Source organism: Rhinolophus sinicus, linkage group LG01 (genome assembly GCF_036562045.2).
Source record: "Rhinolophus sinicus isolate RSC01 linkage group LG01, ASM3656204v1, whole genome shotgun sequence".
Classification (NCBI taxonomy): Eukaryota; Metazoa; Chordata; class Mammalia; order Chiroptera; family Rhinolophidae; genus Rhinolophus; species Rhinolophus sinicus.
Genome location: NC_133751.1, coordinates 21957272 through 23110704, shown reverse-complemented (window position 1 = coordinate 23110704; position 1153433 = coordinate 21957272). Strand labels below are relative to the sequence as shown.

At 34.3% G+C, this 1153433-nt stretch overlaps 4 protein-coding genes, 3 long non-coding RNA genes and 3 pseudogenes across 56 annotated transcripts; 5 read left to right on the top strand and 5 right to left on the bottom strand.

Annotated features, from left to right (window-relative positions):
- Positions 1-11041: 11041 nt before the first annotated feature.
- On the bottom strand, positions 11042-43379 carry SUCNR1 (succinate receptor 1). 3 transcript variants are annotated; one of them, XM_019732056.2, is made up of 4 exons: positions 43229-43379; positions 18096-18283; positions 16666-16731; positions 11042-16206 (listed from the first exon to the last, which is right to left on the bottom strand). In XM_019732056.2, exons 2-4 carry the CDS (start codon positions 18129-18131, stop codon positions 15265-15267), a joined length of 1044 nt encoding a protein of 347 aa, XP_019587615.2. In that variant the 5' UTR covers positions 18132-18283; positions 43229-43379; the 3' UTR covers positions 11042-15264. The 3 variants fall into 3 exon arrangements, with proteins under 3 accessions (XP_019587615.2, XP_019587617.2, XP_019587618.2); XM_019732058.2 differs by lacking the exon at positions 18096-18283 and having other exon boundaries at positions 43229-43377; XM_019732059.2 differs by lacking the exons at positions 18096-18283; positions 43229-43379 and adding an exon at positions 20733-20855.
- Positions 43380-55993: 12614 nt separating this feature from the next.
- On the bottom strand, positions 55994-85943 carry LOC141566975 (arylacetamide deacetylase-like). 35 transcript variants are annotated; one of them, XM_074326694.1, is made up of 10 exons: positions 85298-85943; positions 77217-77317; positions 75078-75275; positions 74844-74913; positions 73597-73768; positions 71158-71220; positions 70220-70356; positions 66198-66359; positions 59720-59944; positions 55994-57534 (listed from the first exon to the last, which is right to left on the bottom strand). In XM_074326694.1, exons 3-6 carry the CDS (start codon positions 75154-75156, stop codon positions 71218-71220), a joined length of 324 nt encoding a protein of 107 aa, XP_074182795.1. In that variant the 5' UTR covers positions 75157-75275; positions 77217-77317; positions 85298-85943; the 3' UTR covers positions 55994-57534; positions 59720-59944; positions 66198-66359; positions 70220-70356; positions 71158-71217. The 35 variants fall into 35 exon arrangements, 10 of the variants coding, with proteins under 10 accessions (XP_074182795.1, XP_074182794.1, XP_074182788.1 ...); XR_012494321.1 differs by lacking the exon at positions 75078-75275; XR_012494334.1 differs by lacking the exon at positions 75078-75275 and having other exon boundaries at positions 74844-74904.
- Positions 85944-86224: 281 nt separating this feature from the next.
- On the top strand, positions 86225-91510 carry LOC141570363 (uncharacterized). The gene is made up of 3 exons (XR_012494373.1): positions 86225-86347; positions 88954-89142; positions 91391-91510. It is a non-coding gene; the product is annotated as an uncharacterized LOC141570363 (long non-coding RNA).
- Positions 91511-95195: 3685 nt separating this feature from the next.
- On the bottom strand, positions 95196-124727 carry LOC109447551 (arylacetamide deacetylase). 2 transcript variants are annotated; one of them, XM_019732037.2, is made up of 6 exons: positions 124452-124654; positions 112694-112795; positions 109652-109874; positions 107594-107663; positions 106378-106549; positions 95196-96061 (listed from the first exon to the last, which is right to left on the bottom strand). In XM_019732037.2, exons 3-6 carry the CDS (start codon positions 109836-109838, stop codon positions 95465-95467), a joined length of 1026 nt encoding a protein of 341 aa, XP_019587596.2. In that variant the 5' UTR covers positions 109839-109874; positions 112694-112795; positions 124452-124654; the 3' UTR covers positions 95196-95464. The 2 variants fall into 2 exon arrangements, with proteins under 2 accessions (XP_019587596.2, XP_019587595.2); XM_019732036.2 differs by lacking the exon at positions 112694-112795 and having other exon boundaries at positions 124452-124727.
- Positions 124728-152014: 27287 nt separating this feature from the next.
- On the top strand, positions 152015-152773 carry LOC141572123 (polypeptide N-acetylgalactosaminyltransferase 1 pseudogene; annotated as a pseudogene).
- A 2096-nt stretch (positions 152774-154869) lies between these two features.
- Positions 154870-174729, bottom strand: AADACL2 (arylacetamide deacetylase like 2). Its single transcript, XM_019731930.2, has 5 exons — positions 174575-174729; positions 171128-171350; positions 164807-164876; positions 162791-162962; positions 154870-155503 (listed from the first exon to the last, which is right to left on the bottom strand). The coding sequence occupies exons 1-5, from the start codon at positions 174710-174712 to the stop codon at positions 154901-154903; spliced, it is 1206 nt and encodes a 401-aa protein (XP_019587489.2). The 5' UTR covers positions 174713-174729; the 3' UTR covers positions 154870-154900.
- A 78441-nt stretch (positions 174730-253170) lies between these two features.
- Positions 253171-912705, top strand: LOC109447544 (uncharacterized). Of its 13 annotated transcripts, none has more exons than XR_012494213.1 (12): positions 253171-253472; positions 311121-311405; positions 436724-436784; positions 521809-521860; positions 597667-597745; positions 668798-668842; positions 717526-717585; positions 770283-770397; positions 800571-800654; positions 848361-848431; positions 849272-849425; positions 866435-867376. It is a non-coding gene; the product is annotated as an uncharacterized LOC109447544 (long non-coding RNA). The 13 variants fall into 13 exon arrangements; XR_012494223.1 differs by lacking the exons at positions 253171-253472; positions 311121-311405; positions 866435-867376 and adding exons at positions 410284-410586; positions 906091-906198; positions 910210-912705; XR_012494214.1 differs by lacking the exons at positions 253171-253472; positions 311121-311405 and adding an exon at positions 410284-410586 and having other exon boundaries at positions 866435-866616; positions 866815-867372.
- On the top strand, positions 590708-591243 carry LOC109447498 (myosin regulatory light polypeptide 9; annotated as a pseudogene).
- On the bottom strand, positions 888655-1140296 carry LOC141570216 (uncharacterized). Its single transcript, XR_012494225.1, has 8 exons — positions 1140150-1140296; positions 1137287-1137406; positions 1069345-1069433; positions 1010687-1010817; positions 952489-952532; positions 916001-916220; positions 893468-893617; positions 888655-892606 (listed from the first exon to the last, which is right to left on the bottom strand). It is a non-coding gene; the product is annotated as an uncharacterized LOC141570216 (long non-coding RNA).
- Positions 1050081-1051047, top strand: LOC109447505 (KATNB1-like protein 1; annotated as a pseudogene).
- Positions 1140297-1153433: the final 13137 nt, after the last annotated feature.

Here is a 1153433-nt window from a genome sequence, read left to right as displayed (position 1 = left end):
AAATTTTGTATGTGAAGATACTGTTACTACAATAGAAAGTTACAAGTAAATTTTCTTACGAAATATTCTTCATATTAGCACTGAGACAAAATATGAATGTTTCATTGATTCTGTATGACAATCTCATTAAAAACTTCTGACAGGATCATGGGTCATAAGACTTAATACTGCATTACTGAAGATGTCAGTTTCCTAAATGTTATATACCTGGTCGTTATTTAGAGATATTTTCATTCTGACACAGTACATATTCTCAAGTTTATTGTATCTTGTGAAAACATAATCAATGGATTTTATACCATATGATTAAATTCAAGATTATAAATAAATCCAATACCTTCATGTATAAATAACAAGTGATTCTGACTCAATAGCCTATTAGAAAACTCAGCTTCAACTACTTACTAGCTATATGACCTTGGGCAATCCATTAAATTTCCCATGGCTTGATTTCTTCATCTGTAACCTTCATGGGTTTTGTGAGAGTTGAATGAGTTAAACTACATAATATGCCTGAACAACTATTCCTGGCACATTTTAAGTGCTACCTAAGTGTTTCCTATTACTATTATTTGTGTTGATGGTTTATGATGAGCTTTGGTGCCTGAATCTTGACCAATCTTTTTTCTTTCCCTCTAGAACTCTGACATATAAAGTATTCCCACAGGAATCCGTAACATATGGAAATCAAAGCAGTTGACTTAATATTGGTAAGTGTGAATTGGAAAGTGAGCTTCAAGTTAAGACCAAAGTGGCGTTTCCCCACTATTGAACATATAAATCTAATCAGAGATATGACAACTAGGAAATTTAAAGCCTCTTTTACATTGATATAGGGACATAAAGAAGAATCTCTTTCACACGATGGTAAACAGGTCTAAGGAAAAAAAAATATTAATTTTTATACAACTGTACATTTGTAAATGTTTTATATCCTGACACATTCAATACTTACAGTTAATGGATCTTATTCCCAACTGGCTGACTGAATATATGATACGCTGATGACACTTGACAAAAAAGAGTTGCCAGAAAGAAGTGAGAAGAAATTATGTTAGGCTCAAAGTTACCATCTTAGTGGCAGGGTGGTTGTAGGGTGTTAGTTCGTGGCCTAAACCCTTGAATTCTCATCACTCTTGAGTTTTGTCTAGAATGCCTTACTCCACTACTTTCCCTCCTGTGAGATAATAGAATCTATCTATCTATCTATCTATCTATCTATCTATCTATCTATCTATCTACCTACCTACCTACCTACCTATCTAATCTATCTTTGACCCCATCCCTGACGCAGGTCTCCTAAAAACCTTGTAAATTCCTAGCAGTAAGAGCACTAGGAGCATCTGTTTTTTTACTGAGGTGACTCTGAGTGAACTCCTGGATGGAGACTGGACACCAGAAAAACCAAGCCATGATTAGAAGCTCGAAATTTTCAGTTCTGCCCACCACTTCTCTAGAAAGGGGCAAGGGGCTGGACATGGAGTTAATAATTCATCTTGTCTACATAATGAATCCTCCACAAAAACCCCAAAGTACGTAGTTCAGAAAGCTTCCACATTAGTAAACACAACAATATGAGGCAGGTGACGCACCCCAACTCCATGGGAACAGCAGCTTCTATTCTCAGGTTCTTCCTAGACCTTGCCCTATGTGTCTCTTTATTTGGCTATTCATTTGTATCCCTTATCATATTCTGTAATAAACTGATAAATGTTTTTATGTTTCCCTGAGTTTTGTATCTGCTCTAGCAAATTAATCAAACCTGTAAAGGGGGTCATGGGACTCTCCAATTTGTAGCCCAGTCAGACAGAAGTTGTGGGTAACCTGGAGAACTACTACTTGCAGTTAGTGTCTGAAGTGGGATGGGAGCAGTTTCATGAGACTGAGTTCTTAAACTGTGGGGTCTGATGCTATCGCCAGGTATGTAGTTTCAGATTTGAATTAAATTGTAGGATACTGAGCTGGTATCCCAGAGAATTGCTTGGTGTGGAAAATTCCCCAAGAGAGTGGGGATTTTCCCTACACACTTCCCTTCCTATAACAATAGACAAGAAAATATTTTAAAACTTATAAAAAATGAAAAGTATGTCTATAAATTGGAGAAATCCCAAATCTCTTTGGATTTGAAAAAATAATTTCTTTTGTGAACAATCTTACATTTGTTGAAAAAAAAAATCATTTGTTAAGACCACTGTGGTGCTTAAATATTTTTTGGTGTGAAAGTCTCAAAGTGGAGCAAGAGTGCCCCTCATGAAGCAAGGAGTAACTTACTCAGAGGGAGAGATGACAGCCAGCAAAAGGCAAGACAATTGGTAGTGAATTATATTTGCCTTCAGTAAATTATTGTTTTTGTTTTTTTTTCTAACTGCCTCTTTATTGGAAATCATTGCAGAGACTAAGTTTAAAACCAATAATGGTACAAGGGAAAGAAGATAAAGCATAAATAAATGCAGAATCTAGAGACAGAAGATGGGCAGGATGAAGTAAGCACTGACAAACTTTTAGAAATCATTAAGTAGAAATATAAACTGTTTAGGATATAGAGTTATATTATCTAGATAAGCTTATTTACTTCTAAGGGGAAAAAGGTTTCTGCTTCTGGTAATGGCTAGAAACTTCTATTGAACCACACTTTCTGTAAGTAACTTAAAACTGTAAGCAACATAAAATTAACCAACTGCATGAAGGCACTAAAAAGTAAACCAAAGGAGGTAGACACAGGAAGGGCATCAATACTTAGCTGAAGTAAAATATATTGAATGGCATTCCTATTTACATTTTTAAACATTTTTAACCTGAGTGCAGGTCCTTGTCAGGCCATGCAGGTTTGCTAAAATCCAGAAAGAGACTTGCAGTCCATCTAGTATGAGAAAGCAAAGGACAAGTTCAGCAACTGGAAGAGAAGAGGAAAGATGCTGTAGATGCTATAGAAGAGACAGTTACAGAAAAGGAACTCCACATCTTGTGTGTAATCTCTGCTCAAGTATCTAGCTGACCTCTGAGCTGGGTAGATGCTAAGCAGCATAATTAATGTTAAAATAACTTAACTGAGATTGTAGAATTTAGATTTTGAGTTCAGCCATGAAACAAAATATCAGAATTCTTTAATGGAACAAAACAAAATACAGAGTCTCCAAAATACATAATGTCCAGAATACAATCCAAATTTATTAGATATGAAGAAATAAGAAATTATGACCCATACTTAAGAGAAAAGGCAATCAATGGAGACCAACTTCGAAATGAACTAGATATAGAACTAGCAGACACAGAGTGTAAGCATTCATTAAAACTATGCTCATAAGTATAGAGGAAAATATCAGGGATGGGAAATGGCAGTTGGCACATGTGTTTGTGAATATATAATTTATTCTTCATATAAAATAACATTAGTTATAAAAGTGGATGACAAAAAAATAGCATGACCATGAACACTCAAAAGGCATATTGAATTCAAATTTGTTCTGTAAGATATTCATTCATAATAAACAATCATTTAAAATGTACCTTCTAGGTGCTATAAGGCCAATAAAAAACGAGATATGGTTTTTCTATTCAAAAGCCCTTAAAAGTTGGCTTGATTAAAAACAACTGTAATATAAGGTGAAAATTAATATGTTTTATTTAAAACATGCTTAAAATTAGTCTGAAGCTCCAGAGGTAGATGGATTTACTTCCAGATTTGGGGAGAAGAAGATATAAAAGAATGCTTTAAGAAAGACTGACAGGTGTGATAGACCTTAAAATAAGTTTAGACTTTAATATACGGGTATAATGGAACAAGGGTGAACATCCAGGTGTACACAGAGAAGAAATTTCTGAATATGATGAAATGAAATAGCAACCTGATTATGTCAGAAACATGGCAGTGTGAGGAGTGCTTTTTGAAATCTCCCCTAAAAGTTACAACAAATTGAACAGCTATAATTCAACAAATGATAACCCAAGCAACACACAAGCATATCTGAGAGATCCACACATCAAATCATCTGAAGGTGGGCAAATTGGGTGGGCAGGGGTGGAGGGAAAGGGGAAGTGCAAGGACGTGGGCCACAGGACACAGTCCAGAACTCACTGCAGTCTCAGAAGAGTGTAGAATTCAGGTAGCAGGCACACTTTCTGTGGCCCACAGTCCTGCCTGAGGGATTAGCATATAATATGGCTGAACCCAGCATTCAGGTCAGAGGCCTCAGAGCACAGACCAAATACAGAGGGGTGATAACTGTGGTTTAAGCCCTCACTGCCAGACAGAAAACAGAGCCTGGCCAGCCCCACCCCCTCACCATCCCAGTGTTAGAAGCAGGCTCCAGAAGAAACGGTAGCAGTGTCAGATTAAAGATGAGAATATCTATAGCCCTGAGAACTGGAGACAGTCCCCAGCCACAGACACACAATATGGCTCATTAGGGCAACAGGGAAGTTGCTATACGGATGAGACAACTGTGGCCTAGAAGTTGACATTGCTTGGAACCACAAACACAGCTGCCTTTCACAGGCTACCCCACTACCATCTTTCCGGGCAAATCCCTACAGGGACAACCAGAGCTGCTGAGACACACAGGCTCTACATAAGGCTGCAGAGGCAGCACGGGGTTTCACAAGCTCAGAACTCTATCACTAACCACATCCTCCCACAGGGGTGTTACCCTGAGTCCCAGGCAACCTGCTCACAGAGGAGATACACCCCTTCCAGTAAACCATCCATTACATAAGAAGATGGAACAGTGCAAGAGAATATAAAATGCTACAGTGTGAGAGAAAATGAAGCCTCAGTGGGAGATAAAATAAAACATTCCAGCAACACCTACTGGAAAGCAAAAGAAAGACCTCTTCATATCAACTTGCTGTAGAACCCACTCCTGTAGATACCCAGAAAGAGAAATAATAATTCATTAACTGCCATGAATAACCAAGGTAACAAGGCAGTTCAGAAAGAAAATGAAAAATCTCCAGAAAATGAACTTAAAGATATGGAAATATGTGAATTAAATGACAGAGAATTCAAGATTGCAGTTCTGAAAAAACTCAACAAGATGCAAGAAAACTCAGAGAGGCAGTTTAATGAACTTAGAAACACAATCAAAGAACAAAATGAACATTTTGCCAAAGACACTGAAATTTTAAAAAGAACCAAATAGAAATAGAGGAGATGAAGAACTCAATAAGAAAATGAAAAAATGAAATAGCCAGCTTAGAAAATAGAGTTGACCATAGGGAGAAAAGAGTTAGTGACATAGAGGATAGAAATTTGAAAATGACACAGATGAACAAGAGAGAGACTTGAGAATTAAAATAAATGAAATAGCTCTACAAGAACTTTCTGATTCCATTAGAAAGAACAACATGAGAATAATGGGTATAGCAGAAGGAGAAGAAAGGGAGAAGGGAACAGAGAGTCCATTCAAACAAACAGTTGATGACAACTTCCCAAACCTGTGGAAAGAACTGGAATCCAAGAAGTAAATAGAATATCTAATTACCTCAATCCCCACAGGCCTTCTCCAAGGCACATTATATTGAACCTGTCAAAAATTAATGACAAAGAAAGAATTCTCAAGACAGCTGGATAAAAAAAGGCAGTAAATAACCTATAAGAGAAAGCCCATTAGATTATCATCAGACTTTTTAGCTGAAACTCCACGAGCCAGGAGGAAGTGGAATCAAATATTCAAACGATTGAAAGAGAGAAATTATCAGCCAAGAATAGCATATCCAGCAAAGTTATCCTTTAGATACAAAGGAGTAATAAAGATTTTTCCAGGCATACAGAAGCTGAAGGAATTTTCTAACACATGACCTGCATTTCAGGAAATACGGAAGGAGGCTATTTGACCTGAAACAAAAAATCAAAAGAATACAAAACCATGAGCAAGATTATTAACAGACAAATAGAATTAGGAAACGACAACCCCTACACAAAATAGTTTACTGTACAGTTAAACATAACATAAAGGGTAAAGAAAACAAAAATATTAAGGAAAAGGAAAAAGAAGAAAAAGACAACTTGTTATTGTAACTTAGAAATCAACTCACAGCTTAAGTTGGGATAACTTGTGACAACAAAAACATAAAAGGGGAGAGAGTAAAGTCTGAATCTGTGGAGATAAGAAGCAAGCTGAAGATAAACGACTACTGTATATACAAAATTTTCTTTTACATAAACTTAATAGCAATCACTTGACGGAAAATCCAGAAGTGAGACACAACATAAAAAAAAAAAAGAAAAGAAAGAAAAAGACAGAGGGGAAAATCATAGAATACCATCACACTAAAATAACAGACAGCAACAAAAGGGCAAAAAAACAGTGGAGATACTGAGACACCAGAAAACAAATGGCTATAGGAAATCCTCATATATCAATAATCACCCTAAATGTAAATGGACTGAAATCACCAATAAAAAGGCACAGAGTAGCAGATTGGATCAAAACACACGAACAAACAAACAAAAAAATCATATGCTGCCTCCAAGAGACACATCTCAGCTACAAGGACAAATACAGACTCAGAGTGAAAGGGTAGAAATCAATATGGCAAGCAAATGGTATCCAGAGAAAATTAAGTGTAGTTGTACCTATATCAGAGGAAACAAACTTCAGGATAAAAAAAGTAACAAGAAACAAAGATGGACATTTCATATTGATAAAGGGGACAATACAAAAAGAAGAAACAACAGTTTTCAATATATATGCACCCAATCAATGAACACCAAAATATACAAAAAAACTACTAACAGAACAAAAGGGAGAAATTGACCCAAACACAATTATAGTAGTGAACTTAAACACGTCATTGACAGCTATGGATAGATCATCCAAATGGAGAATCAGTAAGGAAATATCAGCCTTAAATGACACTCTAGACCAAATGAACATAATTGACATTTATAGAGCACTTCATCCTAGGATACTAGACTATACATTCTTTTCTAGTGTACGTGAACATTCTCAAAAGATAGACCATAAAATTAGCTTCAGTGAATTTAAGATTGAAATCATACCAAGCATATTCTCTGATCACAAGGCTTTCAAATTGGATATCAACTGCAAACAGAAAGCAGGAAACCCCACAAATATGTGAAGATTAAACAGCATGCTATTAAAGAGTGATTGGGTCAAAGAAGAAATAAAAGGAGAGATCAAAAGATACATAGAAACAAATGATAATGAGAAACATCCTACAAAAATTATTGGGATGCAGTGAAAGCAGTAATAAGAGGGAAATTTATATCATTACAGGCCTATCTCAAGAAAGAAGAAAAATCCCAGATAAACAACCTGTAATTACACCTTAAAAATGAGAAAAATAAGAAAAAATGAAACCCAAAGTCAGCAGAAGGAAGGAAATAAAAATTACAGACAGCTGAATGAAGTAGAGAACCAAAAGACAATAGAAAAATTAATGCAACAAAGAGCTGGTGCTTTGAAAAAATTAATAAAATTGACAAACCCTTGGCTAGACTCACTAAGATAAAAAGAGAAAAGACACAAATAAGCAAATTCAGAAATGAAAGATGAGAAGTTACCACGAATACCATAGAAATGCAAAGGATCATCCAAAAATACTATGAAGGACTATATGCTACCAAATTCAGTAACCTAGAAGAAATGGACAAGTTCTTAGAAACATACAGCCTTCCTAGACTGAATCACAAAGAACTAGAAATACTGAATAGACTGATTAACAGTAAGGAAATTGAATCAGTCATCTAAAACCTCCTCAAAAGCAAAAATCCATGACCAGATGGCTTCACTAGTATTTCTACCAAACATTCAAAGAGGAGCTAACATCTGGCCTCCTCAAACTCTTTCAAAAAATTAAAGAAGAGGCAATACTTCTTAACTCATTTTATGAGGCCAGCATTACTCTGATATCAAAATCTGGTAAGGATAACACACACACAGAAGAAAATTACAGACCAATATCTCTTATGAATACAGGTACAAAAATCCTAAACAAAATTCTAGCAAATCGATTGCAACAATGCATTAAAAAGATTATATACTACGATCAAGTGGAGTTCACCCCAGGGGTATAAGGATGGTTTAACACACACAAATGGATCAATGGGATACACCACATAAACAAAATGAAAGGTAAAGATTGTATGATTTAGATCGATAGATGCAGAAAAAACATTTGACAAGATACAACATCATTTATGATGAAAACACTTAATAAAATGGGTATAGAAGGAAAACATCTTAACAGAATAAAGGCTATATATGACAAACTCTCACCTAGTATTGTAATTAATGGTGAAAAACTGAAGGCTTTTGCTCTATGTTCAGGAATAAGACAGGTCCCCTATTACCACTGTTGTTCAGCGTAGTATTTGAAGTCCTAGCCAGCTCAGGCAAGAGAAAGAAATAAAAGGCATCCAAATTGGGAATGAAGAAGTTAAATTGTCACTTTTTGCAGATGACATGATTCTTTATATAGAAAACCCTATAGATTCCACCAAAAAGTTATTAGAAACAATAAATGAATACAGTAAAGTTGCCAGCTACAAAATCAATGTACAAAAATCCATTGCATTCCTATATACTAACAATGAAATTTCAAAAAAATAAATGAAAAAATAATCCCTTTTGCAATTGCAAGAATAAAATACCTAGAAATAAACTTAACAAAGGATGTGAAACACCAATACACTGAAAACTATAAGACATTTTTAAAAGAAATTGAAGAAGGCACAAAGAAATGGAGACATTCTATGTTCAAGGATTGGAAGAATCAACATAGTTAAAATGGCCGTATTACCCAAAGCAATACACAGATTTAATGCAACTCCCATCAGTTTCTCCATGGCATTTTTTAAAGAAATAGAACAAAAAATTATCAGATTTGTATGGAATCACAAAAGACCTCGAAAAGCAAAGGCAATCCTAAGGACAAATAAACAAACAAAAAGCAATGCTGGAGGTTTCATACTTGCCGACTTCAGCTTGTACCACAATGTGACAATAATCAAAACAGCATTGTAATGGCAGAAAAACAGACACATAGACCAATGGAATAGAATTGCAAATCCAGAAATAAACCCACATATATACAGGCAGATAATTTTCAAAAAAGGAGCCAAAAACATACAATGGAGAAAAGAAAGCCTCTTCAATAAATGGTGCTGGGAAAATTGGAAAACCATATGCAAAAGAATGAAACTAGACTGCTGCCACCATATACTAAAATTAACTTAAAATGGATTAAAGACCTAAACATAAGACCTGAAACAATAAACTGCACAGAAGAAAGCATTGGTATTAAACTTATGGACCTTGGGTTCAAGGAGGATTTTATGAGTTTGACTTCAAAGTCAAGGGAAGTAATAGCTAAAATAAATGAATGGGACTATATCAAACTAAAAAGATTCTGCCCAGCAAAAGAAACCACCACCAACAAAAAAAGAGGTAAGCAACCAAATGGGAGAAGATATTTGCAAACAACACCTCCAGTTAAGGGTTTATATGCAAAATATTAATGAAGAACTCGTACAACTCAATAACAACAACAAATACTCCAAACAATCCTATTAAAGAATGGACAGAGGACTTCAATGGACACTTCTCCCAAGAAGTGTCCAACAGATGACCTACAGATATACAAAAAAATGCTCATCTTCACTGGGTATTAGGAAAATGCACATCAAAACCACAAAGAGATATCACTTCACACTTGTTAGAATGGCCATAATCAACATGACAATTAATAACAAGTGTTAGAGAGGCTCTGGAGAAAAAGGAACACTCATACGCTGCAGGTGAGAGTGTAAATTAGTACAATTGCTATGGAAACAGTATGGGGGTTCCTCAAAAAAATTAAGAATAGAATTACCATCCCTCTCCTGGATATCTATCCAAAAAATCTGGAAACATTTATCTGTGAAGACAGATGTACTCCAACGTTCATTGCAGCATTATTTACAGTGGCCAAGACATTGAAACAACCAAAGTGTCCTTGAATGGATGATTGGATAAAGAAAATGTGGTATATATACACAATGGAATACTACTCTGTCATAAGAAAAGATGAAATAGTACCATTTGCTACAACATGGACGGATCTTGGGATTATGTAGGCCATCTGTTGGACACTTCTTGGGAGAAGTGTCCATTGAAGTCCTCTGTCCATTCTTTAATAGGATTGCTTGGGGTTTTTGTTGTTGTTGTTGAGTTGTACGAGTTCTTCATTAATATTTTGGATACAAACCCTTAATTGGAGGTGTTGTTTGCAAATATCTTCTCCCATTTGGTTGGTTACCTGTTTTTGTTGTTGTTGATGGTTTCTTTTGCTGTGCACAAGCTTTTTAGTTTGATATAGTCCCATTCATTTATTTTAGCTATTACTTCCCTTGACTTTGAAGTCAAATTCATAAAATCCTCCTTGAAAATAAACAAAATAAGTTGGACAGAAAAAGTTAAGAACCATATGACTTCACTCATATGTGGTATATAAAATGGAAAGCAACAAAGGAAAAGGACAAACAAATAAAAACTCTTAGACACAGACAACAGCTTAGTGGTTACCAGAGGGTAAAGGGGGGAAGGAGTGTTAGATGAGGGCAAAAGGGATGAAATATATGGTGATAGAAGGAGAACTGACTCTGGGTGGTGAGCACACAACATGAAATATATATATATATGTGTATATATATTTATGAATATATTAATATATATACATATTTATGAATATATATATGAAACATATATATATTTCCGTGATGTATGAGAGTACGCATTATAGAAATACACACTTGAAACCTATTTAATTTTACTAACCATTGGCATTGCAATAAATTTAACAAACAAAAAGAAAGAAAGAAAGAAAGAAAAGAAAAGAAAAGAAAAGAAAAGAAAAGAAAAGAAAAGAAAAGAAAAGAAAAGAAAAGAAAAGAAAAGGCTGACACACTGAGAAAACATTAGATTCTTGGTATGGATGGAGCAAAGAGTGGGTGGCAGATTATTCAAGAGCAGTAAGCAGGGGATACATCATTAGGGCCATATACGCTAAGCTTAAAAAAAGAAAAAGTTTTACTATAAGATTGCTCGAGACTCAATAATTTATTTTTTGCAGGGGTGAGACACAAACTGATCTGCCTTTAGATAACAAGCTACATCTTAAAACATGATTACAGTATTCCCCTTTATCCAAGGGGGATACATTCCAATTTCCCCAGTGGATGCCTGAAACCACACATAATATTGAACCATATATATGCTATATTTTTTCTTGTATATACATACCTATGGTAAAGTTTAATTTATAAATTAGGCACAGTAAGAGATTAGCAACAATAATTAATAACAAAATAGAACAATTATAACAATACTATAATAAAAGTTACTTGATTGTGGTCTCTATCTCTCAAAATATCTTACTGTATTGTACTCACTTTTTCACTTAAAGGAGGCTCTTTACGGCGTCTCTCTGGTATATCTGAGTTGGCAGCATCTCTACTCTTGCCTTTTGGGGCTGTTATTTAGTACAATAAGGGTTACTTGAACACGAGCCCTGCAAAACTGAAAGAGTTGATCTGATAACCAAGATGGCTACTCAGTGACTAACAAGCAGGAAGTGACTACAGGTGGAGATGCTGGATAAAAGGGAGATTCACATCCCTGGCGGGACAGAGCGAGACTTGCGAGATTTCATCCAGTTACTTAGAACATCACACAACTTAAAACTTATAAATTGTTTATTTCTGGAATTTTCCATTTAATGTTTTTGCACTGCAGTTGACCATGGGTAACTGAAACCTTGGAAACTGAAACTATGAATAAGGGAAAACGACAGTAAACCAAAGGAATCTGATCATTGAGATGCCAATCCAGAGCAGCAGGAATCCGTAAGGTATTTTGGGAAATGTATGTGGAGCTGACTGCTTTATCCTTTTATGGTCTTTGGAATACAGGAATCACAAATGGCCAGTCAAAACTGATCTTAAATTTTTACCTGCTGAGAAATGCTGGGACTCTTGATCTATCCTTTCCTGACATATCCTATTGTTTCCTCTTCAGCGACACAATTTGGCAACTATCTGTCTCCTGAGCGCCATCCTGTACTTCCTGAAACGCTCTGTGCTCAAGACTATCAGCTGACCCTCCACTGGTCTCCTCCATGCCCCTCCCAACATAAGGCTTTTGTATATTCTGTCCCTATTGCCGGGCATGATCTTTCCTCCTCTCTTCCTCTTTTTACTATGACATGTTAAATTTCTTAGGGGAAGATACCCTCAGAGTGAAACCACCTGAATTCCTTGTCTTGGAACAACCTCTACCATGGCCTCTCAACACTTGAAATTCCCTTCTATAGCATTTTGCAATATGCAGATTGTTTTAGATGATGACTGACTTTTTACCTCTGGAATGTAAGGTCCAGGAACAACCTGGCTAGCAGGGGAGTCTAAGTCATTGACTGCAACTCCTTTCAGCAGCTATAATGCATTGTCTGTGTAGCAAGTCTGGTGCGTGAGGGCCTTGTTAGCCTGAGGCCTTTGGAATTGCCTATGATAGGGCTTGAAATATCACACATAGGTTTTGGCTCATTGATTATTTGCATTTCAACAGAGAGAATGTCTCAAAAATATAGGTATTATAATCTTTTTTTTCCCTTTATGGTGTTTGCTTTTTGTATAACATTTGAAATGTTCTTCAAGAGACTATAACTATATACTTATTTTCTCCTAATAGTTTTATAATATTTTTGTGTATTTTAAAATTATGATCACTTTTGAATTAGATCAATTTGGTATAACTGTTAAGCATGGAGAAACATATTTTTTTCTTGCTAAAAGGTATTACTCATAGTTTTACAATGTGCGAACTTTAAGAAAGGCTGGGTGAAGGGTTCATAGTATTTCCTGTACATTTCTTTATAACTTTACATTAATCTCTAATTACCTAATAATAGAAAGTTTCTTCAGTGCTTTTTTTTTTTTAATATAGTAGCAAAGTGGCTGAAGGGTACAGTTTGTGACAACAGTAGTGAGAGTAATGTATAAAGAGGAGGTGGGTGCAGATTGCAAAATGCTGGATTGAATAGTTTAGACATGATTCTGAAGACACTAGGGAGCCAATTAAAAGACAAGATACAAAAGCCCAACATTATTTCCTTTGAAAAATATAAACCCAGAAAGGATTTCCATTATTTATTATTTGTGATTCTTACAATCACTTAGTCCAAAAAGTAAATGGCATGACTTATAATTTTAGTGAAGGCCTGTTTAGTCTGTTAAGGGTTAAGTTACCATATGACAGATTTGAGCAAGAAAAGAGTTAAGAAATTTGCTATGAAAATACTTAGCATTTTGGTTACAAGATACATATAAGAGTTTACGGTTTTTACAAAATACGTCAGTGTACTGTTAGAAAGAGTCCAAACCTGCCACTTCTTGAGGTAGGGGCAGGAAAATTTAATTTTACCTTTGCAAATTAAAAGCCATACAAACTACAATTAATTATATGGTGCTAACTTTGCAGAAGTAAGCAATTTCTTTTCTAAGGCCTTTTTTGTGGCTTTTTCTGATGAAGAAATTCAGGAGATCCTGTTTTCAGTTTATTATCCGGCAGTTATAAAATTACATTGAAAATTTTAAAGTATTAATAATAAAGAAATGGTATAAAAAAATCTTAAAATAAATCCTTTGTGAGTGTTGCGTTTTTATATTTCAGTTGCTTATAGTATAAAAGCGTTAACTGGGAATATTTTGGGTTTGGGGGATATCAAAATACGTGTAATATTCCCAGAGTATCTTAGAACAGGAAGGACAATGGAATTTTATGTCTCTGTACTCATAATGTTTATTTCATCCTTCATATTACTCACTTTATAGGAACTGACATCAAGGAAAGGAACATAGACACGTGGCCATAGACTCATTTTGTTGCATATAGTAATGGATTATTATGTGATACTTGTTTAGGTTTAAAAAGTTAGTACAGCACCATTTTTTTGTCCCCAAATTTGGTTTGTGGCATGAAGTGGTGACTAACCCTCCTGAGATAATCTATATTGATATGCATATAAATATTCCTCATATTCTACAATTTCACAAAGTGCATTTTGTTTAGAACACTTCCTTCAATGGTATTATGTAATGTTCTATGAAAACAAGGCTCTTTCCAGATGTGAGTCACTCTGTCTAAGATAAAGTTGTCCTTGTAAATTATCCCAGTGCTTACAAAATAAAATATGTGTGTGTGGGAACTATGGTTTTCCCTCCAAAGGTAAAACTAACCCAACAAATTCTGGTATTAACATTTAATTTCCTCTTATTTGCTGGTTTTATGATATTAACATAGTTTAAATTTTACTACTTAATCAATGGGAGCAAGGCTAATAAACTTTAATATATTTCCATGCATTGATGATCAAATTGTGATCAGTAAATGCCAGATGGCACAATCAATTCAAAAATAGTTTACTCACTTTTGTTTTGTTTTTTTGTCTTGCTTTGGTTTCCTGATGGGCACTTTGTGTTCTGTAACTCTGAGGTTTTTATGACTATGCTTGGTAATCTCTCTCTAGTATTTTGATAAAAATCATTTACATCTAAATTTCCTAACAGTCAAGCTCAAACCTCTACTCCCTTTGTTGAAATATCTCTTCAGGTTCTTTTTAATATGATTATTTGCACTATAAACCATACATCAACAAAAAATGACCGATAAATTAAAAGTTGACTCCAATTCATGATTAATATAAAGAAATATATAGGCATCTGTGAACTTGTTATATTGCTTTCTTGCTCATTATTGTTACTGTTTACTTTAAATTTGCTGAAGAGCACAACTTCTAACAAAACTGTTTAGTACCGTATGTCTAATTTGCTATTCACTTCTCACATAAAGTTGTAAGATTGTATGAATAAGCATAATATAGAGAATATCACCAAAACAATTTCTTTTTACAATCTGATCAATGATTAAATGCAGAGAAACTTGTTTCTTTTATCTATCTTCTATTCCTCTTATACCGACTGAGAAACTTTGGTAACACCTAAGATTTCAGATTTACACATCCAAACATTTGTGTTAGTCCAACTTCTTCCAATTCTTAGATGAATAAACCAATAAATTCTTCTCATCCTGTTTTTCATGTACTCTGAGTAAACCAGGTCTCTAAAAAACGGTCAGATCAGTGATCCTCTTGGATTTATGTCGATGAGTTTGTCAAACTCTAACTGGCCTACAACTGCATGTGTAAAACAATCTGTGTCTCCTGGACCTCACTTTTCCCTGAGTGCAAACATCATCAGTCCAATAGTTATCTTCTAAAAGTTGTAAGGGACTTGAAGTGGTGCCTCAGTTTATTCACCAACATCTCCCTGAAGTGATCTCCCTGAAGGAAATAGAAGACAGGATTGATGACACTGTTCAGAAAGGCCAAAGGCCGAGTCACAATGTAGATGGAGCTGATGATGACCCGAGCGCAAGGGGGCTGCTCCCAGGTCTGCAGCCGTGAAGCGATCCTCACATTCCGCATGACGTGGTAGGGAGTGAAGAGCACAGAGAAGATCACAACCGCCAGTATGACTAAGTTAAGAGGCTTTTCAAGGGGCAATTGTCTGATCCTCTGCTTTAGGAAGAGAGCAATCTTGAAATAAAAGAAGCACATCACAAAAAGAGGAACAAGGAATCCCAAGAAGGTTAGACACATGCTATAAATGAAGCTGTACATGGGGTCGCCAGAACTTGCATAATCACTGCATTGGGTGCCGTTATTCCCTGTAACAAAATTTATAAAAAGAAGCATGGGCAGTAGCTCTAAGGTTACTAAAACCCAGATGGCCAAAGAGATTAAAACAGCAAACTCTTTCTTTTGCAGAAGGTGTTCTCGGAAAGGATACCTCATAAGCAGGTAGCGATCAATGCTGATAAAAGTGAGGAAAAGAATGCTGGTGTAGAGGTTGGCATGAAGCATGTATCGGTTGGTGGTGCAGAGCATCTCCCCATGTGTCCATTTTTCATGGGCATAACTTCTTATCAGCACGGGAAGGGTGCACAAAAAAGCCAAATCAGAGATAGAGAGGTTAAAAAGGTAAATGTTACTGCTATTCCAGTTCTTCAGACAGAAGAGGTAGCCAAAAACAACAATACTATTCCCAAGGACTCCCACAATGAACTCTATTCCATAAAAAATAGAAAGGTAGTACTTTTGCAGGGCAGCCTCTGCTGTCAGCCAGTTTTTGCAAGAGGGATCCGGTGCCTAAAGAAGGGAGAGAAAATATAAGGATGAAACACTAGACTATGACTAAAGACAAAACTGTGCTTAACAAAATAATAATTAAAAAAAATAAAACTTAAAAGCTGCAGGTTATATTAGTATAGAGTGCATATGTATACATACATATATATATATACGTATATATGTCACTAATGTTTCAACAAATATTTATTGATACCTTTGAACTATGTGCTAGGCTCTGGAAATAACAGCAGTGAGTAAAACACAGTTTCTAATCTCAAACAGTTTATACTCTCTCTGAAAGAATTAGGAAATGAACGAATAAGTGCATGCTATATAATGATAAATAATATTCCAGACATCAGGAAAGGCATGTCAAAGGCCCTGAGATGGAAACATACATGGAGGACTTGACAAACAGCAAAGAGGCCAATGGAAAGTTCAGTGTAGTAAGAGCCGAGGAAAGTCTCCGGGACCTACCAGGCTCTCCGGCACATTGTAGTTGTTCAGCAAATTCTGCTGCGTTACATTGAATTGAACCATAACCTAAAGGAGGAAACAGAAATTATTGTAACTCCAGTCTTGCCATTTTAATAGCTATTGTTTCCATATTGTCAAAGAATTATGCTTATTTCATTGAATTTGTAAAATGCAACTGCAGTTTGAAGACATAACTTTTTCCAATTTGAAATATGAAGCTGAAAATCTTAGTAATAATAGTAAAACACTTAGTAAAAATAGTGAAAAATATTTACTGAAAACTTCCAGTGTACCGGGCACTGTGCTCACCACTTTCCAAGGAGTATCTCATTTTACACTCACAGTGACATCATTTGGTGGGGACTATTATTATTTTCATTTTACGCATGAAGTCACTGAAGCTTGAAAAATTAAGTGTCTTCCTGAGGTTATAGTAAAAGACTTTCATCATAGCATCTTCTGAATAGGGGATATGAAAATAAGCAATTGGATGCATTCAAACCTCAAATGTCCTGCTCACCTGTCATGTTTTTCTCTTGTAATGAGGCCAGATTGTTTGTGGTTGGGTAGGGTATTCAAAGAACTTGAATTACTCAAAAAGTATACTAATTTGCTATTGTTAAATATTGAATCCTTCTTATTTTTAGTGAGAAAAAAATCAAGGTTGGAAATAACATTTTCAAAAAATCTCTTTGTCAAATAGGATTCTGAGTGTCAGTTGTGACAATCAAATGATTCTTTCAATATAGTGTTTTGGTAAATAGACGGAAAAAAAAAGATCAAATATACTTGAACTGCTTTTTTTCTGGGAGGTATGCAAACAACGAGCATAATTTGCTATGATGAAGGCATCTGGAAAACTCATATCTACTTTTGTCAAATTTAAGTAGTCTACTTCAGTTAAAGATTGCTGGTGTTTTGAGTGTTTTATTTATGAAAATAATTCATGGAATTGTAGATATGATAAATTCAATATTTTGGTAAGTTATTTTTAATCACTATTTAAAACATCCTAAATTCCTCTGAGTCCCTCCTCAAGTCTTTCTATGGCAACTTGCCACTAAGTCCAGCTCTAAACAAAGCTGAATAGGGACTTCCTCAGGAAACAGACACATGAAAACGCTGAAGAACCAAAGCAGATTGGCTTTACACTATCTTTTTTCCCCTTAATTTAATTTAAATTTATTGTTAGTTTCTTTTCTTTTGCTATTAATTTCCGCTTCACTCCATCTTTGAGGTTATCTGATTCTACTGTTTTCTCACATCTCCAACAATTGATCACATTTCTCAATTTCATTTATTTTCCAATTTTTTCAAACCTCTTCCATCTTTTTCTGCCCTATTCATCATTAGCATATACTTTTGTCTCCGAGTTCCCTGAGACAGAGCTCATTCATTGAGTCTCCACTCTCTGGTTCCTGCCTTTGTACCTGTCCTTTATTCCTTCCTGTGACAACAGAGAACATCTGTTCCTCTGGGCTTACTCCAGATGCAACTCATTCCCAAAGTTTCAAGATTTCTGTGTTATCCAGCTTTTCTCTTTCCTGTCTCTTCAGTCTTCTTCTCCAGCTCAGCGACATCTTTTCCATCAACATATAAACATTCTTGTCTCGTCAGTCTTAAAAATAAGGAGCAGGCATAAACAACTTTCCATCATTGCAAATGTTTCTCTCATAGTCACAGCTTGATTTACCAAAAGGGCTGTCTTCACTAATTGTTTTGATATCCTGACACCCATTCCCTTTCTAATCTACTCCAATTTGACATCTGACCCACCACTCCATCAAAATATCCTCAATGTTGCTCAATGCAGCGGTCATTTTCCATTAGTCTTCTTATTATATTTCTCAGCTGTTTTTTACACTGAATTCTGGAAGTTCTCTCTTCCTTGCCTTCTATGACATAACAGTCTCTTGTTTCCCTCATTTCTTTTTAGACATTTTTTTGTGGTCTAATCCTTCTTTGCCCATACTTTAAATATTATAGTTCTTCAAAGCTCAGCTCTGGGCAGCTTTGTTATTTTGGGAATACTCAAAAAGCTGGTGCACACGCTCAAATGAAAATGAAGATAATAGGAAGTTTCCTTCATTTTTAAATTTCCTCTTTTTCTAGTCGTCACTTTTCTCTTTCTACCTAGTGAGTTCTTAAATGCACTGTACTGACTTATGTCAGTAGTTTATGTACAGAAGAAAAGTTTGACTGCCATGGAAGTAAAATATAGTTATGAAGATTATAACTAGAAGCCAGATTACCAATAGCTACCAGGCAGGCAAGTTTGGGACCATGTTGAAGCCATGGAGACTTCTCCTGCTTTTGAGCAATCCATTGGGATTGGAGATTAGAGAGGTAATAGGGTTAGAGAATACCAGGACTGAAATAAGGCAAATGAATGACTGGTCACCTTTGTCCTGTTTCTCAGAGTGATTACTTCATTCTTCTTCTCTCTTTTTAAAAATAACTTTAAAAAATACATTTTATTATATAACACTCAGAAAATGCAGCTAGGCAAAAAGAACATATCAAAATTGTCTGTAAACCAACCACTCCTGATATTTGGATACCATACTACAGTTTAATATATATTTTGAATTTAATTTTTCAAAAATATGTTTTAAAATCTGTTTTTTATAAATTTATTTCATTTTTAAACGAATTTTCCTAAGTCCTTAATATTGATAAACTGTGGTTTTATAAATGTAAGGCTGTCTAATATTTGCAGGCCAATTTAACCTCTCAACGAGGCACAATTTCTAGAGTATTAGATTCCAAATTCAATGATTTTTGTAATTGAGTGTGTTTTTAGTTTGGCCATCACAATTCTACAAATTGATGGAGTAAACTGATCTTTTAAGCAAAACTCCCAATTGAAGGGAAATTCTCTTGTGAAAACTTAATTATCTCTTTTCCACTTTCTAGAGGTTGTATTTAAATTTCTAGGAAATGAAAATTGTGATAAATGGTTATATCTGATTTAAATGAATTATTTTTAAACAGGTTTTTGGTTTTTAGATATTGGCAATTAATGTAAAATCTTTAATTATATATCTAAAAACATACCTAAACCTGTTAGAATTATTAAACTACAAACAATATTCACTTACTCACATAAGCAGATCAGTACTTCTCAATTTTAGAGAATATTTCTTTCACTTTAATTATATTTAGACTTTTAAAATGTAAATTTTTTTGACATTTACATTAAAAATATATTTGATAGCTTATTAGCTCTTAAATTTTTTCTTATAATCATCATGATTAAAGACCACTTATGAAATATTAATTCTTTACTGCTTTCTTAAGCCAAATTTACATAGAAATTTGAGTATGTTTATTACCAAATTGTTTTTTTATTAATAAACCATTTGAATAAAAATATATTCACATTGAAAAGACACAATAATTTAATAGGGATGACTTCATTTTTCATGTATTGCAGAAATTACACCAGAAGTCAAAGTATTAAAATGTGATAGTATGGTATCAAATTGTGTTTATAAATTTCTTAAAATAGCTCACCAATTATGAAAAGTTCTGGAAGATGTAATAGCAATAGTTTCTGCAATTTTCCATTTTTCATTAGTGAATTATATTCTTGATTGATGCCATCTTTACAACTATAAATACTAAATTTAGTTTTTAGAATGCCTTAAAATTCCCTCTAGCACATTATTTTTGAAACATAAGATCTTATATATGATACTTGTTTCATATGATTTAGAAACTAAATTTTTTCAGCTAGTTTTATTTAAGTAAATCTAATTACTCTTTTTATTTAAATATGTTACCAAGACACAAGCAAATATAATAAACCTCTTTAAATAAAATAAATTTAGTATTTGGCAATTAAAACAAGACATTTGGTAAAAAGTAACTGTAGAGGAAAAACTTATGACTTCCTTTTAGTTTCTGTTGCTGTTCTACACGTACTTATGAAGGACAGTTCAGACAGTTCATTTAAACATTAAACCTTAGTTGCTCCCAGGCCACTTTTAAAAGAAACGCCTAACAAAAAGGAGGTTTGGCATTACTTTATATACCCGGGCAACGTGAGTTACATTAGAACTTACCGTTCTGTTGTCTGGCCCTGATCCTTTCACAGAAGTTCTTTGCCAGCAGCTTGATACAGCCTCTGACCCAGAGCTGTGCCTCTGGACATAGTGCTGTCTCATTTGCATGTCATGCAGCCAAGATTAATAATTCAAAAGTCAAAGAATAATTTATTCAGTCAAACCTCCAAGTTAAGTTCAAGTAGGGGAACTTCCTCTGAAGTTCAGATACAAAACAAATTACTCATTTCACAAATAGATTTTGAAAAGAGTGCTACTGAAATTATTTTATTCACTATCAACACAACAGAAAAACATTTGTTATTTTCATGTTTACTTGCATATTTAAAGTTTAGCACTGTTTATGTTGGGTATACAATTGCTTCTGCTTTTTCTTCATTTTTCAAATTGACAATATTTGGTGAATTCTATATTGGGCATATGATAACTAAATAGCTGTTATCAAGAATTTTGAGGAAACTATATAACTGAAATTTTAGAAGCAAATCTGTATATACTATGTTCTGTCAGTGTATTAGCAAAAGGGATAATACAGCTTAAGGTATTTCCCGTATTATTTTCTATGATTAAAATCAAGAGGCACATAAAAAAGAATACATCAAGCATCGAGGGATTAGGGAGAGAGATGGTATGTAAGTAAGATAACCTCAACACATGGCAATTATACATTCCAGTCAGTACACTGCATAGCACCTGGAAGCATATCACCAAAACTTTAGACAAGAAGCACACCTGGTTTTTTCTGAGGATTCTATTCAATTTATATTCAAGTAAACACTTAATCTGCCTGATTTGAAGCATAGGGTTTATGCTATATCCCTAATTGTGCAGGCAGTAGTAATTTAATTTGAATGCCATAAAAGCTGAGTCTTGAGTTAGCAGTGACAGGCTGAAGTCCCCAAAGAAACTATTTATTACAGCCAGTCCTCCAAGCCAATATTTCCTCTTTTCCAATATATGAGAAACCAAAACTTAGAAACTTAAAAAATATATTTTATATACATGTATGTATACATATATAATATACTTAAAAGTATGTACATGAGTGAAATATAACACATATTTATGTATGAAATATATGTATATTTATGTCAAATAACGTCTTTCTAATTTGTTGAATTCTTATGATATGACAGGTGTTATACTAAGCACCTTCATTTATTGAATGCTTGTAAAATCTCTTTGAGGTCATTATTAATTTTTTTTTCATTTTACAGATTAAAAACTGAACCTCAGAGAGGTTAATTAACTTTCCCAAGGTCACAGAATCTGTAAGGAGAGGAACCTGAGTTTAAACCTATATACTTTTATTGTAAAAGCCCCTGCTCTGATTCTTTTCTTATTGTTATCAATTAGTCATTGATTTTTTATTAGTTGCATTGTACAAATAACATAGTAATTAGACATTTACACACCTCACACAGTGATAACCCCAATAAATCTATGACCCATCTGACACTGGACATAGTTATTAGAATATTATTGACTATATTCCCTATGCTGTCCTATATATCCCCATGATTATTTTTTAATTATAGTTGATGTTTAATATTATTTTTTATTAGTTTCAAGTGTACAACATAGTGGTTAGACACTTGTATAATTTATGGAGTGATCCTCTCAATAAGTCTAGTACCCATCTAGCACTACACATAGTTTTTACAATATTATTGACTACATTCTCCATACTGTACTTTATATCCCCATGACTATTTTGTAATTACCAATCTGTACTTCTTAATCCCTTCACCTTTCTCACCCAGACTCTCAGCCCACCTCCCATCCAGTAACCATTACTTCTCTGTATCTATGAGTCTGTTTCTGTTTTGTTTGCTTATTTATTTTGTTCTTTAGATTTCACATATAAGTGAGAGCATATGGTATCTTTCTAAGTCTGACTTATTTCACTTAGGATAATACTCTTTAAGTCCGTCCATATTGTCACAAATGGTAAGATTTCATTCTTTTAATTGTAGAGTAATATTCCATTGTATATATGTACTACAATTTCTTTATCCAATCGTCTATTGATGGGCATTTTGGTTGTTACCTTATCTTGGCTATCGTAAATAGTGCAATGAACATTGGGGCATATATATCTTTTCTAATTAGTGTTTTGGATTTCTTTGGATAAATATCCAGGAGTGGAATTGCTGGATCATAAGGTAGTTCTATTTTTAATTTTTTGAGGAAACTCCATACTGTTTTCTATAGTGGCTGTACCAATTTGCAATCCCATCAATAGTGCATGAGGGTTCCCTTTTCTCCACATCCTCGCCAGCATTTGTTTGTTGATTTATTCATGATGTGCATTCTAATAAGTATGATGTGACATCTCTTTGTGAGCATATTTTCGTATGTCTTACCTGCTCTGATTTTTGATTGCCTATAAGATTGAATGACAATAACTTTGATGTACACCACAGATTAAATAAAAGTTCAAGAAATAATGACACTTTTTCAGAAATGGAGCTCTTTCTTACTTTTAGAAGGAAGACTAAAAGCATCATTTTTGTCTATAAATTTAAAAGGGCAAAAGCAAAGCATTTTAATCGTGGAGGCCAGGCTTATTAATTTTAAACATAAATTAACTTGAACCCCCCCCCCCAAAAAACAACCAAGACATCTGGCTGTATTTCACAAGTTTCTGCCACCATTCTGATGGGTGATAAGGGCTACTCCTTCTTTGTGTGGTGATGGGAGTACCCCAGCGCTTCCTCTTTGTTTTCCCCACATCCTGGCTACTGTCTCACTCTGGACTGTGGACCATACTTCTCCTTTCTTAGAGGAAATATCATCAGACCTGTGGCCTGGCTGCGTTAATTCCCTCCTGTGTCCTAATTCACCCAAAGTCTCATTGCCTCAGGATACTTTCAGTGGAGAAACTAGAGTGATTCTGGGACAGACTTAAAAGGTCTCTAATACTTCTGTTTTTTTCATATTATGAGGCTTTGCTCAGGTCTACAGAAAGATAGATGCAAGGGTCAAGGCCAGATTCAGGGTTATGGACCTTGCGAGCAGAGTCTGCATCATGGGTGTGCCATCTTTTAGTCACATAGGGCCTCACACTCTAAGGGACCATACCCTTTATTTAAAGCTGTGCTTTGGCCTTCTAATTGAAACTCTTAATAACATTTTAACAAAAGTCCCTGCATTTTCATTTTTCACTAGGCTCTGTAAATTATAAATTATGAAGCAGTCTTGCCTGTGAGAGGACAAGTCTCCTAGGAAATAATTGTAGTTAGCATATAAAATTTTCATGTGGCAAAGTTTTTATTTTCAGGTTTTCTTTTTTTTTTAAAGAAACAATGTGACATGTTGAAATTTACTGTTGAAGAACAATGAAAATTTGAAAGACAGTAAAGTTTTTAGTACAATATATTGTACTGATTAAGAGCATAGGCCTGGAGGCAATCTGTCTCCTTCAAATCCTGGCTTTACCCCTTACTTGCTCCCAGTTTTCTTATCTGTAAAGGGGGCCAATTGCATGGAGTTATTATGTATGTAGTAAAGTACATAGTTTATATATATCATATGAGGTCCAAATTAATTGCTAAATAAATGCTGGCTATTATAGAAGTTTATAACAATTGAGAAGCAGATTTCTTCACAGTGATCATGTTAACCCAATAGCCTCAATGTTAGAATGCCCAGGATGGTCTATTTAAAACGACTTTATAAAAGGCAGCATGGTGAAAAGATTAGTGAATTTTCATTGCGGTTCTGCGTTTTACCCACTGTGAGCTCTTTGAAAAGATAACATAACATGGTTTTCTTGTTTCGAAAAGGGGGATGATAATTCCTATCCCATAAACCTCATAATGTTCATAATATCAAATGAGATAATATATGAAAATGCAATGGGCTAGGAATGCAAAAGCAGTTCATATAAACCAGGAACACTGATCAGGAAATTCAAAAGGAAGAAAAAAAGGATGGCACAGACAATCAAAATGTTAATTAAATCCAATGTTAATAATAATAACTTTCACTAACATTTTTGAGCACTCGCTCTGTAACACCACATGTGCATCAACTCCTTTAATATTGACAAAAATTTAATATAGTGCATATGATTAATGTTCTTAATTTTCGGATAAAGAAACTGAGGCTGAACAGAAATTAAATAATTATCTACAATCACACAGCTCATAAATGACTAGGCTGTAACTTGAAGTCTTTTCTGTTTGACCCTGAACCCAAGCCTTTGACTGTTTCTCATAAGATAAAAACATATATATATATATATATATATATATATATATATATATATATATATATATATAAATAAATATATATAAATATATATAAATATATATATTAGGTCAAAATGATGGACCTTGGTAAATGTTTAGTTTAAATATGGCCATTTCATGTGTTTTGATCTAATAAAAATAAGTTTAAAACCAACACTAAGTTTAATTATTGGCCATCAGATTTATTGGTTATCAAATTTAATTATTTAAATCTGCCAACTAAATAGAATAGAAAATTTTAGAAAAGAAACCAGGCATGTTACAAATAAATAAATAAAGCATTTATAGGAAGGTTCTACTAACACTGTCCCTGAGCATGTTCAGAAGACACGTTTCTTTCAACAGCACATGACAAGATGGTGTTAGGGTCACTCTGATCTTCAAGGAATCACAGGCTGGAAAAGACGACAATTAATGGAACTCAAGTAAATTCTCTTAAACCCTTTGGGGTGGTAATAATAATAATAGTAGTAGTAGTAGTAGTAGTAGTAATAGTAAAATAATAATACATCCCCAAAGAATTGAATTAAATAAAAATTACTGAGGAGGATATTTTGGTGTTGCTCTGTTGGGTGGACCTACCCAAGGCTACCTGGTTATTTCCCTATCCAAAGAATGGTTTTAGATAGGAAAAAAGAAATTAAGAGAACAATAAAAAAGAAAACATAATACATAGAGGGTATATGTGGATTGTCTCTAAACTCTTCCAGATTCTAGAAACCAAACAAATTGTTGACCAAATTTACTTTACCATGGAAATTTAACCATTCAAGGTGGGAATTCAGGCTGAGGCAAAGAAATTTATTTCCTCTTTACATAAAAACGCTTGTCATGTAAGAGTCACATTAATAATTCAGATTTGTACATTATTGCTTTTTTCTCTTATCACATAATTGAGAAAAATGTGCCATGTTTATTATTTTTCTGCATAACTCAAAGAAATTGTGCTCCGCTGAATTAAAATACATTAATTGTTGAAAGTATCTGGCTATAGCTGAAGGATTCTAAATTCTTTGAACTAGTAATAGTTAATGTAGAAATGCAGCAAACTTACCTTTTAATATTGAAACACCAACGGCTAAATGATTTTTTTAAATTATATATGGTAAACAGGTGTTTCCCTACAAAAATAATGCTGTCTTGATTCCCTGAAATAAAATTCAAATATTTATGTGAAATATGGAGATAATTTTCACTCTTAACAGTCACTGACCAAGGCACAGCATTTTTGATTTTGAAAAGAGAGTTTGCCTGAAACACTGAAATAGTTTATTCATTTGTTAATTGGCTATTCAATTACTCAGTCTTTTCCAGTCACATTTACCATATTTTGTGCAAACTGACATGCTTCTCAGTGCATTATTTATGAAAACAAAACAAAACAAAAAACAGCTAGTTCACTGTTTTGATGTTCACATAAGCACTTTTTATTGGGTACTAATTAACCACCCTCCCCAATCTTGCACCCCTTGCTTGCCCCAATATATTATTTACCCTTGGAATAAAGAACACAAAGTCAGTCTGATTGAATCTCACTGAGCATTTTAGTAACTGAATTGGAAAGTTTTCAAAATTCCCTGGGGTACCGGAAATATGTTCATTACGAGAGAGAGCTAAGTGCTTTGTGACTGTGTTATGAATTAAATTAAGGAAAGTAACTATTTCCATTAATAAAACATTTAGAGGTGTGATTCTCTTTTATTAGTATCTTTACCACTACAACATACTTATTGATGCAATTTTTAATTTTAAAGTATGTTTTATGCTGACTTATACTGCAAAACTAATAACATTTGATTTGCACTGTTAGGTCAATATTGTATTATAGTAAATGAAAAATTTTCAGATTTTATCAGTTCTGACAATTACAAATAAACAATGTAAAAGTTTAAGAAAATATTCAAATACTACCTTTTAAAATATGCCCCCACCCTATATTAATTACGTATCTATAAGTAGTATTTTTAATTTTGACTTAACTTTAAAACCCATCACTAGTATTATTTGTGAGTTGTTGCCAGTCTAAACTCCTAGGATGGGCTGTTGGATCTGAACACATGCTGAGAAATCCTTGTGTAGAGCTACCTTATCCTAAGCACAAGGACATCTGGCTCAGAATTGTTAAGAGGGATACCCAAGGATGGGGAAGGCTGTTTGGGGGAATAATGAGGGATACTCTGTGCATGATGGAGATACCAAGATCCATACTGGGGAGAAGAGAGTGGCAGAGAACCCATCCTGAGAGCCGTATATGAGGTCTGACAATTAAGTTCGTGAACTTGCCCCCGTGTGCTTACATTGGCAGCACTGTACAAACAGCTTGTTAAGATTTCCTAACCTTGGTATATCAGTGTCTCACACCTGTGTTCATGTCAAAGTGTGGTCGTGTCTTGCTGAGTGTCATTCATTATTGTTGTTGCGTGTTTTGTATGCTGTCGCGAGAATGTCTGAGCTTGAATTAGAGCAATGAACAAACATTAAATTTCTTGCTAAAATTGGCAAGAGTTGACGTGAAATCAGGGACATGTTAGTCCAAGTTTATGGGAGTGATGCCATGAAGAAAATGGTAGTGTACAAATGGATTAGACGTTTTCTGAGAGGAGAGAATGCATGACTGATGAAGAGAGTTCAGGGTGGCCAGTAACAAGCAGAACTGACAAAACATTGCAAAAATTCATCGAATTGTGCGTTAAAATCATTGGCTGACTGTGAGAAGCATAGCAGATCAAGTAAACATTGATAAAGAAACAGTTAGGAAAATCTTAACTGAAAATCTTGGCATGAGAAAGGTGTGTACAAAAATGGTCCCAAAGGAGCTCACCGATGAACAAGAGCAAGGGAGAGTCAAAGTTTGCCAAGACCTTTTGAAGAGGCAAGATGATGTTTTCAGCTATGTTATTACTGGTGATAAACATGGGTGTACCAATATGTCCCTGAAACAAAGCATCAATGTGCACAATGGAAGTCAGCCAATTCTCCACAACCAAAAAATTCTGTCAATCTAAATCAGGGGTGTCCAAACATTTTTCAATGTTTTTCACCAAGGGCCATATGCGGTAAAATACACAAACAGCCGGGCCACTCAATCGTGGTGAAGTACGTATTGCCTCACCTGGTTTATTTAAATAACTAAATATATTATTGGAATTTGCTGCGGGCCAATAAAAACTGAATTGCGGGCCGCAGTTTGGACACTCCTGATCTAAATCAAGAGTCAAAACAATGTTGCTAACATTTTTTTAATATCAGAGGGATTATTCATTATGAATTTGTACCAACTGGACAAACAGTTAACCAAGTTTACTATTTGGAAGGGCTGCAAAGGCTGCATGAAAAAGTTAGACGACCTGAATTTTTCACCAACAATTCATAGCTCTTGCATCACGACAATGCACCAGCTCACACGGCACTGTCTGTGAGGGAGTTTGCATCCAGTAAACAAATAACTGTATTGGAACACTCTCCCTACTCACCTGATCTGGCCCCCAGTGACTTCTTTCTTTACCCGAAGATATAGGAACTATTGAAAGGAAGACATTTTGATGACATTCAGGACATCAAGAGTAATGCAATGATCGCTCTGGTGGTCATTCCAGATAAAGAGTTCCAAATTGCTTTGAAGGGTGGACTAGGCACTGGTGTTGGGGCCTAGCTTCCCAAGGGGAGTACTTTGAAGATGACCATAGTGAAATTGAGCAATGAGGTATGCAGCAGTTTTACTAGGATGCGATCTTGGATGTAATTGTCAGACGTTGTATACGCACTATGGCCTACTGGAAGAAGAGCAAACCACTCTCTGATACATCCCTAGACTAGGTCCTAATATGGTGTATTTTGATTAACAAAATAGAAGGAAAGAAAAATAACAGCAAGCTTGAGAAAGAGGATCCTGCAGGTTGACCCTCCATGATGCCTCCATGTTCAGGAGAGGGATAAACTGAGAGCTAGCTAAGAGCTTCTCACTGACAAAGGACGGCAAAACACAATAGCTTATGGCAAAAACATTCACTCTAAACAAAACTCTGTGTTTTGTACACTGTGACGACAGTGAAATTCATCAGCTGCATTAATTTCTTTTACCACTGATATGGTTTGTAAGCCCCAAACTCCAAGCAAACTTTTTGAGTAACAATGGCCCGTTCCCTTTATTCTACCATTCCTTCCTCTTTCACGCAACATCTTTTAAAGACCTGTATATATATCAATCAGGAACTGGAAATAGTGAAATGCTAATTGCAGAGATTAGAACACAGGGAAAATAAAATTGAATTGACTTTTTCCAACGACACTGGATTCTTGAATATTAAATACCAAGCATCAGGAAAGGAGGAAAAGAATGAGAGATTATAAAAGCTCTTCACAAAGCAGTATGTGACATTTCTTTTCTCCCTTATTTCTATTTCATTCTTGTAACTCAGACACTAACGTTTCATTGTTTTGCTCATGTCCCACCTTTCTATTGTAATTAATTCAATAAACATGTATTGATCACCTATAATGTTTAAGGCAATATGGGAAATAAAAGGATAAGTATAAAACCAGACCTCAAGGAATTTGTGAACTTTTTACACTAAAATCTTTTAAAATTTTTCAACAGTCTCACCCCATAGGAAATTTCTCTTTTTGCCTTCCGTATCTTCAACTAGTCTACAATATGATGCTTATTATTGTTTGAATTTTTAGAAGACAGAATTTCTGTAATAACCTTATTAACGATCTAGCTTTTCTAAAATCTCTGAAAATCTCTTTTGTTGACTTACTGAGTCAAATATTTAGCATGTAATCTTGAAAAACTTACATCATTACTTGAGCCTTGTTTTTCTCACATTGTTGGGCTGAGTTATCAGTGACAAATGAGAGTGATAAAGGCTGTCTCTCTCCATGCTTAAGTCCATGGAAGACATTATTTATCAATCATGCTGTTGTTTCTGCTGTGCTCAAACTTAACCTCAGAATATTTCTTAACAGAGTGCTCAGGGAAGTCCCTACCAATTAAAACTACCACTCTTGGTATATCCTGGCTTGAATATAGGAGTTCTCATTTAAATATGTTATCTGATTCTACTGTATGATAACTTCCTCTTAAAAATGTAGTACCAACTGAGAGTTTGGTTTTTGCCCAATCTTTTCTTTTATGTTTTCTTATTGTCCCAGGCTCCTAGAAAACTCCTGGTTGTAAGTTTGACCATAGTTGACATATTAGCTAGATTCATTTACTCTGGTTTGAAGAGTTTTATTACATCTGAAAATTATTATAAACTGCATCAAATACTTTATACAAAATGTCAACTTCTAAGTAATGAGAAAAATGTTTCAGTGATTATTCTTTGTATGACATTTATTAAAGTCTCATAGGATATCAATTTCAACTCAGAGTAATCCAGAATATTGGTGTGCTGACTGATTTAGAATTTTACATATAGTAATTGAAAATGTCATAATTTTTTTTTTTAATATGTGAATTTATGATTAGAGCAAAGGTCTTGTCCATCGTTGGTTATTTCACAAGCCTCCTTTTAAATAGCAGGTAGAATTATACAGAAAAACGGACAAGAAAAAGTTTCCTAATATTGTTCCTGGAGAAATAAAACCCAGCCTCTTAGATAATCTCTGGGAGGGGGGTGAGAGGGAATGCAGGAAAAATAATTCTATCATATAGTACTAAGCTTTGTAAATTCAAGATGAGAATGAAGAAAAAATAAATCACAGAAATGGGGGGAAATTCTCTTAGAATCCAGGACATCAAAGAGTGGTGCTGACATAAGGGAATGTTAGGAATCAAGGTCAAAAACAAGAATTAATAGGAATAACAAGTACTTCACCCATTAAGCAATAAATACACTGTAAAAATTAGCAAAATTCAAAGAATCTGACTTACCTTTCTCTTAACTGGGTCTGTTACATATTTGTTTTAATTAAAACAGTCGGCTCCATTAACCTTATAATTGTCCAGTTTTATTTACACAGATGGGAACGATTTTGCCAGAAATGATATGTTTTTGTTCTTTTAAATTTGCATACCATGACTTTACAAAGTTGGAAATATTTGCCAATCATAATTTTTAAGTTTTATTGATAGGTATTCTGCAATTTCAAAGTTTTATATTTACAGGTAAAATTATATTATTTTTAATTCTAGGGAAATTAAAAAATAATAAGAAAATTATGTTTTCTAGGAAGAAAGTAAGCAATGTCATATCTATTACACTGAGAAATAAAGGAGAAAAACATTCAACTGTGTGGCATGAAAGAGGGGGCAGGAGAAGATTATACGTGCTGAGATAATATTAATATGAACCTTTAAGAGTCTCTACCTTGGTGGCGAGGGTGGGGCACTAAAGCAAGCAATATGAATACTGCTTACAAACACGTTTAAATTTCTGTAAGAGCATTTGCATTTCACATTTTATGTTTCAATCACAATGCAATGTTTTTTTTAAATTAAACTACTTATTTAAAATGATTGTAGAGTCACGTACTGTTGTACAAAACAATGCAGAGAGATCTTATGTATTCTGTACCCCATTTCCCCCAAGTAAAATTTTATGAAACTATAGGACAATATCATCCAATATACTCACATTGATACAGCGCATTGCCATCTCCACAACAATCCTTTATGTTGCCCTTTATTAGCTGTCCTCAACTTCCCTCTTTCACCTCCTTAAACCCTAGTAACCACTAATCACCTTTTCTATAATTTTGTCATTGCAAAACTGTTTTGTCAATGGAATCATGTAATATGTAACTTTCTAGGCTTGACTTTTGACTCAGCATAATTCTCTGGAGATCCACCTAGGTTGTTGCGTGTATCAATAGTGTGTTCCATTTTATTACTGGATAGTCTTCTGTGATACAGATGTACCACAGTTTGTTTATTTGACTGTTGAAAGACATCAGGTTGTTTCCAGTTTTTTGGCTATTAGGAGGAATAAAGCTGCTATGAACATCTGTGTTCAGATTTTGGTATAAACATGTTTTCATTTCAATAGGATGAATGTACAGGTATAAAATTGCTGAGTTATGTGGTAGTTGCATTTTTAGTGTTTTTGAAAACTGCTAAACTGTTTTCCAGCATGGCTATGTTCCACTAGCAACATGTGAGTAATTCGTTTTTCTCCAGTCTCACCAGCATTTTGTGTTGTCATTGTATTTTATCATAATCATTCTCATAGGTACTTAGTGGTATCTAATTGTGGATTGTTTCACAATCGTGTGGAACATTGTTCATGTGCTTATTTTCTATCACCCATATTTTTTGGTGAAATGTCTGTTCATGTGTTTTGCCCATTTTCTAATTGAATTTTTTTTTATTGAGTTTTGCGTGTTCTGTATATATTCTTTAACCCCATTCAGCTCATTTAGTAAGAAAACAGTCCTTTCTTTCACTTTCAACTATAATAAATTCATTTTAAAATTTCTTAAAGCAAAAAGACTTAAACTATCTACCTAGGTCTAAAGGAGAGAAAGTTACATGGAATAAATGCTGGGTGTTGATTGATTTTATCCCTGGTTTCCTTCAGGCATTTTCAGTTCAATATAGAATAATAAAATTTCTGCAAAATTAGAAAACATGATTCATGATTATGGTCATTAAGTTTGAACTGATAATGATTCTGTTTTAGTGTCTTATTATTTCGTTTAAGGAACTAAATGATACATGACTTGAAATTGTGTAGCTTGTTTGAATCATCGTATTTTAGAGTATTATTTATGTTGTCACAAATAATTTTCTCACAATCCTCAGAGGGAAAATTGCGTATATCTAGATTTGCACCTGTCTTAGTTTAAAGTTACATATTGCTGTTAAATGCAATCATAACAGCAAATAAAATTTCTCTTGATATTGTTTATTGTATTGACTATCATTTATATGGTTGTGTTCTTAAATTTCTGCCAGTTTAAGGTATCTCATTTCAAACTGTGCAAGTATCATAAAAAGAAAGATGTGAAATATAAAATGGGTTGTCTTGATTTTGGTAATGCATGCTTTATAGCTTCCACATAGGATTGACCAAAACAAAGTAGAAAAAAGATATTGCATTGTTGTTCTTCCAAAAATGTCCATCGAAGAAAGAAATGTTCCCTGAAAATCTTTTTCTGTCCTTGTATATTCATGAACCTAACCAGGCACAATCTTAGGGAGTTAGAATGATTGGGGTTTTATCAAGACTAAAAGAGTGTTCTGTTGTGAAGAATTGGCACTCTTCATCTTGAAGAGAAAAAATAAGCCCATGCTAAATTTCAAAAATGTCCCTAGATGAGAGCATTTCCACCATTCCATGTCCTCTGTTGCAGACATTCTTTAATGAGTAGAGTGGGTACATGCTTGGGATTTGTCTAATCCCACTGAATGGCACCCCCACCCCCACAATAGCCCAGGCTAGTCATGTGATGACAGATGATAAAAACATGAATCGTGGGCTCACTTCACCTCTCAATGGCTATTGTCCTTACAAAAATGACATTAGGTCATATTTAGTTGTGAAACAGAAGAACTTTCAAACCTATAATAAATCATCAAGATATTTCAAAGTAGCTAATTAAGGGCTGGCCCGGTGGCTCAGGTGGTTGGAGAACCATGCTCTGAATGCCAAGGTCGCTGGTTTGATTCCCACGTGGCCCAGTGAGCTGCACCTTCTACAGCTAAGATTGTGACAATGGCTCTCCCTGGAGCTGGGCTGCCTGAGTAGCCGGAGGTTGGCGTGAGCTGCCGTGAGCTGCTGTGAGCAGCCCACAGCGACCGATTGCTTCAGCTGGGGGCAGCACAAGGCTCATAATACCAGCATGGGGCAGGGAGCTGCACCCTACAACTAGACTGAGAAACAACTGCTTGAACCAGAGTGGGGGGGTGGAAAAAGGGGAGGGGAAGCTAATTAACATTTCTCTAAAACAATGTCAACATATCTATGCACAGAGGTCATTACATCGTTCCCATGTACTAGAGGTCAAACCTTAAGTGGGGGAGCCCCATGGGCATAGTATGTTTTCAAATTCTGTATTTGAGTTTATCATAGTAAACAGAATGGACTTAAGTATAATGTTTCTTTTTTGGACCTGCATTTTTCCTCTGAGATTTAAAAATATCAGAGATACAATGTGTAAAGGCTAAAAAAATGCCACTTTTGATAAAGCCCATGTTAAAGATCCATTAAGGGCTATAATTTTGAATGGACAACATTTTGTTGTTACTGGTAGAAATCCCCTTGAGAATTTTTCTTAATATTAGCATTCATATAGTAGGATTATCCATGAATAGTTAAAATTTTGCATGGTGGTTCCAAAGATATTTTAGTCACTTGCATTTTTATGTTCTATATATATATTTTTTTATTTCACAAAGTTTTTCTTGTGTTTTATAGTTGCTATGTCCCCATGTCCTATGAGAGATAGTTCCCTTGACCTCTTATATCTTCAGATTCCCACAACTCACAAGTCAATGATATTCTCTTTCCAAGTCTATGAACTCTGGGACTCCTGTTACCCTCTGCGATTTGAGTTCCATGTAAGTCAAGGAATGGAATGGCTTGCTTGCATCACTGAACTGATGATGTATTCTGTAGACTATTTGTATTTGGATGGGCAAAATCTTTAGAAATAAGTGTGGTTTCAAAAACACATTAAGTTTTCCATAAAAAAATTACAGTGTATTACCCACAACTTTCCATAAGCAGAGAGGTGCCACCTTCCACATACCTTTTGAAATAAGTGAATTATCAATATGTTTAAATGATCCCTTTTATAGTTAAGTACTATGCCAGTTGTCCTGAGGGAAAGCTAGATAAATCAAAGCCCCTGGCTTGCAAATATTACTTAATAATGTATTTGAAATTATCAGTTACTATCCAGGAATCACAGTGGTACAAGACTGAGGATGTAGCTAGACGCTTAATGAGAGCTTTCACTTCTTCTGCTTTCCCTCAAAGACTAACTGATGTGTGTAGCATTAAATATGAGACTTACAAACCTGTGAAATCATTATGTAGCTGGTGGTTGCTTAACACACTGCATTTGATACCCTTGGATATGTGTTTTGTTTTGTTTTTAAAGAAATAACATTATATTAGAAGAGCTTGCAGCAGAGAAGCAAAAATGTCTACTTAGTGATGTATTTTCTTGGGTTCGTGGCAGGAGGATTAGATTAAGTGACATGTAATTTCATAATACATGAAATAAACATGGCCTTTCATGTCAGGCCCATTCTAAAAACGAGAAAGATACATATTTGAGTTAAAAACTACATGATTGTGATGTGAACTTCTCTGCAAAATCATCACCTTAAACTTGCTAAAATATACCATCTACCCTTTATTATTGATCATATGGGATAATGACTGTGTTAGAGTCTTGTGAGGATTACAGAAAACAGAAAACAGCAACTAGATGTATGGATTTACCCACGGTATTCTTGTCAGGGCATATCTCGTTACAAAGAAGCCCTATCTTAGGGATGCAATCACAGCTATAATTACAAATGAAAGTACAGTTAGGCCTCACTAAAAATCTGGGATTTTAAAAGTCAGCAATTGATGAATGAAAGCTAGTTTGTCTATCTTTTTCTATTGATCTATATCAATCTATCTGTATGTGTATGTATGTACAAGTTTGGACAATTAAGTTCATGAACTCATCCTAGAAAAAGTGCTACATACCTCATTGCTGAATATCACTATGGTCACCTTTGAAGTACTCCCCTTGGGAAACTATACACCAATTCCAGTGCCTAGTCCACCCTTCAAAGCAATTTTGGAACTTTTTCTGGAATGACCATCAGAGCTATTATTGTATTACCCTTAATATCCTGAATGTCATCAAAATGTCTTCCTTTCAATATTTCCTTTATCTTTAGGTAAAGAAAGAAGTCATTGGGGGCCAGATCAGGTGAGTAGGGAGGGTGTTCCAATACAGTTATTTGTTTACTGGCTAAAAATTCCCTCACAGACAGTGCTGTGTGAGCTGGTGCATTGTCGAGATGCAAGAGCCATGAATTGTTGGCTAAAAGTTCAGGTCGTTTTTATCTAACTTTTTCATACCACCTTTTCAGCACTTCCAAATAGTAAACTTGGTTAACTGTTTGTCCAGTTGGTACAAATTCATAATGAATAATTTATCTGATATCAAAAAAGGTTAGCAACATGGTTGCAAAAAGTTCATGAACTTAATTGTCAGACCTTATATGTATGTATGCATGCATGCATGTATGTATGTATGCATGTATGCAGGTATCCATCAGTATATGTTCCATTATCTTCTCTTTCTGTCTGACTTAGAATTGTTATCTTAACCACTAAGACTGCATACTCCTTCAGCACAACTTCCTTAGCCTAATGACCTCATTCCCAGTTTTTGAATGAGGGTCTGACATTTCAAATCAACCTTTTTCAGCTTGATCTGTGAGCCTTGAGGGAGGAATAGGTATGGCGTAGAGTCAAATGCCACATGTTGAATATTGTTGTCCTTAGAAAGGGATATAGATGGAGTGAGCAGTGAAAGACACCTCATCTAAATAGGCACCTTAATCACAACACGCTTAGAACTAGAATTATCTTTCTCTTCTCCACACACTTCCTCAACCCATGTCCACACCATTCCTGTCTTCTTTGTATCCCTAGCTTCATGAGTAGTTTTAGCATTCATCTAGTTATCCAATCAAAAAGGATAGGAGACATGGCTGATTTTTCTTCCTTATCTCCACATATCCAATCAGCTCTTGAAGGCTGATGACTCATTGATTTTGTGACATAAGTGCTATTCATTCACTCACTGGAAATTCATAGGTATTATTTTATTTCAATATCAAAAAAAGCATAAGTTAAATATAGTATCCATATTTTATAGATGAGGAAATAGAGACTTAGAGCAGTAAAATAACTTAAAGTGACCTAGATGTAAAAGACAAAATAGGGATTTTAGCCTGGGCACTCTGACTCTGGAAACATGTCTTCAGTAAGTAGTCCCTTTCCTAGTCTAACAGATTAGAATATTTGTAACCAGGAGAGTCAGGGAAACTTGGACTTGCCACAGTTATTTACTCCTAATGTTACCCCAATTAATGGGCAAATTATTGATTAATTCTTACCTTAGTCAACTGGAAGAAAGCTAGCTGGATAGCGATAAAGTAATGACTATTCAATTCTATGTCTGTATTACTCCCTGCCTCTATTTCCTTTTCCATCCAGGATTCCTTACCATCTTGGTACGCAGAATGCCTGGCTCCGTTCAAGTCTTGGGTTTCTGCTCTATGAGGGATTGAAAGCACAAGTTTAATAACATCTAACCCTACTTAAACTAAATTTAGGAGTACTACTATCTAGAAATAAAATATAGAGAAAGAGGCCCAATTTATTAATCATTCCCATATAATTTTTTAATTAAAGTTTATTGGGGGGACAATTAGGGGCAGGGAATTGTATAATTTTAATTTCATTCTTTCTTTCTTTTTTTGTTTATCCAACTTGGACTATACTTCAGAGTTGGTTAATCATTGCAGTCTTTTCCTCAATATTTAGAATAGAACAATCTTTATTCTTTACAAATATTTGTTCATGATAATTGTGTGCCCAAGTCTTCATGAGTATGTTTGTGTATATGAGTATCTAGGTGGGGAAGAGTATAAGCTGTATAACTAGAGTAGAGCTCCTGCTAATTCAACGTGAATAATAAGCATCTGATTGTTGAATATTTGTTCTTATGACATTGATGGCCAAAGCTGTGATTTATTTGATGTTTATTCTTGTTCACATTCACATAGAAATCTATAAACAATTTTGCAGTGTCCCACTTCCTGATTCATTTTATAGCAATATATTTACAGAGACAGTTTGAATTGTATATGCAAAATGTTTTCCATTCAACATTATAGGACCTTGATTTATGATCTGTGTTAATTATTTTCTAGAGAAAATATAATTTGCCATGTTGGACACTATTTTGTATAGTGTTCTTAACCTTTCTTCTCTTTAACCAATTCAAAACTTAGCCTTTTCCTAGGTTTTAAAAATAACTTTATTAGGGCACATAGCACATTCTGCTTTATAAATGTAGTCAGCTCATTATTTTCATTGTTCAAGTTTTAGAGTAACTCTCATAGTGACAGCATACCTGAATTAAGGTAAAGCACTATTAAACTGATTGAATCTTATGTTTATTTCCCTGTTTTATACTTTTAACAGTATTTTTCTTTGTTTTATAAACTTTAGAATTAAACTGGTGGATGTATTCATTAGGCATTCTGAGGGACATATCGTACATGCCAGTAAATCTTACAGATTTTAAAGCAGTCCACATTTTTGTCTATTGATTCTAAAAAAATGAAAACTTTAACTCAAATTTTTTATATCAACTACAACATGACATTCTAAGCAAATTTTGTGTTGTACTCTTATCTCTGTAGTAAAAAAAAAAAGGCATATTGAAATTATTTGATAAATATCCTGCTTAATTCCTTAATTAAAAACAAATTTGTTTCTGTTGATGTTGCTTTATAGTAGCTGAATAAAAGAAATAACAAATTATGTTTCAAAAAATAACAAATTTTAATCCGCTCCCTTAAGTACGGGAATTTATTAGAGAATTACTGCAGTAAGAATGATGTTGGCTTCTACCATATCTGTGGTGATAGAAATCATGAAAAATGACTGGATTGGGATAGTTTTAAAAGGGGTGTGAATTTGATTTGGTGAAGGGATAGATGTGAGATGTGAGGAAAAGGGGAAGAAAAGATTAATACAAGTTTCTTGGCCTAAGTAACTAGGAGGAATAATTCCATTTACTGAGACTTGAAAGACTATATAGGAGCAGTTGTTCTTTATTATGTTATATTTGATTGCCTATTAGATATATTAAATTGTCAAATATATATATATATATATGTTTCTGGGGTCCAGGAGAGATAAGCAGATGGGAGATATAAATCTGAAGCCACCAGAACATAGGTAGTAGAACATAGATAGTTAGTAAAGCTATCTTAAAAGATCATCTAAGTGATTCAGCAATTCCAATTTTGGATATATTTTAAAGGAAAAAAAAAAATGACTATCATATAGAGATATCTGCATTCCTATGTTCACTGCAAGATTATTTATAATAGCCGAGACATGTAAACAATCTAAGTGTACACTAAGATAAATGGATAAAAAAAAATTGAGAGTATACACACACACACACACACACACACACACACACACACACATTTCCCTCATTTTCAGGCCCATGGGTGTGAGGGAAGCATAGACTGCAAGGATTGTAGGAGAATCAACCCTTGATGAGAGATAGGTTTTAGTTTGAGCAATAAAACAAACATTCAATGTTGAGTTTGAGGTAAAGGAGATTTTTATAGCAATCAGCCATGATTTCTGGAGCGAATAGTAGAAAGATTCAGGAAGGAGAATGTGGTAGAAGGGGTAATATACGGGAATATTCAGAGCTCTGAGTAGATAAGAGCCTGAGGTATATATAGTATTGAGAGACCTGAGTTGCTCATACTGATTGCATAGATAGGGTGAAGAATGCAATTTGTGTTAGCTAATAAAAATTAGGTAAGGATTTAAGGGAATCGAGCTTTAAGTCTTGAGGAGACACAATGGAAGTGAAAATTCATCTCTTAAAGTCTTAACCTCTATGACCTCAGAATGTAACTGTATTTGGAGATAGAGTTTTAAATTAAATGATTTTTTTTTAGGATGGGCCCTAATCCAATATGATTGATGTTTTATGTTCACTCTGGGTAGTGAACACACAATGTGATATATAGATGATGTATTACAGAATTGTACACTTGAAACCTATGTAATTTTACTAACCATTGTCACCTCAATAAATTTTAATAAGAAGAAAGAAAGAAGGAAGGAAGGAAGGAAGGAAGGAAGGAAGGAAGGAAGGAAGGAAGGAAGGAAGGAAGGAAGGAAGGAAGGAAGAAAGAAAGAAAGAAAAAAGAAAGAAAGGAAGAAAGAAAAGATTAGGATACACACACATATAAACTGAAGACCTTATGAAGACACAGAAAAAAACACAAAAAACAATCATCTACAAGCCAGGGAGAGAAGCTTCAGAAGAAACCAAACCTGCCAATACCTTGACTTCAGACTTTTAGACTGCAGAATTTTGAGAAAATAAATTTCTGTTGCGTTAAGCCACCCAGTGTGCTATTCTTTCTGCAGTCGTAGCAAACAAATACATCTCCCTCCGCCATCTCTTTTTCTGTTTCCTTTTCTGTAATTCCTTTTATTCAGATCTTGGAACTTGTGAATTAATCTTCAAGTTATCTTTTATCTCCTATTCTCTCGTTGTCTTTTTTTTACTGTATCTTCATGTATGTGCCTTTATGTTCCAATAGTTATATTGAAATTTTTACCTATGCTACCACATATTTATTTTTCAAGATGTTTTTTCTTGTTCTTGTTCATTTTATCCTATTCTTGTTTCATTAATGTTAGTTTTTTATGGTAATGAATATATTGATTAGAGGTTGGAAAAACTTTCCTGCTTTATGCCTTATCACTCACTTTTGATTTTCTTATTTTGTATGTTAGTCTCTATTTTTATTTTTGAAAAAATTCCTCAATTATCAACTGACCCTTTTTTCCTGTTTATTTTTATAGTAATGCACTATAAAACAAATAGATCTGTTTGCCAACTGATGGGTTCTACTGTTCCCATGTGATCAGGCAGTGGCTAAGCTATGTAGGGGAGATGAATAAATGAAGTTTAATTTTGGCATTCTCATTCCATAATACGATAAAATTAGAACAACTGCACTATATAAAATAATGACAAGGAACATTGGCCCTGGAGTTTGTAAATCTGGGGTTGGATCTTAACTGCACCGAAATAGATTTTTCCACCTTGAACAGCCTAAAATTCCTTATCGGTAAAATAAGGTGGTTGGGAGGGTCAAATCAGAAAGTGTCTGACATTTGAAATGCTTTTAGACTATCAAATACTGTAACATTATTCTTACTTCTGAAATGTAACAGTATCTTATCAAATAATGCTTTGATTAATGTTGAAAACCAGAGCATATTAAAAGGTTTCTTAAAACTACAAATATAAATCTATTGTGGAAAAAAAATCAGAACAAAGTTTGCTTCTGTGGCCACAGGGCTGGGATATACTGGAAAAGGGGCATTGAGAGCTTTTTGGGAGCAATAGTAATGTTCTGTATCTTGAGAGGGATGGGATTTTGGTTGTCCAGGTTTACGCATTTGTCAGAATTCAATGGATGATATATTTAAGATGTATGCGTTTGGTTGTATATGAATTTTACCTCAAAAAAGCAAAACCAAAAATGATTATGATACTCTAGTTAGTGAAAAACATGCTAAAATGTTTAGGAATGTAATGTCATGATGTATACAACTTTTAAATGCATCAAAAAATAAGTTGAATTAATGAATAAAAAATAGGTAGATGAATAGAGAACTAATGAGGTGTAATGAGATGTTTATTGTCAAATCTAGGTGGTGTGTATATGAATATTCACTGTAAAAATTATTTTAATATTTCTGTATGTTTGAAAATTTTCATATTTAATGTTGGAAAAGAAAAGACAAAAAACTGAAAATAAAAACAACCTCTCACAGAGGTACGCCTGTTACCAGATCTTCTTTAAGGGGTGATGTATCAACCTAAATGTCTACATTTGTAAAGTAGACAAAATGTAACTACTGGCATTTTAATCTAAAGAGCTTAATAGAAACCCAGAAAGGGGAAATACTGAAAGAGCAGAAGTAAACAAAATTGAAAGCAAAAGAAATCAAGTATTTGAATTTTCAAATAGATAAAATACCTCTCTATCAGCCTAATTAATGAAAGACAAGATACGATGTGTCATTAAATACAATAAAAACAATAGAGAGGTTATACATTGGACAGTTAAAATATTACATTTAATTAATATGTATTTTTATTTCCAACTGGAAATAAAAAACTACTTAAAAATACAGAATAGGAAAAGTGATATCAAATGGCAAATGTGACATGAACAATAAAAGAGGAATTAACAGGAAAAAAGGAAATAACTTTAGAACAAAACTGCATGGGAGGCCGGCCCGGTGGCTCAGGCGGTTAGAGCTCTGTGCTCCTAACTCCAAAGGCTGCCGGTTCGATTCCCACATGGGCCAGTGGGCTCTCAACCACAAGGTTGCCAGTTCAATTCCTCAAGTCCTGCAAGGGATGGTGGGCTGCGCCCCCTGCAACCAGCAACAGCAACTGGACCTGGAGCTGAGCTGCGCCCTCCACAACTAAGACTGAAAGGACAACAACTTGAAGCTGAATGGCACCCTCCACAACTAGGATTGAAAGGACAGCAACTTGACTTGGAAAAAAAGAAAGTCCTTGAAGTACACACTGTTCCCCAATAAAGTCCTGTTCCCCTTTCCCAATAAAATCTTTTTTTTTTTAAAGTAATTGCTCAATAAAATAATAAGAACTACTATTTAAAAAAAAAACTGCATGGGATTTTTCAAAATTTTTTAAATAATGACTCATTTTTATTTTACAAATATTTCTTCAAGATATAAAAAGCAGAGTTTATTACCTAGTTTCTTTTATCAAGAATAAATGTGGTTTTTCTTCCAGTCTTGACCAGAGCAAAACAGAAAGGAAAATATTAGTACTAGTGTCTTGTGAATATAGACACACAGAGCTGAAATAAAACCTTAGGAAATAGTTTGAAATTTTTAAGAATGAAGTGATGAAAAATATCTTAGAAAATAGAGTTTAGTCTACAACCTGCTAAAATTTTTCCTTGGAAAGTGACATAGGTAAAAATATAATAAGTCAATCTGTTATTTGAAAAAAAATTATAGGTAAAATTAGGTTATACCTCTAAATATGCAAACAAGGCTTTAGATAATATGCTTATCTACCTCAACAAAAGCATAAGCTTTTGAAAGAAAATGTACAAGAAAGCCCATATACACTTAAGAGACCCGCTCATCCCAGGCCCTGCTGAGCAAGTAAGCCCTTAATTCGGAAAGCTGTTTAGAGGTGTCCACTCCTGGTTTGAGCTAAATGGCCTGGTCTGGAAAAGTTAACCCAACAATAGGAGTTCTCTTTGAAAAATTTGGGTAACTGAGAAAATGAGGCAGCATCAAGAGCAGGAGCCAAAGCATATATCAAGGTTTTCTATGAAATAAAGTGTGTTGATGTGGCATTTATTCAATTTTAAATCAGAGTCCAGAGCAAGGAAGAGGAACCCTCCTCTGGGAGGAAGAAACCTGGGTTCCAGGTGGCTCTTACCTGTAGTATTTCCATGAATTCTTGCTCTATGAGATTCCTGTCCTTGGGTTTTTATGAGCCATTGTTTGTATTTTCATAATCCTGCTCCCACATTCCTTCTCCACTAACTGCTGTATTATTTAGCTGGCTGTAATGTGCTTCTTTTACTTGAAACCAAAAAAGATCCCCAACTAAACAGGATGAATAAAAACATAAATAATCATTATATACTTGAAGCGCCTGACACATAAGGGCAGATTAAATATTTGCTGAATAAATAGATTATAAACTAGAACATGTGTAATTGATTAAAATTCCAATGTGGAAATAATTCATCATTTCAGACATGTTTTTAAAACAATAAAATTATGGAGAATGATTAACTTTGATACATATCTTACTCTGTAATAAATTATAGCTGGGTAAAAAAAATAAACATTTTAAAAGAGTTTGTTAGTTCTGCTTTTATGAAACAACTCAAAGTTTTATTTTCTACATCTGAAAGTAACTTGCTATTACATGACATTGTTATGGTAGTTTTAATTTATAAAAAAAATAAATATTTGGTGCAATAAATTCTGTGAGGGCTGATATACATTCTATTAAATGAAATAAAGATAAAAATATAACTTTTTCATTCTTGTGGGAATGAACACATTCTTGTGTTCTGTATACCTCTGTATACAGAACACTGTCATGCATGTAAAATATCTACATGCTGGATTTTAAAATACAAAGTAAACTCCTAAATATCATATTTTATTTTCAAAACTCATTTTTATTACAGATTGAATATATTGTTATACAAAAAACAATAGATATCCTATTTATAAAAATCAACGTATTATTTGTGAAAACTATTATAGAGACTTGTTCGAATATAATCACTTTCTATTCATTCCCTAAACTGATTCAATAATTATTTATTTAGTTTTGATAGGCATCACTGTGATGGGCATCAGAGGAGAATACAAAAATGAAAAATAGGTAAACTACTCCTAATAAAAAAGAGGACAGAGTTAATTGTCATTGCAAATAAGTAAAGTTCTTAGCGGGTAAATAATGGAAGAAGATATGCTTTTGAGTTGAATATTAGAGAATGAAATAGAGTACGTTCAGCCAACTGATGTTAATCGACCAAAGTCCTGATGTGATTTGGGCATAATTTATTTTGTCATTTTTATCATTTGTTTCTAGAAATGGAATTACAGGTTGATCAGTGGGAGACTCTGGAGGCAAACAAAAAAGGATTTTAAATGTTCAACGATTGATAACACTGAGGAGAAAACAAAATAAACAGAACTCTGATTTCAGCCTGGTACTGGAAGTAAGTAAATCTGGAAACAACAGTAAATTCCAGACTTCACATTTTTGCCAAATCTTATTGTATGTTTAATTTATACCCCTAAGTTACTGTGACTCATATGATAACTAGTGCACGTTGATAACCTACAGACTATGTGTGAATATGTTGAGAGAGGCAGATGCAGAGCAGAGTCTTTGGAACATGAAATCTGTTGCACTTCGTGTAGTAAGTACTGAACAGACTCCATCCCGCCTTGGGGAGGCCTGATAGGCTAAGCTGAGTCATCTCGGAGCTTGATACGAAATTTATTTTTTTCTGTGTCAAGTGCCTAAAAAATTAAGGATCTGACCCATCATTAATCTTGGCCTTGTTATTCCCAGCTGTCGGCGTTTCCCGTGTGGTCCTCTTACCGAGGACAGGACACCAGATAACTGCAGAGGAAACCGTGATACCTGAGAACGATAGTCATCTCCTTTTTAGTTAGTTTTCAACGCTTTGGAATACATCAAGAAATAAGTCTGAAATAAGTTATGATTATCTCAAGTTTTTAATATTCTTCAACACTTATTCTTACCCCTTTACAAGGGAGTCTGCGATCTAAGGCTCAGGGTACTAACCGGCAAAAGTATTCCAATAGTATTTACTGGCATTTTATGTTCTTTATATTCGTGGCAGGTTAGTTGGTTTCCTATTTATGAAATTTTCTTTTTAAGAATAGATGTAATTTAATTTTAAATTAGCTAATTACTAAAAAACAATAAAATTCATAGTAGAGGTGACACATAGATATGGCAAAAGCATGGAGCTGTTACACAAATTAGTAAAAGGTTGAGACGTTGCTCTGAGTTGAGGGAGCATATGACAGACTGTGCTATAGATTTAATAGGACTCAGGCAGCTAGATGTCCCAAAACAGAAATGATAGGCCGCTTCTCTCCATATATCTTTAATTCAGTTTATGAAAAAGTGTTCTCTGTAAGTCAGTGTTAGGCAACCGTATTCATGATAGATGGCTTCAGGAAGGCAAAGCCAGCTGTTGCTTTTAATCCTGTTTACTATGAAAGCAGTGAGAGAGATGTTTGCTTTCTCTTTTATTTGTGTTAACTTCATAATAAAATATGGCCTGTTCTGTTTGTTTTTATATGCTAGGTCAGTTGCATCTTTCCTACGAAGTTGTTCAAGCTGGTTGTTTTTCCATTGTTGGTAATTGAGGAAAGGGCAAATCCAACTTAGATGAGCAGTTTTTGTTTTTATCTGGGTTTTGGTTTTTATTTTGACTGTGTTTGATCAGGAATGAATATGAATATATAGGGCTATAAAGAGTCTTCTTTAGAATTAAAAAAATATATATATCTTTATAAAGAAATATTGCTTTTTAAAATTAAAGTCATACTTTTGTTATTAATTAGACATATATCCCCTTATAGATGCTATGCACAGAAATAAAACATATGTAAATAAGAAAGAAATTAACTGTAAGATATGCTATGTTTTATAATAAAATGCTTATTCAGTTCAGTTATGCATTTTTAAATTAGTTATACTTGTTTAATGAAACATTTTAACCATTATGTATTTTGGAAACAGACTCATGATTGTGTTATATTCAGTTTATCAGACCAAATTAAATAAAACTCAAAAAATCAGATCAGGAAAAAACATCAATATTGTAATTAAATAGTTTGGTAGCTAATTATATTGGCCTAAAAATAAGAAATGCTGCATTCACCATTTTTGCATATTGCTTTTCTTAGTGATCTTGACAAATGTGTGGATCTTGAACTATTTGTTAATGGAGACAGAGTCTGAATCCATCATTTTTATTAGATTATCTTGTAAACAAACCCAGGTTAGAAGCCCAATCGATATTAGTCTTCATATTTACCACCTATTTCCTTCTGTCAGGAGTCATTCCAATTGATTAGTCCAAACACTCTGAATCGTCTTCTCCTTTGGAGTATGTTCATTCCAAACATATTCAGCAACCCGTCTGTCTTCTGATCATTTGCTCATATTGTTCAGTCCATTTGTTTATATAACCTCATCTTTGCAAAAGCTCAATTATTTTGAAGGCTTACTGGAATGACTTGGTGTGCTTGTAGAGTGTATTTCCTTGAAACTCTTAACATTCTTTGCTTCAATATCGTTGATGTTGCAAATACGTTTTATTTTTTGGCTTTTGTTTTTCCTCAGAGTTCATGACATCCCTTCCCCCACCCTGCCATGGAGCACTCTAGATTGCCATCATTATGCTAGAAATTTCAGCAAGCTCTTCCTGGAGGTTGTCGGTTTTATTTCGCAAACATTATTGCAACTTTCCTTTAGGCAATACATACCTTAGAGTTTTCTAAATTGGTTTGCGTCTTTTGAAATGCTTTTAGGAGCTGAGCACCCAAAAATAAAAGACAAATTTTATTTTCTCTTTCTTTTGCAGTGTTCTGCCCTCTGCTGGCAGCTCCATTTAAAGCAAGAGAATATCATTTTAAAATAAATGTTAAATGCTAAAGGAATTTAAGAAATGTTTCTCAAATTTGAACACCTGTAGACAGTCAAGAGCACCTTGGAGGACTGCAAATATTCTTGGACTATATATTCAGTAACTCGGTTTTACAAAGTTAAAGCATCTGCTTTAGGTTTTAGCTTCACAACCACTCCCAGTTATAAGATGGTCATCTAAATAATCATAATTTGCATGTATGGTTAGATTATCATAATTATGAAGACAAAATACTTAAAAATTCTCCTGGAGGACTTGTGGACACTTAGATATCGATCTGTAGACTTCATTTTGTAAACCACTAACCAGCTTCCTCGCTCATTTTACAGGTGAAAATGGTAAAGGGTCCTTGTCGAGTCACCAAAGAATTTCAGGCAGAAGCCTTGGTAAGAAAATCGTGTGTGTGTGTGTGTGTGTGTGTGTGTGTGTGTGTGTGTGTGTGTGTATAACAGTTTGTACTCACCTGGTTTTCCTTTGCTTTCGATCTTGAAACATCATACTGTACTTAAAGGTTATGGCATATTTAAACTTGGGACACTACCTTGGAAAATGGCATTGCAATTACAATGTTTGTGTTTATCCTTTTCTTTCTTCATTTCATTTGAGAATCCGCTCACCCATTCAAACATGGAAAGCTGAAAATCAATTGCCTCACCAAAAAAGAAAACTAAATAAAGACAAATCCTCTAATTCATGGAAAAACTGTGTGTGGCGTGAAAGATAAGATGAAAGGTATGGAAAAATTAATGAAAAACTAAATCAAGTATAATATTGATTTATAATATCATACTTTAGCAATTACCTGTTTAAATACTCAAAATTTAAGAACTTATAATACAACATCTATAATTCCCTATTAATTATCAAAACATGCCAAGCCATAGTTATCATTGGATATCTTTTTCAACTTATAAACTTGGCATTTAATGTTTAGGCAAATCAAGGTATGACGATAGCATCATCCATGGAATCCACATCTTGCTCGCTATATCTCCATCAGAGCAATTTCTAAGGATAACAAGCTACACTACTAGTTATGTGTCTCTTCCTCTTTCAGGTAATAATAACCCAACTTATTTTGTAAAGAAGTGAAAAAGAAATGCTTCCAAAGCCTATTCATGAGACATTGAATGAATGCACAAAAGTCTTCAGCCAAATTGTTTCATACAGCATTTTTCAACAATTTCTTTAGAGACTCAATTTCCGTAAAGTTCATGAAAATATTGAAATTCTTGATATATATACATATATATGTATATGTGTGTGTGTGTGTGTGTGTGTGTGTGTGTGTGTAGTTTAAATAGTATTTTCATTCTTAAAAATAATTTTAGGAATTAAAGGAAAGATCTTCCTTCAATGTAGTCGAAGATGTTGGTTCTGAGAAAGTTATTTCTAGTTCTATATATTTTTGTATGCTCAATTGAAGTAGGCAGAGGCAGTTTTCTGAACCATTTTTAAAAAGATATTAAAACTTGATCTTATTGCTTATATGTAACAAGACTTATATAGCTTTGTCATTTTAGTTTATGCTGGGTAACAGTTTTCTGGAGACCACAAAGGGGTAGACTAACTAAGAACAAATGAAAGAAAATAATCTTCGATCTGTAGCCTCTGCTTTTCTGGTGAAGGTTACATTTAAACTGAATGGATCTGGTTATATTTATTTTCTTTTCACCGGACTTTTATCTTATATTCTCCTGACTGTGAAAACAATTTCAGTTTCTGTGCGCAGCATTGAAAAATTGAGCACTGAAAATCTAAACTCATTTGACTGTCTTATCTTTTATTTTCTTCTAAGAGACAGAATGACTGTGTTGAAGTCATATGTGGAGGCATACATTTTCATAGTTTCTACTTCATTATTTTCTTTATAACAGTTTGTTTATTTTCAAAAGAAAATTAGAATATTAATCATAACTAATGTCTTATTTGTTTTCATACCAATTATACTCGTATAGATCAGGATTTTAGCAATAAATAGTTTGGTGCTCTAATATTTCTTTTATTTTTATCGTGGCCTTATAGTTGATTGAATCTTTTAAACATCTACCTATATTTCTTGAAGATTATTTGATTAGTTGGGAAAATATTTTCTAAAAAGAACTGTTTATTTTTTCAAGAAGGTATTATATTTGTGTGTACTCATGTATCTAGAAACGATAACTATTTTGGGACTAAGCCATTGAAAAACATTGTTTGGCACAAGAAGGAAAGATCACATTTGTATTAATCCTTAATAATTAAAGAAATGTTCAAAAAAGATCTTAACTGAAGATAAATCAGTCTTTTGATCCATAAATGAGATTCAACTAATACATTAATCTATATTACTTCTAATCTCAACTAGATTTAAAAGTAGAAGTTTTCTAACAGCTCACATACTTTAATATATTCAAGTGAGGTGTTTCACTTAAATTGTTATAAACAAAGTATTAAGCGTCCAGTTCACTTAGGCCCTATCTCCAGTTCCAAATTATTGATTAAGCTCTAGCCCAGGTATAATGTCTCCTGTACTCTAACTAGTCACAATTTAATCTTACTGCCAATTCTTTTGTTTGAGATTTAAAAAAATATATATGTTTAAATTTGGTATTGCATTCATAGAATGAATATTACAAAGTTATAAAATTGTGGTTAGATCTCTAAATAGACACTGTGCATCTTAACCTAGGCATAAAGGGAATGCAAGAGCATATAGTTACTGAAATTTAAATTGTTCGTAGCTGAAAGGCCAACATATTATACATGTCATCTTGCTGAACTGATCACCTCCCCTCAAGTTAGGGAGTAGGGTTTGAAAAGAAAGAAATACATTGTCTAACCTTCGGGTCTTTTATAGGCATTGAATTTTAAAGCCCGAAACAAAAACTGACAAGTGATGATCTTTGTATAGGATCTTTTGGGGGAAGAAGGTAGTTTAATCCCTAGGCAGCATACTTTTGGAGACTACCCAGGTAAAAAGAATTCAACTTTTAGCTTTAGTAGCTTAGAGTTAAAAAAGAACAGTAAGTTCTTTTTTGAATGACATGAACTCAAACTGGTATGCCTGGCTTACCCAGAAGTAGTTAAAACATGTCTCTCCAGGCCTTGGAAGTAGGGGAGACTGTAGACTTGCTGGGACCTATCTTTGACCTGATAATGGGGTAGGGTTCACTAAAGAATGAGTCACCTCCTGAGGACTTATGGGAGGTCAAGGCCTTTTGAAAATCTGAAGTCTCAGCTTGTAGCAGTGACATTATGTCATCTGGAGACAAAATGGAGTATATGTTTGTCTGAGAGAGTCAGCTACTTTGGGCTTGACTTCCGAAAGAGGCCTGTACTCAGAATCACCCTCCAAATGGATTCAGTGAATATTCGCTGAGAGAAAACAATGCTAGAATAAAACAGCAGTTCTTATGCAGGTACCACATTTTCAGAGCCTTAAATGTACAAATCAATCAATCAATCAGTCAATCTATTGTTTCCAAGAAACTGACAAATAAGTGAGAAGCCTATCCTCAGCTTCCTTTCAGAATCCTACAAACTTTTATAAGGGAGTTGAGTTTTAAGGAACTTAGGCTGTCCGTGAAGGGTTATATATATATATATATATATATATATATATATATATATATATATATTTTTTTTTTTTTTTAATGATGCCCTAGCCTAGAGCCCAGAGAAAAGGAAGAGCTGAGATTTTTAGAAATACCATTAGAAATACTTCTAGCCCCAATTAAAAGAAAGACATGAATACCAGTCCTGGGAAGACATTCCTGTCAGAATAATGCCTACCAAGATTATACCCCACTTTAAACCATAATATTAAAACAAACAAAAATAAAAACCAAAAAAAACCACAAAAAACCAGAAAAACAAAAACAAAACAACTTGAAAAGGCATGGCAAAGTATGTAAAAATTTAAAAACTAGAAAAAATTTAAAAATTTAAAACCTATAAATTATAAGGCACAATCAACAATGTTGGGTGATTTCCTGGCATTTGGTGACAAAGAGCTGACATGTTTGAGCAAATATATTTTAAGTTCACCAGCCACCACTTTTGTGGCTTTTTCCCCACTGCTTCCTTTTAATAGGTTGCTAGGCAGATTCTCCTCAAGTCAAGGTTAAAATGCTCAGAGCACAGAGGAAACCCAAATCCTTTTTTCTGGCTCCTGTGCCTCATGCCCCCTTGAGAGTCTGATGAGTTTCTAAATACCTGAGCGCCTTCTTAGTACATTGAGTATCTGTGCAGTGCAAACACTCTCCTACTCCTCCCCCAACATGTACACTTAGGGCAAGAACCAGCCTAAGACTCATAGGTCTCTTAGGAAGAACACATACTCCTCTCTACAGTGGTTATTTTGCAGTGTTAAATGTTGTTTACACTGCTGGGGTACATTAGAAATATATTCTAGATGAAGCTGTTGGTTGGTTTATATGCTAAACAACCAAGCATAATTAACTTTGGATGATCTACATGATACACTATCCAAAATGGAACTGGGGAGCTTTGGGACAGGCTCAGGAAGCTTGAGTCTTCCCTGAGGTTACCTGGGTAATTAACTGTGTTATACTTATCACTCTACTCCCCACACCCTCCCTAAGGAAGGGAAAAGTAGTCTCCAATATCATTAAGTAACTGATAGTACAGACTTCGAAGCTGGCCTGTCTGGGGTTTAATTTTCAGCTCTGCCACTTACTAGCCATGTGACCTTGGAAACCCACATAACCTATTTTCCTCCTTTGCAAAATACAAATTAATATTACTATATACCTTATAAAGTTGTGAGAAAAATATACATATTTTTCTCACACATGTGTATGCATTTATACACACATATATATTCATATTTATATACTCATTTAGTTCTATAATATACATCTAGGATAGCCTAAGATTTACATTTCCTAAAGTAAGATCTGTCACATTTGAAGTGCTCTATAAGTGATACCCATTATCACTAGGAAACTGAATCATTTAAATAGTGTGGGGGTTCTGTCTGTGAACAAGGGATACTTCTCACTCTCTAACACAGTGTTTCATGACACTTTTGCCCATTGTAATCTCATGGAGAGAGAAAAGCTAACTTTATTTTTTTTTTCTAACAAGATGGACTAAATCTTCTCTGCTCTTCCAAAATATTAGAATACCTAAGTGTACTAAGGGAGTAGAATATGGCACACCTTAAATCCCCTGCATAAAGTTTTATTGTTTAGAAAATTTCCTTGTTTTTTTTTAAATAGACATGAAAACTGATGGGCACTGACCAGTGCCCCATGAATGGAGATCACAGCACCAGAGTATACTATGAGGGAAGACCAAGTTTCCATTTCCAACAGTTATCCCACCCTTGATATTATTATTGTAACCATTCAGTCACTATTTAGAATATTCCCATCATTGAAGCCCATTTGTAAAACAAATCGTAGGGAAATTTCCAGCAGTGATATCTTTATTAATAATGTTTGTTTTTCAGTTGAATTACTTGTTTTCACTTGCAAATGGGAATATTGATGAGAACAGGTAGATTAACTAATGGATCTGAAGTTCTCTGTTTCTACTAGTTACAGACTAATTAAAGAAGAATAGTTAAAACTGTGTTAGGTGTTCTCTTGTGAAGAAATGGCAAGGGGTGCAAATGATAAAAAACAATGACACTAATCTGAGTGGATAAAGGAACAAGATCATCTCAGAGTGATAAACCCTGTGAAGCAATCAAACACGTGGGAATAAGTTTGACCTGTTTGAAGAGAAGGAAACAGGTCAGGCACTGTGATAGGTATAGGACAAGTGAGATATACTTTTAAATAGAGTGATGATGAAAGGCCTTCATGAGAAAGTGATGTTTGAGGAAGTGAGTATCTGAAGGGTGTGGGGAGGTGATTGAAGGCAAAAGAACACCAACGAGGTCAGAATAGTTGGAATGTAGAAATGAACTGAAGTAGAGATAAATAGTAGCCTAGATTGCGTGTATGACATAGTAGGACATTGTAAGAATTAGCTTACAGTCATTATAAGGATTTATTTTACAATATGCCTGAGATGAGAAGTCTTTGCGGGATTTTGACAGAGGAGTAACATGTTCTGTCTTCCATTTTAAAAAGATCATCTTGTTTGCTGTGTTAAGAGTAGTGACTAAGACAACAGAGTAAAGCCAGAGAGGCCAATTAGGATGCTATGAGAATAACAAGTGAAGAGCGATGGTGTATCATAGGGGTTATTAACAGTGGAAGTGTTAAGAAATGGTTGAATTCTTCAAACAATTTGAAAATACAACCAAAAGGATTTAATAATGCATTGATATATGACAGAAAAAAAGTAAGCAAGTTTAACTTGAATGTTCTTTTGACCTGAGCCAACAAGAAGGATTTTGGAGTTTCCATTTACTAAATTGAAATGATTTCTGAGTGGTGATTATTTAATGTAGAAAATCAGAAATTTAAATTTGAAATGTCCTTATACATCCAAATGTCAAGTAGGCAGTTGTATATATACTAATTTGGAATTGAGGAAATCCAGGGTGGAGATGTGAGTTGGGGGTTTTAACATATAGGCCAGGTAAAGCCTTAAGACTACGGGCCATCATCAGAGAAGTGCAGACAGAGAAAAAGTACAAGTCCTGAGACTGGAAACACTCCACTGAGAAGAGGTCAAAGGTAGTTGCAGCCATTGAGAAATAGAAGAAGTTGCTCAAGAGGTAGGAGGGAATTGATGAGGGTTTGATGAACTGGAGCTAAGTGAACAAACTATTTCAAGGAAAAGGGAGGGACTGACTGAATTTAACACTGTAGAGATTATTGTTAACCTTGACAAGAAAATATTGATGGTTCATGAACAACAACAACAAAAAGCCTAATTGGGAAAATATAAGAGAGGATGGAACGAGAGGAAACAGAGTCAGCAAGTACAGAAAACTCTAGGGAATAAGCTGGAGAAGAAAATTGATGTCAGGAAAGTTTTCTTGATGTTGTTGTCTTTGTTTGCTATTTGTTTTTTAAAGATATGTGAAAAAGAAATACATTTGTTATCTTCATGGGAAAGATCCAGTAGAGAAAGAGAAATTGATGACACAGGATCGAAAGGAGAGAACTCCCCTGATAATCCAAAAGAGGATGGGACGAAGAACACAAATAGAAGGAAACAATACTTAACATGGGAGTGAGAATCCTTAGTTCATCTATAGTAACAGGAGGTGAACTAGATTATATGGGTGAGGATACTGGTGCTTGGGTCAACATGGGGTGAGAACTTGTAGAAGTTTGCTTGAATTGCTTCTGTTTACTCAGTGAATTATTAATAGATAGCAAAGTCATCAGCTGAGATAAAGGCTGACGGAGGAGATTTGAGTAGGGAAGTAATTTACTTACTTAGTGGTAAGTAAATTAGAAGGCTCACTTGACAGGAAAACTGTAAACAGGAAATCATTAAGGGCATAGATGAAGTTCATAGTCTTGATTAAAGAGAGAAATTTTAGCCTGCTTCTTTGTTTTTTTTTTCTTCAACCATGTTCATCTGCAGAGGTCGATGTACAGAATAGGCAGAAAGACAGATTTATTTAGTTATTCAGTTTGGGGTTGTGACAAACAAGTAGATAGAGACAAGAGAGTCGATGGTATACACAAGAGAGGGATTATCTGACCGATCACAGGGCACACGTCAGTTAAGGAGGAGAATGAATTATATGAGAGAAGTGAGGAAGAGTGAAAGGTTGGTATGATCAGTGAGTTTTAAGTCCCATATGTTTCAAATATTACTGAAACTGGGGACGAAACAGGAATGAGCTGGAGTGTTTGATATAGAGATTCTAGTGGGGGTCTGGTTGTTGGTCAGGATACAATCTAGGCCATGACCCTGAAACTGTTTTATTTAAGGAGAGAGCAAGATCATTGGAAGAGAACATGCCAAATAGTTGTGAGTCCAGTGTGCCTACATGAATCATTTAAACAATGCTTAGATTACCAGAGCAGTTATGAGATATTGACAGTGCGCTAAACGATAAAATCTTTGAGACATAGGTGGAGTAACCCAGGGCTCTGCAGATGACAGCAAAGAGGAAGGATAGTGGTGGTATGGTTTGTTGCAAGCTTTTTCTGTGGTCAGATCACAAATGTTTTAGGCTTTGCTAGCCACGTGTGTCCTCCTCCTCCTCCTTTTCTTTTTCTTCTTTTTTTCCTCCCTCCCGCAATGCTCTATACCATAACGTATAAACCATTCTTAGCTCAGTGTTGTACAAAAACGCACAACACAAGAGATTTGGCCTGCACGCTGTAGTTTACTGACCCCCAAACAAGGCTGGAGTTGGAGGGAATGATCTGTAAGGAGGAATATTTAAAACCCTGCCTCACCTCCAGCTCTTGTTATAGCAGGAAAACTAAGGGAAGCAGTGTCTTTGAGTAAGGACTACATTTCAGTTGTTGGAATTTTATGAGAAGGGAAAAACAAAACCTAAGGCAATCCTCGCACCCCCACCCCCGCTCCCAATGCTTGGCTGATGTGAAAAAAAGCTAAAATGAATATACGTGTACCAGTTTTCATTTTTCTTTTTTTGTGGACCTATGTTTTATTTTGTTGAGAGAAAATACCTGAAAGTGGAATTGCTGGATCACTGGAATTTTCCAGAATTTTTTTGTGTTTGTTTGTTTCCCTTCTCTCTAAAGGGATCACCCTATTTTGAAATTGCATCACTGCCATTAAATTTTACTAAAAATTAGAGTGATCTAAAATAGTTATCATGCTTATCAAGATATAGTGAAACTTTTCAGATACAGTTTCAGGAATCTCAGTAAACTAACTCTGTGTCCCACTCCTTTTTTTCTGCTTTGTGCCCCATGACTTTAGTTGTCAAAGAGGGTGTTTGTTTAATGTGAAAATATCATAGATGACATTTGAGTACTTAGCTCTCTTGTCAGTAAGACGTTTGTTTGTTAGCATTCATATTAGCGTCATTGCCTCCTACCCTTGAGGAGTGATCAGATTAAACAACAGCAAGTACCAGCCATGGATAAATTCAAGAGTTTATTTCAAAGCATTCAACACATTTTTTTGTTTGTACATGGTACAGACATGACCATTTGGAGACCACAGGTCCAGTATATATATTCATTACATTTAATATTAACCCTCAACTTCTCTTACTTAGCTCAGAAAATTATCTCACAGTTGCTTTTTAGCAATTTACTGCTAAAGATGCATGTAGCATGTTCTTCAAGTTGCGTTTTATTTTCTTATTCCTTAGTATAAGAAAATGTAATTTACTCAACTACAAAACTTATGTTTGCAAAATTCATCATGACGAAGTCCTAGAAAATGAAACATAAGTCTATTGGTTAGAGTTTCTGGGATAACTACTGGCTTCCTGACAAAATGGAATATTTAACTCATCTCTTGCCATATGCATTTCTGCCTAGGTAGAATAGTCAGGTGAACAGTTATAATAAAATGGCATTATACTGAGGCAATCACTTTTGAAAAAGTGACCATTTTAATTTTAATAGTCAAAATTATCTAATTTTTACTCAGTGTCATTTATCTTTAATATAAGTAAAATTAACATATTTTACAAAAAGGCCTGTGTTTGCATAAACATTTTAAAGTATATTTTATCTTTTAAAACTATGTGATTCATTAATGATTTCAATGAATCAAACACAGGTGTTTTATCTTACAGTGTCATTTGACTTGCTATCCTTAAGAAAATAATTTAAAAAAAATAAAGGTGGAATACAATACTTAGTACAAACTTGTGTTTTCTATAATAAGTACTTTAAAATTTTATTCTAATTACTATATGACTATGTTCCTACTTTATAATAATGATTTAACTTGATAAACAGTCATGATTTCTTTTTTAACTTTCTTTTCTGAAGTTTAAGTTTAAATAGGTGTATGTGGCTCTAACTTATTCTATCTAGCAATTCACCCCTAATTTTAATGCCCTAAGTGTTCTTTTCAAACACAAATTACTGATCCAACCTGCTATTTTATACTAACTCACTGAGTGTGTCTGTTTAATTTGATAATGTATTTTAATATTTTAGACTCAAGTGCTAGACACTGAATTAGGTTAGTTTCAGGAATGTCACCACTTCATCTTTACAATGACCGTCTAAAGTAGAAATTATTTATGGTGCACTTTTACAGACGATCTTCTGTCTCGGAGGTTCTCATTGCTAAATACTGTGAATTAAATGCTGAGAGGAAATGCAGTCCAAGTAATTCTGTCCATGGATAATATAGTTAAAATTTATGTGAAAAAAAATTTTACTTTTAACTCTTCCTTCCTGCCTGAAAAACAGACACACATACACACATATGTTTTTCTTGATTATGCAGGTCTATCCTTCACTTTTTATCCCCTGCTCAGTATTATCTTAAAAATATTTATTTTTGGCAGAATCATAGATCAGCCAATAAAACTGAGAGAACCATCCTATGTAAGGCATCTGGTCTGGAAACAAAACAACACAGCTCTTAACTTGATTGATATAACAACAGCATCCAGTCTGCGTGCTATCTCTCCATCTTGACACTAAGTCATAATTTCCTGAAGCAGAAATAAAAAAAGAATAAAAGCAGCGTATCAGTGAGAATGGACAAAATAAGAGGAGGATATTTCCTTTACAAAACAATCTTACTGTGCTTGCTTTGTATTCTGGCAGTCCTCCACCTGCTCATATTGAAATACTAGGGAGATGCAATCAGCGCTGAACTTAAGAACCACCCATGCTGAACATAAGAAACCACCCATCCACAACTAAGTAGAACTTGAGTTTCTCAATGTACCTCCTAACTGCTCTTTGTCTCTTTTATCTTTGGCCCTGCACATTTGGCCATTGGCTCTTCTAAGCCAGTTTCATTCTCTAGAAGACTAACCCCAACTCCCTTATCAGAAGGGACACTGATTTCACTCTGTGTTAGGTGATGGGTATTTAAAAATAAAAAGACAAGTCACTGACTTGACCAATGTGCTGTCAGATGTGTGAGTCAATGAGATAGAACAGAATTGTTGTAACACAGAAAGACCACGTAAATCTGCATGGAACAGTAGAAAAACATCTGAAAAGAAGTGGGGGAGAAGTATGTTCCTTTAAGACACCAAGCTGCAATTCCCTCACTTCCAGCTTTCGTCTGCAGTAATATCCTAAACGTGTTATCTAGCTAAGGCCTGACTTTGCCTCTTTTTCTCCTGTCTGGGAGGAAGCCTAGATGCTCTTCTTCTCCATCTCCAACTCTCCGATCTATACCCAATGTTTTTAACCAATGCTCTTTGTCTTCTTCCCTCTTCTTTCCTCTGGGATGTTCCCCCATCAGTCAACACTTTTAGCCCATCTATTTCTCTAATATATTTCTATTAATTACATTTATTTCCTTCAGTCCTACAAACTTGTTCATGTTTCTATCACATAAAAATATAAATGACACTTAAATGCTCTCACTTAACTCTCCTTTCAATCTATCATTCACTTGCTTATTATTCTCTTCACAGCTAAGTCCTTCTAAGACCAGCAGTTTTTCCCACTATTTCCTTATCTCTCACTTTTTGGTACTTTTTATTACTCTTTCTTTCTTAAGACTCTCACCTTCTTTGGCTTCTTTTTCTTCTTCTCCTCCTCCTCCTCCTCCTCCTCCTCCTCCTCCTCCTCCTCCTCCTTCTTTTTCTTTTTACCTCTTTGACAACTTTTTGGTAATTTGCTAGTTGCTTATTTTTTCACCCCAAACTATGTCTCTGTTCCCCAGGGATCTGTCCTCACTCATTCAGTCATTCTGTCAGAAGGAAGAGAATCATCTTAGATTCATTCTCTCTCTCTCTTTCTCTCTCTCTCTGTCCCCCCGCTTCTCTCTCTCCCTCCTTTTCTCCCTCCCTCCCTCTATGCTTCCCTCCGTCACCTTCTCCTTCCCTCCCTCTCTCCTAACTTCCCAGAGAAACTGAAAATTTTGCTTAAGTTCAAGACTGTAACATTTCTTGTTTGGACTAATTTATTCTTCCTCTCTAGAGTTCAGGGTTCTTAAATTAGACCCCAAACCAATCTCTGTTCTCTTTGTTGACCCATATCCTATTCATCTGGAGTACACAAATGAGTATCAAGCACTCTGAGACTCAGGATGGTTAGGTGATTTTCTCAAAATTATATAATTGGGACCTTTAGGTCAGTGCTCCCACATCTAAATATATTCTTTCCACTATAATTCTATATGTCAAGATATTTGCAACCAATACACTCAATCTTGATTACCCTGGTCTATTATTTTCTACATTTATCACTTTATAGCACACTGTATGGTTTACCTATTTATGGACTAATTAGAGGTCATTACCATTAAAATGTAAGCTTTTAGAGGCAAGCAGTTTTGTCGGTTCAAAGACATACCCAAAGCTCTTCAATTATTGCCAGGCAGGCAGTAAATATGTGATAAATGAGTTAACACATTAGATGATTCTCTAATATCAATGGGACAAAGAAAAGCAAAGTATGCTCTCTTAGAGCACTTGCAATAAATATGAAAACTTAAGTCTTCACAATTCCAATTGATGAGAAAAGCATATGTAGAAGGGAGTAGCTTAAAGCTTCAAGGAAAGTAAAACTTTGCCAAGAGAACAAAACAAGAGAAGACAAAAGATACTGTATTGTCCCAACAGAAGGATATTGTACACCCACTGAAGACATTATTTTCTAATAAAGTTTTGCCCACTATCCCAGTGATAGAAATTTTTCAAAGCATTCCCTTACCAGCAGCACTTCTGTGACACGAACCACCACCATGAATGTAAAGTACACATCTTCTTAGTGCTTTTGACTTCCTGTGGCATATATCCATAGGCAGGGATGTAGCTGAAAGTTCTCACAGTCAGTGACATTTTCATCTGAAGTTGGGGGAACTTCATTAAAACTCAAAAGAATTTTCAAGGAATCCGCAAAATGCTTAAGTCCCAGCAGCAGTTCGACAAATTTAGCCTAAAAGTGAAATTCACACCCATCTTAAAATTCAAATTCCAACTGTGAGACATCTACAAAGATAAACGTACACATTACCTTTTAATAAGCTCAAATGCAATGAACTAAGTTCTCATACATAAACCCTCTGTGGTCCTTTCAGGGAAACCAGACGTGCAGAGATTGTGCTCACATTTAGTCCTCATTCCACAAAAATGTGTCAAGTTCTCTACTAAGCTTTCGGGTTACATAGACTAGAACAGGAGAAATGATCTTCTCAAGAACCTCAGAGTTAAGTGGGCAAGAAAGATAAGTAAACTGTTAAAAGCATGTAAATGCCTCCATCGAAGTCTGCACCTGGCACTTTGGGAGAAGACAGTAGGAGTAGCTACTGGAGTAGCAAATGGAAAAGAGTTTTCAACCAGGAGTCTTGCAACTAAGTCTGTTCTTAAGAATTTAGTTAAACAAATAGAGCAAGGAAAAACCCTTCTAGGAAAAGGGACTGGTTTAGCTTTCTGAGGAGGAGGCTCTTATTGATACAGGGTGACATGGTTGTAAATCTGAGTGCATATCAGGGTGGGAGGCAGGGTTAGGAGTGAGGCAATGGGTGGGAGAAAAAGGGAAGGCCAGCCTGCTATCTGAAAACTGTCTTTGCACCTGAGAACAAGTCATGTCCTCAGACTTTATGTATCGTAGTCTCAATAATATTAATGACTTGCATACATATGAGGTTGGTAATATTACCATATTCAGAGATGAGGAAAATAAGCCCAGGGAGGTTAAATAAGTAGTGCAAAGTCACACAGCTAGTAAGTAATATTTACCAAGATTCAAAATCCAGTAGTTTGATTCTTGATTTAATGTTTATAGCATAATCCTTCAAATACGTTATATGAACAGATACTCAAAGATTTCCAGAAAGGGAAGCCAGCCAATCAAGTTAGGAAAAACAAGATGACTCAAGAGAATAATTGACCACACATACACAAAAGAAATAGGTAATTCAGGAATGAAAAAAGACACTAAAGCAGTTTTTAAAATATATATCCTTTGAGAGCTCTGAAAATATATTACATTCATAAGTGGTAAACAGATCACACACACAAAAAAAGAGCTACCAGAGAGGAAGAAAATATATATATATATATATTTGCTTAAATAACTTTTTAAAAACTAATTAATAAGAGGGCTCAAAGAAAAATAATCAAGGACCTCTCACAAATTATAGAGCAGAGAGAACAAATATGAGGGGGAAAAAAAGTTCTGTTTCTGGAAACTTTGATAGCTCTACATTGCTCATGGAATTAAACCTGAGTTTGCTGCCACTACCCACAGTGCACTGACATCTAACTTCTTCTAACTTACAACAATTCCACCATGAGTCCCAAATATCTCCTATGATTTCTTGAACTTGTCAATATTTTGCTGCTGGGACTTTTGCTCTTGTTGCTGGCTCTGCTGGAAAAATTTTCCTCAGCACATAGGGTGACTGGTTCCTTTTTATAATCTGGTTTCTAAGCAGATGTTACCTATTCAAAGAGTCTTTTTCTGGCCACATATGCAGGAGCCCTGTCCTGCCATCTTCCCAAATCAGTTTTTTCCCCTTCCTGCTTATAGAACAATTCAACAACAATATTAAAGTAGATTTTTAAAATAAATGCAACAAGCCAGTGGTCACCCAGCAACCTGACTCGATGAGGTTTCTGCTTGTGTACATTGTGGATTATACCTATTTGAACACCCTGTAATTTCTGATTTGCTCCACTCCTGTGATGGTATTTTCTGCCTTCAAATGTGTTGAATCTGTTTCACCTGTCATTGAACCTCCCTTTTTGGTCCGTAGGGATTGTGTTCTTATAATTTGAGGAAGTCACCTGAGGTCTTTAAGGAGCGCTCCAGCAGTCTTGATTTCTTCATGTAAGTAATCAGTAGTAATAATAATAATTATAGCTAACATTAATGATATTACGTGGCATTCTCTTTTAATTTTCCTCACAAGCATTGATTAATCGATACTATCAACATATTAACAATGAGAAAACTGCTGCACAGAAAGGCTAATTAGGTCACCAAAGGTACACAGCTAATTATCTTGTTCTACCATAATAGTTTCTTATTACTAATGAAGAATCTATTTCTTAAATGTGGAATTATGTCTTTGCTAAGCCTATATTCGCTTTGGAGCAAGACACTTTGGACTTGGCATTTAGTTTACCACCCATTAACTGTGTATTTTTATTATCCTGAAAATTTTATCACTAATATTATTTCCTATTTGCTTTACACTGAAATATAAGAAATTGTCTCAAAATATCAATAATAATATTCCTACAATCAATAAAATTACTCCGGAATGATTAAAATTTATTTGTAACACTTTCTACCTTAAGTTCATCTACTTGACTCAAGAACTAAATAGAATCACTAGAAATTCATTCTGTGTGTAATGTTACCAATGTGTTATATGGTTAGGTGCCTTTATTTCAATTTGAATTCAATTTGTGGAAATACTTTGTGTTTAATTTTTATAGTAGTTATCAATATACTTACCATATCTCTGATTATATCCTACCTTTCTATAATATACACTCTTCTCTGTAATGCTAGGGTTAGGTTTCTACAAACTGCTGCCAAACTCCTGTCGTCGGGATACTGGATAGTTTCTGTCAATGGTAAACACTAGCAGGAGATTGAAAAGAGGGAAAGGGGTTCCTCTTCCTATTTCGGGTTTCTTTTGGTAGTCTTCTGACAGCCAAAGACACGCTAGCCCCAGCATCTCCCTGAACTCCCAGCAAGAGCCAGAACACTGCCTGCTGAAAGTCAAGCACCAAACATGAGCCATGTGGCACCCCTGAAATGTCTGAACATGGCATTTTGCATCATCCCTCCTACACACCACCTCTTCCCTTCTATTCACCTAGTCCTCGCTGTGCTAGTTGCTTCTGGTAGTTACCAGTCTCTGGGATTAGTTTTTTGTTTTGTTTTTAACTTCTAACACCTGTATAAATATTTATCTATATCAAATCCCCTTTGTTCCATGCACTTAGCATGATTTCAATTTCATGTCTGGACCCTGATAATACAAAGAAGTAATGCATTAATATACCCATTTGTCAAAAATTATATATACCTGTCTCTTTTGCATGTTCCTTGTATTCTTCTGAAGCAGTTAGAAGAAAAGTAGAAGACCCCAAACAATAGCTTCAGATTCTTAGTTTCAAAATTTACTCACAAAAAATGCTGATATACGTGAGGTACAATTTTCCAAGCAAACTTGAGTGTCCAACTAAATCAGAAGCAGTTAGTTGGACACAGTCTTTGCTGCTCCCTTGATCTGGAGCTGCGATAAATCTAATGTTAGATTTTCTTTTCTTCCTGGGTATTTTATTGAAGAGGAAAGTTTTAGTTAAGGGAATATAAAAACATAATTGTAGGGTTGATTACTGTAGATTTTCCATTCTGTGGGGAAAAAGATAAATAAATACTGTAGGGTTGCTGGTCAAGAAAACAATCATTAATTTATTTTTCAATTTTAACTAGTATCCTAATTTTGTTTTCTTTTCAGTTTTGCATAATTATTATCTATGAAAACAGGTAGCTGTTTGACTTGTTGGATTCTGTTGTCATGTCAACCAAATACAAACTGTATGTTAGTTTGATTTTAAGTTAAAGTCCTTATGTATGATAATGCTCTCAGCTTCCATAGTAATTAGTTGTGGTTATAACTATAGTTATAAATCTATGGTTCTAATGAAGTCATGTAATAGAAGACAGAAAAAGTGAGCTGGAGTCTGTTCAGTACAGAGTTCAAGCGATATAGCGATATAAAGGCGAACCAATGGCAGAGTGTCAAGGTGTTTTTTTAAAATGTTTCACAGAATTACATCTTTTAAAAAAGGTTTGTTTGTTGGTTTGTTTATTTCAGAAACAGACCTATAGACACAAAGAACAAACTGATGGCTGCCAGAGGAGAGGGGTTTGGGAGCAAGGTGAAAAAGGTGAAGGGATTAAGAAATACAAATTGGTAGTTAGAAAATAGTCACAGGGATGTAAAGCTCAGCATAGGGAATATAGTCAATAATGTTGCAACAACTATGCATAGTGCCAAGTTACTAGAATAACCACGATGTTTTAATAAAATTAAAATATGACATCTCAAGGATACAATGGCTACCATTAGATTTCTAGTCATTTGTAAATTATCAGAGTTAATAAGAATGAGAATTCCAGAGACATAAAATCAGATTTGAATCTTGTCTTGAGGATTAATTGAGTAACTTTGTGTAAGTTAAGTAGTATGTCTTTGCCTTGCTTCTTCATTTGTGTATTATAATCACCATAATACTTTTTACAGTATATAATTTTTTTGAAGATTAAATGATAAAGTATGTTTAAAATGCATAGCAGTTTATGTCAGTCATATTGTAATCTTTCAAAAAAAGGTAATTAGTCACCTACTTACACATGAAACTCTGACAAAAATCTATTCTCAAAGAGAATGGTGACTTTTCATCAGAAATAATGGATGCCAGAGGGCAGTGGAGTGACATACAAAATGCTAAGGAGAAATATACTGTCAAGCAACATGTATATGTTTATGAACAATATATCCTATATGTGGTAGTTATTAATCATAGTCAATACTACATATATGTCTTTATGTATAATATATTATACATCATATATGTAATATATGATAAATAATATATTTTGATATATATTTATATGTAAGTATTTATGTATATAAATGTACATATGTATTATGTATACATATAAAAGTTTTTAATTAGATTTTTAAAAAAAATTAATAGGTTCTTTATAATTGAAAGATTGAGACCATGGTGGCAGGTATACAACTTATCAAAAATGTTGAGATTATCAATTGATGAATAAAAAACAATCTATAGTTGATTATATTAATCATAGTCTATATGATTATTTATATTAAAATTGAAGATTTCTTACTTATGAAAACAACTTATACATCATAATGACTATAGTCAATAATACTGTATTATAAACTTCAAAGTTGCCAAGAGACTAGATCTTAATTGTTTTCACCACAAAAAGAAATAATTATGTGACATGATAGAGGTGTTAGGTAATGCTACAGTGGGAATCACGTAGCAATATATAAATGTTTCAAATCAACACATTTTACACCTTAAATGTGCACAATGTTATATGTCAATTATATCTTAATTAAAATAATAAAAAAACACAACTCATAAACCCAGTAGTGACTAATATGTAACTAACAGCTATCTAATATACTCATGTATCTATAGGTAATGTGCTATCTGCAACTATATTTATCCTAGTTATGTACGAGTGTATCCTAACTACATCCACATCTAATCCAAATCTAAATCCATATCCATATCATTTTCCAGGTCAATTTCTATTTCAATCTCTCTCTCTCTCTCTCTCTCTCTCTCTCTCTCTCTGTATATATATATATATATATATATATATATATATATATATCACTTGTCGGTTGAGTTCCACAAGTTTTGCTTGGTGGGTCTCACTATTAAATATTCATTTTTTTCAATATTGCCGAGTTTCATATCAGTCAATAAAAATACAGCCAATGATTATACATGGTATTTTGTGGATATGAAGGTAAGTAAAAACTATATTTCCTGAGGGTTTTTATTTCTTTTTCTTTATTAAATTGATAAATTTATATTATATTGTTTTCAGATGTACAACGTAGTGATTTGACATTTATGTACCTTATGAAGTAATCACTACAGTAAGCCTAGTAACCATCTGTCACCATATAAAGTTACGATATTATTGACTGCATTCCCTATGCCGTATATTATATCACTATGACTTATTTATTTTTTATAACTGAAGTTTGTACCTCTTATTCTCTTTCACCTTTTTGCAAGGTAGTGTGCTTTCCATGCTTGTGCCCATTTAATCCACACCACAATCCAACAGATGGTAGCAGTATTCAGATTTTTCAAATGGAAAAGGTTGAGATGTGTTTAAGTCACACACCCTGCCCCATAGCAACCATCACTATACAAATTCTGAGAGAATAGAGAGGTGACAAGGGGCCAGAGGAGCCAGTGGTCTTTCACTAACTAGAATTTTTGTGGATGCGAGAGGCTAGGAGATGAGTGCCCTAAATTTGCACATGCAGCCAGAGGAGCAGAGCTTCACCCAAGCCTAGGAGGACATAAATGTCGTGGCCAGCTTTAGGAGACGGATTACTTCAGCTATAAGGATGTATCAGACCTTCACCACATTCTGGATTCACCCCACGTGACCAGCTTCACACATGTCTGCTCCACCAGCACTGTCCAAGTCCCCTGCAGCTGCGTAAGGAGCTCCTATCACCAGTGGCCCATCTTTTAGCATTTTATCTCAACAAAACGCTGAAATTTGTTTTGCCTTGGTTCAGTTGTACAAACACTTAAACCTGTTAATAAAAAAATTTCAACAAATGACATAATACCAGCCCAGCTAATTTTGCGTTAACACTGACAGGTGTTAGGTACATCTTCAATATTTATTTACTTAGTGTTTCAAAATAAACTCACCCTGTAAGATTACAATAGGTGTCACATTTCCCACAGTAGTAATTTATGCTGATTTCTCGTTTTAGTCCAATCAGACTGCAGTAACAAAATACCACAAACTGGATGGGGCATAAACAACAGAAATCTATTTCTTAAAGTTCGGAGGCTGGAAGTCTGAGATCAAGATGTGAGTATGGTCAGTTGAGGGCCCTTCCAGGTTGCAGACTTCTCATTGAATCCTCACATGGTGGAAAAGACAAGTGAGCTTTTTCAGGCCTCTTTTCTAAGGGCATTAATCTGTTAATGAGGTCTCTGCACCCATTATCTAATCACTCCCCAAAGGCTCCACCTCTTAATACCACCACCTTCATCATTAGGATTTCAACATATGAATTTTAGGGGCACACAAACATTCGCATCATAGCACTTAGGCTCCCCTCTGTGGCTCTAATCATAGCTAGCTACAGTCAACTCTATTCCCTCTATTAAACCATTTATCACTAAACACAAGAGTTTTATTTTTAAATCATGTTATTTTTAAAATTTTGTCAGTATTAAAATTTTTAGTGTGTGCAAGAATGATGTGTGGGACCACAGTTAAAGAGAGGGGGTAGTTGTGTAAGGAAATTATAATTGTAACATGTTCCATAAGTAGTAGAGTAATATGTTCTAAGTTGTTTTTTTATTTTTATTAAATTTATTGGGGTGACATTGGTTAATAAAATTATATAAATTTCAAATGTACAATTCCATAATACATCATTTGTATATTGCCTTATGTGTTCACCACTCAAAGTCAGATTTCCTTCCATCACCATGTATTTGACACCCTTTACTTTTATCTACCCTTACCCTCTGTTAAACACTAAACTGTTGTCTGTGTCTATGAGTTTTTCTTTTTTCATCTTGTTCATTTGTTGCTTTCAGTTTTATATTCCACATATGAGTGGAATCATATGGTTCTCAACTTTTTCTGTCTGATTTATTTGACTTAGCATGATAATCTCAAGATCCACCCATGTTGTTGCAAGAGGCAGTATGTCATCTTTTCTTATGGCTGTGGAATACTCCACTGTGTATACGTACCACATCGTCTTTATGCAATCATCTGTTGAAGGACACTGGTTGTTTCTATGTCTTGGCTACTGTGAATAATGCTGCAGTCAACATAGGAGTATATATATCTTTATGGATAAATGTTTTCAGATTTTTGGGGTAAATACCCAGAAGAAGAATTGCTGGATCATATGGTAATACTCTTAATTTTTTGAGGAACCTCCATAATGTTCTACATAGTAGCGGTACCAAATTTACATCCCACCAACAGTGCATGAGTATTCCGTTTTCTCCACATCCTTTCCAACACTTGTTATTACTTGTCTTGTTGATAATAGCCATTCATGCGGTAGTATCTCATGGTGGTTTTGATTTGCATTTTCCTAAAAGCTAATGAAGTTTAGCATTTTTTCATGTATCTGTTGGCCATTTGCGTGTCTTCTTGCTAAGTTGGTCTTATAATCAGAGAAGTTACTGAATTCTACCAAGCAGAACCATAAATTTATAACAAAGCATTTAGAATACTGCCGTGTGTCCCTAGTGTCTGAGTTGAGTGGCAGGAGTTTTACAGATTCTTTGACTGGTGTTGTCCTAGTGAAGTACAATGAAAAAGACAACTGGAACCTAATAAACAATCCTCCTGTGATCAGTCAACTCTCTTTAGGCTAGCTGTGCTCTATAAGCAATCTTGATATTGATTGAATTATCAAATAATATAAAGGAAAATCCCTCGCCAGCTCTGACAGATATACCCCTCATTTTATTCACAAGCTCTTTCCGGGTAAATATTAATTTTATGAGGCCTATAAAAATGAGTTTATGAGCATTTAAAGTTGGGAAACGGTGTTTTAGCCACTATGCTGCTATTAAAGTTAGAGTTTTAATATGCAAGGTGTGTTAGTAAGGAATTTAGAAATTGGAATTTGCAGTATGTCCAAGGATAAGCACTGGATCTTTGAGGAAGTCAGAGCAGCAAAAAGGAGGATTAGGAAGGTTGGTGGCAAATGCACTAAAAGGAGAATATAGAAAAAAAAGAAAGTAAAAAGTCATTTTTAAAAGACCTCAAGCTGAGCAGCTTCAAATTCTCCCAGGATAACTAAGAAAGGGCTTACAGTCTGAGATAAGTGTGAAAAAGACATTTTAGAAGTGCCAATCCTCTCACAACTGAGTCAAAACCAGATATTACTAGTTGATCACACTATTATTTCTTTAAAAACCTCGATGCAGCCAAAAATTGAGTAGTCAATTTATCATCACTGGAAATATTTATCCTGCCCTGATGGTCATCTATCATCTTTTAACTTCACTATCAATGTTTTTCTGCTCCAATAAAGAATGTATGGCCCACTTAAGACCAGCCTTCACATTGCTTTATTGGGGGAAACAATTTACTGGAGGGAGAATGTAACAGGAAATAAGGCATAGCTTCATTTCCAAGTAGCCTCAGCAGAGACTCACAGATATATATATTTTTAAGTATAGTTGACATACAATATTCAGTTTTAGGTGTACAACATAGGGATTTGATGTTTATACACTTTATGAAGTGGTCACCACTACAAGTCTAGTAACCTGTCACTATACAAAGTGATTATGATATTATTGACTATATTCCCTATGCTATACATTACATCCTCATGCCTTTTTTTTTTATATACCTGGAAGCTTGTACCTCTAAATCCCTTTCAAGTTTTTTGCCCTTTCTCCCACCACCCTCCAGATCTTGGTGGCCTTCCTGGGTTCCTAGATTGGCAGCCAGCCAGCCGCCCTGTCAGCACATCCGCTCACCCTTCCCACAACTACAAATCCTGCCTGTTCTGTGTAACTCTTTGTGTTTCCTCACATACACTTAAATAATTTTTGAAAAGTCTTACTTTAAAAAATAAGTTAAGTTGCTTATAACCATCATTGTTTATTGCTACATTCATTTATTGTTTACTTTAAATGTTTGTCTTTGGAAACTTCTAATTAATACCTTGTCTCCTCTAACAACTATTCTTTACTTTTTATGCCCTTTATTATTATTATTATTATTAGTTTCAGGTTTTCAAAGCAACATAATAGTTAGACATTTACACCCCTCGCAAAATGATAACCCTCTCCCCCAAACGCCTACCCCTCTAACATCTTCTATAACTATTACAATAACATTTACTATTTTCCTTATGCTACATATTCTTGTAGTTGACATACAATGTAATTCTACTTCAGCTACAGTTGTACAGTGCATTGGTCAGGTATCTACACAGTGTATGAAGTGATCCACTTAAAAAGTCCAGTGCCCATCTGACACCTTACATGATCTTTACAACATTGCTGATTATATTCCCCGCTGTGTATTTCATATCCCCATGACTATATTGCATCTACTAATTCTAACAACTAACTATTCTTGATTGTATATTTCCCAAATACAGTTTCTAAATTCAGAATAATAAAATTATCAAGGTGTATTTTGGGTTTCCTAAGATGGCCATTAGGTAATAGAAAAATTTGCTCCTTAATGCTTAAAAAAAGAAGACAACAAGCATTGGTTTATCTAAAATTCTCCATATTTTAGTTAAGTCAAAATTGTTATTAAAGCTTTTGAGATAGCCTATTCCAGTCAACCTGACAGCTTAGATGAAGCGTTATTAGATATCTTATTACTTTGTAGCAAATGACCTCGAACATCTGTGAGTTAAAAGAACATTTATTATCTTACGGTTTTTGTGCATCAGAAATTCAGCACAGCTTAGCTGGGTCCTGTGTTTGAGAGTGTTTCACAAAATAATCTTGGTGTCGGGCACATCAACAACTTCAACTGGAGAAGGATCCACTTTCAAAAGCCTTAGATTCCTACTGATTGTTGAAAGAAGTCTGCCCTCAGAGACTTACCCTGGAGGTCTCTCCATAGGGCAGTTTACAACATGACAGCTTGATTCATTAGAGTGAGCAGAGGGAGGGAGTGAGGGAGAGAGAAAGGAAGAGAGAGAGAGAGAGAGAGAGAGAGAGAGAGAGAGAGAGAGGAAAGAACTCACAATTTTTTATAACCTAATTTTGGAAGTGACGTCCCCTCACTTTTCCTGTATTCTATACCTAAAAGAGAAAATACTAAGCCCAGTTTACATAAAGAAAGGAGATTACACACTTGTGTGAATAGTGGGAGGTGGGAGCTATTTTAGAAATGGTCTATTACTATGTAAGTAGATCATCTTTTTTAAAGACATGAAGTACTGAAACTGGAATTTAAAAAGTTACAAGTGTTATAGCCCTCCACCTATTACAGAAATTAAATTTATAATTAAAAATCTTTCACAGAGAAAACTGTACTCCCAGATGGTTTTGATAAGAAAGAAATGCTACTAATCCTACACAAACTTTCTCACAAAATAGCATTCTCACTCATGTTAAGAGACCAGCTTTACCATGATACTAAACCAGAAGGGGCATAACAAGAAAAGGGAAATACAGATCAATGTTCCTCATGGACTTAGATAAAAATCTGAACAAAATATTAGCAAATTACTATTCTAGAAAAATAATATATGCAAAGTATTGCATGACATTGTGGAGTTTATCTCGGGAGTGCAAAATCTGATTAACTTTTTATGATTAATCAACCAGATAAACAGAATAATGGGGGGGGAAGTATATGGTTACCTCAATATATGTAGCAACCACATCAGACAAAATTCAACAATCATTCTCCTTGTCTGGAAGTCACTATGCAAAGTAGAGATAGAAAAGCATTTATACAGTTTGGTAAAGAGCCTCTATAAAATAACTAGACCTAACTAGATCAAACTGTTAAAAACTGAATACTTTCCACTAACATTGAAAAAAACAAAAGATATCCATTTAAAATAAAGGATATCACCACTTTTATTTTACCCCCAATTTATACTGGAGGTCCTACAGGCAAGAAAGAGAAGTAAAATGCGTGCAGATTAAAGAGGAATTATAAAAACTCTTTTTTATTTACAGATGACATGATTCTCTATGTAGAAAATTATAAATCATCCACTATAGAGCTATTAGAACTAATAAGTGAATTAAGCAAGGTCTCAGGATACAACATCAATACGTAAAACAAATTATACTTCTATAATATATTTTAGAGATGAACATTCAAAAAATGAAAATTACAAAAAATAAGTATTACAATTTGCAACAGCTTCAAGAATGAAACACTCAAGAACAAATGGAACAAAATATACACAAGAACAGTTATATGAATTGTGCCTCTGGACCTCTGTTCTTGTCTAATCCATATTCATTCATTTATTTGGCAATGATTGTGCCTATTTATGTGAAAGTATCACACATAATAATATGCTGACTCAGTTCAGCAAGTGTTTTCAGAATGCTAAACTCTGATTAACATTGGCACTGGATTTATATGCTAAGTTTTTCTGTTGTAGCATCATGTCCTTTGAAGGAAGAAGAGAATGAATAAGTGACAAACACCAATCATGGATGGATTCAATGAAAGACTTTTGAAAGACTTTTTTCAAATTATTGAGTTCCTAATATTTCAGAAAGTCTGTCAACTATTCTCTCATCAAAGAATTAAGAGATTCACGGATACCTTTAATATATAATTGTTTAAATTTTGGATTAAAGTAAAATTCATTAATTTATCAATGCATGAGTTATATCTTTATTGTCTTCTTGGACAATAGAAAGTTCTTAGAACACTTTAATACTTTTATTAGTCCTTGATGTAGTAGCTGTTGTTAATGTATATATGAATTTCTTTTGTAATTTTAAACCTCACAGGACGTAATTATTGTTTTATACTATCAGTGTTCATTTTGATTTATCAATATATTTACCACTTTTTTCCTGCACTTTATTTCTTCCTGCCTCTTTTATCTTCCATCTGGGATTAATGTCCTGTTTGAAATATCTTCTCTAATATCCAAAGTATCATCAGTATGCTGGGTTGTGAATTCTCTTGAATTATGTTGTCAAAAAATGTCCTCATTTTGTCTTCACACTTGAAGAATATACTCATTTTAGTCTTTCTAACCATTTTCTTGGTGTCTATTCTCTCTATTTTGTTTTTTCTATCTTTCAATCTCTCTGTACAATATTATGGACAATTTTTCTGATCTGTCTTTTAATTTTCTATTTGCACTGAAGTCAATATACTAACAAACACCTAAATTATAACAACAAGAGTGAACCTAACATACACTATGGTCTTTGGTGGTTATGATGTGTCAATTTAAGTTAATAAATTGTAACAAATGGAACGCTCTGGGGGGGTATGTTGATAATGTGGGAGGCTGTGTACATGCAGGGCAGAGTATATATTTGAAATATCTTACCTCCTCTCAATTTTGCTGTGAACCTAAAAATGCCCTAAAAATATAAAACCTTAAAAAAATCCTACATTCAACATTTAATTTTTATGTTTAAAGTTTTCATGTTTTTGAAGTTGTATATGTGTATTTTTCATATCTCTCAAGTGACTTTTTTATAGTTCCTCCTTCCATGAACATATATTTTCAAGTTACAAAATATGTTTTATTTATATTAGATACATCCTATTAAAACATTTTTCGTAGTTACAACAACATTTGAATCTAGGTGTTCCTGTTACCTTGTTCTCATTTCTCTATGTACCTGGCTACCTTCAACTGTCTACTGATTGTCCAAAAAAAAAAAAAAAAAGAAAAAAAAAAAATATATATATGTTTTTAGGAATGGCTTGAAACCTAGGACCATGTTGCATTCTCCCAGGGGTGACCTATGTTTGATGCTGGCAAACAAACATTCACATATTATATTATATAACATTCTGAATGTATATTTTGAATATACTCAGAATATATACAATATTCTGATTATGATTATTGCTACCATTTATTGATTTTCCCTTATTCAAAAGCCCAGTACAATATATAGGAAATTGTATCAACATTTAAATGTAAAAAAGAAACATTAAAGCATGAAATTATTCTTCTCAACATTCTCTGAATAAATAAAATAAAAATTATTGAAACATTTTATTTGTAATTTAAATATATGAATAAATATTATTAAATATAAGATGAAAGAAAACATAATAAATGAAAATGCTGAGCATTTTACCTGCTGAGTCACTGCTGCACCTAAATTCCCTCCAGCACTGTCTCCAGAAATACCAACTCTCCCAGGGTCTACACCACAGCTTTCAAGAACTTTGGGGTGCAAAAACCATTTTAATGCAGTGTATACGTCTTTAAATTGAACTGGAAAGTGATACTTTGGGGCTAGTCTATAGCTGTAGATATAAAAACAATGTTTCCTTAATCATTAATATTTACTCATGTACCAAACCAAGGAATGTAATCCCAATACAAAATCAAAAGTAAAATTTTGTTTTAACGAACATGGTATTTTGATACATTCTATTAATTGAAACTCATGCTTTTCTTAATCATGAAATATGACTAGTGATTACTAAACATTGTCATTTTTATAAACAAGATTAAAATTTTGAATGCAAAATCTGGTTTAATTTTAAGGAAATACTGCTTAGCTGCTATATTTTCCCTGATAAAAATTCTTTCAGAATGACTTTTTTTGATAATTGCTTCATCTTTTTAGTAATCAATTATTATTATTGCATATTTGTATCTCAGAATTACTTTTTCAACCTTATCAAAACATTTCTATTTTACATGTGACTATTACTATGTTAGTTCATAAATTCCAATTTATCTTAGGTTTAAGTTTATGTAACTCTCACAGAGAGTGTGTTCTACAGAAAATTCAAATCTTTTTCTACTCTTCCTAAAATGACTTTTAGAATATAGTTTGAGGTATGTTGTATCTTAACTTTCATGGTTAATTTGTGTCATATTTATTTCATCAATGGATTACTAAGTTTTAGGTACCATCACAGGCACTATAAATGTGTTCTAATATTTAATCCTCATATCAATACTTAAATGTACAGATTATTATTATCGAAGTTAAATATCTTTAAAATGTCACACAATTATCAATTTGCAGAAGCTACATTTTATCCCAGTCCTCTGTCTTCAAAACCCTCATCCCTAATAATCTGCTAATTAATAGGGGGGAAAGTCCAGAGGCAGTTAAGTCTGTGTGATATTACAGATTAATTTCACTTGAACATTTCTTGACTTTCCTGCCTCTGTTCCTTCTTGACCTATGTGTATATGCCTTTTCTCCCTGACGCTGGACTGGACAGCCTCTGACATTAGTTTTCTCTGTTCATACTTGGTGTTTCAGCGATATATTAATGTTTATATAATAAAACACTCAATATAGTTGAATAAATATTGGTATGTGAGGCATCTGGCCTAAAATCAAACCAACACAGCTCTTACTTGGTTGATGTGATGACTGCCTCAAGTCTGTCTGCCGTCCACCTTGACAGTGAGTCATAATCTTTAAGAGCTCAAATAAAAAAATATTGAAATATTAATAGGAATTGAAAATGATACTGTTAAGAATAAAGTTTATGGTGATGACATTATAGTTCATCTATTTATCTTGAAATACTATACGTATAAAGAAAAAAATCTAACACAAGGCTCATGTTAATCAATACACATACTTACATCTCAATAGAATGTGAGTTATTCTTCTCAGTGGTCCTTTCGTTCGCCCTTGATCATCTTTTCTTTTCATTTGCCACATTTCCAAATAGTCTATTCCACACTAGCTTGGTTTAGCTGCCTACTATATGATTGGTATGTAGGTAGAGGACCCCGAACGCAAATGTGAAGAAACGTTCTCTGACGTTAAGGAGGTTACATCTATGGGGGTAGGGGCAGCAATATAAGTCAAAAAGAGAAACACAAAAAAATAGCTGGCTTAATAGAGGTGAGTGGAGAGTAATAGTGAGATATAGGAAAGATCCCTCATTAATCTGCCTGGGGGTTCTGGGAACAATTTAAAAAAAAAATTTAGGTGTGTGTATGTGTGTTGGGGTTTGGCACTCACACAGAGACAGCTTTAGCAAAATTGTTTGAAGAGCAACATTTTGAGCAGTGGGGCCATTTGAAAGACAAACTGGTAAAAAAAAAAATTGGAAATACAGCTTCATCAAGAGCAGCTGATGATTACTCTTATTCGTCGGTATCATTGAGGAGCAGCACTCTCTCAGTTACTTGCTGTATTCCCACTGCCAATATACAGTCTCTGCACTGAAGGTTCTTCTTCTTCCCTCTCTTAGCAAGATGTCTTCCATCTTCTGTATGTTGGCAATCCTTTCCCCTGGGATCTCATTCCAGGTCCTAACATTGCATCTATGCTGCCCCAGTCATCATCCCTATTCTTCAGCAGACTGCTATTTACAGGTTTGTTTTTTTATTATTTAACTTGCATACATATTTGTGCCTCACATACTGAAGTATAAAAAATAAAATACTCTCTTTCAAAGCCATGTTTTCTCTTTGTCTGACTCTTTATTTCTCATTTTTCCTCCTCAGTGAGGCTTCTTGAAAGACTATAATCCCTTCTTTAATTTCTTTGTCATTTCTTTTACTATTCACCCACCATAACTGAGTTAACATCCTACCATTCTATAATTTCTGCCCTCATACAATTAATAAAAATGTCCAAGTCCATGAGCCATTCTTTTAATATTTAGGGATTCCTCCATCATTTGATACTGCTAACTCCATTGTCTTTCTTGAAGTTCTCTTCTTTCTTGGCTTCGCTTATATCTGTGAAGATTCTTAGTCACTTGGAATGACCAAGTCACCTCTTCCTTCGTCATTTTAAAATAGTTTCATCTCAGCACTGTCTTTCACCCCACCTAGAACACTGGCAATCAGAATCCCCCTTAGATCCAGGCAACTGGGAACTGTGCTCTGGGCCCCAAACTTAGAAGGAGTGTTTACACTTCCTCTGGCTGCCTGTGTCACCAAGGGCATAGATCCAGCAGAGCAAAGTAACATGCTTGCACACCACACTCCAGTAGTCTGGACTTGGAACCTTGAACAGAATCTTTCTACTTTTAATCAATCATCCTGTCTATTGTGATACCTCAGCTGAAAAAAACGGTACTAAATATTTTATTTCAACATAAAAATGGTCGTTTTTTTTGGAGCACATTTTGATCTGGGAAAAGGACAGTAATATTGTTGGAGGGGGAAAAAATGAAAATGAAGAAACACAACCCACTATTCAGTTCTATACTATTAGCAGGCGGCAATTTGAAGAAAGCAGATTATACCTTAACATTTAATTTCAGTAAATGAAATTTTTTTCTAGCTCTGTCTGGGGTTGTTAGGGAAACATACTTGGTAAAGAATTATTTGAGTCTTGAAGGAAAAATAAGATAGTTCAAAATGTGAAGAGACTTTTATATTTGCTAAGTAGCTTAATCTTAATCCTGTAATTTTTGTAAATTCTGTTAGTGGGTCGGGTCAGAAACTCATAAATTTTGTAACACAAATTTTTAAATTCCAAATGTTAATAAACTTTTACTTAGACTATTTCAAAAACTTCATTAATCCATGTTGCTTTAAGGAAATGAATTTCAGAAGCAGGAAAATGATATTTGTTAATCATAATAAAAGAATAGTCCATTATATGCTATGAAATGAATCTCCTATCGTATCAGACTTACCATTGCTACCCATATACCAACCACCACCATGAATATAAAACAAGACCCTTCTTAACGATTCTGGCCTTCGTTCTGGCACATGTATATGAACAGGAATATTGTTAAATGTTGTGTCACTCACAGTTACATTTCCATTTGATGTTGATGGAACGTCTTCGAAGCTTATAAAAAACATCATGGATTCCATGTAGTGGTGTAGTCCTAACATTTCAGCAAATTGGGCTAAAAGAAACACACACACACACACACTTTAACTGTCAAAAATGTTTTGAACAAAGAAGTGCACATTAATATTTGATATAACCTGAAGAGTCTTAATTACATTCTCTCAGAAAAATCACCTATGATAGCACCAGAAGATATAGAAATCCAGATATTGTTTTACCATATGATGAAGTGCCATAAGTGAGACTAATCCTTGTTTATTCATTCACCCAACAGGAATATTATTACAGAATATATTATTCTGTGCTAACTACTTGTTAATACCCAGCAGAAGCAGGCAAACTCCTCATCCTCAAAAAAATTAGCGCCAACTGAAAAATGTAAGTTATAAAATGATGCCCTTCTCATTTGTTTGTCTTGTTCTTTTGTTGCTTTTGGTTTATACAAATGAGAAACAGAAACTCATAGACACAGACAATGGTTTGGTGGTTGACGGAGGGTAAGGAGGGTGGGGGGTGGGGGGTGGGAGATGAGGGTAAGGGAGATCGAATATATGGTGATGGAAGGAGAACTGACTCTGGGTGATGAACACACAATGGGATTTATAGATGATGTAATACAGAATTGTACACCTGAAATCTATGTAATTTTACTAACAATTGTCACCCCAATAAATTTAATAAAATTAAAAAAAAAATGATGCCCTTCTATAAATAAGGGAAAAATTATTTGGGATAGTTGTAAAGATGTTGAGGAAGGATAAGGGCTTTTAAATTGTTGTTGAACTGAGACTGGGAGGGAAAATAGAGTTTGGAAGACCACCTGAACAGAAGGCCTTTCAGGCAGATTTCAGAGCTTAGCCTGGAGAAAAATAAAGATGTGGTGATAGAGAAGTACAGGTCATTTGTTATTCCTGTATTTCCAGAGTCCAAGAGAATGAATCAGAGGAAAGAATCCCTAAGAGGAATTTAATAAAACATACTGACACACTAAAAAAATAAAGGAAAAATTGAAACTCTGATAGAAATATTGATCAATTCAGTTTGGTTGATATTAAGAATTTAGAGTCAGTATACTTGTTACAACTCCACTAATCAAAATGTCTTATAAAATCATTGAAATGACAAGCCACAATATGGATAATGATATTTGTAGTACATTTAAATAAGAAAATATTAGTATGTAGCATATATACAAACTCATATAAGTAAGAAATATGACTCCAGTAGTCATATTTAGTCACTCGAATAATTCAATAGACAAATTGGACAGAAGTCTTCATGACTTCAAGATTTCAGTTGTTTCATGAAAAGCCTAGAATGATTGAGACCCCAAGGAACAAAAATACTCCTTTTTTCAAGTACATAATTCAAAAGGAATGGATATGAGACAAGCCAGTGGAATAAGCACTGTTTTAACCTTTCCTCGTTTCTACATATTTTATTAAACTGATGGTAAAATAGAAATCTTAACACAATGATGTTAAGGAAGAGAAATATATCCATATAAGCATCTGAAAAAATACATATAAACAGGAAAAAAACTACAGACATTTCATAATGACAAAAAGTTACTTCTCCAATAAGACATAACAATCCTAAATGTGTATGCATACTGTAACAGAACTTCATAATACAGAAAGCAAGAACTGAAAAAACCAAAAGGAGAAATAGAAATATCCAAAATTGTTAGTTATAGTTGTACATTCCTATCTCATTAATTGATAGAGAAAGTAAACAGAAAAAAACAGTAAGAATATAGAAAATTTGAAAAACACTATCAACCCAACAGATTATTTGGGAAAAAATCTCAAGTTAAAAAGGATTGAAATCATATAGAGTATGTTCTCTGTTCGTAGCATAATTACAATGAAAATCAGTATCATAATGATTTATGGGAAATCCCCAAATATTTGGAAGTTCAACATCATACTTCTAAATAACTCATTTATTTAGGAAGAGAGATCACGAGGGAAACTGAAAAAAAAAATATTTTGAACCAAATAATAATGAAAGCATAGCATCTCGAAAGTTGTTGAGTGAGGATAAAGTATTAGTTGGAGGAAAATTTATAGCTTTAAATGCATATACGGGAAGAGAAGAAAGGTCTAAGGTAAGTGATCTAAGCTTCCTCCATTAACAATTTAGAAATAGAAGAACAAATTAAACCCAAAGCATGGAGGAAAGAAAAACTAAAGAAAATCAATAAAATGGAACATGGATAAACAAAACGGAACATTGATTCTTTGAAAAGAAACTATAAAATTGATCAATCTCTAATTAGATTACTCAGGAAAAAAAATAAAAGAGAGAAGATAGAATTTACCAATATCAGAAATAAATGAAAGAACATCACTTTAGGTGCTTAGGCCTGTAGGCACAGTGAATGTCAGTCAGTGTGTGCGCAGAGCAATTGGCCCAGCATGTGTGCAAATGTACAAATAGGGCAGTCCAGGGCAGTGAGGCCCAGAGAAGTTGGCTGGCGTTGGAGCTGGGACTTGGGTGAAAGGAGAGGCTCTGCTAGGGCACAGCATAGGAATTGTCATGGGAAACGGGCTTGCTCCATTCATCCTCAGATGCCACAAATATTAAATTTCCTAAGAACTGTGGGTATTCAACCAGTTAAACTGTCAGCAAATTATTACCAACTAAAAGTATACACAGAGACATTGTAACAAAGGATAATATAAGTAAGTTATTAGAATTCTTCAAGTAAATTAATCTGTGTTTTGAAAACTTGCAACATTAAAAATCCATATGCACAACCATAGACTTTGAAATAAAAAATAAATTTAAAGATTGCTGTATTTGTTAGAAAATACCACTATGTTCATATAAAGCTGTGGTTGAACCAATTATTAATGAGAAAGACATTTTAAAATTATTTTTTCTTTTTAATTGAAGAGGGTATTATGCTAAGTGAAATAAGTCAGACAGAGAAAGACAAATACCATATGATCTCACTTATATGTGGAATCTAAAGAACAAAATAAACAAACAAACAAAACAGAAACAGACTCACTGACACAAAACTGATTGTTGCCAGATGGGAGGGTTTGGAGGGCTGAGTGAAAAAGATGAAGGGATTAAAAAGTACAAATTGGTAGTTACAAAATCGTCATGGGGACGTAAAGTACAGCATAGGGAATATAGTCGGTAATATTGGAGTAACTATGTATGGTGCCAGGTGGGTACTAGACTTATGGGGGGGTAACTTTGTAAATCATATAAGTGTCTAATCACTATGCTGTACACCTGAAACTAATATAAAATAATAGTGAATGTCAACTGTATTTGAAAAATGAATAATAAAAAAATACATTTTTAAAAATGAATTGTATGCAAACCATGAAGCCACTTTCAGTTTCTTATACAACTTCTGCAAGTTATTGGTAATGTCAGAGGAAACATTAAAATTCCATTGTATAAATGTTTATTTAAAATTAAATTCAGACATATATGAGACTGATTTGTATGAAGGGTTAAATGTTTTAGAAAAAGTGCAGTTAAAGATATGAAAACATAAAGCTTTTTTCTTTAAGAACATTTTATTACTTATGAAAAATAATAGGGGTGTTAGTAGTAGTGAATAACAGCATAAAGTTACAAATTGCAAAATTGTATGGTGATGTAATTTTATATAATACAATGAAGAAGAATAATAATTTATTATGTAATTTTTAGAAAAATATTTAACTTCATGCAAAAGAATCATTTCATCCATACAAGGATCATTTGTAGATGCACTGAAATTTATATTTTGAAATAATTGATCAGAAATGTGTCTCAGTGTTGTCACCATCTATAAAATACTCTTCCAACAGTTTCATTGGCAGAATGACGCTTCTCAAAATTAAAGATTACTGAAAACTAATTACAATCTTGCATTTGCCAAGAGCAACTGATCTCACTTTCAATTATGTGAACTGACAATGAAGTTGCTAAAAGTATAGATTTTGATGACCTAATGAATGAATTTACAGAAAAGCAAGTCATAAAAATCTTAAGATCAATTGTAACATTACATTAATACATCATTCTTCTTCATTGTATTATATAAAATTACATCAACATATAATTTTTCAATTTGTAACTTTATGTTGTTACTCACTACCCCTAATATCCCTAATTATATTTCTTAAGTAATAAAATGTTCTTAAAGAAAAAGGTTTGATGTTTTAATATCTTCAACTGCACTCTTCCCCTTGCCTTTTGAGCAAGGGGTCTCATATTTCTGTTTTGCACTGGGCTCCACAATTTATGTAGCCAGCTGTGATATGCACTTTGATATGCCCATCTTGGATGATATAGGTGCAAAGATCAGGGGACAGACTATCATGATGTGTCCATACGGAGTATACATGCTGGACTATGTCATAAATACCAGTGCACCTGTAAAAAACGACAGCAAAGATGACAATTTTACAAAGATAAAGATATATGATATTTTCTTAGCCTTGTGCAAGCCTTTTCACACTTGGCAAACAGTAGTAACAGTACGAGGTCTGACAATTAAGTTTGTGAACTCATCCTAGTAAAAGTACTACATACCTCATTGCTGAATATCACTATGGTTACCTTTGAAGTACTCCCCTTGGGAAGCTATGCACTGACACCAGTGCCTAGTCCACCCTTCAAAGCAATTTTGGAACTCTTTTTCTGAAATGGCCATCAGAGCTGTCATCGCATTACACTTGACGTCCTGAATGTCATCAAAATGTCTTCCTTTCAATATTTCCTTTAGCTTTAGGTAAAGAAAGAAGTCTTTGGGGTCCAGATCAGGTGAGTGGGGAGGGTGTTACAATACAGTTATTTGTTTGCTGGTTAAAAACTCCCTCACAGACAGTGCCCTGTGAGCTGGTGCATTGTCGTGATGCAAGAGCTCCTTCGGGACCATTTTTGCACACACTTTTCTCATGCCAAGATTTTCAGTTAAGATTTTCCTAACTGTTTATCGATCAATATTTACTTAGTCTGTTATGCTTCTCACAGTGAGCTGATGACTTTGACGCACAATTTGACAAATTTTTGCAATGTGTTCATCAGTTCTGCTCGTTACTGGCCGCCCTGACCTCTCTTCATCAGTGACACGTTCTCTCCCCTCAGAAAAACATTTAATCCATTTGTACACTGCTGTTTTCTTCATGGCATTATCCCCATAAACTTGGACTAACAAGTCCCTGATTTCAGTTCTACTCTTGCCAAGTTTAACAAGAAATTTAACATCTGTTCCTTGTTCTATTAAAATAATTCAAGTCCAGACATTCTCATGAGGGCACACAAAACACGCAACAGCAATAATAAACGCCACTCAGGAAGACACCGCCACAAGTCGATATGAACACAGGTGTGAGACACTGATATACCAAGGTTATGAAACCTTACTGAGCTGTTCATACAGTGCTGCCAATGTAAGCACACAGGGGGCAAGTTCAGGAACTTAATTATCAGACCTCGTATGACTCAGGTTGAAAGCCTAACTGCAGAAGAGAAACTTTCTGTTTTCTGAGCCTCTTAGGCAGAGTCTAAGAGCTCCCTGAGGAATAGCTCTAGTGTCCCGGCATGAAGTCAGCAGACAAATTGTCCCCTTCCAAGTCTGTAACCTCTCTTGTTTTCTTTCTTCATGCAACTGGTCATCCTGCCAGTGATAAACGCTGGGGCGTGAGGTCCATAAATTGTCTGAACTTTGAATGGCTACATTGATTTACAGCAGGTATAGTCCTGATTTAGCAGGTTTAGTGTTTTTCTATAGCAATAAAGGTAGGTTTATTAGGTGGCCTCTTTGTTCTCCAGTATCCAATAACAGTACATTTCATGAATTACACTTTATTTGGTCAGGCTATTTTACCTAGATGGGGTACGTAAAATTTGTAACCTCTCTATTCAGGTTAAATTATTCAGTGCCCATAATATCAGAGATACCAAAACTTGATATTCCAAGTTTGTAAGCAGATTCCAAGATTCTTGGAAAGAATGAGACATTTGCTGAGAAGCTGAGATGAATTTGGCAAGAATCATATAAATCCAAACTAAAATATTTTCCTAAACTCTTCAGAAGAGCCTTGATTTGCTACTAGAAACATAATTAATCATTAGTATCTATTAGGATTACACAAAACCTAGATTTTAGTTACTATTTAAATTCCAATAGTTTTTCCCTGAACAATTTTGGAACCTTTGTCACAGTTGAAAGTTTAGAAGTCACAGACATTCCCTGGGTGGATAAACATGCTTTTAAATGCAAGTGAATCTTTAAATGTGAAAAAAAATAAAAAAATAAAAAAACAATTCCAAATTTGGGCTCATGGTAGGCTTCTATGACAATTTTCTAGTTTGTTTTTTTTTTTTTTTTTCCCAGTGTGCTGCTCCAGATTGTCATTTGTTTTTTGTTGTCATTTTTGGCTACCTGCTGTGCATTTTGGCCACCTGATGTGGCCCCTTTCTATTGAATGCCTCACCACCCTTTTTTCTGAGAGTATGGTACTACTGCTAACTGGGCCTATCTTGAGCCAATATATTTTGATAGACAATTTAGGAGGCATTTCCCTGTGGCTTCTTCTTAGAGGCCTGACTTGCATGAATCATTTATATTGATCTCAAATCACTAGGAATTTTCAAAGAAGTGGTACTGGGCTAGCAAACTGGAAAAAGTAAAGTTAAATCTGTAGTTCTCCTTATTTATTAAAATAAACTCCAATTAGAAGAAAAATTTAAATGCATAAAGGAAACCATGAAAATATTGGAAGAGAGTAGGGTGAATTTTCCCATAACCTTTCTAACTATTTATCAAGGTCTAGGAGATATAATTTAAATAGTGACACATTATAATTAAAAAAATAAAGAATAGTAAAAATACTTCATCATGGCCAGTTTATTGTATTAAAGGTAAAAGACAAACTGGGAACAAATTTTGCAGTTCCTTTCACAAAGGTGTAATTTTCTTAGTATAGAAAAAATCGAATAAAAACCCAATTAAAAATTGGGATAAAGGACCTTTCAGATAGTTCAAAGAAAGAAATACCAATGGCTCTTAAACATAAAAGATTCTCAAACTTATTAAATCATAAGAGAAGCACAAAATAAAATTGGACTATGATACAGTTTATCACTTATTTTAGAAAAACCAAATCCAGAAACTAACAACACGCTTCAATGAGAAGCTCACAGGACACAGATTTTCTCATGTCTTATTGGCAGGAGTCCACTGTCTAGGGTGATTTTTCAATAATTAGCAAAATTACAGTTGACTCTATAATTCCACTTCATGGATTTATCATAGATAAAACTACAAATGTTATTGATGCATTATCATTTTATTGTTTAAAAGAACAAAAGTTTCCACCTCAATAGCCCGATTAAATAAACTATGGTTTATACACTTAATGAATCCTATGCAGTATGTAACGGAGTGAAGAAGATTTATATGTGAAGATGTGGCAATATCTACAGGATATGGAATTAAGTGAAACACGTAAAGACTACAATAGAATAAATACTTTCAGTTATGTTTTTATATAAAAATGGAAGGAGGATAAGAATATGTCTTTATTACTTGTATTCATGATTATTTGTATACTTGTATAAAGACTCCCCAGGATGGAACTTTTATTAGGCATTTTTCAGTCAGCCAATCTATAGTGTGTTTTCAAGAAAACCTATTTGCATGTGTATAGTATACACTCCAAATCCAATTAATGCTAAAAGTCATAGTTAACTACAGAGTAGCTCAGACATGACTTCTAAATTTTGTATGAAATTTTAAATCACACAAAAGTAGGAAAAAGTACAACAAAAAATTGTCACTTTTTTTTTTTACTTTACTAATATTGGAATGAATCATTTTAGAGATATAACCTGAATGCCGCCTTGGTCATCTTTTTAGTGGTCCGTTTTGACATCATTCAGAGATACAATAAAGAAGTATGCAGAATTTGTAATAGTAAGCCAAGGGAACATAAAACTTGGAAAACAAAACAAAACACTTAAACTAGAATTCTAGAAAATGTGCCTCTATTAGTTAGTAAATATTTTCACTTACCAAATATGATGCCGTTTTCAAAAGAGCATTATTTTCCATTATTCTTCAACATTATCTGGGAGTGGTGTATAAATATAATATGCTAGGAGGATTCCCAATATCAGAAAGTAAAAGGGTTTTGTTCCCATATTGTAACCCTTCTGTTTCTTCCACAAGACAGTATTATACTTTACTTCAGTGCCTGCAAATACAAGCAGATGTGGGCAAGCCCTACTCAGAACTATTATCTAACTTCCCAGCCACAGAGTTTCCTCAGCACAGTACTTTCTCATGTGGCGGGTATCAACAAGTAGTGTTGCTGACAAAAGCTCAAGTTCTAATGTTCACTTTGTAAAAGAGAATGTTCTCATTTGGCAAGTTCTGTCAAATATGTCTCATTATTTATCTTCAGAGAGTCACTGGACAAATATTTGTGGAACACCAACTTGGAGAAGAGTATATTAATTCTCAAAGATTCTGAAAAATGTAGTAGAACCACATTCCCCCGAGAAGAGAAGAAAGCAAAGGGATTCAAATACAGGTTTTGAAATATTTTTTAAAAATATATCTTTATGTTTATTATATCTTTAATAAAAGCCAAATCATCATATGCAAACTGAATATCTTAAGTGCTATGTAGTGATTGGAGTAGTTTGGTGTGAATAATGGAAAAACTTTGTTGCAAAGGTAACTTTGAATCAAGTCTTAGAAATATCTATTATTTGGTAAACTGGAGAAAGATAAAGGACCTTGTAAAATAAAAGGCACTGAAGTAGACTTTGTAAGTCCAATATTTTAAAGTGCATTTCTCAGCTTAATATGTAACGTTTTTCTGTTTCAGTTTCTACCTTGGTTAATATATCACCTTGAATAAGTTGTTAAATAACTCTACAGAATCATATCAGAAATGAAGATGTCCTAAGTGTGTCCTTAAGCTAATTCTACTGACTTTAATGCAATATTTATTTTATTTTTTTTATTTTTGTCCCTGCTCTGCTTTCTAGGAAAGCAAGGAATATAATTTGTGTATCCAACATTTTCTGTGTTGTCAAGAGAATTCCTGCATGGAAGGTAGGAACAATTTCAACTTATAGCAGGACTGCCCAGAAGAGAATCAAAACTTAATATTTTATTTTACTACAACTCTCTTGACACTAATGCTCTTACAGAATCATGAACCTTAAGAAACTGACCTGAATCCAACTGGGATTCTTTCTGGAATAATGATCAATGGGACTTGTTTTTACCTATTATGTATAGACGTATGGACTCATGTTTACTACATGGAGAGCTAGTTTTGAATTCTTTATTACCACAGCCAATTTGGACCATGCCCCTTCACTTTTGAGTACTTAAAATGTCTTCTTTTCCTTCTCAGGAAATGACTGAATTTCTTTTCTGGTGTGTGTACTCTGCCTGGTAATTAACTCAGCACTAGATAGATGGATGGATGGATGGATGGATGGATGGATGGATGGATGGATGGATAGATAGATGATAGACATAAAGAAATATATAGTCTTTGTTTTATTATTTGACAGTAGGGAGAAGGAACTGACAGAAATAAATGGCAACTTAAGTTGCAGGAGAAAATGTTTGAACATCACCTATTACATTTCTCTCTATTCTTTCTCTCATTTATTTTGCTTTGTGCATCACAGTTTCTTTTTAAAGATACACTATAATTTAAAGAAGATGAAAGACTAATAATAAGTCACAGTAATAAATATAATATAGAGCTTGTGGGCTATAATCCTCATTAGAAAGCAAATCTTTCTCAAATAAAAATAGATATGTGAAAATTAAACTTCATTAATATATTTTTAAAAACTGTTTTGAGGAAGCTCCTTACTGTTTTCCAGAGTGGCTTTAACAGTTTACATTCCTGTCAACAGCATCACTGGGTTCCCTTTTCTCCACATACTCAGAGCATTTGTTGTCTCTTATCTTTTGGGTAATAGTCATCCTAACAGGTGTCAGGTAATATCTTATTGTGGTTTCGATTTACATTGATGATTAGTGATGTTGAACCCTTCTCATGTACTTGTTGGCCATTTGCAAGTCTTCTTTGGAAAAATGTATGTTCAAATCCTTTGCTTGTTTTTAAATAGGGTTATTTGTATTTATGCTATTGAATTATATGAGTTCCTTATATATTTTGGATACTAACCCTATGCTGGATATGTGGTTTTCAAATATTTTCTTCCATTTCATAAGTTGCCATTTCATTTTGTTGATGGTTTTCTTTGCTGTGAAGAAACTTTTTAGTTTGATGTAGTCCCATTTGTTTATTATTGCTCTTGGTGTCAAATCCAAAGAATCATTACCAAGACCAATGTCAAGATATCTGTACTTCCATATTTATTGCAGCATTATTCACAGTTGCCAAGGTATGAACACAACCTAAGTGTCTGTCGCCAAATGAATGGATCAAAAAATGTGAGATACATACAAAGGATGCCAAAAAAATGTATACATATTTTAAGAAAGGAGAACTGTATTAAAATTGTGATACTCAATATATACCGATAACAAAAGATGAATACACGTCACATTTGACTTCTGCAGCTACAAGAGGTGCTCCAAGTGGTTACTATCAGCGTCCAGACACTTCTGATTACAGTGAACTACTGTTTGAACAACGTTGACCAAAGTGTCCACTTATGCACATTTTTGGTCACCTATGATATATATATATATATATATATATATATATGCAGTCTTTAAAACAGAAGGAAATCCTGTCATTAGCAACAAGATGGATGAACCTGGAGGACATTATGCCGAGTGAAATAAGGGAGACAGGAAAAGACAGGTACTGCTCAGTCTCACTTATGTGTGGCACCTATTTAAGAAGAAAAAAAGTCAAACTCATAGAAACAGAGAGCAGAAAAGAGGTTTCCAGTAGTTGGAGAAAATAAGGTCACGTTGGTAAAAGGGTAAACACTTCAAGTTTTAAGATGAATTAGGTCTGAGGACCTAATGTGCAACATGGTGACTAGAGTCGATAATACTGTTTTGTGCAACTGAAATTTGTTACTAGAACAAAACTTAAATGTTGTCACCACACACACACACACACACACACACACACACACACACACACACAGGTAAGTATGTGGGATGATGAAGGTGTTAGTTAACTCGATGGAGGGAATTCTTTCACAATGTATACATGTGTCATACCATCATGTTGTATACTTTAAATGTCACACAATGATATTATTTGTCAATCATATTTCAACACAGCTGAAAAAATATTTTATTAACTAACTTTCTCATTTTAAATGCTGCTTCTCCCCACAGCATAGAAGGTTTTTGTTGTTGCTGGTTTTTGTTCTTTTATGACAGTTGCAATATGTTTTCACTGGTGCCCGAAAGACAAACATTCTTGGTACCCTTCTCTCCTGCTTGTGAAAGTTTTATTTAACAAGAGAGAGAAAGGATAAAGGTCCTGATTTACTGCTGCTATTTTTATGTAGCATCTTCTATTTCTCCTCCAAAGTTTATACCACAAGGGAATATTTTTTCAGTATTTTCCTCAATCATGAATCTATGTGTGTATATTTTTTCAAAATATTACAATTTTGAGCAGGTTGTCTTTTCAATGAGTTTCTCTGTCTGAGTTAGACGCCCTCGTGAATTCTATCTAACCAATTGCTATGTTTCATTTACAGAATCCCAAGAAGGAAAAAAGGGATTCAGAAGCAATATGAAGAAAGACTGCTAAGATCAGTAGACTTCAGCTGGAATTCTAGCAGGGTGTACTCTTGCATTCATCACTTTGAGACCATTTCAATGCCAATATACTCAAAAGTTTGTCATGTGTTAATTATCAAGAAGCTGGAGTTATCAGCAAGATCAAGGTATAGAAAGCTAAATAAGCCCTCTTATGTCCAATCATAGCCTATGTAATAAAGGTACTTATTGTTTAAAAAATATGATAACTGTATGTTATGCTTACAATTTTAAAGATGATGTAATTGAAACTTACACAATCACTACCAGCAGTAAGATCAAAGGGAAGTTTCTAAGAGTTATTCTTGATACAGTAATTTCATTTATAATAAAGGCGTGTGTGGACCCGGAGAAAGAAGATACCTACCAAGAAGAGCTGCTGGTAGCTAAAATAAAAAACAACAACAACAAAACAAAAACAAAACAAAACAAAAAAACAGAGCCTAGTGGTCATTTCTACACAGAGACCTCTCATGCAAACCATACTTCAGGGAGAAGGCTGCAGTGAGCCTTCTGCCTCTCACATTGAACTGCCTTGCCTGCACTGTGATCCTGCCACCTGAGTCAGTCCTTATAAAGGAGTTCCTGGAATAGTATTTCAACCAATATGACTGAGGTTTTCCGTGTCCAATAGGAGCTGTGCAACTATATCCACATCATATCTTCATCAGCCAATCACAGTGGCTCCACTCTGACCAATCAGGAAAGTGTCTTTTTGGACCAACCAAACTGGGAGGATTTGGAGTCCTCATTTAGGTGAGGACAGACCAATCAGAGACTGGGGATGGGGACTTCCGTCTACATAAGTCAGCTACCCTGTGGCTCAGAGATTATACTTTCTACCAAAGATAGAATATTGTGTTCACACAGCTGGAACTGAAACACTGAAGAGAATTCGCAGAGTAGAGCGAAGCAGACGGGCACAAGGCAGAGTGGAATGGACTGGACCAGACCTGAGCAGGTGGAGCAAACCAGAGCAGAGCTGTCTTGCTGAAGAGGGGACTGGCCCCATGGCCTGTGTGCCCCAGGGCCACCATGGTCCAGAGCATGCTGCTTCATAATTGAGCTGAACTCTACTGAGCTGTTCCATAGTCATGCTATTCTCACAGCCATGCTGTATCACAGATGGGCTGTTTACACTGAAAAAAAATCCTCTCTTTACTACATCCCAAACTGGGGATTCCTATTGGCATTGAACTGGCACCAACAACCATTAGTTGGCACACGTTAATTCATATCTAATATTGTTGTTTGAATTAAACTACTAATGAGTACAAAGAACAAAGTATAGCCCTTGGCATCTAGCTGGTCCTCAATAAATGGCAATGTTGTAATTGCTATTATCACGGTACATATTATTAACATCACAGTTGAAAAAAGAGCATAATGCAAATTCACGTCCAGATGTATCTGACTCCACCCATCCCCCATTAAAAAATTTTACCACTTGGTGCTACCTAAACTGATGTATTGAAATACGGAGTGCAGCAATTTAAGGCATGAACCCTAGGAAATGCTCCTATAAATTGGGCAGCAACATAGAAAAAGCCAAGAATTTTACAGTGCAGAAAGTGTAGTCGAATGAAGGCCTAATAACCAAAGAGAATCAAAATCTCCTGTTCCTTGATGGCTGATGGATTACTAGTTTACTGAAAAAATAGAGAAAAGGAATAATATATTCTAAGTGAAATTCTATGAATTAAAGGAATGCAGCTTTTTGATGAATATGAAAACGTTTTGTTGATTTTTCCCCCCATCATTCACTTGGCTGACACTCTCCCTTTTACAAATAATGCAAGATTCAAGCAAGGCACGCTTTCAAGATGGGAAAAATCTTCCTGCCAACCTATGAGCAAATACAGAGTATAGAGAAGCATGGTACATAGGGCAAGTATGTGAGGCAAGAATGTTGCTCACTAGGAAAAAGACATTTTCCCTTACATGTATCTATGTACTGGAGAACAAGAAAAAGAGAATAAAAATAATGACACATCAGAGCACCCCACATCACACTGTAAAACTACTGATATAAAAACATGTTGGTGAAGCAAAGTCTTGACTTTATTTTTATTTATTTATTTTTTTGGTATTCAATTTCAACCATATTCAAACAAACTTTCACCCAGGCAGGAGATGTGCATGACTTTATTGGTGTGGCAAATTTCCAAAATGTTCATGGAAGTGCATTTGGAATTTAAATAATCACTGAAATCTAAGATGTTATTTTCTGTTACCCAATTAAGGGTTAAGGTTTAAATGTTTCCAATAGCAAATTAAGGCTTTTCTCACATGCTTAGAATATGGTTGATTTGAAAGTATATGACTCTCACTGAATTCATCTCAGCATTTCAATTAATACCTATCTTTCTTTCCAAGGATTCAGAAATCTTCTCATGAACTTGAAGTATCATTGTGGATATGATGTAGGAAATTTCTGTGAGTGCTGGGATCATGTCTCGTGAAACCGAAGAATGGAAGCATGGACCAAGGAGAGGCAAGAAGTTGCAAAATAAGATAGTTTATTAAAAAGCAAAGACATACAGCTCTCGAAACGAGAGGGGATCCCTCATTGGAGTGCCCAGTGATTGAGGCAAAAGCTCTTAATTTTATACCTTTCCTTGTCTGCTTGGGGAAGGGGGTTGGCACCTTCTAATGGAATTCATCTATCCAGTTTGCTCTGTTTCTCCACCCTGAAGGACAAACATTTCTATCTATCAGATCTGCTCAGTTTGTCCGGCCCAAAGGGATTTAGGAGATAATTTATTAGCCTCAAGGTGCCGTTGCATTTTGTCCTGGAGTGAATGAGCTATCTCAGAACCTGGAAATTCAGGATATGACTGTCTTTTGTTTATTCCACCAGGGACCTTCCTGTCTGCCTAACAACATGCTAACTAACCTGTCTCAGATATTGTAAAAGATCTTATATACAGAGAAAACCAGTTTGAAAGTGGTTGTATTTACTCCCCTTAATCTTCTCACCCCATCTAGGAAAAATAGGTTGACTTCAAGCAAACTACTTATCGAATGTGCTCTCATTATTTGTTGATGGACCAAGGGATTTAACTACAGTGACATTTGTTGCTGCAAAAAGACACAAAACCAACACTGATCTAAGTCATGTTGCATGCCTATAAGCCATTAGAAATATGGCAATTGTTAATATTGCATTGCATTACCTCAACCTGGCAGGGCCACCGGTGGTGTGATGTGAAGCAGGAGAAAATTGTGGACTAGGAAAGGGACAAATTAGCTACTTCCTTCACGGACTGGCCCACATGGTCATAGGTCAGGGAGCACAAACAATCTTGGGAAACCTCTCCTACAGTCAGGATTTTCAGCTGATATCATGTGTCAACCTCTGAGTGCCAAGACTGAATGCTTTCACAAGGCTAAGAAAATAGCTGATGTCATCACCTTTCTTTGTAATTTCCTTGGTATGACTAGTTTTGTGGCTTAGAAAACATAAGTACAGTGGGGTTTACCACATGTGTTAACATCTATGCCTCACTGAAGAGAGCATTAAAACAAGCTGAATTCTGATCCATGCACTCGTACAGTTACAGATACGTCCCTATTAATATTACTGTAACTCCTGTTTTCTTCATGAAGTATTCAAACAAACCCATTATAATGCTGCATCAGTTATTAGCAAAAAATCATTTGTACTAAATCCATTTGTTGACACTGCCTAGATTGTTTAGGCGTAATACTGGAAATGATCCACACACCTGATAATACAATATAATGACAGCTTATTGATACAACAGTTGAAGTAAAATCTAGTCCTATCTAAAAAAAATAAAGTTGTGCTTGCCACAAAAATATTTTACATAATTTTCAAATTTAAATTTAAATTCATTAAAATTAAATAAAAAATTAAAAATGCAGTTTCTCAGTCACAATAACCACATTTCAAGTGCTCAATAATCACTTTCGGTTAGCAGCTACTATGGTGGAACACACACAGTTCTTGAGTTTTTATTCCTTATTCACTATGAATGATAATCCAAAGCTTCTGTGGCATTTGATGATTTGTCGTTTAAAATAGATTAGTTTAATAATGGTAATTCAAAATCTAAAATATATCAATTACATATTTGGAAGATTGTGCAGATTAAATTACTTTCATAGGATTCACCTATTAATATAATGGATATTATTGTTTTTAAGAATAGATGTTTTGCATTCCCAATCATGTAAAGTCTACTTGTACTCTTCAGCAATATAAAGTTCACATATGATTAAAATATTTGATCATTTTGACTCTGTTGGAATTGTGAGCCTGAAGTTTATCACTTAGTATTTGAAGTCACCCAATCCTTTGCCTCAAATATACTCAAAAGTGTTGAATCCTATCTTTTTACCCTCTCCCAGCTCCCTGTTATTATTTTTTCAGTAGCTTTGTTGAGGTCAAATTTACATACAAAGTAATTCATCAATTTAAAATGTAGAGTTCGAGTTTGACAAATGTATACACTATTGTGACAACCACTGGAGTTAATTCCCTCTCTAAACGTACAACCAGAGGCAGCCACTGATCTGCTTCCTGCCCCTAACGTTTTGCCTTTTCCAGAATGTCAAATATCAGTGGAATCATATTTTATGTACTGTTTTTTATTTGGCTTGTTAGTATTGTGCTTTTGAGAATTATCCATGTTGTTGCATGTTGTCATACGTGTTGGTAGTCATTCTGTACATCATTCATTATTATTCCATTGCTTAGATATCAAAACCAGTTGATGAATAGTTGGATTGTTTCCAGTTTTTTTGACCATAATAAATGTATACACAAGTATGTATGAGGGTATATGTTTTCATATTTTTTTGGAGATGGAATTTCTGGGACATATAATAGGCACTGTTTAACATTATAAGATATGGGTTAACTGTATTTTTTTCCCCTTTTTTCTGCCTCTTCCCCCGACTCCGGTTCAAGACGTTGTTTCTCAGTTGAGTTGTGTAGGACACAGCTCCCTGGCCCATGCTGGTATTATGTGTTCACACTCTTAGTAGTAGAGGGCACAGCTCACTGGCCAATGTAAGAATCGAACCAGCGACTTTGGCGTCAGGAGCACAGTGCTCACTGGGCCAACTCAACTGTATTTATCAATGATTAACAATGTTGCTTTTCATGTGAGTATTGGCTATTCATATATCTTCAGTGAGGTAGCTGCTCAAATACTCTGTCCATTGTTTTTCTTGCATGTTTTGTTTTCTTGTTATAGAGTTATAGGGGTTGTTTATATATTCTGCACTTAAGTCCATCATCACATATATATTTCACCAATATTTTCTCTTAGTCTGTGCCTTGTTTTTTCATTCCCTATATAGTGTGTTTCAAAGGGTTAAGAGTTTGAATTTTTATAAAGTCCAAGTTATCTATTTTTCTTTTATATCTGATGACTTTTTCTGTCATGTGTGTTGCTTAAGAAATCTTTGCCTAACAAAAGCTTACAAAAAATTTTCTCTTTTGATTTCTTCTAGAAGATGTAAAATTTTGTTTTTTATATTTAGATCAATGATTCTTTTTGAGTTAATTTTTGTCTATGATGTGAAGTAAAGGTCAGGGCTAAAAATTTTTATATGAATACTCAAATGTTCAAGCACCATTTAAAAATATGTTATACTTTTGGAATTGAATTCCATTGGCAACTTTGTCTCAAAAATTGACTCTATACATATGAGTTGATTTCTGAACTCTGTTGTATTACCTATTTGCCTATCCCTATTGAAATACCATACTACTTTGATTGCAGTAGCTTTATATTGTCTTGAAATCATGACCTGTAAGTGCTTCAAATTTGTGTTCTCAAAACAAACTAGTTTTTTTATATCCATTTTATTCCTATACATGTTTTAGAAAAAATGTGACATTTAAAATGAACAAACTGTTAGCCATTTTTTCATTGCTCTAATTTACAGCCCTAGTTTTTTTTATTGCCTAATAATATTACAGTTGAGGAGAACGTTTTAAACAAACACATCTGGCTTGTGAAAAGTCAGGACTTCTACTGGTACAAATGTATAGCTTGAAATGCTGCCTTGTAGATACTAATATGAATTAGGTGCCAAGTTTTTCAAAGTATTTGCCTCAGTATAATGTCACTTGTCTATTACTATAAAATTCAATTCTTAATGCAAACGTATTCCTGTGTTAGGATACCAAAATTAATGCTAGTGGTCTCTTCTTAGTCACTTTAGTAGCAAGAAAAAATATACAGGAAAGTAGATATTTTCTAAGTTACAGAAGTGCATAAACAACACTTAAAATAAGGAATAGAGAAGAACCCACTGAATTAAAAACAACAACAACAACAACACAATGGCTATGAGGTCCTTAGAAAGGTCACAGATGATGAACATCAATTCAAATATAACTTTTTGATTCTCACTAATTTGTTTCCTATACTGAAACTTATACATTTTTAGGAACCAATGCTGAGATTTTTACTATAGGTTTTCACTTAGCCAACTCATATACTGATTTTCTATTCTATATTTAATTTTAAATCCAGGATAGGTAAGTGCTGCATGGAATCCATCCTCAATGTGGTTATGGATCACCCTAACTCCAGCATTCCGAAGTCGGGTGACATACATGATTCCATCATCTCTTAAAACATCATATTGACAGGTGATGACATAGGTCGAGGGTAAACTACGCAACTTGCTGTCATCAGCCAACAAAGGGGCTGCCCGCACATCTAGAAACCCTGGATATTTTTTAGCCAGCTCAGAAGTACCATGAGTTGGACTGTTATATATGTGGCCTTTCTTAAACTTCTCAGGGAGCAAAGAACTCCAATTAACAAATTTGAACAGGTGGCTTGATTCCACTGGTACATGTTGATTGAAGAGCATGGCGTTTTCAAGTGATCTGTTCGTGGTAAAGTATTCACTCCAGAACCTGACCATCAATGATTTCGACAGACCTGGAAAATGTGAGTTTTCCTGATATGATGGTAAATCCATATCAAGAGTCTGAAGGGCAGGATAAATTAAAGACTGGGTCTTGAATTTGATCTTGATATCTGGGTCACCTATGAGCTGAAAATAATTTAAAGTATGTTGTTAAAATATATTTTTATTAAAACATGTTTTCATTTAAATACAATAGTTGATATGAGATAAATTCAAAATCAGAGGGTAATAGATTGGGGGAGAGGGTTATCACTTTGTGAAAGGTGTAAATGTCTAACTAGTACATTGTTTTATACACCTGAAACTAATAAAAAAAAGATAATCAGAAACAACAAGATGTATATCTGAAAGAGCTTTCCAATTTTCAATATTATATCTAAAACTAGATATCTATACTTAAATAAATACTGTGAATATAAACAAAATGATTTGTACTACTCTCCTCATGGGTAGAGAAAGAGACCATCTAATTTGTGATTTAAAAGCAAAATATCTACTCTTATAGCCAAAAATGTCAATCAGAGCAAACTTATTTTTTTAAGTAAAAAAAAAAAAAATTATGTACATAATATTTCAACAGGCATTAACATTTAAGGGAAAGATCATATAACTAGGAATTCTAATTTGGTTCTGACACTAAATAGATTAATCATAAAATGAAAGTCTAATTCATTTTAATATTTATGTGTTATAAATATTTATATTATACTAGTGCATGAAGACAAATTTATCTATAAATTAATATGCATATATTTGAGGTGTACTAAAACTTTGCTATTACCTGGCCAAAAACTATTTAGAGATCAGTAATATTAAGCATTACAGTTTAGCTGATGTTTTAATGTGCATTTACTTGGCCCTGCAAGTTGGAATGGTCCATTGTGTCTCATAGACCAGCTTCTCAAAGTTTTGTAATCCCTGGAACAGTAGATTCTGCTTCACTTGAGGATTTGTTAGAAATGCAAATTCTTAGGCCCTAGCCCAGACTCACTGAATTGGGCAGGGAGGAGCCAGCAATTTTTGTCTTAAAAAGTCTTTCAAGTGATTCTGCTGCATGCGAAAATTTGAGATCCATTAGTATAGGTCATGAGTAGTAACTAATGAAGCCACGTGTACTCTGATGCTTCTCAGAGTAAAGTATAACGGCTAACTTGAAGTCAATTTCTGAAACCTTGATATAAAGTTGAAGAAAGCAGAGCCCTCTGCTATCCTTTGGTATAGATATGACATTTTACTATCCATTGTGTCCTTTGGTATAACTTGGACATTTTACACACACACACACACACACACACACACACACACACACACACAAGCAAATGAAAGCAATATTTATCTTATTACATTTAAAATGCAGTTAATAATTAAAGCTGGTTAGTAAAACAAAATATTTATAAGCCCATCACGAGGTTGTTTTATGCAAAATAATTTCTAAACTTAATCAGTTCAGTGTTTTGTCTCGGATAAGAGTACCACATTCCACTTAGCTCAATATCTAGTATGAAGAATGCTGTTTACATTAGTAGAGCTGTAATGATAATTAAATAGGTAGTTGAACACTGGCTGATTTTAGATTGAGTTAAGAAGAAATACAAAAATATGTTATATTTGACCAATAACTTCAACCTCACAGGTAGCTAAAATCTGAACCCACAGATATTTAAAAAATTTTTCTTTTATAGTTAAATACAATACACGTGAAATAAAGTATATAACTTCACAAGACAGAAATTTAAAATATAATAAATACGTTTAAGCGTCAGGAAGTTCACCACATGCCCTGAATTGATCTCACTCCTTGCTCCCATGTAACCAAATTCTTCCTTATGGAATCTACTACCGTGTACTTCCTTTAAATTATACCACTTGAACATGTCCTTAATTAATGTAGTTTATCTGGTTAAGGAAATTTCATCTATTTTAGTTAACTAATACTTGTTATTGTGACTTTTACTAAATACCCTCTCTGTGAAATTCACTTATTTTTATCAAATATAACTTTCCTTGCATTATTAGTAATTTGGTCATTGTATATTTTGTTCATGATAGCAATCTCTTAGTTTTCTGAGTGTGATTGGCCCGTTGTCTTCCTTCTTGAAGCTGATCTTTGATTGATCATAAGATCATGCTTCTCTAAAACTAATTGGAGAGTTTACATTCTTTTCCTATTCTCTGGCATATCTTGGGTTTATTTAGACTTATTTCTTCTTGAATGTTTGATACAAATTACCAGTGAGATTTCTTACTGGAACTACTTTTTATTACTAATTTGTTTTCTGATTATAAAATTACTCAGATTTTCATTTCTTGTTGTCTCTGTTTCGCAAGTTATATTTTTCTTGGAATTTATCCATTTAATAAAAAATATTATTAAATGTTTTAATTTCAAAGTTTTTGAAAATATCTTTAAACAATTACAATGTGCATTTTTAACTCATAAATTATTTTATGTCAAAGGGTCTTCAGTGCTGTTCCTTTTTCTATCTCAATATTTGTAACTAACTTTTGTTTTCCTCCATTGTCTTTCCAGAATTAAAATTTGATTAGTACTTTCAAAGAATTAATTTTTGCTTCTTTCTCATCTACTACAAACTTTTGACTATTGAAGTTTCTGTTTTTGTTATCTTACCATTATATTTTTCTTCAATTTCTTGAGTCAGATCTTTATTTTAGCCTTTTTTCTTTTCTAATATATACTTTTGAGAAAATATAATTTCCTATAAATTGTTTTTCTAAATGTAGAGAACATATAAAAGATGTATATTCTTTAAAATAGTGACCCATATGTCCTTAATGCATTTTTTAAAAATTTCCATACAAAGGAGGACATTGCATTTGTCTTTTTCTCATTGATTCCCCACATTACAGCCTGGGTAAAAGTCCAAATATCATAAGACTTATATTCTGTGTGGTTTTTTTTTGAGACTTGCTTTATGGCCCATGATCATGTGAACATGCTTGTTACCCTGAGTAAAATCTGTTGATTATTATTCTGGTCCTCTATACCCTTATCATTATTTTTGCATGTTTTGTTCTCTTAATTACTAAAAGGGGTATTTTTAAACCTCCTACTGTGGTCACAAACTGTATTTTCTCCTGTAGTTGTCAATATTTTCTTCATATATTTAATGTCAAGTTATTAAATCCATACAAATTTAGAGTTGTTATATTTTCTTGGTGATTAAACCTTTTCTGTAATGATGTGATCTTCTTTATCTAGTGATTCTGTTATTGCAGGGTATACGTTTTCCACTGTTAACTTAAATTTTCTGCTCACTTATGTTTTTAATCTTGGTCCTACAATCAGAGCATCTATACCAGTAATATTTACTCTAGTTACTAAAATAATTGGTTTCTATCTATATTTTGTGCATCTTTCTTTTCTTTTTTTTCTCTATGTTTGACTTCTTTCCAATTGGTTGACCTTTCAATTATTCTAATTTTTTCCTGTAATAGTTTATAGATTATACCTTATTTCTATTCTTTAAGTGATTACCCAAAAAATTACAGTGTGTATTCTTAACTTCTCAAAGATTAATGAACTTTATCAAAGGCCAATTCTAAATCTTGATTTCCTTTTTGATGATAAAAAAGAGCTTGTAAGACTTAAAATCTATTCTCTCCTCTCTTCTTAATTTATAGTTAGTTTTCCTTACAGTTTAATTCCATATGTTTTATTATTTTAAATTATCCAACTTTATTAAGATTTACCCGCATCTTACCACATTCTTGCTCTCTTTTTCTTTCAGCATCTTAAACTTTTATCTGCATTTTCATTTCATCTGAAACACTTTATTTAAAGTATTCTTATTGGGTTCCATTAATAGCAAGCTCTCTTTGTTTTAGTTTATCTGAATACCTCTCATTTCTCCTTTATTCTTTTTGTTTGTTCTGTTTTGTTTCTTTTAAACTTTATTTCTTTATTTTATGTTAATTTCAGGTATACAGCTTAGTGGTTAGATATTTATATAATATATACTATAATAAGTGATCTCTCTGATTAGTCTCGTACTTACCTGGCACTATACATATTTATTACCATATTATAGACTATATTCTCTGTGCTTTACATCCTCGTGACTATTTTTACTTCTTAACCAATTTGTTAAGAAGTTTTTCACCCTGCCCCCCAACTCCCCTCCCATCTATCACTCAGATAAATCTAGTTCCCATCTGATACCATACATAGTTACTACAATATTATTGACTATATTCCTTATGCTATACATTACATTTCCATGACTATTGTGTAACAACCAATTTGTTCTTTTTAATCCCTTTCCATTTTTCACTCAGCCCAACTCCCTCTCATCTAGCAACTATCAAAATGTTCTCTGTATCCATGAGTTTATTTCTATGAGTTTTGTTTGTTGGTTAATTTTGTTCTTTACATTCACATATAAGTGAAGTCACATTGCATCCTTCTTTCTCTGTCTGACACACTCCACTCAGCACAATACCCTTCAGGTACATCCATGTCACTGCAGATGGCAAGAACCCATTCTCTTCCATAGCCAAGAAATATTCCAGTCTGTATATATACCACCTCCTTTTTATCCATTCATCCATTGGCGAACACCAGGCTGCCTCCATTGTTTATAATGCCTTAGTCATTATAAACAATGCTGCAATGAACACATGGATGCACTTGTCCCCTTCAAGAAGTATTTTGGGTTTCTTTGGATAAATACTCAGAGGTGGGATTACTGGGTCCTTCTTTGTCTCTTGTTATAACCTTTGTTTTAAATTTTATTTTGTCTATAAATTCCTAACCACTGCACAGTACATCTGAAACTAATATAAAATAATATTGAATGACAGCTATAATTATATCTGTATCAATATCTATATCTATAGTCACAGGATTAAAGTACAATATAGGGAATATAGTCAATGGTATTTTAATAGCTATATACAATGTCAGGTGGGTAGTAGACTTGATGGGGTTATCACTTTGTGAGGTGTGTAAATGTCTAATCATTATTCTGTTTTGTACACCTGAAACTGTTAAAAAAAAAAAGAAATAAAATCTGTTTTGTCTGGTATAAGTATTGCTACCTCAGCTTTTCGTTTGTTTGTTTCCATTTTCATGAAATACCATTTTCCATCCCTTTACTTTCAGTCTGTGTGTGCCTTTTGATCTGAAGTGAGTATCTTGTTGGCAGTGTAAGCGTCTTGTTTTCTTACCCATTCATCAACCTACCTTTTGATTGGAGCATTTAATCCATTTACATTTACTATAATTGTAGATATGTAGTTATTGCCAGTTTATTATTTATATATATTCATATACATTGTATATATTCATATATATGAATAATATATATGTATATATATACACATATATTATTATTATTATTATTATTATTATTGTTTATCTTAAAGAAGTCCCTCTAAGATTTCTTGTAACACTGGTTTGGTGGCGATGAACTCCTTTAGCTTTTTCTTGTCTGGGAAGCTCTGTATCTGTCCTTTAATTCTAAATGATAGCTTTGTTGGGTAGAGTAATCTTGAATGTAGGTCCTAGCTTTTCATTATTTTGAATATTTCCTATCAATCCCTTCTGGCCTGCAAAGTTTCTGTTGAGAAATCAGCTGACAATCTTATGGGAGCTCCCTTGGAGGAACCTAACCACTTTTCTCTTGCTGCTTTTAAGATTTTCTTTGTCTTTAACCTTTGGCATTTTAAATATGATGTGTCTTGGTGTGGGCTTGTTTGGATTCATCATTTTTGGGACTCTGTGTTTCATGGGCTTATATATCTATTTCCTTCTCCAGATTAGGGAAGTTTTCTATCATAATTTCTTCAAATAGGTTTTCAATTAGTTGCTGTCTTCCTTCTCATTCTGGTACCCATATGATGTGAATGTTGGCATGCTTGATGTTGTCCCTGTGGCCCCTTAAACTGTCCTCATTTTTTTTTGGGGGGGAGGTTCTTTTTGCTGTTCTTTTGGGTATTTCCTGCTACCTTACCTTCTAAATCACTGATTTGATCCTCTGCTTCATCTAATATACTGTTGATTCCTTGTAATGTATTCTTCATTACCGTTATTGTATTCTTTATTTCTTACAGGTTCTTTTTTATGTTTTCTATCTCTACTTTTATGTTTCCCATCTCTTTGTTGAAGTTCTTCATGAGATCATTGAGCATTCTTATAACCAGTGTTTGGAACTCTGCATCTGGTAAATGGCTTGTCTCCATTTTGTTTAGTTCTTTTTATGGAGATTTGCTCTGTTCTTTTATTTGGAACATGTTTCGTTGTCTCCCCATTTTTCATGCTTCCCTGTGTTTGTTTCATTGTGTTAGGTAGAGCTGCTATGCCTCCCAGTCTTAGGAGAGTGGCCTTATGTAGTTGGTATCCTGTGGGACCCAGTGGTGCAGTCTCACTGGTCACCAGAGCTGTGTGCTTCAGATGTGTCTCTTGTGCAGTTTGTGTGTGCCCTATTGTTGTAGTTGAGCCTTGTTTGCTGTTGGCATGTTAATAGGAGGGATGGGCCCTCAGGCTGATTAATTTTAAGGACTGGCCGTGACTACAGTGGAGGAGCTGTGGTGCAAAGGCTAACCATACATGGCAGGGTTTGGTTTAGTGGGGCTCTGGTGTCTGCCCAGTCTGTCCTTTGTTTGTGCCATCTTGGAGGCAGCTGGATGAGGCTTTGGCTTGGTCCAAACCTATGCCAGTCTCGGGCCTCCTGGGAGGGGACCCACTGCAGGCAAGTTTGGCTGGTGCCTGTGCCCTGTCAGGGACACCTGGTATGAGCCACAAAACCATCTGCAGATGGCCACTGTCCACACTGGGCTTGGAGGCCAATCTGTGAACTGAGGTCTGCTGTTGTGAGTGCCAGGCTTAGGGCTGCTTCAGCAGAGGTATGAGACATGCTGAAGCCAGATGCTGCTTGTTTGAAGCCAGATGCTGCTTGTTTGGGTTTTGTGAACCTTTGATAGATATTAGGAAAGTCTGTAGCAACAGAAATCCGGCAGAGAAGCAGATGGCAGATTGTGGATTGTGTGGGTCCTACTTCCTGTGTCTTGCCTGGCCGTCAGCGAGACTGGGGTGCAGGAAGGCCCCCTGTTGGGGTACTGGCGGATGTTTGCGTTTGTGTCTCAACCAGCCGCCATCAAGAATATAGTGTTATAATTCTCCTATCTATGGCTCTGTTGTTGTTCCCTTTTGGCCTCACCATATCCTGTGTTCTTATGTGGGGAGTGGGACCAGAGACCCTGCATGACACCCTGCATGACAAATGGAGCTTAGCAAGAGCTAAGACAGGTTGTTTGAATGGACAAGTCACTAGAAGCAGCTTGGGTATGCCTGAAAGTTAGGTGGGGAGGAATCACAGGAAATCACTAGGGTGGAGCAGACAAAAGGTGATAGCCAATTTGATGGAGATTTCAGTATGGCAGCCACCTGTGTCTGCATGGAGGGAGGGGCTGGGCTCAACAAAGAAATAATGGCTTTCACTAGCTCCGCCCTCTGCGAGGAAGCTGCCCCTGCACCCCTCACCCTGAAGCTACACAATTCAGTTCCTCTCTGTATGTCCCTGGCACCTTTTGAGCTGCTGTCCCAGAGCAAGTGAGTCTATCAGTGAGTAAGTCCATGTGCGGGCCATTTAAGAGAAGCACCTGGGAATACAGCCACCTACCATCTCACACAACCACAATTTCTGCTGGCTTTCACAGCCAGAAGTTATGGGGACTTCTTTCCCTAACACTGAAACCGTGGGCTGGGGTGCCTGGTGTGGGACTGGGACCCTTCACTCCTTCAAGAGGGTACCTCCACAGCCGAGATATTCCTTCCAGTTCTTAGTGGTCACAGCTGGGGGTGAAACCAGCCCGTTCTGTGTCTCTGCCCCTCCTACCAGTCTTGAGGTGGCTTCTTCTATATGTCCATAGTTAGACTTAGGCAATTCTCAACGATGGTTGTTCTGTAGTTCAGTTTTAATTGATGTGGTCCTGAGAGGAGGTGAGCACAGTGTTTAATTACTCCACTGTCATGACTGGAAACCTCTCTTTTATTCTTAAGTAATATTTTTGTGAGGCATACAATTAGGTTGAAAGTCATTTTTGTGCTGCTCTTTGATGATATCATTCCACTGACTTAGAATTTACATGCTTGCTATTGAGAAGTAAGTTGTCATTATGAATTGTACCTCTGTGAGGATGTTTTATTTTCTGATTGTTTTATGATTTTCTCTATTCCTTTTTGTTTCATTTTGTTTTGTTTGTTTCTACACTTTTGCTTTGTCGTGTCTATATTCAGATTTCTTTCTAGATATTTAATTTTAACCTTTTCAAAAATGATTATTAGGGTTCATGGAGCTTCTTTAATCTGTAGCTTGATATTGTTCACCAGTTCTGCAAAATGCTCTCCTATTGTATTTTTAAATATTCCTTCCTCCCATTCCCCCGCCTCTGTTCCTGATACAACATTTAAAACTCTATTGAATTTTCAGACTATATCTGCTATATTTTTTATTATCTGTTTTGTACTTTCTAACTTTTTGGCTCTCTGTGTTTCATTTTGTATGTCATAGGTGAGGCAATATGACTCATTGTTCAGCTTATAAATGATCTCTTCAACTGTGTAAAATCACTGAAGCAATTCATAAAGGTTTTGATTTCGACAATTTTATTTTTAGTTTTAGTGTTTTTGTTTGTTTATCAAAACTCCACTTTTGTGCTGAAATTTGCCAGCTTGGGTGTGAATTAATTGAAGAAAGTAGGATAGCTATTTCATGTTCTGTGGCTGATAACTGTAGTATCTGAATTTTGTCAGATGTCTTTCTATTGTCTGTTGGTTCTACTTGCTTTCCTTCATGGTTTTTGTTTACTTGTTTACCTGGATATCATTATCCTGTGCTGCATACTGAATTTCAAAAACTTTTGGCAGGATTAATTTCTCCAGGGAGTATTTTTATACATTTCTGTCAAGCACAGTCAAATATCAACCACTCACACCACCTTAATATAAGGCCAAAGCATGAGATTTCCCCCCCAAAAAAAATCCAGGTGATATGAAGCAAGGCTCTAAACTCACGTGAGATTTGTTTTACATGAGGCTCACCCTGACCTGAGAGTATCTCTCTTCAGGACTTCACTTAAAGTGAGGAGTGGTTCATGAGTATCCCCATATTTGGAGAGCCCTGAAATTTGATGTCAGCTCTGGCCTTGAAAGGTTTCCAAAGCTCATCTTGCTTGAACAGTTGCCTTTTCATTGACACAAGCCTTTAGAGAAGAGAGGACATTGATTGCTGCCATTACTTGTGTGGGTGTGTTCTTTATCTTTTAAAAAAAAAATTGGTTTAGAAATTTCTCCTGAGCTCTTTGATGCTTTCCAGAATATTGTAAGATATTTTATCCAGATTTTTAATAATTGTAGTCAGAATTAATTGGTTCACCATGAAAGAAACATGAACTACAGAAGGGAAAAGGCTCATTGTGCAACACAGTAAAAATAGATTGATGCTTGATTAGGAGGTAAGGTTACAGATGGACATTACTTTAGCTCCAAAAATCCATGTCTACTGATGTGTTCTTTGTACTGCCTCAAGATGTCTCTCAGAGCAGAAAAGAGTGCCAATTTAGAACTCAGTTTCTGAGAAGTAACAAATATCTATTCTGTAGTATATTTGAACAAATCGCAGAATTTTTATCTTTCCTTTGGCTAGAAATCATGAGGTTATCCTAAAAATACCAATAGCTAAATTTATATACTTTAAAATATATATAAAAATGAATAATAAAATTAGCAGCAAGTTTTGCTTTGTTGCACAATAAATGTATTTGTAATATTTATGATTAGAATCGGTTATTTAATTGCAGGCATTCATTTGCAAATCTATAGAATTTTTTTTCCTACAGAAACATTTCTTCTAAGCCATCAGTGCCAATTTATATCTTAAGTCAAATAAACTGGTATCAAAAACAATTGTACTCATAATTTATTAGACTATAATTATGTACCACATTAAATTGATAGCTAGTAGGTATCTAGTTTAGCTAAATGTCATAGAAATAATATAATAATTGATATCTGAAAATGATAATTCCTTCCTCAAATAAATAGTATTTATGGACCTGATAACATTTTTGTCAATAGGCAATTTGTTTATTCTGATAACAATAGCTTTCATTCAAGTTTTAGTATACACCACTGAAGAATACTGAAATCATCTGATTCCCTAGATTGGTGTCATTGATTGATTTCAAAATTACATCTCCTACTATAACAAAACAGCATGGTACTTACCTGACCATTATCAATTATGTTTAAACCAATGATCTAGAAAGAGGATTTTATCATTTTATTAAAAAAAAATTTGTCCTATGATATGATCTCTATGTATCTCTAATCTATAGTATATAATATATTTGCACTGACATTTTAAGGTTTGAATATTTAAGTATAGGATATTTCAAAACTGAGACAAAGCTGACCAACATACCTGCTGAGTCACTGCTGCAGCTAAATTTCCTCCAGCACTGTCTCCAGAAATACCAACTCTTTTAGGATCTACACCATATTTGTCAAGAACATCTTGGCGCAAGAACCACCTTACTGCATTATATACATCTTCAAATTGATTTGGAAAGTGGTATTTAGGTGCTAGTCTGTAGCTGTGGGCAGAAAAAACAATGGTCTTTAAGTCAATATTTTTAATAAAAAATGTGTGTGTGTGTGTGGTATGTATGTGTGTGTGTGTGTGTGTGTGTGTGTGTGTGTATGCTCTGACCATAAAAATCAAAAGAAAAATTTTTCTTTAGCAAATATATTTTGGATCATGAGTCAAAGACACTTAATCCGAATGATAATGCTTGATAAGAAAACTTTTACACATGTCATTTTATACTAGTAAAAGTTTGAATGTAAAACTTGGATTAGGCTTAAGAAAAAAAAAAAATCCCAGGTGATAACTAACTAAACTTATCCCAGAATTTCATTTTCTTTGTAATCATTACATTTTATTATTAACCAATAAATATCAAATAAATTTTAGAAATTATTCTATTCCAACTTAATCTAATGATCAAGTTGGCATGAAATCACTACTATGTTTTTCTCATAGTTTGTTTATTTTGATTATTGACCTGAATGCTTTTTAGAATAGATTGTGCCTGTATTCCTATGTTATTTGGTGACTAATTGTTTTTAATGAAATATTATACCATAAAATATCCTATACTAATTGCTTTAAATGTATTTTATCATCTAATTCTCAGAACAACCCTATGATATAGAAAATATTACGACTCCCAATTACATATGAGAAAACAGAGCTAAAATGAGATTTAACTATCCCAAAGTCATTCAATTAATTCTAGAACCAGGCTTTGAACTTGATTCTCTGACTCCACAACCCTCTTTCTTACTTGCTCTGCTAATTAAGAGTAAGCTAGAAACCCTGCAAAGGTAATTTTTCCATGAGATTCAGTAGTTTAATTTTATTCTAACAATTTCTTGTTTTTGATCCCTGCTTGACTCAACTATATAACTTTTTTTTTCTCTGACTCTTTTCTGGCCACACTCAAGCTTAATTTTTCTATTCTCATCCTCTCAATTTCATTTGAAACACACCTGGCATAGCCAATGACCAGGGAAGCTGAGAACATCTTACTATATGGCACCTGGCCAAAACCCAAACAAACAAACAGTGTTCTTACTTGGTTGAAATGACAACAGCATCAAGTCTATTAACAGTTCGTCTTGACAGAGAGTCATAACCAGACAAAGCTGAAATAAAAGAAAATAACATCAGAGACTGACAAATGAGTTGATGGGTGTGTCCTCCAGCAGAAAGCTTACTATTACACTTTGTTCCTCATTGAAATGTTCTAGGAAAATATTTCTAATATTTCATCATAGCTATAGAACACAAATTCTTCTGCTCAGTGATCCTTTTAATGTCTGTTTTCTTGTTCTTCCCCACGTTTCCACACTGGATAATTTAAGCCAACTTAATTCTCTTCAAGATTAATCTCTGCTCCCTTCAAAGAGCAGTTAGTAAGTGTTGAAAGAATAAACACATAGATATAATTCCCTAACTTTCAGGAAGTCACAATCTTCTGGAGACAGGAGCAGATAGGGTAGACATATATCAAAAAACAATAATGCAAAATATTAGTTGCTTTAATAGCAGAGTACAGAACATGCTGTGTGGAAATGGTATTAGGCTTCATAAAACCACCAGAGGAAGATAAGGAAGAGTAAAGAGGAACTAGGGAGAACTGAGACTTGGTTTATAGATGCATATTTTCTAGGCAAACAAGAAGATATGTGCTTTCTGGGGTGTTTTTGGCCATATGTATGGAGTGGGGATGGGTCACCCATGTTTGTTATTGTACTTGAGAATGTGTTGCCTTTTGCATATAAGAACATTTTAAGAAACTGAAATAGAATTTGCCAGTAACAAGAGGAAGGAGTGATCATAAAGTATGAAAAGGGAAGTATCAGGATACAAAGTTGTCACAAAGGTTGTATCATGTGGGCCATGAAAAATGTCAAATACTCACTGTTTTAAACTTTTACTTAACATTTACTATGAAAAAAAAAAACAAAACATGCTTATATCTTGTATTGAACACAAATATTTATATTTTTCTTTAATATTGAAATAGAAAGCACCAGGCAAACACTATTTTGTTTCAGAGCTTATTCTCAGTTCCTTCACCTTGGTAAGCATACTCCCATTCTTCAGGGATACTTTGATGGAAATAGTTTTAATCAAGTGCTTTGGGCAGCAGGAACTGATGGAAACTAACAGAGGCATGGCATAGTCAGATTCAGTCTTAGAAACATTAGTTCATTGCCAGCTGATGACTTTACTGCCTGAATTTATAGAAAATGTTAGACTGGATGACATCTTTTAGTGCTCCAATTTACATTTCAAATCTACATCAATACCCATCAGTACCTCTTTTTCTCCTTTCACAGAAAAAGTTATGTTCCTCCTCACGTGCATTGTCAATACATCCCCTTGGTGCTATGCCCGAATTCCTCCCATGTCTTCTAGGCCCAGCAACTTCATTCCATCCTCAAGCCTCTTCTTTTCACATTTCTCCAACACACCTCTGTTACCTACCATCTTTACCTTCAGTTTATAAACATCTTCAGAAACCTATATACACTATAAAATATGTATTATTTTATATACATATATATACAAAAGAAAATATAAAAATTCATATTATATAAAGTAAAATTAGATATAATCAAATATTTTATATTAAATATATGTATAGGAATATAGAAAATACATAAAATAAATTGAGATGTATATAATTTTACATAAAATAAAAATAAACTACCCTTACTTAACTCTGTACTTCTTTTCCATCTAATGCCTTCCTTCATATGTAAACTTATTGAAAGACTGGACGCACCATCTCCATTTTCTCATTTCTCATCTACTATTCAACTTCATTTTGGTTTTCATTATACCATTCCATCATTTTTGCAATTAATAAGTTTAATAATAAATTTCTCTGTTCATGAAGTACTTTTACTTCTTCCCTGAAATTTGTTAGTTTTTGGTATTGATTATCCCTTTCAGAAAGATATTTAAAATACTTGTTTTAAACTAACATGGCTCCAAAAAAATAAATTTCAGACAGTTGAAGTTCTGTTATCTATGATAATGTTTTACCAGATATGTTGGAGTCAATATCTTAATAAAATGCATGCTATATGATAAACTAAAATTGTCAATGAGGGACACATACCAGCACTCCCCAAACACCAACCACCACCATGAATATAAAATAAGCCTCTTCTTAGTGTCTCTGACTTTCGCTTTGGTATATATATACGGACAGGAACATTGTTGAAAGTTGTGTCCATCACAGTAACATTTTCATCAGATGTGGGTGGGACTTCATGAAAGTTCATATAGAACATTACAGTGTTCATGAAGTGGTTGATTCCCAATAGTTCAGCAAATATAGCCTTAAAGGAGAAAAGGGGGGGAAATACAACAGGTTACAAATACCAAACACCAGTGTAGTTTATGAACAGAGAAGTATACATACAAGTATATGTTCCCAATGGTCCTGTGTTATACTGTCACAAGTGAATCTGAATGACATAGAAATACTGGAGATTCAGAATTTTTACCATAATAGTTGTCTCAGATAAACAAACAAACAAGCAACAACAACACACACACAAATATATATATATATATATATATATATATATATATATATATATATATATATATATATATATATATATATATATTTAAAGAATAATTGAAGTATTACAACTTGGAAGATTCTATGCTTCCTACTTTGAGTACAAAGATAAACAAGGCAAGTTCTCTATTCTAAACTCAGAGTCAAGTGGGAAATACTTATACAAGCAGTTATAAAACAACATATCTGCATGTCTCATGGAACTTTGCAAAGGTCAATAGAAGGAAAAACTCCTTGTCTGGGCATGAAACCTGTGGGAAGAGTTTTCAAATAGAAGGTGAACTCTGCTATGAGTACTGAGAGGGGAGTAGAGTTTGGTCAAACAAAGGAGGAAATCTCATTATAGGCCACAAGAACAGACACAGGGACACCCCTATTACAATCAGAGAACCACAAGTAGTTTAGTAAAGCTGTGAAGTCAGATCCACACATGGATGAATGAAAGAAAAGTTACCCCAAGAGGTGAGTGTGAGCCAAACCATACAGGACTTATAATGTTGGAATTCCAAGAATCAAAATGACATGTTTTCCAATCTTAATTTTGTAACATGTGGACTATGGTCTTAGGTGATGAATTAAATAGCTGAGCCAAACTCTTTCCCATTGTATGAAGATAAAATAAGTAGAAAAGGAATAAGCAAAATTGTCTATTTTCAACACTGAATCATCCTCCCTTGTTCCTGAAAGGGAATTATATCTCCCAGAACTCCTTGCCAGATTAAATTATGCCACAGAGAGTCACTCTTACAAGACTGAGAGGGCAAAAATAAAGGAAAAGCATTATTTTCTTTGGACCATTGTGCACATTAATATAGACATCAATAAACATGTGACTTTTCATGCCTCTGATATTCCTTGTGAGAATTACCATTTCAGTGATGCAGGCAGCTGGAGTTATTGGTGGCTTCCTTTCAACCCCACACTCTAAATGTTGTCTATCTCAAATGCCATATTCTTAGTCTTTCTCTATTGAGATACTTATAGTAGCATCTATATTCTAACAAAACCATAATTGATAGAGTAGTCTAGAAGGAAGTCTCAGAAAGAAGAACATTTTAGGATGTGCTGGAATTAGACCAAATGACCTGGTTAGATTTAGAGATAATAATGGCCATCACTTCTCAGCCTTTTGGCTAAGATCAAGTGTAAAGATAGCAACGGACTCATTGCCAATGTAAAATGGGACCTGTTAATGCTTGAAATGTAGTAGCAAAACAGTTGTTAAATTTAACACCTGTAATAGTTCCTATTAAGGAGAATTTTGAGAGACCAAATAGATGTAATAAAACACTATGGTGAAACTGATGAGTTCAACCACTGACTGCACTTGGAAATTTACTGAAAGAAAAATTACACTCACAGCTTTGGTTTTTAAGCTCAAATCACAATCAGTAAAGCAGATGTTCTCTAAACCTTTCTAAAAGAGGTTTCCTATCTCTTACATCTCTGTCTGAAAAAAGAACCATAAGTTGATTTTGCAAATTGTGGAATTACAGTGAAACGTGAAGTTACAGTCCTGCCAGACTTCTTAGTTGAAAGGTGAAGCTTGGATTAACTTTCATATGTATGTGATATTCTCACTATTGGATTAGAAACATTTGTACGGATTTTGAACACCCTAAAGTCCTAAATCCTACTAATCCTCCCCTAGCAGAAGCAATAGCAACCAGCCTCAGCAGTAGGTGCATTTAAGGAAAATGAGATGCCAATTTCCCCCGGTATTGTAAAGAAAGAAAGCCAAAGGCCTAGGGAAATAGTAATACTGGATCTAATTTAATGTTGTAACTCACCCTCATACTGTGTACTTCAGCAAAATCCAGAGGATATTCTCTATGCCAAGACACTGAGAAATATATTAGTGAGTGGAACCTTAGCATCTTAATAAAAAACACCTACATTGGCAGTCATCTGCTGTCCAAAAATGGCAGTGGAAGATTCTGATATTGACCTACTGATTTCAATAGGGATGATGAGACCCCAAAGTGATGTAGACAAAGCGTTCATTAAATATCAAATACAAGCTTTATGTAGTTAACGAAATGAGCAACAGTGTTGAAACATAATCTCAGAAGTCTCTAGCAGTGAATAAACGATGATGTCTGGAAGACTGAAATGTAGGGCAAGTGGTGAAGTCTGAGTTAATCTGTATTGTTTTGGCTTCTCACCCCATTACCAGAGCTAAGCAACTTCAGAGACTCAGACCTTTTGGATGAAGGAAAGTCAGAGTGCCCTCAGGGGATGCCCATGTAACACTGTTACAAATCAATACTGCGAGTCTGTTTCTTAGCATTCCCAAAGAGAGCCAAGACCTTTGGCTTGGATGACTTTATATGGGGGAAAGGGGAATACCCGCACTTTGGAAAGGGAATACTGGACACTGTTTCTGAAATAATATTAATTCATGGGGACTCCAAAGCAACTGTGGCCATCAAGTAGAGTGGGGGCTTACGATATCAACTATGAAATCATGTTTTAGACAGATTCTATATTAAAATGGGTCTAGTGGGTCTGAAAATCCATGCTGTGTTTATTTTCCCAGTTTCTTTAAATGAATAGTAGAAATAGACATACTTGATAACTGACAGTGTCCTTACATTGGCTTCTTGTTCCATCAATTGAGAGATATTATGGAGGTCAGGACCATGTAGATGCATCTGAAACTGCTCCTCCCTACTGAAATAGTAAAACAAAAGCAATAGCATATCCCAGGGAATCACAAAGATTAATGCCACAGAGACTTGAACAATTCACAGGTTGATGATTTCTGTTATAAGTCTAAAAGTGACAAAGCTTCTCTCCTTGACAAAACACTAGCCAGGCTCCTCTGAGTCCTTTCTCAACTAGGCCTCAAGCTTGTCATATAAAAACTACAGATTCTTAGCACAGATTTCATTCACTCTCTTCTCCCCACATGAGAACACTTAATTCAACACTAATAGTTTCTAACAAAATTAAGCACAAGGTCCCATCCCTATGATGACCTGACCCCCACCCCGCCTTAAAGTGGCTGCTGAGAAAGCTCAAAACTGCCCCCAATATGTACTGTTTGTTCTGGCCAACACCTCACAGACCAGCCCTTGATTATCCTTTCATAGAGAATTTACTAAAAAGGGTTTACAACAGTGAATCCTTCCTCTGTCCCTGTGAGATATATGTGTAGCTCCTGCAACTCAGGAGTGTCATTCTCAAAGCCCTGACTGCCATTCCTTTGGAATGTAACCATTAGGAAGAACAGGGCTTCTGTCTTCCTGTCTGTGGGAGAATAGAATCCTAATTTCCAACTAGCAGACACAGCTGACATAACCATATTTATACAGACCAACCCTTTGTCTTTTTTTACTTTCTACCTCTTGAGCCTTTGCTTGTTCTCTCTCTTATTCCAATTCTCCCTTTAAAACATCTGGTCACCTCTGTACAAATCAAAGTTGAGTTTAGGTCATGCTGGACCCTCTTCCCTACTGCAATAGTATATTACTGATTAAAATCTATCCTTACCACTTTAATGAGTATCTGGCTTTATCCTTTAACTTAAGTGGTAACTCCAATTGCAGTTGCTATTCCAAATATGAACTCTTTAATGGAGCAAATCAACACAGCCTAGGATGCAGCTAGTGATTTGAGCTTTTTTCTTTCTCTACCAGTTAGCAAAGAAAGCAGTAGGCTATCACTGTGTTGCTTCAAGTCTCTGGGAACTCTTCTGCTTCATGCATAATCTAGTGTACAAAGACCTCAACTGTGTCTATATGGCACAGGACATCATATTGTTTCATAACACTGTTTCATCAAGCTTACAGATCTGGTGATTAGAAAATAGCAAATACCATACATGCTATGTATGATATTTGGTCAGTCAGAAGTGGGACAAAGGATACATGGTAAACCTCATGGAAATGTAGGGACTTGCAACTCTGGTCAATTTCTAGGTATTCAGAAGTCAATGGCTCATTGTGGTACTCTCTCCAAAGTTAGAGAAAGTCGCTTTATCCTGCAACCCTCACTAAAAAAGAGACACATCGCTTAGTGACCCACTCACTTCAGGCCATGATGGCAAAATATTCACAATTATTTACCGAGTAAGCTTAAGCCTCAGCCTGCTGGTTTTGATTGGGAACTAAAGACATGAGGCTCTGCAGCAGTTTTAAGGCTACTTTGCAAACTGCTCTGCGCCGAACAGATCCAGCAGTGATGAAAGGGTCTTGGATCTATCTATCTATCTATCTATCTATCTATCTATCTATCTATCTATCTATCTATCTATTGTCTACACTATGTGCAGTCATACTCATATATATTTAAGTGTTATATATGTATGCGTATATGTGTATATATATGAGCATAAATATATATATAAGCATATATACAGAGGGTGTCAAAAATGTATATACATTTTAAGAAAGAGAAAAACTGTATTAAAATTGTAATACTCAATATATACCAATAACAAAAGATGAATACAAGTCATGTTCAACTTCTGCAATTACAAGAGGTGCTCAAAGTGGTTCCACCAGCATGCAGACACTTCTGATTATGGCAAACTACTGCTTGAAAATAGATAACATTTCTTAAAGTGTGTATACATTTTTTGGCACCCCCGGTATATGGTGTATAATGGTATATACACCTTCCCCTGCCCCCGCCACACACACACATACACACAGCTAAGTCAGTATTCCCTTTGTGATTAAATATACTTTAGGACCTGGGATTTTCCTGTGCTATTCTGCTCCTTCTTTTACTCCAGTTGCAGTAACTGTATCTCTTCTTTCTTCCTTTATGTACAACCCGTCTATGTAACCATACTCTAGATTTACCAAAAGAGAACTGGCATCAAGAAATTGTCATTAAAATATTAATAACCACATCTTTACATTTTAGCTTTCATAAAATTTATCATTTTACTTTTTTTGGTTGTGGTTCAATTTGAAAATTTCCTATTTTTTTTGCAGAGTTCTAACTGAATTATCATTTTTCCTTACATAAACTATAATTCCTGCATCCTTCCTAGGTTTGAAAAAAGAAAGATACTTATAACCTGAGTGTTTATTGGTCTGACAAGTTCACTGAGGAGAATCCCCTTTAAGAGCTCTGGGAGCTGTAATCCTCAGAGATTCCTGAAGGAAGAAAGCAGAGAGGAGTCTGGGTAGCATTGAAGTCTCTGCAGGAAATCAGGCCAATCTCAGGGGAAGCCCTGGAGTGCAAATTTCTTCAACACCACTGAATGTGATATGATTTCACAAAATGTACTGAATACTTAGTGTGTTCAAAGCATGATAGAAGCAACATGCCTGTAATACAGTTTCCAACCCTCTTGGACTGTTGGTAAAAATTGACATTCACATAAATAAGCTCTAATAAAAGGCAGAATAAAGAGAGATCTTGAATAGGGTGCTGGGGTAGGAAGACAAGGAGAATCGATTCTAACTGACCGACATGAAGGAAGTCTCTCTCTTTTTTATAAATTAAAGTTTATTGGGGTAAAATTAATAGTAAAGTCACATAGGTTTCTAGTGTACAATTCTGTAGTACATCATCTATATATCACATTGTGTGTTCACCACCCAGAGTCAGTTCTCTTTCCATCACTATATATTTGATTCCTTTTACCCTCATCTATCACTCCTCTTCCCCCTTCCCCTCTGATAACCACTAAACTATTGTCTGTGTCTATGAGTTTTTGTTCTTCATGTGTTTGTCTTGTTCATTTGTTGTTTTCAGTTTTATATACCACATATCAGTGAAATCATATGGTTGTTGACTTTTTCCACTTAGCATTAATAATCTCAAGATCCATCCATGTTGTCGCAAATGGCACTATTTCATCTGTTCTTATAGCAGAATAGTATTCCATTGTGTATATATATCACATCTTCTTTATCCAAGAAGATGTGGTTGTTTTCCATGTCTTGGCCACTGTAAATAAAGGTGCAAAGAACATCGGAGCACATATATTTTTACGGATAAATGTTTTCAGATTTTTTGGGTAGATACCCAGGAGAGGGATTGCTGGGTCATATGGTAATTCTATCCTTAATGTTTTGAGGAACCTCCACACTGCCTTCCATAGCGGCTGCACCAGCCTGCATTCCCACCAACAGTGTATGAGGGGTCCTTTTTCTCCACAGCCTCACCAACACTTGATACTATTTGTCTTGTTGATGATAGCCATTCTGACTGGGGTGAGGTGATATCTCATTGTGGTTTTGATTTGCATTTCTCTGATGATTCGTGATAGTGAGCATTTTTTCATATGTCTATTAGCCATTTGTATGTCCTCTTTGGAGAAATGTCTATTCAGGTCCTCTGCCCATTTTTCAATGGGGTTGTTTGTTTTTTTGTTGTTGAGTTTCATGAGTTCCTTGTATATTTTGGACATTAGCCCCTTATCAGAGGCACGGTTTGCAAAAATCTTCTCCCATTCAGTTGGTTGCCTCTTTATTTTGTTGATGGTTTCTTTTGCTGGGCAGAAGCTTTTTAGTTTGATATAGTCCCATTCATTTATTTTAGCTTTTACTTCCCTTGCATTTGAAGTCAAATTCATAAAGTCCTCTTTGAACCCAAGGCCCATAAGTTTAGTACGTATATTTTCTTCTATGCAATTTATTGTTTCAGGTTTATTGTTTAGGTCTTTCATCCATTTTGAGTTAATTTTGGTACACTGTGACAAATAGAAGTCTAGTTTCATTCTTTTGCACATGGCTTTCCAGTTCTCCTAGCACCATTTATTGAGAGTTTGTTTTTTCTCCATTGTATGTTTTTGGCTTCTTTGTTGAAAATTATCTGTCCATATTTATGTGGGTTTATTTCTGGGTTCTCAATTCTATTCCATTTGTCTGTGTCTGTTTTTCTTCCAATACCATACTGTTTTGATTATTGTAGCCCTGTAGTACAAGCCAAAGTCAGGGAGTGTGATACCTCCAGCATTGTTTTTCTTAGGATTGCTTTGGCTATTAGGGGTCTTTGGTGGTTCCAAACAAATCTGATAATTTTTTGTTCTATTTCTTTAAAATATGCCATTGGGATTTTGATGGGGATTGCATTAAATCTGTATATTGCTTTGGGTACTATGGCCATTTTAACTATGTTGGTTCTTCCAATCCATGAACACGGAATGTCTGTCCATTTCTTTGTGTCTTCTCCAATTTCTTTTAAAAATGTCTTATAGTTTTCAGTGTATAGGTTTTCTGCATCCTTGGTTAAGTTTATTCGTAGGTATTTTATTCCTTTTGTTGCAATTGCCAAAGGAATTTTTTTTTATTTTATTTTTTTCCTGAGATTGCATTGTTAGTATATAGGAATGCAATAGACTTTTGCATGCTGATGTTGTAGCCAGAAACTTTACTGTATTAATTTATTGTTTCTAATAGCTTTTTCATGGAGTCTTTAGGTTTTTCTAGATATAGCATCATATCATCTGCACAAAGTGACAATTTAACTTCTTCATTCCCAATATGGATGCCTTTTATTTCTTTCTCCTGCCTGATTGCTCTGGCTAGGACTTCTACACTATGTTGATGATAGGGAATAGCCCTGTTATGTTCCTGAATGTAGAGCAAAGGGCTTCAGTTTTTCACCATTAATTATGAGATTAGCTGAGGGCTTGTCATATATGGCCTTTATTATGTTAAGGTATTTTCTTTCTATACCTATTTTATTAAGTGTTTTAAGCATAAATGGATGTTCTATCTTGTCAAACGCTTTTTCTGCATCTATTGATATAAACATATGATTTTTGTCCTTTATTTTTGTTTATGTGGTATGTCACATTGATGGATTTGTGTATGTTGAACCATCCTTGTTCCCCTGGGATGAACTCCACTTAGTCGTGATGTATAATCTTTTTTATGCATTGTTGCATTCGATTCGCTAGAATTTTGTTTAAGGTTTTTGCATCTGTATTCATCAGAGATATTTGTCTGTAATTTTCTTTTTTGTGTGTGTTATCCTTACCAGGTTTTGATATCAGGGTAATGTTGACTTCATAAAATGAGTTAGGGAATAATTGTCTCTTCTTCAATTTTTTGGAAGAGTTTGAATAGCACAGGTATTAGATCCTTTTTAAATGTTTGGTAGAATTCACTACTGAAGCCATCTGGTCCCGGGCTTTTGTTTTTGGGAAGGTTTCAGGTGACTGATTCAATTTCCTTACTGTTGATCAGTCTACTGAGATTTTCCAATTCTTTGTGATTCAACCTAGGAAGATTATATGTTCCTAAGAACTTGTCCATGTCTTCTAGGTTATTGAATTTGGTGGCATATAGTCCTCATGAAGGAACTCTCTGAGGGGTGCTCTATTTGATATCAATCTGATAGAGCTGAAAAATTATGAGTGTTTAAAAATTTTAGATGTAGTGAGAAAGGTGTGACTATTTAATCAAATGTCTGAAGAAAAGGAATATAAAGGTGTTTATGAAAACCATTTTATCTGGAAGATAACTAACTCTGGGGCTATATGGCTGAAATTATACTGGGAAGCTCTGTTGAAGGCTGCATTTTGAGGACTTGTTTTCAGAACATAGGTGCCCTATTCTTTCTTTATACGAATATTAACAAGCAGCTTAATATGTTCTAATTAGCCAACAGTAAAATAAATGAGGTGTATATGATATATATGCATCATGGAATATAATGATCAAATAAATTACTTAAAACGTTTTTTTTTTTAAAAAAAAGCATCGTGGGCACTGTGAAACAATGAGTGAGCTAAATTGACAATAATCTATAATTTTCTAATTCATGTATTGAAAGATCCAATTATTATTCTGTATTATTTAGTCCAATGTCTCAGCCTAATGTTACCCAAAATTAATAATGTTATGATGTGGACATATATTAAGGAGTTGTTATTAGATTTTTCTTAAGTTAAGAAGTTAGTTACAGTCAAAATAAGTGATAAAAGACATCATGTAATCAACTACAGATACAGTGATGATAGATACATAGATCATAAGATGTTAAGAGCTCATAATATATACATTCACTTATGTATAACGCACTGTCTTTATTTATATGGAGCATATATCTTATTTATGTCCATATCTAATCCATGTCTAAATCTGTATTCATATCCATATCCATGTCGATATTTGTCTCTATAAAATTTTTAGGTATTTTCCCACAAATTTTACCTGGAGATGATTTTCAATATTTATTTTTTTAAGTATAGCCAAGATTCAGTTGGCAGTATTTTTCATATGATTATATCTGACTGTAAAATCACAAAAATCCATTGATGATGTTGACAGTTTTATGGACACATATATAAATACAACAATATTTATTGTTTTTAATCTTTGCCAGATACAGTATCTTCCATCTGTGTACCCATTCAATTCTTATTAAAACATGTAAGTAGTAATATAGTCTCAGATTTTCAGTTGAGTATATTGATGTAGGAGAGGTTAAGAGACCTGTTCCTGTCCACCCAGGCAATAAGTGTTGGATGTGGGACTCAAGCCCAGGCCTGACTTTGGAGCCAGGCATAACTCCTAAGCAGCCAATATGTTGTCCCCAAGTGGCCATTATTATGAAAGGCTCATTGTAGGGAAAGGGTGACTGTGGATACAGTGGAGAAGGATCCCTCAGTATTCAGAGAACTTTCATTCGTGTGAGACTGAGCAGAAACCTAACTCTGAGGTCCCTGCCCAAGGGTCTACTGGAATGGTGTTTCCCCTGGTCAGCTTCATTTCCCTGCCCATTCATGCTACACCTAGGTAGACATTCAAGTAACAAGCAAATAACATTACTTACTGGTGCCCAACAGCTATCCCAAAAGGACGTGAGGAGTTAGACTTACAAAAAGCACACACCTTCAGGATATGACTGCCATAACTGTCACCAGAGGAGTAGAACTCATGCATGTGAGAGTGAAATGCAAACGCTTAGTCCACCTGCCAAGCTTTGAGAAACCAGCTATATGTTCCATGTCTACACTGTGGACACACCTCCCCCCCACACACAGACAGCTCTATACACTGACTGACCATGCCTCAACATGGAGGATGTCCCCTAGCTACTCCTCTGTGTGATTACAGAAGGCTGGGGAGACACCTACCCCAGTGACCCATCTTCGGTTCTCTTTATTTCTGCTGAGTGTTAAATCATGTTTCCCCATCGTTCTGCTGGGTGTGATTTTTTACAAGCACTCCAACCAATTAACAATGTGACTTTGAAGGAATCACATAAATATCAGGCCTGCTGGTTTTAAATGTTTACATAGAAAGGTGATATTCAGGTCATACCATTTATTTACTTAGTTTTAACATAAATTTTAAATAAACAGCATTTCTGCAATGTATGATATAAAGTAGGTGTCAACATTTTTCCCATAAGTAAGTTATGCTAATGGAGTTGGCCCTCTGGCTTTAAATCAAAGTTAAGTGCAGAAAATACAAGATCCTCTTTCAAAACATAAATCACTAGACTCAAGTATTTTATCCTCAAAGAAGGAGACTGTTTAGTTTCAGATAAATATTTTTAAATGATAGAGAATGGTACTATATTATACAAATTAAAGACAGAAATTCAGTTATGAAAATAGTAAATTGTAATACGTACAAGAAAATAATAAGTATGATATGTTTAAGGCAATTTTAGAATTCCACATGTTTTTAGAGTATACTAGAAAGTGTAATACATAAAACAAAGACTAGGAAGTCATCAATGTGCCAAAATATTGCCCGGTGTCCCTGTAGTCCGAACTGAGTAACCAGGGTTTTACAGTTTCCTTGACTCTGTTCCCTTTAGTAAAGTATGATGAATTAGAGCAGTAGCTTAATGGACATAGCTTATCAGATAAGCTTATTCTCTATATACTGACTCTATACCTGAAAGCAATTTTTGATGTAAATTTGAAATATTAAATGATATAGAGGGGAAATTCTGATTCACTCTGGAATTTATATCCCTCGATGTAGAGGCAAAATTGTGTCTTGTATCTTAATCCATCATACAAGTATCTATCACCTCAGGAAAAAACAATGATTAAAGTTCTAATGATTCAAAATTGAGAAACAGTGTCTATGCCACTGACTGTACCCAAATTAGAGTTTTGAATATGAAGTGTGGTTATTTGGCAATTTGGAAATTTAAATGATCATTGGGCTTCAAACTGTTCATACTTTGCAGAACAATGTATTTTTGAGAAGACCATGGAAGCAAAAAGAAATAAGCAGGGTGAGAAAAATCAATGGCGAATGCAGAAAAAGGAGAAGAAAAGATAATAAAAGTAATATTTAAAAAAATAGTCTCAAATCTAGGGCTTCAAACTGTCCCAATGCAACCAAGGAAAACCTTACAATCTGGTGTAAGGGTGGAAAACACATTTCACAAGTGTATATAATCCCAAACTTGGGATAAGTCTGAGTGTTTGCTATGTCTTAGCAAGCTCATATGCAACCTCACAGATCTTTCAGGATAATGCTGAGCAATCCATCAGTGTTGGCACTGTAGTTCCCTATATTTGATATTCTTATTCTAGGAAATAATTCTGTATCACAGACTAGTTGACAGTTTATTCCATCCAATAACTTTCATTTATCTTCATCATGGAATTATTAAAACTTTGAATTATCATCCTTTATCTCAAGCTCAAATTGATTGGTTAAGCACAAAATAGGACCAGATGGCTTTAAATTCAATCAAAAAGTTGTAAAGGTTTTTTTTGTTTGTTTGTTTGTTTTTTCCCTCTGGGGCTGAGGACAGGGAAGAAGGATTGGAAAAACTTCAGCTACTTCATCAATGGGTGGTAGACTTTATAGAGGTTTAGAAAAGATGCCGTATTATATGGTAACCTGATGTATGTAGCACATAAATTGTTTTTTTTTCTTTAAAAAATACATAGTGAGGACTTTAAGGTAAATCTACATTTTTCTTCCATAGGAGAGCATGAAAGAAAACAACAGATCAATAATCACAAAGATAAATTATTTTTGCTAAGGACTGAGTCACAGGAAACCCATGAACTATAAATTATGTGCACTACTGGATCAAAGCAACCGAAACCTGCAGAACTGCACAAAAACTATGATGTTAGGGCAGTTTGATAGGCAAGAAAGGACAGTGGAGGGCCCTGAAGGAGGTAGATCCTACAAAAAGATAATGAATATTTACCCCAAGAATAAAAGAGCCTCACCATGATCAAAGACTCCCAAGGCAGGAAACATAAGAAGGCTGGATTACTGAAAGAAGTAGCTAAGCAAACTCAGAAATCACCCAGGCAGGCCCAGAGGTAACTGAGCTCTGAAAGAACTTCTAAAGTGGAGGATAAGACTGGAAAGTATGGCTGTATCCTCTGCTAGCAACAGCCAGTGATGGACCAGGGGATTCAGGAGGGCTGGAATTAAAAAGTGAGAATTTATAAAAATACAGATATATAAACATATATAGGTGTGTGTGTGTGTATATATATGTATATATATATATAAAATTTGATATATAAATTATATATATAAAATTTTATGTATATAAATTATATATATATATATAATTTTATATATATATAAATTATATATATACATATATGTGTGTGTATATATATATATATATATATATATATATATATATATAAATTATAGCAATAAGAGTCTTTGAGCACAAAAATTGAAAGAAAAATAGTCTTCACCCTACTTCTCTTCCCCAGGACATTCTTAAAATAGTTTGTCCAAGAAAAGCCATCTCATTCAATTAGAAATAATACAATAGCTATATATATAAAACATTAATGCAAGGTACTATGTACTCTAAGAAGAATAGTAAGTCTCCAACGCATGAAAAAAGCAAACTAGAAAAAGTTGCTACGAAGTAGATAAAATACAAAGAGTGCCAAAAAAAAATGTATACACATTTTAAGAAAAGGAAACACTACTGCAATTGTAATACTCAATGTTTACCGATAACAAAAGATGAATACAAGTCATGTTTGATTTCTGCAATTACAAGAGCTGCTCAAAGTGGTTACTATCAGCATCCAGACATTTCTGATTACGGCAAACAACTGCTTGAGCAACGTTGATACAAGTAGCCACTTGTATGCATTTTTTTGGCACCCCCAGTATATTACACAATATTGTAAAATAAATTTTTAAAATAACATAGGAAGAAACATCACAAAGCAGAAATACACAAATTCAAGGAAGATATAGGTAGATATTTGGAGGTGATCGCTAGTCAAAAAGGATCAGAGACTAAAAACTGGTACTGGTAGAAAACAAATTCATAAATAAATGAGAAATTAAAATGAACTCAAGGTATTATATATGATAGAAATGAGAAAAACAAACAAAAGGAAAGAAAAATGTGAAGAAAGATTAAAAAGTACTAGAGAGAAAATGACACCGTTTTAGAAAACATTCAAAGATGACTATGTAGGTGTTATATAAATCAAAACAATGAACCAAAATTAATATTTAAAATATAATTCAACAATAACTTCTAAAAATAAAGCTTGGAGCTTTATTCCTGTGAAATTGACCCAAATACAACAAAATATGTGCTAATGAAATTACTAAAACTGATTAAATCACTAATAAGAAAATGAAAATAAGACATGTATTGCACTTATTCAGAGCTACATTAAATGACAGAAGAGTGTAAACAACAAAAAATCAAAAAAATAAAACAAGGAGAGAGATAATAAGCCAAGTGTTTTAATAATCAGGGTGCTTGTCCTTGTTTTATCTTTTTTTTCCCCCTGCAGCAATTTGCTGCAGAGAAGGTTAGAGAAGATAATGTATGGTTTCATTTCTAAGTAGTGAGCCTCACTCCAAAAGAACCATAGGTCTTTGAGTGCTAGCCATGGTCACCTGGGGGACAACCCAGCCAGGCAGCTGCCGGGTCACCTCAGCAGCTCACCTGTCTCCTGGAAATCATGCATGTCCTGTTTCCTTGCCTTTTTACCAATGACCTTTTTCCAAATATTTCAGTAAGAAATCATTTTCATGTCAGAATACAAGATTACTGAATAGAATTCTGTAAGCACAGTGCTGCTCAACCCTACATTTCATGGAGCTTCTACTTTAAAACGCTTCATGCTGGCAGCATCCATGCCCTGAAACTCAGAGGAAGGCTATTATTTTTCTCAGCCAGCATTTTTTGTCTTTTCATATTTAAAATCAAAACTACTTGTCTACTTCCTCCATATTCATTCTACTATACATCTGAATTAAGAAATAGTTAAAATAGACATATAAAAAGATTTTAATATCAGCAAGGAAATTTAAAGAGCAAAACTTCCCAGATAGTAGAAAAAAATTTTAAATAATAAAACAGATCATTCTTTTTTCCCCCCGATTAAACTTTTAAGTATTCAGAGTCAATTAAATTCTCTACTTACCAAATTTGTTACAGTTTTCAGTAGTGTGTTCATGCAGATTAGTCTCCATGGCTCCTCAATATTGTCCGGGAGAGGTGTGTGAACATAGTACGCCCCGAGGACGCCCACCAGCAGAAGCAAAATAATCTTTTTTCCCATGACGTTTCCTTTCTGCCCTTTCTAGTTGGGCAGCACAGCAATATGCTTTGGAATAATAGTCAGACTGAAATTTCATACCCAGTTTTTCAGCCTATAATAAACTGTTATCTAACTTCCTGAGTACAAATTTCACTGCTCAGTGTGTTATCTTTTCATTGGCTGCTCATAAATAGACAGGAAGAAAAAAAAAGCACAACAACAAAAAAAAAACCTATGCAACAAACGGCACTTACTGTCTGCAAGTTTTGTCATGTTCACATTCTTACTATGTTGCTAGGAAGTCAGTAAACAAACATTTATTGAATAATTACTAGGTACAGAATACTTTTAAAAACAGGGCATAGAAAAATACAAGAAACACCCCAGTTTATGTTTCAAATAATGAATCTCAGAGAGAAGGAAAAGTATTTTTAAAGCTAAGAGCTTTTACAAATAGGGTGAATGTGCTCACTTGAATTTCATATTATGATTATATTTTGTCGTGCTACAACTATCAATGAATAATACTGATTATGTTCAAATTAAACAACAATCATGGAGCTAGCTAACAGTTTTTGAGCACTTACTCTGTACCCCACACAATGTACTAAAACAATTAAATCTTAGTTAATCCTCAATGGGGTTATTGTGGTATGAGGGAGAAATAAAGTGAGACTGAGGAAAGTTTGGAGAGTTGCACAAGCGCATTCAGTAGTATGGAGCAAAGCCAGTGCAGTCCTCCATGAGTGCTTATTAAAACTCCATTTGTCTCAGTTCTTTAATTAGTCTCAAATTGAAATTAAAAAGATTAAGTAATTTTTCCAGATCATACAAAACTAAGTATCAGTGTCAGAGACACTGTTCACTGAATATCCATGTGCCCATATAATTTTCAGATCCCTTCGCTTGCAGTTAAGTGAGGTTTCGGGATTCGTGCTGGCCAAAGGGATCTGGTAGAAATCAATGTGTGTCACTTCCAGACAAGAGTAGTTAAAATCCACAAGACCTGGAAACGATCTTTTGAAATGGTGGCATCACAAAATATAGATAGTTTGGATTAAGTGACCCAAGACTTCAGTTGCTCAAACTCCATAAGAATGTTCTTGAGGAGCAAGAAAATATTATGCCAAGTTTAAAGTATTGTCTGACTTAATCCTCATATCACTTTAACTATATCACTCAGTCCTCATATCAACAGTGAAATGTATGAACTAATATTATGAGAGGCTATATTTCTTTCCCAAGGTCACATCATTACATATTTCCAAAGTTATCATTAAGTCCTGAGTCCTCTGGCTCTGAGGTCTTTCTTCTTAATACTCTGCAAATTAATGAGAAGTGGAAATCCAGAGGAGCTAGTAATTTCCATGTAGTGTTACTGTTTAATTTTGTTTGAACAACTGCTAGAAATTTCAGGACTTTCCTCTCTCTTCACTTACCTATATCTGTCTTTTCTCTGTAACTCTGCAATTGGCAGGTACTGACATCAGCTTTTTTCCATACTCAGTTTCATCTGGGAGACAGATTTATTTGGGGCATAATAAATCATTCAGGACAGCTGAGAGAATTTTGGTATATGGGCATCTGACCTAAAGTGTTACTAACACTGCAATTACTTGACAAAACATCAAGATTGTCTACTGTCCATCTTGACAGAAGGTCATATCTAAAAAGAGTTCAAATAAAACGAAATGAAATCAAAATATTAATGAGAATTAACAAATGATGTGAATTGATTTTTTAGTTGTAGATAGCCTTCTGTGATAATTTTATATTTCTACACTTTACATAGAAATCCTAGGAAGAACATGCTTGGTCTCCCAGACAATCACTGATTCTTAGACTTGCCCATGATCTGCTTTCTTTTCCCTTTCTGCATAAACAAGTTACATTCTCTCATAAGTCAACACTCCCCCTTGAGGTGGGAGGAAGAGCTAAAGGAATTCCTATAGATGGTTTTGAAATATTTTGTGAAGCACGATAAATATAAGAACTGAATAATGTGCAAATTGTAAAGGTGTGTGGCAAAGGTTACAATGAGCCACATGCTTGGGAAAGGGTGATGCTTGGTAAGTTACAGAAAGCAACATTTTCCAGCTAAAATTATTTTAAAATGAAGAGCACTGAAGGATATCTAGTGAATCCTTTTTTTTTTCTATTTAAGGAAAATTTATCTGTTTAAGATACAACTACTTATTCTTTCATACATCATGTTCCATCTCAGTTAATATACAACTGTGGCTGGTTGTATTTTACTCTATTTGTTATTGGTTAATGGCACTAATCTCTCTCTCTCTCTCTCTCTCTCTCTCTCTTTCTGTGTGCGTGTTTATTGTCAAGACGTTGGATGACTATCTTCTTCTACATTGACAAGGGGATTCTTGCATGGAATGAGGGGTAGTGCAAAATGAAAACTTTCAATTTATAGCATTACTTGCTAAATACTGTATTTCACATCAACTGTCCTAACACTGATACTCTGAAAAAAAAATATGATTTTAATAAACTTCCTCAGTCAGATTCTTATTGAACATAACTGAAGATTTTTTCTGGACCAACAAACAATGAAACTTGTTTTAACCAACAGTGTACAGACCTATAGACTTCTTTGTCCTACCCTTTGAGCGATAGTCAGTGATTCATTAATCATTAACTACCATAACCTCCATGAACCATTCTTCCTTTCCTTTCTGGCACTTAAAAATTATGACTTTGACATTTCCTCCCTCAGAAAAGTATCCAGTGCAATTCTCTTCTATTTATGTGTATTGTTCCTTAGCAATAAACTTATTTAAAAAATTTTTTTTTAAATGTATTTGTGTTCATTTGGGAAGAATAGTGGACAGAATTTAAATGACTATTTGAGACCCAAACTGAAGGGAATTAATGTTTGACGAATGCTTATCAGTGTGCCCAATTCTGTGCTGTGAGCTTTACAATTTCCTTATTCAGTTTTTACAACTACTCTGAGTTGTATATTATTTTACCAATTCATGCCAATGAGGAAACTGAGATCAGGGAGGATTAAGGATTTTGCCGATAGTCACATAGTAAGTGAGAGATTTGTTAAATAGCCATAATGATTCCTAGTTCTTGAGTCTCCTATTACTAAGAACAAAGGTCTAAAATTAGATATGTGTGACTACAAAATTTTTGCCCTTTCTTTTCCTTCAGTGGTTTCCTACTCTCCTCCAGCCTCAATGGAGTCAAGTGATATAAGACTCCATTAGTAGTGATGATTCACAGTGGGGGTTATGTTTAACTACAAAGTTCAAGTATCCCTTGAACAAAGCATCAAACCTTTAGGATAAAGGCCATGTGTGTTTGGGGTGGGGGCAGAAGGTCATGCAGATTTAAAAAAACGAAATCTCTGAAATGATTCTGACATGGCCCTTAGTGCTAAGAATCACTACTTTATATTGTCCTACCTCTATAGAAACACTCTTACTTAAACAGTCCTAACTTTGATAAAGCAGAAATAAGATTGTGAAGTCCTTGTTCCAATTGATGAAGGTGAAAATCTAGATAAGTGATTGGGAAACAAAGTTGTGTAAACATATCAGTCAAATATTTAAAACTCAGAACATGTTATTCCTGAAAGAGAAATTTTAAAAGTCTTCCTTAAACTTGTCAAAGTAGTTTGGATACCAAGAAAATAGAAGTCCTCAAGCTAGGGCGATCTCGTTTCCTAATCACCTAAAGTACCTTGACTAAGACAAGAGGAGTGGACTAAGTAACTAACTCATGAACTACTGACTTATAATGTGCTGTTTCAAGTCTGAAATTGATCAGGCAAACTGGTACTTTGTCCTGAAACTTCGAGTTGCTTCGGTCTCTGGTCTCCTCATAGTCTCTCAAATCAGTAGGACCACTAGCAACCGCCTGGGTTTCCCTCTTTACACCAAAGCCAAGTAGCTCTCTCAAGGGAGTCAGCTGGGACAAGTATAGTGCTCACCCTCTTTGTTTATTGTCCCTCAGGGATCACTCACTGTCCACTTCCTGGTCTCTAGTTTCTGTTGAGTGAAGTTTTATTTTATTTTTTTAAATAATTGTTTCTGGCACTTGTGTAAATCCAGTCCCTCTACTGTCATCACAAGAATCTATGAAACTTATTTTATAGCCAACAATATGGCCGACATTGGACAATTACCTACATATAATTGAATGGAATGTGTATCCTGGGGTGGTCCACTGGAGTCTTTCCTAAATGTCAATTAGGTCCAAGTAGTAGATTGTTTTCAAGTCTTCTGTGCCATTCCTTAGGTTTTGTTTAATTGTTCAATTAAGTACTTAGAAAAGAGTGTTGAAATTTCCACCTATAATTTTGAATTTGTCTATTGCAATATTTAGTTTTTATTGGCTTTGCTTCCTCTATTTAGAAGCTCTGCTAAGTAAAGAAATAATTGTGATTATTGTGTACTCTTAAGAAATGAACTCTTTTATCATTACAAAATGTCTGTTTTATAGCTCTGATAATTTTTCTTAATGTGATAGTCAATCTAGTTCTCTTTTATTGTTTCATTAGTGTTACCACCCTTGTACAGCCATCTGTGTCTTTACGTTTAAAATATTTTTTCTTGCAAATAGTCTAAAATTGTGTCTTGTTTCTCATTTTAAATGTAATTTAATATTATCTGCTTAATTAATTAATTAATTAATTAATTTTTATATTAGTTTCGGGTGTACAAAATACACAATGATTAAACCCCTAACAAAGTTATAACCCCCACCACCACCACCACAGTATACTACACTCTGCCATTGAATATAACTGTTACAATACCATTAACTATGAGGTCTGATAATTAAGTTTGCAAACTTGCAACAATGTCCCTAACCTTTTTTGATATCAGAGGGATGATTCATTATGAATTTGTATCAACTGGACAGTTAACCAAGTTTACTATTTGGAAGTGCTGAAAAAGCTGCGTGAAAAAGTTAGATCAAAAACCTGAACTTTTCACCAACAGTTCATGGCCCTTGCATCACATCATTGCACCAGCTCACACGGCACTGTCTGTGAGGGAGTTTTCAGTTAGTAAACAAATAACTGTATTGGAACACCCACCCTACTCACATATATGTATATATATAAATACACGTACATATACCATGTTCCCCGAAAATAAGACCTAGCTGAACAATCAGCTCTAAAGCATCTTTCAGAGCAAAAATTAATATAAGACCAGGTCTTATTTTACTATAAGACTGGGTCTTATGCAATATAATATAATATAAGATCGGGTCTTACATTAATTTTTGCTCCAAAAGACACATTAGAGCTGATTGTCTGGCAAGGTCTTATTATTGGGGAAACAGGGTAATATCTATACAGAAGGTGCCAAAACAATGTATATGCATTTTAAGAAAGGAAAAAACTATTAAAATTGTAATACTCAATATATACCGGTAACAAAAGATTAATACAGTCATGTTTGACTTCTGCAATTACACGAGGTGCTCAGAGTGGTTACCATGAGCATAATTTTAATATTGTTTTTTTCCTTTCTTAAAATGTGTATATATATTTTTGCCCCATACATACACATATATACATATATGTATATATGTGTATATACAAATATATATATAGGTATATATATATATTTGACATTCAATCTTATTCTACTTGAGCTTGAGGTGTACAGTGCAGTGTTCAGGCATCTACACAGTCTACGAAGTGATCTCCCTGATAAGTCCAGTACCCATCTGGCACCCCACATAATCTTTACAACATTATTGATTATCTGCCCATACTGTATTTGACCTCCCTGTGAATATTTTGTGACTACCAATTAGTACTTTCTAATTCCCTCACCTTCTCCCCCATCCTCCAACCACCCTTCCCATCTAGCAACCGTCAGTTTTTCCTCTGTATTTCTGAGTCTATTTCTGTTTTGTTTACTCATTTATTCTGATCTTTAGATTCCACATATAAGTGAGATCACATGGTATTTTTCTTTCTCAGTCTGACTTATTTCAGTTAGCATAATATTCTCTAGGTCCATCCATATTTTTGGAAATGGTAAGATTTCATTCTTTTTATAGCAGAGTAAATACTCCATTGTGTAAATGTACCACAATTTCTTTATCCAATCATCTATTGATGGGCATTTCTGTTGATTCCATATGTAGGCTATTGTGAATAGCACTGCAATAAACATAGGGGTGCATATATTTTTTCAAATTAGTGTTTTGGATTTTTTCTGATTAATACCCAGAAGTGGAATTGTTAGGTCATAAGGTAGTTCTATTAATTTTTTGAAGAACCTCTGTACTGTTTTCTATAGTGGCTGCACTAATTTGCAATCCCACCAACAGTGCACGAAGTTTCTCTTTTATCCACTTCTTCACCAACACTTATTTGTTCATTTATTGATGATAGCCTTTCTGACAGAAGTAAAGTGATATCTCATTGTGGTTTTTATTTTCATTTCTCTAATAATTAATGATGCTGAACATTTTTTTCTTATGTCTATTGGCGATCTCTATGTCTTCTTTGGAGAAATGTCTCTTCAGGTTCTTTGACCATTTTTTAATTGGTTGTTTGTTTTTCTGGTGTTGAGTTGTATGAGTTTTTTATAGATTTCGGATATTAACCCCTTATCAGATGTATTATTGCCAAATACCTTCTCCCATTCAGTAGGATGTCTTTGTGTTTTGTTGATGGTTTCCTTTGCTGTGAAAAGACTTTTTAGTTTGATGTAGTCCCACATGTTTATTTTTTCTTTTGCTGTCCTTGCCTGAAGGTATATACCAGTAAAAATATTGTCAAGGGCAATGTCTGTGAGTTTACTTCCTATATTTTCTTCTAGGAGTTTTATGGTTTTGGGTTTTACATTTAAGCCTTTAATCCATTTTGAGTTTATTCTTGTATATGGCATAAGAAGGTGGTACAGTTTCATTTTTTTTGCATATATCTGTCCAGTTTTCCCAGAACAATTTATTAAATAGACTGTATTTACCCCAATGTAAATTCTTTCTTCCTTTTTCATAGGTGAAATGATCATATAGGCATGGATTTATTTGGGGGCTCTCTATTTTATTCCATTGATCTATGTGTCTATTTTTATGTCAATGTTTTTTTATTACTATAGCCATATAGTATCATTTGATGCCGGGGAGCATGATGTCTCCCACTTTGTTCTTATTTCTCAGGAATGCTGTGGCTATTTAGGGTATTTTATGGTTCCATTTAATTTTTAGAATTATTTGTTCTAGTTCTGTGAAAAATGTTACTGGTGTTTTGATAGGGGTTGCACTGAATCTTTATATTGCCTTAGGCAGTATGGAGATTTTAACTATATTAATTCTTCCTATCCATGAGTATGGTATATGTTTCCATTTATTTGTATCTTCTTTAATTTCTCTCTTCAGTGTCTTATAATTTTCTGAGCACAGATCTTTTACTTTGGTTAAATTTATTCCTAAGGTTTTTATTTTTTATTTTTTTATGCAATTGTAAATGGGATTGTTTTCTTAATTTATCTTTCTCATAGTTCATTATTAGGGTATAATTATGCTATGGATTTCTAAATATTAATTTTGTATCCTGCTAATTTACTAAGTTCATTTTTCAGTTCTAATAGATTTTAGGTGGAATCTTTAGGGTTCTCTATATATAGTATCATGACATCTGCAAATAATGACAATTTTACTTCCTTTTTTGCAATTTGGATGCCTTTTATTTCTTTTTCTTTTCTGATTGTTGTGATCAGAACTTCCAGTACTATGTTGAATAAAAGTGATGAAAGTGGGCATCCTTGTCGTGTTCCTGATCTTAAGGAAAATGCGTTTAGCTTTTCCCCATTGATGTTAACTGTGGGTTTATCATATATGGCTTTTATTTTGTTGAGGTATGTTCCCTCTATTCCCACTTTGCTGAGAGGTTTTATCATAAATGGATACTGGGTTTGTCAAATGCTTTTTCTGCATCTATTGATATGACCATATGATTTTTATTTTTCATTTTGTTTATATAGTGTATCATGCTAATTGATTTGTGGATATTGAACCAATCTTGCATACTAAGAATAAATCCCACTTTATCATGGTGTATGATCTTTTTAATGTATTGCTGAATTCTGTTTGCTAATATTTTGTTGAGGATTTTTGCATCTATATTCATTAGAAATATCAGCCTATAGTTTTCTTTTTTGTAACGGTTTTCTCTGGTTTTGAAATCAGGGTAATGGTGGCCTCATAGAATGAGCTTGTGAGCCTTCCATCCTCCTGGATTTTTTGGAATAGTTTCAGGAGAATAAGTGCTCATTCTTTTTGCATATTTGGTAAAATTTACCTGGGAAGCCATCAGGTCCAGGACGTCTGTTTTTGGGGAGTTTGTGGATTATTGATTCAATTTTGTTGTCAGAAATTGGTTTGTTCAGATTTCTGCTTCTTCTTGATTCAGCCTTGAAAGATTGTATGCTTCTAGGAATTTATCCATTTCTTCCAGATTGTCCAATTTGTTGGCATATAGTTGCTCATAGTATTTTCTTAAATTTTTTTTGTATTTCTGTGATGTCTGTGGTCACTTCTCTTTCATTTCTGATTTTATTTATTTGGGTCATCTCTTTTTTTTTTTCTTAATGAGTCTGGTTAATGGTTTATCAATTTTATCATTTTTTTAATTTTTTTTTTAATTGGGAAACAGTGTGTTTTTCGAGGATGTCAAGTCGTTTTTTCAGTCTAGTTGTGGGGGGCGCAGCTCACTGGCCCATGCGGGACTTGAATTAGCGACCTTGGTGTTATGAGCACTCTGCTCTAACCATTTAGCAAACCAGCCACCCACTGGCGGCTCAGCTCCAAGCTCAAGCCATTGCTTCTCACTGGACCATGTGGGTATCAAACTGATGACCTTGGTGGTATGAGCACCACACTCTAACCACTGAGCCAACTGGTAGCACACCTGTGGCTCAGCTCCAAGCTCAAGCTGTTTTTTTCAATCTAGTTGTGGAGGATGTAGTTCACTGACCCATCTGGGAATCCAACTGGCAACCCTGTTGTTAAGAGCTTGTGCTCTAACCAACTGAGCCATCCAGACATTCCTGTTTATATTTTTAAAAAACCTGCTCTTGGTTTCATCAATCTTTTTTGTATATGCACACACACACACACACACACATGCACATATATATGGTGTCAAAAATATATCCACATTTTAAGAAAGGAAAAAACTGTATTAAAATTATGCTGATGGTAACACTTTGAGCACCTCATGTAATTTCAGGTCACACATGACTTCTGTAATAATCAATATATATAGAGAGTTATCAAAATAGAGAGAGTATTACAATTTTAATACAGTTTTCACTCTGATCTTTATTATTTCCTTCCTTATATTCAATTTGGGTTTTGTTTGCTGTTCTTTTTCTATTTCCCTTAGGTGTAAAGAAGGACTGGTGAGTTGAGATTTTTCTTGTTTCTTACGTAGGTCGGCATTGCTCTGAATTTCCTGCTTAAGACTGCTTTCTCTGTGTCCCATAGATTTTGGGCATTGTGTTTTCATTTTCATTTGTCTCAAAGTATCTCTTGATTTCTTTCTTGATCTCATTGGTGACCTATTCATTATTTAGTAGGTTATTTAGTCTCCATGTGTTTTTGTGTTTCTCACTTGTTGTTGTTTTTATGTGTGTGTGTGCGTGTGTGTTTTGTAATTGATTACTTAGTTTCATACCACCGTGGTCAGAGAAGACTCTTTTATGATTTCAATCTTCTTAAATTTATTGACACTTGTTTTACAGTCTAACACATAGTTCTACCTTGGAAAATATTCCATGTACACTTGAAAATAACTTACGTTCTGTTGCTTTGAGGTGAAATGCTTTAAAATATCAATTAAATCCATCTGGTTTAGTGTGTCATGTAAGGCCACTGTTACCATGTTGATTTTCTGTCAGGAAGATCTGTCCCTTGGTGTCCGTGGGGTGTTAAATTCCCCTACTATAATTGTGTTACTGTTGATCTGTATGTTGGCCAATATTTGCTTTACATATTTAGGGGCTCCTACGTTAGGTGCATAGATGTTTACTAAGGTGATATCCTCTTGTTGGATTGAACCCTTTATTATTATGTAATCTCCTTCTTTTTCTCTTATTATATCTTCATTTTAAAGTCTATTTTTCTTTCCAATATAAGTATTGCTACTGCAGCTTTTTTTCTGATTTGCATTTACATGAAATATCTTTTTCCATACTTTTACTTTCAGTCTGTGTGTGTCTTTCCATCTGAGGTGGGTCTCTTGACAGTCTATGCATTGGTCTTATTTTCTTATGCATTCAGCCACCCTATGTCTTTTGATTGGAACATTGAATCCATTTACATTTAAGTGGATTATTGATAGGTACACATTTATTGCCATTTTATTATTCACATTTTTTTTTATGTTTCTTTGTTTGTTTTCGCTTTTCTTCTGCTTAGAAAGTTCTTTTAACATTTCTTGTAATGTGGGTTTGGTGGTAATGAATTCCTTTAGCTTTTTCTTGCCTGGGAAGCTCTTAATCTCTCCTTCAATTTTAAATAACATTGCTGGGTAGAGCAGTCTTGTTTGTAGGCCCTTGTTTTCCATCATTTTGAATATTTCCTGCCACTCCCTTCTGGCCTGAAAATTTTCTGTCGAGAAATCACCTGCTAGTCCTATGGGAGCTCCCATATGAGTAACTATTAGGTTAGTGCAAAAGTAATTGTGGTTATTAGAATTATTTTTAGACTTTTAAACTGCAATATGTTTTGCACCAACCTAATAGTTATCTTTCTCTTGATGCTTTTAGGATTCTCTCCTTGTCTTTAACCTTTGCCATTTTAACTATGAGTGTCTTGGTGTGGGCCTGTTTGGGTCCATCTTGTTTGGAATTCTCTGCACTTCCTGGACTTGTGTGTCTATTTAATTGCATGTTAGGGAAGTTTTCAATCATTATTTCTTTAAATAGGTTTTCGATCCCTTGCTCCCTGTCTTTTCCTCCTGGAATCTATGATGCAAAAGTTGTTACGCTTGATTTTGTCCCACGGCCCCTTAAACTATCTTTTTTTGTTTTTTTATTCTTTCTGTTGTTCCAATTGGGTATTTTCTGCTCCTCTGTCTTCTAAATCACTAATTTGATCTTCTGCTTCATGTATTCTGCTGCTGTTTCCTTATAGTGTATTCTTCATTTCAGTTATTGTATTCTTTATTTCTGACTGGTTCTTTTTTATGGTTTCTTTGTCTTTATGCTTATTATTTCTTTGTCGAAATTCTCAGTAAGTTCCTTAAGCATTCTTATAATGAATGTTTTAAACTTTGTCTCTGGTTGGGTGGTTGCCTCCTTTTCAGTTAGTTTTATTTTTGGAGGTTTCTCCTGTTCTTTTATTTGGGACATATTTCTTTATTTCCTCATTCTGGCTTCCTCTCTGTTTGCTTCTAGGTAGGAGGTAGAATCTCTCAATCTTTGCTGTATGACCTTATGTGGTATGTGTCCTGTGCCGTCCAATGATTCAGTGTCTCTCATATCCTGTGTGTGTGTTCCAGGAGTGTCCCTTGTGTGTTGTGTGTGTTCTTCTGTTGTAGTTGGCCCTCGATTGCTTTTGGCATGTCAGTGGGTGGAGTTGACTCCCAGCTGACTGACTGTGAGGATTGGCTATGTCCACAGTGTATGAGCTGCTGTATAGGGATTGACCCCTTAGAGGAGGATTGGCCCCCATGAGCACTTATGCCTGTTGAGACCCTTCCCTTTGGGTGTAGTGCTTGTGGGACTAGCCAGGTAATGCTCTGGTATGGTCTGAAGCTGGCCTCTGGGTGTGTTGTTTCTGATATCTCTTGAGTGGAGCTACAGTGCCCTGTAATTTCAGACTAGCCCTTAGGCCTGTGGCTACCTGTAGGTGCCTCAAAGCTGTATGGGGCTGACTGCTGCCTGTGCTGGACCTGGAGGCATGTGGAGGTGTCTTCACTGTAAAGTGAAGCCTTTTGCAACCAATAGTGGGCCTGAGGCAGCTTAGCATAAAGCCCAGGGCCCCCTAGGCCTATTGCCACCCACCAGCTGCCCACAAGGCCCACCTATTGAAAGAGGCCTATTAGGTACGTGTGCCAGACTGGATGACCCGATGTTGAGAGTTCTCTTGGCGATGCAGCACTAGCAGGGCGGGGTGGAGACAAGTGAGTCAGGAGATGTGACTGATGGTTCTTACGACATCGATGCAGATTCAGTTCTTGTACCTGTACCTGTCCTGTGTCCACCTTGCACAGTGTCCTGAAAACACTAGCCAGCCACCACCTCAGGGTCGCAAGTTCCTGAGAGCTGCCTCCCAGTGGCTGTGGTGTAGTTTTTGGGTCACTGCCCATCACCAAAATCTCACCAGGCCATTTCAGATTGTCCACTGCTGTGAAAATCCTCCACCACAGCATGTGGGGGCACAGCCAGCCACATAGGCATCCAGAGTGCCCCTCGCAATGCAGCTCTAGGTGGGCGGGGCGGGGTTTCAGAGAGCTAAGGGTGTGGTCAATGGTTTCTACAAATTCAGTGTGGTCTCCACTCCTGGACCAGTGCTGGGCCTGCAACCACCCTGCAAAAGCACCCTGAGAACATTACAGCCAGCCACCTCCTGTCTCAGGTCCCCCAAAACCACCGCCTCTGAACTATGGCATAGTTCTGGGCTTATCACCCTTCTGCAAATGTTTCCTGGCTGCCACAGCCCTCCACCTACTTTAATCTGCAGCCTGTGGGGTGGGGCCAGCAGTCCAGCAGTCTCAGGTGACTGTGACTTAGCACCATCTGTGCAGAGGGCAGGGACCCAGGGCGTCACCAAGGCAGTGTGCATGCACGGATTACACCAGACCAATGCAGTCCCAGACTTAATCCTTTTGGGGGAGGGTTTAACCCTGAAAAGATGGCACCTCCCTGTAAGCCACACATGTGCTGCCTCCACACAGGGAAAACAATGGCTCCCATCCCCCCAGTTCCTGCACCAAAGGCACTCAGTTCAGTTCTTTCCCACAGGTCTCTGGGCTTCCTGAGCTGCCACTCCTTCCACCAGAGAACAGGTGAGTGGCCGCCAATGAGTGAGTCTGTGTGTGGGCACTCTGAGAGGGTATCTGTGTTTCCAACTGCCTTCTACTTCACCAAGAAGGGCAGAAAGAGTCTTCACTGATTTTCACCGCATACTCTTCCAAGTATGCAGCTGAGGGGTGATTGGGGGGACTCCCTCTTTAGGGAGGACCCTTGCCACTGAGGTTTCCCTCCCGGCATTCAACCTCTCTCTGTGGGTTTGGGGTCAGCCCATTTCGAGTCTCCACCCCTCCTAGCAATCTCGATGTGGCCTTTTCTTTATATCCTTAGGTAGTTACAATGGTTCTGTTCAGCTAGTGTTTGGATGAATCTTGAGGTTGATTGTTCTCTATAATTTATTAATAATTTTCATATGATTCTGGGATGCAGTAGGCAAAGTATTTATCTAATCTGCCATCTTGCATTATCTGTTTTTTAATTGGGGGATTTACACCACTTACATTTCATATAATTAATGATGTGATTAAGTTTAAATGTGTCATCTTGCTATATACTGGTATTTCCATTTGTTATCTCTTTTAGATTACCTGGGGTTTTTTTTTACGATTCCATTTTATCTCCATGTTTGGCTTAATAGCTATATCTCTTGATTTTATATTTCAGTTTGGATGGTCTAGTCTTTACAATGTGAATTTTATTTTATCCAATACCTTTCAAATATTATACCATCTCTCATGTTGTGTAAGAAACATACAACAGCCTGCTTCCATATTCCTCCACCAAACGTTGTTCTAAAATTGCCATATATCATAATTATACATATGCTATAAACCCTATATTATTTATACAGTCAATTATCTTTTGTTAGTTTCTTTGTTACCATTCAGTCCTTTAATAATGTCACTACATCTTTTCCTTGCATATTTTCAGATGGCACATCTGCTTTTACACTTATCTTTATATCTTTGTCATTTAGCCATTTCTCTGTGTGTTTTTAAGATTTACTCTTATCCTTGCTTTTCTGGAATTAATTTCGATGTAATTTTCTTTATATTTCTTCTAGTTTGGGTTCTATGAGCTTTTTGGATCTGTGGGGTATTGCTACATTTAGAGGAAAACTTGCCATTTTTTTCCTCTCTAAGTATTTTTCCTGACCCCTCTTTTCACTTCTATTTTTAGGAATTCAATTACTTGTATATAAACAGTCTGATATTATTCCTGAAGTCACTGATACTTCCTTCATTTTGCTATTACTTTTGTCTCGCTGCTTCATTTTGGATATTTATCATTTCCATATTTTCAAGGTTATGAGTCTTTCCTTCTGTGGTATCTAACCTGCTATTAATCCCATTCATACATATTTAAATTTTAGATATTGTATCTTTCAAGTTGAGAACTTCCGTTTGGGCTTTAAAACTGTATTTTCCATTTCATTTTTTCATCATGCTCATATTTTCCTCTAACTTCTTGAACATATGGGACATATTTATAACTGTTTTAAAGTCCTTGTCCACTAATTATATCATCTCTGCTATGACATCCAATAGGAGTATTGGATATTTCTCTTGGTTTGAGTCATACTTTCCCACTTCTTTAGATGCCCATTCATTAAATGGTAGACTTTAAGTGGCAGACATTGTAAATTTTATATTATTGGTTGCAAAATAATGCTGGGATTTTTTTGGCACATAATTAAGTTACTCAGAATTAACTAGATACTTTCAGAGCATTGTATTAAACTTTGTTGAGTGGAGGTTTAGCATAGTCTTTACTCCAGGGTTAATTTAGCCCTCCTATGGAAGTAATAGCCTACCAAGGACTCTACTTGATGATACCCCATCTTAATCTTAAAATGAAGATCTCTCCACTATAAACCAGTGGGAACACAAACTATTTCTAACCCCATGTGTGCATAGGAATTGTTTTCTTTTTTCCTTTCCAGTGTGTCTTTTCTCCCTGCAGTTTCTTTTTCTTCACATGTAGCTCAATAGGCAGCCAAGATTCAAGAGGCATCTTCCGAAAATCTCTGAAGCTCCTCTCTGGTATTTTAATCTGCAAATTATAGCTATTTTGGTCTTCCTGGACTCTGATATCTATTTCCTCAATGCAGGGTGACTGACAGATTCCTTTTGGATTTTTCCTTCCTGTATTGAAGCCTGAAACTGCTTCCAGTTAATAAATGGAGATAATTTTAGCGCTCACTTTTTTTGGTTTCTCTTTTCTTGATCATCAGGGTTCCTTGCTTCCTATCTTCCAATAACTGAAAACTAGTATTTTATAAACACTTTTTCTTTTTTTTAAATTTTTTCGATAAGTGGTTAAATCCATTCGCTGGTATCCTTCTTTATTAGAAGTCTAGGCCTTCTGAAAATGTGATTTTGCTGAATGTATGATTTTAGTTGGCATTTTCTCAAGCCCTTTAAATATGTCATTTCATCATCTTCTAACTTATATAGTTTCTGAGAAGATTGCTATGAAGTTTGTAAATCATGTATTGTTTTCCTGTGGCTTCTTTTAATATTTTATTTTAATGAATAGTTTTCAGCAATTTGGTTGTTATGTGCCTTGGTGTAATATTTTTGTGTGCTTCTTGCTTCAGGTTTGTTGAGCTTCTGGATCAGTGACTGCACATTTTTCAACAAATTTTGGAAAAAAAAAAATTGTTTGTGTTTGCTCTGATGTCGACACACCCTGTTTGAGTTCTGTGATTTGTTTAGCCAATAACTCCCAGTTATTTGCTTACCACATGGAGTTACAGTCTACGCATACATGGCTCAGTGTTCAGCTAGGTCTAGGATAGCCCTTAAGAAATTTCTCAAGCTCAGTTTTATGCACAAATTTTATCCTGTCCAGAATTACACAGCATGGCTTCCAAATGCCTCAGCCTCCCTGAATTTTCATTTCTGACTCTTCAACACTGAAAAATTATCACATTCTACTCAGTTCTGATCAATTTTCCCAGATAATGACCTGGAAATTTCCACCAAGCAGAAGGCTGGGACTATTGTAGGACGACATTCATTACCTTTCTCTCACATAAGGGTATTGCTTTTATCCAATGTATGAAAACAAGTGTTTCAGTCATTTTGTACAGTTTTCTAGTTGTTTTAAAAAAGAAGTTAAGTCTGTTCTCACCAAGGCTAGAAATGAAAATCAATTTTTTAAATAAACATACCTTAAAATTGACTTTTTATTGTATAGCTCTATGGATTTTAACACATAGATAGATTTGTAAAACTACTACAAAATTAGGGTACAGAATACAAACACCACTCTCCAAAATTACTATTTCCTATATCTTTGTGATCATTTCCTTTCTTCATCTCTAACCCCTGGCAACCACTGATCTATTCTTCATCACAATAATTTTCTCTTTGGGAGAATATGATATAAATGAAATAATATAGTATATAATATTTTGAGACTGGCTTCTTACACTCAGCATAATTCCTTTGAGATTTGTCCAAGTGTTATGTGTATATAATTGGCTTTCTTAGAAAACAAATTACCCAAACAAACAAAAAAATAAATCAGCTACAAAATAGTCATGGGGACATAAAGTACAGCATAGGGAATTATAGTCAATAATATTACAAATAACTGTATGGTGTCAGGTAGGTACTAGAACTTATTCGGGGGGTTCACTGCTAAGATATATAAATGTCTAACCACTATGCTATACACCTGAAACTAATATAATATTGAAGGTCAACTATATTTGAAAATTTTAAAAAGCATAAAACCAAATAAATAAAATTTAAAAAGAAACCTTTGGAAAAGGTTTAAACAAAGAATATCAAACAATATTTATAACTGGATTATTATGAAAAATAATTGTTAATTCCAAAGCTTCAATAATATGATTGTAGTTTATTGGAACTGGATTATATATAAAGTAAAAAACAACAACAACAAAACAGAAAATAAAAATTCAGCTTTCATTGTATTCACCTCAGTTCAATACCTCGGCAGAATAAAATGTCTGGGTGGTTTTATGGCAAATACTATGCACAAATATTTGAACAGTCAAGGCAGATAAGAATGTTTATTTCTTCAGAAAGTTCCAGAAAACAAGTTATTTTACTTTAACAATTGTGCTAGTATGAACACAATATGGTATTTTTATCGGCAAAATACAAAGGATTTTTTTTGCCAATTAAATTATTTGACGATTAAACCTAATTTCCACCTCTCTGTCTCATTTTAATTATTGTACAAGTTCTCATTAAGGCCATTTCCATTATTTGTACATCATGGAGTTTGTCCTTGATTAACTACTGATGTCCTTTTATCTTTATGCTGAAGGCCAGTAGTATTGTTACTTTTCATTGTGATAAAAAATTTTTTGTACACAAAACTGAAAGATATTACCAACATTATATTCTTGTAATTATTAAATCACTCATATACTAAGATCCATTATAAGGTCTAGAAACCACTTGTCGAAGAAATAAATATAATATTATCATGAGAGAATTCCTCATTAATCCACATTGCTGTCAAATTTGAAATTTGAAAACTTGTTCAGTTGTTTGTGCATATCTAAATGTATGATATATATTATTAAGATGTTCATTTGATAGTATCACTTAAGATGAAAATCCAATCGTCCATCTCAAGAAATAACCAAAGCAAATTAAGCTTAGAGACTGTAGAAGGAAATGATTATTTAAGATAAGAGCATTAATTAATGAAATAAAAATAAACATGAGATAAAGAGAATCAACAAATGACTCTAACACTTTTGAAAAGGCCAATAAATTGATAAATCCTTAAGTAGCTCATCAAGGAAAAAAATAAATAAAAAATAAGACATAACTACAGATTTTGCTGGCATTTAAAAAGATAAAATACTATAAAAAACATTATGTGAACAAAGTTAAAAGTCTTGGATGAAATGGATAAGTTCCTTGAAGAAATAACTTTATACAGCCATCCAAAAATAAATTTTAAACAAGCAGGATGTCAACATAACTATTAAAGCAATTTAATCTGCAATTTAAAAAACCTTTCTACAGTAAAACCACAGGCAAGGTGGGTTCACTGTTGAGTTCTTCAAAACTTGAAAAAAGAAAGAATAGCAGTCAGAGAAGGAGAAAAAAATATATAGATGGAGTGCTTTGCAAAGGATTTTATGAGATCAGCAAAAACTGAACCCCACATTTGACAAGGCTAGTAAAAGAAAAGGAATTAACAGATGAAAATCTCTCATGAAAGTGAACAATATAATTCTAAACACAATGTTAGCAAATAGAATCCAATTATTTTATACATAATACAAATGGGATTCATTTTAGTTATACATATGGTTTAACATCTGAAAACTGTATTAATAAAGAAAAATATGACTCCTCTTAATAGACACAGAAAAAGCATTTGAAGTAATTCAACATATAATCCTCATCAAACAAGCAATAGAAGAGAATTTCTTCAACTTCTTCAAGAGCATTTATAAAAAACCTATACCTAAAGTGATATCACATTTATTAGTGAAAAATAAGATTCTTTATTCTGAAAATCAAGAAAAACATTAAGATATCCATTCTCAACACCTCAACTCAATATTGTCTTGGAGGTTTTAACCAATGTAATTAGACAAGAGAAATATATCAAAATCATACCTGAAAAGTAAGAAATAAAGCACACTTTCTTAGAGGATGACTTGATCATATAAGAAGAAATTCCTAAGGAATTAACAAAGTCAGAGTTAATAAGTAAATTTAGCAAAGTGTTAGTATACAAGATCAATAGTAAAATATTAGATATATTTCTATATACTATAACAAAAATAGGAAAATAAAATTAAAATAGTCACAATAACAACCAAGACATCTAATTCCTATAATTAAATCTAACAAAAGACTTGTAAGACCTTGACATGTAAACTACAAAATGTTATTGAGAAAAATTAGAAATGGCCTAAATCAATTCAGAGATACTCCGTGTACATGGACTGGAAAATGCACTATTTTTAACATAACCATTCTTCAAAAAATAATCCATGAATTCAATAAAATCTGACCTAAAATTTCAGGGTTTTTTTCAATGCAAAAAATATAGTATAGCCAGGACAATTTTTAAAGAGAACAAAGTTGAAATATTTACCAAACCAGATTTTGAGTTTATTATAAAGATAAGTGAAGGTGAATAGCTACAGAACATATTCAGAATGAAGCAAGGAGGGAAAATGAAGAAAATCACAGTGACCTCTGAGAAAATATCAAGTAATTTAATATGTGTAACTGGAGTTCTACAAAAAGGTAGCAGATAAAGTACGGGGGTGGGAGAGGACAGATAAATTATTTGAAGATGAATGGATCACAATTTTTCCAAATCTGGAGAAAATTGTAAACTCAAAGTTTCAAGAAATTCAATAATCCCACCGCAAAAATAAAAATATGAACCACAACAAGACACATAATAATCAAATTGTTGAAAAAGAATGATTAAAAGAAAGTTTTCAAACCAACAAGAGAGAAAAAAGAACATTATTACAGAAGGACATAGATTAGAATGACCACAGCCTTCTCATTAGAAATCTATAAGACAACAGATCAACATCTTTAAAGAGCTGAAGAAAAATAAATAATCAAACCATAATCCTATTCAAAGTGAAAACAATTTTTTAAGTGAGGGCAGAACAAAACTATATTCAGGAAAGAAAAGCTGTGACAATTCATTGCAAGCAAATTTGCACTACAGAAAATGATAAAAGCAGTATTTTAGGCAGAAGAAAACTAATACAAAATAATTTTGATCTATACAAAAGAATGAAGAAAAGATAATCATTTGAGTCAACATAGATTTTTTTCTCCTTTTAAGAATACCTTAAAAGATAATCAACTATTTAAAGCAAAAATATTTTTATTATAATTTTGGGTTCATAGCACATACAGAATTGAAACATATGGCAACAATAATCTAATAGATGAGATGGAAGAAATGGTAGTATATTGTTTAGGTAGTATTCTGGTAGTAGTAGGAAATTTCTTACTACTTAAGTGTAACATATCATTTGATGTTATGTGATATCATAAAAATGCATAATATAAACTCTTAAAGCAACCACTAAAAATAATAAAACCAATACCCCAATAATGGAGAAAGCGATTAAATCATAAAATAATGAGTTAATCTTTAAAAAGGCAGAAAAAATTTTGAAACAATGAACAAATGGAAAACAAATAGCAAAATGACTTAACCCCGTCCATATACTTTTCCAGAAGGGTCCTGTATACACAGTTTCCATGTTACCAAAGAGCCCTACTGTACTGTCCCATATTTATTAGAATGTATCGCTGAAATTACAAGTGAAATAAAATGTATCTCAGCTCTTAAAGTTATCTGTTGGATTTCTGTAATGGAAGCTGTTTGCACAAGACCCAATAATAGACTAGCAATTGCCATTTAAAAAAGCAATACTTTGCTACTGCATCAAGTTGATATTGAATCCCAAATCCTAAACAATACCACTGGGTGGCAGTGCTGGACTTCATCTCCACGTGTCTGAGTAGTGGATGCTGCAAAAATCATCTGTACATGCCTGTTTTACTTCCACACCCCACTCAAATTTGGAATTATTTCTAGCAACTCAATGTATAGGAGTTGACAAGAGGCCTATGTTGGTCTATATATCAATACCCAAATAGACCATAGGCACTGTGCTTCTTTCTTATTGCTCACCCAGCAATGTGTTTGTCCCATACATCTGTGAAATTATCTGGAGGTCTTGAACCAAGCTATTCTTAGAAAATGTATTGATTAGACTGGTCCTTGTATTTTAGCTGGTGGATTAACCAGCTTCTGCTAATCATGCACATTGACATAATCTTTGTTTTTCTACTCAAAGAGAACTTATCCTGATATTATTAACATAATAAATTACTTTCCTATCAATACTTATCAGGACAAAATTGTCCCTAACCATAGTGATGTCAATATTTGAGAGGGTCCAAATATCGCTGGGAAGATCATAAACATATCGGAGTCCTTTCCAAGGGAAGGTAAATTATGTCTGAATTTCTTTTGAAGTTGCTATAAAAAAGAAAGCCAAATATATTTTTAAAAATTATAAAATTGTATTTAAAGATATTATAGAACTCTTAAAAATAATTATTTTGAGGGATAGGAAGTCTCATTATCTTAATAACTATGCCACTTCTATCCAAGTATATCTACATATTGTCAAAAGTTCCAATAAAAATGCTAACCTTTTAAAAATTTTCTTAGTTAAGCTTTACAAACTGATTCTGAACTATGTGGAAGAATAAAGTGCCATGAATAGTTAAGATATTTTTGAAAAAGAAAAATAGGATAAAGAACCTGGTCCTACAAGATATGAAGATTTACAATGAAGCTAAAGCAGTTAAAGTTAAGCACTACTGATTCAGGGCTAGTCAAATTGATCAATTGATTAGACTCTAAAGCCAGAAACAAATCTACGTGTGCAATAAGTGTAATATAAGCAGAGATGTTATTTCTGATGAGTGAGACTGGATCCCTTCCTCATACCATACACCAAATCAATTCCAACTTACAAATTGAACTTGTGAATAGCAAAATTTTAAAACATTTAGAAGAAAATATAGGAAAATATACTGAACTTGAATAATAAATTATTATTTAAATGGAGACACAAAATACTAACCATAAAAACAATTGATCAGTTTTACTACTTTAATATTTACTTCTATTCATCAAAATCTTATTTAGAAGGCAAAGAAGAAAAGTAATATACTGAGAGGAGATGACAAAGATTCAGAATACTAGAGATGCATATATCTGTGCGTGTAGATATGTATCTGTACTGCACAAATTAATTAGAAAAGATAAGCAATAGAAAAACAAGCAGATTTGAATAAGCACTCATGAAAGAGAAAAAAAGTTAAGACCAAATAAGTATAAGAAAATAAACAAACTCATTAGTATTTACAGAAATACAATTAAAGACATAAAAAAAAAACACTTACAGTCATAAAAGATACTATGTGACACAAATTTGACTGGCAGTAATAAAGTAGTCTAACATATCCAATTATTGGAAAAGATACAGATCAATGGGAAAGCACATACATTGTTTATGAGAATTTAAATTGGCATAGCTATTTAGAAAATAATGTGGTATTTTTCTATGAGTCAGCAATTCTACACACACACACACACACACACACACATATAATTCTACATGCATTTACTTCTACATATAAATACATATAATTCTACGTATATGTGTGTATATATGTACCGGGGTGGTAAAAAATGTATATAAGCAAACACTTTGGTCAATGTTGCTCAAGTGGTAGTTTGCTGTAATCACTCTGAGCACCTCTAATTGCAGAAGTCAAAGGTGACTTGTATTCATCTTTTGTTATCGGTATGTATTGAATATTACAATTTTAATACAGTTTGCTTTCTTAAAATGTGTATACATTTTTTTGGCACCCTCTGTATATGACAGAGTCCATTTACGGCCTTCCATGTTTTCATAGGCTCATTCTCACCCAAAAAAACGTGTGCTGCTCAGCCAAACCATTCCTCTACCTCCCAAGGAGGAAAACAACATTTAAAAAACCCTAACTGTTTTAAAGAGAATTGTATTCCCTACACAAATAATTAAAATGTTACAGCCACTAATAGAGCAAGAACCAAGGCCAAATGAAGGTAATGGTTGGTTTATAAAGGCTATAAGTAAATCATGTGCTGAGGTTAGATTGTATAATCGAGATACGATTTTTAATGCAAAAGAAGAAGGTGAAAGGATGGTCTTCTGAGTAGAAGGGTATGTATGAGCACAAGTCTATAGGTCCGGTAGTTTGTTGTGATTGGTAGGCTTTAAGGTATTTTGATGACTGGACCTTGCAATACAGAAGGAGATTCTGTGAAATGCGGGCTGAAAACTTTATCAGATGGATTATTTACCTCACTGATAATTGAACTTGTTTCTTTTCTAATATATATATTTTAGTTATCAAGTCCCATCTGAGACCACTTTTAGCTGCATCCCACAAATTTTGATATGTATGTGGTGTTTTCATTATCATTCAAATCAAAATATTTTCTAATTTTCATAGCAAATTATTTATTGACTACAAATTATTTAGTAGTATGTTTATTTCTTTCAAACTGATGGGGATTTTCTAATTATCATGTTGTTATTAATTTCTAGCCTAATTCTACTGTAGGCAAAGAATAGTCTCTACATGTTTTCCATCATTTTAAATTGATAATAATTGCTTTATGGTCAAGAATACTTTTTAAATGTTCCATGTGTATTAGAAAAGAATGTGTGTTATGACATTATTTGCTACTGTGTTCATTATGTGTAAATTAAATCAATTTTATTAATTATATTTTCAAAGTTTCCTCTACTTACTAATTTTTGTCTGTTTTTTTCTGTTACTGAAAAAAAAATGTGTTAAAATCTTTCACTATGGGTCCTAAGCTTTTAAAAATCCCCCAGTCTCCCCATGAAAACCCACAGAGAAACTTGTATAATAAAACCAAAAAACTATGGACAACATAATATGAAGCAAAATATGAGGTAAAATTTAATGTTCCTGCATGAATCTCCAAGTATAACCGGGGAACAACTCATCAACAACTCCAAGGCCTATGCAGTTTCAGCATCTGTACAGGAGGAAGCAGAGGAAAGCAACAGAGAACTCACCAACATATATTCACCTGAAGTCTTGGTAACAAATTTGGAAAGCAGTTGAAACTACCAGGGATTTGCTCATCCTGTTAGTGGGTGAGTACAAGGTATATGCAATTAGATCTGAATGGTGCTGGAACAGTCTGTGCCCTACTGCCCCTCAACACTCACCAATCAAAACCTCTTCCAGGAAAGAGATCCACCCTGAGAAGAAATTGCTGGGAATACAATCCAAAATGAGCAAAATGGGAAAAGATGATGCAGAATAATACATGGAAAGAACAAAATATAATGTTTCACAAGAACAACAGAAGAGGGAGCCCGAGAGCCATAAAGTTAGAAAATATGCAAAATCATGCCCACTCTTCTAAAAGTTATGATAACTAATTTTATGAAGAATGTGTATCAGAAAATACCTGAAGTTAAAATCATTCAGAATTAATATAAGAGCAAGCACAACAAGATGCAGAATAACTTCTCTACAGGCAATGAAAGCGTAACAGATAAATTTGCCCACAAAGCAGCGGAAAACTATAACCAAATGTTTTAAAATTATCTTATGTTATTAAGACAACGATCTACAGTGTGAAAGAGCAATATAAACCAGAATTATAAAACTCATAAATTAATTAATAACATCCACAAATAATTCAGAAAACAAAACACCATTTCAAAAATGAAGACGACCAGACTGGACACAAGGGATAACAAAAAGTACAGATGATGTCATTGGGAAAATATAGCCTGAACATTAGGAAAAACTTTAAAATAAAAGGAGTTTAATGGCTACATACCATATGTTTCCATTTATATGATCATCTAGGAAAGGTATACTCAGAGATAGAACACAGATCAGTAGTTGCCAGGGGCTAGGGGAAACAGGTAGAAATGTTCTGGGGTGATGAAGCTGTCATATGCCTTCATTGTGGAGGAATTTACATGATGGGATGTATTTGTCAAAACATATGGGATTACACACCAAATATAGTGGACATTATAGCATGTAAGTGTCAAAAAAGTGAATATGAAGAAAAGATTAGGAACGATGTTAAAATGATTTTTAAAACCAACAAATAATGAACACAGGGAAAGAACATTGAACATAAATATGATGAACTTTCCCATAGGAAAAAACCTAAAGCAAGGGATTGGAACAACTACTATAAAAGCTATAATTCAAGATGTCCCTGAAATTAAAAATGAAAGATTTGAAATTAGATATTGATAAGGTAAATGAGAATACCTGGGAAAAATCAAACCAGAATAACTAACACTGTAACATAGTTTAGTAAAATTATTAGAGTTCAGGAAAAAAAATAAGAATCTCTTGCACACTAAGGACAAAGATCAACTAACATATAGGGGAAAGAAGAATCAAATTGATCAAACTGTTTTCAGATATTTTATAGCAATTTTAGGCCAAAAGTGTGTGTGTGTGTGTGTGTGTGTATTATCCAGTTGAAATTAATTTCAAATATATAGGCTGAAGAAAAACTATCATCAACATCCAAGAACTCAAGATATATCACCCATGAGTTCTTTCTTTGGAATGTTAATGTGAAAGCGTCAAACAGCCAAATACTAGAGAGACATAAAAATTAAATATATATATATGTACATGTGAAACTAAGAACACATGAAAACTCTGAGAGCATATAGCATCCAATGTCTACATGCTTTGAAACGTAGCTAGAGTACAACTTTTTTTTTTAAAGCAGCAGTGAGCACACCAGTCCTCAGATGTTTATCTCTAAATACCATTAACCAATAAAAGAAATCAGGGCTCCTTGAATAAATGGCTTATTCCTGGACTGTGGCAGAATAAATACAAGATGAACATGGAGTTTCTTATAGTGCCAAGAAATAGGAAGTGTTCAAAATTCAAAAGGATATACCTATAGAGGTATGTCAAAGAGACACAAGAACCAACTTGAAGGGGCTGCCAATGACCAAAGCTGGAAAAGTTTCAGTGACAAAATCCATAACATAGTACTAGCTTACAACCCCAAGTACAAAACAAATATATATATATATATATATATATATATATATATATATATATATATATATCCTTAATGATACAAGCAAATAATTGCATAAATAAGCAAAGGGAAAGAAGAGACAAATCTTCCTCACAGAAGAATTCCAAATAATTTATGTAGATCTCGTCCTGCAGGAGGTAGAGTTTAGTTCTCCCTGTTCCATGAGTGTGGCTGGACTTAATGACTTCCTTCCAAAGAACAGAGTATGGAAAGATGGAGGAAAAAGTAACTTTGAGACATCTGATAAAAACTACTTTGGCCGAACAAATAGGGTTAACATCATCAGTTATGAGTCATGTCGATAACATTGCATCCTCTGATATGGTGACATTAGAAGGGCATTTCACCTTCCTTCCCAAAGCCCATAATCCAGACTGAGTACGAGAAAACATAAGGCAGATCCACACTGAGGGACATTCTATAAAAGCTGAGCTAATGCTCATTAAAACTGTCAAGACCATGAACAACAAAGACTAAGAAAGCATCACGGACTGGAGGAGATTGAATGGACATGACAACCAAACACAATATAGTATTCTGGATTAGATCCTAGAATAGTAAAAAGACATTACTGGGGGTGGTGGTGGTGGGGGCAGTGAAATTTAAATAAAGACTGGAGTTTAGTTAATAGTAATATAATAAATGTTGGTTTCTTAGTTTTGATAAGTGTATTATGGTTATGTAAGATGTTAGCAATAGGGGGAAATGAAAGAGAGTTACACAGGATTTCTCTGTACTATCTTTGCAACTATTCTGAAACTATAAAAGTATTTCAAAGTAAATGGTGTATTTTTAAAAACGAGAAGCAAATAGGGATAGCACTTCCAAAAAATTTCAAGCATTTTCTATAACTAAATTGCTGGTGGTAGTATAATATTCTGAAAACAATTTCTTTATAATGTAGGGTAAAGCAGATGAGCAATTATATAATAATTCTGTCATCTCCATGGTACATGAGAACCAGGAATCTCAGTGTGAAGAAAAGCAGATATACGAAGTCTGACAATTAAGTTTGCCATCTTGTTGCAACGATGTCACTAACCTTTTTTGATATCAGAGGGGTTGTTCATTATGAATTTGTACCAACTGGACAAACAGTTAACGAAGTTTACTATTTGGAAGTGCAGAAAAGGGTGCATGAAAAAGTTAGACGACCTGAACTTTTCGCCAACGGTTCATGGTTCTTGCATCATGACAATGCACCAGCTCACACAGCACTGTGACAGGAGAACAACAGCACGTCTCATCATTAATGAGATTATCAAGGATACTTTTTCAGTACCTGGCAGGTTGTGATGTGACCTATGGTGCGTTCAACTAGAAGCTCAATTCTCGTTGATACCCTCTTCCCCAAAGAGAGGTGGAGTGAAGTGATGGGAGTCTTTCTTGTCAGAACGTCATCAATGCCAGGAGGCCTCTTCCAACAGACAGAGATAACTTTTAAGAAATTGGAATATATGATGTTTGCTGTGGGTTGAATTGTGTCCCCTCTCCATAAACAAAAAAAAAAAAGAAAAAAAGAAGAGAGAGAGATGTTAGAGTCCTGGTGCCCAGTATCTCAGCTGTGACCATATTTGGAGATAGTAAAAATGAGACCAACAGGGTGGGCCTTAATCTAATATGACTGGTGTCCTTATGAACAGGGGAAATTGTAGACACATACGTAGGGGGAATGCCACGTGTTGATTCAGAGTTGTGCTGTCACAAGCCCAGGAACTGCCAGAGGCTGGGGCGGAAGCCTGAAATAGAACCTTTTCTAGAACCTCCAGAAGGAGCATGACTTTACACTTCTACCCTGCAGAACTGAGAAAATCAATTCCTGTTGTTCAAGCCACTTGGTTTGTGGTACTTTGTTAGGGCAATCTACCAAGCTGGTACCATGCTGGAATGGATATTTGAGGAGCAGAACACCTAGAAATTTCCTGTAGGATTGGAAATTGTTGTATACATGTTGGATATGTATTTTGGAAATCTACTTTATATGTTTCTAGGAGGCACAAGGCAGATTATCAATAAAAATAACAGATGACTTGCAGAGTTGGATAGATGCAGTCTAGAATTTCTTCTGTGTAATTTCCCCAGGTGTTACAAAGGTAGTATAGAGATACATCAACAAGACTTAGTCTAAGACACAAACTACAATGCAAACCTTTCTCTTGATACTTAGAAAGAATTTACCCTGATGCTCAAGTTCCGCCCTCGTGTTTCTGTTTGGGAGAGATACAAAATGTTGAAACAAAGCAATATCTGGATAACATAAGTATAAAAGAGAATGACAAGCTTGGAATTTTCAGCTGGCACGGTAATGGAATGTAATCAGATCTTCCCTTGTACTGCCAATAAAGAAATTAGAACAGATGACTTTTGTTTGGATGTTTCCATACTTAATGGCTTGATCATAATGCTCAAATCCACCACATAAAAGGCAACAAACTTTAGGAATATAAACCAGTGAAACTAATGCTGAAGCATGTGAATAGTAACCAGTGCCTGGATAAAGCCCCAGAGCAGGAGACCCAGGTAATCTGTTGTTAGAGATTGCAATGGAAGCCTGTCCAGCAGTGGCTCCTTAGAAAGGTCTCTCTTCCAGAAATGTTTTGAGAACAAATTTACAAAACAAGTGAGGATTGACTGGGCTACTTTAGCCTACATTTGCTACATTTGTAAGTTGCCAAAAAAGAAGTGTTTTCCTGCTTAGCAGGATGTAAGGTTTTTCAGGAATTAAAACTTAAACTCCTCGAGCTTTTCTCTAGCTGTGAGCTAACCTTTCTATCCAAGGATGTGAAACTACATGCTAGTGAGATAGCACACTAATGCTCACAGGATTGAAAGAGTCTTTCATCAAGAATCACGGTGAAGAATCAACAAACAGTGGGACAATCAACAAAATGTACTTTCGGGAGAGCTGCGCCTTTTATGATTTGCTTGCACATGAGTTATTTCTGCTGAATGTGCTTTCATAATAAAGGGATTTCCAAGAGGTTCCACCCCCCTCTCTTAATTAGAACTAGTAGCTAGTATCCTAAATGATGAAAAAAAACTGGAACCCGATTCACTATAGTGGTAAAAATATTTTTACCATTAAAAAAATATACTTTAAAAGAGTTTTAAGAAATTAAATCAGAACTATGAAAATGTAATTCATTATAATATCAAATTTCTGTATAGATTTTATAAGCATCAATGGAGAAAAACAACTGATTCCAAGCTATTCATTTTGTTTACATTTGTGATAATCATGGATGCTGTTTTTATCCTTTGGGTGCTAAAATTGAGCTGAAGAAAAATGGCTCTTTGCACATAGTTGATTTCCTTCTACATTATAAAGCAGTATGTGGTTTATCGACTGTTGAAATTGTCATTTTTAATTACCCTCTGAAAAAAGGTAAGTTTGATATAATGTCTGGTCTCAACTGAACAAGTTAGATATCTCAGTTTTTTTAGGTCGACTGGCTTACATATTTTCACCCCACCCATTCCCCTACCCCACCCACACACGTTTCTTGCCACATTTTTAACTTCTTAGCTTGATTCAGATGATTATGTTTAATACCCCAAATTCACACTATTATACTACAGTTTTATTTTCACAGCAATAAACCTTCAGTTTTAGCTTATGATTCTACTCAACAAAAGGCTTGCTGAAGTGATGTATTATTGGGGTATTTCAAGATGATATATTTGAGGGTGTTTTTAGAAAACTTTTTTCACTCTATACTCAGATGGACTACATTGTCAAGTGCATATTTAGATTAGATTGAATTACACTATTAATCTGTTACCTTTTAAAAAATAAGATTTGACAAAAAATGTGAAAAAATGGGCTTCCAAAAAAGTATGAAAATCCTAATCCCTGTGAATGTTACTTTACATAGGGATAAAAAGGGGGTATTTATGAATGTAATTAAATGAAGGATCTCAAGATTGGAAGATTATCCCGGATTATTTGGGTAGGTCCTAAATGTAAACACATGTATCTTTCTAAGAGGGAGGCAGATTAAAAGGCCATGTGAAAATGGAACAGAGAGAGAGATTTAAAGATGCTGGCCTTTGAGATTAAGATGATTTGGCTACAGCGAGGACTATTGGCAGCCACCAGATGAAATAGGCAAGGAGTTCAGCCATCTAGAGCCCCCTGAGCAAGTGTGTCTATTATAGCATCTTGATTTTGGCTCAGCAATACTAATTTTGGACTTCAGGCCCAGGAATTCTAAGAGCATAAATTTATGTTCTTTGAAGCCACCAAATTTGTAGTAGTTTATTACAATAGCCACAAGAAACTAATACAGTTACCTTGCAATTTTTCTTCCTTATTTTTCCTCTTCCCATTTCCTACTACAATTTTTGTGCCTGTCTGGAGAGTGTCTTCTCTAACTTGCCAGTAACTATTCTTATTTCTCAACTTTAACAAGCACTGGTCTTATTATAATCAACATCATTATAATAACTATAAGTAAAGGGAAAATAGACAGGATTATATACATTTTGCACATATAGGTTTTGTGAGTCAGACATATTACTAGTTCAAGGATATATAATAATTATTATAACTGATTCAAATCTAGATTTAGACAACACAAAGGACATTGTTCTTTGCACTGCAATTACAAAATACACAGATTACAACCAACTAAGTGATGGCCATATATATTTTGTATATATTTATAAATTCTTATCCAGCCAACTAATATACATATCTCTTATCCTGAGACCAAGACGTAAATACAGCGGTGATCTCATGTATGATAAAGCCCCATGGAATCCATCCTCAATATGTTCATGAACAACTTGAACTCCAACATTCTGAAGTCTTGAAACATACATAAGTCCATCATCTCTCACAGTATCATACTGGCAGGTAAGAATATAAGTTGATGGCAAATTCTGTAACTGGGAATCATTGGCCAACAATGGTGATGCTCTGCTATCCATAAGTGCTGGCAATGAATAGTTAGTTCTTCCAAGAACTGGTTCAGTATAAACATGGTCCTTTCTATACTTCTTGGGTAAGAGAGTAGTCCAGTTAACAAACTTGAACAGATGTCTTGATTCCAGAGGCATATGTTGGTTTTTTTTCATTGCTTGCGGAAGTGTTTCATCCTTAGAGAGATATAAACTCACAAGTTTTATGGCTATGTCTCTTGTCAGAACTATACCATGCTCATTTTCTCGGTGAGATGGCAGATAAGAATCGATTATCTGTAAGTGAGGGTAAAGTAACGCTTGTATCTTGATTTTATGATTTACTTCAAGATCATTCTGCACCTGAAAAAAGAAAAAAGATAATATTCTCTAAGGCAAAGACTTTCAGAACACCAGGAAGAGGAAATTTAATTTTAATAATTTGAGCAATCTTGAAATGAATACATCTACATAAATTGATGTGATTTTGTAATTATTTTCACAATATTTTTAATGTCTTTCAGTGGCATGAGAAAATGTCAAGCTCATTTTAATGGTAAAGTTTTTAAAACTTTGGTTGTGTGTGTGAGAAAAATATGCAAACTTCCAGTTATAAGATACATCAGTTCTGGTGATATAATGTACAGCATAGTGACTATAGCTAATAATACTGTATTCTATATTTGAAAATTATTAGATAGTAGGTCTTAAAAGTTCTTCACATGAAAAGAAATAACTTTGTAAGGTGATAGATAATAACTAGACTTATTGTGGTGACCATTTCAGAATATATACATATATGGAATCATTATATTGTACACCTGAAACTAATATAATGTTATATGTCAATTATGTCTGAATTAAAAAAGAAATTAAGACATATGGCAGGATTTGAGAGACTGGGAGCAGCAACTACAGTGAGCTCCCAACCTGAGGTAACCATAAAAGTAGTAACAACCTGGCCTCATGACAACAATAACAGCAAAAACTATTGCTAGATTTGCTCTAGAAAATTGGGTGCCTTATCACCAATTGAATTGGTACATAAAATTGGTTCAATACATATAGGAGAGGAGAGCAAGAAAATTGCATGGAACAGAGAAGAATTATAAAAACAATCAGAAAACAGTAAAATGGCAATACCTACATACTTATCAATAATTACTTTAAGAATAAATTAAATGCTCCATGTAAATAAACTAAATGCTCTATTCAAAAGACATAGGGTGGGTGAATGGATTAAAAAACAAGACTTGTACATATGCTGCCTACAGGAGACCTACCTCAAATCAAAAGATATACACAGTTTGAAAGTAAAGGGACAGAAAATGGTATTTAATGGAAATGTAAATTTAAAAAAAAAAAAGCTGGGGTAGAAATACTTATATTAGACTAAATCGACTTTTAAAAAAAGTTGTAACAAGAGACAAAAAAGGGTATTTAATAAGAACAAATGGATCAATCCAAAAGAGTATATTACTCTTGTAAGCATATACCCACCAAACATAAGAGCACCTAAATATGTAAAGCAAATATTGACAGACAATGGGAGAGACTGACAGTAATACTATCATTGTAAGGGACTTTGAACACCCTACTGATATCAATGGATAGATCATCAAGACAGAAAATCAACAAGGAAACAATGACCTTAAATGACATATTAAACCAGATGTACTTAATTGATATTTTCAGAACATTTTATGCAAAAGCAGTAGAATATACATTTTTTCCAAGTGCACATAGAATATTTTCTAGGAAACACCACTAGTTAGGCCACAAAACAAATTTCAAATTTAAGAAGATTGAAATCATATCAAGCATCTTCTGTGATCACAATTGTATAAAACTAGAAATCAATTACAAGAAGAAAACTGAAAAAACACAAACACATGGAGGCTAAATAACATGCTACTAAACAATCAATGGATTAATAGTGAGATCAAGGAGAAAATGAAAAATACCTTGAGATGAATGAAAATTAAAACACAACCCAAAATTTTATGGAACACAGCCAAAGCAATTCTAAGAGGGAAATTCATAGCAATACAACTGTACCTCAATAAACAAGAAAAATCTCAAATAAACAATCTAACCTTACATTTAAAGGAACTAGAAAAATAACAGAAAACAAAACCCAAAGTGAGTAGAAGGAAGGAAATAATAAAGATCATAGAGCAAATAAAAGAAATAGAGTCTAAAAATTATAGAAACCTCATTGAAAGCAAGAGCTGGTTCTTTGAAAAGATGAACAAAATTGATTAATCTTTAGTCATACTCAAGAAAAAAGGAAATAGGGCCCAGATTAAAAAAAAAAAATTAAAAATGAAAGAGAAGTAGTGACAACTGACACCACAGAATTACAAAATTTAAAAGAAAATATTATGAACAATTAAATGCCAACAAATTGTACAACCTGGAAGAAATGGATAAATTCCTAGTAACGTACACTCTTCCCAGACTGAATAAGAAAGAAACAAAACCTGAACAGACAGATAAATACTAATGACATCAAATCAGTAATCAGAAATCTCCCAACAAACAAAGGTCCTGAACCAGCTAGCTTCACAGGTGAATTTTGACAAACATTCAAAGAAGAATTAAAACCTATACTTTTTTAACTACTCCAAAAAACGGAAGAGGAGGGAAGGCTCCCAAACACATTTTATGAAGTCAACACTACCCTGAGATCAAAACCAGACTTTTGCCAATATCCCTGATAAACATAAGTGCAAAAATCCTCAACAAAATATTAGTGAACTGAATTCAGCAATACACTAAAAAAATCATACACCATGATCAAGTGGGATTTATTCCTAGGATGCAAGGTTGATTCAATATTTGCAAATCAATTAACTATATACACCAAAAGAATGAAGAATAAAAATTATACGATCATATCAATAAATGCAGAAAAAGCATTTGACAAAATCCAACATCAATTTATGATAAAAACTCTCAGCAAAGTAGGGAATGGAGGGAATATATCTCAACATAATAATGGCCATATGTGACAAATCCACATCTAATGTCATACTTAATCGTGAAAGTTGAAAGCTTTTTCTTTATGATCAGAACCAATACAAGATGTCCACTTTCACCAGTTTTATTCAACATAGTATTGGAAGTCCTAGCCACAGCAATCAGATAAGGGAAAGAAAGAAAAGGCATCCAAATTGGAAAGGAGAAGTAAAATTTCCATTATTTGCAGGTGACATAATACTATATACAGAGAACCCTAAAGATTCTACCAAAAAACAACAACAAACAAACAAACAAACAAAAAGCAAACAAACTAAAACAAAGAAAAACCCTATTTGAACTAATAAATGAATTCAGTAAAGTGGCAGATACAAAGTTAATATTCAGAAATAGGTTGCATTTATATATGCCCATAATGAACTATCAGAAAGAGAAATTAAGAAAACAATCTCATTTACAGTTGCATTAAAAAGAATAAAATATCTAGGAATAAATTTAACCAAAGAGGTAAAAGACCTGTACTTGGAAAAAGTAAGAATGTAAGTTACTGGCAAATTAATTATATTCATTCTGAACTGTCATTATATTAATGAAGAAAAAAACAATTAACCCAAATTTGAACAAATAAAATTATGATGGTGAAATTTATGATGTTAGGCTGAAACAAAGTGACTTTCTTACCTGCCAAATTGACCTCCATCTGTCACTTAAGGGCAAGGCAACTGTGTTGTTACAATATATCGGGTAAACAACTTTCCAATATTAAAAGGTAATATTTTAAAGCCTTATAAATTTCAGGCTTAACTAGCACTATTTATGAAGGTGTTTTAGCTCTATAGACCTGAGGAAGTTAGCCAATATTTTTTTAAATCTAGCAATCTTACTCAGATATCTCTTTCCCTGAGATGAGGATGTATGTCCCAGCACAAGTTGTTTTCCCTAGACATGTGTTCCACTTGATGGTCATAGGGAGAGAAAGAGGTATTGCTAATCAACCCATGATAGAAGAGCTGAGGAATCACTTTTAGTCTTAGGAAATGGTTACATAGTTCAAGATCTAACTAGTGATGACAGAGACTGTCCTACGACTACACAGTGGCTTCTGCAATTCATCTTGATTCTGTTAGCACAGATGGATAGAAGCTTCCAGAGCAATGCTGATGCAAGATTCAAAGTAACAGAGGATAGATATTTCTGCTTTCAGAAGATTTCTGGGAATCTTTGTAACTGAGATCTTGTAATCACATAGAGATAAACAAAAAATGGCAGAAACTAGCATACATACTAAGCATTCTGACTGTCAACTTTTCTTTGAAATGTCACCATTAATTGCAATCTTTGATTAATATATACTATTAAGACTTTTTAAAAGAAAATTTAAAAACATGTTAAGTGTCAAACATGTAAGATCATGTGTGGCCACAGAAATGTGGCATACAGAGGCCATAGAGATATTGTTATAAATCAGATCACAGGGACATATTACCACCTTAAGACAAATGATCCAAATTAGTAGGAATGGTATATTCAGAAAGGGCAAAAGTATAACCTTTAATAAATACAGATATCTTACAGCTTCCCCTTTAAATTATCTGTATTGAAATACTACATAGTTTTTAAAAATTGAGGAGAGTGAGCCTTGATAATTACTTCAAAGTATAATATCAATTCACATTATTTTCTAAAACTACAAGGATATTTAGAATCTTATATTAATAAGTAATTCATAGATTGCTTTAAAATAAAATTAGATGAGATGGCTATGAAATTGGGTTTAAATGCTATGATTAGATTTTAAAATATTTGTTCCTCTTAATTAAAGATTAAGGGACTATGTACAGAAAAGTTTCCTTCACTATATCCAGATCATTATGATTAGCAAGCCACGTTAGTGATTTTAAGATACATAATGTGAATATTGCCAGGAAATCTCAGAATTATAGGTGACAGATATTCATTCCCTTTCAATAATGGGGATATAATTGAAAAATGGACAAAGCCCACAAAGGGAAACTACAGAAGAATCTATTTGTCTTCCTTATACATGAGAACATTTTTTTTATATTGTGAATTCTATATGAAGCAATGAATCATTTATTTGTAAACATATAGGAAAAACAAATCTAATATATTTTCTTATAGTCTTCTCAGAGTACACAATATTGATCTCTCAGTGGTGCATTCTTATTGAAACTGAGTTTTTTAATCCATAAATCTATAACATAGTCACAGGGTCACAAGACTTTGGAAAATAAAAAGGTTTATAAAAATTACAAAGTAAAAGTTGATTCTGATGACCCACATCAAGAATAAACCTAGTATAAGAATTAAAATTTTTGATGAAAATAAAACTGTTGTAAAAAGTTTAGCATACCATGGAAAAAAAGTAACTTAAAGTATGATCATAAAAATAAAAAAGAAAGGGCAAAGGAAATAATTTTTTATGTTATGTAAGCACACTTATTTCTGATGCAGTATTTTCAACTGTAACAATCTCTTTGAACAAATAGAACAGAGATTTAAATAGATACTATGTTCTTGTATAATTAACTAATTCAAAGAATAGTATAATGCCAAATTTTAATTCACTTCAAGAAAACAATTTGTACTGTCCTACAAATTTCACTGAAAATTGTGTCTATTTTTGGTGGCCGTATTAATTTTTAAGATTGCCCGATTGGAGAGATATGAGGTGGATCTTTATATCTTCATAAGTCTCTATGGCTAAATCAAATCATCATTTCAGAACCTTTTTTCACTTACAAAGCCAAACAAATATTACATTGCACAAGCAGAAATTATAGGTGTGCCAAGGTGTTGCTTATTATTGTTGATTGTTATTGGGTAATTGTTGGATAGCTTTCAGAATCTCTACATCTGCAAAACCAGTTTTAGATCCAATTCAAGATCAGATTGATATGCAACTTGGCATAGCAACTAGTATAATAATCTCAATGTGGGGACAGTCTCTAATTTTCATTCCCCATCACACTTCCCACACCACCCAGCAAGATCCTTCAAGTAAGTGACATATTATTTCAAATTCACAGATTAGTTCAGATTGAAAGAGACCTCAGGAATCAACAATTCTAATAGTTTGCAAACTTTGTTTTTTCCCCAGAAGAAAAATTACATATAGCTCTAAATATGAAAGGGATTAAGGTGGAGCATCTTGGGTTAAAATGAGGCCCAGGGTGTAGACCCAAATCTTTGCCACCACTGCCAAATTGGTTCCACAATAGGGCTTTGTATGTGTATGTGGTGTTACAGATTACATATAGTCATGTACACATGTAAATGTACATATGTATGTGTGTAGTGTATATATAAAATATAAATATGTATGTATATATCTATGTATGTATGTATAATCTTACTCTAAGTTCTCCATCCCTGAGTAATTTATTTCCATACATAAGATGAAAGAAATTTTAAAAAAGAATTGGAATGCTTCCCAAATGATTTAATATAAAATCTGACAAATAATTTTTTGAAAATAGAAATCAATCCCTCAAAAAACACAAAATGATTAATTTTAGTAAATGGAAACCATCACTATATAAAGTTTTTATTCATCATGACAAAATAAGGTTTATGCCTGGAATGCAAGCATAATTTAACATCTGAAAGTCAATTGACATAGTTCACCATATTAAAAAATAAAGGAGAGAAATCTCATGGTCACTCAATGGATGCATTAAAAATTTTGGAAAATTCAGTATCTATTTATGCAAAAATTATCAGTAAACTAAGAATAGAAGGGGTTTCTCATTCTGACAAAAGCCAACTATGAAAAGCCTTCACTTAACATACTTATTGGTGAAATAGTGAACAATTTCCTCTTAAGATCCAGAGCAAGACAATTATATTCAATATTGTACTGGAAGCCCTAACCAGTGCACTAATTAAGAAAAGAAAATAAAAGAGTAAAGACTGTAAAAGAAGAATTAAGCTGTCTCTAGTTGCAGAAGATATGATTGTTTGTATAGAAAAATCATAAGAAATTTAAAAACTAATAAAATTTATAGTGAATTTTTCAAAGATATTATAAACGTTAATGTAAAAATGAAATGTATTGCTATATATTGTCAATAAACAGTTGGAAAATATTATTTTAAATGAAACTTTCCTAAGTAACTCAGTTATAAATTTGAAGAAATATTTGCAAGACTTATACACTGAAAAGAAAATGTTACTGAGGAAATTGAAGAGGACCTAAACAAAATATAAGATATATCATGTGCATTAATTGGAAGTCTCAATATTATTAAGATGTCAATCCATTCCAAATCTATAGATTCAATGCAATACCAATCAAAATCCAATTGGCCTTTCTTTTTTAGAAATTGACAAGATGTCTTAGAATTTTGATGGAAAAGATATGGAGTTTTTGAAACAATTTACAAAAAAAAAAAAAAAAAAGAACAAAGCTAAAGTCCACTTAGTATAGGTGTAAAGATAGATATATAAATCAATGGAAAAGAATAGAAAATTCAAAAATAGATAGTCATGTTATGGTCAATTGATGTTAAACTCAAGCATCACTGTAATTAAATGAGAAAGGGTGGTCTTTTCATCAAATGTTTCTGGAAGAACTGGGTATCTGTAAAAGGGGGGGGGGATGATATTCAACCTCTACTTCCCAGCATAAAGGCTAATATAATGTACCTCTTGAGTCACTGCTGCTGTTAAAGTGCCCCCGGAACTGTCTCCTGAAATACAGATTCGGTTGGGATCCACTCCATATTTTGTAAGAATTTTATCCTGAAGAAAAAACTTGACTGCAGCGATGCTATCTTCAAACTGAGCAGGAAAGAGGTGTTGAGGAGCTAGTCTATAACTTTAAAAAAGAACAATTTATTTAAACAATTTTTTAAAGCACCATTTATGGTTGTATCTGTCCATGAAGCTTTTAAGTAACAAACAGATGCAATTTAACACCAGGCTCAAATGTTTATGCTTCCAAAAATCAAACCTGAGCTTTCTATTAACTCATTATATGAAAAAATGAAAACTGGTATAAAATTTTTCAACCTTGTATCTAAGGTCCATGGATAGCACTGGGTATAAGAAAGAGAGTGTTATGAACTCCCTGATTGTAAGTATAATTTTTAGTTCAAGTACATTTTGGATTTAAGATGCTCTGTAGCTTACATCATACTCTCAAAGTAACTGGCGATCCAAACATTAAGAAAAACTATTGGAAAAGAACCAGGGATTTTTGAAGGCAGCAGATCTGAGAGCATATTTTAGGCAAGAGGCCTATTTTCTTCAAGGTTATTTAGATAAAAATTTTACATACTGGCAATGCACATATGTCATCATGGATAATGTCTAAGAGTTGATTCCAGATAAAAATTTTTGAAATATAACATTTAAATATGCTAGGAAGCGTGCTCGTTTCTGGTAAATTCAGTTGTAAGGCACGCTATCACACCATTCTTTTAATAGATACGAATGGATTCCCCCCCCACCTCCATATATGTGGACCAATAAAAACAGGAGAACAACTCTATCAGTCTGTTCTCAGGACTTTTTTCTTTTTATTATTCAGAATGCTAAAATTTGTAAATATCTGCATTTAATATTAAATGTTGATGAGATGATACCTAAATTTTATTATAAACAGAATTTAGAAAATCCTAAATAAAGTGTAATTAAACATAGGTATGCATATGTATCAACAATATGCTGGTATCTATTACTTTAAATGCCATAGATTTAGACTGTTTAGGGCAAAGAACAACACAAATCATGACGATTTGGTAGAATATATAAACCAGGCACACAGATATCACTATATTAAAACATTTAAAATGAAAAGATTCAGATTACTTCAAAAGCTACGGGGGTAAAAAATAGAATATCATATTATTATAAACTAGAACTATTCCACCAAAGAGGAAGTTGTTTTAGATACTATAAGTAATCATAACAATGATGGCAGTCAACTCTTTAGATGATGAAATTTCACTTCAGTTTTCTCTCTAAATTTCCTAGCTAAAAACATAAAACAAAATGTGTCATAACAAAAACCTATGCCATGATGTCTTCTAAGAACTATTGGATTAGAAGTCTCTAATTATATTTTTGTTACTAGCAAACAAAAATTACTAGGTGGAAGAAATAAAATTCCTCCTAAAGATGTCGGCTTTAGAAATCCAGACTTTATCAGCGTGAGAAAATAGTGAACTGTCCTAAGACAGTCTTGCACGTTCTAATGAAATCCAGAATGTAAAATCACTTTTCTGGAGAGTGGCTTAAAATTCTCAGTGGATCCCAAACTTTACATTCTACACCACTACAAATAAGGATTCTTCTGAAATAAAACAATTTATTAACAGCCCCAATACAACCTAACATCCCAAGTGTGTAATGGTTTATTTATTTCCTCCTGTCCAGTTATGTTACTTGAGGCATAAGTAGGGCATTATAGGGCTTGAGTTTAATGTGTCTAGAGTAACAGCATTTTCACAAATGCTCACTCTGTGGTGTCATTCAGAGATTCCCACATCATAGATGAATATTGAGACAGGGGACCCCTTTGAAGACTGGTCTATGTGGCAATGCTGACAAATAAAATATATCAACTAAAAAAATATATATCTGAGACACCTGATTTGGAAACCAAACCTGTATTTCGTGAAAGCAAAAATCATAGTAGCCAAAGAAAGTCATTCTTACTCCACTCCCACAACAACAGCATCAAGCTTGTTTGCCGTCCATCTATTCAGGAAGTCAAATGCCGTCTGCTCTGAAATGAAGAAATACATGTCAAAGTATTCCCTGTAATTAAGAAATAACAGATATTGCAATGAACTTGGAAAGAAATTCAATTTGAGTATCACCAGGAAACATTCCTTTCCCCACCCCTGTTTCTATGCAGAGGCACCTGAATCAGTGTGACATCCTCTACAGGAATGTCTCTTCAGTCACTCTCTCCAGGGGTGAAAAGATGACTTGGCTAATTGGTGTTCTGAGCAGGAGAAACTAGGCTCAGTTCATTCTAATTTTCCCTTGCAATCTGTTATCTGCACATAATGATCCTCCAAGGAAACTTTTGTAGCCCTGTGCCTTCTAGTCTGCTCTGTTCCTCCACGCACCAAATTTCAAAGGGAGAAGGCATGTGATAGGTCATCAGAGCCAGCCAAGACAGATGGATTAATCTCCGACTCAAGGGTGACATATCAGCACCTAACACACATTCTCCAAGCTTCACTAGAAATAATAGTTATGTTTTTATTTTATGTACTTGAATTCAGTGTACAATCTTACAATGAATTTAGAATTCAGAGAAGAAAGTAATAGATGTATTGACTCTCTAAAACTACAACACTCAGTAATATGGTTCCTCAAAATCTTCATTTTCTCTGAATACATCACATTATGAAGTGGCCCAAAATCACTGACATTTAAGTCAAAAAGCAACTAGATTTTGAGAGGGCTTTTGGCAAGTCAGAGTGTGGACGTAGATGTACATATCCATTTTAGCATGCTTGGCACACAGCCATTGGTTCTCCCACCAACACACACACACACACACACACACACACACACACATGCACACACATACCACACCCCACATCTTTCCCCACGTACCCACTAATCCAATTTACCAGTGCCCTGGTCACACACTTCAGCAAATCTGTGGCATCTTCTATTACTTTATTTACCAAAAGATTCTAGAAATTCTGAGAAATCTAGACTTGTGATCAAATTCCAATCTTTTCTAGGGGTTCTTCTGCACATTAGCAAAACTTCGAATTAAATACTGGTTTTGTAACAACCTTGAAAACAGAAAAGTAAATCACCCAGTCTTCTAGGTAGAAAAATAATGGTTCCATTAAAGATTGAGTTTATAATTTGTGAGAAAAGGCAATGTATAAATGAAGGCCAAAAAGTACAAGGTATAAGAACCCTCTGACCTTCATATTTCAAGCCCCTGAATGATATATTTCAAGTGTGTCTTTATTTTTATCTCACAATACTTTTTTGCTTATTTTACAACAAAAGTCACCACTTTTTTGTTTCCTATTCTGTATCTCAAATTGTCTCAATGCACACAGTATTTGCTGACATTTGTAGGCGTATGTTTTTCTCTTTTCTATATCCATTTATTGAATTTATAGCACTTGTAGAACCCAGGTACAAACAACAAAATATTAGGATAAATGTTGAAAAGCAATAAGGCCAGAAGTATGTAAAAAGTCTACTAGAGATATATACTTTTTTAACATTTCTTACTTCTCAAGGAAACTTTGGCAAGTTTTAAAAAGGGAAATATAGAATGCTAGGGAAAAAAAGAAAGAAAATTAAAATTTACAACTAAGTAACTAAGAATAGTTGTGGTATGTGTCCTGATTTGTCAAAAAATAGAAAGTATCTAAGTCCTTTATAGTTTGCCTATATGAGTTCTGGCAGATCAAAAAACAAATAATATGAGCATAGAAAATGAAGGCATAGAAAAAAGACATAACTAGAGCTCAGCTGAGCAGAATGTTGGAGTGGTATGTCCTGAATAATAATCCTCACATTTTTAGGAATTAGTAGTAACGATCATTGATTGCCCTTGTAACTGAAAGGGAAATTAATCTAATAATCAGAAACATTTCTAAGTATTTTTCAAATCGATATTTTCAAATTTCAAAGTGATATTTTCCCATCTGTGGGCATTTCTCTTGTGCTGAAGTCCCTGATAATATGTATAAGAACACATAAATATTTCATAGACCTTATAGAAACTTTAGTGGAATTAATATTTCTCTTTGGAGACAAATGAGGTCAACTTGGTATTTAATTTATCTTAAAAGGAAGTAGAGTATTCTGACCATTCTAATGCCCAATGTAAGTTGAATTATAGATGAAATTTAATTTACTGAAAACATTATGGAGCCAAAAAAGACATAAGAGAAAAGTACTGGGAAAACATTTTGGATAATAACCTCTCTAGAGGTCAACAATGGAAGTCCCTTTCAGTCATTCAGTCCTTCTTTTTTTCCCCCAAAAGACGTTTGTTGAACATTTACTGTATGGGAAGTGTGAGATGCTAAGAGGTGATGCCATTTACTGGGCGATGTTAAAACAAACATGCAAGACAATTATGAAACAAAACAGGGATGGTTGGCATCAAGTGTCAACGAGCTGCAATGGACACACAGCAACATTGCTAAAATCTTTTACAGCCCAGGAAGACTACACATGCACACATGCACACCTGCACACACACACACCCACACACCTGCGCGCGCGCGCACACACACACACACACACACACAGACAACAATACTTTACCTAAATATAAAAGTGTGAGTAGGAGTTTTCTTGAGGTATGATGGGAAAGACATTCTAGGAAAGCATAGTCGTAGAGACAAATGAGGATGCATGGAGTGTTTGGAGGACTAAAAGTGGCTCGGAATGGTTAAAATGAAATTATGGAGGGAAGCATCTCGTCAGCGGGGACAAGCAAGTTAATGAATGTTAAGAACCTAGAAATCTGAACGCTATGCTAGGGGATTTAGATTTATTTCATTAAGTGATGAAAGTCCCCGAAAAACTTAGACAAATAAATCAGATGACCAGATTTGCATATTAGAGAGGTCCAGAGCACTAAATGTATTATAAGATGCAATAAAGTTGATCAGGAAAAAGGCAGAGACATCAGAAAGGAATATCTGTACAAGATCATTGACACTAATCTGTGTCAATGTGGTCAAAATATTCAAAAGTGGAATGAATAATGATTTAATGTGAGAGCTAAAGAAGAACACAAAATTGACCATAATTGCTATTTACTGAGAGCATTCAAGAGGATGAGATGTTGGTTTGGATAAATGGTGGCTTTTTGTTTGTTTTTTATGACGCTGTTTGGACCTAAGGTGATGAATTGTGTTTGGTCATACTGCGCTTGAGGTGTCTGTGGTTTGTCCCCTTGTAAATGTCTAGTTGACGGTTGTAAATATGGATCCAAAATTCAGAAATAGTGTCAGAGAAGGAGATTCAGAACCAGTTGTCAGTAGCATGTGGGTATTTGGAGAACATAAGGGATTGGAAATGCAGTAGAATTGAAACTGGGAGGTAGGGAGAGAATTCTAGGAGACAAGAATATTTACAAAGAGTAAATATGGAGTTTCTGTGATTTTGTTTGTTTTGTTTTGAGATGAAAGAGGAAGAGAGACTCACTGAGAGAACAATGAATGACAGAGAAAAATCTAAGAGATATTTTGTTATAGAAAACAAATGGAGGAGCAGTGACTATCAAAAAGGAGAAAATAGTTGTATTCATCAAGTGCTGTAGATTATAGAGCTTGAGAAATTAATTAAAGGTGGGAAAATAATGAAATAGGGAAGGAAAAGAAACTACAGTGTATAGAAGTGAGTCTGAGAAGAAAAGGAAAATTATAAGGGACTGGAGAGGAATTCATGGTTAAGTGGAAACATTTCTTTTTCCACTTGATAAGACTCACCAAAAATGTTTAGGAGGAGTCATTTCAGAATGAAAAACAAACAAACAAACAAAAGCTTTAAGATAGAGACTTGATGGATATATACTGATGATAAATATTACGGTAAGGGCCACATGATATAAAGCAAAGATAGAAAGACGAATTTTGTCAAAGAGACTATGCCTCTTTCTCTGAGAGTAGTAGAAAGAAGTGAGCTAGATACGAGTCTGCTTGATAACAAGTTTATAGAAAGGAAGGATTGAGTTAGGGATGAAGGTTCAAAGATGTGAGGGAATACAATCCCTCTTATCCTCTATTTCATTTGGAATTGCAATAAGCTTGATCTCTAGTTGACTGGGAGGTGCTAGGAGACAAGGAGCAACACAGACACAGAATGAGAGACATAGATGACTGTCGCTACATAGCTGACGGGGGGACAGGATTTCTGAGGCACAGCTGGACCACATGTGGCATTGGTTATCAGAAGCAGTCTAGCATAGTGTGGTGAGTATCAGTAGCATCAGCAGTAACCTGAAACAAATTTGAAATGATAATTCTCAGATTCCACCATTGACTTACTGAATCCAAAATTTGGTAGGTGGGGCCCAGCAATCTTTTAACAAAACTTTTAGCTAATTCTGAGGCACTGAAATTGGAGAACCACTACGTTAAGGCTTTATACCGTATGGCAGTAGAAAAAGACCATCTTTCCCTTCCTCATCAGTGTGTGCTTTGGAATTCACGTTTCCAATTTCTTTCAAAATCTCTGAGAAATAAAACAATCTTCATGAGTATTTCCTAAAGGATATCCAGAATATGTTCTTCACTGGATATTATAAAATTCACCTCTGAATCACATCCTCAAAGAGTCTTTACTTTTACTGCATCGTATTATGTGCTTCTAGAATTGTTTTTACTAATTATATGTCTGTAGTCATGCTCTCAACATATATGTAAATGGATAATTATAAAAATCAATAGCTGGCTGTAAGAAGAGTTTTAAGATGTTCTTCATATAACAGAAAGTCTTTTTCTAAAGTCAAAGACTTAGATTTCTCATCTCATTTTGGAAATTATCCAGTTTTATACTTTGTTTTTCACTTTATTCTTTTCACATTGAAAAGAATAAAAGAAACATGGTACAGGGTTCCTATTTCCCCTGGCCTTCTACATTTGCCCCCTTATTTTACTGAATTGCCACCTACATTCCTGACACTGTGAATGTTGAGTAGCTGATAACATATTAATATAAGTCTTGTAAAAGCAATATTGCGATGATTTTCCGGATTCTATCAAGCCACGCATGCAAGGGACATAAACACAGGACTGGTCCCCATTCATGAGTTTTCGTTAAGAGTTGAATACTGCTGCCTCTTCTGACACTGCAAGGATACATACTCAATTTTTACCAGCCTATGAAAAGACCATGATCTTTCAATTGAAGAGCCATGTGGTTTTCAAATGCTCCCTGAGGTTCATCAACTGAATAAAGTCTTTAACCTCTATTTGAATCACCTAAATCATTTTCTTTTGACAAGTCACTGTGAAATTTGTAACTGGCTATGTTTTTTATTTCTTTTCTTTTTTTCCTTTCTCTCTGAATATGTTAGTTATGAAAAAGCTAGGGAGGAGAAAACCAGCAAGCCAAAATTGCAGCCTAACTATTTTAGTGTTCTGTATATTAATCAAAGTCCTTGTGCCTCATTAATTTTCCATGCTTATTTTCTCTTGAATGAGTAATTTTCTCATTACTAATATTTGGTTAAGTGTTGCTTGCTCTATTGCATATATTTTTATAAGATTCTCAAACTATTTAGAACCAAATGAAGCTTAGAGAAAGGTGAAACAAATCATGTATTATCTGTTTACCTTTCCTTAATTCTATTTTTTACTTTTATTATTTTAATTGAATAGAACACTGCCCTCCTCCCCATATACTAGAGCATTCTAAAGTGAAGTTTTTCAGTTTTCATTAAGATAAATTTATTTACATTTTTGTTTTGAATCTGCAATATATGCCTCATAAACTCATCACCAAATATAAGTAGGGAACCTAGACTTCATGGAAAGAACTTATTTTTACATAGTTTTATTTTGTATTTTCCTTGTATAATCAAGACAGGCAACCATTCTAGGCTTTTCCACAGTTAACATTATTGTCATCAGTAACGACACACTTGTCCTTGTAACAACCAACATCACATGCTTTTGATTTACTGTTTAAAACATTTACACCCCTTCAAGATTTCTGCTCCCGCATATATTCTGATCCCAAAGAAAAAAAGTGTTACTAATTGACAGGTTCATGTCCTATTTTCATTTGATATAAGTTAATTGAGTAAGAAAACTGAGAAGAAGAAAATGTTTGCAAAAGAAAAAAAAAATTTACAATATCCATGATGTATTTTGCCAAACATGTCTATTTCATCTCTTTATATCAGATATCTAATATTTATAGTAATACTTATACGTAGTATACATATAAGTATATATGCATATAAAATAGTACTTATATCAAAAAACATACAGCCAATTATACTCTTTCCATATATGATGAACTTACTGCAACTTCCAAAACAATAAGCACCACCATGAAGATAGATTACAGCTCGTCGTGGGGTTTCTGACTTTCTCTTTGGCAAGTACAAACGTACTGGAATGTCAGTGAATGCTGTGTCAGTCACCACGACGAATTCATCTGAAAGTGGCTGAGTATAATCCAGCTTGAATATCATGGAAATAAACTCTTCATATCTCATAATACCTATATTTTCAAAACACAGAGCCTGTAAAAGCAAAACAAAATTAAACATTTTCATCTTTAAATAACATCAAATGCATATAAACAGAAAAATTTTAAAACAGCAAAATAAAAAGAAGTAGGATGTTTGTAAAAATTGTTTTCAAATAATACTGTATATCTCATTGCATAATCTTTTGCCTTTGAAAATTTCAAATATTGCGTGTTTTAGATGAATAACTATGTCATTTGAAAGCTGTCAATTTACTGAGAGTTTTGTTTATGCCTGTCATAATTTTTTAAATTGTAAATGCTTATCTGGAAAAATGTCGAGGTCTTATGATGTCTTTCTTCCTTCCTTCCTTCCTTCCTTCCTTCCTTCCTTCCTTCCTTCCTTCCTTCCTTCCTTCCTTCCTTCCTTTCTTTCTCTTTTTTTCTGTAGGCATGCAGTCATACTTTCTTTTCTGTTACTGTTCATTCTTTTTAACCCAAAAATATGTGTTGTCTTATGCCCACACTACTGATTCAAATGTTTTGGTTTTCAACTCCAAATAAATTCTTGTCCTTTGCCACCCCCCCAAACCCCTAAATTCTATATTTGCTATCATTATAAAAGCTTTCCTTGGTATTTCTGACCAGCTTCTTTCTCTAGGACCTTTGTGACAGGTCACTGGACAGTTTATTTAAAAGACAAACCTTAAAACCACATGGTCAGTAGTACCTTAACAGTTATTCCAAAGGTCCTTAGAGAACGTCTTAAAGAACATCTAATCCCTTCACTTTATTGATGACAAAGCATGCAGAATCTGTACTTCAATTTTCTTATTTATAAAATTCCAATAATAATAATAATAATAATAATAATATATCCCTCCTTGGTTATAGTAGGGTTTAAATGAGTTGCACTGTAGCAGAGTGCCTGGCCCATGTAAGTATTCAAAAAATCTTGTCTTATTGTTATTTAATATTCCTCATTAAGAATAATTATTTAATATTTCAATGCTAATTGAATGTACTTATCACGTAGAATGTTCCTTAAAGCATGTTTTTGATAAATGCTTAAATTAGGTTAATTTTTCATTTGGTCAATTGGCTTTTCAAAATTAGATATTTGGTAAATTGCCTTGTTTCTCATTTCTCAGACATTTTCTGGTTTTGAATACATAGTTAAGTATTTTTTAATTAAATGTATTGGGGTGACAATAGTTAGTACATACTTAAGTATTTTTTGAACAATAACAAAAGCTCCCACTTTAGAGATTATTTCTTGCTCTTCTATCATGCATGATCATTAATTCTCAGAGCACTGCTACAAAGTATTTATTATTAGTATCCCCATTTTATAAAAAAAAAGTTTACACGAAGGGGTAAAGAAAAATTTCAGGGTCCGGCATGCTTTCTTGTACCAAACTCTGCCTTCCAATTTAACATATGATTACATAGTAGCATTTATTTTTGCAAGACCACTTTACCAAGAACTTTAATTTTCACTTCCCTTTCATAGGTTAAAAAATAAAGTTTTCTCACTGGTATCATAACTTTGAGTTACAAAATTTAGTACTGACAACAATGAAATTATTTTTCCTACAACAGTCAAAGACTGATAATTTTACCAGAATGATCTTTAAGGTAGTTACATTGTATTTTTCTTATATTTTTAAAACCAGAGGGCAACCCACCTAAGATATCAAACACATAAAGTGCATAATTTTATTGTAGATAGATAATGGTAAGAAAGAAAGTAGAATTTTAATGTTGTCTGTTCTGCTAATGTAACTTTGATGATTATATCAGTATCAGATACTCAGTTTTAAATGCATATTAAGTAATCAAGGAAGTAATCAACAGTTTCTGTGTGGAGCTGACGCTTGCTAACCCACATGTTCTTTCACTGCATGATAAATGAAGGAGTGAGAACATTAGAAAAAAAAAAACACTTATGATGAAAGTGAGCCTCTAGAAGTGACTTGAGAGGAAAATATCAGGACTTTGAAGACACAGACGAGTTGGCTGTGGCTTCACAGAACCGTCCTTTCTTGCACAAATCACCAAGGGATGACCTCTCTTTCTTATTCCATGGACTGTTCTCTCTTCTCTAATTATCTGCTGGCCTTCTCCTGTCAGCCTCCTATTGTTACTATCATCAGTGAACCTTTTTGGGAGCTCCCTGGTTTTGCAGAGAGAGTGTGGATTTGGAAATGAGACGGTCCAGGGTTCGAATTCTGGAGTTGTCATTTTCTAACTGCACAAGCTCGTCAGAGTCTCTTTTCCCTCCTCTATAAACTGGTGAAAATAATTGGAGCATAGTGGGTTGAGCAGAGGTGTAGGGACCTGGCCCACAGACAGATTAGATAGCCAGCCGTCAAGGTCTCCTGGTTCCATGGAAATGTTGCTTATCAGACAGACAGCCAGCTCTGTATGCTGGCCAACGGTCAAGGTCTACCAACTTCTGGAGACACTGTGTCCTTGGAAGCAGGCCTGCAGGGACTGCTGAACGATTTGTCCTGCAAATGCTCTTTGTTTTGCTATACCTATATAACCTTGCTTCTTCTCTGCCTGCATGTGGATCACTACCCCTCCAGCCAGCCACCACTGGAGACTCTCCCTGGTCAGTAAGTTTCAATAAACCTATGTCTCACACTCAGCCACATGGCTTGTGACTTCTCAGACACAAATCTTGGAACAACTCGGACTCAGTCTGAACAAGAGGTATATATTATAGAAAGCCTATACATTGTAAAACCTCAAAAATGCTCGTTTATAACCATATCTCCCCTTTACTGAAGAGCTATTTTTGCTTGAACTCATAATCTACCCTGTATATACCAAGTCAGACAATTTCTGAAACCTAGTAATTTAGAAGTGAAGATGGGCAAGGGAAGCCATTGAAATAGTAAGAGCCCTATATTAACATCAAACATGTACAAACATCAATAAAGTTTATCTGTGTACTGTAAGGTAACTGTGGGACTAAGTTTTCCCTGAAAACTCAAGTGTAAGTCATCAAATAAACTTCAAAGCTTTTCCCTTCAGCAATACCGTTTATTTTATACATATCATAATATATGGAGTCTTTACATTTAGACATAAACTCTTTGGAAACAAAAATCCTATCTCTGTTTTGCACAGATGCAGAAAGTATTAACTTAATTTCATGTAGTTGACTTATTCTAACAAACAAACAACTGTTATTTCAAAACTGATAACAAGCACTGATTTTTAGACAACAGAGAATCCCACTATCCAGGAGAAAAAAAATGTTAACCTTACCATAAATGTACAAGTTTTAGCAGCTGCATCCAAGGCCATTACTTTCCAGTATTCTTCAATGTTGCCTGGTATGGGTACATAAATATGAGAGGCAAAGAGAACACAAAACAATCCAAAACAGAGAGCTTTGAACCCCATAATATTCCTTTTTCCAGCCTCTTCACAGAGCCAAGATTAAAATGTTTCCATTAATGCTGAATAAGTAGCAGAACAAATGTAGACTGGGAACCCTTTCGGGTAGTATGATCATTCTAACATGAAGTTAATATTCCTTCAAATATTACAACATCAGTAGTAAATTGTATTTATACTGACTCTGAGACAGATGTCGTAACAGATGTCATAATTCATTAATTCATGCCTGTGTCATTAGCATGCAATTAAAAACTCCCACAGTGTTTCTTCACCCTGCAATACTATCATCAGCCCAAAACAACTCTATTATTGAGACCTAAATTGGAGACTAAATGAGAGCTCTGAATAGCCATGAAGAAAAATTTTGTGATTGGTGGGTTCCAAAGTTTTGTAAGGGTTTTTTGTTGTTGTTTTGGTTTGTTTTTTAAAATAGCTGACAGGTGACTTTTGTACAAAACGCAAAAAAGAAACAAACCTAAACTTTTTGTTGTTCTGTTGTGATTACAGCTATACATTTAGTAATCTTTAATAGTTATTAAAGGAACCTGTTGACAAATGTGAGTTTGACCGTCTCATTCAAATATTTGTTGTTGTGATGCGAGTAGATATTGGTTTAAACAGAAGCTGGATTATCAATACTGCATTTTCTGAATTCTGCTTCAATGTTTGCGTTAAGGTAAACATAGCTTGAACTTATATGAAATCCTGGAGTTTTGCCATCAGTAGTTTTGTAGTTTGGGATACAAAGAAACCAAAGCTGAATATTTAAAAGAATGAATATATCAAAATTCTTGCTCTCAAAAAAAAAAAAGACTCATCAAAGATATAGTTTTTCTCAGTGTTCTAATTTAAAAAAAAAATCTGTATATTTGCATCAAATATTTCTTTATGTGCAAAATATGTTTTACCTCCTCAAAATACCTAAAATTTAATAGCTATTTTTGTTTAACTTATACACAATGATTAAGTGCATTTAATATTGGTAATTTAATGAAAAGCATTTCTTGACCAATAGATGTATACATTTTTGAAAGAATAAGAAGAATCATATAATATTCAATGCTATGTAAAGTTTTCTATGTAAAAATATTATGTATAATACTGTTAAAATATTCCATGCTTTAATCAGGTGATAAATCAATAAAGTTTTAAAAAGAAAAAAAAAAGCTGACATTTAGTCAAAATCCAGGCTAATGCAATTCGCATGGATTACTAACCATGTTAATAAACCTTGTTTGTTGTGGTAGACCAAACTTTGGGCCAAAAGATAGGGGATGTGGGGTTTTGTCCAAGTTCCACCATTCATAAAGCTGGAATTTTTTAATAGACTGAAGCACCACAAGGCTCAGCACAAGTATCTCAAAACCTTTCTTTTTTTTAAAGATTACATAGACTTTGTTCATATATTTAAGTGGTAATCTTTAAAATAATCTAAATCAAGAGTTAGAGTGGCAGAAAACATCAAGTACACGTGTTAGACTCCTGTCTGCTGCAACCTGAGAGCCTGAGAGAAACCTGTCCGTAAAACTGATCACCTGGAGGTTCATTAGATATACAAGAACTGGATATTTTCTGTCTAATATGTTAACCTAGAAAATAAATGAACAGTTGAAACACAATAAATCCACAATTCTCAAGCTCATCCACCAGGGATCCGTACATAGGGGAAATAATCTTTAGTGATAGACTTTGGTGGCATCAGGGGTCCAATGTAAGTATATATTAGACCTCTTGAAAGTATCAGTATTAATACCAAAGCCTATCATAAATTTAACTATTAAAATTTTCACTTTTATTTGTGTCTATTTCAGTCTTCCCTGAATCTCATAGACATAACTTAGTAATATAATTTATTTTTCAAATAAGAACACTATGAAAAGTGAAGGACATAATCTTAACACTAATGGACATCAATGGGAACTGTCCTAGACAAACTAGGACTTACAGTCTTACCCTAATTATAGGTCTTTTATAAAATGTAATTTAAATGGTGTGCCTGCTTTTCCAAGTATACTATAAGGTTATTGAAAGAAGACACCGTGTGTGTGTGTGTGTGTGTGTGTGTGTGTGTGTGTGTGTGTAAGTGCATGGTAGAAAGTTCACAAACCTAATTGTCCGACCCCATGTATATACATGGGGTCGGACAATTAGGTTCACTAACTTATCCTAGAAAAAGTGCTCCATACCTCATTGCTGAATATCACTACAGTCACCTTCGAAGTACTCCCCTTGGGAAGCTATGCACCGATGCCAGTGCCTAGTCCACCCTTCAAAGCAATTTTGGAACTTTTTCTGGAATGGCCATCAGAGCTGTCGTCGTATTACCCTTGGTGTCCTGAATGTCATCGAAATGTCTTCCTTTCAATATTTCCTTTATCTTTGGGCAAAGAAAGATGTCATTGGGGACCAGATCAGGTGAGTAGGGAGGGTGTTCCAATATAGTTATTTGCTTACGGCTAAAAACTCCCTCACAGACAGTGTCGTGTGAGCTGGTACATTGTCGTGATGCAAGAGCCATGAATTGTTGGCGAAAGTTCAGGTTGTCTTTTTCATGCAGCCTTTTCAGCACTTCCAAATAGTAAATTTGGTCAACGCTTTGTCCAGTTGGTGCAAATTCATAATGAATAATCCCTTTGATATCAGAAAATGTTAGCAAAATTGTTGCAACAAGTTCACAAACTTAATTGTCAGACTTCGTGTGCGTGTGTGTGTGATTTCCTTGCAACCTCTGCATAAACAAATAAACTCCATTATGTATTGTCTATAAGAAGTCCATTTTAATTATAGAGGCACAGATTCAAAGTAAAGGGATGGAGATATACCATGCTAACACTGATTTAAAAAATGTATTCACTGTGTTAATTTTAGACAAAGTAGATTTTGGAGCAAGAAACCTTATCAGGGATAAAGGGAGACATTACATAATAATGAAAGGGTCAGTTTTCAAGAAGACCATCATGAGCCTGAACATGTATGGACCCAACAATAGAGCATTAAAATATGTGATGCAAAAATGATAGAATTGCAAGGTCAAATAGACAAGTCAACTATTATAATTAAAGACTTCATCATTTCTTTGTCAGTAATTGACAGGTCCAGCATACAGAATATCATTAAGGATATAGTTGAACTAAACAGCATTATCAATCAAATGGATCTCATTGATATTTATGAAAAACTTCATCTAGCAGCAGCAGAATACAGGTTTTTCTGCAGCTCACATGGAATACTCACCAAGACAGACCTCATTCTGAACCATTCAACACACCTCAACAAATTTAAAAGAATAGAAATTACTCAAAGTATGCTCCTAGACCACAATGGAATTAACCTAGAAATCCATAATAGGATGACAGCTGGAAAATCCCAAATATTTAGAGATTAAACAACACATTTATAAATAACACATGGGGCAAAGAAGAAGTCTCAAGTGAAATTAAAAATATTTTTAATTAAATGAAATGAAAATATAATATCAAAATTTATGAGATGTAGCAAGATCAGTATATACTTAGAGAAAAACTTATAACATTGAATCCATATATTATAAAAGAAGAGACATGTAAAATCAATCATATAAGCTTTCATCTTATATAATTAGGAAACTAGATAAAGAAGAGCAGCATAAGACTAAAACAAGCAGAAAAATTAGAGCAAAAATCAACATAATTAAAAGCAGTAAAACAACTGAAAAAATCAACAAAACCAAATGCTGGATCTTTGAAAATATCAATAAAGTCAACATCTAGCCAGGCTAATCAAGAAAAAATAGAGAGAAGATACAAATTACTAATATCAGAAATAAAAGAGGGGTTGTCACTACTGATCTCATGGACATTAAAAGGATAATAAAGATATATTATGATGAACTCTATACCCTCAAATTCAATGGCCCAGATAAAGTGGACCAATTCCTTGAAAGACATAATCCACCAAAACTTACACTGGGGAAATAGATAATTTGAGTAGGCCTATATCTATTTATAACACAGAATCAAATATTAATAAACTTCTGAAAAAGAAAACACCAAGATCAGAATGATTAGTTTGTGAATTCTATCAAATATTTCATAAAGAAATGATACCAAATGTTTTACAATCTCTTATAAAAAAAAAAAGTAGAAGAAACACCCCCAAACTCATACCAGGAGGCCGTTATTACCCTCATACCAAATCAAGATAAAGACATCACAAGAAAAGAAAATTACAGACCTATATATGTTATGAGCATAAATGCAAAAATTCTCAACCAAATATTTCAAATGAAATCCAACAATGTATTCAAATAATTATAAATCATGACCAAGTGGAATCTATTCCAGGTATGTAAGGCTGGTTCAACATTCCAAAACCAAATGATGCAACAATTGCACTTCTTCGTATTTCCCAACTGAGTTGAAATTTATGTCCAAAAACTGGAAGCAACCAAGATGTTGTTCAATAGGTGAGTGCATGAAGAAAGTGTGGCACATCCATACAATTTATTCAGCAATAAAAGTAATGAGCTATCAAGGCATGAAATGATACAGATCAGTTTTAAGTGCATGTTCCTAAGTGAACACAGCTAGTTTGAAAAGGATACATACCATATGAAATCAACTATATGACATTCTGGAAAAGGCAAATCTAAGGAGACATTAAGAATATCATAGATTGCCAAGAGTTTGGGGAGAGGGCATAGGGGTTTTTCGGGGTGGTGAAACTATTTTGTATGAGACTGTAACGACATGACATCAAGCAATTGTCAAAACCCATGTACACGATGAGTAAACCTTAATGTAAACTATGGACTTTAGTTAATAGTAATGTATGAATATTGGTTCATTAATTATAACAAGTGTACCACATTAATACAAGATGTTAGTAATAGGAGAACTGTGTGTGTGACAGTGGTGGGTGATATATTAAATTCTCTGTAGTAACTTCTCACTTTTTCTGTGAATTTAAAACTTGTGAAAAATAAAGTCTATTAATAAAAAATGATAGAGTAACCTATAGAAAGGTTAGAAAAGAAAAACAGAAGAATAAATAAAAACCAAATAGTGACAGACTTAAACCATAATATATCAATAACTACCTTAAATGTAATGGTCTACATACACCAATTAACACACACTCACTATATGCTATTTGCAAGGAGCTCAGTTCAAACTCATCAACATGTGAGTAGCTTGTAATTCATCGACATTAGGTAGCTTACAACATAGGTAGTAAAAAATAGATAAAGTGTTAACTCATCAAAATTTAAAATATTTGCTCTGTGAAAGACTACATTAAGAGGATGAATAAGAAATTAAAGTTTCATATAGTCCCATTCGTTTATTTTAGCTTTTACTTCCATTGCCTTTGGAGTCAAGTTCATAAAATGCTCTTTGAACCCAAGGTCCATAAGTTTAGTACCTATGTTTTCTTCTACGCAGTTTATTGTGTCAGGTCTTATGCTTAAGTCTTTGATCCATTTTGAATTAACTTTGGTACATGGTGACAAATAGCAGTCCAGTTTCATTCTTTTGCACGTGGCTATCCAATTCTCCCAGCACCATTTATTGAAGAGGCTGTCTTTGCTCCATTGTATGTTTTTAGCTTCTTTGTCAAAAATTATCTGTCCATATTTATGTGGTTTTATTTCTGGGTTCTGGGAGAACATATTTGCAATCTACATATTCAATAAAGAATGTCAGTTGACCCTTGAACAGCATGGGTTTGAACTGTGTGGGTCTACTTACATGTGGACTTTTTTCAATAAATATGTACAGTACTGTAAATGTGTTTTTTCTCCCTTGTAATTTCCTTAATAACATTTTCTTCACTCTAGCTGACTTTATTGTAAGAATATAGTATATAATACATATACCGTACAGAATATTGTTAAAAACAATAAGGTGGCACTTGAGTCATGATTCATTCACTCCACCATCAGTCCGACTCAGTTTGATGCAAGTTCCACTGTGGGTGATGGTAGATAGAAAGATGGGCTCCCTCTCAGCTAGTCCCAAACAAGAGAAATGTTACCTCCCCAGCAGGGGCCAATCACCAGCATTTCTCAGTCCCTTCGACTCAAAATTTTAGACCGCAAATTGCTAGTTAGTGACACTAAGAGGTCAGGAGCTCCCTTATTCCACTCAGCCCCTGCTCATAGGACAGCCCAGTTAAAGCTAATCTACAATACAGGGTCTCTGGTTTCCTTTGCCCAGACCAGGTATAGGGCAGAAGTTCAATGCTGAGAGGCAGGCTGAGAAGACCATTGAAGTGACTGATGAGATTAGTGGAGATTGATGTGAATTTGGTGTTTCTAGCATTCATAGCTGAGCTGCCTGCCAAAAATAAAAAGTAAATACTCTGTGGGTAAAGATACATCATCCAGACCTTGATATGGTCTCTTCAAACTTTACATATAGTATCCTCCATTCAAGCAAACCAAATCAGACAAAGCAAACAAAAACAGCAAAAACTAACATTAGAGAAGACATGACTTTGAATTAAATGAGAAGGAAAATGCCATTAGAAAAAGATTACATTAGGAGATCCAGATCATAGAATTATCATACAAGGACTGTAAAGTAAGTGTGATAGATTCAAGAAATTAAATGGTAAAAAAGAATATTTCAAATGGCAGTTAGAGATGTAAGAATGAAGAGCAAAATAAAAAGTAAATATACGGGAGAAGAAGCACTCTGGAATGTTGGCTTAAGCCTCTGAAAATATATTTCTCCATAAAAACTCTGAGAACATTAGAAAAACTGATTAAAACTGACTCTTTTTTTTTTTTTTTTTTTTTTCAGAATCTGGAAATTAATTAAAGAATTATGACTGTGGGAACAGAGTCCCAGGGAGCAGTTTCCAGGCTCTTGGCCTCATGTGGAAAGGTGCTGGCTCGGTTATTAGATGGCCATCAGCTGTGATCAGATTGCCAACCACTGTGACTGGGTAGCCAACAGCTGTTACCGGTTACTCATTAGCCACTGATATAATTGCCGTGGCTATGCTAGGGGTTGGTTTGTTGGCAGAGAAGCGGATTGAGGGTCGTGTGAGTCCTGCTTCCTGTGCCTCCAACACAGCTGCCAGTGAGAATGTAGTTGCATGACTCCCCTATCTATGGCTCCATTGGTGTTCCTTTTTGGCCTCACCCTACTCTGTGTCCACCCACTGAGAGCGGGAGCGGGACTGGAGACCCTGCATGACAGTGACAATCTGCTTATTCATGAAAAATGACAATCTTGGTAAGAGTGAGCTCTGTGGCATTTTAAATTGCCCCATTCCCATCTTTCTCCCAGCTCCATGGTAGTCTTGAAAACCAGCAGCTTAGTAACCACTGAAGGGGGCAGAATGGGTTTGGTACTCTCCAGAAAGCTCCACCCCCAGCTAACAGTTACTACTTCACCTGTCTGCCAGTTCCCTGGAAAAGCCACTTCAAAGGTCTTACCTTTACTTGAACTGACTCAGAACTTCCTTGCTAGGAAAGATCCTATGCTGAGCAGAGCATTTGTGAAACACAATTAGCTGCAATTATTTCACATTTAGGCAGCTGACTGATGTAGTAATAGCAGTTGGGGCAAACAAGAGGCTTGCCCCAAAACATAAAAGGATAATGTGGAGAATGAGATGTCCATATGAGGTTTTAAAAAGCGCTGACATATTCTTGGGGGTCTAGAAGCCCACACGCATGGGTAAGGCTGTGGCATGCTGGGCCAGAAAAGACCTAAGAAGTACTTAATTTCCTGCAGAAAGGAAACAGCAGAACAAGGTGGTCTTGCTAAATAGAAAAGAGATTAGAGTACAGAGAGGTGAAATGGCTGTAATTTGTGCAGCACAATATTTGGGAGGAGGGGGCCATTTTGGGTCTATTCAGAGTTTAAAGATGTGGATTTTATGTTCTTTCTTTGGTTCTTTCCCTTTTAGAGTCTTTTCTTATTTGTCTGGTATTTTCTTGGTGTTAGTTTTCTGGTTCCTTCAGTGAGAAACACTGTGATTTTTCACAAGTACCCCCCACTACCACTGGGTGACCTCAAAGACTGCAATTAACTTTAAGCTGAAAATCATAGAAATAGGTGCTTACTTTATAGCACTCCACCACCTACCCTTGAGGGTGCACCCCACTTCTAAACCTGTCATCTTCAGTGCACTCTCCAGTGCCTTTCTGTATTAGTTCAAGTTTTACAGTTGCTTTCTGGGAGGTGGGTCCTCTGACAGGGTATTAGTGCCCCATTAATGAAAACCTGATTGGTTAAACTCCAGAGTTCTAATAAAGTTGACACTAATAAAGACGTGATATAAACTTAATTTGTAAACAAGTAACATCTCTTGAATACACCCTATTTACTGAATCTAAAGGCACTGATGAGGCTGATGTTAATTTGAACCAATAAAATGTAAGACATATCGAATATGCCCAGCTCCCTAGTCAACATAAAATGCCTAGCTTGCCACCCAACAGACAAGAACAATACTGTATGCCCCCTCTTTCCAGAGTATATTGATCTTGCTGCAGACAGTTACATGAGGTTAGAGAATAGTACCTGTGAACAAAGGATCAGCTAGGAATAAACAGCCACAGGAAACAGAATATCAGGCCAAATAATAGGCCTATGGTAATGTATCCCTTCCCAATCTGTTAGCTGTACTGGCTTTTTTGCTTTATTGATTGCTTAGTTAGCTTGTTGAATGAAATAATGTATTTTGTAATAATACGTTTTTTGGTTATGTGTGTTTTTTGTTTGTTTGTTTGTTTGTTTTTAATTGACAGCCTCAGCCAAGTCTTTGCTGTAACTCAAGGTAGAATCTAAATTCATAGTGTACACTCAGATTTAATAATGGCAGTTGGCTCAAATACAATGGCCTCGCAACTCACGTGCACTAGCTACCCAGTAGTTACTTCTGTTCTTTTTTTAACTTACAAAATTAGATATTATCATTAATAACTTATACAGACAAGTTTGTCATCTATTTATAGACACATTAATCATTTTATTTGTTCAATATTTCTAATGTTCCAACTGTCAGCCTGTAATCAGATTTCTTTTTATTGAAGTACACCTGAAGTTCCTTTAGTTAAGGTGATAAATGTTCAAATGTTTTGATTTCTAAAATGCCTTTCCTTCACCCTTGTTCTAGCGATAGAATTTGGCTGGATACACAATTCTTGATTGATATGTATTTTCTCTCAATACTTTCTCTCAATACTTTCCACTCTCTTCTGGCTTCCCTTGTTATTATTGAGAATTCTATCATCAATCCATCTATCATCAATCTATCATGCCTTTGTATGTAGTCTATCTTTCCTCTGATGTTTTTAAGATCTTCTTTGTCTGGTGTTTGCATTTTCACCACAATATTCCTATGAGTATGTTTCTTTGTATTTATCATATTTGGGACACATTGGCAGATACAATCTTCCACACAGAGGAACTCAGCTTCTTCCTTTTTGTGTCTCAATAATTCACTTTTCATAGTCTTAAACCAGCCAGCAGAATGGAAAAGACTGTTGTGGAATCACAGTAGCTTCATAATATCTTTGGCCCAGAAAAACATACATGAATAGCTTCCACTCACTTTTTATTGGGTAAGCATTAGTCATATATCTATGGCTACATTTTGATGCTAGTGGGGCAGCTGCTTCATAATCCATCTTTTCCTTTCCAGGCATGGAACACATTTATCCTCTCTCCAAGGGAAATAGCTCCAAGTTATTCAGCTATTATATCCAGATGAAGTCAAAGCTCTTTGCATGATGCTAGTGTAGTAGGCTGAATAATGGCCACCCACAGATATCAGGTCCTAATCCCTGGAACCTACAAGTGTTATTTTATAAATAAAAAAGATCTTTGGATATGTAATTAAATTAGAAATCTTACCATTTGGAAATTATTCTGGATTACCTGAATGAGCTATAGGTGCAATCACACATGTCCTTACAGGAGAGAGGCAGAAGGAAGAGGAGAAGACAGAAAAGGAGAAGGTCATGTGATGATGATGCAGAGATTGAAGTGATGTGGTAATAGCAAAGGAATACCAACAATCACCTACAGCTGGAAGAGGCAAGGAATGGATTCTCTTCTAGAGCCTGCAGAGGGAACACAGCCTTGCGAACACCTTGAAGTCAGTTCGGGGAAACTGATGTACTTCTGGCATCCAGAAACGGGAGAGAGAAAATTTCTATTGTTTGAAGCCACTGAGTTGATGGTCATTTTTTTTTTTTTTTTTTTTACAGAAGCCACAGGAAATTAACATCCTCAGATCAAGACTCTTCATGGTCATTTGAGCATCTTTTCTGAGTGGGTCCTAAGGACAGCAAAAGAAGTTAAGTAGTCACGAAATCTCTTTTTTTTTTTGGAGGTGGGATAACGCTTAGCAGTGGATGCCACATTACCATCTCTGATACTTTTGGTTTGGTGGCATAATTTCACCATGAGAAACGCATTGGGGAATGTGTAACATAGGTCTGCCTCTTCCATGTTCTTCAGAGTTGCCAGGTTCCTCTTTTAACATATACGTAGCCCACAAAAAATTAAGTTTATCAGATTTTCAACAATTACAGTCAATCACTGTTTGAATGTATCTCATCTATCACTTACCTGTCAGTTGTTGTGCTTAAGGAATGAAAGACTTGACCTCAGTGGTCTATGTAGTGGAAAAAGTTTTTGACCTTCCAGTATCCTTTCACCCTATTTCAGCTATCAACCTGATTCCCAATTTGTGCCATTTTGGTGAGACTGAAAATCACAGTGCTCTCTCTTCTAAGCAAGGGATGGGCATATGACTACGCTAGAGAAACTGGGCTTACCCTCTGAGTACTTTGACTTTTGACTAGAGAGACTTAGGACAGAAGAGCTCAGTACTGCTTGTAGTTATCCTTGACAGGATAATTGAGTATGGAACTCAATTCGACCTGGAACTGCAGAGAAGCTGTTGTTCCAAGCCTTTCCTGAGCCTCTGTCTCCAGATTTCCTGCCAATGTCTTAAGCTGCCCAATGACATAAAATAAATTTTATACTTGCTTAAGTTGGTCATCATAAGGTTCTGTTGCTTGTAACTAAATAACCTTAAATCTACAGGAAGTTACAAAAATAACTTCTGACATCTAGAGGGTATTCTGCACCTGGAGGAGAGAAAAGGAGGGTATCTTTTAATGGAAAGTGATGAAAGGAAATGCTAACCTACATATTTATTTGGCTAAGGGCAAAAGCGGTCCTTGATATCTCTAAATATTATCTCAGTTCCTTTGATCCACATGCTTTAAAATGTCCACATTACTGATAAGGAGTAGCCTTCCCTTCTGATGAGTTCAGTAGTGTTTTAAATTATGCAGTCTAACATGTATACAAATCTTCTTCTTCTTTTGTTTTTTAGTTATCTTCTTTGTTTTAAAAGTACATAGTTGATCTCATTACATTTGGCATTTTTACTGATCAATATCTGTGTGGATATTTCCACTAAAAATTTTCTTTTCAAGCAGCAGAGATAAATTAGTTTGATAATATTTATTCTTTTAGATGCTATATTTATGTTGGCAGTAAGTGGATACTTTAAAAATAATTTTTTAAAAATCTGCATATAAGTGGATCCCTGCAGTTCAAACCTGTATTATTTAAGGGTCAACTGTAATTGCCTTTAAAACATGTAACTTAATAAATTTTATCAGTACCAAATTGCGTTTATGATATAACTGATTTGTTAACATGCCAAATTTAAATCAGTAAAATTTTTATTCTAGTTACTTATAGGAATTTTGAACATTATCTATTATGAAGTAGCATAAGTTAAATCTGCACACATGAATATTTTGTTATTAAGTTATTAGAACCCATGGAAATAACAAATTTGATGTTGGGAACATTTTTTAAAAAATTAAAATAATGTCTACTTAAAGAAAAGTTGTGGGATCCTATTTTCTTAAGATAGTGGGAAAGATTTCCTACATTATTATATTATGATTTTTCTGAAACAAGTTTGTACTTGTATTGTCAGTTATTGAATTTAAAACTTTTTGAAGGTACTCCTCTTCTCCAGTGGAGAGAGGGTGTGTGGCCATGGCCATGACCCATTAGATGGTAAAGTTCTCTGGGGTATATTGCCAGGCAAAATTGCCAGGAAACCCCCTTCTGGGTGCTTGCAAAACTGCCCATAGGGAAGTGTTGCTTCATGGAGTTTGCTGGGAAGCTGCCCTCTGAAGTGCCAGAGGAAGTAGCCCATGGAAGTGCCATTCAACAGAACTCACTGGTGGGGAGGGGGCACCACTGGGTATCTCATGCACCACTGAACAGTGTGCACTACAGGAGCAGTTAGAGAAAACCGCTCTGGACCAAAGCCTATTTTTCCTGCGGAGTTCTCTAGAGCCATCTGCTGACAACACTTAACATTGTGTCATTTGAGAAAAGAAAAATGTTTACAAGGTACAGCGCCAGTATCAAAAGAAGGGAAATGGAAGATGGATTTGGAGATGAGAGATAGCTGGCACAAGGTAAGTGAGATTGCTTTTTTTTTTTTCCTAAGTGAAAGGAAGGGGTTTTGCAAGACTTAGAATCCATTGATTTATCCAATAAGGAAAGTCAGTCCTTGAGTAGAATTTTACTTAGGGCTGCAGATTGGTGTTTAAACTGCAAAAACAAGCAAATAGGTGATGCTTAGTTTTTGGAATATTCCTTTAAAATATTATATTCAAGCAGTGAAAGTACTGGAATTTTCAGTTTCAGCCTGTGGAAATGCTCCGCTGGAAAATGATTTTCTTATAAAAGAGACAGCCTGCCCACAAACAGTCCATTCCCTAAGAGGAAAATCTGTGGTTTCTTAAAAATTGAATTCAGATTGTATTTTTATGGTTAGGGCCAAGCTGATTTTTATGTACTGCTGAATCATCTAAGACACGGAATTGTATTCCATCCAACATGATTGAATGGGAATAAACAGGCCATCAGCTGCGGTTGCATGTACAACACATCGTAAACTGTAAAGTAGTATGTAAAAGCTGTTCCAGAAGGATTTCTGTTTCGACTCTGCTTTTTCTAACGTCATTTAACTCCCATAAAAATTTTCCAACTCTACTGGCAGAAATGGTTCTTAAAAGCTGTTGAAATGACATGGCAGAGCTCAACAGGTGGGCCAATTTACAATTTACTCTTTATAGTTCTCTGAGACTATTGGTATTTACTAAAAAAATAACAGATCCTAGATACCATCTATATGGAAACTAGTCCTTCCCAAGTGGGTCTGAACAATATTAGAACTTCAGGCAGCAGCTACTCACCCCCTAGACATTTCTCTGAAAATCCTGGCATTTCCTGCTACCCTTGTAATGTTCTAAATCTTTGTTGTCCAGAGTTTGATTTGCAGTGGCTGCAGAACCAATCAGAGAAGAACTAAATTGGAGCAAAGATTCGGTATTTCCCAAGATATTATACAGAAATATGACCAAATCCTAAAAATCAGAAAGAATGTTTTATATAGTTGAGTTTACTGTTGTGCTAATATTTCTAGAGTTTACTTACTAATATAAAGATTAACCATATCTCAAAGTTAATTTATAAAGGTTTAAGAGTTTCCAAAATCACATTACCATGTTTTCGAATTGTGCACAATCAATTGTAATTTAAACAGAAAGGAAAATACATCATGGGTAAGTTTGCATTTCATATTTCCATCTAAACTGTAAAGCTAAAAGGGCTGATGTCTTGGATATCAGAGAGTGTAGTATGAGCTGCGTAACACACACTGTTTTTGTAAAGTTTCTATAATAGTGTTATTATCTAATTAAATAGCAAGATCCTCCACCCTCCTTAAATTAATTTTCCCCAAACTCCTCATCTCTTAATTACTATAAATGTTGGTTTCACTGTGCTTGCAAGTAGTTTTCTGCTTCCTACATTTTTGTGGTTTCCTAATTTGGAAAGAATTATAGCCAGTGTACTTCAGATAACTGCAGTACTATAGAGTCTATGGTTCCATTTTCTGTGTTTGGGGCAATTTTTAAGAACTCTTATTCACAGCACAGTCAGCTGGTGTGTGTGTGTATGTGTGTGTATATATGACATATATATAATATAATATATATATAATATATACTATAACATATATACTAGTATATATATTAATATATGTTAATCTATATTAATATTATATATATATTTCCTTACAAATATTGTAACAAGTTAGTGCTGCTGCATGAGAGAAGAACTTCCTTTCTTCTTTTGTTTTATATTCAAATTGATACCCTCCCCTGCTTTTTTTCTAACAGGCCCCTCCCCTGAGATTCACAAACCCCCAAATAAAACCAATAAAAGTGGAAAGCGATAAATTTATTTTTTTATATGTTTAAATGGAAAGATTAGTCATCGACATTTTTTTGTCTTGAGATTAAAAACCAGGTGAAAGATATAAGGTTAAGATAAATGACCATGCAATTGAAGAGAGCTAATGGTTTTGAAACCCTATGGGGACTGCCAAATCTTGCTTTTAAGAGTGGAGAGGTTTATGATAACTTTTACGGTCTTATCTCAGGGGAAAAAAATTCTGTAAAAAGCCTTGTATTGCTTCTGAACCATGACATTATCTCATAAATAAAGACTCAGTAAAATATGAATCTAAAAAGAGAGAGAGAAGAAACAGTGTTTGCAGTGAAATGGTATCTTAAATACAATCAAATTCAGTAAAATAATTTTGGGCTTCTTTTTCAAGTAACTAGATACTGAAAATTCTTTAAGGAACGAAAGTACTTCAGATCAAAAAGAAAATTAATTATTTAACTTTAACACGTTGCGTACGGCGGGGTTTAAATCCCTCATACCCCTCTGTTCCGGCAGGTTTTTAAAAGAAACTACTTTAAAATGCACTCTTCTCTTTAAAGCGTAAATGCTTCTATGTCATTTATTATTTTTCTATGGAATTTTTTAGGATTTACTCACCTATGATGTTAGTAATCCCTCCTGGTGTGATACTGCAGAAAGCAGCTTCCTTTGTTATTAACGAAACACAAATAATTCAATAAAATGTGCAAAGTAAAAAGAGTCAACAGTAAAAACGAGAATTCTCGTTATCTGTCCTTAACGCATGGCTCAGAAAAAAACGAAGATTCTCGTGATCCGTACGCAACGTGTTAAGTTTGATGGGCCACTTACTTTTTGTGATGTGTATGAACTTAACTGGGCCATGGAGTAGCCAGATATTTGACTAAACATTATTTCTGGGTATGTCTGAGAGAGTGGCTCTAAGTTACATTAGCATTTGAATCAGTGGACTCCATAAAGCAGATTGTCCTCTCTGATGTGAGTATTATCCAACCCATTGAAAGGAACAAAGTAGACTGGAAAAAGGAAGAATTTGCCCTTCTGCCTGACTGCTGAACTGGGACCATAGTTTTCAGCTCCCCTCAGACTGGGGCTTACACAGATTTTGTTGGTTCTCAGACTCTGACTAAACTACATGATCAGCTTTCCTGAGTCTTCAGCTTTACAGACAGCAGATGGTGTGACTTTTCAGCCTCCATAATTATGTGAGCTAATTCTTCAAATAAATCTCTTTCTCTTTCTCTCTCTCTCTCTCTCTCTCTCTCTCTCTCTCTCTCTCATTCTTTCTCTCTCTCTCCAGATATATATACAAGGTGTGATTACAAAGTACAGTGAATGTTTAAATTTTTAAATAAATATTACAGTAAAGACACATGGCCATTAATTATCCTAAAAATAACCCCCCTTACTTCAAACACACTTATTCCAGCATTTTTGCCACTTTCTGAAGCAGTTCTGAAAGTCCTCTTTTGTGAGTGTCTTTAGTTGCGCTGTCATGGCTGCCTCCATGTCCTGAATCATTTTGACGTTGCAGAAGAGCCAGAAGTTGCATGGTGCCAGATCCGGTTGAATAAGGTGGATGAGGACACATCGTAATGTATTCATTTCACAGAAATTGCTGTACCAGAATTGATGTGTGACACGGAGACTTTTTGTTGTGATCACAAAATACGGTGAATGCTGCTGCTGAGTGCCATCCAATGGAAAGACAGGGATCTTCAATACGGGAAGCGGCACTCTGAATTTTAGTGTGTGACAAGTTTCAACTTGTTCAGTGTAGTCAGTCGGGTGTGAGCTACGGTTGAGAGAAGATATGGTGCAGGGTGATTATTGAGGGGTACTTTATTTCTAAGTGAGAGTGATAATTCAGGCTTCCTACTAGACCTTTACTCTGGATAGAATGCCTGCTTATTGCTTTCAATGTGGCTCCACTTACATGTGGGGCAAAGTAGGGGTGGCCCACTTACCTCTGGACAGTACTAAAAGTACTGACTCTCCATAAGACCTCACCTGACACCACTGAAGCATGGAGTAAGGGGGTTTTATTACCACAGCGTGGGGGTAGAAGTCCAGATTCCTGATGTGGTATGCACAGACACCTGCAAAGTAAGGTGAGATTTATTAAAGCTTGATGGAGATGGACTTCCCAACTCCTCACTCAGCCTTCTCTGACATCACACCAGTGGGTGTGGGATGTGGAGGGGCACATCTACAGCTGGGTCAGGGTGGAAGTCTAGGCTTTCCATTTGGCCTTTGCTGACCCAGGAGTGTGGTGGGGTGGGCATGAAGCAGCAGGTCTTCTCTGTGATGTTTGTTTGCAGTTGAGTTGTTCTTGTCTAGGCTGCCTGTCCCTTTCATGGTTCTTTGGGTAGAGAAAACTAGGTTCTTGTTGAGGCTTAATTGTCTGTGCCTAGTAGCATTTTCTGTTTGCTGGTTTCTTTAGCTCCAAGTCTTAGATTTATGAGGCAGAAAAAAATCCAGGGATCTCACCATGGTGTCATTCCTTGGGTCCACAGTCCCCACCCAGTCTGTCTTCTTCTCTCTACCATTCAGTGCCTTCTGTTGTTGTTTTGTATATAGTGCCTGGGATATTTAACTGTACTGAGTGGAAAAATAGGGAAAAGTGCCTCTCCTTCACTTTCCAAACTGAGGATGATTTTTTTATGATAAAAAGTAAAGATATTCAAGGAAAAATAAAAGCTTGAGCTATATGGGAGTTGGATAAAAAGGAGTTACTAAGGAAGCCAAAAAAAAAAAAAAAAAAAAAAAAGGAACAGGAGACAAATAGGGATTAAGTTGACTGAATATGGCCAAACTGCACTTTGGCTTTTGTAACCAGCATGTTCCCATAATGGTCTTTTCCCACCATGGCCATACTGTGCGTGAGAATGCAGACTTACTCCTCTGGCCTCCCCCAGGATGATAGGACGTGAATACTCAAATCTTTGGGGAGAAACTGGCTGATGCAACGGTAGTGGCTCATTGGCTCACTGCACCTTTCTCCAGGCTTCTTGCTTAAGCACTGAGCAGATCCGCTTGCTTGGTTATGTGATAAACAAGTATTACTTGTTTATTTTCTTTTTTCTCAGCCCATATGCACACTTGATTTATCTCATTATGGTTTCAGGTAAAAGCGATGCAAAGCTTGCTGTTGCAAGAAATTTCATTTAACACAGAATTATGTGGTTTTACCAGTCTTACGAGCCCTGAGATTTTATTTTTAACCCACAGCTCATAATCTCAAAATATAACAGCCCATGCTAACTAATCAAGTTGTTTTTGGAAGAAGGTAATTCTCCAGAAACCTAAAAATTCCTTATCCTTCAATTCTCCAAAGTCCCATCATTGAAGTCACAAGTCCTACATTTATCACATGAGAATCATATCTGATTTTCATTTCTTGCTCTCTCAGCTTAGCCAGCTGGAGTGAGACTTTATACAACATGGATTGGTGTTTAAAACCAAGATAGAATCATGACTGAGAAACTGGTGAAAAATTATTTTAAGAAATTTAACACCCAGCATTATCACCTGGGACCAGTGTTGGAATTTACTCTGCATATTTAATCAGGAAACTAGTTCATCCAAGTATACAGTTTGAATATGTGCTCCTTTGTTCCAGTTTAAGGAGTGAGGCAGGCCCTAGAAGAATTTGAGGCAATTGGCATTTGTTTTAGATATTTGAGTTCTACATCACAAAACCTTGCAAATACTTTGTGCAGAGGTGAGGAGATAAATGTTTCCCAAGTCAATAACTGGTCTTGAGAGGACCATGGCACTAACTGCTTTCCAGAAGCAATGCAAGGGGAACTACGTTCATCTTTGCACATACCAGCACAGCTAGATGTGTACACGGACACAAGAGCAACTTCATGAAAACATCTGTGGTGAATTACAGAACCTTGCCATGCTCTCTGTCATACTCAACCATCTCAGTATGTGCCATGCTTGAAAGAGGTGGTTACCTCCACTGGGTACTTGCATCTTGGGAGAAAATAGATATTGTTGGTCATTCACTACAAGTATTTGTACTTCTGGAAATTTGAATGCCTAGAACAGTGATTGGCATACATATCAGGTATTCAATAAGCATTTATGTTTGACCAAATTCCTCACTATCAAAAAATATTAATCATTTGTAAGTATTATAGTTCCTTAAATTCTGGATAGGACTCAAGCTAATTACTGAGATGCTAAGAGGTAATGCAGTTCTTTGTTTGTGACCCATTTGACAGAGGACTGGAAATGCCATGGAGTAATATTTGGAAATGTTAGTAGAGATTCCCCTACCTTTGCTTTTCTTTGTATTCTTTGTTCTTCTCTCAGTTAATAAGCTAGGGCATTACTCATTTCTTACTTATTTCCAAAATGTTCAACAAATGATATTTTTATCTCTTTAATATATATTTTTTAAAGTATTTGATGAGTAACACAAAACTTTCTGCCTGCCCACCAAAATGATAAATATTTTGGAGCTGGGGGAAAGAGAGAAGTATGATGGAGAAGGTACGAGTGGATAAATAATGGAAATTCTTCAGAAAAGGGAGGCAGCTCCTCTCCTGGATGAACCCAGAAGGTCATTCAGGCATTCCAGGTAGATTTTGGGAATTGGAGGGCAAATGGTGCTGTATTTCCTTTTTCAAGTACACCTCATGGAGGCACCTTTAGTACAGAAGAAACACTACTGCTTAACATATCTAATCAGAAGGATCTTTGTATTGGTTAGGGTACAAGAAATAATGGTAAGAAATAATCTAGTAATGGCTAGACAAAACCAGAAGTTTATTCCTTAATCAATAACTGTCCTAGTGGATGTTCCAGATTATGACTCTCTATCATTCAGAGAGCAAAGTCCTTTCCAACTTGTGCAGTTTGTATCTCTGTAGCATCTAGGGCCATGCTTATTGTCTTATAACAGAGGAAGAAAGAACATAGAAGGCCAAATGTGGAAGGTTTGGAGGTCAGATTGGAAGTGTCCCATATTATTTCTACTCATGTATATCCCAGTAGTTAAAACTCAGTTGCATGGCCTCACCTCCCAGCAAGTGAGGACTGGATATTGGCCCAGGAAAAAGACAACATGGATTTAGGTGAACAAACATCTCTGCTCAAGTTATGATAACGCATACTTTTCTCACACCCCAGGTTGGTACCTGAGAAGTAAAACCATCTCCTGAAACTAAGGAGCGTGGAAGTAATGAGAGATCATTTTTCTTATCCCATCAGTCTTTTTATCCCATCAGTCTCTGTGACTTGTGGGATAAGGAGCATTAGAATGATCCTACACGCCCTAAAAGGATGTGGGATACAGCCTAGAGAGCATACATAGGAGTCTTTTGGATGGGATAGACGAATGACTTAGCAGTGACGAATTTGTGTTTTGACAGAAATCCATGGACTAACATGAATTATCGATTTCTCAGATGACCTCAGGAAATGCCAGTCTGTACAGATTATGACACAAAGGCCAGATGTCTAGCAACTCCCACCGACAACATTTGAAACCCATTGTTAAAGATAAATGGATATTTAATGGGTGTTTCATTTTTGTGATCTCACTGATTGGGAGCTTATTATAGAAAATAAACTGAGTAATACAAGAAATAAAACTACATTTTTTTCACATCAGAATTTTTATACTGTGTTTTGTGCTTACTAAACATAATTAATGATTGAAATCATCATATTTTGAAAGAAATTATGAATTTGTGAAATCTTCTACTAATACACTAGTTTTCATTGGCTTTTGAAAAACTTAAGTAATATAAACAGCTCTGAAAATTATATAAAGTTGTCATATACCTTAAAGTACGTTCTTTATTGCATAATGGGTTAGAGTGTAGGCTATCATGTTCTGCTCAGGTTCAATTCCTACGCTTGTTATGGAATAGCTTTGTGACTTTGGGAAAGTTACAGTATCTTTCTGTGCCCCTGTTCTTTGGGTTTTTTTTTTTTTGTTGGTTTTTTTTTGTTGTTTTTTTTTATCTGTAAAATGACTATATTGAAGTACCAGTTCGGGATTATCATGAGAACTGAATGAAGTAATGTATTAATCACAACATAGTGCCTAGTGGAACAGATTTATCCCTGATGATTGGGGACAATCTCAGAGCATAAGATTGACAGATTTTATGAAGACTTTGTTTTGAGTTGAGCTGGTTATAGAGGAAGGAGTGGCTAGAAGTCAATCTTAGAAGCATATTCTGTGTTTCTAATAGAAGCAGAAGTAGGGTGATGGCATTTTTAGAGCCTGTTTTGTCTTGGTTGTAAAGGTGTGTTCACTGAAGTGAGTTGTCACCTAACAAGTAGACAGATTTGTGGTGTTACCATTGCAATAGAACTGTCATTAATGGATTAGACAAGTTTAGAACCAGTTCTGGTTGATATATTTTCCCACAACTCTAGAATAATCAATATTCGCTTTGTAGTCTGGGACCTTTTTATCCTTGAACTTTCTTTTTGTCCTTCCAAGTCAAAGCTGCAGAAGAAAACACTGGGCACCAACAGAGGTCAACAGGTCCTTACCATTGTGGTTGATTTGTCTTAAAGGTGGGGCATGAAAACATTTTAGGCTCTGGAAATCAGATGGTAAAATAATTATAATGAAAAATTCTTTAAGAGGAGACTAGAAGGCCCTTTGGAACCAACACGTTTTTTCAACTCTGACCAAGCAAACAAGCCTAAATGAATTTCTATATCTTATTCAAGCTGCTGTTTTGTTTTGTTTTTTAATTGACTTTATAGAGGAATAATCTCCATAGAATAAATTATGCTTATATTTATTGTACAGTTTTATGAGTTTTGACAAACATATATACCCATGTGCGTGCTAATCCAATCAAGATATAGAACCTTTTCATCATCCAAAGAAGTTCCCTCCTGTCCCTTTATAGTTAATTTCTCCCTACCTACCCCCAACCCCGAGCAATCACTGATCTACTTTCTGCCACTATAGATTAGTTTTGCCTTTTCTAGAATTTCATATGAATAGGATCATACAGTATATACAATTTGGTGTTTGTGTTCTTTTGAGAGCATAATATTTTTGAAATCCATGCATGCTGTTGTGCATATCAGTAATCTGGTTCTTTCAATGTCTGAGTGGTATTTCATATTGTGCTTTTACCATTATTTATTTATCCATTCAAACAGCTGGTGAGCATTTCACTTGTTTCAAGGTGTTATTTTCAATAAAACTATTATAAACTTTTATTTACAAATCTTTTTGAACATTTGTTTTTTATTTATTATTGGGTAACATGGTAAGTGTATGTTTAACTTTATAAGAATTTGCCAAACATTTCTGCTAAATTGTACAATGTGACACATTACCATCAATGTCTGAGACTTTCGTTATTCTACGTCCTTGTCAATACTTAGTGCTTTCTGCCTTTTCAATTTTACTCATGTTATAGGGTGTGTAGTGGTATATTGTAGTACCCATTTGTATTTCTTTGATGATTAATCATGTTGAACATCTTTTCATGTGTTTATTCAGCTATACATATATCCTTATGAAGTATTTATTTAAAATCATGCATTTTTAAATATTTTATTTTATTTTTTTAAGTTTTAAGAGTTTTTTTTAATATATTCAGGACACATGTACTTTGCCAGATATGTAAATTATAGATATTTTCTCTTAGACTGTGGCTTGCATTTTCATTTTCTTAGCGGTGTGCTTCTAAGAGCAAATGCTTTTAAATTTGATGAGGTCTTTGTATGTTTATATGTATGACTCATTTTAAGTTAACTTTTCTGTGTAGAATGATGTGCTATTGAAGACAGACAGATTATCTAGTTGTTTCACAACTGCTTATTGAAAAGACTATCCTTTCCCCATTGAATTAGCGAGGTATCTTTTTTTGAAAGTCAATCAGTTTTGTATATGTGGTTCTATTTGTTGACTCTAGTTTAATACATTGATCTATTTATATCTATCCTTACTCTCAGTAGAACATTGTCTTTATTACTCTAGCTTTCTAGTAAGTCCTGAAATCAGGTAGTTTAAAAGTTTTTCATCTTTGTCTTTTTAAACAAATTGTTTTGGCTATTCTATATCCTCTATATTTTAATATATATTTTAGAATATTTTCAATTTCTACCTTCCACTCCAAGTCATCTTGTATTTTTTAATTAAAGTGTGCAAAACAATATAATGATTAAACATTTACATACCTCAAAAAGTGATAACCCCAACAAATCTACCCATCTGACATCATATATAGCTATTACAATACCATTGACTATATTCCTTACACTGTACTTTATATCCTATGACCATATATATGTAATTATAATGTAATTATATGTAATATATGTAATTATAGTTGACATTCAATATTATTTTATATTACTTTCAGTTGTACAGCACAGTGGTTAGGCCTTTATATAATTAAAGAAATGATTCCACTAATAAGTTTAGCACCCATCTGATACCACACATGGTTTTACATTATTGACTATATCCCCCATACTGTAGTTCACATCCCTATGACTTTTTTGTGATTACCAATTTGTACTTCCTAATCAGTTCACCTTTCTCACCTATCCCCTCAATCCTCCTCCCATCTAGTAACCATCAGTTTGTTCTCTGTATCTATGAGTCTGTTTCTGTTTTGTTTGTTTGTTTATTAGGTTCTTTAGACCCCACATATATGTGAGATCATATAGTATTTGTTTTTCTCAGTCTGATTATTGCACTTAGCATTAAATCTTCTAGGTCCATCCATTTTGTTGCAAATGGTAATTTGATTATTTTTTATGGCAGAGTAATACTCTATTCCATAAAAGTACCACAATTTCTTTATTCGTAATCTATTGATGGGCATTTTGGTTGTTTCCATATCTTGGCTATTGTGGATATTGCTGCAATAAACATAGGGGTACATATATATTTTAAATTAGTGTTTTGGCTTTTTTTGAATAAATACCAAGTAGTAGAATTGCTGGGTCATAGGTAGTTCTATTTTTACTTTTTTGAGGAACCTCCATACTGTTTTCCATAGTGGCTGCACCAATTTGCCATCCCACGAATAGTGCATGAGGGTTCCCCTTCTCTGAACATCTTCGCCAACACTTGTTTGTTGATTTATTGATGATAGCCATCTGACAGGAATGAGGTGGTATTTCATTATGGTTTTTATTTGTAATTTTCTGATTAGTAATGTTGAGCATCTTTCACATGTCTATTGGTCATCTGTATTTCCTCTTTGAAGAAATGTCTATTTAGGTCCTCTGCCCAGTTTTAAATTGGATTGTTGTTTTTTTTGGTGTTGAGTTGTATTAGTTTTTTATAGATTTTGGATAGTAACCCCTTTTGAGATAAATCATTGGAAAATATCTTCTCCTATTCAGTAGGATGTCTTTTTGTTTGGTTGATGGTCTCCTTTGCTATGAAAAATATTTTGAATTTGATGTAGCATGTTTGTTTAGTTTTTTGTTTTGTTTCTCTTGCCTAAGGAGAAATATCAGTGAAAACATTACTATGGGTAATATCTGAGAGTTTATTTCCTATATTTTCTTCTAGGAGTTTTATTGTTTCAGGACCTACATTTAAGTCTTTAATCCATTTTGAGCTTATTCTTGTATATGGCATAAAAAGATAGTCCAGTTTCATTTCTTTTGCATGTATCTGTATTCTTCCAGGTTGTCCAATTTATTGACATATAGATGTTTGTAGTATTTTCTTAATTTTTTTTTTTGTATTTCTGTGGTGTTTGTTGTCATGTCTCCTCTTTCATTTCTGATTTTATTTATTTGGCTCCTCTCTATTCCTTTTTGAGTCTGCTTAAAAGTTTGTCGATTTTATTTATATTTTCAAAGAACAGCTCTTGGTTTCATTGATCATTTTTATTATTTTATTTATGTATTTTATTCTTAGACTCTTTTTTGTTTGTTTCTGTTCCTAGCTCTATTATTTTCTTTCTTGTACTCACTTTGGGCTTTGTTTGCTGTTCTTTTCCAGTTACCTTAGGTGTAAAGTTAGACAGGTGATTTGAGGTTTTTGTCGTGTCATTAGGTAGGCCTGCGTTGCTGTGAATTTCACTCATAGGACTGCTTTTGCTGTGTCCCAGATTTTTGGGTTGTTGCATTTTCATTTTCATTTGTCTCAAGATATATTTTGATTTCTTCCTTGATCTCACTGTTTACCCATTCATTATTTAGTAGCATATTATTTAGTCGTCATGTGTTTGTGTGTTTTTCAGTTTTTTTATTGTAATTGATTTCTAGTTTTATACCACTGTGGTCAGAGAAGACTCTTGATATGGTTTCCATCTTCTTAAATTTATGGAGACTTGTTTTGTGGCCTAACATGTGGTCAATCTTGGAAAATGTTCCATGTGCACTTGGAAAGAATGTATATTCTGCTGCTTTGGGGTGTAATGCTCTAAAAATATTAATTAAATCTATCTGGTATAGTGTGTCATTTAGGCTGCTGTTTCCAGTTGATTTTCTGAAGATCTGTCCATTGGTGTCAGTAGGGTGTTAAAGTCCCCAACTATAATTGTGTTACTGTTGATTTCTGCCTTTATGTTGGTCAATATTTGCTTTACATATTTAGATGTTTCCTATGTTACTCGTAGGTGCATAAAGGCTTACTAGGGCGATGACCTCTTGTTGGATTGACCCCTTTATTATTATGTAATGTCCTTCTTGATCACTTACTATAGTTTTCATTTTAAAGTCTATTTTGTTCAATATGAGTATTACTACCCCTGCTTTTTGCTCATTTCCATATGCATGAAATATGTTTTTCCGTCCCTTTACTTTCAATCTAGGTATGGCTTTTGATCAGAAGTGGGTCTCTCTTGTAGACAACATGTGCATGGGTCTTGTTTTGTTATCCATTCAGCAACCCTATGTCCTTTAATTTGAGCATTTAATCCATTTACATTAAAATGATTATTGATAGGTACACAGTTATTGACATTTTATTATTCATACTTTTGGTATTCATTTGTTTGTTTGTTTTCTCCTTTCTTCTACTTAAAGAAGTCATCTTAACATTTCTTGTAATACTGGCTTAGTGGTAATGAATTATTTTAACTTTTTCTTATCAGGGAAGCTCTTTATCTCTCCTTCAGTTTTCAATGATAGCCTTGCTGGGTAGAGCAGTTTTGGTTGTAGGCCCTTATTTTTTATCAGTTTAAATATTTCCTGCTACTTCCTTCAGGCCTGCAAAGTTTCTATTGAGCAATCAGCTTATATTCTTATGGGAGCTCCTTGTAAGTATCTAGTTGTCTTTCTCTTGCTGCTTTTGTCTTTAACTTTTGCCATTCTAATTATAATGTGTCTTGGTGTGGGCCTATTTGGGTTCATCTTGTTTGGGACTCTCTGTGCTTCCTGTGCTTGTATGTCTATTTCCTTCACCAGGTTAGTCATTATTTCTTCCAATATGTTCTTGGTATCTTGCTCCCTCTCTTCTCCTTCTGGTACTCTATGATACGAATGTGAATGTTACACTTGATGTTGTCCTAAAGGTCCCTTAAGTTCTCTTTATTTTTCTTTTAATTCTTTTTTTTCTGTTTGTTGTTCTGATTGGGTGTTTTCTGCTACCTTGTCTTCTAAATGGCTGATTTGATCTTCTGCTTCATCTAATCTGCTGTTGATTCCTTTTAGTGAATTCTTCATTTCATTTATTGTATTCTTTATTTCTGACTGGTTCTTTTTTATGGTTTCTTTGTCTTTCTTTATGCTTACTATTTCTTTGTTGAAATTCTTGGTAAGTTCCTTAAGCATGTCTATAACCAGTGATTTAAACTCTGTCTCTGGTAGGTTGGTTGCCTCCATTTTATTTAGTTTTATTTCTGGAGGTTTCTCATGTTGTTTTTTGGGGGATATGTTTCTTTGTTTCCTCTTTCTGGCTGCATCTCTGTGTTTTTTCTATGTATTAGGTAGATCTATCTCTCTCAGTCTTTGTCTGGTAAACTTATGTAGTAGGTGTCCTGTGTGGTCCAGTGGCACAGTCTGTCTGATCACTTGTGCATGTGTTCCAGGAGTGTCCCTTGTGTGTGTTGTGTGTATTCTCCTGTTGTACTTGAGTCTTGATTGTTTTTGACATGTCGATGGGTGGGATCGACTCCCAGGCTGACTACGAGGATTGGCTACCCCCACATGTGTGAGCTGCTGTGTATGGGGTGACCCCTCACAGGGGAATCTCTGTGGATTCTTGTGCCTGTTGAGACCACCTTTTGGGTATGCTGATTGTGGGCTACCAGGTAGTGCTCTGGTGTGATCTGAGGCTGACTTCTGGGGGTGTTGTTTTTAGTGACTCTTATGAAGGGCTCCTGTGAATGTCAATTTCAGCCTTCCCTGTGACTAATCAGGGCTATCTGATAGGAGCTACAAAGCTACATGTGGTTGGTTGCTGCTTGTGCTGGACCTAGAGGCATGTGGGTTGGCCTGACTCTGATCTGAGGTAGGTTGCCATCAGTAGTGAACTTGGGACAGCTTAGCAAAAGGCCCATGACCCCCTTGGCCTTTTGAAACCTACCAGCTTCCCCTAAGGCTCAGCCATTGAAACAGCCTCCTTAGGTGCAATGGCTGGGCTGGTTGAGCCAGTGTTGAAAGTGCCTTTGATGATGCAGCACTAGCTGGGTGGGGTGGGGTCCTATGGAGTCATGAGGAGTGACTGGTGGTTTTTACAAGGTTAATGCAGATTAAATTCTTTCACCTGTGCCCTGCCTGTGGCCACTTTGAAAAATGCCCTGAGTACACTGCAGCATGCCATGGCTTTCCTGGGGCCCACTGATCCCCAAGAACCACCCAAGAGAAGCTACAGCTGAAGTTGTGTGTCACTGCCCACCAGCAAAAGTTCTATGGGAAGCCACGGGTTATCCACTGATGTAAAAGCCTTTCGCAGCTTGTGGGGTGGGGCTGGCCACCCAAGAGTGGGTGGCCCTAAACAATGTAGCACTAGGTGGGCGGGGAGGAGTTCCAGGGAGTTACAGGGTGTGTGAGGTGGTTTTTACAAAATTAATGCAGTTTTGGTTCTTGCACCAGTGCTGGGCCCATGACCACCTTGCAAAAATACCCTGAGGATACTGTGGGCCAGCCACTGCTTGCCTCAGGCCCACAGATCACTGAGAGCTTCTCAAGAGCAGCTGCAGCATGGGTGTGGCTCACTGCCCACCCGCACGATTTCTTCTGGCCCCTGTGCATCATCCACTGCTGTGAAAGACTTCTGCTGTTTGTGGGATGGGGCAGGAGCACAGGAGCCTGGAGTGCCCTGGGTGATGTAGTACTAACAGTGGGAGGCAGGGACCCAGCGTGTAACCAAGGTGGTGCGCATGTGCAGATTTTACCAGACTACTGTGGTCTCAGATTTGTCCCTTTGGGGGAGGGTTCAACATAGAAAAGATGGTGCCCGCCTGTAGGCTTCCTGTGACGTGGGCAGTGGTTTTTATCCCTCTCACCCTTGCCTAGAAGCCACACAACTCAGTCTTTCCAGGTGTGTCTCTGGCACCTCTTGAGATGGCAATCCTCCACCAGATACCAGGTGAGTGTTTGCAAGTGAGGAGTCTGTATGAGGGCCCTTTAAGAATGCATCTGGGTTTCCAGCCATCCTTCATCTCACCAGGATGGACGCATAGAGTCCTCACTGATTTTCACTGCCAGCTGTTGTGGGAACTCCTCTTCCTGGCCCAGGACCTCAGGGCTGGGGAACCCAGTGTGAGGATGGGACCCCAACCTCTTCTGGGGGACCTCTACCACTGTGGTGTCCCTCCTGGTATTCAACCACTATCTGTGGGTTTGGGGTCACCTCATTTTGTATACCCTCCCGTCTTACCACTCACAATGTGGCCTCTTCTTTATATCCTTACTTATAGAGATTCTGTTCAGCTAGTCTTCAGGTGATTCTTGAAGTTGATTGTTCTATAATTCATTATTAATTTTTGTGTGATCCTGGGAGGCAGTAGGCATAGCATTTACCTAATCCACCATCTTGACCTTCTCCTCCAAGTCATCTTAGATTTTATTTGGGATTATGTTGGATCTACATATCAATTTAAGTGATATTGACTTTTTAGCAACATTTGTTCTTCTAACCTATCAATATAATATCTCCATTCATTTAAGACTTCTTTAATTTCTCACATTAGTGTTCTATAGTTTTCAGTGTTTAGGTTTTGCTCATGTTGCTAAATTATTCCTGACGTGATTTTTTTGTGTGATAAGTGCCTCATAATGCATTGTTATTTAATGTAATATGATAGATTATTTCTTTACCTGAAACTAAAATGCTGCTTATGAGAGTATAATTCTGACTTTTATAGTATATTGAAAAATGTTTAGCATGTCTCTATTTTTCTTGTACTGCATAATACATAAATTCCCCCAGGTTTTCTCGCTTTCAAAGAAACTTTACTCAAGCATTATGTATATTTTTTGCCTTTTATTTTGTGTGAACACATCAATTATTACATTGGGTTTCGTCTTCTCATTAGCCTGTACAAGGAAGGTGATATCATTAGAACTTACATGTAAAGAAATGCAGGCACAAATACCAGAAAGCAATATTGGTGCTCATACAATTAATGACTTTTAGATTATTACCAGTATGATAAAACAATAAACAAATAAAATAGTATTTAAAATGTTCTAGATAACTCATAATGTCTCTGTTGCTGAGAAATGGATTTAGATTGCACTGTTTCAATAACACGACAATATAGGATAGTTATCCATATGGGATAGCTAGTCCTTCCTTGCACTGATCTGATTCTGAAATATATTAAACACTTGACTCTTATTTAAGGTGATGTGACTTGTATTATGAAAATTATTTAAAAATTGGGAAAATACATTCAAATAATACCACTTTATAATTTTCTTATCACACTTTCTCAGACTTTTTTTTGCCATAAAATTTCTTTGAGCTGAATGAATTTGAATCAGTGCCCTGTCATTTACTTAGGAACATTGTTTATGTGTCTCTGTTTCCTTGTTTGTAAAATAAAAGTAATAAAACCTGAATCATAAGACAGTTGTAAGGATTAAAGGAGAAAGCATTTAAAGTTCCTGTGACATAAAAGATGCCAGAAATATTAATTTCCTTCTTTTCTTGACCCTCATGAGTAAGAGAAAAAAATACTTTAGCTAATTTTGTTTAGAAGCTAATTGTGGTTAAGTAATAGAAAAGACAGAGAAAGACAAATACCACATGATCTCACTTATATGTGGAATCTAAAGAACAGAATCAATGAACAAACAAAAGGGAAATAGACTCAGAAATATAAGGAAAAACAAAACAAAACTGATCGTTGCTAGATGGGAGGGGGTGGGGATGGGAGAGAAGATAAAGGGATTAGAAAGTACAAATTAATAGTCACAATTTCCATGATTGGATACATTTTAAAGTTTTATGTGTAGTTTTAAACACTATTTTAGTCTTTATGAATTCAATGTCATGATAGGAAAATCTCACAAATATAAATCCTGTTTTTTGATACCCCGCACATTGATACTGTATCAACACTTTCCTAGGTACTATTTAACTCACTTAATTCAGGATGATTGCATGAGTAGATGCTGAAGACTTTCCTTCCTTTCATAGAGTTAGCATTGATTGGAAATAAGTGCTTCAGAATAGAATGGATGGTATAGTGTAAGCTAGAATAGTAATCAGTTAAGTGTGGCATAAATTCAATTATAATTTGCCTTATAGTATAAACTATAATTAGGCAAAAATTGGATTACAATTTCAGTTTGTATAATGACTGTAGTAAAAAATATATATATAATTATATATATATAATGTTTAAGTACAGTGATTGTTTTTTCTGGGTTTTTCTATTCCAATTCTGTTATAGTTTCTACTTCTGTCCCCCCCACTTTTAAACTTACAATATACACTTTTTCATGCAATTTCCACATAATGTCATTTTCTATGATTAGCAAACAACTTGGTAAAGAGAAGAGAACTACAATATCAACCTTTAGATGTGGGCAAAACTAACAGTCACCTCCCTTTCAGCTCTGCTTTGACTTCAAGTCACTTAAACTCTTCCTGAAAACAATTTTGTGTCAATATACCCATATAATGTGAACACCATCCATATTAAAAATGTTAAAACCTTAATGTAGTTAGGAGAATAAAACTCCTTAAGTAGTTAGGAGAGTAAATCAAGATGATATTTCTGATCATATTATTTTTAATATTCAGAATGAATGACCAATAATTAAATTGCATTTTGTAGTTTTTGATCAAGGAAAGAGCATAAGTTGAAAGCATTTGTGTTACATTTCCAGGCTTCCTCAGATATTGTTCTTAACTCCTACTGATTTTCAGTATTCTATGTTGCAATTGCCAACACATATAAAGATGTTTGTTTTAAGCTATTGATTTGCTAGAGTCATTAAAATTCCTTGAGTTTGAAAAATAACAAAGAAAATTATCTAATAACTGCTAAGTATTATCAAGTTAAAAGTAATTGCTACATTTTTAGTGGCATCTTTTGAAAGTCATTTCTTATTTATTCAACAGTTTCAGCACATTGTTACAAACTTTAGATACCAGAAACACAGCATAAATTATGTTCTATGTTTGTCTTTCCTGAAATTCCATTCATATCTGAGTAAACATTTTCTGTCTTTCTAAAATCATTTGACAGAACATTATCCACTGGGTTCTGATTCACTTCAGTGTACTGTATTACAACTTTGCTTTTAGAGGTTATTTGATATCCAAGAACTAATGTCCCTTAAAAAGCTTTTTTATTTGTTTTTTGGTAATCTGTTTCCCTATTGAGTAAAACCTTAAAACTCTTCTGACTAAAGGACATTTGCCTTAAGATTTAAAAATTATTTGGTTCCTTTTCAAACCTAGAAAAATAAATAAAAATAAATAAAAAAATATGAGACCTCATTCTGTTATTCATTTGGAATTATAATAATACATCAAATTAATTCAGCCTTTATTTAGATTATAAAGTAATTGTGGTAGTATTCCTTTTTCAAAAAGTCTGCACCTTCCCTTTTCTGTTGTGATTATAGCCATTTTGTGATAAAGATACAAAAGCATTTCCTTGCTTGTGGTCACATAGTCCTGATTAGTGGAAAACAGTGTCCAGGTCCTCAGATTCTCAAAGCCCCTCTTTCCACAAGATTTCACTGCCAAGTCCAACCTCCAGTCATTTTTGTTGTGTGGTTTCCTTTTCATGTCCCCGAGTAAGCAAGGCTAATGCAGCTCTCTGTTTGTGCAGCTGAGGGAAGTGAAGTGAAGGGGTCACCAGGGTTGAGATGAAGCAAAACTCTTAGCACTTTGCTCACCAGGCTGCTGCTGAGCTCTTCCCTCCTGCTGCCTTTGAAAACACACTTCATGAAAGTAACTCCTTACATTCTAAGTGTTCAAAGTTGGGCCGATCTTGTGGAGTTTAATAAACAGAAAAAGATCATTAGCTTCCTGTGAGCAATTTGCAAAGGGTAGTAGGAAAAAACAATGAGCATTAATGTGTCTTATGGGTGTTCAGGATGTGGTGACAGATAAATGATCACAAGTAATTAATACCTATCTACGTAGATGCGAGAGATAGCTAATGGATAGATGGGTGATTAGTGAACTGTCTTACCTCTTGCTAAGAATGGTTTCTTCATAAATACAATGGGAGACTGTATTAAAATTCTTCCACAATCACTTACCCCAAAATTGTATTTTTAGAGAAGTGTTTTAATAAAATAATAAAAATCAGAACATATTGAGAGAACTGACATTTAGAGCAAACACTACAAAAACATGCAAAAGAAATGTGTTATTCTGAAAGTGAAGCTTAGGCAAACTATAAACTGGGAATCATCAAAGTAAAAAAATGTTATCTAGATATGAGTCACTTCACATAATTTTGTTGGATTTTAGAACTGCGGGTCTGTCACATTTGTGTGTCATTTTAGAAAGCAGCACTTTGATCCCAAATTTCTTTTCCAGAAATATACCATTAAAATATGTTTGCCTAATAGAATCCCTGCTGATAAGATTAGAATATACCATATCATTATAATAATTAATGAAATTATGTTTTACAAACATACTAACAAATCTCAACTCAGTATAATAATATATGTGCAATATCCTATGCAATTGAAGTTTAGCTTTTAACTTATGCATTTTGTTTGATAAAATTCTACCAAAACTATTGCTTTTACAAAGAACAACACTTTTGTATACATTCATGGTACTTGGCAATATAATTATTTTCCCTATGTAATATTTTATTTATGGAAATAATGTAATATAAGTACTGTAGAAATTCACTGCACATTCCAAGAAAAAGCTAACTTCTTCCTCACTCCCCCATCTATACATTTGTGTCCACATCATTCAAATAAAAGATATTCAGGCTGAACTGAAGTTAAAAGTGAAAGGTAGAATGGGTAGGGTTGACAACAGCCTCTGTCTCAGCATCATTCCTCAGATTGATCTTCACGTACTCCACTTCACTCAGAGAAATGCCCCGAAGTACAATTGCTAATTTGTATGGTAGTTGCACATTTAGTTTCAAAAGAAACTACCAAATTGTATTAAAGAGTGGTTTTATCATTTTACATTCCCACCAGCAGCGTATGGATAACGGATTCCCAAATCCTCATCAGCATTTGATGCTGTCACTAGTTTTTAATCTTAGTCATTCTGATAGGTGTGTAATGATATCTCACTTTATTTTTAATTTTCATTTTCCTAATGGCTAATGATGTTTAACATCTCTTCCTGTGCTTATTTGCTCTCTGTATATGCTTTTCAGTGAAATGTCTGTTCATGTCTTTTGTCCATTTTCTAATTGGCTTGTTCTATCGCTGTTGAGTTTGAGAGTTGTTTATATATTTTAGATGTTCCTTTTGTTAGGTATGTGTTTTGCAAATATTTCCCCTCAATAATTGTGTACAAGTATTTGCACATATGTTTTCATTTGGATATATACTCAGGAGTGGAATTACTGGATCGTACAGTAATCTATGTTTAACATTTTGAGGAACTGACAAAAAATTTCCAAAGTGGCTACACCATTCTACACTCTAACAAATTTTTCCACATCTTCACCACTACTCATTATTATCTGTGTTTTTCATTACAGCCGTCTTAGTGAATATGAAGTAGCATCTCATTATGTTTTTCATTTGCATATTCCTATGGCTTATTATGTTGAGCATATTTTCAATGTGCTTTTTTGATCATTTGCATATTTTCTGTGGAGAAATGTCTATTCAGAATCTTCGCCCATTTTTTTAGTGGGCTATTTATGTTTCTGTTATTGAGTTGTAACAGTTATTTACATATTTTTTAATACAATCCTCTTATCAGATAAAGATTTACAACAATTTTCTCCTGTTCTGTTGGTTATAGTTTTGCTTTCTTAAGATGATATAATTTATAGTGTGAAAGTTTTCAATGTTGATTAAGTCCAGTTTATCTAATATTTCTTCTATCTCCTGTACTTTGGTGTCATATCTCAGAAGGCTTTGCCTAATACAAGATTATAAAGGTTTATTCCTATGTTTCCTTCCAAGAGTTTTGTAATTTTAGCCCTTATAGTTAGGTCCATGATTATTTTGAGTTTAGTTTTATGTATGTTATAAAGAAGGGTTTCAACTTCTTCTTCTTCTTTTTCTTTTTTCTTTTTCTTTTTTATTTTTTGCATGTAGATATCCGCCGTTTGCAAAACTATTTGTTGAAAAGATTTTTCTTTCTCCATTGGAAGGCCTTAGCCTCCTTGTTGAAAATCAATGGACCATAAATGTAAAGGTTTATTTCTGACTCTCAATTCTATTTCATTGATCTATATGTCTATCCTTAAGGCAGTGCCACACTGTCTTAATAACTGTAGTTTTGTCGTCTTAAAATCAGGAAGTGTAATTACTCCAACTTTGTTCTCCTTTTTCAAGATTGTTTTGGATATTCTGAATTCTTTTGATTCTACATGAATTTTGTCATCAACTTGTTAAATTCCAAAAAACAAAACAAACCAAGAAAAGCACAACTGGATATTCATAGGAATTATATTGAATCTGTAGATCAATTTTTAGAGTATCACCATCTTAACATTAAATGCATGACAACTGATTTTTGACACATGTGCCTACATACTCATAATCCAACTGGGAATGTCTGATCTTCTCAATAAATGGTGCTGGACCATAGACCTGAATGCTGTAGGCAAAACTGTAACACCTCTAGAATAAAACACAAAAAAGACCTTAAGTTAAGCAAAGATTTCCTAGCTATAACATCAGAAGCATAATTCACAATAAATAAAATTTTTAAACTTAGGCTTCAATAAATAAAATGAACTTCAAATGCCACCATTAAAAAATGGAAATGATTAACACATGGGGAGTACTGCAATGGATACTGACTCTACCTGTTTAATGGATTCTTCTTCGTCATTTAGATCCCTAAATCAAAAGGAGAGCTGGTTCCTTTGTAATACCTGTTCTTTAAACTCTCATTATTTTGTGTTTTAGTTACTGACATACTTCAATTTATCTGTATATTCTTAGTTGACTTTCTTTCCCATTAGCCTCCTTAACATAGATTAGTTTAATACTAATACTTAAGCAATATTCAACACAGTTGTATTATAGCCCCGTACAATACATCTATCATGTTATCCTGCCATTTTTGTAATGATGGGCATTGTTTGAGCAGGAAGTATGGTCTGCATATACAGATATGGTTAAAAAGGCCAATTTTCACAAATGACTATTATGCTTTGGATTGTAACTATAGTCTTTCTCCAAATACCTGTCACTAAAGTCACTACCCATGTGTCCATCGCAATCGCTACCTGTCTCCTGGCCACATATTTTGACTGCAAGCTTTGTTTAAACATACAGCTGATCAAAATTTCTCATGGCTACAGAACATTTGGTTCTGTTGGTTACACTGATGTTCCTTCCACCTGTTATGTGTGGCATGTGACTGAGCTTCAGTGAATCTCTACACATGATTTTTTGCTCTCTAGTTACACTTACCCATTTTTATCTTCAACACTATAACTAGTGCTTATTGTACTTCCAATGTTTTTATATGTCCAACTCCACAGTTTTAACTTATTTTCCGATAAAAGGTTCTTTACTGTAGTAGGCTAGTGATAATGTTCAAGGGTATTCAACAAGGTCGCAGAGAAAGGGGCTTCATGTGCCATTTTTCTTTTCAATAAGCAATATACAGATACAGTGCCTTTCATTGTATTCTCATATTTTTATGATTTAAAATAGATATATGAAATAATTTTTTAAAAAATCTTAGCTGATGCTCACTGTTATTTCATGTCTTTAATTTTGGATGCTATTTCTTCAAAAACTAACCTTATATAGCAGGAGGGTGGCATACTCATGACTTAAACCAAAGGTAAGATTCAAAATGTTGGCTCTTGGTTATAGTTTATTTGTTATAACTAAGATGATCGTGAGAATAATTTTGATGATGATGCTGATGTTAAAATGACTTTTGTTGTGGGGGGAGTGTGGGCATCTTATTCTTGAATGCCATCCTGGAAACTCTGTGCTGGAATTACAGAGGCCAGAACAATATTCTGGAAACTGATCTATAAAATAGACATCAATCACCAGAATAATGAAATGCATGCTATGTATTATAAGTTTATTGTTTCAAATGGTAACATTTTAGATATGCTTCATATATCTCTTTAATACAGTTAGCTAAATTAAATTTTCATCAGATACTTTTCTTAAATCAATAGGCAATTCCAGCTGATATGAGGTCATTCCTTTTCAGAGTATACCTCATCAGAAAGAGAAGAGAAGAGTAAATTTAGGGGTTATAAGTATATGATGCTATGCTGGTAAATGATAATTCTGTCTCCTATGCACCATCCATCACTCTGGGGTCTGAGGAGCATAGAAGATTGTTTCTGTTGGCCATACTGTCATCCAATCATTGTATTTTTACTTCTCTCTTAAAACATATATTTAGTTGTGACTATAAACACTTCCACGTTTGCTTAACAAAGAGAAAATATAAATTATAATGAAAGCCCTCAAATATGGCATTTTTTGCATGTAATTTTTGCAAATAATAAGTGTTTCATTATTAACATAATTTCAAACCTTTGTTAATACTCATAAGAATACATTGACTATTTTTAATTAACTAAGGTCAAAAGGGTAATACATTGAATTTAATATAAATGGAGCTAGATTGTGGTGGAATATACCATGAAATTCTGTTTGTTTGTTTGCTTGCTTGTTTGTTTTTTTAAGAATAATTGAATAGAACCATGGATTTTCTGCTCTGCCTTTAAAAAGTATGACTTTTAGTTAAAACAATTGTTCTCAAGCGATCCCATTCCCTGCCCTATGATAGTATGTTAGAGAGTTGATTTAGTGCCAGGATTTGAGGCCCAAAACTAATGAGCCTGAGTCTGTATTTATTCACAGTCAATGATGGTGATAGCATTTATGCCTTATGAGAAAGGCTAGATTATGGAATAAAGTTGGAGTAGAAAAATATTAGCCAATGCAGTAGATAATTATTGTAGAAAAAATTTTGTATCTGACAACAAAAAATACTACAATTTTCTTATATTTTGATCATGAATACTTAATTATTCCTCTACCATGTTGGATCAAAGTATAACTTGAGTTCCATAATATACATATTTACTTCTTTAACAAGCTGTTGCTGTGAGAATGGCTTTAATCAACAATTACCTCAGATGATGATGCTTGAAAACTTCCTTAAAACACAGATATATAGCATGCAAATAAATTTTGAATATCTCAAAATTTTTATAACTTTAATACTTTGTCTTACTGCAAAATAGATATCATTGTAGAATATTTAGAAAATAAAATTAAGCAAAATAAAAATCCCTAAAATCACTCATAATCTCACTACCCAGAGAAAATCGCTGTTTTTCAGATCTTTTATATCATTAAAGTTTAAAACATGAACCCAAATTTCTCTAACAAAACTGGATTGATGAGTATATTTCATTATATTCTACTGTTAAAACTCTGATTAAATTCAAGTATCTCTGTACTTCGTTTACCTTTAGGTAAAGATGTGGGTATGGTAACCTCTCCAATTTTTTTTTTTTGGTTTTTGCCTTCACTTTTTATATAGGAATGCAAGTCTACTCAAATTGCAACAAAGTTATGTCTGAGTTTATACTAGTGGTTACCCCATTTGCTCTTTTAAGGTGGTCTTTTGCGTTCCTTGCTATGCAGTCATTGGTATCACCATGTCCTACTGGTACTACCGTATCCCACCAGACTGTTGCAGTACATTTCTGTGCCCACCAGGATTCTCTATGGCTCCACTGGGAATTGTCACCAATGTCATGGGATCTTAAAGGGCAAATTATGCAGGAAATTCAATGGCATAGAGAAAAAGCCTGCCTTTGCTCTCTTTATGTTATGGTCTGTTAGAGGGATATTGAATGAATATCGTTACAAGTCAGTGTTGCAAGAGGGAAATAGTAACACAAATGAGTAAAAATAAAACAGTAAAAGTAGTAACACAAAATAGTAAAACAATAAAATGCAGCCATTTAAACTGACATTTATATCCATTATGGTTTCGTACACTATTAAATGAGCAAATCATCATATTGTCAGGCCTTGGGAAGTTGGAATGACATGCTACACTGAAGGTGCTCCAGGCCCTGACTCAACACAACAAAAGAGAGTGAACACAACATACCATGTGATGGTGTGTTTTGCTATATGAGGAAAAGAAGATGACCGAAGAGGATTTGCCCAATCCAATTCTTCACACTAAAATCTCTGCCTGTCCTCTAACACTGTGACCTAGCTGTCCCTGAGGACTCCATCTTGTTCTTGACCTTTTTCACATCTCCTTTTCCTTGACAGGGTGCAATGAAAATATTAGGGGAAACCTGAGTTTCCTCTATAGTGTGCCTAGGTTAATGTAGACCTTAAGCCTTACTTGAAAAAAGCTCAGGCGCTGATTTGAAGTTTAAGTTAAATGACATTTTGTTCTCAAGTGCTTCCACAGATCTACTAAAGCCTTTATGTAGTTTCTCACATTTATCCTTCCAGGATACCAGGCTCCTGATGATAAAAATTATTGTGTTCCCTTTTAAAAATATGTTTTCAAGTTTTTTTTCCCCCCAGAGATTGGAGATAGGTCTGGATGAGTGTTAACAAACATTCCGGGAAACACGTGTGATCAGGCAGGTGTGGAAAACATTTTTTCACAACTCTTATTACCTTTCCTTTGTTTGTAGACCTCAGTTTATAGCGCTGGCTGGACTTTAGAATCACCTGGACCTCAATCCCAGAAATTCTAGTTTGATTACTCTGGAGTAGGCATTGGATTTAAAACAAAACAAAACAAAACACTCTTTAGGTAATTCTAACACGGTCAGTACTGACAAACATTAACTTAGGAGATACAGATATCAGATGCTTTGTAGTCATAGTAACTGTTCTGTGAGTATACTTTGGGGCATCTAATATAGATTTTTTCAGAAAGTCAAGATTGCCTTTAGAATTGAAATTTGCCAGGCAAATTTGAAGTTCTTTTAAGAAAATGATTTTTCATAGTTTTTGAAATAAATTATTGTTTCTTTCATCCCTCATGTCTAAACACGTTGAGAATCAAATTATCTTTATCTGCTATGCTTCCAGCTTTAAAAGAAAAGTGGACATGTTTGCTTGCTGTGTTTTTTAGTATGAAACTATATGATTAGATCCACTTTAGGATTTGGGGGTATGAAAATATGTCTGAAATAGCTGCTATTTAGGTTGCAGCAGCAGCCATAACTTAAAACATGCAAACCCACAATGAGGTGATTTAAGGACTGATTTTTTTCCACTTGCTGTTGTTGGGACCAAGTCAAAATTTGTCAGTCTTTGAATGAGCCCTATGGATGTATTTGCTCTGGCATTGCTCACCAAACTAAGTCTCCCACTTTGGGCAAGAAGCTCACTACATTTATTCTTACTGGTTGACAGTTTTATTTGTGGTCCTGATTTAAAATGGAGAAATTGAGCCCAGCCCTTAAACCATTGATTTTGGCAAAACTACTTTGGACAAGATAGAGAAGGCTAAAGGAGAGGCTGAAATTTCTCCTCAATAAACCTTTCCTTTGTAAAGTTGGCAAACTGTAACATACTAAATGGGGGACCAGTTCAAATACATTGTTCAATGCCAGCATGAGCTAGAATTTCTTTACCAGTAAACACACTAGCTCCTTGTCACTGACAGTATCAGTGCTTTTCAGCCACATATCCCAGAATAACCTCCTTAAACTTTGAAGTTTTATAAATATTAATTTGTGGCTTTGGTTTACTTGTGGGGAGCCATATGTGGCTTCATAGGTGATTGATAGCTGTTTGCAAGCTTTTTTCTTCCAGGTACAACTTAGAATATTGAGTTAGCAATTCAAAAATATTAAAGAATAACCTCAAAGTGAACAACTTGTGTTTGTAAGAACAAGAAAGAAAAGGTCTTCTCTAATTATTACACATTTCATCTTTGCCCTCCTGGTTTATGAACACCAAGGTCAAAATGATTTAAAAAGAAAAAAAGACAGGGAGAAAATATGTCATTCATGTACTGAAGGGTTTATCAGAAAGGAGACTGGCAACAAATAAGAGTGACACTAGAGAAATTATAAATACTGTACTCAATTAAGCATCATTTTTATGTCATTATTGAAATGTAAAGAGAAAATTAAGGAAAAGAGTTTATGAGTGAGACTCAAACTCTTCTTTTCTTTTTTAATAATTCAAAATACCTTCATTTCAGTAGCATTCCGTAGGTTATGCTAGGTCATTTCACCAAAAACTACTTCGCAATGCTTCCCATATTTCCAGACCAGTCATAAAAGAATGCTGGGTATACCAGACACTTGACAGCTGTGAAATGCTAGGCCCATTTCCTGGTCTTAGCAGGGTGACCTGTGGATTTATCAGTTAGTCCTCCACCTTTGATGGACATCAATGGAACTGCTCCAAGTGCCACCCTATGAATTAACTGTTGAAAATATGTGGTCTTGATAAGATACATTCAGTGCTCTACAAATATTTACAACATGTCAATTTATCATGAGCTAGGCACCATTTTGGATGCTAGGGATAACTCAAGTGAACACAACAAATAAAAGTCACTTTCTTGTGTAGATTATATTTTATTAGGGGAATAGAGAGACAATATGCAACAGCTATTATAATAAATAAATACATAAATAAATAAATAAGAAATTGCTTAGTTTTATGGAATAGAAATTGTGCAGGGATAAGGGCATTTCAGAGTGTGGAGGTGATAGTAGTTTACAATGTTCAATAGTGTGGTCAGGGTAGGAGTCTTTTAAAGAGCATAATGTGGTAAAAACTTGAAAAAAGTGAGTGGGAGAGCCATCTGGATATCTGGGAAAGGAGTGTTTCACACAGAAGGAAAAGCAACCTTGCGGTATAGAAATGTGAATTGCTAGTTTCAACAGCAGGAAAGAAAATCAAGGGTTTAAAAAAGGGGGAGTAGAAAATTATATGCAAAAGGCAGGCAGGTGATTGAACTGTGTGTGCTGTGTTAAGGTGTTTACACTTCATCCAATAGGAGTCAGGCTATGGTTTATACAAGGAGGAGCCCAAAGGCTGGGGTCCTTTTGTTCTGCCACAACCTTTGGACATAGCAGATGCTCAATAAGTGTCTGATGAATGAAGACATGCTTGGTTAGAAATGCTTCTACTAGTAAAGTTGTAAGGAACTATAAGAAGCATAAACTCATGTATGTATGAAAAAGAAAATTGATGTTAACCTTAACCAAAGGTGTCTTTTTCCTAAGAAATTTTTTTCCACAAAAAATTACTGTATGAATAAAATGTATGTCTATGAGTAGTTTCCTATTGCTGCCTTAATAAGTTACTATAAAGCCAACGGCTTAAAACAACAGAAATTAATGACCTCACAGTTCTACAGGCCATGCATCTAGAATAGCTTAATAGGTTTCTTTGCTCTAGGTCTCACAGAGCTGAAATCAAGGTGTCAGTGACCTGGGCTCTTATCTGGAAAATCTAGAGAAAAATCCACTTCTAAGATCTTTCAAGTTGTTGGCAGAATCCAGTGGCTTTTTGTTGTAAGACCATAGTTTCCATATTCTTGCCGGTTGTCAGCTGGGGTTTGCCCTTATCTCCTAGAGATGCTTCTCAGGTCCTTGCATGTGGGCCCTTACATCTCAGAGTCAGCAACATGTGTAGTTATTTTTTAATTGCTTGGCATATCTCTGACTTCTTCTTTCTGGTATATCTCTTCTTCCTCCTGTAATGCATCCCTAAAACAGAGTCTTCTATTTTTCTCTTTATAGGATTATATTGAGCCACCCAGATAATCCAAGGTAAACTCCCCATTTTAAGGTCAAATAATTAGTAACCTTACTTACCTCTGCTAATAATGCCTAGGTTAGTGTTTGAATAACCAGGGGATAGGAATCTTAGGGGGGCATCTTTAGAATTATGCCTACCACAATATACATCTTAAGATAATTCATGCCTAAACATTGATGGTCTTTCAAGAGGAGGACAGAGCAAAAAGCATGTCTTCTTCAGGTTTGGGTGGTAGCACGAAACCTGTTCTCCAGGGAAGAACTGACATAGGAGAAGTGACATAGCTACAGATGTTGGTGGTGAAGGGGTGATGAATTAGGGTGATTAATTTTTGAGGAGAGTTGCAGTCTGATTTGCAGTGTAGAAAGAAAAAAGTCATTTTTTCCAGCCAAACCTGTAATGAGTAAACCAGAAAGCAGTGAATACTGAGAACCAAGTGGACAGGTGTCATCATCTATAAAACCTACCTGTGTATAGATATAGGTCCTTTTTGTTGGCTAGGGTTCAGCAAAGAGTTTTGATCCTTAGACAGTAGAAGTCTACAGGGTGAGCATGAGGTATTAGGCATTTGGTATTTGGTCAAAACCAAATTATAGGGCCAATTACAGAATGAGAAGACAGAGAAAGCAGAGGTATAATAATGGCAATTTAGGGACCAGGAGTCAGCTGTGTGCAACCTTTGATGGCACAAATTTCTGGCTCTTACTTGACGTAGGTCATTTTTCAAAAAAAGTCTCACGGTGGTGTAGAAATACACATCTCTAATCTAAATCCTCTTATCTCTAGGAAATATCTCATTTGTCCCCATGCAAATACATAGACATAGTTGATTTAATATATATTAAGGTCAACATCTTACTATGTTTCAGAGGAGGAAGAGGTAACATCCCTCACCCAGCTTTTATTGTATTTACTTTAAAACATTATTTTATGCCTGTTGTTTCATTTTACCATGCATAATCAATAATTTTAGGAGACAAAATATGAATGCAAACAGACCTTCACAAAATTAGAACAAAAACTTTTTTTCCCTCTTAGCTGTATTTCACACTTGGTTTTGGTCTGAAAAAAGGCAGCTATCTCTTGGTAACCTAGAGGGATTCTTAGATCTGGGAAGAGAGTCTGAATTGGTCCTCTGGGGCAACAAAGTGAAGATTTTCAGAGTATCTGTTGTTAGAGCTCTTTGCTGGTGCACGGTTCCTCCAATCTTTGCTTGTTTGTCTTGTGGCCAAAGACTTTCATGCCAGGTATGCGCGCGCGCGCGTGTGTGTGTGTGTGTGTGTGTGTGTTTGTGTGGTAGAAGGGGGGTAGCTGGAGGAAAAGGAGGTAATTACTAAGTAGTATTATTCTGTTTTTAGTCAACTCGCACCTCTCTAATGAGCAAGTTTCTGCTTCACATTTTTCCTCCACTAACTGACCTGGCTAAAACTTAATCTAGTAGATGACTGAGTGTGGCATTAGCCAACACCAGACAGCTTCCAGCTTCCTGTCCTAGGCCTCCTCCCCTGGGATTATTATATTTTAAGTCTGGCTCTCCTGCAGCTGGCTTGCTACCCCAGATATTGCTTTAATTGTGATATGGACAGGCCATAATATGAGTTAAGTTTTAGAAACATCAGAAATCCTTCCCGTTATTCATTCACGGATTGTATTTGTAAGTTGCTTAATAACTTGTATTTGTGTCCATATATTTGCTCCATGGAAAGGGAAAACAAAGCCTTAATTTGTGTCAACTAATCTTTCAGATCATCATACAGATATAAAATGCTGTGCATTTTACTAGAGATTTATTGAAATTTTGCTAAGACGAAATGATAAATCAATGTAACAATGATCATGGTTAGTAGCATGTAGTTAAAGTAGAAGAAAAACAATAGGAATAAGACAATAATTAAATTTTAAGAAGTCATGGGGGAAGAAGAAGGATGTATTGTCTTGGTATGTTACTAGCATTACCCAGAGATCCTGGTCCTCCCTGGCAGCCAAGTGAGGCTGCCTAATTGAAAATCATCTGGGTTGAGAACCCAATGAGTTGGCAGTAGTTACTAAGTAGGTACTAAGTAGGCTAAAGTGAGAGGTTCATTCTTCCATAATTGACCATAGATCATATCTTTATTCCCCAAATTGAGTTTTTATTATATTCTATTGATAAAAGGTTATGTATTGATAGCTCAGTACGATCTACCCAAAATTCTGAAGAAATTACCAGGTGCCTCTTATAAAGCATGGACTAGAGACAAGTTTCATATTCAGAGGACAGTATGGTATAATGGACTTGAAAGGGTAAGGAAGAGGGGTACGGCCAACACAAGGCAGCTGGCCCTCTGGAAGTTTTCTGATGGGGTCACCATATTCTGGTTTGGAGAGCTACAATGTATGCATTGTCAGTTATATAAATTAAACTAAACTAACAGAAATCTAAGGCATAGACATTTTTTGTTTGTTTTTAAATGAGAAATGTTACTTCTATACAAATTAAATATGATATTGGTAGGCTATAATGTTCTTTATCTATAGGCACCTGTAGCCAAATCATAATTCGAAGTTTGCTTAGTGAGTATCGAGCCAGGAGAAAGGATTTGTTCTGGACAAGATAACTTTAAATTCTCCTCTTCTCTGTAGATAGGGCCTTTCTCATGTGACCTTAATGTTCTGTCTGAAGAATAAGACTCTTCTAAAGAGTATGGGGTAACTCCAGGTCAGGCTCAATATCTCTTACCCCACTCTTTAAAAAATATGTATTCTATTTTGACAAATTATTTTGTTAATAAATTTAAAATAATATTAATAATATTGTGTATTCTCAACTCAAATTTTGTCGTAGAACTCAGGTCTTGATTAGAACATTGGTATTTGGTGAATTCCTCAGTTAACCATTTATAACTTGTTGCTAGTTTGATCAGTTAACATATGGCCAACTTTAGTCATTATATGCTGATTAAATTGGATTAATTCTGAGTGGTGAGATGTATTACTATCACCCCTATGCTTAAGGCTATAAGCATATGAAAGGTCCTTAACTTAAAAGACTTCATTTAATTTCTCTGTGACCATACATTTCCCCTTTAGAGCTGTATAGATATTAGAAGAAGAATCTGACCTCCTATGCTTTTTCTAATTGCTCCCAACAGCAATAATATTAGGCAAAGAATCCTCTATTTTTTTTCACAGAGCTTTAGAATAGTAAAAAAATTCTATAAGTAGTTATACAAAGTTATAGACAAATGATTTTATTATATAGCTTATTCATTCACATTTTTCTAGTACCATTGTTTATCTAGATAAATATCTAGGTTTACCTAGATAATTACTTTTTGTTAGATGTAATTGTCTCCAAAGGAATGAAATACATCAAATGATGGAGTCACCTGAAAATTAAAGGGATGTGACTAAATAAAAATAATTATGGGATTGTGAGACACGAGATTTCCCATTTAATTTTTTTTCATGATTCCTGTCACTTCATATAATGACGTGTTGTTTTTTTTTTCATATAATGACTTTCTAAAGTTGTGATGGAGAAACAGAATAGCATCCTATGTCCTATTTCTTAATATTCTTGCTTCATCTGATTAGTGTTATGCTGGAATTTGCTGGTGAAGGTGGGAGAGGTGATTACTTGTGTGGTCTCTGTTGAGTCCTTATAAACAACTGACAGTGCCCTTTTTGCATTTGTGAGACTCATGCTAATCTTATGACAGTGTATCTTTCTCCTTCAGACTCCTTAGTAGTGAAAAATTGGAGTTACTCTATACAGTGCTTATAACTAATCTCATAGCTCCTACTCAAAGATGTGTCTACCTTCAACCAGAAAATACATACATTTTATTTTATGAACAGCCATTATCCATTACAGCTTTTTGATTTGATTAAATAAAATGAATAACTGCTGTCCATATTCCAAATATGAAATGGATTGCCTTGTTAGATTGTCACTAGAAGCACTGGAAATCATGCTAGGCAACTTCTTTGATGAAGCGGACAAACATTTCTTTAATCAGAACTTTCCACTCAAGCATTAGTCCTTTGGTTTTCATCTTGTTAGAATAATGTTGCCACCTTTCATAGACTTCATGAAATTTTTATACAATACATTTAAGAAATGTGAAAATATTGGCAGACATCCTTAAAAAACAATATATAGCTTTCCAGTTTTACTCCTCTTCCGTAAGTTTTAGCAGAAAGTTTTTTCTTAATGAATAATTTGTAGCACTGACTGGTAAACACACTGGCTCATCCAACATCTTCGCTCTTCTTCTTTGCTCCTATCACCTTGATTGGTAGGGGGTGTCAATGTTCCCAGTCTCATATGGTAAAATATTGGCCTAAGCCACACATGGCACTCCTGTCTCCTTTCTGCCTGGATAGGCTGTATTGTACCTAAGAGGGATAATGTGACCAAATTTCAACAAGGAAATTATAAAATATAAGATTTTATTGAAAATGAGCAGCATAGCTGATGCTACCTTCTTTTTGCATTTTGTTGCCTAGAATGTAAATATGACGGTTGAAACTGTAGCAGCCATTTCTTTTTCAGCAAAAGGCTACATGAATGAGGAAAATATTCTCACCATACTAAGAATGGGAGAACTAAAAAGGATGGAAAGAACCTCTGCCTTTGATGTAAGTTTAGAGTAGCCAGAATAGATCTAGTATTACTCTACCTGGAGACTTCATGTTATATGAAATAACTGAATCTCTATTTAAGATACTGTGATTTGGGAAATACTTTTCCTAGTGTATTGCATTACCAATTGGTGAACTAAACTCAGCATATAAGACTTCCAAATGAATTATTTACAGGATATTATCATTAATGTTTTTGCTTTGACTCAACGTTTAGACAAGAGCTGTTGACCAAATTATTAAGGAACGTGGTGAGTCTTTATACAGTCAATTATTTTGGGAAGAGATTTAAATAATAACAAGAAATAAAATCTTTTTGTCTTATACATAGTTACCATTTGCAGTGCTCTTCATTCTTTTGGACAAATGAATTTTCATCTGGTATTATTTTCTTCTACCTGAAGGACTTTTTAAATGTTTCTTATAAAACAGATCTGTTGGTGACAAATCATTTCAGCATTCGTATGTCTGAAAAGTCCTTATATTAACTTTGTTTTTGAAAGATATTCTCACTAGGTATAGATTTCTAGGCTGTTTTATTTTTCAGGACCTAAAAGATATTGGTCTGTTCTATTCTGACTTCCATTGATTCTGAGGTAAATCTGCTGTCATCTTTAACTTTCTTCTTCTGTGTCTATTTTTTTTCCATTAAACTCTGGCTGCTTTAAGATTTATCTTTATTGTTAGTTTTAAGAAATTTGATTTTGCTATAGGTTGGAATATTTTTTTGTGTTTCTTGTTTTTGAAGTGCATTGAGCTTGTTGGATCTGTAGTTTACTATTCTCATCAAATTTGAAAAATCTTTCGCTATTATGTCCTTAAATATTTTGTTTTCTCCTCCCCATTCACATATTCACATATATTAGGCTACTTGAATTTGTCCTAGAGCTCACTGATGCTTGTGCAACTCTCTGATCACTTATGAAAAGATCGCTTTTTCTGGAATCAGTTATTCAAAGCTCTCTTGCATCGAATGCTCTTCTGTAGCCCCATCAAACTGTATAGTTTTTAATTTTACCTGGGTTTTTATTGTTATTACAATTCGAGAGAAGATTTTTTTATATCCTTCAACATTCAACTGAAAGTGAAAGTTCTTTTGTCTACTTTAATGTTACCATTTAATATAACTGAAAGAACAATAGCAGATGGATGTTAGAAGGAAATTATCTTCCCTACTTCTGGTAATTTTTCATATTTTAGGCAGATTCATTATCATAACATTCCTATACCTTTATGCTCTCTTCCTGATTCTCTCACAGAGGAAAAAGAATCCCATACTCTAATGAATTTGAAAGGAGAATCTTGGGAGACATTGTCAAGATTCTTCTTTTTTCCTTTTAGGATCAACTCTTATTCTCCCCCATAATGTTGTGTAACTTATAATTCCAAGAATACTTGTGACTGAATGGGTAAATCTATCTAATTCTTGGGTTCAGGATTTTATTTTGCATTCCTGAATACAATGACCACTTAATCCAATATCATCTTTCTCAATCACAAAAGTGATGTTTTGGTTTTCGTGGACTGACTGCTTTGCTCTTTTGTTTAATTGGTTTAGAACTTAGGCAGCTAAGAGGAATGTTAGTTAATAGCCTTTCCTTGAAACCTCAATCATTGAGAATTAACAATACCTAAACATAGAGATCTTATGTGAAGTATGAGAACATAAACTAGTTATCATAATCATTTTCAATATATATGAAATCATATTCAATGTAATAATTTATTTTCTGATGTATGAATTACTCTTGAATAATTTTTAGATGAAAGTACATAGATACTATCAAAGTGAATTAACTAAAAAACATTCATTTTGCTTTATGCATTTAATAAACTAAGTTCCTATGGCATAAGGTCAAATTATGTTAATCGGTGTTTGGGTTATTTATTACTGCATAACACCCCTGCTGTTGCTGGGTTGCTGCTGTAACTTTAAGCAGCAACAAATTTTATTAGCTCTCATAATTCTGTGGGTTGACTGGACTTAATTATGTAGTTCTTCTGCTTCATATGATGGATCTGAAGCATCTGTAGGATTGACTGGGCTGGAATGTCCACGAAAGCTTCCTCATGTGTCTGCAATTATAGTTGACAATTGGTTGGTGACACATTTGGGGTTGCTGATAAGACCGTCTTAATTCTTCTCTGTGTGGTTACTCCATGTGGCTTGGGCTTTTCCTGGCAGATGAGAAATTAAAGCTGTCATTTCTCTTAAGGTCTCAACTTAGAAATTCCAGAATGTCACTTTTGCTGCATTTCACTGGTCAAAGCTAGACCCAAGACCATTTCACTTTCAAGGAGACAGGAAACCAGATTTGTTTCTTCATGTGAAGAGTTGCATGTGTATACAGAGTAGACCATTCTGTCCATTGGGACCAACAAAATGGTCCCAACTTGTTGGGACCATTCTTGGAGATTAACTTACTTCAGTAGGAAAAAGTTTAATATCTCATGTAGATTGTTTGAAGGAAATGAAGTCTCATAGTGTGCAAGATGCTTTACCTTAGATATTTGACATGATTCAAGCAGCAGCCTGAAATGGAAAACTTCACATCCCCAAAGGACAGACCATTAGACCAAGGTTCCTCCATCTTCACTGCAGACCAGCAGACACCTGATAGAAGAGGAAAGCCTTTGAAAGTAGATGGCAAAGTCTGTGAAATTATAAGATACACAAGGGGAGCAGGGATTTAATCATTGTTTTATGATGTGATTGAGCATTTCAGGAGAATGCGTGGTCCATGATAGCCAAGTATCTGCATCAGGTGTTGTTGGTGCTTTTCTTCTCCTTCTCCTCCTCCTTCTCTTCCTCTTTCTTCTTCTTCTTGTTCTTTTATTTTGTTTTGTTTTGTTTTGTTTTTGCTGCTCTTATTCCCATTCTTGGATTTTGTACAGCTTTGAATGAAGAATAGCTTAATCTGTTATTGGGATCTAATGTGAATGCCCGTTGGGGAAAAGTGGATGAGGAGGAAATGTAAGGACATGTAAAGGAGGAGTCTCTCCTTTCCTTGCTGGTCAGCTATCATCATCATCATCGTCATCATGAAATATCCACATTGTAAAGGTGGTGAGGAGTATGTACTTACAGTTTAAGGAATCACAACTGTTTACTGTTTCCTCCAAAGTCTATACAAACTCCTTGTATAGGAATTGGATAGAGCTCTAGATTACCTGGATTACAGTAACTTTTGTAAGAAATTTTATAGAGAAAATGGTATACTCAGAGGAGAACCAGGCTTTAATTAGGGTAAGAAAAGAGAGTTTATGCAAACTGTTTAAACATTATTTGTTTACTTGCTAACAACTCCCTCACAGACAGTGTTGTGTGAGCTGGTGCATTGTTGTGATGCAAGAGCCATGAATTGTTGGCAAAAAGTTCAGGTCATTTTCGTCTAACTTTTTCACACCACCTTTTCAGCACTTCCAAATAGTACATTTTGTTAACTGTTTGTTCAGTTGGTTCAAATTCGGAATGAATAATCCCTCTGATATTAAAAAACGTTAGCAATATCGTTGCAACAAGTTGGCAAACTTAATTGTCCAACCTCATATACATATACATGTATATAAAGTTTTGCATCACATGATGAGCTATTTTTATTATGGAGAAAGAATGAACTTTCTATGAGTAGAATTTACATTAAATATGAATCCAAACATTTAATTGAACTTTGGCATAAGATAGCAACATATACTATAGGTTACCCTTTGCAGCATATGTCTTTAAAGTAATTAAATGTTTAAAATGCTTTAGGAGAGCACTGTTAAAGTCAGGTTGAGAAAACAAAAGGATTGATCTATTTGAGTCCCATCCTATTCCACAGCATCGTAATTTCTTTGGTTATGATTGTACTCTTTTGTTTAATAAGGGTTTAAAAATGATTTATTTAAAGTTCCTACTCTTTTATTTATTCCTCCTTTAATGCAATATTTATTGGATAGTGGAATACTCAAGGTCTTCCAGATTCTGAGAGGCAAAAGAGGTGATGGCTAAGTCATTGCCCTTAATATCTTACTGCGTTGTCAGAGCAAGCCAAGTGCACAATTGAAATACAGTCTGAGAAGTGTTGTAATACAGGGATATTACTGTATTGTAGATTCTGAAGAAGGAGGGAAGGGAAAAATGTTATCTCTTTCTGAATAGCCAGGGATATTTACACGTTTGGACTGATAAATGCATAGATCTCATTCATGTGTACGTAAGCTCATGTGTGTTTCCCTTATTATTGTGCAAAGTCCTTAAAGAATGGAGACCTTTTTCTATCTTGTCTAGACAGTACTTCGCATAGAGTAGAAATATACAAGGAATGATGATACACATACTTTGCTTTCCCATTACACCTGATAGATGGAAGATGCTCAATAGCAGCTCGGTTTCTTTTCACTTGAGAAGTGGTGTACGAATTGTAGCATGCATAAAATTCATGTCTTTATATTTTATTTCTTTTTTGTTTTGCTTCATCTATTTTTAAGAAGTAAATAATGAGGAATTTCTTGTATGTTCCACGGAATTAACACCTGATTGGCTTTAATAATATTAATAATGTGGTGAGATTTGTTTGTGACAGAACCTAAAACTAGATTGTTTTTAACTTATGTAAAATTCAAATTGCATAAGCCTTGACAGAATAATGATGATATAAAATAGTGTCTGAACTTGCGACCTGTTCTTTATCTCACTTGTGAACATTTATTAACATGGCCTCATCCACTAGAATGCTCTGTACAAACGCATCTACCTGTCAAAATTCAATGACTATGCGTTTCATTTTCAAAAGCTGCCTAAAATACTCTTTTCTCTAGATAATCACCATAGAAGTCAATGTTTCCTTCTCTAAATGACCACAATTCCCTGGTTCTTTTGTTCTTGAATTACTTATCATAGTCTATTTACATTTTTTGCATACTTCTTAGTGTCTAAACTGGATTGTAAGTTCTAGTGAAGGCTAACAATGTGTCTCACTTACTTTATATCTTCTGTGGTGCCCACCTCAAGTCATGTTATGTTATAGGTCTTCACCAGGTTATAAAATAAATGAAATATTGGGGGATTTCCTTAGGTAAAATTTTATGTATTGTGAGTAGTTAAAAATAAATTAAAGATGCTAAAGCATTTAAAAATTTTTTTCCATACTTTTGCGGTAAGAATCATGTTCCTCTAACCTGGGTTAATTCTTATTATCGTGCCTTCAAGCCTTAAGATTGAAAGTCTGAGTTCATAGTCTGTGCTGACTCTATATGAAAATTTTTTGTTGATGAAGGCCAGATAATGATCTTTCTTTCCTCCCGCGTTCACAGTCAGATGACTTGACTGCTTTTGTGCTGATCTGTGCTAGATGACCTGCTCCGTAGATGTGAAGGAGTGTGGGTTCCAGGGAGCATGCAAGGACCTGGTATTTAGAAAGAAACAGACTTTTACAGTAGCTGGTAATTTTCATCATTAATGTTTATGTTTCAACACATATGAGTATATTAAACAATAAGAATAGTAATTGGTATTATTACTATTATTATTATTTTAAACCAGAGATAGAAATGTGCGTCACTCTTTTTCTCTTTCTATTTCCAATTGGTTTTTAGGTTTCTCATTTAAAATATAATATTTTGGTCCTACATATTCCATTTAACTCTTTGTTTGATTTTTCTTCCTCTACTGTATTTCCCCCCATTCACTCATTATGTGCACACAGAGGGTGCCAAAAACATGTATACACATTTTAAAAAAGGAAAAAAACTGTATTAATTGTAATACTCAATATATCGATAACAAAAGATGAACACAAGTCACGTTTCACTTCTGCAATTACAAGAGGTGCTCAAAGTGGTTACCATCAGCGTCCAGACATTTCTGATTAGTACTGCTTGAGCACAGATAACATCTCTTAAAATTTGTATACATTTTTTTGGCACCCCCAGTATTTTCCCTTAAGTCCTTGTACATATTTATCATAGATGTTTAAAACCTTCTCTGCTAATTCCAACATCTGGATTATTGGGTTGGGGAGTTAGCCTATTGCCTGCTTTTTCCCTTGAGAGACTTTGGCTTCTGTAACTTTCTGAAGAGTGCTGAATTTAGTTCTAGCAGACAGCTAGTTAACTTGACTAGGTTTAAATTCCAAGCTGTCTCCCTTAAAATGGGTAGCTACTGAAACTGCTCAGTTAGTTCTTTTGGACTTCCCAGCTATTGCATAGCACAAATCCTTGAAGTTCCTGTTGGAGGAGTTCTCTGAGAAGACATGAGCGCCAGTTAACCCTCAAGCTGGGCCAGGGCAATCTGAGGCTGCCCAGCCCCTCTCGTGTTCTCAGAATGAATGTTCCTCCTATGTTTCTCAAACTAGGAGCCACAAGGATGAAGCATGGAGGAAGTAATGTGTTATTGAGACCATCTGGACTGTATACGCAACTGAACCCCATTAAGGCCTCCATATAAACTCTTAAAATCCTGGTGGACAGGTGCAGATATCTACTCATCCTGCATTTGCCAAAGGCAAACCTTGTAGATAAGTTTTCTTATTAAGCCTGCCACCTACTAATCTGGTGGAGTCTGCCTCTTTCTTGATCTCCCTTACTTTCTGTACATGGGGCCACTTTCAGAATTCTCCAAGGGAACTTCTGAGGTTGCAAACCAACAGTTACCCATATCCCACCCTGGGCATACCCAGGGATTAGCCAAGAATTTTGGTGAAGTTTCTATGCAGTTTTGAGGACCTCCCTGGCTGTAGTCTTTTTTCTTTGATTTTCCCCCTCTTGGTTTTTAGCCATTTAGCATCCCAAGCTTCATTCTCTGACTTTTGAAGCCAGCAGGTCTGAGCCTTTGCTTGAGGTTTAACCCCCTTATCTCCTTTCCCCAGGTGTTGCCCGATGGATGCCCTCCTTGAAAACTGGTGTAATCAAGGACTGTACCTGGTGTAGCACATGTCGTTCATGAAAGAGTCAAATGCCTACCAGCTGCTTACTGCTCTTGCTCGCTCTCCAGGGTCTCCTCAGAGTTACTTTTTATATTTTGTTCAGAATTTTCAATAGTTACCTGTAGATGGATCCAATATCAGTGATTCTAGTTTTCTCATAGAATAAATTTAATTATGTAGATTCATATTATGCTTAGTCCTTGAAAACTAAATCTGAAACAAAGAGTTAAAATAGCTTTAACTCTAAGAGTGGCTCTATTATTAGAGGAGATATAGAATTAACCCAGTAGAAATGCTCTGCTTTTTCTCAGGGGAAGTTAATTTAATTGTATATTGATATATAAATTAAAATTTAATTATTTGTTTGATCAGTTTTATTAACATATGTAAAATAGAGTTGAATATGTTATTAAAGATGAGGAAAAATCAATAAATCAAGCTAACAAGCATTTACTGAACTCATACGTGGTGCTTAACAAAAACACATTACGGTTCATAAAGAGAATGTAAAAATGTTCCCAATCTTTCCAGGTTCTCTTCATCATATATACACACATATAACTAACTTGAGATTTTGGGGAGATGGAGGTGGAAGTCTACATTTCAGTATTCCCTGAATCTCTTCACAAGGGAAAGAAAACCAACTGGACAGTGTGGCAATCTGAAAATAGCAGCCAAAGCTGAAGGGGTTCCTCAGGATCTAATTTACTGATTAGTACATGGGGACCACTGTAAGTTCCAGACCCTAAGAACTCTTTATAGTATTAAAAAAATGGAATTTCTCTTCCAGGTAAAAGCCTTGAATTAGGAGAGATCTGGGAATAAAAGCCAAACAATGCAGGATGATGACACGTTCAAAGGAAAATGCTTATCCAGAATTCAGGAGATGGCAACCTTTTTCTGTAAAGGGCCAGATAGGAAATTTGCAAGCTCTGGAGACTGCATCTTCTTCCTGATTTATTCCCTTCCTCCCTCCCTCCCTTCCTTTTCTACTTTTTAATTTTATTTTTAAAAAAGTGAAAAACTTTCTTAGCATTAGACCAGCACAAAACAAGTCAGAGGTCCACACTTGTCCCAAAGGTGGCAGGGAGCCTCCCTTGATTTTGGAAAAAGAAGAAATGGAAGCAAAGGAAGCCCATCTTAGAAAGTAAAACTTCATATTATTTTAATCGCTTTGTGAAAACAACAAAAGAGGGAGTTGTAGTGCCATGAACTTGGAAAAGATAGCAGGGCCCCACCCTTCTTTCAAAAAGGACCTGAAAATTCATTTTGCTTAAAATTGAGCAATAGAAGAAGGTGAGTTGAATCTCAAACCAATTTAATATAGAAAAAAAAGGTGAGTAAAGAATACCAGAACACCCCCAGAAATAAGGAAAGTGTTCACGAGGCATGCCCTCGAAGAAATGAAATTGTAACCTAATATTTTAAAACAAAATACATTAAAACTATAATAGAGAATATGGATAAACAATATAAACTAGAATGATGAAAATGCAGAAATACACAACTCTGAAAAAAACTGTTAGCAAAGTGTTTTTTCAACACATATATAATAAGCACACACACACGTACACACACAGACACACTGCTGATTTCAACTGTCTAAGAAGGAGGGCATAAGAAAGTTACCTGCCTTTTCTAGAGTCTTATATCTTGGGGAAGATTTCTCGTTTTGTTAAAGATATAATCAAATATTTCCTAAATGTTCCTTCTTTTTTCCAGGTATTTTGTCTAAGGCCAATCTCTTTCTCGTCTTTAAAGACATACAATGATTGGAGTATGTATTAAAATGGTAGACATTTATTTTGTGAGAAATTTTATTGAATAGGTCATGATAACACAAATAATATTTAAAATTTCAGAAGAAACAAATAAACAAATTTATGGGTGAAATAGATGTTATTTCTTACTCCATTGTTGTTTTGATCAAATCTCAAGGGGTGATTAAATCTACTGAAATTTATCAAATTTATCATTTATCTGAAAGATGACCTTTTCTAAACTACCTAGTGCACTTAATCCATTATAGAACCATACACCATTCTGGGAGTAGAGGATTTCCATTTTTTTTAATATTACCTTTCTTGCAATCAATGCTATTCTCAAGAGGATTTTTGTTTCATGGACTAGATGTTCTTTGTAAATTCTCAACATGACCTAATATAAAAATCAATGCATCTTTATGTAAGTTCATTTCTATTATTAGATCTCACTGTAGCTTCACGCTAACGTGTTTCGAAATATAAGCAGCACCCTACCACAGGGCATGACTTTTTCCTGCGACTGTGTTAAATTTCATTATGGTAAAAACCATTATAACATTAATAAAATCTATCACAGGTTTAAAGAAAGTCTCTCAGCTCCAGCTGATTGCCAACAATATCTGAACATTAATGTTCTCATTACAATATTAGCTTTAATTAAGTTAAAAGTGCTTTTGTCCAGGTTATGTCTCTATTCGTGATCTCCCCCATGATAACTGGAAGGCAGATTTTTCTGGCTCAGCAAGGACTAAAGGAAGCACTGACTGACACTGCAGAGAGGAGGGGTAGACAGCTTCTCTGGAAGCCCACAGCAAAAGAGGAAAGCGAAGCAGTGCACACAGCATTGCTTACATGATAAATTAGCATGGGCAGTTTATTTCATGGAGTAAAGAAATGATGATTAATTCTGTATTTTGCATCCATGAAGGAACCTTCCCAAATGAAAGAAAAGTTGCCAAAAAAGTCCTGAGGTATTTAGGTTCGATTTATCTCAGTCCAATTCTGATGAAGGAGATGATTAATTGTCCAGCAACTAAGTTTTTCTAGCCATAATAATTAGAACAATCCAGCACAAAGAAAGAATTTAGAAACTCTCTGAAGTGGTTGTAGAGGTTTTGCCTTGGGTTATAATTTTTCTAGAATCTAGAGTATACAGAACACGTCAGTGATTGTGTGTTCTATTGATCTTACTCTCCCACCAGAGCACAACTTTTCGTATTTCTTACATATATTTGAAGCTGTGTGACTTTCTATTGACCACTCTCATTTTTCATTATCTGTTAAAAACATTCGCTTTTGCATTCTGGACATTTTAATTATATACTTGATTGAAATGCTCGTTTAATGTTTTTCAAGTTTAGCATTGCAAGAAAAGAAACATTTTTGAAGCAAACCCATTGTTATACATATTCAGGAGAGGTGTGAGTCAGTGAATTTACACAAATTCTTTGGGCCTTATCACAGTCAGTCAGAGAGGGCTCTCAGTGAGTTGGAAAGTGTCATAGAGGCAGTTATGGGACACAATGGAGAAAATAAATCTTTCAAGCTTCATGGCAAAATTTCAATACTTAGTTTGAAGTACAGTATTTTCAGAACATTAGACATGCACACCATATCTATATATCTATATCTACATCTATATCTATACCTAGTCTTTAAAGATAGCAAGTCATTCTTTGATTATCCACCAATTTGGATAAAAAAGCTTCTGTGTCCTTTGATTAGCACTTAATTACAGTTCTTTGCCACTGCTGAAAATATAGTATATTTGTTTCATTGGTTAATGCCTTGTCAAAATTGTGTAACATCATCTTGGATCTTAAAAGCATGTGTTTACAAAATGTGCCTTAAATTTCCATTGGTGAATGGAATGAGCTTTTTAACATTTTATATCCTTTTGTTTAAGGGAAAAGTATTGTAAAAATCGTAACCCTGATGTTAATCACTAATGGAAGATGGGGCATAATATTTTTTTTAGCCACTAACATGGCTGTTTAAAGCAAAGAGGAAAATCTCCATGGCTGTCACAGGAGGAAGTGACAGTAAAAGCGAAGTTCTTTCAATATCTTCAAGAGTCCTTTGTTTTGAGGCTTCTTTTTCTGAGATGTAATGGAGATTTCAGTGACTTCCCTTCTTGTGTTATTCTCCAGCTTTGCATTACAACGGTTAGCAAATTTTCCAATATGGTACAATTCATGCTAATCTTTATGAATAAATAAATAAGAAATAGCATATATTATGGAAATCGATTACAAATCTGTAGAGCATGAAACCATGAGGACTGTAACCCATCCAATGAGAGACCTAGATGATACAAGATCTTCAGTAACCATCTGTTTGAGGGGATCTAAAATTAAGCGGAACAAAGGTAGAAGCAAGCATCAGGAACCCAGTGATTTTAATCCCAATCTGCCAATTCTCAGTTGCATAGTCTTGGAAAAGACTCACAACATTTCTCTGTGTCTGTTACATAAAGGGTCAAACAAGGGGATTTATTTCTCAAGTGACTTTCCATTATAACATCCTGTGAGTTTTTACTTCTATATTGTTAGAAAATTTGTATATTTCAGTTTATAAGAAAAGATCTAATTTTTATTGTATGCAATTCACCTAAGGAAATTTGTAAAGAGATGAAGACACAGACTAAAACAATTCTAGAGATTTAGACCATTTCTCTCCATGTCTCTTCTGGACTCTTTATAGATGTATTTAAGAGAGTAAGGAGAGAAGACCAAGAAGAAAATCAATGTTGGTCAGTTATATATCTTTTAGTGTCAAAGAATTATTTAACGTTTTCAAGATATTTTCCATTGGCATTCTTGACTGGTCATGGAATGCTATTAAATTCATCTTTTTTTTTTTTTTTTTTGCAGAAAAAGAATGACTTTTATGCTAACCAATGTTCTTTGTTCAATTCCTGGCCAAATCTCTTAGCTCTTCAACAACAGGCTCTTTGAATTCTGTTTTGTAATTGCAGTGAGGCATCTCTGAGGATTTATCTCTGCTGATGCACGCCAGCAGTACGTGGCCTTTTCTTGAACCCATCAGAATTGTGACTTTTCTTTGAACTCTTGGCTGCTTGGTGCTACTGACCTTGTTGCTCGTTTATAACTTGGGTGCCATTTATCACTCACAGACTTACAGATATTGTTGTGGAAAGAGACTGAATGCAATCATTCATGCCATTGCCTCTTTCTAGCGGTGCCTTCCAGCTTCCTTCCTTACAGGATAACTGATAGGGAGAGATTAGTGACAAAGCTGTAATTCTATTGAGGGATTGTGATGTAACTGTATCATAAACCATGAAGTGAGACTCCAGAGGTTTGAGATCACGAATGCTGAGATTAAGTTACTGCAAGCACAGTCAATTTCTGTCAATATGTGTTTTGTGATGGTTTGTAATCTGCCTGTAAAATATTAGCTACCTGTAGAAAATACTTGTTTCCCCCCCAGTATTGACTATATTACATAACTTCTGCAATTTCAGAACTTAATAAAAATGTTGATTTTTATTTTTACAAATACATACAGACAGTTTAGAGACCTCTAAGAAAATTTGCTCTTTGCTTTGGTGATACCGTTTTGTTTTTTTAATTGAGGTATAATGGACATAAATTATATTAGTTTCAGGTGTGCAGCGTAACGGTTCCATATTTGTGGTAATACATGTTTTAACTCTGAAACTTTTTGTAAGTTTCTTACACATCACTTGAAATATTTAGGTTTTAATACTTTGAAATGGAACTTTTTGTACATAAGTGAAATTCAAAACGATAATTTTTGGAAGATGAAATTCACATAATAAACAGAACCATTTTAAAGTAAACAATTCCATGGCATTTAGTACGTTCATATGTTGTATAGCCATCACTAGTATCTAGTTCCAAAATACTTCCATCACCCCACGGTAAAACTCCATATCATTTAGCAGTTTCTCCCCCCTCTCCCCAACCCCTAGATGAATGTGGAAATTTTCAAAGTAAAAATAAATGAACTGACTTTATATTTTATTTACTTAACACATACAAGGAATTAAAGACATTATTTTTAAGTGATCCATATTACTTCAGTTAACTCTTGCCTTTAGCAGCACTTCCGTGTCATTTTTGTGAAGGAGGTAGGCCAAGAGACACAAATCAGTGAGGGTATTAATAGGCATTATTTATTAAGTGTGCCAAAGACACTGAGCTAGTGTTCACAGATTTCCTTCCTGCAGGATTTTTCAGAAATGTTTTGGATGTTAATAAACTCTGTTATCTTTAGAGCATAATATATAGCATTTCCTGAATTATTTGCCTCATTTTTCCAGGAGTATCCTGAGTCTACTGTTTACTCAGTAGAGTCTTTGTCAAATATTAATCTAGGCCTAATTATGACATTGGTGGAGGATAGTATGAACAAATAGGAGATTTTTACAAACAGGAGTTTTAAAGAAATACAAATCAGAATTTTAAAGTTCATAGTGACATCATATGCTTAGAACAAACGTCTGAGGTTCAGGATTTCTGGAATTTCTTTCAGGAAATAGAAAGTGTTAACATTTTAAAAGTATTTTTATATGTTATTTATATTTCTATCAATAAACCTGAGAGCTAGGTATTATTGTCCTAATTTTATAAATGGATAAACTGAAGTGCATAGGTAAATTAACTTTAGCCATGTCAAAATATCTTCCTTTGGGAATAAGTGATTTGCCCAATTTCTCATGGTTATAAACAGTGGAGTAATGATGTGACTTCAAACGCCTGGGCTGACAAACCCTACAGTCTTTCTTTGTACTCTGCAGTATCGCTATGTAAGCATAAATTCAAGATTCTAGTTTTCTGGGCCTTAGTTTTCATATTTATAAAAAGGAAAAAACTCTGAGCTCTGTTCTAGCTTTGCGATTCTGTCACTTAAATCCTATACTATTTCCTAGCATGTCTAAAGGCTTTAGTAAAAAAAAAAGGAGTTTTATATCCCTATGTGAGGAATCCCAAGGACTCAATAAAAATATTAAAATATATTCCCAAATAAATGAACAATTATAACAGCTAACCTTTATACAGACCTCCCAGAACTCAGAATGAATTACAGAATCAAGGGAGGAACTCTGTTCTGCTTTTATAAATATAGTTAAGACCAACGTAAATACATAACTTGTCTTAAACACTAAGTTTCTTAGACATAGCTTGAGCTTGCAAAGACACTATGTGTGTGTTTGCCTTCTCCTGGCCATCCATGTTCATTAAATAAAGGAGTCATTTCTGGAGCTTAGGTCTATATCCAGGTGGGAAGGGAGAGACTGTCAAAATCAGCTCATTTGTTATTTTATTAGAGGAAAAGATTAGAGTGAATAGGTTTATTCAAACCTCAAATGACCCAATGGATTTTTTTCTTCCACTTTTAAAATATTTTTTTGCCTGTTTACAAAGACCTGTGTTTCTCTTTTTCTGCACACATACATTTTTAAAAGAACTCTCAAATTTTCCTTCCCTCAAATTGTGATACACCTTGTTAAAATCATGATATCATATGCATATTTCCATTTATAAAAAGGATTGATAAACTTTATTTTTTGAGATTTGTGCTATTTACTATTATGGTACTACAAAATAGTTTTTGTTTGCTTTGTAAAATTTCAAATATCACACAAAGTACGGTTTTAAACTATGTATCTCTCTTTCCCTCACCTTTCAACCTCATATTCTAGTATCTTCCCTCAACCTTGTTCTATATTTCAAATCACCAGGTGAATGAACCTCTTTCCAGGATAGAAAGTAAATTTCTGTTCTTTATTTTCATAAGAAAGACTCCTCTCTATTTTTAGATGAGGAACCTGAATACAGAGTCTGCTTAGAAGTCAGGATGTTGTGGGTTAACTGGATCTTAAGAATGAGACTAAACTCTCAGAAGACTTAATTCTTTCAACATTTATAGCTACTACACAATAATAGTTCTCAGGCATTTTTTGAAGACAAGTGGGCTTTAATGTCACTTTTGACTTTTATGGTTGCTAAGAGAGCTATCTTTGGAAAAAACTATAGAAGATTCATAACTCTTAAAGTCCTCGCTTAATCTTTTGATACTTAGTCATCTGTATTTGAGTCAAGTTTCTTTTCTTCAGTTGTTAACTGGAGTAAGCCAGCTAAATTTTCAATGTCAGTTCCTGTGCCCATAGTAAAACCAGTTCTCCAAAGTCACTTTCATGGACTTCATGAAATCTCCCATCTTTTGAAAAGTTAAAAATTTCAAGCAATCAATTTCCACTGTCAGATTTTCATGACTCTGACAAGAAACTGGTAGACTGCTTCCATTAAGGGGTTGGTATGATGGGCAGGAATGGAAGTTAGCATCTGGTGGGAAGGAAAGTTTTGAGTAGAATCTAATTTTTAGGTCACAATTTTATAATGTATTTGTTTATGTTTTATGGCTTTATGATAGTGGTGGGTCAGAAAATCAACATCGAGATGTTATAGACAGCTTTCAAACCATAACTCCTTATGGAAAAATAACTTTTGTGTGTATAATATAGTTTAGCCTTCATAGTTGAATATTTTATTCCTTACAAAGTTGCTTCTCTCCTTTGATATCTCCCACCATTCAGATTAAACTTTTAATTCCATTTGTGAGTCAGCCCAAATTTATCCCTGATTCATTCCCAGAGAGAGAGAGGCATCAAAAAGGAGTATATAGTTAGGGTCACTAATAACTCGCTCTTGAATATATCCTAGGGGTCACAGCTTACTGACCACAGAATTGGTCAAGCACTTCATATGAGTAGTCCTGGATATTGACTTTCTGTCTATTGACAAGTGGCACTGCCCCTGGTTCTGGCATAGGGAGTGGATCTTTGCAAGGACTCATAAAATATCTATGATTTATCTAAAACGAACATTAGGATATTGCCCCCTCTGGTCCTTTCTATGTGGTGGAGGCATGTAACAAGCTACCCTTGCTTTTAACTAGAGGATGTTCGTGGCAATTGTCATGACTTATTTCATTGTCAAAAAGATTGATTTTTCCCATAGGAACAATTGTAATAGGGGGTAGGTGCTGTATTTCTGACCAAAGATCCAACGTAAAATTAATCAGAGCAAAATATATAACTGTAAAAATCTACCAACTAGGAAAATCTTGCTCAAAATCGTAGAACAGGGAAAAATACACTGAACGTATCAGTTATATGTGTGAAACTTTTATTATAGGTTTGATTAAATATGTATAGCTAGTTGTGATAAACACTTCCTAAATGACTGTTTTATTTGCTTTCTTAGAAAATAAAAAGTATTCTTTGATATGGTTTGCTTTTTTTATAGGTGGCTTTAGAATCTGTCCAGGGAAATTTGAATCAATGCTTTATTTTTCTTTCCACACATTTTCTATAGCAAGCAGATGTGTTTTGCAAAAATAATATATAGTTCCTTTTATTTTACCAAGCTAATGCACCATTAATTATTGAGTGAGACTTCCAACGGTGGGAAAATTGAATAAGGGTAGTGCTGAAATTCACCAAAAGCAGTTAGTTGGTGTATAGTGAGGGCCTCATATAAGAATATTCAAGGAAAATCCCTTGAAGCAAAATATAGTGGTGGTTGTGTCAGCTTTGTTTATGGCATATTCGGGTCACCAGAGCCTTCTCTGGAGATGGGGTGACTTAAGGAGGCTACCGGGATAATGCCTCCTTGTGGCCTTAGGATTTCTCTCCCTGACCCCAACCCTCCTTGCAGTTGAATACCTTGGCACCAGCTGAGTATGCATACCATTCCCATCTTGGAGTAGACTGCAGACGGTTCTCTCTCTGAGCCCTCTCATGGGCCAGAGGCATTCTGCTCATCTCTGCTATCCTTCCCTGCCAGATTGCCTCTAAAGCATAAATATACTTCTGGTCCAGCCCAAGAACCTGTTTTATTCAGCCAGACATACTCATTCAAAACAAGGGATTGGTGCACAGTAAATGAAGTGGGAAGTGTGAGTTAATTTCAGAGATCATTTCACATGTTAAGCCACTGAAGTATGGAAAGAATCAAGTGTGAATTTAGAAGCCTAGTGAGAAGGAAAGAACACTAGACTAAAATTCAGAAAAGATATGCTACTGATGGATTGGCCATTGATTTGCTGTATATCTTTGGAAAAATGTTTCACCTCACTGTATTCATTTTCCGTATCTGTAAAGTTGACCAAATTTAACATCCATGATTCTGTGTTTATAGATGAGATTGGCCTTTGTTCTTTTATGCCATACCTTAATTGGCAAATGCCAAACATATAGACAAGATTAAGTATGTATGAACATTAATTTAAACATTCTGTTCTTCGCTAATTTATAGAATTATTTATCTTGTTTATATTAGTTGTATTAGTCAGGGTTCTCCAGAAAAACAGAACCGACAGGAGATATAGATCTATCTATCTATCTATCTATCTATCTATCTATCTATCTATCTATCTATCTATCTATCTGGCATCCATCAAGAAAGTTTTATTATAAAGAATTGGCTCACGTGATAATGGAGGCTGGGAAGTCCCAAATTGGCAGTTGGAGAGTTGGAGACTGAGGAGAGCCTCAGATGTAGTTCTAGTCCAAGTGTGAAGACCTGACAACCAGGAGAACTGATAGGCAGGCTAGTCACCCAAGAAAAGACAATGTGTCAGTCTAAGTCTGAAAGCATGAAAAGACCAATGTTTCAGCTCAGCAGTCAAACAGGAGTTACCCTCTTACTCACAAGAGGATCAGCCTTTTGGTTTTATTTAGTTCTTCAACTAATTAGATGAGGCCCACTCACATTGGGAAGGGAAAGCTGCTGTACTCTGTTTACTATTTCAAATATTAATCTCACTCAAAAAATACCTTCACAGACATACTCAGAATAGTGTTTGACCAAATATCTGGGCATCCTGTGCCCTAGTCAAGTTGGCACATAAAATAAATCATCACACTAGTCAAAAAAGAAACTATATACGAGAGTATGTAGTATGCATTTATCCTTAAACCTCGGGATTAGATATTGAAAACTATTTTCTGAGAGGCTTTAAAGATTTTGAGAAATTAAGAATATCAGAATCATATGGGTCACCCTAAAAGCTAATCTAACTCAGCAGCCTCTGACTTGAATAGGACCCATTATGTAAAGAAGATGGCTGCTCCCTTCTTTGATCTTCATCACAAATAGTAGAGATTGGCAGCTCTAAGGTATCATTTCCTCTTGGTGAGGATTTTTCATCCATAATGTCACCTAAAGCTTTCTTGAAACTCCTGATTTTCATCTCTACAACCTTTCAAGTTGATAAAGCCCACTGAGTAAAAATGTTCTCCTAATAGTCTTTTATGTATTCTCTAATGGTCTTTTCCAAACCCCAAATCTTAAATTTCCTTTATTCTATTTTTGTGTAGAAAATTGTATGTCACGTAGCTTATTTTAATTGTCCTTGAGTTAACAATAACCTCAATTGCTACTGTAAAAGAGTAGGTAGACACTGGGAAACAAGGAAGCTCAATAACTAACTGGAAGAGAAAGATGGTGATATCAGGGTCAGAACCTTGTGTTTGTGGTTAGTTTTGTGGGGTTTTGAACTTTTACACAAATTCTTGTCCGAAGTCTTTCCCACCTTATTAACACTGAATTATTTTCGAAGAGTCAGCTCCGATATTCATGAAATTTGTGATGCCTTCCTTGAATTTACCAGGCACAGTTAGTTTTCCTTTCCATTTTTCCACAATACAAATGTATATTTACTGTGAAGCAAAATATAGTTTAATTCCAATTAGTTATGATTTAAGTCTTATTCCACTTATTGCAGTCACTAGAGCATTAGAATAAGGCTAAGGGGAGCCATTTTAGCTACAATATGGAATACTTTGGGGGATGTTTTGATATAAGAAGTGAGAAATGATAGATTCCTCATTACAACATTTTTTTTAAAATGAGAGAAAATTCACATAAAAATTAATGGCATATGACAACAAATGCAAGAAGGGGAAATAAAATTAATTATAATCATTTTGACAATGAGAAGCAAGTTGTAATAAAACATGTTCAAATTATACATAAAATAGCAAATTATTGAGAGAGAGAGAGAGATTTTTTTCTAGGGCAAAGGAATGGATAGCTACAGAATTGTTAGTTAATCAAATTAATGAAAATAAATGAGTCATATGAATCCACTGGAAAAAATACTTAAATTTATTACTGATTGGACATGATTATTGATTTTGATGAGGATAACATGTAACTCCTAATGACATTAAAGCAATGAGGATGTCTGTGACAAAATGGTTAATAAATGTTAATGGTTAACAACTCAGGACATGTGAGATAGTCAATGTACAGAAATATTTGAAAATGCCTGAAATTTAATTTACATAAAAGAAATTTTATAAACGTTCTCCCAAATTGGATAACAATTCTAAATAATTTTCTAACATTATCAATAGCAAATTGTGAAGATAAAAATTGCCTAAATGTAAATGCCAAAATAATTTCAATAAATTATACTAGAGAAGAGACTGACTTAGCTGATTTTGTGAAGTTTGTAATATTTTCAGCTTTCTAAATTTTGCAACTTTTTATGATTTATTTTCTCATTCCATCTTCACATATATGCCTAATTTTATATTTATAAATCTATTTTCTCTTTCATAAAGAAGGTCCTGCACATTGCATAAGTTTCAGACCTTACAAAACCTAGATAATCCACATAGCACATTTTCATTTCCTAGTAAGCATTTATTTTATTTTAATTATTTTTGCTGTCTGTCTTTAATTTTCAATGGAAGGAAACAAGGACTTCGATCTTTAGAACCTCCATACATAGCACAGTACTTGATACACAATGGTAGAAATAGCTTGATAAAGGTGTATAGAATGCATGAGTGTCTGATGGAGTATAGGGCTGATCAAGAGAGATCCTCTAAGTGGTTCATGTAGTCCTTTCACTAGTCAAATGATTGAGGTATTTAGAAGAAAGTCATTGTATGTTAGCAAGTCATCACTTTGGAAATTTTAAAAAATATTGATTTGAGTAGTATAGCTAATCAAATACGCCAATGAAAGCTTTGTTTGGCTTAGAAGAGACACTTTAAAAGGTGTTTGATTTCATCCTTCCCCAGTTGCGCTTAAAACATAAAATTCTATCTCAAAAGCAATGATGACTATTTTGAATGTGAGGAGAAATTTCTATCAGAAAACCCTCATACCTCAACTTTTTTTTGACTTGGAGTGCAAATTACAAATGAACTCTAATAAGATTTTTCTTTAACTTAAAAATATGTATAGACGTGGGTATTATTAGTATTATAATTTATTTTTTCTACTTTGTAAATATATCTGGAACATATAATTAGGGTCAGTCAGTGCTTTTAGTTATGGAAAGTTAAAAAATGAAACATAAACTAAAGAGAACTCTAATCCAGTGCAGGTAAGATATTTTTATTTTCAAAAAGGAGAAAATACTGTAAAAATTTAATTTGTTATGTATGCGTAGCAAGTAAGCTTTAGGAAATGAATGATGATAAACTCATGTTAAACATGCTTGAGCCTTATTATGTAACAGAATGATGATATTTTGTACTACGATAACTAGTGAAGTATGAATTCATATCGTAGATGCAAAATTAAACAATATACATACATTTCTTGCTGTTTCCTTAAGATTAGACATGTAAATCAACCACAATTTCTTTAAAATATGTCCTATTATGCAAAGTTGTATCTTTCTCCTTTTTAAAAAATATTGTGATTTAGTATACGCAGTTTAAATGATGTTCAGTAATTGATATTTCCTAGTTTGTTTCTTTTTTAAAAAAATTCAAATAAAATATAAAAATGGGGAATTCAGGAAATATCTATTCCTAAAGAGCTTTTGGATCTGTCCTCATTTATCTCAGCAACTTAAATATGCTCCTGTCCATGTTTTTTCCCTTCCTTCAAATTTATTTATTGATGTACTGAACATGAAAAAATGCAAAGAATCCAAACACAAAAGAAGACATGTACAACTTATTAAATACTCAACAGAATATATTTTCTATTCCAACAGATATGAATTCATACTGTACAACTTCAAATAAATAGCCTTACATTTTATTAAGTGCTTTGATAAACACTGTGAAGTGAAGTGCAATTTGCATGCCCTCTCATCAATGCCTTAGTTTCCTACAATAGTACAGGAGAGAAGCATGTGGTTGTTGTTTTCCCAAGAGGGAAACATTACTTTTTTAAAGTATATACATGTATTTTTTTTTAAAGCAGAAAGTTAACTCTGACTATCTAAATGTACCTAAGGATGTGAGAAAGTACTAAGAACTATATAGTTATGTCCCACTTTTTGTATCAATTGAAATGCTCAAATGCTTCCCCTTAGAACAGGCAATGTACTGTACATAACTTAGTTGTACATTATCTTTGTGATTTCATTGAGTTTTATTTTTTATTATTTTCAATTGTAGCTATAAAAATTTTCAGTATAGTATAGTACATACACTGTGAGGCATGTGCTAACGTGAATAAGTGATTTTTCATGCTGATCCACTCAATGCTAATCAGAAATCAGTTGGCTTAGTACTTTCTCATATGCTCCTGTCCATTCAAATGAGACTTCTAATTTCCTGACAGTCCAGTAGAGCACATGGTGACTTTTGAATTCCGCACCCCCCCCCAAAAAAAAAAAAAATCATAGAGAAGAAAAAAAATATACTACTTGAGTGCTTGGGTTTCAAATTTGAGGAATAATGAAATTATTAGTGATTATTGGGTTTCAATTCATCAAGAAGATATAACATTTTAAAATATTTATGCACCCAACATAGGGGGACCTAATATATAAAGGAAATATTAACAGATTAGAAGGGAGAAATGGACAGCAATACACTAATAGTAGGGAATTTCATACTCCACTTTCAACAATGGATATATCATCCAGACAGAAAACCAGTAAGGATTCATTGGATGTAAGCTGTAGGTTGGCCCACATGGATTTCACATACATTAATAGAACATTCTATTCAGCAGCAGCAGAATACAAATTCTTTTCAATAGCACATGGAACATCTTCTAGGATAGATCATACATTAGACCACAAAACAAGTCTCAATAAGTTTAAGAAGGTTGAAATCACATCAAGCATCTTTCTTGACCACAATGGTACAAATCTAGAAATCAAGTACAAGAAACAAACTGGAAAATTCACAAATATATGGAGGTTAAACAACATGCTCCTGAATGGGTCAAAGAATAAATCAAAAGAGAAATCAAAAAATATCTTGAGACAAATGAAAATGGAAACCAAAATTTACAGGGTGCAGCAAAAGCATTTCTAAGAGGAAAGTTTATAGTTATAAATTCCTTAGTAAAGAAGAAAAAAATGTCTTAAATACATAACCTAAATTTACACCCAAAGGAACTAGAAAAAGAAGAACAAACTAAGCCCAAAATTAATAGAAGGAAAGAAACAGAGATCAGACTAAGAAGACAAAAGATCAATGAAACTAAAAGCTGGATTTTTGAAAAGATAAACAAAATAGACAAGTCTTATATGTGGAACCTTTTTTTAAAAAAAAGTTGAACTCATACTAAGTAGAAAAGTGGTTGCCAGGAGTTGGGGGTGGGGGAACAGGGGCAGGTGGGTAAAAGGATACATACTTTCAGTTATGAGATAAATAAGTTATGAGGATCTAATGTGTAACATACTGACTATAGTTGATAATACTGCATTGTATAATTAAAATTTGCTAAGAGAGTAGAACATAAATATTCTCACAAAAAAAGGTAAATATGTGAGGTAATGGATGTGTTAATTAATTCAATATGGGGAATCCTTTCAAAATGTATACATATATCAAATCATCACATTGCACACTTTAAAATTTTAGTTCGTCAATTATACCTCAATAAAGCTGAAATAAACTAATTAGAACCCTAAAAAAGAAGCCAATAAACAAAAACAAATCAAAAATTTCTGTCCTTGTTGAGTTTATATTGGAACAGGAGTGAATCACACAATTAAATCTACAGTATATCAGATGGTGATACATTAATAACATCTATGGACAGCTACACAGGAAAGGGTTACAGAGATTATGAGATATTATATTTTAAACAATTTGACCAGATAAGACCATTGAGCAAGACCTGAAGGAACTGAGAGAGAAGCCATTGGAGACACCTGGATGTATTGAGGGGCATGTTGTAAAAGCATGTCTAGCAAATGAAAGAACCCAATATAAAGCCCATTACATGAGGTCATGTCTGTAGCTTCTAAGAACAGCATGGAGGCCAGTGTAGCTGAAGTGGCGTGTGTGATGGGAAAGAGTATTTTAAAGAGGAAATAGGGAATTAAATCACATAAGGCCTTATGAAAAATGGTAAATCATTTGAATTATGCTCTTAGTGAAATAGAATATTGAATTCTTTGAGTAAGGGAGAAACAAAACATAACATGTATTTTAAAATGCTTCCTCTGGCTTCTATGTGGATATAGACAGTAAGGAAAGGAAAAGATTCATGTAGAAAGCTGTTGCAAGGACACAAGTGAAAGGTGGACTGGGGAGGACGCAGAGGAGGTGCTGAGATGCGGTTGAATTCTGGATATATTTGTAAAGGTAGAGTCAGTAGGACTTGCTGAAAGAATGAATGTGAGAGCATAAAAGAATGAGCAGCACTAGATGATTGCCAGGGGTTTGACCTAAAGAACTAGAAGGATGATGAAGATGAGATGGAGAAGATGGTATAGGAAAAAAGTCTGGCATAATAGTAAGAGTTTGTTTGCATACACATTAAGTTTGAAACATTTAAAAGATATTCAGCTGAGATGTCAAGTAGGCAGTTGTGGCTAAGGACACTGGGTAGGAGAGTAGAGCTGGGAATTTTACTTCGTTGGTTCTCAATACGTAGATCATGTTTAGAGTCCTAAGATTGATTGAGAACCAGGAAGGGAATGAAGGAAAGTGAGGGGATGCCATGATTGAGCACTGAGCACACCATCAGTTAGAGCTTGTTAGAAAGGAGAAACCAGCAGAGGGAATTGAGAAGGAATAGCAACTGAGAAAACTTGATCCTAGAAGTGAGCAAAGAACGTGAGTAAGGAACGAAGGAGTGTCTAACTATTGCCAGCTGCAGCCAAATACTGCTGAAGCGTCCAAATGAAACCCTAGAACTATCCCTTTGATTTAGGATCGTACAAATAATTGGTGACTTTGAAATGGACAGTTTCAATGAAGTGGTAGTAGTGGGAAAAGCCCAGCTGAAGTAAGCCCCAGAGAGAATAAGAAGATAAATTGGAAACAACTGATATACATCCTGTTTTGCTATCAAGAAAAACAGAGAAATGAAGTAAAGGTAAGAAGAGGGTGTGTGATTAGCACAGGTTTTATTTTTACTTTTGTTAAGGTGGGATAACTGATACCTTCTATGCTGTCCTGAATATTCAGAAGGAAAATTTACTAATGCAGAAATGGGGATATTTACTTTCAGTGTATCCTTGATAAGGCCATAAGTTTCACTACAATGTAAAGATGTAATTTTTGAGTCTCTTGACTAAATCAACTTTGAGTCTCTTGGCTGAATTTTGAGTCTCTTAGCTGCTTTTTTATTGGTGGAAATAACAGTGGTTCTCAATCTTGTCTGCTCAGTAGAATCACATGGGTACTTCAAAACAAGCAATGCCCAAATCCCCAACCCAGGGCAGATAAATGAGACTGATTCAGCTGGTAGGTCGGTTTCTAAAGCTACCTAAGGGATTCAGCTCTAAAACTAGCCTTGAAAAGTACAGAACTAGAGTAACTTAAAAATAATTAATAATGAAGATAATAAAATGCACTAAGGCATGGACATTTTTACTAAGTCTCAGCCTAATGGATGAAAAAGCCGGACCACTGCTTCACTGAAATATCTGCAATGTAACACACATCCTGATTCATTTAATTTCAAAAGGTAAGCTAATAAACTTTGTTTTCATTTTGGTAGGTTTCAAGATGATATTTGCTGAATGCTTGCGTAACAGAAGAGGGAATTTCTGAAAAAGTAATAGGCAAGTAAAAAATTCAAATCTTCTGGATAAACTATTTTGTAGTAGGAAAATTAAATGAAAATATTGTACAATGGTTGGGAAAAAAGGAGAAATATATTCGTATAATAAATGAGATCTCCTCTGGCAAAGATTTTTCTAACTCTAAACAATTATGAAAATATAATGGTATAATTAGTTGAGGATTTGCTATATTGCTTTGGGGAATCTGATTCACAGAATTTCTACCACATTTTGTCATTTACCCTTTTTACAGAGTGCTAAAACCTAGACTCAAAACTTGGTCTTTCAACTCTGAAGTCTATGTGCTTTGCACAGTTAGTTATTGGCCAATCCTATGAACAGTTGAGGACATAGAAATACACAAATTGTAATTAAATTCCTTGATTTCTCAGTTATTGAATAAAATGGATAGCTAGTCTTAATTCAACATTTGCAAATCATAAAACATTCTCTATATTACACTAAAAATTAATATGCTATAACTTTAAAAATCACAAAGGTACCTTGGTTTTCATCTAGCCTATAGTTTGGACATTGTTTATGCATCTAATGAAAGTAATGGTTAATATGTGAGGTAGTTAGCTTTCGTATAGCTGGAATGACAATATTTAAGATTGTTCGAATTTTCAAACTCTAAAGACTAACTCTGACAATTTTCTGTAATTTTTCCTCTTTTTCTAGTTGATGGCCTTTTCTGCTCTTTGGCTATATCCATTAACAACATACTATGCCTCCTTTTCTCTATAATTGACCATTCTTTTCTTTCCCCTCTACCCCATCTCCTTTTCTCCTTCTTCTGTTTCCCTTCATTTTCTTGGAGAGAATATTTTGTCTCTATTTTCTATTGTGCATTGGTTCATGATATAGAACTGAGTTGCAAAATCAACTAACAGAGACTGAAACAGCATTTTCAAAATGGAAATAGAATATAAAATATTAGAATGTCTAGCGTGTGGTAAGAGTGGGTATTGTTTTATGAAACTTTTTCTCATTTAATAATTTCATATATAGACATATGTAAAGTTTATATATAAATATGCATAACTTATATATGCATGTATAGATATACTTATGTGCATACACTTGTCCATGATATAAATATATATTTTTTCTGGGAATCACAATAAAAACTTAAAAGCCATTGGAGAAATGAGAGTTAAGGATTTGATAAAATTGTGTGGAATCATTTGAATAGCGTATTTTAAAAACTTAACCAAGCATGGGCCATAAGCCAGGGTTTATTACTATTTTCCTTAGGGTGATTATTTTTTTTTTAAATTTTTCTGGTACCAGAATTTGGCCTTGTTAATATTTGCTATAATATTCATTCATATTAAATATATTCAAATTGGAGTAGATTCAGTTTATGGAACAATCCAGCCCTCAGAAAAGAGGTTAAATGAGGGGAAATTTTTTATATGCATACCTAAGAACCAGGCAGCTTTCTTCTCTGGGAGTTGTCTTCTACCTCTTTATCCGTATACTTTAATACATAAAATTTATTTTAAAGGCCATTTTTCTCATGAAAAATTTCCTTGCCAGTAATTCATATACCAACTTACTGATAATAAATGTTTAACATGAAAATAATGGGCAAGATTTTGTATTAATAAAATAAGAATGTTACCTACTCTTGTGTTGGAATTAAATGTTTAATTCTTTCCTCTTTTTTTTAACCTTTATTTTCTGATAACTGCTGTGGCAATGAAAGTGAGAAATATCATTTAAATTCTTATTTTATATTTAAGAAATCCACTTCAGAGTTTTATCTGAAGTAAAGCAGGTAAAAACTCTAATGCCAATTACTTGATTATTTTGAAAGCTAGTTTAGAGACTAATCAAGAAGTTACTGAAAACTTTCTGGATGGCAGAATAAGAGTACGATATAAACCTTACAATGCAAAGTTTATAGTGTGGAATGAAATAATTTTATGCAAAATAAACATTTGAGAATTAAGTAATACAAAACAATATTGAGTATAGGTATTTATATGTGTGTGTCCTTCATTGACCCTGGTCCACCATTCCCAGTTGCCATCAAACTTATAAACTTCTTAAACATGTGCTGGCAAGGAATAAACATAGCCCATTATGAACACTCAAAACATTTTATTGGGAATGTGAATGTCCAGTGCTCTTTAGACTCAATAAACATCAGCAGAAACCACACAGAACCCAGAATCTGAGAGTATGGAGGGCCTCAGAGATCCCATTTTAGAAATTTGGACACTGACCCACAGCCCAGAGGTTCAGGGCCTTGCTACAGCCATGGACTGAGAGGAAAAGGGATCATCAAACTCGGGACTTCTGTGTCTGATTGGGTGTTCCTTCTAGTAACAGTTGTTTCAGCTCTCTTGAAATACACCCAAATAGGCTGTGATCATGTATCCCCAACATAAGATCACAACCAGACGTGGTCAGCCACAAACACAAGTTACAAACTTTCATACAGATGTATGCACTCTACATAATCTCTCTAAAATGTTCAATGATATACAGTTAGGTACATCTAATGGTCCAGGAAGGTGAGCTATATTTTTACTCTAACTCAGTGAACTCCCAGATACATCAACACATACCCCTAAGAGTATATATATACATACACATATATATATGTATATATAGTTATATATATAGTTATATATTTAGTTGTATATATGTAGTTGTATATATATAGTTATGTATATATGTATGTGTATATATATATATAACCATATATATGTATGTATATATATATATATATATGTGTGTGTGTGTATATATATGTGTGTGTGTATATATATATATATATACACACACACATATATATATAGTCCCTTGATATCTCAACCTTCCTGAAGAGAAGACAAAGAAAATGAGTCATTTCACCTCATTGCAAGATGATGCTTATAGGGTTGTTGTACTTAAAATGGAACATTCATTTGAATGACTCTCTAATGAAATAATTTTATGCAAAATAAACATTTGAAAATTAAGTACTTAAAATGGAACTTTCATTTTAATGACTCTCTAATCATGATAACCTTGTATCACGTAACGCTCTATATTTGTGCAGGATCATATTACACCAAATTGCATCTTAAACTGGTACGGTCCACTTTAAAAGTATATATGGTTCATATATCATTTCCTACCTATTTTTAATTGTTGTGTTTTCACTCTGTCTTGATTTCAAAGAAACTGGATATATTTGTATGGTTTACCAAATTTCCAATAATTGGCACTTTGAGTGTACCCATTCATGGCAGAAAATGCCCTTTCAAAACTGTATGAATTTGTGACTATCTGTACCAAGCTTTGTTTGTAAATCATCACTAACATTTTTAATAAGTTTTAATTTTTTATGAACTGTTTTTGGTGACCATCTAGGATTTCAAATAGTGCAAAGAGAACAAATGAGTTAGGGTGTGATTTTCAGGGCTAAGAAATAAAGCAGATGTTTTTCAAGGTTCTGTCTGCAGTGTAATCTCAAGCCAAATCATAAAAGCCAGAGTCTTTTCAAAATGTTTTTGATATTAAATACCACATAGTGTACCGTACTTTTCATATAGTAGCACTCGTCACGCTTTACTGTATTGACTTGATAATTGTTAGTTTCTCATAAGAGACATCACAATCTATGATCTCAGACCAGGTCCGACTTTTCATAGCTCTATCATTTGCACCTAATTTAGTACCAAGCACATTACAGATATAAAAAAAAATTGTTGAGTTAATGAAGGAGGGGTCTTTGACTAATGGTAAGATTTCACCTACTTCATTTGTATATTATATCAATTGGGAAATAATGTTATTTAAGTAGTACCATAATTAGTAATTTAAAACAGTAATATTTTGTGTGTATTATTTTCAGACATATTTCTTGAATTGTGTAAAAGGCTCTAAAAAGATGTAGAATTACGAAGGTGGCACTCTAATGTAGGTAGTCTTCTAGCTCTACTATAAAGTGGACTGCTCAATAAAAAGCTTGCATACAGAAGAGTTTCTAAGACCCTTTATGACTCCAGGTAGGACATGCACTTCAGAATCTATGCAAAATCTATTACTTATAGTCTATTTAAATATATTTGTATAAAATAAAAATATATTTCACTACTATTTAATGTTAAGATTGATAGTAGAACATGTATGTAATTTGCAAATAAGTACATATAATGTATTGGGGGAGCACTCCATTTTTTGTGACAGATACACATATATGATTTAAAAAATTTGGAAAATCACTGTACAAGACAACCATCAACACAAACCAAGAATACCAAAATGATGTGAAATACTAAATGGGGATGCATGAACTTGTGTCCTCTTCATTGACATAAATGCAGATGATGTATATTTTAAATCTGCATATATTTTTAAGCTAACTTTTAGAGATCACATTGTAGGAAAATTCTGGAAACTATAAGAAATGACAAATACACAGAGAAATGAAGTAGAATGAAACAGATGAAGCAGAAAACCAATGAAAAAATGAGATTATCCAACAAAACTCTGGAAAACTCCCCAAATTAGCTTGACAAGAGCTTATCTAGACTGTGAAGTTGTTAGTGGGACAATTTACTGAAAATCTGTTAAGTGGAGTCAGAGAAACCAGCTGGAATATAGAGATGAGTGATATCAACAGTGGATGGTAAAAGATACAAAAATATTATCTTCAGAAAATATCTGTGTGATAAGCAAACATTTACCATATGAAATAATCACAACAGTTTTTTAATTGATGAGGTGAAAATAATGAGAAGTTAGTAGAGAGACAGAAAATTGAAAAACGACCTGTTAACTTTAAAGCATCCTGTTTCTTTATTCATGAGCAGTATGAAAAGATTGATTAATTTTATTGTTTAAGTGAAACATACATGTTAAATTTTCTAAGAAAACAGCGAATAGAATAGAATGTTTAAATGCCAAAATGTGGAGAGGGGAAAACAACTTGGATTTTTTTAAAAAAGTGATTTAACTTGTTACACATGCAAAATCATAATACTAACAGTAGAGGGCAGGGTTTCCCTGATACTGTGTCGATAATTTCTTGAAATTGCAAAGCGTAGCTAATGTTATCCCTGAAATTGTATGTTTTATGTGTTGAGCCAGATACTGAGATTTTATGTTTAAAAAATACCAATGACACGATTTGCTTTTTATTAAAAACAGAAATCCTGATATAACCTTGTAATATTAAGACATAGCTTCTTGGCAAGGAAATACTATATTTATTATTAGTCTTTGGATTTAGCTAATCTATTGAATTTTGTTAATGCATTTTGAGACTCATTTCTTTTTGTCCTTGAAAATAATTTGAAAGTAAAAGAAAAAAAGAGTAAAAGAAAAAATATGATTAGGGATGGTGAGAGCCTTATTTTCTCAGGTTATAGATAATCCCTAAACAATAACCAACATTGTTTCTCAATTGTGATTCTCTGGTTATATGCTTTCCTATCCTGCCAATAAATTTAGAATCCTTTTGGATTCTGAATATCTTACAACGTTTTTGTGTCTTAGTACAGACAAAACTTGATCTTAATTGTATTTTAACTGTTATTATGTAGAAAACATTAAAATGCTTGTTCTTTGTGAATAAATTAGATGTTTTATGCTACAGCCATCTTTATTAAATTATTATAATTAAAGTGTCAAAGTACAGAGTGTAACTGGACTTTGACATTCTCTATTTAGTCACTTAGGATAGCCTAGGTTATCCTGTGCAAACAAGGGACCTAAAATGTCAATGGCTAACAGGAACAATTTTTCTTTTTTTCTCACTCACTCTATGTAGTCTCATGTGTTAGTTTCAGTGCTGTTCCATGTTGTCTTCACTCTGGACCCCTGACTGATGGAGCAGCCCTTATCTGGAATATTCTGGTCTTATAATACAGGAGAGGAAAAAAAAATGGTAAACTACAGTGACACTTAAAATCTCTGCTTGCAAGTGACACATGTCACAAGTTAACTTTTCACAAGTTTTATGACCAAGGCTGACATCACTGAAGTGGGGGAGTATAATCTTTCCCGAGAGATGGGCTGCTGATATTTGTGTAAAATAACACAATTTATTATACTGTCCTTATAATATTTCTTAGAAATCCATCCAAAAATCGTATTCAGTTGGTTTGTATAAACTGTTTAATACAAATAACTTGTGCTCTCTAAATGCTAGTATTATCCAGTCTTTAGTCCTTGAGAAAGTGTTTAGGAATATAGTTGACAGAATATTTAGAAGTGTTGGTGATTACTAATGGTAAGGTAAAAATTTAAAGGTCCTGCAAAATGAAATCCTAATAGGATTTTGGCTTTACTTTGCATTTTCACAATGATAGACTGGCAAAGATTCTGAACAAAACAAAACAAAGATATTTTCAAGAAAATAGATTTGTAGTCTTAGAAGACTTCAAATGAATATAATGTTTTAAATCTGTAAGGTAACTTTGTGAATTTTTTCATATAACTTTCATAATAACCTTGGTGACTTAACAGGTGATATGATTGCCATTTTCCTATGAAAGATTCAGGTTTAAAGAAAATTGGCTCAAGGTCATATGCTTGGGCCATAATAATGTTAACACTGAGAGTTTAAATTCTCTGACTCTTCTTACTTTCGTCCAGAGATCATGTAACTTCTCAATTATTTTAGCACCTATATAATCTGGATTTATTCTGAATTCATGAATGTGGCTGCCAAATTCTTCTGAAGTCCTACGAAGAAAATTCAAATAACTGACTTAACACGTGATTATTTTTCAGTGCTACTTTAAAACTCAAGAAAAACTAAATGTTATTAAAATATCTTTTTCACACAATTTTGAATTTTAAGCAACTTAAAATGGGTACGCTTATCTTGTGCAATATTATACTTATGAGACAAAGACAATAACTTTGAAATTATTAAAGAAAAAATATAGAGATAATTGGACTTGTTTAACTATTTCTATACTTTAAAAGGCACAGAGTCATCTCCTTCTTGCGTTTTCTATTTTAGAAGACCAAGTACTGCCCAAATGTTAGGTCTTTATAGCTATCCTGACAAAATATTGCTAAATCTACATTATGTCAGAGGAGTTACCTACCTTGTTATTACCCTCTGGGCATCCAATTTTCTTTTTCTTTCTTTCTTTTTTTTTTTTTTTTTTTGCCTACCAAATCACAACAGTTTCTTTTTAGGACAGAAATATTTGAAAATGAGTGACCGGAGACTATGGAAGGAGAACCATATTTGTTTTATTTTCCTTATTGTATGGCAGTTTAGTTATTAAAGGCATAGACCTGAGTTTGAATCTTGCTTTACTACTTTCTGTATCAGGAGTTGACAAACTATGGCCAGTGGACCCACCACTCGTTTGGGTAACGTAGCCTTGTTCACCCATTTAAGTATTGGGTATGATTACCAGCAAGCCCAATATTTACTCCATGGTCCTTTAAGAAAAACATTGCTGACCCCTGTTCTAGATTCATGTTCTTGGCCAAGCTAACTCAGTTTCTGTGCCTCTGTTTTCTAATTATAAAATGTGAATAATAGTCCCTACCAGATGAGGACTAAGGAATTACTCTGTATAAAAACTTACCATAGGGATAGGGTGGACAATAAGTGTCATAAAGACAGAGAAAGCCATACTCATAATCAGAAAATATAAAATCGTGTATATTTCCTCCTCACTAACGAATTGGTAAAAACTCACGCAAGAGAGAATAAATCTCCGGTTGTTTGGTCAAGGATCTAGATTCTTTCTGTGTTGTTTCATCTCTGCTGAGTCTCTTTTCTGTGTCCCATGTGATTCTAGCCTCCTACAAGCCTGGTCCGGACTGTCGCTTCGTATAGCTGGCCCTCCTTTATTATTTGTGGAAAAATCTCCATGTCTACATCTGGAATTGCTCGAAGGTCACTGTAAGTATTAAGTCTTTATTAATGGTCTGTTCCCCTACGAACTGCTTTCCAAAATGCCTGCAGGCAGGGACTGTGAGCTCCTAAGATTGAGTTTCCTCCCTGTTTTCAGGGACTCATAGTTTTGCTCTCCTTTTCTCAGTAGAAGGGAAAGGTTTTATCCTGCTTTCTTTTAGGGATGAAGACTTCTCATGAGTTAAAACAAGTTCTTTGTTGGGAAAAAACTATTTCACTATACTATGTGTAAACATTCCCAGTTGGAGCACATTAGGGGTTTTCTATTTTTTAATTGTATGTCTAATATCAGGTGAATGACAAAATATGTGAAGACATCTCTTCAGCTTTGTGATTTCTAATATTCTCTTAACATATTGTTTTTCAGATCACAACTAAAACATGCACAAATTCTAGGAAATTTAACAAATACAGAAGAACATAAAAGATATTTTTAAAATTTGCTTCAGTTCTTTCCCTCATTTGTGGCATTTCTTGCCATATATGTGTATATGGCAAGAAATTTGTATAGATTATATATATACACATACACACGCACACACACATATCTATTATATATATTAGATATTATTTTTATATATTATATATTATATTTATTTATTATATGTTGTATTTATTATATATTATATTATTATATTATATATCTATTATATACATATATATAATAGATATTGCTCCCCACATATATTACATATTATAATTTATATAGTAAACTATCACATCAGTGTTATGCTTCATTATATATTGTATCTTGTTTTACTTGATAATGGTTTTATGCATAGTTGGCCATGTCATTAATTTTGGCAACACAGTATTTCAGTCTACGAAAATATCATAATTTATTTTAACATGCTCATATTGGACACTTAGGGAGAGTATAAATTGTTACAACACATCTAGAGAGTAATTTATTAATATAATACAAAATGTTAAACTTATTCTTAAACATAGAAAGTTACATTTCTGTGAATTTACCTGAAGGGAAATAATAAGGAAAACTCACTCGAATATGTGTACTGAAATGTTCATGTTAGAGTGTTTAATAGCAAAAATAATTTTGCAGTCTAAATGTCCATTAGTAGGAGATTGCATAAATAATTGATGGTGCATACTTCCAGGAGAATGCAATGTGGTTAAAAGTGAAGGAGCTCATTTTTACTTTTGTACATTAAAGTTGTTTATATTATTTTAAATGAAATAGAGCAAATTTAAAAAAAAATAGTTTGTTTAACAGACCTAGTTTGGTAAATACACATATATAGATCTGAGAGAGTATACTTCACTATGCCAACTGTAGTTATCTCTAAATACTGCATCATGGGTGACTGGTTCTTTTTAATTTTTTCTTTGTAACATTTGACAGTGAGCCATGGTTTCTGTTGTGATCAGGGCAGAAAGGAAGATAATTTCAAAAAGAAGAAAAAGGAATTTTTTAGTAAGAGACTATAAATCTGTGTTTTAGTTTATTTACAATAGTCGAGAGCACATTTAAATGAATTTTACTTCTCAGTGGAATGTTCATTATTTTAGCACCCACAAAACTTTGTATTTATTCAATTTAAAGGTACTAGGGAACTTTTTGTATGCAAGAATTGTTGGACCAATGGACAGATGGGGCTATTAGGACCCTTCAGACGGGAGAAGGGAACAGTCCCATGGCTAAAAGTACATGCTTCTTCCTATTGCTTAATATGATTTCCCCAGAAAGGTGCTTGATACATGAGATGAAGGAAGGTGATAAAGAGGTCTTGAGCAGGAGCTCTCATGTTGCCAATGTAAAGAAATCCTAGACACAATAGGGAGGTTGTATGACATTTCCCATTTTGTACCTTTTTTTGTTGTTGTTCTCCAGGGAAATAAAGGGGCTAGAAAAGTGCATATGTATTGTTAAATACACCATTATTATGGCCATGTAGACGTATTGTCTCATTGCCAATTTATCTCTAAATAGTTTTGCCCTAATTAGAATTTTAAAATTCAACCCAAACACCACATATCCTTAGTAAGAATTCCTAATTATAATTCTGTGTGTGTGTGTGCGTGTGTGTGTGTGTGTGTGCATTTGACCTTGAGAAAGTTTAAGTTTATGTCAAAATACCCATCCTCCCTTTAGTATCATGATATTTATTTTATAATGTTGTAACTAAAAATAGAATTTCTTTGTTTTCCTTTGCATTTCTTTGGTTACTAGTATGGTTTAACATTGTTTTTGTTTTTGGCTTTTACTTAAAAACTTTTGTTATAATTCTTTTTCCTTTTATCTATTAGAGTAGGGTTGGCAAACTATGAGCTGCAGGCCAGTTCAGCCTGATACCTATTTTTGTAAATAAAGTTTCATTGAGACATACCCAGGCCCATTCATTTATGTGTCATCTTGTTTATGGTTTTTTCTTGCTAGAGCAACAGGGGGGCAAATAGTTATGACAGAGATTGTGTGGCCATCAATGCCTAAAATATGTAGTTTCCACAGCAAGAGTTTATGGATTCTCTACTCATGTTTGATACGGCTGATTTCTTAAAGGTTTTTTTATTTTATTTTATTTTTTTATCAATTTGAATGAGTTATTGATGTAGCAAGGATTTTAACTCTTGTTTGAAATATTTCTTATAAATATTGTATTTCAAGTGCTCTGCTTGCCTGATGAGGATTCTATTTCCTCCTTCTCTCAAACTCCCTGAGCCTGGGTGCTGAGATGATGGATATAGTGTTTGTTAATTTAGAAGGGTCGTCACCCTCCTTTTCACCATGATTGGTAGATGAGCTAGTTTATTATCTGTGTCACCACTTTCTCACCAAAATGCTTACAACTCTCCTTCTTGACCTAGATGTTAAGGAATATCCATTTCTGAGAATAATTTAGGATCCTTCCACTCGTATTGAAACTTGATGTCTTAGCAATGATAAATCTTTGAAGCTGTAAGGCAATCCCTTATATGATCTCTTAACTTATCATTATTAAAAATAACACCTTATGTTTTATAACTCTTTAAATCCTTCCTGAAAGCTTTTATATGGTTTTATTCTTTCCTTTTCCCTTTTTACTCGTTTCTTTTCCTCCGTTTTCCAGCCCCACTTCTTACTGTTTTCTGCTTTCATTCAATAACCTGTTTTCCATGTGATAACATTAGTTCTGAGGGAGTCTGTGTTTTTTTTTTTAAATTAAGAGCCAATTAAATAGTTATATAATTGTCCTTTAGACCTTATTAGTCACTACGTATTTCATAATTGAAGATGAATCAAATTCCTGTTTCCCAACCATACTTATGACACGATCCAAAACTTCGTTCGACAAATGTTTTTCCATCATGGTGATCAAGAATTGTTACTGTGGTTTATCTATGTTTCCATGTTTATCTGAACATAAAAAATACCAGGAGATAGAAATAACTAGTTCCCACAAGATTCAGGTCTTTTCTCATTCCTAGGCACACATGAAGATTTCCAAGTCTCCCTTGCTGTGAGGACAGGGCCATGTATTTAACTGTGGACTACAGCTGTGAGAGAGAGTGGCATGAGTCACTTCAAGTCTGAGGTATCAGTGTGATTGTAAGTTCCTCTTGACCTGGCAACCTTCGGAGCCACAGGTTGAGATGGCAGGGTTAAAGACAGTCGGGCCACACAAACTTGACAGAGGATTTAAGTAACAAACATTCAACAAAACTTTTCAGTTGATTACAGTACTTAAGGCAGAGGAAGTTTTAAAAGTGAGGTCTTCCCACCTGTTATTAGAGATAAGCTTCAGGTAGCCATCATCAAATTGAGAGAAAAGGCGGGGGGGGTGGTGAGAAAACAAAGAGCTACTGCAGATTTGAAAACTAAATATTTAAAAGTGTGAGTGTGGTTACCTGTACATGGAACTGACTGGAAACAGAGAAGAAGCCTCTTAGGTATTTGAGATAAATACACTGCCAAAGAAACCACAAGCCTGGACTAAGGTGGCCTTTGACTATATGAAGCTGAAAATGGACTTTGTACACACAACCTTATGCGAGCAAAAAGGAGGTGAGGGAGCTGTGCAGCCCTAAGGAGACTTAATTTTAGTTACAGTCAAGGAAGGGGATGGGAAAAAGGAACTTGTGTTAGCGTGGAGACTGGAGACTGAAGCCACACACAGGCAGGGGACCCTCACTGTATGCTCAGCAGGACTTCAGAATTTACATGAGTTGCTGATTATGTCACATTTGTCGCCTTTCTAAAAGTGAGTGTATTATTCTAATTGTCCTGGATGCATCACTCCTTTGTGTTGTGTGGGGTGTGTGTGTGTGTGTGTGTGTGTGTGTGTGTGTGTGTGTATGTGTGTAGGGTCAGGTAATTTGGTTTTTTAATTCACTGGTCTCCAGACCAAGAGAAGCCATCTTAGGGCTTGGTATGGACCTTGGTAGGGCTTGAACTTCACCTAGGTGGAATGCTGGACTTTGAGATGCAGCACTGACTGGATGGGCTTCAGACTGTCTCCATCTGAGTTGCTGAGTATGTGTTATATGTCGGAAGAAGAAGGAACTGAATGTTTAGTGACTAGAAGGGCATAGAGATAACTAGTCTTCATAATTGATTATTTTCCCTTTGCTTGAAAATGTTCTAGCATCCGTTGAAGTTCATGTCAAGGACATAACTTGCCGATGAACTGTGAACAGCAATGATAGGCTTCTCTAAAGAACTACAAGTTACCTAAGATCTCTCTTCCCTCCCTGTGGCAAATGCTGAAGCCACGTGAAAGATTGCAGCATCACAAGATAGGAAAGTCTCCATGATCCCACGTCCATAAAACCCCATGCAGAGGGGAAACCTTTGTTAACCCAAGTCAGACATATATTATGTGCAAGAAGAGAACTTTGGTTATGTCAAACCATTGAGATTTGAAGTTAACAATTGTTTAAATCAATTTTACAAAAGGTTTTCTATTTGGATAACTCACCTGGGATTGTTTCCAGTAACTATTGTTGTAGACCACTTAAATCAGAAAGTGGAAGCTGCTCAAAATAAAGACTGCTTAATATAGGTTCCAGCTCGGAGAAATCTAAAATTCCTGTTCAGAAAATTCTGATCCCCTAAAACTGTATTTTATGACAATTGTTCCTCAGTCGTGAGAGGTACATTATCTGATTTTAAACACATCCCACTTTCAATATTTTCACTACCCCCCCCCAAATGATTAATACTATAAGTATTTTCTGTTTTGTACAAGAGATTGTCTTTTATCTGTAATTATGGACAAGTAGAAAGCTACTACATGGCACCTGATTTAATTAGGCTGGTCTTATTTTCCAAGTTAATTTATTTGTACCTAAAGACACCAGGGTAACTTGTTAAATATTTTATAAGAATCTGAAAAAACAATGGTATTTGCATTAGGGAAATAAAGCATTCACTTATTAAAAATGTTCAAAGAACATACATCTGCAGTTAACACCAACATAAATTGTGTGCAAGTTTAATGTGTGATGATAAGTTAAGAACCTATATCCAGCACATGATTACACTAGAATATTTATTTTTCTGCTTATTTACTGGTACAAACTTTAATGAAAAATGGTTTCATAGGAAAGGTAAAGAAGAATGATAAAAATGGGTATTGTTCACGGAAGGAGAACTTATGAAACTGAAACTTAGTTTTATAGGAACAAAGAAAAACAAATTCAACAGATAAATCTGAACATTAATGTGCTTCTTAGAAAATACACATATCATTTTTGTTTACATAAATGATCATTTCTAACTATGTTGTATATAACAATGTGGAGATTGTCCAGTTTCCATATTTGCAACTTAAAATTTGCCCATAAAATTGCCTAAATAAGACATCCCCCAAGCTTTTCAGTTTAATTTGCTAATGTTGACTCTTATTTTCTTGTTTAGACTCAGCTCTTTCTTTAGAGTAGTCTATCATTCATCTCTCTCTCAAGCAGACTCAGATTTGTACTCTACCTGCCCCACAAATATAAGACAGATGGAAATAAAATACCCACTAGAAAAACCACTTGACATGAGTACTTCATTTTACGTTTTAGAGGCCTAGAAATGGGTCTGACTTTGAAGTCAATAAAGGACTATATGACACTTAGAGAAAATAAATCTTCATTTTTTTCCCCCATTGAGCTGAAGCTCTGGTTTTCACACTGCATGCAATAGTGAATTCATTGATACTACATTTGCAAGTTTGATGTTTCATTTCTAGAAAAAGAATGTTTCCCACTCTTGGGTAATACGGTTCTCTTCTGGTCAGAGAGGCTTTCTGAAGTGTACTTCATATAGGAAAAAGAAAAGTGATTATCAATCATTTTTAAGAGTAGGTTTGTATTACTATTTTGTAACCTGCATTTATAAATGGCTTAAAAAATCCAGTATCTCTGCTAATAATGATTATAATAACATATCAAAGCAATATTATTTTTATTCCATGGATTACATTAATTTCAAATCATTGAATGTATTTCCTAGTGAGTCAGAATGTGTCTTCCCTTTTCATGACATTCCACAGATTCTCAGTGTGATAATATTGCATTAAGAATAACTATTGAGATGATTTAAATGAAGTTATTTGCTGTAGTAATAAAAAGGTTTAGCAATCTGTAGTCTTTAAGTCACTAAAAACAAAAGCAAAATTATATTGGCATTTGGGACAGATATTCCACCAAAACTTTTTATCCTAAATCTTGAAATTAAAACAACGAATAAAGACAATTAGTGAGCATACTAAAGAAGCAGTCCATGGAATTAACTTTAGGAAATGATGAAGAGTTAAGGATTAAGGCAGTCAGATGCCTAGAGTAGTAATTTTTCAATATACTAGTTTTAACCTTTCTTCAATTTATCAATGTTGCTTGCTTGAACATTTTTAGGCAGATAATTCCCCTGCACCTTCACATGTTTAATGAGGAACGTCTCTATTTTTATGTCAGAGAGAAAACTATTTGAAATAGTTTCACTTTGATGTCTATTTTATCCATGTTCCAAACCCAGAGAGGGCCTGGTAACTAATTAATCTGAATAGTGCAAGCATAAATATAAATTAAAACTTCTCTCTCTCTCGCTCTCTCTCAACCAAATCTTTCTGTTTAACTAAAAACAAACAAATGAACAAATAAATAAATAAATAAAATAAGCAAAAACAGCATGATCATTTTTATTTAGAACAAATGCCAGCTGTGCCTTGGGCTATAAACAATTTCTGGAAGAATTAATGGAACAAATGATCTGGTTTAACAGATTACGTTAGAGTCTCAGAATATGTCACTTACGAATTTTTATGTATTTACATAAATGATAAATGATAAAATTGAAGTGGCTAAAAGATGATTTCCCACTTAAAAATTCCACACCTGTAACTACAATTTCCTTGACTCCCCTACAGTCTGTTCTTTCTGCCCTGAGATACTCAGGTGAGCTAATTGCTTATGCTGCTAGAACATATTTAAAAATGTATTTTAGATTGCTTTAGAAACTCAACTTATAATTCTTCAGTTGCTCAAAACCAAGTGCAGGACTGTGGTCCATCTTGAAAAGACAGTAGAATTTTCATAAAAATAGCTATAGAATCAGTAAATAATAAGTGGGATGTAAACATTAAAGAAATTTCAGTTACTTCACTTAAAGGCAGGGAAGTTTATGTTGTCAAATGTCACTGAAAGATGTTGAGGAGATGTAAGTTAAACATTGAAGAAATCTCTCTGATTATGAAATGGAATATGAGCTAAAAGTGATCTTTCTCTTTTGTGATAGGGCTACTAGTAGAGGCAGTGGTAATATTGATGACATCTGTTGAGCACTTTCTATGTACTAAGCACTGTGCCACATGCTTTACAATAATTTTCTTTAATTCAGTCCTTGCTACATTTCTGAAGTTCATTGTATCCTTATGTTATAGATAAAGAAACTGAATCTTAGAAAGGCTCACTTGTCCCAGATCACAGTGCTAGAAAGTTACAAAGCTGACACTAGACTAGACCCAAATTCTCTGGGTTTTACATATTTTTCCTATGTAGAATAAAGATAATAAGACCCATCTCTTATGATATTGGTAGTAAAAAATAAGGTTAAAGTAACTAACTCATGTTTAAAGGATGTTATTTATACTCTTTAGTCAACTATGCGCATTTCGCTAAATCTGTCATTTGTACAATAACACTGCATTTAAATTACGTGCCTATCCTACTACTAAACTATGAGCTCTGGGAGGAGTTGGCTGGAACCACCTTTTCGTTCTTCAGTATCTCCTTATTTTGCACCTAGTACACATGCTAGTAGAGAGGAAACATGCAACGAATATTTGTTGCCTCAATGAGAAAAGAGTAGGAGAAAGAATAAGGGAGCATAACCACCTACTGTTGATTGGAAAGCAGCTGGACAACATGGTTCAGATTTTTAAATCTGCTTACACTTTGACTCAGAAATTTCACTTCTAAGAATGTATCCTAAGGAAGTAATGCAATTTCTGTACCAAAATATATTTCAACTGTCAACAACACAACATTGTCTTCAACAGGGAAACATTGGAACCATCCTAATTTAAACATTAAATTTGTGCAGCAGTGCATACAATGGAATAGTGTATAGTCATTAAATTTGTGTACAAATGCACGTAGTGGTGAAAGTCCCATGATATATTTGTTGACAGATGTAAAAGTTGATTATGCAACTGTATGATCCTCTTTCTGTAATAGACACACATATACACACGAACACACACACATATACATAAAAAATTAACAATGTTTATGTCCTCATAAAGGATTGCTGGCTTATTTGGGGGGGTGGGGATTTTTATAAAATTTTATTTGAGCCAAACCTACAACATATGCTAGGGAGCAAGATCTCAAATGCTCCCTCACAAGAATTCTTTATTTCCCCATACTTTTCTTTATTCCTATGAATTATTTTATAAAAAGCATATTTTTTTTACATTTGAGAACATAAATGAATTTAAGAAATGAATGGTATCATCAATAACTAGATTTTGACATAGGACCTCAGCAACAAACAGCTTTTCAATTTTTTAAAATCTTGAGCAAACCACTTCTTAAAAGAGTCATTCAGTGTTATGAAAATATTAAAAATAATGCCTTTTAGGCTAGTGGCCTCTTTTTCTTTCTTTTGTATATAAACATGGAAGACATTCAGTATTTTCTCAGTTTGCTTATTTTCTACTCTTTGTGTTTACATGAGGTCAGAGATACAGAACTTTGAATCACTGAGATAGGGGATTTGTTTGTGTGGTTTAATGATGGGAAGAGCCACAGGATGTGTTTGAAAACTTCTCTGTTAGGTAAAATGATAGAACCCAAGGCACTCCATACTGATTTTTTTAAAGATATGAATACACATTAATACTAAGTGCACAGATTTATTTCTATTTCAAAGAAGTATCAGCAATGGAACACTTGGTTCTTAGCAGGCTGGCTGCCAGCCCATTGTAGGAATGAGCTGTTTTATAAAAAGTAAAAAAAGAAAAAAAAAGAAAAAAAAAAAAACTTGCATGTTCCATCTGTGAGGAGAGTGGACCCTTGACAACTGTTGTTTGTCATAGTGGACAGAATGAGATAAAGAGAGACAGACCCAAGAAGAGGGACAGTAAATATGGAAAAGTGTGCATATGATATATGAGTAAATGTGATTCCAGAGATCAAAAGTGAGATCAGAATATGGGATTTCAGGAAAGCTAGCCTCTTGGGGTAGCTATAGAAAAATTTAAACATTCATTTTTAATTTGTAGGAGTTTTAAGTGATCATAAATATGTCTGCAATAGCAAAGGTATAGGCAGTGTTGAATACAAGTGCCCTGTCCCTTGTCATGAAAGGGAATTTGTTTCCTGGCTTATTGCTGTTTATTAAGATCTGTGCAGCTGAGCATTCCAAAATGAGGTGAAGCAAACAGAACACAATAACTGTGAATATGGCTTTGAAGAATTTTACAATAATGGTGGTTATCTTCTACATAATTCTTCTGGAAGACTGCAATTGCAGTTTTTATAAAACTTATTTTTCTCATAGAGCAACTTTCTATTTGAACAATAACAAACTTAGTTTTGGTTATTAGACCCACAGGATTCAATACTGGAGACCACCAGTTCTCTTTTATTATGTGTAATAAATGGGCTTTAGCCTACAGTAGGGTCTGTGATTTTTCAGCCCCTCCAAAAGTAGCTCCCGACTTTGATTTTGCAAAACACATTAATATTAATTTTGTTACTTTGAACATTTGCTTTTCATATAACAGAATCCACATGCTTGGTTAAGGCCAACATATGCTGTTTATTATGCAGGTTTATCTGTTCCTGATGATACAGAAAATAAATCAAATCTAAATTAAGCCAACACCACTCCTCCCCTGTGTCATATTCAGGGATGAGGTTGTTGGCTAAGGAAAAATGAGGAAGAATAAAATACTTTTGTTTATTGAACGTGACACAATTTATTTAGAATCCTTTGTGAAATATTCTCATTGTTCTCAATAGTAATACCATTACTGATTTGGAATTTTATTAGATATTTCCATTATAAGTCCTCCTTTTTATGGAGTTATTTTGCTTAGCTTTTGAAATCTATCTAGTAGTTGCATATGAGCTTACAGGCAACATGGAATTTAAAAAAATTGAATTGGCTTAGTGAGACAGAGTTTTTTACTTGTTTGGTTGATTTTAAAATCTGGAATAGTGGATGCAACCTAATACAATACATGTTTAAAAAGTTTTGGGAGACATTTCAATTCTTTTTGTCTTCAGTGGAATGAAATATTAGTTACAACAGTTAGATAAATGTTGAGGCATTCCTTATGAAAATGGTTTATTAACTCCAGAACTGAAAGAATATGGGGACACGTCTTTTTAAATTGTCTTTATAACCAAACCACTTATTTTTATATTGAACTGTTCTGAAGCAAACTTTTTGTGACAATTTCTTATGCTTCCATATTCTTTATTAAACATGGAAATATTGAGTTCATAGATACAACACACTGTTCATTGGGCAGCATAGGCTTGGCCTCAATACTCTCAAACTTGGATCTGAAAGACAGACATTTTTTTTTTTTTTTTTTTTTTTGAGCACTCAGGACCAAAGCCTGACTTCAGATAGTGCCCTGCTAGTAAGGAATATCCCCAGGTGGCCCATTTGCTGGGCTGGAGACCTGGCATCGGGCCACCACCAACCTGGGCAAGAGAATCAGTTCTAATGGCTCTGCCAGTAGGGCCAAGCACGCACACAGGTAACTGGTTCTGTGTGCTCTTGCTGAGTTGACCTATTCCTGATCTGTATCTTTCAGCTCTTGTGGGAAATATCTGAAATAGAAGACTAGAAGTCTTCTATTTCACCTTTGGGTGATATTAACAGCTTTAACTAACATTAAACAACAAGAAGCCTGTAGTTGACATTTGAAGTTAGTTAACCTCTTCGCCCATATGCTGCCACATTTTCCACCTTGTGGTCACCTGGCCACTGGCTCTCCATGGCCGAGGCTTTGAAGAGCTGTTCCATCCAGCTGCTTCCATGCTGCAGATGCACTCTTCACTCTCGTGGTTCCCTGGGGCTGTCCTCACTGCCCACTCTCTAGGCTATCGTTCTACCTCTAGATTCAAGCTGCTTCAGTGCTCTCCAACCCAAGGTTTCCTCTCCCCCTGAACCCCTAGTGATGGCCACAGATGAAGGGAGCACATCCTTTTGCTGTCACCAGCACTTCTTTCTCCCCCTCCCTCGGATGTCTCTCATTTTTATCTTTACTATATCCAGAGACCTTTTGCCCCCACCTCATAGACAGACTCTTCTCTGTGACCCGTGCCCTGAAAGACAGACATTTTGGCACAACCAATTTGTCAGACCAGCGTACTTAAAACTTAGTTCAAATATTATCTTCTCCAAACAGTTTTTCTTTATCCTTTTTGTTTGTTCATTTTTTGCTTGGTTTTGCATTTTCTTTCCTGAGCTGAAAATTATTTTCCCTGCCTGTCAACGTTCATGGTACTTTTTATATTTAAGTTTTGCTTGCAAGGAACAGATTCATTCAATTTACTTAAAAGTTTAAGGGAGATTCTTATAAGAATCCTTCTAGGCTACAGATGGACTCTCCTCAAGATTAGAGGTGGCATGGGGGGTCCCTCTCCAACTTGTCCTGGGGCTCAGTGGTTTCTCTACTTGACTTTTCTGTTCTTCTCTCCGTGAACCAGCATGGCCTTCATGACCTGTTGCTCAGCTTCTCTTCATCCTCTCTCACTGCCCCTCCTGCTTGGTTTCTTGGTCTTAATTCCCAGTATAAGACTGATCACTTTACTGTCCACGTGAACTCCCATCCAGGAATTGCAGCAAACCTCTGGAATGATGTGCCACATTTGTCGTATAGCTCTCACTCATGGCTGGCACTTGAGTAAACAAGCATCTCTAATTAGAGAAGCAAGACCATAGTACATATTTGGTTATTCTGTGAATGTCTAATAAGTGGAAGGTGAATATTTTGTTTTTACATACTAAAAATGTGGTGTCTAGTAAAGATTGCCAGAAAGCTGGAAAAAACATCATAAGGATTAGTTAAAATGGATTTAATATTGGGGCTAAATATGCTAGCTACTATTCTTAGAAATAGAAAAAAAATACTTCTATCTGAATAATTAACAAGATTATTAATGTATCAGAAGCTTTTATGTTATTAATGCATAGAAAATTGACTCAATGTGTTCTAAGTCTTCATCGTGTCCTACCTCTCTGTATGTGACAGTATTATTGCCCACTCTTCTCTTCTTGACCCTTCTTTTTTCCTTGGCCTTCAAAATGTCATTCTGCCCTATGTCTTTTCTTACCTCTCTTGACTATTTCTTCTCAGAGTCCTCTGTTATATTCCCTTTTTTGCCCACTCTCCATGTCTCTGTGTCATTCAGGCTATTGTTCTTGGACATGTTCTCGATTATGCATTCATCCTAACCAACATCACTCTCACAGGTTCATTGATGAGGTGTAATCATGAAATCTGTTTCCATCCTTAAATTCTCTACTAAGTTCCAACTTACAGGACATTTTCAGATGGCTTTCTGGACATTTCCTGCTGGCTACCTACAGCGATACGCAATCCTGCCTTGATAAATTGAAGGCTTCTTTGTCTTCATCCTCTCCCCTGACATTACTCTGACTTTTGTATTTCTTATGTCAGTGAATACTTCCACTAACCAATGGTTTCCCCATGCTTACAGAATCAAACTCACACTCGTTTTATATGGCATCAAAGATTTTCAGTGATCATATCTCTCCTCTCACCTTCATTCTTATCATTCTCTTTCACATACTCATTCCTGCAGCTGTGCCTGATATAAACACACAAAAGAAGATCTGATTTGTACAGAGAATTAAATGAAACCCAATACTTCTATATTCCAATGGAGAAGACAAATTAACAATTTTACTTAAAATTTTTTGTATTAATCACTTATATTCTATGTTGAATTTTTGACGTCTGATAAAACACATGGGGATATTTTTCTTAGTAGAAGGAGCAACATGTACTTTTAGTTTGGAATTGATTACATGACAAAGAAAATGTACTTGTGCTGTGATCTCTGAAACTGATAAGAGGTGTAAACTATATAATTTGAATCATATAACATTTAACAATTTCCATGTAGTCATATTTACTAAGACTTGACATTTTTAAAGGTTGTTTATTAACGTAAGGAAGGTACAATATGTTTAAAAACTAAGTGGAATCCAACATTTCAGTTTTGCTTCTGCTGATTTCAGAGGCTATTTGGGAAGCTAATATTGTGACATAACATTTACTGTAAGAAGAATCCATAGGAAAAAAATAGGGCTGGATGAGAAAAATGGTTGTGTGCTTAAGTGTAGAAGGTTTTGAATCACATATTTTGTGGGAAAGGTCAGAAATAAAATATAAACTCTTTACAAGTGCCTTTGTTCTATTTCTACTGTATCGTCAAAATATTCTTTTTTATGTAAGTCCTACATAACTAGCTGGATAAAGTGATAATTAAAATTTACCAAATTAATTTAATTTTTTTTCCTATTCAATATCTTGTTCTTTACATAATTGATAAACTTTATTAGTATTCTTCTAAAGTAGACATGTCATAGCAAACAAAGTTTCTCCTTGGAACATATAAAATAATCACTAAAATTGTTGCAAGGAGAAAGGTCAATATTTCAATTTTGTTTATTCCAGCTGGTATAAAAATAAATTGGCAAGATTTTCATTTAGAAATAGTATAATTTATCAAGTAAACTATGTAAAAATCTTTTAAAAATTTTAAAAAACTAAACATGTTCCATCTATCTGATGAAATATGTCTATAAAGTTCTATCTGATAAAAAAATGAATCATTGTAAGACTGGATACAATCAAAACATAAAGAAAAATGGAAACAGTTTTCTCCTTTCTCGTTTGCTTGTTTTATTATATTTTTAATTTTACATATCTCGTTTGTCTATCATGATGTACATTTGAAGTCTGTTTGCTCTTAACTATTTTCATTTCCTGGGAAGATTTTTAGTTTGTTTTGTGTATCTCTATATTCTGAAGAGTTTTATTACTTTTCTGTCACTCTTCCTTAACTGGCTTTTCCTTAAATAAAATACATTTAGAATAATAAAATGCAAACAACTCTTTCTAGTACAGTGCCTCAAGAGAAACTATTACTCTATGTGCTTTCAAAGTTTGGCCCAGCCCCTTTCAAAGACTCACATAGGAAATATTGATTGAAATATAGAGGCTACGTATGCATTCAGTAACCCTCAACTATATTACTTTTGTACCATGTGTGTTTGTTTCCTATTGCTGCCGTAAGAAATTACCACAAACCCCTGTCTGATTCTAATGTTTCTAATGACTTATGTCACATTATTGGAATGGCCATAGCTTGGCATGGATTAGTTTGTCACAATAACTATATTTGTCTGGAATAATATCAAGATCAATGCCATGCATACAAAAAAAGTACCTGTACAGTTGAGAAGTAAGAGTTGTCTGTGTCTGGTCTGGAGACTACAGGGGAAACAAATTGGGGAGCACTGACTACAAAGATAACAGACTGTGATGATTGATTTCTGGCCTAGAGCCTAATGTTTGTAGTTAGCTCTTTCTAGAACTATCTAAAAGTGCTTAACAACTCTTCTCAGAATGAGAAAAGTGCCCTAGGAATTAGTGCTTACCTCTTTATATCCTAGACCTTAATTTAAGCCAGCCAAGGTGTTATTGAGCTGTCACTATAGGACCCAATATTTAGTGGTCCACTATGGTAAAGTGAGAGGAGCAAAATAGTTACTAAATCATCAAATCATAGAAGTTTGATGCTAGAAGAAGGGATCCTGGAAGACCATCATCTCCATGATCCTAAACATGTGCATAACATGGAGACTAGGGAAGAAAACAAGAAACTTGTTCAGAGTCCAACGATGCATTATAATGGGCACAGAATAGCAAAGCTACCGCTCTACTCTTATTCACCACTCTCCATGTCTTCAGAAGTTCTTGTTGACTGTGATGGTGATTATGGACTCTAGATACTATTTCTATAGAATTGTATTCAGCAAGTTATGAAGCGTATGTAAAGATTTTTCATATCATTTTCAGTATATAGCTTTATAATTCTTAACTAGAGTAGCTCATGGCTTATTTTTCTGTCCTTCTGACCCTTTCTCTGCTACTAATTTGTACAGATTTTATACAAATTTGATCTGGGTTGAGAGTACTTTTGGCTTTTAAATCCCATTACCGATGACAATTTTTTAAAAAAATTATTGGGGGTGACAATTGTTAGTAAAATTACATAGATTTCAGGTGTACAATTCTGTATTACATCATCTATAAATCCCATTGTGTGTTCACCACCCAGAGTCAGTTCTCCTTCCATCAACATATATTTGATCCCCCTTACCCTCATCTCCCACCCCCCACCCCCTACCCCCCTTACCCTCTGGCAACCACTAAACTATTGTCTGTGTCTATGAATTTCTGTTTCTCATTTGTTTGTCTTGTTCTATTGTTGTTTTTGGTTTATATACCACATATCAGTGAAATCATATGGTTCTCTGCTTTTTCTGTCTGACTTATTTCGCTTAGCATTATACTCTCAAGATCTATCCATGTTGTTACAAATGTTCCTATTTCATCTTTTCTTACCGCCGAATAGTATTCCATTGTGTATATATACCACAACTTCTTTATCCATTCATCTATCGAAGGGCATTTTGGTTGTTTCCATGTCTTGGCCACCGTAAACAAAGCCGCAATGAACATTGGAGCACACGTGTCTTTATGAATAAATGTTTTGAGATTTTTTGGGTAGATACCCAGGAGAGCGATTGCTGGGTCATATGGTAATTCTATCCATAATTTTTCGAGGAACCTCCACACTGCCTTCCATAACGGCTGCACCAGTCTGCATTCCCACCAACAGTGTATGAGGGTTCCTTTTTCTCCACAGCCTCTCCAACACTTGTTACTATTTGTCTTGTTGATGATAGCCATTCTGACTGGGGTGAGGTGATATCTCATTGCGGTTTTTATTTGCATTTCTCTGAAGATTAGTGATGTTGAGCATTTTTTCAATAAAAAAAAATGCTCGACAAAATTTTCTTAATCTTTGCTTTCTTAAAGTAGAGCTTTAAGTACTTGGTCTATACCAGCTAAAAGCCATGAGGTTTTTCTTATATGTTCATTGAATATTGTGGAATTCTCTACTGAAGTTCTCTGCCTTTCTACCCACAATGCACTGTGTCTACACCTGTGTTCTCTCTGGTTGCTTCAGTCTCATGATGGGTTTGGTGTTCCAAAAATATGCGTCATTTCCTTCTTTGAAATGAACAAAAATCATTCCTCCCTCTCCCCTCTCTGAAGTGTGATGTTACCTTCCATGTATCATCTCTAAAATATCTTCTAAAAGAATAGCTGAGGGGGTGTTTTCATTTATCACTTTATGTCCAATATCCTGGAGGCTATAAATGCTCAACATAGAGAAATATTAAATTCACAAAAATAAGCTGAATAAAAATATCCATAGTCTTGCTCCCCAAACAGATTTACTGTGCACATTTTGACATCAAAGTCACCTTTTCTTTTAAAGACTTTGATTTAACAGTAATGTTATTACTTTCACACATTTCTGCTTTGGTTTTCGATTTTACAACACAAGTATCTATTCCTTATATGTTTAGTATTATCTGCATATTATTCCACAAAGTAAACTTTTTATAACTTATGTAATCATTTTCCTTATGAGTTGGAAATGCTGCTTCCCCCAATTTTGCTTTTATAGCCATCTTTGTGCATTGAGACCCCAGCCCCCATATTTAGGATAATTACTTAGAAGATATTTTCAGAATCTATGTTTGCAAAATTGGCCATAATTCTACATACCTCCCCCACCCCTGCCCCTTTGCAGTGTCATTTTGCAGCTTCCCCCATCAAGAAGTGAAATCCAATCCCCCCACTACTTGTATTAGAGCTTGTGACTTGCTTTGACCAATAAAATGCACAAGTGACATCTGTGCCAGTTCCAAGCTCAGGTATGAAGAGACCTTGCAGCTTCTGTTCTGATTTTTGCAATCCCGCTAGCTGCCATTTAACCAGCTGCTGATGGATGACAGGCACATAATCCATTTGCTCCAATCATCCTAGCCAATTGGAAGCCAACTGCAGAAGCAGGGCTGCCTCCCTGACCAGCAGCTGAGTCGGATACACAAGTGAGCCCAGTATGACCAGAACTACCCAGTTAAAAGAATAATAGATGACTGTCATTTTATATTACTAAGTTTTGAATATTTCACAGTCAATCTATTTGGCCAAAAAGAATGAACATTTGTAAGCCTGGTAATTCATATTGATAAGTTGTTTTCCAAAACATTTGTAGCTATTTGCTACCCTTAGCTGCCAGGTTTATCATTATTATAAATATTTGGCAGTCTATAAAATGTTTTGTTTTAATTTTATGTGCAACATTTTACAAGCTATTGTTCCTTATTCTGATAGTATAGTCACTATTTCATTGAAACAATTTTTCAGAGTAAATTTTTTTCCCAGAGAAAGTTATTTTCCAGAATTTAGATAGTTATTCAGGTTTATTTATTCTTAAAAAGCATAGAAATGCAGTGCAGGTGTTGATTTTAAATTTCCTAGGTAATAGTTTTTAAATCTCTAAGATATATCCCTTCTCCCCCACTCCCATATTTTTATTCAGTTTTAGTTCACTTTTCACTCAACTACCAAATGTATAAAAGTTAAGTTAGTTACATTGAAGTTTCTACTGGCCTCATATGATTCATTGGAGGTTAATCTCAGTGCTTATGACTTTTTAAAAAATTGTTAAAAGTCATGTGATCATTCTTGGCTCAGAATAGAAAATACATTCAAATTAGAAAATCTGCTTCTGGATCAAGCAGATGTATAGCAAGTATATAGATAAAGTATTGGCCATTATACTTGTGAGACTTTGAAGTGTTGCCATCACTCAATGCTTTCTCACTGTTTCCAGAATGAGAGCACAAATTGCATCATTTATGTTGTTTTTTGACTGTAGGCAACAGAAAATCTACTCATGCAGCACTAAATTTTGAGACTCATTGTTTGGCTGATGTTTAGCCAAAACATTCCAGGATGGCTATACTAGTTTTTAAAACTTGAAAGAATTTTTCATTGATTGCTAAAACACATAATAGTAATGGCAATAAAAGTAAAATTAATGAATGAAAAGAAATTAGGTATAAACTGTCCCTGCTCTCTATGGCCACAAAAGCTCTGTGGCATACAACAATAAAATTTATTTAGCTTATGATTTTGTAGGATTTAGATGCTCTCCTCTGAGCTCAGCAGATCTCTACATTTCAGCTAAGTTTATTTCTGATCTTTCCTGGCCTTTACTCACATCACTTGGGGATGGCTCTGGCTTGAATAACTAGAGTGACTCAGTTCTGTTCCACACATGTGACAGGCTCTAGAAAGTCAGCCCAGGTATTCTGATGGTAAAGTGAGAGGAGCAAAATAGTTACACACATGATTTCAAGTCTCTACTTGTATCACACTTACTAATATCACATTTGCCCAAGCGAGTCACTTGGTGGAGCCCAGAAACAGAATGAGATGGCACTACAAAGTTACATGGCAAAAACATGTGGATATGGAGAATGAAGTAGTGAGGCCATTGATAAAATCAAACTACAACAAGCTCATTAATCCAAATTAATTTTCATAAGATGTCAAAATATCTATTGATAAATTGTCCTCTTTCTTGTAGTGAGATCTAAAACATTTGCATTTCTACCGACCAGGTGCCATGGGAGGCAGCATGTGCGTTCTCTAAAAACTGTTCTATGTTTTAGGAAAATCAGCCACTTTTCATTCTCTTTTATTAATTTGTTATTGCTTTGAAATACACGAATCTCATATTACATGACTCTGTTAGGATAGCAAGAGTTGGATAGCTTGCCATTTTTTTGGAGAAATCTGCACAAGACACAAGAATTTCAATGCTCATGGATGAGGCTTCAACTGTTTTTCATAAAAGTGATTCATAATTAAAATATAAAACTCAAGGCTGAAGATAATTTTATGACTTTCATTGGTCATGGAATTAGAAAGAGTACCATCTGAAATAACATCAATCTTTTTACTGGTGCGCTAAAAAAATAACTTAAATTAGACATAACTGAATGAAAATCTTACGATATGTTTTCACATAGTTATGTCAATGTAATATGAAAGAGAAAGTCTGGAGTTTAAGCCAGATTTTTATTAAAATTCCAGATGTTTTAATTTGGTACTACATTATTCAATAATTTCTGGACATATTCACTTTCTGGAGTATGTAAATAACACATCATTAAGTATCTTTTTAAACATTATACTCATTATCATGTATTAGATAAAGATTAGAGAGAATTAAGTGACTTGCTAACAGGCTTGAAAGTGACATAATTAATATTGAAAGAGTATTTGTGCCTGTAATGGCAGCCTATGCCTCTAGAGCAGCAAACATCATTTGGAAATTTTATCCATTGAATATTCACTGTAATAGAAATGATGAAATACAAATAAGAAAGAATGTGGAAAGTAGACACTATTTTTGGAGATTTGGGTTTGAATAATGACAATCTTATAGCTTTCACTACTTTGTTTAACTTTACATGAAATAGTTTTATTTTTAAAAGTTGTTGTCACACAGCAGCCTACCCGTCTGTCCCCTCGTACCTATCCCTAAAGAAAGGAGAGTCTGTGAGACTGGTCCTTCCAAGAACTTTGCTTCACCTTTGTGCTTACACCTTATGTCTCCCTGTATGGCCCCAAAGGATGACTGGTTAGTCAATGACGGGTAAGATTCCTCAAGGGAGGAACAACCTAAGCCAGGCACAGTCACATAGGGGCCATCTGGATAACTCACGGGGTTGATAGAGATGGGCATAGACCCCCACCTTCCCCCGGCTAAGAGCTTCTGCCTCTGTGGCTATATTCCTTGCCACAACCTTCTTGGGAAGAGATTCAATGATGTGATAACATCAGTTCTCCATCTATTCATATCAGTAAGTTTCAGCATAAAGGTTTGTCCCTTGGGGAGGTACATACAACAATTACTAAGACATTCTAGGACTTTCAGTTCCAGCCGCTTGCAGGCAAGGGTGATTGGTTTGAATGTTTCCTAGTATAACGTATGAAATTCACAGACCTTGGAGAACACAATGTTGCTTTCTTGTGTGTACATCAATAAAAGCCACAAGATGGCCCAATTTTCGGGGCTCTCAGTCCTTTGAGGCTGTGAGACCCTTGGACCCTAGGGCATAAATCTCTTGAGTTCTGTTTCTTTCTTAACCCTTACCCTCCACTTCTCATTCTCTCACTGCCCGTGTTGTGCTGGATATGACAAAAAGCTGATAGATTAGTTTAATGTATAATAACATTAGAAGCTAATAATTCCAATGAAAATACTATTACATTCACTGATAAATCACATAAAATTGATATCACGTGAAACATTTAATAAACTAAACTTCTTGGGTTGAAAAGAAAATACTCCCCATTGCTTCGAACACACTTTTCCCATTGCTCTTGCCACTTTCTGAAGCAGTTCTGGAAGTCCTCTTTTATGAGTGTCTTTAGTTGCGCTATCATGGCTGCCTCAATGTCCTGAATCATTTTGACTTTGGGGGAGAGCCAGAAGTCTCACGGTGCCAGTTCTGGTGAATGAGGTGGATCAAGACACACCATAACATTTTTATTTGACCAGAAATTGCTGCGATTTCTGGCTTTTCCCCAAAGTCAGAATGATTCAGGATATCTGGGCAGCCACAACAGCATATATATGTATGTGTGTATATATATATATATATAGTGCCAAAAATGTACACATTTTAAGAGATTTTATATATGTATTACTTTTTGAAGTTGAATTGAATTACTGTAGCATTGTGTAGTATATGTTCATTTAAAAGATGGTATTAATCAAATGAATGCTAGAGTCATTCATTGTATCACAATTTTAATACAGTTTTTTTCCTTTCTTAAAATATGCACAATTTTTTTGCACCATATGTATATGTATACTGGAGGTGCCAAAAAATGTATACAAAGGGACACTTTGGTCAACGTTGCTCAAGCAGTAGTTTGCCGTAATCAGACGTGTCTGGATGCTGATAGTAACCAGTTTGAATACCCCTTGTAATTGCAGAAGTCAAATGTGACTTGTATTCATCTTTTGTTATCAGTATATACTGGGTATTACAATTTTAATAGTTTTTTCTTTTCTTAAAATGTGTATACATTTTTTGGCATCCTCTGGATGGATGGATGGATAGATAGATGATAGATAGATAGATAGATAGATAGATAGATAGATAGATAGATAGATAGATAGATAGGCATAGACATAGATATAGATATAGATATAAATATAAATATAAATATGAATAAGGTTGTTTCATATTTTCAATATCACTCTGCTTATTGGATCCTGCATCTAAAAGTCCAGAAACAGGAAGGGGCTTGGGGCAAGTTTAAGCCAATGTTTCCACCTGTTGTTCTCTAATCCCTTTGGTTCAACTCTCCTCAGTGTGGACTTTGTCCTTCCCTATTGGTGGCAAAATGGTAGAAGCAATCCCATGTGGTCATCTTCATGCCATGACATCCAGAGAAGAGTACCTTCCAGTGGTTCTCTCTTGAGAGTAAGGAAACTTCATCCCCATAACTTCACAGGAAATTCTTGCATCTTTCATTTTGTCCCAAACTCAGTCATATTCATGTTATAATTCTAGTCTCTGTGGTCCAGGGAATGTCAGACACAGACTGGCTTAGGATGTGTTCTTGATCCAGTCCTGGCTCAGCTGGTGGCATGCCTCAGAGCTGACAGGTCCAGCCCTACACTCTGGGTATTCCAACTAATAGGAAGTGTGGAATGACCTCCTGTCCTATGCAATGCAAAGCAATATAGGTTAAAATGTAGCACCTTTACCTTTCTTTGGCCAGCTAGCAGCCTGATTTTCTGGCTGCAAACCTTGCTGCATTTTGGGGAGGCATATTAAACCCCACATCACTCTAAACCAAGCATAGTTTCCTAAACTAATAGAGCAGAATAAAGCCCCAACACGCCTTTTTCTCATTCGTCTCAACTGTGAGTGATGTTTTCCATTTTCAACCCATCAAAATCCAAATGCCCTCTCTTGTCATGAAGTTAATTTTCTTTGTAGTCTGAGACTGCATGACTTTAAATGACTATAAGATGGGCCCTTTAATTATACAAAGTTAAGTAATTTATGATCCCTTGCTCTTGAAAAAAAAAAGGAAGATCCCATCAATCTGCAAGCAGAATATTAATGTTGGTTACGTAATGTAAATTGAGTTGAGTTTTAATCTCAGTTGTTTCCTTGAGAAAGATGGTTTTTCTGAGAGGGAAATTGAGATTGTACTAAATGTGCCTAACATGGGTTATTGAAGGTGGAACACACAGCACTTTGAGAAGTATACTGTGAACTATTGAGATTTCTTTGGAGTTTCACTTGACTGTGCTATGGAGAGGATGGGAGATGTCAAGGAAAGGAGTGTGTCCACTCTAAGAATGAACTAGGAACGGGGTCAGGGAATAGTGTAGTCAGTACTTTTGTCTGGTATTCAGGTTATCCAGAGTAGATTTTGGAATGAATGCCTTGTTAAATACACGTAAAATGTGTATCCTTCCCCTTCTCCTATATCCACATCGAACATGGTGTTCTACTTCCTCTTTCCCCACATATTTGGACAAAACCATATTGCCTCTGATTCTTTAGTTTTGGGTGAAGTTTAGCCGTTTAATCCAAGCTCAGGTTTGAGGCACTGAGACGTAAGAGTCAAGGGACTAAGTGTGGGTGTGGCCAAAGCCTTGAAGGCCCTCCTTCTGTTAACTACTCTGCTACGCAGTTCTCTTGCAGTTAACTGGTTAACAAGTTAAGATGTAGACTCAAAAGAACACCTCTCTCCCTTGGAAAAGAACAGTGGGAATCAGAGGTTCTAAAATTTGTATTAGCACGAAGTCTAAAACTCGGTTGTTTACATTGTCCTAAGTACTAAACAATCCAACATTAAACAGCTCTAGACAATGTTTGCTTTGGCAATCTATAAAATGTTGAATTTAGGGGAATGGAAAATCACCCCAATTCAAGCATATGCATTACTACTGTGTGATTTCCTTCGAGACTGTTTCCAAATTTATGCTTTTAAAACATATTTAACAGAATTCTAAAACTATGTATCTCAAGTTTTCTCTTCATATATCTTTAAATTTTCTTTTGTTGCCATGATCTTCATAATTTTTAAATGTAACCAATTTTCCAAGGAACAGTCTCCAGTTTCTTGCTGCCTCAATAACCTTGCAATAAACAAATGAATTCATTACAATGTTTTTTCCTTCAAAAGGAGAATGTCCTTAGACTAAATTTGCAGAAATAAAATTACTGAACAAAGTGTTCTGAAATGTTTATGGTTCGTTGTATGAAATGTTGAACTTTCTTAAAAAAGCGTTTTAAACATTTACACCTCATTATACAGTATATATATTAGTTTTTCTATTTTCTAACATTATATATTACATTTAATTAAAATTTATGTATTTACTTTTTTACATCCTACTTCCAGACTCACAGCAGATCATAATCTCCTGGAGAAATAGAACTATGTATTTATTGCTTAACGTTTAATTGTCTGTAGCACTAGAACAATCCTAACACATAGCAAATAAATGGTAAATATTTGCTGCATTGATTTGAATTAATAATGGAATGCTTTTTCAAAAAGTAAAAGCAAAATGATGTCAAGATTTGGTGAATTATTTCATTATGATTTTAGTATTATTTTTAAATAACTGAGACTTGTGTTTCCTATTCTTAGTGTATTTTTTTAAATGAAGTTTTTCATGTTTTTGTGTCAGTCTTGCAAGAGAACATATTTACCTTCACTAGGTTGTGCTGATTTTAAGATATTTTCTGCCAAAATATGCATCATTTAATTTAATTTTACTAATATAGTAAGCAATTATATCACTTAGCTTAAATTTGAATTTGAGACACAATTGAGGATAAACATTTTAAGGTTTATTTACTAAAATAATATGCTTTATTTTGTGAATGTTTGCTCATGATTTTGCCCACTTTTATCCTGAATTTAATTTGTAAAACAGTAATTATTATTAAATTTTAATCTATTCCTATTATATTTGCTTTAGATTTTTAAAGCCTTTTTAGATTTTTATTTATTGCTGTAATGCAGAAACATCAAAATTTTGTATTGTTTAATTTGTTGTTTGGAGCAGATACCTTTTCTCTCAGATAGTGAAAAAATTATTGACAACCCCTTCACTTCACCACTACACTATGGTCTAAATGTCCAGATTTATTTTTTTGAGGCATTACAGATGTTGTTATTATTTTGTATAATAACATATAGTGCATTTAGAGTATAATAACATATAAACATATAGTGCATACTTAGGGATATGCTACCATTTTTTGAAGTGATCTGAATAGATTTTCTCCCAAACTTGCAAAACCATTAACTAAGCGTATTTTAATTAAAAATATGTTCTTTTATTTTGATGTATGGGATAGTTTTTAGTTTTCTCAACATTTCAATATCATGTGTTGATTTATGTATCACAATGTTTCAGTTATTGATTGTTCAGCATATATTTTAATGTCTGATAAAATCCAATTACCCCACTATTTTTCTTTTGAGACTATTCTGAAATATTTTCGCTAGTTAATAGTCCAAATAAAATTTGTCATCTGAATGCCATGGTCCAAGAAAAATCTTACAGTTTTGGTTGAGTTTTATTAAACATTCATATTATTTTAGAAAATAGCCAATATTATACATGACTGTTTCTTCCCATCTAGGAAAATGTTATATCTTTCCATGTAGTCAAATATAATTTTCTTCCAGTTAAGCTTTCTAATTTTTGCAAAACACATCATATATATTATATTTATAATCAGATTTTTAATTGATCATTTTAGTTAATGTTATGAGATACATTTCTTTTTTTTTTTTTTTTTTTACTACCCTACTTGGTTATTCAGGAATGCTGTTGAGTGTTATATCGTTATTCTGTCCCATTCTTATACTTAATTACATGCAATTATTTCATTTCTTGATATAGATATGTCCCCTTCTTTCTTGTAGGTATGTTATATTTCCTTTCAGTATATCATGACAGTTGCTTCAGGATAGACATTCTTCATCATGACAAGTAGTCAGAATTTTATTTCTATTTTTATTAGTTTTTTATTTGTCAATAAGTGTTGAATTTTAACAAATATCTTTATAAATGTGTTTGTTAAGGTTATTAGATTTATGTGCGTACCACTTAAGTTGTGTATTAAGTGAGGTCCTTCTATTGAACAATAATGGAATTCTGAGCTAAATTTTCTAGATCATGGTAAATTATTCTACTCAATCCCATATACTTTTTTTTTTTAATTTGAAAAGAATCAGAGGAAAAATAGCTGCAATAAATGGTAGGGGCTTTACTTAACTATTTAATGGCTTAGGCAATCTATTTATACCTAAGTGTTTGCCAAAATGCTATGGGGAGCTCTGTCTGCTTTAGCAAGGCTTACGGATTTCTCATGTTTTCTGAAGGGTGCTTAGAACAGGATGCCCAATATTCCCTATGGGCTGGTCAGTTTTCCCAACATTCTTCTACCTGAGATAATTGTCAGGGTAATGATGGGGTTTAGAGAGATGTTCTCATAATTTTGTATACAGACCTTCACTTATTCCTTCTTTGTCAGTACAGCATCTCCTCCCTGTTGTCAGGTGTTTCTTTGCTCTGTGGAAAAACGTCTTTAGAAATGAACACTTCAGCTGCAGTGAGGACTGGTTAATCACATTGTTGCTTCTCTTCAAAAAAGGCATCTACTATTCTAATATGTTTGTTTCAGATGTTCTACCAATCTTCCTGTTTTATGACTTACCCCCAAATCCCTACTCCCCTTCCTCTAGAGATAGTGGGTGCCTTCAATTCCTCAGCCTTTCTGTCATTTTATGACGTTAATTGGTTTATTTATCCTGGCCTCTCTCCAAGAAGCTACTTAGCTTTCTGTTACTATTATTCTATCAATACACCTCCAAAATATTATTGACTTCACTAGAGTGCTTTTATTTCCTTTACCATTTTAATTGTCCTTGTTGGGTTAATGCTTTTATTATTTTTTTTCAACATGGTGCCATTTTAGTCAGATTTGGGGAGGGAGCAGAGAGAAATGTATATGTCTGCTATATTTTTTAGGAAGTTTGTCATGATATATTCTTATACTGTCTGTAGTGGACCGAGCCAGTTACGTCCCTGGCTTCTGTTCTCTCCTCACCCACTGTTAAGACTCCAGATTTACCAGCTATGCCATTTTGAAGGAGTAAGCCCTTACTGAGTCAAGCTAATCGTCATCATTGATGGGGAGAAGGGTGAACAATCTTCCTAGTTCTTGGTTTTATTTTTCCATATGGAGAGATTTCAGGTGCATTAACACTCCCCAGTCTTCACTCAGTCTTCCCAATGGAAAAAGAATGGTAGCTGACTGTGAGTTGGAAGAAGAAACTGAGTGTTCTCAACTCAACTCTTTTCTCTCTTGTTAGTTTTTCTCGCCCTCAACAAAGCAACATGGATAAACTTAGTAATCCAGGCTTTACCTTATTGAGGGCCTCCAGAGATTTATGGTTGATATGTGAACAAACTCATTGGGCCACAATCTAAGCCATGTTCTCTATTCAGTCTATAAGTAAAAGGGCTGACATTTTGCTCTCTGTGTATCTATCTCCTTTGTTTTGTTTTTCATTTTTTTTCTGAACTTGGAAAGAAAAGAAAGATCTACACTCACCCCCACCCCTGAAACAAACAAGCAACAAAACCAATCTAGCATGCTTAATTCTATCCCCCATGCAGCAATGTTTGCTTTGAGATGAACATGGCAGCTGGCCCTAAGCCATTAGTGCATACCACTCGTTTGACTGTAGTGACTGTTCAGGGTTAGGTAACATCTAAGCTTTTATAGAGTGAAGCCTATGAATTTCACTTGATGTTTTCAGTCAAATGTTGACTCTTCCTCAGGTTGGTTTTATGAGAAGATGTCATACTGGGAATAACTGCCCCTGTTTAATACCTACAACAAAACCAACCAGCACATAAAAGAGGAATTCATATCAGAGAACTGAGACAGAAACCAAAAGGAATCCCACCTAAAGTTTATACTACTTTTAGAATTTTGACTTATGTGGGCTAATAATAATAATTATTATTTTTTTTATGTTTAAGACCAGTTGAGATGGTTTCTCATCATTAAAAGTATTATTGCACTGTGGAATAATTCTAAGATCTCTGTAGATTTTCCACATGTGCGAAAATGTGGGCTCCCAAATAATGTTTTACAGAACAGTCTGCTTGAGGAGAAGCAGACTCTTGGGTTCACGTTTAAATTTACAAGTTAAATAAGTTTCGTCCAGGACTAAGTTTACTTAGCTTTAAAACTGAAGCTTTAAAACAGGATATGTGGCAGGCTGCATTGCATGACTGGCAACAACAAATCAGAGGTCTTGGCATTCCTAAGTGTGTCTTTTGATAGCCTTACTTCATTGTTGAGATGAATGTGGTCACAAGAAATGAGATAAGGTGAATATGACCAACCTCAGTTCAGGGAAACCATATGCTCTGTGTGTCCTTTCTGCTTTTTTACCTTGAAGATGTACATGACGACCTCCTCAGATGGACATGACTAGCTCCCAGTTTTTAGTGCAGCAGCCGTTCAATTATGTCACTTGTTACTCAATAAACATTCTTCAACAATGAGGTCCAAGTGTATGATCTGGAAAATAATAACCTTGGATGAATTCTCATTAATCTTGTGTCTAGTATGTGCCTATGATTTCTTGAGTTAATGTGCAAAGAGAATTTTAATAAAGGTCAAATCCTCAGCTGTCCCTGAGGCTAGAAGATAAATCATAGACCTGTTTTTAATTTTCTCTTTCAAATTGGTATCCTATGAATATTAACAACAACTATATATACACACACACACACACACACACACACACACATATATGTATATGTATACACACATGTATACACACACCCACACACACTGGGTACAAAGTAAAGTGGTGCTGTATATATTATTGTATAATTTAAATAAATTGCTGTCCTTTGTCTCCAGTTCTTGGAGGTAGCCACAAAAACCCCAAAAGTTCCCAAGTGATAAGATTATCTTTGTTATTCATGGGGGTTCCTGATAGGTTATACTAATGAGGTGACTTGTGGATAGCCCCTACATAATTTGTGCTAACAAGATGACTCAGGATAGGGGCTGGACACTTCAGAAAGACAAACTATGCAATTAGAGGGTTTGAGCTTTGAATCGCATCATATCAATCTGACCTCCTAGGAGGGGAGGGGAGATCTTGAGATTGAGTTTAATTACATGGCCAATAATTCAATCATGTAACCCCAGTAAAATCTCTGGACAGTGAAGCTTATATGAGCTTCTCTGGTGAATGATACTTCATGTATAGCGTTACCCATCAATGTGCTGGGAGAATGGTGCATCTTGATTCCATGGGAAGAAGCTCTTGGAAGCTTCCTTCTTTCCTTCCTCCCTCCCTCCCTCCCTCCCTCCCTCCCTCCCTCCCTCCCTCCCTTTTCTTTTCTTTTCTTTTCTTTCTTTCTTTTATTCACTCATTCATTCATTCATTCATTCACTTATTCATTCTCTTTTTTTGTGGGGATGGACCCTCCCAGACTTCCCCTATGTGTCTCTTCTTTTTGCTGGTCCTTATTTGTATCCTTTCTGATATAACAAGACTAAAACTGTAAGTATAGTGCTTTACTGAATTCTGTGAGTTAGTCTAGCAAACTATTGAACCCAAGGGGTAATGGAAATATTCAAATATTTAGCTAGTTGGTCAGAAGTGTGAGTAGCCTGGGAACCCTTAAGATTGTAGTCGGTGCCTGAAATAAGGATAGTTGTGTGTGGAGGACTGTGTTCTTAACCTGTCAAGTTTGGCTTAGCTCTGTGTAGTTAGCATCAAGCCATTGCATATATATCTATTTGATTTCTTAGTATTTCCATGATGTGAAGACTTTATTCTTCTTACATAGGTTAATAAGGATTCTGGGATAAATAACATGCTTATAATTGTTAAGTATTATCTTTCATCTCTTTTTTATAGTTTATGTAATAAATTCTTGTTTACGGTCTCTGAGCATTTTTGCAGTAAAATACTTATCTGAATTTTTCTTATGTGTCTCTTAGAAATGTAAGTTATATTGCTGAGTAAAATTTCACTTCCTTGTTCATTTGAATTTTATTTCTTCTAAGTCTAAAACTGTTTGAAAGATTTTAAGGGAGTACAGTGGAATAAATATAAGTTGCCAGAACCTATATTCAAAATCTAATGACTGTGTTAAGCCAATTTAAAAATCTCTGGAGCTCTAGTTCCTCATTTCTGAAAATAGGGGTAATTATCCATATATCAGAACGGTGTTATGCAGATGCATGAGATAACATATGTAATATATCTAGAAAAAACATTAGATCTGTTTCCCCTTTAGATACAAATAACCTTAGGGTGAAGGCAAGCAATCTACTTGTTTGTATTAGAATAATCCTTTTAGGGATGGTAAAGTTATAGAATGATATTCATCTTCTTCCATTATTTCTCAGGGGTTAATTTTTCAGTAGTCACCATAGTGTCAGAACAGTGTATGTGCATCAGTGTGTGTGTGTGAGTGTGTGTGTGTGTGAGAGAGAGAGAAAGAGAGAGAGAGAGAGAGAGAGAGAGAGAAATTTATTTTAAAATAATTTCCTAACAGAAGAAGGTTTTGTAAATACTACCCTAAGTTTTTATAAATGTAACTTGCTTATTCCCAAAAGCCCTAGCCTTAATTTCTTGGTGGTCATGGATCTCGAAGTACAGAAAGTGTAATTGACCAGGAGCCTTAGCTCTCATAAAATCTATTGCACGTTAGTGATGAGGCCACACTTCCTATGTGCTGCTCCCAGCCAATGACTGAGCAGAAAAAGGACACTAAGTCAGTGGCCTTCCTGGGAGACGAGGACACCTCTAATGGCCATTTGTTTCAAGGACTTTACTCTTTTATTTTACTGCTGCTATTTTTTTCTTTTTCAGTTTGCTATGGAAATTGCAAAGAACTTGTGCTTCCTTGAAAGTTAATGTTGTATTTTGGCAGAATTTGGGGAGAATTCCCTTTGAAATCCTTTGAAATTAATTGTCTTGTAATTCAGAGTTTTTATTTCTATTTGTAAGACAAATATTTATGTTTCAGTGGCAGATGGTGGCCACAAGGAGACAGAAAGTAGCCCAAGTAATTCCTTGTTCTGGGTTTCCACAAGCAAATATTTCACACACCATTCCTGTTATGTAGGTATATTGATATGTGGGCAATGTTAATTCTTGTTATGGTCAAAATGACTCTACAGTTAACCCTTGAGTTTCCCTGAAAATAAGACCTAGACGGACCATCAGTTCTAATGCATCTTTTGGAGCAAAATTTAATATAAGGCCCGGTCTTATTTTAATATGGTATAAGACCCGGTCTTATATAACATAGCATAACATAACGTAACATAACATAATGTAATATGATATAATATAATATAACATGATACCATGTCTTATATCAATTTTTGCTCCAGAAGACACATTATAGCTGATGGTCTGGCTAGGTCTTATTTTCAGGAAACACAGTACTCATATAACTTTTGACTCTCACAAAACTTAACTGCCATTCCTTAGTATCCATGGACGATTGGTTTCAGAACCCCGTGGATACCAAAATCCATAGGTTCTCAAAGTCCTTATATAACATAGCATGGAACAATGCATAGTTAGCTCTCTGCATCTTTGGATCCCTAACCATGGATCCAAAGTACTACTTTCAATCCACACTGGTTTGAATCTTCATCTGTGACGCCCAGGAATAGAGAGGGCCAACGATTTATTTATTGAAAATAAATCCACATACAAGTGGACCAGTGCAGTTCAAACCCATTTTGTTCAAAAGTCAACTGTGATTTTTTATTTTTTTTGCCAGTTATGTCAGATTAATTAATATTTCTGAGATTTAAATATTGTTCCCTCAGAATCTTACAGGCATTTTCCCATGAGGTGGGTTTGGGAGAGTAGAAATAACCTACCTTATCTTCTAACCTATCCAGGCACAATTGAAACACAACTCTTTGCTACAGATCTGTGTTTATATGCCATCTATTAACAGACGGTGCACAGCCTTTTAATGTTATTGTTGTTCTATCAATGATTAGTTTTATAAATTTAAGTGACATGCTTAAACTTGTATTTAGCAACTTATCAGCTTCAAAAATAAATAGTATTAATTTCCTTTATGCAATTTTACACAATTAACACACTTATATTTTCTCTTATCTTCCCCTCCTTTAACATCTCAAATTTTGTTATGCTCTTTGATTTGGGTATGTTTGTTTAACTAAAGTTATCATTCTTATATTGAGTTCTATAATACATGATAAATCATTTTAATGTTGACATTTTACATTATAGCCATTTTTATATGATTATGACTTTAAAAAAGTAATTTGATACTTGGTTTGCCACTGTAAATATTTTTGTTCATGTATTTGTTTATTTATTTAATGGTACAGTGAGGTAGAAATAGGACTAAGAAGTAAGTCAGATCTGTGGAGAGTTATCTGGAAGAAGTAGATGATAAAGGGAACAGAACTATGATGCAGGCACAGGGCAGGACAGAAGATGGTCATTTCTACTCTCCTACAAATCACAGTGCTCTTGACCTGAACATGTCGAAGGTCCTCTGAGCCTGGAGAATTATACTGTCCTTTCCATTAAATAGAGGTTCCTAGCAAATTATGAAATTAAAGACCTCCCAGGAAAATTATTTCCTGTTGTAAATCACCTGTTGGGACACCTATCAATATCTTTAGATTTTGAAGATCAAATTACCTGGAAGCAGGCTGCAGTTGCATGGTACAGACACAGTTGGAACAAGCTCGTTTTCTTTCCTACCTCACCCTAGTGATCCCACCCCCGCCATTTGATATTACAGAATTGTTAAGTTTTTCTCAATTTATGTATCATGAAACATAATTTATGGTGAAGATCTGACTTAATGTACCTAGACTCTTGCCTTAAAATCCAAACTCTATTTTGGATTGCATAGAGAAAATTGTTATAGATCATTTTCTATATCAACTTCTAGAATCATTAGTTCTGTATTTTGTAAAAGTCTGTAAAAGTCGAACGTGACTTTAAGTTCTGTATTTCGATTCATTCTTAGATTTCTTCTGATAGTGTCCTTCTCCCCCCCCCCCCCCATGGAATGGAAGCAATGAAAGTACATAGTTTCTAACTTCCTGTATATTTCAATCTTCTATGTCTTTATTAAGGAAATGTCAACTGGGCTGAAAATAAAACTCTGGAATCAAGCTGTCTCTGTCAACTATCTCTAGCTATTATTTCATCATCTGGCACATAATATTGTACATGGGGAGTCTGGCACCTGCTTGATTTTTGTCCTCAGTAAGTGTTTATTGTTCTGCCAAGTTTCCAGGGAAGAACACGGCTGAATCTAGACTTCTAGTGAGTCATGCTGATGAGCAGAAGTTTGTAGAATCCTTAATTTATCCTTACAATTTAAAACTGTACCAGACGCTAGATTTTGAATTTTGTCAGTTGTGCCTACCCCACATTGAATGTTTTTGACCTGAAGATTCACATTTTCACTGTGGTCAAGATTTCATCTATTATGTATTTGACTACTTGTTCAGTTCCTCTTATGTTTTTCAATAACAGAAATGTAGATTGCATTATTATTATATGTCTTCCATATTCATATCTTCTCATAATCACTTTTGGTTTTTCATTTTTATTCCCCCTCTGTATTGTGAAGGATTTGAGTCTATGGATTAGATTTTCCGCAATATTGATTCTGCACTTTTGTTTTCTATTGACATTTTCAGTTCTGATACTGCTTTTTTTTTTACTTCTTTAAATTATTTTCTTCATTTTTAATTACATATAGTATAATTACAGTAAAGTTTTCAAATCTTATGTGTAGAGCTAGTTGAATTTTTACAAAAATGCATAAACCTGTAGAACCAACACCTAAAGATAGCCAATACTTTGATCTCTATCACTATAGATTAGTTTTACCTATTTTCACATAAAAGATAGCATACAACATGCATTCTTTTTGCCTGACTACTTTTGCCTAATACTGTGTTTGTGAGACTTTGAATGTAGAACTAATTAGTTTATTCTCAATGATATCTAATGTTTTGGTATTAATTGATTTATCCATTCTATTTAGTTGATGAATATTTGTGTTGTTTCATGTTTGGAGCCATTTAAGAATAAGGCTATGTACATTCCTGAGATGTCTTTCTGCACATATGCGTGCCTTTCTAGAGATGAAATTATTTGGTCATAGGTTATATGAATATATGGCCTTGGTAGATAATAGCAGCTTTTCAAAGTTACCACTTTATATCCCCGTCAACAATGTATAATGTCCCTTTTGCTTTACATCCTCACCAGTGATCTTTTTCATGGTAGCGATTCTTTTGGTGTGTAATAACTGTTTTACTTTTCCCCCAATGAATTATAATGTTTATCATATTTCATATATTTATTCACCACTTGGATAAATTATCTTGTGAAGTGCCTGTTCAAGCTTATCGCCCCCTTTTAAATTGGGTTTTCTGTCTTTTTCTTATTGATTTGAATGGATTCTTTAAATTCTTCTTCTGAGCTCTTCCTTTTCTTGAGATAACTTTATTATTTCCTATTCCATATCTTATTTGAATATTTAACTACATTAAAAGATCAAAGCAGTCACTATTTAACAATTCTTCTACTTTTTGGGATGTATCTTCATATGTATGATCTTCATCTTTGTACATGTACTTGGTATGCCTCCCACTGCAGCCAAGCTATGGACGGAGTGTATGTGTCCCCCTCGACTGCGTAAACTCATTATTAATCCTAATCCCCAGTGTGATGGTTTAGAAGTGAGTTTTGGGGGAGCTGATTAGATCAAGAAGGCAGAACTCTCATGAGTGGGATTGATGTCCTATAAGAGGCCCAAGAGAGATCCCTTGTCCCTCTGCCATGTGAGGACACAGCTAGGTGTTATGTATGAATCAGGGCTCTATCAGACACCGAATCTGCTACTGCCTTGATCTTGGACTTGCCAGTATCTAGAACTGTGAGAAATTTCTATTGTTTCTAAGCCACCCAGCCAGTGGTATTCTGTTATAGCATCCAGAATGGAATAAGACAAGCCACGTAACCAAAAGTGTGGCTAATTTGCCCTAATTCTTCTTGAGAGTTCAAAAGTGTGTGCACGCCCCTCTGCCTTTGTTTCCCCTTTTCAGGTAATAGTAGTACAATCAGAATAACACCCCACCTATTAAGGGAGTCGGGATTATAAATTGCAGGGAGATTGAGTACAATCTTATTTATTCTGTGTGTTTTTCCTTAGTGATTGCATGGAAGCGTGATTTTAGGTACTGTGCATCCTGCCAATGCCCAGATCGTGGTTACTTCCTCTGCCCCTGAGTACCCAAGGGAGCCACAGTGTTTGCCTCAAACAGTTGACAACAGGAAAGATTCTAGTGGCTGGTCCTGAATTCAAGATCAGAGTGCAGAGGTAGAGGCTAGATCCTGTAGTCCACAGGATCCTTAGAAACAACCTCATTCACAGAAGTTTTTCATTCACTTTGCCTGTAAAACCCCATTTCTTCCAGTGGTCAGTTCTAGGGTGCTGTCTTGTTGATATAAGATTCTTTCTTTTCTGAATTTGTTAGCAAAGTCCTGCTTTGCTGCATCCTCTGACTCCACCTCACGTTTGGATAAATTTTCCTTTGAACCCTCAAAACACAAATGGTTTTATTAGATCCCTGGACAGAAAACTATTTGTCCTGAAACTATTGCTTATATGAGTAGCACTCACCAGTTTCTCTCAGGGACATAAGGTCTTGTTAAGCTCCCTTCCCTCAGACACACATGTCTATGTTTGGCCATTTTTGGGGATTCAGGGTGCCATCTCCCTGAAGGGTGGATGCCTTCAATGAATAGATGGTATTTTTCAGGCATATGGATAGACAAAGTAGTGCAGATGGAAAAAAGCACTATTTAATTCTGGGAGACCACTAGGCAGGGCGTGCTAGCTATTCTTTGGCAGAATTTTTGAGTAAGTCGTACTGTTTTTCTGTGTACACTATCTGGTTGGGAACTGGTGCATCCAGGCTTATTTGGTCCTACTTATCCTCCAAATAATGTTAGTCAACTTTCCTGATAATGTCCCTTTTGTTTATTCCTCCAAGACGTTACAGGAGCCTCCGTAATAATTTTGTAGCTTGTGGAACATGGGGAATAAGTACGACCATGAGGAGTCACAACTGAAGAAACAGGTCTTTGGAAACTCTTCCTTTATGTCACAGGAATCATTGTACTCAGATGTCTCTGGGTTTCAGAGGAGCGACTATTTCATTTTTGGATTTCAATTCTTTCCCTGACCACACTGGAGAGAAAATCTCTGAAGCTTACAGATGATCTTTTTTTTTCTTTAAGACCCCATATATTTGTTATCTCTTCTTACTCTTTGTCTGCAAGTGTAAAACTACTCCAAGTTAGTTCTTATTTCTAATGACTTCAGACTGCAGCTTGGCCCCAGATCTTGTCTCTCCCAGTAAGCATGGCTCCTTCCCAGTCATGGAACAAATAAATCCTACCTCTTGGGTTGGAGGGTAGGCACACTCTCCTCACGTGCCATGCCTTTGGAAAGCTGTTGATCACTGGTGAGAGAGGGGGTCTGACTCTCCCATGTCCTGTGTCACATACCCTTCTCTTATTTTTCCAAGCTGAGAGGTATTAGTTTAACTGGAACTTTATCCACTTATTTACCATAAAATTAAAATACTCTTTTGAGGAAAGGGGTTGTGTTCCAGTTTGCACTATTTTTTTCCAGTTTGATCCAAATTGTGCTGTATCTGATAAAATTCCCTATAATTTTTGTCCTGTGGTTTAATACTTCCTTAGGTCCAGTATTAGAGAGGGTTCCCTTTCTTGTCTAGATTCTATTTTGTCTTTCAGTTAATTTTTGGCAAAGGGTTGTTCACCAGCCAGTGCTTAATTTTCAATTTTTCCCAGAATTTCCTTTTATGAGTTTCCTTGACAACTTCCTGAAACTTTGGAAACTTGACAAGTCTGCATAATGCCTTACATCAAATATTTCATTGGTGTTCTTATTTTTTGGTGTCCTTTGTGACCCAGTTTGTTTTGCTTTAAATGTTATCTTACAATTATTGCTCATCGTTATTAATAAAATAAATAGGAATGAGATAGGAGAAATAAATGATAAAAAACTATGTGTAATATCATTTAATTTCCATACTCTATGGGCAATAAGATATTTCAGGGTTATCTCTTCCCCAGAATGAAATTATTCCTAATTCCCTCTCTGCTAAACTGAGATTATTTCTTGCACACATAATCCCTCCTGGGGTCTCATTATTGCTGTAAAGTACTTTAGAATATAAGTTTTCTAGTCTGAAGTATTAGAGAAGCAGCAACCAAATGGCTCCTGTCAAAGAGAATGAAATACATTTAATTTTGAATACTCTCTTTTACTTTATCCTTGCTCACATGCTATATTTTGTTAAAATCAATAAATGATGTAGGCAAAATTTGTGACATTTTCTTGCATTGAAAATCACTATTTTTTTCTGAAATAATAACACATGATTCTATAGCTTTATGAAAGATTAAGTATAATAGCACCATAGCATTTGTATCTTTATATAGTTAATTACTAATTTTTTATGTACACTAAAGAATTGGGTTTGGGGAAATTTTGTTAAAACGAGTCAAAACTTCCTCTTATTTTTGTACAGTTTTTGTTATTGTTGTCTTTGTTTTTGTTTGGGGTAGCCTTTCCAAAAGTATCAATCAACCTCTTTCGGCAAAAACAATGGACCTAATATCTTTCTTAAATTATGGTATTTTATCACTTAATTTTTTTCAAAAGACAACCTTATTTTAACATGGTACAACTTAATATTGCCAGAAAGCTTTCCATATTAGCAGTTTCAAAAACCTTTATGGCAGGGTTGTATTAATTCTCTCAACATCTTTATTGAGGAAGGAGTGAAAACAACCCTTCATCACAAGAAAGTCACTATTAGGCTTATTTCTGAGAGACCACACCTCATCCACAGCCTAAAAGGGCTTAGCTCCAATGGCCTCACTTCCTGTCTCACAGAAGTTTATTTGAGGGTGGGTACTTGATGCTACTATGATTCATAGATTCTCTCTTCAGGGAATTTGGAATCAGGTAGAAATAAGGACTATGAACTGTAGGAGACTAGACTAGAATTATGCAGATTTTTCTTCATCTCAGGGTAGCCATGACATGGTTCATATGAAAGCACATATGTGAGCAGAGAAGTTTGGTTTGTAGAAAGAAATGGAAACAGAGGCAAAAGAAGATGTTGAGATGAGAAACTATGTGTCCCCAGAGTTACTGTCTAATAAGTTACTGTATTTGTCTTATTTTCTCAGATTTCCTGCAATTGTATTTCTATATTTTCTGTAATTATTCCTATTTTTTTTCTGCAGTTGTGTTCCCTGTATCCTTATGATATATATTTTTGAAACTCTAATTTGAGTAAGATTTTTTTTTCTTCCCAAACCAAATGGTTTCTGGCAAAGATAACCTTGAACTAGGACGAAGAAATCATGTATTCTATCCTCAGCTCTGTCATAATTTTGCTGTGGTCTTATTGTTAAGAAGTAGGTTTTTCTTCCCTCTTCTCCCATAGTATCATTTATAACCCTGCCACATTACTTGCTATGTACACTGTAATTATTTATTTGAATATCTGTCTCACTCACAAAAAGGAATGATTTTGTTCTTCTTGGTGCCCTCACAACTTAGAATGTGGTTAGCCCATAATAATGCTCACCGACTTTTTGTTAATCAATAAACCAACCATCCACTCTGTGGAGTACAAGTTACTTTGCAATTCTTAGCTGCAGTTGGCTCAGAAATAATCTGAAGAGAAAATTCCTAAAGTTTCAACTGTTCCTAAAGTTTTGTCATGGATCTCTAGGTTCCTTCTGTTGATCTGGACATCCATTGAGTTCTCCTGTCCTGTCTTCAGTGTTACTTTCTTGAGCGAGTGCTTTCTTGTCTATTAGGAAAGCAAGTATTGTCAGCATTTTGGGTATTCCCTTGTTTCTGTCTCACACACATATGTTTACATATGTTATCACTAGAGATGGTTGAAATAAATGCTCTAGAGTTGCTTCCTTTAACAAAAAACAACCTCTTATATAAGTGATGAGTATGAGGGGTAGAGAGAATATAAAACCCTCATGTACTCATTCTCCAGTTTCTATAATTATCAACACATTGTGAATTTGACCTTCCGTAGTCTGCTCAATTCCCATCATGCTGGATTATTTAAAATAAGCAAATCATACATATCAGACCAATTTATCAGTAAACATTTCGGTATGCAACTCCAAGATTAAAGGATTCAGTGCTTCCTTCTAAAAAGTCAGATCGGCTTGTAATAATTTAAATATTAAGAAATAAAGTTGTAATACTTCTTATACTTAAGCTAATGTACTTAGCAATTTCGAAATATAAAAACTAAAATTTGCAATTATTATAATTAATGTGTATTAAATATCTTTTCATTATCCTTTTAGTCACTTCTTCCAACTTTCTAGTCTTTTTCGTTATTTTCCTGTTCTTGGCTAAGATCAGTGGAGAGCTGACCTTTTTCATTGCTATAAATTCCATTCTAGTGATATGTGACAATTCTTTAAAAATTAAGTTAAACTTGAAACTGTATTGCAAAACTTATCCCAACATAATAATATGGATTAATGTTTCATTGGGCATAGTCCTTAAGTGTCACCCTGGAAAGTCTTGCTCCAGCTGTTTCCAATTATTTTAATTTCACATGTCATGTTTAATAGCAGGGAGTGGACTATTGCTAATGGTTTTTTTCTTGGAAATTAATCTGTCAACCTGGTGGAAATATAAAGTTTGAGCAGATGAGCAGGAATCCTACCATTTAACATCCTAGGCAATTAATTCACTTAGCAAAAGCATAACAAGATTAAGTAATCCATGAGAATTTTCATTAAGAATGGGAAAATGTAACACAGAGAGAAGAGATTTAATAATGCATCAATGTGATGTATTCATAAGATGTTTTTAAAAAATTAAGTTAGATGTTGGGTAGTGATAGTTGAATTCTAATGATGTGTCATGGGGTGAGGGGTAGACAGATAGGCAGTGTGTGTCTAGTCTTTAATATAATATTTCATGATGTAATATTCTATATTGGGCCTGTGCTTGTGATGGTGGAATGGGAGACCTTTTTCTGTGAACTGGGTATAAAATAAGCTTTCCATTTCTCTGATGGTAGTAGCAAAAAAGATTTTCAAAAGTCCTTCATGACCTTGGATTAGATGAACATGTCCAGGACCCAGAATGCTTTTGATTAATAAGAGTTTGAGGAAAACTCCCTCCATTATGCAAATACAGTTTTTAATTACAAGTACAAGGTTGTTATAGAATGAAAGGCAGAGATTATAATGGTGCAACAATCTTAGAATGTGTAGCCTCAGACAGGTTTTGATGTTTCTCTGCCTTTGGTTGTTAAAGTACTTCTTTCTCTAGTATGAAATCTGCCAGATACCTTTTTTTTATTTCTCACCTAATAATTCATTTTCTATCTTTTAAAATTATTCCCTCTTTTCACTCTTACATAACTTTCATACTGCAGCATCAACTTAAAAGCTGCCATAAATTACTTTCAATTTTTCTATATTTTTATTTCCTGTAATTTTAATAGCTTAGGGGCATGAACTCTTAAGTCAAATTGAAACTTACAGTACTACAGTTCAGTACAGATTAGCTTAATTGATCTCTTCTGACCTATGAATGGATCTTTAGTCTAGACAGTGGCCATATTCCTCTTTCAATCTCTATCTTTAGCAACAGATACTCCTGGATATTTTTTTTTCCAACACCTCAAAAACATAATATATTTTTGGGTTATTACAGCTCCGACGGTAAAGAAGTATGAAACAGTAAGTTTGTGTTGAAATAGGAAAGAGGCAGATCTTAAATATCAATGGGAAGATATTGTAATTTCCCATCCTTAAGTAGCAAAAGTTTGTTTTATTAACAGAAATAACTGGAGTGTTTTAATATTTCAATATATGATATAAACTGGGTAAATAAAAATATTTTTTCCTTCTATTGAAATTAATTCCACTTCTGAAAATAAGGAAAAACAGGTAAGGGGGGAAATTGAAGCACTAAGTAATTCATTGCAGCATTTTTATGATGGAAAGAAGAGAGAACTATCCAAATGTTATATTACAAGGGATGGTTAAGCAAGGGTTAAGTAAATTTTAGATATGCATTGAATATGTTATTAGTTACTTATTTTAAAATGACTGCAAAAGTTATGTAAATTTTATGAAAAATGGTAAATATAATGAATATTACATAAAATAAGATTTATACAAAGTAAAATAAAAATGTTAACTTTTTTTAAGCATTTGTGTTACTTAACAGTGGTTGTGTTTGGTGACAAAATTATGGATAGTCTGTTTCGTCTACTTTTTCTCATTTTCCAGTTTTATGTTACACAAATGCAAACCTTGGAGAAGGTTAAACAACTTAATGTAAATTAGTGCCATGCTGTAAGCTTAATTCAATTTATGTGACCTAGAACAGCAGCCTGCCAACAGAAGGGATACGTAATTATTGATATGTACGATATAGTGAATACAAATGTTAATGTGGGGGAGGATACACTTATTCATTGTAATTTTTTTTTCATCTTTTTAATTATAGAGTGTTGGAGTTAAAACAACAAAAATATCCTCTGAGTTTTGGGTAATCAATTTACAGATAAGCTTTCAGAGCATCATTTCTTTGTAAGTTGAAGGCTGTCAGTATATGCTCCATTGTTATTCATTTTACAATTCTTTTTTGTCTTTTGTAATCTATGTATGCCAAATATTCAAGTATCGGGGTAATGGAAGTCGATGTGTAATGTAATGGTTTCATTCTTGTACTTTTGTTCATCTTGACTCTAAGTTTATCTCGATAGGTTAGTTATAATATTTTACATGTTTTCCCTAAATATCATCTTATGTATTATTTGCCTTTAAAATTTTATTTACATGTAAATATAATATTGAAGAATTTATTTATAGAGAAGCAAAGTGCAACTTTCACAAGTAATATTACTATAAATATATGTATTCCCATGTATTAAATATATAATGTGCCTTAGATACAGATATACAAATTAAACATGATTAAGAAGATGGTAACCAGCTCTTCTCCCTTTTCAGTGATGCTGGAATGAGTAGAAATGGGATAACATATAGCATAAAGAATTCTATTATGAACATGTATCTAATTTGGGGACAATACATATTTCAGTGAAGTGACGTGTGCGTGTGTGTGTGTGTGTGTGCTTGTGTATAAAACTGAATATAGAAGTTATATAGAAGTTATATTCAGTTTTATAATTATAGAATTGAATCTAGAAATAATTTGCTTGAGAAATTCTGTTTGGAAATGCATGTGTACTAATTTGACACCTTGAAATGTAGACTTGTTCTTTTCATGAGCTCATAAATCAAGTATAAAAGACTAGAGGCAATGTATATTCAATGTCCTGCTAGGAAAAGGCAAGATAAAGATATGTATCATTCCTGGTATGCTTTTTCTTTTTAAAATTTTAAATAAAAGCTTTATTTTTAAGCACCCAGATTAAAAAGATGAATTAAGTTGGTCCTTACCAAGGAGGCAGGAGAGCTATGCAAAAACCCTTAAAGGAGTCTTTCTAAATTGGCATTGTTCTTTGGTCAATATTTGTTGCTAGCCTTTAGATAAATCCTTTGATATTATAAATGTGTTAGGATTTTGCTTTATTTGGTATAGTAATAAGAAAATGAACCAATTATATGAATTTATATTTCATCTTCCTACTTAATCTAGAAACTTCCTTTTGGCTCCTCGCTGATATGTACATTAGCTATCATTATGATAAAACCCCTCTACTTAGGAAAAATATTTTATATAAACAAACCCAATGATATAAATGCATAAAAAGATGAAAGTTTAATACAACTCTATGTTATGCAAAAATATATTTGTATTAGCATTAATTTAGGTTATGAGTAACAGAAGACTCCATAGCTTAACAAAATAAAGATATGTTTTTCCCACACATTCAAGAAGTCTAGAGGTCAGTTCAGGATTGTTTTGATGTTCCAAAAGAGACCCAAATTCTTTCTATCTTGTTTTTCCAGTATGGCTTCCATTGTCAATGTTAATTAACTCTTTCATCGAAGATGGCTGGTGGAGTTCCAGGCATTTTATCTGCATTCCAGGCATCAGGATGTAGAAAGACAACAGGGCATACTACTTTCCTTTAGACACACTTCATGAAATTTTCACAGAGTACTTTATCTTATTTCTCGTTAACCAAAATTTAGCCACATAGTCATATCTAATTACAAAAGAGACTGTGAAATGTCATCTTTATTACTTTTGGACATGCATCAGGCTAAAAACTTAGCATTATCTTACTGTGATAGACAGAATAATGCCTCTCCCAACAATATTCATGTCTTAATTCTTATGCCTGTAAATATGATACTTTACATGGCAAGAGTCTTTGTTGATGTGATTAAGAATGTCAAGAGGAGAGTATCCTGGGTTATCCAGGTGGGCCCAATGTAGTTACAAGGTCCTTATAAAAGTAATGCAAGAAGTTCAAAGAACAGGTGGATGATATAAACATGGGTCGTAGTGAAATGTTTGAAGATGGAGGAAGGAGTGAGGACCCAACGAATGCAGGTGGACTGCATTCTAGAAGCTGTAAAATAAGGAAATGGAGTCTCCAGAAGGAGCCAGCCCTACCAACACCTTAGACCCCATGAGATGCATTCTGACTTGTAACTTGTACAATTCCAGAATGGTAAGAGAATGAATTTGTGTGGTTTCAAACCACCAAGTTTGCGGTAATTTTTTACAGCAGCAAAAGGAAACTACTGCACTTACTAAGGAAAAGAGGGGAACAAATATTAGTCCCATCAGCAGTCTGCCACACATTTTCAGAGATATGTCCATATTTTGGGTCCTATCTGAATTCTTTTTATATTTGACTTCCACAGTCCTGTGTCATTGATAAATGCTCCAACCTGGAAGCCTCAGTACTTAGGTTTGGTTTAAGCACTTGGTAATTAAGTACAGCAATTATGTAGCCACTAGTACTGTGGGTGAAAACCTCCTTCAGGCACTTTGTTGAGTATTTGAATTTACATTTCTCAGTCCCCCCGCACAGGTCAATTAAGTAGAGAGACCTAGAGTTGAGGCTAGAGAGAGAGCAGAGGCCATGGAGAGACAAAAACCTTGGGCTGGGTGGAGGAGAACGACCAGGGAGGTGGCCTGGAGCTTTATGTGCTGACCCTTCTCAGTTTCTGGTGGTCTGCTTTCCTCCATTCCCACGCGCACCCCGAGGCTGATGGTTTCAGTCTGGTAATCTCACCTCAAATGCTGCTCATTCCCACCCACCCCCTTTTTCTGTCGGGGGAGGTATTAGTTGTTATTCTTGACCCTAGATTATTCCCCAACTCAGATTTTATATATTTGATAAGTATTACCGCTCCATTGCTAATTTAAGATATCCCCTGTGCTAAGCAGAATAATGGACGCCCAAAGATATCCACATCCCAAATCCCAGAACCTGGGAATATGTTATATTACATGGCAAAGAGGAATTATGATTGCAGATGGAATTAAAGATGCAAATTAGCAGATGCTGAGATTATCCTGGATTGTATGTAATCACAAAGGCCCTTAAAAGTAAAAAATGAAGGTAGAGGTTTCAGAATCTTAAAAAAAAAATGTGATTAGAGAAGAGTTGTCAGAGAGAGATGCATTATTGCTAGCTTTGAAGATGGAAGAAAAGGCCACCAGCTGTGGAATGTGGGTGGCCTCCCAAAGCTGGAAAAGCCAAGGAAACAGATTCTCCCCTACAGCTTCCAGAAGAAACACTTTGATTTTCGCTCACTGGGACTCATTTTGAACTTCTGACCTCCAGAACTGTAAAATGATAAATTTGGGTTGTTTAGAGCCACTACATGTGTGATAATTTGTTACAGCAGCAATAGGAAACTAATACCCCCCCAACACACACACACACACACACACACACACACACACACTCACACACTCACACACACCTTTTTAAGAAAAGACTTCAGAGAGTAGAGGCTAAAGTGCTGAGCAAGAGGAGACATTTAAAGGTACAAAGATCCCATTGATGGAAGCAGACAGAGCAAGTACAGACTACAGCACTTGTGCAACAAATTTTATTTCACTGTTTCTGACATCAAAGGCAAAAAAAATGGTTACATAGTTTTATGTTCCGATGACAGCATACTCCTGAAGATGTAACATTTTTCTTTGGACTGCAATACTACAGCTGGGTTTTATTGAGGTGACCTTGCTTAGAAGACAGGGAGGAACATCGAGCCATTCTTTTAGCCATGGTTTAGGAAAAGATACAACAGGAATTTCCACCTTGTGTCCTAAGGCAGCAAAGTCTCTGTTGTGACTCATGAAGGCTACTGAGAGAGGCTCCAAGATGGTGTATTCAGGGACTTTGTTTTTTGCCAAATCTTCCTTATTGTGGAGATACCCTCTGGAGAGAGGAACTAAACGAAAAGTTAATTCAGCTGATGAAAAATCCATGTTCTGATTGCAAGGAGGGTAAAGCTGTTACTTTCTTCTTTGCAGAAGTCTTTTCGACAGAGACAGGCTTAATGAACACGAACAGACCCCAGGGAGGAAGAAAGATAAGGGTCACCTCCCCCCAACAAAGAAGAAAAGTCAGGGGTACCATTTCTCATCCCTTCAGGCACGGTGGCCTGAACAGCAGATGCCAGGAGTGGGGATGTTGCCCACATCATGGGCTCTTTCCTGTGTGTCAAGAATGGGAGCCAAACTTGCAGCAGCAAGTCCCGGCACATGAAACCAAACTATAATTGAATCTGCTTTATATATAATGCTACAGGTATCCTCTCTCTGGGCCAGAGTCTGAAGACCTGAATAAGGAACGTTTAGTTACTCAGCAGTGGCTCTTCCTTTTGAAACTTGAATGGGTGTTTTATCAGCAACCTCTTAATAAGATAAGAAGTTAAACAACAAAAATACCACAAGTCCTTGAAGAGTTCACATCACTCTTAAAATTCAGATGTTGTAAAATAATCTCTGGCCAAATTCTATTTTGTTGATTCAGGTGAGGATCATATGGTTTCCCTAACATTGGCCGGAGGCTCTTATTACAAAAGCCAGACTTGCATCATTTTTCTGACCTACATCTGCCTTAGAGAAATTCATAGACGAGACAGTTCATCTCTTATCGTTAATCCTTAAAAGGATTTTACAATTTTCTCAGCTTTTTTTTTTTTTTATTTCACTTCTCCACCACCATGGTAAATTTATCTTCAAATTTCTGAATCATATAAATATAAAAAATAATTTTATTCTAAAAGCTGTTCAGTATATTGATAATTAGGGAGACGGAGGGAAGTTATATATATCAAGTACACGTTTTGGGCAGGACACCAAGGAAGATATTTTAACAATTATTTAATTTGATCATCACAACAACATTCTAAAATAGGGGTGATTTTCTCTGTCTTGTGCATGGATAAATTTCTCCTCAGAGCAGAGAAGCCAAGATTCAAACTGATACTTTCTTCCCATTATATTACTTTACTGTTTATTTTGTTTCCACCTCAGAAATACTCATTGTTAATTATTTTAGGGAGAAGTACATGTGGGGAAGTACTGTCATCTCTATAACTCCATATTTAAAGGGGATGCTACAAACTTTAAACACTTCTTAAATATTAACTGAGGAAATGTCCACGTGATCTTAACCATCTGGAAGAATGTGAAAACAAAAAAACAAGGGAATAAGCTAAATGTTTCTACATACCTATATATTTGGCATCATCTAGCTAAATGAAGCATATGTTTGGTGTCATTTATTTTTTTAACATCTTACTTGAATATGTTTGTTATTAAAATATATAGTAAAGAATATAAAGATTGTGATTCCTTTCCTCAAATCCCTTGTCAAGGAGTAGCCATTCAACACATTGGTGGTTATCCTTCCAAGCATTTTTAAAATTATGCTTATGAATATAACATACACACACACAAGTGGAATTACACTTGTTGTACTTTGGTCTGCCTTTTATTTCCACTTGAAAGTATTTTGTTTATATTTTTCTATATAGGTAACTACCTCATTTCCTCTAAATGATTGAATGGTACTGTGGTTACAATGTGTCACTTACACAGGGAAAGATGGTGTGATCTTGTAAACATTGTGAAGAAATCATCAATGTGCTCAAAATCTTTGTCAATTTCACATTAAGAGAACATTAAGATGAGTAAAAGTAGAAAAGCATATATAATTTATTTTATGTTTCATGTATATATTCACTTACAAATTGCAGCGTTACTAACGATGTTGTTACATTTAATGTTTATTTTTGGCAAGATTTCATTGGCTGGTATTAAGTTTACATAAGTTAGGATTGTGTTTTATTACACATAATAGATTGTGACTTTAAACATTTCAGAGATTTTTTTTTTCTTTTTTCTTATCTGACAAGAAGCTACTCAGGGCCCAGTTATGGAAAAACCTATCACGAATGTGAACGAGGGAAGTAGGTGAAAGGAATCATCTTTCTCTAAGCTAAAAAGGACCTCTTCCTGTGCTCAGGAAAAGGTCAAAGCAGGATACTTCTGTGGGGCAAAATGAGGATATTCAATTTATAAGGGCATAGAAGGGAGAGCAGAATCTTCATCAGTTCATGTCAAGGCAGTGTTCTATGAGTTTTTATTTCTTTGTTTGTCTTGTTCCTTTCCAACATTACTTCTTAAGTATAAGAAAATAGGGCAACAGCAGCAGGGACTTCTGGAATGATAGCCCTCTACTTCTTCCCCTGTTGAGTCATACTGCTCAGACGTGGCTTGTAGCCTCTCTGTGTCTAGAATACAACTGTAGTGCTTGGTTCTCCCTTCACCTACTTTTGGAAGTTTCTTTCACCTCTCTTCATATTGGGTTCTGGCATCTCATATTATCCTCTCTTTGTTTTTTTTCTTTCATTTTGATGAAGATTATCTTTTATTTTTTTTCACTTCCTATGGTTGTGTGTGTATATATATAAATATATATATATACATATGTATATATATATATATATACATATATATATATATATGTATATATATATGTATATGTATATACATATATATATGTGTAATAGTGTAATAGTCTGCTGAAATCTTAAGTGTATATCTTGATAAGCTTTTATACATGTCCATACTTATATAACTACCACTCAGATTCAGATATAAAACATTTCCTGAACCCAGAAGATTCTCTCAGGTCCCTTCTTAGTTAATATTCTTCTCCCCGCAAAGATAAACACCATTCTGACTTTTATCACTATTGATGAGTTGTGCTTTTTTAAACTTCATACCAATAGAACCATATAGAGTATGTATATTTTTGTGACTGACTCCTTTGACTCAAAGTTTTGTCTGTGTTGTTGAACATAGCAGTGGTTAATTTCTTTTCATTGCTGTGTAATATAATAAAAAATAAACTTTGCTGTGTAATATAATAAAAATAAATAATAAAAAACCTTGATTAACCCAAAGGAAGGCAAAAGGAGTACTGAACATATAATTATATTTGAGAGCATCCCTTCTCTACACAATCATTTAGTGGCCAAGACCAACAGATGTTTTGCTATCTTTGATATACAATGTTTAAGAACACACTGGAGGTCATCTACATTTCAAACAGCTCAAAAGAGAAAGGAATATGGAAGAAAGTTATATGAGAAGGTTTCATGGACCTGCCAGGCCTAGAATTGACGCACATCAATTCCACTCATATCCCATCAACCATCACTTTGCATATACATTCATAGAGTAATGGGAAATACAGACTCTTCTTGGGCAGCCACTGACCAGGGACCAATGTATACTGAGGAAGCATATGACAATTTTTGTTGTATAGTGAACCATTACTTCTACATTGTATTTTTATTTTATTTTATTTTGCTAAGTCATATTTCTCAGAAAAAATTTAGAAGCTAGCATTTTGACAACTATGCGATTAGGGAAGAAAATAGTGTGGGACAAGGTTTCCAGGTGAGGGAATTACCATCTGTTCTCAGGAATTTTTTTCGCTTTCCCGTTCCCAAATCCTGAGATACAAAGATTTCTGTTCTCCACAATGAATCATTTCCACAAAGTGATGGCCAATAGTGACCGTCGCTTTGGACCGTGGTGGTCCAAAGTGACCATGTGGGTTCAAGGAGCCGATTTTCCCAATTCCCTGACAAAATTTTCTCAGGAGTCAGGAAGAGAAAAGCGAAAATAATTCCCGAGAGAAGACACAAAGAAATGGAAAGACATTCGGTGCTCATGGATTGGAAGAATCAACATTGTTAAAATGGCCATATTACCCAAAACAATATACAGATTTAATGCAATCCCCATCAAAATCCCAATCGCATTTTTAAAAGAAATAGAACAAAAAATCATCAGATTTGTTTGGAACCACAAAAGACCCCAAATAGCCAAAGCAATCCTAAGAAAAAAAGAACAATCTTAGAAGTATCACACTCCCTGACTTTAGCTTGTACTGCAGGACAACAATAATCAAAACAGCATGATATTGGCAGAAAAACAGACATGTAGACCAATGGAATAGAATTGAGAACACAAAAATAAAACCACATAAATATGGACAGATAATTTTTGACAAAGAAGCAAAAAACATACAATGGAGGAAAGAAAGCCTCTTCAATAAATGGTGCTGGCTGAATTGGAAAGCCACGTGCAAAAGAACGAAACTGGACTGCTATCTGTCACCATGAACCAAAATTAATTCAAAATGGATCAAAGATTTAAGCATAAGACCTGAAACAATAAACTGCATAGAAGAAAACATAGGTACTAACCTTATGGACCTTGGGTTCAAGGAGCATTTTATGAATTTGACTCCAAAGGCAAGGGAAGTAAAAGCTAAAATAAATGAATGGGACTATATCAAACTTAAAAGCTTCTGCACAGCAAAAGAAACTATCGACTAAATAAAGAGCCAACCAACTGAATGGGAGAAGATTTTTGCAAACAGTGCCTCCGATAAGGGGCTAATATCCAAAATATACAAGGAACTCATGAAACTCAACGACAAAAATCAAACGACCCAGTTGAAAAATGGGCAGACGATCTGAAGAGACATTTCTCCAAAGAGGACATACAAATGGCAAATAGACATATGAAAAAATGCTCAACATCACTAATCATCAGAGAAATGCAAATAAAAAACACAATGAGATATCACCTCACCCCAGTTAGAATGGCTATCGTCAACAAGACAAATAGTAACAAGTGTTGGAGAGGCTGTGGAGAAAAATGAACCCTCATACACTGTTGATGGGAATGCAGATTGGTGCAGCCACTATGGAAGGCAGTGTGGAGGTTCCTCAAAAAATTACGAATAGAATTACAATATGACTCAGCAATCCCTCTCCTGGATATCTACCAAAAAAAATCTGAAAACATTTATACATAAAGGCAAGTGTGCTCCAGTGTTCATTGCAGCTTTATTTACGGTGGCCAAGACATGGAAACAACCAAAATGTCCTTCAATAGATGAACGGATAAAGAAGTTGTGGTATATATACACAATGGAATACTATTCAGCGGTAAGAAAAGATGAAACAGGACCATTTTGTGACAACATGAATGGATCTTGAAATTATAATGCTAAGTGAAATATGTCAGACTGAAAAAGCAGAGAACCTGATATGTGTTATACAAACCAAAAAGAACAAGACAAACAAATGAGAAACAAAAACTCATTGACACAGACAATAGTTTAGTGGTTACCAGAGGGTAAGGGGGCTGGCGGGTGGTAGATGAGGGTAAGGGGGATCAAATATATGGTGATGGAAGGAGAACTGACTCTGGGTGGTGAACACACAATGGGATTTATAGATGATGTAATACAGAATTGTACACCTGAAATCTATGTAACTTTACTAACAATTGTCACCCCAATAAACTTTAATTGAAAAGAAAATCCTGAGAAATGGGTGGGAATTCTCACCTGGAAACCCTAGTATGGGAAGAGCACGAGTACCTAGAAAGTATACATTTACTTAAAGCTCCTCTTTAAAGTAGGGGAACCCCATTCTCAACTATGTCAAATCTGTCTTTACCTTCTTTACATAATCAGCCTTCAATCTTCCACTGTAGTGAGGGAGGGGAATTTGCCTACAAACATGCAGTAGGGGAAGAGATGTAGGGATTTAATTGCTTTATAAACAGAATCTAACTATTTTCTGAATTCTACCCCCTTGTATCTCTATTTCCCAAGTATCTATGCTTCTGATTCTTTAAGTGTTCGTGGAATTGCTTTTGTCTTTATCTACTGTGGGCTTAGGATCTAGCTTTCTTAAGTTTGGCAGGTCAGTCACCAAGTTTCCACCTTTCAAAATTTGTTCCACTTTTCAAAAAAAATCTTTGTTTTCACTTTTCAAAATGCTATTTTTTTTCCTTTGGTTCTCTCTGCTACCTCCATAAAGAAAGAAAAAAAGAATCCCTTTTCTGTAGTATTAGTAAGATTTTTGACATCACATCTGCCATTTTAATCAGAGTACATGGGTATAATATTTTTAAAATAATAAACAAATACATTTTTATCCCTGAAAATCATATTTGCCATGCTTTTTCTATAGCCATTCTACCATTAGGCCTCAGTGACAGAAAGAGTTGTGGGTGCCACGTCATGAAGGAAGAATATATGATGTAAAAGGAAATCTCTATCATACAAGAACAAAAGCTACTGATCCTTTTGACCTAGATGAGTGTTGGAAGAAGACAAATGGAAAAAGAAGAAAGTGATAGGATGTATGTATTTGCCCTCACTCTCCTTCCTCTGGGCTAAAGTCCCAAGGGAAGTGTTCTCAAAATACATCACTAAATAAATTTGGTGATATCATTGAGGGGATGGGGAGGAGATACTTCCCACAGCCACAGAGATTGACTGGACATGAATTGAGAAAACTGCAATCTTCTTGGAATGCTTGTATTCATATTCAGATTCCTGTCAGAACAACATGGAAGAGGTTAGCAATTGCTGACTGAGTCGTCATAAAAATGAAAGGCTGGAGGTAATTTACCAATTTATTATGACCACATAATTTATAGAGCATTAGTCATTTCCACATGACCTGGTGCTTTGATGCAGTGAGGCTGAGAGGGTTGATTTTCCAACAGAAGCTGAAAGCTAGAATGAAGAGGCTACACAGCATGAGGATGTTGTGACCAGGGAAAAGTAGTGAGATACATGGTCTTCAGCTTTGGATTCAATACAGTGCCCCAACAGGACCAGCAGGATTATCTACCCTACCTCAGTGAAAGCTACACAGGGGTCCGGAGACCAGACAAGGCACACTTTAAAGCAGAGACCATCAAGGAGAAAAGTTCCCTATTCCGCAAAATCACAAGACTTGAAGTCCATCTCTTTCCTATGATTCTGGAGAAAAGGGGATTAAACTTAAACCTTCATTTTTTTAAAAAAAATATAGCATTTATTGATTTCCTATTGCTACTGTAACAAATTAACACAAATTTAGTGGCTGAAAACAACACAAATATATTAGCTTACAGTTCTTGAGGTTGGAAGTCCAAAATTGGTATCACTAGGGTAAAATCAAGGTATGGGTTGAGTTGTGTTTCTTTCTGGAGATTCTTGGTGAGAACCCCTTACCTTTCCTTTTCCAGCTTCCCAAGGCTGCCTCTCTTCCTTGCTCATTGTCCCTTCCCTCTACTTTAAAAGTCAACAACATTGTGTCTCTCTGGCCATTCTTCTGTAGTCACATCTCTCTCTAACTTCTTTCAGTTACCCTCTTCCACTTTTAAGAGCCCTTGTGGTTACTTTGGACCCAGACAGATAATCTAGGAAAATCTTCCTATTTTAAGAGCAGCTGATTAGCGCGCTTAATTCCACCAGCAACTTGAACTTCTCACAAGTTTGGGGAATTAGGATGTGGACATTTTTCAAGGACCATTATTCTCTCTACCAGAGAGGGAATAACTTAGAAGATACTATTGAAATCATAAAGCAATAAGATAAATTAATTGGCAGATTTATATTCCCCTCCCCACCTGCAACAACCCAATGAGATAGGTATATGAAAAACCAGATCACTTTTAAAACAGAGAAGCCATGTTTCCTTTGCATATCTGTTGTGTAATGCAAATAAATGTTTTACCTCAGTGCAGATTATAAAATACAATCTGATAGCTTTTTTATTAATCACAGTTTTAGTCACCACTACTTAATATAATTCTGGATGTATCTCATTGCTCAAGTAGAACATTTCTTTCTTAGTCATTTTGGATGTTAAAAACAATTTTTTACTTAGATGAAAATCATTATCCAAAGACAGTGAGATAATTTTAAATGCGTGGTGACAACTTCTCAGATGAAAGGTTTTCATTTTTCTTCCCAACTTTTCTGCTATTCCTTGTATATAGAAGAACAAATAATAGTAACTATAGAGCATCATGTTAACAGTTGCAGAAACCTGTGGCCTTTTTTTTTTTTCCTAATGGAATATTTCTCTTCAGGTCTGCAGGGGATAAATCTCCTTGAAGTTTTCCTTTTCCATGGGATATTTAGATGTCATGATTTTCATGTGGTTTTTTTTTTTTCTTTTCCATGAAGTGCACCTTTAGTAAATAACCCATATAAAATAGCTGGGAACTTTACAAGAGAAATAAGTTTTAAATACTACTGAGGTGTTACGTGTGTTTTTTTCCACAGGGATGCACTGCTAACCTTCTTGAGGTCAATATAAACAAGATCAGTCATACGTGTGCTCTGGAAACCTATCCTTTGGAAACAGATTGGTAGACTGGATGACCCAAAAGTGGCATCTTTAAAATCCTATGTTACTTATATCCGTGATGATAATCATTATTAAATAGTTCAAGAAATGCTCATTTGGAATCTAAAACATAGACACTGAAATTTTAAGCAGTGAGTTTGTGAACACAAAAGCAGCCGGATATTTAGAGCTATTCTAATGATTAACTTGTTTTGTCACCTGTATGCTTGTCATTGTGTAGACAGATACAAAGTTTTTTCTTGATGTTCGTTGTACTCTGAATATTTTCCATACTTATTAACATGACTTAAGGGTTTTTTGTTTGTTTGTTTTTAGAATGAGTCACATGCATTAGGAGACTGACAAGTTGCTTATTAATTTATTATTTTTACATCTCTCTCCAAGTTGGCTCCACATATAGAATGCATTGTATTATTTATAAGGTTTACGTGACTGGCTGCTATTTCACATTCTTACAGCCAATTCGTGCTGATTATAAGTCTAAGGTTATGCTTTTGATCTTTATAAAGAAGTATGCTTACTTCCATCCTGGGAACACAGATGGCACTTATATTCTCCATACAGTTATCTTATAAATGCATGTCTTTGATCTTATAGGAGGAGACCATAAAGTCCTTATCTTTAGTAAAACTCAACCAATTAAGAATATTTTGACAGCAAATCAGAGCTGTATTTATAATAAAGGATGACAGCGAGATGGGTGGAAATACACTAACTAGTTACTAATTTTCTTTGGATGTCATGTCTAAAATTAATAGTTTCAATTTCTAAGATATAAGTTAAGCCTAAATTCTCCAATAAAATGATTCCAAATAAGACTTTGTTGCAAAATTATCTTGGCTTGAGTAGCATAGTAAAATCTCACAATTGCATTTTGTATGTGGGATGTAAGAAGAACAATAAAGCCCGATACTAAAATACTATAAAAATGCAATGTTGTTTTCAAATATATCTGATAACTCAAATTATGACAGAATGTTATAGGAAATTGGAAGGCTAACCTGCCTGGTTTGATGAATTGTAGTACTTAATGAAGGCCTCTTTTATTTTAAGTGTTTATTATTTACACATCCCTATTTGTTTCAGGATGTCGGATATGTACCATCTGCTCATCTTGTTAATACAATTAATATAACAATCAAAATACTTTGTTCAACAGTGAATTTCTAAGTACAGGTTATGTATTTGGAGTCTAAATGTATGTGATATGAGAGCTTTTCTTGTTTTGATTTTCACTTAGCAAAATGGACAACTAGCAATTAAATATTACCTCTGATTTTTTAAGCTTTTTTTGTGCAACATCAGATCAAAGGATTGAGATGACTAAGTCAAAAAGTTGCATATTCTTACCAGAAAATGGAGAGCTGTGATTGTGTATATGTGTATTACATATGTGTGTGTGTGTGTGTGTGTGTGTGTGTGTGAGAGAGAGAGAGAGAGAGAGAGAGAGAGAGAGAGAGAGAGAGAGAGAGGAGAGCTACATATCTTGAAATGATGACCAGTAAAATTGTCATGATTTATTCTAAGATTTAGAAAAATTCACCTTTAATAGGAAAACCACCAATAAGGTGAGACAAGTGGCTTAGGTTTTTCTGCGATCACCTAGACAAGAAGCATCTTACATTATATATCAAGTAACTAAATTACATTTTTGATTTTAGGTGTTTTGATTTCAATGTATCTAGCAGTTCAGGAATATAAATGTGGTTAGTGTTTGAGGTTTTTTTTATTATTGAGACTTGTGATCTCTTACTGATCTATTTAGGAATTTGCCTTGCCCTTTCCTACTACCAAAACTTGATTTTGCGAAAGTATAAGTAGAAGAGCTGTGCTTTTTTAAAAAGCTTATAGAATGCAAGAATCAACTTGAATAGATTTTATGACACACATCTTGCAAATATTAAAGAGAGGACTGAAGAATATTAAGTGAAAAAAATAACACTGGGGTTCTTTCTCTCTAGTATGGGTGAAATATGTGTTATATACATGTATGTATATGATATAAAAGAGTTACTATTTCTCCTAATGTGCCAATGGTAATGATGAATTCCATTCCTGATTAGAGAATCATGAGCTAAAAATCAAACGATTTCAGTAAATACAAGTAAACATTGATGAAATTCTACCTTAGGAAATCATCAGTACTTAAAGCTTAGGATTCTGATTTGGAAAAAGAAATGTGTAGATTATAAAACAATGAGAAAATTCAGAGCTGCTGAGCACATACCATTTTGATGGTATTCTAGGTAGCCATAAAACAAAATACAATTTTATTTACCTCTAAAGAGAGAGTCAGAAATCACTATTTCAAAATGCTTATTTCTTTACAGGGTGGCTCAAAGGCTGTGAATAATGCAAATTGGTTTTACTTTCTAAGTTCTTTATACTTACACATTTTTGGTAGGTTGTCTGCCCAGAGCCTTTATTATACAATGAGGTAAACCTCAAATGGAATCTCAAGCACCTTCTCATCCTGGTTATCATATGCTGCCATTCTCCCCCTAGAAATTAATACACTCTGTACGCCGGATCCTGCCTTTTCATCTCCTGCTGCAGAATCAGCAGTCATAACAGCTTTTCTGTTCATGAATATGTAAATACAACATGCATAAAATAAAATGAAAAAATTAGCAGGCGGTTCCCACTGCAGACTGTACCCAACTCTGTTTAACTAATACACAAAAAGCAAAGATTTAATTTTTCAAGCATTTTGAGTCAGTGTTGCAAGGAATACTATAATTATATAACATGGAAACACATAAATGAGATATATGCAGGTGCTCGTGATTGTTGGACTCGATAAATTGGCATCTATGTACGGCTATGGTGATGTATGCAGATTCACTTATTACTTACCTCTGATGGCTAGTGATAAGGGAAAAATGCCTTAGGTCCTCAATTACCTTTTATTTGCTGACTAGATTTCATTCCCATACTGCCCCCCACTACATGACTAAAACATATTTAAATTACATATAAACACACACATGCCCGCGCGCCTGCGCACACACACACAGACACATACACACATATATACATATACACACATTTTTTTATTTTGATGGGGGGAAATGATGACTATATCCACTGAAGTATTCTGGAAGAATCATTAAGCTCTGGGAAGGAAATAATATTGGGGAATTTTATTATTGAAATAAGCAGGCATGTTCATGCATATTTTTAGGGCATGCGTGCCGATGCGCCACTCTGTGCAAACAGTGCTATTGCAGCTCATGTGCGGTAATTAGGTTGATGTAATTATGGTGAAATAAAGGCAGCCTCACTGATAGTTTCACAGTGCATATTAAAGACATATGTGCCTTCCAGTGTACAATAAATGAACCTGAACTGCTGTCAGGGGCTAGGAGGACAGTGTGGCCAATGCACCTATTGTGTCCCTGCAGCAGAAAGGAGCCCGCCGATTGGCCACTGTCTGCAGCACATAGCACTGGCTGGTTATAAAGGACTTGTCTAGGGGAGAGCCTGTAGGTACTCCATTGTCTGGTAAAGTTCATATGACTGCATTCTTTTTTTGCAAGGGGGGTGTGGTGGGAGAGTGGGGAAGGAGGGGGTGTCAGCTCAACTGTAAAAGCTGCACAGATTTTTTTTTCTTTCTCTCTCTCTGCCTCTCCATAGATAGTTTCTGTTTCATGCCCTGTCTCATTTTGCATAGCTAAAAAGAATGCTAATTAAGATCCCTTGTCTTAACCTGAAAATAATGTCTCGGGTATAATTAGAAATCTGGTGAGAGTTTAAAATTCTGGTAGGGGACCAAAAACATCAGTTACGGTGCTTAGGAGGGACATGAAGAATTATTTTTCTGTAATCAAGGTAAACACGGGAGAGGGGGGTCCCCCCTATCTTTTTAAACCAATTTTAACCAGTGTCGTTCTACTGCAGATAAGAGCAATAGTATTTCAAAAACTATTTTAGCCGTCAAATTGAAAAGACACAAATCAGTAGCAATAGAAGCCTTCTTAATCCTCCTTAGGATGCAATTCAGATGAAAGAACTGCTTTTTTTTTTTTTATATTTTTCTTTTTGTATGTGTGTGTTATAGATGGATCTGAGAATGCTGTCTGGGCTTGGTGCCAAGCGCTGGTATTTCACAGCAGCGACCGCCTCACAGACGAGCTGTGGGAAGCAGGAGGGAGACTCTCTCTTAGGGTGCCACTACTATGGAGACACAGCTGGGCTGAACAAGATTTGCTTCAAACAACAACAAGAGAGACAGAAAGTATCTGGTTCAACCGCTGCCCAAGCAGGCAGGCACCAGAAGAGCTAGCAGCCAATCCGGCCATGCTCGAAGCCAGCTCTGCAGCTCAGCCAATCAGTGACATCACTGGTGAGAAACTCATTTACATCATGCAGTAATGAACTTTGTTTAACATAGCTTCCCCCCTTTCCTGTTACCCACCCCCTCCATATTAGGTCCTTCCATTAATTATTCTGCTGGCATAATTTAAACCGCTATGCAAATATGTGGCTACATTCTCTCGGTAGCTTTTACCTTCCCCCCCACCCTTAGTATCTGCTGTCACTGAAAGTGATTCTGGGTATTTGTTTTGACCTTGCAAAATTATTTTCTCTTTCTTAGAAAAAAAAAAAAAAATTAAACCTTTGTTTATTTTATCTGACTCCACTGCCCTTTTATGAATAGCATGCTTTCTGCAAGTCGGATTCAGAATTAATTGTACAAGGTAACAGAGAATAAGGGAGTGCATTGCCATGGAACTTGCAATTTTTTTCAAGTGATCTGCATCTTAGAGCTTTCTTTAATGTTTGCAGATTTTATGCTATAATGGCCATTTTTCATACAGTGTTTTATCCCAAAACCGCTTATGTACATCTGTCACATGGAGGAAAAGTTCACTCTTATTATATTTTATTCTTCACTGCTCTCAGCCAACATGTCATTTTATTAATGAATAGAACTGAGGTCATTTCTGAACAAATCTCTCTCTTGCCATCTCAGCACAATGCTCCTGATTTGCATCCATTTACTAGAAAAATTGAATACAAGAACCAGCTTGAAAAGAATTTAAGAGACCATCGTACATATTATTTCAGAATATATTGCAGCATTTGTTTTTCAGAATTCGTAATATTTAACATCTGCCTTAGTGTTTCTATAAAAATGCCTGATCTCCATTCCCAGCGTAATACCTTTAGCAAATTTATTGCTTTGTTATGTAACCAAAACAGACCAAATGAAATAATAATATTCACAAATGAATTCATTTATCAGCAGAAAACCTTTGGAAACACAATTTTGTCCTATACATTTGTATTTAGTTTGTCAGAGATAAATTCATTTGTTCTTTAGTAACTTGAAAAGGCTGGAATATGTGACATGTGAAGATTTTCAGGTTGCTTTAGAGAATCTCAAAGAGCGGAAACTGGGTCATACTTAAATGCGATTTCTCTTAAGCCATACCATCATTGCATATTGGCATTAAAGGGATAGAGTATTCTAGCAGAGCAGGTAAAGTTTTATTGCTTTTTAAGAAAGAATATTTGAATATAATTATTCAAAGACATGGAAACTTAAAAACATCGACAAGGGTTTCATAACGGTGCACGATTCCTTTGAGAAGCTTAAAGAGTACAATGATAGGCATAGACATTTTAAAAAGCATCTGAAGGATTTAGATGCTAAAACCATGGCCCTTTTAATTCATGAGGCATTCCATCATCCCATCATCAGTATTCAGGGGGCGACTGTCCTGAATCAGTCATGAGCTCCCCTGCTGGAGATTCTGTAATTTGAATCATGTGTAATAATATATTATCCTACTGGGGGCCTTCTTTCAGTAGGAGAATGGTTTATACATTCTGCTATAAGAGAACTTTTGGCTCCTCGCCGACTCACAGCCATTACTCACATAGGCAATCATGATCGTCTTCCTTAAGGAATAACATCTGTACGACCTCCTGAGCCAAAAATCCGCAGCCTCCCCCACATTCTGAGTTACGATTTCTTGGAATTGGGAACACTTGACAAAACTGAAGTAGAAAAATGGAAGGTTTACAGGAATGGATCACAGCTTTATTGAGCATGCCATGTGGCAAAAGCACAAGCTCCCATTCCTTTGAAATAATGAAGAAAGGTGAGGAAAGAGCTGCCCAAAATAGACCTCGGTGTATTTGTTTGATTTTTAGATACAAGTTAAAATGTAATATGTTTTATGAAGTCATGGCTACCTACCTCTGTATTTTTCTGTGGACGTCCTCGCAGGGTTCTGCAGAGGGTGTGGCAACATGGAGGGATAAATGAAGGGCAGCAATAGTTGTGAAAGCAGAGAAGCCTTGTCTCACCTCAGAAAGGAAGCCATGTGTGATGGCAGGAACCATTTGACCCAAGAGTTAAAAGCTCAAGGAATAGTTCTGATTCTTTCTTATTCTGTCCTTGATCAAATCATGTAATTGCTGTTTTTTCTTGACTGTGAAAATTAAATACACTGCCAGGACAAGAGATATTCTCTATGGAATACCTCCCCTTCCTTTTCTTAACATCCAATCCCCCACCCCACCCCACCCCCCTTTTTTTTGGCTTTAAGGAACAACTTCAGTGTTCCCTCTTCTATGCAATCTTTTCAAACCAGTGTGATTAGAATCGCTCACTTCTCCATCATTCTCTCTGTGCTTCCAGGATTGCATGTGTGGCAATAATACTGTAAGGCCAACATTGTTGTAGGGCCACATAGGTGCATGTCTTTGCCACTAGACTGAAAGCCCCCTGGGGACAGGGGCAAGGTTGAATTCACCTTCCTCTTCCAGTTCTAAATCTAAGAATAATAGATTATGCACCTAGTTTTTAAATCAGTGTTCTAATCAGTGAGTTAAAAGTACATTGTAAATTGTAGAGAGGGTTTTAAAATTTCAGGAATTACTATTGTTAACTATTACCACTGTGTACCAGTTGTCAGTTTTATCTATCTCATGCCTTTCATTTCACTGGCCCTTCATTACAAAACTCAGAATAAATGGTTGCCTCATTATTTTTCCTAAATAAGCAGTTATAGGAAATTATAAACCATTTTATTTATCAAATATGGAACTAAGACAACTTAGTTTGGTGTTTTAAAACTTAAAAATAAATGAAATTGATATGGATTAATTGTAAAGCCACCAGGATAAGCAAATTACAGTATCAAGCTCTAGTGTTAATGATATGAAAGAACTAATTACTTGGAAGAGGTAACCAATGTTGGATCTTGAAATGCACTGCAAACCATAATAAATCAGGAAATATGGAATTCTGAGTCTTATTCTTAGTGTTATAATTGTGATATGTATTTTTAATTTGTAAACTAGTACAATAATCTTTTAAGAGAGTACTTCTAGATGTTTTTATATGATCTGATAACATAATGCCAAAATCTGTTTGATTTATGCTACTCATCTGTTTAAGTTTATACTATTTAAGTTTATACTACAGCTAACTGGAGATTCATTTCTTTTCAAACAACGATATTCTGTTAATGTGTCTGTGAGTTTTTTTAGATGTTAAACATTCTACTTCTAACCATTTTCTCACTACACGTTATGAGAAGAAAATGAAATAACTAGAAAATGTATACATCTTTACTATTTATACCTGGGAAAATAAAAATTTTAGCTCTGGAAATCAGCTGAAGTCCATGTTTTGTAAGAGTCTCAGAGAGAGGAAAAGTTTCTTGCCCATGAATGCATTCTGTTAAGTTTCCAGGACAACTGAGATTGGATCCAAAATTCAGAAAGATTGGTTCAATATTTTTTCCACTCTAGCCACCAAATAATCCTTACTTTTAAAATCAGCCAGATAGAAGTATTTTATAGTACTAGCATACTAATTTTATAGTACTAACATACGTTACATTCACTTATGTGATCCAACACTGTGTGTATGTAAGGTTCCTATTTTATAAGTGAAAACAAGGAGACTGGAGCTTATTGAAGTGTATTTCCCCCACTATCCTACAGTAATGTAATCAGCTACTACTAAATAATTATTTATATTAGTATTGTGTAAATAATTTTGGTCTTGATTAAGAAAAATGGAAACCTGATATCTGAGTTTACTTTCCAGTGGCTTTGAATTCTATTAACACAAACATTATATCTTAAATTGCGGGATTGGTTAAATAGGTTTGGGTGGGGATAATTTGAACTGTATTTAATCAAAGACTTGTGCTGTTAGTACTGACCTTTTCTTTTTTCTTCTGAAGTCTTCAGTTATCTCAGTAACGATATTTTCCTTCTAGCGTAGTAATTAAAAGTAGAATTCTGAACCTTGGAAATACAGGGAAATGATCTGTACCCACTTAGGAAACAAATGTTTCTCAAAGACAGTAAAAATAGTAGAAGTAAAATAGTAAAAATATTATGAAGTTGTTTTGTTTTTTTTTCAAATAGTAGAATAATAGTTTCTTCTGTTCAGAAAAATGGTATTTAAGAGTTCGAAGAGTGACTGAGTAAATATGGAACATCTTAAATAAAGAAAATGTCCCTTTATATCATGGTTTGAGACATGGTAATTGAAAGCCATTCGCATCTATATAAAATTATTGTCTTTTTAAAACTTATTAAAGTAGTGATAAATGAGATAAAAGTAATGAAGCATTCTCCTTTACGCTGACATGTTTTAATATCATAATGATATGGTTTTTATTACAAAATTAACTTCCAAATTAGGAAAGTGTGGGTAAATATTGGGACCTATTCTTATATAATAAAACTATGAAGCTTTGGGGTTAAGAATCATTTATTTGTAAGGCGTCAAAGGAATAGATGAAAGTGACTTAAAGTTTGCATATTCCAGCATTTTTTTTTTACTTAACCCTTAAAATATGCTCAATATTAAATGAATTTAGTAGCTGAATGAGTATTTTCATGATATTGATGATACCGTGTTATTGTTAGTGAAAAATGACATTGGTCTATCACTGATTGTTAACACAATGGAGGAACAAAAGCATATGGATTGATTGCTAATATTCACTGGGGATAAGTTATATGCCATGGTATACTATGCACTATGCGGGCACTATTTCATTTAATTCCCAAGTCAGTGCTTTGGTATTATTATCTTCAATCTACAGGTGAGAAAACTGAGTTTCAGATAGGCTAACAAAAGTCATATGCCTAAAAAGCCCCAAAACTGGGATTCAAACCAAGGATTCTGAATTGACAGCCCGTATTCTGAATCACTGCACCAAATTGAATAATCAGTACATGTGAATTTGCTATTTAGCTGTAAGAATAGAATGTTATTTTTGCATATATTACACCCATAAATAGTTTATCTGGTGCATTTTTTTAGATGTGTACATATATTTTTTTACCTTAGTGTTTTACAAATCAATTTGAAAGCTATTCACCTGGCTATAACATTGAAATTGATATTTTCTTATAGTTTTGTATTTATTAACAATTCAAATCACTTAAGGCAATGCATATGAAGGCATTTTAAAACAGTAACATACCAGATGAATATAAGATCATGATGTTATTAACCCTTTCATTGCGTTAATTGATTTCAAGTTTTTTTTTCAAAATGTGTCAAAAATCCACAAAAAATAAAAGTTGCTATTTTGACTATTTTATGCAGTAGAGGGAAAAGTTTTTTTGAGCTCATGGGGTAAACTCGAATGCTACAGTCAGCAGATGTAAATGTTCATTCGGATATATCCGAACGTCGCAGCAAAGTAGTTAAAATGCCTTTGTAAGTCTGAATTACTAAAAATGATTATTAGACTAAATCCTTCCATTTCCTCTTTCCTCTAGATATATTACTTATTAAACGTGTCATCTATTTTATGAGAAAATTAATGCTTATTGATTTGGCAATTGCAGAGTATCATTTAACAGTCTCGTTAGATCCTGATTGGACAGACATTTAAGGTACTTCAGCTTTCTCAGTCCTGGTTACACATCTTTTCTTTATAACCCACTGTAATCCATGAGATGTTAAAAGAGAAGAATCTTGCAGCTGCTTACTATGCACTAATATATCCTATGCTTAATGATAGATTTTACAGCTTTTATCTAGTAGTCAAGACAAAGGGACAGAGTCAAATTTTTTAATATTATGGAGTTAGTTTAATTTTTCTAAAGCAGAGGAGAAAACAAAAGTGTGGAGAATCGATGTCCAATTTCTTCCTCAATTTTCTCACTGTTTCTTTCTCAAAAATGTCATGTACTTACCGTATGCCTTAAATGGTGATAACAAACCTAGCCTCTTGAACGCTACTTCAATATTGCTATTGATGTTTATTATGGAAATACTACGTATCAATATATATTAGTATGTAATCAAAGTTTTGAGTTTTGTTCCGTAATTTATAGTCCCATCTCCTCAAAAATACTAGAAAAGTAATAATTTTGAGCCCTGTTAGAAAAGTAATAGTTTTGAGCCCTGTGATTCTCGTTTGAGGTTATTCCACTTTGTGCTTCTTCCATAGTCCTGACACGTAGAACTCAAGATAATGTTCCTTAGAAACGCAGTGAATGCAGGTGGGTGCAGGACTATCTTGCTCTGAAGACACTGGACCCATTGATGTGGTCAGAAGGCTCATTAGCAGTTCTCAGGGTCATATTGTGTTCTGGCCTGAGCCCTCCATTATCCTCCTTTACAGTTACAACTTGATAATTATTTTTATTTTCCTTTCAAAATGGCTTTATTTTCAAGATACTCACAATTTCCTATTTGTGGGCAAGAATGAAGGTCAACGTAGCAATTTTTGCCATTGCTTCCCGAATCTGGCGAGAAAGGACATCACTAGTAAAGTATTTAAGGTGGTTATTTTCAAAATGTTTACTTTTACACAATAAAAACCAGAGCTGATAACAAGGAAAGCTATATCTGTTATCATTGAACTCTATACAGCAGTATACAAATGGTTAGGAGCCCAGGAATCTCTGGCCAAATGCCTAGTTCTGAATCTCGTCTCCATTACTTACTGGATATATAACCTTGGATAAGTTTTGTAACTTTTCTGTGCCTCGGTTTTCTCATCTGTATAATAGTACCTATTTTATGAGAGGGTGAGAATTCTGTGTATTTTTGCAAAGGATGGTAGTATAAAGATAGATACATTCATGGTCTCTTTTTCAAAGAGCAGAATGTAGTAATGTAGTGGGGGGGGAGAGAGAGAGAGAGAGAGAGAGAGAGAGAGAGAGAGAGAGAGATGAAATAAATATTAATGTGGTGTCCTTCAGTACTATAACAGAAATGTATAAATACTTTTGTTTATTGATTCTACTCCCCTCTTCAATAATTTATTTGTTTTATTTGAACAAGGTATCAAAGTATTGTTATAATATAATTATCAATGTTATCAAATATTGATTTCATTTATTTTTTTAAAAAGACTGTATAATCTTTTAAAGATATCAGTATAATTTTATAATTATAGGCAACTAATAAGATTTAATTCATTGATCCTACTAGTTGGATATGTCAGAAAAAAACAATGTCCTGAGATAGATTAAAAAATGCCTGAAACTGCTTATTTTGATATTTTCAGCTCTGTAGTAGAGCTAATATTTCACACCATGATACCCTAGAATGACCCAATCAGTGGCATTCTGTACAGAAGCTTAACCCACAAGGCAAGTGTCTAATGCTCATGAATCAGATAATTGATACATACAGGACTTTCCTATAGCAATCTTATGTTCATTAAGAAAAAAAAGATTCTTATCAGATAACCTGGGTTAGAACCCTGTGTAACTTCAAGTCTCAATTTTCTTACAAAATAGGGATAATGATAATATCAATAAGAACAATATGATTTCAATAAAATGCCAGCCTCTGAGACAACCCCTAGTGTTATGTGTTCTATGGAATAAAGAATAAGATTGCTTTTATTTACATTTTGAATCAAAACCACCATTAATTTGATTGATTTGAGAGGATTATGAATGTGGTAATTAAATCAGATTGTTATCCTGGGAATGACTGAGCCTAAAGATAGTCACATTTCAAAATCTCTCTCTCTCTCTCTCTCTCTCTCTCTCTCTCTCTCTCTCCCTCCCACCCTACTCTTTCCCTCCCTCCCTGAAGACCTACCATACTGGGATAGAGAACAGAATCAGAAAGAGTTTTCTGATTCAAAGAGATTGAGGCAAAGGGAAGTTCAAAGACATACAGATTTTTAGGTGCAACTGTCAGAAGTATTATTAGCATGAAGAAATAATATGCCATATACAGCTTCATCTTTGAATGCCTATGTGCCAATTTTATGATGTTTCCTAATTTCATCTCATTTATTAACGTTTGTTACTACTTACTTCAAACTCTATTCATTTAAAATTTTTTTTTGTGGTGTCATAATGAGGATGGTGATTTAGTGGATTTTGTCATGGCATCTTATAAGTTAAGATATTGGTTAAACTAGGTATATAAGAAAAGAAAAAAGTTACACAGTCTGCTTTGGTATTTTATAATAATGTCTGTTACTGAACCCTTCTCCCCCTTTTAAACAGCAATTAGCTAACTTCCTATTAAATATCATGAAAAATAGTTTTGGATATCAGTGTAGTTTGCACAGTAGAATCTATTTAGCTTTTCAGTTCTTAGAAGTTATTCATTTTGCAATGGAGTTCATCTTTGGCATTACCTTCCTAGCCCTGATGATCTCAGATTTTTTAAAAATTTTATTAAATGTAATTATTTTTTACCTTTGTTATTTTATCATCGATTTTTCTAGAATTGACCGGCTGGGTTTTTACCAATGTAGAAACATATCCTTTCACTAGGCATAGATTTTAGCATGAAATCTGTTATAGAGACCATACACCCTGTTTTTTCAGGGTCACTTCTAGTTCATGACCAATATACCAGGGTAATTACTGCCCTCTTTCATTTTCTGTAGTGACCCATTTTTAAGTAGAAATTATGTGGCCACTCTATAATATAAAGTTCATTTCTGATTTTTTGGCTAAAATTATATTGTCAAAACCACATATTCTGATCTGTTGTCTTTAAAAGGTTATTTGTACTTTGCGGATTAAAGAAACCGAGTTTTGGTGTTAAAAGTATGATTGCAATAGTGGTAGATAATTTTGTTGACATGTGTTAGACATTCAACAAGTAATTGCAGAATTAATCTCTCTCAATTGAACATTAGGTTTCCTCAGTACTCTGGTCTATACTAATAGCAGGAAGGAGTTCAGGACGTTCATTCTTTTAACAAACATTGCACTATCTACGTGCCAATCTGCTATAAGCACGGAAAGACCCATCAGGAAAGAAATTAGACTATGTTCCATGCTCATCAAGCTTTTGTTCTCGAGATCCTTTATAGGGTAATTATATATATATATATATTAAGTTATATTGATAAGAGTTTGCTCTCTTATGCAAATTGCTTTGACAAAAGGAAGGCTTCATTTAAAATTTAGCCTGTTCTTACTAAGACAGCTCAAGGGTGTAGGCTAACTTTATACCATGAATTCTTACTGTGTACATTCTTTTTTCGCTCACTCAGTTGGTTACCTGACATCTTAAACCTTCCTGGAGTTGACAGTAGCAGTTGCCCAGGATTTTAATGTTACTATTTAATTAAAGAAGAAGCACAGAAAATCAAATTCTTAGTAGTCTTGATATCTTCTGTGTTCTAGCTAACATGTAAATGTACATGGAAAACTTGCTACTTTATTTGTCTTTGAAAACTTTTATCTTCCCTTACTGAGAAGGACAGGTTATTGTCATTTTCTACCAATAAATATAATTCATCATTTTAAATGTGTTCTGGAGCTTCTGAAATGATTTCTCTTTGGACAAAGCACCTTCGCTTGTTATTTGGTTATTCATAAAGCCTATGAATATTTTAAGTTTTTATTGACTTATGTATGGGCATGAAAGAAATAATCAGCAATTTATATACCAAAGCATATTTGCTCAAAATGAAAAGAATCATAAAATCAGAACCATTTAGCATTTGAAATAGATTTAAGATGATCTAGTTTAATTTCCTTATTCTTCAAATGGGCACAGGAAATATGGGAAAGAAATGATATTTGTCTTGCCCAAGTTCATAGACTAGTTTGTGGCAGACTCAGAAATAGAACCAAGATTTTTTTTTTTTTAACTTTTGCTTTTTAAAATGAATTCTGATTATAAAGGTAATACTTTTTTCATTCTGAAAAATTCAAGATAGGTATAGAAAAAATTAAAATACCTCGTTAACTTACTCTGTGACTACAGTTACACACTCTCTTGTTCCTAGAGAGTGATATCTCTCCTCTCTACATGCGTTTTGCATTTTATTTTCTCTTAAGTCCTCAAGGAACTTGCTCTACTGATGGTCTTTTTTCTCTCCTGTATCGTCATCTCCTTTTCAACCAACTCTTTCCTCCCAGCATGCAAAAATCCTCAACTTTCATCCATCATAAGCAGACAAACAAACAAAACAGTAACAACCACCCCCCATAAAACTTTATCCTCTTTATTTCTCAGTCATTCATCCTTTTTGCTGGGTGGGCAGTCAGGAAAGCTGGAGAAACACTCAACAATCTTGGGACAAGTAGTGGAACTTCTCCGCACCCCAGCAGAGTTGATAGTTTTATGTTTTATAAAACATGAAATGATTTTTAAAATGAGTTTTTTAAACAGTTTGTAATGTTTCTTGCACCTGTAAAATTAAATGAATCTAAGGGAGAAGAGAGAATACTCAGAAGCTGCTTTTTCATTATTATTGTTAGAGTGTTCTAGACTAAATGTGTATTTGACATAGTGTAACTATAATTACAGCCATGATCACATTTTTTATTGATTTATTTTGAGATTCTGTCCCTACCCAAGTTTCTAATGGTAGAAGGGAGATCGTAAAGTCAAGTTATTTTAAATAAGATTCAAGGAAATAATCTATTTTTAAATGAAATAAGCTCACATCCGAAATTATTTGAATGAAAATAGGAATCAAAAGATGTCACTTCTCACCTCAAATGTCAGTTCTACTACTAGTTGTCTCCTTAGCCATTTGTGTGACATTAGAAAAATCAATGTTTATTGGTATATTCTTTTATACAATGATGGACATAAAACCAGATAAGATCTTTCAACATTGTTTTTTCTTTTTAGAAGTGAAATCCTTTCTGCAAATAAAATTGAATCAGCAACCCCCAAAAATAGAGCAGGTAAAACTGTAACTGCTCTGCTTAGACTAGGGGTGGGACCTCAGAGCCTACCCTCTCACCTCTCCCACACTTCAGATAGTGTCCCAAGTACTTTGGTGACACCCTCAGAGCACCATAATATTGAAGCCACTAGAGGAGATAATCACTTAGAATCCCTGGAATTTGACATTAGACGGTTATTTTGTTTTTGCTTTTGTTTTTATGAGCAGCTAATAATTAAATATAAATTAAACCTCCACTAGATGGCAGTAGATCAAATCTCTGTTCTAAGTTTCAATAGACATTCTTCAGTTCAATATTTACGCACATATTTGGATTACTCACAAAACTTTCAGAAGAATTCCATCTTCTCATATTTTGCACTTTAAAATTACTTTTTGACCTCTCAATTTCTTCTCACTTGGTGCTCTGTTTTGAAGATATTGTGAAATTATTGGTTAGACCAAACAGTCTTCATGATGTCTGGTAAAATATTGCTTGCTCTGGTCATGGGAATTGTTTAAGAATTGAACAACATTCAAGGAAATACGTTTGTACAAGCATCTAAATTTGTTAGTAATTCCCTCTCGACTTTTCACCTTTACTAGACCTAATATTTAACCCAAAGGTGATGGTGACCTAGCCACTCATCTTTCCTCTCCCATGCCACCTATCTGCCTCCCACAGAATTGACATTTCAATGATAATGGTAGTCTGCATTGTGTTGTGTATTAAGGTTGCAAGGAGGTGGTGTTTCTATATTAGGTGATGGGAGTTCATGATAAGCATAACCAGGGAAGGGAGGTAGCTCAGAAAGCTGCTCTGGTGTTTCCTATGTCGAGTGTACATCAGCCTTGTGGATTCAGCAGGTTTTCCAGGACCAACAGTTCTGGCAACTTCATGACAACATTGACACCCCCAGAAGTTGTCCTTTGCTCCTCTCTTTTGACATCTCTTGTTTATACTCACCAGGAGAGAAGAAATGGTGAACTCAATTTGTTGTAATCTTACATAGATCACCCATTATGGGCAGTCTCTGTTTCCTTAAAGCCGGATGGATGTCATTGGAGGCAGTATATACATAGAAAGGTCAAGGTAAAAGAGCAAAGTTTTTTTCTTGTTTTCCAGATTAAATTAATCATAGCTCACCATTTTACTCTCAGAATTTTCCCAGTTAGGATGATAAATTAGTGATTACTTGAATAGTAGTTATCTTTGCCTTAAGCACCAATTCCTGCTCTTCAGGCCAGGGTCAGGAGGCACGAGATTTAGCTAATTCAAATAGAACTGCCTTAGGCTACTTTCTTAGGACTGACAATTATGTGGTCCATGAAATAAAACAAAAGAGAATTTAAACAAAAGGAAGCTAACTTTAAATTCAAATTTTCACCTCAATGGTTCAATTTTGTCTACTAGATTGTTTGAATGCATTGTAAAAAAGAAAATATGATTTCCACTAATAAGGATATTGTAATGCTGGAAAAGAATAAGTGGCTCACCTATATTACTTTATAAATAGCAAAGAACATTTCAAAATTAGAGCTCTTATGTATGTATGGTAGGTTGAATCTTTTAATCTCTTAATAATAATTCACATCACCACTAAATATATGGAAAGTAGTTTTATTCTAAGTAATTACCCAAAATTCTCTTTAAAAATCATATCTTTAGATCTTTAAATACTCCTTTCCCCACATTAGTCCTCTATCATTTTAATTGAGTACAGTTAATATGGCACATAATAGATTTGGAAACCTTTTTTTCTTCTTTTTTTTTTTGCCTTCATAACAGGTTTATAATGAACAAATATTAAGTGACTGAAATGTTTCATGAGAAGAGACTAAGAGTTTTTCAGAATGTAAAGATTTTTTTGTGTTTTTTTTTGTTTTTGTTTTTTTTCACAGAGGTCTGAAAAGCTTTTTGCCTATTTCCTTCTAGGATATATGAAAGAGAGATTAAATTATAACTTGAGACATTTTGCTCTGAATAATTCCATGAATCCTTGTTTCCTTGCTATCAGAGCAAGGCCTTTTCTCTGCAAAGCTTTTTCTCTACAAATAATTTATTAGTATTTCACTTATGGTATTTTGGACATCATTATGCTGAGTTGGAGGGCTGCTAACAGAATGGCCTCGCAATTGTTACTGCATTACTTTGAGTAAATAAAGAATGGAAATAGCTACTTCCTTGGTTGAAAACGTCCTATGTCTTTCTGAAAGATATACTTCTGTTCACCAAATCCCATTTCACTTTTTTCCTCTTGAATACAAGGAAAACGCAGATTTCGCAGCCCCTAAAAATTAGGTGGCATCATATGACAAGTTCTGGCCAATGAATGTGATCAGAAGAAAGCAGAATCACTCCCTCAAATCCTAGCCTAGGGGAACCAGTGTTCCCATTCTCCAAATTCTTCCAGTCATAGTGGGGGTTGGGACCATGTATGGAGATGGCACAGTCCCAAGGTGGACACTGGCTGGATTCCCGAGACTGCTTTCAAAGGAGCTATACTGAAGTGAAATAGAGGGAACTTTTCTGAGTATTAAATAAAGAAGAAATAGTTTTATGTCATAAGCCACTGAAATTTCAGGTTTCATTTGCTACTATAATGTAACCTGTCCCTTCTTGACTAACATAGGGAATATTTGAAAAGAGTTCTATAATTTATTTATTTATTTTAATTAGGTTAGTTAGTCCTTCCCATAACTGAGATTCTTCTAAACAAGAGTTAAGTGAAACAGGTCATTACATCAAAGTACAAAAGACAGGAAATTAGACTATTCATACAAATAACTTTTAATTTGACTAAAATGTAGAAAGTTATCCAGAACCTATAGAATTATTTTAGCCACTAAATCTCATCTGTAAGAAGAATCTTTCTAAGAAGAGAAGGAAAAATATGTAATATTTTATAGTTTGTGGTTTGAAAGAATAATTTATAATTTTATAGTACACAGTTTTTTAATTAAATTTATTGGGATGACAATGCTTAGTATATTTATATAGGTTTTAGTGTATATTTCTATAATACATCATCTATATATCACATTGTGTGTTCACACCCAGAGTCATCAGTTCTCCTTCCATCACTATATATTTGATCCCCTTTACTCTCCTCTACTACCCCCTCCCCTCTTACCTCTGGTGACCACTAAATTGTCGCCTGTGTCTATCAGTTTTTGTTTCTTTGTTTGTTTGTCTTGTTCCATTGTTGTTTTCAGTTTTATATCCCACATATGAGTGAAGTCAAATGATTATTGACTTATTCTGTCTGACTTACGAGTATTTTGCTTAGAATAATAATTTCAAGATCCATCCATGTTGTTGCAAATGGCAGTATTTCATCTTATTGCTGAGTAGTATTCCATTGTGCATATATACCATATGTTCTTTATCCCATCATCTATTGAAGGTCACGGATTGTTTCCATGTCTTGCATCATAAATAATACTGCAATGAATCTCGGGGTACATAAATCTTTGCGGATAAATGTTTTCAGATTTTTTTTGGTAGATACCCAGGAAAGGGATTGCTGCGTCATATGGTAATTCTACTCTTAATTTTTTGAGGAACATCCATACTGTTCTCCATAGTGATTGTACCAGTTTACATTTCTACCAACAGTGTATGAGGGTTCCTTTTTCTCCACAGCCTCTCCAACATTTGTTATTATTTGTCTTAGTGATGATAGCCATTGTAACTGGTGTGAGATGATATCTCATTGTGATTTTGATTTGCATTTCCCTATTAGTGAAGTTGAGCATTTTTTCATATATCTGTTGGCTGTTTATATGCCTTTTTGGGAGAAGTTTCTGTTCGTGTCCTCTGCCCATTTTTTAATTGGATTGTTTGGTTTTTGTCGTTGAGTTGTATGTGTTCTTTATATATTTTGGATATCATCCCCTTACCAGAGGTGTTGTTTGCAAATATCTTCGCTCATTCGGTTGGTTGCCTCTTTGTTTTATTGATGGTTTCTTTTGCTGTACAGAAACTTTTTAGTTTGATATAGTACTCAGTTTTTATTTATAGAGTAATGTGGAACTAGAAAAATAATTGAATTTTTATGACACAGGAACATGTAAGTGTTTATCTTATAGATGTGGCAACTACGTCCTGGTGGGCCTGGGGCAGTGTCAATTTAGGCAAATTGTCTAGTAATTCATAATAGTGTCCTTTTCATTTAAAAACTGTGCTGAGTCAGATGATACAGTGTGTCATATGTCCATGGGGCCAGTCTGATCAGTGGTAGTTTGGAAAACATGTATCTGATATTGCTAACTTTCCTTCTTTCTCAGTCCTGTGGAACATATCACTGCATGAAAATAATATTATGTGGGGAGGCAGAGACCCAAGGCCAGACCACAAAAGATTTTTAAATCCATAAATGAGCTAAATCATAGTGATTAGTAAATGTAAAATAAAAACTTATAGGCTTTTGTGGATTAACACAGGCCCCTAATCATGTACATAAAACGTATTAAATAAAAAAAATGTGGTCTCTTTTTCAATAACTAGATCGCCAAGCTTTAGAACATAGCTACTTTTTTCATTTGGGCATAAACAGTGGCTTTTAAATGTTGCTCTCATTATTAGTAGTAGTAATATTTTTTTATTATGAAAAAATTTGGAGATTTCAAAAATAAGTAATAGTATATCAAACCACCATGGAGCTATTACCCCAGTCCAAACAACCTTCAACCAATGGCCAGTTGTATCCTATCCATACCGCCATTTAATTTTTTCCTCCTATATTATTTGGAAGTAAACCCAGGCATCCTATCATTTTATCCTTACCCATTTCAGCATTTATGTGGAAATGATAAGTACTCTTTGATAAATGCAGTGTTTTGTGGTTTTCATATAATATGTGTTTAACAAATATTTGTCAAAATAGGTTTGAGTTGAAGTTTAACATGTCGGCATTTAAGCCAACCTTAAATGGATACTATCTCTCCGACTAACAGTCATCTCGTCATTTCACCTTTATCAGAACAAATTACCTTTAAACGTTCCAAAAGTAAACTCTAAGTTTCCCTTTAAGACAATTTAGAAGTATATGTACGCACTCCAGAGATCAAGGAGCTGTGAAGATGTGTTCTGCAGCTGTCTCCCTTTGAAGTCCTCTGCTGTGACACTTCAGATAACAGTGTAACTCAAGTTTCCAGGGAACTGAGCAGCCTGCTCTTCAGAGAAGAGGCGAATACCTTAGGTTCACAGGTTAACTTCAAGAAAGGTAATCCTAATAAATGGAACTTATGGAGCAAATGCTAGGAGACCTAAAAAAAAATATGTACCTTTTATTGGCCTGTTTATTGAGACTAGGGAGCAGCAACATGTGATAAAGGAATCATATTTTCTTTGTGCTGAAATATTTCCTTTACAGTCTTTTAATATATTTAACAGGATTTGGAGAAAAGGAAAATTATTCCCTTTCTGTTTCATACCTCGGAATATAATTAAATCATATATCTGATTTATTTAAAAAGAGAAAGCCAAACCAATTTTTTTCTTTCTTTATCAAATATGTAATTGAAAGAAGAAAAAGAATTAACTTGTTTAGTATAGATTATCTTGTTAGTAAAATTAGAAAAATTTGGCAGATTGCAAGACTGTTGCTATATTATACCAAGTTCCTTGAATTCATATATGTTTTTGTTTTTATGTAAGTGATATAAAAGGATTAAGAAGATACAACTAGTGTTGCTTATTGGGGGGGGGGAGGCATTAGAAATAGGGTTTATCTTAGTTGCCTTACTAGTGTTTCTGTAATTGCTTCTTGCGTCAATGGCATATACATGGCATTGAATTTAAGTATTTGGTTTTGATTTCACTGCAGATGTAAGCAGCGTATAAAAGAAATTCTAATTCTACCATCCAGTAGCCATGTAACCAAGGTCAAAACTTGATTCCCTAATGATAATGTAATGATAATAACAACATTTAACCTATAAAGGAACTATAAGGATTAAATGGGTTCGTCTATGTAAAGAGAATTTTTTAAAAATTAGCTTTAAGTTGTGTTTATATACAATAAAATAGGAAAATGTTAAGTATACGATTTGTTGTTTTGAGAAATCCATACAGTCCTATATCCAACATCATAAACACAATAGAAAACATTGTCTTCAGTTCCAAAAGTTCCTTCTTATCCCTTTGTAGTCCATCCTATCTACTCACCATCAGCTTCTGTCAACAACTAATTTGCATTCTGTCATTACAGTTTTACATTTCTGAAATTTCATTACACATTTGACCCTTGAACAAAACATTCACGGGTTTGAACTGTGCAGGTCTACTTATAGGTGGATTTTTTTTTTTCCAATAAATACGCAGTCAGCCCTTATCCTTGGCTTTCACATTTGCAGATTCAACCAACCACAATAGAAAACAGTATTTATTTTCCGGCTCCAGTTGGGAGTGTGCGGACGCGGAGGGCCAGACCCTATGCCTTGTTCTATACCATTTTATATAAAGGACTTGAGCATCCCTGGATTTTGGTATTTGTGAGGGTCCTAGAACCAAGCTCCATGGATACCAAGGAACAATTTAACTGTGGAGGGAATCAAAAGTTATACATGGATTTTCCACTATGTGGAAGTCAGTGCCCCTAACCCCCACATTGTTCAATAGTCAACTGTAATTGGGCTCATACAGTGTGTAGTGATTTATGTCTGGCTTTTTGTACTCAGTGTAATGCTTTTCAGATTCATCTCCATGTTGAGGGTATCAGCAGTTCATTTCTATTTATTGCTGAGTCGTATTCTGCATTAAATGAAGTAATATCACTTAATGGACATTTGGATACTGTCCAGTTTGGGGCAATGAGAAAAAAAGCTTCTGTGAATATTCAAGTATATACAAGTCTTTATGTGGATGTAGTGTTTATCATAGGTAAATGCATGGAGATGGAACTGTTGGGTTATATGGTAAGTCCATGAATATTTTTTTTAATTATCTCAAAAGTGTTTTCTCTTTAAAGTGGCTATACCATTGGCAATCCCTCCAACAATGGATAAATCAATTGCTTCATATCCTCACTTGCACTTGGTTTTGTCAGTCATTTTAGCCCTTCTAGTGTGTGTGTAGTGCTGTCATTTTGGCATTAATTTACATTTCCTCGAGGACTATTATTTTTAGCATAATTCCCTATGCTTATTCTCTATTTGTCTATTTACTTCGGTGATATGTCTGTTAATATCATTCATCCATTTTTATTGCATCTTTTCTTCCTCTTGTTGAGCTTTAAGTATTCTTTAAATAAACATGATATAATCCTTTATCATATATGTGTTTGCAAATGTTGCTCCCTAACTGTGGCTTTTCTTTTAATTTTCTTAAGTGTCCTTTGAAGATTAAAAGAACATATGGATGAAGTCCAAATAAACAATTTGTATTTTATAGTTTATATTTTTGTTTTCTAAAACTTTTTGCTTGACCTAATATCACTGAGACCTTCACTTTTGTTTTCTTCTAAAGGTGTGTAATTTTAGCTGTTATATTTAGTTCTGTGAACCATTTGAAATTAATTTTTGTGTATGGTGTTAAGTCAGGGTCAAGGTTCTTTTTTTTGTTTTGCATAAATATATATATATATATTTGTTTCGTTACCATTTGTTGAAAACTGTTGCCTATTGAATAACTTAGTCACCTTTTTCAAAAATTAATTTATCGTATATATGGACTCCCTATTTTTTGCTGAATTGATTTATATGTTAATTTTAACACCAGTACCAAAATGTTTTGATAATAGTAGGTTTATAGTAACTTTTGAAATGAAATATTGTAAATGACCTAACATTGTCCTCTTTTAAAATTAAGGCTATTTTAGGTTCTACTTAATTTTAGAATCACTTTGTCAGTTTCGACATAAATGCCTGCTGACCTTTTCATTGGGATTTCATAATGCCAATAGATATACTGGGAGAAAATTTAAAACCTTTACAGAGTTATATATTTTGATTCATGAACATGGCATTCCTTTCCATCTTTTTTTTAGCTGTCCTATAATTCCACTCAGCAATATTTTGGAGATTTCAGAATAAAGATCTGACATGAATTTTAGTAAGTATAATTACCCTATATGTTTCATGTTTATTGATGATACCATAAAAGACATTTTAATTTCATTGTTTAGTTTGTTACTAGTATCGTGTTTCCCCGAAAATAAGACCTAGCCGGACAATCAGCTCTAAGTGTCTTTTGGAGCTCTAACCCGGTCTTATTTTACTGTAATATAAAACCGGGTCTTATATTAATTTTTGCTCCAGAAAGTACATTAGAGCTGATTGTCCAGCTAGGTCTTATTTTCAGGGAAACACAGTATACAGAAGTACATAACTGAGTTTTGTATATTTATCTTGCATCATTTGCCTTTATTAAACCTACTTCTTAGTTCCAATAGTATTTCTGTAGATTTCTTTGATTTTCTACATGAATGATCCTGTTATGTGTACATAAACACGGTTTCATTTTTTTTCTTTCCAATATTTAATGCATTTATTTATTAATTTGTTTATTTATTTATTGTTAGTTACATTTGTATCTTATTACACTACAATATTTTACAATGTTTGTACAAAATTTAACAAAAGTGGTAAGAACAAACATCTTTGCCATGTTCCTGATCTTAGAGAAAAGTACTCTTCACTCTTTCAAAAGAATGTTATTAGCAGTAAGATTTTGGTGGATATTTTTATCAAGTTGAGAATAGGATACCTTCCATTCATAGTGTGCAGGTAATTTTTATTATGATTGGATTTTGAATTTATCAAACTCTCTGTTCCACATATGTTGAAATTGTGTTAGAATGTGATCCGGTTTCATTCTTTTGCATGTGTATGTCCAGTTCTCCCAATACTATTTATTGAAGAGACTGTCTTTTCTCCCATTGTATGTTCTTGCCTCGTTTGTCATAGATTAGTTGATCATATAGGCATGAGTTTATTTCTGGGTTCTTTATTCTGTTCCATTGATCTGTGTGTCAGTTTTTACGTCATTACCATGCTGTTTTGATTACTATGGCCTTGTAGTGTGTAGCTTTATATCAAGTACTGTGATAATTCAACTGTGTTCTTTTTCAAGATTCCTTTGGCTATTCAAGTTTTTCTTCGGTGAAAAACACCATTGGCATTTTGATAGGATTGTATTGAATCTGTAGATCACTTTGGGTAGTATGGATATTTTAATGTAGTTATTTTTTCCTATATATGAGCAGAGTTTGTGCTTCCATTTATTTGTATTTCTTCAATTTCATTCTTCAGTGTCTTATAGTTTTCCAAGTACAGGTGTTTTACCTCCTTGGTTAAATTTATTTCTAGATATTTTACTTTTTTTTTTTTTATGCTATTGTTAATGAGATTGTTTCCCTAATTTCTTTTCCTTACAGTTAATCCTTGGTGTGTAAAAATGCAACTGATTTCTGAGTATAAATTGTGTATCCTGCTACTTTACTGAATTGGTTTATCAGTTCAAATAATTTTTTGGTGAAGTCTTTAGCGTTCTCTCTATATAGTATCATGTCATCTGCAAATAATGATAGTTTTACTTCTTCCTTTCCAATTTGAATGTCTTTTATTTATTGTTCTTATCTGATTGCTGAGGATAGAACTACCATATGACCCAGCAATTCCACTTCTGAGTATTTATCCAAATAAACCCAAAACACTAATTTGAAAAGATATATATGTACCCCTATGTTCATTTCAGTATTATTTTCAATAGCCAAAATATGGAAGCAATCTAAGTGTCCATCAGTAGACAAATAAATAAAGAAGATGTGGTATGTATATACAATGACATATTACTCAGCCACAAAAAAAAAAAAAAAAAAGAGATCTTGTCATTTGCCACCACATGGATGGACATAAACGGTATTATGCTAAGTGAAGTCTCTCAGACAAAGACAAATACCATATGATTTCACTTATATATAAAATCTAAAAAGAAAAATTAGCAAACAAATAAAACAGAAGCAAACCCATAGATACTGAGAATATTTTGATGGTTGCCAGTTGGGAGGTGTGTGAAAAAGGAGAAGGGATTAAGAAGTATAAATTGCCAATTATAAAAACAGTCGCAGGGATGTAAAGTATAGCATAGGGAATATAATCAATAATATAGTAACCATGTATGGTGTCAACTGGGTACTAAACTTATCAGGGTGAGCACTTTGTAAGTTATATAAATGTCTAATCACTATGCTATTACAGTCTTGAAACTAATATTGTATGTCAACTGTAATTTAAAAAAAAAATTTATTGTGCTTATTTGTTTTTCGTATCAGGTAATTTTGGCTTCATAAAGTGAGTAGGGAAATATTCTCTCCTCTTCTATTTTCTGTATAACTTCATGCATAATTCATATTATTTCTTCCTTAAATGTTTCTTAGATTTCACCAGTGAAGTCACCTTGTTGTGGAGCTTTGTTTGTGAGAATGATTTTAAATTATGACTTCAATTTCTTTGTTATAAGGCTATCTGGTTATTTCTTGTTGAGGGAGCTTCAGTTGTTTATACATTTTAAAGCGTTATTCCATTTCATCTAAGATGTCAATAAGTATATAGTTTGTTCATAATACTTTCTTTTCATCATTTTAATGTCTGTTGGACTTATATTTATATCAATTATTTCATTATTGATATTGGTTATTTATGTGATTTCTCTTGTTTCCACACTGATTAACTCAGTGTGGTTAATGATTTATCATTTTTTTTCCCCTCTTTTCAAAGAACCAGATTTTGGTTTTATTGATTTCCTGTTTTTCTCTCTTTTTCTTGATTTTTACACATACATTTATTATTTTCCTCTTTCTATTAGGTTGTTGCAAAAGTAACAGCAGTTTAAAAGGTAAAACATAATTGCAAAAACTGTAATTACTTTTGCACCAACCTAATACTTACTTTGGGTTTATTTTACCCATTATTTTTAATATAATATGAGCTTAGAGAATTGATTTTAGATCTTTCTTAATGCTATACATTTTCCTTTAAGCACTGCTTTAGTTGCATCCCACAAAATTTTATGTTTTTGCTTAAAATGTTATCTAATTTTTTATTTTACCTATGGTTTATTTAGACCTGTTATTTAATTCAACATATTTGATGATTTTTCAAATATTATTTATTTCCAAATTAATTCCATTGTGGTCAGAGAACTTTGTATGATTTCAGTTTTCTAAAATTTATTGGGACTGCTCAATCTATTATTCAGGTCTTTTGTATTCTTACTGATTTTCTACCTACTTTTCCTATCAATTACTAAGGGGGATATGTTATCTCTCCAATTATAATTTTAGATCTATAATGTTTATTCCTCCTTTCATTTCTATCCATTTTTCTCCATGTGTTTCAAAGTTCTGTTATTAGTCTATTTGTATGTAGCCTTTTTTATATACACTAATTAATTGATCCCTTTATCATTGCCAATCTTTTAGTTACATCCCTTGTTGTAACTCTAATTTGTCTGATATGAATACGTTTTTTTAAAAATGTTTTGTTTGCTTGGTATATCTATTTTAACCTTTTTGCTTTTAAACTGTGTATGTCTTTATATTTAAAATAGGGTTTTCAAGACAATATCAGACTTTTGCCTTGCTTTTTGTTTTAAAGTGACAATCTCTGCTTTTTAATTAATTTTTATTGAAGTGTTCAATTTACATTTAATATAACTTTTGTATAGTTAGGTTTATATCTATGATATTGCTATATATTTTTTCTATTTGTCCCATCTGTTTTTAATTTCTTTTTTTTCTTTCTTTTTCCTCTTACTTCACTTGGGTTGAGTGATTATTTAGAATTATTTTATTTTCAATATTGGTTTCATTGTTTTGTTTTATTTTTCATTGGTTGCTCTAGGGTTTATTATATATTTCTTTACCTTATAATAATACACTGTCAAATAATATTATACTAATTCATATGTATAGTAAGAACCTCATAAGAGTGTACTTCTATTCCCCAATTCAATCCTTTGTGCTATTTGTTTTGAACGTTTTATTTTTCTGTAGGCCATAAACAGCACAATATGTTTTGAAAACATTAAATTTATTTTTAATTGATAAAAAATATTTATATTTATCCATCTGATTGTCATTTCCAGCACTTTTTACTCCTCTGTACAGATACAAATTTTTTTCCCGGTATGATTTTCCTTCGTCTAAAGGTCATTCTTTGACATTTCTTGTAGTACAGTTATACTGGTGATTAAATCCCTTGGTGGTTGTTTCTCTGAGAAAGTCTTAATTTTACCTCAGTTTTGAAGACATTTTCTCTGGGCAAATAACGATCGGTTAGCAGTTTCTTTTTCTCATTCAGTTCTTTAAATATTTCTCTCCATTGTATTTGGTGTAAGTAATTTTTGAGGAAAAGTCTGCTGTAATTCTTATCTCTGTTAATACAGTGATGAGTGTTAATCAGTTATGAGCATGGTACACAAGTGATATTCTTCCCTTGATTTTGAAATTGAGATTGAGAGCCATCTCGAGTTTTCTAAGTGCCTGGATTAAAACTTACACAATTAAGGAGATGTCAAAAACTATAGTTTCTTATAGGTGGACTGGAGACTGGAGAAAAGTCAGTATGCAGAGGAACATAGACCAGATGAACAGAAAGAAGAAGAAATGGGCAATATTAAAATTCAGAAGAGAGAAGGAGTCCTTGGTTGTGATGTGGATAATGTAGCAAATGAGACACTGTCTTGGATCCAGCAGCACTAACTGTAGTTTCCTGTCTGTGATCTTGTCAGTTTATTAATCTTGGTGGCTAAGACATTATGACAGTGATGATGTGGTTTCGAGGCTAACTGCTATACTGGAAGCTTCCCAATTTTCCAAGCAGATTCCTATGATAGAAGCAGTAGTAGTAGCTTTCTCCAAACCCAGTTCTGAATCATGGCTTTAGGAGTTCTTCCTGCAAGTTCAATCTAGAATGTTTTGTTTCCAGCTCTCCCAGTTGTTTTATAAGCCATTTAATATTAGGTTGGTGCAAAAGTATTGCTGTTTAAAAGGTTAAAAATAATTGCAAACGCCACAATTACTTTTTTGCACCAACCTAATACCATGTAATAAATCATTTGGGAATCAAAATGCAAAGTGTGAATTCTCTAGTATATAACTGAACCGTAACACATACAATAAATAAAGCATTTAAAACGCTGTCTGTCACGTAGTAAGCACTCAGAATGTTTTGGGTGATGCAATAAATGTGTTCATTCATTTGTCCTTGAGAGTTATTAGTAAACAAAATAGTTCCCATCTGAGATTATACAAAGGGATTCCTTGCTTTCTTGTTTCAGCTCTCATACAATAAACAAGTGTCCTTTTTGTATCTGTTTGGTGCCACACTTTTTTTTTTCTCTTATTTTGTATTTTGTGGTTTTTGTTAGTGATTTTGTTGTTTAAAATGGCTCCTATGCATAGTGCTCAAGGGCTGAGCAGTGTTCCTGGGCATAAAACAACCTGTGATTTGCCTTATACAGGAAATATATGTGTAATATCACCCTCATTCAGGCATGAGTTATAGTGCTGTTGGTCAATGTAAATGAGTCAACAGTATCGTACATCCAGAAAAAGGAAGAAGAAATTTGCCACTGTGTATAAAAAGCTACTCCAGAAAGTGCTAAAGGAACACCTACAGTACATGATGAGGCTATAGAAATGACGGACAGTTTATTGGGTGACACAAAATTTATGTATTGCTGAGATGATGACCAATAGAAAAAAGCATAGGGCCACATGTTATGAGGCTAAAGGACAAAAAATTTTCCAGTCATAGTTCTCAGAATTATTACCCCTTCTCAGCTAATGCTGTCTGGCTCACACATTTCACAAGGTGATGTGCTATGAAAAATATTAAACTTGCAGGCAAGGTCAGGAGCCTTAGGAATTCAGAAAAATACCTGCTAAGAGTTATACAGAAAAAAGGTTACGTGGAAGAATAGATTCTCGATGCTGATGAGATTGCTTGTTTTATAACGTTGGCAAAGAAACCTATGAAATACAAATGTCCTCCAAAGTCCCTGGCTTTAAACCATTCAGTGATCATGCAATTAAATATTTGTAAAAAATATATGTTAAATTAGGTGTTCCGATACAGAAACACACATAAAACAGGGGTATGTATTGATTGGTTGACAAGAATGTGACCAGAAGCGTGCAGTAACATAACCATGTATATCTCCTAGGAGCAATGTTTTCATATTCACTAATTCAGTGTTTACCATGAACATTTAGTATACAACTACCACAAATAATGAAAATTGACTCTGTGGTGTGTGTGTGTGTGTGTGTGTGTGTGTGTGTGTGTGTGTGTGTATATATATATATATAAAATATATGTGTATATATATAATATATAACATATATAATATATATCACATATATAGGATATATATATATATATCCTATATATGTGTATATTCATACACATACACACACACGTGTGTGTGTGTATATATATATATATATATACTACACATACAATTCAGTTTATAGCACACAGAAATATATCACATTATACTATATATATTAAATTATAGTCTATATAATGTATATGTAAATATATACTGAAGTTGCCAAAAAATGTATATATATGACCTGTATTCATCTTTTATTATTGGTATGTATTATTACAATTTTAGTACAGTTTTTTCCTTTCTTAAAATGTTTATACATTTTTTGGCACCCTCTGTATATTATAGTATATATATTACATACACACTATTCAGTCCATAACTCACACACAAAAATGACATCATGTAGGCACGTGCATAAAGGAATTATCACGTGTGAAGTAGCAGCAAGTGGTTGGCCAAATGCCACCCAAAGAAAGAGATCTCAGAAGAACCCAGCCCTGCCATCATCTTGATCTTAGACCTCCAGCCTCCAGAGCTATGAGAAAATAAATTTCTGTTGTTTAGGCCACCCAGTCTTTCATATTTTGTTATAGTATCCTGAGCAGACTAATACAATATACATCAGGCAACTTATGTTGGTAGCCTGGAACAAGCCCGTGTTCTGTGGTGGTAGCTTGGACTTTGTGAGATGTGATTGAATTTGGGGTATATTTTGAAAGTAGAGCTGAGATGAATTGGTAGAGAATTGAATATGGCCTATGATAAAAAGACAGAAGTTTGCATTCATAGATAAATATTACCGTATTTTCTTCTCTTTTATTATTCATATGTTGTACCATTTTTTGAAGAAAGAACAAAATCTTACGATGTGAAAGAGCTTCTTAGTTGAATCATTGAAACATTTCCAGTGCAATCAGTAGAAGCATGATGTTTTATAGGAAATATGGTAGTGCTGTTTGTAATAATGCAGAATGTGAATGTTTTGCAATGGATTTTTAAAAAAAAATTTCTAGGAATACTTATTTTTGAAGAGTTAAAAATTGTTAAAAGGAAAAAATTGATTTCTTATATCTTCATTCATATTGTTTTCCATGGTTCTTTATTAAGGAGAAATTAAACTTAACTGCCCAAACTGTAATTAAATTCAGGAAAGTGTGAGTACAGAATTGGTTTTAAGACTTACTGGTATATTTACAGTATCCATGACTAAAATTATCTGAAAGCAAATTGGATACTGGATGTTATATCTATTTTAAGGAACAAAAGCATTCAGAATAAATATGCCAAGACTTTCTTTGCATTATGGATTAAGGCTTATTGTTTTTAAGGTCTAAAAAAAATTCAGTCAGTGATAATTACATAATTTAGAAAACGTACTTTGAAAAGTAAGTTCTGTCCATTTTAGTTTTGCCATCAAAGTGTTTGATTTCATTATTTAGATTTGCGTTTTGAAGTAAGAAAAATTATTTTTGTTAGATAGCATTTTGGGATGATTTATTTTCAGGAGAAAGACATTTTCATCTAGTCATTCAATTCACACTTTGTTTTTTAATACATTCTACATGTTTCACTTTAACAAGAAACCAAATATAGTCTTCCTTTTGTTCTCTTATCTTCAATTATCATTGTGAGTCTTCTTTTATATTAAGAGGATTAAGATGCTATAAAATGCTTCTTATAATAATTGGCAATTGCTAATTCTACAGCTGTATTCTTCTCTCCATGTTCTTATATGTTTTTTATTTGTTTTGTCATGTTTAAATTATTTTATAGTGAAGAAAAAATAATGAAATTAAATAAGTCTCTAACCCCAGTTACCTTGACTGATTAAATGGAACAACATTTTTAGCTACAAAATGGTTGTTTCCTAACAGATTCTTCTTTCTCAGTTAACTTTAACATAAATTATCAAGCAATTAATAGAGCTCAACTGTCAAAATTGAAAATAAGAAATATTGACTAAAGTAACAAAGAAGCAAGAGACTATAAATCAATTCCAGTCCATTTCTTAACCTGCCTTCTAAAAGGAACTAGGGTGTTCCTTTGTATCACTGTGCATTACCCTTTAAAAGGAAAATTTTACCTGCCATTTTGGACTTAGCCTTTCAGCAGCAAGAATTGGACTCGTTTTTTGTTTTTTCTTTAATTAAATTTTATTGGTGTGACAGTGGTTAATAAAATTACATAGGTTTCACATCTGCAATTCTGTAATACATCCTCTATATATCACATTGTGTGTTCACCTCCCAGAGTCTGTTCTTCGATCACCGTTTACCCTCATCCACCACCCTCTCTACCGTAGTTACCTCTGGTAACACTAAAATATTATCTGTGTCTATGAGTTTTTGTTGTTTGTCTTGTTCCTTTGTTGCTTTCAGTTTTATATCCCACATATCAGTGAAATCACATGGTTCTTGACTTTTTTCTGTCTTACTTCACTTAGCATAATAATCTCAAGATCCACCCATGTTGTCTCAAATGGCACTATTTCATCTTTTCTCATGGCAGAGTAGTATTACATTGTGTGTGTGTATATATATATATATATATATCACATCTTCTTTATCCAATCATCTATTGAAGGACACTTTGGTTGTTTCCATGTCTTGGCCACTATAAATAAAGCTGCAATGAACATCGGAGCACATATATCTTTATGGATAAATGTTTTCCAGTGGCACAATTGGTTAGTACGCATTGATACAACAAGCATTAGCCTTTTGCTATGTTGGAGAATGTTAAGGGAATGTTAAAATGGAATCATCAGTTGAAAGGATGCCTTGTCAAACTTAAAAGGAACTTGTCAGACTGTGAGGAAGGTTATCACAACAGAATTACCAGCTTTTGTAACCTGTAGATGAGAAAGGAAGAAGAAGGGGAAAAGCATTAGCAGTTACTCCTGTCCTAGGAGATTTAAGACTTGATTCAGCATCAAGACCCTGATTATTTGTGGGATCAGAGCAGTTCAAGATGTCCATGATTTATCCAGAACAAAAAGGAGCCACTGGGAAAGAACCTTCCTCTAAGTCTTAGATCAAGGATTTTTCAGAAAAGTGATAGTATTTTCCCAGCAAGTCCCAAATCCTGGAATATGTTTTTGGTATTCAATGAAATCCATTAATATGTTGTTTTGAAAAACAAAAGTGCTCTATTTCATATAGCTAAATGTTATTTAAAACAAGTATATATTTTTAGAGTTTTAGTCTTTTCTTCTGAATACAGGCATTATGTACTTAACAGTCTTAGCACTATCTTTATTGACCGTTTGTTCTTAATTTTCTGCCATACATCATCTCTCATTTCTATTCTAGAAGTGACTTGTAGTGAAAGTTTGACTCATTGGTTGAATTACCATTCATTTCTCTTCTAAGACTTCTATGTTTGATTTATAAGACTTTACAAATTACTTTCATATATGTTATTCCATTTGAATTTGACTGACTTCATTCAGTGAAAAAGATAGATTATTATCTTCAATATATAGATAAAGAGACTGAGGTTCAAAGACAATGTATGACTTGCCTTTCGGCACTGCTGATGGGGCGGGATGGATGGAGTTAAGACATACCTGGTTCTTTTTCTTTTAATTAAAATTTATTGGGGTAATAATGGTCAACAAAACTACATAGGTTTCAAGTGTACAATTGTATAATACATCATCTATATATTGCATTATGTGTTCACCACCCAGAGTCAGTTCTCCTTCCATCACCATATATTTGACTCCCTTTACCATCTTCTATCTCCCCTCCCCCATTACTCTGTGGTAACCACTAAACTGTTGTCTGGGTCTATGAGTTTTTGTTTCTTTATTTGTCTTGTTCCTTTGTTGCTTTCAGTTTTATATGCCACATATGAGTGAAGTCATATGGTTCTCGATATTTTCTGTTTGACTTATTTCACTTAGCGTGATAATCTCAAGATCCATCCATGTTGTCACAAGTGGCAGTATTTCATCTTTACTTATGGCACAGTAGTATTCCATTGTGTATATATACCATATCATCTATTGAAGAACATTGATTTCAAAGTCTTTTCACTCTTTTCACTAGCGTCATATTACCTTTGAAGGCAATTAAAGCTTAGATATTTTGCAATAAGGGATTCTGTCAAGATTATCAGTCTTGAATATTGCCATGAATAATATAATTCTTAATAAATGATACTATGTACATTAAACTAGGCATATGTGAAAGTATATTATGAATTATGTCTATAAACGAAATATAATAATGTTAGTTATTTAGCAAATAACATTAATGTAATTATACATAATTCAGAAATATTTGATGTATTCAACATTATTTTAGGCCAGAGTTTTTTTTCCTTATAAAATATAATTTTAGCTTGACTTTTATAAAAATATAAGCACATACTTTAAAAATTACATTTGATTCTATAAGGCTTGTATATAAAGTAGGATATTTGTTTCAATGCTTTAACAGAGACCAAATGGACAATGGCTGAAACAAGACAAAAGCTTTAGGTCTCTGTAGTGTAAAAGTTCAAGATACGTGAGAATTCGTTGTGGTTGCCTGGGTGGGTCAGAGAGGGGATTGCAGAGAGGGGATGGAGAAAGAAGCTCTGCCCCTTGAGGTCATCCAGAGTCCCAAATCTTTTATATTTTTACTTTATCATCTCCTGAGTGTTTCCCTTGTCCGCATAGTTGAAACTGGCTCATCACTACTTCCAGACTGTGCCACAAGAAAAAGGAGGAAGAAGACAAAGACAAATAGCCTCCTTTCAAGGCTATGTCCTCTTCTGCTTACATTTCACACCATTTCTGCTTACATCCAGGAGGCTGTTCTTATTTACATGGCTTCTTTTAGCTGTCATGCATTCAGCTAACCTCTGGGGAGTCTGTTGCTAAAAGAGCAGAATGCGAGACTAGATATTAATTGACAAATACCAAACTCTCATAGCTTGATCACCTGTATACACATGAGTCATGTTATTTATTTTTTCATACATTTAACACATATTTTTCCCCTCCCCACATAAGATAATCCAAAGTCTTTTTGAGTTACTTGATCCAGCTCAAAGAGTGTATAGTTCTCTCCACTGGGTCAGAAAAAGCTCATTGTGATTTGACAACAAAGAAAGAATTATTAATCACCCCTTTCCTGGTTCCACACACAAACTCTTGTACTGTGGGGCAGGATACCACAATAAAACTTTGTTTTTCAGGAAAACCCAGGACATTATACAAACTAAAGTCACTGGTTCATTATATTTATCAAATCCTGATCAGCAAGAATTGTGAGAACTACCTAAATTAATCATTACTATTCTGCTTTCTGGGGTAACAATTTTTTCTATTTCCTCCATGGCTCCTGGAGTTTCCGTCTGGGAAGGTTTTTGTTTCCTTTTGTCCATTATTGTCTATGGCCACATCTTAGATGAGTGTTGGTATGTATGCCCTTGTTTAGGAAAGTACGGATTTCACAGTTCATTTCCTGCTAGTATAGATTTGGAGACCTGGAGGTTGCTTTGACAGTTGAAAAACACAGGCTTTTTGCAAATCTCCCTTGTGGTTCCTTTGAAACGACAATTTACATAAAAATGTAATGGTCTCAGTCAGTTCCATCCGCAGGTAAGCACAAGCAGAAATTTCATCTCAAAACAGACATCAAACCTGAAGCCTCCTATTCCTTTACTAGTCCTGGTACAGGCCCCAACCCATAGCTGGTATTACAGCCACGAGAAAAATCACGATAAATTACAAAATAATACTTGAAAAGGTATATATATATAGACCACATATATATATATGGTCAATAAGGACTAGCTATCAGAGTGGGTAGAACCATTCTGAAATGGCCTGAAGCTCACTAGCTGCTTTTAATTCCCAGTAGCACTAGCCAATTCTGAATGAAGGCAGAGGATCAGCCTAGTCCAAACAGAGGGCTACTGTGAAGAAAAAAAGAAGGAAAAAAAGAAATCAACAAAGCTTTTACTTGCCGTGGAAAGCGAGAGCAACAAATAGTAACCTTGTGAGAATTCTAACACATGGCTGAATTCTGAGGCGAATCAAGAGGTTGAGAAGCTAGGTAAAAAGCAGAGTGAAAAATTCCAGCAGACTTGTAAAAAAAAAAAAGTCACCAAAGGGAGAGGGTGGTTTATTTTTATTTTTATTTTTTTTAAATTTTATTTTATTAAATTTATTGGGGTGACAATTGTTAGTAAAATTACATAGATTTCAGGTGTACAATTCTGTATTACATCATCTATAAATCCCATTGTGTGTTCATCACCCAGAGTCAGTTCTCCTTCCATCACCATATATTCTATCCCCCTTACCCTCATCTCCCACCCCCCACCCCCCGCCCCCCTTACCATGCACATGGTTAATCTGGCCCTGAATAGAGGTGCCAGGATTTGAAGGTCAATGGCTAAATAACTGACCTTGGAGCCTATGATAGCAGAGCTTGATTTCCAGTCTTTTGGGATGAGGAAAGAAAGTTTGCCAGACATTCTGTCCAAAGCCCAAGGAGGCCATGCCTGAGAAACAGAGAGAACCGAAAGGTAAACTAAGTCTTACCAAAACTTTAGCTTAACCTTGAAAGTATTCAGCCTCTAATTAGTTGAGATCATCAGCCCCTCATTAAATGTGTTTAACAAAGGAAAGGGGGAAATCCTTTCTGGTAGAAGATATCATTTGGAACCTCTGTGGTTCTTTTATCACAATTTCCAACATATAATAAAAATTACTATATTTGTAAAGAGGCAGGAAAATATGTCTGGTACAAGAGAAAAAATAGATAATCTGAGTAGATGCACAGATAATCTCAATATTGGCAGTAATTTTAAATTATAAGTAAAATGTTAATGAAAACAGACAAAGTTAGAAATAAAATGCAAGGATGTAGAATTTCAGTACAGAATTGCTATCAATGAAAAGATTCAAATGGACATTCTTGGGCTGAAAAATGCAATTAAAATATCAATATCTGAAATTAAAATATCAATGATTGGTTTTAACAGAAGATTGGAAAAAAATGAGAGAATAGTAAAGTAGAAAATAGGTCAATAGAAAGTACCAAGGAAAAGCATGGAGAGAAAAAGGAATGTAAAAGTGAAAAAGTTATGAAATGTGCATAACACATTAAAAAGGTCAATTTAAGGAAAGTTACTCTGAAGCCATCTGAAACAACAGAGGGAGAACCACCAACCTGTTTAATTGATCTCTCTTGCACAGAACACATTGGAATGTAACTGAAAGAGGCTTGAGGAGGAATTCTTTTTATCTCCTGCTGTTTGAGATACAAAAGTTGGTTAGTTTTTCTAAACTAAGTGAGGTCTGAATTAAGTTATCTTCAGTTAATACAAATTGAAGTTAACAGACTGAAAGACACAATTTTTAGCAAAACTGGATTCTCTTCAATACTTTTTTTAAATGGATTAACTTGCTAAATTTGTTTCTCTTAGGCCTCTTAAAAGTGACAAGGAACAGCCAACAAGCAACACTATTTTGACTTTTTCTAATGACTGTCTCTAAAGCTGCACTGTCCATACGAGATAGCCACTAAATATATGTGGTTGCTATGCTGTGAATTAATGAAAATTGAACAAAATTTAATGTTCAGTACTTCAATTGCAGTAGCCACATTTAAAGTGCTCAGTAGTCACACATGACTAATTGCTATTGCAATGAATAGCACAGATGTAGAAATTTCCCACCATTTCCTATATCAATATGAAAGTTCTATTAGCATGCCTTTAAAGCAATAGACTCAGTAATCATAGTTTTACCTTGTAATTTTTACCACATGGTTACCATAGCATAAAAAGAGTCCCCAGTTTTTCAGTTGTCAATATTTGCTATATTAAGAGTTTTACTTCAGAATAAATGGCCAGGGATGCATTGGTTTTGTTGGGAGTTAACTGTCAGCAACTACATATCATTTCTTAAATGTCAGTGTTTCACTAGAAGAAATCTTAGATTTTTTTGTTTGTTTGTTTTTTTGGTGTGTTTGTTTCCTGGTGATATAAGTGAAGCTGCCACTTTTCTCAAAGCCCAGTAAAGAGTGAATTTTGCCCTTTTGGGATAGGGGCCATGTCTCACCATTCAGCATGTAAAATTTTAATCTGTGTTCACATGGTACCCAGGCCTTCAACTACATGTGGTGTCTCTGAATCTGGTGTCCTAGTTCAGCCACGCTGTAGAGCAATGTTCCATTCTTTGGCAGGAATTAGTGAGAGCTGATTACTTGATTGTGTGGAAACAGAAGAGACATCTAGGAATCTAACTACTTCTCACAGAATTTCAACCAGCGCCACTATTTTTTATCTCACCCACTCTCTGTCTTCAGGGTTCACAGTGTCACATATTTTGAGCACTTCCTTGGTATAGGGCACATAGTGATTTACTTTGGCTTTCTGATGCCTTCAGATATTTAGATTTCAGGTTTCTCCTATATGTTGCTTTCATCACTTGCCCACCTTCTTTTCAGATTCCTTTTTTTCTTTTTCTTTTTTTAATCTTCTATCTGACACTTTCTTCTCTCCCGTTTTTTGTCTTCATGGGCAATCCTCACCCCAACCCCTTTTTAACCCTTTCATAGATACCATAATGGAAATTTTAAAAGGAGAGGAAGTAAACAAACATATTTCTTACTCCAGGTTTAACTAGGAATCCTACATTACTTTGTAACTTAGCTGTGAAAAAAACAACAGGTTAAGGATTTGTATCATTTGGAACTGACATGTATTGTGTATTTAAAATAATATGTGCCAGAACCTTATGTCCTTAAAATTTGAATAATTCTATGCTAAAGTGGACATGATACATATAAGAAAACTGAAGTTACAATAGATCACATCCTGGAGGTCCCGGCACTTAATAAGTGACAATCTTAGCATTGAAACTATGTCTGATTTTGTCATAGTCACTGATATCACATAGTGCAGTGGTGGTTAAAAGCACTGTTTATCAAGGCTTCATGTTTGGGTTTGAATCTTAGATATGCATGCAATAGCTGAGTAACTTTCTACTTAATTTCTCTGTATCTCATTTTCCCTGTATGTAAAATCTTCAAAGAAGTAGTATCTAATCTCATAGTTATTGAAAGGATGAAATACGTTAATGTATGTAAAAGATTTGGAACAGTGTCTAACATATAGTAGTAAGTCATAGCTGATTTTATTTTTTTACTTCCCTGTCTATCTCAAGGAAAAAAAAGACATCACTTTCTCTTATGAATGGTTTTAAATCTAGGAAGTGTGACATTGAAAATTTGATATCCATTTGTACTTTCCTTTTCATGCTGTCTTTCTAGAACTTTCTATGAGTAAAGATTGAACATGGAAAAACTTTTACTAAATGAGCTAATGAAAAAGAAACATGCTGATCTATTTTACTTTTAAGAGAGAAATAGACCATATAACCTCTGAAGATGACTGTCATTTTATAATTTAAAAAAAAAAGAATCCTCAAATTAATTTCAGAAGTTTTCCATACTATATCCATGCTATTCCATTCCTATTTCAAAAACCCTTCTAACTTTTATATCCCCTAAATTTAATTTAATGTCCCTAGAAAACATTCTCCCCATAACTAACTTGCTTTGGAGCCCTAGTTTTCAAAATGTCAGTGCACAGTATGTGAAAAGTAGTTGTGAGAACTTTCAAACTATCCTGAAACAACCTATTTGCTTACTTGGCTTTTATATTTCAAACTAAATCCAAATCACCCCAACCTTGAGTACCATCAGCTTTTGGCAAAACCTAGCTTCTTGGTTCTATGTAAAAGTGAATCATTTTTAAACACTCTGGCAACCAGGATATAAATCTTTTAGTTTACACAGGTGATCTCATGAATATTCTTTTGCACGCTGTATATTAGAGATAAAAAATTTAAAGGCATTGAATATAAAAACTTTCTAATTAAAATTGGAGGGAGAAAGAGGCTGCCTATTCATGCTGTCTACATGTGTTTTAAAGTTAAGGAGGGAAAGACATGAGAAAATACTTTACAGGCTTTTCTGCAACCAAAGCATTTGGAGCACAGTTTAATACATTTGCCAAATCGCAAATACAGCTGGGTTCTCCCACAGTTTTTTAATTGGAAGCAGATTTCTGTGCTAATTCTGTAATATGCAATGAGCCCTAACAGTGTTTCTTTCCTAAAAGTAGGCACCACGTCTCATATTGGTCACCACTTAGCAAATCTTTTGTTATAATTCAAATAATATCTGACTTATAAATTTCCAATGTTTTTCAGTAGAATTATCGATCTCTATAGCTTGGTTAACAGATTTTAATTTATAGTTAAATCTATAAATGATAAATAAAATCAATAATCAAGCTTACTGGATATTTTGTGTTTGGAAAATGTAAAAGAATTTATCTAAAGAATTAAAAATACAGAAATGTGCATATTAGAAAGTACAAGTCCCCATTCTGTTGAGGTCATACGTCATGAGAAATAAGTTTATTTAAGTTCGCAAAGTTTACTAAATTTTTAACACTTTGATATAACAATTTAGGGACAAAGACTAAGTTGAAATAAAAATGTCTATAAATTATATATATATACATATATATGTTATATATATATACATATATATGTACATATATATGTATATATATGATTTTTGAGTTGCCAAATGTGCAATTTAATATTAATGTAATAGAAATACAATTCTTCAAAATGTATCTGTTTCTAATATCTACATGCCTACTTTGAGACTCAGAATATTTTGACTTTAATAAGAACTAGCAATACTAATAATTCAAAAGAAGTCATTGAAAACTTTTACAAACAAAGCATTAAAAAAAAATTTAAGACTAATTAGCTCAGATTGACATATAATGGCCATTAGGTATTAGAAAAAGGAGTGCAGTATCTAGTTTTTAAATACATCTCTTGATAAAATCATTTTTGAAATAGTTTTACATTTATTGAATAGTTTTTAGTCTGTACTTATAAAGTACCTTTATAGCAATAAATACTTTGTAGTGATAATCTATGCCAGATGTTATTAAGTTTTTCCCATCTTTCTACCCTTTGAAAATAACATAATTTTTTGTGGACAGTGTTATTATAACTTGTAGTATTTACCTATTTTTCACAGCACAGGGAAAGGGCTGTTTTAGGAAATTGGGCATAATTGAAATACAGGCATTTTCTAAGAAGATTTCAATAAAGACCATTTTCATTAAGAAACAATGAACAAAATTCCCCATAATATTGCTTTAGCATTAAAGATTTTCCCAGTAATGTACTCTGAAAAGATGGTCTTTGTCCTATTATTACACAGGGCAGCTAAATAACAGGGTCCATGTATGTATCCACCTGTTCCTGGGATCTTTATTTTTTTCCCTGTGCTGAAACTACAGTGTCTTAATATTAATATATTTATTTTATGGAAAGTTTTAATACCAGTTGAACAAGTCCTTTCATGTTTTATTCTCATACAAGACTGCTTAGCTATTCATGGCCTTTTAAATTTCCGTTTCCATTTTAGAAGCTGTAAAGTTGAGAATTCATTGTAATCTTTTTTGGCACTACATTGAATCTACTGGCATACCTTGGAAATATTGCACGTCTGGTTCCAGATCACCCCAATAAAGTAAATACTATAAATCAATTTGTGAAGAATTGATATATTTATAATACTGAGTCATCCAATCCATGAGTATATTTCTCTATTTATATAGGTCATCTTTAATTTCAATAGAGTGTAATGATTTGCTCTATAGAATTATTGCATGTCTTCTCTTAGATTTATTCCTTATTGACTAATATTTGTCATGCTATGGTAAGTTGCACTTCATAAAAAATATTTTTAAGGTTTAAAAACACTATTTTGGTAGGCTCATATTGTAGAGAATGACCTTGCTAAACTCATTAATTACGTCAGTTTGTAGATGACTTCCATTTCTTAGTGTACGAAATTCTGTCATCTATAAATATTGACCATTGTCAATACGATATGTTAAATAGGAATGAAGATAATGGCTATATCTTTGTTTTGTGCTCACTATTATAAATTTAGCATTAAGTATTTTGTTTGTGGAAATTTTTATTTTATTGATATCCTTTGTTAGATTGATGGATATACCCTTCTGTTTCTCATTTGTTAAAAGCTGTTTCTTTTTATCATTAAAGGATTTTGAATTGTAATGGATTTTCTCTATAATATATAAGCTAAAAATGTAATTATTCCCTTTAAAATGTTAATATGGCAAATTTTAATTATTTATTTTTCCAGTGTAATTCACATTGGCTACCTGAATAGACCTAACTTTGTCATATGTTTTGCACCTTAGATATTTCTGGTTTTGGTTTGTGAAAGTTTTGTTTTACATTTTTGCATCTATATTCATGAATGAGAGGGACCTATATTTTATTTTCATATTTCCTTTTCTTCGTTTTATATCAAATATGCTATGCTCAGAAAATGAGATGTAGCATATACTCTGTTTACTTTCTAGAAAAATTTATATAATATTGGAAATATTTATCCCTTAAATATTTGTTAGAACTCACTGATACAAAAAAAGTTATAGACTGTCCTTTGAGCAATTGCTTCCATGCATTTTAACTCTATATAACTATACATACTACATGAATATGTGTGTGTATAACATTTCTTGACTATTGAAATAAAATACACATACAGAAAAACACATACATCATGAATGTACAGGTCAATGAATTGTCACACAATGAACATACTCATATAACCATCACTTATGTAAAAACAAAACGACACAGAGACATAAGCATACCCCAGAAACCCTCCTTGGGTCTTCATCAGTCATTACCTCTGCTTCTAACACCAACCACAAAGATAACCACTGCCCAACTTATAACACCAAAAGTTAATTTTAGATGTTTTTCAAGTTTATTTTGTGCCTGGCTTATCTCATTCAATATTATGTTTGTGAAATTTGTCTGTGTTCCTGTGTGTAGCTTTAGTTCATTTTCATAGCTGTTAGGTACTGCAGTGTATGTCAATTATATTATTCATGCATATTTTAGTTTATATCTTATTAAAATAAATGTTATAAACATTTGTATAGAAGCTACCTGTGTCTCACATGCATATAGACTTTTGGCATATTTACCTAGGAGCGGGAGTGGAAATGCTATTCATAGCAATCTTCCTCTTTATTAGATAATGCTCGGCTATTTCTATATGTGACTTCCTGCTCCACATCCAGGCCAACACTGGTGTATTGATAGGTGTAGTATCCCATTGTAGTGGTGGGTGTATTATTTTATTGTGCTTTAATTAGAATTTTTCCCCATTATTAATGAAGTTGTGTATCTTTTAGTATGCTCACTAGCTATTTGGCTAGCCTGTACAATACCTATTCAAGTCTCCTCTCTTTTTACAGTTAGGTTACATGATTTTTTCTTATGGATTTCTAGAAGTTAATCATATATTCCAGATATGAGATAGTACTGAACCATATATATATGGTTATTACATATACATGTATACATATATATGTAATATATGGTTATTATATATATGTGTGTGTATATGTATATATATATGTATATATATATATGTGTGTATATATATATATATATGCATATATACATATGATTTTTCTTCTATTTACATACCTTTTCACTAGCTTCTCTTTGGCATATCTTAACTGCCAGCATCACTACTTTTATGCTTTGGGGCCATTATTAAGTAAAATAAAGGTTACTTGAATAAAAGCACTGGGATACGGTGACAGTCGTCTGATAACCAAGACGGCTACCAGGCGACTAACAAATGGATTGGGAGTATATACCATATGGACAAAGGACTATAGGATGATTCACATTGTGAGCGCAACAGTATGAGATTTCATCACGCTCCTCAGAATAGCACACTATTTAAAATTTAAGAATTATTCATTTCTAAAATTTTCCATTTAATATCTTTGGACTACAGCTGACCACAGGTAACTGAAACCTCAGAAGGCAAAACCTTGGAAAAGGGGGTGGGCTAGTGTATGGGCCAAACTCTTAGGGTCTTTAACTCCAGGTTGTATAGTTTTGATCACTGCAAGACTGCTCAACTGCAGCTTATTAGTGTGTTCCCCGAAAATAAGACCTAGCCAGACTATCAGCTCTAAAGTGTCTTTTGGAGCAAAAAGTAATATAAGACCCTGTCTTATTTTACTATAAGACCGGGTCTTTAATATAATATGATATAATATAATATAATATAATATAATATAATATAATATAATATAATATAATATAATATAATATAATATCAGGTCTTATATTAAGTTTTGTTCCAAAAGATGCTTTAGAGCTGATGTTCTGGCTAGGTCTTATTTTCGGGGAAACACGGTATCTCGGTTCTTTCTTTTTTTTACAAGTAGTCCCAGTACAAAAGTGGCCTTGACTGCTGGGCTTGGTTTTATGAGTTCCCGTCCTCTCCTGGATCTCAACCAACCCAGTAAGTCTTCATAAATTTATAGGTTGATACATTAAAGACAACTTTTAAACAATGTTTTATCTATCTATTTTTTTAGTTGTTTTCAGCAGGAAAACTAGTCCAAATTAAGCAGTCCATCTTCAACAAAAGCAGAGGTTCTGGATATCCTCTAGTCTCAGTAATTTCATATCTTCAGAAGTTGTCATTGGAGCAAGGAGGATAGACACATTGCCATTTTCCTTAGTCCCCATACACAAAAGAGGATAGGCCTACTCCCATTAATTATAATGAATTCAGAAAAGCCATTAACTTATAAAATCTATTCGCTTAAGACCAAATGAAGCTGTTGAATAAGTCGGTGTTCTGCACACATGTAAGAGTGAATTTTATGAGTTTTATGTTATTGTTCCCAGTAAAATATTTAGAGTTTTGTTATTTTTTCTGTTTCTCGTGCTCAATGCTTACCATAAAGGCATAGAACTTTTAATGAGCAAATGCAATTAGATTTGTCAATTATGTTATTAGAGAGACTGTTTAGTAGTTTTAAATTTATGTAAAGCATTAGAAATTGGAAAATAACTGGTAAAAATGTGTTTGGTCACAAGGGGCACACTGTGGTAATTAGCTAAAGGCAATATTCTGAATTTAAAAAAATTAAATTACTAATTCACTAATATAAGAAAGTCATTGTTTATATTATTAAATTATTTAAATTGTCAGCAGTTTAAAATTACAAAGCAAAGGAATAATTATATAGTATGTCCTCAGTTAACCAGAAAGTTCAATTAAGCACAACATCAAGTTATTGGTAATAAACTTTACTATATATCTCAATCATACTTCTTTGCTCCTTCTTTGTCAAAAGATGTATGTTATCTAACTGCCAAAAGGGAAATTTTCCTTTTGATTTTTCTTTAGGACAGTCCTGTTCTATTTTATGTCTATTTTTTTTTTTTTTTTTAACACACTACAATTTTAAAAGTGGCCTGGCACGAGCCAAGGTGCATGGAATAAAAAATGGTCCTTGGACCTATTCAGTATTGTAACATCAAATCTTTTAAATCACTCTTTTAAGTATTTGTAATCTATTCAGCAAATATCCACACTATTTACTATTCTGCCTGTTGAAACATTGAATAGGCATTCACTTAAGACATACGTTCCTCAGATAGATAATAAATTTCATATTATTTAATATTTAATTATTTAATATTATTTAATATGAAATAAGATATATCAAAACACTTGTACTCTTATTATCAAAGCTGAAGTTACTTTTTCTCTATCATTATATCTTCAAATGCAAAGAGGAACACTAATTCATAAACGAGTAATTTGGAAGCAATAATTTTTTCTATTATCTTCCAGATATTTGCTGATGTCTGCTTTATGCTTTCACAATAACTTCCATTTGAATCACTCTTTACATGATTGTATCAGAGAAAAGTGTATGTTGAGTTGGAATTAATACTCTCATTTTGTGATAAGAAAACTCCAGTGTAAGAAGTTGAGAGTCACATGACTATTAAGCTTCAGATCTGGTGTTCCCCTCAGTACCCCTAGGTTGTTTTTCCCCCTAATATTTTTACCAATTTCTATCACTTCCCTGTATAACTTGAGAGATCTCACCTCTTATGGAATGATTTATGCAAATTATACATTGACATTTTGGGGAAATTTCCTTTTAATGAGTGATATAATATAGCATGTGAAATCGCTTTAATGTCTAAGGTTAATTCTTTACCATCAATCTTTATGAATTGTTTCATTTTCTGCCTTCTTAATGGTCATAGTATAATTCTGTAGATAATAAGGTTGCATCTATAATTTAACGATTCATGAAACTCCTGAGAGAATATTTTATGTCTAGTTCACATGGCATGGTAATATTTTCAATTTGATTTTGGAGTTCTCTGACCAAATCTTTGAGAACTATAAGTTGAGGTAAAACCAGCTAGCAGTAAGTCCGTGTAGCCCAAGGGTTGGTTTGGTTTTGATTAGTTTTACTAGACTTCATTTGGTTTCAATTAAACCTTGAGACAGGCAAGTAACTTTCATGAAAAATGTGGGTTTCTCAAGTTAGAAAATAATTCTTTTGTGTGGAAGTGTGTAATGTTTTCTTCACTGGAACAAATATCTACTCAAAGACAATTTCAGAAGATTTCATGATCAGGCTGCAAAGAGCGAGATATTTGTATATTGAACTATATCATGTTATGTTTTAAAATATTGATTTTCTTACATACTTTGATGACAAAATGACAATCACTCCATATGCTTCCAAAGAAGTAATGAGATATATTTGATTATATAACTGTAATAATATTTTATACTTAACTGCATATGTGGAAAACAGTTTGATTTAAAAATAAACAGCTATTCTAGTGAGTTCAAAGGCTATTTTAATTCTTGTGTTTATAAAAGACTATTTCAATATTGCATGATCATAGATTGTGTCCAAATGGGAACATTTACTTAAGTTATAAGTCTTTTATTACCTAGAAAATAATTTTCCAGTGTAATGTCTCTTGTTGTTAGTTAAAAAATAATCTATATTATTCATTTGAGGAGGGGGAAGGAGCAACACATCCATCAGCACACCCTATGGTAATCACTACATTAGTTGCCTTAAAGAAAGAGAAATGTGATCCTTTGTCCCTAGAGAAAACCCTCAGGTGTAAGTCTTTTGTGTTTTCCAAATATTTATTTCATCTTAAGCCCTTTGGCCTCCTAAAATTTTATTTAAAAAAAATTATATGTTGGACAATAAAGACAAATACAAGACAAACTCAAAAGTGCTATTAGTGAGAAAATGTAAATGTTTCTGTTTTTTAAATTCATGATTCCCTTGCTTCAGATAATATTGAATTTTCTCCAGAGGCATCACTAAATACTCCACCATCTGTTTAAGATTATGCCAAAAATATTGCAGTTATAAATACAGGACACATGTACAAAAATTACATGTAAGAAGTTAAGGATATTATTAAAATGGTCTTTTATATTCTCAGCATCAAATGAAGAAATTAATGAATATATGGATACTGTTTAAACAATATGCCTGCAGAATTTAGAACCGGCAAAAAAAAAGTCGTTTAAAAATGTAAGAAAATTTAACATTTAGTACCCTGCAGCCAAGAGTAAATCAAGTTCACCTCTTGAATAAGTGTCTTCCAACTCTGTGATTCTAACACAGTGAATATTTCATATTTACAAGTTTTTTTAGCTGAACTCTTGAAGTACTGCATTCCAAGATTTAAATATCAACAGTCTTCTCAAATATTTTTGTTGAGAGTTGTTTATTAATACCTTGTGTGTTGACATAAGTTAAAATTAATGACATCTGGCATGCACATGAATAAAGTCTTCACATATTTTATTATATTTAAATAAATAGAATGGAGAAAAAAAAGCACTGACTTCATTTTCAGACTGCCCAGACTTTGGTTTAGGTTCTGCCATGAATTTACACTGTGTCTTTACGTGCTTCTCCTTTCTGAGCTTTACTTTCGTCAAATGGAAAGAACTAGAAGCTCTCAATGGTTCTTTCCACCTTGAACATCTTATGAGTGTAGTTTGTTTTGGCTAGCCTAGAATTATACATGCTTTGTATTTTTAGTATAATATCATGTCAATTTTGTAATGTTTTCACCTTGTGACTTTTAAATTTGTCTTAAAGAAAGTAAAACTAATTATGCTGGTAACCATGTTTATTCAAGGTTTTAATACTACTAATAAATGAATAGATATTATTTTCTCTATAGGTCAATAACTGCCTATTAGTCCATTAAAGTATATTGAGGGCCTCTTATTTTCTTGGATACTTGTTAAAACCTCAGGGTCCTAGGCATAAGAAATTCAGAGATGAATAAGACATGGGCTTTGACCTTAAATTCCATCTTTTTAGATGGAAAGACAAGTAAGCAAATAAACAAAATGCAGTACAATAAAAGATTTAACTGTCAAATTGTCATTACTAGCAAATCCTAATTTTACTGACATGGAATTAATTTCAAATTAACAAAAGTAAGTAATGGTACTTCATTCAATGCATAAAAGATGGGAACAATTTATTTAGAAAATGAATATGTATTATAGATTTCAGAATGTCCATCAGAAGAGAGATTGATATAACTTTTTTTTCACATGTAGAGAAACATAAACTTGAACATGTACAGCTCACTTTGTATTGAATTTCCTTGTCTTGAAAGAAAAGAACCAAAGATAGTTACCAACAATTTTACTAGAATGTCATAGGAGCATCTCATAAACTACTTGCATGCTGCCTTTAAGAGTTGCATGATTATCAAGATAAAGAAAACGCACTAATGAATAACTATGGAAAATGGAAGGTGTTGGTGACATTCCCCACAGGTATGAACTTGACCACTTATTTTCCTGGCTGAATTAATGAAAGGATGTGAAACCTGGGTTGTTGTTTTTTTTTAAAGGCAGAAAAACCTTCCAACATGCTAGTATAGTGAAACGAAAAGCAACTGCATAGTATCTTCCTGTCCTCTTCCATTCTTGGTTGTAGTTATGTAAAAGTATTAATCTTTAAAAAAAAAAAAAAAAAGATGAAGAAGACGAAAGAAAGAATTGATGGTTTGGCCAAATCATGGATCAACTCAGGATTTCATTATAACCCAGATTTTGGATAACCGCATTTTCTTAAAATGTCCAGTAGGCTGAATTTTTCCTCTGGCTTCTGACACCGACCACTGAAGCCAAGTACACTTGAGTGAAAGCAGGCAGCCACCAAAACACAATGGGATTTATTTCTTCATCTGGTTTTAAAGAAAGGATCTGAAAAATCAAACATTTCCACCTAGAAATCTTCCCAAACCTGTTTCAAATACCTCTGAGGAATCTCCATACATTATAGTTCAACATATTAGTCCATCCTGTTCACACTAGGAGATTCTCAGTTCTAAGGACTCTTATTGGAGAGGATGGAATATCAAATAGATAGAGTCTGGATTTTGCCTTTGATAAAATCTTTTTAAATTAGAACCACAGTGCAACAGCTTTTGGAATAGAACTTCTGGAATAATGTGAAATTGTGAGATATAGGCTGGTTTTGTTAACCTCACGAGAAAGATAATTAAGGGTATATATTTCTATATCACTTGAAAAAACTTAATTTTGTCCTTTAAGAAATCACAGTAAAATTCAAGCTATTATAATGAGAAATAGCTGTCCCTTTCCCAGGTTCAAAGGCTTTGGAGACGTTAGCGTGCTAACTTCACATATCTGGAGGGAACACTGCACAGGGAGTTAAAAGGCCTGAGCTGTCATAGTGAATCTGGCATGTGCTCCTTATATTACCTTGCTCATACTCATTCACCATTCTAGAAAAGATCACTAGTGCTAATCAACATCCCATGTGCTCTCCAACATTTTCTAACATCCACTGTGGTGAGGTTGGAGTTATGTGCTTTTGCAGGACATTAATCCAGGGGACGTTTGTCACTTTCCATCTATGGGAGTTAAGTAAACCAGGGTAGTTTTCAATGATCTCTGTCATCAGGGAAGCAGGAAGCCAAGGATTTCAAATGAGAAAGCTGCAAGATGGAAGCAAGGTCTCTGAGTTGTATAAAGTGAAGAAAACCCACTTGCTCACAATGTGAATGAGAAGTGAGTCTTTGTTGTAAGCTGCTCAGAACTGGCATGTTTGTTGCATTGCATAGCCCTACCCTATGCTGATTAGTATCTCTCTGGGAATCATTGTAAACTGGAGGGGTTGGAGACTTCTAGACTCTGTCCCAGTTTGAATTCCTGAGATTCTCTTGGGGCGAGTGGCCTTTATTTTACAAGCGAAGGAACAGAGAGGTTCAGAGAAAATTGACTAAGGTCACAAAGTAAGTTTGGGGCTATATAGCAAAACATATTTTTCTGAGACTCTGTGGATTGAAATTCCCCAGCTGTATTTTCCCACAACCCAAGAGATAAATGATGGGACCATTCAAATGAGCCATTACTAAAATGTCAAGTTGACTGTTTCTGTCTAGTAGATTTTGTTCACTTTGAGGTGATGTAATTCTGTGATGCAATGAATGATATAACATTCAAGGTTCTGACTTTCAACCCAGGGACCTATTTATCAGACTACAGTACCTGGTAGTATACACAGTATGTTATGTCTACTTTCAATTGGAAAAAAAAAAAAAAAATCCCAACTCCCTTTTAGCTTGAAGGCAGTTACAAAAACCTTATCATATACCCCAAAAACATTTTCACACCACATGAATCTAGAAACTTAAAGCATTTATAACTATTTAGAAGTTTCTTGTCTTTGGTGCCTGGAGCAGACAAGGCTATAGTCACAATGGTCAAACATCAAAATGTTAAATGTAATACATGTACACAAATATTAATAAGGATTAAATGAGTAAATGTCTGTAAAATTCTTAGAGCAGAGCCTGGCACAGAATTCAAAATATATAGGTGTTTATTAAGTAGAATAAAAAATATGATAATGATGGATCATGGACTCTGAAAGTTAGGCCCTACTTGGCTTCTCATTTAATTTTGTTCTTGTAGGGTCCCTGATATGTGTTATCAAGTTTCCATTTGACCATTTTTGGTGCTGAGAAGTACGGGTGTATTATGTGGTCATATATTCTTACTCAGGACCCACCATTCTCCGAATGAAAGATGAGAAAACAAGTTTAGGTAGGTCAAGAGGTTAACCCAAGTTTACACAGCAAGTAAGGCCTACCACTATCTGCCTAGGAAGTTCATAGTCTTCAAACTGTTATTGCTCCTATTATTAGTAGCAGGAGAAAAGCAGTACCATGTGATTTGAGTACAGTAGCCCGAAAGTTCCACTATTAGTTTTATACAGACTGGGAATCATTTGAGCCAAGACTGTGGGTTAATGTGATTCCATTCCCACTGAGCAACATTTTTTTATTCAACTACTAATTCAGCTATTTAATAATCAGTACGAAGATGTTGTCATGAGGTCACATATTTCTTTTTTTTTCCCACCGTTTTGAAGCTTTTTTTCCTATTGCCTAAGATATTTGTCTCTGTGACCATCTTAAAGACAAGGCATGGCAAATAGTGAATGCTTGTTGATTGTATAAATGCTAAAAATAATGTAAGTAAAAGTGAGTTTGCTTGTAGAATAGTAATTTGGACTTCAGTATGTATTCAAATATAGGAAAGTTTCTATCACTACAATATCTTGCCTCTGGGACATTTTGGTTTTCTGTATTAGGAAAGCACTGTATAAATTTGATCGCTGTGCAGTCTGTGATTTGTTCACATAATGTCATTTTATGTTCATACCATTTATTAAAAATCTTGTTCTGCCTCTCTTTGTTTCATGGTTGAATCTTAATTTCAATCCTTCCTTCTACATTACTTCTATAAGATCTAAATTGTTTTATTATGCTGATTAAGATATACTCTGCCACCATTGTATTCTAAGCATAATCCCATCTGTAGTTTAAGAGATACTTATTAAATTGTGTATTTGCCCTATGTTAAAGATTAAAGGCAATGCTTTTTAAAATAACCATATTCCATACATTGCTATTCTTAGCAATGAAGGTCATGTCGCTCTTACCTGTTATTTGAAAATAAACCATTTGTTTCTTGGGACTGAATAATTTCTTCTCAAAGGTATATTTTTCCAACTCTAACCTGGCTATAATTTCCCCCAAACCTTTCCAATTCTTTAGCTCCTTAGGGATAATATAGTGGGATAATCATGTGGAAAAATGGAAAGTATGTTGGCTTTGGGTTTGAAGTCTAACTTGACTACTTGGTACCCATGTAATACTAAACAACATATTAAGTTCCCTGAACCTGATTTTCCTTTTGTCTAAAAGGAGAATAATACGTAATAGAGGATAGGGATCAAGAGCACAAAATCTGAAGCTACACTGCCTAGTTTAAAGTTTGGCTCTGCTATTTACTGTGTTACCTTTGGCAAATGACTCAATGGTGGTGGCTCAGTTTCTACAGTAGAAAATGGGAAAGAATAGTATTTACCTCATATGGTGATTGTGCAGAACACACACACACACACACACACACACACACACACACAATTTATCTTTCAGATTACGATAAAGATTCAAAATCAAGTTTGGCGTATTGGCACTCTGTAAGTGTTAGTTGTGTTGGTTGTTATTTGTATATATATCATATTGCTTTGACTGTAGTTCAGAGGTCTGTATACTTTTTCTGTAAAGGATCAAATAGTACACAATTTAGGCTATGTGGGACATCTAGTCAACCCTGCAATCTTATAGCAAACATAACTATAGATAACATGTAAATAAATGGACATGTCTTTGTTTCAATAATACTTTATTTACTAAAAAAAAAATTTCAGGCTGTCTTGGGCCCACAAGTCGTATTTTGCTGACCTGTGATTTAACTGATGCTTACCATGCAAATCTGATATCATTAGGCAGATTGATGCTTTTTCTTCCCAAATTACACATACTCAATCTCTGTTGCTCTATACTTGTGCTTTATTTCCCGTCACGGGTCTGAAACATTTCTAGTTTCAATTGCTTGACAAACAAACTTCCCTAGCTGTGTGCCAGAAAAGCATTCCATTTTATGGTGTTAATTTGGGCTTATTAAATGGTATTAAGAATATCTTCTTTTTGGATTCAATCTATTTATAATAAGAAGAACTTCTCTACTTTCTTATCATGATCTCTATTGAGAAGAATCTTATGATTCTTCTTTTGGAAAAGTATTTGAATTCTGGTTCTTTACTTCAGGGTCTTGTGCTGTTTCTCCACAGTACCCTACTATATGCATAGTTCATGTCCTATGGACAATGGACAATGTGCTTGATTTATCTTTCTTATTGGAATCTTTATGTTTACATAATTTATTGCTGTCCAAATATTGGCTTTGACCTACATATAGATCACATTTTCTAAGTATAACCCCCACAACCTTCTTCAATGTATAGTGTGTGGAATTTCAATTGGTTAAATTGAGGACAAAGGTGTACTCCAAAATAAAAGCATCTCAAGATTGGCATACGTTGTGGTGGTGAGCGTGTAAATTTGCCTCTGAATACAAGGAGCATAATTGATCAAGATACTCAGCTTTTGTGCCTTAAAATCTATTACTGCCTTTGTATCAGTCTTCCCACAGGCTTCTTGTAACCAATGACCGAGTGCAGAAGGAATACTAATTCAGGCCGTTTTGTGGGAGATATGGCTCATCTATCAGGCAACTTTAGCTCAAGGACTCCCCAGCAAACCTTGGCAAATGCTTAAGCTGCATTGTCATATAAGATATTTCCAACCAAGCCACTTTCCTTCCCTCTCTGCTTTATCGCGAGTCAGACCTACATCATGTATGACAATTCCTCTGCCTCTCCTGTCTTTCTTACCATTTCCCTCACAGGTTTGCCCCTAAATATATCACTTGAATTGCTATTTTGACCTGGAGTCTGCTTTCAGGTACTCTGTCAAATGGCAAGCCTAAATTAGAAGTATTATTTTACTATTACCTGTTTGAAATAAGGAAATACTTTTTAAGGGTAAATAGAGAGCACTGTTCAAGAATCCAGAAAATGCATAAACTTGGAAAAAATTCCTTTGTCTTTGGGAAAGTGAGATAGAATAATACGCATATTACAAAGGAAAAGTGAAGTTTTCATTAAGACTTTGGTTCTAAGAAGATTCATGCACTAAATTTCAGGACCAGCCCCTTGTAAACGCTTGTAAGAATTAAAGGGTCTCCCCTTCCATTCCTCATGGGCACTAATCAAGATCTAATTGTTTAAAAAGCATTAATTAACATTTGTGGAAATTTTGTTATTCTCTAGGCATTGTGGAAACTATAAAATTGAATGGAAATATTCTAATGGCATCACTTTTCAATCCACCAACTATGTCTATTTAATAGCAGACTGGTGGTGTATTTCCCAAATCACTGTCATTTTTCCTTAGGAAATGTACTTATTTTCATAGGTATTCTAGATAAGGAAATTATATTGATTATTATCCAACAGCTTTACATTTTGGGGAGAAATATCCTTTATATTGTGCATAAACAACTTAATAGATATAGCAACATGTAAAAGTATTTATATTTAAATAAGTGAAAATACAATATACAAATTATATGTTTATTATGGTTACCATGATGTTAAAAATATATGTATTTGTGTGTGTACAATATGGAAAGAAGATTAATAATTATAAATGATATTTATGTTATATTGGTGGGATTAAGTGATTTCCTTATTTCTCAATTTTTGAAGTTCTGTCTTATATTGAGTATTATAACTAAATATTAAACATTGAAATCTAATAAAAATTTAAATATTGGGTGACAAGACCTTAAAATTTTGCATAGTAATACATATACATAAAAATGTATTTTTTTACTTGTTTTTTAGAAATAAATGATAGAGATTTATTCAAGGATCTTAAGGTTTACAAACCGGAAACACAACTAAGCAAAAGCTCAGAAGAGTTTAAGAGAAGAAAGAAAAGTTAACTAAAAAGTACATTCTTGAGAATAATCAGTCTCTCATTCTTAGCTCTTAGGATTGGTCCAGGATGGTTATCAGTCAGATGCCAGGTGGTCTGGAGGATGGGCAACAGGAGGTCTGGTCATGTCCTGTTGTCCAGATAATGGACATCAGGTGGTCTGGATTCATGAGTCCTTCCGGGGAGTAATCATTGTTATTTTGAAGGTAGTATTTTTTAAATTTAGCCAATAAAATATTTGGCTTTTAATGATTAGTAATTAGTGATTAGGTAATTTGAACATAGTAGTTGATATATACTTTTCTACTTATGCATCATTCCTAATTAAGTAATATAATAACTTTCCCCCTTCTCTTAGAAACTCTGGGGTCTCAGTAATTTTAATTATTTTATAACAAATTTTGCGGAAAATTTTAAATTTTAAGTATTCTCAATTCTTCTCTAATCATTTCTCATTCTCACATTTTCCTTTGGGACAGAATCCCCAAATTGGATCTTCCTCTAAAAAAGATTAATAGACTTGGATTACAAATTGAATCTGCAGTTTCTCTTGGCTAATATTTCAGCATAAAAATACCTAAAAGACATATTCCATGGTGTTTCACACTTCATAAAACACTTTCATTACATTATCTCATTTTATCCTCCCAAGATTATTGGAATACATGGTGGAGCTATTTCCATTTTACCAGATGAGTACACACAATTAATGTGCAATAGAACCAGGATTCAATCTTGATCTGACTCCAGGTAAATCAAAATCAATGGCAATCAAAATGTAAATGAAAATTAATATAGGAATGTATAGTAGGAATAAACACACTGGGGAGAGTAAAATGTAACTCAGAGCTGTAATCATTAACTTTTAAAGTTCTGAAGGCCTTGTACTAATTAAATGGTTCTCATTTTTTTTTTATATTGAACTTTTGAAAGTTTAAGGAATTTTATAACAGTAGGGAAATTATAAAAATAGAAACCTTGGACATAATTCCACCAGTCCAAAGCAAATATGATTAGTTTTATGTATTCGTTTCTTGTCTTTTTCCATTAAGCAGTGATGAAAGGCATGGTGCTTTTAATGAGAAAATCTCACTTACTGCAGAGGAGTGGAGGTGGAGTGAGGTGCATAGACCCCAAAATGCAAAGGACTCATGCTTTTGTCTTGCGGACAAGATATTTTCAGGGAATGGGTCTCTCCCTTCTTCCTTCTTCTCTTGTATCTATACCTCTAACCTAGGATTATCTGCAAAGCCTCTACCAACTCTGTTACGGATTGCAAAGAGAAAATAGCAGTTCCTGGAGAACAGTAACTTTGAGGAAAGTAAATCTTTGCTTCCAACATTTCAGATTTGTGAACCAGAAAATTAGGGACAAGCAGTAACCTACAGCTAAAGAAATCCACTTGTTGGAAATTCTCTATTTGAATAATTGCAGGCTGAATCGGTATTTCATAGGAAACATGTGATTTGGTACTTTGCTTTTTTATTTATGTTATGTCACTTATAACTTATGAAAATTGTCTCCATCAACAAATTTGGTAAAGAGTCAATTCTCTGTTAGATTACCTTTTTAAAAATTGTCATCTGGTTTCAAGTTACTTAACTTTTAAATGCACAGGGAATTTGTTTTGGTGAAGAGTGTGACTAGTGGGACTCATCAGAGTATTACCATTTTGCTAAACCATCTCAATTTATTAAATAACCCTTCCTAGTTCTTTGTCATATCATTTTAAATTAAATATTGTCTTCCTATAAATGCCTTGAGCCAAAATTTTAATCCAATGATTTATGGCTTTAGTCTTGTGCCAGGACCACACTTTTGAAAAGAAATCTCACATGGACCCAAGCACGACTATATCATTCAAATTACCTGCCTACGTGCCTTTGACCTCTCCTCACATTGATACAGGTACAATATCTGTGCTCTTATCTAAGACCACACCTACACTTGTACACAATCTCTATTCATCTCATGAATTAAAAAACAATGCTTCCCTAATTGTCCCATTCCTCTGCTCTATCATTAATTTCCCTTACCCTGCTGGATCATATCTAAGACCATAGAAATATTCTTTAATTTACCCAATTTTACAAAAATAATTTCTTGATCTCACATGGCCACCTAACTACATCATTTTTCTTGTCCCCTTTGAAACGAGACTACTCAAGTGTTTCCCATACACTCCACCTCCAATTCCTTTCTCCTACTCTCCCTTGAATCCATTCTAAGCAATATTTTGTCCCCAATATTCTACTGAAATAGCTCTGTTCAGAGTCATCAGTCTTCTCCACATTGCTAAATACATGGTCAATTCTCAGTTCTCATCCTAGTCAAGCAGCATTTCATACAGCAAATCACGTCCTCATTCTTGAATACTTTCTTCACTTGACTTTGGGAGTCAACAGTCTCTTGCTTTTCTTCCACTTCAACTGGACCATCTTTCCTTTGTTGCACCCTCCTCTTTCATGTTTCCTAAGCCATTAATTCAAAACTTTACTATATCTCACAATTTTTTGGACTTAGAACTTTGGGCTAGGGTGATTTTTGTACTTCATGTGGAATTGAAAAGGGTCACTTGACGTTATTCAGCTGGTGGCTGATCTGGTCTGCAAGTTTACAAGGCGCGGTGTCACTCTGCTATGTACTCTATTGGTCAAAGCAGGCACAAATTCAAAGGGAGAGGAAATAAATTCATCATTCATTGGGGATCATTGAGATTTTCAGGATGGTTCCTGTATCCTTTACACATGCCTTCATCCTTTGTGAGCACTTTTTTACTTTCTGGCATCACTAGATGTCCCAGGGCTCATCATCTATTTTTCCTGCCCTGGCCCTTGAATTAACCTCTCCTCCAAGTAGCCTGGTTCTTTTCGTTGCAGAATGGTATTTAGAAACCAAGATCTGGGTGCTAGGTTGGCTCATTGCTGTTGGGTTCTCATTGCTTTTGGGCTTCTTCAGTAAAGCTAGGATATTTAAGTACATTGATATATCACTCGTTGCGGGGAGTATCAAAGAATTTGCTGCCATCTTTTACTTTTCACACTCCTCAACTCCTGACCTCTTATTAATGCTGGATTACCACAGAATTCAATCCTTAGATATTTTCTCTTAATATGCCTATTTTTTATGAACTCATCCTGTCTCTGGGCTTTAAATATGGCTTTAAATATCATCTGTTATCTCATGATTTCCAAATTATTCATTTTTGTATTGGACTCCAGAACTCAAAACCCTTAAATATCCAACTTCATATCCATTATGTCCAATATATTTTATCAACTTCTGCACTTTGGTCTCTCAAAGACACCTTAAACTTGCAGTGTACAAAAATCAAACTTCTGATTTTTACCCTCAGATATATTCCTCCTGCTATCTTCCTCTTCCTTACAGTTTGTCAGTCCAAAATCCTTGGGGTCATCCTTAATAATGCTCCTTCTCACACATTCTATATCCAATTCAACAGAAGATGCTCTTGGGAACATCTTCCACATGCATCCAGATTCTGGCTACTTTGCACAACTTTCATTACCACCACTGAGCCTGTGATATCACTTCCCTGGGATACCACAGCAAGATATTAGTCTATCTCTTTTCTTCTTCCTTTATCTTATAGAGTCTGTTTACAAAATAATTGCCTGAATGGTACTTTATAAATATCAGTTGTTTATGTCATTCCCCTGTTCAAATATTCCAATAGCTTCCCATCCAACAGCAAGTCAAAGATTCACAGTGGTCTCTAAGGACCCACGAGTCTTATGCTGAATATCCCTGACTTGATCCCATTTACCTTTCACTCACCATTGAAGAGACACAGTCATCCTTTGCTTTTCTTTAAACAAGCCAAGCTAATGCCCCCCTCAGGACCTGGAAGGCTCTCCTCCTTCATTTCATTTAGGTCTCTGCTCATATACTTTCTCATCAGGGAGGCCATCCCTGACCTCCATGTGTAGCAAAACAACAGAAACACCTCCACTCTAGGAGTCCCTAACTCCCTTAATTTCTTACCCTTTTATTTTTCTCCATTGTGCTTATCACCATCTATTGTTACTTTGTTTATTTTTATTGATTCCTTCCTATTAGTATTTGAGCTTCATAAGAAAAAAAATTTGTTAAGACTAGGAATCAGTTTAGTGTTATATCCCCAGTGAGTTTGGCTGAAAGAAAAAAAATAATAATTTTATTTTATGTTTTAATATGTAATTTCTCAGTTATTTAATTTTTTGAGATACATTGTGATATTTTTGCCTATTAATTATTTAACCAGTAATATTAGTTAAACTCAGAACCCTCTTTTACAGTTTCTAGGATTTCTTCAGGACTCATCAAGAAGTATCCAGCATACTAATTAGGAGCCCCCCATCATAAGAATGGGTTAGAATGCTACCTTGGCCACTTACTAACTGTGAGCTGGGGCAACTGTACCAACCTCTCACTAGAAGCATTTGTTCCTCTGTTTATAAAACAGGGAAAACAATACATATTTCCCATGAATGCTATGAACATGAGATAAAGTAATGAAAATTAAGTACTTAAAGAACTGTCTATCAGACAGTAGGCACTAGATAAATGTGGGTTGCTATTTTTGTATTGTCAAATATCGTAATTTGAGAAGAAACAGTATTTTAACATTTAATCTTTGTATGCAATAACTCAGATGTTTCTTAATTCAAGAGATGATAAAGTATAAAGCTAAAATTTAAACTTGATTAGAATCATTTATTGGTAAGATTATCCTGAATATTCTATGCTTATAATTCTAATGAGTGAGTTTTATTTTTGTATTTTCTAATTGGGTCCTTTGTCTTATAGTGGGAATGATAAGTGTGGTGTAGCATGTATTTAGCCATTTTACTCAACTTTTAAAGTATTTTCCTTGGCTTTTTTAGAACACGTCTGTTAACAGGATTGTCTTTTCCCCTCAAATATTTATTCCTTTATTTGTGATAATTTCCTGTATAATTGATTAAAGCAAGGTATTTATATTAAAATATGTTTTATCATGATATTACTTATTTAGAAAAATATTTGGATTGTCATGTGATTATTTTAGTATTATATAGTATGCTAAGGTAAATACCACTGCAATTTATAAACATATTAGGAATATTGGCTAGGTTTTAGAATATTTTATTGTTTATTTCTTGACTATTAGGTATTGTTACCCAGTTTTTCTAAATTATCATATATTATTTGCATAGTATGAAAGCCTGCTTTTGCTTTACAAATTATTTTAAATGGAAAATAGTCCATTGTAAATGGAATAGGAAATCATGTGCCCATTTTAGAGTGCATTTTAAATTGTACTACAAAGAATGATAAGACATTGCAATAAATATATTTAAAATTTCATAAGGAATATGATGTAAATACTAGCTTTTATTAGTCAGCGGAGCCAGAACACCCTCTGGCTATAAAAACAATAAGGGTATTACATGCCTTTAAGATAAATGAATGTTTTAAAAAACTATTTCCCCATCATCATGAGGACAGCTTTAGATTTCCTCAAATACTGCATTACATTTAGATGCTCTGATATTTCCTGATACTTTTATTCTTTGAAAATAGACAAAGTAAAGAATATAATATTCTTCTTTCAGCAAAGCTTTCTCTTGTGTGTCTCTCTGTTCCCCCATACAATCTTCTTATTTTTCAGGTTGGCAACCCAGACACTATGGTCAATCGTGTCACTCAGGTGGTCTTTCTTGAGTTCTAGGTGATATTGTGTAATCTAATAAGTGGGAGTTTTCATTCTTCAAGTAAAAAAGTTAGTATGTGGTTATGCCTGGCAGAGTACACAGCACTTAGTGGGTAAATCCAATAAACCTGGATTTAAAACCTGGCTGTGCCTACTGCTAGCTGTATAATTCTGAGAAGTCTGCTGAGTATGTCATGACCTCAGTTTTCTTGTGTGTAAAATAGGGATAATACTGGTCTCAGAATTATATAGTAAAGAGTCAGATTGCAGCTCTCACTTCACGCACATGGCTGGAGCCCAGTAAGCTCTCAGAAAAACTACATTGTTGCTTTCATTTTGGTTTTCTTTTCCTTCACTATTGTCTTTTTCTTTTTTAAAAGACATTGGTGGTGTAAAAGAAACTAAATTGAATAAGTGCTTCATTTTATAATGGTCATGTGAATGTCACACTTTGTCCAGTTAGTACCACAATTGTAGTTGTTCAATAATGATTTATATTAGTTTGGGAACAGTTTCATAAGAGCTTAAAATCTCATAACATTAAGAACAGTAAAAGTCTTATATTTAAAAACTTTTACAAAGAAAACACATTGGGCTGCACTTTTTAATAAATATTCAGGTCATCAGATGATAGGTCATCCCCATCTTTAGTACCTCTCACAAAAAGATCAACTAGCAACTATCCATAAATAAGACATCATAGTGAAAATCCCAGGAAATGGTGGGGGGTGTTGAAAAACTCCTCTGGAAAACAAAGACCAAGAAGGATCACATTAGAAGAGTAAGATTAACTCAGTTTAACTGCATCACCCCTCCCCTAGGCCAGCACAGCCCCAAACTGAGAGGGTTCCCCTGGGCCTATGGTATTTCCAGTGGGAAAACAAGAGCCCCAAGTGGACATTCAGCTTTCTCAGGATTGCAGTAATGCTTTCTGAGAGGCTGACTCGGATCTTACGTTATGGAAATCACTGGGAGAACCTGTGGAACACAACCACTGGGTATCAGACAAAGAGGAAGGAGGGGGCCAGGGCTTTTAGCAACCAATGCTCAGATCTTGGCAGACTATGTTTCCGTTTGCAGTGGCACCTAAGCAGAGATCCCAGCCAGCAGCTCTTTCCATCTGTAAAGCAAAGCTTGTGGCTTCACGTAGCCAAGGGACTCAGTTGGCAGTTTTGCCTGATTTGGATCCCCAACCAATGGGCTGCACAGGCCATGGAACATATCCTACATTCTGCCCAGGAGGGAACACAATCCACAATCACTTGTGGGATACAGAAAAAGCATTTTTTGTTTTTTTTTTTTAAGTTTATAGTTATAAATGTATACATCAAGAAAAAAAGAAAGATCTCAAATAAACAACCTAACATTATACCTCAGGGAACTAGAAAAAGAAAAACAAAGTAAGCCCAAAATTAGCAAAAAGAAAGAAATGATAAAGATTAGAGCAGATAAATGAAATAGAAAATAGAAACATAACATAAAAGATTAATAAAACTAAGAGTTGGTTCTTCAAATAGGTAAAATTGACAAATCTTTAGCTAAACTAATCAAGAAATGAAAGATACAGGACTCAAATAAATAACATTATATTTGAAAGAGGTGACATTACAACAGATAGCACAGAAATGCAAGGGATCATAAGAGACTACTATGAACAATGATATGCCATCAAATTGGACAACCTAGAAGAAATGGATAAATTCCTAGAAAAAAAAGCCCTATAAACTACCAAGTTTGATTCATGATGAGATAGAAACCTTGAACCAGCCAATGAGTAAGGAGGTTGAATCAGTAATCAAAAACATCCCAAAAAAGAAAAGTCCAGGACCAGATGGTTTCACTGGTAAATTCTACCAAATATTTAAAGAATCGACATCAATCTTTCTCAAAGTCTTTCAAAAAAATGGAGGGGGCGGGGAAACGCCTCCAATCTTATTTTATGCGGCCAGCATTATACTGACACCAAAGCCAGAAAAGAAAACTACAAGAAAAGAAAACTACAGGCCAATAATCTTGATTTATATAGGTGCAAAAATTCTCAACAAAATATTAGTGAACCAAATTAAATATTACATTAATAGAATCACACACCATGATTAGTAGGATATATTCCAAGGATGCAAAAGTGGTTCAATATCTGCAAATTAATGTGATATACCACATTAGAAAAATAGAAGACAAAAAATTATATGATCATTCAATAGATGCAGAAAAAGTATTTGACAAAATTCAACATACTTTCATGATAAAAAAAATCTCAACAAATTGGGTATAAAAAGAGCATACCCCAACATTAAATAAAAATAATATATGACAAGCCCACAGCTAATATCAGACTCAATAATAAAAGGATGAAAACTTTTCCTCTAATATCAGGAATAAAACAAATGTGACCACTCCTATTCAACATAGTACAGGAAGTCCTAGTCCAGAAAATAAGGCAAGAAAAAAACAAAACAAAACAAAAACACATTCAAATCAGAAAGAAAGAAGTGAAATTATCTCTGTTTGCAGATGTCATGCTCTTATATACAGAAAATCATAAAGACTCCACCAAAATCTATTAGAACTATCTGAAAGATAAAGAAAACAATTGCATCCATAATAGCATCAAAAAAATAAAATATTAGGAACAAATTTAATCGAGGAAGTGAAAGATCTGTTACCTAAATCTTTAAGACATTGATGAAAGAAATTGAAGAAGACACAAATAAATGGAAAGATATCCCATGTTCATGGATTAGGAGAAGTAATATTGTTTAAATGTCCATACTACCCAAATCAATCTATAGATTCAATGCAATCCCTATAAATATCCCAATGGCATTTTTCACTGAAATAGAGAAAAAAAAAGTTCCTAAGAATCGTATGGCACCACAGAAGATTCTGAATAGCCAAAGCAATCTTAAAAACAAACAAACCTAAAGGCACCATGCTTCCTGATGTCAAAACATACAATATACTGCAAAGCTATAGCAACCAAAACAGTGTGATACTGGTATAAAATCTGGCACAGACCAATGGGACAGATTTGAGAGACCAGAATAAACTCATAAATATTCACTCATTTTAATTCAAAATGGAATAAGACTTAAATGCAGGACCTGACACAGTAATGCAAGGAAAAATCTTGACATTGGTCTTTGCAATGATTTTAGGATATGATACCGAAACCACAAACAACAAAAGCAGAAATAAGTGGGACTGCATCAAACTTAAAAGTTTCTGTGCAGCAAAGTGAAAAAGCAACCTATGGAATGGGAGAAAATAATTTTAAAGCATGCATCTGCTAAGTGCTTAATATTCAAAATATGTAAGGAACTTACACAACTCAATAACAACAAAAAACATCTGTTTACAAAACAGGCAAAGGACCTGAATAGACCTTTTTCCAAGGAGACATATATAGATGTCTCTGTGGATGTTTTGGATAGCAACAAATTTAAAGGACCTTTTGGCATGCACCAAATTTCTCTGTAGATATTTTGCACAGGACCAGCGATCTTGCAAGGGTGTCGTTATATAAAGTACATATGAAAACTCATGGCTTTGAAGATGTTATTCGATGGATTTCTGTGGTAACAATAAATATTACTACTTAAAAAGAATGAATTATCAACTCAAATCATAATCAGAATTTATGGATGAGTTCAATTGACTTATTCTCTAGGGGAAAATATTTATATGCACACTTCTGAAATTGAATGTAGGTCTGCCATTGGTTCTCATAAAGTTCATATTATTTATTCATAATTTTGGTATTGATATCTGACTTTTTCTTGGCATAAAGTAAAAAATAGAATTATTCTTTTTAAATATTTTACTTTTGGCATCAAAAATTTAAAACACAAATACAACATATTCTTTTAGTTTAAGGTACAATTATTTTTACTCAAATGTATTTTGTAGGCAAGTATACTTTGTGGAGAATTCTCAGATTTTTAAAGGTCAACTTTAGAAATATATCACCTCAAATACAGAGTTGTGAGGATATTATAAGTCACTTGGAGGATTATTGCTAGGATTTAATACCAGTAAAACACATTTTAGGAGTTGTTAGGCAGAAATGTTGCAAAATAAATAGTCTTTCTGTTTAAAAAAAAACAAAACAAAACACAAAACACAAAAAACAACTCTTATAAGTACTTAGTGCAAATAGGGAAGAAAGCCTAAGTTTGAATTCACAGCATATTGCTATAATACGCTATTAGCCTAATCCTTCAATTTCTTGTAAATTAAAGATTTATTTTTATTCACTGATTCACTTATCAGTAATTCACTGGGTATTTTAAAGCTGGTTGTTAAAAATCCCTTTGTTTATGGCAATAAGGCACCATTCATTTTGTGAACTTTATAAAACCAACCTCTGCCAATTTTGCTCTTTGAGAATAGCTCTAAAGATGTGTTCCCACAGTAATTACTTATTCCAGAGATGTTCATTAAAGAATGAAGTAAGAGGCAAGTGTTTGAAACAATTGTATCCCAGGAAAGCCAAGTTTACTGAGCACCTTCCCAGCATCTCCAGTACTTATGTACATTTTTTTTAAAAAATCATTGGAAAAAGGTATACAAAATTTGTGTTTTTATGTGCTATTACCTATAGTGGAACTAAAGATACAGGGTTTTATTTTTACATATTTATATTTAAATGAGAGATTCAGCAAAAGGTTGGGGGAAAGCTGGGATGCTTTTGAATGTGGCCCAGCTGTCCATCATATACCTGCTGTGAATAGTATGGGACATTTTAGTGTCTCTGCTCTCTGTTGGATACCTACCCACAGCCACGTGGATGCAAAGAGAAATGAAGGGGATAAAGCTCAGTAAAGCCAGCCAAATCTAAACGGGGGAAAAAATAATAAAAAAGATGGCTTTGGAGTTGTACATTTGCTTTAGAGTTGATTTGTTATTGTGGGAGAGTAGTAAGAAGTGTTTCAGTGTTTTATTTGCCTGTTATCAGAACCTGAAGCGCTAGAATGTGTTTAGGTATTGCATAGTTATCCTTAATTACAGTAAAGCTTCCCACTGAAACTTAATGGGCAATGGAAGAGAGAAAAAAATCAAAGGAAGAGAGCAGAGCAAGGGAGAGATTTTGTGTGTCTGCCTATCAGTGGAAAATCTGAATTGATAAATCTCTTACATAAATGAAGTTTTATCTATTTCCATTACACAAGAAAATGCAACAGACTAAAGAAAGTAAACAGAGAACACAAGATTGAGGGTACCTGTTTCATGTACTTCTAGGTGCTAAACAAAGTAGATCATTTGTAATGAGCACATTCTTTATTTGAATGCTAATATAACTGCCGAATTAGTTGTCTAAGTGCTTGGAAATAGTTTTCTGTTTTTGATCTCCAGGCTTGAGTTCTTTTGTCTACACTGTTTTTTTCCTTTTGGTTAACTCTTACCAATCATCAAGATTTCAAGTACAAATGTAGCTTAGTTTCATAAAAATAAATCCATTTGGTGTCTTGCCATTTCAATGAATGATTTTATTCTAAAATGTCAAGGTTCTGCCTGGAATGTAGAGTAATAATACTGAAGGTCCTAATAGAGAAGTTCTGCAAGAAATAGTGGGGATTTTCTGGACTGCAACTCGAGAAGAGTGGATATACTTGCATGGTAGTGTCTAGAAATATTTACTCAGGTTTCAGGCTGCTGGCATTTGAACTCCACTGAGAGATTATTAAATCTGTCTAGGCTTCAGTTTCTTCATCTGTAAAATGGGAATGGGAATAATACCTACATCAACTTCTTCTGTTTTCCTAAATGTGGTTAAATGAGATCCCTATAAACAACTCTAAGCTCATTGCCTGGCACATTATGCTCATAAGTGCTCAATACATAAATGTTAGCTATTATTATTATATACTTATGACTAGAGCACCATTGATTTTAAAAAAAATTATACTTGTATCCTAATTATAAAATAATGTATACACTTGTTATTAAAAATTTTTTAAATAAGACAGAAAATAAGAACCCAGTGTACTATTACTATCTAGGTATGTAGCCTATTAATATAATTATAATATAATCCTATTCAATACAATGGTTCTTAACCTGATTTTTTTTCAATGTCGATTAATGGACATTTTTCCATCAAAAAAAATACAGATGTACCAATTAATTTTTGGTGTCTACATTATACTCCATTGTAGTCCATAATTGAAACAACCATCCCTGGCTTCTTAAAAGCTCTTTGGAGATATAGATGATGATAAGAAATGCTTTTAATTAGCATGTCCTCTTTAACTGCCTCTGCCTGTTTGACTGTTTTTTATAAAATGGCTAGATCCTTAAAGCTTAGATCTGAATCCCAGCTCTGCCACCTACTAGGTGTGTGACCTTGGGAAAGTTAAATAACCTTACTGTATCTCATGCATTTTTTTCCATTTGTAAAATAGTGATTAGAGTACTTACTTCATGGGGTTGTTCAATCGAATTGGTTAGTTAAGACATGTAAAGTTTGGGACTGCTTTCTGGTATGTAACTAGTACTTGATAAGTATTAGCTTGAGGCCCTGTAAAAGCCTGGAGTTTATCCCAAATCATCAAAGAAAAATTACAGAAGAATTAGATAAATTTCGTTAGTGTAAATTTCTTAGTTACAAACTTTACAATATTTCACTACCATATATATATATATATATATATATATATATAGTTTGGGATGTTTATGTGTGAATAGATGCATTATCCTGCATATCCCAATTCCTAAACCATGTTGGTTAAAGGAGACTTTAAAAGATATTTCAAGGAACAGTTCACTGAACAATTTGGAAACAATCACCACTGGACACTAGTAACTAGGTTAATATTTTTCAATTTCTATTTTCTTTCTCAACCTATGTGAGGAATAAGGGACATACTCATCAATCATTTGAGCTTACTACACTATGTTGGTAGGTATAGGAGTAGAGCCATGGTTCAGGAAAGTATCTCTCCTTTTTAAGGACAGAATCTAGGGGAATGGTGAAATCTGAAGGGATTCTAAAAAATGGTCCTCCCTCAGATGTTATAATATGTTACCTCTGCAATGACTGTCCCTTCTTAAATGCTTAGATATGACATCCTTATTAGGTAATTCTGGAACAAAGTTACCTCAATAAGATCTACCCAACCTACAAGGCCGCTGAAGAAAGAACAAATACTCCAAAGCATTGACCGACTTCCTCTGCCCCACAATGGGCCAGGACAGCAGGGCAGTTAGACCCCTTAGGCCAAACCATCTGCAGCTTTATTTACTTCCCCCCAGAGGGTCCTAAATGAATTTAAGTTTCTCTATGTTCCTTGACATGAAATAGTTGGAAAGCACACTCTTGAGTGACACTTTCTACTGGTTCTACTTGCTAAAACAGTAAGCCACAGACATACAAAGAAGAACGTGCATGTGAATTTTCATTGTTAGATTAAATTGCACTTCTGTTATACCGTAGTACAGGATTCTAGCATGTAAACCAGTATTTCTAAATATTTGAGATTCAGAAACCCCTAGAATATATCTAACAATCCAGTTTGAAATTCACTTCTAAAAATTAACACTATGTGATAGTTTAGTGCTTACATGATTATAAACACAAATATAAATTTTTAAAAATGAAAATGTACTGAAAAACTTTTGTCAATGGCCATTGAGATAAAAAATGAGACTATTAATATGGGATTTGGAGTTGATAAAAATGAAAACAGCAAAATTAAATAATTCCTATAGAGATGTGAAATGCTCTAAGACCATATCTACGTAAACTACAGGATAATGCCGTTCTAAACAGTGGTTATCAAAATGTGGTCCCCAGGACAATACTTTGGCATCATCTGGAGATTTCTGGAAAAAACAAATTCTTGGCACCCACCTAAGATTTACTGAAACAGAAGATTGGGGTTGGAACTCAGTCATCTGTGTTTTAAGAAGCTATTCAGGTAATTCTGATGTGTGCGAGTTTGAGAATCACAATTAATGAAGCCAACTAATTTTACAATCCTAACACACCAACTGAATGCTGTCCTTCATTTAATTTAGGACACAATACCTTCATTTGAGTGAAGCTGTTGCTATTTCAACTCCTTTTATAGATTTTTTTCTCAGAGCCAGTTGCAACAAAGGGGAAATTCAGTTTCATTATTAATAGTCAAATCTCATTAAGCAATTGCTCAGAGTATCTGTATAAATCTTAGATTTGACTTTGCTCTGCAATGCCGTTAAAATTTGAAAGTTTTGTGCATATGGAGTGATTAGTCTTCAAGGAGATACCATCACAAAGTTGTATTGAAAACTTTATTAAGAGACTTTATAGATTATTTTTGGAACAGTAGGAAATTCTCACTGTAATATTTTTTAGCCTCTAACTCTTCCTAATTAACTTTTGGTCAGAAAAGTTAACCTGATGACTACTTCTTTTATTTGATTTTCCTACTTCCTGACTCAGAGTTAGAGTTAGCTTTGGAAGGAGACTGGAGGTCAAGTGCCTGCCTGAGTAAAACATTTTTTGGCTGGGAGAACACAAAGCCAAAACCTTTTGTACCCACCTCATTACCACAGCTGACTTAGCTACTGATTTCTCTGCTGCTATGAAATGCTATTCCAAATGCCTAATTAATGCAAGGTTCTCAAGTCTCATCTTGTCCAGAGCAATTATGGTGGCTGGGCTACCCGATAAGAAAAGGAGAAAAGCAACAAGAGCATGAATCCCATGGTCAGTTCTACTGGTTTTTGCTGTTTCATCCACCATCAGTATTCTGTTCAGAGTGTTAACCACCAATTCTATTAGTTCTAGCTTTCCTCCCAGAATCTCCAGCCTACCCTTTGTGACAAAATGTCCAGATGACCCACATTTTTGCAAAAAGAAGAGTCTGCAGAGGAATAATCTAAGTTTTCCTCTGAACCTTAATGGACTTCACATCTGTTTTCTGAAGTTCTCCCTCTAGAGCCCTTGTAGCCTGAAGCTTCTTTAAAAGCCCAAGTAAGGAGGGAGGGAAAGTGAGGGAACGTCCTGGCCACTGGAGGAAGATGGATGCTGGGTGTAACATCCAGGAGATGGAACACCTACCACGGATGTGGTGTTCAGAACCAGGGCCATTAAACAAAAAGAAAAATGTAAAATTTGGTGTACTGCCACATCCCATGGCAAACCACTGATGAGATTTTAATGGACAAACTTTCAGCTATTTATCACTTTCTATGTACCTTTACTATTTTACAAAAAGTAGATATCTTATGTTTCTGTTTAACCTGCCTTTTTTTTTACTTAAAATGTTATCATAAACATCCTTTTAAGGTCACAAACTTCTATTAAAATATCTTTTTCTAAGATTTCATAGTGTTCTGTTGTACAAGATACTCTATTAAAACCATCCTGCATTGTTACAGACTTTTTTGTCTTCATTTATTTGAACCAGAACCTTTTCAGTGTTATCCCATGAGTACCTAGAAATGAACCCTCAAATATCAGAATGAGCATTCACATTATTTTATTTGTGAATTTTAATCTTTTTATAATAATAAACCATTTAAATTGTTCAAGATCAAAACTATGTAAAAATATATATTAAATCCTTCTCACACCATTTTTACTGGTTTGTTTTGTATACTTCCAACATTCTGTAAGACAAATACTATAAGCAAATATGAATATATTTTCTCACTTCTTTCCTTTTTACAGAGGTAGCAAACTATAAATACTTTTTGTACTTTAAAATAAATGATGTAATATATCTTGGAGCTCCTTCCGCATTAGTACATAGTGTGTGTATATATAATTTTATAATATATAATATATATAGTTTTTTCTTTGGCACAGTGAACAGTGTATGGAAGAAAGTGGTCTTCTATTGCTGAACACATGGGTTGCTTCCAGTCTTTAGTTTCCATATTGTCACAATGCAAAATCAATAGAGTGGATCCTTGAACAACATGGAGGTTAGGGGCACTGATCCTCTCCCCCACCATTTAAGATCTACTTATAACCTTTGACTCCCCCAAATCTTAACAATGTATATATAATTTTATACATGCATGGGAATGTCTGCTCAGATTCATTTGGATAAGGTACAATCATTTTATTTTTTTATAACATTTGTACTACGCAGATAGCTCCTAATTCTGACTAAACTCCTTTCAGGATCTAGACATATTAATTGTCTTTATTTCATTTCTGAAAGACAGTAACATAGACATTAATTTCAGGAAGAAGTATGACAATCTGAGGATCTCAAATTCCATTTCTTATCCTACACTTCTAAAAATTATATTTTAGTTGAATCCAGAGAATTCTAGATTGCTCCTTGAAAAAAGTTAATATGTAGGACACTTTAAGTCTTTAAGTCTTAAAAATAAACATGGGAGTTTCTTCCACGATCTTCCATAGGTAGCAAAGGAGAACTAGTATAATTTAAATGTGGGCATGCTTCTAATAACTAGATTTGTTCACCCATGTATATGCAATCTTAGTAAATATCTTAACACATATTATATCTTTAAAAGGATTCATAAAGATTGAAAATGTGAATCTGACTTTACTATTTATTTATTTACCATTAGTTAAAGTGTACATAATGATTAGACATTTACACCCCTCATAAAGTGATAACCCCAAAATGTCTACTACCCATCTGACACCGTACATAGCTATTATAATACCATTGACTATATTCCCTATGCTGTAATTTACATCCAGTGTCATATATATATATATATATATATATATATATATATATATATATAATGTGTACATATATATAATTAAAAAATACATATGTATGGATATATGTACATCTATATATTGACTATATAGATGTACACATATACATACATATATTTTTTAATTATATTTTTAAATATAGTTGACATTCAATATTATTTTATATTAGTTTCAGGCATACAGTGCAATGGTTAGGCATTTATGTAATCTATGAAGTGATCTGCCCGATAAGTCCAATACCCACTTGACACCATACATAGTCTTTATAACATTATTGACTGTATTCCTCATACTGTATATCACATCCTCATGACTATGGTGTGACTATCGATTTGTACTTCCTAATCCCCACACTTTTCTCACCCATCCCCCAACCCCTTCCCATCTAGCAGCCATCAGTTTGTTTTCTGTATCTATGAGTCTATTAGTTTGGTTTGCTCATTTATTCTGTTCTTTAGATCCCACATATAAGTGACATCATATGGAATTTGTCTTTCTCTGTCTGACTTATTTCACTTAACGTAATATCCTCTAGGTCCATCCATGATGTTGCAAATAGTAAGATTTCAGTCTTTTTTATGGTAGAGTAATACTCCATTATATAAATGTACCACAATGTCTTTATCTAATCATCTATTGATGGGAATTTCTGTTGTTTCTGTATCTTGGCTATTGTGAATAGCACTGCAATAAACATAGGCGTGCATATATTTTTTCGAATTAGTGTTTTGGATTTCTTTGGATAAATACCTAGGAGTGGAATTGCTGTGTCATAAAGTAGTTCTATTTTTAATTTTTTGAGGACCTTCTATACTGTTTTCTACAGTGGCTACATTAATTTGCAATCCCAACACAGTGCACGAGTGTTTCCTTTTCTTCACATCCTTGCCAACGCTTGCTTTTTGTTTATTTATTGATGGTAGCCATTCTGACAGGAGTGAGTGGTATCTCATAGTGGATTTTCTTTGCATTTCGCTGATGATTCTTGACACTGAGCATCTTTTCATATGTCTTTTGGCTACCTGTATGTCCTCTTTTGGGAAATGTCTATTCAGGTCCTCTGTCCTTTTTTCAATTGGATTGTTTAATTTTTATTGTTGTTGTTGAATTGTGTGAGTTTTTATAAATTTTGTATATTAACCCCTTATCAGATGTTTCATTAACAAATATCTTCTCCCATTCAGTAGGATGGCTCTGTGTTTTTTAATGGTTTACTTTGCTGTGAAACAATCTTTTAGTTTTGATGTAGACCCATTTGTTTATTTATTCTTCTGTTTCCCTTGCCCGAGGAGCTATATCAGTAAAAATATTACTAAGAGTTTACTTCCTCTATTTTCTTCTAGGAGTTTTAAGGTTTCAGGACTTACATTTAAGTCTTTAATCCATTTCGAGTTTATTCTTGTATATGGCATAAAATGGTGGTATAGCTTCATTTTTTTTGTATGTATCTGTCCAGTTATCCCAGCACCACTTATTAAATAGAATGTCTTTACTGCAATGTAAATTCTTGCTTCCTTTGTCATAGATTAAATGACGATTATAGGCATGGTTTTATTTCTGGGCTCTCTATTCTGTCCATTGTTCTGTGTGTCTGTTTTTATGCCAATACCATGCTGTTTTAATTATCATAGTTTTTTAGAATAATTTAATATCAGGTAGCATGATACCTCCAGCTTTGGTCTTCTTTCTCAGAATTGCTGTGACTATTCAGGGTCTTTTATGTTTTATATAAATTTTTCTATTATTTGTTCTAGTTCTTTGAAAAATGCCATTGGTATTTTGATAGGCAATTGCATTGAATCTATATATTGCTTTGGTAGTATGGACATTTTAACTATATTAATTCTGCCTATCCATGAACATGGTATATATTTCCATTTATTTGTAGCTTCTTTAATTTCTCTCTTCAATGTCTTACAATTTTCTGAGTACAGGTCTTTTACTTCCTTTCTTAAATTTATTCCTAAGTGTTTTGCTTTTTTGTTTTTTGATACAATTATAAATGGGATTGTATTCTTAATTTATCTTTCTGATAGTTAATTATTGGTGTATAAAAATGCAACTACTTCTGAATATTAATTTTGTGTTCTACTACTTTGTTAAATTCATTTTCAGTTCTAATAGTTATCCATTACTTTTTAACTAAGTATCTATAGTGTTTTTCTCTGATTTTAATTATGAGCATGTTAGTTATTTTATGATGGCATTACATAATCTTTAGTCCTGTTTATTTTCAACAAAAATTTTCAAATTACTGAAAAGATTGGCATAACCTAATGAACCTGTATTCTAACACACTGATTTTCAACCTTGGCTGCATATTAGAATCACTTGGGGAGATTTTTTAAAAACCTATTAACAAGGCTACCACAGATCAATCATATATATATATATATATATATATATATATATATATATATATATGATTCCAATGTGTAGCCAAGTTAGAGAATTACTATTCTAAGGGAAGAAATAATTACAGATATTTTTTCCCCAGTTAGAATTCTATATACTTTTAATTCTTTATTCTTTTTAGGAAGTATCCATTTTCTTAAATTTTGCATTAAAAATAAAAACTGAAATAACAATTCTTTGGTTTTATATTTGATATGAAATGAGCAAATTACATTGTATATAAAATTTTTTCTACATTTTTGTATGTTGAGAAGAGAAATTCAAAGTTTTTTTCAAATTCTCATTGTGGTATTTCTGGAGTAGAGGAGGAATTCCATGGAGGAAATATGTTTGTCTGTTGGTTTCCACCTGACCTCTTTCCATGCAAATGCAAAGTACCTCTCTCTAAGGTGTTTCCAATATATGGTCAAGCTGTGCATAAGTTTCTCTGAGTAATGATTCTCCACTCAAACTATATCAAACTACAAAATTTCTGTGCCAAATTTCTAAAAAGGACACCAGCCACTTGCAAAAGTGGGGAAGTTAGCTGTGATTCAAAAAAACAATATTAGAATGTGAATACAGCTGGCAGTTTTTTCTCTCTTCTGATTGAATAGCTCATTATTTTTCCTGGGTTCATGGAAGAAGAGAATATAGATACTTTGGAAAACTTTATATCCAGCTGTGAAAGGTATTTTGATGGGCAGAAACTCTCCTTTGTCCTAGTAAGTAGAAATGGGGACTTTCTAGCAAAAGGAAATGGTGGTTGTCTTGAGAATTTGGGGTTAACTTGTCCCTAAATATCAATTTTCCATATGTATACTTCTGAGAAGTCTTGTGGTGGGAACTTCATAGTATTTTCATTTGGGGAAAAAAAAAATGACCCAATGCCTATAGGAAAGTAAAGGTAATTACATAAGAACTTTTTAGGGAGAATTGAGGCTGGATTACTGATTCTAGATTTCATTTTCCCATTTTTTTCTTCTACTGAGTAAGATAATAGGCAAGAAATACTGATAGGATTAATTTAGTATCTATAATGTCTTATTATACATTATAATAGAAGTATTTTTTTCCCTAGAGTCTTCTCATAAATCTTACAGGCCATTGATTTCCCCAACTTTGTGAACTGGATATTTTACCAGAAAGATTGTCTAAAAGTCTAAAAGTTTGTACACTACTCCTTTTAAGCTACCCCTTCCTCAAACAATCTCTCAGAATGACTTTATATTTTTATTCCAAAAGAAACTGTATTTGTGAAACAGTATATTGCCTGCTCTGACAGTTATTCTTTCATTTAAAGGATGTAATGTTTTCGAATTTTGATTGAAGCTTCAAACTGATACCAATTACAAGACAACATGTATTGTTATTTTCAATGAATTACGTTGGGTAATTGGGTTCTCTTCTTTCAGACTTCTTGAAGCATGCTTTCACCTTTCAAATATTCTGGCCTGCCACTAATCCAATGATTTCACCCTTTTTCTTCCCCTAGACAGAGTAATTTCATCAAAGTTTTCCCACATGGCCAAAATCTGTATTAGCTATTTGGTGTGCTGTAAATTTAAAAGCCAGTAGTATTCCTCCCACTCCTTATATATACAAAAAACAGATGTAGTGATTACTCTGTAATGTTTCTGGCTAGGGTAAATTTAGATGTAAGAATATAGCCTCTATATGTATTAGAGCAAAGTATGTCATTCTTTCTCATTTCACTTAAATGGATGTTTAATAAAATTGCTACTTATCAAAAGAGAAACTCCAGAGGAAGACTAAATAAATGAGGTGATATTTTAAAAGTTAATGAATGAGGTGCTTAGATCTATGGCCCCATTATACTCTTTGCATTGCTTCACAAAGCTCTTAAAACACAAAATGTGATATAAAGGGAGGGTAAGCTAATTTAAACATTGCTTTATGAAGTAGGCAGTAAAACGCTATGGTTATCAGAGGACTAAGAGTAGAAAGTCCTTTATTCTAGAAAATATTATGAGGCAAAATGTAACATGCAAATTAATATTATTTTTAACATAATACATATTAAAATTGAACTGTATTTAAATTAGAGCTATAAAAAAATGTCTGGTGAAATAAAATACAGTAAGATATTTTTAAATTTTACTTTAACTATTACTTGGATAGTACTACAATATTTCTATTTAACAGAGTTTGGTTTGTGTTATATCTTCATGAGCATAGTTGTTGTTTTTTTAATTAGAGTATAATTGACGTATAGCATTAGTTTCAGGGGCACAACATCATGATTTGATATTTTTATATATTGGGAAATGATCGTCACAATAAGTTGAGTCAGCATTTGTCACATACATAGTTACAAAAATTTTTTCTTGTAATGAGTACCTTTAAAACTTATTCTATTAGCAGCTTTCAAATATACAATACAGTATTATTAACTGTACTTGCTATTCTATACATTACATCCCCAAGACTTACTTATATCATGACCATAGTTTTCTAATCAGTATAGATAATGTTTTTCATGCCAACTTATTTTACATTGGTGATACTAAGAGTTCTTTAATTGATGATGGTAGTCTTACACAACTGATTTTAACAAAACTTAGGGCACTCTTTTCACAAGTAACAAAAGGCAATTTGAGCAGGCTTGAACCACAAATATATTTATTAAATGAAAACTGTATTTTCTCATGCATTCTAATAGCAAGAAAGTGGCTTGCAGTCCAGTTTCATTCTTTTGCACATGGCTTTCCAATTCTGCCAGCACCATTTATTGAACAGGCTGTCTTTTCTCCATTGTAGGTTTTTTGCTTCTTTGTCAAAAATCATCTGTCCATATTTATGTGGGTCTACTTCTGAGTTCTCAATTATATTCCATTGGTCTACGTGTCTGTTTTTCTGCCAATACCATGCTGTTTTGATTATTGTTGTCCTGCAGTACAAGCTAAAATCAGGGAGTGTGATACCTCCAGCATTGTTCTTTTTTCTTAGGATCGCTTTGGCTACTCGGGATCTTTTGTGTTTCCAAACAAATCTGATGATTTTTTTGTTCTAGTTCTTTAAAAAATGCCATTGGGATTTTGATGGGGATTGCATTAAATCTGTATATTGCTTTGGGTAGTATAGCCATTTAACTATGTTGATTCTTCCAATCCATGAACACGGGATGTCTTTCCATTTCTTTGTGTCTTCTTCAATTTCTTTTAAAAATGTCTTGTAGTTTTCAGCATATAGGTCTCTCACATCCTTGGTTAAGTTTGTACCAAAATTAATTCAAAATGGATCAAAGACTTAAGCATAAGACCTGACACAATAAACTGCATAGAAGAAAACATCAGTACTAAACTTATGGACCTTGGGTTCAAAGAGCATTTTATGAGTTTGACTCCAAAGGCAAGGAAAGTAAAAGCTAAAATAAATGAATGGGACTATATCAAACTTCAAATCTTCTGCACAGCAAAAGAAACCATCGACAAAATAAAGAGGCAACCAACTAAATGGAGAAGATTTTTGCAAACAGTGCCTCCAATAAGGAGCTAATATACAAAATACACAAGGAACACATGCAACTCAACACCAAAAATCAAACGACCCAGTTGAAAAATGAGCAGAGGACCTGAAGAGACATTTCTCCAAAGAGGACATACAAATGGCAAATAGACATATGAAAAATGCTCAACATCACTAATCATCAGAGAAATGCAAATAAAAAACACAATGAGATATCACCTCACCCCAGTTAGAATGGCTATCATCGACAAGACAAATAGTAAAAAGTGTTGGAGAGGCTATGGAGAAAAAGGAACCCTCATACACTGTTGGTGGGAATGTGGACTGGTGCAGCCGCTATGGAAGGCAGTATGGAAGTTCCTCAAAAAATTACGAATAGAATTACCATATTACCATATGACCCAGCAATCCCTCTCCTGGGTATCTACCAAAAAAATCTGAAAACATTTATCCATGAAGACATGTGTGCTCCAATGTTCATTGCAGCTTTATTTACGGTGGCCAAGACATGGAAACAATCAAAATGTCCTTCGATAGATGAATGGATAAAGAAGTTGTGGTATGTATACACAATTGAATACTATTCAGCCGTTAGAAAAGATGAAATAGGACCAGTTGTGACAACATGAATGGATCTTGAGATTACAATGCTAAGCGAAATAAGTCAGACAGAAAAAGCAGAGAACCATATGATTTCACTGATATGTGGTATATAAACCAAAAACAACAAAAGAACAAGACAAACAAATGAGAAACAAAAACTCATAGACACAGACAATAGTTTAGCAGTTACAAGAGGGTAGGGGGGGTGGCGGGTAGTAGATGAGGGTAAAGGGGATCAAATATATGGTGATAGAAGGAGAACTGACTCTGGGTGGTAAACACACAATGTGATTTATAGATGATGTAATACAGAATTGTATACCTGAAGTCTATGTTACTTTACTAACAATTGTCACCCCAATAAACTTTAATTAAAAAAAAAAAAAGAAAGTGGATTGCTCTTTAGGAGAAATTGGAAGTAGATCCCTAATGCCTACTAAAATATTTTCTCTGTCTTCCACCTCTGCTTCTCCCTGTGTACCTATCTCATAGATTTCCTGGGTCAGATTCTGATTCCAACCCTCCCTCAAAGTTGGAAGTGGGTCACTCCACAGTCATGAGTTTACATCTGTTTCCAAAGACTTGGACTAAGTTAAAAAATTTCTTAACCCCAATTCTAAATTCTTGGGAGAAATAGTTTGATTGATGCAGGCTGGGTCAAGCATCTAACGAGATCAAATCAGCTGTGATTAGGAGAGACAGTGTCAAGGACCTCCAGGGACCTACCCCTCTGGACAGTGAAGCTAGTTCTAAGAAAAGAGTAACTGACATAACATCCCAAGGAATGTTCTTTACAATCCTGTTAGATTATGTAGTAAGTGTAAATTTAATTTAATTTTCCGTTGAGTCCAGTAGATTAAGTACCAGAAAACAACCACAGGTTTTAAAATATAAAATAAATTCAGATAGTATATGTTCATTGAAAAACATTCTCTTGTACTATATTAGCTATTATATTAGGAAATTCTTACATTGGTATACTGCAGTTTCATCAATTGCTATCTATTTATTTTCTTTTTATTTTTTTGTTTACTTTCTTAAGTATGCTTGTTGATTGTTAGCGAAATAGAAAAGGAAATTTGGGATTTGGATTACAAGGTAATGATTGTCCTAGTTCCTATTAATAAAGTCATCTTAAAATTGTATTAAGTAAACTGTATAATGTAGGGTGCCTAAATGCATTTTTCAGGTAAACTTTTCAGAATATGAATATTGAAAAGATGAATTAGAGATTAGGACGTCTAAAACACCTTTATACAAACACACACACACAAACACACACACATGCATATTAAGTTAAGTGATCTATAGATAAGTAATTCTCAGAAGGATGAAGGGATGAAGTGTCTTATTTAAAGTTACAAAAAACTATTTAGTGAAAACTTGTTATAAGATGCAACATCTGATTATCAACATTGTGTTAACCCTTTCTCCTATATATTAAAAACAAATTAAGAATTCTCTAATGCTGCTGTCAATGAAATTTCCCTTTGATGAAGTAGAACCTTGGGGATTTTAAGACTTATCAATGCATTGTTTATCCTCATATTAAATTTAAACAGTCATCTATTTTCCTGATTCAAGAAGTTTCTGATAAGCACTAAAATTGAAAAACAGATACGGAGTTATATACCTGTCAGGATTTTGGGTAGACTTCTCATGGAGTCCATGTTTTCAGCTCATTCACAGCTGTCCATTGCAGTAGTTCCTCATCTGTGGATTCACTTCCCGTAGTTTTAGTTACCTGTAGTTAACTGTGGTCCAAAAATATTAAATTAAAAATTCCAGAAATAAACAATTTATATGTTTTAAATTGCCTGCCATTCTGAGTAGCGTGATGAAATCTTTCACCATCCTATGCCTTTCTGCCCAGGGTGCGATTCATCCCTTTGTCTCGCATCTCCACCTGGTATATACCACCCATTGTCAGATACTTAGTAGAGGTCTCAGGTATCAGATTGACTGTCCTGGTATTGCAGTGCTTATGTTAATGTAACTGTTATTTTACTTAATAACAGGCCCAAAGAGCAAGAGTAATGATGCAGTCAATTTGGATATGCCAAAGAGACACCTTAAAATGCTTCCTTTAAGTGAAAAAGTATGTATGTCTGTATGGTATGTATGTATGTATGTATGTATGTATGTATGTATGTATAGGGAAAAAAAAAAAGTACATGAGTTCACAGAGTGCCCCAAATAATTTTGTTAGTAAAGATCAAATTGAGGACTGTGGAAAACTGATACAGTAAGGAATATATTTTAAAACTTACTTTCCAAGTTGAAATATTAAAAGATGAATCCATTTCTTTTCAGGAATAATTGTTTTTTTGGTATGATTTACTTATTTGTAGTTGCCTTTAACTTTGTCTTCCACTATAATGAGTTAATAAGGGGAATGAATGCTGCAATATTTTTGCTCATGTTAGTAAAAAATGTTTTCCCATTAATATTCTTTATTTTAAGCATAAATAACTTGCAATAGTGACAATGGTTTCCAGTAACACATTGTTATAATGATTAGTAAACTTTGTTTCTGTAACCTCAGTGTTGCTTAGAAAGTGATTTTTGTCAATGAAGTCCTTGGCTAGAATTAGTTCATTTAGACATTTATTTTTAACAACTCAAAGTATCTGCATTAGAAATGCAAGTGCATTCATACACAGGTAAGAAGCTGCATGTTGGAGAAAAAACATGAGATTATGTAATAAGATATTTAGCTCTTTCTCTCTTGCTATATTTCTGTGTGCCACTTAATAAACTATGTTATTTTCCTAGGCATTATCTATAAAATATAGAGGTTAAGTAAGGTTAAATAATATTTTAAGTCCCTTCTAGCTCTACTAGGTTAGGTTTCTATGATAAATTGTAATTGTATATATAAATATTAATCCCAATTTATTAGCTGAAGATAAAAACTAAGGTCCCATTTTTTTTGGAAATTCAAAATAAATAATTATGCATTCAATTGCCTCCTATTGTAAGCTATCCCTGTTCTCTCCTTAGTGTTTTACCTCTTATGGAATTCCAAGAAGTCAACAAAATAGGTTTCACAAACCAAAGATCAGTACTGTTTTCTAGTATCCTAGACACTGTGATGTAACAGCTGCTCAGTCAGTGTTATTTTCACTTCCTTCTAATACTCATATTCATGTTAATATCCTAGCCTTCAAGCAAGGAGTTTAGAAGACTTGAAATTAAGAAGAAGAGAAAAGAGGAACATGAAACACTATTTTTAACTATGGGGAAGGCCACTATTTTTAAGGAGAAAATAAAGAGCTGACTCCCCACTTTTTAGGGCAGAGGTGATCTCTCCCCGCCACCCCCATTCCCACCCTTAAGACTTGATTTTTTTTTCTTTTTCTTTTTTTATGAATGAGTGCATAAGAAAGAAACTGACACCATATGGCATTTTCAGGTTTAGCAATGAAAAGTAAGGCAAGAATGAAATATTGGAACAAGCACCCAGTGCTTAGATGGGAATTCCAGATGTTGTGCAGTATACTAACTTTCCAGTGATGTTCATTAAATCCCTTTATTTCCCTAGCCTTTCTTTCAATATGTGGAAATTGAGGTGTCTGAGCTAAGTTTGCTCTAAGCTCACTTTTAAATGTAACATATTACTTTCAGGATGTATATCCACTATAAACATTTAAACAGATTTTTTTTATGCATGCAGTTATTAATTTTTTAATCCTCAAAGTAGGTTTTCAACCCTTTTTATCCATTATTATCTGGAATATGCTCAGGGAATGCAAATATTTTAAATACAGATCATTCAAATATATGTTTAAGCAAATTATAGAGAAAAATATAAAAGTTAAGGTACTTTCCTTCTCCTGTGTTACTTTGCATACTTTATAAAGCATTATAAGCAAGGCTTCTTTTAAGATTACCTCCTATGTAAGTAAACTTTTACCTGTGGATTATTACTAACAGAGGAACATTGTACTTTCAAACAAAACAAACAAAAACCATAAACTCAACAAAAATGAAACAAGAAAACTTCACAAAAAATAAGTTGCCATACTAATTCATAATAAGTGAAAAGGCAAACATAGGAATTATTTTCACAAGGATGACAAATAAGCCAAGATTTTGCTCTTTTATAATCTCAATTAAGCTGTAACATATACTCATGTGAAAAGAAAGCCCTAAATGTGCTAGAGGCACAAAAGAGGGTGGACCTACTTAGTTTATTTCTAGATTGTCAACTCTTTTTTTCCTACTCTTTCAGTAAAATAAACTGTTTTACTGAATAAGAGGGTTAAGAAAGGGCCTGAGTGAGTCACTCCAATTTGTTTCCACATTCTGAACAGTCAATAAAGGAATTTATTGCCTCATTAGTCATTTTGAGTAGATTTCTGGAAACCTGGATGACGTAAGAGCCGAAAGTAACCTAGTAAGATGTTTTAAAAGAGGTTGCAGCTGAATTTGTTTTTCAAACTGCAAGTTGCCTGTTCGACCAGAATGACATAATGATTTGTTTCAAGTAACAGTGCCAGGCAGTGGGTTAGTTTCAAGGAGGAAACTGTCTATTTTCAGCAAATACTGAAAAATACTGTAAATAGCTGGTACTAATAAATACTATAAGATGATCCAGGCAAGATGATTGCAAGAGGGCTTTGGTCTAAGTAATGAGATCAAGAGTAAGCTTCTTACAAATGCAAATAATGAAAGTAGGCCCGTTGAGACCGAATGGGAGGCCTGTGGGCAGCAATATACACCTAGGATGCTGCATCTTGACTTCGGCTCTCCTACACGCTTGCCCTCTGCTGAGCTGATATTTCACTCTAAATTCAAACGTCGATACTTAAAATCGGACCTCCTTCAGGCATCTGTAACTACTCTACCTCTGAATGTAGGCTTCAAAAACTCAGTAGTCAAGTGGTAGTAGATTCTTTCCCCACATTTGTAACAATCTTTCAGAGTTAAAGGAAACTTCTCTTTAACTTTAAATGACTGAAATTTAAATTGGCAGTAGCTAAGGTACTTTTTTCTTTTTCTTTTTTCTTTTTCTTTATTTAACAAACGTGTTCAATTCACTTCAAAGTATGAGCAACCCAGGAGGCAAAAACTCATAGAACAGATGATTTATTAATAAGTAGAACACAATGACTTGCTTGCTCAAACTAACCTTTTTTGTATGTTTAGTAGATAAACATATTAATCATGAACAGTCTGCACTATATCAAAAGATGATTTGATAAATTAATCGCAATCAGCCATAAAATAAGGAAGTTTCAAGGAATTTTACAGATTAAAAAAGTGGAAATATTTGTTTTCCATACTATAAGGTGTAGTATAATATATACTATACACATACATATCTTGTATATATATGTACATATACATATATATACTATATCACACACACACACGGCATCCTATTTAACATGTTTGAGTTTCCATAAATTTGGAGAATAATGGAATAAATGGGAAAATAAAGGTTTAATTTCATCTCTCTTCTTGTTAGTTAAAGACAAATTTCTCAGCAGTGTTTCATGTTCTTATTATAAAAGATTCCAAATTTAGAAGAGATCTTGGGATGTAAAAAGAAGGAAATATTTTGTCTATCATCATCTTTCAGTTCTCTCAACTGACCATGATTTGCTACCAGTATGCTGTTGAATATCTAGAGAAAAAAGTTGAAACAGGAAAAAATATTTATATATGGTGACAGGATACCAAAATGGAGACATTGGGATAAGAAGAGAGCTGGATTCTTGCCCTATCTATGCAAGCTAATCTCTCTGGACATGGTTTCCTCATCTGGAAAATGTGGGGTTTAGACTGGATGACTTCCAATTGCCCTTGAAATTTTAGGAATCTCTGAATCTAACTTGGTGGTCTCTAGGAAATTAAAACCCATTTAAAATTTGAAGGAAGGAATTAAAAGCAGCAAAACGGTGCCATTCTTCATTACTCCCTTTCTAATTAACATTATAAAAGTTTCAGATCTGAGACCCTGCCAAATTTAAAGGTCTGCTATTTTACATGTATATTCTCCTACATCCAATTATTTCTTTCTAAGAAAATATGTTCTTTTTTAATTATCATTTGTTGACTGTGATGTCCATTGAAGTTCTCATGAGTCATTCAATTCAACAAATGTTTAATTAATTGCTACTACCGTGTTTCCCCCAAAATAAGCCCTAGCTGGACAATCTGCTCTAATGCATCTTTTGGAACAAAAATTAATATAAGACCCGGTCTTATTTTACTATAAGACCGGGTCATATAATATAATACAATACAATACAATACAATACAATACAATACAATACAATACAATACAATACAATACAATACAATACAATACAATATAATACCGGGTCTTATATTAATTTTTACTCCAAAAGACACAAATAGAGCTAATTGTCTGGCTAGGTCTTATTTTCGGGGAAACAGGTTATGTGTTGGGCAGTGAGTAAGGCGGTAATAGATAATACCACCACCAACAACAACCCCTTCCTGGCTAACTGACAAAATGGCAAATAGTCCTTGGTTTAGGGAGCTTAACCTCGTAGTTATTCAGCAAATAACTGTTCAATGGTTGAATAAATGTACTAAAGGAGAGACAATTAGAGTATAATATTATAAATGCAAGTATATTTACATATAATGCATCGGTAGCTAAGCAGAGGAGTAGAAAAAGCTTTGTTTAGAGGCGTTATGGCAATATTTATAGAGTAGTTGACATTTGAGCTGAATAGGCATTCCAATAATAAATAAGATTTCAAAAGCACATGTTAGAAAGAGGTGGCATACAAGTTTATGGAATGTTTGGGATTTTTGAACATCCATTGTGAGGAGTGGTCAGAGGTTATAAGATGTGAGGATGGAAAGGTGGCTAGGGCAGTATAGTCAATCATTTTTGAAATGCCAGGTTAAGTAGTTTAAACTTCAAATAATTAGTTAAACTTCATACTATAAATACAGTGCAGAATTTTGTTTGTTAGGAGTGAGATGACCAGGTTTGTGGTTTGTGATTTCTGATTCTTTAGTGTGTTCAGAGGGCCTGGATTAGATCTTGTAAGAGCTTTCTTTTTCACTCATCCTCCTGCAACCAAATGAGGTCAGTCTTTACTTTCTAAAATAAATTACTTTCAGTAAGTAATTTATGATGTTTGAGCTACAGCATTGAACACACTGGGTAGGCTTTTTCGAATTACACATCTCCCTTAAACATTCTGGAAAGTCTGATATGACTTCCATCTCCCCCAGCTCCTTCTCGCCCCATTTTTTAGACTTACAAATATATACCACATGGGCCAAAATGCTTTTCATTCCCTAATACAAACCCTAAAGGTAGAGAACTATAAACAATTTTATAGACAAAAACAAAAATAATGATAATATTGAGAGCCAGGAAACATTGCAGGGTGAGCGATGGATCCAGACAGCCGAAGTTCAGATCTTAGTTTTGCCACTGACTCGCTGTGATCTTGACCACGTTACTTAAACACTCTGCAGCTAGGTTTTGGGGGATAATGTTATTTTCTCTTCTAGGGTTGTTTTGAGAATTAAAAGAGTTATTATATAATATGGACTAACATATAATAAGCAGTCCATAAATTGCTGATGATGTTGTTATTGTTTTGAAAGGAAGTTGGTACAATCTGTGTTCATCCCTTATGATGCCTTCTTTCTGGCCCATGAGTGATGCTGCTTCTTTTGGAAAGCCCTTTGTCCATCTCAACCTCGTCTACCAGGAACACACAAGCTTCTCTTTGCTGATATCTGTATTTCAATAAGATTCAATACCTGAACCTAAAAACACATTCAAATCTCCTCATGTTAAATCACCACTTCTTGTTCTAACTGAACACCAATATTTTTATTCTATATTCTTGTCTATTTTTGTTTTAAAATGGTAACTTTTCTCTCTCGCTCGCTCTGCTTCCTGCCCATGTATTCATTCAAGAACTTTTTTTCAGATGCCTCTTTTATAGTTAGCAGTTCCAGGACTATCAAATCATTCTCTTATCTCAACATACTCCCCAGTTTTGGGAAAAAGAAAATCTCCTTTTTATTGATGCTCCTTTATAGATCATATTTTTAAAGACTTGGTTAATCTTTGTGGGCCTTCTCTAGATTTCATTAAGATTTACACTTCCTTTTTGACTTCTGAAGACAAGGCTGGGGTTCAGCTAAATTAGAGGGATTGGAGCGTGACTTAGGACAGCAAGCCCTGGACTGGGCTGAAAGTTCTGAAAACATTCTGGCCCTCTCCTTACTAACTAGAAAGAGGCATTTAAGAAGCCATTGCCTCTTCTATTACAGTTGCTTTCTCCATCATCAACTTTGACAGTGGTTTCTTCTCAAATCTATTTTGATTATGTAAAAACTAAACCTAAAAAAAAAAAAAAAAAGTTTTAGATGGGAGATCACTGCAAAATGTAAGCTAGTCTTTATATTAGAATAAACTTAGCAAAGATGCAGGATTTTATAATTAAAGTAAGAATATGACAAAAGCAAAAAAAAAATATCTGTGATGGATGTATTATTGATTTTATTAAATTGTGAAAGTCAGTTGGAATTGAAATATTATGAGTAATATTAATGTTATACAAAATAGTGAGATATTAAGACACATTTGTTCATTTTCATCATTTTATAGAAGCAGTCCCCCCCCATTCTATAAAACTAAGTACTCCAGGACTTTGTGCATTAATGCAAGAAAGTTGGATTAATATAATATAGTCTTTGCATGTTGTAGTTGTTCATCTGAACTGAGCTCTCAATATGCTTTAATTTTATTCACTGAAAGTAAGTTTTGTTTATTTGAGGTTTTCAAAAATAGCATTCCAGGACTGGGTAGACACAGAGGCACTTTGGCCTTATATTACTCTAAATACCAAAATTATGATTTTTTTTTCAGGCTAGTTAAATCACCATTTAAAACAGAGCTGCAAAACATATGGGCTATGGGATGATAATAGATGTGTCATACAGCAAAATCAGACAGACCTCATTACCTTAAATAGGATGAAATTGTGAGAGAAAAGGTGAAAAAAAAAAAACAAACATGTCTGGAGATCCTTTTTAGATTGTATCACACTCCATCCAAAAAAATGTTGCAGGTAAATAAAATACGTTCTTATTGAATAATAAGTATAATATATAAAATTCATTGTCATTACTAAGAGTTTTTATTGTATCTGAAGAATTCCACACAGGGCCATTAAAAATCCATTATAGTGTTTTTAGTTAGTGACCTGCTCTGCTTCCCAAACCGTGGTCATTTTATGCAGTATTAGACTTATAATATGCATTTCTATTTCTTGCCTGGTCCCAATTCTCCATGCTTACAAATAATTACTTGAGAGGGTTTTTGTTGCTTTCTTGGTCATTACTTAAAAGCCCAATATAATTTATTTGAGCAAAATAAAGTGATACACTTTAAGACAAGTTCTCTCATGTAAAAGCCCAATTTAAACTTGAATGAATGGTACGTTTTTGTTTGCAATGACTGAAAGAAACATTTCCAATAGGCAAGGGTTCCTAGTTGGAGTGTTAATAATTGAGTTTGATAAGAACATCATCATTTACCTCTGGAGAAGTGGGTTCTCTTTCCCTGCTTAAGAGGTTTCATTGGTTTCTCAAGATGTCTTCATGCTTCCTCTTGGAATTCATGGTCCAGGGCTCAACTTCTTTTATATATAACCACCTTTTTCACATAACCACATCCTTCTATCCAGACTCATCTTTCCGGTTATATGTATCCTACCACGTAACTTTTCACCTTTACTCATACTTTTACTTTCATGTACATACCTTTTACTTTCTCCAAACACCTACTCTACTGCTCCAAATTTTTACTTTCTCCAACCACCTTTTCCACTGATCAATTTTCCTTGTCCTAAATGTCCATTAAAATCCTCCTCCTCTATAGAAACCTTTTTCTGGATTTGAGAGTCTTTCTCTTTCAAATGATTATACATCTGCTGTCTTGAACGGATACATCTGTGGGTAGAGCAGAGAGGAAACGTACACCTGGTGAATGACCATAGTTTTCCATGAATTGCTAGGCATTCTACACTATATGCCTCATTTAATTCACATAGCAACCAGGGGAGGAGGAACTATCATGCTTTTTCTACAGTTGAAGAAACTGGGGCCTAGTGGATTTTAGGTCTTTCCCAAAGTATCTCTGGTAAAAAGCAACAGATTCAAACCTTTCTCTCTTTTGCACCCAAACCTGTGTTTTATGCATTCAGCTGTCTTTCCCTATATGTGTGCTATTTCATTGTCCCATCTTTCTGACAGCAAGGATTCTGTCATGAAAATTTTTATTCTGTTAAGTGGTTCTCACGTAAGTGACCACATAATGGGCCTCAGTCTGCATTTCAGTCTTTGTATAACTCAGGTGCTATGAGTTACAATGTTTTTCTATTTTTACTCATTTAAAATGATGCTCATATTCATAATTGGAAATGGTATATTTTTTCCCTGTAAGCAAAAAATAATGGAAATATTCATATAAATAATGAAGGCACTTTCAGAATATCTAGCTATATTTTCAAGTTGATCATGAATATAAAAGATTTTCTTTCCTTCTTTGAATTTATTTTTTGTTTAATGTATTCCATTCTATGTACAGTATATAGTATTTCTAAGCTTATACATCTTTGTGTTCTAAAGGCTAAGACCTATTTTTCTCAGACCATTCTAATCTTCACTGGGGGAAAATATCTTTAAAAAGTTACATGGTCTTTGAACTAAACTTAGATGTGCTTAAGGAAGTCAACATTTAATATATTACCTTGAATTTGGTATCATTTAAAAAGCAATCCAGTTTTTAAAAAAAATTAGATGAAATAATGTCTGGATATAAATTCCAGACCCGGCTTACTCCTGTGTAAAGGGAGCAAATGACAAAGGAAGTCTTTACTGAACCCATAAATATAGAGATAACTTGCAGAATAACTGACAAGCAACTCAGAAGCTGTTCTGTAAATATTGTTCCTCTATTGTTTACCATCTTATTCTAAGCCAAACTCCTAAATAACTGGGGGGAAAAAGCTTTAGGTGATTGAATAATATTTCTTCACAAGGTCATCATGAATCTCTTTTTAAAATGCATTATGAGACAAACAGGACCCTTCCAATATTATTTATGCTAAATGAAAAAAAATATGCTTTTTTTTGTTTTGTTTTGTTTTTGTGATTTTGTGAGTGTGTTTTTGTGTATTTTTGTTGTTGTTGTTTTGTGTGTGTTTTTTTGTCAACCATTACATATTATTCGCATAAGATTAAGGGAAACATTGTAGGAAATTAAAACAGAAAATTGAAGGCGAGGTTCTGGGACTCCGGGGATTTGCATCTGTAACAAAGGAGACAAGACATTGGCTCAAACAAACAAACACACACACAAATAAAATCTCAAGAAAGCTTAAGATAACTGCCAAGAGAGGCACAGATGAGTTCGACAGAGATTTCCATGGTGTGGAACAGTCGAAGAAATTGTTACCAAGGAGATGCAATTTGAGAGGAGCCTTTGAAGAGGGCCAGGTATTACTAGGTGGAAAGCAGATAATGCAAAAATTTTGGTGGGAAGAAAATTGAAAATCAAATTGTAGAAATGGATGTTTGAAGGAAACATCAGAATGCTTAAAATGGAAGCTTTGTTCAAATAACAAAATCTTCTTTTATTTTTACTTTTCTTATTTTGCATCTGTCAGTTGATCACTGTTTTTGATGAGTACAAATTACCATGTTTTAATATCTCTGTACTTTCACCAGTTGTAAGATATAAGCTTTGAATTCTTGGATATAAGTGACCCATTCATTTGAGGGTCTGACCACTCAACAGGATCCATTAATCTTAGCTTCTAGATGGTTGCTCATTTTACTTATTATGAAACATTCTATCAGGCCATGTCCTAAGAGCATCAAAACCTTTAGCTTCTTGAGAAACTAAACCACGAGTGTTATGGTTCACTTCTACACATTCTCCAGCTGTGCCTGAACAGCTTGATTTCTCATCTATTCCACGGTAAAACAGAAATATTCTCAGATTTCTTTTTTCACTTTGAGCTACAAAGATTTCGACCTGAATTTTTATTGGTTATTTTCTGAAAGTGTTGGGGTATCTGACCATTCTAAATCACTTTTCTGGGAACCAGCACATCCTGAAACTGGTCTGCGGCCTCTCCTTTCATTACCATTAAGGATCCACCACCTTTAGAGGAGTCGAAGAAGAGACCATATTGAAACAGGAACATGTCAGGTTCCCTGTTGCATGCTTTTAATTCACACACCCGCATGGCTACATCCAACAGAGGTGACCTGATTTTTCTCCTTTGATGTTGCATACCATAAATTCCCATAGCAGTTCAGGAACAAAGGGGGCATTTTAAAGGTGTTTTTTTTTCTAACATTGCCTTAGCAGATACTGACTGACTGTGTCCCAGGAACATGCTCCTGATTTTAGAATCAAAACATCAGTAGGACCAAGATACTTGTGGAGCGATACAGTGACTTTGATTTCGCTTGGGTGGTCAAAACACAGCATGTGTGATATTTTTACAAACTGTGATTCACAAAGCACATAGTTCTAGAGCGTTTTGTTTTCATTATTTTCGTGTCAATGGAAACAGTTGTGCTTCCTGATGTCTTACTGAGATGGCCTTTTTGGTAATTTTAGGCTACTTTCCCAAGGATACTGCATGTTGCCTGACCCTTATTCCTGAGGAAATAAGTAGGACTTGGACTGACCTGTTTTGGATAATATAGTTCCTCTAAGAATGGCAGAAGAAAAAACATCAGATTAGGATGCTCTCCAGAAATAATAATGGAGAATCTCATCCTGTTTTGTAAACTATTTGTACTTTGCTCTCTGCGTGATGTGTGGGAATATTATTTTTAGAGGGCGAGCATACTCTGAAAAATATTATTTTGCATTGAATTTGTTTTAGAATTAAGGAAGATTAAACAAGACCTTATTATTAGCACTTTCATAAAATTGGCATTCGTATACTTATAGAAAGTTTTTGAATGAGCGCTAATTCTGAATGAACATATCAATATTTATTCTCTCCAGCAGTTTTATTTAGGTTGCCCATGGTGATGTGGAGATGGGCATCAATAACAATACCCAATCAGAGCTTCATTTGTAGAAAATTCAATATTCTGGAAATCAGGTAAAAATAATAGAGACAACTTCAGGAATGTATATTCCCTTTATTAAAACAAACAAACACACAAAAATCCCCATTTTCTTTATCAAGTTTGTACTGCAAATTCCTTCAAGAAACTATATTTACTATCAAATTTAATATATAATTTGTTTACAAACATTGAATTATATCTGTCTGACATTTCATTTCTCTGTGAGGAGCAGAATGTTTTACTAAAGCATATATGCATGCATTAATTCATTAATTTAATAAAGTTATATTAGTAATAAAGTCTATTTTTGTGGAAATATTTTAAAGAAAAAAAGACATTGATTTGTTATAGTTCTAAACAAAGGAAAGAAGATTAGGTTAAATAAGTTTAATGTTTCATTAAAAATAACTTTTACCAAATAAATATATGCACACATATTTAAAACTGCAAATAAGCTTAAAGATTAAAGGAACATAAGAAATATACCCTTTGGCACCAGTGCAGGAGGGCAATAACCACTTTCAACTTTAATTTTCATTTCACTTCTGCATTTTTGAATAATATGCAAACGGCTATCTCATGATTTCTGAACTTAGAGCTTATTGATTGACTTTTTATTGCTCCAGATGAAGGTTTACACATTCTTAAAACCTCAAAATTCTTTATTCTAATTCTTCCATTAAAGCTATGTCTCCATTTTGGTTTAAATCCATATCTGGGCTTTTAATTATTAAAACTATACAAATAGTGTTTACTGTTGAGCTTGGTGATATGATATAATTATATGTTCTGTAGTTAGAACTTCTGTGTTTTTTTTTGTTTTTTTTTAATTAATAAGTGCTTCATTTATGTTCTCTTTTTGTCCAGTTCCTCTTCCTCCCCCCACCCCATCGCCCTTCCTCATTACCTTCCTTCTTTCCTCTCTTCCTTTCTTTTTTGCTAAGTCTTCCCCAAAAGTCCAAAATTTTCATAAAATGCTTCTCTATTTAACTTTCTATACAGTCAAGTTGACAAATAATCTAATTTTTTTCCCATTTTTGATGTTATTTTTATTTTCCCTTGAAAAAATTCCTTCCTGGGAACTTCTACCTTTATCCTGTCTGGTTGCTCTCTAAAGCATCCTATAAAAAAGATGTGATTCAAGGATTTTTTTTTTTTCTTGCTGTCATCCTGGAAATCTGTTTTTCCATTTTATGATGTTGTAGCCTCTTTCTAGAAAGTATGTCCTCATTTTACTTGATTTTTGTCTCTTTTTTTTGCTGGAGTGCATGTTCTGGTAGTTTTGAGAAAGGTTCTGCAGATGATTAATATTTTACCAGTTTGTATGTTGAGAAATGTTGTTGTTCTTCTTGGTACTTGATTGACTCTTTGGAATAGAATTATAGATTTAAAATAATTTTCACTCAGAATTTTAAAAACATCCCATTACTTCCAATGTTATTGTTGAGAAGACCAGTGTCATTTTGATCTTGATCTTTTGTATATCACCTACTTTTCTCACTAATAAGCTTTTGAGATCTTCTCTATATTTGTGGTGTTATAGATATATCAGGATATATCTTACTGTGGGTCTTTCTTTATCCCCTGTTGTAAAGCACCTGATGGTTCCTTTCAATTTGGAGACTCATTGTCATCTATGAGAAATTTCCTTGTATTATATCCTTAATAATGTCTTTACCAGCATTTTCTCTAATCTTCATTTCTTTAATTACCATTTGGAAGTGTTGGATTATCTCCATCGAACATCTTATTTTCAAAAGTCTTTTTTTCTCCATTATTTACAGTATGTTTATCTTTTTCAGTTTACCCTTCATTACCTTTTTATCACTTTTACTAATTTTTACTTTTGGTTCTCATAAGTTAAATTTATAATTATCTTTTTTTTTTCTCTCTCTCTCTCTCTCTCTCTCTCTCTTTCTCTCCTGTATTCTGTTTTGTTTCACCAAAGCAATATCTCTTCTCATATTTAAGGACATTATTATTTCTTTTAAAATTTTATTATAGTCACTCATATTCTCTATTTCTCTGAGTTTCTTCAATTCTTTTTTCACTTATTTTCTTTTCTACTTTTTCCTTGATGGATTCCCAATGCTGATCCTTGACTTTCCAATCATATTTTTTAAGGGTGCACTAAAAATCTAATTAAAATTTCTGTGTGCAAGAGTGATGCTTGTCAATAGGTAGGCTTCACTTTCAATCCATTGAGTTGGCAGTTGTTTTTTGTTTGTTTGTTTGTTCGTTTGGTGGTCACTACACATTAACATCTGTATTTAAGATTATGTTTCTCTGGGCAATTACTTACTCAATATGAGAAGGATAATTTTTAATCTTCTGTTTGGGTATATACACATCCTGGGCCTTATGTAAGGAAGGTGGGGTTATTATAGTTCTCTGTGTATATAGACTTTCACATAACCTTTTAATTTTTGTACCATGTCTCTTTGCTGCCTTGTCTTATAATTGGGGTCATTTGGGTTCAGTTTCTCCAGATACCATTTCTTTCCTTTAAGGGTGAGAAGAATTAGTCCCCCGACTCCTTTATAGTGGATGTATGATCACAGATAGGTGTCCAACTACTCCTGTTACTGTCTTTCAAGCACTCTCTGTTTTCAACTCCTGGCCTCAACCCTACCCTCAACAATACCTCGATGTTCTAATGTCTGAGCTTTTCTTGGGTATTACTATATGGGTGTGCTTATTTATTTTTACATTTAATTTGTCTTTCTTCCTATTTACATGTAATTTATCCTTTCTCTACTCTGCTAAGTCAAATGCTACTAATATACCCACTTTTTGCCTTTATGTATTGTGGGTTAGAGTTATACAAGTCTTTCAGTTTTCGAAAATATTTGGCTTTATGTGGTAAGCATATAATGGCTCCCCAAATATGTTCATATCCTCATTCCCAGAACCTGTGACTGTTACTTTTTCCAAAGGGGTCTTTGTAGATGTAATTAAATTAAGGATTTTAAGATGAGGAGATTACCCTAGATTAACCAGGTGGGTTGTAAGTACCATGGTGAGAGAGGCAAAAAGAGATTTGACACACAGAGCAGACAGTGATATGAAGATGGGGGCAGAGATGGGAATGATGTGAGGAATACCAAGAAATACCAAGGCCACCAGAAGCTAGAAGAATCAAGGAACAGATTCCTCTGTAGAGCCTTCAGAGAGAATAAAACCCTGCCAAAAACCTTGATTTCAGCCCAGTGAAATTTATATTGAACTTCTGGCCTCCAGAACTATAAGAAAACAATTTTTGTTGTTTTAAGCCACCAAGTTTGTAGGAATTTGTTACTGTGGGAACAGAAAGCAAACACTATATATTAGTTTCTTTTTTCTATTTTTTTCTTTGTGATAATTTTTTAAAGGAAAAAGAGGTAGAAAAGCATTTATTTTACAGTGTTGAAACTGGAATCCTTTAATTCTTTGACTGAGGATAGTTTTATTTCTCATAACTTTATCTCTACCATAAAGAATATGCCCACTTCCAGAAATATTATAGCTTTTCCAGATGTGGAATTTTAACAGGGTATTCATTTATTCCTCTCTTCTTATTACGTAGTGTCTTTTGTTGAATATCTATTACTTCTGTCCTTCTGTTTCCTTTCGTTTCCTCTCATTTCTTCTCCTCTCCTCTTCCCTTCCCTTCCCTCCCGTCCCCTCCTCTCCTCTCCTCTCCTTTCCTTTTCCTATAATCTATTGATTATCTGCTTAGTGTTAGCCATTGTGGTTAGCTCTGGAAATACAGAAACCAATAAAGCAATTTTATTGCCCTACATGATCTCACTATCTTTGTATAAAAAAGGAACAAAAATAACATTCTTTTTAGTGTAAGACAGAAACCCAATAACAGACATAAAAGTTAACAACAAAAATATGGTACTGTATGTACTAAATGAGATGTATGAGCAAAATGCTGTGATCTCACAAAACATATTGAATAACTCTGTTTGACAGACTCACAGGATTTATGAAGTAGTACTTGAACAGGGTCTTAGGGGATGAACTGCAGTTTTATGAAAAAAATAAATAGGGAAAAGTCATTTTATGAAAAGGAACTGCCTCCACAAAAAGCACCCACATGATAAAGAGCATGGATTGCTTTGGTATGGCAAGATATTTAATACGCCTGGAGCATAGATTAAGGGTGGGGGAGTATAGAATCATGAGACTATAAAGATTTGAGTCAGATTATGATGAACATTTTTTGCTGTATTAATGACTTTAGATTTTTATTATTTTAGAAGTGGGGGCTTTGAGTAGGAAATGACACAGTCCATTACTAAGAAAATGCTGGCAGCATTTTGATTATCACAGTGATGTAGAGAAGCTGGGAGATCACTTATGGTCTCTTATAAGAGCCCAGATGAGCAGTAGATGGCAGTGACCTGAATCAAAGCAGAGGTAATGGGACAAAGAAAAGAGAATGGGATGAAGAGATAATTATGAAACAAAATTCCAGCAGAGGGATGGAATTTCTACCATTGAGTGGAAGCACAAAGTGCAATGCTAGCAGTCACAGAGTACAACTGGACAGTGGTGAGATGGACCCAATTGGGTCTGGGAAGGGGCAGAAGAGATGACACCTAAGCTAAGCCTTAAAAGAGAGAAGGAACAAGTTATTTGAAAAAGAAGAGGAGCAGGGAAACAGACTGTGATGGCAAGGCTCTCCAAACACCAGAGACAATCTGAGGAGAAGTATGAATGTGAGAACCACAGTGGCTGCTAGATCGCTCTCAGTGGCATGTCATTGCTGGTGTAGAAAGTCTAGTAGGATGTGAGGTATGAAGGAACGGGCCAATGGAGATCTCTGGTTAACTTCTCTTTCTTTCCCTAAATGTTCATTTTTACATTTCTACCAATTTTTTACATTTCTACCAATTTTTCATACTTTGAGCCTTTTAAAATATACTCAGAACTTTTATCTGTCAGGGAAGTCATCCCAATTTCCTGTTCCTTTGAGAAATTTATAGAGATTTGCATTCAATGAAAATTTATATCCAACCGTTTTATCCACTTGTAATACATTATTTATTCATTCAACGCGTACTTAGCCAATGTAAAGGAACAGCCAAGACACTGTCTATAGTTTCCATTAGAATGCAAGCGCAATGATGTGTTCTCTGGTTTGACAAGTCTTAAAAAAAAGAGAGAGGCAACACCCATTACAAGTCTTCATAGTTCTCTGCACATACAAGTATCCTGCAACATTGGACTATTTCTTCTTGAACTTTGTTTTCTAAAAGGAAAGGCAGCAAGAAAAGAATAAACTTTTTAATGGGTAATCTGTATGATATATCCTTTAGCTCAGATATTTACATAACTTTTTGAGCACATGCCATAGTTAAAATCCATTTCCTTTCCTTAAAAGCTTTAAAGTTAATTAATTTAACTATGAATGGGGACAAAATGACAAACAGGGCAACAATTCTCCAATCTAATTAAAAAGCAGTTAGGGCTTGAAAAATAGCTCCTTATTGAAAATTTTACAGCTAGAATCACAGAACTTTATCTGCCTTTGTGTTCAATAGTCCATCATACCCTGTTCTAATTGGTGGTTTAGTTCTGGTCATTGGGATAGAAGCTCAAAGAGCTCCAGAAAGTAGTGTTTTGCCTAAGATTAATTCTTTAGGATTACCTAACCCAATAGTCTAAATTTTAGTAACAGCATGGACAACCAGAGTTTCGAGTACAGAGTAACAAAGGTTTTAGATACAGTGATTTCAGAGTATTTGAATTTGGGACTCCTGATTCTGACAGGTTTGCCTTCTTGGCAATATCCCCTGGCCTTCAATTTTCCCTGGATGGTCCCAAATATCCTAATCTAAAGCCTGATAACAGTTGTAAAAGGTGAAAATCATCTTCCTGTTTTATTATTGTAAAAGTTTCCAGACACAGTATTTCACCCACACTAGAATTAGTGTCTTGGTTGTATGGGGATTTTTCAGCACCAACATCGTCGAGGAGGGTTTGGAACCAAGGAAGGCTAAAGGTAAAGATAACTTTTGGTAGACTGGTCTTTGCTCACTCCTCAAGCTATAGCATGTAGCATGTTCTTCAATACTTGCTCTGAAAAGCCTTGGTTTATCTCAGAGACAGTCCTCCACAAGTGCGAAATAAGCCTTGGCTTTTTTTCTTGTCTGGCCTCTGCCACCCTATGGGAGCCTTAATATACTACAGCACATTTGCCTACTGCCTCTAATTTCCTTGATTGAACTTGTTACTGCACTATTTTCCTAGGTCTGGGCCCCAGGCAGATTTAGCTGCCAACAGCTAAAACAGTGACTTAACTGGAAGGAATCTATTGATGATGAGGATGCATGGGGACTACCCATTATCCTATTTCTGATCGGAGACAATCCTGATAGAAGGACTCCAGTTTAGCCCTGGCCTCACAGAAGATCCTCCCCTGAAGAGCTCAAAACTTGCCCCTATACAGACAGTTTCCCGTAGCATCAGACTTCAGCATTTACCTTTCACTATGCAACACACACTACCAGTCCAATTCATCCCAATTTGTAATTTTTCTCCATTCCCCTATAATTTGTGAATTTCTTTATTTTCTTTTATCTGAATCAAACTTATACTTTCCAACTACTGTAGCTTTCTTACACCCATCTGCTATCATTTCCAGTTCAATTGGGCTACATTCTGCATTCTCTTCTGAATTCTCTGCTTATATCAATATAGCAACACATGTCAGAAGCATCTACACACATGCATTTCATATTACCTCTTCAGAAGGCATGCTTTCCTAACTCCTATTCTAACCATTTATTTATTTTTTCAGATTATGCTTGTTCATATCTTTCATTCTCTCTCAATCTCGCTGTCTCCCTTTTTTGTATTTCTTATCTCCGTATTTGACTTTCTTTTCTTGTTTTACTGTTTTGTTTTTGTTTTTGTTTTGCTTTAACAAGGCCTTTAAATGACAGCACTCACACTGTATTCTTTATATAATGAACAACAAAAGTTGTCCATCTGGGTGCTTTTGGGGTCAACCTAGACTCTTGTTCAGAATGAGATTTTGCTTTTATATTCCAATACTTTGCTCAGGTTTCACTTTTCATCAGTGACTCATTCTTGTAGAGTTCTCTGTGTTCTTTTACTTTCTCCCTCTTTCCTCCTCCTTCCTTCTTTTCCTTCCTTCCTTCCTTCCTTCCTTCCTTCCTTCCTTCCTTCCTTCCTTCCTTCCTTCCTTCCTTCCTTCCTTCCTTCCTTCCTTTGCTTTCTTTATTTTAAAACAACCTCATTCAACTCCCTACTTGTTTACTATTTTGTCATATATATCCTAAATTACAGTAAGATAATTTCTCGCTTTCCTGCTGCTGTCCCCATCCTCTGGGACCCACACAAACAGGGAGGGTCTCAGACATGAGTCTGGGGTGATCTAATTAAAGGTCAAAGTAGTAAATGCTGTGGGAGGGCATTTGTCACTGAGTGAAAGAGATGACTCTTGCCATATGCTCTCAAAGGAGAAAACAAAGGCTATATACATATATGAACATGATTTTTTACACACTTTTAATTTTTCCTATAGATATAAGTAACAGGGCAGAAGTAGTAAAATGGAACGGAGGGGGAAATTCTCAATTAATTATAAAAGATTCATTCTAAGTACTTACTTAATAGGTTTGAGAGAGTAAATAATCCAAAATAAGTTGAAAGCTTCAATATTTGTGATAAAGAGAATGCTGGAATTTATAATACATGTTAAGTTAGTAATGTGTACCTCTTCTTTTGTTTAATGAATATTTTTCTTTTGTGAAAGGACTACAAGTAAATTATAAATATTTAGAAAGAAAATTCAAAAGCAAAAACAATCCATGTTGCTGCCATCCAGAGATGACAGTTGCTATCAACATTTTGATACCTGATCCTTTTACTATATTCAAAAATACCCATCTTACAAAACTGGAGTCACATATAATTTGGACTTTGTTTTACTTACCTAAAGTTCACATCTTTTGCTTACCTGAAGTTCACAATTCATAACTCTTTAAATGATGATTTTAAATGGCTACATAATACTATAGCATAAGAATTAATGTATTCTTATTTTCAGTTTGAATTACAATTATTAACAATTTTGTACAAAATTGTTGGTCTGTCTCATTGATGACTTTCTTATGAAAGAGTCTTTGACTTTCTTACAAAAGAATCTTTGATATGATATGTCTTTGAGATAATATTACTGAGAAATATGTCCCACCTCAAAACCTTTCCACTGGTAGGTTCCTTTCTGGAAGTGTTTTCTCATGTATATTATGATGGACCCCTATACTGCACTCAGATTATTGCTCAAATGATCACACCAGAGAGACAGTTCCCTGAGCACCCATATAAAGTGTCACATCCACCACCTCAATTCTTTATCCCTTTATCCTGCACTATGTTTTTTCATAGTACTCGGTAGTACCTAATATGTTATTTGTTTACATGTGTATTGTTTCCCTCCACCTCCTAGAATTTAAGGTAAATAACAGCAGAAATTCTGTCAGGTTTGTTAAATATTTTATCTCTAGTGCTTCAAACAGCACCTGGAAAGTAGTAAGTGATCAATAACTATTTATTCAATGAATAGATAAATACAAAGAAAAACAAGCAATAATTTTGGTATATATAAACTAGTTGCTTTCCAGAAAACTTGTTCAAGTTTATACATTCATAAACCCAGCATAACCTACTTTGAATATTAATTTTCAAATTGTCAAATAATAGGAAAAATGTATACTATAATCTCAATGTTGCTCTAGTTTCCTCTTTATTTTAAAATTTTCTCTTTGAATTGTCTGTTCGTCTTCTTTTCATTAAGGTTTTTGTTCCTTTAAAATAACATATAAGAACTTATATGTATTGTGTGTGGAAATTTTGTATAGATATTTTCTCTTTTTCACAACATGCTTCTCCTTATGTTTTATGACACCTTAGATTTTTAACAAATGTGTAGAACAAATATTTTAAGATTTCTTCCAGAGAGCTCACTTTCACTGTTGCTATAGCTTTCCAACTTGTCTTTTTTTAAGATTGTTATCCATATCACTAGTACGATTTTTCAGAATGTCATTTCTTATATTTATTCCATTTTTATTTTTCTTCAGCCACTATATTCTCTTTTCTTTTTGATAGTGTGTATTTCCATTTTGTTTTCTTGGGGGGGTTTTAGGTCATTTCCTCTTTTTTGTATTATAGGGGGCATGACATCATGAATTCTATTTAAAATGCCTGTTTTCACCTATTTTAGTATATGATATATTCAATTATTGCTCTCTGATTGATAATGTTCTTTTCCCATTTTCTCTGTCATATTTTTATATAATCCCCGTTTTATATTTGTTTTTTATTTGCTTAACACTAAATCAGCCTAGATCTTTCCAATGTCATGTTTACAACCAGATGACACCTGTTGTTTTCTTACCATCCATTTATTACTGGTTAAAAAACCCATTTATACTAGTTAAATCCCTTTGCTGTGACTCCAGCTGGGTGACAGGTTGGTGTGCAGACCTCCCAGCTAGACACTAGGCAGCATACATGGAGTCTAACTTCGCTCTCTAAAGTAAGGTGGTCTCCTATGTCCAAAACCTTGTTGTTTCACCAGCATGAAAAGCTACAGTTCCTAATATGAGCCTCTCTCCACCTTCTTCCTACCTCTGCTTCCACCTATATTGCTTGAACCAAATTTGGGGGGATGTAATGTAACGTGCCAGTCTCTTCTCTCCCCTCCTGTTTTCAGCTCCTAATATCAAAACAGGAAGAGATGGTGCTGTGATACTATTACTCTATGTATCTCAAGTAGTAGTACCTTGTATTGATACCCAGTGAAACCAAGGCAATCCAGATTTTGGGTGGAACAGGTCCATGAACCAGAATACAGTTAATCAAGAAATATTGAAATACTGTCTTAACTTTCAAATGAATAGGACTAGTCTGTCTACATGTATAGACCATATGTTGTTTTTTTCCTAGTCTAACATCATTAGCACTCTCTATTAAGCTTAGTTTTTAAGATTGTTGTTGTAGTTTCCTGTGTAGGTAGTTTAACACAAAGTTGGCTGAGAACAACAGAGGATGGCGGACTGCTAATCAGATGTCTTAGAAAACTAGAAATTTGAGAGTAATATTTTTCAAGTTTTTCATTATAGTGCATCTCTTTCTCCAAGTGACTACCTTCCAAAGCATTACAGATGAGTAGGGGAACATATATGAATGTAGAATAGAATTAGTATAGGAAATGTCAACACCACATTATAAGTAGCTAATATTTTGTTGTTATTATGTAATGCTTAGAAATTATGTCTTTATCACTTCATATAGAAATATTGCATCCTATTATTTTGAATGACTTTTTAATTAATTGAAACACAATTTTTAATTATTTTCATATTTGTTGTGTATTCTAACTTAGAATTCCTAAATAAACATGCTAGGGTTTTTATGGTAAAATTATCTGAGCTATTAAGATCTTTTTCAAATAAGATTAATTTAGCAAAATTATCTTCAAAGTTTCATTCAATCTCAATGACATCTATCACAGTAGACTTTTTTCTCATAAAATTAAAATGGAAACGGGGTGGGGTAAAATTGACAAAATATTTTCCGTATCATCCTGGTAGTGATCTTTTCAATGTAAGCTACCACACTTTTGCAGAGGGGATTATCTTGTCTGTGGTTATTTAACCCAACGGCCATAAAGAAAATACACTGTAGACTATGAAATCACGAAAGCTCTTTCAAGTCCTGTGTGTATTTTATGTGGGTTATTAGTGACCTTTCTGCACTAATCAGAAAGTCCTTTGTTTTTTGCATTTAGAAGCTCTGTGGCAGTAGAGGCCAGATCCTTCAGGTGTATGGGTGACTGTAGGCTTCTAATGTATAAGGCTGATGGCCCTGTTGACGCTTAGAAATTAGTTGTTAGTCTTAAATGAGAAAAAAATAAAGCTTGCTTTTCATAACACATAAAAATGGAACATAGAATTACAGGGTGGCACTGAATCATATACTTTCTGAAGATACGTATCTCTCAAGGAGTAATTAGAATTCTTGATTTTCTACATATTTATTGGTGAAAACATCCAAAGTGCTTTTGAATGATGCCTGTTTTCTATATATAAAATAGGCATGACTGAATCACTAAAATATACCAAATAATGTTACTATTATTTAACTTAAGTTATTTTTTGAACTTATTTAGAGGCAATGTCAAATCAACCTCCTTCTCCAAACCTGTCAATGACCCTTATTGTATATTGGAAAAAGTCGACACCCCTAATTTCTGCACTATCCTCCACCCATAACTGATTATAACATTCTTATTACCATATTTTCTACTACTGTAGTTTTCAAAATTGATCCTATCCACCAGATACTATTATTTGGCCCTGTTTCTCTCACCTGTCTTATGCATTCTTGGATTTGTATTGGTTGGTTTGTTTTAAGTTAGATGGTGCCTAATTTGAAGACTATTCAAATGGTCAAGTAAAAGCTAATGAGATAGAAATGCTAAGATTAGCATCCATATGAAATATCACCATTCCTGTATAGTGCGGTGCCAGATGATTGTGGCATCATTGAGTAAATTGGGTGAGAAAATATGGGTGTGGCAAATCCATCTCTGAGTGATGCTGCTTGGGGCCGGGAGCAGGACGGGGGTGATTATCTAACAATCACTATAAAGCATGCACTCCTTTCCTGGGTTATAGTATTCAAAAGAATAATTTGATTTGAAATAAGATTCTCTGATAAGTCTTTGTCACTAACTTACTAATAACTATGGTAGCTATTATTTTTAAAGTGTTTTCGAGGAATATGCGAATTTCATGTCAGGTGTTTCAATAAACCTGTAGTTTCAGAAGATTGCATTTCCCCTTTGTGTTTCACTTATTTTCTGTTATTTTTAACTCTCATTTTTTGGTATATATTAAAGACAGGAAGCATATGCCTGAAGTAGAGAACAAAAATAAATTCTAATTGAAGTAGCAATGAGAATAAGAAATCATGACATTAAGATAGTATGTCATCTTGAAAGTGTTTAAAAAACTATCCCTATGCCCCCAAAGTGATATGATTTTGATTTCCTTAAGCATAGAGAACTTCATTTATAACAGTTTTTTCAGTTATGTATAGTAAGTCAGTATTTTTTAAACCACTAAAATAAAACCTAAGAACCCAGGTGATTAAGAAATATCTCTATGATACATTAGTTATTTTGTTATTTCTGTATTCCCTGCTTGAAATTTCATATAAAAGAAAATGCTTCATTGCTTCAGTCTAAATCCTGTTTTATCCAACATGAAATATATATATATATATATATATATATATATATATATATATATATATATATATATATTTGTTTTTTTTTTTTTTTTTTTTTTCTATTAAGAAATCCCAAACTACACACACACACACACACACACACACACACACACACACACACACAGAGTTTGGGATTTCTTAATAGAAAAAAAAAACACGTATCTTTGACTGAATTAAATAGTTGCTCCTGCAAGAAGAAACTTGGAATTTACCTTTGCTCGATTTCATATCTGTAGCATATTTTCTAGATTTTTAGTGTCTGCTTGGTTTTGGTTATCTCAGCTGTAATAAGTAGCGTTGGGACCCCTGGAGGCACACCCCACACACTTACGCTGTGTGACCTCGGGTCACAAGTAATGGCTGCAAGCTAATTGATTGAGAAAGGCTTGTCTGGCGGGGCCTCTCGGTGTCCTCCCTTTACATTCCTAAGTTCTGTGAAAAAGGCACTAGCCGCTGAGCCTAGCAAGGAAGGAAAAAAGAGAGGAAGTTTCTCTGTTCTGATTACACTCCGCATTCCCTTGTAGTGAGCTTACTTCTCTCCACCCACTTCTTACCAAGAACTCCTTAACTTGATGGTGAACCTTAAAGCCTGATCCCAGAGTTACCCGAAAAGTGATCTGAGTCTTTATTGAACTGAAAGAACAAATTACCTACTTCAGGCGGTGGGGAACGTATGGAAATTATATTAGAACTTCAGCAAAGTGCCCAGCTGCATAATACAGAAGCCGGGACTCAGATTGACAGGCAAATAAGCCAGCTCGTGCAAGGGGCCTCTGGGTGGCAGCTCTGGGCTACTGGGTGTTGGACAACTATAGGCAAAACTGAAATGGAACAGGGGCAGAAAATAGCACACTTTTACTCTACGCAACCGTTGCTTTCGCATGGTGAGTGCAGATTTAAGATTATTTAAAATATCCTCTCTATGTTGTAAAACAAGTAATCTCTTGTGCTCTGAGGGAAATGATAGCAAGAGCATTTCTTATAAGTTCTAGTAAGGTGACTTGCTTTTGTTTCTGCTTGATTTCACATTAAACTTGGCAGTGCTAACAGAGAAATACAATATTTGTATTGTCTTGGTGTCCTTTTTCTTAAAATTGTCCTTTTGTTTAAGTCATGCTTCTCTTCAACCTGAATAAATATTGTTTTAGGCAAATCATGTGTGGAATAGATAATGAGGGAACAACGGTGTGACAGAATATATGTAAACATTTCATTTAGTCCAACTTTGTGTCACTTCTCCACGGCTTCATGTTTGCTGCCCTGTCTCAGGAATATATAGCACAGTCTGTATGAAAAGAGCTTTGTGTGAGAATTCCTGCGAGTTAAAGGGTCAGGGCCTATGCGTTATCCGACTCACTGGGGTGTCTTCTTATTTTTAACCTAAAATAGGAAAAAAAAAGTGCATCTATACATATTAAAAAGTATGTGTGTTTTGATTCCAACAGTTGCCTTCTTATAGTTTATGTGTGTTATTCCTGGCAAAGGATTGTTTAAATTTCTTTTGAGAAGCAGCATGCAAACTTCTTTTGTTTCTTTTTGTCTTGTTTGCTCGATATTTCACTGTTGAAACTTTGCACACATTTTTTTTTTTTTTTCAGTTTAATTATCTTGAAACAATACTTGGTAGTTTGTTCAGTGCAGATATTACAGAGCAAATATCTTCGAGGTTAGTAGGCTTACTTTTCTGGAAAAAAACAAACTACCTCACAGTGTAAATTGTGCTTAATTCCTCATTTAGCCATACTTATAATCTTATTTTAAATGTGCTGCTTGTTAAAAACAAAACAAAACAGAGCCTAAGGGAGTATTCATAGAAACGTTATAGGATTCTTCTTCAAGAACTGCAAATTCAGTATTCCAGTGTTTAATAAGTGCCAAAATATTATTGCTGTCGTTGACTTTGTTTAAAAAGCAGTTTTCTTAACATGGTGTCACCAAATGAAAAATGTACCTTCCATGCTGCTGATTTGATATAATACAGAGGTCTTCTGCATTGTTGTGTTTCACATTCATTTAAACTTTTTTAAAAAAACAGCTCTGTAATACAAGTTTTGAATAACCATTTTAAAAATAAAATTTACTAAAGTAAGTGCCTTATATTTTTAGATTTATAGTTTCTGTTTTCCAAAGTAAATTAAGAAATGAAAAAATATATAGGAATAATAGGGAAGCCATAAAACTTTACAATAAAGGAAGGAAAGCTTTTAAGGAAGAATGAATGTGTTTTTGCTTATAAGGCAATTTTGAGGCATTCCTTAGCTTTTGTTTTTCGAAGATTTGTGGAAAACTGTCAGTTGCTGTAAAACTAAGTGATAGCCTTGACTTTAGTACCAAAACTATGTAGAAGGAAAATTATTTTTGAGCTATTCCTATGATTTCATACAAGCTTCTTTCAACAATCGTAAAATGTGACTGACAAATCTTTTTCTAAGAGAATGAGTTGATTATGTTTGTCACCTGTTACATTCATTCTTTTTTTTTTCTTTTGCCCCCATGCACATTTCCTATCTGTTTATTACTGCTAAAGGAAAGCTAAAGGCTTTTTTGAGAGAAAACGTTGAAGTTTTCATTTTCATGAATCTTTTGAGGTTTTAAAATTATGTCCTCTTCAAAATCGCCAAAGTGATTTTTTAATAAGGTCTTCTTTATGAGCTTGATATGAATTGTCAAAAAAAGAGATCGCTAGTGTTTGTGTTTTTCTTTTAATATGTCTTATTAAGTCAAGTTAAGGTGTGCCTGAGGATTTATGAAAGACTTAGCCAACAGATCAACCTTTTGAAAATGTCTCCCTTTGATATCAAGATTGTAAAAAAAAAAAAAAGAAAGAAAGAAATGTTCACCCATTACCTATCCCCTCCAAACCAATCCAGAAGCCAGAAATTAAAGGAACTTCATTATTTTCCTTGGTTATAGTCTAACCACAACTCAGGAAATCACTGTGCTATGAGGAGGGGCTGGAAAAGAATGGAGTTCCCTCTAATGGAAGAACATAAATTGTGAAAAACAAAAGGAAAAAAAAGATCTACTGTTTAATTTTCCTAGCATTTAATCTTCAACTATCTTCAGTCTTTTCTGTTCATCTTTACTTATTGTTTGCGGAAGTGAAGGCATCTTTTAAAAACTGAAATCAATCTCAGCATTATTTTATAACCACAGTTTTAAGAAGTCATATATTTTTATATAAGTTGAATTTTCCACAGAAGTTGAAATTATGTATTAGGTTATGAAACAATGAAAATATGTTCACAAATTAATATAGGCTTGTCTCTCTTATTTATATCTAAAACATTGGCAATCATTGTCCTTCCCTTATATTACTTTATTATGCCGAGAGAGAGAGAGAGAGAGAGAGAGAGAGAGAGAGAGAGAGAGAGAGTTTACATTTATGAGTTCACAGAGAGGGTGATTGAGTGGCCGGGACATATGCTAGGGTTATGACACTCTTTGACTTACTTCCTTAATTCTCATGGTCACTAAATTTTCCATTTTTTCTGTACCCTTGCAGCAGTAGATATCTGTTGCAGTGAAATTATGCCTTCTCTATTGAGGAAAAATGACATATTATCTGTATTCTTGTTTAAATTACATTCATCAATTTGTTTTTAGAGATAATTTATTTTATCAAAATATAGGACAGAATCTATATGATTACACATATTTCTTAAATTTTCTTTCACACTAATTTATATATTTTTCTGGGTTGCATTTTTGGTTAATTGCTCAGGAATATCTTCCAATTTACTAAGTCTTGTTTTGACTGTGTCCATTTCAGAATTTTTTTGACTAACATATTTTCCTGGGAATTCTGATTCTTTTCTCATAGCCACTTTCATTGTTTTATCTCTACTGACTTTCTTGTAAATTGTACTGATGCTATTTCTGACTTTGTCTCTTTAGGAATGCTAACATGCTTACTGTGAAATTCTTAAATTAATCTATTATTTTCATGTCATCTGGAATAACTTCATTGTGGTTTTTTTTTTTAATTTGCTGGCATATTTTTTTCTTTCTTTCTTGTTTTTTTTTTTTTTTTAATAATTTCACATGTCTTGGAATTTTGGGTTTCAGGCGCAACTTGAGTGAGAAGGATTAAAAAATGTTGTCTCTCTCTTGGCTAGCCCCACCCCAATGCTGTAGTCACAGAAGTGGCCTGCATATTCTGTACCCCAAGCTGATAATGTCTGATAATGGGGATATCATAGATCTAGTCACCAAGTCAAACAGCAGTTTTTCACAGGTGCTGACCCCCAGATAATGGATGCTGCTCTGGCCTGCCTATGTAAGCAGTTCTATGTAAGACATGGCTCCAAGGGGGTAGTCAGTTATGCAACTTCCTGTTATCTCAGATTTCTGTATGTAAACCTAACGCTGATTTTCAGTCCCTGTGGGGTAAATGTAGCACCCCAGTTATCTCGCAGATATAGGCAATTTCTTGACTCTCATTCTAGAAACCAGCAGTACACTGCAGCTCACTTCCTGTTTCTGTGTTATCACTGGTCCCCAGAAGTGCTTACTTTGTTTTTGATATCACCGTTACACTATCTTGTTAAATATTTTATCTATTATTCTTACATGTTGAAAGCAAAGGCAAGAGGCTCAAACCAGACGTTTGCAATGCCATCTTGACAAGTGTTTCCCAAACCATGGGCTCTCAAAATCGAAAACATGGGTTCAAATTCTGACTCACTTACTGCATTACCTTAGGCAATGCTTTCAATTACTTAAAAGTTTCCCTCCACCATGTGACTTCTCTCTTTCATTGCCATTTATAAGACTATCTTTTGCTCATTTCTGAAACGATCATGAACTTTCGTGCTCTTTCCTGGGCTGCCATTTCTTCTCTTACTATCCTTTCTCCTTTGTTTATCTCATCCATCACTGTGACCTCAGATACCATTTTTAGCCAACCTCTAGCCCATTTCTTATCTCCAGATTTTAAACCTGTATATCCAATTAGCCACAGGCAATTCTTGTTCAACATGTCCAAATCTGAATCATTTCCCTATCAGAAATAATTTTTATTTCAGTTTATCATCTACCTAGTTGCCCAAAATAAAAACAGAAAAAGAAAATTTGCCATCTTTATACCTGTCTCTCCCCACACATTTAAGCTGTATGGAAAAATGATTCTATTTCTAAGTTAGTTGACTCTTGAACAACATGGGTTTGAACTGTGCAGGTCCACTTATACATAGATATTTTTCAGTAAATACCTGCACTGTGTTTGATCCATGGTGGGGTCCGCAGATATGGAGAGCCAACTGTATGCATTGATGTTCATCCTTTTACATATGGGACTTGAGCCTCCATGGATGCTGGTATCCACGAGAGGTCTGAGAACGAATTTCCTGCAGATACCGGAGGACAACTGATGTAGTTATGTTTTGGGGGAGTCATAAGTTATATGTGGATTTTCAACTGTGCAGGGTTGGTGCCCCGAACTATGTGTACTGAAAGGGTCAACTGTATTTCTGTTTGTAATCATTTCCTTGAACACATCTACGCATTTCTTACCATCTGACTTATATTGAAAGCCATTTCAGAGTTGTATCACTCAAGGATGTATTCACAGCACCCATCTGGCATTTGTTGAGGGTGACTCCTGTGACAATTAACTCTAAAATTCCAGCTCTACTTGTGGCAGTCCAAGCATGTTCTTGGTTAGGGAACACCCTCTGGCACAAAATGATAGGTGCTTGCTGTAAAATACCCTCAATATAAGGGAAATATGATTGTCAAGAATATATGAGAACACCAAGAGCATCTGCACTGTACATTTTAGAAGCATTTAAGTTGTTTCCAAGTGTTATTTCAAACAACATTGCAAAGAACATCATTGTATATGTTCCCTTGTGATCATATATTGCATTTTTCTTAGGGTATATATCCAAAAGTAGACTTGCTATGTCATGAGATATGAGTGGTCTAAATTTTACGACTCTTCAAATTACTCTCCTAAATAGTGAAATTACTCTTCCAGGGTACTGTGCAAGTGTTTGCTTCCATCAGTAGTTACTAGAATGTCGTTTTGCTCATATCATTTCCAACCTTTAATATCGTCTAATGTTTTAAATCAATCCATTGAGTAAAAGAGTACATTACAGGTTTTTAATTTCATATATATATATATATATATATATACACATATATGCATTATATACATATATGTATTTCTAATGAACCCAGCCATTCATTTATCTAATGAATATCTGAAACTAGATGAGCAGTGAAGAATTTAGCTATATAGAGACTATAATATGTCACACATCTTTTAATGTGAATACATCTTTATTTATTAATGATTCAAATGCTCTCTTCAGTTGATTGCTTCCTTATACCTTGGCCAGTTCCTTATTAAGTCTAATGTCTTTTTCTTACTGACTTTTTGGCCTTCTTTATTTATTTTTGCCATCCCGACTCTAATCCTTGCTATATAGGTACCTGCACTGAGTTTCTTTTTGAATACAAAGCAAGTAAACATAGATTTTTTTTTTATTCCCCCTAATTATTTACAGTAATTTAAACCAAGCTTTTGTCATGTAATATACTGTGGAGTTATTCTAAGATGTGCAAAGAACTGTGCTGCATGATGAGGGATGAAAACATGAACACAACCTACCGACTGAGAGCTTAGTCTCACATGTGATGTTGACAAAGTTATAAAGCACTACGGGAATTTAGAGGGGTGATATTTTTTTTTCCAACTGAAAAATTAATGTTCCTCAAAACAGTTGAGAATCATGCATGAGGAGATACAATTTATTCCTACACCACATTTTTTTTTCAAATTTTTACCCAGCAAATTAAATATCCATTTTTTTTTTTTTTTTATAGCTGAGGAAAGTGTGGCTAATCTGTATTAAAGAAAAGTGTATGAAGAACCTACTACATATCAGGGACTGTGACAGGTATTAATGAAAATGTGTAAGTGAAAAAGGCAGATAATGCCTGATTACAGGGAAGGTAGAACCTAGGAGTTAAACAGCAATGAGGAAAGAGTAAATACAGTATGATCATACCCAGGCATCCTGGGAAATGTCACATATTTATTGAGAGTGTTTTTGTTTCAGGCTGAAGCATGTTTGAGGAATGGAGATATCCAAGTGAGGTTGGGGAATGTTACAGGCAGAGGAAGAGTATATATAATGTTGTGAAAGTGAGCTCTTGCTGAGTTTGAGGAACTGCAAAACATTCAAATTGGGTGGAGTAAACAATGCTAGGGGTGGTGAATAGCTCAGAAGAAGCTATAGGGATAAGTACTGGCTCACTCCTGAAAGGCCTAATTTGGACACTGTCCTAAGGGCCCTAGGGAACCATTTGAAGGGCCTAATAAGACTGTCAAAAGGTCTGATGTTGTCTTTACCTAGACAGAAAAATATCCTGGGGCAAGAGTGGTAGTTGAACCATGACAATAATTCCTAGTCTCAAGAAATTTCTTAATCTGGCCACTATAGTTACCAAAAAGATACAAAAACAATTTTTCAGTGTCTGTAAACTTCCGATGTTTATGTACAATATTTATGTGTATATAAATTCCTCATTAAGTTCTTAAACTTGTCATTGACTAAAAAATTCAAGGATCACTAGATTACAGTAAGACTAGTAGTTGATGATTCAGCCATAAAAAAAAAAAAAAAAAAAAAAGGAAATCCTGCCAATTGAGTCAACATGGATGAATGTTGAGGGCATCATGCTAAGTGAAGTTAGTCAGATAAAGAAAGACAAATACCCTATGATCTCAATTATATGTGGAATCTAAAACTACCAACTGCATAGAATCAGAAAACAGATGAGTGGTTGCCAGAGGCAGGGGTGGGTTTGCAGGAAATGGGTGAAAATGATCAAGAGGTACAAACTTCCAGTTATAAGATAAATAAATTCTAGGGGTGTGATGTACAGCATGATGACTATAGTCAATAACATACAATAATATTGTATATTTGAACTATACACTAACATAATATTTGAAAGTTGTTAAGACAGTAAATCTTCAAAGTTCTCATTACAAGAAAAAAGTTGTAAATACGTGAGGTGATAGATATTAACTAAACATATTGTGATAATCATTTCACAATATATACATATATTATTAAATCAGTATGTTGTACACATTAAACATTGATTTTATGTCAATTATATCTCAATAAAACTGGGGATAAAGGAACAGTATTTGACCAGAAAAGAACCTTTGAGAAAAATCAATATTTAAGGAGCAGATAGGGGAAGAGAAGTTCCAAAGGAGATAAAGGAACAGCAGAAAGAATCATGGAAGCTGAGTGTGTTAAAGGCTTAGGGGCTACAAGAAAACAATTCTACAACTAAGTTTCTTGAATAAAAAAAGTTTATTTCTCTCATATTACAAGCTAGCCTATCTATGCTAACAGGGTCGTTTTGCTGGTCACTCAGGAACCGAAGTTCCTTCTGCCTTGCATTGGTTGGGTTGCGAGCAAAGCTGAGCTCACAAAGGAAGAGAAAAGAGCTTATGTTCAGGGACAAATGCCCGTGTTTGAGTTGAAGACAGTCTAAAAAATTATATGTGATACATCTGTTCTCTTCTACATCTAAATTATAAAGAGTCACAATTGGATGCAATAGAAACTGGGAGATTTAATTTCTACCTGGAAAGCCACATAATTAGGAAGAAGGGGCAAAAGAGTTTTGGGGGAGCATCCAGCAGTTACCACACCAACTTTTGAAGTTAAAAAAAAAAAATACTTACAGGTTAGATAGCTTTATATACCCATTTAACATTTATTGAGTGCTATATTTGGTCATTATTCTGTGTGATAAGAATACAGACATTTAAAAAAAAATCTGCCAAAGAGTTTATAATCTAGAAATGAGAGATGCTAAACAAATTAACAAATGAATATGTGATACAATATTAGGAGGTAATAACTACTAAGAAGAAAAAAATTAAAAGGATAGAGGTGCTATTTTTAGATGGATTAGTCAGGGAAATCTATTATGTTCAAAACTGAAAAGCTAAACTATTGAGATCTCCCTCTTTCAGGGAGAATTCGCAGTTGATTATAAGAACAGAATATTTGTTGAAATAGGACAAGGAGAGTTGCTAATTAGGAAGAGATTCATAGTTAAAGAAGGATTATCTTGTTAATGAGTGTGGGGAGAAAATTGACCATGAATATAGTCTAAAGAGAAAATGCATGCAGAGATGACATTGTTGCAGGTCCCAGTGCTGGAAGGAAGGGAATGGTGGACACAGGTATAGTTTAAATGTGATATTTTCCCTAAGTAATAAGTCAGGGAAGTTACTTAGAGTGAAGGCTGTATGGGCTTTGTCAGGTTTTTAATGAGAATTATGAAGGTATGGAGTTGTTATGGAAAGCCTCTAGCAAATAGGAGAAGGCCAAATCTAGGAGAGAAGTGTGTCATGGAATTGAATCTGTGCTTGAGTTTTTCTGGATGTGGGAAGTGGAAGGGTCTACCTGTGTTAGGCAAGAGAAGGTGGTGATGAGAATGGTTCAGGTGGTAAAACATAATGTCTATCCTACATAGCTAAAGAAATGGCCCTTCGGAAGAGAACTGACCAGGCAGCCACATGCTCAGTTCTAGACTATGCATGAGTTTATAAAGTGACTGAGAGATATGTTTCAGATTATATTTTTCAAAAGTTTTTTTAATTTAATAATCAAAATTCCAAATTTTTAATTTAACTGAAATTCTTGTTTTTATTGTGTGGGATTGTTGTGTAGGGTTGTGAATTTACTGTCACAGTTTTGAAATTAGGAAGACAAGTCATTAAAACATTAAGAAATTAAAACCTTAAGTAAATCTCTATTTCATTTTGTCATTTTTTTTTATTTTTTACATCTGCCAGTCACTAGTGGAATTACTGTTTTTACTTCATGGAATAACTAGGAAAAAAAAAATTCTGGGTGAAAAAGCATACAGTTTATATTTATTGATTTACTAAATTTTAGCATCATTTACGTCATCTTTTATATTTCATTCATCCATAGATGTTACATCATAGATCAGTTAGCCCGTCTTGTCAGGATATATTTTTTTATAACTAGATTCCATTTGTTTATTTTTTTTTTTGCCTTTTTTATCTGGATATTTGCATATTCCCAGCTCCACTCCCACCTTTTTTTAAATCAAGAATGACATTAGATATAGAGCAACCATAGCCAGAGTTATCAAGACTTTTTCGCTTTCAAAAGTAATACGTTGGCATTATGATATTTTCTGTTTTTTTCTAGCCTTTTAGTTTTTATCTTTTATTTTATAAAACTATTCATAGTTTCTGATTCTCAGATTACTCCAAGATGTATCTACCTTAGACATTTTGAGGTGCTGTTGTTTGTTTACTTGTTTCCAAGGAAGTCTATTCTTTCTTGTATTTATATTTCTGTGGAATAGGAATATTTGTATTTACTGGTTTGTCTTTCCTCTAAGAGCACAAAAGTATCTCTATGATTTTCTTCTGGCCCTTCCGTTGCTTTAATTTGTTTTTTCTGGCTTCTCTTACCTTTCTTTCTGGAAGCCAGTTTCTGCGTTCCTATTTCCTAATTAGTTACTTTATAGTGAAATTCCTGCTTGCCTTCAGATCTACGCACAATCTTTCTCTCATTCCTCCACTTGTATCGCCATTTCTAGTTGCTGTAAGTTTCTCCTACACTGTTCTGCATTGCTGACATACTCTTCCTGTCAGCAGAAATGTCACTCTCATTTCTGTAAAATATCTTCAACAAAGAAGAGGTAAACACTTAAATCTCAAAACTAAATATAGTATTCTTTAACATCCATTTTTATCTATGTTAAATTCTGATATCTTATACGCACACTGATAATTGGCTTTCTTATTGTTCTCATCTTCTCAATCAATATTTCTTGTCAGTCACATGTAAATCAGTAAGATCAGATTTCATATGCTCTTGAAGGCAGGGTATCACAACACAATGTAGAAGATTTTTACAATCAATAGTCATGTGTACTATTTATGCATCAGAAATTACATAGGGGAAAATGTCACAAGAATATGGCCCAAATCATCTCAGTTTAGAACACCTTAATCAACATTGAGAATTCTTTTCTCCTGTGGATAGCAAAAACGATCAATGCTTACTAAATGTTATTAACCTTTTAATCACTGTTATAAATTTACTAAATCAAGTTAATTATTCAATGGGTGATTAAAAATGAATAGTTATAAACAGAAATGGAGAAAGGCAGCATTGACGCTTGATTCACACACACATATTGATAGATACACATATATATTATGGAATGTTGTATTTCATATTTCATTTGTATAAGATACTGAAATACTTGGAAATAGGTCAGGACTAAATGAATTCTGTGCTTTGAAAATCCCAGGACACAGCATTAAAAAGGAAGAATCAGAATGTGTAATATGTTGATAGAAGGAGATGTAACTCTGGGTGGTGAACAAGCAATGTGCTATATAGACGATGTATTACAGAATTGTACACTTGAAACCTGTGTAACTTTACTAACCATTGTCACCCCAATAAACTTTTATTAAAACTAAATAAATAAATAAATCATGTAATTTCAAAATAATATTAATATTTTAGAACAATTTGGGAGATTGACCTTCTTTAATGCCTTGAAGCCTGTGGGATTCAATGTTTTAAATAGGGAAAATTGCATTCACCATAAATTCTGGAGCATTTAATCTTCCCCTCTCTTGCTAGACACAAGCAGGCAAAAATAACTAAGACAAAGTTGCCTCTCTCAAGTTCTTGTATCATTTTAGTTCACTTCATTTTATAGAAAATGTGACTATCACTTATAATGATACTATATGTCGTTTTAAAAGAATGTTGCAAATAATAACTATTGATCTGGATTAACTCTTTGGGATTAACATAAAAATTTTACCTTGTTTTAAGGGAAGGGATGCTACATGTTGCCACATGGAAACCCAGAAACAGACTCCTTACATCCCTCATCTCTTTCCAGCCACTCTGGGATGCACAAAGAAACATCTGACATAATTCCTGCTCACCAGTAGCTGAGTGGCATTAGAGAGGGTTAACTAACTATTGTTTTTCAATCTTTTAAAAAAAAGGCAGAATGTTAAGACTCATTCAGAGTATAAAGCATTACCAAATGAATATTATAGAAGTACAAAACCAAGTTAAAACAATCTGAATGTATTGAGAATAAACATTATTGAAGAGTAAAACATCTGCTTAGCCTTGAGTGATGGGAATGATTGGGACATATGGCTAAGAATTAATAAGTCTAGCCAAATGGATTCAGTTCTAGCCAGAAGGTCTGGAGACCAATCCCATACAGATGTAACAAATCCCAGGAGTGTAATAATGTCTAAATGGAGAAACCGTTAGATCCAAGCAGCAGCATGGGGATGGGTTCAGCACTGGAGAAAAGACAAGATGGCCATGTGAGTCAAGGTAGGGTCATTCAGGCAAATCCATCCACACCCCGTGATGGCATTATTTATTATTCTCCACTGTAATAACTGGCTGACCAGTCAGCAGAACTGTGCTAGTAAGCCTACATTCACTGATGTAATAGATAAAATCCCAGCATCTTAGAAGTTCAGAATTTAGAGCATAGTCCAGTGCAGTGTGCCTTGGGTAGTTTTCTGCTCATTAATTCAAGGACTTGGGTTCTTCTTGCAGTTTCACTAATATCAACTCTCACAGCCTCAAATTATGAGTTTACACATAGAAGGATTTCATGGTCCTGACGTGAAAGTGGAATGATCAATCCCATCCATATTTTGCTCTTCAGAACTCAGCCACATGAGCATAACATGTTCAAGTAAATCTGGTAAATGTCGTCTATCTGTGTCCTCAAAAAGAAGAGTCCCAACCCTAAATCAGATAATGCAGTTTTGTTGTATGTACAAAGGTCTGAGTCAGGCATTATGGTGGATACATCTATAACCAAGACACACTTTTTCCCTTCTAAAAGTTTTAGATAGAACTATATATAAGTAAATGTTAATGCAATCCCACATGTATTAGGTTCTGTATTAGAGGGATGCAGGAAGGACTTCCTGGAAGAGCCGTTTAAGCAGACCTTGAAGCGTTTAGGGGGTCACCATCAGGCAGAAATGGAAGGTACTGCATGAAAAGTGACATGACAAGTAGCTATCAAATGGCTAGCAATGAGAGTCTATGATAGTTACAGAGATAAAGATGTCAGAGATGCTTTGGCACCACCACCTGACAGGCCTTTAATACTGTTTATACTTCAGGAGCCATTTCAAAATCTGAAGCATATGCTTGTGAAAGAAGCAATATTCTGGACACATTAGAATGGGAAGAAATTAGGGATGGGAGCCATGGGGAGCTACTTGAGCTAAGGCAGCAGGAATAGAAATGAGAGAACACTTAGGCAAAACATTTGAAAAAGTACATTTAAAAAGACTTTGAGATTGTTTACATTGGTGAGTAATCCAGAGAGTTTGTATTTCACTGACAGAATGTTCTCAATTGTTAATCCTTAGGAATTATTTGTTGAGTTCCAAAGAGCACTTAACAGTTGATTTCATTAGCCACGGAACTGTTAAAAACTTCTCGGGCAAGAACTTTTTTCTGGATTTGAGCAATGACCTCTCTGGAAGGCTTGAATTTCATAGAAGCGTAACAGATACATCTTATATTGTATCCACAAATTACCATATTTTGAAAAAAAAAATTCCGAACCAGAAATAACACAAGATAGATGAACCCCCACTCCTTTTAGGCTCTAACCAGGAAAATATATTCCTTTTCTCTTTAACTGTCTTCCCGTCACCAAAATCTTCACTTTAAATTCTCTTCTAGACAGCATCAGAATATAGGTATATTTTTAAATTTTGAAGAAAGGTAAATACATTTTAAAGAGTTTGAAAGCTTCATGTGTCCTTTTAATTCTACTAGACCTCAGCGAAGGAAAGGGTAATACTAGAGTTCTTCTCAAGTGCACATGTAAGTCTCCTTTGCACTTTTAACAATATTCATTACTTAAAAAGCTCTCTGGGAATGAGGGTTTTGAGAGACACTTTTCCCCATTTTTATGATGCATGGGAAGTATTTAAATGTTTAAGGACTGAAATAGCCTCTTGAACTCCCATTAGACCTGCTAGCAACAATTTACCAGATGTAAAACATCAAATAGTGTTGATGTAGAATCTTTGAAGCCTGGTTTCCAGGTGTTCTGCCCTAAGAATATTTTTTCATTAGCTACTGAAAAAGCTACTCCTCCAAGAAGAAAGTCTAACCCTTGTTAAGGTCAAAACAAAAGACCCCCATCAGTTCCTGCAGAGAAAAGGTAACAAAGTTTAGATGACAACCATAGTATTATAATTAATATGTTACTGTTAGATCAATAATTTACTTAAAATTATTCCAACTTTCAGAGAAATTACCTTACTTCCATTAATCATATTGTACGCTATGTTTAAGTTAAGACTGCCATTTGGAAATACAGTACAATAGCAGCATTCAAATGAAAGTATATTAATTAGAATAAAAATTTCATCTAATAAGATGGTTTTCACATGGATTTCAGTTACAGTGGGTAGTATTTATATGGTCTTAAAATGATTTGATCTAAGATGTAGCCGTCCTTTTAATGGATACATTTTCACAATATTAAAAAGAGAGGGACAGCCATCCTAAAAGTATCTGGAGTTACATTTATTAGTTCCCATTCATTTATGATATTCACAGTAGGGAGAATGACGTTAAAGTAAGCAGAAAAAAGGACTGATTAGTTATCAGAAGATAAGAGTTTAGCTTAGCTTTCTGTCTTGCCACAAAGTAAGTTCTTAATTTTCATCCATTATAACCATTCTATCTACAACACAGAGGTATTCTAAGGAACAATTATTACGGCATTCAGAGAGAGAAGTATAAAATACTCCCGAGTTCTTCTCCAGTATTTTCATACTACGATGGCTTAACTCCACTGATCTGATCTCCATGGCCTATGTTACCTCTTTCTGATCACTCATAGCTCTTTAAAGTAGTCTTGTTACCAATCTCTGTTTTCACCACCTGAGAGAATGATACAGTTTCTGCATTTCAGTAAAATAAAGTACTGGAACAGTGATAAGGATAAAGAAAGAAAGAAATAGATTTTATGCTATAATTTGTTGCAGCCACAGGGTTGCTTTTTTTTTTTTTTTTTTTTTTTTTTTACAAATTGCAATTCTTGTATAATACCACGTTACATAAAATCATCCATTAATGCTTTTCAAATCTCTTGGTGTTTGATTTTGGAATTTCTTCAAAGTTATTTCATGAACTAGAATCTTTGATTGGAAGACTAGGCTGAAATATGTAATTAGGTGTTCTTCTTCAAGTTTATTTACTGAGTTCAAATACAACCATATGTAAGAACGCTTTCAATATTTTTTTAAAAATCAGGTAAAGATTAACTCCCACTGACTTTTAAATAGTATGTAGTTAGAGGGAAATGTTTTCTGTTTCTTAGTTAAATTTTCTTTCTCTTTTCTTTTCTTTTTATTTTTCATCGCCATTTTCCCTACTCTGTAGAAATCATAATACAGAATGTTTAAGTATTTAGAAAACATAACTTATCATTTAAATAAAACAGCAAAAATTACAAAATGGAAAGTGAGGATTAAAAATAACTTCTGAAGCTAAGTTTTGGTGCATAACAACTGGGTAAATCTTTTGGTGAAGTACATTGAGTAGTATAGCAATTTGATACATAAAATAAAGTGAATTTCATATAGGTTTGATATGAAGAAGCCAAAATATTTATGATTAATATAAAACATTTCCCAATTAAGAATTATAGGCATATATTAAAGTGAGAATAGTTAAACTTTGTCCGGTGTTTTGAAAGTTGTAAAGGAATTGATTGGTGGGTCATCAATGAAAATATTAATTAAGCTGAATAAGAATATGTGTGCATTTGTGTTTGGTTTGATTGGTTTGTTTTCCTATCCTTTTACAACTCCTTTTAGTGGTGGGATGTATCTTTTGGTTCTTATGCAAAGGTAGGATTTTGGTTCACCTGCAATTTTTTCCCCCAGGGAGGGAGAATGGAAGTTTCCTGACACATATAAAAAAGATTGACTGTTTTGACTACTCTTTTATAATTTTTCCATTGCTTCTCAAAAGCAGTAATATTGCCATCATTCAAAAACGGCTACAGTAACGTTGACAGTTCACAGATAAGAACAAGCTTATTATTCATGGAAAATTTACAAATGACTGTTGACTCTCCCAGATTGTTAAAACAAAGCAAAATTAATTTTTGACCCTACAGATCTAAAGTATCTGTCTCTAGCTTAATAAGCATCAGGAAGAAGATGAACTGAATAGCAGGAAAATCTATCTAGCAATGAATTTGTTCAGTTATTGGAGGAAAGTTCCAACGGAAATGGTGGAAATACCAGTTCTTTGGATAAGGGAAATCCAGCTGGACAAAGTGCTAAATTAATTTTAGTAAAGATTTAATATTGCTCTAAAAAGCCATGTTTCCCGTATCACTTAATAAGTATAAGTATAAGTTGAAACTTTGACATTTTAAGTAAACTGGGCAAATCGAGGTATGGAAATAGGACATATACAGTAAGTGAAATTATTTTCTCCCTGGTGGGATTTGTCTGCTAATTAATATATAGCTGGTTCTTTAAAACCCATAGCCTCCCTAGTTCCATTAACTCTGAGGACATAGTAGATAGCAAATATATGCTAGTTAAATTAAACCGTGAATATGTATATAGTGCAATCTTAAATTATGTTAGAAAAATGACATGTTTGGTTTAGTGAAACACATTTAGTTAAAGTACAAAGCCTTAGATCTGATGACTTAAAATGTATCTTTAAATCAGTAGAAATGTGGAAGAACATGGCACGTTAGAAATGATGGGATGATAACTTAGATTTGATTATAGCAAGACTGAACTGAGCAGCTGTTGAGATTGGATAATGATATGTGAGTTTCTCATCAGGCCTGTATAACATGTTTCCACTAATATACATTAAGAATGTCTGGATGAACTATAATTATCCCCATGGCTTTTGCATAACGTAATTAGGTCTTGTTAATGCAAAGTACTTTTATTAAGTGAGGAATGTTATTTACAAGTTATGGAAATGGTCACAAAAACCATGCAACTAAAGACAGAAACATTGGCACTCCTAATAGTAATGTGAAAAAAACAAAACACATTTATTTCTTTTGTTACATAGAGTTTTCCGAATTCAAAGTCTTGTTTACATGACAGGCACATTAAGGATGGTTTCAATTATGCTGACCCTCTTGCTGGAGTTTGTGCACCAGGTGTCCAGACCACAGAATGGAAAATACAATCTTTGTCTGCTTTATGTAAATACAGTACTGAGATCAGCCTGTCTTTAAGTGCCTGATTGCTATTTAATTACTGGGAATGTCCCTTTCTACAGCAACCCAACAACAACAATGAAATAATAAAGAACTCCTTTCAGAGCTTTCTTATCTTTCCTATCACATAGGAAGAATGTGATATATCTGATAAATTCGTATAACTAGGTTTATTAAATGGCAGTCTTTACATGTTTTATAAATACTGCCTTACATATCAAATGAGAATGATTATGTTGATCAATAAAAGCTAACTAAAACTATGAATGCAAAGTATTTATGTTCATTCTTATGACATTTTGATATAAGGATTTTAAAGCAACTGCCATGCAGCATTAAAAAAAAAAAATAAAAGTTAAATCTGGAGAGAACAAATGGGAATTCAAATTCCAGCTCTGAAGTGTGTGGCAGGCTATCTCTAGGCAAGTTTCTTAACTTCTCTGAGCCTCATTAATCATCAGTAAAATGAGGCTAATAATTCGTACCCTGGTGGGCTGTTGAAAAAATTAAATGAAATAGTCTATGTGAACCATCATTTTAAGAATGTTTTTATTAAAACTGGTTTTGAAAACTAATTCACAAGAAATGTGGAAGGATAAGTTTGCCCTCTTTCATCTTAAAGGAGAGAATATAAAATAGATTAAATGACATTTTTGAGGCGAGTACCACATTTGAAACTATATTTATAAGATTGTGATATCTTTAATCACAGAATAATTGTTTCCTGTTTTTTATATCTCCTTTAAGTGAATTATTTAGCCGTCTCTTCACTAATACTCTGTTTGAGAGGAGGTAATTTTTTTTTAAAATATTTATATAGTACTTCTGAAAGTATTTCTCAATTATTTCCTTTTCTTAAGCCCTTTTTTGAATATATAGAAAACTTTTTTCTCTTTCATTCTCATATTTCACACCTAGTATTTTCCCTTGGAAAATCTTTAAGGCGTGGCTGAAATAAAATGTGTGAACCAAATGGTAGCATACATTTGGTCATTGAAACTTCATACCATAATGCTCTTTACCATTTTATTTCCTTCCAGTAGTTACAGTAATATAGCTATAACACCAATATTTGTTTTTCATCATTCCACATTTATTTGGTATACTCCAAATAAATAAATAGGATGAGTTAGGTGAGGTGATAACAAGGAAATGAAGACCCATATCCTACAAGTGAGTGTTTTATTTTATACTATGGCAATAAATATAAAATATAGAAAGCAAGATATGCACAAATGACAAACAAATTACAAACTACTATCAAATGAACTACTAGACTTTTAAGGAAGTTTTATTTGCACTTAATCTATTAAGATTAAATGTTTGTTTTTAGTAAATTATTTTACCTTTTAAAATACATTAATGCTGCATAGTAGGAGACATGTAATTAATATAAAGGTACAAAATAAATAGTGTGAAAACTTCAGATCCAAATTTCATAGCTATAACATGATGGCATTCTGATTCAAATAAGTCTCGGTGTATTTTAGGGTCTGAGAATCCTCATATGCACTGCATTTGGATTATTGTTGTAGGTAAAAATGATAAAATAATGAAACCATCATGGTTTCCAGAACAAATCATTTCCATCTGTCCCGCTGGATATGTGTAGTTCTAACTCAACCACATGAATACCATTACATGTGTTTTTTTAAAAAAATCACTCTTTGCTGAAGACCTTCAGTGATCCATATGCCTTACCTACGGTTAATTTTGGCAATAAGAAACAAGACAGCTAACAAATGTTTAAGCTGTGTCTAGAAATAGTGACGACTGAATTTAAACTGAATATGCAGTTTATTTTGATTGCTTTCTTTCTCCCTAAATTCTGAAGTTCAAAGTTTAACTTGGAATTGTTTTCTCAAGTTTGGCTGTAGTCAAAGTCCATGAAATGGCTTATGTCTGTCAATAGTTGACCTAATAGATTTGTCCTATGTTGACACTGTTCTTTTTATACTAGGCTGTGTATGTAATATAGTTATATTATTTTCTTGGGCTCTACTTTTAAATGGGATTAGAAAATAATGAAGTATTTTAGTAGTTACTTATAAGTATTAGGTTTCTTTAGTAGGGCTTTGGTATAAATCATTTATTCTGTAATTAATTTATTCTTCTTCAGTCTTGAATAGTAACAATCACTTATTGAACACCAATCATATTCATAGGTTTATCAAGACAAGACCAGTATAGTGAGGGTACAGGTGAATCAATGAGTTCCATAAAGTATTAGAGTTGCTATATGAGAACTTTGTACAAACAGGGGTAAAATAACCAAGAAGAACTCCTTCCACCAGGACCATGAGGAAACATTCATTTAAGTGTGAAAGCTCCAGTGAAATCTGAATGGAAAGTAACAGGATTATTCATGGGCAGAGATAGGGACATATTTCTGAAATGAAGCAGTTAGAGAGGAGGAAAAAAAAAAAGCATGAAACAACAGATCTGATACATGCTACTGCTAAAACATGGAGACAAACTTCGGTGAGAAATAAGAATGAAGATAAGGAGCTAAAAAACAAATCTTAGAAACCATCAGAAGCCATGCTAAAGTCCTTAAACATTTTTGTTTAGGTAGTGAAGAACTTTTAAAGGGTTTTCAGCAGGAGTGCAACTGAGCTGCACATTTTTTGTTTGTTTTTTTTTGTTTGTTTTTTTTGTCCATCTTCCTTTTATTTTTAAAGTTGAGAAAGCTGAAGCCTAAAACCTTAAGTTACTTATCTATGATTTCAAGGGAAATTCAGTGAAGCACTGAGCCCCATGCAATGTATTTCCAAAATGCCTCTCCTGTCTTTTGTATTTGAAAATCATTCCAGTGGCATTGTAGTGCGGGGACTATTCAGGAAGTACCAGGCTAGGAGCTGGGAGTAACACTATTGCTTGCTAATCTGCCATCTTGGACCTGATCCTCCATTGATTTCTTTTCTGAGCTGCACATTTTAGATAGAGACCTTTGGCAGCAGTGCAGTGGACAAACGGGAAAAGCACAATAAGGGAAATTAAAATGATTCATTTTAGGTAATATTAAGACATGAAATAAGGCCAGAGTGGTGGGGATGGAGCCATAAGGCTTTGAGGCAGGATATTCTAAGGAAGTAGTATTGATTAAACTGTGTCAGTGACAATATTTGGAGGATGTGGAAAATGCAGTAGCATGGATTGATTCCCAAGCATTTATCTTGAGTTAATGGGTAGATGGTGACACTATCCACCAATAAGAATATGAGGCGAGGTTTGGGAGTAAAGGTAAGGAGCTTAGTGTTTAGCCATGTGTTGCTTGAAGTGTGTACAGGGCTGCCAGGTGAAGACGCCAAGTAGCCAGCCGCATATGTGAATGTACAGGTCAGAATACAGGAGTGGATTTGAAATAGCAATTTGTTGGTCATCAGCAGGTAATAAATAGATCCCTCAAGGTAAAATGTTGACAGGAAAAAAAAAAATCAGGGGTAGCAATGTGCATAAAAATAACATTTAAGAGGAGGAGGAAGGGTCAGTAAAGGAGCTGACCAAAAAAATCCATGAGGTATTGCTATTAGGAGTTAACTGGGGACCTTTGTGAGGTGAGTTTCAGTAATGTAGTGCAAGTAGAAGCATCCACTCAGTGGCACAGTAGAATTAAAAATAAATGGAAGAGTTCATATGAACCAGGTTCATGTCCTTTTTTTGAGGAACTTAGCTGTGGAAGAAAGGGGAGGACATTCACTAGAGAGGTTCACAGGGTAGAAAGATGTCAAAGTAAGTGACACATGATTGTTATTAATGATTTCTGCAAAAGGAGCTGGTAGGGACCAAGAATATAGAAGATATGAGAATTATTCATGAAGCACCTCAACACAGTGCAGCAGAAATGCAGAGCTATGATCTTTATTATCAAGGAAATTTTATGGTTGGTAAAGTAGAAGTTATGGTATTTCAAAGGACATCTTGTTTGCCATGATCTATAGAATTAGTATTTTTAAATCTACAAAGACAGGTGGCCAAAATATTAGTCTTCTTTTCCATTCTGTTCCACCATGTACAAATCGGTTTCTCTCTAGATCCACTCTTTTAATAGAAGGCACTGGGGTCTACCTCCTGCTCTTGCCAAAAATCTGAGTCATCCTCAATTTTCTTTCCCACAGTTCATTGTCCAAACCTACCAACTACATCTGCTTCTGTCCATTTTCACTACTGCATTCTGGTTGAAAGTATTAATAAGTCATGCCCAGATTATAACAGCAACCTTCTAACTTCTTTGCCCACTTATCTAGAGCCACTCCACCCCTACTCCCCCATCTATTCTCCACTAAAGCAGCCAGAATAAATGTCATAAAAAGGTGAATTCAATCATGTTACACTCTAGTTTAAAGTCTTCGATAACTCATAGTGGGTATGTGGTATATGATGGCCACTGTCATCATTATGAGAATTGTCCAGTTTCCTTTCTCTAACTCTATAATAGCAAAGCCATTATTAAAATAAATTGATCATCTTATTTCAAACCTATAGTAATTGATAGATTTTTGGCAAATATAGTCAGCATCAGTGTGGCTTGTTTCTGTTATAAACATATGACCCCTAGATAACGCCTTGTTTTGAAATGAATGGGAGGAAAACATTGTTTCTATCAGTTATGTTTTATTTGACCCCTCAATTTCCAGTATTAAGTAAGATAATATTTAGAAAAGACAAACTTTGACTTTTTTCCTAAGCAAGTGACAGCTAATATTCATACATGTCCCATTTGTTTCAAGGATATAAATCAGTGATATTTTTAAGTAAAAAAAAAAAAAAAAAGAATTAAAAGGGAATCCTCTGATATTTGATATTTTGAAAACTTCAAATCACAAGACCAAGATTTATATAATGGCAGTGATTAGGGATAAGAGCGTAACATAGGACAATAAGATATGAAGAATGCACTAAGTTTCATTCTAAAGTGAAATAGTACTTCAGAAAAATCTGTAGAGATTTCTAAGGAAGGTAGGATGAGATTGGCCAAAGATAGTGGTTATAACTTTGGTGGTGCGATTTATTATAATTTCTACATGTCATAATTCAGAAAAGATAATATCCTTATATGATTGAGTTGGTCGCTAAAAGCAGAAGACACAGATTTCAAGTTCAGATATTTCTATATAGATATATTATTTATGTAATAATATCTTATCTATTATTATGCATTATATCTGTCAGGGTTTTATTCTGAAAATATCTGCCAGAAAATGCTCTTTTTAGGCAAAGTGTATGAAAATAAAAGAAACTCTCTTAACTTAGATATGAAATTATGACATGGAACTAGGAACTAAGGAGTGTTCACCAGCTTCAGTCCTATCAATAATCAAGTATGGAGTGGCTCTGGGCTTGTCACCTCTTCTTTAACATGAAGGGAATGTTTGTCCTCAGGCCTCCTCTGATGGATCCATTCTACGAGTTGATTTTTTTGGTGAAATGATTCGCTATTTCAGTATATTGAATGTTTTATTAAGGATGTTTGTGGGGAATCTGAAGGTTTGCTGTGCCAAAACAGAAGTATTTCTAAGTGACTTGCGACAGTAGGCTTTGGACTGTCTATCTCAAGGGAACCTACCCAATAATCACTTTACACTTATTAAACATTCTGCATATCTCTCTGTGGTTTTAATTTTAGACAACAGTAACTTTAGGCAGAACTTGGGTTCATGTTTAGTACGTTGTTTTGGGTTCTTTGTTTTCCATGTTTTATGGCTAATTTTATAATGCAGAAAATATCCTAATTGCCTCATGTGAAAATCATTCTAAAATAATATTTCCAAAGTTATTAAGATAATGAAACTAAATGGGAAAATAATTACTTATGAAGGCCGGACAAATAAGTTCTCTAAATTTCCACGGTGTGCTTACATGGTGGAAAGTTCACGAACTTACTTGTCCAACCTTTTGAATAATGAAGGAGTGAGAACAGTACTTTAGAGGTCTAGAAATTCAACTTTTTATGTTTAAACTAGGTCATTGTATTTTGCAAATGCTTCCTATAAGCAGAACACTGAACTTAGTGCTAAGTATGAAATAGTAGTTAAGTGATTGGCTAACAGATCTCAGGGTCTATTTTGCTCTTACATGTGAAATCTATTTACTCATTTGCACATGTGGAACTTTTCATTTCAACAGCATGGTGGTTTTTATTTTTGTTTTTGGTTTATTTTTGGTTATTGTTGCTCTGAATTTTTTTATATAACTTTTATTAAATTTATCGGGCTGAAATTCGTTAGTAAAATTATATAGGTTTTAAATGTATAATTCTGTAATACATCATCTATGTATCACATTGTGTGTTCAGTACCCAGAGTTACTTCTCCTTCCATCACCATATATTTGATCCCATTTACCTTCTTCTACCACTTACCCTCTGGTAACTACTAAACTGTTGTTTGTGTCTGAGTTTTTGTTTGTTTGTCTTGTTCCTTTGTTGCATTCAGTTTTATATCTCACCTATGAGTTAAATGATATGGTTATCGACGTTTTCTATCTGACTTATTTCACTTAGTATGATTATTTCAAGATTCATCCATGTTGTCGCAAATGGCAGTTTCATCTTTCCTTACGGCCAACTAATATTCCACTGTATATATACTACGCTATATTTATCCAATAATGTATTGAAGACCACTTTGGTTGTTTCCATGAATTGGCCACCATGAATAATGCTGCAATGAACATAGGGGTGCTTATATCTTTACAGATAAACTTTTTTATGTTTTTTGGGTAGATGCCCAGAAGAGTGATTGCTGGCTCATATGATAATACTATTATTACTTTTTTTGAGGAACCTCCTTACTGCTTTCCATAAGGGCTGTATCAATTTACATTCCCCCCAGCCATGTAGTAGAATTCGTTTTACTCCACAACCTCTTCAATATTTGTTGTTACTTGTCTTGTTGATAATAGCCATTCTAACAGGTATTAGGTGATATCTCATCATAGTTTTTGTCGCATCCAGCACAAGAAGAGCAGTGGGAAGCGAGGAGGGTGGCACAAAGTTAAGAAAGACAGTAGACAAAAGTAGCGTGCTAGCAGGGTCAAGGGACTCAAGCCTCAAGGACTGAGCCCCTATCGGCCAAAGCATGGCTTTTATAAGTTAGATGTGAAAGTAAAAGAAGTAAAGCTTGTCAATCTCAATATCTGTGAATCCCATACATTACAATAGAAAACTGATTTAAGCCAATCACCCTTGCGGGCAGTCAGCTGAATCTAAATCTCAGGATAAGTACTTCCCCAAGGGACAAAACCTTTATGCATATGAATAGATGGAGGACACATCATTGAATCGCTTCCCCTGCAGGTTGTGGGAAGGAATGCAGCCACAGAGGCAGAGGCTCTCCTTAGCACGGGGGATGGTGGGGGGCTCTGCCTACCTCTATCGACCCCGCAAGTTCCCCAGATAGTCCCCACATGGCTGTGTCTGGCTTGGGTTGCCTCCTCCACATGGGGCGTCATACCCATCTTTGACTAGCCAGCTATATTTCTGGGGCCAAACAGGAAGATATAACGTGTAAGCACAAAGGTGAAGCAAAGTCCCTGAAAGGCTCTGTCTTACAGACTCTCCTTTCTTTAGGGGCAGGTACCAGGAGACAGATGTGTAGGCTACTACGTGGCAACAAGTTTTGATTTGCATTTTTCTAATGGCTAGTGAAGTTGAGCCTTTTTTCATATATTTGTTGGCCTTTTGTATGTCTTCTTGGGAATCACAAAAAACAAACAAACAAACAAACAAACAAACAAAACAAAAAAGCCCACACAAATAGCCAAAGCAATTCTGAGGGGGGGGGGGAACAAGACTGGAGGTATCACACTCCCTGACTTCAATGTATAATACAAAGCGACAATAATCAAAACAGCATAGTATTGGCATAAAAATAGACACAGAGACCCATGGAATAGAATTGATAATCCAGAAATAAACTCATATGTATGTATGTATAGATAGATAGATAGATAGATAGATAGATAGATAGATAGATAGATAGATAATTTTCATCAAAGGATCCAAAACATATGATGGAGTAAAGAAAGCCTCTTTAGTAAATGGTGCTGGGAAAATTGGAAAGCTATCTGCAAAAAAAATGAAACAAGAGAGCCATCTGTCACCATACACCAAAATTAACACAGAATGGGTTAAATACCAAAATATAAGGCCTGAAACAATAAATTGCATAGAAGAAACCATAGGCACTAATCTTATGGGCCTTGGGTCAGAGGGGATTTTATGAGTTTGACCTCAAAGGCAAGGAAAGGAAAAGCAAAAATAAATGAATGGGACTGTATCAAATGAAAAAGCTTCTACACGACAAACGGAACCTTCAACAAAACAAAGAGGCAACCAACCGGTGAGAGCCGATATTTGCAAACAACACCTCCAATAAAGGGCTAATATTCAAAATATGTAAAGAACTCATACAACTCAACAACAAAAAATAAGCAAACCAATTAAAAATGGGCAGAGGATCTGAATAGACACTTCTCCCAAAAAGAAATTCAACATCATGTTTTTAAGCTTCACACTGAGTCTGGAAGTTGGTACAGATTCAGATCATATGCAAATAAAAGATTGCTGTTAAAACATTCAGTAGAAAAAATGTTTGTTCCTTTTGAGTTTTGAAAGATTTATTTTTGCATAAAATGTCTATCTACATGTTAAAGATATTCAAATGTTTAGCTAAATGTTTTTCAGGTCAAATATATTCCCAAGGTTAAAAAAATAATATTCATTGGAAACCAGAAGTGGCTCATAATAGAAATGCATTCTAGAAATTGGTATCTTGGTTATATTTGCATTCTTTTTTATTTATATGGATGCAAATATACTATATTCGATACTTGAATGAATCAACATCGCTAGATTTAAGCTTTATGAAGGCAGCTCTCTTACCTGTCTTGTTCATTATCTTGTTCATTATCCAGTGCTCAATTCAGTTTCTGGTATATATCAGAGCCTTAATAAATGTGTTTCAAAATAATACCTTGGAAAGAGATAAGCTAATGCCTCGAGGCTTAGCATCTAGTCACGGTGGTCCCTCTAAGCTGAGATCTTAGCCAAGCCATTTCTCTTTCACTATGTCTGGTTTTCTCATCTTTTAAAACAAAGGATGTTTTAGATTGAGGAAGGTCCTTCTTGTTTTATAAAAGTACTTGGCAATTAGAGTATTACATCTGAATAACCTTGTAATCACTACCTTAAAATAAACATATTTCCAGAAGTGATATAGTTGCTAAAATTATCAATTAGTTCACTAGTATATGGACTTAAAATATTCAGGATACAGATTTCCTCTTATCACAATGAAATGGTATTGTGATAATGGCAATTTTCGCCCACAGAAAGTTTGCATTAAAAAAATAAGAACGTAGTGGTTCAGTCTCTTGACTTTGTTTAAGTGAAGTATTGAGTTCAGGATGAATTATTTCTTATATATGCATTGTAATTCCTGCAGGTCAGGTTGAGGTTGAGAACAGAGAGGCTGGAGCTCCTAGCACTAAAGGTGGTGTATGAATAAATAAAAGGGTGCACTACTTCCTGAGTTTAGACAATATTCAGATGGAATAAAAAATCACGAGTCTGAATGAATCCTGTGGAAACCTGAAACAATTTTGAGTCAAAGATCATATGAAATTAATATATTATAAAATGGTGTACAAAATCTGTTTTATTGATCCTCTTCAATCATGCTAACTTTTCAGATCTTCCCGAATTTTACTGGGATTACTGTTCAGTTGAAATTCCAAGCATTCTATTCAAATGGTAAGTAGAGCTATGTACTATATCACCATATTTGTTCATCAGTAAATAATATGAGTTTCTGAGTATTGAAATGAGAAACATGAATTACCATTCTTCACTTGTATTTCGTACTTTTAAAAAAGCAAAACCACTAAAGAATGTATTTTTATTTTTAAATTATCATGGTAGAATATAAATATGTGGCATATAAACTTGTAGACTATCAATTGTCTCTAAAATCCAAAATAATGGTAAAGTGTCTGGAATTTAATTCATCTGCTACTAGCGAACATGTTTTGTAAAACATGTTTTACAGAATCACATTTTGTAAACACTAGGGCCGGAGAGAAGAATTAAGAATCTATTTAGAGTTCCCCTTTTAAAAATATCTTCTTAAGTAGGATTATAGAGAGAAATACATATTTGAAATTATCTTTCAGATAATTTTGTTATTTATTTTCTCATAGTAAAATTATAAAAATGTAGTTTATAGACTTCAATAGATTCTTAATTATCTATATTTTTAAAATGATATAAAAGTCTGTACTTACACCTTCTGATACCTTGGTAAACTGGTCTAACCTTACTTTCGGGATCATGTTCACTAAGAGTTTATTTCCTCAAGTTTTGAGATGGGAGCTATGAAGTCATTATTCATCTTGTTTTAACCACTTGGCAAGAACTGGGCACTATCCCCCTTGAAACTTGCTGCTTAAGTTTGTGACAATCCTGGTGTCAAGCAGATGGGCTCTAAGTCCTTTAACTGTTGGCTATGAGGGAGATGTCTGAAATAACTTGGGTCATGAACTCATGACCTAAACAAAGCACTTTGAAATTAGTTTTATTATCTTTTCTCATTTCACATGATCTGTTCACAATGGACAGATATTAAGTGACTATAAATACAAATGAAACCAAAAATAACCATATTCTCACGATCTAAACATAATCACATAACCCTCTGTATAAACTGGTGAATGTATGTTTTCAGTATATTACCCCATAGCTTACTACAGGAATTCAAAAAATGAGTGATGATGATGTGAAGTTTAGGTTCACGCCATCTGCCCCAAAATGACGCTGAAGCCTGGTTTTGAATCCTTCCTTGCTCCTCCACTTGTTCTGTCTGACCTTGAGCAAATCCTGTACTTTCTCTGGGCCTTCCTTAACTCATCTGCAAAATGAAGCTAATAATGCATATTTAGCTAATGGGGTTGTCTTGAGTATTAAGTAAATTAATACAGATCAAGTGCTTAAAACAGTGCCCAGCCCATAAATGTTAGATACTATATTAACCATTATATTTTAATTGTGTTTTGCTAAGTCGGAAAAACATTAATTTGTGTATTATTTTGTATCCTGACACCACATTTAGCCCTTTATTAGCTGTAATTATTTTTCAGTCAGTTCTTTTGTAGTTCTAGGTGAAAAGTCATGTTATCTGCAAATAATAATTTTGGAGAATTTTGTCTTTTCCTTTCTAAAATCCCACACACTTTTAAAATTTGAATTCCCCACTTATTTTAAGAAGTTATCCTATTCATAATTAACTAAATTAGATTTTTAGAAATTTCGCTGGTGTTCTGTAAATCTTGAAGCATATAAATATATTTTTGAAGCGATCATTTGGTTTTCCTCTGTTGATCAGTTAAATTGCTAATGTTATGTTATCCTTGAATAGCTGGAAGCTTATTCCTTTATGACATACTATAGTTCAATACTTTTTTATTTACTTGGAAATTTGGAAGAATGCTCCAAAGTTAAGATGGTCTGCAGTACTTTTTAATTGCTGCCATCTTTTTAGTGTTAAGGAGGTTATAGTCATATTGGAAACTTTACAATATTCTCTGTGGTGGTACATTTATATGTATATATAATATGTTATTTATATATTATAATTATGTAATGTATGTTATAGAAGATATTATATATAATTATATGTTACATATAACTGTATACATAATTATGTTATTTGTAATTTTGAAAAAACTCACTAGTAAAATAAGCCAACAGAATCTATTTTGAAAGTGGTATTTGCAATTTTAAAAAATTGTTTCATCCAGTTTTCATTAAATTTTGTTGGAATTTTACTTATTGAGTTCATTTTAAATATGACATTTTCTACAATAGTGCCTATTTGAAAAACTTCTCACTTTATTAGCATATATTTATAACTTTTAGTCTTGTAGTTTGCAAAATTATTGCTGAATTAGTTTGAAAGACTATCACTTCTAATTTTTGTGTTTTTCTGTTTTTCATTATGTATGTTAACAGTTTGCAAATTTTATGGGTTCGTTAAAAAAAACAAAACTGGAATTAATTACTCTAGCTATTTTTCGTTCTTTTAAATTTATTAATTCTACTGAATACTTAGTTTCTTTCTCACTCCATTTCTTAAATTCAGAGACTTATTTCTATCAAAATTGCTTAATGTTCACCTTTGGTTGTTTATAATAAGGTTTGAATATGAATAACTTTTTATATGTTTGGGAATATTTTAAAACAATATATAATCTATGTTGCATACTAAGTTAAATATAGTTTTATCAATTTAACATAAGTAATCATATTATTCAGGTTTCATATTCTTATATTCTGTCAACTAGACAGAGATGGGGCTAGTTTTTGCAAGTTCTTACAAAGTCCAAGTAATCCATTTGGATTTCTACTCTAGGGATAAAGCTACCAAATTTAAGCTGGTGAGTTACGTGAGTAAATCTCACTTAGGAAGATGAGTCTTTTGTGAATGTGGAGGAACAACTGCAGTAGGGGAAGCAGTAGGGCCAGAGAGAAGAACCAAGAATCTAGTTAGATTCAGTATTGCCCCTTTTAGGAACCTGACTTTTAATACCCTCCTGTCTTAAAAAAAGCGTTCAGTGTTCTCGTTCTTTCCCAGGGTTGTTTCCATTGTCTTCCACTTTTCCTTCATCTACGACATTTTCTCCATCAGATTTCCTTCTCAGTACTTTTGTGTCATGCTAACCTCTTACATGTAAAGTTTAATGACTTTCTTGTCTGGTGGTTATTATTGTTGCTCCTCGCTTTTTTTTTTAACAACTTTGCTATAGCTTTTAAAAGTCAATATAAATTTATGCCAGAATTTTATATTCAGTGCTCATCCAGCCATCCATCGAATATTTATTAAAATCAACTGTATTTTAGGCCCTATGCTAAGAAGTAGAAAAAGCTGTCTGTGGAGGACTAGAACATTTAATCTCTGTGCTTTAGAGATTTTCATCTTATGCTTGAACCCTCCCAAGGTTTAGTATTTCCAGTTGGCATTAGTGTATCTTTGATTTGATAACCTGAAGATACCCAAAACTTTAATAATCTCAGTCTTTATCTCTAACCTGTGCATCCTACAATTTCCTATCCTGGTTAATGCTTGGTAGTAAGCTGTGCTACAAACCTAATAGGCTTTAATATGCAATCTTATTGAATTAACAATTTTAGCTATACTTTTTACTCTGTCCTACTCTTAACAAACTTTTGTCAAAATTCCTTTGATTACATATTTACATTTAATCCCAAACTTCTCTTTACCTCTGTATTTATTACCTTAGTTTTAGACCCACAAAAACTGTCCCTTGATTTTGTTTATAAGCTTCTAATTATCTCTATATTTCTCCCTCTCTTGTCCATCAACACTGCCATCAGAGTACTTCCTAAAATTTGTATGTGATCATGATAGTCACCCATTCAAAAATTTTGATAACTTTGCATTCCTTAAAGGAAAATTCCCACTCCTCAAAGTGCCATTTGATTTTCTTTACACCTTAGTACCAAATTTATCTCTTCTTAATTTATTTGTCATTTCCTGTCCCTCCTCCCCTGATTCCAATCACATTCGAATACTGTATATTTTGGCTTCTTCATATTATATTTAGAGCATTTCTTGACACATGGTGGGTAGTCAACCAATGTTGCTGATCATTATTTTGAGAAGACTCAGGTTTGTAATAAGCAGGAGCTTGTGATGTCCTGGGTGGGTCCGACTAAGGAGATATTGTTTAATGTGGTAACTTACAGGAGACTAAAGTTTTATACTAGGGGAATACCGTAGAAACGCGATCCATAAGTGTAACTTACAACTGATCTAACCTAAACTATGTTTTCTGAATGATAAGTTGAGGCTTGAAATATCAGAAATTTACTCAGAATAATAGTTACAGTTGTTTAATACTCTGAGATTGACTGCTTCTTAATCTGTGGAGGCTACAGTCAACAATGGTTTGCATCCTGAGTATGAATTTAAGAAACATAATGAACTGTAACTATTATATAATACAAGTAGATTATTCTGATTTGATACAAAATTATTGTATAATATACCAGCAAATAATTCATCTCCAAGGCTATATTATTATGATTTTTTTTCTGTTGTCCATATTGAAGTATTTATGATTGTGTAATTTTTATTTTTTTAAAGCATGTAATTGGCCATTTGATTCTTAAAGTAAAAGGTATGTCTGAGCTGGGTAGAAGTAAAAGAATCATGAGGATGTATAGAAAATCTGAGATGGAGATATTGGTATCGGATTGAATGAATTTAGCAGCTACATCACACACCTTAGCGCAAATAAAAGTTGTTTCTCCTTGTCTTTATCGTGTTAGAAACAGCCAAGCTAGATTTACCCTATCATATTTATGTTTGGTTAATTTTTTTGAACCAGATGTTTAGTCTTTGTAATTATCTCTTCTAAATTTTAACTGCTTGGTCTTAGTCACTTTTCTTTCCAAGTGTCAAGGTATGTTAGCTCTGAATAGCGTGATATGTATTATTCTACACACATTGTCAATGACACAGTCTTTGAACAATTGACAGATTGTTTTGACATTTCAATAATTAAGGAAACTAGATTGAATGTACTACGGTTGCACTGATTCATCATCTATTGGTGAAGAAAACATTATTCTCAGTTGACTTAGTCACTATGGAGACATTGCCTTCCTATATCTTGGAAAATAAAGAAAATCTTCAATTTTCTAGTTTTATTGGCATGGGAGGAAACAAATTCTATTTTGTAGCATTATTTACATTTTATGCATTTCTCTTGCTTTTATAGTTTTATCAGAGGTATAAGCCCTAGGAATTTGTATTTAGTTTTATATTTAAATTAAGAAAAATAATTTGGGTCCACACTGAAGGTCTCAACAAAGATTGTGGTAAGCAGGACATGACTATCAAAGTAGCAGTCTCACACACGTTTGTCTTTCCACGGTGTCAGACTTTATTAGAATAAAGCTGTGGATCTAATACTACTGACTCAGTTTAGTACGTCCATTAACCAAGGCTCCAGCCAGAGGATAGCCTCTAATAGTCGAGATAGAGAGGTTTCCAACAAGAGGGTCACACAGGTTTGCAAGCAGTAGGGTTAGGGGAAGGATATAAGTGAGTGCTGTGTTCAGCCAGAGTCCCTATGGCACTGAGGTGCGTAGCGTTGGGCATCAGTCCTGGCTGTTGATACAGTCAGGAGGTGAGGCTTCAAGTGCTCTGTCTGGGATGAGTGCAGATGCCGCTGTCAGCTCGTCAATTGAGGTCTAAGCGATGAGCTGTCAGAGAGCTCTGATTTTTATGCTCAAGACTGGGTGCGGTACACCCACCTGCAGTCCGATAAAGCTGTCCAGATGGTCACACTCCACCCTGTGTGTGTGGAGTTATCTGGTTAGGGCGTTCACTGGGTATGCCTTCCACATGATCCTCTAGCAAGACTGTCACTTTGTGACTGACATAGCTATCAGGATTGTTAGAGTCCATTTTGTGTTCATAATGAATGCTCTATACAAAGGTTAGCTTTTAATTTATGGTATAGAACAAGGAGGATCATGTTATAGTGCATGTTGCAGTCATTTGGAGCCCAGGCTGATGGAGGACTATCTTGACCCATGTAGCATAGAAAGAGAGACACAAGTGAACAGCTCATGAACTTCTAAAGCATCACAGCTCACATTTCATTTGCCAACACGAGTCAGATGGGCACATAAAACAAAACAGGTTGAAGGTACATCCAAACTATGTGCCTGGGAGGGAGGAGAACGAAGATTTGCAAACAAGTCTTAGTAGTCCACAGTTGTCTTCTGCTGGTTCAGATACTGTTAGGAAAGATTTACTTATGATCCTGGATGACAGTATCTTTTCCTTCTCAACATAAGCCTGTATTGTAAGGAACATACAATATTATTATTGATCCTTCTCAGATAGAGAAACTGAGAATCAGAGTCCCTGGGCAGCATCACTATATCCCAAAACTAGTGAGAAGGGGAATCAGGTTTATTCTATCTTTATAGCGTAAATGATTCTCCATGTATTTCATTGATATGAATCCTGTACTGCATTCTGCTACTTTACGCTCTATGATTCTTTTATATAACTGCTACCTTATTTTATGGTCAAATAAGACGCGACATATGATAAACATATTTTTAGATTTAAAAGTACAAAATTATAACTATTACTCCATTTGCCTCCAATATGTTCCTTTAGATATTTTTTTAGCATCAAACATTTTTCTGGCCTTTAGTGCATTTTCAGATTTTCAGGAGAAAATTATATTCTATTAAATAGGAAAACAAAACAAACCAATGCCACCATGTTGCCACTGTTATATCACTGGAAATGATGTTATTGTTTCTTAGTAAGATTTCATTTTGGTTGAAACCCCTATGTTTCAACCAATGATATAAAAAACAAGAACAACCTGGTAATGGACAGTTTCTGAAGGGGCAGGAGGGAAGTTTATTCAATCTGTATAACTCAGGCAACAGGATAGAGTTATTTAATGCAATTATACTACACTGGAGCATTGGCATTTATTTATTATTTACTTTTAATAGGAATAAGTCAGAAGAGCTAATAAATCAAATAATTTATAATTACATTTTTGGTGTAAGGCTGTGAACATGGACTATAACACTTCAGAGATTACATTAAAAAGCCTTAGGGAAGCAAACATTGTTGGGGAGATTCATAATCTATCAGGTTTTCCAAGTTCACTTTCTACAACTTTGAGAAGAAGCTGTCAAATGAGGGATGAGTCAGGTTTTCCTTAAGAACATCACTCTAATTTCAGTGAAAACCAAGTGGTTCAAGACTACGAATTGAGCTGCCAAACTTTTTCTTTCAAATGTTTGACATTTTGGGAACATGTGGATTCTATTTTATTTTTTTCATTAAAAAAACTCCATTTAATAAAGTGCTTTATTATGATAATGTAGTATTTGAGAGACAATGGAAAAATGTTTCTCATCAATGTGAGATAGTAACAAGATACAACATTCATCTTTTGATGCACAAAAACAGCCTATTGATACATGATTTTACTGCTAACATAGTAGAAGTATTAGAGGCCCCTGTTCTTTAGAAATACAACAGCCATGATTTCTGAAATACAAAGTCCCAGTGATTTTGTGCTTAAGACTCTGCCTGCATTATTACACGACAGTGGAACAAAACCATGAAGAATGGTTTAGCTCCATTTCCTGTTCCTACTCCCTGTGCCTGTGATTCTCAAAACTACATCCTTTTCTGGGACTTATCTCTGAAGTCTGTGGGAGATAACTTCCTCCCTCTGCTAACCAGCAGGAGGGCCCATGTTTCCTTGTTTTGGAGCTGCAGGGTATTTGTTCTACCTTGTTTACAGCCAGTGGGGGGCCCTTTTTTTTCCTTACAGCTGCTTTTTCATCAGCACAGAGGGAGATTCAAAATCAGAAATAATCTTAATTAAATGTTTTCTGTACGGAAACACCGATTCCACAACCTTGGTTTTTCCAACTCCCTGGGAGTGTCCCTCCCCACCTTCTGCCTGGTCAATAGATCTTATGGCAAAAGACAAGAATAAATATTTATTGGGCCTGAAAGATGCTTAGGGGACTACATGTCTTTGCATTTATTATTACTAGGTTTAATCACATGAGGTACTATCAAAACTCTTGGCTAAAACATTTTCCAATATTTTCAAATAAACTGTATCTCCCAAGAAAATTACTAAAAATGCATGTAAACATTCAGAATAAACATTTAGTGCATATTTACTTTATGGTTTGGCTTTCCAAGCACATCATATGCTGCAATAAGTTATTGTAATACCCACCTTTTAGAGGAACTTGTAGGTTTATTAGTTTTATAAGTTAACATTTACAGGTATGATCCATTAGTGGTATACAAACAGTATGAGGAATAAATGCAAATGTAACCAAATTTTGATTAATAGTGAATTGTTATATTAAAATTAAAGAAAACGTTCTGAATCTGTATATTCTATTTTACAAATTACACATGTATAAACGTATCCAATTCAAAAATAAACTCTGCAATGCCATTTTTTTGGAATACAAATAGAGTAAAAGTTTATATTTGGTTCGTTGAATAATTTTTTTTCAATTATGTAAAGAACATAGACTAGATTAAGCAGATAGTAGCTAATTAGTAGGTTTTCATGAGTTTTAGTTGACTAGATTTTTAAAAAATCATTTAAGGCTTTTGAACTATTTGTTTGGTAGATACAAAAATTAGAATTTAGTCAATAATCTCATTCCTTAAAAAGCATTTTCAAGAAACAGTTAAGAGAAAGTTTTGAGATGGAAAATTTTATAATTATTAATTGTTTTAAGAATTTTATCATAATGAAATGCAAATATCTACCATGATAAAAGAAATGTTGTATTAAGATGAAATGCAGTTTCTATTTAGATATAAATTTTACTTTTAAATTATAAATACTCCTTATAATTTTAATATTTTCACTTCCATGGATGGTCATTTATTGATTAAATAATCACAATTAAGAACTAAAACACTATTTTCAAGTAGAATTTTGCAACAAATATGTTGTATTTAATAATGAAATCATCTATTGAAGAATTATGAATATATTTACATTATTTTTCTCATAATTTTTGAACTTTTTAAAGGTTAAGTACTTGTTTCTTTTTCTAAGACAAAAATTAATAGAATAATAATATACTGAATCACTTAATTTTACTCTTGGATAGAACAACTTTGCAAAATTCAAATTATTTTAGTGGTGATCTAATTTTTAAATAATGATTTAGTGTGCATATAGTGATTGTGATGAAAATTTCTTGTGCAGATATATGGTCTTGTGGTTTGGGGTTTGCTTTTTGTTCAAAAGGCATTCATTGTTCTATGTGAATGAGACATGCTTATTTTATATTCTAATTCAATGTCTGTAAAGCTTACCTTTGTCTAATTCACTGCTCTCTGAGGTTTTTCTCAAGGGGCATTAAAATAGAAAGTCACTCATTTAAGAGAGACATTTTCTTAAAGGAAAAGAACACCTTTTGAAATGTTATTGGGGTACTAGTATTTTAATGACCAGTATTTTTTAAATTAAAAGAAATTTTAATTTAAAAACATTGGGGTTATTTTCTCTTTCCTATCTCAAAAGCAATTGATTTTTAATTAAAATTGTATATGTTTGAATCTATATTCCGTACTATTACAAAAGGAAAGAAATGGTTACTATTACTGCATTTGGAGATATTTTTTAATGTAGCTGTTCTTTTAAAAGAAATAACTTATTTCCAACCATAAGAAGTTGGTTATTCTGTGTGCATTTATCAGATAGCCCTCATATAATTTATTGTATCTCTTAAGGAAGTCCATATATAATAGATACAGCATCCAAGAACACAAATCTAATGGAAAACATGCTTTTGTTCAGACGGTTTCACTCCAGTAACTTCGGAAATGTTGACAAGTAATTTGAGTTTCAGTGATAAGATTCTGCTGCTGCCAGTAGTAGTTCTGGCCATTTGATAGGTTGAATTTTTATAAGAACAACTTACTGCTTATAGATACCCTAGGTTTTAGGAGAGGTTATCCTCTCCCCCAAGTTTAGCTTCTATGTGCTCATTAATACAAAAAGGTGTATTTCTGTTTGAGAAGACAAACAGTATGTTTCCAAAATAACTTTAAAATGTAATTTTTAAAAGAAGGATTCTAACTTATGTCTTCTATATTCATCTGGTATTGCTGAATAACTAATATTTGCTTTTCTTTTCCCGCTGGAAATTTGTAATTTTCTTAACACATCTTTTCTGCTCTGATTAAAAGTAAGTAAAGGCCTTTAAAATATGGTATTTCAAAAATAAAACTTTTGAAAAGTTTTAATTTACTTGTAAAAATGTCTATTGCTGAACTTATTTTTTTGTTACCAATAATTTGGTAAAAATAACTGATGGCTGAAAATATACTTAGTCCAATAAAGAAATGAGCTGAAAAACACAATGAGAATAGCCACAAACTAAAAACTGGTTTAGCTGGGTTCCATTGCCCAGTTAAGCATGAGAGCTGCCACTGACTGGGTATGTGAACTGTATATATCATTTTACCCTCTGGGATCTCAGATTTAGCATCTGAAAATAAGAGGGTTGGATAATGAAAATCTCAGTACCATTTTATAATTCCACATGACAAGCTGCAACATCAGGTCTTTGACTTCTTAAATTAATTATAGAAAATTTCAAAAGCGTTGTTACTATATATGCTAAACATTGATTCTTCTTTTTTTGAAAATAATTAAAATAAAACCTGAAGGGTACTTTACTTTTTTAATCTCACAATTTATATAGCTTGATAACTTTGAGTTTTAAGTAAATGAAATGTGAAAAGTCCACATATTATTAATTCTATCATATTAGTTAGGTTTAAATGTCGTGACAATCCATATTCAGATTAAGACAGAACTATTTTCAACCATATTTTGACTGTTTCAGAAGAAAATAATATCACAGCAAAATTTATATTATAGCAATCTTGAAAGAGTAAGATTTGCTGCTATGTTCAATGATAAAATAATTTTACTACCAGCTTAACAGTTACTGCTTTTACCTGAAAAGATGGACATTAATTTGAATTCATAATAAATAAACATATTTCTACTGTTTGTATTGTAATTCCTTTCTTGAAGATGTACCAGGTTGTGTCAACTCTCAAAGTAAGGACACAATTAATGTTATGTGTAATGTATTAAAATACCATTTCAAGGCTGATTCAAGAGCAATGGAATACATATCTAGAAACTTCTTATGTTTTCTTATTGTTGCTGAAGTTAGTGATTACTTGAGGTATAATTTAGTTAGCAACAGTTATATATATATTGTCAAATTTAGAGATGTATTTATGGTGATATAATGTATTTTATGACATGATTTTCTGAGAGATTTGTCATAATATTAGGCTCTATGGAAACCTCTCAAAAAAATACTGTCTTTTACCACATGATAAGGCTTTTACATCTATACTATGGGGATATAAAAATAGACAGCAAATATATAAGAAACAAAATATATGTGATGGGGTGACTTTTAAATTTTTTTCTAATTCACAGCAGAAGTTCTATATCTAGTAGTATTATCTTTTGTCATTTGTGAACATCTTGACTTATTTTCTTATTTGCACTTTTAAATGATAGTCATCATTAATTTTGTACAAAGAAATTTAATGTACTTAATCTAACCTTATAGTTTTATTCTGTGGTGTATTCCAAAACAAACAGCACTTCCAATCACTTTTAGAATTTGACTCTCTTCTGATTCCTTTATATTATTTTAGTATAAAATTGTAGTATAAATATTAATATCAACTCAACACAGAGTGCCTATTCATCTTTGTTCTATCACGTGCTCTATTTAGATGAAAATCATATAATCAAAAATGTCAATATATTGTCTGTGTAACTGTCTTTGCATTGAAATATTTAGCAAATGTTTTATAAAGCTATGCTATACAAATCTAAGAGTAGAATAAATCTATATCTCATCTTAATAGAAATTTTCAATAAATAATGTGTGACTATTCAAATGATACATTGAATAGATAAAGACATTTCTTGGAGAGTTCAGTCAGTTGGCTATGTTGTCAGTTATGATATAAACTAGTTCTGAATCCATTAATCCTTGTTTAAAGAGAAGAGTGCTTTTATGTACTGTAGTAATCTGGTAATTTTTTAAAAAGTGCAATCACTTTTGATACAACAAAAATTAATGATTTTTTCCATGATTTTCAGTTTGTTATTTTTATAAGTTTGCCAATGTCTATTTTTTATGTGTTACACACAATAGTCACAAAGTTTATTTCTTCTTTATAAATCTCAGTCTTTTCAATGTTTATGTGTACTATTTACAACACTTAAAATAAAACTTCTTTGCTTTTTCTACTTAAGATGCTTTATTTCAAGTTCTAAATTACTAGTAATATTAAAATTCATTAAGTGGAAATATTCTGAAATAGAATTTTTCAAATGAAATATTTTCCAAATATTTCATTTTATAACTTTATTAACAGTTTTGCTCTCATATAACCCAACTGCATTATATTGGATATAATAGCCTGTTTAAAACAAAACAAAACAAAAAAACTATGAATTTAAAGAGGTATATCATAAAGGACCTTGCCTCATTATCACACCAGTATATCAGGGCTGAACATATCTCTGATAAGATAATGCATTAGATTCCTACTTTCTAGGTACATTATATTAAAATCCAATATGGAAGAAATTGATTTTGAGTGTTTGATGTGAGTCTCAGTTTTATACTAAGCATTTTAAGCCATTGTTATAAGTCAACTGTAAACTGTAAATCAAGAAATTTAGAATTCTACTATGCTCATTGTGGTAGAGATTCTCAAACAAAAGTGGGCAAAAGAATCACTAGAAAAAAAATTATTTAAAAAACAGAATCCTGAGTCCCAACCCCAGAAGCTGAAATTTTTAAATAAATCTTTAGTGTGTGTTTTGAACTTATATGTTAGCTACCCCAAGTGATTCTGACATAGGTAATCCATAGATCACATTTTAAGAAATATTACTTAGAGCATAAATTGTGGACTTTTATTACAAATGCGTATCTTTTATCCATCAAAAAATAATTTAAAGTAATTTTAAACTCTCACAAAAATCACATATCATCTCATAAGGAATAGCATCTTCAAAACCAGAGATTTAATGACTGCCATGTTCTTGAACCTGAGCACCAATCTTTGTGTTAGCAACTTTTGTCATTCTCTGTTACTCTTTTAGAGTGTGTTATTATAGATTTTCTGAAGTGATCCAGATTTTAATTGTGCTTTCCTGTTTGTACCATAAACAACAGAAATGTCACGAAAATTTTAGGTACTTTTTGAAGCTAGACTGCATCTTTCTAACTTCCACTCATATAAAACTATTATTTTAGACAAGTTGTTCCATTTTGTACTTCATACATTATGATTCCAATAGCTAGAAGTAAACCAGTATAGAAGCATCATACTTGAGAGTTTAGAGATACCCTCAGAGAATGGTTGTCAGACCCTGTCTTATATAGGAATTTACTTTTTAGCCAAGGGCTAGGTATATATCATGTCTAAAATATCACGGAGAATGATACTGAATCATGTTTAAAAAGAGTTAGGAATTCATGTACAAGTAATAGAAGATCCTACTTCAGTGGCTTGAACAGAAGCGTATATTCTTGTCTCCCAAAACAAGAACACTGAGATTAGGCCAATACAGAAGCTCAAGGATGCCCGGTAGATTCCAGGCTCTTTCCCTTTGTCTGCTCTATGGTTCATCCTGGAATCTTTAACTGTCATGCTTGGTCTTTCCTGTTGCAATTATTGCTGCACATCTAGGCCCCATAGCCTCATACTGACTGTCCAAAAACTAACTAACGAAACAAATGGACGAAAAGCAAGAGTATGCCCTTCACTTTGGGAAGGGATGGCCACTTTTACCTACATCTGGCTAGCCATAACTGTGTCACTTTGCCTGCTCAGACTTTAGTAGAAGCTGAGAAATTGAGTATTTACCTGGGCACATTGATGTTTCAAACTAAATCAGCATTCTTAAAAGAAAAACAAAGGAAATAGGAGTTTATATTGTGTATAAATTGGAATTGTCGGCTACAGCTGGTGCATGTATGAAGGAAAAATGGATCTAAATTTTCAGAACACTTGATGAGACATGACGATGTAATTCATTATTTTCTTGTGATGTGAAGCTTTCACTATTTGGTATACTTTGTTATTTAGGAGACAGCCTTGATCCTTCATGTTGCCCCCTCACCCATGCATGACAATAAAATGGGTGCTGGTGGCTAACTGCCATAAACAATTCTAAACTAAGGGGGGAAGTGAAAACCTCAAGTTAAAATCTTGGGAGTATAATGGTGGATGAAAGATAATGGCAAACCCATACAAATTGCTAAAATTTTAACTTTTGGCACTTCTGTGTTGTAGTGGTCTGCAGGACGATGATCACTGTGTAACTGACCTCTGTGACATTTTTAGCAGTTTAAATATATTTTATCCCTTGTCCAACAGCAAGCATGTACTAAAATGAAATAATGGGAATCTTCCACTGCTTTTTCTCCTCAAACGTCTAGTCACTGTTGGCACCTCTGAAAAAATAAATTTTTTTTTAAATAGTTTTCTGGGTGAGAAGTAAGGGAGGTGGCGTGAAAAAGGAAGTTTTAGTGTTGACTGACAGAGTTTCCTGTGGCAAGCCTGGAGGGTTTGGTCCAAGGTGGGGGTGAATCTTCTTTCTGGCAGCTTGATTTGGAATTTAGATTAATTTGGAATTCAGTATTAAACTTGGTCATTACTTTTAAATCACAGTTTAGTTCTTTTATAAGTTGAGGTGTTTTTTTTGTGTCTATCTTAGAAAAATACCCACCCTGTATTATATTGAGAGCATATACTTATTCTATGGCGAGCAATTGAAATGTCTCAAGAGAGATTTTCCACTATAAAATGTACAAGTAATTTTGCATTGATGCATAAATCAACGTTACTTGATAAATGTGCTACACAATAGTCTTAAATATTTAAATAAATGTTAGTAATCCTTTGGTATATATAACATGCCTGTGTTTCTCACATATCCTAACATTATTCTATGGAAAAGATGAAAGTTAAAAAAAAAAAAAAAGAGTTCAAAGGTACCTAGAGTTGGGATATACACACAAGGTTTTAATGGGAAAAGAACATAGTAATTGTGGAAAATACAACAGACAATTAAGAACATTTAAAAATACCTCTTGTCTATGTTAAAAATGGAATCCGTTTCCAAATAGTATATTTACATCAGAAAATGGAACAGATACTATATTTATCTTTCATTGAGTAATTTACTTAATTGATTGTTCTTTTGTCTTCACTATCAGTTTGCTAGATAGTATGCAGTGTATCACTTTTGTGGAGTTCAGACTTTCTAACACAAGAGTTGAACTTCTTTGCCATAGTTTTATATGATCTTATTTCAGATATATATGGATATATATATATACATATATATATATACATATATATATATATATATATATATATATCCGTATGGATATATATATATACATATATATATATATATATATATCCGTATATATACATCCATATATACATGTACATAATTATATAAATGTGTGTATTTACTTCATTATGTTACCTACAAAATGAAGCAATGTTTTATATAATAGCTTTAGGTAGTCTATATGAACACATTTTTTAAATTATGTTTTAAGTACATCTCTTTGTGTTGATCCCAGAGTGATTGGATTTTATCCAGTGGAGTTTATGTAATATTAATAGGCTAAACAAAAACCATTTCATAGCCCCACTGGATAGGTTTTAATAAGCACCTTGATTAAAACTTTTTGAGGTTTAATTTTAAAACTCTCTTATTGTAGTCGATCAGTTCTAGCTGTTTTCGTTCATCTGATAGTCATTACTAATGCTAAGTGGTTCCCTAGAATAATGAGGGACCATTGGGAGTTGCAGGAACTCTTGAGGGTCTATTCAATATCAGGAGTAGCATCCTTGTGAATTAGGAGCCACCACTGAGGGTATTAGGGACCAAGTGAGAAACACCAGTTTTGTCAAACTCCTGTCAATTCTATGGTTTCTGAAGAGTGCTGAACATCCCGCTGTTTGTTGTGGTTTGTGTTGTAGAAAATAATATTGTCTTTAGTATCTGTGGGTCTTTTCAGTGAGTATAGAAAAACTTTGGAATCCATATTTCTCTCAGGAGGAATCTCATTAAACCCTGAAGTCTTCAGATGTGAGGAGAGGCAAAGTTGCTGTCATTAGCTGTGATACACACAGTGCCAATTCTAATACAATAGTGATCATACATGCACAAGCTGATCCCATTCCACATGTATAGAAGTGTGCCAAACCCCACTGCACCTTTAGGAGCAATAGAAAAGCTTCAAGCAAATTTGCCTTATTTATCTAATTGTCATCTAATTATGTACTGTAAAAAACAATAATAATAATAAGCCAAGACTTTACCCTGAAGAGCTTGTCATTCCAAAATATATAGCATTAATGTCTATGAAACCATATAGTTATCACCACTGTTGCTTTGATGTTTCTTTCCATTGGTTGTTTCCTATGTGCCGATTTCATATACCTTGTTTCCCCGAAAATAAGACCTAGCCGGACCATCAGCTCCAATGAGTCTTTTGGAGCAAAAATTAATATAAGAGCTGGTCTTATATTAAAATAAGACCAGGTCTTAATATAATATAATATAATATAACATAACATAACATAACATAACATAACATAACATAACATAACATAACATAACATAACATAACATAACATAACATTATAATATAATATAATATAATATAATATAATATAATATAATATAATATGACTGGGTCTTATATTAATTTTTTCTCCAAAAGATGCATTAGAGCTGATTGTCTTGGTAGGTCTTATTTTTGGGGAAACACGGTGGTCGGAATCAGTATACAAATGGGTACAATCAGTGTCCATTTTTTATATAAAAGGGCTATTAATCTTTATGAAATTCACTCCAAATTGGTCATTGGGTTTCACCTTTTTATCACTATGTGGGTAATGTTCATGACTCTGATAATTACATATGTACAAGATGGAGGAAAGAAATGTACACTTATGTCTTTAAATGGAGTCTTTACTTCAAAATGGAGTCTTTACTCCTAAAATGGAGTATTTGCTTCAAAACATTCAACCTTTAGACTTTTTTATTTTTATGAAGATAAGTATTGGAAAGATTCAATATTTTACTTGATTCAGTGTACCTCATAGGAAATTGAATGTATTCTGAATGTAGTAAAAGTTTCAGTATGACAAGTGCTATAACATATGACTCTATAACATATTTTTAGATTTGTATTATATATATGCACATATCAAATACATATATAATAAATGTGTGTATACGTACCATGTGTGTATACATGTATGTAGGGTGGTATGGGTGGGTATATATGTATATGGAAAGAGAAAAAATGGTTCAAAATGAATTTCATATTGAAATCTAAGTAAGATAATGTGAAACAATGATACAATTATGTGTAAGTAACAGGGAAAATAAATAAACAGATAAAAAATCCAAAAAAAATTTTCAAAAACCAGAATTAAAGCCCACTACATGCTTTTGCGTATTTGTGAATAACTAATACTTAATGCCATTATATGCCAATTAAAAGTAATGAGATATTTTATAAACATTATGAATATTGTGTTTAACTTTTTAGAACACAGAGTTTCAACAGATAATAGATTGTGTAAATTACCTTTTATAGAAGTTTAGTTATTAATGATTATGTTTAGGGAACCATCCAGAGAGATTCAACACTTTGCCTTAGTTAATTTAAATTATGATTAAAATTATGAAATATTGTCTCTGTGAAATTTGAAAGACTTGTGCATACTAGATTCAGCAATGAAATCTATTAGAAGCTCTGGTGCCTTTGTAGGTCTAATGTGAATTGATATACTGGTTCAATTTAAAACTTGTTAATTCAGTTGCTGTTCCATGCCACTGGGATCCTTTTTGTTGTAATGTGTCATAATCTTTAAAAGTAAGTTTGGGTATATTCTTTTGTGCTAAAAATTAATTAAAGTCTATTAGACTGTTTCTGAGTCTTCAACAAAGCTACACATTCCTTCATTTTTCATTACAGAATAGTTATGACAATGTCAATATTTCGAACTCAATTCTAATCATTCAAATTATACCTGAAACATAGAATTGCTACATTATTTTTTAGCTTAACATACTTTCTTTAATGTAACATTAGTGTTAAAATGTGACATCGACAATGCTTTGGGGGATCCGCTGCTTCTAAATTTGTATCCATTTTAGTAGATCATTTGAAATTGATAACCATCAGCTTCCTTGAGACAGGAGAGACAATCACAGACTTCACAGATGCTTAGTGATTTCCAAGGATAAAATAATAAAAATATTTTAAATTGCTAGCTTGTCATTTGAATTACTATACCACTCTTTGGGAAGCACTGTATATCATGTAACTTCAAAACATAATTTTCATTTGAATAGTTATTTTCTCTTTGCATTTGTAAATCCTTTTACCCCCCCTGGCTAAAAAGACAATGTTAGGTACCAATTTTTAAATCTCTAGACTACTGCACATTGGAGAATCTATATTTCAACCTTAAAAAAAAAGAAATTTCCTTTTGATATTCTCTTGTATTCTAATTAGAGAGTAATAGACTCTCTGGTCATCATTCTTTAACTCTCATCTCTGTTTCCTTGGAACCAAAGTTTCCCAAACAATAGCAGCTATAGCTGCAGACCTGTAAGACGGCTTAGGTATTCATTCTACTAATAAGTTCATTGTGGGCTCAGAGACCTGATGGAGATACTTGGCACCTTTATATGGCTTTCAGTATTTATCACAGTGTTTTCATACAAATCAATGTTGTTCTAGTCTCCACACCAAAAAAATTATCAATAAGAGTATTGGACATATCACTTATTATTAGCATTTTTTTTTTGTTTATAGTGTATATCTCATCAAAGGATATTCTGAAGAACTGATTCATTGAGATTATGTGTGTGTGCTCATCTGTATATCACAAAACGTGATACTACTTTACCTTACTAATTTTTATTAAATTTGGGAAATGACTGATACCTCTTTAATAATTTTGAGAAATATAATGAATACAAAAGTTTCCCTCCCCCATATTTCTGTCTTGGTAACCCTCGGTATAATAAAATGTATGAATTTTTTAAAAAGCCAAATCAATCCAAGCCAAACAAACAAACAAACAAACAAAAAAGATCTTTGATCTTTTATTCTGTGTATTTTTTATTAACTGCTGGCATAAAAACACTTTCTCAATTCTTTCATTTATTTTTATAAACATGGATAAATCACTTTTGTTTTTAATTTTCTGTTCCTGTTCCTATTTTAGTGCTATCATGTATCATATTTTGTGTGTGACATTTTCCAGAATAAGTAGTTCCAATGAATAAGAGATGTTTGCTATGTCATTTTTATTAAATAATTTCTTAAAAAGTAATATCATATTGTACTTCGTACCAAATCATCTCGGCTTTACTGACACTGTAACACCTAAGTTAAGTGTACTTCAGTTTACCTCTATCTGGAATGTTCTAAATAACAATTAATGGCTTAACAATGAAAAGTTTTGTGATTTGATCTTATGTTTTACAGACATGGGATGCAGAAACAGCGATTAACATAATAGACACTTTGTCATAAATTGTTGTTCTTGAAATGTTAGATTTGTTAATTTCATTGAAAGAAAGCTTTCAGAAATATTTAAGAAAAGAAGCTAGCAAATGTATTAGTTTATATATCCATAGAATAAAAGCTTGTTTTATTTTGTTTGAAGATTTGATAGGATATGAAATTCATTCATTATGTCCTATCCTGAACTGGACTAACTTAGGTTTCTTTAAAGGCAGATGCTTCTAGAAACAAACTGGTTCCAACATTTGATGTTTTGATTCTTTAAAAAATAGTCCCTTTTTTATTAAAATTTATTGGGGTGACAATGGTTTGTAAAATCACATAGGTTTCGAGTGTACAATTCTGTAATGTGTCTTCTATATACCACATTGTGTGTTCACCACCCAGAGTCAGTTTTCCTTCCATCGCAATATATTTGACCCCATTTCCGTAGGAATGATTGTGTCACCATTTCCTTTTAAATATTAGCATTCTCCTAAGATAAATTTTAAAAAGAAATGAAACTTTAAAAAAACAACATAATTGAGTACAAAAATAATTTTGTTAAATTGCAAGTACTTATTCAAATATTATTTCACTGTTTTTTGTTTCATATAATTTTGGGCAAAATTATCAGAAAAGATGATTTTTTTAAACTTTGCAAATATTACTTGTTATCATGATTTGTGCTGGCATTTTGTAGTTATTGAAGGAGAATATATAGGCTAACACAGGACTGTTAAGTTTTATTGCTAGGTATCGTTTAGGAATGTGCTACTTAGTTAAAACTTCTTTGAGTTATCCCTAAGTATTTTGTTGAAGTATACTGGTAGATGATTTTTGTTATACTATCTTATAGAAATATAGACTACAAAACAGATAATCTCATTTTTGTGTAGGGACTATCGAAATAGAAATGCACATAGAAATAAGAATATTAAATAAGCCAGAATTAAATGGATAATAAGTTTAGTTCAATCCATGACCTTCACTGCTCACTGATAATGCCCATGAATCCAATAGCTTCTCTCCAATTCTCTGGTCTCATGCTACACAGGAGCCCATTGTCATCAAGTTTCCCCATCAGAAAGGAACCTCATTTATTTGTTTAAATTAAGGCAGCGATTCTTATCTGGGGGATGGATTGTATGGCTTATAGCGGTAACGGTATAGAGAATTTCTGCTATAGAGAATCATTGTTAATGATGGAAGTGTATCGTGTCTTTCAGGATTGTGGGTTGAAAAAAATTAGGAAACAGTGAACTATGATATTCGTAACTAGTAGTAGTTTGGAGCATTATTTTCTAGGATTTTGGTATTTAATAGGTAATTTCAGAATAGCAAAACTGTAACTCTAATCGAATGGACTAAGCTGATAATGGAATTGCAGGTTTTTTGGCTACTGAAAGAAAGAAGGCATTTGGGGGCCAACATTGCATTTTGGTCCTTGCAACTGAGATCACAGCAATTCATGCTCACATGATTATATCATGAGACTCCTAGGCCAAACTCTACTCTTAACGTATACTTCATTAGATAGGCAAGTCATGCATAATAGGGTTAGATGCAACTCCCTGCCTTAGCATATTTATATTTTCAATTCATAATGTTGGGTAAGCAAGGGTTTTGATCATCCATGTTTTATGATTAGTTACCAAAATCTTTCTTTCTATATGATCTCGGATGATTCATTTCATTCTAATAAGCATACCAGTAGATTAACCAGTGGTAGTAAATATTTTTTTTTTTTTTTTCCCCCTTCTCTTTGAATCTATATTTGTCCTTGTAGCTGAGATGTGTCTCTTGGAGGTAGCATATGGTTGGGTTTAGTTTTTTTATCCAAATCCCTAATCAGAGCCTTTTTATTGGTGAGTTCAGTCCATTTACATTTAGGGTGATTATTTATATACGAAGATTTTCTGTCATTCTATCTTTGGTTTTCTGGCAGGACTGTTTCCATTGTTTTTTTTTTTCTAATTTTTATCTAATAGGCTAACCTTTTTAATTGAACTGTTTAATAGTATGCATGAGTGCGTAATAATTCTACCCTATTTCTCATCACTTCTATTTTGTTTCCCTAACGTGACATATATTTGTTTGTCTCTAGATATACATATTTAAAATATTATTTCTATACAGTACAAAGACATATTTAAATTTATCAGTTCACAGCCTGAATTAATAGTAGCATTTGTAATAGCGTTTTATATCTCAGTTGACATTGATTTTTTAAAAATACTTTTGCCTCAAAAATATTTTTTAGATCACTTGGCATTTTCTTTACACTGAAAGCTCAAGAAATTCAGTCATTAGAAAATCATTTCCATTTAACTGGGTCTTCAAACTGCAATCATGTTACCTAAAATAAGGTAGTAGTCAACCATATATTTTCACATTTCTAGTCCTTAAAATGGTCTAATTTTATAAAAAGGTACAGCTAAAACTTCCTCTCTATGATTTGGCTTCATTTATTACGAAAGGTTGCAAAGTAATTGAAGGAAAATGAAAACTAAATGAAATAATTAAATAAGCAATCTTATTTCTAGGTGTTAATTCAATTCTATGTCTAATCAATTTTCTGTATTTTAAACTTCATTTGCTTTCTATCTACTTCTTGCCTGCAGGCCTAGATGTCTCAAATTATGGGATGGATACTTCCCTCAGTACTTAGCATGATGACACAAGGGAAAAATGTCACTCAGAGAGCTAGACTAATACATTTAACAGTTATTCCGTTATTTGGTGGTTTTAAACTCCAGATGGTCATGTCTAGTTGATTTGATTGTGTTTGTCTGTAAGGTAGAAATCTGTACTGTTAAATTGTATGACCAGAAAGGAATAAATCTTGATTTACTAAAGATGACCTTATTTCTTCCGAGATATTGTAAGGGAAAGAAAGGGGTAGTATACCTAAGTGGAAGCATTGAGCAAGGTAAGTGAAAACCTTTTTAATGTATCTTGGTAAGCAAATTAAACCAAATTGACAGATACAAAATATACTGACATTTATATTGATGCAGTTACCAAGTTCCCATGTCTTCTACCAACATATTTACAAATCTGAAAGAAAAAAAAATTAACTGAAGAGTGCACTGAGTTGGCACGTAAAAGCCTTTTCTATAAACTATGAGGTCAATTTTCAATCCCCCCTTGAATGATTACTTATCTCTAAAGCTAACAGAGCTGTTCTTGAAGCTGAGTACATTGTTTTAAAGACAGCAAAGATAAGTGAAAGTACAGGGGAGACTGACTGTTAGCGTTATAACAAATATCCTCCAGCATAAGTAATCAGGTTATTAAATTTATGGTAATTGATTTGAACATTTTTTTTTGTTAGATAATTGTTTTCAAATATAAATAAATAACATTTTAACCATCTATCCATCTTGGGAAATATATATACTTGAATAAAAATTAAAAGTTTTTATTTTAATTTGCTTTTAGGATGCCATTTAAAAAAAATAGACAAACCTCCCAAGCCTTAATGGATTTCTTACTAGGAGATAAAACCTTCATAAAAATTCCACGGTAGCTTTTTGCATCTTTAAATTCACATGAGTTAATATTTAAAGTAATTTTGACCATCTTCTATTGTTCCTTTTTTAAAAATAGGATATTCAGAAATAATTTATGAAAATTTCAATTGTTCAGTTCTAAATATTTCTTCTGGACAAATCTATAGAAACTAGGGGACCATTTTAAAAGATAATCACTACAGTATCCCTAGATCCCTCCTAGACATTGCTTTATAATAAAGCTAGCATTCAAAGATAAGTAAAATTAATATGTTCACCTTTTTTCTCTTAATCTATCTGCATTAAAACATATATGAAATAGCAGTTCTACCTGTCATTTGAAATATACATAATATGTTGACCAATTTCTAAATAGTGGCGTGATTAATTATACTAAATATTGGGACATTAAATCAAGATTGTGTGTGTGTGTGTGTGTGTGTGTGTGTGTGTGTGTGTGTGAGTGAATTAACTGCACCAAGTTCTTTATAACACCATCCAAAGACCTAGCTTTTATTCCTCTCCTGCTCTTGGAGTTTGTGCATACTTTTGCTTTTACTGTAGTTTAGCACACACCCCTAAATGATATGATTGTATGTGGTAGGTAGCAATTTCCTTTATCAATATCTTGAAGATAAATTAAGTGAGGCAGGATTTGTGGGTTTTTGCCTTTAGTCTTGTCAGAGACCAATGCCTTTCTCCTTTGGCAACCTACAGCACTTAACAAAGAGAAATCATGAACAGTGGGCTTCCCCAACTCCATATTCTATTCCTGAGTGATCAGAATATGAGGGTTCAATTGTTTATTGTCTAGTCGTTCCAACAATAGAAAAAAAAATCTACGTTTCTCAATTATCTTGAAAATGTTCCAAACCCCCTACTTCTGTATGGTATTTACACAATCATTTGCTTTGACGGGGCCTGTTTTATAATGCTACCATATCCGATAGTAAGCTTATGCTTTTAATTGTGACAGTCTGGAAGCTTATTCTGAAAGCTGCTTCCAGAGAAATCTAATTATTCTTAGTTGGGCATGTTCTCGTGGTGATACCACTAGCCTCCTGGGTACTAAGCATGTCTGATGATAGGTGATTCATAAGCACAATGACATTTCCCAATGAGCTGTTTTGTCACAGGTTATCCATTTTGTCAGACGTGTTATTTCATCCTGAGCTTTAATGTGACTATCACATTGCTGGGCAAGAAGCTGAGAGTGTTGTATAGCTTGTCAAAACCATAACAGTTTGAATCAGAATACATAATTTTTGAATCAGAGCATGTGAAATTTAAATGAGGATCTCACCAAGTCACAGATAATTTCTTCCTTCCTTCCTTGGTAAGCTGAGGTCCAGTGTATGAACATTAGACTGCCATAATCTGCTCTTACAAATAAGTTAAATCAATTGAGAAGCATAGCTTCTGGATGGGGGAGGCTCTGTTGCCTGTTCTTGTGTTAGGCTATTGTGCGATGATTTTGAAGAAAGCAGTCTGTTCAGATGATAAACTGCTTGAATCATCTGTGACAAATGCTGGATTCTGAGCCTTATTTTTTTCTTTTTCTTTTTTATACAATTCCAGTATTCATGCTCCAGTCTTATTTTCTCATCCTCCCACCTCACAAGTTTGCACATCAGTTAAAAGGTGAATCTTCAATTTCAATATAATTTATTTTGACACAGTAACTTAATTGCATGTGTTCTGTAAATTTAGAGGAGTTGAAGCTTAGACATGAAGTTCCAGAATCAATATAGTATCGGTTATCAAGGCTATTCTTAAAAATAGCTCATTTCCTTAACCAATTTTGAAACAAACATTGGAGATTAAAATTAGAAATATCTTGTCAACATAGAAATCCCTTTAATTGTTATGAAATTAGTTAAAGGGCAGTTGCAAAATTTGAATTAATTGAGAGCACAATTTTATTACTTTCTCTTGTAGTAGTATTAGTAGTTTTCTTTTATTTTTTTTCTTTTTACTTCTCTTATTTTTTTGTTCATTTGTTTTCTTTTAAAGTGATTACATATATTTATTTAAATAAAGATGTTTGTATGTGTATCCAAAATCATCATGACAGTAAAATCAAGCCAATTAATGTTTGAATCAAAATAAAGAATGCAGAAAAGGAAAGACCACAGGGAGAAAAATAGTGGTAAGCTTTTCATCGATTTAATATAAAACTAAAACTTAGCAACTGAGGGTAATATTTTGACAAAAATGGCAAAATTTTAAACCTAGAAAAGGTAAGTTTAAGCATATTCACATTTAAAAATTAGGAAGTAGAAAGGGGCAAGATTGGTACACATGAAATGTATAATATCTTCATATTTCACAGTAAAAACCATATAGAATCATACCCTTTAATATGTTGTTTTTTAAAAAGATAATGCTTTTACCTTATAATGTTTTTATAATTCATTTTCTTAAATAAAAGACAATTTAAAGATATCGTATCATTTTTATAAAGAAATATTAGAAATTCATCACTGTCCTCAGTTTCATTCTTTTTGATAGTAAGCTTAATACTTTAAAAATAGCATTTGTAATGAGTGACTATGCATAAAGACATCATTTACAATTCATCCATCTATCCATATATATGCATAGAAAGATGTCTGAAATGAAGTTCCTGTAATATCAATTATAGTATGTATTTCTGCATGAGGATTTTGTGTATTTTAAAACATTTTTCTGTAGTCTTTATTTCTTGACAAATAATTGTTTTTAGTTCTTTACAGTGAGCATGACTCCTAGTGAAAAAAAAAAAAAAAAGAGACGACAACAACATGATTTTTCTTCAGAAAAATACTAATAAGAAATATGCTAAGATATTATTGATGGTTAATTCTGGGTAGTCCAAATATGCATGACATGGATAGTTTATTTACTCCTTTGTACATTTCAATATCTTTTTAAATTTAGAAAATATAAACTTTATAAAAATTAGAAAAAACAAAATGTTATAGAATCTGCTATTGACAAGAAATAATATTTCCAAGAAAACAAATTGAACAAATACTTTTCATAATGTGGGGCTTTATTCTGCCTGTTGGCGACCCCAATAGTATTTCCATTTCTTTAGGGAACAAATTTTGAACCTTATAAAACAAGGTAGAATTTTCCATGAGGATGGAATTCATTAGAGCAATATCTGCATTCTATGAAAACATCTGGTGGCTTTGGTCATACTGTCTTGTATTCAGGCTTAAATTCCTGCCAAATAATGAGTCTGAGTCTTAAGAATAATTTACAGATTTTTCTGTCCATAGACTTTTGAGGAATAAAAGTATATTTGCAGTAAAGAACTGAATAAGTTGCATTATAATTTTGACCATGTTTAAACTTTTCTTAAATATGTACTTTTTCTTTCATTTTGTAAAGTAAATGTCATGTATCTTAGAATGAGAAGGCCATTTAACATTTAAGGAAAGCTTCTAAAAGGTTCCATATCTAGTGATGTTTGAGAAGGAAAATAGTTGTAGGTGTCATTTCCATCCTGCTTTCTACATAATCAAACTATGTATCTTATCACCGCGGTCTACTGTCAAAAAGGAGGAATAGAATTAGTGATCACAAATGAAAAATTAATCACTCTTATTGACTTTGAGGTGAAATATGGGAAGAAACACAATACAAGGAGATATATTTTACAAATAGAAATGGTTAAGTAACTGAAAAATATTTTTAGAAACAACCATCTTCAATGTTTACATAGAATGCTTATTTCTGTTCACTTGTCTTAAATATATCAATAGACTAGTATATAGTTAATTTAGAATCAATAGACTGTTACTTAATGAAAGTAACTGTGGTGTTATCATTCTGTCCAAATTATTTCCATAGTTCTGTCATGTGATAGAGTAATACCACATGCGAAGTGTTTGTTGAAGTTGGAATTGACTTAAATGCCAGAAAATAATTAATTCCAATGAAAGATTGCGTATTATTTTCAAATTGTAAGAAAGTCAAGAAATTGGCCTACTCTTAATCCATTATAGCTTAGATGGATAACTGAAAGATTGTTATCATAGTCTAATAAAACATAACTCACATTATGACCAATATTAAGTATTATATTTCATTATCTATATTCCATTTGTAATATTAAGAGAGATGAGAAATATTTCTTTTTAGTACCTTGGACCCTCCACAGGTTACTTGAAACTAAGACTTTATTATTAAACATCACAAAAGTGAAAAAAGTTCATTAATTTTTCATTTTCCAATACCAATTCTCTCCCTTTTCACATTGAACTAAGTTGAAGAAATAGTTTGTTATTTGGAAAGGGTACTTGACTTGAAGTTAGGGTGGTGGATTTGAAGGCCTCTTCTGTTCTGTTCATTTATAACTTTGCATCAAGTGTGGAGGGGACCATCTGAGCTCCTGGAGTTTGTTTCCATATTGTAAAATAGAGATGATATTATCTACCTTTTATAACTCTGAGGGTTGTCATGCAAATTAGAAAACTACTGAGTGGATTCTGAAAAATTATATCCCAATGTAAAGTGCGTTAATCATCAGTGGGTCTTGGTAAAAACAAAATTTTTTAATTTTCATGATTCTATTTTCCTTGTCAAATCTCAACTCTCTTTCCGTTTTCCTTTCTCTTCTCCATTTGGTCTGATTCTCACTTTAGAAAGTAGCTTTCTGTTTATTTTCAGAGGTGCTCCTAATTTAACTCTCTTATTTACCTCACCCTCAGGGATATGTCTATGGCATTTTCTCTAATAATTTTTAAAATACAGTTTTTATTAGGGGACTCCTCCCACGTATTATTATTATTATTATTATTATTATTATTGTAAAATAATCTATTTTACCATGCTGTGTCATTGATTACTTTTAGATAAAATTTCATAAGTTTATGGAAGTGATTGAATGGGAACTAGAGAGTGAAGCCTAAAAGGAATTTTATGAATGGATGCTGCAGTGCCCTCCCTCTAATAAAAGCAATGTACATCTCACATTTAGTTTATATTGATTGCTTTCTGACACAGAAATAAACCAATCTTTTTATTATGCAGGATTCCTGTTAGTAGTATATCAAGAATATAAATCTCCCCTTGTGACTTCTATTTTTGTGCTTTTCTCCAACCTGAAATAACCCCAAGCAGGTTTTTAATTAAAGTAATGTGAGCCACTGAGTGTATCACCCCTTTTATGCATGATCAGGTTACCATAGAATATATTCCAGCTATTTTATAAACTTGAATTTTATGGATAGGTAATAAAATCTTTCTTTTTAAGGTTGCAGTTTTATTTCCACCTTTAAAAAGTAGGGTACTGTATAAAATTGTATAAAGTGTGAGTAATTCAAATACAGATATTTCAGATTGGGTTTGCAAATGTGAACTTTTAAGTCCCTTTTAATTTTTTCAGCCTGTTTAAAAAATTGAAGTGATACTATTTTTTTCTACACAATTTATGTTTGATAGAACTTTATTTTAATTTACTTTATTTAAAACTTAACAGCTCAATTGTGGAGTCCAGCAGAAATATTTTAGATTTTAATCAGTGTTTCATTGTATATACATTAAAACTCTCAGCCTTTGAAAGGGAGCCTTTAACAATATTAGTACAGTTAATATTATCAAACGTTAGCCCCACATAATGCATGTTACTATATTTAAACACAGGTAGTAATATGGGCTAAGGCTAAAGAGTGTGGTATTTGGAAGTAGACCAGCCTTCAACACTTACTGGCATTATGACCTTGAACAAGGTAATTAGTCTTTTGAAGTCTTAGCCCATTCCTCTATTATAGTGAGAATAATTATATCACTACTTTTCAGGTTTGGGAAATTAAAGTGAATGCAATTAATGCAATAACTGACACAAAGAAAGCACTCTAAAATGTTAAATATTATTAATTATTTGTTCATAATTCAAATTACTAAAAACCATCCTTTTGTGCAGTCCTAAACAGGAGGCCTCAAATATTTTAGAAGATGGTCTGTGAATTTGAGATTTGTGTAGGGCACAGTACACTAGCCAAAGCTTTGTCTATAATCTTACACTAAGGGTTCTTTAATAGTGCTTTGAACTAAATAAGTTTCTATGCCAGGTCTGCCCATATCCCAGACTGGTTCAAGAAATTCTCTGCATTTGCTTTTTGTTCTGGAATAGGAGATCATTGTTTTCTCTCTATAATGTTCTCTTACTTTTCCAGTTGAGGGCTTTTATGTGGTATACTAGACTTTTAGATGACCTGAGGTTTACCTTTGTTCAGGATTGGCTGAAACAATTATTATTAGTTGGTACAAAAGTAATTGAAGTTTAAAAGGTTTAAAAAAAATTGCAAAAATAGCAATTACTTTTGCACCAACCTAATATTTCTTACTTTTTATAATATATCTGTGGGAAGATTTGTTGAGTGAAAATTATCAAATAAAGTTTAAAATAGCATTAATATCGGTAAATATTTTTTCCTACTACTTTAAAATACCATATATATGTGTGTGTGTGTGTATATATATATATATATATATAATTTTTTTAAATATATATGGCGTATGTATAATATACTATATTAAAATCAATGTGTTTCTACTACTGGTAATGAAATATGCTATATAATATATTATACATTACATATTATATATATGTATATATACATTACATATTATATATGTATACATATATATATATACATATATATATATATATATATATATATATATATATATATATTAGACACCTGCTAATTTAAACAAGGAACTGAATTTAAGAAGCAGTTTTCCTAAGAACTAATCTTCGTTTTTGACAAAGAATATGTCATTCTTATAACTCTCAACAAAGCAGGGCTAAATTTACCCATTTTTAAGTAGAGATGCTGAATGATGTAGAAGATAATATGAGCTCTTGGCTTGAAGAGAGAATACTTGCACTCTAAGCACAGATGGCATTCCTTCTAAACTTAGAACTATGAGTTAAGTGTTTTCATTCCAGGTCTTCCTTTTTTTTTTCTTTTTTTTTTTTTTTTTTTTTTTTGCAATAGCCTTATGAGCCTAAACACTGCAACAGTGAGATATTGGGTACAAATATGATTTTCATTTTGTTTGGCCTTATTTTTCTTCAGTATGCTGGGTTCTACTTAATTTATATGGAATAGTGAAGTTTATATTATCTAGGTATCATGATAACAAAGTTAAATTAAAGAGTTAAACAAAGCCAGTGTCTTCTCAAGTTTTCTGAGACTATGTCTCATGCAATCATATTTTATCATAAGATTGTTTACCATATAACGGGTCCTTGGGGAGCTAAGTGGATTGAGTGAAAAGCTGTCTGAATGCGTTGGGAAAGGTTTCTCACAAGATGTAATAATTGAGTTTGGAGAAGGAATTTTCCAGGTGAAGAAAGAGGAAAATATTATTAGAGCTACGAAGACTATAATGCACTAGTGGGAGCTGCAACTAGAGAAGAAAATTCTATCAGCTGAAAAGTTTTCAGCTTCCAGTATTAGAAAGCATACTTCACATTGCCTTAAGCAGCAGTAATTAAGACTCTCAAATATAGCAGATCAAACAAGATAGAAGTTTAATTCTATTTCTTATAAATTTCTCGAGGAAGATAGGTTGTCCAGAGCAAGGCGGTGGCTCCATGAAGATATCCAAGGTCCCAGGTTCCATCTAACTGATCGTCCACAATTTTTCCAAATACTATTTTCCTTCCTGAACTGTCTGTATGTTATGGAAATAATAGAATGTAGTCAGGAAATGACCACTGTAATTTTTTTTTTTTTTTTTTGCACAAATTTGATTTTGGAGACACCTTTGTTTCCTAGGGAGTTTATGGTTCTACAAAACACTGAGAAATGCTGCCTTTGATTATAGTTTATCCATTAGTTTTCAACCCTTTGGTGTCAGAAAAATGCCTTAAGTTTGTCACAGCCCGTCTCCCATATAGTAATCCCTCAAAAAAGGGTGTACTAATATGGAAAAGGAAAAAAAGAAAGTAAACAAGAGATATTAAAGACTTTTATGCAGATTTTGAGTTATAATTTCACTGATCTACAAGAATTTAAGAATTTAGATAATCTTTTGGGACAAGTGTTATTCAAAATGAAGAGTCTCAAGAATGTTGCCATTAGGTTATAGTCACTACCTGGACTGAAATAAAAGGAACTAAATGGAAAGGTTTTGTTACAGTTATTGTCCCAAAACATGCAAGCCAGGAAAGTAATTTCTTCATTTTAAAATCAGATATGAATGAATACTGGGGTGATTTGGGCATCATGTACTAGATGTTCTTTGTAAAAGCAATTCATAGAACCTTAATTGAATTTATGGACTGTTACAGGTAATGTCAAATTGCCAAAAGAAATGAAATTAACAAAAGCAAAGCCTCTTACTCATTTGATTTTTACTAAGGGAAACCAAGTGATTGAAAATTTAAGGGGAGAGTGAATTATTTCAGTCATGCAATTCACAATATCAAGGGGAAGCATAAACATTTCCACTGAAGAGAGGATACATTAATTTGGACTTTTTCAACAGTAGGGGGAAAAAGTGATAAACAGATTGTTGTCTTCAAATTACTATATTGTTGCTGTTGTTGTTGTGCTTAGTGGTGCTCTATGTCAGTAGATAACCAATGAGGGGATTTAAATATAGAAAGTTATTTTTGAACAAGGAAAAGACAGTGTATGTTATTTGCATATCCTCAAACAGAAAGGGATGCGTTTTTATAGCTGGTAATGTTGTCTATTTACAAACATGGGAATAAACCCAACAATGTTCTAAAATCTATCCCAGATTTTTAAATTCTATTTGAAAACTAATATTGCACCAATTGTGTTAGTTATTTTTGTTGAGTATCGTAAATTCCAGTCCTTTCTTTAAATTTTTAATGTGGATATGTAAGATGGTAATGTGGGGAAAGGTGTCTGCCATTTGAATGGTTTTCATAAACCTTGTATTCTATACTGTAATCCTGTGAGCAGCAATCTGAGGGAGATTCATTGAGTCTCTTTTTTGCAGATGAGTGTTTTTAAAACCAGACATATTTAAAGAGGTGATGTTTTCTCGATTCTAGTGCAGGAATTGCAATGCAAATGTATGAGACACCTACGTCCAAAAGCTCCCATTCTCTACTGTGTTAGAAATTTGCAGAAATCTGAGTGATGTGAGGAATATTTCTTTTAAATTATGCTTTATGCACATATCCATCTTATTATATAAGAAGGGTTGTTACACAATTATTGAACGTAAGGCCTTCCATTCATTCAATGAGTTGACTTCTATTAAAATATTTATTAAATGCCATTTAAGAGCCCTGCTACTGCTGGTGATACCATTGCAAGCAAAACAGGTATAATTCTTGCCTTCACAGACTGGATGGCTCTTTGGTGATTAGTTGGGTTGTGCACTAGAGGAGTGTAGCACACCTAAAACAGCAAGTCAAAATGGATGATGTATAATATTTTTTTCCTTATTTCTCAAATGCAAGTTAAATGTATCTTTTAAAAAGCATAATTGTATCAATTACAAGATATGTGTATTCTTGTAGAAAAACATATAGCATGTTTGCTTTAGGCTCCAAAACATCATTCTTCTGGTAAAACTAACAAAAAAATAGTTTTACTTACATCTTTTCGCCCACCCCCCACCAGTCCTTGAGTATCTGCATGCATGCACACACATCAGCAGAACACAAACATGCCCAGATAAGCAACGTTATATAAATCTCAGTGTGAAAGGACAAAATTCTGCCTGTGGATTAGGCTTTTTGAAAGTTCAGTGCTGTTATTTAATTGGTTAACTTGATTATACTCTATGCTTTATTTTCTAATAGTTAGGAATTTTCAAACTGTAAAATCCTTCTTATACTATACATCATTGGATTGTTATTACATCTTATTATAGTTATTCCTGGAGATTTTTGTGAATTTCCAAGAACTATAGCTCTTTCATAAGATTTATGTGTCATTTTCTCTTTCCCCTTTTTAAAAATGGTGTACAACTTGTATTTTCACTGCAAAACACCAACCTCTTATATACATGTGAATCGTCATATGACAAGTAAAATAAATCTGCTAACAGTAATGGGTGGCTAATGTAGAAAACATTTTAGTGTTCAGTGTTAATCTTATTATAAGAGAATCAGAGCATTTCATATATTTATAATTATCAGTCTTGCCAGAAACATTTAACTGAGCCATTGTAATGTATCTTGTATCTTTATAAATGTTGTGGCTCAAGATCATGTAAAAAATCAGTTTTATAGTTAGGATATCATAATTTAGTTAGCAAATAAATCATACATATAAAATAAACTAGCACGTTTGAGAGAAGGAAAACTTAATAATTGGTATTCCAAATGGGTACTTTCTCTACCAATAGATAAAAATGTTAAAGAACATAATAAATAGAATTGAAAAAAAAAGGGCAACATATAAATATGTTTTTCATTTCAAATAAGAAGTACAAAATCATAGCAAAGCAAGATTTTGATTCAGGATTAAGATTGTCTTAAAAACGAATTGAAAAGAAAAATTAAATTTGGTCTTCAGTATGTCCAGGAAATATTACAATGTTTTTGATTTAAAATATTGCTGATAGGACTAATTTAAACATATTCATACGTCTCACCTGAGCTAATAGCCCTGCTGGGAGACAGGACAATAACAACTATTTTTTTCTTCAGATAATGTGTTATTATTTTAATTGGAATTATGGTGATGAAATTCAATTAGTGCTTATTAATAATGAACCCACCATGGAATGCATTTTAGCTGGGCACCCAATTGTCTATTCTTCTTATGCTGTATAATACATATGCTGGAAAATGAAGATAGGGGAACTATGATGATGGAAGAGCACGGTGTCACCAAAAAAAAAAAAAAAAGGCTTTATTTCCTTTAGAGCTTATGGTATTTCAAAGTTCCATGGAAAATAATAATTTATAATTACTTGCACATGTTACTGGTCATTGTTTCAGAATTTTTTTCTTATATCGATGCTTGTGTTCTAGTAACAAAATTTTAAGAAAATTTCTTTTGAAAATGTGCCACTTTCTTAGAGACGCTACTCTCTGTCTCCAAGTATGAGCTGTGACTCTAGGGTGATGAGACGGCCTATGTGTCTTCTGTATTTTCCATTCAAACATTTTTTAAAACTTTGAAATTTCACAGAATAAATAGTCTGCGCATGACTCAGATTCACCTAGATGACACATAAAATATTTAAATTGTCATCAACGTGGGATGATAAATCAGTGGGCATAATAAGTCAATGGAAAAGCATATACCTCAGAATTCAGATACCAAAAATTCATAACAAGAGTCTAACAATACATTAGTTATTTGGTGAACATATCTGAAAATTGAGATTTTCGGCGTAATAAGCTATTTCAAAGACTTAGAATGAAAGTGATCTACTGAGCAAAATGCAATATGTATGACAGATTAAATGAACATATACTGTATGTCAGATTGGCATTGCTCTAAATTTACAAATTCCCTATGAGTGGGGTATTATTTTCATTTCTATTTTACATATTTATAAATATAGTACAGAAGATAAGGTGTAAAGTCACACAGCTTGATGTTGATTGAACTGAAACATGAACCCAGGCAAGCCAACTCCAGAGTCTGTACTCTTAACATATAGCTATACTCCTAAGCAAACTGTGACTCTAATAGATTTTAATTTTATCCCAAAGTTCATAGGTAAGAGAGGTGTTCACTTGGTTTAACCATTTGGTTTCTTGAGAAACGCTGCAATCATCATTTTCAGCTATTCTTGAAACATATGACAAGTTCTAAACTCCATAGGCAATTGTTTTTTTCTGGGGAGTACATTTTCAGCTGCTTCTCCCCTCACTTCTCTGTGTCAATACAGTCACCCTGAGTTTCCTCATATGTGCTTTAACCTAACCCTGAACACACCCAGCTTGGCCAGGGCACTAAAATTCGTGTTGTGTTCTACCCAGGAGAGACTAGAATCAGTTCCTTTAACTTCTCATTCTTGAATAGTGGACTGTTGTAAAACTATTTTCCCTTGTACCTCAATAATTAGATGTTGGAATTTCATTGTGCCGGCAGAGTCCCACTGTCAGTGTCCAACCTGTGTGCTATACCTTGGACTCTACTTGCTATTGCGTTCTCCCCAATCTCATGGCATCCCACTGCATGAAACTATTGATTACCCAACTTGCAACTTCTACCTGAAGTCTGGTCATTGTCCCTCTGTGCTGGCTTTCTTTGTGCAGACTCCTTCTGCCAATGGTACTGATATCCCAACAGGCTTTCATACAGAATGACGTGCTGAAGTGCGATACATAGCAAAATGACTTTTGTGACTGGAGTCCTTAACTTGATCCACTCTTTGGTGGCAGAAGGCCTCTGGAACGCAGACATTGTGTGCAATATTCTATGCCTGTCTATAAACAATTCTTTTTTTCTGAGAAAGGCCTAGAGGTTTTTGTTTTGTTTTGTTTTCCTCTGAGTCTATAATCCAAAAATATTTAAAGCCATTGCTACTAACAATTGCAAAACAAAAGAGAAGAGTGATTTATGTTTTATACTCTTGACTTAATTTTTCTAAAGAGAAATATGTTCCTAGAATTAATGTTTCACATGCTCACTAGCCATATTTGGCTAGTGGCTACACTCCTGGACAACGTAAGTTTATAGCAGTAAGTGATCTTTTGTACATACAAGTTTAAAATATGGTAGTGCACACAGTGTTCCAGTTGGTTTTTGATGGTTTGTGAGCACCCAGTATAAGGATCAGATTAATGGTAGAGACATGTCTACTGAAAAGACATATTTAACAATTATTTTAAATGTCTGAGAATAAGAAATGCTGGTACATTTGGTCTATATCAATGTTATGTGGCATATTTTTAAGAACATGTATAGAATGTGTTTTTCAAGTGGTTTAATGGTTTATTGGTGGTGGTGAAATGACACTTTGTGGAAATAGAATAAATTATGTAAGTGAATCCAGTAGGACTTTCTAAGTTCTGGAAATGTAGTAACATTCTGTCTACCCTGAAATAAAGTATAATATATCAAAGCTGTTAAAAAATGCTGGAATCACTAGATATTGTTATAAAACAAGAAACAAAACATACTAAATAATTGATAAATATAGCTATAAAGATAAATACCAATATTATGGTTTATAATTTGTGGTTAAAAAAATTTGGTCGTAATATATAATGTATTTGAGTGTACTTCCATTGAATAAACAAGTTTCTATTAGTGCTTCAGTAAAAAGTACATAAGCAACAAAATAAATTAGAATGTATCTCTACCACAGATAAGTAGAACAAATATTTCAAAAATATTTAGAAAGTACAAGTAAAATAATAAATTTGAAGAAAATACAACATTTCCCTGAATATTATTAAATAAGAAGCATTGAAATAAAAAAAGGAATTAGTGATAATTATATTAATAGATAATTAGGTAGCCCTAGAAACATTGTATTTGCTGAATCAAGTGGCTCTCAGTTCATCTTGTGTGTACAAATCTTTGTCTTATTTTTTTAAGAGTTGACCTTCCAAGAAACTGTTCTACAAACCTCTTAGCAAGCACATTTCTGACATTTACGACACTGAGTTTGAATCTCACATTGGAACAATGTCTCAGTTGGGTTTGAGTCGTAGATTATGGTAGTAAAACTTTTGTGTGTAACATTTTAAGGGAAAAACACCAATTCTGACTACAATTAACTGCGTAGATTATGGCTCTTCATATTTCTAAGAAACCAAAACCATAACATGATGTTTTTGCTACTACTCTCTCCACCAGAGGATATCACCACTCCTAGTGGCTCCGTTATTGTGATCCTTAAACACAGGGTAATATTTGTGTGTTCCTATAATGACAGTAAAGGCTCCAAGTTAAAAGACATTTTGGAAAAGTTCTTGTCAAGACTGGTCAAAAGTATTGTAATTAAAGTGAAAGATTTTCTTGAGAAAAAATATATGCTGAAAGAAAAAAAGATTTTGATAGTTAATTTGTTGATTCCTTTTTGTTAAAGAGTCTTTGCCCTTCATTTTAGAAAAATCGCAGTACTTCTTAAGACTCATGGGGAGTCTTACAGTGAAAAGATTTTTGCTTTCAATGATTTTCCATGGTTACCAAATACCCAAATATTTATGTAAAAGAAAATACAGAGAAACCATCATCATCACCAGAGAGAGAGAGAATGGGGGAACACAGAGAGAAAATGACTAAATGACCAAGATCTTGATATAAGAAAGCAAAAGAGGTTGAATTGATAATGCTCACTTCTTTGCTCCATCAGAATTATGAGAAGATGGACTTTGGGTCAGGTATGATGGATTAGCGTCCTATCTCTACCTCTTCCTTGCTGTGTGACATTTAATAAGTCATGTAACAGCTACAGGCCTCACTTTTCACATCTTCTAATATGGAGAAAACAATAGTGTCCTTATGATCTGTGGCAAAGATCTTGCCATGTTTTATTTATCTTTTCCTGGAAGTAAATCATATACCTGGTATGATTTACAACATATACGAGGTATGGCAATTAAGTTCACGAACTTGTTGCAATGATGTTGCTCACGTTTTTTTATTTTAGAGGGATTATTCATTATGAATTGGTACCAACTGGACAGTTAGCCAAGTTTACTATTTGGAAGTTCTGAAAAGGCTGCACAAAAAAGTTAGATGACCTGAACTTTTCACCAACAATTCATGGCTCTTGCATCAGGACAATGCACCTGCTCACATGGCAGTGTCTGTGAGGGAATTTTTAGCCAGTAAACAAATAACTGTATTGGAACACCCTCCCTACTCACCTGATCTGGCCCCCAGTGACTTCTTTCTTTACCTGAAGATAGGGAAAATATTGGAAGGAAGACATTTTGATGACATTCATGATACCAAGTGTAATAGGACGACAGCTCTGATGGCCAGTCCAGAAAAAGAGTTCCAAAACTGCTTTGAAGGGTGGACTGGGCACTGATATTGGTGTATAACTTCCCAAGGGGAGTATTTCAAAGGTGACCATAGTGATATTCAGCAATGTGGTATGTAGCACTTTTTCTAGGATGAGTTTGTGAACTTTATTATGCAACCTTGTATGTAAGAAACAACAGTTAAAAGTTGAATAAATATCATGTGTCACACCACCCACAATTCCCAGAATAATGTAAGTGCTCAATGCTAGCTGTGATTATTTTAGTAATGATGATAATTATGTTTGCACTTGCTGAATTATTCTGATTAAATTAGTATATTTAAACTATCATTTCTATTTTATTTGTTCAATTCTACTTCAGCTGGTTATCTTATATTTAAACTGTATTTCACATATGCTGTTGAGTTATACCATCATACACAATACATATGTAAGGAATATTTTAGCATTTCATATTTCACAAAAATAATGAACTTTTATCATTGTCATCTATAAAGCATACCTTTTTCCTCCCATAATCTCTAGATTTTATTTTCATTTTGGCTAAAGAATGTTCATGCATTTAGAACTTACGTTTGAATTGTATTTAAGGGTTAAGTGTAGGAGAGTACATAGAATCAAATAGAGCTGCCTGGATTCTGCATTTGAGCCTGTTGTAATTTGAGTCTCATTAATCTTGACACAGTGCAGAAGGTCCAAAGGCCTGGAGACTCCATAGGGAGCAAACATCTCCAGAGTTAAGTAAAGCTTAATAAGCAAAGTGTGTGATTGAATTCTTTAACTGTCTGCATATTCAAAAATGAAAGAGTAGAATTCTTGGTGAGTACATATTAAGATCTGCCACATTCAAACTATTTCTAAAATAATTTGAAAGGTTTCTTTTGTGTGTGTTTTTTTTTTTCAAACTAAGAAAAAAATCTCTTCTGAAATATTAGTTTTGGAATTTTTGGAAAAACTTTTGTGTTTTAACTATTTCTCACCAGCCATTGAGTTTTATCTAGCTGTTGGCACATGCAGACACAAGGAAAGGTCCTGGGACTACAATCTATCTCCATAAGCGGAAGGCAGGGAAAGTCCAAAGAAAGAGACTGGCCATTCCAGTCTGGTGATTAATAGAGTTTATTAAGGAAAATGTACATTTGAGGTAAATCTTGGGTGGCTGCAAGACGAAATGTATCCCCACAGCACTTGATAGGTGCCAGAGAATTGTATTGTGTAAAGGTGGGGATGGTCACAGGTACTAAGATGTGAGTGTTACCAGGTATGAGGTATCACAGGCTTGACCTACTCAGGACAATGGTCCTTTCCACAAACCAGCCCATAGCAGCAGGCAGAGGAGGGGGTACTGGTTTACGTCAGAAGGAACATCGATCATGATCAGAAGTCTCTAAGCGAGATTTGGGGTAAATAAATGTCCCCTTCTGGTCTGGTACAGCTCGTGAGTCTGGTTGCGGTCTCATCATGGAACAGTCTCTCCTCCGCACCAGCAGGTAACTTTTGATGTTACTTATAGCTCAGCTAATACTTCGATTCTATTGGTAGATGCGTTTGTTTTTGAAAGGTGATCAATAGTTGAATAGACCATATTAGCAACTTTAATGTTATAAATTAGAGACAATAATTTCTTGTAAAACTATGACAAGGATATATGTTATGTAACGATAAGCAGTTTTGGAAGTGTATTTACATTGAGTTGGCAGTTTTCGTCATTTATATCCATTTTTAGCAGTTTCAATTTGGAAGAGTCATACCTTATTTTTCCTTATAATATTTTATCATCTTATAATCAAATTTGCTTCTAGAGTTTCATTTGGAAATAACTCACTCCAATGTTATACACTGTAGAAGCATGAATATAGAATAGAATAAGGTTTTATATGTTTTGTTTGACATTGTATGTATTTCACATATAACGTATTTTCTTACTTAAACGAGAATAGAGGGCTATATTTAAATTATCAGCAAGAGTAGACCACAAGCAAAACCGTTACTGTTCTGGGTTTATCCCAATTTGTTATTATTATTGTTGGTTTTAATATGTGTACTGATCTGTTTTGCTGTTATAACAAAAGGCCACAGACTGGGTGGTTTAAAAACCAGAAATTTATTGTCTCACTCTTTCAGAAGCTAGAAGTCCATGATCAAGGTGACAGTAAAATTGGTTCTGGCGAGGCTCTCTTCCTGGCTGGTAGACCTCCGCTTTCTTCATATGTTACTTGGCCTTTCTTCAATGCCATACATGTAGGTAGGGAGAGAAAGAGAGAGAGGGAAAAGGCGGGGAGGGGGGAGAGGGGAGAGGGGAGAGGGGAGAGGGGGGAGAGAGAGAGAGAGAGAGAGAGAGAGAGAGAACTCTGGTGTTTCTTCTTCTTATAAGAACACTAATCCTATCAGATCGGGCCCCACCCTTATGACCTCATTTAACCTTAATTACTTCTTTAGAGGCCCAATCTCTGAATATAGCCACACTGGGGTTTAGGGCTTCAGTATATGAATTTTGAAGTGACACAAACATTCAGACCATAATAGTAACTTGGACTCAACTTGTCTCTGAATTTATCTGGAGGCTCCTAAAAACCTTGTTACAGCTCATATTATGGAACTACGTTGATATCTACATTCTGAATATAAATGCACATGCCCAGATTCGAGTTCTCAATTGCTTCACCTGGTTACCACCTCCAGGCTAGTTCTCAGCAACAGGTCCTCTCTCTGTGGCTCACAGTGTTTCCAGGTGGAGATGAAAGTACTACTGGTTGCCCCTTTCCAAAACTCCCTATAACATGCATGTTCAACTTTGTCTCTTCCTTCATCCTGTCATGGATAGCAGGACTCCATGGAAATCAGTGGGACACATTACCTAGAAAAAGAATGAGGGCCCTACTCTGGAAGAACACTAAAATTTTGAAAACACATATTTTTGAAAAGCAAACTCTTAAAGGGACTTGACTGAGCCATTAATTCCTGCTTCTCGGAAAATACCCATAACAATAGGAATTAAGGTTTTGTAATACAAATTATGTGCTAAAATATCACTATTCCTTTAGTGATATAATTCAATAACACGCTATCTTACGATAAAAATTACTGAGTTTCTCATTACTATAAAATTAGCTTATTGAGTAATTATTTCATGTAAGAGCAATATATATCTCAGATCATTCTCCATTTCCTAAAATCACTTTTTTCCCACATATTTGTATAACTTTGCAAGTATGTCTTCAACATTCATTGAATTACTCACTTTTATATATTTAAAGATTAATTTAGTTTAGGTACATTGTGAAAAACAGCTGAAACTTGTATACTTCCAGAAACAATATAATACATACTAATTATGATAATAACTTATATCAGTGCTAAAGAATAATATTGAAATTTATTTTGCTTTTGTAATTCCATTGTGTCTTTAATGAATTTCTAAATTTATAATACCTAAATAGAATTCCATGAGGCACTGGGATATTTAATATAAAACTAAATATACTTTTGTTTTGAAAATGTATCAAACTTCTATGACTTAAATTTTATGTAGGAGAATTCTTTCAACTAGTGATTCTTATGTTTCACATACTAAAGAGATACATATGATATAGAGCAAATGAATGTGCCATTTATAATAGTGACTTTGTTTTAAGTAAATTGAGTGATATAACACATTTATATTACTTTATTATGTGAGTGGTTAAGCTGTCATTTTATCTTCCTTTTACTTTGCTTGTTTTTAATAAACTATGTGTGTGTGTGTGTATACATGTGTGCTTGCATATTTTTATCTTCTCAAATATCACCTAATGGCATTACTATATATGTGGTGATAGAAATTTGCATTATATTTATTTATGTATACCTTAAATATATTTGTTTTTAAATATTCATTTGTTGACATATGCAGTTATAGGAAAAAAAAGTTTTATGAAAGATATCTTGGAACAATTTATGTGCAACGAGTTTAGAACGAGTTTTGTTCTGTAATTGTTCTGTGTTGCTTTATTGAGCAAAACAAAATGAGTAATCCAAGACTTGATAGGGTCAAAATGTTCATTAGAGGTAAAACATACTCTTTATTCTGAAATGGGCATGAGTGTAATAAAGCAATTTGAAAATCTGAAGCACAAATTCAGATGAAATTTCTAACTTCTTTATTCCTTGTAAAATTATTCTCAAGTTGACATGGAAGTTAAGTGCATTTCAAGACTTTTTAAGTAGAAAACAGATTTCCTTCAAGAGCTACTGGGGTAACTTCTTTCATTTTATTAATGAAATGGATATTGCTTACTATTCATGACAAGGGTGAATAAAAAACGAAGCACTTAATTTTAAGAAATAGACTCCAAAGAATGTAACACATTTATTCCTTAGGTTCTTAAGTCTTTTTTTTGTTGTTCTTTTGTTCTGTAATTGATTGCTAGCACCCTCTTTAACCCACCTTAAAGGGCAAGCAGGAAATTCATGTTTTCGTTCATCAGCCCATCCCTCTGAAAAGCGTTCGATATTAAAACAGTTTGCAAGGAGCAAAAGCAGAGGAAACAAGAGGCCCAGATAGCCTGTAGCAAGATACACGCAAGACTGGCTGCAACATACATCGAGTCTTGTTCCTGTCCAGTATTTGCATGGAGAGATCAAGTTAATTAGGGTATGACTCTGTTCTTCGCTTTATATGTGACCTTTTATTATATCTGTGGCTCTCTAGTTCATGTGGTATCATAAAGCTCTAGGAAAGTCTTTCCAGCTGTTTGACACAAACTGAAAAAAATTAAGCATTGATGTTTCCTTTTGCCTGAAGGTTTTTACAGCAGCAAATTACTGCAGAGGCAAAGTTGATGTTGTGGTAGATTTGCTGTGGGTGTCAGAATGCTTCTTTTGTCTTTTAGCTCCCTGCCCTCCCTGATGATCAGGTGCGGCCAAGAGAGTTGTGGAGAGAGGTGGGTGTTGGGGGTGGGGGTGGGGGTGGGGGGGGTTGGTTCAGGAGGAGGTTACATGGCAGAATTCCCACGAATGCTGGCGAAGGATGAAAAAGATAAAGAAATCTTGTTTTTCTGAACTAGAGGATTCTCTGCATGACTTCCCCACTGTTGGGGTGATGAGCTTTCAGGCTGAGATTTTATTAACAATTCATATGGAGATTGAGGGCAGTGGAGGAGCAGATTCTCACATAAACTTGATCTGTCCATGAATGCAGTTCTCTGTTTGCCCTGACCCTGCATGGCTTAAGACACTGCCTGTGAGGCCAGTGTGCCAGACACAAAGAAAGAAATGAAAAGCAAGCACATTCCAGGAGTCTGCACAAAAGACCGAGCAGTTTCTAGTCGTCTCCCCAGAGAGGATCTTATCTCTCCATGGCCAAAAACCTCTAACATGTTTATTTGTATACCTAAAGTTTTAAAATCTATGTGGCCGTTAATTAAGCAATCGTCTATAGTGATGTTTTGTTAGGTCTTAAAGTTTTGTTTTCAGAACTTGTTGAAACTAGAAAAATATTTTCAAGGGAACATTTTTTGAAGCTGAGCTTTAGAAGTCACTGGCCTTGAAGTATTTTTACTTTCGTGATTGGTAGGTAACTTGCAAAATGAATCCTTTCTAACTTTGGGAGAAGCCAGATCAACATTTTAAAGCTTGATTTGACTTCCTGACGCCTTGTGACACTGCACCTGAAACTTGTGGCAGAGTTCATGCCTGAGATGAAACTGACATGGGGCACAAGCCCATACACCCCCATGCTCATGAACACAAACAGCAGTGCTACATTAACAAAAAAGAAAAAAAGGTGAAGCAAGTGGAAAGAAAAGTTTGAGTGGGACAAAAGAGCAAGGGATACTAGGAACTTTTAACACTGTAACATTTCTACAGTTATTGGCAGTTAACTTTATCTGGATGCATTACAACAGGATAATGACAAGGTATCACAAGACATTTCTCTGTAACTGTATATACTACTTTTATTATTTAACAAGTGCACACTCTGGAAGTACAATACATTTAGTTTTAGGGGGTAAAAATTTGATATATATGAAATATTGTTGCTAAATTACATTTCCACAGATGCTTTAAAAATCAGAAAAACCAGGTCCACAGACTCTTGAATTTTACTTACATGTGTAGCTAGTCAAGTTGTTTCAAAACTTTTATGGTTCATGCCATTAATTATGATGGAGTTCGTTGCTTTCATTTTATAGTGGTTTTATTTCCATGAAATTAACTGTTTTACTTTGGCTAATTGTCAGTAATTGGTGACAAAATCACTTCATTGTTTTTTTCTATAGCATGATACTAATTAGGACTTTGCAGTACTGGCTCAGCCATGTTCTGTATTTTACCTTCGATGTTGAATCAATGGTAGATAATATCAAGTGCAACTTAAAAAAAACTCCTATGAGATAAAATGTTTCTATTAATAATTAAACAAGTCTTTTAAACAGCCTGTCATAAATTAATTTTAAAATAGTGAAATTGAAGGACGCTTTTATTATAGATTTAGTTGGTTTCATGAAAGCTTGGCTATTTTTTTTTATTTGAATCCTTTTAGAATCATCTATAAAATAACACAATTACTAATTTCATCTGCTTAGCCACATGCATTTTCATTGTTCTATTTGTGTCTGCAACATTGAAATTAGCATTGCTTAAGTGCTTTTGTAAGATATCACAGGGCTGGATGGCATTGTCTTTCTTTTCATGCCTGATAGTTAAGTTGATTCTAATAAAATATAACATTATTTATTCTTGGTTTCTATCTAGCTTTTTTTTTCCCCCCTTCTGTTTTGCTTTGGCACAGGAGAATGTTTTTCGAAGCATTATATTTCAAATGAAAATATACATGAACAGTTGAGATTATAAAAACTTTCTTTCTTTCTTTTGTTTTTTTTTTCAACAGAGAAAAGTGTGTTCCATGTAGGTAATAAGTTATAAGAGAGAGAAAATGGGAGAGTATTGTCAAACGAGGTTTAATACTGATGAGAGAAAACAGTACAACATTACATATCCCAGTAAAATAATCACAGCCAATACTATGTTGCTCTTTCTTTTCCCTTAAAAAAACAAAATAATTAAAATATATATATATATATATATATATATGTATATATATTCTCAACTGATTTTCCCTGTGATTTTTTATGACTTTTTGAGTTACAAAAGTTTTCTAATACGTTGAAGTATAGCCTCCTTGCTTCTGCCTCTAAGATACTTTTAGCAATCAAGTACATTTTGCAGTTTACGATGTACTCAGTTTGTTTTAAATCCATCCATAATGTATAACTTAGAGCTGAGTGTCTCACAATCATCCTGAAAAAAAGTTTTAAAGAAGCAATTAGAAAAATAATTGCCTATTAAAAGGTGAAGATTGGTTTGAGCAGGGAGAGAAGAAACTGAACGTTGAAATTGAAAGCATTCATTGTTAGCATGACACATATGCACAAAATCTGAAATTAGAGAAAACTCATGAAATACGTATGTTGGCAAGGGGAATTGTTTAAATTTTCTAAAGCTGTCAGCCCATTTTCTGTATTTCTTTCCTGTTAAAGAAAAACTTCAAATAGAAAGCCTCACCTTTTGTACAAAGTTGAAATGTTTTATTATTGCAGGATTGTTCTACACTGTACAAAACCAGAACAATTCATTAGCTTCCAGGGGAGGGGGGACACAAATGGAAATCTTTCTATCATTTTGGAATGTCCATAGCAAAGCGCAGAAACTATAAAAATCTATGGTTGTTTCTTTGAAAAAAGACTCTTTTGATTACAGTGGTTATTTGAATACCCATTCAGGGTCTTTTATAATGTGTTGTGATAAATGCACATCTCCTAAATGAAGAATACTCTGAGGGGACAAAACTCAACATAAACTATGTTTAGATACTGCATTTCAATAGGTTGCCCCATAGGATTAAACTAAGGTTCTTTTTCTTTTCATTTTCTCTCTCTCTCTCTCTCTCTCTCTCTCTCTCTCTCTCTCTCTCTCTCTCTCTCTCTCTCTCTCTCTCTCTTCCCTTCTCTTTTCTTTTTTTCTTCATGCTCTAAAAGTAAATTCACTAAAGCAAAATTCAGTGTGTTCTTTTGGTGTATATCCAATATGCTCTATTGTTTACTATCAGTTTCAAATATCTAGAATGTGAAAAATAAACAGATTTGAGGCTGACTTTAACTTTTAAGAATGATAAAGTATTATAAAAGTTACTTGGGTAAGATAATAGTTTGCTTTTATTCATCCTGCCTTATCCTAGACTCTGGGGAGTATAAGAGGATTGGGTTTTTCTTTCTTGAGTATTCTAAATGTTCAGGGAAAATAAAAGAGAGTAACTAGGACTCTGGTAATACTGTGAGCCACATCCATGGGCATTGAATCCTACAGGGAAAAAAACAAACAAGCAAACTAATAAATCCAGTCTACTTCTAGCGTAATCATACTTGACACTATATAGACAATGCTGGGGTTACTCAGGTAGCCGCGAGCATCTTTGTCTGATCTGGCCCCAGCATCTTTAATAATTGTAATCGGTTTCTTCCTCAGTCTAAGCTGTGCCAATACCCCTAATTAGTCATAGCCTCATTTTAAAAATTAAAAGCATCACACAAATATAACATCAACAAGAAGCACCCCACAGCACTGTATTCCTTGTGTGATTCCACACGTTGTACAGTTGCCTTCAGCTCCTAGCCTCCGACTACATGGCTGTGTGTGGTTAATCAGCTTCCGCAGTCAGAGGTACACACACAGCAGGACGACCAGACCCCAGTCTGGGGCCACCAGACTTGGCTGTTGTTTGTTATATTTTAATGTGTGTGTGTGTGTGTGTGTGTGTGTGTGTGTGTGTGTGCATGTGTTTTTTTCCCAGTGAGGTGTTTGTTCATACCAGAAAGAGCCTCACCCTCTTACTGCAAATGTACTCTACAAATTAAGCACACAGCAATAAGTGAAATAAAAAATGATCAGAGGTAGGACATATTTATTCAAAGCTAGTTTTAGTTTATGTTGCTCAAATAAGTTCTATATCCCATGAAACTTGTCTTTTCCCAGGGGTTAAACTCCCGCAGCACTTTGGAAAGTGAGCAGTGACTACATTAAAAAACATAAACCATAATACAACAGTGTTGTAAGCCTGGAGGGCTTCTAAGTGTTACTTATCAATAGAATGTCCAAAGTAACAATTTTGTGTCTTGCGATATGGGCATACATGTGTAAAGACACGTTTTCTGGGACCTTGCTTTGTGTTGGGCAACATCACAATCTGTAACTTGGGGAAAATTTACATGACATCATATACAGGTCTCCACAAGGAAAAAGTGGATGAAACAGGTTCATTTGGTGCATGTCACGTGGCTTACCGGGGCAGCCAGCCATCCATCCCTGCTTCAGGTGACCAATGTCGGCAGGTGAAGTGCAACAGTGTATGTTTTGTGTTTTGTTCCATATGACCCATTGTTTCATTCATAAATAATGATTTAATTACAAGTTCATTTGCTCTGGAATCCAGGAGTAACCTGAGAGTAATGATTATTTTGCAAGTTGTCTAGTCATACACCAGCCAAGAAAATACTGTTCTCTTCTTTTTAGCAAACAGAAGCTACTTAAGATTTTATCTCTAATTATGAGCATGGAAAATATTCAAGCTCCAAATCATGCTTTGGATATATCTTCTGATTCTCTCTTGACCTTCTTAGGATGAGATGTGACATACATTTTGTCATTTGTTCAATGTGTCATTTTTGAAAATAATTTAAAATAAAGTAAAAAATAATAAAGAAGTTAGCCACTAATATGTGCTATAATCTTGCATTATATTGCAATAAAAGAAGAGTAAAATTACATAGAATATCTCTGGAAGTACATAGCTTTCATAAGGTGTCACATGGCAATGGAAAGAAGACGTCCATATCTAGAGCACTAACCTTTATCAAATTAAGTTTCAAAATAATATAGAGAAAATTCTCTGGAATGAAGAATTTAAAAATGCCCTTTTTGAAACTGCATTGAAGACATTTTTATTTTATTATGCATTCTTTTTGTCCCAGGGATAACATTTAACAAGCTCAAGATGTGGAGTATTAAATGAACTATTATGACAGAGTTTAGCATGCAGCCACACTGTAAACTGATAAAGGTATAAAAATACCAAAACAGGCCATGTGATTGTAGTTAACACATTTAGAGTGAAGCGAATGTAGGTAATTCTTCACCTTCTTGGTTTTTCAACGGGCAGTTTTCCTCTCTGGTTTACTTCTTCCTGTGATCGATTCCTAAGCAAAGCCAAGCTTTTCAGGAGAAGGTTGAGATTATAACAATGTCAGCCTGTGCTTTTAGGAGAGTGATGAGGTTATCAATAATGCATTGGAAATCTCAGGAATCTTGTACATACGGACATCACAACTAACTGCCCAGCATTTATTGTAGGACTTGCAGATTTGAGCTGAGATGTCACCACATCTGCTTTTGAGCCAGCCACTGATGCATTCTCAAGAAATCTTGGGGGCATAGAGAGAGCTGTTGAGATTCTCTAACTGAAACATTGCAGTTGAGGAGGTTATTTAGGAGTGAGAATACATCTATGAAATTGCTTTTTTAAAGAAGCCTATTCAATACCCCTCTAATAACCTTTTGTCTCCCCAGCTCCCTTCTAACGTTTGTAAGTTTTGTTGTTTCTCTGACAAGTTTATTCGCATCCTTAACAGCTTGCCTTCCAGCAAGGTTCATATTCTGTACTTGGGCTTTCTGGTCACGGTGGTGGCTGAGAGTAATAGAGAGAGGGAATAAGTGAGTGTGGAAATGCAAAGCTGTCTCTTGTTACGTTTTATCGATCTCATTCTGGTGTCATTCAATTAAGACAGAAATGTGATGGATAGTCTCTGCACAGATTCCTGGGTTGCTCTCCATCCATTGTAGATAAAGCTTTTCTGTTGTATTTGGGGAGTGGGGGTGGGGAAAGGGCATGGGCAAGTGGGAGAAATCAAAGATGCTATGTGATCTGAATTACAAGTCATTGTCTCTCCAAAGATGCTCCAAAATGTCAAACATACCATATTTATATTTTTTTTTTATTTTCTCATACACAGAGTACTTCTGTTGATGTAATGGATAGGTAACCAGAATCTAAGGTAGGGTTGATTCTTATTTATTGTTTTCAAAGACTTAGGAGCTATCCTCATTTTCCTGCCAGCCCAATATAATTAAAGATGAGCCCAATGGAAAAAGACTTGAGTCAAATTTGTGCCAATTTTGAAATTTGAGAAAATGAAAAATTCTTTTCTCCTTTTTTATGGGCCTGTGACTCTGGGTTGACCTATTTCTGTAAATAGACTAAAAACAGCACATCAAGTTTTTTCGTGGTTTTTTGTTGTTGTTATTAAATAAATCATTCCTACTATTGCCTATGTTACAAAGTATGCCATCATGAGTAAAATATCAGAATTTAGGGCTGTATAAATTCTGATCCTTAGTCTTGGTGCCTTCCTTTTTCTTATATTTACTGCCAGTGTTATAATGACAGTGATAGTAATTTATGGATGTGAAAAGCTGTAAAATTAAAACTCATGTAAGCAAATTGTTTTATTTTGTAAAGAAATTAAAATAATTAGTGTAGACAGATATCATAAAACAGGTTATGCTAAGCAAACTCCTTTGGTACCTCTCAAAGCAATACCAGATTCAAATGAACATTCAGGATTTTCTAACCAAAGTTATGGTTTCTGATAATTAATGCAATTGAAAGGCAGTGTGGAATAAATATATAAGCAGGAGTTTTAATATAGACAAATATATTAATGTCCAGTCTCCCCTATGTTCATGGTATGTGACCTTGGATAAGATACATCCTCTAATTTAGACCTTAATTACTTTATCTGAAAAATTACAAAACAGAATTACAAGATTAAGTATATGGAAATGCCTATGTCATGCTTGTCCTATGCACTTGGCACACAGGAGGTATAAAACACATTTAGTTTCATCTTGAATCTCCCTTCATGGTTTTGACACTGAGTAATTTGGTCCTGTAATAAACGTGCTCAGTCATTTAGTAAAGGAATGTAAACAATGAAAAATAATACCTCTGGGTTCTACCACTGTGAGTCACAATTTTTCCAGATCCTAATTCACATATGTTAATTTACCAAACTGTGTAATATTTCATTGAAGAAATTTCCAATTGTTCACTAGAAGTTTGTCCTAAAACTACATTTGTAGAGGGAACTCTGTGTATTAGCTCTTAATCCAAGTTGTATTTGTCAAAGACGTTCTAACTATCATGCTTTAACCGTAAAGATAAAGGCCAGCGGTAAGCTAAAGCACTTTTTTACTAATTTTACAAAGAGCACCAGAAAATGATTTAGTTGGGAATTTAACTGGTAGCTCACATTGTAACCCACTCAGTAAGCTAAAAAAAAAAAACCCCACAAAATTTTGTATTGCTGTACACACATAGCCGTATTGGCATAGTTGAAAGTTAAATATATGTATATGTGATGGAATTTGGCTCTTCTTATGTTTTTTTTTCCCTTCTGAGGTCATACATTTTTAAATAGAGTGTTTAAAGAAAATTGTCTTCATGAATCAAGGCTTACCTCAAATATACATCAAGGTATATGAGGTATGATTAAAAAATATGGTGAATGTTTAAATTTAAAAGAGAACTTATAGTAAAAGACACATTGCCATTAATCCTTCTCACTTCTAACACACTTATCCTATCTTTCTTTCCACTTTCTGAAGCAGTTCTGAAAGTCCTCCTTCATGCGTGTTTTTAGTTGTGCTGTCATAGCTGCCTCCATGAATTGATTCAAAACATTTACCTTTCATGGTCATTTTGACTTTGGGGAAAAGCCAGAAGGTGCACGTGCCTGATTTGGTGAATAAGGTGGATAAGGACACACCGTAATGTTTTTATTTGAAAGAAATTGCTGTACTAGAAGTGATGTGTGACACGGAGCCTTTCCGTTGTGATCACAAATCAGGGTGAATGCTGCTGCCAGGTGCCATCCAACGGAAAGGCAGGGATCTCCAATACGGGAAGTGGCGTATCGAACCTTAGTAACAGTGTGTGACAAGTTTCAACTTGTTTGGTGCAGTCAGTGTGTGTGAGCTATGGTTGAGAGAAGGTGTGTGTTAAAGTGTGCTGTAAATCATCCTCCATCAAGACAATGCTCTATGTCACACATCGCTTCTGGTATATGGCAATTTCTGTCAAATAAAAATATTTTGGTGTGTCCTCATCTATCTTATTCACTAGATCTGGCACCATGCGACTTCTGGCTCTTCCCCAAAGTCAAAATGATTCAGGACATTGAGGCAGCCACAACAGTGCAACTGAAAACACTCATGAAAGAGGACTTCCAGAACTGCTTCAGAAAGGGACAAGAACTAAGGGGTAAGTGTTTGAAGTACGGGGGAGTATTTTGAGGGGGATTAATTTCAATCTGTCTTTTATCTGTATTTTTTTTCTTAATTTAAACATCTGTATTGTTTGAGCATACCTCATAATTGGCATCTATTTAAAGAAAGTACATCTATTAAGGTTAGGTAGTAAGGAAATATTTCCCATGATCAAAACATAATAAATAATTAGTCTTTCTGGTGAAAGACAGTGTTTTATTCTAAATTTACCACATGATTTTTTTCCCCAGTTTATTTACTTTGTGTGTGCTAAGTCTGCTTAACACATCATTTCTGAAAACTACCAACACTTTGGTTGAAGATACAATGGGTAAACAGATTCCTACAGTTTCACAGCATCATTCTGCACTCTATCAACATTACAATAGAAGATATGTATTTGTGTGTTCATATGGGGGATTAATACAAGTCATCTAACTCATTTCATAGAAGCTATGGCAGTAATCCTTGATGTCCTAGGGTAATGTTCATTTTTTCCCCATAGTGAGATGGGAATTGCCATGATGTGTTTGGTCATTCTCAATTACTCTTTGAAGTAGATCAGGTTCAGTCTGGAGGTGGAGTGCTTTTCTACTCTCTTGGGTCCAAGGAGGTGCTACTGAAAAGCAACTTTCTAAGATGCACCACATTCCGTGGCTGACTGACAGAATTTTAAATATATCAGAAGGTATACCTTAAAAAAAAAAAAGAATTGCAAGTAATCATAATTTACAGAAACAGAGACCCTAGACTGGGATCTTACTTTATACATTATAATTGTCCATGTTCAATTCCAGGATACCACGTAACCTAATATTTGTGGCAATATTGCCTCCTCTTAAATTTGTAAAGAACTGCATTCCTAGCAATTTACAAGATACTTAAGCACCAGTTGCCGATATTTTTTTTTTTCCTTTTAAAAAAACTATGTCTGCCTTCAGCTAATATTGAAGTCCTTGTCATTGTTTATTTTCTATCTCTTTTCAATTAGAATGTAAGCATTGTGAAGTAAAAACAATTGCAGATGAGCAAAAAATGTTTGTGGAAGTAATCATGCTGACTCTATACCTAGGATGTCCTCAGGAACCAGAATGCTACTATATTGTCTCCATCCTTAATTTCTGTTCACCAAAGGGATTTAGAGAACAATGGCATCCTTAGACCCCGGTAGTTCCTTCCATTCAACAGTCACACTTAAACTTACAGACTACAGAACAGGACTCTCCTTTACAAGGACACAGTTTTAAAAATCCCTCTCTACATTTATTATTGAACTCATGTGAGGTCCCAGACATTCTGTTGAGTGCAGAATATGTAAACTAGTAAATTACAAACTAGTGCAAACTAGTAAATGACATACAAATTCATATTAATTTTTGTAATCACTCTGTGTTTATCTGTAGGATTCTCTTTTATCTGTCTCTGTTGGTCTGTTCGTTTCTATCTTCTTCTTCCCGGTCCTTAAAGAAATAATAAGTCTGTATGGCTTTCTGGCCATAACAACATGGTTTAGAATGCTTCTTCAGCAGTCCATTACCACATATCTCAAATTGATAGATCTTTTGTAACTTAAAAGTCTTTCTTAACAATATTTTTGTTAAGGTTGTAGCCTAAGACAACTTCAATGCATACTCTACAGTTGAAATTCTCTTAGTTAAATCCATTCTCTCTGTTGGCTCATGCTCATTCCTACCCCCTCCCCATTTTCTACACTTTACTCATCTCCTCTTTTCTAGTTTTGTCGGCAACTCCTTGGAATCCTAAAATTAGAGTTTTTGACTAAACTAGAGTATGAACCTGAAGTCCACACAGGTTATAATCGATCAAATCAAAGAGACAGTTTAGGAAATGTCCTTGCTTTGTGAGAAAATTTAGATGCCTTATTAATAAAGGATCAGCCCTCTCACCTTGGAGTTTTCAGGGCAGAGTTCCTTGTCTATTCCTTTTTCTGTTCACAGTGGTTGGCACATAGAAAGAGGTCAATGGATACTTGTTGAAATAGCCATGAATCTTTATGTCGTATTTTAAGATATTTTAAGCATAAGATGAGTTAAATTTAATCTTGCCAAACACACATATGCTAATTATGCATTCCTCTGATCATGAAGAGGAGTTTGAATATTTTATAACTACATCTTGATAATTCTCTCTTCAGGTTCTACTGTTCCAGAAGAAAGAATCAGGTCTCTATTTTTTGGTCTCCTGTCAGGCCGTTTTAGGTGACTAGTGTTAGCTTTAGTAGTATCATGATGTTTATATTAGAAGATGAAACATGAAAGCTTATTTACTAAGATTCTTTTGAGAAATCCTGGTGACCTGCTACATATGGGAATTTGACAAGCCACTTTATAGTGGAAGTTTAAGAACAACTATGCTAAGAATATAAGATATACTCCAAAAAATGACACTCAGAATGAAAAATAGAAATTATCCCTGCTGAGAAACCTCACTATACTCTTACCAAGGTATTTTACCATCTCTCTCTCTCACCAAAATCCAATTTATCCCTGGGGGTCTTTTGTTTTGTTTTCAGTCACTAATGAGTATAATATCAGCTATTTGGCTGTCCTCTTGAATTACTCAGTTTAGTATTGAACCAAATTTGTCTCTGACCACTGGGCACAGCAAGCATTCTAAAAGATGGACTTAACAACAGATTGAATCAAAAGTGTGGGAAAAGGAGGTGGAATTATCTGGACAAGTTGATCAATGAGAATAAACGTAAAACAGAAATAGGGCCACTCAGCTTTCAAGTTGTGACTTGAAAAACATAATTTTGGTGTTTCTATGTGTAATTAGAGGTCTTAAAATATAAACACGCGTTCACTTCTTATCTCATTTCCTATCATGTTAGTTTTTTCACATTTTTCCCCCCAGTAAAATAAAGAAGAAATCTCACTATTTTAAGCTGAGCCTCCAAAAGAATCTACACCTCAGTTGGTCTGAGTGTTCCAGGACTCTGTTGTATTTGGTCAGAAAAACGTCCTTGATCATTTTACCCAAAGATGATAAAGTCCATGAGGTTTAACTTTCACAAATTCAAGTTTATAGGAGACTCGCCAAGAGAAAAATAACAAACTACCATATAAGGGGACACAGATACTTCTATGCTGCTCAACAGATTTTATTTTCAGTATACTAGACAATTTAGGAAACCATAGAAGTGTTTGTATGACCCTTCCAGATAATAAAATCACAATAAACAGTGCACATTAGCCCTAATGACTATCAACTATACCAGTTAATAACCACCTGAAGTTCCAATCAAGTGGGAAGGAGTCCTCAGTTTGGTTGGTGAAAAACTATCCTTCAGACAAATTCTATGTTATATCCTTCCTTTTCAGTCTTCTTGTGGATCATTTGTTCACAGGTAAAATAGGTCATAGGAATGTTGATGTAGTTCAAGACAGATACAAATAACTAAGATAAGTAAAACTTCAAAGAATACACTAGTCCCCAACAAACCAGAGAATTGCACAGGCAGACACAGATGTACACCCTGGTCGTTTTTGTTTGTTATTTGCCTGTTTTGATTTTAGCAAGTAGCAGTTTACCTAGTAAAGTTTTGAATGCAAAAAAACTTGGATTAAATTATCTGTAATGTTGCTTCCAGAGTTAGCAGTTTATGATTTCATAAATATATGAAAAAAGTCCCCAAACAACTATTTTGAATCCTTTCTGAATTTTGAAAGTAGATTTTATGATTGTTTTTCAATCAGCATAAATGGATAAAAGGCCTCTGAAGTGAACACTGTGCTCAGTAGTGTCATAGGAGTGTACAAAAGACATCACTTCTTACCTTAGCAGTTTGCAATCCTACTCTATAGAAAGCATCTAGAAACAAAAGGAAAGCTGACAATTTAAGTCGGTTCTAAGTGGTAAAGAAGTGATACAAATGATAACCTCCTCAGAACTTTAAAAGAGGTTTGGGCTCTTTCTTATGTGGCATGGAGCAATCAGAGAAGGCTTTTGGCAGAACTGTGTTTTGAGAATGGATCTGAAAGAATGTTAGAGACAGACAAACCAACAAAGAAAAAAAATCTCAGCGAACTCTATCTCTGCTTCCAAACTCAGGGCCATGGGAAAGCACACATTATAGATAATCTTTTAAAATAAATTGACACTTTGATTTTTATAACCACAGTTTCTCTTGAAGCATCATATCACAGTTACAACGATGTTGAGATAAAAGGCAACTGGTAATCTGTCCAAGATACAGTTCAAAATCACATCTCTTACTGATTTACACCACCCACTTATACATGGAGAAAACAAACCATTTAGGACTATATTGTCCCAGACATCATAGAGATGATCTAGAGCAAAAGGAAGATTTACATTTATTACATGTTTGGCTTTTTTTTTAAATTTCAGGTATACAAAACAATGTAATAGTTAGACATCTACACCACTCACAAAGTGATAACCCACTCCCTCAATCTGCTACCCCTCTGACATCATACATAGCAGTTACAATTCCATTGACTCCTCTCTGGCTGGACTTAATCACTGGTTTGGTGATCCAAATCAAATTCTGTGTCCCAGTGAATAAATACAAATGTATAATTTAAAAAAGTAGGGACACTTTTATATTTGCATGTTAGGCAAGTGGGGGGGGGGCAAGTATAGGGAGACTTTTTTTTTCACATCTTGTACAAATCCATGTTAGTTATCTCTCTGCCAACGCCTCTTAGATCTTTTCTGATATAGTTGATTTGTTATAAACTCAAAATGAAAGAGAAATGTAAAAATGCCATAAGAAGTAATAACATGTGTGAAACAGATTTCTTAAATTCCTAGTCATCCACTCCTAAAAACCTGCTCCTTTCCAGTTTTCCCTGTCTCAGTAAATTACACTGATAACCACCCAATCTCTGAAGTGTATGTAAAACTTCTGTGTGATCTTGGATTTTTCTCTTTTTCTGTCACCCACATACTTTCCTTCAGGAAGTCCTGCCAACTTCACTTTCAACTGTGTTCCAATGTAACCAATTTTCCTTATGTCAAGGACTGCCTCTCTTCCTTGAGCCACTGTCATCTCTTGTACAGGCTGTTGCAATAGCCTTCCAACTGGTATTTTTGTGTCTATTTTCCCCCTAGAGTTAATATTTCACACAGCAGTCAAAGTGATTTTCCAAAAATGTAAATTAGGCAAAGCCCTCCAATGGTTTCTCATTAGAGAAAAGTCCCTACTCCTTCCCCCTACCCACCTGACCCTGCATTATGATATCTCTACCATATTCTGATTCCATCTCCTACCACTCTCCCACTTACGTATCCTATCCTGCTGATGCTACCCTTCATGAAGTTTCTCTCACATGCCATGGTCCTTCTAGCCGGGGACACGTCTTCCACTCAGCCTTCATATGACCTTCTCCTTACTACATTAAGCCACCACTAAAATATCACTTCCTCAGAGAGACCTCTGATCTCCCAACCAACCACGACTTCCAACTCATTACTCTGTATTTTCTTACCGTGATTTTGTTTGTGCATGTCACAGTACATGTCAATTCCTGGACTCATATGTTTATATACCTGTTTATTGTCTCTTTCCCTATTGTTGTCCCATAAGAGCAAATATTATCTCTCTTGCTCATCTCTGTCATCTAGAAAAAAAGCAGGGCACATAAGACATATTCTATAACTATCTGTTGAATTCACTTGTTTTAAAAAGTGGAATATAGTTTTCAAGACTTCATCTTAGGGAGTGAGCAAAGTTTCTGTAACCAGGAGGACCTGGATTTAAATCTCAGTTTGGACACATGCTTATCGTATGGATTTAGGGAAATAACTAAACACCCAAGTTTTCTTTTGTGAAAAGTGGGACTAACGCTATCAGGCTACTTTGCAGAGAGGATTAGAGATAATGAGTATGTTGAACATAGTAATTGGCCAATAGATGTTTAATAATACTAATAACAGCAACAACAGCAATAATAATGAAAGTAATAAGAAAGTGCCTTGAATTCTAGGTCAGTCTACTTCATCAAAGAAGTGCAAAATGAAAACACCCACCTTTCAATTCATTATCAGGGACATCCATTACATTCTTGAATATTCACCCTTGGGAAACAGAATAGGGACTGTAGGTTAAATAATTTAAACTCATATGGGACCAAACAATGAAAAGTATACAAGAGAGAAAATCTTACACTGGGGGAAAAAAAAAAATGATCCAATGACTGAATGTTATCATTTTATTATTTCTAGGGAGTCTGTATATTTAATTTATAGAATTTTTCACTGCTCCTAGGCTGGAATACACTTAGATGAAAATTGCACTCCTGTCAACCAAATTAATTAAAAAAAATAACAAGGATTTTAGTATCGAGGAGAAGTTTTCTATACAATGTGTTAAGGTTTATTGACGAGATTAATCCTAACTGGTACTTTGTGTGAATTTTAAAAAGGTGCCCTTTCCTCTGTGCATATGACACACCCACAGTTGCAGGTATAATTGGATTCCTGCTTATGGTTGGTAAACAGAGCATGAGATGGATTTCAGCCTCACTCACCTCCCTAGCCAGTGTCCTTTTTATAGGGCACAGCACAAAAAATAGGAGCCCTGTAAATATTATTAAATAAATAGGAGCCTTGTAAATATTAGATCATGAATACAATGACAGCGTTGGATTCTGCATAAAGTGAAATGAAGATAGGCCAACAGTTCCAGCTCAGTTATGCTTTTCTTTAATAGGAAATTTGAGCAATATGCAGAATAAAGGAGAAATACGCTTCCTACAACAGAAAAAAATAAATATAATCATGCAATATTTAATTGTGGATCGCTGATGATTGTTAATCTAAACTCGAAAAAATGACTATTATCTAAGTAGCATGCTTGTCAATATATTAAGGCTAAAAAATATTTAGATAAATTTGTCATGGTAAGGAGGTTAGGATAGGAAAGGGAGAAGTTGGTCTAGTCAGGAGCTGAGTTTGAGTAACGCCTGCTTCTTAGAGAATGCCTTCAGTGTGCATTTTAATGACCTTTACTGAGCACTCACTTCACTGGTGGACATTTAAAGGTGTTTTAAAAATATGTGTAAATAGTGTCAGATCTCATGAAAGCAATACCTGGGAGCACAATATCAGTGTATGGATCAGGGTACTGTCATATTGATGCCTTAACAGCCAAGAAGGCAAGTCAAAGGAAGAAAGTCTACATGCTAACAAGTAGATCGAAAGATCTATTGTTAAGCAGTCTTTCATTGGTAGCCTTTTAAGGGCAAGACCACTCTGCCATCTTAATGTTATATCATGGCTTTTGTGTTAAAGCTGGCCCTTTGAATGAGTGAGAGAACAAAAGATTTTCAGCAGAGGAGAAACATGAACAAAGGCAGGGATGGAAGAGTGTGAGCCCCTTCAGGGAACAGCAGACAATCCATTTGGTCAGGAGGGCAGGGAAACTTTATGGAAAGAAGCAGTATAAGTTGAAGTTGGCAAGATACAAAAGAGATGATTAGATTCTAGAGGATTTGTTCTTTCTCTTTTCTTTTTTAAGATAATATGTTTTCTTTGAAGGTTTTGAACATACCTGTTCCATAATTTATAATGAATTATTTGCTGTATGTATGTAGAATGGATCATTTGAGTCAGGGAAGGTAAGGGTGATATTTAAGAGGATATTCTCATGTGGGTACCTTAGAGAAGCAATAAGGACTTAACATCAGATAAAAGTGAAGATAATGAATTTGAGAATGTGGCATGAGTTAGAAAGTGTTTGGATTAAAAAAAAAAATGTAGAAGGAAGAGTTAAAGAGGTCTCTAACATTTTGTACCAGAGTAAATAGAAATGATGTTGTGATGAACAGATTAGGGAAAGCTAAAAGACATGCTAAGAACTCAGAAGATTTATAAAATGTTTACGTTAAAAGCAAGGGCAAGCTGGTCTATAATGTAAGCAACTTTGCATTCAGATTTATGGTGGATTCTTAACTCCTTTACAATTCTTAGCTTCTTTATAATATTAATTCTTGTTTATTCATTAAACTCCAAGACATTTTAATAGTCATATATTTAGTCACATATTTTATCTTATTTCATATAATTTAATTGGATTTGATTTGCAAATGTAAGTGAATTCATGCATTTAATCAAGAATAAGTAAAGACATAATACTAAATTACATCTCGTTAATGCTGATATTTGAATACCTGTCTTTTCGTATATCTTGTATATATATTTCCCTTTTAACTCTGTCCTGTAGTGATGATTCACTTTTTAACTTTTTTATTTTAAGACAATTTTACACCTACAGAAATGTTACAAAATAGTACCTTTTAGAGTTTCCATGTATCCTTGACTCTGCGTCCCTTAATGTTAATATCTTACCTAACCATAGTCCAATTATCAAAACCAAGAAATTAACATTGGTACTGCTGATTTAATGCTATTAGTCTCTCAATTATTTTTATAAAAATAAATGCATATAGAAAGAAAAATATGATAGCCTACTATTTATATGCTCTGAGTGCTATTTTAAGCTTAGCCAATGAGAGCTAATGTGACCCGTTGTAACACAATGCGACCCATTTTGACCCATTGTAGCTGACAAAGATGTTTGCAAATCATAATAGTTTGCAAAACACAAACAAACAAAAACTAAGAAAGAGTATTTTCAGATGTAAAATATCAAGTTTAATAGAGGCTGGGAACACCATCAAGGAGATGGTTAAAGACAGTGGAAACAGATTAGTAGGCAATTAAGGGTTGATGGAAATTCTTTGACATTATTAATGGCATCCCTGGAGCCTAGGAGAAGTGCCCAACAATCTGCAAATACAAGGAAATGAGATTTATGTTTGGTGAGGACTTTTATATCCCCCAATAGAAAATTTCAGAGGTGTTGAGTTTTGGCCTGGTATTGACCCACTTCAGTCAGACTTCCAGCCTTATTTCTCCACCCACTCTTATGTAATACCTTCATTCATCCAATTGCTCAAGCCCAAAACCCAGAATGGGTTGCCCTCTCTTGAGAGAGAGAATCCTTGATCTCTCTTTCTATAATTTCCAAAATCTGATTCATTAACAAGTGCTAGTACATTTGCTTCCTAAATATGTAGTTTTAAACCATTCCAATATATTCATCTCAACTGCTACCAACACAGAATGCGGCTCTCTCCGCCCACACCGCAACTTTGCAATTAGCACCTCAATTGTTGTCTAAGACTTTATTCTTATCCTTCTCTAACCTCTTCCTTATAAAAGCCAGATTTATATTTTTGAATCATAAATCTCATCATGTCACTTCTCTCTTAAAACTCTTCAAAATCTTTCCATTGCATATAGTGAAAACTTTCTTTAAAATAGGCCCACAATATATCCAGACAATGAAATATTATTCAGTGCTAAAAATAAATGAGCTATCAAGTCATGAAAAGACATGGAGGAACCTTGCTAAGTGAAAGAAGCTAATGTGAAAAGGCTAGATACTGTATGATTCCAACTATAAGACATTCTGGAGAAGATAAAACTATGGAGACAGTAAAAAGATCAATGGTTGCCAAGTGTTAGGGAGGTGGGAGGTATGAGTTCGTGGAACACAGAGGATTTTTAAGGCAGTGAAACTATTCTGTACGACACTGTAATGGTGGATACATGTCATACATTTGTCCAAACCTATAGAATGCACAATAGCAAGAATAAACCCTAATGGCCTTTGGTTTATAATGATGTGTCAGTGTAGGTCCATCAATTGTAACCGAAGTACAACTCTGGTGAGTGATGTTGATAATGGGGAGGGTATGCATGCATGAGGGCAGGGGTGACGTGGGAAATCTCTGTACCTTCAACTCTATTTTTTTTTAAATGGCCTAAAGTCCTTGCATTAACTAGTTAGTGGCTACACCTCTAACCTCATCTCTGTTTTTGCCCAGATGGGTTCTGTTGCATGTTAGATGTCCATAGTCCAGGAACCAAAAAGGAGAACCTCTCTCCTTCCCCAGCTCTGGCTTGCATCCCTCCTCTAGCAGCTTCCTAAGGGCAGTTTCTACTGTACAGTATCAAAGCTGTAGGAGGGCAAAGTATGAGTATCAGGGAATTCTCATTTTGCTGTTATTGTCTTAAGTTGGCTTCCCATGTCTAGGACAAGTAGTTGTCTAAAGCTCTCAGAGTCCTTTTATATGCACATAAGAAGTCCCCCTGGGGACATTCCACTGTACTTCCTGTGCATCTGGTAGTAGATATTTCCTCTCTTTGCTCTGCCATCCTCAGCTTGTGATTTTTTGGGATTTACTCCACACAAATTATCTTGTGGTGTCCACCATCATTCCAGATGATTTCTTAAACAGCTTCTCTTCAAGCTAGGAACTATATTAGTCTACAGGCCATATTCATGCATTTTTTGGACCAACAAACTCTGGAAATTCAAGCAGATATCAACATTGTAGGAGGCTCTCCTTTGATCTGGCACTAAAGCAGCTAGCTCATCCATGTGTATCATTTATATCGTCCAGGCAGGAGTCAAGGGCAATTCCACTCTTCTCCCATCTCCAGATCTTTAAGTGGTCCTACAGAAGAAACCCCCTCACTAAAATTGATGGGAGGGCCAGGTCCCTAAAGAAATCTTCAGAAAACCCTTTTATATTGTCTCATTCCAAGCCTTTTATAGTTTCAGTGTGTTCAGAGTCACCTACTTTGAAACTGCTACTAGGAGCTCTGTCTCAAAACTCTCCTTAATCTAATATCTCTTATATAGTGTTGCCCCAGTAAAAACTTTTAATGTAATGCATTAATAAGTATACAAAATAGATAAGATCTTACATAAAGTGATGACAAACCCTCTGGTTTTAAATTAGATTTATCAAATTGGTCATATAAAAGGCATTTCAGTATATAGAGATTAGTATAGATGACCTATACTAAAAAAATTTTTTGATGGAAATCAAAATTTTAAATGTCTGAATAAAAGTGCACTCAACGTTAAGTGAAAAGTTCTACATGGAAGTGTCTTAAATGTTCCTTGAAGCCCTATTTTCATTTTATATATGGTTAAACCTAAATCTCAAGGAAGGGTTGCATCTGTATATTTTAAGAAGTGCAAGATATTTGTTTGTGGACAAATTCATTAAAGGGAAGCCCCAGTTACAAATGTCAACTACTTCCATGATAAGTTTAAAGAATTTTGCTATATGTCATGTGTTTTAAGATCTAGAATTGACAGTGATATAATGATTTGTCTTAAGGGTCCCATAAAAGTATAATGAAACTTTTGATTAAGTATCTCAGTCAGCAGACATACCTTGTAATTTAGCTTAATCGTTGTGTTTTATTAATTTCAAAGTTGTGGTTTTGGTCACTGCTTATTAATTATGATTCCAACTGCTTATCCAATCTTTATACCTGTGCTCCATTTGGTTTTAATGAGCATATTTTATTTTCACAAAGTAGATCTAATTAGTTAACTTAAACAACTTCATAAAAACTTAAATGATATTTAAACTGAATATTCCTGGCTATTGTTTAGGAAAATAGTTTCATGTTTATTTGTATTATAAGCAGTAACCTATGTATGGGCTCTTCAGTTTATTCAGTCACTAATAAACTGAAAATACCTCATTCAATCCCTTGAATGCATAGTATGATACCCTTAAACTTTTTAGTTGAATATTTAAACCGTCAATGTAATTAAATAAATTAATCTCATTAGTGAATTATTTTGCCATGTGAGCAGGCAAACTCAGGGGAAGCAGCTGTTCTTGGTAAAGAATATTGCATATATTTGCTTCTAGAATTACCACCCTCACCTGATAGCCAAAGTAACCAAGTTAGCATTGACCCTTAAGAAGGTATTTGTTTCCCTAACTCCTGGGATAAAAACAATAAAATGAATATCCCAAGTATGCAGTTTTCAGGTAAGAAAAATTGGGAGGCCTGAATTACTCAACAAATAATGACACAAGGATTGTTTTTGACATTGTTAAGAATGAGTCCTTAATACATTGGGTTATGATTATTGGTCCCAGAATCTAGGGAGGTTAAAAATTTTCATATCTCAATACCTCCTGGAAGATTCTGCCTCAGGAGGTATCCACTGCCCAACGGATAAGATTCATACTCTTCCCTGTGTCTTTTAAATCCTTGACTGCTGAGTTTTCTGCTGTCCCATCCCAGCTGGTCTCAGGTCACCCCTGCTTGCTCTCTGGCTGGGTTTTGGTAGCACTGGCCTCCTCTTACTGCTTCTAATAAATATGCTGTGTCTTTCTGCCTTAGGTCCTTCACACAAGTTGTCCCTTCTGGGGAGAAAATTTGTGTGCTGTTTTTCCCATGGTTAGGTCATTCTCATTTTCCAAATCTCATTTCACATATTGTCCCTGGAGACCTTTTCTCTTGGCCTTTCCTGACTATCTCATCTGTATAGGAACCCTTTCTCCTCCTTCTCACTCATTATTCTCCATCATAGCACATAATCCTCTAATCACTTCTTTAAAAAATTGTAATTACCTATTTATTACCTCGACTATTGCCAAATAAGTGTGGAACAAATCTTTATTGAATGAATAAATGTTCTCAAAACCTGGAAAAGCACAAAGGCGATTTAACAATGTTAGTTGAATGAATGAATATAATTAAGATCAAAGGACTACTAGCTATAAATACTGTCAATATCTATCTCACTTTGTGAATTATTTCAGAAATATCTTTTTGAGAGTAGGCCTCTATGGATTCATAGCCCCAAAGAACAGGTGCCAGTTTATTGGAACTTTTCATGATTTGTCATATTAAACTTTCAAGCTGTCTACAACTTTTTTATCTGAATCTAATGAAGGAATAACACCCTCTAGAAATACTGTCATGTTCCAACTTGTAACCAACTTTTTAAAAGTAGAATATGGGCTTAGAGGTCTATATTTTTTTCATTTACAAAACAACATTTCACAACTTAATATATACAACTGAAGTGTATTGACTTTTGATAGCAAAGACTATAATACTGCAAATATGTCAATTATATTTTTAAAATTTTCAAGTAAAAATCGAGAAGTATGAATCAGTGCATTTTGCTCCTACTCATAATAGATTTGAACTTGAGGCTTTGCTTTGAAGAATAATAATATTGACACACACACACATATACATATACATATACATATACATATACATATACATATATATATATATTTTTTTTTTCCCCCCAAACCACAGTGACACATGTTTTCTTTGATTAGAGAACCGTTTAGCTGATAGATGGGATTTCACCTACAGTCCAGATCAAAAATGAAAGCACATAAAATTTTCATTGCCTAGTTAAGACATATTGTAAGTATTTAGAAGGGTCTATGTTTTTGTGACACATGAGATACTATGTATAAAGTTTTGACATTTGAAAAATATATTTTAAATGGTTACTTCTCAGAAATTTAGTAATTCAGTCTCATTACTTTTACCAAATGGAAAACTAATGGTAAATTATATTGATTAGACGTCTTTAAAAAATCCCTTCAATATAGAAAGTATCATGTGCTATAGCTTTTGATATATATATATAGAAATTGAACTTCCACATTTTAGTGTTTTTAATGTACAAAAGAAAAAGAAATCATATTTTAGCTGTATTTGTTTTTCAATTAATAAAAAGGAATAAACTAAGGAAATGCAGTTGGTGAGTGTCCTCTTCCTCTAGGAAATCCTGCATTCCAGACAAACTTGGATAGAATGTGAAGGATGAGCCCATTTCTGAATTTGCAGAAAGTTTATCTCTCATTTACAAGGATATATGGTGGAGTTGAATACAAACATTAAGGAAATGTTAAATGCCATGTCAGGTGTGCAAGTGTAGATGCCATAGTTTTTAGGAACTCCCTGTGTAGCTTTAGAAACACTTAAAAACAACAGGACGGTCAGTATCAAAACTCATAAGCATATAAAAATCAGCACCTAAGGTTTTTTTGGGGGTTTTTTTGCCTTTGTTTAAACATTAAAGTGATATCCATCTTCCTTTTAAGTTTTGCCCCACATAAGTTGAAATATTTCTGCTTTTCAAGTGATTATATTATGAATGGTTCAAGCTAACCTTTACTCTAAAAACAGCTCTGTCTGTCCAAGTCCATCGTGGTGACATCTAAGTAGCTGTCAGAGGCTTAGCCTACCTATCTTTGACCTCTGCAGTCTGAATTTAGTCTGTTTCCTGGGGCCCAAAGCATGATGTGTGCAAGTCATTTGTGAGTGTGGTGCCTTCAGAGATTAAAAAGTGTAGCCTGTTGGGTAGGCCAGAGAAAAATGGAGTAGAGTTGCATGCTCAGTGGTGGAAGCCATTGAAAACAAGGAAACCCAGTTGAACAGTAGTCTCATTCAAGGCCATTCAAGGCCATCAGAAATTGAGTTCTAGAGGTGAAGAAGAATGTCTTCCAGGCAGTGACAGTCTGTCTGGAGACTAACATTGGGTTCATTGGCCTTGTGCTTATGTATGCAAGGAATATAGCACTAAAGACACCCCTTTCTGGTGAGAAAACTTTAAAGCCCCTTAGGACATATGGGAGTACATAGGCTGTATTTGAGGAAAGCTTAGTCCTAGGAACCACTTTTTGTCACTAGAATGGGAATTTCATTAACCACAGTTACAATAAAAACATTACTGAATATGACAGAGAAACATGTCCTCAGTTTTGCAGGAAGAATGAAATATTGAAACTAAATTTGGCATTATATTTTTCTAGTATAGAAAACTTTCCCAAACTCCAAAAAATTTCAATATCATGCAGGTTGCATAAATAACAACCTTTTTGATGAAACAACCAAAAATGATTTAAATTTGAATTATTCCTCTTATTTGGAAGGGAAAGAATGCATTTTGAATAACAAATATATTTTTTAAGTGATATCTAAGAGAATTGTAAATGGTTTTCTTCCTGAAGACATTCATTTACTACATGTTTGCTGAAATCAGGAGACTGTTAAAACATGTTTAAAACTGTCATGAAAAAGTCAATATCCACATTTATAAAATAAATGGAAAATAACTCATTTAACTACCATTAATATTAGCATACAGTAATTTATCTTGTGCTTTCAACTAATTTACAAATGTGAAGATTATCTTAGTTTTGATATTTAAAAATAATTGAAATGATGGTTCTATTATGTGTAACTTCAGTACACAATGGACATATTTCTTTTGTTTACTGAGCTATGCTTTTTGCAAGAAAGCTGAAGGCAAAAATCTTGGTAAGTTTGAGGCAAGATAAGACTGATTAGAATAAAGTCATTTTTTGAGAGCTGAGAGAAAGTGACATTTGAAATAAGGGTTTTATATGCTAATTTCAAGGTAGAATTTTTGATGTGTGTAAATTTTTATTGAAATAACAAAATGGCTATGTAACAATGTCTTGCTCACATTTGAGTCAATGTAGAGAATCCTTTCTTGTATGGTTTTCATTTTATAAAAATAATAATTTTTTTTAAATGCCACTTTGATGATGAGTGTGCTCTTAATTTTTGGTTGGAGTCTGTGTTGCAAAACCAGTTTAGGCATGTTTCCTTTAAATGACCCATGTACACTAATTAGAAAGAAAACAATTTACCAGGAGCTATATCAAATACAGCCCTGCAAATGGTATGAGCTTTTTTCAAGGATCCATATTGTCCTTGGACTTGGCTCTTGTATTATACTTTAAATGGAATTGATTGTGTGGTTGTAATGAAAGTAACAGATTGATTTCTATCCAGTGTTACAAAGAGTAAATAGAAAAATGTTCCTGTCTTGACCTGCATTCATAACCGATGGGATTTGCTGGCTTTAGACTCAATCCTTAATAAGAGACAAGATGCAAATGTAATAAAACTGGCTTCAAAGTTTAAGGATCTTTTCAATGCTCATCAAAGATCTTTTTTGTTGCATTTAGATGTATTGTATTGATTAGATCACAATTGCCTAGGAAATGTTACTTTCTTTAAATGCTATTCATAATTTATCATGTAATTAGCATTCATATGTGCCTTTATAAACATATTAAAATTATTGAAGTGGGGGTTAAGACACAGTGGTATTCTTTTTAATTACCCTTAAAACTGAATTTGTCTTGTTTCAGTTATTTAAGCCAATGAGGATGGTTTACTTCAGATTTATTTGACTGATTATTTTTGGTTAACAAACACTTTTGGATGTGGAGTAAATTTTTACATTGCAATATATTAGGAAAAGTGTAAATATTAGTATATTGTTGTAGTATGTTGTAGCAATATTTTTTCTGAAGGACAATCCTGCTGAATAGTCATTTGGAATTATCCTTATTATTTACTAAGATATGAAATGCTTGTTTCCCATAGTGAACTCTTGGTCTTTTTCCTCCATTCTTTTTTTGATAATTTAGAAGAAAATCAAACATGAGTATTATAATTACATTTTTACTCTAGTATTCAGGATTTTATGAGCCTTTTTTCCTAATCAGTCTTTGTAAATAAAACTCAGTCCTTATTCACCTTTCTGTAAATAAAACTCAATCCTACAAAACAAGGAATTTAAAATATATAGTGCAGTTAATAATTTTACTTTGCTATCAATGAAGGAATGAAAAAAAACAACTACAATTTATTTGTAAGCAACAGTTTCTTCACACATTATGTGACTTTTTTTGGATTTGTTTTATGTTTTGGGTAAAACAGTTTAGTATAATGATGCCTAGATGAAACAAAACAAAACAAAACAAAATTGAAAAAAAAACAAAACACAACTAACACATTTGACTGTCGATGTTTCTCAGTTGTAGCTTCCAAGGCTCTCTATTCTTCACAGCCCACTTGATACCCTGCAGGTTGTGGCAGACAATTCACAGGAAAAGCTTAGACATCGAGCTTGCACGCTTCTTGACTCCATTTTAAACCTTTTGTTCACACCAGGGTGGCATTTTTTCACACCGCATGTGGCAGTTTTGACTCCTATCCAACTTGTCTTATAAAATCAAAGTCTGTGATTTTTTTACATTCACAGGGCTGCTTCCTGAACTGCTACTGCAGTTTGTGTCTTTCCTAGTGATTGGTGTAGAAGTTTATAGCAAAAAGTGTTTTAGGGTGGGGGAGCCAGAAGAAAGCAATATGAAAAATGTTCTGGCCTGAAACACAGGAAATATCTTTTGAATAAAACAGAGGTTGACTTTGCAAAGATTATACATGAAAGTGAAATATGCTTGCCTCTATTTTTATTTTTGTCAATACTATAATGAATATGGAAGTTATTTTGTATACATATACATATATATGTGTATATATATATATATACATAAATATATATATACACACACATATATAAATATATATATACACATATATGTGTATATGTATCACACACATATATAAATATATATATACACATATATGTGTATATGTATCTATCTATGTATACACACACACACACACATATATATATATTTATATATATATTTATATATATATATAAAACTTTCAGGTTGAACAGTTTTTGTTTTTGTTTTAAAGCTGTCATGTAATTGCAAAACAAAATAATCTCAGACAAATACAATTATTTCCCACAATATTTTATAAGTTAGTGGGTGCAGATGAATTTTACTTTTAGATATGACTATTCAGCATAACCCATTTGATTTTAATGTCAACAACAAATGAAGTACAATCCATTATTTTTAAAAAAATGTACTATGAACAACAGTATTTAAATAATTTCTGTATCAATATCATCATTCATGCAGATTTCTTCTTTCCCCTCTTTTTAAAAATATTACTGTAGTCCTCCTTCATTTCATTCGTATTTTCTAATAATAAATCACACAGATATATCAAATAAATAATATAAAGCAATAATTATTGAATAACAGCAGAAGTGGAAGATTTTACCGAATGCAAAAGATGTGTGCATTGGCATGTTTCTACAGAGTAATTATTAAGAAGGTTATAAAAACTACAAAGAGGAGAAATCTCTGTAGATGATCTGGCAATAATAAATATATACAAATTTTCATACTTTGAAATTATTATTTTGTATAAAGATTATCTTTTATTTGCATTAACAAAAATATGTAAAAGAATATTCTCAAGTTGCTTTCTAGACATGTAAAGATTTCTACTTTAGTCAACAGATAGATAATAACCATATAATTTCTTATATTTTCTGAAGTTATAGAATAGTCACATTCTTTTATTTTTAAATTACTGTTTTTTGAACAGTAACAATCATAAGACAAAGAGAAATGAAACAGTTAATAGAAGCAGATCTTTAATGCAGTAATAAGTTAACACTATTAACACATTTTAAGGTGAAAGCATCTTATTGCATATTTCATTAATTTTTAGCTACAAAGCCAACTTCAAGAAGTAAAATTCATTTCAGCTAATACAAATTATATATATTATGTATAGTAAAGAACCATACTATTGTGCTTTAAAAACATACACAAAAGAAGTAATTGTAGATTATAGTTTTTGTGCCTTCATCCAGAGAGTACCTACATAACTTCAGTGCATCTGAATTATACCTCACAGTATTTGATATGTGAAATGTATCCATTATATTGAGGAAGACCTCAATTTAAAATTTAGATCTTTTATTCAAGTTCTGGAATAACAAACCAGGATTGACAGAACATCGCTGAGAAATAGCATTTTGTTGTGAGTTCTATAATAGTAAATGCACTAGCAGACAGAACAACTGCTTACTTTTCCTTTTACAGATAGAAAACTAGTTCAACTACAACTTATAAAGTATTTGAAAGTAAAGCAAAAAAGAAAAGAAAATTTGGGAATAGCTAAATCCAAAAGGATGATGTAAATGAAACTATTTATGAGAAATCAAATGCAATGGATTTTGTGGCCTGGAATTTTCTCATAATACATAGGTATTTATTAAGCACATTTCTTTTTGCCTGTCTTTTTAGTTAACTTAAAAACTGACTTCTAATATTAGAAAGAGAAAGAAAAAAATTATATAAAATTTAATAAAGGTCAAAGAAAATCCTTGTCATTGAAAACAAAATAGTTGAAAACAAGTAAAATATCCAAATAAACACACACCTATTTAACTGAAGTTTAACATTAAGTTAAACTAAACAGCATGTGGAACTCTAACAAACCATTAGAAATTAAGAATATGACCAAAGAAGGAAAAAAAAACATCATCTAAAGAAATGTAAGTTAAGTTTATAAAATAAAATTTACCTACTTTTGCAGCTCATATGTTTGTTGAAAAAAAGTATGACTTTATTTCATGTGCATGCCAAAGAATGTAGAAATATATTGAACGCATTGTTTTCATTATCTAAGAGAGAAAAACCCAACTTTCATGGCTTTACATTTCCTATTTCCTACTCTCTCTCCTATTCCCTCTGTTTCTTCAGACTCTCTTCGGTCCAGCATATCTTCTGTTTGAGGGGAACAAAATAAGACTCCTAAACAGACACACACAAAATAACTACCGCCCAGCTGAAGAAAAATAGGTTTTCTGCCTTTGGCCTGTCCTTATGTGTTAATAAAATCAGCTCAACATTCTGCCACCAAATTCAGCTTGGAAGTAATCCTCTGCTACTTAAGGCTGGATGAAAAGAGTACTCATTGTGAATTATGTTTCATCTGTCACAATAACCTTCTTTATTCTGTCACGGACCTCCCCTTTGCCTGTGGCAATTAGAGAAAATAGGTATGCCTTGAAGTATGAGATAGTGGTTTCTTAAAACAAAACAAAACTTGTGACACATGGACAATGCTTGCTAAGCAATATACTGAAGATAAGCATAGGAGGCATTTTGAAGTGATTCTGATTTTTGAAGGATTCAGTAAAAGAATACATTTTAAAATGAGCAGGTGGTATGGTTGCCATCAGTTATTGTTAACGCAAGTTATTGATGACAAGTAGTGAATTGTAATTGTATTAAAAATGGAATGTAAACAACGTATTTTCATATTGCATACTTTCTAATTAAATCATGTCATAAGGTACGTATTAGAAATATATGGTATTTATTTAACATATATCACAGTAATTAATTTATGTGCCTTTAAGTACATTTCAATACTTTGGACTAACATTTTCACAAATTTTTAAAAGGGGAAAACAGAGAAAAATTTTCCATTAACAGAGTTTATCAAACATTTTGTTTAACTTAAAATCAATGTGATTATTTGATTTACTTACTCTTACAAATCACTGAAATTACCTTGAGGCAGTTCAAGTTCACCTTTCTGGAATTAAATCTGTTAAATGATGGATATCATCTAATCATCTTCTTAAAAAGATACCTCAACTTTCTGGCTTAACGGGGTACAGTTACAGCACTTAAAGTTACAAATGAGTTCAGTCAGAAGATCTTTAAAAGCTACAAAAGAGAGAGAAAAAAAAAAAGACCAAAAAACAAAAAGCAGTTGACAGAAAAAAATGCTCTTTCTGGGACCAAAAGAAAGTCACTGCTGATGAATTAATTCAAACGGTCATCATAACAGTTGGATAAAATAAAAGCATATAAATAATTTAAGCTAACACAAAATTCGTCAAGTCTGAAGAAAAAATTCCTGAGACTAAAAGGAAAACCTTTGGCCCACCGCACAGGTTGGGCACAAAAGTGCTTGCTAAGCTATCTATTTCACACATGCAACGACAGAAGGTTCGATATTCATTCGATCGATGAGTGAAAAGGCACAATGGCAAAATCAGACAGACTTCTTTTCAAATACAGATCTCCAATGTCCCTCTACAGTCTACAGATGCACGGCTGGTGGTGTGGCTCAGACGGAGCAAGGGTTACTTCAAGGCTGTTCTCTGGACCGTGCAAACAGTCTAGACCAGTGACCTGCAGCATCATGCCCTTTGAAGAAGAGGCAAGTTCGGTCATGATGAAGAAAAATCAAGGCGTACCCCTTTTAACAATAGGGAGCAGCTCGAGGCTGCAAAGAGGTAAGCAGGGGTAAGAAGAAAACGGCATCTGCTTCCATGGTTACAGGCCAACCATGAGAACCTTGCTTTTCAAGGGAGTCTGTTCTCAGGCTCCCTCACGGGGTATGTCATGCATTATAAGCAAAGGCAGGTTGAGCTGAAATCCGCATAGTTATTTCGGAGTAAAATGATACGATGCACATGGCTGGCAGGAAAAAAAAAAAAAAAAAGTCACATGACTATTAAGAACCAGACTTGGGCTATTTCAGAATAGAAATTTTTCCTTATACCAGTTTAAATAAAGACAATAAAATTGTACAAAACAAATAGCGATGATAAACATGATTTTCATTTCTCAGGCTCTTATGTAAGCAGAAGTCAAGGGTCAAGCTAATACTCCCCCTTCCCATAGCAGGACCATACAGCCATTGTTAATATAGCTTTATTATGGATATCATTTAAAAATATTTCCCTTTTTTTTACCGGACATCGGCTATATGTTCTTGTGAGTCTCTTTCTCTGACCTGGTTCTCTTGGATTTTCTGCCCTGGATTTTCCCATGTTTATGTTCATTTCCACGGTTAGATCTCATGAGGAGAGGTAGAAGGTTTGGTGAGAAACTTCTTTGGTGTGGTGTTACTGTTCACAGAGTGTGCAGAGTTTTTTCTGACTTTTGAAATATACTTATAGTAAATTCAAATCTGTGTCAAAACCATTCGCCTCTGACAATAGTTCTGTTTTTAATTAATGTGTTTATATTTTATTGATTGCTTGATACATCAATGAGTCTGTGCATTCAAATATAAAAGTTTTTTTTTCCTTTTCTGTGGGATGTTTAGTCATTAAAGTTGAATCTTGTGATAAAATCTACTCTATTATAAATAGCTGATGCTTTACGAGTAAAAATTTGACAAATATAAAATGCAGCATATCCTATATTGTTGAGGATAGGTCTACTATAACCACGCAAAATCTAGACATATGAAAAATTAACATAGATAAACATTCCTCTAACAATGTACCATCACTGAATATAAAAGAACTCATGCTTGGTTATTTTCCAAGGATGTACAATTAACGGGAGTATTCCATGCAATTTATCCTTTGAGCAATATTTGTTTGCAAGTGTATTGTTAAAATTAGGGAATGATAAAGGAAAGAATGCTTCAAACAACTTTCATTACATTTATTTTTCAGAAGCTCTGTATGTTACTATAAATGAGCAGCATATGGTCTTGTATGTAGATATTCATTTCAAATACTTACCTGAAGGAAAATTGCCTTGTAGTTTTACAAAAGCAATTAAGTGTTGGTGACTATGATAGCAAGAATTTTATACTCTCAATTGAGAAAGCAGAAGATAATTTTCTGGTGTGTTCCTCCATATGATGCTGTGATTTGAGTTAGGTTAAATATATGCATGTGGTTTTATTTCTTTAAATATATTGAGATGCATTAATTTTTATACTTGCATGGTGAGAAAAGTGGGGTAAAAATGAACTATTGAAGTGTCACTATTTTTAGTATAATAATAATTCATACGCTATTATAAGCAAAGAACATATCTTAAAGCAGTCGTGTTCTAGTTTCTTTAAATAATTACATACTGCTAAGATATTTCAACATTAGAGTTTCTTTGGTATAAAAACAGATCATACTTGTCAGCAAAGGTCAAGTGCCATTTATTTCTTCTGTGGAAAATCTACCTGTTATTTCTCAAAAGGAAAACAAAACAAAAGCAAATGCACTGAGGTTTACATTATTACATGATAATTTGTGAGTTGTGGTTAAAGGAAAATGAGGCTATTACATGAAATCTGTTGCAAAAAAGATAGTTAGATTCCTTTTTTTCCCCTTCAGTTAACATTTAGCCATTAGCCTTGCTCTTTTGTTTTTCAAAACATACTCAGTTTTATGAATATTAATGTGTAAGCACAAATTACGCTATATTGCCAAATGTGGATATAAAGCTCTTGAAGACATTCTCATAGAATCAGATTGATAGTTATTAAAATGCTATTACTTTAACACATTAATATGCAGATAAGAAATTTAATACTGAGTATCTAGAGGGGAAAATGACAGCTTCTTTTCTTAAAAAACAACCTCTTAGCTGAAGTATTAAACAGCTGAGTAATATGTCCATACTGCATGCAGTTTGCAACAAAAACTCTCCTCATATAACAAGATATGTTAGATTTGAGTATTCCTTAGAATTAAATTTTAGGATAATTAGTGTATTTTGCCCTCCCCATTGCAAAATTTAAAAAACAGAAAAAAAAAGAAAGAAAGCTAAAATTGGCCTTGCCTAATGGAGCACTTACCTTTATAGGTAAAATAAAGAACTGAAATTTTACAGTGCCTGGTTTCTGATAGTGCTTTGAATATAGTAGATGCTCAATAAATATCTTTCTAATAAATTAACAAACCTGTGATTGTACCAATGACACAGTTATCTAAAACTAATCTAATCTCATGGAAGACAGGACAGAATCTCCTCTACTTCCTCATGTACCTTTTCTTTACCTTTTTTCTTATGACCTTTCTAAAAGAAGAGTATTTTTTGTCAGTAATCTGTGATTACTGAATGCCTACTATGTCTGTGAATCAAGTGTGTAACCAGAGCCATATTTGATGTTACTAGGTGTTCTGAGATGAATAAATAAATAAATAAATAAATAAATAAAATCTGGAATTCAAATAACTATGAAAGGGATGCTATATTAAACAATGTTAAATAGATTTTATATGTACAGTACTTTTCAGGGCATTCAAAAAACTAATGTATATACTATATCCCTAAAAGTGGCAATTATTAGATACTACTTACCAAAGTTATTTAATCAATATTTTAATAAAATACTTATTAACTTACATACGTATGTATTTAATCAACTTTTTTTCCATAAAATATTTATCTACTTAGTATGACCTAATTTCAGTGATACCCTGAAACTGGCTAAACCAGCTTGATTGAGTCAATGTAACTATTCCTTCCTAAACTCCATTTTTAAGAGACATTATTTTCTTTGCCTGAAATAGGTTGCTGCAGGAGTATTTTCACCCTAGAAATTAGCAAATACTGCAAATCAGGTCCTTTTTTTCTTTTTCTGAGAACGGGTTGTTAAACATTTACCAGCCCACCATTGCCTAATTTCCTCTCTCAATCCATCTTTGTAAGTTAAGTTATGACCACTAAGAGGTCAATAAGTTCAGAAGTTTTCTATTCATCAACCTGTCTAAAATATAAAACTCTTTAAATCAATTATGAAGATTAGACATAAAAAAGAAGGATGGCCATGGAAAATATTAGGCACTCTAATTTTTCTTTGGAGATTTTGCTTTTATATCAGGAAGTCATATAGCTTATCTTTCAGACTTCTCTAATTTACCTGGATAAACATCCATGTTTATTCCTTTTTTCCTTTTCTATCAAAATATTTATATTATATAATTGTCTAACCATTGCCAAGTGAGTTCCTGAGAATGGGGTTCTAAAATTGCCAGATACCCTTTAAATGTGTCTTTAACTCAGACTCACTTCATTATCATCGAATTTTTATAAAACTGGGATGAGGTATCCTGAAGTTATGTATACTTTTGTTTTGCATATCATTTAATTTCAGGCATTTTATCAGATGTATTAACCCTCTTGTCTTGAGATTATTAGGAAAAAACAAAAATGAAAATTCTATGAAGAAACTGAAATATACATTTTTGATAGTTAAGCCGCTTAATTCCCAATTGATCTTTTGTTGTGGGTAGATTATAGGTGAAATCTCTAATATAAGTAGATTCTGAGTGTAGATATTTGACTAAATAATAGATGACTTATAGTCATGACTAAATTATTTTTTGGCTTTGTTGCTTGAAGAATATTACTTGAAGAAATGAGTTCTATGGTGACATGTTTTAAAGGTCTCTGGGATCTACTTTGTCACAATACGCAGGATTATTTATATTACGGTTTAAATTTACCTTCTCAAACATATACACCCCAAACATTTCAGCTTTGGCCTTCAAATTAGTTAATTAATCTGTGTGTCTATTTTGGGGACAAGTATTGCACTATTTATTGGGAATTCAAACATGATTAATAGCTGAATTTTCAACCACTTTTTAAGAAATGCTTTGTCTGAACCTTTAAAAAATATAAAATAAAACCAATCTCTCACCCACCTGAAAGGGGAAATGAACTTCCTACTTCTCTCCATTTTTTTATCTGAAGCATGAAGTATACATGTGCTTATAATAAGCTATATTTAAGCTCTAGTATTGCCTTGATTTCTAAAAATTATTGTTTATTGTTACTAACGTAAGATCATTAAAAGCAATTTCCTTTAATTAGCATGTCACAACCTTCATATTTCTGTTGAACATCAAATCCATTCTATTTAGCTTGTGTGTGTGTGTGTGTGTGTGTGTGTGTGTGTGTGTGTGTGTAAAAATCCCCTGGTGTTAATATGTGTTGAAATAAACCTCTCTTAATACTTTGTTTTTATAGATGGATGCCAACTATTGTGCTTGCCATATTACTTTGTGTTTCCTTTTGTATTCTTTTTCAAAGAGATGATTGAATCATTAATACAAGTACACTAAACAAGCTTTCAGTTAAATTTGCTTTAATTAAGAAGAGGCTCATCCCTTAATTTTTTTTTTTTTAAAGGCCATATTCAGGGACCTAAACAATGTTCCTTTCTAATTGATATCTTTGTAATATATCTTACATAAATCATATTATTCAATAACATTGAGTATAATACTCAAATATTAATAACATTATTCAATGTTATTAAATAAGGGTAACATATCTATATACTGGTTCTTCTCTTGATATATATATCATATATCATGCTCTATCTATTTATCCATGAAGGTAGACAGATTTATATCCAGTTTTATATCCTGTAAACAGTTAAATTTAAGATTATTTCAAATCACCTAAGGATATTGTTAATATTCAGATTCTGATCCAGGTGTCTGGGGTGGAATCTGAGAGTTTGCTTGTCTAAGGAGACCCCAGGGGGTGACAATTCTGATCTTCTGTGGAACATAGGTAGAATGTCAAAGATTTAGAGGGTTCCTAACTGGGAAGTTTAAGTTTTGACTTTGCCCCTGATTCTGATCTTAACCTAGAGACTTAACCTCTTGATCTTGTTCCTTGTGAAATGGATGGAATCATATTTCTCCTGCCTCTTCGCGGAATTGTTCTGTGGTTCAAATGAAATTAATTAGGAAAGTGCTTTATAACAAAGAACAGTGAAATGAGGTAATACAGCCATATTTTCTCTCATTCTTTGAATAGTATATTTTATACTAAAAACCTCATTTCTGTTTGTGTCTGCCCATTTATCTTGAAATGATGGACACGGTTTTAAGATTATATTTCAATAGTTATTTTTCTACACTTGCACACATGTTTTTGTTCATTCATTCATTTATTCATTCAACAGGTATTTATTGTGTACCTATTCTACACCATGCATGTGCCAGCTCCTGAAGATACAATGGGCTCTTTCCACTTAACTTCTACTTTTCTTCATTCTCTCAAATAATTTCATTTATTGATTTTGCTCTATGCCCTATATTGCTCATATATTTCCTTCTCCTTTTAATAGACTGTTGAATCATTAATCTGAGGGTTACATATTTTTCTCTTTGAATCAATTTTATCCAACTTCACAAAAGTTTATTGACTTCCCACTACATAGCAGATTCTCTGCAAAAAGCACATAAAATTGGAGAAGTTACAGAAGGGGCAGTCCTTTTATCAAATCATTTGTATTCTATTTGGGGGGTGGACTATTTAACAACTTCTCAAATAACTAGTACAAAGTAGAATGCCTGGTGTCATCAAACTTGAAGAATATCGTGATATCACAGCGGATTTGAGGGGTTTGCCAAAGATTCCTTAAAGATCGGTAAATTGCAACAGAAAGAGTTGAGAAGAAGAGGGTAGATGTCATAGGCGGAACAAATCCTACCTTCTGCTTTCTTTGCTTTTGTTCATGCTCAGTGGTTTGGAAAAATGATATGGGATAGGCAAAAGGTCTTAAAACTTCTTTTTAAAGGCATATATGAGATAAAGCTGGATATTCTCATTGGAGTCACACTGTGATGGCATTGAATGCCAGCTACAGGAGTCTGGGCTTTGTTTGGGGGTCATGAAGAAATCTTTGAACGTTAATGTTACTGTTGGTCTTCCTGTCATGCGTTCAAATTTAACCTTTAATTCAAGTCTGTGGAATTTAAATGTGAACCAAGTGAGCAGATTGGCAACCTCCAGGTACTCTGGCCAGTTTTTTATCAACGCAGCATAGCATAACGGCATAATGGGCATGGGATAATGGACTGGGTGAGGACGGCTAGGTATGTCTCTCTCACTAACTGGCTAGTCTGCTGGATCTTAGAGAAGGCATTCTCCTCTGTAAGTCTCAGGCTCTTTTACTTAATGATGGAAGTAAACTCTGACAATTTTCAAAGGTAATTATCGGAGATAAATACGGTAAAGAAATTTGAAAATGTAAACTTTGAAAGTATAAAGGTCTGTACAACTATAAGGATTTCCCCTTGAATTTTTCTATTCCTCCCTATTCCTCTTCAGGGTGGGTCTTTACAGGTGGTGATTCTTTCTGCCTCCTTTTCCTTCTCCTTTAAATAAAATATCATCTTTTCACTCTCATTTTAGGACTTAGTGGGCACTTTTTGAGAACACATGTAGCAATTGGTTTGTTTTACCTATTCTCTTTTAAAACTCTAAAATCATCCACAAAGCCGTTCCTTCCTTTTATCCCATAATGAATTTTTATTCATGTGCACACTGTGCTAATTACATTGTCATTCTGACCTTAGCTTAAATATCACCTCTTGTGATATCTACCACCCACCGGCCACTGCACCCCCAGGGATCACTTACCATCCTCCTTTATTTGCTTTATGGCACTTTTCATTACCTGAAATTACATTCTTTGTTTATTTGCTTGTATGTTGCTTTAGTCAATAAGATTTTATTAGTTCATTATGTGACAGACTGTGTCATAGGAACTGGGGATAGGAACATAGGAACTGAACCAATGTGTGTGCCCTTAAGGAGACAGACAATAATAAATATTGATAATAATAATATCTATCTCTCTGTATAAATGTCAGGGGGTAAAAAGTGCTATAAAGGAAAATAAAGCAAGCTGCAGGATTAGAGAGGGAAGGCTGTTATGCCGTTTTATATCAGATGTTCTGGGCGGGGCCCCCTGATTGTGTGTGTGTATGTGTGACATGCTGTTGAGTCAGCTCTGACTCCTGGTCATCCTAGGAATGAGTGATGGCTGCAATGTCCTGACCTCAACAGTCCTGCTCAGCTCCTGTGGACTCACACCTACGGCTTCTTTTATGGAGTCGATCCATCTCATATTTGGTCTTCCTCTTTTCCTGCTGTCTCCTGGTTTTCTCAGCGTTGCTGTCTTTCCTAAGCATCCTGTTTTCTCATATTGTGCCCCAAGTAGGACCGCTTCAGTGTTGTCAGTTTGCCTCCAGTGATGTTTCACGCTTAATTTGCTCTAGGACCCACTTGTTTGTCTTTCTGGCAGTCCAGGATATCCATTGAGCTTTCCTCCAGCACCATATTTCAAATGAGTTGTGGGTTTTTTTGTTGTTTTTCTTCCTATCAGCCTTCCTTACTGTCCAAATTTCTCATCCATACATACTAATTGGGAATGCAGTGGTAGGGATGATCTGAGCCTTGGTCTCTAATGACACAAATTCTTTGTCCTTGGTGATCTTTCCTAATTCTTCTATTGCTGCCCTTCTGAGTCCCAGCTTTCTCTTGATGTCTTGACTGATTAGGTGCTGTTTGTTTAAATACCAGAAGGCAGTAAAAGAGTGACATACCTAGGGAAAAAGTGTTCCAAGCAGAGACAACTGAAAGTGCAATGGCCGTCGTTGGTATGTTCAAGATCAAGCTTGGAGCCATGGGTGGCTGGAGGACAGTGAGCCAGGCAAGAGTTATAGGGGAGGAGACTGCAGAGCAGAGGACAGCCCTGGGCCCTATCATGCGGGCTTTGGAATCTATTAAAATCTGACATTTTACCCGGAGTGAAATGGCGAATCTCTGAAAGGCTTTGGGCTGATGAAGGACGTCATCAGATTCAAGTCATTCTGGCAGCCTGTGAGGAAGAGGATATCAGCTGGGAAGGCTGAAAGAAGGGGGCACCCATGGTACGCTGGGACTCGCTCCTACTGGCTCCCAGGACCCCACTATGCACATCTCTTCCCAAACATGTGGTCATGTTGCCTGAGATTAGCCATCATGGGAATGTTTACACCATGGAAATCTACAAAAGCTGTGCATTAGGGATTCTTTTTTTTTTTTTTAATTAAAGTTTATTGGGGTGACAATAGTTAGTCAAGTTACATAGTTTTCAAGTATATAATTCTGTAATACATCATCTAAATTTCTTTTCTTTGTTGATTTCTCTCTCTTGTTCTTGCTCCTGCTGTCACTCTCTTTTTGTATTTCTCTCTCCTTCCTTCCCTCTTTCCTCTCCCTTTTCATACTTCTTCCATCTTCCTTCCTTTCTTTGTGTTCTTTTCTTATATGACTATAATATTTATTTATTCTTTATAAATACAGTTGTTGATAGACATTTACTAGCACATCTCTGAAGAGAACAGGAGGTTATTACAACAGTCCATGTGAGAGGTGATGGTGGCTTAGATTAGACTAGAGTGGTAGTGAAGGAAGTGATAGGAAGTGGTCAGATTCTGGAAGGCATCTTCAAAGGCAGCACTGGCAGGCTTTGCTGAATGACTGAGAAAATGCAAAACGATGCAACAAGGATGGCTTTAAGGTTTTTACCTGAGTAATTGAAAGAATAGTTGTCATTGATTGAGATGGAAATGGCTTCAGCAGGAACAGTTTTGGAGGTAAGTGTTAAGAATCTGGTTTTTGAGATATAAAGATTGAGATGCCTGTTAGGTCTATCCAAATGGAGCTATGTATGTAGACAGTTGGATATTTGAGTCTGAAACTCAGGAAAGAAGTCTGGATTAGAGATATCAATTTGGGAATCATCTATATAGAGAACAATATGCCCCTGTTCTTTGTAATTTAAGTGAGGACTAATAAGATACCCGTTTTTCAAAGTTTTTATGCAGAGAAGAGAAGCAGTGTCAATGCATAGCTATTGCATCTTGTCGAGGCTGCTGAGTCAGTGTTCTCTTGATACATTTTTATAATAAAATTTCAGCCACTAACTAAAATTTGCCATGAATTGACTGAAGGACCACTTGCTCTTCCACCAATTAAATGTCATACTTATGCTTCTTGCTTCTTGGAACCAATCAGCTACAGCCATTACTTCTCAAAGTCTTGTTCCAAGACCTAGTATTGCCTGCATCAAAATTAAATAGGTGTACTTTAAAATGTAGAATCTTGCACTCAAATGCTAGACCTATTCAATTATATTAGTCCAGGGACCCAGGAATCTGCATTGTAACAAATACTCATTATTAGTATGCACATTAAGATTTGGTCACTTCTATTATAGTGTGTAAATAGAAAATATAGTCTCTTTTTAAATCTTTTTTTAGACTCTCTCATTGCAAAATAAAATTAATGATTTTTATATCATTTAACTGACCTACTCATATTTCAGGTTGCTTAGATTAAAATAGAATTTATTTCAATCATAAAGATTTGGATCTTTAGTTAAGTAACTCAATAGCAAAACAAAAGCAAACTTAATTATCCCTTTTTCCTTGCAAAAAATTAATTGTACAATAGACTGCAACTTTAGGATATACTGTTCAAACAGAAAAACTCAATTTCAATTGTAGATATTGAATAGCTGTGGTAATTTTAAAAGTTTGCTGAATATTTCTGATTCTCCCCTGTTCTGGGCACATGATAGAATTATATTGCATTTCCTAGTTCCCTTGTGACTTAAGTGGGGCCAGAAAAGTAGTTGAGGCCAATAAATATTGTACCTGAGGCCACAACATTTGATTGCTAGTGTTCTTTCAACTTTCTCCTATTTTTCCCCACACTTGAGATGGAGGCTTCCTTGTTATCCTGCTTACCTGAGTTACTATGATTAGCAAAGCTCCTCTGCCAACCTTATTGGGCATTTAGTGAGAGTGAGAAATATACCTTTGTAATTTTAAGCCAGTCAGATGGAGTTGTTACTGCAGCACCATCTACTTTCTCTAGCAAAAATGTGTTACTTGAACCTGAGTTATCTCCCATTCAACAGGCGGATGTTGTGAACTGACTGGAGCTAATGTGTACTTTCAGCAATCATCAGAGATTTGTGTCAACATTTTAATTTTTGACAAGAAGTAATAGGTAGGGACTACGTCTCTTCTCTTACAACTTTGCTACCAGATAGTTTTTAAGGGACAAATAAAAAAAACATAAACAATCTCCCAAATAATTTACAAACCAATTTCTGTAAACATCCAAACTATTACTAATAATCAGTCACAAAATCCATCAAACAGCCCATTTGAATAATTTGGGGGTAGCCTCAATTTTGTGTCCTTTGTGGGATGCCATCCAGGACCTTGTAGGGAAGGTTCACTGCTGAGCAACGGCATCACTATTCTGCTGGCAGCAGCAAGGAGCCACCTTCTACATTAAGGGGTGGGTAACAAATTAAATCGAATTCTAGATCTAGGGTATCAAAGATGTTAGCCTTCTTGACCTTATACTGGGATTTTTATACTTTGTTCACACAATAGGGAGATGATTGCTCTGCATTTCTAGCCAATCACGTCTCGATCACCACTTCCCTCCCTAGTGAAAAATTGGTACACTTCTTTGTAAATTACCAAGCCCCCACATATAGTTTCACAGAGCAATATTTGGAAATTTGAAGCATTTGTCACAGTTGCCCCTGGAGTGCAAACTATCAATTAGGAAACTTCAAATCCTAACCAACCTAGAGAGTGGATCCCTGACTGGAGGCCTCCAAATGTTGATTAATTTTTTCTAGATTGTAAGTCAAGGTAATCTGATGTATTATACTTCATACTATACCTACTGGAGTATTTTAAAGTAAGTTACAGGCACTAACAGAATTAATTATGGATTTTTATTTTTTTCTCCTTATGTTCTACTAGGAGTACAAAAAACGTAAAAGTGACCAGAAGCTTACATAACTTGACTTAACAAATACAGATGTATTATTACTTGATTTTTATTAATTCACTTTAGAATTTGTTCTCAATATTTCTCTAGTTCACTTTAGTATTAAAAGATCAAGAATTATTTACAGTTATTTATACAAAAATATACCAGAGGTACCAAAAAAATGCATACAAGTGGACACTTTGGTCACTGTTGCTCAAGTAGTAGTTTGTCTAATCAGATGTGTCTGGACGCTGATGGTAAGTAACCACTTTGAGCACCTCTTATAATTGCAGAAGTCAAACGTGACTTGTATTCGTCTTTTGTTATTGGTATATAGCAAGTCTTGCAATTTTAATAGCTTTTTTCCTTTCTTAAAATGTATGCATTTTTTTGGTACCCACTCTGTATAATTGTACTGTTCATATATAGTGTAGAGTTTGTTAAACAAACAAAATAGACTATATAGGGTTAAAATGAAAAACTTGAAACATTGGCTTATAAGTTTAGATTCTGCTGTCCTCTTTCTGCATATTCATGGTCTGGAAAGGAGACCAGCCTTTCTTAATGTTTTACTTTCCAAATATTTTGCCAACTATGAATGAACTAGGTCAACAGAGGAAAACATTCTTTCTACAGCCTTCATGAATATTCTACTGTTTGAAAAACTGGACTAGCCCATTAATCATCTTGTTAATATTTGTAGATTCTCACAGAGTTGGAATATAACTTGTAAAACCTCATCAGTAAGCATACGTTTTCCAAAATCTTCACCTCATTTCAAATTCTTTTAGTTATTTTCATGGATAAATAATTTCTTGATGCCTCTGGCAGCAAATCAGATTGGTAAGGAAATTAATTGTAAATGCAGCATATAAAATGACATTTTAAAACATTTCTAAAAAAATAGGAATAGCGTTTTAAGTATTAAAAATTTAGACATTAGACATTTTATAGTATATTTCTATATTAACGTTTTTAAATAAAACTGTATTTAAAAAGTAGGATTCCACTAATAATAACCCCTATGATTTAAAAAAAAAAAATGTTTTTTTTTAACAAAATAAAATTAGAGATATTAAATAAATTATGGTGTTTTGTATGTTCACCCATATGGCAATCCTCTAAAATATTTATGGTATTTTGTAAACAACAACAACTATAACAATAAAAATAGCAAGAGAACATTTTAACTTGAAATTAGATTTATGTAAACTTAATTTTGACTGGGCCTTTTCTAATACTTTTATTAATTTTGACTCCTGTGAATGTTTATTTTTGAAAGTTGTATATTTCCAAATTAGAAAGAATCCTTACAATGCCTTGGATTGATTATTCCTAGCAACATACTTTATTGATGTTATATACCTTATAACTGTGTACTGGTTTTTAGGAAATCCAAGAGGCTGACTATTTTTATTGTAGGGAAGGTGTTTCCAATGGACAGAATGTAAACTGAAGTATTCAAATTTTTTAGACATGCCATTTTAATAAGGATATTTTGGTTTTAAGATTTTTAGAATAAATGTAAAATAAACATTATATGTTAGTTCATAGGATTTTTAAAATTTCAGCTCTGTTGCGGTATGAATGACATATAAAATTGTAAGCTATTTAAAGTGTATATCGTGGTGATATGATCTGTGTATGCATTTTGAAAGGATTCTCCCATCTATTTAATTAGCACATCCATCACCTCATGTATTTATTGTGTTTGTGTGTGTGTGTGTGGGGGGATGAACGTTAAAAGTTCTTCTCTCAGCAGAGTTCATGGAAATTTTAAATGATGACCATACCTTGATATATTTCTTTTCCTTTCAGGTTACTATTGATCATTAAAATGGCATTGTGAAGGGATGATGAAGAAATAACAGTAAGTCTTAATTATTTGAAAGCTATTTTAATATTGTACTATAACATATTATACCATATTTGGTGATTTTTTCTTCTAATTTTGTATAGTAATATAGGGCATAGAATGTGAGCAGAACTCTTAGCCCTCAAAGTACATTTTTAAGTGAAGCCAAAATGTTTTTAACTAAACTCTTCTAGTCAATTTTTAGATTTGGCAAGTTGCAGTACAGTCCTATTTTTGAGAAAAGTCAACAAAACTATTTCCCTTCTAATTCAATGTCCTCTTTTCCCTGAAACAGTTTTTCCTTTTAGTGCAAATGCTTATGAACTCAGTGTTCCTACAGTAACAATAATTCTGTTTATTTGCTATGATGAACATAATTAATGTTTATGCTGGATTTAAATTTTTGCCAGTAAGATCTACTTATTAAATCAGTATGATAAGAACCCTTTCTTTCCTTATTCAGTTAGATGACCCCTGTTAGTAATCTACTTACATCTACTATTTATATATTACTATTGCTGTTTCAAACTATGAATCTTTAATATGTTTCATATTTATAATCTACTTTGATCAGCTATGTGCTTTCTTCTGAAATAGACATACGTTATTTGCAACGGACTGAAGGAAATACTTTGCCTTTTCTTATAATTCATTAGAATAATTTAAAATATCTGTTCTGCCTAAATTATTAACCAATACATTAACAAAGTGCTATTTTAATGCTACGGATTTACTTCCTCTCCTGACACTAAGATATTCATTTTTGTTGATAACATTTCTTACCCAAAGACAGCTGACACAAAAATATACTTAGGAAAGATAGGCTCAGAAATAAAACACAGGAAAACAATGTTAAATTAAACACAACTGGTGAATTTAAAGATCTACATATGTATATGTATGTGTGCACACACAACTACGCACACAGAGATTACACGGATATATAATAACATATCATTATATATTTTAAAGATATGTAATTATATATTATATGGGTATATAATAATATATAATACATTCAAACAAATTACATAAATATATGTAAGTAAATTATGTAAGTATATATTAATATTTAAAAATACATAATTATATAGATATATATAATTGTAAAAATAATATGTTTTAAAACTCAAAACAGACTTATATAAAGAGAAAGTTACGAACCCGTTCCCCCTCTTGGTCTCTGTGCCCTCCCCATGTGGCCAACGTCAAAGTGTGGTATGGGCCTCTGTACTTCCCTCACGTGCGCTTCTCCAACCTCAGAAAGCACAACCTCAGATGCACGTTTTTATGTCTCTTTTGTCAGAAAGGGATATTTTTGCTGTTGACATTTATTTTCATAAACTACCAAGAGCATTGCTCTTCATCTTGTTTTTTTATAGTTATCCCTTCAGGTTCATATATATTATACACACTAACTTTTAGTAAAAGAAAATAAAAATCTGGCTGTTCAGTTTCCTCCTTCAATCATAGTTTTAATTTAGAAGGCACGATATTGTCATGAATGGCAAATCTCAGTGATGTAGTGATAATCTAACTCCAAAAGCAGATAAAGCAGATAGCCAGATGAAAATGACTTAGAAACCTATATTAGAGCAAGGTATCAAGTTTTAAACAATAAGTTTTTATAGTGATCTACGTGCGATCTAGTCTTATCCATCTCCGACAATATCTGATCCTCAAAGCTGAATACATGCTGATTTGTAAGGATGTGTAATTGTTTGCATGTTTCAGATAACACATTTGATGAAACAAAATCACATTGCAAAACCATGTGTTTCAGTAGAAAGAAATGAGTTAGGGGATAGATTGGCTATTTTTGCTAACCTTCCATTGGTGGTTTAAAATATTCAGGATTCTCTTTAGATTAAGGTAAGTCATAATGAAGAGAACACAAATTAATTAAGCCATAGACTTACTTATACAGTTAAATATAATTCAAGAAAATAAACATATAAAAATCATATTTGAAAATAAATAAAATTACTTAATAACAAAATTATTAGTCATTTTGTTTAGAATGACAGGTCATCAGAAATATATATATATATATATATATATATATATATATATACACACACACATATATATATAAAATATAAAACACTACATTTATAATATATTCATCATTATTTTATATATTACATGTATACGGACAATATTGACTATATTAATGTTTCATGTATTATATATTTATATATAGTACTTACCCCTTATCTGAGATTTCACTTTAGTCCATTTTCAGTTACCTGTGGCTAACCTTGGTCCAAAAATATTAAATGGAAAATTCCAGAAATAAACAAGTCATAAGTGTTAAATTGCGCACAGTTCTGAGTAGCATGATGATACCGTTAGCTGTCCCAGTCCGTCCGTCAGGGATGTGAATCATCTCTTTGTCCAGTCTCTCCACATTGTATATGGTAGCTGACCATTAGTCACTTAAGAACTGCTTTGGTTATCAAATTGACTGCCTTGGCATTACGGTGCTTGTGTTCAAGTAATCTTTATTTTACTTAATAATGGGCCCAAAGAGCAAGAGGACTGGTGCTGGCAATTTAAACATGACAAAGAGAATTGTAAAGTGCTTTATTTAAGTGAAAAGGTAAAAGTTCTGGACTTAATAAGGACATTTTAAAAATCGTATGCTGAGGTTGCTAAGATGCACAATAAGAATGGATCTTCTATCCATGAATTTTCCATGAAGAAGGGAAAAAAATCATGTTAATTATGCTATCACAACTGAATCTGCAAAAGTTATAACCACAGTGTGTGATAAGTGCTTAGCTAATATAGAAAAGGCATTAAACTTGTGCATGGAAGATGTGAACAGAAAACGTGTTCCGTTTGACAGCAGCCTGTTGCACCAGAAAGCATTGTGCCTATACAAAGTCTTCAGCAAGGAATCGCCTGAAATGTGTGACACCAGGCCACTAGGTTTGGACTGAAAATATAAAATTACTGGAGAGGCTGTGTCTGCCGATGAAGAAGTAGCTGCCACATTTCTGGCTGAATTGAAGAAGTTGACTAGGGTTTAGTACCGTCAGTGGTTTCAAGCATTCACGGGGCGGGGGGGTGGGGGGGTGGGGGGGGTGGGGGGGGTGTCTTGGAATGTATCCCCCATGGAAAAGAGGGGACTACTGTATGCTATACCGATACATTGTACCTACCTACTGATAGATGCATCTGACTTTTACCACCTTATATTTGCATAGAAAAAATATTTTTATTTTTACAAGATGTAAATCATAACACAACAGCATGACAAAGCTAGCTTGTGCTTTTAAGAAGCTTTTCAAAATAGCAAGTTTTTAAAAATCCCTGTGTAAGGGTGTATTTTGTGTGTGTGTGTGTGTGTGTGTGTTCAGCATTGAGCCTAGATTTGGAGTTAACAGTGTAGATCAGGCAGTTTTAGCACAGCCAAAGTGTGAAGAGAAAATTGACAAGATGTTCCAATTCAATCTATCAATATTAATTGAGCACTTACTATGCACTAGGTTAAAGTAGTGAACATAAGCATGGCTCTTAGATTCTTGTGGTACTGATGAGGGGCATGGGGGACAGACGTTAAGCAAACAACCAAACTAATAAAAAATATTACACAGTTTTTGATAGTGTCAAATGTGAAGAAAAATAAAGATGTGTGGGAGGCGAGGGGGAGGGTATCTTCTATTTTGGTTAGGGAAGGCTTTTCTGAGTTGGTGGCATCTGAAGAGAGACCTGAAAAAGTGAAGAGGTATGCTTACCATGCAGTTAGCAGGCAAAGAGCATCCCAGACAGGAAAGAGCCAGAGTCAAGTTCCCAAGGAGAAAGCACTGTTTCTGAAGTGCACTCCCTCCAAAGAGAGAGCTCAAATTTGAGCACTACCAAAGCAGCCAATATGGTGGCTCAAGGCCATGTAAGTTCTTGCAGGCCATGTTTAAAGTATTATATATTTTTTTTCCTAAGTCAAATGTGAGGCATCCATTGGATGCTTTTGATTAAGAGATGTGAATTGATGTACATTTTTAAGAGTGTGCTTTGCTATGTGAAGAATGGCCTGAGAGAAAGTGAAAAGTCAGTTAAGTGTTTATTATAGCACTTTGCAAGAGTGGATTTGTATCCACTAGTTGCTTTTAAACAGAAGACTGTAATGTTTGATTTATGATTTATTTTATTGTCACAACAAAATAGAATAATATGTAAAAAATCTTTCAAACAATGATGGTATGCAGAAAGTTCTATGTAAATACTATTACTTTCATCCTCTTAGTCGTCAACCTCATCTTTAGTGTCATCAAAAGGCATGATAGGTACCCTTCAGAAAAATGATAGTCCCCTCATATGTTTTTACAAATATGACCATCTACTCCTTGCTAAAATTAAACTTGAAGGATTTGGGGATGTGCTATACTACAGAGAATTATTTAACAATAACATACATAACATCCAATGCTTTGCTCATTCTAAAGTTATGTTATAATTTAAAAAACCTAATTTTTAAAAACAGCTAACATAAACCTACTTGCATTATTTCTACTTACATTTTAAAAATTAAGTCCCAATCAGGCTTTCCCCCCTCATTTATATGAAAATTTGGTCCCCAAACACAAATACATACATTTGTTTTAAGTTGACTTTCCTGAGCACCGTTAATCCTTAGATTTGACTGTTTTCTGTGTACTACTGTTTTGTATATTTTTTTCAATACTCAGCCTAAATTGACATAGATGGTATACACATATGCACAACCATGCATAACATTACCTGTACTTTTTGAAAACCATGGCTTTGCACATAGAGAGGAGCATATTATTGAAAACATATCTTTTGTCCCTTCTTCAACTTATTGCTTCTTTAGTTTCCTGAGGACTGCTTTTCAACGTAGGGTTTGCATGGTACACAAATCACTTTTGCACATATTTTTGTAATTTGTTTTGTTTTGTTGGACGGGCTGTTTTTGTTATTTTGTAGGCTGGCAGAATGATGAATAGTGCTAATTTTAACTTGAGTTTCAAACACTGATTCACATTTTAAAATATATACCTTTGAAATAGTAACACAACAAACAAAAACAGATCATTACGCTGAATAGAGAAATACTAGTACAGATAAAATGTTCCAGCTTTCTGATCCAGGTTTGGCAACCCAATATACATACTTTAGCAACTCAGGTATATTCACCTACCTGGTGTGTAAATAGACTGGATAATTTTAATATATTCCACATTTTATACACTAAATTAGAAGGAAAAAAGTGTAACATACATTTAAAATTACAAATGATTGTTAGTAATACTCTGTAATATATAATGACTCCATACTTATTTGGCTTTTAGTAAACATTTCCAGTTTAATGAAAAATAAATTCTCATATCTAAGGGAAAATCCAAAATAGTCTAACACTGAAATTTAATTAGCTTTCAGCTAAATTAAAAATGATTAATATGTATCATCATTTCATACATATATTAGACGTATAATGTATACATTTATATACACATATTTTATACATACATTTACACATATATGTACGTACATATATACATGTATGTAGGTATAACTGAAAGTTAACACTGAACTCATTTCAGATTTTAAATATAAAACATGTTGCAAAAGTTAGTGTGACATATGTCAAAGACCTTCAAAATATATATATCAATATTCACATAATATATTTTCATAAATATTTACGGAATTTTCTTGAAATTAAATTAGTGGTCTTTAGAAAGTTAATATGACACCATCCAAACAAAATTGAGCTCTCGGACATAAAAACCTAAGTTCAAGCTTATTTGCCATGGGCCTAGCACCAAAGTGCTTTTGAAAGATACCACCATAGAAAGCTCTTTGTGTGGCCTTTCATCCTGCCACCAAGTGTATGTACATTGCTCAGCTGATCTCCAGAAGCCATTACATTGTGTGAGCAGAGACAAGGCTTCTGCTTTCTTGGTTATTAGTATAAGTTTTCACAGTTCAATCCCTAGATATGGCCCTAGAAGAGAGCATGGCATCAGTGCTCAATCGGGGGTGGGGAGGGGAAGGCAGGCAGAATGGGGAGTAGGAGAGAAATACAGACAGAAGGAAGGCCAAGGCTCAGTGAGTCCCAGCGGGGAGAGAAGAATCAGCCTCTGTGCCAGGGAGCATCATTCTGAGCACCCATGATGTGTGTCAATCCAGTGTAGAAATATAAATATTTTTCCTACTTCACCCAAATGCAAACCAACTTGAGCATTTTGGATAAACAAAGATAACATATTTTAAAAAACATAAAAAAGCCTGCCTTTGTTAGACGAATCGAGAGACCCCAGGTTGGTCTTCAAGTTGGCCCATTCCTCACGGATTTTCTAGGGTAAATTTGACAAGTCTTGGTTTTCACTATGTGTGGTTGCTTAAAATCTAACAGTTTTCCAGTAGCTGCAGCTTCTCTGTGCCAGGAAGCAGTCTAGAGCAGTGCTATCCAAAGGGCGGTCCATTGGACAGGCTCTTCTGAAAACTAATACCAATCAGAAAACAAAACATATGAAAACTGAGAGTAAACATTTAGAAAACTTTATAGAAATTTGACAGTTTGTTTCTGTTGACTCAAATAATAAAATACGGATATTTTAATATACTCTAATTTGCTTTTCCTAGTTATTCATTTTTACTGTCAATGACTATTTGGGCAAAGCCAAAGTCTGGCTCCGTAGCATAATTAGTTCTAGAGGCACTAGGCTAACACTTCCAGTTTTAACATAGACAAGTCTGATCAGTAGTAAAATATATTTCTACTCTCTTTGATATATCAAGACTACAATTTAGTTGCATATATCCCAAAGGAACTTATATTTTGATTAATACACTTCTTCCTTTCTTTAAGATGATTGTTAAATATTTATGTGAAAACATTCTGAATGCAAAAACTCATATTTAAATACTAAATAAAATGTTAATAGAACAGCATTAATAAAATACTATCACTTTACTATAAATCTGTTTTCACTGTTATTGTTTAAATTCTATAGTATGGTATTTGTATGCAGTGCCCTTTAAATATTTATTAGTACAGAACTTAATAAAATATGAATTTATAACCCATGATTTCTCAGGAAAATCTTGAATTTCTGCATTTAGAAATCATAAACAGTCTTTGATAGAAAAAAATAGAAAAATCACCATTAAAACTTGGGCTAATGGAATGATTTATTGATAGTTATAGTAACAAAGTATCTTATATTAGCAACCACCTATAGTTTCAAACTCTTACCAATGAAAATTATTCATAATTGCTGATTCTTAGAGCTAGGGGTAAGAGATATGCAAACAGGACTGCTTTCAATCTTGGAAAACAAACAAAATGGAATCTAAACGCAGACATCAAGAGAGAAAAGTGTTCTTTAATTTGGCACCAAATCATTGCTCCCTATATTAAAACAAGCAATTCACAAACCTTCACGCACAGTCATTGTTTGCTGTGCCTGTGGCAAACGGGTAGTTGCTTTATAAATGTACTATTAAATTGCCATTACTGCCATCTAGTGGAAAGAAATAATCCATGTCAGAGATTGTATCTAAAACCCAAAAGTTCTAGGAGGAATGGGAAAAACCAAAGTGTGTATTGTAAGAAGTGAAATAGCATACCAGCAGACACAATCTCATGGATATTGAAACATTATAGACATCTATTCACTTAATAACTTAAAGAGATGTGTGGAAAGAAGAAGAATGGGAGAGGATGCGTGCATCTATAAGATTCATTTTGTATAGAGCCAAAATTCCATATCAAATGTTATTGCTCACTGAACACAGGTTACCTGAACCATGGCATTTTTATTACTTGTACATTTTTTTCTCTTTACCTATTGGTATGTAAATTCGTTTTCACATATGCTCATTAAGTTTTAACAATCAAGATAGCACAATTAATTCTTCTCAAACTCTAAGGACCTAGGAATCACCTAGGAATCTTGTTACAAGGAAAATTCAGCCTCCTATCTCAAAGCCAGAGATTTTACATTTTTAACAGCCCTCAGGTTATGCCCATGTTGCTCTTTATGATCAGGTCATACTTTGAGTAATGATAGCCTTTGAGTCGGTTATCAAAGGGAAGGAGTTCCAAAATGAAGCGAAAACCCCATACATACCCCTCACTGTACGTTATCTTGTTATAATGCAAAGCAGTTCATTCAATGGCCGGTAGAGTCAAATTGCCGAATTCATTACTTGGCTTTGTTACTTACTATGCACGTAACCTTGGACAAACTACTTAACATGTCTATGACTCAGTTTTATCATCTGTAAACTAAACTAACAATCATACCAGCATCCCATCATTCTTAAATAATAAATGAGCCTTTTTTTTAAAAAAAAATTCATAATAAACCATATGAAATTACCCTTTTTTATAGACTAAAAACAAGCACCCCAAATTTCATATAGTTAAAATTAAATGTGTAAAATAAGTAGCATATCATCTAGCACCTAGTGGCCAATAAATGTCAGTATCACCAATAAGTATCACAGAGCAAATGTATGGACACATACAAATATACTCGCACCCTAGAAAGTTTCATTCAATGAAAAGAGAATTTTGAAATCCCCATAGAAGAAGCCTGAGGTAAATCTGTGGAACAACACGTGTTGCCTTGAGGTTTCATTGAAGGATAAAATAAATAAGAACTTTGTGAATTGTTTTATAAAGAAATCCATTATCACTTCTCGGCCTTTTGGCTAAGATAAAGTGTGAAGAAATCCATTAAATATGAAAAACAGAAAGCATTACACCAGGCAAAGAAATATTGGGAATATTTCATTTTGCCTTTTTGTATTATCTGGAACCGAGCCTAGAGTGGAAGGGTAAATATATTCATTTTTTAAAGCAGATTTAGATTCACAGAAAAATTGAGAGGAACGTACAGAGATTTCCCATATACCCCCTGATATATGCATAGACTCCCCTACTATCAGTATCCCCCCATGCGGAATATTTGTTACAATGGATGAACGTACATTGACATGTCATTATTGCCAAAATCCCATTGTTCACATTATGATTTACTCTTATTTTTATTTTTTCAATCACAGTTGACATTCAACATTATTTATATTAGTTTCAGGTGTACATGATAGTGGTTAGACATTTATATAATTTACAAAGTGATCCCTTCGATAAATCTATTACCCACCTGCACCATACATAGTTATTACAATATTATTGACTATTCCCTATGCTGTACTTTGCATACCCGTGGCTATTTTGTAACTACTAATTTGCACCATAAAGATTTACTCTTAGTGTAGTACATTCTATGGGTTTAAACAAATGTATACTGAATGATATGTACCCACTATTATAGTATCATGCAGGATAGTTTCGTGACCTAAAAATCTTCTTTGTTCTCCCTATCTCTTAACTCCTGGCAATTATTGATCTTTTCATTATCTTCATAGTTTTGCCTTTTCCAGAATGTCATATAGTTGGAATCATACAGTTATATAGCCTTTTCTGACTGGGTTCTTTCACGCAGTAATATACATTTAGGTTTCTTCCATGTCTTTGTAAGACTTGATAGCTTATTTTGTTTTAGTGCTGAATAATATTCCATTGTCTGGATGTACCACATTTTATTAGATTAATATATAGCTGGGTAATGTATTTTTATACAGCACCAAATTTATATCTTGCAGTAGCATATATAAAGTGTGAGGATATAAGAGGGCGAAGATTCTCGATAAATTTAATAATGATAAGTCTGTTGTGCGGAAAATAAGCCATTAAAATATCTATTGTCTTCTAAAATATCAGAGCAAATCATATTTTATGTATTTCGATTCTGTCATATCTTTCTTATGCTATGAATATTTTACATGATTTAATAAGCTCTGTTACGTTCTTTAGTTCTATACAGAATTGTAAAAACATGTGATAAATTCTTCATAGAGTTTTCCTTCACATATAAGAAGATTATAGCATTGTTATTGGATGAAAGGAAATAACTTTCACACATTTGGATGAAAAACAGTCTGGTTTCTTTTAAGCAAAGTTAGTGCCTTTGCTTATATGAGTATATGTTTCCTAATTTGACCCTCAGGTTTTAAGCTTTGCCTAAAGTGCACTTATTTTTGCTTTTATAAAGTATTGTTGGTGAACTGCAGAAAAGCATGCAAGGAATTACAAAAATCTAAAATTTTAAATTATGGGTTAGAGTTAGGATAACATATTATTAACTTAAATTGATGTTAACAGTTATTTATACATGCTACTGAGTGTGCAGTAACATATTTTAATTCTCTTTCTAAAAATTCCTTCTTTTTCTAAAATTTGAGGATTTGTAATGTTTTCAACCTTTTTTTCCTTTTTTAAAAAAAATTATATTAAATTTATTGGGGTGATACTGGTTAGTAAAATTATATAAGTTTCAAGTATACAATTCTATAATCCATCATTTATATATTGCTTTGTGCATTCACCACCCAGAGTGAATTCTCCTTTTATCACCACATACTTGACCTTTTAATGTATAGAAAAGATGAGTCATAAGCCAGTTTTATAACAAAAGTAATTTTTATTGTCATACAGTTTAAGACTAATGTTCTAAATTATAAGAATAATGGCAAAAGAATATAAGTCAGTGTAATCTATTCAGCAGAGGCAGCTTAATGCGGTTAAATTATTAAACTATATTTATTGGATAATGAAATTCAAGCTGATGTTATATAAGGAGATCAAGGAATTAGTGAATTCGATTCACCAAGGATGCAATACCAATGTTCTGTTACAGCAAAAAATGCCAACATTCTGGATACATACACAAAAAAAATTGAAAGCAGGAACTTGACCAGGTATTGGTTTACCTGTGTTCATAGCAGCATTATTCATAATAGCCAAAAGGTGGAAGTAACCTAAATGTTCATCAATGCATGAATGGGAAAGTGAAATGTGGTATATAGATAAACAGGAATACTATTTAGCTTTAGAAAGATGTGAAATTCTAATACATACCATAGCATGGATGATTCTTGAAGACATTATGCTTAGTGAAATAAGCCAGACAAAAAGGAGAGATACTGTATGATTCCAATTATATGAGGCAACTAGAATAGTCAAATACATAATGACAGAAAGTACAATAAGGGTTATGAGTGGCTGAAGGAAGGGGAAAATAGAGGGTTACTGTTTAATGGATGTAGAATTTCATTTAGCGATGATGAGAAAGTTCTGTAGATATTAGTGGTTATGGTTGCACAACAATGTTAATGTGTTTCCTGTCACTCAACTGTATACTTAAAATGGTTAAAATGACAAGTTCTATGATATTATGCATATTTTAGCACAATAAAAAAAATTTTAAGAAATAAACAAAGTGCCAGACATACATCATAATTTTTTTCAACCATGCAATAATTAATCAAGCAAATATAATTAGTTTATTTTCATACCTGCACAACTACATTTTAGTGGGAATTTGCGCAATTTAAGAAATTTAAACAAAAAGGAAAGTGATTTAGTAAAGTTACTGTTAGCTTTATCTACAAAGTTCAATGTGCCTCAGTCTGATATGATAAAGAAAAAGAATGAATATAATCACAAAAAATAAAAAATGTGGAAAGTAAAGCAAGAAAGCATCTTTGTGCAGCCCCTCAGGCAATGTTAAATTGCACTCGGTGTCTTCGTTTATAAAACTCGTTATTGTGGGAATTACAGGAGGAATAAAGGCACCTATACCGTCTCAGACGGATAGTAAATTCTAAATAATGGGTGGTTATTATTGTTTATTCTGCTGTGGTGATTGTTGTTGTTTGACGTTTCCAGATGTAGAGATATAAATTTGATAAAAATAATAAGATGTTAACTAAACACTGTACTATAACTATACGGAGCATAGAGTCATAAAAATGTTTCAGGACCAAAATTACAAATATGTTAGTATAGATTAAACACAAATGTAAATGCTAGAGGGCCACTGCTCCCTTTTGCCCCCATTGTAGGATCAGAGAAATAGAATTAATAATAATATCGCAAAATATTCCACGTTGGTCTTTTCAGCTTACTAAGTACTTTCATATATGACTTCATCTTCACATCAACCCCTCCAATATTCCTAGGACAAATGTTATTTTAAAAATTCTCGATCAAATATATGGTGATGGAAGGAGAACTGACTCTGGGTGGTGAACACACAATGGGATTTATAGATGACGTAATACAGAATTATACACCTGAAATCTATGTAATTTTACTAACAATTGTCACCCCAATAAATTAAAAAAAAATTCTCAAACTAATGTACAGATTGTGACTGGAAAAGTGAGAGTTAGTAAGTGACACAGTGAAAACTGAACATCCGGTCTTCTAACTTCAAGTCCAGCCTTTTCCTTCACACCCCGTTGCATTATCATACAGTAAGTATGGACCAAGTACTGAAAATCTTGTGTATTCATCATATTAAATTCTTAGTCCATAAGTTTATTCAAGAACAAGATGATGACAAAGAATACATTAATCCACAACTTACAGTTTCTTTGTACAGGAATTCTTGGACATAGGTGCTCAAATGAATTGAAAGTCAGACTTCTCTTTAGCAGCCTCACTTTTGACAATCCCAAGGGGCAGCTGCTCTAAATTTCTGCAGAAATTTGGATAGAATGAGTCTTATTCCTAAATCTTAAACAGCATCTGTAAAGAAGCTGGTAGCAAGAGTTGAATTGCAAAATTCTTACAGTGCTACAATGGAGAGATATAATTGTTAACACAATTTTGAGTATCTCCTTTTTAAATTTTTTCAATGCGTATATATTTTTTTCCTTATACCAATTGGTTTATGCAGTACATTCATTGCCTGCCTTCCTGTTCGAGATTGTCTAAACTTAAGTATATTTTCTTGTTTTTCTTTTATTTACCAAGGGTTTACTTTATGAAGGTGCAGGCAGATTTTTATGCTCATGGCTCCTTCTAAGATTATTCATGTTTGGTCAGTGCTCTGGGCTAGAACTCCAATTATCAGCAACTTCACTTTAGAAAACAGACTGCTTTGTTTTTTTGTGTGGGAACATTGTATAACTCGGTTGCTGTGTTAACATAATATGCTAGTGAGCAATGGTTTAAAGACCGCAGTTATTGTCTAAAAGTGTATTATATTTTGTTTTCATACTGTTTTATGGGTTAGAATTTATTCAATATTGGTGTATAGAGGGCATGTCATTTTTTTGTTGTTACATGCCACCTTAACGTTTATTATTTTTCCAAAAGAAATGGCAACTTTGTTCTTTAAAAAGACCTATCTACGTAAGACCCAAATGAAGGGACTTGCTTTTAGAGTACTCTATTTTCTGGACATATGATGTAAAAAGCTTGCATATGTGTAGCAAAACTTGTGTTAGTTAACAACTCCAGGGACCAGTAAAACTTGGCTGCCTAAGAAGGACATATCATTAACTAAAGATCGAACAAAAATCATCCTTGAAATTTTAGAATACATTTAAAGCAGCCATATAAATCATCAACAATCAGTGTAGCTGATGCCAGAAACAAAACAAAACGAAAAAAGCATAAAAGACTAGCTTGAAAATCGACTTTAAGTAAGATCCTGAGGAATAAAATGTACAAGCAAAAATTAGTTCTTTAGATTACTGATGTAAAATACTGCTAGTTTGCCAATTATATAGCACTGGGACAATATCAAGGGTTAATGCAAATTTTGTTTGCTCAATAGATTTTTAAATAATACATTTGTTGAATAAACAGTGTTTATTGTAAAAAATGAATGGTGCAAATAAATAATAAATTATTCATAATCCCTATTTTGAATATAAACTGCATGCTTTAGCATATAACCTTTCATACATTTGCTATGTACATATATATATATATATATATATATATATATATATATATATATGCATTTTTTTTACATACATCACTTGGTCCATATTGTTTGCATTCTTTTATAATTAACATTTTAAACATATATTTTAACATATTACAACATTTCATGTTGTAATAGTTTTGGGGAATTTTTAATATTATTTTTTAATAAGAAAGCAATGTACTTCACATGTAAGAGTTTAGCTCCTCCCTGTTTATTTTCATAAATTATCTGTTTAAAAATGATAGGCTACAACATCCCAACTTACTGTTGTTTCCTGCTAACTCTACACAAGCTCCTAGTGTTCAGTCGAGGTGGTGCTGGCTGTGACCTTTGAGTATGGCATCTGTGTTTAAGTCATGGGACCTTGAGCACATTCTAAGACCAGTATGGCCAATGAGATTGGGCTTGCTGGGGAGCTGAGACCAAGTTAAGGTATAGAATGTAGACTACAGGATATGACTGCAGGGGCTAGGAAATACGTCAATGTAAGGAGGATGAGTACGGCAAAGGTAGCAAAAATTGGAGAAGCATGAAATGTCAGAGTGAACAGTGTATCTATAAACTAAAGACCAGGATAAGAGACTGTGAAATGGATATGGGTCATCATAATAAATTTTAAAAGTCCTTGATATACATTAATTCTACTAATATTTACTGAGTATGGGATAGTTTTATACACCATCCCTAGCTTCAAACAGCTTATAATCTATAGCTTATAATAAAACATTATTGTAAAGTGATGTAGTACAAGGTAGTTTATAAACCATGTGGTCCAATAGTTATGTGCTATAGGAATTCATATAATGGAAAAGTTACTTCTGACTTTGGTGATCTAGAAATTCATGATAATAATAGCAGCTGATATTTATAAGTATTTTATAGACTTCATCTAATTTTATCCTCACAAAAACACTATGAGATAAGTTGTTATTATCAGGAAGACAGTGTATATGGTGGTTACAGTCTCGGAGCCAGAATGTCTGGGATTGAACCCAGGCACTTACTATTGTGGCTTTGGGCGATTTATTTAACTCTGTGTTTCAGTTTTCTCATCTATAGAAAAGAAACAATCATGGCTGACTAGATCATGGCTGATCATGGCTGACTAGAATCATTAGTGAAATAGGGCAGAGACTAGGAAAGGACTTTTGTTGCTATTGTTGTTTTTGGAAGTAGGAAAGGTTTAATTTTAAATGTCTTGCATTGGAACTAGTGCTAAGGTATTCAGGGTGAAATATATCACTGTTAGCTAGAAACCCCTGACTGTCACTCAAGATTAGGAGTGGAAGTTGAGATTAGGAGTTAACAGTGAATGCTGTGAGAGTAGTAGGTAAGATTGGCAGGGAGATATTTTTAAAAGCAAAAAATGAAAAAGAAGCCAAGGTCAGAAGTCACTGGAGAAGAGAAGCTATTAAAGTATTTGGAGGTAAAGTTGACAGAGTCCAACTGGAGACAATGATAGCCTATTATCATGGAAGAGCAAGTCCAAGAACTTCAATATGGTTAGAATGGAACCTCTCAACTGTGTGGGTGGAGAGGAAAAATGCTGCCAGCCTGTTGATCCTGAAATTGCTCATGACGGAGGCGTCAGGAGTTTTGAAGGGTCTGGCATTTTTTTTTTTTTTTTTTTTTTTAGGGAGGCGGGGTTAGCAGGGAAACGTGGGGTGGGGAGAGTACTATTTTTAGAGCATTCAAATGTTCCAAGTTCCTCTTTATTTTCATCCATCTCAGGCCTGTGATGTATTTTTCTATGATTATCTTGAACCACTTCAGAGTCATCTTGAACTGTAGTGTGAGGGTTGGTTTCATAAGACCTTTTTAGAAGAAAGAGAGCTATCGTAGCGCTATCACGTCCCTCTCTTTAAGACCACATTTTCTTGGAAATACTAGAGATCTCAAGCAAAGGAACATGAACAGAGAGTTTTATAACCCACACTTTTATAACACTAACCTCATGTAATTATTCAAATTTAAATTGATTAAAATTAATAAAATGTATAATGCAGTTTCTCAGTTATACTCTCCACATTTCAAATGTTCAATAGCCACATGGGGCTTTTGATTATTGGATTGGGCAGTGAAAAAATGTACAATATTTCCATCATCCCATAGAGTTCTATTAGACAGTGTTGCTTTAGATGGTGTATGTCTTAAGATTTCTGTGATTTTCACACAATCTGACAGTCATTGATTTGTTTTTCCATTTTGGAGATTTTCAACCCAAATAAATAGCAACTATAAATTATAATCAGCAACAACAATTTCTTTCCACATCCTGCTTTATTCATAATTCTTGTCATCTATGATCAGAAAGTATCTTTATCTCACTCATTTCATACATAAAATTTTAACGATCAAAAAAGGCTTTTCTGTTCTATATCATAGCCACAAAATGATCCCATATCAATAACTTGAGCAGTCTGTTAGCATGAGGTAGACATCATATTTAAAAGCTAATTAGTATCATACATATAATGACTAAGAGAATATGATTTTTTCTTTATGAATTATTAACTGAACAATTCCACATTTAAATTATATAATTACTGTTTTTGATTCCATTTGAAATGAAACAAAACATGTCTCATGTGGATATTAACCGGAACTTCTACATGATAAATATACTTTTTTCTATTTAACAAATATCGATGTGTATTGAGGAGGAATAAATTCAGCTTATCAAGATGGTATTTCAAAACTGGTTTTGATTAATACTATGAAAAGTATCTCATTACTATGCATCAATTATCTGCAGATGGCATGCCTTCAACTGCAACTTCCAGTTAATATTGCATTGAAGACATGCCATCTGCAGATAATTGGTGCTTAGTTTTATAAATATGCAAAATAATACCAAAATAATACCTCCATATTTTTGCTAGTATATTTTCTGTTTAATATGAAGTACAAACGATGTTTTTGCATGCATTTTTAGGAATCTGAAAAAAATATGGTATTAAGGCAGTTTTTATTTAGATATGGGTATAATATTTCTTTTTCTTCATTTTACTTTTTGACATTCAATATTATTTTATACTCATTTCAGATGTACATCATAGTGGTTAGACATATATACAATTTACAAAGTGATCCCCTGACTAGACCCACCTGGCACTATACATAGTTGTTACCATATTATTGGTTATATTCCCTATGCTTTTTACATCCCCATGACTATTTTATAACTATAAATATGTATTTCTTCATACCTTCACCTTTTTCACCCTGCCCTTAACTCCCCTCCCATCTATCACCCCCACAGATCTAGTACCCATCTGACACCATACATAGTTATTGCAGTATTATTGACTATATTCCTTATGTTATACCTTACATCCGCATGACTACCATGTAACAACCAATTCGTACTTCTTAATACCTTCCCCTTTTTCAGCTACCCCCAACCCCCCTTCCATCTAGCAACCATCAAAATGTTTTCTGTGTCTATGAGTTTGTTTCTGTTCTGTTTTTTTTATTGTGTTCTTCAGATTCCACTTATAAGTGAAATCATATGACATTATTTGTCTTTCACTGTCTGACTTGCTACACTCAGCACAATACGCTCTAGGCCATCCATGTTGTTGCCGATGGCAAGATTTCATTCTTTTTTATGGCTGAATGATAATCCATTGTATATATGTACTACCTCTTCTTTATCCACTTAGGGACACCCAGGTTGCTTTCATATTTTGGCTATTGTAAATAATGCTGAAGTAAATATGTGGATGTACTCAGCCCCTTGAAGTAGCATTTTGGCTTTCTTTAGATAAATACCCAGAAGTGGGATTACTATGTACTTATTTTTCTGTTGTTATAGTCTTTGTTTTAAAGTCTTTTTTATCTGGTATAAGTGTTGCTACCCCTGATTTTTTTGTTTGTTTATTTCCATTTTCACGAAATATCTTTTTCCACCCCTTTAGTTTCAGTCTGTACGTGTCTTTTGATCTGAAGTTAGTCTCTTGTAGGCAGCATATGTAAGGGTCTTTTTTCTTATCCATTCAGCCACCCTATGTGTTTTGATTGGAGCATTTAATCCATTTACATTTAAAGTAATTGTTGATAGATATGTAGTTATTGCTATTTTATTATTCATAATTTTGATTTTTTTTTTTTTCTTCATCTTAATGAGGTACCTATAACATTTCTTGTAGTACTGGTTTGGTGGTGATGAACTCTTTAGCTTTTTCTTGTCTGGGAAGTTCTTTATCTGTCTTTTGATTCTAAATGATAGCTTTGCTGGGTAGAGTAATCTTGGTTGTAGGTACTTGCTTTTCACCACTTTGAATAATTTGTGCCAAAACCTTCTGTAAAGTTTCTGTTGAGAAATCAGCTGATGGTCTTACGGGAGCTACCTTATAGGTAGGTAACTGACTGCTTTTCTCTTGCTACTTTTTAGATTCTTTCTTTGTCTTTAACGTTTGGCATTTTAATTATGATGTGTCTTGGTGTGGGTCTTTTTGGGTTCATATTGTTTGGGATTTTCTGCAATTTTTTGGCTTGAATATCCATTTCCTTTGTCAGGTTAGGGAACTTTTCTGTCATTATTTCTTCAAATAGGTTTTCAATTCCTTGCTCTCTCTCTTCTCCTCTGGTACCCCTATGATGTAAATGTTGTATGCTTGATGTTGTTCCAGAGGCCCCTTAAACTGTCCTCATTTTTTTGGATTATATATATATTTTTTTCTGTTCTGATGGGATGTTTTCTGCTACCTTATCTTTTAAATCACTGATTCTATCTTCTGCTTCATCTAACCTACTGTTGATTCCCTCTAATGTATTCTTTATTTCAGTTATTGTATTCTTCATTTCTGACTATTTCCTTTTTTTTTATGTTTTTATGTCTCCATTTTTGTTTCCTATCACTTTGTGGAAGTCCTCCCTGAGATTATTGCACATCCTATAACCAGTGTTTGGAACTCAGCATCTGTAGGTTGTTGTTTTTTTTTCATTTTGTTTAGTTCTTTTTCTGGAGCTTTGCTCTGTTCTTTCACTTGGTACATGTTTCTTTGTCTCCCCATTTTGGCTGCCTCCCTGTCTTTGTTTCTACATGTTAGGCAGGGCTGCTATGTCTCCCAGTCTCAGTAGAGTTGCCTTATGTAGTAGGTGTGCTTTGGAGTTCAGTAGCAGAGTCTTTCTAGTCACCTGAGCTACATGCTCCAGGTGCATCCCTTGTGTGGTTTGTGTGTGCCCTCCTCTTCTAGTTCAGTCTTGGTTGCTGTTTGCATGTCAGTCGGACGGATTGACCTTCAGAATCATTGGTTGTGAGGATTGGCTGTGACTACAGTGGAGGAGCTGTGGTACAGGGGCTGACCCTATAGAGCAAGACCTGCCTCAGCAGGGCTCTGGTGCCTGCCCAATCTGCTCCTTGGGTGAGTTGTCCTTGGAGGGAGTTGGGTGATGCTGCAGCTAGTTTCAAAGTTGGACACAGGGTGTGCCAGCACCTGGGCCACTTGGAGGGGACCCCATCAGGTCAAGTTCAGCCACAGCCTATGCACCACCAGGGCCACCTGGCAGGAGCCACAAAGCAATCTGCAGATGGCCACCACCTGTGTTGTGCTTGGAAGTGCCTCCAGAGCCCAAGCTGCAAATCAAGGCCAGTTGGCACTGGTGCCAGGCTTAGGGCTGCTCAGCCAGAGGTATAGGATATGCTCCAGCCAGATGCTATTGTCTGGGCTCCTCAAACTTTTCAGAGACCTAGAGAAGTCTTCAGCATGAGCCAAAGTAGGCAATTTATACACAAAAGACACTTGAAGATGCTTGGGTGTGCCCAAAAGTTGGGTGGGACGGGGCCTCAAAATCACCAGGGCATGGCAAACAGATGGTATTAGTTAGCTTGATGAAGACTCAGATATGGTGGCCACCTGCATCTACATGCCAGGATGTGGGAGGGCTCTACGAAGAAACAGGAGCTATGCCAGCTCACCTGTCTGGGAGAAAGCTGTCCCTTCAGTCCTCGTTCTGAAGCGAGACAACTCAGTTCCTCTCTGTATGTCCCTATTGCATCTCCAGCTGCTGCTTCAGTGCTGGAGCTCAGAACCAGTGATTCCATTTGTGAGTAAGTCCTTGTGCAGTACTTTTAAGAGGAGCACCTGGCACTCCAGCTGCCCTCCATCGCATTCAGCCACAATCTCTGCTGGTTTTCACAACCAAAAATTATGGGGACTTCTCTCCCTGGCACTAGAATCCTGGGTGGGGAACCCTGGTGTGGCTCTGGGACCCCTTGTTTCTGTGGGGGGAACTCCACAGCTGAGATATCCCTCCTGATTTTGAATGATTACATGTGGGTGTGGGACCAGCTTGTTCCGTGTCTTTGCCCCTCCTGCCAGGTTTAAGGTGGCTTCTCTGTGTCCTTAGTTGTAGAACTTTGGTTCAGTAGGACTTCAGGCAATTCTCAGCGATTGTTGTTTTGTAGTTTTGTTGTAATTTTGATGTGGTCATGAGAGAAGGTAAGCACAGCATTTACCTATGGTGCCATCTTGCCTAGACCTCCTCTATAATTTTTAATATGAGGTCAGACAATTAAGTTCATGAAATCATCCAAGAAAAAGTCCTACATACCTCATTGCTGAATATCACTACCGTACCCTACGAAGTACTCCCCTTGGGAAGTTATGCACTGACACCAGTGCCTAGTCCACCCTTCAAAGCAATTTTGGAACTATTTTTCTGGAATGGCCATCAGAGCTGCCATTATATTACCCTTGATGTCCTGCATGTCATCAAAATGTCTTCCATTCAATATTTCCTTTATCTTCGGGTAAAGAAAGAAGATAAAGGGGGCCAGATTGGGGGCCAGATCAGCAGAGTAGGGAAGGTGTCCCAATACAGTTTTTTGTTTACTGGCTAAAAACTCCCTCATAGACAGTGCTGTGTGAGCTGGTGCATTGTTGTGATGCAAGAGCCATGAATTGCTGGTGAAAGGTTCAGGTCATCTAACTTTTTCAGGCAGCCTTTTCAGCACCTCCAAATAGTAAACTTGGTTAACTGTTTGTCCAGTTGGTACAAAACCATAACAAATAGTCCCTCTAATAGCAAAAAAAGGTTAGCAACATCGTTGCCGCAAGTTCGTGAACTTAATCGTCAGACCTCATATGCATGATTTCAAAGGAAAGTGAAGAGCTTCTGTGTGTGTGTGTTATATGGTCTTTGGCTTTTCTCAGTCAAGTATTTTCAAATACAGTCTACTATAAATTCCATATTATTTTCTTTTCTGTTTATCAAAATTACCAGGTCATTTATCTTTCTCAGAAATTTTGACTTTCAGTCTCATGTGGAAAAAGTGGAAAATTGAGTTATCTTTTAGTATTTATATTGCCATTAGAAATACAGCTGTATCTTCAGGTTCTGCTTGGGGAGCAGTTTACAATGAATGCAACTAAATTGTACTTCCTAGAAATTAATAATGATGGTAAAATGATAATTTACTTGTCATTGGTCTTACTTTAAAAAGTTTGTTACAGAAAATTATAAAGAAATACTTTAATAAAATTAATTCTACTTTCAACTAAAATGTAGGAAAAATCTACTAGTGTTTATTTTATAGGCCTTAGCTAATGAATGACAGAAAAGCAAATAGGATAGTTAAATAATAGCTGTATGGATTTTCTGTATTAGAAGGAGAGCAAGCTACAGTTTTGGATGGAAGCATTTAATTCTGGAGCACAAAAAATCTAGAAAGCTATTGAAATTATTTTTCTTTTAATAAGTTATTAATTTTTATTCTTTAACTGCTGTGTTAATTATTTCTCTATAACTAATGCCAATTATTTCTCTATAACTAATGCCATGTTTCCCCAAAAATAAGACCTAGCCAGATCATCAGCTTTAATGCATCTTTTGGAGCAAAAGTTAATATAAGACCTGGTATTATATTATATTATATTATATTATATTATATTATATTACCCAGTCTTATATTATATTAAAATAAGACCGGGTCGTATATTAATTTTTGCTCCAAAAGACTCATTAGAGCTGATGGTCCGGCTAAGTCTTATTTTTGGGGAAACACAGTGCTTACACTGATGTTTCATTCTTGATGTACATTTCCTAAAGTCATCATGGCAATCACTTCGTACATGTTCAGTGGATTCAAGTTGTTATGTACAGTTCAATGGTGGTTGGATTCAAGAGCCTGTTTTAGGCAGGTTTTAGTTCTCCAAGATTAGAAATGGATTATCCATTGGGGTAGTTGGAAATTTTATATTTTTAATTTGTATTTTAAAATAAATTGCTCTATTGTTTATATGATCTTGGATTCTTGGATCATTCGAACTCTGCCACCATCTTTGTGCTTTGAGTCCATTTACTAGTTGCTCATTTTCAAAAGAATATGGAGTCGCTATGCTGCACAATTGAAAATTTTCTTCTATCCTTCATGTTCCTTCAGCTTTCACATGATTAACTCAACAATCTGCCCTCACTCAGACTCCTTACATGTTATGTTGACTCCACTAATGTTGTATTACTGTGGCTTTAATATCACATTTTGTTCCAGGTAGTTGACATTGAAAACTTAAACTTTAATTTAGAATCATATGAGGTGTGTTTAAAGGAACTGTTAGATTTTCCATTTAAGAGAATATACCTCTTCATCCAGTTTGAGGTTATTGCTTGCATGTTCTGTCTTTATACTTGTTTGTTTCTTTAGGTACTTAAATTTACAGGTTCATTATCAATGAGAAGCTAAGTTGTGGGATTTTCCTCTCTTTCAGTCTCCTATTCTCTCTTTTCTCAACAACTTCCCATCAGCATTTTTGCAGTTGTCTCAACCAGTCTGTCCTTGGAATTTAGGTTGGAATCCAGAATCTTTGGTAGCTTGGCTTAATTTCTGATTGAACAACTCTCTGTATGTCCATTAACTTAAGCTCTTGTCCGTCTGTAAATCTAATCCCTAAACAACTCCATCTATGAATGTCGTTCTTTGTTGTTGTTTGTTATTAGATTGGTGCAAAAGTAATTGCAGTTTTAAAGGTTAAAAATAATTGCAAAATACAGAATTACTTTTGCACCAATCTAACGTATGTTATATATAAACAAATAATATTATATATATATATATATATATATATATATATATATATATGCATATTATATATATAGAAAGAAGCAGGATGTTAAGGGGGGCTTACCTTGGTGAACTAAAATTTAGAAAGAGTCCTCATATCTGAGAACTATGGTATATGTGCCCACACATTCTAAAGAAACATTCAAAACCCTCCGATTAGATAATAGGGAAAGTAACCTGACTGTTTCATCTAAAAAGGAGTAGTCATGACCACAAGAACTTGCAAAAGCATCCCATGAGATATGTCACCAACACAAGTTACAACTATAATAATTAAGAAAGTTGCCTGTTGTACCTTAAATTTGTCTTTATTTTTCTTCTATAATCATGGGCCAGCATAGTGAATGGGGAAACGGAACTCAAGGTGTGAATTGTGAAAGAAGTAACTATATATACCTTTTCCTCTTTTTCTGTCATTGCACCTTCTGAGCCTGGGTCAAGCCCAGCTAGAAAAGATGAAAGCATTATACTGGACTTTAATTTTTTTTTTTTTTTTACTTTAAATTTTAATGCAGGAATTTATCTGCACAAGCTTTGCATGTTCCCAAGACCTTTTCTAGGAAGAAAACATGTAGATTCAGAGTAGCATGAATGTAAGACTGTGGTGAAAAAAAAAAAAAAGTTGGTTTATTTTAGACTTTGGTTTCTACCAAATCCAGATTGTGCAATGAATCTATTCGATTTTTTTCTTTTAGACCCCATTTGTACATTTCCTTGCTATTATACTTAAAAATGCAACATTGAAAAATCTTAAAAGTAATGGATACAGGTTTTGAAATATTCATATGTATACAGACTTTTTGATTGAGGCAAAATGTTTAATGAAATCAAACCTTCCAGACTTGAAATTGCAATTCACTTCACATGAATACTAATGAGTTTAAAAATAATATTGCAAAGTATAAAAAGTCAAATAAGGGAAATATAAATCAGCAGCTATACTTGTATCTGTTTAATTTTAAGCCATGATAATAGAATTGCTCTGCTGCGGCTCATTAACACACTACTAAAAAACAAATCATAATTTTGTTCCATTTTATGTAATATTTTACTTTGCTTGATTATGTGATCTCATAAAATAGACCTCTGTGACATATAAATGTTAAAAGGAGCTATTTCTGAGAAATATTATTGGCAATAAGAAATTGGCTTAGGTAAACTATTTTAGAATTGCTAGGGGCTTATATGGAAATCAAATTTATCACCATGTAAATTCATAACTTATACATTTAATTGTATAGCTTTGTTGTTATTGTTCTGTTTCTTGTATATATACCTTAATACAGTTTTTTGATTCCCTTCTCTTGATTCTTTCTAAGATTTAGATAGATTGAATGTTATTAGTGGTAGTGATCTAATTAGAATATTTTCATGAACTCCATAAAACATTACATTGCTGGAGTATTAGTATTCGATGCAGGCTAAAGAAATTCCCTTCAACCCCAAATTTGTCTAAATCATAATGGGCTGTACAGAACTGAGTGGTATTTTGATGTTTACAAAGATTAATTATGAATAAAGATTTAGAGCTGGCAACTAAATCATAATATTTAGTAATATTAAATATCCACTTGCTTATTGTAAGATTAGTCAGCATAGTTCTGTTGTCAAGTGTATGCCAACATAAATAAAAATAAACATGAATGTTAACATATAAATATATAAATATCAGCTGAAAGTGCCAGACAGGAAGAAATGACTAAATACATAAATGAATATCTATACTATACAGAACTTTTGTTTTATATTAATAATAAAAATTGGGTACAGATGTGTAATTTGGTCTTTATAGTAACTATTGTCTTTAATTTCATTTATATGTAATATTATGAAGAAATACTGAGATTTTTTAACCAGTCTTCAAGAGAGATAAAAGAGAGGAATTCAAAAGCAGATTTGAAGAAATGTTCCATATTTATCATTGTTGAGAGCTTCATGGTGAGCTGCATAAAGCTTTGTCATCCAGAAAACTTATTACTAAAACTTTCCCAGTAGCAGTAGTTTGACATTAACAGGGAAAAATAAATATAATCTATTACCCAAGAAATTGAAATATGCTAAAGAAGGTAAAAATGTAAAATAATTTTGAAAATTTAGAGTGATATTGAAATGTAAAGTTAATATTATATTAGTCATCATCACCATCATCTTGTTATTGAAGAAAGGAAGATTTTATACACCAGTATTTTTTATTTTGTTTAGATTAAAAGCTGCTTCCTGATATATAAATTGACTCTTGTGTCTACTTTTGTGAGATATTATTGATTGAAATATGTTGATTAAATTTTGTAGTAACTCAATTACAAGATTCATAGTTGATAAAGCCTTAATGTAGTTTATAATTTTATAATATGAACCAACATTTCTCTAGTGCTAGGCAGTTTCCAGAATGCTTTCATAAGCATTATCTTTTTTCTATTACTACAACAATCTTTGCAGTAGGAAATTGTATCCTTCTTCTAGAGATGAAAAAAAATAGTAATAAGTTTCAGAGAGATTAAAGCTCTGCTGTTAAATGGCTGAATTGGAACTCAGTTTATGTCAAGAGGGGGATTCTAGAGTCAAAGTTAAGAGTTTCTACACTGGAGTCAGAAGGTCCGAGTTCGAATTCAGTATTTCCGTTTTACCAGTTGTGTGACCTTGGGCAATTAGAAATCTCTTTGTGTCTCAGTTTCCTTAATCATTTAAATGGAGGTAATAGAAATAACACCATTATAAGGTTGTTATGATGATCAAATTATGTCAAAAAATATTTGGTTTTGTTAATTAGCACCTATTCAACCTAGAGATTCTAAATTGCAGCTATTTGATGTACCGGTCAAAATTCTTACAGCTTTGGCAATAGATGTCTAACTTTTAAAAAGTAGCTTAAACAAAAAAAGGTGAATTATTGGAACACTAAATTGGAAAAGTTGCTGCGGTAATTTATACATTCAAGGGAAGACCTGAATTACGGATTAGATGGCACTTGGAGACTCAGTTATTTTCCAATTTGTAGCTCCATTCATTTCTCATTTCTGCGGCCACCTCATGGGTTCACTCAATTCTCTTCTACAATAGATAGTTTTGTCCATGTCAATCACAGGAAAGACTCTGATTGGCTGTGGTTAACATTTGTGCCCACGGTTTTTACTTCTACCCAGTAGTGCTAGTGGGAAGGGGAATGCGTGGATCACATGCTCATCTCAGTGTCTAGGGAATTGGTTTGTTCTATGAAGGAATGGAATGGAAACATATGCTAGTCAGAAAAAGGAACAAAAAGATACGAAACAATGTACTATATTTTATTTCTTAAAAATCATAAAAAAATGACTCTTAAAACTTACATCAAACACTAAATCTGCTCTCTAAGGATTTCATAAGGTCCCCTTTTCACTTTAGATGAACATTATTACATATTACATTAATATTATATAATATTAAATATCATACCATCATACTGGCTCTCACCAGGCAGAAGCCTCTGAGTCTGGCCTGGCAGTTGAGTTCAGGGGGAGAATATTAGTTTGCACAATTCTGTATCAGCCGACAGGCTGGTGATGGTCTGACTTTAAAAACACATCGGTGTAGATATACAGCTGCCTAATCGTGGACACATTTACAAGATAGTCATATGTTATATTAAGATGACAACGAAAGCTTTACTTTGATACTTGTACAAAATGAGTTGACAAACCTAAATGCACTAGTTACTTTGTTATTATTCTGTTACCAGGGTAGCTTCCCAGTATCACCTATGAATAAGCATTCATATTGTTAAAATACTTTAAAGTCATTCAAATGTATAATTTTCAAAGCGTGAAATTTGAATAAAATATTGGCCAAGCCCTCTAACATTTCTGTGTTTTCTGGGTGATACTTTGCAAACCATCAATCTCTATAAATTTGGGGGGATTCAATTACAGAATGGTCAAATTTCAGACTTCACTGGAGTAATTAAAACTTCACTTCAAAGAAAAAGAACTATACATTTAACAATAAAATTATCCTAATCACTTTTTAGGTATATAAATGTTGAATAACTATGGTATACCCCTAAAACTAATGTAATATTGTATGTTAGCTGTATTTTATATAAAAATCTTTAAAAAAAATAAAATTATCCTAAGTTGACACATACTTCAAGTTCTTCACTATACAACTGGTTTAATGCTTAAACACTATTATTGCTTCTATACTTTATAAGACTCTTTTCTTGCATTAGAAGTTAGCTTCTATATCCACAGTAGAACTCGTCACCCATCCTGAAACCTACTCTTCCTGCCATTATTTTTAATTCACTAGCTGCCCACAATTTTGAAGCCTAGAAGACTTCCTTGACGGCTTTATCAACTCTCTAATCCATATTTGATCAGTCAATTGACTCTAACACTTAAATCATTCATAATCGTATCTACTTATGGCATTACTTTCACTCCTCTATGTTAGTATTGCCTCTTTATTGAATTACTGACACAGTCATTTTATTAGTTTTCTTGTTCTCATCCTTGCCTCTTCTGATCTGCCGTCCATACTTCAACACAGTGGTCTTTCTCAAATGGAATTCTCATCATGATTAAAACTGTTCAATCCTCCATTGTACTTAGAATGAAACTTCATTTCTTGACTTGGGTTTCTAAGCCCTTTGTGATTGTTTTCTTTCCTTTTTTTATTTCTACACAGCATTATGCTCTGGATCTGAATTCTTTCCAGATACAAACCAAAATAGTGTTAAAATATTGGTTAGGATGTTAGTTATTCTGATCTTCATTCCATACGCTCTTGTGACTGAAGAATCTCCTTAATATTAAGCAGATAATAGCATCTAACTAAACCAATGTATAATGAATACAATGTATAATGAAAATTATTTATAGTCAGATGTAATTGACATATAACACTATATAAGTTTGAGGTGTACAACATGTTAGTTTGATATATTTGTATATTGCAATATGATTACTATATGATAAAACTCTTTAATATAAAGTATGCCTACTTTCAAATATTTTGATTCATTGATTAATTTCCATGTCATTATGTTACACGTTATAAAACAGAAACCATGTTTACCATCTGGAAGAATCTTGATGAATACAGTATATAGCTATAAAATTAATATACAATGGGGCTTGGTTAAAATTACTTCTTTTCATGGCCGCCACCTTTTATTCTGGCTGAGAAGTTCTGGCATTTTCTTCTGTTTCTTTTTATTGTTAATATTAATTATGGCTTTGTGATACAAGGCTTTCCAAGAAAAATGCTTCCAAATAATAATTATTTTTTTGTGTTCATGCTGTTTTTTGTTTTATTGTCATATACACTGCAGCCATCAAGTGCAGTCTCTGGAGGTGCATAGTGAAAGTGGTGTTTAAATAATTTATAATAGTCTTTTCATTTCCTGAAGTAGGAAGGTTAGTAGTATGACCGATGAGTGTTAAACATAGGACTCAATTATATTTCCTTGTAAAGTTTAAGTGTAATGATCTTTCTCACTGATCATTAGTATTACTCAGATTCACTTGCATTTCCCCTGGTCCTTGTATAGATAAACACACTTTTAATGTAAATATAGAAAATATGCATCTCCTCTGAACTTTTGGCTGTTGATTCCTTGGAAAATGAAGGATAATGAATAAATGCAACTGTAAGGTATATACCAATAAAACACACTTTCTGCTCACTTGGCTTCACTATTGTTCCCTGTACCTGGCGATGGTGTATAGCTATTTCATAGCAAAAAATTCTCCTAACCCCAAGTTCAGCTAATTCTTTACTCTTTCAGCTTTATTGCTTAGAAATTTGGATAGTTGTTTAGTATCTTAAAATTAGTATGACTGAGAAATTAACTGTTGACAATAACTCATATCAAATATAACATTAGTTATTGTTTCTGATCTCAGGTAACTGATTTCATTTGAGATTCAACGGAATTTCTTGGTAATTAGTCAACACTTATATCAAAAAGGGTTTTGAAGAAAAAGGAAGGAAAACCAAAAAAGAAAGTTAATAATATCTTAGGTAATGTTATTAGTAAAACTTTCCTTTCTTCAGAATATGTTTTAATAACTACTGATTTTTTTCTTATGTATCTGGAAAAGGTAACCTAAATGCAAATTATTGAATTAATATAAAATAAAATATTATTCATGTAAAGAATTACAAAACAGAAAATTGGAAGTGCCCATAATTTTATCACCTAGGAAACAAACAATATTAATTTTGTATTTCATTCATTCTACTCCTTTTATAAGTAAATATTTATACACACTTAATGAAAAAATGGGTCATAGAGTATCCTTTCAGAACTAACACAATTGCATGGTGTGTTGAGCATTGTTCCATCTTCTATTTTAATGGCTATGGAATTGAATACTTAATGGTCTATTACCATTGATTATTTTTTTATTAAATTTATTGGGGTGGCATTGGTTAATAAAATGATATCGGTTTCAAGTGTACAATTCTATAATACATTATCTATATATTGCATTGTGTGTTCACCACCCAGAGTCAGTTTTCCTTCCATCACCATATCTTTGACCCCTCTATCCATCTTCTACCACCCTCGTCCCCCCTTTCCCTCTGGTAACCACTAAACTGTCATCTGTGTCTATGAGTTTTTGCTTGCTTGTTTGTCTTGTCCACTTGTTGCTTTCAGTTTTATATCCCACACATGGGCGAAATCATATGGTTCTCAACTGTTTCTGTCTGACTTATTTTGCTTAGCATAATAATCTCAAGAGCCATCCATTTTGTTGCAAATGGCAGTACTTCATCTTTTCTTATGGCTGAGTAGTATTCCATTGTGTATATATACCACATCTTTATCCAATCATCTGTCAAAGGACACTGGTTGGTCCTGGTCTTGGCCCCGTAAATAATACTGCAGTGAATATAGGGGTACATATATCTTTACAGATAAATGTTTTCAGATATTTTGGGTAGATACCCAGAAGAGGAATTGCTGGGTCATATGGTAATTATATTCTTAATTTTTTGAGGAATCTGCCTTCCAAAGTGGCTGTACAATTTACATTCCCACCAGCAGTGTATGAGGCTGCTTTTTCTCCACAACCTCTCCAACACTTGTTATTGTCTTGTTGATGATAGCCATTCTAACTAGTGTGAGATAGTATCTCATTGTGGTTTTAATTTGCATTTCCCTAATAACGAGTGAAGTTGAACATCTTTTCATATATCTATTGTTTGTCTGCATGTCCTCTTGAAAGAAGTGTCTGTTCAGGTCCTCTGCCCATTATTTAATTGAATTGTTTGTTTCTTTGTCATTGAGTTGTACATGTTATTTATATATTTTGGATATTAGCCCCTTATTGGAGGTGCTGTCTCTTTTGCAAATATCTTCTCCCATTCTGTCGGCTGCCTCTTTGTTTTGTTAACAGTTTCTTTGACTGTATCATTCATTTTATTATTCTCTAGTTGTTGAATGTGTTGTTTATTTATAGTTTTCATTATTACAATAGCACTTCAATAAACAAGTGCATGTAATGTCTAAATTTCTAGTTCTTTAACATAAATTAGTAATACCTTAAAGAGAAATTGCTGTTTCAGAGATAAAGTCATCCATATGTTTGCTTCTGGAAATCACCAAGTATACATACTTAGGAAGGCTCAAATTGCTACCCCAGTACAAGCAATTTGACATATTTACATTTTGTTTTTCCATTTCTATTTATTTCTATGTCACCTAGAGCTGACCTTAATTATTATGACCTTAGCTATCACGAAGGTGCAATGCTCCATTGTTGGCATAAAGAGAGCCTACAGTTAAGATAATTAGCTAGAAGTACTGTCTTCTTCACCAGAGCTTGTAAGATGCATGTCCAACTGATTGTTTCAACTGTTTAGAACTGTTACAAAGTTTAAATAACAAATTTCCTTCATTTAATTTATTTTAGAATATCTTGGAGTAGCTTTATTACTTTTATTACATGATTTTATTGTATCTCTATGAAATAAAATGCCTATATAAATAAGTTCAACTAAAAATGTATTAGGATGGCTGATATTATATTTGTCTTTAAGGACCAGATGAATTTTGATGATGATACTTAATAAGAAGAAGGTTGAATCTATGACCTTAGTACATAAAAATTCCTATTATTAGATAATTTTATTTGGAAACAAGGAAAGAATCCAGAAATTCAGCTTCTGAAATTGGTACTATTAGCATTTTCATTTAAGAGTTGATTCGACTGCAGGCCAGGGATTTTTCATTGTTGATCAAGCATTGTGGGACCCATCAGTTTTTCTGTAAGACAGTCATGCTTATTTTAAGAAGAAATTTGCTTGACAAGGATAAAATTTGAATAACCTGTTAGAAAGCCATGTCAACAAACAACATGTTAGATAATGGCACATTGGCTTAGCTTATTAGCCGTGGGGATGTTGAGAAGTGATAAATGAATATTGAAGGTAGAGCCAAATTTTTGTTAATATATTGGGTGGAGTTACAGATGATGCCAAACCTTTTAGCCTCAGTAATTGGCCGAACTTTTTCATATCAATATGGAATTGCAGTCATGTATGTTGAGGGTGAATACTAGAGAGCAGGTTTTGGGGAGAAGATCATGATTCAGATCTGAAAATGTGGCAATGTCTAGTCGACATTTTATTTTGACTTTGGAATTTAGGAGGAGAGATCCATGCTGGAGGTATGTAAAAAAATTATATTTAGTATTATTGTTTAATCAAATAGACAGTTGGGGAAAAGAGGTTTTGAAAAAGTTTTTATACTGTCCTAGATTTTATGTCATTATTATATGGCCCCAGTATCTGACATAAATTTATAATAAATGGTAACATGAAGCAGCTATCAAACACCATGGTAAGATTTAGAATGATATTATGTAAGTGACTCAATGCTTTTTTTATCCTGTATCTTATCTTCATTTTGAGGTAGATGTTAGATGTAGAAGATCAGGACTAACAGATATACCTAGGGTTATTTAGTTGGTTTATAGCTCTAATGTTATTTCTAAAGTGCTTTCAAATACATTTTCTTATTAGATTCTCATAAAATCTATATGAGGAAGGTAGGGCATATGCAACCCCTATTTATACACTTTAAAAAACTGAGTCTCCAAGTATTTTGGTCTTATTTGAAAGTGAAATCTGCATAATGAAATGAGAACACTGTCTTCTGTGTTCCACTGTCTTCTACTAAATACACACACATACACACACACACACACACACACACACACACACACTCACACACGTATACAGAGGGTACCAAAAAATGTATATACATTTTAAGAAAGGAAAAAGCTGTATTAAAATTGTAATACAATGAATGATGCTAGCATTCATTTGATTAATGCCATTTTTAAGAAAATGTCATTTTACACATTGCTACCGTAATTCAATTCAACTTAGATAAGTAATACATAGATAACATCTCTTAAAATGTGTGCATTTTTTTGGCACCCCCAGTATATATTTAGGTATATGTGTGGTGGATGCATACATACATACACATTTGTGAAGGTGTATGTATTTTGATATATAGCTATGTGAATATATCTCCTCATCACAAAACAGATGATTTTATATATATATATATATATATATATATATATATATATAGTGAAAGGTGTAAAAAAATTATATATAGTATATGCTTATATAAGAACAAAAATATGTGCAATTATCTACAAAAAAATTAATTGTCAGTGGTTTTTAATTAGTAGTAAAATGATTTGAGATTTTGTTAGATGAAAAATTTGTTTAAATTTTAATAGCTTAGCTGTTAATACTTTATGTTACTTTGGAATCATATCAGTAAGCATACCTATTAAGTAATAAATTCAAAATAATTAGTTAGAAGACATAGAATTGATAAAATAACTAATTAGAGCAGGTTATTTTAAAGTACTTCCTTAAAGACCAAGGTTTATAGATATGTGTTTAAAAAGTAATAGATGACATTAATTGTAACTGGAATCATACCAGTCTTTACAGAGTTACCTATGAAATGTGGCCATTTATTTGATAGTCATCTTTGATAATACTAGGGTAATGTTCAACCTAAATTTAAATTTCATTCACATTAAATAAAAGTTCAAAAATGTTTTATTTAACTTTGTGGTACAATACTCCCCTTTTTGAAAACTGGCACAGGTTTGAGAGTTAATCATGTGTGTTCCACAATTGACTGACTTTTGAGACCAATTTGAGTTTGAGATGCGAACTAATAGTATTTTCTTTTAAGGGTTATTTTGTGTTATGAGTAAATCTAGTGTCTTCGAAGAATGCTAGTGTCTTACATAGTTGAAAAAAAAAAAAGACTAAAACTGGCTCCACAGATTTAATCCAATGCTAATGATATTTCTTAATTTTGTGTAAATAGAACTACATATGTAATTAGTGTTGCACAGCATATGGAATCCATCATGAATGTGTTTTGATATGTGCATCTCAAGGACATCGGAGGAAATTTGCTTACAAATATATATTTTAATGTAACTTGCTGCTACAGACTGCAATGTCTCATAACATTTCATAGGTGTCTATTTCTTTATGTGTTTTATTAAAATCCCCCCCCCCCCATACTGAATTGATGTTGTGAACAGTTCTTGGCTATCACTTGGCCTATATCTTTATTAAGAAATTTAAGAATGCTTAGTAGCACTTTATTTCTTGTATCTATAAGTAAACTTATGCTAGCTCCACACCTGACACTCCATCTGTAGTCAATAGAAGTCTGCATGCAGGAGAGGGAAAGAATTCTTGTAAAGCTTGAAAATTCTGTAAAAACACGTTTATCTTGTAGATTCTTGTGTTCTTATTATTAACTGAGGTATAGTTCATATACGTTATATTAGTTCCAGGTATACAACATGATTAGATATTTGTATGTACTATGAAACGATCACTACAATAAGTCTAATTAACATTCATCACCATATATAGTTACAACAAACATTTTTCTGTATAGTGAGAAATTTTAAGATTTACTTTCTTAGCAACTTTCAAATATGCAATAAGGTATTATGAACTATAATTACTATGTTGCACATTATATCCCCATGACTTATTTTTTTATAATTGGAAATTTGTATCTTTTAACTGCCTTCACCCATTTTTCCCACCCTCCACCCCTGCCTTTGGCAACCAAGAATCTGTTCTGTTTATCTATGAGCTTGGTTTTTGTTTGTATGTTTCTGTTTTTCTTTGTTTTGTTTTTAGATGCCACCTGTACTTGACAGTATATGGTGTTTGTCTTTCTCATCTGACGTGTTTCACTTAGGTAATGCCCTCTAGATCTATCCGTTTTGTCACAAATGACGATATTTCATTTTTTATGGCTAAGTAATATTCCATTATATATGAATACCACATTTTCTTCAGCCATTCCTTCATCGATGGACACTTAGGTTCTTTCCATGTCTTGGCTATTGTAAATACTGCTGCAAACATAGGGTGCATGTATCTTTTCAAGTTGGTGTTTTGTTTTCTTTTGTTTAGGATACATACCCAGAGTGGAATGGCTGTATCATATGGTAGCTCTATTTTTAATTTTTTGAAGAATCTCCATACTGTTTTCCATAATGGCTGCACTATTTATATTACCACCAACACTTTACAAAGTTTCCCGTTTCCCACATCCTCAACAACACTCATTATTTCTTGTCATTTTGATAATAGTCATTCTAACAGATCTGAGGTGGTATCTACTGTCATTTTGATCTGCATTGCCTTGATGATTAATGATGTTGAGCATCTTTTCATGTATCTGTTGTCCTTTTGTATGTGCTCTTTGGAAAAATGTCTGTTCAGGTTCTCTTCCCATTTTTTAATTGGATTGTTTGTTTCTTTTCCTATGAGTTGTATGGGTACTTTATATATTGGATATTATCCCCTTATCAGATACATGATTTGCAAATATTTCCTCCCATTCAGTAGGTTGCCTTTTTATTTTGTTGATGATATTCTTTGCTGTGCAGAAGCTTTTTAGTTTGATGTAGTCCCATTTGTTTATTTTTGTTTTTATTGCCTTTGCTTTTGGGGTCAAATCCAAAAATCATTGCCAAGACTGATGTCAAGGAACTTAACCCTTATGTTTTCTTCTAGAAGTTTTATGGTTTCAGGTCTTACATTGAAGTCTTTCATCTATTTTGAGTTCATTTAAGATAATTGTGCAGTTTCATTCTCTTGCATGTTGCTGTCCAGTTTTCCTGATACCATTTATTGAAGAGATTTTATTTTTCCCATTGTATATTTTTGGCTTCTTTGTTGTAAATTAACTGATCATATATGTGTGAACTTATTTCTGGTCTCTCTATTCTGTTCCATTGGTCTATGTGTCTGTTTTTATGCTAATGTCATACATTTTTTATTACTACTGCTCTTAATATAGTTTAAAATCAGGGTGCATAATGCTTCTAGTGCTGTTCTTTTTTTCTCAAGATTGCTTTGGCTGTTCAGAGACTTTTGTGGTTCCATAAAATGTTGAGGATTGTTCATTTGATTTTTGTGAAAATTTTTTTGAAAATTTGATTGCAGTGAATTTGTAGATTGCTTTGGTATGGGTAATTTAACAATATTAATTATTCTAATCAATGACCACAGGATATTGTTTCATTTGTTTGTGTTTTCTTAAATGTCTTTCATTAGTATTATAGTTTTCAGTTCATCTTGTAGATTTTTATAACTCTGGTATTTATTTTAAAAACACATTGGCCTTACTCAATTTTGGACATTAGGTTTTTAGGTCTGATACCAAATTCCTCCCACTCTCATGCTATTGCATTACATCGTGATTTTACTGTGCTGTATTTATACATCTGTGCAATACGAATAAAACATTAAATCTTGAAATCATGTGATTAATATACAAACATGTGTCCATGGGAGGTGAAGAGACAGACCCTTTTGATTGTTGAGGAATATGATAGTGGTTGGTTTAGTGGGGTATTTGAGATCTAATAAAAATGAATCACTAAATAAAAGGTTACTAACTGAATAGTAATATATAAATTAATTTTATTTATAAATAAATAAAACATCATATAGGTTTAGATAATATATAGATTCTGGGTAAATTGTATCGGATCACACCCTGATCAATTTGTAAGCCATTGTCTAAAAAGAATCAATGCTCAATCACTTGTTACTTCATCTTGTAAACGTCATCCCTAAGAGTGGAGTCCCCGTCCAGGTATGTAAATGGATAACTCACTAGGGTATGTGCAGTCCTTTGTAGAACCATGCTTGTAAGGAAGTAAGAGAGTGTCCGTTGAGTCCCAGGCTTTGCATGTGTGCATGTGAATATACACTTGTAGGTGATGAGTATTAGAAAGGGGAAGAGTTGAAAAAAAACATTAAAATTAAAGCACATATCTTATTAGGGAGACCACTTCATGGACTGTGTAGATGCCTGACCACTGCACTATACACCTGAAGCTGAAGCTGAATAATATTGTATGTCAACTATAATTTAATATATATATATATATAATTTAATATATATATATATATAATATATATAAATTTAATATTTAATATATATAATATATGTATATATATAGTCACGGGATGTGGAGTACAGCATAGGGAATAGAGTCCATGGAATTGTAATAGATGTATATATGATGTCAGAGGGGCAATAGATTGGGGGAGAGGGGTATCACTCTGTGAGGGGTGAAATGTCTAACTATTACATTGTTTTGTACACCTGAAACTAAAATAAAAAAAAAGACATTGAGATATAAAGAGGAAAAAAAAGAGAATACTGTTTCTCTGTCCAATTGGCGCTAAATAATATTAGTTTGTGACTCCTAAACAGATTTAAAAAAATATATTGATAATTTAAAGATGTCAGTGGTCTCCTTGAATAAAGAAAAGGTTCTGGATCATCATTCTCTCCTATTCTTCTATTAAACTTGTAGAGCGAATTGTTCTTGTCTTTCTATAAGCTCAGGTCATGTAAGTGGAGACTCAAATTCTGAAGAGAGATGATAATATGTGTTATTTATATTTATTTAAAATTTTATTCATTATGTTTGGATGAATGAGCTACCTTGAGGAAAATGGTATTGCCATCATTTTGGGGGGTGGAGGGGGCTGGAAATAAGCTTAAGACATGGTCTTTCCCCCTAGATTTTTTTTTTTTCCATTACAGTTGGCATTCAGTACTATTTTATATTGGTTTCGGGTGTACGGCATAGTGATTAGACATTTATATAATTTATGAAGTTATCAGCTCCAATAAGTTCCCACCTGGCACCGTATGTAATTACGATATTATTGACTATATTCTCTATGCTGTAATTTACATCCCTGTGACTATTTTCTAACTACCAATTTGTACTTCTTAATCCCTTCAGCTTTTTTATCCAGCCCCTCAAACCCTCTCCCATCTGGGAAGCATCAACTTGTTCTCTTTATCCGTGAGTCTGTTTCTGTTTTGTTTGTCTATTTTGTTCTTTAGATTCCATGTATAAGTGAATTCATATGGTATTTGTCTTTCCTTGTCTGACTTTTTTCACTTAGCGTAATGCCCTCCAGGTCTATACACATTGTCACAAATAGTAAGATTTCATTCTTTTTTACTGGCTGAGTAATATTCCATTATACAGAGGGTGCCAAAAAAATGTATACACATTTTAAGTCAGGAAAAAACTGTGTTAAAATTACACTGATGGTAACCACTTTGAGCACCTCTTGTAATTACAGAAGTCAAATGTGACTTGTTTTCATCTTTTGTTATCGGTATATATTATTACAGTTTTAATACAGTTTTTTCCTTTCTTAAAATGTGTATACTGTACATTTTTTTGGCATCCTCTTTATATATGTACAACTTCCTTATCCAGTTGTTTATTGATGGGCACTTAGGTTGCTTCCATATCTTGGCTATTGTAAATAAGGCGCAATGAACATAGGGGTACATATATGTTTTCAGATTAGTGTTTTGGATTTCTTCAGATAAGTACTCAGAAGTGGAATTCCTGGGTCATAAGGTAGCTCTATTTTTAATTTTTTGAGGAACATCCAAAATGTTTTCCATAGTGGCTGCATGAATTTACAATCCCACCAATAATGCACATGTGTTCTCTTTTCTCCAAACCCTCACCAACACTTGTTTGTTGATTTACTGATGATGACCATTCTGACAGGTATGAGGTGGTATCTCATTGTGGTTTTTATTTGCATTTCTCTGATGATTAGTGACATTAGATATCTTTTCGTATGTCAATTGGCCATCTGTATGTCCTGTTTGGAGCAATGTCTGTTCAGGTCCTCTACCCATTTTTGGATTTGGGGTTTTTTTTTGGCATTGAGTTATATGAGTTCTTTACAGATTTTGGATATTAAGCTGTTATCCGATACATCATTGGCAAATATCTTCTCCCATTCAGTAGGATATCTTTTTGTTATGTTGATGGTTTTTATTGCTATGCAAAAACTTTTCAGTTTGATGTAGTCCCATTTGTTTATTTTTGTTATTGTTGTTTCGCTTGCCCAAGGAGATATATCTGAAAAAATATTACTAAGAAGAATGTCATATTTGCTTCTAAGAGTTTTGTGGTTTTGGGTCTTACATTTAAGTCTCTAATCCATTTTGAGTTTTCTTGATTATGGTGTGAGGAAGTGGTCTAGTATGATTTTTTTGGACTTATCTGTCCAGTTTTCCCAACATCATTTATTAAATAGACTGTCTTTACCCCTTGTATATTCTTGCCTCCTGTGTCATAGATTAATTGACCATATAGACATGGGTTTATTTCCGGGCTCTCTTATTTTGTTACATCAATTTGTGTGTCTGTTTTTATTCCAGTACCATGCCATTTTGAATACTACAGACTTGTAGTATAGCTTGATATCAGGCAATGTTGATACTTTGAACTTTGTTCTTCTTTCTCAAAATTGCTGTGGTTATTGAGGGTCTTTTGTGGTTCCATATAAATCCTTAGATTATTTGTTCTAGTTCTGGGAGAAATGTCATTGGTATTTTGATAGGGATTGCATTGACTCTATAGATTGCTTAGAGTAGTATGGGCATTTTAAAGATGTTAATTCTTCCTATCCATGAGCATAGTATATGCTTCCATTTCAGTTTCTTTCTTCAATGTCATAATTTTCCAAATACAGGTCTTTTACCTCTTTGGTTAAATTTATTCCTAGGTATTTTATTTTATTTTTGATTAAATTATAAATAGGATTGTTTTCTCAGTTTTTGTTCCTAATAGTTTGTTCTTGGTGTATAAAATGCAACCAACTGAATATTAATTTTGTACCCTGCTACTTTACTGAATTCAGTTATCAGTTCTAATAGTATTTTGGTGGGATATTTCAGGTTCTCTAAATATATTATCATGTCAAATAATAACAGCTTTACTTTTTCCTTTCCAATTTGGATGCCTTTTATTTCTTTCTCTTATCTGATTACTGTGGCTATGTGTTGAATAAATGTAGTGAAAGTGAACATCCTCGTCTTGTTCCTGATGTGAAGGAAAATGCTTTTAGCTTTTCACCGTTGATTACGATATTAGCTGGTGGTTTGTCCCATATGTCCTTTATTATGTTGAGGTATGTTCCCATTCTTTCCACTTTACTGAGAGTTTTTATCATAAATTGAGGCTGGATTTTGTAAAATAATTTTTCTGTATTTATTGTTATGACTGTATGATTTTTACTTTTCATTCTGTTAATGTGGTATATCACACTAATTGATTTGCAGATATTGAACCAACCTTGCATCCCAGGATGAATCCCACTTGATTACGGTGTGTGATCTTTTTAATGTATTGCTGAATTCATTTTGCTGATATTTTGTTGAGGATTTTTGCATCAGTGTTTACCAGGGATATCAGCCTATAATTTTTATTTATTTATTGCTTGGTAACATCTATCTGGTTTTGGAATAGGGTAATGATGGCCTTGTAAAATGAGTTTGTGAGCTTGGGAGCCTCCCCTCTTCTTGAATATTTTGGAATAGTTTAAGAAGAATAGGTGCTCATTCTTCTTTGAATGATTGGTGAAATTCACCTGTGAAGTTATCCAGTACAGGACTTTTGTTTGTTGGGAATTTTTTGACTACTGATTCAATTTTGTTAGTAATAATTGTTCTGCTCAGATTTTCTGTTTCTTCTTATTTCAGTTTTGGAAGATTGTGTGCTTCTAGAAATTTATCCATTTATTGCAAGTTGCACAATTTGGTGGCATATAATTGTTTGTAATATTTTCTTTTAATCCTTTGTTTTTCTTTGGTGTCAGTTGTCACTTCTCTTTCATTTCTGATTTTATTTATTTGGGTCCTCTCTCTTTTTTTCTTGATGAGTCTGGTTAAAGGTTTAATAATTCTGTTTATCCTTTCAAAGAACCAGACGTTGGTTTCATTGATCTTTTGTATTATTATTTTAGACTCTATTTTGTTTATTTCTTCTCTGACCTTTATTATTTCCTTCCTTCTACTCACTTTGGGCTTTGTTTGCTATTCTTTTTCTAGTTCCTTTAGGTGTAAGGTTAGATTGTTTATTTGACATTTGTCTTGTTTCTTGAAATAGGCCTGTATTGCTATGACTTTCCCTCTTAGGACTGCTTTTGCTGTGTCCCATAGATTTTTGGGTTGTTGTGTTTTCATTTTTGTTTGTTGCAAGGCATCTTTTGATTTCTTCCTTGATCTCATTGGTAACTCATTCATTGCTTGATAGCATGTTATTTAACCTCAGTTTCTTTGTGTGCTTTTCAGTTTTTCTTCTTGTAATTGATTTCTATTTCCATACCATTGTGGTCAGAGAAGATGGTTGATATAATGTCAATCTTTGTAAATTTACTGAGACTGATTTTGTGGCCTAACATTTGGTCTATTTTGGAAAATGTTCCTTGTGCACTTGAAAAGAATGTATATTCTGTTTCTTTGGGGTGGAATGCTCTAAAGATATCATTTAAATCTATTTGTTCTAATGTGTCATTTAAGGCTACTGTTTCCTTGTTGATTTTCTATCTGGACAATCTGTCCATTGATGTCAAAGAGGAGTTAAAGTCCCCTACTATGACTGTATTACTGTCAAGCTTTCCCTATTTGATAGTCAATATTTCCTTTATGTATTTACGTCACCCTATGTTGGATGAGTAAATACTTACAAAGGTTATACCTTCTTATTGGAGTGACCCTTTATCATTATGAAACATCCTTCTTTGTCTCTTATTATCATCTTGTTTTAAAGCCCTTTTTGTCTAAAAAAGTGTTGCTACTCCAGCTGTTTTTCTGCTTCCATTTTTTCTATCTCTACTTTCAGTCTATGTGTCTTTTGATCTGAAGTGAATCTCTTATAGACAACATATATATGGGTCTTGTTTTCTTATCCATTCAGCTATCCTATGTCTTTTGATTGGAGCATTGAATCCATTTACATTTAAAGTTATTATTAATAGATACATAGTTATTGCCATTTTATTATTTATAATTATGTGGGGGTTTTTTCCCTTCTTTTTTCTTAAAGGAGTCCCTTTAACAGTTCTTGTAATATTGGTTTGGTGGTTTCTTGTGATACTGGTTTAGCTTTCTTGGTCTGAGAAGCTCTTTATCTTTTCTTCAAATTTAAATGAAAGCATTGCTAGGTATAATAGTCTTGGTTGTACGTCCTTACTTTTCATCACTTTGATATATCATGTCAGTCCCTTCTGGCCTGCAAAGTTTCTGTTAACAAATCATCTGACAGTCTTATGGGAGCTCCCTTGTAGGAACCGCCTTTCTCTTGTTGCTTTTAAGATTATCTCTTTGTCTTTAACATTTGCCATTTTAATTATGATGTGTTTTGGTGTGGGGCTCTTTGAGTTCATGTTGTTTATGACTGTCTGTGCTTTCTGGACTTGTATGTGTATTTCCTATGCCAGGTTAGAGAAGTGCTCTCTGGAGTTTTTTCATGTTCTTTGATTTGGGATATTTTTCTTTGTCTCCTCATTTTGGCTGTCTCTTTGTGTTTGTTTATATGTATTAGGTAGATCCGTTACTTTTCCCAGTCTTAGCAGAGTGGTCTTATGTAATAAGTGTCCTTTGGGGCCCAGTGGCACAGTCTCCCTGATCACCTGAGCCATGTACTCCAGCAGTATCCCTTGTGTGGATTATGTGTTCCCTCTTGTTGTAGTTGAGCCTGGATTGCTGTTGGCACATCAGTGGGTCCGGTTGGCCCACAGGCTGACTGGCAGTGAGGACTGGCCCTGTGTGAAGCACATGAACTTCTGTGAGGGGGCTGATCCCACAGAGCGGGATTTACCCTAGCAGGCTCTGTTGTGTACCAAGACCATCCTCTGGGTGTGTCATTTGTAGAGTTAATTGGGTAGTACTCTGATGTGGTCTGAAACTGACAATCAGGTGTGTTGGTTCTGGGGCCTTTTGGGAGTGGCTCTGGTTCAGACCAAGTTCAGCAGCTGCCTCTGGTTGGTAACTGCCTATGCTGGGCCTGGAGGCACATAGGAGAAGCCCCACTGTGAACCAAGGCCAACTGCCACCAGTACTGTGCCTGGGGCCATTCAGCAAAAGGCACAGGGCACCTCAAGACTTGCTGCTGCCTGAGACTGCTTGTAAGCCTCAGCTGCTGTAAGGGCCTTGGGCAGTACACGAGTTAGGTGAGGCAAGGTCTCACGGAGTTGTCAGAGTGGGGCAAGTGGTATTCACCAGGCTAATGCTGATTCAGATTTGGCTCTATTGTCAAGCCTGGGGGCATTCAGCAAGAGGCACAAAGCACACCAAAGTCAGCCACTGCCTGCCTGGGGCCTGCAGAACTTTGAGACTTTTGAAGAAAGACTGCTGCGTGAGCCAAGGCCAGTCACCCACAGCTGAAAGAGCCTACATCCATATGCCAGTTGGGTGGGGCAGGGCCTTAGGGAGTCATTAGGGTGGGGTGAATTGTGTTTACCAGGCTAATGCAGATTCAGATTTGGCTGTGAGGAGGATGGCTCAACACAGGAAAGATGGTACCTGACGGCTAGCTGTGTGAGAGTAGAACTTAACACAGAGACAGTGGAGACTGTCCCTCCAGCTCTCTCCCTGAAACCACATAACTAAGTTTCTCCTTGTATGTTTTTGGCACCCTGAGCTGCTGTCCATTCACCAGAGCCCAGAGTGACTGCCTGCAAATGAGTAAGTCTCTACACAAACACTTTAAGGGGAATGCCTGGGTTTCCAACAGGCTTCCTTCCATCTCATTCACACAGTCAAATGATATTCCTGCTGATTTTCATAGCCAGGTATTGTGGAAGCTCTTCTTCCTGGCACTGGTGCTCCTGGATGGGGAGCCTGGTGTAGGGCTGGGAACCCGTGTTTTTCAGGGAGGACCTCTGTAGCTGAGATATCGGTCCAGATATTCCACTGCCACACATCAGGGTGGAGCCAGCCCAATTTGCATGTCTGCCTTTCCCACCAATTTTGACAGGGCTTCTTCTTTAGTTATAGGACTTCTGTTCAGCTAGTCTTCAGATGGTTCTCCAGGTTATTGTTCTATAATTTAGTTGTAATTTTGATGTGGTCATGGGAGGAGGTGAGCACAGTGTTTATCTACTCCACCATCTATACTGGAATTCTGTCCTCTAGATTTTCTTAAACCATTATATGTTAGCACATCTTTATGTAAAAAAATAAATTTAGGAAATTAATAACCCAATTAACACCATAAACTAAAAGTGATAATAAGAATGTTCAAATCTAGATTGATTCTAAGTAAGTCTCAAACACTTAATCTTAGGGATTTGGGCAAGAATTGTCAGGTTGCTAAAATAAATGAAAGAAACAGGAAAAGTGTCAGTTAGAGCATGGGAAGGAACCCAGAATTCAATCCTTTAATGATGCATTTAATATAGCAGGTCATGTTATTGTGACATATTTTACATCAAAGTGCTATATTGATCATTTCTGATTATCTTCCTTGCTATCATTTTATAAAATGTTATGTTTGAAATATCATTTTTACCGTACATATTTGAATATCCTGTAAAATTTGAATCCCTTAATTAGGATGGCTACTTTAAATAATCTCTTGTTCCCCTAGTTAACTGTACGTCTTTGTCTAAATCTAGTCTAAATTATTAAATAGACTCAAACTTCAAAGTAAAATATTTAGAAGGACTATGTTTTTAAAATTCAAACATATGATTTTTGGACACAAGTAGATAATAATTTACAAATAAAATTTTGAATATGTGAAATTTCCAAGTTTAAATGGCATTCAATATTTTCTAGATCTTAATAAGTTTTTTCAATGTTCAAAAACTAAACAAAACACTTCTTCAATTTGAATGACTGTTTAAAATATAAATGCAAAATATTTGATATATAAGTAATAAGTACACACATTTAAAATTATTTTATGACTCATTTTGCATTCTTAATAATTGCAAGAATTAATGATGTATAATTATTATAGTATGTTTTATAGAATAAGGTAGCTATAGTATAAGACTCACTTTTAATATATGCATTATAACATATACAGCTATCACTTTATATGAGGCTAAAATTTAGCAAGTTTAAATATCTAAAAATGTCGACATACCAAATATATGTGTGTGCGTGTTTGTGTGTGTATAAATGCTTCTTTAAATGAGAACTTCACACTTTAGAAAAAAAGTTTTTTGTGTGTATAAGTTTAGATTCTCCCCATTATGAAAAGATTGGATGACCATGATCTTGAAAAATAGCTAAAATGTAGGCATGGTGTGGTATAATATGCCATAAAATAGTAGAAAAATAAAGGACCTGTTTTCTTCCACATGTGAATTGAAATACAAGAGTATATTAACATAGTACCATAGTTTTACTATGGTTCTATTACTCTCTTAATTTGAGTACCTAAAGCAAATTGAAGGACCTTTATATACAACAGGCTAGAATGATTGATTCTGGTAGAGTCTTCCCTTTTTATTGATATGTTCTGTATAGGTTAAAGGAGGATTTTGACAATGATAATAATAGTTAATGATTGTGATCCCATGTGTTGAATTTAAAACATCACTATTTTACAATTTAAAAACTTTCCTAACTCAATTTGTAAAATCAGTCATGGCTGTATCTTTAATAAAAAATTGGAAAATTCTTACCCAGGGTGAATAAATGTAGTTGAGCTCTTAATCTTGATCTCTCTGACAAGTTGATTTTTATGAATACTTTGAGAAAAAATTCAAATTCATTCAAATTATACCTTGAATTTCAGGAAAGAATAATTTAATAATATTGAAAAAAGAAAAAGGACTGACATACTCAAGTTCTTTTTGATTACTCTTAGAATTGATGATAGGTAGGTTAGTAGATAGGAAGGTAAAAAAATTAGTTATTCATCAGAGTAAATCTGGCATTGAAATATAACATAATGCAACTTTGTTATATTTGTTACGTTTCAGAGTCAATTCATGACTCCAAATGCTCTCAGGTATAAAATAATATAGCTGATTATGTTGAGCTTCACAATCATTCAGCCTTATTTCAGTACTTTTATAATCATTCTGGGACATGGTTATTTTGTTTTTAAAAAAAATTATTGACATGTAAAAAAACAAGAAACTTAAAATGTCTTCACAAAATCTCCCAATTTAGCTCAAGGTAGGCATTGAATATACACATAAAATATGATTCAAAGTATGTTTTAAATCTGGAGACTGAAAACATTTATGTCCCAGAAATGTGGACCCATCACTCATGGATTGTCAAATTTAGAACCAGAGTAATGTTTTGTACCAACTGGTGGCTACAGAAGTGTTCCCTGTGGTCTCTGGATGTAAGAAGCAATCAAACAGCTGGGTCCTAATAGGCTTCTGAGACACAAATCAAGAAGTCTGGTCAGCAATGGTTGCCTTCTACATTATCTTTCAATTGAAAAAAAGAAAGAAAGAAAATAAAAAACCTTGGGGCTCATTGGCAGCTTTTTATCTATCTCTCTCCACTTCAAGGATTTCCACCATACAATTCCCAAAAGCCCAGAATGTACTCTTCATGCAGAGGGAGGGCTGGAGAAGCCTTTTCAAGCTTCGTACAAAAAAATACAAGCACTGTGAAACCATTAACCGGTCATAATAAAGTATTAGGAACATAGTGAAACTCTCCTTCACTAAACTAAAAAGCCATATGAAAAAATTTTATATACTGTAGATAATATCTTTTTTTATTTATGACATATATATTCAAATCTTTCAAGCAGAAAATTCAGTCAAGTGAGATCCATTGGTAGAGTTCAAAGTCAGTGAGCAAATGGAAATCATTGCAGCATCTCTCTCATTTCCCTAGTGGACATTAGACCACTCAAAATGTGTCACATAATTTACAGTCCCTTGATAGTAATTGAATATACACATTGAGAGTGCACTGGCAGAACACTTAAGGAAGATTGAGTGCAGGACGACCTGCTTACGTTATTTTTGGCTCTGCCCTGGTTTTTGCTTTCAGTTTTTTTTTTCTTGAGATTAATATCAAATTGGTTCTTCCATCATATCCCCATCCTATCCAAACAAAAGCTTTGGGAAAAGAGATTAACAGCAGCTTCAAAGAAATTGTGATTTTTAGTTTTAGAGACATTGTAACGTAATGACAGAATGACAAAATCTACAATTTACCATGAATAATTTTTAAACCACAAGAGTGCTAGAATCAAGCAATAAATGAGAAAGATGATTTTTGAGCCATTTCCTAAACATACAGTGGGATTTTCCAAAATTTAATTTAATATTTCTGTTAATATTTATTATAACAGATCCATTAATATTTGGGGAAATGAGATAGAATTTTGAAGTTAAAAGTTTGCAATATCAAAATTGTCTTTCTTTTAACACTAATAATTCTAAATCTATATATTTTTATATATTCCAAGAAATTTTAAATTCTTAGGCATACATTTATCAAGTCATTCTTTAAATGGTTTGTTTGCTATGCAACATGGAAATATCCATAGGTAGTAACATTTAATATTTAAGGTCACAAGTCAAGTAGTAAGGATTTCATCTAGATTTTATAAAGACTTCCAAATATGCCAAACATATAGTAGGAAAATCGAAACGGACAAAACAGCTATTGAAAAACAATTTTGGTTTTCTTTCTTTCTCTCCTTCTCCTTCTGTCCTTCTCTTTCTCTTTCTCTTCTCCTCTTCCTGTCCCTCTCCCTGTGTCTCTCCTTCTTTTTCCTTGGAGTGGTTTTTGGTATCAACCAAAGATTATCCCAGGGACTTATATTTTCTCATAATACACACACACACACACACACACACACACACACACACACACACACAGTGTGAGGAGATATATACACACATATGTATATGTATATTTTATTTCTCAGGTTTTTTCACTGTTGCCTTAGTTCAAACAATGTTCCACTCACTGTAACCAAATTAATGTTCTTTTTCTGGCCACTAAGATTTGATTTAGTTTAATAAACTGCATTTTATTGAGATCAAGACAAGGGAAAAAATAAAGTGGTTAAATAGAAAATGTTCAGTGAATATTTTCCCATGCTGAAGATAAATGAGAACACATGTCGATAATTTAATTAACACCAATCCAAAATTTGTTAGAATATTTGCAAGAGAATATACCTGTAAAGATATTTATAGATCTTTCAATTTTGAGAATACTACATATATGAAAGATGTTTTTAAAGACACAGTTATTTCTTTTTCTCCTAGTGAATATGTAGATAATCATATGTTCAACGGTAACTTTTTCTTTTTTGCCTTTGGAATTAAAATAAAAATAAACCCGTAAGAGATTTCACAAGCAAAAATCTTATTTAATTTACCTATTTACTTTCTCTATTATCGTGCTTGTTTACTTTTAATTTATTCTTGTTTTTTTCCTGATCTTCCTTATCTCCCTTATCTTTGAAATCTTGCTTACTATTTTTTCCTTCTAAATCAATCTGTTTTAGTTTTTCTTTTTCTCAAATCTTTTGTTATACTTGTTAACCTTCTGTCACCAAACCAAACTGCCTATAGTATTGTATGTGACACCGTACCATATTCAATAATTTTACATACTTTCGATTTACATAACATATTGGTGTTTTATGATAATTGGAAGACATTGTGATATTTGTAAATTAGTAGAAACTTTAAGATTTTATGAGTACTATTCATACAGAATTCATAACAATTAAAGACAATAAAACTAGAAAAGTTATCAGAAAACGTAATTCCCCGTCCTCCTTTTTTTTTTAACAAGGCCAAATCTCTCCTTTCCAGTTGTATTCATTTTACCTTGCTGAGAAATGGCATCATGTATTATAATCTTTGATACCTAAAGTGTAAATTTATAGTGCACACTATAAGTTTGAAAAGTAGTCAAAATTCTTTTCCTCTATTTTTGGAAATACTGTGATGCCTCATTTGTAGAGATTTGCAGTAAAAATCAGAGATGGCATAGATTTTGAACTAAGGCAATAGTTCTATCTCTATTTCCTATTGTTTATATTCATTGAATTATATCTTTCTGTAAAGCTGTTACTATAAGCCAAGGGAATAATGCAGAAGTGGGTAACACAATTATAAATATAAAACACCCAAAAGAGGAGAAAATTATGTTATAATAAGAAAAAACAAGAATAAACTGTATTTTATTTTATAAACTTCTATATTTTAAAAAAGCATAAAATACAATAAGTAGTAAGTTACAGTTATTTTTTGCAAAATGATGCTGTCTAAAGGCTTTCGTCAACGATGTCAACTTTGTTGAATGGAAAACACTAAACTGACAAGTTACTCTGTTTCTGTCAAATTCTACTTTCTACCATGATATTGTGTCAAACTTAGACTACTCAGACCTTTTTCTCTAACCTATTGTGAAATATGGAGACTCTCAGGAAGGAACTAGGAGAGACATAATATTAATATCACGCACATTAGATGAAAGGCCTGGGCAGGTCTCCAAACATTTTATAGAGTAAAACTTTAGTTAACTCAGATCAAATCAGTTCACAAATCTCAAATGTACAAATGAACAATTTTATACTAGATTTCTTCTAAAAAGCCAAACTCATGCCTCATAGTTATATGCTTTGTGAATAATAATGTGAAAATATTAAGTTCATTCATGATGATGAACTAAATACAACAAGAAAAACAAACACAAAAATAAAATATGGAGCACAATAACAGACATTACCATGGAAACACCTGGTACTTACTGAGAAGTTAGTAACCATTGAGATCTTTCTGAGAACCTGAATGCTTTTGTTCTCTCATTCATCTGATTAGTAAGTACTGAGTACATATCACTTCCGATTATAGGGACAAACTAGTCATTGTTCCGTGCTCTGAGGGATATTATAGTCTTGTGATAGTAAATGTATTTACAAAATAACAGAAGACAATCAACCAGGCTAACATTATTTTTAGTTATCAATTATTGTTTTTGTAGTACATGCAAAGTGAAGGGACCAGTGTTACTTTCATATAATGTGATTTATATTACAATTGCTAAAGGCAGGGAATTTTATTTAATTCAAAGAAGTGTAGGAGAGAATGTCTTATTCTCAACATAGTGACATGACTTATTTTTCATTTAAATACAACTTTTTTTCTTGTAGCAGTGATCAGCAACAATATGAAGCACAGATAGTGAATAATTCAGGTTTAATTTGGGAATGGTTGTGCTACAAGGAATTAGTGGCTATCAATTACTGCATTATTTTAACGTCTATATGAAGAATTATGATATGTGTCAATATGTTCTAAAATTTTTAATTTCATAGAAAAACTAGTTGTATAAGAATTACATATATTCCAATCAGTCCGAACTTTTTGGTATCTGAATTGTGTGGGAATGGATGAGTGAATATGTACTTACCAGTATACGAGGTGAGACAATTACGTTTGCGAACTCATCCTAGAAAAAGTGCTACATACCTTATTGCTGAATATCACTGTGGTCACCTTTGAAGTACTCCACTTGGGAAGATATGAACCGATGCAGCACCTAGTCCACCCTTCAAAGCAATTTTGGAACTATTTTTCTGGAATGGCCATCAGAGCTGTCATTGTATTACCCTTGATGTCCTGAATGTCATCAAAATGTCCTCCTTTCAATATTTCCTTTACGTTCAAGTAAAGAAAGAAGTCACTGGTGGTCAGATCAGGTGAGTAGGGAGGGTATTCCAATATAGTTATTTGTTTACTTGCTAGAAACTCCCTCACAGACAGTGCCATGTGAGCTGGTGCATTGTCATGATACAAGAGCCATGAATTGTTGGTGAAAAGTTCAGGTCATCTAACTTTTCCACGCAGTATTTTCAGTCTTTCCAAATAGTAAACTTGGTTAACTGTTTGTCCAGTTGGTACAAATTCATAATGGATAATCCCTCTGATATCAAAAAAAGGTTAGCAACATCCTAGCAAACAAGGTCACGAACTTAATTGTCAGACTCATATGTACTAAATTGACCTCTTCCCATCCACATTGCTACTGATTGGCAATTTTCTGGATGCAGGAAATCTCTTGATGAGCCCTATGAAGGATTGTTAGGAGACCAGAGACATGGTTTAGTAGGTCTGCAACCCATTAGTCTGTACTTCTCATCCCTTTAAGCACAAGTGATCTTTCCAGAAAGCACTGAGGCTCATTAAGCAACACTCAGGTCCTTCAAATAAAGGACATAGTAACATAACTGAGGCAAAGTATTGAGTTATGGATGGAGACCCCTGGAACTTAAGAGAGCATTTGGGGTTCCTAAATGGTAACCTTCAAGACACTGTAAGTAGCATAAAGTTACATAAAGATAAGTGTTTCACCCTACAAATAATAATAAAGGTAATAGTGAAATGAGTAGTAAGTCAGATAACTCAAAGCTAAGTAAATACTTTTAATAACAAACTTGTAATATTTCAGGCAATGTTTCCAGGGCTTTGCATATATTAACCAACTTTATCTTCACAGCAACCCTATATTAGATAATAATCACCACTCTGCAGATGAGGAAACTGAGAAACAGATTATGTAATGTGCCCAAGGATGCATAGCTAATAATGGAAGAGCCAGAATTTGAACCTGAATAAACTGACTCCAAAGTCGTTGTGCTTAATCACCACTCCAGGCTGTCTCTCTGACAATTCAACTTCATAGTAAAATTTGAGTCTTTATACTCAAATAGGTGAATACTCTGCTTAGGTGATTTACCTAGCATTTGAGTAAAAATTAGAAACAATTCTAATATCCATAAAATCTGTGGACATACTGTAAGATCCAAGATCTTAGAGAGTAACATAATAAAATAAAAATAATTACATTTAAGAAAGAAGATTCTAATAGAATTAGACTATAAAAGAAGGACAGGGGAAAAAATGAACAGAAAAGGAAAGTTGAAGATACTTAGAAGTTCACCAAATAAACAATTCTCTATCTCAAGAACAAATTATACCAGTGCACAGGAAAGACAAAAAGAGTAACAAGATACTCAATTGACTGCAATCAGAGATCTGAAAGTCAAATGCTAAAGCCACCAAGAGTAGAAGCAAAGCCAGGACCTGAAGGAAAAAATAGCACAATGAAAAAGACTTGGCAAAAAGCTAAATGAGAAATGAGATGCAATCATGACTAAGACCGAGTCATAGCACACACATACACACCGAACAAACAAAAACAAAACAAAAAACCTTACAACAAAAATAAATTATCTGGCTGCTAAAATTACTTGATTGTATAGCCTCAATTGTGTACTCCATGATTTAGAGATGATCATATTTGCAATAACTTGGCATTGAAATTGACTTAGTAAAACTTTTATCTACCTAAGGAAAAAAATAAACAAGGTAAACATTTAAGAAGAAACTTTCTGTAAACTTTTTAGGAAGTCTTTAAGAACTAGCAGTTGGTATGCAACTTGCTTATTTGGGATCCTGAATGAACTGCTTAATTAACAAAATCTCAATTGTTTTGCTCAAGTCAAGTCATAAATTTAATGCAAATCTCAACTATTCTTGAAGGTGGAAATTCTGTATTTGAACCTTTTCATTTAATCAGACAGAGCCTAATTAATGACTATTTGTGGTATATTTCTGTACAGGTCTGATTATATACTTCTGGTTTTGCTAAAATGCAAAACATTTTATTCTCATCTTGTATTTTAACAGTTGACTAGCAAGGCAGGCTGCCCATGATTCAAATTTAATTGTCTTTAAATCCTAATCTCTAAATAGTCTCTGTTAAACAGTATACCGTTGATTCAGTGATCTATAGTTAAACAGTGACATACAATCAATATCAGAATTTAAGGGTTTTACCAAGAGTTTTCCAAATAGTTCATGTCAAATATAATTCTTTAAAAAATGCTTACTCTATTTTTAAATTATCCCAAGATCTTGAATTTGAAATCTTTGAGATTCTTTAGGTCTCAGGCATGGGAATTTGCCCGGGGGACGGGGGCAATAAAACATGAACTTGGGTGAATACATAATATTATGCTTCAGGTTTGTTTTCCCTCAGCTAACATTTATCTCTTTGGCATGATAAAGAGCAGATCACCGTTGATTATAAAAACACACCCGATTAACACTAAAGCAGCATATGTTAACACTGCTGCAGCCCAGTGATGAATGAGCTGCAAGTCACGCCAACACCTGTGCTTGATGATGGTGTGTGACACTCAACCCCCACGGAGTAATAAGTGCTCAGACACATTGGTGCACATCTCACCAATTACCGTGGTTTATGGAGGAATTCTGGTAACATTCTCACTCTCTCTCTCTCCATCTCTTCTTTGATTACTTCCATATTTGTTCATTCATTCATAACCTCACAGTCAGCTTTGCGTATGTATATTCAGATGTAGGTGTTCTATACACGTGGCTATATATTAGCCACATGGGACTATATCAAGTTACCCAAATCCTAGGTGATGAGCAAGTGTGCTTCCAAACTAGAATAATCTCTTCTAAGATACCACTGTGAATTTATGTTACTTGGGTCTGATGTTGATTGAAATTATTAAGCATCTCAACTTGATTGACTCCATTTGGCCATGGCTGTAGGGGTTATTTACTTGTGGTATTTTATAAAGACAATCTGAAAACAAAATGAGAATAGTTGAACATATGTCATGTTGTGGTCTATAATTAATATCCAAAATACTTAACATAAGTATGAATATTTCTATGTAACGTGACAAATTATAAACAACATTGTTCTGATACTATCTCCCAGTATTGTTTCAGCAAAGAATAAATGACATACCTATGTGGAGTTTTAAACCATTTAATAATCTGTGTTGTGTTATATGTGGTTCCATGTCCCATACAATATTTCTATTCATATGTCTGTATAATGTGAAATACTTATTCTATTCTTAATTTTTACCTCATTTTATTTCTGGTCACCCCTCACCCCACCCCCTTCCTTCCACTTTGCTTCAAATCCTGGTTGACAAAATTTTCTTTCTTGTTCTAAATATAATTCCTTTACCAGAAGTTAGAACAGCCCTACCTGGATGGACAGGCTTCTGTATATATTATTACTTCCTGTTTTTAAGCTCTTTATTTTTTACTTTCCATCTGGCACTTTTCGTCTACCTCTAAATTTATTTAGAGTGTTCTATTCTTAAAGAGGTTTTATTTCCAATTCTTGCTCCTATTTTATGATGCTCTTCCTTCAATTTCTCAAACGGCCAAATCTATTGCTCTTATGTCCTCATGTCTTTTTCCTTTCTTAACTCACTAAAATTATTAAGTGAATGTCAATATTTCAGGTTATCAATTTACTCTGTCAAAATCCATGACCATTGGCTATTACCATATTTCTTTATAATATTGCTTAATATTGCTCTTAATGACCAGATAGTAGGTTCCATGAAAATGCCGACTATGTGTGTTTTATTTTCCAAAGAGGCATTATGTACTAGGTAAGAGTGTCGACTCCCTAGGTTCCATGTACTAGCTGAATGACTATGGGGAAGTTTCTAACCTCTGTTCTATTTGTCTCCTTTATAAAATGGCAAATTATAATATATAGTTCATAGAACTGCTATGAGCAAAAATGAGTCGATATATGCAATGAGTGTGTGAAAAGCTTAACACGTAGTAAATGCCCTATATATTTCAGCTACTGTTAGTATTATTTCAATATTATTTTTGCCACCTCTCTAATCCCAGAAATTAGCACTGTGCCTGATACATATTAACTTTCAACCAATATCTTGTGGATGAATGAAATGAATTAATGAATTATTCATGTAACACAGCTGACACTGCTACATTTTTATAACATATATCTTACTTGACTCCCACATCACAGAACAACACTGCTCAAAATATCTTCCTTACACATGAAACAGAATTTCATTTCCAGCTCCTCTTTCTTAGTGGAAATATTTTTCTGCAAGTTATATCCAGAGAAAAGCTATGATATGTAGGAGTGACTAGGGATGAAGTTACTATTGCAATGACTTCCTTTCCCAACTTCTATTTTTATAACTATAAAATCCGTTCTTCTCACAGTAGCCAAAGTAATTATTTAAAAAATACATGAGAGCATGATTTCCTCTGCTTAAAATCATTGCTAATACACTAAGAAAAATCCAAATTCCACATGGCCTAGGCAATGAGACACTTCTTGACCTGGCTCTGTCTATTTCTCTGAATTCATCTGCAACCATATGTCTTATGTAGCTCGTTCTTGCTTTTGACACTTGTTGTTCCTCCTTGCAATGCTTTCCCCTTGGATTCTCAGTTGGCTAACATCTTCTTATTGTTCAGTCTCTGTTGAAACATCCTTTTTCTCAAAAACATGTTTCTTGATCCATGCCCCTACCTCGACTCTATTGTGTATTTTTGCTTTATTTTCTTTACATCACTGTCTGAAATTAGCGTCTCAATATATTTGTTTCCTTGCTTATTATCTCTTTCCTACTAGAATGCAAGTTCCATGATGACAGAGACCTTGCCCGTTTGATTCATCATCTTGGCCCACTCCCTGGTAATACTATAAATAATTATTAGTTATCTGTTAAAAATGCATTCATTAATGAGGTTAGAGGCAGGAGCCATATTACAAAGAAACTTGTAGAGATGGAATTGTATCCCAAAGGCAACAGAAGCCATCAAAATATGGGAAATAGAAGAGTGGTATATGTATTGAAGAAAGCTTTACAGGGGAAGAAATATCTGAGGTATCACTTGAAGGCCAGGTGAAATTTGGAAGAGGGGAGAAGTACATTCCAGTAACAGGTCCTGAAATGAAAGGATGGTCAATGATGCCATAAGGATGATGTGTGTTCAGGGTATAGCGAGTGAGTAGGTGAGTTTATCGCAGAAGTTTCCTTCAAGCTAGTAGTGATAGAAACATTGAAAAGGTGGAACGAATTACAGTGTACTATTTTGCTTGGCAATGTGATTTGGAATTATCTTCTTTTTTTAATTAAAGTTTATTGTGTGACAATGGTTAGTAAAGTTATACAGGTTTCAAGCGTGCCATTCTGTAATATATCACATTGTGCATTCAGTACCCGGAGTCAGTTCTCCTTCCATCACCTCATATTTGATCCCATTTCAACGTAATTATCTTTTAACAAGAGGTATTCTTTGAAAAGTGGAGATCAACTGGGAATCAACATGATGAACATCATAAGAAAAATTATCCTTGATGTGTCAAAATTGCTCTGGTTCTTTGAAGCCCAAGCTAAGGATCATGCCCCAATTATGGCCCTCCCTGATGAGAGTAACAGAGGAAGACTGGTCCAATCTTTTCATTCTGTGTGAATTCAGATCCAAGGAGGAGGTGATGTCATCAAGATCACAGATAATTATTCAGAGTTAAGACCTGTAACATACAGTCAGAAGATAATATTCTGACCCTGAACTCCCTAAATTTAAGCCACTATTCAAATAATATTTTTAAATGGTTCCTTTTCCATATAAAATTTCTCGATAAGAGGTATAACAACAGTTTCAAAACTGCTTCACTGGGTTATTTTGAATTTGATTGTATACTAGGTATTCTTTCTATGAAAAACCTAATGAACTGTCTTACTCATAGTGGAAATATAGGGATACTAACATTGATTGCGGCAGGTATGTCAAACTAAAGTACCTATGCCTTCTTAAAATGTTTGTGGGGGATGATAAAAAGGCTTTCTGATAAATGTTGGCTATGGAAGGTTGTTAGACGTCACCCACACTATGGAAATAAATATTACAAAACCAGCAGTTCAATTTAAAAAAACAATTATTGGAATACTGTGGAATGTAAAGTAACAAAAGACTCAAAATAGAATATTCTTCGATTTCATTTAAGAGAGAAAAAAATGACACATAAGAAGCTCTATTACAAGAGCAAAGGGACTTGAGATATATTTATTATGTGTAAAGGTATTTATTGACAACAGATGTCCATTTGTCCTGTACCAGTGTCCAATTCGAGACACCAAAAATCTCTTAAGTTTTAAACAAATGAGTACCACAAATTATTTGAAATCTTCCCTTTCAACTAGCATTTTAATTAAAGATTTGAAAAAAACAACTTTTGTTTTCCTGGTTTACTGTGTTGTATCAATTAATCATTTGGTGCTTCATTTTGTTTTCTTCTCAAAGATATACAGTTATGATTTCAAAATTAACACGGGGACTTTTGAGTTCTTTGCAACATTAATACAGTAGTTGTAGACATGTAATGATCAGTCTGCAAAGATTTAAAATTTTGAAAAGATTTAAAATTTTTGAAAAGATTTAAAAATTTTAATAAAACTGGCTTTGGAGAAAAAAAATGAGTATGCAAGTTTTAGTAACATGAAATGAATGTCTTTCTTCCGCTTAGTGTAATCTTCCCTTTCTTCATTCCCATATGTAACTAAGCGCAAATACATGCAAGTGCCTTAGTCAGTTCAGTCTGCTATGACAAAATACCAAAGACGGGGTGGCTTAAATAATAGGCATTAATTTCTCACGTTCTGGAGGCTGGGAAGTCCAAGATCAAGGTGCTGGCAGATTCAGTGTCTGGTGCGGCCCTCTTACTGGCTTGCAGATGGTTGCCTTTCCCTTGTATGCTCATGTTGCAGACGGAGTATGGACTCTGATCTCTTTTTCTTTTCATCACATCCTCAGGGTCTCCAACTTCATGATTTCATCTAAACCCAATTACCCCATAACGGCCCCTCCTCCAAATGCCATTACATTGGCCATTAGAGCTTCAGCATATCAACTGGGAAGGGCTAGGGGGGCAAACATTCAGCCCATAGCAAGAACCAAACACAGATTTTAAGTTTTCTGAGTGTTTTAGGTCCCTCACCATTTCTGACCTTTATATGAGAAATCATGCTGAGCATTGCCCCCAGTGGCTTGAGGATTCTGCCACTGAATGACATGGTGACTGCAGAAGGTGTAAGGACAGGCACAGTTCGCAGAATCTGGGCGTGATTCTAATGGATAACTTTAGCTTTTATTTGTTTTTATATCAGGATTTCTAGTAATAGGTAATTTAAGCAATGTGTTCCATTCAAGATAAATGAAATGCACATTTGAAAACCTCTGGTGTAGTGGGAAAGAAACTAGGCAGTAGTGCTTCACCCCCCAGGTCTGGTCTGGCTAGTGTTTTCATCCAAGGCTGTATGACCTTGGGCATATCTTGAAACCTCTAGAAGCTTGTACCTTTCCCTTTGCCCAGGCTGTCTCATAGAGCTGCTCGAGGTGGTAAATGGATACGTCCTTCAAATTGAGCTAAAGGAGTCTACAGGGTGGGTATTTGTAAACCTTGGCATTTTCGTCATTTCACCAGTCTTGTATTGTCATAAGGAAGTTGAGTGTAATGAAAATGAAGACAGGATCTGTGTCCATCATCGTTTAGTATGAATGAATGAAAAAACACAGTAGTAATAAAAATGGAAAGTTAGGAACAGATATTGACTGCTGGACTTAAAATACCACTGAGATTTGGATATCCCAAAGTGGCTAAGGGATACTTTACTGCTGTCTCACAGGCTCCTATTTCAGTGGCGTCACAGCTGCCAAGATGTTTGACAGGCCTGCGTTCCTTTGGGTTTTGGCAGTGGACAGGAGAATCTGTTGGGGAAAATGGCACTGGAGCAGAGCCCTTTTGGAGCTGTTGTGAAGTGGCTGTTCATCTACTGGTTAAATATGAAGGGGGAAAGAGCAACTACTTTGTTTAATCAGGACCATGGTTTATGTTTGGATAGATCTGAAAAATATATTCGACTATTCAGTGTGTTTCAAGGGAGTTTTCCGTCTGACAGATAATTTTTACTGCCAAATACAGTGTAAGGTACACAGATTCACAAAGGAGACTTATTGGTCTTTTGTGATCCAAGTGAGTGGGTCACAACCCAAAAAGAACCCAAAGCCTCTTCTCTGATGGTAATTTGCTTTTCTGGCCCTTCCCTGGAAGTAGAATCTCCTCGAAACTCTTGTTTTAGTTCTTCTGTCATCGGTTTTGTGTTCTGCCTCACGTATAACCGAGAGTATAAACATCTTCCATGTAAACCCCAGCCTCTGATTTCAAAATGCATCCCGACTAGTACCTCCACTTCTTTGTCAGTTGGATCGATTCTATAGTCCGGGGAAACCAAATCGTTCATATTCTAAGCCTTTTCTATGACAATATGACATCAAATAAAATTGAAGTCTGACAACTTTTTTTGTTTTTTAAATCCCTAAAATAGACAAGAGGCTTGAACCTGTATAATATGTCACATTCACCTTCTTGAGACTTTTATCAGCAACAGTACACACTACACAAGACATTAATAACTCATTTATTATCAGAATAAAATGCTCCCCCCAAATACAGCATTGAATTATATCTTTACCTTTGCATGTTCGCATCAAAATTTCCTAACAGCCAGTAGTATCAGTCATCATTATCATTATAAACATTTTATAGATGAGACAAAGGGGACCTAGTGTGTTAGATGGTATCTCATATTCTTCTGATAACAAATATTGGCTATGGAAACTTACTAGTGACCACTTACACTATGTAATCATATGTTATAATCTCAGCATCAAGGGTTGTATTCACATTAAAAATTATTATTTTATTGGAACATCTATCACAAATTAACAAAAGAATCGAAATAGAATTTAGCAGAGTAGACTAGACTTTCTTGGTTATAAAGAATCTTTCAGCGCCCCTGTCTTCGTATTCTCCTCGAACAACCTTTCTCTGATAACCGCCCAGCTCACCTCTTTCAAGAGCTAGCTCTGTCAGCCAAAGGAAAAAGATTGGTCGTATAGTTTCCTGTGCTGACCACCTGTCTTTTTCCAAATTTAGACATAATTTGTGATGCTAAATAAGGTTGTCCCCTAGTCACTCAGACTAAACTCTGAATTTCAAACGGATACTTTGTTTATAACTGCCTTAAGTCATTAGTTTTAAAGATGAAAAGACTAGTTATTTTAAGCACAAAAATTTGGTAAACAAGCAAGAGAGAACTTTCCCCTCTTTCTTTAACACCCATTGGCAAAACCTCAGGATGTTGCCATTTGTATTTCACCGCCATCCTGTCATAGCCTTCGCCAGAGGAGCTTTCTGTGCTCGCTTGTAGATGAAGGTTGGCAAAATGATGCTGTGACCACAGGACCCACAGATGGCGACTGGCCAGCACCACATCTGAGGAGCCAAGAGTTTTCGGGACTCGACTGCTTTCCATTCCTGCTCTTTAGTGGGTTTCCTCCTTCACCACCTCTGAGAAAGCCACAGTGTCCAAAAGAAGGAAGCAGTCCAGCGTCAACAGTCAGAGACCTCTGCAGTCTCTCACCACTTTCCCTCCACCCTACCCTCAATCTAACTCAAGAATATGGAATTAAAAAAACAAAAAATCTTCCGCTAAACCAAGCTCTGACTATGCTTTTAAATTTCTACATGCTATTAAATTCGTGGAGAAAATATTCCGTGTTCTTATCCTGTATCCCCTCTTTTTACCCCGCTTTTAGTGTCCTGCCCTTCCAAGTGGGGCCCTAACACTCTGCGCTACATGTTAACCCCAAACTTCCTCTATACCAGCGTTGTCCCACTTCCTTTAAAGAAAGAAAACTCGTTAACATAAATTAGTTACCTACTAATTAGCATTCTTTGTGACTTTTTATATACATACGCGTGATACATATGTGTATATGTACATAAATAAACAAAATATGTATGCGAAAGCATGTGTGTTTGTGTGTGCAGACGCATATACTATACACACATATACAAGTATATATTTATCTTTGATTTTGTTAGATTAACAGATATTTTTAGACCGTCTATGCAAAAGCTAACTTTTGGTAACATTTTTGATTCAATGACAGAATTACAGCCGCCTGTCCATTTAGTTCAATATCATTCCAATTTTTAAGAGAATGGCACTATTCTGATGTTACTCTGGTTCTCTGAAGATTTAACAATGACTCTGCTACACTGTTTTATTTTGCTTATTTTGTATTACTTCAGAACTGAAAATTGAAAAGTTTAAAAGGCTAAGTGACAATATATAGAGACTGTGATGTATAAATATGCTAACCCCAAGTATAGAGAGGCAATGTAGCATGGAACCAGGAAAGTGTGCCTAGAAATAATGGAATAAAGTTTAGCGGGAAAGTCTGCATTCTTCGTGTTAGGAAAAGGTCAAGAAAATTAAGGGCGCTTGAACATGTTTATTCTACATAATTCAGATGAAGTCTAAAACAGTTGCCATGAGTACCACCATAATGAATATAATACTAAAATCATACTGAGGGAGAGACTAAATAAATGTATTGGTCTGTGTTGAGCAAACAATAGGGAAAATTTGAGCGAACACAGTATCACAGGTACTGTTGTTAGACTTGAGAAATACCAAGTTGACTAAAATATTGTTCTAACCCCGAGAAAGCCCACATTCTAGTTTAGGAAAAAAAGCAATAAATAATTACAATCCAGACATCTGACCCACATTCTTGCAAATATTGCACAAGAGCCATTAATTCTCTTGGGAAATTTGCAGGATTCTTTCCACAAAGGAGTTATATTTAACTTCCCTGAAAGTATGCATGAAAGGAAGAGCTAGAACAGCACACTGAAGAAGATATTCCTTCCTGTAGGCTCCAGCATTAGACGTGCCTCTGGACCAAACTCTTTCCTTATGAATGCAGCTCAGAGCAGCCATTTCTGTTTCTGCCGGCAACTCCTGATTGCGGCTAATTTTAAATACTTTCCCTAGAACATCATTGTTCTCTCAGCTCTTACTTTTCTATTGTGCTTTCTTGGCTTCTATTCCATTTCTGTTTTGTTTACCCACTACAAAGACAAGGTAATAGCTTATCTAATAATTTATTTTCCCAAAACACTTTTCAAAGATATTAATAGTTCTGTATATGTTTTCTCTCTTTATATTTATGGTTTCTATTTATTTCAAAGGTGATAACATTGATCAAATTATTGACCTATGTGTATACTAGAAAATACATACTTTAATCCCCCCAACTCTATTAATAAAAGCAGCTTTTGTTGATATCATTTGATGAAAACCATAAGACATACTTTTATTGAATTGCTGTTGAATTAGAAATCCAGTGGGACATGTGGCGTACCTACACAGCAATAACATTTGCATTTGTAAGAGGAATTTTTCACTTGGTCTGAACATTCAGAACCCCAGTTCAGAAAACATTATTGGGATGGGTTTTTGTACAAACAACAGAAAAAAATATTAGTTGAAGAAAATATATTATAGACCATTATTTGTAATATTCTAAATAGTTAATTTAAACATATATGAAAATTATTTAACTACAATAAATTTAAACCTACATAACCAGTGTGCTATCCTGATGTTTACTACTAATTTCTCCATTTAGGATATTGATGAAATATTTAGCCAGGAGCTGCTATGAGAAACAAACCAAAAAACAAACAAAAACCACACTTTCCTATATCTATATGAAAACTTTTTTTAATTTTCGTGTTTCTGTGCCCCCAGTCTATGCCCAATGCCAATCCTTGTCGTATGGTAATTTCTATGGAACTGACCATTTGCTTGTATAAAAGTTGATGTGGTTGATATATTAATTGCAGAAAACTATCTTTGAGTGCAATTGCTTAAAGCACAATAATTGTAGTTTTTGCTATGTTGGTGTCTTTTGATTCCTATTTACTACTGAAAAATCCATTAATGTGCAATTTATAAGGGACTGTCTCTTTTTCTGAGCTTTGTAACCAATTCTTCGTAGTTTTGGAGCCATGGAGCAGAAGTGATTAAAGACGTAGGAGGGCTTATGTCATTGACAATTGGAGAAAAAAAGCAGTCCTCCATGTTCTAATTGAAAAATCTTCACATTGCTTACAAAATAACTAGGGAGTAAAGTGATTTCTATGTATGGATAATTAAGGTCACATAAATGTGGTTTGAACTAGTTAAACTTTTGAAAATCTAACATGAGTACTGATTTTACCTTTTCAACGTTATTGAAATACCCTCAACCAGATATTACCTCTCATAATAACAATGAAAATAACAGCTTAAAACATATCAGGCACTGCTGTAAACATTTTCCATCTGAGAACACTGTAGAGAACCCAGATGATACCTAAGGACAACACTAGCTAGTACAACACTAACTGTCTTGTACTAAGTAATATGACAAGACTTTTGATGAATTAATGATTGTTTTAAACAAAGTTTTCATCCTAAAACTGATTGTGGGGGTGCCTATTAAGTGCTTTTAAATCATTTCAATTAACTTCTAGTTTCTAAGCTGAAATCTGTGTCAGTCTAGAGGACATGACTCTCCTTTATAGTTAGACATTTCTAATCCAAAATCATGTGCATTTAAGTAACTAAAGACCCTTTACTTTAAGAAGAATAGTTACTACAAAATGGAGTGTTTAAAACAGAGTACACTGTGGTGCTTCGTGACTGATTGCTGCCATGTCTTAAACAAGAGATATTAAAAGAAGCAAATGCCACGTGGTCTCATTAGGACTCTTTGACGTATGCTTTTGAACCTTCTTCGGCACCCAGCATAACAAAAAGGCTGGTGGCTTTGATGTTGTTTCAACTTGTGAAAATGTGCAATTTTATTGTTTACAAATGCTAGCCTCTACCCTAAATACCCATTGCTCCTAATTGTAAGCAATTCGTTCACATTGAAATAATCATCTTTTTATATATTGCAAATTAAAATGTAATATGTTTTGAGGATGATACCTCTGAGTAGTATAGCAGTGGAGAACTGAAAAGTTCCTTTTATTCAACCCCTCACCCCCCACAAACCAAGACTTTGGCTACATATAATTAAAACCCTGGGTTAGGGAAAAGTTAATAGTAGTAATGTGTACTCATACTTTGCTCATCAAGTGCCGTTTAAGTTTATAATTTATATTTCCAAAATATATTTGTTTTTATGAATTGAGTTTCATCACAGGTTTTAATTCTGGTTACTGGAAATATATTTATACAAGATACAGATGGTATTTTTTATTAATCTGTATTAAAATAGCCTTTATAAAATGGTTCTGAAATAATTCCTTTAAAACGTACAAATTGTGAATGTGTAACTGGTAACAATTTGAAGTAAAAACAAATTGTAAATGATTTTTGAAGGTTAGTCTAGGAAAATAAGTATTAACATATAGCTGCTAAACCTTTAAGTAAAAAATACAAGTACAAATTTTTAAGTGAAGGATTCCTTTTTTTATCATAAAAGAAGAGCTGTCATGTAGTAGGTAATTTGCTTTTAAAGAAGTTCTTTCATCCCCCCCTAAAATAGGTGAATTAACATATACAAAAAAAAAAAACAAAAAATAAAAAACAACAACTAACTTCTCTGTGTTCCAACAAATATTTGGAATGGAACTAAAAGTTGTTTTTATTGAATCTGTTTTAAAACGTGTGATTACAAATGCTGCCTTTATGATTAGGACAAGAACAAGGACTTTTGGTATCAAAACAAGTTTCTCTAAATTGAGTTCTACCTAGAATTAGAACAAATTTATCTAGAACAGATGTATTATTGTCTCCAGAATATGAGCATACAATCTAAAATTTGACATTTTCCTATTTAACCTCACCTTCTTCCCCTAAAATACCTACTCTTTTCATGACACAGGTAGCTTCCAAGTAATTGTTCATACATGAGATTTTCACAAAGTACCTTTCTATTTTACCATTAACCTTACACATTTACATCACCTTACACATAGACCTGTTCTATACTTAATGGCTGGGATACACTTTTAATAATACGTATTAGTGTTACATGGAGGTACATTTTTATCCTCTTTGTTTTCTTACTTGTTTTCCCCCCTTCTTTCTTTCTTTATCTTTTCTTTCTTTCCTTTCTTATTTTTTAATTGTTGACTTTTCAAGTAGCATTTCAAAGAATTCCACTTTTGTGAAATTATTCTGGCTGTTTTTATTTGCTTGGTTTCTTAATAATTATCTTTTATTTAGTTATTTTTTAATTAAATTTATAGGAGTGATATTGGGTGGTAAAATTAGATAGGTTTCAAGTGTACGCTTCTATAATACATCATCTATATATTGCATTGCATGTTCACTACTCAGAGTCAGTTATTTATCACCATATTTGACCCTATTTATTCTCTTCTACCCCTTTGTCCCCCTTTCTCTGGTAACCACTAAACTGTTAGCTGTATCTATGGGTTTTTCTTTGTTTGTATTGTTCATTTGTTGCTTTCAGTTTTATATCCCACATATGAGTGAAATAATATGGTTCTCGACTTTTTCTGACTTATTACGCTTAGCATGATAATCTCAAGATCCATCCATATTGTTGCATATTGTGTTCGCCATATTTATCTTTTCTTATGGCCAAGTAATATTCCATTGATATATATATATATATAGACATATATAGATATAGATCTATCTATCTATCTATCTATCTATCTATCTATCTATCTATCTATCTATCTGTGTATACCACATTTTCTTTATTCAATTATCTATTGAAGGACACTTTGGTTGTTTCCATGAGTTGGCCATCATGAATAACGGTGCAATGAAGACAGGAGTGCACACATCTTTGCAGATAAATGTTTTCAGATTTTCTTTTAGAGACACTAATGTTTTTGCTGTTTGACTTGATTTTTTTTAATGTTGAAAGTTGACCCAAATATGATCTATTAAAGATATAAAAGTAAACTTGCATTAAATGAAATTATATCTGTGGATATTACATTTTTAAAAATGCCATAAAACTTAATGTAATTCCATTAATTCTACTATTAGCCTTTAAAAACACATTCCTTAATTAAAAAGAGAACATTTTAAACACACCAGTTAAAACGCTGAGCATTTCAAATCATTTAATGTCTAAATACTTGGTATTTATTGCTTGAATAACATTCAAGATGGTTTACATATTTTAAATTGTCATAACTCTTCTCAAATTAGTCATGCTTAAAAGTAGCCTTAATACAAGTTTCTCTTTTATACTTTGGTATGAACTTTTCACTACTGATAAGTGTGTTTACCATTTTAGTTCAGCTTCTGACTTGGGTTGTCAGAATACTGTGGCCCTGCACTATAATTGAGATTATTTTCAAAAACTTTTTTCTAAGGAGATGCTTTTTGAAAGTAACTTTAATTCCTTCTGATTGTGAATTTAATTGGTTGAGACTGTTTTGGAATGAAAGGGAGAAAAGACAGCCATTTCAAGATCACTGTAATGACATTTCAAACACAGCATATCAAATATCATTATTTCAAGGAGCTATGGCAAGGAAGTACAGTCCTTGAATACTGTCATGACATTATAACATTGATGAGAAAAAATAAATGATTCCCAGCCAGGGCCACACTGTCTTTGTGGATTTTGCACGTTTCTCCCCATGTCTGCATGGGTTTTCTTCCAGCACCACACATCTAAAGGTGTGCACATTAGGTGAACTGAAGTGTCTGAATTGTCCCAGTCAGAGTAAGTGTGTGTGTGTGTGTGTGTGTGTGTGTGTGTGTGTGTGTGTGTGTGCGCGCAATTGGAGGGAGTCCTATCCAGGGTGGGTTTTGCTTTGTGCCCTGAGCTGCCCAGAGAGGCTCTGGCCACCTGTGACCATGAACTGGAATAAGCGGGTTGGAAAAGAATTCTCTTACTTGTTTTCATTCTTCTTTCTTAAATGTACATATAGCTCACATTTATTTTAATGTTTGATATTAGAAGTGTTTGGGGTCTTTATTTAGAAGTTTGGTGTTTTTGTGACCAGAAATATGCCTAGGGATTTAACTCTTTATTTATATCAATTAGCCTATGGTGAAATTGGTTCCATTATATATTGATTCACTTATGCAGTTTCCAAGAACCTATCAATGACGTTGTGAGGACTTACTGTACATGTTCTTGCTATTTGAGGATTAAACTTCACAAAATTTTATGTAGGAGAAAGACGTGTGCCTTTGGTAATGGTTACTTGTCATTTGTTGGAAGGATATATTGAATTTCATATATTTTAATCACTGCAGGGATTTTTACACCCTGTAAAAAATCAAAATGCTCTTAGGAATCTAATATAATCACATGTTTAAGCTGTACCCCAGACATCCCAAGTGCTGTCTCATTGGCTTTCTGAAAACCTAAGAATGGAAGGCTCTCAATAAAAAATTGTGAGAAAAAATTTATGAATGAAGAAATGTTCAAACTTAGTAGTACCATGAAAATTTCTTGTACAAGTCTAATATTAATCTATAAATGTGAGTTCCAAATTTGGAACAAGCCTCAGAGTATATGGATTGAGACAGTCAAGGTAGTAATGATCATCTTCCTTTCAAGCCTTATTTTAAGTGAAAATATCTACATTATTTTTTTCATATCACCACTGCAAAGAAATCTAGCTACATTTATTACAAAGAAATCTAGAGTACATTTATTACAGACTTAATTATAATCAAAAAACAACTAAAAGTTTGGACATTGAAGTCCTGCTTAAATATATTGCAGTATCATGCAAAGATTAATAATGTTGAATATCATTTCTTCCTAATTTTTGTCATTTTATGTATTAAAAAAATTAAACTTCAGAAAATTCCTCAAAAGATAGTGCATTTTGTTTCATAGATGTTCATCCTTTCTGTAAATATGACTTTTCTTTCAACTTTTAAATTAGAACTGCTCACGATACCCTAAATGACATGTGAATGTAGAATGCTAATTTTACTATGCTAATGTTTTTGCTTGTTATCTTAGTGTCATCCTAAATAGCTGATTAACCTTAAGGGGGCAGAAACTTATTTCTGCATCTGCAGATACTGTATATAGAATCATACCATATACAAATCCTGTACCTGCAGATTCCAAATATGACACCATATGTGAATTAATCAACCAATCAGTTCACACTTATGTCATAAGGGTTGGTCATGCATGGATTACTGAGTTAGATGCTGTAGGATCACTGCTGTCCAAAACATGATCTTGCCTTCTCAGAGCTTACAACCAAGTTGGAGAGACAAGAACCACAAAATAATAGCAAATTATTATAAAACCTGGATAAACAATGAAATGTGAGTGTGCTCATTGGGGCTTATAGAGAAGTAAGATTAGGGGAAAAAAATGAGTCCATGCTGTAAAATTCAGAGAGGCATACCAAAGATATAGACTGTTAATATGTCCATTCAATATGCATTTTTTTTACTATTTTTAAGGTGTGTTTTAACTTGTTCTTACATTTTACATGAGTATTTGCTCATCATATTACATATAACATTTTATTGATTTCCCAATATTCCATCATCTGCTATGTCATAATTTAATCATTGCTGTTCAACTATTAAATGGTTTTGAGAAGATAATTATTTAACAAAATGCACCAACTAGAAGAATTACCTGTGTATATGGAAGATTTTTTTTATAATAGTAGTGAGTCATTTCTTCAATTTATTGAGCACCTATTATGTGCCATGTACTCTCCTGGGTACTGGCAATGCAAAACTGAAAGCAAGAGACAAAACTCCCTGACATCGGAAAGTCTGCATTTTAGTGATAGAAGTGGGTAACAATATAAGTAAAATATAGGTAAAATATACAATGTGTTAAATACTGAAAAATAATAAAAAAGAAAAAAATAAAGCAGGAAGAGGGGTGTAGGTGAGGATAAAAATTATAGATAGGGTAGCCAATGAGGGCCTCACTGAGAAGTAACTCTTGAGTAACAACTTGGGAGACCTGAGGGACTAGCCATGTGTGTAGCTGAGAGAAGAATATTCCAGGCAAGAGGAAAAGAAGACTGTTTCCTTCCCTAGAAGTGGCTGCCTACGCAAGGTTTGCACTTAACTGACAAGGAAGAGAGTAAGGAGCAAGAAGCAAACACCCATTACTTGGAAAAGAAAGACCTGTCTTTGTTTTAGCAATCCTGTTATTTCTGTATTCTAAATAATATTATCATATATATATATATATATATGAACTCCAGTATTTTTGAAATGAAATACCATTCCATTCTTAGCATCAAACATTTACTGAAGGCTTTTTCTAAATACTATGACAAATAATATTTCTGTCTCATGAGTTTGCTTAGTATAGTGGAGAGGGAAGATAAACTAAAATGATGAGGGAAAAATATAGTAGCAACATGGAGAGAATTTGGGTGACATTAGATGTATTCTTATTAGGAGCAAGAATAATCAAATCCAGCATTTGCCTCAAGACTCAGATATTCCCAAAACATTTCACTTTCTAGAGAGAGGGGGCTATCCCAATTAAGTAAATTATTATTTCTGTCGGAGGACCTGATTATAGAACTATTATGAAAGACTGTTTTTAATACTTATAAACCCCCAAAACAAAAAGTTGTGTTAAAATATACATAATGCTTTCTTTCAAAGGGTTTTAGTGTGTTCCATATGTGTGATGATTCTGATCATATATGTGAGGAAGGATAATCTTAGTTTTTGTTAATTGTGGCTGCAAACCAAAAATAATTAGATTATGTAAATGGCTGTTGAAAGTGCCAAAACGCCTTAGTTAACATATGTATCATTAAGAAATATAATGGCAGCTCTGGGTGTAGTGGGGTTGTGATAGCAGCAGCGAGGGCAGAAAGATGGTCCCTGAAGTACTGGGATTCTTGCCACCATGTGGAGCAACAGGGCAAAGACCAAGACCACCAAGAAATGCCCCCAGAGCACAACATCCAATGTGTTCGCCATGTTTGACTAGATTCAGGAGTTCAAAGAGGACTTTAATGCAATTGATCAAAAGAGAGATGGTTTCATTGACAAGGACGATTTGCATGCAAATCTTGAAAAAGATGTGCTTGCCTCCCTGGGGAAAAATCCAACGGATGTGTATTTAGACGCCATGATGAATGAGGCTCTGGGTCCCATCAATTTCACCATGTTCCTCACGATGTTTGGTGAGAAGTTAAATGGCACAGATCCAGAAGATGTCATCAGAAATGCTTTTGCTTGCTTTGATGAAGAAGCAACTGGCCCCATTCAGGAAGATTACCTGAGAGAGCTGCTGACAACAATGGGAGATCGGTTTACACAAGAAGTGGATGAGCTGTAAAGAGAAGCACCTATTGACAAAAAGGGAAATTTCAATTACATTGAGTTCATGCACATCCTTAAACATGGAGCAGAAGACAAAGAAGACTAAAAAGAACTCCAAATTCCAGCCAAATGTTCCTTGTCACCATTTTGGGTATTTCTGAGATTTTCTCTTAGAGCCTATAGCATGCCCTCGCTTTACAGCTTTTGCCTGTCTTGTATTTATTCTCAGCCATTTGGGGCACATGCGTCTATATAATCAGACTGGAAATGGGACTTTTTTGCCATTTTCAGAATTAAAAATAGGGTGATTTCACTTACCAGTCTCCCCCCAAAATAACTGCAGTCTACACAGAGTCAATGTATTTTTTCAGAGAAAGTTATTTACTCAATTTTTCTGAACCATAATTTAACTTTATGATAAAACTTAAAAAAAAAGAAATATAATGTCATATATAATACATAGCTCCAACCTCAATCTCTATTACAAAGTATGTAGTTCTCTGTAACAATCTGATGACTATACATGGGTGTTGTGAAATGAAGTTTGACACAATGGTCTTTGTCGAGTGTCATCCTTCCTGCTGATGCAACGCTAGTGTTGGACATTCACATGCTTTCACTTCTCAAGCTATAGAACCATTATATGCATATGATCTGCATAGAAATCACCACTCTTTTTCAGATCCAAATACCTGAAATTAAGAACTAACTTCAAAGTGTTGACATTACATAGTCATATTTCATGGATGTACCATGATGGCTAGCTTGTAGCAGGATTTAGAGATCTGTGAAGTATACAAATATTATCAAACTGCACTCCCACTTCTTATACCTTAATTTCTTTGAAATTTATCTAACTTTCCTGGTTTTCTATTACAGTGTTTCTCTTATTTTAGTGTCAACATCATCATTTAAGTGATCATTTCAAATGATTTAACGATGTTATAAGATGAATAAATTTCAGGTTTCTCATTAAAAAAAAAAATAGCTTTCCCCTTAGAGATGTTGGCAGAAAAGGACATATCAGTGCATGAATTTTTCCCCACTACTATCAATTTTAAAGGAAGAGAAATTATGCTAAGGAGAGAAATTTTCCTGATAGCATTAAGTGAAAATAAGAATGAAGTTACATTAACTACAGTCATGCAGAAATCAAGTTGTTTTGGAGACATTCTTCTTCCCTTGTAGATGTTTGGTTAAGCCGTTCCATCTAATAATGTGTGATAGACTTAAAATAAGGTGAAACAGAGATGCATCTCGTTCAGCTTTCAAGTGTGTGTTCTCTGGGAGACTAGCATCACTAGATTCCATTAGATTTGTGTAACAATGGATAGTGTCTCCTTCCTTGTTAAATACCATAGTTCTCATTAGCGTTTTCAGGATTCTGATAACTCCTGCAGCAAAGAATCCTCCTTAACCTTCCTTAATCCAATGTTTACCAAATTTATTTGCTAAGGAACTATTTTTTTTACATCAGATCAATTAACATATTCTGGACTAGTTTTTCCTGAAGGACAATGCTGCTAAAATACCTTAGTGATTGCTGCTAGAATGAAATCCATATCCAATTAACAAAGAAGTTTCTAGTTTTGTAAAATCACAGTGCGCAGATTGCTGCCAGGTGTATGATCCTGGAGGGTAATCTGAATTATCGATCTTTTAGATGCTGGCAGTGAATAGTAATTGGCTACTTACAAAACAAGGCACTTAGAATATCATTGGAATTTATCACTACTACTTTGGAGCAGGCAACTAAAATGTATATTTCATACTTTGGGTTCTATGAAAATATGCTGAATTTAGGATGAGAAGTGTATGGAGCAGCATTTAATAGAATTAGTCTTAAATGTGAGAGGGTTTAGTATTTACCTGTGACACATAATTTGGGGGGAGCTCCAAGGCTCTTTAAGCCCAAAACTGTTTTGTTCCTATCTTATTACTCAATGAAATTCTGACCCTAGAGCTCCTCCACCTCTCATTTGAATTGGGTAATCAAAACAACCCCACCATTTTCTATCCCATGACTTTGCTTAGGTTTTTTTTTTTCTTTCTTTTCCCCTAAATGCTTTTCTCCTCTATGACTCAATCACTATCCATCAGAATCCTCTGTCACTTTCAAATGACCTTGCCTCTACCTAATACCTTCCCTCATTTTCTACATGGTGGACAGGTATTTGTCCCGGCCTCTGTGAGGTAACCCAAATGATTCTTCCTTTCTCTGTATTTCAACAGGACTTTGCTTGCCTCTTTGTTATAAGACATTCTATGAAATATAGTTATTATATACAGTATAATAGTCCACCAACGGTGATGAGGTACTTTTCATAACCAAAGACCATATTGCTTATGGTAAATAATGTGTTTTGAATATCTTGACACTCAAAACTGAATGTCTCGGCAACTTCTAAATTGGTCTTTATCATATTTTTTTACACTGGGAAATTCACATGAAAACCAGATTGAAAAATCACATTCTGAGTTTCTATTGATTAGCTTATTTACTGAGATACACATGGGATATTTTACATGTAGACAAGGAATTTCTTTCTTTAGAACCCAGGCATTTTTGATCTGTTGCCTTTTTATCACTTGGTTCTGGCCACTTTTCAGCTGGTTGAAATTTGTTTTAAAAATTTAAAAAGCACTATGATACGTACAACTACATAGTCAAATGTTGGTCTCTTATTCCCTCCAGATATGGTTCTTCACCCATTTATTTTTCTAATTTAGAAATCTTTCATTTTTAACTATTTACTTTTAGATAATTTCAGATTTGCAAAGAGTTTGAAAAAATTACAGAAATTCCCTTATGGTTTTCAACCAGCTTCCCCAAATGTTGACATCTTGTATAACTAGGGTATAATTTTGAAAATCAGGAAATTAACAGTGAAGCAATTCTATTAACTACTCTATAGACCTAGTCAAGTTTCTTTGTCTCACTAAGGTTCCTTTACATCCAGGATCCAAACTTTAAATCACCTTAGTTTCCTCTAATCTGACTTTTTCTTCGTCTTTGTCTGTCATGACCTTGACACTTATAAAGATCACTGGTCAATTATTTTGTAGAATGTCAGTTTTATATTGTCTGATGTATATACATGATTATATCCTTTGAGAAATATATTCATAGTTTTAGGAATATATGTGAGGACGGTTTAGGTGGCAAAAATGTATTTTTCAAAATGCTTTGTTGAATCATATAGCCTTACTTACCATGTAGTAAGAGCAGATATTTTAGAGTTTTTTTTTAAAGTCAGAAAATGTTTTATATTTCTTCTTTGCGGATATTTTGTCCTATATCATTTCTTTGAAAGATTTATGAGATTGTGTTTCAAAGCTCAGTAAATCTCTGTTGACATGAATATGCACTTGGTAAAAAAAAAATACTTTTTTAAATATTAAAGTATTTTCTTAAATCACACACATTACATATTTTCTTTCTTAGTAATCAGTAGTAGGTAGTATCAGACAACTTAAGATGTTGAAATTTAATGGTTCAAAATGATCTACTCATTGCCCTGGGTGGGAAATCTTATGCTTGATTGGTATACCTCTTCAATGAATATCACAGAGATAACAAATTTAGAATACACTACTTTTAAATTGAGAATGATACAATTTTTTTGATGTATTTGTTTTCCTCTCCATTTTCTGTGTGTATGTGTGTGTGTGTATATATATATATATATATATCACATTGTGTGCTCGCCACCCAGAGTCAGTTCTCCTTCCATCACCATATGTTTGACCCGCTTTACCCTCTTCTACCACACCGTCCCCCCCTTACCCTCTGGTAACCACAAAACTGTTGTCTGTGTCTATGAGTTTTTGTTTCTTTATTTCTTTGTCTTCTTGTTCATTTGTTGCTTTCAGTTTTATATCCCACATATGAGTGAAGTCACACGGTTCTCTACTTTTTCTGTCTGACTTATGGTTAATTAGCATAATAATCTTAAGATCCATCCATGTTGTCACAGATATACAAACGGCCAACAGATATATGAAAAAACGCTCAACTTCACTAGCTATTAGGGAAATGCAAATCAAAACCACAATATATCACCTCACACATGTTAGAATGACTATCATCAACAAGATAAATAATAAGTTTTGGAGAGGCTATGGAAAAAAAGGAACCCTCATACACTGTTGGGGGGAATGCAGATTGGTGCATCTGCTATGGAAGGCATTGTGGAGGTTCCTCGAAAAAATTAAGAATAGAATTACCATGTGACCCAGTAATCCCTCTCCTAGGTATATACCAAAAAAATTTGAAAACATTTATCCGTAAAGATGTGTGTGTGCATATATATATATATATATATATATATATATATATATATACATACTCCAGTGTTCATTGCAGCATTATGTACGGTGGCCAAGACACGGAAACAACCAAAGTGTCCTTGGAAATATGATTGGATAAAGAAGATGTGGTGTATACACACAATGGAATACTACTCTGCCATAAGAAAAGATGAAATACTGCCATTTGCGATAACATGGATGGATCCATCGCATTTTCTAATATGCCGTTCTCTCTGGAAAACTTTCCCCACCCTGGTTTTCCCATAACTTCTCCACTCATTTTGACCATTTTCTGCATTGACCAGTTAATTACCCCACCCCATCTGCAATCTAGATTTTCTCCCCCAACACTTCATTGAAACTGCTCACTCAGAGAGTGCAAATGACTTTCTAATACCTAATCTGCTACTCGTGGGCATCATTTGACAATACTGGGCACTCTCTTCTTTCATGAAACATTTACCTACTCTTAATATCTGAGATACATTCTTTTGTTGGTTCTGCTGCTTCCCAGAATGTTTCTTCTCATTCTCATTTTCTCTAACTTGTATTTGAATATGTATAGACATTCCATAGGTTTCTTCTCTAACCATAACATGTATACACTCTGAGCTGTTTCAAATCCTCAGTTCTCTTGGGGAGCCTCAAAGGCTCCCAAAGTTTCAGTTATCACCTTTTGTGCATGTGATTCGATCTTTACCTCTAATTTGGATATACATCCTGAGTTTCTCATGGGTACTTCAAACTCAATTAATCATCAAACTAAAATTATTAATTCCCCCTTGAACTTGAACTTTTTATTTTTCCTACCCCCACTTCCAGACTTGAGTTGTGTTAAATATACTCATTAAGTTACCCATCACATACTCTGTCCTCTGTCTCCTAACCCATACCGTGTTTCCCTGAAAATAAGACCTAGCAGACCATCAACCCTAATGCATATTTTGGAGCAAAAATTAATATAGGCCTGGTATTATATAATATTATATTACACTATATTATATTATAGTATATAAGACCCGGTATTATATTATGTTATATCATATTATATTTTATATTATATTGTATTATATTATATTATATTATATTATATTATATTATATTATATTATATTAATTTACACCCAGTATTAGATTAGATTAGATTAGATTAATTTATACCCAGTATTATATTATATTATATTATATTATATTATATTATATTATATTACATTATATTATATTATATTATACCCGGTCTTATATTAAAATAAGACTGGGTCTTATATTAATTTTTGCTCCAAAAGACGCATTAGAGCTGATGGTTTGTCTAGGTCTTATTTTCAGGGAAATACGGTACTGCTCTCTTAATCTGGATTATTCTCCCTCTCTCTTTCCATGTTTTTACATGCTGATTTTTCATTTAGGTACAGTTCAAATAATACCTCAAGCATCAAATGATGCCTACCTTGGTCAACTTAAAAATAATTAAAAGACTTTTATGTTTGTAATTAATGTCATTGTTTCATATTTTACCACTAGTTGTAGTCATATGTGTCTTGCTTTCCTCATTGGATTATAAATCTCCCAAGTAATCCTTGTGGCCCTCTTAATCTAGTCCAGTAAAATACTTGCATACTGATTTGTTGAACTGACTTCAAATGAATCACCCCTGGTTTGTCCTTGTTGTTCTTATGGTTATTTGAGTTGTTTTGTTTTGTTTAGTTAGCCATGCAAACAGCATGCTCCTCCCAGGAATGATAATGTTACACTGTTCCTAAAATAAAACAGTTTTTATCAAACCCAGTATGCTAAGGCAGGAAACATAATCACATTATTTGTAATTTATTGTTGCTCCAGTAGTGATCTACAGATCAAAAGGTATCTCTTCTGACACTTCATTTCTGAAACTTAATGCTGTGGTTGTTTAATTGATCTAATGAGGACCTCTTAGCACCTCAAATAGGTGCTTTAAAAAACAACAACACCCAGCTATTAGCCTAGGGACAAAAGAATAAATGCTAATTTAACACTTTTTCAAGGTGATTCCACACATTTTGATGTCTTGACAGCATTCAATAAAAAAAATCTAGTGTTCTTAGAGACAATGTACTAATTTGCTGATTGTTTCTGGAGCTAAACCTGTTCATAAATTTTGAAAGTAGTTTAAAAATAATAGACCATTATTTGGAGAAATATTTGTACACATATTCATAAGTGCAATCTTTTGTAATATAAAAATGCTTTTCAGGACCTTGTTACTGCTTCTGAGATAAAGAAAACTCTTGATGTCAAGACTAAACACAGAGGAGAATGAAATACATAATATGGTAAGTGACTTGCAAATAGACCAGTGTGGCCAAATTTCTAAACTTGTGTAGTTATCATTTGTGAGTTGCATACATAGAAAGTGAATAATTAAGGTAGTCACTATTACAAGCAGTAGTGAAATGTGACCACAGTTGAGTCAAACTTTGTCCACTTCTATAAGATTATTTTGACAAACTTTGTGTAAAAGGACACTTGGTTATTACTCATGGCAGGTAATTTTAACTCTGGATTTTAATCAGGGAGAGTTCAAGATTGCTCATATGACTAGGACATACATATTTGTGCGCCTAGAGCAACAGAGTTTCTTAAAATGGCATTTGGGATTATAATAGTGGTTTATAAAATAGAAAGCAAAGACTTTACAGTTTCTTAAAATTTGATTTTTACTTTAAGTTATTCAAACTATTCAAAATAGACATGCAACAGTTAAGTATATCTGGATGCTCAAAGAGCTTTTTTTTGAAAACTAGTTTACAAAAACAAGTTAGTTTTACTTAGTTTATGAACACCTCCAGTATCTCGGGTTGTTTCCTTGCTGTGTTTTCCATAATGATATTAGAAATATATTGGGTAAGGTTCCTTCTCTCTTGTCCTATTCAGAAGACCCTCTGTAGGACTTCTCCAAGAATGAGTGAGAGACAGTTGAAAGAGCAAAGGAAATATAAGGGAAGAGGGTTCTAGAGTCATTTCTGGAGCACAGGTAGAGAGAGACATGCTGCTAGCTCTGTACTATGCCCATCCCTACCACCATCTCAACCCATCCAGTGCCCAAGCAAATGCTGCATGTTTACGGTGACATGGTGGCAAAAACTGTACTTTTCTTCTACTAGTAAAATTTCAGAAACCATTAGTAGGTCCCATTTTATTTAGTTAGGTCCTTTCTTTTAGATTAGAGCTCCTTAAATTGGGATCAAAGAGTAAGCATTTTGCAAGATAATCAGTGATCGCTCTGAAATTATATGCAATATATTGTGTGTATATTCCCTTTATTTGTGGAGATGATCAATGTATTTTATCCATTTTTCAAAGATCTTGATGACATGAAAAGTTTTCATCTAACATGTTTCAAATTTAGAACAGATGTCATTAAAATGAAAATTTTGAAGGAAGTGAAGAGGTTTTGTATATATATATTTTTATTAATATTCCAGGTGGTGTTGGCTGTAAAATTTGTACCCTCATGACTGCTTTTTAGTTATAAATGTTTTTAGGGAAATAAAAAGCGTTCAAAAGGGTTTTGTGGGTAATTTCCCTTTCATCATTCTTTAAAACTTGAACCAAATTTAAAGTTATTCTTCCAAATAAAAATATATAAAACTGTTTGTATTATAGTCACTTTACAAATCCTTACATAGACCTTATTTATCTTATGACTAAACGTATATTTTTGAAACACACCTGTGTTTTTTTCAATATTCTACTGATATTGGCCCATGTGGTATGAATATTGATCTCTGTTGCCTCCAGATTTTATTTTATATTTGTTTGTTTGTTGTCGCTCACAGATATAGATAGAAAAACCAGTTCTGACCTAGTCGTAATTTTTCCTTATCTTAGCTGGAAACTCTGGAAATCATTCTGCCTCTTGCATGATATTTCTGTCCCTGCTAACGTGGACATTACCTCCCACCTCCATTTACACTCATGAGCATGCTTATTCTTTGGGATCCCAGCAGCCTATTTTATTTTCACTGAACTCTATTAACAAAAATTCTTGGTTAGCCTGTGTCTCTACCAATTGAGAACGAATTTTATTTTGTTTGTTTATGAACTCTATCAGCTATAAAGGAATAGTGCAGCTATTTTGGTAATTTCTTTGGTGGGGAGAGAAGGGAGGTTATCCTGGAAGATCCCAAGAAGGCTTCCCATGCCAGCCCACGTCCTCATTTGATGGTGAACATGTTCCCCACCTAGAAGATATCTGAAGCCTATTAGCTTTAGTCCTTGTGCCAGAAGAAGTTTTTGTAATATTTTTTCTTCGCTTAGTGAATCTCTTTTCCAGAAGACAAAGTTGAAATTTAATAAGATCAATGTAGAAGGCCAAATTTGCAGAGGCCAAATTTGCTCTTGAGTTATGGTGTTATTTCTCAGCCAGATGCTTGTCTCTTCTGCCCAGCTGCAAAATTTCTCCATACACAAAGGCTTCTTTAGTGCCAAAGGGGGATAAGCAAAATGGATGAAAATACAGCTGCTGTTGCATGGATGACCCCACTCACTGATGATTCCTTCAGCGAGTTTTCCTCAGAATTCTCAGAGGAATGCTTTGCCTAGCCACCTATCCCAACATCTAGGATTTACTTTTAAGATGGTTAGTTAATATTTCTTGAACATAAACTTTTGGCCAGAGAAACTGGAAATTTGAGTTTATTAAACTTTTACATACTTAACTATGGTCTACAGGGTATTTTAAACACAGCCATTTGGCCTCAGATCTACTTCCTTATACCCCAAAATATACAGTGTGAAATGTATGAGAAGTCATTGGATAAGGTGCCTTTTCTAAGTCCTCAGTATCTTATTTCTTCTAGATAATAGAGAAAAAATATACAGTATTCCCATGATTAAAAACACTGTTTGAGTTGTAACTTAGGTCCCTAAATACATATGGTAATGTATATAAATGTGTGAAAATCTAGCTTGGGAAAAAGATAAAACATTATGGAATACTTAAATGACTTATGAGATACCATACTGTGGAATATTAAATAACTTTTTGAAAACACTTTATTAGGATTGTACATTCTGACTTGGCAAAGCTTTGCATGATATATTATTTTGGGGGAAATAAAATAAATCGAATAATATAATATGTATAGTAAGATCTTTTATAGAAAAGAAAACTCTATAACTTGTAGCCACATTTTGTATATACAGAAATATAATTTTAATACATTTGTTTCACCAAAAAACAAGATGAATGAGTATCTATTTGTTTTTGGAGTGAAAATGTCTTGAAAACACACCTAGATTAGTAGTTATATCAGGGGAACAGAATGACAGAGAAAGGAAAGAAAGACCTTTTTATTTTATGTTTTATACACATATACTTCCGTATTATTATATTTTTTAGTCTTAAGTTATGACTTTTATCATTTAAAGCAGTCAGCTGTGGTATTTATTGACCTACTGTTGAATTGTGTCCCTTGCAGAGCCTGATACTTGGTGGTATTTTGCTTAGCAGTATTTATTGAAAACGTCCAAACAATTTATTCAGTTGAAATAAATGAAATAATATTGGGATTGAGCACTGTTCTTAGCTTGCATAAAGCTTTATTTTGATAAGAATCTGTCATTTTCCTCTCCCTATTTCATAGTGGTTAGGGTGCCTCATTTTCTCTTCTACCTGCTGGTTAGGATTTCTGGAGACTTTACTTCCCATCTGTCTTCATCTAGTCAGTTTACCTTTTTACCACCAGAGGTGTTTTTGTAAACTTGCCAAAGTCTGACCTGAATGTCCCTGCCCTTACTCTGGACTTAAAGGAAGTGATCTGGACATACCATTGCTTCTTATTCCTTCTCCTGGCGTTCACCAGCTTTCTTCCACGTTAATCTAAGATACCCTCAGAAATTGATTTGCTTTTCATGCAAGACAATTTTAAAACATTAGTCTAACTCTTACTTACTGGCCCCATACCTTCCATTGGGGACTGAACTTGAAATAGTATCAATATTCGTATATAATTTATCTTTCAAAAAAGGAATATGTATATATATATATCTGTAAAAGTGGATGGCACATATGTTCCTAGGTACTCATGCAGTGATTTTTGAATACAATTTACCTACTGTGTGATCCTAAGCAAGTTGCTTAAATACCCCGAGTCTTAGCATTCCATACCTGTTAAAAGCAAGTATATAAAAGTACGCAATCCATAATACTGTTTTGAGGATTAAATGAATTATTATTGTATGCAAAATACTTAGAAAAGCATCTGGCACAAAAAAGCATGAAATAAATATAAACAATTTTGATTGTTTATAAAAATATACAAACCATAGTATTCCTTATTAGTGAATATTTTAAAAGAATAATTAGTAATAATAAATATACAATACATATTGGTGTACTTTGATTTGATGGGCTAATACAAATATCAGTAAATTCTTATAAAGGAAGTCTAAGATTTTCTGGGAAAGACGTTTTGATCATTAATAGCAGTTTGTGACAAGTATTTGAATAATAAAAAATAATAATAATAGAAGAAGCTCATTGTGATGCTTCCAAATGTACTATTTGTGTTTTAAATTATTACCTTTAATAACTTAAAGAAGTGGGAAATATAATCCTGAATCATAGTCGAATATATATTTTTTTCATCACAGATTTGAAAACAGTCACTAGCAGAGGAGACTATTAACAGTATAGGTATTGCCAACCTGGTGAATGAAGAAGTTGCATTTGTCTTGGAAAAAACAGTGATTTCCTTTTTTAAATTCCTCTCTGGAAGCCAATTTATGGATAAATAACCATGCAAAAAGGAGTGCCACATTGCTGATCCACTAATGAGAGAAAGAGGGGAGAGGGAGGGAGGAAAGGAGAGAGAAAGGAAGGAAAGATAGGAAGGATGGAGGGAGAAAGGGGAAGAGGGAAGGAGGGAAAGAAGGGAGGAATGAGGCAATGGAAGAAATTGGAGTATAAACAAAGGGCACTCAGAAAGTTTCCAGCTCAATACATCTCCTTCGTGTATTCCACAAATTAGATTTCAAGAACTCAGCTTCTCTCAGAAATTTAGGCTATTGGCCATTTACAATTTACTTTGAATTAATTTAATCAGATTATCAGATTAGGATTTTGCTTAGAGCCAGCCAAAATCAGCCAGCCTGAGGAAAGTGGAATTTTGATTGAAAAGTGGAACTGACAGGAAGTTTGATGATGAAGCACAAGGCTGGTGTTCAGTGAGGAGGGGATGTGGGCATGCGGTGGGTGAGGAGAACCTAGGACAGCCAGAGGGCAGCCTGAGGGCAGTGGATGCCTGAGGGCTTATTAAGAGAGTTTACCGAGAGGTGAGAAGTTTCCCAAGACAAACAGCATACTTTGCACTTTGGCTAAGGTCCCTAGCAGCAGTGCACATTCTTGTTATCTGCTCTCGTTACATTTAATCGCAGTGTTATTATTTGTGAGATTAAAGATACCACATTCTCTGAGAGGACAGCTAAAGGTTATGGGTTTATACCTGCATATCTGTTCAATTTTATGTCCCACTGGTTTTGCTTATAAACAAAAATGTATTATATTTTAGACCTTTACTCCAAAAGGCTAATGCAATATTAATCATGTTTTTAGCAGACTTGAGATTTTAACCCTAAAGCCTCATCAGCATTCCATATGTTATGTTTCACACTGGCCTTGAGAAGTATAGACTAGATACATCAGAACTGTAACAGGCTTTTCCTTCCCATTGTTGAGTATTTCAGACTTCTTCTAAAGGTTATAAATTTTAAATATAATATGTTTCATGGTGTGGGGAATGCTGTGGTGAAAGGTCGGGCCAGATGACAGAGCAAGCCTGTTTGCCATCAATGCCTTTTCCCTGAGATCTGCATTCCATTTCAGTAACTTTTATCTTTGTCTTCTAGTTTTAACAAAAACGTGATTAGAACCTAATAATGTGTTAGGGTATCAAATTCAGTTGATATTACCATGATTACTTTGTTTTAGATCCCCCACCCCAAATTATAACTGTAAACATTTAAGAAGTTAAAAAGTCCATGAACCCAAAACAAGTGCTTTAGAAAGAAAGTAGGGAGACCATAATACAATTCACGGTGCTTACATTCAAGGTAAAGAAACTTGTATTATTTTCCTAGGGCTGCTATAATAAAGTATCACAATCTGGGTAGCTTTAACAGAAATGTATTCTCTCATAGTTCTGGAGATTAGAAATTTGTCTTCAAGGTGTCAGCAGGTCATGTCCCCTCTGAACACTCTGTCCCAGGCCTTCTTGTTATCTTTTGGTAGTTGGCAGCAATTCTTGGTGGGTCCTTAATTTATAAAGTCATCACTACATTTGCTGCCTCCATTGTCACATGACATTCTCCCTGTGAATTTGTGTTTTGATATGGCTGTGATCCCTTGGTGTGTATCTGTTGCTAAGTCTCGTCTCCTCTTCTTATACTGACACTAGTCATGCTGGATTAAGGAACCCCTATTCCAATATGACCCTATCTTAACTAATTACTTTTGCAATGACCCTATTTCCAAATTTGTCCACATTCATAAATACCAGGGGTTATGACTTGAGCATGTCTTCTTAGGAGACAATTCAACCCACTAAATTTCAACGTAAGAATAGACAAGATGACAAATATATACTTATACCATGATAAAGGAATAAATGTTCCAAATAAGAAAATCACTTAAATGGAGTATTAAACTATTCATTTATCATATTATTCTCAAGTCTGTAAAGGAGAGTATGAAATGACTCAAAATTATTTTCTGTTCTCCAGAATCTAGTTTCTTCTTGTATTTAAATTTCTATATATTCCACAGACTTCACATGGTTATGTTAAGTTAATCTATAAGCATCTATATTTTCTATGAAATTCAAGACTTCTGCTTTACTTAACATTAAATATTCTACTCAATTGAGTACTCAGTGTTCTCATTAAGTAGTGCTTACTCAATGCCAAAGACTGTGTAGGTTACTGAGAGTGGAAAGAAGGAAGCATAGTCCTTTGTTTTAAAGTCTTGGGAGATGGATAAAACCAAATTACAATAGATTTTTATGTTATTTAGAAGTGTGTATTGTATTATGGCAGGGCATAGAAAGAATGCTAAACTAGACTTTGGTCAGGAAAGTCTTCCTAAAAGAGTTGACACCCATGCTGTCTCCAAATAGAAGAGAGCCAAGCTAAGTGTCGGAAGGAAGGGTGTTACCACAAGTGTCCAGATTGGGGAGAGAAAACATGGCAATGAACCTAGTTCCTTGCACTGATGATATAATGTGGATAATTTACAAGAGATATTATTTGAGAGCAAAACAATGATTATACCACAAAGAACTCTTATAGAATAGATGTTCATTATATAATGAACACTCAATAAATATTACCTAAAACACAGTATAGGTAGGGATCAGAAGCATAAGCTCTGGTGTCAGATAAATTGGATTTAATCCGATTATTCTATTACTCGAATGATATTTAACCTCTCTAAACCTCAGTTGCTCATCCTACATAATGGAGATAATAACATGTTACAATCCTAGGGTTACCATAACAAATTACAAATTGGGTTACTTAAACATAACAGAAATGTATTCTCCTGCAGTTTTGATGGCCCAAAGTCAGAAATCAAAGGGTGAGCATCACTGGTTCCTTCTGGAAGGTTCTAGGGGTGAATATGTCCCATGACTTTCTATTGGCATCTCACTAGATGCCAGCATGTTTCCTTGTCTTGTAGATACATCACTCTAATTTCTGCCTCCATCGTCCCATAGCATTTTTCATGTGTGTCTCTGTGACAAAGTTTCCTCTTCTTATAAGGACACCAGTCACTGAATTTAGGGTCCATTCTAATTTGGTATGACCTCACCTAAACTTACATCTGCAAAGATCCTACTTAGAAATAAAACACATTCACAGGTACCAAGTGCACACGAATTTGGGGGAGACTGTTCAACTCAATGCAATAAAATGTGTTTCTTTGGGTTGGAGTGAGGATTAAAGGAGATAATTCATATTACTAATTTAGCAGAGTTGGTGCTCAATACATACATTTTAATTACTGCTGTTGCTCCTTCTTTAAGATCATTCTTTATTGGTTGACTTTGAATCATAATTATAAGATGCATATATCTATGAACTTGATTTTAAATGGAGAAATCAGAGTTTTATCTCAGAAAATATCTGCATCTGCAAACTTTTTGTTAGATTTTTCTAACTTATCATCAATCACGGTGCTCTAAACATTTTTTCCTATGGAAAAATAAATCAATGAAAGAATTTTCTTCTAGTAACTCTGACATGGCATCACAAATTTGTAAATAATTTAGTCATTTTTAGCAAGTATTGGAATAGAATATAATGTTATTGTTTTAAGTGGTCGTTCAGCATTGGGTTATGAAGACTGTAGCATAACAACTTTATTTCTCCGTATAGGAAAAAGAAGTATAATATTTTAGGGAAAATTTCCAAGTTCAAATACAGAGTTTGGGGTTTAGCTTGACTAAGAAAGGCCTCTATATTGAGTTATCTTTTAAAATTTGTTTTTATTTTTTCCAGCTTTATTGAGGTATGATTGATAAATTAAAACTTGTATGTATTTAAGTTATACATACATGGATTATAGATATAAGTATGTGTTGTATAATGATTATCACACTCAATGAAGCTAATTACCATTTTTATCACCTCACATAGTTACCTTTTTTTATGTGTATAGTAAGAACACTTAAGATCTACTACCCTAGCAAATTTCAAATAGAAAAATGTGCTAATATTAACTATAGTTACCATGCTATATGTTATATGTCTAGAACTTATTCATGTTATAACTGATATTTTATACCCTTTGAGAAATATCTCCCCATTTCCCCTACCCCCTAGCCTCTGGCAACCGCCATTCTACTCTCTGTTTTTCTAAGTTTGACTTTCAGATTCCACATATAAGTGAGATCACATAGTATTTGTCTTTCTGTGTCTGGTTTATTTTACTCAGCGTAGTATCCTCCAAATTCATACATACTGTCACAAACAGCAAGATTTCCTTTGTTTTTTTTGTTTTTTTTTAAGGCTGAATAATATTCCATTATATACAGGTATTTCTTTATCCATTCATCCATCAGTAGACACTTAATTTTGATTTAGCTCTTAGACAGCATGTCTTATGTAATTTTCTCAAGAATAATATAATCTTTTGATTTTTGATTATGTAAGATGTATTTTTGTTGCCTTTACACATATAAAGAACTTTGGCTAGGCTATCAGTTATAATACTTCCCATGTCCTGTAAAAGAAAAATAAACTGGCTTAAACAATCATAAAATTGACTGGTTCACATAGCTGAAAATGGATATAAGTAGGATAGGATTAAATCTGTGTTTTAACAATATCATCAAGGAGCTAGTTATCTTCTCTCCCTTCTTTGTCTTCTGTGATGTCAACTTTATCCCCAAAGCTTGGTTCTGTCACAGTTACAAAAAGGTAACTCCCAGATATACATGCCTCCTTTATACATGAGAGACTAGATCAGTGAAGGGCATGTGCTCCAGACCACCTGAAACCAATATCTGCATTTGGATAAATGCAGTTAATTGATTGGCTCATGGTTGGGGTTGTCCTAATTCTGTTGGCTTGCTGGGGATGTCTATGGTGGACCTAAATCCTTTTATTCAAAAACTAATTTATCCCAATGTTATAGATATTGTTAATTTTTCATATTATAGAAAAATAATGTGATCAGCCCATTTTTATTCCTATGTGGATACACACACACACACACACACACACACCATACGTTCCCTCCCACCCACACACACTTTTTCTATTTTGATAGTGGTAAGATGTGTCCTTTAAAATTGTAATTATATTTTTTCTTTACTAAAATGATCTAGGTCTGCGTCTTCCTCCATCAATTTTACCAAGTACACGGTCAATTATTTAATTTGGCATTAGGCTTGAGAAAGTCCTCTTCTATTCTATCTTTGATATCTTTGATTTTTTTCTATTTGTTCTGATACTTCAGAAACATTAATTATCCATGAATTATCTTTTCATTTCTAATTCTTTCTATTGATCAATTTCTCTGACATGATTTCTTTTTTTCTTTTTTCCTGAAACAAAACTCTCTTTGATCTGCTCACTTATGTCTTTTATTTATTTTTGGTGGTTGTTGGGAATCTTTCTTTGCTTACATTTTTGTATTCCATATTCTTCTACTTGTCCCAGTGTTTTACTTTTGACTCCAGTATGTGGCATGCAAAATGGTTGGTTGGCTATTAAACACAATATGGGCAGGTTAAAGGGAAAATAATAAATTTAATTTTAGAAATGGAGATGGTATGCCTATGAGCATTAAAAAAATGGGATCTAGAGCACCATAGAGGTGTCTGTGCTGAAGATTTGGAGGTTATCAATCTTTATCTGAGAGTCAGTTAGGTTTCTGAGTAGAGTGAGAATAGAAAAAAGAAGCTAAAGAGGGAATCTTGAGTCGCATTTACATTTAAAGATTGAAAACAAAATTAGATATATGAGCAGAAAAAAATGTAGGGGAAACAGTGTCATGAAAACCAAGGAGTAGTTTTATTACTTTAATACATATTTCTCATGAATTACTTTCTGTACATTACTTCCACACGTAAGAAAATATTACGTAATATGCCCTGAAGTGTTTAATCATTTTTTCTAATTAAAATATCTTTCTAGTGCATATTTTAATAAACTTAATCTCAGAACAATTTTATATTTACAGAATTATTACAAACGTGGTACGAAGATTTCCTGTATAACCCAAACCCAGTTCCTCATTATATTACTAAGATAGATTTGTCACAATTAATCAAACACAATCGATAACATTATTAGAAACTAAAATCTGTAATTTATTCAGATTTCCTTAGGTTTTCCCTAATGTCCCACCTTTTTTTTGTTGTTTTTCCAGGATCCCATTCAGGATACATTATATTAATGGTCATGTCTCTTTAGGCTATACTTGGTTGTGACAGTTTCTCAGAATTTCCTTGTTTCTAATGACCTTGACAGTTTTGAGGTTTACCGGTCAATTTTTTCCATAGATTCTCTCTCAAATGGATTTATCAGATGCTTTTCTTGTGTTTAAACTGGAGTAATGCATTTTTGGGAGGAAGACCAAAAAGATAAATTGCCATTCTCATCACATAATATCAAAGTTGAACACTGTCGAAATAACTTAACCACTGTTGATGTTATTTTTTATTTTTTTTTTAACCACTGTTGATATTAATCTTGATCACCTGGCTTGTGGAAGCGTTTGTTAGCTTTCTCCCCTCCAAATTTGTTCTTTTTTTTTTTCTTTCTATCTTTAATATTGTGCTCTTTGGAAGGAAGTCGCTATGCTTTGCCCACACTTCAGGTATAGACAGGTATGCTCTATTTCCTTCAGAATGGAATACATAGATTTGGAGTTACTTGGAATTCTTCTGCATGGGATATTTGTCTATTCTCTCCACATCACTTAAATCATTAATTGATGTCAGTATGTATTCATAGATATGAATTTTGTATTTTGGGTTGTAGTCTAAAATGACTTTATTAATTTTGTTCAAAATTTTCTAACTTTGTCCATTGGGACCTCTTTCAGTTGGCCTCTATATACCTTTGGTATATCTTTATCATTGTTTTTTTCAGTTTTGGGCACTTACTTAATTTTTGACATTATTAGATGCTCCAGGCCCATTTTGCCTATTTTCTGCCAAATCCTAGTATCAGACATTTCTCCAAAAGCCTTAGTTTCGTTTATTGGGTAACAGTGTTGCTACCCAAGATCTGGGTACTAGATGTGCTCATTATTAGTGCAGTCATTGTGTCTTAGGCCCTGTCCGCTGACAGAGCTAAAACATCCATGTATTTAGATCACCTTTTATTCTTTATTCATCAGCAATTTGCAGTTTTCCATGTATATGTCTTGTACATATTTTGTTAGTTTTATACCTAAGTATTTAGTCTTTGGATACTATGAGAAGTGGTATTTTTAAAATTTCAATTTCTAATTTTTTATTACTGATGAAGAGGAAAGCAATCGACTTTTTAAAAATGTTATAAAGTATATTTTACTAGCGATATTGGGATATAATTGCCATAACATTGTGTACATATAATGTGTTCAACAGGTTTATTTGACATATATTGCAATATGATTACCACTGTACAGTTGGCTAACACCTTCACTGCATCACATAATTACCATTTTGTGTGTGTGTGAGGCGAAAGCATTTAAGATCTACTCTCTTAGCAATTTTAATATGTATAATAGAGTAATGTTTGTTATAATCACTATGCTGTGCACTAGAACCCCAGGACTTAACTCATCTTCTAACAGGCACTGGCTTTTACACATTACATCCTGAAAGCTTTCTATAGTTGCTTTATTTTTTTTTTAACTCTTAGGGATTTTTCTATATAGACAATCCTATCATCTATAGATATAGAGAGTTTCAGTTATTATTTTCCAAAACTTATACTTCTTCTGTGTTTTCTGTGTCAATTAATATGACTATATGAGTTTCCTTCTTAAGTCTGTTGATAATGGGGTATTATTACAAGGATTGATTTTTTTTTTAATGTTGAACCAGGCTTGCGTATATAGGATAAATACCACTTAGGTACAGTGTATAATTGTTTTGATACATTGTTGAATTTGATATGTTAGTGTTTTATCAAAGTTTCTTTGTGTCAGTGTTTATGAGAGATGCAGGCCTATAATGTTATTTTCTTGTATCTAGTTTTGGCATTAGAGTAATACTGGCTTCATTGCATGAGTTCAGTAATGTTCCTCTGATTTTATTTTTTGGAAAAGATTGCATAGAATCAATACCAGTTCTTCCTTAAATGTTTGGTAGAAATCACCCATGACACCATTCCAGTCTGGTGATTTGTTTTGGGAAATGTTATTAATTATTAATTCAATTCATTGATAGATATAGAGCTATCCGCGTTATCTATTTCTTCTCCTTGTGTGTGTTTAGATTGTTCTTACTCCTTCAGAAACTATACCATATACTTAATAATATGTAAAATTACCTACAGATATTCCCACAAAAGCAGATTTATAGATTGAGAAAATGAAGCGAAGCAGGGAATGTTTTTTTTTTAAAAAAAAACACAGTGGGAATGTGGAGTTTCTGATACTTTAATCTGTTCGATAAGAATATGTTATCTTCTTTCCATTACTTAAATGCACTGTATTTTTGTTTGTTTGTTTGTATGTATGCTATGTGTCTTTGGGTATCTCCATTTGCTATTCTGAAGAGGACAAAAATTATTTGTTTTGACACTTAAATGTTGTATTATGTTTTGTTTTAAATGTTAGCATATGATCTTCCTGGAGAATATTTACTTAAACATTTAATATCATTTTGTTATAATAATTTGAGTGTTCTATGATCACATTCAATTTACATCAAACATTTATTTGAAACAGTTTCTCTATGTTTTATGAATATTCTTATTAGGAAACAGCTACTCAGAGTACTGTGTTATTAGTGTATCTTGCTTAAAGTGAAACCTACTATAATGTAGTTTGCAATTTATTTTGAAGTAATAATGTGCTTTTGTGCACAATGATTATGTCTGGATTTTATTTTGAAATATTAGTATCAAGAGATATATAGTCTTTTTTGGTCTCAACTAGCATGAGAAATAATAAGGGAAATGTTTTTTGTTTTTTTAAATGGTATTAGGTTGGTGTACAAGTAATTGCGGTTTTCACAATTATTTTTAACCTTTTAAACCGCAATTACATTTGCACCAACCTAATAAAATAATCTTAATTTTACTTAAGCAATGACATAGTTAGGCACTTTAAGCAATGACATCATGAAGCTATCGAGTGACAAAAAAATGTCACTTTCCATGATGATGTCTTTCATAGTACCTTGTTTATTATAAGTGTCTGAATAGATGATAATTATCAATATTGTCATAACACCCTATCACATTTACAAAATCACTGGGCAATGTCACCTCAGCTTTCTGAAGCATTCAACAAACACAGTACCTATTCCTTTAGAACTGGCTGTTCAGCTTTCTGTTTGCTTACTAGACTATCTGAAACACAAAATCAGAGGCTGTATTGTTTTTTTCATTTTTTTGTTTTTGTTTTGTCTCACACAACACTTAGTCCAGCGCCCCACAGGAAGTCGGCATTAAACAGAATTTTTGAAATGATGGGTGGTGAATCAAAAGATGTTTGAATGCTTACATCCACGTGTCACTTGGTGGGAATTGTTGCTAGGTAAAACAATATCTCATTGTAATGGTCATTTCAATAACCTTTTCCTTACCTCTTCTGGTCAAGTGTATTAGTTACCTATTGGCTTCTTTCTTCTCCCTTTAGTAACTTTACTTGAAGATCTAACTGACTCTAACATATAGGTTGATGTACCATTTTTGCTAGGCACCTATGAATTCCATAATTCTTTTTTAAAATCTGTGCATATCAGTTGTGGGCATAGAATTTTCTTATGTACTACACAAGGACTTAAGCACAGTATTCTTGTTCAAAGTTTAAAAATAAGTATCATGGAAAAGTGGCAACTGTGTAACATTTGCCTTCATTCTTAGCACCATGTAAGGCTTTTATATAAAACTCTGGCATGCATGTTGTTTTTCCTCTTTTCTGGAAAATGTGAATATTGTAGACTTCCTTCATAAATTACATGCATTCTTGGAAAAAATCAAACACTGAGTATAGAAACAAATCGTGTTCCAAAATAAGACAGTTTTTCACTCCTTTGTACTTAAACGTTGTATTAGTTTGCTCAGGTTGCCATAACACATACCAGAGATTGGATGGCTTAAACAACAGAAATGCATTTTCTCACAATTCTGGCAGCTAGAAGTCCAAGATCAAGGGTTGGTTACTTCTGAACCTCTCTACTTGGCTACATATGGATTTCTTTCCCTTGTCTTCACATGGTTTTCCTTCTTAGTGTATCTCTGTCCTAATCTCTTATTTTAAGGACACCAGTCATATTGGATTAGGGCTACACTGATGACCTCATTTAACTAAACTATCTCTTAAAAGTTTCTGTCTCCAAATAGGGTCACATATTGAGGCACTGGGAGTTAGGAATTCATCAGATGAATTTGGAGGGAGGGATTATAATTCAGTCCATACAGTCATGATATGAACTAAAAGACTATGCATGGTGTCTAAGGAGAAGAGAGGCATGCAGAATGCAGTGAAAGAGACGTAATTACTGACTTTAGCAGATTCTTCTTCAAGACAGTCGTTCTGTAGTTACCATGGATGTGTATGTAGCAGTGTGATTGTGGTTGATAATTTGCTTGGCAAATTGTAATAGACTGTTCAGAGAAATGTGATGAATACTTTCTTAGATTGAAAGTAAAGAACTCAAAGAAACCATTGCCCAGCACTTTATTTGATTCTGTAAGAATTTTGAATGTCAAACCATACTCTGCTAATAAGAAGCCAGGTCCAATGGGAATCTTTTGGTTTTATACATGTATTATTTTCAGAATAAGGATAGCAACTCACCTGTTACACAGTATTATCTTGACATGCATTTTTAATGAATTGGGTCTGTCAGTTTATGTGCACCCATAAAACCTAATAGTTTAAACTCTCTGTAACTATCTTTGCCACTTCCTATTTTAGGTAATAATATTTTATTATAAAATTACAATTTTTATAATTTAGAGCTCTAGTTTCTAAGATAAGAAAACAGACATTTGGAGGCAGGAATAAAAACAAAGTAAACTCTCTACTTAAAGCAGAAAAAACAACTTTCTGAAGAAATTCCTGGACATACTTCTACAGTATTTCAGAACCATTTCTTTTTTGTTCATCTAACTACAGTGTGAACCAAATTATTATTATTATTATTTTTTAAAAAGTCTTATTGCCTATTTGCCTTAAATGAAGAGACATCGTTCTACCCCAATGCAACAACAGAAACTACAATTTGTAAATGAAAAGATGTTGTCTTCTCTCACCATCACCATCTTTGTCCATAATTAAGATTTTGGTCAGGGATGAGAACAACTTGATTATACTCCATGTTATCACAGCCCTCTCGACTTCTCTCTGTCTTCCACATGTTGAATGACTTAGTGATTTATTTTCTCCACATATGCGATGTTTGGCTCCTATACGGTGTGGGATAGATCTTAGTTATTGGATCTCCTCTCTTTCTTCCACATGTTGAATGACTTAGTGATTTATTTTCTCCACATATGCGATGTTTGGCTCCTATATGGTGTAGGATAGATCTTAGTTATTGGATCTCTTCTCCCTGCTACATCAAATAATTTTGATTATAACTTAAATTGTACTTCCCCTGACTAATTCCTTTTTAGTTTCCTTTTTACTATAGACTACTAATAGGCAAATTTTAATGTTTTACAATTAAAGATGTGATTTTTTTTTTAATACTTAAACTAGTAGCTAAAAGAGCTAGAAATTTAAGAAAGATAAATTGGACTACTTGGTTCTTCTTCATGTAAGGAAAACAAACTACTTATCTGCTTCGGTGTAGCTTCTGGACGCAACTTCCAGAGCGTTAAGCAATCAGTACTAACTCTTAGAATGATATGAGTCTCTCTGGTCCTGCAATGCCATGTTTCCATCTTTCTAGGGCTGAAGAAGTTTCAGTTGGGGTGAATAGATACCATCTTGGTTCTTAGTGGTGCGTGGTAGGGGCCTTGTTATTGCTACATGCAAGGTTATTTTAGTGTTAATTTGAGCATATCAGAAGAGTTTAGGTTAGAATTTCAAAGAAATGTATGAATCCTTGTTACCTTCAAATCTCAATTCTCCTCCATGATATAAAATACCATTCTTCTTTAAAAGAATTGTAAATTTATCCTAAATTACTAGATCTAAATGCTGAACAACAAACAATCCATATTTACTACAAGGAATAGGGTTAAAATTTATTCTCCAATGACAAATCGCAACCAGGAACAGACTTCAGCCAGGCAGCTAGCAGGGCTTGCCGGGTGAACTGCACAGGCCATGATGGGTGCAGAGCTCAGAGCCGGAAAGCAAACAGCTGCTGTAGCCTGATTTGAGTTAAAATAGTGTGAGTGTTTAGTCTGGCGCACGGCTTCAGGGGAGATTGGCAGCTGGGTCAAACAAAGTCCTTCCATTGGCTCTCTTCCCAGGCAGCTTCTGCTAGTATTTAGGTACTAGTGCAGTGTAGGGCCCTTTTCTCAGGCAAAACCTAACATCTGACCGCACCCTCTTTGCTTTTTCAAAAACAAAAACAACAAAAAACCCCAAAAAACCCCTTCTTTTTCCTTCTTTCGTTATGATAAATTCTCCAATAGACAACCTCTCCCACTAATTGTGTATTAGCAGTGTATTTTATCTTGAGAGCTGACGCACTGGGCTCTCAACGTGGTGTGGAAAGCTGCCTGTTACAGTGCTGGATTCATAAAAGGGCCTTTATGGTTTGTGAAAGAATATCTGTGTGCTTAGGCAGGAAACTTTTTGATCTGCAGAAAAGCCAGAAGACATCTAGGTAAGGCTACCTATCAAATCTACTTTTTTGGGAAAAAGTTGGGCAGTGAGAATGATTCCTCACAATCGATGTGAGTTTGGAGTGTGCATGTTCACTTTGGTAGAAGTTTAAAAGGTACTGACTATTGTTTGCTTATTTTTTATTCGTTTGTTTAAATCTTAAAAGAATACTGTAGTCTGCATTTTTACGATTTTGTTTTCTGCTCTTGGACAGATTATAGTGGATATAGAGTTTTATTATATAGCAAAATCTTTGTAAACTGTCACAGAAAGAAAGTGTATTTAAAAGGGAAATTGACAAGATTTAAAGAGTAATTGTACAATCATTTGAGGACAGAGGAACACTGCATTAGACTAACAAGGGTTTAATTACCAAAAAAAAAAGTTTAATGTTGCTTTGGAAGGAATATTAAGTAAGTTGTCTTTGTCTCTTACTTTTTAATTTTAGTCACTGATTTAGCCTGTTGGGTCACATTTTTTGTTAGTGCTGAAGGCTGCCATGAATCCCTAATGAGGCCCCTTTGCACATGATTTTGGCATTTGGCCAAAATCAACTTCCCAGCGGCAAGCTTTCTCTAAAGAACCTGGAGCAATTTTTTTTTTTTTGATTAGAAATCATGTCTGAAAACTGCCACAACCAGTTGTGTAGGCATGTCAGAATGACTTTATACAGTAAATATGAAACAAGCATTTAAAAAAATTTTCCTCATATCGTAGATTTTATCATTATGAATTCCTGCTTGTGGTCACTTAAAATACGTCAGAACAAGAACAATCTTAAAGAAGAAGATTTACTGATTTTTTTGTTTTTCTCAGCAGAACAGAGTAGGGCTGATCATCTCATTAAGACGTATACAGTACGAAAATGTTATTCAAAACACTTCAGGATAAATAACTGATGAATTCTTAAAACTATAAATCTCTGTAAGTAATACTCAGTGAACAGTAAGTAAAGAAGTTTTCTAGAAGTTTTGTTCTGAGCACAATTAAATTTAACATTTTTTAATTGAGATTTTTGTATATTTTAAATATCATGGTGTTTGGGATCCTAAAAATGTTAACATTTATCATGTAATTATAATAATTTATTAACACCTTGATATTATTTCTAACAAATGTTTTAATAGAAATGTTTGGTATATAAACATGACTGAATAACTTTAAATCATTGTATTTAATTGCTGTTTTACCATAAAAGGTAATTTTTCATGAAAGAAATTCTGAAGCTCAAAGGCACTTATACAGTTTTCAGAGCTATTAATTTTACTCTAACTGCATTTTGTCATGTAAGCCGATACGTTCTTTTATACTCCAGTATTTTAAGAGTTAAATTCACAAGTTGCTATGAAATACTATAGTAATCAGATGTTAGCAACCTCAGAATTTATATAGTCATTTTCAGCAGTATCTTTACACATTAAAAACAGATACATTGCATAGTATACAAGAGCAGAAAAGAAGGATCGTAGTTGCTGTGTTTTATTTTTTTAAAAGAAATCTTATTATCACTATTCTAAATACTATTTTGCCTTATATTTTAATCTACAGTAATCTGGACTGAAACTTTATTTTTTTACTTTAAAATAAACATATTTCTCTGTAAAATTTTGAGAATATGATTTATTCTCTTTTAAAGAAACCTGATTTAGAGCTTAATAGGTATGTTTTTCATGTATTTATCACTATACTTATTTTCCCTTTATTATTACAGTGTAAAATGTTGCTAATTTGGAGGAAAAGTGAAAATGAACTTGAAAATGCATTTTCATTTCCTTCAGATCAATTTAGGTGTATATATGTAATTTATGGGTATATGAAATATTTTTTACTATTGCTGTGGACTGAATTATGACACTATATATAACTTGCTATGAGTTGTGTAGAGACATGGACTGTTTGAAATGATCATATCAGTCAACATTAAAATACATAGATGTTATAAATTGGAAAAGAGCAAATACATATCTGCTTTTACCAAAATTTACCTGGATAAGTTCAGTACATCCATGTGAGTTCACTGTTGAACTCTCATTTAATGTAATCTTTGGTATTTTAACAGAGGAGTTAATATGTAAGGTAGATAGTTCATGATTTGTATAAAAATTGAACATTTTATCATTTACTGTTATCGAACAGGTGCAGGAAAAATAAGATAGCTTGTGTTATTCAGCATGATTCTTGCTTAAAAAGCTATTTTTGAATTCTGGTTTTATTTTAATCTTAGCTCCCATACACATAATGGTGTCTTCTGTTTTCATTTTTTGATTATTTTTAGTCAGTTATTTTACTTATTTGAAATTGGCAGAATATTTCTCTAAAATACTGAGAGATGTCTTTACTGAACATTTTAGGTTTCTTTTGCTTTTTTTGTTAATTAGAGGCCTTAGCAAAGTAAATGACATAAAATATAGAACTTTTGGAGTATACAGATATGTCAGTTTGCGACTTCAGAAGAAACTTATTGTTCGCGATTACTGACAAATATTTCTGAGTTGAGGTAGAAACAAGTAAGTATTGAAAAAAAGTTACTTGACGCTCTTTACTGAAAAAGCTAAGAAATTTACTTTGTTTTGCTATACCTATGAATTTCAACTGAATATTTCAATGGTTTAGGCTTTTTGGCAAGCTTATTAGCTAATTTTCCTTGGAACCATAAATGCAAAACATTGATTATATTTTCTTCATTGAGCTGACATTTTTAAAACAATATTCTGAATACAATTACTTTAAAAAGAAAACTATTTCAATGTGTTTGTTAGATTTATTCTATTTGTGAAGAACAGCTTGATGAATTTGCTTCATTCATTATTTTTCCCCATCCTTTTGTAAACATTAAAACCTATTCCACTTTACAGTGTGGAAACTTCTTCACTCTTCAGAAAAAGTGAAATTCATTTATAGCTGTCAATTTAGATTATGGGCCTTTACCATTTTAAATGTGACAGGTTTTTGTTTGTTTCAATTATGCAACAGGAACATAAAATGCTTGTTTTCCCCTAAGTAAAAGAGATAGTAAGTAAAATAATTAAGTATTGACTTTAATTATGTATTGATAAGAAAGTTTTATAACTACAGTTTTTTCTCCACAATTTTTAAAATGTAAGAAATGTTTACAACGGGGCATTTTTGATCATCATTTCATCATTTAAATAAAATGCATTGTTCTAAATGGTCTAAATTCCAGCAGTGAGATAAATGTATGACTACATTAGATTGAACATAATTACTAAATTTTGGCACAACTTCAGTGACCTCTGCCGTAAAAGATTAGCATATGTGGGATGATCGTGGATTTGCAGTAACAGAAGTAGATAAGTGAAGCACGTGAGACACCAACCTTTGTTGTTTTGGAGAGAAAATACATGCTAAAATAAAAGGAGATACTTTTCATGTAAACTGCTGACAATAATATTTTGTTGTTTCATTAGTACAACAAATCTTGAACATTAAAATAATTTAATTATAATCTGTATTGCATTTGTAAGACTTTTCCTGTAGAATTAACTGTAGTATTTTATTCTTTTATGAGATAAACAACTGTCATATTTCCAAGCACTCAACATGTAACTATAAATTAGATAACCAAGTAATTTTTTAAAATGTTATGCTTTGATTTAAATATAATTAATATTGAATTAAAAATAACATTCTCTGATTTTAAGTCATTTTCGTATAAAAGAACATCTGATTTTCACTTTGCAATTCTTTTACTTAATATTAGTTTAATTTTAAAATTATCATAAAGCAAATTTTGCTATTTGATATAGTTTTTAAGCATGGTAGGGTTTATTTTGTAAGCAACCTAACCTAATATATATTTAAACAATGGTGACTTATGTCTAGCTGTATATTGTCTCAAAGTCAAGATCAGCATAAGATCTTCTTTGGGGAGGCCCTTTAAAAACAAAACTCTGAGTTTCCTCTTGTTTATATGTTCAGGTATGTTCAGGCAGACCTGAGTATCTGCCTATCTCCTGAGATGACTGACGGTCTTGTGAGCATGAAGATGGAAAATGTAGTAGTAGACTCCAAGTTTATTCTTTTTCCATATTATTCTGAATAAACAAAAATTTTGAGTTTCATATTGAAAGCTTGTCTATATATGAATCAGTATAAATGATTACTTCAAATTTGATGATTTGGATAATTTCAAGCACTGAATATTTAGCGTAAGTTAGTGGTCATTTACATGTTTGTGTAGTGATTATAAATATTTATTATTGGTTTTAAAGATTTACTAGTTTAAAGAAAATCTGGACTGCCATCATTTGCTTAAAAAATTATTAATATTTACTAGTTTTATAACTGCCTCCATTTTGCTATTATTGAAATGTTACGTTAGTGATTATAAATATTTGATTATTATTGATTTTAAGGTTTACTAGTTTAGAGAAAATCTAGAATGCCATCATTTGCTTAAGAAACTATTAATATTTACTAATTTTATAACTGCCTCCATTTTGCTATTATTGAAATGTTACGTTATAGCTCTCTTCAAAAATACCATGAGATTAAGCAGTGCCTTAGTTTCCATTTCTCCCATTAACATAAGAGGTCAACATGTGTAGGGTGGGATGTGGGGCCTGAAAATATTTCAGGTTTTTTTTCTTTCTCGTCTGTGATTATCAACTACTATTTGCAGAAATTTTTGAAAGAAGTGGTTGTATTTTTTGAATGTTTATATAAATGTGAGGATATGCATGGGCTTTCTGTGGACTTCAGTTAAAAAACTAAAATAGAAAATAAGATTGAGATTAATGACATGGTGCATTTTTATAGCAACTAATTACAACTTGCTATTCATACATAAACAACAGTCTGGAAAGATAGACAGTGTGCTCTGAGAGCAGCCTTCATTTACTCTTCACTTAAGAACTGCTGAGAAAGTGGTGGCAAAAGGGTGGTTTGGGGCCAACCTGTATGATCCATGGTGTGGTAGGCCCATGCCATTGTTTCCCACATTTAAATCTTCTAGTCTTGCTTCAGAGCCCCATATCTAATCTTAGAAATTTTTATAGAGAGATGGATTGCAGCAGAATAAACTCATTCTTGTTGTTCACTGGAGGGTCTGTGATTTGAGTTTCTCTGGCAGAGGCAGTGTTATTCTCTGTTTAGTGATTTTTTTTTTTTTTTTTTTTTTTTAAATCATGGTTTGGGTAGGTCAGCTCAATCAGGTGGCCAAATCAGTTTAATAACCAAGCTAACTCAGCCTTAGCAAGGATAATTAGTTTTCATTCTTCCCTAAACCTGGCCACTTTCCTGAAGAATGCAGACAGTTGGGCATGAAAGGTTAAGAAGATAAAACTGTACAACATGTGCATTCTACTTGAGTTAATAAACTGTATTTTAGGTTGAAAATAGTATAAATCAATATACGTTGTGTTTGCCAAATATTTAAACAATGAAAGAAGCAATTGTCCTGAAATTAAACTTGTGAAATTAACTTTATTATAATTCTGTTTGACATGTCATCTGCAAATTACTTTTTAAAAGCATTCCTTTTAACATTTTTGTATTACATCCTTCATGAGGCATAATGACTTAGACGTGAATTTTCTTCTAGTGGTGCAATTTTTGAAAATTATAGGTATATTGCCATGGCTTGTTCTGTGGTATTCTAACCTGATCACATGTTCTTTCCTCTGCATTTCTAGGGCCCCATTCATAAATATTCTCTGGAGAGATTTGTGTGTGTGTGTGTGTGTGTGTGTGTGTGTGTGTGTGTGTGAAGCCAATTTTAGATACATTCGGGTAGCTCTTCATTAGAAAATGTTGATGTACAGAAAATTCATACTCAACTGTTATTTAGCTATTTGTGAAACTTCTTCGATAGTTAGGAAATGAATCAACAAGGATATAGAAACAGAGAATTGTAATTTTGGCAAATGAAACAGCAATAATCAGTTCAGAATATTTATAGAATGATAACATTTTTCTACTGACATTTTGATGCCAACAAATTTAATTTGGAAACTGCTATTTGTTGCTAGAAGGCAGTAATTGACTTTGGTAGTCAGTAGTTCAAAATGCCTTATATAAGATAAAGAGCTGATTTATTGAATGAATAAGTCTTAGATAAAATGTAGGCTATTAGACTACCTCATGTTTGGAATTTGTTTTGATATTCAATACCCAAATAGTTAAATATGAATGTAATAGTATTTGCATATTTTCCACTTCCAGATTTAGCCATATCTACCTGTGAAATTTATTATCTTCTTTTATATAATTATAAGTAAATAACTTATGTGTAATCAAATATAATTTCCATTTTCATCTTAAAGCCTACTCAAGATCAAACTTTAGATGCTAAATTACCTAAAAGTCTGGATTAATAGTGAGATGAGATTATGTAACCCAAAATGAAATTATATATAAAGCACAGGTGGTTACTAGCATTTGTGTGGTCAGATATACAAATTGCATTGTAGGTAGAGCGTTTTCTTTCTCACTTGATAAAAGTGCAATTAAATGTAATTTACAGATGTGCAAATGAACAGCTGCTTTCTTCTAACTAAATTTCATAGAAATGAGCTAAATTATAATGGGTTTAAAAGTCACTACCATTTAATGGTTTTTAAATTGGATTGGAAGCATCATTACCAAGTTTACTAGATGAAGGGAATTAATACTTATGAGTACCTGGGACAATTTCTGTTTAGGTGGCAGCAGAACCATTAAGATACTGGAAATCACAACCAGACCAAAGTTATAGCAGGTTTGTGAAACTTGGTAAAGTGTGTAGACCCACTGTATGCCTTTATGTAGTTTATATTATGTACTTCCTTACAGCATGCAAAATAATCCAGTTATAGCTGGAAAAAGTGTTTTTATGTGTATGTACATGTTCACAAGATGTGGGTGTGTTTGTGTTTGTGTGTGTGTATGTGTGTGTGTGTGTGTATGTGTGTTTGTGTGTGATCTTCATGTTTTCTTTGCCTAATTATAAGAAAAATCTCAAAAGTAAGATGGAGGTACACTGATAAAAATAGGGAATATTGCTAAACTGTTTTTGTGTATTGGTTTATGAGAAATGACCATGAACCTACATTTCTGGAAAATCTGCTTTTTTTTTTTTTAAATCCACACATTTTACTTGGAGCTACTTACATATTAAATAATGATAAACTACTGTCATTAATATTTTTCTGTTAAGTAAATACCTGTTCTTGACCAAATTCCCTTGGGCTTGAAACAGACTTCTTTTCTTTGCAGATAGGAATAGCCAAGTTTTTTTTTCTAAAGCTCTCTGAAAAGGCATGTTGATGGTTACAGGAAGAAGAAGTGGAAAGTGACGGATTGCATTGGACCAGGGAATTAAAGAGCTTTTACCCTGTGTTAGCTGAGAGATTTATTATAATCAGTCCATTAGTATTTCAACAATAATTTGCTTTTCTAAGAGTATTACTAAACACATTCCAAAAATTTGACCTTGGAAGTAATTAGAAAACTGACTCATTGGTTATGAGTATGCTGATAGAACCCTTAACTTAGTCTGTCTACAATATATTTTCAAGGGATTGACTCCTACTGTTAAAAGTGCTATACAGGACCAGTCACTGATGCAATGGATCAGATCCTGTGTAGAGTGCTTCATATGTCTCATCTCAATCCTTTAAACAACCATCAAAAGCGGTGATAATTATCCCCACTGTAGAGATAGAAGGCTCAGAGTGCTTAAGTAATTTTTCCACAGTTCCAGGGCTAGTAAATGTTATTGTCAGGATTGAACCTATGTTAATGATACTTCTAGCCCATGCTGTTTATATGTTGCACTACATATTTAATAATCTTGACCTTGAGAGTACAAGGAATATATACTATAACCCTCTGAATTAAATACTCTTTTTGTTGTTGTTGTTAACAATTGAAGAAACAGAACTAAAAATATTAATGTCAGCACTAGATGGAGAGTAGCAGGCAATACAAATCCTTTATGTAGTAGGAACTTTTAATATTTAAAGTATGTACTTTTAAAATAGGTCTAAATTAAGCAATAGCTAGTGACCAGTAAAACACTTTTGGTCATAAGCATTTTTTTCTCCAGAAAAAAACAAACGATAGTATATATGGACAACTATTGCATTTCTAATATGAAGCTCTTTCACACGTCAGTGGGTTAATATATTAAAAGCTGTGGAATAGCACATTGGGGAAAAATATCTCTCAGTCAAAAAATTTCACTAGTTTGTTTTGTTAACATAAATGTTATTATAACCAAAGAAATGCAAGAGTTGAAGAGGCGCAGTGATTTTTTTCACTGTGGCCACCAATACCATCCAGTGCGTCCCAACAATAGTGCTCTATTATGGCACCCCACAGAAGCAAACACTCAGAATCCTTCCCAAAGTGCTTTACTGTTTTCAAACAGATGATTTCCACTAGACGACAGTGTCTCTTTACTTTAAAATTCACAATTTGTCCACGTGATAGGCTTGTGTACGGAAAACTTGACCAATTGTTGGTAACTGTTTTAAAATTTAGATTTCTAACCTCTGTTGGTAGGACTAAAAGTTAAAACAAATGAGGGTATGGGCATAAAATACATTTTATCAAATTGTTTATTTTACTTCAATTAAGTTTCATATAATACTGGAAATTATGATTCAAAATATCTTGATGGACAATGAAGAATCACTTTTCCAACACAGATATTTGATTCATTGGCTTTTCAAGCTGTGATCACTGAGTGTTATTTCTTTAACTCCCTTAATTTATGCAGGAGAAAATGGTGACTTAGGGGGGAAAAAACAGTATTTTTGCTCATGGTAATAACAATAGTTAGTGCCTGGAAAGTTGGCTTTGAGTACAGATCTTAGCTTCCAGTTTTGTGTTTTTTTCCTCTACCTGATTCTTAAGCATAAAACTGAATGAGTGTTTTACATATGAGTACATATAGGCAATCATATGCATATGTACATGTAATCATCTCATATATTAGGATATAGAAATTTCCAGCACCCCAGAAGACTGTCTCATACCCTACTGATATCCCCACAGGTTGGGTTTACCATTTTTTTATTTCATGTAAATAGAATCACACAAAACATATGCATTTTTGCCTGGCTTATGATACTCAACATTTTGTCGATGTGATTTGCCCATATTTCATATATATCAGTAGGTTGTCCTTTCTTATTGCTATGTGGTATGACTATAGCACAGTTTATTTATCCATTCTACATTATTAGGTTGTTTTTGGATTCCTTTTTACATTTCAAAAATGTAAATTTGGTGCCAAAAGATAGTAGAAAAATAATATTAAATTAAGTTATTTAGATGTTATTAACCACCTCACCTATTGAGTTATTTGTTGAGTTATTGAGTGCATCCCCGAAGCGCAAATGAATATATTTATTACATTGGTTATACTGATAAACAGTCTGCGATTGTCATCTGGGTATTATTTACACTTGCTAATAAGCAGCTGGTTTAAATAAAGTAAATGATATTAAAGTAGTATATTAATAAAATGTAGTTTGCAAAGCCCTTTCACATAATACACACATGAACTCGGGGAGGGGGGGGGAGAAGACAGAATACCCCTCCACCCCAAAGATCAAAATAATTAGTATCCTATAGCTAGTAAAGACTGAGCTACGACTGTATTGGGATTTTTTTTCCCCCACTCTAAATCTGTCTTTTATTACAACAAACTATGTCTCTATAAAGAGTGGTAACCCATATAAGAGATCAGGGTGAACAAGTGGCTTACTACAATTTCCCAAAATATTTTTAAAGAAAACTGGTCTTATTTATATTTATTCCACGACAAAATTCCCTCATAATCAAGTAATTTATCAATAATAAATAATAAACAATGTTTTTACAGGTTTCTTGGGGTTGATATTTTGAAAACATTATAGTACCTAAAACAGTAATACCCCTTTCTATTATTTTTGTGTTTAAACAACAAGTTCAAATTTGGCCAAGTTCAACGATGCTTGTTATTATTGTTGACAACTATACAATACCCGATAATGATTCCATTTCTGACACCAGCTGGCAATAAGCTTCCCTCTCACATGAATTCATAGATGGCCTGTTCACAATTCAAACATGTAATGGACACTACAAAATTCCACTGCTGTGCTTCTGCTTAATTAGATGTATTTGCCTCTAATAGGGAGAGAAGATCAACTTTCTACAATGCTTTTATTCCCCATAAGCTTAACCTAGGTATTAAATATGTTTTTAATTATGTGCAATGCCTGAAAGCCTAAGAATAAACAAACCAATGTGAACATTTAGAAAATACTAGTTTGTTGTACTACTACAGGATATTTCTTTGGCTTTGTAAAAAAAATATGATTGACATCAAAGTGTTGTCTTCTTTAACTCAGGATGCCAACCTGCAGCAATTGGCCTTTACTGACCCGTGAAAATGGATGGAGTTATTCTGATCTAACTATGGAGAGGGTCAGGTTAACACTTGCATTTGAGAACAGCAGAAGGAATCACCTTAAAGGAAGAAGCTGATTTTAAAAAAGCAAATGTTTATTTACATTGAGTTCATCAGAAATAGGTAGTGATCAGCAAGGAAACAACTGCAGAATTAATTCAGGATATTTTTAAAGTGCCCCGACTTAGGTAACCTAAATATGTTAACTTTATAGCCATTTCCTCATGAAGGACACATTGAATTTTTCACTAAAAGCATTTTTTTTGCTCCTCAGTTCTTTTTACTATAATATTTAAGTAATTTTATCTTAAAGATTTCATTATACTTAGTTCATCAGTTCTTATTTCTGTTTTCTTGCAATTCTATGTTTGCTTTAATGAAGCTGCTATAAAAATGAATTTATATTTAACTGTGGTAAGAACAAAAAGGGCTAAATATGTTTTTCTTTTGTCTAGACTAATTGTGAAGTGATGAAGTACAAAATTTCTAAACAATTATATAACATGTTTTAAACGCACGGAACTTACTGCCTATATTAGCTGTTTTGCTATAGCCATAATTATGAATATAATTTATCATTAAGTTTCTCTTGAAGGGAAGAGATATATCTGTTACTTCCTTGATTTTCCTTGTGTGGTTTGTAATAAATCCTAGCTTATAAAAAACTAAATGGCAATTCTGGCCAATGCAAGCCACAATGATCCCAAACCCCACTAAGAAAATCGCCATATGTGGTAGATTGTTCTCCTGCCCTGTCAGAACTATTTATTTCTTATTGATTGTAAGCCCTGATGCCCACTGATAGGAAATAATGTTCTATGCTGATACATGGCTAATTTGTCATTTGATTTGTATTAAAAAATTAAATAAAATCCAAGCCATAGAGAATTAAAGAGAATTAGATTATTTGACATTATTCTGATTACAAAATAAAACTGAATAGTCTTTTAAAAGGAAACGTTGTCAAATTAACTGACATACATTTCACCCTATGTTGTTCTTTCAGTCTCTGATGGGTGCTAGCTATTAGGTAAATGATTCAAGAAAGGAAAAGATGCATAGGATGTGGTATATCTATAAACCATGGAATACCTATCTGCTCTGGAATAATAAAAACCAATCTGTAATCAAAGTGGTTAGTTAACTGCCTTTCATTAATGACTACATGTTTCTGTATCCTTCTTAATAACATACTTGTGAGTTATTCTGTCCTGATGAAGATTAAGTGAACCAAGCTAGTAAGGTATTTTTTTGCTTATTTGTGTGTTTTTGGTTGGTTTGATTTGGTTTGGATTTATCATGTGCTTAACTTAAAGGAAAACAAATCAAGTCCAAGCCAGAAAAAAATCTCTTTGAACAACTTGTGAAAAATACACTTTTAAATACCATATTAGCCTATTGGAAAGGCAACTGAATTCAACAAAACTACTAATTGATATTCTGTGTGAAAACTACCCTGATAATGCATTTGGTACCTATTCCTATTTCTGTTGCAGAACAGGAACTGACATATAATAGGTGCTCAACAAATATATGTTGAATGAATAAATGAGTGAATGATCCTAATAAAATAGATATTTGAATCTCTACCTGGGTTTCCCCTTCTCAACATGGCTCATTTTCATAAAAACTCTTAAAGCTGCTTTCAACAATTCAGTTATTTTGCAAAGAAATAACATCTAGTTAAAAAAATTATTCCAAGAGATCACTCTGATTCTCATTTTCTAGTATTATTAGCCAAAGAAATTGACAATTTCTGAGGATCTATGTGTGTGGGAACTTGTAATCATTATGGCTATATCTATCTGGTCCAGGAAAGAATGAACTGTCACCAAGGATTTAATAATTCAGTTTATAATACAATTTAAAAATCAGTAACTGAGATGTAAAAACTGTACCCAGACTATTTTTGGCCTCCTTGTATTGTATCATAGTTAATTTATTTTCAAAGATAATTTTCTGGACATACATGTAGCTATTTCTTGGGGGCATGTTTGGATATTATATGCACAAATTCTATCTTCATAAAAATGAGAACTTGTATTTTAGCCATCTATGAAGTCAAATGAACATATAGTGAATATTTATATGGAATTATTATGAAATGTTGAAAGAGGATACATACAGAAAAATTATAAGTGATAATAAATGGGTATAGCACCTATATTGGGACTTTTTTTTAATTAGTGTAATAAATGGGGCAGAATTTTAGCTGCCTTTTGTTCTATATGTGCCAACTTACCATGAGGAAATTTCTTAACTAATCATCAGGAAGATTTAATCAAGATCAATTAGTTGTTGCTGACAAATATACACTTAGGAATATAGGAAAAGCCAAGAGTATACTGATTTAATTATTACTAACACAAAATTAAAATCCATGACCTTTCCCCTCTTCTCCAAAAAAGAAATAAATTGAAGATAGATCAGAGCAGTTTTCTACAGCAAAAAAATCTTTTTAAAAAATAATGCCAGTAGCTAGCTACTACTGCTACCTTTTAGAGACTCTACTAGACTTCTTCCACAACATTAGAATTAAAAGAATAGGTACTTGAGTCAGAATGCCCTCGTTTAAATCCCACCCCTACCACTTACTAGTTATCAAATCTTGGAAGAATTACCTCCCTTACCTCACTTTCCTTATGTGTAAATTGGCAACAATAGCAGAACTGACATGATAATATTTGTTAAATAAAATATTAATGACATCGCTTCCAATTAAATAAGGATATATTGAACTTAATCTAGATGTGGGAGTGACTATGAATAAAATGGGAAAAGAAGCATATTTTTTTTGAGATGTAACTGTTTGCTAATATTACGTCATTGAAAGAAGCATCAAAGTTTCCATCATGGAAGTCAAAACAGAGAACAAAGCATGAAGTTTCTAAGAATATTGAAAAGTAGTGAATGTTTCCTGCTTTTTTTTTTTTTTTTTTTTTTGTAGCCAACATTAACTATGGGGTATGGCAGTCTTATCTTTCATATATATTTTTGTGAAACATTTCTTCAAGGGACTATAAGCTCATTAATTACACCAGGGTAAAACTTCAAAGGATGCACTTCACTTCTCATAGTATAAGTTTGCATAAGAAAAAGCAATTAATTTAAAGTCCAAGTTTCATATATTACCAACTTTTCAGTTGGGAGATGATGAAATATATGTTCTCAACTCTCCTGTTTCTTTTTGGCATCAATTGTCGCTTTCTCTTGGTTTTCTTTTCTGAAGTAACTGGTTATTTTGATTACCCTCAAAAGGCTGAATGGTGTTCACAATTATCTTCTTTCTCCTTCTGACGCTAATTCTATTGTTTAGTAAATTAAGGGAAAGGAACAGATGAAACCTGGTATGATTTTTAAAGTTTGGAAAGGAAATCGGTAGTTAGCTTAATTATTGTCTTTCATGTACAGGTCTGAATACTTATATTTGGAATAACCCTTGAGCTTAATCCAGCTGTTTGGACATAAAATAAAGTTCCAAATCAAGTTATCCAAACTTTCATTAAGCTATATTAGTGTCAGTGTATCTTGCTCTGTTCAAAAATATCTTTTTATACTCTACGTTTTGATATATTTAATTTTTTAAAAAATTAGTCAGTTTCCAGTGTAGAAAATCTTATTGTCTCTGATCCAGTCTCTTTCTACAAAGTCCAAGAAGTCCATCTTAAAAGCAGAGAGACCTTCTTTACTTGAGTAACTATAGTGGGGAGCACAGTATCTAATTTATGCTGATCTAAACCTGAGACGTTTTTCCAACCTGGGATCTCTTGCATTGCAGACACTGAAAGCTTCAATGATTCCATTCTCTCAAGTTTTCACAAAAACTTTAATCCTGATGGTATGATACTTTTTTCACTTTTTTCCTGTTACTTTCAAGATCTAACTAGAGACATAATTCAGAAACAAATGAATTAAAAGGAAAGATTTTTTAAAAACAAAGAATGGGTGCTTTGGGAAAGGAAATGATTTGGTGGTGGAGTGGTAGATTAGATTGATGCAACCGGGTTCAGAAACTAGAGTGCTGAACTACAACAAAGGATGGCCAGAATTCTTCTGTGCAGTGAAACAAACAAACATATAGCAGAGGGCCTTGTGTAGAGCTTGGGTGTTGTTTGATTTAAAAAAAAAAAAAAGATGAAATATATCCTTCACTTGATCTACTGATTTCTCAGAACATCTGTGTGCTATCCATCCAAAGTAATAAGGAATCAAAATCACCTATAACTAGCTAGTGACACTTCATTCTCATAACAGCCCTCTAACTATGTCTCTTCAGGAAATTAAATTTCTATTCACACAGGTTTAAAGTTTTTTACAAGGGAAACTTCCGCTGAGCTAGTTCATCTCATCCTGTATATTGCAGCTAGAGTATTGTAGCAATTTTCTATCTGATCTCCAAGTTTTCATTCCCTCAATTATATTATGTACTCTTGCCTTCTTGCCTGAAATTTTCTTTCAAAAGTTAAGATCAAACCTGTATTTTTCTAAGGGTCTTTCAAGACCCTGTTGTCTGAAGTATCCCCCCCAAATTTGCATATTAACCGATTATTGCATTAACTGATTATTAATACTGAATTGATCTTGGAGGAATTTTCTGTGAGGAAACATTTCTTAATGTTGTTTTGTAAATTACAGTACATAGGCACCTACAATGGCTCAACAGAATCTTGCAGAAAGATTCTGAAATAGCTTAGGAGGTGTATGGAAGTGGGTAACAAATAAAGTTGAAAGAGAAAAGCAAAGGCCTCCTGCAGGATATGACACATTATGTAGAATTTAATGTTTCTTAACTTGCCTTATTGAATAGACTGAAGTGTCTCAGCTATTCCACCCTTTAAAATATGACCACCATGATTAAAAGTGAAGAAAATAACACTGGATCTCCAAGAAGAGCTTTATGCATTAGCCATGCATTGGGCGTCCAAAGTCATTTTGTGACCATTGCTTTTAAATTTTTTAAAATTTTCTTCAGAGTCAACTTCTATAAGCTTGGAAACATGGATTTAAAGATTAAAAAAATAAGAAACTGACTTTGTTTAGATATCAAAACTTAGAAGTATAAGTTGTAGTTTTAATTGTATGCTTGTTTTTAAGAAGAGTTTAACTAATAAAATGGAGACAAAATTCTCATAATTTCAATAATTTTTATCTAGTAATCATTTACACTTTGAAGAAATTATTACTAAATTGTTTTAATACCAATAACTACTACTGTAACATAATAAAATATTTATTATTTGATCTCACTATACAAATAAAATCCAGAATGTTTTTAAAGAAATTTAAAAAATCAATTGAGCTTGCTTTTAAAGTATTTGTTGGTAACCATGGTAAGGCATAAACAATAATGGATTTAAAATAAATATTCTGATTAGTAATGGAAGTCGAGTTTAAAAAAAATTACTGGAGGATAAAATTTTTGAAATTGTATTTGCTGGCAGATAATCAAATGAAGAAAACAGAGGAACAAAGGTCTGCATTATTAAGCATCTGCAAAAATTGCTATCTGAACTTTCTTGTTGCCTTACCATCCTGGACTATCACATTCATATATTAAAATGTTCAATGTCATTTTTATGCTAGTGGTGGGAAAATGGTGTTCTTCAGAAATCATACTTGTTTCAGTCACACACACACACACACACACACACACACACACTTCAGTGAGAACTGGCTGTAACAATGCCAAAGTTCTTGATCGTGGTCAAAATAATGTCATTACCTCCTGCATGATTGTTGTAAGAGATTTTTGACAACTATGCACATTCTTTTATTTGAGCTTTTGGCTGTGGAAGGCTTCTCCTGTCTAAATGCAGTTGTGGTAATATGCAAATGCAGAATAATTTGGGAGCTTTATTCAGACCTAAAACTATGTGTATTTAATGCACAACCAATTTCATCTTTGATAAAGCATCACCTGAAAATGTGGATTTTAATATTTTCAGCATTGTCACTTAAACCTAGAGTTGACATTGTTCCTACTTATTTATGTGATAGTTGATATGCTTTATTCAAAAGCAAGAATTCAGGATGCCTATTTTTAAATGTTGCCACAGCTTCATTACAAAAAAAAAAAAAAAATACTTTGAGTTTCAAATCTTGATCTCAATTTAGTATTAAACACAGTTTACTGATTGCATGTATTTTATTGTTGATAGTTAAACATATACATCAATATATAGCTTCTTTTTTTTTATTAGTTTCAGGTGTACAAAACAATGCAATAGTTAGACATTTCACCCCTCACAAAGTGATAACCCCCCAATCTATTGCCCCTCTGACATCGTATATACCTATTACAATTACATTTACTCTATTCCATATCCCATGACTATATATATGAAATTATAGTTGACATACAATATTATTCACCTTTAGTTTCAGATGTGTAGTGCAGTGATCAGGCATCTACACTGTCCACGAAGTGGTTTCCCTAATAAGACATGTGCCCATCTGACACCCTACAAAATCTGTACATTATTGATTCTATAGCTTCTTTTCTTTTTTTAACATTTTATTGGGGAAGAGAACAGTGTGTATTTCCAGGACTTTAGAAGGGAACAGTGTGTTTTTCCTAGGACCCATCAGCTCCAAGTCAAGTTGTTGTCCTTCAATTTTAGCTGTACAGGGCGCAGCTCAGCTCCAAGTTTGCCATTTTCAATCTAGTTGCAGGGGGTGCAGCCCACCATCCCATCCGGGAGTCAAACTGGCAACCTTGTTAAGAGCTGATGCTCTAACCAACTGAGCCATTGGGCCACCCCTGGCAGCTCAGTGACAGCTCAACTCCAGGTACTGGGTTCAATCTTAGTTGCGGGGGCACAGCCCACCATCCCATGCCGAAGTCCAACCAGCAACCTTGTTAAGAGCTCGCGCTCTAACCAACTGAGCCATCTGGCTGCCCCTATAGCTTCTTTCTTTAAAAAATAAAAATCAGCTTTAGCATGAAGTATGAACAGTTGAGCAAATAAACTATAAAAATGCTTAAACTTGGAAAAAAATGGGAACTGGACAAGCACAGTGTATTCTTTGCCCCAGAGGTGGTGGTTGGAAAATTGTCCACCTACCTAATATCCAGCAAGCTTTCCCGCTTCCCACTGAGCTCTGAGATTTTGTACATTTTAGTTCAATGAATGACTTCAGGGAGCTGCCCTAAAATGCCCACCCAACTGCCCAATGTCTTGCCCAAATTTATTCATAGGTGTCTATGATGTGCTGCGCAGACAGATGTGGATTGGTTGGGGATGTATGTAGGGAGAAGTTATTTCTGAAAATGTTATTTTTTTATTTAAAAAATTTATGCATCTCCCCTGCTTAAAGACCTCCAAGGTAAAAACTGTTTCTTTATTATATCCAACCAGTGCCTTGTATATAGAGGATCCCTTCCTCATGAATGTTTGTAAAATAAAATTTGCCATTAGAAGCAAGAATGAGCCTTTTGCTTCTTTTGGCCTGCAGGGTTAAGGCTGAGCTCATGGGATAAGCCTGGGGTTTAGGGTTTTTGTTGTTGCTGTTATATTTTGGGGAAGGTGGGGGATTGGTTGAATTGTGATGTAATAGGAAAAGAGCAAGCAAGCAAAAAAGAGAGCAATAGTAAGCAGGACAAGAATTAGATAGTTTTTGTTTGTCGGTCCTTTTCATTTCAACTTAGGGTTTCAGGCCTTTGCTACTACTGGTCTTCAGCATATGCTTCAGTTGGAATGAAACTCTCACCAGTTTTTCATAGCGCTATATATTTACACATACTATTCTACATCATGAAAAATCTTTCCCTTCTTTTCTACCTGAAAAATGTCTGCTGCTTCTCCAGTACTCTGACATCTCCTTTGAAAAATCTGCCTTTACTCCCCAGGCAAAGTTGATTGTTCTTCTCTGGGATGGTACATATCTCCATCACAATGCTTCATATTGACTTACAAATATTCATTTATATACATGTCTGCTCTGAGGCTAAATTGTCAGCTCCTTACAGTGGGACTATTTCTTTCATTTCTGTTTTCCCACCACCTTCTATTATGCCTTTCATAGTTGGCATTCTATGAAAGGCTGATTGATATATTTTAGCATTAATCCAGTCTTTTAGAACAATAATATGTTTGCAATGAGATGATATATGATTCCAAACAGCAGATTATGCTCTTTGCTGCCTTGTTTTTCCCCATACAATTAAACAATACAGAAAAAAAAGAAGAGCACAGAATTTAGGAATGAAACAAGATTTGTTTGAATAATATTAATTTGAATAACTGGAATAGAATATCCAGCGAATACATCGCTTCCAATTAAATAAGGATATGTTGAACTTAATCTAGATGTGCGTTGTATGGGGGAATACATGATGTCATTGTTATCTTCTTACTGTTGATGTTAAACTTAATCACTTAAAGGTGGTGTCAGTCAGGGTTTTCCAGTGTAAGGTTCCCTTCATAATTAATATATATCTTGGGAGTTATATACACATTTGCCCTTAGACTAAGCAAATATTTTGTTTTTCTTCAATCTTTTGCTCACAGATGTTAACATTTTGGTAGATCTTGTCTAATAATTATTACTATTGTGTTTGTCTAATGTGAATTTGTATGTACCTCACTCCTTCCACATTTATTAATTGGAATTCTTCTAAACAGGAGCTGTCCCTTTTCTACCATTTGTTTGTTTATTCAGTTATACAGTATATTTATATTAGTGTGGACACATGGGTATATGTTTATTTCAGGAGGTATAATTCAATACTATTGTTAGGTATACTCGTATTTTGTTCCAATTATTTCAGCTTCAAATATTGGAAAGTTTTTTTTTTTTTTTTTCAGTCTGGCTTCAGTGCCCATTTAACATACCCCCTTTTTTTGAGCACTTTCTTATTTTTTTTGGCAATACAAGATATTCCAGATTCACCTTGTGCTTTTCCTGCTCATCTCTGACATGATCAATTTGTTAGAGGAATTCTGGTTCCTTTTATTGGAGAATGGTATTTGGAAACCAAGATCTGGGTGCGAGATATGCTTATTCTTACTGGGCTGTGATTGCTTCTATACCTTCCCAATAAATAATGCTGTGGAATATACGTACAAGTACCTATACTGAACCATGCGTAGACATTCGTCCATATTTATTTGTATTACCTGTCTATAAATATCTGAACAACTATGAGCTAATACTGGTATCTCTGGTTCTAATCTAATACAACAGAGTTCATTCTAGTCTCCTGCCTTCCCTTGTTTGTAACTTATTTTTCTCTAAAAATGTTATCTCTCATTATCTACAATATATTTTCTTGTTTGGTCCTGGTAGGCACATCACATAGTTACAAAGTTGATAACCCTTACTTCTGTGAGAAACTGATTTACTAATCAGAGTAAAGGAATTGTACCCAATTCTTTTTGCCTCACAGTGTCTCAAAATATTTTTTTCCAAAGTTACTTTGGATTGTTATTTTCTTCCCTATCCCATTCAATGTGGTATGTTTTCCATTTATAAGATAAGTAGGTTCATTTGTTACTTGTACGTTCACATCATATCCTGGGTTGTTTTCAATTTTTTTTATTTTAATTTTTCATTTATTTGGGGGACATTGTGAAAATTGCTATGGTTCTAAGCGAGGAAGCTACTTTAAAAATGTTATACTTGGAGAAATGTTGCTTTCTCTACATGCTACCAGGTCCCCGTTTCTCCCTCCTGTCCTCTTTCTCTCCCATTCCCTGCACACAACCACTTTCTTTAGCTTCTTGTTTACCCTCTCTGTATTTCTTTTACACAAAGGAGCAGATACATATTTATTTTCCTATATCCCCTTCTTTCTTAAAAGAAAGGTAGCTACAATAGATACTCTTATAATTTGCCTTCTTTATTTAACAAATGTTCCTGGAAACCACTCCAACTCAAACTTCATCAGGAAATCCTTCATTCTTTTTCACAACTCTGTGTAGTACTCTGTTGTATTGCTCTAACATAATGCAGCCAACACCTGTCCTGTGTGTGAGCATTAGGTTATTTCAAATATATTGCAATTTAAATCACTACTGCAATGAATAACCTTGTGCATATGTAATTTATAATTGTCCCAAGGTACCAACAAGTTAAAGTCCTATAAGTTGGATTGCTGAATCTGTAGGTAATTGTGTCTGTAGTTTTATTACGCATTGCGCAATTTATTTCCAGATTAATCAGACCAATTTTTATTCCTACCAGTATCTAGTTCCGCATACCTCCATGAACAGAATGTGATAGCATTAATTTTTGCCAGTGTGAGAGTTAAGAAACGGTATTTCAGTGTTTTAATTTGCACTTCACTGATTATGACTGAATTAAAATATTTCATATATTTGGGGGTTATTTTTATACATTTTTGTAAAAATTGTCATTTCAGATATCTTTCAAACTTTTGTTTTTGGTGCTAGTTCAATTTTTAAGAGGTGTTGATATAGTGTGGATATTAGCCCTTTGTCTATGGTATATGTTGTGAATATTTTCTCCCTCTTTTTCGGGTGTCTTTAGACTTTGAAAATTATTGCCTGCAGATTTTTGTTTTGTTTTTTAAAATTTACTCAAATTTATCAATCTTTTATTGCTTCTGGATTTTGATTTATATTTAGAAAGTCTTTTCTTAATTCATGGTCAAAGAGGATTTCATTCATGTTTTCTTCTGGTATTTAAGTAGTTTCATTTTTACATTTAGATTCCGGATCTATATGGAGTTTATTCTGTTGTGTGCTATGAGATAGGGGCCTAATTTTATATTTTGCCAATGGCTACACAGTTGTTCCAGTACCATCTATTAAGAGTTTATCTTTGCTACAGTTATTTGAGCTGCCACTTTTAACATGTGTCAAATTTCAGGCTATTTCTGTACATGGTACTCCATTTTTCTGGATTATTTATCTACTTACGTGATAGTACTACACATTTTAATTATAGAGGCTTTATAGTATATTTTAATATATAGTAGGGCTAATCCACATTGTAGTTTTTGTTTGTTTGTGTTTTTTTAGTGTTTTCCTGGCTATCCTTTTATGTTTGCTTTAAAAAAATAAACTTTAGTATCAAATTATCTAACTCCATAAACTATCCTGCTGTGTTTTTATGGGATTTCATTGAGTTTACAAATTAACTTAGGGAGAACTCATATCTTTATAATGTTGAGTTGTTTTAGTCAAGAGTAAGATATGTATTTATATTTGTTCAAGCCTACTTTTATGTCTTTTGGGCTATTTTTAATATTTTAAAAGTTTCACATTTCTTTTTAAATTAATTTTTAAGTATTTAATTTTCCTTATTGTTATTGTTAAGGGATTTTCTCTATCAATATGTCTTCTATTTATTGTTATATTAAGGCTCTTTATTTTTTCATGTTAATGTTACATGATGCTACTGTTGGAATCTTTGTTTGTCTGAGTTAGCTTTATCATGGATTCTCTGATGTTTTCCTGGTGTGCTGTCATGTCATTTGCAAGTAGGAATAGTATCACTTCTTGTTTTCTGTTTCTGTACCACTAATTAATTTCTATCATCTAATTGCATTGACTAATGTTTCAAGTACATTGTTGCATAGTAGTATAAATACAGACCATGCTTATCTTGTTCCAAATTTTGCTTCTACTGTTTCTTCATTAAATAAGATATTGGCTTTTTTACACACACACACACACACACACACACACACACACACATATATTATATAATATATATATATATATATATGTAAAAAGTATCCCTTAGTTTTATTTTCTTAAGGTTTATTTAATCATTAATGAATGTTTAATTTTGTCAAAGGCTTTTTCAGTATCTATAGAGACAATCATGATTTTCCCCCTGAGATCTCTGATGTAATATGTGATAGTAATAGATTCTAAATATTGAAATGATTTTTCGTTCCTGGAATAAAACTGCTTTGGACATGGTACATTAGTTTTCCTAACATGTTACTGAATTCTTTTTGTTACTATTTTATTTGGTCTTCTTGAATTAAGTATGAGTCTTTGTTTTCTTTCTTTTTAATGCCTTTATTTTGTTAGGTGTCATACTTGTTTCATAAAAGGAATTATAAAATTTGATGGCTTTTCAATGCACTGCAATGATATCTAGAATCTTTAAACTATATAATCATTGAGAGTAGGTGAAAATCCCCTATGAATCCATCAGGGCCTGGTGCTCTTTGTCGTCTGTTTTAAGATTTTTAATTCAAATGGAATCATCTCAGTAATATCTATCTCACTAGGAAAAGTATCCAGTTTTTCAAATTTATTTGTATTGAGCACTGCAAGGCAGTCCTGTGTGTGTGTGTGTGTGTGTGTGTGTGTGTACACACAAGCACATGCATGTATGTAAGTATGTTTTTATTTCTTTGGTTTCAGTAGTTGTTTTCCTTTTGTCATTTCTTAATTTGCATCATTTTCTTGCTATACTTTGTCACTACTTTTGAGTGATTAGTGAGCTAGTGATTTTTCCCTATTGTTAATTTTCTTGGAAAAAAACAGGATTTTAGTTTATTAATTAGATCTACTATTTTTCTATTATATTATTCTCTGATAATTTTTTTCTTTTAATTTTATTAACTCTATCCTTATGATACTTTACTTTTGTTACTTGTTGTTATATTTATAGTTTTTTGAGATAGGAATTTAATTCATTTACTTTCATTCTTTCTTTGTTATTACTGAAAGTGTTTAGTGCAATGATTCTTGTTTTATTAAATGGGTAGGTTTTCATTATATTTTTTAATTTATCATTTTGATTTCTACTTCACCTTTTACCCAAGTTATTTAATAAAAATATATATATTAAATGTCCAAGTGGAAAGGCCTTCCTTGTTTGTTTTTAAAAAAATATACATAATTTCTTATTTTATTGCCTTATAATTATGTAATATTGTATATCATATTTTACTTTATGAAAGTTACTAATATTTTCTGTGCAATTTAATATGTGATCAATTTTTTGTAAACATTCTGTTAGTACCTGAGAAGAATGTGTGTTCTCTATTCTTAGGGGGTAGCAGTCAATAGACTGGAAGTGCCAAACAATGTATACATTTTAAGAGATATTCTCTATGTATTACTTTTCGAAGTTGAATTGAATTACAGTAGCACTGTGTAGTACAACATTTGCTCAAGAGGTGGCGTTAATGTAAATGAATGCTAGCGTCATTCATTGTATTACAATTTTAATACAGTTTTTTCCTTTCTTAAAATGCATATATATTTTTTGGCACCCTCTGTATTTTCATAAGATCTACCCTGTTGGTTATGCTGGTTAGATATTCTACCTCTTCTCTTATTTTTTGTCCACTTATTCTGTTTTATGCTGAGTAGAATATTAAAGTCTTGCATTTTTAGTGGTTTTCTCATTTTGCATCTCTTGTAGATTTTGCTTCATAAATGTAGATTGTCATTTCATAAGACCCTTTCCATCTGTCTCTCTCCGTGGATGTTTCATAAGCCTTTCGCATTAAAGAAGTGGTAGAATGCATTGGAATTACCTTATTGCTCTCCATGAAAATAAAGTCTTATTGATTCTTCAATATATGAATCCCCTGGACAAACTTCAAAACAGATCTATCCTACCTCAAAATAAATTTTATACAAATTTTATACCAAGTTAATTAATATGACAATTGTCTGTGAGTAATCTTATAAAACACTTTCCTTCAAAACTAGATCATAACTATTTTTAATATTTAACACTGAATGCTTTAGACCATTAAAATACTGACATTTGATAAAATTTAGCCCAGTAATTCTGTGCATTATCCTAAGAGTTTATAATATAGATGCATAGGCCCTACCACTGTGATGTTGGTTCAGTATATCTGGATGTGGCCTGAAACCCCAAAGGAGAAAATCTGGAACATCACTGGAATGTCCTGATATAGTCCTTTGATTTTGCAAGTGTTTCTCTCAAGCAATGTTTAATTCCTCACCCAATCACTTTCATATTTAGATGCATTCAAACCCATTACAGTGCTTTGCTGATAAATGTCCACCTGCTGGAACTTTTTCATTTTGGCTTGATGACTTTGGCACCTATTTACCATTTAAAACATGCTTAAGTTGACAATAGACAATATTAAGACTCTCTTCTGGATAAAACATAATGATTTCCTTAAACCTATCCCTCTTATCACCCCAGACAAAATAAGACAAATGAGCTGTAGTAACATCTTAACTAACACCTATAAATAAAACTGAAAGATCTGATTATTTGACAAATTTGTTAATAATAGTAATAATAACAATAATAATAATAATAATAACAGTAAAACTTTGTATAGAATAACTATCTAGGCACTTAGTCTAGACTATGAGTGATAAGCAAAATACAAAGAAAGGACATGAAAAGAGATTATTTGAAAACCATGCAACAAAACTATAACCACTGACTCATTCAAGTAACAGAAACATTCGTTAGAAGCCAAACTCTAAATGTTTAAGGTTTTCCTAGACTTCAAAATTATTAACATCAGTTCATAACTCAGGTAGGACATTATCCTGAAAAGTCTTTGTTCTTAGTTTTTAGTTGTTTTGCTAAATCCTCAGGCCCAATTTCAACTGAGCCTAGGTGGCAAAATTGTTAGAATGAAGTCTCATTCCCATTGACAAATGAAAGCATTCCATCCCTGCAGTTCTCCACAAATAAAAAGGAAAATAATAAGTAATATTATGGTCTATATTGTATTTGGCTGGTAGTTTTTCTGAGAAGCTGGTAGGTGAATTATTTATCATCTCTTTCAGTTGCAAAATAGATGATTGATACTGTGTGTTTGTACATTGTACATGGGCAGTCATTTTTACAAAATAATTCTGGTATAGCTGGGGTAGAAGCCTGATAGTGTTGGTCTTATTTTTTCAGGGGCGAAATAAAGACAGAGAGTTAGGGACACTCTGCCTCAGGCTATCAGTATGAATCTCTGAGATGACTAGAGGCTGGGAAAGAAATTCAAATCTGTCTTCATTTACCAAGCCAAGGTTTCTCTACAAAATAAATTTTCAATTTAGATATCAATATAACTTTTGATTTTCCATCATAATGTGGGAGCCTCCTTTGTCCTAATTTCAAAGTTCCTCACCTCATGCTATTGGAGGCAAAGGAAGAGTCAGGAGAATTAGAGTCATTTGAAAAATGACCAAATTATCATTGCCCTGGAGCAGAGCACAGTTGGAGTTTATCAGTGAGTCATTTTACAGCCTCTGTTAATGTTTCTATCTCCTGAATTCATCCACTGCTAATATTCTTATAATTTCCATAGCAACTCTATGGAAGAATTATCAGCAAAATTGTTCTTCTGCAGTGCAAATAGCTTAATTCACAAAGGTAAAGCAAATTTTGCCAGTTTTTACTCTACTTCAGAAGATAAAAAATACGAAAGGAAATGCATTCATAATGAATGTTAATATTAAACAAAGGAAAAATTCAAGGTCTTTCCATCTTTTGAAATAAAATGGAATGTCCAATCACTATTTTATTCCAATTCTTGACTATAAATAAGACTAAAGGAGAGTTAATAAAATTATTTCACTTAAGAGGTAATCATGCATCTCCATAAATATTTAAATATCAATTGAAATACAGATGTTTTGGTATTCAAATAGACCCCTGAAGTGACATATGCAACACTGACAGTGATATAGAAAATCAAAACTTCTGTTCATTTCAGAGTTTGAATGTGTCAAAAACTCCCTGGTATATTCCTTAGTAGTTACAACTAGTAAACAATTATTTGCACAAGTACTGATTTTTGAGGTAAGGTCATTTGTCATCAGATTTTGGCTCTAAGAAAGCAGACCCTAGAGTTATAATAATGTTATACACATATTTAACAGTATTTTAGGAAACTATTATTTTGAACAGTGTACCTGGTGCAAAGGCCCACGTGACAGTGACTCTTACCCCGTCAGTTCTTTTAGAAACAAGCAGTGTAAGCAGGAAGATATTAATTTAATATGTTAAGCCACTTTGGAACTAAAATTGGTCATGTTATAATTATTTTTGAAGCATTATTTGGTTAACAGGTGTTCCAGATTTATAATAGCAATGACTATTAGGGAGATAGTTTCAGAAATTTTTATTTTACCAAGAGGGGAAAGTAAAGTTTTTGTGAGTCTAAGATCTGCTGAGATCATACGTAATAAGTTGTGTTATTGTAATAATGGTGCTAGGAATAGCAATATAGCAGTTACCATGTATTCAGTATTTACTTTGTACCAGGCATGTTGCTGCACACTTTACATTGATCGTGGCATTTACACATCACAACTATTATTATCTTGGACATTTTGCATGTGCAGAAGCCAGTCTCAGAAAAATTAAGTAATTTATCCAAGGTTAATTTTCTCCATAATTTATACTCACTTCTACAAATGCCTTCTCTCCTTGGTTAAGCTAAATATTTGAAAACCTGCCTTGATAGCTCAATATAATCATGTTATAATGACAAAAGAGTAGTCCCAACTCTTTGGGGTTTTGGGGTAACAGTGAAGGAGTTGTACTGTACTGAAGGGAGATCATTTGGCCCTAAGTATAACTGGGTCCAGGGTAACTGTGAGCTACTTTGCAATGGGCTTTGATTGTATCTGGTTTTCTACTTTGCTGCAGTGAATAGGACTGCGTATTTTATGAGAGTCACAGCTATAAATGTGGTCTTACAGATATCATATTCAACACATAAGACAATTATTTAATGAACAATGCCTATAGGCATTCCTCATTGCCTTTTAAGTGTTTTATTAGAAAAACTCTTTTATATGCCATGAAGTGATGATGGAGTAATTATCCAGCATTTTTTCTAATGGGAAAATGAAACATTCACACTATATAAATATTAAAGAGCTGACAGTATAAACTTCAGTAAAGGTGACATCTACTCCCTACACACAACTATTTTCTCCAATGTTCTCTTTTTGCCTTATTGAACTACAGGGAAATCTAAACATTTCTTGAGCTAAGTAAATGGTAATGTGATTCCTGGTTTCTACTTTTCATTTCCACTCAAACTATTCAGAACAAATTATGATTTCAAAATCTCTCTCTCAAAACTTAAATTTTCAAATAACTTTAAGAAACCATATTTATATGCCCCAAATTTATTGAGTACCAACTCTGGGCCAGATACCTTATTTGAGACTTGAGTACAGAAATAAACGATATAGTCTATTGGGTGAGATATACAAACTAATTAATGATTATCCAGGATTTCTTTTCATGACGTTCATGCTATTCATTTTAGTCTATGAGTAGGTTTCAGGGGATTCTTGAAATCCTAAAATCATGTACAAATCATTGTGCATCTGTGGATATGTTTGGTACTATAGATGTTCATGGATTTCATCAAATTCTTGAAAGGTTGATAATGTAGACAAAGTTAGTAATTAGCAATCCTCTTCTTACTTGGCAATGGAAGTAAAGTAGTTTTAGTGGTACATTTTATAATATGTGAAGAAATTTGGGACTAAAAGTATTGTGAGTTGCCTAATGTCAAGTAACAATTTAATGCAGATCTAAAGTAATAATAATAGTTGTCTTTTGACATTTTCCAGAGTTATTTACCACCAGATATTTATCTCATTGGTATTAGCTCAATTTTTGTTCAAATTAAAATGTTGGCTAGCCATGTAGCCTGAAGCATTTTTTGTTCCCCTACATTCTCTTAACAGTAAGCGGAAACATGGGCTTTCATATTCCTCCATGTTTAATAGGGGGAAATTCCAACCCTGCATTAGACATCCAAACTCTAATTCTGTGTTTTATTTCTGCTCAGTTTTTTAAAGACGCAAATTACACTCAGAATTTTAAAAAAATTAATTTCCTGGGGGATCCCTAATCTCAGAACATTGATTATCCAATATCTTTGATGTCTAATGGTCTTTGATCATCATAAAGATAAATCACAAAAGAGATGTTCTATTGTATTTCCTCTCTTCTCTGCCAACTAGGACAAGGGCATAAACAAACAGAAATTTAGATATTTCAACAAGATTGGGCAAGATGTTTTTCTTAGGCCTATAATCAGATAATGTAGTTAATCTGAGGAGCCCGTCTCCATGCATTCTAGAACTAGTCTAAGTGGCTTGGTTTGCCTTTTTTTTTTTTTTTTTTTGCTAGGTTGTCTGTTTAACATTCAGGTTTGGTTTCTCTATTGGGAGAATGGTGTTTATCATTTTTATTAGTTTAAGTGATAGCAATTTAGTGCTTTCTTATATGACCTCAGACACTGTCAGTTTTATCAATGCACGTGCATATACACCTACATGAAGATTGATTAGTTCATTTATAATCTTTATATGGGACTCTTTAGAGATTTTACTTATTTTAACTGAAAAATTGGAAAACATGATCTTTTCAAAACAGGTAATGTGCCTTTCCTATTTTGTCATTATGAAGAGTGAAGTTCATGTTACATTTCATGTATTTATCTAACATTTTACCACTCTAAGGCTTAAAAATAGAAGGAAATTAGGTCAGGTTTAGCCTTTATAAAAGGCATTTTTACTCTGACACACCACTGGGTGGAGTACATTGCTAACCCAGAGTCTAATATTACTGCATTATAGAGTGTTTCTGTGCCAGAAGAGAGAAATTCCTAATCAATTTTGAGGTTTTGTATATTGTTTTGAAAATCTGGACATGATTAATAAAGGCCAAATGACTAGAATATAATACTAACATTGTTTATGCTCTGGCATTATAACTTTCAAGAATCAATCTATTTTCTCTAGACGCATGAGAGATAAGGTTTGACACCCTGCCTAGAAAATTCGGAGAGATTTATTTGGAAGGCCATTTTATGTTCTGGTCAAAAGAGCAGCTGCAATTTAGGCTGAATTAATGCTTTAACTCTACATGGAAAAGCATAAAGCTTATTTTTTATAATGGAATCAAACTGTACCCAGATATTGAATTTGACTTTTCCTTTAATGTTGTTTCGATACAGCTTATATTGGAGCTGAGCCGTAATCTTATAATAAAGTGAACTTCTGTCAGATATGCTGTGAGACTGTTGTCATTGATAGCATATACTTGATTTGGCCTTTAGAAAGTTATGAATGAGAATAATTTCTTATACGTGTTAATTCTATATAAATTTCAATTTTCCTTTTTCCTTTCTTGTCTCTTTAATTATTTCCCTTTAAATGCTGGGAAAATGAAATTTACTGATAAAAATCTAGAAATCTATCTTACAAATTTATTGTACTTCAAAACTTTGCAGTCTAATAAAATTGTGACATTTTCTAAAACTATTTAGAATCTATAATTCTAAATGTATATTTATATATCTCAAAAATGATTTTTGTGTTCTTTGAAAGACAGGATTCTGTTTGACAATTTCCTTCTTTGTTTCTTTTATTCCTTTAATTCTTTTCCGACTTACAGTATAGCTCCTCATTTCTTCTCAGCTTTCAGCTCTCAGACCTTGTCCTATAGCTTTCATGCTTCCAAAACACCCCTCCTGCTCCATATTTATTCTAAAATGAATTCTCTTTCATCTGCGTTTTGCTTTTTTTAACAACTTCATATTTTCACATCACTTAAATTTTCTTTCCAACGCTTTCAAAGATTCTTTATTTCTCCTTCCTCTCCCTGCCCCCCTCCACACACATTTCTCCCCCTCCCCATAGCATCTCATCTATTTCTCTGTACTGAAACTGTGGTTTACCCAGGGGAGGGACTTTCTCATACACAGAGCTCAGTGCTATGATGATTTCAATGGTGCCAGCGTATTTTAACCACATCATTATCATGTAGTCCCAAAGCCTTGCTCACTGAGAACACTATCTTTAAAAGGATTTTGTTTCCATTAATCAATTTTAGAACTCGAGATTCAAGCACGTAAGGCATTTATTAGAATGGTTTCTGCTTGTTCTCACATTCATTTCATTCTCTTGACTATCTGAGAAAAAGGAATTGTGCAAGAGTCTTTTCTCCCTCCATGCTTACCTCTCCTTTCTGTATCCCACGGAGCCCCCCCACCCAAGTCTATTCTTCCATACAGTAGTTAAATCAGAGCATGCGGCAGGACAGCATTGTGTGAACTGGTGGCCACACAAGTACTTTGTATTCACTGGAGGTTTAGAAGTACAGCAGCTGCATATAAATATGCATAGTTGAGAGATTCATGATGGTGCCACCTCATTCTAGTGCTGGTTGGCTGCAATGCAGGCACTACAAATCAATGAACATTTCCCCTATCCATCAGCTGCTCACTTGCAAGCAGACAAAACACTTACAATGCCAGAAACCCACAGAGAGCTCCTTAGTGAAGGAAACCTCACTGTCACAAGATTTAAAATAGTCCTCTTCTTCCCACCCTGAATCTCCACAGCTCTCTACCTCAGATATATATATTTTTTCATCCAATGTGGATCGCAAGCACTTAAAAAATAACACCAGGAGAGAAGGGGAGGCAGGGGAGAGCAATAATAAATCAGGATTTTGAGAGCCCTCACATTACACTTGTCAAAAACAAAGGATTCTTTGAACATTAAGCCTTTTAGAGAATAAAACCCATCACAAAGATGAATTTGCTTATGTTGACTATACTGTTTTATAGTTGTAGGGTTTAAGTGTTGAAGCACTTAAGTATGCAAAGCATTGTGCCATGCTGTGGCATACATTTGTAATTCATCCATACTTATACGATGGCTTTGGGTATTGAAAGAGTTATGATATGCTGACATAACAAAAATAAATCATAGATGGATTTAATAGTAGACATGATGTTTTCTCCCATTGATTGAACAATTTTTGCAGGGTTCAGATATATTTATATTGTGAATCATGTAGAAATTATAATAAAATTTTTATTTTATTTAATAAAATTTCATATGCAATGTATCAATGAATCAAATGTATACTTCTTGGTGAAGAGAACATAAATTTATTACTTCCAGAGAATGTCTACTTCTCATTTCAGATCAATTGTCATTAGCAACAAAAAGGGTTCCATCTTGTGTACAATGTGTACTTAGTATTAAACAATTTATAACCCTTCTGATAACTTGTCAACCAAACTTCCAATAAGAGTAATAATCAATTTGATTTCTCATTCATTTATTAATTCATTCATTTTTTTCAACTATTTGTCAAATACATACCGTAACACCATGGAACACAAAATAGTATATGATAATATCTATAGTCCCTGTTTTAAAGATGTGAATATTCTGGTTGAGGAGACAGGAAATGTAGTTATATAAATGATCATGTGACTTTCAAATTTTGAAAAAGTCTAGTTCAGAGTTTGTCATGTTGAAAATACTTAGTAAATATTTGATAAGTGCATGTAATATATTGATTTAAAACTTATCTAGCTGATAAATATGTTTAGTTGGCATAGTGCAGGAAGGGTGATAACAAACATAGTTAAGGTACTTATATTTATCCATAACTATAGCTCAGAGAAACTGGCCAGCATGCCCATGTTATATTTGCCTGCGAGCAGCAAAACCAAAATTTGAACCCCTATCTGCTAAACTCCAGAGTCCATCCATTCACTTCTACTAAGCCATGTTGAATAACAAGACAGAATGTGATAATTACTCTAGTAGATCAGAGGAGGTAAAGATCACTTCCAGCTGGGATGACCAAAGAAGACATCATTAAGAAGGAGTGGCAGTTGAGCAAGCCTTTGAAGAATGGGCACAGGAACAAAGCAAAAACTGTAAACAGGGGTTAGCAATGGTGAAAACTTATGACTCTAGAAAGCAAGTTGCCAGGCAAATGAAGGACACTGCTTTCAGTGAAATGGATGCTGTAAATAACACCACTATTTAAAGAATCGCTAACAAGACTCCTCACTTATTAGAAATGGAATCTACAAAGGGATTTATATTTCAGGTTTCAAATGAAAGTCAGTTAAACTGTCTGGATTCCAGTTTCTGCATTTCTAAAATAAGGGCTTGAGCCAAATAACCAATGAAGACTCCTCTAAGAAGGTCTATTCTGGATCGCTTTCATTTTTATTTGTTTCAGAATTTAAAAACAAAGAAAATTATACATAGTTGATGCAATGAATGACAGTTGTATAACCTGTGTATATGTAATTATTCTCAGAACACAAACCATATCTAGATATTTACATATCTATGCTGATATGTCTATAACAATATATAAGCCAGTTATTTGCTTTTAATTGGCTAACATAAGCTCTCTTTTTTGCCATGTATTTTTCACCATTTTGCTTCCCACTAGTGCTTCATTAAAAACTAATTCTTAGAACAATTTATTGAACACATAATGAAAAAGTAAATATATATTAAGCATGTGATAACTACAAGTTTTGATGATTATACACTCTCTTGTATCTGTTTCCATATTTCAACTATTGGAGAAGATACAGAGTTTGGATTATTACACCTTAATTCATACAAAGATATTTTTTGTGGTATCAGAATGCCTTTGAGTAGATTCACATATCTTCCAACTTTCTAGCCTATAACTCAGATAATATTCAAAGCAAGATTTGGATGATATTTATCAAATATGCATCCATTATATATATGTGTGTATATATATATATATTTATATATTTATACATAAATATATATAAGTATAAATATATATTATATATAATGAATAGACATTGTGCATATAATGAAAACATATATAATGAATGCACAGTGGATATATGCACATGCTTGCACTCACATAAACAAGTTGAGGGAACACGAGAACTTAGAATGATACAACACTTATGTTTTCCTGATTTCAAATTATTTTTCTCTCCCCTAATTTTCCTTCCAAACAAGAAAGAGAACAAAGAAAGGGAGTGTTTTGTTTTAATTTAGGGTGAGAAGAAAATCAAACATAATTTTTCTCATAATTTTTTCAAAGGCCACTAAATGGATATGAGTGGGGAGCTCTTCCTTGAATAGAATTGCCCTGCATGGAATTCCATCCTGGCATTGTTGCTGCCAGGCACATTCAGGGGAAACGGGATGTCGTGGGAGTTCCAGATTCTTTCTTTTTCCATCTTACACTTTCTCTTATGTCCTAAAATAGTTATGTTTTGGTAAACACTTATTTGGATTCCAGTCTATTTGGAGTTGAGCTGAAATTATTAGGTTTGTTTCAATAATTTGAATGATGTCAAACCTCACTTGTAGCAAATAATGTGATATTTTGATCACTTAAATTCTAATTCTTATATTAAGTGGTAATAGTTTTGGTTAAATCGGTTTATGGTCAAATTAGCTAATCTTCTTAACAAATATTACTTCTTAACAAATATATACCAACTATATTCATTCGTGCAGAGTCTTGTTAAGATGAAAGGAAATATAACAAGTTTTCTGACCTTGATGGCTTATATTTTATGTTGGAAAATAAGATTAAATCCTCAAAAAGTTAGCCAATATAAGGTCTTACATATGTAGCAAATACTAAATGAGTGATAAGTGTACAAAGTCCTTTGGAAGTTCAGAGACCAGGAATTTACATAAATCCTGTCTTTGTAGCTAGATAGTATCAGCACCATTTTCTGATGGGAGAAATCTCTCAACATGAATTTGCTCTTGGGTGCATTCTGAGCAGATGCAAGTTGAAAATTACTGCTCCAGGCAATGAAAGTAAATGAAAAAAATGTGAACGATTAATTACTTAATAAAAAGAAGATAAAACTGGAGCAATGGGTAGATTGCAAGAAATTTTACTATCACAACAGGATTAAAAAGACCCTTCCTTCAGAAGATACAAGTACTATGTTGTAGGTGTGATCTTGAGTTGGAATAATTTTATTTTTATAAAAGCATTTCTGGTGGGAAGTCAGTGGGGTCATTGAGTTTTGTAAAATAAAATTGTCAAATTTACACCATGTAAAAATCAAGAACCAATGTTCCTTAGTCATTCAAAACCAGTCTTGGGATTGAATTCTTATATTTCAAAAAAAAAAAAAAGAAAAGAAAACACACACACAAAAAGGGAATATGAATAAATACCAAGAAAATACAAAAACATCTTAAGACTGGAACTTGGACAGAGTGTTAACCAAGTAGTCATTAGGTCTCCCTTTCTTAGGTGGGGTCTATATAATCATCTACTTGAGTAAGCAGTAGGTGTAGGGAAAAGTTAGGTTGGAACCAACATTCAGAAGATGTGAATTGCTCCAGGTTAGACCATTTATTCCCTCAGTGAACTCAGAAATGTGTTTCAAATCATATAAATCTCAGATTTCTCAGCAACAACTTTGAAAATATTGATTGTTACAAAACTTAACTTCCAGCACTGTTGTGAGGGTACTGTAAGAAGTAAATGAGAATGCTCCAAACGTGGTTAGGCCCAAATATGAGACATTGTCATTGCTCTTATATCACCTGCTTTGTTTTATGGTTTTTCTCTTAATGTTCATCAAATCAAAAGTTTGTTTTAAATTCTACCTTTTAACAAATTTCTTGTAGGCAGAAATTGTTTTGTTTCTTTATTCTTTTATTATCTTACAAAATTGATAAGTACATTTTGATACATGTGATATATATACCTAATATATATATATATATATATATATATGTATATATTATTTTAATTTGTTGCTGGAGGGCAAATAAATGGATATTAAAAATAATTATAAAAATCAGTCACTAGAAAAATGGAATTGTGGACAAAATAATGAGAAAACAACATAAATTAATGATTAGAATGTAATGTGGGAGATTTATAATGGTTTATTGAGCACTGGATTCCAAAATCATGTTAGCTTCTTAAAATCTAAGTCTTTTGAAGTGCTTAAGGAACAAATGTCTTAGGATTAAAAATCTGTTTTTATATTTAAAACTTACTATTGAGTCCACAATGAAGTACCACATGACAGGAATACTATTAGCTAAAATACATAAATTTGGCTGAAAATTTTCATTTTGACCAAACTGACATTCCATTGGTAGTGTCCATTCACTGTACATTCAATTTTCAAACGAAATTTTGGCCACTCCAAAAATTTAGGTAATGGGATAGGAACCATGTCATCTACAAGGTGATTTGTTTGTTTCTTCTTAAGCTATCTGTGTGCAGATAGTAATTTGAAAAGTTATTCACCTCTTACTTGGAAAAAAAAAAAAAAGCAGTTCTTCATTTGCTGTTTACTAACTCATTCACTAGTTCTCACAGACAAAGCCAAGAAATGTACATCTATCAGAGTAATGCTTTGGATTTTAGAACAATTTGAAAGTTTCAGTTCTGAAGCTTTCATGTCATGGCTGGGGCATATTACCTTATCTCTCAATTTCAGACTCCTGCTCTATGAAAATAGAGATTATATAATTTCCTTCCAAATTTCTTGGAAAGATGACATGGGATATGTATAGCAGACATGGACTAGCTTAATGCCTGCCCCATTTTGAATGCTTAGAAATTATTAGTGTTGCTATCCATCCATTCATTCATTAGGTGTTTCTCTGTCAGGTACTGTGTTAAGAAGTGAGAATATGAAAATGAATTGGACACCTCCTCTGCCCCTAAGGAATATTCAGTATGGTGGATGAGAGAGAGATGAGCTAGATCAAAGAGTAGGCAAATATAATACAGTATAATAGGTATGATGGAGGGTAAGCAGAAAGAGCTAATGGAGCACATGAAAATGTCTAACTCACATATGACAGAAGAAAGCTGTTTGACCATTGGTTTAATCATTCAGTCCCTTAACAAGTATTTATTTAGTGCCTACTACATACTAGTTACGGCCCTAAACCTGGAAATATTACGTGAGAAAAAAAACAGATACTGTATGTTCTATGTGGACAAGTATCATCTTGTGGGAGAAAAAAATATTCTAATAATTACTAAAATCAATGTAGAATTACAACCATAACAATCGCTATTAAGTCACCCAGTGCTTCTCAACTGGGACTGATTTTGCTTCTCGTAGGGGACAATTGGCAATGTCTGGAAATATTCTGAGTTGTCACAGCTGGGGAAGTACTATTGACATCTAATTGGGTAGAATCTAGGGTACTGCTTGACATCCTGAATGCACAAAGTAGGCACCATGACAGAAAATCATTTAGACCCAAATGCCCAAAAATGCTGAGGTTGAGAAATCGTGAAGTAATTTCACAACTCCTTGTAGACCATAAGTCCATGATGGCAAAGTTGCCCCTCTTTTTTCAATGACATATCCTCCAATGCCTAGAAATGTGCCTGTCATACAATAGGTACTCAGTAAATATCTGTAGGGTGAATGAATCTGTTGTGATTACTGGAAAAAATGAAATGGTATGTTCAAAGGTCAGGGCTTAGAGGAAGGAAGTTATGTTAAGGAACTGAAAGAAGGCTAGTGAGTCTGGAATTAAGGCAAGCAAGAGGTTGTTTCCACTGTAAAAAAAAACCAGTAAGAATGTGTTTGTAGATTATTTTAAATCTATTTGCAAGTCTCAGTCACTTTATATGTAAAATCTAAAATTGTTCCTCCTGAAATTTCATGCAGTTTCTTTTTATTTTATTCTCATTGAAAAACACATTATACATGTTTAAGTAAATTCAGTCCTTTTCCTTTTTTGTTCAAAGAAATCTAAAATGAACTCAGCGTATATTTTTGCCTTTGCTGATTTCTGTTTTTCACGGTCTCCAAATCCCGGTCAAGAGCACCATGGAAAAATCATTTAATGACTTAAACATATTTGTATGTAAGAACATATACTTCTGAATTCCTTAGAGCAGTAGACCTGGAGGGGGTGTTTGTAGAGTGGGTGGGGTACTGGAGCAGAAATAGGATGGCTATTTCAAAAATGCTGTGTAGCCATCTATTCCTGACATTTACATCCAACACAAAAGCAGAACATTATTTTCCTAGGCAACTTTCTGTGACTCACTAGCTTAGGCTATGTCTCCCCTTTACCAGCTCTCCCAGCTGCCTGTCTACCATTTCTCAATGATGCCTACATTATATATATTTTCCACTCTCCTTTACCAACGGGGGAAGGATTCAACAGTGTGTGAGTTAAGTGGCAAAAACAGTGCTGATAATCATTACATTTGTGAAAATCTGAAAATGTATTATGGATCAGCAAATATAATAATATATTAGGTCTCTCTCTCTTTCTCAGTCTTTGAAATATTAATAGTTATACTCTAAGCAGTTCACCTCATCTGTGATTAGTGGAAATGCAGCTTCCCTTCATCAGGAAGAAAAATATGCCCATTGCACATGCACGCGCATGTAGACACACACACACACTCACACACACACACACACACACACACACACACACACACACACACACTTTGCCAATTGCTTCCCCCAAGAATACAGTAATAACTGGCAGCATTTGAATGCAAAGGGAAGTCTGGCATTACATGGGGAGAGTGTAAGTGAGGAAGCAAAGGGAGAGAAGAGGGGGTATGCAGCTGAGTGTCCTCTGTCCATCTCAGGGTCCATTCTATTATTTAAAAAGGGAAGATTATTCCTCAGAAACAGGCATAATTAATAAATAATTTAAGTATGTCAGCCATTTTAAGTCAAATCATTCATGTGATATACAATATTCTTATTTTTGAAATTTTATTATGTACTTTTGTATAGTTTGTACAATTGGATTCTGTATCTAAATAGCTGATGTAATTGTAACTATTAGGTTGATGTGAAATTAATTGCAGTTTAAAAGGTTAAAAATAATTGCAAAAACCACAATTACTTTTGCACCAACCTAATAAATTCAATTATGTTAAGTCCAATTTGTAAAATTGTGTATTTTGTTTGTTGTTGTTGTTTTTGTTTTAGTTTTTTTTCTGAGTGTACTATTCCTTTAACCCTGGTTGAACTGGAAAAACTGAAATTTTAGAAAAAATAGCTGGAACCTAGCAGAGGCACTTGTAGGATCTTATACCATTTCTTAATGGAGCACTGAAAAACCCATCTCCATCTATTGCCTACCTCGCAGCTTTTCTGGTACAGGTGAAAAGTCTCATCTTTCTGGCAGGTAAAAAAACTTGAGGAATAATTCTGTTTACTTCATGCCATTTTATTGAAGCAGACTATATCAAGAATGGGGGTCACGATGTGTGGTTTGAGCTTCCCATGTAGAACAGTGATGCTTGTCTACATATGAACATTAGAATCACCTTTGGGCCTTTTCAGAATGTACATGCCTTGGACCAATTCCTGGATATTGTGCTTTAGAAGGTCGAGTGGGGCCACGGCATGTGTATCTTGAAAAGACTTCCAGGTGCACCCAGTGTACTTTCTGGATTAGAAATCACAGATCTAGATGGCTCTTCTCATAGCCATGCTATAAGGCTCCCTCATAGTTGGAGAGTTCACTACTGGACAGAATGTCAAGAGACTCCATTCTTTAGGACCCTGACCTGCCACCCTTTGAGTTTTGGATGTAGGCTAACCTAACTTACACTGCCTTTCTTCCCTCTTTTCTTTTTTTTTTTTTTAACCTATGATTCACACCTTATACAAAATTAAAGCCCCAAATTTTTGGCTCATATTTAAATTATATTTTAAAGAGAATTATAGTGTAAATTATCTCCAACTCCTAATTTATATATTCTTTTTGTGTGTGGTATAATTGACATGTAACATTATATTAGTTTCAGGTGTACAACATAATTATTCAATATTTTTACATGCCGTGAAATAATCACCACAATAAGTCTAGTTACCATATATAGTTACAAAAGTTTTATTATGATGAGAACGTTTAAGATTTGTTTTTTAGCACTTTCAAATATGCCATACAGTATTACTAATAATAATCACCATGCTGTACATTATATCCCCATGATTTATTTATTTTGTAACTTGGAGTTTGAATCTTTTTACCATCTTCATCCATTTTACCCTCAATCCAGCCCCCCTCCTATAGAAAATAACAGTCTGTTCTCTGTGTCAGTGAGCTTGGTTTTTTGTTTGTTTGTTTATTTGTTTTGTTTTGTCTGTTGATGGATGCATGGATAAAGAAAATTATATATATATGTATACATATATATACACATATATAATATATAACTATATATTATATATACTATATTATATATAATGTATACATAGTATATTATATACATATGCTAATATATATATATATATATATATATATATATATATATATATATAATATATATAATGGAATACTACTCTGCCATAAAATAGAATGGAATCCTGCCATTTGTGACAACAGGGATGGACCTTAAGGGCATTATGCTAAGTGAAATAAGTCAGACAGAGAAAGGCAAATATCATATGATTTCACTTATATGTGAAATCTAAAACAAACAAAATAAAGATTGTTAAATGATATATTAATCTTGTATGCTTTTTGAGAAATAATAATTTAGAGACATATTTGCAAATGATAATGAAATAAATAATAATAGGTATAACTAAGTAAATAACAAATAAATGTATAATAATTATAGTTATCCCCTATAGAGCACTTTTATATCTAGTATCTAACCCACTAGACTATAGGCACTTTGAAGTTCATACATAATTAAAATGTAATTCATCTTTTTGTATATTTAAAATAGTATGGAAATGGCCTATTTTAAGTTAATATTTTATTTGTGCTTTATATGTAGAAGGAAGAAATCATAGCCTTGCTTTTATTTATTTGATAAACACAATAAAAACTTTATCAGTAATTTTTACATATAATTTGTGCCATTGCAATGCTACTGAAACTACTTGTTACCTTTCGTTTACTTAATCAGCTCTTAATTGCCAAATGCAAAGGCACATTTAGTCCTTACTTTAGTGAAGTTCTCTGATGCATTTGACTTGGTCAACCATCCTTTTTGAAATTTTATCAACTTCCATGACTGTCCCCATTCTGATCCTTCTAAACTTGATTCCTTCATTCTGTTTCCTTCAGGGATTCCTTTCTCCTGTGAACAATATTATTGATCAGTCTTGAATTTCCTCTCCCTACACTTTAAACACTGTTTCTAGGTGAACAAATTGATTCCCATAATTTCAACTTTCACTAGTGTGCTGATCGTTCCCCTAATTTTTATCTCCAACGAAATGACTTCTTATGTGAGCCACATGTTCACTGCCTCCTAGGTGGCTCTCCCAGCATCTTAAATCTCAAACCATCTCTCAGCATTTTCCTCTTCAAATTTGTGATTACTCCTTGTACCTTCTGTCCTAGGTGGTGGTATATAATGAACCCCAGTTTCCCAAGCTGAAATTTGAGAATCATCTGTGACTGCTCTTTCAACATCATCACCCATATCTGACTCCTTCCGATATGGACTTCTAAATATTTCTTGAAACTTTCCTTTGTCTTTCTATGTATTCCCACTGCCCTGGTTTAGGACTCACATCATCTCTCTTCTGAACTTCTACGAAGCCTCTTAATTTATCTCCCCATTCCAAATCTTGCCTGATTAGTCTGCAATTAAAGGAAAATCTTAACATATTGTGCCACACATACACTGAAAGACGTCAACTATATGTAACCAGAATAACAAATATAACATCAATGCCATAACTCCCCATTTTTGCATCTGTGGAAAACTTAGTAATTGAGTAAAATATCCTATTTTAATAAGTCTTAATATTCTCTCAGAATCTCTCTCAAAACAGAAACCAGTCCACCCAGTGATGTCATATAAGATTTGGCATATAAGAGTAAATCCATCTGCTATATTGATTAGGATAAACCCCTTAGTACAACACGAGGCCATCTATGATCTGACTTCTGTCCAAGTCTCCAGTTTTACCTCCAACGACTCCCTGCCTCATATTCTATGTAACACTTCAGTGATGGCTGTTTCCTTCTTACTTCATGCTGTTTCTGCTCTCTGGGCTTTTGTTTATGCTGTTTCCTTTGTCTGGAGGCTTTCTTTCACAACCCCAATTTTTCGCCAATTCCAATTAATTCTTAAATGTCCTTGTACTGTCGACCTAGTTCTCACCCTCATCCTGATTCCAGTCAGAGATGATGACTCGAATCCATGTCCCTATAATACCCTGTGCATCACTCTCTCAATGCCTATCACTGCTCTTACTATAGTCAGCTATCATTTTGCCAATTATGTGTTTGTCTAACCCACTGGATGATAGACACCCTGAAACAGAAGCACAGTTGTACTAATCTTTGCAATTTAAGGACAACTTAAACAGTAATTGTCACATAACCAAGCACTCTTTGATAAATTAATTTTAAAAGTATTTCTGCATATGGTAAAAGAAAAAAAAAAAGTATATGTAGGAGAGGTTTTCATCTTTCTTGAAGGCAGAACTCACAAACTCCTGTCATGTACTCTCCAGCACAACACAGGTCACCCCAGTCCATGCAATTAATGTACAGTATCAGGTTTGCTATAGGAATTTGAGTTTCAGACATCTGAGCAAAGCCTAAAACACTGAATACATTTTATGCAAAAACTGTGTTTTTAAAAATGACTGAGTAAATAACAGCAGCAAAAACAAACTTTTTTTAATTGTTCCTAAGTACCCAAATTCTGTGCCTTTTGCCATGAATATTATTATGCAACATATTTCAAAGTTATATATATATATATATATATATATATATATATATATATATATATATATATATATATACTTATTTGTTCTTGCTCATGTTTAAAAGAATACACATTGACTTGATTATTTGTGCAACATAAGTGCTATTTATTCACCCCAGACATGTGCTTTGTTTTTATATGGTTGTGGAATGTCTGTTAAATAATAGTGTGTCAAGATATTTTTATAACATAATTCATTCTACTTTTCTGGTCCTCTTAGTAATAAACTGAAGACATAACTTTGCAAATATGAAAGCAAGTATAAGCACTCTATGTGGCCTAGAGAAACTTGCTATTAAAACCCATTCTTATATGTCAATATATTTTTAGAGTCCTCAGTTCAAAAATATTTTTCTAAGTTTTTTTGAACTTTTACTTAACTAATTTTTGTAAAACTAAATGGAAATGATTATATGCTAATATAGGTATTTCCACATTGCCTAAGTCTAAATTCTTGATCAAGGGGTGTGTGTGTGTGTGTGTGTGTGTGTGTGTGTGTGTGTGTGCACATTGTTTGGAAAGAATGTGAGAAGAGGCCAAAGGAAAAAGGGCTCAGTTTCAAAATGTAAGTGCTGTGTAATTTGATCCAATAATACATGCACTTTTGAGCAGGAACTTAGGTGAACTGGATCTCGTATTTTACAAGGAATGTTTTTGAGAATCATGAGACAGTAATTTAAAATATTTCTACTTGATTCACTGAAACATCAGTAAATAGCACAAAGTAGTTTTCTCTTTGGTGCCTGAATATAATTTGGTGACTCCTAGAATTGGAATGTGTTAAAATAGAATTGTTTGTCTTAAAATATGAAACAGTATGTGCACTGGCCATTCACAGAGATGAATGGAAAGCTCTCTAGAGTATAATAAAAAATTGTGGGGGAAAAATATCTGTGTGACAACTAATACCCTGTTACCTTTTTTCATGTTAGCCAGGCAAAGGAACTTCATTTGTAGGAAAATCTGACCAAGGAAATGACTGGTTCCTGGCTTAATAAGTCTACATCTTCATGACTGGGAGGATGATAAGAACCATTTTCTCTGAATTATGTTGCCACTCAATTCATTTATTCCCCAGTGTTTCCTGAGCACTTACATATCAGGAATGATAAACAAACACAGAATTGGCCCCGCCTTCATTGAGTTTACAGTCTGATGGCAGAGTGACAGATTATTCAATATTCACATAACAAAAGTCAACAGTGGCTGTCACAGTTGCCCAGAAGAAGTACAGAGGAATAAGCAGGGTAGTGGGGGAAAGCTTGTCTGAGAAAATAAAACATCAGTTGAAATTCACAGGATGGATAGATGTCAACCAGACCAAAAAAAAAGGAAGAGAGCTATGCAGTGTCTTTGTTATGGAGACACCCAATCTTAGGAAAGGTAAAAACCGTATGTAGAAAGCCCACACCCCTACTTCAGACTGTTATTAGTATCTGAGGTGGGTGGAGGGAAAATGGACTATGTTGGGTGGAACTTTGGTAGCAATAAAATATTTATTTAACATGTAGCTTACATTCTAGAAAGGGAGACAGGTAATTTTATCAAATAAGTATATATACTATGTTAGGTAGTAATAAATGCTATGAAAAATAATAAAGCAAAACTAGAAGACAAAAACATTAGGGAGGGATGCCATTTCGGATTGAGGTTAAGGGATGTCTTTTCTGAGCAGACATCTGAGTGAAGTAAGAAAGTGAGTTATGACCTGTTCTTCTTGTTTTGTTTTGTGTTGTTGTTGTTGTTTCTAAGAGCTAGAGAAAAAGATAAGTGAAGCAAGCATGGCAAAATGGTAATACCTATCTAATCTGTGTTGAATACTTATAGTCTGTTTTATAATTGTTGATACTTATGTACATTTGTGTTTTGAAGTATTTTAAAAATAATTTTATAAAGTATACTTTTCCAGTCAGTGTGAGGGAGGCGGGTGTCTGCATGGTCCTGGAAGAAGATGGTTTATCACGAATAGTAAAGTTGGAGTTTTGTGTGAGACAAGACTGGGGAAATGGGTAGGTGCTAAACCAGCAGGTTGTAGACTCTGTTAAGAATTTCACTCTTTATTCTGAGAGCAATGGGAAGATTTTGAAGGATTTTAAGCATGAATAGGAGTGATAGGATTGGATCTACATTGTGAAGAATTTTAAGAATTTCCATTTAGTCAAGAAATGTTATGCTAACACCTACCATTGGTCGGGTTCTGTGTTAGGTATGGGGAGACATATTGGTAATAAAGCCAGATAGCTCTTTACACTTAGAGAGCTTGAAGTCTAGAAATGGGTAAAATATTTGCTGTCAGCTATAGATCAACTCACTGGCTGTGTGTTTTGAGATTTCCCTGTGAGTTATTTATTCTGTACATTTAGCAACCTGCATGTTATCATCTTTGACAAATATTGGGTAATCACCTTGATTTTAACAGATTTGAAAATTTGGGTAATGTATTAGTTCATTTATTAGGAAGAAAAATTTAGGTTTTCATATAATTGAGTAGCTTCTTATAGGCCATTTTACCAGTTTCCCTATTGTATCCATGCGATATTTATTTGTATGATCCTTTTCCAAATTTGAGGCTTCTAGTATTTCAAGGTCAATAAGTTCTGGGCAAAAGGACAGAAGAAACATATGAGGGACATGTTTATTGCTAAAACAACACACACACACACACACACACACACACACACACACACACACTTCCCTCGGAGTGTCATTGGAGAATTGGAGCTTTACAATGTTTGTCAAAAAGGAGATTTATAATTTGGATATCAGTGATAAGTAAACTTTCAATATATGGGATGTTGTGTGTGTCTCCTGTTCAAGAAACATATTCTAAGTGACTTACTGTTGAGGACCTGGAAAACAAATGATAAAGATTAACTCTTGATGAGACTATATGAGTATTTGAAAGGATGCCAAATAATTCAAAAGACTGGGTTAGAATCTTCTTTTGAGCACTTTCCTCTGACTTTGATATTTCTGATTGATTTGACATTAGTCTTGTGATGTTTTATCATTTTCCACAAAACTTAACTGATGTACCTCTCAAGACAAATGAGTTTCATTGTTTTCCATGGATAGAATGTGGGTATTAGTCAAACTTGGTTATTGACCCATTCTCTTCAATTGTATAGAAATGGCACTACTAAGTTGCTTCAGTGTTTCAAGTGATTTATTGATATAGGTATAAATTTCATAACAACACAGATTTTATTTATGTAACTTAAATTTCCACCATATATGATAGAATAAACTACCTTATTTTGTCATAAAGCAAAAGCAATTATCTTTCTGGAACATGATAGACTATTAAATCTTAATCTTTGGAGCATCTAAAACTCAGTTATTATACTATGAAAAAAGCACTGTGTCCAGACTGGAATATCAATAGGTGAATTTTGAGGGGGAAAAAATTATAGCTAGTATTGACATCTGCCTTTAAGATAATCAAGGGTAATGAAAATTTACTGAATCACATATATTGTACGCAAATGCCAAAACCATGGTATAATCTTTATCAACTCTAATAAAGTATAACTTTATATGTCCCCAAATTAGAATTGATTAAATTGATTTGTTTGATTGGAGCCAGGGAACAAAATGAAGAGTAAAATAATCTTATGAAAGATAAAGAGTGAGAATCCTAAAATCAGAAAATGGAGAAGCTTGTTTTTCAATTATTTTATTTGTTACTCCATAGGCTCAACCTCAAGGGGAAAACAGAACTGCAGATTTGGAAAGTACTTTGCCTCCCGTTTCTAACTCAAAATGTAGAGCAGTGTGCTACAGTAGACAAACAAATGGATTCAGAGTCTGCAAACTTAAGATTTAATGCTGTCTTTCTCACTAAACAATGAAGTGAAGTTGCATAACTGATCATTTAACCTCTCTGCCTTCACTTTTCTGAATACAGGACTTCTATAAGAGTGGCAATGGGTAATTAGATAATAGGCTTTGAAGAATTTTAAGATATGGCAGAAACATAAAGTATTGCAGTTACAGTCGTGCACCGCTTGATGATAGGGGTACATTCTGAGAAATGTGTCCTTAGGCCATTTTGTCATGCATACATCTTAGAGTGCACTTACACAAACAGAGATGGCATAGCCCACCACTATAATTTTATGTGCTATACTTTTGTAAGACTGACATAGCAGTAGGCTTGTGTACACCAGTATCACTACAAACATGTGAGGAGTGCATTATACTACAACTTTACCGCAGTTACAGTAGGAATTTTTCAGCTCCATTCGTAATGTTGTGGGACTACTGTGGTAAATGCTGTCCATCCTTGACCGAAACATCACTATGTGGTTCATCGACTGTATTATACTAGATATTAAGGATTGAAAGAATTGACACGATGGTGGAAGAAGCCCCACCCAGTAAGATGGGGCATCAGGAACTGGGCTTTAGAATAACAGGGACCCAGGCCAAATCCCCACCTTTGGCCCTTACAGTATGTCTGACGTTGGGAAGTTATTTAAGTCTTTTAAGTGTCCAGTTCACTAATATAAAATGGAAATAATAATTACAACTTTTAACTAACACATGTAAGTGACCTAGGATGATTTTCAAATCTAAATGAAGCTCACTAAGTTGCATATGGTGCATTCTTTTTAGTCACGGTGTTCTTCTTTTCAGATATTAAGTTATAACATTTTTGCAGTCAATTACATGTTACAAAAATTGGCAAAATATATGTTGTTATCCCATTTTATAGAAAGTTCACATGGTGACATGACAGAAAATCTCAGGCTCAAACATGCAATAACAGCAGAACCAAGGTGATAACTGATAGGCTCTAGGAAACAATGTGTCCCCTTCTTTTTCTATATTTTTCCTTCCTGATTTTTCTAATCTTCCCACCTTATCTAAAATGTAACACCAGCTCACTTCCCCTTTTCCTGGCTTTGTGTCTCTTCATAGCACTTACCACCATTTGTCATATTACATATTTATTGATAAATTAGCTTATTACTTTTGGTAGTATATAAACTCTGTAAGAGCAAGAAATGTTCTTTTTGGAACTAACCCTCTCTTAATGCAAATCATTAATTATTTTGTAATTTCCAAAATAAAATTTGGGATATTTTAGGAATACAATTTTCTGCATTTAATTTATTATAATCAAGACAAAATGCATTTAATGTGGGAATAAGTATGTGTGTTTTTAATAAATAGTGTTAAACCTACTTCCTGGATGTGTGTGATTCTTAAAATATAGCCCATTTTACTTTCATGGAGGTTTTTATTTCAGAAAGGTATTGAACATGACAATCTGACAATCTTTCACTGTGATGCTGTCACTGCTTTTCTCAGATCAACTGTCAAGACTTCAGCTAGGCCTTTACAAGTTGCTTCAGAATACTTCTAGAACCATCCTAATGGGCATGTTCCAACTGTCACTTGGAAAAAAAAGGATCACTTGAGATAAATTTCTACAGCATATCTTTTGTCAGAAAACCAGTCATATTCTGTCCAACAGAGGCTTTGTGGGGGAGAAAGGCCTTATCAAATTCCTTGGATATGAAGCTACTATTGGAACTACAGTAGCTGCCATTATCAACTGGGGGTCCATTCCAAGACAACCAGTGGGTGTGTGAAACTGCTGATACCGTGTTTCCCCAAAAAATAAGATCTAGCCGGACCATCAGCTCTAATGCATCTTTTGGAGCAAAAATTAATATGAGACCCAGTATATTAGAGTATAGTATAGTATAGTATAGTATAGTATAGTATAGTATAGTATAGTAAAGACCCAGTCTTATATTAAAATAAGACCAGGTCTTATATTAATTTTTGCTCCAAAAGATGCATTAGAGCTCATAGTCTGTCTAGGTCTTACTTTCAGGGAAACACAGTAGTACTGACCCCTAGTTGAACCCTAGTCAACATCTTCAACTTGACCAGAAATGGCAGCAGCTTCATCAGCAGACTCAGCCTCTCCAGTGGTTTTATATTTTTCAGTCCAAAACCACTTCTGAATCTGTGTAACCATCCCTTACTTGCAGTAAAGGGCCTCGTGTCACTTGCTTCAGAGCATCCCTTGCTGAAAACTTCACATAGGTTCAACGCTTTCTGGCGCAACATATTGCAGTCAACCAAAACACGTTTTCTGTTCATTTCTTCCACCCATAGATTTAGGGCCTTTTCCATCTTAATTAAGCACTTATCACACACTTTTGACCATGAGTTTTGCAGTTTGAGGCGTGACAGCAAAACTAGCCCAATATCTTTTTCCTTCTTCACAATTTCATGAATAGACGATTCATTCTTACTGTAGATATTAGGAACCCCAGCATACAATTTTTTTCTTTCTTTATTAAGTCCAGAACATCTACCTTTTCATTTAAAGGAAGCATTTTGTGGTTTCTCTTTGGCATACCCAAATTTCCAGCATCTCTTCACTTGCACTTTGGGGCCATATTAAGTAAAATAAATGTTACATGAGCACAAGCACTGTGTTACCATGGCAGTCGATTTGATAACCAAGACGGCTACTATATGACCAATGGGTGGGGAGTGTACGAATTGAGGTCGGGAACTCAACCTAGAAAAAGTACTACATACCTCATTGCTGAATATCACTATGGTCACCTTTGAAGTACTCCCCTTGGGAAACTATACACCAATGCCAGTGCCTAGTCCACCCTTCAAAGCAATTTTGGAACTCTTTTTTCTAGACTGGCCATCAGAGCTGCCATTATATTACCCTTGATGTCCTGAATGTCATCAAAATGTCTTCCTTTCAATATTTCCTTTATCTTCTGGTAAAGAAAGAATTCATTGGGGGCCAGATCACGTGAATAGGGAGGGTGTTCCAATACAGTTATTTGTTTACTGGCTAAAAACTCCCTCACAGACAGTGCCATGTGAGCTGCTGCATTGTTGTGATGCAAGAGCCATGAATTGTTCAGGTTGTGATGCAAGAACCAAAAAGTTCAGATCGCCTAAGTTTTTCACGCAGGATTTTCAGCACTTCCAAATAGTAAAGTTGGTTAACTATTTGTCCAGTTGGTACAAATTCATAATGAACTATCCTTCTGATATCAAAATAGTTATCAACTTCGTTGCAACAAGTTCGCAAACTTAATTGTCAGACCTTGTCTACAACTGGGGTTTACTCAACAAAGGGATAATTCATGTTCACACATAATGGATTAAGTCAGTGGGAGATTTCATTACGCAACTCAAATGAGCAGACAATTTAAAACTTAGGAATTGTTTATTTAGTTTTTAGACCATAGTGGACCTTGGAGAGCAAAACCATGGATAAGGGGAGAAAGTTGTATCCTCTAGCCATTCTATCACCATGCAAGGGAGCTGAAGCTTTTAGAAGTGTCCTCATAATGATTTAGACAATCTATGTTTACTGGTTAAGAAGTAAAGATGGTTGTAATACTATAAAGACTTTGGGTCTTAAACGTTTTTGTGAGAAGAATCTGTGTCATTAACTAAACCACAACTTCCTGACATAATTATTAAAGTAACCAATGCTAAGAAAGCAACAATAACCCTTATTCTACCCTTCACTATGATTCAAAGTATAGAATTGAGTTATACAAATTGTAGGATATAGAAGAGAAAATTGTGCTAAAAGCTAGGCAAAAATAATACTTTTATTTCTTATGAACAAAAATCTGCTTTGCTAATAATGTCAGAAAATTTAGTATTTTAGATTAAGCTTTATATTTAAAGTTGTATTTATCCTTCTGTGTTGATCAAATGGAAGAACATGGGTCTTCAAGTAAAAACATATTATTAGTAGACATTATTTGATTTGAATCTTGAGGAGCTGGAAGTAAACCTCAAAGCTAAAAATGTGAATATTTTAATGCTTATTTTTCCTAAAATGGCAAAACTAAGCTTAGCAAAATTCAGAAGAAAATATGTACTGTGATAATAAAATTAGGCTTTACTCATAAATATTATAGTATACATCATAATTCATTTATATACCTATAAAATAAGAGGACTTACCTAGACCATCAAAACTTTTAATCCAGTTGGCTTACAACAAGTAATACTATACTTTTAAATTCTATTTTAATGAATATGTGAGGTATAATTCCTTATTGTTTACATAGAAAACATGTTTATTTTGTGTCAGAGGTGTATAGTATAGACATTATAAAGTTAGTTGTTCTTATGTGCTTTTGCAGAAATGCTCAAGTCTAATTTTGCTCCTATTCTTCAAATGCGTTGAGCAACTTGCCTTTTTTGTAGGATATACATGTTGCAACTTCTTATTCTGATTAAAGAACTAAAGCCTTTAGGAATGAAAACTTAAATACGTTATACAATATTTTAAATTATCTTGATTGTTTAAACTGCATTGTTCTGAAACAAGAGATTGTTTTAAGTGTTTTTGGTAGCACCTTAATAAGCGATAGTCTCTTCAGTGGAAGAGAAAGAGAACAGAAAACAGAGTTTCTAATTAAATGTATATTAAAAGCAGCACCTTGACATGTACTTTTTTGACATTCTCCAACTATCTACAATATCTTGCCTTCCACATTATAGTAATTTTGCCTTAAATAGCGGTGATTTGCACCGTGAATCATTTTGAAAATTGTAGAAGGGTTTATTTACCATAACCCTGATTTTGGAGATATTAAAAATGCCCAAACTCTAGTCTATAGTCAAGATATTTAAGAACATAAAATACATAGCGGATTAGAAACATACGTTTCAGTGTTTAACCATAGTTGGTTGTGTACTACATAATTGTGTCCACCCACAATAGTGTTTATATGTGTGTGTATTTATATTTGCATATCTTAAAATAAGAGTGCTAAAGTATAATATAATTGGGTTAAGTTGCTTATATCTTGGAACACACACACACTCAAAAAAAATATCTCAGCATTCTTTCTTCATGAGTTAAGCAGAACTGTAATGTTGGAGTAATCAAATCTAATTAATACATCTTATTATTAAGCAATGCTTTATGTTCTTAAAGATACTAGCTACTTTAGCTAGATATGCCCCAATCTCTCGAATTTTTATCTAAATTTCACATTTTGGAAACCCTTTTTATCTGTTGTTTTTTTTTAAATATCTGATAGAGTCTTTAAATTTGCAACACTCATCCTTTGACCTTCTGCAAAGGAAACATGAATCAATCATTAAGTTTGTCCAGCCAGGGGAGAGGCATTTTACAGCTACTGTGAGCTTCCAGTGTGACATCACAAGCTGTTTCTGAGATTATAGCACAAGAAAATATCCCACAGCTATTGTATTGCTACTAGATCAGTTCCCAGTCTCTTAAAATTCTAATCTTGATAGTACAGAGGTAGATTCTATGCTTCTGTTATATTAAGTCTGTTATTGCACTTTCTGAAAACATAGAGGTTACTGTGAACAGCAAAACAGACTGGGCCAGGGGTTACTGTCTATCTTTTGAAAGCATTTACAAGAATTGGCATAATAAGCCATGGTTGTTATAACAAATTACATTTTATTTACTAAGAATCACAAATGATTGTGTATTTTTTTTAATGAAGTGCAGCCAGATACTACTGCTTATCATAGAACAATTTAGAAAGGAGATGCATTTATTAAAGAGCTGTGGGAGCTTTTCCTTGAAGGATGCCCTGAAAGCATAGTTTATGTGCCTACTACTGGATGGCTTCTCTCGTATCCTGCTCGCAGTGGTATTGACTGGTTTTGTTAGATTTGTAGCTCACGTGCTTTCTTTCTTGATTTTTTCCCCTGTTTTCTGTCATTGATTTATAAGTAGCTTATAATTAGAAGAATTCTGTCCTCTAATTCTTTGGTATCTCCCTCTACAAAGGAAAGGAGTTTTGAATGAGGTCAAAGAAATAAATGTTGATGACATAGGTCTTTATTCAGGCAGGAGTATGAAGCTTCATTTGGAAGATGGAACATATCAAGAACAGAATACAAAATTCTGCTCCCTCTACTTCTTTTTTTACCTTTATTAAATTTATTGGAGTGACGTTGTTAGTAAAAGTATATAGGTTTCAAGTGTATAAATCTATAATACACCATATACATATATATATTGCATTGAGGGTTCATCACCCAAAGTCAGTTCTCCTTCCATCACCACATATTTGACACGCTTTTCCCTACTCTACCACTCCACTCCCCACTTACCCTCTGGTAACCACTAAACTATGTTTATGTCTATGGTTTTTTGTTTCTTTGTTTGTCTTGTTCATTTGTTGCTTTGGTTTTATATCCCACATAAGAGTGAAGTCATATGATTCTCGACTTTTTCTGTCTGACTTACTTCACTTAGCATGATAATCTCAAGATCCATCCATGTTGATCTTCTTTATCCAACCATCTATTGAAGGACATTTTCATTGTTTCCATATCTTTTTTTTGTTGTTGTTTCCATATCTTGACTACTGTGAATAATGCTGCAATGAACATAGGGGTACATATATATTTACAGATAAATGTTTTCAGATTTTTGGGGTAGATACCCAGAAGAGGGATTGTTGGGTCATATGATAATTCTATTTTTAATTTTTTGAAGAAACTTCATACTGTTTTCTATAGTGACTCTACCAATTTACATTCCCACCAACAATATATGATGGTTCCCTTTTCTCCACAACCTATCCAACATTTGTTATTATTTGCCTTGTTGATAATAGCCATTCTAACAAGGGTGAGGTGGTATCTCATTGTGTTTTTTATTTGCATTTCCCTAATAGCTAGTGAGGCTGAACATTTTTTCATATATCTGTAGGCCATTTGTATGTCTACTTGGGAGAAGTGTCTATTTAGGTTTTCTGCCCATTTTTTAATCGGACTGTTTGTTTCTTTTTGTTTTTGAGTTATATGAGTTCTTTATATATTTTGGATATTAGCCCCTTACCAGAGGCACTGTTTACAAATATCTTATCCCATTCAGTTGGTTGCCTCTTTGTTTTGTTGATGGTTTCTTTTGCTGTGCAGAAGGTTTTTATTTTGATATACTCCCATTTATTTAGTTTTGCTTTTACTTCACTTGCTTTCCAGGTCAAAGTCATAAAATCCTCTCTGAACCCCAGGTCCATAAGTTTAGTACCTATGCTTTCTTCTATGCAGTTTATTGTTTCAGATCCTATTTTTAAAGCAATCCCATGAAAAAATAACAAAGTTGGAGGTATCACTACTCCCTGACTTCAGTTTATATTACAAAGTAATAATAATCAAAACAGCATGGTATTGGCAGAGAAACAGACACACAGACCCGTGGAGCAGATCTGAGAACCCAGAAATAAACCCATACATATATCAGCAGATAATTTTCGACAAAGGAGCCAAAAACATACAAAGGAAAAAAGAACCTTCTTTTCAGTCTTGGAAGTCACAAAGATTTAAGTAACTTCTGAGGCTGGCAGATGGAAAGTCAGCCCTTAGTTCTGCCACGATCTAGATATATGAACTTGTTGTGCTAAGTGAGGATATTGGACCAGTTGATTTTTTTAATTTACTCTAATTGCCTATGCCAGGTAATACTTCTCTTAAATATCTATCTCTTAGTACTTGATTTCACTCCAAGCTGAAATCTTGTGATCATATCCACAGTACATACTACAGTCTTAGTACCCACAGTTTAATCATATAAAGATGTAATTAAATCTAGAAGTTTTGTTTTTTAATTTTTGTTGTTTATTAGTTATTATTTTGCTTCATTTTTCCAATATGGTGTGATTTTACTTTTTCTTTTTACTGTTGCCATCAATAGTAAAATTACTAAATTGGCTGAAAGTTGTGAACAAGAGTCTTAATCACTATATATATGCTCTATAGACAACAAAAATGTGCAATTCACATATGATGTTTTTGTTCCAATGCTCATGTATCCTATATTACCTTCAATGTTGTCAGAATCGTGTATAATTGTGGGTGGAACAGACAGTGCCTTGACACAGTAAATAGACCACCTCACAGCAAAGAGATCATTAACATTCAATGTTGATATTAATGTGAAAACAATCCTGCTATTCTATTATTCTCTGTGTCATCTATTTTCTATTTATTTTATAGGGTATCTTGAAGATTAATCATAGAACTTTTCACACATCTATAAAGGTAGGAAAAAGAACCCTTTTTTGCTTACAAGATATGTTGTATTTATCTGTTTCAATAATTTACTCCTCTTGTTAGATACTGATGGAATTGATGTTGCTTATTTTGAATAACTGAAAGTGTCTTATAGCTACTTCCTCACTAAACTTTAAATCATCCAACACATAATTTTTAATCTTCAGTTTGAATTTTTCCCATACTATTACGTACTACTATAGTTTATTATATATTATAGCTTGTTTTACTGTAGACAGAATTTATCCTTGCTTTTACATTTTTATATTAGTGTCTCCATAATTTGAGGGTTCTGTGACATTGCCATATGCAATTTCCATATATCAGGAAGGCAATTTTATGCTATATACATTTATGTATACTAATGTATGTAATATATTGTTAGAAACTGAGATTCTCTTATTGACCATCATTTCTTTTTGAGTGTATGGTATTTTAAACCTGCAATTTCTTTAAAAACAACCAAAGTAACCATAGCATAAGTATAATTAGCTATCAGTGATTTAGTTAATTTGGAAGAATTTACTTAATAAAAGTACCAGAAAATGTGGCTCTTTTCTTGTCTAGGACTTATGTGAAGATAAATTTAGAATTCCTAGCCTAGTAAATACTTCTCCGATAATGGCTTAATTATAGCTATTTCAAACCAAATTGTTTAATTGTAGTGAATCACATGGAAATTGTTCAGATGTAGGTCAGTTTCCCACTTCCACATTCTAGCACCTCTTTTCTAATTTTGGACAAATTGCTCAACGCCTAAAAGAGGCAGAACAGTAGATTAAAGACATGACTAAAAGAAAAAAAAAGAACAATAATGACAAATAAACCAACTTTGGGTCAGAATATTCTCATAAAAATGTCCAGACAGTTTGCATTTATTAATGCCTGAGTTGATGATCGCTTATGCTTGCTGTGTGTTTACACAATAGTTTGTTCACTGTTCTTGAGTTTTTAGGCTGGCATGCCGTGGTGCCTCTAGAATGCAATATTTCCTCATCTATAAAATACATGTCATAATACTCTTTTTCGCTGACTGAATGAAATGAAGATCTAGTAAAACAAGGAATGTAAAATGAATGTGTGACTCCTCTAATCCCGTATGAAAAGAGCATGTTATTTTTTTGTGTGATCTTGTTGTGTGACAGAGGATGGGTCTCACTGATGGGAAAGAATACCTTGTGTAGATCTGGGTGAGGCCAAGAAGTCCTTTGATTTTATGGCTGTTACATGATAGTTCTAGTCTATATTTGCCTTTGTGATGGAGCATTGTATCATTTTCTGATGAATAAGGTTCTACAATTCTGTTTAATCTTTATATGTGGTCTACTATACTTTCAAGAAAAAAATTTATTTCAAGTTAGTAAAGCATTGAGAAATAATGAAGCAGATTCATGAATTTATTACATTTGTTGTGTTTTATCTTTAGGTGATTGTGACCAAGGTTTTTTGGTATATTGACAGAAATAGTGAGCCTTGCTTGTTTTTTGTTTAAAAACTACTTTCACTTTAATTCTAATAAAATTAAAATTCTGTCTTAATATAAACATAATTTATATAATTATCATTCTTCACTGGAGTTTGTTCAACAATTCAAATTTATATTTTCATATACTTTGTGACTTTTAACATTGTCTCAAATTTATTTTGAATTAGATTATTTATTCTTAAACAATTATTGAAGAATTATTGAATTAAAAAGAGGCAGACATTTACTAACTCTTAGGATGAGGAAAGCAGAGAGTTATACTAAATAGAAAGAGGTATTTCCCTCAAAGTGAGCTGCTGTTAAAGTTTTAGTATTTATTTTTCCTTGTTCGTTCTTTATTACATAAACCTCAGTATCCACATGTGCACATGATGCTTTCATACTATGTGCATGATTCTGTGTTTTTAACATTTTAATTATGAACATCCTTCTAAGGGAACATGTATTATCTATTTCATCATTTTTAATGGCTGCATTATATAGGCAACATTTTTGATGTACCATGATTTATTTAATAGGGCCTCTGAACTATTTTTAAAAATAGGACTTTAAAATAGTAGAGTGAACGAAGGCCTTCCTTAATTACACTTTTGGCAGGCATACAAAAGGATAATTCCCATTTGTATAGTGAATCAGGAAATTAAGGGGTGAAGAAAAAGTGTTACGGTAAAGAGACATAAAAATATTATTAGGTAAGTGCATATAAATGATCAGGGGAAAGAAAAGATAATAATATAGATGTTCATATTATATGAACATACCTGCACAGTTGCAGGTATATAAAACTAAAATGTTACTAATTTTTTTCAAGGTTTACCCCAAATGACACCTCCTTCCGTAAGCATTCAAAGAGACTCTTCCTTTCCTCTTTGTTCACACCACTTGACTTACATCTCTATAACACTTGGGTAGAAATAGATCTTATCAAGATACAAAATTTTCTATCATTAAGATACGAAATTCATTTTGCGTGTATCTTTTTGACCCCAGTAGTCTGTTAACCCCTAGAGGGCAATAACTGTGTGTCAGTCATCATTGAATCTAGTAGATGCTAAATAAATGGCCACTCAGTTAAGTAACTGAAGTGTTAGAAAGGGAACAAATAAGGTGGAAATGTTTCATCTTACCAAAATTTTATAAGGTGCCACTATCTTCCTCTCCATTTTCTCTGGAATACATAATCAACTCTTCTGATGGATGAGATACAAATAATATAAAGTTTTTTTATATATAATGAAAATGATTTTTAATTGAATTTTAAATATTATTTTTGGTATTCCTGCTCAAAATTATACCTACAAGTTGAGTATTTCAGCAAAAAATATTTATAAATGTATGAAAATTATTTATATGGTGCTGAACTTATTTACACATTACATCATATGGATCTAAAAACACAGCGTCAGCTTTAAAGCATTATACACATGTAAGATTATTATTGTTAAGACAATAATAGAGTTGGCTCTGTGGATTAAAAATAGGAATTGTTATTTACAAAATAGAAGTAATAAATAAAAGAAACAATTCTTTATATGAATTCTGTTAGAAGAAAAGGAGTATTGTTTCCAGGACTTTGTATGATATAAGTAGTTACTCATGCCATTTAAATGAATTTTTGACATTGTCTCAACAAGCAAAAGTAGAGTTATTAATAGTTTGAATTATGCTTGAAAGAATCGCTAATTCCACATTAGTTTGAATTCAATGGTAATGTAAATTTAAAATATCAGAAGAGATGTACTAGTTTCATTTTCCTTTATAGAAAAATTAAGAATTAGTGGGTGGAAAAGTCTCTTTTGAAACTGAATGTAATGCCTAGTGCATAATGGTTTTTCTCTTCATCTGATTTGTACAAGTCACTAGCCACGACTCTAATTTGATATGTATTTTACTGGGCAAGTTGGAAAGGAGGAAAGGATCTTGGTCAATCTTTTCTTAAAAAAAAAAAAAAAATTAAGTTTGTTCCTGACTTTCGCTTGACAGTTTGTATGACTTAATATTTGAAATGCATACTTTTATATTGTCTTTGTTCTCAAAGCTCTCCTACACAAAGGTCTCCCACGATTTGGCTAGGGTTGCAAATGCAAGTACCTTCAGGACCCATGCATACAAAAGTGGGTCTAACAGATCAAGCTTATGTAATAACAAGTGATGTGGACGAGGCAAACGATGACCATATGCTCAACATACAAGGGTTACTTCTACTCATTCCAGTCCATTTTTCTGACCAATTGTATGTTCCAATGGCCATTAACTACTGAAAGCATAGGGAATTGACTATTGGAATTTTTACGTGAAATCTGACGGTTTTTGAATGTTGACTCAAATTATTTTTAGTTAAAAAAAATGTAATGGAGTCTAGACAGGCCTTAGGTAGGCCACCTTTGCATAGATACCGTGTAAATATTTGCTCAATTAATGAGTGAATCATAGATTTCTGTAAGAAATAGGGAATTTCAAAAACACTCTAACCCTTATTCTGCCTTGTCCTTTAAAGAGTTCATATAATACTTTAGGGAGGGCTATAGTCATAGCAGCAAATATGGAGACCAACCACATAAGACTTTTCAACTATCTCTAGAGTCCTGAAAGGGAAAATCAAGAATGATTTAAGTAAGCTAAGAAGGTGATGCTAAAATATATTCTGAAGTGCAAAAAAAAAAAAAAAAAATGATGGCTAACAAACAATTTTTTTGACACAGTTTTATCTGACACCAACTAACCTTATGCTACTAATTTACTATCACCCCTTCTTTTACTCAAGATTCCTGCAAATCAAATGTTTTATTAATCTTAAAAAGAAATGCTGAATAAAAGTAATGGATCACAGGGAAGACAAATGCAAGGGGAAAATATAAATCAAACGTAAATTTTGTCATATAGTCATTAATGGATAAATATGGGTCCCATGGCCCCTAGTTTGTTTTCTATTCTGACCTATTTAAGACTTCCTTTTTGAATTCTCCCTGCTTTCCTTCTGGACAGACTCACCCTTTCCTCTTCTATTTCAATTCTTTGTTATACCACCACACATTTCACTGCACTTAATGGTATTTAATTACAGTTGCTCCAATGTCTCCAAATAGAATTGAGAATCTCAAGACCAGAAACAATATCATTAAAACTTTTTTTTTGAAACAATCATAAACTTATAAAAATTTGCAAGTATAGCATAGGGTATCATTTGAAAGTAAATTGCCAATCTAATGCCTCATTACCCTCAACTACTTTAGGATGTGTCTCCTTATAAACAAGGTCATTTTGCACATGACCACAATAAAATTATCGATATTATATGCTAAGGACTGAATTGTGTCTCGCCTACCAAATTTATATGTTGAAGCCCTAAATCCAATGTAATGGTACTTGGAGAAGGGGCCTTTGGGAGCTAAGTGGTTTAGATGAGGTCATGAATGAGAGACCTTCATGATGGGATTAGTGCTCTTATAAGAAGAGACATCAGAGAGCTTTATTTCTTTCTCCCTCTCTGCCATGTGAGAGCACAAACAAAGAGGAGAGTTCTCACCAGGGAATGGCATTGGCTAGCACCTTGATTGAGGACTTCCTAGCCTCCATATCTGTGATAAGTAAGCCACCCAGTAAATGATGTTGTGTTATGGTGGTCTAGAGAAAACTAAGACATCAGGAAATTACTATGGATATATAACTACCATCTAATCCTCAGATACCACTTGAATTTCATTAGTTGTCCAGATAAATTCCAAAAGCTATCCTTTAGAGTGTAAGCATTTGTTGCCGAATGATGTACCTTGTTTAGTACTCACATTTCGTTAGTCTCCATGAATGTAGAAAAATTCCATAGACTTTCCTTGACTTTCATGGCCCTGATACTTTTAAAGACTACATTCTAGCTGTTTTTCAGGGACCATATTTCATGCAAATTTGGATCCTAATATCGAGGTCAGTATTTGGCATATAAATTATGTTCAATAAATGCTAGTTGAGGAATGAATTAATGATTGATTGAAAATCTCTGCTGGAAAACTCTGACTCTGAATAATTGAGGCAATGCTAATAGAAACTCTCAAAATTCTGAGAGAAATTTGTAAAACATGCCAAAATAGGGGGAAAAAAGAAAACTCCCATGTCTTCCTGTGCCGGTTCTGAGGTATGTCTGTTAATTCATTTAGTAAGCACGCAAACACTGACCACTCTGTAAATCAATACTCGTTTCTTTAGAGCTCTGCTTCTCAAATCCTGGTCTGTGGGCTGCTTCCAGTTCACACACCATTTCTGATTCATAATGATGTAAGTAGAGAAATTGGGAACATGCATTTAGATACCTTTTAGCATTTTGACAAATTGATTCTATTTCTGCTGAATCTAATAATTCTAAAGTGATGCATTAAATATACTTCTCCTACTTTTTGTTCTTTATTCCACTTATATAGTAACTAATTTACATTGTGTTTTCCATAATTATTGACCCACATTAGATTAGACATTAAAAATGTGTTGTTTACCACAGTTTGTGGTCATTCCTACCAGAGTAAAGTGGGATAAATGTGAGCTAGAACTTGGTGAGATTTGACCTGGAACCTGAAGAATGGGTAGGATCTTTCTAGTTTATAAAATGGAGAAATGGACAATTCAGGCATAGCTAAGTGTAAAAGTATGCTTGTGTGTTGTACATATGTGTGTGCATGTACCGTGCATGTACCATGTTTCCCCGAAAATAAGACCTAGCCGGACAATCAGCTTTAATGCGTCTTTTGGAGAAAAATTAATATAAGATCCATCTTATTTTACTATAATATAAGACTGAGCCTTTAATATAACATATAATATGGTATGATATGATGTGATATGATATGATATGATATGATATGATATGATATGATATGATATACTACCAGGTCTTACATTAATTTTTGCTCCAAAAGTCGCATTAGAGATGATGGTCCGGTTAGGTCTTATTTTTGGGGAAACACGGTATGTATTTGTATACAAGCTCGTGTGCATTAGGTGGATTTCAAAAGGCAAGAGTCTCAAAGAGTAAGAGCTCATAATTTGAATATTGGGTGATAGCAACTCCTCTCACGTCTTTATTGCATCCCAAAACATTGGTTCCTATAGAATTGCCCTGTTTAGAATGTTCTATTGATCTCCGTTTCCTTTCTGAACTCATTCTTTCCCTCAACCACCAGGAACCTAGAATCCCCATTGCTGGCAAAACACTAATAAGCTCCTCTGACCAAGAAAGTGGCCAGAGCTACTATTATCAGTTCTGATGACAGAGCCTAATGCACAGCTTTCCAAATATTTAAATGAAGAGAGAAGATATGTAAATAGAAAGGAGGGAGAAGAATGAGAGAAAGAATAGAATGTGCATAAGAAATAATGATGGTGGGGGGGGACCTAAAAGGGAGGAAATACACCGTTGCATTAAGTTTAATTTATATTGACAACCCTCACTTCAAACATTATTTATTAAGCAACTGTCATGGACCAGACACTGGACTTGGGAAATGAGAAGAATAATAAAATACAAGAACTTGCCCTATAACGACTGCAGTGTTTTGGGTAAGACAGATAAGCAAACATGATTTCAGTGTAGTGATAGGGACATTCATTAGGTTATTTGCAGGTGCAATGGAAAGGTGATAGACCAGCCTCCCAGGCTTCTTGTAAGAGATGGTACTCGTGAAGTATCTTGATGAAAACTAAACTAAATTGAAAAAACACAAGAGGGAAAGGAGTACAACTTTTTTTATATAATTAAAATGTATTGGGGTGACAATGGTCAACAAAACTACACAGGTTTCAAGTGTACAATTCTGTAATACATCATCTATATGTATGTATTTTGTGTTCACCACCCAGAGTCAAATATCCTTCCGTCACTATATAGTCAACCTCCTTTACCCTCATTTACCATCCCCTTTCCCCCTTACTCTCTGGTAACTACTAAACTTTTGTCTCTGTCTATGAGTTTTTGTTTCTTTATTTGCTTGTCTTATTCCTTTGCTGCCTTCAGTTTTATAAGAAGGAGTACAACTTGATAATCAGCTTTCAGTCCAGGAGTTGGTACACTGTACGTGCTAATACATATTTTTGAATGAATGAATAATTTAGTTTTTTAGAATTAGCTGACCAAGTAGAGGTAAATGCAACAGTAGGAAGAAGATCTAGGCAGAGTCATGGAAGCATAAAACATCCTTCTGAGTGGGAACAAAGGTAAGATCTGCAGTCCTACAAGATGTAGTAAAAATAGTGTGACAGAAAAAGGTGAGTTGAGAATGGTGACAAAGGGAAAGCCAGGTAATGGAGACTTTTCCTGGCAATAATAAGCCCCATTCTTTATTTATGTAACAGGTGCCTGGCATTGTGAGATTTGTATTGTAGTTTGAGTGTAGATGACTATGTGTGGGGGAGACAGGAAAGATACAATGATACCAATTAGGAGGCCATGTGACTAGTCTTGGAAGGAAAATTGTGAAGTCCTAACAGAAAGCAATGAAAGAAGAGATGGAGCATGGGGAAAGGGCACTGGTAAGGAGATTTAGGAGTCACTGGAGAAATGGAATCAGTGGAACTTCTCACTTATTTAAGGGATATGGAGGGGAAGAGACAAATCACAGTGTGAAGGGAAAGATGAAAGCTTGGACAATTTCCATATTTATGACCTGTGTTCCTGAATGCGTAATGAAATCCTAATTTAAGCTAAGATATACGGGAGGACAAATAATTATTTGGAAAGTAGGGAGAGATATCAAAATGAATCCAGTTTTAGACAACAAATTTGAGATGCCTGTTGCAGAAGAGAATGTCAAAACTGAAGAAATGCATATATATGTTTCTGTGTATATCTATGTACTTTTAATATATAGTAAGTGTTCCAAGTGCCAATTCTATCTGTACAGTCATCTAAAAGCTTTCCTTTCTCATTAACTTATTGCTGGCAAATTAACTTACTGCTTGAATATATAATTTAAAGCTCTAGTAATTCATTCCTTATTTCAAAATATACTACGGACAAAGAAAAATGCTGTATCTTAAAACAGATTATAGGCTTGTGAAAAAATCATGTCTCGAACACCAAAGCAAAGAGGAAAACTGTGCCAGTTACATACGGAACCTGTTTTGGTTTTAATTACCTGGATTATTGGGGCAGAAACAACCTTTGTGCCTAATTTATCCTTATAATTGCCTTAATTCTCTGCTTTCCCTTGCTTATGGACATATTTCCATGTTCTACTATTATTAGAAAGGAAAAGTCACTTCCTTTTTTGGTGGTTCTAGAAAAACACTTTAAATATGCTCTGCAATTTGGAGAATTATCATTTTATAAGTCTCTGTATTTAGAGAATAACATAGTCAACAAAGTGAAAAGTTTACCAGTATTTACTTTTTTGTCATCATGTGATGACAATGTGCTGTTACCTCTTACTCCTCATTGCAACAAACCTCAGTGACTCAGTCTTGTCAATAATGACCTTTGAGCATCTCCTCATTTGAGATGTCCACAGAGACCAACTAGATTCTTGAACTCTCCATGCATTTGGGTCAGTGCTGTGAAGGTTAGGTCTCCAGTCAACTTCAGCACCTGCCGTGAAACTCAAAATGAATTAGTCAGTGGGAAGACAAGTCTTACCTCTCGGTCTCCTAAACACAAACACAGTTTTTTCTGTACAGCAGTCCTTAGGATCCAAAACCTTAGGATTTCAACTAAATGTAGTCATTAACAACACAGCTCTCATTATATCTCCACTATTTAACCCATAATACCTACTTAGTAATTTTTTTTAACGCAGTTAATAAAAAAGCCAGAGTGGTAAGGTAGTACACGAATAAAAATCTGATTTTTTTCAAATTACATTTTTGGATTATCTTTTGTAAAAGAGAAAGACAAAATTTATGTAATTCCACTCCTTTCCCCCTGCACACAGTCGGTGAAAACGGATGTTGAGTTTTAGTCATCAATTTCACTTAATTATCTAAAATATAGAGAATTTAAAATATATAAATTGTCCACCTCAAATAAAATAATTAACAAATTATAAAAGCAAAGTTGAGCTTATTTGGGAATTGTAATTTTGGACAAGCAAGCTATGGTGGCCATAAGTAAATCTGGAGAACAAAGGAGAGAGGCTTGTCTTTATAGAGGAAAGGAAGAAGTGGGAGGGATAATTTTGAGGGAAAGTCCATTAGAGGAGAACAAGAGTTCAAGGTGATAACGACTTCTTATTGGCTTATTGGATGAATAAGGAGAAAAATCTTCCTTCCTCTTGATGGAGAATGTAAAATAAGTTTGTCACTATTATGGTTTGCCAAGGTAGAAGTGGTAGAGCATGCAAGCACCCACACAGGGTTTCCCAATTCTATTTTAAATGAGGTTTCCTTTATTTTCACAAGTCTAAGTTGATTATTTTGAATCTCAGAAATATTTAGTAGCCCAATTTATAAAGCATGTATGTAGCCTCCCGTCAATTATTTTCTTCTATTCAAAGCATTTTTTTGTTTTTTGGGGTGTTTTCTTTTTTTTGTGGATTTCATCAATGACTATCAAGCATATACTGTGTACCAGGCACTCACTAGGTTTTGAGGATTCATGGACTAAGTCAGATTTTCTGTCATCAGAGGGATGCACACAGAGCTAAGAGCTTTTAACTCTAATCCAGCTCAAAAGTCTCAGGTATGGCTTGCCAGAAGAGAAAATACAAAGGTGGAGATTTGAAGAGACAGGCCAACAGATAAGATGGAAAAGAGAGTTCCAGGTACCATAAAAAAAAAATATTGATGGCAGGATAAACACATTTGATGAATGATGGTGTGGTGTTTTGGACCCAGAGAACAGGTCAGGACGGGGCAAGACAAGTAGGCATGTGCTAGATCACAAGAGTTTTTAATGTAATACTAATGACTTTGAGTTAAATTCTAAAGGTAATGAAGAATAAATGAATAAATTTCACAATGGCATGAAAAGACAAATTTACATTTTAGAATGATTTCTGGAAGTTTTAGCAACTGTGAAAACTAAGTAAATATCAAACAAAAGGTCAAGAAGGAGGAGAGTTCTTGATGAAGAGCTAGGAGAAGGTATAGTTTTAGAGCTCATTCAAGAGATATTTTAGATATGAAACTGATAAGACTTCATCATTCATGCATGTGAGGTTAGCACAAGCTAACCTCTTAGGGGTATCTTAGATGATTCCCAAAGTTTGCAAGAAAGTTTGAGTAGATGAAGGTGCCATTAACTAACTACAAAAAACAGTTTTTGGGGAAAAATGATGAGTTCAATTATGAACATGTTGAGAGATTAATGTGTTTGCGATGAATTCCGTTGGTTATGTAAGTAGGCTGTTAAATAGATAAAACTGGCCCTTAAAAGGGAAACCTAAGCTAGAGATATTGATTAGGGTATCATTAGTAAAAAGATGTAGGTGGAAGTTAATTTCTGATGTCAGTGGGGTAGTCCAGCAGTATATTTATGGCAAGAAGTGAACAGACCTTGAAACCGTAGTGATGTTATATTACATGAAGTTATAAATGCAGGACTGATGTGACAAAAGTCTCACCCATAATCGAATATTAATGTGAGGTAACTTCTTTAATAGCTGCCTTATATTTTGAAAGACAAGGATCCAAAATCTAGGAAAATTTTCCCAAAATAAAAGGAAGAGCACCCAAATCTTGGTATTTGTTTCATTCTACAAATCTTATTTTTAAACAATCTACTTAATATTTTAACTTACAAATGGTAGAACCCATCCTGTTCAAATATGAGCAGAAAAACATGATCAAAGCACTGAGGATCCCACTTCTTCCTACCAGGGTTTTGTAGTTCATAATTTTATTGCACCCAACTTACTTAAAGAAGAACCCCCTCAAAGTGTGAAATTTTCAATGATCTAACTCACTCAACCATGGCAATATTTACTTTTGCATTAGTTCATCAGAAAGAATGCTAATGACATAAAAAATAAATGGAAGTAAAAATAAATTAAATATTTGATCTAAATAACATGCTGCTCAACTCCTATTTTGGTTAATGTCACCTACATGTACATTAGCATAATCAAGAAGATTTCGTTTTCTATACTGTGAAACAAAGTCACAGAAGGTGAAGTGACAAGAATGAAACATAGTCTAAGAAGGAATTTTTTTTCCTTTGAAATTAAATAGTTTGTAGGCAGCCATTAAATCTTATAAAATATATTTTAGCCTAATCTTTTAGTCAAGCTAACATTTGTCTTTTATATTTTATTATATATTTATTTATTTATTTTTAAATTAAAGTTTATTGAGGTGACAATTGTTAGTAAAGTTACATAGATTTCAGGTGTACAGTTCTGTATTACATCATCTATAGATCCCATTGTGTGTTCACGACCCAGAGTCATTTCTCCTTTCACCACCATATATTTGTTCCCCTTTACCCTCGTCTACCATCCCCGTCCCCCCTTACCCTCTGGTAACCACTCAACTATTCTCCATGTCTATGAGTCTTTGTTTCTCATTTGACTTTTAATTAGACCTATATACGTTAATGAATCTCTGTGGGATCAATATTAGTAAGACAGTATGGGGTGGAATGCCACAAAGATGAATCGATCCATATCCTTGATGAATTTTATGATTCATTACTACTTAGATTTTACTATATTTCACAATCATTAAGATATTATTCAAGCAAATCAATGAACTTTTATCAAAGCTAGAAATAAAACCTAATTACCTAATTTAATAATAGCTTTTTTCTAATTTATATTGTCAGAAAGTTTATAATATTATTTTCATCATGCTATAGTCATCATTTTTTATTATTAATTTCAGCTACATAAAACAATGTATAATAATAGTTAGACATTTACACCCCTCACAAAGTGATAACCCTCTTCCCCCAATCTACTACCCGTCTGACATCATATATAGCTATTACAATTCCATTGACTCTATTCCCTATGCTGTACTCCACATCCCATAACTATATATATATATTTAATTATAGTTGACATTCAATATTATTCAGCTTCAGCTTCACGTGTACAGCTCAGTGGTCAGGCATCTACACAGTCCATGAAGTGGTCTCCCTAATAAGACAAGTGCCCATCTGATACCCTACAAAATCTTTACATTATTGATTATATTCCCCACTTAGTCATCATTTTAAAAATATATATTTTGAGCCATGTACAAGTCATAAATAAACAGATAAAGTCTCTGTCTTTTGTAACAGTCATTTGTATTCATATTCAAAACTGAGTTTTTTTAGAAATTTGCATCACAAACAAAAATAATAAATTGTCATTGAGATAATTTGATTATCTGTTATTATTCATGAACACATTGGAAGGCTTGATCTTTTACCAACCCAAATCCTCATCTCTCATTCCGTTTCCTACCCGTATCTCTTCTTTTTCTTTAGTGTAGTATTCCTTTGACCAGACAAAAACACATAAAATTCTGATCTGTATATGGTCAATAAATATTAAGAGAATTTGGAATGCTTCTAAAACAAGAGGTTTTTGTTTTTGTTTTTCTTTTAACTTTCTAAAAGAGGAGATTAAACCCAAAAACAAAGAAAAAGACCTCTGTTCTTAGGTTATAAACTTTCATGTTGTTTATAAGAGGACAGGACAGGCGTTAGGAAAAAATGGAACAATGTGGTTGTTTGAATGAATGTTGAAGAATTTCATCAACCAGGCCTGGTATTTTCATGAGTTTCTTGATGCAATATATAATTAAAATAAGTGTGCTTATTTTAATATTGTTCCAATCTACTTTTAGCAAGAGGCCGGTATCCAATTTTATGGAATATATCTTTATTTTAGTATCTAAAAAAAAAAAATCACTGAAGTTTAACTACTAACATATTTTTACAGCTTAGAATCTCATGAGCAAGAAAAAATTTGTGTTTTTAGCATCAGTATCCTATTAGAATATAAAAGTTTTTGTCATCTTAGTTTTAAAATAAGAAATTCATATATTCATGGGATAAAAAATTTAAGAACACTTTTGAAAATATGTTGCATTAAGAAAATGAAGTGTTCTCTTTGTAAAAATTAGACCTTTTTCTCTTAGAGCCAAATTAATCAGATCTTCACTTTTTGAAGGAAGCATTTTTGAGATGCTTATTTTCTCATGTATCAACTTAGATACACATCTTTCTTCTTTGAAACTTCCATTGCATTCAGCTTGATCTGACTCATTCTCTTCAAGATCCAAGGCTAACTTCTCCTTACCCCTTTGAGATTTCCATTATTTTCATTAAGAGATACTAGTTTTTTTCCCTTGATATCCTCTTTCTTCCACAGTTTGCAAAAATTGGCCTCGCCAACTTCTCTAGCATAAACCTCTTTCTTCTGTCTTCTTCCTACTTTATGATCTCCCCTGCGTATCCCTCCCCTTGCCTCAGTGTTAACTCATCAGGGCCCTGCTTAGTCATGTCCATGCTCTCCTATGCAACCCCCATTCTATGAATACACATAAATCAGAACAAATGGTTGAACTTATTTGGTATCTAACTTTCCCTAGTATTTTATAAGCTGAATTATTTTTGTATTCCCATAACCATACTAAATGACAACAGATACGTTCTAGATGCTTACGAAACTGTTTCTTATATGAATGAACGAATAATCCCATCAAGAAAAAAAAGTTATTCATATATTTATACTATTTCTTTCAGGTATTATTTTGTTTCCATATGTGTGTGTGTGTGTATACATATATATCATATATATATATATATATATATATATATATATATATATATATATTAAATTGTTTACGTTTTTCTTTTTAAATAACTCTGAAATAGACGTGATATTCCTCTGTCTAGGTAGACTTTTAATTTCTTGAAGTGTTTATTAATGATATATCTGTATATATATATTATATATAGTATATACAGTATATATATGTCTATATATACTGTATATATGTACATATCTGTGTATACAGATGTATATACCTATATATATATACACTGTATATACTATGTATATAGTATATAAAATTGCTATAATACTGAAATGTATGACTTTTGATACTTTCTGCAAGACTTCTTACCAGAAAGATAGTACCAAATTACATTGCCTGGAGAAGTTTACAAGTTTTCCAAACCCACCCCTCTCTGGCCAATATTAGAAAGCTCCATGATGTTTAAAGTTTGCCTAACTATATAAGCATAAGAAAATTTATAATATGTCATTTAAACTAGATTTTTCATTTATATTAGTTAGTGGATAACTTTTTAAATGTTTTTTAAAACACCATTTTTGTAATACTATTCAATCTTCCAGTTTTCCCATTTTTGCCTCAAATTCACTACTACCACAGTGCTATCCATTTGACATATACCTGACCACATTGTGCTAATATCAATGATTCCTAGTTATACACAAAATAAATTCCAAATTCCAAAATAAATTCCAAATTTGTGGTCCAGGTGACTATCACCTTCACAGCCTCGTCAAAACCTCTCTTCAGTAAATTTCTCAATTCTCCCATACATACCGTATAATTGTATCAAACTGGTATATTTCTTAATCCCCTTTTCTCTATAACATTTCTCCCATCACTACCCTTTGAAATCTAACCTATGGTTTAATATTTGATAAATATACCCTAACATTTACTTCAGATCCCTATCGAATATCGCATTTAGTTTTCCATTTTCTTATTCTTGGTGTTCAATTTTACCTGAAAAGTCCAGATACTGACTTTTCAAAAGACTTGTTTTTTGAAGCATGTCCTACTGTTGTAAGATTTAATTACAAACAGTAGGCCCTTTTTCAAACTGGTGTTTTAACATAAACTGAGGTGTACAAATTTAGAACTTCCCAGAAATGTTTGTTCAATTTGTTTGCTAAGTATTTGAAAAATAGCTTAAAGATATATAAATAATAAGTACTTGAACCAATTAAGATCATGTAAAATAATTTACATATGTTAGTTATGTTCTATATAAGCATGAGTGTACGTTTAGATTTAATTCAAAAATTATGCAAAGTAACTTGCATAACTGTCACCAAATGAGTCATTAAACCCTATTTATTACTGTAGTATTCTTGGGATATACCATGTATCCCCGAAAATAAGACCAAACTGGAAAATAAACCCTAGCATGATTTTTCAGGATGACATCATCTGAACATAAGCCCTAATGAGTCTTTTGGAGCAAAAGTTAATGTAAGACCTGGTCTTATTTTCAGGGAAACATGGTATGTGTTTCATTTTTGATATTCTGCTTTCCATTCAGCCAAACACATGTTCTTCCCAAAGAAAAGAAACTGAGAACATAATAATCAAGATATGCACTCAGTTTACAAATTAATTATTGATGGAAAAAATAGAAATTAATTTGATAATCATTTCTATTTGCTTGTGTTTAAATCTGCAACTTCAAAAACTAGAAAATAAATCAAAGGCCATTTTCTTCCAACTGTTAATACACCTGTAACATTTGGATTTATAATTTAATTTTCATTTAAATGCATATTTATATCTTATTTAGCATTTGCACCTAGTATTTGCACCTAGTGGTCAGTAAATTGTGGTAGTCCTTTTAATAACCAATGATAGGTCCAAATATAAAAACTATATATGTGAAATCAATCAGTAATTTTTAAATTGTTTAAGTTTTTCTTTTTAAGTAACTCTCTGAAATAGACTTGCTATTCCTTTGTCTAGGTAGACTTTTAATTTTTGTAGTTTATTAATGATAGTGAAGTTAAAGAAACTAGTTATTAGTTTGGATGAATTTAGAGTGAAAAGTAATATAGACAAGAATCTCAGTTCATATACTGAATTATCTAGATCTGCATTTATTAATGATGATTCAATGTAATTATTGATTAACTCTGCTGGAGAGATTTGGGATTTTTATATTATTCAGCTTAATTCATCTAAAATAAATGTCTTTCTGGCAAAAAATTACTTTGGCTTCCTGGTTAGGCACTTCGTTTCCAGAATCTTCAAACATCTCACTCACACAAAGTACAATTCCGATAGTCTTCAGACCGCACAAATAGTACAATGTTTAATACTTGATTTAACAAAATAGAGACATTAACACTCACAGCTTTGATTCTTTACATATTGGCCAGACCCATTAAGGCAAAAGATCAAAGACTCTGTTTCAAAAAAGAAAAAAGAAAATACTCGAAAAATGGTGAAAGGCTGAATTTAAAATTAAATCCCAAGCCTCATAGGTTGGCTTTTTAACAGTTCAAACCTCAGTTTTTTGTTTTAGCTCCCATTTAAAACAAAATGAAATTTGCCAAACCTAAGTGCTGTGTGTCACTAGTTTTTCTGGTTTCTTTGTAACAGCATTTCTCCTTTTAATCAGCCTGTCTCCTGCTTTTATTGTTTTCTTTGATCTCCTTTCTCTTTTAATTTTCCTCTTTTTCTATGGGGTCTCTTTTCCCATCACACTTTTTCTTCAGCTTCCTTTAAATTTTCAGACTTGAATCTAATGGTTAGATCTTATAGCAATCTAATATTTCTTACTGCTTGGAACAAGCATGCATAAACAAAACTGTGAAACTTTATCAGTGCCTTCATCCCACTTCCTCTATTTTCATAATTGATGAAATTCTAGTGGATGAAATTTGAGTAAATATTTTCAACATATAAATTTAATCTCGTAATTCTCAGCACCAATTTGGAGTGTTAGCTATATCCTTACCTTTGACAAATGTTTCTTATTTCTCAAAGTGATCATTTCCATCTTTAAATTATCTGTTTCTACTGCTTTCATCTCATATCACTATTAATTCCTTTTGCTATATTAAGGTAAGTAATATTATGTAGGAAATGTGCTCTGGCGTCATGGAATATAGAAAAGTTTGAGGAACTAAGTACAATAGAAATTTGTCTGACTAGGTGGCACCAAACCACAGTACTTCAGACCACACAATGTACTTCAGCAACACTTTAGTTAAACTGGTCTTGAAAAAAAATAATGAAAAACGAACAAACAAAAAAAACTTCCCTAGTCAAAAACAAAAGAAAACACAACCCACCAAAAATATTTTAATTTTTCACTTTTGGGTTGGTAATTTTGGCATCCTGCACATTTGCTTTAATCAGAGAAATGCCTTTCTTATAGAGGGATAGAGGATGCCAACTAACTAGAGCAAAACAAATAAAAAAGTTTCAAGATAAACATGGAATTCATGCAGACACTGTGGCAAGGAGGTTGGCACTTACTCATCTCTAAGGATAGCGTCTTTTGGCCACTGCTACCATCCTCTCTGCTTTGACACTTGGAAATGGAAACTGAGTTCGTAAGACAAAACTAAACATTGTCCTTTTTATGGGAAGAGAGTATGACATAGAACTCACAAAATGGAATTCATGAATATAATTAAGTGCAATATTGGTGGAAAAAAATACCAGACTCATTACTAAGTCAGTGAGTTTATTAAAAGGATGATTAGGGTATAGTCAACTCCAAGGAAATGGATGCCTTCATATTACTGAACTTGGGCTTTCATTAAAAGTCTGCTGAGCTGGACATAGGTTAAGAAAGGGAATTGATAGGCATTCCATTTTTCATCATTGAGATTTTTCTCAAGGTAGATGAAACAAAGTGTTGGCATATCGCCACCTCTTTTTAATGTTCACATGGAAATAACAATTATTTTAGAAAATTAAGAACAGGGAAGATAGGAGTGGAATTTTAAGTTTAACACTGAAGAAATCTGAAGAAGTAAAGAAAAAGTATTTTAGATTGGTGACGTTTTCTTAATTCACTTATTTGTTTTCTGAGCTGTTCCTGTGTAGTAAAGTTGTACAAAAGATAACGAGGAGCACTCTATTTTATAAAGAAACAGACAACACCCCTTTTTTTGGGTAGTTATTTTTCAAAATTGACTTATTTGAATTTGAAGTGAGAAAAATATCACATTTCAGGGAACAATCCTACAATGCTAAAATAAAACACATACATATATAGAAATAAATTGGTTGTCACAGCTCTCCTTCTTACTTTGCAAATTTATATTGCATTCACCAGAAAAACACATTCCATTAGTTTTCCTAGACCACCCATGACTTTGACCTCTCCAGTCTGTTTTATACAAACTTTCATATTTCTCAATTCACATTTGTTGTTAGAGCACTAGGCACCTCCCTATTTTATTAATATTAGAAATATTACTTAATAAAATATTTATTGTCAATATTATAAAAACATTAATTATAAACATTAATATTATCTATGTAGTATTAGTATTCATTATGCCCCAGTGATCTTCTTCAGAGATAATATATATGCAAGCAGATCAATAGTTAAACAAGAGGGGACAGGATAGGGCTGTGTGAACACAACGAAATAGTAAGACCCAGAGAAATTATTAGAAATCTCATCTAGGAGAGCTTCTTGCTGGACCCCTTGTTGATGTTTGGTTGTTTGGGATAATTTACTAGTGATCCCTCTGTCTTTAAAGTAGTAATTACAAAATAGAATTGCTTTTTCCTTTGACTTTAGAATGTCACTTCTTTGTAACTATAAAAATGTACAAGGATTCCAATGAGAGCTTATTTCTAGAATTATAAGTGACATTTAAAGAAATGTATAAACAAAACAATCAACCCAATTTTGACAAAAGGACAAAAGGCCTTTTAAAGTGGTTAAATCTGTCCAATACTCTTCATTCAGTTTAACAAGACTTGATCACCCCTGAAGTATGTGTCATTGTTACTGAAGACAGAGCTTGAAAAATTTTAATTGCCAGCTTATTTAGTTAAAAAAAGAAATGAAAAGAATTAGAAAGAAAAAAGTTCCTTAAGAGATCCCAAAATAATACTTTTATAAAGAATTATTAAAGGTGCCCTTATTGCCAGGCTCCCTTATACTATTAATATAGTTGAGCTGACTTTTGAGGAACTAGAAAAGGCTGTAATAGTGTATGGAGTTTGGGAGATGGTTTCTGTGTGCACAGAAATTACCATCATGGGTCTGAAATACTGTTCTACATAGATGTACAAAAATTCAAAAATTATTACATACAAAAGTTTTGCTGTTTAAAGTCAGTACCATGTAATAGATTTTTATCTTTCAGAGCAAAATAATAATAATAATAATAATAATTGTTATAGCTTGAAAACCACTTCCATTACTGGAAAAGAACTGAGAAAGTGCTTTGTGAATTTTGAAGTGGGCAAGAATCCAAAGCTCTAATTTTTTTATTTTTTGTGGAAATTAACTGCAACTGGTCAATAATTTTTAAGTGCTTTCTATATTTTAGTACCGTTTATGTCAAAGGAAAAGATACCAAAGTAAATAACATAGCACCTCTCCTCAAATATGTTATGATATAATTATGCAACTGTGTCTAAAAAACATGACAAAAACTTTAATAATAAAAAGCCACTTTACCAGGAAGTGGTATTAGAGGTATAGGTGTTGGGAGCAGATGGGACCTAGTGATGGTCGCAAAAACAATAGAGTGCTTCCTGGAAGCATCCGGATTATGAGGTTGAAGACTATGTAGAACTCAGTCAGTGAAGCCAAAGATAAAAGTAGAATGCATTTGGTATCAGAGGAAACTCTTGAATGAGAGAATGCCGTTTCCCATGGATGAGACCTTTAATGGGACCCAGAAGTATTTGTTGTTGAATCTCAGTAAATAAACTTAAATGAGAAAGATGGAAACAGTTTGTGTATGGTCTTGATATCTAGGTAGAAAAGTTTGTGTTTAGTGTGGTTTGAAGTAAAAATTCATAATAGTTTTTTAAGCAGAGTTTTAATATACTGAGAGTAGCATTTACCATGGATTAGCCTGGAAGTGGTATGCAGTATATGGGTGACAGCAGAAGGTTGGAAAAAAAGGCAAGAGGCAGCCTGGAGTCATGAAGGTCCAGAGGAAATAGTTGCAGTAATGCAGGTGTGGAGTGAATGATAAGCTTTTAGCTTCAGGTGGTAGCAGTTAGAATGGAGTGAGAGGAGAGGATACCTGAGGTATTTAATTCACAATAACAAAATAGATCTATATTTTAATTTTGTAACTGCCCTCATATGTTTGGTCTGAAGGTTGTCAGTGTAGTTCTGTGAGCAAAATATGTTTTTGTTAATGCATTCCTTATCTCTCAGTTAAAGGCATTGTTAAAATTCCACATTGTCCTGTCTCTACAAAGATATCACTACATAGTTACGGATTCACTAGGAGCATGTACTTTTAAATTATTTTCCAACAGTGGCAGTAGAATTTGCTGAATCAGACATATCCAGCCCCATTATGAACGACAGCCTATATTTTTGAGATTTTTGGCAAAGGATAGTGACCGAGTTGATGGCTTGGGGCTGCAGACTCTATATCTATAGAATAGACGGTAACAGGTACATAATGGGTATCACCCCCAGTAGTATCATAAATGCTACCTATTAAGCAGCTGAATCAATCTATGAAGAGTAAGCTAGCTTCCAGAAAGATGGTAAAAGGTTAAAATAACACAAATTTTTTTTAAGCTCAATGTCTCAGAAGACCATTTAATTTTTCAAAAATTATGTAAATTATCAGAATGCAAGCTCCAAATTAAACAATAATAGTGTATATGATGAAAACATAAGTTTGATGCTTCTATGACTCTCAAGAATGATTAAGGAGTACATTTTCCATTATTAAAGTATTAACTCATGTCGTGCTTGTCAATTAGAATGTCACCTAAAGGTCCTTTATGAGATGAAGTTCAGCAATAGACGCATGAGGATTCTTTCCATAAAGTAGGAAATTTCCTTTTTGGCCCACTGGAAGGATAAGGTCCATATTGTAATTAGAGGTTGAATGTAAGAAGCAGTGTTTTGCTGGCGTCATTGCTGCGGCTGTTTTCTGTGATTTCGGAATTGGACCAAGAGCCTTACCCATTGTATACTAGCTTTTGTGATATAGCCTCTAAGCCGACTAAAGGGATCAATGCAGGATGGTTTTGACTTATTAATGTTATGCATGTTGTATCTGCAATGACATGGCCAATTCCATTTGTCCTGCTGTTTTAACAACTGATTTCCTTATGTCAATAAATTGACAATTAAGTGATCCAAATAAGCTGTTTTGATCGCTCAAAAGATTCCTTTTAATATACTTTTCCCCCTTAGACATTTATACGACTTCATACCAAGTCTCTGTGTATATAATAGTCTATTTTTGTCATTTGTACATCCCTAAAAAGGAACGTTATTTACATAACAGATTTTTATGGGTTATATTGCTATATAACTCATGACCCACGTATATTGCTTTATATTGTTTCCACATTGAGGATCATAGAATAATTCTGGAAATGTAAGTAAAATATTGTGTGAATGTTATTTAACGAAGTAAGTATGATTTTAGGGCACTTTTAACCCTGTGGTTGCAACTTCTATATTAGAAAGATATTAGTGACCCATATTTTAAAATCCCTATTTAGTTGCTCTGGACAATACATATCTTTCATTTTTAAAAGTGGAGGGTAAGACTTTATGTTATAAGTTGTACTTGCCTGAAGAAAAGCTGTATTGGAGCTTCAATATGATCCTGGCAGGTAGCCTAATGGTCCTTGGTTCCAAAAGGCCTAAGAAACTTGAACGGAAAAATAGATTTAAACTATCTAGGGAGTTCACTGTTTGGGGCCTATTTATCTATTCTTGCAGTATAGTGATAATTAAACACACTCATCAATGCAGGGACTACCTACTTAAAGAAAATAAATTATGTAAAAAAAGACTTTCTTATTTATGATGAAGAGAAATTGTAACTGGGTTAGTTGGAAGCATCAAGATGGTAGAAGTGAAATTGTGTCAGAATCATGAGAGGGAAGGTGTCCCACAAGCTTCTTATAACACCAAAAATAGCAAGTGATGAATAAAATGTAGAACAATATTTCATAAGTGTCTGACACTGTTGATGAGTACTTCCGGAAATGAAGACTATAGAGCAGACAAGTATAAAGTACATTTAAGATAGTAAGTCAAAATGCAAAGACCAAGACTTGATTGCACCAGATTGCATCATGATAAGGGAAAAAAACTGAAGCAGCTGTTTTAGACAAAGCCTTAAAATAGACCTAGTTTTAAAAATGCTAACTATGCTGAATTAATACATATCAAGTTGCGGTAGATTTAAAGCAGGGACTTGAAATTATTACTCTAAAATATATAAGCATAATTTTTTTCTGAAAATTGCTCATGTAAATAATTTGTTTCCATGAGAAAAATTCATGTAAATAAAAAAGTCAGTGTGAGAAACTATACTTAAATTACACAAGTTGGAAGTTTTGTATTATAATACAATTTTCATTCATAGAATAAGTCAGAAAAAGAATCTTATGTACTGCTTAAGCTCTAAAAGGTACAAATATCTCATTGTCTTGTAAGCAGAGAATAAAATTTTAAAAAGGAATTTCTGGAAATACGTGACATTTTTTGGCTCTGATTAAACACTTATAATGTGGTTCATATCATCCAAGTAGCTTGATAATCATGGAGAAACCAGTTCTTTTGTTTGTTTTTATTTGTTTATTTATTTGTTATTATATTTTAACAATATAATTGATAAAATGTATTTGCTAATCACAGGATTAGTATTCTCAGGACACTCCATTTTTTATTGGAAAAATTATTTTGCTAGACTCATTTAAGTTTACTGCTATTTTTTCCAAGAAATTGTTTATTCTGTCATAAAATAATTATTTCCCATCAATCTATGTGTAGCGGGAAGGGAGAATACAGAGAAGAGAAATCAAAGTTGGGTTGTGAATGAATGAACTGGAGAGTATAAAGACCTTTAGGAAGAAATTAGGGCACTGCTTCACAAATAAGAGAAAATGGTAATAAAAACAAAGAGAGCTGATCAAAATTATGTTGTTGTATGTGTGTTATGTGTTGTTGAGTGATTTCCAGGTCCTGTCCTCAGCAGCCCTGCTCAGCTCATGTAGTCTCATGCCTGTGGATTCTTGCATGGAGTCAACACATCTCATATTTGGTCTTCTTCTTTTCTGGCTGCTTCTACTTTTCCCAGCATTATTGCATTATTGTCTTTTCCAAAGACAATTGTTCCAAAGAAAATTGTTGTTATAGAATATTGGATATCCAGGAGAGAGCTTATAAATGCCACCAGACATTTGTACAGACGTGTGTGTGTGTGTGTGTGAGTGTGTGTGTGTGTGTGTGTGTGTGTGAGTGTGTGTGACATGAGGGAGATAGTGGAAGGAGGCTTTGGTGTATTTTTTATTCTGGATTGATTTTCTATTTGGATGCAGTTACCAAAATTGTGTTAAGATTTCTGTGGGAGAAAAAGAATGAAAAAGGTTTACTTCTATAAATACATTTAATTTAACACATCCAAGTTTACCCTAAATATGTTTCAGTACAATTTGTAAACCCATAATTCTTCAAGAAGTGGAATCAGTGGTTGATAATTGTGCATCTGTTATTAATCAGCTCAGTCAGTTGAGTCATGGAGCTGATGAGGCCAAAGCTTGGGTTGGATGCCTGTGTGGGCCAGTGAGGTTTGCTCTCTTCCTGGGTCACTCACAGATTATAGTTCAAACCCAGGCCAACTATCTCATAGCTGAATGCCACTGACCATAAAAACAACTGGGCAAGAGAAAGTAAATCCAACAGCATTCCTGAAAAAATCCCCAACTGTATAGATGATTTGCTTGGTAATGATTTATCAGTAATGTTCATGTATGAAAAGAAGCATCAGTTATGCCCTCAGTATTGCTATAAAACGACATACAGGAAAACATTCTATGACCTCATGGAATATCAAGGATTAAATGATACTAAGAATTATCTGAAGAGAGCATGGAAAAATACTAATTCATAACCACAACTTAAATCTTTTTTAAATTTCAAGGAAAACAGAACTCCACATGTTGATTTTTCTTCAACAGGTTATAAAGGTCATTAAGAGATCTGATAAATACACACCCTACAGGCTCCCTCCAGTTCTGAACCAACTGGGAAATAAGACAAAAAGAGAGAAGAGGAAACAGAAGGAAGGCCAAAATATCACATTTGTTGTGGACTAGATTGAGAATATAGCTTAGACTTGCAGGTATATGGGCTTTTTAATAATAATCTTAGAATTAGACAAACTTTCCCACCCATTCAGACTAGAAAAACTAGATCTCCCTTGTAAGACAAGTCCCGTTTTATTGCTCAATAGCTCTTTCTGTGGGAGGTTCATCCCCAAAAAATTGTGCCAGCAAATGGGATTGATTTATGCATGGACAGTTTTTTCTTGAAAACATATCAGTCAAATTAGGTCACTGGGAATTTAAGTAAGAGAAGGAGAGAGGACTGGATTGTTCTATATGGAAGAAAACATCAGAAGGAAAAGAATTCCTGCCACCCCCTACCTCACCTACACAATTTTTAAAAAATTGAACAAACGGCCAGTGTAGAAAGTGGAGAAAATGCCAAAAATGAGAACTAACACTGTTTGTACATTGTAGTATATAAATACTTGGAAACCTTTTCAGAATCAATGTTGCTCTTTAGGGTGGTGTCCTTCCTGATGGTCTCCTAAATTTCTAAGGGTGGATGGTACATATGACATCTGCCACATGTGATCATAAATAGAATCATAGAGAAATGCTAGAGTGGAAATATCCACATACCATGACGGAGAAGTCAAATTCAGAGCAAATATTTTGGTAAAATCATTTATTTTACTAACTCATTGCCATTAATGATAAACTCAACATGACCTTAGTCTAATGAGATAACCCACGCAAATACATCTTTCAAACATTGTGTGACATGTTCCTTCTTGGGGAGTAGCAGCAATACCACACTACATTTCAGCTCTTTAATGTTTGACTTTATCACAGTGTTTTTCATACTTTTGATAAGGAACCCCATTATAACAGGTGTTTTGTAAATTTAAGTTTGGGAAACACTCATCAAAATCATGGTATAATCAAGTTATTTGTACTAATATCTTATAATGTCTAGTTTATTACTAATGAAGAAGAGATAATTTATCTCATTATGATTGTATAAAAAAACATAAATGCATAGCATACCAAGTAGAAAGAGTATTTTTCATGTTGTAGAAATAAAGACTCTAGGAATATATGTATTTGCATTGCTGCAACTGTAATTTTGAGCATAAATAACTACAGGTATACTAATGATTTTTTCTAAAACAAATTCCACATTTGTCAATTTATTTTTCAGAATAATACTTTGATCAAAGAAGATCTTTAGTTTAAAACTTTAGTATAAAACTATGTGTGGGGTGTGTGTGTGTGTGTGTGTGTGTGTGTGTGTGTGTGTGTGTTGTTTTGTTTTCCCAAGCAGAAAAACCACCTTGGAAAAATTATCTTTATTGTAAAAGTGAGACTAACTCAATTTTCATTAATTTGACAAATATTTATAGAGCCCCTCTTTTGTGCCCTGGCAGTGGTCAAAGCACTAGTGATACAGCCTTCAACAAAAGAGACAAACATCCCTGCCCTTGTGGAGTTTACATTCTAATGGGAGAAGTTAACCCCTCCTCAACTTCTCAAATATTTTGAAGTAAATACCCCTCCAAATTTAAATAAATAAAAACATTTGTCATTATTGGATTATAAGCCCCTAAGTGAGTTTCTAAGCCCAGTAAATAATAAAGAGGGAGGAGGATTTGGGGTGGTTTAACATATTTGTTTACTCTTTTTCAGAGAGGCAAAGGATTATAAGATTATACCCAGTATTTTATAAGATTGTACTCAGTATTTATGTATTTTAGAACCTGAGGAAAGCTCTCCTTAAGAAAATAAGTGACTAATATTACTCTTTTTGAGCCTTCTTGTAATATTTTTCTTTTTTGTCCTCTTCTCTATCTTAAGAAAACTTCTAATAATAAAAGCATTTTAGTCAACTTTATTTGCTAATTCATCTGCACTGTGAATGGATATAACTGAATTTTCAGTCACTAAAACATTGACTAAATTAACTGTATTAACTTGATGATTCAGACTCTAAAATTCCTGTTTGTCATAATACTTTTATTTTTAACACATGTGGCATTTTGATCCAAATATGAGGTTTTATGATAACTATCAAGTGTGAACTTATACTTTCTGTGTAAAGTCTATACTTTTCAACCTATCCTGAACTAATATAGATTAGGACAGAAAAATATGTCCTTCCCCTAATAATGGAAAACCTCTGATAACCAGAGATTCATAATTTTCCATGATACTAAGTTGTAATTACACTTTGAATACATGCAATGCAATCTAATAGGATAATTGTATATGTGCTTATGGATTTTCTCTACTTTTAATTTGCTTTAAATGAACCTGTATTGCAGATTAATTTAATATTTAAAAAATGAAATATTAGACACTATTTTATATAAATAAAAACTATATTTAATCATGATAAAGTGGATGTTTTGTTTGAATATCTTTAAAAATCTATGTTTGTGGGTTACAAAAAAAATTTAACCTAAATTTATGTACAAATATTGATTAGATTTAGGTCTCAACTCAAGTTTCCATTTAAAGTGAATGTGTAATTGGAATTTTGTGAACTCTAAGATTCACAGACATTTAAGTTCATACAATTCTCTTTAATAGCACATACAGTCCTACGATTGTTTGTATGTTTAATTTGATCTTTGAAGAAGTGAATAACAAAAATGATGCCAACACAGTTGAAAAGAATAAAATTTAACTACAGAGATTCAAAATTATATAGGAAAAATCTATTAAAAATGTTTTTCAAAACCAGGTCTTTTGTTGGCGAAAATGATCACAAAAAAACATCTTTGGTATGCTTATTTATTATGTTGATAAAACTGGATGACAGTATAATTCAATTTGAATTCTTACTGAATGCTTTTCCAGACGTTATCGCAAAACAGAACTCCAAACGTTCTTCACATTCCTCATGTTCTTCTCTGCATAAAGCAAACAGTCCAGATAATCCAGATTTCACCAAACTCAAAACTATGTGCTTTTACTTGTTTTCTATGAACTTTATTGCCTCCCCTTAAAAACCCCAACACCTAGTGGTCTACACAAGACTGTAAGACATCCAGTACAATTATACGGAAAAATATTAATACTCTGTGCTTCTTCCTAGCCCCACTTGAGGGAGACAGGACAGTGGAGGAAAAGAGAAACAGAAGCAGAGACAGAACACAAAGACAGAGATAGAGAGAAACACAAGAAAAATATACAAACTAAAAGATTTACTTTAAAACATGCTTAGTGAAAAATAAATAACTTAATTAATTAATTAATTAATTAAAACTTGACCTTGGATAGGAATCAGATGACCTGTGTTCCTGGGTCTTACATTTCAGATACATTACTTTAAGCAAGTATGTTTATCACTCTGATCTTCAGTTCATTGATTTGTAGATGAGAATAATAGCACCTGCCTTGCTTAACCTTTAAAGATGTGATGATTATCAAATGATATATGTAAAATATCACATTATATCAATGTACAGTAATGGTAGCATCATTGGTGTTTATAAGTAATGTTGCTGGGAAACATTGCTAGATAGCTTTTTGTTATTAAATGTGTTCAATTGGGAGCATAGCACTGGGAGACTTATAAAACAACTATAGTAGCTAACATTATTTAATGCCTACCAGGTACCAGACATGTTCTAACCCCTTTAGGTGAGTTTATTTATTTAATTCTTTCAACAGCCTGATAAGGTCATTATTATCTTTATTCCTATTGCAAAGGAGAGGAAAGTGAGCACAGATTGACTAAACGACTTATCCAGGCTCACAATGCAAAATGGGCCTCAGATCATCTGGTTGACCCTGTCTCAACAGGGCACTCTTTTCTACTGTGTGGATCCCTCCACACAGTTTTCCAGCCTCTGTTGAAACATAACTGACCAAGTAAATGAGGGGGGCATGTGGGTGTGCTCATCTGAGGGAGACTTCCACCATAACTTCCCAGCCATTAGAAAGCACTTCATTGAATTAGGTTGATACTTATTTCCCTGTTACTAGCAAGCGCAAATATCTGGAACTATAGAAAGAAAACTACTTTAATAATTCACTCCTTTCATGAAAAGAAAGGAATTTCAATTATATAATAATTTGGACAAATGATACCGTGTTTCCCCCAAAATAAGACTGGGTCTTATATTAATTTTTGCTCCAAAAAGATGTGTGAGGGTTTATGTTCAGGGGATGTCATACTGAAAAATCATGCTAGGACTTATTTTCTGGTTAGGTCTTATTTTCGGGGAAACACGGTAGTGAATGGAGTAGGACAGGACAAGTTCTAAAATAAACTCTTAAATATCATGCTAGGACCTTAGAAATGTATTCTTAGATTCTTGTTATTATGTATATGGTGAAAGGCATTCTGTAGTATAATCTAAGCAATAAAAACCTTTTGAAATGAAACATATTGACTGTGCTTGCTCAACATATGTAAGAAATTCTGGTATATACACATGCACATGTTAACATTTCAGAAGCTCAGAGTGAATAGTTAAATAGATCCATTCTCCACACCCTGGAAATTTATCTTCTACAGACCACCATTATCAAATTCAAATACCTGAAGTTAAACACAGTGATCATTGATGCATTGTTTGTGAAGTGAACAAAGCAAATGAAATTAAATCGTCAACTTTGACCCCAACTCTGAATATAGTCTAAGCTCTGTTTTCTAAAACAGGTTTGATTTCAAGTAGTTAGATTCTTATTAAACCAAAAATATATTTGGCATCTAAATACTACTTTTAGTTTGCTAATCTAGTTTCTTCTCTTTGTATCTTAAAATAACAAATATGTTCTCTTTTTTATAAATTGAAAACTTTATGAAGAATAGTTTTAGTTAACTGTAAGTAACACTACACAGAACACACACACACACACATGCACACACACACACACACACACACATACACTCTTTCATATTATTTCCCATTTTCAAATAATAAGAAAACACACATTTGAGCAAACAATGTGTGGAGTTTGTTCATTAGAAATCAATTTCACAATTATTTTGAAAACATAGTCTTCGTAGATAGTCTACCTTGTAGCTTACTTGAACTATTTAATAAAGCAGAATTTGCTACCAACAGTGATTTTCTTCATATATATTAATTACACCTGAACTGTATCTTTTTCTTTTCTATTCCCTGTCCCAAATCTGGTGTGTTATTGCCTGTGGGCTATAATAGATATTACACTAAAAGCTTACTTCTTTTCGTGTCTTCTAGATATACACCATCACACTGAATGTCAGACAAAGCTTTGCAACACACATCCCAAGTATATGATTTCTGTAATACTTAAAGCACAGAATGAATTTGGAAATACGTCACAAACTTGTTCTCAATTTCCAGATGTTTATTTAGCCATAGGTGTACAGGTGTACATAAAGCTCTTCTAGATTTTGTTTTCACCCCTTCTCACCTAACCTTTCTTTTTGCTTGTTCTATACCACATTCCACCTTTAAAGGTACATATGACTTAACTCTCATAACCTATTGGAGGAAACAAATGGCCTTATGTTCAAAATGTTTTGAAATGTTTTATCAATTCTACATCATTTTAAGCTTTTTGAAGACATGGGAATCTTTTTTGAATAATATCTTGTATAATACATATGCAGTATTATTTATTAAATATTAAAGGAGTGTTGGTGACTTTGATATTATCATAATGCCGTGGTTACCTGTTTTCTTTCCTGAGCAACAGAAGATTAAATTCAGTAAATAAAATGGGTTGTCATAGACCCTGACAGATAGGAGAAGATTGAGGTCCTGATAGAGACAAAGGAAGAAAAGTAAATAAAGTTGATAAATCTCAAATTATAAAATATATACCGGGGTGCCAAAAAAATGTATACAAATGACTTATATTCATCTTGTGTTATTAGTATATATTGAGTATTACAATTTTAATACAGTTTTTCCTTTCTTAAAACGTGTATACATTTTTTGGCACCCTCTGTATAACATTTAACAGGCAATATAATATAAATACATAAAAATATAAAGGCCATGTAGTTTAGGGATAAATAACCAAATTATATTTTTGAAAAACTGTATTAATCTCATACGTACTACGTACAATAGGCTACTGACTACACATTGAATACTATGGCAAGTTAAGTGAATACGTTATTATTTTAGTAGATTTAATTTTATACAGCAAGAGTGAGCTGATTTCCTGTATATGTCCTGCCCCCACACATACATAGCATCCCCCACTACCAACATTTCCCAGCAAAGTGTTACATTTGTTACAATTGATGAGCCTACATTGACACATCATCATCACCCAAAGTCTATGAAATTTACATTAAGATTCACTTTTGATGTTGTACATTCTATGATTTTGGACAAATATATAATGATATCTATCACCATTATAGTACACAGAAAAGTTTTACTGGCCTAAAAATCCTCTGTGTTCAGCCCAATCATTTCTACTCCCCACCTCCACTACACCCCCAAACTTCTGTGACAAACATACATGTGCAGATTTTTGTGTGGACTTACGTTGTCAACTCTTTTCAGTAAATATTGAGGAGTGTGATTGCTGGATTATGGAAAGAATGTGTGTAGTTTTATAAGAAACCACCAAACTGTCTTTCAAAGCTCTGGTACCATTTCACATTGCCACCAGCAATGAGGGAGTTCTTTTTGTTCCACATGTTCCCAGATTGCCAATGTCTCAGATTTTAACCATTCTAATAAGTGAGTAGTGGCACCTCATTTAATTTGCATTTTCCTGATAACATGATATGCACAACATGATATGGAGCATCTTTTCATATGCTTACTTGCTATCTGTATATCTTTGCTGAAGTGTCTGTTGTGGTCTTTGGTCCATTGTTTAATCCAGTTGTTTGTTTGCTTTTTATTGAGTCTTAAGAGTTCTTCTATATCGTGGGTAATAGTCCTTTTATCATGTGTGTCTTTTGCATATATTTTCTCCCATACTGTGGTTTTTGTTGTTGTTGTTGTTGTTGTTTTTAATTCTCTTGGTGCACATTCTCTTTTTGTGAAAGACTGTCTTGCTGCATTACAGAACTGGGACACTATGTTCAACCAAAGTTCAGTATCCAAAACCCATAAAAATGACACCTAGAAAACAAAATCTACCAAGAAAAGTAAAATTATGGTAATATATTCTTTTTAGTAAGTCAAACTGTGCAATGCTTTCTAAATATATATACTTAGATTTTAGAAAATGATTTCCTGTTAATGGAATAATACTGCATTACTGAAAAATAAATTGTGGGATATTTCATCCTCTGATAACGTCATATAAAATGTACAGTCTAGTAATTGCTTCTTTTAAACTACGGAATTGAGGAACAAGAAAAGAAATAACTGATTAAAGTAGGTTCAATTCACATACAAATCACTTCCATTCTATTTTTATTTCATTATACCTGGTTTTTTTTTGTAGAGAATGTTCTTAATTCATGAAGTTAATGTGAATAAAATTATTCTTGCATTACTTACTAAATAAAGGTTGTTGATAATGACCAATGTTACTCATATGATATCAGAATGAAGAAAAGTTTGCATGCAAAATAAACAATGAGTTCCTTCTGTAGCCCAGGAGATGATTCTACATGTAAGCATCTCATGGAGTTTTCATTTGGTTCTCCTAGAGAGATGAAGGAAACATAAAAACTAATATAGTCAGACCAATGACCACCAACATGGCAGTAATCTGGAGAATTCCCATAATGGATCTGTGATAAATTTAACACAATTGAGTACAGATGGCAGCATATAAATAATCCATGTTTTGCTAATTCTGCCCACTCTTGGTTCAACCACACCCATTTAAAGGAGAATCTGTCCTCACACATACAGAAGATATGCAAACCTACAAGATGACACTACAGCAGCACAAGTAGTCGGGAAGTTGAGGGCAATTTTATCTGAAATCAAAATTACTTTAAAATATCAGTAATTGACAGTTTATGCATGATGGTAAAGTCAGGTCATGCGTGTGTGACTTGTCAAAAGTAGAATGTGCTACTATAATTGAGAACAGACACTGGAAAAAGGACTAGGGAGATGTGGTGAATAGGAAATTAAAATATAGTTCCTTAGTGCACTTAGGCCCTTTAATACTTTGTAGGATAGATAGCCACTACCTTTCTGGGATGGCATTAACTAATAATTATTCTGGCTTTGATTCTACAAACATCCTAACATTAGACTTGAACATCACTTGAGGATATTTATTTGACTGCCGAGAAACTCTCCTATAAAATAATTCAGTTGCTGAAAAGTAATAATGAATAGGTGTTCTCAGTTCTGAGTATCATGCCCTTCCCACTGGTACTCCCAATATTGCCTCAGATCTGGGATCAGTTCTTGATTAGACACCTTTGGCTCATGCTCTGCTTCTTTCCAAAGGCTTTACCACTTACTCCTGGGGATGCAATTGGATAAGTCATGTGAACATTTGATACCAACTCAAGAATACCCTTGTGGTACTTCCTATTAAACAGACAGGAATATCTTGGCTATTTATTCCTTTGTTGCTTAACTCTTCTAATACAAACTTTCAGTCTGCTCAACAGAGGTTCTTATAGTCTTTCATTGCCATTAAAATCTAAAATTAGTTAATATATAAAGCAGACCTACTAAGTGGGCAAGAAAGATGCCAGATTTCCTAGACTGTCATGATTAATATGTGATTCTCACTTGACGTGTGAAACAAACAATAAAATACCATGCATATTTAAGATATACACTCTTCTTAAGGCAAATTAATAAGACAACTAACAAATTTTACCAGTCTGCAATATTTTCAACTACCCAAATTTATTAATTTTAAATTTGATAATTTATCTTTTCAAATTCTTACTATAGTACTAACATCTGTTAAAAAGTCCCATGGAAGGAGAGCATTTATGGCATACACTTTGAATTTATGGGTTTGATTTTTGTTCTTCACCTCAAATCAATGTATTTCAGGCCCTTGTAATCTAGTTTGGATGGTTTCAGGAGAGGAGGGTGATCTTAGTACCCCACATTCTTAAATCAGCCAAAGCCTGAAAGAATCTGCTAATTACTTGTGGGCCAAATCTCTAGATCTGAGAAGAACCAGATATTCAAAATCAGAGAAAGAGGCATTTTTTTTTTTTTTAATTACTTAGACAAGACCCATACACTGAAAATTGCATGTATTCAGTTTCTGTTTTGGAAAACTAAAAATTGAAATGTTCAATTCCATAGTTACTGCAAAAGTAATGGTTAAAACCCTAAGCCACTTAAAACAGTGTTACCACACACTTAAAAACAACACTCTCTCCCAGTGTGATAGGTAGTATTATACTAGCAAAGATAACCACACGTGTATGAACTTCTTGCTCATAAAAGTTTGGGTTCAAGAAATCAATCTTAGAGTTATCAATGGAATTGATTCACATAAATTGCTTAGCATCAGACCTACAATTTGAGAGTGCTCAATATAAATTAATATTTCTCTATACATCTATTTATATAAAGGGCTTTAACATGACTTTTAAGTTCACATATTAACTCATATCTGTAATGAAAATCTCATTTTACTTTATGGTCAGTATTTTAACAAATTGTATTATTTAAAACTTCTCATTCCAATTGAAATGTTTTCATCATCTTCTATCTGATACAAAGATAATTAATGGACAAGAGCTCTTAACGAGTCTTCGTGTTTAGTTGATTATGAAGGTAAAAATAATAAGCAATTTAGTTTTCAATGTTAATTATTTGAAGTCACTTAATTAAAAAAAAACAGCTTTGTTCTCCATCTACTCATTCTAATTTTCTAAGGAATTTCTAGACAATATTGTCTGAGGACTTCAGAATGTTCTTCATTTATGATTGAACAACTGTTTTTATAGTGTCATTAATTAAGCATAATTTTGTAGGAAAGAGTCTTGTTTTTCATGAAAATAATAATTCTGGTAGTAGCCTACCCTATTACCCAAATGGCCTCCAAGGAGTATTTTGACTATTCTTACTCCCATTTAGGCTTTGTTTTTAAATTTCTCTTTGTGCTTGACATGGTTTTATTTTTAATGATTTGAGTTTAATTTTGTTAAACGTTTAACTGAGGCATATCAAAATTTTGAAAGTTTATTTGAACAAAAATTGATTCCAAATGTGCAGCACCAAACCAGAAGTGGTTAGAAGTGCTTACAGGCACTCCACCCATGGGAACCAGGGAAAAGACTTGTAAGGAGAAGACACGGAAGCAAAGCAAGGAAATTATTTTTTTGGCTATAGATTAAGAAGTCGCCTTATTTGGGAAAGCCTAGTTGGTTGTGATTGGTTGTTCTTAGGTTTCAATTTCTTAACCTTGAAGCATTACAGGCTCAGGTATTGACTTGCTTACAAGGCTATGTGGCATTAAAGCCACTCCAGTCTAATGGCCTCCTTGTTTTATTAATTTACCAATTTCAATCTCTTTTCTATTGTCATGAGCTGCTTTTTTTCCTGCTTTTAATACCATTTCTGTTCCCACCCTCACACAACCACTATGGGAGTAAGACCAACAACCACAACATAATGCACTGTTTCTTATAGCCTGTTTGTTTTTATTTTCAACTTCTATTCTATACAAATTTGAATCTTTCAAGTAGTTTGCCTCTAGAGGCCCATTAAAAGGCTGCACTATTTCTCAGTAAAATTATGAAGAAATGTAAAAAAAAAGATAATATGGGAAGGTAACTTTATTCCAATTTTCTACTTTGTCCCAAGCTCACATTTCAACATTAAAACATCTGTTTGTATTACTTGACAACGTCAGAAAGGAAAACATAGATGCAAGGACAGTGAAGGGGAATTCCTAAATGGGAGCAGTTAGCAGCCTTTGCAGTATAGAAGATGTTCAAGAACAAAATAAAAAGGAAACAAAACTGAATCATGAGATAGTAAAAGATTCCAAAAAAGTAATTTAGCTCAGAGTTCAGCAAACTGTAGCCAGTGGACCAAATCCAGGATGTGTGTTTGTACAGTTTACTTGCTAAGAATGGTTTTCACACTTTTACGTGTTTTGTTGGAATACTGCCACTTTCTTTCGTTTATATATGTTTAATGACTGTTCTCATACTCCAATAGCAGAGTCAAACAGTTGTAATCAAGACTGTATAACATGGAGCACCTAAAGCATTTATCTCTATCCCTTTGCAGAAAGTCTGCTGGCCCTATTTTGAACATTTTTTCAAGCTAATTTCCCTAGCTGATCAAAACATTGTTTACTGAATAGCACTCTGGGATATCAAGTCCAAATAAACCAATAGGACATTCAGATTTTTCCAGGATCATTTTCTTTACAATAGAACAAAGATAGTACGAACAACCAGTAAAAGTATTTGCCTTCGTGTATTTGCTACTTAAAAATAAGCAAATGAACTGTTTATTTTGAGATAACTCCTATGCAGTTATAAGACATAAAATACATATACGTCTTACCCAGTTTTCCCCAGTGATAACATCTTGAAAACTGGTGTACAACATCACAACCTAGATACCGACATGGATACAGCCAAGATACATAATACTTCCATCACCACACGGATTCTTCATATTTCCCTTTTATACCCACACCCACTTGCCTCCCACTCCAACCCCTGCCTTAACTCCTTAACCGCTAACTTGTTCCCATTTTTATTTTACCGTTTCAAGAATTTAAAAATGGAATCATATACAATGTGACTTTTGAGGATTGGCTGTTTTCACTCAGCATAATTCTCTTGAAATCATTTAGGTTGTTGATTGTATCAATAGTTTGTTCCTTGTTATTGCTGAGTAGTATCCCATGGTATGGATGTACCAAAGTTTGTTTGACTACTCATCAGTTGTAGGACATCTGGGTTGTTTTCAGTTTTGGGCTATTATAAAAAAAGCTGCTGTAAACATTTACGTACAGGTTTTTGCGTGAACATAAATTTTCATTTCTTTGGGATAAATGCCCAAGCGTCAAATTGCTGTGTCTTATGGTAAGCATATGTTTAGTTTTTAAAATAATATGACACTGTTTTCCAGAGTTGCTGCACCATTTTATATTTCAATCAGCAATTATATGAGTGATCTGATACCCTTACCAATGTTTAGTGTTATCAGTATTTTATTTTATTTTTTTAAGTTTTAGCTCTTTTAATAGGGGTATAATGATACTTCATTGTGATTTTAATTTACATTTTCCTAATGGCTAATGATGTTCAATATCTTTTAATGCGCTTATTTGTTATCTGTATACCCTCTTGGATGAAATGTTTCTTCTTATCTTTTGCCCATTTTCCATTTGGATTGTTTGATTTTTTTTGATTTTTTTTTTTACTGTTGAGTTATGAGTATTCTTTATATTTCATAGATACTAGTCTTTTCATATATGAGGTTTGAAAATATTTTCTTCCCACCTGTAGCTTGCCTTTTCATCCTATTAGTGGAGTCTTTTATGAAGTAAAAGTTTTTAATTGTGAAGAGACAATTTATCAATTTTTCTTTATGGATTGTGATTTTGGTGTCAATTCTAGGAACTCTTTGCACAGGCCCAGATCCCAAAGACATTGTTCTATGTTATTTTCTAGAAGTTTTAAAGTTTTATGTTACATTTTCATCTGTGACCATTTCGAAGTAGTTTTGTGTAATAGGTATGATACAAGTCAAAGTTCTCTCTCTCTCTACCTTGTTTTGTTTTTGTTTTTGTTTTTGCCTATGGACATCCAATTACTCCAGCACCATTTATAGAAAAGACTATTTTTCTTCCATTACATAGATTTTGCATCTTTGTCAAAAAATCAGTTGGGTGTATATGTGTGGGTCTATTTCTAGATTCTCTGTTCTGTTCCATTGATAGATGTACCTATTCCTTGACCAATACTGTACAGTCTTGAATACAATCAAATAGTAATCTATTATTGTATTTATTACTAATATATTATTATATGGATATATAATATTATGCCTAATATTAAATAGTATATTAAATAATATAGTATTATAAAATAAGTTGAAATTTGATAATTCCTTTCAATATTTTTTTTCCAAAATTCTTTTAGCTAGTCAAATTCCTTTGTATTTTTAGATAAAGTTTAGAAAAATTTTATCTATCTCTAAAAAAATATCTTGTTGAGATGTTGATGGGAATTTAATTAAACCTATATCAATTTAGGAAGAATTGACATCTTTACTACATTGAGACTTGCAATTCATGAATATAATATGTCTCTCCAGATCTCTTAGGTTTCTTTAATAAACATTTTATAGTTTTCAGCATACAAGTTCTATATATTTTTTTTAGATCTATACCTCAGTATTCTTTTTTTGAGTGATTTTAACTAGCATTGTATTTCTCCCTGTTTATTTGCTTATTTGTTTATCCTTTGTTACTCTAGCTGCAATAGAGTTTGCAGTACTATGTTGAATAAGAGTGGTGAGAGAATGGACATCCTTGCCTTATTGCTGTTCTTAGGGGGACAGCATTTAGTCTTTTACCATTAAATATAAATGGTAGGGGTTTTTGTTTGTACAATATTTTTATCAAATTGAGGGGTTCCTCTCTGTTCCTATTTGTAACAGAGGTTTTAATCATGAGTGGGTGCTGAATTTTGTCAAACGCTTTTTCTGCATCCATTGATATCATTGAGTAATTTTTCTTCTTTAACCTGTTAATATGGTGGATTATATTGATTAATTTTGGGATATTGAACCAGGCCTACATTTCTGGAATTAACCTCAAATGGTCATGGTATAAATTCTTTGTATATATTGCTGGATTCTATTTGCTAATAATATATTAAGAATTTTTGAGTCTATATTTGTGAAGAATATTGGTCTATACTTTTCTCTTTTTCTATGCTCTTTGGGTTTTTCAGGATAATATTAGTTTCATCATATAAATTTGGAACTTTTCCTTTTTCTACTTTCTCCAAAAATTGTACAGAATTGGTGTTAAATTATTTTAAAATATTTGTCAGAATTATTTACCTAGAACATCTGGGTGTGGAGATTTCTTCTTGAGGGAGATTTTAAACTGCAAATTCAACTTCCTTAATAGTTATAGGACTGAGCAAATGGTCTAACTCATATTGGGTCAGTTGTAATAATTGGTGTTTTGGAAAATTTAGCCCACTTCATCTAAGTTGTCTAAGAGTTTAGTGTTTGTAGTTTTCCCTTACTATCTTTAGATGCCTGGAGGGTCTGTAATGATATACCCTGCTTCATTCCTGAAATTTGTGATTTGTTTCTTCTATCTTTTCTGTCAGTCTTGCTAGAAGTTTGTCAAGTTTATTGGTTTTATTCAAAGAAATAACTCCTGCGTTTGTTGATTTTCTCTATTGTTTTTCTGTAACAATTGAAATTTTCAATTTCACTTATTTGTGCTCTTATTCTTAATATTTGTTTACTTCAGGTTGACTTTGCTCTTCTTTTTCTTGGTTATTGTGGTGGGACCGACGAAAATTGGTTTGAGACTTTTTCTCATTTCTTTTTTTTCAATCTTTATTAAACTTATTGCAGTGACATTGGTTAGTAAAATATATAGGTTTCAAGTGTACAATTCTATAATACATCATCTATATATTGCATTGTGGGTTCACCACCCTGAGTCAGTTACACATCAATCACCGTATATATGATTCCCTTTACCCTCTCATACCACCCCTGTCCCCGTTTACCCTCTGGTAACCACTCAACTCTTGTCTACATCTATGAGTTTTTGGTTGTTTGTTTGTCTGGTTTGTTTGTTGCTTTTGGTTTTGCATCCACATATGAGTGAAGTCATATGGTTCTCGACTTTTACCGTCTGATTTATCTCGCTTAGCATGATAATCTCAAGATCCATCCATGTTGTTGAAAATGACTGTATTTCATATTTTCTTATGAACAAGTAATATTCCATTGTATATATGTACCACATTTTCTTTATTCAATCATCTAGCTAAGGACACTTGGGTTGTTTCCATATCTTGACCACTGTGAATAATGCTGCAATGAATATAGGGGTACATATATTTTTACAGATAAATGTTTTCAGATTTTTTGGGTAGATACCCAAGAAGAGTGATTGTTGGGTCATATGGTAATTCTATGTTTAATTTTTTGAGGAACCTCCATACTATTTTCCACAGTGGCTCTACGAATTTACATTCCCATCAGCAGTGTATGAGGGTTCTCTTATCTCTATAATCTCTCCAACATTTGTTATTATTTGACTTGTTGAAAGTAGCAATTCTAACAGGTGTCAGATGGTATCTCATTGTGATTTTGAATTTCATTTCCCTAATAACTAGTGAAGCTGAGCATTGTTTTCATATATCTGTTAGCCATTTTTATGTTTTCTCAGGAGAAGTGTCTGTTCAGGTCCTCTGTCCATTTTTTTTAATTGGATCGTTTGGTTTTTTTGTTGTCATTGAGTTTTATGATTTCTTTATATGTGGAGGTGCCAAAAAATGTATACAAGTGTGTTGTTCAGGTTGCAACGTGGACACTTTGGTCAACGTTGCTCAAACAGTAGTTTGCTGTAATCAGAAGTATCTGGATGCTGATGGTAACCATTTTGAGCACCTCTTGTTATTGCAGAAGTCAACGTGACTCCTATTCATCTTATCGGTATGTATTGAGTATTACAATTTTAATACAGTTTTCCTTTCTTAAAATGTGTATACATTTTTTGGCACCCACTGTATTTTGGATATCAGTCCCTTATTGGAGGTGCTGTTTGCAAATATCTTCTCCTATTCAGTTGTTTGCCTCTTTGTTCTGTTGATGGTTTCCTTTGCTTTGCAGAAGTTTTCTAGTTTGACATAGTCTTATTCATTTATATTTGCTTTTACTTCCCTTGCCTTTCTGGTTAAATTCATAAAATCTTCTCTGAACACAAGTTCCATAAATTTAGTACTGGACCTTAAGCTTTCTTCTATGCAATTTATTGTTTCTGGTCTTATGTTTAGGACTTTGATCCATTTTGAGTTAATTTTGCTATATGGTGACAGATAGCAGCCTAGTTTCATTCTTTTTGAATGTGGTTTGCCCATTTTCCCAGTATCATGTATTGAAGAGGCTTTCTTTTCTTCATTGTTTGTTTGTGGCTTCTTTGTCAAAAATTATCTGCCCATATAAAGTGTCAGTTTATTTCTGGGTTCTCAATTCTATTTTATTGGTCTGTGTGTCTGTTTTTCTGCCAGTACCATGCTGTTTGGATTATTGTCACTTTGTAGTCTAATTTGAAGTCAGGGAGTATGATACCTCCAGCCTTGTTCTTTTTTCTCACGATTGCTTTAGCTATTTGGGGTCTTTTGTGATTCCATGCAAACCTGATGACTTATTGTTTTATACATTTAAAAAACGTCATTGGGATTTTGATAGGGATTACATTAAATCAGTATATTGCTTTAGGTATTATGGCCATTTTAATTATAATAAATCTCCAATCTGTGAACATTGAATATCTTTCTATTTTTTGTGTGTTTTCTTCAATTTCTTTTAATAATGTCTTATAGCTTTCAGTATATAGATCCTTCATATCCTTTGTTAAGTTTATTCCTAGGTCTATGAGTTTTTGTTTCTCATTTGTTTGTCTTGTTCGTTTGTTGCTTTTGGTTTATATACCACATATCGGTGAAATCATATGGTTCTCTGCTTTTTCTGTCTGACTTATTTTGCTTAGCAATATAATCTCAAGATCCATCTATGTTGTCACAATAGTTTAGTGGTTACTGGAGGGTAAAAGGGGAGGGGGTGGTAGATGAGAATAAAGGGGATCAAATATATGGTGATGGAAGGAGAACTGACTCTGGGTGGTGAACACACAATGGGATTTATAGATGATGTAATACAGAATTGTACACCTGAAATCTATGTAACTTTGCTAACAATTGTCACCCCAATAAACTTTAATTTTAAAAAAAAGTTTATTCCTAGGTATTTTATCCTTTTTTGTTGCAATTGCAAAAAGAATTTTTTTTCATTTCTTTTTCTGAAATTTCATTTTTGTGTATATTCATTGTTATGGGAACACAATGGATTTCTGTACATTGATTTTGTGTCCTGAAACTTTACTATATTTATTTATTTATCCTAATAGGTTTCTATATTTTGTTTGTTGGTTTTTGAATTTTAAAGGTTTTCTATATAAAGAATCATGTCATCTGCAAATAGTGACAGTTTAACTTCTTCATTCCCAATATGGATGCCCTTTATTTCTTTCTCTTGCCTGATTGCTGTCTGGCTAGGACTTCCAATACTATGTTGAATAACAGTGGTGACAGGGGGCATCTCAGTCTTGTTGCTGATCATAGGGAATATTGGCTGAGGGTTTTTCATACATGGCTTTTATTATGTTGAGGTACTTTCCTTCATTCCCATTTTATTCCCAAGTATTTCAATCACAAATGCATGTTGTATCTTTGTCATATGCTTTTTCTGCATCTATTGATATGAACATATGATTTTTATCCTTTATTTTGTTTATGTGGTGTATCACATTTATTGATTCATGTATGTTGATCCATCCTTGGGCCCCTGGAATAAAACCCATTTAATCGTAATATGTAATCTTTTTAATGTATTGTTGTATTCAATTTGCTAGTATTTTGTTTAGGATTTTTGCATTTATATTCATCAGAAATATTGGTCTGTAGTTTTCTTTTTTTGTGTTATCCTTACCACATTTTGATATCAAGGTAATGTTAGCCTCATAAAATGAGTGAAGAAGTATTGCCTCTTCTTCAACTTTTTGAAAGAATTTGAGGAGGATAGGTATTAAATCAACTTTGAATGTTTGGTAGAATTCACTAGTGAAGCCATCTGGTCCTGGACCATTGATTTTGTGGAGGTTTTGGATGATCGTTTCAATTTCTTTACTGTTGATCAATCTGTTCGGATTTTCCATTTCTTTGTGATTCAGTCTAGGAAGCTATGTATTTTAAGAACTTGTCCATTTCTTCTAGGTTATTGAATTTTTTGGCACATAGTCCTTCATACTATTCATGTATGATCCTTTGTGTTTCTGCAGTATCCTTCGTAACTTCTCTTTCATTTCTGATTTTGCTTATTTGTGTCTTTTCTCTTTTTTCCTCAGTGAGTCTAGCCAGAGGTTTGTCAATTTTATTAATCATTTCAAAGAACCAGCTCTTTGTTGCAGGAATTCTTTTATTGGCTTTTTGCTCTCTATTTCGTTTAATTCTGCTCTAATTTTTTTATTATTGCCTTCCTTTTGTTAATTTTGGGTTTCTTTTGTTCTATTCTTAATTCTTTACGATGTAATGTTAGATTGTTTACTTGGGATTTTTTTTGTTTCTTGAGGTAGGCCTGTTAATGATGTAAATTTCCCTCTTAATACTGCTTTCACCACATCCCAATAATTTTGATACAATGTATTTTCATTCTCATTTGTTTCTATATATCTTTTGATCTCTCCTTTTATTTCTTCTTTGACCTAGTCATTCTTTAGTAACATTTTGTTTAATCTCCACATATTTGTGGTTTTACCTGCTTTCTTTTTGCAGCTGATCTTCAATTTCAAATTATTGTGGTTGGAGAACGTATGTGGTATGATTTCGGTCTTCTTAAATTTGCTGAGGCTATTTTTGTGTCCCAACATGTGGTCTATCCTTAAGAAGGTTCTGTGAGCACTAGAAAAATATATACAGTCTGGTGTCCTAGGATGAAAGGCTCTGTAAATGTCAATTGTATCCATTTGGTCTAATGTGTTGTTTAAGACTGATATTTCCTTATTGATTTTCTCTTTGGATTATCTATCCATGGCTGTCAATGGGATATGTAGGACCCTACTATCATTGTGTTTTTGTCAGTTTCTCCTTTTAAGTCTGTTAGTAGTTGCCTTATATATTTTGGTGCTCCGATTGGAAGCTTATATATTGATGTGTTATGTCTTCTTGTTTATTGTCTCATTTTTAATTATGAAACTGACACTGTATTGGGGTGAGGGAGGGAACCCCTGGAAGGAGTGAATGTCTCAATTCCTTATTCAGACTTCCCTATACCTCCTGGGGTTAAAGAGAGGAGGTTAGGATGCTGTTTTCTAGTCTAGCAAGAATCAGTGCTAGGCTCCCTATTGAGCCTTTGTGTGATGTTTGAAGCAAAGTAATATTGTTACAGTGCTTTCTGTTTTTTCTAGGCTGCCCTTTATTGTTCCTTTGCCTAGAGAGAGCAGGCTTTTGTTGGGGCTTTCTAGTCTTCCAGTTGGTATCTTTGGATTACAGACTTCTTTAGCTACAAGTTTTGGATATACAAGGCAAAACTAAAATCCAGGGACCTCACCGCCATGTTGATCTTTGGGTCCTGAGGTCCCTGACTCATCTGTCTTTCAGAATATTTCTTACATTTATTTTATACATAATGTCCAGGGTTTTAGTTGTACTTAGCAGTAGGATTAGGGAAAATCTAAGTTTACTCCATCTTCCTGTAAATGAACATCTCCTGTTTCTTTTTTTCTTTTTTCTTTCTTTCTTTCTTTTTTTTAATTGGCTGGGTACCATGCAATTTTCACATTAGGTTCTTTAAGGAAATTAAACAGAATTATAAAAATCTGATTAATAAATTTTATACAAAAAAGAGAAAACTTGAGACAAAAAATACATCTCTACCTTTATTTTTTAATATCCATTTCACTTCCACTTTCTACCAGTTTCTTTCTTGACTAGTTTGTTGCCAATAAATGCTCCTTTAGGACCAGCAACACTTATGATTAGAAGTGAGCTTTTCTCACTTGAAAGTTCTTGAATGACTCCCACATGGGGGCATGTCGATTTGATTCATTGCTGTTCCCCTGTGCCTATTACGTTTATTTAATAAATATCTGCTGAATAAGTGAATAAGAACTGAAAAATTAACATTTTCTTTCTGTGAGAGCTTATCTACTTGCTTTTTGCTGTGCTGAAGCATGGGACAGATGTGTCTGCATACCATGCTTGATTACCTATCAGGCACTCTAAGCACTTAAGACATGAGCAAAATTTGTCCAGAATTTCACAACGTAGAAAAAGCAATTTTAATTTCATCGCATGTGTAAGTTTTTGTTTCATGGTTTAGAATTGTTTGTATTTTGAATTACATATGGGGAGGACGCCAGAATGGTTCCAATGTGTGTGTGTGTGCGTGTGTATATGCGTATGTGTGTATTTGTGCACATTTACTCCTATTGCTCCTAAAGAAAGTGAACTGAAGAACATGACACTAAAAAAAGACCATTTTTAGGATGTTTCCTAGATCCCTGAATCTTTTTCTTTTTTAATGGTTTTCTTTTATCAGGCAAGTCAGGGTTGGGTTATCTTTTTATATCTTTGTCATATATTGTGCTGTGTGTGTGTGTGTGTGTGTGTGTGTGTGTGTGTGTGGTGTGTGTATACATGGAGGAGGGATAATGTTAGTCCATCATTTTGTAAATCCCTGGATGTAACTTTAAAATTTTACCAACATAATTATACTTTAGATAAAGATCTTCCCATCATTGAAACATCTCTCTTTTTTTTTTTTTTAATGCAGATAGGAGAACATGATTCTTTTAAGTACTACTATGCTTGATTTAAATACTAATAAGACTTGCTTTTCCAATTGGCTTTAGATTCTGCTTAAGGAAATGTGCTTTTGTTCGAAAGTATGGAAATGTTTGTCCATGGGAACTTCAGTCGCCTGGTAGAATGGAAATTCATTGGGGAGGGGGAATCGTTTCATTTTACTGCCTAAGAGCTGTTGATACATTACCTGCATCTTTCAAACTGTAGGTAGTGAAGGAACAGAAAGAACACTTCTTCCATGAGTCCATCTCAGCAAACATGCACAGCATCTGTGCTAGGTAGTGATGAGGATTGCCACAGGACCTAGTTTCAGGGTTTTGTGTGGTCAAAGAGACAACTGGCTCTCCTCTCAGGGGACCACTTTGACGGAGATTGCAGCAATCAGGCATCCCCAGGTTTGCCAGTGGATTTTGTGGCCATGTAGCCCCAAATCAGTCCCAGATAAAATCAGAAAGTAGTAAAAAACAAGAAGAATCTCTGAGATTTTAAATCTTAAACAAATACCCTGCTTGTTGCATTCGCTGTGAAGGAAAAGGAAACAGTGGAAGGCATCCCTTAAACTCAGAAGACTTGCAGGGAGTTCAATCTTTTCATTTGAGAACAATTTGGGTGTGTTGTGAAATAAAGTTGCAGAGTAGGCATGTTCAGACCTTTATTTGCTACATTTAGTAGGAAAGATTCCCACCCCCCCTCCTCTGAACTACAAGAAGCCAGAGTTTTCTGTGCAAACTGAAACAGGCGTTGCAAGAATCAGATTCACTTTGGACGACTCTTCACATTCCAAGTCATCATTGCATTAGGCAGCACAATTCCATCTCTGGTTGATGGGCAGAAAAAGTGGGCAGCTTGCCAGGTAGACGTTTCCATGACTCCCAGCCCCCAAAGGTGATGCGTTTTTCAGCTAATTCAATGAAGAGTGGGCTGAACTTTGGGTCTAAACGAGACAATAGCTGCCTTCGCAGTATCAGCAGAATGGTTGATGGGGACGCACTCTACATTTGGCAGAGAATCATGTGACCTTACGACTGAGATTTTGTGATGGTGCCAACGGAGACTTGGAAAGCAGCAACCGTCCTGACTTTTTTCTTCTTTTCTAGCATGGCTCAGAAAATGGTGGATCTTAATACTTGACTTTAGCCAGACTCAGCAAGCGACTGAGCTTTGAAGCACAACTTCGCCTTTATTCTGGGTTTTTGGCAGGCCACCAGGAGGCTGTCCCTTTCACGCCTGATAAATTCTGCTGCTTATCTCCAAATAGGAAAAAAAAGAAAAAGAAGGAAAATATAAACAGAATATTGAGGCATAACAAGTGAATCCTAAAATTATATGTGCATTTCGCTTTTTGCTTTTTTTCTTACTGCTGGTATTTTTTAATGTTAATACCCATTCTGCTTGCTGAAGAATCCAAGTAGTTCTTTTTTTTTTTTTTTTGGTTTATAATGAACAGGCATTTGAACTGGGCAAACAGGACGACAGCAGCAGTGAGCATGAGATCATTGCAGCAGTGTAGCAAACTGGCACCCTGCCTTCTCACCCTTTTGGTTCAGGAGACAAACGTGTGCAATCCTCATTTCTAAAGTCAGCAGAGCCTGGAAGGATTCCTGGTCTCTCCCACCTTCTACCATTCTTCTGCCAGGGACGGCAAGGATTGGTGCAGCTTCTGTGCAGTGCTTTGTGCCTGGAATACCGAGAAGGAAGAAAAAGAAGACAAGCACCCTGGTACTTTTCTCCAAGAAATAACAAGAGCCCTGAAGAGAAAAAATATCAGAGTTTGTCCCACTCCATGCAACAGTGCTGGGGGAAAAAAAAGAGAGACGTTCCTGCTCAAAAACAAAAACAAACAAAAAATCCAAACCAAAACAAACCAAAAAAAAAAAAAAAAAAAAGGCAAACATTGGCTTGTATAACTGCAGAGACATCGAGCTTTGTAAATCAGCTTTATAAGGCAACATTACTAAATGAGCCTTCTTTATTTTTATTATTTCAAAAATATGGCATAATTAGCAATGTGTTGCACTTGGTGAAATCGCACCTTTCATATCAGGTATAACTTTTTTTGTTGTTTCTTTTAAAGCCTACTGTTATATTATATAAAAGGGAATCCTTGAACTTTCAGTTTACTCTTATTTAACTCATCACCCACTTTACTCTTATTAACTTTCTCCTTTGGCTCTCTTGCTCTAATCCTGTTTAGAATAGAAACTTAAGTAAAAATAGAAAAATCTCTATGAGAAATATAGTACATGTTTTTATTTTTGTTGTACATAGAAGCTTTGAAATGACATTACTGTTTTCTGTGCTTTTTGTGTACAGTATTAATTTTTGCTGTCTAAGAAAAGTGAGTGTTTAGACCTAGTTGGTAAAGAAACTAAATCTTTCATGTACTGTGACTCATAGTTTGAAATGTGGAAGAAAAAAACTTTTTGAACTTCTAAAAAACGGGTCATATTAGAATATGCATTAAACTACTGATAAATAAAATTAGTTTGAGCGAAGCTAGTGTTAAATAATTTACCAGAATTTCAGTATTACAGAAATGTAGCTGAAAAGGTCATGTTCTCAGTTGCTAAGTATGAAAGAAGCTCTTTCCACATAATACTTTTTAAAAAAATATACTTTTAAAAAAAGCATTTGTCTTAGAACTATTGCAAAAGTGTTGGAAATATCCATTAACTGTTTTAGTGGAAAAAGTACATACAAACTTGTTTTAAGTTAAAAACAATATATTGGCTCAGCTGATAAATGCATTGCATTCTAATTATTATGTCTGTTTGTAGAATTATATTGCTAAGCAATTTAAGCATTTTATAACAAAACCCAATTTTGCCTGGTTCAATGAGAAAGGATTAGCAGATGTATTCCACCTATTTTAATTTTGAGTAAAACTTTCTAAACATGTTTAAAATATGTTAAAAAGAAAATGTTTTTGAAATATGCAGTATATATTAATGATACAGTATACAATAATTTGCGTATTACAAATTGATACTGTAATATTTGCCAACTTTAAGCAAACTTGTGCTTTTAAAATCATATTTTATTATATTGAAAGTACATAGGGTAAACAATGAGAAAATATTACAGAACCGATGAATTCTACTTTCTTTTTTATTATTCTACAAAGAATTATGGGAAATAACAATTACCCTATGTACTGGTAACATTCAAATAAACGTTTTATTAAGTTTTGGGGTTATTCTTTCCTAATTATTTTAAAAAACAGCTCTTGTTCCTTTATGCTGCCTCAGCTAATGTAACATCAACTTTCACAGGCTTAATTAACATTTATAAACCTGTTTTCATGTTTCAAGACCCTTTAGTTGAAAAACATTATTTTAAATGTTATTTTTAGGAACCATTAATCTCTATACTCTTAATTATCTTATTAAGCTCCATGCCAAATCCAAATCTCTTTTCAGCTTTCACTAGTTCATTGTGCAAAACCTAGTCGCTTCTTCAACAGCCATGCCTCCTTTCACTTTCAAAACTGTTACTGTGAAAACAACACCAACCAAAATGAACGCATAAATGCAAACTATGAAACCATATTATATGTCATATGAGTAGCCTTGGGTGGGGCTCTAGGAGTCTTCCAAGCCTTTTAAAAGAATAGTTTAAAAGGTTTTGCCCATTTTGATATTGTGTTTTCTTCTCGATCGTCTACCTTCCTTCCCACCATCTACCCAAATGCTCCTCCTAGAGAGCAGCTGTCTGATATTTCTCCTTTTGTGGTTGTTTTAGGGAAAAACTTAAAATGGATATGAGAAGTGAAGACAGTGATCATAGGAGAAATCATCTCAGGTAAAAATAAAAAGCAAAAGAGCAGCTAATATTTTTTAAGAGAAACAATAATTTTGACTGTGTTTAGTTATAAGAATTCGTTTCATATTCCTTATGAACCTAGCTGTTGGAATTTTCATTGATGGTTTGAGAATTTAAAATATTACTTACTTTGTGAAAAAATTTGTCTGAGTTTGTGAGCAGTATACACTTTGAGTCCCTTTGCTTATATGTCTATATATACATCCATATAACATAGGTGAAATATGATTGAATAGAAAGTTGTTTAGGAAAAAAGAAAAAGTGTATTTTATAATTTGTTGTACCATGTGTAGGGAAGAGAAATCTGTGGGGAGGGAGTAAAGTCATGCTTTTTAAAAATATATGATCTAATAAGACAATGAAAGCAAAGTATACATTCTTATAGTTTTGATAAAACCCAAAACAAGGTTGCTCTTAATTTCATATATAAATTTATGAATTTATGTTGAAATATTTTTACTATAATTGAATGCATGAATGTTGATTTTTTTACTATACTTATTAATAACTATGGGAATAATTTGAATACAAGTAATGGTGAAAATTACGTAGACAGAATTCGTCATGTAAAGTCTATAAAACATTTATTTCAAAACATGCAAAACCAGAAAATTTTATATAGTATTACTATTTTTCACAATGAAGGTATAATTTAAAAATGCTAAATATTGTTGATATGAGTAAAACGATTAATGATGGCACAAATTATAATTTTGTTGCTGTTGAGCTTAGAATCTTAAAAAAAGGGGTATATGGCTGGCTTTATGTTTATTCTTTGTGTGTTTGCTTATTGTCTGGTGATTTAATTTTTTTTAAATAATTATTTTTGCCCAACCTGTTGACCAGGTGAGAGTTGTATATAGCCATATATTGTTTTAGCTATATCATTTTTGAAAAATATATTTATATATATCATGTATAAGAGAGATCATATCCTCTTTTATGCAATAGATCTGGAGTATAAATGTTAGCGCACAGTAGTAGTAATAATGCTATTCATGTTTGATTAATTTTAGTTATTTGATATTAATTATGAAAATATTGTTAATTTCAATATTATTCCAAATATAGACAGCTATATATATATTTTTAGGACTTTTAAATAACTTCCTTTGTTTTCTACCTAGTCAACAAGACTTTACTTGTTTTATGAGAAAGTTATGTTATCAATTCCTTGAAACCAGTATGTGAGGTTTTATAAGAATTAGAACAAACACAATCTAACTCTTACACAATTAGCTTAATAGTTAACTTGGTCTTAATTATAGGCTCATAACACTACATTCCTGCCTCACAGTTACATAATTTATACATACGTGGACGGATTTCTTTCTTTTAAAACTCATCGTTAATTAGAATAGCCTAATTTTAAAATGCTCACTATTAAACAAAAGTAATCTGTGAAAAAAATCTTTCAATATAGTATTTTTTAAATTCTCATGTATATAAACCTGTACTTAGAATATTTATTAAGGCCTTTAAATGGGAATATGCATACTTAGAACATTTCAGCATTTAAAATATTTATACTAAATGACCGATATTATTATGCTCATTTCTTAATTTCATCAGTTATTTACAAGTTCTGCTTTAATAGGGAGGCCATGTGAGATGTTGCCCATTGGCATAAACCCGTAGATCCGATCTTGTGGTGAAGTGGACCGCACAAGCTCGCTTCTATGGGTCTGTGTCAGTGTGGTAATCTGACAAAATGCTATACACAGTGCTGTTAAATAATATTTCAGTCAAACTCCGGTTAAACTCTAGTTGAGTACTTTTGAGGTAATTATATTTTCCTTCATTTTTTATGTATGTATTAATTCTCAGCTGTCTTACAAGGCAGGATTCAATTGTTGACCACTTGGAAGCGTTTATATCTCAGCTCCTCAAGTTTGAATCCAAGTGTAGTAAATTGCTTAATAAACTTTAATTTTTTATAGCATGGTTTGAACCAAGATCTGCCTAGATACTGTTCAGAAACATCAGGTCATATTTCAGTGGTTAGCGCATCTCATCAACTTCAGTAAGAAAATTAAAGACAATACTGGATTTATGTGTTACTATTGAGCCTTTTTCTCTTGAAAAATGAAGCAGAATGCTATTGGGTTTTTAAAATATTATTAATTGCTAGTAGAACTATGCCAGGAGAGATGTCAGAAAACATTTTGTATGACCTATTCTGGAAACCGAAGAGGTTAAGATAGTCCTAGTGGGCACATATTAAGTCGATTGGTAAAATGTTAGTGTATTATATCTACATCCTTGCCAAGCCCTTAGGTGTATGGCCGCCATATTTGGAGGAGCTGACTGAAGATATGATAAGGAGTTTGAAGCAACAGTTGAAGCTGTGTGCATCCGGGTTGAGGTAGTAGGTTGTATGGTTTAGAGTTACACCCTGGGAGTTAACTGTACAACCTTCTAGCTTTCCTTGGAGCACACTTGAGCCACCGAGGAATTCTTCATCATCTTAATCTTATTGAGTCAATTTCTGTGCAAGAAGGTAATGTGTCATGAGTATTTTGGATAGTTAATTTGTGCCTTTATTACATGAAAATGATTCTTTCATCCCTAAATATTAGATTATTCAATTTACATCTGGTTATAAACACTTGCAAGATGGTATTTCTAATAGGTTGTTACTCTGTGATCAAACATTTCTAAGGGCTGGTGAGTAGTGACTTAAACTACACTAATATTGCAGATTTTTTCAACCATTGATTCACAAAATTTGGCACTTAAAATTTCAAAATGATCATTGGTCTTTCTTTTATTTTTATTAGCTATGTAGACCCTACAGTATAAAATTTTTTTTTAAAAAGTGTCTACCAGTGTTAATGACTTCCATAGCACATTGACTGATTCTTTCTTATGACACATCACTTTCTCCTTTATGTTGTGGCTATCTAAGTGCTTGTTTATTTTTTTCCATACTAGACTGTAAGCCCCTTGAGGGCAAAGTCCATGTCTTATTTTTCATTGTATCCCCTGCAATGCCTCACACATAATAAGAATTAAACATTTATTGGTTGAATGAATGAGTGTAAGATCTCACTCTGTGATGATTTCTATTGAATATTTATAAATTACAACAGTGATCACAAATCTGAGTTTTGTTTATTGGTCCTAAAAATTCCCCTAAATTTAATTCCCAGACTTTTCTGCATCAGTAATGTACTTGACTTGTTTCTCGACTCTGTTGACTGTCTCCTCTCATCCTACACATACAATTTAAAATTCAGGAGTGCTCTTTCTCTAAAATAAAAAGAATAGAACAAATTCATTTCTATTAGTAAGCTCATTACAGTTTATAATCCTAAATTTAGGTTGTGTATATTTCTTTTGAATTTTTAAATTCCTTAATTTCCAGACGAATGGTATTTACTTCAGCACCAATTTCAAAACCAGCTCATTGTATTCTACCCTTTATTTTCTTCCCTTATCTTCTGCCCTTTATTTTTATACAGCTATATCTGTTGCATAAACCAGAAACAACTAAATCAGAACCATATCAAGAAATTAATAATAGATAAGCATGTGAAATATAATATGAGGTCTGGATCACATTTTGGTTTGAAGGAATGGCACCCACAATATTCTGTCTGTACAACACAAATGGGTCTCTTTGGAGTCCATTAGCTTTCTGTCAACTTTAGTGGCAGTGAATGGTGCAATTTATATAGAGAGGCTAGAATTAAATAGTTGTAGATACTAGAACTAATTTAAACTTCAAACATGAAACATTGAATACATAAGAAGACATTTGTAGATACAAGTATTTATGTTAAGAAACTCTAAGACCCTGGCTGTGTGGTGATGAACTTTCTGTGCAACTCTGGCATCCAGAATATTTCAGAATCTAGAATCCACCAACAGTGGTAGTTTGGAAGAAACTTTTCAGTCACCAACAGGAAGAACGCACGAGCCATAGAAAGCTTAATACTAAAGATTTTAAGAAAAATTATTTGACTGGTATGCAGAAGTTAAAAAGTAGTAGTCTCTAAGAAAGAAAAATTGTTTTAAGGACTAGTCAAGAGACAATGAACAAAAGGCAGGAGCATAGACAAGAGATGAAAAGGGACAGAGAGAGAAAGAAGTGATGAAAAAGACAGTGACTCATAGCAAAGAGTAACAGTGATGTGTCTAATGGTGATAGTTCAACCCAAAGTTAGAAGAAACACAACTGAGTGGTAAACAATTACATCTTTGTAATTAGTGTAGCCCTTGAGAGCCTAGGATCCCTTTCTTGTGTGAGAATGTATGTATTTGTGTGTATCCCAATATTCAGTGTATGGATTTGGAGACCAAGTCATGTAGACATTGATGGGCCAAATATAATATTGTTGCCAATAAATGCCTGTTTCCATGCAGTGAACTAAAATATGTCACAGAATTGAACTATGATGATGAGCAGTTTAAGGATAACCTCATAAAAAATACTATGATAAATGCATAGAATTGTGGTCTCTTATCTGCTCTATCTAAAGTAGTCTGGTACTATAGAAGAATGGCTGAAAATTGACAAAGATTTAACTATGACCCATTGTGTTAGTCATTCAGAAATTATAGTAATTCTGAAAAGCAGAGGATATAATTAGCATCAATGAAGAAAATAGAGTGAGAATACTACATGGGAGAATTATGCTCTCACTAGTGTTTAATGATAAATTTTTCTCACCCAGCTGTTGTGGTAATTTAACTTACTATGTATTTATTAAAAATTATAAATGGAAAATGCACACATTGATAGGATTACTTTTAAAGATTCAGGACTCCTGCTTGTGTCAGTATCTAGAAAGAGTCAAATTATGTCTAAGAAACCATGTGGAAACATTGCACATTTAAAGAGTTAACATTCAATGGGGGAACAGCTATACAGACTGAATAAGTCCTTTAAGAATTTTCACTCGTCATGTTTTATTGTATACCAGGGTTTCCATATTTTATAACAGAGAAAGTTTGAAAATTCACGAAACAGTTCAATATCAGTTAACCATACTTTACTTAAACTCTCTCTTGATATTTTGGGACACTAATTTGTACACACACACACACACACACACACACACACACACACACACACGGTGCCAAAACAATGTATATACATTTTAAGAAAAGAAAAAACTATTAAAATCGTAATAATATATACCAATAACAAAAGATGAATACAAGCCACGTTTGACTTCTGCAGTTACAAGAGGTGCTCAAAGTGGTTACCATCAACGTCCAGAAACTTCTGATTATGGCAAACTACTGCTTGAGCAATGTTGACCAAAGTGTCCACTTGTATACATTTTTTTGGCACCCCTGGTATATATATCTTTATGCTCATAGTGGCCGATTTAGCTTAAATGCTTTGTGGAATGAGGCAGGAAAGAGTTGGAGTGGAAAGGAAGATATCAAGGAGAGGAAGAAAGAAAGGGAGGGAAGAAGGAAAGGGAAGAAAAACAAACGGCAAGGCAGTTGATTGGCCTTAACAGAAAAGCCTAATTCAGTTCATGAACTAAATTGGCCAAAGTAACTTTAAGAGAATCAGATAAATTGCTTGGCAATTGGACTGAGTCTTCTTGAAAACAATGCAGCAGTACATGAACTGTTATTAGAATAAATGAGTCACTTTCTGTAAATAATCATTTTGTTTCTGTTATTCCCTATTATCAAATGCTGACTCATGAGCATAGGTGATTCCCCAGGATCCCTCAGATGATGTGATACAGAATTCTGCCACTCTGAGCGGTACTTCATACCCATGCCTGGTTTTCAACAGAATATAAGAATAATTCTTGAGGTTATTGATCTTGACTATGCCCATACTAAGTCCCTAAAAGACCCATAGAGAATGCCTGTGAATGAAAGATCATTAGGTGAAGGTTCTGATGTATCAAAGAACATTTATCTCTTACATGCTTACTCATTCTTACCATCCACCACTACTTCCAAGCAAACACACACCTGTTAATATGTTCTTCCGGATCCTTGTATATCACCTTCCATCCATAAAGCCTTTACTCTCTCTCAGAAGACGTTTTCAGTTTTGAATCCTCATAGCCCTTACATCTTTTATTCCCACAGGGTTTTCTCCAACTTCCATTAATAGTAAGTACAAGTACCCAAAGATGACTTTGACTTACCTTTGTACCTCCTGCAGGGTACATACTTTTTTTTTTTTAACTGTTGGATTGAGGTGAACTTTAGATCATTTGTGAGCAATGGTGAGAACATGTACATACCTTAATATAAACTATGCTTCGTCAGTAATGTCTTGTGTTTCCCAAAATATTTCTAGGCTCTCCAGAATATATCATTATGGGATAAGGAATTTTTAAGACTGTTTATGAGGTCTAGAGGCCAGTCTTGATTAAGCATGTGATATACCATTTGAATGTGATTTGTGAAGCAAGCTAATCTGTTATTTATAATAAATCTAACTTCCTTGTGTACAGAAATAGCTGTCTTTTTCAAAACTCACAACTCCTACCATAGTGCCCAGCTTGTAGGGTGAATTCAAGAACTCCTTGGTGAATGAACAAAAACATTTTTAAATGAAATAAGAACATGTACAGTGGAGCGATTCTATATTTAAGTAGACTTCTTCAAACTTTAAAAATTTAGAATTTAAGAGAAATTAGGAATATGACGTTTAACTTTTGGGAACGTCAAAAGTTTAATGATGGTTCTTGAATTTTTAAATTGGCATTGTTTTGTGTGTGCCTTCATTTTTAACCTCACGTGATGCTATGTGGAATGTGTGAGTTAAATCAACTTACTACCCATGTTTCTTCCCTAATTCTGTCCCCTCTTAAATCTTGTTTGTTTCATTTCACTCTGAACTCTTGGACGGCTTACTTGACTCCAATTATATTCAGCCTTCTGTTTCTTGTTACTTTTTATATGTTTAGATTGTACATAGTAAAGTTGGATTGTAAACTGTATAAATTATGTGTACTTTTATTTGGTAAGCACTTGAATAGTACTTGATTGAAATTAAAAAAAAAAAAATCTAGGTTTGTAAATGGTAAGAGGTCAAATGGCCCATTTTCCAGATGACCAAACTGAAACGCAGAATATTTCCTGATTTTTTTCAGGGTCGATCCATTAGTATGGACACAGTCCAGCTTTCTGTCCAGATTAATAATCTAAGAAGAAATATTTTACATTTGCAATTAATAAATTTTGGGTAGTTTTCTATTGTTAGCAATAGATTTTGCTGTAGTGTCATTAAACCAAGTTTAATTGATTGATTGAAATGAGATAATAAGGTTTTATTTCTGAAAGACTACAGATAACAAAATAGTTTATCTTCAGACTCAAATATGGTAGATATATGAACTCTGTATCCCTTTAGTTCTTTCTTTTCAAATACAAGTACACTCATTTTTCTAGGCATAGAGGAAACTTACCTACCCTCTAGTTCTGCTCTGATATATCCTCTTCTTCCAGAAGTCTTCTCCAGGGGAGAGGTGCATGGCCTAGCAGTTGGTGGTATATCATAAGTGAAAAAGGAAGTATGAATTGGTTGACTTCTTAACATTGTGTTGGTTGGAAGAATAAAGTTAATATGAAATGCTAACCATAATAACTAAGTCCAACTTAAGAAGTCAATTGCCTATGCCCCCCCACAAGATATGCAACATATCATTATGTAACAGGGATCATGAACTTAAACAAGTTCAGGGTCTAGGCAGTATAATAAGCTAGACTTTAAGACAAAAGGAAATAATCAGGACTGAGGTAGACCAAGGAAGGCATACTCATTGTTTTCAAAATGACTTCTTCAGTCAATCTAAATTTGGCCCCCAAGGGCAGCCAGTTTTTCATTTTCATATGAAGGCGGCACACAGTAAAGTTGTAAATTTGTTCTTTTGATAAACCTAATAGCCTTTTTACAGTTGAACTAGTAATTTGAAGTATCTATAATATCTTCAAGTAATTACAATGTCTAAAAAAGATAAATTCTTGCACACTTATATGTTATTTTAAATATACATGTGTTGCTGTTATTTCAAATAGACATGTGATCCATGACAGTCTAAATATTTCCTTGAATTTAATTGACAGATGAAAGTATTTATTGGTCATGCAACACCTACCATATGTAATATCATTTTGATGCTAATTTTAATGAAAGAAATTTAGTAGTAGTAGTGGTAGTAGTAGTAGTAGTAATTATAGTAGTCCTGGTTGTAGTAATTTTAGGTTTCCATTTGCATCTATATCTCAAATGTACAAAACAATGAAATTCTTATACTTCTTATTTCTCAAGTAATTAATGCTATAGATAGATGGATAGATAGCATTTCCAAGTCAGAAAAAATCAAAACTGAATAAATAAAGTGAACACAAAGTTCAAGTGTTGTCATCTCCGTATAATGTCTTACATTCAGGCAACTGGGTATTGTTAAAGTTAATGACATCGTTGTTAATTATATTTTAATTCAAAGACTAGTTATGCATAAATCTAGAATTAGATCAGGTTACTATCCATAAATTTTTAAATATAATTTAGTTCAAAGAACTTAAATTTGGTAAGTAGAAATAACACAGCCAATTATGAAAATATTGCATTTATAGTAATAAAAAAGATGTGTCTACAATTTTGCTGTGTAGTAAGAACATTCCTGTTTAGTATATTTGGGATCAGTAGTTGATCAGTTAATCCACAAAGATTTTTTGAACAAATGGATCCTAAAAATTAACACATACATACAATACATATTTTATTTCAATTTTAAAACACGACTATATATTTATTTGCCAAGTACTATTTTTGAGTTTGGGTTGCCGATTACAGATATTAATCATCTTTTCTATGAATCCCATAATACATTATCTGAATTATAATTTTGGGTGCTTCATAAATGTCTTTAAGGGAAAATCCAACACAAAGAAATCTGACAGCAGAATTCTATTTTCTCCATGGTTTTTTTCTAATCTTTTGAAGTTGCCTTACCTTCATCTAAGTCGATAGCATTTTAAAATGGTGGAATTTTATTAAGTCTTTCCAAAATTTTCATGTATAAACAATCTCTCATTCTTTTTACATTCATATTTAAATTGGTTTATATAATATTTAACTAAGTTATACAATTTCATATTAAACAACTGGCATAGACTGTTTTGGAAACAGACATACTGACTGCCAGCAAGCATACAAATCACTTGTTGAGAGCAGAAATACTTCGGTGTTCTAGAACTTTCTGAGGTGATGAAATGTTCTCTGCACTTCCCTAAACAGTAGCCACCAGCTACATGTGGGTATTAAGCATTTGAAATATGGCTAGTGTGATGGAAGAACTGAATTTTAAATTTAGTTAATTTTAGTTAAATAAAATTTAAGTAGCTATACGTGGCTTAGTATCTTATGTATCTGACAGTGTAGTTCCTGAAAGTAGCCCACTTTTATTTGGAATGCTGGGAGCATCTGCTGAAAATGTCAGCTAATCTGTAAAGTGGAGAATAACTAAGAGCACTCCCTCTGTAGTTGAATTAAGATTTAGGGGGAGAATGGCTTGGGAAACTCAAATCGATTTGGAATTCAATTGGTTTTGTTTTATTGTTTTTATTTGTTTATTTTGCTCCTATTTGAGTATAGATTTAGTTTGATGAGATTTTAAACCTTTATTCAACAGAAGGAAGCCAAAACATTAAAAACTACAGAGGTTTGCAACTCTTTCTGAAGCAATCAACACAAACCTAATTAGAAAGAAATGACATTGCTTCTCACATAGGAAAAAAAAAAAAAAAAAAAAAAGGTGTTCTTAATTAAGATCATAGATCCATAAGACCCATAGGATGAAATTGTTGACTCTATGGGCCCTTTGAAAATATTTATAATACTTTAAATGTATGTGGGTATGTTTACTTTTCTCAGGAAAATGTCCCAGGTCTTGTCAGGTTATCATAGGAGTCCATTTCTTGAAAAATTTAAGAATAACTGCATTGGGTTACTGTTTCATACTTTTTGAGGTGCCAGAGTTAATTAAGTAGTAAACTCGATATCATTGAAAGCTTTCCTTACAAATATTATTAATCTATCTGTCTACTTGTCTATCCATGCATAAATTCACATATATGTTTCAAATTATGTAGTTTATATGTCATTAAATATATAAAATTTTAATTAAAAATTGTACTATATATAATTTACTTGTAATTTATTTAGTAACATATGTATAATTTAATTGTCTAATCCAATGGAACATGGTTCAGAAAAGAAAGAGAATAACTGAATTCCTTGGAAAGATTCAATAAAATGGAATAGCTAAAATCATTATCATATTAAATTTGAACATTCAACTGTAAATTATTGTTAAAAAATCATAAAAATATTGATTGAACCATCTCTCAGTTTACTATATCAGTGCCATTATGTGTTCTTGCTTATAAATGACTGCATCCACTAAAGTGGTGCATTGTGGGTACAATTTATGAAACATAAAAAGACTGTCACCAGTCCCACGTTTAATGAAAGATTTGTCTCACATGAAAACATTGAAAAAATTAGAAAATTGTCCTCTGACATATTTTAAGAAAAATTAAAGATATTTGTGTTAATGTATTTTTATGTTTCCCTTTCTAACTAGTATTTTTGTTTAATCCATCAACTATTCATCCCAAACACATCAGGTAGGATTGCTTCTACTGTGATAGTATTATTCCTCTTTTAAAAGTGAGAACACCACAGTCAGGGCTTTATATAATTTCCTAAACCATATAAATGGTAAATCCTAGGACTGAAACAAATGTGACATACCAAAGGAGTGGATTTCAACTGCTTTGTCATTATGCTTCCAATGACAGAGGCTCAGCAATTTGAGACCAGTTGGTATGCACAGTAAAAGTTTGAAAGTAAGACTTGCTCTACTTCATTTAGAATGAAAGTCTAGCTTCACTAGTCAAAAATTCCCAGGCTAGTGTTTCTTTCAATTTAGATATCCATGCAACAAAAGTTCAATGAGCACTTTTCTTGTGTCTGATTTTTCAAAACATAGGATAGTATAAGGTTGCCAGGCCTACCTAAAAACAGCAAATATATTTACTTCTTACTTCAGCTCACTGTGGTAAAATGTTTATTTGATGATAAATATTGATTTGCATCTATCTCTTACGTAAGGATTACTTCTGTTTTTAAATTCTAAAATTTCAAAATATGGGAGCACAATAAACAGACTACTTGAGATTAACTGATTGGTATTTGAGAAGTATCTAATATCGTTCCTTGCATAAGCTAGAGACAGAGAAGACCTTTTTTTTCCCTCCTCTAATAATATTAGCTTAGCACTGCATATTATTTCCTGCTCTGGATTTTAAGACTTCTTAGAACAGTGGTTCTAAACTTTATTGCTTGAGGACGTGAAGAGAAGGGAATGTGGGGTGGGATGTGGGTGTAGTTTGAAAAAGGCCTCAGTGTTACTCAGATTTTATGTCTGCATAGGCATACATTCCATAAGCATCATTTTGTGATATGATTTCAAAGGCCTCAGAAAGATGTCCCCTGCTCCAAAACAGATTGGTCTTTTGTTGCACATAAAACTTAAGAGCACAGTTATTGACAGTTCCCCATTCCCCAGTAATGCAGATTGCACTTCAGTCCTGGAGGCAGGCACACCTGACATTATAATAAGTCTATGTTACTCACAACTACAAAAGCTGATCTCTTTATCAGTGCTTTATACTCTTCATCTATAAAGTGAAAATTATGACATCGGTATTACAAGATTTTTGTGAGGATTAAAAGATTATATGGCATTTAGGAAGCATGGTGCCTAGTAGATAATTGGAGTTGAAAAATATATAGTTATTATGACCATCATTACACATATAAGGGTGCAGTGTATTGTTTACTTATTAAGCACCCCACAGGTCCAGAGCTGTGGAATTTCCATAGGAGAGGCAACCACAGGACACATTGGAGAAAGTTGTTTTCTTTGAGACCTCCCCTTGATTCCAGAACATCAGGTCTCTACTGCCTGGATTTGCTCTTTTGAATAGGTCACGTTTCAGATATTCTTCTCATTGTTAGATTACGCTAGACAAGAAGCCTCACCTTTTCCTTCTGAGATTATAGTTCCTCTTCATATGTCTAGAGTTAAGTATTTTCCTTTTTGTATCGTTCTTATTTTGAAAACATAAGCAATTTTTCACCACTGTTTATATACAAAGACAGTGAGGTAATAAATTGCTAAGCGCCTTAGTTTTCCCGTCTGTAAAAAGAGGTAACAACTCCTTTCTGTTGAATATCTCCAGACTTGAGAAAATAAAAATACAGAATGTAAAAAAATGAAAAACAAAAACAACACCAGCATTCCCACAAATAGAAAATTAACCCATTTGAGCTCATCTACAGGAAATTTCATGAACAGACTTCCAGGGAAGGAGAAGGAACAAATTGTTTTAAAACTATTCATTATCAGAGAGAAGATGTCTCTCTCAATCTCTCAATACCTCTCCTTACCTCTTTCTCTCTCTTTGTCTCTGTCTCTGTCTCTGTCTCTCTCCCCGTCTCTTCCCATCTCTCTTTTGTGTTCTTAGATCCTGCTGTTTTTATTGCTTAATTGTTTGTATTTCTGTTCCCATTACTACACAAGAGTTCCATTTTTAGACATAGCCAAGTGCCAAAAATAAAAATATTGTATTTAATAGATAAATGAATGAATTGTTGAATTAATTAAATCAATAGGCAAGAGCAACTACAGAAATGTAGACCTTAGTTCTGATGAAACTGGAGGGCATTAGCTACAATGTAATTAATACATTAATTGTTGGCCAATCTTAGTCAAGTGATGCCATAGGAAGATAGCTCAGTCTGTACTTTCTTCCTGACAGGTTTATTTTCTTAAAAGACGACCATTTCATCAGGAGGTAAGGCATGCACACCATGCCAGTATGATAAGATTGATTTACCTTAAACATTTCTCACAGAAAATTGGGTGGGTCTCTATGTTTCATAACCAAGTTAATTTTTTTTTTTAACGTGTAGAAACTAAATTCAGTTTCTCATGCAGTGAAAGCATATTCAGTAATTTTGTTGTAACCAATTTTCATTTTAGATAATAGACAGGAAGTTTTTGAACTGAGTTCAAAAGTTTGTGAGGTTTTGAACATAGTTCTGTCCCCCTCTGTTCTTCGGGCTTGATAGAGTACTATGTCAGGGTATTGGGTGGTTTCCCAAAACATGATAACTTCCAGAGAGGAAGCAAAATAGGCATCTAAAGTTCTAGGGCTGGATGCCAATTAACCAGTGCTCTGATCCTGCCCCACAAATCTGTAGAAAGGCCACACCTCCTTCCTGGGTCTTGGATGTGGGCTTAAATATTCTCCAGGAAATAACATCTTCACCTCCTCGACCCTAAGCATCTATTATTCCCTTTATGGTGGTGTCAGAGATTTCAGGGGTTGGGTTAGTGACTTTGCCCTGCCCATTTTCAGTTGCCAAATATTTTACTGCTGGCTATGAAAGTGCTGTGGCCTTCAGAATAGGTCTTTTCAAGGTTGGTGTATGGTTGTTGGATACAGGAAGATAGACCTACTTTCTTTGCTTAGTTTCATTACAAAACATGTACTTTAGATACAGGACTGCCAGATTTAGCAAATAAAAATATGGGATGCACAGTTAAATTTGAATTTTAGATAGACAATGAATAATTTTTTAGTATCACTACATTTGATATTTCATGTTATTTTCATTGTTTATTTGAAATTCAAATTTAACTTCGTGACCTATATTTTTCATTTGGCAACTCTTTTTGGATAGAATTTTCCATAATAAAGTGTCTTATTCTATTTCTCCATATGTGCTCCACTCAATTAAATAAGGGAGTAAAAGCTAATCAAGAAAACAGTAAGATTTATCCATGAAATATCTGGGGAAGCATACAAGATTAACATAATATTTTATATTAAAATAATAGAAAATTGGAAATAAACTTTTTTCCCTAAAAGTTAGGATCATGTAAAACAATTAGGCTAACAATTGTTTTACATGATTAAACAAATGACATCTAATAAGTAGAAGCCAGTTGATAACATGAGCATAAAATTCAGGGGATTAAAAATTTATTATAACAGTTAAGCACATTACCTAGTGTATTCTGTTTCTTTTTTTTTTTTTTAAGCTGTCTTTGCAATAGTTATGAGAGATACTTTTTTTGAAAGTTCTGGAGGGAAACTTTTTTAGAAAATGAACATTCTGGTTAAAATAATTTCACTTCTGAGTTAATACCAATAAGGCGTTGATGGCTTTTCACGTGATCCGTTGCTATCAATAACTTTAGAATCTCTGTTAGCTTTTAAAACGTCAGTTTTCCTCAAAACATAAATCTTATATACATAGTCTGTGGTGTGTCCGTCTTTGTCCCAGACTGGGCTGAATATTTTGGCGCCTAGAGATTGGTGGTACTCCCTCACTGTGTTTGGACATGGCGCCGTTTCTCCCCTTCTCACGGCCATCTGATCTTTTCCTTTCTGGCCAGCCTGACTGCCCCCAGCTCAATGGCTTCCACCCTTTCCAGTTTTGCTGAGACCCCTACCAGAGCCAAGCTTCCCAGCTGGGTCTTCTCCCCACACTCATCAGCCCCACGTTTGTTTCTATTCTTGCAGCTTGAGCAGAGAATAACAGACCTGGAGACTTTCAAAGTGTCACCCGTCAAGTCACACTAAGCACACACATGCTTATCCACGTGTTCACACGCAATGAATCTTTGTTTATGAGGCAATCTGTTCTATCAACTTGGCCCCCTTTCCTTTATTTTATACAGAAGGACATAAGCACAGAAAGATAAAGAGAGCGTTTTCAAAGTAACAGAGTCACTTCCAAGTCAAGGCTGGAACCTCGATCTCTTCATTAAATCAATCTTTTCAGAGTTCCTCTTCTATCATATGGGATCTTATGGCCACAGAATGGTGGGGTTTTGTTGTTGTTGTTGTTGTTTTTGAGAATTCAATGAGAACTTAAATTACCTAGCTCAACTGCTCATAGTGGGCTTTCAGAAAATGTGGGTTTCCCCCCTCCCTGTTTTCAATGACAGATAATTTATTAGAATTTATTAATAGAATTTATTAGAAGACCTGGCTTTGGTGGGGGTAATAATTCTATTCATTCCTAGAGCTCTGCCTACCTTGCTTTATGATGCTGATACGTTTATTTAACTTTTCTGTTCCTGGACATAGTTCTTTGTCAGATATAAATGTTCAGTGAACATATACATTTTCTGTTATTAATTAATACATAATTGTAACTGAGTATTTTGAAATGAATATGCATGAGTAAATGGTAGCGTCTACAGTTGTTATTATTTTCCAGCTGTTTAATGACACATCTGAAAGTAATATAGGTAATACATGGCTTCTTTGGATATTTTAAAGTAAACTATGGGATTTTTAAAGTAATTGGATTTTTTAAAAATGTACCATATTTCTAAGTTATGTTTTTACTCAGTTTTACAATATTTCACATTGACCCTCATTTAAGCCTCTGGCTTTCTTTTACCTCCTGAAGCTCCTTCCCCCCTCTGTAAGTCCCTACTCAAAGAGTAGAGTGTATTTTGCAAAAGTTGTATTATCTTGTATACATAATGGAGTTTAAATTCCTCTGCAGGATGTTAAGGAACTTTACAATCTGTTTCCAGTGTAACAAACTGTGTCAGGCGCCCCCTGCAGTTCCTGGACCCATCTCTTCCCAGTTCATATCCATACACCGCTACATTCAGTCACTATGGGGCTCCATGCCCAAAAGTAACTCATGAAAGTGTTGTGTAACAGAAAGCAGTAAGGTGCTGTGAGCACAGACTTTGGAATGAGGCAGCCAGAACACAACTGTATCTTAGTAGCTTTCTCTATAAGCCTCGTTCATTTTATCAAAACTAGGACAATAGTATAGCATAGAGCTCCTGTAGGATTAAATGAGATAACGTAATTTAAATTATGTTCTAAATTGCTTGGTACATGAAAGGCAATAAATGGAAGCTATTTTGATATGATAAAGATGAACACAAAAGTCTTTAATTAATTTGCTCCTTTTGTAGAAAAAGTTTTTCAATAACTTTTATTCCTGGCAAAATTGCCTTCATTCTTCAAGATCTGCTTATCCCTGATATTCACATTAATATGTAATTAATAATGTTTCAGTTGCATGTTCTGGCAATTCTACTCTCTTATTTCTTAACTGGTATTGCATTATACCCTTTTCTATTCTTTAGATTGTTACTTTAAAATCAGTCATAGGCAATGAGTGAAGGGGACTGTTGCAATCATTTACTCCAATATCCTTATTTAATAACTAAGAAAACTGAAGTTCAAACTTATTAATAACATACTTTTTGTGATTTATTATATAATATCTGCCTCCAAGTTGTCTGTGAATTTCCAAAAAGTAGAAAACTATATCTATCTGACTGGCTTACTATTCATAATGCTTGGCACAGGGTGGAACCACAGTAATGGATAAGTGGATGTCATGAAACCACTTCTGGCCAGATTCATGAATTCTAAGTTAGTGTTATATTATATTTCCTTTTGTTCCAACTTTATCTTATTCTACAGATCACTTACTGGAAATCTCTCTTGAAAGCTTTTGATTGTGCTGGAGTGGCCCCTATAAAGCTGATCGTTACAAGATCCAGGAACTCTTCTGGTTCTGTAATGCAATCACTTAACTCGCTCTGGAGTTGTAATGATGCACACTCCTAGAGACAAGCCCAGGAGAAACTGAAGCTGCAGCAGTATTACTTTCTCCTGGTGAAATTGATCTAGACATGTGGGTCTCCTACCCCGGACATCACATGGCTCCTTCTTTTGCATAGCAATTATTTCAACATTGACTGCATAATATTGCCTTTTTTGTGTTGACCTTGGCTGTCTGTAGAGACTACCTTTTTGCTTGTTACCTTGTTTCTGTTCCAGAATAACCCAAGGAGAAGCAACAAAGTTATTAGGGTCAATGTTTTATAGATACAAAACTAGGATTTGGTTTGAATTCAGATTTCCTTTTACTTATCCTGTTGTTGTTATACTGCACAGTTTTGCCTCTCATTGCTTTTTGAGGGCTGCCTTATACCTGTGATAGTGCTATTCTACACCAGTAGAGTATTTTATACTTATTCTACACCAGTGAGAAAAACTTACTGTTTTTCCATGTGACTTCTAGCAAAATGCCAAGAATAGCAATGGGCTATAGACCCGTTGAGGGTCCACACTAAAGGCCCCTATAGTTCCTAAAACTAAACCGCTGGCACACAGAGACTGGATACAAAGGGATAGAAAAAGATGTTTTATGAAAATTGAAAAAAAAACAGACCAAAAAAAGCTGGGGTAGCAATACTTATACCAGACAAAATAGACTTTAAAACAAAGGCTGTAAAAGAAGGACCCATTAATCCCACTTCTAGGTAATTATCTGAAGAAGCCCAAAATGCTACTTCAAGCAATGTGTGCATTCATATGTTCATTGCAGCAGTGTTTACAATGGCCCAAACATGAAGCCAACCTGGGTGTCCCTGAATGGATGAATGGATAAAGAAGAGGTGGTACATATATACAATGGAATATTACTCAGTCGTAAAAAAGGAATAAAGTCTTGCCATCTACAACAACATGGATGGACCTAGAGGGTATTGTGCTGAGTATAATAAGTCAGATAGACAAAGACAAATGAAATATGATTTCACTTATAAGTGGACTGTAAAGAACAAAACAAACCAATGAAACAGAAACAAACTCATAGATAAAGAGAACATATTGATTTTTGCCAGATGGAAGGGGCATTGAGGGTGGGTGGAAAAAGGGGAAGGGATTAAGAAGTACAAATTGGTTGTTACACAGTAACCATGGGGATGTAAGGTATAGAATAAGGAATATAGTCAATAATATTGTAATAACTATGTATGGTGCCAGATGGGTACTAGATTTGTTGGGGTGATAGATGGGAGGTGGTGGAGGACAGGGTGAAAACAGTGAAGGGATTAAGAAGTACAAATTGGTAGTTACATCATAGTCATGGGGATGTAAAGTAATACATGGGGGATATAGTCAGTAATATGGTAATGATTATGTATAGTACCAGGTGTGTACTAGACTAGTCAGAAGGATCACTTCTTAAATTATAAAACTGTCTAACCACACTATGCTATACACCTGAAATTAATATAAAATAATTGAATACCAACTGTAATTGAAAAATTTTTAAAAAGGGAGGGGAAAGGTGAAAGGGAATAAGAAATTCAAATGTCCAGGTATAAAACATTAAGTCATGGGGATGTAAGGTACAGCATAGGGAATATAGTCAATAATATTGTGACAGTGTGGTACAGTGTGAGATGGTTGCTGGACTTATCCTGATGATCGCTTATTTAGGTACATACATGTTGAATAACTATGGTGTACCCCAGAGACTAATATGATATTGTATGTTAGCTATAGTTTAATTAAAATCTTAAAAAAAATAAACAGCTGGCTAGTTCAGATAGTGGCTTAAGGACACACAATCTGTGTTTAGTAATTAGCGCTTCAACTGAGCAATAACCTTCAACAAGCCCTTCGTTTTCCTGCTCAGGGAGAGAGACATCAAGAGAGATAGAGTATGCTCCATTATCAGTTGGTCAAAATTGTGATCATTTGTTAGATGTGTGGCCTTAAACAAGTTCCTTATCTTCTCTATGCCTCAAATGTTTCATCTGTAAAGCAGTGTCAACCTCAAAGGTCGTGGAAAAGGGTGAATGAAATAACAAATGCAGCAGAACAGTGTTTGGCTCATAGTGAAGGCCGAATAAATATTAACTTGTAAACATTATTATTATTCATCACTTCGTGAATATTAAATGCAACAGTTTCATCCAATCTGAGTTGATCATTGAAAATATGATCATACTTTTCTTTATGTAAATAAAAACAAATTCCTTTTAAAACAAGAAATAAAGGGGTTCGGGAATCATTTCTCTGTGTATAATTAGGTGATTTCAGTTCATTCTGTTTTCAGTTGCAGCATCTTTGTCAGTATCGACCATGATAGAAACTAGACACATTTCCTCTAGTATTGTTAGCATCACATCGGGAACATATGTTGAAAGTACAGTTACAAGAGCCAAATTCTCTCTTGATACTGGCTTGAAATTTATCCCTTTAGAGTTATGTGTTAATAATGAAGGGTGGAAACTTTGTGTACGCACTCAGGTGTGATTTAGACATAGGTTAATATTGTTTGCCTGTAATATATTTCACATCCCAATACTACTTTCTGGTTTATCACACCTACTGTAAAATTAACAATTATTAGTTACTCCTGTTTTTCTATTAAAGCAGCTGGGACAGAACAAAGCAGAGTATTAATACAGACAAGTGATAGATGTGCAAAACTCTTTCTCCTCAAGAAAATGGAAAATATTCCGTGTAGGCAGTTTTCAGTAAAAAGGAAATCAGGCCCTACAAGCTTATCTCATATAAATATTAATATTCCTTATGTGGCCGGTACTTCCAACATTTTAATTTTCCAATGCACTTTTTACAAACATGCAATTACCAACTACTAATGGAGAATTTTATGACTAACTTTTGCACCCAAAACGATTATTTGCTGTGTGAGGATAGATTTACAAAATAAGATATGATAGCATTTAAATGGCCACTTATTTTTAGTAGACGACTTCCCTGACTGTGGCCTAAAACTTAGATTGCCATCTCATGGCATCATTATCTGCAGGCCCAGACACGTATCTCTTATACTTAAGGGGCATAAGAAAAGCCAACTTGATTAAAATAGGCTGTTTTTTATCATTAGGAAATTTGGGGATGGAAAAATAATGATTTGTGTAATAAATATGTGGTTTGAAGTCATGTTCATCCTCCAAGGTAATTAGCGGTTCAGTTCTTGCAGGAAGCAGGAAGGCACCACATTTTTCTACTGTTTTTTTTTTTTTTTTAAATAGCGTGTGTAATTCTTGGGAGATCAAAATGAGCGAAGTGAATGCTTTCATTTATAGTGTGAATATTATGGCAAGTGTTCCATAGCTTATTTCTTCCTTTCAACCCATGAAATTGTTCTTTTAACACATTTTACAATCAAATTTCTAAAAAAACAAAACAAAAACAAAAACCCCAAATACCTAAGGATCTCATAATAACATCATAATTCTTTGTGTCTTATTTGTATTTGATATGTGGGCTATCTGGATCCTTTAAAGTTATTTTAAAGTTGTCTTCCTCTATTGATGTTGCCAAAGTCCATTTTAAACATTGATGGCTGAGGATCATGGTAATGTAAACAATGATTCAGTAACACATACACTTGCATTTTAAACAGTGTTCAGGATATTTGATTCTTAGTCTAGAATTCACACACTGAAACAGAATGTGATAATGTTGTAGAAGGTTTTTATTTTAACTTCTAGGATTTAAGCCATATGTAAATAAACTTTAAGTATTTATTTTATAACTAATCCCCACTGAAAACTCTTGTAAACACTGTTTCCATTTCATTTCAAGTGTAAATGAGAAGGATTTAAAAAAAAGAAAAACATTTCTAAATAAAATTGAAGTTAAGTGACCCACCTGAAGCCACAGAACTAGTACGTGGCTGTGCCAAAAATCAAACCTAGATTTTCTAATTTGCTCATATTCTTTTCACTACTTCTTTAAAGAAGTCAGTGTTTTAAGACGATTGACCTTAGTACATAGTTTACTATCTGTATTTGTCAACACAGAGTACACTTCAAAATATAAAAGCTAATATGACACCCAATATGCAATGCTTAATCATAAATAGCCATATAATGTGGCAAACATTCATTAAATTGTTAATTTTGTCAATATAAATACTTCTGTGACTAGTATTCGTTTTAGTTTAAGGAAGCTACATAATACCAGTAATTAATGAAAGATGGAAATAATCAGGGCTTAGATGCTTTCATATTTTTAAAACTAGTTCAGTAATATGCAATATATTCAGCAGCTTTATTAACAAGTTTCTTTTGCAGTGCAAAGATAGGGTTCGGCTATTTCTTTGATAGAAAATTTACTAAATCACAAAAGTGATAAATAAGGTCATATGAGTTAGGAGATTTTGGGAAATGCAGTTTTCCAAAGAAAACATTCCCTACATATTGGAGGAAAAACAATAATTTAAGTTAGATGTTTTTATGAAACAGATGAACCATAAAAGATCACAAAAGCATTGCCCCATGATTTTTGGAATAAGGCTAGGACTGGAGGAATTTTAGAAGCCGCCCTTACACACATAGCATCATGCGCTCACTCTTCACTCCTGGTCTTTTCATCTCCTCCTCCATTGCCTGAAATATTTATCTGACATACATCAGTTCTAAATATCACATTGTCCGGGAATCCTCTCCAGACTCCTCAAGGCTCATAAACACTCTCCAATGTGTTACTTAGTATCCTGTACTTTGCCCAACTTTTGTCACAATACGATTAGCACATGTTAATGCGATTGCCCATTTACCTGGCATTGTTTCCCACTGGACTCTCAACCCCACAAGGAAAGGAACCAGATGTCCCATCTCTTAGCCCAGTGTTTCACACATAGTAAGTGATCAGCTTTGACTGAGGGAAGGGATAGTAAAGTTAACCAAGCCCTGTGCAGTTCCTTATAACTTATACACACAGGATGCCTTTTGAGGCTCTATACAACTCCTGATTTTCTGATAGTATTACAGAGGAGAAGGCTGAGACTCCCGCAGGCTAAAGGGGAAGGGGCCACACACCATAAATGGCAGAGTGAGGAAGCAAACCCATTCTGTTTCCTCACTTATTCTTTCATTCAACAGTTTTATGCTTAACATCCTCTACCTGCCAGACATTATGTCAGAGATGGAGATCCAAGATAAATAGGTTAAGATCTCCTGAAGCTCTCTGCCTCGTCAGAGAAATAGACTATAAACAGTAATTATAATACAATGTGATAAGGGCTTTGACAGAACAATGTACTTTTGTGTGGTGGGATTTCCACAGATGGAATGGACTGTGCATATTCATTTGCTCTTTTATTTTATTTTATTTTTGATTATTCTTTTCATACCGTTTTATGTCTGAATGCTTAGTATATAACCACTATAATTCAGAAAAAGGTAGGCAAAGGCCTATGCAAATGAAAGTTGAAATATTGCAATACTCTTTCTAAAGTAAGTAGTTTTCATTATTGTTCATATTATATATTAATTCAAATATCAAACAAAAATCTGTATAAAGTTTAATCCATGATAGTATTAAATGGATTGCTTAGGGAAATCATTGTCATTGACATTTCTATTAGTTAGTATCCTGCAAAAGTTATCAAGAAAGAATAATCCTAAGCACATGAACAGGGTTCAGTGAGTGGAAAAACTAGGCTAGGAGTGCAATATGGCATGAAGGTAGCTTAGGGTGAGTCAGGAACTCACAAAACTGTAGAAAGCAGCTGTATGCTTGAGTTTTGATCAGAAGTGCATCTGCTATTTTTAAAAACCTTGTAAAGAAAAACTAGTGGACAGGATTAAAAGATTTGTTTCACTTTTCTTAGCTTTTAAATTATTCTTCAGAGAAAAGAAAATGGAAAATAGTGGTATTTAATAATGGCAATTAACGTATTTCACTGAATGAAAAATAGGTAAAATGTCAATAGCACGAGTTTATTTGCATTACTTGCTAACCACCAAGACCATTCAAAATAAAAAGCTTATAAAGAACAAGCCATGAACATACTGGTTTCTTGAAGGAAGTTCCTTGAGGTAAGGGCCTTGTCCTTACTTCTCTGTGCATTTCCATTGCTAAGCAAGAGCTCGTGGTCAAAAGGCTTCAACCAAGAGGAGATGACTCTATCCACCAAGAACCTAATTCTTTCATTTAAAAATAGAATAAACAAAACAAAAATTGAAGATACATATCTAATGTGGATCAAATGAAGCTCTGCTTTAAAAGCTAACTTCAGAAGCCTAAGAGCAGTCAGTAATCAGTGATTAAGTGCTGAGGAACCCACTGAGTGTTTAAAAGTAATACCTGTACAAACTGCCAGTTACAAAAACAGTCATGGGGATGTAACGTACAGCATAGGGAATACAGTGAATAATATGGTAAAAACTATGTGTAATAACTATAAATAGCATGGTAATAACTATGGATACTAGACTTAGAGGGGTGATCACTTCGTAAGTTATATAAATGTCTAATCTCTATGTTGTACACCTGAAACTAATATAATATTGTATGTTAATGGTAATTGAAAAAAAAAATTTAAAGGAAAGAAAAGGAAACACCCAGAACAGTGCCACAATTTGTCCTAGATGATAGAGCTAGTCAGCTGAGCAGATTTCAAGATTCGTGATCTAGACTCCTTTCAGGGCATCATGCTTAAGTGATACATATTTTCATAAGTCACTTTGGCATTGCATTGTGGAAATATTACCCACACATTTAATAAAAAATGAAAGCAATACCTCCTTCCTACTGAAGCAGCCAAACCAGTGAAAATGGGTAGGAGCCAATAAGAGGGCAGTCACCCCTTCCAAGCATCTAAAGAATGCACATTCAACACATTCCAAGAGAGGAACACCTCCCCCGCTGGCGACTTTGCTCAGCCCAGTGGTTATCCACCTCAAACCACATTGTGCAAAAATTAATAGGGAAAGAGAGAGAGAGAGAGAGAGAGAGAGAGAGAGAGAGAGAGAGAGAGAGATGCTTTTCTGGAATTGTCAAGATACTCCATACTAGTAACCCTTTCCCTTGTACTCAGGAGAAAGAAAGCCAGTCATAAACACTGTGGAAAGGAGAAAGGTGTGTACCCAAGCATTTCTGGTAAAGGAAGTAAGTAAAAAGGTCTGCAGAGATAAACACAATAGCCCACATAGAATTTGCTAGATATTTTTTCCTTCTAGGCACTCTTTATTATTCTTTAGTTAAATATCCATCTGACCACCCTCAGTTGAATGCTAATATTTTCCCAATACATGTGTGAAATGGAATACAACTCAGCCATAATAAAAGTTGAAATCTGATCTTGAGAATATCATGCTAAGCGAAATAAATCAGTTGGAAAAAGTCAAGAACCATAATGATTTCACTCTTATATATGTGGTATATAAAACTGAAAGTAGTAAATGAACAGTCAAGACAAACAAAAACTCACAGACACAGACAACAGTCAAGAGAAACAAAAACTCACAGACACAGACCCCAGAGGGAAAGGGGGTGAGGGCAAGGTAGAAAAAGGTAAAGGGGGCAAAATATATAGTGAAGGAAGGAGACTTGACTTTTCGTGGTGAACATACAATGCAATAAACAGGTGACATATAGAATTGTACACTTAAAAACTAATGTTATTAACCAATATCACTCCAATAAATTTAATAAAATTAAAAAAATAATAACTAAAAGAAAGAAACATAGCATATAAGTATATAACCTTAAAAAAAAAAAAAAAAAGAATGGAGGAGGAAGTGTTTAACTGTAGATTAAGGCTCCCCCACCTGTGGTTAGGTAATGTAAATGGCATCAGGAGACAAAAAGTCCTGCCCTTACCACGGTTCACTGACCACATGATTGCTACGTACAAATCAAGCATGTCAGGTAACAAAAGTAGTAAATTAGCAAAGTGGGCTAGCAGTACTATGTCAGTAGTTTGTACGGCTATGTGGATACCTATGGATACCCATCAACAGACACTGTACCTTCACATGTGTAGAGATGACTTGCTCCCAGTTCCTTTACTTTCTATCAGTATCACCCGTGTTTTTGTTAGTAAAGTCACAAAATTTTAGCAAGATCTTAAAAGCTAAAAGTGGGCCCCATAGAACTAAATTTTCTATAACAAGGCAAGAAAATTATAGTGAGGTCTAGTAATTATCTCTGTTTAGTATGATTTCACAGTAAAACATGTTTTGTTTTGTTTTTACAATGTTCCTATGTATTAACAACAATCAGAAAACATATTTGATTACTTTTTCACCAGAGAGGCATCATGCTTCAGTTTTTTTTTGGAAAACCATCTTCATCTTCTAGTTTCATATTCTAGGGGGTGCCTAATTCAACCTTTACTTTTCATTATTATCATGTGTTAATTTGAGATTGTAATCCTGCTTTTAGTAATCCCCTTCCTTTCTAAATTATAGATGTAGAAGGATAGAAGTGTGTGTTTGCCTCAGAACAAACTCTGGGCCCATTTTGGTCTTGCTTTTAAAACCAATCATTTACATAAATATTTATAAAATATTCTAAAATAAATGGCTTTTCATCACTGCTTGCTATGTTATTGTCTATTGAATGTGAATTTTTTACTAATTCTAATTGACTTAAATTTTTAAAGCAATACATTTCAGTTCACACTTCATATAAGAAATGGTTAATAAGATAGGTTATATCTATGGACCAAAAGCTAGAAATAAACTTCTCCCAAAATAGTTATATTTATTTATGTCATTCTGCCAAGTAGAAAATGTATATCATTGAGTTTTACCTGCATGATGTTTTTCTAATACTAAAGCTATGCAATTCTGGGGTGTGTGTGTGTGTGTGTGTGTGTGTGTGTGTGTGTGTTTCAAACTCTTGGCAATTGTGATTTTTATCAGCAGGTAGAATAAATTAACTCTTAATTGTTTTGCCTTTACTAATTATCTACAGAAGATATAATAAGTTATAGTAAAGCCTTCCATTGAGAATTTATCTATTATACTTCTGTTGGTCAGTTGAGGGGCATCAAGTAGGAAAGAATATGTCTATAAAATTCTGAATAACATTTTGCTGTTGAAACCAATGTGGCTTATTAGTCTAATATGTCCCCTATCTGCCACTGTAGGTGACACTTATTTCTTACACTTATACCTACGATCTTGTTTTCATATTTTTACTTGATTTTCTACCCTCAAATACCTTTTGTGTGTTTGTGTAACATGATAACTTTTTGAAAAATAATGTAGACAGAAGACATGAATTGGGAAGTAAATACTTTAAGTGTTCTAAATACCATAACTTAAACTTCAAAAGTTATTGTATATTTTCTAAATTTAAAATTAAAATGTGAATGTGAATTTTTAAATACTAAGTATTTCATCCTATAGCTACGTCTATTGAAAAATGCATGAAATTTTAAATAGAATTAGTCGTAAAGAGTTCCAGTAAGCAGTGAACTGCATCATGCCATTTTTAAAATCTTAGTTAACTTCCATTTAAAAGAAGGGTTTGCCCTTAGTTTGAGTATGGATCCCACTTTGTCATAGTTTTCAGTTCTTAGTGAAATTTTTATTTAAAAATTCTTATAGAGAATACAGATGAACATGTCCCTAGAGCTTTTGAGATGATGCTGACCTTTTTGCCCATGTTAAATATGAGGAGTTTATAACTTTATGATATTCTAACATCATTTGTCAAAATATCATGTTTGTTGTTTTTCTTTTTCTTAACAAAAGTTTAAGGAGAGAATTCAGATTTTTAAAATTTTAAATGCACCCACCACAACCTGGTCTCTCCCTTAGAAAATGACTACTTTTATAAAAATGCACTTCGCTATTTAAGAAATGGAAAATCATGGATTCCTATGGGAAAGCAGTCAACTAAAAGAAAAGTTTTTTTGAACCCAGTAGCTTTCTTTCCATATCCCATAAATCAAGTTTATACTAAAAAATAAAGCTTTGCTTCTAATTATTAAAATTAATATAACCCCATATTTTGCAGGTTTCTCCAATTTTCCGGACTCTAAGAGGTTTGTTCTGAGACCACCTAATCAAATCTTAACATTTTTAGTGTTTGTATTTTCTCACTGGCTATTAATACCACAACACCATGCATTAGAATCAGAAGGTCTTCCTTAAAATGAAAAAATACAACATCATCAACATTGTTCAATAGTATTTTTCTTAGAAAAATAAAATTATCCACTATATATTTATATGCATCTCTTGTCTCCATATTTAACCTAGATTAATCTCTGCTAATTTTCTTGTTCAGTTGACTGAAAGGAGGATTTAAGGCATTAGATTTCTTGCAAACTAAGAAAAAGTGAGTGTCACACATAAGAAAGTATCAAATTTACCATACTTATTTCTTGCGGGCAGTTGACCCACACATGTGCATGCATAGCAACCTTCTGCAGTGCAATCAGTTTATGTATGAAACCTTTTAACCTCGTAAAAGACATCTAATCTGTTTGGTAATGCAGTGTTTGCATCTTAGGTTCCAGAACATAGATTGAATTAAGTGTATGAATCCAGTATTGGAAGAAAGGTAATTTTAAAAGCATTTAGAAATTGTTTTGAAGAATGCATTGCTGCAAGGTGGCATAACCACGTAAACATGACACCACCATCTTATGGAATGTACAAAAAGGGGGTGGCACTTGTGCCAAATAAACATTCTTCAATTAACGCTTCACAATATGTAGTGTGAACATTCATAGTCTGTGTTTATCCATCCTGAGGCTGCTACTTTTAATGCCTCAAAAACTGTTGCCTGTGTGGTTTCTCCTTCTGGTGAATCTTGGGGGAAGGTCTGATTACAGACACATTTTCCCCTTGGAACTGTCTAATAGCTATACTAAAACCAAATGAATACAAGATAGAAGGCTTCTTCTGATGAATTAAGTTGTGTCCTATAAATGGAGGTTAGAGAGGGAAACAAGGAAACTAATGGCATAATAGACTCTTTGTATTTGAACATATAATACTTATTTTGAATTCCATTATTAGGATACTCATATGAAATGATTCATACACAAGGAGTTTTTTTGGGGAAAAATTATTTCATTTTATTGTGAGGTTGTGAATAGGCATTTTGACGTCCATTATCTACTTGCAGGGAAATGAAGGGTTTTCAAAATGAAATAGACTGTATTACCTGTTCTGTTGCTTTTGCTACTGAAAGATTTACTCACATTGTTTGTTTTATCTGTATTATGCTTACCTTTTTAAAAAATATACATTCCTTTTTATTAATTCTATTTATTTAAATAAAATATAACACCTTCATTTTTAATAGCTTTATGTGTAATTCTTCAAAAAGGTTAATGTTCAAAAAACTACAGTTGACCCTTGAACAACACAGGTTTAGACTACATAGGTCCACTTATATGTGTATTTTTTTTTCTCAATAAATACAGTTGGCCTTCTGTATTTATTGAATACACGAGCTTCACATCTGCAATTCAACCAACTACTGGTCAAAAAACAGTATTTTTGATCCACCACTGGGAATTTGAAGATGTAGAGGGCTAACTATATGCATTGTTCCACGCCATTTTATATAAGGGATTTGAGCATCTGTGGATTTTGGCATCCATGGGAGTCCTGGAACCAATTTCACACAGATACCAAGGGATCACTGTAGTTAAGTTTTTTCAAAGTCAAAAGTTGCGTGGATTTTCAACTTTGTGGAGTTTGGCACCCCTAACCCCCAGATTGTTAACTGTATAATGGTTCTATTCTTTATGGTTATTATATATCTATACATAATCTGAAGCACATAATGCTTATCTTTGGCATGGCTTAAATTGTGCTACACTTATTTTCTCAGGAATATTCATATTTTTTGAAACAGGCAAAATTCATATGACATTAGCAGTGCACGGACTCACAAAGCTAGGTGACACTGCTTTAGTAGAAGGCCATATTTCCTTCGTATTTTATTAATGAGTCTGTTTCACAAATTTTTCTTTCCTGTTGTCGATCCCTTAAATTATTTTTCTTTGCTTGTGTTAAATTCAGTTTCACAGACCTGTTTAGAATCCCAATGTTCAAATAGTTAAATAGTCCTTTGAAGCTCAGATTTTAGGACTTCTTCGGTCCTACCTACATGATTTATTCCAATTAAACATTATCCCATCCTATCCAAACTGCCTGTTAGGTGACACACGCAGAGGGCAAGGTAAGTTCAGTCTCTTATAGGAGAAACAGGGATAGACTTGGCAGATAATCTGGTTGCTGAGTCTACATCAAATGATGGTTCTTAGATGCTTGTTGAATTCACAAGTTGTTCCAACAAAGCTAGCATGATGCTTTTTGAACTGTGGGCATCTGGGCTTCTTCTTGATGCATCTATTACCTCTTTCATTGTCGCCAGCATTTTCTTTACCATTTGTTATTTTCACTGGAGGAGAGAGATCTTATAAGTTTAGCCTTGTTATATTCCCTTGTATGTACTATAGATGTACATATTACTTAAATCATATATGAATTAGATTTATTCTTCAATAAAAATTTTAAGGACAGTATGCCCTTTCCTAATCATTTTTCTAGAAATAAATTATTTGTAATACTAGGTAAGGCTAATAGGGAATGGTCTCTTTGGTGTAGACTATTAACCTAGAACTAGGCAATACTCTCTGATAACCAGACCTCAAGGTATAAAAATTTATTATTACTATTATTATCAGAAATATGGTTACTGTGACCTAAAGCTGCAAATTGTTATTACATTTATGAAATTCAATTCTCTGGTTACTTATTTGTTATTCAAGTTATCTGCCCTGAGAACTATGGTATTGCTGTACTTTGGAGGGACTTAAAGTTTTTCTTTCCTCCAGTCAAAACTAGAAAATGTAATGAAAATTCATGTAATGAATTTTACATGTATAGTAGAAAGAAGTGGGGGTACATTATTTTTTTAAAACAAGGTCAAGCATATTTTTTAAATTGCTGTAATAAATAGAACAAACATTTGTTAAGACGCAAAGCTATGACCATCTAATCTTCAAATGAAGACAACTGGGTAAAATAAATAAAGTGTTGTCTGAAATCATTGCTAAGATCTCAAAGGAAAAAGAGGCAGTTGCAAAATCACCAGGTCTGGTGAATGAATCATTTCAAAGTTTGGTTAAAAGCCAATGGCAATTATAGGAATGGTAGCAAAAAGCATCTTGAATGTAGGTAGGAACAGAGGTACACTTGATTGGTCAGGGGTATTAGATTTCTGTTATCCCATGGCTGCGTCAGTGTTTAAGAGGCAGACTAGAAAGCATGGTTTTCAAATTATGTCAATGCTTCTGCTCAGTGGATGAGTAGCTTGTGATATGGAGGTTGTCTGGTAAAGCCCAAGTGGAGGAGGATATAAGTCAGTGTAGCAGGAGAGCAAAGAATGTGAGAGTAACATGTTTGAACCTATGTCATGAAATTCTAAAGCCCTTAGTAATTTCATCTTTCTTAAAAAATTATGTATCATTGTTATTTCTTCTCAAGAACAGACTGTTCTGTGACATTTTTTTCCTGTCATCATATTTTCTAAAATAGTATCTAACACATTTTGTACTTAGTCTCAAGGAAAATTTACAGGGTTTCTTTAGTCTAACTCAGTGATGTTCAAGATAGAGCAAACCATTCTGAAGAAAGGAACACAATATCCCAGACATGTTTGAGGTATGTAAAACCTCTAAATTATGTGCATCCTGAAGAATTGTAGGCATAACTTAGCCATCCTGAAAATTAGGAAGGTCAATTAACCCCTCTTTGTTTAGAAATTCTAACTCTGTGATTTGTTCAAGATAGCCTTTTTGTGAGAAGTTTTCACTATAAGGAGTAGGTGGATGGATGGATGGATGGATGGTTGGATGGATAGATGCATGGAGAAAGAAGGAAGGAAGGAAGGAAGGAAGGAAGGAAGGAAGGAAGGAAGGAAGGAAGGAAGGAAGGAAGGAAAGAAGGAAGGGGCATTTTTTTTTTATTATTAAACAAGCTCAACTTTGTGCTGTTGCTACTCTTCCTTTATTGTTGTAATATATGCTTCTACTTCATACAATACCCAACGTGTTTTCCTTTTCTTCTCTTTAAGAAATTACCTTTAGTGAAATACTTTTACTTCTAATAAATGATTTGTGTGTGTGTGTGTGTGTGTGTGTGTGTGTGTGTGTATTTGAATTTTTCTTTTAGTTAACAGAGATCTATTTGGAAGTGTTGTCTATAATATTGATAAAATCTTTCCAGATACCCTCAAGGCTACCTGAACAGGGGATGAAGACTAGTCAAAATAGAAATATGCCTTCTAGAGCCCCACAATATTTATTGAATATTAAAAAATAATAAAAAAGAAAATAAACTATACAAATTATCCAAGCTATATGGGCATATATTACTAACTTTACAAAGATAAAAGTTGAATATCTGAGGTTTTCAGTCAGGTCAGCTTCCTTTAAAACTGGATGGGATTATTTGAGAATCCACCTGATGGCTCCCTCCTACCCTAGTGAGAAAGTTCCCCACTGCTACTGCTTTTAGGAAGACCAGGGTCCATGGAAGAAAACAGTAAAATAACCCTTAAATATTACATTTCCCTCACTTGTTCACTTACTTCCTCCTCCTTCCCATAAGTAGTAGATGTGTTTCTTAGTGTCAGTGTGTAATTATTAACAGTTATTTTTTAAAATTATTATAATGTCATCTTCTCAAAAGAATCTAAAATGTCTTTCATATTTTTCATTGGTTTATAAATCTAAATATTTTTGGAAGGGACATGGGAATTGATATGGCATTATTACAGTTTGGAAATTTTATTTATCTGATTCTTCAACCCAGAATAGTGCCCTCAGATCATGAAAATTCTACTAGTTGTCATTATTTCTTTTTAATCTACTAAACCTTATGGACATCAATTGAATTTTGGACTTTTTCCTTTACTCCCTGCTCTGCTGCATGTCTTCAAAATCCAGCAACTCTGTCACCACATTCCAGGTGCATAAAGTCAAGTTTAAGAAACAGAAATCAACTGGAATTTTTTTTGCCATTTAACAAAATTTGCTTTAAAAGTAACAGGTAAAATAACCCCAAATCAATCCATTATGTGGAAATGTGATTTTGCATTTATTTGAAAGTTTCTGTTTTCATTGGGCTTAATGTTGGAAAACTGACATTCCAATCCCATGCGGTAGCTTCCTTGAGTGTTAAATAGTCTGTCTGTAGTTGCACAATAAACATAGCAGAGACAAAATTAGAATTCAGGGTTTCTAAATTTCAGTGTATTTTTTTCTTCTGCTTTTTTTTTATATATATATTAAATTCCCAAATTAGGAATGCTGTTTGCTTTCAAAATTAATTAGATCTCTCAAAAACCCTTGTTCTATGATACATTTATGCTTACTGTTCTCTGATTTAAGTGCTTATTTTCAAAAGGTTAAACATGTTTGAAATGTGCATGAAATAGAAATTCAAATAAAAGCCTCCAAACTGGTAGATTTCTTGTTTTGATAAAATCCTCATGGGAGATTTAGTACAAACTTTGATGTTCCACCAACTGACCTTATTCCTTGGAATAGACATAATGGTGTATTGCCAAAATGTTCTTTTATCATGTAACTTGAGACTACCACATGGGAGAAAATAGAATATTTTGTTGATAAGTCCTTTGAACATTAAAGTATTCAGTGACTACTCTCAAAGTCTACCAGATGAAGACAAGTCTATCTTTAGCTGATTTTTCCATCACATAATGTGTAGTCAGATGAGAAATGGATGAGCAACAAAATGGTTGAGTAATGAACCAATGTAAAAATGAATGAATGAATGAAACTCCTAATCAAAAGCTTTACAGAAATCATATTAGATATTATGGTCCTAAGTTTGATATATTGTAAAATTCAAATAAAAATGGAAAGCATCTCTAGGCCATCATTTATTCAGCAATGCCAAAGTTACTCAGCTGTTTTAAATCATTATAACCATCCCACTTCTGCAGTGTTATACAAGAGGATATTCAAATAGGAAACAAGACACATGGAGAAAAGTATTGGTTTCAACACTGTTCATAATATCCCCAAATTGGAACCCCTAGAATTTTTCAGCAATTGGGGAATTGTTAAGCAAATTGTGGTACACTCCCAAGATGAAATTTTGTACAGATACTTAAATTATTAATTAGACAGATTGTAGCATGATGTGAAAGAAAGAACATAAGCTTTTAGATTGGACAGCTCCATGTTTCAGTATTTCTGTCACTTCCAAAATGTTCAGAGTATGAAGGGATTCCTAGAATCTCAGCACCATCTCAGAAGTTCTTTGTAGGATCTTCCTGACATGATGTAGACAGCCTACATTGTTGGGTAGTGAGATCCAGATTCAAAAGTGTGCTCTCAGAGGGGCCAATTTAATTTTGAGAGGCAATCTGACAAAACAGTAAAGAGATGAACTTCAGAATCAGATAGGCCAGGATCAATTTCTAGCCATTTGCTAGTGGTTTGGCATTTGGGTACATTATATAACTCTTTGAAACTGAGCTTCCTTGTCAATAAATTGCAAAAATGATAACCAAGTCATTGTAATGATAAAATGATACGATGTATACCAGCACATGACTAGACAGGGATTAGGTGTTGAGCATAGTAATTATTGGTTTTATTGTTTTGAGTCATTATACTAATCAGAAACCCCTACTCAAAAACATTTTTGTTGTTCATTTTTGCCTAAAGAATTACTTCCCAATGTAACATTAAAGACCCTCTATAACTGCACTTCAGTCTAACTGCCTGGCCATTTTTCCTAATATGTATCCTTCCTTGTGTAAGCCAAAATTCTACCACTCTCTCCTGGGCATTTCCCAAACATCGCATGAATGTTTGAGCCTTTCCTCTTTCTGCCCTCCAATTAGAAATTTTTTTCTCTCTATCTGCTTCCTCTAACAGTCCTTCTGATCCTTCAAGGCCCTAGACTAGTTGAGCTTCCTGCTATAAGCCTTCTGTATAGTGCTCAATATTTATTGTCTCTCTTGCCTGTGTTTTCATAGCACTTTGTATTTAATAGTATGCTTCACATTTTCTGTGTATTCTAATTTTGTTTGTGTCTGACTCTTCTACTACATAGTAAGCTGTTTGAGGAAGAGGCCATTTCTCCCCTCATTTTATTAATCATTTTAGCAACTTGTACACAATAGACACTCATACACACACACGCACGTACGCACGCACGCACGCGCACACACACACACATAGGTCAAATTAAATTCAAGAGTGACTGAAAGCTCTAGAAATAACCTCGTGTAACTCTTCTTGACAGGTCTGTGTCATTTGAAGTGCCCATTTGAGTATGATTTTTCAAATTTTCACTTAGCAAATTTTCATTTATGTGAGGTTGGTACCAAAATGGCAAAAAGTATTGGGATACTTGATCCCTAATTACCTTTTAACCCCTCTCACTTCATTTTAATTAATTACACAGATGAAAGGCTTATAGGTACAATCATATGGGTATAATATTCTTTCTGTCTAGGTTAGTTCATGGATATAACCTTTATGTAATTCACAAGCTCCATCCCTGGCTTGCTTACAATGTTGCCTATAATATTCTGGAAAATTTCTATGACTTAAAGATATGGGAAGATCTGTGTGTTGATTAACATGGTATATCTGGAAGCTTTGTAGGTCTTCTGGAAAGAAAGTAGACTCAAGATTTCAAACATAATGTTTTATCATTCTTTCTTTGAATATGAAAAACTTTTAGTTCTTTAAAAAAGATTTATCTACAACGGTGGTGAGATTGGGAGAAAGAAAAGACCAGGACTTGATCCTAATGTAAATGTCAGCTGATCTTGAAAAAATTCCTATTTTTAGTCTAATTGAATTAATTTTTTTCACAGCCTGGTTCTACAACTTCAGCCACTGATAGGTATTACTATCTATCAGTACTCCAAAGACAAAATTTCTTCTTATAGATTCCTGATTTCCTTACATCTTTACAAATCTATGAACCATTTTTATAGGAACTTGCCCTCTGGGTGACTGAGAAGATCAATTAAACCACAAAATTTGATATATATGTAATATATCTATATATTTATATATCTATATATCTATGTCTATATGTAATATAGATGTGTTTTATTTCTTTCCCAAAGAATCTATGCCTAAATGAATGGCCTATTACTTCCTAACCTAGAGAATTTGGCTAAACCCTTAGATAAAATGGTTAATGATATATACTTTCTGACAAGGAGTCAGTATACTTGATAATTCAATCAATGAATCAAAATATCTGTTCATAATCATACAATTTTTAAATGTCCTGATTATTTTCTCTTGGTATTTCATACTGAATATATACAAAGGGTGCCAAAACAGTGTATACACATTTTAAGAAAGGAAAACTGTGTTAAATTTGTAATATTCACCATATACCGATAACAAAAGATAAATATAAGTCACCTTTGACTTCTGCAATTACAAGAGGTGTTCAGAGTGGTTACCATCAGCATCCAGACACTTCTGATTAGAGCAAACTACTGCTTGAGCAATGTTGACCCAAGTGTCCACTTGTGTACATTTTTTTGGCACCCCTGTATTGCCAATAGCGAACCCTGGATAGAGAAGTGATTAGACTTATCAACATTTGACAAACAAAAACTCATCAAAATTTAAAACTATCAAGGTCAGTGTAGACTTTCAAAAATATTTATTCCTTGTCAGATACAGTGGTGAACTTGAACTTTAAAGCTAAATCCATCGATGTTTTGCAAGTCAGCGTAAGATCCAGTTCTCTTATCCGAAATAGAGAAGAAATTATTTAAGTATTACATATTGTTCTTTAAATAGAAAAGAGACAAATTAGTTCATATGTAACCCTAACTTAGAAGTATTAAGTATTATTTCATTTAAGAAGGCTCTAGCATATGTGTTAAGAATCCTATCTCATGAGTCCTTTCTCTCTTTCACCCCATGTTTCTTCCCGAACTCCACCTTCCTGCCTTCTCATGTTCATATTTATGCAACAAAACTGGACTTTTTACTTCTTCCTGAATGTGTATTTTTACTACTTTTTATCTTGCCAAGTTCCAAACCACTTTTCAATATATGAAATTCTACCATTTCTCCATGGAGACAGGATAATGCTCATGTAACATTACAAACGAAATAAGCATATAAGCAAACAACTAAGATTAATAAATACTGCCTTAATGACTGAAACTCAATTATTAGGAATAAAAAACCTTTATTAAAAACAATTAATTATAGTTATTTATGCTAGTTTAATGGCAATTATATTTAAATACATTTGATAACTTAATAGATTTAATACATTTTATACATTTTTAAATTTACACTGTGGCTCTCTTAACACCTAACCCAAAGAAATTAAAACTATTATTATCACAAAAGTTTATATATATTATGCTTAACAAAGGATTTAGAATATTGATGAAGTATCATTTCTTGCTAGCTAGTGCTTAAAAAGATCAAACTAATATGAATGGATTAAGTAACCATTAGCATAATAAGAGGAAAATATATTCACAAATAGACATGGAGCATTTGCCTATTTTTGACTATTTTCCCTCGGTCTACAGCTCAAAACAACATGAGAAACCATTCTCAGTTCCTGTAGAAGAAAGAGGGCTGGCATACATTCTTAGAATTCACAACTCATGATAACACAGATATGGCATTTTTTTGGATAAAGTTTCCATAGCCTGTGTTGCATAGATTACATATTAAATATTTGTTTTATAATTAAAGGCCAAGAAATTGTGAGAAAAGAAAATGGGTATAAAGTTAATCAAAATTTGATAATACTAAGTTTAAGTAAGGAACTAACTTATTTCTATTACTCTGAAATAATTAAAAGTATCCCTCATGACTTAGAATAATTCAGTATTTATTACATTAAGTTGTTAGCTGGGCATATTACAAGATATTATTGTTTGGGGAACACCTAAGACAAACTATTTTCCAATAAGAACCTCCACCCTTTTTCTCTCTCAGCTGAAATTGTCACAGGAGGTCTATTTTGTTTGTCTTGTTATGAACAAGTATTTGTGGAGTAGTTTCTCATGCTATTTGTACAGGTGATTTTCAGTAGAAATAGATTATGAAGATTCCTGGATACTGGACTTTTTTTTATTTTTACAAATATAATAAATGTTTGTATAATCATGAATGTATACGAGTATACATAAATATGTCATATGTTACAGGTGTTCTAGAAATATTACACATTTGAATGAGTATATAGACATCACAGGATTCTGGAATACATGTGAATTCAAATAACTAAAATGTTACTCCATCATGTGAATTTCCTTATGAAGCATACTTTAATATTACAGTAAAGAACAGAGTGTGGGAGTTGCCTAATTTTAGTCCTTTTTTAAAACAATGAGAAATTTACCTGGTTGCTTAAGTTTAAATGATATGCTTATAAAATTAAGCTATATCCATTCAAGAATTTTTCCTATAAAGTTAAATTTCCCTCTACTCACCAAAATTATTATGTAGTAGACTCTGGTTCTTTATGGATTAGTTGGTTCGTATCTGAAAAAAGGACAGATTTCTTTTTTTTTTTTTTTTTAATTGTGTGCACTCCCAAAGTGATGATGAAATTTGAAAACAAAATCAGGGATTTTGCATTTCAGGAATAATAGGATAAGTAGATATACATTGGGATTTTTGAAATTATCTGCAAAAAATGCTGACAGTTGATCTGAAAAGGACATCAGATCCTTATTCTACAAGGGATCTAAAGAGGTTATGTGTCTTTCTCTAGATCCCACAGCTAGTTAATAACCAGTGATAGCAAGAGGGCAGATCTCCCTCCTTTTCATTAGGTGCAATTTTCTCTTACCCTAAAATTCGTAAAGGTCATCCTCTTGACACCGAATGTTTCATTATTTATTAAATCACAGTCCTAACTGTTCTAGACTATTTTCATATAGCTTGTGTACTTGGTGATCGACACATAAAAATCAGTCATATATTTAACAAATGAATGAACTTAACCAACTTTATGTGAATTTAATATCTCATGGGGAATTGCAACGTACTATGTGTGGCCACCATCTGTCATTCAGTATAAACTGAAAGTATACTTGACTATTATTTATTTTTTCACTCTTTCTAATTAGAAGTACAAATCATCGGGATGTTACTGATTGTTGATCCAGTGCAATTGAAATAGCCACACATTTAAATAAGGTGGTTACATACTGAAAATTACTTGTTTACTTGCATATTGATTTCACTAAAAAAGGAAAACTAGGAGTATCTGTGATTTCTTTGCGTAGTGTTTTAACATAATAAAATTGGATTGAGAAGTTTGCCAGACATATATATTCATTTTCCCAAGGTGAATATCTTTTTGATGGCTTTAGAGAAGAAAATGATGCATTTGAAGCAACATATTGTGTGTAATTTAAACGCCCAGGATACATTTACTCTTCTGGGTTTTTATTTGCTTTAAGTTTATTCAATATTTATGGAAACCTCTTTACATCAAGGATTGGCTGTGTCAGTTTTTGTTTGAGAGTCTTAACTTGTGCCCTTGGTGCAGTTAGATGCTTCTAGAGTAAAGCAAAAGTGTCTGCTGCTCTTAGGTTTCTCTTCTAGTGCCAGAATCACCTCCCTGCGAGACTGCTTGTGGAACATTCCTGATCCGAGTTTGTTTCTCCCAGGACTCTGGCTCCTTGGGGATTTGCCTGCCTAGCTTGAGGGAGGGTTTCCAGCCTGCTTTCTTTCAGATAGTATTTCTCTTTCATTTTATCTAAATAGAGGATTATATTAGCTAAACATGATTAAACTTGAGATATGAGTAGGTACATTTCTGGTATCTGGTTTTGTTACAGGTTTTTATGGTCCCCTGGTGTTTCAGCATGTAACATAGTGTTTTAATATAACCACCTTTAAATAGCTACATCTCCTAAGAAAGAGTTTTGAAGAACCCTAAGCAAGTTGTTGGAAACAGACATTTAAGTGTTTAATTCAATTAGCAACTCATAAAGTCTATACTGATGAAGATGCAAATAGCCTTTATAAGCATTAATTTCATGAAATGGACATTTTATATAAGTGAATATGGAGTTTGTAGTTCTTTAGGCAAATCTTCACTGTTGGTTGAATTTATTTAAAGAGCTTTTCTGGTCACCTTTGAACCTCAATGATTTCTCCAGATGTACAGAAGTGAACAATGTAAAAATCTTGCTGTTTCAGCAGAACTGATTCCAGCTGGCTGGGAACTGGATCTGCAAGTCATTGGTTACAGCTGTGTTTCGATTTATATGTGATGGTTGAAAAAATAAATTACCCGATTAGATGGCTAGAAAGAGGACTCTTTGTTTAGTCCTTGTGTGGGGACTGAAAGTGTTTATGGTGCTGTTTTCTACGCAGTCTTTGCAAAGTAAGCTGGACAAATAGATTTATTCAATGCTCCTTAGAAATGTTGCATATTCAGCTTTAATGCTTTGCTAAAGAAACTATTTTTTAAAATAATGCTGTCATCTAGCAAATGTTTTAAAGGTCTAGCATTTAAAAGAAGCAGTAAGTTTTCTGTCCTACTGAGCATTGCATTTAGTAATTGAAAAGCCGTTTTCTTTTGTTTAATGTGTACTTTAAAACCTGTCTTTGTCAGGCATAAGAATAAAAATATGATTTTTTTAAATTCAAAGCTTTATAATGGTAGAGTATCTGAGGGGGAAATCTATTTTAACCCCTTTCCTTAATGAGTTATGTCTCATGACATTTAAGAGAAAGGAAATTAGTTATGTTGATAAATAAAGAAATATAATCAAGCATTGCTGAAAAATATTGACATGCCTGTGAGCCTCTTAGATTATGAGGATTTTAAATTCTTGAATATTTTCTTTGTTATCTAAGTTTACAGATAGGGTAGGAAGAACATGTACTTTTCAGGTTAGTAAAAGTCCACATACTAGTCACTCGTGCAGGTTTAGAATACAGTATTACAAAGTACCCTCCCAAGAGGATTAATATGCTACTATAACATTGCATGAAGGCTTTTGTTTTTGTTTTTGTTTTAAATTATTTCCCAAGGTAGCTTAAATTGAGTTCTTCATGTTCTTTAAGTTATAAAGCTGTCAGAACCAATGGATTGTTTGCGGCTCAACCAGTTCCATTGAGGCATTAAAAAAATTAATGGGTAGGTGGCTCCAGAAAAGAAGGCTACAATGGTGTGTTTTCATTTTTATTTTCTCAAATGGACACTGATTTTATAAATGAATTCAACATTTTATGAAAGTTTATTTTCTAATTCTTTATAAAATGTTGAAAATGAACAGAATTCTAGAGTGAACTTGGAAATCAAGTCAAGTGCCTGATCAGATATTACAGTGTCTAGCAAGTTCAACAGCAATTCAGTGGGTGGAATATCCAGAAATGTATCACTTTTTTCCCCCATGAAAATAGAAAATCCTTTATCCATTTCCTTTCTTTATCCATTTCCTTTCTTAAGATGGAAGAAAGGATATATATATATGAATTCCATATATATGTATAATGGAATTCAGGTGATGCAGAATAAATAACCATAATGTATCCAAAAGGAAACAAAGGTGGAATTGATCTGTCTTGAATTGGCAGACAGTTTTGCTATGTCAGGCTCTTTCCTTGATCAGTGAAAGTATGCCCTCTAACCCTTAATCAATACAATTGATTGGAAAGGATGGGAACAAAGCATGAGAATGCAGGATACACTTGAACCTTCACTGTTCAGATATATTTACATGATGTTGATAACCCTTAGAAGCATTTTCCTCTACTCCCAGGTAATGGATGCTTCTTCAACCAACATTGAAAAGCTATGTAATAAAGTAGTGGCATTCTTCATGAAAGAATATGTTTTGAAAAGTTAACCTTGTCTCATAGTACTTATAATTCTAAAAATTTATTAATCAGGATAGAGTTTCTATCATTAGGCATAGAGATAGCAAAGTGAAAATTCAATCTCGAAAATAACATGTATGATTGTGTGATACTAAGTTTCAAAAATATACATTATTTTAATAGGAAAATCAGGAAAGGAAATAACAGTATCTATAAAGAGAGAATACATTTTTATTTATTTACTCTTATCATTTGTGCTCTATTCCTACCTACTGTGATCAATGGATAAAGTATTATCTCTTCTTTATGTAAAAAAGACCATACAAAATTAGCATATTTTTCTGAGTGAAGAAAACCCTAAACATGTAAAATAAAATTGATTATGAGCAATCAGAATATCTATTCATTAATAACTTTATGCCACCTAAATTAAGCAGCATTTGAAATGAGTATTTTTAAAAGCCAACAAAAATGTTTTTAAACATTTTGATAGTTGTAGAGAATTTTAAGCCCATGATTCACCTGATTTTGTGATACTTCTGATTTTCTGATATTTTTATTCAGAATTTCTAAAATCTACTTAAAGCAGTTTTATAAATTCATTATTAAAACTAAAGTATATCTATTCAACCAATTAATGCTAAAATGTTTTTTGATAACGCTAATTTTTACAAATAAGTTATCCAAGGAAACTATGAGTTCTTCTCCTTAGTGTGTATACCATAAGAGTGTATACACATCTTTCTAAATCTTAGAAAATTACTACCTCCCTATTTCTAAAATGAAAGTATACATTGCTTCAAAAAATGAACATTTAAATGTAAATAGGGTAATCCATAGAAAACATCTAATATAACATTTTAATGTTGCTATATTATGCAGCTATAATGAAATGACACATTTTTGAGATTCAGTTATTAGATGAAATATAATCACAGGGATATAGAGAGAGGATATATCATTAGTCTTTCTGGGGATAAATGCTACTATACGGTACTGTGAGGATTAAATAATATAATTATGTATACAAATATTATATTTAAGTGGTAGGTAGTAATAACAAACACGTGTTTCCAGTTTTACTCCCCTTCCATTGCACAAAATTTTAGAGCTGAATTAGGCCTTGGTAATTAACCTAGTTATTCCTCCTAATTTTAAAGATACGAGAACTAAATTTCTAAGAGTTAAATTACTTATCCAAGACCATAAACTTTATTGTTTACCGAATTGGCATTAGAACCCATTTCCTGACTCCTAAATCAGTTCCCTTCCCACCTCTCATCTTGTTTGCAAAGTGTTGTATATAGAACATAAGGAAAATTGTACTCTGTATAGTTCCGTTAGCTAAAACATAAATTATTATTGCTCCTTTGCCATAATATTCAAGCTCTGAATATGACAGTAATTCTGGAGTCCTTTGCTATCATTTAAACTTTTCCACTAAGTCTCATCTTAAAAAGTCAAGATTAATTCTTTTCTCTCACCTGTTAGGAAGTCCATCAACATAACAGAGACATTCCTTTATTACAAATATATACATGTATATATTCCTGATAACTATTGGAAAATGCTTTTCCAGATTTAAATACAACTTTATATGATGTAATTTTTCGTGTTCTCCAAATTGTGCCTCATTATCATGCCCTGCCTTTTGCCTGAAAGAAAAACACTCCACCAGCATCCTCAAGACCTATTTGTTCATGTGTATGGCTATACAACAATGGCTATTATTGTCACTTTCCCCTCAAGACCTCCCTCAAGTTCATGTTGTTGCTCTAATTACACCGTCTCAGATGTACTCTCCTCATCTCCTCTCTCTGGTATGGCTTTGAATGCTGTCCCCTTGTGGATATTGATGACAGAATGGATAGGCAAGTGTATTTCGCACTTGGGGAAAGCCGAGGGGCGAGAGGAAGGAGAAAGAAAAAAGGGAGGGAGAGTAGGAACAAGAGAGAAAGATTGCTAGAGAGTTACAATCATTCCATTTTCTGAATAGAATAGAAGAATGAACGTTAGATTTCACATGCCAGGGTCTGAAGGATTATCCCTGAAAGGAAGAGAAATCTATGAGATTAGTTTTCCGTGTTAGTTGGTATACTCTGCACTTATATATCAAAGAAGAGAGAGAAATAAAATAAAAATTAATTTCAGATTGATAAATACACCTTTTGCATCCTAGTCAAGAACTGCCTGAGTTAAAAAAAAACACACAAAAAAAAACACTGAATCATCCTCTAGTCCACATACTAAAATTCTAAAACAAATATGGGTCAGGTATTTTTTCCTGGTGAAAAACCATCTGTATCTTTCACCATGAAATTTTTAAAGTAATAACTCATCTATATTTATATTTTACTTTATTTTCTTTTTGCTTAAGATAATTAGTTCCAGAATCTGATTGGTAACTCAAAATTATCTTAACAAGGTCTACACACACACACACACACACACACACACACACCTGTTTTTCTCTCAACATTTTATTTAATAGGAAATTCCCAACAGATCATCCTGGTTCATTGGTATCTAATTCTTGTCTCCCTTGTCCATTAATTATTATTTCTTTTCTCTTCAAAAGAAAACGAAAGACATCTAATCGTAGTTGTTGCCACACTTAACTGCTGTTCCTTCTATATGAAAAGGATTATTAAAAATTGCTCTTTCTCTGGATTTTTGCTACTACGCATGCTACCATTACATCCCTTCTTTATTGAAAACAGAAATTTGTGATATGTGTTATTTAACACTAAAAAGACCAGCACTCTCACTTCTGGAAAGGATAGACACATAAGCATCTCTCAGATTTATTTGGCAACTTTGGCTTGAGTATTTGTTTTGTGTTTTCTGATGTTGTATTTGTTTGTGTGGTTTTTTTTAACTACCTTAAAATTAATTTCTGTATAACACTTTCCCTTAAGTGGTATAGCATATTTCAAAACTATTAGTAAATAAAACTACTAGATCCTCTTCCGTCAAATGAAATTCTCTTATTTTAGATCTTCAAATAAATATAGAATCATTCTCTTAAAATAGACTGAAATGAAAGTATGGGGACAAAATGGTCAGTTATGCTATAAACTTTTCACAAGAACAGTTTTAAGTCAGCAGTGTCCAGTAAAACTTTCTGCAAAGTTGGAAATGTTTTATAGCTGCATTGTCCAAAATAGTAACTACCAGCCATGTGTGTTATTACACATTTGAAATATGGCTCAGGCAACAGAGGAACTGAATTTTTACTTTTATTTAATTTTAATTTTAATAGCTACATGTGGCTTGTCTCACCTTATTGGAGAGTGTAGGTTAAGTAAAACAAAGAATATATGCAAGTAATAAAAAACAATATATTCTGCACATCCATGACTTTTGAGTCTAAGTTTGAACTGTAGATCATTGTTTGTCCTCCTTCTCCCTTACCCTAAATATAATTCCCAAAATAAAACTAAATTCAAATGGCCTTTATCAGAAATAAAAGATTCCTGCCTTAGTAGTAAGGTAGAGGACAGGTTATATTAAAGTATTTTAGAGTAGTTATTGCTTCCTTAAAGTCAATATGTCACTTGATATATATTCAGGTATATCTTAGTGGTTTTTTTTTAAGTTAACAGAACAAAACTCAAATAATACATAAAAACAATTGACCTAGCAAGACCATACATGTATTGCACTGCTTAAATATAAAACAGGGAGAAAAATTTTACTTTGTAAATATTTTAACCATAGTCAGGGTCTCATTTAGGGATGTTTTAGTATTAATGATTAGTAGTTTCAAATCAGAAGAGACCTTAAACCCATGTCTATGACAGTGGCGATTGAACTGATTGATTACAACATCTTCTTTCAGATAAATATTGATTATAATCAAGTCTGCATTCCCATTGGCCCTAACGGTGGTCTTGACAGAACCCTGGGCACTTGAACTGACTAAACCCTGTCTGGATATAAATATTTTAAATTCATGGCCATTCAGTTATAATTATTATTTTTCTTCAAACCTTTACTCCTCTTGATTTTCTGCCTCCTTGGTTAATATTATTATGCCTTCCGGAAAGTTAAGTAAGTGATGTATGTGTCTGTTTCTACATGTAATAAAAAAAGATAGCATGGTTGGGGGTGGGGGATGTTGGAGACTTGTATTTACGTTTATTGTTTCTGATTTGCAGAGCTCGGAGTGAGGTGCTTATGCAGACAGTCCACAGAGCTAAGATATCAGTAGGCTGTTTGCTGTAAGCACATGTTCAATTATTAAAATAGTCGACATTTTATGTCTGATAGCCTTAGCGAGGTCATGACATTAATTTATCCAGAGAATTGTGGGCAACTGTCTAGAAAAAAAATAGCATAAAGGACACAGATGTTGGAGAGCCAGAAAAAAAAAAAAAAAAAAAAAAAAGATGGCTCTCTGAGCAAAGAGACTTTAAGAGATGACCAGTAGATTTAGAAGTAGAACAGGAAGAAGTAGAACAGGAAGAAGGCAGCACGCGTCTCACTGTTACTGACAATCAGTATTTAAAGCTATGCTGTGTATGCATTAATTTCTGCTATTGTTTTTCATTAAATTCTAAACTTGAACACTATTCCTGAATCTCTGGTTTCTGCAATCTAATTTCTTGTTATTTGTCGCTTCAGTGCTCCGTGATTCTTTGCTTTTTATTCCCTGTTCCTTTCTTCCCCTTCATTCCCCGCCCACTTCTCATTTCTGCATTTCCTTTTCTTCCTCCCTTTCTTATTCTTTTCCTTCCTTTCTCTCTCTCATGAGAGTGTGTACTTAATTCCATGTTTCCATCAGGCGCCAACTTATTTTTGTGTGTATGTGTGTTTTTTTTGTTTTGGCGCTTGAGTTTTTCTTTTCCTTTTCGTTCAAATCAGGAGCCTCTAGGAGCTGATTTTAGAGATACATATCAGCCTGCACACGTTTCTTTTCTCTTTATGGGTTGTGTGATGTTTTCTTTGGAACCTCTGCAAATGGTTGTCCTTCATGTTTGTTGCCACAGATCTGTTGCCAAACTGCTACCTTAGTTGGTCCTGCAGTGCCGCAGTGCATGCTGGGATCTGTCTGTGTGAGTAAACTGAAATTTCAACAGCACCAGACAGTACTGAAATTGGCTTGAGAATTGCTGTACTTCTCTTCCCTTTGTATGGATTTCTTGTATGCTGCAGAGTCACCAATGGCTAGATTTCTCTGGCAAGTAATTCAGAAATATTGCTCATGTAGAAAGGAAAGGTAGGCAGTTTACCACATTCTGTCATTATAGGGAACAATTGAAGAACAAAGGAACTGGATAAATACCTATATACTGCCTTTTGTGTTGTGAAACACAGTGGCACAGACATAACTGTGTTCAGCCAAATATTTCCCTTCCTTTTATAACAATGCATATAGATTGTTTTCATGTATGTACACAAATCCATATTTTGTGTAAACATATATTCAATATTTAATTATAGCCTGCAGACATTTCTTAATCTCAAAAACTTTTACATATGTATTACATACTAAAACTCAACTATTTGTTATTTTTTAAAGTTCATATATCAAAAAAATAAAAAATATACTAATAGCTTGTTGGTTGATTTCATTCCAGCAACTTAAGATTTCAACACAGTTTAAATCATATTGATGATTCAGATGCTGGCAGATCTTATAATTCTTGTGAAATGAGAGCATAGCTAATAAAAATATTAAGCAATTATTTTTATTAAAATCGTAATTTTTTTCATTATTAAATAGAAATGATTGATGTATACAGATCAGTCTCACTCATGTGTCTGTTGGGCTGTTCGGGGGCTTCATAGGGAACTGGAAAGACTCCTTTTGCCCTTTTGCAGGGAGGTGGGGGCAGGGAGAGAAGGCAAAGAGTAAAGTATAGGACTGTTAAAGACTGCTGGCATTATTTCTCTCTATCACATGTGAGTCTGGATGCCTGCTTCCTGAGGTAGTGGATCCAGGATGAGATTGTGTCGGAGCCTGTTTCCACAACTGCATTTAGAGATCTGTCTTATTGATTGGGGCGGGGGGGGGGGGGGAGTGGAGGTGGGAGTGTGAGGTGAGGGCAGGACCAACCGACTACTGGCGAACTGAACCACAAGATATTTTCTTCCGGAAAGATGTCAAACAACTGAGACTCAGCCACAGAGAAAGTAGAAAAGTGGAAAAATAAGGAGACCCTGGAAAAGATGAAGGCATTTCTTATTAAAGCCCTGGGGCTTTTTCTTTTCACTCCTTTTCTTTCTTTCGGTTCTCTTTTTTTTCTTCCATCATCTGACCTGCAAAGGCTAGAGTGACAGCGTCATGCAAATGCTGCAGTCCCGCAGGTCTGGGAGAGGGTGGATGCTAGACTGTGAGTTAATGTTAATGATGAGCGCAGTGAAAATACCAGCCGCTGCCACCCCCTGCACACAGAGCGCTCTGAGTCAGCATCAGATGCTTTGCCTCGCCTCTCGCAGGGTGTCTGTATGCCTGCGCGCGCGCGTGCTCGCTCGGGCATCCGTGTCTAGCCGAGGGGAGGGGGTGGCGTGTGAGTGCGTGGAGGGTAAAAGCCAGTCAGTCAGTGAGAAGCAAAGGTACGTTGGAGAGCAACTAAAATCTGACTGATTTCCATCTTTGGAGCATCAGATGTATTCCCTAAGGAGGATGGGTCTCCGTGATGGGGGTGGTATAATTATGTTAATGTCATATTTATGGAGGGGTGAGATTTTTCATTCTAATAATTGGTTGAATGCTATGGTCAAAAATTGTAAAGCCATATTCAGTTTTAAGGAAAAGCATGGACTTATATCTAAGGACTGTTTTATTTTTTGCTTTTTGTGAGTGCTGCTTTTTTGTTTGAATTTTTAAAAAAACTATTTACTATTTTTAGTCATAACTGATTCAGTATGGAAAAATCAAATGATAAACAGAAAAAGATCTTATATAATGATGTATTACATCATGGAGCAGAATATTTAAAGTCTTACAAGGCAAAGTAAAGATCTGGACAGGGGGTGGGGGTGGGGAATGGAAAGGGGTGTGGTACTAGGGTGGAGGAGGGGGGCCAGTTAGCAAATATTTTGTTCAGCATAGCTTTCCTTACAGCTTACTTGGAAATGGATGATTCACCTGTTCTACAGGAAAACATTCTAATTCTTTCCGTTTTGTTTTTTGTTTTTTTTTTCCTCCTCCTCTTTTCCCTTTTAAGATCAACCACTTCAGAAGAACCAGATTCCACTTCTGTGGCCAGGACTTTTATGTTATGGCTGGTCCGATGGTTTTACCCTTCGTTCTATGCTACTAAACCTTGGATCATTCCTAAAGTACAAATTCTGTTCTCGAACCACAAACAAGGCTAAAAGATCGAAGGAAATTCAGTGAATACAGGATTGGGATTGTGCATTTTCAAAAGTATTGAGCTTTCTAATGCAACTATTTCAGATATAGAATCATTTTTTTTTTTTTTTTCTTATCGTGTTGCCAGCATTTTAAGTTACGTTTGTTAAGTGGCATTGCTCAAATAGCTACAGAGTATGCTTGGGAATATTTGCTGTCTGGATAGTTTGGAGATTGAAAGAGAAAAATCAAGCTTCAGAGGTATTAAATTATGACATGCAGAAAAGTTTTTTTGTTTTATTCTTAACTGCAACAGTATATATTTAAATCAGATTTAAAGTGTTATATGTCCTGGGCCCACCTTAACAGTTGTGCTGTATAGAAGTGTAATGGGAAGCAAAATTTCAATCAGGGTCCCATTAACTGGGATGTAATCCTTCTTTGATGTAATAGAGGCTATGGTATTGCTGTACAAGTCTGCTAGAAACAGATTTTTAACCCATTTTTAGTCTCTTTCTTTGGATCTAATGCAGTGACTCTTAACTGTTCATTGTTTGCATTGTTTCTCATATTCTTCATTATTTAAAGGTCTGGAATTAATCTGTAAATGGTCGTCGTGAATATTCAGCTCATCCTAACTTTTATATATCCTATATATTTCTTCGTATGTATTTTAATTACTATTTAAAGGGAAAAGTTTAACTGAACCCAACTGTAATTTCTCAGCTAGCCTTATAACTGGAAGAAGAATTCTACCTCATCAAATCAGACTTTTCCTAGTCCCTGAGACCCTAACTTGTGAGGTATTTTAGTAACATCACAAGTCAGGCTCTTGGGACCTAGGCGGAGGGGAACCAGCAGCTTTGGACCTTATTGATTGTCTGCAGTTACCACCAGAACAAAAGAACATACATAGATACTGCCTAGAAGAAAAGAACAATGCTCTTCTTTATAATCAGCAATGTTTTCACGATGACCCCACCCCCAAAAATACTATTTTCAGAAACTGTACTCTAAAGTGATTATAGAGTTTCACTGAATCGCATTTATATTATAATGACCATATAAAAGCAATATAAGATATCTGTGTAAGAAGCAAAATTACAATACAAGTGTAAAAATGCTACTTTTAGTATATTTTAAGGTGGCTGGTCTAAGAGAATACCTCCTTAGATAATAATGGAGAGAGTGGTTTATATATGTATAACTTTTTTCATATGCATAGACTATATACATTAGCTACTTAAATCATATATGTCTCCATGTAACTATGGCTCAGAATATATAATATATAGCTATAATCGTGCTTGAGGCCTAGAAATAAAATGATTTACAATCTTCTCTACTGACCCTATTAGATTTTACTACTGATTTAAGAAGAATGCTGCTTTATATTTGGTATTTGTTGTCAGAGTTTTCCTTAGTTTTTTAACCAGGCAAAATACTTTATATGTCTTTTTATAATAAGACATTCCCTTGTTATAAGAGTTCAAGTGACAGCTATCAATAATTAGCAAAAATATGGTACCTTTTAGTTTTTATATTTTAGTTTCTATGCCTCATGGACCTATTGAGATAAATCAGTAAACATTACCTATCAAATCAGACTCTAATTCATCTATCAGCTGAATCTTAAATGTATAGTTTTATAAGAATTTTATTTTCTTAAGAAGTAACTATTTCACCTGTAACTGATGTGTCATATTTGAACATTATTAGCCACTGGCATATCAAATAAGTAATTTTTTGAAATAGAATCAATATATTCAATCTGTTTAAGAATTTTACAATAATGCTGCAGATATTAAGATTCAAAATGGACACTTTCCATAATAGAAGAAACAAAGCAATTTCACTCTTTTAACTCTAATGCTTTACATGGGTACTATAAATTTATATCTTCTGCATTGTTAAAATAAATTTGTGAATGTATTTTAGAATACTGTATGGAGTCTTTGTTCACCTTTTCATTGAATGTGTTATAATTACTTATGATTTGAAACATCACAGAATACAGGTTACCCATGAGTTATATTTCTTAAAAAATTGACTTTACAATATCATAAACATATTTATCATCTATATATGGTACATAGGATATGTTTAAGCATGTATTCACACTGTACCTATTCAGATTTTTAAATTATATTACTTATTTCATTTCTCCAGAATCTTGAAATTTTAAGTGTGTGCATGTGTGTGTATAAACATGTTTTAAAACTGTAAATGAAAGGAGGTAATCTAAACAGTAAAGGTTTTCGGTAGTATTAATCTTTTACTTCTTTTAACTTCATTCTCATTGTAATTGAACATTTTTAAAGCATACAGTTTCTTAATACAAAGATATCTGTGTACATATATATTAAGTACACAGAAACTTGATTATACTTAATAACAATGTTTACACAAAGGATCAGAAACTATAATACTTCTTATGTAAAACAATATCACATACAAGTATATGTTTACAGACACCTGTTTTAATATAATCATAAATAATATGTATAAGATGTTCCATCAGTGTAGTTCCAAAATAATGTGAAGGATAGATATGTATTGCTATATGATATTAGATATAAGCTATTTCCAATGCAATATTTTCTTTTATGTTATCATATTTATGAACCACACTATATATTAACTTCTGTTACATAGAAGAAAGGTACTAAAGCTAAATTTAGAATGTAATGATGTTTATTTCCCCATAAACATATATAAAATATATTTTTTTTACTAATCGTCATGTATTCTTTGAGCCCTCCCTATGTACCTTTCCTATATATATATATACGTCTTTTCTGAGAGCATCATTGATAAAGCTTTTCTCTTACTCCAGAAAGGTGAGTAAAGATGTGAGTGGGTGACTTTGTTTATATAAACTTCTTTATGCTGTATCTAGATAGATGGACACTTTTTCTGTATTTGGATCGTAACTGTCAAGGGATAATATTGTTTCGGGACTGTATAATATGATTTGGAAAATCAGATCATACTAAGCTTAAAATAAGAGGAGAGATCCTCAACAAAGAGCGAGGAAATGATGTGTGTTGCATACAGAAAAAGCAGTGATATTAACAATTCGATGGCTTCCTGGTTGGGAGACCAGCCTGAGCCAGACGCATATATTAAGGGCTGTCTGCTGCGGATGCGAGCTTGTTCAATGCGGTGGAAATGAGGGATCACCTCCTCTTTGACACCAGCTTATTTTTACATTTTAATTTTGAAATAGCAAATCACTGTTTTACATAAGTATGCTAACCCCTGTTTGATTCTTTCCCTTTCTCACATTGTTAATTTACTATAAACTTCAAGTTCCTTTTCTTAAAATATCATCACTCACCTCAAACATCTATCAAAGACCAATGAAGTATTAGTTTTTCTTTTGTCTCTTTTGTATTGCTTTGGTAATATTGTGATGCTCATGCTTTTAACTTTAAAAATCTGTGAGGAAAACATCAGTTTTCCAAAATGGCAGTTTTTAAAGCCTTTTAAGATCCATCAAGGAAGCCACTTCTGGAATTTTACCAAATATGATATGATTATAATTCATTTCAGGGTTCATAGGATCAATATATTTCTTATTTTAAAAGTGCTTAACACTTTAGTGTTCTAGTGAAGCTATAGAAGAGGTGTAGAGATATTCTAAAGTCATTTAAGCATAGGTTACATTAATAGTGTTTAGAAGAGGTTTAAGAATCTCAGGGGAATTATAGTACAGGTTAATTACTAATGAAATTAGAAAAGGTGTATACTACCTTAAATTCCTCTTCAAAAGGAAATGCTGGTACATGTTGAATTCACCTGATAAATATGTAAATAGTTTTACAAACTATCCTATTTAAATGCGTTTCAAGAAGAGCAGGATATAAAGGGTTAGCTAACACCCAAATTTTCTTGCCATTTACACATGCAGTGCAGCCTAGGTTTCTGTAGGCTGCAAATGCAGGCATCATTTTGATATCTTGGATTATTGCCTTTGGTTTCTTACTATTCATTTAATTTAACACTCACATCCCAGTGATCTCTTAATGATGGTATTTGGAAGGAAAATAAAGTTCCTAATAGAGAGAACTTTTAAAAAATCTTGGCCATTTGTAAGCATTTGAAAAATATACTCTTTAGAGTAGCTTTGCAACTACATATTTACTGTGCAGAAACTTAAGTAATATTCTTACCTGTCATCTCCGTATTTGGTTTTCTGATCTATAAGTGACCGAACACACATTGAGACATTTATATATGTGTGTGTGGATAGATGATAGATAGATAGATAGATAGATAGATAGATAGATAGATAGATAGATAGATAGATTTTAAGTCTTAGTAAAAACAGCATAAAAATTGAGACATCATCATAAAATCATTCATAATTTTTAGTGAGTGATTTTCATTTTAATTGAATGTTACTTTCCCCCCACATCTTCCCATATTAAATGTAGCTTTATAAGGTGAAGTGCATTACTAGCCAATAATATTTACTTGTATGCAATGTTTTTACTTCTGGAAGTTTAAAAGCAGGTGGAACTTGAAGGTAATTGAGATTGAGTGAATTTAAGTTTAAATAGTTTTATTTTATGTAATCAGTCAGTTAATTCCAAGCCTATTTTATAGAAAATTTAAAAGTGAAAGATTCTCATGGTCAAATACATTTTTCATTGTTTATATAAGTAATGAGATTTTTAAGTTTATTGCCTTAATAATTAATTCCTAAACAAACAAAAAAGTGTAAGAATGATCATGGATTACATCTGTTAGGTCAGTTAGATAAGAATAATGATCCCTAGGTTTTTTCTTGGCCTTTTAATGTTTTGGGAGTGTTTTGGGTTCTTTTATGTAGGCAGATTTAACCATTCATTTTTTTCTAAGAAATTTCTCCCTTTCTATTGGTAGGTATCTGACGATTTGTGAGCACCAAGTGACCATTCTGTGGAATCATCTTTCCTTGCCTTTGAATTAGCTTTCCCTAGACCATGAGTCAACATCAGTATTTTATGCATCCAAATTGGTAGGTCTTCCTTGAAACTCTTCTGTATATTTTTCTGGTCATATTAAGTGAATTGTGAGAAATTAAAGGTTTACATTGTGATTGTCTTTCCAGTTTCCAAATATCTTCAGTAAGAGATTTGGGTGGTGTTGAAACACTAGCTAACAGAAGCATTTCGTTTTGTAGGATTTAAAAATGTAATGTCTTTCTCATAGAAGACTTCCTATTCTTAGTGAGGATGGGGGGTTGGGGGGAAACCTGGCCGTGGCTAAGTTATTACTCTGTTGTTCATCATACTAAAAGCCCAGCCTGTGCATTTGTAAACCTCGGGGAGGTTTCTACATTAGACAGCATTTTTTGTTGGGGGATTACACCACAGTCGGTTCCCTTTACTTTTCTCTCTCTTCCTGGCCCCCCTCCACCCAACATGGAGCCTTTTCAACTTCTTCAAAGAAGTGGGGGAAAAAAGTAGACTCTTTATTAATGGCAGAAAACAAACTGGCTGCTGGACTTCCGAGACAGCCTTCTAATAATAAAGCAGAGTAGGCACTGCGACAAAGAATTCTTGAATGTACTAAATATATAAGGAAGCCTATTTAAATTCACCAGAGGGGCTTAGAGGACAAGCAGCAGAAAGTTTAGAATTCAATTCAAGCCATGCCAGAAAATGAAAATGTACTTAAAAAAGGATTTCTGAAACAATTGTTCAAAGACATGTCAACTTTTAAGGTTCTTTCTAGAATAATGAAATTCGTACTCTAATTTCTGTGGTGACTTTTTCAATTAGAAAGGGAAAATGATTAACAGAATCTCAAAGGAATTATATCTTATGTTTAAAGAAAATGCATTTTCTTTCCATAGGGTGTGTTTTAGTGAGGGCCACTTAGTGCATTGACTAAACTCACCCAAATATACACACACGACAAAGAGATGATGTATTTTTCAGCAATTAGATATATCATAATCCTACTTTAGAATAAAGATATTCGACTTGTATGTTCTTTCTAGTTCATTTCCTCCCATTCAAGTCTATGATTTATGTTTTGAATAAATGCAATGAACTAATTCTGAAAGAGCAAAGTGCTGATAAATAATAGGACTAGGTGGTGCTAAATTTGAGAGATAAAAAAATGATCTCTACCTTATCTCTTACTTACCAGCTTACAAAGAGCTCTTTAGGTTTTATTTATCTATAAAACATGCTTCTATACGGAGTACCCACATCTATAAGAATACATACCTTATTAGTCCTAATGTTGAGGTAAAGAACTGCTTATAAGGTTCATTTAAAGGCCAGTACAGACTTGACTCAGATGAAATTTTTAGGGTTTTTCCTAGTATCTTTTAGAATTGACACAGATATTGGAAAAATATTATCATTCTTTATCTCAGGGATTACAAATTGTAAAGATGATGGAAGCTTGAACTCTCTATGACATATCTTTGTTGTCATTGTGGAGAGAGCTTCATCAGTACATAAATATAATTTATCAACTCAAAATAAGCTGTTGATACATTCATTCATGCATTCATTCACAAATGTATATCAAGCATAAAAAAAGACTCAATGAATTAAGGCTGTACCAGCACATGGGACCCCTATGGCCATTTAAAACTTGATCACTTAGCAAAATTTGATTGATTTTAAAATGAAATGTCAGATGTATGAATATTAGTTATAGATATTAAATATTTAATGATAATTTAATTTAATGCACTATAAATAGACACAGCCTGAATCATCATTTACCAAACAACTGAATTGATTTATATTGGCTTAAAAATCTTAATGACATTTTAATACCAAGGACTTCAGTATACTTAATGATTGATCAATGAAATAATCCAAGTACATTCCTTTGCCCAGTTCCTAGCACCAAGAAAACGTTCAATGAATATTAGCTTATTTATTACTGTTTGGGCCTTAGCATTTACCTTTGTTAAACATATTATTTTTTTCATCACTAAAATCTACTGGATATACACTGTCCCATAGGGTGAAAGGCAGACCACATTAGGAAATCATTCCAGCTCCTGGGCACTCAAAAATCATATACTCTAAATATCTTTATCAAATACTTCTGGAGTGTAGACTTTAGGAAAGAAAAAGAGAAATTATGCTGTCAAACAGCTTGTGATCTACAAAAGATATCTTTCATTTGTCCAACATATTTTGTCCTTTTAGTGGGTTTAGCATTTTATAAATCCTGTGAGTTAGCAGTTTTATTCTGTTTTGTATGTTACAGATAAGCATACTATGTGGTTTGCTTTATTTTCTAGTTGTAGCTCAGATAACCTACCTATATACTTTGAGTTGTTTTGGACAAGGTATGGGTGAGGTATTGTTAGAATGTTGCAATGCCTAGATTCTCTTCATATTATTCCCTATACTATATAAAAGTCTTTAAAAACCGTAGATTGACTAGGAATATTAATAATTGTAGTTTATAAAACTGGCATTTCCAGAATAATTGGACAAAATTTCTATCCCTCAAAACAAAAAAGAAACCATATTTTATTTTTAAGTTAGGTTGAATATAATGGTATTGATCATGCAAAGTTTCATGAAGTGGGAATTAACATTAATTACTCAAAGGTCCAAAACATTCTAATTGTGCTATTCTCTGGGAATTAACAAAATATGCAGAGTAAACTTGGATTTTTAGACTTGCATCATAAATGCCGCCATTGAACTTGACAAGTGAAGTAAAAGGTAGAACACTAGAATTCTAACAACATTTCTACCACTAGTTATCTTATAAAACTGACCCTTTATCCTTTTCACTTTCCCAATTTACAGCTGATTTATGAAACAAGAATGTGGAAGAAGATGATTTTAAAGTTTCTTACATGTAAAAAATTAGTATGTCATAAGATAGTTGGATATTTTTCCATCACACGGGGTATTTTGAGTCAAAGGGGTAGGAAAGGATAGCCTTTGTTTAAATCATTACATTAATCACTCTTTCAGTAGCAAAAGATCAAAACCCAGATCAAACTAGTTTAAGAAAGACAGGAAGCTGTATGTATGTCATCATCTCCTCCTCCTCCTCTTCCTTCACCTCATCCCCTCTTCCTTTTCTTATTCTCTTGCTTATCCTCCTCTCTTCTTCCTCCCTGGTCCTCTCTCCCTCCCCTTTCCCTCCCCCTCCCCCTATCCCTATCCTTATCTTTCCTCTTCTCAGTAGCTCTCCCTCTTTCTCTCTCTCTCACTATCTCCAATGTGTTGACTTTATTTTCAGGTGGTTGACTTCATTCTCACCTTCGTTCTGTGTGTTGAAAAAAATGGCAACTGGCAATTCTAGACATGCATTACGCATCATTCCTAGAGCTTATGATTCCAGAAGGAAAAATAAAAAGGTTCTCTCTACCACTACATCAATTTCATTTCTCAGAAGATTCTGATTGTCTCTGTTTTGCAGACACGTCTCTGTCCAGATGAGAGTTTCGCAGATTGGACAGCCTGTGTAGGGAGGCAAAACACGGTTAACCTAGCAAGGTTGATGTCAAAGGCTTTAAAAGAATTCCAAAGCAGGCAAAAATGTAACAGGAATCCAAACAACCACTACAAGTTTCTAAATCACTCAGTATAATGATATATTATAGGCTCCTGTGAAATATGTTTGTCTTGGTAAACTTGGTGGAGTCTATTCACATATAGGCAATATTATTTAGCCCTAACATGCTTTGTACAACATTATAACTATGAAACATTTGCAGCAGCAAATCTCAACCTTGAGTATCATGGAGAGTCAATACATTTTATTAATTTTTCCATAATCATTTGCTATATGGCATGCATGCATGCCTCAGGAAAGTCAGCATTAGGACTCATTTAGGAAAGTGACATTTTAAAAATTATTTAGGATTATCAGAAATGGGAGTTTGGTAAAGAAGGGATGGTGATTATATTCTGTAATGTCTAGTGACTCTCCTCTGCCACCATATGTTTAGGCTGTCCTGTTACAGCACATTTTATATCCTTTCCACTTTTATCTCCAATATTAGGGAGCATTATATTAATGATTCTTGAAAATATTTTATTTTGTTTTGTGAATTGAGTTCTTCCTTACTATTGTCTTCTACTAGTTTTATATCGCATGTATGACCTGGGCATTTTAAATATTTTACTATCCAGAACTATTTAGGGGATCTTTATCGATGAGAAAAAGATTAATTTGTTCTGAACAATGATTCTAATACAAAACATTCTGCTGGTTTTTATTTGTGTGTTTGTGTGTGATGCAGATGAGCAATGCTGTAAATATAATTTAAAGGGTTTGAAAATTGATTTTAATATCACAATTCTTCTTCCTAATTAATTAAATTACAAATTTATGCTATGGTTTTCAGTATATTAAAATAAGTTGTCATATTTGAACATCTGTTTATGCTCCTATTATGAGTATGTGTTTCTAACTGTCTGAAGCATAGATAGCCATAAATAATATTTGTTATTTAGTCTGTGGAAGTATGATAACTACTTGCTCCCACAATGCTTGTTTATTTCCTACAGAGTAAATCTTCCAGATTGTATTTTATCATATCCTTATCAAAATGGAATAAAAAAGAGTAGGATTTTAGTTGAGCCTTGCTGATTGGTTAAGAAAAGCAATCGTTCTCATTGGCAGACTTTCCAGACACTGTACCGTGGCTCGAGACAGTCAGCTGGTACTATCACTTTGTCTTACCTATAAATCACAGTCTCGTAATGGCCCAGGCTGACACCTTGACATTTTCAAGAAGAGTAAAAAACCTGATTTGAATGGAAATCAATTTCATTTCACAAATCTTGGGTAACTACTCCAAGCCTTTCCTTGTGTCTTCTTAAAACTTATTTGGGATTTTCATGATCATCAGAGGATTATTCGAGTGTTACATCATCACTTCTTTTAGCTGTTAAACCATATTCTTCCTTCTTCAATCTCAATATGGATGAATTGATTTTTAAAATTTTATATAAGAAAAAAATCACCACTAAGCCAGATTTTATTTTAAATATGATGTATTGGTAGCTTAAAAATATGGCAGTAGCAGCAACTGCTATTTAGTTTTGCAAACTTTTTGTAAAATGTGCTGTGATTTAAAAAATCCAAGCTGTGTACACACATACCTAGGTTAACCTTTGATTATTGAATAATATACATGTATAATGCCAATTATGGACTGATTTTGAACTTCAACCAAGCAGATCTCATGCCTAGAAACCTCTAAAAGGTATTTTTACTTTTATATTCTTGCACATAAAAAGCAGGTTCAGTATTCTAGAATCAATGAGGAATAGCGTGTATTTAATTGTGTTAGGTGGGTCAAGCATTAAACTCTGCCTTGATTTTTTGACCATTCAACCCAAGTGGCATAGAAATAACCATACTTGACTCGAGTGAAAAATTCTTATAGGATATTTTAGGAACTTGACATTGAATGTTTAAAAAAAAAAAATTAACCTACTCTGTTATGTCTTCTACCTTTAGGAAAACACTATAGTTTCTTTTAAAACCATAGAGTGGAAGAAATGTCTACTTCCTTAGAATTTTTTTTAAATTAAATTTATTGGGGTGACATTGGTTTATAAAGTTATATAGATTCAACTGTACAATTCTATAACACATCATCTATATATTGTGTGTTCACCATCCAAAGTCAAATTTCCTTCTGTCACCATATATTTGACCCCCTTTACCCTTTTTATCTCCCCCTAACCCTCTGATAACCACTGTGTCTATGACTTTTTGCTTATTTGTTTGTCTTGTTAGTTTGTTGCTTTCAGTTTTATATCCCTTATATGAGTTATAAGATTCTTAGTGGAGGCTAAAACCACCCCAAAATTAAGAACCACTAGTGATAGTTAATGTGAAAAGGAGGAGGTAAATGTGAGAAATCTCATAGCTGCGTAATTAAGAGAATTAAGTAACTGAGTAGATTGCATGGGGATACAAATTGTAGCAAGGCAGAAAGGCAATAACATTTTTATCTTATTTATTTATGTATTTTACCTTTTGATGCTAGAAGAATAAGAATCATGGTAATCCTTTTGTGAACCAGCATCAGATCCCCCCCCTTGGCTCCTGTTTTAGTTAATACAACTTTGATATCAGCCACATTGGATTCATCGTTTGAATGTGACGTCCAGAGATAGATATCAAACAAGTAACGGAAAATTTGAAGGTGATGACATAGTTTTGAAAATCATTCTCACGGAAATCTAGTTGAACACTTTGAAGTCAAGAACCTAGGATTCTGCTATGTTGTTTCTCTCTTTGAATGACTTCCGTTTTCCAGGTAATCTCAAGATGCCCCATGGTTCTCCACCATGCTGTTCACTTTCAAACAGTAGTAATAAGAAGAGAAAAATAAGGACACTACACTTCTTTTTAAAGAAAATTTCTGTAATTGTTATACACACCTTCCAATATACGTGTAACTTAGTCACCAGGTACACACACAAAGCTTTTGGAGAGTGGGTGCATAGAAATGTAGACTTTATTCTGGGTAGTCATTCAGCCAGTGAAGGACCAGAGGAAAAAGGGGAGAAATGATATTGCAGAAAAACAAGCAATCTCTGTCACAGTGAACATAAACAATTTTGAAGCATTCAATAATTAATGAAGCAAAGTCATAATATAGAAAAATTTTATCTGGACATTCAATCTAAGTAACAGATTTTGGTTGGAAACAAGGAGGCATTTCTTTATACCATATACTTTTATGAAAACGTATCTCATTTCAAACTCCTGTCCTCCTCAAGCGGTTTATATCCTGAAAATACCGGAGTTCTGGGGGCAACTGGAAAGATAGTATTAGAGGTTACAAAAAGAATTAAATCTACTAGCCCAGTGTTACTAAACCTACTAGTCTCAATCCATTTTAAGCGAATTTAAGACATTTATATATTATTCTTAAGACAACCAGTTTATTTACAAAATAAACTATTTTTTCAATGATAACAAGCATTCATTTTATAAAATTAGAAATTCCAGACAAATAGAAAACCAAGAAAAAATGTATTTATCTCATCGTTCAGAAAATAACTCTTCTTATCATATAGTAAATACTCATACCTTCTCTCCCTCTCCCTACCAGTTTCTTTCTCCCTCTCAGTCTCTCTCTCATTCACACACATAAATACCCTTAATATTTTCAGAATTATTTGTAATTTGCTTTTTAATTGTTAAATACCAAACGAACACTTTCTCATATATTATAATTTTATCATATGCTCATTATGCTATTGTGCGAGTAGAATATAATTAACGAATTCATTCACAGGTGTAAATTGAGTTTCTTTCCATCTTTTTTCCTTAATACCAGTATAAACAGAATTCTGAAGACAAATGCACTTTTATATAATTATGTATAATGATTCCCTTGGGATATTAATAGAGACAGATGATAATGGCCTGAGTGAAGGTGAAGGCAGTAGAAATAGAGATACAAGGGGGCATTGGAGAAATATTTAAAGACAGAAATAATAGAGCCAAGTGTATAGTGGAATAATACCTGGAAAATTTCCACTTAGGTTATTACTTCTCCAAATTATGCTTTTTGCTTTATTTTGCCGTACTCAGGTGATTAGTGGCATCAATTGCTATAGTGGGAGGGTAGACACAATCAAGAACAGAGTCAATGGAAGGTTTAAAGTACCTAGTAGATTCTTTTTTAAAACTTACAATGAGTACAGTAAGCTCAAAGCAGATTGTTCTGATTTGGAGGAACGAGGCTCTTGAGAAGGAAATGGTTTTATTTTTAATTCCTTAAGGGTATGGCCAGAAATACTAACTTGATGCTAGAGACCTGGATCATCAAATTTATAAAAGTTAACTATGAAGTAGAGAAGGATTCAGGACATGAGCTAGAGGTAGTTGCCTATCACACAGGAGGACAGCATGAAACTTTCTAGGCTGTGGTCAGTGAGGAGCCTAGAGTGCAAGAAGGAGGGGAAAATTAGATATAGACAAGGAATATTACCTATTCTGCTCTTTTGGTTGCAACTTCCAGGGAAGGGAAGTGGGTAACAAGACACTTCTGTTAGATGAGTGTGAAGCTATGTGGGCCAAGAGGGATTATGATTCCTACCCACTTGGAGCCTAGACGCCTAGAGGAATGGCAATAGGAGAGAGCTAGAGGGAGTCTAAACTAGTACCCTTTCCCTCCAACCCTCTACCCATCACCTTCCCCCTAAGAAAGTCCTTCAGCAGGGCATGGGGGAGATCCGGAAACGTTTCCTTGTCTTTGAGAGGCATCAAGAAGTTATCTGGAAAAAAGGGGAAGGATGTTGTGGAGTTTCAGAGGATACAAAACACCAGCTAGAACCAAGGTTTAATCAGTAAGTCTTAGCTTTTTCTCCTTGCTCCTTAGCAGACACACCCACTTATTTATTCACTCAGTCAACAAACACACTACTGAGTACCTTCCATATGGCAAGCAGATTATTTTAATCTGTAAACTTCATTTTCATTTGTAGACTTACTTTCAGCTACAATTTATTTTATTGTATTTGTTTAACATTCATTGAACATATCAATGTCTTTATAGTGAATGGGACACATGCTTCACACAATTCTTACTTACGGATGGATATTAGTATTACAGTTAGAAGTAAACAAAGTGTACACATACATACACACACATCTATCCACAAAAAATATAGGAAATATTGATGGTGCTAAAGAAAATGTGTAATGGAATGCTCTGGAAAGACTGTACTACATATGTAAAATCGCATCTCTTGAAAATCATTGACTAAAAGAACATCGTGAGAAAAACGGTAATTATTTCTTTGTTTAGTGCTCCTAATATCTTTTCTGGGAATTCAAGTGGAACAGAGAATCCAGTTAGATCTGGTGCTTTGCATCACTATTAAGCTCATATCTGCAAGTTCATCATGTGTGATAAGGCTAAAATGTAAAAGCATTTGAATCAATAGCACTTTCCGATGCTTTTCTGATAAAATTGCTTCATTTTCTTTTCTAACTAATTAATTCATGCAAATGGAAAGATTAAGAAAAACTTATTTATATTAAGAGTGACAGAATCCAAATAGTGTACCAATGCTGTATTCTTGGTATCTGTGCCACCAGTGAGGCCCTTTTAATAATCAGATCTCAGAAATGTCTGTTGAGAAAGGGATATGCTTTCTGGCTTCCATTTACTTGAATTAAGTTAGGGTCAAGAGCAGCAGTTAGGTTACACCCACCTGGAAATTAATCAGAAAATTCATTCCGCCTTTTGGTATTGCTTTTCTGTTCCTTATGCCCCCACCTCCCTTCTTAAAATCTTGAAACTCCCTTTCACAAATCATTGTTGTTTAAAGGAATTTGAAGTTGTGGATTTCTATATTTACATAATTATATGTGGAAAAAATAGGGTAGGGTAAAATGTTTTTAAAAGGTAATGACATCTTAAAGAAAATTCACACACATCATAAGTGACTCTAATATATTGGCAAATTGGCAAATTTCAGGCTACAGTCTTAGTGATATTTTTGTTAGAAGAAACCTACTTTCCATTTTATGTTTCCTCATTTGCATTACTGCAAATTTATTCATACATGTGAGAAGTATATTATTCATATCCATATTCCTTCCTCCATATTCCAAACCCAATGTGTTTATGAGTTATACATAAGAAACACGTCTGTTATATCTATATATTTATACATATGTATCCATGTGAAATCAAATTTGGTATTACAACTGGATAGCAAGCCCAAGTGATAATAACATTATGTGCTAGATGTGTCTTACTACATCATTAATGACATATCAAAATTGTCAAATATCTTGAAATCCAATAATTATAACTGACAAGATTTAGAACGATTTGTCTCCATTGGGAAGGATTGAAGAGACAGAGAAAGTGAGAGAATACACTTCTGAATTCCTCCTCTAAGTGCATATTGCTGTATGGTAGGCTCTTGTTTCTTCCACAAATATTTTTAGTGAGATGCTGCTTTTACAGTATTCATGGTAACTGGCTACTGAAGTTTTAATGTGCATAAGCCATATCATCTTCTAAAGTCAGAAATCCAGAAAGAATGACAAAGTTTAACTGGCAAGAAGAAAAATGATCAACCTAGCACAGCTTATCTCCATCTAATGGTTGATTCTTCTTAACTCAATATCCCAAGAAATTATTTCATTTGAAAATGTACACAGAGTTCGCAAAGAAAAATTGTTTCTCCCCTACTCTCCAGTTCTCATTCTACCCCTTAGAAAAGCAAATACTATTGCTTAATTCCCAAAATTTTCTCTCAAAAATATCTCAGCATTCATTTGGGGATAAGAGGAAAATAGGGTGACAGTGAATTTTATGGATACAGAACTCATTCATTACAATGATGAGGTATCAAGAATCCCCACCCTGTGTGTCCTGCTTTATCTGTATTTGGGGATGGCATGGGGAGGAGAAAGAGGAAGCTTATGTTTTTCTCTTTAAAATTAATTCCTAGTTAGCCATTTACTAGTGGATTATTTTTAAGCCCAGAAGACATTGTGATTGCATTTTTCTTTTCAGGGATTGTAGCAGATATTTCAGTGAACAGACGATGGTAGACATGTATAGAATAATCTGGTTTTCTAGACAGACCCACTTGTCCGAGATCAAACGGCTACAGCACATTTAGGGTTACAGTTTCCTTCCCTTCCTCCTTCTCAACCGCAGTGGAGCTTTTTCCAGCGTTGCCATAGTAACACTATATCTGGCTGCTAGCTCTGTCGTAAGTTATTGAACTGAGACTGGCTTTTGGTTTAGCAGATAATTAGGTTCTGTCTCACAGGTTCATTTTCCTGTGACTGGGACGTGAATATGACCTACAGCTGGCCTCAATTTCAGTGTCACAGACAAAACTTTAACCCTTCCCAAGCTCCAAGACACTCTCCTACGCCTTGCTGGTGAGGTGGAAGTCCAGTGCAGCTCACTCACACCTTGGAGAGGATTCCCAAGGCCCCATTTTATTTTTTATCTTCATCATACCACTAAAGAAAATATAGGCAGGGCTGTACACTTAGGGCATTTTCAAAATTAAAAATATATCAACAATATGGTATATATACTTATGTATTTTATATATAACATATACTATATAGAACTTCAAATAGTTATTATAATTTCCCCACTTCTTTAATAGTGTTTAAGTTATGTTAAAGTGTGTGTTGCAATTTGGATTCCACAGTATTTCGATTTCGAAAACCCCGTTCTCAGGAATATTAGCCTGCTACACTGACTCTCAGCTTCGAGGACTGTCTGCCAGTGTATTCACACCCCCTCCTTCTTTTTTTTTTATAAACCCTAGATTTTAGTTGACATTAAAAGGTTCCTTTGCAGTCCCAGGCAGGTCCACATGACAGGGAACAATGTCTACTGAAATGCCCAAATGTTCGCTCAGGGCTTGAATCTTGTTCGTTTGGAAAACCAGCAAAGCTCTGCTCTTTGTTTAGGACAAAGAAAGAAGCATAACTTTTGGAACAGATATTGATCTCACAATGCCCATGGCAACACAGAGAGCTGTGAGGTTAATATGAGAGGATATGGCTTCGATGTCAAGCAATAGAAAAGATCAAGGAAATCTGTGAACATTTTAGTGTATTTCACCCAAAACCTTAACCATGGAAGGAAAAGAAAGGAACAGAGCGAGTTGAGACTATCATAATGAAAACATGAATTTAAAAAATCCCATAGCTTAATTGGCTGGGAAATCACAGAACTATGTCAATAGAAATAGGGCAGATTTGTAAAAGGAAAGTCTTAGAGAGTCAACAGTTGTGCATTGGAACTACTATGTGTGTATGTGTGTGTGTGTGTGTGTGTGTGTACACACACGTGCACCACATAGACTATATTCTATTTTAGTCCATTCCTTCCATTCTCAAACTCTAGAGAAAAGCATCTTAAATGACAGTAGCCTCAGATGTCCTGAGTGAAAGCAGCCATAGGGCCCAGAGGTGTCCCGTCGATGCAGAGAGCTTAGTGGATGGTGTTGCTGTCAAGGTTGGGCGACTTTGTATAAAGTAAGAGAGAAAACAGGTATGTAAAGAACCCAGTTGTTGCCAGTTATTTTCCACTAAACTAAGCTTCTTTTAACCTCTATCTCAAGTACGTAGCACCTGTTGTTCTCTTATTAATAATCAATGTGTTCGTTGAATGAATATATGAATTCTTCCCTACTCTCTGTTCTATGTAGTAAGAACTAAATTAGCACAGTTATAAAGAGGACTTAGGGAGTCTAAAATTATTTTGAATCCAAAATCCTTTTAACTGTTTTCACATGGTTCCCAGGACCCCTAAGTCCTACACATGCACGTCATCTCTTGCCTGCATTTTTCTGAAACAGCCTTGTAACCAGTCTTCTCCCCTCTTGTTACCCACTGTAGACGACCATGCACTGGAGAAGAAGCACTGATGTAAAGTGCAGGTCACTTGAAGTCCGCACCCTGCTCACAGCTTCCCAGTGGTTATCCATGTCACTCAAAATCCTTCCTGTGCTTACACAGCCCTGGATGACCTTGTCCCTGCCTACCTTGCTGACATCATCACTCCTCGCTTTACACTCTCCACCTTGCCTGTCCTCAGCCAGCTGAGCACATGCCTGCTGCAGAGGCTTAGCCTTTGCTGGTCCCTCTGCCAGGAGTGCATGGCTCCTCCTTTACTTCATTCTGGTCTCTCTGCTCAAATGCCATCTCTTTAGAGATGCTTTCCCTAAACATCTGAAAGAGCACCTCATTCACTGTCCAACACCTTTCCTGCTTTAAGTTTGTTCGTAGTTCTTATCACTTCTTGATATGATATTAGACAAGCAAACAAATGTATGTCTTTCATACTAAAATACGAGCTCATAGGGCAGGAGATTTGATTATTCGTGAGCACAGCTCTAGTACCTGGAGCCTAGGAGGCCGGACCCTAGAGGCCTTTAATAAGTATGTGTTGAATGAATAAATAAACGAATGATTGAATAAAGAGATCCAGACACAGGGTCTGGGTATCCCTACCTATGTGAGACTAGTAATGAGTGTTCATGACGTGATGAATGAAATCTTACCCTACACGATCAAATAGCATGAATGGGCACAGTAAAATTTAGGGACATAGCTGTCTACCTGACATTAATATAAAATAATATTGAATGTCAAATAAATAAAGTGTAAAGAAAATTTAGGGACATAGCTTATATTCCTGTGACTCTCTTCATCAGATTGAAGTAAAACAAGGAAATTGAGCGTATTTCTACCTCATCTTTGCATGAATAAAATCCAAAATAAAACATGCTCCATACAGCAAACACATCACAAAGCCAGCCATTCATGGAACACTTTTTCTGTAAAGGGTCAGGTAGTAAATATTGTTGGCTGTGCAGGCCATAGAGTCTGTGTCACAACTACTCAGCACTTCTGTTGAGGTGTGAATGCAGCCATTGACAACACCTAAACAAGTGGGTGTGGCTGTGTTCCAATAAAATATTACTTATAAAAACAGAAAATTAGCCACATTTAGCACACAAGCCATCGTTTGCTGACCCCTGATATAGAGTCTCACTGCAATTCCTTCTTCCCTCAAGTTATTAAAATAATGCCAAGAGAACGATGGCTCTCTTATCTGGTTCTTTCAAGAAATAAAATAAATTTGGGACTGTCTAGTGGGTGGGACACTACTGAGGCTGGTTTCTTTTCTTTCTCCTCTTATTTGTTCAAAATTCTTTAAACTGTCACAGCAGTAGTAATAACTGGGCCACGTTAGATCCTCAACAATGACAAATTCTAGGAAAATGACAAAAGGATACATATTGGTAAATGTCTGACAACTGTCTGTCTGAGGGTAAAAAAGACATTTACTAATTTCTGTAGTAAATTATCCCACCATGGCCATTTTATACTACCAGTATGAGTCACTTAACATGGCGATGGGAAAGATGGACATAATAGTCTCCAGAATCAGTCCGGGCTGGCTCCAACCCACAGCAGGATACATGTTTAAAAGCTGCAATAACTTTGTTCACTGCTATTAGAAAGTCTGGAGGAAAGAGTGGTGGTCTTGATGGGAGCAACTAGGTGGATGATCTCTTGCAATGCCCAAAAATAATGAAACTGTATATAAATGTAATGTAGGATACAAAGTGCTTAGCTTGGTGTCTGCTTCAAATACATACTCAGGAAACAGTAGCTATTCTTAGTTTATTATAAGCACTAAAATTAAATGTTTAGCTACAGATTTCAATCTAATGCCTTTGTGTTATAAAGCCTCTTAACATTGAAGTAACAAAGATAAAAGAATTTTATGTTGCTATTCATGACTCTGCCTAGCTCAAGGTTAAGATAGCAACAATATACTCCAACCAGAAGAAAAGAAGCCTCCACTTGACTGCAGTTCTTCCTAACACTTCACAAGGGTCAAATTGTGTTATTTTCCTTCAGCGTTAAACAGAATGTATCTTAGGAGCATAGTTCAATTATTGATTGAATAGTGGGTTCAATTTGACTATAATCCAAACAAATACATCCCAAGAAGTTCAAGACCAAGGATGGGACATCAAAAAACTAAAGGTTTCACTCAAGTTTGAAAGCAAACACGCAGATTGAATTAATAACATGGATGCCTTACATTATTTGGCCAGAAACAGTACAGTTCGGTCCCAGTTGGACAAAACTAATGAAATAACAAGCAAATATTAACAGTGGTTTGAGTAACCAGACATCAAAATGAACATCAGCTTGAAATAAATTAGTGGATATATATATACATTATGTATGTATGTATGTGTGTGTGTGTATATATATATATATACACACACACACACACATATACATATATACACATATGTGTGTGTATATATATATGTACACACATACATATATGGACCCTGAAAGAGATTAATACACAGCTCAGGTCTAAATATCCCATATTACGAGAAAAAGCTAATATCTGCTGTTTTGAATACTATAAAAGTGCTATTTGAGTTATGTCCCTCTAGTGTCTTCTGCCCATTGCTTTCAATCTATAAAGTTTTCTGTACTTCTATAAAGGGTACAACTTAGTGCTTGGTCTGTGAAATGAGGTAAAAAGGAGAGTCGAGTGTTCCTTTTAACATTCTAGCTAATCTTAATCATTTTTTCTATACTTCTGTTAGCACATAATTCAAATATATTAGTTTTGTGGCAATTATCCCACTGTGCTTCTTGACTGTCTTTTTTCCAGAAGGCTCATTTTAACAGTGGACTGCTTCAGCCCAAACGCTGGTCAGAATTCCCCTCAACCCCCAAATATTGCCAAATGAGTTGAATTTTCTGTTTCAATGAATTCTTCCAGATGTATTCTTTTTGCTACATTTTCTTTTGGTTTTATGTTTATATTAATATTAATGAAAATACATTTTAGATAATCAGCGTTCTCTTTTTTTTTTTTAAAAAAAAAAAAGCTTTTATTATGGAAAATTCCAAATATATACAAATTAAAGAGAATCACATAATGAACCTCTATGTACTAGTCATCACACATAGAGGTTCAGCTATTCAACTTCTTTTGTGGTGGTGAGGGGGAGAATTCACATCTTTTATTTTTCCAGTTGTATTAAGATGCATTTTACATATAACATAGTGCACTGTACTGGGAAATGATTACCACAATAAGGTTACTTAACACATTCATCACCTCACAAGTTTAGTTACGTAGTTACCTTACTTATTTATTTATTTATTTTGGATGGTGAGAATATTTAAGATCTATTCTCTTAGCAACTTTCAAGTATATGAGAGAGTATTGTTGACTATAGTCACCGTGCTGTCCATTAGATCCTCTGAACTTATTCATCTTACAACTGACACTTTGTACCCTTTCACCACCATCTCTCATTTCCCCCACTCCCCAGCCCCTGGCAGCCATCAACATACAATTTGTTTCTGTGAGTTTGTTTTTTGTAGATTCCACAGATTAAGATCATACAGTATTTGTCTTTCTCAGTTAGACTTATTTCACTTAACATAATGCCCTCAAGGTTTATGCACGTTGTCACAAATGGCAGGATTGACTTCCTTTTTATGACTGAATAATATTTCATTGTGTGTGTCTATATACCACATTTTCTTGATCATCCATCTATCAACAGACACTTGTTTCCATATCTTGTCTCTGTAGATAATGCTGCAGTAAACATAGGGTTGCAGAATCTCTTCAAGATAGTCATTTCCTTTCCTTTGGATATATATCCAACTATTCAACTGTTATTAATTTATGGTCAATCTGGTTTCATCCATACCCCTCATTCACTCTTTCCTAACTTCCTGGATTATTTTGAAGCAACCCATGCATCGTATAATAGGCATGCATCTATAAATATTCTATAAGTATGTATTTCTAAAAGTAAAGTGCTGTTTTCCAAACCACACTAGCATTTATACACCTACAAATATTTACAGTAGTTCCCTAATACCATCAAATTTTCCATAAATGTATAAATTTTCCTAGTTATGTCTTTTTTTTAGTTAATTTGCTGAAATGAGGAATCAAATACGGGCCACGTAGGAGTACAACACTTGGTTGACATATGAGTATTCCTAAAGTCCCTTTCAAGCTATATGCTTCCTCTTCTTTTAGTTCTTTGCAATTTATTTTGATGAAACCGAGTCAGTTGTCTTTTAGTGTCTTTCTCATTCTGGATTTTGCTGATTGCATCCTTGTAGCGCCATTAGCCATGTGTTTCTCTGCTGATACTTCCTGTAAACAGAGAGCTAGACTGAAGTGTTTCATTCAGGTTCATTCTTTGTGTGTGTGTGTGTTTTAACAAGACTCATTCATAAATGGTCTCATGTACATCCCACCAGGAAGCTCATAGAAAGCTTATCTTTACTGTGGTTGGAAAGAGGATGTTTGTGATTTTTGTAAGTACAGTTGACCCTTGGACAACGAGGAGGTTGGGCTCTGACCCCTACACAGTTGAAAATCTGTGCATATCTTTTGACTCCCTAAACATGTAATGACAGCTGTCCCTCAGTATCCGTGGATGTTTTGTTCGAGGAACCCAGCGGATACCAAACACCTCAGAAGCTCAAGTCTCTTACATAATATAGCATAGAAGAATCCACGCAGTTGGCCTTCCACAGCCTTGAATTCCCAACTGCGGATTGAAAATACTGTTTTCTATTTGCTGTTTGTTGAATCAGAGCATGCAAAACCCAAAACCCAGGAATACACAGGACCAACTCTATATTTATTGAACAAAATCTGCATATAAGTGGACCTATGCAGGTCAGACCTCTGTCGTTCAAGGGCCAACTGTATATATTATGGTTGCATCATCTGGTAATCAAATATATCAAACTCATGTTAGAATTTATTATGTGATTATTTCACCATGTCACAAAAGGAGTGCCTTAATCTTCAGTGATTCCACCAACTGAGCAAGTCTGAGCACCATTACCATACTAAATATGAAACTCTGGATCATCCCATTCGTATGTCTGAAACTGAATTAAATCGTGGAGAAATTCCAGCAGAAGTAGCTTTGAACAAGCACAAGGTTCTATTTAGACCTTCTTAATCTAAAATGATCCTAGGTTATTCTCAGAAAAGAATGAGTAATACTGTACTAGTAAAATTGTATTGTGTTGACTGTTATGTTACCCTTATAAGAACTGTAGGGAGGACCAATATGCACTCAATTACAGGGACAATTCAAAGCATCAGTCTTGTCTTGGGGTGGAGCATGTAAACCATTCCAGCCTACTTCTAGGAGATGGTGCATCCCTGTCGCTATCCTGGAATACAGAGTTGAGATAAAAATATGAAGACATGGTATGAAATGTCAATTGTCTTTTAAAAACAGAAGTATGTGTATATTTATTATTGGGACTGAAAAGTATATATTGTTTATGGACTTTCAGAAATGTGTGGCTTTTTAAATAGCCACCTCTATGGTTGTCTTTTTGATTCCTCTTATTTAAAAAAAAAAAGAAACTGAAAAAATTGGGAGATTTTAATTTATAATTAGCTCATTTTGACAAAACTTTAATCTCATATCCCTTGCCAGATATGAAGAGGGTATATCTTTCCACTATATATTTAGTGGATATAAATAAGTTATAGTTAGTTTTCCATTTGTGTGGTTGCTTTTAGTTCAAAGCTGTGGTATCATGTATAAAATATTCCAATTGTTCAATAATACATCACTAAAATTAGACCCATGTTCTATTTTGAAACTGTTGGAGAATGTCTTAAACTGAGAACTACAGTACCTTAATGAGTTCTCTTCAAGTAGTAAGATTCCCTGAATCTCTTTTCATTCCATATCAAGTATCAGAGAAGTTTTTTCAGGAAGTTACATAAATCTACAAAATGAAATGTGGGAGTCTATGACCCACTTCTTATACTCCCCATTCTTCCTACTGCTTTGCCCCCAAAGTAAGAATATAGACACATTGCTTTCTTATATCACACATCTTATATCTTTTAAAAGAATTTTTTGTTTTAATTAAGCTCCTTAATCTAATATGTACTTTTAAAATTATTATTTCATATAAAATCTTACTTGTCACAATTAGGAACTTGGGGCAAGCTGAGCCTAAGCAAACTGATGAGATTATTATGAACATAGACAAGGATAGCCCGAGGCAACCCCAACCTTATAATCTCTACCGAGAAGTAGCAATAAAATACTCTGAGCAGTGTTGGACCAAGGGTTATTGTACTTTTCATATGGTGGGATTTTGATTATTTTGTTCCATATGTCATAACATATCAGGTCTATGAAATTAACTCTCTCGAGTAAGGTGCTTTGTGCTGCTTGCTCTGTGCTGACCATGCTCTGTGCTGATTAGAATAGTAACAGAAATGTGTGAAATGCAACTTATACCAAGGAACACGTTAGTTTTTATTGGTTCAATAAAACCCATACTCAAGAGTTTTACTCAAGAACTTAAGATTCAGTTGAGTATACAGAAATGGCAATTAGGAAAGCTCAGAAGGTATATTTCATGAACTGTTGATGTGACAACATTTAGTGATATGTTATAATGTGAAAAATGTTTTTGTGAAATGCAAGTAAATATATTTTGCATTAAATTCAAGTTGTTGTTAAGTATGTAGTTTATGTTCTTGTGTGACAATGTTAGATTTTGTTTGTATTCATTTATGATTTGCTTGAAAATGCTTGTCTATAATTTGATTTGTAACAGAATACCAATTTTTATGGTACATTGTTAAAATTCTGTATTGATGATAAAATAGTTTTTCAGAGAAGGTATACTTTCTATTAACATTTGAAAGCAAGTATTCCTCATTTTCCCTGAAATTACAAAAACTTATGTGGGAAGATATGAGCCAGCACTACGTAAATTTAAAGTTCTCACTTGGAGCACTTTTTTTTTCTTCTGGTATTTTTAAGCAAAACAAAATTAGCAAATCTTTTTAAAAGTCAAATTAAAGACTTTGCCCATTAAACATGTAAGCTTGGGTTTATTAGTTGCTATTTTTAAGAAATAGAGACCATAAAATAGTAGAATCTTAGAGTTTGAAGATATCTTAAAAATCACCCATGGTCTCCTCTGATGCTGGAATCCCTAGCAATACATAGGGCTTATGACATTCTACACTAGCACAACATTTTCAAAGGTGGGACACTTACTATTTTCATAGACAGCTAATGACATATTTGACTAGCTCCATTTTTTTTTAGAAAGTTCTTATTTGAGCCAAAATTTGTCTCTGAAACAATACCAAATATGTCTACACAATAATACTTTGAATGTCTGAGATCTGTTTTCATGCCCCTCTTCCCCACAAATTTTTAATATTCTATAATACATTTTCAAGGATATCTAAAATTATTGTGTTATTATACATCTACACAGAGTTAAGCATATAGTCTTCCAGACCATCAACTCTGCCCAAGATTTTTGAGCCCAAATATAAGGAATTAGCATCCAACTACAAAGTTAAAGGGAAGAGTGCATACAAGACCACCCTCCCTTCTGATGCCAACTGCAAGTTCAGGGTTTCTCAAATCCATCCTCAAGTTTGATTATTCACTGAAAAGACTCACAGAACTAACTGAAACCTACTATACTTACAGTTTCAGTTATCTCAGGGAAATAATATCAAAACTCAGCCAAAGGAAGAGACACAGTGCATAGTCTGGGAGGGTTCCAAATGTAAGGCTTCCATTACCTTCCGAACCTGTTCTCCCTCTGGTATTGATGTGTGACAATACACACGGAGAATGCCAACAGAGGAAGTGTGCATGAGCTTCAACATCCAGAGTTTTTATTGGCACTTTATTACCTAGGCATGATGGATTGATTGATTTACCAGGCTGTCCAAAGTGTTTCCCATGAATAACGGATACAAGCACATGGGAAATTCCAAGTGTTTAGGGTTACCTCCCACAAACCAAGTACAAAAGCCAGACCTCTGTTTGGGTGACACCAAATTCCTTACCATTCAGTATCATTACTATTTTCTTGGATAAAACATCCCAATTCCTTTATTTTACATGAAATATAGTTTTAGAAGCTCAACATGTCTTGGTTGCATTTCTCTAGATAATCACTGATTTACCAATGTCCTCTTTTGGGTCCCAGAAACTTTGGGTAAATTTGGTAACAAAATATGTACCTCATATCACTTGTCTCCAGAAGCTCTCTCTACATTGAAGTATTTAACCCCTACTGTAAAATGTGAAATAATACTTTGGACATGGGTATCAGGCAGACAGGGAGAATCCTGACATTTAACAGCCATTAGACCTTCTAAAAGTTACATGTTCTTTCTGAGCTTCTATCTCCTCCTAGACACAGAGTTGGTAATAATATTCCATATATTGTGGGGACTAAATGAGGTCACATGGAAATCTTTAATGTATCATAGGAATTTGATGAATATTAGTTCTTTTCTGAAAACAATACTGAATGATATGAATTTGTGTTTGAGAAGTATCTTAGACATTGTTTGCCTACCAAGTCCTCTAGATTAGATCTATGCATATGCATATATTATTAAAACAAAACAGAATTCACTCAATTTATCACATATTTATCTAAGTCCAGCTGTAAAGTGTAAATCACTATGCTAGTGACTGAGAGAGAAAAAGACAGTTTCTGCCTTCCTGGAGTGAGAACATTTTCATAAATACCTTTGATATAAATAGATGTTGAATTAAGGTACATATTGGAAGCAGTAATGGAAATACAAGAGAGAAAGAAATTCTGATTGGAGTTGCTGCTTCTAATAATAATGCTTCTCTAAGAAGCTGATACATCATGAAAGACCCAGAGTACTAGGTGGGCTTTGATAGCACTTTTAGCAATAGTGATTACCGTTATTCAGAATTTCTGCATGAATTACTTGGTAGAAAAGTGAATTTTGCAACATGATGTAAATAAATCTATCCTGAATATAGGAACAAAATATAAATAAAATGATCTTGTCAGAAATGAGTTATTTAAAATAACTGGCAGTGTTAAAGAAAAAAATGTTTAGCCAAAAGCTTAATCTTTTTATTAAAAATATAGTATTGATCTTACTGGGATATAAAGAGATTGCTTCTGTGCTTTGTACTTTAAAACCTCAGAAGGCTTTACCCAATTTCTGAAATTTATTGTGTCAGTTTTTGAATTCAAGGTAATCATAGATTTTATTTGAGTCAGGCAGTTCATTTGAGAACTTTGAAGGAATTAAACACAATTAATTTATTCATCAAACAATCCATTCAGTAAGTATTCATTGGATGTATTCTGTGTGCCAGGCACTGTTCCAGGCCCTGTTGGAAAATGACAATAAGCAAGTAAGTAAATATATAGAATGTCAGATGGTATAAGTACTGTCAAGAAAATTAAAGTGTTTAATAAGTGATAGTGTCGAAGAGTGGAATTTGCTCTTTTATGTATAAGACTTACTTATATAAGTAAGTCAGGAAAGACCGTGTGACAGAGAGCTGAACAGAGATAATTCTTAGTGTGTGAGCAAGTCAGAGAGATATCCTGGGAGGAGGGCACCAGGCAGAGAAAACAGAAAGACCAAGGGTTCCTGAGTTTGGAGCATGTTTGGCATGTTCCAGGAGCAGCAAAGACTCCAGGGTGGCTGAGGAAAACGTGGTAGATTGCCTGAACATTGGGCTCCGTAGGCCATTTTGTTACGAGTGCTCTCTCTGTAACCTGACCCTTACCTACCTGTCTCCTCTTCCTGTCTCTGTCTTCCCTGCACCTGTACTGTTCAGGATGGTAACCACTAGCCACATGTGGCTACTGAGAACTAGAAATGTAGCCAGTTCAAATGGACAGCATGAAAAAAAGATTTAAAATTTCAATAATTTTTATATTGTTTAATATGTTGAAAACATTTTGGATATATTGAGTTAAGTAGAATAAAATAAGCTTAATCTTCTAATTAACATTTTTATTTTGAAATAATTCTAGATTGCCATGCTGTTGTAAGAAATAGTACAGAGAAGTCCTGTGTTCTTTTTATCCCGTTTTGCCCAATGGCAAGATCTTGCAAATCTGTTGTCACAATATTATTACCAGGATGTTGACAGTGATACAGTCTTATTCAGATTTCTCTAGTTTTAATTGTATTCATTTGTGTGTGTGTGTCTATGTGTGTGTGTGTGTGTGTGTGTGTGTGTGTGTGTGTGGTGTCTAGTTCTATGCAGTTTTTATCACATATGTATCAAATAGGTACATGTTTCCACCATTACATCAAAATTGGGAACAGTTCCTTCTCCACAAAGATCCCCCGTGCTGTGCTTTTTAACCACATGCACCCATTCCTGTGCCCCATCCCTCCCTGGCCCTAAGCTCTAGCAACCATTAGTCTATTCTTCGTTTATGTAATTTTGTCATGTCAAGAATGTTAAGGAAATGAAATCATGCAGAGTGTATCTTTTGGGAACTGGCTTTCTTCCCTTAGCGTAATTCTCTGAAGACAGATCTAAGCCATTGAATATATCAATAGTTCATTCCTCTTTATTGCTGAATAGCATTCCATGCTATGGATATACTGCACTTTGTTTAACTACTCATCCAATGAAGGACACCTGGCTTGGTTCTAGCTTTTGCTATTATGAATAAAGCTGCCATAAACATTTCCGTACAGGTTTTGTGTGAACATATGTCTTCATTTATCTGGGGTAAATACTTGAGTCCAATTGCTGGGTCATATGGTATTTGCATGTTTAGTTTCATAAGAAACTGCCAAATCATCTTTCCAGAGTACTCTACCCACCTGTTTTCTTTTTACTTTTTCTTAACATGGCTACTAAAAAATTTTAAATTACATATGTCAGCTCACATTTCTATTGGACAGGGCTGGCTGCTCATATGTAGAGCACCGAGAACTTCTCTATCGCAGATTCTTCCCGCATGCCTTTCTTTCCATCTTCAGTGTGTTTTCATTATCCCCTCACAAATGCACATGAGCGTCTATAACACAGTGGTTAAGAGCAGAGTATGAAACCAGATGGCCTGGGTTTGTATCTTGGATTTATCCTTTACTGGCTGTATGATTTGTTAAGATATTTAGTGTCTTTTTTCCCCTCAGTTTCTTAATTTGTGAATGGGATGATTGTAGCAGTGCTGCTCTCATTGGGTTGGTATGAGGACTGAGTGTATTAGCACATGTGAAGTTATTTTCTAATGAGTCCTTTTGACCCCTTGCCCAAGAGCAGATTTGAATCCTAATAGAGGCTCCTGTTGCAGTCAACACCCTCATTAAAATTGTAATTATATGATTGTTTCATATCTTTCTTTACTATTACATGGGTAATGACCTTGTCCATCTGATTCAGTGCTATATCCTCAGTGCTAGCATACAACTGCCCAAGCAGAGGCCGTCAATATATATTATTGTTGAACGAAGGAGTGAATGAAAGAATAAATGAATTTCTTTCAATATAAGCATTGACCCACGCTTATGTAAAGTATGATTTGATTTAATTTCTTCTTCCTTAATTTTTAAAAGTCATGCATTATTCATGTTTCTCTGACTCATATCTGAAAGTTGTTTGACCAGTTTTTACATGTGGCTCCTATGTATTGTGGAATAAAAATTGTTCTGGAGTAGTGACAAAGTTCAATGATAAAAATCGACATACATATAATATAATATATTTGATTTGTAGTTTTGGTTAAATTTTTCAGCTTAAGTTATCATTTCATTGTTATGCTGGGACTCCTTGCAGGTTGATTGACTTCATGTTTCTTAACTGCGTCCTTTGGCTTTACAGGCTTCATGGATACTGATCTGAAAACATCAATGGTGACATTGAGATAGAAGTACTTCTTTCTACTTCTGCAGATAATTTTGTTTCAGTATTCCAATTATTTAAGGCTTTAAATAGGTAAGCTTCATGACATTCGTAGGAAAGAGAAAACTAGGGCACTACATAGATGATTTTCACCCACCCACTTTCTGTTTAAAACCCAAATATGCACCAACTATCAAGAGCACATGGCTTTTACACACACACACACACACACACACACACACACACACACACACAACATTTTGTCAGTGATCCACCTTTATCTTCTCACTTGCTGAGGGAAGTTACCACAGTAGAAAGAACACTGACTTATGGTCAGTGACCTAAAGTGAATAAGGTTTTTACTATTAACTCTGTGGTCTTGTAAAGACCAGTTAACATGTCGCATCCTTCATTTCATTTGCTAAAGTAATGGAAATGACAGTGAAACCTACCAAGTGGAACTGTAGTGATGACTAAATACAAAGAGCCCTAATAAAAATCTCCATATTTGGAGCTACCAAGCCATGTGGTGAGTTGTATAGACATACACAAATATGTACATTTTAGCATATGCCTTCAAAGGCAGGTATCATTAGACTTATGTTATACCTTAGCTTGCTGAGTATCAGAAATGCATTTTCACTTCACACAGTTATAAGACAAGACTTTGCCATATAATTAGCACTCTCACGTCCAAACTAATCAGTAGAGGAATAAAATGTCCCTCCTTTCCATCAAAATATTTGAGCTCAAATTTATATTGAAACATATCCAGGTGGAAAAGAAAGATTATGATATTTGTTTTCTGGTTTAATGATTTTCAATACTGAATAGATTAAAATAATACAAAATAGCATAACATTTGCTAATATTTATTGAGTGTTAGAACTATATTAAATAATTTACCAGAATTATTTTATTGACATACAATTGACATATAACATTGTGTAAGCTTAAGGTGTACAAGGTGTTGATTTGATACACTTATATATTGCAATGTGATTACCACCTTGAGGTTGGGTAACACCTCCGTCATATCCCATAATTGTCATTTCTTTTTTTGTGGTGAGAACATTTAACATCTAGTTTCTTAGCAACTTTGAGGTATATAATACAGTATTGTCAATATAACAACAGAGTCAGCTACTATAATTATCCCTGTTTTACAGTTGAGGAAACAGGCTAAGAGAGTTTAAATTAGTGGCTCAAGGTCAGCAAACTAGTCATTATTAAAGCCAGGATATGATGCTGTGTAATGTAAGGGTTCCAGCCTTTCCCAGGGATGCATATATTTCATTCACACAGAGTCTGGTAAAATAAAATCATGTTTCCTCTCTTATGCCTGTACACTTATTGTGTTCCTATGGCCTTTAGAAATAAAACAAACTTTTGCCCAATGTGAGTAAAAATTCTAGCTCCTTCTCCCATTTTCTTCTGGCAATCCAAAGACTTTGAGATCTATCATAGCTGTCCATATGCCAACAATATGTAATTTTCATGATTACAAAACAACAGTATTGTAGATATGAAACTATAACCATATATATGTGTATATATACATATATATGGTTACAATCACTCCTCCTACCACATTTTAAGGGATCTATATTTATTTTCTGCAATAACAATGTTAAGTAGATTATTTTTCTAATTAAAACATCAAATTCTTATTTAAAGATTGCTTTTATTTGACCATGCATTTACATATTACACATGAGTCTATGTTTGCAATTTGTTAGCCTTCTCTCTACTGTACATTTGCTCCACACAGCTCTTTTAATGCAAAAAAATGTTGCTTTATAGGATCACTTTGCCTCCATGTGTTGCAGTTTTATTATTCCTATATTTAATTGGAATACTTCTATTGTGTAACCAGGGAGAGTTCTTTCAACCTGGGAAAATTTGCTTCAAATAGTATAGATATATTTATTTATTTACTGACTTACTTATTTTCATTTCCCTAAAATATCAACTTTGATTAATAATTATATACAGGCTTTGTTCTTCTGATCTGGGTGTCAACAGTAATTGGAATCCATATCCATATTCTACTTTGCAATCATGCTGCAAAAGGCCAATAAATTCCCGCTGAGTGTGTTACTTGTTAAATTTAGTGCGTTACATTCGGGGTAATGAGTAAAAGCAGTGGGCCGTTACCGTCTGGCTGGCTGAGGAAGGCTCAAACAGCCAGACTCCCCTGAGGCCTTGAGCTGGCTTACAACAGTGACAGGCAGAATCAAGGGAGTCCCAGTGCATCCCAGTTCAGTTTGTCTCCCTTCATTTCCTCTTCTGTTCAGGCTGGAGGGAAGTGAGGTAATCTTAGCCATTAATTCACCACACTTTCATAAAATGCTGCATGCTCTGGTTTCATTCTCCAGCAAATACAGTTCAGATAAATAGTTATATATTTATATTCAGCAGAGAGATGAGAATACCATTGAATATTAACTAGTAACTGTGCCTCCATGCAGTTCACCTTATATGTCTACACATGTCTATTGTGGATTCATTTGTCTGTATTAACAATTCACATAAGTATTTTTGTATGAGTGAATAACCAATGAAGCAACCCCCACAGATATATATGTACTTATTTCCATCTCATATTTATTAAACATACACAAGCAGTTACTGAAAAATAAACGGACTACCACATTCTTAAGCCGACACGTAGCTCTTCCTTAATAAATAAATTTATTCTTCATATAAAAGAGGTTCTTTCTTAAACTGTAATATCATAAAATTTTAACATATGTTGTGAATGTATACATGCAAGAACGTGAGAGCAACCTGATCTATATTCTCACTTAACTGTTTTTTTTTTATTGATAACCGAGTGAGTCTTTACTCTCCCAGCAAATAATTGTTATGTTTCTTGCCAAAGCCAGCTGACACCCTTAATCCTTTGAGTTACTGTGAATGTTAATATCCACCAAGAAACAACTAGATTTTGAAAGAAAAAAAGGAAAACATAATTTGTATGAAATGAACGTTTATTAAATGTCTTGGAAAATTTAGCACAGGGTATCCTTTGCTATCTATGATAGGGCAGCTGGTTCCAAATAACATGGTGTATCTCATTAAAGAGATATTAGATATAATTATGCAATATATAAGTGAGATCATTATAGTAACGTTATCTCAATGAGGTAAGTAAAGCACAAGTGAAATCTAACACTGTTGCTTGAAAGAATTTTTGAATGCAAATATAAGGAATTAATGATCACTTAAGTGTACACTGAAAGATATTAAAACCCAGTCATGAATTTTTGACAGGTAATGCAAAAATAGATTATGTACCCTGATTAATTCTACTGTAGATAAAAATGAACTACCTGGGCAAATATTATCTTTTAATGCAGATAGATCATTTTCTAAACAAAATAAAAAGGCAGTGGAAGAGTCATAGGTTTTATTGTTTTATGTTTATTCTATTACCTTTTCTTTGGCACTTCTACCATGTCAGAGATTCTCCAACTTTAGCGTGTAGCAGAAGCACACAGACGGTTTGTTGAAACACAGACCTGAGTTTCTAATTCAGTAAGCTGGGTGGTGCCTCAGAATGACATTTGTAAAGTTCCCAAGTGACACTGATGCTGCAGGTCCAGTTCCTGTTTGAGGACCACTGGACTAAGTGAAGGTCACTGTAGAAGACACTTCACTCACATTATCTTCTTGATTATTTTTCCTGTAAGATGGGTGTCCAAGGATCCTATATTCTGCTTGTTATTTTCAATCAAGCTGTATATCTTGGGAAATCCAGATTCTATACAAAGAAAGCTATCCTGAAAATATAAATTAGGCTATCTGCCTGACAAGTGCGTTTTGCATATTTTAACAACATATTTATAAACAGCAACATAAACAATAAAATGAATAGATATTACCTAGCAGGGGAGAGGCCAAAAATAATGTTTGAGTTGTATGTGAACTAGTTAGCTCACTCTTATCTGTAAAGAGACATCTGTTTCCTAAAACATTTGAGTATGTTAACTGCTTAATTGATTGATTCTAATATACAGCATGATGACCATAGTTAATACTGTATTGTATATTTGAAATTTTCAATAGAGTATAAGTCTTAGGTGTTCTCATCACACACACACACACACACACAAATGGTAAATGTGAGGTGATGGATGTGTTAACCTAATTATGGTTATTTCACAATGTATACATAGGAGTATATCAAATCTTCACATTGTATACATTAAATATATATATATATGTTTGTCAATTATACCTCAATAAACTAGAAGAAAAAAAATGAATTGATACTGTCAAACAAATTTTAAATTAAAGTAGCAATCTAATGATTATCCTATATAAAACAGCAAGTTGCCTCCCTTTATTGCAATGTTAACTATAACTTATGCTGATTTATTCCCTAACAGTATGTTTAGAAAAATGCATATAATAAAATGCCACCTAAAGTTTGCATATGAGTTTTGTTTTGTTTTTACCTGTCTCTTCTCTCAAGTCAAGCATGATAATTGTTATGGCAACAATTGATATTCAAAGTGCATTTCCAGAGGGAACATTTCCTTGACTCTATTCGGGTATCCTTCAAAATCTGATCCTTATTATGAACTCAAATGTCTGAGGTTCCATAAAATCAGGAAGCATATATGTGGTAATATACCAAAGATAAAGGAAAAGATTGCAGGACCTCAATACCAGCTATAACTTCACATTTTCTTGTGTAAGACAGCCCAAACCATATTTATGAAATGGACAGAGTTCTTAGTCTTGCAAAATTGGGCTATAATCTGTTTTTCCATGTTGGTTTTAACTGAGCTGACCAACTCTGAAAAACCCTATTGTTGTCTCTACTCTCACCCCAAAACAGAGCTGGGCACTCCATTCATCTGCGTATTAAAAAAATGATAAAACAATGATACAAGTGCTTTTCAATCATTTTAATGTGGTTATCCTAGTCCAGAAGAAAACTCTGTTTCCCCAGGTCATTTTGTAAGAATCCAGAAAAGCTTTTCCTTATGTTGCATTATGTGGGTACAGAGTCCCAGAGAGCATTTTCTAGGCTCTCGGCCTCATGTGGAAAGGTGCTGGCTCAGGTAGTAGATGGCCATCAGCTGTGACTCGTTGGCCATCAGCTGTGACCAGTTAGCCATTAGCCACTAATATAACTGCTGTGGCTACGCTAGGGGGTTGGTTGGTTGGTTGGCAAAGAAGCAGACAGCGGATTGCGGATTGTTTGATCCTACTTCCCGTGTCTTGCCTGGCTGCCAGTGAGACTGGGGTGCAGGAAAACCCCTCATTGGGTACTAGCGGATGTTTGTTTTTGTTTTTTGACCAGCCACCATCAAGAATATACTGGTATGACTCCCCTATCTATGGTTCTGTTTGTTCCTTTTTGGCCTCACCATATCCTGCATTCCTGTGCGGGGAGCGGGACCAGAGACCCCGCATGACACACTATATCCACAGGCATTACTAGACTGAGTTCAGACTCTGTTGACTCTCCTCCATTCTCATACTTGACTTTACTCTGCAGTCACATGAGGAGCTTTAGGAAATACGCCTGGATCTCAACCAGAGAGATTTGGATTTAATTGAGCTGGTGGGTAGTTAGGCCAGTAGGATCTTTTAGAAATCTCCCCATGTGATTACAATGTGCAGCCAAGTTCGAGACCAATGTTTACAGTTATTTACAGGTGAATCTTATAAAAGAGCTACTAATAACAATGAAGTTAATGTAAGCGTCTCACATTCCAGGAGTACTAGCATATGGGACATAGTAAAGTGTTCATTTCCATTAGTATTGATTTGTGTGTATGTGTGTGTGTTTGACCACAGCAGATATGGGGCTATCAAGGTGAAATCCATTCTATGGATTTACCGTAATCTTGGTAATATGTTAAGGTAACATGCACTTATAGAAGCAACACTTAGGATGGGAGTTTAAGTTTCACTTGATCAGGCTCTTTTCTCTCTTGTTCTACTGCATTAGTTCCTTAACGAGAATTCCCGAGAGCATATGATGTGTCAGTCGTCGTGTGAGAACAGGAAAACACGGTGGTGAACGAACATCAAAGTAAGTTTACCTAATCGTTGATAATATGCTTAGAAAATTGAATGCAAATGTAAAAAGCATTGGCAAAATAAGACACTTAAACATTTTTTTAAAAAAGATTAAACAACAATGAGTTGGTATTAGAACATGGATTATAATTGATGATTAGAAAGAATGTGAATGTAGGAGAAGTGAGAAGTGGGGGGAATGCAAAAGGAAATATGGAACAAAATATTCATCTTAACAGGAAGGGGCCAACTATGTGCCTTCATTCTTAGCTTGGATAATAATACAAGTATAAGGTATAAAGAATTATACGTAGACATTTTAGGGGGAAGCGCATACTTATAAAACAGGTGAACATGGTATATAACTACAAAATCGTTGGAGAAGCATCAGATAATTTGAATAATGAAAATCAAGAAAATAGAAGGAAAAGTTAATAATTGATGTCTATGAAGTTTTGTACCCTCTAAACAAAAACTACACATTTTTTTCAAGCATCTGTGGTTTATTTACTAAAACGGATCAGTATTAGGCAAGAACAAATAAATGGTAAATAATAGAAATTGCAGAAATCATATATGGTTACAATTTAATAGTACTAAAAATACATTTTCCATAAAAATACCCCCAGAGTATTAAAAACAATCAAACAAATTAACATTAGATAAGTAAACCAGTTGCCTAAATAATCATTGGGATAAAACAGAAAATAAAACTGTAATTGTAGACTATTTAGAAATCTAATATTACAGCACCACATTTCAACACAAGTAGATTATCAACGCTCATTCAGAGACAAATTTGTAGGTTTTAATTATATATATATGATTCATATATATATATATATGAATCATATATATATGTGAATCAAGTCTTTATCTCAAGAACTTAAGCACACTACAAATCAAAGAGACAAATCTTAGAGACTGAAACAACACATATTTTATTGAACTGGAGAAATGTAAAATCAACAAATGTATCACATAACTTAATTTTTAAAGGAAAAATCTCTAATTTTCTGCAAAGAGTGAAAAAAGAATAGAACTGAGAAAGAATACAACAAATAGGAAATGGAAAATTATATAAAGGGCAATATTGTTTAAGAAAGTAATTGCAATTTTCTTGATGAAATACTAGCAAATATAATTTGTATAGTGTATTAAAATAATATCCAATAATCCATCAATACTTTCATTTATCTCAGCCATACGTAAATGATTTCAATGACCAATTTACAATATTTGACCTTATCATATAACAATACTGTCTCTCCAGGGATTCAATCATTTTTTTAGGGCCCATAAATGTTTTTAAAGTGTATTTCTTATAATTTTATGTTTTTGTAAAAATTTGAATCAGATATTCTTATTAAATTTTTACCTGGTTTTTCCTGGATTAGAAGAGTCACAAAATTCCATACATACTGTAATTTGAATGTAAACAGAAAATATAGTATCTATAATCTAGTTTTCCTCTCAAATCCATACCCAAAATTTATCAGAAAAACAGTGTTCAATCTCTTTAAATCTACTCTAACCTACTATGTTAAATATTACTCAGTTTTCTAGTCATAAACCCCACTCCATCATAATCTCTCCCTATTACCTGGGAATTACAAGCGCATTAGAAATCCAGTCCTGCTACTTAATAGAATCTGAATTTCAGTTTTCGCTGAGGTAAGGGAACGTATTCAAAACATGAGCATTTTTTAATCGATATCATTAAATTGTGTGTAAGTTTTTGAAACTTTTCATTTCTATACTTTTAATTTCATGCTACTGTCTTTTTAAAAATTCCTTTTATTTTTATTTATTTTACTTTTGGCATATATGATACATTGTTTTAATATGATACATTTTTAAGAAATACATGTTAACTTACTAGAGACCTGCATTTTACTGTCTGCTACACTTGCTTACCTCTGTCATCACTCCTTGCATTTTAGTTTTACTGGTCTTAGAACAGCCCCTTCCCCCCACACACCCTCCCCCATGCCCACTCCCAGTGTGGCTCCTCCAGTTTATTGATGTGGTGAGGGTGGAACTGACTTATGGGATCTTTGTAGACTGGACATTAGGATATAGGACTATACTATGGGAGCAGCAAAGTGGTATCTGAAGCCTCATTCAAAAAGGTTGATCCAGTCCAAACCCCTCTCCAGCATTCGTGTTTATTTATAGTTTCATTCTTCTTATTGTAACAACCCACATCCTGTAATAGGCAATTACCAAGAGGCTTAGGAGAGGCAAGCTTCTGTTGTTTGTCTTCCAGGATTTCATCCTGTGAACTTACGTTTCTCTTCATAGACTGGATACCTAGCACTTACCACCTTACACTTGAAGAGAATCAATCTAGATCATCAATTTTCCCATTTCTTAGCACCACATATTTTGGTAATTCACAAATGGTCCACCCAGACGTCTAGGGGAAACTGATCTATCAAAGATAACACGAGCATAATTGTTCATAGAAGAAAGTAAAGAAGTCCAATTCTAAATATATTTAATCATAAAAAGAATTTAGAACTAGAATGCAAGATATACTGCAGGAAGTAACATACATCATTGAGGGTGGGTTGAAATCCCATTTGAAAGCAGACTATCACCCTGGAGCCAGGCTGTAGTTCCTTCCCTAATTAGGAATGTACTAATATATCACACACTTTGCCTAAGAAATTTATATGTATAATTACATTTAACCATTCCAGTGCCCCTTTCAGGTATATTCTATTATTGCCCTTCATGTTTAGATAAGGGAACTAAAATTGGAGAGATTAAGAAATCGGTCCTCAATGATACAGGTAATAAATAGCAGCATCGTGATTCAAACCCTAATTTTGCACCCAATTTTAAGTTCTTAAGCACAATGTTATAACATTATTATATATTACTTTTATTGATTGCAGAGGATTGAAATCCAATTTACAGTTAAAGGAAAAGCACAAATCATAGAAAGGAACCTGAGGATTTTCATAGAAACCAAAGACAGGAATGTAGCTGGGCCTCAGGAACATCAGAAACCATGCAATAAACACTGTCCAAACTCTCGGTTTTCATTCACTGTAGTCCTCAACCCTTCTTACTACCCCTTACTTGTTCCCTCTCCCACCATCTACCCCCTCCCCCTACTGGCGTACTCACTTTGGTTCACATGGTGGAAACCTGTTTGTGTCAGTTTTGTATCTCCTAGTTCTAGCACTCAATGCCCAAAACATGAACTTGACTTGCTTTTGATCACAAAGCCCACAAATCATGGGAATGGAAACCTTTGGCCAGGTTTAGGCCATTGCCCATTCTATAACAAATATTAATTCATTCACTTAAATCAAAATTAACTTGGCATGCCCTATGTGTCTCACACCATCCTGAGTACTGGGAATACAGAGGTGAATCAGATAGGCAAGATATGACATTTTAGTGGGAAAAGATAGGCAACAAATAAGATAAAATATATGTTTCTGAGAGGTACATACATGTACAAAATATATACATAGCCAATTTTCAATGACACTAACTTAAAGCAAGGTTATATATATATATATATATATATATATATATATATATAGCAAGTGAGGGAATGGAGGTCAACATTAGGTAGAAATATAAGAGCATATTTCTCAGAGATGACATTTAAGTAGAGACTCAAATGACAAGAAGAAACCATCCATTGAAAAATCAAGATCACTCCAGGAGGAGAGGATGAAAGATACAAAAACAATGACCTGAGAATATTAGGAAGCCAGGGTGACTAGAACTTAGTAAGTGAATGGGAGAAATGTAGGAGATGAAGTGGGAGTCAGAGAGGGAGACAGGGACTAAAAGTCTGCTCTGGAAGGGAAAGCATTTGATTGTTATTCAAAGTGGAAACAAGTTATAGCCAAAGGGAGGGTGCTATGATTTGCCCAAGTTGGGTCTAGTATCCCTTGGGTTATGTTTTAATTTGGCTGCTGTTCCTACAGCCAGAGGGCTGTAACAGGAGGAGGCATATGTCCCCGTGGGAGCTGTGGTTCTGGGCAGATAAAGCAATGAACAATTCTGTTCTCGCCACAATTCTGTTCAAGCCCCTCTTATAAATCCCTTTAACAGTTAGTCTCCGAATATTGTCAGGCACAGTAGCCAGTGTCCTGGCTTAGCCAGCTTTATCTAGAAGGTTATATTTTCCATTACTTTTAGGTATTTTAGATTTTCTGGTCTTCTGTACAATGTTAAGGCTTTTTAAAGAGGCTGGCTCAATTTGACTTATCACCCAGTTAGGAAAAATATCTTTGTCATGCTGATTTGTTGATGGATTACCAGGTGGTGGATATCAACTTGAATACTGTCTATTGCTTGTAGGCACTGGCTTCCAGTTCTGTTTCACTGGGCTTTGTATCGTAAATTTTCTATCTTCCAAGCTCCGTTATTAGCCATGCTTATTTTCAGTTTTAGTAAAAGTGATTGCATCCTAAGCATGTTGGCATCACAGAGGTATAAAAGCAAGGCAAACTCACAGGCAAATGGAGTAAAATGGTAAAGGACACCAGGAGAAAGGAGAGAATCTGGGAGCAAGAAGAAAAGGGAAACTCTAGACAGTTGAGATAGTAGTGCTATCAGAAAACAAAGACATGGCCTGAAGAGTTACGAATCACTGCAGCAGAATTAATGAGATGGAAAATTTTTCAAGGAAAAGACTTAAACATAGATAAAGGAAGAAAACACAGCATAAAAAGAAAAGAAAAGAAAATAGGAGAAAGGAAAATTTTTTAAAAACCCAAGTGCAAGGTGAAAGAGGAAAACAAAAGAATGGATAAAGTAAGAACTGGTGCATTACATTAAAACAAATGTATTGTTTTCTTTATCTTTTACTCTCTTTGCATTTCTCATGTAGCAAAGCCAAACTGAATGGATAATTTTGTTTATGTACCCAATTTGCATAATTGTGCAATATAAATTACAATGCTAATTAAGGACAGCCCTTGGGCTTCTGGAATTGGGTCAAAGTGGCTCCCTGAGTGTAAGGAGGTTGGGGCATTGGCTCGGTCCCCACTCCCACCACAGGGAAGCCAGGCAAGAGAAAAGAACCTCTCTGACAGTGTGTGAAATCTTGTCAGAATTTGTTGAAGACCCAGAACCGTACATCTCACTTCAAAACTTGGCTTTTAAAATCATCTTTGTGTGATTCCACAATGAAGTGCTTAAAACCTAGAAGTTCTCCTAAAAGCTGTGTTGGTTATCTTTGTATGAGTTTTTCTTTTCCTTATTTTTTTTTTTTTTTTTTTTAATTCTGAGAACATTTCTTTTCAAACTGTAGATAATTGAGCGTGAACCTGGCATGCAATATTTTCTCACTGGACTACTGCCAGAATTGTCCCAAACCATGCCGTGCCCTGCTCGGGCTCCTGAGCAAGGGGAAGATGACGAGCTGATTTCTGAGCTTTAGTTAAGTCCATATCCTTCAAACTAAGTAAGCTATTGCACTGTAACTAAATCAAAAATTCAGTCCCAGAGAGTTTATTCCCTGCACCACTCCTAGTAGGGGGCTATAAGGTATAGAGTTCATATTATCTTGAGCTTGGGTTTTTTAAGGAAAGAATATTTCTGAGTTACTATAATGAAGGCTGGCATAACTACAATGGAGGGGCCTCTGTCTAAGCCTGTTCTGAAGGTGGCATTTTGCAAGCTTTTTTCAGCCAATGAACCCTGAACTCAAGCAAGTATTACATGCAAAATAGAAAGAAACAGAGCCCAAATCACAGTGATTGAAGTAGGGACAGGGGGTGGGGGGGTGGGCATCGGCACAGGCACCTCAGGTCTTATCTCAGGCTCTCTATCCACTTTCCCCTCTCTCCTCCCCCTTCTGAGAGTATAGATGCCACTTCTGTAAGGGATTTATTATCTACCTAACTCAGGTAACAGCATAAAAGTTAGGGATGTTGGTTTTATACACTCAATTTTGACTTTAAGACACGTGGAAGTTCTGTTCGCTAGGCCCATTGTAGCAATAATTGGCCTATTTCCCATCCTGTGTTACTTTATCTTCTAAAGCAATGTTTCCCAAATTTTCTCATGTCCAGGCATATGAAAAAATGATAATATTTCTTTGGAACATTGGGGTAAACTAGATGAGAATTGGGACTTTCAACAAGGCTACTCGTTTTCCAAGGTGACGTCTCGGGGTGTCTGGCCAACCCAACCCTACACCTGAGGCCACAGACATTGGTTCATGGTTGGACATTAGACTAAATTCTGACAAATGACGGTCAGTCTCAGGAGCAACAGGGAAAGTTGGCAAAATTTCGAAATATTGTTTGAGCATGTAGATACCATGGATAAATTTTCCAGCTTACTCCTGGTAATGAGACAATATGCTTTGCATTTGGCTGAAGCTGGTCTGAATTGAAATTGAGTTTCATTTTCAACGGGGGTAGGAGGGGGAGTCCTGATTGATATATATTTTATTACCTAAAACTCAGACCTCATGGGTCATGTTTCAGTTTTTCAATCTCCCAGACTCACCATTTCATAGAGGATAGAGTCAAAATTTTTATCTAATTTTAACTAATATGTAGGTCTACCTACAATGCCGTCAATATGGAAGTGGTGTTCTCTCTCACTATTTTAGTGATGACAGTCTGAGCCGAGGGTGAGCATCATCTCTGGTCTGGTTAGTATCTTTCTTGTTTAATCTTCATTGAGCAGCCCTCAGTGGGCAGGTTGTTGGCGGCTCCTAAAGCTGAAATACTTTTTGGTAGGTGTTCTTTTTGTTCTGCTATGACTCAGGATTTAGTCATTCTGGCCATTTTCCCTAGCATATACTCGGATCCTAATTGTAAAGGCATAATTTTACAATGTAGATATCTTAAAGAATACTCCCAGTGATTGTATAGACTATATGGAGAACAATTACGATAGAATAATGGTTCTCAAAGTGAATGGATACTAGCAGGTTCAGTATCACCTGGGAAGTTGTTAGCAATGCGTATTCTTGGGCCCCACCTCAGGGCCACTGAATTGTAAAATCTGGGGGTGGGGCCCAGAAATCTATGTTTTAATGAGATGATTCTGTTGCACAGCAATGTTTGGAGCCATTGTCAGGGAGGGTCAGGCCTGGAGAACATCTTGGTTGAGGACTTCCGAAAACCCTCTCTCTCGTTACTCCAATACACGTTCCTTATGCCTTTTTAATTTCTATTTCATTGGCATTTTCTCTTCCATAGCGAACCACTAGAGCTGAATCATCCCTAATCAGCAGTGTTTGTAATTTAACAAGGTCATGCCTACTTTGTGTGGGTGACTATTGTTAGGTTCTCACTTCTCTAAAATTTTCCTGGAAAATTGGAAAATTAAGCTAACTAGATTTTGTTATTAATCACCTGCCATCATATCTCTTTCAAGGATGGAATTTTGAAATAATCATATGAACTTTTCCCCTTCTTGATGATTTCAGGCTAGTATTAAAATTATTAGGTTGCTGCAAAAGTAATTGCGGTTTAAAAGGTTAAAAATAATTGCAAAAACCGCAATTACTTTTGTACCAACGTAATATATTTCCTAGGCATACAAAACCTGATGACATTATAAGATACAAAACAATCCATATTGGATGGCCAGGGAACATCATTCTAGAGTTAAATCCATGTCATGAAAAGTCCACCAAGAAGGTAAACTACATTTGCAGAAGCTGAACTTGCTATATTTGTATCATAAGCAATAGATACAGACAGACACATGCCCTGTTTAGGGGGTTGGAGTACCAGCTCTAGAGCCATACCCTGAGCTCAGAATCTGTTCCAAAACTGGTGATTGGACCTTGTGAAATCCTCTGCGCCTCAGTTTATTTACCTGCCTATCATGGAGAATATATTCAGTAAATTTTCGCTAAAGCTATAGCTGTCGTAGCATCAGCCTGCAGAGGATGCCACTCACAGTAGTCAGGCAAGGTGTGTATGCACTAAGCATCAGTCTCTGACAAGCCACATGGAGACGACAACTTGATGACAACAAAGACTTGGTAGAGAATGATTCAGCCCATAGTAAGAGATGAAAGCAATGAATAGTTTTTATAAAATCCGCAGTATGTATTCAAACCAAATGTCACTTTAATTATATACAATGTGATTTAGTATAATTTCCAATTTACCCAAACCCAGAGGCCTGCGCCAATTTCAGTTAAAGGAATAGTTCTGTTATTTCTAATCTGCTTTCTTTTCAGTTGACTGTGCAAGTTCTTCTGCCCTTTTTTAGAGCCTCATTCTCTTCTAGCCTCCCTGCTTCAGAAGATGTTCCATTCATGTTTACAAATGATGGGCTGAGTTGGTGTTCTCATGCCTGTGAGCACATACTATTGTTTGTGGAAAATGTTCTAAAATTTGTAAATAGCTCAAAGTTGATGTTAAGATAAGATTCTTGATATACACAAGACCAAAAGTGGTTTGGCTTCTCTCCATTTTGGCTACAAAAGCCTGCCAGGAATTATTAATTATCCCAGAATGTCCCTGATCTCTGCATGCTCTTTCGGTATATTGGCTCAGAATTTTACTGTGGTTTTTTTTTTTCCATTTGATACTCTACATATATCTTATTGTCTACATTTGTTCCTTCACCGTTGCACCCATCATATACTTTCTAGTCTTGAAAATTCACTTGTATGACTGTATATACTTACTAAAATATATTAAGTGCCGGGCACTGTTCTAGGCATTTAGGATACAATGGTTAGTTCTAGCCATTATGATGCTTATATTAACTTAGTGAAATAAACTGCCATTCCCTAGAAGACAGACTGACACTTATTTTATCTGCCTTATTCTTAGTAGAATGTTGGGAACATAAATAGATGCTCAATAAAAATTCATGTATTATTAAAAGAATTATTATATTTAAAATACTAGGAACTTTCAAGGACCCTGGTTGAAGGAAGACTTAAAGAGTGGGAGATTAAACTGCAAGGTACTTAAAAGGATACCTAGGAAAAACGAAACCAGGGTTGTCGTTGTCACCTAGTAGCTGTATAACTTTAGACAAGCCTCGGAAGTTCATAAAACCCATGAAAATGGCTCATGCAACCTTTCAGGAATGTTGTGAGAATTAAAGATATGGAATATTTGAAAGCACTTTGATATATTTTTTAATTGTTAACTTTTTCTAGGCAGACAGGATTGATTTTCAGAAATGTGTTTTAAATAGAAAGATGATGATGAGAATGGGGAGTTGTTGGGATAAAGGGAAATGTGACCTTGTTCACAATCAGTAAGGACTACCATGAAATTCCACCCCCCAGAAAATCTAAAATGAGTATGTGTGTGTATGTATAGTATATATAGTGTGTATATATATACCTTCAAGAATTTGTTACTTGATCATTAAGAGGTTCAGCTACAATGTTATATGTTACATGTTACAACATACAGTTTATATCATTATTGTATGGTAGAGTCAATTAAAAATATTTACTCTCTTATTCTCAAATATTTAATACATAAAACAAACAGGAATTTAAGTATTACTCAAGCTCATGAAAATAACATATTTTGTGGACAACAGTTTCCTGGGTTATTAGTTACTTTGCTATTTGTTTTTCAGTAGGCACAAGCATATTGTGAGATGTTCCATATTTAGGAAACTTATAACAAACTGTGAAGAAAACATAATGCATTTTGGGTGAGCCAAAGCAGTAATCTAACTATTTCATTAAAATTCAGACCAACACTTTGGGTTGTATATTTATTCATAGGTAGATTTAAAAATATTATCGAAGGTACATTTCTCATTGCCACTTTTTAATTTTCATTTTTAGATTATGGGAAATACATTAGACTGAAAATCAACAAACATGAGAACTGATCCTGACATTGACACTTCCAGCTTGGATATCTTGGATATCACATCTTGAAGGAGTCCTCCCTGCACCCCTCCACCAATAGAGAAACATTCTTCCACTGTGCTGTCCTCTAATTTGCACTCACACCTTCCTCTATGGTAGTTACGTGTTCACATGCCTATTTTTTGTATCAGATAGTGAGTTCCCCAGTGGGAGACACTTTGTTTTTTTCTTTTTGGTAACTTTAAGATAGGGCCTGGCACATTGTTGATGTTCAAGAAATGTTTCTTGACTCAATTATCTTTTTTCAAATATTCTTGACTCTATTAATCTTTTATTAACTCTGGAAAAATGCTGCAAGATTAGTTAAGACTGTCAAGAAGTCTTTTTATTTCAGTTTTGATTAAGCAATAACTCGAACCTCAAAACATCTCATTATTTGATTTAGAGACATAGAAACCTGGGTGAATAACACTTATATTCTTATGTTCTTTGAACAATATGCTTATCCTTTCAGGGAAAGGATCTACTGAGTAAGTTCATAGGAGGTGAATATGAGCGAAATGAAGTGGTGTGTGTGTGTGTGTGTGTGTGTGTGTGTGTGTGTGTGTGTGTGTGTGATTTGAATGTTAGATGGGAGAAGGGAGTATTAAGACAGCAGATCTTGTCTGTGATAGTTACCAGCAGTGACAGCCACTACCCAGTGCCTACACAATATCCTCTTCACCTTTCTTACTTAACAGCCATTCCAGTTGAGTAAAAATGTGTCCAGCTATAAAAACGTTGCTTTGGCAGCCTCCAGTGCAGATGGAGGCAGTCATGTGACTGAATTCTGGCCTATGATAAAATTAGTTGAAGAATCTGGTTGGGGGCTACCTGGAAAGCTTCATAAGAGACAGAAACTCACTGGGATGGTCCTTTATTCCCCTTGCCTTCCTCCCAGATGGATGCCCAGAGAAATAACCATCTCGCAATCATGAGGATTAAATCCACATTGTAGGCTTGATTTCAATAGGAATACAGAGGAAATCTGGATCTTCGATGACACTGAATCACAGTACTCATCCTACCTTCCTATCCATGGGGTTGTTGCATGAGATAAATAAACCCCTTCCTGTTTAACTCACTGTTGGTTTTTCATGAAACTCAACGCACAATCTGATACATTTGCCCTTCCAAGGAAAAGGGAAAGACATAACTTTCAAAGTCTGATTAGACTTTTATATGGCTAAAACCACTCTACTGAAATAACTCCATCTCTACCCATGGTGCAAGATATGACATATGGTGTCTCGTCATTTCTATTTATTTATTTGTTAGTTTTTCCCGAAGCCTATGTTTGAAGAACCCATGAAAGATGTCTTAGAGGTAAATAGGTAATTTCTGTGAGCATCAATAGGTAAATTCAGTTAACTATATGTATGCCTAGGTTTGGCAAAAATCAAATAAGCAACAGTCCTCACATACTGCTGTTTTAAATTAAGTTTTATTTGTCTCTGGGTGTGATACATACTGCAGAAGCACAATCAAGTGAACATTGGCAATTTGCTTAAATCTTGCTCTTTGTCCTATTTATATAATTGTGTCCATGGTTCTCAAGTGATATGTTCCTGCAGCTCATCTTCTGAAAATCTTTCCCAGATGTCCTGAAAATTTTTCATTAATTTTTATATTTTATTTTTGATAAGTAAGTACACATGCTTGTGACTGGAAGAGAAAACACCCTTCTTTTAAACCCAGAGGATGATTTGGCATTGAGAATAGTTGATTCATGCTCTGCCCACTCCACCCCTGTTGTTCAAATAGAGATTATTGAAGAAGGCCCTGCCCTATACATTTAGCTGATCCAAAAATCAAATGGAAAAATTACTGTATTTTAAAGATTTCTGCAGGATCTATGTATAACTCAGTTGTTTCCTTTTTCCCCATTAAGAGTCATATTATCCTAGAATAGGTTCCATTCCTAAGTATCAAAACTGGAACACAGGTTTAAAATAAGAAGTGACAATCTCTTTGGTGGCATTTATCCACAGAAGTGATATCTCTGATTAGTGAAGTTCAGGTCTGAAAACTAGGCCTGCTATCTCTTAATTTGTGGAACAATAATAAACTCTATATATTGACATGAAGGACTATTTATGATGGGCAGCTATCATGACATACATTGTTTCTCTTTATTAATTGTAGTGCTTTTTCATGAGGAGTATGTACATATACTTGTATGTGTATACTCAAGTGCGTGTATGTGTGCGTGTGTTTGTTTCATTAGTTCTAAATATACCAAAAGAATGAGAAGAAATATTTATACTTTGAACTGAAGGACCTGGCTTAGCTCAACATATGTACCATCTACTTTCCAGTGTCCAATCCTTTACCATGAATGATGGAACCTAAAGCTAAAATTGAATTTGCTAGACTCCTTTGCAACTTGGTTTCTGGGTGAGATTATGTTTGACCCATTAGATGTCCTTACATAACAGTGAAACAAAGGTCACACTGGCTGATTCTGTATATTTTTAAAGACCTTTATTGGGGTACACTTTATACAGAATATAATGTACACATTTTAAGTATATGGTTTGAGGAGTTCTGACAAATTTATAGACCGGTGTAACCAGTATCAATATAAAGGTCCATAAGAATTCCCTCACCCCTGAAAAGTCCCTTGTGCCTCCTTTAAAATAATTTTCCACTCCCACCCCAACCCAGGCAACTATTGATCTGCTTTTTGTTACCACTGAGCATAGTGATCTTTCCTAGAGATTCAAAAAAGTGGGATCATATATGTATCCTATTTAAGTCTGGGTGATTTCACTCAGTGTTGTTTCTGAAATGTATTCCTACTATTCATATGGTGCACAGGATTCTAAGATGGCCCCTAAGATTCTTGCCTCCTGGTATGCACACCTTCTCCCAGTTACTCAAACAGTAACCTAGATGATGTTGTGAAGTAATTTTTCAAATGTAGTTAAAGCCTCTAATGAGTTTACCTTAAATAGGAATATTTTCCTTGATGAAACTGACTTCAGCAAATGAGCCTTTAGAAAAAGTTAGAGATATTTGAAGCATGAGAGAAACTTTGCCATTGGCTTTTAGAGAGAACATCTCTATATTGTAAAGAAGACCTCAAGGCAGGGAACACCAACCAGCCTCTAGGAGCTGAGCACAACCCTGTGTTGACAGCCAGCAATAAAGCTCCAGCCTCAGTCTTATGACCATAAAGAACTGAATTCTGTCAGCAACTGCATGAACTAAGAAGTTCCCCCGATCCTCATGAGATCACAGTAGTGGCCAACACTTTGAATTCAAGCTGGTGAGACCTGAGGGGAGAACCCAGCCATCCATGCCCAGACATCTGATGGACAGAACTATGAATTAATAGATGGGCATTGTTTGAAGCTGCTAAATTTGTGGTCATTTGTTATGCACCAATAGAAAATGAATATACTGCGTATATCATTAGATTGTTCCTTTTTATTGGTGAATGCATGTGTATATTATTACATAACAAATCACCAATAGTCCAGTGTCTGAAAACAACACACATTTATTACCTCATATTTTCTATGGTTCAGAATTCTCGGCATGGCTTATGTGAATAACTTCTCATTCAGGGTTGCTAATAAGCCAGGGAAGAGGGGTCTTAGCTGAGGTCTTATCTGAAGGTTAACTTGGGAAGGGTTCACTTTCATTCTCAGTTAATGTGGTTGTTGGCAGGATTTAGTTGCTTTGGAGTTGTTAGACTGATGGCCTCATATACCTCAGATACAGACAGCTGTTAGCCAGAGGCTCCCTTCCATTTATTGCCTGCGGGCCTCCCCAATAAGAAATTTGCTTCACCAAAACCAGCAAGGGGGAGTGTCTGCTAGCAACAAGCTACAATCTCCGGTGATATACTCGTATATTGCAAATGTTTTTTTTCTCAGTTTCTGGCTTGCATACTCATTTTTAAATGCAATTGTTTCTGGCTTGCATACTCATTTTTAAATGCAATTGTTTCTGGCTTGCATACTCATTTTTAAATGCAATTGAAGACCAATGAAGTTTATTGTATCTATATGTTATGATTGATACTTTTTGAACTAACTATAAAAATATTTCTAATATAAAAATATATTTTTATCCTAGAAGTTTTAGAATTTTAGCTTTTATTTTTACATCTGTGATCCATTTTGAGTTTAACTTAAATGTATATTTTGAGGTAAGGGTTGATATTTTTTTATTTATAGATATTTCCAATTGGTCCATCACCATTTATTGAGAAAATTCTCCTTTGGCCACTGAATTATTTTGTCTAAATTATTATGTGTGAAATCAAATGACCATATATGCATGGTCTACTTTTGAACCATTTATTTTGTTCCATTGATCTATATGTGTATCCTTTCACAAATACCATTGTCTTGATTACTGTAAAATTGTTGGAAATCTTGGAACCTATGTATTCCAGTTTTGTTCTTTTATCAACTTGTTTTGGCTATTCAAGGTCCTTTATATTTCCCTATAACTTTTGAATTAGGTTGTCAATTTTCCTCAAAAATTAAGCTGACTGGAATTTTGAATAGGATTTTATATAATCTATGGATCAATTTGGGGCAAACTGGTAGCTTTTAAGATTGAGTATCCTAATCCATGAACATGGTATCACTCTCCATCACGGTTTTCTTTAATTTCTCAGCAATGTTTTATAGTTTCAGTGAGCAGGTCTTGCAATTTGTTAAATTCTAAGTATTTCATGGTTTTAGATGCAATTATAAATACTTAAAAATTAATTATCCTTTGTTCATTACTAGTACATAAGACAATTGATTTTTATATCGATCTTGTTTTATGCAATCTTGTTACATTTGTTAATTCTCGTAGATTTTTGGAGCTTCATTAGGAGTGTCTACATACATCATTATGGCATTTGCTAATTAAAGCAATTTTCCTTCTTACTTTCATATTGTGTGTCTTTATTTCCTTATTTTGCTTTATTTCACTTCAGTACAATGTTGGTTAGGGATGATGAGTGTGGAGATCCTTCCCTTGTTCCTAATATTAGGGAGAAAAATCTTTCACTCAGTATGATGTTAGCTATAGCTAACATTTTAAAGATACTTTTTATAAGATTGAGACTATTTTCTTCTATCACTAGTTTACTGAGATATTATATCATAAATGGGGTTCAATTTTGTCAGGTTTGGTTTTTTTTTGTATCTAGGGAAATTATCTAATGATTCTTCTCCTTTATTCTGTTAATTTGATGAATTTTAAAGATTGATATTAAAAAGGTAACTGTGTATTCCTGGAAAAGCCCCATATGGTTATAACATATTCTCTTTTTAAAGATTTACTGGATTATATTTGCTAATGTTTGTTCAGGATTTTTGTATCTCAGTTTATGAGGAATCTTTGTACTTTTCTTGTAATATTTTCAATCAGGATAATGTCTAATAAAGTGAATTAAGGAATGTTCCACTCTCCTGTAGTTTTCTAGAAGAGTTTGCATAAAATTGGTATTTTTCCTTAAATCTGTGCTAGAATTCACTGGTGAATCCATCTGAATTAAGAGATTTCTTTGTGGACTCATACATTGTATTTTAATACATTGGCTTAAAGCTGGTCACAGTATTCACTTATTGTCCTTTTGATGTCAGTAGAATTTAAATTGATGTCCCCTTTTTTATTCCTGACATTGTTGATATATGTCTTCTCACTTTGTCTCACTGTATGTTCCTGTGCATCTTTCCTTCTTAGGGTTCATCATGCATTTATATGGTAAATGTTTTCTTAAATTTGAAAAACTTGTTTATTATAGGTTCAAATATTTGCTACCAACCCTTTCTGGGATTTCAATTATATAGGTTTTAGATTGCTTAATGTTGTCCCACAGGTCACTGAAATGCATTTCATTTTTTTTTTTTTTTTCCATTCTTACCTTCCTCTCTTAGTTTGATCTTATGTAGTTTTTACTGATATTTTTTTAATATCTTACTAGGTTTCCTTCTGCAATGTCTAATCTGTTAATCCCATATAGTAAATTTTTCATGTTATTCTATTTTTCATCTCTAGAAATGCCATCATTTTGTTCTTTTTTAAATGTTTCCTTTCTCTCCACACTCTGTTTTTCTATACACAATTGAACTAAACTGTAATAGCTGTTTTAATAATTTTTTCTTCTAATTTTCATTCTATCATCTCTATCATTTCTTGTTCTGCTTCTACTGGATAATTTTTCTCCTGGCTATGTGTCTCATTTTCCTATTTTTTAGCATGTCTAGTAAGTTTTGACTGAATGCTGAATGTTTGCATTTTACAGTGGTGATGGTCACCAATTGTCCTCCTTTAAAGAGCAGTTGGCCTTTGTTCTAGAAGGGAATTATAATTAATTTACTTGCAGTTCTTCCTACTCTTTTTTTGAAATTTCTTTTTATTTTTTTGGATATGACTAGAGCAGTCTTTGGGTATTATCTAGCTCTGCTACTAAGATGTGGCTTTTTGACATTTCTGTTGAACTTCGAGCGTGATCAGCAAGGACTCTCCACACTGGCTGGAGGAAACGCAAAGGATCCCCAGTTTTCCCAGCCAATTTTTGCCTGTTCTCATGCAGTTTCACCTATGTGTATGCATCTTACTATTCAGCTAAGTCTCAAGGGGACCTTATTATGTTTTCGAGTGTTCTTTTTCTGCATACCTCTCTCCTCTTTGGAACTCTAATTCACTATTTCCCTCTCTTTTAGACTTCCTGAATTCCAGTCTCTTTCTTCTCTCATTGGTGAGACAGCCATGATTTGCTAAGACCCATCCTTCCTGCTCCAGGTTCTAGAATATACTATAACTGCAGGTAGAAATCTATAACAATCAAAAGGCTTTCCTCAATTGTTTCCATTCTTTCAGTGATCATAGTCCTGTGTTGGCTACTGTCCAATATACAGAAACAGTAGTTTATTTTCTTATTTTATTATTTTTGTCTTTAATTGTATTTTTATTTGTTAACACCTTATCTGTGTTTTTCTCAGTTTTATTAAGATGCAATTGACATATGTGTATGTTATTTAAGGTGTACAGCAAAATGATTTGACTTACATATCAAATGATCACCACAATAAGTTTATAATGTATATTGAAGTAAATTAAATCACTGTTCGGATGAAGGTGGTTAAAAGGTACAAACTTCCAGTTATAAGATCAATAAGTGTTAGGGATGTAATGTACAACATTACAATGTATTACTACTACAACAGTGTACTACTATTGCATGGTATATATGAGAGTTGTTAAAAGAGGAAATCCTAAGAGCTCTCATCACAAGGAGAAAAATTACTATTCTTCTTTTTCTTTTGTATCTATATGGGATAATGGATTCATTGTGCATTTCTTCCATCTGGCTGTTCCTGAAAAAATTATTAAAAGTTACAGTGAATGTTTAAATAAAGTATTATAGTAAACAACACATTGACATTAATGCCCCTCAAAATACTCTCCCTTGCTTCAAATACACTTATCCCCATTGTTCTTGCCACTTTCTAAAGCAGTTCTGGAAGTCTTCTTTTGAGAATGTCTTTACTTCATCCTCCATCATGACAGTGCTCTGTATCACACATCGCTTCTGGAACAGCAATTTCTATCAAACAAAAACATTACGGTGTGTTCTCATCCACCTTATTCACTGGCTCTGGCACCGTGTAACTTCTGGCTCTTCCCCAAAGTCAAAGTAACCATGAAAGGAAAATGTTTTGAATCAATTAAGGCCATTGAGGCAGCTACGACAGCGCAACTAAAGATACTCAGAGAAGAGGACTTCCAGAACTGCTTCAGTAAGTGGCAAGAATGATGGGATAAGTTTGTTTGAAGTGTGTGTGTGTGGGGGGCGGGGGTATTTTGAGGGAATTAATGGCAATGTGTCTTTTACTGTAATAATTTTTTTATTTAAGCATTCGCTGTATTTTTTATCACATCTCGTATATATCCTTTTATAATAAACTGGTAATCTAGTGAGTAAAATGTTTCTCTGAGTTTTGTGAGCTGATCTAGCAAATTAATCAAGCCCAAAGAAGTGGTGGTTGGAACCTCTAATCTATAGACACAGAAGCACTTGTGACAACCTGAACTTGTTATTGGCCTCTGAAATGGGCAACATTGTAGAATCTGAGCTCTTAACCTGTGGAATCTGATGCTATTTCCTGGTGGGGAGTGTCAAAAATAAGTTGAATTGTAGGACAGCAGCTGGTGTCTAGAACTCCTTGGTAAAATGGGTAAAAAGAATCTGAAGGTCGGAATTGAGTGTAAAATTGTAACCTTTATCCCATAGGAAATGAAAATCCACTTTTTTTTGGAGGATGGGTTATAAATGAGCTTATCTCTTCTAGCTCTTTTTCCCACTTCCACCTCCTCCTCCTTCAATTTGTTCCAAGGTCGTCTTTCCAGTAGTGTACTCTACACACTCAAAACTACTTCCTAATCATTTGCATGTTTTTAGCAACTCCCCCAATCCTCTTATAATCTCCCATAATTTCCTCTTCTCCTTCCTCCAAATTATTTTCTAAAAGTTTCTATAGGGACACTACTATCACTTAGGTGTGTGTGTTTGCAAGTGAGTCATACATAGACGTAGTAGCATTTAATAGGCGTTTTCTTTCACTGCAAACCTAGAGCCTATTTAGATGTTGATTGTACTTGAATATTCCTTTGATTAACAGGTAGAATTTCTATATTTTCTATAGATTCAACTCTAGTGTAACAAAATGCAAAGCAGATTCAAGTTTACATCTACCACGGATCTGTTCAAAATGTAAACGGAACAAAGGCCTGAGTGAGTGGAAACCACACTGCATTCCTTCACTGGCAATACTCTGGTCCACTCTGGCTACAGTTCTTTCCCTTAGGCATGCTAAGTGGAGCAGGGACAGCTGATAAAGGGGACAGCAGTTTAAACATTCTGTTTTGCCATGTAAATATTTTCTAAACTCCAGTACTGGAATATTACTCTCAGCAGTTTATTAGTTCACAGTAAAAATACAAGTGCAAATAAGTATTGCATGCGAAGATGCCTTTAATATTATATCTAGTCTTAATATTTCCAATGTAGTCTTTGCTGGAAGTGAACAAAAATGAGGATTAAAAGCTTTTCACAATATCTTCACAATGGTTATTCCAATACAATGAAAACAGCTTGATGGCATAATCTATGGAGTAACCTGTGGTAGGTTGAATATCTCCATTTTCCTTCATGAGTCTCTTCTTCTGCACATCCTGTGACCACGAATTATCAAGTATCATATACATACTTTGTTTTCCAAGCCTTACACATTTTAAAGGAGCATTTTTAAAACTCCCATATTATAAAGCATAGCACAAGCCTCAGGCAAAATATCACAACATAACTGGTCCTGATAGGAAAACCATCCCAGAGACATGATTGTTAGAGAAAAGAGACAGTTAAAGAGAAAACCACAAGACAAATGGCATCACTTGTGCTATAGCCCCTGATACCAAACCTAGATTTAATACCTCATCTAATTACTGTTTCAACTTGTCAGAGAAATATAATGCCAATCAATCAGTCTGAATTTTCTGGTCAGCACCAATAACATAATCTGTCAAGTGGGCCCTCTCTATATATACCCCAAAGAAAGAAGAGGCAATTGGCATGATAAAAACCCTTGCTTTCCCCTTTACCCCAAAAGGAGATAATCCTTTAAATAATATAAAAATAATGCTGGTCTAAAAAAATCCATTGTTACTTTTGTTAATAGCTCCCTTACCTCACCTTTTTGCTATAAATGCCTTCCATTTTGTGCAATCCCTTGGAGTTGCTAGATAGGATCCTGACTGATTCATGAATTACTTAACAAAGACAAATACATCTTTGAATTCACTTGGTTGAATTTTATTTAACAAAATAAAAATTATGTAGACTTGCTAGACAAAGTTTTCAGTAGTGTCTGCTCTCCTTTGAAAACAACAAAAATAAAACAATGCAGAAAAGTTTGCGTGACCACAGATTCTGAAAAAGGAAGAATGTTTTAGCTACTCTTTCCTACACCAAAGTATTTTGCTTCTCCCCATATCCCAATCTTAACTAGAAGGAAAATGAATATATTCAGTAACAGTAACCAGGCTCCTAAGTGGCCTCATTTTCCCACTCTACTCCCAAAAATGACAGGAAAGATCCCAAAGGCCTGAGAGGAGAAAAACCTACAACAAAAGGTTTGCTGAGCCTATGGAAAGACAGAATAAGCAAAGGTGTAAGAATAGTCTTTGAATGTGAAGTGGCAACCTGCTTATTCACATGAGGATGAAGATCGTGTCTAAATCAATCCTGCCCTTGGCATACATGGTAGAGAATCTGATACTTGTGCAAATGTGGCTGTTGCTGTTATGACTAAACAGATGCAATGAATGGGACAAGGCTTTAGGTTGGGCAGTGAAAAAAATTGCAGATTTTAGGACTTAAAACAGGAATTGTGAATTTGTTTCTGTAAAGGGGGAGAAAGTAAATATTTTAGGCTCTGCAATCCATACTGTCACAAGTACAGAAATCTGCTGTTGGAGAAGGGAAGGCATCAATAGACCATATGTAAAATAATGTGCATGGCTATGTTCCTGCAGGCCATAAATTGCCAACTCCTGCTCTAATGTACTAACATTAGTCACCAGAGTGGAGCCAAAGGATGTCTCTTGGGAAGTTGGAATGAAAGTAATTGATGCTGAGGTTTATTGTCAAAGGGGAAGGCTAAACTCTAACTCCCGTAGCTTCTGCTAATAAACATCTCTCTAAGGAAAAAGCTTTCTGGCAATGCAAAGGAAGCACCAGCAGAAATTCCACAGGTATCTTTCCCATCAGACTGCTGCCCTCATTCTCCACTCCACAGCACTGTTACAACTTGCATGGCCCAGGAAGGTACAGAGTGTGTTCACTTAGTAAAGGGAATGAGTTAGGTGTCTTTCCTGCATGTTGGGAATGGAATATATTGTTTCTCACAGCCAAATCAATAAAAATATTTCAACAGTTTAAATAAAATTGAATTCTCATAGTTACACTAAATAAGTGGTTCTCAACCAGGGATGATGTGACATGTCTGGAGACATGTCTGGTTGTCATAACTGGGGGGTGGCTACTGGCATCTCATGGCTAGAGGTCAGGGATGCTGCTACATATCCTATGATTCACAGGACAGTTCCCCATAACAAAGGATTAGCCAACCCAAAATGTCAATAGTGCAAAGGTGGAGAAACTCTGTGCTAATGCTTTGATACTTTCTTCCTTTAGTGAACATAATTGAAATACAAAATACATTTTCCAAAGAAATATTGGGAGCCATCACCACATTAAAAAATTCTCAGAGCAAAAGTTTTCCGAGTAGCTTGCAGAAGGAACTCTCATGTAAATATTGTGCTCTTTGAAATTAATGCAAGAAGTAAAAGACCATCTCATATTTTTGGATCTGAATGCAGTATCTTTCAGAATATTATTTGAAACAATCTTGCTTTCAATTCATGGTGTTTAATTTTTGAATCTTGATGCTGCTTATAGATATATTTAGCTTTTCCAATATGCACAAGATATAGTCTGGAATTACATCAAGCCTGAGCGATAACTTACCTGATTGATGCTGAGGACTGGAATTTCAGAACAAAGAGGGCCTAAAGTACGTGATTAAAGTAATGCTTTTGTCAAGTAGAGTTGGAAAGAGATTTGGTGGGGCCTTGGAAGTGCCTGGAAACTAAGTGTTTTTCTGTTGGGAAAGCAGGAGCTCAGAGGCAGTTGAGGTTGGGCTGACAGAATCAGGTCAAAGTGTTCTGCTTCACTTTGCTGTGTCTTAATATGGACCTCCTTGGATGGAGCTAAACCTATATGACTTAGTATGGGAAAAGGAAAAACTCCAGCATACACAAGGATTTTCCTCCAGTAGCTAAATTTAGTTATTTGTACTACTCTGTGTACCCCAAATGGTTAGAAGCTATTGAAACTTAGCAAAACATCCAAATTATTCAATGACTGTGGAGTAGTTAGTAAGGGCCAACCAATAAAGTAGAATGGTGTTTGCTGGTGGCTAAGGGGAGCGGGAAATGCAGGTTATTGTTTCATGGGTACGGAGTTTCGGTTTGGGAAGATGAAAAAAGTTCTAGAGATGGGTGGTAGTGATGATTGCATGACACTGTGAATGTACTTAGTGCCATTGACTCTACACTTAAAAATGGTTTAAATGGTCAATTTTATGTTTTGTATTTTTTAATCACAATTTTAAAAAGAGTTTTCAAAAGATAAGTAGTAAACTGGTATATTTACTATGAAGTTAATGAAGCTTAAGATCCAAGGCCCCTCTTGGACAGACTCCTCTATATTTCATTGATTCTTTTCATAGGTCTAGTTAACTTTGTTTCATTACTTTCTACTCTTTTTCTTGAAAATGTTCCTCAAACTTGTATAAGCTGTAAGTCTCACAAAACCTGAATCCACTCCTCATTTTAAAGGCAAACATCAGAAAAAAAGAAAAAAATACACACACACACACACACACACACACACACACACACACACACACACCTAGGAGCTGAAACCAGAGTAGTAAGTAAATGAGGAGCTAATGATTGTCCTGAGGCCAAATGCTATAATCAGGAGTCTCGAGTTCTGGGGAAACTAGTCCCTACCTCTTGGAGCATCACACAAGGGGCAGTTAAATCTGAGAGCCCTGCACAAAGCTGGGACCATCTAAGATACTGTAAACTCAGTGAGAGTCTTGATTCAAACAGCAGTAACAACAAAAATTGTCCCACTAAATGGAACCAGAAAAAGATCTGTGAGTCTCGATGGCTCTGGACAGGATAGAAATAGTATTTCCTGAATATGGTAAGCATAGGCCTTGCTCATTAATTTATACTACCTGAATAGGTCAGGGACCCCTCAAGTTGAGAACTTATTTGAAGTTCCAGGATGTCAGCATTCTTTGGTACCAGTAGAGGCACTCCATTCTTCTCTGAAGATCCTTTATCTAGTATCATGGGAATTTCAAAGATTACTGACAGTGACTAGATTTCATTATTAACAAATGCCAAGTACACAAAGAAACAAGGACCATGGTCAGGAAATGGTGGAAACAACAGGAAAATAATTTGGTTTAGCAGATACTGGAATAATTGGACAAGAACATACAAAATAAATAGATATAAAATACTTAAGGCAATAGAGCTGATTGAGAAAAATGGTCAAATATCAAGAGACTAGAATTGCTAAAATGTCTAGTTTATGGAGAACCAGTGACAGCTTGCCACAGACATAAGCCTTACACTAATAATTAGTATAGGATGCTTCCTGCCACTAGGAAGTTTTCAGAATACCAAATGAAGAAATCCAATGAAAGGACTCTATAAAACTAGACTCAGTGTGGCAAAAAAAATTTTCCTTACTGTTCCCATTGGAAAAGATTGCAATTCTATTGATTTTCTTCTAAGAGGAACTGGTAATCACCTATCCAGAAAAATTACCCTTTGAAACTGCAAAAATATAAATACTAGCCTTTGGTTACTCTTGCCATAGTCAACTAAAACTCATGTAAAGGTCATTTTAACATTACTTCTGAGACTAATGATGATAGATGTATGTACCCTTGGCTATAGTCACAGCTACTATGGCCTGGAGACACATTTTTAAGTTTAAAAATGGTTTATAAGTGTGTTATCTGTCCAACAATATATCTATTAGCCATGTACTATATAAATTTTACAGTTGCTGAAAAACTTTAATGTAGGCTTTATAAAGTGAGATTACATGGAAAAGGAAAAAACATTTTAGTGTTGTCTTCTGGACCTCTTGGTTTTTATTTCTCTGAGTCAGCAGTATGTGTATACTCATGTCTTTGAGTGGTTAGCCAAACGCTGCCAACCTTTCGCCAAATGTGAAATTCCTATTTAGCAACGAATTTAGGGCCCATTTTAAAAAAATATGTTGGCTCATGTTTCCAGATTTGCAAGTGACAAAACAAAAATGCTCAGAAAAAAATTAACAACACAATCAGTGCAAACCACAACTCTCTCCTACAGTCTTTGAGAAAGTCCTCCCTTCTCCAGGAACACATTTAATGAAATTTAGATACATCCTGCCAACAATTCTACTTCTAGCAAACAAATAAACAAATCTATAGAATGTTACTTTTTTCCTAGGCTCACAAACATTTTATACTTGTTATCTTAATATAGTGAAACACAATTTTCATACCTACTGTGTAAGTCTTTGTGGGATTCTAACTTGGCTAGAACATAAAGAACAGGAGATTGTACTGTTTTTGCAAATTTATGAGAAATGGTTCATAAGAGATGAAAATTCCAAACAGCATGTTAAGGCTAATGAAATTTAGTGCCTATGGATTCAACACAGGCCATAATTGAGTTTTTATTTGCCCTTTCAAGGACTTAGGCAAAGATTTATTCCTTTAGTACAGTACACACAAGGTGACATTTTTCAGCAGTCTGACTTTTCAATTATGGGTCTTTTGGAAGGCTAATGATGTCTGTATTGTTAATACTGCCAACATTGTGTCAGTACATTGAAGAACCTGTGATATTAAATATGCTGATGTATAAATATATGTTATTTCTGCTCAGCCGTGTGCAAACAATCTGGCTGAAGTGCTAGAATTATAGGGAAATCCTCTCCAGAGATAAAAGTAGAATGGAATTCCGTTGAGAGCAATTAAAAGGCTCTGTTCTTTTAAGTGGTTTCTTGAAATATTGAAGCCAAAATTTTAGAAGTTAATTGCATGGAGTCTCTTACTCAAGACTTATGGTTAAAGTTATAATATTACAATAATATTCTAATTTTTGGAATGGGAGGGCATCATTAGACATCATTTAGGATTTTAAAAAATCTATACAAATTGAGTTTTTGAATAAAATGATTGATGATGTTTAAAGTTTCAAGAGAGTGGTAATAACAATTCTTCAGGCAGCAAGCTATAGGGATCTGAGATGGAAGGTTTTTCCATCACATAATTACTATAACAAAACTAGGATCATATTCTTAATGTTTATTCTTCACAGTAAATGCTCATTGATTGGTCATGAGTGTTGGCAATTGTTCAGTGTGATGGGTTCCAGATGTTTAAATACAGTGACAGCTCATTGATAAAATGAATTATAGTGACCAAAATAACAAACTAAAAGCACATTCTTCTCAAAAGTAAAAGGAATAATAAATGTGATACTTAGTCACATATTCAAGATATCACCCTTCAAAATTCTTTTGAAAAATATTTTAATACTTAGTTCCAAATCTCTTGCCTAACATATCTCCTTTAGCTAATAAATTCTAATAATAACAATTTTTTTCCATGTACAGAAATGTCTGTCTGATATTTTCAGAGAATAAACCTTATTGGGGGGTGGCCAGTTAGCTCAGTTGGTTAGAGCATGATGCTAATAACGCTAAGGTTGCTGGTTCGATCCCCACTTGGGCCACTGTGAGCTGTGCCCTCCTAAAAAAAAAAAAAAAAGCTTTTTTGGCAAAAAATTAAAGTGCATGCTATAGTTTTTAAAAATTTCATTGCTGGTAATGACCAAATGGAACCAAGTATTTAGCACAGAATAGAATCTCTCTAATAAAAAAGAAATAGGGAAGAAGGGTCTTACCATGAAGTAAACACAAAAAAATAGCATATTTTTAAAATCTGCTATCTTAGAATATTATTGAAATATAAATTTAGACATAGTCGAGGAAAGTGTCAATATATACATAGATAAACATTATTCTATAGACCATCACTATAATATAAATATTAGAATATATTCTGCTTGAGATTATTATGCCAAGCAAAATAAATCAGAAAAAGTCGAGAACCATATGATTTCACTCATACGTGGTACATAGAACTGAAAACAACAAAGGAACAAGACAAACAAATGAAGAAACAAAAACTCCTAGACACAAACAATAGTTCAGTGGTTACCAGAGGGTAAAGGAGGGAGGGAGGTGGTAGATGAGGGTAAAGGGGATCAAATATATGGTGATGGAAGGAGAACTGACTGGATGGTGAACACACAATGTGATATATAGATGATGTATTACAGAATTGTACACCTGAAACCTAAGTAACTTTACTAATAACTGTCACCGCAATACACTTTAATTAAATATATATTTATATATATACATACATATATATATATATATATACACATATATATATATATTCTTAGAGGATATTACTTAATAGAGTTTTTACTATAAAAATTTTATATTACAAGACAGAAATACTGTTACTTTTTAATCTATTTTTATGGTGATTATCCTATATATAACTTCCTAATAATAATAATAATAAACACTAATTGATATTTATAAAATAATAAAATAAATGTAAGCAGAAATTAGGAAAGGAAATCTTTCTCTAAAGATTAAAGATGTGATGTTTTTATTTTAGTTTGATGGTATTGGGAAAATGAAGAATGGGCACCTATCGAAGATTAAAGACTCAAATCTATCATATAGTAAAATTTAAAATGAGTATTATCTTTCAAGGTAACTTTGTAACAACAGGAAGGTTTTGTGGAAAAAGCTTTTCATATAAGGGGAAAACAATGATTGTATTTTTTTCTTTAACTATAAAAATGAGAATGATGATAAGTAATTCCGGTCCTTAGGCAAAAGATCATCAAAGTTTTGATAGTGTGGACCATGTTTGCAGGAAGAGGAATTTAGGAGACAAGAATGGCAGATGCATACAAAATGATTAAAAACTTTGATAATCTTCGATATTAAAAGAGATTCAGTTATAAAAATAGCCCAATATGTAATAAATAATTGAGCCTTCTGAGTAAATTTTTGTCTTGTTTTATTTTGTTTTTAATGGGATATGTGACTAATTTTTTCAATGTAAACTGTGGCTGATTATAATTAGAAATGGCTCTGTAAAGTATTTTAAGATATCATATAAATTTATTTCCTTGTTGGAATGATTAATTTTCTCCTTGCATTAGTTTTCTGTTGCTGTGTGACAAGTTGCACACATTTAGCATTATAAAACAACACCCATTTGTTCGCTCACAATTCTGAGCGTCAGGAATATGGACATGGCATAAGTGGGTTTTCAGCTGAGACTCTCACAAGACCAAGTTCAGCATGTCATTTTGGTTCCATTCTCATATGGAGGTTAGAATTTGGGCAGGGTTCAGTTCCTTGCAAGTGTGGTACTGAGGTCTCTGGATTTTTTGCTTGCCGTCATCCAGAGACCACTCTCAGCTTCCATAAGCCATCCATATTCCTTGCCATGTGTCTCCCTCCATCTTCAAAGCCAGCATCAGAGAATTGCTCTCATTAAATCTTCCTCACACTTTGAATCTCTTTCACCAAGAGCTCCATTGATTAGATTCAGCCCACTCCGGATAATATCCCTATATGAAGGTCCAATTATTTGGAAACTTAATTACATCTGCAAAATCCCTCTCATACAACACAACATCATCATGTATGTCTCATCATATTGACAGGTTCCACTCACAAATAAGGAAGGAGGGTCATTGGGAATCCTTTAGGAATTCTGCCCACATACCCCTCCTAACTAAACTCTCCACTTCTTTTGATCTCCAATCTGCTGCCACATAGTTGGCATTCTTTTTCAAATGCGAATATGATCAAGTTGATCAACACCATCACCAACATTGTCCCTCTAGTAAATGCTTAACATATTTCATTGGCTGTCCTTTGTTTGTAATAGCACACTTGGCTATTGTTTCTCCAAATATTTTCTGCCTTTCAAATCTTCACATTCAGTGCTCCAGTTCCATTTACGTAATTTCTGTAATTTTTTTAGACCTTTCTTACTCCTTGGCTGCCTCCTGCTTAGAATGTCTATTTCTCCAAACCTCCTGACTACTGCTCTACTATACAAGTGTATTGTTTGTTTAGGTTTATTAAGGTTCTTCAGCCTCATATCCTTCAAGAACCTTTGCCCCCATCCCCATCACCTTCAGTCTGGGACAGATGCCTGTTCTCTGTGATCCCTATATGACGTGTGAATCTCCAACATCATTCTGCATTTTAGTTGCCTCTGGTTTTCTCTACTGCCCTGGACGGTGACCCTGTTGAGGAAGAACCTTTCTGAACTTTATTTCATACCTCATTTGCTGTACTCCTGGTGTCAGACATAACGCTTGTGACCAAAAATTTTATTGAAGTCATAAAATTTTTACATTTTCCAATTATTTAAACTATGTCTATAAGACACAAATAAATGGACTATTCTGTATTCAGGTTATTTCAGTCACTTTATGGATTAGACAAGATCAATAGCATATTAACCTTTGTAACAAGTGAAAATTTGACATTTATAGAGTTAATTTAATAGTTGGCCAGGTAAATGTTTATTACGTTTGTACACCTAGGAACAGGTTATTAATCATACCTTTTATATTTTCAAGCTAGTAGAATAGATAATACTGCAACATGGATCAAAAGACATATCAAAAAGACCTTATAGTTATAAGGTCTAAACATAATGAGGGAAAAAGACAATCTTTTAATAAATTTATAAACATAATGAGGGAAAAAGACAATCTTTTAATAAATTTAAAAAGTCAAATAGATGTGTTATTTTTGCTTTAAATGATTGGAATTATCTGGAAATATCATGTAGTTTATATTCTAATTTGTACGTTTTTTATTTACTCCATTACTTCAGAAAAAGTTCCAATTTTAGATTAATTCCTTAAAGAATAGATTTTCCTAAATCTGCCATACACACAAAAGCGTTTGTATAGTTTCTTTTATCAACACTACTTAAATGGCCACTCTGCTGCCAATGACCATGTACCTATTCTCAACTTTAACCTTTTTTTCCTTTTTAGTGAATAGTGAATAAAGAAGTTTTTAATTTCTCTATGCATTTTATTGGCATTTTTTCACACACGAACAGACATTGAGAGGTTAGCATTACTTTTGTTAAAAAAATATCTATCCTACAATGCAAATGGTAGAATTAGAGAAACAACTAAAGGAAAATAATTTGCTTAGAGAAATGAAGTTGTATCATCAAATATAACACACACACACACACACAAAATCACCCAAATGTTTAAAAAAAACACACACAATTTTCCTGTTAATACTGAAGAACGAGAACATGACCCTTTACACTGTATCATTTTGAGTGTAAGAATTTGGATATTTTTTAGAATGGGAAAATACTGTAAGCATTAGCATGTATAAATTAACTTATAAGCAATAACTCATCCGGTGTTTACACAACACTTCAGCAAGTTACAGTAATAGAATCATATAAAACTATTCCACAAGTGTAGAAAAATCTTTTAACAGTTTATACCTGGCTTCTCTCTGAATGTGTTATCAAGTCTTTAATTAAAATAAAAAACTAACACTGTACTTTCCATTCAGAAGCATGCTATAGTATTTAAATAGATATTTCTTTTCCACTTTTAAGCAATTGACAGTTTACATTAGTTGTGAAGAACTTGTGTTTTTAAGAAAATTCTAAGTAGAATAAACATTTGTAGGTGACTTTTACACATCTGAAAATTGATCACGCTGCTTTTAAAAATGGTGAATCTGACAAAAAGTGCCTTTTCTCTATCTTGTTCTTACTTATGAATAATAAATTTCTCCCAAGGATGATCTTAATTGTTACACTTGCATTAAAAAATAATTTCTTTGGATTATATTTTCATAATTTTCTTTCTTCAAATAGTAATAACTTTGCCCTTGAATCTTATACTTTTACAATGAGAACACGATTTTTCTTCTGGGAGATCTTCAGTTATTCTGAAGATGTAATTATCAGTTATTCTTTGCCTTAATTCCTTAAACTACATTCAAATACATCTATTCTAACTCAAATTTTAAGTATTTAAAAGTTCAATGTGAGAAAGTTTATAAATGTGAAAATTATATCAATCTCCTTCTGACTCAGCAAACAGTGAAATACGAATGGCTAGCTCTTCGCCTTGGCTATTTACTAGAAACAGTTATGGGTGGAGTGATACTCCTCACATTCTGGCTGCCGCTCGGACCAGTTACGTCAAGTTGAAGTGTGAGAACTTGGCACCAATATTTTAAATAATTCCTAGAAGTTTCCAGTGTGCAAGCAAGATGGAGCACCACTACTCTAAATTAATGGTTCTCACTTTGTTGCACATTAGAATTATTTATGGAAACTAAAATTAAAAAAAAAAAATCCAAATCCACACTCCATATCAATCAAATCAGGTAGAATAGGTCCCAAAGATCAGCATTTTTAAAATATTCCAGATGATTCCAATGTGTAGCTGTGTTTGAGAGCTAGTGCTTTAGATTATAAAGGGTATATAATAGGGGTATTATATTGGTGCTCCATGTTAGTATGTTGTTTTGGTTTCATGAGATAGTGATGTGGTGGGAAAGATGGCAGGAAGGGGAAGAAGACCATTGCAATCTTAACAAATGCTATTTTGTAGATTCTGTGTATTTAAAGAGCAGTTCAATTACAACTTAATTTGTATTGAAGGTGAAACAGAACGTGTAACAGAGACTTTTGCATGAAAACAAAATAAAAGTGTTTAATGAAGATTTGAAAGGTTTTTCCCTTGGAATCAGAAAGGAGCATATGAACCATTATGTTTTTGTATTTTTGTATTTTTCACAGATGACATATACCTTAAAAGGGACAGGCTAAATCAACTGTTATTGAACACTTATTTCCTTTCTTTACACATTATGCCCTTTGTTGAAAAACAGTTAAGCAATACACAGTTTATTTCTTTATACACTTAAGTTGTATGAGATGTACCATTTTAAAAACCTGTCCTGACATTTTATTCTGAGTTGAGCTTAGATTCTTCCAAGTACTATTGCCATATAGATTAAGTTTCAATCCAAGTTTTAAAACTTACTTATGCTTTTTCAACAAGTATTCCAAATGAAAGTTACAGTCAGGTCAATTTCTTAAAATATGCTAGAATAAAAAGCCAAAATAATCCTGAACTTTTCCCCCATAATTATTATGTTTGTCTCTATAAATGTCCAAATAATATTCTATGTAGTTCACAGTCAACCATGATAATATAGGCAGACATGCCCAGTATTTTCTTTGTGTTATTTTTTCTGTAGCAAGTGAACTGCCAATTCAGTACAATGTAAAAGATACAATTCCAAAATATGGAACAAATTAAATTTTGAATAAGTTTTCTTACTCTTTGGTGAGAAGGGCTGTGAAAATTATATGTTGAAATTTGTAACAAAAGTAAGAGTTTTACTAAATAGATCCTTCATGTTCTTAATCTCCTAGTTTTACATGTGTCATCAAAATCACCAGGTAGCCTTCAAGAGATATTATAATTGTCTAGGCGCAGACACCCTCTGCAGGGCTCCTAAGAAACACAAACACACACACACACACAAGCGCGCGCACACACACATATACACACTCATGCCACATAAATATTATTCTACTGGCTTTTGAAATTATGGAGGTAAATACATTCTTATATTACTACCCCCTGATTTTATATGTATTTCAATGATCAAACATTGTACAAACAGGATTCAAACACATCCATGTTTTATTTAAGATCATTTTCCCTGCTGGAGCTATTACTTGCATCCAGGGCAAATGTGTGAACTCAGTTTGAAAACCATTCAGGAGAGTAGAATAACTGTGGCAAAGTATTTAACCAGGATTCTACATGATCAGCCCCAAAACAACCTGTGTCCTTGACTCTTTATGGTGATTTATTCACACGCCCTGGTTTAGACTGGATTCCTGTTCTGGAGATAAGTGTCTGTACCAGATGACTTCCTAAAGCCTTGTTGAGCGCGTGACTCCATGAAGTGAGAGGTTTTCTCCATGTTAGAAAACCTGTCCTTTCATGACAATGGAAACTCTTGCTATGACTTTTAAACTTTCTGCTTGGTCAGCTGTGGAGCCCTTGCTGAATCCTTATCTCAGCTGTGAGGCATATGGAATATAAATGATTAAAACACCATGCCTGTGGAACAGTGAGTAGATCTTTAAGCTCCTGGATCAACCAAACTTAAATTTAACTTCTCTGTTCCCAAGCTTTGTAAAGAGAAGAATTATCAGAGACAAAACTGTATATTCCCGGAGTATATACTTTAGGAATATAGCCTGACTCAATCCAATCATTTTGGAAGTGTTTTATCAGTCGTTAGAATATAAGTTTTATTTGAGATTACACAGACATGCTTATGAGCTTCTTCACTTATCAGTTCTCTGCCAAGGGACAAATTATGTAATTCCTTAAAACCATAGTTTCTTCATTTAAAATGGAAATAATAAAACTACCCAAGAGTTTGTAGATGCAATTAAATTGGACGAAGTTTACAGTTGCTTAACATAGCAAGATGCATAGATTGCGCACCAAAGTAATATCAGCTTTCCTCCTTTAGAAGTATAAGAAAAGAGAAGTCTGGGTTCTGAGAGTAGGCTGGCTGGAAGAGTGACTAAATAAATAACAATATGAGAGTGGTAAAATAAAAACTATATAAAACTAAAGCATTTTTCAACTTTTGTATGTAATGGCATTCCTTTTCCTTCCTTGACCCACTTTCTACTTGTCTTTTCTCACTCCTCTGGAAGACTGTATGCTCTTCTAGTCAGCCTCACCATCCTACATCCACGGGTACATACTTTGACTAGCATGCCTGGAAATATTTTAAGGCGAATATGTGGTATAGATCAAAATATACACGTAATTGTTTATAGATATTTTGGACTTTGAAAAATCTATTTTTATATCTAGTAGTAATGAAAAAATGTGGTAAATCAAGGAAATTAGGAACTACCATCACATTACTGACCTATCCAAAAGTACATATATTCATACTTCTGAGGTACATACATAGATGCATCACCACGCTGTTTCAAAGTGGAAGCATGACTGACATGGCAGTCCTGAAGGAGTGAAGAGTTAAAGGATTATCAGTGGACCTACCGTGAAACTCTGTCAGGAACATTACAATATAGCTACTGTTTTACTTATTTGATTAATAAAAACTAATATTCATTTTTTTCTTAAAAAAGTTTGACTCAAGAATATTAGATTTATCTTGCTTTTATTATAGATATTGGCATTAACTCATTCACCTTCCTGAGAACTTTTGCTCAGAATTACTCGAAAAAGCTACTTTAAAAGAAAGTTTGTTGAAAGAGAAGATTTGGGCACTTTTCCCCCCATCTCATGTTTATAATATTCTGGTCACTCTTTACCCTGAGCCTTTCAAGATTGCAATTAGTACTATCTAAATGTTCATCTCCATTATCTGTACATTTAGTTTTGTGATACCACGTTCTATATGCCAATCACAACTACAATGTTTTAACTGTGGTCTCAATCCTTAGATATCTATTCTTCTCATTCACTTTAATTTTATTTTGAAAAGTATTGAAAATGATTTTTCAATACTTTAAATTATTTTTTCAAAATTTTTCATTCTAACTATGAGAAAAAGATCAGACAAATCCCAGATGAAAGACATTCCATGAGATACCTGACCAGCACTCCTTAGAATGATGAAAGTCATCCAAAACAAGGAAACTCTGCAAAACTATCATAGTCAAGACCACATGTCTGCTTAATATAATATGGTGTCTTGTATGGGATCCTGGAACAAAAAAGATTAGGTAAAAAACAAAATATAGATTTTAGTTGATAATAATACATCAATATTGTCCAATTGATTGTAACAAATCTATCATACTAATATAAGATATTAGTAACAGGGGGAACTGGATGTGGGGTGAATGGGAATTCTCTGTACTATCTTTGAAATTTTTCTGTGTATCTGAAACTATTCTAATATAAAAATTCAATTTAAAGAATAGTTCCTTTCTGCCATTCATGTTTGGCATTTGATGTTAATTTGAAATCTTATATGTTCAAATTCAAAGCAACAAGTGATTACTCATCCATCACACAGCATGGAAAAATTATCCTTGAAATGTACTATCTTGTGCAGATAATATATATAAGCAAGAAATATTTAAAAGAATAACCAAAGGGCAATATACAATTAAGGGATATAATGGGGAGATAAAACAAAAATAAAATTAAAAAACACCAAAAAAAACCCTGTAAGCATTGAGAGGTAAATGTGCAAGAAAGTGCATAGTCTCAGAAAGTATTCCAAGGACATAGAAGAGCAGTGTCCATCAAAACTTTCTGTGATGACAGAAATGATTCTGTATGCTATATAATATAGAGCCACAAACAATAGTTGGCTGTTGAGCATTTGAAATATATTTTATGTGATTGAAAAACTAGATATTTTATTTTATTCAACTTAAAATAGTCAGTGCAGTGCTAGTATATGAGCTGAACACAAAAGCCATATTAAAAGTTGGGCAGACATTCCATTTCAGTTCAAGGACACAGTGCAGTTAAATGAAACACATGATACTTGTGAAACAGTGAATAGATTTTTGAGACAGTGGATCAACCAATCCTACATCCTACCCCATCTTTGTACTTCTTATTTGAGCCAACTGATTTTCTGTGTAACCCAATGTTAGTTAGGATTTTTATTACTTGTAGTCAAAAACATCCAAACTTATCCAAGAGGATTAAGTGAGAAATATACATGAAGTACCAGCCATGACCCAGTAGATCTCAGATGGTCAGTAAATGATAGCTCCTTCTCTTGCTTCCTCTTTAATTAAATCACCTTCCTTGTATCCCTTGCATTTACACTTTTATGATTTTGCTCCCACTGTGTTCCCTTCTCACCCATATGATCTATTTGAATCCTTCTCATCCTTTAAGTCCCAGCTCAACTCTCATCTTTTTCATAAATCTAGTCAGCTCATGGGGAAGTTTCAATCTCTCAACCTCTGCATTGCTTGCACCCAGTATCCTTCATCTGAGCTAATACCAGTCCTGTAGAGCCTGCCTCTAACGTCATCCCCAGCAGTAGCTAGAGGGTCAGTTGGAGTCCTCACCAACTCCGATGTTTTCAGTTGGAGTTGGAGTTGAAGCTCTTTTCACTTTCTTTCTTGCAAAAAAAAAAAAAGCACACCATTTTTTTGAGGGGGAAGGGGAGGACCCTGGGGCTGATGCTGGCCATGTGTCCTGTTGCACAGAAGACTGAGAGAATGAGACTTACTTGTAAATGAGAAGTGATGAAAGAGGGAGTGACAAAAACTACCGGAGAGCATCCAAGGTGCAGGTTCCATAAATTGCAGATCTTCGCACATATTCCCTTTTAATCTTCTCAACTGCCCCTACTTTTTAAATAAATCTTCTTTTATCTTAAGTTATTTGACATTACATTTCTGTCACTTGCAGATAAAAACATACACAAAACCTCACACACACATATTCAAATATATATGTTTATGCACGTTTAAATGCATGATTCAGGTATGAATTACTCCATGAAACTAGGATACCACATTTATTTACTTATTTTTCTATTTAATGTTTAATCTATCTCAGTACCTACTTGCCAAGATTAATGAAAAGTCAAACTCATTTTTCAGGAGTCTCCCCAATACTGTGGGAACATATGAGAACCCTGGGACTTACCCAGGAAAATGAAGAAGAGTATCTGCTATTCCCATTATCTTCCCATTATGTCTGCTATCCGCAGGGTCAATTGTCCAGCCCTGTATGGTCCACACGAAGGCAGATGTGTCTGCTGGAGCAGCTACTCTTGCAGGCCACATTTAGTCCCCGATCTTCTGTGACCTCAAAAGTACTATATGAAACTGGAGTTACAAGCTTTACCCTGATAGGATATTATATTGGCCCCTTTTCCCAGTCTTGGAACATCCTTCTCTGAAGTTAGGTCACAAGCTTGTATACAGTAAAAATGACTCTATATTACATGATTAATTGACCTAGAATCAGTGCAAAAGGAATGAGGAAAGCTTCCCAGGTGGGATAATGCTTGACCTCTAACTTAGAGGAATAACCTTATACAGCAGTGGCTTTAGAGTTTACCTGCCTTTATCTATAACATCTGTATTACTTTGAGCAAATTACTTGACATTTTTCTTGATTTAGATTCGTCACATAAAAAATGGAGAGATTAATAAGATTATGTGACAACACAGGAAATATGCATATAAAATGCTAATCCCAATGCATGGCCCATGGTGGATATAAAGTCAATATTTACTATTATTAAGTCAGTAGAAACTCGCTCATCTGATGTGATCAAGATCAATAGGCATTCTAAAAAATAGTTAAAGTAGAACATCTTATGGCATTATATACACACACACATATATATATATATATATATATATATATATATAATGTATCTTAAATTTTTTACTTTAACTTAAGCAAATACATATTCATTCATCAAAGTTTTGATGCAAGGCCATGTCTTTCAATATAGATATTCTAAAATGGAGCCCCAAGTCACCTTCCTTGCATTAATCATACTCAGATTGAATTGTTCAAGATTTCCCACTCCCTATTTGGGCATCTGTCCCATTTTAAAGACACTTGCACCACGAGAGGAATGTGGAATTCTTCTATTATATGCCATCCCCCCTTTCATGTAGAGTTTTCATGCTTTTAATAGATAACTCACTTTTTTGCTCTCATATGTTATTGATTTATGCAATATTCATAAATACTACATAAATATACAAGCATAATAGAATGCAAACTCCCTGAGGCAGGAATTTCTATATTTTTTTGTTCACTCCTGAATCCCCAGTGGAACACTGTCCAGCACATAAATATCTGATGAATAAATAAATGAATGATTCCAACTGCCATTAAGTAGTTTAGGAAGCAGAATGTGTAGGTAAGTTCAATAGGTAGTTGTCATTATTCAACATATAAGGTCTGACAATTAAGTTTGAGAACTTGCCACCGTTGGCAGCACTGTACAAACATCTCGTTAAGGTTTCATAACCTTGGTATATCAGTGTCTCACAACTGTGTTCATGTGGACGTGTGGCAGTGTCTTGCTGAGTGGCGTTTATTATTGTGTGTTTTTGTGTGTTGTAATGAGAATGTGTGAGCTTGAATTAGAGCAATGAACAAACATTAAATTTCTTATTAATCTTGGCAAGAGTGGAAGTGAAATCAGGGACATGTTAGTTCAAGTTTATGGGAATAATACCATGAAGAAAATGGCAATGTACAAATGGATTAAACATTTTTCTGAGGGGAAAGAACGGGCCACTGATGAAGAGCGGTCAGAGCAGACAGTAAGGAGCAGAACTAATGAAAACATTGCAAAAATTCATCAAATTGTGCATCAAAAGCATCAGCTGACTGTGAGAAGCATAGCAGACCAAGTAAACATTGATAGAGAAACAGTTAGGAAAATGTTAACTGAATATCTTGGCATGAGAAAGGTGTGTGTAAAAATGGTCCTGAAGGAGCTCACTGATGAACAAAACCAAAGGAGAGTTGAAGTTTGCCAAAACCTTTTGGAGAAGCAAGATGATGTTTTGGGCTGTGTCATCACTGGTGATGAAATATGGGTGTACCAATACGACCCTGAAACAAAGCGCCAAAGTGAACAATGGAAGTCAGCCAATTCTCCATGATCAAAAAAGTTCCGTTAATCCAAATCAAGAGTCAAAATAATGTTGCTAATCTTTTTTGATATCAGATGGATTATTCATTATGAATTTGTACCAACTGGACAAATAGTTAACCAAGTTTACTATTTGGAAGTGCTGAAAAGGCTGCATGAATAAGTTAGACAAAAAAGACATGAACTTTTCACCAACAATTCATGGCTCTTGCATCACAACAATGCACCAGCTCACATGGCACTGTCTGTGAGGGAGTTTCTAGCCAGCAAACAAATAACTATATTGGAACACCCTCCCTACTTACCTGATCTGGCCCCCAATAACTTCTTTCTTTACCCAAAGATAAAGGAAATCTTGAAAGGAAGACATTTTGATGACATTTAGGACATCAAAGGTAATACGATGACAGCTCTGATGGCCATTCCAGAAAGAGAGTTCCAAAATTGCGTTGAAGTGTGGACTAGGCACTGGTGTTGGTGCATAGCTTCCCAAGGGGAGTACTTTGAAGGTGAACATAGTGATATTCAGCACTGAGGTGTGTAGCACTTTTTCCGGGATGTATTTGCTAACTTAATTGTCAAACCTCATATTTCTTAGATAATCATGGCTATATGAATATAACATTAGATACATTGTTTAGAAACAAACTTCTTTTAATTATAAAGAATTTGTCACCTCATAGCCATTCACTCTAAGATACGGTAACACCTCTTACAGCAATGGGAACTCAAAACTTTCAATGATGCCTAATGGGGAGGTAATCATCCTCATGCTCACCTTATACAGAAGAATATAAACCAAACCTACCAAGTCAGGAAACTACCTGCAGGTCTGAAATAGGGGGTCATAATCGAGGCACAGAATAAAGAGGACTAAGAAACACTGTATGACCCGGTTGGTGGTTGTAGGTAACAGTTCAGTAACTCAGCTGCAGGAGAGAGGAGTATGACCCAAAGAGTTCAGATTCACATGTGTGAAGCAGAGAACCAGACCATTGATGCTGACGAGAAACTTAAGAATTGTAAACAGCCAGCATTTGTATCTCTGGTACCCTCAGACCTCAGCTCACACATTATTAATCCCTTCACCTTCCAGGTGACCTGAGTCCTAAACAGTTCCAACACAAACTTGTTAGATTTTACTTAATGAAACAGAAAAAAAAAAAAAAAAAAGTATTTGCTAAGGAAATACTAACATGAGAAAATTCAATTTGTGTGCTAAAATTAGGACTTCTCCCATTGTAGATGAGATAAAGTATAAAAAGAATGTGAAGAGTTAATAAAATGAGCCCTAGGAGAGAGAGAGAGAGAGATTAAAAAGAGAAGAGGAACAAATAATGAGTAGAAGAGTCATATTAAACTATGGCAGTAACTGTTTCCTTCACAAGTACTAAAAAAAAAAAAAGATCATGCATTGATTGCCCTTTCATTTCTTGAATTTTTCTTATTGACCATGATAGGAAAAATAATGGCAAAGAACTGGGAAAGCGGGTATCAGGGGAACTAAGACCACCATTTGGCCAGAGACTGGTTTTGAACTTGAGTATATATTTTAGAAAACCAATACATATTATATATATACCCATTGGGTCAATAATTTTGTTTCATTCTAGTGAATATCAACAAGTGTATAAAGTGAGTGTATCATGAGAATGTATTATGCCCATGAATATATGATATGGGTATGGAGTACAGTGAGCTTTATGGCATCCATGGGTTAAATTATAACTGTTTACTTTGTCCAAATGAAATCCAGCTAAAATTATCAAGGGGTATGGTCAGGCTATTTGAATAAGCAAGGAAGAACAGACAAAAAAAAGCACCTCTTTCATTATACCAATAATATTTGTTCTGAAAACCTATCTAAATAATCAACTGTTACCTATGTCATAAGTAGAATAAAACTAGATTTATAATACTGTTTTAAGCCAGAGAGTGTAATTGAAATTCTTTAGTTATATCTGTCCAGTCTGTGCCATCCAATCACTTTCATCTTAGAAGAAAATTATTTGGGTCAAAAGTCATTGGTTTAAGTCCCTAGGTATATTAGGAGACACAGAATGTTAAACTCAAAGGCCATTAGCAAGTTTCTGATAAAGATTTTGTCATTGGAATTCTAATTTTGTGATTTGAGTTATTAATAAGTATTGTTGAGATTTAGGCTCTCAACCCTACACTGAGCTTTCAGATTTAGTAGAAACATGTTACAACCAAGTGATTGGTAATCTGCCTGAATTCTTTCTCTGGAGCATTACTTTGACTTAGTCTATTGTTATTCTTGTATGTTGCTTCCCAAGAATATCAATGTAATTTCTCTTTCATATGTTTCCTTTTTTTAAGTAATCTTTTTTATTTATTTTTATTAAATTTATTGGGGTGACGTTGGTTAGTAAAATTATGTAGGTTTCAAGTGTACAATTCTATAATTGTATACATACATCATCTATATATCACATTGTGTGTTCACCATCCAAAGTCAGTTCTCCTTCCATCACTACATATTTGACACCCTTTACTCTAATCTACCACTCCCCTCCCCCCTTACCCTCTGGTAACCACTAAACTGGTGTCTGTGTCTATGAGTTTTTGCTTGTTTGTCTTGTTCGTCTGTTGCTTTTAGTTTTATATGCCACATATGAGTGAAATCATACGGTTCTCAATATGTGTTCTTGAAATGCGGCCTGTTGAAAGAAACAAGTGCCAACTTTTACCTTAAATTTACTTTACCTAAAATCTATAAAGTATCCATCTCTGATGATTGTTATGGGTTTATATTTCAATTTAGTAAGCCATGTCCTTCCAATTAGGTTGGCACTATTCGCAAATTAATCCTAGACTTATAAAATACAAGTAGAATTTGACAGAATCTTAAACAGAATCAATTTCCTTTATATATATATAATATATATAATATATATACACATAATATATATTATATATAATATTATATATTTCCTTTATATATATATATTACATATATTTTTTATTTATTTCTTTTTTTGTAGACCTGAAGCTTTATTCTTAAGTGAGTTTGATGCTGACCAGAAGCTAATGTCCTAAAGGCTTAATGATTAAAAGGAGTGGACATACAGTATATGTACAAGTAGGAGGATCTGGGGAAAGAATGCAAGAGAGTCATAGTTCTGTCAGGCTAAACAAAGCTAGCCTGGATTAAAGCAGAATGGATGCTAAAGAAATGAAGTTCATGTGTGGTTACAGGGTATACAAAACAACATAGTAATTAGACATATACCTCAAAAAGTGGTAAACCCAATAAGTCTATTACCCATCTGACAATGTACATAGCTATTGCAATAGTATTGACCATATTCCCTATGCTGTACTATTATCAGAAATTTAGCAGCTATAAACAACTCATACTTATTATCTCATAGTTTCTGTGGGTCAGGAGTCTGGCACATTTTAGCTAGGTCCTCTGCTTGGAATCTCAAAGGCTGAAATCAAGGCATTGGCAAAGCTGGAGACTGTATAAGAATTTCCTTCCAAGTTCATCCGGGTTGTTTTTGTTTTTGTTTCAGTAGGGGGTGGGTTGTAGGACTAAGGTTTCCACTGACTTACTGTTTGCTTGTTGGGAATCATGCTCAACTCCTAGAGGTCACTTTGGTTTTTCACCTTATAACTCCCTCCATGTTCAAACCAGCAATGGCCTGTTGAATTCCTCTCATGCTGTGAATCTCTGACTTCTGCTGCTCCCTCATTTTTTTTTTTTTATAGAAGTGTAGATCAGTTGTGATGATAGGTGTCCCCTGAGTCTATTTAATCAAAATTTATTTTGCTGTTTAGGCAGTTCGTGAGTATTGAGATGCAAAACTTCCACTTGGTAGATTTTGTAAACTAAATGTTTCATACCAGGTTCACTTGAATGAGGATAAAAGGGAAGCAGAACTTTACAAATAGAGGAATATGTGTTTATAATGAAAAATGGGCATCCTAACCTGTGATGAATGGTCCAAGGAAATGTCTCGTTTTTGCAATACTCCCAAGCCAAGGGAGCTGTGTGATTCTGTGGCAGACAGGACATATTGTTTTTATTATATTCATTCCACAGATGATATGGAGTAAATAACATGTGACAGGTATTGCTAATCACAAATATTAAGGTGATATGTCTTTTTACTCCCAATGTCCTTCACAGAACTCTATCAACAGAGGATGTTCAAAATGTTTGTTGTTGTATCAGCTCATATTCTGTGAAGTTTAGCTGCTCCATGCTTGATACAATTATACTATAAAATTGAATTTTGGGAAAAATTTTTCTAGAAATCACTTGATGTGTTATGAAGCCAAATAGAAATTTTCTCATGACTTGAGGCTATCGTGGAATGTTAGTGCCACTGTACTTCTTCGCTAGAATAAATTATTGAGAAGTGGCTGAATTGCTGTAACTAATACCTTGAGGTTTTTCTCCCAGTGGTTGCCTGAAATGACATTTTAAATTTAGGCCAGTTTGTTTTTGCAGGACTGGATCTATTTGGGTAGTCCTATAGTAAGTTTCGATAAGTGCTAGAAAATCTATCCTGCTCCCAAATATTTCACCATAGCACTTAACATGACCATAGTTAAAACTTACGTTTTTGAAATTAAAAACTTCAGTCCAAAATTTTGTTTTGAAATAAAAGTACACCAGAAAAAAGTTTATTTAGCTTTTATTAGTCTACAATATAACAATAATTTGTCAAGTAAAAGAACACAGATCAAGTAAATTTTTAAAATAATCAGTTTTATGAAAAAATAATGTACATGAGCTTATTTCACTCACTTTATAGTTTAATGAGATTTGAAAAATACGTAATTGTATAATCATCACTACAGTCCAGACACAGAACCGTCCCCTCACCTTAAAAAGTTATCTCTTTGTATGTGATTCTTTATGTGTGAGCCGTTTCTCTTGTTTCTTTTTATTTCTAATCACTGGTTTTCAGTAATGTGATTGTAATGTGTGGTGGCGTAGTTTTGTTTGTTCATATTCAGCTTAGGTGCTCTTTTAAAATGTGACAACTTTTAAAATTTGAAACATTTTGATCATTCTTTCTTCAAATATCCCCCAGCTCCAGTTCCATTTGTATTAGAAAACTTGATGTTATCTCACAGGTCCCTGATGAACTGAAGGGGTTCATTCTTTTCTCTTTTGAACTTTATTTTGGATAGTGTCTATTTGTATGCCTTCAAGCCCACTAATGTTTTCTTTTGCAATTTCTAATCTGCAGTTAATTGCATCCAATTATTTTTCATTCAATCTAGCATTATATTATTCATCTCTAGTTCTAAAGTTTTTCAGTTTTTATATATTCCATTTCTAATCTCATTAGGTGTACATCCTTAAATCTATTTGTAAAGTTTATACTAGATACTTAAGGTATATATTTTTTTCTGATCATTCCATCATTTCTGTCATATCTAGGTCTGTTTCTATTGATTTTTTTTTCTACTGGCTATGAATCATATAGTCCTGTTCTTTTGCATGGTGATTGCTTTTTAGTAGATGCAAGAAATCCTAAATTGTGTGGTTTTTAATGGTGATATTTTTCTTTAAATTGTTTTGAACTTTTTTCTGGCATGGAGTTATATAGAATAAGTTTGATGCTTTCAAAGCTGTGCTTTTTTACTTTTTGTTTTGTTTTGTTTTGCTTTGTTTTGTTCTGAAGCAACCTTTAGGGCTACTGCATAGGTATAGCTCTTCTGAGCACTCTATCCAATGCTGCACATATCATAAAGTTCACCAACTCTGGCTGGTGGGAAACACAAATTCTTCTAAGACTTAGGGAGCTCTAGAGAATTTCCAACCTGTTGTGTTTTGGTTGGTGTTTTCTTAGTTGATATTTCATGAAATTGTACTTCATGTAGACTAGATTTGTATTCAATGTAAGACTCAGGGAGTCACTTTTGCAGACTTCCAAAACTCTGTGTGTGTATGTGTATAACCTTTCTTTTTGGATAGTCTGCCTCACAAAATTTAGCCAATTTCCTTCCTTAGCTCTAATTTCTGTCTTCAACTCAGCTAGATTGGTAGGCCCTGTTTAAACTCCCTCTTGATGCACTGTGATCTGCAAACTGATCCCCCACCCCCCACTCCTGAATATAAATTGGGGCAATTTTAGGACTCACCTCACTTATTTTCCTAATTTCAGAGATTATAATTATATGCTATTTTCCAATGTGTGAAATTTGTTTGATACTTTGTTCAATTTTACAAATGTTTTTGGCAGAAAGATATTCCCATTGCAGTTAATCTTTCGTGCATAGTAGTAGAATTTCAGGTGAGTTTTGATGAAAGCGAAGCATAAGACTTCCAGAGGGATGGAACATAGCCCTCAGGGGTAAATCTGAGGAGAGTATTAAAGCAGAGAATTCTGGGAAGCCATAATATAACAATAAAAGGCAGTTAGGGATAAAGGAAGCAATGACAAATTTTACTCACTGTCCAATTTTCCATGTAAGAATATTCTATTTTAGTTATGTACATCTCAATGGAAAATTCTGTGGACTATTTCGCAAAGCTTTATAACTAATCATTACCTGAAAATCCTCTTTCCAATGTCTGAACCGCGGCAGAATAGGGATTCTAGGTTTGGCCTTAAGAAAACCTAAGATTGGGTTCCAGTTTTTTTTCTCTTCCATTCCTTTCTTGCTGCTCTTTTTTGAGCTGTTTTTTACCCAATTTGGTGACTCTTCTCTCAGTTCTTGTTGTCTGTAGCTCCTTGTAGTCAAGATATAGAACAGCCTGCCAAGATTTATTACTACTGTTGACCTTAAAGAAATAGATATTTTTTTCCAGCAAAATGGATTTATTCAGGAACAACAAAGAATTGCAATTAGGGTCATGCAGATTTAATTAGGAACCATGCACCAAAGAAACAATCCATGTCCAAAGAAACAAAAATAGGAATGCTCTTTTATGAACTTGGGAGGAGCTATTGTAAACAAAGAGTCCATTGAAAGAAACTAAAAGTTCAAAGTATAGTGACTTTTTATTGGCTGAGTTATGGCAGTCTCCCATTGGCGGAGCTGTTGCTGGAAGAAAAGAAATCTTTTCTTCCCCCTGCTGAAGTAGTAATGTAGTATCACTTTCTATGGTGATGCAAGGTTCTCTTCCAGTTGGGGTCAGTAGTGTGCTGTTGTGTGCCATGTGACTGAGACTTCTCCTTTCAAGCTTCTTAGCTCCCTTTTCAATGAGGTTTATATTTATTAATTTTCACACTACTAAGCTTCCTAGTGCCACACGTTATTCTCTAAGAATATTCTACATTTATATCATATTTTGCAAAGGGCTCTCCGACACATATTTGAAAAAGCAACTCTGAGATAGATATTATTTTCATAGCTTCAAATACCACCTATAAATTGAGAATTCCCAAAGCAGTACGTGTATCCAAGTTTCCTGTCCTAAATTTCAAATCTGGACGTCCAACAACTTTCTGGACCCTTCCACTTAGACAAATTCCATATATTCTAAAGTGAATTCATCAACTTTCTTCACTAAAAATCTTGTTGAAGGCAAATGCTTTTGAGGATTAAGACCAGAAAGTAAGGACAGGAAGGACAGGGGATTGCTAGATTTTATTATAAGCATTAAAATATCTTTTTTAAGAATGTGCACATTGATTAGGTTTGTAGAATTTTAAAAACATTAAAAGTCAACAATGAAAAAGGAAAATCTTATCTCCTGTCTTGAAAAAAAGCACATCCACGTGAAATTAGAATCCTGACCCTGTGGGGATGTACAAAGCACTCTATAGAGTGTTGAACCCCAGCCTTATGATGGCATAAAGGGAGGGGATAGTTTCTCCTTCATTTCATGTCTACTCTTTCCCTTCCACGATGATGTAGTGCAAAATAAACCTCTTCTGTTTTTTGTGTTTTTTTTTAATTTAAACATATACGCTAAACTGCATTGCATGGCAAGGAGACAAATCTTACCATCTTCAGCATAGTCTATTTAGTAATGAACTTTGATAAAAAGAAAATTTTCTAAATACTAAGTAATAAATCATATGACATGATGAGCAGTGATGAAAGAATTCCTAATGTATGATGAGACTGATTCCCTCCTTTGGTTTATATAATGAAATGTAAAACATCCCTTCAAGGTGAAGGGAATTATACTTCTAATATTTTAATATTGTTGTGCATATTCAATTAAGGTTGTCAACATAGCAGAGTTGATTCTGGCCCTGCTAGTTGGAATTCAGCTATTACAGACCTTGAAGAAAATTATACTCTGGTTTAAGAGGAAGATTTGTATGATTAACTACATAGATACACAAGGGAAAGGTTGAAAATTAAATTGAACAACTTACATGTTCACTCTGACTTTACTTGCTTCCAAAGAACCAAGTTAAATAAGTGTATTTATTTTAAAGCACATGTGGCAATCGATTCTGTTTAATTTAGATGAGACAGAACTTAGGCTATCTGTATTATGACTTCATTTTGAAATATTTCTGGTGTTCCATTGCTTCAAGTAGTCTAAGGAGAACCGAGTGTTCATCTTAAACCACTTTCTCCTTGTAGTTCTAAGTTATAGCAAGCAGTACGTCTTAGTGGTCAGACCTTATGACTTGATTTAGTGATACTGTGCCTTCTCCTTTATACTAACTTTTTATAACCTCACATACTTTTGGTCACTGTATTTCTTCCCTCTGAGACTTTTCTTCCACATAACAAGTACTTCTGAGCTAGTTATATATTCTTACAGTTTATTCTTAACAACATATATTCTTTTATCTTTATTCTTCTTAGGCCAATGCAAGCACATCAGTGTAAATGGACTCAAACATTTGCCATTTTCCTTTCAAAGAGTCGGGCCAATTGTGACAAAGGTTTTATGCTGCTATATTTAGCTTCCATTGATAAATTTCTATTTAAGCTGTAGATTATAACAAAGCCAACATTATGTTTGATATTTCTCTATAACATTTGAGCATCGAGACCAGTTATTTTACTTTATTTCAGCCTACAAATAAGTGACAGTAGAAGTTCATTTTCAGGATTTGAAAGATTAGAAGTATCCAAATATTGGGGTTTTTTTAAATATTTTTTTAAATTATCATCTATTAAAAATAGCCAAAGCACAGACAGCATGTATAGACCTGGAGGATATCGTGCTGAGTGAAGTGCCAGACAGAGAAAGACAGACACAACATAACCTTGTTTATATTTGCTTATATGTGGAATCTAAAGAACAAAATAAACAAACAAAACAGAAACAAACTCATACATACAGAAAACATTTTGATGGTTGCAAGAAGGGAGGTAGGGGGTGAGTGGAAAAGGGGAAGGGATTAAGTACAAATTGGTTGCTACAGAATAGTCACAGGGATATAGTGTATAGCATAAGGAATATAGTCAATAATATTGTAATAATTATGATGGTGTCCGATGGGTATTAGATTTATCAGGGTGATAGATGGGAGGGGGATTACGGGACAGGGTGAAAAAGGTAACAGCATTAAGTACAAATTAGTTGCAAAATAGTCATGGGGAAGTAAAGTGAAACATAGAGAATATAGTCAATGATATGGTAATAATTATGTATAGTGCCAGGTGGGTACTAGACTAGTCAGGGGGATCACTTCTTAAATTATGTAAATGTCTAACCACTATACTGTGCACCTGAAATTAATATAAAATAACATTAAATGTCAACTGTAATTGAAACATTTTAAAAGGGGGGAAAAGGTGAAGGGGAATAAGAGGTTCAAATTTCCAAGTATAAAACAAATAAATCATGAAGATGTAATGTACAGCATAGGGAATATAGTCAATAACATTGTGATAGCATAGTACAGTGTCAGCTGGTTGTGAACTTATCATGGGGATCACTTCTCTAGGTATTTAAATGTTGAATAACTGTGGTGTACCCCTGAAACTAATATAATATTGTATATTAACCATATTTTTAATAAAAATCTTTTTGAAATAGCCAAAGCATATTAATAATTGAAGAATTAATTATAAAAATTCAGAACTGAAATGTTTTCAATCGGTAGCCGGAAGAATAGATGAGGGAAAAAGTAGATATGGAGAGGGGTGGGAACAAGACTTTTTTTTAATGTCATTTTGATTTGTGAACTATATGATGCATTAACTATTCGAAATAAACTGAAAGACTTGTGGCAGTGGCATTATTCATTATTAAAAGGGCTGAAAAAAATGGTAAGTGTTCACTCCGTGACCCAATCTGAGTAACCCAGACAGAGTGTTATCTATTTTAACAATTGAGAGTGTTGAAAAAATTGCATAGATTTTGTGAAACAAACAAAAAAAAAAGTGTACTACAGAACAGAAGATCATCCAGATGTACAGGCTGAAGGAAATATTTGAAAAGGAAAGACATAATAAGAGGAATCAGATGACAATGACGGATGTTTTCAAAAGAGCTGTCACATCATCCTTTCCTTTGGTTTCTGCAGATGCTGTTAGAACTAATCCTGATGATGAGTGATTTTACTTGAGATGTCTGCAGATCAACAAGTATTCACTGGTAAATAAAGTTCCTTTCTGTCTGTTTTTTTTTTTTTTTCTCTTTTTCTTTTTTCCATTGAGCACAATGCATTTTGCCATTTTGAAGAGAAAAAAAAGTAAGTATTGCAAATTCAGCTTAACAGTGAAATTATTTTTGCTTTCACTGTATTAAATATTTAGGATGTATTTTAGCTCTATTTTTTTGTAAAAGACTGGTATTTTAATATATGTTAAATAATAGACATTTAATATATTCTTCAGTTGACACTCCTGATATATTTATCGATAATAAAAAGTTGTTTAGAACAAATCCATAACGTTTTGGACTACTTATCATATATCCATATTATGTAAATGTATTAGGTACCACAATATCTTCTTTATCCTTTATTATTGTGCTCTTCACATTTTAAGCTATCAAATAATAGCAACATTAACCTAGAGCAAGACCAGTCATACACAACCATGTGAGGTAATATTTCAATGCAATTTAGCATCTTGCCTAAATATGCTAAATTCTAATTTCAATTTTTAAAGAACATTAGAGAATATTAGATCGGAAGTTACTCATATTTCAGATGAAAAGATTTACATTGATAAAAATCTAGCAATTTTCTCAACATCGCAGAACTAATTAGTAGACTGAGCTCCGAAATCAGGTTTTGTCTTTTCAGCCCAGTGTTCTTCCTTCTAACTCAAAAAATCAACTTGCTTTTAGGAAGATTCTTCTGTGAAAATTATGATATACATTTAAATCCATCCAACTGATCTTAAGGCACACTCATGGGATTTAACATCGGGTTTAGTCAGAAAAAGTAATTTTTAAGTCACAAGAATTGTTGATTATAATTACATACAGGAATGGCTCCTGGACATTCCAAGTTTAGAATCAAAGGAGAAAGGAATGTGAGGAAGAAAATCACAATGAGGCCTCTCTGAAAACATTTCTGGAGCAAAACAAAATAATCAAAGGTATTCAAAAAAGAAGATGACTTGGAATAAAAAGGAAAATGGTAAGCAAAGAAACAAATACAACTGATATTTAGTACCTAAATGTTGATGTATAACATTGACTAACTAAAATGAAAATCAAAAAGCTAAATGGTCTGGACATAGCTGTTGGCAAGGATGAAGAGAATAGGAGGAAAATGAAAGCATGAGAAAATTCTTGCCGTATTTGGGGAGACGTTGTAGTTAGTGATGAACTTCAGATTTTGATAAAAAAAAAAACTGTATTGCACTGTACTCAAAAGGGAAATAAGAAGAATGAAAATAAGATATATAGTTTCCAAATCACCAGATGAAAGCAAAGAAACAGAAAGACAAATACAATAAAATATTGAAAATAAAAGAATGGGAAGCAATAGACAAGGCAAATGTCTATCACACCACTGTAGGTTGAGCAGTATTAATCTGAGATACAATAATATCTAAGGTCCAAAGATCCTAATGGAAGATAACTTTTTTGTAATAAAAAAGTTACACTGGCAAAAATTGAAGGAGAATGTAAAAAAATCAATGATAATTAATTAACAACTTTAATGTTTCCCCAAATCCACAGAACAAGTTTCTCAGCCATTTTTACATCATACAGTAGCTTTATATAAGATAAATTTTATTTTATTTATATACTTATTTATGTAAATCACTTAAATATTTTAGAACTAATATTTTTAACATGGTAGACTGGACCTAAATACAATACCTTATGAGTAGATTGTCCTTACCCTTCACTCATATTTAAATCCATGCCATTTGGTGCCATACTGGAATAATGAACTGTAAATTGTTGAGTGTTTGCTATTTGTTCTGGCAATGAATTAGAGGCAGAGCATGAGTGAGCAATGGCAAACGCTGCTTCAGAAGTTTTCAAATCCTAACAGACAATTTTTCATTTTTTTCTCAAAATGTATTCAGCATTTATGTGAATCTGTCAACTAACCAGATTCTTTACAAAGAGGGTTTTTGAAATATGTAACAGCTATGGTGGCCAAAGAAATTTTAAATAAGAAGTTAACGGTATTTTTCTAACTCTAAAAATAGTAAGAAATTCTTCAGTGTTTCAGTTCTAATTTTTCTTCACGCTAATTAAATGAGATTTTAATCTTAGAAACAACCCTACTATGTTCTATTTCTCATTTTATTGGCACATCCAATCTTTATTTGTGCTTTAATGACACAAAGGAATGGCCATTACAGCAATTAAAATGAAGCCTCACTCTTGGGGCCCATGCCACAGGACCACTAAAGGTAAATTGGTTTATGAGTCATAGTCTGCTGGTGGTAATTAATTCCTCTTCAATCATGTCACACACATATCTTGTTCAGTGTCAAGAAAAACTCCGATCAAGAAAAACTTCCGCAAAAATAAATGTCATCCACATTGTAACTGACTAGAATATATACATATATATTTATCCTGAGGAAATAGTTCTCCACAATGTAGATGATTGCTATGATAAAATACCAATATCATGAGTTACACCTTTGCACTAATACGCGTAAGTACACTGTTGGATTAGAAATATTAAACTGATAGATTTAATGTCTATAAAATATTTATACCCATATATGACTTTACTGTCAAATTATTCGAGCAAATAATCCATTTGTAAGTAATTTCTCCCACAATAAAAACTTTCTAATTACTACACTAAACTTGCCCAAATGCAGCTAAAAAATAAAAAATAATTCCTAATAAGAAATCTAAAAATGAGGGTAAGGGGGATCAAATATATGGTGATGGAAGGAGAACTGACTCTGGGTGGTGAACACACAATAGGATTTATAGATGATGTAATACAGAATTATACACCTGAAATCTATGTAATTTTACTAACAATTGTCACCCCAATAAATTTTAAAAATAAATTAAAAGAAAAAAGAAAAGAAATCTAAAAATGTACATCTCCATTATTTTTAAAGAAAGTCAATTTTTTCTGAATATATAATTTGAGGAATTTTATAATGATAATTCTTTTTTAAGTAGATTACTCGATTATAAAGTTATTCTTTTTAAAAAGGGCATATACACAAACACATATGAATTGATTACATTTTTTAAGTACTTTCACATACTCCCACAAAATGAAACCTGTTTTCATACTAAAATTATTAATAGTTACTAATAATTAAGTTTCTAAAGAGCCTTATAATTTTTTAAATTGTGAAAGTCTGAATCATGTAGGGTAAAGCAGGGTTGGCAGATGGGTGAAGAGAGAACAATACACAAAGCCAAAAGAAATGCCTGGAATGCAACTGATTTTTGGACTTTGTGCAAACACATAGGGTGATGCCTACAAAGGAGGCTGCAGAGAGAATATAATAACAAATCAAATTTTGCTGTTTTAAAGTTCAAAAAGCAATTTTATAACAATGTGAAATACTGTGAATTTAGTTTACAGTTTGGTCAAGGATAGTTCACCTTAAGTGCTCTCAGATACTTCTCTTGCCCTTTTCACCTTAATTGGTTACTCGCCCAGAATGGATTGTGTTTATAAATCATAAAATGCTTCTTCCATGACTTTAGTGGCCTCTAAACTTGTGTGAAATTTATATGTTTAAGTCTTGTCCAAAACGAATCACATCTGGGTTTTTGTTTTTTGTTTTTTGTTTTTTCTGAAACTGTGGCCAACTTAAAACATTCAATATAAAATGAGAACTAAAAATGCTTTAGCTGGCTTAATGGTGCAGAAGAAAAGGATAGGAAAGGATACACAATTTTGACACTATGGACATTATCCCATTATTTTTGCAGTTTAAATATCAGCAAAAATTACTAAAACTGAAATTTGCATACATGTCACCAAGTGGCCAAGCTGTTTCAATCATGAAGTGAAGAGTACCATTCTTTCTCTCTTACAAGAAGGACAATAAAAATCCTTCATTTTAACTATAAAGGAGAATTAACAAAGTTTTAAGAGACCTAATATTAAGGAAACTCTCATTAATTATACATAAGCTTATTATACAAATGAGATTGTAGTAAATCAGGCCCAAGTGAAACAGCATTGAAAAGCTAAAATACTTACATATTTTCCCTTTTTTTCCCGCTTATTCCACATAATTCTTTAGGACATATTTGTTAATTCCTGATTTTTGTTATAGTGTTTTACTTCATAGAAATTGCAGACTGGAAAAAATATTGTAGTGTTAGTTTTCGTAGGATAGTCTGTGTTAATGAATACATCCCCAAAAGAATACGTTATTTTTCTTACTCTTAATAGTTCAAGGAAGAGGCTACTTTTCAGCTGGCAGCTCTCCTCTTGTGGTAATTCAGGGACCCAAGGTCCTTTCAGCTCATGGCTCTGCCAATCCAGAGGCAGGGCCCTTCATTTCTTTTTTTTTTTCTTTTTTCTTTTTTAACATAATCTACTTGTCACTCTGATAAAGCCTATAGACTCTTTTGTAAGTATAATATTTTTAAATACATAAAACATATATAGTTGTAAAGGATAGTAATTACATTGACAAACACATATCAAAATGTGTATGAAATGAATTTATGACGTGGTAAATATATGTATTTTTTAATTGACATTAAATAACTAAATCTAGCAGCACAGTTCTAATAACCACCATAATTCTGAAGTAGTGATGAGGGTAAATAATATTTTGAGATATCTGCAGCAGCAGAAATATGATATGAAGTATCTGTGATTTCAACTGGCAACCAAGTCACATATTACTAATACTATTGGGATTTCTTTTGATTCCCATCAAAAGTAAAATGAAATGCTAACTTTCAGTTAGAGGCTAGTTAAAAGATATAATGTTTTTCCCATCCAAGTTCATGAAACCCCTGAATTCTTTCCACAAGCCCCTATGGGCTAAGAACATATGATCTTGTCTGCTCTGAACCAGCAGGAGGGAAAGTGAGCATGGAGAAGGTGCAGGAGATCTTCCTTCCTTTATAAATTGTGCCCCCCAAATGGAAAACATGACATTTCATTGGCCATTATTCAGTAATAGAGCAACATCTAACTATAATGGAGATGATGTGAAGGGAATATAGATTTTTGGTTAGTAGTAAGCTTACAGGAATTATAAAATATCTATAAAAATTGCTTTCTGTGAATCATGCTTGGACTAGGATATTGGAATTCATTGAGTCAACTCAATATTTACCATGGAACTGACAGTGTCCTAGGTGCTAGAGATACTGTAGTGAATAGCAAGATAAAGCCCTTCTGTTCATAGAGATTTCATTCTTATTGGGGTAGAGGATGTGGAGAGAAATGCACAGACAAGGAACTATGTAGTAAGTCGTATAGTATGACATATCTGAGACACCATCTGAGATCAATAAACATTTGTTTCTTGAGTAAGGTCTTTCTACGTCTTCTTATAAGTCATGCCAAATATTCAGAGGGTCACAACTATCAAAAAGATAATCGTGGTCCTAGGAACGGGAAGAACTGAACCTAAATAAAGCAACCAGCTTTTTAGATATAGACCCACACTAGAACAATGGGAAGGGAAGGCACAGATTTTGTGGAAAATATTTTCTAGTAGTCCAGTCAGTCAATTTACAGACCTGAAAGGAGTCCAATTTTGATCCTATTGGGTCCCTAGCTCTTAAAATTGTACTTTCCTTGTGCTTTCTACCCTTTTAATGTTTCTGTCTTTTAGTTTCTATGCCCTTTTTGATTTATTATTAACCTTACTAAAGTGTAGTCAAAGTGGGATTAAATTACTATTACAATAATGTAGTATATGGAGCAAGAATTATTATCTGGCTCTTGAACATTATATTTCTAGAAACAAGCTGGCTTTTTACCTAATAACAATATATTAATGACTCATATTTGTGTGTTGCAGAGAAGGCAGATAAGTGTCTGATAGAGCCCAGATAAGTGCCTGGTGGTAATGCCAAGGAAGAAAAGAATGATTGTCCTTAGAAATTAAAAAAAAAGAAAAAACATCCAAGTAGAGTTAAAGTTCAGACTGGGTTTTTGGAAATAGGTAGTATTTCTACAGGTAGAGATGTATGACAATGGTATCACAGAAAATGCTATGAACAAAGGAATAGCAAAAAAAACACACACAAAAAACACTAACAAGCATGTTCTAGAAATGATGAATGTCCTGGGTTGACTATAATATAGGGTTCATGAAGCAGAATAAAATGGGTCATCTGGAAAATGTTGTAAGGGTCAGATTATGGATTACCTTGAGATTCTGCCAAGCTTTGGTATACACACACACACACACACACACACACACACACACTCACACTCACATTTACACACATCCTCGTAATAAAATAACTGATGCTATCATGAGGAGCAGAAAGGAAAGAGAATGACTGGGTAGATCACTACTGTGAAATCCAGAGAAGAGTGGATAAATTCCTGAATAAGGCATTGGATACAGAGGAGAAATGATGAATTAATTAGAGAAATAATTTAGATTTAGAAGGAATAGGTAATAACAGCCAGTTTGTTTTCAAGAATAAATGAAAAAGAGGAAATTGACAGAGTGGTTTCTGGTTGATCAACCTAGAGGATAGTATGCTTTACAAACCATGGTGGAGAACAAAGGCAGTGAGACACTGAGGGAAAGAAGATAATAGGTTCAGTTGGAGACATTTAGGTTTGCTGTATAAGCAAGACAAGCCTTTTACACTCAGAGAAACAGTTGAGGGTGTAAGTCTGAAACTTAAGAGGGGCCAGGGTTTGAGTCATAAACCTCCTGGGAACTATTTGGGAAGTGTGAGTAATATCAGTTAAAAAAGGACTGTCAAATAGAACATCAATCAATTTAAAATCACCTAGAAAAGCAGTTCCACTGAGCAACCATGACCTTTTCATACTAGCTGCAATTTTTTTTTTTTTTAACTAAATAATAGATGAGAAAAAAAATATCAAAAGACTTGTTACAAAAAGATTTTTATAAATGTGCCCTGTTATATTTTCAGGGACAAGATTAAAGCACAATTTTATTTTCCATTTTATTACTGATTTTTCTTTTTAAATTGTCACATGTGTCATTGTCAGTAGTTTCACTTCAATATTCAAGGACAATCTGAGGGCTCAATGAGTAAATGCGTCATACAGCAAAATTGGGTCACATGTCCATTCCTGAACCAATCACAGAGAAGGGAGAATGGGATTACCCCTTTGACCATCATTCTTTTCCCCAGGGAAGAGTGAGATTTACCTCATCAAGATATCTCACTGTGTGTATATTGGATATGGGATAGTGGTTACCTGAAAAAAATCAGGATTCTCTAGGAAAGAAAGGAGTAGTGGACATTGTGAAGGCAAAAAGTAGTAATAATAGTTGATTATCTGGCTAAGTGAATAAATAATAACAACAAAAGTTCATTTCAACACTTATTATTGCATATTATTCTAAAATGCATTAGTTCTTATTTGAGTGAATAGAATTTATAAAGGATTTTGTCTCTAGGGTTATCACTTTGGATGAGCATGAATCATCATTACAAAAAAAATACACATGTAAAAAGTGTAGAGAATTGAACTGAATATAACATCAGGAAATATACTGGAAGATACTTTAATGAATTTTAATGATATATTTATGGTATTTTAAGAATGTAATTCCACAAGGGAGAGATGATTTTTGTGTTCACTGGTGAATGTCCAGTGCCTAACAATACCTTATACACAATAGGCTCTCAATACATGAATAGATGAGGAAATATTTATATCACATTAGTTGTGATTTTTTATTCCTCTCTGAAAAAAAAAAAAAAGAATTCTCTTTATGTTCTCTCTGATAATTAGGTATTTAATTCACTCTGATTCTACTACTCCCTTTTGTAAAGTTCTTTCTAAATTTGACGATGTGTGGTCCTCTCATTTTCCCTTCAACCTCATCCAAAGTTCTGGGTTTCATCATATTGCTTGTTTCCCTTCTTGACTTTCAAATATCCTGGTATAATTTGTTTTAAGTTTGCAGAACTATATTCTTTTTGATAGTCAACTTCCTTGAACTCCACTTTCTAAGAGAAGCCCAAGGATTCATTGTACAAGTTTCCAAGCTTGATACAATTAGCTTCTAAAGTTAATTTTCTTAATCTTGCCAACATTTCTATTTCCTTCCCTTAGGGAAAGGAATTCCATTTCATCAACTTGTGATTGTTTCCTCCAGATTTCCTTCTATTAGAAGCCCATCTAAGTTTTCCCAATGAGCAAGTATCAGATCTGATGTCTGTCCTGGGAAATGTTATCACAGTCTTTATCACAGAAGATCATGCTATGAGATCTTATTCCTTCCAAACTACTCTGTCATCAGTATTCTCACTTTGATATGTGTCTGTGAACCCATATCTTTATTTAAAATTGTTTAAGTTGGCTAAAGAAAACCTTATTAACCTTCTTTCCCTGGTTTAGTGATTTACAAGATTTATATTAGATTTAGAATATCATTGTTTCAGGTGTTCTTACCATTAACCGTAATCCAATTATTCTTCCCAGATAATATCATTGCTATACCTTTATTCTGGGTTTATGAGGGCATTAATTTTATAAACAATTATAGAATTCTGTCTCTTTCCTAAGCCAGTTCTAAGTGCTATTCTACTAGCAGTCAGGTATTTTAACAGCATCTTAACTCTGGCCCTGAGATGGGACTTTCGGATACTCCTGATTAATTCCATCATTCAAAAGTTACTTCAGAGCATATTTGCATAGTTTTATGATAATTTTCTTACAAAGGAATATGGTAATATAATAAAGAGATATTTTTAAGTGTTATGTAATGGTCATTGAAGCATATAAATGTCACTGTCCACAGTGGAAAATTTTATAAAAATTAAAACATCAAAGAAAGTGAGCAAATAACAGTGACAGATAAAGAATAAAATTTTCAATTGGTTTGTATTAGAAAGAAAGAAATAAGTGATAAAAGATTTGGTGAGAGACTAGGGAGGAATTAAATAAATAGCTAAATCTACTTAATGGATTAAACAAGAAGATATTGAATGATGAAATAAGAAAATGATCATTTTACAAAAACTTAAAAGTGCTTCAAACGTTTTTTGATTAATTCTTTTTATTTCTTCAACTAAAATATTTTTTGTGTTACTATGTGTGAGTTCAGAGAACACAAAGATAAATAACATGTGGTCCTTCCAAGGAGATTATAGTCTTGGAATGAGAGAGAGTTTGTATAAGGCTTTATTTTCTCTTTTTTATTGAATGTCTGATAGAAATCATAATATTCTGAGAATGTAAAGAAAGTTTGGTAGAGGGGTCATATCCTTAGGAATATGAGGAAATGATTCAAGGAAAAGAATATCTATTTATACATTTATATAGGAAAGTCATTTTAAGTAAGATTGTGCTGACTGCACAAAGGCAAGGCATTCTATTGCTGTATAGTTGTACTTCTCAAGCATGGAGAGTGAGAAGAGAGGCTTAGAGAGATAACCACAGCCTAGACTGTGGATCTTTTCATTGAAAGTTCAGTTGCTGAAGCACAGAAATCTTTGGTTCTTTATACAGGGATGGCCAGACAAATCATCAGGACACAGGGTTGGCAGATGGCTAGCATGTTACTGGGTGTTCAGACCACCAGAGAGTGAAAGGTTGATTTAAGCAAGATATTTGGAGTTAGAAAGCCACTGGGTTGATAATTTCTGCCACTTTGAAGGGCCACAGATTATAGGATGGATCAGAGTATATTTACAGTAGGGGAAAAAGTCAAGTGATATTCCCTTTGGGGATGTTCCCCCTGTGTATGATGATGGTCAAGATATTTCCTCAATGGCACATTCATCTACCCCAGTATATCCTAGTGTTCCATTGGGTATCTTCAAGTTCATTCCAATGAAATATTTCACTCGTTTTTTTATAGTGCATATTAAATTCCTTAAAAGAAGGACTAGATAATAACATTGGTTCAATAATTTTTTTGGAAGATATATTTTTGACTCTTATGGAAGATCACTAAGAGAAACCATCTTATGATATCCATATTCATACAAACACACTTTAGTATCTCCCAAATTAAAAATGAATTCTAGGTGCCCCTACACGCCACACTGTATTTCAGCTATGTCCCCATCTCTCTCTAAACCTATTCAAAGCAATCCTTCTCAAAGGAGTTATTTCTATTTTCTGTTTCTCCTTGCTCAACAACTATTCACCTTTCAACCTACACCAATGTGGCTTCATCCCCAAGCTTGGCCCATGAGATGCCATTTGACCTACATTTGTCAAGCTCACTCACAATCTCCAGGATGCTAAATCCATCTTTTTTGCCTCATTTTAAAAGACCCCCTACGAGCATTTGACAGTTTGCTGCTCCTTCCTTCTTGAAACACTTTTTTACTTCTTGGCTTTAATAACACCACACTGGTCATAGCACCTCTATTAATCATTGTGGGTGGGAGATTTGTATTTTTCTCTTTACCATGATTCTAATTTCCTTTTTCTATATCCATTTGTACCAGTGTCTTGTTTGTGCGATACCTTAAATCCTTGTGGGAAATACAAAGTATATGATTAAGATAATATTAACTATGCAATCAACAATATTGGCTATCATGGTTAAAGGATGCCAACATATAGTACAGAAAATATAGTCAATAATATCACAATGTTATATAATGACAGATAGTTAATAGACTTATGATCACATCATAAAATACATTAATGTAGGATCACTATGTTGTACACCTGAAACTAATGTAATATTGCATGTCAAAAATACTGGAATAAAAAAAAAGTGCCCATTACCATGGACCTAGTTAAATAAAATTGTATCTAAATATGTTGTCAAAAAAGATTTAAACTCTCAATAGTGTCAAATAAAGAGCATTTGTATGTATACACAGACTACTTAAAGACACACATAATTCTTATAAGATAAGAAACTAGAGGGAATAAGGACAACAATAAAAATCAGGCTCAAGAAAGACTAAGAGACTATATACAGATGAATTCTTTTTCAAGTAAAAAGAGTCCATTTTCTTAGGAAAAGGCTTTCATTAACCTTGAGATCCAGTAGCAGCTGCTATAAAACATTCTTAACAAGAATATATGGAACAACTTATCACTATGGGACTGTGATGTAATCATAGAACCACTGGATGTGAACCAGAGCAGGTGGATTAAAAATTACGGCATTGAACCTTAGCTGTCTAGGGGACGATTAGGTTAGACCTCTGCAGGCAAAGGAAGCACAGCACTTACATAGTTGATCAAATAAATATCTTGCTTTTGAATACAATCACAGGGAGGTTATGAACCAAATTTTAAGTGATTGAGAATTGGCAAATGGAAAATTTTACCAATAGATATCTCTAAATAAAGGTGAATTCTACCAGTTGTCCAAATGGAAATGGAATGCTGACAGCTTTTATTGTGGCATTTTATTCTTTCTGAGGAGATGGTTATGTTCAAGTCTAAAAGTTCAGTGAAATTCTTTGTTAATAAAAAGATTTCATAAAAATCAGAGACACTGTCATGGAGTTTGGACAGCAAATATCTCTTCCTTGGTTGACTTTTCCAAGATTAAAGATTATCTTAAAGATAATAAATTAGCTGGCTGCTGAATAAATAGAGAAAAAAAGTTGTCTTAAGTTAAAAAATAAATCAATTTAGTAGATACATGGTAATTAGGCATTTAGGTATTTTTCTGTTTAATTAAAATTTATCAACGTGTAATATGTATCAAAATTTGTATTTTAATTGCTGGCTTTCATCTCAGAAATTCTACCTCTAGCCATCAGTCTAATGGAAATAATTAGAAATATGCACAAGGAATTATGGAAAGGACACTAATTCAACTGCCTGGCTCTTCCCGTGCCCCAAGGCAGAGTCTGACACATGGACTTGTGCTAGTGTAGTAACACCAGGATGGGGGAATGAGGGATAGGAGATACTGAGGGATGGAGAAAAAGCTGTAAGTGTCTATTGTCAAGGTCACTAACTGGGACTTAACCCATCTGGGATCTCCTCCAGAGTCTGTAGAATACTTCTCAGCATTTTTCTCCCAAGGATCAACTGGTAGAAGAATTCATTCATGATGGTTCATCTTCCATTGGTAAGGGCTACTCTGCAGGCATTACCTCTCTTTTCCATCCCCTTACTGTCTTCATGGATTAGTGCCAATTCCTGGGCATTCTTGGCCTCTCAGAACGAGAGAAAGACAACTGCATTAGAAGAGATGCTGTCAGCCTAGAATGAATTAAAGCCCAAATAGAACTGTCTACTACAGTTGTTGCTGGAATCAATAGTGAGGTCTAGAGCATGGTGGCAGGACATCAGAGGCATTTAAGACACTAATTATAGTGGTTATTTTAAAATAAAATTCAAATATTGGGAAATGAAGAAATAAACCAAATATACACAAAAATGGAATTTGGTTATTTGTAATGAATTGCCTGCTTATTTATAATGAATTGCAGCCACTTAAATATGTCTTAGAAGACTATTTTAATATTTAATGCTTTGGGAAATTATTTGTAGTATTAAGTAAACAAAACATAATAAAAATATTTATAGGTCTTAATCATTTGTATATGAGAATAAAATAATGTTAAAATAGAAATTACCATATTACCAGTGGTTATTTGTGGGTAGTAAGATTATAGGTTATCTTCATTTCTTTTTTTGTGTTGTTCCATATTTTCTAAATGTTTTACAAAGAGCAGGTATATTTTAGTAATTAAAAAGTTGATGCAAAAAAAATTCCATTACATAGAATTTATTCTATATTCCCACTGTCCAGGAGTCCATTCAGATTTTGTAAACTATCGATTCGCTATGAAATCTTTTTTGCAGCCAATTATTCAATGTATGCCCAAAAGGCCCATTACAAATTTGACTGTCTTTGACTTAGTGATCTAGCCTCAGTTCAAGCTTCCTCTTCTTTCATTGACTGACCCTACCTACAAAGCAACAAACACTGTGTGCTTGTACACCATGAGAAGTTTCAGTAGATAAGAGCATATTTACTTAATTAAATATTTCTCCTTGATGCAGCCAGTAGAAACAGAAAAGCCAGAAACAAAAAAGAGTGTTGAAAAAAAGTAAGCAATTGGTCAACACTTTTTGTATGGAAAAAGCAAACTTACAGAATTATTTATTTCCTGAGAAAGAATTGTTGTCCTGTACTGGAAAACTATAAAGGGAACTGTGGTTACTGATACTTCATAGTCATTTAATATGGACCAGAACCTGACGTCATATGGCAACACACTCCTGGAGGGTATGATATCCTGGCTGGTTCAGTTTCTGCTTCTTTTTTCAAAAGGATTTCACATAATGAAGAATTGAGGGTTGAGAACATACTCAGTTTATCTGAACAGGTTATATTTAAGGTATGAATGATAGTGGAAAACCAAGGAGATAGCCCATGGTTAAGAGAGTGAGAAAACTGGTTTGGGAAGCAGACAATTTACATCACAGCTGAGAGCAACAAAATGCTATCTGTAACCTGCTGAGAAAATGACAATGGCAGAAAAGAAACTCATCTGGCTGGTAGTATTTGGAAATAGAATGGTTTTTCTTGAGCAGAGTTTAGATTGATGGTGAACTTAAGGGAAATAAAAGAATTTGAGCTCATGCCAGATTGAAAATATAACTCAAAAAATTACCTTCAAAAAAAATATTTGAAAGAATAAAAAATGGTGCTTATCTAGCAAATGGAATTATTTTTTGCTCCATTTTATTTCTTTTACAGAAAGGTGACCATAAGTAAGTCACCATCGCATATTATATAAATTTTGATATGTTTCAAGTAATAATACTTTATCTTGATGTTATGCTCACCTAGGCAAATTTTACTTCTTTATGGAAACCTTAAAATCTGGGTATCTTTGACAAGGGTACCCCTTCCAATCAAAGTTGTGAATTTATTCATTCAACAAATATGTTTGCACATCTACAAGATGCTGGATATCATAATTGGCTCAGAAGACAAAGATAAAAATATGGAGGTTTTGTTATGAACCCCCAGTGTAGAAGAGAAAATCATGACATAAAAGATAATATTTCAGTACCATATATATAAATACAAGGGTCAGAAAGAGACAGTAAAGGGTAGTGGCTGAGAGCATGGACTCAGGAGCCATTTGCCTGTGTTCAAACCATTATTTTACAACCCACTTCCAATTTGCATGCCTTTGGATTTGTAACTTCAGCTAACCTCAGTATTCTCATCTATAAAATAGGGATAATAATAATGCACTTGCCTTAATCTAAGTGAGGGTTGAATGAATCAATATGAATCACAAAGTATAAATCAAGTTATGTAAAGAACAGTTTCTGATGTGTATTAGGCATTATGTCAGTGTTAGCTAAAGCCATAAAAAAATAAAAAAATAAAAATCTAAGTAGTAGTGGATGAGGAAAGGAAAGAAGCTTTCTGGGAAGAGTTTGTCAGGAAAGACTTTTAACAGAGGGGGACTCCAAAGATGACTAGGAATTGGTAAGAATAAGAACCTGATCTAAAATTATTATAGGTCATGGAAGTCATTTTTAAGCAAAAAAAATAATGAAATGCATGAAGACGTAAAACTAGTTCTATGGGTGGGGTGGATACTTGTGTGGGGATCAAGATTTGTTTTTACAGTATATATAGTGATATGTATTGCAGCTGGCTCGCACACTGAGAAAAATCTAAGGCACAGATTGGTTGATCTTCACTATTTCTATCTCTACAATGGATTTCTATCCTGTCTCCAAATTGAGATTTCTCAATTAATTTAATCAGATTTTTTCAGTGTTTTAGCCACCTGACCAGCATCTATGTAAATATGCTGACTTCTAAAGTTGTCTGTGATTACTAATGAGTCATTAGAAGACTAGACTATCTTTTGTTAAATTTACAAGAATTGGTCCCCAAATTTTCAAGTGAAGTTTATTAGATTGAAAGCTCCTTGCGTGTCATTATTGTGTATGTGTGTTTTTTTGTTTTGTTTTTTTAATTTTAGTAGTCCCTTCAACAAATGCCCACAATGTGCTAAGAATTGTATTATGTGCATTTAAATATCATAGCTGCCAGATGAAACTAAAGCTAGGTGTGGAGTAGGTGTTAGCTGAGTGTAGGTTTTACTGTGCTGCTGTTTAGAGTTATGTTCATAGGTTTTGTATATGAGACTTTTACTACTGTTATCTTTCTTCAGTCATTTCCAGTTATTTTAGTGCTTGTGGGATTGAGGCATACAAAACTAAAAGAAAATTGACCTTAATTTGGACCAACAGCTGGTGGTTACACATGTAATTAATGGGAAGGTTTTTCACTGGTATTTATTTTAGAACTGATCCCAACCATGCCAAAGAAAATGGCAGTGCTGAAAATTCACATTTTCAAACAGCCAGTTCATTTGGCTGCCGTAAACTTGTGGCTGTAATAGATTTATTTAATTTTTTATACTGCATACGTAAGAGTCAAAATTTATACAGGGCACAGAGTTTTATTTTCATTTGATAATAGTCCTCTACTTGATACAGATTAAATGAAATCCATGGCATATACTCTGAAATATGAAATTATACGTCTTAAAATTTAATTTGTGTTTCCCGTACTGTTGAGACATTTCAGTAGCCTAATAGATACCAAAAGTTAGTCTATGAAGTTCGTGGGTAACTTTCATGCCACAGTCTATGGAACTCTGACATTTTCATAATTAAACAAAGTCTGGGATTCAGTTCTAAATTGGTGTTTGCCCAAGTATTCAATTCTTGACTGTGATTAAGAAGCAGGCTTATTTTCAAGCACCTGGCTTCAGTCCTCAGAAGTCATGATACTAAAATCATTTGGTTTTAAGCATTTCCTTGTGGAAGGGATAACTTTCATGAAACAATATGTTTTTTTAGAGATATTTCAGTTCAATATCCTACACAACACGATTTTCTCAATATAACATTCTCTTTCCTTTACACTGTTCTTCATTTTCCACATTTCATCTTAAATATCATGTCCTAAGAGGCCTTTCCTGAAAGATCTATATAGCATCTACCAGAACATTATCTACTTCAAATTATTTTTGAATGCCCCAAATATATGGAAACTGTCAACTGCTCTTATTTTTTGGTTCTGTGTAACTCAGATAATTGGTTTTGTTTTTTATTTTTGTTTTGTTTTGTTTTTTTGATATTTTGAAATAGTTTCCCTTTTCTGACCCTTGTGAAATGTTAGAGATTAATGAAAACAAAGCAAACTTGTTTTGATTTTCTTAGTTGAACATAAAAGTTCAAAGAACTTAAACATCTAACTTTTTTATATTTATTTATATATTAAAGTTTTTAGGAATCTTCTTCAAAGCCTCTGATATTTTTAAGTACACTCTTCTTTTCTCCTTTCTCTAGGCAGAAACGCAATACAACTGCTTACCTTCTCTGCTCCAGTACTCTAGGTATCTGCTTTTGATGGTCACACGGCCTCTCACATTCAACATGTTCAAAACTACCCTCCAAGCTCCATCTCTAAGATCCCCAACTCTGGTGTGCCTTATATTGATTTTTTATACCATTTTCCACCATCACTTCTGAGCCAAGCTCTGAGAGTGGTGCAGATTTCTCTCTCTCAATCTACCACTTTATAGTCACCACAAGGTCTATACGTATTTATACATACCTACATATGCACTTATCTATCTATTAATATAATACCTATCATAAATTCCTACTTGTGATTATCTATCTATCTATCATCTATCTCTATGTTATATTTATCTGTTTACCTGTATGTCTATTTTGCACTTTAATAAAATTTAAATCAGTTCCTTCCTTTCCATGCCACCACCTTTGCCACTTCCTGGGTTCTTGTCATTTTTTTGGTCTGAGTGACTGAATTCAATCTTCTGTGTTGCCTCCTCCAGTTCATTGTACCATCACGGAGTGATTTTTTTTTCTAGGTCTAGCTTTTCTGTGTAAGCTCCCTCAATGGCTCCTGAATACCTTTAGGATAAAAACTAACATCTTAGGATAATATACACAACTCCTCATGGAGTTGCCCTTGCTACTTTTCAATGTTGTCTTTTCCTTCTTTTGACTTTTAGCTTTAGATGTAAAAATGTAGAACTGCTTAAAATACCTGAATGTACTCTTCATTTCCGTATCTCCTTGTACATTCATTGTTTTCTTTCTGACATGATTGCGAAGCTTTATTTATCTCAGTTAACTACTGCGCTCCCTTCAAAATTTAACTAAGCTATAGTTTCCTCTAAAATGAGTTTTCGAGCTTTTCATTTTAGGTAACTGCTTCCTGGTTCCATTGTGCTGTGAATATCTCTGTCAATATTTATTACTATTTATTTATTCATTTATTTATTTATGTTTCTGTCTTCCCCACAAGGCTATGAGTTTAAGAGAAGAATTATGCTCTTTATCTAAATCTCCATTATATAGTGTAGTGTCTGGCCCAAGGTTTGTGCTCAACATATGTAGATGAATGAAAAAAATAGTCATGGAATCAAAAACACTGGCTTTTATGAGAAAAAATTCTGCATCTGGAAATAGGAGATGTGAAAGTAATTACTACCTAAAATTTTGTCTCAGATTCTGCTTTGTGGGTATCAGGAAATGTTCTAGGTATTTTTCATGTACAAATGCATTTAGTCAGTGCAATTATGCTAAGAAATAAGTATTCTTACACATTTCCATATCAGGAAATTGAGACACTGAGGAATTTATTTACTTAAGACCATACACTTTCTTAGTCTGGGTTCCTCTGAAAGCAGAGTCTGAGGCAAAGGATTATGTGCTAAAATTTTACTAGAGAATGCAAAACCAAGGAAACAGGAGTTAGGGAAAAGAGCCTGAGACTAGGAAGGAGAGAGTCAATGTAAGGTAGCATTACTGAGCTGATCAGAATGTGGTATCAAATTCAACTGTCCTGCATATCTCAGGATCATCTTCTGAGAGGCTTTATAATGAATGCATCTCAGGAATGCCTATCCATCAAAGAAGAGAGAAAGGGAAGAATTATCAATAGGTTTATGTGTCTTATTGGTCAAATGTTTTTCTGACATTTACTTCTGGTTTGGGCAAGCATATTTGTCAAAATGATCCCCTGGCATTTTATGGCCTTTCATCAACAGAAATGCACCAGAGAAGGAGGCACAGGAGACACTGCAGGGAAATGACTCGAGCTAGAGTTGATTTGCTTCCCTCTGAAGCCATTTGAAACCCGTGCATATCATAGGTAGTTGCTGCAGCAATGGCTTGGATGGAATGGCAGCCAAAGGCACTGAAGAAGATATGGCAGAAAGGATCTTCAGAGGTATGTAAGAGAAGTAATATGTCCATCTACAAATAGTGAAACCCTAATTCAAATGCTGGCAGTCTCACTCCATCCAGGTCCTACAGTCAGTGTCCTTCAGCCTGAGCAACAGTGGCCGTTGCCTAGTACTTTGATGGGACATATGTCACAAAAATAAAGTTATTAAAGAACATATGGATGCCTCTGTTTCTGTCACAGTGCCACCTGGAAGCCCCCAATCTGCTGTCTTGACAGTATACTGCGTAGGCCACAGGAAAATGCTTCTCTACATCTTTTTCTCTGCATTTTTTATCCAAAACCATGATTAAGGGTTATTGGGCTGCTGACATAGAAGACGGACACTGACATAGAGCATGGGGAAGATGTTATCAGCTGAAGCACTTAGGCAAGAAGAAATGACAAAGAATCTTGCCAAACTCTACTCTCAGGTAGAATGACTACAATAAATTCTTACCTAGTAAAACATAGTTTTCCAGTGTTCTAATTCATGGGGAGTATTCACAAAGGAGCATAGTATTTGCAGTAATTGTATGCGACATATAAGGTTATTCTCTGCATGAATATCTGAATTACTACTGAATGTTAGAATAATGAATCATTTATTTTTATAAAATAATATAGTAGGATTCAAGTAAATTTTTTACTTAAATTTAAAAATCAGCTATATATATAAAACCTAGACTTATATTAATTCATTATAATTTGTATTTTGCCTATAATGTTAGTAGATAACATTGAATAGAAAAAAATAACTTTCTGAAGCACATATAAAAGACAATATGAGTTAATTTAATTTTTCCATTTGCTTCAATGTATACTTGGTGATGAAAATAATCCAACTATTGTGAACTCTGAATATAATTAAATGTTACTATTTCAATTCTGTACATCATTAGATGTCATTAGAACACAAATTATGTAAAAATCTTGCTAACAATAGCACAATTCATGATTTTGCTAAAACAAAGGTACAAACAAATTTATGGAATACATATGTAATAATTAATAAATCACACAAGTTTGTTTTATATTTGCCCAGAGAGCCTCAGCCAATAAACAGAATATCCAGTCATACGATTAATAATTGAATTTAGAAATCTCTGGTATTTGGCTGAATTAGACATTCAAAAACCATAGATTTAAACATATGTTCTAGCTTGTTATTAAATTATATATGATAGAACATTTTATTAATACTTAATAGTTGGTTAGTTAGAAATACAACTTTTAAATATTTAGTTATAATATATGTGTGGCCCCATTTGTACTCTTGCCGCAGACTCTGCATACATTAGGGATGGTTTGGCCCATGTTCATAACAAATGCCTATACTCTGCACTACCATACTTTACTCCACTCCACTCCAGTACATACTCCATTCCACTCTAACTACTCAACTCGACTCAACTCGACTCCTACACTGTGCTGCCTCCCTATTATTTCAGGGATTGGTCCAACTGAGCAATTCATTCCAGTAAAACAGTTGTTACTAAATTGGCAAAACTAAGAAATAATTTAAGCCAGTTAAACTATAGGTACTTTGTTTAAATAGATCATGTTTAACCATATACATGTAAATATGAAAATAATTCAGATGACAAGAACTAAATATTCCACCTTACATTACAGTACACCACAATGCTTTAAGTTCTTGAGAAAAGTCCTATTCAAACATTCGCCATCTCCTCAGACTCCTCACAAGATTTCATTTAAATCATCGTAATTAATTCCTCCTGCTGGAAGGAACCCTGCTATTCCTATTCTCCTGAGTTACCTGAATAACTCAGGTAAATTGTCTGATGCTATAAATTTCACAAAGTATTGGCTTATTATCTTGTTTTGGTATAAGACAAAATACTTTCTGGACTTGCAGAGGTTTTATTGGGTAGTGATAAAAATATTTCTAAAAGATTGCAGTTTTACTGGGTTTTATGTATTCTCTTTTGACTAGATTTCCAATAGGAAGCTTCTGGGGAGACAGAGGTAATGAAAAGTTATATTATTTTTACTTTAAATGCTATCCCATTTCTACTTCTCCCTGTTGAAGTCACAGTCTCTGGTTAGCACTTTTCAAAGAGATACTGCTGATTTGATACTTAGCTTTTGTTTTTATGTTTAATCATCTTGAAAGAGTACTCTTATGGCAATTAAGCCCATCTTCAACCACAAAGTAATTTAAACATGTTTTTGTTTTTCCTAACAACTATATTTTTGTCTCTGACTTTATCAAAGAAATCTTTCGTGATGCAAATTTAGATATTTTGTATTCCATATAGGAGAGATCCTTTTATTTTTCATCTTTTGTATATAAAAACTAAAACAAAACCTCCACATTTCTTCTTGGTTATTACAAAATAATATTTGATTATTCAAAAATTCTACTTTAACTTATAGGTTATCAGTTTATTGTAACATATTCTAAGTTAAATTCAAATATGGAATATAGTCTTTAATATATTCTCTGAAGTTTTCTATCAGATATTTAGTATGGTTTAGGCCCTTTCATCTGAGCTAGCAAAGCCACTCATGGGGCTAAAGTACTTTAAAAATAATCCAAATATTCATTCTCAAGTATCCAGGAAAATGAGACAAAAGATTGGCATAATGATTAAATATTTATAAAAAATCTGCTCTACTTTTTGTGGGGCACAGATGTGTTCTTAATGTTACATCCTGACATGGGAGGGAAATCACGTGTCTGGGCATGACTGATTTCTCAACACTAAGCAAACTCCATGTTTCAGAAGATGTCCTTATGAACTTGACCTGAACCGAATGGAATCAGGAAGACAGATGAGAGGATGAGCACAGTGGTAAGGGCAGAGAATCTCTCACCCCTCTGGCTGAGTTAGTTCTATAACTTGTACTTTCTACTACAATTATTTGAAAGTTGAGTAAGAAGTCATGACATCCAGACAACATATTTCTTACAAAATCCTCTTTGGTGCCAGGGGCCTATACAAATTTCCTGCTCCAAGACAGATTGATGGTCATAATCATGATGATTTGTGACATTCATTTGACATCCTCAAGCTACAAATATTCAAGATATTTGGCGTAAAATAAAAACTTCTCAAAGTAAATTAAATAACTTATTTGGAAAGGTTTAGAGTACTGAAAGTCGAATGTATGTATGTGTGTGAGTGTGTGTGTGTGTGTGTGTGTGTGTGTGTGTCTGTGTTGTTTTTGCTGCTGCTGCTGCTCTATACATTAAATGCATTTATTTTTGTTTGTAAGTTTAATGTCTAATATTAATATTTACCTTAAATAGATATTAATGCAGTTTTCTAAAGTGACTGCTTTATCTGTGGGGGAAATGACTGCAGCTAAACACGTTGTGGTTCTATGTCCAAGAAATAGATTGTTCTTTATAAGAACGCATTTTTTCGAGAGCTGGCAATCTCCTACTAAGGTCAAACAGCTTTTAAAGACAAGTGCTGGATTCAAATAGCTGTGAAATACTTGGAATGTAAATTGATACTTAGAAATTTGCAAATGAAAGTGCTTTAGAAGAAACCAGCTAAAATCAAAATGTTTTATTGAACTCAGAAGTAAAAGGATAGGTAATGTAAAATGCAAAACATTTAAAGTGATATGTTTCTAGGACCAAAGAGCCATTTTATTTATAAGGATTTTGTAGAATAGAACAATTTACTCAACTGAGATAGGTTATTCACATTGTGGTTTTCAATGTATGGTAAATACAAAGCATTACCTAATCCCAGAACCTCTAGCTATTCTATCAAATATCATGAGTTATGGCTACACTGAAAATATCCAGCAAATATCCTGTGCTGTACCTCTGTGATTTGCACACAGTAAACCCCTCTGCTTATAGTGCCCTTTCCTTTTTTTTTTTTAGTCTAGAAAACTCCTCATCCAGCAATAGCCAACTTTAATATCACCATTGGAGCCTAACTTGATATTTCCAGGCAAAGTGAATTCATTTTTCCATTAGCTAAATATTTATAATTATTAATTATTGATATTAAATTCATTTTTAGCATACTTTATAATTTTTGGAAACCTCAAACCTTAACGTTAAACCAGGTATTCCACGACTGCCGAAAGCTTGTGTTCCTTTCCTCAAAACTTCCATATTAGGATGACCTCACAGCAATGCCAGCCTAAGGAGTGGTTCAAATTGAACAGCTGTATTTCAACAAAGGATGCCCTGCACATCACACAAGTACACCTGAAAGACTCGCACTGTGAATCACCTGAAGGTGGGGGAATTGGGCTAGTGGGGGAGTAGGGAAGGGGGAAGAGCAAAGATGCGTCCGTCAGTCTCATGCCTGAGGGACCGGCATACAAGGCGGCTGAATCCAGCAATCCGGGCAGAGACCTCAGGTGAGAATGGTAGTTTAAGCCCACACGGCCAGGCAGAAAACAGAAAACAAAGACACAGAGCCTGGCTGCCTCCCTCCCATCCTCACAGAGCTCGCCCTACATCCACCCTCCCAGGGTTAGAAGTAGGCTCCAGAAGAAACAGGTAGTAGCATCAGATTAAAGAACAAAATATCTACAACCCTGAGAACTGCACCGACACTCCGGTGTACTCTGGTGACAGGGAAAGAGCTGGCAGGGGATGAGACAGCGCTGGTCCCATGTACTCCCATAACAGGGAAAGAGCTGGGGGGAACCAGACAGCTGTGGGCTGGTTGGAGCCACAAGCACCAGCCGCCTTTCCAAAACCGACCCCGCCCACACCTTTCTGGGTGGATCCCTGCGGGGTAATCAAAGCAGCAGAGACACACCAGTGCAGCATTGAGCTGCCGGGGAAGCTTTGGGATTTTAGAAGCTCTGGCAGTGGTGTTCAGCCGCGCCTTTTTACGGGCTGCACTGACTCTACAGGAACAACCTACCACGCCCCATAGCACCCTGGAAGCCTGCCTTGCCTACCTACAGCTTCATTGCCAGGGGCACTCTGGGCACTTGGTGGCTGGCCCCGCCCCTGCAAACTGCAGGAGGGAGGTACTTTACAACAGAAGACAACCCACAATGGCCTGGGGAGACTGTTAGAGGGTGTTAAGCCAAGACCTGCTCTGCAACCTAGAAGGGTGGTGGCTGGACTTAGCATTTTTTTGTTTGTTTGTTTTCTCTCTCTCTCTCTCTCTCTCTCTCTCTCTCTCTCTCTCCCCCCCACCCCCTTTTCTTTTTCTCCTTTTCTTCTTTTTTCTCTTCTCTTTTTTCACCTTTTTCTTTTTTCTGTTCTTTTTGTTGTTGTTCTGTTTTTCTTTTGTTTTCTTTGTTTTTTTTGGTGTTTTTTAGTTTTTTCTGGTTTTTGTTTGTTCGTTTATTTGTTTTAGTTTCGTTTTCTTGTTTTGTTTTGCTTTTTTGTTTTTTTGTTTTTGTATTTTTATTTGTTTTGATTGTTGTGTGTCACTTTTCAGTGTGTGTGTAGTTGTTTTTTGTTGTTTTGTTTTGTTTCTTTTGTTTGGTGGTCATGGGCCCAGCACCTGTCCAGGAGCCAAGACTATACTGAATTTATAGAAACCACTGACCACACCCTTTAGCCTCCTGTAACCCCACCCTATCCACCTATAGCTGCATTGCTAGGGGCATTCTGACTGCCTGGATTACCAGGCCTCCCCCCACAAACCATGGAAGAGGTTTTTTACTAGCAGCAAGCAATCCAAAACAGCCTGTGGAGATTTGGGTGGTAAACAGTGACCCAAAAATGGACTGCAACCACTTGGGAGCAGCTCTTGGGAATTTGTGAGCCTGTTGTGCAGGCTGGCTACAGTGTCCTCAGGGTGCGATACAAGGTGGTCACAGGCCAAGTACAGACTTAAGATGTAAATCTGCATTAACGTTGTAAAAACCACCAGCCACATTTTGTGACTCACTTGAACTCCACCCCACCCAGTTAGTGCTGCATCACCCACCGAGGGCATATTCAACACCAGGTCAACCAGCCAGACACATGCTCCTAAGGAATCTCTTTCAACAGTTGGACCTTACAGGCAACTGACAGGTCGCAGCAGGCATCGGAGGCCCTGTGCCTTTTGCTAAGCTCCTCAGGTCCAATGTTGATGGCAACCAGTCTCAATACACAGAGAGGCCACCCCTACATGCCTCTAGGTCCAGCACAGGCAGCAGACAATTACATACAGCTTTGAGGCACCTACCAGGTAGCCATGGGCTGGTAACAGGCAGGGCTAAAACTGCCTTGCATGAGAGCCCCGCCCAAGAGACACTAGAAAATATATACCCAGAGTCCAACTTCAGACCAAACCAGATCACTACCTGATTTGACCTACAAGCAACACATCCAAAGGGAATTCTCAACAGGCACAAGAGCCTGCAAGGCAAAGCCTCCTACCGGGGGTCAGCCCTCACATAGCAGCTCATACACTGTAGGCTTTGCCAATCCTCATAGCTAGTCAGCATGTGAGTCAATCCCACCCACTGACATGGCAAAAACAATCATGGCTCAACTACAACAGGAGAACACTCACAACACAAGGGACATCCCTAGAACACATGTTCAGGAGATTAGAGAGACTGTGGGACAACATTAAGCACAACATGCACATCATAGGAGTGCCAGAAGGAGAAAAGAGAGAGCAAGGGATTGAAAACCTATTTAAAGAAATAATGACTGAAAACTTTCCTAACCAGGAGAAGGAAAATGACATACAAGCACAGGAAGCGCAGAGAATTCCAGACAAGATGAATCCAAACAGGCCCACATCACAGTTAAAATGGCAAAGGTTAAAACTAAGAGAGATTCCTAAAAGCAGCAAGAGAAAGACAGCTAGTTACCAGGGAACTCCCATAAGACTATCAGCTGACTTTTCTACAGAAAATTTGCAGGCCAGAAGGGAGTGGCAGAAAATATTCAAAGTGATGAAAAACAAAGGCCTACAATGAAGATTGTTTTGCCCAGCAAGGCTATCATTTAAAATTAAGGGAGACATAAAGAGCTCCCCCGAAAAGAATAAGCTAAAGGAATTCATTACCACCAAGCCAGTATAGCAGGAAATGTTAAAAGGGCTTCTTTCAGTGGAACAAAAGTGAAAACAGACTAACAAAGACCAGAAGTATGAATAATAAAATGGCAATAACTATGTACCTATCAATAATCACTTTAAATGTAAATGGATTAAATGTTCCAATCAAAATGCATAGCATAGCTGAATAGATAAGAAAACAATACCCATGCATGTGCTCTTTACAAGTGACCCACCTCAGATCAAAAGAAACACGCAGACTGAAAGTAAAAGATATTTCACACAAACGGAAATGAGAAAAAAGCTGGGGTAGCAATATTTATATCAGACAAAATAGACTTTAAAATGAAGACTATAATAAAAGACAAAGAAAGGCACTGCATAATAAAGGGATCAATCCAACAAGAGGACATAACCCTAGTAAATATTCACCCAACATAGGAGCACCTAAATATATAAAACAGATATTGACCAACATAAAGACAGAGATCAACAGTAACACTATCATAGTAGGGTGGTGTCAACATACCACTGGCACCAAGGGACAAATCCTCCAGACAGAAAATCAATACAGAAACAGTGGCCTTAAATGACACATTATACCAGTTGGATTTAATCGATATTTTTAGAGTATCTCATGCCAAAGCAGCAGAATATACATTCTTCTCAAGTGAACATGGAACATTTTGAAAGATAGACCACATGCTAGGCCACAAAACAAGTCTCAATAAATTTAAGACTGATATCATATCAAGCATCTTTTCTGACCACAGTGCTATGAACCTAGAAATCAATTACAAGAAGAAAACCAGAAAACACACAAACACATGGAGGCTGAATAACATATTACTAAATAATGAATGGGTCAACAATGAGATCGAGGAAGAAATCAAAAGATATCTTGAGACAAACAAAAATGAAACACAATGACCCAAAATCTATGAATGCAGCGAAAGCAGTCCTAAGAGGGAAATTCATAGCAATGCAGGCTTACCTCAAGAAAAAAAAAAATCTCGAATCAACAGTCCATCTTTACACCTAACGGAATGGAAAACAGGACAGGAAAATAAGCCCAAAGGGAGTACAAAGAAGGAAATAATAAAATAGTAGCAGAAATACATGAAATAGAGACCAATAAAAAGAATATAAAAGGTCAATGAAACTAAGAGCTGTTTTTTTTAAAAGATAAACATAATTGGCAAACCCTTAGCCAGACTTATCAAGAAAAAGAGAGGACTCAAATTAATAAAATCAGAAATGAAAGAGGAGAAATGACAACAGACACCATAGAAATACAAAAAAAAAATTTTAAGAAAATACCATGAGCAACTATACGTCAACAAATTAGACAATCTGGGAGAAATGGATAAATTTCTGGAAACATACAATCTTCCAAGGCTGAATCAAGAAGAAACAGAAAATCTGAACAGACTAATTACTACCAATGAAATAGAATCAGTAATTAACAAGCTCCCAACAAACAAAAGTCCTGGACGAGATGGCTTCAGGATGAATTTTACCAAACATTCAAAAAAGAGTTATCTATTCTCAAACTATTCCAAAAGATCTAGAAGAGAAGGCTCCCAAGCTCATTTTATGAGGCCACTATTACTCTGATCCCAAAACCAAAGACATTACAAAAAAAGAAAACTATAGGCCAAGATCCCTAATGAATATAGATGCAAAAATCCTCAACAAAATATTAGCAAACTGAATTCAGCAATACATTAAAAAAGATCACACACCACAACCAAGTGGGATTCATTCTTGGTATGCACGGTTGTTTCGGTATCCAAAAATCAATTAACGGGATATACCACATTAACAAAATAAAAAATAAAAATCATATGGTAATATCAATAGATGCAGAAAAAGCATTTGACAAAACCCAGCATCCATTTGTGTTAAAAACTCTGAGTAAAGTGGGTATAGAGAGATCCTATCTCAACATAATAAAGGTCATATATGATAAACCCACAGCTAGCATCCTACTCAATGGGGAAAAGCTAAAAACATTCCCCGTAAGATCGAGAACAAAACAAGGTTGCATACTTTCACCACTTTTATTCAACATAATTCTAAAAGTTCTAACCACTGCAATCAGACAAGAAAAAGAAATGAAAAGTATATAAATTGGAAAAGAGGAAATAAAATAGACATTATATGCAGGTGACATGATACTATATAGAGAGAATCCCAAGACTTCACCAAAAAAAATCTATTAGAACAGATCAATTTAGTAAAGTAGCAGGATACAAAATTAATATTCAGAAATCAATTACATTTGTATACATCAATAATAAACTATCAAAAGGAGAAATCAAGAAATCAATACCATTTACAATTGCTTCAAAAACAATAAAATACCAAGGAATAAATTTAATGAAGGAAGAAAAGGACTTGTACTCAGAAAATTATAAGACACTGAAGAGAGAAATCAAAGAGAATACAAATAAATGGAAACATTTACCATGCTCATGGATAGAAATAATTAATATAGCTAAAATGTCCATACTACCTAAGGTAATATATAGATTCAACGCAATCCCTACTAAATTACCAATGACATATTTCACAGAAATAGAACATACAACCCTAAAATTTATATGGAACCATAAAAGACCCCAAATAGCCACAGCAATCTTGAGAAGTAAGAACAAAGTGGGAGGTATCACGCTACCTGACATCAAATCATACTACAAGGCTATAGTAATTGAAACAGCATGGTATTGGCATAAAAACAGACACAGACATCAATGGAATAGAATAGAAAGCCCAGAAATCAATCCATGCCTATATGGTCATTTAATCTATGACAATGGAAGCAAGAATTTACATTAGGATAAAGATAGTCTATTAATAAATGGTGCTGGTAAAACTGGACAGACACATGCAAAGAAATGAAGCCGGACCACCTTCTTACACCATATACAAGAATAAATTCAAAATGGATTAAAGACTTAAATGTAAGACCCGAAACCACAAAACTCCTAGAAGAAATATAGGAAATAAATTTGCAGACATTACCCTTAGTAATATTTTTACTGATATATCCCTTCAGGCAAGGGAAGCAATAGAAAAAATAAACATGTGGGATTACATAAAACTAAAAAGCTTTTTCACAGCAAAGTAAACCATCAATAAAACAAAAGGCATCCTCCTGAATGGGAGAGGATACTTGCCAATGATACATCTGATAAGGGATTAATATCCAAAATTTATAAAATCCCCATACAAGTCAACATCAAAAAAACAAACAACCCAATTAAAAAATGGGCAGAGGACATAAAGAGACATTTCTTTAAAGAGGACATACAGATGGCCAACAGACATATGAAAAAATGCTCAACGTCACTAATTATTAGAAAAATGCAAATATAATCCACAGTGAAATACTACCTCACCCCGGTCAAAATGGCTATCATCAATAAATCAACAAACAAGTACTGGTAGGGATATGGAGAAAAGGAAACCTCGTGCTCTTTGGTTGGTTTGCAAATTGGTGCAGCCACTATGGAAAACAGTATGGAGGTGCCTCAAAAAATTGAAAATGGAACTACCTTATGACCCAGCAATTTTATTCCTGGGTATCTATCCAAAGAAATCCAAAACACTAATTTGAAAAAATATATGCACCCTATATTTATTTCAGCACTATTCACAATAGCCAACATATGGAAACAATTGAAATGCCCATCAATAGATGGTTGGATAAAGAAACTGTGGTACATTTACACAATGGAGTATTATTCGGCGATTAAGAAGAATGAAATCTTACCATTTTCAATGACATGGATGGAGAGAATATTACGCTAAGTCAAATAAGTCAGACGGAGAAAGATAAATACCATATGATCTCATTTATATGTGGAATCTAAAGAACAAAAAATATGAACAAACAAAACAGAAATAGACTCAGACATATAGGGAAAAAAACTGATGGTTGCTAGATGGGAGGGTGGTGGGGATGAGGATGAAGGTGAAGGGATTAGAAAGTACACATTAGTAGTCACAATATAGTCACAGGGATATGAAATATAGCTTGGGGGATATACTCAATAATGTTGTAAAGATTATGTAGCAAGCCAGATGGGCACTGGACTTAGTAGGGAGATCACTTCATAGACTGTGTAGACACCTGACCCTGGCACAATACACCTGAAGCTGAAGGTGAATAAAATTGAATGTCAACTATAATTAAATATGTATATATTTTCACGGGATGTGGAGTACAGCATAGGGAATATAGACAATGGAATTGTAACATCTAGATTCAATGTCAGAGGGGTAGTAGATGGGAGTCAAGGTTATCACCTTGTGAGGGGTATATTTATACATTGTCTATTACATTGTTTTGTACACCTGAAACTAAAAAGAAAAAGAAATCTCTGCAACCACACACACACACACACAAACACACACACACACACAAAAACCTTTTGCAATACATTTGTATGTAATAGGAATTTGAATCCCATTTGTTGAATCATTTCTGCCCCTATACACATTCTTTCTCTGCATCAATCTTTCTTTGTGTCTCCTACTTTCCCACTCTTCTCTCTACTTCTCTAACTTTCCATCCACACCTGTGCCATCACTGAATGTAATTCTTAGTTCACAAACTCACATTAAGATGTACACTTGAAAGGGGTTTTTTTTAATCAGTTACAAAATTATTTCATTTAGTTTACTTTCTAAGTTTGCAGATGAGACAGTTTTAAAAACTAAGTGATCAACCTATTCTTTAAGATGATATTATCTAAAATCATACACAGGCAAATATTTTGCTCTATATATTCTTGGGGACTAAAGGTGGGTGTAATGCGGGGTCTCTGGTCCCGCTCCTCACACCAGAACACAGGATATAATGAGGACAAAAGGGAACAACGACACCATAGATAGCGGAGTCATACCACTATATTCTCGCTAGTGGCCGGGCAAGACACAGGAAGCAAATATCCGCCTGTTCCACTATATGGTGGTACATTCCCAAGCAAACAGTCAAGCACTCCATCAAATCAGGGATGAAAGGCAATTCCCCATAGTACACACTCTTTCACCAGGGTTGTGTGTTGGCCTCACAATCTGTACCCTCTCCACAGGGCGAGGGCTCCAAGTCCTCCCCATCCTGAGAGGGTGAGGGATGACCTTGACCTCACCCGCATCCTCCACCGAAGACTCAGCAAGCGTTTCTTCCTGGGACTACAAGTCCCACAATCTGGGCGACCCCAGCAAGCACCTCCCAGCCCACATGGCCACAACGACCTTCACTTCTCTGGCCTATGCTCATTGGAGAACTGTCCACATCCTCCCACCCCTTCACGGGGATCCAACTCCTTAGAACAGTGGCCACTGGGTACCACACACTGTGTGGGGGCCACATGTCCTCCTGCCTTGAGTCAGACACCATTCCTACCTGGCTGGAATCCTGTTTGCCACACCAGGTGTCCAAGTGGGTGGTGGCCTCGGTGTAAGATGTCCACAACTCTAGGAGCCCACGGCAGCAGCAGATCACCAAAAGGAAGGTGAGGCCTGTCACGGCCAACAGGGTGGTATGCCATGCGGAAGGTAGAGAGGCCTCCCAATTCGCCGAGGGGTCACATTTCTCCCAGGCAGATTGCATTTCCTGCTCCCGGCGCCGCTCCTCACGCGCTTCCCGAGACCGAGTTTTCATACGCATAAACTGCTCCATTACTCCTTTGAAAATTCTGGCCAGCACCATTCCCTGCTCACTACGCCATGTGTCATGCAGGGTCTCAGCTCCCACTCCCGACACCAGAACACAGGATATGGTGAGGCCAAAAAGGAACAACAATGGAGCCATAAATAGGGGAGTCATACCATTATTTCTCAGTGGTGCCTGGTCAAGTCACAAAAGCAAACATCTGCCAGTACCCCAAAGAGGGGTCTTCCTGCACCCCCATCTCACTGATGGCCGGGTGAGACACAGGAAGTAGGACCAACACGATCCACAGTCCACAATCCGTGCTTGCTAACCACACTTGCTAGCTGCAATCCGCCATTCCCTTTTCTGCCTGGAAACCAACTAACTAACCAACCCCCTAGCTTAGCCATGGCAGTTATATTAGTGGCTAATGGCTAACCAGTAACAACTGATGGCCAACTAGTCACAGCTGATGTCAAGAGCCTGGAAACTGCTCTCTGGAGCTCTGTCCCCACAGTGGGTAAATCTAAAGGTGTCACTAAGCTGCTGAACTTTCACTCTCTTCCTTCAATACATCCTGAGTACCATCAGTCAGTTCCAGAGAACCTCAGACCACCCATAGAGAGGTGGGGAGACACATGTCAATTTGTACATTACATTTCTGTAAAAGTTAACTTCTTTCTTTTTTAATTTAATATAAACTAAATATAAATGAAAATTGTATTTTATGTATGATATCACATTGGAGACCATTAGTCTAAAAATTTCTCTTTTAATATCTGCTTTATGCTCTTCAAAAGATATTATAGGCTATGTTGAAAAACATCCTTCTATCAAAATCTAACAGTTAACATATTTTCAAGGTTTATCCATATTGTAACATGCACCCATACTTCATGCTTTTTTATAGCCTACTAGTATTCCATTGTATGGATATACCACATGCTATTCATGCATCAGTTGATGGACACTTGGGCCTTTTACATTTTTCAGTTATTATGAATAATGTTGCTATGATCATTCATGGACAAGTATTTTATTGAAATATATTTTCATTTATCTTGTGTATATACCTAGGAGCAGAATTACTGGGTCACATGGTAACTATTTTTAACCTTTGGAGGAAATTTTAGATTGTACCATTTTACTTTTTTTTTTTTTTTTTAACATTTTACCAGTGTGGGGGCAGAGTCCCAGAGAGCAGTTTCCAGGCTCTCGGCCTCACGTGGAAAGGTGCTGGCTTGGGTAGTAGAGGGCTGTCAGCTGTGGCTAGTTGGCTGTCAGCTGTTACCAAGTTAGACAATTAGCCCCTGATATAACTGCCACAGCTGCGCTGGTCGGGGAGTTGGTCAGTTGGCAGGCAGAGAAGTGGACAGTAGGTTGCAGGTCGCGTGACTCCAGCCTCCAGTGAGACTATAGTGGTGTGACTGCCCTACCTATGGCTCTGTGGGTGTTCTTTTTTGGCCTAGCCATATCCTGAGTTCTTATGTGGGGAGTGGGACCAGAGACCCCACAGGCCATCTCACATGACAAATGGCACAGCCAGCAGGGTCTCCTGCATGACAAATGGCTCAGCTAGCAGGGTCTCCCACATGACAACCAGCAATGTAGAAAGGGTCCAATTTCTTCAGATTTTAATCAACACTTATAATTTTCTTTTTGATGACAATCATCCTAGTGGATATGAAGTGATATCTCGTCTAGGTTTTGATTTGTAGTTCCTTAACAGCTAGTGTAGTTAAGCACCTTTTCATGTGCTAATTGCCCATTAGTGTATCTTCTTTGGAAAAATGCCTATTCAGATGCTTTGCCCATTTTTTACTGAGGTTTTTACTATTGAGTTGTAAAAGCTATTTATTATAGATTCCCATCCCTTATCAAATATATTTGCAAAATTTCTTCTAGTCTGTAGTTTGTCAGCTCACTTCCTTGATAGTGTCCTTTGAAGCACAAAAGTTTTTACTTTTGATGACACCCAATTTATTATTATTATTATTTGTTGTTGTTGCATGTGTTTTCAGTATTATATTTAAGTCACCATTATCTAACCCAAGGTTACAAAGACCTACGCCTACATTTTCTTTTAAGAGTTTTATAGTTTTAGCTTGACATTTAGGTCTTTTATCCATTTTGAGATACTTTTTATATATGGGGTGAATTCCATTTTTTCAAAAATGTGTACTATAATAAAAAAATATATTTGGTCTTTTTCTGGTACCACTGTTCCTAAAAGTCTTGAAATCTCCTGAGGGGTAGAAATGTCTTTTGTATGCTAATCATATGACTGATGACTTGGGTCTCCTGGATAGTTTCAGGGTTGGGCAGATCTCCAGAAAGAACAAGCCGTTCTTAGAGAGTCAGAACTTTCAGCCCCACCTTACAACTTCCATGGACAGAACAGGGGCTGGAGATTCGAGTTCAATCACTAACGGTCAATGATTTACTCAATCATGCCTATGTCGTGAAACCTGCATAAAAACCTCTAAGTGGTGGGATTCAGAGTTTCTAGGTTGGTAATACATTGATGTGCTTTGGGAAGTCATGTGCTTTGCGAAGACATGGAAACTCCACTCACCAACCTACTCCCCTGTACATTGACTTACGCCTCTCTTTCATTTGGCTGTTCCTCAGTTGTGTCCTTTGTCAGTGAGTAAACATAAGTAAAGTGTTTTCCAGAGGTCTGTGAGTTGTTCTAGCAAATTACCAAACTTAAGGAGGGCGTTGTGGGAACCTCGGACTTATAACTGGCTAGTGAGATGTGCTAGTGGACCCAGAACTGGCAACTGGTGTCTGAAGTGGGGAAAGTCTCATGGGACTAAGCCCTTTACTGGTGGAGACTGTGCTTATTCCAGATAGTGTCAGAACTGAACTGAATGACACTCAGTTGATGTTGAGAATCAAACAATCACAGAATTGTAATGTTGTTTTGATTATTAGAAACCTCCCTCCCTTCCTCTTCCTCTTCCCCTCCCTCTTCCTCTCTCTCTCTCTCTCTCTCTCTCTCTCTCTCTCTCTCTCTCTCTCTCTCTCTCTCTCTCGCTCTCTCAAATAAATACCATAGTAGAAACAGTAATGCTTAACAAAATACATTTGCTCTCCAATACTTCCTAGCCCCAGGGTAATTAAAGGCCAATGGATCTGTGAACAGCTCAGGCAGTGAAAAGCCCATCTATGATTCTCCAGTTTCTTTTTCCTGCTGTTGAGACTTCAGAAGATCTTTTCTGAGATGTCATACTGGCCATCAGCCCAGTCCTTGAGTTATTATGTGGAGTAGAGGGCTCTGCTGACCTTTGTTAGATATATATCATGAACAATAAACACACTCCTATTGTGTTAAACCAAGTTTTGTTTTCTTTGGTTTATTTTGGCTACCACAGAATATCATAGCCCATCCTAACATATGTCCTTCTACTTATAATTTTCCATTAGCTCTCCAACTATTAAGAAGTAGAACAGCTTTTATGGAGAACTTGATGAAACCCCTTGTCTCTGCTTATTTAACATAATGACTTTAAGAGTATGATAATTTGTAGATTACAAAATGTTTTACTTAAATAAGTTAACATAATTTTTCTTCTTTGAATTTCTGGGTTAAGCAGAGTGTATCAATATCCACACTTTACAGATAAGGAAACTGGGTTTGAAGTGGTTGAGGAAATTAATCACTTAACATTGTATGCCCAGCCAGTAGCAGATTTGTCCTACAAATCTTGGTCTATTTTCTCCTGGTCAATATGCTTTTTCAACCCTGGACTTTCAGGACTCCTAGGGCCTCTCTTTCTAAATTGTTTACTCATAATTTTCTATGTTCTGAATAAACTAAGTATTCTATGCTGTTGGATCAATTAGGGTATTTCAAACAAATAATATATTCAATTACACTATCAGTCCAATAGATAATGATTGGATTTTTCCTCAAGCCATTTTTCAAAGATTATATATGAAGTCTAAAAGAATCAAATGTGATCATGGACAATATGCTGGTTATCATCATTCAAGGGAGTTTTTTAATAGAAATTATTTAACTTACTTTTTGCAACATCTTTGTCTGGCTTTGGTATCAGAGTAATGCTAGCCTTGTAAAATGCATTTGGAAGTGTTCCCTCCTCTTCAGTTTTTTTGGAAGAGTTTGAGAAGGATTGGGTTTATTCTTCTTTTTCTAGTTTATATTTCATATATTATTATTACTTTCTTGTTTCTTACTGTTTCTTTTTTTATTAGTTTCAAGTGTCAACTATATGTTTCATTTATTTTTGGTCTAATCTCTATTATTTCCTTCCTTCTGCTAGCTTGAAACTTAGTTTGTTCTTCTTCTAGTTTCTTACGGTGTAAAGTTGGGTTTTTTATTTGAGATCTTTCTTTTATCTTAATGTCGGCATTTATTGCTGTAAACTTCTCTCTTAGAACTGCTTTTGCTGCATCCTATAAGTTTTGGCATGCTGTATTTCCAAGAAATAAAAGGCACCCAAATTGGAAATTAAGAAGTAAAATTGCCTCTGTTTGAAGATGACATGATCTTATATATAGAAAATGCTAAAGACTCCACCAGAAAAAGTTAAAACTAATAAACAACTTGAGTAAAGTTACAGGATACAAATTGAACAAACAAAAATCAGCTGCATTTTAATACACTAACAACAAATTACCTGCAAAAGAAATTAAAATCATCTCATTTACTATAATATCGAAATAATAAAATATTTAGGAATAAATTTAACCAAAGAGGTTAAAGATTTGTACACTGAAAACTATGAAATGCTGATTAAAGATATTAAAGATGCTATAAGGAAATGGAAAAATATTTTGTGTTCATGGATTAAAAGAATTAATATTGTGTAACTGTCTAAAGCAAGTTCAAGATTCAATACAATCCTTATCAAAGTTCCAATGGCATTTTTCACAGAAAGAGAAAAGAACAATCCTAAAAGGCATGTGGAACTACAGAAGACCCCAGGTGTCTTAAGCAAATTTGAGCAAGAAGGACAAAGCTAGAGGCATCATGCGTCCTGATTTCAAAGCCACGTGGGATGGGCATACAAACAGATACATAGACCAATGGAACAGAATAGAGAGCCCAGAGATAAATTCACACCTATATGGTCAAACTAATCTTCAACAATGATGCCAAGAATAAAAAATGGGGAAAGAAATTATCTTCAATAAATGGTGTTGGGAAAACTAGATACCCACTTACAAAAAGAATAAAATTGGAATCTTATCTTACACTATGAACAAAAATCAACTCAAAATGGATTTATGACTTCACTGTAAGATATGAAACTATAAAACTCCTAGAATAAAACGTAGGGGAAAAAGCTCCTTGACATTGGTTTTGGCGATGATATTTTTGGATATGATACCAACAGCACAGGCAACAAAAGCAAAAATAAACAAATGGAAGTACAAAAAAAAAAAAAGCTTCTATACAGCAAAGAAAACAATCAACAAAATGAAAAGACACCCTATATAATGGGATAAAATATTTTCAGAGTATATATCTGATAATAGATTAATGTCTAAAAAAATATAAGGGACTCTTACAACTCAATAGCAAAATAAATAACTGGATTTTAAAAGTGGACAAAGGATCTGAATAGATTGTTCTCCAAAAAAGACATACAAATGTCCAAGAGGAATATGAAAAGATGCTCAACATCACTAATCATCAGGGAAATGCAAATCAAAAACAATGAGGTATCACCTCACAACTTTTAGATGGCTATTATTAAAAAAAAAAAAAATAAGTGTTTGCAAGGATGTGGATTAAAGGGAGGTCTGGTAAACTTTTGGTGAGCATGTAAGTTGGTACACTCATTATGGACAACAATGTGGAGGTTTCTCAAAAAATTAAAAATAGAACTACAATATGATCCAGCAATTGCACTTCTAGGTATTTATCCAAAAGAATTGAATCAGGATCTCAAAGGGATACCGGCACTTCCATGTTCATTGCAGCATTACTCACAATAGCCGTGACATGGAAGCAAATTAGATGTTCATCAGCAGATGCCTAGATAAAGAAATTGTGGTGCATACATACACTGCAATATTATCTAGCCTTAAAAAAAAAAAGAGTGAGAGAGAGAAGAAAACTGTGCCATTTACAACATAGATAGACCTGGAGATCATTATACTAGTGAAATAAGCTAACAGAAAGGCAAATACTGTATGATCTCATTTATATGTGAAATCTAAAATAGTTAAACTCATAGAAGGGGAGAGTAGAATGGTTGTTGCCAGGGGTTGTGGTAAGGGGAAAATGAAGGGATTATGGTCAAAGGGTACAAAGTTTCAGTTATGAAAAATAAATAAGTTATGGAGACCTAATAGTACTTATAGCTAACAGTACTGTATTGTATACTTAAAATTTGCTAATGAGTAGATCTTATGTTAAGTGTTATCACACACACACAAAAAAAAAAAGAAAGAAGGGGTAAGAGGAGACTTTGGAAGATGAGGGATATGTTTATGGCTTTGATGGTGGAGTTTATAGAGACTGTAAGATAGCAACATTAGGATGGGTTTGTTATAAAGTTATAAATAGTAAGGCATAGCACTATTCTTCCCACCCATTCACCTATATGGAGAAAAAAACCAAAAGGTAATTAGTTTGAAGCATCTCTTTCTAGTTGAGTAATTATGGTGTGGTTATAAAATATTGTGTCACCATACAGTAGTTGAAGGATTAAATGCTTTATAAAATATTTAATATTAAATATTAAAAATATCAAATCTAATTTTTAAAGACCTTGTCTTCCTTTCCAAAGTGACAAGGAAGGCTGGCGATATGCACAGTTGTTTATATACTTTGCATATACTTTGCTGTTATGAGATTTATTCAATATTCAGTTACCACATGATAACAATGAGTGCTACTCTGGCAAAAGTATTGCCAAGCAAGACCAACTGGGTTTGACAAATCTCTCACTTTATTGACTAAGCAAATGTACTCATGAGCTCAGCCCTTTTACATACAAGTATGATACATTGCATCTCAGAACTATATACAGTGAGATGTTAACAATTTGGGACTCACTGAATTAAACAATCCTTCTCTACTAAACTGTTTCTCAGAAGTTGAGTGTGCTAATGTATGTTTTGAATCTCCCCAAAGAAGATGAAGCTTAAAATGTCTCTAATGTTGTTTGGCAATACAAACTTATTTTTGTGGAATGGCCATGGGGGAACACAATTTGAGAAGTATGAGTGTACAGAATATACACTCTGAGCTAGGAATAAGAATGTCTGAGAAATTCACTAGTTCTGAAGTCTGGGCAAGCTCTTTGATTTCTGGATGTCAGTTAATAATACTAATCCTGCCTGTTTTGTGGGAAGAGGTAAAGAGACCACAAGATCTAGAGAATTAGGAATGTTCGTATCCATCATAATATGTTCATCTTCAAGCATAATGGTGATATATGGTGAATAATCAATGATTTTTTATTGGACATTTCAATAAAACAGCATATTTATATATTAATACTCACACATAACTGGATAATTGTAAAGTACTTAACAAGTATAAAATAGTGTCTCATAACATTAGAATGACTCATCTTAACTTGAACATCATTTCTAAAGTTTTATCTCTGCCATTGTAATTTTGGGTTACTCAAGATTTTTTCCCCTCATGTGTAGAGTCATAATTAGCCACTCCCAAAGACTATTATTAGTGTCAACTATTACATCAACAACGATCTTGGAATGAGAACAGTAGTAGAGAATGAAAAAATTTAAGACATGAATTATAGAAAAATAATTATAGAATACTAGGATTGATCCTGTTTAACTTTTACATGTTTCCATTTGGCTTAAGTGTAATTACAAAAACACAAGATGGAAAATTTCTGTGGTGTAACAGGTTACTGACAGAAACATAACTATTTTATTCTACTAAGAATGAATTGAGATAGTGACAATAACGAAGCTCAAAGTCAAGAGTGTCTGTTAGGCCTGGGATTTCTACTAACATGCCTTTTTGTTAGAACAACTCCATGCTTTTCTCACTTCCTTCACTGCTACTTTATTCTCTCTTCATGCACTAGCTACTTAGAGACCATTTACATGTTTCTTTGTTCTGTTAGATTTCTCAAACAATATTTATTTCAAAAATCTTGATTTGTTTCACTGTTTAAAAAGAAAAATATTATGAAAAAAGAAGACCTATGAGGCCCTACAGTTTGAGTAAAATGTTTGAGCCAGTCAGAGGGTTTTTATAGAGAATCATCATTTCAACCTAAATAAAATGGCCTATCCAGTACTGTATATAATGTTCCTGAGAACTTTTTTATTTTAACCACATCTTTGATAGTATCTATTACCAATTCAAGAGCAGGTTTTTAAAGGCAATATGTAGTTTTTCCAGTTATAAATCCCTACAGACATCAGCCATTTGTGCATTATACCCACAAGGATGTAATTGACTGATAACTTGTACACAAACAAAAATTAAAAAAAAAAGTGTTTTGAAAGTGAGAATACAAATTAATGTCTGATTTCAAAGATATATTTATATTGAATTACTTCAAATAAATTATAATTCACAAGAATGGAAATCGAATATTCCAAAGAAGAGGAAAAGTATCACTTTTTTTTTTTCTGATCCAAAGCCAACATAGATTTGTGCAGCTGTGGAAAAAAAAAGGCTTTCAAAGACTCTTTACAGACATGCTTCAGCAAGACATCATACTGTTCTAAAAAATGCCTCAATAGAAAGGTCAATTTTTAAGAAATCATCCAAAGAAATAAGCCAAACTTAAAAGAAATTTGTCTGGGATCCTAGGTAACCTTACTTCGCCCCTTCTGAGTTGATTCTGTTTCATGTCAGAGACACACCAGACAAGTAGATGTGAAAGGAAAGGGTGATTCGAGCTTTATTGGCTGATCCATCATAGCCATTCTTAGTAATGTTTCCTCCATTGTCAGCACTTCAAATAGAAACCATAATATGGATACTGCCAGTGAGAGATTTGGAAAATGTGCCACATCAATGACTTACTCTGCTCTCAACCGCTCTTACCCTCCCCTGCATGAGTACATTAGAGCTTATTATTCAGATACTGCAAGAGAAGTTTGGGCAAATTAAGAGTCCCCTCCCTGTCTCATTGTTACCTTATTCAGTGGCGTCCTGGCATTTTGCAACAAAACCTTTGATGGTAAGTTTTGAGTGGCATTCCAATTCCAGGAATTATGTTAGAGAATTTTAAATAAAACTCATTTACCTATAAGTGTTCAGTACATTCAGGATTTTCTTTGAATATTCCACTGTCTTGAAATGCATTAGGTAACAAATTAGAATTGTATGCTGATTTTTAAATGTTTAGAAAAAAATGGAAATACGTATTTTCTCTATGTAGCGATATTGTACTTCAAAAGAAAACACATAATTCTGATTAAGTCACTGCTGTTTCTACCACATCATGCTTCCCAGTATCACAATGATGATTTTTCTCTGCATCATGATAGATATTAGAATTTTGGTTCATTAAACTATGAGCTTTGTATGCATTATTTAATATACAATGATAAAAACTCCCCACGTTGTTTCAGGGCTACAGCTCTGCTCTTAGAGTTTGCAGATACGTATATATCAGGAATCTACATAGCTACATTCCAGATGTGTCTATTCCCACCCCCATTCCTTTCCACTCTCATTCAAGAAGGAAAAGGGAGAGAATCCAAAAGTCCATTCTGCAAAGGCTAAAATGAGGTGCCATATTGTGCCATTCTAACAAACTTCGAATCGCTCTCACCAGCTCTATTTTCTTTTTTTTTTTTTGACTCCTGTCGGCCAGCATACCAATCTCAGACAAATATTTCGAAAACTTAACTCTCCTTGCTTAATCACTTGATGAAGCACCTGCCATGGGCTCTCATTTCCTACCACATCATGTTCACATACATCAACCTGACTTCAGCTCTCTGCATAAATAATGCAGCCACAACATATGTCCCAATCTTCTAGAACAAACAGCAATTTTTCTAAAAGAAAAACTCTTTTTCCTGCTTCTACCTTTATTGGTTATATTTATTCCCAGTGCTGTGATTTTGCTTTTGCAGTCCCCTACCCCCAACCTGGATGTGTTTTGTTTTGTTATTAAACTATTTAAATAAACTATTGTTAATGACTCACCTTTTCCATGAAGATTTCTCCAAATATTCCTGGAAACAGGAGATAGCAGCTCTCTCTCTAATGTCATGATTTCACTTAGAGTGAGTAACACCTAACTGGTCACTTTTATTTTGGCTAAGGTTGTTATGACTGTTAGTCTTCTCTGTCTGTATTTATGATATCGTCTTCACAGAACCATATCTGGCTAATAATTATGTTGTTGTTTTGGTGGCTATTAGTGACTATATTATTAGGAGGACTGCTATATGTATTTTATTTTAGCAAACATATGACCTATTTGAGAATAAAAGTAGAAGGGAAACTTCTCTCTCTTTCACTCTGTTCCCCCACCGCCTCCTCCCTTGCCCCCTCTTTCTGTTTCTCTCTCTTAATGAACTGCACAAATTTGGGACCAGACAGACAAGAGCTATGTAATTTCATGACTATGTAATTTCAGACTAGTTATTGACTAGTTACTGAAACCCTCTAAGTTTCAGGTTCCTCCTACAGATAACAAGAATAGCATCTACTCGTGGTTTATATGAGGAGTAAATAACATATGTGAAACGATTAGCAGTATTCCTGGAATATAGTAAGTACTCAATGAATGGTATTTTTTTCTAATCTAGGAGAGAGAGAGTCAGTCTAATGATTTAAAAAAATAAACCTTAAAAAACATAAATCTGGCTTCAAATTCTAGCTCTATCATTTATTAATTTGCTAAGGTCTCAACCTCTGTGTTTTTTTTGTTGTTGTTGTTTTCCTTTTCAACATTTGGATAGTACTTTTTGCAAAATATTGGGATGATTGAATGGATAATAAAGATGTGACCAGTATGTCAACAAGCATGATGTGTGTGCACTATGATCACTGAATAGTTTAATGGGATAGTGGGAAAAGATACAACCTTCTCTCATCCCTAGAGTGAACACTCAGACAGCTTTCCTTGCTTTTTGTCTCATTATTAGGTAAAGGGATATCCAACTATTACTTTACATTGAAAACACAGGTTCAATTCAGTCACCAGAATGTTTAGTCTGATATAATAGTGAAAACTCCAAATCTGATTTAACATGAAACCTGACCCCTCTCCCAGCTGGCACCTGTTTTATGCTGGGACTTATAATGGTTCAAGGGCTCTGGTACTTCTCCCTTCCTGCTCACCATCTCTCCTAGTCCACAGCTGCATTTCAGTATCAAGATTGGAGAGAGCAAAAAGAAGTGATACCTGGATGCCTTTATGCCTTCGGATCTGGCAGATACTTAAAGCTGGAGTCTCTTAATAATCGTCCATGCAAATGATTATAACTGACCCTGGTCCTCAGGGTTGCTTTAGAGGGTTTTTTGAATGCTCTCTTTGGTCAATCTCTCTCATTGTTCTCTTGGTCCCAACAGATAGTACATTTCTATTCTAGAGACTTGACTCCTGCTTCAGGTACTCCTTACCAGCTGGACATCTTTCCCCTGGGGTCTTCTTATGCCTCCAGAAGCCCCAAGATAGACTTTAGCAGACCTCAGATAATTCTATACCAGGGTTCTCTTCCAGATGGCCCACAGCGAATGTTCATGCAGTATCCCTTGTTCCAACAAACTCTATCACCTCCCTTTGATCCTCTAGTCTCTTTTAGATTGGAGGTTTCCAAGTATGAATTGGATCTAGGCCACAGTCCACTGAAACTTTCTCCAGAATGAGTCAGATATGTATTCTTTTGGCCCCTCTTAAGTCCTTCTCTTCCCAACCACAAAAGGGAGAGAGATCTCATAGCAAAGGAATAGCTCTCTCCGAAGAGATATCTTCCCAAATCTTTTCTCTCTAGCCTCCTTTTTAGACCTTTAACCTATTTGGAAGGTCAAAGACACATGGAACAGGTTCTTATGGTGTTTCCAGTGTAACCCTTCACATGGGGTGGACAGGCTGCCTCATGCTTCCTTTGTTATCCTAACATCTACCCTGTTATCTATCCTGTTGTTCCTCAATCCTATATCCTGAAAAGGAAGGAAAACTGAGGAGTAATTCTGCTTTTGATGATAAAGCACAGAGAAGCACCTAGCACCAGTACTGGCTACATAATTTTCTGGGCCAGTGCAAAATGAACATTTAGGTCTTCTTCCTCACCAATTACTAAGAATTTCAAAATGCTGCTAGCAGAGCATTAAACTGCCCATCTCAGGGTGTGGTTCTGTGTGACAGTGCAAGTTACATGCCCATGTAGTCATGCAGGTTACATGCCCTAGGAAACAGATCATAGAAATAGTTCTTGTTGTTAATTCTCTGGTGCATATCCCATATAATCCCACTTTGCTCAGATGTGCCTGCATGGTCCTACCAGCACTGAGATCTTACTGATAATCCATTACCAAAGACCTCACTGCAGTACATTTGTTCACTTTTCAAAACCAATTTTATGCTGAAACAAAACCCAGTCAATTCAAATCAGAACAAACTTCCCCATAATTAACTGGCTGCTTCCCTGATAAGGAAATAGGGGTTCATTAATATCCTTTTTAATTTTTGTTTCTTAATACCATTCAATTGAAGAAAGCAAAGATGTGTGAAAAGAGTATAAAGAACTACTACCTATACTGGTAATCTCTTTGTTTTTGCTTTGAAAAAAAAACAATAACAGAGCAACAAGACAAAAACAAAGAGTCCCATAATCAGGAATATTGAGGATGAAAGTACTATGTGCTATCCATCAAAGTACCTAATGCGTGCCATTATTTCTATTAAAGTATTTTGTCTTGGGAGAAAATAAGACATTGCTTGGAAAGGGGCGGGCTGCCTTTCTAATGCAATGGCACAGAATCCAGCATCCCGGAGGTCAGGTTCAGCAGGAGCTCATCGAGTCAGCGTTGAGATGCAGACACTGCAGATATCATCCATCTCTCTGACACATGCAGGGCCTCATTGTGCGGCTGCCAGACACAGTCGGTGGAGATGAGAATGTCACAGAATACAGAAAAGGAAACCATGCCATTGGGCTTGCTGCTGTTTTTATCTATGAATAGCTTCATAAAGCAGCTCTGGAGAACATTATTCTGAGATGAAGAAATGGAGATTCGGTCCACGGCCATCATAATCAATGCGGGCAGTCAAGGAGTTAAGTGAACGACACACAGGCAAGGCGGTAACTCTAGGTGTTAGCAGTGATGAGGAGACTGCATCTTTTTTCAGAGCAATATTTTTGATGCAGATGCTGAGTCAGATCAGCTGCCTCCAGAGATTGATCAGATCCAGCGTCTCCCATTCCTTGAATTCTAAACCAAAATGACAGAGTGCCAGATAGGAAAGACATCACTCACTCATCATTGGAAAGGCAATTAAAATGACAGTGTGTGAGTAGTGGGGGGCAGAATATGGAGCAAGAATCATGAATTATACTTCCTGTCTGAGGTTCCCTTACTGATTAAAGAAGAAAACAGCAGGAAGGAAAACATAGCACGTCATCTGGAACAGGCAGACCCTATTAGCACAAAGGATTTTGCGTACATAAACATAGCAAAGAGGGATAGCACATGGTCATTTGAGGTTCTACGAACAAGGAAAGGGTTTAGGTCATTTTCAAATGTAGAGTATTTGGGGCTAGGTCAAATCTGTACCTTATCACATCTCGCTGTCATGTATGAGGGTTGTAGGGTTTACCGCTATGCTTTGAGATGCATGATTTGACCTGTGACCTTTAAATCTGCATAATATTGATTCTTCTTACAAGGATCTCATACTATGTAAGAATCCTCACCTCCCCCTATTCACCGAACCCCCACTTTTCTTGTAAACAGGACTTCTTTTAGGAAAGAGGGCAATTAGTGCAAAATCTATCAAAAGGCGTCTCAACCTGTCCTCCTGTCTCCAGCCAGGAGCTCTCTGGAAGATGGCCATGTAATTCTCATGATTTGTCAGGCCCCGGCCTATTTTTCCAGGCTATTGTATATAAGACAAATCCATTGCCTCATTCCTCACAGCCTCTCTACAAAGGAGAAAAGCAGACAGATCTTCCCAAATTCAGACAGAATATTGTGCACAGCCAAGTGGGCTGAAAAAGCACGTTGCCAAATTGGCGAGCACAGCTCCATGTATCGCTCTTTCCAGAGTTCAGCAACAACAACAAAGATGCTGACCTCCAATAAATGAAAGCGAGAGCTCATATCTTCTGTTTGGATTGAATGAGGACTCGAAAAAGCAGGCAGGACATGTTGCCCTCAAGCCGCAGCGCTCTTCAGAGGTACCACAGCGAGGTCTGCTCACCAACATTAAAAAGAAAAAGAAATCTGAAAAAGAAAAACGTCAGGTCAGATAAATGAATACTGAAACGGCCTAAATCGTCACCACATACAGGGCAAGGCATTTACGTAGAAAGGTCTTAGGTCAAGTTCTGCTGCTAAAGCATTATCAACATTCCTCACAAGTATAGGATAATTATAATTCTGAAAAATAATAATAGCCACCCTTTATGCGTTGACTAAGTTTTGGGCTTTGCAGTAAGCTCTTTGTATGGCTTATCTTATCTAATTATCACCACAACCCTGAAATTATTCTAATTTTGCTGATGAGAGCACTGAAGTTCAGAGAAGTTCAGATACTTGCTCCATGTAACAGTGGCAGAGTCAGTACTCAATGTCACGCCAGTCTGATGCAAATGTTTGCTACTGTGGAACTGCTTTCCACATACTACAACTGCCCTTAAAATGAATAATTATGGGCTTTTCATCCTCACTGGTGTCATTAGTACTTGTGCAGAGTAATGAACTTCCATGACATGATACTTTTGTCTTTTGAGGAATAAAAATCCCAAAGAGAATCTTCTATACATGAATTTAATTTTGAGGGGAAAATGTCTTTGAGTTTATCAAAAATTAAGGAAGAATTGGAGCAGAATCATAGCACTTTATCTATTTCTTTGCACCCTAGTGGTTGATCTCTCTCTCTCTCTCTCTCTCTCCTTCTTTCCCCCCCCCCCCCCGTTTGTTTGATCACAACACTCCTTATGCCCATGTACACAGTGTGAAGGCCGACTCCCATCTGCTCTCTATTCTCATAGACCAATAGCAAGGCATTCATACCCTAGGGACCACATTCCCGGGGGTTGCAGGGCCTCTGGTGGTGGCCAGGAGATTGGAAACTCTACAGCCTCAAAACACTCCATCAAGCCATTCATCCAGTGGCACTTCACATAATGCTACATGATTAAAGACCAGGAAGGTTAAACATTCTAACCAGACACATATGTCTAGCAATGGTCTTTTGAAAACCCCCATTCTGAGGAACCATCTGGACATTCCAGGTGATCTCCATGCCTACTGATGGGGGTCTACTCCATCATACATAATAGTTTGTGTAATCCAGCAGAGAATGTATTTGATGGCCTCTTTTGTTTTAGCTTCTTTAAGAAGAGAGCCAAAGATTGACTTCACTTTCATCAAAAGAATATTGCTACACATAAATAAGAATGTCTTGGCTCTGAAAGAGTGTTAGAATTCAGAACTTGTTCCTGAGCAGTATAAGGATTTTGATTCTAATTGAGACTCTGAAGACTAAAAGAGATAACTCAGAGAAAGGATGCCAAAAGTACAGAGGGATAAGGAACACCCTTCTAACAACAAGAGCACTGCATGATTTGAATAGATTCCCTGGTTCTCAGAGTCAGATGTTCATAACATCCAACAATCACCAAGATCTTAGTAGCTGTCTCTCCAGCATACTCTTTATACAAAGGAGGGAGAGGTCAGAGGCTGGGAACTTGAAGACTGGACCTCAGACTCTTGGATTTCAGGTTCAAAGGGCAGATCACTTTCCTCAGAAATAAACTATATGTGTTCAAACAAAGGCTGGATTAAAATCTATTCGGAATGTTACTGTGATGATTTCAATGTTTAAATAGGCAGAAAGGGGTCAAATGTCATTTGCAATTCTAATACTCTATTATAGTCTAGCTAAATACCTGGGATAAATGGTATAGTTCTGGTAGGTGATAATGTACTAGATAACCTTCTTAAGATTCCTCCCCTATCCTAAGCGTATATACAAACAGAAGCATCATCTGTGATTTCAAAAAATATATATTTATGGTACTCTAACAAAAATCACTTCAGTAGAAATCTATCTATCTATCTATCTATCTATCTATCTATCTATCTATCTACTATCCATCTATATATCTATGTGTGTAAGTATGTATATGTATACATACCTGAGATGCCAAAAAATGTATACACATGACTTGTATTCATCTTTTGTCATCAGTATATATTGAGTATTACAATTTTAATACAGTTTTCTTTTCCTTTCTTAAAATGTGTATACATTTTTTGGCACCCTTTGTATACATTATATGTGTGTATGTGTGTGTGTGTGTGTGTGTGTGTGTGTGTGTGTGTGTGTATAAAATATGAGTACAATATAATATTATCCAGGTAATTTTTTAATTTTTCTAAATAAACACTGCCACTACAGTGTTTCCCCACCTCTCTTTCTGGAAGTAATTTCTTAACACATTTTTTTTCTATATAGTAGAAGATCCTCCAAAGAATGTGCAATTTGATTGGTAATTGACTGATTTATTGGATGTAAAATGGACTTTTATAAAATGTCTCTGAAACGTATGCTTTGCAGTGGACAACAACATTCATCAATTTAGTATTTAAGGTTTGGAAACTTCAAAAAAAAACTCTAGAGGCCGATGCCATTTTGTGATGTGCAATTTTGCTAAGTCATGAACATAAAGCTCAGTAGGCAAAAAGGTATCACTTAAGCAGATGAAGGAGATTGTCCAACAAATACTTTTGCTGAGATTCTATTGAATACAGTCAAGAGTTTTTGAACTTCCATTATTTGACATTATCAGCCAAACAGTATGTCTCATTAAGAGTCTGAAGGATCAGTTAAACATTTCAGTAATGCTTTATTCCATTTTATGTGGAAAATTACATGCCATATTAGCAGTCATGGATTAGAGGTTTCTTGAACAAATACAAACAGCCCTTGTCGAAATCCAGGACCCGATATCAATTGTATAATAAAAGAAGTAAAAATTTATAATAAAAAGGAATATAATCTTGACGGAGTTTTCAGGGTTTTATTTAAACATATATAGTACCACATATTTTATTATCCTTTCCTTGAAAACTTATTTATGACTCTATTTGTACATAAATTTTGAATGTACATAAATTTGCCACATCTAGTACTTATTAGAGTAAAACTCATTCTGACACTAGAATGCTGAATAAAACTAAAGTCATATTTTCAATATCTACTTAAATTTCTTTTAAGGAAAAATGTAATTACAACAAAACTTTGTTTCACTTTTTGCTATTTCAAATAATTACTGTATAGAATAGGATACAAAATGGTTAATTTGATTGAAACGCCTAAGCCTTCACTACTAGACCTTCCAAAAGTGGATGGCTTATACAGATACATGGATAATGGTTTAATAATATGTATTATCGCCCTCAAAGTTGGTATACTTACATAAATGATGGCTCAAAAGCCATCAGCCACACCAAAAGTGTACTAGTACACAAAGTGCTGAGTGCTTCTATTATGCATTATTTTAGCTGGGGTGATGAATATTGTATGATCCCTTAATGTCGAGGTAGTTTTGTACCATTTGGCTTGTATTATTCTTAGATAGCCCTTAAGTAATGTAACAGAGCTAATCTTAAATGCTATTTTGCTGTTTAGGTCACGATTTTTCCTTTTTTGCCTGCAGTTTGGATTGTATAAAATCCTACAGAGGCAAGAAGACACTTTAAAGATGTGATAGAAGTAATGATATCTTTAAAGTGAAACTTTCCTGGGAAAAACACAAAGGATTTTCACTCATGATTTCTAATTACAGTATAGGTACCTCAAAGATTGCCAAATATTTGATTCCTATGAAAGGTATCATAAATAAGCATTGTTATAATCATTTTAAAGATGAGGAAATTTAGGGATCATAAGATTAGGTGACTTTCTTAAAACTAATTACATATATATATATATATATATATATATATATATATATATATATATATATAATCTATCCATCTAAAAGGGAAGAAAAGTAAACAATTGAGTATCTATTGATGTAAATAGGTAAATGTATCATAAATGCTCATACTGACCCTCCTCCACCCGGTATCTTTTTCCAAGCACTAAACCCTTACAAAACTCCAAGGCACTGTTACCAAATCAGTTCTACCACAAAGACAGTTTCCTATTCATTCCTTATATAGTCAGCTATCGTCTCCACTAACCAGACAAAAGCATGGAAGCAGCGATTACTTTTACTTCTTTCCATGACTCACTAGAGAACCTAAAATCTTTCTGAGGCCACTGAGCTAGGAAGGAATTCCACCTACATCCCTTCCAGAGATCTAGTGGCCTCTCCTTTCTCTCCATCTCCACCCCTGGTTCTTTCTCCACTGTCTCCTTTTGTCACTGCCACATCAACAACTGCTCAAATGATGCCCACGTCACTTCTTTATTTATTTAACTCCCTTAACATCTCCCTAATAATAACCATGTTTGCTCAGGAGTTTCATCATTGAGGATAGTGGACCAATTAGACTCTATGCAGTCATCTTCTTCCTAAAACAGTGTAGTCATCATCTTGCTACATATGGTTGGACACTTTCCCACCTAATTATTGTGTGTGACCGACCACCAAGAGTGAACATCCTTTCCTGACTTCTTTTCCTGCATTTTAAAGAACTAGTTTGCTTATTCACTTTTCCCAGTATCCATCCTCACTTACTTACACAGCTGCAGATAAATTAATATCTTTTTATAAATGGTGAATGTAATTTTATAAGAAAGCATCCTTAAAGTTCAACATTCCCACTTACTTGGAAATTAATAATATATAAGCACATCTCATTATAGTCATTTTTTTCTTATATTACCATTATGTTTTATATGCTTAATGTAAACCCAACTATTATTTAAATGTAACTATCAAATTAAAGCTTTTAAAATTTTATTTATTTCCTTTTGGCCAAAATCAAACTTTTGATACCCAACTTGTCCTCACTAGAGCTCTACTATGTTTGGAAATCTACTTTAGATTGGTCTCTTTTTCTGTTTTTAGCAGATATTGTTTTTAAAAAATTTATTTTTCTTTCTGTGGACTATTGTGCAACAGACCAACATCTCTGAGGCTAAATTAGTGGGTGAGTAATTCTAGAAGAAAAGGGCTTTATTTGATGACAGTTTTTAAAGTCATGAACTGCTATTTTTCTATGTCATTTGCTTTCTTTTTCCTAATGAGATTTAAAAATTCCTTCTCATCCTCTTTTTCATCTCAGTGATTTTCTCTCTCTATCCCCCATGCTTCAGATTGTCACTCTAAGCCATTTGATTAAATGACAGTGTTCTCCAAAGATCTAGAAGCTTTAGTTTTTTGTTAAAGGTTAGATTTTTAAAAATAAACCATAAAGGAACTTTTATGGTTCATTAGTCATCCTCCTTCTGTTTCCCTGTTTCTTATCCCATTCTAGCTTTGGGTAAGAGGAATATGCTAATAAGGATTATAATTAGATAAGGATACATGGGTAGACCATGTTATGACTGAATGCTTATGTATTATTTCATTTTGACTGTGACTAAAGCAGCATAGAGTTACTCCTAGGTAAAAGACAAGGTGAATGTGCTACTTATCATTACTTTGGTAGGAACAGGCTCCCTGAAAAAAAAATTTTTTTTTTTCCAAACACTTCCCATTGCAAAGTAGCACACTAAATATAAAAAATATATATTTCTATAAATCAAATCCCCTATATCTTTTATGTATTGTTTTTGTAGTTGTTGCTGTCGTTAACATTATTTTCTCACAGAAAGTTCCACTATTGAATCTAATCCTTTAGAAGAGCTTGAATATATGCACACAGATATTTAGTACTTCTATTTTGAATATTCTTATAACTCAAGTTGAAGAGCAACAAGTTTAGGACAAAGAATAATCAAGAAGAAACATATCACACAATTGGAAATACTCACCTCAGGGATCATGTAGAACATGTTTTATATGTTCTATAAAAAGTTTACAATATTGCTTGCAATTTTAAGTGCCAATATACAAAAGAACCAGGCAGAGTTGAGCCATATAACTTATTCAAATTACAATGTCATAGTTACATTATATTTTGTTACCCTTTCATGTAACTCCAAGTAATCTTCACACAGTTACAAGGACTCCAATTTTTTTTTCAAATAAAGTAAATCCAGAAAATTCAAAAAGTTGCAGTTAACTTTGTTTGATTACAAACATCTGTGGTTGGCATGCACTAGACCCTGCTTACCTGTGTCTCCAATTTAGCACTCCATGGTAGCTATAAATTGCCCCACTAAACAATCAGATAAAAATCAATCATCTTGAAACCTTTTTCAAGTTTTAATATAAGTTAGCCAATTGTATATTTTTAAATAACTTGACAATTTAAGCTTAGCAGAAGTTCTGTTTGGGGAAATGTTACCATTTAAGAAAATAACCCATTCTGATGTTAGCTATTAAATTTTTACTAAGTCATTGTCAGTTCCATTTTAATAAAATAACTTCATTTTAAGTAACATTTCCATAACTTAAACTTAGTAATGTAAAACATTTGCTCAAAATTTGTTTGACTCCTATAATACAATATTCACAGTCACCCTGAGATCCCCATTATTTGAGCAAAGAAAGTGAGGTTTAGAGAAGTTAAGTAACAGGCTCTGAGGCAAAGCCGGCTGCTGTGAGGTTTACCCAGGATTTGATTTCAGGCTATTCTGACTCCAAAAACATAAATCCAGGTTAAATGCAATAGATGTCTCTGCTTTCTTTTTTTTTAATTAAAGTTTATTGGGGTGACAATTGTTAGTAAAGTTATATAGGTTTCAGGTGTACAATTCTATAATACATCATCCATATATCATATTATGTGTTCACCACCCAGAGTCAGTTCTCCTTCCATCACTATATATTTGATCCCTTTTACCCTCATCTACCACCCCTTCCCACCCTCTGGTAACCACTAAACTATTGCCATAAGAAAAGATGAAATAGTGCCATTTGCGACAACATGGATGGATCTTGAGATTATAATACTAAGTAAAATGAGTCATACAGAAAAAGTCAAGAACCAAATGATTTCACTGATATGTGATACATAAAACTGAAAACAAGAAAGGAAAAAGACAAACAAATGAAGAAACAAAATTCATAGACACAGACAATAGTTTAGTGGTCTCTGCTGTCTTCTACTCTTTGCTGCCTTTGAGAGAACAGGTCAACCACGCAAAAAAGTCTCCTGTGTATTGTCATTTATAGAGATTTCTCTCTTCTAAAATATGTCAAAGCATAGATTATTTTAGGACTTTTTTGTTTGTTTTTGTTGTTGTTGCTGTTCCCACAGCTTCAAAGCCTGGGCTTTGCACGCTGGTGGCGAGGGATGTTTTGCTACCTGAGCAAAATGCCTTCTTAAGCAACTAACACTAATTTTTCTTAGCTGACATAGAGTGAGTTAAATGCTATCTAGCCACTGTAAATGAATTTCAATAGAACAATTCCAGGCCCCCTACATACTTTTATCCTCTACTTTGTTGTGTTTTATTTTTGTTTCGTTCTTGACAAAAACAGCTATTAAGTTTGTGCAAAAGTAAATGTGGTTTAAAAGGTTAAAAATAATTGCAAACAAATGCAACTACTTTTGCACCAACCTAATAAATTAAAATTTAAGAAGGGGCACTTTTTTCTTTTTCTTAGTTCATGAATGTCTTCCTGACTTGTGAAAGAGGTAAAATATTACCAGAAACCTTAAAAAAGGAGGAAGTCAGCTGCTTACCTACTAAAGACGGGATCTAGCTGACTCATTTGGAAACTAACAAAGAGGTTTATTATTTTTTAAACATATAAATTAAGTGTGTGACTCTTTTTGTTGTAGGTGCTATGCGGGTTCTTTCCAGATACTTTTATTAGAAGGCATGCAGGGACCTACAAGTATGGAATGCCCATATCTGTCTTTTGAGAGGAATATTTGGAGAGAAAACCTGCTAGCACTTGTTGTTGGTTGAGAATCACCACAGACCTTTCAGTTGTGGTTTCTAACTGTGGATACCTCAGCAGGCTGTTAGCTATTTGGTAATGTACTATAATTTTTAATTTTTTCATTCTGCCATTGACATATATATTGGGAATTTATTAGTTGTGAACCACAAGAAAGAATTGCATTTTATAACTGTCCAGAAAAAATAAAATTAAAACATGAACTTTATCCCCCCCAAAAAAGTAACTGAGACTATTTCTTAGCCAATGAATTCTTTCAACAGTTGGTCTTAGAGGGAACAAGATAATGTTTAGCCCATAATCGTGATTTGAAATTAGCCAACTGCCCTGTCCCTTTGATCACTTCAAGGAAAAATATGTTCTTGTCTGTTTGAAAGATAACCAAATATTCTGTAGTTTGGTTACAGGTCCTGTGCTCGGTCACTAGGTTCATAAATGAAGTTGTTTAAAATGCAAATAAGTGACAAAAAAAGAAAGCTGTTCAAACTTCAGGAAATAGTACCTGAAGAAGAGATTAAAAAGAGTACCTTGTGGATAAGTACTGTAAGACAAGGACTCACACTATACTTGTGACTCCAAAAAATTAGTTTGTCCTAGAATTTTAAATATAAGATTCTCTTACACCACTGTGGAATAAATTGGCCATTATTGTTTAGAGGACAACTTTGGTGCCTATGAGAAAAAAAATTAAACTTATGAGGGGAAATTAGGAAAGAAAGTTTTATACTCATATATATTTGTATTTCCAAAGATATTGAAGTAACAGTCTGTTTAGATTAGCATCAAGGGATTTTTAAGGGCACCACAGCATCTTGTCAGTTGAGTACAATACACAGACTTAGATATTGTAAAGAATCTCTTTGATGTGAAATCTTACTTCCTGGATAAAACCCTATGAAAAAAATCTCTGAATTGACTAGTTTTTCAACCTGTAACTCTTGGTATCCTGCAAGTAGAACTTAGCTCCTCATGGGAAAAATATTAGGAAACATTCAAATTTTGAAATAATTCATTTTTCCTCACAGATTTAAAAAAAAATATTCATAAAATGAAATTAGTTAAACTTTGAAAGTTGGAGCAAACAGAAGCCTATATAAGGGCCTAAAGTAGCATAAAGCAGTCTAGAAGTTAACTGCTAGACATTTAATGTCTCTCTAGCTTTTATTTATTTTCCTAGCTCTGTCTCTGATCGTCATTTGGATAGACATTTTTACAAGATGTGTATTTTAAAATACAAGTATATTGAACTTGGAAACAAAGAGGAAAAACCTGTAGTATTATTGGCAAAAGATGTAGTTAACTAAACTAGCCATCAGTGCACTCTAAAATAAGTATTTGGGAGAGAATTTCCAGAGGGGAGAAAACATCAAAGCTAAATTATTATATTCTTGTATTAGTGGGTTCCACTATACATGTTTAATACATTTTAGGTGAATTATGACCTACTGCTATTATACAAGGATTGGAAGTTTTAGGACAGTTCTGAAAAAAGTTTATTTTCTGTTAGGTTTCTGTGAGCTAGTGCTACTTAACAAATAACCTCAAAACTTTGTAGCTTAGAATAACAACCATTTTATGAATACTTCACAATTTGTGAGTCAAAAATTTAGTCAAAGCTCTTCTGGATGATTCTTCTGATACATATGGTGTTGTCTAAGGTTGGCCAGTGCCATTCAGCTGGCAGGTGGGCTTGTCTGGAGGATACAAGACAGCTACAGTCGCATGTCTGGTGCTATTGATTGGATGTCGATGTCCTCTTAAAACTCATATGTTGAAATCTTAACCCCCAATATGATGGCATTTGGGGCTGGGACATTTGAGAGGTTATTAGGTTATTAGGATGGAGCTCTCCTGAATAGGATTAGTGCTCTTATTTAAAAAAACAAAACAAAACAGAGAGCTCCCTCACCCCTTCTGCCATGTGAGGACACAGTTAGAAAATGGCTGGCCGTCTATTAACCAGGAAGTGGACTCTCATCAGACACTGAATCTGACAGTGCCTTGATCTTGGATTTCCATCATCCAGACCTGTGAGAAATGAAGTTCTGTTGTTTATAAGCCACCTAGTCTAATGGTATTCTGTTATAGCAGCTCAGGTGGTCTAAAACATCTGGTGTCATGATTCAGATGGCTAGAATACTGGGTTCTCTGCCATGGATCTATATCCTCCATGATGGTGGTCTCAGGGTAGTCCTGTTTCTTCCATGGTAGCTCAGGGTTGACAAAGAAAGTGTTCAAAGAGACAAAAGTTGGAAGCTTCTTCAGTTTTTTAAGGCTTGGGCCCCCAAACGGATACAATATCATTTCTGCCTTATTTAATTTGTCTAAGATTCAAGGGGAGAGGACATAGGTACCACTTCTTAGTGGGAGATATTTTAAAAATTGATAGCCATCTTTATTTTGCTAGACTTGTGATTACTAAAATCAAGTAAATATGCCTATTCAAAATCTACATATTTTTAGCAATCTGGCATGGAATCCCAAGTAGTGAGAGCTAATATTGAACATATACTTTTAATATTTTTTTTCTTTTTTTTTCTTAATGAGTATGAAGAGGTATCTCATTGTAATTTCAATTTGCATTTCCTTAATGACTAACAATGCCAAGCTCTTTTCACGTGCTGTTGGCCCTTGGTATATCGTCTTTTGGAGGAATGTTTATTTGAGTCCTTTGCTCCAATCCTTTTTTGTTTATTTGTTTTGCATTCATTTTTGTTAATTGTGATACAAAACAGATAACATAAATTTACACTCTCAATAATTTTTAAGTGTACGATACAGTATTGTTAACTCTATGTACATTGTTGCACAATAGATTTAGAACTTTTTAATCTTGCATGATGGAAACTTTATACTGGTTAAACAATTCCCCATCTCCGCTTCCCTCTAGCCCCTGGCAACTGTTATTCTACTTTCTGTTTCTGTCAGTTTGAATACTTTATATATCACATATAAGTGAAATCATGCAGTCTTTTTGTGATTGGCTTATTTTGCTTAGCATAAGTGAGAATTTTCATTTTTAAACATTTCAAATTCCATAATAACCAAATACAATGAGTATGTGATATGGATCCTGATTGAGAAAAACAACTGTGAAAATAAATTTAGACAAGAGAGGAAATTTGAATATTGGATATGGACAGGGTGTTGAATAGTTTTTTTAGATGTGATAATGCCATTGGTGTTATGTACGAAAATAGCACATTTTTGAAGATAAAGTTCTTGGTGAGTCATTTTTAATTTATTATGCACAGTGTGTCTCAGTGTGTAGCTCTGGATCTTGCCTACTGATACTCCGAGTTTGATCTCAGCTGCTTATCTGTATTAGTGTTCATCATCAATATAATTTTCTTCATAGGTATTCATTTTTCCATCTCAAGTATTTCTTGAATGCCTACTATGTGTCAAGCATCAGCTAGAAGCTAGAAATCAAATTTTGAACAACAAAACAGACCTAATCACCACATTTAAAAGGTTTACAAGATAGTGAAAGAGGCAAATATTAAATGAAAGCAACCCCACACTAAATTTGCATTATCACAAACTGTCATGTGTGTTTTATAAGTATGATTACATTACTTTTGAGAATAGCACACCCTACATAGGTAGTTACTAAGATTTGACAGAGGAAGTGATAATTAATTTAAACCTGAAAAAAAGACAAGGAATCAATCAAGAGAGGAGTGGGTATATCCCTGCAAGGGGAGGATTTGTGTGCAAGGAAATTGTGACAAAGGAGGCATGGTATAACTACAAAGAAAACTAAAACAACAGATTTTCAAGCTGAGAGTTGAGAGACTAGGGAAGAGGAAGCCAAAAGCATAGGCAGGGGCCCGGCATACAGAGCCTTATAAGGAATTTCTTCCTTCCTTCCTTCCCCCTACTTTCCTTTCTATTTTGCTTTCTTGCTTTTCTCTTCCCTCTTTCCTTCCCTCTGTATCTCCCTCCCTCTCTCCCTCCCTCCTTTCCTTCCTTCCTTCCTTCCTTCCTTCCTTCCTTCCTTCCTTCCTTCCTTCCTTCCTTCTTTCCTTCCAAAAACCATAAGAAACTTTGAGAAACCATGAGAAAGATGGATGGAAAATGAAATGATCATGCTTTCAGTGTGAAAAGAAACTTCTTATAGTGTGGAAAGTAGATTTTAGGATGGAGGGAAGGAAGAGTATATTAGAGGAGGTTATAGTAGACATGGAGACAATTTAAGAAGAAAAATCAACAGAATTTGGTGATAGATTAAAAGCAAAGCATGAATAAAAAAGACTGAAATTTTAAGTGCTTGCTGTCAACCAATATCCATTATCTCCTGCTTAATAACACCCATTTTAAGTGAAAAACACTAACATATACCAGGCACAGTTCTAAATCCTTTATAAATATTTTTCTATGAAGTAGATGAGATTATGCACATTTTCCGTATGAAGGAATCTGGTACAGAAAGAAGCAAAATAACTTGTCCAAGATCACACAGTTCGTAAGTGGCAGAGCAGGGATTTGAACCCCAGCAGTCTGCCCTGAGAGCCTGTAATCTTAATCCAAACCATGTTAGCCCAATTTCGCTGAGCCCATGGCCAACAAGCTTGACATTACATTTCTCAGATTATAACTCTTCTGCAGTTTGATGAATTCTTGTAACTAAACTCTGGCCAGTGGCATGTGAGCAACAGCAATACATGCTACTGCTTAGTCATATGTTTTATTCCCCTGCCTTTTCTCTTTTCCCAGCGAGAGATGGTCAACATTGAAAAAACTGCGTTGAACCCAGAAATGGAAGCCACATACTGATGATAGCAAGGCTGCCCAACAACCCAGGACCACGTATTCAGAAAACATGTGAAAGAAAATTGTGTTTCTATTTTATAGAACCTATGTGTTTCCTGAAAGGGCCATGTATGCAAAGTGGCTCCTAAATGCCAGAGGACCTGCTAAGCCAAAGAATGAGGCAGACAAATCCAATTTGTTGGTTTAAAGATTTGCTAGGGAACATAAGCACAGAAGCGCTCTCGGGCAGCACAGAAACAAATGGATCACCGCACCTTCCACCCCTCCCCCACCCCCACTATGTATTTTATAGATAAAAACAGGGAGAATGTGTCAGTGATCAAAGGGACAAGAAGCCAGGAGGCTTTTGTGCCAGGGTGACGCACAGGTGAAGTAAGGATGCCTTGCATTGGAGAGAGAATTAATGGGAATCTTGTGACCAGCCCAGAGTTCTGTGTATTGCAGGGGGAGGGAGCAAGGTGCCAGTTTCACCCAGCTACCAAGATGGCGGGTTAGCTTTAATGGAGTCACTTATGTCCTGCACACCTACACTAAATCAAGTGCTACTTGTTGCAGCACCTTAGTCTGTGCCCTACTTAAAATAGGGATAGCCATACTTGTAATTCACCCCTAACTTTCTAGGGTCCAGAAATGGAACCTGATGGGGCCCTTTACTAAGAGAGGGCAGACAGAAGAGGATGTGTGGAGGAGGAAAAGATCATGTTATAATCATGTTAGTTATAAACATGTTAAGTTTGATATATACAGATGTTGAGTGGGTAGCTGTATATATGGGTATGGAGCTTAGGAAAAGAGAGAGCTGAAGATATACTTGATCTAGTTGGTACAGTTCTGAGACCAGTAGCATGTCAAGAGAAAAACATTCTTCTGAATATAGCTCATAATCTCAAGTGCTAAAAGAAGCTTGTTTCCCTTCCATTATATTAACTTCTAGAATTTATCTTACAAAATACATTTTAAAACTATGAATGGTTAGAATAGATGATCCATTTAATCTTATATTTATGAAGAAACTCTTGTCTATAGCCTCTGAAAAGTTAGCATAGTAATCTTGTATCAGAAAAATTACCTGGTATAGGGAGGTGAGGTTATTGGTAAATGTATTAGTTATTTACTAATTATTAACAAATTACCCCCAAATTAACCCCAAACCTGGCTGCTTAAAACAATAGAAATTTGTTATGTTTAGTTTCTGAGGTTCAGGAATCTGGGCAAAGCTTAATCGGGTGCCTCTGGCTCAAGGTCTCTCATGAGGTTGCCCTCAAGCTGTAGATCAGGGCTACATCTCAGACCTCAACTGGGGCTCAAACAGCTGCTTCTACGCTGGCTTGAGTGGTTATCAGAAAGCTTCAATACCTTACAGCCTATGGAACAGAGAGCCTCTTTTCCTTACTATGTTATAGGGGCCTCTCCGGAGAGCAGCTGACAACATGGCAGCTTGTGTGCCTCAGTGCAAGTAATGAGAGAGAGAGAGAGAGAGAGAGAGAGAGAGAGAGAGAGAGAGAGAGAGACATTCCTAGATAAAGTCTTTCTAAAACCTAATCTTGGAAGTACCGTCCTATCATTCTAAAAGAGATAAACTCATAAGCAGAGACTAGAATGATGGTTACCAAGGGAGTAAGGGGAGGGGGCAACGGGGAGATGTTGATCAAGGGGTAAAATATTTCAGTTATGCAAGGTGAATCAAATCTGGAGAAAAATAAATATGGAACTTGAACTCTAATGGTTTCTAATATGTATCTCTGTATTTTACAGAGTGCTTACTACAATATGTATGTGTGTATTAATTTAAGTGTTTAAATTTAAGTAAAAAAAAAAAAAAGAACTGGGAGAATTTAAGGGCCCTCAAAAAAATCTACATTAGTGTCAGTAGGCTCACTCTTGCTTACTGTGGCAGACAGTCTCTGAAACGGCGCCCAGTAATCCCTGCCTCCTAGTACTCACGGCCTCATGGAATCCCTCCCCCTTAAGTAGGCTGCATTGACTATCCACTTTTTAAATTTTTTTCTTTTTTCCATCTTTACTGAGCTATAATTGACAAATAAAAATTGGATATATTTAAGGTATAACTTGATGTTTTGGTTTACCTATACATTGTGAAATAATTGCCACAAACAAGCTAATTAACATGTCCATCATCTCACACAGTTATCTTTTGTGTGTCTATGTGTGGTGAGAACACTTAAGATCTATCCTCTTAGCAAATTTCAAGAATATAATGCAGTATTGATAAGTCACATTGTTATTGTCACACTAGATCTCCAAAATTAATTCATGTGGGTTATTTACTCCTCATTGGAAACTTATATTTCTTTTAGAGCTCAGCCTAATATATACATATACATATATTCCCTATATGGCAAAATGGGGTCTAAGGAAATACTATATTTTTTCTTAATGGAAATAACTTAAATGATGTCTTTGTATTTGACACTGTAAATATTTTAAGAGTAATAAATAATAATAATAATAATATATTTAAGAATTGATGTTCTTGGCTTTCACCAACAAAACATCTTTATTTTTAAGAAATGGGAATTTAATTTTTTTTAAATGCAAAGGTGAAGAATGTAAAATACTTTCACATTTCATACTTATTATAATAAAATTCAAGGGGGTGATGATGAATCTCTGCTAAGCTTTTTGAAAAATTCATTGCAGATATGATCTCATTTGTTAAGTATTAAGATTAATAAAAAAGCAATTACATTAAGATAATTAACACAAAATACAGTATCCATGCACAGTAGGGGTATGTTATACTGGATGATAATTGAAAATTACCATCTTCTACCCAGCATACTAACCAAGAGCTTTTATTTCATCTTGAGAAGATTACATATCAGTGTAAATCCAGAGATTAGAAAACTCTTTATAATTACACAAATTGCCTCTCTAATATCATGTCAATTTAAATGTTACATAAAGATAGAGCAAGAAAACTAAAAAGTTAAAATAAACAATCATTTAACTGCTGGGGAAAAGTCCGTATAAAGGGCACGCTGTGTCCTCTATTGAGAAAATAGCAAAAAGTTTCAATTTTTTGTGAATCCGCTCAATTCTTTATTGATGAGCTCAAGTGTGAAACCTGTAAACTACTGAACTAGGCGAAAAGAAACAGATAAATTCAAATGTTGCAAATAAATGATTGTGCTAATTCTCAGATCCAGATACAAATGTAAAACATTTGTTATACCACTGTTTTGTTTATTTGGCACATCAAATTTAATCTACTTAGTGAGGTAAAATGCACTTCTCATAGTATATATGAGTTATCCTTATATGGCAGCACTACTGTTGTCTCAATTTGTAGTCATTCAATGGTCATATTTACAATTATTTCTCTAGAATTTAAGCAAAAATCAATGAAGAAATAGTTGGGTAGATAAAATGTTTACTGTTTAGATAGAGTTAGTTGAGTAGACAAAAGATTCTTGAGTAGGGAGAAAATTTCTCATATTTTGTGTAAGATAGGCATAAAATATTCACTATAATTTTGATATGTAATATCCAGTATTCACTCATCTATTAGATTCCAACAAACATCAGTTAAGCACTTTTTATGTGACAGATACTGTGATAAGCACTCTGTGGAATACATGGGTAAATAAAAAGATAAATGCACAGATAACATTAGAAGTGATCCATGAAGCACACCACAGATAATGTCATGGAACCTAACCTCAAGTACTGTATAATGTAATATAAAGGGCATTTATTTCTCAATTTGAAACTTATATTACTTTTTGGAGCTCAGACAAAAAACAATTAAAAGAATCTCCCTGCATAAGTCAGCATGTATAGTCCTTTCTCCTCCCAGAAATCATGCAAAAGCCACAGTGATAATAAAGACCTGTCTAACTGCATTTTCAGGGAAACTAGGGAGCCAAATTGAAATGCATATATCGAGAAGTTACATAGAAGAAATTTCAGAGAATAAGGTGGGAGATATATTGGTCAGCAGCAGCATATTTCAGTAAGCACCAGCAAAAGTGTATTTCCTGAAGGTGAGTGGCTCATTGTGAATTGGAAAACTATCCTTTTTTTTTTTTTTTTTTGCAGTAATGGGAGTGAGAACAGGTCTGACAGAAGTGATGGCAAATCTGCCCACCACCCTGGCCTGAAGTGGTCTGGATGAAAGAAATAAAGGAGGGAAAGCTAAATAAAATTTCTCAGAAGAGAAATTGTAGCACAAAGCAGCCCAGAGAGTCATCTATCTGCAGAGGAGAAATCACTTGGATTTTGAACATTTTAAGACTACTACAGAATATCTAACCCTACAGAAACTTCCTGCAAATTACTTTTCCAGGAAAACTCCAACTCATTCGGTGATGAGTAATACAAAAGGAACTAGAAAAGCATCTATGCAAAGATAATATACAAGTGAAAGATAAAGCATACTACAGAGTAAACACATTGCTATAGTGCCTATGAAAATCGTGAACAAATATTTCAGCATGAATTGAAAAAGAAAAAAAAAACCTCATGAAAAAAGAGACTCTATGACATTAAACTGGAAACACAAGTAAAGAATACAGGTAAAAGATAAGAAAAATTATGAGCTGAAACATAAACTGTCACATCTCAGAAAAGAAGTATAAAAAATAATTACAGAAATAAATATGAAGGCCACAAAGAAGAATGGTCACTAAAACAAAAAACATAGTAAGTAAAAGAATAGGAGAGGAAAAATGAAAGATAAAGACTTAAAAATAACTTAAAATATTAGCTATTTAAATTAAGTGGACATGTCCCCAATATATGCATAATTCGAATTCCTGATAAGGAAAGCAAAACAAAACAAAAAATATATTTCAAGTTATACATTTTTTAATCCTTAAAAGATGACAAAAGGTCAGATAGTGTATGATTCCACTTAAGTGATGTACTCAAAGTGGTCAAATTCATAGAGACAGAAATGAGAATGGTGAAGAGTGGTTTCCAGGATTTGGAGGGACAAGGGAATGAATGGGTTTCATGGGTACAGAGTTTCAGTTTGGAAAGATGAAAACAATTCTGCAGATGCATGGTGGTGATGGCTACACAACGATGTGAATGTACTTCATGTTACTGAACAGAATACTTAAAAATTGTTAAAATTGTAAACTTTATGTTAAGTATATTTTACCACAGTAAAAAAAAAAAAAAATCATGATAGAGGGCTATGTTTTTAATGACCTAGAACAGGCCATTAAAAACATAGTCCTTTGGGGGCAGCCAGTTAGCTCAGTTGGTTAGAGCGTGGTGCTCTTATCAACAAGGTTGCTGGTTTGATCCCCACATGGGCCACTGTGAGCTGCGCCCTCCACAACTAGATTGAAACAACTATTTGACTTGGAGTTGATGGGCCCTGGAAAACCACACTTAAAAATAAATAAAAGTTAAAAACAAACAAACAAACAAAAAACAGTCCATTAAAAATATTGGACCTTAAAAGACACAGAGACAAGCAAAATTATCACAATACTTATAAAGAGAAAAACAAATGAAGTTGGTCTCCAATCTCTCCCCAGAAGTTTTCAATACCAGAAGTCAGTGGAGCAATTATGTAAAAGATACTTGAGAAAGCATGAACCACGGATATTATACTCAGACAAGCTGTACTCAACTCTAAAACTTACAGACAATTGTTTCAAATATGCAAGAAACATGGAATTTCATTCCCAAGAGACCTTTTAAAGAGAACCACTAGAGGAAGAGACTTCATCTAAATAAGGAAACATTATTGAAAACATGACAAGAAAACTGGAAGAAGCATTAACTGTTTTTAACTGCAAAACAAACACAAAGATTAGGATTAAGTCAGATCAGGCAAAGGTATATTCTCTGATGATAAGGAAATAATAACAGAAAAAATAGGAAAGAGAAGGTAGGGAAAGACTGGAAGAAGGATTTCTTGATCGAAGATATTTCTTTTGAAATATCTAGAAGCCAAAGAATATCATTTACATATGACTAAGGAAATACAAATACGTAAAATACAATATTTGTAATTCAGCCATTACCACAATCATGCAAAAAAAAAAAATCAGTAGTTAAGACAATAATCTTAAATACTCAAGAATCTGTACTTTGGCGAGGGGAGCTCTGTTTCTGAAAGCAAGTCTGTGTGTCCAGGTCTTCTCCACATGGTTGTCGTCCTTTCAGGGGGCAGTAAATATTTAGTCAAGCGTGATCGTATGGTTATAGTGGCAGCTCAAGAAACACACACGGCCTCTTAGATCTTAGTATTCAAAAAAGCTCTCCTGTAAATGGGTAAAGGGGGCCAAAAGGTACCAATTTCTAGTTATAAACTAAATAAGTCATGGGGATGTAATATACAGCGTGGTGACTGTAGCTAATAATACTGTATTGTATTTGGAAGTTACTAAGAAAGTAAATTTTAAATGGGAAAAAAATTTGTAACTATGTATGGTGACACATGTTACCTGGATTTACAGTGGTGATCATTTTGTAATATATACAAATACCCTATCATTATGTTGCACCCCTGAAATGAATATAATGTTATATGTCAATTTACCTCAATTGAAAAAGATTAAATGTTTTAAAAAGTGTTCACTTTTCTGACCTCATCTCTTTTTTGTAGTACCTTATCATATGTAGCTAAAAGCAACAAAAACATACATTTGACATCCTTCCTGGAACCACCTTGCCCAAACTTCCATTTTGCCTGGGATCACAAGATCACTGGGTACTTTTAATCTTTTTTCAATTTACAGTTAGTGACAGTTCTACCAAATATTTTGCCACTGTCTAACATAGTACATTAGGTTGAGTAATGCCCCCTCCAAGTTGTCTACATCCTAATCCCAAGACCTGTGAATATTTTACCTCATATAGCAAAAGAGTCTTTGCAGATATAATTAACTTAGTAATCTTGAGGTGGAGAGATTATTCTGGGTCATGAGATGTGTTCAAAGTAATCACAAGGGTCTTTCTAAAATAGAGGCAAGAGGATCAGGGTTAGAGAAGGTGGTGTAATGACTGAAGCAGAGACAGAGATCTGAAAATATCACTCTTCTGGCTTTGAAAATGAGGAAGGAGCCCTGGGCCCAGGAATGCAGGCTGACTCCAAAAGCTCGAAAGGCAAGGAAACAGATTCTCCCACAGAGTTACTCTTAGGAACCAGCCCTACCCCTATCTTGGCTTAAGACTACTGAGACTGATTTAGGCATTCTGGCCTGCAGAATAAGATTATTATAAGATAATAAATTTGGTTTGTTTTAAGTCACTAAGTTTGTAGTAATTTGTTAGACAGACAATAGAAAATCAATATACGTGGGTTATCAATTTCCCAAATTTTTGTAATAATTTATTTTCTGACCAATTTTTCAATCTCTTACAATAAATGTGACACAAAAATTCTTTTGGGAATGGGAAAAAAGAACTGGCTGTACAGCAAGTTTTACTGGTCGTCTCATTTGACATACCTCAAGTAATATAAATTTATGCACATTTAACAATACAAAAATAAAGAGTAAAAGTGATAATCAAACATTGGAAGACAGAGGAGGAAGGACAGGAAAATGTACCAATTTTATTATTATCAGGAACTAAACATTAAATGCATGTGTGCACATGCACATATACACACGCCATATATATGTACACCAAAATCCAAGAGACCACATAGTGAAAGCATATGAAAAACATTGGGGAAAAAATATATATATATATTAAATAAAATATATATAAATATAAATTATATATATATATATATATATATATATATATATATATATATCAAGATAATACAAAAATAAAAGAATGGGCAAAAGAAAAACATACAATTACAAATCAAAAGAAGCAGAGGCATGATTTCATGATGTCAATTAAGATGGAACTTATGAAACAAAAAGGGATCCTACTAAATGGGAGAAGATATTTGTCAATGATATATCCAATAAGGGATAATTATCCAAAATTTATAAAAACTCACTCAACTCAACTTCAAAAAAACAAACAATCCAATTAAAAATGGGCAGAGGACATGAAGAGACATTTCTTTAAAGAGGACATACAGATTGCAAACAGACACATGAAAAAGTGCTCAACCTCACTAATCATTAGAGAAATGCAAAAGAAACCACAATGAGATACCACCTCACCCCAATCAAAATGTCTATCATCAATAAATCAACAAACAACAAGTGCTGGCGAGGAAGTAGAGAAAAGGGAACCCTTGCACACTGTTGGTGGGATTGCAGATTGGTGCAGCCACTATAGAAATCAGTATGTTGGTATCTCAAAAAACTGAAAATGGAACTACCTTATGACCCAGCAATTCCACTCCTAGGTATCTATCCAGGGAAATCCAAAACTCTAATTCGAAAACATTTATGAACCCCTATGTTTTTTGCAGCACTATACACAACAGCCAAGACATGGAAACAACTGAAATGCCCATCGGTAGATGACTGGATTAAGAAACTATGGTACATTTATACAATGGAGTATTATGCAGCCATAAAGAAGAATGAAATCTTACCATTTGCAACAATATGAATGGACCTAGAGAACACTATGCTGAGTGAAATAAGTCTGACAGAGAAAGACAAATACCACATGATCTCACTTATATGTGGAATCTAAAGAAAAGAATAAATGAACGAACTAATCACAAACAGCCTCAGAGACACAGAGGAAAAACTGAGGGTTGCTATATGGGGGGGGGGGATAAGGGGGAAGGTGAGGGGATTAGAAAGCACAATCAGTAACTACAATATTGCCACAGGGATATGAAAGTCAGCTTGGGAAATATAATCAATAATGTTGTAAAGATATTGTAGGGTATCCAATGGACACTTGTTTTATTAGGTAGTCCATTTCAGGGATGGTGTAGATGCCTGATCACTGCACTGTACACCTGAAGCTGAAGCTGAACAATAGTGAATATCAACTATAATTTTACATGTATATATAGTCACAAGAAGCAGAGTACAGCGTTATGAATAGAGAGAGTGGAAATATAACGGCTGTACACATGTCAGAGGGGTAGTGGATTGAGGGAGGAGGGTTATCACTTTGTGAGGGACATAAAAGATAAATGTCTAACTATTACATTGTTTTGTACACCTGAAACTAATAAAAAAATAAAATTAATTTTAAAAAAGATGGAACTCATGGTAAAAACATGAAGTGGTACAAAAGGGGGATCTTTATCATTATATAAGGTACAATTCACAATAAAGATGTAATAGTTATGAATACCCGTGCACCAAATAGCATAACACCATTATTCAGAAAGCAGAAATTATGGAATATTCAAGGACAAATAAATAAACAAAACACACCAGCATTTAGACACACAGTTGTTCAATTTAACTCAGTCCAGCAAATTTTATTGAGTTCCCACTAAGCACTGAGGATATAGCAGTTAAAGAAATATTAAACAGACTCCTTCCTCTGTGTATCTTGTATTCCCACTTGGAGAGAAAAACAGTAAGTGAAAAACAGTAAAATATACAAGATGGTAAAGAGTGATCAGTTCTGTGGAGAAATTAAAGTAGGGAAATGGGGCCCAGAGTGCTGGGACTATGGATTTTGATTTAAGTAGAATGTGCAAAGGAGACCTCAGCGAGATGATGATTTTCAGCAACATTTTGAAGGAGGTTACCTGATTAAGGATGTGTTGAGAGAGTAGTTGATGGGAAGTAAATAAAAGAGACAAGGAATAAAAACTGCCCTTTTTATTCTATACCTTTCATACATTTTAGAGCACGTGGTTATAGTACCTTTTCAAACAATTAAAATTTTAAACTATACTATTTAGAGAGTTAGGATGATTTGGAAAAACAAACTGAACCATGAGACAGAATATTTGAGTTTGGGTTCAGGTTCGGTTACTTACTGGCTTGTGACTGTGAGTGAGGCACATAATCCCATGATTTTTGTTTCCAGATTTGTAAAAATGGTGAGGTTGGATTCGGTGATCTTCAAGCCCTCGTTTTCTTTAATATTCTGTGGGTCTATGATTTAATACAGCTTTCACCAAACTGGGGCCCAGGAAGATAGTTTTGGAGTCTAGCTATTATTCAACCTTTTTATCAGGCCTTCTGTCTTCTGTTTCCCTGTAACACACAAATGATAAATAACTGTTTATCCAATTCTAAAGCTACATAATTCAAATCATGTTAAGAATAAATATGAGAAAACTCACAAAATAGCACTTTTTTCAAGGAATTCAAAACTAAATGACAACAGGAAAATTCTCCAAAAAATACTACCAAACTATCCTTTTATGCATCATCATCATAGTAATAAAACCACAAATATATTTAATATATATTCAATGTAAACCAATAAAGATTACCATTTTAGTCTTTTGTAGATTGTGATGTGGTCTCTGGGTAAGCCCCCAGAAAATGTTCTGTTCATCAGATCAAGCTCAATTAAAACAGTGGGTGAAACATTCCATTTTCTATGTCATTGGTAACTTGTGATATAATATGATTTATATTTGTCTTATAGTTTTATCCCTAAATTCTGACTCCTGACTCTGCATTTTGTAGAATTAACTCCTTAGAAGATCTTGCTTACTTCCCTAGTAATTTCTACAGCACATGCTACAGAGTTCTGTACAAATATGTGTTCAAATATGGTTCTATCTTGACTGACCCATGTGATGTGAGGAAAGATATGAGGCAGAAGGTCAGGTGCAGCCTTCTTAGAGGATGATGACTTTTAAATTCTCTTACCTTAATATAAATAAGCAAATTAGAAAAATAGGCAAAGTATGCAAAGTCGCTTCTGTCCACTGGGTCAACAGCTTCTCTCAAAGAGAATATATGTCCCAAGTATGAGATCCTACAATTTGTTTAATGAAAATATTGGTATGGTGACAAAATAAAATAATTGGATTTTTGCTCTGTGATCCAATCCAAGGGGAATTTATACCCAGATGTTTCCCTTAATAGCAAGGGAATGATAACCATGACTTTTATAAATAACATTTGTCTCAAAGTGGGGACTGAAAGGAGTTCCTTGAGAGCAAAACTACAACATGCAGTACAATTTTCATATATCCTCTGGAAACATGGCTTGTGTGCCATTTTGGTAGAATGTCTTACTACATTTCTTTTTTCATTAATCTAAATGTATTCTTCATTTTCCATGGAGACTTCCCTGAAACTGTGGATTTTTTTGTCTAGGAAATGATAAAACTATTTCAACACTTACACAGCAGTAGGAATCAGCATTCTTTAAATAAATGGTCCCATATTCCCACTCCTATATGATTACAAGTTTATACACTATACTTATTCCCCATGCATGTAAGTATATGTTTTGTGATTATGTTCATCGGTACGTCTAATAAAACTGCATAACCCCCTAAAGTCACACTGACAGAATTGAACATTTTTTAGCTAGAAAGGAATCATGTTAATAAAAACAAGTTTCAGTCAGGGCAATAAAACAAGGTCTCACTTCTTTGTAGGACTGAAACAGCTGCTTTATCACGTGAGCCAACAGAAGGTTGGCAGCTCTACTCAGAGGAATTCTGTTCTAATTATCCTCAATTATCATGGATATCACCTGCTTTGAATTTCTTACTCTTGCTTCTTGACTAATTTTCCATTATAGAATTTATTTGTGTTTGCATGTAACAGGTCAATGATATGTAAAATGTATCTAAATATTCCCTTTGTATTTGTCTTCTCTATTCTTTTTTATTGTGTTAAATTATCATATTATTCCTATGTTAAAACCTATTATAACTATAGCATATTCAAACTAGAATGATTTGTATAATGTTATTAAAAACAATTCCAAAAAATGTAATACTGCAATAATGACTTTGCAAATTTTTTGTCTTCTCAAGAATTAAGATTTTCACTAAAACTAAAAAAAACAAGAAAACAAAACAAGACAAAAAATTTGTGCCTCAATTTGTTCAGTTATATTTCTTTTCCTTGCTCCCAGCCTTCAGTCATATCAGAAAATTGAACTAAAAAATATCTTTATTTGAATAAGTAGCTTTGTAGAAAAAAAATGTTTTAAAAGTTATAAATTGGGTAGTTGTTCTTGGGAAATTGAAATCCCACCAATTACAAAACTATTGTTTTCATTCCTGAGAAATAACTGAAACTAAAATGCTATTTTACAGTGCTATTAAGACCGGACAGGAGTTGATATAAGAAATAAAATCAGTCATTTTCCAAAGTAGACCACAAGCAAACACAAGAAAATTTGAACTGAGCTAAAAATAATATATTAAATATTTTGCTGGGTCCATAAATAAACCATGACATTAGTCCAAACTGGAGACAAACTGAAGAACATATTGTTCTGCATATATCCCTAATGCCTCATTGTCCACCTCAATAGAAAATGGTCCTGGTTTTGTTGCTCAAAAAAAAATTTATGTGGGAAATTAGGATGTAAAATTTCAGAGATTTGGGGGTTTTAACTTAGGTACCCTGGTGCTTCCAAAGGTAACATAGCCTTTGAGACATTGATACATTAATATTTTTTTTGTCACTTAAGGCCACTCAGTACTTCCTTGGATCTTGAATCCAGGTGAGTTACTTAGGGAAATCATAGCTGATCATTAACCGTTTTTACTTCACAGGACCCATGAATTAGCAGAAACCTTCTGGGGATTTCATACTGTCGGAAAGAGAATACAGCTTGTCTGGAACATCTTCATGCCAATCATCAACTTCATCTAAAACCCCCAGGATAGAAGGGGATACATTTTTGAACCTTCTTTGCCTCTGAAGTTGCAGAGGTGGTCTGTTGTAGACTTGAGAGCCCCTAAACAACCAGATCAGAATAGTTTCTGAGGCCTACACAGACTTCTTCTAGGTCTACCCATTCCCAATTCAACAGCTAAATGCAAGGCCCTGGATAAAATGCAGTGCAAATACGATGTCAGACAATTAAGTTTGCAAATGCATCCTAGAAAAAGTGCTACATCATTCACTGCTGAATATCACAACGGTCACCTTTGAGGTACTCCCCTTGGGAAGCCATGCACTGACACCAACGCCTAGTTCACCCTTCAAAGCAGTTTTGGAACTCTTTTTCTGTACTGGCCATCAGAGCTGTCGTCAGGACCCTTGATATCCTGAATGTCATCAAAATGTCTTCCTTTCCATATTTCTTTTATTTTTGGGTAAAGAAAGAAGTCATTGGGGGCCAGATCAGGTGAGTGGGGAGAATGTTCCAATACACTTATTTGTTTACTGACTAAAAACTCCCTCACAGACAGCGCTGTGTGAGCTGGTGCATTGTTGTGATGCTAGCACTATGAATTGTTGGTGAAAAGTTCAGGTCGTCTAACTTTTTCACGCAGCCTTTTCAGCACTTCCAAATAGTAAACTTGGTTAACTGTTTGTCCAGTTGGTACAAATTCATAATAAATAATCCCTCTGATATCAAAAAAGTTTAGCAACATCATTGCAACTGTTCACGAACTTAATTGCCAGACGTTCATATATAGAAGAAAAAGCTACAGATCCTGCCCTGAGAACCTAATAGCCTAAGAGCAGACGTAATAATTCTAAAGCAAAATCTGGATAAATGATGAAAACTAAACTCACCCAATTTGCAGCCATACTCATTCTACTTGGACCAAACCTGTGCCTTGCATCTCTTGTTTTAGTAATTGTACCTCCCAAGACAGAGGCATAGCAACCTTCCTAACTCCTTCTGTCTCTACCGCTCTATCCCAGCTACCCATGTTTTAGGGAAAAAAGCTAATCTCATTTCCCCCTCTAAATAACTATCTGACCAGTTCCCCTTATCCTATAACTTGTTCAAAATGGCAATTCCAATATGCATATTTGATCGCATTCCTTATTGGTAACCTACAATCTGAGCTACAAACTCTTGTGTACAGAAGCTAAGACTTTTGCCATTTCTCTCCTCACTGCCTCTCCTGTCTTCTTATTACTTCCCTTTCTATAACTTAAGTCCAAGGCATTCTGAATTATTGTGTTGTCCTCAAATATGTGATTAAACATATGCCTTTGCATGTGTTCATCTGTCTGGAATCAGGCAGATTCACATAGGGCCTCATTGCACCCCATATGCCCTATGTGGTTCTCTATAAACCCTTGTTCATTCTTCATTTTCAGGCCAAACATTTTTTCCCTTTCTTTGGTATATTTCATAGTACCCTAAATAATAATTTAGTCATTTATTTATATAATAGCATCTGTTGTTCTTTACTTCCAGAGCCTTTTCAACATGATGTTATATTTGTTCCTATGACTGTCTCACCACTAGATTGTAAACATCTTGAAGGTAGGGACAATATGATTTTTCCCCATCTTTTACTCCATCTCTTATTGCAATACTGGACACAAAATAAATTCTCAATAAATAATGAATAAAAAATATAATTATAAAGTAATAATCCAAATGGGATGTGGAAAATGCTATAACTAGTCTATAATAGTTGAGAGGGTTGAGTTAAGTTGAGAAAAATCAGGAAATGTTTCAATGGTATAAGTTATACTTGAGTCAAACATAAAAGAATGCATAGAATTTACAAACATGGAAATGAAAGGGAGACAACACGTAGCTTGAAAAATTGCATGATCAATAACAGGAAGATGAAAAACTATTACCTGTACATGAGGAACTGGCCTGAATAGAGAATGAGGGCAAAATAAAGAACTATAATAAATAAGGTAGGAAAGTCAGTTTGTTAGAGGTCATGAATATCTGACTAAAGAGTCTAAATTTGTTTTCCTTGGAAATAAATTATGAATATATCTAAGGATTATTGCATTTATACACAGACACACAAACACACATATATTCTGTCAGAAAAAGGAATTATAATAAATTAAATATGAAAATTAGCTAAGGGATGATATTATGGAAGTTCATGTACAATGTTTTTCTCTAGAAAATATAAATATATTAAAGGATAAACAGATGATACTGCTACAAGTCACGCTATACAGATATAGATGATATAGATGTAAATGTAGAGATAAAGTTAGAGATAGAGGTAGATATAGAGATAGAGAGAGAGGTAAAAAAAATACAGGTAGAGACATTGACATAAATATTCTGGCAAATTTAAGGCCAAGAAATGAAATAGTAGGATGTTGACGTAGTGTAGAAGGGTTTTGACAACCTGAACCTGGATAAATGAAATTCAGGATATATAAAATTCTAGGAGAGACAATCTACATAATTTGATATCTGGTTAGTGGTAATAGAAGTAGGGGAATGGGAAAAGACAGGGCAGAGATGAGTCAAAGAACCCACTGATTTGGCATCTTTTATCTATTATTTTGTGCTACTAATTTGTTCTCTTCGTGTAAGCCAGATGAGTTTACTGGAGGTAGGACTCTTCATTGTCTATTTTGAAATCCTACTACTCAACAGAGGGTGAAGTCAGTTTGGGGTAATTAACATAGTTGAAATGATCTACCATAGCTTGATAGTTACTAAGACTTCCGGTATACAGCTGCTGCCATTTATGGCATTTGACTGTTTTCTTTGAAATTTGGATCCCCTGGGCCATGGCAAGGGCATGGCTATGTTGACTTACCTGTCTGTAGTTTATCTTATGAATGCTTCTCACAAATCAAGTCCATATACTGTGCCTTTCAAAGACCTGAGACTATAGCACTTAGTTTCAATGTTCTTATATAATTCAATGGCCTCTTGTTTAATCTTACTGCACATGGGGGAAAAAATGTGCCAGCTTGAGGAAGCACTGACTTATTGTAACAGTAAATATACTGTTTTATGCTAAATTTAGAGACAGTATCATGTTTGCCAACAAATTATTCTTAGCAACAAGTGTGCATCTATATAAAGCTCAAAAAAACAAAAACCTGCATTTATCTTTCAATAGTGAAATGTAAATTTAGAAAACCGAGGGAATTAAGACACTGAATCTTTTATGCCCTCTTTATTACGTTTTCTCTTTGTGAAAAGCAAGCTGTACTATATAAAATATAACCTCGAGAAAAAAGGAATGTCCAAAATATGTGTGGCTATCACTTTAAAAAATCCTATTAGCTACATCTATTTGCAAGTTTGTTCCCTTTGCTTTCCAAATGGTTTTTATCATAATTTAGACATATAGAGAAATTACCACCTGGAATTTACCAATTTTCAATACTGCCAGTTATGTCTAGAATAGCTATTACAAAGTTTTATAAAACTCCTTGCAATATTTAGGGAGATAAGGGAGCTGACTTTTAAACCAAAGGTTTTTGCTTTTCTTCCTCTCTTTCCTTGGCAAATTCTAAAGTAATTGGAATGCACTTGGCCAATAATTATTTAGTCTGAATTTTTTAAGTATCAAAGTTTTTAAGGAACTGTCTTTCAGTCATGTGGATTGTTGAAAAGAAACTTGTGAGTTACTACTGTTCTTTTTTGTGTCTATATATGACATGATCTACTGTTCCTATTGTTAATTCACAAAGAAACCATTTGATCTGAATGTTTGACCAACTGACCAGTGGTTTAACCGAGTTCAGAGCCATCGTGGCTGCTCTGGCCGTGCATGTCCACCCCGGCTTTGTTTGCATGCTGGCAGTCTCTGCACAGAGAACACACAGCATATGCCAGGTGGCCATGTATCTGAGGCGGAGGGAAGAGAGAACAAAGCAGGAAAAGCTTCCATTTGGACAGAGATGCTTTAAGCCATCCAACTGCCAGTAACATATTAAAGAGAAGAAAATGCAATGATGCCTGAATATACTCAACAGTAAACAACTTCGAGCCCGAGATTCAGATCACAAATCTTCCTGTGCCGCTGCTAACAAGCTCAGCTAGAGCGTGGCTGCAGGAGACAAAGAAACCTGCTCCAAGAGGAAAATAGGAAAGGAGATCCTCACACTGATTTTAATCTATCTCAGATGCATGTTTTAGGAAACTATTATACCATAATCAGAGTGTTCCTCTGTCAGAAACCTGTTCTGTTGAAGGTGAGGGTGGAGAAAGAAGGTTCTAGACTGGCAAAAATGAGAATGTGCTGGTCATCTTTTTCCTCTTTATCTCTACCCTCCACTTGGTACATACCGTACTGCTCATCACCATTTTCCACACAAACTGTGGAATCAAATGGGCAGATGCAAACGCCATCTTAGAAGTGTTGGGGCTACAAAACATTATTTTAGAAAGGAGGTATGATGGTGTGGGTTCCTTAAAAAGTGGAATGTATAATTTCTCATATAAATGCAGTATTGCCCTCATTTCCTACATCATGCTTTAAGATAAATAAAATTTTTTCTCCGCATCATTTTGGCGTCACTCATTTACTGAGCTGCTGCTGTGGGCCAGCCAGCGTGCTCAAAGCCTCACCTTCAGTTCAGTGTTTACAGTCTTCCCAACAGTGCTACTAAGCCCCATTGTGTTCATTTTACAGATAAAAACACAGGCATTCAGGGCAGTTAGTTAACTTCTCCAGGCTTACTCAGCTATTAGTGCAGGAGAGATTTACACCCAAGGTTATTTATTTCCAAATCCTGTGCTAATCAACTTCATTCATAAATAAGTCAGTTTGCAATGGTCTCTCAGGTGCCCTGTAACTTTTATAAGCTGTGTGATTTAATCAACACAAAATGAGTACTGTAATGGAGTATTAGACTCACTAGTCCAGATATTAGGACAATAAAGCTCTTAGCAGCCAGGTGGCCCAAAGCTAGATCAAAATTCAAACATGAGTAAACCTCAGTATATATATATATATATATATATATATATATATATATATATATATATATATATCTTAATGCACGTCTGAAAGCTCTATTGAGCTGAACTCAAGAGAGTGTAAAGAACTAATTCCATTCTTGAAGTTACTATGTCATCTTGAAATAAACAAAATGAATACAAATTTGATGGACTTTATCATCATAGGACTCCATGTTATTTGAATATTTTGTTCCCTCTGCCAGGAATGCATTTCTGTCTACTACATCTGACAAACCCCTTCCATTTGCTCTTTCACAATCTAGTTCTATGTACATTTTTTTGAACACATTATTTAATTCCAAGGGCAGAATGACTTGCTCCTTTGCTGTTGCTCCAACAATCACTGTATTCACACCTGCATTAGAGCATTTTGCCACGTTGCACTGGATTGCTATCTGCCCCGTGGATGGCTCACCCAGGCAACTTGCTATCTCCCAGAGGACACACTTGTGTTGACCTTTGAGCTTCCAGTACCCAAGTCAGTGTCCTATCATCATAGGTATTCAAAACCATTTGCTATAAGCGTATATAATTAAATAATGTAAAACTGAGAAGCCATCAGAAAAACATAGGCATGTATGTGTTTGTGTGTTCAAAAGCCAGTGTGGAAAAAAAAAATGGTATTTATATTAAAGGGACAAAGTTATATTACCCCTTATCTGGCTTTTAAGGGGATTTTGCTGAGCGAAAAATCCTGTATTCATAGAGAAGCCTTACCTGAGCTGCCTATACTATCTAAGATTATGAAAAGAAGGATTTTAAAGATTTAATTTACTTTTTGTCATGCACTGCTTGCTATTTGCATTCCACTCTGGTTGAGCATTGAAATGAGGCAGGCCTTGTTCCCTTTCGTGTCTGGTCACGTCTGCTCTGCTCCCGAGTCTCCCTCACTAGCGCAGCGCTGCAGTACCAGGCTGTAAACACTGCAGCAAAATGGTCCGGGGAAAAAAAAAAAAGAAAAAGAGAAAGCTGCTTGGATTCATAACTGGGTGAAAATATATTTAATGAAAACATTTCTATCAGTAGCAGGCTTTTAAATAAATTCTTCTTTTCTTTATAATTAAATTTTCTAAAATGCAGGCATTCAGCCTTAAGTATCACACTGGCACCAAATCAGTATAACATGCTTGCCAAGCTTAAAAGGGAAAATATAATGGGCAAACACGGGAATTGTATAGTTCTTGTAAAAATGAGGAAATCACAACCCTCACAAAACCCCCAAGTAGTATGTCCCTAAATCCACCCACAGAGAGACCAAGATATATGTTTTCAGTTTGAGGATGACCCTAGAAACATATTTGGGGTTTATTTTTGTTTACCTGAACATAACTATAGATCCATCTCAGCAAACAGATGTGCAAAATGTGAACTTTATGTTCATTGGCTCAGGAAATAGAGCTGAGAGTTTAAACTAATTTCCATTTTGATTATGTAGTATGATTCTTGCTTCTTTGTTCTCTCATAATCAACTTCAGCGTCCCCTGAAACTGCCCTAACTGATAGCTCCTAACAGGGTTAAGTTGTGTGAGCTGAATGGAGCCTGGTTTATGACTGCCTTATCCACATGTGCACCTGACATACTTTCTCACAGTGGAACAACAAATTGGATTTTTCAAAAGGAGAGAGGTACAAGATCTTTCTAATAAAGCAAATATGACACAGCTTCTGTACAGCAGAATCTTTTGAACCAAATTAAAAGTGCATTTTCGAGATGTTAAGCATAGGGAACTCAGCATCCACAAACTTGCTAAAGAATACATTGCACTAAGCTGTCCAGTGATGGTGGTGGAAATGGTCTAAGTATGTGGACCAGCTCTTCTTCCTTTATCCACAGATACCATTTCCCTCCCTTCTCTGGCTTCTTTGTGCTTGTGATGGTTAATATTATGTGTCAACTTGACTGGGCTAAGGGACGCCCAGATAGCTGGTGGAGCATTGTTTCTGGGTGTGTTTATGAGAGGGTTTCTGAAACAGATTTGCATTAGAATCAGTAGACTTAGTAAAACAAATGGATGGCCTTCTACAATGCAAGTGGACATCATCCAATCCATTGAGGTCCCAAATAGAACAAAATATTGGGGGAAGAGCAAATTTGCTCTCCCTGCTTGAGCTGAAACATCCATTTCTCCTGCCTTTTGATATCTATGTTCCTGGTTATCAGGTTTTTAGACTCAGACTGGGAGTTAAACCCTCAGGCCTCTCACGCCATTCTAATCTCAGGCCTTTGGATTCAGACTGAATTATGCGTATAACACTAAGTTTTATATATACTGGGAGTGCCAAAAATAAAAAATGTATACGAATTTTAAGAGATGGTCAACACTGCTCAAGCAGTAGTTTGCCATAATGAGAAGTGTCTGGACGCTGATGGTAACCACTTTGAGCACTTCTGGTAACTGCAGAAGTCAAACATGATTCGTCTTCATCTTTTGTTATAGGTATATATTGAGTATTAAAATTTTAATACAGATTTTTTCCTTTCTTAAAATGTGTATACTTTTTTTTTGGCACCCTCTCACGGTGAATATTTAAATTTTAAAAAAATTATTACAGTAAAAGATGCATTGCCATTAACTCCTCTCAAAATACTCCCCCTCACTTCAAACACACCTATCCCATCGTTCTTGCCACTTTCTGAAGCAGTTCTGGAAGTCCTCTTTCGTGAGTGCCTTTAGTTGTGCTGTCGTGGCTGCCTCAATGTCCTGAATAGATTCAAAACATTTACCTTTCATGATCATTTTGACTGTGGGGAAGAGCAGAAGTCACATGGTGCCAGATCCAGTGAATAAGGTGGATGAGGACACAATGTAATGTTTTTATTTGACAGAAATTGCTGTACCAGAAACAATGTGTTACATGGAGCATTTCCGTTGTGATCACAAAATACGGTCAATGCTGCTGCTGAGTGCCATTCAATGGAAAGGCAGGGGTCTTCATTAAACCTAGGCTAGGGGCACATTAAACCTCAATAACAGTGTGTGACAAGTTTTAACTTATTCGATGCAGTCAGTCAGTCAGGTGTGAGCTATGGTTGAAAAAATGTGTGTTTTAAAGTGTGCCGTAAATCATCCTCCATCAGGACAACACACCATGTCACACATCATTTCTGGTAAAGCAATTTATATCAAATAAAAACATTGCCTTGTGTCCTCATCCACATAATTCACTAGATCTGGCACCCTGCAACTTCTGGCTCTTCCACAAAGTCAAAATGATCATGAAAGGTAAACGTTTTGAATCCATTCAGGACATCAAGGCAGCCATGACAGCACAACTAAAGACACTCACAAAAGAGGACTTCCAGAACTGCTTCAGAAAGTGGCAAGAATGATGGGATAAGTGTGTTGGAAGTGAGAGGGTATATTTTGAGGGGGATTAGTAGCAATGCATCTTTTACTGTAATAATTTTTTTTTTCAATTTAAGTATTCACTATATTTTTATCATACCTAATAAATAATATATATATTCTCCAGAAAACCACCATAACAAAAAACACTATAAATATATAGTGTTTTTCTGGAGAATACTAATACAGTGTTCATACAGATTACTGCATTTACTTGTCTCCTGCAGGATGACCTCCAGTGAGTTTTGGCCAATGAGAACATCATCAGGAAAAGAGGGTGGAAAGAAACAAAACCCTGTATTTACTCTCCTTTTCCTCTCTGCTTTGGTGCCACAAGTATGATATTGGCTATACACCTCTACAGTTTTCATTTTCATCAGAGCTCTCCCTCCATGGTCCTCACCCGAAAGGCCCACCATAACTCTGTGTCCTTCCTGTGTCCATTTAGCCCTTGGAGTAGCCATGCTTCCTACTATTGCTAGTATCTGGGTGTCTCACCAACTCTTGTTTGCTCTCTTATCTCTGCTCACAACTCTATATGTTATTCTTTTATTAAAAACTTTTCATGCGAACCATCTGAGATGAATCTACGGCCTGCTAGGATCCTAAATGATAAAGAAAGCAACATTTTTTTGTTTCTTTTAAGTAAATGGTAACTTGAATAAAACAACCCACTGGAGAGCCATGGATTGATCAATTCGCTTCCAGTAGAAAGGCCATTTTGAGCAAGATTGCATAACTGCCTTCACCTTTGACATCCATGGCAAAGACTGAGAGAACATGAAGCAACTAAAGTCTGCCTCTTCCAAGGAAATTAAAAGAGCTGTCAAAAACCTTCTAGATTCTTTGAGGAATATGCTAGATTGAAAGGAAATAATTTCATAACACTGAATGCATTAAGAAGCTGACTCATTCTCCTAGCTGGGACACAGCATCAAGCAAGGAGGAAGCAGATAAAGAAGACCTGACAGAACCTAACTCCCTTTCACTTGAAGTGATAAGGACAGGCTAGATTCTAAGACATCTTAGCCAAAAAAGAAAGTTTTCTAGGACATATTTGTGCTCAGAAAATAAGAATGTACTAAAAAATGATCTGAACTTATTAAGAGGACAAATGACTTAAAGGGTCTCTCACTGGCCAAATCTGGCCATTGTGAGCTCAAAATACATAATGATAATCAACTTATTGAACAAAATAAGAATACCTGGGTTCATATTGAGAGAGAGGGGCAGTAATGTGTCGGAAAATACATATCTATTGAAATGTTATAAGAGGAAGCAGCAGTTACAAAGAAATATTCAAAGACTGTTGGCATTCCAAAAAACTGTGCCTGAAGGTACAACCGTAAAACTTAATACTGTGAGAAGACTGTAACTGGAAGAGAGGGCTTGAGACCTGACAATTAAGAAAGAGAACAGAAATGGAGGGCAGCGTGGATTGACAGAAGAACATGGTTCTATTATAAAATCTTTTTTTTCCGTTGTTTTGATGGTTAATATTCCAGATCTTCTGGTTAGATATAATATTTTATTTCATTTAGAATCCATGGCAAATCTATTTAACATTTTCTTTCTTCTATTTTTCTTCTCGCAAGCCCTCTGTCTGTCACTCACATTCCAATACCTCATTTATTCTCAGATATTTAATCTGCCAACATTTTTAACTTGCTCATGATTTCTCTATTACTATTCAAACATTAACATCTCATTCAATTCTAGATTCCAGTTTTTGGTGAAATCCTTTCTTACATCAGTATTGATGTCTGTTCTCAAAAGGTTTCTGTTTTATGTGTGTTCCTTCTTTTCTCACTGAAATGGTTTCAACATATTATATCTTACTCTTCTTCATTAGATGCCTATTTTTGAAGTATGTATACCAACTTTGCCACGACAAATTGTGGAACACTTTAACCTTAATCCTAAATCCATCAGAAATACATTTTAAATAAAAGTAGAGAGAGTAGGCTCTTTTAAAACCATTTTTTTAATAGTGAAATTATTTAACACACCATGCTTTATTTCCACCTTTGGATTTAGAATGATAGGTACAATCATATATCAGAGGGCTTTAGTAGCAAATACTGAAATATCTATAAAACATATATTGGTGCATATACATTTTAAATTAGTACTCTTGATGCTTCTGTTTAAAATGAGGTTATGGATATGTTTTCTAAATATAATCCTTTGATGTGAAATAGATACATTTAAACAATTTATATTTCTATGAGTACAAGCATACCCTTCCTTGTTTAATAAAGGTTATAGTCAAGGACGATTTCAAATCAAAAAGTCTTCAAAACAGCATACAATAGAAGAAGCAGATGCCATGAGCTTGCTAATGGTACTCTAGTATAGAGGTTATTCAGGATTCCTTTATTTTTATTGTTCATTTCTTGAAAACTGTGAGAGACCCTGAGGACTCAGGGATTTTCCCACAGCGGCACTCACATGTCCTTGTCCCTATAAATGTCCTTGCCCACGCTCTTTTGCACACAACCCCAACGCTTAACTCTTCTTTCCCAAGAACAATTCTTGCTCCTCTGAAAACCATACTGGACCAAATTTTTTCAGAAATTGGCTAAACTTCACCTGATCCTCTTCTGCTAAAAAACCCTCTAAACATTCCATCCTATGTCTCAAATTAGAATTTTTCTTCAGAGCCTGTTCATGTCTAGCATCTTTGAAATTACTTATGCTAATGGTTCTCTGGTAATTTTTCTTCCATGAACTATACTATGTGTGTGCACATATTGATATATGCATATGTGTGTGTGCTTATAACAAAAGAGTTTGTCAGAATGCTTTAAAGTGAATGAAATGTTTAACCTTAATTTTCTACTTAATCATTACAACAATGGATAATTTGCCCCACCTATGTTACAGAAGAAAATCTATGTTCGTACAGGATAAGATAGGGTATATGGTGTAGGACAAGAGATTCTCCAGGTAGTTGCTTAGATAGCAGTCCCAGTCCTTAAGACAGGGACTTTAGGAGTAGGACAAGGTTTGAACAAAATGTGAGTTCAGTGTGGACATCATAAGTCTGAAGTCACTCCTCTAAGATATCTAAATGCACATGCAAATAATTTGACGTATGGTTTGAGGCTCGATAGTTAGATCCCAGAGATTAGAAATCATTGAAAATATGGAAATTGAAAATCTTGGCCTAGGGGTAATTCCACTACATAGATTGGTTTAAAAAACAAATCATAAACATTGCCTAACATAACTCAAAAAATTTTAGGTCATGTAACACTCTATTTTAAACCTGGTATCATTATTTTACTGAATCCTCTTGCAACAAACACAATAATGGGGCCACAACAAAGAGCGTGTTATCACTCCTGCATGAATGGACCTACAACATACCTAATCATCATAGTCAACTTTCCTTTTCCTACAAGTTATAAAGACTGCTGATCTCCTCAATCAAGTTATGACATTTCACTTCAGGATTGTGAAATGGTCACAGCTATACCTTTTGTAAGTTATGGACCTAAAAACATGTGATTATGTCAATTATTTTTCACTTCCTGGTCCAATATCTTAGCCTACTTCAAGAATTTGGCTAAAGATTGAATTTGCTAATCATCCTTTAAGAGACTAGGCTTCCATTTTGGAGAGGCCTAAAACTCTCACAAATATTCTAATTAACTGATTAATTGATTTCATAATCCTACCAATTCCCACACCAGAATTTGATGGCCCATTTGAAAGAGTAGGTCTCCTTAGTATTGGAATCCTTCTACTGATACTTCTATCCATTTTTTATAGCCTCTACTTAACCCCACAATCCCCCAGTTGTTTCCTGTTGACAGCTTGGATCCCTTTGTTTTATTTCCATTTTCCATCAGATATAGTTTGAGGTAAATTTTCTCAGACTCTTTGGTGAATTTTGTTCCTGTACAGCAAGTTTTTTAAACTAAAAACAACAAAACTATGAACACTATGTGCAGTCATACTATTTACAGACTGTACCTCTACTAGCAATTAGGGCTTAAGCCTACATACCTTAGGCTAAAGGCTACATCTTGATAGGGGCAGTATCTACATAGCAGATTTATCAGAAGCTAAGATTCCTCTTCCAGAATGCAGCAAAATGGATTTCTGTAAGGACCTTTTCTTCAGACTATAACATTATTTCATTAATTTTTCATTAATTTTCATTAATTTCAAAAAACAAATCATTTGCAATATTTTTTTTTTCTTTTCAGGTTATGTAGACAAAGTAATTTCACAGAATAGTGCACTTTTCTGCATAATCCTGTTATCTCATTCTCATCTCATTTGGCAAAGTCTCATGAAGTCTGTGTCCTAATTTTGCCAGTGGTTTCCATACAGATCTAACCAGACAAGGTCACTCAAAGAGAGGTCAAGGTGTTTCACTAACCCATTTATAGTAAAGTACAGTCTAGCTCTTCTTTAAAATGTGTATGTACTTCCTCCAAAATTCTGCTTGCTTAACAGGTTCGTGTTTATTCTGTATGGCCAACCTAAGGAAGTAGAAAAGCCAGAATTATATTTCAGACTTTCCCAACTGTCAGTTTTGTACTCAAACAAACTAGTCATTGCCGTCCCTCAGAAGGAAAGCTGCCTCTCACATATGAAGAGCCTTCCTCTTAGAAGATTCTGTATCTTAAAAGGTTGTTTTGAAATGTTGATGCACCATATAAGTAAAACAATTCTCCAGGCAGATTAAATGCATATATAAATATATAATAGCCCACTGACTCCAGTTGGCAGAGTTATAGCTTTAGGATAAGTGGCAAAACACTTTCCAAAGGAGTTTGGAGACTCCTTTTTTGTCTTTCTGCCAAGTTCTCCCCACTGAATCGCATGCCCTGACGAATGCATATGCTTGTTTGTGCAAGATTCCGGGGAATGGTCGTTATTGTGGCTGGGAGGTGAGAAGACTTTCAGCTGAGGCCTGTTGGAAGTCTTTACTTGGGCAGGTTTGAGCTTCTGCTATATTTCTAATGGTTGTTCTATTATATGTACATCAATATGAGCAGAATGGGGTCCCGCAGCTTTTAAATCATATTTAGTAACCTCAAATATGAAATGTTTTATAATTTTAAAATGTCCATTATGAAACAATACATATATATACAGTGTCCATTATGAAACAACACATATATATAGTTTTAAAATAATAGCTAAAAGAATAACATTTCTACTCAATTAGTTGTTTTTTTTAATCTTGTCTGGTATTTAAACAGTATTCTTGCACCTCACCTCGTTTTTATTGATCCATCAATATTACAAAATATCTATTTGCTACCTAATGTGTAAATGAAAAATTAGAATTCCAAAATTTCTAAGTCTTCCTACTGAGTCTCCCACGTCTATCAAGCAATTTCTTTCTTTCAACCTTACCAGTTTACACGGTAACTATTATTATTCATTGTTGCTAAGTATTCCATTACATAAACATGTCAGAGTTCTTGTGGTCCTTATGCTTGAAATAATTGACTTTATCTCTTTTAGCAATTTGTGAGGTAACGTGGATCAGTTCAAGCACATTCATGAGAAAATATATCACACTTGCATGAAACAAATGTCAATTTCAGCCATCTTTGAGATCTCACGATCCTAAGTAAGATATAAATTCAGGACTGCCTAAAGTCCTATCTCCATAGCTTCCAATATTACTAAGAGAAACAAACATAGTCAAGAATACTATGCTGAGTCCTGCCTCAATTTATGTAAAAATTTGGGAATAATAAACAGATACATGTTTATCAACAATTGCTTCTTAGGACAAAGTATTAAGAATCTTCAGTAGAAGAAAGATGTTCCTTTCATTCCTATTTACAAATTTTATTTAAATGTTGCCATGTACATATATTATTTTTTCAATTAATTGTTGCAGTTAACTTTAAACAAGTCACCTTCTTGTAGAGTTACCCTTCTGTGAATGAGTATCTCTGGCCTAATGAGATTATCCCCATAACTTTTATACCAAAACAAGAAAGAAATAGCAAAAGGAACATCTCAGAGAAGACAATATAAGATCCTAATTGTAGATACCACTAGTTCTCTAGCCACTAACGTTTTCCTAAGTATCAAGCAGATACCCAGGTAAATTTGGTGACTCAAAGAAAACTGAAATCACAGAGTTTTTAATTCCTGGAAAGAGTTTCAGAATACATACACTTTTTTGACGCAATTGAGTTCCTGTGGTTTGAAAAGGTAAGCGCCTACTGCAAGATCTAATTTATATTGCAAGTAGCTAATTTATTCATCTGGTTGGATCTGGCTCAGGTTATTGAGAAATTATCAAAACTTAATTAGTACTTAGGGCTTCCAAGTAAGCAAAATTTTGCAACTGAACTCATTTCTTAGCTTTAGTGGTTTGCTTTACCTGGGGGGTAAAAAAACCCAAAAACGTTGTTTATATTGTAATATTATTTTATACCCCTTCATTTTTTCTGTCTAGCCTACTGGAATAAATGTCTCTCAAGATAACCAATGAAATTTCAAAGTTAAACCATTTGTCTTGGTGCTTTAAGAATTTCACTTAACGAAAATTGTCCTTAAAATTTTACTGAAAATTTTTCCAGGATCACTAGAAACAGAGATGCCTCCTTTTGCCTGTGCTTCCAGGATTCCGGTATAAAACCGCTGCCATTTGCACTGTACGCTAATGACAAGCTGGATGTTTGCATGAAAGCCAATATGTTCTTACACTGCTTTTTGAGACAAGTAATAATCAGTCTGTCATCAATGTCATGCTGCAATCAGGCTTTGACAAGGTTTGCAAATAACTTGAAAGGAATTGCTCATCCCTGAACACTGCAGATCAAAACCAGACCTGAACAAAACCTCAAAGTCTGCTTTGCATCAGCTGCACAGTCTCTAGGAACGTGTTATGCATGAGCAGCAGCCGCTGCAGAGAGAAAACGAAGCCCTAATCCTGTCCCCCCCACGCCCCCGCAACCCTCCCCTTTTAATTTTTTATGAAGAACTTTTCTCAGCTACCAATCTTGGAACTCACTATTCAAAACAGTGATGTAGCCAACTGAAATGCCCAACCTGATTGGAAGTATTAGTTGTATTGTTTTGGAAAATGATGGGTAAAGAAAATAATAACACGTCCATGCTTGGGGTGGTTTGGTCTCTTAAATCATGGGCTGGAGTGGGCAGGATTTCTATGAGAGGATTGTGTGCACATGGGATTGAACCAGCAATTATTTTCCTTCCCTTCCTTCCTACCCCCTAGAGGGGGTGAGATGTGTGTTATTTATTCATTGCTGTTCCTGACACTTGTTAATCTGTAGGCTTCCACAGTCATAAGAAACAAGTTAAACGTATATAATTTTGAGAATGGGTATATAAATTAGACTTATAAAACTTGGAGAACAAGATTCTTTGGAGGAAAGAAATCTTTTTTGGAAGTGTCAGTCAGTCACAGCTCTGCTCAGAGCTTCAAAACATGTTTGTACTTCATATTTATACATGTTTGTATAAATAGCTGGACAACCACATGACATATAGACTAAAGCATTCCTGACTTATGCCTAAGCATGAGCATAGATTTGATACGTGAATTGCTGATTTTATTTTAGCATAACAGAAGAATTTAGTTCAGTTATTTTGTTGTTCTTTACACGGAGCCCTGAAATTCAGGTGCTAATGAGTTCAAAGTTAAATGAAGATGGTAATGAAAGGAATAAAGCAAATATATCATAAGTGAAAAGTTCACATTCCAAAATGCAGATGTTAAACATATTTAAGATCCTATTTCATGTTATTACGAGTCATTTGAGATTATAGGCCGTGTAGTCCTAAAGAGAATTGTCCAATAAAATGTGCATTTAACAAATAGATGTTGAGCAGCATAATATTGGCTCAGTACCATGTTATTAGGTTGCTGCAAAAGTAATAGCAGTTTTTGCAATTAGTTTTAACCTTTTAAACAGCAATTACTTTTGCACCAACCTAATAGATAGGTTGTATGAGAGGTAAGCATGAGGTGTAAGAATTAATCCTTATGTTTTCAAAGGGGTATAATCTGGTTAGGGAGAAGACTCTAATGTACATGAATGTATAGCCATAACTTTTTGAATGTGCATAATGTAAGCACTGAAATATGAGACAAGAACCTCTCTTGAACTATACTGAGGACTTGTAATAAACTTCTAGAATCAATTTCTTTAAGCCATGTTTGAATATGTTCACAGTCTTCTGAGTTTACCCGTTACCATTTAACTATAATCCAAGTCCCACTCTCATAAGAACAGTAAGTCCCATCTCTGCTGTTTCTGTAGTCTCCCAAAATGTGCGTTGCACTTATACACATAGGCTGTCACTTTTCAGCTCTCAACTTTGACCATAGAGCTGGCATTCCTCAGCAATTGCCTCTGTCCATCCATCATTGGATCTCTTTGCCAATCTTGTTCTGTCTAGTCTATTTCACCCCAAGACATAGATATAAACCCACACTTTGGCAGTGTACCTGAGATTGTATTGGTTTAACAAACTGAACTGAAGTCTTAAGGCATTCATGAAGGAATTACAATGCAGAAAAAGAAACTTAAAATTGATCATAAAGTAATGTCTCCTGGAGTGTATCACCTATGCCTTCGCTTTTTGTCCAAGCCGTAATGCAAGGATCTTCTCTTTCCCTGTATCAGAGATCCTTCTCTCCCAACTACCTAGATCTCCAACCTCCTTTCACTGGTTTTCTAAGTGCAAATCCCCAAGTCAGTTAACATGGCAACACCTCAGAGGTGTGGCCCTCTTCGGAATAAAGCCAGCCTTTCATATAATTGACAAAGCCCTTTAAAGCCTCTCATCTCAAACCCTACCTACAGTATAAGCTCGGGATTTTATTAAGAGTTGTAAATCTGATGCACTGCAGAGGAAAACAAGGACTTATTTCTGGGCTTCTAATAATCTAATATGATTAGCAAGACTAGGTCTACTAATATGATATAAAGTATAAAGAAGCACCTGTTCTTTATACTAGAGTCATTAATATTCAAATGAGAAAAATACCTAGATGCTATTTGTTGAATTCTACTTAAAAATACAGTAATGCTTATCCATTTTTACATTAGCCATTTAAATACACTATAAATCTATTTTACATTTCAACAATTATTATTTATCTGTAACTGCTGAAATAATTTACACAGCACAGGTATGACATTTTCTGTGGAAAGGAGTTTTAAATCATTGTCCATTTTATGTTTGAAGCCAATCTTTAATTGATAGTGACTTTTTAAAATAATTACATTTCTGAGAACACTGCAGTCTCATGCAATGCCAAAGTTCAGTGTAGCAAATTGTGTGTACCATTTAACAGAAAAATTTTGCATTTCTCAATATGATATTGAGGTCTATAAATTTATTATTTCCTTATTTCCTAGATGCATCTTAATTTCCCTTTCCATGGAAGTAAAGAAAAAATAAGTTAAACTAGAATTCTCATTAGAGAACCCTCTCCCTTATGGAAAACTAAACTGTGATTGCAATTTAGATATTTTGGAGAAGCTATACGAAAGTTATATTCCAATATATTAAGTATGAGTCTCTTTAATTTAAGTACTATGCTTCTCAATTTCATTTCAAATAGGTGAGCAAGCTTTCAAAAAATCCTAAAGGATAACCAGTTGTTTTAGGAGATTGAGAGGTAATTGGGCACAGAAGCAAAGACAAAGTTCTGTGGCAGCACATTTGAGACCTCCAAACGGACTCACATTACTCTCCTTAGTCATTTGTACAACAAATATTTACTGAATGCCTGCTAGAGGAGTTGGTGTAATGGGTCCTGGTGAGTCAGTGATGAACAAGAAAACCAAGTATGGACATTCAAGGAGCTTGTACAATAATAGAACAGACAAATGAAGACCAAGGACACAAAACTAACTAAATAAATACATACATACATACACATTGTACACATTGTATTGAGTACATAGAAGGAGATAAACAGTGTTACAATAAAGTGAATAGAAATTCAAATGTTCTTAAACTTACGAAAAAGTCTAAATTCCAAAAACAGAAAAAAATAAATTAAAAATAGTGACAACTTTCTTTACCTACGTTGACAATAATTGAAAATTAATAGCACATTCCATAACTAAGGCTGAAAGGAAAGGGTATTTTGGTCATGATTGTAGATTAATTCATCCCATATTGAAAGTAATCTGGCAATATCTATTAATATATACAAACGTAACTTTTGATCCTCATTTCAGATGTAGGAATATGGCCTATAAATTTGTTCTCATTTGCACAAAATGGTGTCATATACAAGTTTATTCATTGCAATGTGTTTTTAGTAAGCATAATTGGAAAATATCTAAACCTCCAAAAACAAAATACCAGTTTAATAAATTATCCATCCATATAAAATCGAATGCAATGTAGCTATAACACAAAATGAGAACACAGTTTTTTGTTTGTTTGCAGATATGGGCCAATCTACAAAAGTGGTAAGTGCAAACAATTAAGACTGTAGAGTCCCCATACTATGCTAAAAAAAAAAAAAAAATGTGTATAATTTTGTTTTTATATGCCTACAATATTTCTGAAAATGGATTGGGGAGTTTTTTTCAACATACATATCTCCTTTTGTACGTTTTTAATTTTGCATTATTTGCATGTGTTGCTTTAAAATATTTAAGTCTTTTTGTAAAGATAAGAAGTCCCATAATATGTAACATTAAAATATAGTCCCTGCCTTCAAGAAAATACATTTCAGCGGAGGAAATGGATGTCTGCATAAAAGGTAAATTGTGATAAATGTAATTAGTAGTACTAAGACTTTTCAGTTTTACTGTACCTTTCAAAATTATTCCAGAGTTACCATGAAGTGTTGGGTTTAAAATAACCAAAAATTTCCAGTGTATTATTAATAAAATAACACTTATTTGATGAAAATCCCTAATATTTTCCAATATTCCAATAATGTTAGTATATATGTGATGAAAACTATCCATTCAAAGGATGTGGAAAAGGAATTCTAAAGAAACCTGCCTTAAGCATCTATTTAATTATGTTTATTGCTAAGATTATATAAAAACTTTTTTTCAGTCAGAAATCCCACAGAAATTAAATGGACTAACCAAAAACATGGTTAGCAGATAAATTACCTTTTTAAAAATAACTCTTGACCAGTCCTTTTTATTTTCTATTACCTACCATTTCATTCTGGATTAATAATTTTATTAAATGGTTTTGAAAGTACAATGATACATGCAAACTACACGTTTTTGATTACCGTTATTTAAACATGTGCAAGCTTGTAAATAATGGAGGATCTATAACATACCTCAAAGCAAGAGGGAAAAAAGTAAAAACAGACATGAGTATTCAAAAGAGAACTACAAAGTTAGAAATCTGAACGTCATAAAAATACAATAGTAAAAATATGTGATCAACTAAATCATTTATATTTCCCCTTTTTTTCAAAGGTGGATTCAGAATTTGTGGAGCTTAAAGTGTATCTAAAAATGGATCGTGGAGTGGCTTTTTAAGAATAAAAGTAATATATCTATACACACAAATTTAGATATGGGCTTTGAAAGTGGCCCTTGCAAGTGAGAGACCCTGAAGCTTAGGCTTCTTTTGCTTCATTGAAATTGACTCTGCTTCTCTTAGCAAATAGAATTTTCCTTAAACTTCATTCTCTGATTTAATTTGAATATTTATTTGGGGTAGGGGATGTAAATATCAACAAATTCATAGGTAATTAAAATAAAATTTCCATCTTGCTGTCAAGATTACACTTCTTTTTTTTTTGTTCTTCTTCTGGGTTTTCTTCATTTAAGAGTGTAAAATTAAATCTGCCATATCAGATTCGGAACAGACCAGAAATTTCCACTCTCACAACACAGCATCATAAAATCCAAGTTTGATACTGTTCTTTTAGCCCACGTGTGGAAATTCAATAATGATATTTCCATTCCTTACAAGTGGTTTGCAGTAGCAGTTCTGACAATTAACTCTCCCCACCACCGAGCATTTATTAGTATGAGAGCAAACAGCTCTTTTTCCTCTACCCTGTTTCCCCGAAAATAAGACCTAGCTGGACAATCAGCTCTAATGAGTCTTTTGGAGCAAAAATTAATATAAGACCCGGTATTATTCATATTATATTACATTATATTATATTATATTATATTATATTATATTATATTATATTATATTAGACCAGTCTTATTTTACTATAAATCTTATATTAATTTTTGCTGCAAAAGACACATTAGAGCTGATTGTCTGGCTATGTCTTATTTTCAGGGAAACATGGTGAAAGTCCCCCTCCTTTCAGTCTTGACTGCAGAGATAGGCTGGATTTCCCCTGATAGCAAGGAAAAGGCAGACATTTCTAAGTTTCTCTTTCATTATGGGGGAAAGGGGGAACCAGCTTCCACTAATTCTGGTAACCATGTTATCTAACTCTCAAAATAGGAAAAATAATGGAGAAGAGACGAGGCAGAAGTTCTGAGACACATCCCCTGGTTATTGTTGCTAGGGCAACTGCTACTTGGCATCCTCCAAATAGTCATCGTCTGTCACACTTGGGGTATAATTCACAGGCATGCAACACATCTGAGTGGATTGGAAATAAAAAGTGGGGGAAGGGATAAAGATTCATGTAAATACATGAGAGCATTTTAAATAGACACATAAATAAAAGTGTATGCCTAATATTTAGAAAGAGAAGAGAGGATAGGCTTAGGAAGAATACAGTTTTGAAAATATGAGTGTCACTGCTAAATATTAGTGTTTTTCTTATTGCATAAATTTGTTAGACTCTACCCATTTCCAGTAATTGTCTACCCATCTGTCTCCTTTTATAAGAATCACTTCTTCCTCCAAATACTAGTTTTCTGTGGTATGACTTCGAACTAAATATATGCAAAGATTTAAATGTCATTTTCCTTTTCATAATCCTTAAAAGAGCAAAGAATATTTAAAAATACTTCTTCATTGTTTACCAAAATGTCTGACTCAGAAGCAGGACTGGCTTTGTCATTAGAGAAGATAAAGTATTTATTACCCAAATAATCATTGACAAAAACAGCCATGAACCCTGAAATATCCTTGACTAAATCTAAGTTGTACATTTCATTTCTCTTATGTCTTCCTTTCTTAGAGACAGGGTGTCTGCTTAATCTTTCTGATCACTGTTTCTTCTTCTCAATATTATAGGAAAGCTATCTTATGCATTATGGAGGGTAAAAACTCAAAAGAAACCTTAAAAATATCTATCATTAGCGTCACGTAAAACCCCAACGGTTTCAATCTCCTCTTAGCATTTTGTTGGTGTCAGCATCATAAAAATGTGAAGAAAACTCATATCAATGTATCACATTTACAAAATGAGCTTAATAGCAAATACATTTTTGGACGCAAGTGAGAAGGAGAAAGAATTTTAACCAAATTGCACTGAATGAATTTTAAAAAGCTTAATGAATTAAAGATGAAGGAATAAAAATCAGAAAAATCAACTGTTGGTAATGGCTTCGCCAAAAGATTTTCTTTTCCCTTTAAAGAGCATTGCTAAAGTCCTCTTATGAAAGCCAAATATATACTTTCATATAACCCAGATACTGAAACTAGACACCAAAGCAAATAAAGGAAAAAAATTATTATTTAATTACTAGGCTTAACATTGCATGTTGATTCAACCAAATCAGACAGACTTCAGTATTATTTTACATGTTTACTTTTAATGGAATCACCCAAATTTTGTGAACCAATAGTGAGTGCACTGCTTGAAACTCCAGGGGAAGGATAATTCCATAATGGTGACCATAATAAAAGTGATAGTTTACTTTTGTTAAGCATTTATTATCTGCCAGATACTATGATATAAACTTTACAGGGGTTAATTCATTTAATATTCCCATTACATTTATGAGGAAGATACCAAATTAAATTATGTTTATTGTACAGATTAGGAATAAAGCACATAGAAACTAGGTAACAGGCTCCAATTTGCATAACAAGGAAACAGCAATACCAGGAGAGAAACTCTGGTTTTTACATTAGTGTCGCATACTGTAGGGATTGGGTTGGACATTCACTCTCCACGTGGTCCTCTGATCTCTTTTCACCTGAAGGGCTTCTGGGAGTATGGGCTTTAGCTTCCCTAACTGATGCCCACCTTCTTATGGCAGATGCTTCTGACTGTCCTCCTTTTTGGATCTCTGGTGCCCACCCCAGATCTCTTTGCACACTTATATTTGCACTGAATCCCAATATTGCAGGTTGAAGCAGCAGAGAGGCTCACCTATGTATCCTCAGCCTTTCCCTTCCCCTGTGGGTTCTCTATTGGCATTACATTACTTAGGTAAATATATCTGATCCTTGGTAATATCTCCTATGAATTCACACCTTGTTTCTATGGTGTAAATGCTGTGGATGTTGGAGCATTTGAATTTGCATTCCCTATACAATGTACTTAAGGAGTCTGTTTCTGGAAAAACACCTCCTCCCTCCACACACACACAAGCAAATACTCTACCTCTAAATAAATCTTATACTTATTTCTCCATCATACATAATAGAATTGACCTACATAATCTGTACTCTGTTATTAAGAATAAAGTTCTCATGGGAATAAATTCTGGGAGAGCAATGACTGAGTCTTCCTAATTTCTCTATCTGCATCCCAAATAAATACCTAGTGTTTTTCCTTATGCACAGAAGCTTTCAATAAGTGACTGTAAATTAAATGGTATCATATGCCAAGAAACTAGCTTTTTAATTTACATTAATGAGTATATTAATCAGGATAAACTAGGCTGTGCACTAACAAGCACACCAAATCTCAGTGGCTTTTCATAACAATTGTTTATTTTTCAATCACCTAGTTCATGTCTTACAGGTTAGCATGGGGACTCTGCTCATTATAGCCATTCATGTTATAGCTTGATAGAGCCTCCATCTCAACACATGATGCCACGTGGGTGAGTCAAGAAAAAGGGGAATATGGCAAAAACATATAGGTTCCTTAAATTTCTGGCAGAAATGACATACATCTTCTCCAGTCACATATTATTAGGCATGATAAAACAATATGGCCGCCCGTAACTTCCAAAAGTGTAGGGAAGTATGACCTTCCTGTTGACCAGAAAGGAGAGATGAACAAGGAATTTGTGAATACTCCTAATGACTATGGCTAGGGATGTGCTCTTTATGCCTTTGGCTAGAGCAGCCCCTTACATTATAGCAAACATGGTTTGTGTATCTTAGCCTCAAAACCGTGTGGCAAGCATTGGGGAGAAAAAAGGCAAAACAGGAGGGGCAGATTTAAAGGGCATATCAAGTTCAAGCTGGGTGGCACAATCACAGAGGAGGAAGTAAGGAGAGAAGACTGAAAAAAATCAGTCACCATCAGCAAGTTGTCTTCAGGGGCAAGAACCTCGTCTCTGTGGCAAGAGTTTTAAAGAGACATGGCATCTTAGTCTGTTCAGGCTCCTGTAACAAAATACCATAGACTGGCTTAAACAACAATCACTTATTTCTCACACTTCTGAAGGCTGGGAAGTCCAAGATAAAGACACTGGAGATTTAGTGTATGGTCGGGACAGGCTTCCTGGTTCATAGACAGCCATTTTTTAATCTGATTGATTGATTGATTGATTGATTGATTGATTGTGTGTGTGTGTCCTCACATGGTAGAAAGCAAGCTAGAGAGGTCTCTGGGGTCTGTTTTATAAGGGCACTAATACCATTCATGAGAGTTCCAACCATAGGATCTAATCACCTTCCCAAATCCCTACCTCCTAATACCATCACACTGTGGATTAGGTTTCAACATATAAATTGGTAAGTGGGGGGAAACACAAATGTCCAGTCCATTAACACTTGGATATTGGTAATACTTCATAGCTTAAGACATGGAAAGAGATTATCAATGATTCAGAAAGCAATGTGCCCTACCCAATATGTCCCTGAATGGAACAAAAATATGTTATCTACATTCATTTCTTCTCTGACACATTTGTAAACTTCATGAGATAAATTGTCCACTTTGTGCCTGCCTAAAACCTCAACATGTGTTTATGTCCAAAAAAAAACTATCTGAAAAAAAATAATAATCCTGTGTATGAATGATATATATATATGTGTGTGCAAATAATTATATATTCTTTCCAGAGGGAGAGAGTGAGCAAACACTGAATAAATCCAAACTGTAATTCTACTCATGAAATCTCACAATTATAAATACAATTTTTACTTATTTTTTTAAAAGGTATTTTCAAAAGGCAGTGTGTTCAGACTTTATAGTAAGATAATCATTTAATCAAAGATAAGATTCCTACTTAGTGTCATGAGTCACACATGGTGCAGGGAGTCAGTGCTTCCAACAGTATCTTCCCAAAGAGTGAGCATATTGCAGAAATCACAAAGTATAGGAGAGAACTCATTTACCCCATCAGTACTAGCTTTATAAAGCAATGAGAAAACAATACAGATATTCTGGAAAGAAGAAAAAAAGTAAGGCTTATATAATCAATAACAGTTATTTCATTCTTCTATAGCATGAAATTTTTCTTTTGTTTGAGCTTTATGTATGTTTTATAGATTACTTCTGAAATGTATACCAGGAAATTCAAGTACTCTAGTAATGATTTCCAAACATCAGAGGTTCTTCCAAAACTGTTCATTGTATCCTGCCTTAGAGTACATATCTACATGTGTTTACTCCTGGACATTCAGGTATATAACTGAATATTTGGGGGACTATAAATGGGGAAAAATTGAAAAGCATCTATTTGCATGAAGTGAGAAACCTCCAAGGAAAAACCTATTCTTGAGGTAACATGGATCATGGAACCATGAATTTGACCTAGTTATAAGACCTTAGCAAACTGGCAGAGCATGCCAGATCTGCAGACCCCTAGCTTTGGACAGTATACATAGCAACAAGGAGTGACTATGCAACACAGAACATTGCCCAGTTATATCTCTACATGTGTGTTTTTGGCATTTGAAAGATCCTTGAAGAATAACAAATGAGTCCAGTCTTTGTAGGAAGTTGCAAATACCCTCATGCATTATTAGTAGATGAGGGTAATCATCTTTCTTATTAATTTAGACATGGATATGACGTCATATATATTCATAAACTAATGAGGCTAAGAAAATTCAAATTTCTTAGTGTCACCATTTCCAAACTTATAAGTAATCTTAGATTAAATTATGTTGCATACTTGTTAATGGCAGTTCAAAGGGCAGTTGGTTGCCCCATAAATTGTTTGCAAAACAAACCAGAAAATGGAAAACTTTTAGAAGGATTATATTTTGAAATCTGATCCCAAATATATAGATTGTTCTTAGTTTAAGTTACAAGGAGCAATCCTTCCTTACCTAAGTGTTTTCTGTTTTTCATGATCTCTATTTTAATTATCTTTTGCCCTAATAATTTATTTTCTGAAATCTTGACAATCCTTTAAAATATAATTACTCTAATTTTCTGCTAAGAACATGCCAGGTCAACAGTTGTGCTTGAGTCTTTTTTGTTCACTTTCTCTGTGTGTGTGTGTGTGTGTGTGTGTGTGTGTGTGTGTGTGTGTGCGCTTGTGTCTGTGTGTGTGTGTGCGCGCGCTTGTATGCATCAAACAGTTCTAGTAGTAACATCTCTCAAAGGAAGCCACAATTCCAAATAAAGGTGTGGGAAAAGAATTTCTGAATCCCTTCTGAACTGAGAGTTTGAAAATAAGCCCTCTCTACAGTATAAAATAATTTCCTATGGGGGTTGCACATACTGGGAGAACAATAAACATTTGTTGAGTAATAGAATCATATTTTCATAAATTTAATTAGGGACTAAATTTATCCAAGATTATGAAAAAGTGGCTTCTATGCCCCAAAAGACAAATTCAGTCTCTAGAACAACAACAGAAGCATAGGTTCCATTATAGCCTTAAGTCCTTTGATTCCAATTGTATACCTTTCTCTGGAAAATTCCTTATTTTGCACTGAAAATTTGCATGTCTGAAACATTGTCCATTAGGCCTACTGCTTTTTTGTGAAGCACCGCAGAGAAAGTCTACCACTCAACCTACACAAGATAACTTCAAGTATTTTAAAGTAGTCATTATATACACCATTAGGAGTCTTTTTTCAGTTTAATATCTCTAATTTCAACTATTTTTTCTGTGCCCTTCACCATCAGTGCCAATCTTCCCTCTATTTCATCCAATTTGTCATGACATTGTTAAATTGTGATACTTAGAATTGAATGAAAATTTCAGGATATGAACTAATTAGCATTCATGGTTCAATCTTTCAATAAATATTTAATGAGCACCTATTATAAGCCAGCTATTACATTAAGGACTAGTGGTTAAATAAGACATATAGTCTTATTTACCTGTCTTAGATTGCTTGGACTCAAAAATAGTGCTTGGACTATGGTAGAGATAACCATATTAATACTAAATTACAAATGTGGTAAGTTTTTCATCAGAACAGGGTGAATGAAATATCCTTCTCTGGACATTATAATTATATTGCAAAAATCTAAAATTATGTTGGTATTTGTAACACCCACATCAAAAATTTTAATTAATATAAAACTAGTGGTCATTCATGTTTGTATATAATTTGTTAACAAGGTCAGTTATAAAAATAGACACATCTGATGTTGAATTTCTCAGAATGCGTGAAAAGAAAGCAAAACCAGAAAAGGGACATCCTAAAGAAAAAAAATTATAAAACTTCTCCAGATTTCCGATCAATTTTAACTTAAAAAAAGAAAGCATATGTTTGAACAAACAAACAAAAAAAATAATAAAAACCAAAAAAAACCTATGCTTAAAAAGCCAAGAATTTTGTTTTTCCTGGAGATAGCATTGCACAGTGGAGAGGATACTAAAATAAAAATTAGAAAACTGGGTACCAATTTACATGGTTTAGGCTAAAATCATTTACTCTCCTTAAGGCTTAATATCCTTATCAGAAACATGGAATTTAAAATTTCCCTTCTTCCCTGATTATCATCATTAGTGCTAATTCATCTGATAATGTTTTGAGTTTAATATGAGATGATGTATGAAAGTGTTTTAAAAAGAATGAGCCACAATGCAAAGGTAACTATTTTTTTTTACAGAGAAAAGAGAAATTGTGATTACAGCCAATACTGAATAACGGGTGTTGACTCTCTCACCATAAACAGCTATAAAATGATATTGTCATGCACAGATACTGCAGAGATCCTTAAAAAAAAGGAACACATGCTAGGTATACTCTACATTTACCTCAGCTTCCTATCTAGGGACACTTTCCAAACTGAGCCATAGAGAAGTGGAGACAAATACAGAGATCGGGGGAGTTGAGGTGCTGAGGTGGCCGAAATTTATGAGCCAGGATATTGGGAAGAAGTGACATGCACAGAGAAGGAAAACTAGATATCTGCATGTCTATCTTGATTCCTTTATGAACTATTAAGCTGCATTTGCACAGGGTGTGACATCATGGAGTCTGAAAGAGATCTGAATGTAAGCTGAGTGAAAATTCTAGAGGTTTCTCTATGTTGAGAGTACCAGAGTTCTAACCAGTCAGAGTAGATAACCCTCACTGAAAAACTATCGATGTCAGACCTCAGAAAGACCAAGTTTTAGGAGTAGGGTTATTCTAGACATACCCAAGCCTTGAAAGGACCATGTTGATCTGCGAGTTAATCACTTGGGGGGAAAAAGTTTAATATTCTTTAAAAGAGACTCCATAATTTGGATTTCATAAATGTAACATTCACAGTGTCCAGGATACAGACAAAAATGCAAGACCTGTGAATAAACAGAGAAAAATAAAGGACAGTCAATAGACACAGACACAGAGTTGACACAGATAGAATTATGAGACAAAGACATTGATATAGCTATAATAAATATAGCCAAAAATGTAAAGGACAAATGGATATAATAAATAAAAGTATGGAAAATCTTAGTAGAGAAATGACAACATAAAAAAAGGTGTTCTAAAATACAATACCCAAAATGGAAAAGAGTCACAGATTGGCTACTGTTAAAAAAATATCAGGGAATTGAAGACAAGCCATAAAAACTATGCAAATCGAAGCACAAACTGTAAAAGAATGAATACCGAAAAAGGCTTCAGGGATCTATAGGTCAATATCAAGCACAAATAAATACGTGTAAAAATGTTTTTTAGAAGTATCAGCCCACATGCCAACAACATCAAAGAAGCACAGTTCAAATAAACACAAAGGAAAATATACTTAGGAAAACACAAAGGAAAACACAAAGGAAAACGCACCTGATTGTCAAGTGGCTAAAACTCAAAGATAAATAGAAAATTCTTAAAAGCAGCCAAATAAAAAAGGCATACTCTATACAGAAAAAAATAGAATTGAAGCCACTGACTTTTTAAAATAGGACACTATATATTCCAGAATACAAGGGAACAATATTTTTAAATGTTGAAATAAAAAAGTCAATCTAGAATTCAATACACTGCACAAAAAATATTTCAAAAATAAAGAGAAAATAAAAACAATTTTTTAAAAAATGCTGAATTTGTCACCAGCAGACTGAAAATTCAATCAATGTTACAAAAAAGTTCTTTTAAAAGGAATAGACACCATATATAAACTCAAATTTATTTGACAGAATAAAGTGTAGGAATGATTACTATATGGTTAAATATAAAATTTGCTTTTGTACTAAAGATAAACTGTCTTTCATCAAAATTAAAACAGTTGCTCATCTAAAAACATCTGTTAAAAAAGTAATAAAGAAAACCACACCCTGAGAAAAATATTCAGAATATTTGTATCTAGCATAGGAATTGCATCTAGGACACACAAAGACCTCTTACAACTCATTAACAATAATAAAAGAACCAATTATTTTTAATGAGCAGGAAACTGGAATAAACACCTAATGAAGAGAAAGAAGATATACAAAAGTCAAGTAAGTATGTAAAAGAAAAAGTGCTCTGCATCATTACTAATCAAGGAAATGAAAATTCAAGTCACAATGAAATATCACTTCACAAACTAGAATGGTTATAATAAAAATGTTTGACAACCTGAAATACTAGCCTTTTGGGGCAACCAAAATTCTCATGCATTGCTGGTGGAAAATTGTTTGACTATTTCTTGTAAAGTTAAACACAAATACCCTTTGGTTTAGCAATTCCATTCCTTTATTTGACCAAGTAAATGAAAACATACTCCAAGCAAAGGGTTTCTAGAAGAATGGTCATAGAAGCTTTATTCATAATAGTTCAAAGCTGGAAACAATACAGATATTCATCAAGAGTAAAATGGATAAACAAATAGTAGTACAATCATACAATCCAATACTACTCAGTAATAAAAAGAAAGAACTGATGCACTCAAAAACTGGTATGACTCCAAAAAATTATTCCACTTATATGAAGTTCTACAAAAGGCAAAACTAATGCCTCTGTGATAGAAATCAGACACTATTTGCCTTTGAGGGAGTAACTGACTGAGAAGGGAAAGGGGAAAAGTTCCTGGGGTGATAAAAATATTCTATTTCAATAAGGGTGTGGGTAACACAAATGTATGCATTTGTCACACACTCTACACTTAAGATTAGTGTACTCCCCTGTATAAAAATTATACCTCAAAAAATTTTTTTTTAAGGAGGTAGAAGTATATGGTAGGAAGCTACTAAGAGGCAGCACATTGCAACATTTCTGGGAAGGTCAAAAATCAAATTATAAGTTTGTTGTTTTTAGTGACCACATGACTCAATTTCATCCTCTCTTCCTCCCTATAAAAATGTTCCTCTTCTTCCCATCAATTGGCAGGTAAACATTTGATGAGTATTCCCTGTTTACAAGGCACTGTTATCTCGGTTTCCTATGTCTAACACATTATGGCCGAAAGCTAGCTAGTTAATTAAACTACAAGTTGTTTGAACTTAGTATGTTTCCTTTTCTTTATCATATGAGAACATTAGGAAAATTAATATGAAAGGGAAAATAAATCAACTATTGGGAAATTTTTCTGTGTGATAAAACAGGGATATTTTTTTCTTTGGGAAATTCCTAGCCGTCATAAAATAACTAAACCTTTACAATCTTCAGGTTGAATTCTTTTTGACTCTCAAAGAGTTTGATGGAAACACAAAAACAAAACAAGACTCATTGAGAGTAGAGTTTTACTTCAGTATGTCATGTAGAACCTTCCCTGCTGGCAGTTTAAGCATCGTGGGAAGAGCTTGATAAATACACGGATTTTGTATCCTAATCTTCAAGATGCTATTTTAGCAATACTATGCAGCCAGGTTCTTAAATAGCATTACAGAAAGCTGGGTTTTAGAAATAAGCACAGAAAAACTCTGTGAAGACAAGGGAAATGTCTGTATGGAAGATTGTTATAGACTGAATGTTTGTGTTCCCCCCAAACTTCATAAGTTGAAATCTAACCCCCAAAACAATGGTATCTGGAGGTGGGGCTTTTGGGAGGTGATTAGATTATGAGGGTGGAGACTTCTTTTATAAGGGTTAGTGTCCTTATAAAAGAGATCCCAGAGGGAACCCTTGGCCCTTTCTACCATGTGAGGACATGGTAAAAAGACAGCAATCTATAACGCAGGAAGTGGGCCCTCACCAGGTATTGAATCTGTTGGGTCCTTGATCTTCCACTTTCCGGCCTCCCGAACTGTGAGAAATGAATTTCTGTTGTTTATCAGCCACCCAGTCTGTGGTATTCTATTATAGCAGCCCAAGTAGTTTAAGACAGATCATCCTAGGCAAAAAGCGGAGCTGTATGAATTACTTCTCTCTTCCCTTATACCTCCTTGTTGGTTCTCTTTTGTCTTTGCTTCAGCCTCCAGGGGCAATAAGTCTGCCAGAAATGAATAAAAATTCCTTTCTATCTAGTTCCATCTAGTTCTTTACTTAACAAAGAAGAGCTGACATTTGAAAATAACTTTACTCAGAATTAAGGAGAAAGTAAAGGAAAATAAAGAAAATACAAATTTAGAAAAGGCTGACTTAGCCTAATAAAAGACAGATTTCTGATGCAAACATAGTTAAATTGAAGCCACAAGTTAACTGGTCGGTCTAATTTACCAACATTCAGGACAGGGATTTGCTCACTTCCTCTGACACATTCTACTGATTAGAGATTCATTTGGATTTGACAAAAAACAAACAAACAAAAAAAACACTCCTTTAAACTTACAAATTACTCCTTAGGGAGGTTAAGTCTATCATACATTTTAATCAGATAATCCTATGTTTTTCTTTTTTGCTTTTTTCCTAATATAAAGCTGAGATAATTGGGGAGGAACAGGGTTGAACAAACAATTTTGGAGCAAGAAAAACAGTAGGGAAACAGGTCAGAGTCTGAGCTTTTAGCAACGCTTTACATGCCCATGCTTCAGGCCTGAAGTGCCCTTTACAAAACAACCAGTCCTGTGCTTCGTTTCACTCAGAGTCTTTCTTGAGCCTTCCATATGTAAAGATTCTCTCTCTCTCTCTTCTGGCTTTTTAAATTCTCTTCGAATGGCCTCTTCTGAACAGTGACTGAGTTGACCAGTCTGTGACTTACTCTCCTATAAGAGTCCTCTCATTTGATTGGCTTCAACCTCTGTTATCTGGCCTTTTCCCTGATCTTGGCCTCCACTCCAAACACTGAACTACAAACAGCTTAGTCTGTGCTAAGGGCTCCTCCTCGTTTGGAATTGACTCTGCCTGAGGACATGAAATACAGATCTGCATGAGCAGAACCACTATCGGGGCACAGAGTATGTGAGTAAGGGTTGTATCTGGAGATGCAAAATTGAAAAGGAATAAAGAAAGTGAAGTGGGAGACTGTTAGAATTTTGTCAGACCCTGGGAATTACATCTACCCACAACACATATCAAATAATTTGTTTTCTCTGAATATGTGAATGCCAGAGTTTTCTGACCTCAGGGGTATTAAAGTTATCTTGGATCCCCACACCCCTGTCTGCTTTTCCTCTCTCACCTTTAATGAATTTCTTTTTCCCACTCCCAAAATCTAATTCTTGCTCTCTATGCTCTATTTAAATCGTTCTTCCGTTTGCACATTTTCAAATTCTATCCCTATGCTTTTGATTTCTAACTCTGTAGTGTTCAGCACTATTCCTTCCACTCACTATTTTCCTTGCAAACAAATGTCACTTGACCTGTGGATTTTCCAATAGCTACATTCCCCTTGCTGATAGAATTATTTGCTGACAAATTTATTTCAAAAATTTTACATCCAAAGCATATGTTTTCTTTTTCCAGTTTCTTACATACTACCATCTGGTTTCTGTTCCTGCTTTATCTCCACCTACTTTCTCTTTTAGACCTTTGCTGCATTAAAAACTATGAAAGCTGATTCACTGAAGAGCATGAAAAACTTTTAGTAAACTTCCCTTTTTCTTGTGTTGCTTAAACCAAGTAAAACAGGGGTATATTATGAAGAAAAGTAGTACTAGTAAGGCTACGTATAAATTGAAAAGCTGCCTCCCTCCCACTTCAAGTTAACATGGTCCATTATAGCACAGATACTTTGTTTAAATACTGGAGAAATAAAGGTGGAGGAGAAAAAATGGATTGTTTAATTCATGGATAATTTATGAATTCTTGAAAATAATTCAAGAAATTATGAGTTTTTTTCTGAATGAACTTGAATTCTAAAACTCCATTTGAAAGGCCTAGTAGAAATAAATATCTTCTCCATAATTTTAATATCAACAAAACTAAACCAGCCCCCACTTTCAATTATCCCTGTAATGGCAATTTATGTTTTAGTAATCCAACTCTTTTCCATATTTTTATTTCTTTCTTACATGCCGTTATGTACAATCCATCGCCAAGACTTAAGCTTTCTGAGATCTGAGTACTACACTGGCAATGCCTCTCATAGAATTGATTTACTGAGTTGAGGTTTGCCTACATAATAATAATGTAGCATCATTAATGTTAGAAAACTGAAATTTAAGGTTCAGATCATTAGAAATTACAAAGTGGGATATCTCATGCTGAAAAAGAAATGATCCACACATAAAAAAGATTGAACAATTGTGAAACTTTTTGAACCTAATAAAAAGAAGAAATTTATATTTTTACAATCATAAAACAGGGGAGGATTTGAATAACATAAGAAGTAAACAATACACATTCAACTGAAACACACATAACAATATTTACAAAAATATGACTACATACAGTCACAAAGGAAGGCTCAAAAAGTAAAAATTAACAAAGTTATTTCATGCTTATGTTATATTCACTATTAAAGCAATAAAAGATAAAATTCAATAATCTTACAAGTGAAAAAAGCCAAAATAAATAAATAAAATCTAGCAAACTAAGACAATAATAAAACACTTACTCTGGTAGTACATATTCATTGGAAGTCCAAGATGTATATCACACCTGAAACAGTTAATGAAAAACATTACACACTTTCTTATTAGTCAGAAACAGAATAATAATTTCTGCTATAACTATTACTACCCTATACTAAAGGACTTAGCCAATGTAATAAGAAAAGAAATGATATTTAAAACAAAAATATAAAAATATTATTAATATATGTGAGGGATAATAGTTATCTCTCACATATATTAGTTTATAATAGCTAGAACCAATAAGTGAATTTAGCAATATAGGAGTATTAAAGTATAATTTATAAATATTGGTGGCTTTCCTAAATCTTGCCAATATAAGACAGAACAATCACTTCCACAGTAATAACAAAAAATGTAAAGATTTTTTAGCAATATACCATATAAGAAAAATGAGTAAAGTATTCAATTTATAATAGCAGAAAAAAACTTAGGGTAAATTCTCAGAATACAAAATAAGAATATATGCTGAAATTTATAAAATTCAAAGATGACCAACAAAGTAAAGTTTGATTATATGAAAAGATTTTGAATAATAACAAAAATATTATATAAGACTGATCCAGAAAAATAAGAGAAACTTTAAACAAAATATTAAGAATAAAAAGAGGTATATTTCGAAGACATCATCAAAATGGCAGCCTGAGGTGAGCCTCTGTAAAGCTCCCCTGTAATTTACAACTAATCGAACAACAATAACTCCAAAAAGGACTCCCTGCACAGCAGACAGGCAAGACGAAGAGGCCCGCTACTGAATTCACCTAAAGGTGGGCGAATCGCACGAGCGGGGGAGGGGGGAAGGGAGAAGTGTGGAGACAGAGCCGTGCGAGCAAAGGACACAGACCTAGCTCAGTGCTCCGAGCTCGCTGCTTCCGGAAACTACTGCAGCTGCGGGAGAGGGAAGAACTCGGACTGCCAGGGCTCCACTTATGGCCCACAAGGCTGAGGGGGCAGCATATAACTCAGCTGAACCCAATGCTCACGGCAGAGACCTCTGAGAAAAGACTGAGGGAAGAAGGCTGAAAACGGTGGTTTGAGCCCTCACTGCCGAGAAGAGAAAGGAAGCCTTAGGCACTGAGACTATCCACCCTCTCCCTACCCTCCCAGAGCTCGCCCTGGCCCCATCTGCCCGGTGCTAGAAGCAGAACAGTAGCAGTGTCAGATCAAAAGAGCAGAATATTTGCTGTTCTGAGAACTGTGGACCGCAGACACGGATTCACAGCCCAACTAGTTCCGGCAAAGGGGAGGGAGCTGAGGAAGCAGGACCCGCTTTGGTGGTGGTCGCTGCCATTGCTCTGGGCCACCTCTCACAACTCACCCCACCCCTGGCCCCACCTATCTGAGCGGATCCCTGCAGGAGTAAACAGAACTGCTGAAACACAAGGGCTCTGAATCTGGTGCAGGAAGAGCTTTGGAACTTCAAAAGCTCTCTACATACCCACACGGACACTGCGCCCAGTGACCCAGGTGAATTATTAACAGGGGAGAAACCATCTCCCAGGGAATCCCCTATTGTGTGAGAAGCTGGAATAGTGCAGAGAAAACATAGTATTACCGTGTGAGAGAGAAAAAAAAGGCTGCAGTCAGAGAGAAAATAAAACATTCTACCAACAAGTACTGGAAAACAAAAGAATCTTCTCTTCCTATCAACCTATTGCAGAAGCCACTCCTGTAGATGTCTAGGAAGAGAAATAATAAATCAGTAATTGCCATGAATAACCAAGGCAACAAGACAGCTCAGAAAGAAAGTGAAAAGTCTCCAGAAAAGGAACTTAAAGACATGGAAATATATGACTTAAATGACAAAGAATTCAAGATTGCAGTTCTGAAAAAACTCAATGAGATGCAAGAAAATACAGAAAGGCAGTTTAATGAACTCAGAAACATAATCAAAGAACAACATGAGCATTTTACGAAAGAGATTGAAATTTTAAAAAAGAACCAAATAGAATTTCTGGAGATTAAGAACTCAATAGAAGAAATTAAGAATGAAATAACCAGCTTAGGTAGTAGAGTTGACCAGATGGAGGAAAGAATCAGTGACATCGAAGATAAAAACCTGGAAATTACACAGATGGAAGAAGAAAGAGACTTGAGACTTAAAAGAAATGAAAGAACTCTACAAGAACTTTCTGACTCCATCAGAAAGAGCAATATAAGAATAATGGGCATAACAGAAGGAGAAGAAAGAGAAAGGGAACAGAGAATATATTCAAATAAATTGTTGATGAGAACTTCCTAAACTTGTGGACAGAACTCGATCCTCGAATCCAAGAAGCAAATAGAACACCTAATTACCTCAATCCCAACAGGCCTTCACCAAGGCACATTGTATTGAAGCTGTGTAAAATCAACGACAAAGAAAGAATCCTCAAGGCAGGCAGGGAAAAGAAGACGGTAACCTACAAAGGAAAGCCCATTAGATTATCATCAGATTTTTCAGCAGAAACTCTACAAGCCAGGAGGGAGTGGAACCAAATATTCAAACTACTGAAAGAGAGAAATTATGAGCCAAGAATAATATATCCAGCAAAGATATCCTTTAGATATGAAGGAGGAATAAAGACCTTTCCAGACATACAGAAGCTGAGGGAATTTTCTAATACACGACCTGCACTACAAGAAATACTAAAGGAGGCTATTCGACCACCATCAACAGGGACAATTTGTGGCAACCAAAACATAAAAAGGGGGAGAGTAAAGGCCTGAACCGGAATATGGGAATGGAGAAAGTAAGCGTGCTGAAGAAAATGGAATACTCTAAATATCAAACTTTCTTTTACATAAACTTAAGGGTAACCACTCAAAAAAATCCAGAACTGAAATATATACTGTAATAAAAGAAGAAACAGAGGGAAACATCATAGAATACCACCACACAGAAATAATAGACAACAACAAAAAGGCAAAGAAACAATGGAGACACAGCCTTACCAGAAAACTAAAGATAGAATGACAGGAAATCCTCACATATCAATAATCACCCTAAATGTAAATGGACTGAACTCACCAATAAAAAGGCACAGAGTAGCAGATTGGATCAAAAACTAAACCCAACCATATGCTGTCTCCAAGAGACACATCTCAGCTACAAGGACAAGCATAGACTCAAAGTGAAAGGGTGGAAATTGACACTCCAAGCAAATGGTACCCAGAGAAAATCAGGTGTAGCCATAATGATATCAGATGAAACAGACTTCAGGGTGAAAAAGATAACAAGAGACAAAGATGGACATTTCATAATGGTAAAGGGACTATACAACAAGAAGACATAACAGTCATCAATATTTATGCCCCCAATCAGGGAGCACCAAATATACCAAGCAACTACTAACAGAACTAAAGGGAGAAATTGACCAAAACACAATTATACTAGGGGACTTAAATACATCATTGACAGCTATGGATAGATCATCCAAACAGAAAATAAATAACAGAATAGCAGCCCTAAATGACACATTAGATGAAATGGACATAATTGACATATATAGAGCACTTCATCCTAAAACATCAGACTATACATTCTTTTCTAGTGTACATGGAACATTCTCAAGGATAGACCATATATTGGGACATAAAATCAGCCTCAGCAAATTTAAGAAGATTGAAATCATACCAAGCATATTCTCTGATCACAAGGCTTTGAAATTGGATATCAACTGCAAAAAGAAAGCAGGAAAAACACAAATACATGGAGATTAAACAACATACTTTTAAAGAACGACTGGGTCAAAGAAGAAATTAGAGGAGAGATCAAAAGATACATAGAAACAAATGACAATGAAAATACATCCTACCAAAATTTTTGGGATGCAGCGAAAGCAGTTTTAAGAGGGAAATTTATATCATTACAGGCCTATCTCAAGAAACAAGAAAATCCCAAATAAATATACCTCATGTTACACCTTAAAGAACTAGAAAAGAAGAACAAGTGAAACCCAAGGTCAGCAGAAGAAAGGAAATAACAAAAATCAGAGCAGAACTAAATGAAATAGAGAACAAAAAGACAATAGAAAAAATTAATGTGACAAAGAGCTGGTTCTTTGAAAAGATTAACAAAATTGACAAACCCTTGGCTAGACTCACTAAGATAAAAAGAGAGAAGACACTAATTAACAAAATCAGAAATGAAAAAGGGGAAGTTATCACGGACACCACAGAAATACAAAGGATCATCCAAGAATACTATGAAGGACTATATGCCACCAAATTCAATAACCTAGAAGAAATGGACAAGTTCTTAGAAACATATAGCCTTCCAAGGCTGAACCATGAAGAACTGGAAAATCTAAACAGACCGATCACCAGTAATGAAATTGAATCAGTCATCCAAAACCTTCCCAAAAGCAAAAGTCCGGGACCAGATGGCTTCACTAGTGAATTCTACCAAACCTTCAAAGAGGATCTAATACCAATCCTGCTCAAACTCTTCCAAAAAATTGAAGAAGAGACAGTACTCCCTAAATAATTTTATGAGGCCAACATTACCCTGATACCAGAACCTGGTAAGGACAACACAAAAATGAAAACTACAGACCAATATCTCTGATGAATACAGACGCAAAAATCCTAAACAAAATTCTAGCAAATCGAATACAACAATGCATTAAAAAGATTATTCATCATGACCAAGTGGAGTTCATCCCTGGGGTACAAGGATGGTTCAACATCCGCAAATCCATCAATGTGATACATCACAGAAACAAAATAAAGGACAAAAATCATATGACTATATCAATTGACGCAGAAAAAGCATTTGACAAGATACCACATCCATTTATGATTAAAACACTTAATAAAATAGGTATAGAAGGAAAATAACTTAACATAATAAAGGCCATATATGACAAGTCCTCAGCTAATCTCATAATTAATGGAGAAAAACTGAAGCCCTTTGCTCTACATTCAGGAACACGACAGGGCTGTCCCCTATCACCTCTGCTTTTCAACATAGTGTTGGAATTCCTTGCCAGAGCAATCAGGTGAGAGAAAGAAATAAAAGGCATCCAAATTGGGAATGAAGAAGTTAAATTATCACTCTTTGCAGACGACATGATGCTATATATAGAAAACCCTAAAGACTCCACAAAAAAGCTATTAGAAGCAATCAACGAATACAGTAAAGTTGCTGGCTACAAAATCAACGTACAAACGTCCATTGCATTCCTATATACTAACAATGAAATCTCAGAAAAAGAAATACAAAAGCAATTCCTTTTGCAATTGCAGCAAAAAGAATAAAATACCTAGGAATAAACTTAACCAAGGATGTGAAAGACCTATATGCTAAAAACTATAAGACATTTTTGAAAGAAATTGAAGAAGACACAAAGAAATGGAAAGACATTCTGTGCTCATGGATTGGAAGAATCAACATAGTTAAAATGGCCGTATTACCCAAAGCAATATACAGATTTAATGCAATCCCCATCAAAATCCCAATGTCATGTTTTAAAGAAATAGAACAAAATATCATCAGATTTGTATGGAACAACAAAAGACCCCTAATAGCCAAAGCAATCCTAAGAAAAAATAACAATGCTGGAGGTATCAGATTCCCCGACTTTAGCTTGTACTACAGGGCAACAATAATCAAAAGAGCATGGTATTGGCAGAAAAACAGACACGCAGGCCAATGGAATAGAATTGAGAAACCAGAAATAAACCCACATAAATATGGACAGATAATTTTTGACAAAGAAGCAAAAAACATACAATGGAGAAAAGACAGCCCCTTCAATAAATGGTGCTGGGATAATTGGAAAGCCACGTGCAAAAAAATGAACCTGGACTGCTATCTGTCATCATGTACCAAAATTAGTTCAAAATGGATCAAAGACCTAAGCATAAGACCTGAAACAATAAACTGCATAGAAAAAAACATAGGTACTAAACGTATGGACCTTGGGTTCAAAGAGTGTTTTATGAATTTGACTCCAAAGGCAAGGGAAGTAAAAGCTAAATTAAATGAATGGGACTATACCAAACTTAAAAGCTTCTGCACAGCCATAGAAACCATCGACAAAATAAAGAGGCAACCAACTGAATGGTAGAAGCTTTTGCAAACAGCACTTCAGATGAGCGGCTAATATCCAAAATATACAAGGAACTCATACATCTCCACAACAAAAAAACAAACAACCCAATTGCAGACTGGGCAGAGGATCTGAAGAGACATTTCTCCAAAGAGAACATACAAATGGCAAATAAACATATGAAAAAATGTTCAACATCACTAATCATCAGAGAAATGCAAATAAAAACCACAATGAGATATCACCTCACCCCAGTTAGAATGGCTATCATCAACAAGACAAATAGTAACAAGTGTTGGAGAGGCTGTGAGAAAAAGGAACCCTCATACACTGTTGGGGGAAATGCAGATTGATGTAGCTGCTATGGAAGGCAGTGTGGAGGTTCCTCAAAACATTACGAATAGAATTACCGTATGACCCAGCAATCCTTCTCCTGGGTATCTACCCCAAAAATCTGAAAACAGTTAGAGATAAAGACACGTGTGCTCCAATGTTCATTGCAGCTTTATTTACGGTGGTCAAGACATGGAAACAACCAAAATGTCCTCCGACAGATGAATGGATAAAGAAGTTGTGGTATATATACACAATGGAATAGTATTCAGCGATAGGAAAAGATGAAATAGTACCATTTGCGACAACATGGATGGATCTTGAGATTATAATGCTAAGTGAAAGAAGTCAGACAGAAAAAGTAGAGAACTATGTGATTTCACTGATATGTGGCTTATAAAACTGAAAACAACAAAAGAACAAGACAAACAAATGAAGGAACAAAACCTCATAGACATAGACGATAGTTTAGGGATTTCCAGAGGGTAAGTGGGAAGGAGGCTCTACAAGAGGGTAAACAGGTCTAATATATGGTGATGGAAAGAGAACTGACTCTGGATGGGGAACACACAATATGAGATATAAATAGTGTATTACAGAATTGTACACCTGAAATCTATGTAACTTTAATAACAATTGTCACCCCAATAAACTTTAATTTAAAAAAAAAAAGAAAGAAAGAAACCCATACATATAATTAAGTATTTAAAAAATGTGGTTTTTCAAATCAGTGAAGAAAGGAAAATTAGCAAAATATTTAGACAGATAAGTTAATCACACCTCAGGCTCTTTACAAAAATAAATTTAGATGAATTTAAGAAAAATATAAAACATAATATTATAGTTTTATAAGAAAATATAGGATAATGCTTTCTTGAGTATAGCCTACGTACATATAGACAAAATTTATAAATACAAGTATTGATATATTGATTATACCAAAATTAATAGCATGGATTCCACTAATATGCCACTAATAAAGCTAAATAATAAGCAAAAACATAGGGAGAATACTTGCAATGGTTATGATAATAAAATATCAAAAGCAGTACTTCTCAAACCCTCTGTGATGGAGAGCTATTTTTTTCCTATTTTAAATCCTTGACAGACTAACATAGTCATAAAATACAATAAAAATTAACTGCCAAGAAAAAAAAATTTAAAAGGACCTATAAACTGTGTTTTTTTTTTCCTTAAGATAGAATAGCCATAAAATTACTCAGCCCACTGACTTTCAATTTCTCTACATACCTGTTTGTGGACCAGAAATAAACAATTAGTGGAGCAGCACAGGTCCAGAGATCACACTCCAAACTACACAGATCTTAAAACGTCCTGCAAATCAGTATGAACACGGCAAAAGACCAAACACAAAAAAAACGAAGTGTATTAACATGGAAGTCACAAAAAAGCACAAGTATTCTGCTCATGAAAATATGCTAATAGGACGTGATAATCAGGACTATGTAAACTAAATTAACAAGCCCTTTCTGAAGTTTGCTAACATCAAGCCTTAAAGGAATGTGTAGGGAAAATAGGCCTCATATATTGCTGATGAGAAAATAAATTGGCAGAGATACGTTGGGAACTACTTGATACTATCCCTTAAAATTAACCAGACACCACCAAACCAAAACTCTATAATACCTCATATTTAATTCATTTTTACGCTCTGGAGGAAAACTTGCATATTTGTACCAGGAGACCTATACAAGGAGGTTTATTTCATGATTGTTTATAACAGCAATAAATTGAAGGGAAAAAAAAAAACACCCTGAAAATCCAATTTAGAAGACGATGAAACATTTATATTGTGGAATACAGATTAAAACTTGTTAGATCTATTACATTAAGACTTTTATTTTTCAGAATGAAAACAATATCCCCATAGTACTCTATAGGTAAAATATGCATGTAACCACCAAGAAAAAGTATGGGGAGTTTACATTCCAAACTCATGAAGGTGGTTATATCAGGTGGAAATGTGAAACAAGGAAAAGGAAATCAAGCTTGGAGGTAATGGTCAAGAGGGAATTCATTTTTATAATAATATTTTAACTTTTTAAAAGGAGAATATTCTCTTACAGTACTTGTTTGGTAGGCAATTGCACCTTTTAACAAAATTTCCAGGTATGAAAACCACTGGTTAAAAAGAAATAATAATAAATGTTTTAAATATTTTTGTTAGTCCTAGTCACCATTCCTCCTCAAGCAGACATGGGTTCTTCAGAGAGATAGCAAACCAGGATTTTCATGTGTTGACCTTATGCTGATACTTGCTAATGGTTGTCTTTAGTAGAATGGACGTGAGTACCTGACCATATAGCATATCATAAACACAAACTTCTAATTAAATGATAAATTGATAGGCAAAAATTCCAGTAAATATTTTTAATGGGTGTATTGGAAAGTGCACAAAATTTGAATTTCACATTTTTTGGTAGACCGAGTACTCATTTAATGCTTCGTAGTTGAGAATGATTTCATAGGTAAAAGAAGTAGATCTTCTCAAACAAGCAATTTATTACTATTTAAAAGTAAGAACATAGGAGAACTGACTCTGGGTGGTGAACACACAATGTGATATATAGATGATGTATTACAGAATTGTACACCTGAAATCTATGTAACTTTACTAACCGTTGTCACCCCAATGAATTATTTTTTAAAAAAGTAAGAACATACTTCCATTTAAGAAAGATTGCAATTGCCAAATTAGTAAAATTTCAAAATGACTATTTCTTTTTTTCTATCTTTATGTAAAGTATAAATAACAAATAAAAGTTGTATATATTTATGGTGTAGTACAAAGTAATGTTTTGAAATATGTACACATTGTGAAATGATTACCACAGTCAAGCTAATTAACAGGTCCATCCTTTCTGTTTAGAAAGAAGGTCTGACAATTAAGTTCACGAACTTGTTGCAACAATGATACTAACCTTTTTTGATATGAGGGATTATTAATTATTAATTTATACCAACTGGACAAATAGTTAACCAAGTTTACTATTTGGAAGTGCTGAAAAGGAAGTGTGAAAAAGTTAGACGACCTGAACTTTTCGCCAACAATTCATGGCTCTTGCATCACGACAAAGCACCAGCTCACATGGCACTGTCTGTGAGGGAGTTTTTAGCCAGTAAACAAATAACTGTATTGGAACACCCTCCCTATTCACGTGATCTGGCCCCCAATGACTTCTTTCTTTACCAAAAGATAAAGGAAATACTGAAAGGAAGACATTTTGATGACATTCAGGACATCAAGGGAAATACGATAACAACTCTGATGGCCATTCCAGAAAAAGAGTTCCAAAATTGCTTTGAAGTGTGGACTAGGCGCTGGTGTTGGTGCATAGCTTCCCAAAGGGAGTACTTCAAAGGTGACCATAGTGACATTCAGCAATGAGGTCTGTAGCACATTTTCTAGGATGAGTTTGCAAACTTAAATGTCAGACCTCAAATTTTAACCACATGAGTTCTTTAGAGGATTTCTTTATAAACATTCCACGGTTGTTTTCAGGTAGCACAACTGATATCATAAGACATGTTATTTTAATAGTTAAAATATGTTGACAAAGTGCTATGGGAGTGAAAAAAATAAAGTGATAGGTGTAGACAAATGACAAAATAGATGAGATAAATTTATTGAGTGAATACTGTAGTCTTTCATAGAATAAAGAAACACATCAATGTTTTAGTAGGCAGGAGGGATGGTTTGAATTTGTTCTAAACAGGAAAAATAAAAATCAAAAACAAGAGAAAAGTAATTCTTTTAATGTAATAAACAAAAAACATAGATCAGAACAAAGGACAAGAAAAGATTAAATTAGTAAACAATTTGCAAGTAACTGGAATGAAAGTAGAGTGTAGTAAATAATAAATATAAAATATATAACAAATACTAAAGGAAAGAAATAAGAAATTCCTAAAGAAATAATTTTGGAATGAGACCAACTTACTGAGTTACTCATAGAAATTCATTCAGGTACAGCGACCACTCAGAGACTCCTGACAGACCCTTAATTGGAAGTCTAAAATCCTGGTGTCAACAGGGTTGGAGACAAGGAAGAGAATCCTTCCTTGTCTCATGTTGCTTCGGTGTTTGCTGACATCGTGGGTGTTCCCTGGCCTGTGCCAGGATAATTCCAATCGCTGGCTCCATGTCACATGGTCTTCTCCCCTGTGTGTTTGTGTCTCTGCCCAAATTTCCCTATTCTAAGGACACCAGCCATGTGCACTAAGGGCCCACCCTAATGATCTCATCTTAACTGGGTTACATCTGAGAAAACACTGTTTCTGAATTAGGTCACATTTGGAGGTACTGGGAGTTAGGACTTCAACATGTCTCTTTTGCGGGGGACACAATTCAACCCATAGTACTCACTCCATTACATCTAATCCATCTCCCAGTCCTATTGATTCTGACACTGAAGAATTCCCCTATCCATCTTCAACTCCACTCATTACAAATAAACTCATTACAAATAAGCACAATATACAGTTTCACATTTATTTTTGTGCTTACTTTTCTCTTATTTCCCATACCTACAACACGGAGAGGTACGGAAAAGTGGAAAGTTACTGCTCTGTTCCCAGAACCTAGCACAGTGCTCAGCAGGCAATGGGTGCTCAACAAATATGTGTTGGTTAATAAAACAAAAGAGGGATGCAGGATAAGAAAGGATCCCAAAGCTAAAAAAAAAAAAGAACAAAATGATTGTGAAGGAAGGAGAGAATAAAGATAGAAAAAAGGAAGGACAAATTGTTTAAAATTTGAAAACTAAAAAAAATAAATTTGGAATAATTATAATATTCAATTTAATAAAAGCAAGGGAAAGTTTATGTGGATAAACATGCTAGATTATTATTCCCCTTTTTTCTCAGAATTATGAAGAGAGAATAGCATTCTAGAATCTTTTTTCCAAAGCATAACTATCACTACTATATATCAACACAATTTAATACTCAATACAAAAAAAAAAAGGTTTCTTTATTTGCATTACATTCTCTCACAGTATAATAAATGGGATTTTATATTCTCCGCGAACTCTTCTTGAGCCAGTGAAAGAATTTCACTTCTCTTGGATGTGAGGTGACACCAGATGTTTTCTCAGCAGATTTTTTGAAAAGCAAAACCAGAGGTGAATGGAAAGAGAGAAGAAAGTAGTAACCTGTGTTTGTAATTTATTTATGAGATGATATAAATAACAATAATGTGTCATGTTGTTCACACAGGCATTTCAGGTCTTGAGAATGGCGTTACAAGGTTGAAGAGTCAAATATTGGTACTTTGTAGACACATAAAGTGAGGTGTTTTATTGCCCCACCCTGTCTTTTTGTTATATCTGTATCAGTCAGTGTTTGGCTACAGAGAAAAGCATCTACTGTACACAGCTTAACCAGAAGGGATTTAAATGCTATACGGGATCATTAAGAAGGCTGAAGACCCAATTCTTGACTGAGTTTCCAGGAATCACTCAAGAAGCTACATTGCAGAACTGGGCCATCAGGGGAGCTGCAGTCCCTGACACAATACAGAAGCTATTAAAAGCAGGAAGCTGCATGTGAAATCAGGAAGATTGCTACCTCTGCCAGCTCCAGGATGATACTGCATCTGCTAATATCTGCACCAATAAAATGGGCTTCTGATAGTCTGACTTACCTAGCCATGTGACTTACTTCAAAATAAAAATTTTGTGTAAGTTCATCTTATTAAAAGACTATGAAAAACATCTAGAACTACACACACACACACACGTATATACAGAGAATTTTACAGACAGAACTATATATAATCACATCTAGAACTACATAACAAATATGTACATATAGTTCCAGATGTGATTTATATATGTAATCATATCTAGAACCATAGGAGTATAAATCACATCTAGGAAATGTAGTATGCTGTTTATTTTTGGTTCATATGCTAAAAGGGTGTTGGGATGCCTACTGAACAAGCCCAGTCCCAGTAACGATCATACAGTATGTGCACCTGCTCTTTTGGACCAGTGAAGACGGATTATATAAGTGACTTATGACAGTAACACACAGATGTGGACATTCTAGAGCATATTTGGCATATTTCTGTTTTGGTTTATAACAAAATATAGATATTATTTTAGAGACTCAGTTTGATACTTTCTGACATTTATAAATAGTTACTGAATTACATTAATGATTAAAATAACAATAATTGGTTGGCCTTAAAAAGAATATGAAGCTTCTAACAAGTCAGTTTAAAACAATTAGCCTGAGCACTGTAGACACTTTGGGACAGATCATTGTTTCTTGGGAGAGGCTGCCCATTTTGTAGGATATTTAGCAGCACATCTGGCTTCTGCCTACTAAATGTCAGTAGCACCGCCCTTCCCGCAGGTGTGACAATCAAAACACTCTCTCCAGACATTGCCAAATGTTTCCTGGGGATAGCACAAAATTGCCCCCAATTTTGAACCACTGGTATAGATGGGATCACCTAAGAGAGAGAAGTCCACATCCTTCTTTTAAAATAATAATTAAAACAAAAAAATAACATCCAGAATAATAATTTTTATTTCATGATGATCTTCTATCTTTAAATTTCAGAAATATATTTGCCTATTTTAGGTTTTTAGAAATCATTTAAAATAAGGAAAAACTCACATAAGCAAACTACTCTACAGCTATTAGCACCTATTTTTACCAAGTTGTTTCTCTACATTATGAGATCTTTCAACATAATATGAAGAAATAAGTTTTAAATAATCTTATTTTCATATGAGACTTTATAAATTTGAACTGTGTGGATGTCCCATTTTCTATAAATTTAAAAATAACATAGCTTCTATGCTTCTGCTTTAAATTCATTGCTATTTTAAAATTTATATTAGTTCATTTCAATGGTGATATTAGTTTCAAGAAATTAAATTATCACTTACTTGTAAAGATACCACTTTATCACAAAAATGAATCTAGTAGTAAAATAAAATGGGAAAATACTTATTCTATAGCTGATAAATGTAGGAGAAATAATTATACATTAATATTGCTTTTGCAATAATAGTGAAAATGAGGTAAATTATATTTTTAATTCCATCTCCTGATCCTCCTAGTCATGTGTTAGCTCTAAGTAAGGCTCTTGCCCCATCCTTAAAGAACAGTGAAAGTGATGGCTTTCAGATTTTTCTGCCTCAACTTTCTTCAATTAGTAATGATGGTTCAAAATTGCTGGGATTTTCCATGGGGAATGCAGGGGAAGGATTAGACACATGTTCCTTCAGGAAAAGGATCTCAAATTCTCAACTCTGGCTGCACATAAGAGTTTCTTTGATATTAAATACTGATGTCTAGATCTCATCCCTAGAGAATTTAATTTATCTGGGATGGGGACTGGCCATAGATATTATTTTAGAACTTGTTCAATAAGTCTAATATATAGCCTGGGTTAAGAAACGTTGCCTGAAGAGAGCAGAGCTTATCCATGAGCAAATTTGTGTAGTTTGAAAAGCCTTTTGGATGATTTTCATGTATCTTTTTTAAAAGAAACATTCTCAGATTAAATTGTCCATGAACCAATACAGGGTCTCTCTCTCTCTCTCTCTCTCTCTCTCTCTCTCTCTCTCTCTCTCCACCCCTCCCAATCTGCCCCATTCCCAAAGATGGAACCCCCAATATAAAAAGGTACTTTCCATTGCAGAGTTGGAAAGATTTGGTGTGGAATAGCACACTTTCTTTAACATTAGAACTAAATCTGGGAAGAGGAGGCTGTGTCATTGTCAACCAGAAATTTCCAGAAAGAGTGTGGAAAAACAGACAAACCTATGGCCTGAGGATGAATTTAGATGGATTTTTCTGCCCCATGGATCCTCCAGGACACTGGACTCTTTCTGCCTGAATGGACTATGTATCTCAGACACCACAGGTCAATCTGAAAGTGACCTTATCAGCTCCTAAACCAGCTCTTAATCCAATTTCATGTATGCTCCAGATTACAAAACTCCTTTACAGGATTGTAAGGTTATAAGACATTTGGTTAATATTTCTATGCCTCTTTTCTCACTTATAACATAACGTAAATAGACTAGATAATTACCAAAATCAATTCCTGCACCAACAATTTACATTCCTTCCTTGCAATAAGTGATTAATTATTGTTACAACCCTTGAAACCCCAACAACATATATTAAGTTAAATTAAAAGGTTTTGGATATTTCTCTGCCTTCAAAGTCATTCACCCTCATATTCTCCTTCTCCTCTACTTCCAGCTCTATTTTGCCTTGCCATTTCCTTTTCTGAGATAGGGTAATAGATCATGACCTTTCTGTACAGGCAAATTAATGGGCTTAGTGTGAAACACAGAGGCTAGGAAATAACTTAAGTTACAGAAAAAAGAGGGAGGAGAAAGTGAGATCATAGACACCAAATGCACATAATTTTTAAAGATGGGGACCTGTAATAATGAGGTATCAGCAAGGTCAGATCAATAAGTACTAAACTTGGAGATTTCTGGTTATATGGGCATTTCAGTTTGTAAATGGATTGCACACTCTCTGCCAGCCCCCAACCACAGAAACATAACAGATGTTTCTGTTCCTTTGACAACTCCCCTTAGCCCTTCTCCTCCTGCAGAGTCTTGAGTAATAACCCCAAAGCCCCTGCAAAGACACCCTCTCACCCCCACTGTGGGCAGGTGCAGTCATTCAAAATATATACAAATTCCACAGAGAAAAAGGCATTATGACAGCATTGCAATTGATTTCTTCACTGCTAAAGAAGTTAAATCCACATGACCTATATTCATGTACAGATTAGCTCAGATGGAAAAATGAAAACTAGTGACAGTGAGTCATGCAGCAAATACAGGAGCTCATAAATAAATAAAATCCTTGTGGGTAGAAAACTCAGATTTGAAATAAGAATGTCAGATAAAAGAAAAAGAGAAAGGTTAGTATCAAAATATAAAACTTTGGGGATCTGGCATAAAAATGTCTTTCAATATCTGAAATATATCTTTGCCCTGGATTAACTGAGTGAGGGAGGTTGCACCCGCAACCAAGTGACAGATACAACCTAAATTTGGGGAGTTGAATAATTCTGTTTTGACTGACTCTTTACAAAGATAAAATAAATTATAAAAAGTTCAAAGATGAAAAACAAACAAACAAACAAAAAAAAAATAAACAAGACCCTTATTTTAGCATCCTCAGTCCTAGTCTGTAATAGTTAATTACTGTTACAAACTGGTATGCCAAATACAGAGGGGTCCAAAAAAAAAATGTATACATTTTAAGAAAGGAAAAAACTGTATTAAAATTGTAATACTCAATATATACCTATAAAAAAAGATGAATACAAGTCACGCTTGACTTCTGCAATTGCAAGAGGTGCTCAAAGTGGTACCATCAGTGTAATTTTGATAGTTTTTTCCTTTCTTAAAATGTGTATACATTTTTTGGCACCCTCTGTATATATGTATATACATACACACATGTATATTTAAAATGTTTATATTTCACATATAGGTTATAGTTACTAACATAAACATGTGTTTGTATCTATACCACACATGCTTTTGACACAAATGGGTTCATATTTTATACCTTTATGCACATTTCCTCTTTTTTTTTGTTCAATATAGTACTATTTCCTGGCGTTAGATGCCAGCTCCACCACTTAATAACTGTGTGACTTTAAAATATGCTGCTCAAATGTCTGCCTCAGGGAGGGAGAAATGGAGAGTTATTGTTTAATGGATACAAAGTTTTAGTTTTATAAGATGAAAAGAGTTACAGATATGAATTCGGTGGTAATGATTGTACAACATTATGAATATATTTAATACCACTGAACTGGGTACCTAAAAATGGTTAAGATAGTAAATTTTATGTTATGTATATTTAATCAGAATAAGAAAATTGGGGCAAAAATAAAATGCAACGAGAAACATAGAAATATTTTATATTCATGATTTCTCTTCCTTGCTCTAAATCTGGTCCTCTTCCATATCTTTCATCTCTGAAATGACACCATGCATCCACCTACACTGATGAGAAAACTAATATTCATCCTTGCATTTTCCCTTTTCCTCAACTTTAATATCTAAAATCCATTTAAAATTTTTAAATTAAACATTCTTGTCTCTCTGAAACACCTGCCGTCTCTCCCCATACTTCAATTTGTGTGGAGTCATGAAAATATTAGCGTGCTGGTACTCAGTACTGTTAATGAATTGTTATATCAAAATTAAGCATGAGCACTTTTCAAGCTTCTTAGGAAGTTTCCAGAATAATTTGGGTCAGTCACTCATTTTGGGATGAAAATAAGCCATAATATATAAACAAAATATCCATTTGAAATATGACATGTGGATTCCTAGTTGAATTATTTATTGAATTATGGCTTAAAAGATGATTGGAGAAAAAGGCATAAAACAATGAAAACTGAACTTTGATCTTTTTATCATTTAAAAAATTTTATGTTTCTATATATATTTATATAGACATAAAACTATTTTTATAGAGCTCATTGAGGCTACCTCAAGTATCTTTCAGGAATGATAGACTACAAAATAAATACCTACAGAAAGGGGTTTGGCACATGAAATCACAAACACAATTATCTCTAAAGAATCACAAAATTAAAGGTGAAAATGTAAGTAGCATATATGACAATCTTTTGGTTTATGTAATAATAATGACAATAAAGGTTGGAAAAAACATTTGTTCTTAACTTGTCAAAATTCAATTTTTGGAGGTCTTCAAATTTTCATATTTTCAAACTTGAATGACTCCTTTTCAGTTGTGATTTATGTAATGCTTTAGTAAATATACTACTCTCCAGGCTTCCAGCTGCCCATCTTGCACACATGTTTTTAGATTTAAGCCTGAATTTTTTTTTCTTTTTAATTTGAGAAAAGAAAAACAAAAGCTAGATTTGATCCCTGCTTCAACATTTTTTGGATGTACAACCTTGGAAACGTAGATGATGTGTTGTACTTCTCTCAGCCTGTGTATCTAACTATGTAGTTGGAACAATAGGAATGCTAATAATTACCTCAAACTGGTTATTTTGAAGATAAAAATATAAAAGTTACCTCACAGTCCTTACCAGTTAGGCACTCAATAAATAGTAGCTCTTAATATCATTAATACTGGGTGTTTTTGAGACTCTGCATACAATCATAAGTAAAATTACTCTGTTTAATTTTACAAAGCCAACTAAGTATGATTTATAGGAACAAAATGAGGAACAGATTTAGGTAATTATATTATTATTATTTATTATTATTAATGTTATCTGTAGAAGACAGTGGTTTCTAAGGTCATAATAAGGTTATTTTACCAAAGAGACGTAGTTGGGACATGAATTCTAATCTATTGCAATGAAGTGGTGAGAGTTCAAGTGCATCAGTTCATGGCAGATAACTGATAAATGAAATTTGAATCTGAGATGTTGAAATTGAACAGGACCATAGAGACAACATTAACCATCCTTCTCACTTTCCAGATTATAAGGACCGAGCCTCAAGAAATTTCCTGATTTCACACAACTACACAACAGATTAGCAGAAGCAAAAGTAGAAAATACATTTTTGTAACTCCCAGCCCAGTGCTCTTTCTAATACTGCATCATGCAAATAAAGAGAAAATTAATTCCCAGGTTATTTGCTTATTTTACATTCAGAGTACTTTGGATAGAAAATATCTAGATTATTTCAGAAACATCATCACAGAGATATAAACAGTTGGCTCTGTCTGCAAACACCTTGGGGAAAGTTAAATGTTGGTTCAATTTCTGGGGGCGGGGGGAACAGCATGTTGGACGAGGCTTACATTAACTCCCAGTACATATATTTATTAGTTAAGTACCTGGGAGGAAATGTAAGCCTCGTTTCAGTGAACATACTAGTAACTCCATAATATAGATACTGTTTTGGTGCTTGGTGTGAAAAGCTATGTGACCATAAAACATGCTCTCTAAGAAAGAGTATGTGGCCTATTGAAAAAGAAACCCATAAATAGATCAATGGAATTCAACAAAAAAGGTGCTAAGATATGGGTATGCATAAAGTGTTATGAGTGTATATAAAATCAATATTTACCTGTTTCAAATGATCACTTTCAAATGATCACTTATTACATAGACTTCCAGGTAAAGAAATTAATAGAAAAAACAGCAAGATGTCTATGCACATAACAGTAAAACTACTATCACCTTAAACTTGTTACTATCAACAAAAATAGGCTGCTGGCAAGTAGTGTATTTCTACTCTTAGAAAAAAAAAATGTGTTGATATCATTACCATAACCTTTAATTATTCCTCTAGACTCCTCTGAGGAAAGTGAGTGAAAAACTGTTTCCTAAACTTCCAGGTAATATAATTTATATTCTTACTTCATAAAATACACCCAACTTCAATCGAAAGGTTGTTTTCCACACTTTCTCTCAAAATATGAAAACAAATTCCAACCAAAAACAAAAAAGAAAGTCAGGCAGCTGTTTGGACTATTACTGAATAATTATGATGCTCATCATTATTGTTTTCTTTTAATGTTAATTTAAAATATGCTAGGCACACAAAAGCTTACTGGTAAATACAGCATTTTAAGAAATCTTTGGACTGAAATACATAATCTTTTATTTGAAAGAAACAAAAGGAAAGCAACCAGATGTCACAGTATTATTTCCTCTTGTTTTGAGGGGAAGTAGCTGTCCATTATTCCAGAGGAGAAAAAAATAGGGAATGGGATTTTCTGGAGTCATACTGCATCAGTTATATCTCATGAAATTGCTACAATAACAAATTTAATTATTTTTTCCCAACACCAACATCTTATCCTTCTTGTAGCATTTCATGCTCTTTAAGAGTCTCTACTTTTGTTATAAAAATAAATAAATAACAGTTAATGACATCATACAATATCTAATAATGTTTTTATATCCCCTTATTATCTTCCAGGTCAATGATTGTAAAAAAATTAACATTTATTCAAATCATAAGATAATTTACATACATGAGCATTTAAAAAACTTGTTTTTATATATTTTATCTTAATTGAAGCCTTGTAGATCCAACAAAATATTAAAGAAACTATACCAAAATTAGGATGTGAGAAACTAAATATTTTTGTAAGGAAATCCATTGTATTTATCTTATATTCTCAACTCTCAATGTGTATATTTTACAAATAGTCTTGGTGAAGGAAATAAGTATAAAGAAAAAAAAATTCATTAAGGAGGATTTCCATGAAAAAGAGCCAGGAGATGTTTTCAGAAAAGCAAACAAAGCTAGCTGTCCCTTGTAAAACCAGAATGGAGGGAAGATTGGGCAAAAGGAATAAATCTAAATTCAAATGAGAAGAAAAAAGTGAGAGGGTGGAAGACAGCACATAGTCTGATTTGTAAATTGAGTTCTGTTTTGAAATCAAGATTTAAATAAAGAGGAAAATGATACTTTTCTTGGAGAACTCAATATTTCAACAATATTTGTGAAGCACCAACAGGTGCTCCACATTGTTCTAATTTATGCATGCATAGGAAAAAATAGAAACAAAACCATTTTATGAGCTTTACAGTATAGTGGGTAGAAAGAGAATAAACAAATTCAAAACAATTCAATATATCAGGGAAGAAAAATAATGCAAAATCCAAGAATCAACAGTATGAGCAGGAAAAAGCAGGATCCAAAATGGTGTAGTAGATAACTTCTGTGCTTGTCTCCTCCCATGAATACATTCAAATTATAACTAAATTATAGAACAATGAACCTGAAGAACCATTTAAAGTCTAGCTAAATAGAAGTTCAGTAACTAGGGATATAAAGAAAAACCCATGTCCAGACTTGTAGGAGGGACAGAGATGCAAATCAGGTGGTCCCAAACCTCTGTGTGACAGTTGAGAACCAGAAGGGATATCTCAACCATGGAGGTTCCCCCCAGAGGAGCAAGGGACCCCAGCCCCACACCAGGCTACCAGGCTCCCAGCCAGGAGTACTGGTGCCAGGAAGAGAAGCTCCCACAATATCTGGTTGTGTAAAACAGTGGGGATTCTGACCATCCAGGTGGGATGAAAGGCTGTGGAAAACACAGACATCCTCTTAAAGGGCCCACACACAGACTCACTTGCTCAGAGGCACCCACCTTGGTCTCTGGCAGAGGGACAGTACTCAAGGGGTATCAGAGACATTTAGGGAGAGACTGTGTTGTGTGGATTCAGAGTGAGGACTAGAGGGACAGTCGCCATATTCCCTGTCTGGGGTTCTTTTCCTGTGCAGCCGGCAGGCGGGCACCGTCTTTTCTGAGTTGAACCTTCCTGTCATGCCCATGGCCAAATCTGAATCTGAATTGGTCTGGTGAGCTCCACTCCCTTCACCCTCATGACTCCCTTGGACCCCACCTCACCCAACTTGCCCAACACTGGAGTCACTTTCTCAGTGAGCAGCCAGCCCCACCCGCATTGCACTCTTTTTTCAACAATTCTTGGGGGTCTCATGGGCCCCAGGCAGGAGACAACTGGTCTTGGTGTACACTGAGACTATTGCTGAGTAGGTCTAGGCTCAGCACTGGCACCAAACCAGAATCTTCATTAACTGGGTGAACACAACTTGTCCCACTCTGGTGACTCCCTGAGCCTCTACTTCACCCAATTCTCATATTCCATCCCAAGGCTCTATCAGTGGTTCAGCCTTACAGGAACTGGCATGTGGCTTCAAGCCTCAGGGTGTCCCGGCTTTTTGCAGAGCTACCCCAGGCCCAACATTGGTAGCAGCCACTTTCAGTTCACAGTGTGACTCTCCCACGTGCCTCCAGGTTTAGCATAGGCAGCGATCACCTGTGGATAGTCCCCAGCCAGTCACAGGCACTGAGTGGGTAACTAGGGCCTGCATTGGAGCCCATAGCAAGAAGCCCCAGAACCAACACATTTGGAGTTTGCTTCAGACCACAGCAGAGCACCACTCAATTAGCCTCTAAAATGGCACACATGAAGCATGGTCTCAACAGGCACAGAGCCCACTGGGATGAATCCCACTCTGCAGGGTAGGCACTCTGCATAGCAGCACAAAAGCCTGTGGATGTGACCAAACCCCACAGCCAGTTAGCTTGAGTGTCAATCCCACCTACTGTCATGCCAATACAAATCAAGCTTCAAATAAAACAAAACCCACACAAGGGACTCTCCTGGAACACCCAGTGCAGGTGACCAAAGAGACTGTGCCACTGGGCCCCACAAGGCACCTACAACAGAAGGCCACCGGCCAAGACTGGGAGACATAGCAGATCTACCTATTACATGGAAACAAACAGAGAGACAGCCAAATGAGGAAACAAAGAAATAGATCCCAAATGAAAGAACAGCAGAAAACTCCAGAAAAAGAACTAAACAAAATGGAGGCAAGCAACCTACCAGATACAGAGTTCAAAACAGTGATTATAAGGATGTTCAAAAAACTTCGTGAGAACTTCAACAAAGAGATAGCAAGCATGAAAAAGGACATAGAAACCATAAAAAAGAACCAGTCAGAAGTGAAGAATCAATAACTGAAATGAAGAATGCACTAGAAGAAATCACCAGCATACTAGATGAAGCAGAGGATCAAATCAGCAATTTGGAAGACAAGGTAACAGAAAACATCCAATTGGAACAGCAAAAAGAATAAAAAACAAACAAAAAACCAATAGTTTAAGAGACCTCTGGGATGACATCAAACATAATAACATTCACATTATAGATTTACCAGAAGGAGAACACAGAAAGCAAGGGATTGAGAACCTATTTGAAGAAATAATGACTGAAAACTTCCCTAACCTGGTGAAGGAAATAGACATACAAGTCCAGGAAGTGCAAAGAGTCCCAAACAAGATGAATCCAAACAGGTCCACACCAAGACACATTATAATTAAAATGGCAAAGGTTAAAGGCAAAGAGGGGATCCTACAAGCAGCAAGAGAAAGGCAACTAGTAACTTATAAGGGAGCTCTCATAAAATTGTCAGCTGATTTCTCGACAGAAACTTTGCAAGTCACAAGGGATTGGCAGGAAATATTCAAAGTAATGAAAAGTAAGGATCTACAACCAGCACTACTCTATCCAACAAAGCTATAGTCTAAAACTGAAGGAGAGATAAAGAGCTTCCCAGACAAGAAAAAGCTAAAGTAGTTCATCACCATCAAACCCATATAACAAGGAATGCTAGAGGGACTTCTTTAAGATGAAACAAAAAGATCAAAAATATGAATAATAAAATGGCAATAGCTACCTATCTACCAACAATTACTTTCAATGTAAATGGATTAAATGCCCCAATCAAAAACATAGGGTGGCTGAATGAATAAGAAAACAAAACCCATTCATATGCTGTCTACAAGAGACTCACTTCAGATCAAAAGGCACACAGAAAATGACAGTAAAGGGATGGGGAAAAGTTATTTCATGAAAATGGAAACAAAAAAGCTAGGGTAACAATACTTATATCAGCCAAAATAGACTTTAAAACAAAGACTATAACAAGAGACAAAGAAGGACCCAGTAATCCCACTTCTGGGTATTTATCTGAAGAAACCCAAAAGGCCACTTCAAAGGAACATGTGTATTGCAGCATTGTTTACAATGGCCAAGAAGTGGAGTCAGCCTGGGTGTCTGTCAATGGGTGAATGGATAAAAAGAACATGGTACTTATATACAATGGAATATTGCTCAGCCATGGAAGGGAATGTGTCCTTGCCATCTGTCACAGCATGGATGAACCTGGAGGGTATTGTGCTGAGTGGAGTGTAAGACAGAGAAAAAGAGATGCTATGTGATTTTGCTTATATGTGGAATCGAAAGAACAAAATAAACAAACAAAAGAGAAACAAACTCATAGATACAGAAAACATTTTGATGGTTACCACATGGCAGGGGGGACGTTGGGATGTGAGGGTAAAAAAGGAAAGAGATTAAGAAGTACAACTTGATTGTTACAAAGTAGTCATGGGGATGTAGGGTATAGCATAAGAAATATAGGCAATAATATTGTAATAACTATGTGTGGTGTCAGATAGGTACTAGATTTGTTGGGGTAACAGATAGGAGAGGTTGGAGGGCAGGGTGAAACGGTGAAGGGATTAAGAAGTACAAATTGGTAGTTACAAAGTAGTCATGGGGATGTAAAGTAAAGCATAGGGAACATAGTCAATAATATGGTAATAAGCATGTATAGTGCCAGGTGGGTACTAGACTAGTTGGGGGATAACTTCTTAAATTATATAAGTGTCTAACCACTATGCTGTACACGTGAAATTAATATAAAATAAAATCGAATGTTAACTGTAATTGAAAAATTTGAAAAGGAGGGGAAAAAGGTGAAGAGGAATAAGAGGTTCAAATTTCTACATATCAAACAAATAAGTCATGGGGATGTAATGTACAACATAAAGAATATAGTCAATAATATTGTGATAACATGGTACAGTGCCAGATGGTTGCTGGACTTAACATGGTGATCACATCTTCAGGTATATAAATGTTGAATAACTATGGTGTATCCCTGAAACTAATATAATATTATATGTTACCTAGATTTTTTAATAAATATATAAAGGGGGAAAAAAAGAGTGTGACCTGGAGTTGTGAATATGTTGTTTTTGATAGTGTTATCTAAAGGCCTCTTTAAGCAGATATTTGAATATAATGAGAGAGTGAAGCTTGCTGATTTATAGGACAAATGGAGATTAAGAGATTCCTTTTATGAGATCAAAAAATTATATATAGAAGTATACATGTAATAATTTTCAAATTAAAAAGTAAACACAAATAAAGAACAGGTAAGTGGAAATTTCAGTATTTGTTAAGAAATGGAAATTCTCATATATCTAAATAGAGATTCAAAAATTATGTTGTGGGTAAAAATTAGAATGTGGATAAAACAAAATTTTATAGAAGTAATAGTTGAATCAAAGTATACATAGATACAGAAAAGTGATATCAAAATTAAATAAAAATTAGATTTCTACACAAACATAGGTACATAAATTTACATACAATAAAATATAAGTATATAATATATAAACAGAAATAAGGGGCACATTTCTGTGCTTTCAGAATCAAAAATATATTCCTAATAAAGGTACAAAGATTAATTATTCAAGGGTATGTGTGCTGATTTGTTTTTAGACCAATTTTCTCTTATCCTCTAGACAAATCTTAAAATATGTTATTTTTTTCATCTTTAAAAAAACATGCAGTGTGAGGCTGAGAGACAGAGAAGCATGTTCTCAGCAGCTGTGCAATGCTAGCATGTTGTGAATATTCAACAAATATTAAGTGACATTGAAATATGAATTGATGGATAATGAATCACTTTAGGGAATTTTCCTGCCAAAATGTTTTGGAAGATCCATGAAATGTTTGACAAATCCAAAGGATCCCAAGATTTGCTTTTGCTGAGATTTATTTATTTATTTGGGGGGCTGAGGAGACTGGCTCTAATTTTTCATCTGGCTCATTATGTCCTTCTGTTACAGAATAATTCATTTCCAAATCATATTACTTTAACTTTTGCTAAGCAATTGACTTCTTAGTGGTTATATAATTGGAAAAACAGAACACTAGAAAAATTGGCCCTTTTTATTAAGTACAGAAATAAAATTGATTAAGCAAAAACGTAATTATAGTAATGGGATTGACTCACAGGTGGGGAATGAGCACAAGGACAAGACAGATAAATTGAATTTACAGAGTTTATAACTAAGAAGATTATCTTATTTAGCATTTACTTATATAAAGGGGAAAAAAATCCCAAAACTTATTAAAACAATTTTGCCTTTATTTTCCTTTGATCACATTCAAATTAATAGGTAGGATCTTTGCCTAAAACCTATCTGGTGATTTTTAACACAATGATTTAAATATTATCTCACTTTAAACACCAAAAAGTTTTAGCCCATTTCCTGCAAACTTAACATCCCTGGACACTTTTGTTCTGTGTATACTCATCACTAAAGTTATGCAAACCCTCTCACAATGCTTGTAATATGGAAAGCACAGAGATTAGTGAGAATTCTTAAAGTTGCAAATTACAAAAACCAGCTTAAGGAAAAAAAGGAGATTCCTCCTTTGCATATAGTGATTGCTAATAGCAGTTAAAGAAAATAATGCAGCCAGATGTCAGGTAAATGAAGAAGCATTAGAAGAGTATTGGCCACTGGGCCCATCCTCTCACCACTTCTTGTTTCTGCTTTTCAGTCTCTCTCTCTCTCTCTCTCTCTCTCTCTCTCTCTCTCTCTCTCTCTCTCTCTCTCTCTCTGTTATGGCACACAGTTGTTTTTTTCTTTTACTCAATTTACATGATGGCAGAACAGAGACACAATTATACAGAATATGGTAGAATGTAAGCCGTATTGGAGAGATGGACTCCTTTGATCATAATTCCTAATTCTCAAGGAAGTGACTTGGGCTCAGAGCAGGTGCGGTGTCCAATCATTTCTGAATTAACTCTGGCCAAGGACTCAAGGAGTTGTTGTATAAATATGGCTGCTATAGGCTATATTATGGATATGAAAAATTCTGGGAGTAATTAAGTAGTTCATTATGACTCAGGAGTTACCCAAAGGAATCTGCTATATTATACCGTATAAGTGTTGTCTATGCATAAAAGTCTCTTTCTCAAGTACCTTACTCTTTGTATTTATTATATTACACTTTTTTGTAATTTTTAGGGCAACATCTTTTCACCATTCAAAATCCAGTTTCCAACTCATCTTTTAAGTCTTCATGTTAATGGAGAAATGATCATCGAACAAAGCAATCCTCCTAGAAATAATACCTGTAAACTGATAAAATTACAAACATAACTACCTGGAGTTTCTGAGATTGATTTGATAGGTAGATTTTGGAGCAGAGCCACACTTGGGGAAAGTAATCAGAACAGACTGAATTCCTCATTTTTTGCAGTTTTGTCTTGACGGCATCCTCAGTCATAGTGACAGTGGTAGGGATGGGTCAAACACTGATAGAAAGCCCACTGACTTACTGGCTGAAGAAAATAAGACAAGAAGCATAGGGCAACCAGAGTTACCAGAGAGTGAGGAGAATAGAAAGGAGAAAGCCAGAGAAAAATCCCAATTTCTGTGCTTAAACTCAGTCCGAGTCTCCGGCTGTTCCCTAAGCCACATATTGAATGGGACGAATGGAAAGCAGCTCACAGCTGTGGTTGAAGAAACTGATCTGAGGAGATCTAAGCTGCCGCCCACCTCAGACATGTCTGTTTGCACTTTGAGTCTAATCCAGTTAATTGCCTGCTAAAACAAAAGCATCAACACTTTTTGGAGCAATATAACAGAATCCAGATTCTCTACAACCTGGTGTTCAGAATGTCCAGGATACAGTCCCATATTGTTCACATATAAATAGCCAGGGAAATGTGATCCCGTCTCCAGGGAAAAGACTATCAACAGATGTCAACCCTTAGGTTAGCAGATGTTGGAATTTTTAGACAGTACTTTAAAGAAGCAGTTATAATTATGCTCAGTGGCATAAAGAAAATTAGACTTGTCATGAATGAAAGCATAAGGTATCTCTGCAAATATTGAAAACTGGACATTTTTTAACTGAAATTTTCAACACTCAAAGTAAAAAATATTCACTGGATAGGCTTAAGAGAAATAGAGATAAAGGGGTCAGTAAATTTGAAAACATATTAAAAGAGCACATCCAATCTGAAGAAATATATACTGCACAACATACTAATTTAAAAAAAAAAAAAAGAGTAAGTTTATGGTGGATAAAAAGGCAGAGGTCCTCTTAACTAAGTGATAGAGTTAATATCACCAGTAATGAGACAGTGAGAACTTCTACCTCCTAACACTGAGAAGAATACAGAATTCCATCTATGGTTTTCTCTCTGAAAATAAATAACCTGAATTTATCAAGAGGAAACCAATATTGGGAGGTGGCCTACAAAACAACTGGCCAGTAGTCTTCAAATGTGTCAAGGACATCAATGACAAAGACTGAGGGCTCTTCCAGAATAAGAGAGAATAAGGATATATGACAACTAACTGCAATGTGTGACCCTGGATTGTATCATGGCCCATTAGTAGGGCAATGGATGAAATTTGAATAAGGTCTGTAAATTAGTTAATAGTATTGTCCCAATGTTGTGATTTTACTAACTGTATGCAGCTATGTTTGTATTATTAAGAAATCTGTTTTCTCCAAACTTATAATTTCAATGAAATCCCAATCAAAATCCCAGCATTTTCTTGCCAAAGTTGACCAGCGGAATCTAAAATTTTTATGGAAATGCAAATAAAAAAGAATGACCAAAACAATTTTTAAATAGAAGAAGAAATGGAGACCTTAAATGTTTTGGTTTCATGACTTACTATAAAATATACAATAACCAAGAGAATGTAGTACTGCAGGAAGAAATCAATATATAGATAAATGGGGGAAGAAACAGAGTCCAGAAATATATCCAAATATAATTGGCCAAATGATTTTCAATAAGGAAAATGTGGGTTTTTCCCAAAACAATGTTGCAACAATGGGATATCTATATGGGAAAAAAAGTGAACTTTGATTTTTACTGAATGCTATATATAACACTTAACAAAAAACAACAACAACAAAAAAGATTTGTAGTCCTAAGTATCAAAACTAGAAAACACTCTAAAAGAAGGGAATAAAGTCTTTGTGTCGTTGAGACAGGTAAAAATGTTCACTAGAATGCAAACACTTGAACCATTTCTTTTTAAATGATAAATTAAACTTTATCAAAATTAAAACACGAAGCTCCAAAATGGGCATCAACTATATATTTATATAACCAGGATACCACCCCACCTCAGACTTTTTTCATAATTCTTTCCACTTTGAGGCTGAGTTTTTCAAACACCCAGTTTGATAAATGCTGCCAAAGCAATTTTTGCTTGCTACTGACAGAAAGCAATGTTTTTTGAGCTAGGTTTATCTGTACATTACGATGTTTTACAATGACCACATCTTTCTAAATTTAATATTTAGAAAGGATTATTTTACTCAATACACATAACATCCTCACTAAGATTAAATCCTACGGCAGTCAGCTGCACTGATACAGAGACCAAAAGGAGACAAAGAAGGATCGATTTTCTTGTTCCTTCTATCTGACCACTTAGTATGACCCATGCACCTGCCTTGTGGTACAGATAAAAGTTCAAAAGTGAGGACTGGAAGACATTTTCAAAAAAGAGTAGGTTGTTCTCCTCACTGGAAAACCTGGGAATATAGCAGTAAATGATCTCAGGATGGTCTAAGTTAACATTAAGAGAGTGAAAACTTGAATCAGGTCTTTACACAGCTGGCACGTACCCTTGAGATAAAATTTCTAGCAAATGGCAACATGTTGAACAGAATCTCCATTATGTCTCTGACACTCTCAAGGTATTTTTCCATTATTTGGCTCAACAGCAACTCACAAAGCTTTTGCACAAGCAATTTTTCAAAGCCTTGTACTTTTGTAGATGTGTATATAATTCCCATTTTTCACTCTCTTTATGTTAAGATACTAGAACACAGGAGTCTCTGTTTTTAAATAAACATAATTTTAATGTCATAGAATCTTGCTGAGTATTTCTTAAAGGTCCATGTGCCCTCCCCTCCATCGTCCCGTCCTTGCTTAAAAGCTTTACACTGTTTTCCTAAGAGCAAACCTATTCCAACATTAAAAGGTTCCAATTAGATATGTAACTCCAAACCCATGAATTTTGAAAGGGTTCTGAACTTGCCAAAACAATTTCTCGTTAGACTTGATACTTGGATTACACATTCCCACTGCATATTTAAAAGCCTTTACTATAAAGGTTTCCTATAACAAAAGGGAGATGAAAAGATACTGTAATTATTCACAGAACATATTCAAGCCATCATTGCTGATGAAATACGATATCTACGACATTCCTCCACTGTAAATAAGGCAGTGATTCAGAAGAGTGCTAAAAGCTACAGAAAACCCATTCTTACCCTTATTAACACATAAAACAATAGCTTTCATCTCAGAGTACGCTGCCTCTCAGTCTAAAACATGGTAAATCTAAACACTTTGGAAATAAAATTTAAATTACAGGTCGATTTTAGCTTTTCATGCGTTTAACTCAAGTGGAAACTTTGAGTGCCTTTCGCTAATAACATGGCCAACGCAATATTTTTCCCATTTGGAAAACAAAAGCTGATATATTCCAACAGGCTGATGTTCTTCAGTAGGTGGGCCTGGGTTGGGAAACCAGTTTAGAGGAAGGCTGATTCCTCAGTGAGGGCTGACCTTGCCAGTCTGGAAACTCCTGGCAATTTCTTTTGAGGACTCTGAGGCATAGATGGCTCTCATTGTTTGCAGTGTTGTGGAAAACCACATCAGCTCTGAACTGGATATTGAACACCAAAATTAGAGTGAAGCCCACAAGATACCTAAGTGCAGTTTGCAGCCTGCAGAGTGATGCTACACTTGCATTCATTCTATTAAGCCATCCTTGAGACTGCATGTAAACACATCCTGATAACAACAGAAATGCTGCTAAACAGACAAACACTTGATTAGAGGCGTTTCACTATTCACTGGGCAGTGCTTTCTACAGTATCTGTCTTTGCCACTGGCGATCTTTTAAAAAAGGAGTCATGCACGTACGGCATCTCCTGGTTTAATAAGGCCTCTTAGCTGTCAGTGCAATTATTAACGCTTTCAAACATGGCATGAGTAGCTTCAGTGCCCAGAGATCTTCCCCCTGATGTTTAACAATAAAACTAATGTATAAAAGTCGGGGGAAGATGCCAGTTGACACACGTGCCATTTCTCGTGTGCCATCTGAACCTGCTGCTTGCGACATGATTTTTCTTGCAACCAATAGAGTTATTAGTCATGACCTCGTCAAACTTAGAGCATCCATTTTAGCCACTTGCTGAAAGCACACAGAGCTGCTGAAGATAAAATTTCCAAGAATATATTAAAACAAAACTGCTAACTCAGCCAAATTTCCTACACACTTGGAAAGCCTGTAAAACAGCAGGCCAACATTAATACGCAGAGAGAGGAGTAAATAGTACAACTAAGAAGAAGCTGCTGTCAAGGTTTTGAAAATTAGGGAAATGTTTACATGAGTGTCCGTTATCTTTTAGTGGTCACAACAAGTTGTCACAACTTACCTTCAGGTTATTTTTAACATGGAAAATTAAGATCACAGTTTCCTGATTATATCAATTTTACCTTTTTTCTAAGTTGAAGAAATAATTTGATAAATAAGGTTAAAATTTCTGGGAAACTGCCAAGAGTTCCAGCTGTAGAGAAATCGCACTCCAAATATTCCCCCAAACTGAGAAATACTGTACATACATGTAAAGGAGTAGATACCATGCAACCATTACTGATAGCAACAAGTAATTTGTGGATTATTCCATATCTTTATATCTTGTTCTAGGCAAGTCATTTTTATCTACTCCTTGCTCATTTCCAAATAGGCTCCTTCATAGCTCAAAAGTATCTTACTCAATTGGAACCATAAATATGAGGGACCCAGCTATTAGCTTTTCATTCCGATCACAGTTACAACTTTGGGTTATAGGTCCTTGAATAAAGTCACTGTTTTCTATTCATCTGATACTGTTGTTCTTGGCAAATCAGGATCATAGAAAAACTGTTTATTTAACAGAACCAGAAACAACATTCCTCACACAATTTATTTTAATATTTAGTCTGGAAAAAAAATCATTAAAAATGGAAAATATTCAGTTACTCCCCGATAAGAAAATATCATCAGTTTAACACCTGTTGTTACTAGTCCAGCACATTTAACCACTTTTATTATCTATCTTGAACCTTTTTAAAATGCTGTGGCATGTTTTCTGTATGTATATGAATTGCTCAACTAGTTTGAGACGATTAACTCTATCATATATGGTTTCTTTCTTTTTCCCTTAAAAACCCAGACCAGGGCTGGATAATAATTCTGTTGAGCTGAACTAAAATCAAATTTAGGAATTTCAGGTTTCCTTTATGAGAGATGACTTTTGCCATTTAAATAAGCATCAACAAAATATGTCAATCACTTGACGTGATATCCATTTTTAATACCTATCTAAATAGTACTTCTATGTGATTAATAAGCTTTCAAAAAATATTCTCAATACTGGGGAGAAACTGCTGGAGAAAAAGAGAAAGATCTTTCTGTGAATTAATTAACAAACAATGTAGATTAAGAAAAGGGATTATTGATGAATTCAAATTTTAAAGACTATCAGTGGCAATGGATCAATTTTTTTTATGTTTAAGGCACAGATAAAAATAGGGATGTTTTAGACAGGAACAACCTAAATTTGCGAAATTTAGCTTTTCTGAAAAAAATAAAAGAATACAAATCGTTCTAATCTTGAATGGGTTTACTAACCTAGATGTCAGATTGTGTTGAATTGATATTTCCAACTATCACATCAGTAGGTCTAATAGCTCACTTCTAGCCTTAAAGTTCTCTGCTCTCTCAAAAGACTTCAATTCTGCTCTGTAACCAAGGGCTCTTTTTAAGCATGGTGACTGTTCTGTTTGCGATTAGGTTTTCCTTTCTTTATAGTTATTATATTAGTTGATTTAGCAAAGATGTTTTTTGGAAGAATTTTGTTTGAATGTAGATAATAGAAAGAAAAGATATGAGAAATCAATTTGTTCTTGGATCACGCTCATGTATATGGATATGTGGGTTACATGTGTGTATTTTGTGTGTTCTTTAATTTGTTGGCTCTCTTTTCTGCCCTTTTCTGCTTTTTAACATTTCTTCCTTTCAAAAACTTGAAAGTGCCAAAAGAACCACATTTATATGAAAAGATTTTGGGGGGAGCATTATTGCTAACCTTGATTTGAAGCTGGAGTTTACAAAATCTTCACAGAGCCTATTTTAATGAGGTTTCCAGCTTTAATAAAAAGAGTGTGCTTGCTTAACTGCGATGACCTGCCAAAACTTTCTTAGGTTCATCCATGGTTACACTGAATATTAAAAATATTGAATAATGGATTGAAGCAGGAGCATAAGCTTTCATCTAAAAGGCAGAGTAGTTGCTCCAGTCCTTTATTTTAACAACAGTCCTCTCAGAGACTATGTAGAGACAGCTAACAATTCTTCTTAAGTAACATTTACTGCAGGTATAATTTGTGGTAGTTAACATTTTGTAAAACTGAATTTGCTTAAGTTTTGATTAAAGGTATTTATTTCAGGCTCTGTGAATGAGAGCTCTGGTAAAAATGAAGATTTTACAAGCTGCTAAAACAAACTAGCTTTGTTCTTAAATTCTTAAAAAATATTAAAGCATATTTGTTTCCAGACGGAGAATAATTAACACCAAAAATCTTGCTTTATTCATAAATATGGTTCCTTCTTAAGTTTCAGTAAGTTCACCAAAATATATAAATTCCCTTGCAATGAATTGAAGCAGAACTGGTATTGGAGAAAAATTAAATAAACAAGAACTGTTTTTCTTCCTTTTATTCAAATCATGGGAAAGATGAGTATTGTAAATTGAGAAATTTTGTCTTTGTTATTCACATTATTTCTTTGTGCAAGATGTTTGGTAGAATGCGAATCAGGCTGTCTAGTGACAAAATTATGTGACAATCTGTGTAATTATGTTGTATATATATGTGAGACTAGTTATGAATGATTAGATTGTAGTTCAAAGTTAGAATATCTTTATTTTAGAAGAGCTTATGACTATGAAATGAATGGAATAGTTTGTGGCAGCAAAAACATTTCCAAATTGCAGAATTAGACTGCCAATATTGGAAGGACTTGGCTGAGTAACATTATTTACCTCCCTCCATTAATGATAGGAGATATATAAAAGAATAAAAAGAATCTGCATAAACACAACAGTAAGTCACCACTAAGTATGGTGTAACTTAAATTATTTCTGTTCAAGTGCATTTAAAGTGTCAATTAATTGCCTCCATTTCAAATGCACACCTTTCCCCCAATTATCAAATTAAAATTTGAGCTGAATCAATGAGCACAATGATAGTTTAATTATATTAAACCACATGAAATAAACAGTGAGGATGTGTTTGTGCAGATGGGCACCTGAGTCTGTCACCTCCAGGCAGAGCCAATGACAAGTATCATTCTCTTGGTAAATAAAACTGCTTTATTTTACTGTCACTGATTCATCCCTACTTTTAAAGATAGGAGGATGGGTTGAGATAGAGAGATTTAAGGGAATTACAGAAGGAGAAATTGCAGACGCAGATGTATTTTTTTTCTAAGGGCACCAGGTGTTTTAAATGCCACCAGAAGGGTGCTCCAGGCAATTCCGTGCTGTCCAAGATAGCTTGGCATAGATTATCTGAAAGCTTTTGTGTCTTTTCAGCTTTTGATTAAAGGCCAGTGTCAGGACTCCTCTGGGCTTTTGCTGGGTACAGTAAAGCCGAGGGATTTTTTTTTAAGCTGCTGCCAAAAAGATGCCAGTTAGGATAATTACATTTCAATTTAAATTGGTAATTTTATGAAAATTTAAACCAGAATATGTGTCACCCAAATCTCCTCACTTTCATTCCTCCCAAACATGCACACACATACCCCTCTTGTTTTGGGGGAGACAATGACAGCAGTCCACCAGAACCTTCCCATGACCCAGAGATATGTGCCAGGAATTAAACAGATGAGAGAAAATTGAACAGAGCCTGTTTTCTTTGTCCAAATTTATTTTCTAGCTTGGATTTGTCACTAGTATACATTGGAACCATCCCAGGGCATCCTAGCTTCCAGTATCTTTTTCTTGTGGATGCCAGCAAAAGAAGCTTTAGACCATAACTGTAGTATTTAAGACATTGTTTTCCATTCACAGTCAAGCTTTGTATTTGTTAACAGGATGTAGAAAAGGAATCAAACCTACTTAGAGTCTCTCACCCTCTTGGTGAAAGAAGTGGGGACACAAGTGGCTAGATGAACCCTGAATTTTCTGTCTGCCACTTTCTTTTTCCAGGACACATACGCAAGCTTGGCAGCACCAACAAAGTGGAAGTAATGTTCCTTTGTTTAGAATGCAGTGTGTACGAACATTTACATAATAAAATACACATACAAATAACAGATGGTGAAGAGCCACTCATTTCGCCACATGTTGTAAGCACGATACCGTTCCTTGATGATCTCATTTCTCTTACTTCTGCCTACAGATGTCTACCAGCTATTTAACCTCAGGGGTTATTCAGATGGTGAAAGGTTTAAAGACAGGCACAAATCTGTCTACAGAATTCTCCTCTGCCATCAGGTGTAAATGCCCTTTTCGGGTAGAGTTATCAATCCACAAAAATGCTTTCCTCTGTCTAAAGGACTGAATAATAAACTCCTTTCTCCTGACACTTGTTGGGTAGACTTTGTCTACAAAAGAGAACAGTAAATACTGTCAATACGCTGACTTTGAAAAGAGGTCTTTTCCCTCTAACCTTTTGTTCTGAGCAGTAAGTGGCTTATTAATAATCTTGGTTATTAAATGAATAGCCTTCTTGTGTAGACGTGAAGAAGGGCCTTCTGAAATGAGTGGAAGTCTCCCAGATGCTGTTTGCTCACATGTCCAATCTGTAATTAGAGTTAAGCCGCAAATGTGTGGTAATAGATACGTTTTATAGATTTAACTGCCACTTCCCTCCCTAATTTACACTTAGATAACACTTTTCCTCTCAAAAGCACAAATTACATTCCTTTTAATTAGCTCCCAAAATAGTTTAATAAAGTAGATTGAGAATGTACATTATTAACCTATTAATATATGAACACACATTATGCAAAAGCTCATAATCATTAATTAAGTATTGCAACACATAAGGAGACAGTATTATCATACCCATTTTACAGAAATAAATGCATGTAAAATTGTTTGCACAATGACCATCCAGAATAGGAACCCACATTGATCTGTCTAGGATTCATCATTTCTTCCAAGAGTACATATCTTTGACTAAATAATCTTATTACTTTTCACAGAAAGTGAATTATAATTTTTTTAAGCAACAATTGTAGAAAAAAAAATTAAAAAAAGAGTGTGATGCATTTAAATCAACTATCACTTTAATTTAGGGAAATCTCATGTTTTAACAAGCACACGTACCACACATTTTACATATAGGGGCTGTAATAAGAATTTAATATCTGCACGAGTATAAGCCAACAAATACAGATATTAAAAATAATCTGCCTAAGATTAATATCTTAAGGATAGAACAATAAACTGTATTCAAAATGACTGAAAACAAACAATCTTCAGAGAATACCTAAAAATAATATTCAGAAATAGTCTTAGTGATAGCGGGAATGTGAATGAAAACAAAAAGATCAGAATGATTTTTGGAAAAGAAAAACAAATTAACAAACAACAAAAAGAGTTCATTTAGACATATTCTTGAGGGCTGATTAAGGGATGACCTATTGAACATAGGCATATTCCAGATTAGCAGATGATCCATTCACAATCAGAAGAAAGAATCGTGGTTACAGAATAAGGAAAAGGAGAGTAAAGGAGAACAGAAAAGAACAGCTTGTAAGATGGTTGGATGAGGTGATAAAAGCGTCTTCTACTTTATAAGGAACTTTAGGCAAATAAAAGAAAATGAAAGAGCAATGAAAAGCTTGTGAGAGCAGAAAAGGAAAAACAAAAGCTGATAATCTGACAAAATTTACCAGTAAGCACCCTACCAGCTGTTCACTTACACAACTGCAGTCCTTACGGGAAAACAAAACAAAACGAAACTGTGTTTTTGAGGATAGGTACTCAGTTAAATGACTTCATTTGTTTATTTCAGTCACTTTCCGGTGGCTTTTCCTATGTGGTAAGGAGCAGAAGGCCCTTACTCTAATTTGGGTCTTTTCCCATCATCTCCACTCTCCTCGTTTTGCATAGTTCCACATGGTTTTTGTCACCAATGCCTCTGTGTTCCATCCTTTTCCTTTCAGCTTGTATAGCCAACAATTGGGATAAAAAAGTCATGGTAGACTGTTCCTTTCGGTTTACCCATAAATCAAACTATTACCAGCCATTGATATGAGAGAGATGAAAGAAATCCATATTGTGACACAGATGTGCAAAATGCTAAGTAAAATTCCAATTCTCAGCTTCTGGATTCTTCTATGGCACCTTCCCAGAAAATAAGCAAGGAAGGCTAGACTACTAAGCGATGTATATGAAACTCAGCAGGAATTAGGTAAATTCTAAACCAGAGACTGGGAGACTCCGTTACATTTGGAGCCTTTCCAAGTTAAAAATGAAGCTAACCATCTTTTTCCTCTCCATGGAGTTTATAGGGAATCCTAGCAGGAGCAGAAATTCTCCCATTAGTATCTTCACAAAAATTTTACTGCCAATATCCTTTATCCGAGTCTGGAACTTCTCTATTGCCACCCTCCTTTCTTACCGTCTGCTCGACCCTCCTGATCTCAGTCTCAAAGAAAGGAAGTTCCATAACTAGTGTTTGCTGGTTATGATGTCGAGCACTGTGTTAATTGCTTGCATGTGTGTTAATGTATTTACACCTTTCAACAGCGTCCTAGAACAGGACTCCTTATACCCAAGTAGGAGGCAATAGTAATAATCTTCATGAGCCTGAGCTCAAGGATAAGCCTGGGAACAATGCTACAACCCTCCATCTTCCTACCCTTCCTACACAAGTGCTTGGAGCAGAGTCTTCTCCTATTGGAAATTCTCAGTAACTCTTCAGTTGCTTTGAGACTGCTGTATTTAGAGCATTCTCCTGGAATGCCTCCCAGATAACCACACCCATCGCACTTCAAACCTTCACACAACTTAATATCTAGATTGTGATCCCTAGCTCTCTAACTCCTCTCACAGGATTTCCTGTTCACGCTAATCTTCCCTGCTTCTTCTGAATTCTGAAAGCAGTTACTACATTTTGTGTACCACCTACGTGGGCTCTTTATTTCATAATAGCCTATGAAGCTTCAACATAGAGATGGACTTCTTTTTTTTTTTTTTTTTAACATTCCCCGCACCTAAAACTGAATTTTTTTTGGTTTATCACTATTGTTATTTCTTGCCAGTAAGATATAGAGTGTTTGAATTACAAAATGAGGGTGTGGAATTTTTATAGGTGTTTGAACTGAACTCAGTATTTTCACATTGGTTTATAGGGAGAGGAAACATTTTAATAAAGACACAACTAATGGCAAATTATTGCCTGGTGACAGGAACTATCCATGTTTTAGATGATAGTTATACACATGAGTGTGTATATACACAGACACACACATATGTGCATGTGAACACAAAGACATGCAACCCAAAACATCAGGGATTCCTTGAAAAGGGATAGAAATAACATCAATTAGTAGAAATGGTTGATTATTTATGTTGGCACTTTATATGTATTTGATTTTCATCAAGGATTGCTTTGTTTTTGGTCTCTTTCTCCTTGGTTTTTACTTCTTAAAATATTTTCCTAATTTCTTCCCTTGAGATCTTTTTTTGGTGGTGTTCTTTTTCCATCATTCATTTCTAATGCAGCCTTTTCCAAACACGACTTGGTCTAAATTTCTAGAGCTGTGCTGGCAATTACATTAAAAAAGTGATGTCTGAGATTAACTTTTGGCTCCGCTGCCCAGTTGTTACTTAATATAGCATCAATCCGTGGTGACCACTACTCGTTATTTCCTCTTCTATTTTTTTAAATAAAATAGCAATTACATATGGAAAATTGTAGTTCTTGTCAATGTAGAGTCCAAGATAAAACCTTGAAACTTTGGCTGACCTGAATTCAAAAATTAATTTGGTTATTATCTCTCTTTCTTTCCACAAATATTGGTAGTAAACTCCATTCTGAGATATATCCTCATGCAGAAACTTTAACTTTAGCAGATGTTACCAGAACCGAAGAGTCCCTTTGCTTCTCAACGTTCATCTTGTGCTGTATGTTTTAGATTTTCCCCCTGTAGAGCTATTCGCTACACCTTTCCAGCTTTTTCTACTGTATTCTGTGCCCAGGATGATCTCTGTAGAGCATAAACATATCATTGTGGCTTCCTTACTCTGCACTTCCAGTTGGTTCAGCTATAGGAGACAAGGGAGGTAAAAGGAGAAAAGTAGGAGTATTTATTATCCAGGTTCCCTCCTTGCTTGGCTGAGGGCTAGCGGAGTCTGTGTTCCTCTAATCAAAAAACATTTCTTGGCAGATATATCTTTCCTATAACTACTGCTTTCATCAGCTTTCTGTAACTGCTCCCTTTCCTTACCCTTTTAGTCTCAGGACTGATGAGAAAGGCTTCCCAATATTGCTAGTCATTAGGTACTCAGCACACCTTATTGGTTACTCTTGATGTCTTTTCTCCATACTGTTGTAAAACAAAATATGTTCGTTAATTCATTTCTATTACATTTTGAATGTGCTATCTGCTTCCTTCTGGAACAATAACTGACACTTGTTTCTTTCCTTAACATACTCAATTTTCTATCTCACAGGCCTAATTCAATAATTGAACATTTATGGAGCTAGTTAGTAATCATAAAAAAATTAAAAATAGTAAGAATAACTGCAATTTAAAAAAAATTACCCAGGGCCGGCCTGGTGGCTCAGGCGGTTAGAGCTCCATGCTCCTAACTCTGAAGGCCGCCGATTCGATTCCCACATGGGCCAGTGGGCTCTCAACCACAAGGTTGCCAGTTCAATTCCTCGAGTCCCACAAGGAATGGTGGGCAGCGCCCCCTGCAACTAGAAAACAGCAACTGGACCTGGAGCTGAGCTGTGCCCTCCACAACTAAGACTGAAAGGACAACAACTTGAAGCTGAACGGCACCCTCCACAACTAAGATGGAAAGGACAACAACTTGACTTGGAAAAAAGTCCTGGAAGTACACACTGTTCCCCAATAAAGTCCTGTTCCCCTTCCCCAATAAAATCTTAAAAAAAAAAAAAAAAATTGCCCAATGTAAGCTACAAGACATGTAACTATCATTTCCTCATTTCCTCCTGAGGTTCTACTAAGAGTCTATTATATCAATGCTGTGCTCTTTTAGTTCAGTCTAGTAAACTTAGTATAGCTTGATTAAAAAAAAGTTAGAGTAGTCTTCAATGCTTGAAAGTGTAAGCTGAAATTTTAATAGCAATATCTTGTATTCATTTAAATAATCAAATATTACCCTTTTATCCACAAAAGCTGTTTAAAATGACCCCAACATACATAGTTAAAAGTATGTGAAAACAGTAAAACATTCCATAATTACTATAACATTGCTGAAGCATTTCTTTTATTAGTGACTTTAAAAATAAGGGTAGAATAACATTTGATATCTGAAATTTTGCCTTCTCAAAAGTATCTCATCTGTATTCCACTTGTTTGGTCAGAACACAAAATATTCTTTCTCAAGAGAGACGAATGACTCACTCCCTTTATCATTAATATCATATTAATGACTCTACAAAATTGCTCTTAAACTTTAAAGGGAGAATGTCTAAAGAGAATCAGGTTTCCAAAGAAATTTCTGCATGCTTCTTGGAATTAAACAACCTGCATAGTTATTTGGTTGAGGACATACCTTTATGAAAGTACTTTCAAGAACTTTTAGTTGTTGAAAACTTTCTCAGAGACTGAATACTGGTGGAATCATGGATTAAATATTTTTCAAGGATTTATTTACATATTTTTCTTTTCTTCCAAGAACAATGAAGAATATTGGAAATGCTTCATGACAGCATGGATTTCTTTAAAATAATTGCATTAACTGAAAATAAAATGTAGTTACCACACAGAAACAAGTATACAGTAGAAAAGAAAAATGAAAAAGTTTTACAAACTGACACAAAACAACAGCTAGTTATTGTCTGGTGAAAGGAACTATGCCATGTTTTAGATGATGATTTGTCTCCTACCTCCTTTTCTATTCCTTTCTCCTTGCCCCCACCTACATTTCCAAGTAATCTATATGTGAGATGTAAGAAGGTAAAGAATCTTCACTTGATAAGAAAATATACTGATGAGAAAATATGCAAAGCCATGTTTTAGGAGGAGGAGGGGTAAAATAGGGTAGGGACAGAGATTGCATTCTAATTTAGTCTCTACTAGCTGTTTTCAATTATGCTTTGCCCTTTACGTAGAAATGTGTCTGATAGCAAAATGGAAGACTGGAGTCATTCAAATATTTCTGGTCTCCTTTTTGTCTCTTGCATTAAATAAAGATAGGTCAAGAAAGACTATAGAGCTTAATGTTACAGTTTTGAGTCCACTGTAGACTTGCCAAATATACCATTAAACCTGCGCTGGAAAGTAAATGCTCTTCCTCTATAGTTGGGCCCAGAGCTCCAAGATAGGTAACAAAGACAAGACCCAAACTGAAGACACGCAGAACCAATAGATTGGTGACACAAGATACTGTTCAGTGTAGAGTATACTAGAAGAAAAAAGGGAAAAGAAGATCCCAATTATGACTTTTCTAGAACATAAAATGATCCTCCGTGTTATCAGAATATAGTATCCTCATTCTTGTTCCTTGCCTGTGCAATGTGTCAGAGCCCCTGCTCCTAAGCTCTTCTCTTTAGTATTTCCCCACTCACTGATATTTGCATTATCAATTACAATTTGTTCTGCTTTCTATATAGCCTCTACATTATTGATCTGTCAACTTTGAAAACACAATAGTCCAATTTTCATGTCACAGATTTGTATAAGGCTAATTAGGCCTTCCAAAGTATGAGAAAATCTTATACTGAAAATATAATGTACTGCTATTTATTATTGGAGGAGGTAAATGTAATGCTTGAGAGGCCAGGTTCTAGAATCGTGCTGCCCGTCTTTGAATACTGGCTCTACTACTTACTAGGTTGGTGACCTTGAGAAAATTACTTAACCTTTCTGTGCATCAATTTCATCATTTTACAAAGGACATAATGGTAATACCTGCCTCTGTGTGCTATTTTAAGTATTAAATTGGTTAGAACATTGGTCTGACAACAAAGGGGAAAAATTATATAGAAGATCTTAGACCAACCCCCAACACTAATATTATCATTGGCTTCCTCACAATAAAGACTAGCCTTAGCCTAGTCTTGCCTGATGGTACCCTGACTTCCACCTTCAGGGAAATGGTAACAATAAAAACCTTGACTATATCTGTTCCACCTACACACAGCTGCCAGTACAACACTAGATCAGGGAGCACAAGAAGAGTGAAGCTGGCAGCTTATGACCATGAATCTTCCTATACCCATTATCAAGGCCCTTATAACATATTTATAAATATTTATAAAATATATTGCATATTAACACACTATATATGATATATTTATAAATATATATTTAAGTGTCTGTCAAATATTTATGTCCTAAAGGGACTTGGCCACTGGAAAATCAGGGTTGATATTTCCTGGTATAGCATGCTTACTCCTGAGAGAATCAAGGAACAGAAGACCCAAGGTAAGAACTCATTATACAAGTTGAGGTAGTGCCTCTTATTTCCCTTCCTCTTCTCCTCCAACCCCACCAAGTTATAAAAGAAAGAATTGAGTCCATTGTGCACTATTCTTATTCTAACACTGCCTGATCTTAAGAAGGGATCGATTGCAAAGGATCATATGAATTGAGCTTGGAATAGTGAGGTGAGCTTGAAGATTCTGTCTTGGGAAGGATTAGTTTCATAGGCCCTGTTGATTTGCTTAGGAGATATGAATCATGGCGAACCCACAAATGGCTAGAAAATACAGAGTAACAGATCCAATCGGCAGAAATAATTTTCCCAAGGGATAATGTCTTAAAAATTGAGAAGCTGGAGATCATTTGTAAAGATTGAAAGTGAACTCTATAGCCTCAACAAGGACACTTAACAAGCAATACATACAATACTCTGGGTATATTAGCTGAGAGAGTAATTTAGTGTTGTTGTATATTTCTGGAAGAGACTATAGACAAAAGGTTTAATAGTATGAGATTTGTAGACTAGCCTGCAGCACAGAAGACATGGTAAATGAGAGAGAGAGAGAGATCCATGTTGGATGGAATTAAAATGAATGAGATGACACCTGATTTGAAACTGGGATGAAGTTGAAGGCTTTACATTTCTATCTGTGTGTGTGTGTGTGTGTGCATGTGTGTGTGTGTGTGTGTATGTGTGTGTGTGTAACTTGATTAATTTTACATTGAATATATATTACCTTCTTAATAATAACTCTTTTTAAAATGTCTAATAAAACGTGAGATCATTTTTCCAAAGCAAGTAGAACTAACAGAAGTAAAATATAAGGAAAATGTATGAGTCTTGGAGTTGACTCAGTTTCACTGGGTCCTTAGTAAACAATCATATCTACAATAATGACCAGGGGTCAGTTTCATTGACCTTTGCAAGAACAGTATCAGCATTAGTACCTGGTATAAATTTAGAGGCCCATTTGATCTATAAAAACAGTACCCTGCTTAAATTACTAGAGATTATTTTGAAGCAACCAGCTGGAAAGTTCCCTGAAATAAACACAGAAAAAAATCAAATAAATACTTAGGCTCATTTACACTGGAATTTAATGTCAAACCAAGGTAGAATATGAGCAAAATGCAATCAGTTTGCTAAAATATGAGGAAGTAGATTAAACCTTGAAAATTGTAAAAGGTGCTTTGTGGAGGTATGCCTACATATCCCTCCAAACCATAGAAAATAGCAAACCAAATGTCTGCTCAAAATATAGGATTTTTAAAGTTCCACAATGCAGAGACAGTCTCTATTCCTTTGGTTTGCATATTTCCTTTTTCTTTGTATATAGCTACATAAATTGCTAGTGTGACCCTAACATCACTTCTTAAACCTTATTCCAAGTTTGAATTTTCCTGTTGTGTCCTTTGTGTTACATTACTAATCGACTTAAGCATGAGGACAAAAGTGGGTTAGGTTTCCTTCCAATTGGTACTCATCTTCTAATTCCATCATTGCCCTTGCTGTAGAGCCAAGTGAAGGACTAGGCCAACCCTATCTAAAGGCACAGAAATTTGTCAAAAGTAGCATGGCAGGCTGAGGTCGGTGAAGAATAAAGTTTTAGTGGAAACTGTGTGGACTCTGAAGTTCCACTACAAATTAGGCGATGAAAAATGTTTAGCTGATTCCTTGGAGGCTAATAGAAGAAAGGAAGGAAAAAAAGAAGGAAGGAAGGAAGGAAGGAAGGAAGGAAGGAAGGAAGGAGGAGGAAGGAGGGAGGGAGGAAAGGAGGGAAGGAGGGAAGGAAGGAAGGAAGGAAGGAAGGAAGGAAGGAAGGAAGGAAGGAAGGAAGGAAGGAAGGAAAGAGAAGAGGGGAGGAAAAGGGAAGGAAAGGTAGAGAAGGGAAGGGAAGGGAAGGGAAGGGAAGGGAAGGGAAGGGAAGGGAAGGGAAGGGCAAGAAAAACATTTAAGCTATTATCATTGGGATATAAAAATTCTACACTGGGATTTCTAGGTGAGATGATGATTTGCTTGGAATTCACAAACAGTCAGAAAAACCTGGACTCTAGGTGATATCTGGTCACTGCTAGCTGTGTAACCTCTTTGATTGTCATTTTCTTTTGGAGGATGAAAAGTCTTCTTCAATGAGGAAACAGAGAAGTTACCTAAAACATTTTTTTTTAATCTCTCAGAAAGCACCAATAAGAAACAATCGAGAGCTAATAAATAACTTGAGTACAGGCAGGAAACAAATTGGATAATGGAATTACGTTGTTATAATAGAAATTTCTAAATTGTACAAGGAAGAATGGAATAACAGAAAGCTCCATCATATGGATGGAGTCAGACACATTCAGTGAGTCACTAAACCACTCTGAGATTCATTCTTCATCTACAGAGGAAGATACATATATCTACTCTTTTGCTATGTCACAGTTTTGTGAGGTTAAAAGGACATAATGTGTAAAGGTACTTGAAAATTATGATATTGTTTTTGATGTTTTTCTGCACCTTTACCCTTTCTTCTGTTAAATGCAGGTAGGATACTGAAACTCTCTGGTCTTTTCCCTGTTTTACCATCTTTCTTATACTTGATTTGGAAAAATCCTACGTTCATAAGAAAGTCATTGCTCCCTACTCACCTATTCTGTGGAGAGAATTTTCTGCCACTTACATGAAGTATTTAGTTTCAGACATTCTCAAGGTCTTTAGGGAGGTTGTGGAGATCAACCTTTTTATGGCTCTAAGACTGGGACTACTCACAAATGTCAACTTCAGTTTGAGGGATTTTAGACAGGTCAGCTATGAGTGTGATTTAACATTATTTGGCACTGTGGGATCAGTTGCAATTAGATCCTACAAGACTTTAACTCTACCCACTGCTACATGCTGGCACCAGATATTTATATCAGATAACATAACCCGGAGTTAAGGGCATAAGGACATGGAATGAAAAGCTCAAAATTGCTGAGAGCATTCTTTGGAGCAATCCCTAAGAGAAGTCCTTAAGCTAAGTATGTACTTCTTACAACCACTTCATGAGGTAGGTATTCTAATCGCCACATTACAAAAGATGAAACAAAGACTAGGAAGGAGAAATAATTTGCCCAAAGTTTGTAAAGATAGCAAACAGGAAAGGGAGGATGTGAAACTGTATGTAAATCTCTGTTAATAAAATTTATCTCGATTGAAACATGTAGATGTATAGAACTGAATTTTATAAATTGCATATTTACCATTTAAAAAAATAGATTTAGAGATAATTTCAACTGAGCAAAGATTTTAATACGTCATAAAAGTTAGAAAAAATGGTAACTTTGATAATCATATATAACGAATTCTAATAACCACTTAGCAACACTTAATTGAATGAAATGTTATCAATGAAATATTGGTTATAAATATTAGAAATTGTGATTATCTGTAAGATTCAGGAAGAAAGAAGTTTTAAACCAAGGCCCTGAGTTCCATAGACTTTGTCACACTTGTAATGAAACTAAAATTTTATACAAAAGTTTGTGTTTACATACCTTTGGTTCTAGAGAGAGAGTCCATAGCTTTAGTACCAAAATGTCTGTCATCCACTAGGGACAATACTTTTGAAAATTAATTGAAAACACTGAGCAATCCCTCTTTCTTTCTGGTCTCCTCCTAAGTATTTTAAAGTAAACAGTCAAGCCAAACAGAAAATGTGATTTTTATGTTTTTCTGATGAAACAATTTTGTTGTCCATTTAGGATTAGGCCTGTTTTTCTCTCATTGGGTAGACATTTTACTTAACAACAGAACCCAGTAGAAACTCAGTCATTTAACAATGCAGAAAAGTCTGTTTAGATGGTTTCAAATATGGGCCTAACTTGGCAATTAAGTCATGATTAATTCTAAGGAGCAAAATATCGTATTTTGCCGTCTAGAATGCACACTTCTTTGCCCAAATTTGTGAGGGAAAAATAAGGATGCAAATTACACATGGGTAGTACTAATTCTGTATCTATATAAATGCTTTTAATTCTTTTATTTATGTTTATGAGTTAAAAGTGTAACTATAAAAATCAATAACAATATCCATATGCAAAATAATACCCTGGAATACAATAATCGGTTTTGTTGAACTTAACGACGAACTTGCAACAACAAAGAATTCTTGGCCTTCTGTGATGGGTAAATATTGTAAATTTTTTACCAGTACATACAATTTCTTGTATCTTGTATCTGTTCTTGTGTTTTGTAATTATTTGTTACATAAGATTTATCATACCATATGTTAAAAAATAAATGCTAAAATTCCTTTATAATACAAAAAACAAGTACCTAATTGTAAACAAATAAAAATTTGAATTAAAAAATTAAAACAAAAGATTTTTTCCCCTGAAAGTTTGGGCCAAAACCGTGGATGTGCATTATACACTGGAGTGCATTATACACGGCAAAATAGAGTAAATCTGGGTTTCCAGCTTAACATATAAGGAGCTTAGAAGTGGGTACTCCATTCTAATAAAAACTAAAAAGCTAAACAAACTGAAAAATCAACAACTCTTCCTAGATCCCTCAGAGACATGAAGTCACAGGGCAAACTGCTATCCCCCAAAACTGGAGAGATAGGCAGGTGGACATAGAGAATCACAACTTACCGGAAGAGACCCACCTGCAGAAACCTCCATGGGAACTAGTACTGGGGTAGGAAAACCTGAACTGTGACTGAATTGCTGGAGGCTGAATGTGGACAAGTCTGAAAGTTAAAAATTTCAAAGAAGCTCAGTCTTGGGCAGCCATCACACTCTTGTTAGTTTTACCTCTAGAAAATCTACCATGTTCTCACATCAGAGAAAAATCCCCCCATATTCTGGGAAGGAGAGGGGGAAAGTAATCATTTTGAAATAAGCTAGAGCATTCTGTTCTTTTCAACAAGGCCTGCTCTCAAAAGAAACTATTTTACCAGAGCCAAACCTATTAGAGTTTTATCAGAGCCTACCTGTTCTGGGAGAAGGGAAATAACCAATTGCAACCCCTCCAACCATCTTGTCCCACCTAAGAGATAGGAGATGGAGGGTGGGGGGGAAATTAAGACGCACTTGTTAAGTTCACAGCCCACAGACAGATACTCACCAAAAGGTTGAGACCTGCTCATAGGACTCTAGAACACTTCTCCTCCCACACACCTTACCATCATGTCACTGAAGGCCTTTGTACCACAGGTTTTTTGTTTTGTTTTGTTTTTTTACTGAGTACATCATGTCCAGCTTTCAACAAAAAAATTACAAGGCATACAAAAAAGCAAAAATCACAATTTAAAAAGAATGAGCAAGCATCATTATAATAATAATATAGATAATACAGAAAAGGAGATACCAAAGATGTGGCATGGATGTTGGAATTACTGGACCAGAATTTAAAATAATTATGATTGATATGCTAAGAGCACTAATAGAAAAAGTGGACAACATGCCAAAACAGATAGGTAATGTAAGAAAGACATGGAAATTTTAAGATTGAATCAAAAAGAAATGCTACAGATCAGAAACATTGTGACAAAAAATAAAGAATGCCTTTGAAACATCTCATTGGTAGACTGAAGACTGCTAAGAAAACAATCTCTGATTTGGGGAATATGTCAATAGAAACTTCCAAAACTTAAAACACAGAGGAAAAAGACTGAAAAACAATGGAACAGAATATCTAAGAGAAACCTATATAATGTTATTAAACAATGTTACCCCAATAAATTTAAATTTAAAAATATGTATAGTATAAGAACTATGGGACAACTACAAAAGGTGTAACATATGAGTGAGTAATAAGAACACCAAAAGAATAAGAAAGGAATGGAAGAAATATTTAAAGCAACAATGACTGGGAATTTCCCCCAAATTAATGTTAGACACCAAATCACAGATCCAAGAACCTCAGAAAACACCAAGCAAGAAAATGCTGACGGAAAAAAACTACGCTTAGGCATATCATGATTCAGAAAGTCAAAGATAAGGAATAAAAATCTTTGGAGGAAAAACAGTCTTACCTATAAATGAACAAACATAAGAATTATATCTGACTTCTATTCAGAAACCATACAATCAAGAAGAGAGAGAGTAAAGTAAAATATTTAAAGTATTGAGAGAAAAAAATTACTGAAATAGAATACTACATCCTGTGAAATTATCCTTCAGAAGCGAAGGAGAAATGAAGACTTTCTTAGACAAACAAAAACTGAGGGAATTTGTTGACTATAGGCCTGCCTTGTAAAAACTGTTTAGAGAAGTTCTTCAGAGAGAAGGAAAATGATATAGGTCAGAAATTGAGATCCACATAAAGAAAAGAAGAGCATTAGAGAAAGATTAAGTGAAGGTAAAATAAAGACATTTATTTTTCTTACTTTTAATTGATCTAATAGATAACAGATTATTTACAATAATAACAGCAACAATATTGTGATTATAGTTTATGTATAAGTAAAATGAATGACAGCAATGACACAAGAGGTGGGAGGGAGGAATTAGGAATAATTTGTCTTTCAAAGGTAATTGCCCTACCCTTGAAGTGGTATAGTTTATTTGAAGGTGAATTTGAATTGATTGTAAATGTATATTGCAAACCTAGAGCAACTACTAAAAAGTTTAAAAGGAAATATAATAGATATGCTAAGAAAGGAGAAAAAGTGCAGACATATTAAATATTCAATTAAAACCACAAAAGGCAGACAACGAGTGGAAAACAAAAATAAGAATTAAAAAAAAGTGCAACAAGTAGAAAACAGTAACAAATATGGTAGACATTAACCAAACTATATCAATCATCAGTAAAAATGTCAATGTTGTTGCTTTAATAGCAATAATAATAATAATAATAATAATACAGATAATACAGAAAAGGAGATACCAAAGTTTTTAATGGGAAGGAAGAAGAGTTGAGGTGAACTTTGAACTTGACTGAAGTGAGAATATCAAAATGGAATATATTCAATGGGACATCAGTCTACTTATGTTTTCAAAAATGCTATGAAACAGAATAGAAACACGTAAATATAGTAAACCGATCTTTGACAAAGGAGACAAGGTACTACAATGGAGGAAAGATAGTCTTTTTCACAAATGGTGCTGGAACAGCTAGACATCTGCATGCAAAAAAAATTAATTTAGATGCGGACCTTTCAACCTTCACTAAAATTAACTCAAAACAGATCACAGACCTAAATGTAAAATGTTAAACTGTAAAACTCCTAGAAAATAACAAAGTAGGAAATCTAGATGACTTGGGTTTCATGGTGACTCTTTAGATACAACACCAAAGGCAAAATTCATGAAAGAAATAATTGATAAACTGAACTTCATTAAAATTAAAATGTCTGCCCTTTGAAAGACACTGCCAAGAGAATGAACAGACAAGCCACAGACTGGGAAAAAATATTTTCAAGACTACCTGATAAAGTATTGTTATCTCAAATACATAAATAATTCTTAAAACTCAACAAAAAGAAAATGATTTTAAAAAATGGTCAAAAGACCTGAACAGACACCTAGCCAAAGAGATATCCAGATGGCAAATAAGCATATGAAAAGATGTTCAACATCATAGTCAATAGGGAATTGCAAATTAAAATGACAATGATAGATCACTATATACCTATTAGAATGGTCAAAATGCAGAATATTGACAATACCAAATGTCCTTCAATAGATAAATGGATAGATAAATAGTAAAACAGTAGATAATAGATAAAAGTAAAACAGTAAAAAGATCAGTGGTCTTAATGGATTAGTGGGGAACGACAGTTGAGTAGGCAGAGCACAGAGAATTTTTAGGGTAGTGAAACTATTCTACATGACACAACAATGGTTGATAAATGTCATTATACATTTGTCAAAACTCATAGAATATACAACACCAGAAGTGACCCTTGATGTAAACTCTGGACTTTAGCTGATAATGTGACACTGTAGGTAAATCGATCTTCACAAGTGTCCCATTCTGGTGCAGGGTGTAGACAGTGGTAGAGACTCTGCAGGTGTGAGGGCAGGAGGTACACGGGAATTCTTTGAACTTTCCACTTAGTTTTGCTGTGAATCTAAAACTGCTCTAAAAAAATAAAGTCTAGTTTTTTAAAAAAAATCTGTATATAATGATTCTGCTAAATAAAGGAAAATTTAAATCTAGGGACACATTATGAAGAGACACTGAAGTGAAACCTGAGGATCAGGGCTAGTCTTGGGAAACTGAGGAAAATAAAGGAACCAGATTAAACTCGATGTGTAGCAGACAAAAAAAGGAGCAATTCTCTTCAAAATGCATAAATCTGGCAAAGCCACCAAACTCTAACTAATTGTAATAGTTATGAACCAAAAGATGGTTTTTCATTGCCTTAGCATGGAATAAACAAATCAGTCTTTCAAATTAGGATTGTGAAAGCTTAGCAAATTCGTAAATGGTAGAATGAGTGTGAAGGAAACCTATGCAGCTATGAATCACACATAGACCTTAATGTATATGAACATCCTTATTATGTGTCTTTGATTCATCCTCTATAATTGTTTCTCTGTTCCTCTAACATTATCTGTTTAATGAAATTTTGAAGAAGACCTTACAGAAAGGAGCTATTTTGAAAATAAGGAAGGGGCCTGTCAGTCAAATGATCCTTCATAAAAATATTTTTAACCTCATCATATGTTTGTAAAAATGACTCGTTTTTCAAACAACAACTTCTGATATTGAAACACCATAAAAAGTTAAGTTTTTAAATACGGAAGTATTCTCATTATGTTACTTTTTCAAAAAGAAGAGAGGACAGAAATGTATGTGGTGATATACTCCTAGATGGTTTATAATGAAAACTCTGAAGATTAGTAAAAATTAAACTGGGCCGTAAAAAAAAAAAAAAAAAAATTAGTTTAGATCAAGAAAAAAGGAAATGTAAGTAGTCCTTGTGAAATTGTACTACACCATCTACAAATATAACTGAAAATGTTTTTTAAAAAGCAGATAAATTTAGCAGCCATGGGGTATACCAGTGCATTTTTAAAAACATGCCTAGGCTGATGCCCCATTCAACTAATTCCATTTTGATAGTCTCACTTCCGTCAAGTTCAAAGTTCACCACAACGTTTTTACATTTTCTTCCCATTGATGATTTTGCCATCTTTTCTAGATTATCTGCTTTCATTTATCTTTTTCTTTCTGTTACCCTTCCTCAAAACGTGGCTCAAAACTTTATGCCTCAGACAAGAATGTTGTTCTGTCTTTTGGCATTTACCACCCTTTTACTTTGCATCTCACTCTGCAATTTATTCTTTTTACAAATGATTGTCAGTAAACTTCTTCGTGTGTATGTGCATGCACACGCATGTTTTTACATGTGTTACCCAACAAAAAAACATGTGTTTTTACATGTGTCAGAGGACTATTTCTACCCTCTCATCCACACTTTCTATAATAGGGCTCCAATACAAAGGAAAGTTCAATAAGTGTTGCTGAACCACTGACAGTTGTAACAATATTTTAATTATTAGGATAAAAACATAACTAGCACTTACAGATCACATTAGAGCTTAACAAAAGCTTTCTGATACTCCAGCTCATATGCCTATTATTTTATAATATATAGTTTGCTGTAGTTTATCTATTGATAATTAAAGTGTATAATAAAATGATTTGTATTTAGCTTTGAAGTGTGGGTTTCTTTTTACATTTATGTATAAAGATACTCTGGGAATTCATAACATTTCAAACTGATAATTTATCATTTGGAAGGTTGCTCGGCAATCCCATTGTTCTCTGCTTAAAATATGCCTAATATGTATACTATCTATTCCCATTCTGTTTTCTAATTTGAGTCCATATTTTCTTCCATCCTTGTGTGACTATAACTAAACATTTCAGTATTTAAAAACCCAAACAGCAGCAATGGTGTAAATCCTCACACTCCCTTCTCTTTTATTTCTGCTAGGCTTCGGATAGTAAGCAGAAGAGGCAAAGGGGAAGGTAAAAAAATCAACATATCTGCCTTGGTGTCAACAGTGATTATCTAAATGCAACTGATATTAGGCTTACCTAATGATAAGAGTTGCCATTTAACGAAGAAAAAAATGAACAGATTGGATACAGTTAGAGAAAATATTTTCTAAAATTAGCCAAAAGGTATTCTTTGATTAAATGTTACAGAATCCAGAAATAAAAGTGATATAACAGAGACATTATTTTTAAATAGTCCTGTATTAAATGGGATAGAAAATTCTTTAAAAAAATTATTTTCCCCAAATTGAAAACAACTATAATTTTTACAAATTTTCTTTATAAAATATTACTAAGGGAGATAAAACAAGTAATGCTTATACATAGTTCAACACATTACCTTAATAAATGTTTTGTTGGTGTACAAAATTAGATCCAATAGGCTAGTCTATAATGTTGATTTAGAGTTGAACTCTTTATCATAAGAAAGTAAAAGAAATGTTGTGTTATGCCATATCTTTAACCTCACTCCCCCTTTGCCAGTAAAAACTGTGCGTTTAGAAGAGGTAGGGAGAACAGAATGGGAAATTGGCTGGGTCTCAGAAAAAGAAAGGCTGAAGTATTTTTTTGAAAAATTAGTGATGTCTAATATTCAAATTTTTCTTAAAATGTATTTTATTATATGTTTGACTAGTTAATACATTCACATATCTCAAAATTCAAAAGATATTACCACCTTGCTTTTTTAACACAAATGGTAGAATACTATCTCTATACTGAAGTGATTAGTATTTAATAGCAAATACTGGAGTTCATATATCAGTATGACAAAACTTCCTTTATTCTTTTACATGGATTTTAAAATATGTGTAATATATTTATTCCATCCTCTATGAATAAACTTTACATTATTTTATGTCTTTTGACCTTTGCAAAAGAAGTTATTCCTTAAATAGCTGGGTACATGTATAATTTTGCCTATAAACACACTTAGACATAGCATTAAGTCCTAGAAGTAGAATTGTTGGGTCAACAGGTATGCACATTGTTAACTGTGGTAGATATTGACAAGTTACCCTCCTAAGGAATTATACCAATTTAAATAAATACAAATAATATATAATAGTGCTTGTTTTTCCACATCTTTGCCAACATCGTGAATAAGTAAGACTTTGGGTCTTTGCCAAACTTAGATGAAAGTAGTATATTACAATAGTTCTAATTTGTAATTCTCACATGACAGGTGTTATTGAGAATTTTCTCATATTTACAAATCATTTGAAATTTATTTTCTGCTCACATCTTTTTCCTGCTTTTTTTCTTGGTTGTTGACATTTTTCTTGATTTGCTAGAGCATATCAGTGAGTTCAAAATATATTTTCTGTTTCTAATTTGCCTTCTGACTTTCCTTTGGGTAGTTGCTAATTGAATATTTTCATTTGTAATAGAGATTTATTAGTTTAAAGTATCCTTTATCAATTTTTAATTTATGTTTGACTTTCCTTTGAGTAGTTGTTGCTTAGCAGAACTTTTTATAGGAATTGAAAGTTATTTATTTACTTACTTACTTTGGAAACCATCCACACTGCAACATTTTAAGAATTTTTTTTTCCCTAGCATTTTATGTTTTCCTTTAATAAATCTAAATATTTTGGAGCTTATTTAGTGTAAGAAATAAAGCTTAGCACCAACTTCAACTTCATTTCTTTGAAGGACAACCTTGTTACCCTCACACCAATTTTTGATAATCCAATTTTTTCTCCACTGACTAGAAATGACAACCTGTCATATATTAAATTCCCAAGTACATTTAGGCCTATTATTAAATTTTATGTTCCTTTCCATTGGTACATATTTATCTCAACACCATTACTCCAATTTCAATTATCATAGCTTTATATCAAATTAAAAGTATTTGATAGGAACGTTCATACCTCACTAGCCTTCTTTCTATTTTCCACTTTATTGTTTCATTTTTGTTTTTGCCATATAAACTTTATAATCAAAATTTTAAATTTATATTTTTATTGGGATTGCTTTAGATGTATAGATTAATTTAGGAACACAGTTTTTTCTATAATGTTGAAGATGTTTCTACAAAGACACGTACAATCATTTCATTTTTTCAAGACACATTTTGCATCTCAGAGAAAAATTTTCAAGTTTTATTTATGTACATCTTGCATATCATTTGTTATGCCCAGATATTTTATTTAGACAATTTTAGTATGGATGTTCTTCTGTTATAGTTTCTAACTAGTTTATCATATCTATATCTATGATATATATATATATACATTTTAAGAATGGAAAAAACTGTATTAAAATTACACTAATGGTAACCACTTTGAGCACCTCTTGTAATTGCAGAAGTCAAACATGACTCGTATTAATCATTGTTATTGGTATACATTGAGTATTACAAGTTTAATATAGTTTTTTTCCCTTCTTAAAATGTGTATACATTTTTTTGGCACCCTCTGTGTGTGTGTGCGTGTGTGTGTGTGTGTGTGATGGTTATTGATTTCTGTGTATTAATTTTATATCCAGACACTTTTATGAATTGTTTCACTCTGTGATTTTTCAGTTATTTCTTCTGGATTCTCCATGTATAAAATATTAGTTTACAAGTAAAAAAAAATTTACATTCCATTCAAAATATTGCATTTATATGCTCACGTTTTCTATTTGCACTGAGTAGTATTTCCGAGGTGTGGATGGTCTTTCAAGGCAAAAAAATATAGAAATTATCAAGTAAGCAAAAAACACAGAAGTCATAAAAATGATTGATAAATTTCAGTTTCTGAAAAAAATCAAGATAGCAAAATTAACTATAAAGTCACAAAACAAATTAAAAATTGTTAAAAAAAAAAAAAATGTTTTGAACTCATTAAAGTACCCCTACAAACCAAGAAGCCCAACAACCAGGTAGAAAAATCGGCAAAAGTTTTAGGGATAAAGATACAGAAAATAAGACAAAATTATTGTAAACACAAAAACATGCTCAATACCACTTTTCACTTGATAATTAAAAATTCAAACTACCTTAACCAAATAGTTTGGCAAAGAGCAAAAGTTTTAATTAGTATGTACTAGAAAAAAGAGTACTTCACGTATTGCTAGTGAAGATTAAGTAATAGACATAATATAGATATTTTTTCTTTTCCCTGATTTATATGGGAATAATTCCAGATTCCAGATTGAGGTAGATAAATATTACCATTTTATAGTATTCATATATTAGGTTTTATTAAATTTTTCTATCTAAAATGGGTATTAAATTTTTTAAAACATCTTGTTGGCACATTTGCTGAGTATCTACTGTTTATGACTCTATTACCATTACAATAATGAAAACATCATATATCAAAGTCTACCGAACAGTGTTACAGCAGTGCTCTGAAGAAAAGTTCTAACAATGAATGATTACATTGATAAACTAGAAAAACAACAACAGGAGACAATGCACGGTCTATCCCTTATTCACAAGCCTGATACTGAACAAGAAATAGAAAGGATACCAGTATTGCAAAGTTGTGGGGTTTTTTTGCACAGTTGATATTATGCACCTGTTACTTACAGCCTCTAAAGTAGTCGTTTTGTATACTCAGACACTTCGCCTTGACTTCCATCCCTTTTGTTTATAAGTTCCATAGACAAAGTTCCTGATTAATATTATAGAAACGGTATATTAACATAAAATCATTATAATATATTGTCTACTGATTCGAGACTCAAACCTCATAGAATTGATTTCCTGCTTGGTCAGACCTATGAAACAGGAAAATTCTTTCTTTCCTTGGCTCCCCTCACTGAAGTTATCCTTCACCTTTCTTGACTTAGCCCCCACCTTACTTGCTAGCCCCCACCCTACTTTCATATAACTATACTCAGCGCAACCATCTGCTATCACAATCAGTCCTGTCCTTATGCAGCCCAAAGCACATGCAGCAAAACTATTTTGACACATCATTTCCTGAATAAAAAGTACCTGGTGAGTAGGGTGCAGCTTCTCCGCACACATCAATATTGATATACCTCATATAATGCAATATATCCACGTGCAGTGTAATGATCTGTTTTACCGTCCTTAAAGGTTTAGGACCCCTATACTCAGAGTTTTATTTTGTTTATTCGTTGTTTTGTTTGTTTGCTTTCACCATGAAGAATTTCCTCATCTCTCATGTGAAAGTATGAGAATATCAGTCAGAGAACTCTATTATATAATAATCACTGTTGATTTGTAGCAGAGCTGACTAAAGAAGAGCAGAAATAGTCACAGTGGCAGGTTATGAGTAATAATGGCCTAAATGTAGACCAGGCCTAATTTTACTGTATTGCCATAAATGATAACTGTTTATGCACAACATAGTTGGTCAAGGCTACACTTATTCTTAAGAAATTCCTAATTGGCATTCCAAATAACTGTAGGGTTGGCTCACTTTCCATTATCAAGATGCTATTGAGCAATCTGTCTTTAGATAAATCTATTTATTTGTTTAGTTTATGGATGATGCAACCAGTGCAAGTGGAAGAAGTAGTATATAAATAGAAAAATCATTATAATATATCATCTACTGATTTGTTAAGAGGTCCAAGCTTTCTTAAACTGAAAGGAAGTAATTCCTTGTGGTTTATCTTGCTTCTAGGGTCTGCAATTGTCTGTATTTAAGTCATCCATCACCATGTCCATTTTAAAGTAGCGGCTTTTAAAGGGCCTGATGATAAATGCCTAATATTGATATTTAGAATAAAACTAGGACTATAATCCCATTTATCTAACTCATTGTTTTCTAATTGCACAGTGTATGACATTCAAGTAAAACCTAATTATAGCGTCTGTTCTCATTTCCAAAGCCTTTCTAGCATGACATATACCCTGACTGTTTATCCAAGCCAGGTGATCAAACACATTGACTAGACCAGAATTCACTTCAGGGACAGTGCACCCTGTTTTAAAACTGATTTCAAAGGTCTGTTGCTATGTTTACAAAAATCTAGTATTTCAGGACACAACTAGCTATTGTGTCTGTGATTTAAAATTGCAGAATTATAAACAAACTCTCAAAATATGCAGAATCCTCAAACTATAATAACTCCTTTATAGGACTTTTTCAGTACATACTTGTCAGATTTTATATACTGTTATTTGACCCAGAATATTTCTACATTGTAATAAAAAAATCACTTAAATAATATTCTATATGAACTTGACCAATTAAATAGTAATTTCCAATTACAAGGGTGAAATTTAGAAAAGGTTCTTATGGCTTTAGGTGGTGATCCTTTAAAAAGAGGCTTTAATTCACAGAATATGACAAAGACACAGCTAGCCTTAATGCCATCTCCACGCCTCCTAAGACTCAATAGTGAAGAAAGGGAAGACATAATTCAAAAACAGAGTTAAGGGCCATAATAATATCTGACACCTCCACCTCCTGCCCCCAGGTAGGGAAATGCAAACTTCATTGACAGAGAAGACTGGTGGCCATTATCTCCAAAGTTATAGCTTCAGAAAGCTGTCATTTTATGCACAGACCTAAAAGACAGAGAACTTCATCATACCTTGTTGGGCTTTATCTCTGTAGAATGAACGTATAGAAATAAGCACCAACTAAAAATAACACCCAATCTTGAAATAAGATCTCTGTCTTTATTTCAAGTATAAAATACGCAAAATTGTACTGTTTAGTATCAACATCAATACGGGTAATTTGATTTAATTTAGAAATCTATTTCACTGGCTGTTCAATTTTCAAATTCAGAAATCACAAGAACAAAAACAACAAAAACTCACTGTCTAGATAACGTACTTAGCAACATATGGGAATGAGTTATGACAAAGGGATTGCCAATGGAGTCAAGGGGGAAGAATAGAAGAATTATATGCTCCTCAAACATTATTCTTTGGTTTGACTTACCCTTTGTAGCTCGTCTTTTGGTTACAGTTTGCTGCCACTTTTAAATATATATCTTAAATGCACAATTGTTTTTATAATGAAACAAGCATATCAAGACCTCTTGAAATAAAATGATAAAATGCTCACCAGTTTATACAGTGCATACTCATGTCTAGTACCTTTAAAACTACAGAGGACCATTTTGCATGCAGAAGGTAATGTTTATTGTACCAGCAGTCAAGTGTTTCTAGAATGTCCCATAAATATAATTGTAATAAGTGTACTTTTTCATGCACTTATGCACATTTAGCTTGCATGCTTGTTATACACCAAATAATTTGTAGTAGTTGTCCTAATCTGACCTGGAAATATATCGCATCTTGATCCATGTTCTTCTCATTGAGCATTTATTTATACTAGTGGCATGTCAAGGACACAAAAGTTCCATCTCACAAAAACAAAAACCACATCCAGATGGTCAAGATCTTTTCCAGAAGAGTATGGTTAACAGAAACACAGACCAACCATAAAAAAAGTGTCCCTGCGTTGTCAAAAGCAGTCCTCTAGCAAAGAATCAAAAGAGATCTGAAGAATCAATACAACTTACCTGAGGTGTCTTTCCTCTCCTTTTGGTATTTGGCCAGATTTTTGGCTGTTGGAAATTCCAGGTCTCTTGTCTCCAAATTGCCGCCTGTGTTGGCTTGTCTGTCAGACTCTCGTGTTGCAAAATCTGAATTTCTGTTGCAATAAACACCAGATTTCAAAGGAAAGGCAACGGAAACTGTACAGAGATTAAAGTTCATTTTTATAGCAACAGTCAGTAGTAGCATGAATATGTTGTCTAAACAATGCCCCCTCTTCTAATATAATATTAAATTGAGAAAGGCAGATGTGTAGTTTATTTGTGTAGAAGGAGGCATGGATTTTGAGTGTGCATTTAGAAAAAACATATTTAGCCTTGAAAGAAAGAGAGGGTCTCCTTTGTATAAACCCAATAAATGTATCCTTTGAATCCCTCCTGAAGGAACCATCTAAAAGCCGATAACATTAGACCTGTGTTATTCTAGAGCAATCCTGAGCCAAATGTAGTTGAAAAGGAACTGCACATAATGAGGGCAACCCTGACACAAACATAAGCAACATATTTCATGAGAAAAAAAACAAAAAACTAAATCCGAGTCGAATAAGAGTACAGTAGTTCAGGAATAATTTTTTACTCTTGATGTTCATTTAATTTGAAATTAGTAATGGTGACTACAAATAAAATAATCTACTGAATTAGATTGTCATTGTAGAATTAGCTTATAGCTTGGCTTCCAAGACTTCCTCTTTCCCAGCATAAGGCCAGCTGCATGCAAGTGAGTGTAATTGGACTGGGGGGTTGGCGTTAGCATGGAGATCAAGTGCAGGCCACATGCAGGCCACTCTGTAAAAAAATAGGCCAAAATGTCAGTCAACTGTTCCAACTCATAGCAGGATAGTTTCTATCGCTAGTTTTTAAAAATAAGCATAAAGGTGTTTGGAGTCATTTTCCTCTAGAGAAAAAAAAAAAAGAGTGCTAGAATGTTTCAGTGTTTCTAAGACATAAACTATTAAAATTCGGTGAAAAAGAGATGTGAATATTAATAGGTTGCAGTGAATCCTAACTTCTGAGTCAAAACTGGGACAAAAACTGAAGATCACTGGAGTATAAACCTTTAACATGGAATTTTCCATCACAATAGGTTAAAAAACGTATGGTTTATTTTTACATAATTTATAAATACCGATTTATTAATTGAATTATCAACTTAAATTGAAAATAATCAATTTGTATATTGTCATTCTGTTCATGAAATGAACCCCTATTATAAAAGGCTCATGAAACATGAATTAATATTCCAATTAGAGCAAATCCAATCCACTGATCAAACTAGTTCACTGTCAAGAGTAGTGTCCACTCTGAGTTGAGTCCCTATGGATAGAACCACAGTCAAGGACTGCCTTACACCCCACACCCCCCCTTACTCATCACTCAGATAATATCATATTATGTAGTAGGAAATTATGTTTCCATTGTCACTCAGGAAGGACTATAAAGTCATACATAGCTCCAAACTAAAACTGGCTAAAATCCATGGACATCACAAGACAAGGGCTGACATTTTAGCCCATTACAGTATAATGTAACTATTATAGTTCTAAAATATTCATCAACGGATTATTTCCCTGATAAATGCAATGGTAAGTACAATAAATTGCTTCTGGATCAGTGTAGAAATAATATGCATTAGTTTTATGTGAAGAGAGGTGCAATTTGTTGTCTTGAATCTTTTTATCCAAGTAAAGACCCTTTTTTCCTCGTGTTTGCTTGCCATGCTTTCTTTGGGTATCCTTATCACAGAATGACCATTAATGACAGTAGGCAGAAGAGAGTGAATGATCTAGTGAGTCATGAAGACTCCTCTGTTTCAGAATATGCTTCTGGGAGCCTACAGAGTCAGTGCAATCTGGAGGTTATGAAGTCAAGGATGAGTAAGTCACATCCGACCTTGACTCCGGCTTTAATACAAAATAGCTGCACATCCATTTTCATCTGTGAACCTCAACTTCCTCGTCACCAAAGTGGGCATTATATTAGAGCACCTGCCACACTAGCCTATCCTAAGCATCACATGGTGTGAAACACACAACACAAGTAGCAGGGGGCCAAATTCATAGTAAGGCCTCAATAAATGTTAGATTTTATTTTGTTTTTAGTAGTTTTATTACAAAAGTGGTCCAGGTCAGATAGCTTCCATTATAAGTTAGAATTTATTTTGATTTCTGAGCTGACACGCTAGAGTCTTTCATTAGAGAAGAAAACGTTCCACAGCTAGATGAGAAAATAGTGACTCTGCACATATTTTTGTGAACTGGAAATCAAGAAAAGAGCTAACTTTTGAAAAGTACTCTTTTGATATTGAAGTGAAATGAGGGGCAGATTGGGAGTTAAGGCTTTGGGGTGCTCTTCCGGACTCTTTCCCTAAATTGCTATGTTACCTAGGACAAGTCATTTTGGTGCCTTAGTTTCCTAAGTTTCCTGATCAGTAAACAGATTATTCTTGTCACTGCCAGCTCTGACACCATGTGGTTGGGCTGTGCAGGACTGTGAAGTTGGAAAGCTCTTCCTGTTACTTGGTACATGGAGAACTTTGCCAATCTTGCTGTGTTATGTGTCTTAGAGAGGGTGCCCTGGAAACAGTTCCTATAATGGGAATTCTTGTGAGAGTGACTTCGTGTCAGAATGTTTCCAGGAGAAACACTCAAGGGAGTAAGAAAAGCAGGGTAAGGAAAGGGGGATAAATTAACACTGATGTGGTTGAGGGGATGTCTCGCCTTAGTCTGATCTCGTGAGGGCTCAAGAACATTACCTGCACGCAGGTTTGTCCCACCTTTTAGGTAAGAGAGGAGGGCTTTTGTATCCCTGCAAGTCACCTGGATGCCCAAGGTTGGGGGCAAGGTGGCATTCACTAATCACCCAAGACCTAAGCAGCAGCACTGCAGCAGCCACTAAAATAAATTCCTAGAGATCCAGAAGAGGCACCAACAGTACGTTATGTTTTGATGTGCTGCATGTACAAAGCACTTGAACTTAAGAAATAGCTGTTTATAAATCAGCCTCTCCATAACAGGATATCACTGCACACAACTCTAAGTTCCCTCCCGTCATGTTTGACTGGGCAAACGCTATGAATCTTCCACAATTCTCTGCTTCATCTTTGCTAATTTATGATACAAAGTTCACCTTCCCCTTTCTTTTTGAGGATTACAGGCCCTATTCCTCTTGTAAATCACAAGGCCATTTGGGAGAATGATCTTAGGACGTACTCTTGTATTATAAAATATATACACATTAAAACCAAAATAGGGTGAGGAGAGCCATAGGTACTTCCCACTTTTCTTCTATATATAAGAATGCAATTCTTATATATAAATTCTGAGATACTGTCTTCCTTTTCTACAGCAAGAGTCAACTTCATTAGAAGTATCCATCATGCTAAGAAAGTACCTTTCAGAAGCAAATGGGAAACCCAGTTAGCACTTTAAAATAAGAAAAGAAGTGAAGAAATAGATATCCATCTCTGAAACTTTAAAAAAAAGAAAGCCTTTTGATTCTAAGATTACCATTTTACTGTAACGCATTATCTAGTAAGAGATTATGTGGTGTTACAGAGGCTACTAATTTCCAAGGTTGCTTGTCTAACCACCATGGCCTAGTATAAGTCCTGGGAGAATATGAATCATTTTCCTTTTAAGCTTCTAGAATAGAATTTCCCTGGTTTTCATTTCCTTTGACATACATCACATTATTTTTGGACACTCTTGCATTGTTTCCACCAGAATGCCTCCCTCCCGTCACTGATTTTTATTTCCATTATCCTGGCAAGAAAGAGTAGATCACAAAAGTTCAGAAGCTTCTACTCATAAAATGAATTTTTCTAACAAGAAGAGGAAATTAGTTTCAAACTTACATCATCTTTAAAAACTAATATTCCTTAACAATGAAATTAACATGACTCTTTTAAAGAATTTAAATTCTATTTAAATACATATGATTTAGCCCTAATTTGGTTTGGGGATAGACTTTTTTAATTGATGTATTATTTCTAGATTTGTGTAGGTTTTTCTTGTCCTTCTTTCTTTTTTTTTTTTTTTTTTGGTGGGGTGGCCATGAATTTACATATAGGACATCACCATTATTCAGTTTTGAACTGTATTTAAAATTCTAAAAGCTTTGGAATGTTAGCAATGGATTTCATTTCATAATTGACGAACAAATGTGAATTTCACAGTAACTTTGATGTTTAGGGTTTGTTTTCAGGCTAGGACACTAATGGTAAGTTGACTGTTTGCCCTATATAGTTAATTCTTTCCTAACTATTACATTTTTTATTATATCCTCTTATATTAAAATAATGCCACTTTGCAATAGTAGAAAGTGCTAATTAGTATGGTATGAATTGTGACAGCCTTCCTGTGTTAATACCGTGTTTTCAGGTGCCTATAAAGTCATGCAAATTTATTCAATATTGAAATGTAGCATAAATCTCAATCCAAAAGCAAGTTTTATTTTTCTTTATCTTCAATCTTTAAATGAGAAAGGGGGAAGAAAAGAGGTATTTTTCCCCAGCAGAGCACACTCCAGAAGTAAATAAGCTACATCTGTTTTAGCTGGCATGGTTGGGGCCCTGCAGGGTAATGCATTACTTTAGATTTCAAAACTGACAGTCTTCAGACTAGTGGTTCTCCATGCTGCACAGCAGCAGACATCCATGTATAGAGATTTTATTTTCCAGTGACGTTCATTTAGGATTTTTTACTGGATGAATTGAGCGTGCAAGTTTATGAACTCTATTGAAGCAATTATCTCCCCAATTCAGAAGGAGCTGTTGGAATTCCACACGTCAGTATCGCACAGCCAGCAAGTTTCCCTCATCACAGAAGGCATTTTTGTGGTTTATTTGGAAGGCATTTTCATGCTAAATCCCATTTTTCAATACTTTGCAACTTCTTCAAAAGCTTTCGTTAGCCTTAAAATGAAGTTAAGAGAAATTTATCCATGCAAGAGAGAAAGTGCTCCTAGGGTTTAGTGATTGGATAATATCAAATTAGGCCATGATAAAATAGAGTCAAAGCCCAGCATTTTAAAATTGAAGAACCCTATGAAAGCTTTGAATTCTCATATTTAGATGCTGAAAGATACACAGGGATTATTTCACATTCACAAAGGATTTTCTTCCTAACCCTCTTTTCCCTACATTATCCATTCCCCAAACACAAACATGCACACATCCTTTTGAAGTGTGTGAAGGTGAAATCATATCAGGCCTGACCCTCACTCTACGCCTGTGGGCATGATTTTAAACAGAAACCTTGAGGGGGTTTATTTCTGTTAAAATGCATAGACAGGATCATGTTTTTTAAATTTGGAGCAGAAGAGCTCAATGAAAACAGCGTCGATACATGTTTATATGTATATACAAACACACACAGGGGCTTACTAATATAAATATATAATATATTTATGCCACTGGCAGAGACGGGCAATTAAACAATGCGATTGGGTGTGTAAAACTGAGGTTCAGTTAACAGATGTGAGTGTATTTGAGGGTAAAGCTGCCAACTCGTGCTATAATGCTATATGCTTAGACTCAGAAAACACATCATACACGAAAAAAACAAAAGTGTGCTTTCTTTGCTGTATTTTAAAAGGAGATTTTTTTTTTTTTTGTATTGTTTTTATTATGGGAGAAAAAGCAATAATGGTCTAATTGCCAGAAAACATGCATACAGCATGAGACTTGGGAATCTGAGTTCTTGAAAGCCATATTCAGAGATTTTCTCTAATACCTTTATTTTCAGAGTGTGTTTCCCCAAGGGGACAAAATATTTCTACAGCCTTTATCTCCTTAATCCTCCCATGATCATTGTCAGGGAGTCAGGCAGGCTAGGACTTCTGTAGATTCCACTAGTGAAACAGACAGACAATGGCTGCTAGAATGACTTGATGGAAATTATAGAACAAGTCGGGGGCACAGCTGGTGAAAGGATCTGGGGCTGCTGTTTGCCAGAGCTTTCTTTTACCCGACAGAACATATTGCCTGAAGCGGAGAATCCCACAGTGTCCTTGATTACGTAGTTTCAAATTATAGTTCACTTTAGAGATTCCTATTAAAAATCGGATATGGCAGCAGGCCTGGAAATCATTTAGGAGACCCCAAGTTTCAAGCAAGTGGAAGATTTAAGAAGCAGAGCTGGAGAGAAGGAATATCTACAACATAGGTGGGGATGGAATGTCTCAACTTCTGTCTACTGGCTCTTTCGATATAAAAGGTATCATGCTATGTGCTCTGCTGGTTAATCAGAAAGCTAACAAAAGGTATTCCCTGGGCATTTATTTATTTATTCATTTAGTTTTACAAGTGGCTTCTTGTGAACACCTCATTTCTACTTTTAAGTTGCTGGAGAAGACACATTGAGAATAGGAAGATACATAGCTATTTTAGAAGCCCAAGGGCAGGTTGAAATGAACTCCCTCATAAAGTGAAGGGAAGGGCTTTCCTCCTGGGAAAGATTCTGGAGGCTCCCTCTTGTCTCACTAGGATTTTTTAAGACTAGTAGTCTAGTAGGGATAGACTTTTCCCTCATGAATTATTGATACTCTAAAGCAGTTTTAATTGTTTTTCCTTTCAGCACTATATAGAGAAACCCAATAATGATTCTCACTGCAATATTAGCGTATATTTTAAGCATGCATAATACTAATGGGAAAGCATCTAATTTTCCTGAAACAATATGCTTCTTTAACTTCGAGAAATATGATTTAAATTAGTAATAAAGATGAGAAGTAATCTAACTTAGATTATAAAATTGCTTTCTGTGCTGAAATATTCTGTAGGAAAATAAGAAAAGAATACATTTACGTAAGATTTAGTTTAATCATTGGAAAGCATAATTAAATACTGAAATATAGGATTTCTAGGTAAGATAAATTTCACTACAATGTGAGGGTCTTTTCTTGTTCACCAATATAAAAAAATGAGGAAAAAAAATCTTAAAATTATATATAGAGATTTGAAACCCTGAAATATATTATTAAATTAATACTGTTTTCCTAATAGGCACAGAACTTAAAACCAGTTTAAGCAAATAATTTTAATATGAACTTTTGACTTTAATAGTCCTTTAAATTATTAAAAATTACTGAGGACCCTGAAGTCCCTTTATATGAATCATATCTAGTGATATCTACTATATTAGAAAATAAAACTGAGAAAATTTTGAAGAGTTTATGAAAATAAAAGTAAATAGATTGCATCTTAAACAATATATTTTTATGAAAAGAGTTTGTTATTTTCTAAATAAATATATTAATGAAAAAAGTGGCATTGTATTACATTTTTATAAATATCTTTATTGGCTGGCTTAATTGTCTGGCTGTATTTGTGTATCTGCTTTTGCCTTCAATCTGTTGTGAAGTCATGACCAATGTAGCCTCTGGAGAATTACTATAAACTTGTTAGAGAATGAGAGTGGAAAAGGCAAATAACATGTTGGTATTACTATAGAAAGAGTTTTGACCTTGTAGATTCCTGTAAAGGTGTCATGGACGTCCAGCTGAAGAAAAGAGCCCCAGACTGAGATGCTGCAGACCTCATTCCTATTTCTGGTGCTATCAGCCACCTTTTTCACTTTGGGCTGAACGTTCTCATTGGCAAAATGAAGGTGTTAGATCAGATTATCTCTGCGGTTACTTCTATGATCTCAATATCCTCAAAAACTGTTTTCATCATCATGTTAATCCATACCCACAAATATATTTTTGTGTATGAAATTATAAGGTTTAAAAAAAGTGGTTTATAAATAAATATTGATACATTGAATACTAGTCATTATTACTATGTGGATGCTTCATTGGACTGGTGTTGATACAGCATGTTTTATTGGAGAAGTGAACACAAATGGCTGATCTTATCTCCTTCAGCCTCTGAGATAACCTTTAAGAAGTGGAAGACTCTCCTATACTTGTGCCCTGGATATGAGAAGAGCTCTCACTGGAATTAACCTGCTTGCACAAACCCCAGCTCTCCTATTTAGCAGCTGTGTGATATTGGTCAAGTAAGGCAACCTCTCTAAGCGCCATGTTTTCCAACTGTTAAAAGGTAATTATAGCTGGTGGGAATGCAAAATGGTACAGCTAATTTGGAAGAGAGTTTGACTGTTGGTATCTTACAAAACTGAATGTACTCTTACCATATGATGTAGCAATTGCAATCCTTGGTAGTTGAAAACTTAGGTCCACATAAAAAACTTAGGTCCACCTGTACATGTATGTTTATAGCAGTTTTGCTCATAATTGCCAAAACTTGGAAGCAACCAAGATGTCCTTCAGTAGATGAATAAATAAACAAACTGGTACATCCAGACAATAGAACAGTATTCAGTACTAAAAAGAAATGAGCTATCGAGCCATGAAATGACACAGAGGAACTATAAATGCATATTTCTAAGTGAAAGAAGAAAAAGGCTATATGCTGTATGATTCCAACTATATGACATTACGGAAAAGGCAAAAGTATGGAGACAGTAAAAAGACCAGAGGTAGCTGGGGGTTGGGACCAGCAAGGGGTGAATAGGCGAAGCACAAAGGTTTTGGAGGGGCAGTGAAAATACTGTGCATGGTACCACAATGATGGATCAATATCATTATGTATTTATCCAAACCCACAGGATGTGTGATACCAAGAGTGAACCATGATGCAAACTATAGACTCTGGGTGGTTATGATACGTCAATGTAGGCTCACCCATTGTAACAAATGTATCACTTTGGTTCGGGATGTTGATAATGGGGCAGGCTATGTAGGTGTGGGGGCAAGAGGTATATGGGAAATCTCTGTAACTTCCCCTCAATTTTGCTGTGAACCTAAAACTGCTCTAAAAAAAAATAAAGTCTTAATTAACATGTTTTAATTCAAAAGAAAAGATAATATTAATAATAGTTCCACCTTATGTAATTTTTATAAGAACTGCATGAGATAATCCACATAAAGCATTTAGCACAGCATAGAACGTAGGAAAAATTAAGCACTCAACAATCATAATGCTATTTTCACAGAAATTTCCTCCTACATCTTCTGTGTTGTAGTTGTGTAGTGTATTCCATCATTATTATTTTTTATTTTAACTCTTCAAGTATATAACTCTTTAACTTTTTTTCAAGTATGATTATGTTCAATGCAGTAAACTTTCACTACAAAGCAGAGAAAACGTAGCACATAAATATCTATATTCACACTTTCAATAATCATTCTTACTATTTAATGTGCACTTCTAGTGTTCCTTAAGTTCATGTTTATTTTATTATACATGAAGATTTTATAATCTGCTTCTCCTTAGTATTAACGTTATCAACAATTTTTCATGCCAATAAATTATACTAAAATGGGATTTTTCTACTCTTAATTAAAATATATCAGAAGGCTGTTCATAACTCACTCACTTATTTTCCAGCTTGGACAGGTAACTTGTTCCTGGCTTTTTACTATTGTGATAAACATGATTCTTCACTGATCCTAGTACATGTTTCTCTTCTCTTATAGAATTCCTTTGAGTATGTCAGTGTCTTAAATACAAACACTTGGCTTTCTGTGAGTTTATGTAAAATTATTTCTTAGGGCTCAGTTTTAAGCCTCATTGTGGTCTCTCCCTAAACTCTTTCCATGAGTGATCTCATCTACTCCATTAGCTTTATTGAATCTTCTAAATTTATATCTAGCCCTGAACTTTCTTCTGAGATCCAGACTCATATATCCATTTTCCTACTTGATGTCTCTATTTGGATGTATCACAAACATTTAAAATGTAACATGTCCAAACCTGACTCTGCATTTTCCTCTTTCCTTAAATCTTTTTCTGCTTCATTTTTCCTTTCTATAAATAAAAGCAAGACGTTCCTTTAAGTTGCTAAAGTCAAGAACATGGAAATTATTTTTAGTTCCTACCTTTCTCTCCCTTCCTATAATCAATCCATCTTAAGTTGTCTAAAGCTATCACTTTCTATATGTTGTTGCTTATTACTAAGAAAAGCTTCCCTGTCTGGAGGGGATTTAGCTTTGTACAATCCAAGGTCTGTAATTGTACTTCCTTTTACCTAGTGAAATTTCCTTTTGGAAGTATTCTTAAAAATTTATGGATCATAAGAATCTCATTTTCATGCACTCTAGGGATATCTAATTAAAACAGGCAGTTCTATTGTCAAAAGGATGGAAAGATTTGCTAATAATTAAAGAAATAGAAGCAGATTTGGTATGGCTTAGACAGCAAAGGGTCTTGCTTTGATGTCAACATTTATTTGAAGGAGCCTGGGAAGTACATTGACATAAGAAGGTACATATATGGAATGGGAATGATCTGTTGGCTTGGGTGATGCTTCATGATCTTGTGTTAATTACTATACAAGAAATCTGTAAAAGTCTATAATTTTCTCTCTTTTATATGGAAAAATATAGACAGAAATATTCTTTTCCATTAACTCCCTACCCCATACTCTAATCCAGTCTAAATATCCAATGTTTCGTGCTAGGGCAAATTACATATTCTGGAGGTAAGAGGCAATACAAAAGTTGCCTAGCTTGACCAAAAGTTTGATATGATTCTTTCATTGTATAAATGTTAGCTATTACCTGAGAAAACAAATTGGTATACCTTTGCCTTCCTGAGGAGGGGGTTAATAAACTATATTATATGAGTTCTTAAATTTAAAGTAAACAAATAAAAAACTGAATTTTTATGTTTTAAATGTGTAGTGCCTTAAAGAAAAAGAATCTTTCTATACATGTTCAAGAAAAGTCAAACTGTGATGATGAAGGTTGATTTCTAGACATGAAATAGCACTTTAAAATGATCGTTTAAATGGGATAGTGGAAGTTTTATTTAATACTTGGTACATACATACGGAAGAATTGTAAGTATCCTTATTTGTGTAATAGTCCTTTTTTTAAAAAAAAACAAACATTATTTTTTTTAAGATTTTTTTTTTTTTATTGGGGAACAGTATGTACTTCCAGGACTTTTTCCCAAGTCAAGTTGTTGTCCTTTCAATCTTAGTTATGGAGGGTGCTGTTCAGCTTCAAGTTGTTGTCCTTTCAGTGTTAGTTGTGGAGGGCACAGCTCAGCTCCAGGTCAAGTTGCCATTGCTAGTTGCAGGGGGCACAGCCCACCATCCCTTGCGGGAGTCGAACAGGCAACCTTGTGGTTGAGCGGACGTGCTCCAACCAACTGAGCCATCCAGGAGCTCAGTGGCAGCTGAGCTCAAGGTGCCGTGTTCAATCTTAGTTGCACGGGGCGCTGCCCACCATCCCTTGCGGGATTCGAACCGGCAACCTTGTGGTTGAGAGCCCACTGGTCCATGTGGGAATTGAACTGGCAGCCTTCGGAGTTAGGAGCACGGAGCTCCAACTACCTGAGCCACCGGGCCAGCCTTCTAATAGTCCTTTTAATCAAGGTAAATCTTTTGGTAATCAAGGTAAATCTTTTGATGAATTAGATTGGCTTGTTAATTTTGACTTAAAGGAACTATGCATCTTCTATCTTATTACAATGGGAAATATCATACATCAGTTAGCTTTTAATGCATCACAAATCATCTCAAAAGTTAGTGGTTTCAAACAATAATTTTATTCTTTCATGTGAAATAATGGATTCACTGAGCACTTTTTCTTTCTTGTCTGAAGCTGGCCTCAGGCAGTTGGCTCAATGTCACTTGAGGTGATGGAGATGATTTAACTATCATCATTCAACAGGCTATCCTGAGCTTGTTCACATGTCCAACTATAGCAAATGAGAGCAGGTTCCAATGTACAAGTCCTTTAGGGCCTCTGCTTGTATCATATTTGTTAATATCTCATTGGCCAAAGCAAGTCACTTGACCAGATTTAAGAGATGGATTCAAGAAATAGACTCTACCTCTTGGTGGGAGGAACTATAAAGTCAACTTACAAAGAGATATGAGAAACAAATGAAACATTTGTAGCAATTTTTACAATCTACCACAGACTGTCTCCTGGTCACAAATTATTCTTTCTATGGGTAATAAGTTCTCCCTTCCCGGATACAAAAAGTCTCATTCAATTATGCCATTTATGGCATCTCGCTTGAAGTCCAGGTTCTCACGATCTGCTTTCTAGCCTAGATGTGGATATGACTCATTAAATGCAGCTGCTCTTCACCTAGACATCTATAAATTAAAAACACAAGTTATCTGCAGCCAATCAACTTAACATAAAAGGGTAAGATGGGACCAAGATAACTACAATAGCTGCTTCTAATCAAAAAGGAGAGGAATGGGAGGCACAGAGCGGTCACAGGCCTGTACCAATTCTGGAATCCAGCTAGCACACATTAAACGGCTCCCCTACACTGAATCTGGGAATGTTTCTTGATTAGAGTCCATTTCTGCTCCATGAAAGTGAGTTGCTTTGTCTACTATTCTCTAACTCTCTTGGCTCAACATTCTGTAAATCTCTAGTATTTTTATATCTTTATAATAAATGGCCATGATTTACATTCTGAAGTCTATCCATAGCATGTTAAAAGCCCAGAAATCTTACTTCTTTCAGAACTATTGCAATCCATTTTAGTCCAAGCAGGCAGTTTTGTTAGTATAATTGTCTTAAAAACTTTATGGATTCACTATGACTCTGATTCACATCTACTCTATATGATTCCTAAAATTCTCTACTTCTAAAATTCACATCCAGTTCTTCTGAAAACAGCCATCTCTCTACTTTGGATGTGGCAGGCTGCTGAGGAAAAAAAAAAATTCCTTAGGATTTTTAGGAGCATATTTGTCTTGCTGAGGCCTCTTATATCTAACTTAGAACTTTTAGAAGTTTTTATAAAGGGTCTTCTAGACACACTCTTGATTTTATTTTTACACCAAGGCTATTTCCTACTTTGTGAATTTTTAAAAACTCGAGTGACTGAGCCAAGAAAAACAATTTTACTTTTTAACCCAGCAAATTTTGTACAATTTTTATTTCTTCTAAAATCTTGCAAACAAAACAATTCATTCTTTAGCTCATCTCTGTCTTTCAAATCTTACCACACACATCTAAAATAAGTCAACTGACACTTTCAGCATTCTGTCTGAAAAAAAAAATCTCCTTAGATTAGACCCATGAGATCTTTAGGTACATTTTCTATCGTCCAAGTTCCTGAAGATGAAAGATTGCCAAATATTCCATCATGATATAACCTGGGTCATCAGTTTTCCAGCCTTTACTAATAGTTGCCTTATTTTATTTTCAGCCTCCATACACAGCTTGAGGCCAAAGCCAGTATCATATATTTCAGGTTTTGTTATGTCAAAACCTCATTTTCAGGTACTAGGTTGTTGTTGTTGTTGTTGTTGTTGTTTAATATCAGTTGGCTTTTGCTGTGTTAAACAAAAAATTACTTTAAAAAACAAACATTTATTATTGTTCATGGTTCTACAGTTTGCCTGGATAGTTCTTCTCTGGGCTAGCTGTCTAGTGCTAGATGTTTTTAGATAGCCTAATTCACATATCTGGTGATGGGCTTAATGTCAGTAGCAGTGAAGGGGATGACTTTGCCACATGTCCCTCATCATCCAGCTTATTATCATGGATTCATTCAGTTGTGGCAGAGTTCCCAGAGCAGCAAGAGAAAGCCCCAATGTGCAGTCTTTACCCAGCCTCAGCTTATGTCACCTTTGATAATGGATATTTGTCCAAAGCAAATCCCATGACTAAGCCCAGATTCCAGAGGTAGAAAAATGGATTCCACCTCTTGGTGGGTAGAACTGCAAAGCTACATTGCAAAGGGCAGGATGCATAAAGGGGTAGGAGAATTTCTGGCCATTTTTGCAACTTATCACAGCAAACACATTTCACAGAAGACTTGGGTATAATTTTTTATGGCAAGTCTAATCATTTAGAGTTTGATAAATGTTCCATGCTAAGCTTATGGAAAATATTGTTTATTATTATTTTCATAAATTATTTAAGGATATGAGACTTTAAACATGTGTTGTTTAAACATGTGTTGAACTAAATTGAATTATTAATATCTTTTAAAAGATATCTTTGTGTGAACTGGAGGCAGTGATGCAAATCGTGCGAACTTAGTTACTCCACCTACCCCATCTTGATAAAATTGTAAAAGATTGTCTCTCTGACAAACATTTGATATCAATTTTGATTGTGTTGCTCCATAGGACCAATTTAAATGCAATTTCTGGGATCCTTAATTGACTTTAGGACCTTGGGCTAGTATTAAATTAAATTAATGAATGAGTAATCCCTCTAATTAAAGTGGAAAGTTCAACAAGTTATATGTAGCATCTTACAATGTGCTGATAAGTTAGTATTTTAAAGCTAAAGTTGAAAGCTTTAATTTGTCATCTAATCATATGTTTATACAAGTTTATGTAGACTTATACCCAAATCATTAGATAAATAAAGCTTTGGTATGATAAAGAATAGAGGAATGATAATTTAAAATTGCTCTTGAAGTATTTAATCTGTTCTTACAAAGAGATAATGAGTTATTCTCTGTGTTCTGCCCAGGTAGCAGAGTTTCCTTAACTGACCAGAATTCTCTCAACTGAGGTCCTGCTAAGTTTTCATCACGCTTATGAATTATTTGATAATAAACAATATCAGTTTCCCACTTCTGAAAGAACTAAAGTTACATTATTACGTAACCTTCTGCAATGTCATTTTAATATATTTTCGCTCTAATAGTAATCAAGACTGTAATAATTTACTTATGACTTATGCTCTTATATCGACATAATGATAAATGTCTTCTCATCAATCTTTTTGATACTACCTTTCCCAAGCCCAGGTAACAAATTCAGAATTATAAAACTGTTCAGATGTTTTTTTTTTACACCCTTGCTCTCTTGTGGAATAACATTTTCTCATTAACTTTCTAAAAGAGAGGTGGCTAGAAATAATTAGGTAGGTTTGGTATTCACTATACGTTAATTAGATCAACACTATTGTGTGACAGAGCCATTCTACTTGTCAAACTAATAGTACAGGAAGAGCTGTCAAATCAAAAAGAGAAGCTGAGCCTCCTCTGGGTCAATTATGTACTAGTAAGATGTTATTAATATGAACATGTTCCCACAGTATATATGCTCTTAGGACGAATTGAAGCAGTCTCAGGTTCATGAGCAAAGCTTGGCACAAGGTTGCTAAAATAGATTCTTTAAAATACTTTGTTTCTATATGTATAATACCATTCTCAGCTGGTGACACATATTATGCACATTTTACTAGATGGCTCAGAGGCCTTGCTGGTGTTTCAATGCCATCAGTGTTCATAATGTGTTTGCATACTCAGGGTAATCATTAACTTGATTCTCTCTAAGGAATTTTGAATTATGCCCAAGAAGGCAATTCAAGTCTCCTCAGTGCTCATGTTTTTGGTGACTGTTATAAAATTAATCAAGATCATTCAGCCTTATCAACAAGTGGTCCCTGCTTTTTCCCCCATGTTGGCCAAAAAGCCGTGCTAAATAAGCGACAGGAAGAAATTAGGTTTATTGGAGGAAACATAAAAGAGATGATAGTATCAATAAAGGGCTATATCAGCCATTATTGACCCTTGGTATTGAAAGGAATGGATTTGTGTTCACAGTATAAGCTGACGTTGCTACCATAAGCAGAGACCTGCCAGACTGTACCAGAGAAATACATCAAGATTTCCAAGCAGCTTTGGTCCAGCAGCTGATGACTTGCAGCAAGAAGACTCCTGACTCAAGCTCTGATGGGACAAGAGTTAATTACACAAGACTAAATTAAACTGGCAAAATGAGTCTAATTGGTGTTTTTTAATTGAAGTATTGATGGTAGTTTTGTCCCAAATTCAGGTGATCATATGGAACAAATTTTCTTTTTTTTCTTTTTCATCTATAGCTAACTCTCCTTTTAGTGAAACAAATTTGTACAAACTGAACGAAACACTTTTTTCATTGTAACTTGATCAAACTGACCACTCGCAGTTAATAAAAGATATTCTATAAGAAATATGAATATAGATTATAACCCTGTGAAGTAGAGGACGATAATTGTATAGAATAATAACACACATTGGTAGTATTGTCTTGAAAACTATTCAGAACAACATTCAAAACATTCAAAATGCCTTTACTGAATTTCTTTACTTTTCATGGCATAATATAGGTATTTACATAACTGCATAACTATATAGCCTACTTCCTACCAGAAAGGAGCTGAATAAAAAAATATATATGTAAGAAATACATTTAAAGACAAATCTCATTTGATTCGTTTTGGCAAATCCACCATTAAATAAAAAAGACAGTGTGGAAATAATGCACACAAAATCCTTTCAAGAAACTCATCTGTAGCTCCTTTGTGATTTGTAGAGTCCTATCCTCACATGTAGTAAATATCACTTCCTGGCAAATCAGGAATATTGGCAAACTTGGGGATCTCAACAAAGGAGAATTTCTCTATACGTAGTTAAAGTGACTGTAGGTGAAACCCACTAGAGACATTTTGAATAGTTCTCGGTTCCACTTCTTGGAACACATGAACTGATGTAAGTAATAAAATTATTTCTGGCAAGTAAATGTGACTGAAAAACAATGTATCACTTTAGGTTTTACAAAGATAACAGATAGAAGTACATTCTCTAACTTTAATATTGTATGGCTCTAGCTATGCTGAACATCATAACGAGAAAGTCTTTAAATATTTATCACATCTTGTTACTCTTATCAAAATAAAGCTCTATATACAAGGAATTCATACAACTCAACAACAAAAAAACAAACAACCCATTTGAAAAATGGTCAGAGGACCTGAAGAGACATTTCTCCAAAGAGGACATACAAATGCAAATAAACATATGAAAAAATGCTCAACATCACTAATCATCAGAGAAATGCAAATAAAAACCACAATGAGATATCACCTCACCCCAGTCAGAATGGCTGTCATCAACAAGACAAACAGTAACAAGTGTTGGAGAGGCTGTGAGAAAAAGGAACCCTCATACACTGTTGGGGGTAATGCAGACTGGTGCAGCCGTTATGGATGGCAGTGTGGAGTTTCTTCAAAAAATTACGAATAGAATTATCATATGACCCAGCAATCCCTCTCCTGGGTATCTACCCCAAAAATCTGAAAACATTTATCCATAGAGACACGTGTGCTCCAATGTTCATTGCAGCTTTGTTTACGGTGGCCAAGACATGGAAACAACCAAAGTGTCCTTCAATAGATGAATGGATAAAGAAGTTGTGGTATATATACACAATGGAATACTATTCGGTGGTAAGAAAAGATGAAATAGTACCATTTGCGACAACATGGATTGAGTTTGAGATTATAATGCTAAGTGAAATAAGTCAGACAGAAAAAGTAGAGAATCATATGATTTCACTGATATGTGGTATATAAAACTGAAAACAACAAAAGAACAAGACAAACAAATGAAGGAACAAAAACTCATAGACATAGACAATAGTTCATTGTTTACCAGAGGGTAAGGGGGAATGGGAGCTCTAGAAGAGGGTAAATGGGGTCTAACATATGGTGATGGAAAGAGAACTGACTCTGGGAGGTGAATACACAATGTGAACTATAGATAATGTATTACAGAATTGTACACCTGAAATCTATGTAACTTTACTAACAATTATCACCCCAATAAACTTGAATTTAAAAAAATACATATATATATAAACATATATATATATAAAATATAAATATATACATATATATTTTAAGAACTTTAAAAAAAAAGTTCAGTCAAGTTCACAGTCATCTAAAAAGTATATCTAGAAGGTCAGAATCTTAGTTCTAACACTTAGAAATTGAGTGACTTGGGCAGATGATTTGTCTGTACCTCTATTTTTTTTTAACAAATAAAATTGGGATAATAGCAATAATAGTAAAAAAAAATAATAATAAAGCAGCTCTAATAGAGCAGTATATAAAGTTAATACTACTAATCCCAAAAACTGGAAAACAAAACTTTTTGGCCTTTGAGGGGAATCTGACCACAATGAGAGCTTGGCCTCACCTTTTCATACCTAAATTTATAAAACAAAAACAAAACAAATTTAATTATTTCCAAGACGTGGTTTATGATTTAGAGATAGACCTTGAAAAGAAGGAGCTTTCTCTATAATACAAAGGTAACTAAGATCAGCAGAGTTGCTCTAAAATTCATTTCCTGAGACAGGCTTCCAAAGAGAGTGTGGGTGTTGCAATGCTAATAACCAGGAACTTCTGGTTTGGGGGTTTTCTTTTTTAACAAAATTGGTCCAAAACTTATCTAGTTTTTTTTTTTTTTTTTTTTTTTTTTATGGTCAAATGACAATTTTAACTATACATACAGCTTCTCTGATTATTCTGTAAGCCCAGTTGAATGCTAGATTCCCTTGCCTGACTTCAATACAAAACCTTCACTCAGTGCTCAGAATTATCTTTGAGGATTTCTTATTTTCAATATGAAAAAATGATTTATTTTCATATAATGTTAGTCTCTCGTTGTAGTTGTATGTGTTTGTATACATAAATACAGATAGAAGTGCAATTTCTGACTATGTTAAAATCAACATAATTCAACATTTCTTCCATAATGAATCCAACTTTGCAAGTCTTACCCCGTTATAGGCAGAATAACACCCCCCCACACACACACAAAGATGTCCATGTCCTATTCCCCAGAACCTGTGAATACGGTAGGTTATATGACAAAGGGGAATTCATGTTGTAACTGGATTAAGGTTGCTAATCACCTGACCTTGAGATAAGGAGATTTCCCTGAATTATCTGAGTGGACCCAATGTCATCACAAGTGGACTGAGGAAGAGTCAGACTCAGAGACATATTTGAAGATGCTACACTGCTGACTTTGAAGGTGGAAGAAGCAGTAAGGAGTGCCAGTGGCTTAAAACCACTACGATCTCTTATTTCCCCAGTGTCTTGGTTTGATTAGACTTAACTGGGTGGTTCTTCACTCCATTCATTCAGCAGTGTTCTGCTTGGAAGCTACTATGGCTGGCCTGGTCCTGAAAGGACAAATAAGGTTTCCTCAAATGTCTGGTAATCTGGAACTTTTTCAGGTGGCCATTGAGTGTGGCTAGCATGAGCTTTCCCACAGCATGCTTTCCCACAGCATCCCACAGCAAGTAAAATTCCCACAGCATTATACTTTCCCACGAAATATAATAAGAAGGGAATTATACTTCTCATGTGGCAGCTGATGTCAAGCGAGAATATAAAAGATAACAGGCCTCTTGAAATCTAGACCCAAAATGGAACTGGCATCATGATACTTTGGCCACATTCTGTTGGTCAAAGCAAACAACAAATCTAGCCAAAATTCAAAGGGAACTATGATGCTTAATTTTATGTGTTAATTTGAGTGGGTCACACTATGCCCAAGAGTTTGGTCAAACATTATTCTGGGTGTTTCTGTGTGTTTTTTGGACTAGAATAACATTTGGATCAGCAGACTGCATAAAGCAGATTGCCCTTCCTAAGGTGGGTGGGCCGCACCCAATCAGGTAAAGGTCTGAAGAGAACAATGAGGCTGACCCTCCCGTGAGGAGAAGGAGGTTCTCCCACTTAACAGTCTTTAAACAGGGATATCACCTTTTTTCCTGCTTTCATACTCACACTGGAATGTTGTCTTCTCCTGGGGTTTGAGCCTGCTGGCCTTCACACTGGAACTAAACCAGAAGCTCTCCTGGGTCTCCAACCTGCTGACTCACCCTGCAGATCTTGGAACTTGCCATACACCATGTTAACATGAGCCAGTTCCTTATTATAAATCTCATTAGTGAGATTGGTTATTCTGCTCAAGCAACACTGACATTCTCTCATTGCTTTGAACATGCCAACTTCCTCTACCTGAGGGTCTTGGCACCTGCCATCCTTTGTGTAGAGTGCTCCTTTCCCTGCTCTTTGTCAGGCTGGCTCTTTCTTATTCTTCAAGTTGCCTTTAAGTTGTCGAAGTCTTCAAATGATCTTTAAATACATTTCTTAGTGATAGATATACATATATATGGTATATATACACACATATATACATATATATATCATATATATAGACATTTAAAGACACACATACACACACACACACAGAGGGTGCCAAAAAAATGTACACACATTTTAAGAAAGAAAAAAGCTGTATTAAAATTACACTTTGAGCATCTCTTGTAATTGCAGAAGTCAAATGTGACTTACATTCATCTTTTGTTATTGGTAAATATTGAGTATTATAATTGTAATACAGTTTCTCCCTTTTAAAAATGTGTATACATTTTTTCGGCACCCTCTGTGTGTGTGTATGTGTGTGTGTGCGTGTGTGTGTGTGTTTGTATAGTGATAGTGAGATACACATACACTTATATATGTATATATGTGCATATGTATACAGAGGATGGACAATATATGCTATTGGTTCTGTTTCTCTGGAGAACCTTGACTAATGCAGGAGGGGAAAGATACTCCACTTATCCACTTAATGAAGGACGGCACACCAAGTGTGGCTAAGAAGAGAAGAAAATGATACCAGCTATCTTTAGAGTCGCTCAAATAAATGTCATCTATATAAAATAGTTTGTACTTTTCTTTGAAGAGCCACTGCACCCTGTGCTCTTCCGTTATGCCTTTCACTATGTGCTCCTACAATGCGATTACTTGTCTATTATGGGACTTTAGTACTTTAAAGGTAGAAATTAAGTCTCATTTATCACTATGTTGCTAGCACCTTGCCTCAGTATTGTATTTAATAATGTTTATTGGATGAATATATGGCTGAATGAAAAATGTACCCTATATTCATAAATTTTTTATTAAGTTTTCATAAACTTTCTTAACTGTAAACTCCTACTTGCTTACCTCATACTCTCCCTGATAAATACACTACACTACTTCTTCAGGACAGCATTCTCACCATCAAGATCTCTAAATAATCCAGAATCTGGAACCAGTGATTCACAATTATTGCTGTGAAGCACCTGCCTGTCATTTGAGAAAAAGGATGATAACCCAATTCTAATTAAAATTATCCCATAGACTATCGGATGAGATAAATTTTTATATTACAAAATTGTTCTTATACTTAGAGAATTTTAAAATCACATTCTCTAAACAAACACAATTTAAAAATCTGTTTATGAAAGAATAGCATATTCTTCTGTACTGATTCTCTGCCTAATGTGATCCCTTCGATATCTGGAAATGTTAAGTCTTCCAGAGCTCAGAACTTGCACGTGGCAGAAAGAAGACCCGAGTGCATTCTTATTGCAAAGACTGTGGCTGGGTTAGCATCCGTCAGTCCACCTTCACTCTCTCCCCTCATCACTGATTATGAGCTCTGTGTCTCTAACAAAGAAAAGACAAATGCAGAGCTCTGGAAGGGCCTAAACTCTGCTTTACCAAGGACAATACTGGCAACTTTCCAGAAACCTGGAGGCCATGGCTCGTCTGCAAATCATGTACATATATTTGCATGAATTTTATTTTGATTAGTAGCCTCAACCCATGATGATACTTAGAATGAATGAAGCATTTTACATATATGAATAAATGAAGATGATTTAGTCGTCTCACTGCTCATGGCTGTTTTCCCTCTTCCTCTAACTCTCCTTATCCATCCTCTTCTTGTTATTCCTTCTCTTTAAATCTAGAGTGGGTATTGTTTTCCTTTTTTTAACATATTGATTCTATATAGGTAGTGAGAATGAAGTTGCACCGTTTTTGTGTTTTATTGACCCATTTAACGTAGAACTACTATGACCAAAATCATTGACTTAAAGATTTTTGCAAAGTTCTTTATCTTAACTGGCATAAATTGTCATCTTGGGGGCTCAATCAGTGCAGTATACAAAGCTTTATAACTGTGCAATTTTATTTTGAAGAGCTTGTCTCTAAAGCACTCTATAAACTGAAATGCAACTTTAGGGACAAATAAATTAAATGTGCTAAAGTATGTAAAATGGTAAAAGTAGAGGTAAAAGAGAATTACTACCCTATTAATGGCTTTTTATTTTCCCTAACCTTTAAAATTTCCTTGAATACAAGTGTGTCTGTGTGTGTGTGTGTCTGAGGTAGGTTAAGTTGGTGGAGAATACAAAGGGTCATTAGTTCATCAGGATAAAGAATGAAGATAATGGCTTAAGATGATTGTTGTCAGAAAAATAAGGGAAAGAATATCAAGGCTTGTACTTAAATTATATAAAATTCTAGAGAGCACAGGAGATTGATGAAGTGGTGGTGACTAGTTTAAAAATCAACCACGTGGGTCTCTAAATGTTATCAAAAAATCTATACCCACTTCTTATAGTTAATTATTAATAAAGAAAATGATTTATCTCTCTCGCTCCATATATATATATATATATATATATATGCTCCATATATATATTCCATGTAGATTTTTCCCGGATAATAAAAGGCAGTCAATTCAAAATTTGAGGAAATATGGTTTTTTTCTTCCTTACCTTGTTGCTTTATTTTGTGTTCTTTTCTCCCTTATTTTATTCTCCTACACTCTAACACACTCAAGTCCTTTCTAGTGTTTCAGTGTAGCCAGGTCTCCTACCAGCAGTAATATATTCATTTTGTATTAGTTATTACTGAGTAGGGCCTGAAATATGAAAAATAATATTGATTTCCTATGTTGGGAGCAATAGAAAAAATATAAATTTATTTCAGAATATGATTAATGTCTTCCATTTATAAGTTACAAGGATGATACAATGGTTCTAACTATTTAAGATATTAATACAAATCTATAAATAGAACAGAGAACTAAAGTAATCTTACAATGTAGAAATATTAAAAAGGAATTCAGCTTAAAATGAATTTGGAAACTGAATCATTTAAGGTTTGATCAGAGAAGTAGGACCACGAGGGATAAGGAATTTATTATAAGGATTAGATTTCACACAATTATAGAAGATGGTGAGGAAGTCTATGGAAAGACTTGTCCCCTGTGTCAGATGTTGTGTCTGAAGTCACTGTCAGTTATCAGGGCCAGCAGTTGGGAAGGAAAGCTTCACTGGATAGATTGGGATAGAGTGGGGATAAACTGGAGCCCATCCAGGCAAACTGGAACCTATGAAGATAAACTAGAACTCACATCTAATTCTCTCAGCCTGTACCCTGGCATAAGTGACCTGCAGGAGTACCCTGTATCCTTTGCCACATACCTGTTAACGCACTTGCTCTACAATTTGGAAATACTAAAATAGACGCTCCAGTAGAATCTGGAGGGCTCATCAGCCTGGCTCTTCTACATATCACAAGGTGAGCTGGCAGATTCACAGCAATATGACAAAGCTGCAGCAGTATCTGGTGCCCTACACTGGCTTTCAGAAAGTAAAGCCTGCTAATTTGCTTCCATCTTCCACATCGCATACAAATTTCTCTTTTGGCCCACCCTAACCTGGGACACTACCAGAAGGACATTTAGAGAAACATAGTTCTGGCTTAACCTACGTTGACACAGGAAAAGGCAACACAATGAACCTCTTCACCACTTTGAACACGTATGTACCTCTTTGAACCATACTCAAAATCTCATTATAGGCAATACTTAAATCATGCTTCAGGAGAATATGATTCGATATCCTTGTTCAATTAATCACATGCCGAACCTCTCCTGAGAAGATGACACAGTCCCTGTAGCCATCTTTTGGTGATATTCATTCTTTTTCTAATTGAGTCCCTCTTGGCTTTTGGCATCCTATAACTTGACTACTGAGTTTGGGGATATAATTATTCATCAGTTTCCACTGATCTTTATAGGCCTTAACAGCTGGTTTGCTTTAGACTATCTTTTCAAAGATATTTGGAAGATACATATATCTACATTCTAAAATAGTAAAGATAGAAGCGTCCCTATTCCCAGAAGCAGATTGTATTCTAGAGTAAAAAAAATAACATTTCTACCCAGAAGGGAGTATAGTCAGGTTTGCCAGCAGCTCCTTCTATAAGATCTAGGATTCCTAATATCAGTGTTTTGTTCCCATATTGATTGTAATGCAACAGGCAGGTGATACTTAGCTCTCATTACATCATATGTAGGAATTGGGGCTTGAAGAATTAGCACAATGCTATTACTCTGGCTAGTACTATTACTGTGAGTAAAAATTTGTATTTTGTCTCTAACTCGGCATCTCACATATTCCGCCAGTACCTATGAAACTGGCTAATCTGTTAGCAAGCCAGTAGGATAAAATCTCAGGGCATGATCAGTTCCGCATGACACTGAGATATCAAGTTGCAATCTTACATTCGATAATAGGGAAATAAGGAAGAAAGGAAAATGGCCAATGTATATAGGAAAACAACCATATGAAAATAATGAAGTAATATGCATAACTATTACAATCCTTGTTTCTGCACGGGTCACATAGTTGTAGTTGGTGCATATGACTCACTTCTTCCATTGTCAATTCCATATCCCCTTTGCCCTCAGAAATCTCTTCAGTTGATTGTAGTCCCTTGTCTGTTAGGTTACACTAAAGCTTCATTCCAAAAAGAATTAGATCATTCGCCAAACTGCCTGATTCAGTCATAGGTTTCTGTTGACTTTAATCACAGATCATGAAAGTAGTAAGAGGACCCTCAGAAGATCTCCTGCATTTCAGACATAGCTTTCCTTAACTTCACAGTGTAATAGCAGCTCAATTTTCCCAATAGCCACAATCAATCACCACTGATAGAATAAACCCCTTCTCGGCTTGTTGATTCTCTGGCTTGAGGAGGTCCAAGTAGTCAACTTGGCAAGTCAAATTTCAGTTTAATAAAATCATTAATATGTCCCCTAATGGGAGCAAAACTAAGGGAATTTACAATTGTGAGGACAGGAAGCAAACATATTCACTGGTAGATCACTAGGCATAATAGTGAAAGGAGATACTCCCATTTTCACCCCTTGATTCATGGAACCATCAATCCTGTCTTTGGGGGGGAAAGACATCATAGGAAAAGCATGTAACACATCCTGGAAGACATTACTGCAGCCTAACTAGGTGTTGCCACCCAGCTGGTGCCATAACTGAATCACCAAAAGTCCACTTCAGTATTATATCAGGTAACATGGTAAAGTTAATTAATCATATGAGCATTAGCCTCTTGTCATACTTTATTTGCTGTAAAGCGCACGTCTGCTTCAGTGTAAACAAAGCACTGACCCTTTCTTGATGAAAGAGCGCTTATGTGATCAACTTAACTGCAGGTGGCCAACTGATCTTCTGGGATTGGTGCCATATTGAAGACTCAGTTTTGTTCTCTGCTGCAGGAAGATAAGGCATTCACAATGACCGTTGCCATTTTTTTTTTTTTAATTTTATTAGTTTCAGGTGCACAAGACAAAGCACTACTTAGATGTTTATCATTTATATCCCTCACACTGTGTAAACCCCTCTCCCCTCATCCACTATCCCTCTGACATCGCACAGAGCCGTTACACTTCCACTGTCTCTATGAAAGTCCATGTGGCTGAGCCCATGCATAATCAGCATTCCTGCCACTATGTCTATTCTGTTCACAGCCATTGGGAAACCACATAGGGAAAGAAACTGACCTATATTCATAGAATGGGTCATCTTACCCACTGAGTCTCCTCAGTTAATATGCACATGGGACACAAATAGCTTCATATCTCATTTCCACTCCCATAACTTTTCCTCAGACATCCGTTTCACCAGTTCTCCAACCATGTTTCTTCCAAGTCTCTAAGTATCTCTCTCTCTAGGCTAAAATTACGTCAGCTGTCCTACTTGGAGTTCTGCCTCCAGGAGGTTTTCTTTCACCACTGTTCCTCAAGACCACCCAGAACAGGGCTTAGTCATGCTTAGTCAAACAATACTGGGTGGTACCAGCATATCAAGCAAAACCATTGGTGCTATGGACTGAATATTTATGTTCCCCCAAAATTCATATGTTGAAATCTTAATTCCCAAGGTGATGGAATTAGGAGGTGGGCCCTTTGCGAGGTCACAAGGGCAGAGGAAGGGAATTAGTGCCTTGATAAAAGAGGCCCCAGAGATTTCTCATTCCTTCCATCATGTGAGGACATAGTGAAAATAGCCCACAGCCCTCTCTGATCCAGGAAGTGGGCTTTCACCAGACACTGAATCTCCCAGTGACTTGCTCTTGTACTTCCCAGCCTCTAGAACTGTAAGAAATAAATGTTTGTTGTTTTTAAGTTACCCACACTATGATATTTTGTTATAGCAGCTCAAAATGGACTAAGACAATTGGTAAACAAGGATGGAGATTTTTCTTTTTCAGTCTGTTGGTCATAGGGAAATCCCAGTTAGGCTGTGGGTATGAATTGAGAGAGGGGAGGCAGGATTAGTGCACAGGGGCATCTGGACCACTTGATCCTGCAACTTAATTGTGCCTCAAAGCAAACTACTTAATGTATGTCTCACTCCAAAACATCTTGTGGAAATCCTGTAATATCCTTGACATAGCTCCATTTTATTCTTTATAGAGGCTCCGTTATGTTTCATGGTTTGGATATACCATACCTTTAGTCAGTCATTTCCTTATTCATATCCTAGAATATCCATAAACATCCTTTAACACGTGTCCAAAAATGGTGCTTTTGTTTCTAGCACATAGATTTAAAAGAGAGGGATTAGGGGGCAAAATAAGGTACTAGTTTAAATTTAAATACGTATTTCCAAAGAAAAATACTTTTAAAAAAAGCTGTAATATTTCACATTTCTATCAGGATTGTGGGTGAGCACCTTTTCCCCTACATCCATTCCAGCAATAGGCATTATGTCTCTTTTCAATTTTTGCCAGTTTAATGTAACTTTATAGTTGTCTGACTACTGGTTAGATTATTATAAATTTCATGTAATTACTATTTGGATTTGCTTCGTGGGAATTACCTACTTATGTGCTTTGACCAGGATTTTCTTATTATGGCTTTTTCTTGTCAACGTTTAAATTATTTGGATATTATAGATATTAATCCTTTATCATCTTTTTATAGTTATCTTCTGCTCCTATATGTTTTTTAATTAATTTTCCCAATAAATTGTTATCAAAATTTTAATGGAAATAATTGTGTCTACTTCCCTTTTCTTGAAGAGCTTTTGGTTTTCTAGTTAAGAATTTATTTTCCCTACCTATACATATTTAATCCTAAATTCTTTTGAAATATTTTACTGTTAGGAATATTTCAACTGTTAAGAATATCAGAAGGATGCTTAGATAGGCACATAGAAAATGATGTTCATATTAGTGATACTACATCAAAATATATGCTCCCTGTATGCTTCTGTTTTGTTCACATCAGTATGCCTCGTGTCCAGGGCAGTGCTTGGTCCAAAGTAGGACTAAACAAATGTCTGTTGAATAAGTGATGATATGTGGGGTTTTGTAAGTTTTGAGGAATAAATTGGAAAAATCATGCCATGAATAACAGAATCTTTTTGGGGCGGAGATTACAAATCCCTGCTCTATTCCTCTTCAATACTGGGTATCAATGTTAGGAAATGATACATATACTCATAGGTAGAAATTGTAGTTACTTCCCTCTGCCAGTTTACAATCTTTTCCGATATACAGACAAATATACACATACAGGGACACAAAAGCATACGTGTTCAGTTTCATAACAATGTGTGAGTAAAATAGATAAAAGATTATAATGTAACATTTCATCACGATAATTTATAACAAATGAGTGGCATGTAGTATCTCATTCAAAGAGTAGAGATTCCTGAGCCCAAAGATTTAATACTAAGATTCAAGACAGAATTCAAAGCCAAGGAAAAGACTCAAGATTTAAGAGTCAGATTCAAGAAGGAATTTGAAGCCAAAAAAAAAAAGAGGCAGAGAGCGCCTGGAGGTAAGAAAATAATTACATAAACAAGTAACACTGGAAGTGGAAATTGTCATAGTTCCAGAATAGGTTTGCTGAAGCAGAGGTTTTGTATTAGAAGAATAGTGATCATTCGTGATTAGATCTATCATTACTCTTCACAATTAAACATGCTCACTGCCATGTGAGTAAGAGTGCCCAGAAGAGACCCCAGTCCTGCCTGCAGCACATTCGTGTGCCCCACCCACTGCTTCTCAGCGGTATGTCTGCATTTGGGTGTCCGCCACCCAAAGAGCTAAATATACACAGTCAGCAGAACACACTGGAGTGACACATATTGTGCCTACTCCCACAGCCAAATGTATTCAAATCCTAGATTACAGATAACATAATGATCCAGCAACCCCCGGGCCTGTCCCCCCAAAATAAAAACATAAATTCTCCAGATTGGAACAAAATTAAGTACTGTGTTGTTAATCCATAGGATGTTTACGGAAAACAGATACGTATATTAGTAAAAAAAAAAAAAAATAGACGTGGACTAAGCCCTTTTGGTGAATTTGTGTAGCATCTGCTATTTTTCACTTATTCTTCAGCTTGAACTCATTTCGCAACAATGGAAAATAAAAAGAGAAAAAAATTGTTTATTCTTTCTTATCTTCTTTCTCGATATGTGCTGTCAATTTAATTCCCATTTTGAACGCTTGTGATCATCATGAGCAGTGAGAACGTCTCTCTAATATAGTTCTGCACACTGAGTTCTTCCTACTACATAGACTGTTTCATAATAATGATCTATTATAATATAAATAATTCCCTGAAATTTCAGTACACAAAGCCTGAATCTGTGAAACGTACAATTAGATTGCCTAGGGATGTGGTAAAATGAAATGAGACTTCGTTTGAACTTAGACATCTACTTGAAGTTTGGCCAGCAAACAACCAGCAAGGGAACAAAATAGAGAAACGTACATAAAAATAGAATCAGACTTTAATGAATGACAGCTTCCGATCTAGTTCTGGGTCCTCAAGTAGGTGGGTATTTGCTGTGCAATCTGCCCAAATTCTACGGTTTTCTCTCAGAACTGTTATTTAGATCATCTGTGATACATGGATAAATGTCATTTATTTTGGATGTTGGTTGCTTTATAAATGAAAATAGTAAACATTTAGTTAATGACTAAACTGAAGTTAAAATGTGTGTTGAGATTATCATATTTTAGGGTTTCTCTCCTATCTAGAATCCATGGGCATGCAGAAAACAATCTCAACTTTTAACAAATAGTGTTTTGAAGGATATAGCTTTATATATCACCAGGGTGTGTGTGTGTGTGCATATATATATATATATATATATATATATATATATATATATATTATATCTGCTTATACATTAGATATAATGATCAGATCCTGTTTTTAGAATGCTGACTACTAACAGCAACCCCTTAGGACTTGTATCCCCTTGACAGTAAATGAGAAGCCACAGTTAGGGAATATCAGATCTGGAAGAAAAATTAAGGCCTCACTTTAGAGATGAGCCATTGGTGGCCCTTAGAAGTTTAGTGAGTTGCCCTATGTCACACAGGTTTGTGAGAGGCAAAGGAAGAACAAGATTCCTTGGGAATCCCAGGAGAGTGATTTTTCTCAGCAGACCTCAGGTGCTTAGAATAGGAGTCATCAGGTAATAGACCTGTTTGGTCGGAGACATCGGAAGTTGGGTGGTTTGCTAAGGCCAGCTCTGTGAAAAAAGTGAGTTTATTTTCAAGAGTAGCTTCTCTGTCTTGTTCTCTTTTAATGACTTTCATTTTTCCCTTAAACGTTGTGTCCTATTTGACTACTAGTTATCTAATGGGAAGACTTTCCAGTTCTCTGGGTGGGAAATGAAGTCAGGAGCACACACCCCTATACTAGCTATGTTGGTGTACATTTGGCAGCTGATAGATTTTAAAGAAACGGGAAAACATAGATAAATTTCTCCAGCAATCTAATCCAAATTGTTTCTTTTATATTATCAACTTTCTGCTCTGCCAGGCATTCTTCTCAAAAAACATTTTCGTCACAAAAAGCGACTAACTAAATTTTTAGTTGTTTTGTCTTCTTTAGCTTTTTTTTCCCTTGCTCTATCATTGGTCTAAAAAATCTAATCTGAAAACCATTGAAAATGGTTTCAATCATTTGTCTCACAAATAATGCTACTTTGAATAACCATTTATAAATTTCCTTGTGTAAGTGTCTCTCTAAGCAACAAATCACAAGTGGAAGTGTTGGGTCAAAAGTTAAGATCATTTTAATTATGGTCAAAAACATCTATATAAGTTCCACTTACTTATATTTCCACCAACAATACATGAAACTACCTATTAACCCACCAGACATTCACATACCCACAGTAACACGGTACATTTTCTCTCATCATGAGTGTTTGACCTATTTTCCTTTATATCATAAGACTGGATTCCTTTTCACGTATTTTTTCCATTTTCCTAAATGTCTGTCATAAAAGACTAATTGAATATATTACTGTGTAGCTATTCAATAAAATAATAAGCAACCATTACCAGAAGTCAGGCAATTTAACATGACCTAATATGGAAAAACATCCAGTATACAGAGGGTGTCAAAAAAATGCATACACATTTTAAGAAAGGAAAACTGTATTAAAATTATAATACTCAATATATACCGATAACAGAAGATGAATACAAGTCATGTCTGACTTCTGCAATTACAAGAGGTTCTCAAAGTAGTTACCACAGCACCCAGACACTTCTGATCACAGCAAACTACTGCTTGAGCAACGTTGACCAAAGCATCCACTTGTATACATTTTTTTTTGGCACCTCCGGTATATTTTTAAATTAAAAAAAAAAAAGATGACAAATAGTGTGCATACTATGCTAACATTAGTTTTCTCAGAAAGATATATACGTGCATGTTTGTATGTGCGGAGAACATCTCTGGGGTGATATGAAGAAAACTAGAAAGTGAGAAAGTGAGCTTGCATCTGAGAAGATGTATTCTGTATTTAGAAACAGGGCCAGGAACACGACTTTCTTTTACACAACATTTCATTGGGTAACTGGTGACTTTTTGGTTTTTACTATATGTATGTGATAGCAAGTTAAATAAAAAATAGTGATATCTGAAAATTGAAAAAACAATAACATATTAAACAGGAATAATAAGGAGCAAAAGAGGCTGAGATCAAAGAGCTGTCAGTGAATCACTCTCCAAACAGCCAGTGATGGCTGAAAACGAAATTGTTAGTTTTAACTGTCAACAGGGTCAGGACCTGTTTGTTGGCATCCACCCCTCAGGTGACTGGTAATTTCATTTTCTCTTGGTAGAATTTCCCTCTCCCTTGCAGGAACCCTGAGGCACATAAGTAGCACAAAGAATTTCTGGAAGGACCAGTTAGAATGAGTCTTCCTCAGAGAGGCAAAACATAAGAACAAAACAAACCCTAACTCATAGGGGATACTTTTTATCACTCTGAGTACCTAGAAATCATGTAACACTTTGGATTATATTTTTCCATAAAATGAACATCATAATTAGAGTATGAATTATTTATTTATGTATTTTTATAATAGAAATAAATAAGCATTACAATGAATTTTAAGTATGAATGAAAAGTGAAATAATCTGTAATCCCACCTTACACATAAATCAATGTTAGTGTTTTGACTTTTCAATGTACAAATGCATACATTAAATATTTTACATGCTCTGTATGCTTTTTAAATTTTTACATGAATATACATATATATTATTTTTATATGTTTACTGCATTTATTTTATATACTTGGGATAATGCTTTTTAGAAACACTTTTACAAATAGATACAACCAGTGATTTCAGGGAATGCTTTAGAGGAAGTGAAATTTATGTTAAGGTCAGAAGTATTTATTTATGATTATTCTATTTTCTATGATTATTGAGTTTTCTTACTTTGGACAGTGTTTGACAGGTTTGAATATTAGGTTATGCTAGCTTTGTAAAAGCAATTTGGAAGCTTCTATTCGTGTGTGTGTGTGTGTGTGTGTGTGTAACAAATTAGAGAGTACTGCAATGAAAGTTTAAATATAATTTTCTCCACTACTGTCTGGGCCCAGAACCTTTTATGGAGGTAGATTTTTGACAGATTTTTGAAACTTCTTTCAAGTTTATTGTAATATTTAGTTATTACTTCTTGGATTCATTTTAAGAATACATACTTATCAATAACCCATCCAACTCAAGGAAATTGTCAAATATATATTTTTAATCTCCTCTTCAGTTTTCAGACATGCCCTCTCGTTTTCAAAAAGTTTTTGGGAGGGAGGGTGAGTGGCGGTAAATTGCTTTTGTTCTATTTTACCTGATTGCAACTATATGTTTAACTGACTTTTCTTTAGAACTAATTCTTGAACTTACTTACTTACAATTAATAATTTACTTAGATTTATAATTCTACTCCTTGATCTTTTCTAATTCTATTGTTACCTTTATTACTCACTTCTTCCAAAGTATTAATTTTCTAAATTCATGAGTAACATGCTTTTTATTTTCCTTTTATTTTTAAATTATGAAGGCTTTTAGAGATAGGTTGCATTATTGATCCATATTGCACATTGTTTCATACAGCAAGGGTATGTTGTATAAATCTCTAAAACCATTAAAACATTTGCAATTTAAAAATTATGTTTGAAGCCACATAAAATGCACTAGCTATATTGATTATAGAAAAATCTCCAAAGTACTATAAACATATAGAGTATAAATCATAACACTAATATAATAAATTTGACCCATATAAGATGAATATAACAATGCTAAATAATAAGGTAATAAATTATCATAAAGCTTACCTTCTAAGACTTTAGAAGAACATTTGGAAATAACTATGCTATAGCAAAAAAGTTCTTTGCTACATCCATTAATAAATGTATTTAGCTTAAAGCTGAGATCAGATCTTCAACAAAAAAATTACCTTCAATAAATCTAAATATTAAAATACCTCACTAAAGAATTTTTTCATAATATGTTAGAGAGAATTCTCAATATAATCTGTTTCCATTTTTTAATCATTTTACTTTCCCCTACATACACACTTCTTAATGCATAATATAAGTTCAGCTTTGAAAATAAAAATAATGATACACAGTGAGTTGAGAATTGTGATTGAATGGATACATTACTAAAGCTGTACTTTGTTGAAATAAAGCTATCAAGGTTTTAATACAACTATTGACTATAAACTGTCAACATATCATGTAAACGTGGTGCCAAGAGCCACAGTATGAGATGCTGTGTTTACTTATTGGAAGGTAGTCAACATAATCCACTCAGGTCTTTAATGAGCAAATAAAAAAGGTGGCAAGAATTTAACGACAGGATTTTATTTGGGTATATCAAATAATCAGACTAACCAAATGGGTCATTGCAAGAACTAATTTGTACTGTTGCTATTTATGTACATTTTGTATCTACTTTCTTAACTGTAGGCTCTTGATGGATTGGGGTCCTGTTGTAAACAAGTGAATTGCTTCTCTATGAGCAGTTATTTTCAAAACATTTTTGAAGGAAAAGTTTTCACTTCTGAATGTGAAATGGATAGTAAGCAAAATTTAACATAAAATGAGAGAACTTATGATAAAAATACTTAGATTAAGCTTCAAAGAAAGAATTGTTTTTCTCTACCTTGGAATCTCTACCTTTTCTTTTTAAAAAAACATTGATTCTTGTTAGTTGATACAAAAAAATTGAAGAAACACCTATTTTTAGTCAAAGAATCACAGTTTATTTTATGATATTGCTGGAATTATGAAATGTATGCTACCATTACATTTAATGAGATAGATGAAATATAAGAATTAATAGTCTTTTTTTAGTTTCTTTCTGTTACTAACCCTAGGGAATTAAAAGGAATTTATTTGAAGGATGCTTACATTAATTCTCATGATCTGGGCACTATTACAAAAATGCATATAACAGACAAGCAATCATTAAATGCCAAAGCAGTTGTTTGCCATTTTCATTCAGTAGAATTTTTAAAACATATAAATCTTTAAATGTGAGACAAGAATGTTATTTAAATCAGGAGGGAGTGTCACTTCTTTACAATGCCCTTGTCAAACAACTACTCTAAAATAATATAACATGTAATTCTGAAATGCCATAGATTAATGAGACATTCAAATCCTGCAATGTAATTTGGTTTTTACCTCCGGTCATGACTTCCTTTTCCACGGCCTTCAGTTTCATTTCCTAACTCATTTATGTTGGAATTGACAAATTTTCTTATGTAATAGAAATAACAAAGAGGAGATGGAAATGCACAGCACAATAAGGAAGTGGAAAAGAATTATTCATTTGTTTATACTTAGGTTACACACAACCCATTTTAATTATAATTTTTTTACTAAATTTCAGGAAAGTATGGGATCCACAAACTAGAAATTAAATTGTAGCCAAGAGCTTATTTCATAATAGGTATAAGAAATGCTAAGTAGGGTAAAAACTAAATGGTTGTTCAGTAAGCATAAATTAAAGTGTAATGTTGACATGCACACGCTAACTGCAGCTATATATAATTTGAAAGTGAAATAAATTCAAGAAAAAAGACACTTTTAATCTTCTAGCAAATCTTTAAAACCATAAGACAAATTGATATCTTAAACTCTAAGTCAATTAACTATCTTCATTCTTTTTAAAAACAATATTTTTGAATGGATATTAAAACAGAAAATTTTACAGCAGCATCTAAACCTAATTTTTAGAATTTCCCAGTATTGGCCAAAGAAGACTAGATCCTTGACTTAACCATCACCATGAAGGAAACTGACTTTAAATGGAATCTTTTGACATCTTCCTTTTCTTAACATTCTTTAGTGAATCAGAAAAAATAAAATCTAAATTATCAATCTGGACTTTAAAGCCCTCATCTCAACATTTCCAAACGTATATCCCTCAAAATATGTCTGCCCAGCACTAACCCTTGCTCTCAACCAAGGCCATTAGTATCCCCAGCTGCCAAGGCCTGGTTTGTAATTTCCTCCCTCAGAAACATGGGCTTCCTCTCTGATTCCAGCCCCATCACTACCTATCACGATTCCATTCACTCTTGAAGGCCTACCTTAAATAACATCACCATGACACCTTTTTATTTCCTCCCAATCAGACTTGATCACTCTCCTAGAATTCTATAGGATATATTTTTAATTTCCATAATAGTAGCATTTATCAGATACTGTTTTGTTCCATAGCTATTTGTTTTGTTGTCTTTGCCCTCTAATAGAGTGTGAATTCTAAAAAGGCAAACACTGCATCTTATTGCATCTTATTCATCTTTGCGTCTCCCAAAAAACTTGACCCAGTACCTACTGGCATATTCAATGCTATTTGCATTTTTTTAATCAATAGTATGTAATTTCCTGGGAAAGTAAAAGTGAAGGTCACTCAATATTCAATTTTTAGGCTTCTTCTGAAAATAAAAATTGGAATTTTTGAATTTCAGAAATGCTTCTTTTAAAATCAGGGATGGCAAACCACAAGCCAAATTTGTACCTCCCTCGGTTTTGTATGGCCTGCACGCTAAGAGTGATTTTTAAACTTTTCGCTGTTAGAAAAAAACACCAACAGTAGAATAATATGACACATAAAAATTATATAAAATTCAAATTTCAATGCCCATAAATAAATGGTTTTTTAAAATCACTTTACCGAGTTATGATTGACATGTAAAAAGCTACACATATTTTATGTATACAACTCGGTGAGTTTAGGCAAAAAAAAGTATGCACCTGTGAAATTATCACCACCATCAAGGCCAGAAATATATCTATCACCTCCCAATGTTTCCTCCCACCCCCTTTATTATTAATATCATTATGTTTGTGTGTTTAGGGGGTGAGAACATTTATAAGATCTGTTCTCTTAACAAATTTTAAGAATCAATAGGACTGCTACTTATAAGCACTGTGCTGTATAGCAGATCCCCAGAATTTACATACCTTGCATAACTGAAACACTGTACCCTTTGAACATCACCTCCCCATTTCACGTCCCCACAGCCCCTGGCAACCATCATTCAACTCTCTGCTTCTATGAGTTTCATTATTTTAAAGTCCACATATAGGTGATATCATACACTGTTGGTGGGAATGGAAAATTGGTATAGCCACTATGGAAAACAATACAGAGGTTCCCTAAAAAATTAAAAATAGAACAACTATATGATCCAGAAATACCATTTCTGGAAATTCATCCAAAGTAAGTAAAATCAGGATCTTGAAGAGACACCTGCCCTCTCGTGTCTGTTATAGCATTATTCCCAGCAGCCAAGAAGACAAAACAACCTAAATGACTGGATAATGAATATATATATAAAACTTATATCTTAAAATATATATATTACTCAGCCTTTTTAAAAAGAAAACATTTTTCTGAAATTTGTGAAAACATTCATGGAACTGGAGGATATTATGCCAAGTGAAATAAGCCAAACACAAAAAGACAAATACTGTATACTCTTACTTTTTGTGGAATCTGAAATAGTCATAAATAAAGTTTTACGGTAATGTAGCCATGCTATATTTAGGTATGTTTTAACGCTCTTTTTGTGCCATAAAAGCAGGGTTCAGCCACTATGACAGGATTTATGGCCCACAGAGCCTGAGATATTTACTATTTGGCCCCTTACATGAAAAATAATTTACCATCTGTCTTAGAGTATTTAGTTTGCAGGTTTATCATATAGATTTTTATTTCTGTGTTTGCTATAATAAAAAAATTAATTATTAGGGGCAGATTATCACCTTCTACTTAAAAGAATAAAAAGTGATAATAACAAAACGAAAAAAAAAGACTAGATATCCAACTTATACTTGAAGAATTCTTTTCAAAAGTTATCCTTGAATCACTGAGTTGACCTGGTATGTCGATTGTAAAATTCCACCGTGTTTTCATACACATTTAATTACATATAAACCAATATTTAGTAAATGATCACTAAGCACATAGTATGTACATGGTAAGTAGAAAAGGGCAGTGGAGAAAGGGAGACAGACATAAGAGAAATTCAAGAAATCAAGCAACAACATCAGGAAATTGATTGGATGAAGAACAGTGAAAGGGGTAGGAGACAAAGTTGTCTGACTTTCAATCCTGGGTGACTTGGAGGTTAGTGGTACCTTTAGCAAATATAAAGTTCACCGCAAGTAAAAGCATGTTGGAGAGCATAATATAGTCAATTTTGGGAGTATCATTTTGGGGCACTCATGTGGTGTTGGGGCACAGCAAAAGGTGTTGACAGGCAACTGCAAATATGATGCTTAAGCTCAGGAAATACCTTTGGGTGTCATCTTGCAGATAATAGTTGAAGTCAATGAGAGTTTAAAAACACAGAGAGGAGTCAAAGAAAGAAATTTGGTTAAATGTGTATAAGATCTGCTAAGACTAAGGATTGATAGGAAAAAAAAACAATTAAATAGGTAGTTGGAGAGTGGAAGAAAATAATGACATGAGATCTTCAAGAATACAAAGATAATCAATGTAGTATCGCTTGTAACAAAGAGGCTGAGGATATAAAATACATAGACATGTCACTGGATTTGGAAATGAAGATATCGTTGGAACTACTACCCTTGGATCCAGGCAGGTGGAGGCCCTCCCACTAATAGAGAGCCCTTCAAACCACAAGCACACTCACAGGACATCATCATAAGTAAGATGCAGGCAACTCTGTCTCTCAGGATTTGGCCCTCAGCTCTGGAAATATGTGATCAGTAACCTCAAACATTGGTTTTATTGACCCCAGAAACACTTTTGATCATGGCTCTCTGTATTCTGAACAAAGAAATCCCAGTACCATCAAAGTCTGTGGGTTGTGCCAAAGATGGGATGGGATATTGGGAAGATCTGAATGACAGAAGAGTTTAGGAAAGGAAAAATCAGACAAGTAATTAACTTTTCAAATCTCTCCTGTCAGATCTCATGAATGCAATAAACTCTTGCATTACAAAATGTGGTTCCCCAGTGGTGCCAGAAATCTACTTTCTGTCTTTTCTTTATATTCCAGTTTGTGTGGGGTACTTCTAAATTAGTGCTGCATTTGCAGCAGTTGTAATAGTAATTGGTGAACATTTGACAATATTTCACAATTTATACTGCCCTTAAACTCACATATAAGTAGGTATAGAACTAATATGTTTGAATGGTAATCTTGGTTTTAATATTTTCCATCTAAATGGACACTGAATTCTAGAATGGCTAATAGTTGTATTTTTATGAAGTTTTTTTATTTAAAAATTTATGATTTAATTAAACCTTCCCAAAAAAAGAAAACAAAATTTTTAGATTTAAATATTTTTCTTAAAATGTTCATAGTTATTAATTATAACTTTCCCTTTACATTTAACAGATTTTTGTTTTAGAAGAAAAATACATGTAACATATACAAAAAATAACTTTAACTTTTCATTCTGTGTTTAATATTTTTTAAGCATGTTCAAATTTTATAAATTTTACACGATTGCATTTAATTTTTAATCTCTGAAATCATTGAGAATGAGTACAAGCTGACATCTTGATAGAAATAGAAAATAGAAAAGCAGGGTTCAAAAAAGGTAAATGTCAGAAAAAAACAAAAGAAAAACACTGGGAGAAGGCCCTGTAATGAGAAATGTAGAGACCGGAGTTACACAGCTTCCAGCCAAGGAAGAGCAAAGATTTCTAGCAAACCACAAGAAGCTAGAGGAGGCAATGAGAGACATTACAGATTTCAGAGGGGGCATGGCCCTGCCAACACCTTCATTTTAGGCTTCTAACCACCAAAACTGTGAGGCAACACATTTATGTTGTTTTAAGTCACTTAGCTTGTGGTGCTTTGTTATGGCAGTCCTAGGAAACTAATATACCTGGCTGAAAAAATGTTTGCTTAAGTAAAACCAATGTTAAGCTATGAAAAGAAGAAGAAGAAAGGAAGGAAGGAAGGAAGGAAAAAGGAAGGAAGGAAGGAAGGAAAAAAAGAAAGAAAGAAAGGAAGGAAGGAGGGAGGGAGGGAGGGAGGGAGGGAGGGAGGGAAGGAGGGAAGGAAGGAAGGAAGGAAGGAAGGAAGGAAGGAAGGAAGGAAGGAAGGAAGGAAGGAAGGAAGAAATAGAAGGTCCTCAAAGAGGAGAATTGCTTACATTTTTAAATACAGGAAATAAAGCAAGGGAGCTGACTTCTGGAGAGCATGATTTACATAAAACTTATAAACAGAACATTATAAAATTTTTATTTTAAAAAGATGTAATTACTGATCAAAACCATGAGAATGAGCAATATAATTATTCACAACTGGAAGGGTTCAATGAAATTGCCGCAATTCTAACTATTTAACAAAGATTTTATTACTAATCAAAACAATGTGATTGAGAAAGGGAATTACTATATCAGATTTGCAACAAAGGCCTGCTATCTACAAGGCAGCAAAAATTACACTTGACGCACAGTGGTTTGAACGTCCCTGAATGGGGCTCAGGCTGGGAGCCCAGGGACTCTCTAGGTGTTGGGGTGCACTTCCTGAGCCAGCACTGGACTGAGGTGCTGCTGTACCAAAAGGCGTTGGGTACCCAAGAGAGTATGGCATCTGAAATCCACAGTGTTAAAAAAAAACGAAACTTTTGTAATAATATTGAGGATCATTCCATTGATCTTCCTAGAAAAGGATCTCTAATTTCACCAATTAGAACCTGAAGGAGGTTAAGAAATCTTCAAAAGTCGGTGGCTTGCATAAATTGAACAGTTGAACAAGCCATGAAAAGCCCAGATAAACTACGTAAGGTGATGGATCACAGAAAGAGAGTTCATCATCCTTTTCCAAATCCTTGTTACAAAACAAAACAAAACAAAACAAAACAAAACAAAACAAAACAAAACAAAAAAACAAGCAGTCCCCTAGAAGTGGGGGCTGTGAAATGGCAAATAAAGAAAATGAACTGGCTTGTGCAGGCCACCTGCCTGAAAAATTATTACACCATGATAGTCAAACTTATTTAATTCCAGTGATTCTGGTTTCTTCACAGACGGAAAGTCAATCATCAAAATACAAAATACAAAATAAAAATTTTTTCCTGAGGTTTCTCAGGACCATGAAACAATGGCACAAGTTTCATTCAGAGGAATATGAGATTGAATGTCACTTTAACTTTCTAGAAAAAGAGAAGTATAAGTGAACTTGTAGCTTATTTGGTGAGGATAGAAACGCTTGGAGTGTTGGTGGGTTGCCATCCTGTGCTTCCTAATAGTTTACTGAAAGAAAAACAATGCGTCTCACTTGGCTGCTCTGTAGACTTGTTGCCTCTAGTGAAATCACTACTTAAACGCAAAGTTGAAGAGTAGATAATAGTTGGTTTGAACTGGCTATAAGCAGTCATAAAAAGGTGGTGGTCAGAAATATCATCCCAAACAGAAATTATAAATGATGGAAATCATTCATATTTTAAAACAGTAATTAAGTTGATTGTGGGAACAAGAAAAGCATGTCACTTTGGTCCCAGGATATGCTGGTAGTATAGCTAAGGATGTAGATGCTTATTTATTACAGTAGCATTGAGAGACTTCATGTACTAAGGAGCATTTGCTTATTCAGAACATCTCTGGACTATCGATTTCCAAAACATCTCATCGGAGAACTGTGAACTATGGAAGAAATAAAAACTTTTTCTAAAAGCTGTATAGTAAAACCACTAAGAAACCCTAACAATCTACTTCACATTGAAATGGGAATATACCCAAAAGGAGCAGCTTCAATTTCAATAAGGTAAAAGTGTGCTGTGATGATTGTTCACCTTTGCTGCATGTGGGACTTATACGGTTATTTGGTAATATTGGTTAAGAACAACTGGACTTTAATGCAATCATGCATAAGAATATACTTCATATTATGTGAAAAAAAATAACACAACTTATTACTAGGAACCACAAAGACCAATCATCATTACTTTTTTTAAGATTGTGTTTTATAAGAAAACACTCAAATATGTGCAGCTATTTTCTTATGTTGAAAAGATTTGGAAAGTTTAAAATACCATCACAAATAATAAATACTAAAAGTTATTTGGCCACCCTGAGATACTGTGTATACAAAATGCCTTAATGAATAAGCCAATGTGTATGATCCCAATAACTGTTTTTAACAAAATTAAAACCAACTATGCTTCTGGAATGATAAAATCATGGAATCAAGTCAAGGGCTTCCATTCACACAGAATGTTGTTGTTAAAACTTATTCCACACCATCCTTAAAACTTGAGAATATTTTTAATATCTGTTATTTTTTTGCCAGAATCATCATGTCATGTATCTACGTGTTATTCCTACATAAAAGAAAAAGATAAATATGTATTTGTATGAATGCTTAGCTGGAGTTGGCTAATTTATATTCATTTTCTATTGCATATAGATTTCTAATATTTTCATTGTGTCATTTAAGCTTCCTTCATTTGAGTAAATTCACTAAATATTTCTATTTTTTACTTTTTTTAATTCTGATTTTATATGAATTCTAATTCTTTTGCACTACATATGTTTTAAAGAATGCTTTATAAAGGTATGTACAATGCTTTAGAAAGGTTTACAGTTATTGCTGACTTTGTATTTTAAATTCCAACACTATGTTACAACCTCCTCCAACGGTTGGTATGAAATGCCAGCAGACTGTATGAGGTTGTTTTTTGTTTTAAATACCATTTTTAGTGTCAGTGTACCCACTTGTGGAATGTTTTCCCAGCTGTATATCTTAGCCTATCTTGAAAGTGATTCGGATTTAAATACCACTATTGGTTCATACATCATCTCATCTTTAATGAGCCCAAGAGGCATCTGAGCAAAGATTTTTAGTTGCCAAATTTCTATGCCGTAATCCTTCAACGCTTATGTAACTCTTTAGCATTTACCCAAATAGCGATTACTGATATAAATTCTACACAAGCAGCTTTCTCACTTTAAAAATATTAAAAATGTTATCTTTCAAAAACATTAAATTCATAAAAAACAAGAAATTGAGAAAAGAAAAATAAAACCTCTAGTTTTATTTCATTTATTAGATTATGGTTCTGGAAAATGGCTACTGCATCCCTCTTATAACATAAGAGGTCTAACTAAACACAATGTGACTCAAATTAAAGTTTGAGATTTTCCACTGGATGAACAGAGTAGAAAATTTAATATTCTGTTATACACCAAAATTATTTCAAATGAAGAAAGGAAATACAGAAGTTGAATATTATATTTCAGATAGTTACATGTTTCACAACCAATTTTTAAGATCAGTTTTGGCCAAATGAAAATAATAGAAATGTTCTTGCTTAGTGGAAATCATTTCAACACTGATGCTAAAACGGCCAAACTTGTAAGATATATATTTAAAATGTTACCATCAATTAGAATGGAAAAACCAAAATCAGATTAACTTAACAGATAATAAAATGAGAGTAGAAATTTTACACAAAATTAAAGCAACTATTATTTATCAGTCCAACCAGATTGCACAGGGGAAAAAAAAAAAAGCTGAAACTGACATTTATTATGCATAACATTAAATTATCAGAGGAAGAAAACAGCGGTTGAAATTAATGAATATTTCACTGTTTTTACACTTGTTATTTTTAAAAAGTACATGTTTTGACTTAAACGAAGAACTGGGGAAAAAAATCACTGACATTTTTAAGCCTTGGGTAAAAAGATTATGGAGGACAACGCTATCATAATGTCGTTAGAATGACTGATTAAGAAGGAGGCTTACAAGCTAGAATTTTGGCAGATGACCTTGAAACATTCTTATGCCATGTGCAGCACATAGTTTGAATTCATTATCAGGAGACCTCAACTGGACCCAGAGAAGTGATGAAATACCTTGAAAGAATTCAGAGACTAGATGTGATATTTTCTGCATCTGCCTAAAGATGTAATATCTTGAAGAAGGATATCAATTTTACAAATATTTTTGGAAGCATGTTAGGAATGCTGACTATATACAGTTAAAAATATCCAAAATACAAAAATGCACTTGAAAGGATAGAAAAATAATCAAAGAGCCTCATATTGAAGCAAATTTTGGTCTTTGGCAAAAAATATAACATTGAATTTGTGTAATGCACAATTATTTGATATTAACTGTTGAAAATTGTTAATATTTTTAACAAAAGTTACAAAAAATGTATATAAGTTTGGCTATTTCACATTTAAAATTATTAAAATATACATTATTAAAGTTTTAAAGAGAATATTCTTATATATCAGAAGAAATTGCCTTTGAAATATATAACAAAAGTGGTATTCCAATATAATTTAAAACATTTAGTATAAGAACATGGGAATTTTTGCATGACTATGAAGGAGAAAATATACATACAGGTAATCCCAAAACTAATATTAATAGAGACTAATTTTTGGTCATTGCAGATCAAGGTATAATCTCAAATTTGCTGTTTTCTGAATTCTCTATGATATCTCAGCATTGAAATGTTTAAAGATAGAAAAATATACTAATTTTGAATCTAGATATGACTTTCTAAAATGATGAGATCCATTACATAAATGATACAGATTTATATGATGATAATTGAAATATGTGTAGTATTGTCTGAAATAATAGGTTATTATTTGTGACTTCATTATGCATTTATCATGATGCATGGAATTTATGGTTGATTTTTAAATTTAGGTTTAAGAATTTGTTGACAAATCTGTTAGCTACTGACTCAGCAGAATAAAGCTTCTCCAAATTTAAATAGATAAGATTAATCAGAAAAAGTTATTTATCTTGCATTGTTATTAACACAACATAATAGAACATAAATTATTTCAAGATCTTTATAATAAAAACACAAATAGTGGATTTCGTAAAAAGAAAGTGAGAAAAATTAATTTTATAAAAATACATATGAAATTTATTATTTACGAATGTCCTAATTTTATTCTCAAACATCACTGCCCATCAACAGACTACCCTAGCACGCACAATAATAAAGTTCACTCACCTTTGGTATTTTGCCAAATTTCAGTCATAAAACACTAAAGATATAGAAATGTATCTATGATGTTGCTATGAAGGTGTATTTCACTGGATGAAACCACTCATAAACCTGAGGGCAAGAGAACTCATTGATGTAATCTATATAGATTAGCCACTAAACACATAGATTAGGGTAGAGAAGGATGGAGAGGAAGAGCAGATCAAGTGAGGAAAAGTTACCGGGCACAGCACATTCTTTCTCTCCTTAGGATACACTTCCGCCTGTACCGTTTGGAATTTTATTCCCCACACAGGAGACATACAAATACTATCAGGCACCATATAATTATGGTGATATTAATTTGGCCATACTCCAACCTGGAACCTGAAATAGTATCTGCCACTCGTATTCTTCATTAAAAAATTTAAAGAGGGAAATAGAGGAGTAATTTAACATTAATATAGCTTCAACACTCCATTTTTATGGCTGATTAAGAGGTGTGAGTTAGTAAACCAGTTGTTTACTTCACCACCTGTTCCACGTTCCCCTTACACCCTGCCAGCACCTCAGCTCAGACCATTCTGGGCACCTACTACCACATATTCAGTACTCTTGGAAACAGACTCTGAGATAGTGATTTGTCTGCAGGAAGTTTATTTGCACATGCTCAAGGTCAACAGCTATGAAGTGAAGCAGAACTGGGCAGAAGGAGAATTTAAAGAGCGATGCCATCATGACAAAGACCTTAGCTGATTTTATGGCAAACTTTGGAGTTAGGATGGTTCTTCATAGCTATTCTGTGCTGTGGCATGGGAACAGGGCTTAATACCTCTGTATGACCAATTATTGGATTGGGCTGTCCCCTGGAAGAAGGCATGGCTTTAGGTGGATAGACTCAATTAAGAGCAAGTCTCAGACAAGACTCAGTTGAGAACAGTTGGTTGCCAAGACGCCCAGACACAGAAGAAATGAGCACTTGGGTCCTAAAGAACAGACTCTGGACAGTACACCATGATATCCACTCTAGCCAGTCTTTCAAGGTCACCTTGAGAGCTGCTGTCTACTTCTATCTGGTGTTGGCATAACAGTCACATCTACCACTAAACCAGGTTCATTCTTTTCCCTTCTCCATGGTGGCAAAGCACTAAAACAGGTACCATGTTAAACTGAGTCATCCATTTGTGCTATTTACTGTGTCTTCCAGAGCAGCTTCATTTGGGCTCAGTCTACTATATACCACCTCCATTTTATAAAGTAATGCTACTGTGAAAAGCTAATTTTGCGTTTGGGTTGATCAGAGATACATACAGTTCATCTTGGACAGTTTGAGTCACATAATCACCGGATGTTACAAGGTTAAGCATCCACTTTCTACCAGAGCCCAGTAGCAAGCAAGAAGCTTTTCAAATGGTGCAAGAATAGGGAAGGCATCACATCATTCCTAAACTGTAGATGCCTGAGCTGTGATTTCTCTTATTTGAGTTTGGAAGAGTTTCATACAACACCGTGTCTTTCACAAATACTTCAAAAAATCATTGGGTGTGTTAGTTTATTAGACCCAATGGTAAGGTGGCTTGAACCAAAACCAGCCTTATTGAAGGGTTCTTTGTTACTCAAGTCCCAAAACAATACTAGCACTATTATAGATCTGAATAATTAAAGGGGTTGGAGCAGGAGTATGATGTAGTATATATCGCCTCCAAAATCCAAAGAGGCCCATCAAACTTTGTGTTTCTTTTATTGGGTTAAGTGGAATAACTTGTCTCATATTTTAGAAGGGCTATCTTACCATGAACCCCTAAAAATTTCACTGGTTTGGCACACCACTGGACTTTTTCAGTATTGATTGCCCATTCTCTGGCACACGTATAGTTTACTAGGACATTTATGGTGCCTGTCACTTCCTGTTCACCATTTTCGATTAGCACAATGTCTCAGAGGTAAAGGATTTTCAGGCCACACCCAGCTCAGTCCCCAGACCAGCTCAATCTGAATCTGCATTTTAATAGGATTTCCAGGTGACTCATATGTACATTAATTTTGAGATGTACTGCCCAAGACTATTTCATGTAGGAGAGCAGATTTGACACAGCCTTGAGGCAAAACAGGATAAGTACACATAAATATCCCTGTTTCATACATAAAATTCCTATTCCTTCCCCCACCATGGTCCTTATCTTACTGTGAGATGATTAGTAACGTGGAGTATTTAATTAATGTTTACAATCAAACCCTGTTGGTCTTCAGTCTTACATTCCCTATAAATTCATGAGATAAAGGATTTTTTCAAAACTGCTAACAGGCCTTCAGGATCTCCACAGGTAGTCGTAATTGTTCATAGCTGATATTTTTGCTTTTCCTATATGTACATCTCTAAGTCTATAAACTGAATCCAGGGACTCCAACAATCTTATAATCACTATTGTTGCCATAACTACTAAGTGCCACAGCCACTTGATCTCCCTCCATCTGTGCTCCTCTAATGACTTGATTTGATTAATTATAATGTCACACTAAGCTATGGATTGCCCATGCCCCATCCCCTTTAGCAAGGAGTTATTATCCCTGTGTTCTTTGCACATATGAGTGATTGTATTCTAGAATTCCATTTTGAGGATCTGTTCCCTGACGCTATTTCCTGAACCAATAACTCTATTAGTCAAGACCAAATATGGCAAATCTAATCCTCAATATGGTCCCAGTAAGACACACTCTACCTAGGTTATTTTGAAAAGGGCTGAATAAAGTGAAATCACAAGGGGCATTACCCCATGCCTAGTAACAATGGGACTCTTAACACGTCTTCTGGCAAAAAGAAAAAAAAAAGGGGGTAAGGGGTAGAGTTGTTTTCAGAATCCAGAAGTGGAAAGTGTTATTGTCATGACCATCTTGAAACAATAAGCAATTCTCAGTTAAGGGTCATAGCAAGTCATAGGCACAGAGAGGGATAATATTCTGAGTCCTCAATCATCCCTCCCTCTTATCTACGTGAGTGGTTTCCATTGGTCAAACACAACAAGAAGTTAATGGACAAAGGAACCAATTGAGGTAGTCCATCTAAGTCAGTCACTCGGGACAAAGAATTAAGTGCAAAAAAGTGGAAAATACATCTAAAGGGACAAACATAACTATGCAGCACATCACAGTTCAACACCAAGGATACAACGAGAACTATAAGAGTGGGAGAAGCTTACGTCCTCAATAGAATATTTTCTGACAGAAAGAAAATTGCAAGAGGAAAAGAAACTCATAATCAGAAATTTCTTTGGTGATAAGAGAAAAAAGATAAAGGATGTTAATTAAGTTAATTTATTTTTTTCATTCTAGAGAAGCAATACATTTTATTTTAATAAACACTTATTTTAATGGCATAATAGGATATGATAACATAATGTGATAATTTTCAACTTTGTATAACAACATAGACATAAGCCAACAATACTTGCATGAGAAAAAGGTTTAAACAGAAACTCTTTTTGTATCTAAAACATAGTTTGTAGGTATACAAATTATAGGACCTATTTCTTTACACCATGTGTATTGTCTTTTGCCTCTCCTCAGCTGGATCGTGAGCTACTTTAGACCAGAAAGCATGTCATAAAGGTCTTTGTAGCCCCTGTACTAACTAGGTGTTTAGCAGTTGATATGTGCTCATTAAAATTAAATATCTGTCACCACAATTCTGCTCTTTTAAAGCCAATTGACCCCCAACCCAAATCAGAGGGATCTCGGAAAAACCCACCTCTGTTTAGATTAAATTAAGAAAAGAGTATTGGCAACATAATCTATCAGGTTTTAAAAGTTTGGAATAAAATGGATAAAAGGGTAGTATGTAATTTGTGCATAAAATAGAGGTGACTTCAAATTTATTGTGTACGTATGATTTTTTTCTATATTCCTCTTAAATACTATTTTATTTTACTTAACTTTTGTAACACTTCGGAGTTTTTAACAGTGCTGCCTGTATGTTCTATCACTTGTTCTTTAATTTGTTTTTTATCATTTTTAAATAAATTTTTAGTTTTCAATTACAGTTGACATACGAGTACAATATTATATTAGTTTCAGGTGTACAGCATAGTGATTAGACATTTATATAACTTACAAAGTGATCACCTTGATAAATCTAGTACCCATGTAACACCATACATAGCTATTACAATATTACTGACTATAGTCCTTATGCGATATACTACATCCCCATGACTATTTTGTAACTGCCAATTTGCACTTCTTAATTCTTTCCCTTTTTTCACCCATTCCTCCAAACCCCCTCGCATCTGGACACCATCAAAATATTCTCGGTATCTATGAGTTTGTTTCTGTTTTGTTTGTTCATTAATTTTGTTCTTTAGATTCCACATATAAGTGAAATCATGTGGCATTTTTCTTTCTCTAGCTGAATTACTCCACTCAGCATAATACTCTCTAGATCCAACCATGTTGTCACAAATGGCAAGATTTCATTATTTTGTATGGTTGAGTAATGTTCCATTGTATATATATGTACCACTTATTCTTATCCATTCCTCTATCGAGGACATTTTGGTTGCTTCTATTAGCTATCATAAATAGTGCTGTAGTGAACATATAGATGCATATGTCTTTTCAATTTAGTGTTTTGGGTTTCTTTGGATAATTACCCAGAAGTGGAATTGCTAGATCCTTCTTTGTCTCTTATTATACCCTTTGTTTTAAAGTCCATTTTGTCTGGTATAGTATTGCTATCCCAGATTTTTTCTTCCATTTTCATGAAATGTGCTAAGAAATTTATACTCTACCTCACAGGTAATTTTGGGTGCTATAGAAAAATGTAAATTTTGGGAATAGCCTGAATCCTGAAAGAAAGCCACCCATTAATTAGCCATTCTTCCTCCTAGATAGTGTTAGAAACATCCTGGCACAATCCTTCTGCTTCAGGCATTACTTTTGTTAGAATTCAAGCTAATGACTGCCCTTCTGTTTATGTTTTCCTCCGACAGTGGTTAATTTAGTTAGGTTTAATTTTCTGTTACAATCAATTTCCAAATTTCCCCAGGTAACCCTGACTGAAAATAGATATCCAGGAACTGCTCAGTCACACATTTGTATATATTTTTCCCCATGGAATCAGTTATTTACATGATAGCTTATCTTTTACAGTCATCCCAAGAAGACATTTCACAGATTTTATTCCTAGGTAATATATTTGGGGTTTAGGATTTAATTGCTGTTATTCCTAGGTCTTGGTTAAAATTAAATGAGGAAGAATTCAAAGCACTAAATCAGCTCTTTAGGAAGTTTAGCTCTGAACAGAAGGAAATATGTTTATATTCTTATTAAATAGTACCATATGAAATATCAGCATCACAAACATGCACATTATAGATAGACATTAGGTGGATGGACAGACACAAAGATATACAGAGATTGAGCTTGATTACATCAGATTCAAACAGGAAGGGACTCTAAAAACCTAAGATTGACCACTATAGGGGGAGAAAAAGTGAATATATGAAGGAATAAGTTCCCAAAACAATTTTTTTTAAATTGTGTATATAAATGGGAGAAAAATCAGGACAAGAAAAAAAATCTCACTTACCTTTTCCAAGAAATTTAAAAATAAAATAAAGGGAGAAACAGGTGATGACACAGAACACTTCTGAGATTTGAAGAAGAACAAAGGAATTTCTCATACAACAACCTGTATTATCTCAATAAAATGGGAAAATAGGGTTATCCTACTAGATATCTTTGTTTTCTGAATAATGAAGGTAAGACAACAGAATGGAAGTTAAGTACTTAGAGAGGCTAGACACATGTTATATAGGGAATATAAGAATTTGTAATTACTAATGACTTGAAGCATTACCGAGCAAGTGTGAAGAAGTTGACTAAAGTTAAACAGAATAACCTACTAGTAGACACAGTGAACCTGTGATTATCTTTTCTAGCAAGCCTTACTAGCAGGAAGCAAAACAGGAAAAAGGGGATAAATGAATTGGTCTAGTGTGTGAAGTTAGGAAAGAAAATTTTAAAGACATTAAGAAAATAAATTTTATTCTCTGCTAATTGTAAAACAACATAGCTTTCAAATAGTCTGCGATCTTACACTGGGAAATAAAATTCATGATTTATAGAATAGTCTAGAAAAAATTAGTTAAGGAAGGCAAGTACTATCTACATTATTGTCTTTCATGTTCAAAGGGATTATTAGCACTGTTGTTATCCAAAAACAAGGGTAAAAATGAAACTACATCTGATAGGGCCATAGGGGTTTTCTCCCTTTTCAGCAACAAAAGTGATTAGCTGCAGAGGTTAATGCTTTTATGTAGTAATACCGGGTTACCTCAACAACTCTGTTCTGCAAAATGAGTGTCTCCACTGAATGTCAATAACCAAGTATTACGGGAGATATCTTGGTAAAATTCATAAGTTGAAGCTCTAACATCCAGTACTTCAGAATGTGACCGTATGTTAAGATAGGGTCTTTAAAGAGGAGATTAAGTTTAAAATGAGGTTGGTTACGGTGGGCCATAATCCAATCTGACTGGTGTCCTTATAAGAAAAAAGAAAATTGAACACACAAAGAGACACCAAGGATATGTGCCCATAGATGGAAGACCACATGAGGGCACATCAAAGGACAGCCATCTGCAAGCCAAGAAGAGAGGCCTCAAGAAAACCAAATCTGTTTGAACCTTGATCTTGGACTTCTATCATCCAAAACTGTGAGAAAATAAATGTCTGTTGTTTAAGTTACCCAGTCTGTGGTATTTTGGTATGGCAGCACTAGCAAACTAATACAGATTTTGGTACTGAGAAATGGGGTGCTACAGTAAAAAAAAAAAAAAAATATATCTAAAAACGGAGCTGTGGCTTTGGAAGGGAGTAATGGGTCAAGGCTGGAAGAGTTTTGAGGTGCGTGAAATAAAGCATGATTGCTTTGAAGAAATTGTTGGTGGACATAGAGAAGATACTTCTGGTAAAGCCTCATATGGAAGTGAGGAGCATGTTATCGGACATGAAAGAAAAACGGTCTTTGTTATAAAGAACTTGACTGTTTTCTAGTATTTTGTGGGTAGTAGAATTTGTGAGCAACGAAATCGGATATTTAGCTGAAGAGATTTCTAAGGGAAACACTGAAGGCATGGAACAGGTCGATAGAGCGGTGTGGCTGTACACAATTATCCTTCAAGAAAACAGAACAATGACCCTGAAGGAGATGCAGAGATTAGCAGGGTGGCCACTGCCACCACAGGCACAAAGGGCACAGCCCACAAGATGAGGCTGTCTCTTTCTCGGTTTCAGTGGGGCAGGACTGTCATCCAGGTCTGAGGGGGCAACGCTGCCACCCCAGTGGACCCAGAAAATGAGCCCACAACATCAGTGGGCCTGGAGGACAGAGCACTGAGCCAAAAACGATTATATCAAGCATTAAAAGCTAAATGAATATGCCCTGCTACATTTTGGGATGCATGACTAAATTCTTCTAATTTCTCCTTTTTGGAATAAAAATGTCTATCCTATATCTGTCAGAGTATTGTACTTTGTAAGCACATGGCTTATCTGCTTTCACAGGTTCTCAGCTGGAGAAGAATTTTACCTCAGGATAAATCACCCATACTTGATTCAGTCATAGCTGAGACATCGATTTTAGGAACCTCTAGTTTTTTTAATTGGGCTGCAAGGAAGCCTGCTCAACCTTTGTCCAGGAGAGAGGCATTATCTTTATTATACTTGACAGCAAAGAAACATCTCATCTGCTCTAGAGAAAAGACCCGTTCTCTATCTTGCAAGGCTGTTTGCTATCTATGCCTCCTGGAAAAGACAGTCTTGGAAAAACTGTGAAACCCTTTGCTAGCAAGAAGTTCAGAAATGAGAGACCTATGAAGAATTCTCTCCCAACAATTATTAATACATAGATAGAAAAAGAGCACTCACATACTTATTAACTATAAGTAAATAAAGAAGCACATAAACTTAGAAGTTAAATCGCTGGCAAAATTATGGAATCTTTGATGTAAATAGATGGGAACACTTATCTTACTTATCCTAAGTGAGAAAATTAGCTGAGTTATAGTCATGGTGAATATGACATACCTACAGGACACACAATGCAATTATCTACCGGGAAACTGGAAACTGATCCAGATAGCCAAGCAAGATTAAAAACTGGTTACACAAACATTGGAATCATTCTCATGTCAAAGTCAACTAAACCTTTTTTATCCTCTTTAGAAAGATCTTCTAGCCCAACCATCAGGAAACTAGGCCCCTAGGTCAAATCCTACCCACCACCTGTTTTGTACAAGCATAAATAAAGTTTTATTGAAACACAGCCACACCCATTCATTTACATACCGTGTTTTCCCAAAAATAAGACCTATTTTACTATAATATGAGACCAGGTCTATAATATAATATAATATAATATAATATAATATAATATAATACAATATAATATAATACCAGGTCTTAATATAATATAATATAATATAATATAATATAATATAATACCAGGTCTTATATTAATTTTTGCTCCAAAAGACACATTAGAGCTGACTATCCAGCTAGGTCTTATTTTGGGGCAAACACAGTATCATCTATAGCTGCTTTCACACTACAATGGTAGAATTTAGCCATTACAACAGAGACTGTGTGACCTGAAAAGGCAAAAATATTTACTGTCTCTTTAAAGAAAAAGTTTGTGGACCCCTGTTCTACATTCTTGAATTTGTGCTATCATGTTTGTTTATTTAGGTCCTTTCTGGATAATCAAAGTCATTTGTGAAAGTACACAAAAATCAGTCATTTTTTTCCAAAGTCTTATTTCATGAAACCATACCTACTTTTCCTCTGACGCTTTGGAATTTGTTGTGCCATATTTGTGTTTATCCAAGCAATTATAATCCAGACAAGGAATGAGTTGAGACTTATATTCATGATATACATTGCAGTGATAGATAGAGCCAAGAAAGAAATTACTTAATTCACATGGAAATAATCTGGAACGTCCTCTCAGAAAATATGATTAAAAAGGGTCTTAAAGGACAGTTGGGACATTGACAATCAAGACTTCAGAGCTGCTGAGGGCATTACATGAGCAAAGGAAAGGAGGCTGTAGGAAACAAGGTGGATACTTAGAAGCAGGGAACCAATCTGCAAGGTTAGATCAAAGCCATAGGATGAGAACATACGAGGTCAGACAATTAAGTTTGCGAACTCATCCTAGAAAAACCGCTACATACCTTATTGCTGAATATCACTACAGTCACCTTCGAAGTACTCCCGTTGGGAAACTATGCACTGATGCCAGATCCTAGTCCACCCTTCAAAGCAATTTTGGAATTCTTGTTCTGGAATGACCATCAGAGCTGTCATCGTATTACCCTTGATGTCCTGAATGTCACCATAATGTCTTCCTTTCAATAATTATTTTATCTTCAGGTAAAGAAAGAAGTCATCGGGGGCCAGACCAGGTGAGTAGGGAGGGTGTTCCAATACAGTTATTTGTTTACTGGCTAAAAACTCCCTCACAGACAGTGCCATGTGAGTTAGTGCATTATCATGATGCAAGAGCCATGAATTGTTGGCAAAAAGTTCAGGTCATCTAACTTTTTCATGCAGCCTTTTCAGCACTTCCAAAGAACAAACTTGGTTAACTGTTTGTCCAATTGGTACAAATTTATAATGAATAATACCTCTGATATCAAAAAAGGTTAGCAACATTGTTGCAACAAGTTCTCAAACTTAATTGTCAGACCTCATACTTTTTCATATTGTTTTGTGATTCAAATTTGGTAACAGCTGAAATAGCCAGGTCATATTTTGTGTCTATTATGCAGAACAAGAACAAATAGGCAGAGTCAGCAAAAAGAAGTCCAAGATAACCCGCTGTGACAAGCAAAGCAAATGGGAAGCTTGTTTGACAAAAAATAAATTCTTCAGTCCAATGCCAGTTCCTGATGTTAACATAGACAGAGGAGACACGCATAATATGCAGCATTTATCAAGGTGATGTCAAAGGATGGTGAACTGGGACCTCAGTCTGGAATTATGATTTACAAAGGGCAAAGCAAGGCTTGTGAATGTAGAGGTCATTGAAGAAAAGAAAATTTATCATTAAAAATTTTTATCATAATGGAATTTTTTAAATATGTCATAAAACTTGAAAAGTCATTCTAAAAAGAGGATGTTCTAGAATTATATATCAACATTTTAAAAAGAATTTGAGGGGGAAAAATAATCTTCCAGTTTCCCCAGGCTATGACAAGTAAGTAATGATTTAATTAACTCTATGGTTTACTGTAGAAAAAATCTAGTCATATGACTTTTAAGAACATTTTAAGTTATGTATTAATATTTAATTCCCTTGTTTTATATTCGTGAGATTATCTTACACCACTTCCATATGTGGTAGCTATGAATCCCAATCTACAACCTTGAGTGTTCAAGAATAGTACTTTATTTCCTGTAACTCAGGAAATTATTTCTAATTCCAAGTCCCTTTCCCTTTAGTCACTCCGCTTTTCTCCCATCCCCAAGGCCATTCCATGGTTCCAGTATTTTGATTCAGTGCCGAGGCATTGTGGAAGGAGACACTTTCAAGTCACCAATCATTTCTCTTCACAGACATCTCTTAATCCTGACCACATGGCTGTTTCAGACCATCAGCTCTCTTCAGCTTCCATGCCTTGACTGGGACCCTGTCACTTTGAAAGGCTGTCTTTGTTTCTTCTTATTAGAATCACCATGCAGCCAGTTCTCGTTAGGATTTGTTTATCTTGCTCCCTCTACAGAGGCACTTCCTGGGAATCTCTACTGTTTGAGGATTCACAGTCCTCTTTTCCTCACTTCATTAATACCAAGGTAATTTCTTTTATAAGTCTGTGAGAGAAATGCTTCTTTAAAATGCGCTAGCTAGCCATATCTCTTCTCCTGTCCTGTGGGAACTCAGCTGCTCAGAGGCATGAGTCAATGGCTGCTGAGCTGGAGAGGAATTTAGTCAGCATAACTAGCATATTTTACAAGGCTGACACCAAGGAAACAACCCACAGAATTGGAGGACTAGTTAAAGACAAGAGAATTGAACAAATAAACACTTTCAGAATAATAAGAGTTATATTTCTCCTGTTGGATAAAGAAGGTACAAATGTGAAAGGAGAGAAAGGCTAGAATAAATTTGAGGTATCAGTGAAAACTTATGGGTTTTACTTATAAATAAAGATATATAGATATGTACATATGTGAGTAGGTATACATATACATATATTTTCTAACTGTCCTCTAAGAAGTCCTAAAAGCAATGGCACCCTAGAAATAATGACTATACACCTGGTTCCCAGATTGTGGTTTCTAAATCCATTTAACAATTTTAAAAAATTACTTTCCTGAGAAAATGGCTTATTCCAGGACTTGGGCAAGAAAACTATAAAATTAATCTAGAACATTCTTTCTATCATGACAGGAAGTAAGAGAGCTTATTCAAAGGGTGATAGGAACATTTAAAAAAAAAACAAAGGAGTTATCTGAAGGTGCCTCGATGACATTAAAACAGGGAAAAATTCAACATCAAAATAAATAGTGATAATTTATTATAGCCCGTTGAAAAATAGGAATGGAAGAGAAATCTCTACCTTACGGTAGAATACCAACACATGTAGAAGGAACAGAATTTCTTCTCCAAAGAAAGTATATGAATACCCAGTAAGCACATCCAAAGATGTTCAACACCATTTGTCTCTATTGAAATGCAAATAAAAACCACTATGAGATAATACTGCTGACCTACTATGATGGCTAAATTTAAAAAGAATATAATGAGTGTTGGTGCAAATGTGGAGAAACTGGAACTCTCATATATTGTTGGTGGAAATATAAAATTGTGCAGGCATTTTAGAGAATGTTTTGGCAGCTTCTCAAAATATTAAACATAGAATTACCATCTGACCAACAATTCTGCTGCTAGGTATATATCCCTCCCCCCAAAAAAAAAAAAAAAAAAAAACGAAAGAAAGAAAGAAAGAAAGAAAGAAAGAAAGAAAGAAAGAAAGAAAGAAAGAAAGAAAGAAAACATATGTCAACACAAAAACTTGTAAGCAAATATTCATGGCAGCATTATACATAATGGCCAAAGAGTGGAAACAACCCAAATATCCACCATCTGATAATGGAAGAGCAAAATGTGGTATATCTATACAATAGAAAATTATTTGTCAATAAAAAGAAATGAAGTACTGATCCAGGCTACAATATAGAAACCTTGAAAACAGTATGCAAAGTAAAAGAAGTTAGTTATAAAATGCCACTTATTGTATGATTCCACCTACATGAAATGTTCAGAATAGGCAAATCTATAGAGACAGAGAGTAGATTAGTGGTTGCGTGGGGTGAGGCAAAGGATGGAGGATTGCAGGGGAACTGCTAAGGGATACAGTGTTTCTTGTTGGAGTAATGAAAATGTTCTGCAATTGACTGTGGAGGTTATTGCACAACTCCGTGATACCTCAAATTTACACTACTAAATGCCATTGAAGGTCCACTTTAAGTGGATGAATGGCATGATATGTGAATTGTACCTAAATAAAGCTATAAAAGACATTTTCCAAAAAAACATTATACTTCTCACTTATATTTTTGTTTCTAATATTTTAAATATTAGAATGTGCAGCCTCATGAGATACCTTGGAAAAAAATTGTTCCCTTGAATCTTGAAATGTGGCAATGGAACAGTGAAACTGGAGTTCAAGATAACAAAACCATCTCAGAATGTCTCTCTGTAGCTCTCCTTTCCTTGCCTACACATCAATTTTAGCATTAGTCCCAGAAAAGATGATAAGTGTATTCTGATTGCAGAAAACATGGAAGAAATGCCCCACAGCTTTGTTACTTCACAAGTAAATTTCAGCCACTGTACCCTGTGGGCAGCAACCATTGGTTATGTCTTACTGTATCAACAATGTCAACTACATGTACAGTTTTAAAGTTTTCTTCGTTCCAGTAGCCTTTTTTTAAATATGTAAACTGCACCTAAAAAAATCTCTGGAAAAATATTTAACGTCTCCAGTATGTCATATAGCTTGTCTTTGGCTGCAGGCCAGTTATCTGGTTATATTATGGTATGTTATAATTACTCTGTGAACATATAACTGATGAGTGTAAACACGAAAAATCTCCATGCTTGTTACATTGTTAGTGACAACTTCATGACACTTCCTATAAAGCTTTTCCATTCTGCAAATATATTTTCAGTCAGAGTCAGTGTAATGTCAGCTGTCTAAGACTCAGTAAACTGTAAGCAATGAGTGAGGTAGAAGCATGGAATTCATCACTATTTAATTCTGCTGTTGAATTTATTTTTAAGCAAAAAAACCTAGTCACTCTCCATGTCCCATATATAAGGTATAAACATAATAATTTTAATAACATTACTAATGATGTTATGCAAAGCAGAACAAAATTATGGAAAACCTTTTCCCTTATGTTTTCTTGTAGAACTTTGTAGCTAAGATCAACATCTCAGGAAAATCTCAGAAATTCTTTATCTTCATTGCTGAAAGTGCTGAGCAGGAATATACAGCAATAATTTTGACAAACTCTGGATTAAATGATTAGCCTCCATAGATTCAGAACTGAAGGAATTATCTTCTTAAATCATTTGTTTAGAATCTACTGTTGTGAGGTTTAATTAATATCAACCAAATATGCTTTGGTTGGACATGCTGTTCATAATTCATTTTCACAAGATGTGAAATGAACAACTAAGACATTTGCTTGAAAGATTCATGTCCTAATTGATATCCTAATTATAAGTAAATAATTAAAAATCAAAAATATTTTAAAGTCGTTTAATACTGTAAATGATATTCCTTACTTTAATTACTTGAAGTTCTTGATCACTCTGAATATAAAATTTTATCATAATTAATTAGTAAAAAATTTTAACTTTAAAATAATATCTATACATTTCAACTGATTAATGGATTTCTCAACAGAAAACACTTAAGGGGATTTTCTACTTTCAACTTACATCTATATGTTCTATTCATCTATAATGCATATTCAGATGTCAAAAATAAATTCCAATGATATACCAGGTCTGTGTTCCTGAAGTTGATTGAATGTGATGATAACCTATGTGAACAAATGATTGTTGATAACATACTAATTGAATATGAAAAAAATGATACTGTATTAGGCATTCACTATTTGGTATCACAAATTCAAAAGCCAAACCCAAGGCTGATGAGATATTTGTTGCCAATCATCAAGACCAAAGTTGACAACGCCCAGGTGAAGCATGCCACCCAAGATTCTTTGAAAATTTGCCAGGCATTGGCCAGGCCACCTGGACATTCCTGAGCAGGTGTGAACTTTACAGTTTGCTTGAAACAGTTACACACATACACAGAGAGGTATCCTTAATGTCTTTTACTTGATATAGCCAACACCACTAATATTTATTTTCTTGTAAAGCCACAAAAATTGGCAAGTAATAACTGCTTTCTCTTACACATCCAGTTTCAAGAAACAATAATATCTTCAAATTGCAAGAGATACTTTTCAATCTAATCTCCTCCACTTTTCTATTTACTGCCCTTTTTATTGTATTTCATTCAGTTACTAAAATTGACTGATTCCCATCAACTGAGCTGTTGAAATAGACACCAGCAGAAGGCAACTTGCATTTGGTTCTGTTTATATTCAAATTGGACACATGGGGGAATTCAGAACTATTAGTTGGTAGGTTTCCGAAGAGAAGGTGAAAAACATGAATCTGTGTGACTTAAATAGTTTTGAATACATTTTGGAGAAAATATTTATTCTATCTCTTTCGTGCACACTAAAGCTTTTGAAGGTAAAATACCCATTCTTAAAACCAACATTCTCCTTTCCTCTCCTCTTACCTTGTCCACTTTATGTCCATGTATCTCCGCAAAATGCAGGCTTTCTATTGACTTCGAAGCAAGGTCTAAATCCTGATGCATTCTGCAATCTAGAGAGTGGAGGCAGATTTCAATATTGGCTTCATCCATTTTATTGGCTTCATCATAAACATATTTTATTTCAAACTCAGTCAATACTTAAGGCAAGGCAAGAAAAATTCCCAGAGTAAAATACATCTTAAACTCTGAACCACGAAAGTGAACATACAGGGAATAGATAGATCTCTTTAAGTGTTTTGTCGATGCCAGCGTTAGTATTGCCACTGAGCTTTATAAAATTTTTAGGACTTAGTTTTATTGGGTATTTTTTATAGAAGCTTTGGAGGTAAATTTAAGTTATTGTTATCAATCAGAGTGTGAAACTATTTTTAAAAGTCTGAGTTCTCATTTGATAAAAGTTTAAGAATTATAACTTGCCCCCCACCATCATCCCAGAGTGTCCACGCAGATTTTCCCATCCTCCCTTTTGAATCCCCCACAAGATACATCCATTGTGTCTTAATGCCGACCAAAACTCTTACTGAGCTGCCTTAATCATATTTCCCTTGGCATGGAGCAACTCTGAAAAGGATATGGGATGAATAAGAAAACATTCATGATTTTTACAAAGTAAACCCACGGGTTTGTTTTAAAAACAAACACCAAGTGTTGTTTCAGGAAAGTCTTGCCATTTCAGTTGAAGTTGTAAAGGAAAAACATTTTTGACATCACTATCACATATTGGGTTTATAATGCACCGTCCAAACATAACCTTTCTTATTTTCTCTTTTTAAGGAAAAAATGTGTATATATATATGTACACACACACACACACACACACACACACACACACACACACACACTGGAGGTGCCAAAAAAAGTATACACATGACTTCTGCTCATCTTTTATTATCGGTATACATTGAGTATTACAATTTTAATAGAGTTTTTTCCTTAAAATGTATATACGTTTTTTGGCACCCACTGTATATACATACTTATATATAAATATACACAATATATGAGTGTGTGTTTAAAACAATATTCACTTAACAAAAAGAAGCATGAAACAAAAAACACTGAGCAAATATACATGGATTAAATCAGAGTTTAGAAAAACAGTTCCCAGGGATTTCAAGGCTCTAAAAAGAAGGCTGCTTAACCTTATGGAAAACAAGATTAGCTCCACACTGGCCAACTGAACAGTATAGCAAAGCAGAGTGAAATAAGGAACATATAAAAGGAAAGTGCTATAGAAGTGGGTCATTTTGGGGAGTCATGCAGGCAGTTTTATCACATAGCTATGTATCTCAGGAACTACAAATTTATTTATTAGGAAATAAAATCTTACAATGGAGAACCAATGAAATATTCATTTACCAGTATTTATACTGACCATTAATTGGAATTTAACAATGCTCTTCACACAAAAGGATTCTTCTGGAACTTTGCATTCTAATTGTCTCTTACTAAATCTACATGACAATACTCAAGTTACCTCCTCTTCCAAGAAATGCTGTTTGATTAGTTAGAATCTCCTCCTCCGTGTTCCACTACCATCAGTATACACCTTCATCATTGCATTTCTCATCTTATAATTTTTTGTTTAACTCTGTTTTCTCCACTAGACTACAGTCAGTTTGAAAATACAGTTACATCTTCTCCATTTTTGTATATACAGTGCATAAACCAAAGTAACACCTCATTCAGTGTTTGTTGAATGAATGCATAGTGGCAATGCCAGGAAAAGACAAAGCATCCAGAAACTACTACTGAGAGTGTGCTCACCGTGTATCTAGCCCTGTGTTAGACACTTAAGTATTTCACTCATTTATCTCTCACATCAACACAGTAAAGTGCCTATTTTATGTATGAAGATGCTCAAGAGTTAAAAGATTGAGTACCATGCTCTGGTCCTCACAACTAGTAAGTGATGGAGTTTAGAGTTTAAATCCAGGTGTGATTCCAAAGATCACTGTTCTCCTCCTAAACCCTGTCTCCAAGGGGTAGACTCAGCTTTAGGAACTAGATTAGAGAATTTAAATTTAAAAAAAAAAATTTAAAAGGTAACGTTCTACAGAGACCGCCAAGAAACAGCTTTATATCCTTAAAGCACCTTGCTTTTGTTTCTTGTTTATCTGTGCGTCATCAAACACTACCGTTCTAAATAGTTCCCTCCTTTTGATGTAGGATAATTTCTTTGACTTAAGCTTGGTTTCCCTCCTCTTTGAAGGTTCATGAGAAGTCCGTTCTTCTATTCATTTTGAAAGGACTTCCGATGTACAGGGTTGACATTACAGCATTCGTTTCATGGTACATTATCCGCACTGGCCCACACACACCCACATTCACTTCATCATTCCGTTCTATTCCCATAGTCCATGCCTTTTCTCCTCCTGCCAGGCAAACATTCTAGTGGACTTACCAGTCTTTGTGTTGGTATGTGTTCTTTCAAAATGTATGTTTTTGGTGCAAATATATTTTTTAATTCATATAAATTAGTTTTGCTGTGCATCTTATTCTCTTTACTTTTTTTAATGAACATTATATTTTAAAAATAGATCTTTGGTGATAGGTATACATTTAATACATTGCTCCATAGTGTGCATCTAATTTTCTATCAGCACCGCCTGGAAACAGTCTTACCTACCTCACTTGTCCTATTTGTCAAAGATATGGAAACCAAATAAATAGAAAGGAAAAGAAATTCAGTGTCACGTTCTTTCACCAATGGAGATTTTAAAAAGGTACATATAATATGTTACATTAAGGAAGTACTTTGGGTGTACTTGTGCTACACATGCCCAGAACATTCACGTACTCATATTTAGGGATTTTGTAAGGATATTTCTTTGTATGTAACATACAGCATGAGGTGGAAGAATTACAAAGACTAGGGGATAATAAAATAATATAAACTAGAGAGGGGTTATGGAGAGACTACAAGGACTAAAATAAAAGTTGTGTGGGGTTTTTTGTTTGTTTTAAATCACTTACAAATACTAACATTTACTTTGGAGACAAGCAGGTATCATTTAAACAAGTTTTACAGGTTTTCTTTATAATCACTTTAATTTCATCATCCTTTAAAAAGGTAAGTTTATGGAGCACTAATTTCAATACAGGCATTTTAATCTAATTTTGATAACACAGCAAGTTTAAAGTTAACCCAATTTATTGACAAGAATATTAAGATATTGAGTGATATGCAAAAAGTTACAGAGCTAAGGCAAGGCAGACCTTGATTCAAACCTAGAGTTGAATGAGCACAGGCTTTGGTCAGAAATACTTGGCTCAAATCTCAACTCTGCTATCAATTATCTGACATTTGGCTAGTTACATACATGCTCTGTGCCATATTCGTAATCTGTAGAGTGAAGGTATTGATGCCCATTTAAAGAATTGCTGTGGCTATTAGAAAAGATGTACTGTCCAGCACAGTGTCTGAAACATAATTGGCATTTATTCATTCTTACTAAGCTATCACACTTCATGGAATAAATGGCCTTAGAACTCATGCCTTTGGGGCATAAATTCAGAACTTGTTCTAGAAGATAGTTACATCTTTAAATAATCTTTAAAACATGCAATATACTTACTATATACTTCCAAAGCATCAGATGTCTAATCTAATATATTTTGTGTCTTTATTTGTCCTGTTCTCTCTTCCCAATACCTACTGACCAGAGTAATCTTCCTTCTGGTCTTTGGCCTTGATTGTATTACTAATTTTCTCAGAGAAGCACCATATTTAAAACCCTTCACAACCTAAACTCCACCTACTTTCCAAATTTATCTGCTTCTAATGCTTGGACTTCAGCTTGGGAAAGGTCTGGTATTTATCTTGCCTTCACTTTTACTCATCAATTCACTTGCTCCCACACGGCAATATCTCTGCCTCTTCATTTCAAATTTTCATCCATTCTTCAAGGCCATTAAAGCTTTTGCCTTCCTTTTAACTTGATGTGTGTAAGACAGAGCTCCTTTGAACCTTTGGACAAAAATCTTTCCTCTTTTTATATGGTAATTTATATAGAACTTCAAATTGTAGATATTTATATTCTTCACTCATTCTCTCTGATTATAGCTTCTTGAAGACAAGAACCATCTTACTCATTTCTTGTCTGCTACTCCACCTAGTATGTAAGACCTTATACACAGTTGGTACTTAGTAAATATTAGTTCAACATGAACTAAAAAGCTTGAAGGTTTTCATTCCTGGGATGCTAGAAATGTGTTTCTGAAACTACTTTAATCTTCCAGGTAACTTATATAAAAGCAAAATTAAATTTCAAGGAGATGATCAAGAACAATTGACGAATAAAAGAGTTAAGCTTTCAGGAAGCAGTGAGAGCATTCATTTTCTTCACTAGCCAAGATAGACTCGGCAATGCAATTAAAAGCTATTGAAGTGAGCTGGGATCCTTGGTGAAACAACATCGCACAGTATCTCACAGAAGCTCTAAGTCATCACAGTACAGTGGGTTAAAGCATTTTCCACTTGGAATCCAAGGCAACTTAAAAGGATTATTGATTTTTTCCTCTACTTATAAATGAGACTCACATATTAGGAGTGAGAGCTGCAGACACAACATAATGACCTTTCTACTTGGCTTCTTTTTCCTAACATAAACAGAATTACTTTCAGTGGTTAAGAGGATATTAAGCAGTAAATCTTGTAATTGTGTGTGTGTGTGTGACTGTCTGTACCTTGAGAGCAAAAATTAGAAGCCATGTTTTTAACTTTAAAAATATCAGTTCTGTTCATTTGGCATTACACACCCCAACATCGAATTGTGTGTTCTCTTCCGGCTCTGGTGTTGAGAAGTTTTATGTTTGTTCATGCCTCAGCACTATTACACAAGTTCAGCTTGAAACAATGACTTTATTGAAGACATAAGACCTTGCTTGACCTTGTTTTAGATGTAAGATTTAAAATAAACTTATTGATTCTTGTCATGTTATCTTAAGGAGAAATATTCTAACATATGAAACAGTGGGGGAACCCATATTAAAGTGGCCCTGAAACAAAAACTATGAGCTTGACAGTCATTAAAATCAGATTTTGTTTTGTACCTGTCAGATTTCACCATCATGATTTAATTAGGGACTTTCTGAAAACAAGTTGAGGCTTGATGAGTTTCCTGTTTTTTAGTACTAGTTCCTTTCTCAGGGATTTAAAATAACTGTTTTCTCAAACTTTTCACTCTTTGGGGGTGACCTCTTTAAATCAAATCATTTCTCTGTTTGTTTTCGTTTTGTTTTGTTTTCCTCCTAGCTATTTAGTGAGATCTATTATGCCCTATAACACTAGAATGGTAACATGCTCCTGTGTGGTCATCCACACCTAATTCACTACATGTAATAGAGGACATTTTTATGATTTGAAAGTACTAAGTAGATACTTGCTCTGTCTAAACATACTATACCACACACACACACACACACACACACATACACACACACACACACACACACACACACACACACACACACACACACAGAGCCAGTAGTTATATCTGAATTTCTCCAACTGATAATCTGTTCAGTTGAGTTCAGTTTGTTCAGCAACAAATACATATTTCACAGACTATCTGGCAGTCATTTTCTTAGGTATTAGAGTTAAAAGATAATAATATTCTGCAATATACCCAGCATTAATTGTGTACCAAGCACAGAGCTAAATGTGTGTGTGTATGTATGTGTATATATGTATATATATACATATATACACATAAATATATATATTTTTTTCCTCTCTCTCACTTCATGTTTACAATATCACTATGAGGTAGGTACTATTATAATCTGCATTTCTTTGTATGAAGAAAGTGAGGTTCTGAGAGTTAATTAACGTAACTTAGCTGAGGTCACAGAGCCTGTAAGTGCAAAAATGAAAAGGTTTTTCTGATTCCAAAGGTCAGGCTCTACCTAAAATTACTTCTATGAATAAGACAGTCCCTGTGTAAGTGGTTGATGGTCAGGGACAAAATAGAAGTAACTTTAAAAATATTGAACAGAGCCTTCAATTCTGGCAAGAATTCCATTTTTACAGATAAGAAACCAGGTTCAGAGAATTTTTTAACTTTCCAAGCATATAAACTTGGTGTGTCAGTTATCAAATTGTAATGTCTCAGCTTCAAATGCATTATTCACTGCCGACCACTTAATAATAGAAATAGAACCTGTGTATTAGTTGTCTAGAACTGCCATAATAAAGTACGATAGACTGGATGATTTAAACCACAGAACTTATTTTCTCACAAGTCTGGAGGCTAGAAGTCCATGATCAAGGTGTCAGCAGGAAAGATCAAAGAGCTTTCATTCTGAGGCCTCTCTATGGCTTACAGGTGGCCATGTACTCTGTGTCTTTACTTGGTCTTTTCTCTGTGTGTGTCTGTGTCCTAATCCCTTTTTATAAGGACGTCAGTCAACACCTATTTTAATGATCTCATTTAACCTTAATTACCACTTTAGAAACTCCAAATAGAGTCACATTCTGAGGCATGGGAAATGAGGGCTTCCACATATCAATTTGGAGGCGACACAATTCCACCTATAACGCCCTGTAAATGTTTCTCCTTTGCAGCATGCATGATATTAAGCTTTGTCAGTAGAAGATGCTGAGGGCACACTAGCAAGAAAAGGGGTTTCTCTTCCTGATTCTGGTGTGTTCCTCTAGATAGGCTCCTGCAGCATAGCAGCACAGCTTCGGCAGCACCCGGCTCTTGCAGCATGTGTGGCTTTCCAGACCATGGTTCCAGCAGTACCAACCAGGCAGGAGTAGCACATAGCATGTCCCCATGAACATCTTCTACCAGCTTCCTCTTTGGGAGCTTGTTAGTGAAGAATCACCAGAATGACACCTACTGTGAACAGCTTTTCCAGACCCTCTTGGGTCGCTGAAGAGCAGAAGCCTGCTAGCCCAGTATTTCCCCCATAAAAGGCTTTCCCAGGCATACCCAAGGAGCAGTTTTACAGAGAGTCCTGTGGCACAGCATCTGTCCAGGGCAGCTTCCCCCAGCACCATAGAGAGTGGCTTCCCAGCAAACACTGCCAATATGGCATCTCCCTATGCATGGCTTCCCCTGGAAGCCACCCAGAACCCTCTTAGATGGCCTTGCAGCCTCAGCTAACATCTCTGCCATCCAGCAAGCCATGGCTGCATCGTCTCCAATGAAGTCTGGATCTCAGTCCTGGGGTAGGAGGAGTTTGCTAGATTTTTTTTAACTTCCTTGAGCATTCTTTCTTATCCCTAGGAGTAGTGGTTGATTCCTATATCTGTTATTCCTCTATTCTTTAGAGTATTTTGCTCAGCACTCATCAAGCTTTTGTTACTCCAATCCCCTGTTAATAATTATATTGTTTCTTCTCCAAATAACTTTGTGGTTTCTGTCTCCTGGTTATACCCTAACTGATACAACTGATAAGTGTCAGGCCCATTACTCAGATATTCCTTTAAAAAAGAATAATGCATAGGTTCTCTAAAGGTTGGAAAGTAAATTGTAAACCTGTTATTCTTTCCAGAGGATAAGATCATCTATCTAGAAAACCCACAGAATTGCCAGAAAAGCTAACAGAACTAACAAGAGCATTCAATAGACTGGCTAGCTCAAGCAAATAAATAGCATTCTTTATGTCTCCAATAAACATAAAAAATAATAAATAAATAAGATTAATAAACATTGTAAAAGAGTCAATTCACCACAACTTAAATTCAATAAAATTTCATTCAGAATCTTAAAAAAATTTGGGGGGGAATTTGAAAAATTATATTTAAATAAAATAATAAGGATTGGTAAAGTGTTAAATCATCTTTCAGAAACAAATGCAATGAGTAAGGACACAGTCTAACATATATTGATAAAACTTAAATCCAAAATAATTAAAATAATATGATATTGCAGAACAGAAAAGAAGACCACTAAAATAAAAAAGCAGATGCCAGTAGGAAAACCATGAATGTGTAAGAAATTGTTATATGGTAAAAGTAAATCACAGAGAAAGTGAATAAAATATATTGTTATGTACACGACTTTGGGAGAGCTGGCACACTCTAAAGAGAAAATAAAACTGAACTCATGCTTTATACTATGCACAAAGAAAAATTCAGAAGAATTACTGAGTTAAATGCAAAAGGTAAATTTATAGACCCAACAGAAAAAAATGTAGTAGAATATCTTTGTGAGCTGTGGCTGAAGAAGACTTCAAGAAGCACAAATGCTACAGAAAACATAACGGGACTGTGTTGAAATCTAAATTTTCTATTCAAAAAAGTCCACTATACATCAGGTTAAATGAGTAGATTATAAACTGAGGAAATATTTGCAATGTCTATAATTGACAATGGATTAAGAGCCAAAATATACCAAGAGCTCCTGAAAAACACACAAAATGACAAAACCCAAGAGAAATTTTAGACAAGGGATATAAATAGGGAGTGCGTAAAAGAAGATGCCCTAGCCTATCACAAGATGCTCAAAATTACCAATTATCAGAAAAATAAAAATTTAAAGAATATTGACATACCACTTCCCATCTATCAAAATGGCAACAAGTAAAAACCTGGATAATACCAAGTACTGTCTAGGATGTGAGGAGATGAGAACTTTCATGTACAACTGGTGGGAATGTAAAATGACTTAATTATTATCAAAAGCAATCTGGAATTCTTTTTAAATTAATTATGTATTTGACCCATGATACAATGACCCCATTCTTAGGTAAATATATAAGAACCCTGTTGTACAAATCTGTGAGAGGACACATACAATGATTATCATCTAGACATTGTTTGCATTAGTAGAAAATTAGAGATAAACTAATTGTTTATTCCTAAGGGAATCATTAATTAAACTGTGGCAGTTGCATACTTGAGAATGCCATGTAGAAGGAAGAAGCAAAAATCTCTGAAGCACTGAGAGATCTTAAAATTATAGACTTGAATAAACATAGTAAAAATATAGCACATTGCCATTTATGAAAATTTATAAACAACTAAGGCTATTTTTTAGGATTGAAACTTTGTAAGACTATATAAAGAGAGTATCAAAAATATGTATACACATTTTAAGAAAGGAAAACTGTATTAAAATTGTAATACTCAATGTATACCAATACCAAAAGATGAACACAGTCATGTTTGACTTCTGTAATTACAAGAGGTGCTCAAAGTGGTGACCATCAGCATCCAGACACTTCTGATTACGGCGAACTACTGCTTGAGCAACGTTGACCAAAGTGTCCACTTGTATACACTTTTTGGCATCCCCAGTATGAGTATGTAACTTTGAAAATGAATGCCTCAAAAAACAATCAAAGTAGTATGGTTCTGGCAAAAAGATAGACAAATAGACAATAGAATAGAATAGAGAGTCCAGAAATAAACACTCATGTGTGTAGTCAATTGATCTTCGACAAGGATGCTAAGACCACTCAATAGGAAAAGGACAATCAACAAATGGTGTTGAGAAAATTGGATATTCACATGCAAAAGAATGAAGTTGGACCTTTACCTTACACAATATGAAAAATTAACTCAAAATGAATTGAAGACCTAAATGTAAGATCTAACACTGTAAAACTCTTAAAAGAAAAAAACGGGGAAAGAAATGTAAAAACCTCATGACATTGGATTTGGCAATGATTTATGTGCTATGAAATCAAAAGCACAGACAACCAAAGCAAAAATAGAAATGGGATTATATCCAACTTAAAAACTTCTACATTAAAGGACACTACCGACACAGTGATAAGGCAACCTATGAAATGGGAGAAAATATTTGGAAATTACATATCTGATAAGGAGTTAATATCCAGAATATATAAAGAAGTCCTACAACTCAACAATAAAAAATCAACCCAATTATAAAATGAGCAAAGAATGTTTCTCCAAATGCATATTTTTCCAAAGCTGATACACAAACTGCCAACAAGCATATGAAAAGATGCTCAGCATCACTAATCATCAACGAAAAAAAATCAAAACCATGATGAGATATCATCTCATACCCATTAGGATGGCTACTATTTTTAAAAAATAACAACACTTTTCGGTAAGAACATAAAGTAGTTGGAATCCTGTACACTATTGACAAGATTATAAGATAGTGCAACTGCTATGGAAAAGAATATGGAGATTCCATAAAATAATAGAAACAGAACTACTATATGATCCAGCAATCCCACTTCTAGATATATATCCAAAAAAAAATGTAATGCAGGGTCTCAAAGATACATTTGTATATTCGTGTTCACAGCAGCACTATTCACAATAACCAAGAGGAGAAAGCAATGGTGAATGGATAAACAAAATTATATATACATACAATGGGATATTATTTAGTCTTAAAAAGAACGTAAATCCTATCACATGCTACAACATGGATGAACCTTGAAGATATTATGCTAAGTGAAATAAGCCAATCACAAAAGACAAAAACTGCATAGTCCACTTACATGATGTACTTAGAGTAGACAAATTCATAGAAACAGAAAATAGAATGGAGGTTACCAGGGGCTGGAGCAAGATGTAAAAGGGGAGATGTTATTAAATCGATCAAGGATCAGATTTGCAGGATGAAAAAGTCTTAGAGATCTGTTTCACAACAATGTGAGTATATTTAACACTACTGAACTGTACACTTAAAAATGGGTTAAATGGTAATTTTATGTTACATGTTTCTTACCACAATTAAAAAAAGAGAAAGAAATGCTTAGGGGCAAAGGGGAATGGAGATGAGGACCATAATTGACAGAAAAACAATTAAAATAAAGAAATGAATAATGAAGAGGAAGAAATGAATAATAAAAAGGAAAGCAGTTCCTTAAACAAATTAATAATAAATGGCTACAAACTTAAGAGTGTGATAAATTTAATGTCTCTTCAAAAATTCCAAGAAATGTAAAAAAAATTAATGAAATAAGATAAAGTAAAATTAACAAAATAAAGTAAAAAGCCATAGGAATAAATTAGATCACCTACAGAGAGATTTATAACTGGAGAAAACAAGGCTGATCACAATGAGAAATCCTAGCCAGAGCAACCATGAAAGATAAAAAAAAAAAGGTATTCAAATTAGGAATGAAGAAGTAAAATATTATCATTTTTTGCAGATGACATGATTCTTCATATAGAAAACCCTAAAGATTCCACCAGAAAACTATTAGAAACAATAAACAAATACAATAACATTTCAGGATACAAAATCAAAGTTCAAAAATTCATTGTGTTCCTATATACTAACAGTGAAATTTCAGGAAAAGAAATGAAAAAAAATTCCATTTGCAATTGCAATAAAAAGAATAAAATACTTAGGAAAAAAATTAAAGATGTGAAGGACCTATACACTGAAAACTACAAGACATTATTGAACGAAATTAAAGAAGACAAAAAGAAATGGAAAGATATTCCATGTTCATGGATTGCAAGAATCAACATAGTTAAAATGGCCATATTACCTAAAGCAATATACAGATTTAATGCAATCCCATCAAAATTCCTATGGCATCTTTCAAAGAAATGGACATGATATTCTTGCTAAAAACAATGGGAAGTCACTGACAATGAGTATGGGAGTTGCATCAATAGAGAATAATAGAATCCAAAACTTGAGTGCACATAAAAATTTAAATTTGTGTTTTAGAAAGAACATACTGATGAGAGAATGCAGAATGACTCATGAGACCAAATATGAAACTATGTATTATAATATATGCAATGAGGTATCTTTCTAAGAATTTAAAAACGGACATAAGATTGCTTAGGCCAATAAGGATCAGAGACGACACATGCCAAACCATACTAAAGAACCAAGTGGTTCTTAGACTAAGACTTCACAGGAATTCAATGAAAGGTTTTGTCAACGCTAAAATCTAAGCTTTGCCTTCAAAATCTGAATTAATGTTTCGCTGCAACCCCATCCTTTGCCCCACCCTTCTTCATACCCTACATTTCATACATAACAGTTGATATGTCTCAACTGTGCCATGTTATCCCCTATTTGTCATACTTTACAGACGTGATTTACCCTCAGTGGAATGTCTTTGTTTTCATTTTATTTAAGTAATATTAATAACAACAAAAACGATGAAATTAAGAATATGGTTTATTTTTAATATTCAGGCTGGTCTGACAATTAAGTTTGCAAACTTGCTGTAATGATGTTGCTAACCTTTTGTGATATCAGAGGGATTATTCATTATAAATTTGTACCAACTGGACAAGCAGTTAACAAAGTTTATTATTTGGAAGTGCTGAAAAGGCTGCATGAAAAAGTTAGACGACCTGAACTTTTCACCAACAATTCATGGCTCTTGCATCACGACAATGCACCAGCTCACATAGCACTGTCTGTGAAGGAGTTTTTAGCCAGTAAACAAATAACTGTATTGGAACACTCTCCCTAGTCACCTGATCTGGCCCCCAGTGACTTCTTTCTTTACCTGATGATAAAGGAAATATTGAAAGGAAGACATTTTGATGACATTCAGGACATCAAGGGTAATACAACAACAGCATTGATGGCCATTCCAGAAAAAGAGTTCCAAAATTGCTTTGAAGGGTGGAGTAGGGGCTGGTGTCAGTGCATAGCTTCCCAAGGGGAGTACTTCAAAGGTGACCGTACTGATATTCAGCAATGAGGTGTGGAGCACTTTTTCTAGGATGAGTTCTTGAACTTAATTGTCTGACCTATGTTAAATATAAATCTTTTTGTCTGACCTATGTTAAATGTAAATCAATATACTTCAGATAAAACCTCTCCAAAGCTTTCCCGTTTTTAAACTAATCTAGATTTGATAACTTCTGAGACCACTATAGAAATTTTTGCATACTTCTCAGAATAATACATTTACTGCACTTTATTGTTATTATTTTCTTGTCTGTTTCTCTCGCTGGTTTATGAATGTTAATCTCCTTTAGGACAGAGATGTGTGGTCTTGATATATCTAGTACATAGCACAATGTTAACATTGAAAGTTGAATACTTTATCAATGTCAGTTTCTAATTGCAATGACTAGCTTAGAGTCATCTTGATACTAAATTATTTTATTCTTCAGGGTACTTACAGTTTAAATTATTCTCCTTACCTTCTTTTGTATGTAAAATGGGTGCTTTAAATTAGGAACTACATAAGTACAGTTTCCTTAATACTTATATAAACTTACTTTAATCAATTCTTTTACTCCACTTATTTAATTTGCATTATTCATAGAAGTCTTCTTTGTAATTGCTATTATGTTGACTTTCAGAATTCCCTTCTCTACCATCCCTTATCATGTTTGGTAGCTATTATAGAATTTTGATCGTAGCCACATAACATCTAAAACGCATTTTCTTTAGAATCTTATGTTATGCATATTTTTCAATTCTTAAAGAACAGCATTGAAATCTCAACATACATTCCACTATCCCAGTGAGAATAATTCTCTACTTTAAAAGCTAAAGCTATCCGAGTCAAAGTAATTTCCTATATATGTCCCTTTATAAGTAATTGCATTATTTTTACACTGCTTTGCCAATATTAGAAAAAATGCTTGAACTCTGTTGCTTAAACATTACTCTAGGCATGAAACAAGAGAAAATGTAATCATAATATTGGCAGCTCTGTTTAAATGCCCTTCAAAGAAGTTTGGTTCAGGTCTCATACTGTGTCTGAAAGTAGATATTTATAAATTGCTTTGAATTATATGACACCTTTCTTCTCCCAAGGAGCTTATTCTGATAGTATTTATTCTGTAGCATTTCAAATAATTGATTTGTTTCGGTGTGCATGTCCAGATGCCCTAAGGACATTGCCATGTTTTTCACAGATCTAATAAGTAAAATTAACTTGGGGCAAAAACCAATGAATGTAAGCTAATGCAATCTAGTGGGAGGAAGGAAGACTCAGCATGTTGTATGTCATTCATCTCATGGACTATTTTTCTGTGTGCTGCAAAAATATTGAAGATATATAAGTTATTGGATTTTTTATTTCCATTCCTGGACTATGCTGACTCAATAACTGACCATGGGCAAGGAGTCACTAAACTTTTTGCAGTTGCAATACATTTATTTAGTAGAAATTATGTTATTGGTCAGTTGTGTTTTTAACATTACCTGCCAGACATTACAAGGACTAATGAGATCATATGTAATAAATTTAAATTCCTTAGATAGCAAGAAGTAGCAAATCATAGTTCAAAACTTCCTTAGTGGACAAAACAGACCTCCTGCCACAGCTCCACTCTGGTCCCACCCTAATGAAAATATTTGACCCATGAAATTTTCTTGGATTCACTAATAAACCTTTGCCTCAAAAGAACTTTACAATATTGCTTGAGTCGAGGTGCCAATGATCAAAGATCTTATCTAATATAATAGCAGAAATTGGAACAGAAAATGGTGCTAAAATTTCCAGTTTTCAGTTAGTATATTTCATGACATTAACACTGTTCCTTGAATTTACAATATAACTATTTTCTATTCTCTGTCCTGAATATAACTCTAATGTATAGTCATATTTAATTAAATTTGGCTTTTATGAAACACTGTAACCTAAACAAAAGGAAAGAAAAAGCACTTTAAAGTCACCATTTATGTTGTTTCAGTCTGAACCTAGTCTATTTTTACCCTCAATTAAATATCTGTTTTGTTTCATTTTTAAATAGATGTCAAAAGTTCATATATTTCCTAGGAGTATATTTCTCAAAATTACTGTTTACCCAAGCTGTCAATGTCAGAATTAGAGAAGAAAAAAGTAAGAGTATGATGTCCATGTGCACATTTATTTTGTATAAGTTAATGGTGACTCAGTTCCACTTGAAATGAAATGCAGTTAATATATCAACATAAAATGCTATCTACCATTCTTGGTAAAATCTTAACATTGATAAAAAAACAACAGAATTTAATAAAAGCCTTTTTTTGGCCATTTTCTATTTTTTTCTATTAGTTAAGAGTTCAGTGGGATTGTGCCCAGGGCCATATCCAGGCTTCAATCTCACATTTTTAACAAATATCTGCCAGTGAAGGCAATAGATCTAATGCTGCCACCAGTTCAGTTCAGTCCTTATCTCTGCTTCTAATTGTTCTGATGATCTCAGGATCCCATGCAGCCTACATATGATCTTTGTTGCATAGTCTTTGTTTCTTCTGGGATTTTTTAATTTGTTTGTTACAACCTTTTGAAAATGTGAAGAAAAAAAAAAAAATCTGAGCTTGAGGGCAGTACAAAAACACCATGAACTGGATTTGACATGTGGGCTATAGTTCCACAAACTCTTGCCATAGGTTCAATGAATCCCAATGAAAATCCCAGAAGTCTCTTATTATGGAAATTTATATGGAGATACAAATGTCCTAAATAGCTAAAATTTGAAAAAGAAAAACAAAATTGAAAGACTTATACTACCTGATTTGGAGACTTATTTTCAATCTCCAATAATCAACTTAGTGTGAGATTAGTGTAAAGCGAGGTAAGCGAGGTATACAGATCATTGGAACTATAAAGGAAGTCTTCAAAAAGGCCCATTCACATATGGTCAATTGATTTTGATGAAAATACCAAGGTAATTCCACAGACAAAGGATAATCTTTCAACAAATCATGCTGTAACAATTTGGATACCCATTTGTGGTAAGAAAAAACAATCATCCTTAGTTTGGGGGAAAAAATTAAGGAGTATGTTTTGGGGTAGGCAAAGATTCTTAAATAGAACACAAAAATCATGAACCATGAAAAAAATCAATGAAATATTAGATTTCATTAAAATGTAAAATCTTTGTTCTTTGTAAGAGACTATTAAAAAATGGAAGGACAAGCCACAAAAAGGAAAATATATTTATAAAACATATATTTGACAAATAACTTCTACCCAGAACAAGAATCAACAAAACAAGGTCCAAGGGCTAAGTCTGACTTGCTATCTGCTTTTATAAATAAAATTTTATTCATATACAATCATGTCCATCGATTTGTCTTATATGTGGTTATTTTTATGATACAAGGCCAGAGTTAAATACCTCATTTAAAAATAAAACCTAGCCAGACAATCAGCTCCAATGCAGCTTTTGCAGCAAAAATTAATATAAGACCTAGTATTATATTGTATTATATTATATTATATTATATTATATTACACCCGGTCTTACATTATAGTAAAATAAGACCGGGTCTTATATTAATTTTCAGGCTAGGTCTTATTTTTGGGAAAACACAGTAGTTGCAACAGAAAGCACATGGCTCAGAAAGCTTAAAATATTCTCAGTGCCTTTAAAGACAAAGTTTGCCAATCCCTGATTTTAGAATATATAAAGAACTTGCTGACATAATAATAAGACAAACAATCCACTTGTAGAAAATGAGCAAAAGGTTTGAACAGACACTTCACAAATGAAGATATATGAATGGCCAATAAACAGGAAAAGCTGCTCAATATCATTAATTATTAGAGAAATACAAATTAAAATCACAATGAGATACCACTAGAAGGGCTAAAATTAAAGACTGTTCATACCAACTAAGCAAGAGGAAAGGGAGCAAATGGAATTCTCACACATTGCTGGTGGGAATGTAAAATGACACTACCACATTTGATGACTTGATAATTTCTTAAAAAGCTAAACATATACCTGCTGTACAACTCAGCCATTCTTCTAAAGAACTAAAATAATATGTTAAAAGATATGTTTGTGCATGCTCATAACCGTTTTATATGTTATAATCCAAAACTAGAAATGATACAAATATCTATCAACAGCAGAATGAATAAACACATTGTGATACTTACATTCAGTGGAATACTACTCGGCAATAAAAAGTACATGTAACTCAATTATGAGACAAAAAAATCTAATTTTCAAAGATGGGAAAATGGATGAATCTCATACTATTTATGCTGAGTGAAAGAAATGAAAGAAACTAGATAATAAGAGCACATTCCACATTGTATGATCTTTTTATATAAAATTCTAGAAAATTGAAAATAATCTAAAATGACAGAGAACATGTTAGTGGGTACATGGGATGGGAGAGGAGAAAATAAAAGCAAGATTAAAAAGGGGCATGGAGAACTTTTGAGAGTGAGAGAAATGTTCATTATCTTGACTACTGTAATGGTTTCATGGTTGTATACATATGTCAAAACTTGTCCAATTTTACACTTTCAAATGCTACTTTGTCATATATCGATTTCACTTCAGTTAAGCTATATAAAAATGGAATATTTTTTGAATAATATTTCCATAGTCACCATTTCTCCAACATGGATATATCATTTCTGGAGTGTTACTTGTAAGTGGGAAATAATTTTAGTGACAGTCAGCCAAACTACTCAGATTGTTCTCTGCGAAGTAGCGGCTCTGGCATTGACTGAGAGCTTGTCTGAAACACTGGCTCCTAACTAGCCCAACTCCACCCCGGAGCTTTTGACCAGAATACACATTTTGAAAAGGTCTCCAAGTGACTTACATGCACATTTTGAGAAACACTGTTCAAGAGACAACAGCTTTTTCACAAATAAAAAGTAAAAATCAGTACAAATAACTCTCGGCAAGATGCTATTTAAGAGATTCACTTATTGTGCCTTGGGTATTGCTAGATAACTCTAAAACACCCTTTCATACTGATTCTATAGTCCCATGTCTTTGCCAATTTTTTTTACTGAGGCTGCCATCACTTTTCATGCGTGTGTTTTCGTCTAGTATCCCCCTTCTTTGTAATCTACCCATACTTAAGCATAAATGTTCATATTCTCACAGGGAATGGTAAGTGTTTGTAATCACTTTAAAATCACATTATGTTCCCTGGTCTCCATTCCTATCCAGGATTCTTGTGCATGGGATAAAGTGGCACAAAGATGCATTCAGTTAGTCACCTGACGACTCAAAATCTCTAAAATTATCCCTAGAAATTACTGACAGAAATAAGTGAAGAGAAAAACTCAACCATGTAAATAACTACCCATTTAATTCTTTTTAAATAAACTTTCAGTGAAACAAGGACAATTCAAAGAGATGACATAGAAATAAAGATTTGAAGAGAAATTTCATAATACACAGTCCAAGGAGAAATGCATACACTCCATAGAAAATATTACCTTATTTTATACAACTCTTTATAGATTTTACTGTGCTTTCATGTTTATTATTTCACTTAATGTTTTCTATAAATTCTATGAGATAAGATGTTAAATGTTATTATCACCATTTTCCAAACAGTTAAGTAATTTGTCCAGAGTACTAGGCTGGGATTCAAACCTGATTGTTTTAACTTCCAGCCTAGTGTTCTCTCTCCCAGCCCATATCTCCTGTATGAAATGCCCTTGCAGGACACACTGTGAAGATCTTTCAAGTTCACATATAAGGGATTCAATAATGACTAAAACAAATGCCCTGAGGCATTTTCTCTCATGGTGAGCCAGAATCTGAGAGTTTGATGTTAAAATCAAAATGGACTTCGTGTTAAAAAAAAAAAAGCATATAAACACATCTTTATCTTAAAAACTTCTGTCTTTTCACCTAAAATGAAAGCGAGGGCAGGGTTAAATTTTATTTGTTAAAAAATATAGAACTTCTGGGTAGATTTTTTTTTTTTTTAATCTGGAGAGGTTTTCTTTTTTCCATCAAGTAGTTAATTCTAGTGATTTCCAGATGTCATATTTTAAAAGGCACTGTTCTCAGACTTCTTTCTGCTCACCAAAGAAATCTCTCCTCTGTAGGTAAATTTACTATATTTCTACTATATTTTATCCTGGAGTCAACCATCTTTTGTATGTTGTTGTTTTTTTCTTCCCTTAAATGATAGTTCTTCTTGATTTCTTATTAAAGGGTTTGACAGAAATAGATAAAAATGACACCTAGAAAAGAAATTTTCTGCTTCTGAGAGTCATCAAATTTCAAATTTAAACTTGAAAAAGTATCTGAAGTAAGCCAAAATGAGCACAGAGCAAACACAAGACATATGTTCCTTTTTCTTCTTTTGTTTTAGTTGGGGTGGGGGGTACTGTTTGGTTTTGTTTTCTTTTACATTTAGTCAACTGGCACACTGCATAGTAACTTGAGATTTTTTTTTTTCCCTTCTCATTTCATTTGTTTTTAGATATGTCCTAAATTAGCTTTTCCTTAAGTCATAAAGGGAGTTGGCCTCCATTCTCCAAACGGAACAATAGTTCCTCTCGGGTGAGAGTGCCAGCTACATATATTATCTGTCCTGTTCCCAGCAAGAACATTGTAGTGCCTGCTTAGAAAAAATTAGTCACTGGATTTTTAGATTGAAGAGAGGGTGGCTAGCTTCAGTTGCCTTCCTTAATTTGTGAGAAAATTGAACTATTTCTCTCTTTTCGTGTCTCGCAGTCACCCGTTTTAGACTTTTGTAGATGCTTCACCTTTCCTCCATGACACTCAAGAATGAGCCAGTCTTTGGACCACTCTAAGAACTGGGGCAACATTTAGCCTGTTAATGCTTCTTGGTTGGCCCCACTCCACTTTTGGCTAATTACATTCTGTTTCTCAAAAAAAAAGAATGAAAAAAAAAATCTCTTTGCATTTTCATTTGGAGATGAAAAAGATTCTTTTTCAACCACCTCTTCTGAGCTAAAGCTGAATCCTCAAAAGCCCAGCACGATCCATCTGAAGTTGCCTAAGGACAAATGCTCAGAGTGTGGGAGAATCCAAAAGAAGACCATTCCCAGAGGATAAAGTGGCCATCCTCGTACCCACCCCAAAATCAGTTTTCAAAGAAAAATATACGATCCTCTGGCTGCAGAAGGTTGGCCGTTGCTTTAAAAGACATACTTCTTTACCAAGGAATAGTGATGACATACTTGAGGAGCCATACCAAATACCATTCAAGAGAGCCAGGAATACCCTGGAAACACATTGTCTGTTTTCTGTTTTTGAAAATGAAAAGCATTGCAAAGGAATCCAAAAAGTCAAATTCCAATAGTTTCTAACCTCTTTTTAGATGCTACATGTTGCATGCTTCAAATGTGTCCCGCATGCTAAAGACAGTCATTGAAATATATACATCTTACCCATGATGTCTCTCTTTTTCCTACAGTGTTTATAACAAGGGCTCTTCACTTTTATTCTAATTGCATGAAACTGTGACATTTTCCCTTGTTATTTTAGCTTCATTTCAAAAGCTTCTAAAACACTTGTCTCTGCAAGATTTCCTTGATGTTAAGGCACAGGAAATTGCTTTAAGCTCTGCTGACTCAACATTTACACATTTTTCTTCTGATGAAATATTTGTTTGCTTTAAAACCAAATGATGTAATGCAACTAAAACACTATAGAATTATACTAATTATGGCCTAAGTTGACAGGTTTAGATGGAATCATACTTTATGTCTCCTCTCATAGTATATATAGTCATTATCTATCAAGTATTCACATGTAGATTGGGAATTTTCACAACTATCAAAACTCCAAACCAACCTCTTAAAAAAAAAGTAAATTTCAAAAGGTTTGCCGGTTTCATTTTGGATAGCACCCCCAGGAAGTGAGCCATGAACAAATTCATTTTGCCAGTCTTTCTGACTAGAAGTTCCCATGATTAAGCAGTTTTGGAGGGCTACATCTTAACTTTAACATTCATAGGTTAAATACAGGTTCATGGGAGGTTTATTGTTGGTGTCACCTTTTTACATTTGCTATTACAAGTTTTGTATAAATGTAAAATTGCACTTGTTTCTGTCTCCCAAATAGCCTTAAGAGAAAAGGATGAAACATAATAGATTTTCTTCCAGATATTAATGATGATAAGGTCTTAGGAAATAGTTTTAGATGATGAAGAAGAGGAAAGACATTGGAAAATCTTCCAATTTTCAGTTAACATTAATCTTTCTTATACAAAAAACAAAGCTGCAAAAATTCTCACTAAGCTCAATAATAGGGCAAAAAAAGGGGTAGACGAGCTTCCATTTGGAAAAATACTATTTATGGAAAAGTCACGACATATACATGAATCATACAGACTGCTTGTAGAAGGTAGTAGCATAAAAAGGAAAGGTACTTTTTAAAAGTCATTTTGCTTGTATACCAAAATAAGTCTTTGACATTGGCAGCTCTGAAGTCTATACCTCAGCAATAAAACAAACCAAACTAGGTATGTTCAAAGAAAGGTATTCACAATGAATAAATTAGGAGCTTATGTTTATTTTAAGGATAAAAAATTTAGATATCTTTACCTGAAAATGTAAATACATTTAGAAAATGTAGCTAAAATTAAAAAAAAAAAAGTACTTGAAGAATATGGACAGAGTAAAAGTCAAGTCTTAAAATACTTGACTTAAATGTCACTCCAATACTTGAAAAAAAGTAGAATTAATAAATGACTTAATAAATGAAGAAATATTTTTCAAAGCATGTAGTAAATTTGTGATATCCATGACTCCAAGAATAAGAAAATATTCTGTGCTCTAGATGGGTGTGAATTATTACACTGAAGATACATTGCAAGCAATAGGGATTAGTAAAATCAGTTTGTAAAATTCTGTTGTAGTCCTGAGACTTTTATATCTGTATTACAAAAATCAGTTGCCTAAAATTCCTTAGTTTTATTCTCAAAGAAAAAAAAAACAAAAAAAACTTGACCTAGGATAGTTAAATTTTTTTCTAGAATTCTAGAGCCTTTATCTATAGGACAAAATTCTGATGATAATGGGAGCACTGAGGAACAACAGGTGATGGAATATAGACAAACAGTATACTGAAGAACAGAAATTCCAGAATGTGGTAGACGCCTCTGGATCCTGTACTGCTCTCTCTCATCACCACTAATCCTTTAGGGCACTTTTTGAATTTAGAAGAATCCCAGGTACTCTATAGACAGACTTTCTTTTGTAATCTTGGTTAGTATCCAAATTATAAAATATCAAAACGCTTTCAGTAGTAGGCCTAGCCTACATTTTTTAAGTTTCTAAAGATACATAGTATGATAACCAGACTTCTATTCTGAATCTCACCAAAGATAACAAAATGAATGTCTAGTAAAACTAAAACTATGTAGGATCCTTAGTGATTTTCTTAGTTATTTTGACCAAGAGAAAGACTTTTTCCCCTTCTCTTCATACTGGAAAATTTGACACAAAGAACTGATATCCACTTCAACATGTAATAACTTTGGAAGGAACTGCAGATTATTTGTCGCTTTTCTCAGCTACACGTGACTCTTAAAGATAACATAATTTGACAGCAGCAACTCAAAGGGGACAAAAGAAAATGTTATAATGCCAGTGACATCTGCTGCTAGGTGAGCATAGAAATTTAGGATTTGAAATGCTAAAATGCTTTCACAACGTTACAGTCACTCTATTCTTAATTTTACTTACTGCCTCAATTTTAGCTATGTTATTTAACTGATTTAACACAATAACAAATGGAAATTTAAACAGTGCCATTTGGGACATGTTAAACTATCTTTCATGAGTGATGTAATTATTCCAAATTCTAAACTGTACAGCAAATGATATACTTGCATGAATATTAGCTTGAGTATTTTGGCTTTAATTTCAACTTTTGTAACAGATGCAGCAAAATTTTCCTATCTAAATTTTTTTAAAAGCAGAATGTCTTCATAAATGAGCAAAAGTTGGATATCTGGACACTCCCTGGAAGCAAAACACAGACAAGTGTCCAAATGCAAGCTTTCTCATTTATATGTAGCAGCGTTTGAATATAACCAAGCTGTTTAGCTTCTTCTTAATGAAAGTTGTAGATATAACTACTCTTGTTAAAGCTCTATTACTCTACCTATGTAGCATCCTGGGCCAATTGCGGAAGAATCTATGATGGAGTATTGGTGAAGCAACCCCTGATGTTTACATGGGTTGATGGGATTCAGTTGTTTCTGGCTTATAAAACTGAAGAGAAATTGTGATGAGAAGATGAGCATAGAAAGTCATGGAGAACTCATATAACACAAGGATTTGTGGATTGATAGGTGACAAATTGGTATTTTAGGAAAAGTGACATCTTGGAAGAATGTGTAGACAACAGGGTAAAAGGCATCATCAAATGATAAGCTCAAGGAGAATAAAAATATCAAGAGGAAAAAAATGAATTAAAAATGTCAATAAGGGGAAGGTGCTGGCATTGAGCTTCCCAAGAGTAGGGGCAGCCCAGAGCTAAGCCTAAGCATTGAGAACACCAGGAAGAGCTCAGAAAGCTGAGTTAAATTATAACATAGTAAATCAGTTCATGGAATTAGTCACAAATGATTTTCTTTACATGGAATTGGTGACATTGTCTGCTCTCCTTCCTTCCTTGGAATAACATTTCTCGACAGTGTACTCGGAGCCCGGCGAAGTGCCACATGGACAATGTGCTCTCTTGTTCAATCATCATGACGATGAAAGATGAAGATGCTTGGAGGGGTCTATTGAGGTGGGAGGTACCCTATAAGAGAGTCTTAACAATGCCAATTCCCCATTACAAGCAAAAAGCAACGAACGATTTACCTGGTGCCTTCTAATATGATGGATCAGAATGTCCATTTCACTCCTAGGATAGAATTAAGGAGAGAAGGGGTGCAATCTGATGAACCCTACGTTTAGAAATGAAAGCCGAGCGCAGAAGTCTAATATGGACTGCAGGATAGGAGAAAAGGAAATCAGTTGGGATCTCTAGAACAGGCACAAAAACTATTTTTAAAAAATAACATTTCTTTAAACTGTCTAATATTCCCATGGCCTGTTTTACTTGTGATTTCTTACCTACTTTTATGAAGTCATTGGCTTTCAAGCAAGAAAAAAGGCCTTATTTTTTTTTTAGTCATGAATAGACTGATCGTTGGAGAACTTGTGTCTAATTCAATGCAAGTTGGGGGTGGACATCCCCACAGGCAACCCATTGAGAGGGGAATGGAGGGGAGGAGAGGGAATGAGAGAGAGACGCCAGAGCCAGAAGCAAAAGGAATGGACCTGGGGTTCAGTCTGTAAACTTCTTGGTAACCCATGAAGCAGACAGGTCATCACATTTCTGTGGCGGAAAGTGAAGATCACGGAAGTGTGGTCATCTACCCAAGGTCACACACCTAAGCAAATAGTGAAATTGGAATTCAAGTACGGCTGTGATCCCTCCCAAGCCCGTAATCAGGCTCCTTCATCACGATGTCTGGCAGATAAGGATTTTAAACCCATACTGAGAAATGGAACCATAAGAAATAGAGAACATTTGGAATATGTAGTAAAAAAGCTACTTAACATACATTAGTACAATGACTTTAATTGAACAAGAAAAGGATATGGATAATGTATTACAGAATTGTATACCTGAAACCTGTGTAACTTTACCAACAAGTGTTACCCCAACAAACTTTAATTTCAAAAAAACAAGAAAAGGAAAAGGAAAATGTTACAGAATTTAAGAAAATAATACAGCATAAATATTTATCCATCTAATGAAGTATAATTAGTGTAAGAATAAAATTCTGGTGAAACACCCCAACTTAGCATGAAAAAGAATGTTATATATGAAATAAATCAGCAAATACTTTTGGGTAACAGGTTGGGAAGAACTAAATTTTCTTGTCACTGAGTAGGATCTGTTTTATAACCCATTTTTATTATCTGAGCTTTACTGGACATATTCACTGTAGTTTGGGGAATACAAAGAACACTGGACTGGAGTTCTAATACTCAGCTCATTATAAGATCTATAATAAATCATTTCAAGGAATGTCTGGACTTGAGTTTTCTAACTTATAAAATGAGGCACTTGGCTTAGATTAGCAGTTATCATATTTTGTTTTGGTATAGAACTCCTTTTTCCAAATAAATTCTTAAGTTGATTTCAAATTAGTAATGCTGATAAAATTGCAGCATGACAATTACCAGAAAAATAAAGATATTTTTCCTTGAGCTCTTAGATTTATGTTTCAGTGGAAGCCTAGCCTTAAAACATGTCCGAAAATGATACTAAAATATGTTTCAGCATTTCACATATTGTATTCCTAACAGACCTAGTTCTTGGAAATAGTGTTCTAAAAAGAATTCTCTGGCTAATAATATCATGGAATGATGAACGCTGCATTTCCCTTTTAGAGAGTTACAATATGTGTATCATATTAAGAAATCAGTGAGATTCTGAAGAAAATAAACTTGTTTAACTTTTCTAATTCACATGTATCACAAGTGACCTCAGGTTACTTTCTTTTTATCACTTGCACTGAATGTTCCAAGGCGCATGCATTTAAATATGGATTACAAATTCATAAACTCCAAGGGCCCAAGTTTAAAGATCTTGGTCTACTTACAGATTCTGAAATGGCATCTACAATATAATAGCCACTCAGTGAGTATTACTCTCATGAGTTTAAAGTTGAATTCTATAAGCAGAGAGTTTGTTGAACGCAAATCATGGCATATTTAAGGTATCTTGTAAAGGGGAAGAAAGTTGTTGATGATAAAAAGAACTTCAAAGCTCTTCAAAGAAAACAAATTTGAGATAATGTGGATTTATATCCACAATAGGAAAAAACATTGTTAAAATTCTTCTATCTCCCTTTTCTCCTTGGCTTCAAACTAAGATTTTGTCCTTTGATCTATCGTCTCTCTATTTCTCAGCCTTTCCTTCAGTCAAGGTCAGGAGAGAAAAAATATCTCAAGAAAGAGGAAATGCTAGAATCTCACAGCTGCCTCACTTCTGCCCTGTTCCTCTACTAGACCTTGTCATTCCTTGGCGCTGTCCTCAGCCGCTTTTATCTGGCTTCCATAACTAGAGCTTGTCTTCACCTCAGAGCTAGTGTCTTTGTTGAAGTTCCAGTGTGGCCTAAGACTGACTTGTCATTGAAATGTGGATTGATGTTCTTTTGTAAGCTCTTTTTGGACCAGTCATCCTCCACCATTCATATGCATCTCTAAAATCACTGACTGACAGGAGAAGGATGATGTCACACAGAAAAGACTGCTATTACCACACTTCTGCAAATGGCAAATAAGAAGCAAGGGGCAAGGGGTTATTTGTTGTAGAAATGGAAAAACCAAGGAAAAAATAACACTTTTTTTATATATCGGATCATGAGGAACAAAGCTTTACTTGTAAGCCATTGATGGTGATGTAAAAGAAAGAAGGGGGGGGAAGGAAGGAAATTAAGGACAGGATCCAGCACATGAAAGGGAGTTTTATCTCTAACACTTCAGCTGCTTAAATTCCTAAAGTGACCCTGGTGGTATTCACAACCATTAATTTAGGAAGATTCCCCCTTCTTCTTGCTAAAAAATAGGTGTGTTGGGACTTCTGTTATTCCATCACAGTAAAAGAAGATACATTGTTGCCATGCAAAATTGAAAATGTGTGGTTTTCATGGAAACATTTTCGTATGCAGTGTTAACATTCATAGCCTTACTGACACAATACTTACTCTACTTTTGTTATACAATGTGATGGGTGAACTGGCCTTGGGACTGAAACTTCAGCTGTAACATGATCCCTACACTTTAGGAACACAACTTGTTCATGAAACGGAGATTGCATTTATTTTCAGGGGGAAAAAAATGTACTGAGGTTTCTCTAATCCAGAATAGTTTAAATATAGGAAATGTTCCAGAGGATAGCAATCAAAATGATGAATGAGTTAGATTATTTCATTCATGTGGAAATATAAATGAAGCATAAATTACCCAAGAGAAATTTGCTGAGAAAAAAAAAAGAAAAAAACAATTTAGGAAAATTGTGTGATGGTCTACAGAATGTGAAAGGCACAGACTTCAAGGCTACAGAAATAACTTAATATGACTCAAGTGTTACTAGTATGGATAAGGAGACTGTTCGCAGAGTAAAACAGAAGCCACCTCCCCTATTGAAAAGGTACCAGAGAAACTACACTGATGTGACTGTGGGCTGGGAATCCAAAGTGGGTGAAGACATGACTAGACTCTAACAGTATGCAATACTCATGTGAAAGGAGATAAAACTACTTCTTTTGGGAGCAATAACAATTCCTCTACATTTTTTAGAGAAGTCATTTGACTCCTCCCAGTCATATTCTTTCACAAATATTACACTCAACCAATTTGTTATTAACTCTCCCCACCATTGGAAAAGCCCACTGGAAACATTAACGTTTGGGTGGCAAGTTGCTTATACTTTTTTTCTGTTCATTTAAGAAATCAGTAGATGCACACTAAGAAATTTTAAAAACATAATTAACTGATTTTCAATTACAAATGAATAGCAATCTCACATACCCTTAACAGTCTCCAACACTATCCAACAGAAACATAATGTGAGCAACATATGTAATTTTAAATTTCCAAGTAGCTACATTAAAAAAGCAAAAAAAAAAAAAAAGGTAAAATCTATTTAAAAATACATTTTATTTAACCCAATATATCCAAAATTTTATAGTTTCATCTTGTGGAACTAGCCACATTTCAATGCTCAGTAAGCACATGTGGCAAATATGCGGCATTGTACAGTACAGTAGAGTATAATGCAAAGGAGAAAAATTTATGCATGGGTCAAGGAAGGAACATTCTTGTTGACTCCAGGTAATGCACACAATGATCCTATTGAGTGCTCTATGGGTAAGGTCACTGAGAAGGGGAAGGAGGGCCACAGGCACTATGTGTGTAGTAAAGTGAGGCTATCATCGAGGTAAGAAGGTACTCCTTTATGTGATTTGAAGGTAGGTTAATTTTAGAATAAAATGACTTTCTTGATGTCCCCTCTAAATGATTGATAAAAAATATATCAAAATATAATTTTCAAAATCTTTACAATTGGCAACTTCAATGATGTTAGGATATAACAACAAAATAACATGTCATAATAAAAATTATAAATAAAATAATCATGGAAAGCACTTAACTTATGCACTTAAAAACATTTCTAGGACAGCTGAAGATGCCCAGACTCAGATCTTTGTTGAGGAATACACCAACAATGTATTTCTTTATTCAATAAAAATTTCTTTAGTACTTACTCCCCCAGGAGCTTTTCCAGGCCCTGCGGGACAGCGAAAACAAAAAATAGGTGAAGTCCATGATCCTTAAGAACAAATATTCAAGGTAGATACATAAATTCATTCACCTACCAAAGTTTTGTTAAACAATTTTTAAGGAACTTTCTTTTCTCATCAACAAATACTATGACCTAAAAGTGTGCTCTCTTAAGGGAACACAGTCAATCTGATTGTTACCCTCAAGAGATCTGGAACCTGTTCTATCTATCATCTACTTCAGTACATTGCAGAGTGTCTTATACATTACTTAATGATGGTACTGAATCAAATTAAATTGAATCAAATCGAATTTGATTGTATGGAATACAATTGATGTTATTGCATTGCTAAAAATCCTAAATCAAAAGTCGGGAATCTTTCCATTAAAAGTTAGTAACAAAACAAGATAAAGACATTACAGGAAAGGAAAACTACAAAATAATCTCTGTCATGAACATAGTAGCAAACATCCTCAACACAATATTAGCAAATCAAATACAACAATATATGAAAAGAATTATATATCATGACTAATTGGGATTTATTCTAGATCTATAAAACTTGTTCAACAAATGTTAATGTAATCAATCATATAAACAGGGTAAAAAAGAAAATTCATGTGATCATATCAGTTTATACAAAAAAAGTATTTGACATATCCTAACATCAAACACTAACTCATGAATAAAAACTCAGCAAATTAAAAATGAGGGAAACTTTCTCAAATTGATATAAAATATCTATAAAGAACCTACAGTTAACTTCATACACAATGGTGAGACACAAGATGCTGTCCCACTAAGACTGGGGATATTCCCTCTTATGACTCCTAGTCAACATTGTACTAGAATTTCTAGCTAACACAAGACAAAAAAAAAAAAAATGCAAATAAAATGTATACAGTCTTTGAAGTAAAAAATGTAATTGTCAGGGTCGGCCCAGTGGCTCAGGTGGTTGGAGTGCTGTGTTCCTAACGCCAAGGCCACCGATTTGATTCCCACCTGCGGTTTGATTCCCACTGACATGAGCTGTGCCCTCTACAGCTAAGATTGTGAACAGCAGCTCTCCCTGGAGTTGGGCTGCCATGTGCAGCTGGAGGTTGGCGTGGGCTGGCGTGGGCTGCTGTGTGCTGCCATGGGCTGCCGTGAGTGGCCAGTGGCCAACATGAGTGGCCGACAGCCAGCATGAGCAGGCCAGCAGCTGGCAAGAGCTGCTGTGAGCTGCTGTGAGCGGCCAACTGATGGCCGGCGACCAGCTACCTCAACCCACTGGAGCACAAGGCTCATAATACCAACATGGGCCAGGGAGCTGCGTCCTACACAACTAGACTGAGAAACAGTGCCTTAACCCAGAGTTGGTGGGGAGGGGAATAAAAAAAGAAACCATAATTGTCTTTGTGTAGGGATGACATATTATCTATGTAGAAAATCCCAAAGAATCAACAACAAAAAACACTCTTGGAATAAATGATTATGGCAAAAGTACAGAATATAAGATTAATATAAAAATCAATTGCTTTCTTATATGCCAACAGTGAAAAAGATTAGAATTTGAAATTAAAAACACAATACAATTTACATTAGCACAAAAAATAATGAAATACTCAGATATAAATCTAACAAAAATGCATGGAATCTATATGAGAAAAACTACAAAATTCTGATCAAAGAAATTAAGGAATATCCAAATAAATAGGTATTCCATGTTCATGAACAGGAAGACTCAATATTGTTAAGATGTTAATTCTTCCCAACTTGCTCTATCGTTTCAAGGCAAACCAAATCAAAATCCCAGAAAGTTATTTCATGGATATCAATAAACCCATTCCAAAGTTGATATGGGAAGATGACAGACCCAGAATATTCAACATTATATTAAAGATGAAGAACAAGATAGAAGACTAACATTTCCTGATTTCAACACTTAATACAAATGCTCCCCAACTTATGATGGGCTTATGTCCTGATAAACCCATTGTAAGTTGCAAACATGATAAGCCTAAAATGTACTCAATAATACACTGTAGAGTCTCGATTATTTACCCTTGTAATTGTGTGGCTGACTGGGAGCTGCAGGTCACTGCCACTGCCCAGCATCAAAGACAGTATTCTACCACATATTGCTATTCCAGGGAAAAAATCGAAATCCAAAATTTGAGAGCTCTGGTCAAGAAGGCAGAGTAAGTAAATGCTGTGCTTACCTCCTCTTGTGGCCACATCAAAATTACAACTGAAATACAGAACAACCATCTAAGGACATACAGAAGAAGCCACCTGAAGACTGATGGGGGGAAGAGACAAGGAATGGGCTGGTCCCACAACCACATGTGACCATTAAAAATCGGGAGGGATATCTCAGATGTGGAGGTTTCCTCCAGAGGAGCAAGGGAAGGGGTCCCAGCCCACACCAGGCTCCCCAACCCAGGGTCCAGTGCCAAGAAGAAAAATCCCCATAACCTTTGACTGTGAAAACCAACAGAGATTGTGGCTGAGTGAGAAAAAGGGTAGCTGCACTCCCAGGTACTCATCTTAAAGGGCCAAAGCACAGACTTACTTGCTGACTCACTCACTCTGAGCTCCAGGGCTGGGGCAGCAGCTCAGAAGGCACCGGAGCTGGAATAATTAGACATCCATATGCAAAATAATGACTCTAGATCTAGGGGTTACACCCTTGTTAACTCAAAATTGATCGTGACCTTGTCAGCCAAAGAGTTCAGGCTGTGATACAGAATAAAAAGTATTCATTTGAGCAAAAAGAGTTGCAACTCCTTAGATGCAGATGTGGGTAGCAGCCCAAACATCCCTCTGGAGAGAATAAAGACAGGCAGGACTTACAAAGGCAAAAACCACAAAGTCATTTTTTCATGTAAATGAAGAACTGCTGGTTAGGTTAAAAGGGATTGATTAGTTCCAATAGGCAAATGGATGACGGAGAAACTACAAGGAGGAAGTAAAGTGGAGCAGCTGTGGTTCCGGGATGTTTATGGCTCAGCCTTAGCCAAGTTTAGCCACAGGGTAGCAACTTAATAGCAGCTCTGAGCACCGAGGCACAAGATGTGCACAGGTCCAACTTCCCTAAGGGTCTCCTGACTCTATTTTAAGTGACTCTCTTTGCAATTCTTACTCCATTTTATTTTGTCCATTATCAACCTACATGTAAAATTAAAAACTAGAAAATTTCTACAAGATAACATAGAGAAAATCTAGGTGACCTTCGTCTGATGATGAGATTTTTATATACAATACCAAAAGCATGATCATTACAGAAAATAATTAATAAGTTGTCCTGTCATGATTCAAAGCTCTTGGTCTGCAAAAGATGTTAAGAGAGGGAAAAGACAAGCCACGTGCTGTGAGAAAATATTTGCAAAACACATATCTGATAAAAGACTTGTATGTAAAATATTCGAAGAGCTCTTAAAATTCAACAATAAGAAAACAGCCCAAGAAAAAATGATAAAATGATTTGAACATATATCTCATCAAAGAAGACATACAAATGGCAAATATGCATAAAAAGGAGGCTAAACGTCATTTTTCATTAGGGAGTTGCAAATTAAAGCAACAATGAGATAACACTTCATAGCTATTAGAATGACTGAAATCAAAAAAGCTGACAATAACAAATGTTGACACTGAAATGTGGCAACAAGAATTGTTATTCATTGTTGGTGGGATTGCAAGATAGTACAGCTGCTTTGGAAGACAGTTTGGCACTTTCTTACACTAAGCATAGTGTTACCATATGATTCAGCAATCATGCTCCTTGGTATTTACCCAATTGAGCAGAAAACGTATGTACACAAAAATACCTACACTCAAATGTCTACAGCTGACTGATTTGTAAGTACTCAAAATTGGAAGCAACCAAGATGTTTTTCAATAAATGAACAGACATATAAACTATAATATATCCAAACAATGGAATATTATTCAAGGATAAAAGAAATGATCTATCAAGCCACAAGACATGAAAGAATCTTAAAGGCATATTGCAAGTGAAAAACGCTAGCCTGAAAAATTCTACATAGTGTATGATCAAATTACATCACACTCTGGAAAAAACAAAACTAGAGTGACAAATAAAATAGCAATGATTGCCAGGACTCAGGGTGAGGGTCGAAGAAATGACTTGGTGAAGCACAGTGCTCAAATTAAAACAATAAAAATAAATAAATTAATAATAATAATAATAATAATAATAATAATAGCACACTAATGAGGGTCAAAGTGACACAGAAAACAACTAAAAGAGGTTCCAAAGGCCAAAGCTGAAACAATTGGGGCAATAAAATAAATAAAGTAGTATTGGATTATAACCAATAGATAAAATAAATATCCATGAGTCCACACTGATATAAATAAATTAATTAACAAATGAAAGAGAAGAGATAAATGACCCAGGCAGAAGAATTCTATGTAAGTTATTTAGCTACTCCATCCTAAAAGAGGGGGAGCATAACGCCCCATTCTTAAGTGTGAGCTTCACACAATGACCACCTTCAAAAGAGTACAGCATGGGAATAGTGGGGAAAGAGTATCAGGAGAGAACCCTGACAAATGTTACATATGCCCAGTGACCAAGGTCAACATCAACAGACATAAATAACGTAGATTGTGCATGCCCTTGCTATGATGTGATAAAAATGACACACTTTACCTTTGTGACCTTCCTCCTCCCCATACCCTCAGTCTAATCATGAGAAAAACATCCAATTCCAGCAGAGGGTCAACCTACAATATATCTGACAAATACTCCCCAAACTGTCAAGGTCATCAAAAACAAGGAAAATCTGAAAAATTATCAAAGCCAAGAGGAGACTAAGGAGACATGACTCTACCGTGTCTCCCCGAAAATGAGACCAGGTCTTATATTAAGGTTTGCTCCAAAAGATGCATTAGGCTTATGTTCAGCGGATGTCATCCTGAAAAATCATGCTAGGGCTTATTTTCCGGTTAGGTCTTATTTTCGGGGAAACACGGTAGAACAGAAAAAGGACATTAGGTGAAAGCTAAGGAAGTTTGAATAAACTATGGACTTTAGTTTGTAATAATGTATCAATGTTGATTCATTAATTGTAACAAATAGATGGTACCAATGTAACATATTAACAATAGGGGAAACCGTGTGTGGGGCTGGGGGCTGGGAGGAGAACATATGGAAACTCCCTGTACTATCCACTCAATATTTCTATAAATCTAAAATTTTTCTAAAAGTAATCTATTAATTAAAAAATTACTATTCTGACTAACCCATTGTTGCATACTTTAAGTAAGATTAATTTTGAGGACCAGCGTAACTGATAACTGGAACATGGACCTCAGTGACGCCCAATAAAATGCAGTGCCAAGAAGATGCATTCTGAAAGAACTTGCCACCTTTACTCATTTATTATAAAAATTATAATTCCACAATTCTCTGTGAAACCAATTCTTACCGGTATATAAACCACTCAAGTCTCCACAGTCTTGCAAACTGGTTCAGCAACTATCCTAACTCTACTCCCATTCACAGCTAGTCTTGGAAGATGACTCTGTATTCACTCTCTCGATGGCCTTATCTTCCACTCTCTTCAAACCATAATAATCTGGCTCCCGCCCCAATTACTTTTCCAAGATCAATGATGGTCTACCTAAATCAGTGAGCACTCACCCATGATTGCACTTTATTTTTTGGAAGTATCTAACACATTATCTGTTCCTTCCTTTTTAAACACTTTCTTCCTTTGCATTCATCACATTTCATTTTCCTGGTTTTCTTCCCACCTCTCTTGGTTCTTCTTGGGGGGTGGTGTGTGTGTGTGTGTTATTGCTGTCCTGTCCTTAAATATTATTGTCCTTAAAGTTCAGTTCAGCAAATTCTTTTCACTCTACATTACTCTTTGTGATCACCTTAACTTCCTTGGCTTTAGTAACTACTTTATGTTAATGTATCCCAAATTTTAATCTCCTCTCCAGGGCTCTCTCCTGAGCTTGAGAAAACATTAGTTAGTCTCCTTGCATTCATATTTCCATTCATATATCAAAGTCAACATGTTCCAGAATTATCCATCATCCCCCTTTCCCAAATTCCATATCTTCCTATGTTCTCTATCTCAGCAAATGGTATCATCATTGTCTAGTCAAGACAATAATGTAGTCATTATAATTGACTTTATACTCACTTCTAATGTGAAATTAATTCAATTCTGCTCAACATACCTCCTAAAAATTTCTCAAATCCATCAACTTCTATCTATCCCTATAACTACCATCTTAGCTTATCATCATCTTGTACCTACATTCCTACAACAGCCTCACAATGGTTTCCCCATCTCCGTGCTTCTTCCTGGCAATACATTCTCCGCTCCATCTCATCATTTCCTCATTCAAGATCCTTTAATGATTACTCTTTGATGATGCTTTGAGGTCCCAATGCTTAATTTTACCTTTAGTGTCCTTTATAATTAGGACTCTGCTGAACACTCCAGTCTACTTTTCTACTTCTCTCCCTCCTTCCCTACTTCCACTTCACACTATGCTAAACTGCTTTCAGTTCCTCAAATATCTGTGTTGCTTGCTCTGCATGCGCCATTCCTCTACTCCACTTTCATTGTCAATTACTCTGATTTCAGTGTTTAGCCTAAATAGTCTTTCTTTATGAAGCCTTCTCTGAATCCTCAAACCCCAGGTAATTCTTTCTCCTATATATTGCCACAGAGCCTTTTACTTCTGCTCTCAAAATGCTTCACACACACACACACACACACACACACACACACACACACACACACAAACTCTATTTTAAATTTCCCTATTACTTACCCATACTGCTAATCACACTCCAAGCTCTCTGATGGTAATGAGAATATCTGTATTATTATTCTTTCCCAGAAAATATCTAGGACAATGACACTCAGAAAAGATTTGATGGATGGATGGATGGATGGATGGATGGATGGATGGATGGATGGATGGATTGATTGATTGATAGAAACATACATGGATGGTGAAAATAACTCAGAAAAAAAAACTTGAAAGGTAGAAAATCTCTTTAAACTTAGATGCAGAAAAAAAAACCTCTCTGGGCTGAGTTACTGCTTGCCTAGTGCTTTTGATTCTAATACACTTTCCCAATAGCCTTGGTTTCTGTGTGTTTGAAAAATTCATAAAGAATACTCACTGTATCCCAGGTTTAAAGTGAGGATTTTCTAAGAGAGTATTACTGCTTTAGGTTGCAATAGTCATGTTAATCACCTAATACTATGTTTGAAGTACACATGAATGGACAGGACCAAAATTCCAAGACATCAAAGGACTTGATAATAACAGATTGGAAGCAATCAGAGAACAGTTAAGGAAGGAATTGTCAGCAACCAAGGGATAACAGTGGGGCTATGATCACAAATTCAATATGGGATATGTGAATAGCTGTAGAAGCCAGAATGCACCCTGGCTCAGGCAGCCTTTACACTTGACAATGGAACAGTCCAGGAAGACTTTAAAGCTTAAAGAAACAGACCTAGAGTAGATTAGGAAAGTTTGAGTACTAGTGCCAGCAAAATACATAGAATAATACGGGTGAGAGCAAACAAATTTTATCATGTTTATGTGCAGAAAAGGATTGAAAAACAAAAATATAGAGTGGAAAACATGGAAAGTCAAAGGTATATACGCTATTTTCTCCAACTCAGCTTTGTTATTCAAAAGCAATAGACAAAACACTTCAAAATGTTTTACTTTTACTTTTTTCTTTTGGCTATATCTTTTTTTCTTTTGGTTATACTTAAAATTAAATAAAATCATACATAAACACTACTACTAAATAATTTACTTTAAAAATGTATAATCATAATATCTGATGTTACAAAGAAATAGGTACCCAGATGAATTAGCAAATATGTCAATGTTAAGACAATTAAAAGCAACAGGGTTTCTTCTAACTTCCACTCTGAAGCTTATCGTATAACTCATTATTGTTTGTAAATGAAGACATTATCTAAGAAGGAATGGTTGTTAATATTTCATCAATTTTGAAATTCTACCATTAAATCTTTCTTCACTAATGTCATCTTCACTTGTATCATTCACAAAATCATGGGGTTAGGAAACAACTATGCTTTATTTTTGTCCCAAATATTTTAGATATTCTAGCTGTAAAGATCCAAATCACCAGGTTGTTGCAAATCCTCCACTCAACCTTTTCTGTATAGATTTGACCTACCACATGCTCCACGTCACTGAAAGACTCTTGAGTCTGGGAGTGTGATTCAGCTTTTCTTTTCTGTCTCCCATGTATTGCACAGTAATAAGCAAAGGCAATTATCATAATAAACGCTCAAAAAGTACTTGTTTGGTGAATGAGTGAACCAGGAGTAAGAGAAATAAATTCCTAATCCTTTGCTCATCTTGTACCAGGTATTATGCTGGGATGAAAGGAATGGATTAAAACATATTTGACCACCTATCTTAACCCATAATATCAAGTTACTAAACCACTAATTTCTGAAAGGTGTGGGATAACTTGGAATATCTTTTTTTTTTTAATTATTTTGTTGGTTTGCTTCTAGGAGTTGCACATTTTCTCATTATCTCTTTTTTCCTGCAGCCATTTGTGCATATAATTGCTTTTAAACTATAAAGTTTTTGTTACAAATAGTGCTCTCTTTGATGAAGAAGACTGTACTTGACAGACTAATGATATTAAATTATTTAATAACCTCCTATCTTTAAATAAATTATAAGAGATACAGTTCATTTGTTTATTTTTAGTCCTCAAATTTTGTATAGGCAGTTAACACATAAGAAGAAATTAGAGCAAAATCAGTTCTGCCTCAGGAACTAGAGCTGAGCTCTTCTCCCAGTGTTGAATATTTATTTGAATTTCCATGCAGAGTCAAGTGCCAATTACATTAAAACAATCTAGACATCTTTAAAATCGAAAGTCCCATTCACTGGGGAAGTTGGACTCCAAACTTTATGGAAATAGTGATTTCATAGAAGTCTGTAGTAACTTGTTCCCTTCCCTCAAGTGCCCATTGAACTAAACAACACAGATGTGAAATTTTATGGGAAAAAATTCTATTAAGTAGTTATAGATGGAAACATCTAACTTCTCAGCTGTTTCTCTTAAATAAAGAACATAAGTATCATGAAATAAAATATATAATTAGGTTTATGTGCCCCAAAGAGTAAACATTCCCAATTTTGGAAAACAGGCCTACCAGTTCATTTAAATTTATAAAAAATGAGAATTTGCTTAAGTGTTTTTTTATTTACTACTTTAATTCCTCTTACATTGAATTAGATTTTATTCTTTGGATTTTTTTGTGTGTTCACTTTTTTTTATTTTGTTTTTACTCAATACAAATGGACTCCATCTAATTTCCCTTCCATACAGTGTTTCCCCGAAAATAAGACCTAGCCAGACAATCAGCTCTAACGCATCTTTTGGAGCAAAAATTAATATAAGACCCGGTCTTATTTTACTATAAGACGAGGAATATAATATAATATAATATAATATAATATAATATAATATAATATAATATAATATAATATAAATAATAATACCAGATCTTATATTAATTTTTTTCTCCAAAAGACACATTAGAGCTGATTGTCCGGCTAGGTTTTATTTTCAGGCGAACACAGTATTTCCAATTGCTTGGTAAAAATAATTTAAAGCATGTGTATAGACTTGAATAGAACTCTGTAAGAATATGTAAGATCTTGATGAGAAATTTAATTTGGTTTTTATGAAATATATTTTTTTTATATCTGTAAACAAGTTTTATAAACTACATATTCTTGGTTTATGAATATACTACCTATTCTTCTAAAATAGATTATCTATTTAATTATGCTCTATATTAGTTGTGATATTCACTGTCATTGGTAACATAACTTTCTAAATTTCAGCACACAAGAGATCTCTCAGTACATCTACTTATTCAAATTTGGATACTGTGACAAGTGTAATGATTTCACTACAACCACAAAATCCCTTGAGTCATATACCTGTTTTCCTTAAAGCTCCACAGGTATGGCAGAACGGATGAAAATTTTTAAACCATTATTTTAAAAGGTATGTCTCTGAGCAACATTTAAAGAAATGCATGCCTTGGGTAAAATTTATTACTGGTTCATAACACTGACTTTAAAACATTTTGTGTGTTAGCTTTGTGTTCCGCATTGTACGCTATCTACAGCTCAGCCCATGGCTGCTTCCCTCTGCTGGCATTGATTTCCCTCCTCTTTCACTGACAGTTTAATTACTGTAGGTTTTTAGAAATAATCAGAGAAAGGGAGTTTACCTTTTCAGACTCCTACTCTCATAATGAGTAGCAAGTTTGTCTTATTTAGGGTTCTCCAGAGAAACAGAACCAATAGAAAATATACCATATAAGACCCGGTATTATATATTATATTATATTATATTATATTATATTATATTATATTATATTATATTAGACTGGGTCTTATATTAATTTTTGCTCCAAAAGATGCATTAGAGCTGATGGTCCAGCTAGGTCTTATTTTCAGGGAAACACAGCATACATGTATAATATATAATATATATGTAATATACATAATATATAATATACATAATAGATAATATATGTATGTATATAATAAATACATAAATAAATGTATAATATTTTGTTCTGCTGGATTATTGATGGGACTTTCAGCTCCCATTCAATGAGTGTTCATATTCTCTCCTCAAGTCCAACCCAAATATGAAATTTGGCTTTTTATTTCTTGAATTTCACCAAAATAATAATAAGCAAATAAAAATGCACATGCAAAGCATACAGTATAACTTACTAGAGATTTTGGTATCAGAAAGAGTTCTATATCAAAGTGATGCAAACATCTTAAAATTAAATATTATATATCCCTGGCCTTAAAATAGTTCAGCCATTTGTCTAGCCTCACTTACCATTGTAACCTCAGCTCTCTTCTCCCATACATACTCACCATTTTTCATAATTCCAAATTAATTTCTTATGCAGAGAGATTGATCAATATTTTTAAATCTTTGTCTTTTGCCAACCCATGTCCTGAAAAAAATCACACTTTCAAGCCCCAGTTTATGTTATTTTCCTTGCAAAGGCAATTACCTTCCTCCAAAAAAAAAAAAAGTGTCATCAATCAACATCACAATTTTATATTACTATACACGATATTTTTAACAGTCTATCTGTTAAACAGAAGACATTATTATGTCTTCAAAATAATGATTACAAAACCTTATTGGCATTATATACTTTCATTATGAAAACTGCTGCATCGTTAGAAATTTCTTTCAGTTGAAAACAGTGACAAATAAATCAGGGTGTTTGCTTTTCTCATTTGAAGGAGTTCCGAGCTAGACTGGTATGGCAAACCTGAATGTATTCAGAAATCTTCATTTCACTCAGATGTCTTTAACACATGCTTGTCACCCCATCATCACAAGATGAGTGCCTCATCCAGAGCATTACATCAATGTCCCAAGCAGGGAGATAGAGAGAGATGAAAGGCAGAAGGCATGTGCCAACTCAATCTGTCTGCGTTTTAAAGAGATTTCACAGAAGCCCCACCAGGGAGTTCCACTTATATCTCCTTTCCTAGATCTGTTTCACATGGGCACCCATAGCTTCAAGGGAGGCACATTATTATCTTCATCTAAATTGAAGTTCTGGTGCTAGTGAGAAAAAAAGTCATGACTATGAAGTCATATTGTCTGACACAATAAAGGTACTAGCTCTTACAATTTCAAGGAAAACACAACTATTCTTTAGTTCTTAATAATGGTCAGACCATATGGTTTTGGCATATTGTTTTGTAACTTGATAGACCCCCTGCTATTAAAATCATTAAACGGCATGCTACTTGCAATGGTCAGTAAGGATGAGTCTCTGATAGTTCCCAGGTGCACGTCTTGGGCCAGCGTTCTCAACCTCAGTACTGTTAATATTTTGGGTCAGAAAATTCTTTGTTGTGGGGGGCTGTCCTCTACATTGTAGGGTGTTTAAGAGCATGCTTGGTCTTTATACTAGAGGCCAATAGAACTCCTCACCCCTAGTTTTGACGATCAAAAATATCTCTAGACATTGCACATGTCACCTGGGGGACAAAATCATCCCCGATTGAGAACCGTTATCTTGGATTGATGGAGTTTTTTCAGTAGCGTTAGAATCGATCACCAGGGGAATCTTTTAAAAAAGGAGTCTACTCCCAAATTTCTGGTTCAGTTAGACATCATCTGAAGCTTACTAATTTGTTTCCAGAAAGTTCCTCAAGTGATTCTAATGCAAAACCATGTTTGAGAATCATGGAATTATGTTATAAATTACGTCTTTATGTCAAGACAGAGCCTACAACTCGGACAAGTGATAAAAAAAGAAAGAGCTAAGCCTACTTGGGACCAGGCCTGGGTAGAGAAGCTGGCTCTCTGGATCAGCTACAAAGGGTACAACAAATTGTCTAAATCAAGATGTTCAAAGAGAAAGGGTTCTTTTGGGACAATACCTATAGCTGAGTAGGACCCTAAAGCACAGGGACTTTTTACAATTGTTGTTAAATCTTTTGAATACAATAGGACAAGAAACAATAGAGGATGTTTTAAAATGTGAAAGGAAAAGGTAAAATTATTATTAGTTTCAGATTTTATAATTTTACACTTAAAAACATAACAATCGACAGAAAAATAGTAAGAGAATTCACCAAATGGCTGAGAATAAAGTTAATATATAGAAAAACAAATATATATTATATAGGTACATACATACAATATTATACTCCCAAGCAACAACCACTTAGAAGATATGATGAAAGACCCCATTTACAATGGCAATGAAAAGAAAGAATATCTAGAAATAAATTTAAAAATAAATGAAAATCCATCTTTAGGAGACTAAAGTGTTAATTGGACTTAAATGCAAAGTTGAATAAATAAAATTATATGTGTTGTTCTTGGACAGGAAGATTTAATATCATAAAGATGAATGTTCTCCCTGAGCTAATCTATGGATTTATTTGTTGCCCCAGTAAACTCGGTAGCTGGATTTCTTTTTAATTAGAAAGGCAATTCTAAAAGTTATGAAAAAAACAACAAAGGCAGAACAATGTGGCAGATCACACTACTAGATATTAAAATATATTTAAAACTTCAATAATCCAAAGTTTGGTGTTAGCGTTTGAGTAAACATAATCATGAAAGGAACAGACTAAGATAAGAAACACAAAAAATTCAAATAGGAATTTAAAATATGATTAAAATAGCATTTCAAATCAGTAGGAAAAAAAGTTTATTCATTACATGAAAAGATCAAACTTAAATGTTAAAAAATGAAACCAAAAACATATAAGTGAATCATTAGGTTGGTGCAAAGTAATTGCGGTTTTTGCAATTCTTTTTAACCTTTTAAATAGCAATTATTGTTGCACCAACCTAATACTTTAAGACCTTTACCAACAAAGGACCTTTTTAAGCATGACATAAAATCTGGAAGCCATTAAATAAAATACAAATATAATTGACTCTATAAAAATTAAAATTTGCATTAAAATAACACCATGAACAGAATCAAAAGGCAAATGTCAAATTGAGGGGAAAATGCAACTTATAGACAAAGAATACATTTCTATAGTATATAAACAACTTCATAAATCAACAAGATACACCTGCCAATGTTACTGAAAAATAGGAAAAAGATATAAAGTAAACGTTCAGAGATATAGAAATAAAAGTGGCAAAACTTTACTTATAAGATAAATATGAAGGAAAACAAAACTGAAACAATATTTTCTTACTTATCTAAGATCCAAAAGTCTGATAACAATGGGAAAATCTGAACTCTCATTGCTGATGGGAAGGTGACTTGCTCTAACCTATTTTCTAGGCAATTTTGAAGAATCTATCAAAATTATCATTGTACGTACTCTTTGACCCAATAGTTCCACTTTAGAAATTTACCTAGCAGGTGCACATGGAAATAATTGGGTTAGTTTCCTATCACTGCTGTAACAAATGGCCACAAACTTAAAACATATAAAAACGCATTGTTTACAGTTCTGTAGGTCAGAGGTCCAGTGGGTTAGGCTGGGTTGGTGTCCTATGAGGACTCTCTCCTTGGCTTGCAGATGGCCATCCTTTTGCTGCCACTTCTCATGGTTGTCCCTCTGTGCTCACGTACCCTAGTCTGTCTGTCTGTCTGTCTCTCTCTCTCTCTCCTAACCTCTTACAGAACACAAATTGGACTGGATTAGGGTCCACCCCAACAGCCTCAGTTTAACTTAATTGCTGTTTTAAAGGCCCTCTCTCCAAATACAGTCACATTCTGAGGGATCCCAGGTTAGGATCTCAACATACAAATTTTGGGAGAACACAAGCCCATAACTATGCAAAAATTCTAATTACACCAAACTCAAATTCTTTCTGACTCCTTTCTCTCTCTTCCTCTTTCTATTCAAATATATCTTGTATAAATGCTACTGTGACATTTCCTCCTACTCTCCATATCTACTCTTCGGGAGCTTTCTTATCCAGACTATTACCAAAGCATGCTAACAGACTCTCCAACACTGTCCTACACATTTGCTGCAGATTTGTCTTTCTAAAACTCAGCAGTAATAATGCTGCATCAACTCAAAAACCTATAGTGCTTTCCCAATTATTGCCTAACAATGGCCTAATAACTTAGACAGCCTTTTGAGGCCTTTCCTGGTCTCTTTCCAAAGAGGTGCTCCAGCATTATGTCCCTTGACTTCTCTGTGGAATCTTTAGTCTCTAAAACAGTGCATTTTATATTGTGGTAAAAAAAAAACACAAAAACAAAACAAAACAAAAAAAAAAAAAACAACTACTGGTGGATTGTGAAACTAATTTTAAGCAGCATTTTGGAAACTAAAGAATGGAAAGGAATGGAATGAAATGGAATGGAATGGAATATATCGATAACATTAAAAAAGAGTATCTAGGGGCTAGCCCGGTGGCTCACGCGGTTAGAGCTCCATGCTCCTAACTCCGAAGGCCGCCGGTTCGATTCCCACATGGGCCAGTGGGCTCTCAACTACAAGGTTGCCAGTTCAATTCCTCAAGTCCCGCATGGGACGGTGGGCTCTGCCCCCTGCAACTAAGATTGAACAAGGCACCTTGAGCTGAGCTGCCGCTGAGCTCCAGGATGGGTCAGTTGGTTGGAGCGCGTCCTGTTAACCACAAGGTTGCCAGTTCGACTCCCGCAAGGGATGGTGGGCTGTGCCCCCTGCAACTAGCAACATTAACTGGACCTGGAGCTGAGCTGTGCCCTCCACAACTAAGACTGAAAGGACAACAACTTGACTTGGAAAAAAAAAAAAAGTCCTGGAAGTACACACTGTTCCCTTCCCCAATAAAATCTTCAAAAAACAAAACAAAACAAAAAAAGAGTATCTAAACATTCATACATGTTATAAAGTTTTAGTTCAGACTTTTATTTTTATTCCCCATTAAGTTATTCTTTGAGAATTTCCTGAGCTTTTTATTTTATGCCTCCCTCTGAATATTTTCAAGAAGATACTATTACTTTTTAGGTAATTACATTGTGTGGCATATCAACATAAATTACACTGATTTCCCCAAGCAATAATTTCCTTGTATGCACACAAGTCCCTGTTTTCTGAAATCTTTCCTCTAACTACTGAATGATAGGTTGGTTCAGAACTTACAACCAGCCCCATGGCAACTGTGCACAGCAGCATGACAGCAGTAAAAGCATTAAGAACAAACACCATATTTCTCAGCATATATTAGATTTCAAAAGCTCCTAACCACCCATCACTGGGTAATTTTTAACTTAACACTGAATGGACCTGAGCTATTAGTCATAGACAAGTGTTGTTATAAGTACTTAAACAGACTTTGTTGTTTAATCATCAACAGACCTAGAGTGCTACAAACCCAGGCACAAAATGAAGAGCTAGGAGTGAAAATCTCCCTGAATTCTGGGCACAGAAATGAAATCTGACTGTTATAGCAACAGAATTAGTGGGGTGGGACGCCCTTCTTTGACAGGATAAGGTAGGAACATAACAAAGTACCAGGTCCAGAGAAAGCAGAGTCCTGAACAACAGCAAGTTATTCTTGAGGTGTTTACCTTTCAAAGGAAATAGGAAAATAAAGCACAGCCATGTGATTAAAACTAATTTTAAATGATTATATCTATCTGCTGGTATTTCACAGCAGCCACTGATTGTCTCAAAAACAAAGTAGACTGAGTGGGGTCATCTCTCTCCCCTGGCAGTCCTTGCTCTGTATGCATTTTGAGTGACATTAAAGAGATCACCAAGGCAGAGAGGGGTTTGTCTCACACAAACAAAAATATGCACATATGTACAAAGACTTTTTTGGCTTTTTAAAAAATACATAGAAACATTGGATGAGGAAGTGAATCAAATTCAAATAATGCCTAACGTGTTTTCTGGACTTTTGTGGCACTGAAAGTTTTAGCCAGGCAAGATTTGTGCTTGAAAGGAAACATACAGATCACGAAGAAATGAAGAAGGTACACTTCAAATTACAGAAAATTATATTTTTTCATCGTGTTAATTTTTGTCAACGTAATTATAAGAATAATGCTTAGGCATTTCTTATTTCTCTTTATTTTAAATATGTCTCTAAGACATTGTTTTCTATTTCCACTATGGATCAGTGGTCTGCAAATGCGTAAGAATCATCTAGAAAGCCTGTCAAAAATACATACTCCAAGGCCATACTCAAGGAGATTCTGATTTATAAGGTCTAGGATGGGACTCTGGAATCTATTTTTTTAAACTTGCTCCCTTACCCCCTGCTTGGCTGCTCCTATCACCAACCAAAAATTTTATATCAAGGGTGATATACAGACCATATTTTGAGAAATAGCAAAGTAGATGTTGCTTAATTCCATCCCTCATATACCGTTCTTAGTTACACAAACCAATTTAAGGTATTTACCAGACCTGTGTATACGCCACCCAGACCAGGAAGAATACTACCTAAAGTGTGTCACCTAAAAAGCACCAAAATCTCCACTATGGCTAAGAATAAGTTTCTCACTGGCCAGTCAATTATCTTTATTATCTATTCTGATTATTCCCTAATAAGAATTACTAAAAGGCTATGCCAAAATATCGGATAGTACCTTCAGAAGATCAGTTTATCTGCCTGTATCAATTTGGAGCAGCCTTCTAATTCTTATGCAATAGCGATTCCTTATTATACTATTTAGTATATTCCTCAGACCATCTGCATCAGAATCAGCAGGGAGGGCTGTTAATACTGAAAAGTCTTGGTATCTACCTCAGACATACTCAGTCACAAACTCTGGGTCATGGCTCAAGTATCTGAATTTTTAACAAACCCTAGACTTTCATGTACACCACTACCAACTGCCCTCTATTGAAGATTCAGAAGATAAATTAGTTGCAATTTCTACTTAGCTATTCTTCCTACAGCTTTGGAACTAATACATGGCACTGTGATAATAAAAAGTGGAATGAAGGAAAATGGGAGAATGAGCAGAAATGAGCTCAATCTAAGGGAGATTCTGAAACAGAGGTCTAAATGAGAGGAGAGAGATGACTGGCAAAAATAGTTTCCTAAATTCAGTTTTGCCATAACACCCAGCTGGGGTTTTAGTACTTTCTTGAGGTGAAGGGTGTGTCACTTTCTGGGATAACTTTTTCACCCCATCATACTTCAATACTGGTACTAAAATCTTCACCGGGTAGCTATAGCTATGGTCACTTGGGGTGATGTAGAAATGACAGAGACAAGTCTGTCCTGTAGAATTTGAAAGATTTGATTAAACTGATGTTGGATACATACCATTATTGTCATAAATTTAAGCAAAAAGAAATCTTAAGCACAATTTAAAGGAATCGGCTTTGAGGAAGGTGTATGTCAGTTCTGAGCCCCTCTACATTACAGCTTTCATCCCAAGAGTGTCTTCTTTAACCTAGGAAAGCCAGCCCCTGCTCCAGCCTGGTACTGAGGAGTCATGTGCTTTGCTGCGCCATTCTGGAAATTTCCTAAGCTTCCCTCCTGTGCCTAGGACTGTAATGCTTTCTATATGGGGCACCTGAGCCTGTACTTCTCTCAAAAGCAATTTCCAGTCCTCTAAACAGTGGATGGGGTAGACCAGATGTCACAAGGGGCTCTGGGTCATGTGCCTACAGAGCTGCCCCCAAGCCCCATCCAGGCTTCAGTTCCAGGAGTACAGCCTAGCAAGTGTATTATTCTCACTAACTAGTATAGTGTTTTGTTTTGGGTTTTGTTTGTTTGTTTGTTTGTTGCATGGTTGCATGAAATTGGATAGCCAGAGTAGTACTGACCCACAGAGTGTGAGTTACTGTCACTCATGTTGTCAGGCACAGGAAGAGTTCAGTGTTCAGTGCTCCCAATGTTCATTGCCAACCCTTTGCCTTGAGCCACAGGTGGGCCAGTATGACGACTCATGAACATCTATTTTGATTGTCGTGCAGCCTCCAGTCTATAGCACCCATGGGCAGCAGGGGTGACAGCAGGTATCCTTTGTCCTGTGCCCCTCCCACTACTATCATTTGAAATAGCCACCCCAAGCCCTAGAGGCTCCACAGCACATATAAAGTAATCCTCCAGGAGTTACCACCCCATGTCCTCTAAGGGCTTTGAGACCATTTTCTCTTTAATGCTAATATACCGTTGATATCCTCTTTTGCTTCTGCTGGATGCCTTGCTCTCCTGGATTGGTCTTAACCCATAGCTGACAAGGGACAGACATTCCTTGTACAAAGGGGATCATTCTTGTCATTCCAACCAGAGATCCTTTGCTGGTGGCAGTGTGTGGACAGCAAAGGTAGGGCCAGCCATCTAGAAATGCAGTGATTATGGACTAACGAGTCCAAGAGAAGTCACGATTGGAAAACATGTTGATTCATGATTACATTATTAAATTCCAATGGAAAATATAACATGACCAGAAAATAAATGACCATTCACAGTGTCCTGCATACCTGAATAAGACTTGCTCTTGTTATCACCAACAAAGCACAATACAACTTTTGAGAGAGACAGTGGAGGCTGGTATATGGGCAGTATGATGGATGATGCAGCACCATAAGTGATGATCTCGGCCATAGTAACCACGTGCTGTGGGAGTCCTGCTTCAATACAAACAGGTTACAAGGAGCCATAGGACTGTGAGTAGTAACAGCATTGTTATCCTTTTCTCATGTGAGAGAAATAAAATTAGCTAAGAACGATGTATTTGGTAACAAAGAACTGTAAAGAAATGTTTCCTAGACTTGAACACAAAGAGATGGCACTTGGACCCTAAAACGAATCTTCACGTGTACTGATTAGACAACAAATAAGTACCTCTTCCCAACTCCACTATTTTATATCATCGTTGATAATTATTATTCTTCACAGGGAATCATGAATTTGGTAACATATTTGTAATCAAATTGTTTATATAGACATGTGCCTACGAAAATATTTACTTCAGGGACCCCAAACCCTAGTGGTGGTCTTGATTCACAATTCCCTCCCAGTTCATCGCTTTGTCCCTCTGTCTCTGTTTCTTTCTTTCTCTCTGTTTTCTGCTCGCCTCCCACCTCTACTCCAACTTAAATCTCATAACCAGCACTGAGGCTAAAGTGGAGGACTCCATCTATGGTCTTATCTCATGATTTTACAAAACCTTGATATACATTTGTGGTGCACAATACATAAAACCCAGGAAATTATGTCCTGACTTTTTTAAAAAACAACCATTGCTGAAGTTTGGAAGCTTACCACAAGGAGGATATACATAGCTTCCTGATGAAAAAGTTAAAGACTTCTCTTTCTGATAAAGCTAATTGATTACCAAGTTGCTGCCCAGATATCCAAAATGTTGGACCAAGTGGTTGGAAGAGTGTGGCTGAGAGAATATTTTTGACATTTCAAGTCATTCTTTCGCTGGAAAAAATACTAAGGTTGCGTAGAGTTACACATATGTGGGTGAAGACGTCTCATTGCAAGATACTTAAACATCAAAAGTTAAGGGTGATTTAAAGCAACCATAATTTAGCTCTGGGAAGTAAACATTGTAGAAAGGAAATTGATCTGAAATTAACCCTAAGAGAGCATACTAAAGGTATCAATCCATGCCCACATAGTGTATTTCTTGAAATCTTGCTCATGATGGTATTTTCTTCTAAGATATATCTACATATAATTTGAGGTTGATAAGTACTCCATTATAGTTTTAATAAATATTTCTGTGTATTTGGTTAAAAATACCTGACTGTTATGCTGGATACTTTGGGTTTTGCCTCATCACAATATCCTGCACTTGAAGAATACAGAGCTGCTGAGATTATTGATTTAGTAAAAGCCACAAATTTGACAAAATGCTTTGCAGAAGTCAACTGCTGAAGGTCTGGACTTTAGCTCCAAACCCTTCTTATAAACACACAAATGAAGAAAAAGTTCTTGTCTGAGTCCCATGTTGTCTTAAAAAGATATAACCTCCAGTCTAATTTCACCACCTATATACTGCTCTCTCACTCTCTCTTGTGTGCTGTACTCACAACTCTTATCTTTCTGCTCCCAATAAATTCTAATGTTTGTATCTGGTAAGAGTAAAAAACAAGTGGTACTGAGCAGAGACCTAGATCACCAATAAGACAAGGTCAGCGGCCCCAAAGAAGCCCCTTTATATTTCTCCTTACAAGAATAAGACAGCTGAGAAGAAAAACAGATTTCACGAATGAGAAATGGAAAACATATTGCATGCATTTAAAATGGATGATTTGAATATAAAGAAAATCCCTTTTCCCTCAGTTCACTCTTCCTCCACAATGAGGGTATGAAACTTTAGAAGGAGTCAAGAGGGCCGTAAGATATGAGAAAGTTTTGAACTATTCCAAGTCAATATCCATATGTGGATTTTAAAATCCATTACTCCTATGAGATTGTTTTTCATTTCTAAGGCTCCATGGGGCATTCTTTGGTCTTACATCCTATGTTCCTCCTTTGTTAGGATGTTATAACTCAATGCTGAAATTCTATAGTTCATTCTGATGAGCACCTTTATGTACTCAGGAATAGGATCTTCATCTCAGAAGGAGTAGATATAACATTTGATACAAAGGTCACCACTGCTACATTGCTTATGAATTGCAATTTTTAATAGCCCTTCTGCCTTACTCTGCACCCCTATCACACATATATATGCAGCATAAAAAAAAAAAAAAAAAAAGAAAAAAGAAAAAAACCTGTTCTTCCAGCAGGTTGAATATAAAACACTAGAGTTTTTGTTTAATTTAAAATCATTTTCAATGATGCCTCTCATTAGTTTAATTAACACACATGGAAACTTGACAGAAGCTGTCAGTTGTTCCTGCTGTTATATTGCTCATTTGGAAATATGATATTTTAAAATAAATTTACAAAACAGGGTCAAGATGGCAGAATAGGTAAATGCTGTGCTTACTTCCTCTCATGACCACTTCAAAGTTACAACTAAACTACAGAACAACCATCACTGAGAATTTCCTGAAATCTAGCTGAACCAAAGCCCTGCAACTAAGGACATACAGAAGAAGCTCCCTCAAAATGGTTAGGAGAGGCAGAAACGTGGAATGGGATGGTTCCACACCAACTTGTGAATTGGGAGGGATGTCTCATCTGCTGAGGTCCAGCCCCAGAGGAGACAGGGGTTCCAGCCCCACACCAGGCTCCCAAGACCAGGATGTCAGTGCAGGGGAGAGAAGTCCCCATAACTTCTGGCTGTGAAAATCAGTGAAGATTGTGGCTGCAGAAGATGGCAGCCATCCCAGAAACTCTGCTTAAAGCGCCCTCACACAGACTTACTCACTGACTCACTCATTCTGAGCTCCAGGGCTGAAGCAGCAGCTTGAAAGATGCCAGGGTCATACAGGGAGGAAATTAATTGTCTGGACTCAGGATGGGGGCTGGAAGGGCAGCTTTCTCTCAGGCAGAGGAGCTGATGGAAGCTATTGTTTCTTTGATGAGCCCTTCTACCTCCAAGTATGCAGACTCAGTGTCCATCAACCTGGCTTACATTGTTTGCTTACTCCACCCTTGTGATTCTAAGACCCCACCCTAGCCAACTTTTGGGCACACCCAAGCCACTCCCAGTGGCTTCACCATACAAACAGCCTGTCTTGGCTCATACTGCAAAGTTTCTTTTAAATCTCTCAAAGGTTCACAAAAACCAAACGAGTAGCATCTAGCTTCAGTGTGTCCCATACCCTTAGCTGAGCAACTCTCAGTCCAGCACTAGCAACAGCTAGCCTGAGTTCATGGCTTGGCCTCTCAAGGCATCTCCAAGTACAGTGTGAGTGGCAGACATCTGCAGATTGCTTTGTGGCTCATGGCAGGTGACCCTGAGCACAGCACAAGCTGTGTCTGAACTTAGCCTGCAGTGGGTCCCCTCCCAGGAGGCTCCAGGGCTAGCACACCCAGTGGACAGATTTGGACTCAGCCAGAACATCACCCACTGCCTCCAAGGATGACACACCCAAAGGACACAATGGGAAGGCACCGAAGCCCTGCTAAAGTGAATCCTGCTCTGACAGCCCCTGCACCACAACTTCTTCACTATAGTCAGGGCCAGCCTTCATAGCCAATCAGCCTGAGGGTTAATCCCTCTAACTGATGTGCAAACAGCAACCAAGGCTCAACTACAACAGGAGGGCACACACAACCTACACAGGGAACACACCTGGAGCACCCGGCTCTGATGATCAGGGAGACTCTTCCACTAGGCTCCACAGGACACATACTACATAAGGCCACCCTACTAAAACCAGGAGACATAGCAACCCTTTATAATACATAAAAACAAACAAAGGGAGGGGGCAAAATGGGAAGACAAAGAAACATGTCCCAGATAAAAGAATAGAACAAAGCTCTAGAATCACTACACGAAATGGAGACAAGCAATCTACTAGATGCAGAGTTCAAAACACTGGTGACAAGGATGCTCAGTGATCTCAGGAAGAATTTCAGCAAAAAGATAGGAAACATAAAAAAGAACCAGTCAGAAATAAAAAATACAATAACTGAATGAAGAATACATTAGAGAAAATACAAAGTATATTAGATGAAGCAGAGGACTGAATCAGCAATTTAGAAGGTAAGGTAGCATAAAACACCCAATCAGAATAACAACAACAGAAATCCAAAAAAAATGAGGATGTTTTACAGGGCCCCTGGGATAACACCAAGCAGACCAACATTCACATTATCGGGGTACCAGAAGAAGAAGAGAGAGAAATCAAGGAACTGAAAACCTATTTGAAGAAATAATGACTGAAAACTCCCTAACCTGGTGAAGGAAAAAATATACAAGCCCAGGAAGTGCAAAGAGTCACAAACAACAGGAACCCAAAGAGGCCCATACCAAGACACATCATAATTAAAATGCCAAAGGTTAAAGACAAAGAAGAACTTAAAAGCAGCAAGAAAAAAGCAGTTAGTTACCCACAAGGGAGCTCTCCATAACACTATCAGCAGATTTTTCAACAGAAGCTTTGCAAGCCAGAAGGGATTGACAGGAAATATTCAAAGTGATAAAACGTCAGGACCTACAACCAAGATTACTCTACCCAGTAAAGCCATCATTTAGAATTGAAGGACAGATAAAGACCTTCCAAGACAAGAAAAAGCTAAAGGAATGCATCACCACCAAACCAGTATTACAAAGAATCTTAGAGGGACTCCTTTAAATAAATAAATAAGTATGAGTGATAAAATGACAATAACTACATGGTTGGACAATTAAGTTTGCAAACTAATCCTAGAAAATGTGCTACATACCTCATTGCTAAATATCACTACTGTCACCTTCGAAGTACTCCCCGTGGGAAGCTACGCACCAATGCCAGCACTTAGTCCACCTTGCAAAGCAGTTTTGAAACTCTTTTTCTAGAGTAGCCATCAGAACTGTTGTCATATTACCCTTGATGCCCAGAATGTCATCAAAATGTCTTTCTTTCAATAATTTCCTTTATCTCCGTGTAAAGAAAAAAGCCATTGGGAGGCCAGATCAGGTGAGTAGGGAGGGTGTTCCAATACAGTTATTTGTTTACTAGCTAAAAACTCCCTCACAGACAGTGCTGTGGGAGCTGGTGCATTGTCGTGATGCAAGAGCCATGAATTGTTGGCGAAAAGTTCAGGTTGTCTAACTTTTTCACACAGCCTTTTCAGCACTTCCAAACAGTAAACTTCGTTAACCATTCAGTTGGTGCAAATTCATAATGAATAATACCTCTGATATCAAAAAATGTTAGCAAGATCATTGCAACAAGTTTGCGAATGTAATTGTCAGACCTCGCACTTATCTATCAATAATTACTTTCAATATAAATGGATTAAGTGTTTCAATCAAAAGACACAGGGTGGCTGAAAGGATAAGAAAAAAGACCCTTACACATGCTGCCTACAAGAAACTCACTTCAGATCAAAGACACACACAGTTTGAAAGTAAGGGAATGGAAAAAGATAATTCATGAAAATGGAAACAAAACAAAACAAAACAAAAAAGCTAGGGTAGCAATAGTTACACAAGAAAAAATAGACTTTAAAACAAAGGCTATAATGAGACAACGAAGGATCTAGTAATCCCACTTCTGGATATTTATCCAAATTGCTACTTTGAGGGGACGTATGCATCCATATGTTCACTGCAGCATTATTTACAATAGCCAAGATATGAAGGCAACTTGTGTGTCCCTGAATGGATAAATAAATAAGGAAGAGATGGTACATACCATGTTTCCCCAAAAATAAGACCTAACCAGAAAATAAGCCATAGCATGATTTTTCAGGATGACATACTCTAAACATAAGCCCTAATGCGTCTTTTGGAGCAAAAATTAATATAAGATCCAGTCTTATTTTGGGGAAAACATGGTATATACAATGGAATATTACTCAGCCATAAAAAATAATGAAATCTTGCCATCTGCAACAACATGGATGGACCTACAAGGTATTGTGCTGGAAGTAATAAGTCAGACAGAGAAAGACAAATGTCATATGATTTCACTTATAAGTGAAATCTAAAGAACAAAATAAACAAACAAATGAACAGAAACAAACTGATAAATACAGAGAACATTTTGATGGTTGCCAGATGGGAATGGGTTGGGGGAGCTGAAAATGGGGAAGGAATTAAGAAGTACAAAATCATTGTTACACCATAGTCATGGGGTTGTAGGGTTTAGCATAAGAAATATAGTCAATAATATTTTAATAACTATGTATGGTGTCAGATGGGTACTAGATTTATCAGGGTGATAGATGAGAGGGGGTGGGGGAGCAGGGTGAAAACTATGAAGGGATTAAGAAATGCAAATTGGTAGTTACAAAATAGTCATGGGGATATAAAGTAAAGCACAGGGAATATAATCAATAATATGGTGATAATTGTGTAGTGCCAGGTTGGTGCTAGACTAGTCAGGTGGGTACTAGGCTAATCTTAAATTATACAAATGTCTAACCACTATGCTGTACACCTAAAATTAATATAAAATAATAGAGTGCAAACTATTATTGAAAATTTTAAAAAGTGGGGAAAAGGCAAAGGGGAATAAGAGATTCAAATTTCCAGGTATAAAACAAGTAAGTCATGGGTATATAATGTACAACATAGGGAATATAGTCAATAATATCATAATAGTGTGGTACAGTGTCAGATGGTTGCTGGACTTATCATGGTGATCACTTCTTTAGGTATATAAATGTTGAATAACTATGGTGTATACCTAAAACTCATATAATATTGTATGCTAGCTATATTTTAATAAAATCTTTAAAAATAAATAAAATAAAATATGTTTTCAAGTTATATTGTATACTTAAATATTCCTGTCCATCAAAGAGTGTGGCCAATTTTCAAATACATAGTGAGAATCTCTAATGTAGGTCTAGAAGATGTAATGGCCATATTAAAGAAAAATTATAATCCATGTTCTGCCCTACCTAGTTGGGCATGTGGAAAGCTATACTCTCACAAAATAATTATGATAACTAATAAAAAAACTTAAAGAAATTAAATCTAGTCCCTCCCCTAGTTTTGCAAATGCAATGGCTTATAGAAGCCAAGTTGACCGTAAGGCAATGAAAATGCAAACTCCATCTCACTGAAGAACCACAATTGACTCCAGCCAATATTTGCCATGTAGGAATGAGGCCATTGATTTGACAATTATTCTGGCTTTTTAAAAACATAACATTAGATTTGCATGTGAAATATATCAATTTACAAATGTTGCCCACTAACTCAATTTAAAAAAAAATATTCTATAAACTAAATGGAAAACTTCTGCAAGCCACATTTGGCTGACAATCCTTCGGTTTGTGAATCCTAGTCTACAATAGTGACTTCTAACCTTGCTGATTACTAGCATCACTGAATTATCTGTGGTTTCTGCATTTAACATATATCCCTCTATCTGCTACCTCCCCCTTCCATTTATTTGTTAGGGTGTGATGGGCTCTTCATTACTTTCTTTCCCAGAAAATGTCCCTGAACCTATGGAAATACACTTCTCTAAGCACATGATCGTGATGCAAAGTTAAGAAGAAAATGAGCCTTGATACAAATCCATATATACGGAGCACAATTTTGTGAGGATGAAAAAAGATAAATAGACATACAGACACATGACGGAAAGGAAATACAACAAAATGTCTCCAGTGTATACCTCTGGGTACTGAGTGGAGAGGATGGGGAAATGTTTAAAAATAAATTTCTGTATTTTTGGCAATAAATTATGTATATATCCACTGAAAGAGTTTTCAGAGTATACTTCTCCCGGAGGTGAAGGCGTGGAGATGGATGGGAAGGAATTAGGGGAAGTTATTTTTTTTTTCTATAAAAGAGTGACAAGATTGACTGTGTTAATGACTGTTCAAACACAATTTATCTCCCCCATTTTCAGAGTTATAAATGTTGTAAGAATAAAAACTAATTTTCAGCAAAAAATAAATGCATAATTCAGTTCATTTTTTTGTTAAGAGGTTGCTACACATTAGTCACCCAGCCTGCCCCGTCCTGGCACCATGGAAGTAAAAGATTGCTCTGAGAGTTGAGCAGCACGTCCTACATGGCTCCATCTTTCATGCCGATATCATCTGACTTTTTGAGGCCTCTCGTTTGAGGTCCCACCATGGTTACCTCAAAGACTCTATTTCTTTTATATGCGAAATTAACAAGTTGGAGAAAAAGAGGATTTGACTGAGAATTCTCAAAAGAGAGCCTCCATAGACTGAGCAGACCCATCTATAGAAACACGCATGCACTGGTCATCAGATGTGCCTTCATTACTCTGAGCTTCAGCACATACTTCTTAAAATCAAATATCCACATGTTTGCAAAGCAATGCTATCATAGGCATTGAAAAATATTTTTTAATAAATTAAGGCACACAGAGACTAATAAAGATAATCAAGCACATAAATTATACTCACATTACATTTTCAGGTTCACTGTTTAATTTTAAATTTGTTTCTTTTTAGAATTTATCCCTTATTTTTCTTTCAAGATAACCTCACCTTCCATCCTTTTCCATAAACTCTTCTACTTTTTCACTTTCTTTTTCACATGTTCTTCCTCCATTTTTCTCCCTAAAAGCTTCCAAAGGTAGCTGAGCGTGAGAAGAAATCCATATTTATACACCTCATCATTCATAGTAAGTGAAGGATAAAGACCAACTAAAATACACACATAGTCATAGACACAAACACATACCACCTAATATTTAATGTATCACTTAAAAGTGGATTTGACTACAAGTGACAGAACACCTAAGAATGACTTAAACAAATAAAATTTATTTTCCTCAAAAAATACGAAGTCCAAAGGTATGTACTTTTTAGCATTAGCTTAGCTGTTCTGAGATACCAGGAACACGGGCTCTTTCCATTCTTTTCCTCCACCATTTTAACAGTATTAATTTTCATCTTCTTCCGAGTCACCTCATGGTGACAAGCTCTAGCTATTGCTGTAATCCCAGACAGCACATCTACACTATAAAAGAAAGAAAATATAAACAGCAGTACCAGCGGCTTTGCCCTTTCATTGAGAAAGATAAAGCTTTCCCATAATCCCTTACGGACATTCACTTTGATCTCATGGGTTTAATTGTAACCTTTCAAACCATTAGAACTATGTCACATGGCCAAACCTAGCTACAAGGGAAGCTGGGAAAGAGAATGTATACATAGGAGTATTGCTGCATTGCACAAAACTGATGTTTTGTTAACAGTAAGGAGAGGAAGATAAATATAAAGCAGGCAAATAGTATTTGCCACACTGACCTATTTAAAGGGTAGCAAAAGCACTGCTTATTCTCATATACACCAACTCAACTAAGCTAACAGAGGACCCAATGAGACCCTTGGAAACCTATTTGAAAAATAAATTTAAACAATCTATAATTAGCATAATGGTTGTTCTTGGTGGAGTGGGTACTTTTGAAGTGCTTTGATGCTTTTGAAGAAAATCGTCTTATTATGTAAAATTTTTCCTACCAAAATTTTTGCCCCATTGAAACAGTAATACTCATAAAGAGAGCATTTGCTTTGCAAAGATAAATTTGAGTCCAGACTATTCATATTTTACCAATTCAAAGCCAGTATAGTGTGAATGTTCTATTATTACATTGCTTTAAAACAAAGCATGATACTTAATTCAGAGTCTTAAATTCAGATATTCAAGTTGGGTATTTAATAACACACAAACACTAAAACTCGCATTGAAATGACAAAGTATTTCAACTATAATTCCTCATAGTTTGTAATGTCCTAAAAATGTAGTTTTGACTAAATGAAAGTTTTCAAATCCTATAATATTGAAAATGGTATTTATAGACCATAAATAAGTCACAGTATAATCCCACATTGCCAGCAAAATAATAATGGTGACTTTGAGTAAGCCTAATTTCCTGACTTCTAAGATTGGTAAATTCTCTCTAGGAAGAAATTGCTTAACTCCTAGGCTCCCACTGTTGTTTTGTTTTCTAAATCTTCTGGAATATACGATGTCAAGAACCCAAAGTCACCTGAATCACTTTTCCTTTTTTCCCAATTACACCACACTTCTCAAGTTTTCTCTTTCCTTTCAGGTCTTCCCTGTGTTATACAGATTTTCCCTTTCCCACAACCTTCCACCACTTCCCATCCTTCCTTTTTCCTCCTCATCTTACTGACCCCACTAATTGTCTCCCTTTTAAATTTCCTTACGTTGGCTCCAGGTCTCTCAGAAAGTCAACAGCAAAACTAAGGGGAAAAGATCTGGTTCCATAACCCTGAGGCAGGGTGCTGTCCCATGCACCTTGTAATTTTGAGCTTGGCTGGTACGTGAGTAACAACCTAAATTACTAACACACTGCCTTAAGAGCTTCATGATTTCAGTTTGGTTTTTTGTTTATTTGTTTTAGAAGGAATTTGCAACTCTAGGACACTTTTTGTTACTCTCATTTGGCCTTTTTTTTCCTTTTCAATTTATTGTTTTTAGATATTTGATACCAAATGATTTAAACTTAATTTATGGCAACTGAGGGGATTTTCAATTTTAGAAAATGAAAAGGCCTCTGGGTACATGCCAACCCCCTTCTCTCCTCCCTGCCACCCACACAAACTATTCATCCAGCACAAAGCTGCAGCAGTAGACCCTGATATGGGCTGCAAAGAGGTGAGGGATTCTTTTCAAAATAAAACTCCTTTTTATTATTTTTCAGGCCTCTCAAAATAGCCCAACTATATGTCATTAAATTAATCTTCAAAATGCCTCTTTATTTTTTTTTAATTTTTATTAAATTTATTGGGTTGACACTGCTTAGTAAAATTATATAGGTTTCAAGTGTAGAATTCTATAATACCTTATCTATATATTGCATTGTGTGTTCACCACCAGAGTCAGTTCTAAATGATCAACAATTCTCATTTCAACTTGGTAATGGCGTAAAATTTAAATGCAATTATACACAAAGAAACTGCCGTCTTCCTTTGTACCTGACAATGGTAAGGTCATAAACTGCCCTAAATCTGTATTCTTGGCTTAGCCATTTATAGTATACTTTCTTGTAGGTATTAAATACTGTTTAATGAAATAGCTTATAAGATTAAGAAAGTGTTCTGTTTTCTGGAGGTAAAATGGTAGCAATTTCACACTTTTACTCAAAAGCATTTGACGAATGAAGGTTCCAACTTGGTTGTGGTATGTGAATTAATTTGTAGCTCTCTGAATATTTTGCCCTTACCCATCATTCTCCACATTTCTTGATTATGAAAACAGAGCCGTAAGGTACACATTTGCCTTTCTGAAAGGAGGTCTTAATTATGAGTACTACAAATTTTTTGCTTAGTTTACTCACATATTCATTCCTTTATGTAACACAAGGGATCTGCTTATGTTTTGCTTAAGTTAAGAAGAAAAAATCACAGGGAAACAGGTTGTCACAATCAAGTCAATGGGGGCTGAAGAATAGTAGCCACTTTAATGACTCATCACACTGCAGCTCTTAAAACATTCTAAATAATTTAAGAAAAAAATGTGAAGAGGAGTCTAATGGCTTGGAAATTAGAATTCAGGTGTTTTGAATTTTGCTTTCTTCCTGGAACTGGGAATGACTTTGGAGAGAGTCTAGTACAGACTCTCCGCTTTGGACTGACGGACATCCAGAGAGGCAAGGCGACATGCCTGCAGTCCCAAGCCTGTTTATCGCCCAAATCCAGACTCAAGCGAGGGTCGTTTTCCCCATCATCTCCCATGGAAGCTGTGGATTCTGAGATAACATTCTTCAGTAGACACTACTTAGACTCGATAATATGTTCAGTATGGTTTTAAAATTTGGTCATTTTCCTTCATTGGTGGGAAACTGAACTGTATGAACATGATTATTATCTTTAGGGTAGCTTTTAACTGAAGGAATGTATATAGTAATATTAATGTGAATAAATATCCAAAGTCAAGGTGTTTCTAAGAATGTGTGTGATAAGTGTTCAAAACTAGTACGAATATTCGAATCAATATGTCTAGTGGGTTTCTGACCTGCCAAATGCGAATTCTCTCCTCAAACACACATGTGAATTGGCTGTGGATTATTATTCGACAGGACACATTTTACCTGCAGCAAAATTCAACATTTTACTACCCATAGCATTATGTGAAAGCTAATCAATATGTTTTGCTAAAGCTCCAGGCATTAGAAGCTAATCATATGCAACACTGCTGGATAGAAAATATAAAATCAGATTTACATGTTTCTGTCCCCCTTTAAAGTGGTAGTCAGGTTATAATTATCAGGTAAGATTTGCTATTGAATCATGAGGTTTGTTTTGGATTAGCTGTTAGGGCATGGGAGTTTCAGCAAACATCGATTACACTTCTGATAATATTTTCACATTTAATGAGATGGTCAATGTCTGGTTAGGTAAAAGAGTGACTGAGAACTCTATTTTGGCTGAGAAAGGCAGAGAAAGGTGAAAAATGTAACAATACAAATCATCCAAGAGAAGAACATCTGGCTTTTGGCTCAGTTTATGCTCATGAATGAGAATATGAAGAAGAAATTCATATGTACTCTCTGAGATTCAAAACTAGCTTAATATCAGCAGACTTTCAGACCAGGAAAAGAAGGCTTACAGGTGACTAAACTGAAAGAGTATATGTTTACTTGGGTAATTATCACCTTCAATCACACACTTTAGACATGTAATTCACAGGTGCAGGAAACTAGGATTATACTATCTTTTGCAAAATGCTTATACAGTAACTTAAATATTATAGAATAGTTAACTGTAAATGCCTCTACAGATTTAAAAATTCCATGATTTCTCCTGATTATGTGTTTTAAAACTTGGCTGTAAAAAATAGTAAAGATAGTATGCTCACATTTCACGGAGAAGACAAAGACAGGAAGCCAACATGCTAACATGAAAGATAAATTCTTTAATCATGTTCTTCTATTTCCTGTGTATTTTTAAGTGTTGGTATTCCCATTGCATCTATCATATATCATCCAGACTCAATCAAAATTCACCTCATTAAACTATTAATAATAAACTAAAGCAGTTATTATCATAAAGGTTGATTTACATCTTAAACCCAATTCCCATTCTGATCCTTTAATATAAATAGCATTAGCTTTTCTTTGCTAAAATACCAAGGTTGCCTTTAAAATAAGTCAGTACTGTTGTAACCTATGAATTAATGTGCCTTATAAATATGCCTTGTTAACTGATTAATGAAATGCTTATAATTGCAAATTGTAAATTAGATCGAGGCAGATGGATAGATAAACTAATCTATTTGGAATGTACTTCCTATTGCATTAACTAGGCCTTATTTGGGACTTGGATAATAAATTTTCAGGTAATTTGGGGGTGATTTTCTGCCCTGAGCACTGATCACACTCTCAGTGAGCCTCAGTGACTAAAATGAGCATTCTGCCCCAACCTTCAGCACATTAACTCAAAATTGATTTCTTTTTACTCATTTTTCAAGAATAGTGCAATCAGCAAGTAATCACTTCAGGAAAACCAATGTCTTCATTGCAGTTCTTTTTATTTCTCCCAGGCTCCTCACGATAGCTTGTGATCACATATGGCCTACAAACTCACAGTGGATATTAGTTGGATTTCATCAATGCTCCTCCCTCTTACACCTGTATTCTTAATAATCCCCATCAGATTTCAGCCCTCACCCGTTTATGTAGCACAAATGTAGTAAGTGCTGGCTCAAAAGCCATGACATGATGTTATGAAAGAAAGCATGGTCTACATGAAAAACAGACAAACATATGATTTAGTCAAATGCAATATAAAGATTACTGAGCTTCTGGTTTGAACAAAAGGAATGAAGATTACTGAAGTGGGAAAGCGGAGAAGTCATTTAAATCAGGTTTAAAGACTGAGTGAAATTTCTCAGATTGAATTTCTCGTCAAATGTCTCAGATTGAAATAGCATTTCAGGGAAAAGGAAAACTTTCAGCAAATAACATGAAGTTTAATTTCCTTTATTATACTTCATGTAAGTCAAATTAGATCATTACACCTTTTCTGAAAATTGAGTAGAGTGAATTACAAATCACTGTTAGTAGAGATACTTACAAATAAAAAAGAATTAAAATCAGGAAAATAAAAGGGAAGAAAAGCAGACATAAAAGGAAAAAAAGCAGATATTGGGGGGTAAATCAAGCAGATAAAATAAAAGCACCTTGGCACTGAAATTGCATGGCTGTATCTGCCAATGGCAGATAGAATTTTAGAAAGTTCTAAAATTCATTCTGAAGCAAGAAATGGATCCAGATCAGGGTGTGTAGGTAGATACTCATGTGTCTACTATTAAATTTTTCTGAGACTCTGGGATTTTTCATAAAGACATCTTGCCATTCTTGGGATGTAGCTGCTATGGTATATTTAAGAAGATCATAATATTTTTGTGGAAAGACTATAAAGTGGGAGGGGGGATGGTAGAGAGTTCTATCTAATTGACATTTGTTTCCTGGAATAAATTCAAAACTTAGTTCTAAATGATATGGAAAAAACTAGTTTGAATGAAGACTTGGGTTTGGGTGTGGAACTTTCTATGTCCTTGTTTTGAGTCCTAGAATAAAGTACTAATTCTATTCATTAAAAAAAGAACATAATACTCATACCCAATTCACTATCAGCCATTCAGTCAAGTATTTATTATGCACTACCTGTTGTACTAAGCCTTGTCTTGTAAATGAATAAGTGTGATGGTTGTACATACTCTGATAAAAGAAATGTCTTGTATCCCGCAAATACTCATCAACAGCTGGCCTGACAATCCAGGGCACTCTGCTCCACCATTCTTAATACCCGCCTTTTGCAACTATTGATCCCTTGATCCTAACTTTAGCATGGGACACCTCTGCTGTCAAAGACTGAATGAATATATTTCTCAATTTATGCCCTTGCTGTTTATCTCTCACCCTCTAGCCATATACCCAACACCGAGGAAGAGATTACCACACACATTTTACTCCAGACCACATCCTGGTTGGGCAATAGAGACTGCGATGCTGTGGGATGTACCTGAACCTATCATGTAACAGGCACTGCAGGTGCTCATTTTTTAATAGACTACATATGAAGAAGTGATCAAAAATCATTGATATGTGTGGTTTTTCTTTCTAATTAAAGTTTATTGGGGTTACGGTGGTCAATAAAGTTACATAGGCTTCAGGTGTACAATTCTGTAATACATCATTTATATATCACATTGTGTGTTTTAAAAGTACATATTTAGGGGACAAAGAGGAGGAACTAATTGTGGATGAAGAGCACCTGAGAGGGAGGATAGGCATTGAGATTCAAGAACAAGGAAGATAAAGTACCAAAGCAACAGGGCAAAGAAGAAAATGGTGTGTCTGGGCAACTACATACATTTTGCCGATAAGCACAACATAGATAATTCCTACAATGTCTTTTCTCCAAGCAACTATTAACAATTGGGGAATAAAGAAAATGGGTTAGGACATAAGTGAGAGAACTAAAATTGCTGTAAAGAATTATAGTCGCAGCTCAGAAGACTGGAAGAGACTTTTGACAAGATAAAAGATTGCCAAATGACTTTCTTTCAAAATCCAACTGAGATTAAAAATCTAAAGAGTGCTCACAGTTTTGTGATTTTCCCAGCATCATTCGTCAATATTAGAATCAAAGACTAGGAAAGAAGACAAGCCAGCCCAATAAAGTGAAAGGACAGATTTAACAGAGGATAATGATAGAGACAAGTAAAAACATAGAAACCGAGAACAGAGAGAGGTTTCTTGTCTCAAATTATGTGGCTATAATGTACCTTATAATCTCTAAAGCCCATGCAGATGGGAGGCATTGTTTTTATTATTGGAATATTATGTACATGTTCCTTTAAAACACTTGGAAAATGAGGTTATAGGTGACCAGCAGGCAAGGAAAGTATATGCAGAGGACATGTGCTATGTACTTTTATGTCAGTTCTCCAAAAACTACCAAGTACCTAGATTTAAGATCCGAAACTTACCCTGGAGAAGCTTATTGTCAATTATGGGAAATAAACATGTAATTAAAGAATTTCAAAATAATATGTTAACAGCTACTTTAAAAATAGGGAGAGGCACTTAGCCCAATCTTCCAAGAGGAAATGATGCTAAATTTTGAAATATAAGTAGGATTTAGTTGGAGAGCTAGAAAGACATTCAGGCAGAGGGAATTACATGGGAAAGCTCAAGAGCCTAAATGGAAAACTTACCTAAATTACCAAATCCAAGAAACTCATTTGCACTAGAATATTTATATTATCTGTGAGACAGAGAAGAACCTACGAGAAAAAAAAAAAAAAAAAAAACCTTGGGTTACTGTTCAGGAAATCTCCACTTCCCCACAATTCCCACTATGAACATACCATTTTTCCTTGCCCCATGGATTTTAGAATTGGCCGTGTGATTTAACTGTGGCCTTTGGGATGTTAGAAACGATCCAAGCAAAGACATGAAATGTGCTCACTTGGTGGTGACTTGCTATCTTATGCCTGGGCCAGAAGATCGTACCCTGACTAGTCCACTGTTCCAAGGAGAATGAAAGGCATGTGAAGAAAAGCCACCCATCCAACCTACAGAGGTTTGAAACCAAACCCAGCCAAGTCCAGCCTGGATCTCCTCACCACAAGCTGACTGGTCGACATACGAGTGAGTTTAAATGAGTCTTCTTACAAATTTTAGAGTGGATGTTATGTAGCGATAGCTGCCTATATATTGTTGAACACAATTTTCTCTGCGTTGAAATGCTTTTAAATTTATTTTTGCTTCACATTCTTTACAATTTTCTCTGCGTTGAAATGCTTTTAAATTTATTTTTGCTTCACATTCTTTACAAGTTTATTGTTCAGTTTTGTAATACAGAGGATGTTTCAAAATAAATCAGATATTTTAAATGTATCATTTATGATGTGAGGATCTCTGAAAAAGTTATAGTATCTGGTCGCTAACTTTATCTTGGGGGTTGTTTTAGGTTTCAGTACTTTTATTCTCAATTGTATTTGAGGGCCGACATGTGGTGAAGTAAAATCCTCTGAGACTCCTAAGACATTTCTTCTCAACAAACTGCTCTGGTTACTCCCCCAGGAAAAGATGAGGCCTAGATAACAAGTGGGAAAAAAACATTTTCCAGATACAGGGAGTTGATTTAACGAAATTGGGCAATTCTATGAATGTGCCTAGTATAGTGCCTGGTACGGTACAGTGCGGAAACATGATCAAGAAGTAGCTGCTTCATGCTCACACTCTCCCATAACATTCCCATTAGCCAGTTTTAGGAAAGCTCTCCTGAGGATTTTCAAGTGCAAGCTCATTTGCATTTTGGTGGTGGCCCATGTAAACGGTTCTGTCTCTCCAATGATGCAGTCATGAGAACAAAAAAAAGTCAGGAAGGTTCTGGCCTTTTCGGTTTTCGTGGAATTTTGAAAGTCTGTTTTGACATGTGAGTTTCTGATTTTCTGTGATCTGTCATTTATGAGTGCTACAGTGAATAAGTGAGAGCCATTAAACAGCTGCACAATGTGGGGGCACTTTTCACAGCCCAGTCGCAGGGCCCTGAGGGGATCGGTGAGGATTAGGCATAAGGAAACAGATGGGCATTTTAATTTGAGTAATATTAACATTCACAAACTGTCATAGTACGCAAACGCTGGCAGTGTGTAAGCTCTGCTACTGAAGCAAAGGCAAGAAAAGCAAAACAAGCAGCGCTTGGAATTTCCAGGATGTCCTCAATGGTTGGCATCTGACACAGTCAGGTAAGCATCTCGTACAGAGTGGCATTCAGGAGGAACAACAGCAGGACTACAGGACATGCTGAGGGAAATCCCCGCAAATCCCTAGGTTCCCTAGAGCACCCTTACCCTACTAAAGATGTTTCTGTGAAAAGACTGCTGTGTTCTGGTCCCGGGCCACTGGACAGCAATATTTCATTATTGAGAAAAGGACATTAGAGAGACATAGGAAGGTATAACAAATCCATGGCACAGGTCCTGAATTCAGGGACTCTTGATGAAACTATACACACAGGAACCTACACTGAAACAATCACTGAAGCACACATGAGGAGATAACATGTAAGTGAATTTAAAATAGCTTAATATAGCCCAAAATTCATTTCTGAATACTGTAGCAATAAAGTTATCAAGACTATCAAGCCAGGCAAATCATGAATAACTCCCTGTAAGCAATGAATTCTGAGATGTGTTTTAACAGAGAGGACTGGTGTACAAAATGAAAAAAATGCACAGACAAGAAAATCACATTCAATATTAATGGCATGTCTAAAAATGTTCAGATAAAATCATAGGGCACAAAGAAGCAAAACATGTAAAGGGCATAAAATCAACCATGCGCTACCTCACAATTTGTTGGTATACTTTCAAGTCCTTGCCAAAAGCCACCCCTCCACCACCGCTCCTGAAATCAAAGACACATGCAGTTTCACAGGGAAGTACCACTTGGGGACATAATTGAAGGTCTCCAATTGTATGGGAGAATGGGGTGTGGTGAGCATCAAAAGGACAGTAGCTGGAGCTCTCTGACTGGTGAAGCACCAACTAACAACACTCTGTCCCTTAATTATACAGTAAGTCCTTGCTTAATATCATCAATATGTTCTGCGACTTTAAGCAAAACAAAGTATAATGAAACCAACTTTACCATAGGCTGATGGCTATAAACATGAGTTAAATTCCTATGGCATCTCATCAATGCTATAACTAAATGATTTTCAACAAAGGGACATTATTCAAGGACCTGCTGTAGTTTACTGGTGAGAATGAGAGGGGTGACTTCCTACCTGCTAACTAGGATATAGACGAACTGAGAATGGTAACTAACTTTCCCCTAATCCCACAAAAAAATGCCTCTTTTCACCATCCTCACTATGACAATCAGACTCATCCACATCACACAGTAACCAAGAAAACAAAGCAGGTCACACACTGGATAAATGAAATGAATATAAAGTTTGTTCCTGAGCTCACCCAAAAGAAATGCTCAAAATTTGTGAATAGATAGAATAATTTTGGTAAATCATGTCTGTATTTCCAATTTACTTTCATTAAAATATCAGTGGTTTTATTTTCATTTCTTATTGTTCTTCAATTGCCCTTCTGCATTGTGGTCTTCACCTCTTAACCATGTAGTTGGAAAACAATAGTTGACACTTAATGCTTAAATGAGCCAGGAGAGGAATCATTCAAAGAATCCCTCTCAAATGCTGACTCACTTATGTACATTATCAAAGTGAAGTTTCTAAGAGTTAAACATATCTTCATTTTCTTTCTTTTATTATTAATTTTATGATCTTACGGTTGGGCTTCTCTGGCAGTAGTATTAGTTTATAATTATTAGAAGCAGATGCTTATATTCGTCAGTGTTCTTCAATCTAATGACACGTGAAGCAGCAAAGTTGATAAACATGTTTATCGATGAGAAAACAGACACAGAGCTAAAACCATCTTGGAAAATTGAATTGACTTTTTCACAGCCTAATGAGTTTTGAAAACTTGATGAAAGTTCTGTCCTAGAAAAAGCACCCACCTCCCACATTTTAGAGTAATATGTATTCTTATGCAAATACACACACACACACACACACACACACACACACACACAGAGGGTGCCAAAAAAATGTATACACATTTTAAGCAAGAAAAACTGTACTAAAATTGTAATACTCAATATATACCGATAACAAAAGATGACTACAAGTTGCATTTGAATTCTGCAATTACAAGGGGTGCTCAGAGTGGTTACCATCAGCGTCCAGACACTTCTGATTATGGCAAAATACTGCTTGAGCAGCGTTGACCAAAGTGTCCACTTGTATATATTTTTGGCAACCCCAGTATATGTATATTTCCGGACAATGATTTCAGAAAACCCACCTATGAGGTTAGAAAGATAGCAGTTTAGGAGAGGGGAGTCATTATTCAAGAAATTTTGCAACAGTGGATATTGCTTAAAACATGGTCATAGAAAACTAGGGGGGAACATTTTAAATAAATAAATAAAAACATGGCCACAGAGTAACAGTAGTAAGAAGTACAATAGAATAGGAGAGAGATAGAAGAGGAACCTGGAAGATTGGGATGAAATAAAGAAGAAGGAATGAAGAAACAAAATAAGGAGAAGGTAACAGTCGCAGTGTCAAATTAAGGTTCTGTTTTGTAGGGTGGTTTTCCTGGCGAGATGCTCGTCACCCCCCAGGATGCATGTACCTCTGCCCCCAGCTCCCTTGCATGGCACTGCTGCTTAGATTTCATGCAACCCGCTCTGATGATACCAACTCTCTGCTTTGTGGCTTAGCAAGATCTTGGGTTATTGTTAACTGGGCAGAATTCATACTCCTCAGCAGGCAATTGCCTAATTCCATATACGCCCCAAGGTCTTATGTTTTTACTCAGTGCCATACAAAATTCTCTGCTCAAGTCAGGTCAGTCTTTTTTCATTCCCTTCCCTTCTTTCTCTTTCCCTTCACCCTCAATTTTTATCCTCATTCCAAGTTCTACGTCTTTGATCCCACCATTTCCCCCATGAAGAGTTATTCTCTTTTGCACAAATCAAAATATTGCACTGATTTCAAAGAAATATGGAAAATAGTCAAATTTTTCTCTCTGTGTCTTGATTCAAATTCTGAGCAGAAAATGATCACGCCCAGCTCACTGTGCAAACAAGCCTCTGCGAGAGGATGCTGGCCAGCCTAGGTTTACAGTTCATGTGTCTGTTTCAGATCCCATCTACAGTGGGCTTGGAGGGGAGAGTGGGTAAGGTACTGCTTATACATTTCAGGGGAGTGTCCTGTCTCTACATTTGGCAGCTATTTGGTGGAAATTCTAAATGTGGGGCTCTCACTTAGATTGAACTGTGGGCTATAAGTGCTCTTACCCGTAACTCAAAATCTTTGCTCTTTAAGTTTCTGTGCTTTTGCACAGACGTCCGCTCTATTTTATGTGTTACCTCTTTTTAGTCAGTAGAGAAGCTCTTTTCTTCTTAATCAGCTTGCCACATCAGGGTAATGATTAACAAATGATTTTAGTTCTTTCTATGAAGTGTCATACCCAGAATCACGTTGAATTTCTGTAATTGAAGAAGACATACATATTGTTTCTAGAGATAATAAATTTTGGCTGGATATAAAACAGCCGTCAACCTTAATCTTGAAAAATTCTGGTTTGGAGCCAACAGCTTTATAGTATTGTGGCTGGTTTAATCTGGCAATGAGACAGAGATATAACCTCTCACTTGACTTTTTGTTCTTTTTCAGTGAAGCTCAAATGCCTTCCAGTGAAAGCTGAGCATTACACAGTGATAAATATAATAATTATTTCAAAATATGCACATTGTACGCAACATGCACATCTTTCCTTCATGTAAAATATTTTTAACTTTCTTTATGATTCTTCTAAAGGCTGGAGTACTTGTCTACTTTAGTAATAAATAAAAAATGTTTGTCTGAACTTATTGTCAAAGAGAACCTTCCACACAAATACTTTGAAATAAAATCCAATACCAATAAACTATTTTATGTCGCGTCCCGTGCGACGAGGGTTGTGGGGAGCGAGGAGGGCGGCGCGGGGTTAAGAAATACAGTAGCCATGTATAGTGTGCAAGCGGGGCCAAGGGACCCCAGCCTCAAGGACTGAGCCATGAATCGGGCCTACTTATAGCTGTGAATCCCATACATTATAATAGGAAACTGATTCAAGCCAATCACCCTTGCCTGCAGGCAGCTGGACCTTAAGTCTCAGGATGTATGTACTTCCCCAAGGGACAAAACCTTCACGCATATGAATAGATGGAGAGCACATCATTGAATCTCTTCCCCTGCAGCTTGTGGGAAGGAATGCAGCCACAGAGGCAGAGGCTCTCCTTGGGGGGGGGGGGGGGGAGAATGTCGGGGGCTGTGCTCACCTCTATCAACCACATGGATTCTCTTGTTGGTCCCCACACGACTGGACTGTGCCTGGCTTGAGTTGCCCCCCTCCCTCCTCTCCCCCCCCCCCACCCCCGTAGGGAATCTTACTCGTCATTGGGTAACCAGCCATCTTTCTAGAGCCAAACAGGGAAACATAAGGTGCAAGCACACAGGTGAAACAAAGTACCTGAAAGGATCTGTCTCACAGACTCTCCTCGCTTTAGGGGCAAGTGCGAGGACACAGACAGGTAGGCTGCTGCGTGGCAACAATTTTATGCTTTACAACAAGTTCACTTTCTTACCCCAAGCAAGTCATTATTTCATGACAATTATAGAAGTTCTACTTGAACTTTCTATTTTTACATTGTTCTAAATGTTTGAATCAATAATATATTACTTGTTTCCTCCCATCAAAGCCTATTTTCCTTCATATCTATTACATTTATACCAAAGCCAATTATTACTTTTCAATGTTAGCTTTTTTTCATTTTTCAATTACAGTTGGCATTCAATATTATTTTATATTAGTTTCAGGTGAACAGCATAGTGATTACATCTTTATGATTTACGAAGTGACCCCCCCTAATTAGTCTAGTACCCATTTGGCACTATACAAGTACATAGCTATTGCAATATTTTTGGCTATATTCCCTTCGCTATGTTTTACATCCCCATGACTATTTTGTAACTACCAATTTGTACTTCTTTATCCCTTCACCTCTTTCACCCACCTCTCCCCCAACCCTCTCACACCTGGCAACCATCAGTTTGTTCTCCATCTCTATGAGTCTGTTTCTGTTTTGTTTGTTCATTTATTTTGTTCTTTAGATTCCATATGTAAGTGAGATCATGTGGTATTTGTCTTCCTCTATTTTCACTTAGCATAATACCCTCTAAGTCCATCCATATTGTCACAAGCGGTAAGATTTTATTATTTTTAACTGAGAAATATTCCATTGTATATAAGTGCCATATTATCTTTATCTAATTGTCTATTGATGGACACTTAGGTTGCTTCCATATCTTGGCTGTTGTAAATATCACCGTAGTGAACACAGGAGTGCATATATCTTTTTTAATTAGTGTTTTGGATTTCTTTGGATAAATACCCAGAAGTGGAACTGCTGGGTCATATGATATTTCTACTTTTAATTTTTTGAGGAACCTCCAAACTGTTTTCCATAGTGGCTGCACCAAATTGCAGTCCTACCAATAGTGCACAAGGGTTCTCTTTTCTCCACACCCTTGCCAACACTTGTTGTTTGTTTATTTATTGATGGTAGCCATTCTGACAGGTGTGTGGTAATATCTCACAAAGTTACTTTTAATTTTGTAAGCCACACCCTATTTTTGGAGGAAATGTCTTTTTCTCTATAAGAATGGTAGGCTATTTCTACAGGCTCATGGGTCCTGGGAAATCTGAGAATTTAAGATTTTCAAGTTCATCAAAAACATGTCCTCATCTGATATCTTGGTTTCCAGTTGGGGCCCTACCTTTGACATGGTAAAAATAACTAGTTGGGAATTTAACTTTCTCTAGAGCTCTGCTATCCATAAGTCCTGAACCTATTTCTCAGTCTTTTCTGCCCTCAGGCTACAGGAAATGAGAATCTCTTTTGTTTTTCCAAGGAGGCCTTTTGGTTTTCACATTTAGTCTTTTATTGATGGTTAATCATCTTCAGTTTTTCCTTCTCTCTTCCCAAAGTATCAATTGCCCCCAGGAAGCACTATTCAGTACCACTGTCTTTATAATCACTATTTCCTACGTGTATCTCAAATGCTTAATACCGTACACCACTATCACATTTTCTTTCACCAATATAGCATCCCATTTTAACTATGGTGAAAATTTTATAATTGCTATTTTGTGCCAGGGGCCTCTTTATACTCTACCTCATTACTCACTGAGCAGTGGGTGATCCAGCTCCATAATCCCATTTTAACGTTCTGTTTTCTCAGAACGTTATCAGACCAACTGTCACAGGTTTGGTTCCACAAGAAGTACACTGAGATGAAAATCAGCAAATTGGAGGTCATTAAGGAATGCTCTTGGGATCAATAACTGTGAGAGAAGGGAACAAAAGCAAAATTGGGTGAAGAAAGAATTTAACCTGTAGTAGAGTTACAATAATCTCTAAGACAAATTCACAAGGAGCTCTGAAGCTGTCATGGCTCTTCAGAGTTGTCCTAAATTGAAGAGCAGGAGTAAGGCTTTTATATACCTTCATCCTCTAGTCATTGGATATAGGTTCCCAGCTCTCCTCCTCAATATCCCCCACTCCAAAAAGGAACTATGGTCTTGAATAAGGCAACTATCTTCAGCCAAAGACAATTCCCAAGAAGAATGGACAGCTAAGAGTGTCAGATCTCAGTCTTTGGAACAGTTGGTGATAAATCCTTTAGTCCTATAGTGGGAATAAGGGTGATGCAGGATAACATCACTAGGGAAGGATTCAAGTATTGATAGAGACATGTCAAAAGGAAATAGGACCCAAACTGAAAGATACCTCACTGGCTAAATTTGGGCTAATGTCAACAAAATGAAATAATGATGATAGGTTTTAAGCTATTTAATGAAAAAGAATCCAAGAGTCCATAGCTATACTAAAAAGGTGAGTAAGTAGTTCTTCTCTGTATAATAATGCTAATTAATTAATAACAGAATCAAAAGAATTAGAAGTTCATTTTCAAATATCAGTGAAATGATTTAGTTATCAATAAGTGTTGAGGAGAAGGATATACCCATAATTTCAAAGTATCAACATGTAAAATACACATTAGTTACCAAGCAGGAAAAGCCCCTTTAAAATGAGGAGATCTTGTAGATTCCACCTTAACCAAGTGACCATATTCAATACCACCAATAAGAGAAAAGAACAAAAATCATTAGCCTTCTGATTTGTTTCAATGGGAAGGACAAAACATCATCTACTTGTATATATTATTCTTGACAAAATGTTTAACTTGAATCTAATCATAAGGAGCAATTGGACAATTCCAGATTGTGAGACACTTTACAAGACCACTATCTTGGGTTCTTCAGAAATATCATAATCAAGAAAAACAAAAAGTGTAAGGGTACTGTCCTAAATTAGAGTATGACAGACAAATGTACTATAAGATCATTAATCAGATACTGAATTGAAAAATAAAAAAGCTAAAAAAGAAATTTGGGGCTCAGTTGGGTGAATATGAGTATGGATTATATATTAAATATTTTTATTTTATCAACATTAAATTTCTTGAGTGTGATGATACAATTATTATTATGTCAGAATTACCTGCTGAAACACTTAAGGGTCAACTGTCTTAAGGTCATCACCAATGTACTTCTGAAAGTTTCTTTTGTTTTGTTTTTTGTGTTAAACAACATGGAGAGAAAGTGATATTCCAAAATGTTAACAATTGGTGAATCAAGGTAAAGGTTATATGGGTATTTGTAATATTATACTTTCAATTTTTCATTGATTCAATTTTTAATAATATAGGAGGACATTTTAAAGTTTAACCCAAGTCTTCATCCAATTTCCATAAATCTCCTATTAATAAGATTTGTATAGACACAGACAATAGTTTAGTGGTTGCCAGAGGGTAAGGGGGGCAGGGGGTGGGGGGTGAGAGATGAGGGTAAGGGGGATCGAATATACGGTGATGGAAGAACTGACTCTGGGTGATGAACACACAATGGGATTTATAGATGATGTAATACAGAACTGTATACCTGAAATCTATGTAATTTTACTAACAATTGTCACCCCAATAAATTTAATAAAAATAAAAATAAAAGATTTGTACTCATGAAATTTAACTGTGTTTCAATTTTGATTATAACCTTCCTCAAACCAACTTTTATTTGCTGTATTAAAAGTAAAGTGATTTTTAAGAGCAACTACGTATAATACCACACTTATTTTAACTACATTTCCATGACTCCCATCCATGCCTTTTTTTAAGTCATTTCACCCTGACAAATTCCTACAACTGTCAAAATGAAATCTCAACCCTAGTAATTTTCACTAAATGTTTCCTTTTGACATCTTCTAGGTTTCAAGAGACTAATTCCATTGACTGACGTGAAAGAGGAGCCTCTACTTTGGGAAAAAAAGAAAATCTTTGTTTCAACTTCCTTTTTCTGAGCAATGTTTCCTCCTTTCTCAATACCTCATTCCATCAAGATCACATATCAACCCTATTTTTAAAGAAAGTGGAAAGTAAAATTAAAGTTCTATATTATCCATCCTCAAAAGGATAAGGGGGAAATGTAGGTTGAGAAGACAAACATGCTTCAAAATATATTTGGTAGGACGTAAAGAAACTCTTTAATGCTGTCAAAATTTAGGCAGAGACCCTAATGGGGACAGAAATCAGGAGGGCCTGTAGGAAGAGCTCTCCCGCCTTATGTTGGTTGTGAAAGCACTGCAGGAAGAACTCTGTGGTTAAAATAGAACATTATGCTAATAGCCCCTCCCCTAACTTCCTCTTCCCCTCTATAAAACAGCTCCCTTTTCTTTCTTTGCTCTCTTCCAGTAGCTGTTCGCCATGGTTGCATCTACTGGATTGCAATCCTTTTTTTTAACCCAAATAAATCCTTTTTGCTGAAGGAATACCTAGCTGACTTTTTGTTTGTGGTAGACACTGCCTGTTTCAAAAAAGTGCTATCCCTTTTTAAAGAACTATGGTACAGTAATTTAGGAAATATAGCTCTCATTTTCTACATTTACAGGCATCACTGTAATTCTTACCAACAAAATATGCCCAAAAAATATATACATATGGATAAAGCTTCACTTGCTTAAAGATGTGTGTAATCTTTGAAACATCCTCTTTTAATTTCAGGTTTTCAATTATTTCAAAAGTGAAGATTTGTCTTCTCTAGTGCATTTTCTAAAATAATAACACTTCCTCAGAACTCAAGCAAATTTTAATAAATACGTATTCCTCCAAGATTTTCCTTTCTTTGCTATTTAAGTCTCTCTCATCTCACAAATGCCCTAGTAGCTATAGGCTCATATAGTAAGTATATGCACATATATACTTACAAACTCTTATACTGTATTGATATAAGGCACTCCAACACAATGCATAAAACAGGTAAACTATTTTTAATTTCATCATGGGAAATACGTGAAGCTAATGTGAAAAAATAAAACAGAATCCCAACTCACTGCTTTTTATTGGAAAAACTCTAGATGTTTTGTGGGAAGAGAAAAATCTCTGTAGGATTGAATTGCAACCGAACTTTTATGTTAAGCAGTTTCATTTGAAATACAGTGTCCCAGGCAGCAGCAAACAGAACAGTTTTAATCCAAAATGCTTCCAGGCTCAGTCCCTTCTGGCCAATTAATTTGATTTCGGTAATGCTCTAGTTGCCTCTTCCTAGCACTAGCTATTAATATAGTGCGTGTGTCTTTTAGAAAACTTTTACTTTACATGAGAGCCAAAAGGTAAATCTGTACAAAATTGTACTGGGAGTTGAAATATGATTTGAAATGGAAAAATATATTAGCTCATATTCTGACAAATGGGAAACTTTTTGAAAAAAAAATTAGGTGACAGAAAGTACCAGTCAGTGTCTGTCAACCATCAGTCACATTTAGACAAAGATTAGGCAAAGCTCACGGCTAACCCGAGGTTTTCAAATGTTTCTCGTGGATTTAATTCAAGTTTGAGAGGATATGCCAACATTTTCTGATAACATTAGGATTAAATTTAACAAATATATTTATCAGAAAGTATTGCAATAGGCACTATATAAAGATGACTAAGAAAAGACAATTTTGGTCTTTTCTTAGTACAATCTTATAGGTACAATCTTATGGGTAAAATTAGGCAAGTTTATAATACCAGAGAGTAAGAAGACTTTATCGGTTATCTATCTAAACACTTAGTAGTTTAAACAACAACCAGTTATTTAGGTCACAGTTTTGATGGGCAGTTGCTGGTCTGGGCCAGACTTGGCTAATCTGGCCTGGGCTTCACCATGTATTTGTGGCATCTGCAAGGTCAGCTATGGGCTGCCTAGTCCCAGATGGCCTCATCCATGTGTTTTGTCATTTGGCAAATAATAATTCCTGCCAAAACTAGGGTAGTTGGAGAGGAAGAGGGAGAATGTGATAGACATTTTAGAAATAAAAAGAACACATGTTTTGGTTTTAAAGCTTACACTATTACAAACTAAGGTTAAATTAATTTATTTTTAAATGAGGTATTTCAATACCGGTTCATTTGATCACATCTTGGTCATCTCAATGTTATCTCAAATAGCTTTTTTTTTTAAATTATACAAGATACAACGTCAAATTAATAGACCCCTTTACTCTTCCAACACCTCATTTCTCTCTATTTCTTCAAATAGCAGTTACCAAACTTCCAATTATGATTTTCCTTTTTTCCTTCTTCACTTTCAATATTAAATTAGTTGCCAATTTCTTCTAAGTTCTATCTTTGCTCCATTTCTATCCCCACCGCTTTCACCATATCTCAGCTCCTACTTGCTTTCTGTCTAAGCTTCTATAATACGTCCCTCCATAGTCTCATCACTCCCAGGTTTACTCTTCACAATTGCACTACTTAAATCTTCTAAACTCAGAGTTATGATCTGGCCATTGCCTTTTGAATAAAGGTTTCTATAGCTCCCATTCCTACCTGAATTTCTCAACCTAGCGTTAAATAAGTTTCCACACCTGGCCTTATTTATATTTCTATATATCACTGTTCTATAGCACGAACACTGTACATTAGTCAAAATGGAAGACTCAACATTCCTTCAAACGCCAAGACATATGTTGCTCTCTCCTGCCACATGCAGCATCTTCCCTGATCTCAAAAATCTCAATGTCCTTCCACATCCAATTCATAAGCTAACTATACATACATGAAGCTTTTCCCAATCATCTTAGCTAGAAATTCTCTTTCTCTGAATTATATTGGAGGTTTCTTCCCCCAACATGGTATTTATTTGTGTTATAGCTATTTTAATACAGACTTTATCTTCCTTAAGAGGCTATATTTCCCTGAATAAAGTAACATATATTATTCAACCCCATCTTCCCCATAATGTTTTAATGCTTCACATGCATGTGGTTCTTCCAGTTAAAGAGTTACCAGTCTAGCAGGAGAGGCAGACATAAAAGTAAAAATGTTAAAAGAACAAAATAATTGCAGTAATAGAAATATACTAGGTACAATTATACAGAGAGTAATCAATTCCATTTGGGTAGAACAGAAAGACTTTCACAGAGTAGCATTCAACAGTGCTGGGTCTTGAAGAATAAGTAGAAGTTTTTAAAGTACTCCAGGGGGAAACCATTCCGAGAAGAGGAACTAAAGCATTCAAAGGCATAGAGACATGGAAAAGTGCCATATGTTTGAAAACTAAATTTTTTTTTAAATAGAAGAAAAAGTAATTTATTCAGAAAAAAACATGCATATATTTTTATCTTACATTGAAAATGGCTGTCATCAACAAGACAAATAATGAGAAGTGCTAGAGAGGCTGTGGAGGAAAAGGAACCCTCCTACACTAATGGGGGAAATGTAGACTGGTGCAGCCACTATGGCAAACAGTATGGAGGTTCCTCAAAAAATTACAAATAGAATTACCATATGACCCAGCAATCCCTCTCCTGGGTATCTTCCAAAAAAATCTGAAAACACTTTATCAGTAAAGATATATGCACCCCAATGTTCATTGCAGCATTATTTATAGTGGCCAAGACATGGAAACAGCCAATGAGTCCTTCAATGGATGATTGGATAAAGAAGATATGATATATATGCACAATGGAATACTACTCAGCCATAAAAAAGATGAAATACTGTCACTTGCGACAACATGGATGAATCTTGAGATTATTATGCTAAGTAAAATAAGTCAGACAGGAAAATTCAAAAAGCATATGATTTCACTCATATGCTCCTATGTGGGATATAAAACTGAAAGCAACAAAGGAACAAGACAAACAAAGAAACAAAAACTCATAGATACAGACAACAGAGTATTGGTTACCAGAGGGTAAGGAGGTAGGGAGGTGGTAGAAGAGGGAAAAGGGGATCAAATATATGGTGATGGAAGGAGAACTGACTCTGGGTGGTAACACATAATGCAATATATAGATGATGGATTATAGAAATGTACACTTGAAACCTATATAATTTTACTAACCAATGTCACCCCAATAAATTTAATAAAAAGAAAACTAGAATTGATTTTGTTCTCTAGTATATAATGATTCTTTGTGGAAGTGGTAAAAGATTAGGTATACAATTTAATTTTATTGTATTTCATGAACCAAAATACTGTTTCCTTAAATTGAAGTTGCCCTTCATATTGCCACATAGGGACACTGAAAAACAACAATGAAAACAATGAACAATTGCTCTTCTATTTCTTAGAATACTAAAAAATATTCTGAGATTGTGTCTTTTTAAAAGACAGTCGTTTATGCTGAATTTACATTTCAAAATTTAACTCCCCACAATATCCCAAATTTTCTCATATCATTTGTTCACAATGTGTGGGAACCATTAGGATAATTGATGAAAATGGGGGTACATATTAAAGAATTTTAAGGAAGGAAGCAAACTTATACTATATTTATACAAGACTCCTCAGGGACCAACACATAGACTATTTTGGTAAGGAGTATAATGACCAATGTTGAAGAGAAGAGACCAGTGTTGAAATAGTCTCGATGACAAATGACAGATGATAAAGGCCTGCAGTGTAGTGCTAAGTAGTAGCAGCATCAGAAAAGCATCCATATTATAGATTTTAAATTGGCAAGACCTACTGGCTGACCAAGAAAAGTGAGGAAAAATGAATGTTTCTGGCTTTGGGGTGTAAAGAAACAAGGAAGAGGGGTGTGTGATGTGGAAACAGTAATGAGTTCAGTTTCAGACACTATATTGAAACATCTACTGTTTCATAAAAAGTTACCTCAACATCTAGTGACTTAAGACAGTAAACATTTATTATCTTGTGATTTCTGTCAGTCAGGAATTCAGGAGCATTTCCCAGGGCGATTCTAAATCAGAGCCTCTCATGAGGTTGCTGTCAAGTTGTTGGCCAGGGCTGTAGGCATCTGAAGGATTGACTGGCACTTGCTTCCAGGTGGCTGTGGGTAGGAGGCCTCAGTTCCTCACCAGCTGGGCCTCTCCATCGGGTTATGTGCCTGTCCTGACACATGACAGCTAGCTTGTCCCAAAGCGACTGATATAAGAGCGAAAGCAAGGAGGAAGTGGCTATACCTGTTATGACCTAGTCTCAGAAGTCATACACAATCCTTTCTGACATATTCTATTTATCAGAAGTGAGTTACTAAATCCAGCCCACAACCATACGGTGGGGAACCAAGCTCCAACTCTTGAAGGAAGGAATATCAAAGAATGTGTGGACACATTTTAAAGCCATCACAACCATGTTGAGTTTGAGTTTCCTAAGGGATATGTAGATGGAGATATCCAGTAGCTAATCTAAAGTTCAGAATCAAGATCTAGAAATGAGAGTACTCATTGGGGAATCCTAAACTATTTGTGGAACAGAAGTTGGTGAATGGTGGAAATAGTGGACAAAATTGAGACATCTAACATCACTCAGCTAGCAGTAAGTGCAAGGCCCTGAATGTTGCTAAATCCCATCCCAAGTTCAGGGCTCTTTCTACTTTACTATGTTGCCTTTATTGCTTATAGTTGATAGTCAACAAATAACTATTAAATTAAAGCAAAGGATAAGGCATGTCTAAAGGAATAAGGAGCAAGATCCACAGAGCAAGATTGTTTAGTGATCTGGAAACTTCAGGATTCTCAACAGCAAACCCTAAAAAGTTTTAAGTTAATATCTCTTTTGGTGAAGGCAACCCTAGCTTCTGTAATAAATTAATGCAAAATGTTAGTGACTTAACACAGTAGATGTTCAATGCAAGCACTTCTTGTTAGGAGAGTATCTTCCATGTGATAATTTAGAAACTGAGGCTCCTTCTACTTGTGGCTCCAATTTTCTAGAGACTCACATTCCTTTGGCAAAATCTAGTTTCTTGTCTATATGAGAAGGGAAGGGGAAAACAAATTTTTTTTACATGACAAAGAGCAGATAACACAGTAAACTTAGGAGCCTGGCTATTTAAATAATATCAAGACACCTTCCAGAAGAGTTATCTCTGCATTAAAGCATGAAAATAACTTACTATCATAGTGATAACTTTAAGTCATCAAGAAGAAATTAAATAATGCCCCATGTATTTCAACATAGAATGTAGAAAATGCTATTCATTTTTAAAATAATTTAAATGAGATGCACTTAAAAAATTTTTAATGCTCGTTTCAATGATCTTAAAAACTAGTTTCAATTCATTTTTAACTAATGACGGATTAAAGATTATTACTGTGCTTTTAACTAACTCTTAAATTGGCATTATAAACATTTTTTCTATTTCCTTTGTTGAGGTATCTGTAATTTCAAGCATTCTTTAGAAACCATGTTTAAAGTTTGTGTCAAGTATTTTCACTAGAAAATCAACTTTTAAAATTAAAATACCAAAGGAATGAATTGGGGAAATATGTTTCATTACCAGAGAATCAAAATTGTTCTCAAGGGAAATTCTAAAACTAACAATGGCCCAATAAAGGTGTTAGGTACTAATACATTTAGAAGATGGAATATCCTCCTTTATAATTTTCAGTGATTTCCATGATAGTGAGTGAGTACTTCTCATTCTAAACCTCAATAGCAATGCAAGGACCATTTCATCATTAATTAGGCTTCTAAGATTTGCATATGGGGTGAATTTTGATCTCAGATTTTATAGGTGAGAAAATGGAGAGCATTAACAATTAGGCAGCCTGTCCAAGGACACAAATCAATTTATTTGTGAAGAATGGGACTCTAACTCATAAACTCTACATATGCCATTCCGAGATACATGTTTTTTTGTTTGTTTGTTTTTCCCTATAATCTGATTCCCACAAACAGATCTATAAGAGAGAGACAGCATATGGAATTGTAGAATCCAAGTTCTTCAAGTTCAACATCATAATCTATCACCTTAAGTAGATGCTTCCTTATGTGGTACAAGCTTTATGCTACCACAAATCCCATCTAAATCATAATGACACAGATTTAAAGAACAGAATCTCAAACAAGGAAGACTTCCTGAATTCAAGGGATTTTTTTGTTCCTCTTGAATGCTATGATACATAGCTAATGTTATTGACACTAGATAGTGTTTCTTAAGGTATATTTCTTATATTTATTATGTTTCTTGCATGGTAAATTCATTCCCTCTAACCATGAAACTGATTTCCTCCCAGGTTGACCTCCTTCAAATTACTTTTTCTCCCTCCCCTCGGAGCCAATAAATCCAATTAAATGAAAGAAATTTCCATCTGTTCCATTCCTGTACCTCACCAGACTATGGGTCTTTGTGTTCCTTTTTTGGTCTTGAGAGAGTAAATACTTTCTAAGCAGACACAGTTTCAGATCACTTGATGGTTGTGAAGGACACGAACAGAATACACAAAAGACGCAGTCTCTGTTTTCAGTCTTACTATGAGATGAAGTGTTCAAATATCTTCCTGTCTTTTTTCCATACTATTGGTAGCTGAATGGAGGTAATTGTCAGTTTTGCTGTGAGCTTACTCTTTTCTCTCCTCTCCTACTCACACGGAAGCCCCAGAGATTTAGGAAGAAGTGTGATTTAACCACTTGGAGGAAATGAGAGACCAGAAGACATGGACTAGAGGAATCAGGAGTTTATATATATAAACTATATATATATATATATATAAAACAATAAATATTTAGTAAGTAAAAAGGGTGAAGATGTATCCAATACAGTAGGAAAAAAGCCAGTGAGCAACTAGATATATGGCTTACCTACAAAATGCGTAGTTGCTACCCAATAAGGTAATGACACCCAGGGACCAGAGGAAATTTTTAATGTCTAGCAATTTTTTAGACACTTTTAATGACACTGATACTTGTAGAGTTACCTACCTCAATTGTTCTACAGAAGAAACCATGCTTTCCTTGAATTCTGAGATTATTCCTGCTTCAGCATTAATGAGACTTGATGATACAATAAACTCCACAGCAAATTTAGAGACCATTATATCTCATCATACTAGGTTCCAAAATGGTGGCAGCTCCAGAACCCATACATAGGAGGGGTTGGGGTGAGAAAGATGATTGGAGGGCAGAAAACTAGGAAGCTGCATTTGAAGCAGCTTTTGTATAACTGGATCATTCTCTTTACATATATTTCACAGGCATTTAACATGGTGCCAGGGAGAAGAAAAACATTCTTCACCAGTGTTACACTGGTGCTGCCACTGTTCCATAAAAATATCCTGCAAATGAAGTGTACAGAAGAAGAAGGAGGAATTTATCTTCCAGGCTCCATACTTTTCATCCTACTTATTTATAGGTCAGAATCAAACAAGATGGACTTCTAGAACTTTCGCTGAAACTGTGGTCTATATGTATTGAACCAAACCAATTTCCCTCAATCTACCCAAATAAAAAAAAAATTTTAAACCAAAACCAAACAAGCAAACAAAAGCAGCTAACAAACCTTTGTTTTAGGTGTTCTTGAATTGAAAACTGAGTGATATAAGAGGTTTCTCTCCCAAATTTGTTTGCTTTGGAAAATGTCAAGAAGATAAGAGCCAATTTTTTAACTATCCCTTTATTAATAACGTCTGTCACTGAGGGTTTCTATAGCATCTATTTTATAGTCACTTCTATTAAATGTTGTGGAAGCTATTATATAAAAATTTTAGGCAAAGTTCATATTCAAGAACCTATTCTTTTTATCCTTTTACTTTTTTAACTGAGTTACAATTGACATAACACGTTAACATAGTTTTAAGTGTACAAACTAACAATTTGATATTTGTATATATTGTGAAATGATCACCACAATAAGTCTAGTTAACATCGGTCACCATAGTTACAAAAATATTTTTTTCTTATGATGAGAACTTTTAAGATCTACTCTCTTAGCAACCTCTTCAAATATTCCATGCATAATTATTAACTATAGTTGCCATGCTGCACATTACATCTCCATAACTTATTTACTTTATAACTGGAAGTTTATACCTTTTGACCTTTTCACCCATTTTTTCCAGCCCCCACCCCCCACCTCTGGCAACCACCAATCTAAAAACCAACATTTTATTTGAGTAGGTGAGAATAATAAAAATATATATCTAAATAAGGAGATAACATTAACTCTAAAATATAGAGCATGGACTCAAACTCTTTTAAGAAATTTAGAGAAGAGAGACACTAATTTAGCCAGGAAGAATCAGGCGAAGTTTAATGGATTAGGTAAAACAGATTTAGAAAGCGGGTAGAATTGGAGTGGGTGGGAAGAACACATATCTTCCAAACATTTGTTAGGGAAGAAAGAAAGATGAACAAGGAGTTAGAGGCAAGACTGAGGCTAGTGTAACGAAGACAACGAGTAATCATAAAATGTCAGATTTCCACCAGAACCAAATGTTTTTCCTTCTTCTGTAGCTGTTACGTTTGTACCATAGGATTCCCAGAGAGTATTCATGTCAGTAGAAAATAAGAACATGCACCCAAAAAATAGTCAGTGCATATAGACTATTGTGGATACTCAGCACCAGCCTTAAACATGAAGCAAATTGGGAAGTCTGGCATTCTTTCCCAGGCAAGGGCATCTTGCCATGGAACTCTCAGTTCCCAGGGCTCCGGTTGAACAAACTGTGGTCTGGCTATGCAACCTCCCACCCCACCCCCAACTGCCAGGTAAGATTTTCTAGTAAATGTGGTAGACAGTTCAAGGAAAACTTGGGGGGAGAAGTGACAGAAAAATATCTGAGGAGTACAAGCACTAAGCAAGAAAGGTAATAAGCGATTAAAAGCAAAATAACAGATAGGACAAATAATACCTATTTAATAAACATTTTTCAAGAATACAGGAAAATATAATTGCCAAGTCATCTATAAAGTTGGCATAATCTTGATATTTCAACTAAATATGGACTAGGACATAATATAAAAGTTAATCCAAATGGACAAAAATTAATATACAGAGCTACATAAAGAGATATAATGATACTCAGGTAGCAATTTTCCAAATAATGCAAGCATGATTTAATCTCATATATGCAAGGTAATGTACCATAAGAATGAAATAAAGGGAAAAACTACACAAGCTTCTGAATAAATGCAAAAAACATATATAACATTCAATGCCTATTTATGATCATAAGAAAAAGAGGAAAACTTTTAGAAAACTGAAAGCAGACAACTTTGTTACTTTGATAAAGGTTATCATAAACGGCAGCAAACACACTCAATGGAGCAGCTTCAGGCAATTCCCTTTACAGTCTGCAGTTAGATAAGGATGTCCAGCACTAACACTATAGTTCTAGAGGGACCATCTAATCCTAGTAGTTAAAGCAATATATAAGAAAAACAAATTTTAATCGAAGAGGAAGAAATATTTAAAATAAAAAAATATTACTATTTTTATAAAAAGTAAAAATATTTTATGTGCAATTGGTAAATAATTCTTACATTAAACAACCAAGAGAGTCCTAAAACCATTATAACTATTGAAAGTGTTCATCAAACTTGTGAAATATAAGACTAACATGAAAAAAAAACTAAGCATTCCTCAACACTCGTGGTTCACAACTGGGGGCAATTTTGTTTGCAGCGGACATTTGGCAATAAATGGAGATATTCTGGTTGTCAAAATTGAGGGTTTGAGGGGAAGGTGTTACTGGCATCTAGTGAGCAAGGGCCAGTTATACAGCTAAACATTTTACGATACACAGGACAGACTCCTGCAACAAAGAACTATCCAGCTCAAAGTGTCGATGGTAAGGCTGTTGAGAAACCCTGCTCTACACCAGCACAATACCCAGTGAGAAAATATAGTAAAAACAAGACTGCAGAGTATTTGGGGATTAACCTATCAAGACATGTATAGGAACTTAGTGGAGAAAATGCTCCACTCTCTTAAATGGCCTAAAACAAAACGTGAATTGATGGAAAGATATTTTTGTGGATATACTTACTTAATATTATAAGAACTATACGATTTCGTAAAGTAACCAATAAATTTTAAATAATCCAATATTAAAAATCATCAGTATTGGGAGAATGTGTTAACATGATTCTGAAGTTTTTAGTGAAGTATTAGTTGGGGA

Excerpts from the sequence above, each read along its gene's own strand:
- SUCNR1 (XM_019732059.2), bottom strand. The coding sequence starts at position 20,840 with ATGCAAATGAGACAGCACTATGTCCAGAGGCACAGCTCTGGGTCAGAG. Across the intron at positions 16,732-20,732 it reads CAGGGCCAGACAACAGAACG|GTTATGGTTCAATTCAATGT; the intron begins GTAAGTTCTAAT and ends TTCCTCCTTTAG. Across the intron at positions 16,207-16,665 it reads ACAATGTGCCGGAGAGCCTG|GCACCGGATCCCTCTTGCAA; the intron begins GTAGGTCCCGGA and ends TCCCTTCTTTAG.
- LOC141566975 (XM_074326687.1), bottom strand. The coding sequence starts at position 75,156 with ATGTGGCAAATGAAAAGAAAAGATGATCAAGGGCGAACGAAAGGACCA. Across the intron at positions 74,914-75,077 it reads AACTCACATTCTATTGAGAT|CTCTTAAAGATTATGACTCA; the intron begins GTAAGTATGTGT and ends TTTTTATTTGAG. Across the intron at positions 73,769-74,843 it reads GCAGTCATCACATCAACCAA|CTATAGACTAGCCCCAAAGT; the intron begins GTAAGAGCTGTG and ends TTATATCTACAG.
- LOC109447551 (XM_019732036.2), bottom strand. The coding sequence starts at position 124,589 with ATGGGAAAAAAGATTATTTTGCTTCTGCTGGTGGGCGTCCTCGGGGCG. Across the intron at positions 107,664-109,651 it reads TTGGTGTTTGGGGAGTGCTG|CTTTGTCTGGTTATGACTCT; the intron begins GTATGTGTCCCT and ends CTTTTATTTCAG. Across the intron at positions 106,550-107,593 it reads GCTGTTGTCATTTCAACCAA|CTACAGACTAGCACCTAAAT; the intron begins GTAAGAACACTG and ends TTCTGCCCACAG.
- AADACL2 (XM_019731930.2), bottom strand. The coding sequence starts at position 174,712 with ATGGGGTTCAAAGCTCTCTGTTTTGGATTGTTTTGTGTTCTCTTTGCC. Across the intron at positions 171,351-174,574 it reads CTAAAACTTGTACATTTATG|GCTCTGTGTTTTGAAAATAT; the intron begins GTAAGGTTAACA and ends TTGCTTTTACAG. Across the intron at positions 162,963-164,806 it reads GCTGTTGTTGTGGGAGTGGA|TTATAGACTAGCTCCTCAAC; the intron begins GTAAGAATGACT and ends TCTTTTTTAAAG.